This window comes from Erpetoichthys calabaricus, chromosome 1 (genome assembly GCF_900747795.2).
Source record: "Erpetoichthys calabaricus chromosome 1, fErpCal1.3, whole genome shotgun sequence".
Classification (NCBI taxonomy): Eukaryota; Metazoa; Chordata; class Cladistia; order Polypteriformes; family Polypteridae; genus Erpetoichthys; species Erpetoichthys calabaricus.
Genome location: NC_041394.2, coordinates 347,459,837 through 348,613,269, shown reverse-complemented (window position 1 = coordinate 348,613,269; position 1,153,433 = coordinate 347,459,837). Strand labels below are relative to the sequence as shown.

The following is a 1,153,433-nucleotide window of genomic DNA, read 5'->3' as shown; positions in this document are numbered from 1 at the left end:
TTTTTTTGCATGTTCCCAGTTGGTAAATGTCTTCTCCTTACTTTGAAACAGCAGGTCGTCTGAATTCTATTTTCCAGTTACTAAGGCCTCATTGTAATTTTGTTCTTATTTTTCAGATATCTCCGCTTCCATTGTTCTATCAAGAACGTTTAAAAAGGTCATTAGGTGTGACATTCGATGGGTGAGTAGAATGAAGAATGCGCCACTCAAGGCTTTATGTCAGTTCTATTCCTGATTACTTTGGTTTGTGGGAGGCTCATCACAATTTATTCACTTGTCATCTCTACCTTAAACTAAAGTACATATTAACTATTGAAAGTAACTAAAAAATGTTCCTCCCTGGAAACTAAGATAGTAGAGCATCTTTATACTTTACACTCCCTGTAGCCACAAAGATCCACATGATATAAATGTTGTCAGCAGTCATTTTGCACAAGCATGCAACATAGAAATGTACACATTTATACAAGTTTAGTTCTTATGATTGACTGTTTAACAACGTTACAACCTCTGGGTAGATAACTGTCCCTGAATCTACCAGTTCAGCTCAAATCAATTCAGGTGATTTTTGTTTTGCGTTCTTCACTGGCACAAAGTGTTGTGACAAATTCACAGGTAGAATGCAAATCTGAAACTTTACAAGAAACAAACTAGATAAGGTGTGTGAGCGCCTAAGGCTCTTAAGGGATGAGCAAGTAAAGCAGCTATGCAGGATGGCCGAGGTCTTTAATGATCCTGGTTGAGTATTGTGTGCGTCCTGAAGATAAGTCAGCTCAGCTGGGTGCCATTGATGTTCTGTGCCACCTTCAATGCCCTCAGCAGGGCTTTACACTCTTGAGCTGTGCAGGTATCATGTCAGGATGTTGTGCGGCTATTGAACATAGACTCCACTGTTCATTTGTAAAAGTTAATGAGAGCAGATGGAGAAATATAAGATCTGGTCCTGCATTTGAGGTGGCAGTGTGGTAATGTGTGGTGCCCATATCAGTTCATCAGTGACAGTCATTCCAAGAGTGGCTAACCCTGTCCACAGCACCCTGTCCAATGTCAACGTCTGTGTTCTTCTTCCTGAAGTCTCCACCCTGCTCCTAGTTTCACTAACATTTAGTGTGAGATTGTTGACCTGATTTAACTGAGTCAGCAGGTAGACCTCTTCTCATCATTGTTGGTGGTCTGGCCTAAAATGGCAGAGTAACCTACAGATTCCATGATGGAATTTGAGCCTAGCAGGGTATGTAGCAGACCACCCCATGGAATGCCTGTGTTGAGGATCAGCATGGAAGATGTGATGCTGATGCTGTAGTCTGTAAACAGGACTTTGACATTGCAGCTTGTATTATCCACTTGGCCCACGATGGTATAAAGTGCAAAGGATATGGAAAAGGATATGACATTTACTATGGAGTGGTAGTGATGATATGCAAACTGCAGGTGATCAGAATAATCTGGAATGTTCTATTTAATGTGTGCCAGCAGCAGTTTGTCAGAGCATTTCATCCCAATTGGAGTGAGTGCCACCAGTGTGGAGTCAGACAGACTTTCTACTTTTGACGCAGGTTCCACAGATTCTGTCAGGGAAGCTAAGTTAGAAGATGGCTTGGGGCAAGAAAAGATGGACTAGATTTGATCAAAGGGCACTAGCAGGTAGTTTAAGGTTTATCACTCTTCCAAGTAAGCAGCCCCCTCATGCTTAATATTTTCCATCTCAGTTACCTTCCTTTAAGATCTCACACACTCTGATGTTCACCATTCACACTTGGCACTCAGTTGACAGAAGACTTGTTCTCATACCACGATGGCACAAATGATCTTCAGCATTTCATTACTGATGTAGGGCCAATGTCCTGGTTTGTCCTGATGTAGGGTCACCCTCAGACATACCCTGCTTGGTATCTTGTAATTTGAAAACTCTTGTTGTGATGTTTAATTTTGTAATAAATGACACAAAATCATGTTTATGTAGAAAATGCAGTGCTACTTCATAACCTTTAACATATAGCATGAGATTGAGTGGGCAACTAAAGTCCATAAAGTGTTTGTGTGGGGGGCTCATAGTGTTAAGGGCACAGACAGAGACGGCCTGGGCCTCCATATTGTGATGGGAACAGCAAGCCGGTAAGTGAGATCTTCTGGCCTGAGGCTTTAATTGCAGCCTGCTGTTTAAATGAGGTTGACACACAGAGGGACATGAAGTGCATTGAGCACCAGCTGACACTCCTCTACACTTCCTGAAACATTTTTTTTTCTTTTGTAAAGTCCTGGCCTGCATGTGGCATAATGCATGCTGCATTATGTAGTGAGAACAAATTGAATTGTTTACTGTGCCAGTTGTCCTGCAGCTAGAAATCATCTCCTCCAGGAACAATGGAGAAAGGCAGGGATGGAAATCCACTCATCATTTTTCATTTATGTTTCATCCTTACAGTTTCATGCCACAATGATTTGCAGTAAGACTTGGAGCAAGATGATGATTGAGGACTTTAATAAGTTGGTAAGCATGTGGGGGCTACAGAGGCAAATGTTTGGGGGGATGAGGTGACGATTCACTTTTTTGCAGAAATAAACACTTTTGTGGATCCCATAGGTGTGGCAGGAGGTGAAGCAGAGAGAAGGCCCCATTCTGAGAAACTTGTCCTGTTAATTGAATTTCAATCAAACTTCTGTTTAAATTTAATATGTCAATTCACCTGCTCACTGAACTCTCAGTAGATTCTATAAAGTCACCCATGAAATTTCAAGGACTGTCATCTTTTTCTATTAATTTGATGATATGCCTGTTTCTCTTTTAGCCTCGAGGAATCAACCCAGACCAATCACTTCTAAGAAAGAAGAATTTAAAGAATGTACTTTAATTAAAAATAAAACCAAATGCAATACAAAAATACTGACTGTCTGTCTGTCCCCTTGTCTGGTTGTCCATCTTTGATTATCTCCTTGATTCATAATGTCTTGTCATGCATATCTTTCTGAGATTATCAAATGCCACAGGCCGCTCTCTACAATTACTTCAAGGCTGATTACATCCATAATAAGGGATTGGAGTAGTCGGCAGGATTTACAGACTATGAAAGCCTGCTCCAAAATCCCTTCAGTTCTCTTTGAGTTTCTTTGTAACACATTTACTGACATGTCATTTTTAAAGGGTCTTCCTCAATAAGGCTTATCTTCAATGGAGAGTTGATTTTCATGGAGAGCTGATCACCTTCAACACTCACTTGAACTAAACAAAGACATTATCTGTGTTTCACAGCCTCACATAATAAGGAGAAATCGGAAATTTTAGTGATTGGCAAAAATGGATATAGTGAGGGTATTAGAAATAAACCTGATCCATTAGGCTTGAAAGTTAAGACAGAGGTAAAGAAGTTAGGGGTAATTATTGACTTTGATCTAAATTTTAATCCCCAGCACTTGACCAGTTTGTTTGTGTTTATTCCACAACATACAGTATATGATATATACACCAATCACCCACAACATTAACATCTCCTACCTAATACGGTGTAGATACTCCTCATATCACCAAAACAGCTCTGACCATTGAGGCGTTGACACCATAAGACCTCTGGAGGTGTCCTATGGTATCTTCACCAAGACATCACCGCAGATCTTTTAAGTCCTGTAAGTGGTGAGGTGGGACCTCCATGGATTGAAATTGTTTTCTCAGCCCATTCCACAGATGTTCGATCAGATTGAGATCTGGGAAATAGAAGGCCATGTTGACACCTTGAATTATTTGTCATGTCACTCAAGCCATTCCTGAATATTTCTGGCACTGTGGCTGTGTGCATTATCCTGCTGAAAGAGACCACTGCCATCAGGGCAAACCCCTGCCATGAAGGGAGGTACGTGGTCTACAACAATTTTTAGGCAAAAACTCAAAAGTAACATCCACAGAACATTACAACGAAGAAAACATGATTCATCAGACCAGGCCATCTTATCTCAAGGGTCCAGTTCTGACAGTTAGATACCCACTGTAGGCGCTTTCATTGGTGGACGGGGGTCATCATGGGCACTCTGACCAGTCTGCGTCTACACAGCCCTGTGTGTTCTGACACTTTTCACTTGTGGCCAGCATTTGGTTTCTTCAGTAATTTGTGTTCCAGTAGCTCTTCTGTGGGATCAGACCAGATGGAAGGGCCTTCACTCCCCATGCGTGTCATTGAGCCTTGGGAGCCTGTGACACTTGTCTCTGGTTCACTGGTTGTCCTTGCTTGTACCATTTTTGGTAGGTACGAACCACTGCATGCTGGGAACACCCCACAAGTCGTGCCATTTTAGATTTGCTCGCACCCAGTCATCTTGCCATCACAATTCCAAACAAATCTGATGCAAACATTTTACGTTCTTTCAGAATGCAAAGCCTGTGCAGAATTGATGACCTGACCTTTCGGGTTTGTGGAAGAGTCAGTCTTAGATAGTTAATGTCCATCCATCCATTGTCCAACCCTCTGAATCCGAACACAGGGTCACGGGGGTCTGCTGGAGCCAATCCCAGCCAACACAGGGCACAAGGCAGGAACCAATCCTGGGCAGGGTGCCAACCCACTGCAGAGAAAGTTAATGTTTATTGTTAAATTCATATAGTGTTTGCCTATTGTCTATAGAACATCAGTGTCTTATAGCTGCCTAGAATATGGTGCAGCCTTCTACCACCTGTGAGTTAACATGAGATAGAACTTTCTTGGCGATTATCTGTAAAACTGAGTGTTAATTATCCAAGTGAGGAATAAGTCCTACTGCTAGCATGGACTGTCAGATGTGATGGCAAATAGAACAGAAGGTGGCATACAGTGTTCTGACCGTGCTGAATGTGTCTAATGTGTTCAGCTTGCCTATCGTGCCTCAAGCACGACTGCTTACGGATAATATGATCTCGGTGTGCTCTGAGATGTGAGTGCTTTAGGCTACAACAGTTTAACTGCCTTGAGTAGGTGTTTGTGTGACTGCGTTGTATTAAACAGCGTTTGACTGAGTTTGGGAATATCACTGATTGAAGAGAATATGTGAAAATATGCGTATGAATGACACGATTGATGAAACTATGCTTGACATTCAGAATGTATATTGTTTAAATTTAGAGACCATTAAATTCAAGCTGAAAATAATATGATTAGGTGCAAAAAAAAAAAAAGTTTCCAAATAATGTGTTGTGGCACTAAATGGCGCTACACCAGCACTTAACCCAACACAGACAGACGCAGGAGGCAGATGATTATTTTATTTTGATTTTTCTTTGCTTGTTGTCAACGTCTTCCCTGTTTCTCACAGACACACCACAGTCCCAACAAGCATTATCACAACACACGATGCTCTTCTTCTCTTTTTGTCTCCTCCACTCCTCCTCGGCAAACTTTGTCTCCCTCCTCCTGACTCAGGCTCACCAAGTAGTCTCTGCTGGCCCCTTACATCAAAGTCAAAAGTCAAAGCAAACTTTATTGTAATCTCAACCATATACAAGTATGCAAATAGACGAAATTGTGAAGCTCAGGGTCCACAGTGTAAGAACATGAAGTGCAAATAGAAATTAAAAATTAAAATTAAAACACAGACAATACAAGACATTGTGCAAAGACAAGACAAAGAAGTAGCAGCAATATGACGTGTAGAAAGCAATATGAACATTCATGCAACGTATGGTATTGTGTAATATAGATACATAAATATATTCAATAAATAATAGATAATAGAATAAATAAATAATAGATAACAGAATCCATAACAGCCCCCTTGTGAATAAATAATAGATAAGTCATCCGGAGTTGCTCCATGTGCTTGTTGCCCCACTTCCGGGTGACGGGCTCATGAACAGCTGCAGCACCCCCTGGCGGCTCCCCCGGATCCAAACAGGGCTGTAAATAACTCCATCTCCCATGAAGCCCTGCGTGAGTCCGAGGCACCACTGCAACCCACTGGGGCTGCCATCTAGCGTCCAGGGGGAGGTATTGTATTTCCTACACTTGCTTCCACAGTCCTCTCAGTGAAGAGGCGTCCCGGCCAGACAAGGACCCCGGCCGTCTGTGACAGTGTACACAGACTTTCTTATGAGTATTTGCCAAACTCTGAAAAAAGGAGGTAATTTCTGGTAATTTGACATTAAATTTAAAGTAAATGAGACATATTCTCCAGGACAGTAAGGAAGCTGGTAGTGAGCACTGGCTTCTAGTCTAGGTAGTGTTCCATATTAAGACATGCTGTACAAAACGAGGGTTAAATAATGAAAAAAATAAGAGAGCAAATGAAATGTGGAGTTTTGCTCTTCTACCTTATTTTGATCTCATTTTTACAAACTAATTAGGAGCTATGCTCCTGCTGCCACGCGGTCTGCACAGGTTCCTGAATCCTTGCATTGACACATGCGTGTCAATTGCATAAGGTGGAAGATGTACCTATTTTCAGACTCACATCACGCCATGTGAGGGTTCGAGACCGGTACTGACAAACCAATCCAGTACTATACTTTGCTGAATAATTTGTTCGATGTGATTATGGAACCCATCCAGATTGCTGTAGTGAAGTGCCAGATTGCACATATGAATAACTGAGATCTGGTGAACTGTGGGATCACGCAAGCGGATCATTGGGCCAAAGAGGTCGCTCAAATGCCCAACGTACTTGTTTAGCCCATAAAGCTGCTACAAGACACACCTGCTGAGCCTGCTGCGCCAGTGAGTGAAGTTTCTCTTTTACAGAGCAGTGCAACACCCACAGATATTTGGACTTGGAAATACGAAGGATGAGGATGGGATACGGCGCCACTACACTCTAACAAAGCTTTTCTGCCTAAGTCTTCTTTTGCAGGCTTTGTGAAGATTGCTCACGGATTAGATCATACTGCTAAAGATGGTATGGTGTCTGTGTGGAGGGAGAGCTTTTGGAGGACTCCAGAGTTCTCATTTAATGTTGCAGTGTACAGTCAGAAGTGTGTGGTGTCTATGAAATATAACAGAGGAAAAGGAATGAAGGAAGGACAATCTGTTATCCCATTCCAAGATGGCCCCTGTGATCATCTGCAGATGGATTTGATTGAATTGATACCTCCAAAGAGGTGTATATTTTATTTATCAGTCAGTCAGTCATTGTCCAACCTGCTATATCCTAACAGAGGGTCACGGGGGTCCTCTGGAGCCAATACCAGCCAGCACAGGGCACAAGGCAGGAACAAATCCCAGGCAGGGTGCCAGCCCACTGCAGGACTCACACACACACACACACACACACACACACACACCCACTAGGGACAATTTAGGTTCGCCAATGCACCTAACCTGCATGACTTTGGACTGTGGGACGAAACCCACACAGACACGGGGAGAACATGCAGACTCCACGCAGGGAGGACCCTGGAAGTGAACCTGGGTCTCCTTACTGCGAGGCAGCAGTGCTACCACTGCACCACCATGCTGCCCATATTTTATTTGGTGAAAACTAATTTAACTGGTGTGTTTTACCGATGGGTAGAAGGGATCCCCTGTAGACGTGCTGATGTGAAATTGGTGGTAAAAACCTTAGTGAGGGAGGTGGGGGACACCCCGCAAACTACATTCAGATAATGGATCACATTTTGTTAACTCAGTGATCCATCATTTAGCTGAATGGCTACAGATTGACCTAAAACACTTGTGCTTATTACCCATAGAACGGTGGAAGGGTGGAAAGGGCCAACCCAACACTGAAACTGAAATTTGCTTGTCTTTCCTGGCTAGATGCCGTTCCACGTGTCCTGCTGCAATGAACGCCAGGAACCACCACCAAATAGGACTGTCACCCTTTGAAGTGTTGAGAGGTCGGCCAATGCATGTCCTGATGCCTGGAGGGACAGTCGAACTGGAAACCATTGATGGGGATCCCTGGTTTCTTTCAGGCCTCCAAAGGACACTGAAAGGCATGCACTCCCAAGTAGAAGAGTCTTAGAAACTGGTCCTTTCAACTGAGATGATCCATCCTAGAGATTAGCGTCTGGTTTGAGATACCCAGTGAAAGCAATGGCCCCAGCCCCAATGGTGAGGACCACAACAAGTTTTCTTGGTTATCCCGCATGCAGTAAAGATTGACTGTTGGACCCACCAGGTGCAATGTAAGATGACCACCTTTTGGAAAACCTGACATGAGAATCAAGGTCCTACTTGCAGTTTGGGCAGTGCTCATTCCCCTCTGGACTTGTCTGTCCTGGCTACAGACTAAAAACCGTGTATTTAGTGTCGGCAGGCACTCACTTGAAACAGCTGTTTGGAAGATAATGCATGGTGGGCCCTGATGAACTTCATTGTTACTCCAAAAGGCACTGAATCTTGTTATGTTGATTCTTAACCTAGGCCCTCTCTGACTCCTGTTTCCCCTCCATATAATCAATCTGCCTGTTTTTCCTTTTATCGTAAATATTGTTGTATTTATAATATGATGTCTTGTGTGTTTATTAATCAGATGTTCCTTAATTGTGCCCCTCTTCCCTCCACTGATCCCTCTCATCCCTTTCTTGATCACCCTGATGAAGATTCTTTTTTGTGAACATTTTCAATTCTCCAAGTGGGGAGTGTGGGCCCACCGAAGCTCAGCCAGTCCCTAAATACTACCTGTTGGGTTCAGGCCCCAAAAATGGGAAGCTGGCAAAACAACATGACATTTCTATCAGAAAGCTCCAGAAGGGAGAGGATAACCATCAACTCCCAGCCCTGAGTTATATAATAAGGCTTTTGATGGTCAAAAATAAAATAAAATAAAAAGAATATGGATAGAATAAAGTAATAAAAAAATTTAATTAAATAAATTATGTTGTTGTGTCATACTGGAGTCATAGTTTCCTTAATTTTAGCTCTTTAGTTAGTCAGTCAGTCAGTCATCAACACAGGGTCATGGGGTCCGCTGGAGCCAATCCCAGCCAGCACAGGGTGCAAGGCAGGAACAAATCCCGGGCAAGGCGCCAACCCACCGCAGGACACACACACTCCAAGCACACACACTAGAGACAATTTAGGACCACCAATACACCTAACCTGCATATCTTTGGACTGTGGGAGGAAACCCACGCAGACACGGGGAGAACATGCAAACTCCAGCTCTTTATTCAGTTCTTGATTATTTTCTGGTATTTTCTATGTAGACCCTTTTGTTAAGTGTTTTAGTTTTTAGAATCATTTTGTAATTATTAAGAATTTTAATTTAATTTCTATTTCTTTTAGATTGTATGTTAGTCAGAGTGGACACTGCTGCTGCTCTGCAGCTCACCCAAGGCCTAATTTGAGGCCCAGCAGGCCTCAGGCACATGCAGTCGTGTCAGCTCCCTGTGACACACGTTGTCGCTTATTGTGTTTATTTGCTTTGATTTTTTTGGGTATGAATTCCTATTTATTTTGAAGCTTTTCTTTTAAATTTTTCAGTACTTTTCAAAACTGTGGACCTTTTTTAACTTAATTTAATTTTAATCTTTGAATAGATTAAATTTACAATGTTGGGCTTTGTTATTTTCAGCCAGGTGTTTTATGATTGGGCGGCACGGTGGTGCAGTGGGTAGCGCTGCTGCCTCGCAGTTGGGAGACCTGGGGACCTCGGTTTGCTTCCCAGGTCCTCCCTGCGTGGAGTTTGCATGTTCTCTCCGTGTCTGCGTGGGTTTCCTCCGGGCGCTCCGGTTTCCTCCCACAGTCCAAAGACATTCAGGTTAGGTGGATTGGCGATTCTAAATTGGCCCGGGTGTGTGCTTGGTGTGTGGGTGTGTTTGTGTGTGTCCTGCGGTGGGTTGGCACCCTGCCCGGGATTGGTTCCTGCCTTGTGCCCTGTGTTGGCTGGGATTGGCTCCAGCAGACCCCAGTGACCCTGTGTTCAGATTCAGCGGGTTGGAAGATGGATGGATGGATGGATGTTTTATGGTTGTCCTCTCCCTTTTAGTGGTTTTGTAGGCCTCAGGCCTTCTTGTAGTATTAAGGCTTTTTATTAAGCGTGTAGGTTTAAAATTATAACAGGCTATTATTTGGGAGTTTTCCATTTCTGCCTCTGCAATGAGACCATTGATTTTGTTCAAATGATGTAAATGTTTTTCTTAATATGAACTCTTTCTAAAATATTATGTGTTTTTCTTTTTCTTTTTTTTTAGTGTGGTTGCAACTGAGTGACAATATACAAAAATTCAACCCTTAAAGACTGATAAACTTCAGCATGAATATGGGATTTGTTCTAGGAAGTGTTACCCTGTGTGAGTGCCATAGAAGACAGACAGGTAACCCGGGTGCACAACCGCATGACCTCTCATCAACAGGGAAGTTGCCAGGATCTAGATGAGTAGAAGCAGGTTAGGTGCAATTCCATCTCCCATACGGTAGGTGACAGTGGTCCTCTGGAGGCCACCCAGCTTGGACACTTTGAGTGGTACATGGCTACTGGAGTCCAGAAGTGCAGCCATGTTATGGTCCCTGGGTGTCACCAGGGAGTGCTGTCGGAGGAGGATTGCCCTGGTTCTCAAACAATCCGGAAGTGCTACCCAAAAGTCACGCCAAGTCCGGCATAAAAGGAATCGTGGAGTTGGAAGACAAAGGGTGACAGTCAATAGGAGGCAGAAGGTGAAGAAGAAAGAGTTTGATTGTTTTGTATGATTATTGGCTGTGCTTCATTTGAACCTGAGACTGTGCTAGGCATTATGTTGTCTGAGGTTTGGGGCTCAAGGAGAGAACTTCTGGTTATATACTCAAGCATTAGTTATAAACATATAATCGCTATGTGAGGCTGTGAAACACAGATGATGTCTTTGTTTTGTTTAAGTGAGCGTTGAAGGTGATCAGCTCTCCATGAAAAGCAGCTCTCCTGGCAGATAAGCCTTGTTGAGAAAGACCCTTCAACAGTCGCATGTCACTAAACGTGTTACAAAGAAACAGAAATAAAACTGAAGACATTCTGGAGCAGGCATTCCCAGCCTGTAAATCCTGCCGACTACTCCAATCCCTTATTATGGATGTAATCAGCCTTGAAGATATTGTAGAGAGCGGCCTGTGGCATTTGATTGTCTCAAAAAGATGTGCATTAATAGACATTATAAATCAAGGAGATAATCAAAGATGGACAACCAGACAAGTGAACAGACAGACAGTCAGTATTTTTGCATTGCATTTGCTTTTATTTTTTATTGAAGTACATTCTTCTGATTCTTGTTTCATCTAATTGTTGCTTCTACGGAGCTAAAAGAGAAACAGACAATTCATCAGATTAGTAGATATCGACCACAGTCCATAAAATTTTGTAGGTGACATTTTAGAATCTAATGCAAGTTCTGTGAGCAGGTGAATTAACAGAAAGAGAAGAGAGAGGAGGCCTCGCTGCAGTGTGCGATCAGACAGCTGATGGAGGAAGTTAGATTCCTGTCCTTTAAAAGAGACTCATCTAGTGTTGTGTTTATTAAATTTAAACAGAATTTTTATTTAAATTCAATTAACAGGAACTAAAAAGTAAGGATAAGTTTCTCAGAATGGGGCCTTCTCTTCGCTTCACCTCATGGCACGCCAATGGGATCCACAAAAAGTGTTTATTTCTGCAAACGAGTGAATCATCACCTCATCCCACCAAACAGTTGCCTCTGTAGCCCACACATGCGTACCAAATGATTGAAGACCTGAAAGATCACACATCTTGTCCTTCAGCTAAAACTCCACTTTCTACAACACCACCAAAATAGTAAAGTTGAAACATAAATGACAAATGATGAGTGGATTTCCATCCCTGCCTTTCTCCATTGTTCCTGGAGGAGATGTTTTCTAGCTACAGGACAACTGGTATAGTAAACAATTCAATTTGTTCTCACTTCATAATGAGGCACAACATGCAGGCCAAGATCTTACAAAAGAAAAACAACAGTAAGAGGCGTAGAGGAATGCCAGCTGGTGCTCAGTGCACTTCATGTCCCTCTGTGTGTAAACCTCATTTAAACAGCAGGCTGCCATTAAAGCCTCAGGCCAGCAGATCTCACTTACTGGCCTGCTGTTCCCATCACAATGTGGAGGCCCAATATGGAGTGTGAAGTCCTGCAGAGGACATTGAAGGTGGCACAGAACATCAATGGCACCCAGCTGAGCTGCCTTATCTTCAGGATGTCCACAACTCTCAACCAGGATCATTAAAGACCTCGGCCATCCTGCACAGCTAGTTTTCCTGCTCATCCCTTTAGAGCCCTTTGGCGCTCACACACCTTATCTAGTTTCTCACTTGTAAAGTTTCAGATTTGCATTTTGCCTGTGAATTTGTCACAACACTCTGTGCCTGTGGCCAGTGAAGAGCGCAAAACAAAAATCACCTGAATTGATTTGAACTGCAGTGGTAGATTCAGGGACAGGTATCTACACAGAGGTCGTCACGTTGTTAAACAGTCAATCGTAAGAACTGAACTTGTATATCTATACGGTGTGTAAATGTCAGTGTTGCATGTTTGTGTAAAATGACGGCTGACAAAAGTGATGTCACGTGGGTCTTTGTGGCTACAGGGACTTGTAAAGTATGACGATTCTCTACTATCTTTGTTTCAAGGGAGGACATTTTTAGTTAGTTTTAGTAGTTCATCTCTAATTTAGGTTAAAGTGGAGATGACAAATAGAAATTGTGATGAGCCTCCCACAAACTGAAGTGATCAGGGAAAGAACTGACAGAAATTCACGCGCGGCACATTCTCCATTCTACTCACTAAGATCCTGGCATATCTGCTTCAGGTGTTAAGGTTCACTTAATCATTGGAGTCTTTGAGTTTTTCGTCTTAAAGGTTTCTGAAAAATAAGAACAAAAGCACGATGAGGATTTAGCAACTGGAAAATTGTTATCAGACGGCCTGCTGTTTAAAAGTAAAGAGAAGAAATTTATCAACAGGGAACATTAAGGAAAAAAGAAGAAAACGTTTTATAAACACATTTCAGTACAAATGTTAAAGTTCAGAACTCACAGCCATTGCCACAAAGCTCAGGCACAGCAGAAACAGCAAGGTGAAGAATCTCATGGTGGTGCTGACACTGGGACGTCTGTTGTGATCACCAGCAACACCTCCTTATATAGCAGATCAGGTGGGGTGGGACAGGGTGGGGTGACGTCAATTAGAGTGGAAAGCCAATTCAAATCAGATCTGCTTTGCCTTGGAAGAAGAACAAGAAGAACCTGCAGTCAAATCCCAAACCGTAAAGGTCAGGGCATCAACTCTGAACAGGTTTTGCATTCAGAAAAAAATGTGACATTTTTGCATCAAATTATTAGTTAATTATTGTGTCCCAGAAACATTCTGTTGAAACAGTAACAGCGTTAAACCTAAAAGTCATCATTTCTGTCTGACATGTCACATAATAAAATGTTTAAAGCAGCATCAGCACATCGTCCTAATCTGACATTAAGAACTTTCAAAGACCCCTGAGTTGATTCTCTGCCCCTCACCTCCTGTCTGTCTATCTGTCCACGGCTTCCAGTGGACTCATCTTGCTGATGTTTGTTACGCTTGTTTGTCACACAAAGTCGTCTGAGATGCTCAATTTACACTAAGATGGAACAAACACAGTGTGTTCTACAAGTTTTTGAATCAGAAAGGCCTCCATTTAGATAACAGCGGCCATTTTCCAAAACTGTCTTAACACAAAGAAGCACTGTGTGTTACGTGACTCTCTTCCTAAACAGTTAATTAAGTCCCAGTTAACATCACATGTGAGATTTGCTGTCTTTTATTGATATTTGATACGCTGCATTGTCTGTGAGCTTCCTCTGTAATCAGTGATTGTTAAAAATGCGCATTTAAAGGTTTGTACACAAATGCCAATCAGCGCCAACATTCAGAACGCTGCCAGGTGAAGTGAGTGACATGGATTATCTCGTTACAATGGCGCCTGTCGAGTGGTGGACATTATTAGGCAGCAAGTGAACAGTGTGTTCTTGTAAGAGGATGAGTTGGAATCAGGAAAGAGGGGCAAACAGAAGGATCTGAGCGACTTTGATCAGAGCTGAAATGTGACAGCAACACAACTGGGCAGAACATTTCCAAAATGGGACAACTTGTGGGGTTCCCAGCATGCAGTGGTTCATACCTACCAAATGTGGCAAAAGAAAGGAAAACCTGTGAACCAGAGACAGCATCACAGGCACCCAAGGCTCAATGACACGCATGAGGAGTGAAGGCTCGTCCATCTGGTCTAATCGCACAGAAGAACTGCTGGAACACAAATTACTGAAGAAACGAAATGCTGGCCACAAGTGACAGTTGTCAGAACACACAGGGCTGTGTAGATGCAGACTGGTGAAAATGCCCATGATGACCCCTATCCACCAATGAAAGTGCCTACAGTAGGTACCTAAGTGTAAGAACTGGACCATTGAGCTATGGAAGAAGATGGCCTCGTCTGATGTATGTTCTTTTTTAGATCATGTGGTGGTTAGGTGCAAATATGTTGTTTACCTGGAGAAAAGATGGCAGCAGGATACACTATGGGGAAAAGACAAGCCAACGTAGGCAGTGTGATACTCTGCTGGGTAATGTTCTGCTCACAAACCTCGGGTCCTTGCATTCATGTGGATGTTACTTTGACACATACTACCTGCCTAAATAGTGTTGCAGACCACGTATCTTCATTCATGGCAACAGTTTTCCCTGATGGCACCTGCCTCTTAAAGCAGGATAATGCACCCTGCATCACTGCCAAAAATGTTCAGGAATGGTTTGAGGGACAAGCGAAAGAATTCAAGGTGTCGACATGGCCTTCAGCTTCCCCAGATCTCAATCTGATCGAACATCTGTTGGATGTGCTGAGAAAACAAGTCCAATCCATGGAGGTCCCACCTCGGCACTTACAGAACTTAAAGGATGCTGCTGTGATGTCTTGGTGAAGATACCACAGAACACCTTCAGATGTCTTATGGTGTCCACGTCTCGATGGTCAGTGCTGTTTACGTGGCATTAGTTGTATCAACACCGTATTAGGCAGAAGGTGTTAATGCTGTGGCTGATCTCAGTATATACAGTATAAGTTGTGGAATAAACACAAACAAACTGATCAAGTGTTGGAGATCCAGGGGAACCACGTTTAATGTCCAAAGGTGTAAAAGAAGAAAACGAGTTGGTTCCTGGTACTTTCTGACCACGTTTCTCACTGCTGAGCCATTTTTTATGTCTTCTGGTGGAGCTCCGGCCTTCTCAGAAGCTCAATCCAAAATTATAATAAGTTGTCTTGTATTCACTAGTTACCTGCTGCTGCTTCTTTAGTTTACTTCTTATTCACCCATACTTCTTACATTTCATTAATTCCAGGTGAATTTTTTCTAAATTATCTTTATCATACCTTTAAACCAACACCACTGCTCTCCATCTCCATACTGAACATTTGTGCTTCTTGTTTCTGTTGTCATTCTGCCCAAACGTCTACAGGACTAAAATTAAATGTCACCGTGGTAGTTGCCGTAGTTTTGATCTTCCACAACACTCTTCAACATCGTAGATATGATCACAGTGTATTTATTTATTTATTTATTTTTGTTTTCTCCTGTTGTGTTCTTGTGAACCATTTCAGGCTTACTTAGATTTTGGAACAGACAGATTTAGCTTCTTTTCTTTACTTTTAACACTTTTTCTCAGTCACTTTGGTATATTTCCTCAGATCAGAACTGAAATTCTCAGATCTTCTTTTCCAAATTCCACACCTATTAGTCATAAAAGCAATGACTTGTTGCTTTGAACAAACTACAAACGCTTTGACACATTCATGCCAGTGATTATGCACAAGTGTCTGCTGTTTCCTACACCATCAGTTGCTGATGTCTTATTGATGCAAAAGGTTGACCCAATTGTCCTAACCTGTCAAGCATATTTACTGTTCATTCCTATTAGACGTTTCAGTAAATGTGCCCTGGATTGGTGAATTGCTCTCAGGTGAATCTTGAATTTCACCATTGAAGGCAAATGTTTGACATGTTAAGCTCAGCCAGTCCTCTAAACGACTCAGAGGTGCATCTCTGGGAAGAGTGGTGGCTCTGAGGCTAGGGATCTGCGCTGGCAATTGGAAGGTTGCTGGTTCGAATCCTGTAAAATGCCAAAAGGCACTTTGCTCTGTTGGGCCCTTGAGCAAAGCCCTTAACCTGCAATTGCTAAGCGCTTTGAGAACAGCACTATATAAATGGTAATAATTATAAATTAATTATTATTATTAATAATTTTTAAATAATTATTATCTCATGACCCTTCAGTTGGCAAACGTATATTGACTTAGCACAACACAGTGTTACAGTGTTTGACTATGGAAGAACAACAAGAAAATGAACAGCCGGGAAGAAGAAGAGGAGCAAGGTGGTGTGGTGGAAGAGTCAGGGGGCAAACAGAGGAAGTGATAGACGAGTCCAAAGACACAGGCGCATTCCCCTTGAAATAAGGCCCACAATTGTGCACCGTATTGTCAACCGTGGCCTTGTAATGGCCGAGGCTGGTCAAAGTGTGCAGCCAAATGTTGAAAGAACAACTGCCTCCTCAATCTTTGAAACGTTTTGTAGAGACAGCAGGTGTGTAGTCCAACAATGTGCACTGGACTCTAATACTGTATACTTACTCGAATGCTTCAAATGACAGTATGACACTTGCATTTTACAGTATACAGTAAATCTGCTTCATATACATACATACATACTGTATATATACTGTAAGACACAAACACACGGATACTTACATGCATAGATAAATGCATTGTGTTTATACTACAGTGTGCATGCACAGTGACATATCTCACTCCATCTTATGTTTTGCTTTGCTGTATTTTAGCCCCATAGGAATGCAAGACCACCTCACAGAGGTGGCAGAGGACCCCTCTTCACATCCCAACAGGGGGATGTTATTTGCACCATGGTCATAGCAAATAATGCAGTTAGATAAGTGGAGATACAGAGTGCCATTAGGGATGACTTCATATCTTTTTATAAACATCCTTCCATCCATCCATCCATTTTCCAACCCGCTGAATCCGAACGCAGGGTCACGGGGGTCTGCTGGAGCCAATCCCAGCCAACACAGGGCACAAGGCAGGAACCAATCCCGGGCAGGGTGCCAACCCATTTTTAAAAACATCCAATCCATTAGCACAGCGTTTCTCAACCTTTAAGTATTTGCGACCCGAGTTTAAAGGAGCCAACTAATACCAATTTGTTCTTTTTTAATTAATGATATATCATAGATGCATATTTCATTGTACCTACTTAACTTTAATCAACATTTATCTAACTCTATATTTATTTTTCTAGTATCAGAATGTAGTTTAAGTTAATTTGTTTTGGTTTCAATAGATGTATTTTTCATATTTTCGATTCTTGTTTTCTTTTTTTCACATCTTCGCGCCCCCCTTTTTGTTTTTTCGCGCCCCCCACATGTTGAGAACCACTGCGTTAGCATCTCCACTATCGACAGGGTGCAGAAAAGACACAAGATGAGCAAGAAACATCTCTACTGTGTGTTCCACTTGAAAGAAATGGTGACCCCGTGAAGGAGCTCCAGTACCAGCATGTACAGGGACACCATCTGTGCACATACAGGAACATGAAATATGTACACATTTGATGGAATTGTATCTTGTCCAAAATGAAAATACCTCTCATTCTACAACTCTTTTGTTTTCTTCTGGGATAAAGTGCATAATAGAAGGAGAATCAAGTGAACCACCTCACAACTTCAAATACCTGGACTAGGGTGGCTTCAAACTGGCTAAAGGCAGTAGGCCTGGACCAAATCTTATCGGCCTCAGAGCTACTGACAGGCCAGTATGTGGCACGCCAATGAGGAGGGGACATCACTGTGTGTGCTGCTGTGTTCAGTGCATGGTATACTAATCATACGGTCACGTGACACACAGCATCTCCTAACCTTCCCAGACACCTTCTACAAGGATCTCATTTCTGATGATGAGGGATGTCTGATTCAAGGTGATTTACCAAAGAATGTGGTAATTTGGGATTATGTGAGTTTCCATCACTCAAGCACAAACAGGTAATGGTTTGTAACCCAAAACAGGATGCTGATGGAATTCCTCCCACCCTGTTCCCCATTCCGTAACCCAGTTGAGGAGTTCTGCTCAGCAAGCAGGTGGGAGGTTTACATTCGCCAGTCACATACTCAGATGATCCTGCTGGGTGCCATGGATGCAACCTATGAGGACAGCCAAGCAGACACCTACAGAGGCTGGATTAGACATTCCAGAAGATTCTTTCCGCACTGCAATGCAAAGGAAGATATCCGTTGTGATGTGGATGACAATCTGTGGCCCAACAGACAGGAACATCAAGAGGTGTAGAAGGACTGTGGTGTAATTCTCCAGACAGAGCTGCATGTACAGTTCTGCCTAAGCGGTGTTTTCTGGCAGGCAGTGAGGTTTAATGGTTAAGGCCTTGGACTTCAAACCCTGAAGTTGTGGTTTCGAATCCCACTACTGACACCACTGTATGACCCTGAGCGAGGCACTTGAGCTGCCATGGCTTCCATTGAAAACCATAAGAAGTGGAGTCAATTGTATCAGAAATGTTGCAAGTCACCTTGGATAAAGGCGTCTGGCAAATAAATAAATTCTGTGTTTACAGGGTAGTTTTGTATTTAATTGCTTTGTGTATATATTGCTGTGAAACAGTCTTGTCGTTTTCTTTTCTGTATCACAACGATATGCACTGTCAACAAATTAGAGTACAAATAGTAATGTGAATCCTGTCCAATCTCCCACGTATTGTCAAGTGTAACTTTGTACTGTTGAAATTGATAAATGACATACATACGAGAAAGTGCAGCCGTTTGTATTTCCTATCATTGCCATCAAAACCTCAGCCGCAGTTCGCATTACAGTAGAAAGTACACACTGGTATGTTGACAACATGGCTGAGCACTGTGACTCTCTTGTTTGTAAAGGATGTCACAAGGACTTGTCATTCTGATGGCACTGACATCTTCATTGACATAAATTTTACTTTGAGACATAAACTAAGGATTATGAGCGAGTTAAGGGCCTTTGCAGGTAATGCATTGTGTGGTGCAGTTTGTACGAATTGTTTCAAGAAATGCACTTACTGTTTTGTGATAATTCAAAAAAAATTTCCAACATGACTGAGAAAAACTGTAACAATAAATAATGAAACCAATTAAAATGAATCAAGCACTCGGCCATCACTAATATCTGTTAAACCTCACACTCGAGTATTGTTGTGTTTTTAACTCTGCAGAGACCAAAAGACCCCACAGTACTGCAGGTGAGGTCTCCTTAGGGCAGTAGTTCACAATCTGTAAGGGCGGGCCCCCCTAGGGGGGGTGCAAAGATGTGAAAAAAAGAAAACAAGAATCAAAAATATGAAAGATACATCTATTGAAACCAAAACAAATTAACTTAAACTACATTCTGATACAGAAAAATAAATATAGAGTTAGATAAATGTTGATAAAAGTTAAGTAGGTATAACAAAATGTGTATCTACGATATATCATTAATTAAAAAAGAACAAATTGGTATTAGTGGGCTCCTTTCAAAAAAACATTAGGGGGGCGCGATTAAAACTGTTATGAAAACTCAGGTCGCAAATACTTAAAGGTTGAGAAACGCTGCCTTAGGGTGCTATACATCACAGTTTAACCCTAATCTCTCTTGACTTGTACTCTACACATTGGGGGTGCTATATAACCTAAGACCCCGTTTGCCTTCTTCATTGCTTCTGTACACTCTGTGGATGTAGACAGTGACAATCCCATTACGACTCCTTCTCATGTGTGTATTCAAGTCTCACACCTTCCACTGTGTTTTCATATCCAACAATTGTTTCTTTCTACATGCCACACTATTTCATTTACGTACATTAAATTTAATCTGCCACATATCTACCCTCTCCCAGTTCCCTCTCTAGTGACCCTAAATAAGTAGAGCCTCTACCTGAAGCTCTTCAGATGCACCACCCCACTACTAAAGTCCATCAACCTGGACATCAGCGAGCCTCAGATAGGATCCTGGCTTTGTATTGACTCACAGAGGAGAAGAAAATGAAGCAAATGATGTTTCACTGACCCCAGATAGGTAGTTGGAGGATTAATGAATGCACAAAGCACGGGGAAAAGGTAGATGGGTGTGTTTGGAGCTTCAGAGGATCAGAGCGAGAAAGGAGCTTACAGTTTGACTACAAAGGAACTTAATGGTCCTTTTAAGGGATAACATAAGTGTTGTCTTGTGTGCAAAGTCCGATTCTCCATCTATTTCATCCCCGGTTATTCCAGTATCTTTCCAGTAAACAATTCAGTGGTAAAATTTGAATAACTGATAGGCTTATATATCACAATTGAAATTGCATTATAATGTGTTCCATGCATATAAAGAAGACATTATTACTAATTATTACAGACCCGGGTTCACACTTTATCTATGTGTCCATGTTGGTTTCTTCCAGATGTTCTGTTTTCCTCCCACAGTCCACAGACATGCAGGTTAGGTGGATTAGTAACACTAAACTGGCCCCTAGTAGGTGTTTGTGAGTCTGTGACTTCACTCTCACGCGATGGACTGCCATTCTACCCAGGTCTTGTTCCTGCCTTGCACCCTATGCATGCTATGATAGTCTCAAGATTAAGCGGGCTTAGACAATGGTATGGGTTAACCAAGGGGTTTACCTTACCTTAACTATTTAAACATTTTTCAACATTTTCCTCCCCTACAGTTTTGTCTGTGTGCTTCCATAACTTCTGCAGAGATTCCGTTTTTCAGACTCGTCACGTTCCATTCTCCTAAGGGTGAGTTCATGACTTATCAAAGTGAGATCTAGATGAGTAAGTCTGACTTGATTTGGCCTCTTCTTACTGTTGAGGTTCATCTGGTGCCACAAACTCAGAGTGTTTCTGGTTAACTCAAGATGGATGCAATCAAGTGATGGACGCCCTGAGAAATGATGGCGGAGAACATCAAAGATGACTGAGAAAGACACAGAGGAGGATGTGACATCTACAGAGGGAGAGTCAGTGACTTGGATTGTGGAGCTCAAGAGATGTATAGTGTGTTACGTGGTAAGACATGAGTCACAGACCGTCCTGATTTTGTGGAGTTTAATAAAATAGAAGACAAATAATGAAGGAGCTGAAACAGAAGTAATGCTTGAGGTTTATGAATGGCACATATCTGTATTAACACAAAAGGGATAACATGAGAAGTTGCATGGACAACAACAACAAAAAGGACATTGAGGTTCTGAAGCTGTGCTTTACATAATGAAATGTTATTATTCAAATAATCCAAAATAAAAGCTTCTTTGGAGTTGCCCTATTTGACTGTAAATTAGTTAATCGATGTGAGAATTAAAGCAATTTAGTATCCAGAGAGTGACGTGACACACACCTGGCAGCAAATGAAGAACATACAAGAGCTGACCTCATACATTTACAAACATTTATTGTATCTTCAGTGAGCAGAAAGAAAGGTGCAGCTTCTGCCACTGGCTGTAGACCCCCAATTTCGACACTCACTTGAGCTGAGGAGTTTGATCAGAATGACTGACGACACAACACAGCCAGGCACACTCATCAGGGCCATTTAAAAGGTCTGACTTGATGCTGTGAAGTGACTTCAGGTTTACAGCGTCAGACCTCTGGGTGGGCCTGCTATTTGTAAATGAGTGCCATCTATTGCACTTGTGATTTTTGCAATGTCTAAAGAACTTGATCGAGTGTCACTGAGAACACTTTAGGTCAGGACAAATAAATGTGACATTCACCAGGCATCTCCTTATTTACACAAATTTAATAATAGCCAGTAAACTTCCCAAAATATTAAGGATCAGCTTAAGTCCAAAGCCCACTCTGGCATACCAATGCCCACCCGGATTGTTTTCATTGTCTACTCCATACAAACAGGCGGCAGACACCAAGAAGCACAAACTACCAGCATGGTGGTCAAGTGTTCAGGCCATGAGGTCACCCAATGATAACATCATGTTTGGTGAATGGCCAGGATGCTCTTGTGGTGGAAGGACCAGGGGAGAAGGCGTATTCAGAGTAATACCTCACCCTGATCACTAGAGGGCAACACCCCTGGCTCACAGCAGGCCCATGGGTTTGCAGCAGAGAAGCTCATTCCTGCTGGAGCCCGTGGCCACTACCAGTGGACGTACCAGCCACTGTACCTGACACAGACAGAACTTGTGTCTCATGTCTGTCTGTGTCAGGTACAGTGGCTGGTATGCCCCCTGGTTGTCCACAAGTGGCATCCCAGATGGGACCTCCTGGCCATCTGCTTTCAGGAGACCCATTTTAAAAAGTTCTTGAAGCCAACTTGGCACAGCGGCACGTGCTGAAGCCACGCTTGGAGAAAAACAAAAAAGGGGAGAAAATAGAATTGGCGAAGACTCACCAAGGACTGGTCCTGCGCCAATGGGAAAGAGAAAAGCCAGGTGCGGCCCGAACACAGTGGGTTGCCCAACATCATTGTTGGTGAATGGATCGGCTTGCCAAGAGAAGAGGGCATCCAAAGGAATCACACTCCGGGACAAGGGATCTGGGAGGTAGGTGCTGGACCCATTGACAGTTTGCCAGGCGAATGTTATAATCATGTTCTGTATGCCTGCCTCTTAGGTGGAGACTGCCCGGACGCATATTGGTGGCCAGAGCATGCGATCCCTGGGGCGATGGTGGGGTGGACTTGAAAGTGTCGTGCAAGGACTGGAACCTGCTGCTCGCTGACGAATAGCAGCTGAGGGAAAACCTCCAGGAGTTTATTGGAAGGAGGAGGGGGAGGTGGACAGCCGGGATGCCCTCCTTTATGTAGGTAAAGGGGTGGATGGCTGGCATGTACCGGGGTCCTGCCAATAATCACTTGCAGGTTGGATAGGCAAATGTTCACCACAAATACAGAGGTCACCTGACAGAGCCGGTGGAGAGGCAGAATGGCTCACAGCCAGCGGGCAAGGACGAGCAATGCATGAGTCCACCAACGGCTGAAGCAAAAAACTTATTGTTGGCTGTACGGGATTTGGAGAGTGTACTCCAAACTGTGCAGACTCTACTGCAGGTAATGCTGGACAGGACGGCCAATGTGCCCCTAGGGATGATGCAGGAGTACCTGAAGAAGCTCGGCATGGGACTCTCCAGCCACATAAAGGCAGTGGTATGGGTGACTATTTCCTGTACCGTAGATAAGAGTGGACATCCGAGTGAATTGCTTCCTGATCTTAAAACTGAGGGAACGCAAGTAGCCAGACATCTGAAATGGCCGAGGCATGTGAGAGGGGCCAGCTTGTATGTGCTGGACCCCAGACAGCCATGCCACAAGCAGTTCCTGCAGTCTCACACAGGTCTAAAGGAGCGCAGATGGCGCCCGGTCTCTCTTCCTCTCATAGGGAGACTCAGACTGTTGCTGCACCCCAAATCAAGAGAAAGGCCTGGAAAAGGAACACCAGGTCTCCAATCACTGTAAAACATGAGCCGGTGAGGTCACGTGTGCCAAAGGGCCTTTAACCGCAGGAGAGAAGCCCCGACCTCAGCTAAGGGCTATGCAGAGTTTAACTTACAACCCTGCTTCCATGTCCAGAGGGCACAGGTATGAGGTGGGGAGAAACGGTGGTTTGACTGTCACAGTTTGGGTCACGGGTGGAGCTGCTGTCTGTTTAAGACTTTAATGGACACCAGTGCATTGACTCCATGCCCTTTTCTTCTTTATGTCTTTTCAGGGCTGAACTGTGGACTGCAGTACGTCGGCTCCTCATCCTGAAGGAAGACAGCCCTTGTGAGATGCTTGACTTTCCCATGTGCTGACAATTACAGGACAAGCAGAATGAAGGACAAGCGAGCAGCAGAAGGTTCATCTTGTGAGATGTTTGAGCTCAGAATGCCAACGCACATTGGGTAGGCCAGCATTGCTCATGATAGCTGATGAACATTCCAGGTTTAAATGGGGATTTGTCATGTTCATTTACATCTTCTTCTGCTTTTGGCACATTTAAACATATCATGAATGTTATGTCTGTTACAAGTGAGTTACACATTGTACCTGCTCTGCCTGCTTGCATTAGTATTTGCTCTGTCCTGTAGGAAAAGATGAGATGTCCTCTAAGCACAGTAGCAGATAATTCTGGGTGAAGAACGGCTTTAGTTCCGTGTGCAAGTGCTTTGGGGTGTGGGGTTTGTCTCATTTAAGGTCAATTTAGTGCAAGGATAAGAAAGCAAGAGCTGGGGGAGGAGGACATATGTAAGGGTCCGCGTAACAAAGGATCGGGGTGTGGGATTTGTACTTTAGAGAGTTGGTTGGATTAGAATTGTAGACGCAGTAATGTCCAGGCCCTTAGTGATACCACTAGCCAAGTGGATGGCACAAGCAGGGGGAGGCTAAGAAGGAAAGTCCTGGTGACTTCTCTTATTGACCTGAAGCAGGGAAGCAGACAGATCTACGGGTGTTAGATTGTAGAGGAACCAAGTGGGAAGTTGAGAGACGAGAATGAAAAAGCAGCAGATGAGATCAGTGCAGTGACAAAGGCACTAACTGAAGTGGAAAGTGAAAATGTTGTTGGTGTGTGAGTGTCGACAGTCAATGTCTGACAGCTGCAACACCTGACAGGAAAATGTAAAGTACTGACATGTGGAAATGCCACAGATAAGTCGAAGAGCAGACAAGGAACAGAAGAAAAATATCACAAGGCGTCTGCAGTAAAAGTCTGGACAGTGCTGATTGGGTCAAGTGAGACCCCAACATGTGGACAGGTGACATAATGTGACACGGATGAGCAGCGTCAGAAACTGACCGACGAGCTGTTAGTGGATAGCAAACAAGCTGTAACCTCAGGTGCCTTTTGACTGGCCATCGACAGCATCCCTCAGGAACAGCGTTCTGTAAGAGTCCTCATCTTCTACTGTCTTCAGCTAGAAAAGCTGAGTCTTCTCTGGTGAATCATATAGAGGCAGGAAGCCTAAGACTAGAGGCCCTTGAGTTGAGGTCTACTTCACAGACATTAAAAATTGACAAAAGTAGAGTGTGAGATAAGAATGCACATCCCAGCCAGGGAGGAGCACAGGTTATTACCTGGACAGGAGGCCCGAGAGGAACGTTGTATAGATTGGCTGACTGGGTGGAAAGATAACTTTGTGCCCAGCTGGTATAAAATAAAGGGTGGACCAGCAGAAGCAGGAACTTGGGAGTGGTTCCATTCCTCATGTGCTAGGTGGCAGTGGTCCTCGTAGGAGAACCCAGTAGGGACACCTGTAGGGTTGCTAGGGAATTGGAGTGCTAGGGAAGTGCAGCCTTGTAGGGGTCTCTTGGCATCGATAGAGGGCGCTGTCAGGGGAGGACCACTCTACTTTTTCTGTGCTTTCTAGACGAGACAGAATGGCACCGGAAACATTCCCGGGTCCAGCATAAAAATAAGCCCACTGCCACATATGGACGAGTCAGAGTCGGGAGGTGGTGGGCAAAACTCAGCGGAGGTGAAGAAGAAGAAGGAAGAATTGTTGGTTATTGATCATTTATTGTGTAATTGTGGCTTCTTATTGGGAGAGGAATGTGGAAAGTGCCTGGGAGAAGAATAGAAATCCTTTATTTTTTTCTATTAACGTGTGGTGTGTTGCAGGGTCCTGTGGTTCAAGGCTCTCTGGTGCCCTCTTGTGATCTCAGTCATGAAAGAATATTTAAAGATCAAGTCTGAAGAGAAATGTGAGAAACTAGCAGTATGAATAATGGCAGCGCAGAGAGATGTTAAAGAGTGCATATGGGGAGCTTTATGGTTTGAGTTTTCATAGTGGGTTCTTGGAATCTGTACAGGATATACAAGGCAACCGCAGTCCTTCAATGTCTTCTTTGATCTGACGAGTTCACCGTCGCCAGAATGGCAGAAAGCCGCAGCTCTTATAAGACCCTCAATAGAACGTTGATGTGAAAGAACGAGAGGCTGTGCTGGAAACTTAATCAGAAGGTTGTGAGCTGTCCACTTTAAAAATGTTTTCCTAAGAAAAGAAAATGTTCTAAACAAAATATTCATGGGAATAAGTGTGTCTATTATGATGGAACACTTTTAGGTACTTACTTTATGTTGTGTTTCTAGAACTTCTTCTTCTTCCTCCTCCTCTTCATCTTTTCCCACTTCTATGTGGGATCAATGTGCCTAATCAGCCTTCTCCACACAGCTCTGGTCCTGCACCAGTCAGGTCATTTTCTGTCAGATCTTCTTTCATTTTATCCATCCACCTCTGCATTGGCCTCCCTCAATTTCTCTTCCCCTGGACTTCCATTCCCATCATTCTTTTGCCCACATTTTCATTGCCTCCCATCATCACACGTCCATTGCATTTCAGTGTACTTTCCTGTTCTTTCTCAGATTTCTCTCCTTTTGTTGTTCCTCTGATTCTCTCATTTCTTATTCTGTTGTATTCTGTAACTCCACACATCCATCTCAACTTTCTCATTTCGGTCAATTTAACCTTCTTCTCCTTTACCGTCCATGTCTCAGCTGTATACGTCATTGCAGGTCTTTCCACTTTCTTAGAAACCTCACCTTTAACCTTCACCTTATTCTTTGATCACACAATACTCCTCACACCTTCCACATTACACTCTATGGGTCGTCTCTGCACCCAGTGCTCCATCTCGGCTACCACTGATCCAACATGTTTAAACTTCTCCACTCTTTTCAATGGCTTTCCCTGCATGCTAACTTCTGAATTCTGACCATCATTAAACCTCACATATTCTGTCCTCATCTTCCTATATATCTTCAACTTTCTATCTTCCAAATAAAATATTTATAGAACACAATGGTTATTTATTTTGCTGTACCACAACGTTATTTTGTTTTGAATATGGACGCCAGTACATTGTGATTCCTGTTACCATGACATTGCTCCCAGTTGCCACAGAAAGCGTTGTCTCGCATTGCCATGTCTTAAATCTTAAATACCGGTGTGATGGTTCACTCAGTATCTGTGATTTGGATATAAACACAACAGGGAGTCCCAGAGCTCTTAAGTCCCCAAAAGCACTTCCACAATTGCCCACTAGGGGGTTTTAACTGTCAAACCCTCTCTAGTAATGAGGGCAAACACAGGGCCTTCATAAAATAGAAACTTTATTTTCACAAATATACTCCAAAGTCAACAGTCTGAATGGCCTGCAGTAATTGGCAGAGGAGTCAAATTCAAAGAGACATGAAGTCCCTGCTGCATCTTCGAGTGATCTTGTCTAGAGGATTGTGATGCCTCAACACTACAATATGGTGGGGAAACAACCAGGACAGGGGAGCTGACCACTGCAATGTGTTACCTTCACGTGTTAAACACTGGCTATAGACGAGGGTTGTATGGCAAGGATGCAATTTGTTCCCTCTGTGGACCTGAAGGACACTTGGTGCCCCATGAATGTGATGCCAGTCTATACTAGTATGGGCCGGTTGAAGTCAGAGTTACACCATGGGTGGATAAACAGGAAAGGTGACCTAGTTGACCATCAGACGTGTGAGGAGTGGATCCAAAGGGTGGTTTGTGAGGACAGCTCCACACAGGGACACACTTGTACTCACACAGCGAGAGGAGACTGTCATTGGCACCTGTAGAATGTCACCTTCCAGATTGTGGAAGTAAACAGTCGAGCTTCATGTGTTTTGATGAATGATTTGGTGCAGTGGTCAGGTAAACTGATAAACAGTGAACCAGGGGTATGTCACAGAAATCATACAGGCCTGGTAAAAACACGTCAGTATTGAGAGTAGCTCTGGACAGACTTAGTGGGTCAGGTGGACTGGCCTCACTTTAAACCTCCAGACATGATAAAGAGTCTAGAAACGTTACAAGACAAAGAAGCTGAGCAGAGTAGTGCTTTACTTTAAGTTTTTTAGTCTGTGGGACACAGTAAGAATCACTCATCAGCCTCTGTTTTGATATCGTTTGGACTTACAGGAAAAGTAAATGTGAAGCGGAGGTGAAGTGTTTTATTGGAGGGGCTGAAAGAAATAAACATCATCGAAGTAAAACAGCTGCCACCAGGCGAAACACGACATAAAACCTCAGTGAGTCGCTCGCTTTCTTCTCAAAGTTTGCCCCTCTGTCTCCCCTTTTTTTTCTCTGCCTTGATTTTTAATGTGTGGCGCACACTTTGCCTCACTTTTTAATTATGGTCACGCTCAGGCCACAGCAATTGTATCACCCACCCGGCAACAAGGTGGTATCTGAAAAGGAGGGTCAACTGATTTAAAATGAAAATAACTAGTGATGGAAAAATGAAGCTTCGTGAAGCTTTGAGGCTTTATTTCTATTTGTGCCAGAAAAGATGCATTTTATATAGGCTACCTGCTCATTTAGCGCCAAAGGTGTCAAACCGACGAAACAGCGTCAAACCAATAAAGTGTGCTGTGAAGCACTGATGACGTTCAAAGCTTCAAACGTCACGGGTCACGTGACAGCGGTGTTTTGACACAAGCTCTGACACAGTGATTCGACTCACTACACTTCAGATTGACTGACACAAACTTCAACGCTTTGGTATCTTATTCCCATCTCTAAAAATAACCAACTAACGTAAACTTAAAATTCACAAGATGTTCACAAAGTACATCAGCACTCTAAACTAGGGTATCCAGAAGGTTGCTGCTTTGAATCCCTGTTACTGCCAAAGAAGATCCTACTCTGCTGGGCCCTTGAGGAAGGCCCTTAACCTTTATTGCTCCAGGGGTGATGCACAATGGCTCACCCCAAGGGTAGGCGAATACTAACAAATTCCTAATAAAAGAAATTATCCATCCATCCATTTTCCAACCCGCTGAATCCAAACTACAGCCAGGTGACAAGTTTACTTCTGACGGAGCCTCGGTCATGCTGGGTAAAAGAAAAGGTGTAGCTGCACTATTGCGACAGTCAATTCCACATTTATCAGAGCAACATTGTATAGCCCATTGTGAGGATTTGGGTATAGATGATGCATGGAAGAATATACCCTTGATGAGAGAGATAGAAACTTTACTAAGGACTGTTTACACAATATTCTGCAGATCATCTGTTAAGAAGGCAAAGTTTGAAGAACTAGCTAAAGCTGCTGATGCAGATGTGATTGCATTTAAACCACTGAATGAGGTTAGGTGGCTATCCAGACATTTCGCAGTAAATGCTTTGGTAAAGAATTATGATATTTTGCTGCAATATTGCCAAGAAAAAGTGGAGGAAGACAATGATCCTGTTCACAAATATTGCTTGGAGAAGTTACGTAATCCAGAACACCATGTAGCAATTGGAATACTTAATGATGTTCTAGCAGAACTAGCAGAATTAACTAAAATTCTACAAAGAAGTGTGCTTTCAACTGTTGAAGCCTTTCAGTTTACAAAAGCAAAAATTAAGAAATTGCGATCACAGTATCTGGGAGAGAATAAGCATTTCCTTGAAGAAACAAGCATTCTAATTTCTTCATTTCAAGTCCCAGTGAACACAACATCAATAATAAAATTTATCCAGCAGATGTGTGACCATATGGACAGCCGATTTCCAGATGATGAATTAAAAGATTGGTCAATATTTGAAAAAGACTCTTTCTGTGCCACTGCAAATCAGGAGGAGTATTCATTTGGACATGAGCAGATGAAAAGCCTTGCAGCCAGATACTGTCTTCTCCTACAGAAAGATGAAGATATTCTTAAAAGTGATCTTTGTAAACAGTATTCAGAATTCAAAATTCTTATTAATGAGAAGTTAAAATGTGGAGCATTAAAGACATTTTCAGATATTCTTACATTCACTCAACAACAGGATCACTTAAATGAACTCTTCTTAATCATGGATATTCCAGGCCTCAAGTGCAGACTGTGAAAGAGGGTTTAGCCTGATGAACAGTATAAAGACTAAAGCCAGAAACCGTTTAGAAGTTGAACATTTTGAACATTTAATGAGAATTAAATCTTGAATTCTGGAAAGGCTGTAGACGTAGATAAAGTTTATAACATCTGGAAAGCAGAAAAAAGCAGAAGAGAGACTATTTGAATTGGACTGAGGAACTAATTTAGTAAGTTTAACTTAGTACATTTACTTAATATAAATATTTTGCTTATGTAAACCTGCTTCTTCAATTTTTAAGTATTTTTCAAATGTCAATACAACTTGTCATTGTTCTGAAATAAACCCCAGAATCCCTACGCGAAAATTGGTGCTCATAAATTTTTGGCTTAAACAAAATGTCGCTCATAAACAATGTTTTTTGCTCACTATATGCTACTCCTTAGAGGGAACATTGGTCCCCAGGTCTCCCAACTGCGAGTTAGCAGCGCCACTGTGCCGCCCAAAAGAAATTATATAAGGTGATAATAAAGACCAAAAAACAAAAAATCAAGATATTGGGGAAAGCACACAGTAAATGGTTTAAAAAAAATCAACAAATAATCCCAGCAAAGTATGAGTGGAAATCTGACAGGGTTTCAGATGCAGTACCTTTAAATAAATTGATGGTAACATCAAACATTTTTTGGTAAAGGCACTGAATACTTTTCAAACTTAAATGTCTTATCTCTTACCTCACTTATAAAAATTGTGCTTTCAACTTCTATACTGCAAAACATTCTGATTATTTTATGTACCACTTACAGTATGTCAGCCTCAGCTTGTTAGATTAAATATGCTGGCATTGATAGTGCAAACCACCAGGGGGAGCCAGAAACAACCACACAGATAAAAGTCTGAGTTAAATAAAAACGTTTATCCCAGACCTGGCATCAAACAGAAGTCCAAAAAAGCAGGAGAGAGGAATCCCTTATTGCAGCCCCTGGCAGCCCCCACTGAACCCGACAAGGCTGTTCTTGAGGACTCAATTCTTCAGTATGCCTTGTGGGTATCTGCAGAGGTGCAACTGCCTAAGGAAGCTGCTTACTATTGTGTTAAGTGATCCCATAGTCCTGCTGGGTTGTCTCCCTCTGTTCTTCCATTATGATTGTCCCCCTGGCAGGATATTGTCCCAGGGTCCAACCTTGCCTGGACACCAGTGCACCCACTCTGGCATTGGCATCTTTGCCCCGTTTCTTGTGGTGGCATAGGGCTGATCTCCCATTCACTTAAGGAACCATGGTCCATCCTGGCCAGGACGCCCGCCCATGCATGTCATCCACCACGATGGCCAGTAGTAAACTCCAATCAGTTAACTCTCTAGACACATTCCTTAGTAAAGTGACCTACAGTGACTCTGACATGTCCCCTTTCTTTGATGTCACTCATTTGTGTCTGAATGTCATTTGTCACATCTCCTCTTCTCCTTCCTTATCTGTCTTTCTTGAGGGGTTTGTCACCAGTGATGTGATGTTCCTCTTCATCCCTCATCCCATAGCTGTGACTCCATCATTCCTACAATATCCTCATCTCAAGACGATTCAGTTGTCTTTGGTTCATTCATTTCCTTTCTAACACTCCTCATATTAAGACGTGGGGACTGTGATGTAAGGAATGTGACCTTTTAGATAGCTGTGTGGTCTTCACAGTTTACATGTCCAGCTCCTACTATGTTTTGTCCATTTTTTACTGATGTGAAGCATCTCATTGATGAAGGAATTGGCTTATAAAATGAAAACTTCTTGTTCAGACTAGGCCTTCATCCACAGCTTTTTAAATTCTTATTGTGTGGCTTTGTTAATTTTTTTTGGCTCGCTGCTGAAAGTCTCCCATAAGTCACTTATTTGGTTTGTGCATTTTGTTTGTTTAAAAGTTCCTCAAATTGTTTTCCTGTCAGCCAAACGCCCTGGTGTTTAGTCACACAAGTTCATAAATTTGGTTAAATGGTTTGTTTAACTTAATTGGAAGCTTTATTGCCATCCATCATGCGATTTGCATTATAGCTCTGTGACTCAGCACGCAATGAAGAGCAAAGCTCAAAAATAAACTCATCTGAAGTAAACTGAATTGTTTCCACCATTAGCTGGGGTCTTCACCTGCCCTCAGTAACCACCGGTCAGCTCTTTGGGTGATGTGGGAAACTCTTACTCCTGCTAGGCCACACACTGCTGTCTGCTACATCTGTGAGGCCTGTTGGTCTGAGAAACAAGTGGTTTAGGCTTCAATTAGTTTCAGTTTTAATCGACTTAAAGGGTTTACCAGAGGGGAGTTTCTGAAACGTCATGCCCTGAGTGAGATGAGTCCGTGGTGATCCTCTTGACATGGTTAGTGACACTGGAGGTCTGCAACAGATGGAAAATTATTTCTCTCAGCAGACTTCACAACCCTCTGTCATTTATTTTTGGAGTGGGCCATCACTGACCCAAAAACAGAAAACAGGAGAATGTGATCACATGTTCAATTTTGGCTTTTGTTGTGGGTGACTAGGACCCTTGCCCAGCTGGGACGCAATTATAGTGGAAGGTCTGGTGGAAGAGCAGGCTCAGGGCATCGAACGGAGTCACTAGGTGACGACCCCCCTGGATGGCTGTGGTACCACAGATTACCACAGGAGTTCATGACAGGCCTGTTGGTTTCTGAGGCTGCCACCAAGGGGTGCTTCAGAGGTTGCAGAGTCCTGCTTTATTAGGTTTCCACCTTGTGCTTCCTGAAAACGCTGTTGAGACGCCAAATGTACTCCCAGGTACCTGAATAAAAGGAAAGAAAGAAAGAAAGAAAGAAAGAAAGAAAGAAAGAAAGAAAGAAAGAAAGAAAGAAAGAAAGAAAGAAAGAAAGAAAGAAAGAAAGAAAGAAAGAAAGAAAGAAAGAAAGAAAGAAAGAAAGAAAGAAATCTAAATCTGCCTGTTCCAAAACACTAATATAAGCCTGATATGATTCACCAGAACACAACAGGAGAAAACAAAAATAAATAAATGCATTATCAGCATATCTAATATGAGTGTTGAAGAGTGTTGTGGAAGATCACAACTACAACAACTAACAGTTGTTAGTCCAGTAGACGTTTGGGCAGAATGACAACAGAAACCAGCAGGACAAATCTTAAGTGAGGGGATGGAGAGCAGTGGTGTTGGTTTAAAGGCATGATAAAGAAAATTTAGAACAAATTTACATAGAATTGATTAAATGTAACAAGTATGGATGAATAAGAAGTAAACTAAAGAAGCAACAGGAGGTAACTAGTGAATACAAGACAATTTCTGATAATTTTGGATTGAGCTTATTAGAAGGCCAGAGCTCCCGCAGAAGAAGCTAAAACTCCAAAAACATGGCCAGATAGTACCAGGAACCAACGTGTTTTGTCCTTTAACACCTTTGGACATTAAACGTTGTTCCCCTGGATCCCCAACACTTGATCAGTTTGTTTGTGTTTATTCCATAATTTATACTGTATGAACTCCGATCAGCCATAACATTAACACCACCTGCCTAATATGGTGTAGATACTCCTCATGCCAACAAAACAGCTCTGACCACCTCTGAAGGTGTCCTGTGGTATCTTCACTAAAACATCACAACAGATCCTTTAAGTCCTGTAAGTGGTGAGGTGGGACCTCCATAAACTGGACTTGTTTTCTCAGCACATCCCACAGATGTTCAATCAGATTGAGATCTGTAGAGTTTGAAGGCCATGTCGACACCTTGAATTCTTTCCCATGTCCCTCAAACCATTCCTGAACATATTTGGCAGAGTGGCAGGGTGTATTATACTGCTGGAAGATACCGTCTACAACACTTTTTAGGCAGGTAGGATAATGCCAGGACCCGAGGTTTGTGAGCAGAACATAACCTAGCAGAGTATCACATTGCCTCCGCTGGCTTGACTTTTTCCCATAATGCATCCTGCTGCCATCTTTTCTCCAGGTAAACAACATACCTGCACCTGTCCACCACATGATCTAAAAGAAAACATTCATCAGAGCAGGCCATCTTCTTTCATAGCTCAGTGGTCCATTTCTGACACTTAGGTACCTACTGAAGGCACTTTCATTGGTGGACGTTGTGTCATCATGGGCACTCTGACCAGTCTGCGTCTACACAGCCCTGTGTGTTCTGACACCTTTCACTTGAGGCCAGAATTTGGTTTCTTCGGTAATTTGTGTTCCAGTAGCTCTTCTGTGGGATCAGACCAGATGGACGAGCCTTCACTCCCCATGCGTGTCATTGAGCCTTGGGTGCCTGTGACCCTGTCGCTGGTTCACCAGTTGTCCTTCCCTTTGCCACTTTTAATAGGTACAAAGCACTGCATGCTGGGAACACCCCAAAAGTTGTCCCATTTTGGAGATGTTCTGCCCAGTTGTCTTGCTGTCACATTTCAGCTCTGGTCAAAGTCTTTCTGCTTCCAACTCATCCCCTTACAAGAACTGACTGTTCACTTGCTGCCTAATAATGTCCACCACTCGACAGGCACCATTGTAACGTGATAATCCATGTCACTCACTTCACCTGGCAGTGTTCTGAATGTTGGGACTGATTGGTATTTGTGTACAAAACTTTAAATGCATATTTTTAACAATCACTGCCTATGGAGGAAATTCACAAACAGTGCAGCGTATTAAATATCAATAAAACATGGAAAATCTCACATGTGATGTTAACTGGGACTTAATTAACTGTTTAGGAAGAGAGTCACGTAACATGCACTGCTTCTTTGTTTTTTTAAAGGAGGCCTTTCTGTTTCAAATACTTGTAGAAACCACCGTGTTTGCTCCATCTGCATGTAAATTGAACATTTCAGACAACTTTGTGTGACAAACAAGCAAAACAAACATCAGCAAGATGAGTACCCTGGAAGCCATGGACAGATAGACAGGCAGGAGGTGAGGGTCAGAGAATCAATGCCAAGAGTCTTTGAAAATTCTTAATGTCAGATTAGGACGATGTGCTGATGCTGATTGAAACATTCTATTTATGTGACATGTCAGACACAAATGATGACTTTTAGGTTTAACGCTGTTACTGTTTCAACAGAATGTTTCTGGGACACAATAATTACTTGATAATCTGATATACAAATTTAGTTTTTTTCTGAATGCAAAACCTGTGCAGAGTTGATGACCTTACCTTTACGGTTTGGGATTTCACTGCAGTTTCTGTTTGTTCTAATTCCAGGCAAAGTAGATCTGATTTGAATTGGCTTTCCAGTCTAATTGACGTCACCCCACCCTGTCCCACCCCACCTGATCTGCTATATAAGGAGGTGTAGCTGTAGACCACAACAGACATCCCGGTGTGAGCACCGCCATGAGACACTTCACCTTGCTGGTTCTGCTGAGCTTGAGCTTTGCGGCAATGGCTGTGAGTTCTAACCTTTGACATTTGCACTGAAATGTGTTTACATGTGTACATTTCTTCTCCTTACTTTTAAACAGCAGGTCATCTGAAAATGATTTTCCAGTTACTAAAGTCTGATCATTCTTTTATTGTTACTTTTCAGACTTCTCAACTTCCAATTGACTTACAGCTGAGCATACCAAATGGCAGCCCTGAAGCATATGCGAGTGAGTAGAATGGAGCATGTGCCACTCTTTATGTCAGTTCTTTCCCTGAACTCTTTGATTTGTGGGAGGCTCATCACAGTTTATTCACTTGTTATCTCTACTTTAACCTAAAGTAGACATGAACTAATGAAAGTAACTGAAAAATTTTCCTCCCTTGAAAGTAAAAGAGAATCTTTATACTCTGCAAGTCTGAGTAGCTACAAGGATCTACGTGACATACATTTTGTTAGCAGTCATTTTCCACAAGCATGCAAGTCTGTGACCGTGGGCCTTCAGATGTTGTGTCTGTGTGTGCGTCTGTGCGCATCGACCCCATGTGAATCAGACATCAAAACATGGACGTGTTCAAAGTGGAGTGCAGTGCAGTGCCGCACACACAATGGGACACAGAACAGGGGGCACATCCTCTGTAATCGACTGTGTCCGCAGGCGTCTGTGTCCATTCAGGTTTGGAGCGTAAAGGTTCCTTTATCCACCAGAGCTGGATGCCCACCAGGAACATCGACAATAATGTGAGGTGTGATCAAGGCTGGAAAATAACCGGCCATTCACTGACTCGCCAACACTGAGCAAGAAGTGGTTCCCTCCATGTTACATGAATATCAGCTAAGCACGATAAAGCCTTTACTGAACGGCGGAACTTAAAGAGCCTGTTGTAGGCATTTACTGGAGCTAGCGAGTGATAAATTAGCAGATAAAGTTTATGAATACATGAAACAGTTCCTGCATGTTGAGTTCACGTATTGGCAGAGAAAATCTCAAGTTGAGCGATAGATGAAGTCAGCAGGGCTGATTATGTGTCCCTAGCCATCACTGTGTTTATGTCCGATGTTTTGGAGGTTTGAGGTGCTTGAGCAGCTGCTCTTTTTATTTCAAGTGTTGCTTTTAAACTGTTTGTGCTTAAGATAAACACAGTGTGATTATATAATGGCGTTGTGGTTAAGAGTAAAGTACTGACACCTAAAGATAGTGTGAATGATCTGATTTCATTATGAATTCTCTTTTACACTTTATGGACCTTGTTCACCTGAATTCAGCAGCTGCCCTTTCAAACTCTCGCCTGTGCCTAGAGATAGTAGAGATGTCTGATGTGTAAAATGACCCTAATCCTGTCAAGTCAAGTCATGTCATGTGTACAAAGTACAAGGAAATTCTTATCTGAGTACAAAGAACAAGAATAACGAATTAAATACTTGAATGAATACATACATACATATATATTGATAATCTTTATAATTTGTAAGTCCCTGTAACCAAAAGGATCCACGTGACACATATTTTTGTCAGCAGTCATTTTTACACAAACATGCAACACAGACATTTACACACTGAATACACATACAAGTTAACAACGTTACGACCTCTGTGTAGATAACTCTTCTTAAATCTATCAGTTCAGTTCAAATCAATTCAGGTCATTTTTTATTGCGCTCTTCACTGGTCGCAGGCACAGAGTGTTGTGACAAATTTACAGGTAGAATGCCAATCTGAAACTTTACAAGTGACAAACTAGATAAGGTGTGTGAGCGCCAAAGGCTCTAAAGGGATGAGCAAGAAAAGCAGCTGTGCAGGATGGCCGAGGTCTTTAATGATCCTGGTTGAGTGTTGTGTACGTCCTGAGATAAGGCAGCTCAGCTGGGTGCAATTGATGTTCTGTGCCACCTTCAACACCCTCAGCAGGGCTTTACACTGTTGAGATGTGCAGGTGTCATGTCAGGATGTGGTGCGGCCATTGAGCGTTAACTCCACTATTCATCTGTAAAAGTTCATGAGAGCAGATAGAGAAATATAAGATCTGGTCATACATTTGGAGAGGTAGATGTACTGTACTGGTGAGACTTCTTCTCAAATGTGTGGTACCCATTTCAATTCATCAGTGATGGTCATTCCAAGAAATTTCAAGTGACTCACCCTGTCCACAGCATCCTGTCCGATGTCAAAGTCAGTGTGGTCTGCGTTCTTCTGCCTGAAGTCTTCACCCATTTAGTGTGAGATTATTGACCTGGTACCACCGAGTCAGCAGGTAGACCTCTTCTCATCATAGTTGGTGGTCTTCCCAAAATGCCAGAGTAACCTGGAGATTCCATGATGGAATTCGAGCCTACCAGGGTATGTAGCACACCCCTCCATGGAATGCCAGTGTTGAGGATCAGCATGGAAGATGTGATGCTGACATCTGTTGATTAAGATGTCCAAACTCCAATTGCAGTCCTAAATTGAGGAGCCTGGTGGTCAGCTTGGCTTGTCCAGCAATTTGAAGTGCTGAGCTCTCATCTGTAAACAGGACTTTGACATCGCAGCTTCTATTATCCACTTTGGCCAGGACGGTATGAAGTGCACAGGATATGGCAAAGGATACGACTATTACTATGGAGCAGTGTGATGATATGAAAACTGGAGGTGATCAGGATGATCTAGAATGTTCAATATAATGTGTGCCAGCAGCAGTCAGTCAGAGCATTTCATCCCGATTTGAGTTAGTGCCACCAGTGTTGGGTCATCCAGACTTTCTACGTTTGACGCAGGTTCCATAGATTCTCTCAGGGAAGATAAGTTAGAAGATGGCTTCAGGCAAGAAAAGATGGGCTGGATTTGACCAAAGGGCACTAGCCAATAATCTTAGATTTATCACTCTTCCAGTTAGCAGCCCTCTCAAACCTAATATTATTCTTCTCAGTTACCTTCCTGTAAGATCTCACACACTCTCATGTTCACCATTCGCACTTGGCACTCAGTTGACAGAAGAGTTGTTTTCATACCAAGATGGCACAAATGATCATCAGCATTTGATTACTGATGTATGGCCACTGTCCTGGCTTGTCCTGATATGGGGTCACCCTTGGACATACCCTGCTTGGTGTCTCCAAGGCATTTTAATGACTTCTGACTGCGGACATTTCAGGAGCTGACTGAACACTTGAAGATGTCTTCTGGTTTGTTTTCTTTGATTGTTATCCGTGGTGATCTCTTACAAGTAGATATTAATGTCTGCAGAGGTCCTTCTTCACATCCTCTGTATCAGGGTACTCTATGTGTTCATAGAAGCCATTTCTGTCTCACTCTCTTCTTTCCCTCCTCTACTACGTATCTCTCTGACGTTACTCCTTTTTGTTAAATATGTGGAAAGCTCCAGTGCAGGGGTGTCATGGAGGGAGGGTCTCAGGCTTTGAATGGCTATTTGTGCTTTGGATGTGGTGAGTGTTGTGATGTTCAATCCAATGTTTTAAGGTTGGTGTTTTGTCAAATGTGAATTCATCTTGTTATTTGAAAAGTCTTGTTGTGTTGTTTAATTTTGTAATAAATAACAAAAAAACACAAAAAAAGGACCTTTGTCGTGTTTATGTAGCAAATGCAGTTCTACTTCATAACCTTTAACAAACAGTATGAGAATGAGTGGGCAGTTGAACAACTAAAGTCCGTAAAGTGTTTGTGTGTGGGGGGCTCATAGTGTTAAGGGCAGAAACAGAGACGACCTGGGCCTCCATATTGTGATGGGAACAGCAGGCCAGTAAGTGAGATCTGCTGGCCTGAGGCTTTAATGGCAGCCTGCTGTTTAAATGAGGTTCACACACAGAGGGGCATGAAGTGCATTGAGCACCAGCTGGCAGTCCTCTACGGTTCAAGCAACTTTTTGTTTTTCTTTTGTAAGTTCCTGACATGTATATTGTGCCACATTATGAAGTGAGAACAAATTGAATTGTTTACTGTGCCAGTTGTCCTACAGCTAGAAATCATTTTGTCCAAGAACAATGGAGAAAGGCAGGGATGGAAATCCACTCATCATTTGTCATTTATGTTTCATCTTTACAGTGAAAGGTATCTAATCGGCACCAGGATGATCCTTTAGGACTTCATTAAGTTGGTAAGCATGTGTGGGCTACAGAGTCAACTGTTTGGTGGGATGAGATGATGATTCACTTATTTTCAGGCATAAACACTTTTGTGGATCCCATAGGTGTGGCAGGAGGTGAAGTGAGAGAAAGCCCCATTCTGAGACACTTGTCCTTACATTTTAGTTCCTGTTAATTGAATTTCAATCAATGTTTTCTTTAAATTTAATATGACAAAAGATGATTGTTTTTAAAGGATGGGTATCTTACATCCTCCACCAGTTCTTTGATCGCACACTTGCAGCGAGGCCTTCTCTCTCTTCTCTTTCTATCAAGTCACCTGCTCACAGAACTCTCAGTAGATTCTATAAAGTCACCTATGAAATTTCAAGGACTGTCATCTTTTTCTATTAATTTGACGATTTGCTTGTTTCTCTTTTAGCCCCGAAGAATCAATCCAGACCAATCAGTTCCAAGAAAGAAGAATTAAAAGAATGTACTTTAATTAAAAATAAAACCAAATGCAATGCAAAAATAGTAACTGGCTGTCTGTCCACTTGTCTGGTTGTCCATCTTTGATTATCTACCTGATTTATTATGCACATCTTTTTGAAACAATCAAATGCCACATGCCGTTCTCTACAATTACTTCAAGGCTGATTACCTCTATAATAAGGGATCGGAGTAGTCGGCAGGATTTACAGGCTGGGAACGCCTGCTTCAGAATCCCTTCAGTTCTATTTGTGTTTCTTTGTAACACATTTACTGACATGCAGTTGTTGAAGGGACTTCCTCAACAAGTCTTATCTGCCAGGAGAGCTGATTTTTGTGGAGAGCTGATCACCGTCAACACTCAGTTGAACAAAACAAAGACATCATCCGTGTTTCACGGCCTCACATAATGACTGTATGTTTATAAATGTTTATAAATAAAGCTCGAGTGTGTAACCTAGAGGATCTCTCCAGGACCACTGGATTAAGTTTGCCTGGACAAATCATATGATGTTCTACTGTTAGACATCAACGTCAAATTATGTATTAGTTATACAAACTAATGAAACTCTTTCTCTCCCTCTGCCTCCCATTTACTGTTACCTGCTGCCTTCCTACTCTACGTGGTAAGGCAGTGGGCTCCATTTATACTGGACGCAGCATGACTTGTGGGGAGCACTTTTATGTTGTTTGAGAACCAGGGAAGTCGCCCCTCTGACAGTACCTCCTTGCAGGGGACCCCAACATGGCTCTAGTTCCAATGAACCCCTGCGAGTGTCCAAACTGGAGCATCTCCAGCAGACCACTGCCACCTACCCCATACCTATGGGGTATGGAACTGCTCCTGACCAACTTCCATTTTGACAAGAGGTCATGCAGTGGTGCAGCCGGGTTTCCTGTCTGTCCTCCATGGCACTCACACAGAATAAGACCTCCTAGACCAAATCCCATATTTATATTCAAGTCTCTCAGTCTTCTTGGGTTTAAGTTATTTTATATTTTGACTCAGTTGCAAGAACACTAGAAAAGAAAAGCCAAATTATTTTAGAAATTAATGATCTAATTCAAGAAGAAGAAATGGAAAACTGTAAAATATCATCACATTATAATTTTAAGCCTCCACACTTTGTAAAAAGCCTGAAAACTACAAGAAGGCCTGAGGCCTGCAGAACCACTGAAACGGAGAGGATAAACATAAACACCGGGCTCAAAATAACAGAGCCCTACATTTTTAAATTAAACTTATTCGATGTTTTAAATTAAGTCACAAACTGCTCACATTTTGGGAAGTACTGAAAATGTAAAAAGAAAAGCTAAAAAAAATGAATAGATAGATAGATAGATAGATAGATAGATAGATAGATAGATAGATAGATAGATAGATAGATAGATAGATAGATAGATAGATAGATAGATAGATAGATAGATAGATAGATAGATAGATAGATACTTTATGAATAGGAATTCATAACCAAAGAAGTCAAAACAAATAAACACAATAAACACAAAAAGGTAAAAACTTTGAATATGGAAAACGCAAAGCCAAAGGTGATAAAACAGCAAACTAAAGAAACATCAAAATCCTAACCCCGAGGAGAGAAAACACAAAGAGGAGCCGAACAACGTGTGCCACGGGGAGCTGACGCCACAACATGTGCCGCAGGCCCACTGGGCCTCAAATTAGGCCTTGGGTGAGCAGCACAGCAGCAGCAGTAGTGTCCACTCTGACTAGAATACAATCTAAAAGAAACAGAAATTACATTAAGATTCTTAACAATTACAAAATGATTCCAAGAACTAAAAGCACTTAATAAAAGGGTTTACAGAGAAAAATACCAAAAATACCAGAAAATAATCAATAACTAAATAATTAGCTAAAATCATTTTTTTATTTTTTATTATTTTTATTGCTTTATTCTTTTCATTTTTCTTTACATTTTATTTTATTTTATCTTTGACTGCCAAAATCCTCATTATATGACTCAGGGCTGGGGGTTTATGGTTTTCCTCTCTATTGTGGGGGTTTTTGATAAATTTATAGACATTTTGTGTTGTTTTGCCAGCTTCATATTTTTGAGGTGTGAACCCAACAGGTAATATTTAGGGAATGGCTGAGCTTAGGTGGGCCTCTTCTGGGCAGGTTAGTCACAGACTCCATTTAATAATAACAGGATTGTGTGCTCAGCAGCATCCTGCACTCTTTGTTCTCCTGTGTCCTGTGCAGTAAGAGACGATTCTAACTCCAGAGTTACATTTGCTCATGACACCACCATCACAGGTCTGATGACAAGGCAGCTTAGTGGAAAGAGGTCTATCTGCTGACTCTATGGTGCCAGGGCCACAGTCAGACCATTAATGGTAGAAAGAACAAGCCAGACGATGGTCAGAGATGTCAAGAGGAAGAAGATCCTCCATCTACCTCAGAGAGCATATTGTGGAAAGGGTAGGCTGATGAAATGAAGGTAATGTCTGATTTATAAAATGATTGGTAGAAACTGTCAAGGAGAACCAGTAGGCCCTTCAGTGGGCCACAAATGTCAAGAAAAATTTAATCTTCAAAGCAACACAGAAAAATACTTGAGTTGTAAAGCAATTTAGGTAACTCTCGACAGATTGAAAAAGAACATAATTAGGGAATTGAAATTGGAAGATGATGTTTGTCATACCAGTCCTGTGTTTACCATATACATCTAAGGAACACGAAGCTGACAATTTGTTTTATTTGTCCTTTTAATTTCTTGACACAGCCGTAAACAAATATACCTAAACTTGTACTTGATAGTAAAGCCTGTTAATATTATTATGTCATCAATCATCAAAAATAAAGAAATTTATTTCCATAAGTCCATTGTGTCCAAGAGTGGAAAGCTGAAATAAATGATTTGTGAATTCCTTAATGCCCAAAACGTTAGGTTGTGAGGGAATCAAAGGCGACTTGCCACATTTTTATACGAAAAATATACACAGCATGGTGCTGTATCTGAATCTTCTGTGCAGCCCTACTGAATCTTCCAATAAATCATTCATCATTTCAATTCTCCAACTCGTCCTCCTCACTTTCCAAATCAGAGATTGTGCTCTCTCTCTCTACTCTAAATACAACCAAAGCAGCCCCCCTCTGCACTGACCCTTCTGATTCCAGCACTGCTGATGGCCAGCAGTCCATTCACCTCATTGCCCACCTTCATATGTGTGTGTCCTGTTCTGACCAGAGCTGTAACGGCTTGTGCCAAAATCAGTAAAAACACAAAAGGGATTTATAATCAAAACCATCGACACCCCACTAACTCGTCTCAAAATTCACCTCAACCCACAAACTATTAGTCTGCACGGTGGGATTTCATCCTAAAAACCAACCAGTTATGGTGGGCAGGACAGCCTTGGCAAGAATGTCAGTGTCTGAAGTTCTGTTCTGTTGAATTGTGTGTTGTGTACCACATAACTTGGAAAAAGTGTTCTGTCAGCACTGCACCACCTTCTCTGTAGTCTTCAGCAGGTATTGCAACAAACGCAGGTGCTTTACCGGCCCACCATACAGACAGAACAGGAGAGAGAAAAAGGGAGCCCACCTCCTTCAAACAATCATCCATTGTCCCCCTGTCACCAAAAAAGTCTGTTTCAGGTGTTCAGATTTTTGGGAGTTTTTCCTTGTCTTCTTAGAGAGTCAAGGCTGGGGTGCTGTCAAAAGGCAGGGCCTGTTAAAGCCCATTGCGGCACTTCTTGTGTGATTTTGAGCTATACAAAATTGTATGTACCAGACATGCTTTACTGGACCACAGACACCTTTCAGGATGCCGAGACTAAAGTTGTCATTGGTGACCAGGTGTTTCCCACAGCAAACACCAGTCAGCTTAACCACAGCAAGGAAACTCTGGAGTACGTCTACCATGAAACACTGAATGGTGCAGAGGAACGTCACATTGACCTTCATCTTGAAACTCATTGTTCATTTGGCCTTCATGAAACCCACGTAATCCAATTAAGGCTTGTGGGAGCCTGGAGCTGATCTCAAGTCAAGTCAAGTCAAGTCCAAGTTTATTTGTAGAGCACATTTAAGACCACAGAAGGGGTTTCCAAAGTATCGTATGTGAAAGTAGTAAAAGTAAAGTCAAAAATTATTAAATAAACAGTTAAAAAAATTAAAAGTAAATTAAAAACAATAAACAGTTGACAAATGACAATTTCATGAGCAAGTAAAAGCCAAAGAGACATTAGCAGAACTTTATCATCATTGTCGTCATCAACATTCTCGATCTCACTGAATCCAATTCAAAATTACAAGAGATTGGAGCCAATCTTGTCAGTAAAGGGTGACAGGCTGAAACCAGTAATGACCGGTTTGCTGGTTTGCAGTGTTCCAGTATTATTAACTTGTATTGCTTTATTTGAATCAGATGGTTTTTAAGAATAAAAGAACACAAAACGTTTATAAATGATGGCAGAGTTTATGCAATTAACATCAGTTTTTTTCTTTTTTTGTTTTTTTTAACAATGAATTCTTTTTATTTATGAACTCTAAGATAAAAACAAAGACTGTGACTTCATAGCCAAGTCCTGAGCAGATGTGACAATAAAGATCACAGAAAACAATCCGAGTAAGTCGAGTTCTCATCACCCCAATAGTTCACAGTGACTGGCGCTCACTTGCCACTCGGCCGGCCGCTTCACATTTTTTTTTGGATGTTTTAAGATTCTCACTTTATATATTTTTTTTAGTGTGGGGTTGTTAAATATCCTTCATCTGTAAACATGTAACAGTTTCATTGTTTTCCTGTTCAGTGTGTTGTTTCTTAATTTTGTGTGTTTATAAAGTACAAATAGTTTTTGAAACAGATAAGCAAAAAATAAATAAACAACACGTGTGTCTATTTATGTAGAATACCTCTAAAGGCAGCTCCAATGATTTATTATTATTATTATTATTATTATTATTTCTAGTTTTTTTGTTTCAAAAGCATGTAAGATATTTTAACCCTTTAGAGTAATTTAGTTCAATTGATTTCTGATTTGAATACTTTTACATTAAATATGTACATTTGCAGACATCACTTTTATGACAGCCAGATTTTTGTAAAAATAAGCTTGACATATAAACCTTCAGACAACATGGGTGGGTTTTTGTAGATTGCAGTGTTGATATTTAAAGGAAACTTAAGTGGGCTCCCATTTCCTGACTTCTTATTCGTTTAGGCTTTATAGGGGGGTAGATCTTTAAAATGGCGACGTCTACGAGATTTCACACAAACGCGGGCATACGCACTACACATTCACACTTTCACTGCTACGTCATCATTTGCACATCACCTTTATGATTGTGCTATTCTGCAAACTTGTATGAAGTTTGTCTATTTAACTTGTGCTATTTGTGTTATTTGTATGTGATGTTGTGTTTTGTTATAACAGCTCCAAATCTCTAGCAAGTCAAATTCCTGTACATGAAGTACTGGCGAATAAAATGGATTCTGATTCTGAGCTGCCCAATGTCCTCACATTCATTTCTAGTTTCTGCTCAACTTCCGACTATATAATGTTGAACTTTTCCACGATAAAGACTATCCTTTAAATACTGGGGTGAGGCAGGAAACAACCCTAGGTGGGCAGCAGTCCATCACAGGTCCCTCAGGCACACCCTAGCACTTTCACACGGGTCACTTTATAGGAGTTGAGTAACCAAACCTGCACATCTTGAGGGAATGTGAGAGTAAAACCAGAGGACAACACACACTGACATGTGGGAAACATGAGAACTTCACCCAGAGAACAACCAGGCCCAGAAATCAATCCCAGATCCGTGTATCTGTGAAGCGACATACTGTATTATTACAAAGCAGGCACATTACTTGCGAACTACCATTTCACGTGCCAATGACACTTCATGTTCTTTGAATCTTGTTGTTGAAAACACTCAAGATGTGTGAACTTGTGGCAGATGCTGATGTGTGAATAACGGCACTGGCAGGCTCAGTAGAGGCTGTCTGACTTTATAAAAAGCAAATCATTCATAGCATCAGAGCACACATCAGCACTTTTACAGGATATTGACGCCAGTATCCAGTCATATTGTGCAGTCAGCCATTTGATGGTTAAGTTCAACATTAGTAGAAGATCATCCATCAAGTCACATAATCCTCTCTTCCTCACTCTACCCGACTTGTAGGCAAATAAAAACAGAAGGATGAGAGCCAATGCCGAGAGTGGGTGGGGGTGTCATGTCAATGACGTATTTATGTGTCGCCCTTACTCCTTTCTTCACGCGCATCTCTTTCAATTGGACCCGCGCGTGTCACTACGTGATCTGCGTCCCTACCTGATCTGTGCGCGCATGTGTATTGACAGCACTCAGGGGCCAGTAGAGTCATTTCCAGAGCGTGAAGAGAAGCAGGTAGGAAAAGGATTTATATGTTAAAACATGTTTTTCATACAATTAGTTTGTGAAAGGGCTTGGTGGCAATTACTTTTAACAGTATTTTCTGAATTCTGAAATGATCACAGTTCGGAAGTTAGGTACGCATTCATCTGGCTTTTTATTCATTCCTAGCTATTGTAAGAGATGGCCGGCAGTTCAGCCTGGCTCAGACGCCCCGAGAATGGAAGGAATGGGGACGGCAGCTTCTTTTGGACACCCCCAAGATGCTAGATGGCAGCTCCCCCAAAGTGTAGAGGTGTCCCCCTGATTTCCACAGGGCATTCTGGGACTTGAAGTTTTCTATCTCAGTATCTCAGCTCTGTTGGGTGCCGCCAGAGGGTGCTGCGGAAGGACCTGGGAAGTCATGCTTCCCTTATAGCCCTGATATAGTCTGATCAGAAACTTAAATTCTCCATCTGACCCGAAAGTGTTAAAGCACTTCTGGGTCAGGGAATATATAATGGACTGTGGGACACCCAGCAGGTGAGCCAGAGTCGGATGGAGGTGGACAAAGCTTACGGGGAGGTGTGGAGAAGAAGAGAATTGTAATTATTAGTGAGAATTGTGAATTACTTGCCTGTTTAGTGTGGCTGTGGTGCTTGGAGCCACCGTTTATAGAAGAAAAAGAATTAAAGATCTTCTTAGTGCTTTTACCGGCAGTCCTGAGTGTCTGTCTATTGGCTTCAAAGGGGCAACAGTGACCCCCTAGCGTCCACACTATACATGTAAGCTTGCAGTCAGTTAATTATTCATTTAGCTTTTGCAAACCAGTTTCCTTTTCTATTTTAACAACAAGGCAAAATATTCTGCAGCATGGGCATTAATCGGCATCATCACAAACTGATCCATCATTTGAAAAAAATTAATATTCCACATTTTGGACCAAGAAAGTTCAACTCGACTTTAACAAAGGAATCTGTCTTGTCACAAAACTGTGAAAACAAAGTCGGCTCAATGTGATTTAACCCTTTACAGTGCCCATTTATCAGATGCTGGAGTGGGAATACTTTGTCAGTTTCACCCTGATGTTGGGTAGAGAAAAACTCCTAACAAAGGCATCTGTCTTGTCGCAAAACTGTGAAAAGTAAGGTAGCCCATTGTGAGGCAGCTCACCAGTGCAGGTCCAAAATGTGGCCTATTTATCTTTTCAAAGAATGGACCAGATTATAGTAACACTGCTAGCCAGACAGAGAGGGACGGCACCCGTGCACGTTTCAGGAGGTTGAAACTGATGATCATTTACTAATTGCCTTCCAGCTAAACTCCCAGGACATTTCTGTTCCAGCACCTTCCACTCAACCCTCGTGCTCCTTCCTCTTTTTTACTTTCTCGTATATGAAGTATAGGAAAAGTATTGGAATCATCCACAAATTCCATTTTGAGATTTTGATGAATCTCGACATTTTAGACCTCCGTGAGTCTGAAAAATACCATTTTTGGAATTATGTCTGTGTGTCTGTGTTTGTGTGTGTATGTAAACATGATAACTTGAGTTCACTTTCACTCAGGTAAACCAAATTTTACACACAAGTATTAGGTACAAAACGTAGACTTCTATCAACTTTTGGGCTATTTCCCTTAACCAGAAGTGGTACTTTACCTTTTATTAATGCAGCTGAATTTACTTTTACAATAATTATGCAATATGTTATTAATCTGATTTCATTTGTTTTAGATAGTACTTTAATGTACATAATAGAAATATATAATCATTGTCTTGTGGTTTGCTCCTTAAATTTCTATCCCCATATCTGAGAATATGAGAAGGTCGAGGGGAGAGCATGTTATAATAAGTTTGTTATAATATTAAGTTAATGTCATTGTCCATCCATCCATTTTCCAACCCGCTGAATCCGAACACAGGGTCACGGGGGTCTGCTGGAGCCAATCCCAGCCAACACAGGGCACAAGGCAGGAACCAATCCCGGGCAGGGTGCCAACCCACCGCAGGACACACACAAACACACCCACACACCAAGCACACACTAGGGCCAATTTAGAATCGCCAATCCACCTAACCTGCATGTCTTTGGAATGTGGGAGGAAACCGGAGCGCCCGGAGGAAATCCACGCAGACACGGGGAGAACATGCAAACTCCACGCAGGGAGGACCCGGGAATCGAACCCAGGTCCCCAGATCTCCCAACTGCGAGGCAGCAGCGCTACCCACTGCGCCACCGTGCCGCCCTAATGTCATTGTCTCTGTGCAAATTGTTTTATGGATTCATTCACACTTGCAGGCCAGGTATGGCACACAGGGGCTAGACTGCATTTAGAAACCACTAGTCTAGCAGTTTGGAGAATGAGACAACTGCAAGTAGGCATTGTGCTATTCCTGTATTTTTGGAGGTGGAGTTGAGTCCTTTCCTGTCCTTGTATGGACACCAGAGAGAGAGCCTGCACATAGAGCAGACAGTATATAAGGCTTGGACTGCTGCAAAGACACTTTGAAGCTGACGGCTGAATGAGTGATATCATCATTCGTCCTGAAAAATCCTTCCTGCGCAGCGAACAAAAGATGGCAGACTGCGTAAATCAAGATCCCACCTTGATAAAGTTTGTCATAAGATTCCCATTCTGTAATGCCGCGTAAAGTCGTCAGTAAAGAAAGCTAAGGTGTATCTTTTTCTCTTATGTGATTATTCACCGCCGTATAACTATGGAAGGGATATCGCCTTTTAATATCATATCTCTATATTTTTCGGTTACTTAAAACGCTGCAATTTCAAAAGAACACATTTCCGGAGAGCTAGTGGATCCTAAGGTAACGGAGCACTCCCAATGTTTTTATGGATGTAATGAGCCTTGAAGTAATTATTGAGAGCCGCCTACGGAATTTGATAGTCTGAGAAAGATGTGCACGACAAGACATTATAAATCAAGGAGAAAATCAAAGATGGACAATCAGACAAGTGGACAGACAGCCAGTCATTATTTTTCCATTGGATTTATTTTTAATTCTAATTAAAGTACATTCTTTTAATTCTTCATTCTTGGAAAAGATTCATCTACGTTGATTCCTCTGGGCTAAAAGAGAAACAGGTAGTTCATCAAATTAAAAGAAAAAGAACACAGACCTACAGATTTCATATTGACTTTATAGAATCTATTGGGAGTTTTGTGAGCAGGTCAATTGAAAAAGAAAGAAAGAAAGAGAAAAAGAGAGAAGGCCTCGCTGCAAGTGTGCGATCAAACACACGGTGGAGGATGTAAGGTACCCGTCCTTTCAAAAAGACTCATCTTTTGTCATGTTAAATTACTAGGGTGTTGTACCATTGTGAATCATTATGAATGTAGTAAGAAGCCAAGCAAAATGACACCTTTGATTGGCTAACTAAAAAGATTACAATATGCAAGCTTTCAGGGCAACACAGGCTCCTTCTTCAGGCAAGAGTTGCCCCGAAAGCTTGCATATTGTAATCTTTTTAGTTTGCCAATAAAGGTGTGGGCAGCATGGTGGTGCAGTGGTAGTGCTGCTGCCTCGCAGGGGGTTTCCCCCGGGTACTCCAGTTTCCTCCCACAGTCCAAAGACATGCAGGTTAGGTGGACTGGTGATTCTAAATTGTCCCTGGTGTGTGTGTGTGTGTGTGTGTGTGTGTGTGTGTGTGTGTGTGTGTGTGTGTGTGTGTGCGTGTGTGTGTGTGTGTGGGTGGGTGTGCGCACCCTGCGGTGGGCTGGTGCCCTCCCCGGGATTTGTTTCCTGTCTTGAGCCCTGTGTTGGCTGGGATTGGCTCCAGCAGACCACCGTGACCCTGTAGTTAGGATATAGCGGGTTGGATAATGGATGGATGGAATGAAGGTTTTATTTTGCTTGACTTCATATTAAATTGAAACATAACTTTGATGAAAATTCAATTAACAGGAACTAAAAAGTAAGGACAAGTTGCTCAGAATGGGGCCTTCTCTCTCACCTCCTGTCACACCCATCAGATCCACAAAAGTGTTTATGCCTGCAAACAAGTGAATCATCACCTCATCCCACCAAACATTTGCCTCTGTAGCCCACACATACTTACCAACTTATTGAAGTCCTGAAGGATCATTCTTCTAGTCCATCAGCTCATTTTCCATTTCCTATAGCTTCAATAAATCTGTAGATAGATAGATAGATAGATAGATAGATAAGGATGAAACATAAATGACAAATGATGAGTGGATTTCCATTCCTGCCTTTCTCCATTGTTCCTGGATGAGATGATTTCTAGCTGTAGGACAACTGGCACAGTAAACAATTCAGTTTGTTCTCATTACATAATGCAGCACAACATGCTGGCCAGGACCTTACAAAAGAAAACAAAATGTAGCATGAACCGTAGAGGACTGCCAGCTGGTGCTCAATGCACTTCATGACCCTCTGTGTGTCAACCTCATTTAAACAGCAGGCTGCCATTAAAGCCTCAGACCAGCAGATCTCACTTACTGGCCTGCTGTTCTCATCACAATATGGAGGCCCAGGTCATCTCTGTTTGTGCCCTTAACATTATGGGCCCCCCACACACAAACACTTTACGGACTTTAGCTGTTCAACTGCCCACTCATTCTTATGCTGTATGTTAAAGGTTATGAGGCAGCACTGCATTTGCTACATAAACATGACAAAGGTCCTTTTTTGTGATTTTTTTGTTATTTATTACAAATTTAAACAACACAACAAGACTTTTCAAATAACAAGAGGAATTCACCTTTTGACAAAACACCAACCTTAAAATATTGGATTAAACATCACAACACCCACCACATCCAAAGCACAAGTGGCCCTTCAAAGCTTAAGACCCTCCTGCTCTGAGACCCCTGCACTGGAACTTTCTAAATATGTCAGAGAGATACGTAGAAGAGAAGAGAAAGAAGAGAGTGAGACAGAAATGGCTTCTATTAAAGGCATAGAGTACCCTGATACAGAGGATGTGAAGAAAGACAACTGCGAAAGTGAATCTCTACTTGTAAGAGATCACCACAGATAACAATCAAAGAAAACAAAACAGAAGACATCTTCAAGTATTCAGTCAGATCCTGAAATGTTCACAGTCAGCAGTCATTAAAATGCCTTGGGGACACCAAGCAGGGCAAGTCTAAGGGTGACCCCATATCAGGACACACCAGGAGAGTGACCATACATCAGTAATCAAATGCCGATGATCATTTGTGCCATCGTGGTATGAAGACAACTCTTCTGTCAACTGAGTGCCAAGTGTGAATGGAGAACATCAGAGTGTGTGAGATCTTACAGGAAGGTAACTGAGAAGGAATATATCAAGTTTGGGGGTTTTATAAGTGGAAGAGTGATTAACCTAAGATTACCAGCTAGTGCACTTGGGCCAAATTCAGCCCATCATCACTTGTCCCAAGCCATCTTCTATTCAGCCTCATTTAGAGAATCTGTGGAACCTGCATCAAAAGTAGAACGTCTTTCTGACTCCACACTGGTGGCACTCACTCCAATTGTAATGAAATGCTCTGACTGACTGCTGCTGGCATGCATTAAATAGAACATTCCAGATAATCCTGATTAGCTGTGGTTTGCATATCATCAGAGCCACGCCATAGTAAATGTCATGTCCTTTGCCATATCCTATGCACTTCATACCATCCTGGCCCAAGTGAATAATACAAGATGCAGTGTCAAAGTCCTGTTTACAGACTACAGCTCAGCACTTAATATTTCTGGACAAGCAAAGCTGACCACCCGACCTCTCAATTTAGGACCCTGTGTCACTGCAATTGGGGTTTGGATGTCCTAATCAACATATCTCAGCAGATGTGATTGTCAGCATCACATCTTCCATGCTGATCCTCAACACCGGCATTCCATGGGGTGGTGTGCTACATACCCTGCTAGGCTTGAAATCCATCATGGAATCTCCAGACCACCAACAATGATGAGAAGAGGTCTACCTGCTGACTTGGTGGTACCAGGTCAACAATCTCACACTAAATGTTAGTAAAACCAGGAGCAGGGTGAAGACTTCAGGCAGAAAAATGGAGACCACTCTGACTTTGACATCGGACAGGGTGCTGTGGACATGGTGAGCCACTTGAAATTTCTTAGAATGACCGTCACTGATCACTGACCATCCAGATGGCTCATCAGTACATCTACCTCCTCAAATATATGACCAAATCTTATATTCCTCCATCTGCTCTCATGAACTTTTACAATTGAACAGTGGAGTCGACGCTCAATGGCCACACCACATCCTGACATGATCCCTGCACAGGTTAAGGGTGCTAAGTCCTGCAGAGGACATTGAAGGTGGCACAGAACATCAATGGCACCCAGATGAGCTGCCTTATCTCAGGACGTCCACAACTCTCAACCAGGATCATTAAAGATCTCGGCCATCCTGCACAGCTGCTTTCCTGCTCATCCCTTTAGAGCCCTTGGCGCTCACACACCTTATCTAGTTAGTTTCTTGTAAAGTTTCAGATTTCCATTCTACCTGTGAATTTGTCACAACGCTCTGTGCCTGCGGCCAGTGAAGAGCATAATACAAAAATCAGCTGAAATGTTTTGAACTGAACTGGTAGATTCAGGGACAGTTTCTACCCTGAGATTGTGAAGTTGTCAATCGTAAGAACAAAACTTATATAAATATACAGCGTGTAAATGTATATGCTGCATGCTTGTGCAAAATGACTGCTGACAAAATTTTATGTCACGTGGATCCTTGTAGCTACAAAGACTTTCAAAGTATAAAGACTCTCTACTAGCTTTGTTTCAAGACAGGGAATCTTTAGTTAGTTTTAGTAGTTTGTCTCTATTTTAGTTTAAAGTAGAAACAACAAGTGAATAAATTGTGATGAGCCTCCCACAAATCAAAGAGATCAGGGAATGAACTGAGATAAAGCCTTGAGTGGGATGTTCTCCATTCTACTCACTCTGTCCCATCTGCTAGATGTCCAGCAACTTCAGGTGATTCCGGATCTGAAAACTGACAAGTCTGAAAAATAAGAACAAAAGTCCAATGAGGCGTTATTAACTGGAAAATTGATTTACAATGACCTTTTGCTTCAAAGTAAGGAGATGAAATTCACCAACAGGGAACAATAAAAAACAGAAGATAAAGGCTTTGTAAACACATTTCAGTACTAATGTCAAAGGTCAGAACTCACAGCCATTGCCACAAAGCTCAGGCACAGCAGAACCACTAAGACAGCAAATCTCATGGTGGTGTTGACACTGGGACGTCTGTTGTGGTCACCAGCAACGCCTCCTTATATAGCAGATCAGGAGGGGTGGGACAGGGTGGGGTGACGCCAACTGGAGTGAAATGTCAATTCAAATCAGATCTGTTTTGCATTGAAAGAAGAACAAGAAGAACCTGTAGTCAAATCCCAGCCCATAAATCCATTTGCATTATTGATTATTAAGTCATTATTGTGCTAATAATAAAACCTAAAAATGATCATTTATGTCTGATATGTCAAATAAATAGACCATTTCAAGCAGCATCAGCACATCGTCCTAATCTGACATAAAGAACTTTCAAAGACCCCTGAGCTGATTTTCTGCCCCTCACCCCCTGTCTGTCTGCCTGTCTGTCTGTCCACGGCGTCCAGTGGACTCGTCTTGCTGATGTTTGTTACATTTGTTTGTCACACAAAGTTGTCTGAGATGCTCAATTTACACTCAGACGGAGGTCATTTATGTTAGGTAGAATGCCTATAGAGGGGGCTGAGTGGCCTCGTGGCCTGGGACCCCTGCAGATTTTATTTTTTTCTCGTTTGGAGATTTTTTTTTTGTTTTTTCTGTCCTCCCTGGCCATTGGACGTTACTTTTATTCTATGTTAATTAGTGTTCCCTAATTTTATTTTGTCTTTTTTCTCTTTCTTCATCATGTAAAGCACTTTGAGCTGCATTAGTTATATGAAAATGTGCTATAGAAATAAATGTTGTTGTTCTACAAGTTTTTAAATCAGAAACACCTCCATTTAGAAAACAGCAGCCGATTTTCAAGTTTGTCCTGTCTTAACACAAAGAAGACAGTCCATGTTACGTGAATCACTTCCTAAACAGTTCATTAAGTCCCAGTTAACATCACATGTGAGACTTTTTGATATTTGATATGCTGCACTGTTTGTGAATTTCCTCTGTATGCAGCGATTGTTAAAAATACGCATTTAAAGGTTTGTACACAAATGCCAATCAGCGCCAACATTCAGACTACTGCCAGGTGAAGTGAGAGACATGGATTATCTCGTTACAATGGCGCCAGTCAACAGGGGTGGGACATTATTAGGCAGCAAGTGAACAGCCAGCTCTTGTAAGGGGATGAGTTGGAATCAGGAAAGATGGGCAAGCAGAAAGATCTGAACGACTTTGACCAGAGCTGAAATGTGATGGGGAGACGACTGGGTGAGTGCATCTTCAAAACGACAAGACTTGTGGGGTGTTCCCAGCAAACCTACCAAAAGTGACACTAGGAAGGACAACCAGTAAACCAGCGACAGGGTCCCTGGTGCCCAAGGCTCAATGACACGCATGGGGAGTGAAGGCTCGTCCATCTGGTCTGATCCCACAGAAGAGCGACTGAAACACAAATTACTGAAGAAACCAAATGCTGGCCACAAGTGAAAGGTGTCAGAATACACAGGGCTGGGTAGATGCAGACTGGTCAGAGTGCCCATAATGACCGCCATCCACCAATGAAAGTGCCTACAGTGGGTATCTAAGTGTCAGAACTGGACCATTGGGGTATAGAAGAAAATGGCCTAGTCTGATGAGTTGTGTTCTCTTATAGATCATGTGGTGGTCAGGTGCAGGTATGTCGTTTACCTGGAGAAAAGACGGCAGCAGGATGCACTATTGGAAAAAGACAAGCCAGCGGACTCAGTGTGATACTCTGCTGGGTAATGTTCTGCTCACAAACATTGGGTCCTGTCATTCATGTGGATGTTACTTTGACACATCCTACCTGCCTTAAAATTTTTGCAGACCACGTATCCCCCGTCATGGCAGCGGTGTTCCTTGATGGGCAGTGGCCTCTTCCAGCAGGATAATGCACCCTGCCACTCTGTCAAAAATGTTCAGGAATGGTTTGAGGGAAAGAATTCAAGGTATCGACATGGCATTCAACTTCCCCAGATCTCAATCTGATTGAATATCTGTGAGATGTGCTGAGAAAACAAGTCCAGTCTATGGAGGTCCCACCTTGGCACTTACAGGACTTAAAGGATCTGCTGTGATGTCTTGGTGAAGATACCACAGGACACCTTCAGAGGTCTTATGGTGTCTATGTCTCCATGGTCAGAGTTGTGTTGGTGATATGAGGAGTATCTACACCGTATTAGGCAGGAGGCAGCAGGATGAACTGTGGGAAAAAGGCAAACCAATGTAGGCAGTGTGATACTCTGCTGGGTAATGTTCTGCTCAGAAACCTTGGGTCCTGGCATTCATGTGGATGTTACTTTGACACATCCCACCCACCTATAAATTCTTGCAGACCACATACTCCCCTTCATGAGCTCGGTTTGCCCTGATGGCAGTGGTCTCTTCCAGTATGATAACGCACCCTGCCACACAGCCAAAAATGTTCAGGAATGGTTTGAGGGACATGAAAAAGAATTCAAGGTGTTGACATGGCCTTCAAACTCTCCAGATCTCAATCTGATTGAACATCTGTGGGATGTGCTGAGAAAACAAGTCCAATCCATGGAGGTTCCACATCGCCACTTATAGGACTTAATAGATCTGCTGTGATGTCTTGGTGAAGATACCACAGGACACCTTCAGAGATCTAATGGTGTCCACGCCTCGATGGTCAGAGCTGTTTTGGTGACTACACCACATTAGGCAGGCAGTGTTAATGTTGTGGCTGATCGGAGTACATACAGTATGAATTATGGAATAAACACAAACAAACTGATCAAGTGTTAAGGGTCCAGGGGAACCCTGTTTAATGTGCAAAGGTGTAAAAGGAGAAAACAAGTGTGTTCCTGGTACTATCTGGCCACGTTTCTAACTGCTGAATCATTTTTAGCCAAAATCATCAGAAGTTGTAATTTCCTGCTGTTGCTTCTTTAGTTTACTTCTTAGCTTCTTATTCATCCATACTTCTTACATTTCATAAATATCATGTGAATTTGTTCTAAATTGTCTTTTTCAAACCTTTAAACCAACACCACTGCTCTCCATGCCCATACCCAACATTTGTGCTGGTTGTTTCTGTTGTCATTCTGCCCAAACATTAACAGGAGTAGCAAGTGTTAGTACTTCCACAACACTCTTCAACATATTAGATATGCTTACAGTGTATTATTTATTATTCTTTTCTCCTGTTATGTCCTACTGAACCATCAGGCTTACTCAGATTTTGGAACATCCTGATTTAGTCTTTTTTGTTTACTTTCTCATATACGAAGTATAGAGAAACTATACTAATCATGATCACTGAGGAACAAAGTCAATCAACTTCATCTTCTTCTTCTCATACACAAGTGAAGATTATTTTCTCTCTTCATTGAATTGTTTTGTGGAAGTGTGGCTTAATGCATCTGTTCCTGACTCAGGGTTCCCATTTCACAGAGCAGACAGAGAGGCAGGTCTTTGAAGAAAGTCTGAGGGTGATGCCGTCTGTTCCTGCATTAATACAAACTGCTGCAGTGACCTTCCAGTCTTGTCCAAGTGCTGCTCCAGCAATCTGGAATGACTTGCTCTTAAGTATAAGCCATTGTATTTACCAGAGAATCCTGAGCTGAGTGTGAATAAAGCTTAGCAGAGGTTGTCAGATTACAACACAAGTTTGGAGAGGAGTCACCTGACCTCCATGATTATAGTGATGAGTGACTTTAATCACATAAAGTTAACTATTGAGCTGTACAGATACACACAGCCAGTGAAGTGCCCTACTTGAGATGACAGGACTTTGGACCACCGCCACTGCGCTATTGAGGACGCATACTGTGCTATTCCTTGTGTACTGCTGGATAATTATGACCATGTAGTTCTACAGTTGGTATCCAGTTATAAGCAAAGATTGAAACCAGCTAAACCAGTAAGAAAACCTGCACACTCCTGGGGCCTCATGTACTGTATAACGCCGTGCGTAGAACTCACACTATAACATAGCGTAAGCACAAAAGTGGGATTGTGCGTATGCACAGAAAAATCCAGATGCAGGAATCTGTACGTACACTAACTTTCACGTTCTTCCACTACATAAATCCCGATCAGCGTGAAAAGTAACGCACGTGCACGCGCCTTCTGTCCCGCCCCAACTCCTCCCAGAATTACGCCTCTTTGAATATTCAAATCAATATAAATAGCCTTCTGTGAAAAGACAATGGGAAAAGCACGGGGGGAAATATAAGAATTTCAGCGAATATCTAGTGGAGGCAAAGGAAAAACGTACTATTTATTGGTTTAAACAGTGGTATCAATCAACAAAAGGAAGTTGATTGAGTGACAGAGTGTCAGAGAAAATCGAAGGCTCAAGTTCACAAAGTCGCACAGTGCACGAAATAAAAAAGAAATCACATATCATAGTCGCCGTGAAAAGGCGAGTCGTAGCCCACCGTCTGAGTGTCATATGAAAGCTTATTAGGGTACAGATAAAAAAATAGGCACACAGTGGGAAAAAAGCACGAAATGTCAACTTTAATCTCGAAATTTCCACTTTAATCACGTAGTTTATTTTGCCATTAAAGTAGAACATCATAAACTTCATCTTAAAATCGTTTAATTTACTAGTTTCTCAAATCCCATTGTAACTAAAGTAGCACATTAAATGCTTTGTTCTGGATTTGATCTTCTATGTGCTCTATGTGTGTGAATCACTACCTGCTTCTTAAACAGGCTTTCTCTTTCTCCTACAGGACACATAATCCATTACATTCGTGATATTACAGCTCTCTGAATAATTAAAATACTGAGATGTATACGTGATATCTTTTTCATGATGATAGGAGTTAAAGCATGTTATTAAACATGGGAACACGGTGGCGCAGTGCTTGTTCATGTCTCACGCAAGAGGCTTGCTATGCCATGCGCGACCTTCGATGAAATAATTTATTACAGAAGTACTGTCTCTTTCAAACGTACTAACCTCCAATTCCTGTCCTTACTTTTCTTTCTCCAAAAACCCAATCGCCACACAATCAGCTCTGTAATAGACGTGAAGCCATCTGTAAGCCTAAAACGCCAATTCTTTAAAACTTTTAAGGAACATTGAAATATCTTCGTAGTACATGTTTAATTATTATATCTGTCTATCCTTCCAGTGTCGCTTCAGCGCAAGAATACAACGCAAAGCAGGAACAATCCCTGAACTAGCTAGCGCTGTGGCACCGTGTCCTCACATGTTTAATTATTAACAATATAGATTATTTAAATGAAGTTAAAGTTTTATCTGTATAATATAATCAACATATTTGGCTGCATTTCATCTTAAAAATGATATCGTCATCATATGTAAATACGCGCTTCATAAAGTGGCGCAGGTTGTGCAATATTATAACTGTAGTGCAAGTTTACAGTGAGGTGATTGTACTTATAAGTACAAACAGTTCTACAAGGAGCACTTGATGGACTGATTGAGTGCGTTTAGAGTTCTTGGGATGAAACTTTTTCTAAACCGCGAAGTCCGTACAGGGAAGTCTCTGAAGCGTTTTTGCCGTGGCTCAGGCAGCGTCTGTTTCATGCTGTATACCGATAATTCTCTTTCCAATCAGCTGCTGCTGTGATTCCTCACTCAGATACAGTGATATAAATACTCCGAGTGGTGCAGTGAGAGTAATATGGAAAAAGATGATCTGCTGTGGCAACCCTTAACGGGAGCAGCTGAAAGAAGAAGAAGATGCAGTGAGAGTTACAACGCTAAAGCAGTTATGGTATTTGGAATACTATGGCTATTCCCTGGACCATTATATTGCTACAGGTTAATTACAATCAGATGCATTACACTAATAAACAATATGCAGTTAGTTTCAGTGTATTTATAAAGCCGCGTCAGGAATGTGGAGCTAAGAAAGAAAGGGTGACCACACAGGAACAGTAGCACTGCTTTGATGCTGGGTGCCGCCAGTCTGCAAAACCGAGCGGAGAAATTGCGTACGCCAAGGTATGAGCTACCGTGGAAATGTGTGTGGCTTTACACCAAGTTTAGGTTTTATACATCGCGATTTGAGCGTGGAAACGTTCGTATGCAACATTTCTTTGCATACGCACCGTTTATACATGAGGCCCCTGGTCTGCTCAGGGAACTGAAAAATTATAGGATTGCTTGGTTTGGACTGATCTGGACGTTTGTTAAAATGCTTGTGAAACATTCAGGCCTGACTGACTGTGGCACATCACATATCAGTTTCTGTGAAGTTTGCACTCCAACCAAACTATTGTGATTGAGAAGAATGGGAAGCTGTTGTTCACCAAAGAAATAAAGATTCTTCACCAAGCAAAAGAAACAGCGCTTAAATTGAATGGCGGTCCTCTGACCCTTAAGTAGAAATCATTAAGTTCGCTTATGACACCACCATTATTGGTCTACTTACCAGTGGTAATGAAACAGCTTACTGACAGGAGGGGACTCTTCTTGTGTCTTGGTGTGCCACCAATAACCTGGGTGCTCAGTACCACCAAGACAGTGGAAATGGAGATTGACATTCATAAATAGCAGTTACAAACCTCTCCCACTCAAAATGAATGACTCTGTAATCAATATGATTAAAGATTCTTGGGTACAACTGTCAGCTGGAACATTAACGAAACTTCTATAAAGAAGAAGAAGACTCAACAACGGTGGTATTTTTTGCATCAACCAGAGAAATTAAATGTTTCCCTGCCCATCCTAGTACTTTTCTACCAAGCCGTAATTGAACATGTGATCACATTCTCCAGATTTCTGGTTTGGGTCAGTAACGGCCCACTCCAAAAATAAATGACAGCAGGTTGTGAGGTCTGCTAAGAGAAATAATTAGCTGTTGCAGACCTCCAGTTTGACTAACCATGTCAAGAGGAACACTACGGACTCATCTCACTCAGGTCATCTCATGTTTCATAAACTCCTTTAAGTTGATTAAAACTAAAACTAAGCTATTTGTTTCCCAGAGCAACAGTGTGTGGCCTACCAGGAGTAAGAGTTTCCCACATCACCCAAAGAGCTGACTGGTGGCTAGTGATGGCAGGTGAAGACCCCAGCTAATGGTGGAAACAACTCTGTTTAATTCAGATGAGTTTATTTCTGAACATTGTGTGTTGACTCACAGAGTTGAAAGAAGCCCCCGGCTATAATGCAAATAGCATTATGGATGGCAATAAAACTTCCAATTAAGTTAAACATACCATTTAACCAAATTTATCATCTTGTGAGATTAAACACCAAGGCATTTACCTTACAGGAAAACACTTTGAAGAACTTTTAAACAAACAGAATGTAAAACCCAAATTAATGACTTGTGAGATTCTTTCAGCACCAGGCCAAAAAGAAAAAATGAACCTGGCGTGGATGATAGCCCCATCTGAAGAAGAGGTTTTTATTTTCTAAGCCAATTCCTTCAACAATGAGATGCTCCACATCAACACAAAATGGACAAAACATTGTAGGAGCTGGACCGCTCCCAAACATGAATACTGTGAAGACAACACAGCTGTCCATTCCTTATATCATAGTCCCCAAGTCTTAATATGAAGAGCGTTAGAAATAAAATGCATGAACCAGAGACAACCGAATCGGCATGAGACTTGGATATTGTAGGAATGATGGAGTTAACGCTGAATATGAGGGATGCAGAGGAACGTCACATCACTGGTTAGAAACACCTCAGGAAAGACAGGGAAGGAGTGGAGGAGATGTGACAAATGACATTCAGACTCAAATGAGTGACATCAAAGAGAGGGACGTGTCAGGGTCACTGTAGGTCACTGTCAAGAGAGTCACCTGACTGGAGGTTTCTGCAGGATGTCAAGTAGTGAAATTTCAAACAACGTCATCACATTTAATCAGACAAGCTGAGGCTGACATACGTGGTGCACGAAATTATCAGAAGGCACAGGATTTTCTATCATAACTGCACAACTGTTTTGCAGTATAGAAGTTGAAAGCACAATTTTTATACGTGAGGTAAGAGAGAAGACATTTGAAAGGTATTGTAAACTCCAACTGTCCTGTGCAGTTAGCATTTCATTTTATTTAATGGATTGTAACTATTTAGGTAGAGCATCTGAAATTGTGTCAGATGTCTGCCTGCAGTTTACTGGGGTGATTTGTCAATTTTTTTTAAACCATTGACTTTGCTCTTTATATAATTTTGAGTGCTGTTGTACTTTGGGACCAACTTGTGAATTTTAAGTTCACCCTAGTCGGTTATTTTAATTCAGTTGACCTTCATTTTTCAGACACCACCTTGTTGCCAGCTGTATGATGCAATTGCTGCGAGACACGTTACGGAGTGTGACGGTGCTTTAAAAGTGCGGTGGAGTCTGTGCTACACGATGAAAATCAAGGCAGATGGAGGGGCAAACTTTAACAAGAAAGCAAGCGACTCACTGAGGTTTTATGTCGTGTTTGGCCTGGTGGCAGGTGTTTTACTTCAATGATGTTTGTTTCTTTCAGCCCCTCAAATAAAGCACTTTATCATTCACATTTACTTTTCCTTTAAGTCCAAACGATATCAAAGCAGAGGCTGATGAGCGATTCTTACAATGTCCCACCGCCTGCTAAGAAATCCAGATGGATAAACTTGAAGGAGAAAGCTGCTCTGTTTAGCTTCTTTGTCTTGTTACATTTCTAGTCTCTTTATCATGTCTGGAGGGTTAAAGTGAGGCAAGTCCACCCATCCCACTCAGTCTGTCCAGGGCTACTCTCAATGCTGACGTGTTTTTACCAGGCCTGTATGATTTCTGTGACATTCACTGTTTATCAGTTTACCTGACCACTGCTAAAACCATTCATCAAAACACATGAAGCTCGACTGTTTACTTCAACAGTCTGGAAGGTGACATTCTACAGGTGCCAATGACAGTCTCCTCTCGCTGTGTAAGTACAAATGTGTCCCTGTGTGGAGGTGTCCGCACAAACCACCCTTTGGTAGCAGTCCGCACACTTCTGATGGGTAACTAGGCCACCTTTCCTGTTTATCCACCCATGGTGTAACTCTGACTTCAACCAGCCCATACTAGTTTAGACTGGCATCACATTCATGGGGCACCAAGTGTCCTTTAGGTTCATAGAGGGAACACATTGCACCCTTGCCATACAACCCTCGTCTATAGCCAGTGTTTGATGTGTGAACATAACACATTGCACTGGTCAGCCCCCTGTCCTGGTTGTTTTCCCACAATACTGTAGTGTTGAGGCACCACACTCCTCTAGACATGATACCTCTGAGTTTGTCCACTGGTTCTGTTCTTATCCTATGGCTGTCCAGATGCAGCAGGGCCTTCATGTTTCTATGAATTTGACTCCTCTGCCAGTTACTGCAGGCCATTCAGACTGTTGACTGATGACTTTGGAGTATTTTTGTGAAAATAAAGTTTCTATTTCATGAAGGCCCTGTGTTTGCCCTCATTACTAGACAGGGTTTGACATTTGAACCCCCCTAGTGAGCAATTATGGAAGTATTTTTTTGGGACTTAAGATCTTTGGGACTCTCTGTTGTGTTTATATTAAAATCACGGATACTGAGTGAACCATCACACCGGTATTTAAGATTTAAGATGTGGCGATGTCTGAAACCACATGGTAAGGCAACTGGGAAAAATGACATGATAACAAGAATCATAACGTGCTGGCATCCATATTCAAAACAAAATGACGTTGTGGTACCTCAAAATAAATTACTACTGTGTTCTGGAAATATTATATTTGGAAGATAGAGATTTGAAGATAGCTAGGAAGATGAGGACAGAATATGTGAGGTTTAATGATGGTCAGGATTCAGAAGTTATCCTGCAAGGAGAGCCATTGAAAGGAGTGGAGAAGTTTAAACATGTTAGATCAGTGGTAGCCCGAGATGGAGAATTAGAAGCTTAAGATAACCCATAGAGTGCAGTGTGGATGGAACAATTGGAAGTATGTAATGGTTAGAGGTGAGATTTATAAGACAATGGAAAGACCAGCAATGACGTAAGGAGCTGAGGCATAGACGGTAAAGGAAAAGAAGTTGGATTTGGCAGAAATGAAAAAGTTGAGATGGATGTGTGGAGTTACTTAAAAGGACAGAATAAGATATGAGACAATCAGAGGTTCAACAAAAGAGGGGGAGATAGCTAAGAAAGGAATACAGGAATATAGGTTAAGGTGGTATGGGCATGTGATGAGGAGAGACAATGAATTTATGGGCAAAAGAGTGATGAGAGCAGAAGTACAGGAGAAGATAAAGTGAGGGAGGCCAACATAGAGGTGAATGGATAAAATAAAAGAAGATCTGAAGGAAAAAAGGTCCTGACTGGCAAGGAGGTGCAGGACTGAGGTGTGTGGAGAAGATTCATCAGGCACATCGACCCCACATAGAAATGGGAAAAGATGAAGAAGAGGAGGAAGAAGAAGTTCTAGAAACACGACGTAAAGTAAGTACCTAAACGTGGTCCATCATAATTGACATTCTTATTCCCAATGAATATTTTGCTAAGAGCATTTTATTTTCTTAGGAATACATTTTTAATTCAGCTCAACACACTCTGATTACTTTTCTACCACAGCCTGTCGATCTTTCACATCACCGTCTCTCACAGTCTGCGCTCCACACATTAAATAGAATAAAATAAATTATTTTTATTCTTTTCCCAGGCACTTTCCACACCCCTCTCTCAATAACAAGCCACAGTTACACAATAAATGATCAATAACCAAGAATTCTTCCTTTTTTTTCACCTCCGCTGAGTTTTGCCCACCACCTCCCAACTCTGACTTGTCCATATGTGACAGGGGGCTTACTTTTATGCTGGACCCAGGAATGTTTCTGGTGCCATTCTGTCTCCTCTAGGAAGCACAGACAATGTAGAGTGGTCCTCCTCTTACAGTGCCCAATTTCGATCCCAAGGGACCCCTACAGGCCTAAACTTCCAGACTCCATCTCCCTAGCACCCCTGCAGGTGTCCCTACTGGGTTCTCAGACGAGGACCAGTGCTACCTAATGCATGGGGGATGGAATCACACCCAAATTCCTGCTTCCACAGGTCCACCCTTTATTTTATACTGGCTGGGCATAAAGTTATCTTTCCACCCAGCCGGCCAATCCATACAATGTTCCTCTCGGGCCTCCCGTCCAGGTAATAACCAGTGCTCCTCTCTAGCTGGGATGCCCATTCTTATCCCACACTACAGTACTTTTGTCAATTTTGAATGTCTGGCTTGTCTGTGAAGCAGACGTCAACTCAAGGGCCTCTAGACTCAAGCTTCCTGCCTCCACATGATTCACCAGAGAAGACTCGGCTTTTCTAGCTGAGGACAGTAGAAGATGAGGACCTTTACAAAACGCTGTTCCTGAAGGATGCCATCGATTGCCAATCGAAAGGCACCTGAGGTTACAGCTTGTTTGCTGTCCTCTGACAGCTCGTCGGTCAGTTTCTGATACTGCTCCTCTGTGTCACATCATGTCACCTGTCCACCTGTTGGGTTCTCAGTTTGACCCAATCAGCACTGTCCAGATTTTTACTGCAGACGCCTTGTGCTTTTTTTCTTCTGTTCCTCGTCTGCTTTTCACCATAGCTGTGGCTTTTCCACATGTCAGAACTGTACATTTTCCTGTCAGGTGTTGCAGCTGTCAGACATTGACTGTCGACACTCACACACACAACAACATTGTCACTTTCTACTTCAGTTAGTGCCTTTGTCACTGCACTGATCTCATCTGCTGCTTTTTCATTCTCGTCTCTCAACTTCCCATTTGGTTTCTCTACAATTCCTAATCTAACACCCATACAACTGTCTACTTTCCTGCTTCAGGTCAATAAGAGAAGTCACCAGGACTTTCCTTCTTAGCCTCACCCTGCTTATGCCATCCTCTTGGCTGGTTGTATCACTAATGGCCTGGACATTACTGCATCTACAATTCTAATCCAATCAGCTCTCTAAATTACAAACCCTGCTTACAGGACCAACTCTTTTATTGATAGATAGATACTTTATTAATCCCAATGGGAAATTCACAATTGTGAAAACAATATTGTGGAGGTGTTTTGGGTTTACACACAACTGAAACAATGATGCTTGTAATTTCCACACCCTAATCCTTTGTTATGCAGACCCTTACATATGTCCTCCACCCCAGCTCATATTTTCTTATCCTTGCACTAACCTGACCTGAAAGGAGACAAAACCCACACCTCAAAGCATTTGCACCCAGGACTACGGCCCGTTCTTCACCCAGAATTATCTGCTGCTAAAGTTGATATAAAGCAGGTCTTTGATATTGGTCTATCAGACCATTTTCTTCTACTTTTTAATATAGAAATAATGATAGAAAACACTCATGAGAAGCATATTGTTAAAAAACGCTTCTTTCACTCATCAGCAGCTTTAAAACTTACAAACATTCTAAGCAATCAGTCCATTTATAGTGCCAACTATAATATGAGGATAATGTAAATAGTAAGGTGGAAAGATTTAATACTAAAGTGAGAGCTGCTGTTGACTTAGTTGCACCTGTAAAGACAGTTTAAAAATCTTCTACAATTGTTATACCATGGAAGACCCAAAGAGTTTCTGATTTAAAGAGAACATGCCGTAGAGCTGAGCGTAAATGGAGGAAGACTAAAGTAACTATTCACTATGAGATATTAAAAATTAAAATAACAGAATACAATAACACAGTCCATCTTGAGAGGCGCTGCTATTTCTCTAAGATTATAAATAACAATGCTAGTAATCCCAGAGTCTTATTCTCGACGATTGATCATCTGTTAAACCCAGGTAACGCAAAGGAATGACTCCTAAGTACTTCCAGTAAAACCTGTGAGGCTATTGCTGTATTTTTCAATCAAAAAATTAATGATATTACAAATAACATAGTATATCTCCCCAACACTGTGGATCCTCTTAAGCCCCAGCACTTTGTTATAAACAAATTAAACTCTTTCACTAGGATATATTTACCTGATTTACATAAAATAATTTCTCAACTGAAACCCTCCACCTGCATCCTTGACCCAATATCACCAAATTTTTTCAAAGAAGTATCAGGCGTGCTTTTTTTAGATTAAATCACAGCACAGAAACTGCACTCATTAAAGTAGTAAATGATTTGCGGGTAAATGCAGACAGAGGCCATTTATCTGTTCTCATCCTCTTAGATCTGAGTGCTGCATTTGACACCATTGATCATAATATTCTTAGAAATCGCCTTAGTCAATTGGTGGGCCTCTCTGGCAGTGTCTTAAACTGGTTTGAATCTTACCTGGCAGGGAGAAATTACAACTCAAAGACACATGATATCCAATATGGTGTTCCACAAGGCTCTATCGTGGGTCCGCTGCTCTTCTCAATCTACATGCTTCCATTAGGTCAGATTATCTCAGGGCACAATGTGAGCTACCACAGCTATGCTGATGACACACAGCTGTATTTATCAATAGCACCTGATGACCCCAATTCTCTTGATTCACTAACACAATGTCTGATTTGTATCTCAGAATGGATGAATAGTAACTTTCTCAAGCTAAATAAAGAGAAAACTGAAATCTTAGTGATTGGCAATAATGGATAAAATGAGGCTATTAGAAATAAACTAGATGCATTAGGATTAAAAGTCAAGACGGAGGTAAAAAACTTAGGGGTAACTGTTGACTGTAATCTGAATTTTAAATCACATATCAAATCACTAGGACAGCATTTTTTCACTTAAGAAACATAGCAAAAGTTAGACCTCTTATATCATTGAAAGATGCTGAGAAATTAGTTCACGCGCTTGTTTTCAGTCGACTAGACTACTGTAACACACTCCTCTCAGGACTACCCAAAAAAGACATAAATCGTTTGCAACTAGTGCAGAATGCAGCTGCTAGAATCCTAACCAGGAAAAGAAAATCTGAGCACATCTCTCCAGTTTTGATGTCACTACACTGGTTACCTGTGTCATTCAGGATTGACTTTAAAATTCTTTTACTGGTTTATAAAGCCTTAAATAATCTTGCCCCATCTTATATATCGGAAGGTCTGACACCTTATATTCCAAATTGTAACCTCAGATCCTCAAATGAGTGTCTCCTTAGAATTCCAAGAGCAAAACTTAAAAGAAGTCGTGAGGCGGCCTTCTGCTGTTATGCACCTAAAATCTGAAATAGCCTGCCAATAGGAATTCACCAGGCTAATACAGTGGAGCACTTTATAAAACTGCTGAAATCACATTATTTTAACATGGCCTTCTCATAACTTCACTGTAATTTAATCCTGATACTCTGTATATTCAATTCATTATAATAACTATTCATGAACGTAAATGGAGGAAAGATGGTCTCACTGTTACCTTTGACTGCATGAGAGACATGTGGTCTCAATACCAGAGAGCAGTCAGAGGTGCAAGGAACCGTTTTTTTACTGACATCATCTCAAACAATTCTGGCAATCAACGTGTCTTATACAAAACACTGAATGCTGTCCTCTCTCCAGCTGCAACTGTTTTCTCTTCTCCCTCCAATGCTCTTTGCAATCAGATCCTTACGTTTTTTCTGGATAAGGTCACGAACATTAGATCCCAGATCTCCATTTCTTCTTCTGGCTCTGTTGATTTAGCCGTTCCTGTACACGGCTCCCTCACCAGCTTTGAACCCATTTCGCTCCCCCATCTGGAAAAAATCGTCGCCTCAATGAAGCCTTCAGGCTCTCTGGACGATGTGGTGCCGTCCAGACTGCTGAAAGATGTCTTTCCTGTGATTCGATATGATGTTATAAAGACCATAACTAGTAGTCTATCTTCGGCTACAGTTCCTCGTGCTTTCAAACACGCAGTTGTACATCCAATCGTGAAAAAACCTGATCTTGACCCTGCCGTCTTCTCCAATCTTCGTCCAATTTCCAAACTACCTTTCCTGTCAAAATTACTCGAAAAAGTAGTTTATGAGCAATTAATTCATCACCTACAAGACCATCAGGTAATGGACCTTTTTCAGTCAGGCTTTAGGCCCCAACACAGCACAGAAACCGCGCATTTACGTGTCCTAAATGATGTCCTTTTGGCATTGGACTCAGGACTCTACGTGATTATGGTTCTTCTCGATTTATCTGCTGCCTTCGACACAATCGACCACGACATCATGATCTCCCGACTAGAATCCTGGGCTGGTGTATCTGGCTTAGCCCTTGACTGGTTCAGGTCATATTTCTGCAACAGGACTCTTAGAGTCATGCTAGACGATTTTTCATCTGAATCAGTTCCACTCCCATGTGGTGTTCCCCAGGGTTCCATTTTGGGACCACTACTTTTTTCAATTTACATCCTGCCTTTAGGTGCAATTTTTAGAAAACATGCAATCTCATACCACCTATATGCTGATGACTGCCAAATTTATTTCTCCCTCAAGTCAACTGACTCCACTAAACCTCTTCTCGACTGCTTATCTGACATTAAGGACTGGCTGGCTGTAAACTTCCTTCACCTGAACGATTCAAAAACCGAGGTCATTGTTTTTAGTCCTGACCGCAAACAGACCCTACCCCTTGGCCTCGACTTTCTTCCCATTCTAGTAACTTCGTCTGTTTCCAATCTTGGAATCAAAATGGATATGGTCCTGAAAATGGATGCTCAAGTCAACAGCACAGTAAAATCCTGCTTTTTCCATCTCAGGCGAATTGCCAAACTCAAACCAATTCTGCCTTACCACCTCCTGGAATTAGTAATCCATGCATTCATTACGTCCCGGCTCGACTATTCTAATTCCTGCCTATATGGTATTAGTAATGCCACTCTTTCTAGACTCCAACTGGTTCAAAATGCGGCTGCAAGGCTTTTAACTGGAAGCAGCAGAAGCCAACACATTACACCGATTTTAAAAACCCTACACTGGCTGCCGGTTAGCTTCAGAATTGATTTTAAGATACTCCTCTTAACCTATAAGGCACTAAATGGTCTAGCCCCTGCCTACTTGAGTGTCTTGCTCCATCGTCACAATCCCTCTCGTGTTCTTAGATCCGCAGATCAGCTGCTCCTAACCGTTCCCAAGGCACATTTTAAAGTTCGTGGTGAAAGGGCTTTTTCCGTCTGTGCACCTAGGCTCTGGAACTCCTTACCTTTAGTGGTTAGGCAAGCCGCTTCAGTCGCCACATTCAAATCAAACCTAAAAACACACTTCTTCACATTGGCTTTTAATTCTTAACCTGTCTTATTTCCACTTGCTTTTTGCTATTTCTCTGTTTTATTGGGTCCCTGACCTGTTTTTAGTGTCTCTGTTTTAATTCTCTCTTAATGTTTGTTTTTAATATTTTGCTTTTAGTCTTGCTTGTTTTAACTGTACAGCGCTTCGGTCAGTTGTAATGCTGTGTTTTTAAGTGCTTAACAAATAAAAATGGTATGGTATGGTATGGTGGATCTAAAATCTGTACTAACCCCTACTCTCTGTTCTGTTTCCTTTTCCGCTGTCCTTTTGGTGGTGGCGCCACCACCATCTACTCAAAGCACCGTGATGTTCCAACAATGATGGATTAAAAGTCTGCATGACCATCATCATCAAGTCCTTTCATGAGAACCCTAAATACAAAGAGGACTATTTCATTTATGTTAGGTAGAATGCCCAGAGGGGACTCGGCCGTCTAGTGACCTGGAACCCCTACAGATTTTATTTTTTTCTCCAGCCGTCTGGAGGTTTTTTTTTGTATTTTCTTTCCCCCCTGGCCATTGGACCTTACTCTTTTTCTATTTTAACTAATATTGTCTTATTTTAATTTCTTATTTTGTCTTTTATTTTTCTTTTCTTTTCTTCATTATGTAAAGCACTTTGAGCTACTTTTTTGTATGAAAATGTGCTATATAAATAAATGTTGTTGTTGTTGCTACTGTGCTTCACTTTCCCTATTAGAGGATGTCTCCTCTTTTCCTACAGGATAGAGCAAATACTAATGCAAGCAAGGAGAGCAGGTACAATGTGTAACTCACTCATTACAGACATAACATTCTTAATATGCTTAAATGTGCCAAAAGCAGAAGAAGATGCAAATGGACGTGACAAATCTCCATAAAACCTGGAACATTCATCAGCTCTCATGGCCAATGCTGGCCGGCCCGCTGTGTGATGGCATTCTGAGCTCAAACGTCTCAAACATCTCATGAAATGGACCTTCTGCTGCTCACTCATCCTTCATTCTGCTTGTCCTTGATGCTTCTGACAGTTTTTAAAGCTTGTCAAGGCCAAGTTGAACACCCCGAGCCCCTCTTTGTCATCTGACAGGTCATGTCTCCACATGGGAAGGTCAAGCGTCTCGCTGTTATACAGCCATTTTGCTTAATGAAGCTTTGACTTTTCTCAGTTGTCTGTCAAAGGTCCTTCTGACAAAGGGAAGGTTTTTGTTATTTTGGATGCCTGTCTTCTACAGCTGCTAACATTTTCCTCTTTCAGGATTTTAAACCACCTGCTGTTGCAGAGGTCAGAAGTTCAAGAAAATGAAAAGATTAACAACTTACAGTTTATACTGCACTTACCATCCAGAAAATTCTTTTAACGATTTTACAACCTTAATTAAAACAAAGCAAGATAACTAAAACACATTTCAACATTCATGTTCACCAATTCTACTACATTATCCAACAATCATCTGATAATAAAGACATCAAGATCACACCGAATGTGAATAATAAGCAGACTGCACTGCACAGCTCAAGCATTAATTCCATTCAAACTCTATATTTTTCTTTTTAGTTTTTCATATTGTTCTATTTATTTTTTGTAAGATCATATTAATGTATATTTTTTTATTTTGTATCTGACAGTAAAACACCTTGAAAAAAACTGTCAGTTATGGTCTGGCACTTGTCCTGATGAATGCAGAACTTATAAAGGTCTGCATGCTCTCAACAGCCCTGTAGGATCGGCCATGGTGGGCTCAGCCCAGTAAGTGAGGAGCTCAGATTGTACGTTGGGCTTTGACTCCAGCAGTCCCAAGGTTTTTAAAGGGGAGCACTGATGCCTTGGCACTTCTTGATGACTCTCCATCGGAGTTCTGGCTTTGAAAAACCCAACATGACATGAAGTTATCATCGGGTCACCTCACAGCCTCAAACACTTGAGCACCTCGCTGATAGTCTGTGCTTCTTAGTGTCTACTGCCTGTTTGTATGGAGAATGAAGACAATTTAGGTGAGCATCGGTATGCCGGCAGGGTTACAGAGTGGGCTTTGGACTTAAGCTGATCGTTAATATTTTGGGAGTTTATTGGCTGTTATGACATTTGTGCAATCATGGAGATGCCTGTTGAATGTCAGATTTATTTCTCCTGACCTAAAGTGTTCACAGTGACACTTGATAAAGTTGTTTAGACATCCCAAACATCACAAGTGCAATAGACAGCACTCATACACAAATAACAGGCCCACCCAGAGGTCTGACGCTGTAAACCTGAAGTCGCTTCACAGCATCAAGTCAGACCTTTTAAATGGCCCTGATGAGTGTGCCTGGCTGTGTTGTGTCGTCAGTCATTCTGATCAAACTCCTCAGCTCGAGTGAGTTTCGAAATTGGGGGTCTACAGCCAGTGGCAGAAGCTGCACCATTCTTTGTGCTCACTGAAGATACAATAAATGTTTGTCTGTAAATGTATGAGGTCAGCACTTGTATGTTCTTTATTTACTTTATATAGGTGTGTGTCACGTCACTCTCTGGATATTGAATTGCTTTAATTCTCACATCAATTAACTAATTTACAGTCAAATAGGGAAACTCCAAAGAAACTTTTAATTTGGATCATTTGAATAATAACATTTCATTATGTAAAGCACAGCTTCAGAACTGCACTGTCCTATTTGTTGTTCACCAGTGTGCTGTAGATTTTCATGCAACATCTCCTGTTATCCCTTTTGTGTTAATACAGATGTGTGCCATTCATAATCCTCAAGCATTACTTCTGTTTCAGCTCCTTCATTATTTGTCTTCTATTTTATAAAACTCCACAAAATCAGGATGGTCTGTGACTCATGTCTTACCACGTAACACACTATACATCTCTTCAGCTCCACAATCCAAGTCACTGACTCTCCCTCTGTTGATGTCACATCCTCCTCTGTGCCTTCCTCAGCCATCATTGATGTTCTCCTCCATCATTTCTCAGGGAGTCCATCACTTGATTGCGTCCATCTTGAGTTAACGAGAAACACTCTGAGTTTGTGGCACCAGCTGAACCTCAACAGTAAGAAGAGGCCAAATCAAGTCAGACCTTCTCATCTAGATCTCAATTTGATAAGTCATGAACTCACCTTTAGGAGAATGGAACCTGATGAGTCTGAAAAATGAATCTCTGAAGAAGTTCTGAAAGCACACAGACAAAACTGTAGGGGAGGAAAATGTTGAGAAATGTTTAAATAGTTAAGGTCAGGTAAACCCCTTGGTAATCCCATACCATTTTCTAAACCCAGTTAATCTTGAGACTATCCCAGCATGCATAGGGTGCAAGGCAGGAACAAGACCTGGACAGGGCACCAACTCACAGACTCATAAACACCTACTAGTGGCCAGTTTAGTGTTACTAATCCACCTAACCTGCATGATTGTGGACTGTGGGAGGAAAACAGAACACCTGGAAGAAACCAACATGGACACAGAGAGAGAACATGTGAACCCAGGTCTCCTAACTGCACTGTAATAATTAGTAATAATGTCTTCTTTATATGCATGGCACACATATTAATACAATTTGTGATATATAAGCCTATCAGTTATTGAAATGTTACCACTGAATTGTTTACTGGAAAGATATTGCAATGACCGGGGATGAAATAGATGGAGAATCGGACCTTGCACTCAGGACAACACTTACGTTGTCCCTTTAAAGGACCATTAAGTTCCTTTGTAGTCAAAACTGCAAACTCCTTTCTCGCTCCGATCCCCTCATCTCCCTAAACACCCGTCTGCCTTGTCCTGTGCCTGTGCATTCATCCTGCCTCCCAAAGTTCACCAGGACTCAGTGAAACGTCATTTGCTTCATTTTCTCCTCCTCGGTGAGTCAATCCAAAGCCAGAATCCTACCTGAGGTGCTCAGATGGCCGGGCTGATGGACTTTAGTAGTGGGGAGACACCACTGAAGAGTTTCAGGTAGGCACTCTACTTATTTCAAGTCAATGTCAAAGCGATCTTTATTGTCATCTCAACTGTATACAAGTATACAGATAGACGAAATTGCGAAACTCAGGGTCCACAGTGTAACAACATGAAGTGCAAATAATAAATTAAAAATAGAATTAAAATTTAAATTTAAATTGAAAATTAAAACACAAACAAGACAAGACATTGTGTAAAGACAAGACAAAGACGTAGCAGCAATATTGACGTGTAGTAATCAATATGAACATTGATGCAATGTATGGCATTTGCAATCTAGACACATCAATATAGTCAACAGATATCTAATATAATAAATAAATAATAGATATAAATAATACAGATATGATCAGTATTTGATAATAGTTGTTTAAGACATGTGTAAACAATGACAGGTCAGAATGTTTCACAGCAGAAGGATATCAAGAGTGTCAAAATCCTTAAAGTTCAGTATGAGATTTTCAGTTCTTTTCTACCTGCACACTCATCTTTACAGGACAGTGGCTCACATGTATAAAAGTTCTGTTTTTAGAGGTGGTTGAGGCCGTGTGGAGATCCCAAGGGGCAGCCTGGTGTTAAGGAGTCTGACAGCTGTGGGGTTAAAACTATCCTGCATCCTGTCAGATCTGGCTCTGATGCTGCAGTATCTTCTCTTGGATTGCAGAAGTATGAAACGTCCATGTGAGGGGTGTAAGGGGTCCTGCACAATGCTGTAGGCCTTGCAGACAATGCGTTTGTAAAAAATGTCCTGTAGTGAAGGGAGATGCATGCCAATAATGTTCTCTGCTGTCTTCACTATCCTTTGCAGGCGCTTGCGGTCGGATATGTTGCAGTTGCCATAGCAGACAGTGATGAAGCTGGTCAGCTCACTCTCTGTAGTGCCTCTGTAGAACATGGTGATGATGGAAGGGGGAAGACTTGCTCACTTCAGCCACCTCAGGAAGTGTAGTCTCTGCTGGGCTTTCTTGATTACTGATGAGGTGTTATGCATCCATGTAAGTTCCTTAGTTATGTGCACACCAAGGAACTTGGAACTCCTAACAGTCTCCACATCTAAACCGTTGATGCTGAGTGGGATGTGGGCAGGATGTGCTTTTCTGAAGTCCACAATTATCTCTTTTGTCTTGTCGACATTTAGAGATAGATTGTTCTCGTCACACCATGAGGACAGCCGTTCCACCTCATCTCTGTATGCTGTTTCATCATCCCTGCTTCTCAGTCCCAGCACCGTCGTATCATCCGGAAAGTTGATGATGTGGTTGGTGTTGTGCGTGGCTGTGCAGTTGTGAGTCAGCAGAATGAAGAGCAGTGGACTAAGCACGCAGCCCTGCGGCGCTCCAGTGCTCAGTGTGATGATGCTGGAAGTGTTGCAGCCCATCCGAACTGACTTGGGCCTCTCTGTCAAGAAGTCCAGGATCCAATTGCAGAGGGTGGTGTTCAGGCCCAACCTGCTCAGTTTTACAACCAGCTTTTGAGGGATGATTGTGTTGAAGATGGAGCTAAAGTCCATGAATAGCATCCTGACATATGTGTCTTTCTTATCCAGATGTCAGGATGCTATTCATAGACGTTAGCTCCCACTAGAGAGTGAACTGGGTGAAGTTCAGACTTGAGTAGATATGTAGCAGATGGAATTTAATGTATGTAATAATAATGTACAGAATAGTATGGCATGTAGGAAGAAACAAATGAGACACACCTTATGAGAAGGAGTCAGAATAGGATTGTCACTGTCTACATCCACACAGTGTACAGAAGTGATGAAGAAGGCTAACGGGGTCTTAGTTTACATAGCACCCCCAATGTGTAGAGTACAAGTCAAGAGAGGTTAGGTTTAAACTACGATGTATAACACCCTAAGGAGACCTCACCTGCAGTACTGTGAGGGCTTTTGGTCTCTGCAAAGAGTAAAAAACACAGCAATACTCGAGTGTGAGGTTTTACAGTTGGTAGTGAAGGCCGAGTGCCTAATTAACTTTTATTGGTTTAGTTATTTATTGTTACTGTTTTTCTCAGTCACCTTGGAGCATTTCTCGAATCATACTTAGCATTTGCATAACAGTAAGTGCATTTCTTGAAACAATTTGTAGAAACTGCACCACACAATGCATTACCTGTAAAAGCTCTTAACACGCTCATAATCTTCGAAAAGTAAACATTTAGGTCAATGAAGATGTCAGTGCCATCAGAATGACAAGTCCTTGTGACATTCTTTACAAACAAGAGAGTCACAGGTCTCAGCCATGTTGTGAACATACCAGTGGACTCTGTGAGGATATTCAATTGTGAACTGTGGCTGAGGTTTTGATGGCAATGACTGAAATTACACAAGGCTGCACTTTTTTCGTATGTATGGCAGTACATAGTACACAGTTACACATGACAGTATGAGGGAGATTGATTGTAAGTCAGATGGATTGGGAGAGCATGGGGGGTCATGAGGTCTCTGGAAAGGGGTGTGTGGTGCACAAGTACAAAGGTCCAAGTCTTTAGAGTCCTGGTGCTTCCTATTTGTGAGGCATAGATGCTATCCAGTGACCTGAGATGAAGACTGGACTCCTTCATTACTGTGTCTTCTTCAGAGAATCCTTGGGTACCGCTGGTTTCACTTCGTGTTGCTCACAGAGTCCTGAATGAGGCACATGACCTGCATTGTGAGGACGCGTTAGTTATGGCACTACAGCTTGTGACGGTGTGGGTCCTGCTCCATGCTCTCTCTTCCCATTTTTAGGAGAGTCTTAATCCTGACCCCGTCAATAACGTTACCGGATGAGCGTGGCAGATACTGTAGGGACAAATCACAGATGAAGCAAGGGGAAAGTGAAACACACTAGTGCTTTTATTATAAAAAAAAAAAAAATCATAAAACAAGTGTCCCAAAATGAAGGTGCGGTGCTCAGTGAAAATTAATAAATAATCCACATAAATGTGGAATCCCATTAAAACCAGACGTTAAAAACATAGTGCCTATAGTCATACAATGGTGTCAGTAATGAGATTTGAACCCACAAGTTCAGGGCTTGAAGTCCAAAGTCTTAACCATCGTATCACACTGCAGTACATGCAGCGCCGTATGGAGAATTACAGTGCAGTCTTTCTACACTTCTTAATGTTCCTGTCTGTCAGTCCACAGATTCTCAACCACAAGGATATCTTCCTTTGCAATGCAGTCTGGAAGGAATCTTCTGAAATATCTAATCCAACCTCTGTAGGCATCTGCTGTGATGTTCTCATATGGTGCATCCAGCACATCCAGCAGGGTCATCTGAGTATGTGGCTGACAATTGTAAAACTTCCACGTTCATGCTGAGTTGAACTTCTGAATTGGGTTACGGAATGGGGAACAGGGTAGGAGGAATTCCATCAGCATCATGTAGTATTGGCTGATGGTGCTTGAGTGATGGAAATTTACATAATCCCAAATTACCACATACTTTGATATATCATCTTGAATCAGCCCCCTCTCATCATCAGGAATGAGATCCCTGTAGAGGTTAACTAAGAAGGTTGGGAGATGCTGTATGTCGCGTGACCGTATGATGGTGATATGACTTAGCACACCATGCACTGAGCACAGCAGCACACACAGTGATGTCCCCTCCATGCTGGCCTGACAGTAGCTCTGTGCCAGATGACATTTTGAGCAGGCCTTCTGCCTTTAGCCAGGTTGAAGCCACCCTAATCCAGGTACTGTACATGAGGTGTTTCACTTGACTAAAGTCCCATCATACACTTTATCCCAGAAGAACAAAAAAGTTGTAGGAATGACATGTATTTTCATTTTGGACAAGATACAGTTCCATCAAATGTGTACATATTTCATGTTCCTGTATGTGCACAGATGGTGTCCCTGTACATCCTGGTGCTGGACCTCCTTCACGGTGTCACCATTTCTTTCAAGTGGTATACAGTAGAGATGTTTCTTGCTCATCTGATGTCTTTTCTGCACAGTGTCGATAGGACTGGATGTTTATAAAAAGATATGAAGTCTTCCCTAATGGCACTCTGTATCTCCCTTAATCTAATGGCATTATTTGCTATGACCATGGTGCAGATAACATCCTCCTGTTGAGATGTGCGAAGGGGACCTTTGCCACCCCTGTGCAAAACATAAGATGGAGTGAGATATAACACTGTGCATAGACACTGTAGTATAAATACACACTGTATATATCTATTCATATGAGTATCTGTGAGTTTGTGTCTACAGTATATATACAGTATGTATGCATATGAAGCATTGTCAGGCACTCGGGTCCTTAACAGATAAAAGTGGCAGACCGCAAGTCCTTGATAGAGGGACCGAGGTCAGTGGAACTGTAAGAGATGCCGACACAAAAATTAATTTGAATAAAAGTGCAATTTATTTTGCAGTAAACGGTGCAAACAGTCACAAAAGTGGTGCTTCACAAAAAGGCAAAGAAATTAAAAATATCCTGTAAAATTTGCACCGATCCAATTGTTCCCTCATTGTCCTTCTCTCAAATAAAGATTCATTTTATTATCCTACTCCTGTTCTGAAGTAACACCGTACGTCCTCCTGCTCACCCAGCCGCCCTTTTTCCACTTCCCCGACAGGCCTTTATAAGCTCTCCCAGCAATCAGCTGATAAGGGACCTGGACACCCATCCCCTGTCACGCGTCTCATGCACCTTTAAACCTGGGAGCTATCCACGCGCGCTCGGTCACCTGATAACTAGATGGCGCTAGTTCATGCCCACACACACCTCCTGACGCCCGCACTGGTCTTCTTCAATTGTGCCTCCTCAGTGAACAACAAAAGCAACAAAACAAAAACCATCCAAAAACAAATCCAGCCCTCAAGACCCATTGCTGTGCCCTATCTTGCTGCCTCAAGCCACTTAACGCAAGGAAGCGTCTCCCGAGGACACGGACAAGCGGCCGCCGACTCAACTCCCAGAAAGTCCGCCGAGGTGAGACGCCACCAACACCATCTAAAATCCCCCCAAGACGCGCCAGTGCACATTGTTGGATTCCTTACCTGCTGTCTCTACAAAACATTTCAGTGACTGAGGAGACAGTTGTTCTCTCAACATTTGGCTGCACCCTTTAACCAGCCTTAGCCATTGTAATAGAACTTTCTTGGCGATTATCTGTAAAACTGAGTGTTAATTAACCAAGTGAGAAATAAGTTCTACTGCTAGCACGGACTGTCAGATGTGATTGCAAATAGAACAGAAGGTGGCATACAGTGTTCTGACCGTGCCGGACGTGTCTTATGTTTTCAGCCTGACGATCGTGCCTCAAGCACGACTGCTTACGGCTTATATGATCTCGGTGTGCTCTGAGATGTGAGTGCTTTAGACTACAACAGTTTAACTGCCTTGAGTAGGTGTTTATGTGACTGCGTTGTATTAAACAGCGTTTGACTGAGTTTGGGAATATCACTGGTTGAAGAGAATATGTGAAAATATGCATATGAATGACACGATTTATGAAACTATGCATGACATTCAGAATGTATATTGTTCAAATTAAGAGGTCATTGAATTCAAGGTGAAAATAATATGATTAGGTGCAAAAAAAACAAACTTTGCAAATAATGTGTTGTGGCACTAAATGGCGCTACATCAGCACTTAATGCAACACAGACAGACGCAGGAGGCACACAATTGTTTTATTTTGATTTTTCTTCGCTTGTGGTCAACGCCTTCCCTGTTTCTCACAGGCACACCACAGTCCCAACAAGCACTATCACAACACACCATACTCTTCTTCTCTTTTGTCTCCTCCACTCCTCCTCGGAAAACTTTGTCTCCCTCTTCCCAACTCTGGCTCACCGAGAAGTCTCTGCTGGCCCCTTATATCAAAGTCAAAAGTCAAAGCAAACTTTATTGTCATCTCAACCATATACAAGTATACAAATAGATGAAAATAAGAAGCTCAGGGTCCACAGTGTAACAACATGAAGTGCAAAGAAAAATGAAAAATTCAAATTCAAATTCAAATTAAAACATAAACAAGACAAGACAAAGAAGTAGCAGCAATGTAACGTATAGTAAGCAATATGAACATTGATACAATGTATTGTATTGTGCAATCTAGATACATAAATATATTCAATAAATATGTAATATACTCAATAAATAATAGATAACAGAATAAATAAATAATAGATAAGTCACCTGAAAGTATCCCATGTTTTTTGTTGCCCCACTTGCGGGTGACAGGCTCAAGAACAACTGCAGCACCCCCTTGGCAGCCCCCCGGATACCAACACGGCTGTAGATAACTCCATCTCCCATGGAGCCCTACGGGAGTCCAAGGCACCACTGCAACCCATGGGGGCTGCCATCTAGCGTCCCGGGGGAGGTACAGTTCTGCCCACGCTTGCTCTCCCGGTCCTCTCAGTGAAGAGGCGTCGCAGCCTGACAAGGTCCTCGGCCGTCTGTAAGGAAGCTGGAAGTGAGCACTGGCTTCCAGTGTAGGTAGTGTTCCATATTAAGACATGCTGTACAAAACGGGGGTTAAATAATGAAAAAAATAAGAGAGCAAATGGAATGTGGAGTTTTGCTCTTCTACCTTATTTTGATTTCATTTTTACAAACTAATTAGGAGCTATGCTCCTGCTGCCACGCGGTCTGCACAGGTTCCTGAATCCTTGCATTGACACATGCGTGTCAATCACATAAGGTGGAAGATGTACCTATTTTCAGACTCACATCACGCCATGTGAGGGTTCAAGACCAGTACTGACAAACCAATTCAGTACTATACTTTGCTGAATAATTTGTTCGATGGGATTATGGAACCCATCCAGATTGCTGTAGTGAAATGCCAGATTGCACATATGAATAAGTGAGATCTGGTGAACCGGGGGAACACACAAATGGATTATTGGGCCAAAGAGGTCGCTCGAATGCCCAATGTACCTGTTTAGCTCTTAAAGCTGCTACAAGACACACCTGCTGTGCCCGCTGCGCCAGTGAGTGAAGTTTCTCTTTTACAGAGCAGTGCAACACCCACAGATATTTGGACTTGAAAATAAGAAGGATGAGGATGGGATACGGCGCCACTACACTCTAACAAAGCTTTTCTGCCTAAGTCTTCTTTTACAGGCCTTGTGAAGATTGCTCATGGATTAGATCATGTTGCTTAAGATGGTATGGTGTCACATTTGGAGGTAGAGTTTTTGGAGGACTCCAGGGTTCTTGCTTTATGCTGAAGCGTACAGTCAGAAGTGTGTAGTGTGTATGAAACATAACAGAGGAACAGGAATGAAGGACAATCTGTTATCCCATTCCAAGATGGCCCCTGTGCCCATTTGCAAATGGATTTGATTGAATTGATATCTTCAAAGAGGTGTATATTTTATTTGGTGATAACTAATTTAACTGGTGTGTTTTACTGATGGGTAGAAGTGTTCCCCTGTACACGTGCTGATGTGAAACTTGTGGTAAAGACCTTGGTGAGGGAGGTGGGGGGACACCCCGCAAACTACACTCAGATAACGGATCACATTTTGTTAAACCAGTGATCCATTATTTCACTGAATGGCTACAGATTGACCTAAAACACTTGTGCTTATTACCATCACAGCGGTGGAAGGGAGGAAAGGACCTGCTGCAATGAATGCCAGGACCCACCACCAAAAAGGACTGTCACCCTTCATAGTGTTGTGAGGTCGGCCAATGCAGGTCCTGATGAGGGATGGTCGAACTGGAAATCATTGATTGGGATCTCTGGTTTCTTGGTCATCCCACATGCAATAAAGATAGAAGACATTGACTGTTGGACCCACCAAGGGTCAAGGTCCTTCTCGCAGTTTGGGCAGTGCTCATTCCCCTCTGGAATTGTCTATCCTGGCTACAGACTAAGAACCGTGTATTTAGGGTTGGTAGGCACTCACTTGAAACAGCTGTTTGGAAGATAATGCATGGTGGGCCCTGATGAACTTCATTGTTACTCCTAAAGGCACTGAATCTTGTTATGTTGATTCTTAACCTAGGCCCTCTCTGACTCCTATTTCCCCTCCCTATAATCAATCTGCCTGTTTTCCTTTTTATCATAAATATTGTTGTACTCAAAATATGATGTCTTGTGTGTTTATTAATCAGATGTTCCTTAATTGTGCCCCCCTTCCCTCCACTGATCCCTCTGATCCCCTTCTTGCTCACCCTGATGCAGATTCTTTTATGTGAGCATTTGGAGTTCTCAAAGAGTGGAGTGTGGGCCCACCGAAGCTCAGCCAGTCCCTAAATACTACCTGTTGGGTTCAGGCCCCAAAGAAGCTGGCAAAACAACATGACATTTCTATCAAAAAGCCCCAGAAGGGAGAGGATAACCATCAACTCCCAGCCCAAAGTCATATAATTAGGATTTTGATGGCAAAAAATAAAATAAAATAAAAAGAATATGGAAAGAATAAAGTAATAAAAAGAATAAAATGAAATAAATTATGTTGTTGTGTCACACTTGAGTCATTGTTTCCTTAATTTTAGCTCTTTATTTAGTTCTTGATTATTTTCTGGTATTTTCTATGTAAACCCTTTTGTTAAGCGTTTTTAGTTTTTAGAATCATTTTAGAATTATTAAGAATGTTAATTGGATTTCTATTTCTGTTAGATTGTATTTAGTCAGAGTGGACACTGCTGCTGCTCTGCAGCTCACCCAAGGCCTAATTTGAGGCCCAGCAGGCCTCAGGCACATGCAGTGGCGTCAGCTCCCCGTGACACACATTGTCGCTTATTGTGTTTATTTGTTTGGACTTTTTTGGTTATGAATTCCTATTTATTTTTAGGATATTCCTTAACATTTTACAATACTTTACAAAACTGTGGACCTTTTGTAACTTAATTTAATTTAAAATTTCCATCCATTAACCAACCTGCTATATCCTAACTACAGGGGTCTGCTGGAGCCAATCCCAGCCAACACCGGGCGCAAGGTAGGAAACAAACCCCGGGCAGGGCACCATCCCACCGCAGGGCAAACACACACACCAGGGACAATGTAGGACAGCCAATGCACCTAACCTGCATGTCTTTGGACTGTGGGAGGAAACCCACGCAAACACGGGGAGAACATGCAAACTCCATGCAGGGAGGACCCAGGAAGTGAACCCAGACTGGTCTCCTAACTGCAAGGCAGCATTGCTACCACTGCACCACCGTGCCACCCAATTTAAAACTTTGAACAGATTAAATTTAAAATATAGTGCTTTGTTATTTTGAGCCAAGTGTTTTATGGTTGTCCTCTCCCTTTCAGTGGTTTTGTAGGCCTCATGCCTTCTTGTAGTATTTAGGCTTTTTATGAAGTGTGTAGGTTTAAAATGAAAACAGGCTATTATTTTGGAGTTTTCCATTTCTGACTCTGCAATGAGATCATTGATTTTGTTCAAATGATGTAAATGTTTTTCTTAATCTGAACTCTTTCTAAAATATTATGTGTTTTTCTTTTTTTTTTTTAGTGTGGTTGCAACTGAGTGACGATATAAAAAAACTTCAACCCTAAAACACTGATAAACTTCAGTATGAATATGGGATTTGTTCAAGGAGGTCTTACCCTGTGTGACTGCCATAGAAGACAGACTGGCAACCCGGGTGCACAACCACATGACTTCTCATCAACATGGAAGTTGCCAGGGGATGGATGAGTAGAAGCAGGAGGTCAGGTGCAATTCCATCTCCCATACGCTAGGTGACAGTGGTCCTCTGGAGGCCACCCAGCTTGGACACTCTGAGTGGTACATGGTGTCACAAGAATGAGTCGGAGACATCATAAAGAGTTGGGGCAGCCACCCGTATAATATGCTCGGCTGCAAAATTGCTTCGTTATATACAAATTGTTTATAAGTTGGAGTCCAGAACAGAACTGCCTGTACTGAGGCAAGATGGCCGTTTTAAAGGCCTAGAAAGGAAATGACGTCAACGGGCAGGTTTGGAAGTGACATCATCCTTGGGGCTGGCAAGAGGCGGGATTTCCCGGGAAAGGTCTGCAAGGGACTGAGAGAGATAATCAGTACACTCCGCTGCCCCCTGGCCTGGCGTAGAATTACTAGTGAGTAAGCCCTTTAGCTGTTAACCCATGCGCACGTGTGTGACAATGGCTACTGGAGTCCAGAAGTGCAGCCATGTTATGGTCCCTGGGTGTCACAAGGGAGTGCTGTCAGAGGAGGATTGCCCTGATTCTCAAGCAATCCGGAATTGCTACCCACAAGTCATGCAAAGTCCAGTATAAAAGGAACCCATTGTCTGGCAAAGTGGAGTTGGGAGGCAACGGGTGACAGTCAATAAGAGATGGAAGGAGAAGAAAGAGTTTTTTGTAAGATTAATGCCTAGGCTTCATTATATAATGTCCTTGGTGAATTAAAAATCTTTTACTTGAACTTGTGGCTCTGCTAGGCATTATTTGGTCTGAGGCTTGGGGCTCAAGGAGAGATCTTCTAGGGTATGTACTCAAGTATTATTTATAAACATACAATCACAATGTGAGGCTGTGAAACACAGATGATGTCTTAGTTTTGTTCAAGTGAGCGTTGAAGATGATCAGCTTTCCATAAAAAGCAGCTCTCCTGGCAGATAAGCCTTGTTGAGGAAGACCCTTCAATAATAGTGTATCAGTAAATGTGTTACAAAGAAACAGAAATAGAACTGAAGAGATTTTGGAGTTGGGCAGCACAGTGGTGCAGGGTTCGCTTCCCGGGTCCTCCCTGCTTGGAGTTTGCATGTTCTCCCCCGTGTCTGCGTGGGTTTCCTCCCACAGTCCAAAGACATGCAGGTTAGGTGCATTGGCCATTCTAAATTGTCCCTAGGGTGTGCTTGGTGTGTGTGTGTGCCCTGCGGTGGGCTGGCTCCATGTCCAGGGTTTGTTTCCTGCCTTGTGCCCTGTGTTGGCTGTGATTGGCTCCAGCAGACCCCTGTGACCCTGTAGTTAGGATATAGCGGGTTGGATAATGGATGGATGGATGGATTTTGGAGCAGGCGTTCACAGCCTGTAAATCCTGCCGACTACTCCAATCCCTTTTTATGGCTGTAATCAACCTTGCAGTAATTGTAGAGAGCGGCCTGTGGCATTTGATAGTCTCAGAAAGATGTGCACAAGACATTATAAATCAACTAGATAATCAAAGATGGACAACCAGACAAGTGGACAGACAGCCAGTCAGTATTTTTGCATTGCATTTGCTTTTATTTTTAATTAAAGTACATTCTTTTAATTCTTCTCTCATTGAATGAATCTCATTGTTTCTTCGGAGCTACTGTAAAAGAGAAACAGACAATTCATCAGATTAATAGATATCGACCACAGTCCTTAAAATTTCATAGGTGACATTTTAGAATCTAATGCAAGTTCTGTGAGCAGGTGAATTAACAGAAAGAGAAGAGAGAGGAGGCCTTGCTGCAGTGTGTGATCAGAGAGCTGATGGAGGAAGTTAGATACCTGTCCTTAAAAAATCTCATCTATTGTTGTGTTTATTAAATGTAAACACAACTTTTTTTGAAATTCAATTAACAGGAACTAAAAAGTAATGATAAGTTTCTCAGAATGAGGCCTTCTCTCCGCTTCACCTCCTGCCACGCCAATGGGAGCCACAATAAGTGTTTATTTCTGCAAACAAGTGAATCATCACCTCATCCCACCAAACAGTTGCCTCTGTGGCCCACACATGCGTACCAAATGATTGAAGAGCTGAAAGATCACACGTCTTGTCCTTCAGCACAAACTCCAGTTTCTACAACACCACTAAAATACAGTGTATCCAGAAAGTATTCACAGCGCATCATTTTTTCCACATTTTGTTATGTTGCAGCCTTATTCCAAAATGGATTAAATTCATTTTTTTCCTCAGAATTCTACACACAACACCCCATAATGACAACGTGAAAAAAGTTTACTTGAGGTTTTTGAAAATTTATTAAAAATAAAAAAATTGAGAAAGCACATGTACATAAGTATTCACAGCCTTTGCCATGAAGCTCAAAATTGAGCTCAGGTGCATCCTGTTTCCCCTGATCATCCTTGAGATGTTTCTGCAGCTTAATTGGAGTCCACGTGTGGTAAATTCAGTTGACTGGACATGATTTGGAAAGGCACACACCTGTCTATATAAGGTCCCACAGTTGACAGTTCATGTCAGAGCACAAACCAAGCATGAAGTAAAAGGAATTGTCTGTAGACCTCCTAGACAGGATTGTCTCGAGGCACATTTCTAGGGAAGGTTACAGAAAAATTTCTGCTGCTTTGAAGGTCCCAATGAGCACAATGGCCTCCATCATCCAAGTAGGTGGAAGAAGTTGGAAACCACCAGGGGCCTCATGTATAACGCCGTGCGTAGAACTCACACTATAACATGGCGTAAGCACAAAAGCGGGATTGTGCGTACGCACAGAAAAATCTAGATGCAGGAATCTGTGCGCACGCATACTTTCACGTTCTTCTACTACATAAATCCCGATCAGCGTGAAAAGTAACGCACGTGCACGCGCCTTCTGTCCCGCCCCAACTCCTCCCAGAATTACGCCTCTTTGAATATGCAAATCAATATAAATAGCCTTCTGTGAAAAGACAATGGGAAAAGCACGGGAGAAAATATAAGAATTTCAGCGAATACCAAGTGGAGGCAAATGAAAAACGTACTATTTGTTGGTTTAAACAGTGGTATAATCAACAAAAGGAAGTTGATCGAGTGACAGAGTGTCGGAGAAACTCGAAGGCTCAACTTCACAAAGTCGCACATTGCCCGAAATAAAAAAGAAATCACATATCAAAGTCGCCGTGAAAAAGCGAGTCGTAGCCCACCGTCTGAGTGTCATATGAAAGCTTATTAGGGTACAGACAAAAAAAAGGCACACAGTGGGAAAAAAGCACGAAATGTCAACTTTAATCTCGAAATTTCCACTTTAATCACGTAGTTTATTTTGCCATTAAAGTAGAACATCATAAACTTCATCTTAAAATCGTTTAATTTACTAGTTTCTCAAATCCCATTGTAACTAAAGTGGCATGTTAAATGCTTTGTTCTGTATTTGATCTTCTATGTGCTCTGTGTATGAATCACTACCTGCTTTTTAAACGGGCTTTCTCTTTCTCAGACGGGACACATACTCCATTACATTCTTGATATTACAGCTCTCTGAATAATTAAAATACTGAGATGTATACGTGATATCTTTTTCATGATGATAGGAATGAAAGCATGTTATTAAACATGGGAACACGGTGGCGCAGTGCTTGTTCATGTCTCACGCAAGAGGCTTGCTGCGCCATGCGCAACCTTCAGTTAAATAATTTATTACAGAAGTACTGTCTCTTTCAAACGTACTAACCTCCAATTCCTGTCCTTACTTTTCTTTCTCCAAAAACTCAATCGCCACACAATAAGCTATGTAATAGACGTGAAGCCATCTGTAAGCTTAGAACTTCGATTCTTCAAAACTTTTAAGGAACATTGAAATATCTTAGTAGTACGTGTTTAATTATTATATCCGTCTATCTTTCCAGTGTCGCGTCAGCACCAGCAATAATACAGCGCAAGGCAGGAACAATTACTGAACTAGCTAGCGCTGCGGCACCGTGTCCTCACATGTTTAATTATTAACAATACAGATTATTTAAATGAAGTTAAAGTTTTATCTGTATAATATAATCAACATGTTTTGCTGCATTTCGTCTTAGAAATGAATACCGTCATCATATGTAAATACGCGCTTTATAAAGTGGCGCAGGTTGTGCAATATTATAACTGTAGTGCAAGTTTACAGTGGGGTAATTGTACTTATAATTCCAAATATTTCTACAAGGAGCACTTGATGGACTGATTTAGTGTGTTTAGAGTTCTTTTCTAAACCGCGAAGTCCGTACAGGGACTAAAGCGTTTGCTGTGGCTCAGGCAGCATCTGCTTCATGCTGTGTACCGATAATTCTCTTTCCAATCAGCTGCTGCTGTGATTTCCCACTCAGATACAGTAATATAAATACTCTGAGTGGTGCAGTGAGAGTAATGTGGAAAAAGATAATCTGCTGTGGCAACCCTTAACGGGATCAGCTGAAAGAACATGCAGTGAGAGTTACAACGCTAAAGCAGTTATGGTATTTGGAATACTATGGCTATTCCCTGGACCATTATATTGCTGCAGGTTAATTACAATCAGATGCATTACACTAATAAACAATATGCAGTTAATTTCAGTGTATTTATAAAGCCACGCCAGGAATGTGGATTTAAGAAAGAAAGAGTGATCACACAGGAACAGTAGCACTGCTTTGACACTGGGTGCCGCCAGTCTGCAAAACCGGGCGGATAAATTGCGTACGCCAAGGAATGAGTTACCGTGGAAATGTGCGTGGCTTTACGCCAAGTTTAGGTTTTATACATCGCGATTTGAGCGTGGAAAGGTTCGTACGCAACATTTCTGTGCGTACGCACCGTTTATACATGAGGCCCCAGGACTCTTCCTAGAGCTGGCCGGCCATCTAAACTGAGCGATCGGGGGAGAAGGGCCTTAGTCAGGGAGGTGACCAAGAACCCGATGGTCACTCTGTCAGAGCTCCAGAGGTCCTCTGTGGAGAGAGGAGAACCTTCCAGAAGGACAACCATCTCTGCAGCAATCCACCAATCAGGCCTGTATGGTAGAGTGGCCAGACAGAAGCCACTCCTTAGTAAAAGGCACATGGCAGCCCGCCTGGAGTTTGCCAAAAGGCACCTGAAGGACTCTCAGACCATTAGAAAGAAAATTCTCTGGTCTGATGAGACAAAGATTGAACTCTTTGGTGTGAATGCCAGGCGTCACGTTTGGAGGAAACCAGGCACCGCTCATCACCAGGCCAATACCATCCCTACAGTGAAGCATGGTGGTGGCAGCATCATGCTGTTGGGATGTTTTTCAGCGGCAGGGACTGGGAGACTAGTCAGGATAAAGGGAAAGATGACTGCAGCAATGTACAGAGACATCCTGGATGAAAACCTGCTCCAGAGTGCTCTTGACCTCAGACTGGGGCGACGGTTCATCTTTCAGCAGGACAACGACCATAAGCACACAGCCAAGATATCAAAGGAGTGGCCGACGCATCCCATCCAACCTGATGGAGTTTGAGAGGTGGGCCAAGCTTGTGGCATCATATTCAACAAGACTTGAGGCTGTAATTGCTGCCAAAGGTGCATCGACAAAGTATTGAGCAAAGGCTGTGAATACTTACGTACATGGGATTTCTCAGTTTTATTATTTTTAATAAATTTGCAAAAACCTAAAGTAAACTTTTTCACATTGTCATTATGGGGTGTTGTGTGTAGAATTCTGAGGAAAAAATGAATTTAATCCATTTTGGAATAAGGCTGTACCATAATAAAATGTGGAAAAAGTGATGCGCTGTAAAAACTTTCCGGATGCACTGTAGTAAACTTGAAACATAAATGACAAATGATGAGTGGATTTCCATCCCTGCCATTCTCCATTGTTCCTGAACGAGATGCTTTCTAGCTGCAGGACAACTGGCACAGAAAACAATTCAATTTGTTCTCACTTCATAATGAGGCACAACATGCAAGCCAGGACCTTACAAAAGAAAATCAAGTAGCAGGAAGCGTAGAGGAGTGCCAGCTGGTGCTCAGTGCACTTCATGCCCCTCTGTGTGTAAACCTCATTTAAACAGCAGGCTGCCATTAAAGCCTCAGGCCAGCAGATCTCACTTACCGGCCTGCTGTTCCCATCACAATATGGAGGCCCAATATGGAGTGTAAAGTCCTGCAGAGGACATTGAAGGTGGCACTGAACATCAATGGCACCCAGCTGAGCTGCCTTATCTCAGGACGTCCACAACTCTCAACCAGGATCATTAAAGACCTCGGCCATCATCCACAGCTGCTTTTCCTGCTCATCCCTTTAGAGTCTTTGGCGCTCACACACATTATTTAGTTAGTTTCTTGTAAAGTTTCAGATTTGCATTCTACCTGTGAATTTGTCACAACGCTCTGTGCCTGCGGCCAGTGAAGAGCATAATTCAAAAATCAGCTGAAATGTTTTGAACTGAACTGGTAGATTCAGGGACAGTTTCTACCCTGAGATTGTGAAGTTGTCAATCGTAAGAACAAAACTTGTATAAATATACAGCGTGTAAATGTCTATGCTGCATGCTTGTGCAAAATGACTGTTGACAAAATTTTATGTCACGTGGATCCTTGTGGCTACAAAGACTTTCAAAGTATAAAGACTCTCTACTGGCTTTGTTTCAAGACAGGGAATCTTTAGTTAGTTTTAGTAGTTTGTCTCTATTGTAGTTTAAAGTAGAAACGACAAGTGAATAAATTGTGATGAGCCTCCCACAAATCAAAGAGATCAGGGAATGAACTGAGATAAAGCCTTGAGTGGGATGTTCTCCATTCTACTCACTCTTTCCCATCTGCTAGACCTCCAATAACTTCAGTAGCTTCCGGATTTGAAATCTGACAAGTCTGAAAAATAAGAACAAAAGTCCAATGAGGCGTTATTAACTGGAAAATCGATTTACAATGACCTTTTGCTTCAAAGTAAGGAGATGAAATTTACCAACAGGGAACAATAAAAACAGAAGATAAAGGCTTTGTAAACACATTTCAGTACAAATGCCAAAGGTCAGAACTCACAGCAATTGCCACAAAGCTCAGGCACAGCAGAAACAGCAAGTTGAAGAATTTCATGGTGGTGTTGACACTGGGATGTCTGTTGTGATCACCAGCAACACCTCTTTATATAGCAGATCGGGAGGGGTGGGACAGGGTGGGGTGACGCCAACTGGAGTGAAATGCCAATTCAAATCAGATCTGTTTTGCATTAAAAGAAGAACAAGAAGAACCTGTAGTCAAATCCCAGCCCATAAATCCATTTGCATTATTGATTATCAAGTCATTATTAGATAGATAGATAGATAGATAGATAGATAGATAGATAGATAGATAGATAGATAGATAGATAGATAGATAGATAGATAGATAGATAGATAGATAGATAGATAGATAGATAGATAGATAGATACTTTATTAATCCCAATGGGAAATTCACATTCTTCAGCAGCAGCATACTGATACAATAAATAATATTAAATTAAAGATTGATAATAATAATAATGCAGGTGAAAAACAGACAGTAACTATGTATAATGTTAAATGTTAACGTTTACACCCCCGGGTGGAATTGAAGAGTCGCATAGTTTGGGGGAGGAACGATCTCCTCAATCTGTCAGTGGAGCAGGACAGTGACAGCAGTCTGTCGCTGAAGCTGCTCCTCTGTCTGGAGATGATACTATTAAGTGGATGCAGTGGATTCTCCATAATTGATAGGAGCCTGCTGAGCGCCCTTCGCTCTGCCACAGATGTTAAACTGTCCAGCTCCATGCCAACAATAGAGCCTGCCTTCCTCACCAGTTTGTCCAGGCGTGAGGCGTCTTTCCTCTTAATGCTGCCTCCCCAGCACACCACCGCGTAGAAGAGGGCGCTCGCCACAACTGTCTGATAGAACATCTGCAGCATCTTATTGCAGATGTTGAAGGACGCCAGCCTTCTAAGGAAGTATAGTCGGCTCTGTCCTTTCTTGCACAGCGCATCAGTATTGGCAGTCCAGTCTAATTTATCATCCAGCTGCACTCCCAGATATTTATAGGTCTGCACCATCTGCACACAGTCACCTCTGATGATCACGGGGTCTATGAGGGGTCTGGGCCTTCTAAAATCCACCACCAACTCCTTGGTTTTGCTGGTGTTCAGTTGTAGGTGGTTTAAGTCGCACCATTTAACAAAGTCATTGATTAGGTCCCTATACTCCTCCTCCAGCTCATTCCTGATGCAGCCCACGATAGCAGTGTCGTCAGTGAACTTTTGCACATGGCAGGACTCCGAGTTGTATTGGAAGTCCGATTTATATAGGCTGAACAGGACTGGAGAAAGTACAGTCCCCTGTGGCGCTCCTGTGTTGCTGACCACAATGTCAGACGTGCAGTTCCCAAGACGCACATACTGAGGTCTGTCTTTAAGATGGTCCACGATCCATGCCACTAGGTATGAATCTAATCCCATCTCTGTCAGCTTGTCCCTAAGGAGCAGAGGTTGGATTGTGTTGAAGGCGCTAGAGAAGTCTAGAAACATAATTCTTACTGCACCACTGCCTCTGTCCAAGTGAGAGAGGGATCGGTGTAGCATGTAGATGATGGCATCCTCCGTTCCCACCTTCTCCTGATATGCAAACTGCAGAGGGTCAAGGACGTGTTGAACCAGTGGCCTAAGGTGGTGAAGCAGCAGCCTCTCCATGGTCTTCATCACATGTGATGTCAGAGCAACAGGCCAAAAGTCATTCAGCTCACTAGGACGTGATACCTTTGGGACTGGGGTGATACAAGATGTTTTCCAAAGCCTTGGGACTCTCCCCTGTTCCAGGCTCAGGTTGAAGATGCGCTGTAGAGGACCCCTCAGCTCCGATGCACAGACCTTCAGCAGTCGTGGCGATACTCCATCTGGACCCGCTGCTTTGCTGGCACGAAGTCTCTTCAGCTCTCTGCTCACTTGCACTGTTGTAATTATGGGTGGGGATGTCTCTCCTATGCTGGTATCAGCAGAAGGATGTGTGGAGGGTGCAGTACTCCGAGGTGAGGGTGGGTTAGGTGATCAAACCTGTTAAAGAAGTTGTTCATTTGGTTTGCTCTCTTCACGTCTCTCTCGATGGTGGTACCCCGCTTCAAGCTGCAGCCAGTGATAATCTTCATCCCATCCCACACTTCCTTCATGCTGTTATTCTGCAACTTCTGCTCCAGCTTTCTCCTGTACTGCTTCTTCGCCGCCCTGAGCTGGACTCGGAGTTCCTTCTGCACGCGCTTGAGCTCATGCTGATCACCGTCTTTAAAAGCCCTTTTCTTCTGGTTCAAAAGGCCTTTGATGTCACTTGTAATCCATGGCTTGTTGTTAGCATAGCAGCGTACAGTTCTTACTAGAACTACAATGTCCATACAGAAGTTGATGTAGTCAGTAGTGCAGTCAACAACTTCATCAATGTTCTCACTATGTGATCCCTGCAGGATATCCCAGTCTGTAGTTCCAAAACATTCTCTCAGAGCATTATCAGCCTCCGGAGTCCACTTCCTGAATGATCGTGTGGTTGCAGGTAGGACTCTCACTTTTGGTTTATAGTGAGGCTGAAGCAGAACCAGGTTATGATCTGCTTTCCCAAGCGCAGGCAGTGGGGTGGCGCTGTATGCGTCTTTAATGTTTGCATACAGTAAATCAATAGTCTTATTTCCCCAGGTGTTACAGTCCACATACTGGGAGAATGCAGGTAATGTTTTGTCCAGCGTCACATGGTTAAAGTCCCCAGCGATTAGCACAAGCGCCTGAGGGTGCTGCGTTTATTAGGCTGGAAGTGTTAATGTTGTGGCTGATCGGAGTACATACAGTATGAATTATGGAATAAACACAAACAAACTGATCAAGTGTTAACGGTCCAGGGGAACCCTGTTTAATGTGCAAAGGTGTAAAAGGAGAAAACAAGTGTGTTCCTGGTACTATCTGGCCACGTTTCTAACTGCTGAGTCATTTTTAGCCAAAATCATCAGAAGTTGTAATTTCCTGCTGTTGCTTCTTTAGTTTACTTCTTAGCTTCTTCATCCATACTTCTTACATTTCATAAATTTCATCTGAATTTGTTCTAAATTGTCTTTTTCAAACCTTTAAACCTTTAAACCAACAAACTGCTCTCCATGCCCATACTCAACATTTGTGCTGCTTGTTTCTGTTGTCATTCTGCCCAAACATTAACAGGAGAAGCAAGTGTTAGTACTTCCACAACACTCTTCAACATATTAGATATGCTTACAGTGTATTATTTATTATTCTTTCCTCCTGTTATGTCCTACTGAACCATCAGGCTTACTCAGATTTTGGAACATCCTGATTTAGTCTTTTTTGTTTACTTTCTCATATACGAAGTATAGAGAAACTATAATAATCATGATCACTGAGGAACAAAGTCAATCAACTTCATCTTCTTCTTCTCATACACAAGTGAAGATTATTTTCTCTCTTCATTGAATTGTTTTGTGGAAGTGTGGCTTAATGCATCTGTTCCTGACTCAGGGTTCCCATTTCACAGAGCAGACAGAGAGGCAGGTGTTTGAAGCAAGTTTGAGGGTGATGCCGTCTTTTCCTGCATTAATACAAACTGCTGCAGTGACCTTCCAGTCTTGTCCAAGTGCTGCTCCAGCAATCTGGAATGACTTGCTCTTAAGTATAAGCCATTGTATTTACAAAAGAATCCTGAGCTGAATGTGAATGAAGTGTAGCAGAGGTTGTCAGATTACAACACAAGTTCGGAGAGGAGTCACCTGACCTCCCTGATTATTGTGATGAGTGACTTTAATCACATAAAGTTAACTATTGAGCTTTACAGATACACACAGCCAGTGAAGTGCCCTACTTGAGATGACAGGACTTTGGACCACCGCCACTGCGCTATAGAGGACACATACTGTGCTATTCCTTGTGTACTGCTGGATAATTATGACCATGTAATTCTACAGTTGGTATCCACTTATAAGCAAAGACTGAAACCAGCTAAACCAGTAAGAAAACCTGCACACTCCTGGGGCCTCATGTATAACGCCGTGCGTAGAACTCACACTATAACATGGCGTAAGCACAAAAGCGGGAATGTGCGTACGCATAGAAAAATCCAGATGCAGGAATCTGTACGTACGCTAACTTTCACGTTCTTCCACTACATAAATCCCGATCAGCGTGAAAAGTAACGCACGTGCATGCGCCTTCTGTCCCGCCCCAACTCCTCCCAGAATTACACCTCTTTGAATATGCAAATCAATATAAATAGCCTTCTGTGAAAAGACAATCGGAAAAACATGGGGGGAAATATAAGAATTTCAGCGAATATCAAGTGGAGGCAAAGGAAAAACGTTCTATTTGTTGGTTTAAACAGTGGTATCAATCAACAAAAAGAAGTTGATCGAGTGACAGAGTGTCGGAGAAAATCGAAGGCTCAAGTTCACAAAGTCGCACAGTGCCGAAATAAAAAAGAAATCATATATCAAAGTCGCCGTGAAAAGGCGAGTCGTAGCCCACCATCTGAGTGTCATATGAAAGTTTATTAGGGTACAGACAAAAAAAATAGGCACACAGTGGGAAAAAAGCACGAAATGTCAACTTTAATCTTGAAATTTCCACTTTAATCACGTAGTTTATTTTGCCATTAAAGTAGAACATCATAAACTTCATCTTAAAATCGTTTAATTTACTAGTTTCTCAAATCCCATTGTAACTAAAGTAGCACATTAAATGCTTTGTTCTGTATTTGATCTTCTTTGTGCTCTACATGTGTGAATCACTACCTGCTTCTTAAACGGGCTTTCTCTTTCTCCGACAGGACACAGAATCCATTACATTCATGATATTACAGCTCTCTGAATAATTAAAATACTGAGATGTATACGTGATATCTTTTTCATGATGATAGGAATGAAAGTATGTTATTAAACAAGGGAACACGGTGGCGCAGTGCTTGTTCATATCTCACGCAAGAGGCTTGCGGCGCCATGCGCGACCTTCGATGAAATAATTTATTATAGAAGTACTGTCTCTTTCAAACGTACTAACCTCCAATTCCTGTCCTTACTTTTCTTTCTCCAAAAACCCAATCGCCACACAATCAGCTATATAGACCTGAAGCCATCTGTAAGCTTAAAACGCCAATTCTTTAAAACTTTTAAGGAACACTGAAATATCTTCGTAGTACATGTTTAATTATTATATCCGTCTATCCTTCCAGTGTCGCGTCAGCACCAGCAAGAATACAACGCAATGCTGGAACAATCCCTGAACTAGCTAGCTCTGCGGCACTGTGTCCTCACCTGTTTAATTATTAACAATAAAGATTATTTAAATGAAGTTAAAGTTTTTTCTGTATAATATAATCAACATATTTTGCTGCATTTCATCTTAAAAATGATATCGTCATCATATGTAAATACGCGCTTCATAAAGTGGCGCAGGTTGTGCAATATTACAACTGTAGAGCTAGTTTACAGTGAGGTTATTGTACTTATAAGTACAAACAGGTCTACAAGGAGCACTTGATGGACTGATTGAGTGTGTTTAGAGTTCTTGGGATGAAACCTTTTCTAAACCGCGAAGTCCGCACAGGGAAGTCTCTGAAGCGTTTTGCCATGGCTCAGGCAGCGTCTGCTTAATGCTGTATACCGATATTTCTCTTTCCGATCAGCTGCTGCTGTGATTCCCCACTCAGATACAGTGATATAAATACTCCGAGTGGTGCAGTGAGAGTAATATGGAAAAAGATGATCTGCTGTGGCAACCCTTAACGGGAGCAGCTGAAAGAAGAAGAAGATGCAGTGAGAGTTACAACGCTAAAGCAGTTATGGTATTTGGAATACTATGGCTATTCCCTGGACCATTATATTGCTGCAGGTTAATTACAATCAGATGCATTACACTAATAAACAATATGCAGTTAGTTTCAGTGTATTTATAAAGCCGCGTCAGGAATGTGGAGCTAAGAAAGAAAGGGTGACCACACAGGAACAGTAGCACTGCTTTGACGCTGGGTGCCGCCAGTCTGCAAAACCGAGCGGAGAAATTGTGTACGCCAAGGTATGAGGTACCGTGGAAATGTACGTGGCTTTACGCCAAGTTTAGGTTTTATACATCGCGATTTGAGCGTGGAAAGGTTCGTACGCAACATTTCTGTGCGTACGCACCGTTTATACATGAGGCCCCTGGTCTGCTCAGGGAACTGAAAAATTATAAGATTGCTTGGTTTGGACTGATCTGGACGTTTGTTAAAATGCTTGTGAAACATTCAGGCCTGACTGACTGTGGCACATCACATATCAGTTTCTGTGAAGACGTTTGCACTCCTAGCCAAACTATTGTGATTGAGAAGAATAGGAAGCTGTTGTTCACCAAAGAACTAAAGATTCTTCACCAAGCAAAAGAAACAGCGCATTAATTGAATGGCGGTCCTCTGACCCTTAAGTAGAAATCATTAAGTTCACTGATGACACCACCATTATTGGTCTACTTACCAGTGGTAATGAAACAGCTTACTGACAGGAGGAGACTCTTCTTGTGTCTTGGTGTGCCACCAATAACCCGGGTGCTCAGTACCACCAAGACAGTGGAAATGGAGACTGACATTCATAAATAGCAGTTACAAACCTCTCCCACTCGAAATGAATGACTCTGTAATCAATATGGTGGAGTCCTAAAGATTCTTGGGTACAACTGTCAGCTGGAATATTAACGAAATTTCTATAAAGAAGAAGACTCAACAACGGTGGTATTTTTTGCATCAACCAGAGAAATTAAATGTTTCCCTGCCCATCCTAGTACTTTTCTACCAAGCCGTAATTGAACATGTGATCACATTCTCCAGATTTCTGGTTTGGGTCAGTAACGGCCCACTCCAAAAATAAATGACAGCAGGTTGTGAGGTCTGCTGAGAGAAATAATTACCTGTTGCAGACCTCCAGTGTCACTAACCATGTCAAGAGGAACACCACGGACTCATCTCACTCAGGTCATCTCATGTTTCATAAACTTCTTTAAGTTGATTACTACTAAAACTAAGCCATTTGTTTCCCAGAGCAACAGCCCTCACAAATGCAGCAGACAACAGTGTGTGGCCTACCAGGAGTAATAGTTTCCCACATCACCCAAAGAGCTGACCGGTGGCTAGTGAGGTCAAGTGAAGACCCCAGCTAATGGTGGAAACAATTCAATTTAATTCAGATGAGTTTATTTCTGAGCATTGCGTGTTGACTCACAGAGTTGAAAGAAGCCCCTAGCTATAATGCAAATTGCATTATGGAGGTCAATAAACCTCCAATTAAGTTAAACACATCATTTAACCAAATTTATCAACTTGTGAGATTAAACACCAGGGCGTTTGCCTGACAGGAAAACACTTTGAAGAACTTTTAAACAAACAAAATGCAAAACCCAAATTAATGACTTATGAGATTCTTTCAGCACCAGGCCGAAAAATAAGAAATGAACCTGGCGTGGATGAAGGCCCAGTCTGAACAAGAGGTTTTTATTTTCTAATCCAATTCCTTCAACAATGAGATGCTCCACATCAACACAAAATGGACAAAACATTGTAGGAGCTGGACCGCTCCCAAACATGAATACTGTGAAGACAACACAGCCGTCCATTCCTTATATCATATTCCCCAAGTCTTAATATGAAGAGCATTAGAAATAAAATGCTTGAACCAGAGACAACCGAATCGGCTTGAGACTTGGAGGAATGATTGAGTCAACGCTGAATATGAGGGATGCAGAGGAACGTCACATCACTGATTAGAAACACCTCAGGAAAGGCAAGGAAGGAGTGGAGGAGATGTGACAAATAACATTCAGACTCAAATGAGTGACATCATAGAGAGGGACGTGTCAGGGTCACTGTAGGTCACTGTCAAGAGAGTCAGCTGACTGGAGGTTTCTGCAGGACGTCAAGTAGTGAAATTTCAAATAATGCCATCATATTTAATCAGACAAGCTGAGGCTGACATACGTGGTGCACAAAATAATCAGAAGGCACAGGATTTTCTATCATAACTGCACAACTGTTTTGCAGTATAGAAGTTGAAAGCACAATTTTTAAAAGTGAGGTAAGAGAGAAGACATTTGAAAGGTATTGTAAACTCCAACTGTCCTGTGCAGTTAGCATTTCATTTTATTTAAAGGTTTGTAACTATTTAGGTAGTGCTTCTGAAATTGTGTCAGATGTCTGCCTGTAGTTTACTGGGGTGATTTGTTGAATTTTTTTTAAACCATTGACTTTGCTCTTTCCCCAATTTCTTGTTATTTCTGAGTGCTGTTGTACTTTGGGAACATCTTGTGAATTTTAAATTCAGCCTAGTTGGTTATTTTCCTTTTAAGTTAGTTGACCTTCATTGTTAAGATGCCACCTTGTTGCCAGCAGCATGATGCCATTGCTGTGACGTGAGTGTGGCAGTGCTTTAAAAGTGTGCGCTACATGATGAAAATCAAAGAAGACAGAGGGGCAAACTTTAACAAGAAAGCAAGTGACTCACTGAGGTTTTATGTCGTGTTTGGCCTGGTGGCAGGTGTTTTACTTCAATGATGTTTGTTTCTTTCAGCCCGTCAAATAAAACACTTCATCTCCGCTTCACATTTACTTTTCCTTTAAGTCCAAACGATATCAAAGCAGAGGCTGATGAGCGATTCTTACAATGTCCCATCGCCTGCTAAGAAATCCAGACGGAGAAACTTGAAGGAGAAAGCTGCTCTGTTTAGCTTTCTCGTCTTGTTACATTTCTAGACTCTTTATCATGTCTGGAGGGTTAAAGTGAGGCAAGTCCACCCGTCCCACTCAGTCTGTCCAGGGCTACTCTCAATGCTGACGTGTTTTTCCCTGGACTGTATGATTTCTGTGACATACCCCTGGTTCACTGCTTATCAGTTTACCTGACCACTGCTCCAAACCATTCATCAAAACACATGAAGCTCGACTGTTTACTTCAACAATCTGGAAGGTGACATTCTACAGGTGCCAATGACAGTCTCCTCTTGCTATGTGAGTTCAAATGTGTCCCTGTGTGGAGGTGTCCTCACAAACCACCCTTTAGTTGCAGTCCTCAAACTTCTGATTGGTAGCTAGGTCACCTTTCCTGTTTATCCACCCATGGTGTAACTCTGACTTCAACCAGCCCATACTAGTATAGACTGGCATCACATTCATGGTGTCCTTAAGGTGAACAGAGGGAACACATTGCACCCTTGCCATACAACCCTCGTCTATAGCCAGTGTTTAACATATGAAGATAAACAATTGCACTGGTCATCCCCCTGTCCTGGTCGTTTTTCCACCATACTGTAGTGTTGAGGCACCACACGCCTCTAGACAAGATACCTCTGAGTTTGTCCACTGGTTTTGTTCTTATACTATGGCTGTCCAAATGCAGCAGGGCCTTCATGTTTCTATGAATTTGACTCCTCTGCCAATTACTGCAGGCCATTCAGATTGTTGATTATGACTTTGGAGTATTTTTGTGAAAATAAAGTTCCTATTTCATGAAGGCCCTGTGTTTACCCTCATTACTAGACAGGGTTTGACATTTAAACCCCCTAGTAAGCAATTGTTGAAGTGTTTTTTTGGACTTAAGATCTTTGGGACTCTCCTGTTGTGTTTATATTTAAATCACGAACACTGAGTGAACTATCACACTGGTATTTAAGATTTAAGACGTGGCGATGTCTTAAACCACATTGTAAGGCAACTGGGAGCAATGTCCTGGTAACAGGAATCATAATGTGCTGGCATCCATATTCAAAACAAAATAATGTTGTGGTACCAGAAAATAAATGACCATTGTGTTCTGGAAATATTATATTTGGAAGATAGAGAGTTGAAGATAAGTAGGGAGATGAGGACAGAATATGGGAGGTTTAATGATGGTCAGGATTCAGAAGTTATCCTGCAGGGAGAGCCATTGAAAAGAGTGGAGAAGTTTAAACATGTTGGATCAGTGGTAGCCCGAGATGAAGAATTAGAGGCGGAAGATAACCCATAGAGTGCAGTGTGGATGGAACAATTGGAAGTATGTAATGGTTAAAAGTGAGATTTATAAGACAGTGGGAAGACCATCAATGACGTAAGGAGCTGAGGCATAGACAGTAAAGGAGAAGAAGTTGGATGTGGCAGCAAATGAGAAAGTTGAGATGGATGTGTGGAGATACATAAAAGGACAGAATAAGAAATGAGACAATGAAATGTTCAACAAAAGAGGGGTAGATAGCTAAGAAAGGAATACAGGAATATAGGTTGAGGTGGTATGGACATGTGGATTTTTTTTTTTTTTTTTCTGTCCACCCTGGCCATCGGACCTTACTCCTTTTCTATGTTAACTAATGTTGTCTTATTTTAATTTCTTATTTTGTCTTTGTGGTGCCCGGCGGGCATTCATGCCCGGCCAGGACTGCCCAGGAGGACCGGAGGAGGGCTTGTGCCTCCTCCAGGACACGAGGGGGCGTCCTCCCTGGTGGCCTTGGGGACCACAGGTACAGAACATGGAAGCTCAACCCTGTAGGGGCCAATAGTCACCGCCAGGGGGCGCCCCGATGCCTTGGGAGCCCTGGACCGCAGTACTTCCGCCACACCGGGATGTGCTGGGGTGGAAGAGGATTGGGGACACCCGGTGGACTTCCGGATACACTGACAGAGCTTCCGCCACACAGGAGTGTGGCTACAGAAGCCCTTAGGATGCACCTGGAGCCCATCCGGGGTGTATAAGAGGGGCCGCCTCCCTCCAGTCAGGGGCAAGAGTTGGGTGGAAGAGGACGAAGCTTGGTGGAGAGGAGTGGAGGCGGACCAGAGACATTTAAGGCATTGTGTTGTGGCCAGGACTTAAGGGGTGATTGGTGCTGAGGCACTGGGAATGTGCACTAAAATGGCTGTAAATAGTATAAATAAATGTGTGTGTGGTGACACCATCTTGTCTACCTGTCTGTGTCCGGGCTGTTCCCCACATCTTTTATTTTTCTTTTCTTCATTATGTAAAGCACTTTGAGCTACTTTTTGTATGAAAATGTGCTATATAAATAAATGTTGTTGTTGATGAGGAGAGACAATGAATTTGTGGGCAAAAGAGTGATGGGAGCAGAAGTACAGGAGAAGATAAAGTGAGGGAGGCCAACATAGAGGTGGCCTGGATGGGATGCCCATTCTTATCCCACACTACAGTACTTTTGTCAATTTTGAATATCTGGCTTGTCTGTGAAGCAGACGTCAACTCAAGTGCCTCTAGACTCAGGCTTCCTGCCTCCGCATGATTCACCAGAGAAGACTCGGCTTTTCTAGATGAGGACAGTAGAAGATGAGGACCCTTACAAAATGCTGTTCCTAAGGGATGACATCGATAGCCAGTCGAAAGGCACCTGAGGTTACAGCTTGTTTGCTGTCCTCTGACAGCTCGTCGGTCAGTTTCTGATGCTGCTCATCTGTGTCACATTATGTCACCTGTCCACATGTTGGGTTCTCAGTTTGACCCTATCAGCACTGTCCAGACTTTTACTGCAGACTCCTTGTGATATTTTTCTTCTGTTCTTCGTCTGCTGTTCGACTTATCTGTGGCTTTTCCACATGTCAGTACTTTACATTTTCCTGTCAGGTGTTGCAGCTGTCAGACATTGACTGTCGACACTCACACACCAACAACATTGTCACTTTCCACTTCAGTTAGTGCCTTTGTCACTGCACTGATCTCATCTGCTGCTTTTTCATTCTCATCTCTCAACTTCCCACTTGGTTCCTCTACAATTCTAATCTAACACCCGTACAACTGTCTGCTTTCCTGCTTCAGGTCAATCACTGGTCTACAAAAACATATTTTTTGTTTTCTTCTGGGAACTTCAGAGCAGCTCTTTATTGAGTTTTTTACACTGTTTTCATATAGGAAATTGAAATTAAGCCAGCACATCAGGTTTTTGATATACACATCATTGACGTGTTGACACTTTTGAATATCAATATAATATTTCAACACGATATCTGGAGTTTGGACTCTGTCCCACCAAAATTGTTTTGATGTGTTTATTCTGAAAACAAACCAGAAGACGATACCAGAGACACGTTAACGCATATTTATGTCAATTTTTACCTCAATATAAAAATGAGGTCAACGTGCCCAAAAATGTTGGAGGCACTCGCTTTTGCGCTTGTACTGCACATCCGTCTCTCTTTGCAAGAACCAACAGTAGTCACCCATCATGCTCGGAGTGAATTTTCCCCGATATCAGTTTTCTATCACCTTTATATCTTGATGAAGTCTTTCCCCATACTCCTCTCTGACATCACTTAGATTTGGTGGAAAAAAGTTGAGATGAGAATGTCACAAATGTGTCTTCAGTGACATTCTGGCTCCCCTTAGCTAATATACTTTCAGCAGGTTCTCCACAAGCTCAACATTATTCTCTGTTCTGTGCTTGTCAAGAAAATTCTGGACATCCTGCACGAATGAGGGTGCTGATTCAGTTGGCTTCAGTTTCCTTTTGAACTACTCGTCAAGCATCAGGTCACGGATTTCAGGGCCAACAAAAACACATTAATTTTGGCTTCACTTTTCATGAAACCAAACTTATTTCTTAAATGCTGAAATGCATCACCTTTACTGTCCAGTCACCCTAGTTGTCCAAGACCTGGAACATCATACCTAAAAAGTGGAACAGATTTGGAGTCAGCAAGTAAAATTTGTTAAAGTACAGGTGAAAGAATCCCAGTAGCAAAATGCTTATTGACCAGTGAGAGGAGTCACCAGGACTTTCCTTCTTAGCCTCCCCCTGCTTGTGCCATCCACTTGACTGGTGGTATCACTAAGGGCCTGGACATTACTGCATCTACAATTCTAATCCAATCAGCTCTCTAAATTACAAACCCTGCTTACAGGACCAGCTCTTTTATTGCAGAAGGGTTTTGGGTTTTACGCTCTCCCAAAACATGGATACTTGTAACTCCTACCTGCCGATCCTTTGTTATCGCAGACCCTTACATATGTCCTCCACCCCAGCTCATATTTTCTTAACCTTGCACTAACTTGACCTGAAAGGAGACAAAACCCACACCTCAAAGCATTTGCACCAGGACTACGGCCCGTTCTTCACCCAGAATGATCTGCTACTGTGCTTCACTTTCCCTACTAGAGGACTTCGCCTCTTTTCCTACAGGACAGAGCAAATACTAATGCAAGCAAGGAGAGCAGGTACAATGTGTAACTCACTTGTTACAGACATAACATTCATGATATGCTTAAATGTGCCAAAAGCATAAGAAGATGCAAATGGACGTGACAAATCCCCACAAAACCTGGAAGTTTCATCAGCTGTTAAGGCCAATGATGGCCGACCCGCTGTGTGTTGGCATTCTGAGCTCAAACATCTCAAACGTCTCACGAGATGAACCTTCTGCTGCTCACTCATCTTTCATTCTGCTTGTCCTTGATGCTTCTGATTATTTGTAAAGCTTACCGAGGCCAAGTTGAGCCCCTCTTTGTCATCTGACAGGCCATGTCGGCACATGGGAAGGTCAAGCGTCTCGCTGTTATACAGCCATTTTGCTTTATGAACCTTTGACTTTTCTCAGTTGTCTGTAAAAGGTCCTTCTGACAAAGGGACGTTTTTTGTTATTTTGAATGCCTGTTTTCTACAGCTGCTAACAATGTTCTCTTTCAGGATTTTAAACCACCTGCTGTTGCAGAGGTCAGAAGTTGAAGAACATGAAAAGAATAACAACTTACAGTTTATACTGCACTTACCATCCAGAAAATTCTTTTAACGATTTTACAACCTTAATTAAAAGAAAGCAAGATAACTAAAACACATTTCAACATTCATGTTGAGCAATTCTGCTACATTCTCCAAAAATCGTCCGATAATAAAGACGTCAAGAACACACCGTCGCATGTGAATAATAAGCAGACTGCACTGCACAGCTCAAGCATTAATTCCATTCATACTCTGTATTTTTCTTTTTAATTTTTCATATTGTTCTATTTATTATTTGTAAGATCATATTAAAGCATTTTTTTTTTATTTTGTATCTGACAGTAATAAGTTGTATCTGACAGTAAAGTTGTCCTGATGAATGCAGAACTTATAAAGGTCTGCCTGCTCTCAACAACCATGTAGGATCAGCCATGGTGGGCTCAGCCCAGTAGGTGAGGAGCTCAGATTATACATTGGGCTTTGACTCCAGCAGTCCCAAGGTTATTAAAGGGGGGCACCGATGCCTTGGCATTTCTTGATGACTCTTCATCAGAGTTCTGGCTTTGAAAAACCCAACATGACATGAAGTTATCATCGGGTCACCTCACGGCCTCAAACACTTGAGCAGCACACTGCCTGTTTATATGGAGAATGAAGACAATTTAGGTGGGTATCGGTATGCCGGCAGGGGCACAGAGTGGGCTTTAGACTTAAGCAGATCCTTAATATTTTTGGAGTTTATTGGCTGTTATGACATTTGTGCAATCAAGGAGATGCCTGTTGAATGTCAGATTTATTTCTCCTGACCTAAAGTGTTCTCAGTGACACTCGATCAAGTTGTTTAGACATCCCAAACATCACAAGTGCAATAGACAGAACTCACATGCACATAACAGGCCAACCAGGCCCACCCAGAGGTCTGACTCTGTAAACCTGAAGTCACTTCACAGCATCAGGTCAGACCTTTTAAATGGCCCTGATGAGTGTGCCTGGCTGTGTTGTGTCGTCAGCCATTCTAATCAAACTCCTCAGCTCGAGTGAGTGTCGAAATTGGGGGTCTTACACCAGTAGCAGAAGCTGCGCCATTCTTTGTGCTCACTGAAGATACAATAAATGTTTGTCTGTAAATGTATGAGGTCAGCTCTTGTATGTTCTTTATTTACTTTATTTAGGTGTGTGTCACGTCACTCGCTGGATATTGAATTGCTTTAATTCTCACATCGATTAACTAATTTACAGTCAAATAGGGCAACTCCAAAGAAGCTTTTACTTTGGATCATTTGAATAATAACATTTCATTATGTAAAGCACAGCTTCAGAACTGCAGTGTCCTATTTGTTGTTCACCAGTGTGCTGTAGATTTCCATGTAACTTCTCATGTTATCCCTTTTGTGTTAATACAGATGTGTGCCATTCATAATCCTCAAGCATTACTTCTGTTTCGGCTCCTTCATTATTTGTCTTCTACTTTAAAAAACTCCACAAAATCAGGACGGTCTGCGACTCATGTCTTACCACGTAACACACTATACATCTCTTCAGCTCCACAGTCCAAATCACTGACTCTCCATCTGTTGATGTCACATCCTACTCTCTGTCTTTCTCAGCCATTATTGATGTTCTCCTACATCATTTCTCAGGGCGTCCATCACTTGATTGCATCCATCTTGAGTTAACCAGAAACACTCTGTGTTTGTGGCACCAGCTGAACCTCAACAGTAAGAAGAGGCCAAAGCAAGTCAGACTTTTCTCATCTAGATCTCAATTTGATAAATCATGATCTCACCCTTAGGAGAATGGAACCTGACGAGTCAAAAAAATGAATCTATGCAGAAGTTATGGAAGCACGGAGACAAAACTATAGGGGAGGAAAATGTTGAAAAATGTTTAAATAGTTAAGGTAAGGTAAACCCCTAGGTAATCCCATACCATTTTCTAAACCCGCTTAATATTGAGATTATCCTGGCATGCATAGGGTGCAAGGCAAGAACTAGACCTGGACATGGCGCCAACTCACAGACTCACAAACACCTACTAGGGGCCAGTTTAGTGTTACTAATCCACCTAACCTGCATGTCTGTGGACTGTGGGAGGAAAACAGAACACCTGGAAGAAACCAACATTGACAACAGAGAGAGAACATGTGAACCCAGGTTTCCTTACTGCACTGTAATAAGTAGTAATAATGTCTTCTTTATATGCACGGCATACATATTAATACAATTTCAATTGTGATATATAAGCCTATTAGTTATTGAAATTTTACCGCTGAATTGTTTACTGGAAAGATACTGGAATGACAGGGGATGAAATAGATGGAGAATCGGACCTCGCACTCAAGACAACACTTACATTGTCACTGTCTACATCTACAGAGTGTACAGAAGTAATGAAGAAGGCTAACGGGGTCTTAGGTTATATAGCACCCCCAATGTGTAGAGTACAAGTCAAGAGAAGTTAGATTTAAACCACAATGTATTACACCCTAAGGAGACCTCACCTGCAGTACTGTGAGGGCTTTTGGTCTCTGCAAAGAGTAAAAAACGCAACAATACTCGAGTGTGAGGTTTTACAGTTGGTAGTGAGGGCCGAGTGCCTGATTCACTTTTATTGGTTTAGTTATTTATTGTTACTGTTTTTCTCAGTCACCTTGGAACATTTCTCGATTCATACTTAGCGTTTGTATAACAGTAAGTGCATTTCTTGAAACAATTTATAGAAACTGCACCACACAATGCATTACCTGTAAAAGCTCTTAACACGCTCATAATCTTCGAAAAGTAAACATTTAGGTCAATGAAGATGTCAGTACCATCAGAATGACAAGTCCTTGTGACATTCTTTACAAACGAGAGAGTCACAGGTCTCAGCCATGTTGTGAACATACCAGTGGACTCTGTGAGGATATTCGATTGTGAACTGTGGCTGAGGTTTTGATGGCAATGACTGAAATTACACAAGGCTGCACTTTTTTCGTATGTATAGCAGTACATAGTACACAGTTACACATGACAGTATGTGGGAGATTGATTGTAAGAGACTGGAGAGGACTCACATTTACGCTTATACTGTTTGTACTCTAATTTGTTGACAGAGCATATTGTTACGATACACAAAAGAAAACGACAAGACTGTATAAACATAGAATTTACATTTACGTATTTGGCTGATACCTTTATCCAAGGTCAGCTGATGGAACAGTCCTTGTGGATGTCACTGCAGTTGTGACCCACTGGGCTGGCTACTTTGAGCAGTTGTTCAAAGCTGATCCTCCGGCTAGGACGTTGGATATCTCTGGGTCCACGGTTCTTGAGGCTGATACTCCAATTAGCTGTGAACTACCCAATCTCACTGAGATTACACAGGTGGTGAACCAGCTGAGGGGGGGGAAAAGGCTGCAGGGATCTGTGATATCCGGGGTGAACTTCTCCAGGCTGGTGGTAAGGTTGTCCTCCTGGCATTGCAAGCAAACTTTTCTTCCATTTGGGAGACTGGCATCATCCCAACTGACTGCAAAAAGGGACTTGTTGTCCCTATCTGGAAAGGGAAGGGTGATCGCCTGGAGTGTGGCAACTACAGGGGGATAACACTGCTCTCGGTGCCCTGTAAGGTCCTTGCTAGGGTCATCCTCAATAGGATCCGTGATCATTTGTTCACCTACCAGCGACCGGAACAGTCTGGTTTTACGCCTGAGAAGTCTACCATCAACAGCATCCTGGCACTGAGGGTTCTCATGGAGTGCAAACGCAAATATTGACAGAGTTTCTTTGAAGCCTTTGTTGATTTTCATAAAGCGTTTGACTCAGTTGATTGAGCCGACCTGTGGAACATCCTGAGACTTCACAGGATTCACTCAAAGCTGCTGGATATCATGAATGGCATGTACACTGGTACTGTGAGAGCTGTCCAGAGTGTTTTTTTCCAGTTGATTCTGAGGTTCGTGTGTTTTGATCCTTCTTTGTTCAATGCTTGCATGTATTGGGTGTTGGCAGTGTCTGTGGGTCTACAGGTGTGGGGCATCTGTTGGTGAAGAAAGATTCACTGATCTTGACTTTGCTGACGATGCTGTGATCTTCACGGAGTCAATGGATGCTCTGATTGAGGTGCTCAAGAGAATGAGTGAGGAGTCTGAGTGTCTGGGCCTGCAAGTGTCCTGATAAAAACCAACATCCTGGCCTTTAATGACCTCTTAGGCACGGCCATCAGCAGTGTGTCTGTCTGTGGAGAGAGTGTTGACCTCATCAATAGGTTTACTTACCTCGGCAGTGACATTCGTGTCTCTGGTGACTCCTCCTGTGAAGTCAGATGGATTGGGAGAGCGTGGGGGGTCATGAGGTCGCTGGAAAGGGGCGTGTGGTGCAAAAGTACGAAGGTCCAAGTCTTTAGAGTCCTGGTGCTTCCTGTTTGTGAGACACAGACACTATCCAGTGACCTGAGATGAAGACTGGACTCCTTCATTACTGTGTCTCTTCAGAGAATCCTTGGGTACCGCTGGTTTCATTTTGTGTTGCTCACAGCATCCTGAATGAGGCACATGACCTGCATTGTGAGGATGTGTCAGTTATGGCACTACAGCTTGTGACGGTGTAGGTCCTGCTCCATGCTCCCTCTTCCCATTTGTGGGAGAGTCTTAATCCGGACCCCATCAATAACATTACCGGATGCGTATGGCAGAAAGGGAAAAATCACACATGAAGCAAGGGGAAGTGAAACACACTAGTGCTTTTATTATAAAAAAAAATCATAAAACAAGTGTCCCAAAATGAAGGTGTGGTGCTCCGTGAAAATTAATAAATAATCCATAAAAAATGTAGAATCCCATTAAAACCAGAGGTTAAAAACACAGTGCTCATAGTCACACAGTAGTGTCAGTAATGAGATTTGAACCCACAAGTTCAGGGTTTGAAGTCCAAAGTCTTAACCATCATATCACACTGCAGTACATACAGCGCCGTATGGAGAATTACAGTGCAGTCTTTCTACACTTCTTAATGTTCCTGTCTGTCAGTCCACAGATTCTGAACCACAAGAATATCTTTCTTTGCAATGCAGTGTGGAAGGAATCTTCTGGAATGTCTAATCAAGCCTTTGTAGGCATCTGCTGTGATGCCTTTTGCCTTTAGCCAGGTTGAAGCCACCCTAATCCAGGTACATGAGGTGGTTCACTTGATTAAAGTCCCATCATACATTGTATGGATGACATGTATTTTCATTTTGGACAAGATACAGTTCCATCAAATGTGTACATATTTCATGTTCCTGTATGTGCACAGATATGGTGTCCCTGTACATACTGGTACCAGAGCTCCTTCACGGTGTCACCATTTCTTTCAAGTGGTACACATGGTAGAGATGTTTCTCGCTCATCTAGTGTCTTTTCCGCACCGTGTCGATAGGATTGGATGTTTATAAAAAGATATGATGTATTCCCTAATGGCACTCTGTATCTCCACTAATCTAATGGCATTATTTGCTATGACCATGGTGCAAATAACGTCCTGCAGTTGAGATGCGAGAAGGGGACCTCTGCCACCCTTGTGCAAAACATAAGATGGAGTGAGATATAACACTGTGCATAGACACCGTAGTATAAATACACACTGTAAATATCTATGCAGATGGGTATCTGTGAGTTTGTGTCTAAAGTATATATATATATACAGTATATATATACAGTATGTATGCATATGAAGCATTGTCAGGCACTCGGGTCCTTAACAGATAAAACTGGCAGACTGCAAGTCCTTGATAGAGGGACCGTGGTCAGTGGTACAGTAAGAGATGCCGACACAAAAATGTAATTTGAATAAAAGTGCGATTTATTGTGCAGAAAATGGCGCAAACAGTCACAAAAGTGGTGCTTTGCAAAAAGGCAAAGAAATAAAAAAATATCCTGTTAAAATTACACCCATCCAATTGTTCCCTTAGGGTCGTCCTCTCAAATAAAGATTCAATTTATTATCCTACTCCTGTTCTGAAGCAACACCGTACGTCCTTCTGCTCACCCAGCCTCCCTCTTTCTACTTCCCCAATAGGCTTTTATAAGTTGACAAGGGACCTGGACACCCATCCCCTGTCACGCATCTCGTGCACCTTTAAACCTGGGAGCTATCCACGCGCGCTCGGTCACCTGATCACTAGATGGCACTAGTTTGCGCACACGCACACCTCCCGACACCTACACTGGTCCTCCTCAACTGCTTCTCCTCAACGAACAACAAAAGCAACAAAAGAAAAAACATCCAAAAACAAATCCAGCCCTCAAGACCCATTGCTGTACCCTATCTTGCTGCCTCAAAGCCACTTAACGTAAGGAAGTGTCTCCCAAGGACACAGACAAGTGGCCACCGACTCAACTCCCAGAAAGCCCGCCTAGGAGAGACACCACCAACACCATCCAAAATCCCCCCAAGACGCACCATCCAGTGACCGCTGACACCGCCCCACACCCCCTCATGAGCACTGGAAAGGTTGCAGGTATGTGCCATTCCTCCAAGTTTAATTTATAACACTGCGGGTAAACCAGAAACTGTCCTGCCTGAAGCTGATAAGGCCTTCTATATACCTACACTGTGGTGAAGGGAGTTGCATCTTCACCAGCATATCTACAGTATACTGTAAGATGTAAGTGACACACTGCACTTTGAAGCATTCGAGTAAGTATACAGTATTAGAGTCCAGTGCACTTTGTTGGATTCCATACCTGCTGTCTCTACAAAATGTTTCAATGATTGAGGAGACAGTTGTTCTCTCAACATTTGGCTGCACCCTTCGACCAGCCTTAGCCATTGTAAGCCCACGATTGAGGACGCGGTGCACAATTGTGGCCCTTATTTCATCAGGAGTGTGTCTGTGTCTTCAGACACTTCCACCTCTCCTCTCTCTTGCCTCCCAACTCTTCCCCCTCACAGTGTTGCTCCTCTTCTTCTTCCCGGCTGTTCGTTTCCTTGTTGTTCTTCCATAGTCAAACACTGAAACTCTGTGCTGTGCTCTGTCAATACCTGCTTACCAGCTGAAGGGTCTTGAGAGGCACATATGAAGTTTTTTAGAGGACTGGCTGATCATAACACTTCAAACGTTTCCCTTCATTGGTGAAATTCAAGATTCACTTGAGAGCAATTCACCAATTCATAGCACATTTACTGAAAAGTCTAATAGGAATGTACAGTAAATATGATTGACAGATTATGACGATTGGTTCAACCATTTTGAATGTAATAACTTATGCTAAAAATAAATGCCTCAATGTCTGAGGGGGCTAAGACTGTTCAATGGAGGGCCAGTATAAAACATGACATAAGTGATTGATAATGTAGGAAACAGTGGACACTTGGCATGAATGAGTCAAAGCATTTGTAGTTTGTTCAAAACAATGAGGCGTCGCTTCTGTGATGCGCTCAAGTGATTAAATGATGTGGAGGTTGGACAAGAAGTTTTGAGAATTTCATTTCTGATCTGGGAAATGTTTCAAAGGGACTGAGAAATACTGAAAAAGAAAAGAAGAAGACAAGAAAGCTAAATCTGGATGTTCCAAAACACGAACACAAGCCTGAAATGGTTCAGCAAAACACAACAGGAGAGCAGAAAAGTAAATACATTGTAAGCATATCTAATATGTTGAAGAGTGTTGTGGAAGATGAAAACTACAAAAACTTAACTAAATCCCAAAAACTGAACTAAAATAACACTTACAAGCAATTTTAGTCCAGTAAACGTTAAAGCAGAATGACAACAGAAAAAGCAGAACAAATGTTAATTATGGAGATGGAGAGCAGTGGTGTTGTTAAAGATATGATAAAGAACAAGTTCACCTGGAATTCACACAATTTCTCAAGATAGGATGAATAAGAAGCTAAGAAGTAAACTAAAGAAGCAACAGCAGGTAATTAGGGAATGCAAGACAGCTTCTTATCATTTTAGGACAAACTTCTGAGAAGGCCGGAGTTCCCACGGAAGAAGATAAAAATGGCTCAGCAGTGAAAAACGTGGCCAGAACATACCAGGAACTAACACATTTTGTCTGTATACTCCTTTTGGACATTAAATGGGGTTCCCCTGGATCCCCAACACTTGACCAGTTTGTTTGTGTTTATTCCACGACATATACGGCATATACACTAATCATCCACAACATTAACACCTCCTACCTAATACGGTGTAGATACTCCTTATGTCACCAAAACAGCTCTGACCATTCAGACATGGACACCATAAGACCTCTGGAGGTGTCCTCTGATATCTTCACCAAGACATCACAGCAGATCCTTTAAGTCCTGTAAGTGGTGAGATGAGTTCTCCATGGATTGGACTTGTTTTCTCAGCCCATTCCACAGATGTTCGATCAGATTGAGATCTGGGGAAGCAGAAGGCCATGTCGACACCTTGAATTATTGTCATGTCACTCAAGCCATTCCTGAATATTTCTGGCACTGTGGCTGTGTGCATAATCCTGTTGAAAAAGACCACTGCCATCAGGGCAAACCTCTGCTATGAAGGGTTTTTATGTGGTCTACAGCACTTTTTAGGCAGGTAGGACGTGTCAAAGTAACATCCACATGAATGCCAGGACCCGAGGTTTTTGAGCAGAACATTACAACAAAGAAAACATGATTCATCAGACCAGGCCATCTTATCTCAAGGGTCCAGTTCTGACAGTTAGATACCCACTGTAGGCGCTTTCATTAGTGGACGGGGGTCATCATGGGCACTCTGACCAGTCTGCGTCTACACAGCCCTGTGTGCCCTGACACTTTTCACTTGTGGCCAGCATTTGGTTTCTTCAGTAATTTGTGTTCCAGTAGCTCTTCTGTGTAATCAGACCAGATGGACGAGCCTTCACTCCCCATGCGTGTCATTGAGCCTTGGGTGCCTGTGACCCTGTCTCTGGTTCACCAGTTGTTCTTCCTTATGCCATTTTTGGTAGGTACGAACCACTGCATGCTGGGAACACTCCACAAGTCGTGCCATTTTAGATTTACTCTCGCCCAGTCATCTTGCCATCACAATTCCTCACCAATCTGATGCAAAGATTTTATGTTTTTTCAGAATGCAAAGCCTGTGCACAATTGATGACCTGACCTTTAGGGTTTGTGTAAGAGTCAATCTTAGAAAGTTAATGTTTATTGTTAAATTCATATAGTGTTTGCTTATTGTCTATAGAACATCAGTGTCTTATAGCTGCCTAGAATATGGTGCAGCCTTTTACCACCTGTGAGTTAACATGAGATAGAACTTTCTTGGTGATTATCTGTAAAACTGAGTGTTAATTAACCCAGTGAGGAATAAGTCCTACTGCTAGCATGGACTGTCAGATGTGATGGCAAATAGAACAGAAGGTGGCATACAGTGTTCTGACCGTGCTGAACGTGTCTAATGTGTTCAGCTTGCCTATCGTGCCTCAAGCACGACTGCATGAGCAAACGTAAAGAATGAAACAAGATATATAAGCCTTAAACAGAACTTTTCTCTTCTTTAATACCAATTTTTTCTCTATTTTTGTGGGAACTGTTTTACCTTGAAATCTTACAAAAACTTTTAAAACGGTCCGTGGAATTGTTGGAACACACTGGTGTTTGAATCATCCTATGAAGCAAACAAAAAGCTGCAGAACTTTGGTAAATTTGGAAAAACGCAGCTACAGTTTGGGATTTGACTGCAGGTTCTGTTTGTTCTTCTTCCAATGCAAAGCAGATCTGATTTGAATTGGCGTTGCACTCCAGTTGGTGTCACCCCACCATGTAGAACTGTCCCACCCCGCCTGATCTGCTATATAAGAAGGCGTTGCTGTTAAACACAACAGACGTCCCAGTGTCAGCACCACCATGAGACCCTTCACCTTGCAGGTTCTGATGCGCCTGAGCTATGTGGCAATGGCTGTGAGTTCTGATCTTTGAAATTTGTACTAAAATGTGTTTACAAGGCCTTTTCTTCTTCTTGATGTTTGTCTTTTTTTTGCATGTTCCCAGTTTGTAAATGTCTTCTCCTTACTTTGAAACAGCAGGTCATCTGAATTCTATTTTCCAGTTACTAAGGCCTCATTGTAATTTTGTTCTTATTTTTCAGATTCTTCCGCTTCCATTTGTCTATCAAGAACGTTTAAAAAGGTCTATAGGTGTGACATACGAAGAGTGAGTAGAATGAAGAATGTGCCGCTCAAGGCTTTATGTCAGTTCTTTTCCTGGTTTGTGGGAGGCTCATCACAATTTATTCACTTGTCATCTCTACCTTAAACTAAAGTACATATCAACTATTGAAAGTAACTAAAAAATGTTCCTCCCTGGAAACTAAGATAGTAGAGCATCTTTATACTTTACACTCCCTGTAGCCACAAGGATCCACAAGAAATAAATGTTGTCAGCAGTCATTTTGCACAAGCATGCAACATAGAAATGTACACGCTGTACATTTATACAAGTTTAGTTCTTCTGATTGACTGTTTAACATTACGACCTCTGTGTAGATAACTGTCCCTGAATCTACCAGTTCAGCTCAAATTAATTCAGTTGATTTTTGTTTTGCGCTCTTCACTGGCCGCAGGCACAAAGCATTGTGACAAATTCACAGGTGGAATACAAATCTGAAACTTTACAAGAAACGAACTAGATAAGGTGTGTGAGCGCCAAAGGCTCTTAAGGGATGAGCAAGTAAAGCAGCTGTGCAGGATGGCCGAGGTTTTCAATGATCCTGGTTGAGTGTTGTGTGCGTCCTGAAGATAAGTCAGCTCAGCTGGGTGTCATTGATGTTCTGTGCCACCTTCAATGCCCTCAGCAGGGCTTTACACTCTTGAGCTGTGCAGGTGTCATGTCAGGATGTGGTGCGGCCATTGAGCATTGACTCCACTGTTCACCTGTAAAAGTACAGTAGAGTAGATGGAGAAATATAAGATCTGGTCATACATTTGAAGAGGTAGATGTACTTGTGAGCCTTCTGGACAAATGTGTGGTGAACATTTCAGTTCATCAGTGATGGTCATTCCAAGAAATTCCAAGTGGCTAACCCTGTCCACAGCACCGTGTCTGATGTCAACGTCTGTGTTCTTCTTCTTGAAGTCTCCACCCTGCTCCTGGTTTTACTAACATTTAGTGTGAGATTGTTGACCTGACTCAACTGAGTCAGCAGGTAGACCTCTTCTCATCATTGTTGGTGGTCTGGCCTAAAATGGCAGAGTACCCTGCAAATTCCATGATGGAATTTGAGCCTAGCAGGGTATGTAGCACACCACTCCATGGAATGCCGCTGTTGAGGATCAGCATGGAAGATGTGATGCTGATGCTGTAGTCTGTAAACAGGACTTTGACATTGCAGCTTGTATTATCTATTTGGGCCAGGATGGTATGAAGTGCACAGGATATGGAAAAGAATATGACATTTACTATGGAGTGGTAGTGATGATATGCAAACTGTAGGTGATCAGATTAATCTGGAATGTTCTATTTGATGTGTGCCAGGAGCAGTCTGTCAGAGCATTTCATCCCAATTGGAGTGAGTGCCACCAGTGTGGAGTCAGACAGACTTTCTACTTTTGACGCAGGTTCCACAGATTCTCTCAGGGAAGCTAAGTTAGAAGATGGCTTGGGGCAAGAAAAGATGAGCTGGATTTGATCAAAGGGCACTAGCTGGTAGTTTAAGGTTTATCACTCTTCCAAGTAAGCAGCCCCCTCAAGCTTAATATTTTCGTCTCAGTCACATTCCTGTAAGATCTCACACACTCTGACATTCACAATTCACACTTGGCACTCAGTTGACAGAAGACTTGTTTTCATACCATGATGACATAAATGATCTTCGGGATTTGATTACTTATGTAGGGCCACTGTCCTGGTTTGTCCTGATGTGGGGTCACCCTCAGACTTACCCAGCTTGGTGTCTTGTTATTTGAAAACTCTTGTTGTGTTGTTTAATTTTGTAATAAATAACAATAAATCGCTAAAAAGGACCTTTGTAATGTTTATGTAGCAAATGCAGTGCTACTTCATAACCTTTAACATACAGCATGGGAATGAGTGGGAAACTCAAGTCCATAAAGTGTTTGTGTGTGGGGGGCCCATAGTGTTAAAGGCACAGACAGAGACGGCCTGGGCCTCCATATTGTGATGGGAACAGCAGGCTGGTAGGTGAGATCTGCTGGCCTGAGGCTTTAATGGCAGCCTGCTGTTTAAATGAGATTTTCATGCAGAGGGTCATGAAGTGCATTAAGCACCAGCTGACACTCCTCTACACTTCCTGAAACATTATTTTTTGTAAGGTCTTGACCTGCATGTTGTGCTGCATTATGTAATGAGAACAAAATGAATTGTTTACTGTGCCAGTTGTCCTGCAGCTAGAAATCCTCTCGTCCAGGAATAACCGAGAAAGGCAGGGATGGAAATCCACTCATCATTTGTCATTTATGTTTCATCCTTACAGTTTCATGCCACAATGATTTGCAGTAATACTTGGAGCAAGATGATGATTCAGGACTTTAATAAGTTGATAAGCATGTGTGGGCTACAGAGGCAAATGTTTGGTGGGATGAGGTGATGATTCACTTGTTTGCAGGCGACACTTTTCGTGTTGAGTGATGAGTGTTTTTTAAAGGACGGGTATCTTACATCTTCCATCTTGTGTTTGGTCACACACTTGTGATGAGGCCTCCTCTCTCGTCTCTTTCTGTCAATTCACCTGCTCATAGAACTCTCAATAGATTCTATATAGTCACCTATGAAATTTTAAGGACTGTCACCTGTATCTATTAATTTGATGATCTGTCTGTTTCTCTTTTAGCCCTGAAGAATCAACCCAGACCAATCACTTCTAAGAAAGAAGAATTTAAAGAATGTACTTTAATTAAAAATAAAACCAAATGCAATACAAAAATACTGACTGCCTGTCTGTCCCCTTGTCTGGTTGTCCATCTTTGATTATCTCCTTGATTCATAATGTCTTGTCATGCACATCTTTCTGAGATTATCAAATGCCACAGGCCGCTCTCTACAATTACTTCAAGGTTGATTACATCCATAATAAGGGATTGGAGTAGTCGGCAGGATTTACAAGCTGTGAACACCTGCCCCAAAATCCCTTCAGTTCTCTTTGTGTTTCTTTGTAACACATTTACTGACATGTAATGTTTAAAGGGTCTTCCTCAATAAGGCTTGTCTCCAATGGAGAGTTGATTTTCATGGAGAGCTGATCACCTTCAACACTCACTTGAACTAAACAAAGACATCATCTGTGTTTCACAGCCTCACATAATAAGCAGAAATTGGAAATCTTAGTGATTGGCAAAAATGGATATAGTGAGGGTATTAGAAATAAACCTGATCCATTAGACTTGAAAGTTAAGACAGAGGTAAAGAATTTAGGGATAATTATTGAGTCTGACCTAAATTTTAAATCACATATTAATCAGATTACTAGGACAGCATTTTTTCACTTAAGAAATATAGCAAAAGTTAGATCTCTTTTAATTTTGCAAGATGCTGAAAAATTAGTTCACGCTTTTGTGTTCAGTCGGCTAGATTACTGTAACGCACTCCTCTCAGGACCACCCAAAAAAAACATAAATCGATTGCAACTGGTGCAGAATGGAGCTGCTAGAATCTTAACTAGGAAAAGTAAATGTGAGCACGTCACCCCAGCTTTGATGTCACTACACTGGTTACCTGTGCCATTTAGAATTGACTTTAAAATACTGCTTATGGTTTACAAAGCCTTAAATAATCTCGCTCCATCTTATATTTCAGAATAACTTTCACCTTACACTCTAAATCGTAACCTTAGATCTTCAAATGAGTGTCTGCTTAGAATTCCAAGAGCTAAACTTAAAAGAAGTGGCGTGGCGGCCTTCTGTTGTTATGCACCTAAAATCTGGAATAGCTGTTTGCAGTATTCTATGATTGTGATCTGTACCACCACCACCTAATCAAAGCACCGTGATGTCCATCCATTGATGGATTGAAGGCCAGAGGTCCACATGACCGTCATCATCAAGTTCTTCCATGTGGAGCATGAAAAACCATGAGGACTGATTGAGGTCATTAATGTTAGGTAGAATGCCTAGAGGGGGCTGGGTGATCTCGTGCCCTCGGACCCCTTGCAAATTTGATTTTTTTCTCCATCCATCTGGAGGTTTTTCTTTTGTTTTTTTCTGCCCTCTTTGGCCATCAGACCTTACTTTTATTCTTTGTTAATAAGTATTGCCAAATTTTTCTTTTTTTTCTTTTCTTCTTTCTTCATCTTGTAAAGCACTTTGAGCTTCATCATTTGTATGAATATGTGCTATAGAAATAAATGCTGTTGTTGTTGTTGTATGTTTATAAATTAAGCTTGAGTGTGTTACTGAGAAGATCTTTCCTGGACCTCTGGATGAATTTCCCATTGGACAAATCATTTGATGTTCTAATGTTAGACATTAAAATCAAATTATACATAATTATATTATCAGGTGTAACCAGAAGAGGACACCACTGACCCCCAAACCCAAGACCAAATAATGCCCAACACAATAATCATACGTTCAAATAATGGATTTTCAATTCACCAAGCACATTATATAATGAAGCACAGCCAATAATCCTACAAAACAATGTAACTCTTTCCAGGCCCGGTCTTAGGTATTATGGGGCCCTAGGTGAAAGGGGGGTCAAGGGGTCCCCCTGGAAGCTCTGTTATAATGTGTGAAAATTAGACCAAGGAGACGTTTTCTTGTAACGTTACGAGGTCATCACCCTGCGTCCCTTTTCCGCCCGGAGTAGTTAGCTGCTACAATTTAGCCAGTTTGAACTATTTCCACTGGGCACCACGTGGCGGTATGTAGCTAAGCCCAGCTTAGTTTTTTTGTATTTTTTCTTTTTTTAGTTTTTTTGTCCTTTTTTATTTTTTGGGATATTTGAAACTTTTGGAATGCATTGCGAGGGGAGGGACGGGCCGGGGGCCTGGCCGCCGTCGATCCGGGGCCCTAGGCGGTCACCTACTTCGCCTATGCCTAAGGCCGGGCCTGCTCTTTCTTCTCCTTCTGCCTCCCATTGACAGTTGCCCGCTGCCTACCGACACTACATGGTAAGGTAGTGGGCTCCTTTTATACTGGACTTGGCATTACTTGTGGGGAACACTTCTGGGTTGTTTGAGAACCGAGAGACCCCAACATGGCTGCAATGCTGGGTTTCCATTCCCATGAACCCCTGCGAGTGTCGAAGCTGGGACACCTCCAATGGAACACTGCCACCTAGCGTATGGGGGATGGAACTGCACCTGGCATCCTGCTTCTATTCATCCATCCCTTGGCAACTTCCCTAATGATGAGAAGCCATGCCATTGTGCAGCCGTGTTGCCTGTCTGTCTTCAATGGCACTCACACAGGGGAAGACCTCCAAGACCAAATCACATTATAGCTGCGTTTTCCCAAAATTACCAAAGCTCAGCAGCTCTAACTTAAAAAATGGGATTGAACAAAAGCCTGATGCGCTGAAATGATTCCACAGACAAAATATCTTTGTTTTTAAAAGTTTTAGTTAAAATTCAAAGTAAAACAGTTCACACAAAAAAGAGAAAATTAAAATACCAATGAACAGAGTTCTTATTAAGAAAAGTGTTATTCAAAACTTAAATCTTGTTAAATTTCAAATCATTACAAATCACTTCTAAACGTTTCTGAACCATTTCAAAATGACGGTCAGAAAACTGTATCCTATCCCTTTGCTATGCTGAAAATGGGTCTTTTAAGTCCCTGGAACCACCTATTCTAAACACAACTGACTCAATTAGCACACTGTATCTTAGTTATTGCAAGAAAGTTCTATCTCTTAATAACTTATATGGAAAAAGACTATGCCATTGTCCATTGTTTACAATCTATTCAAATTAAGCAAACACTAATATGAGTTTACGGTGGTGCAGTGGGTAGCGCTGCTGCCTCGCAGTTGGGAGACCTGGGGACCTGGGTTCACTTCCCGGGTCCTCCCTGCATAGAGTTTGCATGTTCTGCCCGTGTCTGTGTGGGTTTCCTCCGGGCGCTTTGGTTTCCTCCCACAGTCCAAAGACATGCAGGTTAGGTGGATTGGTGAATCTAAATTGGCCCTAGTGTGTGCTTGGTGTGTTTGTGTGTGTTCTGTGGTGGGTTGGCACCCTGCCCGGGATTGGTTCCTGCCTTGTGCCCTGTGTTGGCTGGGATTGGCTCCAGCAGACCCCCGTGACCCTGTGTTCGGATTCAGCGGGTTGGAAAATGGATGGATGGATGGATGGTTTTTCCGGTCTTTTAAGGTTTAGGTTTTTTTATTTTGTCACTCAGTTGCAACCACACTAGAAAAAATAAAAAAGCCAAAATATTTTTGAAAAAGTTCATATTGAGAAAAACATTTAGAGCACTTGAATGAAATTAATGATGTAATTCAAGAAGCAGAGATGGAGAACTCCTAACTAACACAACATTATAATGTTAAGCCTACACTCTAAGAAGGCCTGAGGCCTACAAAATCACTGAAAGGGAGAGGACAACCACATAACACTTGGCTCAAAATAACAAAGCCCTAGATTTTTAAATTAAATATATTCAATGTTTTATATTAAATTAAGTCAGAAAAGGTTTACACTTTTGGAAAGTATTGAAAATTTAAAAATCAACCAGCGAAATTACTAGAATAGACCAAGAACATGCCAGGTGTCCAAGTGAGGCTCTTCATAGGAAAAGGTAGGCTCTGCATTCAGAGTTCAACCTTTTAACAACTAAAGAAACTGAACAACTAATTTTTAAATCAATTACTATGAACACGGAGAGAAAGCCAATAAGCTTTTAGCTCAACAAATCCACAAGCAAGAAGTTCGCAATGCAATCCCAGCAATCACCAACACGAACAGAGATAAACTCATTGACCATAAAAATATAATGCACACATTTAGAGACTACTATCAATCCTTATATTCTACTGAGTTTAAAGAAGACAACACACAATCTAATGCATTTCTAGATACATTACAGCTACCACAAATAGATATTCTTAGTGCAGAGGAACTGGATAAACCTTTGGCACTGTTAGAATTACTAGATGCTATAAAGTCACTTCAAAGCGGGAAAGCAGCAGGCCCTGATGGCTACGCTGTCAAATTTTATAAGAAATTCTCCACTCAGCTAGCTCCCCTCTTATTAGCAGCATTTACAGAAGCTAGAGACAATCCAATTCTACCTCAAACTTTTCGCCAAGCATTAATCACCGTCTTTCCTAAACAAAATAAGGACGTATTACAATGTGCATCATACAGATTAATTTCACTTCTGAATACTCTCCAAAGTCCTAGCTAGAAGGATGGAGAAAGTGCTGCCTTCGGTAATATCACAAGATCAAACTGGATTTATTAAAAGTACACACATAGCTTCCAATCTTCAACGCTTGTTTAATGTAATATATTCACCAGCAAAGTCAAGCACCCCAGAGATATTATTATCATTGGATGCAGAAAAAGCATTTGATATGATTGAATGGAACTACCTTTTCACTACATTAGAGAAATTTGGGTTTGGCCCGAACATTTGTGCATGGATCAAACTACTGTATACCAATACATGTTAATTTCCCATTGGGATTAATAAAGTATCTATCTATCTATCTATCTATCTATCTATCTATCTACCGGAGCTTCAGTTTGTATTAACATTTGTTCAGACTACTTTAAACTAGAACGTGGTACCAGACAAGGATGCCCCTTGTCACCACTGCTATTTGCAATCGCCATTGAACCACTGGCAGTTCAATGTTGAAATGCTCATGAGATAAAGGGGATCATCAGAGAAGGACAGAAAATCTATATGCAGATGATATGGTACTGTATATATCAGACCCACAAAATACTGTGCCTGCAGTCTTAACAGCACTTACAGAATTACAAAAGATCTCTGGTCTCAGAATTAATTTGAATAAAAGTGTGCTCTTTCCAGTGAATTCACAAGCACACAATATTAGATTGGACACCCTACCTTTTATCATTGCAGATCAGTTTAAATACCTAGGGGTAAACATCACAAGTAAACATAAAGCTCTTTATCAACAAAATTTTGCTGTCTATATGGAAAAAATTAAGCAAGACTTACATAGATGGTCAACCCTTCATCTCACTCTAGCTGGAAGAATTAACATTGTTTAGATGAATATCCTCCCTAAGCTTCCACTTTTATTTCAGAACATTCCAATATACATCAATAAATCATTTTTAAGCAATTAGATTCAACCATAGCCTCATTTATTTGGAACTCAAAACATCCATGTATCAAAAGAGCGACCCTACAAAGGCGTAAAGCAGACGGTGGCATGGCTCTACCTAACTTTCAGTTTTATTACTGGGCAGCAAACATACAAGCTATAAAAACCTGGATACAAATAGATGAACATACAGAGGCTTAGTCTTCAATAGAAGTAAAATCCTGCAGTACTTCTTTATATTCCTTGCTTTGTGCTCCAATAAATGCAAGTTAACGTTAATGGAGAATCTTTTTCAACCCTTGCATACATATGCAGTTTTAAATATCTGGAAAATACTTGGGATTAAATTACTTAGATATCTTTAAATAGACAACATCTTTGCATCCTATGAACAATTACATTACAAATTTAACTTTCCAGCAACACATTTCTTTCACTATCTTCAAATTAGAAACTTTGTTAAACAGAACCCAATTTTCCATGTCTCGCACCTTCCTCTATGCTGGAAAAAATATTGCTCAGTTTCAAGGACTCAGACAGCATTTCTGCAATATATAAAATTATTTTACAGTCCCTCCCTTTCAAAGATCCAAGAGGACAATGGGGAAAGGAACTCTCACTCAACATCTCAGAAAAGGAGTGGAAGGTAGCAATGCAGAGAATTCACTCAAGCTCCATATGCACAAAGCATACAATTATTCAACTCAAAATTATATATCGAGCACATCTGTCTCGCTTGAAATTGTCCAAAATGTTTCCAGGGCAAGATCCAACCTGCGAACACTGCAATCAAGTCCCAGCCTCACTGGGTCACATGTTTTGAGCCTGCACCAAATTAACATCATTTTGGACCAACATTTTTAAATGCCTTTCAGACAGCCTTGGTGTCACAATCCCTCCTAACCCATTAACAGTTGTGTTTGGTGTTCTTCTAGATGTACTTAAAGTGGAGAAGGACAAACAAACTGTGATTGCCTTCACTACACTATTGGCACTCAGACTTATTTTGCTAAACTGGAAGAATCCTAACTCTCTTCTTTTTAGTCAGTGGAGGATCTGTGCATAACTTTTTCAAAACCTGTCAGGATCTAATCAATAATATTTTAGAATAAGCTCTTAAAGTACTGAGGAAGCAGATTCTCTCCCCATTTCTTTTTTTTTTTTCTCAGTTTATGTATTTTTACAAGCTTTAATTCTTACTCCATTGGCCATGCTCTCCTTCTCAGTGGGTTGATTTGTTTTCAATCCTATTTTATGTAAAAATTGATCTATCAGTATACAATGATTACAATAAAATCAATAAAAAAAATTTAAAAAAGAAAAGCTAAAAAATAAATAGAAATTTTTAACCAAACAAGTCTAGAAGCCCAGAAGAGGCCAAACTAAGCTCAACCAATCCTTAAATATTACCTGCTGTGTTCAGACCCCAAAAATAGGAAACTGGCAGAATAACACGAAATGTTATAAATTTATCAAATAGTCCCACAAAGGAGAGGATAACCATCAACCCCTCAGCTCTGAGTCATATAATGAGGATTTTGATGGTCAAAAATAAAATACAATTAAAAGAATAATGAAAAGAGTAAAGTAATAAAAATCATTTAAAAACTTATAATGTTGTGTCATAGTTTTACTAGTGCACTGCCTTGATTCATTGTTTCCTTAATTAAAGCTTTTTATTTAGTTATTGATTATTTTCTGGTATTTTTCTATGTAAATCTTTTTGTTGTTTTTGTTTTTGAAATCATTTTGTAATTATTAAGAATGTTAGTGTAATATCTGTTTCTGTTAGATTGTATACTCATCAGAATGGATGCTGCTGCTGTGTGGCTCTCCCAAGGCCTAATTTGAGGCCCAGCAGCCCTGAGGCAGGTGAAGTGGCGTCAGCTCCCTGTGGCACACGTTGTTCAGCTCCTCGTTGTGTTTTCTTTCTTGAGGTTTAGGATTTTGATGTTACTTTGGTTTGCTGTTTTATGACTTTTGTCATTGCATTTTCCAAATTCAATGTTTTTACCTTTTTGAGGTGTTTATCGTATATGTTTCTTTTGAGTTGCTTAGGTATTAATTCCTATTTTTACCTTTTATTTTTTAATACTTTCCAAAATTGTGAAACTTTATTGACTTAATTTAATTTAAAATGTTTAATAAATTAAATTTAAGGTCGGGTTTAGACACGTGCTCCAGCGGAGGCTACTGCTAGCATTATACTGTTTATACTTTGTAACAGATTGAGGTGTGGTCCACCTCTTGAACCCTCAGGTACCACTCTAAACACTGGATAAAAGTCCAAGACTCTTTATTATAATTATTACGTGTACAAAGCACTCTCCACACCACACTCATAAACACAATTCTCCAACAATAAATCAATTCCTCCTCGCCCAGACACTTCGCCCTCCTACCTCCCAGCTCAGCTCAGTGTCTGGGCTTTCCCACAGTCCTTTTATATCCCCTGACCTGGAAGTGGTTCCTGGCCAAACCCACAAGTCCGTATTCCTTCCGGGTCAGGGTAAACAGTCCTTTTCTTCACCCCGGGAGCACGTCGTTTCTTCCCATCACGTGACTATGACGTACTCCCGGGTTATAGGGCACATAAGAGCCCACTAGCCCCCTTACAGCGACTCCCGGTGGCCCCCAAGGTATCCAGCAGGGCTGTGTATACCAACTACAAAGTCCATGAGGCCCTGCTGGAACTCGGGGCACCATCATGCTGTCCGGAGGGCTCCTCCTGGCGGCCTGGGGGTGGCGACCGGAGTCTGTAGCCGGTCGTCCATGACAACTTGCATGCATACTTTATGTAAATTATGGCGGCTGTCACTGCAAGATAGCATCACGGTGAAAAAACACTTGGCTTCACTGTGTTGTGAATTGCCTGAAACATCTATTAAATTCTGAGGACACTTTGCCACAATATCTCCAAAAAGGATTGATGTTTAATGATTACATCCATCAATCTCGGGACATGCCCATTCCAGCAAGCATCAGGCGTAAGGCAGAAACAATCCCTGGACGGGGATCACACACCTGCATGTCCTTGGAAGGAAACAGAATCCCACTGTGGAAACCCACCAGGAAAACATGTAAACTCCAGGCAGGGAACACTAGGGACGTGACTCTCTACTGTGAGGCAGCAGCGCTACCGTGACACTCCCCGTAAGTATTATTTAAATGAAGTTAACGAATTATCTGTAAAATATAACAAACATGCTTTAGCACATTTCATTATGAAAGTGACATCAAGTATAAATGGAAGGATTCTAAATGTGCAGAGAGCTGGAAGATCATACGTTGAATGTGTTCTGTGTGGCACTCGCTGCCTACCTCTGAGCTGAGTTGCCAGAAGCACGTAGGGATTAACAACCGGCTCAGTTTTAAGATGTCGATGATCTACTTTAATGACAAAATAAACTACGAGATTAAAATTGAAATTACCACTTTAATCACCACTTTGATCATGCATTAGACCTTTTTTCGTCACTGTGCCTCCTTTTTTTTCTCTGTGACTCAAATACGCTTCTGTACTTTCTGATGCTTTTGCAAGGTGCAAGAAAAAAAAAAAAGACGGCACGTAAGATGGTGTGTGAGATCTTTAAAATGTATCTCGTCATTGCTTATGCAAGAAATTGATGAAGGAAACGCACCATAAATCCATTTGTATGTGAGCATTTAAGTTTGATGAATTGCTTAACCACATTGGAACATTCAAACTGCTGTCACATGTAGATTGTAAACAGAGACGCTGACATCACGATCCTTCTTGAATTTACTGCGCCCCCCGTTTTTTTGCTGGTACTGCAAGTCGCACGCATTGCGCTAATTTCGAGAAGGGTCTTGCTGCTCACTCTGTTGCTAATTTCTGAGGATGTGATCAGAGGACGCGTGAAATGACAAATGCTCAGGATGTGTGCGCATACGCGTTCTGAGTGTGAAGTATAAACCGGTCCTTAAAGTCAACTTTTAAACATTGCCCTATTTGTACTGCACCCACCACATGACAAAATAGCTCGGGATCCCAGTTAGCAACCCCCCAGGCAGACATGTGGTCCCGTCCCATCCTCCAGATATGACCATTTCCTTAACCTTAACACAGTTTGTTTTAACATGCCATCCCAGATACCCTTTTCCAATGCCTGCATCAACCAGTTTTTTGGTCCCACCCCAACCCTGATGGTAAGACTGGTGGAAGACGACGTGCCCAGTGTCCAAACAAGTAAGCATTCCCTTTCTCCCATTTAATGTTAGCAGAAGAGTCTTCCTCAAACAATGCTAGGCATTGGCATACAGAGGAGACATCTTCATCGGACTTAATAAACACAATGACATTATCTGCATCAGCTCGGAACTTAAAAGTTTGTTTTTTACACAAAGGATTGGTGAATCCCTGCAGGGTTTTTCTTCATACTGCTGATGAAAAGGCTCAATAGAAATGGCACACAGCATTCCAGACAAAGGACCTCACCCCCCGTCAAATCCCCCAGTCACTGCAAACAGCCTGCTCAACAACCCATTGGTTTTTAAAAGCCCAAACACAGTGGAATACAATATTCTGATGTATTTTATGAATGTTATACCAAAACCAAATGATCTTAAAAGAGCAAACAGATATTTATGGTCTACCCAATCAAACTCCATTTCCTGATCCAAAGACAGAATCCTAACATCGAGGTTGAATGACTTTGATTCTAAAATGACGTCTCTCAACACAAAAGCATTATCATAAATTTGTCTGTCCAGTACGCAGTGTGACTGGTAGGGACAGATTGACGATGCTGCTCATAGCTTTATATAGCCTCATTGCTATCCTCTTTGAAATGATTTTTTAGTCAGTGCTGAGTAAGCTTACTGGCCGCTAGTTCTTCACAAGACAGATGTCGCCTTTTTTAGGTAGCAATGTGATGACTGCTCTTCGACAGCTGACTGGTAGCTCCCATGCTTGCAAACTTTTCTGTACCACTTCAAAGAAGTCCATTCCTAATAAAGGCCAGAACTGTTTGTAAAATTCAACTGGGAAGCCATCCATTCCTGAAGACTTTCCTGTATTAAGTCCTTCAAGTGAAACTGTCAGTTATTGAAGAGTCAGGTCATTGTCCAAAAACTGGGCTGAAGCTTTGAAAATGTGAGGTTGAGCATTGAACAAAGTGGATGAAGTACAAATGGGGACCTGTTCAGTTGCAAACAAAGTCTCATAATAGGACATCCCGGATGTCCTCAGGCTCTCTCAGTTCCACTCCAGTATCTTTTTGAAGAGCATGAACAACTGTTAGTGCATCTACTGTAGATGATTTAATTGCTGGAATCACCATGAAGTAACCTCCAATAAATCTTGCTGTATTTTCTTCTTTGTGCTTAAATTGTGTAATGAACCCTCATAAAGAAGTTTCTAATGTATTTTGTGATCTCTTCTTCAAGTTTCCTCATTTTTAAAACATAGACCTTGTTGACGTGTTCAGTGTATTGTTGACAAAATCATGCAATCTGAACCTTGGACAAGTCCCACCACTGCCTCAGGGACTCAGACTTCAATTTGGTGGATGTCCACTGCTTCCCAAAAAATTTAAAACTTTCCAGAAAATGACTATCTTGAAGGAGAGTTGTATTGAAATGCCATTCAGATTGATATTTTTGTGGAGATGGTAGGAGAAAGGTAACAGAAATCAGAGAATGATTGGAAAAAGCAACAGTAGTGATACAAGTGTCAGTTAAGAAAGTGAGTTGATATTTGGGACTATAAAAGCAATCAGAGTGGGCCATAGAGAGGTGCCCTTTGCTACTTTTTAACCAGGTGAACTGTTTTTCAGCAAGAAAATGAGTGCAAACAAGTTATACGCCTTTACAATTTCTTTGAGCACCCTGACTGACCCCAAGGGGCTCATGCATAACGCTGTGCATAGAATTCAGACTAAAACATGACGTACGGACAAAAACAGAAATGAAATGCATAAATCTGTGAATACGCCAACTTCCACATTCTTCCGCTATATAAATCCTTTTCAGCATGACTCCTCCTAGAATTACGCCTCTTTGAATATGCAAATCATTATAAATAGCCCTTTAAGTTCAGTGTTCCGTGAAAAGACAATGGCAAAAGCATGGGGAAAATAGAAGAATTTTAGCAAATACCAAGTGCAGGCAATGAAAAACGTACTATTAGTTAGTTTAAACAGTGGTATAAACAACAAAAGGAAGTTGATCGAGTGACATAGAGTGGCAGAGAAACTCGAAAGCTCAAGTTTGGAAAGCTGCACAGTGCCTGAAATAAAAAAAGAAGTTGGCAGATATCAAAGTCACCGTGAAAAGGCCAGTCGTAGCCCACTTATGGAACCACTGTCTGAGTGTCATATGGAAGAGTATTCGGGGACAGAGAAAAGAAAAAAAAATAGGGACACAGAGGGAAAAAAATGTCGAAATTTCCACTTTATTCACATAGTTTATTTTGTCATTAAAGTAGAACGTCATAAACATCATTTTAAAATCATTTAATTTACTAGTTTCTCAAATCTCATTGTAACTGAAGTAGCATATTAAATCCTTCGTATTCTACTGTATGTACTCTGTGTGTGTGAATCATTATGTGCTTCTTAAATGGGCTTTCTCTTACACCGACAGGACACAGAATACATTACATTCATGATACTACAGCTCTCTGAATAATTTAAATACTAAGATGTATGCTTGATATCATTTTCATGATGAGATGAATTAAAGCATGTATTAAACATGGGGGCACAGTGGCGCAGGAGTAGTGATGAGCTGGCACCTTGTCCAGAGATTGTTCCTGCCTCACGCAAGATGCTTGCTGTGCAGTGCGACCCTCGATGAAATTATTTATTGCAGCAGTACTGTCTCTTTCAAACGTACTAACCCCCAATTCCTGTCCTTACTTTTTTTGTCCAAGTAACCAATCGCCACATAATAAGTTCTTTAATAAATGTAAAACCATCTGTAAGTTTAGAAAGCCGATTCTTCAAAACTTTTAAGGAACATTGAAATATCTTTGTAGTGCATGTTTAATTATTCCATTCATATATCCATCCAGGGTCGCACCAGCCCTAGCAAGCATATAGCGCGAGGAAGGAACAATCCCTGAACAGGACACCAGCTAATCGCTACTGCTGTCCATCGTGCCCACACATTTAATTAATAGAATGCATTATTTAAATGAAGTTAAAAATGTATCTGTATAATGTAATGTACATATGTTACTGTATTTCATCTTAAAAATTATATCAAGAGCTCCTAGAAGATAACGCTTGGAAATCTAAATTGAGTTAGAAGACAGTCATCATCATCTGTACTGTAAATACATGCTCTCTTCTATTGAAATGAAATGAATTCCTTTATTGTTATTGTTTGGTACAATGAGATTCAATATGCAAATCCTCCATAAACATATTTTCCTATAAAATGATAAAATAACAGCAATAATAATAATAATAATAATACGATAAAAAATCAATGAAATATATATAATATGAACGCATAAGTACAATATACATGTACATACAGCGGAAAAATAAGTATTGAACACATCAATGTTTTAATCAGTAAATATATTTCTAATTGGGCTATTGACATGAAATTATTACCAGGAGCCTCATGTATAAATGGTGTGTACGCACAAAAATGTTGCGTACTCCTGTTTCCATGCTCAAATTCGCAATGTATAAACCTAAACTTGGCGTAAAGCCACGCACATTTCCATGGTAGCTCAAACCCTGGCGTACGCAAGTTCTCCACTCGGTTTTGCAAACTGGAGGCACCCAACGTCAAAGCAGTGCTACTCTTCCTGTGTGGTTTCCATTTCTTTTTTAGATCCACATCCCAGATGCGACTTTATCACATACACTGAATATAACCGCATATTGTTTATTAGTTTAAGGCATCTGATTATAATTAACCTGTAACAATATAATGGCCCACGGAATGGCCAAACTTTTCCAAATACCATAGCTGCTTTAGTGTTGTTACTCTCGCTGCACCATCTTCTTCTTCTTCTTCTTCTTCTTCTTCTTCTTCTTCTTCTTCTTCTTCTTCTTCTTCTTTCAGCTGCTCCCGTTATGGGGTTGCCACAGCAGATCATCTTTTTCCATATTACTCTCACTGCACCACTCAGAGTATTTATATCACTGTGTCTGAGTGTGGAATCACAGCTCTACAGCAGCTGATCGGAAAGAGAATTATCGGTATACAGCATCAAGCACACGCTGCCTCAGCCATGCTGCCTATTTGAACCGCTTCCATACGGAAAACGCTTCAGAGCCTTTCCAGTACAAACCTTGCAGTTCAGAAACAGTTTCATCCCAAGAACTCTAAACGCACTCAATCAGTCCATCAAATGCTCCTTGTAGAACTGTTTGTACTGATAAGTACAATCACCTCACTGTAAACTTGCACTACAGTTATAATATTGCACAACATGAGCCACTTTATAAAACATGTATTTGCATATGATGACGATATCATTTTTAAGTTGAAATTTAACAAAATATGTTTATTAAAGTATACAGATAAAACTTAATTTAAATAATCTATATTGTTAAAAATTTAATACGTGAGGACACGGTGGACAGTGGTAGCGATGAGCTGATTGTGTGGCAATTGGGTATTTGGGGAAAGAAAAGGAAGGACAGGAATTGGGGATTAGTACATTTGAAAGAGACAGTACTGCTGCAATAAATTATTTCATCGAAAGTCACGCATGGCGCAGCAAGCATCTTGCGTGAGGCAGTCTCTGGATGAGGCGCCAGCTCATCACTATCACTGCACTATCATAATGAAAATCATATCAAGTATACATCTCAGTATTTTAATTATTCAGAGACCTGTAATATCATGAATGTAATGGATTCTGTATCCTGTTGGAGGAAGAGAAAGCCCATTTAAGAAGCAAGTAGTGATTCACACACATAGAGCACATAGAAGAACAAATACAAAACAAAGCATTTAACGGCTACTTTAGTTACAATGGTATTTGAAAAACTAGTAAATTAAACAATTTAAAGATGAAGTTTATGATGTTCTACTTTAATGACAAAATAAACTACATGATTAAAGTGGAAGTTTCAAGATAAAAGTTCACATTTCGAGCTTTTATCCCACTGCATCCCTATTTTTTTCATTTCTCTGTACCCTAATAAGCTTCCATATGACTCTCAGACGGTGGGCTACGACTCGCCTGTTCATGGCAACTTTGATATCTGACAACTTCTTTTTTATTTTGGGCACTATGCGACTTTGCGAACTTCAGCTTTCAAGTTTCTCCTACACTCTATGTCACTTTCTTTGGATGTTTATATTTATACCTCTGTTTAAACCAACAAAGAGTATGTTTTTCTTCCACTTGGTATTCTCTGAAATTCTTCTATTTTCCCCTATGCTTTTGCCATTGCCTTTTCACAGAGCTCTGAGCTAAAGGGCTATTTATATTGATTTGCATATTCAAAGAGGCATAATTCTGGGAGGAGTCAGGATGGGGCGTCAGGCACGTGCACGTGTGTTACTTTTCATGCTGACCGGGATTTATAGAGCGGAAGAATGTGGAAGATGACGTATGCACAGATTTATGTATCTGGATTTTTTTGTGCATAAGCACATTTCTGCTTTTGTCCGTATGCCATGTTTCAGTATGAATTCTATGCACAGCGTTATGCATGAGGCCACTGGTCCTTTCCTGCTCTGAAGTGAGTTTATAGTGTCTAGTAATTCTCGTAGTGTCAGTGGTTTATCCAATTCCTCTGCACTGAGAGTATCTAGATGTTGTATCTGTAATGTATCAAAATAATGCATTAGATCAGTGGTTCTCAATCTGTGGGGAGAGCCCCCCTAGGGGGGCACGAAGTAACAAAAAGGGGGGGCACGAAGATGTGAACAGAAGAAAACAACAATCAAAAATATGAAAAATACATCTATTGAAACCAAAACAAATTAACTTAAACTACATTCTTATACTAGAAAAATAAATATAGAGTTAGATAAATGTCGACAAAAGTTAAGTAGGTATAATAAACTATGCATCTATGATATATCATTAATTAAAAAAGAACAAATTGGTATTATTGGGCTCCTTTCAAAAAAACGTTAGAGGGGGCGCAAATAAAACTGTTATGAAAACTCGGGTCGCAAATACTTAAAGGTTGAGAAACGCTGCATTAGATTGTGTCTTGAATCCTTTAAACTAAGCAGAATTTAAGGACTTACAGTAGTCTCTAAATGTGTGCATTATATTTTTATGGCCAATGATTCTATCTCAGTCTGTGTTGGTGATTACTGGTATTGCATTGTGAACTTCCTACTTGTGGATTTGTTGAGCCAAGATTTTATTAGCCTTCTCTACGCGTTCATAGTGATAATGTCTCTATTTCAAAATAATTTGTTCTGTTTCTTTACTTGTCAAAAGGTTGAGTTCTGATTGCAAAGCATGTCTTTTCCTAAAAATGTGTCTCATTTGGAGACATGGCATGTTCTTGATCTCCATCCAGCCATCAATTATCCAACTTGCTATATCCTAACTACAGGGTCATGGGGGTCTTGTGGAGCCAATCCCAGCCATCACAGGGCACAAGGCAGTAAACAAACCTCGGGCAGGGTACCAACCCACCACAGGGCTGTTCTTGATCTATTCTGGTAATTTCACTGATTAACTCTGAGGCCTTCTTGGTTTCCATTTTTTTCTGCTGTAGACATTTGAGATAATCTGTTCTGTTAAAAATGCCTTCAGAGTTTCCCAGAGTATTCCTGCAGAAACCTCTAAGGATGCATTTGCCTGGATATAAATTCTGTACAATTCTCATCAGCTAATGACAGGGAGATAAGATGCCAGCTGCGAGATGAGTATGTGGGGTATAGTGAGGTGAGCTCCATGATCAGAGGGGTATGGTTAGAGATAACAATAGCGTTGTATTTGCAAGATTTAATTGTGAGCAAAAAATTGTTATCTATAAAGAAATAATAAATTCTTGAGTAACAAAGATGTACTGGTGACAAGTTTGAATTTAGAAATGTGCATGGGTCTGATAAGTTGTGATCAATTAAAAACTGTGTGAGTATTTTTTCAGTGTTAGCTGCTGTTGCCCCTGTAGCTGAAGACCTATCCAGGTCTGGATTTAAAACACAATTAAAGTCTCTGGCCACTTAAATTTTGTGAGTGTTCAAGTTAGGAATCAATGCAAATACATTTTGGATAAAGTCTCTATCATTCACATTGGTAATTTAACAATTAAATAAATTACCCAACACCATCACATATCACCCTTCAAGAAAAGATACTACATCTGATGCTGAAAACAAAATCGTTTTTTGAATTACGATTCCCATGCCTCTATTTTTATTTGTATAGCGGGAGTGGAATATTTGGCCAGTCCAGTTTCTTTTCAAACGAAACGGATCTTTGCTGATTAAGTGAGTCTTCTGTAGAAATACTATATTGGCACTTAGGTAAGAGAATACTTTCTTCCTTTTTAATTTGTGATTAAGACCTTTGACATTCCAGCTCACAAAGTTCACTGTTTAGTCATAGATACATTGCTTCTGTTTTTGTTGTCATTTTATAATCTTAAATTAAGGTTGTACATTATGGTGTATGATAGCTTTAACATAATTTCCTATTTTGCCAGCAGTTATGGCTATGACTTCCCATGGGCTCACCACCTATGGGAGGGGCCAAGGAGGTCGGGTGCAGTGTGAGTTGGGTGGTGGCCGAAGGCGGGGACCTTGGCGGTCCAATCCTCGGCTACAGAAACTGGCTCTTGGGACATGGAATGTCACCTCTCTGAAGGGGAAGGAGCCTGAGCTAGTGCGTGAGGTTGAGAGGTTCCGGCTAGATATAGTCGGACTCACCTCGACGCACAGCTTGGACTCTGGAACCAATCTCCTTGAGAGGGGCTGGACTCTGTACCACTCTGGAGTTGCCCCCGGTGAGAGGCGCCGAGCGGGTGTGGGTATACTTATTGCCCCCCGACTTGGAGCCTGTACATTGGGGTTTACCCCAGTAGACGAGAGGGTAGCCTCCCTCCGCCTTCGGGTGGGGGGACGGGTCCTAACTGTTGTTTGTGCGTATCCATCGAACAGCAATTCGGAATACCCACCCTTTTTGGAGTCCCTGGAGGGGGTGCTAGAGGGCATACCATCTGGGGACTCCCTCGTACTGCTGGGAGACTTCAATGCTCACGTGGGCAATGACAGTGAGACCTGGAAGGGCGTGATTGGGAGGAATGGCCCCCCCAATCTGAACCCGAGCGGTGTTTTGTTATTGGACTTCTGTGATAGTCACGGATTGTCCATAACGAACACCATGTTCAAGCTTAGGGGTGTTCATATGTGCACTTGGCACCAGGACACCCTAGGCCTCAGTTCGATGATCGACTTTGTGGTCGTGTCGTCGGACTTGCGGCCACATGTCTTGGACACTCGGGTGAAGAGAGGGGCGGAGCTGTCAACTGATAACCACCTGGTGGTGAGTTGGCTTCGATGGTGGGGGAGGATGCCGGTCAGGCGTGGTAGGCCCAAACGTGTTGTGATGGTCTGCTGGGAACGTCTGGCAGAGCCCCCTGTCAGAAGTAGCTTCAATTCCCACCTCCGGCAGAACTTTGACCATGTCCCGAGGGAGGTGGGGGACATTGAGTCCGAATGGGCCATGTTCCGTGCCTCTATTGTTGAGGCAGCTGACCGGAGCTGTGGCCGTAAGGTGGTCGGTGCCTGTCGTGGCGGCAATCCCCGAACCCGTTGGTGGACACCGGCGGTGAGGGATGTCGTCAAGCTGAAGAAGCAGTCCTACCGGTCCCTTTTGTCCTGTGGGACCCTGGAGGCAGCTGATAGGTACCAGCAGGCCAAGCGGAATGCGGCTTTGGTGGTTGCTGAGGCAAAAACTCGGGCGTGGGAGGAGTTTGGGGAGGCCATGGAGAACGACTTTCGGACGGCTTCAAGGAGATTCTGGTCCACCGTCCGACGTCTCAGGAGGGGGAAGCAGTGCAGTGTCAACACTGTATATGGTGGGGATGGTGCGCTGCTGACCTCGACTCGGGACGTTGTGGGTCGGTGGGGGGAGTACTTCGAAGACCTCCTCAATCCCAATAACATGCCTTCCAATGAGGAAGCAGAGCCTGGGGACTCGGAGGTGGGCTCCCCTGTCTCTGGGACTGAGGTCACCGAGGTGGTCAAAAAACTCCTTGGTGGCAGGGCCCCGGGGGTGGATGAGATACGCCCGGAGTTCCTAAAGGCTCTGCAACATTGCATGGACATCAGGGACAGTGCCTCTGGATTGGCAGACCGGGGTGGTGGTCCCCCTCTTTAAGAAAGTGGATCGGAGGGTGTGTTCCAACTACAGAGGGATCACACTCCTCAGCCTCCCTGGAAAAGTCTATTCACGGGTCCTGGAGAGGAGGGTCCGTCGGATAGTCGAACCTCGGATTCAGGAGGAACAGTGTGGTTTTCGTCCTGGTCACGGAACAGTGGACCAGCTCTACACCCTTAGCAGAGTCCTGGAAAGTGCATGGGAGTTCGCCCAACCAGTCTACATGTGTTTTGTGGACTTGGAAAAGGCATTCGACCGTGTCCCTTGGGGAATCCTGTGGGGGGTGCTCCGGGAGTATGGGGTACCAGACCCCCTGATAAGGGCTGTTCGGTCCCTGTACAACCGGTGTCAGAGCTTGGTCCGCATTGCCGGCAGTAAGTCAAACCCATTTCCAGTGAGAGTTGGACTCCGCCAGGGCTGCCCTTTGTCACCGATTCTGTTCATAACTTTTATGGACAGAATTTCTAGGCGTAGCCAGGGTGTTGAGGGGGTCCGGTTTGGTAGACTCAGGATTGGGTCACTGCTTTTTGCAGATGATGTTATCCTGTTTGCTTCATCAGGCCGTGATCTTCAGCTCTCTCTGGATTGGTTGGCAGCCGAGTGTGAAGCGGCTGGGATGGGAATCAGCACCTCCAAATCCGAGACCATGGTCCTCAGCCGGAAAAGGGTGGAGTGCCCTCTCAGGGTTGGTAGCGAGATCCTGCCTCAAGTGGAGGAGTTCAAGTATCTCGGGGTCTTGTTCACGAGTGAGGGAAGAATGGAGCATGAGATTGACAGGCGGATCGGTGCGGCGTCTGCAGTGATGCGGGCTCTGCATCGGTCTGTCGTTGTGAAAAAGGAGCTGAGCCATAAGGCAAAGCTCTCAATTTACCAGTCGATCTATGTTCCTACCCTCACCTATGGTCATGAGCTATGGGTAATGACCGAAAGAACGAGATTGCGAATACAAGCGGCTGAAATGAGTTTCCTCCGCAGGGTGTCTGGGCTCTCCCTTAAAGATAGGGTGAGAAGCTCAGTCATCCGGGAGGGGCTCAGAGTAGAGCCGCTGCTCCTCCGCATCGAGAGGAGTCAGATGAGCTGGCTCGGGCATCTGATCAGGATGCCTCCTGGACGCCTCCCTGGTGAGGTGTTCCGGGCACGTTCAACCGGGAGGAGGCCCCGGGGAAGACCCAGGACACGCTAGAGGGACTATATCTCCCGGCTGGCCTGGGAACGTCTCGGGATTCTCCCGGAAGAGCTAGAAGAAGTGGCCGGGGAGAGGGAAGTCTGGGCATCTCTGCTCAAGCTGCTGCCTCCGCGACCCGACCTCGGATAAGCGGAAGAGGATGGATGGATGGATGGGTTATGGCTATGAAGCCTACGGTTGTGTTGACACCTACAATTGTGGGGATGAAAAGGATAGATCAGAAATAGCTTGCTCTCTTTCTCTCCTCCCCCAGACCCCCATGCCCGCCATTCTTCCTCCCCAAGTGAGGCTAGACCACACTTTATGAAATCCCAGTCCTCTGACATGCCTAGAGACAAAGCACATCCAGAACAAAACGAGCCCCCAAGCAATGGTGTAGAAGGAATAGAGTAGAGATATCTATTAGCAATACAGTCTAAATATTAAAAACCTAGATTATAATCTTGAACAGGCTCAAAAGAATAAACTCAGTGTATAATGTTAAGGATCTGTGCTGGTATCCCGAAGGTTGCCGATTTGAATCCTTGTCACTGCCAAAAGAGATCCTACTCTGCTGGGCCCTTGAGCAAGGCCCTTAACCTTCAATTACTCCAGGGGCGCTGTACAATGGCTGACCCTGCGCTCTGACCCCAAGGGGTACGCAAAAACCAAGTAATTTCCTTCGGGATTAATAAAGTTTAAAAAAGAAAAAAAAGAAAAGAATTCCCATGGAGATGCAGATAACGTAAGATAGTACAATCCTGATGCAATAAACCAGGGGTGTGATATTAAACAGTCCCATCTGGAAAAAAAAAAGTATACATATTGTCACGCTTGGGTTACAAGATTGCACAGAAGACCAGTGGAAGTTGAAGAAACTCGAATTTTTATTCAAACACTGCAAACAAACATTTATCTTTTAAAACTGTTTCAAACATGCTCCTTGAAAGAGTTTACACCTCCGCTTGTCATTTAAAAGCAACCAAGGATTTCTTCGGAGGAGGAGGAGGAATACATGCCAGGAGCACCAGAAGTCAGAGAGAGAGAAGCAGAAAATCAATTTTTAACCACAGAGAGAAGTCGGTACAGGCTTTTTGACAAGGCGGAGTAGCGCGTGGGAGGCAGATTACGCGACAGAGCCGGCCAGAAGGAAAAGGAGAAATGTGAAGGTAGACTGTTTAAGTTTCCTAGGGGTTTCCTAGGGCTTTTTCCAGGGGCGTCTGTATCTTTTTGGGGGTAGGATTAGCTTCGCAGCTCACACCCCATCCCTCATCTTTATTCACATTTCCGTGAATCAAGCGATTCTCCAGACCCGGTTCAAAGAGACGTGACAGCACGTCAGCATTTATGTGTTCAGACCCAGGTCGGTGTCTGACTTCAAAACTGTAAGGTTGTAATCCTAAAAACCATCTCATAAGACGGGAGTTTGTATCTTTTTGACGGTATAACCATTGAAGTGGAGCATGATCAGTTACTAATGTGAACTTCCGTCCCCATAAGTAATAGCGTAGTGCTTCTATAGCCCATTTAATTGCTAAACATTCTTTCTCAATAGTTGAATAATTGCGTTCTCTTGGGAGTAATTTCCTACTCAAGTACGTGATAGGGTGTTCTTCACCCTCAAATACCTGGGAAAGGACCGCTCCTACTCCGAATGCACTAGCGTCTGTTTGTAGAATAAAATCTTTAGAGAAATCAGGATTTCGTAGCACTGGATAAGATGACAAGGCTTTTTTTAAATCTGAAAAGGAACGTTCGCAAAGTTCTGTCCATATAATAGGTCGGTTTTTTCTTCCTTTAGTAAGCTCTGAAAGAGGAGCAGCTCTATTTGCAAATTCAAGGATGAATCTTCTGTAGTAACCAGCTAGTCCCAGGAAAGCGCGCACCTGTTTTTGCGTTTTAGGATGTGGGTAAGCGAGTACCCCCTCTATTTTCCTTAGTTGTGGACGAAGTAAACCCCTGCCCATCGAGTAACCTAGATAATGAGTCTCAGACATACCTAGTTTACATTTCTTAGGGTTAGCAGTTAATCCAGCTTGTTTCAGGCTATCAAGTACAGCTTGTAGGCGTTGTAAATGTGAATGCCAATCATTGCTGAAAATAACCACATCATCAAGATACGCCCCAGAATATTCAGAATGTGGGCGTAGTATTTGATCCACCATTCGCTGAAACGTTAGAGGGGCCCCATGAAGACCAAATGGGAGTCTTGTAAATTCATAAAGTCCATCAGGAGTCGTAAATGCTGTTTTCTCACAACTATTAGCCTCAAGAGGCACCTGCCAATAACCTTTTGTGATGTCTAGTGTGGAAATATAGGTCGCCTGACCCAGTTTTTCCAAGAGCTCGTCCACCCGGGGCATTGGGTAAGCATCGAATTTAGACACCTTATTCAAGCGCCTAAAATCAATACAAAAACGAACCGAACCGTCCGGCTTGGGGACTAACACGACTGGAGAGCACCAGTCACTTTTGCTTTCACGAATCACACCTAGTTCCAGCATCTTCTTGACTTCTTCGCGCACAATATTCCTTCGTGCTTCTGGAATTCGAAATGGACGCATCTGCACCCGAACACCGGCATCAGTTGTGATTTTATGTTCTGCTAAATTAGTGACGCCTGGTAAGTCCGAAAAAACATCAGTGTTCTGTTCTATTAAGTTTAATAACTCTGTCTTTTGTGGGTCAGTCAAATCATTGCCAATGACAACATCAGTCTGAGAAACAGCAGTCAAGGTATTGTGAACCTGTTGTCTGTCGTGCCATTTCTTTAAGAGATTAATGTGCAAAATTTGAAATGGTTTTCGTCGACCAGGAATTCTAACCTTGTAATTTACTGGTCCCATACGCTCTTCGATAACTGCTGGGCCTTGCCATATAGACGTTTTTGTGTTTCTTGTTCTCGTTGTTGATGCTCTACAGCAATAGAAGAAAGTCTGGAAATTCTTTCTTGTAAGGAAACTATTCGCTCTGCAAAACCCTCCCCAAGAGAGGTTGTTTCATGACCTATCCATTCCTCTTGAACAACATCTAGGATGCCTCTTGGGCACCTGCCAAACAACAGCTCGAAAGGACTCAAACCAGTGGATGCCTGCGCCGATTCTCGAACAGCGAACAAAACAAAAGGCAGGACAGTGTCCCAAGTTGTGGGATCATTATGAGCAACTCTTCTGATTATCTGTTTTAAGGTTTTGTTAAACCGTTCAGTCAAGCCATTAGTTTGTGGATGGTAAACGGTGGTGCACAATTTCTTAATAGCGAACCGTTTACATAATTGTTTCATCACACGAGAAGTGAAAGGTGTGCCTTGATCAGTTAAAATTTCCTTAGGAATGCCAATACGGGTAAACATCACAGAGAGAGCCTTGGCTACAGACGAGGAGTTTGCCTTTTTCAAAGCAGTTACTTCTGGATATCGCGTTGCATAATCAACTAACACCAGCAAATACTGGAAACCATTTTTAGTTTTAGGCAAAGGTCCTACAATATCTAAACCCACCCTCTGAAAGGGGACATCCAAAATAGGCATAGGGCAAAGGGGAGCCCTAGGAGGCTTATGAGCAGAGACGATTTGGCAGTCAGGGCATGAAGTGCAGAACCGTTCAACATCTTTTCCCATATTTAGCCAATAAAATCGTTTCGATAATCGCTCTCTTGTTTTATCAGACCCCAGGTGTCCTCCCAAGATATGAGAGTGAGCCAGCTGTAAAATAATTTCCCTATGTGCTTCAGGTACTACTAATTGCTCAATAAAGTCTTCCAATAGATGGTCCGAAATCACTCTGAAAATACAACCATCTTTCACCAGAAAGTGTGGTGTTTTTAGGCTCCCGTTATATCGGTCTTGGTAATAGGAATCATTGGCAGTGTAAGCCTGATTAAATGCATACTCCAACGAGCTATCAGCACGTTGCAAGCTCACAAAATCCTGCTGCTCGCTAGAACTCGGTTTGGGTTCTGAGACATTTACAATTTGAGAGGACGTGCAAGGGTCTTGGTCTTGACAATTTGAGAAATTCTCCAGGGAGTTTTCCTCCGACTCACTAGAGAGATCTGGTTCAATATCTAAATTGGGACCTAAATTGTTCCCTGCTGCCACCAGTTTCCCGTCTCCCTCCCCCCGAATGGGTTTAACAGGTGAGTCGATTAGTGACTGTCGTTCAGCCATCAATATAGGAAAAAGAGCATTCCTTCTGCCTATCAGCAAAGGCCAAGGGGATGAGCAGACCACACTTTAAAGTGACGACTCTTATAAGTTACAGGAAGAAATAATGTCTCATAGTTCTTAACATCTCCATGTACACAGCGTATGTTAACAGTCTCGGTATTACTATGGTAACTGTCGTCAAGACAGTCGCGTCTGACAACACAAAGGTCACTGCCCGAGTCCAAAAATGCTGTCACCTGTCGGCCCCCGAACTTTATAGTGAAAAATAAGCCATCTTTGTTTTTCGACGGATCCGGGATATTCGAGCAACAAACCTCTGCCACGCCAATTTCAATTGAACGGGCTGGAGACAGACGACAATCTCTCACTAAATTTCCTGGTGGTCTAGCCGACGACATCTGAAGATCAGTTGTTGAAGGATGACGAGGTACACGATCAAGTTGACGAGGATACTCTGGGCGTTCCCTTATAGGTTTTAACACAGGATACTGAGTACCGAAGCTACCGCTTGTTTTGAAAGCGGTCTGGGAGCCTTCTAGACGTTGTGAAATAATATCTAGAGATTCAAGATTGTGACGAAGAAATTCATCTCGGATGGGTGCAGGTATTCCAAACAGCAGTACGTTCATAACAACTTTTTCAACGATGCGCTCAACCTTATCTCCCTCAAACCAGCATTGCACTTTAAGAATCAAATCTTGTATCTGAGCACGAACAGACCTGTCCATATCCAACCTCCAGTTGTAAAGTGCAAAACCTTTTGACAAAAACGTCGTGGCTTTCTTCAAGACAAGCTTATCTTTCAAAAAATCATAATCGCCAAATTTGTCGGTAGGTATATTTCGTAATGAAAGTAGTGCATCACCAGACAAAAACTGGGTGACGATAACAGCCCAATGACGTTTGTCCCATCCTAACACAGTCGCCACTTGTTCAAAAGCCAAAAGAAATAGCTCTGGGTCATCAGATGGGCCCATCTTCGACAGGACATTCTTAGCATTGTCCGGAAGTGGAGGGAGAGGAAGCACACGTCTAGTAACTTGCGCAGGTGCTGGTGCTGGTGGAGGCGGAACATACTGTTGAGGGATTGGAGAGGCTCCTCGAGGCTGAATATATTGTTGGCTGTCTCTTCGTCTGACAGACAGAGGCCGGAGACTAGACGTAGGACGTTCGGAATGGAAATTATCATCTGAATCATATGGGATAGGAACATTCTGGGCGACTTGGAAAAGGTATTCGGCTTCCGCTTGTGCTAAAGCATCCATCTGTGCAACCACTCCTGGTACCACTTGTCACGCTTGGGTTACAAGATTGCACAGAAGACCAGTGGAAGTTGAAGAAACTCGAATTTTTGTTCAAACACTGCAAACAAACATTTATCTTTTAAAACTGTTTCAAACATGCTCCTTGAAAGAGTTTACACCTCCGCTTGTCATTTAAAAGCAACCAAGGATTTCTTCTTCTTCGGAGGAATACATGCCAGGAGCACCAGAAGTCAGAGAGAGAGAGAGAAGCAGAAAATCAATTTATAACCACAGAGAGAAGTCGGCACAAGCTTTTTGACAAGGCGGAGTAGCGCGCGGGAGGCAGATTACGCGACAGAGCCGGCCAGAAGGAAAAGGAGAAATGTGAAGGTAGTCTGTTTAAGTTTCCTAGGGGTTTCCTAGGGCTTTTTCCAGGGGCGTCTGTATCTTTTTGGGGGTAGGATTAGCTTCACAGCTCACAATATATGTAAAGTATGCATATACTCATACATACACACAGGTATATGTAAACATATATATGTAAATACTGTATAAACAGTATTATACATTGTAAATGAACGACTCAAAGAGCATAAAGGTTTGGGGTTTCCGGCCCCATATACTGTAACAAAAAGAATATTTTTCACAAACCAAAAGATTTCCAGAATTGGCATTCATAACACAGCCGCCAAGATGGTGGAGGGCGGAACATTTATCAGGAGGGACCGGAAATAGGAGAATGGACTGCTGGGAAGGAACCATGATGGATGCTGGGATTGTTGATGTCATCGGGGAGCGACAGAGGGAAGGTGGAATTGTTGTTATGTTTTCATGTATTCAGGGTGGATTCATGGCGGCGGTGCGTCCTTCTTTCTGCAGAGATAAAGAGAGAGAGGTTAATACCCCGCCATTCCCTTCTGGCATACGGCTTCACGTCACATTTTGGGTCGTTACGCGGCTCCCTAATTGCGCGTGCGTGACAACATACATAAACATAATAAACACTACATTATAAACACTATATACATACATACATACACACACACACACACACACACACACACATATACATACAAATAGAATTATAATTGTAATTAAAATGTTAAAGTAGCATGGAAGGAAATAAAATGTGTAATTATGGCAAAAGTCTTACTGCAAATAAGACAAATTGCAGGTGCAGTCTTCTTTGCCTTGCCAGGACATAATATTTACTTATACTAGGGGGCTTTGCCCCCTGCTTGCTTCGCTCGCCAACCCCCGTGTTTGGTTTTCCGGATACTCACTTTTAAGACTTTTTTTTCTTGGAATTGTTGCTATTTCATTAGTTTCACTTTTATTTCCGAACTTCTGTAAAAACAATATTTGTAATCTTGCGAGTCCCAATATGCTGAATCATTTTAATGAGGTCAGGATAGGTTTCTCTGTTTGGAATCTCAGCACAGACAAAACGATCTACATCATCAGCAGTTAATAATTTTTTATTACAAAGTAACCAATAAATGCATGTGCGGTAAACTCTGTTTTTGAAATTCTCAAGATTCTTTATTTGTAACATGCATAGTTATACAGGACAACACGCAGTGAAATGTATCCTGATCCACTTATCAAAAACTGTACAAAGTCAGAAAAATATCAGTTAGATTAACAAAAAGTCATAGATTGAAAGATAACAGTATAGTAGAACATAATAAATAAGTAAAATTATGTGAATAAAGTAGAATTAAGTGTTAAGGTGCAATAGTGTAGTGATTATTGTGCAAAACCAAAGTTAGATTGGTGCATATTTTAAATGAGGCAGTTTGTTTGTTTGCGCTACTGCGATCTTTACTTTCTTTTTTTATACTTTCTAATTCTCCTACTTTTATATCCTTTATCTTTCTCCACATGTGTATAGCGCCAACATTTTTTTTTTTTTTGGAGCTCTTCTAACTTCACTGGTTTCATAGTCTCTAGCCTGCTCTGCATGTGTTTAGCGCCAACATTTGTAAACGTCTATGAAGTTCTACTTTGTCATTTTACTCATTGTCTTTTAATTCTGAGCCGGATTGGACATGCTTTTTTTCAAATCCACTTGTTCCGGGCTGATAATCACTTTCCTTATTTTTAGAATTTGCACCTCGATTATTCTTTTTTGCTCTTTTTTCTCTCCGACGCATTTGAGTCTCTTTTATCCGCGCTGATTTCGCTTAGATGTCGACATTTCATTTATAACGTACTGTCCTTATACGCTGTATATGCGCTGAGAGCCCTGGATCTGTGTATGCTCAAATCCTTCACAAGACTGAATGTTTTGCTGCCTATTGTCCTATTTGATAGATTGTAAGTAGGGCGTGTCTTGCAAGAATCTCATGTTCTGCGTCATTGCGAGATGGTCCTGGGTCTCTTTTCTCCACGCACCGAGAGCCCTGGAGCTGTGTGTGCTGCATGACTGCCTTTACACTACTGATTTATTTTTTTTGATATTGCTTGCAAGTAGGGCGTGTCCTGCAAGACTCTCGTTCAATGTTCCCGTGAGACGCACCGTGGCAGGTCTCTTTCGTCTCGCGGGTCTTTAAAATGTCTTCCGAGAATATCATGTATCGTAGACTTGCTTTTTGCTTTCCAGGGCAGGACAGGATCTCTTTTTATAATAGAGAGATGTATTTAAAAAAGAGTCTGGATCCATTTTCTTAGCTCTTTATCTGCTGCTTCATCCGGAGAACTAAACATGTAGAATTTGCCTAGAAGCTCCACTCTTAATTTAGCAGGAAACAAGAGACTGAATCTAAATTGGGCTTTGCATAAGCGCTGTTTAATGCTGTAAAATGTGACACGTTTAGCAGCTGTTGAAGGTGAAAAATTGGGAAAAATGTGAATGTGGTTATTTTCAAATATAATCTCTAGTTTCATTCTGAGAAGCAACATCAGATTAATTTTAGATTTTACTTCATTGAAACATACAATGAGGCCTCTAAGTTTTGAGGTGTTCAATCCATGTATGCGGTAAGCTGCTGATATCCCAGAAGTCAGGAGTTTTCAAAACAGGTGAAAACTTTATGCCCTGCTTAAGGTCACAAAATGCAGTGTCTGCGTTATCAACCCATACAATGTTGTTAGGGGCTGGTTTCTTTGTTAGATCAGATGAGGGGGCCACTTTCTCAGAAAAACAAGGTACGAACAGACAGTAATAACTTGCTAAACATAGAAAGGCTTGGACCATCCTTTTGGTCTTCAAATGGGGCCATTCCTGGATGGCATCCATCTTTGAACACTGTGGTTTAACCATACCCCTGCCCACCATGTGTATGTGAATTTCCCCTTGGGATTAATAAAGTGTCTATCTATCTATCTATCTATCTATCTATCTATCTATCTATCTATCTATCTATCTATCTATCTATCTATCTATCTATCTATCTATCTATCTATCTATCTATCTATCAGGTAAATATATGGCTTCATTTAACCCAAATAAACATTTCTTGGGTTTAATTCTGAGATCGGCTTCAGCACGTGTTCGGAGCACACCTTTGAGCTGCTGTATGCGATCTTCCCATGTGCTGGAATACATGACTATGTGATCTAGACAGGCAGCACCATAGGCATTGTGGGGTCATAGTATTTTATCCACCAGACACTGGAAGGTTGAGGGGGGCCCCATCCAAGACAAATGTAAGGAGCCAATGCTGCCAGTGTTCACTAGCGGTTCTGAATACTGCCTTTACTTTTGTGGAGTCCATTAGTGGAATTTGCCAATACCCTTTTGTGATGTGAAGAGTGGTCAGATAGATATTGAGCATCTTCTAGTTTCTCAAGGAGTTCATCAAATTGTGGCATCAGATGCACATCAAATTGGGACACTTATTTAAGCCAATGGAAGTCATTGCAAAATCTTCAACTCCCATCAGGCTTAGAAACCAAGACTATAGGACTGGACCAGGGACAATGACTCAGTCATGCATAGCTCCAGAAAACGTTTGATTTCAAGTTCTTCCTCAGAGCATTTTGCCTCAGGATGTCTATAGGGGCATTCTCTGATGATTACCCCCGGTACCGTCGCAATATCATGCTCAATCAGAGAGGTCTGTCCAGGTTTCTCGCTTACCACATCCAGGACAGACAGGATGGCTGCTTCCAGCTCCTGTCGTTGGGGGGGTCATCAGGTTAGGACCATGGTTAAAGGAGGTTTTCTGAATGAAGAGGGAATGGGGCTGACCAGAGGAAGGATGTGGTTCCCTATCCTTCCACGGTTTCAGCAGACTTGCGTGATAGACCTGTTTGGTCGGTCAACAATTGGTTTGTCTAACCAAATTGTCGATGATCCCCTTCCTTTTCTTAACTTCATACAGGCTCTGCCAATGGGCCAATAATTTGGAATGGGAGGTGGGAATGAGGACCGTAATACCAGGCCTGTGCTGACTGAACCTTATCCATGTGCTCTTTTGGGATGGGTCAGATTCTGTCGAATGTATCGCGTAAGTATGTGATATACTCTAATATGTTAGGGAAGGGAGGGCCTCCTCCTCCCATCCTTCTTTTAGTACATCCAATATGCCCCTGGATTGTCGTCAATAAAGTAGTTCAAATGGTGAAAATCTCATAGAGACTCTATGGATTTCTCCATAGGCAAATAATACCAAGGGAAATAACTGATCCCAATTCCTTCCATCCTTCCTGACCTCCTTTGCTCAACATCTGTTTGAGCATCTGATTGAACCTTTTGACCAGATCATCAGTCTGGGGGTAATAAACTGAGGTCTTTAGATGTTTACTCTCAGTAACTTGGCCACCGTCCTGAACATCTCCAAAGTTAAAAGGTGTCCCCTGGTCTGTTAAGACCTTTTTGGGAATGCTAACTCATGCAAAGACCCCTACAAGCTCCAATGTGATTATTTTTGCATTAGCTGTACGCAAAGGGACAGCATCTGGGTACCAGGTATCATAATCAATGAGGACCAAAATGTATTTATATCCTTAAACCAAGAGTTCTAACGGTCCTGTGAGGTAACCTCTAACTATCTCAAAGGGAGTATCAGTGAGATGAAGAGGAACTAGAGGAGAATGGTCCTTCCTAGGAATCTGTTGCAGGAGACTCTCTGGACAGTAATTGCAAAAGCAAAGGACCTCCTCATTTATTCCAAGCCAGTAGAAGTAGCGTTTAATACATTCTATTGTCTTTTCGGCCCCTAGGTAGATGCCTAAAAAGTGGGTGTGCGGCAGTTCACAGATCTGCCACCAGAACGTCGGTGGATCTAATAGCAGTGACCGCACCTCCCCCTCATGCTCTTCTACATGGTAAAGAAGGTCATCATTTACTACAAAGTAGGGCCCTTGAAGCATAGGATGTTGCATGAGCTGGCCGTTTACTAGGATAACTGAATTTTTGGCAAACTTAAGGGAGTCATTGATCCTTTCTCCTCTTTATGGGTCTTACCTTTCAGCCACTGTTGCTGAAGTACAAAGCAGTGAGCAACAATGGAAATGTTACTCAATCAATGCCATCACTCTATGCCCATTTACTAGCACCACTCCTGTATAGGGAAGAGACAAAGGGTTAATGAGAGCACAATATCCTTCCCCTTATCCCAAGTGAAATCCATCGGTTCACTGAGCAGAGGACAGGATGGGACGATGTGCCCTATCGCCCCACACTTTAAATAGCATGGGGGTGCTCGGTTACTGTCCTTGGCCTGACGACAGACTCTGTGCTGCAACGTGCAGTTTCAGTTTGGGCGACACATCCTTGTCAGGTCTGGCGAGCAGACTTTTCTGACCCCCCTTGATCAAGACTTCCATATTATTTTACAGTTGCCACCGAATCGGTTGAGTAAGATAATCAGGCAGAGTGTTTATGAGGGTATCGCATGCGAGTTGTTCCACCACCTTACTCCTGTCGTTTATGTCTGGTCTTAGCCAGAGCACAGCTTTTCTCCAGATCTCAAACGTTTGTGCTTCTGTAGGTCACACAGAGTCAAACCTCCAGTAGCACCATTCCCTTACCTGCTGGTCTGTGGTCACACTTTATCCTTTCAGGACCTCTGCTTCTGCGGCAGCCTGTTCCTCCAGGAGATCATAATAGGCCCACTGTGCCTTCCCCATTTTTAGAGCATAATAATTGGCGGTCTGTTCCTTGGGGAGATCATAATAGGTCCTCTGTGCCTCGCCCTTCAAGTAAGGCACCAATATGTTAGCCCATTCCATCCTTGCCCAGTGGTGTCAGATGGCAGTGCACTCAAAAATAAAAAAAATATGATTCAACATCATCACTCTCTATCAGTAGTAGAAGTACCTGGGATGGAGAACATACCTGGTTTTGCCAGATTGCCACATTTGCCACAGCCCATGCCTCCATCTCACCGAGTTGCATGCGATACTCTCCCTTCTGAACCTTTAGATCCTGTAACTTCATTGTAATGGTTGTAAGAACAGAAGTCAGCTCCTGGTCCTCTGTCATTTTTGAAGCGATCCTGCTGAATACACCGCTGTAAGAATGACAAATCACAAAACAAAAGGTTTGGGGATTCACCCCATATATGATGAACTAAATTGCAAAATGAAGTATTATCAAAGGACTGAGTCCACACACTTAAACAAGCAATAAACTGAAGAGAAATGGCAGGTAGGTCAGTTTTATAGTAGGAAGGCAGGATTACATGGTTTAGGGCAGAAAGTGGAAATCATCAGGCGCCGGAAGTGAGATCAGGATTGGAGATGGAAGTGAGGTTTTTATGCAGGTTTTCCTTCTGGAGGTCTATAGAAAGAGAAGAACAGGCATTAGTGCTATATGGCAACCCTCGGTCTGGCATGTCATTACCCTGAATTAAGTAAGCCCTTTGAGTGCCTCCCATGCACATGTGTGTGACAGATAGATAGATAGATAGATAGATAGATAGATAGATAGATAGATAGATAGATAGATAGATAGATAGATAGATAGATAGATAGATAGATAGATAGATAGATAGATAGATAGATAGATTGGAAAAGGCACTATATAATAGACAGATAGATAGATATTTATACATACATATATTCATACATACATACATACATACATACATACATACTATGATCTGAGACACTAGAGTGACTAAAAAGGAAGAAAAATAAAAAGAAAGAAATATTTTGTCTTTCCACTCTCAGTTCCCATTGAGGTGCTATATAGCCTATTTGCTGTTGCTTTAAAGGACCCCCTTTTCCCTCCTTGATACACCGCTGCTGAATGATTCATTATCTGAAAGTCCTCAGTGTTACTGCGTCAGAGAGAGGATGTGCTGCATTGTTCATAATGGTACTCAGTTTTGTTTTAATTCTGTGATGTCCCCCTGAAGGTGTCAAGATCCAGCAACTGCAGTCATTAGTGTATATGTTGGCTGAAAGAACTAAAATGAGCATTGCCACACAAACACTAGTAGCATCAGGAAAGCGGAAAACATCTTAAAAGACACCCCGCTCATGACATGTTCCAACTGTTGCCATCAGGCAGAAGATACAGGAGCATCAAAACAAAGACTCATAGACTGAATAACAGTTTCTACCCTGTTGCTATTAGGGCACTGAATGAAACCTAATCAGCTCCAATGCAGCAGTGCAATAGATGACATCTTGTGCAATACCCCTTAGCCCTCCTGTTCTCCATTCCCTCTGCAGTAAACCTGTTTCTCTTCTTTTTGTTGTCTTTTGACTCCTGGTTTTGATTATTACTTCACTTTTCTGTCTTTATGCGTGCTGAGTCCCTTGCGTGGCTGATATTGTAGTATCCTTATTTAGTGTGAAGATGATCTACTGATTTGCTCTGATTCAAAAGAGAATTGCGAGGAAAGCACACTAAAGCTTTTACTTTTCTTTTGAGCACAAAATTGTCATAAAGCTTCTCATTCTAAACTCCAGCTGGTTACATAAAAGGGACATGCGTTCCGACTCCGACTATCAAGGCCATAACACTTAATGCCTTGTTCTGAAATTAAGCCACAGCTGCTGTGCACTTCCAATTTCCAATTTCCAGTTTTTGATCGGCTATTGCCAACAGTGGACCTTTAAAAGAAAAACAAAAAGCACTGACGTCAACCCCTAGGTTTGTATTAAACTGAATTTTCAAGCAATTGGCTGAACAAATATACATTTAGAAATACCTGATATCAGCCTTTAGAGTTCAGCATTAATTTGGGTTGCAATCAGGTCTGACTGCATGTTGTATTTGGTAAATGGAAATGTCTCCACTTTTGGTTATAAAACTACTTATACATGTACGAAACATGTTTCCTTAGGACCCTGATCAAGTTCAAGGGAAAATGATCTTTTAATAATAGTAAAATACAACAGAGACAAATTCTTTCAAAAATAAAACGGTTTTAACATGTGTAATAAATATAAGTTTAATATGTCACTGTGCTCTGTACAAAAAATATTTTATAAATCCACTCACATATGCAGCTAACACAAGGCCAGATTTAGCACACAGGAGTTCACTATATACGAACTGTTAGATAAGCTTTTAAAGACAAGTTAAGGACAAACTGCGAAATGGGCCTTGTACTCTTTCTGTGTGTCAGAGTCAGCATGACATTGGATCTTCTTTTCCTTGTTTGGAATGGCATGATTTACCTAAGTGGGGGCCTGCACATGGAGAAAGAGTATAAAGCCTTGGAACGTTGCCCGGCACACCTCTGAAGCCGACAGACGGATGGGAGATAACATCATCCGATCCAGAAAATCCTTCCGACACAGCAACGGAAATGGCAGAATCTACACATCGGGCCCCCACTACCCGAAAGGTCTTGTCATGGCTTCCTCGTCTGTTATGCCACATAAAAAGTTATTTCTCCTATGTGATTTCATTAAGGGAGGGGTATCACCTTTTATATCTATATAGATTTGGGTTATGTAACATGCCGCAATTACAAAAGAACTTATTCCAATCAGGGAGCTAGCGCCCCCTGCTGTATAGAGTGTGTGTGGTGGCGTGTGCTGTGATGCTTTTGAAAAGTACAGAAGTACACTGAGCCCAATATTAAGACAGGGAGGTATGGTGACAGAGTGATTAGCTCTTCTGCCTAACAATAGCAACTGAATGTTGGGGCTTATATGCTCTCGGTGTGCAATGAGATGTGAGTGATTTAGGATACAACAGTTTCACTGCCTTTGAGTAGGTGTTTATGTGACTGTGTTTGGGAAAATCACTGGTTGAAGAGAATATGTGAAAATATGCGTACGAATGACACGATTGATGAAACTATGCATGACATTCAGAATGTATATTGTTCAAATTGAGAGATCATTGGATTCAAGCTGAAAATAATATGATTAGGTGCAAAAAAAAAATGTCTCCAAATAATGTGTTGTGGCACTAGATGGCGCTACACCAGCGCTTAATCCGACACAGACAGACGCAGAAGGCACACAATTGTTTTATTTAGATTTTTCTTTGCTTGTGGTCAACGCCTTCCCCGTTTCCCACAGGCACACCACAGTCCCAACAAGCACTATCACAACACACAATACTCTTCTTCTCTTTTGTCTCCTCCATTCCTCCTCGGCAAACTTTGTCTCCCTCCTCCTGACTCAGGCTCTAGCTCACACGCAAGCGGATTATTGGGCCAAAGAGGTCGCGCGAATGCCCAACATACCTGTTTAGCCTGTAAAGCTGCTACAAGGCACCCCTGCTGTGCCCACTGCACCAGGGACTGAAGTTTCTCTTTTACAGAGCAGTGCAACACCCACAGATATTTGGACTTGGAAATACGAAGGATGAGGATGGGACACGGTGCCATTACACACTAACAAAGCTTTTCTGCCTAAGTCTTCTTTTACAGGCTTTGTGAAGATTGCTCATGGATTAGATAAAACTACTTAAGATGTAGTGGTGTCAGATGTGGAGGGAGAGCTTTTGGAGGACTCCAGGGTTCTTGCTTTATGCTGCAGCGTACAGTCAGAAGTGTGTGGTGTGTATGAAACATAACAGAGGAAAAGGAATGAAGGAAGGACAATCTGTTATCTCATTCCAAGATGGCCCCTGTGACCATTTGCAGATGGATTTGACTGAATTGATACCTCCAAAGAGGTGTATATTTTATTTGGTGATAACTAATATAACTGGTGTGTTTTACTGATGGGTAGAAGGGTTCCCCTGTAGATGTGCTGATGTGAAATTGGTGGCAAAGACCTTGGTGATGGAGGTGGTGTCCTGGTGGAGGATGCCCCACAAAGTACACTCAGATAACGGATCACATTTTGTTAACTCAGTGATCCATCATTTAGCCGAATGGCTACAGATTGACCTAAAATGCTCGTACTTATTACCCACAGAGCGCCAACCCAACACTAAAACTGAAATTCGCTTGTCTTTCCAGGCCAGATGCCCTTCCACTTTTACTGCTGCAATGAATGCCAGGACCCACCACCAAATAGGACTGTCACCCTTCGTAGTGTTGTGAGGTCAGTCAATGCAAGTCCTGATGCATGGAGGGTGGGTCGAACTGAAAACCATTGATGGGGATCTCTCATTTCCTTCAGGCCTTCAAAGAACACTGAAAGGCATGCACTCCCAAGTAGAAGAGTCTTAAAAACTGGTCCTTTCCACTGAGGTCCCTGGCGAGATGATCCATCCTGGAGATTGGGTTCTGGTTCGAGACACCCAGTGAAAGCAATGGGTGCTGCCCCAATGGTGAGGACCACACAAAGTTTTGTTGGTCATCCCGCATGCAGTAAAGATAGAATGCATTAACTGTTGGACCCACCAGGTGCAATGTAAGAAGACCACCTTTGGAAACCCTGACATGAGAATCAAGGTCTTACTCGCAGTTTGGCCAGTGCTCTTAGCCCACTGGACTTGTCTGTCCTGGCTACAGCCTCAGAACCAGATATTTAGGGTCGGCAGGCACTCACTTGAAACAGCTATTTGGAAGCATACATGAACTGATAATGCATGGTGGGCCCTGATGAACTTAATTGATACTCCAATAGACACTGAATCTTGTTATGTTGATTCTTAACCTAGGCCCTCTCTGACTCCTCTTTCTCCACCCTATAATCAATCTGCCTATTTTTCCTTTTATCGTAAATACTGTTGTACTCAAAATATGATGTCTTGTGTGTTTATTAATCAGGTGTTCATTAATTGTGCCCCACTTCCCTCCACTGATCCCCATCTTGAACACCCTGATGCAGATTCTTTTGTGTGAGAATTTCGAATGCTCAAAAGAGGGAGTGTGGGCCCACCAAAAAGTCCCTAAATACTACCTGTTGGGTTCAGGCACTAAAAATGGGAAGCTGGCAAAACAACATGAAATTTCAATCAAAAAGCCCCAGAAGGGAGAGGATAACCATCAACTCCCAGCCCTGAGTTATATAATGAGGATTTTGATGGTCAAAAATAAATAAATAAAAAGAATGTGGAAAGAATAAAGTAATAAAAATAATAAAATAAAATAAATGATTTTGTTGTGTCATACTTGAGTCATTTCCTTAATTTTAGCTCTTTATTTAGTTCTTGATTATTTTCTGGTATTTTCTATGTAAACCCTTTCATTGAGTGTTTTTAGAATCATTTTGTAATTATTAAGAATCTTAATGTAGAGAAAAGCCAAGCAAAATGACACCTTTTATTGGCTAACTAGAAAGATTACAATATGCAAGCTTTCGAGGCAACTCAGGCCCCTTCTTCAGGCAAGATGTAAGCTTCATCTACATAAGCTTACATCTTGCCTGAAGAAGGGGCCTGAGTTGCCTCGAAAGCTTGCATATTCTAATCTTTTTAGTTAGCCAATAAAAGGTGTCATTTTGCTTGGCTTTTCTCTACATTCATAATGGCTAACACGGTACAACACCCTAGTACTTAAGAATCTTAATGTAATTTCTATTTGTTTATTTTTAGCTGCTATGCCAACAACAAGCCGTGGATTACAAGTGACATCAAGGGCCTTTTGAACCAGAAGAAAAGGGCTTTTAAAGGCGGTGATCAGCATGAGCTCAAGCGCGTGCAGAAGGAACTCCGAGTCCAGCTCAGGGTGGCAAAGGAGCAGTATAGGAGAAAGCTGGAGCAGAAGTTGCAGAATAACAGCATGAAGGAAGTGTGGGATGGGATGAAGATCATCACTGGCTGCAGCTCGAAGCGGGGTACCACCATTGAGAGAGACGTGAAGAGAGCAAACCAAATGAACAACTTCTTTAACAGGTTTGACCACCCTAATCCACTCTCACCTCGGAGTACTGCACCTTCCACACATCCTTCTGCTGATACCAGCATAGGAGAGACATCCCCACCCACAATTACAGCAGCCCAAGTAAGCAGAGAGCTGAGGAGTCTTCGTGCCAGCAAAACAGCGGGTCCAGATGGAGTATCGCCACGACTGCTGAAGGCCTGTGTGTCGGAGCTGGGGAGTCCTCTACAGCGCATCTTCAACCTGAGCCTGGAACAGGGGAGAGTCCCGAGGATTTGGAAAACACCTTGCATCACCCCAGTCCCAAAGGTATCACGTCCTAGTGAGCTGAATGACTTTTGGCCTGTTGCTCTGACATCACATGTGATGAAGACCATGGAGAGGCTGCTGCTTCACCACCTGAGGTCACAGGTCTGTCACACCCTTGACCCTCTGCAGTTCGTTTACCAGGAGAAGGGGGGAGCAGGGGATGCCATCATCAACATGTTACACCGATCCCTCTCCCACTTGGACAGAGGCAGTGGTGCTGTAAGAATTATGTTTCTAGACTTCTCTAGCGCCTTCAACACCATCCATCCTCTGCTCCATAGGGACAAGCTGACAGAGATGGGAGTAGATTCATACCTAGTGACATGGATCGTGGACTATCTTAAAGACAGACCTCAGTATGTGCATCTCGGGAACTGCAGGTCTGACATTGTGGTCAGCAACACAGGAGCGCCGCAGGGGACTGTACTTTCTCTGGTCCTGTTCCGCCTATATACATCGGACTTCCAATACAACTCTGAGTCCTGCCACGTGCAAAAGTTCGCTGACGACACTGCTATCGTGGGCTGCATCAGGAGTGGGCAGGAGGACGAGTATAGGAACCTAATCAAGGACTTTGTTAAATGGTGCGACTTAAACCACCTACACCTGAACACCAGCAAAACCAAGGAACTGGTGGTGGATTTTAGGAGGACCAGGCCCCTCATGGACCCCGTGATCATCAGAGGTGACTGTGTGCAGAGGGTGCAGACCTATAAATACCTGGAAGTGCAGCTGAATGATAAACTGGACTGGACTGCCAATACTGATGCTCTGTGTAAGAAAGGACAGAGCCGACTATACTTCCTTAGAAGGCTGGCATCCTTCAACATCTGTAATAAGATGCTGCAGATGTTCTATCAGACAGTTGGGGTGAGCGCCTTCTTCTATGCAGTGGTGTGCTGGGGAGGCAGCATAAAGAAGAGGGACGCCTCACGCCTGGACAAACTGGCGAGGAAGGCAGGCTCTATTGTAGGCACGGAGCTGGACAGTTTGACATCTGTGGCAGAGCGATGGGCGCTGAGCAGGCTCCTGTCAATCATGGAGAATCCACTGCAGGCCTCAGGCACATGAATTCCTATTTATTTTTAAGATTTCCTTTTAAATTTTTCAATACTTTACAAAACTGTGGACCTCTTTTAAGTTAATTAATTTAAAACTTTGAATAGATTAAATTTAAAATGTATGGCTTTGTTATTTTTAGCCAGGTGTTTTATGGTTGTCCTCTCCCTTTCAGTGGTTTTGTAGGCCTCAGGCCTTCTTGTAGTATTTAGGCTTTTTATGAAATGTCTAGGTTTAAATTTATAACAGGCTGTTATACTGGAGTTTTCCATTTCTGCTTCTGGAATGAGACAATTGATTTTGTTCAAATGCTGTAAATGTTTTTCTTAATATGAACTCTTTCTAAAATATTATGTTTTTTTTGTTTGTTTTTTTTAGTGTGGTTGCAACTGAGTGACAATATAAAAACAACCCTAAAAGACTGATAAACGTCAGTATGAATATGTGATTTGTTAATAGGAGGTGTTACTCTGTGTGAATGACATAGAAGACAGACAGGCAACCCGGGTACACAACAGCATGACCTCTCATCAACAGGGAAGTTGCCAGGGGATGGATGAGTAGAAACAGGAGGTCAGGGCCAATTCCATCTCCCATACGGTAGGTGACAGTGGTCCTCTGGAGGCGACCCAGCTTGGACACTCTGAGTGGTTCATGGGCACTGGAGTCCAGAAGTGCAGCCATGTTATGGTCCCTGGGTGTCACAAGGGGGTGCTATTGGAGGAGGATTGCCATGGTTCTCAAACAATCCGGAATTGCTACCCACAAGTCATGCCAAGTCCGATATAAAAGGAACCCGGTGTCTTGTAAAGTGGAGTTGGAAGGCAGTGGGTGACAGTCAATAGGAGGTGGAAGGAGAAGAAGAAAGAGCTGATTGTTTTGCATGATTATTGGCTAGGCTTCATTATATATATTGTGCTTGGTGAATAAAAAGTCCATCATTGTAACCTAAGACTGTGCTAGGCTTTATTTGGTGTGAGGTTTGGGGCTCGAGGAGAGATCTTCTAGGTTACGTACTCAATCATTATTTATAAACATACCATCACTATGTGAGTCTGTGAAACACAGATGATGTCTTTGTTTTGTTCAACTGAATGTTGAAGGGGATCAGCTCTCCATAAAAAGCAGCTCTCCTGGAAGATAAGCCTTGTTGAGGAAGACCCTTCAACAATTACATGTCACTAAATGTGTTACAAAGAAACAGAAACAGAACTGAAGAGATTTTGGAGCATCCTGTAAATCCTGCCGACTACTCCAATCCATTTATATGGATGTAATCAACCTTGAGGTAATTGTAGAGAGCAGACTGTGGCATTTGATAGTCTCAGAAAGATGTGCACGACAAGACATTATAAATCATCTAGATAATCAAAGATGGACAACCAGACAAATGGACAGAGAGCCAGTCAGTATTTTTGCATTGCATTTGCTTTTATTTTTAATTGAAATACATTCTGTTAATTCTTCTTTCTTGGAATTAACCCCACTGATTCTCCAGAGCTAAAAGAAAAACAGACAATTCTTCAGATTAGTAGATATCGACCACAGTCCTTAAAATTCCATAGGTGACATTTTAAAATCTAATGCAAGTTCTGTGAGCAGGTGAATTAACAGAAAGAGAAGAGAGAGGAGGCCTCGCTGCAGTGTGCGATCAGACAGCTGATGGAGGAAGTTAGATTCCTGTCCTTTAAAAAATCTCATCTTTTTTTGAGTTTATTAAGTTTAAACACAACTATTATTGAAATTCAATTAACAGGGACTAAAAAGGACAAATTTCTCAAAATGGGGCCTTCTCTCCGTTTCACCTCCTGTGATACCAATGGGAGCCACAAAAAGTGTTTATGCCTGCAAACAAGTGAATTATCACCTCATCCCGCCAAACATACTTACCAACTTGCTGAATTACTGATGCAAGTCTTAAAATATCTTCGATAGTAACGTTTGAACTGTAAGAATGAAACATAAAAGAAACATAAATGACAAATGATGAGTGATTTCCATCCCTGCTTTTCTCCATTGTTCCTAGACGAGGTGCTTTCTACCTTTAGGACAACTTGCACAGTAAACAATTTAATTTGTTCTCACTACATAATGCAGCACAATATGCATGCCAGGAAAAAAAAATGTTTCAGAAAGCGTAGAGGACTGCCAGCTGGTGCTTAATGCACTTCATGCCCCTCTGTGTGTAAACCTCATTGAAACAGCAGGCTGCCATTAAAGCTTCAGGCCAGCAGATCTCACTTACCGGCCTGCTGTTCCCATCACAATATGGAGGCCCAGGCCGTCTCTGTCTGTGCCCTTATGAGCCCCCCACAGACAGACACTTTATGGACTTTAGTTGCCCACTCATTCTCATGCTGTATGTTAAAGGTTATGAAGTAGCACATTTGCTACATGAACATGACAAAGGTCCTTTTTTGTATTTTTTTATTAGAAAATTAAACAGCACAACAACACTTTCAAATAACAAGATGAATTCACCTTTGACAAAACACCAACCTTAAAACATTGGATTGAGCGTCACAACACCCACCTAATCTAAAGTACAAAAAGCCCTTCAAAGCTTAAGATGGGATGAGACTACCTGCACTGGAGCTTTCCACATATTTAAGAAAAAGGAATAACATCAGAGAGTTATTTAGTAGAGGAGAGAAAAAAGAGAGTGAGACAGAAATGGCTTCTATGAACGCACAGAGTACCCTGACACAGAGGATGTGAAGAAGGACAACTGCAGACATGAATTTCTACTTGTAAGAGATCACCACAGATAACGAAGACATCTTCAGTGTTCAGTCATTAAAATGGCAGGATATGTCCAAGGGTGACCCCACATCAGAACAAACCAGGACAGTGACAATACATCAGTAATCAAATGAAATCAAGTCTTCTGTCAACTGAGTGCCAAGAGTGAATGGTGAACGTCAGAGTGTGTGAGATCTTACAGGAGGGTGACTGAGAAGGAATATATCAAGTCTGGAGGGGGGGTGATAACTGGAAGAGTGATAAACCTAAGATTATCGGCTAGTGCCCTTGACCTAAATCCACCCCGTATTTTCTTGCCCCAAGCCATCTTCTAACTCATTGTTTTCACCTTCCCTGAGAGAATCTGTGGAACCTGCGTGAAAAGTAGAAAGTCTGTTTGACTCCACACTGGTGGCACTCACTCCAGTTGTGATGAAATGCTTTGACTGACTGCTGCTGGCACACATTCAATAGAACATTCCAGATTATCCTGATCACCTCCAGTTTGTATATCATCACTACCACTCCATATTAAATGTCATATTGTGACGCTGAGGGTTCTCTCCATGCTCTCATCATCCGTCCGGGAGCCCTAAACCCAACACCGTTGGTAATGTCACCGAGATGAGCTGACATATGAGGACAAATCTCACATGAAACCAGGGGATATTTCACAAAAAGTGTATAAGTGCTTTTATTAAAACAATAGAGTCCAAAGTGCAGTGCATCAGGTGTCAATAAAAAATCCATCATAAAACAAGTGTCCAGTGAGGATAAAAACCATCAATAAATAAATCCTTTAAAATCAGAGGTAAAAATGCAGAAGTTACAATGCAATCTCTCTCTGTTTACTGTCCAGCCCGCCTCCTTCTCTCTTTCTCCCCGGCTCACCCATTGCTGCATCAGCCGGAGGAGACCCCACAGCCACGAGCTCCTTCTGCCAACCTCCTTCTTGGCCTCCTTATGGACGTCACTGCCAGACTGTCCGAGGTCGGCTCTCCTCCCTTCATCTTTCACACCCCTGCAGTCGCTCCTCAGATCCCTTGGGAGGACACCTGCCCTGCTCACCCCACTCCAATAGAACACCAATAGTGGGACGAACTAGCCCCCTAGAGTACCACAACCTAACTCTCCTTTGGGGGGCCCCAGCTCATGTTGTCTCCTCCGTACAGGCGGCCAGATCGTAGCTGCTAAGACGGCTCTTCACATCTTCTAACCTCCTTCGCTCTTTGTCTCCGATCTATCTCTATCCCCCTCCATCCTGGTGTCAACCCATATATATATATATATACACCCTGCGCACCTCTGTGGGCGCAGCACCCTAATCACACAACACAGGAAGCCAATGAGGCAATCGAGAATGACCGTACCCACACATGCAGGTGCGACTCACTCCAACTACCCCATTAACTCCCTGCGGTCATGCAGTCGCGCCCACGGAGAACGGCACGGCTATACGGATTTAAAACCTGGCCTTTATTGAAAGCCGCAGACTCGCTATATCACACATATCCTTTGCCATATCCTGTGCACTTCATAACATCCGGGCCCAAGTGTATAACACAAGCTGCAATGTCAAAGTCCTGTTTACAGACTACAGCTCAGCACTTAATATTGTTGGACAAGTAAAGCTGACCACCCGAATCCTCAATTTAGGACCCTGTGTCACTGGAAATGGGGTTTGGATAATCAACAGACCTCGGCAAATGTGATTGTCAGAATCACATCTTCCTTGCTGATCATTAATATAGGCATTCAATGGGGTGGTGTGCTACATATCCTGCTAGGCTCGAATTCCATCATGGAATCTCCTTGTTACTCTGCCATTTTAGGCCAAGCCACCAACAATCATGAGAAGAGGTCTACCTGCTGACTCAGGTCAATCATCTCACACTAAATGTTTGTAAAACCAGGAGCAGGGTGGAGACTTCAGGAAGAAGAACACAGACCACACTGACTTTGACGTCGGTACTGTGGACAGAGTGAGCCACTTGGAATTTCTTGGCATGACCGTCACTGATGACCAGAAATGGGCACCACACATTAGTCCAGAAGGCTCACCAATTCATGTACTTCCTCTAATGTGTGATTGGATCTTATATTTCTCAATCTGCTCTCATGAAATTTTACAGCTGAACAGTGGAGTCGATGCTCAATGGTCACACCACATGCTGACATGACACCTGCATGGATCAACAGTGTAAAGCCCTGCAGAGGGCACTGAAGATGGCACAGAACATCAATGTCACCCAGCTGAGCTGCCTTATCTTCAGGATGCCCACAACTCTCAACCAGGATCATTAAAGTTCTCGGCCATTCTGCACAGCTGCTTTTCTTGCTCATCCCTTTAGAGCCTTTGGCGCTCACACACCTTATCTAGTTTCTCACTTGTAAAGTTTCAGATTTGCATTCTAGCTATGAATTTGTCACAATGCTCTGTGCCTGTGGCCAGTGAAGAGCGCAAAACAAAAATCATCTGAATTGATTTGAACTGCAGTGGTAGATTCAGGAACAGTTTCTACCCAGAAGTTTTAACGTTGTTAAATAGTCAATCATAAGAATAAAACTTGTATGTTTATACAGTGTGTAAATGTCTGTGTTGCATGTTTGTGTAAAATGACCTCTGACAAAATTGATGTCACTTGGGTTTTTGTGGATACAAAGACTTGTAAAGTTTGAAGATTCTCTACTATCTTTGTTTCAAGGGAGGACATGTTTAGTTAGTTTTAGTAGTTCATCTCTAGTTTAGGTTAAAGTGGAGATGACAAATAGAAATTGTGATGAGCCTCCCACAAACCAAAGTGATCAGGGAAAGAACTGAAAGAAATTCATGAGCAGCACATTTTCCATTCTACTCACCATATTGTTACATTTGTTAAATTATCGGTCCCATCCTTCGGGGGTCTTGTAATTCTATACTCTGCATTCTGAAAACACAGAAAAATAAGAACAAAAGCACGATGAGGCTTTAGTAACTCGAAAATTGTTATCAGATGGCCTGCTGTTTAAAAGTAAAGAAAAGAAATTTATTAACAGGAAACATTAAAAAAAAGAAATAAAAGGCTTTGTAAACACATTGCAGTACAAATGTCAAAGGTCAGAACTCACAACCATTGCCAGAAAGCTCAGGCACAGCAGAAACAGCAAGGTGAAGAGTCTCATGGTGGTGCTGACACCGGGACGTCTGTTGTGATCACCAGCTACACCTCCTTATATAGCAGATCAGGTGGGGTGAGACAGTTCTACAGGGTGGGGTGACACCAACTAGAGTGAAATGCCAATTCAAATCAGATCTGCTTTGCCTTGGAAGAAGAACAAGAAGAACCTGCAGTCAAATTACAAACCGTAAAGGTCAGGGCATCAAATCTGAACAGGCTTTTATTCAGGTAAAAATGTGACATTTTTGCATCAAATTATCAAGTAGTTATTTTGTCCCAGAAAAGTTCTTTTGAAAAAGTAACAGCGTTAAACCTAAAAGTCATCATTTGTGTCTGATATGTCAAATAAACAGGATGTTTAAAGCAGCATCAGCACATCATCCTAATCTGACATTTAGAACTTTCAAAGACCCCTGAGTTGATTCTGTGCCTCTCACCTCCTGTCTGTCTGTCTATCTGTCCACGGCTTCCAGTGGACTCATCTTGCTGTTCTTTGTTATGCTTGTTTGTCAAGCAATGTTGTCTGAGATGCTCAAATTACATTCAGACGGAGCAAACACGGTGTGTTCCCCAAGTTTTTAAATAAGAAATGCTTCCATTTAGAAAAACTGTCTTAAAATAAAGAAGCAGTGCATGTTACATGAATCACTTCCTAAACAGTTAATTAAGTCCCAGTTAACATTCCATGTGAGATTTTCCTTTTTGTATTTATATTTGATACGCTGCACTGTTTGTGAATTTCCTCCATAGGCAGTGATTGTTAAAAATACGCATTTAAAGGTTTGTACACAAATACCAATCAGCGCTAACATTCAGACCGCTGCCAGGTGAAGTGAGTGACATGGATTATCTCGTTACAATGGCGTCTGTCAAGTGGTGGACATTATTTGGCAGTAAGTGAACAGTCAGCTCTTGTAAGGGGATGAGTTGGAAGCAGGAGAGATGAGCAAGTAGAAGGATCTGAGTGACTTTGACCAGAGCCGAATTGTGATGTCGAGACAACTGGGCAGAACATCTATAAAATGGCACAACTTGTGGGGTGTCCCAGTAGGCAGTGGTTCTTACCTACCAAAAATAGTAAAAGGAAGGACAACAGGTGAACCAGAGACAGGGTCACAGGCGCCCAAGGCTCAATGACATGCATGAAGAGTGAAGGCTCATCCATCTGGTCTGATCCCACAGAAGAGCTACTGGAACACAAATTACTGAAGAAACCAAATGCTGGCCACAAGTGAAAGGTGTCAGAATACACAGGGCTGTGTAGATGCAGACTGGTCAGAGTGCCCATGATGACCCTTGTCCACTAATGAAAGTGCCTACAGTGGGTATCTAAATGTCAGAACTGGACCATTGAGCTATGGAAGAAGATGGCCTGTTCTGATGAATCATGTTTTCTTTTAGATCATGTGATGGCCAGGTTTGTTTACCTGGAGAAAAGACAGCAGCAGGATGCACCACAGGAAAAAGATAAGCCAACGTAGGCAGTGTGATACTCTGGTGGGTAATGTTCTGCTCAGAAACCACAGGTCCTGGCATTCATGTAGATGTTACTTTGACACGTCCTACCTGCCTATAAATTGTTGCAGACCATGCACCTTCATTGATGGCAATGATTTTCTCTGATGGCAGTGGTCTCTACCAGCAGGATAACTCACCCTGCCACATGGCCAAAAATTTTCGGGAATGGTTTGAGGGACATGAGAAAAAGTTCAAGGTTTCGACATGACCGTCAACTTCCTGATCTGATCGAACATCTGTGGGATGTGCTGAATAAACAAGTCCAATCCATGGAGGTCCCACCTTGCCACTTACAGGACTTAAGTGGTGGTGGCTCTGAGGCTAAGGATCTGCGCTGGCATCCCGAAGGTTGCCAGTTCGAATCCCCGTCACTGCCAAAAGAGATGTTACTCTGCTGGGCCCTTGAGCAAGGCACTTAACCTTCAATTGTTCCAGGGGCGCTGTACAATGGCTGACCCTGCGCTCTGACCCCAAGGTGTATGCAAAAAACCAAGTAATTTCCTTCAGGATTAATAAAGTATAATAAAATAAAAAAATAAATAAATAAAGGATCTGCTGTGATAACCCAGCCACAGGGGATGCACAAACTAGTGTGTTCCTTCATGCCAGTCCCAAGCCCGGATAAATGGGGAGGGTTACGTCAGGAAGGGCATCCGGTGTAAAATTTTGCCAAATCAATATGCGGACAACAATACAATACAAATCGGTCGAGTCCCGAGTTAACAACAATTGCTACCAGTACTGTTAGTCAACAGGGTGCTGGCGGAAATTGGGCTACTGTTGGCCGAAGAAGAAGAAGGAGAAGAAGAAGGGGGAGACGTGTCCGGAGGCAGGAGGAGAGGAGGAAGGTAAAGAGAGTGGAACTGAGGGTAGGAACTTTAAATGTTGGCAGTATGACTGGAAGGGGAGAGAGTTAGCAGATATGATGGAGAGAAGGAAGGTTGATATATTGTGCGTGCAAGAGACTAAATGGAAGGGGAGTAAGGCCAGGTGGATCGGAGGTGGATTCAAATTGTTCTATCATGGTGTGGACAGGAGGAGAACTGGAGGAAGGGTTATTCTGAAGGAACAGTATGTCAAGAGTGTTCTGGAGGTGAAAAGAGAGTCAGACAGAGTGATGATTATGAAGCAGGAAATTGGAGGTGTGATGATGAATGTTGTTGGTGTACCCAAGGGACAGAAAGTGGTGATTGCAGTGGATTTCAATGCACATGTTGGGGAAGGGAACAGAGAAGACGAGGAGGTGATGGGTAGGTATGGTGTCAAGGAGAGGAATGAAGACGGTCAGAAGATAGTGGATTTTGCCAAAGGATGGACATGCCTGTGGTGAATACATATTTTAAGAAGAGGGAGGAACATAGGGTTATGTACAAGAGTGGAGGAAGATGCACACCGGTAAATTATATCCTATGTAGAAGAATCAATCTGAAGGAGATTGAACACTGCAAAGTAGTGGCAGTAGTGATGGAGTATTTGCTCTGTCCTGCTGCCTGGGGATTTGTAGGAGACATTCTCTAATAGGGAAAGTGAAGCACAGTAGCAGATCATTCTGGGTGAAGTCCCGGGTGCAAGTGCTTCGAGGTGTGGTTTTTGTCTTCTTCAGGTCAGGTTAGTGCAGGGATAAGAAAATAAGAGCTGCAGTGGAGGACATATGTAAGGGTCTGCATAATAAATGATCGGGGTGTGGAAATTAAAAGTATCCATTGTGGACACTTGGGGGCACTGTTGCCCTGTCAAACCCAACAGACAGATGCTCTGGACACAGGTTAAAAGCACTAAGAAGACTTTTTAATCTTTTTTCTTCAAAAATAGTGCCTTCAGAGCACCACATCCACAACAAACACAAAATCAACACTATAGTTCTCTCCTCTACTCCTCCCAGCAAGCTCTGTCACACGCCCTTCCAACTCCGGCTCACTTGCTGGGTCTCCAACAGTCCTTTATATAGTCCTTGACCCGGAAGTGCTTCCACTCTTCCATCCCCGTGACTTGCCAGCACTTCCGGGTCAGATGGAGGACTTCAGTTTTTCTTCAGCATGGAAGTACTTTGGGGCTTCCGACCCCGTGACTTGGGAGTACTTCCGGGCTATATGGGAAATACTAATCCCCCAAGCTGGCCATCTGCCACACCATATTTTGGGAGAGCATAAACCCAAAACCCTTCTGCAATAAAAGATTTTCCCTGTAAACAGAGTTTATAATTTAGAGAGCTGATTGGATTAGAATTGTAGACGCAGTAATGTCCAGGCCCTTAGTGATACCAGCTCTATACCAGTGAGGTGGATGGCACAAGCAGGGGAAGGCTAAGAAGGAAGGTTCTGGTGACTTCTCTTATGGACCTGAAGCAGGTTAGCAGACAGATGTATGGGTGTTAGATTAGGAATTGTAGAGGAACCAAGTGGGAAGTTGAGAAACGAGAATGAAAAAGCAACAGATGAGATCAGTGCAGTGACAAAGGCACTAACTGAAGTGGAAAGTGACAATGTTGTTGGTGTGTGAGTGTCGACAGTCAATGTCTGACAGCTGCAACACCTGACAGGAAAATGTAAAGTACTGACATGTGGAAAAGCCACAGATAAGTCGAACAGCAGACGAGGAACAGAAGAAAAATATCACAAGACGTCTGCAGTAACAGTCTGGACAGTGCTGATTGGGTCAAACTGAGACCCCAACATGTGGAAAGGTGACATAATGTGACACAGACGAGCAGCATCAGAAACTGACCGACGAGCTGTCAGAGGACAGCAAACAAGCTGTAATCTCAGGTGCCTTTCGACTGGCCATCGATGGCATCCCTCAGGAACAGCGTCACACACATGTGCTTAGGAGGCAGCCAACAAGCCCAGAGGTGAGTGAAACACATGACAAAGGGGTTGTATCGGGTATTAACACCTCTCTCCTTTTTTATCAGAATTCACAAAGAAAAACAGTAAAAAACCTCACTCACCGACTCTCCTAGATTTCCCAAAATGACTCCTTTTCTGGTTCATCATTGCGGCATGACATGACGACATCACTTCCGGATGCTCATTGATGACATCACGCCCGGTCTCCTCTTGATGACGTCACTCCTGGTCTCACAGTTATGATGTGATTTCCACCAATACTTCCTTCCGGTTGCCATTTTGTATAAATTCCACCTTCCACTGTCAAGTATTATCAATTGTTATGCATTTGATAAACATTTTTGCAACTTTTTTGTTGAAGATCTCTCGACATTATACGGGGCCAACTCGCCAACTCTTATTTTTGTCTCTTGTGAGAATTATTTTCATACACAGTGTTTTGTAAAGGTCTTCATCTTGTAGTGTGCTCAGCTGGAAATGCCAAGTCTTCTCTGGTGAATCATGTGAAGGCAGGAAGCCTGCGACTAGAGGCTCTTGAGTTGATGTCTGCTTAACAGACAAGTCGGACAGGAAATTGACAAAAGTAGTCAAGTAGTCAAAACGGGCATCCCGGCCAGGGAGGAGCGCAGGTTATTACCTGGATGGGAGGCCCAAGAGGAACGTTGTATGGATTGGCCGGTTGGGTGGAAAGATAACTTTGTGCCCAGCCGGTATAAGATAAAGGGTGGACCAGCATAAGCAGAAACTTGGGAGTAGTTCCATCCCTTATGTGCTAGGTGGCAGTGGTCTTCATATGAGAATCCAGTAGGGTCACCTGCAAGGTTGCTAGGGAAATGGAGTTCTAGGGAAGTGCAGCCCTGTAGGGGTCCCTTGGGATCGATAGAGGGCGTTGTCAGGGGAGGACCACTCTACTTTGTCTGTGCTTTCTAGAGGAGACAGAATGGCACCGGAAGCATTCCCGGGTCTCGCATAAAAGGAAGCCCACTGCTGCATATGGACGAGTCAGAAAAGGGAGGTAGTGGGCAAAATTCATGGAAGTGAAGAAGACTGAAGAATTGCTGGTTATTGATCATTTGTTGTGTAATGGTGGCTTGTTATTGGGAGAGGACTGTGGAAAGTGCCTGGGGAAAAAATTAAAATCCTTTATTTTATTCTATTAACTTGCATTGCAGGGTCCTGTGGTTTGAGGCTCTCTTGTGGTCACAGTAGTGAAAGAATATTGTTAAACAGTGCAAATGGGGAGTGTTATGGTTTGAGTTTTCAAAATGGGTTCTTGGAATCTGTACAGGAAATACAAGGGAACCGCAGTCTTTCGATATCTTCTTTGATATGACAGCAAGTTCACAGTCGCCAGAAAGGAAGAAAGCCGCAGCTCTTACAAGGCCCTCAGTAGAACATTTCATAACAGTGCAGACTGTAAGAGACGGTGATGTAAGTGAACGACAAGCTGAGTTGGAAAAGTGTTGTGAGCTGTTCACTTTAAAAATGTATTCCTAAGAAAGTAAAATTTTCTAAGCAAAATATTCATTGGGAATAAGAGTGTCTATTATGATGGAACACTTTTGGGTCCTTACTGTACATCATCATATTTCTAGAACTTCTTCTTCCTCCTCCTCTTCATCTTTTCCCACTTTTATGTGGGGTCGATGTGCCTGATCAGCCTTCTCCACACGGTTTAGTCCTGCACCTTCTCACCATTCAGGTCATTTTCTTTCAGATCTTCTTTCATTTTATCCATCCAACTCTGCATTGGCCTCCCTTAATTTCAATTTCTCTTCCCCTGGACTTCCACTCCCATCATTCCTTTGCCCACATTTTCACGGTCTCTCCTCACATCCATAGCACTTCAGTGTACTTTCCTGTCCCTTCTTAGATTTCTCTCCCACTTTTGTTGTACCTCTGATTCTCTCATTTGTTATTTTGTTGTATTCTGTAACTCCACACATCCATCTCAACTTTCTCATTTCTGTCACATCCAACTTCTTCTCCTTTAACCGTCTAAGTCTCCGCTCCATACATCATTGGTTGTCTTACCACTGTCTTAACAACCTCACCTTTGACCTTCACCGTAATACTTTAAACACATAACGCTCCTGATACTGTGAAAGATGAATGTTCTCTTTGTTCCCTTGTACTAATCCTTGTCTAAGGAGTTAAGCAGAAGTAAGCTTTAAAAACATACTTTGCTGAGCAAACAGAAAAATATTTGTCAAAAGGACTCAAGGTCTAAGCATTCCACACTGAGACTGCCTTGTCACATTTTCCTTTAGTTTACATCTGAACGCCATAACAAAGGGGCCAAGGAATCAAGTTGCACAAGGGGCGTTGAAGGGGCTCGAGGATTGTGTATAATAAAGTGTCGACTGTTGCATTTCATAATGATATTAAATCACACATTTTAGGGGTATAAAAACTTTGCCCCACCCAACAAACGGGGTTCAGAAGAGCCCTGACGCTGTCAAGTAATATTGATTGCCTGTTTTTCTGAAACCTGCTCACTGTGACGATGAGAAAAAAAAACTGCTATATGACCACACCTGCTGTCTTGTCTGGTGTCTTCATCCACAATACCTTCTTCCAATTGTTCCATCCATACTGCACTCTATGGGTTATCTTCTGTCTCTAATTCTCCATCTTGGGCTACCACTGATCCTACATATTTAAACTTCTCCATTCTTTTCAATGGCTCTGCCTGTAGGCTAACTTTTGAATCCTGGCCATCATTAAACCTCACATATTCTGTCTTCTTCTTTGTATTTATCTTCAACTCTCTATCTTCCAAAGATAATATTTCTAGAACACAGTGGTTATTTATTTTGAGGTACCACAATGGTATTTTGTTTTGAATATGGGCACCGACATGTTATGATTCCTGTTATCAGGACACTGCTCCCAGTTGCCATTCAATGTGGTATCAGACATCTCCACGTCTTATAACAGCAGCTCAACCTCTGCTGTGTGTGATGGTTCACTCGGTATCCTTGATTTGGATATAAACACAACAGGGCATCCTAGAGCTCTTAAGTTCCCAAAAAACACTTCCACAATTGCTGACTAGGGGGTTTAAACTGTCAAACCCCTGTCTAGTAATGAGGGCAAACCTGGGGTCTTCATAAAATACAAACTTTACTGTCACAAAAATGCTCCAAATTCATCAGTCAACAGTCTGAATATCCTGCGGTAATTGGTAGATGAGCCAAATTCATAAAAACATGAAGGCCCTGCTGCATGTGGACAAGCATAGTATAAGAACAGGACCAGTGGACAAACTCAGAGTGATCTTGTCTAGAGGAGTATGTTGCCTCAACACTACAGTATGATGGGGAAACAACCACACCAGTGTGCTGACCAGTGCAACGTGATGCCTTCACACGTCAGACACTGGTTATAGACAAATGTTGTATGGCAAGGATGAAATTTGTTCCCTCTGTGGACGTGAAGGAGACTTGGTGCCCCATGAATGTGATGCCGGTCTACGTATACTAGTATGTGCTGGTTGAAGTCATAGTTACATCATAGGTGGATAAACAGGAAAGGTGACCATGTTACCCGTCAGATGTGTGAGGACTGATCCAAAGGATGGTTTGTGAGGATGGCTCCAGAAGTACAACTGCTAGAGGAAGTGGCCTTCTATTGTGTCATGTCTGCCCATAGTCCCATAGTCCTGTTGGGCTTTCTCCCTTTGTCCTTCTATTATTTTGTCATTGCAGGGTATTGTTCCAGGGTCCAACCCAGCCTGGACACCAGTCTACCCACTTGGGCATTGGCATCTTTGCCCTGTTTCTTGTGGTGGCAAAGGGCTGGCCTGCTATCCACTTAAGGATCCATGGTCCATCCTGGCCATGACACCCACCCATGAGTGTCATCCATCACAATGGCCTGACGCAAACTCCAATTAGTTAACTCTATAGACACATTTGTTAGTAAAGTGACCTACAGTGACTCTGACACATCCACTTTCTTGTGATGTCACTCATTGGTGTCTTAATGTCATTTGTCACATCTCCTCCTCGCCTTCCCTGTTTGTCTTTCCTGAGGTGTTTTTTTAACCAGTGATGTGACGTTCCTCTGCATCCCTCATATTTAGCCATGACTTTATCATTCTTTCAATATACTCATCTCAAGACAATTCAGTTGTCTCTGGTCCATGCATTTTATTTCTAATGCTTTTCATATTAAGACGTGGAGACTGTGATCTTTTGGAGAGCTGTCTGGTCTTCACAGTTTACATGTCCATGTCCTACAATGTTTTGTTCATTTTTTATTGATGTGGAGCATCTCATTGCTGAAGGAATTGGCTTAGAAAATGAAAAACTCTTATTCAGACTGTAACTTCATCCACACCTTGTTAAATTCTCATCATGTGGCTTTGGTTATTTGTTTTTTTGGCCTGGTGCTGAGAGACTCCCACAAGTCATTCATTTCTTTTTTGTATTTTGTTTCTTTTAAAGTTCTTCAAAGTGAGTTCCTGCAAGGCAACGCCCTGGTGTTTAATCTCACAAGTTGATAAATTTGGTTAAATGGTGTGTTAACTTAATTGGAAGTTTTATTGCCATCTATCATGTGATTTGCATTATTGCAGCTATGTGAGTCAGCATGCAATGAAGAGCAATGCTCAAAAATAAACCCAAATGAATTAAACTGAATTGTTTCCACTAAGGTTATTATAGTTTTGCCTTTTTATATTAGTTTTTAATTCTATATTTTTTTCAGACCTTACTTGGAAATTCAGTTTAGTTTTAGTTTTCCTTCATTGTGTATTTTTAGTTTTAGATTAGTTTTTATTTTACAAAGACATTTCTATTTTATTATTATATATATTAGTTTCAGTTTTAGTTTTAGTAATTATAATATGGTTAAAGAGCTACTATGGAATCAACTATACACTTAATGGGTTTGAATATAATATGAATTTAATGTTACTGGAAGCTTGCTACAATACACAACACACTTTACTATTTGGTTTTGTTTTTGTCTGAGAAAAACAAGCATAATCAAAGCCAGGTACTAAATATGAACAATTTTACACAATTTTATAGTTTTTAAAATATTTTCTATGTCATTTGTGCTGAACAAATCTGTGTTGACTGTTGGCACTTTATTTCTTTTCCTTTTATTGCCTACAATGGACCAGTTTGTAATGAACTTTAGGTGAATTTTAAGGTGTGAGGGCTTTTTACTCCAAATGTCTATAACACACAACATATCCTGCTCCAACGACAATGCGCTTATAATGAATGCCTTCAATATTTCATTCAAAAATCTCAAACATTGGGCTTTGTTATTTTCTACCAGCCATATTGATCTTTGATTCCATCTCAGGCACAAACAATTTGCACCTGTAGGCCTGGAAAGATATAAAAAAATAAGAAAAGAGATTCTACTGTGTCCTGACAGGTGTGACCATGAAAATCATGGGGGTTAAGGAAGAACAGGGCTCTTAGGCTTGAATGAGTATGCAGACCCCGCCTAGCTATATTGAAGGAAACAAAGAAAAACAAGCATGGAGTGTGAAGGTTAGGGACAGTGAGACTTGAATAGCCCACCATAAGAACAGTAAACCCATAATGAAAGAGCAGATAATAAGAGTATGAACAGGCACAAAATGACAGAGACAGCATCTGGGATTAGGAACAATATATACATTATCTAAACCTGTTTATCCAGAGCAGGATCACAGGAACATGGAGCCTGCCCCAGCAGGTTTGGATGCAAGGCAGGAAAAATCCCGGGTATGCAATATGTATGATAAGGCTGATATTGAGACCAAAAAGAATATGATATTTCAACTATCTGGTAAACTATCTGGTAGACTCATTTGAGTCTGAATGTCAATTGTCACATCCCCTCCTCTCTTTCCCTCTCTGTCTTTCCAGAGGGGGTTGTAACCAGTGATGTGATGTTCCTCTTCAACTCTATTATTTAGTTTTGACTGCATCATTCCTACAATATCCAAGTCACAAGCCGATTTGGGTGTCTCTGGTCCATGCATTTTATTTGTAAGGCTCTTCATATTAGATGTGTGGACTGTGATATAAGGAATGGAAGGCTGTGCTGTCCTCATAATACACATGTTTGTGAATGCTCCAGCTCCTACAATGTTTAGTTCATTTCTTATTGATGTGGAGCATCTCATTGCAGAGGGAACTGGCCTTGAAAATGAAAATCTCTTGTTCAGACTGGGCCTTCATCCACACCATATTCATTTTTTAATTTTTCGACTTGGTGCTGAAAGAATCTCAAAAATCATTCATTTGGTCTTTGAATTTTGTTTCTTTTAAAGTTGCTCAAATTGTTTTCCAGCAATGCCCTGGTGTTTAATCTCACAAGTTTTGCAAACATTGATAAATTTGCCTAAATGGTGTGTTTAACTTAATTGGAAGTTTTATTGCCATCCATCATACAATTTACATTGTACCCGGGGGCTTCTTTCAGCTCTGTGACTCAGCACGCAATGAAGAGCAGTGCCCAAAAACAAACTCATCTGAATTAAACTGAATTGTATCCACCATTAGCTGCCACCATGGGGTCTCCACTTGCCCTCACTAGCCACCGGTCAGCTCTTTCGGTGATGAGGGAAACTCTTACTCCTGGTAGGCCACACACTTCTGTCTGCTGCATTTGTGAGGGCTATTGGTCTGGGAAACAAAAGGCTTAGGAGTCCATTAGTTTCAGTTTTAATTGACGTAAAGAGTTTGCCAGAGGGGAGTTTATGAAACATGAGATCTGATTTGAGAGAGAAAGAAACATTGAAAAAACAGATATTTTAAAGCATAATTCTGCTACTGGATTATTTTCACAGTATAAGATATTTTGAGCTGTGAATATGAACTAAAAAAGGTAAATTAATAAATATAGCATAATATAGCGTCCTCACAGGTGGCACAGTGGTAGTGCTGCTGCTTTGCAGTAAGGAGACTGTGGAAGATTGTGGGTTCGCTTCCCGTTTCCTCCCTGTGTGGCTAGCGCTTTGAGTACTGAGAAAAGCGCTATATAAATGTAATGAATTATTATTATTATTAAATACAAAAACAAATTAGTAGGCCTATGTTTAGCTTTTCACCACTTGGCAGACTCTCTTCCCCCACCTACCTGTAGTTCAGTAGAGACATTGCCAAGGTTTTACAAGGTTTGTATTGCTTAGTTGTTAAATGACATTTTAAAAGCAAAAGTGATTGGTCAGCAACAATATCCTGATCTTGTATGATGACCTAGTCAGTCTCTTGATCAGTGACGTTTTATTTTCAAAAATTGGGAGTGGTCTTCCCCAGACTTTCTTGTGTACTCAGATATGGGGATGGATATTTGAGGAATAAACCGCAAGACAATGATTATATGCTGTACATTAAAGAACCATCAACAACAAATCAAATCAAATTCATAATATATTGAAAAATTATTATAAAAGTAAAATTAAATAAATCGGACTGTGCAGCTACATGAATAAATAAAAATCGAGTATGTGTTCGGATAAAGTATCACTTCCGGTTAATGGATTTGGCCCAAAAGTTAATACAGATCTACAGTTTTGGTGTAACAACCACATGCCAAGTTTCATCCATCTACCTAGTTGCATTTTTGAGATATTGTGTTTATACACACACACACACAGACATCATTCCAAAGAATGTTACTCGTGATTTTTCTGTCCATACCATAAAGTTTTTGTTGAGCAGCACATTCTGATTTCAGGCGTTTGAATTACATCTTGATATACAACAAGCTTATATCACTGCAAATGCTGTGTGAACACCTGGCCTCCTTCACCAGCCGCCGATCATTGGATGAATATGTGCGGGAGGCTCATGGTGGATGGTTTTCAGTTATAGAATTAAATGTTATAAGGGTTAAAAACTAACAGCAAGAAAATTAATTCAAAAATGAAAACTAAAATTATGTTTAGTAAATTATTATTTTATTTCAGTGAGTTCTTCCAGTTATTTTAATAGTTTCGTTTAGTTTTAGTTTTTCATTTCAGTTTTGTTAATTATTTTATTTCAGTTCACAAAAATGTTTTTTTAATAATAGTTTCAGTTTTGATTTTAGCTTTCGTTAACTATAATAACTTTGGTTTCCACCATTAGCTGGGGTCTCCATTTGCCCTTACTAGCCACCAGTCAGCTCTTTGGGTGATGTGGGAAACTCTTACTCCTGGTAGGCCACACACTGCTGTCTGCTGCTTTGTGAGGGCTATTGGCGACAGTATTGCTCAGGAACAGCATTTTGTAAGGGTACTCGTCTTGTAGTATGCTTTGCTAGAAAAGCAGAGTCTTCTCAGGTGAGTCCTGCAGAGGCAGGAAGCCTGCGACCAGAGGCCCTTGAGTTGCTGTCTGCTTCACAGACAAGCCGGACAGGAAACTGATAATAGTAGTGTGGGATAAGAATGGGCATCCCAGCCAGTGGAGGAGCACAGGTTAATACCTGGATGGGAGGCCTGAAAGGAACGCTGTACATTTTGGCCAGCTAGGTGAAAAGATAACTTTGTGCCCAGCCTTTATAAAATAATGGGTGGACCAGCAGAAGCATGAACTTGAAATAGTGGGTTCTTGGAATTTCTATAGGAAATATAAGAGAACTGCAGTCCTTCAATATCTTCTTTGATCTGACAGCAAGTTCACAGTCTCCAGAAAGGAAGAAAGCTGCAACTCTTACAAGACCCTCAGACAGGGATGTGAGAGCACGACAGGCTGAGTTAGAAAAGTAATAAGAGTAATGTGAGCTATTCAGTTTAAAAATGTATTTCTAAGAAAATCTAATTTTCTAAGCAAAATATTCATGGGAATAAGAGTGTCTATTATCATGGAACACTTTTGGGTCCTTACTTTACTTTATCATGTTTCCAGAACGTCTTGTTCTTCTTCCTCCTCTTCTTCATCCTTTCCCACTTATATGTGGGGTTGATGTGCCTGATGAACTTTCTCCACACAGCTCAGTCCTCCACCTCCTCCCCAGTCAGACCCTTTTCCTTCAGATCTTCCTCACTTTACCTTCTCCTGTTCTTCCATTCCCATCACTCTTTTGCCCACATATTCATTGTCTCTCCTCATCACATGTCCATACCACTTCAACTTATATTCCTGTTTTCCATTCTTAGATTTCTCTCCCTCTTTTGTTGAATCTCTGATTGTCTCATTTCTTATTCTCTCCTTTGTTGTCTCTCCACACATCCATTTCAACTTTCTCATTTCTGCCACATCCAACTTCTTCTCCTTTACTGCCCAGGTCTCAGCTTCATACATCATTGCTGGTCTTTCCACTGTCTTATAAGCCTCACCTTAACCATCACCTTATTCTTCAATCACACAATACTCCTCATACCTTCTTCAAATTGTTCATCCACACTGCACTCTGTGGTTGTCTCTAAGCTCTTAAGTCACAAAATGCACTTCCAAAATTGCACACTAGGGGGTTTTAACTGTCAAGCCCTGTCTAGTATTACGGGCAAACACAGGGTCTTCATAAAAAACAAACTTTATTTTCTAAAAAATGCTCCGAAGTCATCAGTTAACTGTCTGAATGGCCTGCAGTAATTGGTAGAGGAGTCGAATTCAAAGAAACATGAAGGCCCTGCTGCATGTCAATAGCCATAGCAAAAGAACAGGACCAGTGGACAAACTCAGAGGTATCTTGTCTAGAGGAGTGTGTTGCCTCAACACTACAGTATGATGGGGAAAAAGCCAGGCTGGTGGGCTGACCAGTGCAATGTGTTACCTTCACATGTCAAACGCTGGCTATAGACGAGGCCTGTATGGCAGGGATGCAATTTGTTCCCTCTGTGAACCCGAAGGACACTTGGTGTTCCATGAATATGATGCCAGTCTATACTAGTATGGGCTGGTTGAAGTCAAAGTTACACCAAAGGTGGATAAACAGGAAAGGTGCTAGCTGACCATGAGACATGTGAGTAGTGGATCTAAAGCAGGGTTTGTGAGGACAGCTCCACAAAGGGACACACTTGTACTCATATAGCAAGTGCAGTGGTCAGGTAAACTTATAAACAGTGAACCAGGGATATTATACAGAAATCATACAGTCCAGGTAAAAACACGTCAGTATTTAGAATAGCCCTGGACTTGACTGAGTGTGACGGGTGGACTTGCCTCACTTTAAACCTCCAGACATGACAAAGAGTAAATAAACGTTACAAGACAAAGAAGCTAAACAGAGCAGCATTTTCCTTCAAATCTGTATGTCTGGATTTCTTAGCAGGCGGTGGGACATTGTAAGAATCGCTCATCAGCCTCTGCTTTGATATCGTTTGGAGTTACAGGAAAAGTAAATGTGAAGTGGAGGTGAAGACTTTATTTGAGGGGCAGAAATAAATAAATATCATTGAAATAAAACACCTGCCACCAGGCCAAACACGACATAAAACCTCAGTGAGTCGCTTGCTTTCTTATCAAAGTTTACCCCTCTGTCTTCTTTGATTTTCATCATGTAACACACACACTACCGCACTTTTAAAGCACTGCCACCCTCACGTCACAGCAATGGCATCTTGCAGCCAGCAACAAGGTGGTCTCTGAACAATGAAGGTCAACTGAATTAAAAGGAAAATAACCAACTAGCATCAGTATAAAATTCATAAAATATTTCCAAAGTACAACAGCACTAAAAAATAACAAGAAATCGAGGAAAAAGCAAAGTCAATGGTTTATGAAAATTCAACAAATCTCCCCAGCAAACTGCTGGCAGACATCTGAGAGAGTTTCAGATGAACTACCTAAATAGTTACAAACCTTTAAATAAAATGAAATGCTAAATACTCAGGACAGTTGGAGTTTACAGTACCTTTCAAATGTCTTCTCTCTTACCTCACTTATAAAAATTGTGCTTTAAACTTCTATACTGCAAAACAGTTGATTATTTTGTGCACCACGTATGTCAGCCTCAGAATGTCTGATTAAATACGATGGCGTTGTTTGAAATTTCACCACTTGATGACCTGCAGAAACCTCCAGTCAGCTGACTCTCTGGACAGTGACTTACAGTGACCCTGACACGTCCCTCTCTTTGATGTCACTCATTTGAGTCTGAATGTCATTTGTCACATCCCCTCCTCTCTTTCCCTCTCTGTCTTTCCAGAGGGGGTTGTAACCAGTGATGTGATGTTCCTCTTCAACTCTATTATTTAGTTTTGACTCCATCATTCCTACAATATCCAAGTCACAAGCCGATTTGGGTGTCTCTGGTCCATGCATTTTATTTGTAAGGCTCTTCATATTAGATGTGTGGACTGTTATATAAGGAATGGAAGGCTATGCTGTCTTCATAATACACATGTTTGTGAATGTTCCAGCTCCTACAATGTTTAGTTCATTTCTAATTGATGTGGAGCATCTCATTGCAGAGGGAACTGACCTTGAAAATGAAAATCTCTTGTTCAGACTGGGCCTTCATCCATACCATATTCATTTTTAAATTTTTCAACTTGGTGCTGAAAGAATCAAGCAATGCCCTGCTGTTTAATCTCACAAGTTTTGCAAACGTTGATAAATTTGGCTAAATGGTGTGTTTAACTTAATTGGAAGTTTTATTGCCATCCATCATACGGTTTACATTATACCTGGGGGCTTCTTTCAGTTCTGTGACTCAGCACGCAATGAAGAGCAGTGCTCAAAAATAAACTCATCTGAATTAAACTGAATTGTATCCACCATTAGCTGCCACCATGGGGTCTCCACTTGCCCTCAATAGCCACCGGTCAGCTCTTTCGATGATGTGGGAAACTCTTACTCCTGGTAAGCCACACACTTCTGTCTGCTGCATTTGTGAGGGCTATTGGTCTGGGAAACAAATGGCTTAGGAGTCCATTAGTTTCAGTTTTAATTGATGTAAAGGGTTTACCAGAGGGGAGTTTATGAAAAATGAGATGACCTGAGTGAGATGAGTCTGTGGTGATCCTGTTGACATGGTTGTTGACACTGGAGGTCTGCAACAGATGGAAAAGCACAGCTAAGTATTTCTCTCAGCAAACCTCACAACACACTGTCATTTATTTTTGGAGTGGGCCTTTGCTAACCCAAACCAGAAATATAGGAAAATGTGATCACATGTTCAATTATGGCTTTTGTTGTGGATAAACAGGAACCTTGTCCAACTGGGACGCAATTATAGTGGAAGGTCTGGGGGAAAGAGCAGACTCAGGACATCAAACAGGGTCATTAGATGATGACCCTCTTGGATGACTGTGGTGCCACAGATTTCCACAGGGCTTCAGGGGAGTTGGCGTTCATGATAGCCGTGTTTGTTTCCAGGGCTGCCACCAGGGGGTGCTTCAGAGTCCTACTTTGTTAGTTTTAGTTTTAGTCAATTTAAAAGGTTTACAAGAGGGGACACAGGAGGTCTGCAACAGATGGAAAAGCACAGCTAATTATTTTTCTCAGCAGACCCCACAACGCGCTTTCATTTATTTTTGCAGTGGGCTGTTGCTGATCCAAACCAGAAAACAGGAGAATATCATCACATGTTCAAATATGGCTTAGTAGAACAGTACTAGGATGGGCAGGGAATCATTTCATTTCACTGGTTGATGTAAAAAGTACATGGGGGGCACCTGTGCTGATATGGAGGCAGTCTGAGAGGTGGGAGCCCACCATTGCTGAGTCTTCTTACTGATGGATGTTGAGTTAATATTCCAGCAGAGAGTTGTGCCCAAGAATCTTTAGGACTCCACCATATTGATTACAGAGTCATTCATTTCTAGTGGGAGAGGTTTGTAACTGCTGTTTGTGAAAGTTGATCATCATTTCCACTGTTATACTGAAAAACCACACCAAGACACAAGACAAGTCCCCTCCAGTCAGTAAGCTGTTTCATTACCACTAGTAAATAGACCGATAATGGTGGTGTCATCAGCGAACTTCATGATTCCTACTGAAGGGTCAGAGGACCTCCAGTCATTGGTGTACAAGGAATCAACTGGGGGGAAAATGCACAGCCTTGGAAAACAACTGTACTGATATGGAGGCAGTGTGGGGGGAGGAACTCATTTCTGATTTGCCAGAAAACTGTAAATCCATTGACAGATAGGAGCATTAAGTCCATTGAGTAGACGTTTAGTTAACAACAGACAATGGTGTGAAATGTTGGACTGAAGTCCACAAACCGTATCCTGCCCTAAGTTCCTTTACAGTCCTGATGCTCGAGCACAAAGTAAAGGTCCATGTTGATGGTGTCGTCCACAGATCTATTTGCTCAAATATGCAAACTGAGAGGGTGACATTGATGAGCAGTAACGGACTTCAGATGGGTTACAACAAGCCATTCAGATCCTTTCATTACAACTCATGTAAGAGCAATAGGCCTGTAATCGCTGAGACAACTTATTTGATCATTTTGGGAACTAGAATGATAAGAGAAGATTTAAAGCAATCAGAACCAGCACACTGCTTAAGAGAACAGTTAGAGATGTCAGAAAGGAGAGCAGTGACCCGACTTGAACGTTTGAAGGTTGTATTTTACACTGAATTAGGACCAGCAGACTTGGTGCAGTTCAGTCTTGCAAACGCCTTCCAGACATCGCATTCATTGACAGAAAAGGAAGAAGTAAGTGGAGGCAGCAGTGAAGAAGTGATGGGTGTCAAAGCCACTTCAGGATGGGAAGAGCAAAGGGAGCACCTTGTTGGTCAAAAGGTCTGTTAAACCTGTGAAGCTTGTCAGGAAGAAAGAAATCTGAGTGAGTAGAGGGAGACGTCTATGAGAGGCAGCAACAGATTGGAGGCTTCACCATACAGAGGAGCGATTGTGTGCTGAAAACTGGAACTCCTGTTTACTTTGTGTTTCCATTTAGCACAACTTATTGTGCTGTTAAGCCAATTCCTGGCCTGTGCGTAGGCATCCTTATATCAAGTTTTATTTTATTTTCCAGGTTCTTTTGCTTCGTGAAGAATCTTTAGTTCCTTGGTGACCATGACTTTCCATTCTTCTAAATCACAATAGTTTGGCTAAGAGGGCAAACGTCTTCACAGAAGCTGATATAAGATGTGACAGGGTCAGTCAGCGTCTAAATGTTTTCACAAGTGTTTTTACAAACATCCCAAGCAGTCCAAACCAAGAAATCTTGTAATGTTTCAGTTGTCTGAGCAGACCAAGAATGTGCAGGTTTTCTTACTGGTTTAGCTGGTTTCAGCATTTGCTTATAAGTGGGTACCAACTGTAGAATTACAAGGTCAGAATTACTCAGCAGTACACGAGGAAAAGCCCAGTATGCGTCCTTTATAGCGCAGTAACAGTAGTCTAAAGGGTGATTTCAATAGCTGGATTGGTAGAGCACTTCACTTGCTGTGTGTATCTGTGAAGCTCAATGGTTAAATTTTTGTGATTAATGCAACCCATCACTATAATCAAGGAAGTCAGGTGACTCTTCTTCAGGTGCTAGATTATTTCATTTCCAGCAGCACTTCCAGGTGTGGAAAAAGAACTGCCCATAACGGCTCAACAACTCCAGCTGCAGCACCCCCTGGCGGTGTCTGTGGATCCCAACAGGGCTGCACCAAACTCCAACTCCCATGAAGCCATGTGGGCATCTATCTATCTATTATATAGTGCCTTTCATATCTATCTATCTATTGTGGTAAATGGCCCGGACACAGACAGGCAGACTTCGTTAATAAACTCAACACACATTTATTTACAACTATTATTATTTACAAAGGTTCACACAACCCCAGAACTCCCCCAAAGTCCAGACCTTTCTCACACTGCCTTCTTCACCACCTCCACTCCTCTCCTCCAAGACTTCGTCTGTCTCCACTCCCGACTCCAGCCATCGAATGGAGAGAGGCGGCCCCTTTTATCCCCACATGGACATGCTCCAGGTGCCTCCCAATTAGCTTCCGCCAACACTCTCCTGTGTTTTTGAGCACTGTTCTTCATTGCGTGCTGAGGCACAGAGCTGAAAGAAGCCCCCGGCTATAATGTAAATCGCATGATGGACCAAGTGACCCTGGTCTTCTTCCCCCCAGCACCTCCGGGTGTGGTGGATGTGCTGAGAGTCAGGGCTCTTCAGGTATCCGGGTACCCCCTGGCGGTGACCACAGGCCCCATATCATCCTGGGCGGCTGCCCTCTTATGGTCCGGAGGAGATGTAGTCTCTCTTCTGGTCCTCTTGGGTGTCCCGGCTGGGTACCACCCCCAGCCACTCGCCACACTATCTGTCAATTATATAGTGCCTTTCATATCTATCTATCTATCTATCTATCTATCTATCTATCTATCTATCTATCTATCTATCTATCTATCTATCTATCTATCTATCTATCTATCTATCTATCTATCTATCTATCTATCTATCTATCTCCTTCCTGTGTTGCTGTCGCTGTGCATGCTGGGTGGTTGTCTCGAGTGTGAGCGTGGAACTGGTGTTGGATTCTGTAAGGTGAGTGCGGTGTTTCTTTTCTTCTGATTTTCTACTTTCTTATTTCTATCTTTCTAGATTCTAACTTGATTTGATATAAACTGATAAACTTATTTTGAACTTAGTGGCTCAGGCGCAGCTGAAGTGGCTGCGAATCTTGAGCATCTAAGCTGCCGCCATGGGGTTAAACTCATATCAGAGGAGTTTGTCCCGTTGGAGGCGGAGTTGCTGGCGGTCAGTGAGGTGGTCGGATATGAGAATATCAAGTCGGCTTCGCAAATGAGCGGGTAGACTGTTGTTTTCCTGAGCTCTGTTGATTTGGTTCCCATAGTGGTTGAGAAGGGGCTTGTCATTAATGGCTCCTTTGTACAGGTTTCCCCTTTAGCCGTCCTGTCCCATAGAGTGACAATTTCAAATGCACCACCCTTTCTGAAGAATGATACTTTAGCGATCCAGGTAAATAATAACAGGAGTACTCGCAGCTGTCAGGGCCTCTTCGGTTTTATTTTGGTTAAATTGATCCTATATAAAAATGGAACCATCTTGTTGACTCCGAGAATCCTCTCACACCGTAGCACACCTCCGGAATACCACACAAACAACAAAAACATTCCCCACGAGGTGTGTCCGCCCCTTACAATTAGAAACCTCCCCTTCCAGTCCTCCCTTGCCCTCAGACAAGGTTAGAAAGCACTGCCTGCACGTTACAATACTATAGCAAAAGAGTTGGAGCGGCATGGAAGACTGGTTTCGAAAATTTGTTATATTCCATTAGGTTTAAAACATGTCTTGTCATTTTGGAGACAAATAGAACGAACGATGAATTAAATGTGGCAATGAAGTTTAGAGTAGACGGGTTCGATTACGTGATTTTCGTCACTTCTAACGAAATGAAATGTTTAGGGTATGAGAGTGAAGCGCATTTAATCAAATAGTGTCCTGAGAGACAACACGGGAACAAGAAAAATGGCCAGGCAGATACAGAAAAAGAAGGGCAGGAAGTAGATCTTCCAGTAGTGGCTGAATGCATTGAGGCACTTGTAGAGGCGCGGGGTGATAAGAATGGAAATGAACCTAGATCTGAAGGGCAATAGAATCATGGGCCTCCCAGAGATGAGCTGAATGAAGGCGGTAGTGAGATGGTAGGTCAGACAACGGCAGCAGCAGAGAGTGTATGGGGAAACATTGATATGGACGAGCGAGGCAGCAACGAGCCTGAGGAAAAGAGTGAATTTAAACGTCCTGCTCAAAAGTGGCAAGAAGAAAGAGAAGATCGGGCACGAAAGAAAATTGATTTAAGTCAGGGCTCGGGGGTGAGAGGATCCCGCCTATGGTCCTTGTCAGGAGGATTTTCGGCCGATGACGTTTCAACCGCGGGGAGTGTTGGGGAAAAGAACGATGACGGCATTATCTCCGATGGGTCTGCTGCCTCGGAGCCCCCAGAATTTTTCCCAGACATTGACCTCTTTCTATCGTTTGTCCGCGGGTTGCAGCGAGACAAAGCAGCCTCCACAATGTTTGACGTTAAAGAGCTCTTGAGGCTAAAGAATTCAACTAATAAACTGAGGAGGCAGTCAAATTTAAACATCACTTAATGGATAAGACCCCTGTAAAATCCACTCCACGGTCTTTGTGGTAGTCCCTGTGTTTCATTATGAGTTCATATATATATTCAGGTACCATGGCAAGTGTACACATACGAACCCTAAATATTAACGAGGGGAGAAGTCCGGACAAGAAGGTCGCAATTTTTGATTTTATCAGACAAAAAGATCTGAATGTCACTTTTTTACGAGAAACCCACACTGATGAGCAAAATCAGTGGGAGTGGAGCAGGGATTTAGTAATGGGACGAATGTTAGTGCTGGAGTGGCCGTTTTATTTCTTGGAGGGCTTCAAGTAGAAGTCTGCAGTATTGATGAGCTGCTGAAAGGGAGACTCCTAAAAGTGACGGTGAAACTTCAAGGCAGTGCTGTCACTTTTATTAACGTGTACGCCCCGAATGAGGGTGAGGAGAGGCTCCACTTCTTTAACGAGTTAGGAGATCTTTTATCCAAGTGTGACCCTGAGGAAGTGGTGGTGTTAGGAGGGGATTTTAATGTACACATGACACCAGAATGGATAGAAACAATGGACTGGAACTACACCCTCACTCAGCACGAGCTTTGGGTAAAATAATTAAGGAATTTGGGCTGGAAGATGTGTGGAGGGCTAAAAACGGAGCCTGCCGGCAATACACGTGGGGGTGGACGAGTGGAAACACAATCTCAGTGGCGAGACCCACTCATTTTTACAGTTCTAAGCACCTGTTAGGTTTATTTAAGGTGTGCTCCATCATACCTACAGGCTTCTCTGATCACAGTCTGGTGTGTTGTTCACGTCTTTTTAACACGTACAGACCCCGTAGTCCATACTGGCACTTTGACACGCTTCTTCTCAAAGATCAGAACTTCAAAGAGTTATTTGTTCATTTCTGGGGAAGCTGGAAGGCTATGAAGAAGAAGTTCACCAGCTTACAACAGTGGTGGGAGGTTGGGAAGAGTCACATCCGGGCCTTGCGTCAGCAGTATACCAGAAATGTCACCCAAGTATTGCAGACAGAAATGGCAGCTTTGGAAGGCAAAACAACTGAATTTCAACAACTACTAGAGAATGACTATGGTGATGACTCAGGTGCCGCCACGAGTGGCAGCCTTTCTAGCAGCTCCGTGTATGACTTTATCTTTCTACCTTTTTTTATCTATTTTATTTATTTTATCTATTTCACTGATCACTCCTAACACTTTCTTTTATGTGGACTCATTCCCTGGACACTTTTTACTACTTGGGCATGGATTTTTACACGCCGAGACTCGCCTATTCAAGTACTCAACTTCGAGCGCTGAGAACAAATGCCAGTGCCGGTGTGGTTCCCTATTTACCCGACGAGGTAAGAAGGCGGTATCATGGCAGCAGAGCCGGCACTAAGCTAAAAATGAAGTGGCTTGCGAGAAAGAGGCGTTTTAAGCCTTCGGTGCCTTCTGGGATCCTGGGAAATGTGAACTCAATCTCAAATAAGATCGACGAACTGGCTGTGCTGGTGAAAAATGTCAGGACCTACAGAGAATGCAGTTTGTTGTGTTTTTGCGAAACGTGGCTAATATGATTTTCCCCTTGGTATTAATAAAGTATCTATCTATCTATCTATCTATCTATCTATCTATCTATCTATCTATCTATCTATCTATCTATCTATCTATCTATCTATCTATCTATCTATCTATCTATCTATCTATCTATCTATCTATCTATCTATCTATCTATCTATCTATCTATCTATCTATCAGATGTTAACATGGAGCTACCCGGGTTTAGCACAGTTAGAGCAGACAGAGATGCAAGTACATGCGGGAAGCACAAAGGTGGAGGTCTAGCTCTCTATGTTAATACACGGTGGTGTAACTCTGGACATGTTAACGTCAAAGTCTCCACTTGCTGCAGGGACATTGATCTGTTGACCGTAAGTTTGCGTCCCTATTACTTGCCCAGAGAGTTTGGACACGTCATTGTTGTTATAGTTTATATTCCTCCTCGAGCGGACGTGGAGACAGCAAGTGACACCATCCATTCTGCTGTTGCTAAATTACAAACGCAGCACCCTGAGGCGCTTGTGCTAATCACTGGAGACTTTAACCATGTGACGCTGGACAAAACATTACCTGCCTTCTTCCAGTATGTGGACTGTAACACCCGGGGAAATAAGACTATTGATTTTCTGTATGAAAATGTTAAAGACGCATACAGCACCACCCCACTGCCTGCGCTTGGGAAAGCAGATCATAACCTTGTTCTGCTTCAGCCTCACTACACACCAAGAGTGAGGGTCCTACCTACAACCACACGCTCATTCAAAAAGTGGTCCCCTGAGGCAGAGCAGGCTCTGAGGGACTGCTTTGGAACTACGGACTGAGATATCCTTCAGGGGTCACATAGTGAGAACATTGAGGAGGTTGTTGACTGCACTACTGACTACATCAACTTCTGTATGGACATTGTAGTTCCAGTAAGAACTGTACGCTTCTATGCTAACAACAAGCCATGGATTACAAGTGACATCAAGGGCCTTTAGAACCAGAAGAAAAGGGCTTTTAAAGACGGTGATCAGCATGAGCTCAAGCGCGTGCAGAAGGAACTTAGAGTCCAGCTCAGGGTGGCGAAGGAGCAGTACAGGAGAAAGCTGGAGCATAAGTTGCAGAATAACAGCATGAAGGAAGTGTGGGATGGGATGAAGATCATCACTGGCTGCAGCTCAAAGCGGGGTGCTACCATCGAGAGAGACGTGGAGAGAGCAAACCAAATGAACCACTTCTTTAACAGGTTTGACCACCCTAACCCACTCTCACCTCGGAGTACTGCACCCTCCACCCATCCTTCTGCTGATAACAGCATAGGAAAGACATCCCCACCCACATTTACAGCAGCGAAGGTGAGCAGAGAGCTGAGGAGACTTTGTACGAGAAAGCAGCAGGTCCAGATGGAGTATCGCCATGACTGCTAAAGGCCTGTGCTTTGGAGCTGGGGAGTCCTCTACAGTGTTTCTTCAACTTGAACCTGGAACAGGGGAGAGTCCCAAGGCTTTTGAAAACACCTTGCATCACCCCAGTCCCAAAGGTATAACATCCTAGTTGGCTGAATGACTTCCAGCCTGTTGCCCTGACATCACATGTGATGAAAACCATGGAGCGGCTGCTGCTTCACCACCTGAGGCCACAGGTCTGCCATGCCCTCGGCCCACTACAGTTCGCATACCAGGAGAAGGTGGGAGCGGAGGATGCTATCATCTATATGCTACACCAATCACTCTCCCACTTGGACAGAGGCAGTGGTACAGTAAGAATTATGTTTCAAGACTTCTCTAGTGCCTTCAACACCATCCAACCTCTGCTCCTTAGGGACAAGCTGACAGAGATGGGAGTAGATTCATACCTGGTGGCATGGATTGTGGACTATCTTACAAACAGACCTCAGTATGTGCGTCTTGGGAACTGCACATCTGACATTGTGGTCAGCAACACAGGAGCGCCACAGGGGACTGTACTTTCTCCGGTCCTGTTCAGCCTATATACATCGGACTTCCAATACAACTCGGAGTCCTGCCACGTGCAAAAGTTCGCTGATGACACTGCTATCGTGGGCTGCATCAGGAGTGGGCAGGAGGAGGAGTATAGGAACCTCATAAAGGACTTGGTTAAATGGTGCGACTCAAACCACCTACACCTGAACACCAGCAAAACCAAAGAGCTGGTGGTGGATTTTAGGAGACCCAGGCCCCTCATGGACAACGTGATCATCAGAGGTGACTGTGTGCAGAGGGTGTAGACCTATAAATACCTGGGAGTACAGCTGGATGATAAATTGGACTGGACTGCCAATACTGATGCTCTGTGCAAGAAAGGACAGAGATGACTATACTTCCTTTGAAGGCTGGTGTCTTTCAACATCTGCAATAAGATGCTGCAGATGTTCTATCAGACGGTTGTGGTGAGTGCCCTCTTCTACGCGGTGGTGTGCTGGGGAGGCAGCATAAAGAAGAGGGACGCCTCACGCCTGGACAAACTGGTGAGGAAGGCAGGCTCTATTGTAGGCATGGAGCTGGACAGTTTGACATCCGTGGCAGAGCAACGGGCGCTGAGCAGACTCCTGTCAATTATGGAGAATCCACTGCATCCACTAAACAGGATCATCTCCAGACAGAGGAGCAGTTTCAGCGACAGACTGCTGTCAAGATCGTTCTTACCCCACACTATGTGACTCTTTAATTCCACCCAGGAGGGGGGGTAAACATTAAAATTATAGACTTATTGTCTGTTATTGTGTGTTATACCTGCATTTTTATCACTCTTAAATATTATTTTTTATCAATATGCTGCTGCTGGGCGGCACGGTGGCGCAGTGGGTAGCACTGCTGCCTCGCAGTTGGGAGATCTGGGGACCTGGGTTCAATTCCCGGGTCCTCCCTGTGTGGAGTTTGCATGTTCTCCCCGTGTCTGTGTGGGTTTCCTCCGGGTGCTCCGGTTTCCTCCCACAGTCCAAAGACCTGCAGGTTAGGTGGATTGGCGATTCTAAATTGGCCCTAGTGTGTGCTTGGTGTGTGGGTGTGTTTGTGTGTGTCCTGCGGTGGGTTGGCACCCTGCCCAGGATTGTTTCCTGCCTTGTGCCCTGTGTTGGCTGGGATTGGCTCCAGCAGACCCCCGTGACCCTGTGTTCGGATTCAGCGGGTTGGAAAATGGATGGATGGATGCTGCTGCTGGAGTATGTGAATTTCCTCTCGGGATTAATAAACTTTATCTATCTATCTATCTATCTATCTATCTATCTATCTATCTATCTATCTATCTATCTATCTATCTATCTATCTATCTATCTATCTATCTATCTATCTATCTATCTATCTATCTATCTATCTATCTATCTATCTATCTATCTATCTATCTATTTATCTATCTATCTATCTATCTATCTATCTATCTATCTATCTATCTATCTATCTATCTATCTATCTATCTATCTATCTATCTATTGTGGATGAAGGTCCGAGGCAAACAGCAGGCAGACAGCAGATGTAGAGTAAAAAGCAATTTCTTTATTCTTGGTGAGCAGAGAGACTATGCAGAAGCCTGTCAGCTTGTCACTAACAGTATCACGTCACAGCCCGCCTTACAATTTTCACAGCAGGTTTTTTATATTCTTTCAATCACATACGCATCATGCCAACCCCTGAGTAACAGACACATGACTTAGATAAAATCATCACCTCTAGCTTAAATTTTACACAAGCATTTCTGATTATTATTGAGCGATAAGACTTCTCCTTTGAAGCGTGCATTTCAAAGATTACTTCTTTGCATATAAAGTTCACCTGAAATACAGTTACTGGTAATCTTTGTGGTTAGGCCTACTTCCCTTTATTTTTGAGATATGCTGTTCTTCTTTTAGCTATTTTCTACTCCTAGGCTCTAATGAATTAATAACCCTTAACTTTCCCACATCACATACCTTAACAATCTTAATGCATTCATATGGTTAACACAAAGAACTCTTATACTTACATTTTCTTAGCAATCAGCTGGTTTGCATAACATATTTTCCATCCACCCAAACGCACATAGATATCTAAGTACAAAAATATCTGTTGCACTAAGGTGTAGTCACGAGATCTTCCTCCCCTCCCTTTGACTAGGTCAAAAGGCCCTCAGCCCAAGATTCTTTGTTCAACTATTATTTAATATATTGATTCAAATTTTTATTATTCCACATTCCCCCCTTTTTGAACAAAGGATAGTTCAAACAAAACAATCTTGATCGAGAGTGGACTGAGAAAAGGATTGGGGCTGGGAGAGAAGATGCATGCGTTCTGTGTGGAGGAAATAAGCTTTAGTTACTGAGGCAGTGAAAAACTTCTGGATAAAATAACGGATTAACGGAATAAAACAAAAGAATAACAGTTAAAACAACTAAAAGGGAAACAAAAATGGATTTAAACCATTGGCCCCAAGAGCCGAAGGTGGATATAAACCATTCATCAAGAGGGGTATCGATGCCTGAGTTTTCAGCCAATTCTAGGGAGAGAGCGGTCAGACCAGTGAGGGCACGGGTTATGGAGCCATCAGGGGCAGTATTATTTGGAATGTACGTGCAGCAAGCATCACCGAACACAGCACAAACACCACCTTTTTCGGCTAGAAGCATATCTAGCTCTAGGCAATTTTGCGAGGTCATGAGGGAGATTTTATCTGATTGCTCATGTATTCCTTCAACAGCTTCTTTAGTAAAATTCAGAAAACGCTGTTGATTGTAATATAAATAATTTATCCAATCCACATTTTTATTGATGGTGATTAAGGGAAAAAGAGATTCAAAACCAGCAGGTACTTGGTCTCTTGCTTTAAATTTGTTAGGAACACCTCTAGGCACACCCATTGAGTCAATATACACACCTGGACCATGTAATGAGAAATTTGCAGCAGATACTAAGGATCTACGAACACGATGTGGATGGGGAGAGAATGGAGGTTGTTGGCCATGACGGGGAAGGAGACGGAAAAGCATGACCAATTGTACAATGGCACAGGTACAAGTCCATTCAGGTGGGAGTATGTCCAGTAATTTAGAGTTTTGGAACATCCACCAGACGTCTGCACGGGCGGTGGCATGGGAGGTGAACCAAACTAAGGGAAATGTTAGTGGGGAGAGAGGTGGAGGCATCGATAGAGACGTTGTAAGTGAAGGAGCACCAAGGGAAGGGAAGGGAGACAAGGGAAACGGCATTCTTCTTAGGGGAGGCTCGAGTGAAACAGGTGTAATTGCCAATATAGGGGCGGAACATAGGGGGAGTCATAGGTTGAAATGGGGGAAAAAGGGTATTTAAGGTATTACATTTGGGATATTTTGGAGGGAAAGTGGTGGTAAATAGGTAAAGCAAGCAAGGAAGGCCAGTGGGGTCTGAGGGGTCAGTTAAGGGAAATGGGGTGGTGGCAAGGTGAGGGCGTGCATTGGCACATGAATAACAGTCGGATTGGTTTACCTGTCTAGCAGAGAAAATTACCCACTGGAGCCAGTGTTTCTGGTCTCCATAGCCTGTTTCCACCGCAAAGGTGGATGACAAAGAAGTAATATGTAGATACTTCACCGGTTGTGAGGGTAAGTTGTCAGGAGGAGGTGTAGTTGGAGCAGAGATTTTTGAACTAGGAATGACAGGAGTGGGTTGTGTCCCTGTTACCTGTATAATAAATTTTCCAAGGGGATCTGTGCCAGAAACATAGGCCCCTAATATATAGGTTCCTTTATCATGATATGAGGGGTCTTTCAGAGTGATAATCAAAAGATTACAAGTTTCTACCTTACATTCATGAATTGGAGTAAACCTTGATTTAATTATAGAAAACCTTGTTTTTAGATCATGCTCCTGGGCTTCCCACGGATTATACCCCCAGTCCTGGTTGCCAGTGTTTGCAAACACATCACTCCAGCTTGAACAGTCTGACAGGCTGGAGGAGGAGCTTGAATCAGATTTATACCCGGGTCGAGTCAAACAAACGTATTTTTCAGGCCATCTCCATTTGTCTTGTCTGCTGGATCCACAGGGAGCAATGGCACAAAAGTCAATCTGGAATGAGGCAGTCTTCCCTATTTGGAAAGTTAACGTGGGAAAGTCCCCATGTATTTGCTTCAGTTGGTGAGTCAGATGGTCACCACCTGTTTGTCGTTGTCCCAAAGTCAGGTGGATAGAAAGGATTAGGACTAGCAAAGCTATGAGTGCCATTTTTTGCAATGTGACACGTGAATCCAGGCAGGAAGTCCTTCGACTTTAACGGCGTGAGGTGTGGATAGCAGCACTTGGAACGGTCCCCTCCAGCGAGGTTGATGCCAGTGCTTCCTTCGGGTGTCTCTGACCAGTATCCAGGTTCCCAGGGGAATCTGTGACTCCGTTGGTGGAGGACTGGTTTACCAAGCCTGGTTAACCTGCTCATGGACTTCCTTCAGGGACGCTTGAAGACCTGCAAGACTGGAGAGAAGATCATTGTCCACACTATGCAGATTGACAATTACATGGATTGACAATTACCATGCCGACAGGCATGGGACGTCCGGTCAGAATTTCAAACGGCGAAAGTCCCAACTGCCAGTGTGTCCTCCCTCTCAATCCCATTAAGGCTAGGGGTAAAGCGTCAGGCTAGGTTAAATTTGTCTGCTCACAGATTTTTGCCAATTTAGATTTTAGGGTGCCATTGCACCTCTCTACAATACCTCCACTTTGGGGATGGTACTTGCAGTAATGATGTACATTTATCTGGAGCCAAGTGGTCAATTTGTTTATTACAGAGTTCATAAAATGGGTACCATTATCAGTCTGCAATTTCTGTGGTATTCCCCATCTTGGAATGATTTCTTTTATCAAGGCTTTTGCCACAATTTTGGCGTCTGCCTGCTTGGAAGGGAAAGCTTCCACCCATCGGGAGAACACATCGACAATTACCAAGCAGTAACGGTAGCCCTTAGATGGTGTTAATTCAATGAAGTCCATTTGGAGATGTTCGAATGGACCCATTGGGCTAGGTGTGATGGCAGGACTTACCTGGGTACCTTTACCTACATTAAATTTTTGATTTAATGCACAGCATCTGCAGAATTGCTTTGCATACATGGAGAAACCTGTGGCTTCCCAATGTCTCTCGACATCTTGAGTCATTGTGTCCTTTCCAGTATGGTCCAGGCCATGTGCGATTTTTGCCATACCTGGGAAAGAAGCTTTTTGGAGGAAAGGTTTGTTATTTTGCTTTTGGGTCCAAACCCCATCAGAGAGGGATCCTTCTTTGGACCATTTTCTCTTTTCTCTGTCCGTGGCTGCGCTCTGTAAAGAGATAATTTGATTATCAGGGTCTTTGTCATCTTTCTGTTGGAATAAAGAGACTGGTGTGTTATTATAAGCAGCCTGTTTAGCAAAGTGATCAGCCTTTGCTGACAGGATCTTGTTTCCCAGTGTGGGCTTGGCATTTAACTATTGCCAGTTTTGATGGTTTGGTTATGGCTTCTAAGAGGGATTCTATTAATTTTTGATGTTAGATGGGCTTGCCAGTACTGGTCTTGAATCCCCTCAGTTTCCATAATGCTCCATGATCATGGCAGACTCCAAAAGCATACCTGGAATCAGTTTAGATTGTTATGATTTTTCCTTCTGACAACTGACAAGCTTGGGTGAGAGCTATTAATTCAGCTGCTTGCACGCTTAAACTTGAAGAAATTCGGTTTGCTTCCAGCAGGTGGTCACCTTTGACCACTGCATAGCTGGTTGAGGGTGTTCCATTATCCAATCGAAGGAACATCCGTCTACGTAGAGTACTTCTCCTGTTTCTAGTGGAGTTTCCTGCAGGTCTGGCCTAGGTTTTAAGACTTTAGTTATTTCATCATAACAGTTATGTGGCTCCCCTTCTTCTTCAGTGGGAAGAAGAGTGGCTGGGTTTAAAGTGGAGCATCTTTCAATTGTGACATTTGACAGAGTACAGAGTATATTTTGATAGTGTATTGCCCTATCAGTAGTGAGATATGAGGTTTTGACCTGTACTAAAATGGAGTGTACGGTGTGAGGCACCTTTACTGTTAGGGGGCTCATGAGCACTATATCTGTACTGGCTAGCACGGCTTCTGTTGTGACTGCTACTGCTCTGAGACAAGTTGGAAGTCCCGTAGACACTGGATCCAATTTTTTCAAAAAATAGGCTATTGGCCTCTGTTTTTCTCCATGGAGCTGTGTTAGTACTGCATTCATATATCCCCCCTTTTCGTCCACGAACAGAGTGAATGGACGAGAATAGTCAGGGAGTCCTAAAGCTGGCACAGAAAGTACTGCACTTTTTAAATCACACAGAGCCTTCTCAACCTGCTCATTCCACTGTATACGACCAGAAAGAGGAAGGTCAGCAGTGTTAGCTAGATTTTGTAAAGGCTGTGCTCTTTCAGAAAAAATTACAATCAAACAACTTCTCAGATTGCAAGCTGGTACTACTTTCATTAAATTTAGAATTCATCTTACCGTAGTTTTATACGCGCTAGTTTTCAAATCATGAAAAAGTCCGTGGTGAAACCGGGTTCAGCAGCAATCAAGGAAACACTAATTTCCATGGCGATACAAGTTCCAGCGACAAATCAAGGACAATCCACTTCAGGAAATCATGCAGCACAACTCCACAACAAGAAAACATTCCCATCAAAAGCTACGTGGCCACAGAGAATATCCCAACTTAACCTGTTGTTTTGTGACCGGTCTTGGAAGGTTTTGAATGGTGGTTATGCGGTCTTTTGACAGAGCTCTGGTACTACACGTGATGTCATGACCCAAGTACTTGACGGTGGTTTGAACTAACTGCAGTTTGGCCTTAGAGACCTTGTGCCCATTTTCCGCAAGATACTTGAGCAGTAATTCTGTATCTTGTGTGCATGCTTTCTCTGTTTCGCTACAGAGTAATAAATCGTCGATGTACTGTATCAATGCACTCCCCCTGTTAGGACAGAAACCTTCCAGGTTTTGAGCAAGGAGCTTCTGTATAACCTTGTGGCATAACGGTCCATGTCCAACGGCGGTTTTGAAAAGTAAAAGCAAACCAAAACTGTGAATCAGAATGTACAGGAATAGAAAAGAAAGCATTTGCTAAGTCAATTACTGAGAACTAATGAGCCGTTGCAGGAATTGTTTAGAGAATAGTGGAAGGATTAGGGACAATCGGTGCCCTAGGAAAAATTGCAGAATTAACTTGTCTGAGGTCTTGGACAAAACGCCAAGAGCCGTCAGCTTTCTTTACTGGCAGGATAGGAGAGTTTACAGGAGAATATTTGATAGGAATTATAGCCCCTCTTTCAACGAGGTCTTTATGTACAGCAGCAATTCCGAGTTTGGCCTCGGAAGAAAGAGGATATTGTGCACGATGAGGACGGAAGGATGACTTCAGAAAAACCACCAGAGGTTCACAATTTGTGATCCTGCCAAAATCATTCTTTCTCTGAGACCATAAGGTGTCAGGAATTGAAGAAAGCCATGGGAAAAAGTCAGTTTGTAGAGAGCATAGAGAAAGAGATGGGTGACAGAGGGAACGAATGACCGGCAGGTCGATCTGGATTAACACCTTAGTTATTAAATGGTCTGAAGTATCAAAAATGCCTGGAGCGACGTGTAGCCAATCAGTCCTATTTAGACATTGCTCGACCCATTCCCCAATTTTGACCCAATGAACGGTGTTAGATTTGGCCAAGGACATATGGGGGACTGAACCTCCTAAATAGAAAATGCTTTGTGAATATGTGAGGTGAACTGAAGTAGCAGCTTTGGTGGATGAGATAAAAATGCAGGGAATGTGAAGGGTCTCTGCGCAAGTACCTGAAGAGAGAAAAGATTCTAACCAAGGTGTGTCTACTTCGGCAGGGAAATACTGGGCAGTACAGTGTAGGGTGTCAGGGACCTGCAAGTGGGGAAAAAGACATGAAGGAAAAGAGTGTAGGGCTTTAAGGAGAAGGCTGTGTGGGGAGATGCCTGGGGTCCAGGCTGCAAAAGAGGGTTTGGGGTGTGGGGAAGTTTGGCACAGGAGCTTAGGAATGGAGCAGTAAAATCCTTGTTCTGTCAGTGAGATTGAGACTGACAGTTTAGTCATGAGGTCTCTTCCTAGTAGATTGACAGGGCACAGATGATTTAACAGGAAGCGATGAGTTAATGGAGAGCTGTCGGTGCTGAGTTGCACTTGCAGAGGCTTTGAAACTAGTAGAGTGTGTGGTTGCCCTGAAGCAGTGAGAACCTTCACAGTGTCTTTTGAGGCAGGGACCTCCAACAGTGACAAAGTGGAGCGTGTGGCTCCCGTGTCCACAAGGAAGACAGTTTCCTTGCCATTTACTATCAAAGTCAGTAAAGGATCTGTGTCAGCATGACGGGTAAGCAGAGGAAACTGGAGGAAATGGCTGGGGGTCCCTGCTAATTCCTAGGACCAAGGAATGTCGTTAGGCTCGGGAAGAGGAGGTGGTGGTGGGCGCTTGTTTGGGCAGTCGTGTCTGAAATGTCCAAGCTCACCGCAGCCGTAGCAGGCATATGACGCTGGTGTTTGCTCCGAAGGGTTGGGCATCTGAGCGAAGGGATTGTTGGAAGATGGGAACCCCCGTCCCCTCCCACACCCTCTTCCTCCGAAAGAATTGCCACGTCCACGGCCTTGGAATCCTCTGCCCCTGCTCGTTTCCCCTGTGTAATATTGAAGTTGTTCTGCAAGCAGCTTAGTCTGTATCAGATTCTTTTTGCTTAGATTGTCTCTCGGCATGCTCTGCATGGCGTTTTCACTTCCTCAAAAGTAGTGCTCTCCCAGCCTATGCAGGATGTGCAGACTTTGTTTTGAATGTCACTTCTTAGTGCCGTTAAAAAGTCACACACTCCTAAGCTAACAGCACTGCCAGTCAGTCCAGCGGTTATTTAAGGTATCAACTTTTTAGTGTCCTGGGTGTAACCAATCATGTTTAAGTTTTCTGACTATATAATAAATTCCTTGGAATTGCGATCTAATCAATGAAGTATAAATCTAGCGCAGCAGGCGCCCCTCCTTTGTAACACTGACTAATGAGGTGCTTGTGTTCCTGTAATGGTTACCTCTTGCAAGACTTAGGGAATAAAGAAGAACAATTGATGCTTTTCTCTTGCTGCCTCCGTTGTTTTTGCCTAAATCAAGGGGCTCCGGTAAATTTCTTTCACAGTTTCTATTGCATAATGTGGGGCTCCGAGATTCAACTAGTGACGGAATCCCACTTGGACATGAAACTTCAAGAAGAAGAGGCCGACAAAACTTTGGGATTGGCCTGTCCCTGATTAACTGCTGGGTCCCAAGATACGGGGGCTACGGGGTGCGCGTTGAGGAGTTTCGCACCCAAGGCCAGATAGGAGAAAGTTTGATCTATATGTTATTTAAAGATTATGATAAGGGTTTACCTCTGTCGGTCATGCACAAGGTGGGAATTTAAAAAATAAATAAATAAATAATCAGGGCACCTGTCAGTGGCTAGACAGGTCTGGCATCAGGTTGCTCAGAATCCAGGCTCCTATCGGTAACTAGACAGAACCGGTATCAGATTCATGTTCCTGTCAGTGGCCAGACAGGAGTGAAAAATAAATAAATAAATAAATAATTAAGAGAAATAAAACAAGTAAAAATAAAATATATGTGTGCATGAGATTGTGCGTGGTCAGCATTGTGTGAATAAACAAACAAACAAATAAATAAAATTTACATATATATATATACACTGTATATATATATATATATATATACTGTATATATATATATATATATATATATATATATATATATATAATGACATGTGAGTCCCTGTCTTGCACCCCAAAACATGAGGCCAAGTCTCAGTACTTTAGCAAAACCAGCTTTATCCAGCTTGAAACAGGAACAGCACGATTATTTATTGTAGCGTGATCTGCCACTTTCTTGTACACAGACACAGAAGTCAGGCAGGGTCGTGACCAGGTTTGTGGCTAAGTAATACTGTGCTGTTGCATTTATAATGTTCCTTGCATCACCCATTGATGGCAGGCACTTATAGCTCAAACACAATTCGTTCGGATTTGCTATTGCTGTGAGCCGCTAGAGTGCTGGGTGCCCATGGTTGCCCCGGCAAATGATAGGCTGTCTTCCACAGAGGTGGCAATCGTGCTTCCTCCTCTGTTATGCCACATAAACCGTCATTAAAGAAAGCTAAATTATTTCTCTTATGTGATTACTTACCGCCATATCATTGGGGGTTATCACCTTTTTATATTATAACTATATACATGTAGTTTTGGGTTAAGTAACATGCCATAATTACAAAAGAACTTATTCCAAACAGGGAGCTAGTGCCCCCTGCTGTATAGAGCATGTGTGGTGGCGTGTGCTGTGGTGCTTTTGAGAAGTACAGAACGTATACTGAGCCCACTGTTAAGACAGGAAGGTATGGAAACGGAGTGATTAGCTCTGCTGCCCAACAATAGCAACTGAATGTGCTAATATGCTCTCGGTGTGCAATGAGATGTGAGTGCTTTAGGCTACAACAGTTTAACTGCCTTTCAGTAGGTGTTTATATGACCGCGGTGTATTAAACAACATTTGACTGAGTTTGGGAATATCACTGATTGAAGAGAATATGTGAAAATATGTGTATGAATGACACGATTGATAAAACTATGCATGACATTCAGAATGTATATTATTAAAATTAAGAGATTATTGAATTCAAGGTGAAAATAATATGATTAGGTGCAAACAAAAAGTTTCCAAATAATGTGTTGTGGCACTAGATGGCGTTACACCAGCATTTAACCTGACACAGACAGGCGCAGGAGGCACATAATTGTTTTATTTTAATTTTTCTTCGCTTGTGGTCAACGCCTTCCCCATTTCCCACAGGCACAACACAGTCCCATCAAGCACTATCACAACACACCATACTCTTCTCTTTTGTCTCCTCCAGTCCTCCTCAGCAAACTTTGTCTCCCTCCTCCTGACTCTGGCTCACTGAGTAGTCTCTGCTGGCCCCTTATATCAAAGTTTAAAGTCAAAACGAACTTTATTGTCATCTCAACCATATACAAGTACTGTATACAAAGAGACGAAAATACGAAGCTCAGGGTCCACAGTGTAACAACATGAAGTTCAAGTAAAAATGAAAAATTAAAATTAAAATTAAAACACAAACAAGACAAGACAAAGAAGTAGCAGCAATATGACGTGTAGCAAGCAATATAAACATTGATGCAATGTTAATAAATATAAATAATACATAAATATATTCAATAAATAATAGATAACAGAATGAATAAATAATAGATGAGTCATCCGGGTGACGGGCTCATGAACAGCTGCAGCACCCCCTGGCGGCTCCCCCGGATCCCTAAAGGGCTGTAGATAACTCTATCTCCCATGAAGCCCTGCGGGAGTCCGAAGCACCACTGCAACCCATTGGGGCTGCCATCTAGCGTCCCGGGGGAGGTATTGTATTTCCCACACTTGCTCCCACAGTCCTCTCAGTGAAGAGGCGTCCCGGCCAGACAAGGACCCCGGCCGTCTGTGACAGTGTACACTGACTTTCTTATGAGTATTTGCCAAACTCTATATAAATAAGAGATGGAGAAGGGAGTTAAATGCAATAATAGTTAATTCTCTTATTCTAAAATAATATTGATTAAATCCTGCCAAGTTTTGAAAAAATTTTATACAGATCCTCTAACTGAAAATTTGATTTTTTCCAATTTCAAATAATATAAAACATCGGTTTCCCACTGACTTATAAGAGGAGAATTAGGATTCTTCCAATTTAACAAAATAAGTCTGCGTGCCAAGAGTGTAGTGAATGCAATCACCGTTTGCTTGTCCTTCTCCAATTCCAGTCCATCTGGAAGGACACCAAACACAGCTGTTAGTGGGTTAGGAGGGATTGTGATACTAAGGCTGTCTGAGAGGCACTTAAAAATTTTTGTCCAAAATGATGTTAGTTTGGTGCAGGCCCAGAACATGTGACCCAGTGAGGCAGGAGCTTGGTTGCAGCGCTCGCAGGTTGGATCCTGGCCTGGAAACATTTTGGACAGTTTTAAGCGAGACAGATGAGCTCGATATATAATTTTTAGTTGAATAATTCTATGCTTTGCGCATATAGAACTCGAGTGAATTCTCTGCTTTGCTACCTTCCACTCCTTTTCTGATATATTGATTAAGAGATCTTCTTCCCAATGTCCTCTTGGATCTTTGAAAGGTAGGGACTCTAATAAGATTTTATATATTGCGGAAATAGTGTTTGTTTCCTCGGAATTGAGCATTATTTTTTCCAGCTTTGTGCAGGGTGCAAGGTGGGGGAAATCGGGCAATTTCTGTTTAACAAAATTTCTAATTTGAAGATAGTAAAAGAAATGTGTAGCTGGGAGGTTAAATTTTGAACGTAATTGTTCAAAAGATGTAAATATGTTGTCTATATAAAGATCTCTGAGCATTTTAATCCCAAAACTTTTCCAGGTATTAAAAACTGGATATACTTGCGAAGGTTGAAAGAGGTGGTTCCCTTGCAGAGGTGCCACTGATAAAAGATTTTCCATCTTAAAATGCTTCCTAATTTGGTTCCATATTCTGAGTGAGTAAAGCACAATTGGGTTATTAGTATATTTGCGATAACTTTCATTTATTGGAGAGCAGAGCAGGGAATATAAAGAAGTACTACAGGATTTTACTTCTATTGCAGACCAAGCCTGTGTATGTGCATTTATTTGTGTCCAGGTTTTTATGGCTTGTATGTTTGCTGCCCAGTAATAAAACTGAAAATTAGGTAAAGCCATGCCACCTTCTGCCTGAGGTCTTTGTAGGGTCGCTCTTCGGATACGTGGGTGTTTTGAGTTCCAAATGAATGAGGTTATTATTGAATCTAACTGTTTAAAAAACGATTTATTGATATATATTGAAATGTTTTGAAATAAAAAGAGAAGTTTAGGAAGGATATTCATCTTAACAATGTTAATTCTTCCGGCTAGAGTGAGATGAAGGGTTGACCATCTATGCAAGTCTTGCTTAATTTTTTCTATACAGACGCCAAAATTTTGTTGATAAAGAGCTTTATGTTTACTTGTGATATTTACCCCTAGGTATTTAAACTGATCTGCTATGGTAAAAGGTAGGGTGTCTAATTTAATATTATATGCTTGTGAGTTCACTGGAAAGAGTATACTTTTATTCAGATTAATTCTAAGACCAGATATCTTTTGAAATTCTGTTAGTGCTGTTAAAACAGCAGGGACAGTGTTTTCTGGGTCCGATATATATAAGACCATATCATCTGCATATAGAGAAATTTTCTGTTCCAGTCCTTCTCTGACAATCCCCTTTATCTGATGAGAATTTCGGCAGTGAACCGCCAGTGGTTCAATAGCGATTGCAAACAACAGTGGCGACAAGGGACATCCTTGTCTGGTACCACGTTCTAGTTTAAAGTAGTCTGAGCAAATTTTATTAATACAAACTGAAGCTTCTGGACTGGTATACAGTAGTTTAATCCAAGCACAAATATTCGGGCCAAACCCAAATTTCTCCAATGCAGTGAAAAGGTAATTCCATTCGATCATGTCAAATGCCTTTTCTGCGTCTAATGATAGTAATATCTCTGGGGTGTTTGATTTTGCTGGTGAATATATAACATTAAACAAGCGTCGGAGATTTGAAGATAGATGTCGGCCTTTAATAAATCCAGTTTGATCTTGTGATATTACCGAGGGCAGCACTTTCTCCATCCTTCTAGCTAGGATTTTTGAGAGTATCTTAACATCATTATTCAGGAGTGAAATTGGTCTATATGATGCACATTGTAACAAGTCCTTATTTTGTTTAGGAAAGACGGTGATTAATGCTTGTCGAAATGTTTGAGGTAGTATTTGGTGGTCTTTAGCTTCTGTAAATGTTACCAATAAGAGTGGAGCTAGCTGAGTGGAGAATTTCTTATAAAACTCTACGGGATAACCATCAGGGCCTGATGATTTCCCGCTTTGTAGTGACTTTATAGCGTCTAGTAATTCTGTTAGCGTTAGAGGTTTATCTAGTTCCTCAGCACTTAAAGCATCTATTTGTGGTATTTGTGAATTATCCAGAAATGCATTAGATTGCGTGTTGTCTTCTTTGAGCTCAGTGGAATATAAAGACTTATAGTAATCTCTAAATGTGTGCATTATTTTATTATGGTCGATGATTTCTTCTCCATTCTTGTTGGTGATTACTGGTATTGCATTGTGAACTTCTTTGTTTATGAATTTGTTGAGCTAAAAGCTTATTAGCTTTTTCTCCGTGTTCATAGTAATGCTGTCTAGACTTATAAATAAGTTGTTCAGTTTCTTTAGTTGTTAAGATGTTAAGTTCTGTATGCAGGGCCTGCCTTTTCCTGTGAAGAGCTTCACTTGGACGCCTGGCTTGTTCTTCATCTATTCTAGTAATTTCATTTCTTAGCTCTGACACTTTCTTGGTTTCTAATTTATTTCTATGGGAAAGATATGAAATAATCTGGCCTCTTAAGAAGGCCTTTAGAGTTTCCCAGAGTGTTCCTGTAGAAACCTCTGTAGACGTGTTTGTCTCTAGGAAGAAGCTGATTTGTTTGGATATAAATTCTGTGCAGTTCTCGTCTGCCAATAAAAGAGGGTTAAGACGCCATCTGCGAGGTGAGTACGAGGGGCTTATTGATTTTAGCTCCAAGACTAGAGGGGCATGGTCAGAGATAACAATTGTGTCATATTTGCATGATTTAATTGTAGGCAGGAAATTATTATCTATAAAAAAATAATCAATTCTTGAGTAGCTATAATGCACTGGTGAGTAGAACGAATATGTTCTTGAGTTTGGGTTAAGAAACCTCCAGGGGTCTGATAAGTTGTGATCATTTAAAAACTGTGTAATTATCTTTGCAGTATTAGATGTCGTCCCCCCTGTCACAGGAGTCCTATCTAAGAGTGGATTTAAAACACAATTAAAGTCCCCAGCCATTATAATTTTATGAGTGTTCACATTGGGAATGGATGCAAATAGATTTTGCATGAATTCCTTATCATCAACATTGGGTGCATAAACATTTATCAAAATCATTTTACTGTTATATAAGTTGCCCATGACCATCACATATCTCCCTTCAGGGTCCGACACTGCCTCTAATGCTACAAATGGAACTGTTCTATGTATGAGAATTCCCACCCCTCTAGTTTTCTTTATAAAGCTAGAATGGAACATTTGGCCAGTCCAGTCTTTTTGTAATCTGAACTGATCCTTGGTTAGTAAGTGGGTCTCCTGTAGAAATACTATTTTAGCGTTTAAGCCTGTTAGGTGAGAGCATACTTTCTTTCTCTTTAATTCGTGATTCAGGCCTTTAACATTCCAGCTCACAAAGTTAACTGTCCCATCATGGAGACATTGATTCTGAGTTTTTAATGTCATTTTATAGTTTTAATTGGTAATATGGCAGTTTTAATCTTAGTTTCAAGATTCCCCATGAGTTGTTGCATGTTAGCCTGTTGTTGCATTGATATTTATAATTATAAGGATTATAAGAATAGATTAGATATAACCTGCTCTCCTTCTCTCCCCCTTTATCCCCCCACCCCCCACCCCCCCCATTTTGCCTCCCCACATGAGGCTAGACCCCACTTCGCGATGTTCCAGTCCTCTGACATACGAAGAGACAGAGCACGTCCAAAACAAAACAAACCCCACCCTGCAGCGGCATTAGAGAATTAAAACAGAGATATCTTTTACAGTTAAATCCTTAATACTATCTGCCGAAAATGTTCTCATTAACAATATTTAAGCTTGAAATAATCTTCAGCGCTTTTAAGTTAAGATATTAAGATTAAAAAAAATTAAAAAAAAAAAATAAATAAAAAAATAAATAAATAAAACGAATCCTACTTTAATCACTTCCACATTTTCACACTCACGTCTATAACTCTATAACTCTGATTAAAACATAAACATCCATCCATCCATCCATCCATTTTCCAACCCGCTGAATCCGAACACAGGGTCACGGGGGTCTGCTGGAGCCAATCCCAGCCAACACAGGGCACAAGGCAGGGAACCAATCCTGGGCAGGGTGCCAACCCACCGCAGGACACACACAAACACACCCACACACCAAGCACACACTAGGGCCAATTTAGAATCGCCAATCCACCTAACCAGCATGTCTTTGGACTGTGGGAGGAAACCGGAGCGCCCGGAGGAAACCCACGCAGACACGGGGAGAACATGCAAACTCCATGCAGGGAGGACCCGGGAAGCGAACCCGGGTCCCCAGGTCTCCCAACTGCGAGGCAGCAGCGCTACCCACTGCGCCACCATGCCGCCCAAACATAAACATATAACATATAAAGTCCAGATAAAAACAAAAAAAAAAAAAAAAAAGAAAATAAGAGATGTATAATTATAATACCAGTCTCTTTAAACATGGATCCAGCGATCAGATCATAGGTCTTTCCTGTACCTTTAAATAGACGCGTTTCCTTATCTTTGTTATCCTTCTTGAGCTCAGTGGCCACCTTCTTAAGATCATTTGTGTTATCTTTCTTAAGCTCATTCATGGCCGTAACCATGGCAGTGGCCAGTGTAGTGTTCATCTCTTTCTGTGTAGCTATCTGTGTAGCGATCATCTCTTTCAGTTCGGACAGTTCGCTTCTGCTTTCGTGCTCCGCAAGTGAAAATGCAGCTCCTGTTACAGGCTCGCGATGAGTAGATGAGAGCACGTCCTGCAGAGCCCTTTCTAGTCTCGAATGATCCTCAGAAATCGGCGATCCCTCGCTACCTGTATCACTTGCGCCTTCGCTCCCATTTTCACTCTCGACTGGAGACGATACAATGGAGCGGGGTCCCAGGAATTCTGCGCACTCTTCTGCCTGTTCCAGGTCAGTCTCCGTGATGCCATACCTTACACCTGCACTCAGGCCGGAAGTCTGTCCGGACTTTGATGCAGCTTTAAGTTTCTTTTCTTTTCCGGTTCTTTCTGACTTTTCTTCTTGTTACTCATGCTTGTATATTGTAGTGGAAGTTCCTTGGTCGGGTTAAATACAGGATACCTCTAAATAATATGAAATACGTGGGAAAATAAAGCCGCTGCTAGCGGAGCTCTGCTTCAGACGTCCATCTCCTATAAACGGACAAAAATTTTTCAAAACTTGGCAGGATTTAATCAATATTATTTTAGAATAAGAGAATTAACTATTATTGCATTTAACTCCCTTCTCCATCTCTTATTTATATGTATTTGCCAAACTCTGAAAAAAGGAGGTTATTCTAGTAATTTGATATTAAATTTAAAGTAAATGAGACATATTCTCCAGGACAGTAAGGAAGCTGGTAGTGAGCACTGGCTTCTAGTCTAGGTAGTGTTCCATATTAAGACATGCTGTACAAAACGAGGGTTAAATAATGAAAAAAATAAGAGAGCAAATGGAATGTGGAGTTTCGCTTTTCTACCTTATTTTGATCTCATTTTTACAAACTAATTAGGAGCTATGCTCCTGCTGCCACGCGGTCTGCACAGGTTCCTGAATCCTTGCATTGACACATGCGTGTCAGTCACATAAAGCAGAAGATGTACCTATTTTCATAGACTCACATCACGCCATGTGAGGGTTCAAGACCGGTACTGACAAACCAATCCAGTACTATACTTTGCTGAATAATTTGATCGATGTGATTATGGAACCCATCCAGATTGCTGTAGCGAAGTGCCATATTGCACATATGAATAACTGAGATCTGGTGAACGGTGGGAACACGCAAGCGGATCATTAGGCCAAAGAGGTCGCTTGAATGCCCAATGTACTTGTTTAGCCCATAAAGCTGCTACAAGACACACCTGCTGAGCCTGCTGCCCCAGTGAGTGAAGTTTCTCTTTTACAGAGCAGTGCAACACCCACAGATATTTGGACTTGGAAATACGAAGGATGAGGATGGGATACGGCGCCACTACACACTAACAAAGCTTTTCTGCCTAAGTCTTCTTTTGCAGGCTTTGTGAAGATTGCTCATGGATTAGATCATACTGCTAAAGATGGTATGGTGTCACATATGGAGGGAGAGCTTTTGGAGGACTCCAGAGTTCTCGTTTAATGTTGCAGCGTACAGTCAGAAGTGTGTGGTGTCTATGAAACATAACAGAGGAAAAGGAGGACAATCTGTCATCCCATTCCAAGATGGCCCCTGTGATCATCTGCAGATGGATTTGATTGAATTAATACCTCCAAAGAGGTGTATATTTTATTTATCAGTCAGTCAGTCATTGTCCAACCTGCTATATCCTAACACAGGGTCATGGGGGTCCTCTGGAGCCAATACCAGCCAGCACAGGGCACAAGGCAGGAACAAATCCCAGGCAGGGTGCCAGCCCACTGCAGGACTCACACACACACACACCCACTAGGGTCAATTTAGGATGCACCTAACCTGCATGACTTTGGACTGTGGGATGAAACCCACACAGACACAGGGAGAACATACAAACTCCACGCAGGGAGGACCCGGGAAGTGAACCCAGGTCTCCTTACTGCGAGGCAGCAGCACTACCACTGCACCACCGTGCTGCCCATATTTTATTTGGCAAAAACTAATTTAACTGGTGTGTTTTACCGATGGGTAGAAGGGATCCCCTGTAGACGTGCTGGTGTGAAATTGGTGGTAAAGACCTTAGTGAGGGAGATGGGGGACACCCCGCAAACTACACTCAGATAATGGATCACATTTTGTTAACTCAGTGATCCATCATTTAGCTGAATGGCTACAGATTGACCTAAAACACTTGTGCTTATTACCATCAGAGCGGTGGAAGGGTGGAAAGGGCCAACCCAACACTGCAACTGAAATTTGCTTGTCTTTCCTGGCTAGATGCCCTTCCACGTGTCTTGCTGCAATGAACGCCAGGAACCACCACCAAATAAGACTGTCACCCTTTGAAGTGTTGAGAGGTCGGCCAATGCAGGTCCTGATGCCTGGAGGGACAGTCGAACTGGAAACCATTGATTGGGATCCCTTGTTTCTTTCAGGCCTCCAAGGGACACTGAAAGGCATGCACTCCCAAGTAGAAGAATCTTAGAAACTAGTCGTTTCAACTGAGGTCCATGACAAGGTGATCCATCTTAGAGATTAGCGTCTGGTTTGAGACACCCAGTGAAAGCAATGGGCCCAGCCCCAATGGTGAGGACCACAACAAGTTTTCTTGGTTATCCCGCATGCAGTAAAGATTGACTGTTGGACCCACCAGGTGCAATGTAAGATGACCACCTTTGGAAAACCTGACATGAGAATGAAGGTCCTACTCGCAGTTTGGGCAGTGCTCTTTGTCCTCTGGACTTGTCTGTCCTGGCTACAGACTAAGAACCGTGTATTTAGGGATGGCAGGCACTCACTTGAAACATCTGTTTGGAAGATAATGCATGGTGGGCCCTGATGAACTTCATTTGTACTCCAATAGGCACTGAATCTTGTTATGTTGATTCTTAACCTAGGCCCTCTCTGACTCCTGTTTCTCTTCTCTATAACCAATCTACCTGTTTTTCCTTTTATCGTAAATATTGTTGTATTTATAATATGATGTCTTGTGTGTTTATTAATCAGATGTTCCTTAATTGTGCCCCTCTTCTCTCCACTGATCCCTCTCATCCCTTTCTTGATCACCCTGATGCAGATTCTTTTGTGTGAGCATTTTCAGTTCTCCAAGCGGGGAGTGTGGGCCCACCGAAGCTCAGCCAGTCCCAAAATACTACCTGTTGGGTTCAGGCCCCAAAAATGGGAAGCTGGCAAAACAACATGACATTTCTATCAGAAAGCTCCAGAAGGGAGAGGATAACCATCAACTCCCAGCCCTGAGTTATATAATAAGGCTTTTGATGGTCAAAAATAAAATAAAACAAAAAGAATATGGATAGAATAAAGTAATAAAAAAATTTAATTAAATAAATTATGTTGTTGTGTCATACTGGAGTCATAGTTTCCTTAATTTTAGCTCTTTATTTAGTCAGTCAGTCAGTCATTACCCAACACAGGGTCATGGAGCCAATCCCAGCCAGCACAGGGCACAAGGCAGGAACAAATCCTGGGCCCACCGCAGGACACACACACTCCAAGCACACACTAGGGACAATTTAGGACCACCAATGAACCTAACCTGCATGTCTTTGGACTGTGGGAGGAAACCCATGCAGACACGGGGAAAACATGCAAACTCCAGCTCTTTATTTAGTTCTTGATTATTTTCTGGTATTTTCTATGTAGACCCTTTTGTTAAGTGTTTTAGTTTTTAGAATCATTTTATAATTATTAAGAATGTTAATTTAATTTCTATTTCTTTTAGATTGTATGTTAGTCAGAGTGGACACTGCTGCTGCTCTGCAGCTCACCCAAGGCCTAATTTGAGGCCCAGCAGGCCTCAGGCACATGCAGTCGTGTCAGCTCCCTTTGACACACGTTGTCGCTTATTGTGTTTATTTGCTTTGATTTTTTTGGTTATGAATTCCTATTTATTTTGAAGCTTTTCTTTTAAATTTTTCAGTACTTTTCAAAACTGTGGATCTTTTTTAACTTAATTTAATTTAAAACTTTGAATAGATTAAATTTACAATGTTGGGCTTTGTTATTTTCAGCCAGGTGTTTTATGGTTGTCCTCTCCCTTTTAGTGGTTTTGTAGGCCTCGGGCCTTCTTGTAGTATTTAGGCTTTTTATTAAGTGTGTAGGTTTAAAATTATAACAGGCTATTATTTGGGAGTTTTCCATTTCTGCCTCTGCAATGAGACCATTGATTTTGTTCAAATGCTGTAAATGTTTTTCTTAATATGAACTCTTTCTAAAATATTATGTGTTTTTCTTTTTCTTTTTTTTTAGTGTGGTTGCAACTGAGTGACAATATAAAAAACTTCAACCCTTAAAGACTGATAAACTTCAGCATGAATATGGGATTTGTTCTAGGAGGTGATACCCTGTGTGAGTGCCATAGAAGACAGACAGGCAACCTGGGTGCACAACAGCATGACCTCTCATCAACAGGGAAGTTGCCAGGATCTAGATGAGTAGAAGCAGGTCAGGTGCAATTCCATCTGCCATACGGTAGGTGACAGTGGTCCTCTGGAGGCCACCCAGCTTGGACACTCTGAGCGGTTCATGACTACTGAAGTCCAGAAGTGCAGCCATGTTATGGTCTCTGGGTGTCACAAGGGGGTGCTGTCAGAGGAGGATTGCCCTGGTTCTCAAACAATCCGGAAGTGCTACCCAAAAGTCACGCCAAGTCCGGCATAAAAGGAACCCGTGGAGTTGGAAGACAGTGGGTGACAGTCAATAGGAGGCGGAAGGAGAAGAAGAGTTTGATTGTTTTGTATGATTATTGGCTGTGCTTCATTATATAAAGTGCTTGGTGAATTAAAAATCCATTATTTGAACCTGAGACTGTGCTAGGCATTATGTGGTCTGAGGTTTGGGGCTCAAGGAGAGAACTTCTGGTTATATACTCAAGCATTAGTTATAAACATATAATCGCTATGTGAGGCTGTGAAACACAGATGATGTCTTTGTTTTGTTTAAGTGAGCGTTGAAGGTGATCAGCTATCCATGAAAAGCAGCTCTCCTGGCAGATAAGCCTTGTTGAGGAAGACCCTTCAACAGTCACATGTCACTAAACGTGTTACAAAGAAACAGAAATAAAACTGAAGACATTCTGGAGCAGGCATTCCCAGCCTGTAAATCCTGCCGACTACTCCAATCCCTTATTATGGATGTAATCAGCCTTGAAGTAATTGTAGAGAGCGGCCTGTGGCATTTGATTGTCTCAAAAAGATGTGCATGAACAGACATTATAAATCAGGTAAATAATCAAAGATGGACAACCAGACAAGTGGACAGACAGCCAGTCAGTATTTTTGCATTGCATTTGCTTTTATTTTTTATTGAAGTACATTCTTCTGATTCTTGTTTCATCTAATTGTTGCTTCTACGGAGCTAAAAGAGAAACAGACGATTCATCAGATTAGTAGATATCGACCACAGTCCATAAAATTTTGTAGGTGACATTTTAGAATCTAAAGCAAGTTCTGTGAGCAGGTGAATTAACAGAAAGAGAAGAGAGAGGAGGCCTCGCTGCAGTGTGCGATCAGACAGCTGATGGAGGAAGTTAGATTCCTGTCCTTTAAAAGAGACTCATCTATTGTTGTGTTTATTAAATTTAAACAGAATTTTTATTTAAATTCAATTAACAGGAACTAAAAAGTAAGGATAAGTTTCTCAGAATGGGGCCTTCTCTTCGCTTCACCTCATGGCACGCCAATGGGATCCACAAAAAGTGTTTATGCTTGCAAACAAGTCAATCATCACCTCATCCCACCAAACAGTTGCCTCTGTAGCCCACACATGCGTACCAAATGATTGAAGAGCTGAAAGATCACATGTCTTGTCCTTCAGCTCAAACTCCAGTTTCTACAACACCAGCAAAATAGTAAAGTTGAAACATAAATGACAAATGATGAGTGGATTTCCATCCCTGCCTTTCTCCATTGTTCCTGGAGGAGATGTTTTCTAGCTGCAGGACAACTGGCACAGTAAACAATTCAATTTGTTCTCACTTCATAATGAGGCACAACATGCTGGCCAGGAACTTACAAAAGAAAAACAACAGTAAGAGGCGTAGAGGAATGCCAGCTGGTGCTCAGTGCACTTCATGCCCCTCTGTGTGTAAACCTCATTTAAACAGCAGGCTGCCATTAAAGCCTCAGGCCAGCAGATCTCACTTACTGGCCTGCTGTTTCCATCACAATATGGAGGCCCAATATGGAGTGTAAAGTCCTGCAGAGGACATTGAAGGTGGCACAGAACATCAATGGCACCCAGCTGAGCTGCCTTATCTTCAGGATGTCCACAACTCTCAACCAGGATCATTAAAGACCTTGGCCATCCTGCACAGCTCCTTTTCTTGCTCATCCCTTTAGAGCCTTTGGCGCTCACACACATTATCTAGTTTGTCTCTTGTAAAATTTCAGATTTGCATTCTACCTGTGAATTTGTCACAATGCTCTGTGCCTGCAGCCAGTGAAGAGCGCAAAACAAAAATCACCTGAATTGATTTGAACTGCAGTGGTAGATTCAGGGACAGTTATCTACACAGAGGTCGTCACGTTGTTAAACAGTCAATCGTAAGAACTGAACTTGTATGTCTATACGGTGTGTAAATGTCAGTGTTGCATGTTTGTGTAGAATGACTGCTGACAAAAGTGATGTCACATGGGTCTTTGTGGCTACAGGGACTTGTAAAGTATAAAGATTCTCTACTATCTTTGTTTCAAGGGAGGACATTTTAGTTAGTTTTAGTATTTCATCTCTAGTTTAGGTTAAAGTGGAGATGACAAGTGAATAAATTGTGATGAGCCTCCCACAAACCATAGTGATCAGGGAAAGAACTGACAGAAATTCACGAGCAGCACATTCTCCATTCTACTCACGCAGAGACGTCCATATTATTTTCAGAAGGTTAAGATTTTGGCCAAAGCCCTTGAGAGTCTTGGAATGTGAAAACTCTGAAAAATAAGAACAAAAGCACGATGAGGTTATAGTAACTGGAAAATTGTTATCAGATATCCTGCTGTTTTAAAGTAACGAGAAGAAATTTGTCAAAAGGGAACATTAAAAAAAAAGAAGATAAAGGCTTTATAAACACATTTCAGTACAAATGTCAAAGGTCAGGACTCACAGCCATTGCCCCAAAGCTCAGGCACAGCAGAAACAGCAAGGTGAAAAGTCTCATGGTGGTGCTGACACCGGGACGTCTGTTGTGGTCACCAGCAACACATCCTTATATAGCAGATCAGGCAGAGTGGGACAGGATGGGGTGACGTCAATTAGAGTGGAAAGCCAATTCAAATCAGATCTACTTTGCCTTGGAAGAAGAACAAGAAGAACCTGCAGTCAAATCCCAAACCGTAAAGGTCAGGGCATCAACTCTGCACAGACTTTACATTCAGAAAAAAACTAAATTTGTGTATCAGATTATCAAGTAATCATTGTGTGACCAGAAACATTCTGTTGAAACAGTAACAGCGTTAAACATAAATGTTATCATTTGTGTCTGACATGTCACATAAACAGAATGTTTAAAGCAGCATCAGCAGATCATCCTAGTCCGACATGAAGAACATTCAAAGACCCTTGGCGTTGATTCTCTGCCCCTATCTGTTCACGGCTTCCAGTGGACTCATCTTGCTGCTGTTAGTTACGCTTGTTTGTCACAGAAGTTGTCTGAGATGTTCAATTTACACTGAAACAGTACAAACACAGTGTGTTCTACAATCTATCTATCTATCTAAGTTTTTAAATCAGAAAGGACTCAATTTAGATAACAGCGGCCATTTTCCAAAGCTGTCTTAACACAACGAAGCAGTGCATGTTACGTGACTCTCTTCCTAAACAGATAATTAAGTCCCAGTTAACATCACATGTGAGATTTTCCATGTTTAATTGATATTTGATACGCTGCACTGTTTGTGAATTTCCTCCATAGGCAGTGATTGTTAAAAATACGCATTTAAAGGTTTGTAGACAAATACCAATAAGCCCCAACATTCAGACCGCTGATGGATGAAGTGAGTGACATGGATTATCTCGTTACAATGGCGCCTGTTGAGTGGTGGACATTATTAGGCAGCAAGTGAACAGTCAGTTCTTGTAAGGGGATGAGTTGGAAGTAGAAAAGATGGGCAAGCAGAAGGATCTGAGCGACTTTGACCAGAGCTGAAATATGACAGCAAGGCAACTGGGCAGAACATCTCCAAAATGGGACAACTTGTGAGGTGTTCCCAGCATGCAGTGCTTTGTACCTACCAAAAGTGGCAAAAGGAAAGACAACCAGTGAACCAGCAACAGGGTCACAGGCACCCAAGGCTCAATGATGCACTTAGGGAGTGAAGGCTCGTCCATCTGGTCTGATCCTACAGAACTACTGGAACACAAATTACTGAAGAAACCAAATGCTGGCCACAAGTGAAAGGTGTCAGAACAGGGTTGTGTAGACGCAGACTGGTCAGAGTGCCCATGATGACCTACGTCCACCAATGAAAGTGCCTGCAGTGGGTATCTAAGTGTCAGAACTGGACCTTTGGGCTATAGAAGAAGATGGCCTGGTCTGATGTCTCATGTTTTCTTCTAGATCACGTGGTGGTCAGTTGCAGGTATGTTGTTTACCTGGAGAATAGATGGCAGCAGGATGCACTGTTGGAAAAAGACAAGCCCATGCAGGCAAAGTGATACTCTGTTGGGTAATGTTCTGCTCACAAACCTCAGGTCCTGGCATTCATGTGGGTGCTACTCTGACATGTTCTACCTGCCTAAAAATTGTTGCAGACCACGTATCCCCCTTCATTGCAACAGTTTTCTCTGATGGCAGAAGTTTCTTCCAGCAGGTTAATGCACCCTGCCACACAGCCAAAAATGTTCAGGAATGGTTTGAGGGACATGGGAAAGAATTCAAGGTGTTGACATGACCTTCAGCTTCCCCAGATCTTAATCTGATTGAACATCTGTGGGATGTGCTGAGAAAACAAGTCCAATCCATGGAGGTCCCACCTCGCCACTTAAAGGACTTAAAAGAACTGCTGTGATGTCTTGATGAAGATACCACAGGACACCTTCAGAGGTCTTATGGTGTTCACACCTCGATGGTCAAAGCTGTTTACGTGGCATGAGGGGTATCTACACCGTATTAAGCAGGAGGTGTTAATGTTGTGGCTGATTGGTGTATATACAGTATAAGTTGTGGAATAAACACAAACAAACTGATCAAGTGTTGGGGATCCAGGGGATCCCTGCGTAATGTCCAAATGCGTAAAAGAAGAAAATGAGTTGATTCCTGGTAGTTTCTGGCCACGTTTCTCACTGCTGAGCCATTTTTAATGTCTTCTGTGGGAGCTCCGGCCTTCTCAGAAGCTCAATCCAAAATTATAAGAAGTTGTCTTGTATTCACTATTTACCTGAAGTTGCTTCTTTAGTTTACTTCTTAGTCTCTTATTCATCCATACTTCTTAAATTTCATAAATTCCAGGTGAATTTCTTCTCAGTTGTCTTAATCATACCTTTAAACCAACACCACTGCTCTCCATCCCCATACTTAACATTCGTCCTGCTTGTTTCTGTTGTCATTCTGCCCAAACGTCTACCGGACTAACAACTGTTAGTTGTTGTAGTTGTGATCATCCACAACACTCTTCAACACTCATATTAGATATGATGATATTGCATGTCATCGTGTTAGTTGCTGTAGTTTTGATCTTCCACAACACTCTTCAACATTGTAGATAGGCTCACAGTGTATTTATTTATTTATTTTTCTTTTCTCCTGTTGTGTTCTGGTGAACCATTTCAGGCTTACTTAGATTTTGGAACATGCAGATTTAGCTTCTTTTCTTTTTTAACACTTTTTCTCAGTAACTTTGGTATATTTCCTTAGATCAGAACTGAAATTCTCAAAACCATTTCGTTCCTTGTGCACATCATAAATCAATGGCTCATTGTTTTGAACAAACTACAAACGCTTTGTCACATTCATGCCAGTGATTATGCACAAGTGCCTGCTGTTTCCTACAACATCAGTTGCTGATGTCTTTTTAATGCAATAAGATTGACCCAATTGTCCTAATCTGTCAAGCATATTTACTGTTCATTCCTATTAGACTTTTCAGTAAATGTGCCCTGGATTGGTGAATTGGTCTCTGGTGAATATTGAATTTCACCTATGAAGGCAAATGTTTGACGTATTAAGCTCAGCGAGTCCTCTAAACAGCATCAGAGGTGCATCTCATGACCCTTCAGCTGGTAAACACATATTGACGGAGCACAACACAGTGTTTCAGTGTTTGACTATGGAAGAGCAACAAGGTTATGAACAGCCAGGAAGAAGAAGAGGAGCAACGCAACGTGATGAAAGAGTCAGGAGGCAAACAGAGGAAGTAATAGACGAGTCCAAATACACAGGCGCATTCCTGATGAAATAAGGGCCACAATTGTGCACCGTGTCCTCAATCTTGGCCTTACAATGGATGAGGCTGGTCGAAGCGTGCAGCCAAATGTTGAGAGAACAACTGTGTCATCAATCATTGAAACGTTTTGTAGACACAGCAGGTATGTAACCCAACAATGTGCACTGGACTCTAATACTGCATACTTACTCCAGTGCTTCAAAGTGCTGTATGTCACTTGCATTATGCAATATACAGTAAATCTGCTTTATATACATACATGCTGTATATCTCTCTATTATATAAAAACATCTTGGGATGAGATGAGACCTGTTCAGAGAGACGAGACGTGGCTTTCTCAGAAAGACACTTTCACATCCCACGACACTGCTCTACAGGCTTTTAAATGTTCAAAGTGTCGCATGAGATGCAGATCACAGGGCATGGCAGCAGCAGCAGCAAGGCAGCAGCTGATTGAGCAAAGAGAAGGTAAAGAAAAAAAACTGTATTTGTTTCCCATTGTATCACCGTTTAGAGGGGGTTTCAGAGGAGCGACCGCGTCTCCTTGGGTTACGTTCAGCTCCCCTCTTCACAACGCCAGTATTAAATTGATTTCATTAAAATGAATCAAGCACCCGGTCATCACTACCATCTGTAAAACCTCGCAATCGAGTATTGTTGTATTTTTAACCCTGCAGAGACCAAAAGCCTCCACAGTACTGCAGGTGAGGTCTCCTTAGGGTGTTATACATCGCAGTTTAACCCTAACCTCTCTTGACTTGTACTCTTCAAATTTGGGATGCTATATAACCTAAGACCCCATTTGCCCTCTTCATTGCTTCTATACACTCTGTGGATGTAGACACTGACAATCCCATTATGACTCCTTCTCATAAGGTGTGTCTTCAAGTCTCACACCTGCCACTGTGTTTTCATATCCAACATTTGCTCCATCCTACATGCCACACTGTTCCATTTACGTACATTAAATTTCGTCTGCCTCATATCTACTCAAATCTCAACCCCTCCCAGTTCCCTCTCTAGTGACATTAAATAAGTAGAGCCTCTACCTGAAGCTCTTCAGAGGTGTCACCCCACTACTAAAGTCCATCAACTTGGCTATCGGTGAGTCTCAGGTAGGATCCTGGCTTTGGATTGACTCACAGAGGAGGAGAAAATGAAGCAAATGTTGTTCCTCTGACCCCCGGTGAGCAGTGGGAGGCAGGATGAATGCACAGGCACAGGACATGGCAGACGGGTGTGTATGGAGCTGCAGAGGATCAGAGAGGAGTTGAGGATCAGAGCGGGAAAGGAGTTTGCAGTTTTGACTTCAAAGGAACTTAATGGTCCTTTTAAGGACCAACATAAGTGTTGTCTTGAGTGCAAGGTCCGATTCTCCATCTGTTTTTGTCATTCCAATATCTCTCCAGTAAACAATTCAGTGGTAAAATTACAGTAATTGATAGGCTTATATATCATAATTGAAATTATATTAAAATGTGTACCACGCATATAAAGAAGACATTATTACTAATTATTGCAGTGGAGTAAGGAGACCTGGGTTCACATGTTCTCTCTGTTGTCCATGTTGGTTTCTTCCAGGTGTTCTGTGTTCCTCCCACAGTCCACAGACATGCAGGTTAGGTGGATTAGTTACACTAAACTGGCATCTAGTAGGTGTTTGTGAGTCTGTGAGTTAGCACCCTGTCCAGGTCTAGTTCCTGCCTTGCACCCTATGCATGCTGGGATATTCTCAAGATTAAGAGATCTTAGACAATGGTATGGGATTACCAAGGAATTTACCTTACCTTAACTATTTAAACATTTTTCAACTTTTTCCTCCCCTACAATTTTGTCTGTGTGATTCCATAACTTCTGCAGAGAAGAACTTCTGTTTGTCAAGTTCCATTCTCCTAAGGGTGAGTTCATGACTTATCAAATTGAGATCCTGATGAGTAAATCTAACTTGATTTGGACTCTTCTTACCATTGAGGTTCAGCTGGTTCCACAGATTCAAAATATTTCTGGTTAACTCAAGACGGACACAATCGAGTGATGGAGCCCTCGGAAATAATGTAGGAGAACATCAATGATGGCTGAGGAAGACACAGAGGAGGATGTGACATCAACAGAAGGAGAGTCAGTGACTTGGAGTGTGGAGCTGAAGAGATGTATAGTGTGTTACGTGGTAAGACATGAGTCACAGATCGTCCTGATTTTGTGGAGTTTTATAAAATAGAAGGCAAATAATGAAGGAGCTGAAACAGAAGGAATGCTTGAGATTTGTGAATGGCACACATCTGTATTAACAAAAAAGGATAACATGAGAAGTTGCATGGAAATCTACAGCACACTGGTGAACAACAAATAGGACACTGCAGTTCTGAAGCTGTGCTTAACATAATGAAATGTTATTATTCAAATGATCCAAATTAAAAGCTTCTTTTGAGTTGCCCTATTTGACTGTAAATTAGTTAATCAATGCAAGAATTAAAGCAATTATAAATCCAGCGAGTGACGTGACACACACCTGGCAGCAAATGAAGAACAAAGGAGAACTGACCTCATACATTTTGCAGACAACATTTATTGTATCTTTAGTGAGCACAAAGAAAGGCGCAGCTTCTGCCACTGCTGGAAGACCCCCAATTTCGACACTCACTCGAGCTGAGGAGTTTGATCAGAATGACTGACGACACAACACAGCCAGGCACACTCATCAGGGCCATTTAAAAGGTCTGACTTGATGCTGTGAAGTGACTTCAGGTTTACAGCGTCAGACCTCTGGGTGGGCCTGTTATTTCTGTATGAGTGCTGTCTATTGCACTTGTGATGTTTGCGATGTCTAAACAACTTGATCGAGTGTCACTGTGAACACTTTAGGTCAGGAGAAATAAATCTGACATTCAACAGGCATCTTCATGATTGCACAAATGTCATAACAGCCAATCTTGCATCACCCCCGTCCCAAAGGTATCACGTCCTGGTGAGCTGAATGACTTCCGGCTTGTCGCTCTAACATCACATGTGATGAAGACCATGGAGCGGCTGCTGCTTCACCACCTGAGGCCACAGGTCCAACACGCCCTCGACCCTCTGCAGTTCGCATACCAGGAGAAGGTGGGAGCGGAAAATGCCATCATCTATATGCTACATCGATCCCTCTCCCACTTGGACAGAGGCAGTGGCGCTGTAAGAATTATGTTTCTAGACTTCTCTAGCGCCTTCAACACCATCCAACCTCTGCTCCTTAGGGACAAGCTGACAGAGATGGGAATAGATTCATACCTGGTGGCATGGATCGTGGACTATCTTACAAACAGACCTCAGTATGTGCATCTCGGGAATTGCAGATCTGACATTGTGGTCAGCAACACAGGAGCGCCGCAGGGGACTGTACTTTCTCCGGTCCTGTTCAGCCTGTATACATCGGACTTCCAATATAACTCGGAGTCCTGCCACGGGCAAAAGTTTGCTGACGACACTGCTATCGTGGGCTGCATCAGGAGTGGGCAGGAGGAGGAGTATAGAAACCTCATCAAGGACTTTGTTAAATGGTGCGACTTAAACCACCTACAACTGAACACCAGCAAAACCAAGGAACTGGTGGTGGATTTTAGGAGACCCAGGCCCCTCATGGACCCCGTGATCATCAGAGGTGACTGTGTGCAGAGGGTACAGACCTATAAATACCTGGGAGTGCAGCTGGACGATAAATTGGACTGGACTGCCAATACTGATTCTCTGTGCAAGAAAGGACAGAGCCGCCTGTACTTCCTTAGAAGACTGGCATCCTTCAACATCTGCAGTAAGATGCTGCAGATGTTCTATCAGATGGTTGTGGCGAGTGCCCTCTTCTACGCAGTGGTGTGCTGGGGAGGCAGCATTAAGAAGAAGGATGCCTCATGCCTGGACAAACTGGTGAGGAAGGCAGGCTCTATTGTTGGCATAGAGCTGGACGGTTTGACATCCGTAGCAGAGCAACGGGCACTCAGCAGGCTCCTATCAATTATGGAGAATCCACTACATCCATTAAACAGTGTCATCTCCAGACAGAGGAGCAGTTTCAGCGACAGACTGCTGTCACTGTCCTGCTCCACTGACAGACTGAGAAGATCATTCCTCCCCCAAACTATGCGACTCTTCAATTCCACCAGAGGGGGTAAACGTTGAACATTATTCAAGTTATTGTCTGTTTTTTACCTGCATTTTTTATTACTCTTTAATTTAATATTTTTTGCTGCTGGAGTATGTGAATTTCCCCCTGGGATTAATAAAGTATCTATCTATCTATCTATCTATCTATCTATCTATCTATCTATCTATCTATCTATCTATCTATCTATCTATCTATCTATCTATCTATCTATCTAAACTCCCAAAATACTGTATTAAGGATCTGCTTAAGTCCAAAGCCCACTCTGTGACCCTCCTGGCATAACAATGCCCACCCAGATTGTCTTCATTGTTCATACAAACAGACACCAGGAAGCACACACTACCAGCATGGTGGTCAAGTGTTTCAGGCCTTGAGGTCACCCAATGATAACATCATGTGTGGCGAATGGCCAGGACGCCCCTGTGATAGAAGGACCTGGGGGAGGACATATTCAGGGCAATACCTTCCCCCGATTACTAGAGGGCAACACCCTTGGCTCACAGCAGGCCCATGGGTTGGGAACATGGAAGCTCAACCCTACTGGAGCCCGTGGCCACCACTAGGGGGCGTAGCAGCCACTGTACCTGACACAGACAGAACTTGTGTCTCGCATTTGTCTGTGTCAGGTGCAGTGGCTGGGATGCCCCCTGGTTGTCCACAAGTGGCAACCCAGATGGGACCTCCTGGCTGTCTACTTTCAGGAGGCCCATTTTAAAATGTTCTTGAGGCCAACCTGGTGCAGAGGCATGTGCTGAAGCCATGCTTTGAGAAAAACAAAAAAGGGGAGAAAAGAGAATCGCCGAAGATTCACAAAGGACTGTTCCTGCTCCGATGGGAAAGAAAAAAGCCAGGTGCGGCCCGAACACAGCAGGTGGCCCGACATCATTGTTGGTGAGTGGATTGGCTTGCCAAGAGAAGAGGGCATCAAAAGGAACCACGCTCCGGGAGACGGGATCTGGAAGGTAGGTGCTGGACCCACTGACAGTTTGCCAGGCGAATATTATAATCATGTTCTGCATGCCTACCTCTTAGGTGGAGATCACCCATACGCGTATTGGTGACGATGGCGGGTTGAACTTGGAGGTGTCGCACAAGGGCTGGGACCTGCTGCTCGCTGATGAATAGCAGCTCAGGGAAAAGCTCCTGGAGTCCTTTGGAAGGAGGAGGGGGAGATGGACAGCCGGGGTGCCCTCCCTTATGTAGGTAAAGGGGTGGATAGCATGTACCGGGATTCTGCCAATAATCACTTGCAGGTGGGATAGGCAAACGTTAACCCCAAATGCAGAGGTCAACTGACAGAGCCTGCATAGAGGCAAGATGGCTCACTGCCAGCAGGCAAGGTTGAGTTACGCACGAGTCCACCAACGGCTGAAGCAAATAACTTATTGTTGGCTGTACGAGATTTGGAGAGTGTACTCCAATCTGTGCAGTCTCTATTGCAGGTAATGCTGGGCAGGACGGTCACTGTGCCCTAGGGGATGATGCAGGAATACCTGAAGAGGCTCGGCGCAGGACTCTCCAGCAACACAAAGGCAGTGGTCCAGGTGGCTATTTCCTGCACCATAGATAAGAGCGGACATCCGAGTGAATTGCTTCCTGATCTTAAAACTGAGGGAACGCAAGTAGCCAGAGGTCCAAAATGGCCGAGGCATGCGAGAGGGCCGGCTTGTATGTGCTGGTCCCTCCAGACTGCCCTGCCCCAAGGAGTCGCCGTGGTCTGGCACATTTTTAAAGACCCAGACTGTTGCTGCACCCCAAAGCAAGAGGATGGCCTGGAAAAGGAATACCGGGTCTCTAAACACTGTAAAACATGAGCCGGTGAGGTCACTTGTGCCAACAACAACAACAACAACAACAGTTATTTATATAGCACATTTTCATACAAAAAGTAGCTCAAAGTGCTTTACATAATGAACAAAAGAAAAATAAAAGACAAAGTAAGAAATTAAAATAAGACAATATTAGTTAACATAGAATAAGAGTAAGATCCGATGGCCAGGGAGGACAAAAAAAACAAAAAAAAAAACTCCAGACGGCTGGAGAAAAAAATAAAATCTGCAGGGGTTCTAGACCATGAGACCACCCAGTCCCCTCTGGGCATTCTACCTAACATAAATGAAATAGTCCTCTTTGTATTTAGGGTTCTCATGGAAGTACTTGATGATGATGGTCATGCAGACTTCTGGCTTTTAATCCATCAATGTTTGAACATCACGGTGCTTTGAGTAGATGGTGGTGGCGCAGAAACCGGAAAAAGAAACACAAGAGAAAGTAGGGGTTAGTACGGATTTTAGAGCCACCATGAATAGTTATTACCGTGGTGGAGGTGTTTGCGTGTCCCAATGATCCTAGGAGTTCTGTTGTCCGGGGCTTTATGTGCCTGGTAGGGTCACCCAAGGCAAACTGGTCCTAGGTGAGGGATGAGACAAAGTGTAGTTCAACAGACCTCCTATGACGAATAAAAAATTTGGACGGCGTTTTCCCTTGCCCGGACGCGGGTCACCGGGGCCCCCTCTGGAGCCAGGGCTGGAGGTGGGGCTCGATGGCGAGCGCCTGGTGGCTGGGCTTGCACCCATGGGGCTCGGCCGGGCACAGCCCGAAGAGGCAACGTAGGTCCCCCTTCCCATGGGCTCACCACCTATGGGAGGGGCCAAGGAGGTCGGGTGCAGTGTGAGTTGGGTGATGGCCGAAGGCGGGGACCTTGGCGGTCCGATCCTCGGCTACAGAAGCTGGCTCTTGGGACGTGGAATGTCACCTCTCTGAAGGGGAAGGAGCCTGAGCTTGTGCGCAAGGTCGAGATGTTCCGGCTAGATATAGTCAGGCTCACCTCGATGCACAGCTTGGACTCTGGAACCAATCTCCTTGAGAGGGGCTGGACTCTGTACCACTCTGGAGTTGCCCCCGGTGAGAGGCGCCGAGCGGGTGTGGGTATACTTATTGCCCCCCAACTTGGAGCCTGTACATTGGGGTTTACCCCGGTGAACTAGAGGGTAGCCTCCCTCCGCCTTCGGGTGGGGGGACGGGTCCTAACTGTTGTTTGTGCGTATGCACCGAACAGCAGTTCGGAGTACCCACCCTTTTTGGAGTCCCTGGAGGGGGTGCCAGAGGGCATACCTTCTGGGGACTCCCTCGTACTGCTGGGAGACTTCAATGCCCACGTGGGCAATGACAGTGAGACCTGGAAGGGCGTGATTGTGAGGAATGGCCCCCCCAATCTGAACCCGAGCTGTGTTTTGTTATTGGACTTCTGTGCTCGTCACGGATTGTCCATAACGAACACCATGTTCAAGCATAGGGGTGTTCATATATGCACTTGGCACCAGGACACCCTAGGCCTCAGTTCGATGATCGACTTTGTGGTCATGTCGTTGGACTTGCGGCCACATGTCTTGGACACTTGGGTGAAGACAGGGGCGGAGCTGTCAACTGATCACCACCTGGTGGTGAGTTGGCTTCGATGGTGGGGGAGGATGTCGGTCAGGCGTGGTAGGCTGAAACGTGTTGTGAGGGTCTGCTGGGAACGTCTGGCAGAGCCCCCTGTCAGAAGTAGCTTCAACTCCCACCTCCGGCAGAACTTCGACCACATCCCGAGGGAGGTGGGGGACATTGAGTCCGAATGGGCCATGTTCCGTGCCTCTATTGTTGAGGCAGCTGACCGGAGCTGTGGCCGTAAGGTGGTCGGTGCCTGTCGTGGCAGCAATCCCCGAACCCGTTGGTGGACACCGGCAGTGAAGGATGCCGTCAAGCTGAAGAAGGAGTCCTACAGGACCCTTTTGTCCTGTGGGACCATGGAGGCAGCTGATAGGTACCGGCAGGCCAAGCGGAATGCGGCTTCGGTGGTTGCTGAGGCAAAAACTCGGGCATGGGAGGAGTTTGGGGAGGCCATGGAGAACGACTTTCGGACGGCTTCGAGGAGATTCTGGTCCACCATCCGGCGTCTCAGGAAGGGGAAGCAGTGCAGTGTCAACACTGTATATGGTGGGGATGGTGCGCTGCTGACCTTGACTCGTGACATTGTGGGTCGGTGGGGGGAGTACTTCGAAGACCTCCTCAATCCCATTAACATGCCTTCCAATGAGGAAGCAGAGCCTGGGCACTCAGAGGTGGGCTCCCCCATCTCTGGGACTGAGGTCACCGAGGTGGTCAAAAAACTCCTTGGTGGCAGGGCCCCGGGGGTGGATGAGATACGCCCGGAGTTCCTCAAGGCTCTGGATGTTGTAGGACTGTCTTGGTTGATACGCCTCTGCAACATCGCATGGACATCAGGGACAGTGCCTCTGGATTGGCAGACCGGGGTGGTGGTCCCCCTCTTTAAGAAGGGGGATCGGAGGGTGTGTTCCAACTACAGAGGGATCACACTCCTCAGCCTCCCTGGAAAAATCTATTCAGGGGTCCTGGAGAGGAGGGTCCGTCGGATAGTCGAGCCTCGGATTCAGGAGGAACAGTGTGGTTTTTGTCCTGGTCGCGGAACAGTGGACCAGCTCTATACCCTTAGTAGGGTCCTGGAGGGTGCATGGGAGTTTGCCCAACCAGTCTACATGTGTTTTGTGGACTTGGAAAAGGCATTCGACCATGTCCCTCGGGGAATCCTGTGGGGGGTACTCCGAGAGTATGGGGTACCGGCCCCCCTGATAAGGGCTGTTCGGTCCCTGTACGATCAGTGCCAGAGCCTGGTCCGCATTGCCGGCAGTAAGTCGAACCCGTTTCCAGTGAGAGTTGGACTCCGCCAGGGCTGCCCTTTGTCACCGATTCTGTTCATAACTTTTATGGACAGAATTTCTAGGCGCAGCCAGGGCGTTGAGGGGGTCCGGTTTGGTGGGCTCAGGATTGGGTCACTGCTTTTTGCAGATGATGTTGTCCTGTTTGCTTCATCAGGCCGTGATCTTCAGCTCTCTCTGGATCGGTTCGCAGCCGAGTGTGAAGCGGCTGGGGTGAGAATCAGCACCTCCAAATCTGAGACCATGGTCCTCAGCCGGAAAAGGGTGGAGTGCCCTCTCAGGGTTGGTAGCGAGATCCTGCCGCAAGTGGAGGAGTTCAAGTATCTCGGGGTCTTGTTCACGAGTGAGGGAAGAATGGAGCGTGAGATTGACAGGCAGATCGGTGCAGCATCCGCAGTAATGCGGGCGCTGCATCGGTCTGTCGTGGTGAAAAAGGAGCTGAGCCGCAAGGCGAAGCTCTCAATTTACCAGTTGATCTATGTTCCTACCCTCACCTATGGTCATGAACTATGGGTAGTGACTGAAAGAACGAGATCGCGAATACAAGCGGCTGAAATGAGTTTCCTCCGCAGGGTGTCTGGGCTTTCCCTTAAAGATAGGGTGAAAAGCTCAGTCATCCGGGAGGGGCTCAGAGTAGAGCCGCTGCTCCTCCGCATCGAGAGGAGTCAGATGAGGTGGCTCGGGCATCTGATCAGGATGCCTCCTGGACGCCTCCCTGGTGAGGTGTTCCGGGCACGTCTAACCGGGAGGAGGCCCCGGGGAAGACCCAGGACACGTTGGAGGGACTATGTCTCTCGACTGGCCTGGGAATGCCTTGGGATTCTCCCGGAAGAGCTAGAAGAAGTGGCCGGGGAGAGGGAAGTCTGGGCATCTCTGCTCAAGCTGCTGCCCCCGCGACCCGACCTCAGATAAGCGGGAGACAATGGATGGATGGATGGATGGATGGGTCCTCAGGTAGTAATTCTGCATGTATGTGTTCATGTTCAGTTGGAGCTGATTAAAGTTCAATAATAAAAGCCTGAAGATGATCTCGTGTGTAAGTCATCCTCACTTTATGACAAAGAGCAAACTTAACAGACAAAAACAGGAGACGGGCGAGTGGCGACCAAACAACTGTGGCGGCCATCACCAAATGTGCATCAACTTGGGTTTGTGTTGTTGTTTTTGTTCTCTTATTTTTCATATTGTTGTGTCATTTCTGTTATGTTTGTAGTTATGTACTGTTGTTTTAACTGCAAATCTATCTATCTATCTATCTATCTATCTATCTATCTATCTATCTATCTATCTATCTATCTATCTATCTATCTATCTATCTATCTATCTATCTATCTATCTATCTATCTATCTATCTATCTATCTATCCATCCCTTTCAGTCTGTGAGTGGTATCTCAAGAGGTGGAACCATCCTGATTTCACCAGTCCTGAGACCACTCTCTGATTATTTAAGTCCAAAGTCAGGATAAAATGATCTCAGTCAGTGGTGCACAGAAGTTGTTTGGAGTTTGTGTTTTGTTTTTTGTTTTTTTTTTGTTAATTTTTCATCTTATTTCTCAATTACTTTCTGCCGTGGTCTTTAGATTTTTCTTCACAATTTTGTATTGGGACTTGGTTATCTCAGATGGCCTTTCGGGCAACTCCTTTTTTGTCCTTTTTGACAAAGTATAAATAAATACCTTGTTTAATATTGCTTTTGATTCAGTGCTCGTTTTTGGTTGTTTGTTTCTTTTCTTTTTATTCAGAGATGAGAAACAGTAACATATAACTGAACCAACAGAGTCCAAGCCGCTAATAGAGACGGCAGTCAGGTTTGAGTTGAGATGCGATGCAAAGGGAAAGCAAACATTCACAACCAGGAAGTGAAAGATACACTTTCATTAAATCAGAAATTGTTGTTGATGATCAATACAAGGTAATCTTGTATTTTTTTGTAAAGTTGGATAATTATGAACTCATTTACTTAACAATTTACTAGGAACCAATACACAAAATGACAGCAACCATGATAAGAAAGACCAAGTCAAAAAAGTCACATTATTTCAAGTAAATTCAATAAACATCAAACAAAATGTCTGTTAAAAAATTCAAAATCTGGATTCTCTAAAACCTAATTTAAGCCAGAAATGGTTTGCCAACACATATCGAGAAAGCACAATAAAACAAATCTATTGTAAAAATGTCACGACATAACCAACTCTGAACACACCCTCAGGTTTGAGGGGAAAACTGGCATGAAAACAGCAAACGAGGGCAGTGAACCTCAGAGGAGCGAACCACAAACAATCTCCCAGACCAAAATCCTTCCAATGGTTAAGGTGTTCCACCAGTGAGGAGAATCAGGAATGAATTGGATTTCACATTCCTCTGATCTATCGACATGGACAGGAGAAGAAGAAGAACTGCATGGCACTATCCATACAAACACAGGCTTGTCTCTTTGGTTTTCTCCATAAATTCAGATGATTTAGGAAGTGCAGGGCATGGCCTTTATACCCTCAGAATGGTGACATCACTAGCTGTGCACCTCAGGGTTATTTGTTTAGCAATTCAATAGCAACTGATCTGCAAAATGGCAGTGCCACAGATAACTAAGGCAGAGTTAAAAAAGACACAAATTAACAGGACACAAGAAAAACATTAAGTAAAAGAAAGAAAGAAAGAAAGAAAGAAAGAAAGAAAGAAAGAAAGAAAGAAAGAAAGAAAGAAAGAAAGAAAGGTAAATCTGGATGTTCCAAAACACTAATATAAGTCTGAAATGTTTAACCAGAGCACAACAGGAGAAAACAAAAATAAATAAATGCATTGTCAGCAAATCTAATATGAGTGTTGAAGAGTGTTGTGGAAGATCACAACTTCAACAACTACCACTTGTTACTCCAGTAGATGTTTGGGCAGAATGACAACAGAAACAAGCAGCACAAATCTTTAGTATGGGGATGGAGAGCAGTGGTGTTGGTTTAAAGGTATGATAAAAACAATTTAGTACAAGTCCACCTGGAATTTATGAAATGTAAGAAGTATGGATGAATAAGATGTAAACTCAAGAAGCAACAGGAGGTAACTAGTGAATGCAAGACAACTTCTGATAATTCTGGGATGAGCTTCTGAGAAGGCCGGAGGTCCTGCAAAAGAAGCTAAAAATGGCTCAGCAGTTAGAAACATGTCCAGATAGTACCAGGAACCAACGTGTTTTGTCCTTTAACACCTTTTTACATTAAATAGGGTTCCCCTGGAACACTTCATCAGTTTGTTTGTGTTTATTCCATAATTTATACTGTTTATACTCCGATGAGCCACAACATAAACACCTCCTGCCTAATACGGTGTAGATACTCCTCATGCCACCAAAACAGCTCTGACCATCGAGGCGTGGACACCATAAGACCTCTGGAGGTGTCCTCTGGTATTTTCACCAAGACATCACAGCAGATCCTTTAGTCCTGTAAATGGCAAGGTGGGACCTCCATGGATTGGACTTGTGTCCTCAGCACATCCCACAGATGTTCAATCAAATTGAGATCTGGGGAAGTTGAAGGCCATGTCGACACCTTGAATTATTTGTCATGTCCCTCAAACCATTCCTGCCTATTTTTAGCCACTACCATCAGGGATAACTGCAGCCATTGGGGATGGGGGTACGTGGTATGCAACACTTTTTAGGCAGGTAGAACATGTCAAAGTGACATCCACATGAATGTCAGGACCCAAGGTTTGTGAGTAGAACATTACCTAGAAGAGTATCCCACTGCCTCCACTGGCTTCTCTTTTTCCCATGGTGCCTCCTGCTGCCATCTTTTCTCCAAGTAAACAACATACCTGCACCTGACCACCACATGATCTAAAAGAAAACATGAGACATCAGACCAGACCATCTCAGCTTAGATACCCATTGTAGGTGCTTTCATTGGTGGACGGGGGTCATTATGGGCACTCTGACCAGTCTGTGTCTACACAGCCCTGTGTGTTCTGACACCTTTACCTTGTGGCCAGCATTTGGTTTCTTCAGTAATTTGTGTTCCAGTAGCTCTTCTGTGGGATCAGACTAAATGGATGAGCCTTCACTCCCCATGTGTGTCATTGAGCCTTGGGCTCATGTGACCCTGTCGCTGGTTCACCAATTGTCCTTCCTTTTGCCACTTTTGGTAGGCACGAACCACTGCATGCTGGGAACACCCCACAAATTGTGCCATTTTAGAGATGCTCTGGCACAGGGGTGTCCTGATCACAATTCGGCACTGGTCAAAGTCGTTCAGATCCTTCTGCTTGCCCATCATTTCTGCTTCTAACTCATCCCCTTCCAAGAACTAATTGTTCACTTGCTACCTAATAATGTCCAACACTCGACAGATGCCATTGTAACGAGATAATCCATGTCACTCACTTCACCTGGCAGTGGTCTGAATGTTGGGACTGATTGGCATTTGTGAACAAACCTTTAAATGTGTATTTTTAACAATCACTGCAAACAGAGGAAATTCACAAACAGTGCAACATATCAAATATCAAAAAATCTCACATGTGATGTTAACTGGGACTTAATTAACTGTTTAGGAAGTGATTCACGTAACATGGACTGCTTCTTTGTGTTAAGACAGATGGTTTTGAAAATTGGTGGCTGTTTTTTAAAGGAGGCCTTTCTGTTCCATAAACTTGCAGAACACCCCGTGTTTGCTCCATCTGAGTGTAAATTGAGCATCTCAGACAACTTTGTGCGACAAACAAGAGTAACAAACATCAACAAGATGAGTCCATTGGAAGCCATGGACAGACAGACAGACAGGAGGTGAGGGGTAGAGAATCAACGCCAAGGGTCTTTGAAAGTTCATGTCAGATTAGGACGATGTGCTGATGCTGCTTTAAACATTCTAGTTATGTGACATGTCAGACACAAATGATGACTTTTAGGTTTAACGCTGCTATTTTTCAACAGAATGTTTCTGGGACACAATAATTACCTGATAATCTGATACATAAATTAATTTTTTTCTGAATGCAAAGTCTGTGCAGATTTGATGCCCTGACCTTTACGGTTTGGGATTTCACTGCAGTTTCTGTTTGTTCTATTTCCAAGGCAAAGCAGATCTGATTTGAATTGGCCTTCCACTCCAGTTGGTGTCACCCCACCCTGTCCCACCATGAGACTCTTCACCTTGCTGGTTCTGCTGTGCCTGAGCTTTGTGGCAATAGCTGTGAGTTCTGACCTTTGACATTTGTACTGAAATCTGTTTACATGTGTACATTTCTTCTCCTTCCTTTTAAATAAAAGGTAATCCGAAAATGATTCTCCAGTTACTAAAGCCTTATCGTTCTTTTGTTCTTGCTTTTCAGACTCCTTTTCAGCCAGGTGTCTTACGGAATGCGACATCAGCTGAATTATATTAGTGAGTAGAATGGAGAATGTGCCGTTCATGAATTTATGTCTGTTCTTTCCCTGATCTCTGAGAGTTGTGGGAGGCTCATCACAGTTTATTCACTTGTTATCTCTACTTCAACCTAAAGTAGACGTGAACTAAGGAAAGTAACTAAAAATGTTTCCTCCCTTGAGACTAAGATAGTAGAAAGTCTTTATACTTTGCAACGAGGATCCACGTGACATAAAGTTTGTCAGCAGTCATTTTCCACAAGCATGCAAGTCTGTGACTGCGGGCCTGCAGATGTTGTGTCTGTGTGAGTCTGTGGGCATCAACACCACATGAATAAGACATCAAAACATGGACGTGTTCAATGAGGAGAGGAGTGCAGTGCTGCACACGCAATAGGCCACAGAACAAGGGGCACATCCTCTGTCCTTGACGGTGTCCGCAGGCATCTGTGTAAATTCAGTATTGGAGTGTAAATGTTCCTTTATCTGCCACAGGTCTGGAGGCCCAGCAGGATCATAGACATTTCAAAGTGAGGTGTGCTCAAGGCAGGGAAATAACCGGCCATTCAATGACTCACCAACACTGAGCAACAAGCGCTTCCCTCCATGTTACATGAATATCAGCTAAGCAGGATAAAGCCTTTACTGAATGACGGAATTAAAAGAGTCTGTCTTAGGCATTTATTGGATCTAGCGAGTGATAAATTAGCAGACAAATTGTATGAATACATGACACAGGTGCCAGCAAGAAGATGGCTTGGTACAAGAAGACATGGGCAGGATTTAAACAAAGGGGACTAGCTGGTAATCTTAGGTTTATCATTCTTCCAGTTTGCAGCCCCCTGAAGCCCAATATTTTTCTCCTCAGTTACCTTCCTGTGGGATCTCACACACTCTGATGTTCACCATTCACACTTGGCAGTCAGTTGAGAGAGGACTTGTCTTCATTCCAAGATGGCACAAATGGTCATCTGCATTTGATTACTGATGTATGGCCACTCTCCTGGTTTGTCCTGATGTGGGGTCACCCTTAGACATACCCTACTTGGTGTCCCCAAGGCATTTTAATGACTTCCAACTGTAAAGGAGCTGACTGAACACTTGAAGATGTCTTCTGGTTTGTTCTCTTTGATCATTATCCTTGGTGATCTCTTACAAGTAGAGATTCATGTCTGCAGTGGTCCATCTTCACATCCTCTGTATCAGGGTACTCTATGTGTTCATAGAAGCCGTTTCTGTCTCACTCTCTTCTTTCTCTCCTCTACTACGTATCTCTCTGACGTTATTTCTTAATGTTAAATATTTGGAAAGCTGCAGTGCAGGAGTCTCAGAGCAGGACGGTCTTAAGCTTTGAAGGGCTATTTGAATGACGGAACTAAAAGAGTCTGTCTTAGGCATTTATTGGAGCTAGCGAGTGATAAATTAGCAGACAAATTGTATGAATACATGACACAGGTGCCAGCAAGTTGGGTTTATGTATTGGCAGAGAAAATCCAAAGTCGGGTGATAGATCCGGCGCCGCCGTGAGTGGCAGCCTTTTCAGCAGCTCCGTGTATGACTGTATATGTATGTGTACTTTTCTACTTTTATTTTTCTATTTTTATTTATTGATAACTCCTACCACTTTATTTTATGTGGATTCCTTCCCTGGACACACTTACTTTTACAACGTGGGCATGGATTTTAACACGCCGAGACTCGCCTATTCAAGTACTCAACTTCGGGCGCTGAGAACAAATGCCAGTGCCGGTGTGGTTCCATATTTACCCGACGAGGTAAGAAGGCGGTATCGTGGCAGCAGAGCCGGCACTAAGCTAAAAATGAAGCGGCTTGCGAGAAAGTGGCGTTTCAAGCCTTCGGTGCCTTCTGTGATTCTGGGGAATGTAAACTCAATCTCAAATAAGATCGACGAACTGGCTGCGCTGGTGAAAAATGTAAGGACCTACAGAGAATGCAGTTTGTTGTGTTTCTGCGAAATGTGGCTAAATAACACCATCCCAGATACCAACGTGGAGCTACCCGGGTTTAGCACAGTTAGAGCGGACAGAGATGCAAGTACCTGTGGTAAGCACAAAGGAGGAGGACTCGCTCTCTATGTTAATACACGGTGGTGTCACTCTGGACATGTTAACGTCAAAATCTCCACTTGCTGCAGGGACATCGAACTGTTGGCCGTAAGTTTACGTCCCTACTATTTGCCCAGAGAGTTTGGACACGTCATTGTTGTTATTGTATACATTCCTCCTCGGGCAGACGTGGAGTCAGCGAGTGACATCATCCATTCCGCTGTTGCTATGTTACAAACGCAGCACCCTGAGGCGCTTGTGCTAATCGCTGGAGACTTTAACCATGTGACGCTGGACAAAACATTGCCTGCATTCTCCCAGTATGTGGACTGTAACACCCGGGGAAATAAGACTATTGATTTACTGTATGCAAACGTTAAAGACGCATACAGCGCCACCCCGCTGCCTGCGCTTGGGAAAGGAGATCATAACCTGGTTCAGCTTCAGCCTCACTATAAACCAAAAGTTAGAGTCCTACCTGTAACCACACGATCATTCAGGAAGTGGACCCCGGAGGCTGAGAATACTCTGAGAGAACTTTTTGGAACTACAGACTGGGATATCCTGCAGGGATCTCATAATGAGAACATTGAGGAAGTTGTTGACTGCACTACTGACTACATCAACTTCTGTATGGACATTGTAGTTCCAGTAAGAACAGTACGCTGCTATGCTAACAACAAGCCATGGATTACAAGTGACATCAAGGGCCTTTTGAATCAGAAGAAAAGGGCTTTTAAAGACGGTGATCAGCATGAGCTCAAGCGCGTGCAGAAGGAACTCCGAGTCCAACTCAGGGCGGCGAAGGAGCAGTACAGGAGAAAGCTGGAGCAGAAGTTGCAGAATAACAGCATGAAGGAAGTGTGGGATGGGATGAAGATCATCACTGGCTGCAGCTCGAAGCGGGGTACCACCATTGAGAGAGACGTGAAGAGAGCAAACCAAATGAACAACTTTTTTAACAGGTTTGACCACCCTAACCCACTCTCACTCTCACCTCGGAGTACTGCACCCTCCACACATCCTTCTGCTGATACCAGCATAGGAAAAACATCCCCACCCATAATAACAACAGCGCAAGTGAGCAGAGAGCTGAGGAGACTTCGTGCCAGCAAAGCAGCGGGTCCAGATGGAGTATCGCCACGACTGCTGAAGGTCTGTGCATCGGAGCTGGGGGGTCCTCTACAGCGCATCTTCAACCTGAGCCTGGAACAGGGGAGAGTCCCGAGGCTTTGGAAAACATCTTGTATCACCCCAGTCCCAAAGGTATCACGTCCTAGTGAGCTGAATGACTTTCGGCCTGTTGCTCTGACATCACATGTGATGAAGACCATGGAGAGGCTGCTGCTTCACCACCTTAGGCCACAGGTTCAACACGCCCTTGACCCTCTGCAGTTTGCATATCAGGAGAAGGTGGGAGCGGAAGATGCCATCATCTATATGCTACACCGATCCCTCTCTCACTTGGACAGAGGCAGTGGTGCTGTAAGAATTATGTTTCTAGACTTCTCTAGCGCCTTCAACACAATCCAACCTCTGCTCCTTAGGGACAAGCTGACAGAGATGGGATTAGATTCATACCTAGTGGCATGGATCGTGGACTATCTTAAAGACAGACCTCAGTATGTGCGTCTTGGGAACTGCACGTCTGACATTGTGGTCAGCAACACAGGAGCGCCACAAGGGACTGTACTTTCTCCGGTCCTGTTCAGCCTATATACATCGGACTTCCAATACAACTCGGAGTCCTGCCATGTGCAAAAGTTCGCTGATGACACTGCTATCATGGGCTGTATCAGGAATGGGCTGGAGGAGGAGTATAGGGACCTAATCAATGACTTTGTTAAATGGTCCGACTCAAACCACCTACACCTGAACACCAGCAAAACCAAGGAGCTGGTGGTGGATTTTAGGAGGCCCAGACCCCTCATAGACCCAGTGATCATCAAAGGTGACTGTGTGCAGATGGTGCAGACCTAAAAATATCTGGGAGTGCAGCTGGATGATAAATTAGACTGGACTGCCAATACTGATGCGCTGTGCAAGAAAGGACAAAGCCGGTTATACTTCCTTAGAAGGCTGGCTTCCTTCAACATCTGCAATAAGATGCTGCAGATGTTCTATCAAACAGTTGTGGTGAGCGCCCTCTTCTACGCAGTGGTGTGCTGGGGAGGCAGCATTAAGAGGAAAGACGCCTCACGCCTGGACAAACTGGTGATGAAGGCAGGCTCTATTGTTGGCATGGAGCTGGACAGTTTAACATCTGTGGCAGAGCGAAGGGCGCTCAGCAGGCTCCTATCAATTATGGAGAATCCACTGCATCCACTAAATAATGTCATCTCCAGACAGAAGAGCAGCTTCAGCGACAGACTGCTGTCACTGTCCTGCTCCACAGACAGATTGAGGAGATAGTTCCTCCCCCAAACTATGCGACTCTTTAATTCCACCAGGGTGGGTAAACGTTAATATTTAACATTATACATAGTTATTGTCTGTTTTTTTCACCTGTATTATTATCATTCTTTAATTTAATATTATTTATTGTATCAGTATGCTGCTGCTGAAGAATGTGAATTTCCCATTGGGATTAATAAAGTATCTATCTATCTATCTATCTCTATCTATCTATCTAGATGGAGTCAGCAGGGCTGATTATGTGTCCATAGCCATCAATGAATCGACAGACAACACAAACACTGCGTTTATGTCCGATGTTTTGGAGGTTTGAGGTCTCTGAGCAGCTGCTCTTTTTGCTTTGAGTTTCGCTTTTAAACTGTGCTTAACATGAACACGGTGTGATTATACCGTATAATGACGTTGTGGTGAAGAGTAAAGTACTGACACCTAAAGATCTGATTTCATTATGAATTCTCTTTTACATTTTCTGTTCCTTGTTCACGTGAATTCAGCACCTGCCCTTTCAAACTCTCGCCTGTGCCTGATAGTAGAGATGTCTGATGTTTAAAATGACCCTAATCCTGTCAAGTCAAATCATGTCATGTGTACAAAGTACAAGGAAATTCTTATTTGATGCAAAACAAATAAATACCTGAATAAATACATACATTCATAAATATACATATCGATAATCTTTATAATTAATAAGTCCCTGTAGCCACAAGGATCCACGTGACATACATTTTTGTCAGCAATCATTTTGCACAAACATGCAACACAGACATTGGCACACTCTATATTTACAAAAGTTTAGTTCTTACGATTGACTGTTTAACAAATTTATGACTTCTGGGTAGATAACTGTCCCTGAATCCCACAGTTCAGTTCAAATCAATTCAGGTGATTTTTGTATTGTGCTCTTCACTGGCCGCAGGCACAGAGCATGCAGAATGGCCGAGGTCATTAATGACCCTGGTTGACTTTCTAAGACAGAAAGTGTTCTGAAGATACAGCAGCTCATCTGGGTGCCATTGATACTCTGTGTCATCATCAATGTCCTCTGCAGGACTTTAAGCTTTTGAGCTGTGCAGGTGTCATGTCAGGATGTGGTGCAGCCATTCAGTGTAGACTCCACTGTTTACCTGTAAAAGTTCATGAGAGCAGATGAAAGAATATAAGATCTGGTTATACATTTGAAGAGGTAGATGTACTGGTGAGCTTTCTGGACAAAAGTGGTGAACAAAATGAGGCGAACATTTCAGTTCATCAGTGATGGTCATTTCAAGAATTTCAAGTGGCTCACCCTCTCCACAGCATCCTATCCGATGTCAGTGTGGTCTGCGTTTTTCTTCCTGAATTCTCCACCCTGCTCCTGTTTGAAATAACATTTAGTGTGAGATTGTTGACCTGATTCCACTGAGTCAGCAGGTAGACCTCTTGTTATCATTGTTGGTGGTCTGGAGATTGCATTATAGAATTCAAGCCTAGCAGGGTATGTAGCACACTACCCCATGGAATGCCTGTGTTGAAGAACAGTGTGGAAGATGTGATGCTGACAATCACATATGCTAAGGTCTGTTGATTAAGACGTCCAAACCCCAATTGCTGTGGCAAGGTCCTAAATTTAGGAGTCAGCTGGTCATCTTTGCTAGTCCAAAAATATCAAGTTCTGAGCTGTAGTCTGTAAACTGGACTTTGACTTTGCAGCTTGTATTATCCACTTGGGCCAGGATGGTATGAAGTGTACAGGATTGGCAAAGGATATGACATTTACTAAGGAGCAGTTGAGATGATATGCAAACCGGAGGTGATCAGAATAATCTGGAATGCTCTATTTGATGTGTGCCAGCAGCAGTCAGTGAGAGCATTTCATCCCAATTGAAGTGAGTGCCACCAGTGTGGAATCAGACAGACTTTCTACTTTTGACGCGGGTTCCAAAGATTGTCTCAGGGAAGCTAAGTTAGAAGATGGCTTGGTACAAGAAGACATGGGCAGGATTTAAACAAAGTTGACTAGCTGGTAATCTTAGGTTTATCATTCTTCCAGTTTGCAGCCCCCTGAAGCCCAATATTATTCTCCTCAGTTACCTTCCTGTGGGATCTCACACACTCTGATGTTCACCATTCACACCTGGCAGTCAGTTGAGAGAGGACTTGTCTTCATTCCAAGATGGCACAAATGGTCATCTGCATTTGATTACTGAAGTATGGCCACTCTCCTGGTTTGTCCTGATGTGTTCACCCTTAGACATACCCTGCTTGGTGTCCCCAAGGCATTTTAATGACTTCCAACTGTAAAGGAGCTGACTGAACACTTGAAGATGTCTTCTGGTTTGTTCTCTTTGATCATTATCCTTGGTGATCTCTTACAAGTAGAGATTCATGTCTGCAGTGGTCCATCTTCACACCCTCTGTATCAGGGTACTCTATGTGTTCATAGAATCTGTTTCTGTCTCACTCTCTTCTTTCCCTCCTCTACTACGTATCTCTCTGACGTTATTTCTTAATGTTAAATATTTGGAAAGCTGCAGTGCAGGAGTCTCAGAGCAGGATGGTCTTAAGCTTTGAAGGGCTATTTGTGCTTTGGATGTGGTGGGTGTTGTGAGGTTCAATCCAATGTTTTAAGGTTGGAGTTTTGTCAAAGGTGAATTCCTTGTGTTGTTTAATTTTGTAATAAATAACAATAAATCACTAAAAAGGACATTTGTCATGTTTATGTAGCAAATGCAGTGCTACTTCATAACCTTTAACATACAGCATGGGAATGAGTGGGCAATGAATAGCTAAAGTCCATAAAGTGTTTGTGTAGGAGGGATCATAGTGTTAAGGGCACAGACAGAGACAGCCTGGGCCTCCATATTGTGATGGGAACAGCAGGCCAGTAAGTGAGATCTGCTGGGCTGAGGCTTTAATGGCAGCCTGCTGTTTAAATGAGGTTTACACGCAGAGGAGCATGAAGTGCATTAGGCATGATCTGGCAGTCCTCTATGCTTCCTGTAACATTTTTTTTTCTTTTGTAAGGTCCTGGCCTGCATGTTGTGCCACATTATGTAGTGAGAACAAATTGAATTGTTTACTGTGCCAGTTGTCCTCCAGCTAGAAATCATCTCATCCAGGAACAATGGAGAAGGGCAGGAATGGAAATCAACTCATCATTTGTTATTTATGTTTCATTCTTACAGTACAACTTTTGAAACTTTTGGTGAATAAGAGCTGCCTTACGACTTGCAGCAAGATGATCCTTCAGGATTTCAATAAGTTGGTAAGCGTGTGGGGGCTACAGAGGTAAATGTTTGGTGGGATGAGGTGACGATTCACTTGTTTGCAGACATAAATATTTTTGTGGATCCCATAGGTGTGGCATGAAGTGAGAGAAGGCGCCATTCTGAGAAACTTGTCCTTACATTTTAGTTCTTGTTAACTGAATTTCAATCAAAGTTCTGTTTAAATTTAATACGACAAAAGATGAGTGTTTTTTAAAGGACGGGTATCTTACATCCTCCATCTTGTGTTTGATCGCACACTGTAGCGAGGCCTCCTTTCGCTTCTCTTTCTGTCACCTATGAAATTTCAAGAACTGTCATCTTTTTCAATTAATTTGACAATCTGCCTGTTTCTGTTTTAGCCCAGAAGAATCAACCCAGAGGAATCACTTCCAAGAAAGAAGAATTAAAATAATATACTTTAATTACTTCCAAGAAAGAAGAATTAAAATAATATACTTAAATTAAAAATAAAACCAAATGCAATGCAAAAATACTGACTAGCTATCTCTCCACTTGTCTGGTTGTCCATCTTTGATTATCTACTTGATTTGTAATGTCTTGTCACGCACATCTTTCTGAGATTATCAAGTGCCACAGGCCGCTCTCTACAATTACTTTAAGGCTGATTACATCCATACAGAGGGACTGGAGTAGTCGGCAGGATTTACAGGCTGCGAGCGTCTTCTCCAGAATCCCTTCAGTTCTATTTCTGTTTCTTTGTAACACATTTACTGACACGCGATTGTTGAAGGGTCCATCCATCCATCCATCCATCCATTTTCCAACCCGCTGAATCCGAACACAGGGTCACGGGGGTCTGCTGGAGCCAATTCCAGCCAACACTGGGCACAAGGCAGTGTTGAAGGGTCTTCCTCAACAAGTCTTATATGCCAGCTGAGTTGATTTTTATGGAGAGCTGAACACCTTCAACACTCAGTTGAACAAAACAAAGACATTATCTGTGTTTCACAGCTTCACAATAACAACTGTATGTTTATAAATAATGCTTGAGTGTGTAACCTAGAAGATCTCTCCTGGACCTCTGGATGAATTTCCCCTTGACAAATAGTTTGATATTCTAATGTTAGACATCAGAATCAAATTATGCATAATTATATTATCAGGTGTAACCAGTAGGGGGCACCAGTGAGCCTCAAACCCCAGACCAAATAATATAAAATACAGTCACAGGTTCAAATAATGGATTTTCAGTTCACCATGCATGGTATATGATGAAGCACAGCCATTAATCATATAAAACAATGAAACTCTTTCTTCTCCTTCCACCTCCCATTAACTGTTGTCCACTGCCTCCCAATTCCATGTGGTTATCACAGTGGGCTCCTGTATTACAGGACTCGGCCTGAGTTGTTGGGAACACCTCCGGGCTGTTTGGGAAGCATGGCAGTCCCCCCTGACAGTACCCCCTTGTAGCACCCAGGGACTTCAACGTGACTGAACTTCCAGAGTCAAATTCCAATGAACCTCTGCAAGTGTCCAATCTGGGACACCTCCAATGTACCACTGCCACCTACTGTATGGGGGATGGAAATTGCTCCTGTCCTCCTGTGTCTACTCATCCATCCCCTGGCAACTTCCACATTGACGAGAGGTCATGCTGTTGTGCAGCCGGGTTGTCTGTTTGTTCTCCATGACACTCACACAGGATAAGACCTCCTACACCAAATGCTATATTTATATTCAAGTTTGTCAGTCTTTTTGGGTTTGAGTTTTTTATAGTGTCACTCTTAGCTGCAACCACTCAAAAAAAAGCCAACAATGTTGTAGAAAGAGTTCATTTTGAGAAAAACACTTAAAGAATTCAAACGAAATTAATGATCTCATTCCAGGAGCAGAGATGGAAAACTCCAACATAACAGCATGTTATAATTTTAGGCCTACGCACTTCATAAAAAGCCTGGATACTACAAGAAGGCCTGAGGCCTACAAAACCACTGAAAGGGAGAGGACAACAATAAAACACCTCACTCAAAATAAGAGATCCATATATTTTTAAATTAAATGTATTCAATGTTTTAAATTAAAGTCAAAAAGGGCTCAGACTTTTGAAAAGTATTGAAAAATTAAAAAGAAAAGCTAAAAAATAAATAGGAATTCATAACCAAACAACTCAAAACAACCAAACACAATAAATACTTCAAAAGGTTGAAAACGTTGAATATGAAAAATGTAATGACAAAGGTGATAAAGCAGCCAACCAAAGAAACATCAAAATCCTAACCCTGAAGAGAGAAAGAGGAGCCAAACAACATGTGTCACGGGGAGCTGACGCCACTTCACGTGTCTGAGGCCTGCTGGGCCTCAATTGAGGCCTTGGGTGAGCTGCACAGCAACAGTGGTCACTCTGACTAACATACAATCTAAGAGAAATAGAACCCTAATAGAATATTCTTAATAATTACCCAATGATTCCAAAAACTAAAAGCACTTAACAAAAGGGTTTACATAGAAAAATACCAGAAAATCATCAATAACTAAATAAAAAGCTAAAATTAAGGAAACAATAAATCAAGGCAGAGCACTAGTAAAACTTTGACAAAAAATTATAAATCATTTTATTTGTTTTATTATTATTATTATTATTACTTTATTCTTTTCGGGTGGCACGGTGGTAGCACTGCTGCCTCACAGTTAGGAGACCTGGGTTCGCTTGCCTGGGTCCTCCCTGCGTGGAGTTTGCATGTTCTCCCCGTGTCTGCGTGGGTTTCTTCCGGTTTCCTCCCACAGTCTAAAGACATGCAGGTTAGGTGCATCTAGTGTGTGCTTGGTGTGTGTGTTTCCTGTGGTGGGCTGGCGCCCTGCCCGGGATTTGTTCCTGCCTTGTGCCCTGTGCTGGCTGGGAATGGCTCCAGAAGACCCCCGTGACCCTGTGTTAGGATATAGCGGGTTGGATAATGACTGACTGACTTTATTCTTTTCATTATTTTTTTTTTTGACTATCAAAATCCTCATTATATGACTCAGAACCCGGGGTTGATGGTTATCATCTCCCTTGTGGGACTTTTTGATAAATTTACAGTCATTTTATGTTGCTTTGCCAGTTTCCTGTTTTTGGAGTCTGAACCCAACAGGTAAATATTTAGGTGGGCCTCTTTTTACCAGTATTTTCTCCTTAATTCTTAAATCACCACAGGGCTGAAGTTAGGTACACAATCGGCTGATTTTTTATTCACTCCTAGCTGTACAATTATGCCTGCAGTCAGCTAATTATTCACAGAGCTTTTGCAAACCAGTGTGGCGGACGGCCAGCAGGACACCCCTGTGACGTAAGGATGGGGAAGGCAGCTTTTTCAAGACACTGTCTCCCCCAAAAGGCTAGATGGCAGCTTCCATGTAGTGTAGCGGTGCCTCGGATTCCCGCAGGGCATACTGGGAATTGGGGTCTGGTTTCTCAGCCCTGTTGGGTGCCGTGGATGCCGTCAGGGGGAACTGTGAAAGGACCTTTGGGAGTCATACTTCCCTTGTAGCCCGGAAGTGCTTGGAAGTCATGAAGACGGAAGCCCCACAGTATTAAAGAGTTGGGGTTTCTCCATCTGACCTGGAAGTGCTGGCAAGTCACAGGGACAGAAAAACGGAAGCACTTCCGGGTCAAGGTCTATATAAAGGACTGTTGGGAACCCAGCAAGTGAGCCTGAGTCGGGAGAAGGTGGACAACACTTGCTGGGAGGTGTGGAGGAGAAAGCTATTAGTGCTTCATTGTTGTGGTTATTGTGGCTGTGGTGCTTTGGGGGCACAATACAAAGAAGACAGAAGAGAATTAAAAACCTTCTTTGTGCTTTTAACTGCTGTCTGTTTTGGAAAAAGGTGGCCAACAGTGCCATCTAGTGCCCATTCATTAACACCAGTTTCTTGTTCTATTTTAACAATAAGGCACAAAATTCTACAGCATGTGCATTAATCGGAATCATTAAAAACTGGTCCATCATTTGAAAAATTGAATATTCCACATTTTGGACCTGCATGGGTCAAAAATGTTCAACTCAACTTTAACAAAGGAATCTGTCTTGTCACAAAAGTGTGAAAATAAAGGTGCCCCAATGTGATTTAACCCTGCACAGTGCCCATTAAATATCACAGCAAACCCCATTTATCAGATGCTGGAGTGGGAATACTTTGTCAAGTTCTCAAAGACACTGGGAAGAGGAAAAACTTTGAAAGTTAACGTGGCCTAATATGATGCACCTCACCCGTGCAGGTCCAAAATGTGGCCTATTTAGCTTTTCAATGAATGGATCAGTTTATAGGGGTGGAGTGGTGGCTCTGAGGCTAAGGATCTGCGCTGGCATCCCAAAGGTTGCCCGTTTGAATCCCTGTCACTGCCAAAAGAGATGCTACTCTGCTGGGCCCTTGAGCAAGGCCCCTAACCTTCAATTGCTCCAGGGGCGCTGTACAATGGCTGACCCTGCGCTCTGACCCCAAGGGGTATGCGAAAAGATGCATTTCACTGCGTGTTGTCCTGTATACAATGAATCCGGAAAGTATTCACAGCGCATCACTTTTTCCACATTTTGTTATGTTACAGACTTATTCCAAAATGGATTAAATTCATTTTTTTCCTCAGAATTCTACACACAACACCCCATAATGACAACATTTAAAAAAGTTTACTTGAGGTTTTTGCAAATTTATTAAAAATAAAAAATTAAGAAAGCACATGTACATAAGTATTCACAGCCTTTGCCATGAAGCTCAAAATTGAGCTCAGGTGCATCCTGTTTCCCCTGATCATCCTTGAGATGTTTCTGCAGCTTCATTGGAGTCCACCTGTGGTAAATTCAGTTGGTTGGACATGATTTGGAAAGGCACACACCTGTCTATATAAGGTCCCACAGTTGACAGTTCATGTCAGAGCACAAACCAAGCATGAAGTCAAAGGAATTGTCTGTAGACCTCCGAGACAGGATTGTCTTGAGGCACAAACCTGGGGAAGGTTACAGAAACATTTCTGCTGCTTTGAAGGTCCCAATGAGCACAGTGGCCTCCATCATCCGTAAGTGGAAGAAGTTCGAAACCACCGGGACTCTTCCTAGAGCTGGCCGGCCATCTAAACTGAGCGATCGGGGGAGAAGGGCCTTAGTCAGGGAGGTGACCAAGAACCCGATGGTCACTCTGTCAGAGCTCCAGAGGTCCTCTGTGGAGAGAGGAGAACCTTCCAGAAGGACAACCATCTCTGCAGCAATCCACCAATCAGGCCTGTATGGTAGAGTGGCCAGACGGAAGCCACTCCTTAGTAAAAGGCACATGGCAGCCCACCTGGAGTTTGCCAAAAGGCACCTGAAGGACTCTCAGACCATGAGAAAGAAAATTCTCTGGTCTGATGAGACAACGATTGAACTCTTTGGTGTGAATGCCAGGCATCACGTTTGGAGGAAACCAGGCACCGCTCATCACCAGGCCAATACCATCCCTACAGTGAAGCATGGTGGTGTGGGGATGTTTTTCAGCGGCAGGAACTGAGAGACTAGTCAGGATAAAGGGAAAGATGACTGCAGCAATGTACAGAGACATCCTGGATGAAAACCTGCTCCAGAGCGATCTTGACCTCAGACTGGGGCGACGGTTCATCTTTCAGCAGGACAACGACCCTAAGCACACAACCAAGATATCAAAGGAGTGGCTTCAGGACAACTCTGTGAATGTCCTTGAGTGGCCCAGCCAGAGCCCAGACTTGAATCCGATTGAACATCTCTGGAGAGATCTTAAGATGGCTGTGCACCGACGCTTCCCATCCAACCTGATGGAGCTTGAGAGGTGCTGCAAAGAGAAATGGGCGAAACTGGCCAAGGATAGGTGTGCCAAGCTTGTGGCATCATATTCAACAAGACTTGAGGCCTGCCCTGGATTGGTTCCTGCCTTGTGCCCTGTGTTGGCTGGGATTGGCTCCAGCATATCCCCGTGACCCTGTGTTCGGATTCAGCGGGTTGGAAAATGGATGGATGGATGAGTAGTCAAGCAAAATGACCCCTTTGATTGGCTAACTAAAAAGATTACAATATGCACGCTTTCGAGGCAACTCAGGCCCCTTCTTTAGGCAAGTTGCCTCGATTGTAATATTTCAAGTTAGCCAATAAAAGGTGCAATAAATGTGTAATTTTTAAACTTTCTTTCGATATGCGTTGTGTCACACACGTGCGTATGGGAGGCAGCTAAAGGGCTTGAATGAGGGCAATTCCGAATCAGACCGGGATGTGGCATAGTGCACTGATTCTTTTTCTCGCTTTCCTGCAGATCATTCACGGGAAATTCCACCTGGCCCAGTTGACGTCACTTCTGGGTCTGGACATATGGATGAAGACCATTCCAGTTCCGGCTCCCTTGATTCTGCTCCGTACTTCTAAAAGTTTTATTTTTATACTATATTGAGGATTTGTTCTGTTCTGTTCTGTGTATTGTATTGTATTGTACTGACCCCCTTCTTTTTGACACCCACTGTACGCCCAACCTACCTGGAAAGGGGTCTCTCTTTGAACTGCCTTTCTCGAGGTTTCTTCCATTTTTTCCCTACAAGGGTTTTTTTGGGAGTTTTTCCTAGAGAGTTAAGGCTGGGGAGCTGTCAAGAGGCAGGGCCTGTTAAAGCCCATTGTGGCACTTCTTGTGTGATTTTGAGCTATACAAAAATAAACCGTATTGTATTGTATTGTATGTCACATCCGGGCCCAAGCCTATGGTTGAAGACCCTTCCGGTCCCGACCCCTTTAATGTCACTTCCTCTTCTGACCTTTAAAAGCCTCCACCTTTTCCCTTAGTTCTGTGTTAGACTCTGGTTTGCGCACGTCAGTTCTCTCATTTATTTTGCAATTCAGCAGCCAGGAAGACAATATACGGGTGGCTGCCCCAAACCTTGCTATGGCTCTTGTGCGAGTTTGTGACAGTTGATATAAATCTCTCTACACAATCATTTCCAGCAAACTCCCAGCCCTGTTTACCATTCATGTGTAAAGTATAAATATAGTTCGGTTCGTATTTGCTGGAATCTTGCCGACATTCAAAATCATAAAATATGTATTTTTTTGACACGGCACTCTTTAATAATGGTTGCATATAACATAGGTGATTGTCGGGGATTGTAATCGCCTCTTTGCAAAGCGGACATATCTTCGGTTTGTAACGGTGACAAGGCGGTGTGCAGCCCTGGCAGTAAGCACAGTATTCTTTTATCTCGCTGGGTTGTTGGTTTTTGTGTTTCTCCAGGCACGCCATTGATTGGCAGATGATTTTACATATGGGACATCTGATTATCTCGCCTTTGAGTTCAAAACAAGAAGCATCAAGGCAGGCAGGCCCTGCAGATATTCACGCACGCATGACTCTCTTTATGAGAATAAGCCGTGTGACAGATTTTACAATAATAACGAGCCCCTACAAATTTCTTCATGTCTAAAATGCCAAAATAATGCTTGCTGTGTAATAGAAGAAACATCACTTTAGAGTTTGGCGGGGTAGCACCTGTCGAGAAGTATTTCCATGTACCTTCATGCTGTCATGCATGTAGACCACCTTTATAGAAAGAGAAGATGACTGGGGTCCTTGACCAGTCGGGACACCCTTCTGAGAAGAGGACCAGGAGACAGGACATGTCAACAGCAGTACCTCCCCTGGAACATGAGAGGGCAGCCCACCTGGATTGCATCGGGGGCACCTGGACAGCTCTGGAGCTTGGGTCTGCAGCACTTCTGAGTGTTCAGGGAGCACCTGGAGCACTTCTGGGTGCAGTATAAACTTCAAGGAGCCAGTGTCAGGTGGTGGATGACAGAGCTTGTGAGGAGAGGAGTAGAGGCGGCCAAGTAAGAGAAGAAAAGGACAGGACTGACCATTGTGGGTTTGTGCATAATGTTGTGCTGAAGATTGAGAAGAAAATAAACGTGTATGGTTTTTGGACTTTTATGTGTCCTGTGTCGATCTGTGTCGAGGCTGATCTTTCACACACCTAACAGTCATTCAAAAGTCTTCAGATCTGAGAAGGATATTTTCTTCTCTTCTGAAAACCCCAATTGCTTATGCAGTTGTCTAGCCCTTTGTAGGATGTCACCATCGCTCTGATCTTCTTGACTGAGTAGGCGACACACACTCCCTGCTAAACCCAAAGTGCCTGGGTAGGAGAAACCGACTAACAGACGCCATTTAGTGTTGAAAATTTTACTGAAGAGCACCGTGTTCATTTGAATCTTTTTTCCCCACCTTGCATGTTTTTTCCAATGGTTACTCAGAGAGACAAAGCTGTAATTATTTCTGCATTACTCTGTACCATCTGAGACACGTAGTTTAAAAAACTAATAGAGTCAAAACTGTCAAGATTCTTTTTTGGGGAATAAAGATTTTTTTTTTTTTTTTGCAAACTTGGAGGGGAATAAGGAGCAACTAAAAAAAAAATCACTTGGACAGTGTGAACACTAGGGGTCGCTCTTGCCCCTTTAAACACAACAGACAGACACTCGGGTCACAAGATAAATGCACTGAGAAGTATTTTTATTCTTTCTTCTTCTATAAATAGTGCCCCTAAGCACCGCAGCCACACATAATAGGCTTTCTCAATTTTTTTATTGTTCATAAATTTAGAAAAAAATCTCAAGTAAACTTTTTTCACGTTGTCATTATGGGGTGTTGTATGTAGAATTCTGAGGAAATAAATGAATTTAATCCATTTTGGAATGAGGCTGTAACATAACAAAATGTGGAAACAGTGATGCGCTGTGAATACTGCACTGTATATTATATACAACTATTATTATTTTTTAATATATATATATATATATATATATATTAAAAAAAATAAAAACTAGATTCCAATCCTGAGGAATTGCACCCATTGTGTGGTCAGCATCTGCCAACAGCTCAGCATATAAAGACTGGCCAAACTCTTGTGTGGTTTTAGACTTGTTAAATGGACTAAAGTTTAGGTTCTAAAATGTCTGAAGCGGTTTGTTGCAGAAGTAAACACTTTCCATGTTATATAAAAGATGAACCGTGCAACAATCCGAGGTTTCGGACAGCAGCTTTTGAACTTATCTCTAATCACCATTACTGGTGTGTGGTGAGTGATTTTTTTTTTTTAAAGCCAATCTCTTTTCTAAATAAGATTCATTATCCATTCTAAACAAGACCTGACTGTTCAAATTCCCATTGGTTAACTGTTGTGTTTGTTTTGTTGTCAGAGGAACCCAGCTTAGCGTCTAGAACAAGGAAAACCAGTTCCCTACCCAGTATGACTTGCAATACAGTACATCCCGTACAAGAATTTCTCCTTATATACTCTCTGCTAAAAAAGATCCATTATGACTTACTGGTTTGGTCAGTCACTTCCCGGGCCCTCCCTGCGTGGAGTTTGCATGTTCTCCCCGTGTCTGCGTGGGTTTCCTCCCACAGTCCAAGGACATTCAGGTTAGGTGCATTGGTAATCCTAAATTGTCCCTAGTGTGTGTGTGTGCCCTACGGTGGGCTGGGATTGGCACCAGTGAACCCCCGTGACCCCCCTGTGTTAGGATATAGTGGGTTAGATAATGACTGACTTACTGACTAAATACCTGAACTACTAAAAATATATAAACCTCTGAATGTATCAGAAAAAAATCAGGAGTGGTCGCCCCTCGACTTTCTCGTATACTCCGATATGGGGATGGATATTTGAGGAGTTAACTGCAAGACAGTGATTATATTTTATATTATGTACATTAAAGAACCATCAACAACAAAATCAAATCAAATTAATAGTATATTTAACAATTATAAAAGTAAAGTTGAATAAATTGGTCTCTGCAGCTGCATGAATAAAAGGTAAAGTACCACTACCAGTTAACAGAAATAGTCCAAAGGTTGATAGAAATCTATGCTTTGTACCCAATATATGTATGCAAAATATGGTTAACAAGGTCATCGTGTTTACACACACACAGACATAAGTCCAAAAATAGTATTTTCGGACTCAGGGAGGTGTAAAACGTCGGATTCCAACAAGGAGGCTCAACTAAGTATTGATGTCATATCTCTGTTGTGGTGCCCACATTTATGCACCTGTCTAATTTTGTTATGATGCATATTGCATATTTTCTGTTAATCCAATAAACTTAATGTCACTGCTGAAATACTACTGTTTCCATAAGGCATGTCATATATTTAAAGGAAGTTGCTACTTTGAAAGTTCAGCCACTGAGAAACAAAAATCCAAAGAATTAAGAGGAACTCCCAAACTTTTTCATATGACTGCATCTAGCGTCTGTGGTTGAAATTCCATTGCTGGTCGTGGGCCAGGTGGAATCTGCACATTATTTGGTGTCATCATAGGGCTCACTCTGAGTGTTCCGCTGTTCCTCCCACACCCTCAAAACCAGGCGGGTTAGGAAGAATGAAGATTTCAGTCGAGTGTGAGGTTCAGTGTGGGTGTAGGTGAACCCAAAATTTGCTTATTTAGAGTGAATTGCAGATAAACGTAAAGTTACTCTAAACTGGAATTACGATTTCACTTGTTTTCAAAAGATAATATTGAAGTTTCATGTTTCAACATTGGCATAAAAATAATTGTATGCATTCTGCTACAATTGGTCCTTTTCTTGTTATAAACAAGCATTTTCTACTATTCTAATAAAACCTGTTTTTGCTAAAACCTGCCTTTTAATTTAATTCTCTTTTACAAAAATACCACATGAATGTTCATAATGGTAATGTGTCCAGGTAGTTTTTTCAGACGTTCACAACATATTTTATACTTTGTTTACGAAGCATAGGGAAAGTATTGTAATCGTCCGAAGAGTTGATGTCGAGCTTTTGATGAATCTCGATGTTTTAGACCTCCCTGACGTTCTCTTATACAGAGTATAAGGAAAGTATTGGATTGTGAGTAAGTTGGTCTGCGAGTGTTTTGCAAGACAAGCAAAAATTTTTAATACATTTTAACTTGACAAACGAGCGAGGTCTTGCAATATGAGTAGTACGTATACACTTTGTCTGCTGAGCGTCACATGATTTCAACCGAGTCAATGGTTCTTTTCTTTCTCTCACTATGGGATTGTGGGTAATCGTTTCCCATACTCGGTCTCAGTTGGCGTGCCTCACTCATATAGTCAACATCCGTACGAGCGTATGCTGCTTACTATAGCATTGTGACCACGTGTGTGTGTGTGTGTGCGTGTAAAGCAGTTTTTAATTTTGTGTCCAAGTGTAGTGACTGTTCTTTAGTAACGGCACTAGATTAGGGAGATGTGTAAAATGTGGCAAAGAGTACAAAATTTTGTAGAAAGACACCACTCGAGTAAGGCTGTAGCAGTGCGAGTGATGAATCTGTTTAACGGCAATGCAAGGTCACATTTCTGTGAAATCCTCAAAAGGACGCAAAAGCAACTGCCATTGGATTGGTTTCTTTGTTAAAGTCTCAAAAAATGAAAAAGATTCCAGTGAGCCAACAGATAGCAGGGATTCCATTAGTTAGAGTGAAAGTCGTCCTACACGATAACCATCCTGCTCTCCTGTCTCTCGTCTCCCTCACACCAGCCGTGATTCTTTTCAAAGGTAAAGTGCGGGTTAATTTGTTTGATGTATTTTTACTTTATATTTTGCATTAATCATTTTTATATGAATATTTTTGGGTCGTGGAACAAATTATCTCAGTTTTCATTATTTCTTATGGGGAAATGCACTGTGATATACGAGTGCTTTGGATTATAAGCATGTTTCCGGAACAAATTATGCTCACAAACCAAGGGAACACTGTATAGGGAAATTATTGGAATCCTCCAAAAATTCCATTTCGAGATTATAATGAATCTCGACGTTTTAGACCTCCCTGAGTCCGAAAATACTATTTTTGGAATTATGTCTGTTTGTGTAAACACGATGATCTAAGTGAAGGCGTACTTGTTAACCATATTTTGCATACATATATTGGGTACAAAGCGTAGATTTCTATCAACTTTTCGGCTATTCCTGTTAACTGGTAGTGGTACTTTACCTTTTATTCATGCAGCTGCAGAGACCGATTTATTCAACTTTACTTTTATAATAATTGTTAAATATACTACTAATTTGATTTTGTTGTTGATGGTTCTTTAATGTACATAATATAAAATATAACCACTGTCTTGCAGTTTACTCCTCAAATATCCATCCCCATATCTAAGTATACGAGAAAGTCGAGGGGCGACCACTCAGTTTTTTTCTGATAAATTCAGGGTTTTTATACATTATTAGTAGATAAAATAATCTGCCAATCTTTCAAACCAGCCCTACGAGGACTGGAAATATCAAGACTTGTCAGATGTGTAAAGACATGGCGTCTCCTCCTATCAAAAAAAAGCAAGGCAGAGAGCGAGAAAGAGCAGCTTAAAGGGGGTGACACTAACATGCAGATGAGGTACAAGTTAAAGTGCAGGCCACTCTTTAGTCTTGTCTACTAACATCCTTTACACTTTTTGAAATGTGTAACGATAGTCTTCAATAAGCACACCAGTTTGAATGTGAAATATTTTACTTACAAAAATGCAAAACACACAAACTGAAAGAGAACTGAAATGCAAAAATCAAAAAACTAACAAGATCCATGCATGCCCACAAGGAAGATCCACGGTCTTGAAGGGGACAACAACAATAATCCAGTCTGTTACTGATATTTGGCCCATTTAAATGTTCATCCAAAACTTTTAAGGTGAAACATCACAAATTTAATATCTTTGGCATTCATTTTGTTTCCTAGGAAAATGGTTTTGTCTTGGTAGAGTTCTATATGACTCGACTTTCCCCTTTTGTATTCTTTAATATGTAGCCTTTGTCAGAACCCTCAAATCCCATAGACTTACGCCTGTCTATAAGGTATTGTACTTTATCACTTCTTCCCACCATCCCTTCTACAGCTATGACCTCAGGTAAATACACAGAGGAGAAGACAAGCAGGAGTTAATTTACAATTTTAAACAATGTATTATTGGTAATATTCCTAAAATAAGAAGAACAAGCAAAGTACACATGAATTTTGGCAACCATACAACCTGATAAATGCGGATGTGTCATTTCTAAAAAGTCTCTAGTCAAGTTATTTTTAGTCAGCTTTCTTCAGAGCAGGCCGCATGCCTGTCTCAATATGGCTGCTGAGCTGTGCTCTTCATTGTGTTGTCCTTTTCATGGTAATGGTGTGAGAGAGTGAGAAAGGGAGGGGTGAAGCAAACAAATGTATAAATTCTCTGTCCAAACCCTTATACCAATAAGGAGTCTTGGTACAAAATGGCCTCTGATACAAAACCAATCCCAAACAGCCATATTCCAGATCAATTGGGGGGCACACAATACCTTTCACACCTGCTCCCAAAACCATTGGTTGAGCCAATGCTTGGTTGCCTTGTAGTGTTTCATACATGTGGGCGGGGGGGGACCGGTTGGCATGGTGGGGTGTTTTGTCAGTAGTTGCATTGTTGGCTTTTAGGCTCTCAGTCCAAACATGGTCACCCTTGCCAAATGTCTGATGCTCCATTCCCAACGAGGTGGTCTTCCCATCCTGCAGAGAATCAATTGCCAAACTGTTCTGAGGCACCCCTTCCCCCCTGCCAACCCTGCAATAAATTCCTAACTCAGTCCTAAAGACTCGTGGAGGGGGGTGATCTTTACACATGAAAGCATCGCTGTTCTCATGAATAAACACTAAATATTGCATTTGCTTTGTCTGACTTACAAATAAAGACATGCAAAATATTTATCAGCTCGTCTACAAAATTTCCCACCATAACAACTAATACTTAAACTCACCACCAATATTGATGCAATATGCATTAGAAATCACCCATCTTTGCTACCCACGTTTTAATATTGAAACCAGTCTTAACAAATCCAAATCATTTGTTCACAGGTAGTCATGTTGTTCTGTTGTTTCCATTAGCCAGGCCCTCAGTATCTTCCTTGGCGTCAGCAGGTCATTAATTGTCCATTCTGGAGGGGCATCTTTCATTATGCATAATTGCATGGGACCCCAATGCATCGGTCATGCTGTTCAGTTTTTGTTTTTTGTTTTTCTTTCTGCAGCTTCCTTTGGATCAATCAGACAGTACAGATGTGTATACTTGCAGGAGTGTTTGTCTATAAATCGGTTTGTTTTTATCCATAGTGATTTACAAGATTGGCACACAAGCAAAAATGAACTGACCAAGTCACCTGACCAGCCTAACTCTTGTGGTTCTCGACCAGAGGATTTGGGGTGAGCTGCACACTATCTGACCCTAGTAAGTTATTTCAGTTACTGACTTGTTTCCCTTAAACATCAGGTTGTGCTCAGTGTTGTTTAACAAGATCCTCCCTCTGTCTCAGTGAGGTCCAGGAGACGTTTTTCATTTCCTAGGCCACTCTGTCCTTCTGCCTTTGTTTATTATTTTCTTGGCCCTCTGACCTTCCGTTATCTTTTTTGGACACAAGTGCTTCTCTTCTACCCATTTCTTTTTTATTTCTAGTTTTATAGCAGAGGTCTCTTGTAGACCTGTGCACCTTTTTATGATTTCCATGTCACTTTCAATCATCCATAGCTTTAACTGCTCAAAACATTCCCCTTATTGATGGCGTAGCATTGCTTGACAGCAAGTTTCATTTTGTTTTCATTCTGTTTTTTAGTGTGTTGAGTCACGTTTGTCCACTCAGTTCCTAATTTATCCTCTCGAGCACACGTTTTTTCAGTGAATTTGAAATGTTTAGCACGTTAACAGCAGCAGAATGGGCTGTTTCTCTTTCATGTAATTTGTGTCAAAACCTTTCTGTATGGGAGATTCTTTAACTTTTTCAGCCGACAGGTTTCAGGTCATAGGCCATCTTGTTAAGCTGAACACAAGTGCAGTGCTTTATGGGAAAACTGAAAGGCAATGCACAATTCCAAAATGCAGTTTTTGATTTTCATAAAAAAATAACCTTGACTTTGTGATAATGATCAAATAACTATTTTTTTTTATTACATGATCATTTCGAACAAGAAAGAAGAAGGGACAGCAACTACCTTTTTAGACTTTTTTTTCTTCCCAAAAAAGGTTTTCTCAGTTAAATAGCAAATATAAGAGTGTTCATTTAGATTAGCTGCCACTTTTTAGCAAGTTAAAAAAAATAAATAAAAATAAAGTGCTCAGCTTAGTTGCAAAAAATGGACCCTTGCAAGGCTCTCCCTGCTGCTTTGTAAAATCTAAAAACAGACCCTCCATTTAGCTCTCGTTATATGCTGGACACTTTCCAAAGAAATCATTTTCAGGATAGTGAGCTATCTAAAAGAGTGATAAAAACTGCAAGAAACCGTGGGCTCTCGTAGTCTGTATGCACTGCAGTGGCACAAACATGCGCTCTTCCCATTTAAGCTTTGCCCGTGATTTTGTAACCAGGCTGGCATCTCCTCAGCTACAGCACACTGGTGCTAAACTCAGATTTAAAAAAATAAGGCGCAGGATGCGGTTTGACGCACTGAGGAAAATTATGCAAATGTTTGGAGCCAACCCACGATGTTTATTTACGGTGAAGATGTGCCCAGCCAATCGGCAACGGGTGATGTTGCACTACTGTTACCACCTTTGTCCTGGTCTAGGAAACTAGTTTTGTCTGATGAGATTTAGTATGGCTCTTATACGATGAAGCTCACCACAAGAAGTTACTCGTCAAAAATTTGAGTAGTTAGACAAGATGACTCCTACCTCCTTCTCCTTCCAACTCACTCCTCAGGGCTTCACTGTGAATTCTAGTGCGTCTCTGGAGTACTCCTGTCACAGAACCAATTGCTACATTCCTAAGAGCAAAATGGCTTCCCTCCCGTGTGAATTATAATGTGTTTCTGGAGACCACTACTGTAACGAAATTTTTTGCCACATTCAGAACAGCAATATTTCTTTTCTCTCTCCAAATTCTTTTCAGTGTGAATTTTTGAGTGTTTCTGAAGAGTCCTCCTGTCACAGAATTTTTTGCCACATTCCAAACAGCAAAATGGCTTTTCTCCAGTGTGAACTCTAGTGTGACTCTGATAACCACTCCTGTTACGGAACAATTTGCCACATTCCACACAGCAATATGGCTTCTCTCCAGTGTGAATTCTTGTGTGGTTTTGAAGAGTACTACTGTCAGAGAATTGTCTGCCACATTCATTACAGTAATATGGCTTCTCTCCAGTGTGACCTCTTCTGTGGCTGTCCAGAGAACCCCTGTTACAGAATCGTTTGCCACATTCCAAACAGCAATACGGCTTCTCTCCAGTGTGAATTCTTTTGTGGCTCTGAAGACTTGTTGTACGTGAGAATCGTTTTCCACACTCCGTACACTGATATGGCTTCTCTCCTGTGTGAATTCTCTTGTGGCTCTGAAGATAACTACTGTCACTGAATTGTTTGCCACATTCAGAACAGGAATACGGCTTCTCTCCTGTGTGTATTCTTTTGTGGCTCTTTAGATTATTATTGTGACGGAATCGTGTGCCACATTCCATACAGCAATACGGCTTCTCTCCAGTGTGAATTCTCTTGTGGCGCTGGAGTTGGGTACTCTCGCGGAATTGTTTGCCACATTCATTACAGCAAAAAGGTTTCTCTCCTGTGTGAATTCTGTTGTGGCTCTGAAGGGAACTCTTCCGACAAAATTGTTTGCCACATTCAGAACAGCAGTGAGGTTTACCTCCTATATACAGTTTAAAAAGAAAAGGAAAAAAAAAAAAAACGATTTGAATTCAATTCCCTGTTTTTCACATTGAATCAAAATGCTGATGGAAATGAAGAACACATTTTCATAAGCATACACAAATACATTTACATTTGGAAAACTCCCAATTTGATAATTTTGCCAGCTGCATTACAACTTCTTACTACATGAGGACAATCACTGGAACCAAGAAGATGAAACAGTAAAAATACATAGGTCATGTGTGACAGCCCCCTCTGAGAAGACGGTCAGTCACATTTTGTAAACTATATTACAGAACTGCATCATCATATTGTTAAAATATAATGCAAAGATATGTTTTTATTATTTTATTTGACGAATGGTGGTAAAAAGTGATAACCTTCAGTTATTGGGATATTGAAGAATTGAAACAGAGAGCCACGGCAAGTACATGAAATGCACTTTTGATAATCAGAATGTCAATTTCTAACCTGCTTAGTGCTGATCAGGATCGCAGGGGCCTGCTGGAGCCCAACCCAGCTAGCACAGGGCACAGGTGCCCAGACATTTTTTCCCCACATTGAGGCAAAAGCCAGTTGAGTCCAAAACCTGCATCAACATACTTATTTAAATCACAAAAGCAGAGGAATGAAAAAAGTGACATATTAATGCACAGGCCTTCAGGAGATGCAGGGGTTCTGGAAGAAAAATTACAAGCGAAAACCCAGGATCAGCGCAGTTATTTGTGTCTCCTCTGGAAGGGGATTGGCAGGTGACAATGGGATGGGTTAGCATCATGACATACAAAAGTGTGCGGCATTCACTAGAAAATGACCGTACATGAGCTGCTCTCTGTTCCTCACCCCTTGCTCTTCTGCCTCTAATTTCGTAATCTTAGCTTTTTTTGATCTTGTTGAGAATTTTGATTAAGAATCAATGCGCTTCATTATTAGATTTAGTGCTCTCAGCTATGAAATGTCTAGGCCTGAAACAGCTTTAAAAGGACACCATTTATTTTGTTAGAGAGGCCTCTTGCCTGCCTGTCCTTCCCACTTGCCTTGTTTTGAGTTTCTGTGAGCCAAGGTCATCATGTGCTCTTTGAGGAAGCAAGCAGGCAGATTTTGTTTTGAGGATGCAAGTGCTGATAGAAGACTAAAAACAAACTGCGTGTAGGACCTGTGTGAGTAAAAGGCAGGCTCTCAGGCTAGCGCATAAAACATATAAGCACTCAAAAGGTATTTAGAAGTATTAGGGCTCATTAATACCTTAGGCAATAAAATTAAATTATAATGCATAATGATATTAGTTAGTTTGAGCACGATAGGGGCTTAAGAGTTGATTGTTGAAAGTTATGGACTTTTTCCTGAACATTTGCTGTGACGTAAGCAGTAGCTTGGCTTCTGGCAGACCACTGGGCAGCTATGTGCCATAACTTAACAACACTGGACTCTTATATTAGCATGCACATTTACTTTAATTCAGCCAGCATTTAAGTTTATATGCCAATGCATCTTTATACAACTTAGTGATAATAATAAAAAGATACAGTAGCACATATCAGTTGGCTTAAAGAAGCAACTGTTACAGGCTTGTCTTTTTCTCCTTCTTTCAAGTATGAAGCAGCAGTGTGTCAAGGCCATCTGCTGCTTGGCCCTTATTAGTGAAGCTGTGTGCTGCCACCTATTATTTTAGCCTTATAGGATGCTAATGCAACAAGCAATCATTTATTGAATTATTGATTAGGCAGTCCAGTTTCATATATGGGTCCTTCTGATCTCAATTTAATTGTTAAGAGTTGATTAACTGAAAGCCTTCGATCTTAGCAGCTCAGGATTAGGCCGTGAGAATGAAGGGAGGGACAATCAGGCGATGCTCACCTCCGGGTTGCAAATCTGCCCTGCCAGCTAAAGTGGTTGTTATGAGAAGATGGACTGGGAAGGAAATTTGTTATGAGAAGGTCTACTGGGAAGAAGATTATTATGGGGATGTCTACGGTGGGCAAGAATATTGTTACGAGAAGGTCTGCAACACCAGGTGATTGATATGAGAAAAGGTGCTGAGTGAGGTCATCATCACGAGAAACCCTGTAAAGCAAATGATGGGAAACAGTGTAAAGGGTGGACATTTTTGTTATAAGAATTTTAATAAATTTGGGGCTCACCCAATTCTCGGGACTCACTTCATGAACTGAGACAGACCTCATGTCCTGTGCAATTGTTTCCTGAGTTGAGCAATAAAGTACAGTGATACCTTGAGATACGAATTAATTGAAATGAGATTAATTCATGCCAGCCCCTAAAAAACCACCCCAATTTTTTAAAATAAATCCTAATACATAAAAGAGAATCTAAAGAAATAAACAGATGTTGGCGAAGCTGATTAGCGTATTGTAATGTGTTTTTCTTTCACTTCACTTTTGCTTAACTTAATTTTCTTCTTCACTAGTTTTTTTCTTTTTTGCCACGCTTTCGTCACTTTCATTCTCACAGTGTTTCAATAGAAACCTGTCCAAGGAGCTTTGTTTAGTCCTCCCCTTTAGAATGTTTGTGAAATGAGTTAGGCAAGTGCCATTAAATAGCGCCGCTGCACGAACAGTTGTAACTTTTTCAGGGTGTTTCTTTTCTTTAAAGTTTGAAACTTTTTCACACATTGCAAACACTTCCTTTATCACACTTTAAGAGACAACCTCCTCCGCGATACCGATTTCCTGCAGAACCTCCGTATGATGCTGCGTCTGTAGTTCCGTCAACTCCTCCGTCGTTAGTTCCTCGGAATGTGCGGCGACAAGCTCTTTGATGGCTCCTAACTCAAGGCAAAAAATCGACCTAGTGATGGCTCATATCTCAAAAAACTCGTACGTTGGGGCACTCGTATCTCAAGGTACCACTGTATTATAATTCTGACTGCCATTCTGAAGGCTCTGCTCATTTTTTCTGAAGATTTCTCCACAATATTCTCCGTTTTGCTATGAACTAACTAAAGAGGTTATCTACAGTATGTACCTGTTCATAATAATGACCTCTCTGGAGTTTAAAAACTTCTCCTGTTTTGTAGTCTCTTAGCACAGCGAAGAAAACCCTCGAGTCCAGGCATGACAGCACCCTGATGGTTGAATTTGACCAAGCGTCTTCGATAATTATCAAGCTCAACAATTTTGTGGAAGAACAAGTCGATGTACTCCAAGTTTTGTTGAATGCAGTTATTCAAAAGGAATTTTACTGGATTTAAGAGAAGACTATTTTGCCCTGAAGGGTAAGTAGAGCAAACGTCCCAAATCCTTCAACTACTTTCAGGGTTGGTTGAACAATAAGACATGGATATATCTGGCCAGAGTTCATCTAACACAAGCTGGCTCTCACCGCCTCTTAACTGATCTCAAGATGATTTTGGAGGAGATTGATTTTTTTTCTCTCTACCAGTGCTTGAACTGTTTGTTTAACGGCATTATCATTGCACATTCTCTTTGCTAAATCCTCTGCAGTGTCAATGCTTATTTTTAAGCTATTTATATATTTATTTTGTACTAGCTGTTCCCTGCAGCTCTGCCCATGTAGTAGTGAAACAGGACAAACTTTAAAAATCAATAAACAAACAGGTATTGCTAGCTAAGCGGAGGCAAGGTACACTCCAAAATATGGCAACAGGTACAGCGACTCAAATGGAGGCTGGTGCGTGAGTGAGGAGGGCCCTGCCCGGCTAACCACTCCTGACGTGACACTTCCACCTACCCTCGGCACCCAGCCTCTGTCTCAGATTAGCTTGAATATATCGCTCCTGCAAGCAAACTATGAATAACTGGAATGTTCAAGCAAATTATAGAAAAAACCCCAATCTAAATCCATTAAGTAGTTCTCTCGTTCGCTAGCTAAGCGGAGGTAAGGAATGCCCAGAGGCTGGTGTGCGAATGAGGAGGGCCCCACCACATCTCTCAGATTTGCTCAAATAATTCGGTACCGCAAGCGAACTATGATATTTAGCACAATGAGAGAAGTCACAAAATCAAGCAGAATGTTTAAGTAAATTCTAGAAAAAAACATGATCTAAATACATTAAGTAGTTCTCTCATGAAAAGCGGACAGACAGAGAAACGTTGGATTTTTATTAATATAGAGATAAGGCGGGGTGGTGATGGGGGGTGTCCCTTTTGGTATTGTTTTGCCTTCTGGGTGGGTTTGTTTGCCCTGCACTTTTTCTGGGTCTACCTTGGACTCACAGTTATTGTTGACTGGGTATTTGGAGATGGTTGCTTCTCACTTTTGTATTCTAGGCCTGCCTTCTGGCTTTTTAACATTTCCCTCTTACAGGGCACAGTGTTTATTAAATTATTTTCTACAACTCTAAATAAATTTAATGAGGTCAACGTAAATATGGTTTCCGACCCTGCTGATAGAGAAATTTTATATATTATATATATATTTTATATATATATATATATATATATATATATATATATATATATATATATAAATATATACAGTATACATAAATAGAGAGAGAGAGAGAGAAATATAGATAGATATAGAGAGCTGTTCCATTATTTCCCACAGTAATATTTTGAGATTGTTAGCACTAATGTGATCTTTACTATCATTTTTGGAGACTTTTGAATTTTCCTACTTCCATTATCTCTAACCTGCTCTGCATGTGTATCATGGGACTTGGGTCTGAAGGTTGTAAGTATGACAAGACTTGTCTGTTTCACGGGACATGAAAGTGTCTCTCTGTCTCTCTTCAAAAGGTCATATCTCGTCCCCGGGAAAAAAAAAAAAGTTTTTTTTTTAATAATAGATTATTTATATATATACACATATATATATATATATATATATATATATATACACATATATATATATATATATATATACAGTGCATCCGGAAAGTATTCACAGCGCATCTCTTTTTCCACATTTTGTTATGTTACAGCCTTATTCCAAAATGGATTAAATTCATTTTTTTCCTCAGAATTCTACACACAACACCCCATAATGACAACGTGAAAAAAGTTTACTTGAGGTTTTTGCAAATTTATTAAAAATAAAAAAATGGAGAAATCACGTGTACATAAGTATTCACAGCCTTTGCCATGAAGCTCAAAATTGAGCTCAGGATCATCCTGTTTCCCCTGATCATCCTTGAGATGTTTCTGCAGCTTAATTGGAGTCCACATGTGGTAAATTCAGTTCACTGGACATGATTTGGAAAGGCACACACCTGTCTATATAAGGTCCTACAGTTGACAGTTCATGTCAGAGCACAAACCAAGCATGAAGTCAAAGGAATTGTCTGTAGACCTCCGAGACAGGATTGTCTCGAGGCACAAATTTGGGGAAGGTTACAGAAAAATTTCTGCTGCTTTGAAGGTCCCAATGAGCACAGTGGCCTCCATCATCCGTAAGTGGAAGAAGTTGGAAACCACCAGGACTCTTCCTAGAGCTGGCCGGCCATCTAAACTGAGCGATCGGGGGAGAAGGGCCTTAGTCAGGGAGGTGACCAAGAACCCGATGGTCACTCTGTCAGAGCTCCAGAGGTCCTCTGTGGAAAGAGGAGAACCTTCCAGAAGGACAACCATCTCTGCAGCAATCCACCAATCAGGCCTGTATGGTAGAGTGGCCAGACGGAAGCCACTCCTTAGTAAAAGGCACATGGCAGCCCACCTGGAGTTTGTCAAAAGGCATCTGAAGGACTCTCAGACCATCCATCCATCCTCTTCCAGCTTATCCGAGGTCGGTTTGCGGGGGCAGCAGCTTGAGCAGAGAAGCCCAGACTTCCCTCTCCCCGGCCACTTCTTCTAGCTCTTCCGGGAGAATCCCAAGGCGTTCCCAGGCCAGCTGAGAGACATAGTCCCTCCAGTGTGTCCTGGGTCTTCCCCGGGGCCTCCTCCCGGTTGGATGTGCCCGGAACACCTCACCAGGGAGGCGTCCAGGAGGCATCCTGATCAGATGCCCGAGCCACCTCATCTGACTCCTCTCGATGCGGAGGAGCAGCGGCTCTACTCTGAGCCCCTCCCGGATGACTGAGCTTCTCACCCTATCTTTAAGGGAAAGCCCAGACACCCTGCGGAGGAAACTCATTTCAGCCGCTTGTATTCGTGATCTCGTTCTTTCGGTCACTACCCATAGCTCATGACCATAGGTGAGGGTAGGAACATAGATCGACTGGTAAATTGAGAGCTTTGCCTTGTGGCTCAGCTCCTTTTTCACCACGACAGACCGATGCAGAGCCCGCATTACCCCTCCTTTAACCGCCACCTTATCGTGGTGGAGGGGTTTGCGTGTCCAAATGATCCTAGGAGCTCTGTCGTCCGGGGCTTTATGCCCCTGGTAGGGTCACCCAAGGCAAACTGGTCCTAGGTGAGGGATGAGACAAAGAGCGGTTCAAACCTCCTATGATGAAAGAAAACTTTGGACAGCGTTTTCCCTTGCCCGGATGTGGGTCACCGGGGCCCCCCTCTGGAGCCAGGCCTGGAGGTGGAGCTCGATGGCGAGCGCCTGGTGGCTGGGCCTGCACCCATGGGGCTCGGCCGGGCACAGCCCGAAGAGGCAATGTGGGTCCCCCTTCCCATGGGCTCACCATCTATGAGAGGGGCCAAGGACGTCGGGTGCAGTGTGAGTTGGGTGGTGGCCGAAGGCAGGGACCTTGGCGGTCCGATCCTTGGCTACAGAAGCTGGCTCTCAGACCATGAGAAAGAAAATTCTCTGGTCTGATGAGACAAAGATTGAACTCTTTGGTGTGAATGCCAGGCGTCACGTTTAGAGAAAACCAGGCACTGCTCATCACCAGGCCAATACCATCCCTACAGTGAAGCATGGTGGTGGCGGCATCATGCTGTGGGGATGTTTTTCAGCGGCAGGAACTGGAAGACTAGTCAGGATAAAGGGAAAGATGACTGCAGCAATGTACAGAGACATCCTGGATGAAAACCTGCTCCAGAGTGCTCTTGACCTCAGACTGGGGCAACGATTCATCTTTCAGCAGGACAACGACCCTAAGCACACAGCCAAGATATCAAAGGAGTGGCTTCAGGACAACTCTGTGAATGTCCTTGAGTGGCCCAGCCAGAGCCCAGACTTGAATCCGATTGAACATCTCTGGAGAGATCTTAAAATGACTGTGCACCGACGCTTCCCGTCCAACCTGATGGAGCTTGAGAGGTGCTGCAAAGAGGAATGGGCGAAACTGGCCAAGGATAGATGTGCCAAGCTTGTGGCATCATATTCAAAAAGACTTGAGGCTGTAATTGCTGCCAAAGGTGCATCGACAAAGTATTGAGCAAAGGCTGTGAATACTTCCTTAGAAGACTGGCGTCCTTCAACATCTGCAATAAGATGCTGCAGATGTTCTATCAGACAGTTGTGGCGAGCGCCCTCTTCTACGCAGTGGTGTACTGGGGAGGCAGCATAAAGAAGAGGGACGCCTCACGCCTGGATACACTGGTGAGGAAGGCAGGCTCCATTGTAGGCATGGAGCTGGACAGTTTGACATCTGTGGCAGAGCAACAGGCGCTGAGCAGACTCCTGTCAATCATGGAGAATCCACTGCATCCACTGAAGAGGATCATCTCCAGACAGAGGAGCAGCTTCAGAGACAGACTGCTGTCACCATCCTGCTCCACTGACACACTGAGGAGATCGTTCCTCCCCACACTATGATAGATACATAGATACTTTAATACTTTATTAATCCCAAGGGGAAATACACATTGCGACACATATGCGACTCTTCAATTCCACTCTCGGTGTTGGGGCTACGGGGGGGTAAACGTTAACATTATACAAAGTTATTGTCTGTCTGTTATACCTGCATTTTTATCACTCTTTAATTTAATATTGTTCTTTCTCAGTATGCTGCTTCTGGAGTATGTGAATTTCCCCTTGGGATTAATAAAGTATCTATCTATCTATCTGTCTACTTATGTACATGGGATTTCTCAGTTCTTTTATTTTTAATAAATTTGCAAAAACCTCAAGTAAACGTTTTTCACGTTGTCATTATGGGGTGTTGTGTGTAGAATTCTGAGGAAAAAAATGAATTTAATCCATTTTGGAATAAGGCTGTAACATAACAAAATGTGGAAAAAGTGATGCGCTGTGAATACTTTCTGGATGCACTGTATACTATTATATATATATATATATATATATATATATATATACACAGAAGTGAAGGTTTGTGACCCCACCTCATTACCCCCTGTCCCCCACACCACACACTTACCTACCCCCAAATCCTTCCCCACCTCATTTTGCTATATATTGCCTTCAATTCTTGTATGTCTAATCATTATCCTCTGATGAAAGCTCAGGAGTAAAAAACTACTTTATGATATGTGATTCATTCTCTCCCATTGTGGATCTCCAACTACACATATATAGATATAGATATATACTGTACATGTAGAGTGAGAGAGATACAGAGAGTTATACCTACAGTCATATGAAAACGTTTGGGAACCCCTGCATAATAATTGACTCTCCTTTCAACAAAAAAGATAACAGTGGTCTGTGTTTCATTTCCTAGGAACATCTGAGTACTGTGGTGTTTTCCAAACAAAGATTTTTAGTGACGCAGTATTTAGTTGTATGAAATTAAATCAAATGTGAAAAACTGTCTGTGCACAAATGTGAGTCCCCTTGTAATTTTGCTGATTTGAATGTCTGTCACTGCTCAATGCTGATTACTTGTAACACCAAATTGGTTGGATTAGCTCATTAGGCCTTGAACTTCATAGACAGGTGTGTCCAATCATGAGATATAAAGGTATTTAAGGTGGTCAATTGCAAGTTGTGCTTCCCTTTGACTCTCCTCTGAAGAGTGACAGCATGGGATCCTCAAAGCAACTCTCCAAAGATCTGAAAACAAAGATTGTTGAGTCTCCTGGTTTAGGGGAAGGCCACAAAAAGCTATCTTAGAGGTTTAAACTGTCAGTTTCAGCTGTAAGGAATGGAGTCAGGAAATGGAAGGCCACAGGCAGTTACTGTTAAACCCAGCAGGTCTGGCGGGCCAAGACAAATACAGGAGTGGCATATCAGCAGGATTGTGAGAATGGTTACAGACAACCCACAGATCACCTCCAAAGACCTGCAAGAACATCTTGCTGCAGATGGTGTATCTGTGCATCGTTCTACAATTCAGCACAATTTGCACAAAGAACATCTGTATGGCAGGGAATTGAGAAAGAAGCCCTTTCTGCACTCACGCCACAAACAGAGTCGCTTGTTGTATGCAAATACTCATTTAGACAAGCCAGATTCATTTTGGAACAAAGTGCTTTGGACTGATGAGACAAAAATGGAGTTATTTGGTCATAACAAAAAGTGCTTTGTATGACGGAAGAAGAACACCACATTACAAGAGAAACACCTGCTACGTACTGTCAAATTTGGTGGAGGTTCCATGATGCTGTGGGGCTGCGTGGCTAGTTCAGGGACTGGGGCCCTTGTTCAAGTCGAGGGTCGGAGGATTTCAACCTGATATCAACAAATTCTTCAGGATAATGTTCAAGCATCAGTCACAAAGTTGAAGTTACGCAGGGGTTGGATATTCCAACAAGACAATGACCCAAAACACAGTTCAAAATCTACAAAGGCATTCATGCAGAGGGAGAAGTACAATGTTCTGGAATGGCCGTCACAGTCCCCTGACTTGAATATCATCGAAAATCTATGGGATGATTTGAAGCAGGCTGTTCATGCTCGGCAGCCATGAAATTGAACTGAACTGGAGAGATTTTGTATGAAGAATGGTCAGAAATACCTCCAACCAGAATCCAGACACTCATCAAAGGCTATAGGAGGACAGCGTCTAGAAGCGTCCGTTATATTTGAAGAGGAGGCTCAACTAAGTATTGATGTCATATCTCTGTTGGGGGGCCCACATTTATGCACCTGTCTAATTTTGTTATGATGCAAATTGCATATTTTCTGTTAATCCAATAAACGTAATGTCACTGCTGAAATACTACTGTACTGCACCAGGCATAAAGGTGAAAGAAAAATGGCACCATTTGGATGTGCCAAGAGGTCGGGGGTCATCCTGCCAGTCAGTCTGCCCTACACCTGTCCTTCAACGAAACAGTGCAGCTTGCAGAGCTCGCCAAGGTATCATGCAAAGTCCTGTTTTTAATTATGTTTTGTGATGGTCTTTATATAAAAAACATTTATAGACTACTTGTAAAAGCAGCAGATCGAATGTTATTTACTTATCTTCCTACAGTGTAAAGTCAAAGTAGACTGCAGAGCTTCCTGGGTTTGATCGACACGGGCATACTGACAAACGACTTGTGCAATGCCACTCCTTATTCAGGAAAAGATCACAGTCGTTCTACAGGAAAAGACTTTCCAAGACTGTGGTCATAAAGCTTGTAGACCCATTTCTGTACAAAAGCAGACAGTTGCGTAAAGTGCGACAAGAGCTTCCACCTGCTGCTAAAGTCACTTCAGTACACATGTACGGAGTCAGCGTGCCCGTGTCGATTAAACAGAGGAAGCTCTGCAGTCTACTTACGACTTTACGCTGTAATAAGGTAAATAACATTTCAATCTGGCTTTGGGGTATCTATATAGGCTTTTGTTCTATCTATCAGAACAAGCCTCACACCGTGGAAGATTTGAAGGAAAACATCCAATGTGAAATTGCTGCTACTCCCCACCTGAGACACTTGCCGATTTGTTTAGGAACATGGAGCGCCACGTCGAAATGTGTCTAGCAGAAAATGGAAACCACTTCCAGCATCACATGTAATGCAATCGATTACACAAACATCAAGGTACAGAGCGGATTTTTTTGGTTCAGACTGCTTCATCCTAACGGGAGTCTTTCTAGTGAATCTCCCTGTACATTGAAAGAAAATAAAAACGACTGTGTGTTTAAAGCCACTGGCTTGGCACGATGGATCTAAAAGTTAAAGCAACTTATCAAATAACTGGTACTGTAAGTTGCATCCATCCGATTGTTCGAAGTACACAGCTTAGGGGCTTTGGAGCGCAGGGAACGATAGCACTGATTTACTAGGGACTTTAGCAGAGGAAGCCCCAAGCATTTTCCCCCCATGTTATGAGCTCAAGATTTCACAAGCACAATGTCCTGAAATACGTCAAAAATGCTCACTAGAGGTGGAAACCACCAAAAGTCGGCTAGTAACAAGGGCAAAAACATAGGATCTTTATAAAATAAACAGATTTATTCTTCAGAAAAGTAAGTTTCGTGGAGCACAAAAGGCAAAGGGGAGTTGTCTGAAAATTCAAGGCAATCCAAGTGAAAAAGTCCAAAAACAAGAATCAGGAACTGAAGTTAAAACACAGAGAGGAAAATGGTGATATAAATTACAAAGCACAGAAGAAACAATTAAACCATCTCCCAAATGCATTCAAATGAACCGTAAGGGGCCGAGGATTGTCCTTTGCCTTAATAGAGGTGAGGGTAGTCCATTTGCAGTAACGGGCAGGTGGCCCCACCTTCTGGAGAACTACCCACAAAAAAAAAAATTAAACCTACGAAAACTGCATAATCAACAATGTAAACATTAACAAAGAAATCAAAAATGAAAAGGGAAGACATGAAAATGTCATTTTAGCCCCAGCCAGGTGAGGAACGCTGGCTGAAATACAACACCCCCCCATCCCCCAGTCAAGGCTCAACGTAAATTACTTCAAATGGGACCCACATGGTGGGCTGAAGTACATCAATCTGAAATGGAGGAGAACCTCAGTCGGAGCCCTATGATTTCTGTGATCCGGAATCACGGATTAAACGCTTAAAAATGGATTTTAGATTTAAAAACAGAAATGTGCGAAATTTAGAGACTGAAGGGGTGACTGTTACAAAACTTCCAAATAAATTAAACGACTGAATAATCTGTAGGTCTATCATTCAGATACTATTTTCTAGTTTGTTGTTTTTGAAGCGAACGCAATTCTTTGTAGAAATCCAGTTGTGCCTCTTATCTGTTTGTGCGCGTGTTTCCTGTAAGTTATCTCATTAAAGGCACTCAAATTAGCAAACTGCACGAGACAGAAATGTCAAAGCGAGCAGGATCAGATACCCTAACTACGTCGAAAATACTAAGAAACACGAGCTTAACTGCAAAATTGAGGGCACAACAATTTCCCGATGACTTTTACGAATCTGGACAACAACGTTTCTGCAAGTTTTGCCAGCCTGCCATAGACCAGACACGAAAAGATACTCGCAATGACCACGACGAATCTAAAACCCATCTCAAAAACAAGGAGAAATTCAGATCAAAAAGTGAAACAACAAAATCGTCAGATGCAAGACGCCAGTTTGTGTCAATGCGAGTCAGACATACCGCTCGGAAAAATGATGAAGATGTGTTCTTTCTTTATTAAGCATTGTAAACAAGGAGGCGCGCTGTTTGAAAATGACAGCAGCCTTTGTCAAACTCATTTCCCCCGTGTCTTTGAACAACATATGGATGCCGTTCTTCGAAAGATTTGTGGCAAGAGAATACATGTTGTAGTTGATGAAACCACTGATAGCCGGGACCACAGCGTTCTAATCATAGGGATAGGTGAGCAAACATTTGGGTGTATGGTAATTCTTTTATGTAGGCAGTTCAAATTGTATGTGATGTATTTACTGTGAATCATTTAACCGTTTAACCAGTATTAACAGTCTTTCCCATAGAAAAATGTTATTAGCAAACGGCACTGGTTGTTAATGGGTTCCCTTTAAAAATTAACAATGATGTTTCAAGATTTAATAAATGTTTTGTGTCGTGGTGATGAGGCACACAAGGTCCACATTTGACTCTTCTGCACAGGATTGGATTTGTGAGTTTATAACAGAAGAGCAGCGGGCGTACTCCTCAGATGCAGCGAGCCCTTAAAACCGGGTATCTCTTTCTTTTTTTCTTTTTAATTCCTGGATATAGCATCTTGCAAATTAGTTCGCTTTTGCTTCGTAATTATTTTAAGATATGAGGCAGATGAAGCTTGTGGCACCCAGCGGGGGTTCACGCCCAGGAAGACAGGAGGAGGGTTAATTCCTCCTCCAGACTGCAAGGGGGTGTCCGCCCTGGTTGTATTGGGGACCACGAGTACAGGGCTTGGAAGCCCAACCCTGTAGGGGCCCGTGGTCACCGCCAGGGGGCGTCCCCATGCCTAAAGGACCCTGGACCCCAGCACTACTGCCACACACCAGGAAGAGCTGGGGGGAAGAAGAGAGGGAACACCCGGAGTGCTTCCGGGGAGACAGCCAGCACTTCCGCCACACTGGGGCGTGTCCGCGGGAGACTGCCAGTGCACACCTGGAACACATCCGGGTAGAGCTAAAAGGGGCCGCCTCCCTTCATTCGAGGCTGGAGTCGGGTGGAAGAGGACAAGGTCTTGGAAGGAGAGACAGGAGGCGGCCTGAAGAGTGAGGCATCGTGGTTTGGCCTGAACTTTGGGGAAGTCTGTGGGTTGTGTGGCACAATTGGAAATAGTAATAGTTGTAAATAAAACGTGTGTTGGGTGACATGAATGTGTCTGCCTGTCTGTGTCCAGGCTGTTCCCCACAAGCTACAGATGTAATGATGCACGTTTTCAATCTGTGAACATTTAAGAAATAATTTACATAATTACAATTACAGGTACTGAAGACTTTCTGGCAGATGTTTTCTTTATGGAGAGCTTTTCACAGGCAGCAGCACTCCAGTTCCTTCACAACAACCTGCTGAATCTGAATGACATTTTAGCAGTGGTTACCCACAATGCATCACACTGCCTGAAAGCATACCAGGAAGTTTTAAAAGGGGTTCTGCCTAACGGTGCACATTCAACCTGCTTGTGTCATGTCATCAGTTTGGTGGGAGAGACCTGGCAGCACTACAAATACTTTATTGAGGCTGCATCACTAGTGATGTCCGTAAAGTCTGCCTTTTTCAAGAAGCCCCAAGGCAGGAAACATCAGGTGGAATAGCTGCTTCAAATCAGCAGGGTACCTCGCTGAACAAATTCAACTCTACAGAGTTCTTTCTGTCTGAGAAGAAGACAAACTTCACTTTTAGGATGGAGGATATTTGTTACAGCCTGAGCTGTAACAAATTTCCTCCATCCTAAAAGTGAAGTTTGCCTTCATCTCAGAAGGATGCATCAAACTAGAAACAGCTCTTACAATTCAGGAGGGTACTCGCTGTCCTACTGCAGTCTCAGCATACAGCATCATGGAGGATCTGGGCTCCTACCTGATGAATGGAACTGCAAAATAAGGTTCAGTTGTGCTAGTGTGCTGTTCCATTAAAAGAAATGTAGAGTGCCATTTCTTCAGTGTTTGTTTTGTCGTAGCTGTTACTACTTTCTTACAGTTAAAAACAAACAAAAAACGTAAAAACCCAAAAATCCAAATCGAGGAAAAATAAAAACGGTGAAAACCGAAAATGTAAATAAATTGGATTCCATTGTGCCATACTCACTCTTTGTGTGGACTAAAACACATAATTAGTCCCCCACGATATTAATCGTCACCGCCGGTACGCCTTATTATGTTGGAAGGGTGGAGACTGCGAGTGATCATGTGACTATCTACAGAACAAAGGCAGCAACTCAAAGAAGGGTATGAAAATTCAACGTCAATCACAGCACTTGGAGATAATGTTTGGAGGTGAAAAGTATACGGTGGAGTAAACCACGTCAATGAGGCTGAAGGGTGCCATGGAGGTAGACAAGCAAGAAGTTGAAGCACACAGCTGGTGTCATTTTAAAATGGCTAAATCCCACAAAAATATTGTGTAAAATCTCAAAACTCCTATATTATCAACGTGTGATAATATTTAGGTAGAAAAATAAACATATTTAGTAAGTTTAACACTTTTCATGTGACAAATTAACACATACCATGGTTGTGAAGAAATAACTTCAACTTGAAATATACTCAACTTATCACTTAAACCTCACTGAAAAGTTTCACGTAAAGTGCAGGAGACCTCCCTTTTAGGTCTGTAATCACAACCATAAAACTTAAGACATTTATTTCACACTTACTTTTGCTGGACTGATGTGTACGTGGTGGTTGCCCTTTCCGAGTTCTGACAGGCAAAATGTCCTCAGACGTCTCTGTGTCAGGCTGCAATGATTCAGACGTCAACTTGACATTGTCATCCTTCATGATTTCTCGTTGGTGCGTCTCGATGCTGACAGACGTCTCCTCAGCCTCTCCTTTAATGTCTACAGTTTCCATCTTATAATCCTCCTCCTTAACCTGGGGGCACTCCTTGTTAGGGTGAACAGACTCCTCTTCCCAGTCCTCTTTTTTAATATTTGCAATTGTTAACTCCATGGTATTTATTTCAGCCCCACACATATCCTCTTTCACATGCATCTTGGCGTTATGGTAAACGGCAGCTGTTTCTTCCTTTCTGTGAAAAGGACAGGATTTAATCTCATTGTAAATACACCAATCAGATGTAAAGATATTGCTGTTTCTTTTTATAGCACTTCCTCACTTACAGTTTGTTAATTCAGACAGTTAAGAGAAAGACCCTAAAGCCATGACGAGAGCCACCTCACACAGTTGGGGCCTACCAGTACTCACTTCTTGGCTTACATGAAATGTGTTTAAAGCTACAAGTTTTGAATCTCCGGTGTCTGGATTTGCTCCATATATTATTTGAACTGAAGACGTGCTTATTGAATTTCAATGACAACCCGAGTTGGTTTGTCATGTGGTGGGTGTGGAAATGCGCTGTATCAGCGTCTGCTCCTAGTGGAATCAAAGCAGCAAAGTGGGATTTATTAAGTCAAACTTACAGTGTGAAAATCAAGCAGACCTTATTATATATAGCGGTCATCACTGACATCAGGCAGCATAATATGGTGTCTGATAAAGTGACAAAGCAGTCAGTATGCTATGAGGCACCATTTAGGAAACAAAAAAAATCTTACCGTGCACAGGTAAAATTCAGTTAATAAAATGGCCGAGTTCTTCAATGCAAGCAATGCTTGTGTGCTCTGTAGAGGCGCTACAAGACCTTATTATTACTATGTAATTATTAACTCTTTTTTGAAAGAAAGAAAGAAAGAAAGAAAGAAAGAAAGAAAGAAAGAAAGAAAGAAAGAAAGAAAGAAAGAATAATAAAATAATAATTCATTACATTTATATAGCGCTTTTCTCAGTACTCAAAGTGCTGTCCACACAGGGAGGAACCGGGAAGCGAACCCACAATCTTCCAACAGTCTCCTTACTGCAAAGCAGCAGCACTACCACTGCGCCACCTGTGAGGACAAGAAAGAAAGACCCTCTCAAATGCATCAGTTAGCTTAGGTACGGACTATACAATTAGTTATATTATTAGATAAATGTTATACTTATAAAATTAGGCTTTCCCAAAAGGATGCCATAGTTTGTGAACTCAGACAGATTTAGTAACTCAACTACACTAACAAGTTTGTGAAGCCAACGAAACAAACAGTTAAGAAAATCTATTAGGTTATTAAGAGCTTTTAACCTCTATTCAATTTAAAGTGCATTTTAAAAACTATTAGTATTACGTTTTATATTATAGATATTATACATGAATACACATACAGTGCATCTGGAAAGTATTCACAGCACATCACTTTTTCCACATTTTATTCCAAAATGGATTAAATTAATTTTTTTCCTCAGAATTCTGCACACAACACCCCATAATGACAACGTGAAAAATGTTTACTTGAGGTTTTTGCAAATTTATTAAAAATAAAAAAACTGAGAAAGCACATGTACATAAGTATTCACAGCCTTTGCCATGAAGTTCAAAATTGAGCTCAGGTTCATCCTGTTTCACCTGATCATCCTTGAGATGTTTCTGCAGCTTCATTGGAGTCCACCTGTGGTAAATTCAGTTGACTGGACATGATTTGGAAAGGCACACACCTGTCTATATAAGGTCCCACAGTTGACGGTTCATGTCAGAGCACAAACCAAGCAAGAAGTCAAAGGAATTGTCTGTAGACCTCCTAGACAGGATTGTCTCGAGGCACAAATCTGAGGAAGGTTACAGAAAAATTTCTGCTGCTTTGAAGGTCCCAATGAGCACAGTGGCCTCCATCATCCGTAAGTGGAAGAAGTTTGAAACCACCAGGACTCTTCCTAGAGCTGGCCGGCCATCTAAACTGAGCGATCGGGGGAGAAGGGCCTTAGTCAGGGATGTGACCAAGAACCCAATGGTCACACTGTCAGAGCTCCAGAGGTCCTCTGTGGAAAGAGGAGAACCTTCCAGAAGGACAACCATCTCTGCAGCAATCCACCAATCAGGCCTGTATATTAGAGTGGCCAGACGGAAACCACTCCTTAGTAAAAGGGACATGGCAGCCCGCCTGGAGTTTGCCAAAAGGCACCTGAAGGACTCTCAGACCATGAGAAAGAAAATTTTCTGGTATGATGAGACAAAGACTGAACTCTTTGCTGTGAATGCCAGGCGTCACGTTTGGAGGAAACCAGGCACCGCTCATCACCAGGCCAATACCATCCCTACAGTGAAGCATGGTGGTGGCAGCATCATGCTGTGAGGATGTTTTTCAGCGGCAGGGACTGGGAGACTAGTCAGGATAAAGGGAAAGATGACTGCAGCAATGTACAGAGACATCCTGGATGAAAACCTGCTCCAGAGCGCTCTTGACCTCAGACTGGGGCGACGGTTCATCTTTCAGCAGGACAACGACCCTAAGCACACAGCCAAGATATCAAAGGAGTGGCTTCAGGACAACTCTGTGAATGTCCTTGAGTGGCCCAGCCAGAGCCCAGACTTGAATCCGATTGAACATCTCTGGAGAGATCTTAAAATGGCTGTGCACCGACGCTTCCCATCCAACCTGATGGAGCTTGAGAGGTGCTGCAAAGAGGAATGGGCGAAACTGGCCAAGGATAGGTGTGCCAAGCTTGTGGCATCATATTCAAAAAGACTTGAGGCTGTAATTGCTGCCAAAGGTGCATCGACAAAGTATTGAGCAAAGGCTGTGAATACTTATGGACATGGGATTTCTCAGTTTTTTTATCTTTAATAAATTTGCAAAAACCTCAAGTAAACGTTTTTCATGTTGTCATTATGGGGTGTTGTGTGTAGAATTCAGAGGAAAAAAATGAATTTAATCCATTTTGGAATAAGGCTGTAACATAACAACATGTGGAAAAAGTGATGTGCTGTGAATACTTTCTGGATGCACTGTATACTTTGTATCAAAGTTTATGTATATAAATACACAGATATGAAAGGCACTCTATATAACAGATAGAAAAATAAATCCATATTTGTCCCCAGCGGGAGATTTGGCTTAACATGACTCTTGGAATATGCAAAGCATTTACTAATAAAATTATAATAATTTGAAAAAGTGAACTGTATGACCCCATATTGTTTAACAAAAAGAATGAAAAATACACCTCTAATGACTCAATAGGTATATTTAATGTAAAACTTAAATCATAAAAAAATTTCTCAACTAGGAGCGTTTTTTTATTTAATTATTTTTTAAACACATTAGCTGCATGCTGACTAAACTGTGTGTTACCGTAGTACATGACTGTGAAATGCAGACCTATCTATTTATCACGGGAGTTTGATGTGATAATGATCACATCAATGATCAATCCTCTACAGCGCATCTTCAACCTGAGCCTGGAACAGGGGAGAGTCCCGAGGCTTTGGAAAACATCTTGCATCACCCCAGTCCCAAAAGTATCACGTCCAGGTGAGCTGCATGACTTCCGGCCTGTCGCTCTGACGTCACATGTGATGAAGACCATGGAGCGGCTGCTGCTTCACCACCTGAGGCCACAGGTCTGCCATGCTCTCGACCCTCAACAATTCGCATACCAGGAGAAGGTGGGAGCAGAGGATGCCATCATCTATATGCTACACCGATCCCTCTCCCACTTGGACAGAGGCAGTGGTGCTGTAAGAATTATGTTTCTAGACTTCTCTAGCGTCTTCAACACCATCCAACCTCTGCTCCTCAGGGACAAGCTGATAGAGATGGGAGTAGATTCATACCTGGTAGCATGGATTGTGGACTATCTTACAAACAGACCTCAGTGTGTGCGTCTCAGGAACTGCAGGTCTGACATTATGGTAAGCAACACAGGAGCGTCGCAAGGGACTGTACTTTCTCCAGTCCTGTTCAGCCTATATACGTATGACTTCCAATACAACTCTGAGTCCTGCCACGTGCAAAAGTTTGCTGACGAGACTGCTATCATGGGCTGCATCAGGAGTGGGCAGGAGGAGGATTATAGGAACCTCATCAAGGACTTTGTTAAATGGTGAGACTCAAACCACCTACACCTGAATACCAGCAAAACCAAGGAGCTGGTGGTGGATTTTAGGAGGCTCAGGCCCCTCATGGACACCGTGATCATCAGAGATGACTGTGTGCTGAGGGCGTAGACCTATAAATACCTGAGAGTACAGCTGGATGATAAATTGGACTGGACTGCCAATACTGATGCTCTGTGCAAGAGAGGACAGAGCCGACTATACTTCCTTAGAAGGCTGGCGTCCTTCAACATCTGCAATAAGATGCTGCAGATGTTCTATCAGACGGTTGTGGCGAGCGCCCTCTTCTATGCGGTGGTGTGCTGGGGAGGCAGCATAAAGAAGAGGGACGCCTCACGCCTGGACAATCTGGTGAGGAAGGCAGGCTCTATTGTTGGCATGGAGCTGGACAGTTTGACATCTGTGGCAGAGTGATGGGAGCTGAGCAGGCTCCTGTCAATCATGGAGAATCCACTGCATCCTCTAAACAGTGTCATCTCCAGACTGAGGAGCAGCTTCAGAGATAGACTGCTGTCATTGTCCTGCTCCACTGACAGACTGAGGAGATCGTTCCTCCCCCACACCATGTGACTCTTAAATTCCACTCGGTGGGGTAAACGTTAACATTATACAAAGTTATTGTCTGTCTGTCATACCTGCATTGTTATCACTCTTTAATGTAATATTTTCTTTCTCAGTATGCTGCTGCTGGAGTATGTGAGTTTCCCCTTGGGATTAATAAAGTATCTATCTATCTATCTGATCACCGTTGTTTACATACCACCAGCTGCTAATGCTAACTTGGCTCTGAGACATTTATGCAGCAGCATTAGCAGCCAACAGAGCCATTACCCTGATGCAGTGTTGATTATCTCAAGAGACTTTAATCACGATTTAAAAGCAGTGCTCCCCAAACACCACCAGCACGTAAAGTGTGCTACTAGAGGAGCCAACACACTAGACAAGGTCTACTCAAACATCAAGCTGGGCTACGGAGGTAAACAGCTTCCACACCTGGCCCAGTCTGACCACATGTCACTGCTGAGGATTCCTACAAACTCCCCTCTCCGCAAATCTGCTCTTACCACCACAAGATCCATCACAACCTGGCCTGATGACGCCTCTCTGCAACTGCAGGACTGCTTCAACAGGACTAACTGGGGCATTTTTGAAAGTCCAGACCTGGAACTCTACACCAACAGTGCATTGTGTTACATCAAGACCTGTATTGACACTATCACAGTTGAGAAACATATCCATGTCTATCCAAACCAGAAACCCTGGATGACAACAGAGGTTCAGGGCTACTAAAGGAAAGGAACACTGCCTTAGGTGCGGTGACAAGGCTCTGTACAGCATGACACAGTCTAACCTGAAGAGATGCATCAGAAAGGCTAAGAGGGACTACAGGAGAAGGATTGAGGAGCACCTGGACATTAATAACAGCAGGCAGGTTTGGCAGGGAGTCCAGCACTTCACCAACTACAGGACCAGTCATGGAGCTGCTGAAGGTGATGCCTCAATGGCAGAGGAGCTGAACCAATTCTTTACTCGCTTTGAGATGGATCTACCAGAGGCAGCTGTTACACACGCAGCAGCAGTTCACAAAAACATTACCCCCTCCCTTAGGGTGGAGGAGCAAGAGATGAGACGCGGCTGTCAATCCTAGGAAGGCAGCAGGTCCCGACGGTGTCCCTGGATGTGTGTTGAGGAGCTGTGCAGAGCAGCTGGCTGGGTTCTTCACAAAGATCTTTAACCTGTCACTGTCCCAGGCCTCAGATCTTCCTTGTCTGAAATCCTCCATCTTACTCCCTTTACCAAAAAAATCGTCCATAACCTGCCGGAATGACTATCGACCAGTAGTGCTCACCCCGGTATTGATGAAGTGTTTTGAGAGATTGGTCTGGAGTCATATCATGTCCTTCATCCCTCCCATCTTTGATGAACACCAATTTGCTTACAGATCTACTGAGGGCGCTGTTGCTCCTGCTCTCCATGCTACCGTGTCCCATCTGGAGCACCAGGGGAGCTACACATGTCTCATCTTTATTGATTTCAGCTCTGCTTTTAACACCATCCTCCCTCACAGATTGGTGTGCAAGCTGCTATTCCACCTGTCTATGGATTAAAGACTTCCTGACAGACCGCACACAAAGGGTTAGGGTGGGCCCTCACATCTCCTCGGCCATCAGCACTGGCTCTCCTCAGAGCTGTGTGCTGAGCCCCCTGCTCTTCACGCTGCACACACATGACTGCGCCCCTGCCCACCACAGCAACACCATCGTCAAATTTGCAGACGACACCACTTTGGTGGGGCTTATCTCTAGGGAGGATGAGTCCGCCTACAGGGACGAAGTGGAGCGGCTGATAGCGTGGCGCACTGACAACAACCTGCTTCTGAACACAATTAAGACCAAGGAGCACATTGTGGACTTCAGGAAAAAGAAAACAGACATCAAACCACTCTACATCAGAGGGGACTGTGTAGTGAGGGTGCCAGACTTCTGCTTCCTGGGAGTCCACATCATGGAAGACCTGTCCTGGGGTGTGAACACAGCTGAGCTGGCCAAGAAGGCTCAGCAGAGACTTTATTTATTGAGAATCCTCAGGAAAAATAACATCCCCCCAAAACTGCTGGTGTCCTTCTATTGCTGCTCTATTGAGAGTATCCTGTGCTACTGCCTCTGTGTGGGGTTTTCCAGCTGAACAACAGGGCAGAGGAGACACTTCAGCAGATCGTAAAGACTGCCCAGCAGATCATCGGCTGCTCTTTACCCTCTCTGGATGAACTGCACAGCTCTCAATGCCTCAGGAAAGCCAAAAACCTCTTAAAAGACTCCTCACACCCCGCTCATGACATGATCCAACTGTTGCCATCAGGCCAAAGATACAGGAGCATCAAAACAAAGACTAACAGACTGAATAACAGTTTGTACCCTGTTGCTATTAGGGCACTGAATGCCACCTAATCACCTCCAATGTAGCAGTGCAATAGATGACATCTTGTGCAATAGTGTTCATGTGCAATAAGGTCTTATGTTGAATGTTTGTGTTCTACCTTATTTCTTCTTATCCTTTTTTTTAATTATATTTTATTTATATTTTGACACCGCAGGGACTGCACCTAATTTCATTGTATTTGTTACAATGACAATAAAGATATTCTATTCTTTTACTTTCTTAAATGAAAAAAAGAAAATACAAAAACCAATGCGCTGTTTCTAACACTCCTTTACCAAACTGGTCTGGAGCCGGGAGTGGTGATAAACGACATAGAATGAACATGAATCGGCAGCGCGGTGTCTGGGCACTTTGACGGGGGAATGGGAATCGTCAACGTGAAGGGCAATGACCCGCAAACTGACGAAAAGAACTCAATTAGCGTCCTTAAGAGTTCGCGTAACTCTGACAAAAGCAAATGAAAAATACCTCATCCATAAAGTGTCGGACCCGAATTCGGATCGCTTACCTGGTGGTAGGCGAAGGCCGACTCACTCAACAGCAACAGCCCACCGTTTCGTTCTCTGCCTCCAGATTATTGTTCAAGTTTAGAAACACAAAGCGCACCCCTACTACAGTTCTCGTCGCACTTCATGACGTCACAAGGGGAAGTCTCCGTTGCCTGCTTGTTACGTGCACGCGCGTTCGCTCGCTCTCGCTTAAACGAAGCTGCGCGCCTCCGCCAGATTTTCAATCTCTGTTCCTCGTTTAAATGATGAAGGAATGAATGATTAGGAAGACTCATTTGTAAAGTGACGTGCGTCGTATAAAAGTGTAACCTGTGTAAACATTTCATTTTACTTTAAAACAGAAAGGTTGCCACAGAACGGAGTTTAGTGTATGGGGGCTGACAGAGAGTTAAGGATAGGCCAGGTTTAGAACTGCACATGGAGGAACAAACAATAGTGTAAAAATAAAAATGCATTGCAATGTAAATTGTAACCTAACATTATAACGTAAAAGTAAAACGAGTAACACATTAAAATAGCATGTATGAATGTTAGAATTATAAAAAATAAAACAAGTGAGTTGGAGTTGTTTACAGCACCGAATAATTATGACATTATAGCAGTAATAGAATGCTGGCTAAACAACAAAGATGGGGATGAGTGTAACATACAAGTGTACACATTTATTAGGAAGAATAGGCAAAACAGATAAAGGGGGGGGGGTGCTGTTAATGTCAGAATTTAAACGCAAGTCCTCTTCAGTTGGATGACGAGCCCCACCTTAGTGAGGACGTGTGGCTTTGCCTGTGAAGCATTAGGGAAAGAGGTCTTATTTTAGGAGTGTGCTACAGACCACCCAATGCAGACACTAATTTCAACACACATCTTTTTTGGTAATATTTAAAAGGCATGTTTAACAGGGTGTGGTGGATGGCCGGACGCTAAATAGCAGCTCCCCTGGGTGGCAGTGGTGCCTCGGATTCCCGCAGAGTTCCATAGGAGATGGAGTTCCCTCCAACCCTGTTGGGATCCGGGGGTCCTGCCAGGGGGGCGCTGCATTGGTTCCTGAGTTCGTGTGGGCGGCTCTTCTGCCGCAACCGGAAAGAGGTCATCAAACATCTGGAGCACTTCTGGGTGGGCTATAAAAGGAGCCAGCAGCCACCAGTCCGGGAGCCAGAGTCAGGTGGTTGTAGATGAAGCATGCCAGGGAGGAGTGGTGGAGAAAAGAGAAAGAGAAGAAGAATTGTGTGGGCTTGTATTTGGGACTGTGTTGTGCCTGTGGGAACGGGGAAGGTGTTGCTCACAGGCGAAGAAAAGAAAAATAAAACACTTATTTGTTTTATCAGTGTGCCTCCTGTGTTTGTGTGTGCCAGGGTTGAGCGCTGGTATAGCAGCTTTGGTCACAAGGGGAATAATTTAATTGTAGGGCACGTTCACTACCCAGATATTAACTGGGCTAACCTTGTAAATAACAAAGCATAAGAGCAGGAGTTTTTAGAAGTAATCAGTGACTGTTTTCTAACACAGCATGTTAAAGCACCAACACGGGGTGAAGCCTGTCTGGATTTAGTATTTTGTAGTAATCAGGATAGAACTGAGAGTGTAGAGGTGATTGGACCACTAGGGTCACATGACCATAATGTAATACAGTTCTCAGTGTTTGTAAGAGTGCAGATGAAAAGACGAAAACTGCTAAGTTTAACTTTGATAGTGCAAATTATGAGCAGATGCTTCAAAGTTTAAGGAGGGTGGACTGGGATAAGCTTTTAAGGCCTAGGATTTACTTAGCACTGTGCGACATGAGCGCTTGAGGATGCTGCTGCTGCTACGCAAGAAGTGTACTGTCTATACTTGGGCGTAAACTTTAAGTTAATCTGGAGGATTCCACCAGGTGGCAGAGGAATCATCACCATGATGATTCACTGCGTTGTGAGTTGAGGGAAGAAAGAGTTTGAAGATAAAAATGATTTGCATTCTGGTGCTTATCCGGCGTGGAATTACCTTCTTTTGAGCCCTTTAGTTGCCTTCCATGCACATGTGTGTGACAATGTTTTCTTACCTTTTTTGTTTATTCTTACCAAATGTTACATATCTACATGGGCAATGAGCATGGTAATATGTTTAAAATAATTCCAATTAAAATAAAATAAAACACAATCAAAACATACTAATAAACAAACTGTGAAGCTCATGAGCTGTCATTTAGGAAAGATTGCATTGTTAATGGAGCGCCCTCTCTACTGAGACGATGTCACAGAAAATACAGCACAGTCCAAACAAACTCACAGCTTCCTTGATATTTGATCTTATGAGTAATTGTGAATATTGTAACGTCACTGCCAAGTGCCACAATGGATGGATTCTCTGCTCTTTACATGACTCTTTGAGGTGGCTCGCTGTCCTTAAAGGACCTGCTCGCCTTTTGCAGCTCTAGTTGGTAAGGCATGTGAATTTGCTGGCTTGCTATTTATAAAGGTGCCCCTGCCACAGGTGATGTAATGGCAGCTCATACTTGGGTAACTCATCCATGGCTGATGGGACTTGTCACCGTCATTACTTAGCCCTCCTGCTAAAGTCAATGTCCCCAGAGACCACTTCCAACTCCTTGAAATGGTACAAAAACTTGTTGAAATGACAGAGTGGTCTTATTTCTCGTTTCAGTGTGATGCAGCTGATGATGAGGGCACATTAGCAGGGATCGTGAGCGCTGTGTTGTCAAGTGGCACACATGGGATGTTGAGTGCTGTGCTGTTATGCAGTGCCACAGAGATGTTCAAAGCTGGTCAGTTGTAAACTATCTGGTGATCCTCCTTGTGCAGAGGTGCAGATGTCCGGGTCTCTTGGCAGTTTTCCTTCACTGAACTGGAGCCAAACTGAACTCATAGTGCCTCTACCATCTGCCTTGTTTTATGCCTGCATATTTTTACCACCTGCCCTACTTCTCACAGTTCACCAGGGGATAGCGGCAACTCAATCTTCCACACTTTTCCATGAGGCTGAAGCTCCACAGGCATCCACAGATCCTGACTAAGGGTACTTAGCAGATGGAGAAGTGGAGATGGAGCTGCAGAGGTGTCAGTCTTTCAGTTGTCTGCTGCAAATGGCACTCCAGATTACAGATTTGAGTGTCGAAATTCTCCAGCAACTCCTCCAAAGAGCCAAGCAGGTCTGTTTTAGGTTTCCAAGGCACTCTGTGCTCTGCTAAGTTGGACTGCAGGTCTGTAAGGGTGACTCTGTACCCTCAAAAGGACTGCTCGCCTTTTGTCGCACTAGTTGGAAAAGCAGGTGACTTCACAGGCTTGCCATTTATAAAGGTGCCCCTGCCACTGGTAATGTAATGCCAGTTCATACTGTCAGTGCCATTACAATATCATTTTAGGAAGATGACAAGTCTGCTACAGTGAGTTCAATAAATGCTCCCTTTAAAATATTTGCATATGCAACATATGAGACAAAATCTCAATGAAGTGGGACTCATGAGAAGTGACAATGAGGAATACAAATACATAATAACAGAGAAAAATTTAAAATGATGATTTCCTAAAACAGACACTGTAAATGTAGGCATTTCAGTATACGATTTAGGAGACGTGTGTGTATTTCCATATGGCATTAAGAACTAAGTAAGCCCTGTGTTACAGTAAATAGTCCAAGAACTCAATACAAGGAAATGAGGTGCCCGTCTGATGCCACTCACAACGAAGGATCACACTGTTGTGCCAGGTGTTCAGAAAGTGCTGATTGGCTGAAAGTGTTTATAGCAACTTGTCCTAAAAGAGAAGTGCCGTATAGCGCTCAGAAATTAAAACACAGATTATAGCATGCTGGTCAGTAGTGTATGTTATGGTTTTCTAAAATACTCGTTTGGTATGACACCAGGGTCTCCAAACACTCAAATATGAAGCTTAATATGTTTTTCAGAGAAACTTGCAACATATTTTTGAACCGTATCTTTTGACACTATGTATCAGACAAAGGAAATCCCATCACAGCCACAGCATCGATCATGATATTGTCAGCAACTATCTGGAATGTTGTTTCAGTCTGTAAGTGGACGATATCGACCGAGTGTGTAATGTTAATACGAGGTATTACTAGAACGATGGGAGTCAAATGTTTGCCTTGCACCAATTTATAGCACAATGGCTTTGAATGTGTAAAGGCTTCACAAAGCTTCGCTCGATACACATGTCAGCTTCATGCCCTCGAACTGCACTGGAGGAGGGTTAGTTTCTATTGCGCATGTCAGCTTGGCATTTTGAGTACGTTTGAACTATGCAGGGCACCACCACCAGAATTGTCAGGCCAAATTAATATTTGTGGCTCAACAAGGTATTTTAAATGATTGTGCTCGAGAATACTTGCAGTCAACAAATAAAACTGTAAATTATACATCTTACAAATGGTAACCCGTAGAATGTATAATGCTGTAAACAAGAGCTTTAGCATTATGAGTCACAACTCCTCTATCACCATAATGCTTTCTTTTCGTAAATGCCCCTTGCCTCTTGCCATTATTATCACTATTATTATTTTATCCTGCTGCTCTTTGTTGCCGCTTCACTTTAGTGGGATCTTTAATGCTGACCCCCATAGAAGTTCTTTTATCAACACAGAGGTGTCTACAGTGGCTGCTGCTGATGTCCATGGCACTGTTTCTGTTTGAATGACAGTTGTAATTAGTTATGCAGCACATTATTCACATTACACTTGCAGAAGATATCAACTATAGAGTTTGGATCACTTAATAGTAACAGTGCTCTCCTTGGAGTATCCCGTTTATGTGAGACATTGTACCAGTGACTGATCTGTGCTCCTTTGAATTTTGGGTCCAGTAAAGTGAATTCAGCCTGATCTGCCACAGTGGGTTTGTTATCATTCTTTACAGTGGTGGGATCCATAGACGTCAAGTGGCAAAGAATTGAAGATGGATTACTGTAAATATCTGAGCTGTCTAACGCAAATTAGTGATTGCGTTTTTGATGGCGATTCTAAGTAGGAATGTTTCCGGAACAGACATCTCTTATGCAATCCTTCCACAGTCCATCCATCCATTATCCAACCCACTGAATCCAAACACAGGGTCATGGGGGTCTGCTGGAGCCAATCCCAGCCAATACAGGGCACAAGGCAGGAACCAATCCTGGGCAGGGTGCCAACCCACCGCAGTCCTTCCACAGTATCTTTCAAAATTATTTGTCAATTTAGTTTATACATATGTGACACCTAATCATTTTAAGTTTAGATGACTCTTTAATCCGACTTGAATCTGGGTCTGCACTATGCACCGAATATGAAAAGCAATCACGTTAGGCAGTCGAGCCACAAGACGGCATGATTGATGCTTATGACAGATTGACTGTGACAACTGTGAAGGCGTCTTTTCTTCATAGTGAACTCATTAATTTTGACTTCCACCAAAGATTATTAAGTACTAATAACTGAAATATTTGATTACTTGATGGAATAATAATGTGTGTTAATCTGAGGATTTCTTTCTCAAATATGCGACCCTATTTTATGGGATTTAACCTTTACTTTCCGTCAACTCGGTTTTAAATATGTCAGAACAAAGAAGACATTTGACGAGAATACGATGCTCTTTATTTATTTATTTATTTATTTATTTATTTATTTTACAGCTACAACATTGGGACCGTGGAACCATAAAGGATGGTCAGCAGAATAAGATCTGAAGAAAACATGAGGGCTAATAATAATACTAATAGCAGGAGCAAAAATAAGGATAAAATATAAAAGGGGAATATTTATTAAAATATCCGAGGCTCTTTGCACGAGGCATCTTATTTTTTTTTTTTTTTTTAAGCACTTGTTTGTTGTGTGGTATATTCCGTCTGTTGGCGTTAGTTATATTTTTTAGCTATCAGGCACTGGAAGCCACTGATGAACTCTTCTCTTCATTGCCATTTCGTAGCAGTGACAAATAAAAGTTTAGCCGACGTCATTGAACTTTATTATGAGTTTGTAACACTAGGGTGTTGTACCGTGTTAGCCATTATGAATGCAGAGAAAAGCCAAGCAAAATGACACCTTTTATTGGCTAACTAAAAAGATTACAAGTTTTCGAGGCAACTCAGGCCCCTTCTTCGTCTTGCCTGAAGAAGGGGCCTGAGTTGCCTCGAAAGCTTGCATATTGTAATCTTTTTAGTTAGCCAATGAAAGGTGAAATTTTGCTTGGCTTATGAGTTTGTGTAGTGTTAATACAGATGGCCAGGAGATGTCACCAGAGAGCTGAATGTCAAATGCTTCGAAGCCTCGACACGATTTCCGACATAATGGCTTCAGATGTTCCGCTAAGGAGACTGGAGGAGATTGTGGGTTCGCTTCCTGGTTCCTCCCTGTGTGGATAGCGCTTTGAGTACTGAGAAAAGCGCTATATAAATGTATTGAATTATTATTATTATTACTTTGTGAGGCTTCACTCCGCCCATCGCCAGTCTTCGCAGTTCACCCCATGCCGGTCCAAACAGAGGTCCTGCACATGGACCCCTCAGCTGAAGCAGCAGGATGACACTCTGATTGATGTCTTTAATTATAAAAAGTCTCCATCTGTCTGAGGACAGTAAGAAACAGGGTGAGTAAAAGCCGATTATATCAAAGCTCACTTAGACAGACTTACAGATCAAAGAGGAGGGTTAAACAACAGGAGCCATGTTACGTCACAAAAATGTATCCGGTGCAACGGCTATTAGGATTCCTGGCTAAAGCTTCTAAGGTTTCACACTTTCTTTCAAACTTCTTTTCTCAGTGTACATCAGACTTAAGAAACGGCTGGCGGCTGTTAGCAGTGAAAAGAATTCTCCAACAAGTGTGATATGTCAAGTCACCACAGGAGGGCGACCGTGTACTGCAGCAATTGACAAAGTCGGCTGTCAGAGATTTGGTAAGATTTCCATTGCTGAAAGAGCATTCATTTTACTTTGTCTATTTTAATACTATGCAGATACCCTATTTAAAAGATCCAGTAATACCTCTTTACATTTTTAATATATATACAGTATATATATATATATATATATATATATATATATATATATATATATATATAAACAGTATATATATAAACAGTATATATATATATATATATATATATATATATATATATATATATATATATATATACAGTGGTGTGAAAAACTATTTGCCCCCTTCCTGATTTCTTATTCTTTTGCATGTTTGTCACACAAAATGTTTCTGATCATCAAACACATTTAACCATTAGTCAAATATAACCCAAGTAAACACAAAATGCAGTTTTTAAATGATGGTGTTTATTATTTAGGGAGAAAAAAAATCCAAACCTACATGGCCCTGTGTGAAAAAGTAATTGCCCCCTTGTTAAAAAATAACCTAACTGTGGTGTATCACACCTGAGTTCAATTTCCGTAGCCACCCCCAGGCCTGATTACTGCCACACCTGTTTCAATCAAGAAATCACTTAAATAGGAGCTGCCTGACACAGAGAAGTAGACCAAAAGCACCTCAAAAGCTAGACATCATGCCAAGATCCAAAGAAATTCAGGAACAAATGAGAACAGAAGTAATTGAGATCTATCAGTCTGGTAAAGGTTATAAAGCCATTTCTAAAGCTTTGGGACTCCAGCGAACCACAGTGAGAGCCATTATCCACAAATGGCAAAAACATGGAACAGTGGTGAACCTTCCCAGGAGTGGCCGGCCGACCAAAATTACCCCAAGAGCACAGAGACGACTCATCCGAGAGGTCACAAAAGACCCCAGGACAACGTCTAAAGAACTGCAGGCCTCACTTGCCTCAATTAAGGTCAGTGTTCACGACTCCACCATAAGAAAGAGACTGGGCAAAAACGGCCTGCATGGCAGATTTCCAAGACGCAAACCACTGTTAAACAAAAAGAACATTAGGGCTCGTCTCAATTTTGCTAAGAAACATCTCAATGATTGCCAAGACTTTTGGGAAAATACCTTGTGGACTGATGAGTCAAAAGTTGAACTTTTTGGAAGGCAAATGTCCCGTTACATCTGGCGTAAAAGGAACACAGCATTTCAGAAAAAGAACATCATACCAACAGTAAAATATGGTGGTGGTAGTGTGATGGTCTGGGGTTGTTTTGCTGCTTCAGGACCTGGAAGGCTTGCTGTGATAGATGGAACCATGAATTCTACTGTCTACCAAAAAATCCTGAAGGAGAATGTCCGGCCATCTGTTCGTCAACTCAAGCTGAAGCGATCTTGGGTGCTGCAACAGGACAATGACCCAAAACACACCAGCAAATCCACCTCTGAATGGCTGAAGAAAAACAAAATGAAGACTTTGGAGTGGCCTAGTCAAAGTCCTGACCTGAATCCAATTGAGATGCTATGGCATGACCTTAAAAAGGCGGTTCATGCTAGAAAACCCTCAAATAAAGCTGAATTACAACAATTTTGCAAAGATGAGTGGGCCAAAATTCCTCCAGAGCGCTGTAAAAGACTCATTGCAAGTTATCGCAAACGCTTGATTGCAGTTATTGCTGCTAAGGGTGGCCCAACCAGTTATTAGGTTCAGGGGGCAATTACTTTTTCACACAGGGCCATGTAGGTTTGGATTTTTTTTTCTCCCTAAATAATAAAAACCACCATTTACAAACTGCATTTTGTGTTTACTTGTGTTATATTTGACTAATGGTTAAATGTGTTTGATGATCAGAAACATTTTGTGTGACAAACATGCAAAAGAATAAGAAATCAGGAAGGGGGCAAATAGTTTTTCACACCACTGTATATACTTAGCTAGCAAATGAGAGATCTACTTAACGGATTTAGATCGGGGTTTTTTTCTATAATTTGCTTGAACATTCCGGTTGATTTTGCGACTTCTGTCATCACGCTAAGACTCATAGTACGCTTACATGAGCGATATATTCGCTCTATACTCCCCAAAACAGGAATGGTTCAACAGGTGGAAGTCACTGACATTTTTCCCTCCTCGTCTGTTTTTTCACTCGCTTTCCATTTGGCTACAGTCAGTGTCATTACTGGTAGCATGAGGCCTTATCTGGACCCCACAGAGCTGGCACAGATAGTCCAACTTCTCCAGAATGGCACATCAATACGTGCCTGTCATTGCCCGAAGGTTTGCTTCATCTCCCAGCACAGTCTCAAGGGCATGGAGGAGATTCCAGGAGACAGGTAGTTACTCTAGGAGAGATGGACAGGACTGTAGAAGGTCCTTAAACCCATCAACAGGACTGACCGGTATCTGCTCCTTTGGGCAAGGAGGAACAGGATGGGCACTGCCAGAGCCTTCAAAATGACCTCCAGCTGGCAGGCAGAACACTGATGTGAATGTCTCTGACATCTCAAACAATCAGAAGCAGACTTCATGAGGGTGGCCTGAGGGTCTGATGTCCTCTAGTGGGCCCTGTGCTCACTGCCCACCTGACACTCTGGAGCTTGATTGGCATTTGCCATAGAATACCAGAATTGGCAGGTCCACCACTGGTGCTCTGTGCTTTTCACAGATGAGAGCAGGTTCACCCGGAGCACATGTGACAGACGTGAAAGGGGCTGGAGAAGCCGTGGAGAACGTTATGCTGCCTGTAACATCATTCAGGATGACCAGTTTGGTGGTGGGTCAGTGATGGTATATCTGAGGAGGCATATCCATGGAGGGATGCATAGACCTCTACAAGCTAGACAATGGCACCTTGACTGCCAGTAGGTATCGGGATGAAATCCTTGGACCCATTGTCAGACCCTATGCTGGTGCAGTGGGTCCTGGGTTCTTCCTGGTGCATGATAATGCCCGGTCCCACGTGTTGAGAATATGCAGGTAGTTCCTGGAGGATGAAGGAATTGATACCATTGACTGGCCCCCACACTCACTCACCTGACCTCAATCCAATAGGACATGTTTGGCACATTATGATTCGGTCCATCTGACTCCGCCAGGTTGCACCTCAGACTTTCCAGGAGCTCAGTGATGCCCTGGTCCAGATCTGGGAGGAGATCCCCCAGGACACCATCCGTCGTCTCATTACGACATTGTCAGGCATGCATACAAGCATGTGGGGGCTATACAAATATAAAATGGAAAAGTAAAAGGACAATTTAACCATCAAGGGGACAAAATAGCCCAACTTGGTGCCAGTGCCAAGCCCAAATAAACAGAGAGTATCTTGAAGGGCATCTGGCTGTAAAACTTTAGCCAAAACTTTAATGAAGAAATTAGTCCAGTAGGTTTCAGAAAATGCTAGGGTGCACCCCATAGGCAACAAACATGGGCCTCGTCTGACCCCTGTGGAAAGTGAGTGAGGGCTACAGGGCCAAGGGCAGTCACAACTAAAGAAGTTAGTCAAGAAGAAGAAGAGAAGAAAAGAGAAACAAAAGTTAAAGGAAAGAGTGGGGGCATTGACAGTTGGGACAATGGCTGGAAGAGGAACAAAGTTATCAGATTAGATGGAAAGGAGGAAAGTGGAAGTGCAGCTATGTGTCACGAAAACAGAGATGGAAGGAGAATAAGATAAGAAAATTGGGAGAAGGCTTTAAATTGCTGTGCAGTGGAGCAAATGAGCAGGGAGAAATGGTGTAGGTATAGAAGTACCTAAAGAGCTTCATGATAATCTTATCAGTGTGAATAGGAGCAGTGTTAGAGTGATGAATGTCAAGCTGGGTCTTAGTGAGACTGTACTTAATGTCATTTGTGCATGTGCTCCTCAAATGGATTGTGAGGAAGAGGAGAAAAAGGCTTTGTGGGCACGAATGGATGAAGAGCATAGGGTAGTACAAGAGGGAGAGAAGGTGATTGTTGGTGGTGATATAAATGGGCACATGACAAAAAGTAGAGAGATGATAGAGAGAAGACATGGATGGTGAGTATTTGGGGATGGAGTTCCAGGTGGAGGTTTGTACCAAGAATAAAGAGAGAAGAAGTAAAGAAGGCACAGAAAATAATGATGAAAGGAAAGGTATAAGGAGCAGATGAAGGAGCAGTTCAGAAGAAAAGTGAATAGATGTGTTGCAGGATCAAAGGCAGAGAATACCAGAGGAATGGAGGAACAGTACAATTGTTCACCCTTTATAAGGAGAAGGGTGATATTCAGGATTATTAGTTATTAGTGGGATAAAACTGACGTCACACACAATGAAGATTTGGGAAAGGGTTATAGAGAGAAGGTTTAGAGAAGAGACCCTCATAGGGGAGGAGCAGTTTGGTCTTATGCCAGGGAGAGGAACATCTAATGCAGTCTTTGCATTGAGAAAAACAGAAAGGATTGCAAATGATGTTCACTGATTTTGAGAAGGCTAATGATTGAGTGTCACGTCAAAAGGTCTGGAGATGCATGAGAGAGAAAGGAGGCCCAGAGAAGTATGTGAGGATTGTCCATGATATGTATGAGGGAGTGAGAACACACAAGCAGTGTTGGGGTATCAGACAAGATCCCAGTTAGAGGAGGTCAGCACCAGGGATCTTCTTGAAGTCCTTACCTCTTTGATCTGGTAATGGGTGTGCTGAATCATGGGTTAAAAGACTAATCTCTCCAGAGCAAGTATTTTGCTAATGACATTTTGTTGGGTAGCACCAGAAAAGAGAAAGCAGAGAGAAAGTTGGAAGAATGGAGAAGGGCTTGAGAATATAGAGGGTTGAAGATAGATAGGAAGAAGACCAAACATGTAAGGTTTAATGATGATCAGGATTCAGAAGTTAGTCTGTAGAGAGAGCTTCTCAAAAGAGTGGATACATTTAAATATCGAGCATCAGTGGTGGCCCAAGACAGATACAGAGATAAACATAGAGTGCAGTTTGCATGGAACAATTGGAAGAAAGTATCAGGTGTATTGTGTGATTGAAGAATTCAGGTAAATTTCAAGCTGTCAGGAAAATGGTAAGACCAGCAATGATGTAAGGAGATGAGACCTGGGCGGTACAGGGAGAGCAGGAGAAGAAGTTGGATGTACCAGAAATGAGACTATGGAGATGGAAGGGTGGAGTTCCAAAGAAGGACAAAATAAGATATGAGACAATCACAGGTACAACTAAACTTGTAGACATATCTAAGAAAGTACAGGAATAGGATAGGAGAGGCAATGTATATGTGGTGTGATGGATGGCCGGCAGATCAACCCAGCTGGGACGCCCCTGGAATGGAAGGATGGGGGAAGGCAGCTACTTGCCGACACTGCCTCCTCCAAAACGCTAGATGGCAGCTTTCCTGGAGTTTAGCGGTGCCCCGGAGGGCATCCTGGAACTTGGAGTTCAGTTTCTCAGCCCTGTTAGGTGCCGTCGAAGGACCTGGGGACTCATCTTTTCCTTATAGCCTGGAAAGTATTGAGGTAGTCACGAGGACGGAAGTCCCAAAGTACTTCCAGGCTGAAGAAAATGTCAGTTCTTCATTAGACCCTGAAGTGCCAGTCAGTCATGTGGTCGGAAGGACAGAAGCACTTCCGGGTCAAGGACCTATATAAAGGATTGATGGGAACCCAGCAAGTGAGCCGGTGTTGGGGGATAGTAGGGCAGAGCTTGCTGGGAGGTGTGGAGGAAAGATTTGGAGAGTTAAATATTATTGTGTTTATTGTGGCGGTGGTACTTGAGGAGCATTGTACAAAGAAAAGGAGAACTTAAAACAACCTCTTGGTGCTTTTAATACATGTGGTCAGTGTCTGTGTGTTGGGATAAGTGCTGGTATAGCGCCATCTAGTGTTACAGTGGGCAAAAGAAGGATGGACATGGAAGTACAAAGGAAGAGAAAGCAGGTGAAGGCCGAAGCAGAGATGGATGGATAAATTAAAGGAACATTCAAAGGAAATGGGTCTGACCTGAGAGAGTTGATCAAGATGCGATCGACGAAATCAGAAGGCTTAACATTTGGCTTAAATCTTGATGTAGGACAGAGGGGCACGGGTTTATGGGACATTGGGACTCATCCGTCTTCATGATTTCAGCATCTGTGCTGGTCTTTGGCCATGTGATGTTTGCACATCTTCTGTGTCCACATCAATTTCATTCCTTGTGCTCTGCTGTTCCTTCCACATCCTCAAAGCCAGGACGATTAGGCTCAATGAAGATTTCAGGTGCACCTGAGGGGGGATGTGGGTGTAGATGTGCCCGGAATTTACATTTATCTGGAATTCACTCTAATGAAGTGAAATTATCTGAACTGGAATTACAATTCCACTCTTTTCAAAAGATGATAGTGCAGTCAATAACGAAATAATAACAACTTCAGGTATTCTGCTACAACTGGTTATACTTATTTATGTTTTAGTGTTTTTCTACTGTTTTAATATAAACACAGTTTTTGCTAAAACTTGCATTTTCATTTACTTATGTATTTTTTTCACAAATCAATATGTACATTTTTTAATATACAAACTGTTAAGGTTTGTGGGCAGTTTTTCAGACTTTCACAACGTATTCTTTCTGATACATCCAATAATTTATACAGTGGAACCTCGGTTCACGAACGTCTCGGTACACGTATAAATCGATTTACGACCAAAAAGTTCGCCAAACTTTTGCCTTGGTTCACGACCACATACTCGGTATACGAACAAGCCAGGTTCCCTTTCGGTTTATACATGTTCAGTCTCTCCCTGTGCATTTCCTGTGCAGCGAGCAAGAGAAAGAGAGCGCGACACACACACACACAGGCAGCACAAGAGAGACAGACGCATGCACACAGGAGCGTGCGCAAGAGACAGGAGCGCACACACACAGGAGCAGGCTACAGGCACACATATACACACACACAGGCGCTCCAGGCTTGCGAAAAAGACACACACACAGGCGTGCGCGTGAGAGAGAAAGAGAGAGCGAGCGATTGAGCTAGGGAGGGAGGGACGCATAAGGTAGAGAAGGCTTGATTTTGCTTTCAGTTCTGTTTACAGTGATCGGTTCGTAGCCTGCATTGTTGCAATGTTACTTTTCTTGGTGGTTTCTTAAATTATGGATTTTTCAAATGTTCATTTTTTTCCCCTGTGCTTAAAACTCATTAAAAAAAAAAAGTGTTTTTAGCGAGCGGTTCCTAGAACGATAGCGCAAACTATTGCAGTGTTAGTTTTCTCTGTTGTTCAAGGTTTTCTCAGTGTTATTCAATGTTTTTACATTTAGTTTACTATTATGCTGTTCATTCTATGGTATAATTAACTATATTTGTGCTTAAAAATTAAACAAAATATATATATTTACATACAGTTCGTACGGTCTGGAACGGATTAATTGTATTTACATACAATCCTATGGGAGGAATTGCATCGGTTCACGACCAAATCGGTTTACGACCAGAGTTTTGGAACGAATTATGGTCGTGAACCGAGGTTCCACTGTACATTTCATTCTATATTATATTATCAAGTCAAATACCACTGACTCACTCATCACAAAATCTCCCGAACCCTGAGGACTTGAAATATGGAGTGGAGGTTACCCTGGGCCCATAGGTGTTCGCTAAGAAACAGTTTTAAAAATTCGTGGTCCAAGCGCAAAATTTCTTAATAGTTTTTTAGACCCATTTGTATGTCTGTCTGCTTTTCACGAGAGAACTACTTCACAATTTGCTTGAACATTCCGGTTGATTTTGCGACTTTCTCATCGCATGAAGTATCATAGTTCACTTGCGGTACTAATTTATTAGCGTGAATCCGAGAGAGACTCATTGGGCTGTGGTACCCTCCTCACTCACGAGTCTGCCTCGGGGCGTAACCTTAACTCCGTTTAGTTAGCGAACAAGAGAACTACTTCACGGATTTAGATGTTTTTTTTCTACAATTTGCTTGAACATTCCGGTTGATTTTGCGACTTCTCTCATTGCGCTAAGAATCATAGTTCGCTTGCAGGAGCGATATATTCGCGCTAATCTGAGACAGACGATGCAGGCTGAGGGAAGGGGGAAGAGCGACGTCAGGAGTAGAGAGCCGGGTGGGCCCTCCTCACTGTCCTGTTTCACTAATACTCGGGCTGGGGATGGCTAGTAGAATAATAATAAAATCATCTGCCAATGCCTCCAAGGCGTGTCATATGTGTAAAGAAATGGCGTCTCCTCCGATCAAAAAGAGGAAGACAAAGAAAAAGAAAGAGCAACTTAAAAGGGGTGAAGCCCACTTGCAGATGGGGCTCAAGTTAAAGTGCAGGTCACCCTTCAGTCTTATATCGACCATTACCATTTTTGAAGTGAGTTTGAGTAGTTTGTTATTTAGCCAATTTATTGTGAAAAACATCACACATTTAATATCTTTATCATTCATTTTATTTTTTCTAGGAACACAAATACTTAAACACGTCAGCCACATCAGTACAATCTGCATCATGTGTCACCCATCTTCGTTGCCCACATATTAATACTGTGATCAGTGTAAAAATCTGAATTGTTTGGTTACAAGCAGCCATGCTTGTTCCTTCCATTACCAAATGTCAGCATCCTCCTTGGTGTCAGCATGTCGTTGTCCATTCTAGAGGAGGCTTCTTCATTGTGCATAATGGCATGGAACCCCAATGCTTCTGTCATGCTGCTCGGTTTTTGTTTTTACTTTCTGCAGTTAGAGTAAAAAGACTATATACCATATACACTTACAAAAAAGGATTACTTTATATTGGTGTGTATTTCTCTATAGAGCATGATAAGATCATTAAAGGTCTGCTCAGCTCAGCTCACTTCACAGGCTGCTCTGGTGACCTGATCACTCTTCTTTTCATTTTTGCGTAACTCCAGTGATTGTAGTCCAGAGGATTACGAGGGAGCTGCACAGTTTGTGATCTGGCTAATCCAGGGGTCCTCAGTCACGGTCCTGGAGGGCCGCAGTGGCTACAGGTTTTCATTCCAGCCACTTTCCCAATTAGAACTCAGTCCTTGATGATAATGACACCTGGTTTTTAACTCTAAGACTTGTTAGCACTTTCATTTATCAAAGACAAATTTAATTACATTGTGGAAAAGAAGTGTACTGGTGCCGATATTTAAGAATAAGAGGGATGTGCAGATCTGTAGTAACTACAGGGGGATAAAATTGATGAACCACAGCATGAAGTTATGGGAAAGAGTAGTGGAAGCTTGGTTAAGAAGTGAGGTGATGATTAGTGAGCAGCAGTATGGCTTCATGCCAAGAAGGAGCACCACAGATGTGATGTTTGCTCTGTGGATGTTGATGGAGAAGTTTAGAGAAGGCCAGAAGGAGTTACATTGTGTCTTTGTGGACCTGGAGAAAGCATATGACAGGGTGCTTTGAGAGGAGCTGTGGTATTCTTTGAGGAAGTTGGGAGTGGCAGAGAAGTACGTAAGAGTTGTTCAGGATATGTATAAGGGAAGTGTGACAGTGGTGAGGTCTGCGGTAGGAGTGACGGATACATTCAAGTTGGAGGTGGGATTACATCAGAGATCGGCTCGGAGCCCTTTCTTATTTGCAATGGTGATGGACAGGTTGACAGATGAGATTAGACAGGAGTTCCCATGGACTATGATGTTTGTTGATGACATTGTGATCTGTAGCGATAGTAGGGAGCAGGTTGAGGAGACCCTCAGAGGTGAAGATATGCTCTAGAGAGGAATGAAGGTCAGCAGGAACAAGTCAGAATACATGTGTGTGAATGAGAGGGAGGTCAGTGGAATGGTGAGGATGCAGGGAGTAGAATTGGCGAAGGTGGAGGAGTTTAAATACTTGGGATCGACAGTACAGAGTAATGGGGATTGTGGAAGAGATTTGAGAAACAGTGCAGGCAGGGTGGAGAAGAGTGTCAGGAGTAATTTGTGACAGACGGGTATCAGCAAGAGTGAAAGGGAAGGTCTACAGGACGGTAGTGAGACCAGCTGTGTTATATGGGTTGGAGATGGTGGCACTGACCAGAAAGCAGGAGACAGAGCTGGAGGTGGCAGAGTTAAAGATGCTAAGATTTGCTTTGGGTGTGACGAGGATGGACAGGATTAGAAATGAGGACATTAGAGGGACAGCTCAAGTTGGACGATTGGGAGACAAAGTCAGAGAGGCGAGATTGCGTTGGTTTGGACATGTGCAGAAGGGAGATGGAGTATATTGGGAGAAGGATGCTGTCAAGCAAGAGGAAAAGAGGAAGGCCAAAGAGAAGGTTTATGGATGTGGTGAGAGAGGACAATCAGGTGATGGGTGTAACAGAGCAAGATGTAGAGGACAGAAAGATATGGATGAAGATGATCCACTGTGGCAACCCCTAACAGGAGCAACTGAAAGAAGAAGTAGTAGTAAATCAGGGGTCCTCAATTACAGTCCTGGAGGGCCACAGTGGCTGCTGGTTTTCCTTCCAACTGGTTTCCTAATTAGAACTCAGTTCTTGGTGATAATGAAACTTAGTATTTAACTGTATGCCTTGTCAGTGCTTTCATTCGTCCAAGAGAAATTGTAATTGCACTGGAGAGTTTCTTTACCTGAGAGCATTATCCATTTGTTTTGTGGAATAGAACAAAACTAAATTTAACACTCCTTCCAATTCTCCTCTCATTTATTTCTAAACAATTTTTTTTAACACAGACACTTTTAATGGAGCATATGCTCAGGTATAAAAGGAAGCATGTTGGCTGGAGAGCTGCTGCTTTATTGGTTAGCTACATTTTATTATTAACTAATGTCAGATTAACAAAACAGGCAACAATTAAAAATTTTAAATGCAGCTGCTAAAACTTAAATAGGCAATTAAGGGTTCTGAATTGTAACAGGCAAGTTAACTAAAATTAAGCATGAAAAATGTATTGCTAAATAAATGGGCTCTAATTAAAAATTTGGTTGAAATGGAAACCTGCAGCCACTGCGGACCTCCAGAACTGTAACGGTGGACCCCTAATCTACAATGTAATTAAAATTGTCTTTGATGAATGAAAGTGCTAACAAGGCACAGAGTTAAATACCAAGTTTCATTATCAGCAAGGACTGAGGTCTAATTGGGAAACTGGCTGGAAAGAAAACCTGCAGCCACTGCGGCCCTCCAGGACTGTGACTGAGGACCCCTGGGCTAACCCAACTCTTCTTTTTAGGTCCTGTGCTTTACGCTATTTCAGTTACTGACTTGTTTCCCCTAAATTTAAATTTACATATAGTTTTATTTAACGACAGCCCCTGGTGGTTCTCTCTATTTGTCTGGTTTTCCGTCATTTCCTGTGCCACCTTGTCCTGTGTCGGTGGCGCTCCTTCTGCCTTTGTAACTGTTTACTTGGCCCCCTAACCTTCTGTTATCAATTTTCAGCCTATGATTGTAATTTTTTTTATTATTATTCCTAGTTTAATACAAGAGAAGATTTATGCACCTTTCTTATGATTTCCTTGTTATTTTTAACTGTCCCTTACCTCCTCTGCAGTGCCGGTCTAACACTGCACGACAGCAGACACCACTTTGTGTTCATTCCATGTTTGCGCTTGTTCAGTCAGGTTTGTCTGCTTGGCTCCCAATTAATTTTCACGAGTATGTATTGCTCAGTGGACTTTAAAACTGGTAAATGTTGCGCAAACGTTTAGCACATTAACACCTACAGGATGGGCTTCTATTTTATGGGATTTGTCATGTAGGTGTTAAAACTGCTCTTAGAATAAATTCTTTCTGTACATTTAGAAAAGCCATAAAGTTTCTGTACAGGAGATACTGCAAGTTTTTCAAGCGTTTGTGCTTAGTTAGAAACTGCAGCTTTTGATTCTCATCAGAAAATATCCTTGACTTAGTGATAATGATTGAGTAACCTTTATAATGCGTTTGGACACTCTGGAAAAATATCATGGCATGTCTTCTAACAGCGATAAGCCTGGTGCTTTTTGTATGTGATTATACAGGAAGGGGAAAGCCACCATCCTTTTTAGAGTTTGCTCATTACAGTTGCAAAAATGGAGATTTCTTGCAGTTCAGTTGCTGCATTTTCTTCTCCTTCAGTAAAGAGCTCATCTTAGTTGCAAAAATGGACACCAGCAAGGTTATCTCTACCTCTTTGTAAAATCAGAACACTGACCCTCCACAGAGCTCTTGTTTAGATGCTGGACACTTTCCGAACAGTTTATCAGTTTGTATAATTTGCAACTAAACAAAAGAAGCCATCTGAGAATTGTCATCTGGGGCTGAATGAAGACTGCATGAACCTGTTCTTTGTATTGCTCATAGTTGTTGCTGTTGTTTTGAAGCAGATTAACTACATTTTAAATAAACGCTTAAATCAACGTCTCTGTCTGATTGCTACTAGACTTTAGATTGAGCACTGCTTGTCTGGCAACCTAAAAGATGTGAGAGGATGCTTCTTTGAAATAAACTTGGTCAGCAAAGCAACCTTTGGATAGTTGAATATGCAGCATTCAATATGGACATTGCCTGGTCATTGTATAAGATCAATTACAATGAGGCAGGAGAAAAGCTGTTTGTCGTATCTTTTAATTACTCCTCGGCAAAATGCCTTAGAGGGAGCATTTATCAAAAGCAACCTGGTCAGAATGATCAGAGAACGAAAGCAGAAGCTCATACTTATTGATAACTGAATTTACATAACAGTGCTGATTAATGCTTACATATCAGACTCTAATTGGGTAAAAGACACGAGGTGGCTATAATACTGCAGGCTTGATTGTTTAATGTTTAACTCCTCTCCCCTACAGATTTTTGTGCGTTTGTCCATATGGACAGGGTCCAGGAGTTTTTTCTTCATTTCCTTAATATGTTTATGCCAGACTGCTGGTGTCTTTCCTGTTTTTCCTTAAATATTTGGTCTTCTTCCTATTTATCTTCAACCCTCTATCTTCCCAAGCCCTTTTCCATTCTTACAACTTCCTGTTTTTTTATGGTGTTTTTGTAAGTTTTTCTATTGTTTGGCTGCTCCTGTATTCTGAACATTTGGAGTCAACCTCTCTTGTGGTCCTTGGGCAGTTTTAAGTGGCACAAATGTTCTCGTAACATTCAGTCTGCTGTACTACAATCCCTTCCATTATTAAATCCTTGAAAACTTCCTTTATTATTCACATACCTTTGTTTGAGAATCGGTTACTTTTCGATGCATTCCATTTTTGAGCAATAAGTATTCTCCGAGTGTGTCCATTCATACTTGGGAGTTTATTTCTTACTTTGTTTTCAAACATATCTTTTTTTATCAATTTATTTATTATTTTTACTAAGTTTGGTGGTTGAGGTTTTTATGTTTGCATAGATGTCACACCGTACAAGATCTCTCCTTTTCTCTTCATCCCAGGTCTTTGCCTGTTCTATTCTCATACTCTCGGGTCTTGCCATTCTTCCTGTAGTACATCTTTTTGCTGCTCTTTGTAAGTGTTCTAATTTCACTTGGCTTATTTATTTTGTTTCTTTAATTATTCTGATTAACAATCTTAGGTTTGCACCAGTTTTCTGATTTAGTTTGAAAAATTGATGCTACTGCTTTCCAGGACTCCATAAGAACATTAAGAAATGTGACAAATGAGAGACCATTCAGTTCCATAAGCCCATTTGCTTAGCTGATAGCTAAGCTGCCACAGATCTCTCAAGGTTTCTGCTTCAAGTCCATGTCTCGATAGTTTGTTACAGAATCCCATAACACTTTGTGTAAAGAAGAGCTTCCTGGCTTCAGTCCTAAATGCACGTCTCCTTAACTTACACTGGTGTCCTTCGGTACATAATCCATCATTAAACCAAAAGAATGTTGCTGGATCTACTTTATCATTGCCTTTGAGGATTTGAAATACCTGGAATAGGTCCCAAGAGGTTTAATTCCATAAGTCTGCCACAGTAGGACATGTCCTTAAGTCCTGGCAGGCACTTGGTTGCTCTCCTCTGCACAGATGCAAGTGCTGCTATGTCTGTTCCAGTTTTGTGTGAGCCCCCTTGGCATATCCTTTAGTCGGAAATCTGGAATTTGTTGCATAAAATAACAGTCTCTTGATCTAAGTGACCACTGAACTGTGTCCAGTCCTCTTAATTTCTTGCTCAATCTACCTTTTTGTGGTGTGGTCTGTTCTGTCCCACTGTATTGGGGCCAGCAACACTGTCCATCTGGACTGACTCCACATTGAAAGTCATCTTTTTTTTTTCTTCTTCTGAAGATTTTGCACTATTGCTAGTATCATCACCTACCCTAGAGCAGAGGCAGGAGTTGGGCTCCTTTTTATCCTGGGAGACATGAAGCCAGTATGTGTTACTTTTTTGGGTCATTTTCATATGAACATAGCAGTTTTGCCTTGATGAAGTTTGGTGTAGATCTTGTACAACGAAGCTCACCACGTGAAGGGAAGGTACTCATCAAGACTTGAGTAGTTAGGAAGGTGACTTTTTGACATCTTTCACTCTCTTTTCTCCTTTCTTCCTTCTGCTTCTTGCCCTCTCTAATGTACTTCTTACGGCTGCTTTCTCTCCGGTGTGAACTCTAATGTGGCTCTGAAGTTTATTCCTGCTATGGAATTTCTTGCCACACTCCAAACAGCAAAATGGCTTTTCTCCAGTGTGAACTCTAGTGTGGCTCTGAAGATTACTCTGGCTACGGAATTTTTTGCCACATTCTAAACAGCAAAAAGGCTTTTCTCCTGTGTGAAGTCTAGTGTGGCCCTGAAGATTACTCTTGGTACGGAAATGTTTTCCACACTCCAAACAGGAAAATGGCTTTTCTCCAGTGTGAACTCTAGTGTGGCTCTGAAGATTACTCTTACTATGGAATTTTTTGCCACATTCCAAACAGCAAAATGGTTTTTCTCCGGTGTGAACTCTAGTGTGGCTCTGAAGATTACTCTTGCTACAGAATATTTTACCACATTCCAAACAGCAAAATGGATTTTCTCCAGTATGAACTCTAGTGTGGTTCTGAAGAGAGCTCTTGTTATAGAATTGTTTTCCACATTCCAAACAGCAATATGGTTTCTTTCCAGTGTGAATTGCAGTGTGGGTCTTAAGACTGCTGATATTTGAGAATTGTTTGCCACACTCAGAACAGCAATACAACTTCTCTCCAGTGTGAATTCTTTTGTGACTCTGAAGACTTTTCTTGTCATAGAATCGTTTGCCACATTCAGAACAGCAATATGGCTTCTCGCCAGTGTGGATTCTTTTGTGACTCTGAAGACTTCTCTCATCATAGAATTGCCGGCCACATTCTAAACAGCTAAACAGTTTCTCTCCCGTGTGAAATCTTGTGTGTTTCTGCAGAGTACCCATGTTACAGAATCTTTTGCCACACTCCAAGCAGCAATATGGCTTTTCTCCAGTGTGAATTCTTTTGTGGCTCTGAAGACTTGTGTTACAGGTGAATCGTGCACCACATTCCAAACAGCAGTAAGGTTTTTCTCCGGTGTGAATTCTTTTGTGGCGCTGAAGGTGACTCCTGCAACGAAACCATTTGCCACATTCATTACAGCAATACGGCTTCTCTCCAGTGTGAATTCTCTTGTGGCGCTGAAGTTGGGTACTCTCACGGAATTGTTTGCCACATTCCAAACAGCAATATGGTTTCTCTCCTGTGTGAATTCTTTTGTGGCTTTGTAGGGAGCTCTTGTGGCAAAATAGCTTGCCACATTCAGAACAGCAGTGACGTTTGTCTCCTGTATGAAGTTTAAAAGGAGAACAGAAAAGAAAAACAACAAATAGCAGCAGCTTAGTTTCACTCCACTTCACTATGGTTCACATTAAATCAAACATGAAATAAATATACATTGCTTATGTTTATAAAAGACTGTTCATTATTTGAATGTTAAGTTAATTTGCACTTAACTTGATAATTTTGCCTTAGCTATTACAACTACTCACCACATGAGCACATTGAAGTTGAAACAGTAGAATACATTAATCATGAGCCATAGGTCCAACTGAGTAGACTGTTGGTGACATTTTGTGAACTACATTACACAACTGCATCATTGTCTTATAACCATACCATTACATTTTTTTCAATGTTATATGCTACTATTATATTTAATTAACAGAGGTAAAAAGTGAAAATCTTCACTTATTACAATACTGAAGAGAGTTTCATTTATAAAACAAAATGCCAAGCCAACATTTGAAATACACTTTTGATAATCACAATGCGCCCGGACATTTTCCCACACTTAGTCAAAAGCCACTTAACTCCAAAACGTATATCACAACAGCTTATTTAAACCTCTAAAGAAAAGCAGAGGGATGAACAAAGCAATGTATTAATGCACAGGACTATATGAACTGCAGGGGGTCAGGAAGAAACATTACAAGATGTGAAAACCCAGGATTAGCACAGTTATTTGAATCCCCTTTGGAAGGGGAATGGCAAGTGACACCAGGGTTGGTCAGTTTTGTGACAAATGGGAGTCCATGTGAGGCTTGCTGTGGAATGGCCACACTAGCTGCTCTCTGTCACTCACCCCTTGATATTCAGCCTCTAATATTTATTTTTTTGTTTTGTGCCTGTACCTATATGAACTAACTAAAGAATCTATCTGCATAACTGCCCATAATGATACCCTGCCTTGGGTCTAAGAACTTTTCCCAATTTACTGACTCTAAGCCCAGCAAAGAAAACCCTCAAGACCAGGCATGACAGCATCTCAAAAGTGTCTTTGATAATTAATGAGCTCAAAAACTTTGTGGAAGAACAAAATGGCATACTCTAAACATCATTGAAAGTAATTATTACAGAGTTTTTGAATTTAAGAGCCAACTTTAATTCCATGAAGGTGAAGTAAAGCAAACTTTCTAAATCTGTTTTTAAGTGTTGGCTTGAATGACACAACATGGATATACCTGGTAGTGCTGGGCAGTATACCGGTTCATCCCGAAAACCGTTTTTAATTTTTTTATGATATGGATTTTTCTTATACCGCAACACCGGTTTAAATTGCCTAAACGACGTTCGGAACGTGGCGCAGCGGGAAACTGTTCAAGTGGGGACCTTTTTCACTGCTACACCGCTAAAACACAGATTTGTTGCACTAGGGCTCTTTTTCACTGCTACACCACCAAATAGTGGGCAGTAGCATAGGTATGCCGCGCGGTGAAAATGGACAGAGAGCCGAAAAAAAGCAGTCACGTCTGTCGCCTGGAGATGCTTTAGTTTTAAAAGGTCAGATGTGTAAATACTATTTCTATACTATTGGATAATACTGCAAGCCAAGTTGTACTTGTTTTTGTACGTGCTAGTGTATGTTTTGCTTGTATTGATCCTGCGATGTGGTGGCGACTCGTTCAGAGATGGGCGCAACTTTGAATGGATGGCATAATTAAACATGTATAACGAAGATATTTTTAAAGTTCTGAACACTCCGTCGGCTAAGTTAATAACTAGTTTTAACTTCACAAAGACATTTATCTGTGCGGTGATTGATGCAGGCGCCTGCTCTTAGTGCGGAGAAAGTCAGTTTAAGAAGCGAGTGATTAACGACTGGGTCGGGGAACACTTAACACAAAGTATTTGATGTGCTGCATTAACTTGTGACGGGGTTTGAGAAAATCTAGTAAATTAAATATTGACTTTAGGATGAAGTTTAGTTTACAACATTCTACTTTAATTATAAAATAAATTATGAGAATAAAGTGGAAATGTCGACTTTAATCTTGACATAGTCAACATGTTGAATTTATTCTCGACATATAGTTTGTTTTTTTCTTCTGTGTCCATATTTTTTTTTCTTCACAGTGGCCCTAATGCGCTTCCATAGGGCTATACCACAAACAGCATTATAAATGCAAGTTGCAGTTTTTATTATTTATGTATATAGCTTAGCTTGAAGCAAGGTCCATATTAATGCAGTTTGCCTAAATGATGGTAAAGTTGGTAAGATGTCATCACCAAGTTGCACTTGTTTTATTTTATTTTAATTTGGTGAATACAGTGTAATGCACCTGGGCTTGAAACCTTGAAGTAATGGTACTACTATCAGTAATACTACTATTATTTATTTTATTGTTATTATTTATTAGTTTAAATATTATGCAGTTTAACGATGGTAAAATTGTTTAAAAAGTCACTTTAACGTGACAGTGGACAGAGATTGTTAACATTAACAGAAAGTGTAGTTGGTTTACAAAAAATATTTACTATTTATTCCTTTTCTAAGACGTGTTCAGTGCAATCCAACTTTTGACAAACACCTCTGGATATTTTACTAAGTCTAAATACCTCTTTGGATGGTTGAAAATATATTGTCAAAATCATAGTTTAAGCTTTTGCAAAATTTGTTCAATTAAAGGTTCTATATTTTGACTGCATCTGTCATGCAATGTGATTCCTTCTCTTTAGTGCCACCCCCTTGAAAACTATCACTTTATGGGGCCATGCAAACCTGGATTAATACTTGTGTGCACATTAAAATGTCTTTTTGTACGATGTACAATTCTCATGACAGTGGAATAGGTTATTCTTAGCCAGTCTACTGCAGTAATTGCAGTGGAAAATGTGGTTAACATCCACTCATGCATGGGGAAAAAAATACCGTCTAATACCATGAAACCGGCAGAATTTAGAAAAATACCGTGATATAGAATTTTGGTCATACCGCCCACCTCTAATACCTGGGCAGATTTCATGTAACACACGCAGGCTCGCACCCCGTCACTTCACTGATCCCAAGAGGACTTTCTCTTCACCAGAGCTCGGCTGACCTGATGATTTGTTTAATAGTACTACTTTCTGAAAAGTTCAATTTGCTAAATACCCTTGCAGTGTTACTTCTTATTTTTACACTCTTTCATGTTTAAATATTTTTATTTTGGAGTTATTTTCTGAATTCTCTTGAAGGGAGGGGTGGAGTGGTGGCTTTATGGTGATGTGGATTTGTTTGTCCCACACTTTCCATGGGTCTACCACAGGCCCAAAGTTACCATTAACTGGTTACTGGGTTTCAGTGGGTGTGTAATTCAGGTGTGGTTGCTGATCTGTGTAAGAGCTGAATTTGAACCCTGGTCCAATGTGCACCTGGCATGTGTCCGAGTCTCATATCCTTCTGAGCTTACACTTAAAAGCTGATGCTGTTATTTTATTATTCGCTATGATAAATATATTTCTTGTTATTTTATATAACCCCTTAAGAGAAAATGTTATAGTTATGGCATAACCATTCTTCTATAGTACTAAGTTTCCTGTTTTTGTACCCAGCTGGATCATACAAAATTAGGCCATTGTTCTTTCACTTTTTTGGAAAACCGGACATACATGGAGAAACTCACACATCTCCTGAAATAATAATAAAAATAATACATTTAAAAAGTCACATACATCCTAAGCTAACAGGACTATTACCTCACGTCCAAAGTTAACGTTAACTGGTTACTGTGGGACTATCAATCCAATTGTGGTCATTTAAGGTATCAACATTTGCCACGTCCCGCTAGCAACTGGGTGTAACCAATCATGTTAAAAGTTTCCTGATTATGTAATGAATTCCTTTTATGAGTAGTGACCTAATCAATGAACTGCATAAATCTAGTGCAGAGGAGGCATCTTTCCTTTGTAACATTTGCTAATAAGATATGCTGTTGCCTCTTGCAAGATTTAGATAAAGAATACCGAATGATGTTTTCTCCTGCCTGTCTGTATTCAAATTCTTTTCTTCCACATGAGTTTATGTGGTTGGGTTATACAAATGCGCTTAATGATCTGCCTTGCTGTTGTCACACTGCCCTACACTCCTCTGCTATTACAGGGGTTCACACTAAACCTTTATTCTTCCTTGTTTTCTGTATTCTTCTTTCTCTGCTACAATGACCAATCTTAATATTTTCTCATGGAATGTGAGGTCATCGTCTACACCTCAGAAAAGATCGAGTGTGATAATGATTGTATACGATGCAATAATGCAGACATAACACTTTTACAAGAAACACATCTCATTTCTACAAATGCAGAGCATGCTGCCTCCAAACCAGATTGTGTTGATATCTCTCCTTCCACGCTTAAGTCATAATTTTAAACTCAGGAATCACAGCACAAGGTGGTGGTGATGAGGGAAAGTTCTGCTGTGCTCTGGCTTGGCTAGGTAGTAGACAACACCCTTTTTGCCCAAATTATGCTGACCTAACATACAGAAAGACTTTCTTTTTGGATTGGGTTAAAACATTTTAGCATTTGAATGCTTTGAACTTAAGTCATAAGATCAAAGTTGGTAAAAGTCCTGTCCGAAATGCTGATGCCAGAAGCATTGTTTAAGGAAGCAGAAAAAAAAAAAGAAGTTGAATGTTGAAATTGTCAACTCCATCCTGAACGACTAACAACATAGAAGCACAACTCCTTTATCAAATTCTGCACATAGAAACTTAATCAGACACACACACACACACACACACAGAGGCTGTCTTCACGAGACAGAAGTACATAACCACAATCAAAGAGGAATTCCACAGAATCGTATGAAGGGCAAACAAATTTAAACAACTGTGGCAATAAAACAAAAAACAAGCAATACACCTCAGTCTGTAGAATCTTAAGCTTCTTCCTCAACGTGAGCCTGTTTTTAATACTAATACTTAGATGCATTGCTGAGCAAGAACAATCAACCATGGAGTCGCTGGAAGAACAAGCTGCCCACCGTTATCACTTTCAAAGAGTCGCCACTCAACATTCTCCTGTTCAGCAGTTATCTATACAGTACTCAATATGCGTATTAATGCAGTTTTGGTTTGGGGTTTGTAACGGAGAAAAGCAATAATAGGACTTTTTCATTGTGTTGCACTTCAAGCTTTTGTGTTCAGTCGGCTAGATTACTGTAACGCACTCCTCTCAGGACCACCCAAAAAAAGACATCAATCGATTGCAATGAGTGCAGAATGCAGCTGCTAGAAACTTAACTAGGAAAAGAAAATCCGAGCACATCTCTCCAGTTTTGATGTCACTACATTGGTTACCTGTGTCATTTAGAATTGACTTTAAAATCCTGCTTATGGTTTAGAAAGCCTTAAATAATCTTGCTCCATCTTATATTTCGGAATGTCTTTCACCTTACACTCCAAATAATAACCTTAGATCTTCAAATAAGTGTCTGCTTAGAATTCCAACAGCTAAACTTAAAAGAAGTGGTGAGGCAGCCTTCTGCTGTTACCCTCCTGAAAACACATTACTCTAACATGGCTTTCTCATAGCTACATTTTAGTTTAATCCTAATACTCTGTATATGCATTTAATTATCAATATCATTCATGGTGGCTCCACAATCCGTACTAACCCCTACTGTCTCTGCTGTTCTTTTTCCGGTTTTCTGTGGTGCCGATCTGTGCCAACACCACCCGATCAAAGCAACGTGATGTCCCTACACTGATGGATTAAAGGCCAGAGGTCCACATAACCATCATCATCAAGTTCTTCCATGTCAACCTTGAATACAATGAGGACTGATTGAGGTCATTCATGTTAGGTAGAATGCCTAGAGGGGGCTGGGTGGGCTCGTGGCCTTGGAACCCCTGCAGATTTTTTTTTTTTTTTTCTCCAGCCGTCTGGAGTTTGTTCTTTGTTCTTTTCTGTCCTCCTTGGCCATCGGACCTTACTTTTATCCTATCTTAATTAATATTGCCTAATTTTATTTTTTAATATATTTTGTCTTTTTTCTCTTTCTTCATCATGTAAAGTACTTTGAGCTCCATCATTTGTATGGAAATGTGTGATAGAAATAAATGTTGTTGCTATTCATTGGGTTAATGTCTTTTATGAATGCAGCACATGTCTAAATATTAAATTCTGATACAAATATCTATGTCTGCTCTTATCCATTCTTAAAATAACATGAGATACCATGCACATCCCAAGTCCCCAAACCCCACCCATCAGGCCCCCCTAACTGTGGTTGCTTTCCACAGTCCATGCACACACGAGTCTGACACTCCTAAACCCTAACTAAATGGACACAAAGCCAACCTCAATCTATGCCATTCTTTACATCATACACCCCAATGAAGCACTCAGACAAACACTGTCCAGACTGGAAAATACCAACGTATCTCCTCGTTTTCTACAGACACTTTCCTTGACGCTAATGATCGATCTCTGCCTATGTTTTCCATTCCCTTTTATCTGAACACATACCCGGTGTCAACAGCTCCTTATCTTTGCCATCCATGACAGCACCTATTTAAAATCCCCCAGTACATGGTACCTGTGTGTTCAGAATTCATAATCTACTTCATCATTATGCTGGTGGACTTCACTATATTCAATTCCCTGTTGTGACGGGCGGCCATGGTGCCATTGGAATGGAAGGACCGGGGGAAAGAGGATCGCTGAGGCAATAACTCCCCTGGGATGCTGTAGCACCACAGATTCCTGCAGGGCATGCTGGGAGCTGGAGTTTGGTGCAGCCCTGTTGGGTTCTGTGGGGGCTGCAGAGCCCTATAATGGACTTCCACCACACCTGGGAGTGATTCCAGGTAATCCTGATGAACCACCGGACGCATTCCTAGGTGAAGAATAAATGGAGCCGCCTCACTCCATTTGAGAGCCAGAGTCAGGAGGTGGAGGACAAAGCTTGCTGGGAGAGGAGTGGAGACAGCAGAGAGAGAGAGGAGGAGGAAGAGAAGAAGTTAAGGAAGAGGAAACTGAGCATTACTGCTGGTGCTTTGGTACTGTGCCCTGTAGTGGGGAGCGAAGAAAAACGAGAAATAAATGTGTGTTGCCTTGGACTTGTGCCTGTCTGTGTCCAGGTTTGGGGAACTATACGCCCCTGGTATTCCACACGGTTACTTCAACACTGCAGATCAGAGTGTTCAAATACTGACTAGTAAAAAATACAGGTTAACTATATATAAATATAGAATGACCGATAATAAAAGTTACAAACAAAAACAGATCGTAAAATATCCTACGGCACATCTTAAGTAACACAATGCCAAAGTGAACACAAGGTAAAGCTGATAGCTGTTCTTCTCAAGGTTATTCTAGTTTTGCCTTTTTATATTAGTTTTAATTTCTATATTTTTTCTGACCTTACTTAGAAATTCAGTTTAGTTTTAGTTTTCCTTCATCATGTATTTTTTGTTTTAGTTTAGTTTTTATTTCACAAAGACATTTCTATTTTATTTTTATATCTATTAGTTTCGGTTTTAGTTTTAGTAATTATGGCATGGAGCTCCTACGGAGTTTAGTTTTGTGTCACAATCAGACAGAATTGTACACTTAACAGATACAGGTTTAATGTTAGTGGAAGCTTACTACACTACATGGTTTACAATCTGGTTTTGTGTTTGTCTGATAAAAACAAGCATAATCAAAACTAGATACTGAATATGAAAAATTTTACACAATTTTATAATTTTTTAAATATTTTCTCATGAACATCACAGGGGCTTAGGAAGAACAGGGCTCTTAGACTTGAATCAGTGTGCAGACCCCACTGTATTGAGGGAAACAAAGAAAAACAAGCATGTAGTGTCAAGGTTAGGGGCAATATTGGGTATTTTGAGTTGTGAATATGAACTAAAAAAAGATAAATTAATAAATATAGAATAAATAAAAAAAAAACATTAGTATGCTTAGTTTTTCCATCACTTGGCAGACTCTCTACCTTTGTTTGTATTGCTTCATTGTTAAACATTGTTTTTAAAGCAAAAGTGATTGGTCAGCAACAATATGCTGATCTTGTATGATGACCCAGTCAGTCTCTTGAGCAGTGTCGTTTTATTTTCAAAAATCAGGAGTGGTCTCCCCTCGACTTTCTTGTATACTCAGATATGGGGATAGATATTTGAGGAGTAAACCACAAGACAATGATTATATTTTTATATTATGTACATTAAAGAACCATCAACAACAAATCAAATTAATAATATATTGAACAATTATTATAAAAGTAAAGTTGAATAAACGGGACTCTGCAGCTGTATGAATAAAAAAAAATCGAGTATGTGTTCAGGTAAAGGATTCAGGTTTTGGATTTGGCCTAAAAGTTAATAGAGATCTACAATTGTGGTGTAACAACCACATGCCGAATTTCTATGAGGGGCTAGTTTTTGAGTTATCGTGTTTACACACACACAGACACATGCACGCACGCACACACACACACACACAATTCCAAAAAACTGTATTTTTGGACTCTGGAAGGTCTATGACGCCAAGATTCATCAAAATATTGAGGTCGAATTTTTTCATGATTACTATACTTTCTCTATACTTCGTATATGAGGAAGTAAAAACGATCTCTCCTGTGCGAAGTGGCAGGTAAATTGCTGTCAAAAAAAAGCAGTCACCTGAGAAATAAACTGAAACATTACTCACTTGTGATTTTTCTGCCCATATGGTAAACGTTTTGTTGACCAGTACATTCTGATTTCAGTCGTTTGAATTACATCTTGATATACAACAAGCACAAAGAAAGGCAGCACGTAAATCACTTTCTATTTCACATGCTTTACGCACCTGCATTTAGCTTGCTATGCCACCGCATATGCTGTGTGAACTGCATTGGCGACCTCTGTCACCAGTGCTATTCACTGGATGAATATGTGCTGGGACGGCTCGTGGTGGATGACTTTCTGTTTTAGAGTTAAAACTTACAAGGGTTAAAGACTAACGGCAAGAATATTTATTCAAAAACAAAAACTAAAAATATTTTAGTAAATTATTATTTTATTTCAGTTAGTCTTTCCAGCTACTCTAATAGTTTCATTTAGTTTTAGTTTTTCATTTCGGTTTTGTTAATTATTTTATTTCAGTTTACGAAAATGTTTTTTTAATAATAGTTTCAGTTTTGATTTTAGTTTTCGTTAACTATAATAACCTTGGTTCTTCTACATTCAAAAGCTATGTTCTTTTTCTTTTTTTTTTGTTCTTTCTTAATACATTCGCAATTCTATTAGAATGGTGATATTTGGCCCAAATGCCCTAGTTATTACTTATATTAATGTAAAGTTAGTCCTGGAGCTATTTACCACAGGTTTTTTAAATATATTCTTCTGTTGCTGTCTGGACATTTACCCAAGGTTTCATCATCTTATCTAGAAAAATTAGCATGCACAATCAATGCACATCCCCTCCACACATAATATACGTGAGTCCTTTTCTGCCAAATTAACTGAAAGTCGCTTGTTTGCATTGCGTTCAATGCTCGCTCCATTTCAAGTGCCGATGACTTTACCTCTATCTTGGGTCCAAACAGTGGCAGCGAAGTGCATGGTTTCTGTCTAAATCTCAATGAAATGATTACTTACAGCCTTGGAGAGAGCACTTGTACTCGTTCTTGACATCAAAGTCAATGTGAGTGTTCTTAGTCAACAGTCATTTTACTGCATTAACTGAATGAATCACATTGGATGCCAAGACTTTTGACTGGAAAATTTCTCTAGTCAACTGTTCAAATAGGAAGAGGAGTGTGTTTATGTCCTCAATCAAGCCCCACTGATTAGATGTTAGATTTACAGATAACTCAAAATCAGTGGCATAAACCCCCAAAAGTGCTCTGCTGATCCAGCAAGCATTGCAGCATAAAGAATGTGCTACTCCATAAATACCAGTGGTACTCAAAGTGCTTTGACCCAAGGACCACTTTACTAAACTCAAAGCTAACAGCAGACCAATTAAGCCTGACAGTTAAATTTTACTGCAATTCCACATTGCTTTCCACACATTTACTGTATTAAAGATATGTACTTGTATGCAAAAAACACTAAAGAATCAAATCCAGTGTTGCTGGATTGGAATTTCAAAAAGTCCCAGATTTCAGACAATGAAATTGTACTTAAGCATACTTAATAAACATCTCTCTCAAGAGGAAGTCATAGGTATTATTAAGGAAAGTCGCTATAAAAATCAAACCAACATCTTGCCTGTTATCTGGTCTGTTGCCGTTTACTGCTATTAGCTAAACACATTTGAACACGACTCGCACCAAAGTGTTTTAATAACACGTTATAAAGTCAGTGTGTTGGTGGGCCTCAGTGAAATGCTTTTTGCAGGCCTCTTCTCTGTGACTCATTCACTGTACAGTTTATAAGACAACAGCGTCTGACATTACTGATCTCACTCTTAGGGTCATTATTCATCAATAAATATTTATCTGGAAGGAAACATTAATTTATTTATTTGGATATCCTGCAGGGACATATGCAAAGTAAAAAGCTCCGTGGGCTCATATCATGGCGTTTATGCCTTTGTGAGTAGATAATTTTGCTTTCTGTTATTTTCCAATTGTCACAATAACTCTATATAAAAAATCCGAAGCCTAAAAGTGCAGCGATTTTGTGCAACAATTTTATGTGACATTTTTATGTCACGCATTAAATTGGGCTTATTTCAAAACCTACATATATATGTTTGGTATCATTCTTTTCAGAATTTATCGAACTTTAATGTGATGTTGCTAGATTTTCAGATTCTTATTCTGTTTTTAAATTATAAACTAAAATATAAAGAAAGTCGTGGTTTTTAATATCAAGAAAATCATGTTTTTTATTTTTGATCGCGTAAACTTTCTTTCACAGGAACAAACTTTAAAAAAAAAAAAAAAAACTATTCATAACACCAATGTTTGTATTTAGGTGATTTAGTTAGCTGAAGGGGCGGCATGGTGGCGCAGTGGGTAGCGCTGCAGCCTCGCAGTTAGGAGACCCGGGTTCGCTTCCCGGGTCCACCCTGCGTGGAGTTTGCATGTTCTCCCTGTGTCTGCGTGGGTTTCCTCCGGGCGCTCCGGTTTCCTCCCACAGTCCAAAGACGTGCAGGTTAGGTGGATTGGCGATTCTAAATTGGCCCTAGTGTGTGCTTGGTGTGTGGGTGTGTGTCCTGCGGTGGGTTGGCACCCTGCCCGGGATTGGTTCCTGCCTTGTGCCCTGTGTTGGCTGGGATTGGCTCCAGCAGACCCCCGTGACCCTGTGTTCGGATTCAGCGGGTTGGAAAATGGATGGATGGATAGTTAACTAAAGAGCGGCATGGTGGTGCAGTGGGTAGCACTGCTGCCTCACAGTTAGGAGACCTGGGTTCGCTTCCCAGGTCCTCCCTGCGTGCAGTTTACATGTTCTCCTTGTGTCTGCGTGGGTTTCCTCCCACAGTCCAAAGACATGCAGGTTAGCTGCATTGGCGATCCTAAATTGTGCATGTGTGTGTGTGGGCTGGTGCCCTGCCCGGGGTTTGTTTCCTGCTGCACCCTGTGCTGGCTGGGATTGGCTCCAGCAGACTCCTGTGTTAGGATATAGCGGGTTGGATAATGGATAGTTAGCTAAAGGTCGAGTTATGATGACCCATTGCATACCACTTTAGTTTTCATGTAATTTTTCCTGTTATTTAAATAAAAAAAACTTTTTTTTTAAAAATTACTCATCTATATGAATGTCAGTTAAAACGAATGGATCATTTATTTAGTCTCTTATAAATACTCATCGAGCATAGTGGACCTTAGTTTAACAGGAATACTCCAAGAGAGTAAATATTTTATTCTCATTTTATTATATTTACTCTGTTAAATAATATTTTTTTTTTTTACATATTTATAGAATTTTGTGATTCTGACTCCAATTAATAATATTTTTTCTTTTGTACATTTACAGATTTTACTAATATTCTGGCCGCAACGAAGGCGCCAGGGGGCTCAGCACCCCTAGCTGTTCTATAAAATTGTAATTTTAATAAATAGGATGTAATTGCCACATCTTTCATCTCATTCTTTTCATGTATAAATAAATTAGAAGGATAAAATACTCATTCAAAATTAAATTACTTGTGGCAAATTCACTTGCATACATTAAAAATAGGCAAGATTAAAGACAAATTACAATCTCATTAGCTAAAATGTACATTTAACAGACATGGACACTCAACTGGATTGATTCTGAGAATGTGAAGTTTAATTTAAATCACTTAACAGTTACAAGTTTGTGAACTGTTGGGAATCCCCTGCATTTCTGCTTCGATTCCTCCTGACAACGTGGTCTGATTGTATAGATAATTGAATTGTTAAAATTGGGAATTTACACGCACTAGAAAAGTATTTTACACACTTGACACAAGTAGATATAATATTTCACTAAGCATTAAGATGTTAAGAGGTAGAATTAAAAAGGCCTATGCTACATATATTTTAATTATTTAGTACCAGTAATGGCGTACTGCACGTTATACACTTGACTTGAGCATTCCTAGTTTTCCTCCTCTTTCTCTGTACGTTTTCCATTTGTTTGCTCAGAGGTTGACGCGCTTGCTCCTTCCTGAGCAGCTCTTCTTTTCTCCACCCTAGCGGCCCACTGCTTCTGCTCTTCCGTTGGGATGTTTTCGCATTAAAACTGATTGTCAGTTTTTCTGTTGCAATTACTTAGTACGCTTTCTTTAATTTTTCACTTAAGCTGGCACTTAAGTCTTCAATCTGCCTCAAGAATTATTTAAGATATGAACAGGTAGGGCAAGTGACAGCAAAGGTGATAGAGATGAGAATGGCGCCCGTACACATGTGCCGCACAACCCCCCTCTTGCCTCCCTACAATAAAATAAAAGAAAAAGAAAAAGATTAATAACTTTGGAGGTCAATCATCACCCTGATTGCAGATAGTAGATGTCACATAGTATATGTGTAGTATATGTGTACCAAATTTCAGATCAATAGTTCACACGTTTTACGAGCTACTGGTGATTTAAAATCCTGGACAGACAAACGGACAACCACAGTAGCATCTATATATATAATTCACTAAGACTATGGCAAGCAAGATGCACGCAAGACAGAGCCACGGCCACCAAAAATTCACTAAGCAGCCGACCATGGCACACAAGACAGAGACCATGGGATACGCACGACAGAGCCACGCCTGCCAACTCACACAGCCCCGCCAACCAACTCTAAGACCATGGGATACGCACGACAGAGCCCCGCTCGCCAACTCTAACCCTCCTCCCGCGTCATGGGATATGCACGACAGAGCCCCGCCCGCCAACTCTAACTCTCCTCCCGAGTTCACCCTCGCTCTCGAGGCATGCACACTGCCTGCTCATGTGCCAGCACGCAACTCCTCACCAAACACCGCCTCAGACACTTTCGTCTCTGCTACAGTCCACATGCACCTCTGAGCCACGTTGACTTTTCATTGTTCTTTTCGGTTCCGGCTGCTTTTCTATATATAATCCACCAAGTCGCCCAACCATGGGATACGCACGCATGCAAGACAGAGCCCCGCCCGCCATCTCTAACCCTCCTCCCGCGTCCATTACTTTCACATTGTTTTCCTTTTATTTCTGATTCCGTTCAACAACTATATGGTGACATAGACTTCTCAACTGTGACTCCGGAACAACTCAGTACGCGAGCTATATTAAGTGTCACCAACAAAGACTCGCTACACCTTAATGAACAAGTACTGAAACTTATCCCTACCGACGAAGTAACTTTCACCAGTGTTGACTCCATCGTCACAGGCGACCCCGCAGATCAAGTTTCATTCCCTGAAGAATTTCTCAACAGTCTTACTCCCACTGGCTTGCCTCCGCATAAAACTCAAAATTAAAATTGGTTCAGTCGTCATGCTTCTCAGAAACCTCATGCCAGCAAGAATGGCACTAGACGGACTGTTACCAGCATTCACCGCAATGTACTAGAGTGTAAAACTATCGCAGCTCCTACATCACAAACTGTCCTTATTCCCCGGATATCCCTGACCCCATCAGATTCAAATTTGCCTTTTACTTTTACATGCAGACAATTTCCTGTTAGATTTGCCTTCGCAATGACACTTAATAAGGCACAGGGACAAACTTTCAAAAAGATATGCCTTTATCTGCCAAAACCAGTTTTCAGTCATGGACAATTGTATGTTGCTCTCTCCAGAGTTCCATCTTTTCATTCACTCACAGTTGTATCCTTAAATCCACCCCATTTGGACAACTGTGTCTTTCAGGAAGTGTTCACCCATCAGTAAATAATTATGTGGCATATGCTACGCCATGGGTTGGCTAGTATTATATAAGAAGATGATCCTGAAACCAACAGTTTTTCATAAGCCATAGGTAAGACGTGCTAGAAAGCCATAGAATGGGCCCCTCGCTTAGAGAAGGGAATGTGAACTCTTTGGTTGTAAATAAGCGCTGAGACAGTAGGGTGAGAGAATAGCCCTTATCAAACGGATAAGATGGACAGAGCGGGGTCTGACACCCCCTCAACTTAGAATTATTGGTGGAATTAATTAGAGGCAGAACTAGAGCAATGGAATGCTAGATGTCAGATGAGGAAGAATAATGGCTTAAATGATAAGAATTTTATCATTTATCATAAAAGAAAAAAGGTGCCATACAATAAAGCTTAATTCTGCTGTCTCCGAGAGCCTTCTTTGGGGCTAAGGGTGCCTGTGTCGGCCTGCTTCAACAATCGTCAGTTATGTTACAATAAAATACAAACACAATCAACTGGACTGTCATTGCTGAACAAGTCATTTAAACATTTACACTCCAGTCTGTGAGCCTTCTGATCTTTTATGCTAATGAACTTCATAAAAGCTCAGTGGAGTCAGGACTTCAACCAATCACATGAGACTGAAGGTGTGGCTTGGAGGTAACAAAGTCCTATTTAAGAAAAAAAAAAAGGATTCAAAGTTTAGGTACTGGCAGTGGCCTTGTCTCAAAAAGATCCATTCATATTAGTGGACCTAAGAGGAAAAACTAGAGAGATGCACAAAATACTGGGAGCCCATCAATCCATCATGTTGCACGAGTGTGCATAGGGAGCATCTACTGTGGAAAGTTACCAGTGCCTGGCACCTTAGAAAACGTGGCCACTAACACCTTCTCCTAAGTTTCCCCAGAGGACATGTCCCGAGACAGATGGTGATGACACTTCAAGTTTCGGCTGAAGATCTCGCCCCTTCCGCACCGGTGGCTATTTAAAAAACGATGGCATGGGAAGTCGTCATTCACTTGGGAACCTGCTTCCAAAGAGTATGGAACTCCACAGAAGAGAACTCTTGCCTGACTGAACACTGGCAAGAAAAAGGCTGCTCTGGACACAAGAGCTCACAATTTCTTCATTAAAATCCTTTTCTTTTCATTTTATTAAACTGGGAACCCGGTAGGTCCCCAACTCTTTACAATCTCTTGATTCTTCTCTTTATAACAGAATGAGAAACTGAAGAATTTCACTGCTTCAATGGGTATCATAAATGTTGTAAAAGTACAGAAGTTAAAAGCAAACAACCCGCAGAAATCATTGGAACTTGACAAAGTCTTTGCTCACGTGTCCATTAGAAGGAATACAGTAATCCCTTGCTATATCGCGCTTCGCCTTTCGCGGCTTCACTCCATCGCAGATTTTATATGTAAGCATATTTAAATATATAGCGCGGATTTTTCGCTGCTTCGTGGGTTTCTGCGGACAATAGGTCTTTTAATTTCTGATACATGCTTCCTCAGTTGGTTTGCCCAGTTGATTTCATACAAGGGACGCTATTGGCAGATGGCTGAGAAGCTACCCAACTTACTTTCTCTCTCTCTCTTGCGCTGACGTAGGGGGGTGTGAGCAGGGGGGCTGTTCGCACACCTAGACGATAGGGACGCTCGTCTAAAAATGCTGAAAGATTATCTTCACGTTGCAATCTTTTGTGCAGCTGCTTCTTGAAACGACATGCTGCACAGTGCTTCGCATACTTAAAAGCTCGAAGGGCACGTATTGATTTTTGCTTGAAAAACAAACTCTGACTCTCTCTCTGTCTCTCTCTCTTTGTCTGCTCCTGACGGAGGGGGTGTGAGCTGCCGCCTTCAACAGCTTTGTGCCGCGGTGCTTCGCATACTTAAAAGCCAAACAGACCTATTGATTTGTTTGCTAGAGATTGTTTTCTCTATCTATGTGACATTCTGTGCTCCTGACACGCACTCCTTTGAAGAGGAAGATATGTTTGCATTCTTTTAATTGTGAGACGGAACTGTGATCTCTGTCTTGTCATGGAGCACAGTTTAAACTTTTGAAAAAGAGACAAATGTTTGTTTGCAGTGTTTGAATAACGTTCCTGTCTCTCTACAACCTCCTGTGTTTCTGCGCAAATCTGTGACCCAAGCATGACAATATAAAAATAACCATATAAACATATGGTTTCTACTTCGCGGATTTTCTTATTTCGCGGGTGGCTCTGGAACGCAACCCCCGCGATGGAGGAGGGATTACTGTACACAAGAATGGTTCTCCTGGAATTACAAACCCAAGAAAAACACTGTTCTCTAAACAAACATCACTGCACATCTCAAGCTTGCAAACGACCACCTGGATGCTCCTCCCTTTGGAAGAAATATGTAACACTAAGGTCATATCGAAGGGAGGACCTTGGTTTGGGGCCACTTTGCTTCTTTAGGGCATGGACTGTCTGTTGTCATCAGGGGAACACTGAATGCAAAATGTTATCAAGATACCTGACATGCGAATGTCAGGGTAGCAGAAGCTTCACAGATGTTGGGTGATGAAACAGGGCAATGAATCGAACGAAACACAGGAAGAAATCAACAATTTAGAGGATTAACATAAGGAAACAGTTGCTCTGGAATGGCCAATCAGAGTCCAGACCTGAACAGAAATGGAGATGCTGTTGCCTGATCTAAAGAGAGCTGGACATGTAAGAAATCCCAGTAATACCAACGGACTGAAAAAGCTAAAGGCTGATCAGCAGCTACAGGAAATTCCTTGGAGGAGGTTATTGAAGCTAAAGGAGGATCAACCTGTTAGTAAAGACAGGAGGTCAGAGACTGGACTATAAATGTTTAATCGATGTATTCTGAACTGACAAGAAAATGTCCAAATGTTTGTGTGTTACTAGTTTAAGACGAGTGTGCTTGCCTGTTATCTGAAGGTCAGACCACAACATTAAGAGGTAATACTGCAGAAATCTAAGGAACTCCAAAGGACTGACCAAGCGCTTTCTTGCACCAATACTTTTCCATAGTAAAAACCGGCAATTTTGTACTTGCTTGGAACATCTGCACAAAGTTACAATTTTCACTACATTTCTAACCTTTTCAAAAAACAAAAAGCATCAGACTTTCCCTTTCAGGTCCATACCTTCAACTCTAAAACTTACACATAATTGTTATTTTATACTTACTTTTACCAGACTGATTTGTAGGTGGTGGCTGATCTTCTTGAGCTCTAACAGTTGTATTTTCCTCAATTTCCTCTGTGTCAGACTGTAAGGATTCAGACTTCACGCTGACAGATGAGTGGTGTCTGCTTTGAGAAGAGACTACAGCGGACATCGGTTCATCTTGACACCCATCATGAGGGTCTTCTTCCTTGACATTCTCCACAGTTTTATTTTTGTGTGTCTCAATGTTGACGGACTTCTCTTCAGTCTCTTCTTTAATGCTCACTGACCCCACTTCACACTCCTCATCCTTAATGTCCACACTCTCCTGTTTAGGGGGGACAGACTCCCATTCACAGTCTTCCTCCTTAACATTTATGGCATTTATTTCTAGGATATTTTCACCAGCCTCGCATGTCTCCGTGTTCACATCCATCTGGACGTTACAGTATTACGCAGCTTTTTCTCTGTCTCTGTGGAAAGAAGAGGATTGGATTCCAATTAAAACGCCATCATTCAGATAAAGAGACATTTGAATTTCATTTTAAAACATTCTCTTATTTAAGCTTTATGTCAAGTTTGACAGTAGGTTAAAAGTAACACATTACCATTGATATCAAATTATCGGGTACTAGCCGTCCCCCGCGGCTCTGCCCGCGTAGTAGTGAAATAAAAATCAATAAACAAACAGGTATCACTAGATAAGCAGAGGTAAGGTACACAGGCTCGAACGGAGGCTGGCGCGTGAGTGAGGAGGGCCCTGCCCGGCTCCCCACTCCCCTCAGCCTGCAGCCTCTGTTTCGGATTAGCGTGAATATATCGCTCCTGCAAGAGAACTATATTTCTCAGCGCAATGAGAGAAGTCGCAAAATCAATCTGAATGTTCAAGAAAATTCTAGAGAAAAAAAATCTAAATCCGTGAAGTAGTTCTCTCGTGAAAAGCAGACAGACATACAGATGTTGGATTTTATATATACAGAGATAAAATTATTAAAGTGTGGAGTGAAGGTCCAACATGCTGGAAGATGATTTCCCTACTCTCACAGATGTAGGCCAGCAGTTTTCAACGCTTGGATTGTTGGGGTCCCAGTATTGTGTTATCAGTTTTGATTATGAATGTTTATACAAGCAGAGTATCAGAACTGTTAGGAAACAAGTGCATGTCAGAAAGGAAACGATGTAAGAGGAACGTAACTTTGCTGAACTTCAGAAGATGACAAGCGAGTGAACTTAATGGGTTTTCTAGCTTATGCTGACATGTGTATTTTATGATGCTTACCTTAAGTTAGACAAAGGGCCTTTCACTGGCAACTGTCTAACGCCAAATCATAAAATTGTCATCGGCCACCCTTCAACCTGCTGAGCTGATCGTAATGTTTGATTGTAGCAACAGATTTTATAAAACCCTTTGTTCCCCTTTTAAGTTTCAAAGTGCTTTGCTCTGTGGACTATGAATTTTGCTTCTAAAGAATTATTAGGGTGTGGTACCATGTTAGCCATTATGAATGTAGTGAGAAGTCCAGTAAAACGACCCCTTTTATTGGCTCACTAAAAAGATTACAATATGCAAGCTTTCGAGGCAACTTAGGCCCCTTCCTCAGACAATCTTGCTAAGTTGCCTCGAAAGCTTGCATATTGTAATCTTTTTTTAGTTAGCCAATAAAAGGCTTCTAAAGATGTATACAGCTGAATGACCTGACTTGAGCTCCTCGGACTTCCGTCGTTGCACTGCCATTACAGAGACAATGCTTAAAAGTTGAAGTGACGTAGAGTAGTGCAGTTACGGCACGTCAACTTATTAAATTATTTAAATTCGTCAGTTGGTGCGCCACATGTTGACACTTAGGGTTTTTACCATCATTCAAGAGATCAGCACGGCAGCACCAAGTTGATCTGCAAGTCCTACATGTAAAACACTGTGGACTTCTAAAGTATGGCAGTACTTTACACAAAAGCCAAATAATACCGTGCTCTGTACACTCTGCAAATCACAGCAGCCACAACAGCTATGCAGCAGCATCTAAGATGGAAGCATCCTAGAGTGGTGTATGAAGATGCAGCCAGTTCTAATTACTTTTGTAAGTTCTGATTGGTAAATCACTGCATTCTACAGGCATGTATTTTCCTAAGCACTGAACCGTCACCATGGCAACAATGCAGCAGTAGGCTAGAGCTGACTAACAGGACTCCCCCCCCACGTAGGATGCATAAAATTATTTTTTAAAAAAAATGGTCTAACAGTAATGTACGGTGTGACAGAAATAGCATATGGTTAGCTAGTGATTATCATGAGGTTAATACTATGTTACTTTACTCTCTCTTTATTTAGTTATCACTTTCTCGTATACGAAGTATAGGGAAAGTATTGCAATCGTCCAAAGAGTCAATGTCAAGATTTTGTTAAATCTTGACGTTTTAGACCTCCCTGACTTTCTCTTATATGAACAACTTTATAAGAAATTAGTTGAAGGCAGACATTGCAAAGTCCCCTCAACAAAGCAAATGCCTGAGAACTGTGCAAACCGTTTACATAATTCTGACTTTTTTTTTTTTTCATTTTGGTAAATGATTCTCTGTAAAATGCATTTATCCAAAACTGTATCAGTTACACTAGATCTTGTCATTTAAAATGTCCCAAGTGTCACTGGCACAAACGTCTACACTCGTGTGTAAAATAATAGCACCGGCAAGTTAATTAGAGGCCGACTATGTACAAAACAAATTATTCATGGCATCAATGTACAGGTCAGTCCTTTTAAATGAACCTGACATGAGTCACTAGTCATATTATGCAATCAGCCATTTTGATGAAGGCAAACTAAACAGCAGGAGTGACATTGGGCTATTGCACCACAGACAGAAGCTGCAGCTTTCTTTTTCGTTTTTTTGGATTTTAAATGTGCAGTTAATGTTTGCATATAAATGTCTATTCTATTCATCCATCCATTATCCAACCTGCTATATCCTAACACAGGGTCACGGGTGTCTGCTGGAGCCAATCCCAGCCAACACAGAGCACAAGGCAGGAACAAATCCCCAGGCAGGGCGCATATACACCAAGAACACACTAGGAACAGTTTAGGATTGCCAATGCACCTAACCTACATGTCTTTAGACTGTGGGAGGAAACCGGAGCACCCGGAGAAAACCCACGCAGACACGGAGAGAACAAACAAACTCCACGCAGGGAGGACACGGGAAGCGAACCCAGGTCTAGGAATTATGAAATATCAATTGCTGCTAAATGCACTTCATATTGCAGCTGAATACTGAATTTTAAGTGTATCAAGTATAACATTCACAAACTAATATGCTTATATTTTTTTACTGTAAATAATGACATTCATTATACAATGCACAAATTCGCCCTGACGTACTTTGGCACCTCTCTACTACTGATTGGGACGTGGTCTGTCTAGCTGTTTTAATAGCTGATGCATTTCTTTTTGTGTTATTATAGATTACTTCTTGACCAACTAGTAAAAAGATCGCCACTGTTTCTAATACATATTCGTCTGTTTTATGAAAATTTAATGAAACTCTATACTTTTCCAGGCTTTCCCACAATACATCATGCATCCCATCCGTTTCCCACTCAAGTCACAGGTAATCTGCGGATTTTGAGCTCTCCTCTATGTTTTCTGAGCTCAGGCAGATGTTATCAATGATTGGTTCTCAAGACTGCCTACACCATAATCGTGCGCTACCCGAGTCCGTCTACACGTTCGTGGAGCCGACTGAGCCTCGAGGGGATTTATTCAAGCGAGACGTACTGAGCCAAGTCTCCTTTTCATAAGTGCGCTTCATTGAATAGCTCTCAGCTATTATACTCCGCAGTCCGAAAATGTTCCGAAAGATGATATCGTCGATTCTGCTTTAATGGAGCGGCCGCGCGTGCACGTTACAGCCGGGCAGAGGTGAGCGAGCACGAAGATATCAGAAACAGTTATAATCACAGCAAAACGCAGTAAGTTATTCTATGAGAAACAAATAAATGAACGGTGAGGACAATCGAGCTGTTAAGCCACACAAACATTATAGAAACGACGATTAGCCACGGCGTGCTGCTCAGGGACTACAATCAGAATGTCTAATAACAATGGTAACCCCCAGTGCACGCTCGCTCGCTCGCTCTTATACAGTATTTAAATTTAACTACGTACCCTTTTCCGGCGGGGATTTGTTTCTCCTGTGTCTGCGTACATGAAATTAAACTGCATTCGAAATGCCAGATGTGGCAGAATTCAATTTACAGTTGGAGCGCACTGTCACACGCCAACTTTAGTTTTCGTCGCCATTGATGACGTCACAAGCGAAGCTTGTCAGGTGTCGCCTGCCGTTTACGCGCACGCGCGTTCGTGTTCTCGAGGCTTGCCACATAGCTACGTCATTCAGGGCGACATAAGCTGAAGCTACGCTGTTGTGTCACATTGTGCGGTACACGAGACGGGTAGCGATTGTTGATTGAGTGATGCAGGAGACTGAATTAGTTTTGAAAGGAAACCATTAACGACATACAGAGGTTTTCGGGACGTCACTTTACAAGGACGCGAGTTTTCATCACCCCACTCAGAGCACCTGAGAAAGTTGAATCAGAGGTAAGCAGCCTGTTCGTGTCTATCAACCCACCCCCGACCTTTGCTCGAGAGACTTTCCATCTGGCCGGGTGGTCTGTACTATTTATAGGTGTGTCGTGCTCACTTCACATGTTTTAATGCCATTTCTCCTTCCCGTCTTCTCCTCCTGTCCATGTATACAGTATTCATGCCCATATCTTCCTTCAGCCGTTTTCTTTTCCAATCGCCAGACTCGAGGAGGCGTTAATTCCACACACTTTTCTTTCTGTTTCATCAGTCCGCGGTGTTGGTGACCGGTCGGCATTTGAAAGAGCTAAGAAAAGTCAGTCGAGCTTTAACACTTAGAAAACGAACTGAATAAACTGGAGACTGCGACCGCTGAGAAAAGTCGAAGTGCATGCGACCTGAGAGCGAAAACAAATGTGTAAAATATGAGAAAAGGGTAGTGCTGTCGTGTCGTTATTCCCGCCTGTAGAAGTATAAATTGAATGTTATTAACTGTAAAAGCCTGGCATCAATTATCACTATGTGCGTTTTTATATACACGGCTTAATATTCTAAAATCTGCCTATTTCAGTGCAGTCCGCATATATTTACATGCACTGCACGAATGTTATTTCTTTTAATCTCTATCATATGTGAAAAAATCACGTTTTGGTGCTAAAGCTCAAAGCCAGTAATGCCTGTAGATGAGCATTGGAGAGGGTAGTAGAGATTTTTGGTTGGAGTTACTGTTTTACAGTTCCAGCAGAATTATTTCTATTTTTATGATCTATATGCAGTTTCCATGTGTGCACTGTATGAGTTTTTTTTTTTTTTTTTGGCTCCTTTCTTCTTTCTAAAGATTTTCAGGCTTGTTGTGGTTCTGGAAACAAATGCAGGTGTATCCTATGATGGCCCAGTTTCGGTTTTGGCACTGCACAGTTACTCCGGTTTTCTTTTCATATCCTAATTACTTCAGCCTGTGTTTGCTTTGTACTAGACATGGTGGTGAGGTGGAAGCTATGGAGGCTGCTTACTACATGTAGCTTTGTGGTGCTGAGCTCAGCAAGAGTGTGTGGATAACCCCAGTGTGCCACTAGGAACTCTTAGGTGAACACCATAGACTTGCCTGACATCCCTCTTCTACCCAAGGCTCTGTCTGATTTAATTAGTCTATCCATGAGGGTCAATAATTAGTTGTTCTTTGTCTGGCACCTCCCCTTGGTCAATGAGGAGCACAAACCTCTAATCTAGGGCTATTCAATTACAAATTCAGTTGGGCCAGATTTTCAAATCAAGAAATTTAGCTGGGCCAAATATTTTCAATGGCTGGTAAGCAGCAGGTAATGACAAAGTTTAAACCAAACACAAATGAATGTATTGAAAAACAAGGGTACTCGTGTGTTATAAACCCTACTCATTTTCTGCATTAATTTATTTACAAAACCAAAAGAAGAATACGTAAAATGGGCCACCGTGCCGGCCAGAATCTGAAGTAGTAACAATAACTTTCTTCAACTTTTGAAATTAAAAAAAAAAAAAAAAAAAAGACAGTTTTGGTCATACACTATATGGACAAAAGAATTTGGATGCCTGACCATTTCACAAAGAGGGACTTTAATGATATTGCTTTCAAATACATATACTGTAATATGGAGCTGGCTGCCACTTTGCAGCTCTAACAGCTTCCATTCTTCTTAGAAGGTGTTCCACAAGATGCTGGAGTGTTTCTGTGGGAATTTGTGCCCATTCATTCTGTTGAGCATTTATGAGGTCAGGCACTGATGTTGGATGAGAAGGCCTGACTGACAGTCTCTGTTCCAGTTCATCCCAAAAGGTGTTCGATGGGGTTGAGGTCAGGATTCTGTGTGGGCAAGTTAAGTTCTTCCACACTGAACTCATTCAGCCATGTCTTTATGGACCTTGCTTTGTGCACTCTGGCACAGTCCTACTGGAATAGAACAGGGCCTTCCCCAAACTGTCTCCACAAAGTTAGAAGCATAGCATTGTCCAAAATGTCTTGGTATACTGAAACATTAAGGTTGCCTTTCACTGGACTTAAGAGGCCGAGCCCAAACCCAGAGAAACAGCCTCACACCATTATCCTTCCTCCACCAAACTTTAAAGTTGGCACAATGCAATCAGGCAGATAACATTCTCCCAGCATCTGCCAAACCCAAACTGGACCATCTGACTGCCAAACAGAGAAGGGTGACTCCTCACTCCATTGCTCCACAGTCCAGCGGTGGTGTGCTTTACACCACTCCATCCGATGAATGATGTTGGGCTTGGTGATGTGAGGCTTGCATGCAGCTGCTCGGCCATTGAAACCCATTCCATGAAGTTTTTGTCCTTACATTAATGCCAGTGGAAGTTTGGAAATCTTCAGCTGTGGAATCAGCAGAGCGTTGGCGACGTTTACGCACCTTAGCAGTCGTTGATCCCACTCTGTGACTTTACATGGTCTTGTGCTTCATGGCTGAGTTGCTGTTGTACCAAAAAGCTTCCACATTCCAATATTACCACTTACAGTTGACCATGGAACATCCAGCAAGAATGAAATTTCACAAACCATCTTATTACAAAGTACCATCCTATTACAGTACCACACCAGAACTCACTGAGTTCTTCAGAAGAACCCATTTAGTTTCATAAATGTTTGTAAATGGAGACAGCGTGGCTAGGTGCTTGATTTTATACACCTGTGGCAGCGGGTCTGATTGAAATACCTGAAGTCAATAATTAAGAGGTGTGTCCCAATACTTTTGTCCATGTAGTGTAGCTGAACTAGGCACATCTCAAAGTGCATAAGACAAAATAGTACATACGTATTAGCAGTAACATTTTTTTTCTCTTTTTAAATAAAATAAATATTGACCCAGGTACATCACAAAGTTCATTTAACAGAATTAAAAAGAACTCTCAATGCTATCGGTGCACAAACCCATAAATAGTGATAACAGTAACTAAGGCACATGAATGCAATGTCTACTGCACACTGAGGGAACTTGGGTTCATTTTAAATCGCCGCATGTGTGATCAGGCTTGGCTTTGTTACACATCCCATATTATGTGGATATTGTCACATGTCTCTACTGCATGGGCTGTGTGGGAGGAGTCTTGGGGGTAAAGCACTTTTTGAGGGCTCAGGGTTCCTCCCTAGAGAGAGCTGAGTCACAGGGATAATTAACAGTGTTTCTGGGCAAATAAAAGGGGGAGGATGAGGTTGACGAGAACAAGCATTGGAGCATCAAGGTGAGAAGGGAGCGAATGGTTAAAGGGCAAGAAAGAAGCAGAATGGCCGTAGTAGGCGATCTGATTCTGTTATTTTGGAAATGTCTCCATGACCCAGACAACGGGCAGCGGTAGGGCACCATCTATATTATGGCACACCAAATCAAAATGTCAATCAGCATCTTGAAGACTTCCCCAGAGAAGCGGCTCCTGTGCATCTCATTCGAGAGGTCATCATAATATGTAGTTGGCTACAGTTACCCTGCTGACTTTCTTAGTGGAAAGAGTGGCATTTTTTTTGTTCTGAACGAGAGCAGTGACCTTTGGCTCATAAGATGTCCATGCAATTCGAAGGCATTGGTGAATGTTACTGTCAGTCAGGTTACGACTTAAGCCTCTTTTTATTGAATTGATCCGTGAAAAGCTTGATTCACATGTGTATGCTGATCCAAACATATTGAGCACGATGACTGCTACTTTCATAACGTTAGGGAACTGTTGTATGTTGACTTCAGAGACCCATTACTGCAAAGCTCTTGGGCCAAGGTTATGGATGACTTTGTGTCAACAAATTCAAGTATGAACTTCCCCTTGTCAATGGAGGGGACCACTTCCTTTGCTCTGGCAGATAAGTCCACTTTTGAAATAGTGAATGGGTCTCTGGCAAAACCCATCACCTCTGTAACAAGTTGCACAGTGTCACAATAATAGGCAAAAGACATTGGAAAAAGGTTTGGGGCAGCCAACCGTATATTGTGCCCTGGCTGCAAATGGGCAATTCGTGTTTTTAGTTGTTCACAGGTCTGAGTCCGGAACAGAACTAAGGCAGGTTGTTAAAAATGGCGGCTTTATTTGCCGAGACAGTAAGTGACATCATCAGGGTTGGTACCGGAAGTGGCATTATCGTAGGCGTTGGAACTGGAAGTGATGTCATCATAGGCACCTGATACAGAGGTGGTGATGTCATAGGCGCCGGATCTGGAAGTGACATCATCGTAGGCGCCGGATTAGAAAGTGACGCATTCATAGGCGCCAGATATGCAGGATTTCCCATGGATGGTCTGCAAAGGATTGAGAGAGAAAGTCAGTGCAGCTCGCCACCCCCTGGTCTTGTGTGACAACAGAACAAGTTCATACGATTGACTGGCAAAGTTCTCTTTCAGCCTCGCAGTGAAATCTGTCATCACATCCATGATTTGTGCTGGGGATAAGATAAATTTGCGGCATGTCAGAAAATGCAGCATTCGGCCTGTGATCAGGTCAGTCGCGATAAGGTCCACGTTAAACAGTGCATGCGTCAAACTGGTGTGTGTCTGTGGCACCAAATCCTAATCCTCGATAAGAAGGATGAGGCAGACCAGAATTAAGGTAGAAATATCTCAATTTAACTGCTGAACGTTGCAAAGGAAGGAATAGTTGCAATGGCTCTGTAGAACTAAATGTTTATTTGCAGACAAATATTTATGTGTGGTTTCTGAAACAGAACAAATACAGTAATGTAAAATAACTCGCAAAATAAAGGCAAAGAGAACGCTAAAACAGGTAATGCCCAAAAGGGTCAGTAGATGGCAGCAGAAATTAACAGAGCGCTATGACGTGCTGTCGTTGACAAAAGGCACTAAATAAAACTTACCAGATGTGTTAAGCGCTGTACAGACTCAAACAAATCACTACTTAAGCAGACTATTACCAAGTCTGTTTTCTTCAAGCACTTATATATTAATAAAGAAGCAACATTTCTGAATATACTTATACAGTTTTGAACGTTAAACTGAACACACTTTGACAAAAAGGATTGTCTGAACTTGTTAGTAAAACAACGTTACGAGCTTTATCATTACTTATAGAAAATTATTTCTAATAAAATAAGCAGCAAAGCGTAACTTACATCAAACTGACGCACACAAAGTCAACAAACAATTCAATAAATGCGGGTACGTGCAGACTCCTGAAAGTACAGCATGTCCCGCATATCAGATACAGAAACAACACGTGTGCACACTCGCGCATAACCTGTGAGCGTAATGACGCAACAGACTGCGTGCTCAGACTTTTGTATAGTCCAGTTTGACTTGGGATGTGTGCATCTGTTCCACAAGTTCAGTGACGGTTTGGTCTCTGCCTTGTGTGGTAGTAATGGCCGTCACCCCCCCATCCCCCCCGCTCCCCCCCCCCCCCCCAGGTGACCCAAAACCTCTAAGAGAAAACAGGCGGCAGGAGGAAGTTAAAGTCATAAACCATTTATTCTCTTTGAAGATGGAGCACTGCTATTACAGGACACTGTGACTAGACGCACACAGCATTCTGCTAATTGAGGTCTTTTTTTATACAAAAGTAACAGGTATAAAACTAGATCACTTACATCATGCAAAGTTTCTTATCATCATTGGCTGCTTCCAGTTGCTAGCTGAACAGAGGGAAAAATGAACAGTACTAAATTATAAGTAAGCACGGTCAACAAAAACACATAGGACAATAATGTCCAGCATCACGTGTGTGCTTTGCTGTTTTCAGCTCCTTTCTACCATTCTCATGCAGTAAATAAAACACATAGATTCCCGCTGACAGCCTACTTAGTCTCCTTGCATCCTGTCTCAGCTGCCCTAGCTTACCTGAAAACGCTTTTACATTGCATAGTAAACCTTGAAAAGTGTGCTTAATTACTTTAACCTCCTTAGTGTTGTATTTTTTTCCAAAAAAAAATTGTAAAAAGTGTTGCATTTTTTTTGGCACAAAAAAATACATTTTTATTAAATCTCCAAAGTTTAATAATGATACAAATAATAATAGTGTGAGAAAGAGAAAGGTTTGGAGCACATGCTGATACAGTGAATCGGCACACCCACCACATGACAAACCAACTCAGGATCCCAGATTAAGGCCCGAGTGCAGCCATGATAATAGTAATGATGAATAAAAAATAATATGAAATGAACATTAATAACAAAAATAATAATAACATTAATAGTAATACTACTAATGATGCCAAAACAGTATATAATCTCAAAATGAGTTCTCTGCATGTTAAATATTAACACACGTTGAAAGAAACAATCCATCGTCACAGTAGTGTTTTTTTTTTTTTTTTGTATTCCAGATTTATCAGTTTGTGAACAGCACACTGCACAGATTCGAGTTGGATTCTGTATTTTTTTTTTCTGTTGGAGGTATATAATCAATAAAATGTCTACCTAATAGACACTCCAGATTGATCTGCGATGTGCTGGGTTGACTGCGTCTTTTTAGCAGTAGTGTAGACAGTGGATGTATGGCAGTGATTTGTTCTACAGGCTGGCATTTAAAGTTTGCATAATTTACAGTTTCACCAGCTTTTTGTTTGTTTAAGATGAATATATTCCAAATGCACTGTTCCACCAGATGACTAAATATCTTTTTGTAGTATTTCTTTTGTTGCTTCCACATTAAATGGGGTAGAAAATCAATTCTTAATCTGCATAATCTACGCTGCCCATCGTGCCATTGTAGTCGACCGCAGCACAAGGCTTTCTAACCTGCTTGTTGCCTTTTGCCTGTCCAGTGACTGTAGATGCATTATGCACAGTGCTAAGAACACAAATGTCTTTCATGCCCTTCCATTTTAGCACACGCACTTTACCCTTTTGCCAAGCAACTAGTGCTCCTCACTGTAATTTATCTCTGCCAAAGTCTTCAGGTCTGCCACGGGACAAACTGTTCCATATGCATCAGTCTTTCTTTGCAGCAAGATGTCAAATAGCTCTGGCAAAGTATAAACATTGTCCATGGTTACACAGTAACCTTGATCCAGCAGAGCATCTATCAGAGTTGGCACCAATTATGTAGCAACGTATTTCTGATTGAACATTGCCCCTTTCCCTGTGTAGAGAACCAAATTCCAAATGTATCCCATTTTAGATTTCCAACGCTTGTAAAGCTGATGCCAAATCTTTTTGATGTGATGTACTGTATCCATGACAGTCTGCCCTTATAAGCAATGAAACTTTCGTTGATGCTGACATCACGGTCCGTAATGTAAACTCTCTGAAATTTTACTACAATCGCCTGATATATCTCCCATATTTTCTTCAGTCTGGGTGCTGGATGGGGATTCTCATCAAAGTCTCCAGTGTTGTTAAGGTGCAGATATTTCATAATTAGTGAAAACCTACACTTGCACATAATTTTTCCAAAGAATGGCAGCAATGACTGCACTTTTACATCCCGAATGGTTCTCGGTTCTAATGCTTGCACAAGACACATCTGTACAGTGACACTTGCGACTAACGCTTTTACCATGGTTTACGCAGCCCAAGTAACGTTTGGGTCTAATGCTAAGGAGGCTATGATATAAAATTCAAACTTCACAACAATTAAAATATCATAACAAGACAAATTAATTACCACACTTGCAATCCCACATTCAGGTTATTCCGGCGTTTGAATATCTGGTTCAGAAAGCAGACATGGACCATGAAGTTATTATCCAGTATGTGAGTCAGGTGTGTTTCTGCCGTTTTTTACTTGCTGCTGCGTGGGAAAGTTGTGTTCTCCTCTCTGAGATCACAGAAACTCTCCAGTGCTTTGCCTTTGGACAGCCACCCGACATCATTGTGCAAAAGCAGGTTGTGGTGCTCAGCAGACATTTCTGACAGCAGCATAAGCAGTATTGGATGCTTGATTTGGAGCAAATAAAATGAACTGTAGCCATTGTTGTTTTGAGCCCCCTGCTTAGTTTTGCGCACAACACCTTCTGATGCACAATGCAATGTAAGAATATCACCTGAGGTGCAACAACAGACCAACTTGCACACAAGTCACCAACATTTCCTGCCATGGATGGAGCCCCATCCGTCCCAAGCATGCACGCACGCTTCACATTCAGACTAGTGTCTTTGACAAAAGCTGAAATTTTCTCAAAGACCGTCTTGCCAATTGTGTACCCTTCTAACAGCAGTAAGCCGAGGAGTTCCTCTCGGAAGCATTTGCTCTCAACAAAAAACAGACATATGCACAATTGTGCAGTATCAGTTTTGTCTGTGAACTCCTCTGCTACTATAGACATGACGTCAGCTTTCTTCAGGTCTTCTAACAGCGTTTCAAACACATCTGTAGCAAACACTCACACTTCTGAAGTTGAACCCAAAAGAAATTCAAAGCACACGCACTACCAAAGCTTTTTAAGTTTCCAAACTGTCCAGTAATTGGATGAAGTAGCAAACCAAGGTCATTCTTCAGCTGTTTAGTAATGTCTTATGCTTTCGCTATTTAAGGATGATTTGCTTTATCACTCTGATTGTATTTTATTTTGCTACTTGCTGTCATCTACTTTCATGGAGAATTTTCATCATTTATTTAAATTACAGTACATGTTCATTCACACGTAAAAGAAAAATGTAATTGTTATCTGATACCATATACCGTATATACTGTACTCGCGTATAAGTTGGGTCTTGAAACCTGAAAAATTTATCATAAAATCAAAACCCAACTTATAAGCCCATTCAAAAGTGTGACACTTATTTATTTTACATCTTCTTACTTCCGCCAATCTCGCACCAGTTCCTTGGATGCATCGAATTTTGTTGCAGCAGTGCAGTTACCAATTTCTTTCGCCACTTCACAGACGTTTAATTTAAAACCAGCTTCATATTTTCTTCTGATCATGGATAAGGGGTGCTCTTACAATAAAGGTGTATGAGGATGGGAGATGCAAAAAACACAAAACAGTGCAAACGTCGCTTTGGGAATAGTTCAGGTATTACCATGTGGTCACGTAGGCACAATACATAGGAAAAAAAAGGCTGTGTGCTCCGTGGTGACTCCTTCAGGTCGGTGTTAGCATATCGTAATCTCTTGGACAAACAACGTGAGTTTTCCGCATTCAACTTATATGACTGACTTTGTAGAATACCGGAAATTATACAGTAAAATTAAGTCCCAACTTATCCATGAGTATATATGGTAGTATTGTTGCATTTACTTGTAAACTGCACACAAACACACACACATCAGTGACATCCTTTACATGTTTGTATAACTCTGTGATGGTCACTATGATTTTCTAATCTGTGGTGTGCTGGGATGGCAACATCACTTTGTGGGAGGCCCACTGAATCAACAAGCCGATGAAGAAGGCAGACTCAGTTATGGGACGCCTTCTGGTCCTGCTGGAGGTTGTAGTGGAGAAGAGAATGAAGACGAAGCTGAGTGTCATTATGAACAATGGTGCACTGCCAATAAATTATTCAGAAGTGTGTCAAGAGTCACTACTGGGGCGCCTTTATAATGTCTCGCTGAGACTCCTGACTTTGCTAAAAGATAAGAGCGCAGTCAAAGAGTTTTCTTCTTTTTTTTGTATATTCAGTGTTTGAGGGTGGCAGTTGTTTGTTGTATTTCTTGAGCTTCTGTATAAAACTAAATTTCCCCTTAGGACAAAATGTCTGTCGATCTGAGTGTAACTAAATAAGTAGTGTTTTGAATGCTTTACTTTATGCAGAAATCCATAGTGGATTGTTCTATTGGCGGTTAAGAGTGTGTGTTTTAGTCAAACTTGTGAAATTGTTTAGGTGGGGGGGCTTTGGATATGCTGGGATTGCATTATTATTTTCCCCAGTAAAGATAATGAAATGTAAGCTTCCTCTATCTGAAAATTTGCTTTGAGATGTTTTATGGCCCCTGCATGGAGTGTGGATGTTCTCCCCATGTCCGTGTGTTTTTCCTCCCTTAGTTCAAAGATGCGCAAGTTAGGTGGATTGTCATTGCTAAATTGGCCTGTGTGTGTGTGTATTCACCCTGTAATGGCTGAGCACCTTTTCCAGTTGTTGTTCTTGCCTTGCACTCAAAGATTGCTTGGATAGGCTCCAATTGCAATACAATTCTACCTTGGATATGTGGGTTAAAAAAATGGATGGATGGATGTTTTCTAGATCAGCTTATATTGACATAACAAATAACAGCTGTAATTTGTTTACACTAAGTTGTCATACACATTAAAGTGATGTTTTTTAAATTAAACTAATACATTAAGCAAATCCTGCAGCCTTTACTTTTAAACACTGCTGTTATCCATGGTGGTGCAATGAATGATGTCATAGGAGCTTGGATCAGATTATTTAGAAGTTTGTTTGCCACTGGCAGTTCATTGTCGAAATGTTTATGAGGTAAAGGGGGATTATCAGAGAAGGACTTGATGAGAAAATTTCCCTTTTACTGTATGCAGATGATATGGTACTGTATAAATGGGCATCTCAATAAATTAGAATATCATCAAGAACGTGGGGGTTGATTCTTTTCTAACTTAGTTTTGTTAACCTTGATTTGCTTGTATAGATTGTTGTTTGATTCTAATAAAATGTTAAAAAAAAAGTTTATGTTTGCAGTAGGGAAGTTTACAGTTCAACCAAAAAAAAACACTTTGAAACCTTTAATGGGAACAAGGGGTTTATAAAATCTACAGTTAAACATAGTGATTGGCTCACCTGGTAAAAGGTGACTGGGCAGCAATTTTATGATTGGTTTTTAGTCATTTACGAGGCAATGGTCTTTGTGTAACTTAGCACCAAAAATCAAAGGTGGTCATCTTCAATGATGCAGGAATTTGCTCAGGAATACGCCGTCCTTCTCATGACCCTGGAAATAGAATTGTCTGTGTGCCAAATTTGCATTATGTGGAAATAAACCCTGATTGCGGCTCTGTGCAGAAAGAAGCCTCATTATGTAATATTGCACTATTTAACTCGAGATCTCTTAATGGCAAAGCATTGGTGTTGTCAGAACTCATCACTGACACCAAACTTGATATTCTGTGTTTAACGGAGACTTGGCAAAAACCAAACGAATTTGTATGTCTCACAGAGGCGACTCCAATTGGTTTCACTTTCCATTCGGAGCCTCGCAGCTCAAGACAAGGCGGTGGGCTTGCAGTAATTATCAGAGAAGACTTAAACGCTAAAAGAATCCCAATTGACTGCCCATTGTCTTTTGAGTGCCTGGCTCTTAAACTAATAACGGAATCAGGTCCTGTCTCACTCATTGTTCTTTATCGTCCCCCAAAATACAATGCATCCTTCTTATCCGATCTGATTGAACTTTTGACCCACCTAAGCTCTTACTCTCAGAGAATTATCTTTCTTGGTGATTTCAACATCCATATTGACACCCCCACATCTAAACTGAGAAATGAATTCCTGTCCTTACTGGACTGTTTTGACTTGACACAACATGTTGATTTTCCAACCCATTCTGGCGGTCATATATTGGACCTGATCTGCACTTCTGGACTATCTGTTGCCAACATTTACAGCACTGATTTGGGACTCTCTGACCATAAAGCAGTATTTTTCACCGTCTCATTACCTCTCCCACCTCTTACCTGTAAACGACAAATTTCTTACAGAAACCTTAAAAATATCTGTCCCTCTATCCTTTCTGGATCCATTTCTGATCTTTTACTGTCTGCACTTATTCCACCAACACTAGATAGTTTTGTTGACCCCTATAACTCAGCCCTTCACTCAGCATTAGATAAAAGAGCTCCTTTAAAACATAAGGAGGTTTCCTTTAAACGCTCAGCTCCTTGGTATAACTCAGAATTGCAATCTATGAAAGCAGCTGGCCGACGCCTTGAGAGAATGTCACGTAAGACTGGCCTCACCGTGCACATCCAGGCTTTCTCTGACCACCAAAGAGCTTATGATAACCTAAGAGTTTTGTTCTCTGTAGTTAATAAACTACTCGAACCCGCATCTGGTCCAACTACCTCTTCTACTGAAGTCTGTGAGGAATTCCTCCACTTTTTCCATAACAAAATTAAAGATCTAAATAATTCAACTAACATAAATACATCATCTGTTTATATCTCTCCCTGTTTTCCCACTCCATCCAGCTCCTTCTCTAAGTTCTCACCAGTCACTTCTGCGTTTGTTAATAACCTGCTTTGTAAGATGAGGCCGACTACTTGTGTACTGGACCCCATCCCCACCACACTACTTAAATCCTGCCTTCATGCCATAATCCCGACTGTTACAACAATAATAAACTCATCCCTTGACACTGGCTCTGTGCCGCTTACTTTTAAAATTGCTTCTGTAACCCCAATGTTAAAAAAGTCTGGCCTTGATGCTGACAATCTTATCAATTTCCGGCCTATTTCCCATTTACCTTTCCTGTCAAAAGTTCTTGAGCGTGTTGTAGCTTCCCAACTCACCAATTACCTAACCTCTAATAATTTGATGGACCCTTTCAGTCTGGTTTCAGGGCGCGGCACAGCTGTGAAACTGCTCTGCTACGGGTAACCAATGATTTGCTTATGGCAGCAGACTCTGGACAAACTAGCATATTAATTCTGTTAGACCTCAGTGCAGCATTTGACACTGTTAGACATGACATCCTACTGTCCAGAATGGAGAACATGCTGGGTATCTCTGGCACTGCCCTCCAGTGGTTCAAGTCCTATCTGACTGATAGGCAAGAGTTTGTTAGTCTTGGCAACAGCAGATCCAGCTCAGCGCCAGTCACACAAGGAGTCCCTCAGGGCTCTGTCCTCGGTCCTCTGCTTTTCTGTATTTATATGCTTCCCCTTGGCCATATTATCCGTAGTTATGGATTGGGTTATCATTTTTATGCAGATGATACTCAGCTCTACTTCAATGTTAAAAGTGGAACTTCATCAGAGCTTTCTCAGCTCACAACCTGCCTTAGTGAAATTAAAACCTGGATGGAGCAGAACTCTTTAAAATTAAATTGCAATAAAACTGAACTCTTGCAAATTGGGACTAAAATGCAACTTAATAAAATGAGCTCCTTCCCAGTCCATCTTGGCAGTGATCTCATCAGACCTGCCTCTACTGTAAAAAATCTTGGTGTCATTTTTGATTCCTCCCTCTCTTATTCCGGCCACATAAATCACATTAAGAAACTTTCTTACTTTCACCTCCGTAACATATCCCGTGTTCGCTCCTTCCTCTCCTTCTCTAATGCTGAGAAACTTGTCCATGCTTTTATCACATCCCGCATCGATTATTGTAATTCCCTACTGGCAGGTGCCCCTTCTAATCTTATATCACAGCTCCAGCTTATTCAAAACTCAGCTGCAAGAGTCCTTACTCGAACCAGCAGCAGCGAGCACATCACACCCATCCTGCTCCGTCTTCACTGGCTCCCTGTGTCCTACAGAATCGAATATAAAATCCTACTAATAACCTACAAAGCTTTAAATAACCTCGCACCAAACTACATCAGTGACCTTCTCCATCACTATGTGCCTGCCCGCCCACTAAGGTCCTCTGATTCTGGTAATCTTGTTGTGCCCCTCACTAATCTACACTCCATGGGTGACAGGGCCTTCAGCTGTATAGCGCCCAGACTCTGGAATGACCTACCAAAATTAATCAGGTCAGCTGACTCCATGAATTCTTTTAAAAAACAACTCAAAACTCATCTGTTCAGGAAGGCTTTTAGCTCTACTTGACTTTATTACCCTTCTCTCAGTTTACTTCTCTGTCAAGATGTTCATGTAACCTGTATGTGTGTGTGCTAGACCAGGGGTAGGCAACGTCGGTCCTGGTGAGCCACAGTATGTGCAGGTTTTTGTTCCAACCCAGTTCCTTAACGAGAACTCAATTATTGCTGATGAAGCACATATTGCTTAAGTGACATTTTAATGCTTCATTTTAGTGGTCTCGCTTGTTAAGGTTCTCCAACCTTAATTGCTTATTTCAATCTTAAACTGCTGCATTCAGTGTTTTAATTGCTCCTTATTAGCAAAAAGATGTAAAAGACAAAGCAGCCAGCAGTTCTCCAGCTAGCTTTTTTCCAATTACATCTGTGTGTGTTCATCATGCACGGTTTGATTTAATAAAACACTTAATAGAAAAATGTGACAGACTGAAAATGATCTGTTTTAGGCTTCAAATCATTTGGATGATATCCTTGGAAAGGAAAAAAATCTACGATATAAAAGCCTTACATTGCACAGACTAACAAGCCATAAAATTAAATAAGGTCTGAGATTGGCAATGATTGGTTTCTAATTAAGCAATTGGGTTGGAATGAAAACCTGTAGCCACTGCGGCTCACCAGGACCGACATTGCCTACCCCTGTTTTACATCTTATTGCTAATAAGGAGCAATTAAAACACTGAATGCAGCAGTTTAAGATTGAAATAAGCAATTAAGGTTGGAGAACCTTAACAAGCGAGACCACTAAAATGAAGCATTAAAATGTCACTTAAGCAATATGTGCTTCATCGGCAATAATTGAGTTCTCGTTAAGGAACTGGGTTGGAACAAAAACCTGCACATACTGTGGCACTCCAGGACCGACGTTGCCTACCCTTGTGCTAGATCATCAATTATGTTTTCTTTTTTTTTTTTTTTTTTTTTTTTTTAGAATTTACTGTGTTAATCTTCTTTATTTATTTATCTGGTTTGTACAATGCTATATACTGTATATTCTGCCGTTCTTTATTTATTCTGTAAGTGCCTTGAGCATGGGAAAGGCGCTATATAAATAAAATGTATTATTATTATTATTATTATGAATGCCATCCTAAGCTAGCAAACCCATCATTTCCCCTCTGTTTTTTTTCTTGTTACAAGACGTGTATTCCAGCAAGTTTTGTTCCTGTTTTTCATCTGCAGCTTTTGGACATGCATGTGTTTGTTAACATGATCATGATGCCTTACTTGTGTAAACATTCCTCAACATAATTCATAACACAATTCTCAGACTCCAACAACATTGTTTATTTAGTTCTAGTAGTGAATACTGCTAACCCACCACTTTACAAGATGGTCTTCTTCCAGCATGTTAGACCTTCACTCTACTCCCAAATTTGTTTAACTCCTAACTATTTGATATGAAGAGTGATCAGTTGCTGTCAAATTGATATGAAGTATCTGACTTGACATAAACTTTAACTGAGAGTTAACTGTAAAATGAAAGTCAAATGTCTTTAGATCTGAATGATGCATTTTTGATGGTATTAAATTCTGTGTTTTTCCACAGATAAAAAGCTTCCATTTAATGTAATGTTTAGATGGATATAAAAGAGGAGACATGTGAGGCTGACATACATATCATGGAGGAAAGGATCGTAAATGTTAAGGAGGAGGAGGACTGTGAATGGGAGTGTTTCCACCCTAAATATGAGAGTCTTCTCATTAAGGAAGAGGACTGTGAATTGGGGTCAGTGGGCATTAAAGAAGAGGATGGAGAGAAGTCTGTCAGCAGTGCAACTGACATCCATAAAAATATAGAGAGTGTCAAGGAAGACGACCTTCATTATGGACATCACGGTGATGCAGTGGCCACGTTCGCTTCTTGTCAAAGAAGACACTCTTCATCTCCAGAGTCCTCTATCGATATGAAGTCTGAATTTTTACAGTCTGACACAAAGGGGAAGGAAGACAATTCATCTTTTACAACTCAGAATGATCAGCTGCTGCTTTCAGAGAAATCTAGAAAAAGTAAGTGAAAAATTAAAAAGGTGCACATTTTAGGGTTAGGGGTTATGGGCCTGATAAGGCAGTCTTGTGCTTTTTAAGAGAAACCTAGATGTATAGTGTAACTGATGAGTTTTATTGTGTGTTTAATGTAGTGTGAAAGTCCATCTGTGACAGTTTAGCAATTTGCTGTTCCATTATAGTTATTTTATGCAAAACTGTCAGCCTTGTCCTTGGTAAAAGAGTGGTAAACGACAGTACAGTTTGCAAGGAAGTTTGTGAACCCTTTGGAATACCCTGAATTTCTGTGTTAATTCGTCTTTAAAAATATGGTCGGATTTTCACTTAAGTCCTAAAAAAGACTAACACAGTTGTCATAAACAAACAAACATTTGGACTACTTCTGTCTTAAACACTTTAACTCTAGTCTGTGACCCCCGTCTCTACTAACTAGTTGACCTCCTTTAGCAGCAATCACCTCCACCAGACATATCTTGCATCTGATGGTCAGCTTTGAATTTTAGCCCATCCATGCTTTCCAACGGACTCTGATTTGGCAGTTCCAGAGCACCAGTTTCCTTCTGATTACGCTTCCCTATTGTTGATTTCTTCCTTTGTTTCAGCTCATTGTCTTGTTTTATCTCCCAATGTCTGCTAAGTTTCCACTACCTTGACATTTTTCTGTCATATTTCTTGATAAAATGTTGTATTCAGTGTTTCCTTGATAACAGCAAGCAATTGTGGGGTAATATATTATGTTTTGTATTATTTTTAATATTGGTTTAAGCTTCTAAGTAAGAAAGGCCTGGCAGTTTTGCCAAGATGAAAAGTAACAACAGAAGAAGCAGTAAAATATGGTATGCTTAATCATTTGTCCACATGTAATGTCAGTATGTACTTTTACTCTGGACTTATTTACCAAGACAGGAAACTTCTTTTACATCACATCTTTACATCATATATTTGTTTATATTGAATATTAAAGCATTGTGATTATATTTTGCTGTTTCATTTTTCTATTGTAAAAAGCTCAGTAAAAATGCTCACAGATAGGGCATACTTGGTAGCATGTGCTCTCCTTATGCATAATATAATTGTCATTTTTTTTCCCTTTACAGCTGGATCAGCGAGCAGGGGGTCACAAGCGACAACTCCAGAGGATTCCAAAGGAGGACAGTGGACTGAAAGAAGTAAAATGGAAGGTGAGTTGAAAATGACTCGCTTTTCTATGTTAATTATATAACTCCCTATGTGAGCACTCTGGACCACCGCTGTGACATTCCTTTAAATGTGAGTTGAGGATTTGTTGTTTTCACGTACTGTTTATTATAAAATTGTGTCACAGTTACCCAGCCATGTCTGTTGGCTCCCTGGCAGAGAAATGTGTACGTAATTCAAATATGTTAGTAAAAAAAAATAAGTAAGTGGCTCTGCAGTAATTGTCATAAATTATAGATGAAGGAAAAAAATTCACGGGGCAAAGAATTTGCAGTGGTCATTAGAAGGATTTGACTGGGACAGATGGAATTATTTGAAGGAAAGATTCATGGAGGTTTGGGATAGAACATTAGAACAGCCTCGATGAAAACAGGCCATTCAGCCCAGCACAACTCACCAGTCCTATCCACTTAATTCTTCCAAAATATCCTCAAGTCAAGTTTTGAAGGTCCCTAAAGTCCTACTGTCTACTACACTACTTTGTAATTCATTCCATGTTTCTGTGGTTCACTGTGTGAAGAAAAACAGCCTAATGTCTGTACAGAATTTAAAATTTAGAAATAGTTGGACTCACCAATAAGAGTATTCACCAAATTCTTGATCAAGGGTGATCTCACATTTACTCGAACCTTGGCAGGGTGCCTACAGTTTGGGTTTCTTTGAGTGGAGTAAAAAGTCATCTCAATGAGATTTCATGTTCCATAGAGGAGACGGTTCATCTGTGTGTGTGTTCAGAGTATTTGGCCTTTTCAGAGCCTTTGGATTCAGTTCCGAGAAAGCATATCATCTGCTGGATGAACATGTGGGAGACTTCAACAGGCTTGTGGGGATCGATTGAGAACCATGGAGAGACTGGGAGGAATGACCTGCATGGTTTGAGAGCAACTGGTGAATTGTAATTGGACTTCTGTTCTGTTCATAGGTTGTCTCGTAAGAAATACTTGTTTGATCACAAAGTTTGTCCTGAGTCAAACTGGTACCAGAATACTTTGAGCCAGTGGTCACTGATTATCTGTGGTTGAGTTGTCTATTCTGAGACCATACGTTCTGGAGCTTTGGGTAAAGAGAGGTGCTGAGCTGTCAACTGATCATCCCTTAGTGTGGAGTTGACTCAGGTGACAACCCTAATGGGTTGTTAAAGCTTCTGTTCAGAATGAGTTCATCATAGATGATCTTTCCTTTATCATAGCTGGACAGTGTGATTAGTATAAATACATCATGACACTGCCCATTTATTAACATTGTAAGGAAGAATATAAATGTCACCAGTGAGTCACATAGCTGACTGGTCCTTATTTCCACTGCATGATCAGACACAAATAACTGCAATAATCTAATGTCTGTCATCTTCAGATTTTTCTCCCACTGTACATTAATATAACACTTTCTTCATTCCTCTGTTTTGCTTTGATGATGTAAATAAGCCATTTTGATATACTGTACATGTTGGCTTTGGTCTAAATGTGGGTAAAGTTTAAGGCACATTCTGATTATGAAAGGTGCATTTCACAAGTTTGGTATGGTGGTCTGTTCTATCCTCTGTTAATCCAATAAGATAAGAACAAGATATAATTTTGAATAATATTTTAAAAGTATGAGACAAAATGATGATGCAGTTCTGTGATGCATTTAACAAAATGTAACACAATATTATGTCATCTGGGTCTCCCACACATGATCTGCTTAGTTTACTTATTTCATCTTCTTGTGTTCAGTGAATTTCCTGCATGGTTTGAGAGCAACTGGTGAATTGTAATTGGATTTCTATTCTGGTCATGGATTGTCTCTAAGAAATGCATGTTTGATCACAAAGTTTGTCATGAGTCAAATTGGTACCAGAATACCTTGGGCCAGTGGTCAGTGATTAACTGTGGTTGTGTTGTCTACACTGATGCCAAATGTTCTGGACATTTGGGTAAAGGTAGGTGCTGAGCTGTCAACTGATCACCTCTTGGTGCAGAGAGTTGAATTGGGTGGATGATATAAGTGGGTAGTGAAAGCTTCTGGTCATCTCCAGATTGGCTTCTCCTGTATCATGGCTGGTCACTGTCATTGCCATAAATAAATGATGACATTATGCATCCATTAACATTGTAATTCAGAGTATGAATGTCACCAATGTGTTGCAAAGCTGTCCAGTCCTTATTTCCACTGCCACTCCCCATCCAGAGCAGACACAAATAACTGCACTAATCCAATGTCTCTCATCTTCAGGTATTTTTCCCACAATACATCAATATAACACTTTGTTCATTCCTCTGTTTTGCTTTGACGATGTAAATAAGCAAATTTGATATACATTTTGTCTTTGGTCTAAGTGTGGGAAAAGTTCAAGGCATATTTCGATTATGAAAAGTGTATTTCACATGTTTGGCATGGTGGTCTGTTTTACCAATGAAACTGAAGAATATCATATTTCACCACCGTTAATCAAATAGGAGCAAGATTATTTTGAAAATTTTAAAAGTATGAAGACAAAATGATGATGCAGTTCTGTAATATAGTTAACAAAACGTAACTAAATATCTTGTCAATTGGGTCTCTCACGTGTGATCTGTTTAGTTTACTTATTTCATCTATTTTGTCTCCAGTGATTGTGCTTGTGTGCTAAGTCATAATACAAAAGGGGAAATGATCAGGTTGAATGGCTTTTCTTTTCCAACGTAAGTTTTGCAGTTGTTTATTCTTACAAAAGGTTGTTCATAATTTCATCCAGTATTTATTCAATGTTGTGACTTAATGTGAATAATATGGACGTAGACTGAGAATAAGCTTTCATTTATTTATTTTTCTTTTAAATTTCATACAGGAGACAAACCTCACTGCTGTTCTGAATGTGGCAAACAATTATCAAGCCGGAGTTCCCTTTCAAGGCACAAAAGAATTCATATGGGAGAGAAGCCTTATTGCTGTCCGGAATGTGGCAAACAATTATCGTACAAAAGTGACCTTTCAAGGCACAGAAGAACACACACAGGAGAGAAGCCTTATCGCTGTCCTGAATGTGGCAAACAATTATCATACAAAAGTGACCTTTCAAGGCACAGAAGAATTCACACAGGAGAGAAACCTTTTTGTTGTTGTGAATGTGGCAAACAATTCTCAACCAAAAGTGACCTTTCGAGGCACAAAAGAATTCACATAGGAGAGATGTCTTATTGCTGTCCTGAATGTGGTAAACAATTAAATAATAAGATTGCAATTTCAAGGCACAAAATAATTCACACAAGAGAGAAGTCATATAGCTGTCCTGAATGTGGCAAACAATTAAAAAACAAGATTGTCCTTTCAAGGCACAAAAGAATTCACACAAAAGAGAAGCCTTATTGTTGCAATGAATGTGGCAAACAATTTTTGCAAAAGAAGAATCTTCAAAGACACCAAACCGTTCACACAGGAGAAAAGCCTTATTGCTGTTCTGAATGTGGCAAGTGGTTTTCCCAAAAGAACAATCTTCAGATCCACCAAAGAATTCACACAGGAGTGAAGCCTTATCGCTGTTCTGAATGTGGCAAGCATTTTCTTTTAAAGAGTGATCTTCAGAGCCACCAAAGAATTCACACAGGAGAAAAGCCTTATTGCTGTTCTGAATGTGGGAAGCAGTTTTCAAAAAAGATCAATCTTCAGAGCCACCAAAGAATCCATACAGGTGAAAAGCCCTATTGTTGTTTTGAATGTGGCAAGCAGTTTTTGCATAAGAAGAATCTTCAGATCCACCAAAGAATTCACACAGGAGAAAAACCTTATTGCTGTTCTGAATGTGGAAAGCAGTTTTCGCAAAAGATGAATCTTCAGAGCCACGTAAGAATTCACACAGGTGAAAAGCCTTATTGTTGTTCTGAATGTGGCAAGCGATTTTCGAATGCGAGCAATTTTAAGAAGCACCAAAGAATTCACACAGGAGAGAGACAGCTAAAAATTGCATGACTGATAAGTGGTTGTTCTGTCAAACAGAGCTAAAAGCAGTTACTCCACTTGTAGGTGGGTGTGAGGCAAAGTGGCCGGGCCAATTTGCTGGAAACTCTTTAAGAAATACAACTTACTTGCAAGAGAAAGACACTGGGACCACATTCCAGACCACATAATTTAAAATGAGTTGTTGGTGACTTGGGACACACACATACCAACAGATGTTAGATTAGGTGAACTTCATTAATGCCAAGAGGAAATTCAGATTCTTACAACACCTGTAGAAACATGAAATAAATCAAGGGTACAGACTCGGAAGGACAACTAAGAGTAGCCCATAAACCTATCAATAAATAAAAATATAAAAGTAAGTAAATGTATATTTTGCTGATGTTTCAAAATGAACTTCACAAGCAGATCAGGAGGAAAATTTGAAATGCCTGAGAGCAGTGAGCAGAAAAGAAACCCAGAAGCGTTTCTTAGCACACCCCCTAGTAGACTGAGTGGAGGAGATTCAGGGGATTTTTCATGATGGCGTTCAAATTTGCCACCATCCTCTTTTTCCACAACAGCTTCCGCTGGGTCCAGGATTCACTTTGTGATAGAACAGGCTGTCCTGAGAAGTTTCTTCAGGCATCATTTTTTGAGCTCAAGTTGTTTCCCCAATGGACTGCAGCATAAAACACCAATAACTGTCAAGGAGAAACAGACTAATAAAGCTTGGAGTATCAGTTTCTAGGGACTAATCAGTTATGAGACTGGAGAGGCAAAATAAAGTACCAGGAAATGCAATCTGACATATGCTAACTGTGGGACAAAAAAAAAAAGGCACATTGTTTCGCTAGGATCAACAGGACTATTAAATGGAAACTTTCAGGCCCATCATGACATCATACTGATTACCGTAACTCCATCTGAATTGCACAAATAAGTGTCACAAAGAACAATAGGTTAAGGAACTAAGAAAAAAAGCTGTACACCTATATGACCCTGAGTCAATGGTGAGGTTCTTTCCTGTTTTGATAGTAAGCATGCCAAGAACATTTGGAGAAATTAGTCCTGGGGAGAAGCCTTACTGCTGTTCTGAAAAAGACAGATATTCAGAACCATAAAAGAATACACAACGGTCCCATCACAAATGAACAAACAAGACTACACAAGAGTAGTAGACACAGTCCAGTGATCAAGTGAAGATGAAGAGGAAACCATGAACTACAACCTCTACACTACTGGTCCTGAGCGATATCCTGTGAGGGCTTTTGCACGATGCAGTTCCGAAATGTAATTTTGATTTCCAAATTAGATATGAAATCTACTGCATATTTAGGATATTTAAGTGGAATACTTAAGGAAAGAAAACAAATTACTGAAGAGAATTTAGAATATTTCCGATGAACAGAAAAAGGAGAAATAGCACAGGAAGGAATGACCATGTTTATGTTAACGTAAAAGTATTGCCGCAGCATTGCATATCTCTATATTATAAAAAAAAAAAATCTTGGAAGGCTTGGATGGAGACGATATGTGATTTTCTCAAAGACACTTTAATGTCCCGTGAGACAAAAGGACAGCTGCTGCACAGGCTTTTAAATGATGGACACGCAGCGTGACAAGCAGAACGCAGTTTGGCAGCAGCAGCAAGACAGCAGCTGATCCGACTGCATCTCCTTAGTGTGACGCGAGCGACAGAGACACGAAAAGGCTGCGTGCAGCATGCCCTGGGGGTGGAGGGGTGGGGGTGTTTCAAGTGAAGCGAGCAGGGGGCACAGCCCCCTAGTAAAAGTTAATTTTACTTATTGGAAAATCAGAAATAGACACTTGAATATGAACAGAATCAACCAGAGAAATGTTACTCAGAAGTGGAATGTCCTCACAAGCATTCCTTCTCAAACAGTGAAATTCTAACAATAAAATGAGAAGTGAAGGGATGGAGGAACATCAGATTGAAAGTAAAAACAGTTTACATTCAATAGAAATTCAATAGAAATTGCCCAAAAATCGAAAAAGGAGATCACCCCAATGCTTCAAGAGACTTGCTCAGATAGAAAAAGACAGGTGGCGCAGTGGTAGTGCTGCTGCTTTGCAGTAAGGAGATTGTGGAAAATTGTGGGTTCGCTTCCCGGTTCCTCTCTGTGTGGATAGCGCTTTGAGTACTGAGAAAAGCGCTATATAAATGTAATGAATTATTATTATTATTATTAGAAAAAGAGTAAACCAACATAAGAGAACACCACCTCAAAAGCAGAAATGACAAATTTATGAAATAACAAAGTTGTCCAAGAAATTTGAGAAGAGATCCTGGAATTAATCAATGGACAAATATGCAGAAATCGATTAAGAAAAGAAGTGATCAACAATAACAATAAAATGTACTGGACAGAATACTGCAAGTAAGGTGGAATGGCTGTAACTGAGAGAAAGCAAAGCCAGCAGTATGCAGTCTGATGGACTTGACAACAGTACCTGGGATCTGCTATTGTGCAGTAAGACTCATCACCTCTAAAGTAACAGCAGAGAACAAAATCAAAGAAAGGAATCCTAAGCAAAATTTGACTCCATCTTGGATGGAATGAATTGTAGAACATAATAAAGATTCTATGCAGAGTGGTCGCCTTCATCAAAACATATATAAAAAATGTGCGGTCACAAAGCTTGCTCTAGCAACAATTCAACTGGGGAAATGAGAGAATTGCATATTAATACGTGATAACCTACCATGACAAACAACAAACTCAAAATGCTGCCAAGATGCTAAAATTTAGGATATAAAGAAACACAAAAAAACATACAAAACCAACTACTACAAGATAATATGAAAAAGTTCTGAAAAATGTAAAGTGGGGGTACCCTGAAAGTAAGCTCACACCTGACAAAAAAGACACAAAGAGTTTGGAGAAAGTACATGAGTACCTTGGACAAGCAAACTACAGACGGGAACAGAAAACACAAAAGATGAAAGAAATGGAATGGCATGAGGTAGCAGCCTATGAACTAGAAACCAAATTCTTATTGAACTGCTGCTTTATGGGAAGACACCTGGTCCAGACGCTCTACCCCACTTTTGGTTAAAGCACCTAACATCTCTGTATCAGGATATGTCTATGAATAATCATAACAAGCCAATCTCCCCATGGCTTACCACTCAAATGTGTGGTTTGGCACTCCAGTAATTACATTCAACAATCGAAGACCCTGAGCCTGTTTCTTGATAACAGGCGGTGAGAGTTTTACTCCCACTCTTCTCACCAAAATCTTTTGTTGATTTCTTGAATGCTGTTGGGAAGATCAATGGCAAGGGAGTTTCTCTCATTGATCAAACAAATTAAAGGGACAATTCTGGCGTGGTGCTGGTGTAGCCAGTCCTAGCTCTGCTTCTGTGTAGTGTGGTATGCTATCATTTTTAGGTTAGCATGTGTAAAGACGTGAGTGAATACAAAAGAGCTTCAATCTCAGTATTGTAAAATATGGCCAACTGAGCCAAAATACTGCCAACCTAAACAATAGTTTTATTTCTCATGTTTTTGTCTCATTTGCTTTTATCTGAATATATAACGTAAGTGATTGAGACCTTCTTTATAGCTTGTTGATGCGTTAAGCTCCACATGAATAGAATAGAAAAACTTTAGGGACTTTAAAAACTGTATGTTATTTTAGAAGCTTTGTTGGGCTGAATGGTCTGCTCTTGTCTAGATTAATGAATGATCAGAGCGGTCTCACTGACAAGTAACATGACCACTGATTTCAGCTAATGCAATACTTGCATTTTTAGTAAGCTACGTGACACTCTGTGCCAAGATGTTTACCAGTAATTTTGTAAAAGACTTACATGATTGAGGTCCTGTATAAAAGCAAATGTTTGAGAGCGCTCAACTTGATATCGTTGTTGAGCCTGCCACTTTTAATTGGAGTTCCAGCATTCACAAGCATCTCAACCAGCTTCACAAGAAAAGACTGCAAATTCTGTATCTTCTCAAGGTAAACCTCCTGATGCAAAGTTTGCTGTATGGACATTGATAAAAAAAATTCAGGTTGTTTGATTTTATTTATTTGACCCTTGGGTTTCATATGTCTAATTTCTGTATAAAATAAGCATATACAGGTTAATAAACTGTTATTTATTTTTACCTTCTCTTACTGAAACAACCTCATGTTTACTAACATTAGCAGTCACTGATGCTTTACAGGTCACATTCTTGCCTAAGTCCTGCAGGAACACTAGTTGGGGACGCCTTTGTGCAGCCTTCACAGTGGTGGAAAACTGGGCGAAGCAGATGGAAAGGTGAATGACTGCAAGCCGTAGCCCCCAAAGGGTGTAGCCTGTCACTGTGGAGGTTCCCAGGGGTGAGTACTATGGGGTGCGCATGTAACACAAGGCTAATAGATAAAGGTATTGTTTAGGGGCATTTCTTGTCTACCGATTTATTAATGAATTTCATTAAAAATACATACAGTGATCCCTCGCTATATCGCGCTTCGCCTTTCGCGGCTTCACTTTATCACGGATTTTATATGTAAGCATATTTAAATATATATCGCGGATTTCTGAGAACAATGGGTCATTTCATTTCTGGTACATGCTTCCTCAGTTGGTTTGCCCAGTTGATTTCATACAAGGGACGCTATTGGCAGATGGCTGAGAAGCTACCCAATTTACTTTTCTCTGTCTCTCTTGCACGGACTTTCTCTGATCCTGACGTAGGGGGTGTGAGCAGGGGGGGTTCGTAGGGCTGTTCGCACCCCTAGACGATACGGACGCTCGTCTAAAAATGCTGAAAGATTATCTTCACGTTGCTATCTTCTGTGTGCAGCTGCTTCGTGAAGCGACATGCTGCACGGTGCTTCACATACTTAAAAGCTCAAAGGGCACGTATTGATTTTTCACTGTTTTGTTTTTCTCTGTGTCTCTCTCTATCTCTCTCTCCCTGCTCCTGACAGAGGGGGTGTGAGCTGCCGCCTTCAACAGCTTTGTACCGGCGGTGCCATTGGGATTAATAAAGTATCTATCTATCTATCTATCTATCTAAAAGCCAAACAGCCCTATTGATTTGTTTGCTTTCCTCTCTGTTTCTGACATGCTCTGCTCCTGACTCGCACTCCTTTGAAGAGGAAGATATGTTTGCATTCTTTAATTGTGAGACAGAACTGTCATCTCTGTCTTGTCTTGGAGCACAGTTTAAACTTTTGAAAAAGAGACAAATGTTTGTTTGCAGTGTTTGAATAACGTTCCTGTCTCTCTACAACCTCCTGTGTTTCTGCGCAAATCTGTGACCCAAGCACGACAATATAAATATAACCATATAAACATATGGTTTCTACTTCGCGGATTTTCTTATTTCGCTGGTGGCTCTGGAACGCAACCCCCGCGATGGAGGAGGGATTACTGTACTGGGTTATTTTTTATATTAAACAGGAATTCATGATAAATGCACACAACCCTAAAGTGAGTTTTGATCCAGTTGTAAAGCAATGCTACACTTAAAAATGATATTTATGTAGCTGTTATTTTCCTATTGTTCTTTGTAGTGTTTACTGAGAAAAAATAAGTTTGTTCTAATGGGGAAAAAGTACGGCAGGGGGCCAGTGCTGAAGATCCACAAATAATATTGAAGGATGAATTTAAAAGTCACACTATACTCCTGTCACATAATCCACATGTCGGGTATTCAGTTGTGTTCTCAAAACACATAAATGCTTTGCTAAATTTTGATCAAACCATACTTCCAGAAATTCAGAGTAGGGCATGAATGTGAAGCGTGTTCAAGTGATATTGAGCTTTTAATTGAAAACCCATCTATCATTCATTCATGAAGATTCCTGTCGTCATATTATATGTTGTATGAACTATGGGCTGTGGTGTGTGTGTGTGTGTATGTATATATAGTTGCTCCTCCACGTCTGTAAAGAATGAGCACGATTAGGTGCACCTACTCGTACTGAGGCCAGAACTGGCTGGGGCTGGTGCCCTTAAATATGCGTAAGTTAATCCCTATGTTGTTCTGTGCATACATCAAAATGAGCAACTGTGCAGGCCCTTGGCCCCAGCCAAAGTGTCTGGCCTCCGCAGCCTTGTCCTTGGTGCAGACATTGAGCAGCTCTGTCTTCAGCTCTGCCTTCTGTAGTTGGAACTGGAACACCTCAGGCCTCCTGTATAAATGGTGCATACGCACAAAAATGTGTCTCCATGCCGTTTTTTACTTTTTAGTACACTTTTTAACTTAATGTAAGCATGGTTTTTAAAAGTGATATATATTTATTTATATATATATATATATATATATATATATATATATATATATATATATATATATATATATATATATATACATACATACACTGGAACCTCGAGATACGATCACCTCTGTATACGAGAAATTCAAAATACGAGGAAAGTATGAGCGAAAAATTCAGATCTAAATACGAGCATTGGCTCACGTAACGAGCCACGAGCCAGGCTGTCGGTATAGCTTGCGGCTTAGCGAGGGGGCGTGGTAGCTGTAGCGAGCCGCAGGGCGATCTGCGGTGTCTGCGTTTCTCACCTAAGTGCACAGGTGGGAAACTGCCCACATCCATGATTGTTCCTGTGGCTCCCCGCATATATAGAGAAGCACGAGCCGGTTAAGGGGGAGAAGAAGTAAAAGAAAAGAGAGGAGAGAGAACGGAGGTTGCAGGAGGAGGCAGGAAGCAGCAGGAATCGGCAGCAGTAGGAAGTCGGTGCGGGAGAGCGAGCGAGTGCAGGCTCGCGTGTAGCTGAACAGTGAGCTGAACAGGCGAGCCAAACAGCTGAAGCAGGGCGGTGTAGAGAAGGTCAGCTGCATTAAGAGTGTCTCGCCTGTTGCAGAGCCCGCAGGTGAGACGCTAACAGAGAAGAAGCACCGGGGATTGTCATCTGTTTTTTAAAGACTGCTTCTTGTTGACGTTTTAACCTCGTGTTAAAGGATTGTTATTCTTGTGTATTTTAAACCTCCACTTCACAACTGTTTTAAGGATTATTTATTTAAAGATTTATTGAATGCTCTACTGCACTTTGGACACCTGTTTTGATTCTTTTAATAATCAGTTATATTATTTACCAGTGTTATTTATTAAAGGTAGACTACAGTATATATAATTTATCAGTGTTATTTGTTAGGAAAATTGATTTTTATGTTTATATTTGGGGTGCGGAACGGATTAACTGGATTTCCATTATTTTCAATGGGGAAGTTTGTTCTAGATACGAGAAATTCGCTATACAAGCTCGGTGCTGGAACGAATTAAACTCCTATCTAGAGGTTCCACTGTATGTATATGTGTATATATATATATATATATATATATATATATATATATATATATATATATATTTCTATCTGATACTAGCACCATGTATTGGTGAAATCTTTAACTATTCTTCATATGAAAATTTCCATTCTTAATTAACATGGATTAATTGATCAATTAGTGAAACTGATTATTGATTCATGTATTGTCATCAGAAGTGAGTAAGTGTGCGAAATGTCAAGTCATTTGGACAATAGGAAGTGTGTTAAATATTGTTGACAAGATTTGTACCAGACAACAAACGGGTGAAGTTAAAAGAATCGTGGTAATAATAAAAAATAAAGCAAAAATCATTAAACATGGATTACAGAGAGAGAGAGAGGATGAGAGAATGCGCTGTCGCACCCACCTCACAACGGACCACCTGGGATTGGGACATGAGTGCAGCGGGTGACACCTTAGCACCGCACTGGAACAGTGGAAGGTTTTTTTATGGTGGCTGGGGTGCCAATCCTGCCACCAACCAACACATTTAACCTGTAAGTTGGAGGACCTAATGGTTCTTAAATGTACAGTAGTTTAATAAAAGTTGAAAAGTCTTAACAAACTATTAGATTTTCGTAACTGTTTGTTTTGGTGACATCACAAACTTATTACTGTGATTGAGTTACTTAATAAATCAGTGCACACAAACTTACATAAGTGATGGCATCCTTGTGGAAAGCCTTATCTTATTAACATTTTATTTAGTATTATCATTAATTACCTTTTCAGTGCTTATCTAAGCTAAATGATGCATTGAAAGGTATGTAGCAACACTGACGGATATCTATCTACCAATTATTTATTGAAATCTAAGGAAGGATTTGTACAAAAACAGGCGACAAATAAATAATATAAATTAATAAATACCCAATGGTTTCTGCAGCATGTTTAGGGAACACACAGTTGTTGGTTGCATCAAAGAAGTTTCAGTTCTTTATTAAGTGAATGTCATCTGTGCAATGTTTTAAACTGCAATTCACTCGTTTTTTTGTTGTTAAAAAAAATTAAATAAATATAAGAGTGAGGTCCAAATTGAGTGGCACTTTTTCCTTTTTTTAAGGTGACACTTGAAATGTTGGTGATGGACCTATTTTAAGAATTAACAAGTGCCTTATGAAATAGTTATATGTCTGCTGCATTTATACTAGACGATAAACTATTCAGTTCAAAAATGTCAAATTGTATGATTGCCTTTCATTAAAGAGAAAACAAAAACATCTGGGCTAGAGTCACATTCAGTTTTACATAATCTTTAATAATGAGTGTCATGAATTAATTGACTCTTCACCACAAAAAAGTGTTGGGGAATGACCCCGTGGATTTCCAGTGGACAAGCCAAAAGAAAATATATGAAAAACAATCAAAATACTTCAAGAAAGTAATTGATAAATGGCAACAGAAAAATGGTGTTTTTCTTCTGTCGGCTGCCCCTGTTAGGAGTTGCCACAGCGGATCATCTTCTTCCATATCTTTCTGTCCTCGTTATCTTGTTCTGTTACACCCTTCACCTGCATGTCCTCTCCCACCAAATCCATAAACCTTCACTTAGGTCTTCCTCTTTTCCTCTTCCCTGGCAGCTCTATCCTTAGCATCCTTCTCCCAGTACACTTGTCATCACTCCTCTGCACATGTCCAAACCAACGCAATCTCGGCTCTCTGACTTTGTCTCCCAACTTGAGCTGACCCTCTAATGTCCTCACTTCTAATCCTGTCCATCCTCGTCACACCCAATGCAAATCTTAGCATCTTTAACTCTGCCACCTCCAGCTCTGTCTCCTGCTTTCTGGTCAGTGCCACCGTCTCCAACTCATATAACATAGCTGGCCTCACTGCCGTCATGTAGACCTTCCCTTTCACTCTTGCTGATACCTGTCTGTCACAAATCACTCCTGACACTCTTCTCCACCCATTCCACCCTGCCTGCACTCTCTTCTTCACCTCTCTTCCACAATCTCCTTTCCTCTGGACTGTTGATCCCAAGTATTTAAACTCATTCACCTTCGCCAACTCTACTCCTTGCATCCTCACCATTGCACTGACCTCCCTCTCATTTACACACATGTATTCTGTCATCTTCCTACTGACCTTCATTCCTCTCCTCTCTAGAGCATATCTCTACTTCTCCAGGGTCTCCTCAAACTGCTGTCTACTATCCTTACAGATCAAAATGTCGTCAGCAAACATCAGAGTCCACAGGGACTACTGTCTAATCTCGTCTGTCAACCTGTCCATCACCATTGCAAATAAGAAAGGACTCAGACCCGATCCCTAATGTAATCCCACCTCCAGCTTGAATGCATCCGTCACTCCTACTGCAGACCTCACCACTGTCACACTTCCCTCGTACATATCCTGTACAACTCTTACGTACTTCTCTGCCACTCCCAACTTCCTCATACAATAAAAACAGCTCCTCTTGAGGCACCCTGTCATATGCTTTCTCCAGGTCCACGAAGATGCAATGCAACTCCTTCTAGCCTTCTCTAAACTTCTCCATCAACATCCTCAGAGGAAAAATTGCATCTGTGGTGCTCTTTCTTGGCATGAAACCATACTGCTGCTCACTAATCATCACCTCACTTCTTAACTGAGCTTCCACTACTCTTTCCCATAACTTCATGCTGTGGCTCATCAGTTTTATCCCCCTGTAGTTACTACAGTCCTGCACATCCCCCTTATTCTTAAATATCGGCACCAGTACACTTCCTCTCCACTCCTCAGGCATCCTATCACTTTCCAAGATTCCATTAAACGATCTGGTTAAAAACTCCACTGCCATCTCTCCTAAACACCTCCATGCTTCCACTGATATGTCATCTGGACCAACGGCCTTTCCATTTTTCATCCTTTTCATATCTGTCCTTACTTCCTCCTTGCTAATCCATTGCACTTCCTGATTCACTATCTCTACATCATCCAGCCTTCTGTCTTTCTCATTCTCTTCATTAATCAGCCTCTCAAAGTACTCTTTCCATCTGCTCAACACACTCTCTTTGCTTGTGAGTACGTTTCCATTTTTATCCTTTATCACCCTAACCTGCTGCACATCTTTCCCATCTCGGTCCTTCTGTAGCCCACTGGTCCTTTTCTCCCTCCTTAGTTTCCAACCTCTCATACAACTCATCATACACCTTTTCTTTAGCCTTCGCCACCTGTCTCTTCACCTTGTGCCATATCTCCTTGTAGTAATAATAATAATAATAATAATTCATTACATTTATATAGCGCTTTTCTCAGTACTCAAAGCGCTATCCACACTCTTGTCTACTTTCTGCATCTCTCTGACTATCCCACTTCTTTGCCATCCTCTTCTTCTGTATACTCTCCTGTATTTCCTCATTCCACCACCAGGTTTCCTTTTCCTCCTTCCTCTGTCCAGATGTCACACCAAGCACCCTTCTTGCTCTCACCCTTAATACTTGTGCTGTAGTTGCCCAGCTGTCTGGTAACTCTTCACTGTCACCCAGTGCCTGTCTCACCTTCTCCCTAAACTCAACCTTGCAGTCTTCCTTTTTCAACTTCCACCATTTGATCCTTGGCTCTGCCCTCACTGTGTTCCTCTTCTTGGTCTCCAATGTCATCCTACAGACCACCATCCTATGCTGCTTAACTGCACTTTCCCCTGCCACCACTTTGCAGTCTTCAATCTCCTTCAGATCAACTCTTCTGCATAGGATGTAATCTACCTGTGTGCATCTTCCTCCACTCTTGTACGTAACCCTATGTTCATCACACTTCTTAAAATATGTATTCACCACAGCCATGTCCATCCTTTTGGCAAAATCCACTATCCTCTGACCTTCTTCATTCCTCTCCTTGACACCATACATACCCATCACCTCCTTGTCTCCACTGTTCCCTTCACCAACATGCCCATTGAAATCCGCTCCAATCACCACTTTCTGTCCCTTGGGTACACTGTTCATCACTTCATCCAACTCACTCCAAAAATCTTCTTTCTCACTCATTGCACACCCAACTTGCGGTGCATATGCACTAATAACATTTATCATCACATCTCCAATTTCCAGCTTCATAATCATTCCTCTGCCTGGCACTCTTTTCACCTCCAAAACACTCTTGACATACTGTTCTTTCAGAATAACCCCTACCCCATTTCTCCTCCCATCCACACCATGATAGAGCAACTTGAATACACCTCCAATCCACCTGGCCTTACTCCCCTTCCATTTACTCTCTTGCACACACAATTTATCAACCTTCCTTCTCTCCATCATATCTGCTAACTCTCTCCCCTTACCAGTCATACTGCCAACATTCAAAGTTCCTACCCTCAGTTCCATTCTCTTTACTTTCCTCCTCTCCTCCTGCCTCTGGACACGTCTCCCCCCTTCTTCTTCTTCGGCCAACAGTAGCCCAATTTCCGCCAGCACCCTGTTGGCTAACAGTACTGGTGGCGGTCGTTGTTAACCCGGGGCTTGACCGATCCAGTATGGAAATTAGTATTGTTGTCTGCATATTGATCTGACAAACTTTTACATCAGATGCCATTCCTGACGTGACCCTTCCCATTTTTTCCATAATGGATGGATGGACGTGACGTCATCATCTGTAGACCGGAAGTGTTGTCGTTATGGTGGTGATGGAAGTGATGTTATCAGAGAGAGTGACCAGAGGTGATGTCATCTTTGGGAGTCGAAAGTGGCCTCATCATCAGGGGACCGGAAGTGATGCTGGGAGCCATCTTGGGAATCCGGAAGTTGAGTGGTGAGTAAAATGGATTATTTGTCTTCTTTTTATCCAATGAAAAAGAGAGAGAGGCATTAGTACCATAAATCACCCCTTCATCTCACGATGTTTCACTCACCTCAGGTCTTGTTGACTACTTCCTAAGCGTACATATGTGACAAGAGATTTCCAGATTATCAACAGAAGTCAGAATAGACTGCCATATCACAATTCTTACCAATTAACGGGTGAACCAATAAGTGTAGTTATTAACCCATTTACCTAATAATAGCAATCTTGTCTCATGGCTAATATGTTTATTGTCCCAGATAAAAAGACAATTTGGAGAATAATTGTGTCTGCTAAGTAAAAGTCAACTTATTAATCATTATTATTATTTATTTTATCCATCCATCCCTTATCCAACCCGCTATATCCTAACACAGGGTCACGGGGGTCTGCTGGAGCCAATCCCAGCCAACACAGGGCACAAGGCAGGAACCAATCCTGGGAAGGGTGCCAACCCACCGCAGGCCATATTTATTTTATTAAACAGCAATCCATTTTATAGGAGATGACTAACGTTGTAGCATCATAATAGCGGAGACAGTAACCTTTCAACTGTTTAAAGAAATGAAATTATGTATGCAGTTTCATTTATTAGAAGGATTTTTAAGAAACTCTTTGATTGGGCTAATTTTCATGGTTTGGTTAAGTGTGCGGAATTCAAGGGCAATAAGTTTGGTATTCCGTCTTTAAACACACCCTTTTTACTTTGAGGCTTATTCTTCTTTAGGAAATTATAAAGGATCTTGACCACATTTATGTATTCTATTTACCTTGATGAATTGTCTTCTGATGCTGTTGTTGACATTATTGAACATTGCTTCCCAAGTGTGAGTTGCTGTCTTTCTACCGCGGACAAAATCACCGAAAAAGTGCTGTGCTTGTAATCACTAATGTTGTTTCACTACATGTGATGAATAAAATAACTGACAAATCTGAGAAGCTGTCAGTGTTCTTGTTTATTTTAATTAGTTTTAAACTAATATGAGCTCATTATAAATGGCATTGCAGTGTTTTTGAAACATGTGGAAGGAAAACCTGTCATATGGCACATTGTGGATGGAGAGAGTCGTGAGTGATGAGCACAGCGCTAGAAGGCGACTCACTCACGACGTTTGCCCGGACAAGGCAGACCTGACAATGTATGCGAATGCAAGAATAGCCAGTTGGCTTACTTTGCTTGCGCCACATGAAGATACTGACAAACATCCAAGATTGTACTATGGTGAAACTGGAAAAATCAATTTCATGTACAGTAGTACTTAACAATGAATGAGACTCTGCTTAGGAAAAAAAAAAAAAATCATATGAATTGTTAAGTAAATACACTAAAGTTCAATGCTGCTACATGAATTGAATTGCGTATGCACAGTGGTGTGATGAAAGATTTAAAGCATTTATTTTCCTGACTGTTGTTCGTAGAATTCTGATGGCATTGCCGCGTATAGTGCAGCACTGCATCATGTGCCATACGCCACGGCAGAACATACCTGTTACCTAATTTACCTTTAGAGCGGGTGAAATAAAGCTGAAAAGGGATAAACTGGGATAAGATTTTAAAGTGTGCATTCAGTTGAACAGCAGTGAACAGGTCTGAATGTGTTTTAAATCTCACGCAGGACACATTCATCCAGAAATTTTACAAAGAATAAGAAACTGAAGAAAGTCCCACAATTGGTAAATAAATATATTAAATGAAGCCACAAGAAAGAAAAAAGACACATATGGTGTGTTAAACTGTGTAAGAGCCATTTCCTAGTTACATAAGAATCATAAATGTTTTACTAAATGATCGTGTATAATTTATGGGCGGTTCCTATAACCCCCATAAGTAGAATTGAATTGTTATATTTCTAACTGCTCTGACTAAACATTATTCTCAGTTAGTGATTAGCCTTGCCATGTGTAAGGCGTCGAGGGCACATGGTTTTAAACCATGCCTTTTGAATCTTTTAAGAATTGCATATCTTGTGTGCGTGTTTTGTGTGTCAAGTAACGTAAGACAAAGCACTTAATTTTAAGTGCTGCGCCATACATTTAAAGCGTACAGAAGACAAAGCTAAGAATCTTTAAGTATAGAAACAACTAAAGTTGTACGAGAAAAACTAAGTTTAGAGAAGAGACATTTTTTCCTTTTTTTTACCTTTTATTCTACGTGTGTAATAACTATTTTCTTTATTCTTGTGTGGATTACAGTAATCCCTCCTCCATCGCGGGGGTTGCGTTCCAGAGCCATCCGCGAAATAAGAAATTCCGCGAAGTAGAAACCATATGTTTATATGGTTATTTTTATATTGTCATGCTTGGGTCACAGATTTGCGCAGAAACACAGGAGGTTGTAGAGAGACAGGAACGTTATTCAAACACTGCAAACAAACATTTGTCTCTTTTTCAAAAGTTTAAACTGTGCTCTATGACAAGACAGAGATGACAGTTCCGTCTCACAATTAAAAGAATGCAAACATATCTTCCTCTTCAAAGGAGTGCGTGTCAGGAGCACAGGCTGTCAGAGAGACAGAGAGAAAAGCAACCAAATCAATGGTGCTGTTTGGCTTTTAAGTATGCGAAGCACCGCGGCACAAAGCTGTTGAAGGCGGCAGCTCACACCCCCTCCGTCAGGAGCAGACAAAGAGAGAGAGAGAGAGAGAGAGAGAGAGAGACAGAGTTTGTTTTTCAATCAAAAATCAATACGTGCCCTTTGAGCTTTTAAGTATGCGAAGCACCGTGCAGCATGTCGTTTCAGGAAGCAGCTGCACAAAAGATAGCAACGTGAAGATAATCTTTCAGCATTTTTAGACGAGCGTCCGTATCGTCTAGGTGTGCGAACAGCCCCCCTGCTCAATCCCCCTACGTCAGGATCAGAGAAAGTCAGCGCAAGAGAAAGAGAAAAGTAAGTTGGGTAGCTTCTCAGCCATCTGCCAATAGCGTCCCTTGTATGAAATCAACTGGGCAAACCAACTGAGGAAGCATGTACCAGAAATTAAAAGACCCATTGTCCTCAGAAATCCGCGAACCAGCAAAAAATCCGTGATATATATTTAAATATGCTTACATATAAAATCCGCGATAGAGTGAAGCCGCGAAAGGCGAAGCGCGATATAGCGATGGATCACTGTATTTGTTCTGAATTTTCCCTAAATATTTTAAATAGAACGTTTGGACTGAGAGATTTCTTTTGGCATGTGTTTTACCCGTGCTTGAACTCGCCTTATACTCCGGTGGCTACAAACAGATAACATCAGTACTAACCATAAGGCATATGAGAACATGAAAGAAACCTGTTGAAAGGGAAACGAAAAGGCAGGTGGAGAGAAATATTGGGGAAACACACGTATCGCCCTACTAGTTGGATATAATAATAAACTTAGCAGTTAGCCTCAGTGACACAATGTTTTTTTGTTTTGATTTCTTTGGAAAAAGCAGGAACAGCGAGAAATGAAATTAGTGCTCTTTACTACCAATCTTGGTATAGCGCGCCATTAGTTCTCCATTGAGATTCGTTTTTATGGGAAGAGAGAGAGAGGGGAGAAGATGGCAAGGAGTCAGAGTGAGGGGGTAAAGTGTTACACTCTCGTTTAAGAAAAAAAAACGGAAAACAAAGTTTGTATTAAGGTTGTGGAGAGCGAGAGCAAGCTTTGAAATGTTTTTGTGTATGTCAATGTTAAACATGAGGACGCATTGAACGGGTTTGGCTCATTGGAACGCAGGCGAAGAAAAAAGAAGTTTGGCTTTGGGGAAAAAAAAAGTGACGGGTAGATGAAGCATCGGATGCCTACCTTGCGGAAATTTGCTAACTAAAAGAAATACGATAGAGTGAATGCAAATTAATCCTGCAATCAAGATGAAGCTATCGCTGTTTTCTAAGATGGAGCTGTAAGATTTCTGTGTTTCAACGTGGATGAAAACGTGAGGCATGGCAAAAGTTCTTGAAGGACACCGTGAGTACCTGTGGATTTGCGTAATACATATGACAAGACACAACATTGCCACATTCCAGTCCTCATCTCAAATGCATCAGTGTACCTTCTATCATGGACTAGCCTACAGGTCTATCCGTGGCATGAGTTCCTGATGATACTTAGAAGCTTTGTTGGTAAACAATAATGCCAGAGATGCTTCCAAAGTGTTTTGCTGTCAACATTGTTAAATGCATTTTCACAGGCAACAAAGTTGACGAGAACTGAGGAATTCCATTCCACTGACTGCTCAGCGATAATGTGGGGTCTGTGCTGGGCTGTCTCTGTGGAAGCCTATGTGCTGATCACAAAACTGGACTGTTTACCTGGTATAGGATTCTGTTCTAGATTATTCTATTGAAAACTTTCCTTGGGATGGACAGAAGTGTAATCCCTTTATAATAAGCACAGTTGCTGAAGTCACCCATTTTAGGAATCTTGATAAGATAACCCTTCTTCCCCTTTTGATGGAACCCGTTCCTTTTCCCAATTCTTGCCAAACAGGGGTAGAGCGTGTCCATGGTAGTCACAGGGTCTGCTTTAAGTGCATCTGCAGTTATATTGCCAGGTCCTGCTGCCTTGCCATTCCTGAGTTATTGGATGACTTTCCATATTTCCTCCTTTCCTGGCTTAGCACAGTCAACAGGAAGGTCCCTAGCAGTTGGTTATATCTCTGGTGGGTTTGGTATCACAGGTCTATTCAGGAGTTCCTTCAAATGCTCTACCCATCTCTTGCTATTGGTTTTCCTTCCTTGTCTTTCACTGGCTTCTCTGACTTACTGTATTTCCCTGATAGCTTCTTCATGGGGTTATACAATTTCTGCACATTCCCTAACCTTGCTGCTGTTTCTGCCACTCTTGCTGCTGTATTGTCTTTTATATTTTCTTCTTCTGTTGGCGCCTTCCTCATCCAACTGTTGTTCACAGCAGCTTTCTTCTCTTTACCTTGGTTAATCTTCTGCAGTGTGCCTGCTGAAATCCACTCTTTATGCTGCTGTTTCTTAAAATCAAGTTGTTACTGTCTCTTTAGTGTCCTTCCAAACACTCATCTACTGTTTAGTGTCTCCTCTTACACCATGTCCTGCAGGGCTTGGGACTTGATGTTTATGATTATTCTGTACTCCTTCTGTGCATGCTTTAAACATTCTGTGTTATATTTTGAGGGCCTCTGGACCCAGACAGTCACTTCATCAGATCTTCATAAAGCCAGTCAAAAAATATATCTATATATACATATATTGTGGTATAATCAGACCAGACTCCAAGAGACACAAGTGCAAAACTCTCATGCTTTTAATTTATTTTCCTTTTCCGGCATACAGTACACACATCACTACAAATAGCTCAGTCCCTTCTGCTCTTTTCTTTTCTCTCTCTTTCTCTTCTGCTGCCTCCACTTCTCTCCTGCAAGCTCTGTCCTCCACCTCCTGGCTTTGGCTCCCAGAATGGAGTGAGGCGGCCTCTTTTATGATGCCCACAGAAGCGCTTCTTAGTGTGGCAGAAGTGCTGCAGTCCAGGACTCTGCCACTGTCCAGGCACCTCCTGGTGGTGGCCATGAGCCTCAGCAGGCTGCAGCTTCTAAGCTCCAATTCCGTGGCCCCGATACAAACCAGGGGGCTGCCCTCTTGTGTCCTGGGGGAGGTATTGTCTCTCTCCCGGTCCTTCCATAAAGGCGTCCCCCCTGGGCAAAGGCCTACACATATGTACGTGGCCACCAGAGGGCTCTCCTGCCACCCAAACCCTGACACAGACAGTCGCAGACAAGTTTTTCCACACAGCACGCATTTAATATAATGGGGAAATGTTTTTCCCTCGCTCCCCACTGCAGCACATTTCCAAAACAGTCAAAGCACCAACGTACAAGACACAGTACTTTCTTTCCTTCTCTTTCTCATTCTGCCTCCACTCCTCCTCTGGCAAGCTTTGTCCTCTTTCATCCTAACTCTAGCTCCCCGAGTAAAGTGAGGTGGCTCATTTTATGCTGCTCCTGGGAATGCTCCAGGTAACTTGTTAGCCAGATCTGGAACCACTCCGAGGTGTGGTAGAAGCCCAATGTAGGAGCCCTGGTGACCCCCACAGAACCCAACAGGGCTGTCCTGAAGTCCAACTACCATGAAGACCTGCGAGAAACCGTGGAGCCACAGCAACCCAGGAATGCTGCACATCTGTTCCCTCAGTCCTTCCAGTATATCAACCTCCCGGTCAGGCAGGGGCCATGACCAAACATTATCTATCTATCTATCTATCTATCTATCTATCTATCTATCTATCTATCTATCTATCTATATATCTATATATCTATATATATATATATATATATATATATATATATACTGTTTAATAAAGTCCCTGTGTGCGTCCAGGTGACCGAATGTGTGTCTTCTGGTGAAGTAAGCATGCGCGGGGCACGGTGCGATGCATGATATTACTGTCATAGAAAGTTAGAGGCGTTTTACAGAAATACAAACCAGTATTACTGCGAGAGGAAATTAAAGTACACAATACAGTGACGCATATTACAGCCACATACAAGCCAGTATTACTGTCAGAGGAGATTAAAGGCATATTACCGACGCGCACGCCTGTATTACCGCCAGAGAAAATTAAAGGTATATTACGGACGTACAAGCCAGCGGATGTACAAGCCAGTATTACTGTCACAGAAAATTAAAGACACACAATACACGGCGGCAGCCCACGAAGAACGGTCAGCTCAGCAAGTAAACATCAACAAAACAAAGGCTGAAAGAAAGAAAAGTACGACCAACAAAAAGAATGAGGTCAAAGTCCCTTGCCATTTAATATAGACTGTTCCTACTAATGTTTATGCACTACTGTTCTAGTGCCCGTTATTGTAACGGGCTAAATGACTAGTATATATATATATTGTAATGGATGGCCGGCTACATATTCTGGCCCTCACCCCCAGGCCGCCAGGTGGAGCTCTACCGACAGCATGGTCATTCCCCGAATTCCAGCAGGGCCTCATGGACTTTGTAGTTTTTATACACAGCCCTGCTGGATACCTTGGGGACGACCGGATCGCTGTAGGGAGGCCCGTGGACTTGTATGTGCCCTATAACCTGGAAGTACGTCCTGGTCACGTGAACAGGAGAAACGACGTACTTCCAGGTTGAAGAAAAGGACTTTTACCCTGACCCAGAAGTAATAAAGACTTGTGGACTGTTGGGCAGAAACACCCCTGGGTCAGGGAGTATAGAAGGTCTCTAGGAAAGCCCAGACATTGAGCCGAGCTGAGCTGAGCTGGGAGGTAGGGTGGCTAAGTGTCTGGGAGTGGAGGAGAGAGTATTGTGATTAGTTTGTTTATTGTATGAATAGTGTGGAGTGGAGGGTGCTTTGTGCACGTGATTATTATTTAATAAATAATAATAGAGAAAAGCCAAGCAAAATGACACCTTTTATTAGCTAACTAAAAAGATTACAATATGCAAGCTTTCGAGGCAACTCAGGCCCCTTCTTCAGGCATGATTACATCTTGTGAATTTACCATTGGGATTAATAAAGTATCTATCTATCTATCTATCTATCTATCTATCTATCTATCTATCTATCTATCTATCTATCTATCTATCTATCTATCTATCTATCTATCTATCTATCTATCTATCTATCTATCTATCTATCTATCGCTGTGTTGAATCACATAATGTCACAGACAACAGATGATGAGACTTGATAAACCCTGAAATCTGTTTAATTAGTACTAAATGAAGACTTCTCTTATTATAAGACAAAGAGAATATCTAAGTTGTAAGCACAGTAGAAAATATTTTGCTCAGCAAGTCCTTGCCAAACTGTTAAGGACAGCATCTCTTATATGGTCACTTATGTATGAACATAACGTTTCCCCTCATAGATTTATTATCTGGAACAATTACATCAAAATTAGAAATACAGTAAAACCTTTTTTTTTCTAAGTTGTGTTCCAAATGGTATAATTTGGTTTAAACAAATACTAAATGATAATGGTGATTTCTACAAGTATAAGGACTGTATTAGCAAATAGTACATTTCTGTTAATCTTGATGGTTCATAAGCTACTAGTACTATTAAAATAATTTCTGAGGCATCTGCCCTTTTCCTCACTATAAACAAATATGAGCTAAGGGCAATTAAACAATGTAATGGTGAACACATAGGTGATATCCGAGTGAAAGATCAGGTTTCTTATTTGAGATTTATAATTACAAAAAATATAAAAACTAGATATATTCTAAACTTAAACCCATCACTTGACAAAGCACAGAAAATAAAAAAAAAATCAATGCAGGCTCCAAAGGAAAAAGGAAAGATCTTTGCTGGTGTAGGCAGAGGGAATTCCCTGATTAATTATGCAGCCCTTACCTTGGATGTTGATACATCTCTCTGCAAATCAATCAACAAAAATTTTTTTTGGATTACATCTTGCCTGAAGAAGGGGCCTGAGTTGCCTCGAAAGCTTGCATATTGTAATCTTTTTAGTTAGCCAATAAAAGATGTCATTTGTATGTACAAACAGATCCCACTGCATTAAGGATTCAGTAAATATGAATTTTACTGCTACTGGTGGTTTAAATGGTCTTAATTTTTCTTCTCTGGATTATATACTTAAAATTAACTAAATTGGGCAATTTCTTTCTATTTCTGAATCTATCTGGAAATGTAATTCCAAATGTTACCTTTTGTAAAATGGGTGATTTGCCCTTCCTATTGATGTGTAACTATAATATTAATAAGATACCCAAGAAACTAAAACATTTTAACAAACTGATGCTTTTAGCTTGATCTTTATTTTATAAGCATACTTTTTCCCCTTATAGTTATTTTAAATAGAATGATTGTGAAATTTTATTTCATTCCTTATGTGCTGTCTCACTGGGAAACAATATTCCAGATATAGACGGGAATAAAGTACGGACCATTCCACATAATTTTTTAATTACAATTAAAATTACTGAAATTGTTTATTACATTACTCCATTATCCTCATAAACATTACCTGACCAAAATTTTTAAAACACAGTGTACACGAGATGCTCCTTTTGTAATTTCTACACAGTAGCCGCTTTGCATGTACGTCGGTCTTGTTCATATGCTCGAGTATTTCAGAAAGACTTTTCTGGGTATGTTGTTAGAAATGTTACTGTTGATTTCTCTCTATAATTTTGCAAGGCGATTCTTTTGGGTTTTGTCAAGATTAAAAGATGTTAGGAAAATAATTCTATTTAATTAATCTTATTATATTGACAAAATTACATGTTTATAAATCATTATTCAGAAACTTTTGTTTCATACTGTATATTTGTAGTACTAGGGTGTTGTACCGTGTTGCCTGAAGAAGGGGCCTGAGTTGCCTCGAAAGCTTGCATATTGTAATCTTTCTAGTTAGCCAATAAAAGGTGTCATTTTGCTTGGCTTTTCTCTATACTGTATATTTGAAAATGACGTTCAAGTCAAAACCATTACGAATTCAAATAACTGTAAAGCTTTAAAAGCTATCTGTATTTGTAATATTTTCTAATGTACAATTAATTCATATATTTATTTATGTTGTGCTGAGTCCGTCTCTCCGCGCATGCTCCGAACCTCCAGTCTTCCATTGTTATTGCTGCTATTCCTCCTTTTACAGAGTCGTGGTGCGCGCCGCGTGACGTCATCCAGGGCGACGGAAACTGAAGCCACGCTGCTGTCTCGGACTGCGCAGTACACTAAGAGAAGAAGCTGCTGCTGCAATCGAGTGTTTTTTAAGTGCGCCAGGAGGTGATACGAGGATTTTTTTCCTTTTCATATCCTAACATTGAGGGGAAAGGTAAGTACGCCATGTTTGAGAACACCGCCTTATGCATGTGTGAGTTTTCATTCACTGCAGTCGGAGTTACTTTACGCCACTTGAATGAGAGGCGAGCAGCGCTAACGTCTCCCTCAGCCTAACACCGGACTTTGCTTAAACGATTCCGTCTGTGCCTGCCGTTCACGTCACGTTATCGATTCCGTTTTATACTAGGCATCACCGACTGCACCTATTCATACCTGTTTATTTCTTCAGTCGTGTCCTTCTCGGATCGCCGAACTCAAATAGATGCTTATTCTGCACTCAAACACCGGTTTGATTTCTTTCTTCCTTTCTCCTTTAACAGCAAACCCGCGATTCTCGAAATAATCGCAAATCCAAGAATGGCAATCACTTTCTGTGCGTCCTGGGAAAGTTTTCATTTAATTAAATAATATTTGTACTAAAGCGTTTTTTTTGGAGCTGTGACTCATGTGGTTCTGGTGTTTCAGAAGCGCGTTGTAGGCGCTTTCCTTTATTGTTTTTATCCATGCGGTCTCGTTTTTGTTTTTCTATGGCTGTGTCGTTAGTTAGACGTCGTTTGCTGACGGCGGCGGATTCGCGTGCTGAAGTGACGATGGCGGTGGACCCGGGCTTGAAGGGGTATATTACTAAACCATCCATTTTCCAACCCGCTGAATCCGAGCATAGGGTCACGGGGGTCTGCTGGAGCCAATCCCAGCCAACACAGGGCACAAGGCAGGAACCAATCCCGGGCAGGGTGCCAACCCACCGCAGGACACACACACAAACACAAACCAAGCACACACTAGGGCCAATTTAGAATCGCCAATCCGCCTAACCAGCATGTCTTTGGACTGTGGGAGGAAACCCACACAGACACGGGGAGAACATGCAAACTCCACGCAGGGAGGACCAGGGAAGCGAACCCAGGTCCCCAGGTCTCCTAACTGGGAGGCAGCAGCGCTACCCACTGCTAAGGTAGATTATGTTTTGCCTAAACTTTGTACAATGGCTGACCCTGCGCTCTGACCCCAAGGGGTATGCGAAAACTAACAAATTTCTAATACGAGAAATCGTATAAGACGAAATAAAGAACAAAAAAAAAAACTTTGATTGGACTTACATTGGCCTTACTTACTTGGCCTATGGCTGAAGCAGAAGCAGTCGAGTCCACCAATGTACTTCCAATGCTCTGATTATGTTAGATCTGTTGTCTGTGGGTCTGCCGACTAGATGCTACTCATGCAGTCCTCACACACCCAAGGCTTATTTTGAGACTAGAACAGTGATTTCACTTGTATGATCTGCTGGGAAATACATTTTTTGAAAGCAATAGCTTTTCAGTTCAGATTGGTCAATTATGTAGTGCACTGTTAAGCGGATGTAAGGCTTGGTCGTCCCACTTGACCACAGGCCTGGTGTTTAACAGTGTTGTAGTTTCACTACGTCAGATTCATTTCCACTTTTGCATTTTCTATGCAGTTCAGGAATGGCCGTTTCTAAGTAGCACTTGCATGAAAGTAAGTCCAGTTCAGTTTGTTAGTTTCTGACTGTTCTTTGCTACCAGCCTATAAGGTCAGTGTCTTTCTCTACATAATACGTGACAGTATCTATTATTTTTGTGTCTTGTTGATGTTTTCTCGTATGGCATACATCTTGCAAACACTCTGGTTTTGTTGTTTGCTTTGGCTCGGCCAGGCTTTTGTCTACAGTTAGTTTGACTTGTATTTACCTTTTCTGCATTGGATTGATTGTAGAGTTCTGTGTTTTTTCTGTGATGCTGGTAATTAATTACTTTGTTTCAAGGTAGTGTAGCAACTTCAGGTTTGCACTGTTCCTCAGTCCAAAAGATTGATCTCCGATGAATTTCTCTTTGGTCAAATCCAAAGTACATCCAAATGACAGATACAGTAGTGTTCTCCCTAGCGTCTGTTAGCCCAGCTGTCATCTCGCATGTTCAGAGTTCACATGCAAAGAGTATGGAGAGGTGGGGTGTACATGGTAATAGCAGGGGCGGGGCATCTTAATACAGTAGCAAGGAGTATGGAGAGGTGGGCGGGCGAGAGGGGCCAGTACATGCTAATAGCGGGAGCGGAGCAGCAGTTCACAAGCAAAGAGGATGTGGAGGTGGGTGGGCGAGAGGAGGACTGATAAAATAAAAAAAAGTCTAGTGCAACCAGCCTGTCAGATATCAGAAAAAGGGCATCAGGAAGTAGTGTCAGTGCAGTCTGTGTAGTGCTGCTAAGCGTACATCTGGTCTCTACTTGTTCAGTACATAGCATACCAATATATATATATACATATATATATATATATATATATATATATATATATATATATATATATATATATATATATATATATATATAATATACATACATACATACAGTGGAACCTCAGTTTGCGAGCATAATTCGTTCCGGTAACGTGCTCGTAGTCCAAGGCACTCGTATATCAAAGTGAATTTCCCCATAAGAAATAATGGAAACTCAGATGATTTGTTCCACAACCCAAAACTATTCATATAAAAATGATTAATACAAAATATAAAGTAAAAATAAATAAAACAAATTAATTTGCACTTTACCTTTGAAAAGAATCATGGCTGGTGTGAGTGAGTTTCTAAACTCTTGTGGGATTGCACCCAACGGGACGACACGCGGAAGAGCATCCCAAAGCAATCGCAGTCTCCCAGCGCTGTAGCAGTTCGCCGTAAAAGTGAATCCGAAAAGATCGCGGACATGCTATAAGCGCCTGCCGTCAATGGGTGATACAAGGAACAAGGAACATTATAAATGTGCAGGGCCCTGCCTGACTGCTGTGTCTGTGTATAAATAACCGCGCTGTTGCTGTTTTAAGCCGAATAAAGGTTGTGTTGCTAAATTACTGAGACTCAGCTTCGTGTTTTAGGGTGCAAGACGGGGGACTCGCATGTCACAGCACACGTACGCAAGCGCACACACACACACGCACACAGTCACAATGCTAATGCTACAGTAAACAGTATGTGCTCGTACAGATGTTGACTACATGAGTGAGGCACGCCGACTCAGACGGAGAATAGGAGATGATTGCCCACAATCCCGCAGTGAGAGAGAGAGAAGAACCATCAGCTCAGTTGTGATCACATGATGCGCAGCAGACAAAGCATATACAGTACATACTACTTGTACTGCAAGAGCTCGCTCATTTATCAAGTGAAAATTTATTAAAAATTTTTGCTCATCTTGGAAAACACTCGTAAACCAAGTTACTCGCAAACCGAGGTTCCACTGTACAGTTGTTTAAGCATTAGGTGTGTACTGTGTGCAAAAATCCTTGTAGCACTCACTGTGGTTCCTGTTAAAGTGACCCCATCTGCCGTTCTTATATTTGCTCATATTTGGACCTGTGTCCATATTGTAAAAATTGTGCAGAAAAAAAAATCCAGACAAAGTGCAGAAAAAAAAAACTATATGTCGAGAATAAAGTTGACATGTTGACTTTATTCTCGACATTTCCACTTTAATTTCAACGCTTATGTCGAGAATAAAGTCGACATTTCCACTTATTTTCGACATTTCAACTTTATTCTCGCCGTTTTATCTTGAGATTAAAGTCGACATTTCCACTTTATTCTCGTAGTTTGTTATTAAAGTAGAACATCGTAAACTAAACTTCATCTTGAAATGAATATTTACTATATTTTCTCAAACCCTGTCAAAAATTATGTAGCGCATGAAATGCTTTGTGTTAAGTGTTCCCTGACTCATGTTAATCGCTACGTGCTTTTTAAAGTGAATTCCTCTTGCACTGAGGAGGCGCAGGTAGTGATCGCTGCACAGAATACATTAATTTCATGATATTCCTGCTCCCCGAACATTTTACAATGCAAAGGTAAACACTTATATCATTTTCATGATGAAATGCATTAAAGCAGGCATTAATCCTGTGGGGGCACAGTGGCGTGGGGGTTGCACTGCTGCCTCGCAGCAGCATATTTTTCTGGTGGGTTTAGTCGACGAACTTCAGTTTCCTTTCAAAGTCATGTAGGATGTGCTGTTTTGTTCTGCTATATTGACCCTGCTAGTGTATGTTTTGCTCGTGTTCACCCTGTGATGTGCTGGTGCCCTGTTCAGGATTTCCTCCTACCTCGCACACAATGCTTGTTGGGATGGGTGCAACCCTGAATGGATGGCATAATTAAACGAAGATTTTTTTAAAGTTCTGAACACTAAGTTTATAACTAGTTTTAATTTCACAAAGACGTTTATCGTGTGGTGATTGGTTATGTGGAGAAAGAAAAAGGAAGGATAGGAACTGGGGGTTTGGTACGTCAGACAGACAGCACAAATGCAATAAAGAAAGCCCACTCAGAAGAACATCCATTGAATTCTGTTTTTGTGTCTCCAACCACCAGATCACGAACCCAACATTTACACAATATTTCAGTTAAACCTGTGCGATAGCCATTCATACATCCAGTTTTTTGGAGCCTCGTCACACCTGCCATAAAGTTCTCTACACTGAATAGACAACTGGGGACCCCTTACTGCGAGGGAGCAGCACTACCGCCTCACTACCGTACATGTGTAAAACCTGCTTTAATGCATTTCATCATGAAAATGATATCAAGTATTTATCTTAGCATTGTAAATGTTCAGAGAGCAGGAATGTCATAACGTGAATGGATTCTGTGCGGCGATCGTTACCTGCACCTCCCCTCAGTGCAAGAGGAAGTCAGTTTAAGAAGTGCATAGTGATTAACAATTGGGTCAGGAAACACTTAACCCAAAGCATTTAATGTACTACATTAACTTATGACGTTAAGTTTGAGAAAACTAGTAAATTAAACATTGATTTTAAGATGAAGTTTAGTTTACGACATCTTCCGTAATGACAAAATAAACTATGAGAATAAAGTGGAAATGTCGACTTTAATCTCAACATAAACAGCGAGAGTAAAGTTGAAATGTCCAGAATAAAGTCAAATGTCGACTTTATTCTCGACATATAGGTTTTTTTTTTTCTTCATTGTGTCCGTATTTTTTTTTCTTCACTGTGGCCCTAATACGCCTCCGTAGTTTTGTTAAAGTGACCCATCAGCCATTCCTTTTTTGTTCATATCTTGCCCTGCCGTAGTGCAAGTGTGCATTGAATATCCAACAGGCTCTCACTTTCCCACTCAAAAGTCTTATTCATAGGTACTTTTACTTTTTTCCAAACGTTTTACCAACATGACCAAAAAAAGTGTTCGGAAAACAACACTGCTCAGTAATTTCAGAGAAAAGGCGCCACAAACAAATGAAGGTGCAGCGTCAACTCCTGATGTGGTAATTTCAGACAAAGACATTGCAGAGGCTGGTCCATCAGGGGAAATCGCTTCAACACACTCTGCCAATTGATAAATCTAAGCACCGCTTATCCGGCATAAACAGACAATGGTTTAAAGATTTTAATTGGCTAATGGTCAAAGAAAATGGTATGTGGTGCTCATTGTGCATGAAATATTCAAAGAAACACCACCCAAGGAGGGAGTTACCTTGGGTAAATGTGCCATGCACAAGAATTCGAAAAGAAAGCTTGCTGGACCATGAAAAAAGTAAAACGCACATCGAGTCTTCTGCTGACCTTTTAGGAAAGCGTTTACTAGTGCAAACTGGAATCGGTCAAATTGAAAGATCTGTATCTGTGTTAAATACCTTACAGAGAGATGCCTTTGTGGGAGCTTTAAGGTCCATGCATTGGTTGGCAAAAAATGAGTTGCCACATACAACGTTGTTTGAAAAGCTTGTTGGAACACTGTAAAGAAATGGGTTGTTCCTTTTTACAACATCTCAGTGTTAGTAAAAATGCACATTACACCTCTGAAAGAATAATGCAAGAGCTGCTGGATGTCTTAGCATCAGAAATAAAGTACAACATACTGAAAATATACACACTGAAAATTTTTTTTATTATTCTGTGTGATGAAACCACAGACATCTCAATTGTAAAATAATTAATTATTTACATTTAATATGTTTGCCAGGTCACTAAAGAGGTCAGAATTAGTTTTGTATCAACCCACAATATGATTGATGGCAAAGCAGAGACTATAACCAACACACAGAGTGAGACTATGGACACTCTAGGCTTGAAAACTGCTAATCTGGTTGGACTAGGGTCAGGTGGAGCGGCTTTTATGATTGGGAAACAGCAAGGTGTGGCAAAATTGCTTAAAGATAAAACATCTGGACTCTTGGTCAACTGCTACAGTGTAAAACACCGATTGGCCCTTGCAAGTGCCCAAGCAGCAGCTGCTTTACCTTATTTAACAAAACTGAACAACATCTTAAGGCAGCTGTTCAATTTCTTCCAAATTCTTCAGTTAGGATGGCCGGTTTAACGGAAATTCAAAATATTCTGAACATTCCCCAGATTAAGCTGAAAATGGTCAGTGACACTAGATGGCTGTCTCATGACTTTGCAGTACAGTCACTACAACATCACAGCTGAAGGATTAAGCAGATGTATTAAAATGTACAACTTTGTTTCCTTTCTGATGATGCTTTCAGACGTATTACCTTTGTTGTCCAACTTATCTAAGGCATGGCAAAGGCAAGATGTCAATCTTACCGAAATTGAACCAATTTTGCTCGCCACAAAATTGTCCATCATGGAGTTGAAAGACACTCCTGGGATATATTTTCAAAATCTTCATCATTGTCTGGCAGAAGAATGGTCAGATCTCTGCATTGTTTATACAGAGAGTGATGTAATGTCATTTAAGACTGCATCCATTCATCCATCCATCCATTTTCCAACCCGCTGAATCCTAACTACAGGGTCACGGGGGTCTGCTGGAGCCAATCCCAGCCAACACAGGGCACAAGGCAGGAACCAATCCCGGGCAGGGTGCCAACCCACCGCAGGACACACACAAACACACCCACACACCAAGCACACACTAGGGCCAATTTAGAAATGCCAATCCACCTAACCTGCATGTCTTTGGACTGTGGGAGGAAAACCACACAGACACGGGGAGAACATGCAAACTCCACGCAGGGAGGACCTGGGAAGCGAACCCAGGTCTCACAACTGCGAGGCAGCAGCGCTACCCACTGCGCCACCATGCCGCCCATTTAAAACTGCAATATATGATAAATACCTAGAGACAGTTGTCAAGCACCTAGATGCAAGATTCCCTGACATGCCAATTATTTCCAGCTTTTCAAAAGTTTTCAATGCAGAAATTCACAATTCAGGTGAGTCTGCTGAAATTCTTTTCGATCATTACTCCAAAAATGGTAGCCCTCCAATTTTAAAATATGAAAGTAGCAGGCAAGAATGGACAGTTGTGTCAAAAATGATCAGAAGTCAATCATACAAAGACTTCAGTCCAAAACAGATTTTACTAAAAATAATGACATCAGAGCTCAAAGAGTTGTTTCCAAATTTAGCCAAACTAGCTCATATTGGGCTAGTGATCCCAGTGAGCACAGCTGAATGTGAAAGGGGGTTTTCTGCCCTTAAAAGGATCAAGACATGTTTGAGAAATCGCATGAATCAAAGTGCGCTAAGTAATCTCATGCTGATCTCCTTGGAGGGCCCAGATCCTGGGGACTTTGATTATGGAAAAGCTGCAGACAACTGGGCCTCTGGGAAGAAAAGAAGAATACATATTTAACTGAAGACTCCTTCTGCATGTGCAAGTTGGCTTTGAAGAATATTTTTAAATTTTTCTTCATTAGGTTTCCCATATCTTTTTTTTCATTGTTTTCACTTTTCTTCCAGACAGCGACAATATTTGTGCCTTTTGGTTTATGTCATAACAATTGTTATTTAAAATTTTTGTTAGAGTTGCAGGATCCTGAATTGGATACTTCTTAAACTTAATAAAAATATTCTGGCACAAGTGTCAAACCTTAAAAATGGAAGTCAAATTGAGCATTAGAAAATAATTAATAATAATGAACTAATAAAAATAGTGCACATTTAATTTTCCCCATCCCGGCCCACCCAGCTACTTTTTCATGCCACCCGGCTGGAAAAAATTTCTGGGGAGAACACTGTACAGATTTTTTTTTTCCACTAGCAAGTTACCAGCATCCCCCTCCTGTATTGTACTCATATTGGGTGGATAAACAACAGATTCGTTTATTCTTTTACCCCCAAAAGCACACGCTGCATTAGGCTACTAGTCCAGAACAAATGACAATGGGACAGATTGAGAAGACTTCGGATTCGTCAGTCTTACTGTGTGTTCCACATTTCCATAGTTGAGGTTCAGTTGACCATAAGCAAACCCCCCCCCCTACAAGTGCATGCAGTGACTGGCGGCACAGTGTGAATACTACTGATAGAACATCATCACGACCTTTTCCTTTTTAGTAATTGTATGGTTTCAGATTGTGATTTTTAGTTTTGATTTGATTAATTATGCAGCACGACTTGACAACCTTTAAGACGTACTTGGAAGAGAGATCAGGACAGCTTAGCTACTGGCTAAACAAACAAACTCGGTGGACTGAATGGTCTCCTCTTGTTTGTCACGTTGCTTATGTTCTTATGTATGTCCTGTCATATTGAACATTGGTATTTGGAAAAAAAAAATCAAATTTTATTTTAAAAAAAAAAAAAAAGGTCTTATTTGAAGGCAATACCTGACACTCAATTGTAAAAGAACTGTTTGCTTTCCACACACTGACTTTGGCAGTGAACTACTCCTGACACGCTATGGAATGCTGCAGTATTTTTACAGATCTGTTTTTGCACTTCACTTCAGCAGTCGGCCTTTTCATAATCTTGAATGGTCAGCTTGTTATCTATACTAATAAAAGGCAAAGCCCTCACTGATTGACTGACTGACTCACTCATCACTAATTCTCCAACTTCCCGTGTAGGTAGAAGGCTGAAATTTGGCAGGCTCATTCCTTACAGCTTACTTACAAAAGTTAGGCAGGTTTCATTTCGAAATTCTACGCGTAATGGTCATAATTGGAACCTGTTTTTTGTCCATATACTCTAATGGAGGAGGCGGAGTCACGTATCGCGTCATCACGTATTACGCCTCCTACGTAATCACGTGAAGTGAAAACAAGGAAGAGATTTACAGCACGAGTCAAACGCGGAACGAAGGTAAATGACATTAATTGTTGAGTGTCTTTTAATACTGTGTAATTGTTGAGTGTCTTTTAATACTTTGTAAGCATACATATTAACAGATGTGCAATTAAACGTGTGCATTTACGGGGTGATTTCTCAGGCTTAAAGCTCGAAGTGATCACTCGAGTGAAGGCAGCTTCACAAAAAAAACAGATCCTTAACAAACTGTTATTGCTATATTTTCCCTCAATTTTAAAAGGTTTTCTTTTCTTCTTAATAAAAATTTAAAAGCAGAACTTCGCCGGTGCGAACCGCGGGGATTTCAGCGACTGACGCATACAGACATATTCATGAGTGCAGGTACTTCGGAAAGAAAGCACCGTGTAAACCTAAAGTTTAAATTAAGTTCATAGACCTACAAAAGGTTGCCATTGATTTGAGGCAAGATTGCTTTTCTCCTGTACAACTATACATTGCATTCTCAAGAGTGTGCTTGCACAGCTTGGTCATATTACAACCGGAGTGCTGAACTGACAACGTGATATACAAACAGAACAATTGTAAAAACAGGATTAAATAAAAAGGCTGCTTCCGTTGGCAAAGCAACGAAAAAGGAAGACCTTATATGACGTTCGTTTATAAAACAGCGGAGAGGCTGTGTGAAGTCAGCTTCACAAAAAAACAGATCCTTAACAAACTGTTATTGGTAGATTTTCACTCAATTTAAAAAGGTTTTCTTCTTAATAAAAATTTAAAAGCAGTACTTCGCCGCTGCAAAGCACGGGGATGTATATATATATATATATATACATAGATAGATAGAGATATATATGTATATAGATAGATAGATATATAGATAGAGATATATAGATATATAGATATATATATAGATAGATAGATAGAGATATATGTGTATGTATGTAAATGTATATATGTGTATATATATGTAGATATGTAAATATGTATATGTGTATATATATGTGTCTATGTGTGTATGTATGTATATATATATATATATATATATATATATATATATATATATATATATATATATATGTGTGTGTGTATGTATGTATGTGATGTGTATATATATGTTTATACATGTATATATATGTGGATGTGTATATGTGTATATATATATGTATATATGTAGATATGTGTATATGTAGATATGTATATATAAGTATATATGTTTGTGTATATATATGTTTACATAACCTCTTTAACACACTACTTCTCCGCTGCGAAGCGCGGGTATTTTGCTAGTCTACATTACTAAAGCTTGCAGCCAGGACCCTTCACAACATAAATTGGGACAGTTTTTTTTTTTTCTTCTATTTGATCTTCAAGTGTATTTTAACAATTTGTAGTCAGAATTTATTATCCAAATTGAAAACTCACTCTTTTGGATTTACATCTGATAGGAAGCTAAGTGCCCACCAGCAAAGCCATTTAGATAGATAGACAGATAGATACAGGGGTGCAGAAATCCAACGCCGACTCGTTCGCCACGGGTAAATTGACCGTCGAACAAGCGTGTTTTTCTGTTTCAGTTGTCCGCGGACAAGTGCAAGTTTCTGGAGAAAAATATATGTGCAGGGCACATTTTACCACTACTTTCACATTTTAAACATTTGGGTACGTACTTTGTGTGGAAACAGTCTACTTAGGCATGTTCTTCATGTCTCAAATTGGTCTTCAATATTGTTTACAAAATGACAGCTGATTTTTCAAAGGGGAAGCACTCTTACGATCTTACATAAGTATTTTACATTAATACTTACACGCTTGGAGATGCGGTCATTTTTTTCATGCCGACATTACGATGTAATCTGATGATTTTTCAATATAATCAATAACTTTTATATATTACCAGTAACGGCGTACTGCACGATAACATGCAGTGAATAAATCCACTTGACTTGAGCATTCCTAGTTTTCATCCTCTTTCTCTGTATGGTTAGCATTCATTTGCTCAAAGGTTGATGCACTTGCTGCTTCCTGAGCAGCTCTTCTTTTCCCAACCGTAGCGGCCCGCTGCTTCTGTTCTTTCATTGGCATCTTTTCGCGTTAAAACTGATTAAGTTAGTTTTTGTGTTGCAATTACTTAATACGTTTTCTTTAATTTTTCACTTAAACTGGCACTTAAGTCTTCAATCTGCCTCAAGAGTGATTAGCGAAGGTGGTGGGGGAATGAGAATGGCTCCCATACGCATGCTGCGCACTGCCGAGAGTTGATTCAACAATAAAATAAAAATAAAGAGTAATACAAATCATCGCCCCGAAAGCGGATAGTAGACGTCACGTAGTATACTGTATGTGTACCAAATTTCAAGTCAAAAGGTGAAATGGTTTGCGAGCTACAGGTGATTTAAAATCCTGGACAGACAAACGAACAGCCACGGTAGCAAATTATAGAAGACGATTGATAAAATTCATTGTTTCTACATAAAAATGCAGTCATTTTACTTACAATACAATTGTTTTCACCACATAACAAAGCTTGTTAGGCAGTTAATCTTTCCTGAAATTTGCGATTTCTTGTAGGTTGTGATATATTGAGGAGTTAAGAAATTTATTGCGTGACAACATCAATTTTGATGAGCTATCAATAGATCGTTTTTTTGATTAGCGAATATTTCATATAAAACAAGTTGGTTTTGTGCTGTCAGTTTATTAAAAATAAAGAAGAAAACATTCTAACGGTTTCCAAATGTTATGAAATATCTATAAAAATCTTAACTGTAGTATGTGAAACAGAACTAGTGTAGCTATAATGAAGGCATTATTTATTAGTGAGTTAAAATGATAAGGAAATCTTTTATAAAATGTTCTAGAGCAAGGTGGCAAAATACTACTCCCTGAAAGAACTTTTTTAAGTTTTAAAATGGAAGGCAGTTTTGGTATCAATAAAAGAGATCAGAAAAATAAACTATTTTTCACTTTTGTTATTTGTTTATGGACAAGTGAATTTAACTGGCGGACAAGTGGATTTTCTAAGTTTACTTGTCTGTGGACAAGTAGAAAAAAATTTGATTTCCACACCCCTGTTAGATACTTTATTAATCCCAAGAGGAAATTCACACTTTTAAATGAATCAACAGACCAGTTGAAACAGCAAGAGCCAGAGATGCCAAAGGTGATGTGCTTTTGCTTATTAACTATTGGAATATTTAGTTTTACCATGTTACCTGCAAGCATGAAGTGTGTAAAATGTTCAATTAAAATACATATTCATTCCCATGTAAAAGGAAAACGTAATTGTTATCCAGAGCCATATAGTATTGTTGAGTTTACTTGTGTACTGCACACAAACAGACACACCAATGGGTCTAAGTGTTGAATTATTCCACAAAGAGTATTGAAATTTATGAAGAATTCCTTGGTGGACTGTTGTGTGGGTGATTAATTAGGTTTAATTTATATTTGATGAAACTGGGGAGGGACTTTGGATGTGGTAGGAATGCATTATTATTCTTCCATTAGAAGATAATATAATGGAGGCTTCCTTCATTCGAAAGATTGCAATCAGATGTTTTCTGGAGCAGCTTATATTGAGATAACAAAGGATCGCTGTATTTTGTTTCCAATAATTTGTCAATGAATTCAATTAATGTATTTTAAGTTAACCTAACATGTTAAGAAAAGTTGCTAACCTTCTTAACAGCACTTTTACTTCTAAGCTCTATTCATGCCCGTCCCAGTAATGAAGGATGTCGGAGGAGCTCAAGTCAGGTCAGTGAGCTGTTTACATCTGCAAAGGTAAAGTCCAGCATTCAACTAAACAAAGCAGATTAAAAACTGCCTTTTTTATAATTAGTATTAGTCCTTTACCAGGCAAATGTCTTTCTCTAACGTATCACTAACAAAATAAAGTGTAAGCATCATAAATTGCACATCAGCCAAACCTAGCAAACCCCTTATTTCAGCCACTTGTCCACTTCTGTTGCAGACCATTAAACTTAAACTCCCCTTTCATTTCCTCATTCTTGATTTGTTCTGAGACCCTACATAGTTAAAAATTCCTGAACATAAATAATCACATAATTCTAGGGCCCCAACAACACTGCATGTTCAATCCAAGAAATGAAAACCGCTGACCCACAACTGTGGGAGATGGTCGTCTTCTAGTCTGAATCCTTGTCCCACTCCCAAGTTTGTTTAACACCTGATACGTTTATATGAAGAGTGATGACTTACTGTCAATGTACTATTTATCGTCTTAGTTTATGTAATCTTAACTGAAAGGATGTTGTAAAATTTAATGCAAATATCTTGAGATCTGATGAAATTCAGTTCTTTCCACAGAGAAAAAGCCTTGATTTATTGGAATGCCTATATGAACGTGCAAAAGGAAGAAGACAAATATAAGACTGACCCAAATATCATGGAGGAAAGGAATGTAAATGTTAAGGAGGAGGAGGAGGATGATGACTGTGAATGGGAGTGTGTCCACCCTAAACAGGAGTGTCTGGACCTGAAGGAAGAGGACTGTGAACTGGAGTCAGTGAGTATTAAAGAGGAAGAAGACCAGAAGTCTGTCAGCATTGAGATTCACAAATATAAAAGGGTAGAGAGTGTCAAAGAAGACAAACTTCATTGTGCATGTCAAGATGGAGTGGTAACTGTGTTAGTTACTTATCAAAGAAGACACTGTTCATCACTAGAGCCTTCAAGCGACATGAAGTCTGAATCATTAGAGTCTAAGGAAATTTCATCTGTTAAAACTCGGGTAGACCAGCTGTCAACCACAAAGAAATTTTTAAAAAGTAAGTGAAAAATGTGTAAGTTGGGGGGTTGGGGAGGCTGGGATGAGTCTGAAAGGGTAGTCCTAAGCTTTTTGTGAGAAACTTCAAAACAGATTGAAATTGCTGTGCTGTGCTTCATGTATGTTATAAGGCTTAGCAATTTTCTGTTCTTGTATTATAGTTGTATATTTTTGCAGTCACTGTAAGCCTCACCTTGATAAAGCGTGCTGTACAAAAATAAATTTGCAAGACAATGTTTGTGACAGTCACAAGCTCTTTAATATAAGAGGACTGAAAACAAACTCACAAAGCTAATCTGCATCTTTTACGGTGTTTGCATGTGCTTTGGGAAATGCTGGAAATAGAAGCTTCTTACTGGGAAATTTGACATAACAGTACTACTCCTTCTAGTAGCTCCCATTGGGGTAAATCAGAGAGAGTTTTGATATAATACTGATTTGTCATGATAATTTCTTCTTCTTCTTCTTCTTCTTCTTCTTCTTCTTTCGGCTGTCGCCACAGCAGATCATCTTGTTCCATATCTTCCTGTCCTCTACATCTTGCTCTGTTCACACCCATCACCTGCATTTCTTCTCTCGCCACATCCATAAACCTTCTCTTAGGCCTTCCTCTTTTCCTCTTACCTGGAAGCTCTATCGTTAACATCCTTTACCCAATATACTCTGCGTCTCTCTCCTCTGCACATGTCCGAACCAACGCTATCTTGCCTCTCTGACTTTACCTCCCAACCGTCCAACTTGAGCTGACCCTCTAATGTCCTCATTTCTAATCCTGTCCATCCTCGTCACACCCAATGCAAATCTCAGCATCTTTAACTCTACCACCTCCAGCTCTGTCTCCTGCTTTCTGGTCAGTGCCACCGTCTCCAACCCATATAACAAAGCTGGTCTCACTACCGTCCTGTAGACCTTCCCTTTCACTCTTGCTGATACCCGTCTGTCACAAATTACTCCTGACACTCTTCTCCACCCAGTCCACCCTGCCTGTACTCTCTTCTTCACTTCTCTTCAACACTCCCTGTTACTCTGTACTATTCAACCCGAGTATTTAATTTCAACCACCTTCGCCAACTCTGCTCCCTTGCATCCTCACCATTCCACTGACCTCTCTCTCATTTACACACATGTATTCTGCCTTGTTCCTACTGACCTTCATTCCTCTCCTCTCTAGAGCATATCTCCACCTCTCCAGGGTCTCCTCAACCTGCTCCCTACTATTGCTACAGATCACAATGTCCTCAGCAAACATCATAGTCCACGGAGACTCCTGTCTGATCTCGTCTGTCAACCTGCCCATCACCATTGCAAATAAGAAAGGGCTCAGAGCTGATCCCTGATGTAATCCCATCTCCACGTTGAGTGCATCTGTCACTCCTACCACAGACCTCACCACTGTCACACTTCCCTTATACATATCCTGTACAACTCTTACACATACATCTTTGCCACTCCCAACTTTTTCATACAATACCACAACTCCTCTCGAGGCACCCTGTCATATACTTTCTCCAGGTCCACAAAGACGCAATGCAACTCCTTCTGGCCTACTCTATACTTCTCCATCAACAAACCTCAGAGCAAACATTGCATCTGTGGTGCTCTTTCCTGGCACGGAACCATACTGCTGATCACTAATCCTCACCTCACTTCTTAACTGAGCTTCCACTACTCTTTCCCATAACTTCATGCTGTGGCTCATCAATTTTATCCCCCTGTAGTTACTGCAGTTCTACATATCCCCCTTATTCTTAAATATCAGCACCAGTACGCTTCTTCTCCACTCCTCAGGCATCCTCTCATTTTCCAAGATTCCATTAAAACATCCTGTTAAAAACTCTACTGCCATCTCTCCTAAACACCTCCATGCTTCCACAGGTTTGTCATCTGGACCAACGGCCTTATCATTCTTCATCCTCTTCATAGCTGTCCTTTCTTCCTCCTTGCTAACCCTTTGCTTTTCCTGATTCACTATCTCCCCATCATATAACCTTCTCTCTCTCTCATTCACCAGCCTCTCAAAGTATTCTTCCCATCTGCTCAACCCACCCTCCTCACTTGTGAGTATGTGTCCATCTTTATCCTTTATCACCCTAACCTGCTACAGATCTTTCCCAGCTAGGTCCCTCTGTCTAGATCACCGGTCCTTTTCTCCTCCTATGTGTCCAACCTCTCATACATCTCATCATATGCCTTTTCTTTAGCCTTTGCCACCTCTCTCTCTTCAACTTACGCCTTATCTCCTTGTACTCCTGTCTACTTTCTACATTTCTCTGACTATCCCACTTCTTCTCTCCTGTACTTCCCCATTCCACAACTAGGTTTCCTTTTCCTCCTTTCTCTGTCCAGATGTCACACCAAGCACCCTTCTTGCTGTCACCCTTATTACATCTGCTGTAGTTGCCCAGCTGTCTGGTAACTCTTCACTGCCACCCAGTGCCTGCCTCACCTCATCCCTGAACTCAACCTTGCAGTCTACTTTTTTCGACTTCCACCTTTTGATCCTTGACTCTGCCTGCACTCTCCACCTCTTCTTGATCTCCAACAGCAGACCTCTATCCTATGCTATCTAACTGCACTTTACAGTCTTCCATCTCCCTCAGATTAACCCTCCTGCATAGGATATAATCTGCCTGTCTGCATCATCCTCCACTCTTGGACATCACCCAATGCTTCTCCCTCTTTTTAAAATGTGTATTCACCACGGCCATGTCCATCCTTTTCGCAAAATCCGCTACCCTCTGACCTTCTTCATTCCTCTCCTTGACACCATACCTACCCATCACCTCCTCGTCTCCACTGTTCCCTTCACCAACATGTCCATTGAAATCTGCTCCAATCACCACTTTCTGTCCCTTGGGTACACTGTTCATCACTTCATCCAACTCACAACTTGCACACCCAACTTGTGGTGCATATGCACTAACAACATTCATCATCACACCTCCAATTTCCAGCTTCATAATCATTACTCTGCCTGACACACTTTTCACTTCCAAAACACTCTTGACATACTGTTCCTTCAGAATAACTCATACCCCATTTCTCCTTCAATCCTCACCATGATAGAACAATTTGAATCCAACTCCGATCCACCTGGCTTTGCTCCCCTTCCATTTAGTCTCATGCACGCACAATATATCAACCATCCTTTTCTATGTCACATCGGCTAACTCTCTCCCCTTACTAGTCATACTGCCAACATTCAAAGTTCCTACCCTCAATTCCACTCTTTCATCTATCTTCCTTCTCTCTTAATGCCTTTAGACACCTTCTCGCCCCCCACCCCACCGCCCCTTCTTCTCCTTCTTCAACTTTTTCAGCCAACAGTAGCCCTCATTACGCCAGCACCCTGTTGGCTAACAGTACTGGTAGCGTTCGTTGTGATCCCGGGTCTCGACCGATCCAGTATGGAAATCAGTGCTGTTGTCTGCATATTGATCTGGCAAAATTTTACACCAAATGCCCTTCCTGACATAACCCTCCCATTTTATCCGGGCACGGGACTGGCATGAAGAAACGCACTGGTTTGTGCATCACCTGTGGCTGTCATATTAATTTAAAGCATACAATAAAAAATGTCTCGGTGGAAAATATTTGGCAGTCATAATGTATCTGGAGTGACGAGATGAAACACTTCTTGTTCTGCCTTTGCAGCTACCCCTCCTAGGCCTGACACGTTGTTCCAGTGATATCTGGAGATTTGTGCTTCTGGTTACAAGTGTACCATTTTGGGAAATCATGCATTTGGGCGATGAAAGAAACAGCAGAGTATCATTTTGCATATGGTTTTGTGAAATCGCAGCTAAAATTCATTTCACATGTGATTTCACAATCACAAAACACAAACTCGCTTAAACAAAACTTTTACCCTGCAAATTCATTGTCAAGTAAATTACCGCCTCATTGCTGTTTCATACATTTAAATAATGAGATGTTTATTTTAACAGTAGTATTTTGAAACTATTATAAGTATTGTTACAACAGTTGTTAGGTGGTGAAGAGGAGCTTGCTTGCTTTAAAATTGGAATCATGTAGTTTTCCACAGCAGTGGCACTTCCTGGAGCCTTAGGGACAGACTGAACAGGTGACAAAGGACACCACAAAGTTGATAGTCTCAGCCTCAAGAACTCAACGACTGACTCCCGTCTAACCCAGCTCCTTTTAGTTTGTGTAGCTTCCACGATTGTCTCCTCACTTGGTCTTCACTTGTGGACAGTCCACACTCATTGATGGTTGGAGGTAGACCGGTCATTGTCTATTCCAGTTGATGTGGTAGGAGTTATTGAGACTAGTCATTGGAAGAAGGTGACAGGGCCAGGAAAAAAAATCTATTAAAAATTGTTTAACTTCGTCTACGTCCCCTTCTAGCACCTGAGTCCTGGATTGCTCGAGTCCGGTAACTATGCTCGGCCCATTTCAGACATTCTTCATTATTCTGAGTGAGTTTGTTTTTAGCTTTGTGTTACATGTCACTGCCATGAGTCACTGCCTGGTAGTAGTTTGTAACTGGAGAACTGTCAAGAAGCCCCAAAACAAAGATGAAGCACAATGTTATTATATAGTAAAGCCATAGATTTTCATTGTAGGAACAGTCACAATCCAGTATTTGTTGATGAGAAAAAAGGATCAGCAAGAAAGGGTGTAATTAAAAGGTAATCAGTAAAAATAATTTGCTACAGTGATGTATTCATCAGATTGGCTGGCCCAACACTGTTTCAGCCGTGGAATGGCCAAATGGGGGAGGCAGCTTGATGGATGAGGTCTCCAGGAGTCTAAAATTATCCAAATCTTATTATGTGATAACATCTAATGTTAAATTCTGCTCCATACTTCTAAAAAATTTTTAATTTTTTTTTATTGAGGAATTGTTCTGTGTATTGTATTGTATTGTATTGACCCCCTTCTTTTGACACCCACTGCACGCCCAACCTACCTGGAAAGGGGTCTCTCTTTGAACTGCCTTTCCTGAGGTTTCTTCCATTATTCCCTACAAGGGTTTTTTTGGGGAGTTATTTCTGGTCTTCTTAGAGAGTCAAGGCTGGGGGGCTGTCAAGAGGCAGGGCCTGTTAAAGCCCATTGCGGCACTTCCTGTGTGATTTTGGGCTATACAAAAATAAACTGTATTGTTTTGTATGTTTTTTTGACTGATGCCAACACTCCCAATAGATAATCCGGCTAAACAATAACAGTCATTTCAGAAAGAGAAGAATTCAGTAAATAAATTTATATCGTTTACTATTAGAAGTTACTGATAAGGAATCCATAAAAACCAGATAGTCTAACTCTGCCAAGCAGGAAGAAAAAATTCTGATCATTGATCAAGTGACTCTGTAGCAGCCAAAAACAATTTATACTTCAAACCAGTGCTGAGGAACTCCCCAAAACTATGAGGCACCCTGGCTTAACTCTTTTAGGGCGGATGTCGACTTTTGTCGACAGGAGGGGTTGAAGGCGAATGTCGACAAAAGTCGACATCCAGGGATAGGGGGCGACAATCAGCTGTTAATGGCGACAAATCTCACTGTCACGTCACAGGCATTCCCTCTGTGCTTGGAGGAATGCTAGACTCGTTGACTCGGCAAATAAACCTTGCGTGTGCGTGAGTTGCGAAATGTAAACAAAGGCCAGATGGCACCGACATGTGAAAAGGCAGCGAAGCAAGTGCAGAAAAGAAAACACTCGGCAGACGATGTTTTGCGCATTATCGCGGAGTCGGACTCTTGATTTTTCAGAATCGGATTTTATTGGCAGTGATCAGGAGATCGAACGAGAGTGAGAAGCCAGCATCAGCAGATCAGACACCAGCCGATGCCGCGCCAGCGGATCTGCTGCCAGTTGAGTGCCTTCGCGCAGCCGATACACCTATGGCAAGGTTCGCATGGGATAAATACACAGACATTGATCCGTTGAGAGCCGATCTGGCTACCGGAGTTTACAAGACGGCATGGCTTGCTGTTGGACACGACAGATCACCAGCTGCTGTACTTCAGGCTGCTCTCTCCTGATGCTGCTTTTCAGCTACTGTCAGACGAGACAAACAGGTAGGCAGAGATTTTTTTTGAATCGCGGGCTGCGTTTGCATCGCATTCTCGTTTTTCAAAGTGGAAACCCACAATGAACGACAAGATGAAGCGCGCTGTGGCATTACAAATAGAGATGGGACAGAACTGGTGATATAACTTCAGGGAGCATTGGTCCAAATGTGTTTTGTCCCCTGGTGGCTTAGGTACGTGCTGCTGCAAAGTTTTATTCACTTCTGTAATAAACAGAAGCAAATCCCATGGAGTGAGCCAGGCTATAATGCCATACATAAAGTTCATAAAGTTTCAGAAGATGAAAACAGGTGACAATACGGTTTTCATGCAGGCAGAAAACTTGGTGGCAGTGGCATGGCACGATGGCAAATGGGTGACTTGTCTCTCTACAGTACACACTAACAATATATGTTAGAAAGTGCAGCAACAGACAATTGAAAAATAGGCACCAAAGCAACACAAATTGTAAGGAGTGCAATGTGGCAATGACTGAAATTGGCTGCTTTGAGCGAGATCAGACTTTGCTGTGTAAAATGTATGTGATATGTATGTGAAATCATAGAGTATGCAGACTCATACAACATGCAAGACAGTAACATTTGTCAAAAGGAAATATTTTTTGTTGATTTGATATGTTAAACAATTGCTTTGTGTTCTTTTTTTAAAAAATGTTAGTTTTTGGAAAAATATTCAGCCCTGGGAGAAAAGAAACAAAAAAAAAAAATTAGCCCTAAAAGAGTTAATCGGGTTTGAAATACCCCTTTTTATCTTTGCAATGCACACAATTGCGACACCAATATTCACCACAGATGGTCTTGAACTAATACCGGGGGGGATTTTTTTTACCTACATCCAATACACGCACCATAAGGCTATGGATTTGTACCATTTTGAAAAATGGGGAACAATACCCTTATGATCACATTAGTACAACACACAAAAAATAACTTCAACTACATTTCACACATCCCTAGGGATAACATCTAAAAAAAAAAATAGAAAATCCCAAAAACCTGCTTTTGCCCATTTCAAGTTTTGTCACTCTTCCTTGTGCAGATTCAGTTGCTTCCCAGCTTTTTGCAATTTAAAGGGAGTAAGAAGATGCTCATGCAAAGGATGATAAACTGCCCACCAACTGACTGCAACAGTAACATATCCACTAAAGGAGAGGACTCCACCGAGCAGTTAAGTGAAAGGCACTTTTATCAAATCCAAAAACTAGTTCGTTTTGGATAAAAGCATTGATAGAAAGGTGTGTTTTGTGAGGATGTGTTTAGACTATTTTTAACACTGCACCTTCTATCAACACACTGTATGTATTTAGCTATTTAATGGATACTCCTGGAGCTTTTAGCTCACTGGAGCTGTCAAAGGACCCGGTGACATTTTTACTACTGTCATATTTTATAAGATTCCTTTCCTTCACGCAGCTTTTTCTTCGACCCTTACTGTGTGTCCTTCAGAGTCTGTTTGTCGCCGGATTTGAATGCCCACTTTTTGTCAGTTAGAAGACCTTTCCTTAGTGATCCAGGACTCAATATTTGGAAAGCAAAGTTTTGTCTTTGTGGGTACCACTGTGACGACACAAAAGCTAATATAGTCTGTGATGCAATGGCTGAGTTTCTCGATATCATCCCCATGTGACTTGCACATGCCCAATATGTCATTTGGAAGCAGTCATTCAGAGCCATTTATGTCTCTAGGCTCCACTTCCTCTCTGCCCTTGTGGTAACAGGTTGCCATCTAATGACAGGCTCGTGGCAGGGAATAAGATGAATCGGGGTTAGGGTCAGATCTGCCCAAAGGTGCCAGTCATTTACACTTAAAGGTTTTATCTTTAACATTTGAATAGAGCAGGATCAGCTTGTTATTAACTCAAGACACAAAATTGTAGAAATTTGTCATAGTTCCTACCATCCCTAGGAAGAAGTCTTTGGCGTAGTGATCACTGACCGGTGCATTTTGGCCATACGATTATATGTGATAATCCAATGTCTGTCATCTTCAATTTTTTCTCCCATTGTACATTAATGTAACACTTTGTTCATTCCTCTGTTTTGCTGTGATGATGTAAATAATCCATTTTGATATAAATTTTGGCTCATTCTAATTATGAAAAGTGCATTTCACAAGTATGGCATGGTGCTCAGTTTTATAAATGAAACTGAAGATGATCACTTCACCTCTGTTAACCCAATAAGATAAGAACAAGATGTAATTTTGAATAATATTTTAAGAGTATGAGGACAAAATAATGATGCAGTTCTGTGATGTCTTTAACAAAATGTAACACAATATTTTGTCAACTGGGTCTCTCGCATGTGATCTGCTTAGTTTACTCATTTCATCTTTTTGTGTCCAGTGATTGTGCTCATGTGCTGACTCGTCATTAACCCTTTAACCGCCAACTCCCTAAATATTCCCCAAGCCAGGCGAAATCTGAACAATTTTTGTTTTTTTACTTTTTTACATTTTTTTTTACATTTTTTACATTTATTCAAGCAGTATTGACCACTAAATGTTGTGCAAGTTGCCAGTGTATACACGAAATCTATAAATGTAACCTGAATTCTCAGCTAAGCAAAACATCTTGATACCAAACCGTGCCCTTTTCAATGGTAGATACTGTCGAAACTGTAAGCGGCCCTTCCACGACAATAAACTTTCATCAACTGCAACTGACGGTCCTGGCATGTAGGGCAACTGAAATGCTTCAAATAAATGATCAATCAAAGGACGTAGCTTGAACAAGCGGTCGCGGTTTGGATCTTTCCTATCTGGCTCGTTTCTGTTGTCATTCAAATGAAAGAATTTCAGCAGCAAAGAGAATCGGTTACGTGTCATGACAGCTGCAAAAATAGGTGTTGCATACATAGGATCTGTAGACCAGTACATCTCAATATCTGGTTTTCTGATTATTCCCATCAACATCAAAATCCCAATGAATTTTTTCATTTCGTTTTCATCAGTGTCAAACCAAGCACGAACACGGGAATGTGGAGGTAAATTGGGATTTTTCTCAATAAACTGTGCTGCATACAGATTTGTCTGATGAACAAAATGTCTAATCAAATCAGGTGACACAAACAGCTCATAAAACTGCTCAGCAGTGTAATTGTTTACATCAACAATAAAGCCACACGTTCCCTCAAACGAATGCAGAAAAGGTAGTTCACCTCGGGCAGCAGCCCAGCTGAGATGCTGGGGATACACCCACTCAGCGCCGTCATCCGATGCGTCTTCATTCACAATATCATGCAGCGCACGTTGCTGCTCATCACTGTCACTAAAATCTTCTTCAGAACTGCTACAATCATGATCAGAACTGTCCAAAATCGCCTGCAAAGCCTCACTTGAAGTCAGTTTACGTTTCGCCATATTCACAGCTGTTACATGCGAATCACGTCACATGACCGGCCAAAACAACCACAGACTTGTCGAAATACAACGTAGTAATAATACCCACGCCAAACCGTCAGTTATACTACTTGCCAGGCATTCATATAACCACAGGCAAATGTGCCGGATAATTCCGGCAGTATGGCGTTAGCATTAAAACAGCGGTGCCGGATATATCCGGCAGAGGGCGGTGAAGGGGTTAAACAGAAGGGGAAATTATCAAGTTGAATGGCTTTTCTTTTGCAACCTAACATTTACAGTTTCTTATGCTTATAAAAGATTGTTCCTAATTTCATCCAGCATTTATTTAATGGTGTGACTTAATGTTAATAGGGACGTGGATGAAGAGTAAGTCTGTCTTTCTTTTTGTATGTATGTATTTACTTATTTATTTATCTTTTAAACTTCATACAGGAGACAAACCTCACTGCTGTTCTGAATGTGGCAAACAATTATCAAGCAAGAGTGCTTTCTCAAAACACAAAAGAATTCACACAGGAGAGAAACCTTATTGCTGTTCTGAATGTGGCAAGCAGTTTTCGCAAAAGATCTTTCTTCAGGGCCACCAAAGAATTCACACAGGAGAAAAGCCTTATAGCTGTTCTGAATGTGGCAAGCGATTTTCACAAAAAAGCCATCTTCAGAGACACCGAACAATTCACACTGGAGAAAAGCCTTATAGCTGTTCAGAATGTGGCAAGCAGTTTTCACAAAAGACCAGTCTACAGAGACACCAAACAATTCACACGGGAGAGAAGCCTTATTTCTGTTCTGAATGTGGCAAACCGTTTTCAATAAAGAGAAATCTGCGGAACCACCAAAGAATTCACACAGGAGAGAAGCCTTATTGCTGTTCTGAATGTGGGAAACAGTTTTCACAGAAGAGCAATCTGAAGAAGCACCAAAGAATTCACACACGAGAGAAACAGCAGCTTGTAAATTAGGTGTTTTAGGGCATCAATAGAAAGAAATTGTGTGACTGATAAGTGCCTCTTCTTCCAAATGGAGCTAGAAGTAGTCACACGTCTTGTTGCGGGGCATGAGGTACTGATGGCTGATTATATACTGAAAGATGAAACCGAGAAGCTAGGCTAATTCACTGGAAACTCTGTAAGGAAGAAAGCTTACCTGGCTGAGAAAGACATTGGGACCACAATCCAGACAGTATAATAGAAAATGAGAAGTTGTTAGTCACAGTTAGGGGGACAACAGTTGCTACTCATCGACTTACAGTTGGCCAGGAGAAATAGACTTACAAAGCCTAGATAATAGAAGTGTCAGTTTTTAGTGATTGTTCGGTTCTATGAATGGAGAGGCATTACAATAAAATATACTAAGAAATGCAATCTGAGATCTGACAAATGTAGTGAAACAGGTGAAATGAGAGAATTGCATATTAATATCCAAAAACCTACCATGGCAAACACCAAACTCAAAATGCTGCCAAATGCAAAAAGCTAGGATATAAATACATACCAAGAGAACACACAGAACAGACAACTACAAGAAAATCTGAAAAAGTTCTAAAGAATGTAAAGTTGGGGGCACCCTGAAAGTAAACTCGCCACCTAACAAACAAAGACACAAACAGTTTGGAGAAAAATACATGAAGATGCTCAAAAACAATAAAAGTAACTTGGAAAAGCAAACTACAGACAGGAACAGAAAACACTGAAGACGAAAGGAATGGAATGGTGTGGGGTAACAACCTATGAAACTAGAAACCAAACTCATGTCGAACTGCTGCTTGTGGGAAGACACCTGGTCCAGACCCTCTACCCCACTTTAGGGTAAAGCATCTAACATCTGTATCGGGATATGTGTATAAAAAAATCTCCCCATGGCCTGCCTCTCAACTGTATGGTTTGCACTCCAGTAGTTGTGTTCATCTACCCAAGATCCTGGGTGAGAACAGGTGGTGAGAATTTTACTCTCACTCTTCTCAATAGATCTCTCTCCAAACTCTTATGTTGTTTTCTCGCATGATGTTGAGGAGATCAGTGAAAAGGGCTGTTCTGTCATCGATCAAATAAATTAATGTGACAATTCTGTCGTGGTGCTGGTGTAGCCTGCCCTAGCTCTTCTACTGCATATTTTGGTAGACTATCATTTTTTTAGTTAGCCGATATAAAGATGTGAGTGAATACAAAAGAACTTTGATCCCAATATTGTATAATGTGGCCAACGGAAACAAAATACTGCCAACCTTCACAATAGTTTTTTTTTTTCCTCATGTTTTTGTCTTATTTGCTTTTATCTGACTATGCAAAATAAGTGATTGGGACCGTTCATCTAACATCGCTGCATTTAGCTACATATGAGTAGGAGTAGAACTTAAGGACTTTCAAACCTTGGCATGATATTATTTTCGAAGAATTAGGTAGATGAGATTGGTGAGCTTTGTTGGGCTGAATGGTCTGTGCTCGTCAAGTTCTTCTAATGAATGATGAGTGGTCTTGCTGACAAGCCACTGGACTACTGATTTTGGCTAATGCAGTGCTTGGTTTTAGTAAACTACATGACTCTCTGCCAAGATGTTTTCCAGTAATTTTCCAAGCGAATGAAATCATCCTGGTCCTACATAAAAGAAAACATTTGAGAGCACTGAACTTGACGTCGTTGTTAAGCCTGCCACTTGTAATGGCGTTCCAGCATTCACAAGCATCTCAACCAGTTTCACAAAAAAAGGCTGCACTTTCTGCATTTTCTCAAGGTAAACCATTAGATGATTAAAATTTTCAGGTTGTTTGGTTTTATTTGTTTGACCCCTTGGGTTTCATATGTCAGATTGCTCTGTAAAATAAACTTATTAAGGTTTATTTGTTTATTTATTTCCTTCTCTTACTGAAACACCCTCATGTTTACTGACATTAGCAGTCACTGATGCTTTACAGGTCAGTTTTCTGCCTAATCCAAGTCGTGCAGGAATGCAAGGGTGGGATACCTTTGTGCAGCCCTCACAGTGATGGAAAACTGAGTGAAGCCAATGGAAAGGTGAATGAATGACTGACTGACTGACTGCAAGCCGTAGCCCTCAAAGGGTGTAGCCTGTCACTGTGGAGGTTCCCAGGGGTGAGTATTGTGGGGTGCGCATGTAACACAAGGCTAATCGGCTAAGGTATTGTTTTGGGGCATTTCTTGTTTACCAATTACTAAAGAACCTTCCTAAATATAACACACTGGATAATTGTATATATTTAACAGGAATTTGTGATAAGATGCACATAAAACTAAAAGTGAGTTTTAATTTTAAAGGAATACTCCCACTTTAAAAAATATTTGCTTATCTGATACTTACATCATATTCCTTTTTTTGTAGTGTTGGCTGAGAAAAAAATATATTCCTGTAGTCCTGGAGAACTATAAAGACAAGGGGCCAAAGCTGAAGAGCCGCAAATAATATTGAAGTATGAACAGAAAATGTCTAAAGATACTCCTGTCACATAATCCACATGTCAGGTATCAGGTTGTATGCTCAAAACGTCCAAAACATGAGTGTTTTGATAAAATATTGTTAAATACATACTTTAAAAATTCAGAGTGCTTCATGAGTGTAAAGCGTGTTCAAGTTGGGATCGAGCTTTTAATTGAAAAGGTGCCTGTGCTTTTCATTGATACTTGAAGAACCCTGTCTTCAAATCATATTACATGCCAAATGAACTATAATAATTCTTTGCATTTATATAGCGCTTTTCTCACTACTCGGAGCGCTCAGCAATTGCAGGTTAAGGGCCTTGCTCAAGGGCCCAACAGAGCAGAGTCGCTATTGGTATTTACGGGATTCGAACAGGAAACCTTCCAATGCAGATCCCTAGCTGTGTGTTTACTTGCTCCTCCAAGTCCTAATAGGTACCCTGAGCTTAAATGGAAAGAAAGGGCACGAGGAGGTGCACACACTTGTAATGAGGCCATTACTGAATTACAAATGTTTTGGTATACACATGTTTATTTCTTTTATGTGCATTGGAACAACACAAAAAAACAGGAAAAAAGGCCAAATCTGACATCATTTCACACAGAACTCAAAAACCGGGCTGGATAAAATTATTGGCACCCTCTACTTTATATTTGGTTGCACGCCCTTTGGAAAAAATAACTGAAATCAAGCGCTTCCTATAACCATCGACAAGCTTGTTACACCTCTCAACTGGAATTTCCAACCACTCTTCTTTTGCAAACTGCTCAAGGTCTCTCAGATTTAAAGGGCGCCTTCTCTCAACAGCAATTTTGAGATCTCTCCATAAGTGTTCAATTGGATTTAGATCCGGACTCATTGCTGGCCATTTCAGAACTCTCCAGCGCTTTGTCTTCAACCATTTCTGAGTGCTTTTAGAGGTATGTTTGGGGTCATTGTCCTGCTGGAACACCCATGACCTCTGACACAGACCCAGCTTTCTGACACTGGGCCCTACATTGCGCCCCAATATCTTTTGGTAGTCTTTAGATTTCATGATGCCTTGCACACAGTCAAGGCATCCAGTGCCAGAGGCAGCAAAACATCTTAGAACCTCCACCATGTTTGACTGTAGGTACTGTGTTCTCTTCTTCGTAGGCCTCATTCCGTTTTCTGTAAACAGTAGAATGATGAGCTTTACCAAAAAGCTCTACCTTGGTCTCATCTGTCCACAAGACGTTCACCCAGAAAGATTTTGGTTCCTCAAGTACATTTTGGCAAACTCCAGTCTGGCTTTTTTATGCTTCTGTGTCAGCAGTTGGGTCCTCCTGGCTCTCCTGCCATAGCGTTTCATTTCGTTCAGATGTCGACAGATAGTTGGAGCTGACACTGTTGCACCCTGAGTCTGCAGAACAACTTGAATATGTTTTGAAGTTGATTGGGGTTGTTTATCCACCATTCGGACTATCCTTCATTGCGGTCTTTTATCAGTTTTTCTCTTCCATCCACGTCCAGGGAGATTAGCTACAGTGCCATGTGTTGTGAACTTCTTGATTTATGTTGCGCACAGTGGACAAAGGAACATGAAGATCTCTGGAGATGGACTTGTAGCCTTGAAATTGTTGGTATTTTTCCACAATTTTTGTTCTCAAGTCCTCAGACAATTCTCTGCTCTTCTTTCTGTTCTCCATGTTTAGTGTGGCACACTCAGACACACAACAGAAAGGTTGAGCCAACTTGTCTCCATTTTAACTGGCTTCAGGTGTGATTGCTATATTGCCAGCACCTGTTTCTTGCCACAGGTGAGTTCAAACGAGCACCATATGCTTCAAATAAAACGATTTACCCACAATTTTGAAAGGGTGCCAATAATTTTGTCCGGCCCATTTTTGGAGTTCTCTGTGACATGATGTCAGATTTGACTTTTTTTCTCTGTTTTTTTGTGTTGTTCCAATGCCTATAAAGGAAATAAACATGTACAGTGGAACCTCGATTTGCGAGCATAATTCGTTCCGGAAATGTGCTCGTAGTCCAAAGCACTCATATATCAAAGTGAATTTCCCCATAAGAAATAATGGAAACTCACATGATTTGTTCCACAACCCAAAACTATTCATATAAAAATGATTAATACAAAACATAAAGTAAAAATACATAAAACAAATTAATTTGCACTTTACCTTTGAAAAGAATCATGGCTGGTGTGAGTGAGTTTCTAAACTCTTGTGGGATTGCACCCAACGGGACGACACGCGGAAGAGCATCCCAAAGCAATCGCAGTCTCCCAGCGCTGTAGCAGTTCTCTGTAAAAGCGAATCCGAAAAGATCGCAGACATGCTATAAGCGCCTGCCGTCAATGGGTGATACAAGGAACATTATAAATGTGCAGGGCCCTGCCTGACTGCTGTTTCTGTGTATAAATAACCGCGCTGTTGCCGTTTCAAGCTGAATAAAGCGGTATCCGTCAATAAGGGCGCGCACATAAAGGCGACCTTCAAAAGGGCGACCTCAATTGAGCGCCGAATAAAGGTGCGCGCAAATAAAGGAGTGCTTCAAAAGGGTGACGTCAATTGGGCGCAACGAATAAAGGTGAACGCAACAAAATTACAGAAAATTTATTAAAGGCAATGATTGAACATATAAAAAGGTGAGAGCAAGAATATTAAAACGTCCAATTAATTAATGCATGAACTTCTAACGAACTATTTCTAAAGCTCTCTATATTTCGATGTTTTCAAAATTACAGAAAATTCGATTAAGGCAATGACTGAATGTATAAAAAGGTGAAAGCAAGTTACACTTGAAGCTGTAGATTATGTGCAATGCCACGTAGATATTCGAGATGCAGTCTATTAGCATAATCAAGGACAATTAATTTAATTTGCTCCGAAGGTCATCCTTTTGAAGCTCGCCTTTATTTACGCGTGCCTTTATTCGGCGCTCAATTGAGGTCGCCCTTTTGAAGATCGCTTTTATTTATGTGCGCTTTTATTCTCCGCGCCCAATTCAGGTCGCCCTTTTGAAGGTCGCCTTTTTGTGTGCGCCCTTTTGAATAGAACCGAATAAAGCATGTGTTGCTAAAGTACTGAGACTCAGCTTCGTGTTTTAGGGTGCAAGACGGGGACTCGCATGTCACAGCACACACAGTCACAATGCTAATGCTGTAGTAAACACTATACGCTCGTACAGATGTTGACTACATGAGTGAGGCACGCCGACTCAGACGGAGAATAGGAGACGATTGCCCACAATCCCGCAGTGAGAGAGAGAGAAGAACCATCAGCTCAGTTGTGATCACATGACGCTCAGCAGACAAACTACTCGTACTGCAAGACCTCGCTCGTTTATCAAGTGAAAATTTATTAAAAATTTTTGCTCGTCTTGCAAAACACTCGTAAACCAAGTTACTCGCAAACCGAGGTTCCACTATATATACAAAAACATTTGTAATTGCAATACTTTTCTGGGAGAAATGGTGCATTTTCTGGGAAAATTTCAGGGGTGCTGATAATTTCAGCCAGGATTGTATATCACACCCACAAATATGTACTGTTAGTCCCTGAGACACTAGCAGAATTTAAAAATGTCTAAGCTCAAAACTAATTTGAATAAAAGTACTGTCAGAACAGTTTAAAAATCTAGGGCACAGGTGTCAGACTCCGGTCCTCGAGGGCCACAGTGGCTGCATGTTTTCATTCTAACCATCTTCTTCATTAGTGAGCCGTTTTTACTGCTAATTAACTTCTTTTGCTTTAGTTTTAATTAACTTGACTCAGGCCCCTTAATTGTCTCTTTTTCCTTAATTAGTAGTCAAACAATAATGAGACATCAAACAAGCCACCATATGACCAGCTCACCTGTGCCAATCACACAATATCTGAAAATGAAGAAAGGTGAAGGTCTCAGTAAGGCTGATCTCTTATGTCACCTATACATTTTGACAGTGTTCTTAGAAAAAACAGAAAAATCAACAAATTTGGAAATGAGAGCAGCAACAAGCCATTGAATTAAATAACGGGCTTAATTAACAGCAAGAATCAGCTTCTCATTAAGAGACTGTTTGGAGTGAAATTGGTTGGAGTTTGAAATCCCAGTTTAGCTGGTCATCTGTTGGCTCGTTTCACGTCTCATTTCTGTTTGGCTGCCATTTAATGAAGAAAGGAATCAATTCAGACGACTGAATCCTTAAAAACAGGACTATTAAAATGAAGGGAAAACAAGTTAATTAGCAGTGAAAACTACTCACTGATTAGGAAAAGGGTGAGAATGAAAACGTGCAGCCACTGCGGCCCTCCAGGCCTGGAGTTCGACACCCCTGCTCTAGGGAGTAAATATCACATACATATAAAGATCTTTTTCAACACAATTTTGATAACTGCTTAAAATAAAAATAATAGGCAGGATGTTAACAGATGGTCTACCCTCCATCTTACTTTAACAGGGATAATAAATTATTAATTAATAGGTATTTAATATTATAAAATTAATAATATTCTCAAGAATAATATAAAAAATAATAAAATAAAGAAGAATATAAAAAATAATAAAATAGTCTCCACTAGCAAACTAACAAGTTCCTGATACTTCTGTCCTAATCAAAGATACAAACTTGGACAGATCAAAGTTGGAGTCCAGTAGTCAAAAGAGGAATAAGACGCCACAGCATCCCACTGGGAATAAGATAGAACTAACCCACTGAGAATAATAATAATATTTTTTATTTATACAGCACCTTTCATACATTTGAATATACTTCAGTCTAAAAGGCTGAAAAAGCTGTTTATTCAAACCAAGTTATGTGAATGAGAGCCAGAAAAGAGAAGTCCTCATTACTGGAGGTTCCATCCTCTGAAATCCCACCAGCTCAACATCAACAACAGTGTGCTGCTTACCAGGCACGAGAGTCAGCACATAACCCAAAGAGTGGACCAGTTACTGGTGAGGGCAGGTGAAGATCCTAAGCTTATAGCTCATGTTGAAACACATGACATTGGAAGGACAAGTGCATATTCCTTACAGAAAAAGATTCTGGGAATTTGGAAACAAATTGAAAACCAAAACCAAATCAGTTAGTTTCTCTCAAATCCTTCCCACATGAAGAAAGAATGACACAAGAACAGAACTTAAAATTCAGTCATAATGCTTATTGCAGGACAAAAGTAATTTTTTCCAACATTGTTAACAAACTTCAGAGGATTTCACTTTTTATGGACCATATCACAATTCCAGTGGATCACAAGTTTACATACACTTTGTTCATATTTGGTAGCTTTACCTTTAAATTGTTTAACTGGAGCCAAATGTTTTGAGTTGCCTTCCACAAACTTCATACAAAAAGTTGCTGGAATTCTGCTCAGTTCCATCGGCCATCGCTTATGCGAAGTCGGGTCGCGGTGGCAGTAGCCGAAGCAGGGAAGCCTAGACCTCCCTCTCCCCAGCCAGTTCCTCCTATAATCCCTCCAGCATGTCCTGGGTCTGCCCTGTAGCCTTCTCCCAGTGGGACATGCCTGGAACACCCCCCCTAGGGAAGCATCCAAGGGGCATTCTGACCAGATGCCCAAACCACCAACTGACTCTTCTCAATGTGGAGGAGCAGCGACTCTACTCAGAGTCTCTCCCGAATAACTGAACTCCTCACCCTATCTCCAAGGGAAAGTCCAGCCACCCTGTGGAGAAAACTCATTTCAGCCGCTTTGATTCCTTCTTGGCTCAAGGCCTTGCTGTGGCAGAAGGGCTTGCGTGGTCTAGTGATCCTCGGAGCTATGTTGTCAGGAGCTACATGCTCCTGGTAGGGCTTCCCAAGACAAACAGGTCTGAGTTGAAGATCCAGACTAACTCAATCCTGAGAACCCACATGGATTTAAATCAAGGATCTGCATTTCCCTTGCCAGGGAAAAGGTACCCATGGCCCCAAACTGGAGTCAGGCTTGCTGGTGAGCACCTGGTGGCTGGACCTTTGACCACGCGGCCCAGCTAGGCTCAGCCCAAAGGAGCAACGTGGTTCCGCTCTCTTGTGGGCCCACCACCTTCAAGACAGGCCATAGGGGTCGGGTGCACTATGATATGGGTGGCAGTGTTCCCAATCAGGACACCTGCAAGGTTGAATAAGAGTTTGTAGTGCAGAAATACAACCCTTGGGTGCCACCAGAGGACTGGGTTTGGGGGAGGACAATACTGGTTTCCATGTGACCTGGACATGCTCCCAACATGCAGTACAGTGACACTGGAAGCAGTCCTGGGTCCTGCTTGAAAAGGAGCCCACCACCTCACATTGGGGAGTCAAGATGCAATGGGTGACACTTTTGGAGGAAGCAGGGAAGAAATCGATGTTGTTTAAAATTGTCGCGTTGATCTTTTGAGATTATTGGAAATGTGTGGCGGACAAATTTGTATCTTTCATGAGGGACGTTCAAAAAGTTTCTGCATTTTATTTTATTTTTTTTAACTATTAGAATTTCATAAACAAATGACATGACTTTTCTACATAGTCACCTTTCTTGGTGGTGCAATTTTACCAGCGTTGTACCAACTTTTTAATGAGATCAGCAAAAACTTCTTCTGTTTTTGTCAGTTCCAGGGTTTGTTCTTAATGCCTCGTGGTTGTGGCTGTGGCTGGATGGCCGGAGCGCTCTACATCCATCTCACTAGTACGGCCATTTTTGAACATTTCAGTCCAATTGTAGATCACTCTATGAGAGAGAACTTTATCCCCATACTAAGCACACATGCTTCTGGCACACCTTCTGCCCATAAAAAGTGTATGACAGAACGCCGTTCCTCTTTGGTTCAATTTCTACGTTTTTCAGCCATCTTCACCACAGAGTGACAACTTGTCTACTCAACTGCAAGGGCAGCCAGCTCTGCCTGACAGAACGAGTCACATGACACCCTCAGACACGACCAATTACTACTACTCCTACCGCCTTCACCATTTCCAGCAAAAATATAAAAGTGCGGAAAATTTTTGAATATCCCTCATATTTGAATCCAGAATTCTGTTGGGCCATCACTGTGTCTGTGGGTTGGAGCTCAGGGGCTCAAACATCTTGTTGATTATTTCAGTATACAGTGGAACCTTCGGTCACAACCCGATTTGGTCGTGACCCGAACTAATTTCCCCCATAGGATTGTATGTAAATACAATTAATCCATTCTGGGCCATACATGGTGTATGTAAATATATATATTTTTTTAAAGATTTTTTAAGCACAAAAATAGTTAATTATACCATATAATGCACAGTGTAATAGTAACATAAATGTTTACTTACTTCTTCTGGTCACTCTAGCTCCTTCATCGCTCAGCTGGAACGACCGCTTCCTTCTTCCCTACCGAGTGTTGGCCAAAACACCCCTGGCTTGGGCGCTCTCTCTCTCTCTCTCTCGCTCGCTCACTCACGCGCTCTCTCTCTCTCTCTCTCTCGCTCACTCACTCACACTCTCTCTCTCGCTCACTCACGCTCTCTCTCACGCGCTCGCTTGCTCACTCACTCACTCACTCACTCACACTCTCTCTCACTCACTCACTCACTCACTCACTCACGCTCGCTCGCTCACTCACTCACTCACTCACTCACTCACGCTCGCTCACGCTATCTCACACTCTCTCTCGCTCGCTGCACATGGAATACACAGGGAGAGACTGAACATGTGCGGAAATCATCGGCAAGTATGAACCAGAAGGGAAATTTTCCTTCTATTTTTTTAATATCAAATTTATTTATATAGCACATATAAAAACAATAGCTGACCTAAGCGTTGTACAACCAACAATAACAGAATACGGAAATCTATACTACCAACGATTTCTTTAAGAAGACGAGGAGGGATGACATCTATGGAACAGGCCAAAGGCCTCAAACGACCAATAAGTATCTTTAATAAAGAAAGGGACACCGGCTCAAACTGGTTAAAAGCAGCAAAGCAAGTGGCAATGATGGAGAACTCGTACGAAGGAGGAAGTACAGGGAGGGCTCTAATGTTTGGAACCTTTTCAACAAAAGAAAAAGGAGAAATTCTTAACAGGTTTTTGGGGACACATCAAGGCAAGCAGAGTAAGGGGGGTATCGAGAACAGCACTGATAGCACCAAACAGAGCACGAGGTTTATGGCGGTTTTTTCAAAATAATATCAGGGAAATATGTTGTGTTTTCAGCTTTTAAGGGTTTGCTGATACTTCCGCCAGCTCGTCCTCCAAATGTCAAAAGACACGTGGAACTTGACCGATTTCCACTCGTGTTCAGCCCTCTTGCTTTCAGCATGAGAGGTGTCATGTAGTCATTGTGGCAACACTCTCCAAAATGTTCTGGCAGGTGGAGTGAAATAGTGAGGTTAACCCCTCGGTATCAGACCTAGACGAGGTCACTGAATGAATCCCTTTGACATTATTAAAGGCAGCAGAACACTGCACAGGAGTGGAAGGGGTCAAAAAAAAAACAAATACGACGACAGTGGCGAGACGGAGCACATCATTTAGAAGCAGGACAGAGAAATGATATTTCCAATAAAATAGGTGTGTGGTCAGAACAGCATGCATCACAAAGTTTAATGTTAAATGCAGGCAGACCACATGATAAAATGGGATCTAATGTACATGTCCATACTGTTGGGTGGGGCCTGTGACATATTTAAAGAGGCCACAAGTCTTTAACAGTTCAGAAGGGCAACAGACATGAATATTAAAATCCCCAACCATAAGGACTTTATCATATTGTTGCACTAGCAAAATACCCGCGCTTCGCAGCGGAGAAGTAGTGTGTTAGAGGTTATGAAAAAAAGAGGAAACATTTTAAAAATAACGTAACATGATTGTCAATGTAATTGTGTTGTCATTGTTATAACTGTTGCTGTCTTTTATATATATATATATATATATATATATATATATATATATAATATACACACACACATAAACATTTATATACATATACATATATATACATATCTACATATACACATCTACATATATATACACACATACATAAACACACACATAAGACTTACTGAGTGAAACGGGCTTTCATTGACAATCATGTTACGTTATTTTTAAAATGTTTCCTTTTTTTTTCATAACCTCTTTAACACAGTACTTCTCCGCTGCGAAGCACGGGTATTTTGGTAGTATATATATATATATATATATATATATATATATATATATATATATATATATATATATATACATATACACACATACATGCAGTTTTAATAACACAGAAATCAATATAAACATTAACATCATTATCATATGAGAATATGAAGTAATATATAAGAAGCACATTTCATATAAATTATTAAACAGTAAAATCTTCTTCTGTAATTTGCTACCGTGGCAATTTGTGTCTGTCCAGGATTTTAAATGACCTGTAGCTCGCAAACCGTTTCACCTATACACTTGAAATGTGGTACACATATAGTACGTCACGTCTACTATCCGCTTTATGGGTGATGATCGTTTTACTCTTTTTATCTTTATTTTATTTTATTGTAGAATCAACTCCTATCTGCGCACAGCAGGGCAGCCGTGGGCGGATGCGTATGGTGTATTCACTCCATGTTATCGTGCATTGCGCTGTCAGTGGTATTTTGATAAAAGAATTTGAACAACATATAAGAAGCGTATAAATTATTAAACAGTAAAACATTAAAATTTAAGAAGTAAAGTTACATTACTGCGGTGGGTTGGCACCCTGCCCAGGATTGTTTCCTGCCTTGTGCCCTGTGTTGGCTGGGATTGGCTCCAGCAGACCCCCGTGACCCTGTGTTCGGATTCAGCGGGTTGGAAAATGGATGGATGGAAGTTACATTAAGTACTACTGCAGTGCCTTCGGGTATACCTCATTTTTTGTTTGCCCATTACATGCTTAAATGTATAAATTTTTTGGTGCACCTACCCGAGAACACGCGACATATAACAGAGCGTGGGAGAAGCATGGATTTTAAACACGCGTTGAGTTCATCTGCTGGTCTCCCTCATGGAATAACTGGTAATGTTTGACTAAAATATCCTGCAGGGATCTCATAGTGAGAGCATTGAGGAGGTTGTTGACTGCACTACTGACTACATCAACTTCTGTATGGACATTGTAGTTCCAGTAAGAACAGTACGCTGCTATGCTAACAACAAGCCATGGATTACAAGTGACATCAAGGGCCTTTTGAATCAGAAGAAAAGGGCTTTTAAAGACGGTGATCAGCATGAGCTCAAGCGTGTGCAGAAGGAACTCCGAGTCCAACTCAGGGCGGCGAAGGAGCAGTACAGGAGAAAGCTGGAGCAGAAGTTGCAGAATAACAGCATGAAGGAAGTGTGGGATGGGATGAAGATCATCACTGGCTGCAGCTCGAAGCGGGGTACCACCTTTGTGAGAGACGTGAAGAGAGCAAACCAAATGAACAACTTTTTTAACAGGTTTGACCACCCTAACCCACTCTCACTCTCACCTCGGAGTACTGCACCCTCCACACATCCTTCTGCTGATACCAGCATAGGAAAAACATCCCCACCCATAATAACAACAGCGCAAGTGAGCAGAGAGCTGAGGAGACTTCGTGCCAGCAAAGCAGCGGGTCCAGATGGAGTATCGCCACGACTGCTGAAGGTCTGTGCATCGGAGCTGGGGGGTCCTCTACAGCGCATCTTCAACCTGAGCCTGGAACAGGGGAGAGTCCCGAGGCTTTGGAAAACATCTTGTATCACCCCAGTCCCAAAGGTATCACGTCCTAGTGAGCTGAATGACTTTCGGCCTGTTGCTCTGACATCACATGTGATGAAGACCATGGAGAGGCTGCTGCTTCACCACCTTAGGCCACAGGTTCAACACGCCCTTGACCCTCTGCAGTTTGCATATCAGGAGAAGGTGGGAGCGGAAGATGCCATCATCTATATGCTACACCGATCCCTCTCTCACTTGGACAGAGGCAGTGGTGCTGTAAGAATTATGTTTCTAGACTTCTCTAGCGCCTTCAACACAATCCAACCTCTGCTCCTTAGGGACAAGCTGACAGAGATGGGATTAGATTCATACCTAGTGGCATGGATCGTGGACTATCTTAAAGACAGACCTCAGTATGTGCGTCTTGGGAACTGCACGTCTGACATTGTGGTCAGCAACACAGGAGCGCCACAAGGGACTGTACTTTCTCCAGTCCTGTTCAGCCTATATACATCGGTTTTTATTTTGTGAATTTCCCATCGGGATTAATAAAGTATCTATCTATCTATCTATCTATCTAAAATGTACAGCGAGTAAAACGACATTACCTCCTATTTTTTTTTTTACGATCTCTGAGATCTTGCTTTTTTCGGTTCAAGGCTTCATAAGCTCTTTTATGTTGTATGGTGTACTTATCCCAAACCATCATCTTTGAATGTTGCAAGACTTTCACCTTGTATGTAGATCGGGGTAATTACATTCATTGCATTCCTAGTCTGAATCACAATGTGATTGTATGGGTGGTTACCTGGCACTGTAGGGTTGCCACCCGTCCTTTAAAATACGGAATCATGCCGCGTTTGAGAATGAAATTGCGCGTCCCGTTTTGAATCAATACTGGACGGGATTTATCCAGTATTTTTTTTATCATTTTTTTTTTAAAGCAGCGTCTCATGCAAATCATCCCACACGCATTTTATGAAGATGCCTCCTTTCCTAGTTTTGATTGGGTAATACTTGATGTCATCGTTAGTTTGATTGGTGTTTTTAACTGTCCAGTGAGGAGGGCGTGTCTTTTAAGTACAGTCTGCAAAGTGTTGGCACTGAGATGTGGCGTCAGCGCCATACTTGAAGCCCCTAACGTTGCGGTCAGCAAGTCGGCTAACATCCGCCATGTGCCGTCTTTCAGTTGCGAGAAGCAGATCATAGAATGGTTGAAACTGTTGCCCCTAACGTTGCGCCATGGCGTGTGGTTCGTTTATACCTCGTGTCTTCTCATTAAACTTTTATCTCGCGAATATGTTATTGCAATCTGCAGCGGGAGCGTTTCTATAAAGTTAATTTAAACTTACGTTTTACACCGTGCTTTGTTTCCCTTATGAACATGCTTGTATGCTTAACTCGCTCCGTTCTCAATTGTTTAATAAATTTTTTGGTCTTCGCTGTTTGCGGCTGTTCCTCCATTTCCCCCTACTTCGTTGTTTTATCTCGCGAATATGTTATTGCAATCCTTAACGGGAGCGTTTCAATAAACTGATTGAAAATAGTTTTGCATTTACCTTTTTAGTAAAAGGCAAGCTTTTAAGCCTGAGAAATCACCGTGTAAATGCACACGTTTAATTGGACATGTGTTAATATGTATGGTTACACAGTATTAAAAGACAGTGAACAACGTCAGTTACCTTTGTTCCCGCGTTTGATAAAAGGTGAGCTTTTAAGCCTGAGAAATCACCCCGTAAATGCACACGTTTAATTGCACATGTGTTAATATGTACGCTTACACAGTATTAAAAGACAGTCAAAAATTAACGTCATTTACCTTCGTTCCCGCGTGTGACTCGTGCTGTAAATGTCTTCCTTGTTTTTAGTTCACGTGATTACGTAGGAGGCGTGATGACGCGATACGTGACTCCGCCTCCTCCATTACAGTGTATGGACAAAAAATATGTTCCAGTTATGACCATTACGCTTTGAATTTCGAAATGAAACCTGCCTAACTTTTGTAAGTAAGCTGTAAGGAATGAGCCTGCCAAATTTCAGCCTTCCACCTACACGGGAAGTTGGAGAATTAGTGATGAGTCAGTCAGTGAGTGAGTGAGTCAGTCAGTGAGGACTTTGCCTTTTATTATTATAGATAATCCCAGCTAAGAAATTAAGAGAGCTCTTTGATAAAACCTTTATTGTATTTAGGTGGGCAGTTTACTGTGTTTTGCAAAACTGGATAAATTCAAGCCATCTCAGACATATTCAGCTCAAAGTGGGAATAAAGGTTTGATGACAATTTTTTTTTTTTTTACAAATTAAACTTTTCTTAAAAACAGTCGCTACTCCTCCTCGTTGTCCAGTAGTACTCGGCGAGTTAAAATAAGTACAATCCTGCAGTCAAAGTTCTCAAAACACATTTGATTCACCAGCATTCAACAAGGTCTCAATCCAATTCACGGGAGGTAAAAAAAACTCATTAAGAATAACCGTCTTATTTGTTAGTGAGCTGGCATTCATTTACTAAGGCTGTCTGTCCTGGTCACCACCGGGGGTGCCTGAAACAGCTGACCCCACCTCTGTAAAAATAAAATGAATGAAAGCGGGGAACGTCCCAAGCCAACAACAGATACTAACCAGTGTTGCAGATGCCCTGATTATGGAAGGACCAGGGGAGAGAGAATATTTCAGACCGTTTCTCCCCCAGGCCAACAGAGGGCAGCCCCCTTGGTTTCCATAAGTAACATGGCTCATTGCAGTAACAGGTTTTAACAGTCGTATTTTGAATCGATCTCAGCCTGGTGTAAGGCTGTGTTGTACTGTAAGTGTTTTTGAGGGCTTTGGTGTGATGTCTGAAGGCAAAGTCTGGGGTTCCGATATAAAATTACATGGTTAAGAATAGAAGTTTGACGTTTCGGGAGTTGAATGAGCAGGTATGAAATTGTGTTTTAGGAAATGGAGGTTATTTTCAAGAAATGTGGTCATTGCTGTGTCATCGCACGTGGGAGGCTGCAAGCCTGAAGATGAGTAATTCTACGAGTTGTTTTATGAGAATTGTGTTACATTTGTACCTACATGCATATTTATTTTCACTTTATTTTTTATTTGATTTACTTTGTTAATCCTCGAGGGGAAATTTGTCTAATGCTCCACGTTAACTCTCAAGTCATTCTACTGTGAATGATATTCCATAAAAAACTTGAAGAGCAGATCCAGCTTGTGGTGTCCACAAGCGGATCATGGTGGCAGACGTTTGCCTTACTGGTCGAAATCCACAACATTACAGGGTGAGAATGATTCATCGTCAGAAAATTAGTTAACGGAGTGAATCATTTCTGTTGCTGAGTTAATAAACATGAACCAGGACGATGTAACATCTCTCTGGGCAGTAACATGGATGAATTCGGAGTCTGGGTCACACATTTTGTCCAAAGTTTCACTGTGGTGGGGCCAGTGATACTGTCCATCTGTACTGACACCACATTGGAAGCCATCATCTCTTCCTCTCAAGATTTTCCACTATCGCTACCACCATCATCTATTGAACCCAAGGGATGTATGAACTGATCATTAATAATCATTAAGACACCCACCCAGGGGGAACACCAATAAGGAAAGGAAAAAATGTGATTGATCAGGTCCAACCAGAGGGACACCAATTAAAGATTAATTTTAAGTTAGTTAACGATCAGTTTTGCCTTCTGCAGTACCGTCGATTACTCAAATAACTCGGTAAGGCTCCTAATTTATTTCCCTTGCCTTTCCTTCTTGTAGGAGGCAGAGCACCGACTGTTAGACTTATTTCAAGGTAACCAAAGCACAGAATAATACAATTTATCGCTAAAAACAAGGATTATAGAAATATAAATGTATGTGTATGTTGACATGTAAGATGGGACACAGACAGACTAGACACACAAAAATATAACGAGAGGCTGGCTGATTAAATTCTATTTAGAGTTCAAATTTATTGTGTCACAGATAAATAGTTTTACGTTACCAAGTCTATAAAGTTGACATCTGATGTTCTGTGGAGTTGTTGCTTCTCCTGGTTCAAGTGGAGGATCCTCCTTGGATTGGAGTGCACTCCTCCCGTTTACTGCATGATCCTTTTTGTGGTGATTGGTGAAGCTGCTGTTGAGCCCTTTGTTTCGTCGTCTAAAACTGAAGCCAGCTCTTTACTCGTTCTGGCACTTCTTGAATTCATTTAATGAATTAAAATTTCAGCCCAATGGCCCACAGCTTGCCATGGCAGTGAGGCTGTCAATTTCTGATCCACAGGGTCCTCAGCTTTCAGAGGTTTTCAGTCATTTAGAAGGGTTCCCCCTCCCTGGGAGAATCTCTAAGGAATTCAGTGAGCGTGTCCAAAGAATATCTTGAAACGCACAAGTGGAACTCGATTTAACTTTAACAACAACAATATTATAAAACACATTTTCATACAACAATGTAGCTCAAAGTGTTTGACAAGGTGACAAAAAAGAAACAAAGATTAGGCAATAATATTGAATAGAACAACAACAAAACAAGGTAAGATCAGATAGCCGGAAGGACTGAAAAACACACACACACATAAAAAGTTCAGGTAAGCTGGAGGAAAAAATCTGCAGGGGTTCCAAGATCACAAGTCCATCCAGCCCCCATTGGGCATTCTACCCAAAATGAATCTATCGCTAAATCAAACCCCTTTAGCTTTCATGTTTCACATGAAAGAATTTGATCAAGTTGGTCTCATGGACAACTGAGATACCCAAATTCATTCAAACATCTCAAGAGGGCTGCATGGTGCAGATCGTCACCACAGAAGAACCAGGGAAAAAACAGAATAGTGGTGATTAGAATAGAAAGTGTAAGGGGATGTATAACATCTCCTGATTGGATTAAAGTTTCTTCCAGATCCTAAATCTGTATCCTCATATGCGAGTTCATCTGTCCATCAGAGTCATCATTCCATGATTTAACAACTTTGTTCTTGCTGGAGTACATTTCTTGCCTTCTGGCTCAAAGAAGCCTGCAGAGGGGCATCAGGAGAGGACTCCGCTCCACATTCAACTGACATCTGCGTTATCCGATAAAGTCCAGGCAGATCCAGGTACAAGCTGGAGTTCAGTCTCTTAGTTATTCCTCTTATATTTGCTTTCTTAATGGGCCTGGTAAGTTTAGTAGAACGGGCAATGCCCACTTTGTCCTACTTGTGCGGTGGCAGAGGGTGTGCACTATTTTATCCGAGGAGACGTGCACTCGGTATGAATTACTTTCTTGGATTCTTTTTAAACTATAAGAGTAGGTTTGCCTTGATAAGGTTGGGTATAGTTCTTGTATAATAAAGCCCACCTCAAAAAAAGGTACAGTTAAACCTTGGATTGCAAGTAATTTGGTCTGCAAGTGTTTTGCAAGACGAGCAAAAAATTTTTAAATTGATAAACGAGCGAGGTCTTGCAATACGAGTAGTATGTATACACTGTCTGCCGGGGGTCACGTGATCACAACAGAACCGATGGTTCTTCTCTCGCTCTCTCTCTCACTGTGGGATTGTGGGTAATCGTTTCCCATGCTCAGTCTCAATCGGCATGCCTCACTCGTTTAGTCAACATCCGTACGAGCGTATGCTGCTTACTATCGCATTGTGAACACGTGTGCGTGCGTAAAGCATTTTTTTAAATTTTGTGCCCAAGTGTAGTGACTGTTCTTTAATAACGGCACTAGATTAGGGAGATGTGTAAAATGTGGGAAAGAGTGCAAAGTTTTGTCGAAAGCACCACTCGAAATAAGGCTGTAGCAATCCGAGCGATGAATCTGTTTAATGGCAATGCAAGGTCACATTTCCACGAAATCTTCAAAAGGAAGCAAAAGCAACTGCCATTGGATTGGTTTCCTTGTTAAAGTCACAAAGAAAAAGATTCCAGATAGCAGGGCTTTAGTTAGTTAGAGTGAAAGTCGTCCTACACGATAACCATCCTCCTCCTCTCCTCTCTCTCTCCCTCACACCAGCCACGATTCTTTTCAAAGGTAAAGTGCGGGTTAATTTGTTTGATGCATTTTTACTTTATATTTTATATTAATCATTTTTATATGAATATTTTTGGGTTGTGGAACCAATCATCTGAGTTTTCATTATTTCTTTTGGGGAAATTCGCTTTAATATACGAGTGCTTTGGATTACAAGCACATTTCCGGAATGAATTATGCTCACAAACCAAGGCACCACTGTACTTAACAAGACTGGAGTAGTTGGCAGGATTACATTTCTTCCTTCCTCACCTGACAATGTACTGCTTGCTACATTCATTGCAGCAACACGGCCTTTTCTCCTGTGTGAATTCTTTGGTGGCACTGAAGATTCCTTCTTTGTGAAAACCGTTTGTCAGATTCATCACAGCCATACAGCTTCTCTCGGAGATTAATGTCCCAACAATGGTTTACTTTTCAGGACAGGAGTAACACCTCATCACTCTCGAGTCCTCAAAGTGTGCTTCTTTTTCTAGAGTTATTTTCATACTGCTCGTTATTCTCTTCAGTTGGCTGCCAGGGCTCGGCGTTGTATAAGATGTATGCAATTTTCATTATGCTATCACTTATTAAGTTTATTACATAGAGATTTCACATACAATTCTTTTTGTTGCCGATAGATGGCGGCACCTACCCTGTATTCCAAAAGGGCGAGAAGACGGTTGTCAGTCGAACAGTTGCATAATTAGATCTGGACCACGCTGGTACTTGTATTGTTCTTAATGGTTCTTCCTTCTGTAATTCATATGGAGTGATGTTGATTAGTAAGACCTCGATATTTTTTGTTTTTTTGGTTTGTTGATTCCAGCACAAGTGGCACAATCACATTCAGAACAACACTATGGCTTCTCCTCTAGGTGAAGTAATTTGTGCGAGAGAAGTTGGCACTCTTTTAAAAACTGTTTGCCACAATCATTACAGTGATATGGCTTCTCCCTCATGTGACTCGTTTTGTGTCTCTTAAGGTACCTTCCATTTGAAAAGTGTTTGCCACATTCAGAACAACAATATGGCTTCTCATCTGTGTGAATTCTTCGGTGTCTCTGAAGGCAGCTTCTTTGTGAGAATTGTTTGCCACATTCATTACAGCAATAGGGCTTCTCCCCAGTGTGGATTATTTTGTGGGTCTGAAGATGGCCTCTTTGTGAAAACTGTTTGCCACATTCAGAACAGCGAAATGGCTTCTCCCCCATGTGACATATTTTGTGTCTCTGAAGGTAGCTTCCTTGTGAAAACTGCTTGCCACATTCAGAACAGCAATACGGCTTCTCCCCGGTGTGAATTCTTTTGTGGTTGTGAAGGTGGCATCTTTGTGAAAACTGTTTGCCACATTCGTTACAGCAATACGGCTTCTCCCCGGTGTGAATTCTTTTGTGGGTCTCAAGAGATCCTCTTCGTGAAAACTGTTTGCCACATTCATCACAGCAATAGGACTTCTCTCCGTTGTGAATCATTTTGTGGCTCTTAAGGTTGCTTCTTTGTGAAAAATGTCGGCCACATTCATTACAGCAATATGGCTTCTCCCCGGTGTGAATTCTTTTGTGGTTCTGAAGATGCCCTCTTTGTGAAAACCGTTTGCCACATTCAGAACAGCTATATGGCTTCTCTCCCATGGGAATGGTCCCAAGTGTGCTGTTTGCACAGATTTGTTTACCACACTCAGTAGAGTAGCTATTTTCGATTCCTGTATAAATAAATAAAAAAAAGTAAAGATTTCTTAATCTACTGTGCGAACACTGACATTAAGTCATAGCATTAAATGAACACTTTGTGAAATCATGAACAACTTGCATAAGAAATTGTAATATATAAGGGAAAAAGAACAAGTGCAGTGACTTTCCTTATGCAACTTAAGTTTTCCAAATATTCCTACTCAAGCACAATCCATGTAGAAAAGATGTTAGAACAGCAAAACTAAACAGATCACATGTGAAAGGTGCAATTGACAAGATTAAAGGTCACATTTTCTTACCTATAGTACGGAATGATATTTTTTCACTGTACTTTTAAAATGTTATAAAATTACATGTTTTTTTTCATAACTTTTATGGACAGAATTTCTAGGCGCAGCCAGGGTGTTGAGGGGGTCCAGTTTGGTGGACTCAGGATTGGGTCACAGCTTTTTGCAGATGATGTTGTCCTGTTTGCTTCATCAGGCCGTGATCTTCAGCTCTCTCTGGATCGGTTTGCAGCTGAGTGTGAAGCGGCTGGGATGGGAATCAGCACCTCCAAATCCGAGACCATGGTCCTCAGCTGGAAAAGGGTGGAGTGCCCTCTCAGGGTTGGTAGCGAGATCCTGCCTCAAGTGGAGGAGTTCAAGTATCTTGGGGTCTTGTTCACGAGTGAGGGAAGAATGGAGCGTGAGATCGACAGGCGGATCGGTGCGGCATCCGCAGTAATGCGGGCTCTGCTTAGGTCTGTTGTGGTGAAAAAGGAGCTGAGCCGCAAGACAAAGCTCTCAATTTACCAGTCGATCTACGCTCCTACCCTCACATATGGTCATGAGCTATGGGTAGTGACCGAAAGAACGAGATTGCAAATACAAGCGGCTGAAATGAGTTTCCTCCGCAGGGTGTCTGGGCTCTCCCTTAAAGATAGGGTGAGAAGCTCAGTCATCCGGGAGGGGCTCAGAGTAGAGCCGCTGCTCCTCCGCATCGAGAGGAGTCAGATGAGGAGGCTCGGGCATCTGATCAGGACGCCTCCCTGGTGAGGTGTTCCGGGCACGTCCAACCGGGAGGAGGCCCCGGGGAAGACCCAGGACACGCTGGAGGGACTGTGTCTCCCGGCTGGCCTGGGAACGCCTCGGGATTCTCCCGGAAGAGCTAGAAGAAGTGGCCAGGGAGAGGGAAGTCTGGGCATCTCTGCTCAAGCTGCTGCCCCCGCGACCCGACCTCGGATAAGCGGAAGAGGATGGATGGATGGATGTTTTTCTTTTTTGTTGTTTATTGGAAGCAAAAAAGTGATAACCTTCAGTTATCATGGTGTTGAAGAAAGTTTAATTTATTAACACAGAGCACCACGCCAACACACATGAAGTGCATCTTTAACGGTCAGAATGCATCCTGAAATTTCACTATAAATTACACTAGGGTCACTCAATCTGCTCAGGTCCACAAAAGATTTTAACACTGCTCTTAGAAAAGAGAAAATCAACAATTTTGGAAATGTCTGCTATTGCAAGCCATGGAATTAAAGAACGGGTTTAATTAATGACAAGAATTGGCACCTCATTAAGCAGCTAGTTGGAGTGAAATTGGTTGGAGTTTGAGTCAGTTGGTATTCTGTTGGCTCCCTCACTTCACATTTTATTTCTGTTTGGGTGCCATTTAAGGAAAGAAATGAAGAAATTCAGGTGTACAAATCTTAAAAAAACAATTAAAACGAATGAAAAAGGAGTTAATTAGCAGCAAAAACTGGTCACTAATTAAGAAAAGGGTCAGAATGAAAACTTGCAGCCACTGCGGCCCTCCAGAACCGGAGTTTGAGACCACTGGTGTAAACAGACCTATTCTGAAAGGCCCCCGAGTTTGTAAAACCACTAAGCAAGCAACATGAAGCCCAAAGAACACTCTAAAGAGGTCAGAGACAAAGTTGTGGAGAAGCAGGTACCAGGGTTGGGTTATCACAAACTTTGAACAACCAACAGAGCACCATTAAATCCGTTATAGCAAATTGGAAAGAATACGGCACCACTAAAAAAGCTGACAAGTGAAGGCTGCCCACCAAAACTCTCACACCAGCCAAAGAGGCATTAATCGGATGAAACAAAGAAACCAAGGATAACACTGAAGGAACTACAACGATCCACAATGGAGGTGAGAGTATCTGTTGTGGAAGAAATTTAAAAGCAAACCCCCCCCCCCAATACACTGGCTGTCCCAAAAAGGCAGTAAACTCTGGCAGGAGAAAAGCTTCAATCATTCTTCTTTATTATCCAAGTCTTGCAACACAGCATATCTTATTAGGAAGTGCTACAAAGGAAGGGCGCTTCTCAAACTCTATCTATACTGTGAGGTTTCTGAACTCTTTTGGGACCCCCAATGGGACAACATGTTTTAAGGCGTGATTGCCGCGTCTGTGCATGACTGCTTGTCTGTCACCAAGGCAACCGCAGGTTCACAGTGCCGCAGCACAGCACTGTGGAAACAACTACGAGCTGATCACCGATGGGCGATGCAAGGAACGTTATAAATGCAGAGAACAGTATAACTTGGCCGCAACTTGGCCTGACTGCTTTGTCTGTGTATAAGAGAGTAGTAGACCCCCTTACAATAAACAACACTGCTGTTCTGGTTTCAAGCTGAATAAAGCTGATTTTGCTAAAGTACCGAGACTCAGCCTCGTGTTTTGGGGGGCAAGACTGGGACTCACACGTCACAATATATTTCATTGATTAGATCACAATTAGGGTTAGGGTTGACTTTTAATACGATTGGTCACATCCAGTTGCTAAAAGGACGCAACAAACGTCGATACCTTACATGGCCACAACTAACCTGTTCCCCTAGGCTGATAGGCAGTCCCGTTAGCTGAGGAGTACGTGACTTTTTAGGAGTGTTCATTTTCATTGTGAACCATGGGTTTCCCTTTTTTGTCCATCAACAGGAAGCTTAGTCTGAGCATAAAAGAATAACCAGCACACTTTAGAACAATCTCGACAAGAACAGGCCATTCAGCCCAACAAAGCTCGCCAGTCCTATCCACTTATTTCTTCTAAAAAAAACATCAAGTCGAGTTTTGAACATGCCTAAAGTATTACTGTCAACCACACTACTTGGTCGCTTATTCCAAATGTCTGTCGTTCTTTGTGTAAAGAAAAACTTCCTGATATTTGTGCAAAATTTACCATTAAGTTTCCAACTGAGTCCCCATGTTCTTGATGAACTCATTTTAAAGTCACTGTCTCGATCCACTGCACTAATTCCCTTCATAATTTTAAACACTTCAATCATGTCACCTCTTAATCTTCTTTTGCTTAAACTGTAAAGGCTCAGCTCTTCAAATCTTTCCTCATAACTCATCCGCTGTAGTCCTATTATCAGCCTAGTTGCTCTTCTCTGGACCTTTTCTAGCGCTGCTATGTCCTTTTTGTAGCCTGGAGACCAAAACTGCACCCAGTACTCCAGATGAGGCCCCACCAGTGTGTTATAAAGCTTGAGCAGAACCTCCTGTGACTTGTACTCCAAACATCAAGGCGCTATATAACCTGACAATCTGTTAGCCTTTTTAATGGCTTCTGAACACTGTCTGGCAGTTGATAGCATAATAATAATAATTCTTTGCATTTATACAGTGTAGCACTTTTCTCACTACTCAAAGTGCTCAGCAATTGCAGGTTAAGGGTCTTGCTCAAGGGCCCAACAGAGCAGAGTCCTTATTGGCATTTGCAGGATTCGAACTGACAACCTTCCGATTGCCAGTGCAGATCTCTAGCCTCAGAGTCATCACTCCAGCCTAGAGCTCCAGCTTAGAGTCCACTATGACTCCTAACTCCATCTCATAAGGTGTACTCTCGATTTTCTGATGCCCGTTGTGTATTCAAACCTCACATTTTTACTTTCTATGTGTAATTCTTTACATTTACTGACATTAAATTTCATCTGCCCAAGCCTGTATGCTATCCAAGTCCTTCTGTAATGATATAATGGATTTCGATTTATCTGCTAATCCACCTCTCTTACTTTTTTTTTTTTCTTCTTGTACCAAGGCTTGTTTTTCTTTTGCTATAAAGTTACTTCAAATGCCTTTTCTTAATAATTCAAGCCTTTATCATCGTGAATATTAAAATAGCACCTTCAGCATTTAAGCATAAGCTCAGAAGAATATGAGACTCAGCATATGCTAGGTGCACACAGGACCAGGGTTCAAATTGAACTCTTACACAGTCCATAAGGCCCACTTTAACCCATACATTCCACAGAGGAGGGCTTTATAGAAGAGTTGCCAGAAAATAAGCCACTACTTAATGAAACAATACAATACAATTTACTTTTGTATAGCCCTAAAATCATACAAGAAGTGCCGCAATGGGCTTTAACAGGCCCTGCCTCTTGACAGCCCCCCAGCCTTGACTCTCTAAGAAGACAAGGGAAAAACTCCCAAAAAAAACCTAGTAGGGAAAATATGGTAGAAACCTTGGGAAAGGCAGTTCAAAGAGAGACCCCTTTCCAGGTAGGTTGGGCATGCAGTGGGTGTCAAAAGAAGGGGGTCAATACAATACAATACAATACACAGAACAATTCCTCAATACAGTATAAAAATTTTACAAGTACGGGAAGAATTTAACAGTAAATGATATCACATAATATGATTTGGATATGTTTAGAGTCCTGGAGTCCTCGGCCATCAATCTGCCTCCCTCATTTGGCCATTCCACAGCTGAAACATCGCTGGGCCAACCAATCCGATGAAAAGACCCCACGATTCCTGCGATCATCCATCAGGGATGACTTTACCTTACACAGGCAAAACAATTTGGCAGGTGGGCCGTGGCACCAAGTACCACATTTGAGTACCGAGAAGAGTAACAGAATAGGTGAGGGTTAGTATCCAATTATAACTATCATGTTTATGTTTTAGTGCTAATGACTAACAGAGATGCAGTCTGTACAGTTAATCAGCAGCTCTAGTCAGGGTGTGCTAAACTGAAGTAGTGAGTCTTTAGCTGGGATTTAAAAGCTGAGATGGAAGGGGCATCTCTTATAGTAGCAGGCAGACCATTCCACAGTTTAGGGGTCCTGTAACAAAGCTCGACCTCCCATTGTTATTTTATTAATCCTTGGAATCATAAGCAGACCGGCATCTTGAGATCTTAACTCTTTTAGGGCGGATGTCGACGTTTGTCGACATCCAGGGATAGAGGGCAACAATCAGCTGTTAATGGCGACAAATCTCACTGTCACGTCACAGGCATTCCCTCTGTGCTTGGAGGAATGCTATTCTTGTTGACTCAGCAACTAAACATTGCGTGTGCGTGAGTTGCGAAATGTAAACAAAGGCAAGATGGCATCGACATGTGAAAAGGCAGCGAAGCAAGTGCAGAAAAGAAAACACTCGGCAGACGATGTTTTGCGCATTATCGCGGAGTTGGACTCTTGATATTTCAGAATTGGATTTTATTGATCAGGAGATCGAGCAAAAGAGTGAGAAGCCGGCATCAGCTGATCAGACACCAGCCGATGCCGCGCCAGCGGATCTGCTGCCAGTTGAGTGCCTTCGCGCAGCCGATGCATCTACGGCAAGGTTCGCATGGGATAAATACACAGACATTGATCCGTTGAGAGCCGATCTGGCTACCGGAGTTTACAAGACGGCATGGCTTGCTGTTGGACACGACAGATCACCAGCTGCTGTACTTCAGGCTGCTCTCTCCTGATGCTGCTTTTCAGCTACTGTCAGATGAGACAAACAGGTAGGCAGAGATTTTTTTTGAATCGTGGGTTGCGTTTGCATCGCATTCTCATTTTTCAAAGTGGAAACCCACAACAAAAGACGAGATGAAGCGCGCTGTGGCATTACAAATAGAGATGGGACAGAACTGGTGAGATAACTTCAGGGAGCATTGGTCCAAACGTGCTTTGTCCCCTGGTGGCTTAGGTACGTGCTGCTGCAAAGTTTTATTCACTTCTGTAATAAACAGAAGCAAATCCCATGGGGTGAGCCAGGCTATAATGCCATACATAAAGTTCATAAAGTTTCAGAAGATGAAAAGAGGTGACAATACGGTTTTCATGCAGGCAGAAATCTTGGTGGCAGTGGCATGGCACGATGGCAAATGGGTGACTTGTCTCTCTACAGTACACACTAACAATATGTGTGAGAAAGTGCAGCAACAGACAATTGAAAAATAGGCACCAAAGCAACACGTATTGTAAGGAGTGCAATGTGGCAATGACTGAAATTGGCTGCTTTGAGCGAGATCAGACTTTGCTGTGTAAAATGTATGTGATATGTATGTGAAATCATAGAGTATGCAGGCTCATACAACATGCAAGACAGTAACATTTTTCAAAAGTAAATATTTTTTGTTGATTTGATATGTTAAACAATTGCTTTGTGTTCTTTTTTTAAAAATGTTAGTTTTTGGAAAAATATTCAGCCCTGGGAGATAAGAAACAAAAAAAAAAATTATCCCTAAAAGAGTTAATATGCGCTCAGGTTTGTAAGTCATGATAAGTTCAGACAAGTAAGCCGGACCTTGGCCATTTAATGCTTTATATGTTAAAAGGAGGATTTTGAAATCTGCCCTAAACTTAACCGGGAGCCAGTGTAAGGATTTAAGAACTGGAGTTATGTGTCCAAATAAGAACAAATAAGAATACATGTTTGGAGTTTGTCCAGCAGCATGTGACAGACTCCCCAAACAAAGGTTCTCGCTGGTAAGAGCAGACTAAAATTAAACATTCTGGCAATCAATCATCGGAAACACCACATGTGACATAAACCCAGCACTTCACATCACCCCAAAAACACCATTCCCACTGTGATGCATGGTGGAGGCATCAGGAAAACTGGTCAGAACTGAAAAAAAAAAAAAGACGGACAGCATTAAAAACAGAGCAATTCTTGAATAAAACCTGTTTCAGTCTGCCAGATATTTGAGACTGGGATGAAGGATCACCATCCAGCAGGACAATGAAAGACCCTAAACATACTGCTAGAGCTACAGGGAAACATTTCAATGTGGCCTTGGAAAGGCCCGGACCACAATGCAATGAAGAATCTGTGGCATGACTTGAAGATGGGTGTACACCAACACAACCCATCAAACTTGAAGAAGCTGGATATGTATTGCATTGAGGAAGGGGCAAACATCCCAATGGTGAGATGTGCTGAGCAAATAGAGACATTCAAAAAGAGACTTGCAGCTGGAATGGCACCAAAAGGGAACTCCACAAGGCACTGACTCATGGGGTTAATATAATAAAATATAATTTATTATATTATATATTGATCGCACTTTCAAAATGGTAGGAGTGTTGTGCAAATGAAATGGTGTTAACCCCACCAAAAAAAATCAATTTTAATTCCAGGTTGTAATGTGACAAAACTTTCCCAATGCACTGTATACTCACAAGCGACAGTAACTGAAAAAGAAAATGACCTGGAGACATAGTTGAAAAACTAGTCAAAGTCAGAACTGCAAGTCAAACCAATCTTTGATGTAAACCAGAAGCACAAATAAATAAAATTAACTACCAGGGAAAAAATCCTTAAAGCAATCAGAATATTTATATACAATTTTTTTTTAAATTTATATTTATGTTAAAATGTTTTTGAACGTTTTATCTGCAATTTCAGAAACCCCAAAAAAGTTTGTGCCACTCTGAATACCATCACCAATATCATCCTCCTCCTCATCATCATCATCATCTTTCCACTGCTCCCGTTAGGGGTCACCTCAGCGGATCATCTTCTTCCATAACTTTCTGTCCTCTCCATCTTGTTCTGTTTCCTCCCCACCATCACCTTCATGTCCTCTCTCACCACATCCATAAACCTTCTCTTAGGCCTTCCTCTTTTCCTCTTCCCTGGCAGCTCTATCCTTAGCATCCTTCTCCCAATATGCTCAGCATCTCTCCTCTGCATATGTCCAAACCAATGCAATCTCGCCTCTCTGACTTTGTCTCCCAACCGTCCAACTTCAGCTGACCCCCTAATGCCCTCATTTCTAATGCGGTCCATCCTCGTCACACCCAATGCATATCTTAGCATTTTTAATTCTGTCACCTCCAGCTCTGTCTCCTGCTTTCTGGTCAGTGCCACCATCTCCAGCCCATATAACATAGCTGGTCTTGCTACCATCCTGTAGACCTTCCCTTTCACTTTAACTGATACCTGTCTGTCACAAATCACTCCTGACACTCTTCTCCACCCTGCCTGCACTCTCTTTTTCACTTCCCTTCCACACTCCCAGTTACTCTGTACTGTTGATCCTAAGTATTTAAACTCATCCACCTTCGGCAACTCGACTCCTTGCATCCTCATCATTCCACTGACCTCCCTCTCATTCACTCACACACACACACACATGTATTCTGTCTTGTTCCTACTGACCTTCATTCCTCTCCTCTCTAGAGCAGATCTCCACCTCTCCAGGGTTTCCTCAACCTGCTCCCTACAGATCACAATGTCATCAGCAAGCATCATAGTCCACGGGGACTCCTGTCTAATCTCATCTGTCTGGTACTGGTACAGGTCCTTTTCTCCCTTCCTTATTGTCCAACCTCTCATAAAGTGCCTTAAGGTTTCACCATCTCTCTTCACCTTACACCTTATCTCCTTGGACTCCAGTCTACGTTCTTCATTGGACAATCCCACTTCTTCACTAATCTCTTCCTCAGTATACTCTCTAGTACTTCTCTATTCCACAACCAGGTTTACTTGTCCTCCTTCCTCTATCCAGATGTCACACTAAGCAACTTTCTAGTTGTCTCCCTTACTACAGCTGCTGTAGTTGCCCAGCTGTCTGGTAACTCTTCACTGCCACCCAGTGTCTCTTACCTCCGCCCTGAACTCAACCTTGCAGTCTTCCTTTTTCAACTTCCACCATTTGATCCTTGGCTCTGCCCTCACTCTCCTCCTCTTCTTGATCTCCAACATCATCCTACAGACCACCAGCACCATCCTATGCTGCCTACGCTTTGCCCTGCAGACACTTTGCAGTCTGCAATCTCCTACTGTCTGACCCTCCTGCATAGGATTTTCATTCACGTTCGGGAGAAACAAACATTTTCTTATTATGAAGCTTTATATGAGGAGTATTGTCTTAAGAAATGTGTAGAATCTCCTCAAGTTGTTGAGGTGATTTGAAGATGGTTAACCCAAAAAAACTTTCCGGGTGGTAGAATATTTTCAGGTTCTTAAGAAAACTTCATCTGTGTCATGGATATGTGATTATGCATTCCATTTTACCATTTTTTTTCCTGCTGCGAAAAGAGATGATAAAATAAGAGTATTTTGAGCCCTTTAGCCAGTCCAATCTTGTAACACAAATTTAATAGCTATCTTCTACCTATTACCATACTTTTGTTCAGAAGAACTTTTTTGTAAATATATAAAATAAAAAATGCACAAAGGTGGATCAACCAGTTACCTGAGAATCCTTGCAACAATTAAACCTCCCAAACCAATACTTGAAGTGTTCACTTCTACAATGAGCTGTAAAGATGGATCCAGATGACTATGTATAGGAGCATTAGTAGAGCGGGGAAAAAAATTTTTGAAAACGTCCAAGTTTTTCTCAGTAAATACTAGGGGGCTTCACCCCCTCCTCGCTTTGCTCACCAATCCCCCTGCCTGCACTACGCGCCAGCCACTTTGCGTTTCTGCCGCTCGCGTATATGGATTTCACTTTCACCAAACAACAAATCTTTTAATTCTCGCAGATAGGCCTCTTCATTAGGAAGAAACACTACTTTTCCCTGATGGCAACATGAATTAGACGATCTACAAGTCTCCCACTTCAAGATTAAATCCAAACAATATATTCTCTCTCTTTTTGCTCCTCTGTTATTTGGCCGAGTAATAATTTCCACATGTTTGCGCTAACGTGATCTTTACTATCATTATTTTGAGGCTTTCGAATTTTAGTACTTTATCTCTAACCTGCTCTGCATGTGTATCGCGCCAACATTTCTGAATTCTTTACAACATTCTACTTTGTCATCTACTCTTTGTCTTTTATTTCCGGCCCCCGGACCTGGTTAAATCTCTGGCACAAAGTCTCGTCTTGCGAGACGTGAAAGTGTATCTCTGAAAAATTCACGTCTCATCCCAGGATTTTTTTATTATAATAGAGTGATATTTCTAATGGGGCTATTGACATGAAATTTTCACCAGATGTGGGTAAACCACACATACAAAGGAATCAAAACAAATAAGTCCTTAAATTATGTGTAATAAAATGGAATGACACAGGGAAAAATGTATTGAACACGTGTAGAAAAGGAGGTGCAAAAAGGCCTGGAAAGCCAAGAAACCAACTGAAATCTGCCAATCCTGATAGAATGAAATGAATATCAGTTGCTTTAGTCCTAATTGATTGCCTATAAAAAGGTTTCTCATTACCAAGGTGTCACACAAGAAGCATCTCATGATGGGTAACAGCAAAGAGCTCTCTCAAGACCTTCACAACCTTACTGACGGCATTGGTGACAGACGTATTTCTAAACTTCTGATTCTTCCAGTGAGCACCGTTGGGGCCATAATCCGGAAGTGGAAAGAACATCATTTCACCATAAACCGGCCATGACCAGGTGCTCCTCGCAACATTTCTGACAGAGGAGTCAAACGAATAATCTGAACAGTCGTCCAAGACCCAAGGATCACTCAAGGAGAGCTTCAGAAAGACCTGCAATTAGCAGGTCCAGTTGTTTCAAAGAAAACGAAGTAATGCACTCTACCGCCATGGCCTCTAAGCACGCTCACCACACAAGACTCCACTGCTGAAGAAATAGCATGATGAAGCTTGTTTAAAGTTTGGACAAGTCAATGAAATACTGGGAGAATAGAGTCTGGGCAGATGAGACCAAACTCTAAGGATGTCATTGCATATACCATGTTTGGAGGAGAAATGGCGCTGCACATCACCCTATAAACATCATACCAACAGTGAAGTTTGGAGGTGGAAATATTATGGTGGGGGGCGGTTTTTCGGCATATTGTACTGTCAGACTTCATATAAGTGAAGGAAGGATGAAAGGATAAATTCTGGATAAGAATCTGCTGCCATCCCCCAGGATGCTGAAGATGAAACGAGGGTGGACATTACAAACACACAACCAAAGAAATTCTGAATTGGTTTCAGAGAATAAAGCAAGTAAAGTTGCAAGAACGGCTCAGTCAATCACTTGACTTGAATCCAATTGAAAATCTATGGAAAGCATTGAAGATCAGAGTTCATAAAAGAGGCCCCTGGAACCTTCAAGATTTGAAGACAGTTTGTGTGGAAGAATGGGCCAAAAATCACACTTGAGCAGTGCATGTGACTCATTTCTCCATACAGGAAGCGTCTTGAAGTTGTCATCATCAACAAAAGTATTAAATAAATTTCAGTAAGTGTGTTCAATACTTCTTCCTTGTGTCATTCCAGTTTATTACACATAATTTATGAACTTTTGATTTCTTTGTCTGTGTGGATTACTTGGGTCATTACTGATATCTGGTGAAAATTTCATGTCAATAGCCCCATTAGATATACAGTGGGTACGGAAAGTATTCAGACCCCCTTCAATTTTTCACTCTGTTATATTGCAGGCATTTGCTAAAATCATTTAAATTAATTTTTTCCCTCATTAATGTACACACAGCACCCCATATTGACAGACAAAAAGAAAGAATTTTTGAAATTGTTGCAGATTTATTAAAAAAGAAAAACTGAAATATCACATGGTCCTAAGTATTCAGACCCTTTGCTCAGTATTTAGTAGAAGCACCCTTTTGAGCTAATACAGCCATGAGTCTTCTTGGGAAAGATGCAACAAGTTTTTCACATTTGGATTTGGGGATCCTCTGCCATTCCTCCTTGCAGATCCTCTCCAGTTCTGTCAGGTTGGATGGTAAACGTTGGTGGACAGCCATTTTTAGGTCTCTCCAGAGATGCTCAATTGGGTTTAAGTCAGGGCTGTGGCTGGGCCATTCAAGAACAGTCACAGAGTTGTTGTGAAGCCACTCCTTCGTTATTTTAGCTGTGTGCTTAGGGTCATTGTCTTGTTGGAAGGTAAACCTTCAGCCCAGTCTGAGGTCCTTAGCGCTCTGGAGAAGGTTTTTGTCCAGGATATCCCTGTACGTGGCCGCATTCATCTTTCCCTTGATTGTAACCAGTCGTCCTGTCCCTGCAGCTGAGAAACACCCCCACAGCATGATGCCGCCACCGCCATGCTTCACTGTGGGGACTGTATTGGACAAGTGATGAGCAGTGCCTGGTTGTCTCCACATATACCGCTTAGAATTAAGGCCAAAAAGTTCTATCTTGGTCTCATCAGACCAGAGAATCTTATTTCTCACCATCTCAGAGTCCTTCAGGTGTCTTTTAGCAAACTCCATGCGGGCTGTCATGTGTCTTGCACTGAGGAGAGGCTTCCGACAGGCCACTCTGCCATAAAGCCCTGACTGGTGGAGGGCTGCAGTGATGGTTGACTTTCTACAACTTTCTCCCATCTCCTGACTGCATCTCTGGAGCTCAGCCAAAGTGATCTTTGGGTTCTTCTTTACCTCTCTCACCAAGGCTCTTCTCCCCCAGTAGCTCAGCTTGGCCGGACGGCCAGCTCTAGGAAGGGTTCTGGTCGTCCCAAATGTCTTCCATTTAAGGATTATGGAGGCCACTGTGCTCTTTGGAACCTTAAGTGCAGCATACATTTTTTTGTAACCTTGGCCAGATCTGTGCCTTGCCACAATTCTGTCTCTGAGCTCTTCAGGCAGTTCCTTTGACCTCATGATTCTCATTTGCTCTGACATGCATTGTGAGCTGTAAGGTCTTATATAGACAGGTGTGTGGCTTTCCTAATTAAGTCCAATCAGTATAATCAAACACAGCTGGACTCAAATGAAGGTCATCTCAAGGATGATCAGAAGAAATGGAAAGCACCGGAGTTAAATATATGAGTGTCACAGCAAAGGGTCTGAATACTTAGGACCATGTGATATTTCAGTTTTTCTTTTTTAATAAATCTGCAACAATTTCAAAAATTATTTTTTTTGTCTGTCAATATGGGGTGCTGTGTGTACATTAATGAGGGAAAAAATGAATTTAAATGATTTTAGCAAATGGCTGCAATATAACAAAGAGTGAAAAATTGAAGGGGGTCTGAATACTTTCCGTACCCACTGTATATTAACTGAGAAAAATGTTGACACGTTCAATACTTATTTCCCCGCTGTATGTCAGCATGCAGGTTAGGCCAACTAGCACCTCTTAAAATTTCCCCCCGATTTCTTTGAACATTGGTGCAGATGTGTAAATTTGCCCTACCATGGACTGGCACTTCATCAAGTTTGGCTCCTTTCTTGTACCAATGCTGCTGCCCCAGGTCCCATCTCCCTGCAGTTTTACAATCAAATAAGTGGATTGAGCATAAAAACTAAACTAACATTTTGTCAACTTAAATCAACTTTTAAAATTTTTCCCCCACAATCACATTTATAAAGCTAACTTCTTAAGCACATTGACTATCAAATACTACAGTATTCAGAATACCTACATTAAATGGTAAAAGAGCCTGCAGCTGCATCGGACTATTTTACGTACATGGTGACTGCCCATCCTTTTTGGTTCTGACCGTCTTTCCTGCCTGTCTGTGTTTGGTTCTTCATTCATTTTCTAACCTCATTTCCCAGTTCTAGCCACCTCAGCAGGGTGACTACACTCTTTTTTTTTTTTCAGCCAGGCTTGGGAGCATCCTTGGCGATGACCCTTGCAGTGAAGGTCACTGCTAAGTAGTATGGTAGGCAGTAGAACTTTAGGAACCTTTAAAACTCAAATTAATGTCATTTTGCAAGAATTACGCAGATAAAACTGGAGAGCTTTGTTGGGTTGAACGGCTTGTTCTCTTCTAGGATTCTTCCTACATACTTTCCTTACCTTCCATTAATCTTTCCTTCAAATAATTCCATCTATAATAATAATAACAATAATTCTTTGCATTTACATAGCACTTTTCTCACTAGTCAAAGCGCTCAACAATTGCAGGTTAAGGGCCTTGCTCAAGGGCCCAACAGAGCAGAGTCTCTTTTGGTATTTACGGGATTCAAACCGGCAACTTTCTGATTGCCAGTGCAGATCCCTAGCCACAAAGCCACCACTCCTCCTCTGTTCCACAAGAGCCGTTCTCAGAGAACTTTTACTTATTTCATGTACTAGGGGGCTTCGCTCGCCAACCCCTGGCGTTGGGACATGAGAAAGAGTCAGATGTATGAATTAGATATAGAATAGTGTGCAGCTTTGGATGATGCCCATAGAAATAACAAATAGAGTGTTTGTCATATATTAATGTTTTATTGGAATATTTCTTTGTATACAACATTAGCAGTAAAGATGGTGTCTTGTCCTTGAATGAGTCTTCCTTGGCATGGATTATTTATAATTTTAACTTTAACGTCAGATGAACGGCGAACACGTGAGAAGGCAACATAAAGTTGTCCATGTCCAAAAACGGGTTCAGAGAGGTAGATGCCAACCTTGTCCATGGTTTGTCCTTGTGATTTGTTGATGGTCATGGCAAATGCAGGTTTAATGGGGAACTGTCGGCGTTTCAATGTAAAAGGTAATTCTAGCTCAGAACTTGTAAGGTCAATTCTAGGAATGAGAACAGTATTGTTAGCATGTGATCCTGTAAGAACTGTCGCTTGAATAACATTGCGTGTCATGGTGTTGACGACTAACCGTGTGCCATTGCATAAACCCTGTTTTGTGTTAAGGTTTCTTAATAGCATGATTATTGTTCCGTTTTTAAGGGCAAGGTCGTGTTGTGGTAATCCGGCAGGGTTAATAGTGTTCAAATATTCTAAGGGGAAATTTATATGTTCATTGTCGTCATCAGAGTCAACTTTGTCTGAGCTTAGAAAGATCTGTGTCTCTCCAGGAAGTAATGAAATGACTTGGTTATTAATGTGATTAACATTAATATTTTTTGGACATAATATAGTGCGTTGTGTTAACAGGGGTATTTGGTCTAATGTGATTGCTGTTCCAAATATCTCTTTTACTAAGTCGTCTGAGATGAAGGATTGTGGAATGGAAATAATATCTGGGTGAAGTCCATCTGTATTTGTGAGTGTACCATTTCCCAGTTGTATTAGCCAACTGTTATATTCTGGATCTGGACATCGCATGTTTTGTACCAACTGTATTGTTTTAAAGCAATGCCAATTGTCTGCGTATTTTAAGGTGGACTGAACAATAGCTGAGCGCATGGCATGTGGAACAATAGCTAAGCATTGTCTAAAATCTCCTCCTAATAAAAGAACTTTTCCTCCAAAGGGAATATTATTATTCATCAACGTTTGTAGAAGTTTATCAATGGTGTTGAGTAAGTGACTGGATGCCATTGTACATTCATCAATAATTATCAGTTTTGCAAGACGGATGTCTCGGGCATTGCTACTGTGAATGTTCATAGTGGATACTGATGTCTCTGTGATTGGGACCGGTATTTTGAATATTGAGTGACATGTACGACCATTTATTAACAGATTTGCTGCCACTCCGGAGGATCGCAGTCACTGTTAATATGTTTCCTTTTCTGCAGTTGAACGGTTAATAGTGCTTTATTGTAAGGAGATCCACCTATGCTGACACCTATGCTGTCTAGTGTGAAGGTGTTGACGTTCACTTTAGAATATGTGGCTTTGGGTGTCACTTCTTATGGATGTGTGTGTGTGTGGGGGGGGGGGGGGGGGGGGGTGGTGAGGATTGTTGTTGCGCGAGCGTCTTCTTTCTTTTTGTGTTCCTGTGTCTTGTTTGAATCCCCCTCTTTGTGTGTGTCCCGTCCGTTGCTTTTAGGGTCTGTGGGGTGGGCTTCGCTCGCCAACCCCTGGTGTTGGGAATGACAAAGAGCGTGATGTATGAATGAGATATAGAATAGTGTGACGGTGTAGATGATGCAAATAGAAATCAAACAATAAAGTGTGTGGCACAGTGTAAAGGTTTATTTGAAAATTTCTTTGTACACGCCGTTTAAGTGTAAAAGGTAATTCCAGCTCAGAACTTGTAAGGTCATTTAAGATGGTTATTGTTGTGATCAGAGTCAAGTTTGTCAGAGCTTAGAAAGAGTTGTGTCTCTCCAGGAAGTAATGGAATGACTTGGGTATTTATGTTTTCCACAGTAATATTTTTTGGACATAATATAGTGCGTTGTGTTAAAAGGGGCATTTGGTCTAATGAGATTGCTGTTCCAAATGTCTCTGTAACTAAGTTGTCGCAGATAAAGGCTTGAGGAATTGTAATAATATGTGGCTGAAGTCCATCTGTATTGGTGAGTGTACCATCTCTCAGTTGTAATAAGCAATTGTTATGATCTGGTTCTGGACATCGTATCTTTTTTACTAACTATCTTTTGAAAGTAATGCCAATTGTCTGCGTATTTTAAGGTGCACTGAACAATAGCTGAGTGCATGGCATCTGGAAGAATAGCTAATCACTGTGTAAAATCTCCTCCTCATAAAAGTACCTTTCCTCCAAATCGAATATTATTATTCATAAACGTTTGTAGAAGTTTATGAATGGTGTTGAGTAAGTGACTTCATGTCATTGAACATTCATCAATAAACAACATTTTTTCAAGACGGATGTCACGTGCAGTGCCACCGTTAATGTTCATAGTGGATACCGATTTGTAGGATCTAATGCAGTGGATAAAGATTTAACTTTCAGGTACATCGTCAGTTATAAGCTTCTGTAGATATTCAGTATATGAATGTAAAGAAGGCAGTCTAATTTGACCCTTTTGACAACAACGTGTAAATGTATAACTTGTATTGCCAGTTGTTTCTTCAGGGAAGTGAACTGAATGACAATGATTGCAAATGACATTCATTAATCCGAATGAATTTTCCTGGTGTATGTTTTCCTTGTGCCGTTTGAGAGGCGCGTTGTTGCATGTGTAGTATTTGGGACGTGTTGTTTTGGAGCTGTAATCGATTTGCCTGTGCTGTGTGAGAAGCCCGTTGTAGCCTTCGCTGCCATTAACGTATGTCTGAGATGGGAGGTGTTTCGTTTTGAATCCGTGCCTGTTGCGATGCAACACTTTGATTGATAGATTGCGTAATGTGGATCTAGGATGTAGATTTGTGCATATTTGCGTTGTTGATTTGTTTCAGGGTGCACTGTTCCAATGCGATGCAGTATTTGTGCACATATGCGAAAGCAGTATGGGCCATTGCCTTTTGGTGGCCTGATATTTACTCCGGTACATGCAAAAGCAAATGAACTATTGTAGGATCTAATGCAGTTCATAAAGTTTTTACTTTTAGGTACATCGTTAGTTAGAAGCTTTAGTTGAGCTTTGCGTTTTTGGAGTCGAGACATTTTTTCTTATGGATGTGTGGGGGGGATCGTTGTTGCGCGAGCGTTTTGTTTCTTTTTGTGTTCCTGTGTCTTGTTTGAATCCCCCTGTTTGTGTGTGTCCCGTCCCTTGCTTGTAGGGTCTGTGGGGTGGTTTTGTGTTCTTTTTTTTGGTCTTCCATGGGCTTGTTGAATCCCCCTCTTGGTGTGTGTCCCGTCCCGTCCCGTGCCTGTAGGGTGGGGGGGGGGTATGGTCGTGCCTTGCTATTGTGCGCTCGTCTGTTCTTTTTTTTTTGGTGTGTTTAGTTTCGTGTGCAATGTGTTTCGTGCTTTCCCCTCGTTTGAGTACTCTTTTATGTGCCTTTTCCTTATTTTGGTGCTTGTTGAGCCTCATTTTTGTGACTCCTTTCTGTATGTGCTCACTCCTGTTTTCTGTGCTCTTGTCAGACTCTTTTTGCGCCTGCGTCTCTCGCGGCCCCTCATCCGCCTCTCTCCCCCTCTTTGTGTGTCCCGTCCCTTGCTTGTAGGGTCTGTGGGGTGGTTTTGTGTACTTTTTTTTGGTCTTCCATGGGCTTGTTGAATCCCCCTCTTGGTGTGTGTCCCGTCCCGTGCCTGTAGGGTGGCGGGGGTATGGTCGTGCCTTGCTATTGTGCGCTCGTCTGTTCTTTTTTTTTTGTTGTGTTTAGTTTCGTGTGCAATGTGTTTCGTGCTTTCCCCTCGTTTGAGTACTCTGTAATGTTTTTTTTCCTTATTTTGGTGCTTGTTGAGCCTCATTTTTGTGACTCCTTTCTGTATGTGCTCACTCCTGTTTTCTGTGCTCTTGTCGGACTCTTTTTGCGCCTGCGTCTCTCGCGGACCCTCATCCGCCTCTCTCGCCCTCTTTTGTCCGCCTTTCTCGGGTCCTCAGCCGACTCTCGCGGACTGTTTGTTGCGCCGGCGCAGTACGTCTTTTTGCAGCTACGGCCCATGGCCGGATGTGCCTGCGTCCATCATCCGGTTTAGCATTCTCGGTTAGTAATATGGATATAAAGAAAGTACATACCACCATAGTGGAAGTAGGTCCTGGGTGTATTTTCACTGAGCTTTTTATAACAGAAGAATATATATAACACAAGGCTTTAACCTTCAATGCATCATCTTATATAATACATTACCGTGGCTGTTCCGTTTGTCTGTCCAAGATGTTAAATCACCTGTAGTTCATAAAACGTTTGACCTATTGACCTGAAATTTGGTACACATATACTACGTGACGTCTACTATCCACTTTTGGGGTGAGGAGTGACCTCCAAGGTTATTCCTCTTTTTATTTTACTTTATTGCATAATCAACTCTCGGTAGCGGCCTGCTTGGCGGTCGTGCGGTGCTGGCGTACGGGCGCCGTTCTCATTCCCTACCACTTTCATCGTCACTTCCCCTACCTCTTCATATCTTAAATCATTCTTGAGGCAGATTGAACACTTAAATGAAAAATTAAGGAAAACATACTAAGTAATTGCAACACAAACACAGACTTAAGAAACAGTTTTAACACAAAAAGATGCTGATGTTAGAAGAGAAGAAGTGGGCCGCTAGGGTAGAGAAAAGAAGATCTGCTCAGGAAGCAGCAAGCACATCAACCTCTGAGCAAACAAATGCTGAACGTACAGAGAAAGAAAGAGGAGGAAAACTAGGAATGCTCAAGTCAAGTGTATTCGTGCAGTGCGCCGTTACTGGTATATAAATAAATACATGATATACAGTGCATCCGGAAAGTATTCACAGCGCATCACTTTTTCCACATTTTGTTATGTTACAGCCTTATTCCAAAATGGATTAAATTCATTTTTTTCCCTCAAAATTCTACACACAACACCCCATAATGACAACGTGAAAAAAGTTTGAGGTTTTTGCAAATTTATTAAAAATATAAAAATTGAGAAAGCACATGTACATAAGTATTCACAGCCTTTGCCATGAAGCTCAAAATTGAGCTCAGGTGCATCCTGTTACCCCTGATCATCCTTGAGATGTTTCTGCGGCTTAATTGGAGTCCACCTGTGGTAAATTCAGTTGACTGGACATGATTTGGAAAGGCACACACCTGTCTATATAAGGTCCCACAGTTGACAGTTCACGTCAGAGCACAAACCAAGCATGAAGTCAAAGGTATTGTCTGTAGACCTTCGAGACGATTGTCTCGAGGCACAAATCTGGGGAAGGTTACAGAAAAATTTCTGCTGCTTTGAAGGTCCCAATGAGCACAGTGGCCTCCATCATCCATAAGTGGAAGAAGTTCGATACCACCAGGACTCTTCCTAGAGCTGGCCGGCCATCTAAACTGAGTAATCAGGGGAGAAGGGCCTTAGTCAGGGAGGTGACCAAGAACCCGATGGTCACTCTGTCTGAGCTCCAGAAGTCCTCTGTGGAGAGAGGAGAACCTTCCAGAAGGACAGCCATCTCTGCAGCAATCCACCAATCAGGCCTGTATGGTAGAGTGGCCAGACGGAAGCCACTCCTTAGTAAAAGGCACATGGCAGCCCGCCTGGAGTTTGCCAAAAGGCACCTGAAGGACTCTGACCATGAGAAAGAAAAGATTGAACTCTTTGGTGTGAATGCCAGGCGTCACGTTTAGAGGAAACCAGGCACTGCTCATCACCAGGCCAATACCATCCCTACAGTGAAGCATGGTGGTGGCAGCATCATGCTGTGGGGATGTTTTTCAGTGGCAGGGACTGGGACACTAGTCTGGATAAAGGGAAAGATGACTGCAGCAATGTACAGAGACATCCTGGATGAAAACCTGCTCCAGAGCGCTCTTGACCTCCAACTGGGGCGACGGTTCATCTTTCAGCAGGACAACCACCCTAAGCACACAGCTAAGATATCAAAGGAGTGGCTTCAGGAAAACTCTGTGAATGTCCTTGAGTGGCCCAGCCAGAGCCCAGACTTGAATCCGATTGAACATCTCTGGAGAGATCTTAAAATGGCTGTGCACCAACGCTTCCCATCCAACCTGATGGAGCTTGAGAGGTGCTGCAAAGAGGAATGGGCGAAACTGGCCAAGGATAGGTGTGCCAAGCTTGTGGCATCATATGCAAGAAGACTTGAGGCTGTAATTGCTGCCAAAGGTGCATCGACAAAGTATTGAGCAAAGGCTGAATACTTATGTACATGGGATTTCTCAGTTTTTTTATTTTTAATAAATTTGCAAAAACCTCAAGTAAACTTTTTTCACGTTGTCATTATGGGGTGTTGTGTGTAGAATTTTGAGGGAAGAAAATGAATTTAATCCATTTTGGAATAAGGCTGTAACATAACAAAATGTGGAAAAAGTGATGTGCTATGAATACTTTCGGGATGCACTGTAAATAAGCATTCTTGTCTTGGTAAAGTCTGGAGGACAAGAACATACTGACCTTACAAGTGGACAAACAGATGACTCACACTTCCTAATGCTTTCTGGGCTGAATATTTTTTGCAGGTAACTCAATTTTCTGAATAGCACACAAAGACTCCTAGACTTACTGACTGGCAGGCCCCAGTCTGTCAGGATTGGTAATAAGATCTCAGCCACCATTATCACAAACTCAGGCACCCCAAAGGGATGCGTCCTCAGCCCCATCCTCTACACCCTGTTCACCCACAACTGTTTCGCCTCCCACATAGATAACATCATCCTAAAGTTCACAGACGACACCGCAGTGATAGGACGCATCACTGGTGGGGATGAGGCAGCCTACAGAAGGGAGGTGGACAGTCTAGCGTCAGGGTGTGAGGACAACAGCCTCACCCTCAACACAGACAAGACGAAGGAGATGATAGAGGACATGAGGAAGGAGAGGAGACCTCACCGGCCACTGTTCATCCGAGGGCTTGAAGTGGAGAGGGTGAGCAGCATTAAATACCTGGGCATCTACATCAGTGAGGACCTCACTTGGACACTTAGCACCACACAGCTGGTCAAGAGGGCTCAACGGCGGCTGTACTTTCTGAGGAGGCTGAGGAAGTTTGGTATGTTGACTAAGATCCTCGGCAACTTTTACAGCTGCATTGTTGAGAGCATCTTGACCAGCTGCATCACCGTGTGGTACGGCAACACTACTGCTATGGGCTGCAAACGCCTGCAGAGAGTGGTAAAGACTGCTGAGAAGATCACCAGGACCCCACTGTCTTCTCTGCAGAGCATCTACAACTGCAGAGTCTGCAAGAGAACTGCCTCGATCCTCAGGGACCCCACCCACCCCCACCCCCAACACGAACTGTCCACACTTCTACCCTCAGGCAGGAGGTATAAGAGTATGAAATGCAGGACTTCCAGGATAAAGCACTTTTTCTTTCCCATGGCCATTAGTCTCCTAAATAACTGACTGGAGTTTATAACTGTGGTCCACCTCATTCTATCTAACTCACACACCTGTAACTTTATTTGACTTGTCCATCACACACCTACCTGCACATTACACTTTATGCTGCCTCTGTTACTTATTATCTATCTGCTACTTATTATTTATGTTTATCTTTATCCATTGGTTTGTTAACCATTGGTATTTGGTATGGACAGCAAAGAAAGAATTGTACAGGGAAACGTGTTTCCTTACTGTGCACATGATAATAAACTTTGAACTTGAGGCAAAGGTTTCACATGAAAATCAACATAAAACGGCTGTTGCTGGTGTCTGTTCAGCGTCTCTTGTAGCTGTGTTGGGGCAGCTCGATGGCTGGTAGAAATGCGTGGTAGGCTGGTTGCCTGGCCTGTCTTCACGTGGCAGTGTGACGCAATCTGGTTTGTAACTCATGTCAATGTAAGTGGAGGACTTTACAGGTGAACGTTGCTGGAGGTGCATCAGCTACACAAGAGTGTTCAGCACCACTATCAACTAGCAACCGATCAACTGAAGCCAGTACCTCACTTTCGTTTTTGATCTCCATCTCCAGATCACTTGCATCAAAATCGGAGTCCGACAAGTCCGATTCGACGATAATATGCAAAATGTCATCCATGGTGTGCTTTGGTCTCTCGCCAGATGTTGATGCCATTTTAGAGGGAGGTTGTTTGTTCTTCGCTACTCACACATGTGCAAGTAATCGAGGTCAAATCAATGAAGCTACCCAGCCTTCCAGCAAAGAGAGTTGAACTAAAACATAACAGCGAGTTTTGTTGCCATTTACGGCCGATTACCGTCCTCTACCACCGAACTGCGACAAAAGTCCACATCTGCCCTGAAAGGGTTAAAATGAGAAATATACCATATGGTATTGCTTCTGTTGCTACTTTCCTTCTTGGCAAATCTGCAAGGCCTCTCTTACATACAAGTGTAAACAAATACTAAATGATACAAAATATATTAAACAATTGCTGTTTATCATTAGGGCGGCACGGTGGCGCAGTGGGTAGCGCTGCTGCCTCGCAGTTGGGAGACCTGGGGACCCGGGTTCGCTTCCCGGGTCCTCCCTGCGTGGAGTTTGCATGTTCTCCCCGTGTCTGCGTGGGTTTCCTCCGGGCGCTCCGGTTTCCTCCCACAGTCCAAAGACATGCAGGTTAGGTGGATTGGCGATTCTAAATTGGCCCTAGTGTGTGCTTGGTGTGTGGGTGTGTTTGTGTGCATCCTGCGGTGGGTTGGCACCCTGCCCGGGATTGGTTCCCTGCCTTGTGCCCTGTGTTGGCTGGGATTGGCTCCAGCAGACCCCCGTGACCCTGTGTTCGGATTCAGCGGGTTGGAAAATGGATGTTTATCATTAAGGGAACACTGAATACAAAATTTTATCAAGAAATATGGTAGAAGAACGTCAGGGTAATGGAAGCTTAGCAAAAAGTGTGAGATGAAACAAAGGAAGAAATCGACAACTGGATGGAAAAGAAAATGGTGAAAATGGCCAGAGTCCTTAGGAAAGGGTGAATGGGCTACAATTCAATGCTGATCAGCAGCTACAGGGTACGTCTGGTGGAGGTGATTGCTGCTAAAGGAGGGTCAACAAGTTTGTAAAGATGGTGGTCACAGTCTAGACCAGTGGTGTTCAACTCCAGAACTGGACGGCTGCAGTTTTTCATTCTAACCATCTTCTTCATTAGTGACCAGTTTTTGCTGCTAATTAACTTTCTGCCTTTATTTTAATGAACTTGACTCAGGTCCCTTAGTTCTTTATTTTTCTTTAATTAGCAGCCAAACAATAATGAGACCCAAAACAACTGCCACATCACTAGCTAACCACATTATCTGAACATAAAGAAAGGGTCTCAGTAAGGTTGATCTCTCAGGTCACCAAAATATTTTGACGGTGTTCTTAGAAAAAACAGAAAAAATCAACAGTTTTGGAAATGTCTGCTGTGGCAGAATGAGAGCAGCAAGAAGCTGTGGAATTAAATAACGGGTTTAATTAACAGCAAGAATCAGCTTCTTGTTAAGAAAATGGTTGGAGTTTCAAGCCCCAGTTTAGCTGGTCATTTCTTGGCTCGGTTCACATCTCATTTCTGTTTGGCTGCTATTTAATGAAGAAAAGAATCAATTCAGAGGACTGAATCCTTAAAAACAGGGCTATGAAAATGATGGGAAAAGAAGCTAATGAGCAGTGAAACTGGTCACTGATTAGAAAAAGGGTGAGAATAAAAACCTGCAGCCAGTGTGGCCCTCCAGGCATGGAGTTGGACATGTGGTCTAGACCGGGGTAGGCAACGTCGGTCCTGGAGTGCCACAGTATGTGCAGGTTTTTGTTCCAACCCAGTTCCTTAACGAGAACTCAATTATTGCTGATTAAGCACATATTGCTTAAGTGACATTTTAATGCTTCATTTTAGTGGTCTCGCTTGTTAAGGTTCTCCAACCTTAATTGCTTATTTCAATCTTAAACTGCTGCATTCAGTGTTTTAATTGCTCCTTATTAGCAATAAGATGTAAAACAGGGGTAGGCAATGTCGGTCCTGGTGAGCCGCAGTGGCTACAGGTTTTCATTCAACCCAATTGCTTAATTAGAAACCAATCATTGCCAATCTCAGATCTTATTTAATTTTATGGCTTGTTAGTCTGTGCAATGTAAGGCTCTTATATCGTAGATTTTTTTCCTTTCCAAGGATATCATCCAAATGATTTGAAGCCTAAAACAGATCATTTTCAGTCTGTCACATTTTTCTATTAAGTGTTTTATTAAATCAAACCGTGCATGATGAACACACACAGATGTAATTGGAAAAAAGCTAGCTGGAGAACTGCTGGCTGCTTTGTCTTTTACATCTTATTGCTAATAAGGAGCAATTAAAACACTGAATGCAGCAGTTTAAGATTGAAATAAGCAATTAAGGTTGGAGAACCTTAACAAGCGAGACCACTAAAATGAAGCATTAAAATGTCACTTAAGCAATATGTGCTTCATCAGCAATAATTGAGTTCTCGTTAAGGAACTGGGTTGGAACAAAAACCTGCACATACTGCGGCTCTCCAGGACCGACATTGCCTACCCCTGGTCTAGACTGTGAACGTTTAAACAAAGTGTCCAGGACTGAGAAGGAGGAGTGTAATTTTTTACTTTACGTTTGAGACAATTGTTTTGTCGGTTTTTTGGGGACTGAAATGAAGATCAGATCACACTGTTAGGGAGAGCTGACAAATAGATCCAGAGAAATTTCCAAAGGATTCATAAACTTTCTTGCAACTGTACATTTGTGTGGCACTCTTTATCAAGGACAGGCTTAGGCCGGGTTTATACTTCACGCAACGCATGCTCCAGTGGACGCTACCGATACGCAAACGTTGTACTGTGTATACTCGTGCACGTACTTTACGTAAATCTGGAAGATTTCAGCAGGTAGCAGTGATAGTTATCACTGTGAGAAAAGGTTTGGCTTCACCGTGTTGTGAATTGCCTTAAACATCCATTAAATTCCAATGACACCTTACCGCAATATCTCTGAAAAGGATGTTTAATCATTACATCCATCAATCCTGGGATGCGCCCATTCCAGCAAACATTGGGCACGAGGCAGAAACAATCCCTGGATGGGGCATCAGCTCATCGCAAGGTGAATACAAGCAGTCACATACAGTGGTGTCATTTTAGCATCACTAATATTCCCCAAACCTTCATGTGTTTGGACAGAAACTGGAGCTCACTGTGGAAACCTACCAGGAAAACATGCAAACTCCAGGCAGGGAATACCAGCGACGTGACTCCCTGTGAAACAGCAGTGTTACTGCTCCACCCCCGTTTCACCCCCATGTGTGTAATTATTAACAGTATTCATTTTTTAAATGAAGTTAATTTATCTGTAAAATGTAATACACAGTCATATGAAATAGTTTGGTAACCCATCTCAACCTGCATAATACTTTACTCTCCTTTCATCAAAAAAAGATAACAGTGGTCTGTCTTTCATTTCCTAGGAACATCTGAGTACTGCAGTGTTTACTGAACAAAGATTTTTAGTGAAGCAGTATTTAGTTGTATGAAATTAAATCAAATGTGAAAAACTGGCTGTGCACAAATGTGAGTCCCCTTGTAATTGTGCCGATTTGAATGTCTGTCACTGCTCAATGCTGATTACTTGTAACACCAAATTGGTTGGATGAGCTCAATAAGCCTTGAACTCCATAGACAGGTGTGTCCAATCACGAGATATTGTGAGCTGCAAAGCTAATCGTACCCCCAAAAGATACAGACGCCCCTGGGAAAACCCCTACGAAACATAGACAGACTACCTTTACATTTCTCCTTTCCCTTCTGGCTGGCTGTCGCGTGGTCTGCCTCTCGCGCGGTGCTCCGCCTTCTCAAAAAGCCTGCACGGGCTTCTCTCGGTTGTTAAACTGATTTCTTGCTTCTCCTTATCCCTCTCAAAAACTGTCATCTCTGAATTGTCATGGAGGAGGACGTTTAAACGTTTGAAAAGAGACAAATGTTTGTTTGCAGTGTTTTGAATAAAGTTCCTTTCTTTTCTACAACCTCCTGTGTCACTGTGCAAATCTGTGACCCAAGCGTGACAATATAAAGGTATTTAAGGTGGTCAATTGCAAGTTGTGCTTCCCTTTGACTCTCCTCTGAAGAGTGACAGCATGGGATCCTCAAAGCAACTCTCAAAAGACCTGAAAACAAAGATTGTTCAGTCTCATGGTTTAGGGGAAGGCTACAAAAAGCCATCTCAGAGGTTTAAACTGTCAGTTTCAACTGTAAGGAATGGAATCAGGAAATGGAAGGCCACAGGCACAGTTGCTGTTAAACCCAGCAGGTCTGGCAGACCAAGAAAAATACAGGAGTGGCATATGTGCAGGATTGTGAGAATGTTTACAGACAATCCACAGATCATCTACAAAGACCTGCAAGAACATCTTGCTGCAGATGGTGTATCTGTACATTGTTCTACAATTCAGTACAATTTGCACAAAGAACATCTGTATGGCAGGGTGATGAGAAAGAAGCCCTTTCTGCACTCACGCCACAAACAGAGTCGCTTGTTGTATGCAAATACTCATTTAGACAAGCCAGATTCATTTTGGAACAAAGTGCTTTGGACTGATGAGACAAAAATGGAGTTATTTGGTCATAACACAAAGCGCTTTGCATGGCGGAAGAAGAACACCGCATTCCAAGAAAAACACCTGCTACCTACTGTCAAATTTGGTGGAGGGTCCATCATGCTGTGGGGCTGTGTGACTAGTTCAGGAACTGGGGCCCTTGTTAAAGTCGAGGGTCGGATGATTTCAATCCGACATCATCAAATTCTTCAGGATAATGTTCAAGTATCAGTCACAAAGTTGAAGTTACGCAGGGGTTGGATATTCCAACAAGACAATGACCCAAAACATAGTTGGAAATCTACAAAGACATTCATGCAGAGGGAGAAGTACAATGTTCTGGAATGGCCGTCACAGTCCCGACTTGAATATCATCGAAAATCTATGGGATGATTTGAAGCAGGCTGTCTATTCCCAGCAGCCATCAAATTGAACTGAACTGGAGAGATTTTGTATGAAAGAATGGTCAACAATACCTCCATCCAGAATCCAGACACTCATCAAAGGCTATAGGAGGACAGCGTCTAGAGGTGTCCATTAGATTTGCGAAAGGAGGCTCAACTAAGTATTGATGTCATATCTCTGGTGGGGGGCCCAAATTTATGCACCTGTCTAATTTTGTTATGATGCATATTGCATATTTTCTGATAATCCAATAAACTTATTGTCACGGCTGAAATACTACTGTTTCCATAAGGCATGTCATATTAAAAGCAAGCTCAGCCAATGATAAACAGAAATCCAAAGAATTAAGAGGGGCTCCCAAATTTTTTCATATGACTGTACATACTTGAATGCATTTCATCATGAAAGTGATATCAAGTACAAATCTAAGGATTCTAAATGTGCAGAGAGCTGGAATATCATAAATGTAACGTGTTCTGTATGGCGATTGCTGCTGACCATTCAGGAGGAAGCCCCACAAGCTCATAACGATTAACAACTGGGTCGGTTTTAAGAGGACGTTTACGATAGTCTACATCAAAGATAAAATAAACTACGACTTTAAAGTGGACATTTCCCAAATTTCCACTTAAATCACAAAATACAACTTTTCACCACGTTTAGTTTTTTTCTCTGTGGCTCAAATACGCCGCCATACGTTCGGATGCTGTTGTGAAGTTGCAAAAAAGACGGCACAGAAGATGGTATGTGAGACTTTGTGATCATGTCATTACAATCGGGAATATATGACACTTGAATATAAAAGCATCACGAATGCATTTGTATGTTGGAATTTTGCTTCAACACATCGAACCATTCATCAAACATCGAACCAGGCACATCGATCCCATAGGATCCACAAAGCGGCTTTCTGTCACATGTTGATAGTAGACAGAGACTCTGACGTCACATTTCGACTTTTATCACACTGCGCCCCCCAACTTTCTGCTGGTAATGCAACTCGCGCATGAGTCGCGTTAATTTCTGAGGACATGCTCAGAGGAAGTGTCAAATGAACACTGGGAATGCATGGCAGCCATGATGCGTACGCGTACTGAGCGTTAAGTATAAATGAGCCCTTAGCCCAGGGGTCTCCAACACATCTCTTGCGAGCTACTGGTAGCTCGCAACCCCTTTCCAAGTAGCTCACCAAAGGGTTAATGAATCCTGTATAAATTTGAAAACTTGATTAGTCAAATTTGTGGTGGGCGATCTTTCCAAAAAATCATATGGCGATCCTTTTAACACAAAATCACGATCCACAATCTTAATTGCAATCTATCTTTTCAATGTGGCATACGCTTAAGAGAATATCTGGACTCAAACTCATTAAGACCTAAGTAACACTTTATTTTAAATATCAAACAAAGTTGAATTCAATTGTTCTCTCGTTCGCTAGCTAAGCGGAGTTAAGTAACACTCCTCGAAGCTGGCGAGTGAGTGAGGAAGGCCCCCCTGCTCAGCCCCACTGCGTGTTTCTTGGATTTGTGCAAATAAATCGGTACCACAAGCGAACTGTGATACATAGCGAAATGAGAGAAGTCGCAAAATCAATCGGAATGTTCAAGCTAATTATAGAAAAAAACGTTTAGTTCTCTCGTGAAAAGCGGACAGACGTACAGACAAAGAGACATTGTATTTTATATATTAGTAAACCTTCAAAATAATGCGCACTTAAAAGTCTCAACAGCATTCTCAGCACTTCTGGAGCTTAGTAGAGCCAGATAACTAGAAGAATCTTCACCAAGCAGCTCTGAAAATGTCTGCTTTGTTTGGGTCTCCATACCTCTGTGAGTCTGACATGAATGTCCTGAAATCAAAGTTCAGAGCAAGACTGACAGATGAACACTGAAATGACTCCATCAGAGTGAATCTCAGGGACTCCACTCCACCATACACCTCAGTGCCAGTCATCTGACTAACTAAAAAAACACATCAAACATGCAACTGGACCTGTGAAAAAAAGTGACACAGTGACATGTGACAAAATGACAAATGAAGAAGTCAGATCTGTGTATTTGGAATTGCATTGTTTTGTTCTGACAGCATTCATGTTTTAACTCAATAGTGTGAGATACACTAGAAAATGCATACAGACGTACAAAATACACTTGCAGGTGAACTAAATATTTTTTGTGGATGTTTTAATGCAAAATGTGAGTTAACACCAACATTTTGTAAATGTTCAGGCAAAACAAGCGTATTCACTTTGTTTGGGTTGAAATAAGCTAAGAGAATAAAGTTAGAAAGCATGAGGAGCTCTCTGCCATTTTCGTTTTGTAAAAGTAGCTCTCAGGCGTAAAAAAAGGTTCGAGATCCCCGGCTTATTAGAGTGTTTGCATAACGTTACAACTGTAATGGAAGAACAGTAAATCACCTTACAGGAACATAGAGGAATTTTCACATGACACTAAACACACAATAAAACTCATCAATATCACCCCATTTCTAGGTTTCCCCTAAAAAGCACTAGACTGCCATTTAACGCTTTTGACCTTTTTTTTTTTTAAACTTACCTTTTCCAGATTTCTCTGAAAGCGGCTGATCTTCTAGAGTTTCTTCACTCTCCTCTGTGTCAGACGGTGATGATTCAGACTTCACATTGATGGAAGACTCAGGAGATGAAGAGTGTGTGCTTTGATAAGAGGCTAACACGGTTGCTGCATCATCTTGATATCCATAATGATGGTCGTCTTCCTTAATGCCCTCCACACTTGTAAGGATGTCAGTCACACTGTTGACAGAGTTCTCTTCAGGCTCTTCTTTAATGGCCACTGACCAGAATTCACAGTCATCCTCCTCCTTAATGCCCAGACTCTCCTGTTTTGGGTGGACAGGCTCCCAATCACAGTTCTCCTCCTTAACATTTACGATCCTTGTCTCCATGACATTTAGGTCAACCTCACACATCTCCTCTTTTATATCCATCTGGGTGTTATTTCTCTCTGTTGAAAAAGAAAAAAAATTTTAATTTTGATTTAACATTTGATTTTCATTTTTATAACACCCACTCCGTCACAGTTTAGATCAAGTCAGACAGTTCACAGCACTTTGACAGCAACTCATGACTCTTCACATCAAACGGTAAGGAGGAAAACAAATCTGGGAGTGCAGTGAAGGTCCAACCGGCTGGAAGAAGAGCATCTCGTAAAGTGGGGACTTAGCAGCACTCAGGCCTGGCATTACAGAGACAGCAATAATTAAGAGATCCAGCTCATATTTCAAGGTGCACCTCCCAGTATGCACGAGAACGCGTATTGTGGGATGTTAGCAGTGTGTTTGTATTTCCTTGTTTGTTATTTTTTTTTGTTCTTTATTTCGCCTTATACAATTTCTTGTATTAGGAATTTGGTAGTTTTCGCATACCCCTTGGAGTCAGAGCGCAAGGTCAGCCATTGTACAGCGCCCCTGGAGCAATTACAGGTTAAGGGCCTTGCTCAAGGGCCCAGCAGAGCAGGATCTCTTTTGGCAGTGATGGGGATTCGAACCGGCAACCTTCGGGATACCAGTGCAGATCCTTAGCCTCAGAGCCACCACTCCGCCCTGAGGAGTTATAATAATGGCAATAACTGAGAATTTCTAATATGCCATATCGGTCACAAAGTGTGCGTTAATGACCAGAGATGGGTTTATCTGCATTTGACTTGCATTGTGTGTTTGTTATATGTTAAGACACAATGTTGTCTAAAGTGTACTGTTCAGCATTTATAAATTGGGAATGTGTCTTAATGTTATTTACATTCAGCAATATTCTTTCAATAATAGTTTATGTTGTTACATCAGTGTACTTTACTGTAAGTTTACGGATACTGTTTACTGATTCGGGTCTCATACTGCCAATAAGCTATTGACTAATTGGAGTAATACTGACATCTAGTGGATTTTGTGTAATTTACCAATATGTTTTATGTATTCTTTTTTATTGTAGACTACACAAACAAATACATATAGCTATTCAAATACAGGTGTAATATCTTTGAATAAATAAGTCAATTTCGTTCGGAGCTACTGTGTGGAATTCACTGCATCATTTACCAGTGTCCTGAGCGACACTCCGCAGTGAACACTAAAAGTCCTGAGCTCATCACAGATACTGCAGTCCTTTGTTACAACTTGGACTAAATAGACAATGTTGTTGGAGTCCCGGAATTGTGTTATGAAGGATGTTGAGGAATGTTCACACAGGTAAGGCCTCACAATTGTGTTAACAAACAGTATCATGTCAGAGGGGTGCAACAATTGAACTTGCTGAAATATACGGTTTGTGACAGGAAAAAATTAACAAGACAGATAATGGATTTGCTAGCTTAGAGTGACATGTGTTGTCGATCATAGACACCTTTGATCTATAGTGCAAAGTCAGACTAAGACCTTTACCTGGTAAATAGTTCAAGCCAAACATAAAATTGCTATCCAGTCAGCCTTTAACCTGGTGAGCCAATCACTATGTTTGACTGCAGAAACAGATTTTATTAACCCCTTGTCCCCATTATCATACTTAATGCATTAGTTTAATTTGCAATACATCCATTGACTATCTATGACAACTTGGTGGAAACAAAGTACAGCTATCCCTTGTTATATCAATATCTATATCCATATCTACAGTATATCTCCATAGATCTATATCATATATAGATAGATAAAGAGAGAGATCATACCAATATCGATCGATCCATCCATCCATCCATACACACACACACACACACACACACACACACATATATATACACAAAAGGGAATACACCCGTCACATTTTTGTAAATATTTTATTCTATCTTTTCATGGGACAACACTGAAGATATGACACTTTGATCCCAATGTAAAGCAGTCCGTGTACAGCTTGTATAATAGTGTAAATTTGCTGTCCCCTCAAAATAACTCAACACACAGCCATTAATGTCTAAACCGCTGGCAACAAAAGTGAGTGCACCCCTAAGTGACAAATGTTCAAATTGTGCCAAATTAGCCATTTTCCCTCCCCGGTGTCATGTGACTCGTTCATGTTACAAGGTCTCTGGTGTGTTACATTTGGTGTTATCGCTCTCACACTCTCTCATACTGGTCACTGGAAGTTCAACATGGCACCTCATGGCAAAGAACTCTCTGAGGATCTGAAAAAAAGAATTGTTGCTCTACATAAAGATGGCCTCGGCTATAAGAAGATTGCCAACACCCTGAAACTGAGCTGCAGCACGGTGGCCAAGACCATACAGCGGTTTAACAGGACAGGTTCCACTCGCCATGGTCGACCAAAGAAGTGCAGTGCACGTGCTCAGCATCATATCCAGAGGTTGTCTTTTGAAAATAGACGTATGAGTGCTGCCAGGGGTCAGCCTGTCAGTGCTCAGACCGTACGTTGCACACTGTATCAAATTGGTCTGCATGGCTGTCGTCCCAGAAGAAAGCCTCTTCTGAAGACAAGCAGACTAAGGACATGGATTATTGGAACCATGTGGTCTGATGAGACCAAGATAAACTTATTTGGTTCAGAAGGTGACAAGCTTGTGTGGTGACAACCAGGTGAGGAGTACAAAGACAAGTGTGTCTTGCCTACAGTCAAGCATGGTGGTGAGTGTGTCATGGTTTTGGGCTGCATGAGTGCTGCCTGCACTGGGGTGCTACAGTTCATGGAGGGAACCATGAATGCCAATATGTACTGTGACATACTGAAGCAGAGCATGATCCCCTCCCTGGGCCGCAGGGCAGTATTCCAACATGATAACAACCGCAAACACACCTCCAAGACGACCACTGAGAGTAAAGGTGCTGAACTGGCCAAGCATGCCTCCAGACCTAAACCCTATTGAGCATCTGTGGGGCATCCACAAACGGAAAGTGGAGGAGCACAAGGTCTCTAACATCCACCAGCTCCGTGATGTTGTCATGGAGGAGTGGAAGAGGATTCCAGTAGCAACCTGTGAAGCTCGTGTGAACTCCATGCCCAAGAGACTTAAGGCAGTGCTGGAAAATAATGGTGGCCACACAAAATATTGACACGTTGGGCACAATTTGGACATTTTTGACTTAGGGGTGTTCTCACTTTTGTTGCCAGCGGTTTAGACATTAATGGCTGTGTGTTGAGTTATTTTGAGGGGATAGCAAATTTACACTATTATACAAGCTGTACTCGGACTACTGTACCAAACTGACATATCTTCAGTGTTGTCCCATGAAAAGATAGAATAAAATATTTACAAAAATGTGAGGGGTGCAGTCACTTTTGTGAGATACTAATATTTTATATATATCTCCATATCTCAATATATCTATATCTATCAATATATAGATCTATCTCTATCTATCCATCTCTTATAGATTATATATTACATATACACACATTATTATATATATATATATATATATATATATATATATATATATATATATATATATATATAAATAGAAAGATATATTTATATTTCTATATATATCTATCAATATCTCTATATAGATAGAGATTTTTTTTATCTCCCTCTCTCTAGTTCTAACATTTTATTGAATTTATTAAAAGCAAGTAACATTCCATAGAAGCAAGTCAAACCTGACAAAGCTACATTCAAATCAAATGAACACCCACCCATGAGAGAGAGAGAGCTTGGCCAACAGAGAGAGTAAAATTTGAAGAGTAGGGAAAAAATAAAAAAGGGAAGACAATTTTCTTCCCCAATTTAAATGCTTATTCAAAAATCCTGCCAGGTTTTGAAAAAGTGCTGCACAGATCCTCTAAGTGTGAATTTGATTTTTTTCCAGTTTCAAATAATATATAACATCAGTTACCCACTGACTTAAAAGGAGAGTTAGGATTCTTCCAGTTGAGCAACATAGGTCTATGTGCCAATAATGAAGTAAAGGCAATCACAGTTTGTTTGTTCTTCCCCACTTTAAACCCATCTGGAAGAACACCAAGCACAGCTATTAGTGGATTAGGAGGGATTGTGACACCAAGGCTGTCTGATGAATGTTAATTTGGCGCAGGCCCAAAACATGAGGCCTAGTGAAGCTGGGCCTTGATTGCAACATTCACAGTTTGGCTATTGTCCTGGAAACATTTTGGACAATTTTAAATGAGACAGATATGCTTGAGAGAAGATTTTAAGCTGAATAATTACATGCTGTTATATCAGTATAAGCTGTTCCAGAAAACTTCTGTCTGTCCATTTTTTTAACCCACATATCCACGCCAGAATTACATGGAAGCTGAAGCCTACACCAGCAATCACTGAGCACAAGGCAGAAACAAAAATCCAGCAGGGAGCCAGTCTGCCGCAGGGTGAACACACACACACACACACACACACACACACACTCGGCTCAATGCCAGTCCCCCTACCTTGAATGTCTTTGCAACTCTCTTTCAGTGTTGCCAGTTCTGCATTTTCTTTGTCCATCTAAGCTATTTGTGTTGTCATCTGTGGGGTAAACAAATGGGCATTTTGGGGCTACATCTTTAAAAGCAATACTGCATTTTAGGCAATTTTACAAACCCCCTCATACTCCACCTCATTTTTACCATACTTTTCATTCTTCTGGCACACCTTCCACTGCTACTTGCCCTTGTACTGTATATTGTCTTGACCACTGTAAAATCTATGGGGGGGTGGGGGTAGAAACGGGACTGCTGGGTGATGGTATATAAATCCATTCTTTCATTCTGAATTAACTCTGAGGGGCCATGGGACCCCCAGGGGCTTTGATGGTATGATGGTGTGGCGGAGTGGTGGCTCCGAGGCTAGGGAGCTGCACTGGCAATCGGAAGGTTGCCGGTTCGAATCCCATAAATGCCAAGAGACTCTGCTCTGTTGGGCCCTTGAGCAAAGCCCTTAACCTGCAAGTGTCGAGTGCTTTGAGTAGTGAGAAAAGTGCTATAGAAACACAAAGAATTATTATTATTATAACTGACCTTCTTGCCTTCCAGTGTGGCATTTCATCTGCATCAGGCATGGGGATATTTTATGAGGCAAATTTGCTATGTTTAAGCGGTCCTTGAGCTATAATTTATTTCCTTGTAACCTCACCACGATGTCTAATAGAACAGAAACACAAACTGAAGTCATTGGGATATGGGAAGAAAAACCAGCGTAACTGTGCAGGGCAGGAACAAACTATGGGCCATCGTAGGGCACCGGAATATGTACCCAGAACCGTAATAAGTTAGTCAAGTCCACTTTTATTTATACAGCACATTTAAAACAATAGAAGATGACGAAAGTGCTGCACAGCTCCCATAACCACACCAAATACATATATAGATACAATAAATAAATATACCAAAAATAAATACTTACCGTACATACAAATTTAAAAAGCTAAAGGTAAAAAGATATGCACTTTTAAATCCAACCTGAAAGCCTAAAAGCTGGTGCTAACCTCAGATAAAAACAACTCAGATTTTACAACTTCGGGGCAGCTACTGCAAAAACACGGCCCCCTCTAAGCTTAAGTCTGGACCGATAACGTCTGGTCAGAGGACCTCAGTGGTTGTGAAGGAGAGTAAGGGTGTAAGAGGTCAGTGAGATAAGAAGGGGAGTAAGAAAACAAACAAACAGTCAGATTTTAAACTCAGGCCTGTAGGAAGCCAGTGAACTGAAGCTAAGACTGGTGTGAAGTGATTCAGTGTTTGTGAGCCTGTTAGGAGTCTGGCAACAGCGTATTGGACAAGCGAGGGATGACCGACTAACTCCTGTGTGTAAGGACTTCCAGCAGTCAAGCTGAGAAGAGACAAACGCATTCATTAGTTTTTCAAAATCAAGCACAGAAAGGAAGCAAATACACAAAGCTAATTGAAACAGGCTGTACCAATGGAGTTATTCTGTTCATCAAACTTGAGGGCATCATCACAAATCACACCAAGATTTTATTGTGAAATGTTCACCACCGCAGGTCGCTCAAAGCACTAAGATCAAATGGAGGAGCACAAGCAAGATCAGAAGGTGCAAAACACACAATCTGTTTGTTAGTCATTTAAACTCAGAAAATTTAGTGACACCCATATTTTAAATTTTTCCCATACATTTCAAGAAAGGTTTAAGAGAATTTTGTTTTAATCTGTTTCAGTGGAAGATACATCTGTGTACCATCTGCATAGCAGTGGAAAGAAATAATATGTTAAAAAAAAAAATAAAACCTAACGGCAATCTGTACAATGAGTTTGGTGTACCAGTCCACTAAACCTGGGCATCTAAAGAAAAAGGGTGGAATCAAATAAAAAGGACACACATGGAAACTGCATATAGACTGTAAGATTCATTCTTCTGGAACTGAAAGGCATAAACACCAACAACAATTCTCTCTTAATCATCAACTGGCATTACTGATTTTAAGCTGTAGCACCAAACTGTTCTTTTTAATTTAATTTATTAAAAGCCTGTAACATCCCATACAATCAAGTCAAACAACAAAACTGAATTCAAATCAACCCCTACGCATGAGAAAGAGAGGAAGGCCAACAAACACAGATAAACTACTGAGAGTAGTAAAGAGAGAAAGGAGTCTTTTCTCCCAATACTGCCTGATGAAGGGGCCTCAGCTGCCTCGAAAGATGGTATTTGTAATCTATTTAGTTAGCCAATAAAAGTTGTCATTTCACCCTACTTTCTCCTGTATCAATCTATGGCTAACACAGTACAACACTCTACTGTTCTCAATATAAAAGCTTATTCTAAAATGTTACTGATTACATCCTGCCAGGTTTTTAAACAGTTTAGAGCAGATCCTCTAATGGAGAATTTCAAATAGTATAACATCAGTTACCCACTGACTTAGAATAGGAGAGATAGAATTCTTCCAGCTGAGCAAGATAAGTCTACGTGCCAGTAGTGAAGTAAAGGCAATCACAGTTTGTTTGTCCTTCTCCACTTTAAACCCCTCTGTGAGCCCACCAAACACAGCTGTTAGTGGATTAGAAGGGATCGGGACACCAAGACTGTCTGATGAATGTTAATTTGGCGCAGGCCCAAAACATGAGGCCTAGTGAAGATGGGCCTTGATTGCAACATTCACAGGTTGGCTCTTGCCCTGGAAAATTTTGGGCAATTTTAAATGAAACAGATGTGCTTGAGAGAAGATTTTAGGCTGAATAATTACATGCTGTTATATCAATATAAGCTGTACCAGAAAACTTCTGTCTGTCCATTATCTTAACCCACATATCCACGTCAGAATTGCATGGAAGCTGGAGCCTATACCAGCAATCATTGAGCACAAGGCAGGAACAAAAATCAAGCAGGGAGCCAGTCTGCCTCAGGGTGAACACACACACACACACACACACTCGGCTCAATGCCAGTCCACCTAACCTGAATGTCTTTGCAACTCCCTTTCAGTGTTGCCAGTTCTGCATTTTCTTTGTCCAACTAAGCTATTTGTGTTGTCATCCATGGGGTAAACAAATGGGCTTTCGTGGGTCGTGGTATTTGGGGCTACTTCTTTAAAAGCAATACTGTATTTTAGGCTATTTTACAAACCCCCTCACACTTCACCATACTTTTCATTCATCTTGCACACCTTCCACTGCTACTTGCCCTTGTAATGTATATGTTCTTGACCACTGTAAAATCTACTTTAATAGCTGTGTGATGGTATATAAACCCATTCTTTCATTCTGAATTAACTCTGAGGGGACATGGGACCCCCAGGGGCTTTGATGGTATGATGGTGTGGCGGAGTGGTGGCTCTGAGACTAGGGATCCTCACAGGTGGCGCAGTGGTAGTGCTGCTGCTTTGCAGTAAGGAGACTGTGGTAAGATTGTGGGTTCACTTCCCGGTTCCTCCCTGTGTGGATAGCGCTTTGAGTACTGAGAAAAGCGCTATATAAATGTAATGAATTATTATTATTATTATCTGCATTGGTAATTGGAAGGTTGCCGGTTCGAATCCCGTAAATGCCAATAGGGACTCTGCTCTGTTGGGCCCTTGAGCAAAGCCCTTAACCTGCAATTGCTGAGCACTTTGAGTAGTGAGAAAAGCACTATATAAATGCAAAGAATTATTATTATTATTATTATAACTGACCTTCTCGCCTTCCAGTGTGGCATTTCATCCACATCAGGTATGGGGATATTTTATGAGGCAAATTTGCTATGTTTAAGCGGTCCTTGAGCTATAATTTATTTTCTTTTTACCTCACCACTATGTCTAATACAACAGAAACACAAACTGAAGTCATTGGGATATGGGAAGAAAAACCAGCGTAACTGTGCAGGGCAGGAAAAAAACTATGGGCCATCGTAGGGCACCTGAATATGTACCCAGAACCATAATAAGTTAGTCAAGTGCAGTTTTATTTATACAGCACATTTAAAACAATAGAAGTTGACGAAAGTGCTGCACAGCTCCCATAACTATACCAAATAAATAAATAGATACAGTAAATAAATATACCAAAAATAAATACTTACATACAAGTTTAAAAAGCTAAAGGCAACAAGACAGGCTTTCAGGTTGGATTTAAAAGTACCTAAAAGCTGGTGCTAACCTCAGATAAAAATGCAGATGATTTTACAGCTTCGGGGCAGCTACTGCAAAAACACTGCCCCCTCTAAGCTTAAGTCTGGACCGATAACGTCTGGTCAGAGGACCTTAGTGGTTGTGAAGGAGAGTAAGGGTGTAAGAGGTTAGTGAGATAAGAGGGGGAGTAAGAAAACAAACAGTCAGATTTTAAACTCAGTCCTGTAGGAAGCCAGTGAACTGAAGCTAAGACTGGTGTGAAGTGATTCAGTGTTTGTGAGCCTGTTAGGAGTCTGGCAACAGCGTATTGGACGAGCGAGGGATGACCGACTAACTCCAGTGTGTAAGGAGTTCCAGCAGTCAAGCTAAGAGACAAACGCATTCATTGGTTTTTCAAAATCAAGCAAAGAAAGGAAGCAAATACACAAAGCTAACTGAAACAGGCTGTAACAATGGAGTTAATCTGTTCATCAAACTTGAGGACATCATCACAAATCACACCAAGATTTTATTGTGAAATGTTCACCACCGCAGGTCACTCAAAGCACCAAGATCAATTGGAGGAGCAAAAGCAAGATCAGAAGGTGCAAAACACACAATCTGTTTGTTAGTCATTTAAACTCAGAAAATTTAGTGACACCCATATTTTAAATTTCTCCATACATTCAGAGAAAGGTTTAAGAGAATTTTGTTTGAATCTGTTTCAGTGGAAGATGTGTGTATCATCTGTATAGCAGTGGAAAGAAATAATATGTTAAAAAAATAAATCCTAAGGGCAACCTTTACAATGAGTTTGGTTTACCAGTCCACTAAACCTGTGCATCTATAGAAAAAGGGTGGAAACGAATAATAAAAAGGACACACGTGGAACCTGCATATAGACTGTAAAATTAATTCTGCTGGAACTGAAAGGCATAAACACCAACAACAATTCTCTATTAATCATCAACTGGCATTACTGATTTTGAACTGTAGCACCAAACCTTTTTTTTTTTTAATTTATTAAAAGCCTGTAACATTCCATACAATCAAGTCAAACTGAGCAAAACTGAATTCAAATCAACCCCCACACATGAGAAAAAGAGGAAGGCCAACAGCCAGAGTAAAACTACTGAGAATAGTAAAGAGAGAAAGGAGTCTTTCCTCCCAATATAAAAGATTATTCTAAAACATTATTGATTACATCCTGCCAGGTTTTTAAAAACAGTTCTGAACAGATCCTCCAAGTGGGAATTTCAAATAGCATATAACATCAGTTACCCACTGACTTAGAATAGTAGAGTTAGGATTTTTCCAGCTGAGCAAGACATGTGTACGTGCCAATAATGAAGAAAAGGCAATTACAGTTTGTTTGTCCTTCTCCACTTTAAACCCATCTGGAAGAAAACCAAGCACAGCTGTTAGTGGATTAGGGGGGATTGCGACACCAAGGCTGTCTGAAAGGCAGGCAAAGATTTGGGTCCGGAAAGATGTTAATTTGGTGCACGCCCAAAACACGCCCCCCTTTTTTAACCTGTATCACATGCGAAAAGAAAATTGTACAATTTTTTATCCATGCAATGCATGTAAATATATGCTGAATACGTTGCATTGAGCAGTTTCAGAATATTATGCCGTGCATATAGGTAAACATATACTGCTGATATACGCCCGTCTTTAACAGATACGAACATTCCATTTAGACTTCACCAGGCAGGTTACCGATGGAATACCGGCACGACACTTTTCTCTCGCCTTATACATTTGTTTTCGTTCTCAGCTCGCATGCACTTCGTCTGCTCTCCACGGCCACGCACTCCAGTTTAATTCGGTTTCGTTGCAGTCTTTTTCTAATCAAAAATGCAAAGACCAACTGATTTCTCGCTGCTCTTCCGAATGCCGACCAGTGACAAACTTCAAACCGAACACCACGGACTGACAGAAGAGAAAGAAAAGTGGAAAACAAAGCGCTGTGTGGGTGGAATCGCCGCCCTCTCGAGTTTGGCGATTCGGGGAGGACACGAGTGAAGGAAGACACGGAAAGAAATGAACTGGAGGAGGTGGCGGTCTGTCTGGTCGACGTGAAATAGAAATGGCACACGAACATGAAAAGTGAGCCAAAGACACGCGGGCTAGACAGGGGATTTACTCGAGCAAAAGGTCGGTGGCGTGTTGATTGACGAGAACGCGCTGCTCGCCTCTGATGCAGTAACTGAATGGAGCGGATGAAAACCTCACACAACCATAAAGTGCAGTGACCAAGCCACTGGTACTTACCCTCTGTCTCTCGGTGATGGGGTTATTTATAAACTCACTCAGTCAACAATCATCTCCCGTCTCCTGCACCGCACAATGCGAAACAACAGAGGGACTTCTGTTTCCGTCGCCTCGCCTGAATGACGTGGCTGTTTGGAGAACCTAGAGTTCACCAACGCGCGTGCGCAATAAACGGAGACCACGCCCCCTTCCTTCCACAGTCCGCCCCACAACCTCCCACAGTCCGTAGAAAGAGAAGTAGAGCAGCTGTACAGCTTTTGCAGTTCGGAAAAGAAAAGGAGCTGAAAACGTTAACCGGCCGGAACATTGGCAAAACAGAATCACAGAATAAAAAACTCAGTATATTTAAAGAAACGTTAGAGCCATTAAACAAAACTAGTGAGATGTACGATCGTCATTATTGACATATCTTATTTTAAGCATATCATTTAAATGATTAATTTTTTCTTTGTATTATTTCTTTTTAATATTTGTCTCATTATTTTATCTATATCAACTTTTAAACCTATTTATGAGCTGTTATGTAGTATGTTAGTGTACAATATGAGACGTATCTATGTTTATCCTCGTCATTAACGTTTGTTAGGTATCTTAACTTGATTTTTATGTAATTAAGTTAGCTATTTATAAAAGCACGATACCGCTTTCTTACAAATTAGTATTACATATTATTTCTGGCTTGATTTCCACAACCACATTTCTCTATAAAGGCAGAGAATATAAAGCCAACATTGATTACATTGATTAAGTGTCCAAATGAGTCCAAGTGCCCTCTTTGTAAAAAGGAGGGAGGCCACAGCATCCTGCTGCTTCACCTTCAGAGCCATGAGGCCCACGTTGTAAAGGAAATTATGTAAGTAGTGTATGTGTGTGTGTGTTTTCATCCATCCATCCATTTTCCAACCCGCTGAATCCGAATACAGGATCACGGGGGTCTGCTGGAGCCAATCCCAGCCAACACAGGGCACAAGGCAGGAACCAATCCTGGGCAGGGTGCCAACCCACCGCAGGACACACACAAACACACCAAGCACACACTAGGGCCAATTTAGAATCGCCAATCCACCTAACCTGCATGTCTTTGGACTGTGGGAGGAAACCCACGCAGACACGGGGAGAACATGCAAACTCCACGCAGGGAGGACCCGGGAAGCAAACCCAGGTCCCCAGGTCTCCCAACTGTAAGGCAGCAGCGCTACCCACTACACCACCGTGCCACCCTATTGTAATCATTCCATACAAATAGATCAATTTATAACCAAACAAAATTGAAGACAAATCAAACCCCACCCCTGAGAAGGAGAGCTAAGCCAAAGGAGAATGGCTTAGGGCTTTTTAATAAGGCAACAATAAACAAAAGAAAGGGAGAAATAAATATATATGTAAATAACAGATGGAGAAGGGAATTAAATGTGGTAATAGTTATTTCTCTTATTCTAAAATAATATTGATTAGATCCTGCCAGGTTTTGAAGAAATTTTGTACAGATCCTCTAACTGAGAATTTGATTTTTTCCAATTTCAAATAATATAAAACATCGGTTTCCCACTGACTTATCAGAGGAGAGTTAGGATTCAATTTAACAGAATAAGTCTGCGTGCCAAGAGTGTAGTGAATGCAATCACCGTTTGCTTGTCCTTCTCCATTTCCAGTCCATCTGGAAGAACACCGAACACAGCTGTTAATGGGTTAGGAGGGATTGTGACCCCAAGGCTGTCTGAGAGGCACTTAAAAATTTTGGTCCAAAATGATGTTAATTTGGTGCAGATCCAGAACATGTGGCCCAGTGAGGTAACACTTTATATTTTGCATTTAGATATTTTATTTTTGTACAGATATATTTCTTTATAATTAGTTGTCTATTGTGTTTTGATATGTGTGCTGTGCCTTATTTATAAGTTTCTTTATATAGTGTGTTATTCCTTTATTGTAAACTATGCCAAGATTGAATTAAATATACTGATTTATGTTTCAAAAGCTGCATTTAACCTCAGGATGTATCTTCACAGGTGGCGCAGTGGTAGTGCTGCTGCTGCTTTGCAGTAAGGAGACTGTGGAAGATTTTGGGTTTGCTTTCCGGTTCCTCCCTGTGAGGATAGCGTTTTGAGTACTGAGAAAAGCGCTATATAAATGTAATTTATTATTATTTTTATTATTATTATTATTATTATTATTATTATTATTATTATTATTATTATTATTATTGTCAAGTTTGAATGAGTCATCAGAGATCACGCCTGGGTTATATTTAATTCACCCAACATTTCAGTTTATATGCCTTGTTATTGGTTTTAGAACTATTGACTATGGAAAAATGTTGCTTGACATCTTTTTAAGTGGCTTAATGAGGCACTATTAATTACAGGCCGTTGCTTCTGTTTTCAGTATGGCCTGCTAGCTTGTTTTTCACTTGCCTTGTTTCTTAAGAACCAAGGACACCGTGTTTTTGAAGGAACTGGGGAAACAAGCTTTTGTTTTGGGACATGGCGACTCTGCTGGGCCTTTTGACTCACTTAAGTCTAAACAAGTATTTGTAAAAACCTTCAACGCCCCCAAACTTAAAGGAAACTAAGTAAACTTGCATGCTAGAGCATAAACACTTTAAACATATAAACATTTTAGCATTTATATTTATATATTAAGGCTCATAAACATTTCAGATGATCAAATTAAAAGCAAGCTGTATTGTGTTAGATTGGTTGATTTATATAGAAGCTTTAAGAATTGATTATCAAGGTTAGCCCCTGTATCAGTAAGTCAGACGGTATGTGGCTGCGCATCACTGGCTGATGTCGTAGCTGCCTTTGCTCTCAGGCTGTAATATTGGCCTGTATACATACATTCTAGAATACATTTAGCCTATGTCAATGCTTCCTCATGAATCAATATTTTAATTAATCAAGGTAAAACAACACTTACTATATCAGCTGGCTTTGAGCAATATAAACATTTAAGGGTTTGTTACTAAAAGCTTTAACACTGTACCTTCTAACTCAAGGCCTCTCGCCTGCTTCCAGCTCCAGTAGCTTAGCTCTTTTCAGTAAAGCTGCGTGCTGAGCTTACTGGCAGAACTGCCTCTGATTTTAGTCTTACTGGATGCTGGTGCAACAAGCAAGTATTAATTGAACAGTTCAGTTTCTCATATGTGGGTCATCCTGGTTCCAGCTTAATGATGAGGGCTGGTGAATTAAAAGGCCTCCAATTTCTATTAGCTCAAGATTGGGAATGTGAGGAATGTTAAACATGATCAGATGATGGTCATCTCTGGGCCAGGCAGCAAGTACGACCTTCGAGTCCTAATGATTGCTATGAAAAGATTGACGATTATTAGGAGAAATAAGTTTATAAAGCGAGGTAATTGTTATGAAAACAGGTACAGCACGAGGTCATTATTACAAAGATAACATGTAAAGTGGATGATGAGAATTCTGTACGAAATAGGTATGTTTTTGTCATTAGAATTGAAATAAAAACGAACTGCACCAGAACCACCGGGCTCACTTCATGAACTGAGACAGGCTTTATGTGCTCTGCAATTGTTTTTTATTCTGTGTTACCAGTCGATCTACGTTCCTACCCTCACCTATGGTCATGAGCTATGGGTAGTGACCGAAAGAACAAAATCGTGAATACAAGCGGCTGAAATGAGTTTTCTCCGCAGGGTGTCAGGGCTCTCCCTTAAAGATAGGGTGAGAAGCTCAGTCATCCGGGAGGGGCTCAGAGTAGAGCCGCTGCTCCTCCGCATTGAGAGGAGTCAGATGAGGTGGCTCGGGCATCTGATCAGGATGCCTCCTGGACGCCTCCCTGGTGAGGTGTTCCGGGCACGTCTAACCGAGAGGAGGCCCCGGGGAAGACCCAGGACACGCTGCAGGGACTATGTCTCTCGACTGGCCTGGGAATGCCTTGGGATTCCCCTGGAAGAGCTAGAAGAAGTGGCCGGGGAGAGGGAAGTCTGGGCATCTCTGCTCAAGCTGCTGCCCCCGCGACCCGACCTCGGATAAGCGGAAGAGGATGGCAGTAAAGTCTAAATTCTGACTGCCTTTCTGAAGACTCTGATCTGATTTTTTCTGAAGATTTCTTTACAACAGGAGCTGGGTGCCATTAGGGTACTAGGATGTATACTTGATATCATTTTTATGATGAAATAAGAATTAAAGTATGCATATTACATTTTAAAGATAAATTGATAACTTCATTTAAATGTATAGTGTTAATAATTAAACATGTAGGGGCATGGTGTCACAGCAGAAGCACTGCTGCCTCACAGTAAGGGGGGTCACGTTCCAGGTGTTTCCTGCCTGGAGTTTGTGTTTTCCTGAATGCGCTTTGGTTCTCTCCCAAAGGAATTCCAGTTAGAGGATTTGTAAATGCTAAATTGATGCTACTGGTATATGTGTGCTGGTATTCATCCTAAGATGAGCTGGCAGGCCGTTCAGGGATTGTTCCTGCCTAGTGCTCGATGCTTGCTGGGACTGAGACAGCCCTGGATGCATGGAACAATAAAACATGTACGAGGTGCGATCCAAAAGTTCCCGGAATGCATTTGTTTAAAAGCATACACACCAAATAACAATTAATGGTGAAGAGTTCCTTCAAAATAGTCGCCCGCTGAGTTGATACACCAATCCCAGCGAGATTTCAACCTTTCGAAGCACCTCTGGAAGTCGTTTTTTGTCAGTGTGTTCAAGATGTCAGTTGTTACCGCTTGGATCTCCTCCACCGCGGTCCCTTGAGCCTCATCTTCATCTTAGGAAATAAAAAAAAAATCAGACGGTGCTAAATCAGGGGAGTACAGAGGGTGGGGAATGGCAGTAAAGTTTGTAGAAGCCAAAAATTTGCGCACAATGTGTGAGATGTGTGAGCTGGTGCATTGTCGTGATGCAAAAGAAATGACTTGTCAGCCCACATCTGAGGACGTGTTCGGCGAATTCGATTTCGCAAACGCCTTAGAACATCCCTGTAGAATGCTTGTTGCAAGATTTCATGGTTTTCTTTTGCTGTTTTTCCCAGTTTAAAACAGAATTTAACACACACTCTTTGCTCTTTCAAATCACTCATTTTCACGAACAACCCTTCACAGACACAACCAAAGTTCAAACGAGAACTGCGACTTGAAAAACAACTGCACTGACGTTATAACGCGTGATAACAGCTCTCAAGGACAACTTGAACTGCTATCTAGTGGCGATTGATATAACTAAACCCTTCTGGCTGCAGAATAAACTTTTGGATCGCACCTCATATAACAAAGATTTTTCAATGTGCCTTAAACGTTTTGAAGAATCTGCATTTTAGCTTACAGCTGGTTTTACATTTATTACAGAGCTCATTGTGTGGCAATTGGTTATGTGGAGAAAGAAAATGGAAGGATGGGAATTGGTACATTTGACTAAGACCTACTACTGCAATAAAGAAAGCCCATCCAGAAGAACATCCATTAAATTCCCAGGACACCTGGCCACAATATCTCTAAAAATGGTTACAAAAGCAGCTGTATATTCAGTGCAGAGAACATTTATGGCAGTTGTGAGGAGGCACCAAGAGGTTAGACGTATGAATGAGTATCTCACCGGTTTAACTGAAATAATGTGCAGATGTTGGGTTCATGAGCTGGTGGTCAGGGACACAGACACAGAATTCAAGGGATGTTCTTCTGAGCAGGCTTTCTTTATTGCTGCCATGCTGTCTTCATAAAACGTACCAAACCCCAGTTCCTATCCTTCCATTTTCTTTCTCTGTATAACCAATCACCACACAATAAACGTCTTCATGATAGCAAAACTAGCTATAAACTTAGAACACTGAGTGTTCAGAAATTTTAAGGAACACTTAAAAATCTTTTGTTATTCATGTTGTAGGGGGCAGCCGGGTCCCATGCCCGGCCGGGACACCCCTTCTACATATGTTCCGGGGGAACAGCCATGGGCATCTCACTACCTCCCCTAGGACACTTGGTGGCAGCCTCCCTGACTGACGGTGGTGGCTCAGTTTCCCGCAAAGTTTTATGGGAGATGGAGTTCTCCACAACCCTGTGGGGATCTGGGATGGCCGCCAGGGGGTGCTGCATGGAGCCAGGAACCCACCTGGACATCTCTGCAGCCCCACCCAGAAGTGCAATTAGCCACAGGTGATCGAGCACCTGGAGCACTTCCGGGTGGGCTATAAAAAGGGCCAGCATCCACCACTCAGGAGCCAGAATCAGGAGGAAGAGGACGAGGTTGCCTGCGAGGAGTGGTGGTGCCAAAGGAAGGATTTGTTGTTTGTTTGTGCCATTTAAAGTGCTTGTGGGACACGGGGAAGGCGTGCCCCACGGCTGAAGAGAAATAAAAAAGTCTGTTTATTTTACACATGCCTCTGCGTCAGTCTGTGCCGGGTCTGGCGCTATATAGCGCCTTTTACAATGTTTAATTATTCCATTAAGGGTTCCACTCGTCCCAGCAAGAATCATGCATGAGGCAGAAACAATCCTTGCACCAGGTGCCAGCTCATCACACAGTGAATATAAGCACACACATACACTAGGAGCATCAATTTAGCATCACCAAATCCCCTAACCTGCATGACTTAAAAAAGGAAACTGAAGCACGCCAAGGAAACCCACCAGGAAAACATACAAAGTCCACGCAAGGAAGACCCGGGATGTGACCCCTTTTACTGCGCACATGCTTAATACATGCTTAAATGCATATTATCATGAAAATGATATCAAGTGTGCATCTAAGTAATGTAAAATGTTCAGAAAACAGGAATATCATGAAGTGAATGTATTCTGTGTGGTGATTGCTGCCTGCAGCGCCTCTCAGTGCAACAGGAAGTCAGTTTAAGAAACACATAGCGATTAACAACTGGGTCTGGGAATACTTAACACATTTAATGTGCTACATTAGTTATGACGGGGTTTGAGAAAATCTAGTAAATTAAACATCATCTTTAAGATGAAGCTGATGATGTTCTATTTTAATGACAAAATAAACAACAAGATTAATCTAGAAATTTCCACTTTAAAGTCGGAATTTCATCTTTAACCATGACATTAACGATGAGATTAAAGTCACAACCCAAAAAAACAAAAACTTGTCCCAAATGCATAGATGAGAACATTATGAAAAATGAAAAGAAAAAAGAACAGCCAAATAATTCTAACTTACAGGAATACCAGACACTACAGAAAGAGATCAAAAAAGCACTTAATGGTCAAAGCAGAAATGAAAAACATTGCTAAAGACGCCAATACAAGCAGCAATTTTTGAGTACTACTCTAATAAAAAGAAATCTCAGGGGCATAAAAAGGTGAAATCACAGAAAACAAGAAGGAAATTGAAAATGAACTGAACCGGTATTTCAGCGATGTATATGTAAAGAAAGAAACAAATGGAATGGCCCATGCAGATGTAGAAATAAATTCGGAGTTTACATTTAAAATATTAGTGGTGTTACATGTACTTCAGGCCCTCAATATATTAACAGTAAATAACAAAACCTGATGGGATTTTACCAGTTTTATTAAAAGAAAAGAAATATGTCATCTTTAAAATATTTTTGGACATATCTGAACAGTCCCTAGAAAAGCATGAAGTACTAGAGGATTGGAAAGATGTAACGTGACTCTAATCTTCAAGAATGGATCCTGGTAATTACAGACCAATAAGACTTACTTCTGTACCAATGTGAAATTGTGGAAACATATATTAATATATGTATATTACACATATATAATACATACACTATATTGCCAAAAGTATTGGGATGCCTGACTTTCCACACACATGAACTTTAAAGCTATCCCATTCTTAATACCTAGGCTTAAAATGGAGTTGGTCCACCCTTTGCAGCTCTAACAGCTTCAACTCTTCTGGGAAGGCTTTCCACAAGGTGTATGAGTGAGTTTATGGGGATTTGTGAGGTCAGGCACTAATGTTGGACGAGAAGGTCTGGCTCGCTCGCAGTCTCTGCTCTAATTCATCCCAAAGGTGTTCTGTCGGGTTGAGGTCAGGGCTCTGTGCAGGCCAGTCAAGTTCCTCCACACCAAACTCGCTCATCCATTCTTTACAGACATTGCTTTGTGCACTGGTGTGTGTCCAGTCATGTTGCCATCCCAAACTGTTCCCACAAAGTCACATCCATCCATTTTCCAACCCGCTGAATCCGAACACAGGGTCACGGGGGTCTGCTGGAGCCAATCCCAGCCAACACAGGGCATAAGGCAGGAACCAATCCTGGGCAAGCTGCCAACCCACCGCAGGACACACACAAACACACCCACACACCAAGCACACACTAGGGCCAATTTAGAATCGCTAATCCACCTAACCTGCATGTCTTTGGACTGTGGGAGGAAACCGGAGCGCCCGGAGGAAACCCACGCAGACATGGGGAGAGCATGCAAACTCCACACAGGGTGGACCCGGGGAGCGAACCCAGGTCCCCAGGTCTCCCAACTGCGAGGCAGCAGCGCTACCCACTGCGCCACCATGCCACCCTCCCACAAAGTTGGCAGCATGAAATTGTCCAAAATAGCTGTGTATGCTGAAGCATTAAGAGTTCCTTTCACTGGAACTAAGGGACCAAGCCCAAGCCCTGAAAAACAACCCCATGCCATAATTCCCCCTCCACCAAACTTTACACTTGGCACAATGCAGTCAGGCGAGTCCTGTTCTCCTGGCCAGATTCATCCATCAGATTGCGTGACTCCAGAGGAGATGTCTCCACTACTCCAAAGTCCAGTGGCGGTGGACTTTACACCACTGCATCTGATGCTTTGCATTGCAGTTGGTGATGTCAGGCTTGGAGGCAGCTGCTCGGCCATGGAGACCCACTCCATGAAGCTCTCTCTCTATGCTGCACTGTTCTTGAGCTTTTGGAGGTCTGCAGCTATCGACTCTGCAGAAAGTTGGCGACTTCTGCCCACCTCAGCATGCGCTGCCCCAGCTCTGTGATTTGACGTGGCCTACCACTTCATGGCTGAGTTGTTGTTGTTCTCAATCACTTCCACTTTGTTATAATACTACTAACAGTTGACTGTGGAATATTCAGTAGTGAGGAAATGTCATGAATGGACTTATTGCACAAGTGGCATCCTATCACGATACCACACTTGAATTCACTGAGCTCCTGAGAGCTACCCATTCTGTTTGTAGAGGCTGTCTGCCTGCCGAGGTGCTTGATGTTATACACCTGTGGCCATGGAAGGGATTGGAACACCTGAATTCAATGATTTGGAGAGAGGGTCCCCATACATTTGGCAATATAGTGTATATGTCCCAAAGCAGGTGTAACCACTAATATCGTTTTCTTCTCTGTCACTCTCATGTAGCTACGACTCTGAAATTCCTACAGTACCATAGTCCCAGGTCAATACTGTTGTTTCTTGTTTACATTTTTTCTATGTAAGACATTTTAACAAAACATTTTTGTTTTTGTTGAGGTTGGCTTTTTTTGTCATACTCAGAGTTTTCTCTAGTTTAAAATTTGTAGACTTACCTGAAGATTCTAGCTCCAACAACATTGGTTCCTTTCTCTTGTAGAAGTAATCCATCTTGTCTTTACACTGAAAGTCATTCCAGTGGCTGAGAAAAAAATTGAAATGTAGAGATGTCAGGTAATTGAAAGGAACTACTCTGGGATATCCTATCCTAGGAGGTTTTGTTTCGCTGATGTGCTCGCATCGCTTTGGTATTAGCGACTAATCGACTTTGTCTTTCTTCAGAGGTTTCGCTTTGCCGCAACAGAGTGAAGCTGCAGACGTGCTGGCCTCACTTCTGTATCCTCGAAGACGGTGCCCTTACCCCGACTCCACCTCTCACTTCTGAGCCTGACAGACACACACACACATTTCCATGCGTAGACGTTTATATATAAGATAAACAGCAAGAGCAAAATTTTCCTTACCTATGTTTGTGATTATTCAAAATGTGAGCTATTATACTAAACACGACCTCGGACACCATCCACACTGAAGACAAGGACTCTCTGTTTAAATTGAAGGACAACATAAAAAGGCCTGAACTCATTAAAGCAGCTTCTCTTTTAATTTCTGTCAAAGACGTGCCTCACTTTTCTTCCACACCGAGTTCAGCTGAACAACATCTATGTCTACTTCTTTAATTCCTCTCCAGGCACAGGTTGACTCTTCAGATTGCTGTTCCTCAGTTTCTTTCTCCACTTTCTTTAATGTAAAAGCCATAGTCCTATCTTCACTTTGTGTGACTCTCAGAGGTCTGTTTACAGGACGTTTATTAGCAAAATGACGGGTGCAATTTCTTAAATACATTAACACTTTACAACTGAATTACTCAAAGTGTGGAAAGGCAGAAAAACATTTTTTGAAAGTGGCTAAATTATCAATCAGTGATTAAGTCATTTGGGGTGAAAAATTGTCCAACCTTAATTAGAGCATCACTACAACAACAACAACAACATTTATTTATATAGCACATTTTCATACAAAAAGTAGCTCAAAGTGCTTTACATAATGAAGAGAAGAAAAATAAAAGACAAAATAAGAAATTAAAATAAGACAACATTAGTTAACATGGAAAGGAGTAAGGTCCAATGGCCAGGGTGGACAGAAAAAACAAAAAAAAACTCCAGAAGGCTGGAGAAAAAAATAAAATCTGTAGGGGTTCCAGGCCACGAGACCGCCCAGTCCCCTTTGGGCATTCTACCTAACATAAATGAAATAGTCCTCTTTGTAGTTCGGGTTTTTCACGGAGTCACTTTATGCTGATGGTCATGCAGACTTCTGGCTTTTAATCCATCCATCATTGTTGGAATATCATGGTGCTTTGGGTAGATGGTGGTGGCGCATGCCACCACCAACAGGACACCAGAAAAGGAAACAGAAGAGAGAGTAGGGGTTAGTACAGATTTTGAATGAATAGTTATTATAATGAATTGGATATACAGAGTATCAGGATTAAATTACAGTGAATTTATGAGAAGGCCATGTTAAAGTAATGTGTTTTCAGCAGTTTTTTAAAGTGCTCCACTGTATTAGCCTGGCGAATTCCTACTGGCAGGCTATTCCAGATTTTAGGTGCATAACAGCAGAAGGCCGCCTCACCACTTCTTTTAAGTTTTGCTCTTGGAATTCTAAGGAGACACTCAGTTGAGGATCTGAGGTTACGATTTGGAATATAAGGTGCCACTAGGTGGAAGTTCCTCACATTGCCCACTTATGTGCCCATTCAGACTCACACTGGGACAATTTGGAATTGCAAGTGAACCTAAATTGGGATGTAAAGTCTTGGAATGCACTTTTTATTCTGTGTTACTTGATGTGAAGGCAGCAGTTTTCTTGTTTTGGTGTCCAGCTTCTGGACAGTCTACACGTTCATTACATTAATACTTCTGTTCCAAGACAGCCGCTTCCACCAGGAAAGAAAGTTCAGTGCCAGATGTTCCTTCAATGTAATAAGAACCACAGCATAGAGAGAAGTGCTTACATTGTAACAGGCACACATGCTGTAAATGTAGGAAGGACGGTCCTTGGTTGTGTGGGAACGTTTAACATTTGAATTTGATGATTGTATATAGCGGGGAACTGACCTCTCTGTACTATTCTGTCTTCTGAATCTCTTGGAGTACAACTGAAACACCACCATGCACCAAAATGTTGAGAATGGGCAAGGTTGTGAAAAATTTGGTCACTGATTACAACCGCAAGAAGATTACGTGAATGAATATAATGCTTGCATTACTGCAACAATGTTTTCCAAAAATGTACAATACAGGTCAGAAAATGAATTATTCCATATGTCATATATACCTATGTCTCTCTTTTTTGTCATTGCGGCTTTGACATCACAGACCAGAAGGTGCATACTAACTCAGTGTGAGCAGGAACACTCAAGAATAAAACGGAATTAAAAAAAAAATTCACATCCACAATCATTCTCAGTCAAGAGGTGGTATTTGTAAAATACATATATATTATATATAAAACAAAATTACTATATAGCTAATACTGTTATGTATGTGTCTAGTGCCTTCTCTGTCTGCCTATTATATAAATGCCTTCCCTATCTATCCGTGTATCTAGTGCCTTTCACAGCCTTTCCTATCTATCTATCTATCTATCTATCTATCTATCTATCTATCTATCTATCTATCTATCTATCTATCTATCTATCTATCTATCTATCTATCTATCTATCTATCTATCTATCTTTTTTCTCCTGACAGTTTTATATCTTCTATTATACAGTGCCTTCCCAGTTTATCTGTCTAGCAAGTTCTCTATCTGTGCATTATTCAGTGATCTGTCTGACAGTGTATGTCTTACAGAACTTAAAAATAAGAAGTTATAATGACACTGGTCCATGTTAATTGAAGTCTCAATTTTTAATTTTTTTAAAAAGAGCATCCCACATCTATTATACAGTGACTTTCCTATTTATCTGTCTATCTAGTGCCTTTCAGATCTATATGTACTCTACCAGCCTTCTTGCTTTCCTGCAGTGTGTGTTGAATAATAAACAGACTGAATCATTTTTCATTTATTTTATTGACATAAATCTGAGATACATACACACATATACTGTATAATATATATTATATATATATATACTAGCCACGTGCGCCCAACTACGTTGCGCGTGTTAAAGTTGTCTGTGAAGGGCTCCCTGTTTAAACGCGGCTGCCAGTCGTGAACTGGGCCCTTCGTCGCACAGCATTATGATTTTTTATAAGGGAAAGAGAATTACAAAACAAAACCCTTGGACATTGATTCGATAGGAACGGCCTACTCAGAATCACTGTCCAAATAGTAATTATGTGGTTGTGGAGGAGCATTTCTGCTTCTCTCCATTCACAGTCCGTCTCGTTTTCATGACGCTATCGTTTCCTCTCACGATCTCTTTTCAACCTTTCTCCAATCTCGCAGGTTGCTTTGTGGCAATCCAAAGAGTAAGGAAGAAGCAATGCTTCTTTCTTGAACTCCAAACGCCGGCTGATGGAAAATCACAGAAGTGTGTCCGACTTATATACTGTGACTGCCGACTCCAAGAAGTGGGTGAACATTCGATTTGGACGAAGTGCTGCCAACGACGGTCGATAGAAACACAAAAAACCACAGTCTCGACAAGGAAGCAGGTGTTGACGCCAGATCTAAACACAAAGAGTGGTATCGACAGTGTTTGTAAACAAAAGTAACAACCAAGGTGTTGTGTATTCAGCCAGTACAAACAGCACGTAGTCTCCTTTAGTTCAATCCTCTTTAATCACCACACTCCAACCTCACCCAACGATCCTCCCCCTCACTTCCTCTCCTCCGTCATCAGTACTGCCCTCTACTGAACACAGCAGGAACACCACACAAGGCAGTGTCAGGGTAACATGAATTCGCGGACAAACAAAGATCAAGATCCAAATGAAGATTATATATAAAGATATAATAAAACTAATATATTGCTAATGCTGATATCTATCTGTCTAGTGCTTTCTCTGTCTGTTTTCTTATATAGTGCCTTCACTGTCTGCCTATTATAACAGTAAATTCCCTGTCTATAATGTCTATGTAGTAATAATAGTATTATTACTTTTTGGTTTCTCTTTCTGCCTAGTATATAATGCCTTTCATGTCTGTCTGTCTATCTATCTACCTATCTAGTGGCTTCTTTGCCTGTTTATTATTTACTATATACCCTGTTTTTTTTTCCTGACAGTTTTGTATCTGTTATACAGTGCCTTCCATATCTATTTGTCTGTCTAGTGCTTTTCACATCTACATGTACTCTCACTATCTGCTTGCCTTCCTAAAGTATCTGATGATTAATAAAAAGGCTGTACCATTTTTCATTTCATGCCTTCCCTGTTTATTTATACATCTAGTGACTTCTCTGTCTGTCTGTCTCTTTATTACGCAGTGCTCTCTCTCTCTGTTATGGATCTTAAAAATAACAGTTATAAGGACACTTGTTCATATTAATTGCTGTCTCAATTGTTAAAAAATATTTTAAAAGGAGCATCCCACATGAAAATATAACAATCTCATTAACTGACAGTGCATACCAATTTATAAATTTTACGTCCGTTTGAGGTTAAAAAGAAAAAAAAAAAACACTTTCTCCCCAGCGGGGAATCGAACTCAGGTCTCTGAGGCACGGCAGGCCTGCTGCACTCTGATTGGCTGAGCAGTCTGTGTCAACTATCCGCGACTGGCTCCTGCATGGGAGTCAGGAGATCTTACCATTGCACCGTGCAAGCTGTCGTATCAACAGCCTACCGTAACCCGCTTTCTTTTTCTTCAGTTATATTCTTGAATAAAAGTGCACTTGTTTTGTTATACCTTTTGTGAAAGTGTTTATTTGATATTTGGACTTCAGGCTTCACACATTATATACTTCATGTCTGCATTTTGTCAATCATGAAAAAAAATTTTATTCTCATGATGTGTTTAAATAGATTGTCGTAGACACGGAACACACATGAAATGTATATATACCAAATGGTGATCTATTATTTACCCTCTACAACTCCAAGCACTTCACTCCAAGATAAACACTGAGAACCTTCTTTGTGAATTAAACTGCGGCGGTGGGGGGATGTGATAGCAGGCTGCTTGCTGCTTGTGCTGATCAACACATTTACAACACAAAACAGAGAGGTGCAAAGGGATTGAAGGTGGACCGGGATTATGAGTTTCTTAGTAGGCTTTGGTAATTCTAGTGTTAAACATCTCAGTGATTTTAGTCACCCCAAACTTGGCTGTTACAAGTGACACTGAGAAAACGCAGCTGGAGAAATATTTTTGTGTGTCTTCATTTCAGGCAACAAAATGTGAATATTTTGAAGGGGGTAACTCTTTCTATACACACTTTATGTTTCAGTCAGTTGGTATTGATGTGTCCCAAGTTAACAACATCTCCTCATATTTCCATTATGTGGTCTGCATTGTGATTCCAGTACTTTTCTGATGCTGAGAAGTTGCATTTCCCGAACTACAAAGAGGACTATTTCATTTATGTTAGGTAGAATGCCCAGATGGGACTGGGTGGTCTCGTGGCCTGGAACCCCTACAGATTTTATTTTTTTCTCCAGTTTTCTGGAGTTTTTTTTGTTTTTTTTCTGTCCACCCTGGCCATCGGACCTTACTCCTTTTCTATGTTAACTAATGTTGCCTTATTTTAATTTCTTATTTTGTCTTTTATTTTTCTTTTCTTCATTATGTAAAGCACTTTGAGCTACTTTTTGTATGAAAATGTGCTATATAAATAAATGTTGTTGTTGTTTCCTACAAATTCTCCAGATAATGAGCCAGGCCACTTTTTTTGCATCTTTCAGTGTATAATTCTTTAGCCTTCAGCGCTTCACAATCAGCAAGAAGATGAGTGACAGTTTCTTGCTGTGTTTGGCAGAAGTGGCACTTATTGCTAATGTGATTTTTCTGTTGATGCCCTGAACCCCTTGTGTGCAAGCCACTGTCTTGTTCTGCCATGATTAGGCATTCATCTCTTGGTCATATTTTGCTCCTTATGAACCATAGATGGATAAGTTCAGGGTACACACAGGGCTGTTGGAGGAGTGCAGTGTACTTACCACTATACTTGTGGTATTCACAAATCTAATATATAAAAGTTCTTTCTTCTGCTGCTTAGGATATTGCACTGTGTCCATCATTGCACAAGGTGGGAGAGTTTCAGTCATTTCCTCATTTTTCGGGAATAGCTGAGCAAATTTGAGTGTGGATGTTGTTTTGGGTGTTCTTACTTTATGGTTAAATACTTTTTGTATATGTGGATCCTTGATGTTCATCACACAAGTTTGTACTCCGATTATTGCTCATCTATAAGTGTGGTTAATTTTAATAAGGTCCTGATCCTGGGATGTAGATCCTTGGGATAAATTGCTTTATGTAAATAAATTGGTATGCACACAGACGTTTTCATGTTTTGGTGTCCAGTTTATGAAGTTCATTTTGTGGCCAGTTGAAGATATTAAATCTGTAGAATAGCACCGGGATTGCAAACTGATTTACAGCTTGTTCTTCGTTCTATTAATGAAGACTGCTTTGGCACATTTGTCAAGCTGAAATGCCATTCTAATATCATCTGAACACATTTTTACTAAGTGGAGTTGTTCCTTCAGTTGCCGGCTGCAGGAGCTGAACAGATTTGTTCAAAGTGTTGATAAAAAGGAGGTGAGAGACTATCTAAAGTTCTGGTTCATTGTAACAGCTGATAATAAATCCATGGGCGAGGTTATTGAGGACAGTGCTTAATGGGTTTAATGCTAGGCAGAACAGTAGGGGTGATACAAAGAGTAATGTTTAAAGGACACTTATTATTTTTATCGTCGGAGATATGATCCATTCTTTGTCTTGGTAAAGTTGTAGGGCTGTTTGCCAGTGCGGCATGAAGGTTGAGATTAAACTTACCAGAATGTTGTGGATTTTGCATAGGTTTAGACATTTTAGGATCCAAAAGTCAGGTGCACTGCCATATGCTGCTTATTGGTAATCAATCCATGCCACACTAAGGTTTCTGCCTTTTACAGCATTTCTTGATCACTTTGTCCAGTAGTAGCTGGTCTTCAGTTCCAGCCGACTTTCTTTTGTTTCCTTTTAGTGTTGTTGCTATCAAGATGCTAAGATTCAGGTGTTTATAATTTCACTCTGCATCTATTAGTGCAAATTGTCTGTAGATGCTGGAGTAGCAGGCTATTGGACTACAGATTCTTCAGTGTATCTTTTTGTTTGGAGTTTGGGAGTAGGAACGTAGTCCTCGTTGTAAGTCACTACTTCTCTCTGTTTCTGAAGATTGCTCTTGTGATAGAATCATTTGCCACATTCAATACAGTAATATGGCTTTTCTCAGTTTTCCAAATTTTCTTGGGGGGCACACTATAAAAACAGGATGGAACCTCACTTTTTAGTCAGGATAGTCAAAGTGGGTCTACTGCTTACTCTCACACTCAGGTTTGCCACAAGGGCTCACCGTAGGACCTGGATTGTTACTAATAAGGCTTTTTATTTTTCTCCAAGTTTATAAGGAGTTATTGCAACTGGTAGTATGTGAAGATGGGCCTGAAAGTTTTCCTTTATTAGTCCAATAAACCAAAGAACAATAGAGACCGTTTTGTTTTATCCCACATCTGGCATACCTCAGACTGAATATCTTGGCATTTTGTTATATTTTACATCTCCATTCTTAGAACTGAGCAATCACTAGGAACCGATACTTATCCATTCATTCTTAGACTGTTTTTCCTTGATGACTATGTCTGGTTTTCTGGCATGTATTTTTCTGTCAGTTGATATTGGTTTGTCCCAAGTAACTAGAACCCCCTCATTTTCCATCATGTGTTCAGGGTTGTGGTCCAAGTGTTTTTCTGGTGCTGGTAAATTGTACTTTTTGCAGAGCTTCCAATGAATGAAAGTGACCAATTTGTTGTGTCTTGCAGTGTATCGTCCTTCAGCCATCAGTATCTCACACCCAGAGATGCTACACTTACCCGTTATGCAATGTTTTTCTACTGTTGATTTGAACCACCTTGTGCATGAGCCACTATCCTTTGCACCCACGATTAGGCATTCATCTCTTGGTCATAATGAAGGGTGGTGGAGGAGGGCTGCGTATTTACCATTATACTTGTGGTCTTCCCAATTTCTTCTTTTTTTTTTTTTGCTGATCCATCTTTTTTGAATTCTTTCTTCTGATTCTTAGCATTTTGTACTGTGTTCATCTGCGGACAAGGTGGGGGCATTTTTGGCATTTCGTCATTTTTCTGAAAGAACTGAGCTAGTTTGATTATGGATGTTGCTTTAGGCTTTTGTACTTCATGGTTGAATATTATTTGTACATTTGGGTCCTTGGAGATTATTAGGTAAGTTTGTAGTCCAGTTACTGCCCATCTGTAGGAGTAGTCAATTTAAATTACGCCCATACCTTCTTCTGATCTTGGATTACACTGATTTTTGTAAATGAGCTGGTACGCATGCTGTAATTTTTGTGTTTTAGCATCCAGTTTATGGAGCTCATTTTGTGGATGATACCAAAACTGTAGGATAAGACAAGGATTGCAAATTGATTTACAGCCTGAATTTTGTTACTTGACATGAGGGAGATGTTAAGAATCCTTTTCGTTCTGCTGACATATTCCTTGATGACAATCTGCCTTAGTGTCCTGTGGTCTATGTTGGCTCCTTCCTGGATATGCCCAGGTATTCGTATGTATCATCTTGGTTGAAATTTTTAATAGAATATTCCTTGTCAAGGTTATTGTTTGCACTTCAAGTTAGCTTTCCATCGATGAAGGTAGCTTTGGCACACTGGTCAAACCCAAATTCCTTTGTGATGTCATTGGAAAACTGTTTTACTAATTATAGCTGCTCCTTCAGTTGCCGGTCACAGGAGACATACAATTTCAAATAGTCAATAAAAAGGAGGCGAGTAACTTTCTCAAGTTTTGGATCACTGGGAGAGCAGCATATTAAATCCATGGCCGAGGTTATTTAGGAGGGTTCTTATTGGGTTTAGTGTTAGGCACAATAGTAAGGGGAGATAATGAATCATCTTGAAAGATTCCTTATTTTCTTTTTATGTTTGGTACAGTGACTTGTCTTTTTTCAAGATGAAATTGCAGGGTTGTTTTCCTGTGCAGCATGGTAGGTGAGATGAAATTTATCAAAAAGGGATGGTCTTTGTATAGGTTAGACCTTTCAGTATCCAGGAATGAGGTATACTGTCAAATGCTTTTTTTTTTTGTAACCTATCCATGCCACACTCAGGTCTCTGCCTGTTTTTTTTAACACTCCATGATGATTTTGTTCAACAGCAGCTGGTCTTTGGTTCCATAAGACTTTCTCTTATTTCCCTTTTGTTCTATTACCATCAAGCTGTTCTGGTCCAGGTGTGTGTAAATAATCTTTGTGTCTATCACTGTAAATAGTTTGTAGATGGTGGGCAGTATTTTTTTGGAATATTTGTTTGGTTGGATTTTGGGAGTAGGAAGGTTATCCCTGTTGTAAGCCACTCTGGTGCAGCCTCTGGTTTCTGCATTATTGTAATTTTGAAGTTGACCATATCCTGGTGCAGGGATGTTAGGTGCTTTATCCAAAAAAATGGAAGAGTGGCTAAGCCAGGTGCCTTCAAGATAGCAGGAGTACTTATTGTGTTTCTTAGCTCTTCTGCTGTTATTTCATTCTATACCACCTTTTTAGCTCAAATGTAGCTCATGTGTAGTTTTCTTATCCATTTGCTTGTTTGTTGTGTCCTTAGTCATCCTCAAAAATGTTTCTACAAAATTCTTCAGCTTCTTTTTTGTCTGAGGGTGTCAAGTTACTTTCACGGTGTCTTCCCCACTTAATGTTCTGTAGAACGTTTTGGGGTTTTCTTTAAATAGTCTGTTTTGTACCCTCTCTTTATGTTTCTGTCTGTATCCTCTTCAGTTTCTGTGCCTCTGCCAGAATTTTACGTTTATTGTTTGCCATTGTGAAGGTGAGGTCCACGTGTGTTAATAAGCAATTCTGTAATTTCAGCTGTTCTGTTTTTGCTAGACCTTAATGTGATGTCACTCCTTCAATCTAGGCTTTAATTAGTGCCACCTCTTTGCCTAAGGTCTTTGTTTTTTTCTTCAATTTGCTTCATCCAAGGAGGCAGTGTAGTTTTGTTGCTGTTTCCTTACTCTTATTTTTCGGTGTGCTGTTACTTTAGAGGTGATGAGTTTTTCTGCACATATTGAGAGAAGGGTGCTAAGGATAGAGCTGCCAGAGAAGAGGAAAAGAGGAGGTTTATGGATGTGGTGAGAGAGGACATGCAGGTGATGGGGGTGACAGAGCAAGATGGAGAGGACAGAAAGATATGGAAGAAGATGAACTGCTGTGGCAACCCTGAACAGCCGAAAGAAGAAGAAGAAGACTCGATCCCATTTACTGTAGTTAAGTCCAGTTTGTGCTTTTCATTCTGCTTTAATTCCAAAATGGCCTTATTTACCTTGCACATTTTGGTTTAGTGCAATCATTGGTAACCTCTCTCTTTCGTAGATTTCTGTGTACAGTGGAACCTCGGTTTGCGAGTAACTTGGTTTACGAGTGGTTTGCAAGATGAGCAAAAATTTTTAATAAATTTTGACTTGATAAACGAGCGAGCTCTTGCAGTACGAGTAGTATGTATACGCTTTGTCTGCTGAGTGTCATGTGATATCAACTGAGCTGATGGTTCTTCTCTCTCTCTCGCTGCGGGATTGTGGGCAATCGTCTCCTATTCTCCGTCTGAGTCGGCGTGCCTCACTCATATAGTCAACATCCGTACGAGTGTATAGTGTTTACTACAGCATTAGCATTTTGACTGTGTGTGCGCGCGTGTGTGTGTATGTGTGTGTGTGTATGCGTGTGCTGTGACGTGCGACTTCCCGTCTTCCACCCTAAAACACGAAGCTGAGTCTCAGTACTTTAGCAACACCAGCTTTATTCAGCTTGAAACAGCAGCATCGCGGTTATTTATACACAGACACAGTAGTCAGGCAGGGCCCTGCACATTTATTATGTTCCTTGTTCCTTGTATCACCCATCGGCGGCAGGCGCTTATAGCATGACAGTGATCTTTTTGGATTCGCTTTTACGGCGAACTGCTACAGCGCTGAGAGACTGCGATTGCTTTGGGACGCTCTTCCGCGTGTCGTCCCGTTGGGTGGAATCCCACAAGAGTTTAGAAACTCACTCACACCAGCCATGATTCTTTTCACAGGTAAAGTGCAGGTTAATTTGTTTTATGTATTTTTACTTTATATTTTGTATTAATCATTTTTATATGAATAGTTTTGGGTTGTGGAACAAATCATCTGAGTTGTTTCATTATTTCTTATGGGGAAATTCACTTTGATATACGAGTGCTTTGGACTACGAGGACATTTCCGGAACGAATTATGCTCGCAAACCGAGGTTCCACTGTACTTGTCTGAGTCAATTATGTCCAGGAGCTCCTCTTTAAGTTCTGGAAGTTCTTTGTCCTCTAATGACGGTGTCACCTCTGTTCTTTCTTGGTCGTTTGTATTAGCTTGTTTGCACTTAATTTGAGTCTCTGCAACTTTTGTTTGTTTTTTTCCCCTTATTGTCTGTGCTCTTTTTATCATTGGGGTTGGGTTTACTTGTGATTTTTGGGAATACATTTTTGGATTATGACTTTCATTGTCTGTTTTGGCTTCTTGAACTTCAATCACTTCCATTTTTAGCTCTTCCAGGACCGCTTTCTTTACTGACTGAATCTCACTATGTGATAATCGATTACCTTTTAGGACATTCCACTTCTGGGTGTTAAGTATTTTTTGTGTGTGTTTATTCATATTTGAGTGTTTGCTTGTAAATTTGTTTTCGCATATGTCCATTTTCTCATTTTTGCTTAATTTTCCTGCTGATGCTTTCAAGCTGGCATAAATTTTGACACCATACAAGATCCCTCCTCTTCTCATTATCCCAGGCCTTCTCCCTTTCTGTTCGCATACCTGCTGGATTTGAGTTTTTTCACATATGAACTCTTGTTTTGCTCTTATTTGGAGATATTCTAATTTCTCCCGAGTTATTTGCCTTCTTCCTTTAATTACTCCAACTACAGATCTTAAATTTGCATCTGTTATATTACTTAACTAGGAACTTGCGATTTTATTTCTGGATTGCAGTTTTATGCGAGTCCTCCTTGCATATCTCTTTGTTGGAAATTCAGGGTTTGTTGCATTAAAGTAGCAGTACATGATCTCCTCTTTATCGTCACTTGACCAGTGGACTTTGTCTAATCCTCATAATTTATTAATTAATGCTATTACTAATGCTTCTCTCCAATGTGAATTCTTTTGTGACTCTGAAGACTTCTCTTGCTATAGAATTGCTGGCCACATTCTAAACAGCTAAATAGCTTTTCTCCTGTGTGAATTCTTTTGTGGCAGTTAAGTTGACTACTGTAACGAAACCATTTCCCACATTCAGAACAACAATATGGCTTCTCTCCAGTGTGAATTCTTTTGTGACTCTGAAGACTCTTCTTGTCAAAGAATTGCTGGCCACATTCTAAACAGCTAAACTGCTTTTCTCCAGTGTGAATTAGTTTGTGGCACTGAAGATGACTACTGTAACGAAACCTTTTCCCACACTCACAACAGCAATATGGCTTCTCTCCAGTGTGAATTCTTTTGTGGCAGTGAAGATGACTACTGTAATGAAACCATTTCCCACATTCCAAACAGCAATACGGCTTCTCTCCAGTGTGAATTCTTTTGTGACGCTTAAGTTTACTACGCTCATAGAATCGTTTGCCACATTCCAAACAGCAGTGTTGCTTATCCCCAATGTGAATTCTTTTGTGACACTGAAGTTTACTACTCTCACGGAATTGTTTGCCACATTCCAAACAGCAATATGGTGTCTCTCCAGTGTGAATTTTTTTGTGCCTCAGAAGAGAGTTCTTGTGACAAAATAGTTTGCCACATTCAGAACAGCTGTGAGGTTTATATCCTGTATGAAGTTTAAAAGCAAAACAAAAAAAAAGGTTCATTTCTTTCTACTTACCTATGTTTCACATTAAATTAAATAATTCAATTCTGATTGAAATGATGAACAACCTTTTTTAAGCATAATCAATCTTAAGTTAATTTTTATTTGGAAAGACCCCTAGCATGGTAATTTTTCCTTAGCTATTTCAACTACTCACCACATGAGCACAATGACTGCAGGCAAGATGTTGAAACAGTAAAATACATCAATCATGTATCATAGATCCAACTGAGAAGAGTGTTGGTCACATTTTGTGAAATATATTACAGATCTGCATCATGGTCCGCATTGCCGGCAGTAAGTCGAACCCGTTTCCAGTGAGAGTTGGACTCCGCCAGGGCTACCCTTTGTCACCGATTCTGTTCATAACTTTTATGGACAGAATTTCTAGGCGCAGCCAGGGCGTTGAGGGGGTCCGGTTTGGTGGGCTCAGGATTGGGTCACTGCTTTTTGCAGATGATGTTGTCCTGTTTGCTTCATCAGGCCGTGATCTTCAGCTCTCTCTGGATCGGTTTGTAGCCGAGTGTGAAGCGGCTGGGATGAGAATCAGCACCTCCAAATCCGAGACCATGGTCCTCAGCCGGAAAAGGGTGGAGTGCCCTCTTAGGGTTGGTAGCGAGATCCTGCCTCAAGTGGAGGAGTTCAAGTATCTCAGGGTCTTGTTCACGAGTGAGGGAAGAATGGAGCGTGAGATCGACAGGCGGATCGGTGCGGCATCTGCAGTAATGCGGGAGCTGCATCGGTCTGTCGTGGTGAAAAAGGAGCTGAGCCGCAAGGCGAAGCTCTCAATTTACCAGTCGATCTATGTTCCTACCCTCACCTATGGTCATGAGCTATGGGTAGTGACCGAAAGAACGAGATCGCGAATACAAGTGGCTGAAATGAATTTCCTCCACAGGGTGTCTGGGCTTTCCCTTAAAGATAGGGTGAGAAGCTCAGTCATCCGGGAGGGGCTCAGAGTAGAGCCACTGCTCCTCCGCATCGAGAGGAGTCAGATGAGGTGGCTCGGGCATCTGATCAGGATGCCTCCTGGACGCCTCCCTGGTGAGGTGTTCCGGGCACGTCTAACTGGGAGGAGGCCCCGGGGAAGACCCAGGACACGTTGGAGGGACTATGTCTCTCGACTGGCCTGGGAATGCCTTGGGATTCTCCCGGAAGAGCTAGAAGAAGTGGCCGGGGAGAGGGAAGTCTGGGCATCTCTGCTAAAGCTGCTGCCACCGAGACCTGACCTCGGATAAGCGGGAGACAATGGATGGATGGATGGATGGATGGAATTGCATCATAGTCTTATCATCATACTCTTAGAATGTTTCTAATGGAGGTAAAAAGTGAAAATCTTCAGTTATTCCAATACTGAAGAGAGTTTCATTTATAAAACAGAATGCCAGGCCAGCATGTGAAATGCGCTTTTGATAATCGTAATGTGCCCTGACATATTTCCACAATTAGGCAAAAGCGAATTGACTCTAAAATGTATATCACAACAGCTTATTTAAAATCACCAAAGAAAAGCAGAGAGATGAACCAAGTGATGTATGAGTGTACAGGACGATATGAGCTGCGGGGAAAAGGGAGAAAAATTAGAGGATGAGAAAACCCAGGATTAGCATAGTTAATTGTCTCCCTTCTGGAAAGGGAATGGCAAGTGACACTACGGTTGGTTAGCTTTGTGACACATGGGAGGCTCGCTGTGGAATGGTTGCACACTAACTGCTCTCTGTTGCTCACCCAGGCTCTACCATTTTTGTTTTTTTTGTTCCTGTACCTTTATTAACTAACTGAATGCAGAGAAAAGCCAAGCAAAATGACACCTTTTATTGGCTAACTAAGAAGATTACAATATGCAAGCTTTCGAAGCAACTCAGGCCCCTTCTTCAGGCAAGATGTAATACAGAAACTGGAGTTTCCTATGTTTATATACACACTCTAGGACAAGAAACAACATTGGTAAATATTTAAATGAGAAATTTTAAATGTAAAAAAATAATAGATTCATTCAGGCTAGGGTTAATTTAACAAGAGAGAGAAAAGAACAATGTATGGTCAAGATCTCTGGATAAGATAACTGTCCAACAAAGTCTTTTCAAGTTTGTAATGAGTTTTTTCAAAACAATGTGGGTCTGTAGACAGGTTGTCTGTCATTCTGAGAGATGTAAACAATCCTCATATCTGGCCATAAAACTCTTGTCTCTATTCAATCCATGTTGTAAAGTATTAAATTTTAGCATGAGTTTAACTTCCCATTCTTTTCTCTCTTGCTGTGTTTTGAAGTTGCCCATAAGCACTGTGACTTTAAAGTCCTTCTCACAGTGTCCATGGCTGTTGAAGTGGGCCGCCACTGGAACCTCTGTGTTGCCATGTTTAATGTGGAACCTGTGTAAATTCATTGTCTGGCGGAGTGTTTGTCCAGTTTCTCCCACATAGAGTGCAGTGTCAGGACATTTTATGCAGAAAATTAGGTAGACTACATTAGATGATCTGCAGGAAAATGATCCCTTGATGTGATGTTCAAGTCGGCAGTGTGGTATAACTATACAGTCTGTATCATAGATGTGGGCACATGTTTTGCATCTTTTCTGTAGGCATGGAGATGTGCCATTTTCTGTTGGTTCACTTAGAGAGCCTCGGACAATTAATTGTTGAAGGTTTGGTGGTTGTCTGTATGCCAGGAGGGGAGGTTCAGGAAATGCATTTTTCAGTGTTTGGTCATTGTTTAGTATTGGCTGAAGTTCTTTTATAATTTTTCGAAGTGTTTCAAGATGTGGGTTGTAGGTGACAACAAGGGGGATGCGATCCTTGTTGTCTTTGTTTTTATATTCCAGAAGGTTGTCTCTGGGTATGGCAGTAGCTCTTCTTATTTGAGTGTCTGTTGTTTTCGGGGTGTAACCTTGTCTGATGAAATCTTGTCTGAGCTCCTGCAGTTGTTGATCCAGGTCTGTTGGGTCTGAGCAAATACGATTGTACCATATTGCTTGGCTGAAAATAATGGAGCGCCTTATATGCTTGGGGTGGAAGCTGTCACTATTCAGGTAGGTCCGTCTGTCTGTCGGTTTGTGAAAAATAGAAGTTACAAGGGTGTTGTCTTTCAGTTGAACGGTGGTGTCAAGGAAGCTGACTTCTGTTTTTGAGTAATTCAGCTTCAGCTTTATGTTGGGGTGAAAACAATTATATTCATTATGAAAATGGAGGCGGTCCTTCTCACTGGCAGTCCAGATTATGAAGATGTCATCTATGTAACGGAGATACAACATTGGTTTTACGATGCACATTGACATGAAATCTTCCTCCAATTTTGCCATAAAAAGATTTGCATAGTGAGGTGCAAACCGACATCCCATTGCAGTCCCCATTTGTTGCAAGTAGCAATCCTGTCCAAAAGAGAATAGATTATGTGTCAGAGTGAATTTTATCATTTCTATTACTGACTTTGTGGGTAAATCATGTTGTTTGAGGTACATTTCACATGCCAATATGCCATCATCATGGGGGATGTTAGTGTAAAGTGCCTCAACATCCATTGTGGCCAGTAAGGTTCCCTCAGGTAAGGGGCCTAAACCAGGCAGTTTTTTTAAGAAGTCAGTTGTGTCCAAAATGTAGATGGTTGTATTACGGGTGAGGGGTTTAAGGATGTGCTCCACCCAACCTGAAACATTTTCTGTAAGGGAGTCAATTCCTGAGATTATAGGCCTTCCTGGGTTCCCTTCTTTGTGGATTTTAGGAAGCATGTAGAAGTAACCCATTTTGGGGTTCTCAGGAATTAAACTGTTTACATGATCCCTGATGTCAAGAGGAAAGCTACTTACTATTTTTTTAGTTCCTTTTTGTAGAGATCTGTTGGGTCTTCTTGCAGTTTCTGTATTACATCTTGCCTGAAGAAGGGGCCTTAGTTGCCTCGAAAGCTTGCATATTGTAATCTTTTTAGTTAGCTAATAAAAGGTGTCATTTTGCTTGGCTTTTCTCTACATTCATAATGGCTAACATGGTACCACACCCTAGTACTACAGATTAACTAACTGAAGAAATTATCTACATACAGTTAGGTCCATAAATATTTGGACAGAGACAACTTTTTTCTAATTTTGGTTCTGTACATTACCATAATTTTATTTCCAGTTATTTCATTTGTCCAATTACTTTTGAGCCCCTGAAATGAAGGGATTGTGTTTAAAAAAATGCTTTAGTTGCCTCACATTTTTATGCAATCGTTTTGTTCACCCCACTGAATTAAAGCTGAAAGTCTGCACTTCAACTGCATCTGAGTTGTTTCATTTAAAATTCATTGTGGTAATGTATAGAACCAAAATTAGAAAAAAGTTGTCTCTGTCCAAATATTTATGGACCTAACTGTACCTGCCCATAATGATACCCTCCCTTAGGTTTAAGAACTTCCTCCAATTTAGTGACTCTGAGTCCAGCAAAGAAAACCCTCAAGACCAGGCATGACAGCACCCCGATGGTTGATTCCGACAAGCTGTCTTTTATAATTAACGAGCTGTATATACCCGGCGTTGCCCGGGGCAGAAGTAACCTAATCGGTCAAACACTTACATATATACCAAAGTAAACCTAATCGATGAAACAGCTTCATATATACAGAAGCGAACCTAATTGGTCAAACAGTTATGCATGTGCAGAATAATTTTACAAAGATTATGCGTGTTAACAATCATTAAAAAGAAAAGATTGAGGAACTCTTCTTCTATATGTGATGAAGCTGGATGAAGCTGACTTGACGAAGACGTAGGTGGCATAGATTGGTTTTTCTAAAACAGAAGAAAAAAATGAGTATCTATTATTATTTAAAATTAGAATGAAAATGAGAACTTTGATTAGAGATAGATTATCCGTATTAAAATATGTGCATGAATAAACTTTTGGTAACTCTGTAGCAAAAGTTTATTCATACAAATTGGCATGGGATGGCTTTGTGAAAAAGTAAAAATTAGATAAAAATAAATTGAGAATGCGTACTTCGATTTGACTGAGATTATCTGTAATGATGAAAAAAAAGTTTAGTATGTTTTTTTTTTCCATACGGGAAGGATGTAAAACCTTACATAGGCACCTTTCAGCCCGTACTGAAGGGTACTGTCAGATTGTTACTGACTAAAAAACACCCTTTTTATTCCACAGCTACCCCAAAAACCAGTATTAGGCATTACTTTGGGGTGGCAGTAGTTTAGTTATGAAACAGCTGGGTCCTGAAAAAAATCTGTCTTATTAGTGGCTTCATCACATATAGAAGAACAGTTCCTCAATCTTTTCTTTTTAATGATTGTTAACACGCATAATGTTTGTAAAATCATTCTGCATATTCATAACTGTTTGACCAATTAGGTTCGCTTCTGTATATATGAAGCTGTTTAACCGATTAGGTTTACTTTGGTATATATGTAAGTGTTTGACCGATTAGGTTACTTCTGCCCCGGGCAACGCCGGGTATATACAGCTCGTATATATATATATATATATATACATATACACACATACATGCAGTTTTAATAACACAGAAATCAATATAAACATTAACATCATTATCATATGAGAATATGAAGTAATATATAAGAAGCACATTTCATATAAATATAAATTATTAAACAGTAAAATCTTCTTCTGTAATTTGCTACCGTGGCAATTTGTGTGTCTGTCCAGGATTTTAAATGACTTGTAGCTCGCAAACCGTTGCACCTATACACTTGAAATGTGGTACACATATAGTACGTCACGTCTACTATCCGCTTTATGGGTGGTGATTGTTTTACTCTTTTTATCTTTATTTTATTTTATTGTACAATCAAGTCCTATCTGCGCACACCAGGGTGGCCGTGGGCGGATGCGTATGGTGTATTCACTCGATGTTATCGTGCATTGCGCTGTCAGTGGTATTTTGATAAAAGAATTTGAACAACATATAAGAAGCGTATAAATTATTAAACAGTAAAACATTAACATTTAAGAAGTAAAGTTACATTAAGTACTACTGCTGTGCCTTCGGGTATACCTCATTTTTTGTTTGCCCATTACATGCTTAAATGTATACATTTTTTGGTGCACCTACCCGAGAACACGCGACATATAACCGAGCGTGGGAGAAGCATGGATTTTAAACACGCGTTGAGTTGATGTGCTGGTCTCCCTCGTGAAATAACTGGTAATGTTTGACTAAAATCTACAGCGAGTAAAACGACATTAGCTCCTATTTTTTTTTTACGATCTCTGAGATGTTGCTTTTTTCGGTTCAAGGCTTCATAAGCTCTTTTATGTTGTATGGTGTACTTATCCCAAACCATCATCTTTGAATGTTGCAAGACTTTCGCCTTGTATGTAGATCGGGGTAATTACATTCATTGCATTCCTAGTCTGAATCACAATCTGATTGTATGGGTGGTTACCTGGCACTGTAGGGTTGCCACCCGTCCTTTAAAATACGGAATCGTGCCGCGTTTGAGAATGAAATTGCGCGTCCCGTTTTGAATCAATACTGGACGGGATTTATCCCGTATTTTTTTTATAATTTTTTTTTTTAAAGCAGCGTCTCATGCAAATCATCCCACATGCATTTTATGAAGATGCCTCCTTTCCTACTTTTGATTGGGTAATACTTGATGTCATCGTTAGTTTGATTGGTGTTTTTAACTGTCCAGTGAGTAGGGCGTGTCTTTCAACCGTAAGCAGATTTTTTGCACTGGTATCACTGACCTCGACGACGGCGACGTTATACGTCAAAAATAAATTACGATAAATGACGATTTTAGCAATACTTTATTACGACGGCGGCTACATAGACACGATCAAATAAAAACAAAAAAATCAAATAATCATTCTACATTTTCAAAACGTCGAAAAAACGACGGAATGAAAAAAAGGCCCACCCGACGACCCACCCATTCCATTTTTATATATATAGATGAGCTCAAAAATGTTGTGGAAGAACAAATTGGCATACCCCAAAATGCCATTGAGAATGTTCTTTAAAGAAGTTTTTGGATTTAAGAGCCAACTTCAATACCCTGAAGGGTAAGCAAAGCAAACTTTCTAAATCCTTTGACCTTTTTAAGGGTTGGCTTGAATGACATGACATGGATATACCCATGGGGGAGTTCACCTAACACGTGTAGCCTCGTACCATCACTTCACTGATCCCAAGAGGATTTTGGAGGCGAGTGATAGCTTTCTCTCCACTTGTGCTTGACTGATCTAACTGTTTGTTTAATAGTATTATTCACAGATAAGTTCAATTTGCAAAATACCTTGCAGTGTTATTTCTTATGTTTAAGCTCTTTTATGTTATGAAAATATATATATATTTTGGAGTTTCTTTCTGCTTTCTCTGGAGGAATGATGCGGTAGCTTTATGATGATGTGGATTTGTTTGTCCTGCACTTTTCCCGGGTCTGTCTCAAGCCCGAAGTTAACGTTAACTGGTTACTGGGTTTATACTTGGCTTCAGCAGGTGGGACATTCAGACGTGGTTGCTAATCTGCCTTGCTGTTGTCACACTGCTCTGCACTCCTCTGCTATTACAGGAGCTCATACTAAACCTTTTTTCTTCCTTGTTTTCTGTACTTTTCTTCTTTCTCTGCTACAATAGCTAATCTTAATATTTTCTTGTGGAATGTGAGGTCATCGTCTACACCTCAAAAAAGATTGAGTGTGATAATGAACTTATACAATGCAATAATGCAGACATAGCACTTTTACAAGAAACACATCTCATTTCTATAAATGCAGAGCATGCTGCCCCAAAATGAGATCTTGTTGCTGTCTCGTCTTCCACGCCTACCCGTAGAACGGTGTCGTAATTTTAATTCCGCAATCAGCACAGCACAAGATTCTTGACTCTGGTGGTGATGAGGGAAGGTTCTTCTCTGCTCTGGCTTTACTGGGTGGCAGAAACCTCTCCTTTCCCTCAAATTATATTGACATGACTTAAAGAAAGACTGTTTTATTTTTTGGGGTTGGTTAAAACATTTTCATATGTGCCGTCTTTCAACTTAGTACTCACATAGATTTGAATTTCTTTATTGCCTCACTTTTAGATAAAGCTCCTTCTAGGATCAATCAAAATTTTCCTCCTGCCTCTTTTTGTTTCCGATCTACCTCTGGTTGACTGATTTAAATTCTTCAACACATCTGTGAAAGAATACTCTCTATCTTCTTCAACATGATTAACCTTTCTCTACATGTAACTATATTTTTTAATTTCAAATCACTTGCATCACACTATCTTAATTCATCCTTACTCTCAACGTGTATCTCTGATCATAAAGTTTCAACACTAGATATTCACCTTCCTGTTTATTAAATATGAGGAGCTCTCTGGCTACAAAATAAAAATTGGAGCAAATGTGCCCATCTCCTTTAAAACATCTCCAGTGCTTTATTATCTATCCCCTTCTCCTTCACCACTCTAAGGTCCTTTAAATACTAAGATGTTACTATTAATCCCCTTCCGTAGCTCTTTTAGGGCAGATGTCGACTTTTGTCGACAGGAGGGGTTGAGGGCAAATGTCCACAAAAGTTGACATCCCGGGATAGAGGGCGACAATCAGCTGTTAATGGCGACAAAACTCGCTGTCACGTCTCAGGCATTCCCTCTGTGCTTGGAGGATTACTAGACTCGTTGACTCGGCAACTAATCCTTGCGTGTGCGTGAGTTGCGAAATGTAAACAATGGCAAGATGGCACCGACATGTCACAAGGGAGCGAAGCAAGTGCAGAAAAGAAAACACTCGGCAGACAATGTTTTGCGCATTATCGCGGAGTCGGACAATGATTTTTCAGAATCGGATTTTATTGACAGTGATCAGGAGATCGAACAAGAGAGTGAGAAGCCGGCATCAGCTGATCGGACACCAGCCGATGCCGTGCCAGCTGATCCGCTGCCAGCTGAACGCATTCGCGCAGCCGATGCATCTACGGCAAGGTTCGCGTGGGAGGAATACACAGACATTGATCCGTGGATTACCGGACTTCACAAGACGGCATGGCTTGCTGTTGGACACGACAGATCACCAGCTGCTGAACTACTTCAGGCTGCTCTCTCCTGATGCTGCTTTTCAGTTACTGTCAGACGAGACAAACAGGTAGGCAGAGAAATTTTTTGAATCGCGGGCTGCGCTTGCATTGCATTCTCGTTTTTCAAAGTGGACACCCACAACAAAAGACGAGATGAAGCACGCTGTGGCATTACAAATAGAGATGGGACAGAACTGGTGATATAACTTCAGGGAGCATTGGTCCAAACGTGCTTTGCCCCCCTGGTGGCTTTGGACAGCGTATGCAGCGTGATGATAGGTATGTGATGCTGCAAAGTTTTATTCACTTCTGTAATAAACAGAAGCAAATCCCATGAGGTGAGCCAGGCTATAACGCCATGCATAAAGTTCAGCCCCTGCTTGACATTGTGGAACCAACATAGAAACAGTTTTATCAGCCTGGCTGTGATTTGTCTGTGCATGAATCTATGATAACATTAAAGGGACACCTTTTTTTCTGCAAATATACGCCAGACAAACCCACAAAGTATGGCATAAAGGATTTTGTACTGGCAGAAGCAAACACTGATTTCTGCCTGAAAGTAATCACATATACAGGAAAGTATTTCTTTCAAAGAGAGAACTGTCCCTTGACAAGTCAGGTTGTGCTGGAGCTGCTTCAGGGCTATGAACATGTGGGTCATGTTGTGTACATTTGGACAATTTTTATACATGTCCAGAATTGTTCATGGAAATACAGAGCAGGGGAATTGGAGCTTGTGGCACAGTGAGGGTGAACAGGAGACACATGGCTACACAGTTGAAGCCAGACAGGCTGAAGATGAAAAGAGGTGACAATCCGGTTTTCATGCGGGCAGAAAACTTGGTGGCAGTGGCATGGCACGATGGCAAACGGGTGACTTGTCTCTCTACAGTACACACTAACAATATATGTGAGAAAGTGCAGCAACAGACAATAGAAAAGTAGGCACCAAAGCAACGCGTATTGTAAGGAGTGCAATGTGGCAATGACTGAAATTGGCTGCTTTGAGCGAGATCAGACTTTACAGGACTTTGCTGTGTAAAATGTATGTGATATGTATGTGAAATCATAGAGTATGCAGGCTCATACAACATGCAAGACAGTAACATTTGTCAAAAGTCAATATTTTTTTGTTGATTTCAATTGCTTTGTGTTCTTTTTTTAAAAAAGTTAGTTTTTGGAAAAATATTCAGCCCTGGGAGAAAAGAAACAAAAAAAAATTAGCCCTAAAAGAGTTAGACATCCCATCACTCAATTTTCATGTGTTTAGGAAAAGGTTAATCAATCCCTCCCTTCTCAGATTAAGATGAACACGTGCATTTAAACAATGCGAGCACAATGCTAAAACCTTACCACTCCTCTCTCTTCTAATAAGGTTCTCAGCATTGGCTGGTGGACCATTTCCTTTCAGTGCTGGTACACTCCATGAAACACGGCCCAGGGGTTTGGGGGACAGCAGCACCAAAATTGGTCTTCAAGATCCTCTAATAACTACGCAGAGGCAGCAGTGTGCCTGACCTCACAGGATATGCATGGCCGCACACCCAACTGTGCTACTTGATACATTGTTGACACAAGTATGGTGGACCAGTCATACCGCCAGTCTGATATGAACATGATGACTGAATAACATGTGTATCCCACAGTTTAAGCCTTTGGCATAACATACATGACTACACGCAGCACTGACAGGCCAAGCCATTAGCGTGCACCATATTCCATCACTGAAAATAGTGGCGTGACTAAAGGTCTGTATTTCAGAAAGCAGGATTGCTGTATATACTCACGTTTCAGTTCTCCCGCGTATAAGTTGGGGCTTGATTTTTCCGTATAATTTCCAGTATGTTATAATGTCGGTCATATAAGTCGAACACTCACGCTATTGGTCGAAGAGATTATGATATGCCAACGCCTACCCTGGGACAGTAGCCACGGAGCACACAGCCTTTATCTTTTTCTATGTATTGTGCCTACGTGACCACACAGTAATACCCGAACTATTCCAAAGAAACGTTTGCACTGATTTGAGTTTTTTGTATCTCACACCCTCATACACCTTTAGCGTAAGAGCATCCCTTTTCTGAGCGTTCGATCAGAAGGAAATATGAAGCTGGTTTGAAATTAAAAGTCATTGAAGTGGCAAAAGAAATTGTTAACTGCGCTGCTGCAACAAAATTTGATGTGTCTGAGAAACTGGTGCAAGATTGAAGGAGGCAAGATGATGTAAAAAATAAATAAATAAATAAGCGTCGTATTTTTGAACAGGCATATAAGTCGTGGTCCGATTTTATGATCAATTTTTGGGGATTCAAGACCTGCCTTTATACACGGTAGTTTTATATCAGTCCATTCCAGAAAACCTGGATTTAGTCAAACCTGTGTTTCTATAATAGATTAAGCCAGAATTATGTAACCCAGGCCAAATATGCAGATACTTCACTAATGCTTTCTTTAGTAAGAGGTTCAGGATTTGCCTGTTCCAGAAAGACAAATCAGACAAAATCCAGCTGAGAAACTAGGGAAACCAATGCTGTGAAACCAACCTGCGAAAAATCAAGTTTAATATGAAGGATTAATGCTTCGAGGTCACAAAAATTAAGTGGCAAAGTATCCGGTCATAAGATCAAAGTCTGTAAATGACCTGTCAGAAATGCTGATCCCAGAAGCACAATGCAAGAAAGTAAAAAAAACAAACATTCAAAATGTTGAACCCTCCACCCCCCTTCCTGGATGAACAATCGACATAGAAGCACAACTCCTTTATCAAATTCTGCTCAGAAAAATATAATCAGACATTCCTGCATACCCAGAGATGTATCTGCATGAACTTCACCATCAGGACTTTAATATCTCTGTGCAAACTTCTACAACGTGACATGTTCAGTGTAGCTTTGAGCCGACATGAATGCAAATCACGTACATTGTGTGGTTGAAATTTAACATCTTATTAAAGAAAGAAACATCCTCTAACAGGACAGATCAGTAATCAGGCAGGAGTAAAGCTGTTCATGGTATCTTTTAATTAGTCTTCGGCCAAATGCTTTAGAGGAAGCGTTCATTAAAAGCAGTCTGTTACAGCCTGGTCAGAGAAACACAGAATAGAGGTTCATTTTATAAACTATTGAATCTACATACAGTGTCACTCTTCTTCTTTTGGCTGCTCCCGTTAGGGGTTGCCGCAGCAGATCATCTTCTTACATATCTTTCTGTCCTCTGCATCTTGTTCTGTTACACTCCTCACCTGCATGTCCTCTCTCACCACATCCATAAACCTTCTCTTAGGCCTTCCTCTTTTTCTCTTCCCTGGCAGCTCTATCCTTAGCATCCTTCTCCCAAAATACCCAGAATCTCTCCTCTGCAGATGTCCAAACCAATGCAATCTAACCTCTCTAACTTTGTCTCCCAACTTGAGCTGACCCTCTAATGTCCTCACTTCTAATTCTGTCCATCCTCGTCACACCCAATGCAAATCTTAACATCTTTAACTCTGCTACCTCCAGCTCTGTCTCCTGCTTTCTGGTTTCTAACAGTGTCACTCAATGCATACATTTACTCTGGTTGGTTCACACCCAAATGATTTATATAAAATAAAAGTCTATTATATTATATTCTGGTTCATCTTATACCTTTGAGTTGCATCACCACCCTTGAAATTTCCATGCTTTCAGTCATCCTTCAGTACATTTTGTACAGTGGGTATAGAAAAGAATCCCCCAAACCCCCCCCCCCCCCCCCCAAAAAAAAAAAATATTCCCATTTTTTTTGCTTTATAGCCTTAAATGAAAATTCACACAAAAATATTTCTTCCCAGGTTTACTTACTCAATGCAAACTCTAAAATCCAAGTGAAAGATCCCCCAAACACTATTCACCCCCACTCTTAGGACCCCCTTGCTGTTTTCTAAAATCACTTCAAAGTTCCTTTGATGATAACAATCTTTATTCTCGATCACTGCCTATATATTCCATTCCCTTTTATCTAAGGCCCAGAGGAACACACACCCAGTGCCAACAACTCCTTATCTTTGCCATCCATGACAATCCCTATTCATAATCCCCTGTGCCTGTGTGTTCAGAATTCATATGTTGGTGGACTTCACTTCCTTCAATTTCATGTCTTTTCTTTTTTTTTTTTTTTAATTTTATTTATTAATTTTATTGTAATCATTCCATATAAATAGATCAAGACAAATCAAACCCCACCCCTGAGAATGAAAGCTTAGCCAAAGGAGAATTGCTTAGGGCTTTTTAATAATAAACAAAAGAAAGGAAGAAATATATATAGGTAAATAAAAAAAAGGAGAAGGGAATTAAATGCGGTAATAAGTTATTTCTCTTATTCTAAAATAATATTGATTAGACTACAACTATTAACAAATATGGATTGGCCAATATTGAAAGATATGAGCAAAAGCAGACCTATAAAATCATGAAATATCATATGGCACATCTTAACTCTTTTAGGGCTAATTTTTTTTCCTCATATTCCAGGTCTGAATATTTTTCCAAATAACTTTTTTTGAAGCAGTGGTTTCACACATAAATCAACAAAAAACGCTTATTTCTGACAAATGTCACTCTGTTTTATTTTCCATGAGCCTCTACAGTGTGTAAATTGACATGCTTATTACATTCTTATTGCATACCTGCCTTCTCATCACTCATAAGTGGTGGCTCTGAGGCTAGGGATCTGCACTGGCAATCGGAAGGTTGCCGGTTCGAATCCCGTAAATGCCAAAAGGGACTCTGCTCTGTTGGGCCCTTAAGCAAGGCCCTTAACCTGCAATTGCTAAGCGCTTTGAGTAGTGAGAAAAGCGCTATATAAATGCAAAAAATTATTATTATTATAATTATTATTAATTATAAGCTGAAAGGCACTTTCTGGGAAAAAAAAAGCCTGAAGTAGTTGAGCGGCTGGTAATCTGTAGTGTCCACCAGCATGCTGTGTTGTTTGGTGAAGTCCAGTAGCCACCTTGCCTTCCACTAATCTATGTCTGTGTAGTTGCTGCAGGCGTGTCAGCTACACGAGCGTGTTCAGCTCTACGATCAGCTGTGTGCACATCAGCTGATGTAGGTACCTGTCTTTTGTTTCACTTTCTAGATCATTTGCATCAAAATCAGTGTTTGTGTAGACCTCCCAGGCGAATGTTTCTGTAGGCACGTCAACTGCACGATCAGCTGATACAGGTACTTGACTTTCATTTTTGATCTCCAGACCACTTGCATCAAAATCAGAGTTCGATGGGTCAGAGTCTGATTCAGCAATAATACAGAATAAATAATATAAATAAATAAATAATATGCATGGAGTTGTTTCACCCAATATCTAGACGTTGTTTACACTACACTATTCATGCACACACAGGCATTTAACATCAAGTCAACAAGTCTAATAGTCCTCCCAGAAAAGAGGGTCCACCTATAACGTAACAGTGAGTTTTATCAACGATTACAGCTTTTACCACCCACAATCTTTTGTGTCGACAAAAGTCAAGATCTGCCCTAAAAGAGTTAAGTAACAATTCCAAAGTGAGAGCAAGATAGCTGACGGCTTTCTTTTTTTTCTTAATACATTCACAGTTTTACTAGAATGGTGATATTTAGCCCAGAAACAAATGAAGTCAAGTTGGGGAGAATGCACTGGTACATTGCGTTGCTGCACCCACTACACAACGAAACAACTCGGGATCCTGGTTTGCAACCCCCCAGGCAGACACGCGGTTCAGTCCCACCATCCGGAAATGACCCTCTATCTGTCACAGCCAGGTGTTACATGGGCGACCCCTTGGTCTGGTCCAGCCACTCAAGTCCCCAACAATGAGGATCTTACAAGCCGGATCACCCTCAGGGAAACGCGCCACATGGCCGTAGTGCTGTAACTGATGCTCCCTCACAATGCAGGTAATGTGCCTCATTTGGAACTCCATGAGCAACCGCTCATTCGACACAAAGTCAAACCAACGGTACCCAAGGATTTCCGGAGAGACACAGTACCAAAGGAGTCCAGTCTTCGTCTCAGGTCACTGGAGAGTGTCCATATCTCGTACCCATATAGCAAGGCAGGAAGCAACAGGACTCTAAAGACTTGGACCTTATTCCAAAATGGATTAAATTCATTTTTTTCCTCAGAATTCTACACACAACACCCCATAATGACAACGTGAAAAAAGTTTGTTCGTCTGTACCCCTGACGAACCTCAGAAACAACTAGGGAAAACGCAGAGGTCCTGCCTCCACTCTGCACAGCACTCACAGTACCAGTGTACAGGCTGGCCATGATATCCAGCAACCTCGAGGGGATTCTGCGAATCCTCAGGATGTCCCACTGGCAGCTCGATCAACTGAGTTGAATGCTTTGCGAAAATCGACAAAGGCTGCAAAGAAACTCTGCCGATATTCGTGTTTGTGCTCCATGAGAACCCTCAGTGCCAGGATGCGGTCGAAGGTAGACTTCTTAGGCGTAAAACCAGACAGTTCCGGTCGCTGGTAGGTGAGCAAGTGATCACGGATCCTATTGAGGACGACCCTAGCAAGCTACAGGGCTTCAGGGGATGAGTTATGAGGAAAGATTCAAAGAGCTGAGCCTTTACAGTTTAAGCAAAAGAAGATTAAGAGGTGACCTGAGTGAAGTGTTTAAAATTATGAAGGGAATTAGTCCAGTGGATCGAGACGGTGACTTTAAAATTAGTTCATCAAGAACACGGGGACTCAGTTGGAAACTTGTTAAGGGGAAATTTCATACAAACATTAGGAAGTTTTTCTTTACACAAAGAACGATAGACACTTGGAATAAGTGACCAAGTAGTGCTGTAGACAGCGAGACATTAGGGATTTTCAAAGCTTGACCTGATGTTTTTTTGGAAGAAATAAGTGGATAGGACTGGTGAGCTTTGTTGGGCTGAATGGCCTGTTCTCGTGTAGAGTGTTCTAATTACATTACAACATTGCGTACATTAAAAAATATGCCAAATTAAAGACAAATTGGAATTTTGCTGCCTAAAATACATACTCAACAGACCTGGACACTCAACTAGACTATGTGAGTTTGGGAATGTGATGTTTAAAAATCTTCAGTTGAATTTATTCAGTTTACAGTTACAATTTTGTGAACCCTTTGGAATCTCCTGGGTTTCTTCCTCAATTACTCCTGAAAACATGGTTTGATCTTCAATCATGTTACAATAACAAACAAACACAATCAACTTAAACTCATTCGAATATTAGAACAATCGAGACGAGAACAGGCCATTCAGCCCAACAAAGCTTGCCAGTCCTATCCACTTAATTCTTCCAAAATAACATCAAGTTGAGTTTTGAAAGTGCCTAAAGTCCTATTGTCTTCCAAACAACTTGGTAGCTTATTCCACATGTCTATGGTTCTCTTTGTGAAATAAATCTTCCTAATGTTTGTGCGAAATTTACCCTTAACAAGTTTCCAACTGAATCCCGTGTTCTTACTGAACTCATTTTAAAATTACAGTCTCGATCCACTGGACTAATTCCTTTCATAATTTTAAACACTTCAATCAGGTCACCTCTTAATCTCCTTTAACTTAAACTGTAAAGGCTCAGCTGTTTTAATCTTCCCTCATAACTCATCCTCTGTAGCCCTGGAATCAGCCTAGTCGCTCTTCTCTGGACCTTTTTGTAGTCTGGAGACAAAAACTGCACAGAATACTCAAAACACAAAAACAATTGGATTGTCAATGCTGGACATGTCATTTGAACATTTACAGTCCAATCTGTGACATGCTATGCTAATGAACTCCCTAAAAGCTCAGTGGAGTCAGGAGTTCAGCCAATCACATGAGACTGAAGGTGTGTCTTGGAGGTGCCCAGCCCAATGAAAAACAGAACTCATGGTTTAGGTACTGCCTGTGGCCTCATTTCAAAAATATCTGTTCATGAAATATTATAAGACGTTAGAGGAAAAACTAGAGAGAGATTCACAAAGTCCTGGGGGAGGTCTATCAATCTGTCAAGTTGCATGAGTGTGCATAGAGGGCATCTACTGAGGTAAGTAATCCGTGCCTGGCACCTTAGAAAATACGGCCACTAACACCCTCTCCTCATTTTCTCCACACATAAGAGGATGTGTTCTGAGTCAGACTGTGGTGACACTTCTAGATTCGGCTGAAGATCCAGCCCTTTCTGTGGCTAATTAAAGAACAATGGCACTGGAAGTCGTTGTTTACTTCGGAACCTGCTTCCAAAGTCTATGGAACTCCATAGAAGTGAACTTTAGTCTGACTGAACTTTGGCAAGCAAAGGCTGCTCTGGACATGAGGGCTACATGATTATTTCATTAAAACGGTTTTCTTTTGCTTTCATTAAACACAGAACCCCAAATGGCTGCCAACACATTACAGTCTCTCAATTCTTCTCTTTATACTAGAACAAAAAACTGACGAATTTCACTACTTCGATGGATATCTTAAAAAAATCAATGCAAAAGTGCAGAGGTTAAAAAGTAACCTTTTTGGGAAGAGTAAATGACCTGCAGAAATCCCTTGAACTTGACAAAGTTTCTCTCCATGTGTCCACTAGAATAGAGCTCCTGAAGGACACATTCTCAAGGAAAATACTGTTCTCTAAACAAACATCATTGCACATCTCAAGCTTGCAAAAGACCACCTGGATGATTCATAGCAGATAATGTTGAAGTCTTTACAAGAAACACTTAGGGTTAAGGTTGTATTGAAAGGAGAATCACAGTTTGGGATGACTTTGCTTCTTCAGGGCATGGACAAGTTTCTGTCATCAGAATACAAAATGTTCTCAAGAAATATGACTGGGGAATGTCCGGTTAGTAGAAGCTTAACAGACGTTTTATGAAGAAACAAGATGATGAGTCGAAAACACAAGAAGAAATCATCAACTTAAAGGACTAAACAAATGGAAACTGGTGTTCTGGAATGGCCAGTCAGAGTCCAGGGCTCAACAGAAATGGAGATGCTGCCACCTGATCTGAAGAGAGCTGGTCATGCAAGAAACTTCAGTGATATCAAGGAACTGAAAACGTTTGGAAATGATGAACGGACTAAAATTGAAGGCTGATCAGCAGCTACAGGAAATGCCTGGTGGAGGTCATTGAAGGTAAAGGAAGGTCAACTCGTTAGTAAAGACAGGGGGTCAGAGACTGGATTATAAATGTTTAATGACGTGTTCAGAACTGACAGGAAATGGTCAAAATGTTTGTGTGTTATTAGTTTAAGACAGATGTGTTTGTCTGATTTGGCTGAAGATAAGACCACATCACTAGGAGGAATAATTTCAGAAATCCAAGGAACTCCAAAGGATTGACAAACGTTTTCTTACACCAATACTTTTTTGTCTTACAAAACATCAGCATCTGACTTCCCTTTCAGGTCCATACCTTCAACTCTAAAACTTACACATAATTGTTATTTTATACTTACTTTTACCAGACTGATTTGTATGTGGTGGCTGATCTTCTTGAGTTCTAACAGATGTATTTTCCTCAATTCCCTTTGTGTCAGACTGTAAGGATTCAGACTTCACATTGACAGATGAGCAGTGTCTGCTTTGAGAAGAGGCTAGCTTGGTGATTGATTCATCTTGACACCCATAATGAAGTTCTTCTTCCTTGACACTCTCCACACTTTTACTGTTGTGCGCCACCATGCTGACAGACTTTCCTTCAGTTGATGGCTGATCTTCTGGAGTTCTAACGGATGAAACCTCCTCTAATGATTCAGACTTCACATTGATAGAAGACTCTGGTGATGGACAGAGTCTGCTCTGAGAAGAGTCTAACTTAGTCACTGTTCGATCTTGTTCATCTTCCTTCACACTCTCAGTCCTTTTAAATTTGTGCACCTCAACACTGACAGACATCTCTTCAGCCTCTTCTTTAATGCTCATTGACCCAATTTCACACTCATCATCCTTAATGCTCAGACACTCCTGTTTAAGGTGGACAGCCTCCCATTCACAGTCTTCGTCCTTAACATTTATGATCCTTATCTCTGTTCTATTTGTGTCAGCCTCACGCATCTCCTTGTTCAAATCCATCTGGACATTACAGTAAACTGACGCTTTTTCTTTGTCTCTGTGGAAAGAACAGAATTTGATTTCATCAAAACTACAACACTCAGGAAAAAAAAGAAATTTGAACTTAAATTTTAAAAAACTCTCTCATTTAAGATTTGTGTCAAGTCTGACAGTAACTCATTACTCTTGATATTAAAATATCAGCTGTAAAACTTGGAAAATATGGAGTGAAAGTCCAACACACTGGAAGAAGATGAACTTCTCCTACAGTTTAGGGCTAGCAGATAAAAACACTTGGATTGTTGGGGTCCCAGAATTGTCTAATCAGTTTTAGGGAGGAATGTTTATACAAGGAGAGCTTCAGAATTGTGTTAGGAAACAAGCACATGTCAGAAAGGGGAAGATGAAAGGGGAACTTAACTCTGCTGAACCGCAGAAGACAAGCTATTTGTAATGTGTTATTAGTTTTAGTTTTGCATGTAAATGCTCGGTTAGAATTTCTATTACTATGCATTTTTATTTTTACACTGTTGCTTGTTCCTCTGTGTTCCTTCCCTGTCCTAAACTCCTTGAGCCAAATAACCTTACTTAAACCTATCCTTGACTAACCTACTCATACACCTCCCCAACACATCTGTGCCCCTCCAGTTAAGATGTAACCCATTATGGCAGAACAGGTCCCATCTGTTCCAAAAGGAGTCCCAATGCCCCATAAACCTATACCATTCTACCCCAGACCAAGATTTCAGTCATGTATTAAGCCATCTACTTTCCTTATTTTACCTGGACTGGTGCATGACACAGGCAGCGCTTCGGAGAAGACTACCTTGTCAGTTCTACTAATCTCCCTGGCACCTAACTCTTTAAATTTGGATCAAGAACTGACAGACTACCCTTTTGTCATTTGTTCCAACATGGACAGTAACAACTGGATCCACCCCCGCTAAGGCCATGAGCCTATGGACCCTTCCAGGGAGTTCTTCCACCTGTGCACCCAGAAAACAACACACCATGCAAGAGTCACCATCTCTGGAGCAAACCTGCACTCCAGTCACCAACTATCGCTACCTCTCTCTTTCTGGGAAATGGTTCTGAGGTGGCCCGTTGGTGCTTCTCATGCCTGCCTGCCACCTCATAATCTTCAAAGATACCATCCAGCTCTGCAAGGATCTGATAATGGTTTGACATTTCCAATTCTGGGGTTGACAGTGTGCACCCTTTACCTTGTGCTTTGTGACACACCTATCTCTACTTGTCTGGTCTGTTGTCTTCTCCTGTATCACCTTAGGGGTGCACACTCTCTCTCTAAAGGACAGGCCTGCCAATTCTCTACTAAAACACAGGCCAGCCAACTCCTCCAGTTTAGCAAGTCTAAGATTGAGGTGCTGGATCAACTGACATCTTCTGCAGATGTAGCCGTCATCGAAGACTGGCTCCTCTAAAAAGTCCAACAACCAACTGGACTTGCATTGCACTGGCCTTATTATTAAAATTTGATTTAGGATTACTGAAACTGCCTTAATTTTTTTTTTTATTAAAATTAAATTATTTAGCTTATATTACAAAACTAAAAAAGAAGCCAAAGAAATCAGTTTAAAGAACTGCTATAGTAATTTTACACCTTCTGGCCCCTTAAGCTTCTGTGATCTTCTCCCCTTTGACTATATGCTATGTGTTCTTCTATTAGGTTAAACTTACTTTTCTCTGTCTGTTCTCCTAACTCTGCGCTCCTCCTATTCTTTACTTAAAAGCTTTCCACTCGCGACGTTTGTATCCTTTCTTATTAACTCTATTAGGGCAGATGTCGACAGGAGGGGTTGAAGGCGCATGTCGACAAAAGTCAACATCCATGGCGATGAAACTCACTGTTAGGTCACAGGCATTCCCTCTCTGCTTGGAGGAATGTTAAGACTCATTGACTCGCCATGTAATCCTTGCATGTGCGCAAATTACGAAATATAAACAAATGTAAACAAAGGCAAGATGGCATCAACATCTCACAAGGGAGTGAAGAGAGTGCAGAAAAGAAAATACTCAGCAAACAATGTTTTGCGCATTATCGATGAGTCAGACTCTGAGAGAGTGAGAAACTGGCATCAGCTGATCGGACACCAGCCGATGCCGCCCCAGCTGATCGACTGCCAGCTGAGCACATTCGCGCAGCTGATGCACCTACGGCAAGGTTCGTGTGGGAGGAATACCCAGACATTGATTCGTGGGAGCCAAACTGGCTACCGGACGTCACAAGACAGCATGGCTTGCTGTTGGACTCAACAGATTACCAGCTACTGGACTACTTCAGGCTGCTCTTTCCTGAGGCTGCCTTTCAGCTAATGTCAGATGAGGCAAACAGGTAGGCAGAGCAATTTTTTGAATTGCGGGCTGCGCTTGCACCGCATTCTCGCTTTTCAAAGTGGAAACCCACAACAAAAGACAAGATGAAGGGCTTTGTGGCATTACAAATGGAGATGGGACTAGACTGGTGATATAACTTCAGGGAGCATTGGTCCAAACGTGCTTTGTCTCCTGTTGGCTTTGGACAGGTTATGCAGCGTGATGATAGGTATGTGCTGCTGCAAACTTTTATTCACTTCTGTGATAACCAGAAGCAAATCCCAAAGGGTGATCCAGACTATAACCCCATGAATAAAGTTCAGCCCCTGGTTGAGATTGTGGAACCAACATATAAACAATTTTATCAGCCTGGCCATAATTTGTCTGTGGATGAATCTATGATAAAATGCAAAGGACGCCTTTTTTTTCCGCCAGTATATGCCAGACAAGCCCATAAAGTATGGCATAAAGGATTTTGTACTGGCAGAAGCAAACACAGGTTTCTGCCTGAAAGTAATTACATATACAGGAAAGTATTTCTTTCAAAGAGAGAACTGTCCCTTGACAAGTCAGGTTGTGCTGGAGCTGCTTCAGGGCTATGAACATTTGGGTCATGTTCTGGGCATGTATAAAAATTGTCCATGTACACAATTGTTCATTGAGCTACAGAGCCGGGGAATTGGAGCTTGTGGCGCAGTGAGGGTGAACAGGAGACACAGGCCTTCACAGTTGAAGCCAGACAGGCTGAAGATAGAAAGAGGTGACAATCCGGTTTTCATGCAGGCGGAAAACTTGATGGCAGTGGCATTGCACGATGTCAAACGGGTGACTTGTTTCTCTACAGTACACACTAACAATATATGTGAGAAAATATAAACCTGACTGTGTTGTGTGCAGCAGCAGACAATTCAAAAGGAGGCACCAATGCAACACATATTGTAAGCAGTGCAATGTGGCAATGCATGCAATTGGCTGCTTTGAGCAAGATCAGACTTTGCAGGACATTGCTGTGTAACATGTATGTGAAATCATATAGTATGCAGGCTCATACAACATGCAAGACAGTAACATTTATCAAAAATAAATATTTTTTGTTGATTTCATATGTTAAACCATTGCTTTGTGTTCTTTTTTAGAAAACGTTAGTTTTTGGAATAATATTCAGCCCTGGGAGAAAACAAAAAAAAAAAAAAAAGCTCTAAAAGAGTTAATGAACCCTTATGCTGTCACCCTCCTAACTGCTCTACTCTCTTGACCGTTAAAAACTGTTCAATCTAGACTCACTTACTGAATATCTGCTGCTAGTTCATTTCTTACTATCTTGTCTGCTCCTAAAGCCACTTGAGCCTGATCGATGCCTTAACGCTCACAGCCTGCCTAAGTTCTGCTAAGCCTTTTCTTTACCACTTTGAAGTCAGCCACTGCTTTTTCTCCCCCCAATTAGGAAACATTGTTTCTGTTACTTACAACAATGACAGTCATTTACTTACAGAGATGCCGCCGTCAGCTAGGGCTGCTTACTGTACTGCCTCGACATCACTAGTCACAATACAAACTTTTCCAAACCATCCCCCAAACACTCAGCTGCTTTTACTCTTGTGCGGAGGAAAAAAAAATTAAAAATTCCCACACAGCTCCTTAGCGGCAACCAAAAAACAATGTTTTTAGGAGCAAAATGTATTTTGTAAACAGATTTAATAAAAAACATTTGTTCCCTTTTACATTTTAAAGTTCTTAGTTCTGTTGACCATGAACTTCACTTCTGCAGAAGTAAACTGCTGATTGACCAGAGTTGAGCTCCTCCGACATCCCTCATTGCACTGATGTTACAGAGACAGGAACTAACAGTGTTCAAAAGTAAATGTACTGTACAGCAGAGATAGCCAGCCAGATAGACTGGACTGGACTGGACTGGACTGACTTACTTACTTTATTAATCCCAAGGGGAAATTCACTAATTGAAACTTCTGTGGCAACTTAGTGGAAATCAAGTACAATTATCCCTTATGAACCCAATATAAACTGTTCAAGAAAACATCAGATCTGGGTGTAGACAGTGGCCACTCCACTATGACCCCCAAATCCTTCTCAAGAGGTGTACTTTTAAGTTTCACACCTCCCATTGTGTATTCAAACCTAACATATGGGAACTTTGTACTTACGTCGAGTTCGACCATCCTTTGATCATTCAATGACATTAAAGGACAGCACATGCCATTGAACCCAGTCCCTTGCTAGGCTTGTGAGATATGCTAGTCATGTCTTGTTATAGTTCTTTCTGCTCAAGCCAAATGGAACTATAATAAACATTTTGCCTGATTTTTGAAGTGTCCACTTCATTGTTAGGCAAACTCCCTGTCTTGGTCTTTTCTATCCAACTTCAGGTTCCAAGAAGAAACAGGAATTCTAGATGGTTCCACTCTCAACACATGCCCCACATATTTCCAACGTCTTCAAAACTTATCATAAACTTCAGCTTTGTTTATGGCAGATTTTAATTTGAAATATGGCTATATGTGGTAAGTGCTTTTATAACTGAAGCCAGGAAGCACTTCTTTATGCAAAGAGTTGTGGGAATCTAGAACAAACTACCAAGGCATGGAGTTGAAGCAGAAACCTTGACAACCTCTAAGAAGAATCTGGAGGAGATATTGGGACAGCTTAACTACTAGCTAAACAAACAAGCTTGATGGACTGAATGGTTCCTTCTCATGTGTTAAATTTCTTACAGTATGTTCTCATATCTACTTCCCACATGTAATACTTTACATTTACTTAATCACATTCATCTGCCCTAAACCTGTATGCCACCAAGTCCGTCTTTAAAAATTCATCTGATTCTACAGCATCTGCCCTTCCACCTCACTTGGTATAAACTGAAAACTTATCCAGTTTATGGATTATGGTCTTGTCCAGATTGTTTATGTATTGTGAGCAGGGGGGCTGAATGCACCCCTAGAAGACACGGATGCTCCTCAAAAAACCCCTCTTAAGAATGCTGATAGACTACCTTCACATTGCTCCTTTACTTGCGGCTGCTCCGTCGCGTGATATGCTTCTCGCACTGCGCTACGCATACTTAAAAGCCTGAACACCACCTGTCCTTTTTAGCCGATTACTTTGTTTCTCTCTCCTTCCCCAGACATCCTCTGCTCCTGTTGGGGGTCCCGCTCCCATTGTGCTCTCCTATGATGTTTGTCTATTCTTTTAATTGAGAACTAACTGCATACTGAGCTTGTTTTACTTCTGAAAGAGACATGTTTGTTTGAAGTGTTTGAATAAAGTTCCCATCTCTACAATCTCCTGTGTTTCTGTGCAATTCTGTGACCCAAACGTGGCAGTGTATTAAAAAGAGCAGAGGCGCCAGCACTGACCCTTGAGGGACACCACTTTTAACATCTCCAAATTCTGAAAACATTCCTCTCACCGTAACCCTTTACTCCTTGTGTTTGAGTCAATCTTGTACTCCCCTACAGACCGTGCCCTGAATTCCCACTTCTTTTAGTTTGATCACTAAGCTCTCATGTAGGACCTTATTTATCTCGATTTTCAGAAGGCATTTGATAATATCAAATACTTTTGTTGCTTTGTCATAAATTCTAGCATATTAGTGAAACAAGACGACAACCCCCTCACCCCCCAAACTAAACCCATGTTACCTGTTCAGTTACACTCCTTTACTTGCCATTCGTGCTCCTCAGTCTTCTCCTAAAATATTTCCTTCCATTAATTTATATGTGATGCACATTAAGCTCACTGGCCTGGAGTTAAGTGGCTCCATCCAGTCACACTTTTTATACCAGAGGATGAGTTTATTCGAAGATTATTTTCTAGCCTCAAGTCTTTAGAAATTTCCCCACTGTGCTGAAAGTTTCGAAAACTGTGGAGAAAGGGTTTATACCTCTACTCACTAACCTTAAGCACTCAAGGATAAATGGTACCTGGTCCTGATGATTTGCTTGATTTCAGCCTATTTAATCCAAGCCACACTTCTCCCTCTAGAATTTCAAAGTCACTAAAAAACCCCAAATGGCCATATCACATTAGACAACATTTACAGTGGTTTTCAGTCATAGCATTTATTTATTAAATCTTTTCATGTCAGAGGCTGTTGGTGGCACTCCCATTAAGACCAGTCATGTAATATGACATGCTAGCAAATCACTCCAACTAGTCCATGGCTCGTACCAACAATTATTAAACAGGTTTGATTATATCTTTAGTCATATAGACGTCTTCTGCATGCGTGAAAGCTGATAAGCAACAAGTGCTCATCTGGAAGTACAATTCACATTGCTGAAAGTAGGTGTCAATCCTCCTTTCAGAAGATGTCAGCACTACTCTCATTAATGCAAGCCACTGTCTCATGACAAGGTCATGTTAAAATTGCAAGTGTTGTATCCAAGTTTTCTGCAGAAGGGAAGCTTGTCTGTCTGAAGTCTTGTGTTTTATACACCATGACAGAATGAAAAAAGAAAGAGGACGGATTACGGCTAAACTCGCAGTATCCATTAACCTTACATAAAGTACATGCTCCATCAGGCAGCACCTTATTAGCAGTCAGGTAATTTGACTTGACCAGTGATTTTAACTTCTGTTATTTGACATGGTCTGCCAACAAGACCTGCAACTGCAATCAGCAGCTCTGACATACCCCATGACTAGAAGTTGCGTATTGCATATTTAATTGCCCCTGTTACTTTTGGGAGGTTGTCAGTTTTTTCACACATTCAAAGAGTTTGCTGTTTCACTGTTTGTATATTCCAGCTCACCTTTACTGTTCCTAATACTCTCCTTAACTCTGCTTTTACTGCTAAAACATTGGAAGAATCTCTTTGGGTCATCTTTCACCTTTTCTGCAGTGGTTCTCTCCAACTATCTTTTAGTCTTCGCAATATCATGCTTATGCCTTACTCATCTTTTTTTTCTCCTTTGTAACTTCCTTTTTAGCTCTTTTGTATCCATCTCCACGTTTTCTTGAATGCCTTACTGCATCTAAATTTTGGGACAGACTTGTCCTGCATCATATGCAAACAACTTGCTCACATCTTCTCAAAATTTAAAAGCATATCCTGGTTTATCCTACTTTGGATTTGTCTCCTCCACTCAAAGTTTGCCCTACTAAAATTGAACTGTTTCAGTTTTCAATATGCACTCTTTCAAAATACATAGAAATCTACTATATGATGGTCAATTAATCTTAATAGTTCAATCACCTTCTGTAATAATCAGGATAGAACAGAATACTAGATAGGCCTCCCCCTAGTTGCTCCTTTAACATTCTACATTAAAATGTAGTCTCTGATTACGTCTAATAACTCTTGGGGGGTATTCCATAAAGCACGTTTGTCCAGAAATCCCACTTAAACTGAGACACCAGGCTCACCTGAGCCAGTCAGGGTTCCACCAAAGAGGATTACAGTAAGTCACGCTCGGTAGCAAAGACAATAAAACATCACCTCTTAGGCTGCTCCATGCCAGCGTGAAGGCGAAGCTTAGCAGACTGTTGTGGATTGAGAGGTCATTACCTTCCTGTTATAGGAGAACAAAAAAATATATCAAAGAAAGGATCTTGTTTTATAATTATTTAACAAATCTAATGTTGCTAATTTAAATTATTCTTACATGTTCATTACAAAATGATAAAACATCATAACCTAAACTGTTGAAAATATTAAGAATATCACATTTATAATTATGCCATTTGTCTCTGTTGCTCTTTTCTGTCAGCGAGAGACAAAAGTAAAAGATAGTTACAAAAAAACTAGACAATAAGCCCGTTACAATAACGGGCGCTAGAACAGTAGTCCATAAACATTAGTAGGAACAGTTTATATTAAATGGCAAGGGACCTTTTACCTCATAAAATTTTTTCCGTATAATGCCTGTAATTTTCTCTGACAGTAATACTGGCTTTGCTGTCCGTAATATGCGTTTAATTTTCTGTCACAATAGTGGGCAATCAGCAGATTCTCCCCAGCAACTGATGTAATGTGCGCGAAAATAAATCTACTTTTACTTTACACTTTACCGGGCCAAGCTTTCTTAATCGCAAATCTGACATCCTCAGAGTGAACACTTGCACAACAACGGGGAAGCTGGTCTCCGCGTCTCAGTACCCGATTGGATTTTTCGTGTTTTCTGTTTCAGGTCTTACCTCATTTACCGAAATCCGATTGGATCTGCCGTGTGATATTTTATAGGTCCCGCCCTCTCTGTCTTGTGTGACGCGTCAGGTGGCCTTTGAAGCATCTGCTTTAAAGCATCGCTCCGTGCCCCGCGCATGTGCACTTCACCAGAAGACACACACACACGGACACTGGATGCACACAGGGGTTTTATTAAAGAGGATAAGTTGAAAAAGGCTTGTTCCATAATGTCAAAATCATCAGTTATAAAAAATGTTAATTGTACATCAGTAAACCTCTAACACTTGTGGCGGACAGCCGGGATGCCCCTTCAATATATGTTCAGTGGGAGCAGACATGGACTATTTAATAAATTTACATTTACATCATTTAGCAGACGCTCTTATCCAGAGCGACTTACAACAGTGTTTGTTAGTTTTTTCGCATACCCCTTGGGGTCAGAGCGCAGGGTCAGCCATTGTACAGCGCCCCCTGGAGCAATTACAGGTTAAGGGTCTTGCTCAAGGGCCCAGCAGAGTAGGATCTCTTTTGGCAGTGACGGGGATTCGAACCGGCAACCTTCGGGATACCAGCGCAGATCCTTAGCCTCAGAGCCACCACTCCGCCCACTCCCCCTGGATGCGAGATGGCAGCGCCCCTGGGTTGGAGCGGTGCCTCTGTCTCCTGCAGGGCTCCATGGGAATTGGAGTTGGGTGCAGCAGGCGATGCCAGGGGCTGCTGCAGCTGGGACTCCTGAGCCCTTATGGGAAGTGTCACCACACCTGGAAGTGCAGCTGGAACTCAGAAATCAAGAACCTGGGGCACTGCTGGGTGAACTATAAAAGGGGCCAGCAGCCACCACTCCTCGGAGTCGGAGGTGGAGGACAACGCTTGCCGGGAGGAATGGTGGTGGTGGTGGTGGAGGAGGAGGAGGCCAGTGTGTTTTGTGTAGTGCTCGTGGTGTTTTTGGGACTGTGTACTGCCCCACAGGTGAAAAAAAATAAAAGTGTATTGGCTTTTATACGTGCCTCCGATGTCAGTCTGTGTCAGGTCAGCGCCTATATGGCACCTTTGTTACACATTAAAATAGCACAAAGATGTTCAAAAAAATGTAAAGCACAAGATAAAACATCACACTTCAAGACCTTCTAGGTTTATCCCGTTGTGCTCCTGTCCTTGTGTACGTCATTGAGCTTAAAACCGTCATCATAAATAAGGATCAGAAAGAAAGCCCACTGTCATTTTTGATAAAAGTCATCACAGTATTTGTATGTAGAGAGTAGCATATATTTATAGATTCAATTGTACACCTTAATAATTAAATGCAAGCTCTTTATTATTTTTACAATTGCCACCCTTTTTCCACTAGAAAGACATTAAAATACAAAATTTTTCAAAATTGTGGACATGCCAGTAAAACAGAAACACTCATTATACAAATTGTCAAGTCTGGTCTTGTACTCATGATGAACACTTTCATTCATGGTGCGTCAATTCCATGCACAATCTGATGCATGAGGGAGTTCCGATTACTTGAAAACAAAGAGCTAAAGGACTGCACAGACCCCTTGACATTTCCTGATGACCACTGAATTACAAGAAAAGAAAACTTACATGAAATTAGTTGAAGACAAACACTGCAAAGTCTACTTGACGAAGCCAATGTCTGAGAACTGTGCACACAGTTTACACCAGTCTGACATTTTTTTTTTTTTTTAATTTTGGTAAGTGAATCTTTTTAAAAGCATTTATCCAAAGCTGTGTCAGTCACAGCTAGAGCGTGTTATTTAAACATATGAAGTGTCACTGGCGTAAAAGACTGCACTCGTGTGCAAATAATGGCACCAGTAAGTTAATTAGAGGCTGACTATGTACAAATACACATAATGCATAGCATCAAAGAACAGGTCAACCCTTTAAAATGACCCTGACGTTTACTACTAGTCATATTGTGCAACCAGCCATTCTGATGTGGGCAAATTAAAAGGCAAGAGTGACATTTGGGCATTGTGCCACAGACAGACGCTGCAGTTTTGTTTTTTTTTTTGGATTTCAAAATGTAATTTATGTTTGCATATAAATGTCTATTTAGTATCAGTTGCTGACAAATGCATTTCATATTGCTACTAAATACTTAATTTTAAGTGTGTCAAGTATAACGTGCACAAACAAATATGCTTACGTTTTTAATGTACGTAATGCTATTAATTATGAGACGCACAAACTCGTCGCAATGTACTTAGGCATCTCTCTACTATCAATTGTCAAGCAGCCTCTTTCGCTTTCTTAATTGCTGACGCATTCCAGTTTATTACAAATTATTTCTTGACCAATCAGTGAAAAGACCGCCACCGTCTCCGATACATGTTTGTTTATTTTATGGATATTAAATAAAACTCTAAACTTCTCCAGTCTGCCCCATCAGTTTCACACTGAAAGTCACGGGTACTCAGGTAATCTGCGGATGTTGAGCACTCCCTCTGTGCTTTTTGAGGCCAGACAGATGTTATCACCGATCGGTCCTCAAAGGCTGCCTACACCATAATCGTGAACTGCCCGAGTCTGTCTACAGGTTCGTGGAGCCGACTGAGCTTCGAGGAGATTTACTCAAGAGAGACATACTGAGTCGGATCTCGATTTCATGGAATAGCTTCCCAACTCTCTTATTCCGTTGTTTGTAAGGCTAGCCCACTTATTATTTTAGTAAGTAATGTACCATCTGACTATAATATATTCATCTAAACTTGATAAGATACTTGCCTAACTTTGGGAAGTTAAATGCGAAGACAACATCGTCGACTTTCCTTTCATGGAGCTGCACGTGCGCGTGCGCGTTACAGCCGGACAGGCACACACCGACTCTGGCACACAACATAAGCAGAGGTGAGCGAACACCGAGATATCAGAAACAATCATAATATAACTTTCTGCGTTTTGCTGTGATTAAGAGACATAAAAATGAACGGCGAGTCGTCAGTGCACACGGAAACTCCATTGATAGAATCGAGCTGTTAAACCCCAAAAACACACCAGAAACCAGGGACTATGATCAGAAGGTCTGACAATGGTGAGCCCCCAGTACACTCTCTCTTTCATATTTAGATTTAAGTTCGTACCTTTCTTCTTGTGGGGATTTGTTTCTCCGGCAACTGCACTCGAAGTACCTAGTGTGAGCGAACCCATCAACCGTTCGATGAGCCAGAGTTCAATGTTTATAGTTGGAGTTCGCTTCTTGTGCAGCGTGGCTTCAGTTTCTGTCGCCGAAGATGACGTCACTATGCGCGCTGCACAATAGGCAGACGGTTTACTTAAAATATGAATGCAGGATTACGAACGAGGTTAAAGTTGGCTACTTATTCGCAACTCCTAGTTCGGCTGGATACGTATTCGCTGTAAATGTTTTTAACTAGTGGTGGGCGGAGTGAAGCTTCACAAAGGATCGAAACATTTGAATCATTTGTGTCGAAAATCGTGTTGAAGCTTCGAAGCATTTGACACTCACCCCTCTAGTGACACCTCCTGGTCATTTTCATTAACGTTACACAAACTCATGATCCACTTCAATGACGTCTGTTACAACTCATTGCTTTTACTTTGTCGCTGCTACAGACTGACAACGAAGAGATGAGTTCGTCATCGGCTTCTAGTGTCTGATGTCTAATATATATATAATGTATATATGTAACTAACGCCGACAGGCAGAATGCACTATACGTTAACAAGAGTTAAACGAAATAAGACGCCTCACTCTTGGATTCCCGGCTCTTTCAATGAATATTCACTTTTGCACTGTATCATTATAATCCCTCCTCTTATTAATATTATAATTAACCCTCATCTTTTCTTGAGATCACATTTAATAGCCTTAAATATTTTCTTTGCTCTGACTTAATTAAAACGGAGTAGACGGAAAATAAAGGTTTATCCCTGTACTTTGCCATGATATAGGTAAGCACATTTGAGAAAGAAAAGGGTGAAATCCTTAAATCACAGATGTTATTATTCGATCAAGTATTAAGATATTTCATTTATTAATACTTTACAATATTTTGTGGAGCACAAAATTAACGAGTTCGCTACGCAGAAAAGATTCATCAAAATTAATAACAATAAAAAAACGATCAGGAGTGAAATCTTTATAACCAATTTGAACTAAATAATTTTGAGAGATACTGTGGAAGGATCGCATAAGAGATCTGTTCAGAAATGATCTCCACTTAGAATCGCCATCAAAATGCGATGACTAATTGCGTAAGGCAGCTCACGTATTTACATTAATCCATCTTCTATTCATTGCCATTTGACGTCCATGAACCCCTCCATTGAATAAGGTGATAACAAACCCACTGTGGTAGATCAGGTTGAATTTGCTCTGCTGCACCAAACATTCAAAGGTGTCAATCCGGAGCACATCAGAGAGGCTGAGAGACACGGCGCAGATCAGTCACCGGCACACCGACACACACGGGACACTCCGAGGTGAGCAGTGCACGTATCAAGGTCGACATTAAAGATCCTCTTGAGTGCTGAGGCAACAAAAAGCAGCGGGATAAACACATCTGGACCTACTGCCGAAAAAGCATTTGCTTTTAACAGCAGCATTCCTCCCTCGTGAACACATCTTCAAGGTCCGGACAGGCGATCAGTAAAAAGTTGTCTTAGTCACAGCACAGCGCAATAATAAAACATTTCCTAAAATATATAGTTGTCCAGTCTGTATCATTCCTAAGTAATCTTCCAGTTACAGAGGCGCAATCCCAGTTACTAACACATTTACCGTGTAGCCCTCCCCCTCCCCAACACTCAAAGTAAGAACATATTCCACCTTATTAATTTAATATTTAAAAATTTAAACCGCTAAATCCGCCATCAACAACTACAATAACAGTTGAAATCGTCACTCAAATAATTTGCTTTGTTATAAACATAAAAGAAGATGCCCATTGATATATTATATATACATACACGTTTGATATATAGAGGTGTGTGCAACTTGGCCGCCTATGGCAATCCAACCCACTTCGGTAAGTCGCCTTGCTCGCTCTCGGTCCACGGTGGAATTTGCTGTTAAATGAAAAAAAAAAGAAAAACAGACTCTTTTGGGTAACAATTCACACTCGATGGACTTAAGACCCGAACCCACGCAAGCCTTATTATGGGACAGCAATGCTACCGCTGCACCACTACTGTTTTCAGCAGAGTGTATGTATGTATGTATGTATGTATGTATGTATGTATGTATGTATGTATGTAATGAAGACGAAAACAATTATATTTAGATGTATACTATATGACATTCATTCAGTGTTGCATGAAAACGTTGCACGAGGCGACGAATGGATATTTATGAAAGTATTATAATGAGAGAGGTATCGTCACCCGTATTACTAAAGCTCTTCTTTGCAGCATTAGCAAGTCGGCTTTTGTATGATGTATAATTTATAGTTTTATTTTTTGCCACTAAGTATAATCGGGCAAAATCATTTAAAATGTATTGATCATCCACAAACATTAATTTTTCCGCGCAGTTCCGTCGAGTTTTTGAACTCTGCAGATGCCGGGAGCTCGATGAATAATGATTTGATTTCTCCGCGCAGTTCCTTCGGGTTTTTGAACTCTGCAGATGCCGGGAGCTCGATGAATAATGATTTGAAGCGTATCCGTCAATAAGGGCGCACACATAAAGGCGATCTTCAAAAGGGCGACCTCAATTGAGCGCCGAATAAAGGCGCGCGCAAATAAAGGAGCGCTTCAAAAGGATGACCTTCGGAGCGAATTAAATTAATTGTCCTTGTGTGGTAATGTGCCTTACTGGCATTACCTATAAGTAATTAAAATTTGTCAAGTGTCCTCTGCAGTGTTGAGGGGCATTTGTTTGGGGAAAAAATCAAAGTATAAAGAAAGGAAACTTGCCTTTTCCTTTTGTATAGAATGCAGATGGACATCTTCACTGACCTTATTAGCGCCTTTTAGAGAGTGTCGCGGCAGGTCTCGTGCAGTATGGAGAGACAGCCTTGCCATTAACCGGCCGGGATGGCATTAACGGTTTTCCACTCTTGCGGGTGCTTCCTGCGACCCCATAACTCTAAAAGTGTAAAAGAAAGGATGAAGCGTCATAATATTAGTTTACCGCGGTTTAGTAAAGGGATCCCATGTGTGAAGTTGTCTGGGCAGTAGCTCAGGGGAAGGACGTAAAAAGTTAAAAGTGCTTACTGTAACTTAAGGCAGAAGCGCAGTTGCGTCTCAAAAGCCGGCACAGCTATGCGCGCGCGCGCCGGCTGCTCGATTTAATATAGCATTTTTGCAGGGCAAGAGACGCCACTTCTCGCCGATGAGTTCTCGTCATCGCACGGTTGTAGAGGGATGACAATGGACAGTTTAATTGGTCGGTACAAGGGCACCGATTATAAAAGGAACGCATTGCCCCAGAGCATGGAGCTTTTTTGATTAGACCCTAGAGAAAAGCCAAGCAAAATGACACCTTTTATTGGCTAACTAGAAAGATTACAATATGCAAGCTTTCGAGGCAACTCAGGCCCCTTCTTCAGGCAAGATGTAATCATTTGATCAATACCCTCTAAGAGAAAGGTACTCGGTAGGACAGGTCGGATTTACCAGACATGACGGCTTGTGCATTGTTTTTGTAAATATTTGTTTTTGTAAAAATATCTCTGGAATACTTTTTGGTGGAGGTATTTATTTGGGTTATGGGTTTTGGTGCACTGTTTATTTTTGTATATAGTCACTATTTTTGAACATAATTTATTTACTGTTTTTGTGTGTCTTTTGCGGTATTGAACTGTGTTTTAATATATAAATTCCGCAGGACATTATTTTTGTTAAGTGCACCTGTAAATAAAACTTCACTTTATTTTTAAAAACCCAACCCTTTTTGTGCCCGTGTCTCCCTGTCATCCATTATCATCCTGGTCACGCTCGGTCCCATTTACTAGACATCCAGAGTGTAGACTGGTGATTTGATTCCCACTACACGGGGTGTCACACCTTGATTATGCTAATAGACCGCATCTCGAATATCTACGTGGCATTGCACATAATCTACAGCTTCAAGTGTAACTTGCTTTCACCTTTTTATACATTCAGTCATTGCCTTTATGTAATAAATTATGTAATAAATTTTCTGTAATAATTTTGTTGCGTTTGCCTTTATTCGCTGCGCCCAATTGACGTCAAGGACGTCGTCCTTTTGAAGGTCGCCTTTATTTACGCGCGCCTTTATTCGGCGCTCAATTGAGGTCGCCCCTTTGAAGATCACTTTTATTTATGTGCGCTTTTATTCTCCGCGCCCAATTGAGGTCGCCCTTTTGAAGGTCGCCTTTTTGTGCGCGCCCTTATTGAATAGAATCGATTTGAAGCACTAAGCAGACATGCACTCTGGTTACTGAATCGTCAAGGCGATCACAGCACTGAGCAGACATGAGCAGTTAAAAGGAGGCTTTGTGAAGCCTCAACACACTCGAAGGCATTGACCTCTATATTTTTGAGAGTCTATCTGACACTTAACTCTCTAGTTAAAGTTTTATAATTCGTATTGACATTACACACTTCAGTTGATATAGTTAAGTGACGGCCTGAAACGACAATTCAGGTAGTTACTGAGAATTCATTATTGTTTCTGTTGTTGTTGTGGATTGCTGTGATTTCCTTTGTCTATATGATTAGGTAAATCGTGCAACCTTTTTATGCAACGCTTTATTTTCTTCAAAGTCATTCGTCATATAGTAGCCTATACATCTAAAAATATAATTTTTTCGTCTTCATTAGGAGAATACAATACGGAAACGTTCCGTAATACGAACATGATACTGTCGTGTCAATTAAACCAATTTAACGTGTATATGTCAAACAACATATTTTTACATCCGCCGCAGTAAGAACAGTAGTAGTAGTTCAGTTGTGCGGAGCTCGTTAATTATCCCGATTAGGTGGCTCAATGGTATTGCAACTGTCTCTCAGTAACAACACCAGGGGTTCGCGTCGTGGATCCTCTTCTTGGGAAAAGTTTTCTTTTTCAATTCCTCCATTTAACAAAAAATTCTAACTTGGACGGATAGCGAGCGAATCGAGCTATCGAGGGAAGGTTGGGCTGCCGTAGTCGCACGTCCCTAATTATATTGTGTATGTAAAGAGTTTCACTGTAAAACGTAATAAGCTTCATATTTGTGGGTTTGGAGACCCTGTTGTCATACTGAAATTTATTGTAGATAAACAAACTACTGTCCAGCATGCCTAAATGTGTCTTTTCGTTTCTGATCGCTATACGGCACTACCAATTTGAGACAATTCGCTATAAACAGTTTCAGCCAATCAGCGCCTTCTAAACATGCAGAATGACAGTGTGAACCTTTATTGTAGCGGCTCAGCATCTTCGTACAGTCAGTCATTGTCCTGTTAGACTATTTACTGTTAAGTGCTACTTGAGGTAGCGTTTATAGTACAACAGGAAGCCTACGTAGTTCTTAAATCGATATTGAAATGCACACACAAGTCTCCTAAATTATTTATTGAAATGCCTATACATTTACAGTGTCCGTTTTAGGAAATCGTAGTTTTTACTTGTTCCCGTTATTAGGAATTATAATTTCTCAGTGTCACATATTATTCGTTACTACTCGCGAGTCCCGCATAATTGAGATTCTGTTTTAAATTCTGTATAAGCAACCTTTTTAAAAGGAGCGTTAATTGAACTGACTATAGCAGACTTGTCATCTTCTTAAAATGACTTTATTGATTTGATATTGACAATTAATCATAAGGTCAAAAACCAAGGAGGATATGAGTTTGCACGGACTGTGCTGTTTCTTTTTTTTCGTGACATCGCGTCAATGAAGAGTGCGTGACGTTAACAATGCAGTCTGTCCTAAATGACAGCGCACACGCTGTTTGATATTTCCTAAAGGCCAATGTGTCTCAGTTTGCTCATTAATATATTTTGACAGTGTATTTTAATGAGAATGATTATAAACATACTTTTACCCGCGACTTCGTCCGCGCGGGACTCTGTTTTAATATACTTTTTTGCCCCACTGTATAAATATATGAAGTTATAGTTATTGCCCGTGACTTTGTTCGCGTGGAACTTCTGACGCCGTGGGAGTGTAAATATTTAATTGTTTTTTAGAGGATTTCTTTATAAACAATATTTTTTGTTTGTTTATTGGGCGGCACTAATATTACCAGGCTCGTGGACGAACTTACGCGTGAGCAAGCTATACGTAAAACTGACCGTGGGAGAAACAATCTTCCCTTAAATCTACGCCAGCGTATTTCAAAGTTTGACCCTAAGACTTATTTATCGTCATGGTGAAGCATACTTTGAGGGGAAATTGCAATCTCTTAAAGTCAAAGGGGAGGTCATTGGATATTAGAGGAATGCGTGGCACGAACACTTTTTCTCCTTGAGTACACCCGGACAAAATAATAGCTTCGATTACATTTTTAGGCAGGGCTTTGACTTGCAGTCTAGTGCCATTACATAGTTTCAGTGGTTTTAAATTCCGACGGAGCATTACGGGTGTGCTCTTCCGCACAGTAAGCCTATGATATGGAAGACTCGGTGGTTTAAGGGAATTTAAAAACTCTACCGGATAGTTAACGGCTTCATCTGCATTACAGATAGTGTCTATCGACTTGTAGACCATTTCTTCTCCGTCGAAGGACTTCAGCAACATGTCATTAATGAACGCAGCGGAGATGCAGGTCTTTTTTTAATCCTTGTGTTGTTATTTTTCTGGTAATAATAACCTTTGGCATATTTGAAGTAGAAACTTTCAGAAGAGGATATTTTTTTTGTGAAACATAAGCATGAAAATGACCACTCGAAAGATTTGCTGTGAACCTAAGTCGTTTTACAGGGTTATCATTTATAGACCGAACTGCATAACATCAGGTCGCTCGCGCAAATGATGCACGGCTGTCGCTCACTTTACAGTCAGGCAGAAACGGAACCATCCCCTTCCTCATTCCACGCATGCGCGCCGTGTCGTTCGCCCCTCTTCTCAGTGGCAAGAGAACGGATATAGTTGACGCCTCCAAATTCACCCCCTTAGGGATGGAATTTAAAAAAAACCCCTTTCTTAGCGCTTATCCATGTCATTATAGGAATGCACTGTCAACATTTCAGCCCTTTAGGTCCAGCGGTTTGGTCTGTGCGTTGTCTGTCAGTCAGTCATGGAACTGTTTTATACAGGTGCTGGTCATAAAATTAGAATATCATGACAAAGTTGATTTATTTCAGTAATTCCATTCAAAAAGTGAAACTTGTATATTAGATTCATTCATTACACACAGACTGATGTATTTCAAATGTTTATTTCTTTTAATGTTGATGATTATAACTGACAACTAACGAAAGTCCCAAATTCAGTATCTTGGAAAATTAGAATATTGTGAAAAGGTTCAATATTGAAGACACCTGGTGCCACACTCTAATCAGCTAATTAACTCAAAAGCCTTTAAATGGTCTCTCAGTCTAGTTCTGTAGGCTACACAATCATGGGGAAGACTGCTGACTTGACAGTTGTCCAAAAGACGACCATTGACACCTTGCACAAGGAGGGCAAGACACAAAAGGTCATTGCTAAAGAGGCTGGCTGTTCACAGAGCTCTGTGTCCAAGCACATTAATAGAGAGGCGAAGGGAAGGACAAGATGTGGTAGAAAAAAGTGGACAAGCAATAGGGATAACCGCACCCTGGAGAGGATTGTGAAACAAAACCCATTCAAAAATGTGGGGGAGATTCACAAAGAGTGGACTGCAGCTGGAGTCTGTGCTTCAAGAACCACCACGCACAGACGTATGCAAGACATGGGTTTCAGCTGTCGCATTCCTTGTGTCAAGCCACTCTTGAACAAGAGACAGCGTCAGAAGCGTCTCGCCTGGGCTAAAGACAAAAAGCACTGGACTGCCGCTGAGTGGTCCAAAGTTATGTTCTCTGATGAAAGTCAATTTTGCATTTCCTTTGGAAATCAAGGTCCCAGAGTCTGGAGGAAGAGAGGAGAGGCACAGAATCCACGTTGTGTGAGGTCCAGTGTAAAGTTTCCACAGTCAGTGATGGTTTGGGGTGCCATGTCATCTGCTGGTGTTGGTTCATTGTGTTTTCTGAGGTCCAAGGTCAACGCAACCGTCTACCAGGAAGCTTCATGCTTCCTGCTGCTGACGAAGTTTATGGAGATGCAGATTTCATTTTCCAACAGGACCTGGCACCTGCACACAGTGCCAAAGCTACCAGTACCTGGTTTAAGGACCATGGTATCCCTGTTCTTGATTGGCCAGCAAACTCGCCTGACCTTAACCCCATAGAAAATCTATGAGGTATTGTGAAGAGGAAGATGCAATACGCCAGACCCGACAATTCAGAAGAGCTGAAGGCCACTATCAGAGCAACATGGGCTCTCATAACACCTGAGCAGTGCCACAGACTGATCGACTCCATGCCACGCCGCATTGCTGCAGTAATCCAGGCCAAAGGAGCCCCAACTAAATATTGAGTGCTGTACATGCTCATACTTTTCATGTTCATACCTTTCAGTTGGCCAACATTTCTAAAAATCCTTTTTTTGCATTGGTCTTAATTGATATTCTAATTTTCCGAGATACTGAATTTGGGACTTTCATTAGTTGTCAGTTATAATCATCAACATTAAAAGAAATAAACATTTGAAATACATCAGTCTGTGTGTAATGAATGAATCTAATATACAAGTTTCACTTTTTGAATGGAATTACTGAAATGAGGTAAAAAAAAGCCTGTGGGCAGCGCTGCTGCCTCACAGTTAGGAGACCCGGGTTCGCTTCCCGGGTCCTCCATGCATGGAGTTTGCATGTTCTCCCCATGACTGGGTGGGTTTCCTAAAACAGTCCAAAGACATGCAGGCTAGGTGCATTGGCGATTCTAAATTGTCCCTAGTGTGTGTGTGTGTGTGTGTGTGCCCTGCCCGGGGTTTGTTTCCTGCTTTGCACCCTGTGTTGGTTATGATTGGCTCCAGCAGACTCCTGTGACCCTGTAGTTAGGATATAGCGTGTTGGATAATAGATGGATGGATAAAAAAGCCTTCAGATAACTAACAAGGGACTCTAAGGAGAGGACAAAGATGCAGTCCTTGTATCACTTGTTTAGATTGTTATAAGAAACCCTGTAGAATTATGTATTTGGTGGTGTTATTAAACTTTTTTATAGTAACAGTGATGGAAATTTTGGTAATTGAGGAAAAAGAAGACGTTAATAAAAATCATTCCTGAAGTGCAAATGCCACACAACCCTAAACCTTGGGCTGACAGGTTAGGAAGATGGATGGATGTAGAAATGGACAAAAAGCAGCACATAGCTGAAAATGCCAATAATCCTTTTGTGGTTCCACTGTCAGTAAATGAATCCACCTGTAAAGTGCATCATAAAGTTTTAGCGAGTCAGATTCAACTGAGCTTAAGCGTCAGGCGTAGATAGCAATGTGACTTTTAACACGTGATTGACTAAGCATTAGCTAGTGATGAGACATGCCAATGGAAATTAAATGAATGCTGTTCTCCAATCATCACAATGGTATTAGATGAATTCCTAGAAGTCAGATTATCCATCCATCCATCCATTGTCTCCCGCTTATCCGAGGTCGGGTCGCGGGGGCAGCAGCTTGAGCAGAGATGCCCAGACTTCCCTCTCCCCGGCCACTTCTTCTAGCTCTTCCGGGAGAATCCCAAGGCGTTCCCAGGCCAGTCGAGAGACATAGTCCCTCCAACGTGTCCTGGGTCTTCCCCGGGGCCTCCTCCCAGTTAGACGTGCCCGGAACACCTCACCAGGGAGGCGTCCAGGAGGCATCCTGATCAGATGCCCGAGCCACCTCATCTGACTCCTCTCGATGCGGAGGAGCAGCGGCTCTACTCTGAGCCCCTCCCGGATGACTGAGCTTCTCACCCTATCTTTAAGGGAAAGCCCAGACACCCTGCGGAGGAAACTCATTTCAGCCGCTTGTATGCAGATTAACTTTAATAAATTACTAAAATATATAAAAACATTACCCAAGACAAACCCAGCTGAGCGCTCTTCTCATTTTTCTGCAGGGATCGTGTGGCTGCTGTTGGACATTCAGCGCTACTGGAGCAATAGAGGGGCAAACCTTCAAGAAAACAGGCAAGCTGATACCACTGAGCAAGCAGAATCTGCTCGACTGTTCAGCATATCTGGGGAACCAGGGCTGCTCAGGCGGTAGGCCCTCTTTGGCTTTCCAGTACGTGATCGATAATGGCGGAATTCAGGCTGAAGCCACCTATCCCTACACAATGGCGGTAAGTACTGAAGCGGCAAGTCAGATGTCTTCTCACAGAAAACTGTAGTGACGTTCTACAATTACGTAGTGGCACGTGGGAAACAATTTAATCTGGAAATTCCAGATGTACAGAAAATGACAAAGATGAGTTGAAGGGTTCATTCTCATCAAACCTGATCTTACAGTATATATATTTTTTCAGACACAATTATATTCCAAACTGTGGTCTTTGTTATAAATAAAGGTCCCTCATTGGTTAGATTTGTGAGGGTATCTCCACATGCAGTGACGCTGCTGGCTTCAAGATCAAAAACTTGGCACAATCCACTTCTGTAAGCATAAATGATGTTTAGAAGGGCCGAGCCTGTGAAATTTCTGAGATGTGAGGACTTAAATAAAGCAGTGTGCAGATAGTTCCGGAACATGATGAAGGAAAAGATAATTGGGAAGCGAAATAAAACAGCAACATCAATTTTTGGATAATCATCACTAGTTGGATTCAATAGTATATATGCAGCTAAATTGGAAAGCTACCAATATTTGGGGTGTTTTGCACTCAATATTCTTTATTTTTATAGCAGCTGATGTTTGAGAATTGACAGGGCAAAAGAATTGTTCAGGGTCCCATAGTCAGTCAATGATGGAGAATAAAAGAGAAAAGTTGTGGTTTCAAGTCCAGTAGCTCACTGCTGGGCCATCTGTCTAGCATTTCTTGGAGAAATTGCCTCCTTCCACTCAGGTTACCTCCATCTTTCTCTCTTACATTTGTGTCGATGCCCCTCCCTCAAGACACTTCTGGGGGCAGGCAGAAAACATGTCACATTTATCGCCCCCTTCTAGCCACTCTGCTTCCACCCTTGCATCTAGTGGACATTTCTGGCGGTCAGTGTGGCTCTCTTTTTTTGCCTGGAGGTTTTCATTGTGACTTTAAACTCGCCCTGTGTCACCCAGTCATACTTTTGTTCACAGCTAGTCACACCTTTATACGAGATTGTTAATAAAGGTTCAGCTCTGTTTAAGAATTCGGTGAAGTAAGTTGCTAGACTACTTTGTGACTGGAAAATAAAGGTTTGTAGGCTATATTGTCATGGCCTTTTTCCTTTTTCCATTTGTAGACCCCTTTATTCCATAGATAATGACAGAATGCTCCAAATTCTTTACTCTTGCCACATTGTCAGTTCAATTATTACCGCAGTTCAGGGATTCTCTCTTTCTCTCTGTAGCACCAGGCATCTAAATCGAGTACCAGAGCAAGCAGGATATTTATGCATGCACTATAGATAACATGTCCATAAAAGCAGAGAACAGTGAATGTTGGTAAAATAACCCAACCTGCTATTAAGCTGTCAAGTGGCCCTCTATCTTCTGATGTTAATTGACTAGCTGGACAGTCAGTTTCAACTTCATCAATGCAAAGCCTTCAGTCCCTCAGCCCAGAACTCAACACAGATTTTTATGTGATCTGCTAGGGTCATAACAGTGACAGAGCAACACATGGCTAATCAGCTTCCCTGCATTTTAATACAAGATTTTGTTAGACTTCATTGCCAGGATCATCTTCTTCTTCTTTTGGCTGCTCCCGTTAGGGGATGCCACAACGGATCATCTTCTTCCATATCTTCCTGTCCTTTACATCTTGCTCTATTACACCCATCACCTGCATGTCCTCTCTCACCACATTCATAAACCTTCTCTTAGGCCTTCTTCTTCTCCTCTTGCTTGACAGCTCTATCCTTAACATCCTTCTCCCAATATACTCAGCATCTCTCCTCTGTACATGTCCAAACCAACACAATCTTGCCTCTCTGACGTTGTCTCCCAATCTTCCAACTTGAGCTGACCCTCTAATGTCCTCATTTCTAATCCTGTCCATCCTTGTCACACTCAACGCAAATCTTACCATCTTTAACTCTGCCACCTCCAGTGCAACAACCTTCCACCTACTAGAAGATCCATAATTAATGGAGGAGGTTTACAACTTTAGAAGAAATCATTTGACATCGTCTTAGTCACAGTTACATCTATAAAATAAAAATAGGTGCTTGGAGAGATCAATCTTGGAGCGAGCTGAAATATATAAAGAGTCTTTAAAGAGATACCATATACAGGAAGTGTTATGGTGTCATGGAAAGCTTTACATGAAAAAGTGACGAGTCAAAACGTGACATGACTACAAGGATTTAAGTCTAAACTTGATTTTGTCTATTGTCATGGATTGCACTTTTAACTTTCAAGAATTTCAACCCATGGACATTATTGTCATGGAAGGAATTTTCTAGTACTATAATTTCAAATATTTGTGAAGTAAAAGTAACCTGAAACAGACAAACAAGATGCACCTTACTTTAAAATAAATGATCCTGAAGTAAAAAATATGGCTGATTTAGATAGATAGATAGATAGATAGATAGATAGATAGATAGATAGATAGATAGATAGATAGATAGATAGATAGATAGATAGATACTTTATTAATCCCAAGGGGAAATTCACATACTTCTGCAGCAGCATACTGATAAAAACATTACTAAAGAGTAATAACAATGCAGGTAAAAACAGACAATAACTTTATATAATGTTAACGTTTACCCCCCCCCCCCCCGTGTGGAATTGAAGAGTCGCATAGTTTGGGGGAGGAACAATCTCCTCATTCTGTCAGTGGAGCAGGACAGTGATAGCAGTCTGTCGCTAAAGCTGCTCCTCGGTCTGGAGATGATACTGTTTAGCCAACAATAGAGCCTGCCTTCCTCACCAGTTTGTTCAGGCGTGAGGCATCCTTCTTCTTTATGCTGCCTCCCCAGCACACCACCGCGTAGAAGAGGGCGCTCACCCCAACCATCTGATAGAACATCTGCAGCATCTTATTGCAGATGTTGAAGGACGCCAGCCTTCTAAAGAAGTATAGTCGGCTCTGTCCTTTGTTACACAGAGCATCAGTATTGGCAGTCCAGTCCAATTTATCAACCAGGTGCAATCCCAGGTATTTATAGGTCTGCACCCTCTGCACACAGTCACCTCTGATGATCACAGGGTCCATGAGGGGCCTGGGCCTCCTAAAATCCACCACCAGCTCCTTGGTTTTGCTGGTGTTCAGGTGTAGGTGGTTTGAGTCGCACCATTTAACAAAGTCCTTGATGAGGTTCCTATACTCCTCCTCCTGCCCACTCCTGATGCAGCCCACGATAGCAGTGTCATCAGCGAACTTTTGCAAGTGGCAGGACTCCGAGTTGTATTGTAAGTCCGATGTATACAGGCTGAACAGGACCGGAGAAAGTACAGTCCCCTGCGGTGCTCCTGTGCTGCTGACCACAATGTCAGACCTGCAGTTCCTGAGACGCACATACTGAGGTCTGTCTTTAAGATAGTCCACGATCCATGCCACCAGGTATGAATCTACTCCCATCTCTGTCAGCTTGTCCATAAGGAGCAGAGGCTGGTTATTGTTGAAGGTGCTAGAGAAGTCCAGAAACATAATTCTTATTCTAAAACATAATTCTTTCTCAGTCTAATGTGTTCTTCAGCCATAAAATATCACCTTGGATGAAAGCGGCTCTGTAGCATCCTTCTATTTTATTAAACACCCTGTCAGTGCCTAAGTAGGATCTTACTGAATGATGTTAAAATCCTAACTTTCTCTCTTCCTACCACTAACCTCAGCTCATTTTTATCCTCACAGGTGGGGTCCTGTCGTTTTAACAGCAGCAAGGTTGTCGCCACAGTGGCAGATTACAAGTACCTCCCAATTGGCAATGAGCAGGCTTTGGCAGATGCCCTGGCAACCATCGGGCCGATCTCAGTGGTTATAGATGCCAATCAGATCAGCTTTCAGTTCTGCCTATCTGGTGAGTTACTTTTTGTAAACTTTCAGCTGTCAGAAGGGAATAACTCGATGAAGCAACCGTGTCAGGACAGAGCTGAACACACTGCTTAATTGTCCAAGTTTCAAAGAAACAAAGTACAATGACTTCTTGCGGCCATATTGTGCTCATTGTGGTAACATGGCTTGGCCAGTCAGGGTTTGCATCTAGTCAAAAAAGGAATGTGAGAAAGAGAGCTGTATGAGTTGCCTTTGAGCTAGTGAAGTTAAGGGTCCAACAAGGGGTCAAAACTGAAAGTAAGTGTACCCTATGCCATTTCTGTAAACTTGGGGCTGAAGGAGCCCTTAAAGAAGAATAGGAGGCTTCACGTTTGGGGATGCCTAGGAGTGTACTTTGTTTACTTGTTGTTGTGTGATGCCTACAGTTTAAAATAAAACATGGGCTTTCCATATATCCTTACATTATTTGATCAAATGGGAACTAACTCCTTCCAGTTAGCAGAAGGGAAGACTTCAGTTTCTCCCAAGGAAGAATACAAATTAGGACAGTCTAATGTGATCAACAGGGGGTGCTACTGAGCCCCAAAACCCAAACGTGAATTTGCCCTAACCCAAGCATGAATGCACAGACAAGTCCCAGGTTCAAACAAAGGCTTTAGGTTTTAAAGAAATGTTTCTGTACTGCAATTATAAGCCCTCCTTGTTTTTTCTTCTCTTCTCTGCTACTCATCCCTGTCTTCAAGTCGCCAAGACAAGGCAGGGTGGTTCTTTTTATTGAGGCAAAGCCCTCACTCACTGACTGACTGACTGACTGACTCACTCATCACTAATTCTCCAACTTCCCGTGTAGGTAGAAGGCTGAAATTTGGCAGGCTCATTCCTTACAGCTTACTTACAAAAGTTAGGCAGGTTTCATTTCGAAATTCTACGCATAATGGTCATAACTGGAACCTGTTTTTTGTCCATATACTCTAATGGAGGAGGCGGAGTCACGTATTGCATCATCACGCCTCCTACATAATCACGTGAACTGAAAACAAGGAAGAGATTTACAGCATGAGTGAAACGTGGGAACGAAGGTAAATGACGTTAATTCTTGAGTGTCTTTTAATACTGTGTAAGCATACATATTAACACGTGCAATTAAACGTGTGCATTTACGGGGTGATTTCTCAGGCTTAAAAGCTCGCCTTTTATTAAAAAGGTAAATGCAAACTGTTTTCATTCTGAAGGACACAAACCACGTTGGATTTCAGCCGTTAAACACGCAAAAATGTCGGTACACCAGATAAATAAGCGCAACATATTATCAGTTGTATTGTATGCTTACAATACATATAGAAATGTATTAATTGTTAACTAATATTATGGGATGGTGTTTTTCGACTCGCGCCTTGATTTAAGCGATTGCATGTCTTGATGGGTTTGCATAGGTTATTGTCAATATCTTTACACCTCTTTTTAAGACTTAATTTAAAAAAGTTTTCTTTTCTTCTTAATTAAAATTTAAAAGCAATACTTCACCGCTGCGAAGCCCCTCTATCGCTGACGTCTGAGGTTGGATTACCGTAAGCGAGTGCAGTGAGTGTGTACGCCTGATGAGCCAAGAATAAGGGGGAAACATGTGTCGCGTGCTCTTTGCATTATTTGACAGTAAACTATTTTCAACCATTCTATGATCTGCTTCTCACAACTGAAGGCACCATGGCTGATGTTACCTCACTTGCTGGCCAACCATAAGCGTTACCTGGTAGGTAACCACCCACTCACTTCACTCCCTTACGGGAATGGAACCTCGGACATCAGCGCTAGAGGCAAAGCCCCTAAAATTGCGCCGCGGCGTTTGATTCGTTTATTTGACAGCATGTAGATCGGGGTAATTACATTCACGGCATTCGTAGTCTGATTCACAATCTGATTGTATGGGTGGTTACCTACCAGGTAACGCTTATGGTTAGCCAGCAAGTCAGCTCGAAGTGATCACTCGAGTGAAGGCAGCTTCACAAAAAAACAGATCCTTAACAAATTGTTATTGGTATATTTTCCCTCAATTTAAAAAAGGTTTTCTTTTCTTCTTAATAAAAATTTAAAAGCAGTACTTCGCCAGTGCGAAGCGCGGGGATTTGAGCGACTGACGCATACAGACATATTCATGAGTGCAGGTACTTCGGAAAGAATGCACCGTGTAAACCTAAAGTTTAAATTAAGTTCATAGACCTACAAAATGTTGCCATTGATTTCAGGCAAGATTGCTTTTCTCCTGTACAACTATACGTTGCATTCTCAAGAGTGTGCTTGCATGGCTTGGTCATATTACAACTGGAGTGCTGAACTGACAATGTGGTATACAAACAGAAGTATAACAATCGTAATAAACGAACAACAAAACAGCGGACAACTCGTGGATTAAATAAAAAGGCTGCTTCCGTTGGCGAAGCAATAAAAAAGGAAGACCTTATATGGCGTTCATTTATAAAACAGCGGAAAAGCTGTGTTAAGGCTGCTTCACAAAAAAACAGATCCTTAACAAATTGTTATTCGTATATTTTCCCTCAATTTAAAAAGGTTTTCTTCTTAATAAAAATTTAAAAGCAGTACTTCGCGGGGATTTAGATATATATATATATATATATATATATATATATATATATATATATATATATAGATAGATATAGATATAGATATAGATATGTATGTATGTATGTATGTATGTCTATATATATATATATATATATATGTAAGCTTATAAGTACTGCCTTACTTCTCTTTAAGAAAGGAAGATGTAATGATACTTGATTTAAACGATTCCATGTCTTGGTGGGTTTGCGTAGCTTATTGTCAATATCTTTACACCTGTTTTTAAGACTTATTGACTGAAACGGGCTTTCACGAAAAAAGTTAGGGCTTTGCTACAGGATACACCCTCCACAAGTTAAGGAAGTAAAAATAAAATATATATTTCTGTTTTATTTAAACCTTTTAAGTTCGTATGCATAGCCCCATTTGGCTGTTTTAGTTTTTTTTTTTCTTCAGTAATATTTAATCTCCTTAAAGAAAAACAACATATGCATTTTACTTTTTTTGTATCTCTTCAGTAATATTTTAGTGTAAAAGGATAACCAGTATTTAAACCTTTTATGTTACTTTAAAAATTTATTTTACACAATGTTGAAAAATTAATAAGAAAGCTACATATTTTGGCAGCTGCTGCTTTAATTTTCAATGAAATGAAAAAAGCTCTCCAAGAGAAAACCTCAATGAAGAAGAAACAGTTTGCACTATCTAAAAAGGAGAAACTCTCATTTATAAAGGTTTGCTGCAGATGACTTAACTGAAAATAAATGAATAGTTCCTATGTGTATAATACATATTTATCTATTTTACTTATGCCTTTATTCCAGCAACTTGCAACATCTGAGGTACAATTTGTTACATTACTTTTGTTTTTTGCAGCACAGGCAGGTGAAGTGACTTCCTCAGGGTCACACAGTGGTGTCAGTACCAGGATTTGAACTGACAAGCTCCGGGTTTGCTGATATATTACTGAAGAAAGAAAAAAAATGAAAACGGGCAAATGGGGCTATGCATACAAATGTCCATCCATCCATTATCCAACCCGCTATATCCTAAATACAGGAGCCAATCCCTGCCAACACAGGGCACAAGGCAGGAAACAAACCCCGGGCAAGGTGCCAGTCCACCGCAGGGCGCACACACCCACACACCAGGGACAATTTAGAATCGCCAATGCACTGGGTTGGAGCAAAAACCTGCAGCCACTGCGGCCCTTCAGGACCATGATTGAGGACCCCTGTCTTAAAGGACACCTGGCTAAGGTTTCACACTACAAAACCACAGAATGTTTTGTCAGTCTGTATCAGGCTTAAGAAATATCTCAACTGTTAAGCACTAAACAGAGCCAGAGTTGGAAGTAAACAGAATTCTTCTACTGGTGTGATATGTTGGACCAGTACAGGGGGGTGCATGTGTATTGTGCAGCAATCCGCAGTGCCAGCTCTCCGAGCTTTATAAAATAATAATAATAATAATAATAATAATAATAATAATAATAATAATAATAAGTAATTACATTTATATAGCGCTTTCTCACTACTCAAAGTGCTCTCCACACAGGGAGGACCTGGGAAGCAAACCCACAATCTCCCAAAATCTCTTTTCTGCAAAGCAGCAGCACTTTAGTAAGATTTTCTATGCTGAATGTTCGTTTTTACATAATCCGTTTTGAATAATTAGTAAATATCACATTTTCATAGTTAAATGATCCAGTACTTAACCCCTTACAAAACCGTGATTGAGGACCCCTGTTCTAAGTTAATGTGTTCAGGTGCCGTTACTTACAAGTATAAGTCTTGGTTCTTTCAAAATCAATAAACACAGCACAACAGCTAAAAAAAAAAAGTAATTTTTCAACATGGAACAACATCCCTGTTTTGTGATTTTTGGCATTGATGTACCTCAGTCTCTGTGTTTGTTAGGCTTTCCTGTCTAAAATTAAAAAGTCCATGTTACTTATTGGAGAGAGTGAGCAAACACAGAGGACAGCATTCAAGGCATCAAAATATTACAGATCAAGTAATAAATATGGGGAGTCTTTGCACAAATTGTGCACAAATTACTTCTAAAACTGAAAGCCTCAGTAGTCTTACCTGTAGAAATAACAAATCTAAGATGAACTGCACATCATCTCGAATTGGGAATCTTAAAAGCAGAAGAATCGGCATCTGTTCAGCCACTTGGAAGGCTGATTACCACCGAATATCCTGTAGGGTCAAGAAAAAATACAATCAAGGAGCTTTGTATTTTGTAACTGCAGCATCAAGAAGTAAGTCGCCCTTCTTCATTATATTTTAGTTAACTGTATGTGTGTGCACTCCTCCTAAACCAACAGCTTAAACGATAAGCTAATGACATGTGGCAACAGCCGGTGCCCAGCCTGTCATTGTGCCACCTCAGACGCACACCACACTTTACACCAGTGGAATGTCTGACGTACATCTGAGAGGAGGAGTTGGGTCGTCAGGAGGTCGGACGGAGATGCTGCCCTCCGCGGAGTGAAGTATTGTGGGTAGCAGGAAAGAAAAGGCGCAAGCGTGCTTGTCGTCAGTGTCAGTTCACAATATCAGTTTATAGTTCAAATGGTTAGAGAGTTCCTTAGGAATTGTGTGCGTCAAACGAAGCAACGTAAGTTATGTTCTTGTTAGCTTATATATGTTTACTTTAGATCCAGTAAGTAATCTCCTTGTTAAAGTTAAATAAGTAAAGAATGGGAAAGTTATATTTTTGAGAACTTTCATTGTCGCTACAGTTCTTATATGGCATTATCTAAGAATATTTAATTTATTAATGAAGTTTATATTTGTTACGCTTGTAATTTTATTAACATGTTTAACGCTTCTCAAGTGTTTTTAGTAACAATGGTGCCATCTTGTGACCAACTTCAGTATTTCAACTTGTTTAAAACTTCCTGCTTATCTCTTTTCTTTTGTAATTTGAGAATGAAGGATAGTTTTACTTTCAACTTTTTTTTTCGCAGACTACGCATCCATCTATATCTGCATATTAAAGTTTGGATCTGAAATCTTCTCTCCAATTATTTTTATTAATAGTCAGCTACGAATGCCAGTTATTCTTGCACAACCAGACGAAGTCCTTTAGTCTTTTACTCTCCTACACGTACACTCCTAAATATGGAGAAATAAGTGACCTTTACCTGCATACCACGGGATTATGAAGGGATTGCAACTGAAAACGAAACCCCGTATTGCCTTTTTATCGTAAAAAAAGCTGTATGTCACAAAGTAAAAAACAAAATAATAATTAATAGAAATGATAAACTTCACAGACGCTCGTCTCATTTCACAACACTCCCTCGACGTTCCACTGGAGTCACATTTTTCAAGTGAATAACATTTTTTCAAGACGTTATAAACTTCTAAGGTTCTCCTCTTTTTCCACTTGCAGACAGAAATAAACGGCAATAAAGGGCAATTCAGATCTGGCGAGTGACGCGTGTTGTAAAACATTACCCCATTGGGCGGTGATTTTTAGCTGGTGTAGGAATGCTGGGAAATGGGGCGGGGTCAGGTAGTGAGTCGAGTCCTGATTTTGAACCGGAAATGGAGAGTAGTGGAGAAACTAATCTGGTGAGAAAAGAATGGAGAGAGGCTGAATCTACGGTAGGAAAAGAATAATTCTTTGCATTTACATAGTGCTTTTCTCACTAGTCAAAGCGCTCAGCAATTGCAGGTTAAGGGCTTTGCTCAAGGGCCCAATAGAGCAGAGTCCCTATTGGCATTTACGGGATTTGAACCGGCAACCTTCCGATGGCCGGTGCAGATCCATAGCCTCAGAGCCACCACTCTGCCGTGAAAAGAATATAGAAAAATAATGCAAGTGCACTTTTAATTGATGGTGAAGAAGGGCAAGATTTATTTCAAAAAAGAAAGAAAAAGTTTAAGGTATTGTTTAAATTTGAATCTTCTCAATCTTCGATAAATTAAATTATTATTTTTTAACATTTTATTGAACGATAAATACAATTAAACTAACGAAAGAGAGTTAATAATAATAATAATAATTCATTACAGAGTTGGGTGATCGGGACAGTGCTCAGACATTGAGAGATGGAACTATATTGGTATTTTGTAAAAGTAGTAAACAATGTGAGAGAGCTTTAAAAATAATAATAATAATAATAATAAAAAAAGTTTAACTGGTAAAAGAATAGAAGGGATGTTGCCATATGAAAATAAAGGGAGTAATAAAAAGGGGTTTCCTTAGAGTTATCAAATGAACAGATTAAAAGCCATTTATTAGGATTTCATAATTTATTAAATATAATAAATTCAATTAATTATTAATTTACTATTTATTAGGTCAAAGAAGTAGAAAGGCCACCAATTTTCAGAAATGGGAACAATATGGATAGTTTATCGATACTACCTTATTTTGAAGAAGTAAAATTACCAGAAAGAATATGTTTTAGGGCGGCACGGTGGCGCAGTGGGTAGCGCTGCTGCCTCGCAGTTGGGAGATCTGGGTTCGATTCGCGGGTCCTCCCTGTGTGGAGTTTGCATGTTCTCCCCGTGTCTCTGTGGGTTTCCTCCGGGCGCTCCGGTTTCCTCCCACAGTCCAAAGCCATGCAGGTTAGGTGGATTGGCGATTCTAAATTGGCCCTAGTGTGTGCTTGGTGTGTGGGTGTGTTTGTGTGTGTGTCCTGCGGTGGGTTGGCACCCTGCCCAGGATTGTTTCCTGCCTTGTGCCCTGTGTTGGCTGGGATTGGCTCCAGCAGACCCCCGTGACCCTGTGTTCGGATTCAGCGGGTTGGACAATGGATGGATGGAATATGTTTTAGGATATGTAAGCTCTAATGTGCGAGGGTATATCCCCTGGCCAGGTCAGGTCAGGGAGCAGGCACTGGTACTGGTTCCGTCCGCTTAGATGCTACAAATGTCAGAAATGTGGGCACATTGCAGCAGTCTGTCGTACAAGACTGAGATGTAGTAGAAGAATGTCAAGAGATAGTAAACCAGAATGTTGTCATTGTGGGGGAGAACATAGCGCAGCATGTAGAGCAGGGGTGTCAAACTCCAGGCCTGGTGGGCCACAGTGGCTGCAGGTTTTCATTCTCACCACTTTTCCTAATCAGTGACCAGTTTTCACTGCTCATTAGCTTCTTTTCCCTTCATTTTAGTAGCCCCATTTTTTAAGGATTAAGGCCTCTGAATTGATACATTTCTTCATTAAATGAGAGCCAAACAGAAATGAGATGAGAAACGAGCCAACAGATGACCAGCTAAACTGGGGTTTCATTCCAACTAGTTTATTAATAAGAAGCTGATTCTTGCTGTTAATTAAGCCCTTTATTTAATTCCACAGTTTGTTGCTGCTCTCATTCTGCCACAGCAGACATTTCCAAAACTGTTGATTTTTCTGTTTCTTTCTAAGAACACCCTCAAAATGTTTTGATGACCTGAGAGATCAGCCGTACTGAGACCCTCACCTTTCTTTTTGTTCAGGTTAGCTGGTCATGTGGTGGCTCTCTTTGTTTCATTATTCTTTGGCTGCTAACTAAAACAAAAGAAAGAACTAAGGGGTCGGAGTCACATTAATTAAAATGAAGGCAAAAGAAGTTAATTAGCAGCAAAAACTGGTCATGAATGAAGGAGATGGTCAGAATGAAAACCTGCAGTCAACTGCAGCCCTCCAGGACCGGATTTCAACAAGAGGGTGTGAGGTGTTAAAGAGAGTTGCTTTGGTGGTCTAGGAGTGTCATATGTGGAAGCGCTGCAAACAGATAAACGAAAAACTGAAAATGTAAAAAATGGATCTGTAGTGAACCAGAATGTGAAATCGTGACTCTGTAAACACAATTGTTATTTTACAAAAGACTCCTTAATAGTGGATAGGCCAAAATGTATAACGTTTGTAACAGATGTGATGAACTGTACATCCCAGATGACAAGTTGTGTTGAAAAAACTAAAATTATCGTCAAGGCGGCACATTGGTTTAAATGGTGTTATACGAGAATCTGTAAATGAAAATTTGATGGGTGGAATGATATCCGCTCAGTCTCGAAGTGAAGAGACAGAATGGGGCTTAAAACACTGCAGTGGAATGCTAGAAGCTTAATTGCGAATGGTCAGGAATTCCAAAAGTTTATATCAGATAGAACTCTTCCAGTTGACGTCATGTGTTCTCAGGAAACATGGCTGTTACTTCCCTTAAGTTTTTCTTTGCATGATTATATTGTAGTGAGACGGGACAGGTTAACCAGTAAAGGGGGATGGGATGACTACATTTATAAGAAATGGTTTAGGATAGAGAGTGGTGAAAGTAAAGGAAAAATATGAAGCGTTTGTTGTAGAATTATTCGAAAGTGAAGGAAAAGTAATTAACTTTTACAGTCCTTGTGAGATGCTTTCTATTGAGTTATTGACAGATATAAATAATTCACTTTCTCAAAGAATAGTGTGGTGTGGAGATTTTAATGCAAAGAGATCATTGTGGGGTGGTTGAAGAACAGATGAAAATGGATTGGTGGTTTAGGATTTTTTAGATATGTGTAACATGGGTCATCTTAATGATGGAACAGGAACAAGATTTAATAGACCAAATCAAACTGAGAATGGGCGTGACCTCAGTTTAGTTAGTAGGAAATTATCTGGAATTAGTAGATGGAAGGTTATGAAGGACACCTCATTAGGGAGTGAGCATTATCCTATAATAGTTAGCTAGCTAGATAGAATTATACAAAAATAGAGTAAGGAGTATGAGTAGGTGGAATTGTCAGTCAGTCATTCTCCAACCCACTATATCCTAACACAGGGTCACGGGGGTCTGCTGGAGCCAATCCCAGCTAACACAGGGTGCAAGGCTGGAAACAAATCCCGGGCAGGGTGCCAACCCACCATAGTAGGTGGAATTGTGCGAAAGCTAATTGGGAAAATTTTCAGAAAACAAGTGAAGACAGAGTACAAAAAAGTAACTCTAGAAGATAATGTAGATAATTGTAATGAAATGATATGTGGTATCATATTTACAGTCATGGCCAAAATTATCGGCACCCCTGGAATTTTCCCAGAAAATGCACCATTTCCCCCAGAAAATTATTGCAATTACAAATGTTTTGGTATACACATGTTTATTTCCTTTATGTGCATTGGAACAACACAAAAAAACACAGAAAAAAGTCAAATCTGACATCATGTCACACAGAACTCCAAAAATGGGCCGGACAAAATTATTGGCACCCTTTCAAAATTGTGGGTAAATCGTTTTATTTCAAGCATATGATGCTCATTTGAACTCGCCTGTGGCAAGAAACAGGTGCTGGCAATATAGCAATCACACCTGAAGCCAGTTAAAATGGAGACAAGTTGGCTCAACCTTTCTGTTGTGTGTGTGAGTGTGCCACACTAAACATGGAGAACAGAAAGAAAAACAGAGAATTGTCTGAGGACTTGAGAACAAAAATTGTGGAAAAATTTCAACAATCTCAAGGCTACAAGTCCATCTCCAGAGATCTTCATGTTCCTTTGTTCACTGTGCGCAACATAATCAAGAAGTTCACAACACATGGCACTGTAGCTAATCTCCCTGGAAGTGGACAGAAGAGAAAAATTGATAAAAGACTGCAACGAAGGATAGTCCAAATGGTGGATAAACAACCCCAATCAACTTCAAAACATATTCAAGCTGTTCTGCAGACTCAGGGTGCAACAGTGTCAGCTCGAACCATCTGTCGACATCTGAATGAAATGAAACGGTATGGCAGGAGAGCCAGGAGGACCCCACTGCTGACACAGAAACATAAAAAAGCCAGACTGGAGTTTGCCAAAATGTACTTGAGGAACCCAAAATCCTTCTTGGCAAAACGTCTTGTGGACAGATGAGACCAAGGTAGAGCTTTTTGGTAAAGGTCATCATTCTACTGTTTACAGAAAATGGAATGAGGCCTACGATGAAAAGAACACAGTACCTACAGTCAAACATGGTGGAGGTGCTAAGATGTTTTGGGGATGTTTTGCTGCCTCTGGAGCTGGATGCCTTGACTGTGTGCAAGACATCATGAAATCTGAAGACTACCAAAAGATATTGGGGCGCAATGTAGGGCCCAGTGTCAGAAAGCTGGGTCTGCGTCAGAGGTCATGGGTGTTCCAGCAGGACAATGACCCCAAACATACCTTTTAAAAGCACCCAGAAAGACAAAGCGCTGGGGAGTTCTGAAGTGGCCAGCAATGATCTCAAAATTGCTGTTGGAAGAAGGCGCCCTTCAAATCTGAGAAACCTTGAGCAGTTTGCAAAAAAAGAGTGGTCGGAAATTCCAGTTGAGAGGTGTAACAAGCTTGTTGATGGTTATAGGAAGCGCTTGATTTCAGTTATTTTTTCCAAAGGGTGTGCAACCAAATATTAAGTAGAGGGTGCCAATAATTTTGTCCAGCCTGGTTTTTGAGTTTTGTGTGAAATGATGTTAGATTTGGCTTTTTTCTCTGTTTTTTTTGTGTTGTTCCAATGCACATAAAGGAAATAAACATGTATATACAAAAACATTTGTAATTGCAACAATTTTCTGGGAGAAATGGTGCATTTTCAAGGAAAATTCCAGGGGTGCCAATACTTTCGGACATGTCTGTAACTCTGTATTGCCTAAAAGTAAGGGGGTTAGGAGAGGAAAGGTGCTCCATGGTGGAAGGAAGAATGTTATGAGACAATCCGGGAAAGGAGCAGAATGTTTAGGAGAGTTAAGAAATTTCACAATATCAATGATTTTATTGAACATTAGGGGGCAAGCCCCCCTGGCACCTTTAGCACCCAAACCCAAGTTGTAGCCAGTCTGCTGCTCACATTGTGAAGAGGGGGGCTGAACGCACCCCAAGGAGACGCGGTCGCTCCTCCGAAACAGCCTCTTAAACGGTGATACAATGGGAAACAAATATTTTTTTTTTTTTACCTCCTCTTTGCTCGATCAGCTGCTGGATTGCTGTGTGATCTGCATCTCGCACGGCACTTCGAACATTTAAAAGCCTGTACAGCATCTGCCCTACTCTTTGTGTTTTATTTCCGGCCTTGGGCATGGTTAAATCTCTTGGCACAAAGTCTCGTCTCGTGGGACATGAGTTCTTGATATTTTTTAGGTTATAATTTAAAAACGGAATAAGAATCTGAAAATCTCACAACATCACGTTAAAGTTTTATAAATTCTGAAAAGAATGATACCAAACATACTGTATATATATAGGTTTTAAAATAAGCCAGATTTAAAGCATGTCACACAAAATCGTTGCACTTTTAGGCTTAGGATTTTATATAATATTACATATAAATAAATAGAGAGAGAAAGTAGATGAAAGATCTCTGGCACTTGTTAAAAAATGCAAAAAGAAAGTATTGGAGAGCGTATTATGATAAGATGGGGAGGGATATTAAATTAGGAGATGTATGGAACAGGATTAAAGCAATGGGAAGAATTAAACAGAACATAAGACATTCAGTCCTGATTAGTGAGGATAAAAAATATGTTGCAGAAGATGAGAAGGCTGAAATGGTTGCTAAAACTTTTGTTAAAGTGTAGAGACCGTAGAGAATCTAAGTAATGAAGCTAAAGATTGCTGGAAATTAACTTTGAAATGTGCTCCTGATATATCAGAAACTAGTTATGGAAGTGATAAGTGTTACAGATATTGAATTTTCTATGTATTAATTTAAAAAGTCAGTAGAAAGTATGGGTTATGTCTCCTGGAAAATATGAGATTTACTTATTCATGTCAAAAATAGGAGTGCAAAATCGAGTTTGATAATATCATTTGGTAATTAGGTACTCTGACTTCAACCTGGAAAACAGCAGTAGTGATACCAATTTTAAAACCAGGTAAGACACTGTCAGATCCCGCCAGTTATAGACTCATCTCATTAATGGCACACATGAGTAGAGGAATGGAGCATGTGGTCAATAATAGATTCATTTATATCTTGGGAATAATGGCAAATTACCAAAAGTGGTTTTTGAGGAAGGGCAGAATGACAATGGATTCTGTAATGAAACTAGAAGATGAAATTAGAAAAGCACAGGCGTATAAAGAATTTGAGTGTGTTGTCAACTAGAGGCAGTAGAGCTTGTATTATTAAGGTGCATGGCATATAAATGAGAACCAGTTCAACATTTTAAATCCTTGGGAATGGGTAAATTGACATTAGAACAGTTATTACAGTATGGAGATGAGTGTAAACTGATGCATAGATGCATATTCAGTTATTTAAAAACTGCAAGGTTATTTGAGAGCATTTAATTGTAAATACAGGTACAGTATTTCGAGTCATTTTTTTCCTCCTCTTTCTGCATCACTCTCCAGTCCAGAAGGTGGCGGTAATGCACCTTGAGTTGGTTTGCCAACTGGCATTAAACAACAAAATGAGAAGAGGAGGTTATTTTTAGTCAGCAGGGAGCCCATGCATGAAGTAAATCAGGTGGAGACTCTTGTCATAAAAATAAGAAGCGTGGATGTAGCAGTGTCGTAGCAGTGAAAGTTCTGCACCACTTTAGTAGACTGCATGGATCTGACCGCAGTTTAGTGAGGCAGGAGTGCGGACGAGTTCAGAAAGAATCTCAACATAGAAAGACAGACTTAGACAGGGGGTAAGTAATCGGGGTTCAGGTGAAACATTTTATGGGTGTTTTCATCCACTCCACTCAGTTATTGCACGAGACTTGAAAGTTTGTCCGAGTGAATCCCTCCGAGGTCCACACGTCTTTGACATCAGCCTACTTCACGTTATCGAGTTTATTTCTACTTCAGATCTCCTGTACACACTGTCGCCACCTCCTTTTTATTCATTACCTTTTATTCTTTCAATCGTCTTTTCCTTGAATCGCCGAATTCAAGGAGACCTCGATTCTTTGTACACTCCGCTTTGATTTCTGTCTCGATTTCTCCATTCACTCCGCCACGCGGAATTCAAGCTGGATCGCAAAGTTTATGACGGGCCGGCTATGAAAAGAGTTGCAAGGTGTCGGACTTTACTCCTGTGAAACTGGGGTTTGTAATGATAAGAGCATCGACAATTCACTTTTAAGGTTGTTCTTTAATGAGTGTTTTGGAAGTCATCGTGACTAAAGTAGCATGTTAAGTCCTTCGTAATTTACGTCATCTTAATTCCTAAGTGCATTTTAAAAAGGCTTCCTCCTGCACTGACTAGCGACAGAATAAAATACGTCACATTCACGTTACTATAGCCCCCTGAACATTGAAATACTATGCTTTATACGTGAGATTAGTGTATTTCTTCATGAACATGATTTAAACAATTTACAATATTACACTTTATAGATAAGATCAGTTTGTTTAAGTAATTTGTATAGTGAGGTGGAAGCTACATGTATCTTTACCTTGCCGAGGCCACTAGAGTAGAGACATGTTCAGCTGCTCAGTCCGGAGCACAAATTTCCAGACGACAATGGAGCTCTGATGATGACTGAGTCACTCAAGGCCTTCATCACCTCAAAGTCACTGTATTGTTTGGAGCTGGTATCTTAAAGGGGGTTATTACTGGGTTAAATATTACATTACTTATGATTTTGTGTGTTTCTGTGCGACATTTACTTCCAGAAGGTGAAATCAGTGAACAGGAAAATTTTGTTTTCAGTTGTTGAAAACAGACTTAAATATGTTTGCGGTGATTTTAAGGAAAAATCTGCAGAAGTTCTCTAAGACTTGTATCATTTAGCTGCTGTCCTCCATTAATCACATTTTTTAATTTGTAAACCCAATGCAGACTCCTACTGCCTCTGTTATACAAGGCTGACAGTGAATCTTGAAACAGTGAGGTTTAAATTGTTGGAGCAAATAGTTCATAGTCGAAAGAAGGGGATTAAGGAAATGGAGGACATTACATTATGTAATGAAAAGTACACACTGCTGGGGGTGTACTTGGTATGTCACTACTCATGTAAGAGATTGTCTCTTCGAATTAGGGAAGAAAATATTCAGGTATTTGCAGTTTCTATTAATATGAAGTCGTTTTGTTGCAGTCAGGCTGTTCAGTGTGATGCAGGACACCCCACATCCATATAACGCTCGTGTGAACAGCTCACTTAAATGCAGGTGAGTTCACTAAAGCGCATATCTGGTTACAGCAATCCCTGCTATATCGTGGTTCAGCTATCGTGTCCCCGCTACATCGCGGATTTATTAATATTATTATTATTACTGGGGGTTCCGCCCCCTGCTCGCTTTGCTCGCCCATCCCCAGGTTTGGTTTACCGCATAAACAATTTAAATAGATTGTTACTTTCATGGGAATTGTTACATATGCATTACTGTCATCCATCCATTATCCAACCCGCTATATCCTAACTACAGGGTCACAGGGGTTTTTACTTTAAAACTTTTGTAAAAATATTTGTCCTTTATTTCCTGCCCCGGGCATGGTTAAATCTCTTTCTCGTGGGACTTATAACACTGCCTGCATTGTGAAGGGGGTGTCTGAACACACGCTAAGGAGAAGCTATTGGTTCAGCTGCTGTCTTGCTGTTGCTGGCCAACTGTGTGTTGTGCTTGTCGCGCTTTGTGTCAGTCACTTAAAAACCTGTACAGCCGCTGTCCTTTTGCCACTTCGGGTCTCTGCCGCTCGTGTTCTGAAGAAGGAGGAGTAATTGGGGGCGGGGGTGGGGGGGGGTTTGGGGTTTGAGGGCTGACCACACGCTAAGAAATAAGTGCTCCAATCATCTGCTGGCCAGCTGCATGTTCTGCTTGTCGTTGTTGAAGCACGTGGGGCCTCATTTATAAACGGTGCGTTTGCAAAGAAATGTTGCGTACGAACGTTTCCATGCTCAAATCGCGATGTATAAAACCTAAACTTGGCGTAAAGTCACGCACATTTCCACGGTACCTAATACCCTGGCGTACGCAATTTCTCCGCTCGGTTTTGCAGACTGGCGGCACCCAGCGTCAAAGCAGTTCTACTGTTCCTGTGTGGTCACCCTTTCTTTCTTAGACCCACATTCCTGACGCGGCTTTATAAATACACTGAAATTAACTGCATATTGTTTATTAGTGTAATGCCTCTGATTGTAATTAACCTGCAGCAATATAATGGTCCAGGGAATAGCCATAGTATTCCAAATACCATAACTGCTTTAGCGTTGTTACGCTCACTGCATCTTGTTCTTCTTTCAGCTGCTCCCGTTAAGGGTTGCCACAGCAGATCATCTTTTTCCGTATTACTCTCACTGCACCACTCGGAGTATTTATATCACTGTATCTGAGTGGGGAATCACAGCAGCAGCTGATCGGAAAGAGAATTATCGGTATACAGTTTCAAGCACACACTACCTCAGCCACGGCAAAACGCGTCAAAGCCTTTCCTGTACGGACCTCGCATTTCAGAAACAGTTTCATCACAAGAACTATAAACGCACTCAATCAGTCCATCAAGTGCTCCTTGTAGAACTGTTTGTACTTATAAGTACAATTACCCCACTGTAAACTTGCACTTCAGTTATAATATTGCACAACCTGCACCACTTTATAAAACGCGTATGATGACGATATCATTTTTAAGATGGAATGCAGCAAAATATGTTGCTTATAGTATACAGATAAAACTTTAACTTCATTTAAATAATCAGTATTGTTAATAATTAAACATGTGAGGACATGGTGCCGCAGCGCTAGCTAGTTCAAAGATAGCTCCTGCCTTGCGCTGTATTATTGCTGGTGCTGACGCGACACTGGAAGGATAGACGGCTAGAATAATTAAACATGTACTATGAAGATATTTCAATGTTCCTTAAAAGTTTTGAAGAATCTGCGTTCTAAGCTTACAGATGGCTTAACGTCTATTACAGAGCTGATTGTGTGGCGATTGGGTATTTGGAGAAAGAAAAGTAAGGACAGGAATTGGAGGTTAGTACATTTGAAAGAGACAGTACTTCTGTAATAAAACATTTCATTGAAGGCCGCGCATGGCACAGCAAGCCTCTTGCATGAGATATGAACAATCACTGCGCCACCATGTTCCCATGGTTAATAACATGCTTTCATTCCTATCATCATGAAAAAGATATCCCGTATACATCTCAGTATTTTAATTATTCAGAGAGCTGTAATATGACGAATGTAATGGATTCTGTGTCCTGTCGGAGAAAGAGAAAGAATGGAAGCACGTAGTGATTCACACACACAGAGCACATAGAAGATCAAACACAGAACAAAGCATTTAATGTGCTACTTTAGTTACGATGGGATTTGAGAAACTAGTAAAATAAACAATTTTAAGATGAAGTTTATGATGTTCTACTTTAATGACAAAATAAACTATGTGATTAAAGTGGAAATTTCGAGATTAAAGTTGACATTTCCTGCTTTTTTTCCCACTGTGTGCCTATTTTTTTTTCTCTGTACCCTAATAAGCTTTCATATGACACTCAGACGGTCCGCTGCGAGTCGCCTTTTCATGCCGACTTTGATATGTGATTTCTTTTTTATTTCGGGCACTGTGCGACTTTGTGAATTTGATCTTTCGAGTTTTTCCGACACTCTGTCACTCGATCAGCTTCCTTTTGTTGATTATACCACTGTTTAAACCAACAAATAGTACGTTTTTCCTTTGCCTCCACTTGGTATTCGCTGAAATTCTTATATTTTCCCCCGTGCTTTTCCCATTGTTTAAACCAACAAATAGTACGTTTTTCCTTTGCCTCCACTTGGTATTCGCTGAAATTCTTATATTTTCCCCCGTGCTTTTCCCATTGTCTTTTCACAGAAGGCTAGTTATATCGATTTGCATATTCAAAGAGGCATAATTCTCGGAGGAGTTGGGGCGGGACAGAAGGCACGTGCATGTGCGTTACTTTTCACGCTGATCGGGATTTATGTAGTGAAAGAACGTGAAAGTTTGCGTACGCACAGATTCTTGCATCTGGATTTTTCTGTGTGTACGCACATTCCTGCTTTTGTGCTTACGCCATGTTATAGTGTGAGTTCTACGCACGGTGTTATACATGAGGCCCCTGGAGTTTGTTTGTCAAAAGCATTCCTACAACTGCTAGGTTAGATGTCAGTGAACTTGTTTTAAATTGTTTGTAAGTAGGAAGTGACGTGCAAAGGTCACCATCTCACGGATTTTGCTTCCTAAGGTTGTAATGTCTGGTCTTGTGTGTCGTAAAAGTGTCTCTCCAAGATGATCTGGTGTTGATCGCTTTGCTCAAAACCCCCCCCTTCCCCCAACCCCCTGGAGGCGTGCTAAGTGCCTGCCAGCTCCTGCCACTTTGTGTCTTTCCTGCTCGCGTTCTGAATGGGGGGGTGTGGATGATCACTTAGACAAGACAGCAGGTGTGGTCATATAGCAGCTTTATTTACCATCGTCACAGTGAGCAGGTTTCAGAAAAGCAGGCAATCAATATTACATGACGGCGTCAGGGCTCTTCTGAACACTGTTTGTTGGGTGGGGCAAAGTTTTTATACCCCTAGAATGCGTGATTTAATATTCATTATGAAAATGCAACAGTCAACACTTTATTATACACAATCCTTGAGCCCCTTCAATGCTCCTTGTGCAACTTGATTCTTTGGCTCCTTTGTTATAGCATTCAGATGTTAACTAAGGGAAAACGTGATAAGGCAGTCACAGTGTGGAATGCTTAGACCTTGAGTCCTTTTGACAAATATTTTTCTGTTTGCTCAGCAAAGCATGTTTTTAAAGCTTACTTCTGCTTAACTCCTTAGACAAGGATTAGTACAAGGGAACGAAGAGAACATTCATCTTCCACAGTGGGGGGTTGAGGGCTGAACGCGCCTTAAGGAGAAGTGGACAGATCAGCTACTGGCTTTGTGCTGCTTCTGCCAAGATGCCTGTTCTGCATGTTGCTCTGCGCGTCAATCATTTAAAAGCCTGTACAGCAGCTGTCCTTCTGTCTCACTGCCTTGTCTTGTGTGATGTTAAAATGTCTCTCGTGGAATGTCAGATTGTTTTCTGGGAAGATCAAGCCTCGTCTCTCTGCCAAGATTTCTTTTTACAATAGAGAGATGTTACTTATATCCTTAGCCCGACATCTACATATCATATGTGTTTACAAAGTGTGTTTTAATAAGTTTACATGTGTTTAAACTTGTGGGAGGGGTATTTTAAGGCTTAAACTATAACAAAAATGTTTATTTATATGGTCTTTCTATATCACGGATTTTCACCTATCGCTGATGAGTCTGGAACGTAATGTCCGCGATAGGCAGGGGATTACTGTACTTGCATGATACATTAGGCTCCATTACAGCGGCAGCAAAGTCCCGTTTATATATGGTGTCCTCCTCCCTTCAACAAAACTCCATTCTCCCTCTTACCTCTTCAAAACAGAATCCGACCGCCATCAAAAACTGTGTCTGCATTCTGCCATTCGACAAAGCACCGTTCTGTCTCCTCCTTCAGATGCAAAAATTTGAAAAATGCAGGCTGGGAGCTGTAGTATCTGTCAATCATTTTTACATGGGTGGGAATATATGTTTTCAAATAGCCAATCATCACACGTTTTTCCACTTTAAACTTTGAAACTTCTCCATGCTGTATGCTTTTTATGCATTATACTGCTTTGCTTATGTAACGGTATTTTTAATGTTCATTTTTACAATCTGCATTACTCAAATATTAAGACTGACTTATGGAGAAATAAGTATTTTTATAAATCAGTTTTTTTCAGTTACCAAGCAAAGGTCTGTGTCTAACCTACTACCACAATTCGAACATCAGCATCTTTTATGATGCATTTCAGCCTAAGCATTATTTCACCTTCTAGCTTTTTCCTGCTGCAGGCCATACATTTGAACAAAGTTAGTTTTCCCTTTCACTATCCCTTCCATGACATGCCTTTGTTTCTTAACACAGTCCTGTGGCCCTACTTGTGATAGATAGATAGATAGATAGATAGATAGATAGATAGATAGATAGATAGATAGATAGATAGATAGATAGATAGATAGATAGATAGATAGATACTTTATTAATCCCAATGGGAAATTCACATTCTTCAGCAGCAGCATACTGATACATACTTGTGTGACCATTCCTTGACTTAACTGATAATACCATTCTAGGACTCCAACAATGCTGTATGTTTAATCCAAGTAGTGAATTTTGCTGACCCACAACTGTGTTTGTTGGACCTTCATTCCACTTTCAAGCTTATTTGATGCCTGATAATTTGATATAAAGAGTAATTAATTACTGTTAACATGCTATGACCTGTCTGTCTTGACATATGCTGAGAGAGTTTTAGCATGAAATTCATGGAACTCTGGACAGTGTAATTTTGATTAAATCTTTCTTTCCACAGAGAGAAGGAAAGCTGTCGTATCCTGTAAAGTCTTGATGGAGGTGAAAGAGGAAACATATGAGGTTGACATGAATATCATGGAGAAAAAGACTGTATATGTTAAAGAGGAGGACTGTGAATGGGAGCTTCTCCACCCTCAACAGGAGAGTCTGGGCATTAATGATGAGGAGTGTGAACTGGGGTCAGTGGCCATTAAAGAAGAGGCTGAGGAGAAGTCTGTCAACAGTGTGACTGACAGCCATACAAATGTGGAGAGTGTCAAGGAAGAAGACCTTCATGATGGGTGTCAAGATGAAGTGGTGACCTCTTCTCTAAGCCGACACCATTCATCCCAGGAGTTTTCTGTCATTGTGAAGTCTGAATCATTACAGCCTGAGTCAAAGCAGACTGAGGAAATGACATCAATTAGAACACCGAAAGATCAACCACTACCTAAAAATAAGTCTAGAGAAAGTAAGTATAAAGTAAAAATAGATGTACGTTTTAGGGTAGGGTAGGTTTTACGAGAAGCTTAGAAATTTAGCAAAATTACTGTTTTATTGTTTGTTTAATGTGGTTTGAGAGTTCATCTCCTACTGGGAGACTTCAACAGTCATGGCCAAAAGTTCTGAGAATGACCCAAGTGTTGCTGGTCAGATGTTTCTATGGTATACTGAAGTAAAATTGCAAGCATTTCATAAGTTTCAAAGGCTTTTATTGACAATGACATGAAGTTTATGTAAAGAATCAATATTTTCAGTGTTGGCCCTTCTTTCTTTTTCAAGACCTCACACTGGCAGGCTGTCAATGAACTTCTGGCCCAAATCCTGACTGATGGCAGTTGCCCATTCTTGCATAATAAATCCTGGGAGTTTATCAGAATTGGTGGGTTTTTGTTTGTCCACTCGCCTCTTGAGGATTGACCAGAAGTTCTCAATGGGATTAAGGTCTGGGGAGTTTCCTGGCCATGGACCCAAAATTTCAATGTTTTGTTCCCCCGAGCCACTTAGTTCTCACTTTTGCTTTATGGCCTGGTGCTCCATCATGCTGGCAAAGGCATTGTTCATCACCAAACTGTTCTTGGATGGTTGTGAGAAGTTGCTCTCTGAGAATGTTTTGGTGCCATTCTGTATTCATGGCTGTGTTCTTTGGCAAAATTGTGAGTGAGAAGCAACCCCACAAATGAATGGTCTCATGATGCTTTTCTGTTAGCATGACACAGGATTGATGGTAGCGCCACTCACCTTCTCTTTTTTTTCCTGGATGCCCCAAATAATCGGAAAGAGGATTCATCAGAGAAAATGACTTGACCTCAGCAGTCCAATCCCAGAATATCAGTCTGTCCCTGATGTTTTTTCTTGGCTTCTTTGCTGCCCAGAAGTCTTTACCTCACTCACACACCTGTCTGCTGCCATTCCTGAGCAAGCTCTGCACTGGTGGTGCCCGCAGCTGAATCAACTGTAGGAGACGCTCCTGGTGATTGCTGGACTCTCTTGGAAGCCTTCTTCTCAACAATTGAACCTCTCTCTTCTAACTCAATCAGCATGACAGAGTGGTCTCCAGTCTTGTGCTTGTTAACACTCTCACCTGTGTTAACGAGAGGATCACTGAAGTGATGTCAGCAGGTCCTGTTGTGGCAGGGCTGACATGCAGTGGAAATGTTTTTTTTTTGGAATGAAGTTCATTTTCACGGCAAAGAGGGGCTTTGCAATTAATTGCAATTCATCTGCTCACTCTTCAGAACATTCCGGAGTCTATTCAAATTGCCATCATCAAAACTGAGGCAGCAAACTTTGTGAAAATGTAATACTTGTGTCATTCTCAAAACCTTTGGCCACGACTGTAAGCAATTAGTAAAAACATTGTCTTAGGCAAAGCACAAATTTTTTTTTATATAAATTTTATTGATTTTATTGTCATCATTCCATACAAATAGTCAATTTTTACAAAAAATAGGATTGAAAACAAATCAATCCCCACCCCTGAGAAAAAGAGCATGGCCAATGGAGTAAAACTTAAAGCTAGTAAAAATAAATAAATTGAGGAGTTTAATAGGTGGATAAAGATAAATGGAGAAGAAAAAGAAATGGGAAGAGAATCTACTTCCTCAGTGCTTTAAGAGCTTATTCAGAAATATTATTGATTTAGATCCTGCCAGGTTTTGAAAAAGTTCTGCACAGATCCTGTAAGTGAGAATTTGATTTTTTCCAATTTCAAATAATATAAAACATCAGTTACCCACTGACTTAGAGAAGGAGAGTTAGGATTCTTCCAGTGTAGCAAAGTAAGTCTGCGTGCCAATAGTGTAGTGAAGGCAATCACAGTTTGTTTGTCCTTCTCCACTTTAAACCCATCTGGAAGAACACCAAACACAGCTGTTAGTGGATTAGGACACCAAGACTGTCTGAAAGGCACTTAAAAATTTTGGTCCAAAATGATGTTAATTTGGTGCAGGCCCAAAACATGTGACCCAGTGAGTCTGGGACTTGATTGCAGCATCCGCAGGTTGGATCTTGCCCTGGAAACATTTTGGACAGTTTTAAGCGTGACAGATGAGCTCGATATATAGTTTTGAATTGAATAATTGTATGCTTTGCGTATATGGAGCTCGAGTGAATTCTCTGCATTGCTATTTTCCACTCCTTTTCTGAGATCTTGAGTAAGAGATCCTTTTCCCATTGTCCTCTTGGATCTTTGAAAGGGAGGAACTGTAAAATAATTCTATATATTGCAGAAATGCTGTCTGAGTCTTCAAAACTAAGCAATATTTTTTCCAACATAGAAGAAGGTGCGAGATCAGGAAAATCGGGCAGGTTCTGTTTAACAAAGTTTCTAATTTGAAGATAGTGAAAGAAATGTGTTGCTGGAAAGTTACATTTGGAATGCAATTGTTCATAGGATGCAAAGATTTTGTCTATATAAAGATCTTGAAGCAATTTAATCCCAAATGTTTTCCAGATATTAAAAACTGCATATGTTTGCGAGGGTTGAAAAAGGTGGTTCTCTTGCAGAGGTGCCACAGATAAAATTCTCCATCTTAAAATGCTTTCTACATTGGTTCCATATTCTGAGTGAGTGAAACACAATTGGGTTATTAGTGTATTGGTGATAACTTTCATTTATTGGGGCACAAAGCAAGGAATATAAAGAAGTATTGCAGGATTCTATTTCTATTGCAGACCAAGCCTCTGTATTTTCATCTATTTGTGTTCAGGTTTTTATAGCTTACATGTCTGCTGCCCAGTAATAAAACTGTAAGTTAGGTAGAGCCATGCCACCTTCTGCCTTAGGTCTTTGTAGGGTTGCTCTTTGAATACGTGTATGTTTTAAGTTCCAAATAAATGAGGTTATGGTTGAATTTAATTGCTTAAAAAATGATTTATTGATGTATAATGGAATGTTTTGAAATAAAAAGAGAAGCTTAGGTAGGATATTCATCTTAACAATGTTAAAGCTTCCAGCTAGAGTGAGATGGAGGGTTGACCATCTATGCAAGTCTTGCTTAATTTTTTCCATACAGACGGGAAAATTTTGTTAAGAGCTTTATGTTTTACTTGTGATATTTACCCCCAGGGATTTAAACTGATCTGCAATAATAAAAGGGAAGGTGTCCAATCTAATATTGTATGCTTGAGAATTCACTGGAAAGAGCACACTTTTATTCAGATTAATTCTGAGACCAGAGATCTTTTGAAATTCTGTAAGTGCTGTTAAGACTGCAGGCACGGTATTTTGTGGGTCTGATATATACAGTACCATATCATCTGCATATAGAGATAAGTATTTCGACAGTGAACTGCTAGTGGTTCAATGGCGATTGCAAATAGCAGTGGTGACAAGGGGCATCCTTGTCTGGTACCACATTCTAGTTTAAAGTAGTCTGAGCAAATGTTGTTACTACAAACTGAAGCTTCTGGATTTGTATACAGTAGTTTGACCCATGATCAAATGTTCGGGCCAAACCCAGATTTCTATAATGTAGTGAAAAGGTACTACCATTCAATCATATCAAATGCTTTTTCTGCATCCAACGATAATAATATCTTTGGGGTGTTTGACTTTTCTGGTGAATATATTATATTAAACAGGCATCGAAGATTGGAAGCTAAATGTCGGCCTTTAATAAATCCAGTTTGATCTTGTGATATTACCGAAGGCAGCACTTTCTCCATCCTTCTATCTAAGACTTTGGAGAGTATCTTAACATCATTATTCAGAAGTGAAACTGGTCTGTATGATGCACATTGTAATACGTCCTTATTTTGTTTAGGAAATTTGGTGATTAATGCTTGGCGAAAAGTTTGAGGTAGAATTTGATTGTCTCCAGTTTCTGTAAATGTTGCTAATTAGAGGGGAGCTAGCGGAGTGGAGAATTTCTTATAAAATTTGACAGGGTAGCCACCAGGGCCTGCTGCTTTCCCACTCTGAAGTGACTTTATAGCAACTAAGTAAAGTAAAAAGTATGGTTTTCCTGGCCATACTATCTATAACCATTTACTCTACATAAGCACAATCCCAGTCACTAACACATTTACCGTGTCTCTTGTCCCTTAACAATCATATTGTATAAAATAAGTACAAATAGCACTTGGTAAATTTATTCAGAGCTTCAATGCACACCGCTGAACCCACAATCTACTGATCGGTAGTATTATTAGCCACGACAGCTGAAATTGTCAAGTCTTCAGTTTTATCATTCGCGTGAAATAAGATGTACATGTACTTTTGTTACTTCTTCATTAATAGTAATAACCACAGTTTTAGTAAGAATCAGAAGTGCAATGTTTATGAGAAGAGATGAGTATTATGGTAAGTGAGGGGTCCTGCAGTGACGAACTGACATTCTGTGCTGAGATGGAAATGCTGACATCATCTTTAGGTGGAGGAAGTACTGAGTGAAGTGCATCAATTCTGTATAAAAGTTAATTAAAATTTAACTTTGACTCCTAAAAACTGTTTCTTTGGTTGTCACTATGGAGAAATGTGGACATTTTTACTGCTTTTTTCCCTGTGGAAGATTTGTTTTGCTGTTTGCTTCTCACCTGCACAGAAGCTTGTGTTCAAACCTGTAGTATGTGCAGGATGCAGTGCGGAGCAGAGAGAGCAATGTGAGAAGACAGGGAGTTAATAACTAGCATCATAGTGGCCAATAGTTATGCATAGTTATGATTTCTTAGTAGGAACAGCTTAATGCACAGGTGTTGAACTCTGGTCCTGGAGGGCCACAGTTGGCTATAGGTTTTCATTCTAACCATCTTCTTCATTAGTGACCAGTTTTTGTTGCTAATTAACCTGCAGTCACTGCGGCACTCCAGGCCTGGAGTTCGCCACCCCCTGGCTTAAGGTGTTAAAAGTATAACTGGATAAAGCAGTACAGAGAGCTTATACCAGAAAGTGTTAGCACTGGTAGTTAAACTAAATGCGTTCCTCCATATGAATAAATTTAAGTACAGTGTACGTGGTGGTTAGAGCTTGGAAGTATAAAGAGGAGCACTTGGTGGATAAACAGCCATTCCAGTGAAGGGAGTGGAGCAGGTCAAGCAGTGGAACAAACTGGCATAAGAAAATAACCAGCACCGTATCAGAGGGTGGTATTCAATAAGCAAGTTTTCTTTGTGAGAAGGAATAAGTGTGTAAAAAGGTTTGCTTATTAAAACCATTTATAGTGGACATATCAAGGAGAGTTCACGCTAATAAGATGTCAAGGGCATAATTGTTCATTAATAGGAAGGAGCACAAACCATGTAGGCACAGAGCTTGAGAGTGAGGAAGTGGTGAGGGGGGCACAGTGTTAGGAAATGAGTCAGCTAGGGAAGGAAGCAAGTTTAACTTCATAGAAACGCACACATAGTAGGTAGTCGGGAGGGGAAATTATAACAGCAGATTAAGGGAGCAGCATGTGTTAAATGACTGCAGTAGTTGTTAAATCTAATATTAACTTCCTAATTTTAATCATGTAAGTTAAATAATTTAATAAAAATGCATTGAGCAGTTCAGTAATCCAAAGTCAAATTTTAATAATGAGGAAAGTGCAATGCAAGTCTTGCGGGATGTTGGACTTTTTAGAGGATGCCTTGGATGAGCCAGTCTTCTATAAGGGTTACATCTGCAGGAGATGTCATCTGATCCAGCACCTCAAGCTCAGGGTTGCTGAAATTGAGGAGGATTTGTCTTGCATGTGTTGTAGTAGAGAACTAGAGGAGCTGGCCCATGTGTCCTTTATGGAGATGGTGTGCACCCCAAAGATGACATGGGAAGAGATTGCAGACCAGAGAGAGTGGTGGTGAGTCACCGCTGGACAGAAAGGATGGACGATGTCCAGGGTCATTAACCCCCAGAACTGGAAGTGTCAATGTGTTTTCAGGACCTTGCAGAGGTAGACACTGACTCTGAAATTGGAGGGATTAAGTAGGTGTGAGCCTCAAAGGCTCACCTCAAAACCAGTCTCCAATAAGAAAGAGGTTGTGATGGTGGGGGGTTTGGGGGTTGAGACACCGGTTTACTGCAGAGACAAAGTGTTATGCACAGTGTGTTGCCTTCCAAAGGTAAATCTCATCGGTGAACCCAGAAGAGTAAATAGGCTGCTGGCCAGAGTGGGAGAAGATCCAGTAGTCATTGTCCATATTGGAACAAATTGAATAAATAAGGGCAGTCCATCAGTTCTGCAGTCCACAAGTTAGATGCCAAGCTGAAGAGAAGAACTGGCAAGGAAGACATCTCCAACATTCTGTGCCACTTTTTAAAAAGGCAGGTTTAGTGGTCAATATTATAGTCATGGGGGCTTTAATTACTTGAATAACTGGGCCAGCCTTACAAATAATGGAACACAAGAGCAGGGGTTTTTAGGCTTAATAAAAGTTAGGGCACTGTTGGGTTGGAAGGTTTAGCCTGTCTAGGTTTAGTATTTTCTAATAACCAGTATAGAATTCAGGCTGTTGAGGTGATTGAATGACGAGGGTCGAGTGACCAGGGGCCTCATGTATAACGCCGTGCATAGAACTCACACTATAACATGGCATAAGCACAAACGCTGGAATGTGCGTACGCACAGAAAAATCCAGATGCAGGAATCTGTACGTACTCAAACTTCCACGTTCTTCCGCTACATAAATCCCGATCAGCGTGAAAAGTAACACACGTGCACGTGCCTTCTGTCCTGCCCCAACTCCTCCCAGAATTATGCCTCTTTGAATATATGCAAATCAATATAAATAGCCTTCTGTGAAAAGATAATGGGAAAAGCACGGGGGAAAATATAAGAATTTCAGCGAATACCAAGTGGAGGCAAAGGAAAAACGTACTATTTGTTGGTTTAAACAGTGGTATAATTAACAAAAGGAAGTTGATCGAGTGACAGTGTGTTGGAGAAACTCGAAAGCTCAAGTTCACAAAGTCGCACAGTGCCCGAAATAAAACAGAAGTCGCCGTGAAAAGGCAAGTCGTAGCCCACCGTCTGAGTGTCATATGAAAGCTTATTAGGGTACAGAGAAAATAAAAATAGGCACACAGTGGGGAAAAAAGCACGAAATGTCAACTTTAATCTCGAAATTTCCACTTTAATCACGTAGTTTATTTTGTCATTAAAGTAGAACATCATAAACTTCATCTTAAAATCGTTTAATTTACTAGTTTCTCAAATCCCATTGTAACTAAAGTAGCACGTTAAATGCTTTGTTCTATGTGTGTGAATCACTACTTGCTTCTTAAACGGGCTTTCTCTTTCTCCGACAGGACACATAATCCATTACATTCGTGATATTACAGCTCTCTGAGTAATTAAAATACTGAGATGTATACGTGACATCTTTTTCATGATGATAGGAATGAAATCATGTTATTAAACATGGGAACACGGTGGCGCATTGATTGGTTGTGTCTCACACAAGAGGCTTGCTGCGCCATGCGCAACCTTTGATAAAACAATTTATTACAGAAGTACTGTCTCTTTCAAACATACTAACCTCCAATTCCTGTCCTTACTTTTCTTTCTCCAAATACCCAATCGCCACACAATCAGCTCTGTAATAGACGTGAAGCCATCTGTAAGCTTAGAACGCCGATTCTTCAAAACTTTTAAGGAACATTGAAATATCTTCGTAGTACATGTTTAATTATTCTATCCTTCCAGTGTCGCGTCAGCACCAGCAAGAATACAACGCAATGGAGGAACAATCCCTGAACTAGCTAGCGCTGTGGCACCGTGTCCTCACATGTTTAATTATTAACAATACTGATCATTTAAATGAAGTTAAAGTTTTATCTGTATAATCAACATATTTTGCTGCATTTCATCTTAAAAATGATATTGTCATCATATGTAAATACATCGTTTATAAAGTGGCTCAGGTTGTGCAATATTATAACTGTAGTGTAAGTTTACAGTGAGGTCATTGTACTTATAAGTAAACAGTTCTACAAGGAGCACTTGATGGACTGATTGAGTACGTTTAGAGTTCTTGGAATGAAACCTTTTCTAAACCGCGAAGTCCGTACAGGAAAGTCTCTGAAGTGTTTTGCCGTGGCTGAGGTAGCATCTGCTTCATGCTTTATACCGATAATTCTCTTTCCAATCAGCTGCTGCTGTGATTCCCCACTCAGATACAGTGATATAAATACTCCGAGTGGTGCAGTGAGAGTAATATGGAAAAAGATGATCTGCTGTGGCAACCCTTAACGGGAGCAGCTGAAAGAAGAAGAAGATGCAGTGAGCGTAACAACGCTAAAGCAGTTATGGTATTTGGAATACTATGGCTATTCCCTGGACCATTATATTACTGCAGGTTAATTACAATCAGATGCATTACACTAATAAACAATATGCAGTTAATTTCAGTGTATTTATAAAGCCGCGTCAGGAATGTGGATCTAAGAAAGAAAGGGTGACCACACAGGAACAGTAGCACTGCTTTGATGCTGGGTGCCGCCAGTCTGCAAAACCGAGCGGAGAAATTGCGTACGCCAAGGAATGAGTTACTGTGGAAATGTGCGTGGCTTTACGCCAAGTTTAGGTTTTATACATCGCGATTTGAGTGTGGAAATGTTCATACGCAACATTTCTGTGCGTATGCACTGTTTATACATGAGGCCCCAGAATATTACACAGTTTTCAGTATTTTGGGCAGGGCACATATGCAAAGACACAAACTGTTAAGTTTAACTCGAGCAGGTCAATTTTTAACAGATGTAGCAAAGTTTACAAATGATAAACTAGAATACGTTTTGAAGAGTGGAGACCATCAAGGAGGAGTGGAACAGGTTTAAAAATGTTAATGCTAAATTAACATTCTCAAAACTAAATGGCTGTTACACCTTTATTGTAATAAAGGAGCTTGCAAATGGCTGAAGAGTAGCACGTATAACACTTAAATTTTTTAAAAGAAAATAGATCATTAAAATAGATCATTAAAAAACATTGTTCACACTGGCATTAACTGAATAAAACACAACCAAAATGTAGTGCTTTAGGGATTTGTCTCCTTAAAGCTGGACTTTACAGTACATAACCAAGACATTTTATGAAGCACAACCCTAAAAGTCAAGTTTCTTTTGTGCTTTGGTCTGTCGGCTAACAATGTGCCAAGTTCAGATGGCATAAGCCATAGCGCTACAATGTTTGTCCCTTGACCTTTAGTCTGTTACACCTAAACAATCTCACAAAATGAGTATGGCAGTTGCAGTTATTATATATAATTTTTGGTGGAGTGGTGGCTCTGAGGCTAGGGATCTGCACTGGAAATCGGAAGGTTGCCGGTTTGAATCCCGTAAAATGCCAAAAGGGACTTTACTCTGTTGGGCCCTTAAGCAAGGCCCTTAACCTGCAATTGCTGAGCACTTTGAGTAGTGAGAAAAGTGCTATATAAATGCAAAGAATTGTTATTTGTATTATAATTTTTGTTAGGAAAAAATTATGTGTACACAAACACTTTTATCTCGCTCTGAAGCAACAAGTAAGCTGTTTATAACTATATATGCATAACTGCACTGTGTAATTTACTTTCAAAATTATTTTTCATGCCAGTCCTTGGAACAATTTTGTTTTCCACTACACTACTTTAATTTTGCACACTCGATTGGGGTTTTTGCACTGCATCTTCTCCTGCCCCACAAAGATTTATGTACTATGTATGTAAATATTTATTGTTGCCCTTTTTCTTGCATTTCAGATCTGGAATAAGCTAAGTGTGCAGATGTATTTCCTTACCAGCGTGTTCCTGTGCTGGGTTATAGGGGTGGGGACGATGCCTTGGCTGGTAGCTCTGGGTACAGAGCTAGTCTCTCTTTCTCTCTCACACACACACACACACCTAAACCAGTTTTTCTCTGCCACTTTTGAGCCACAGGAGGCTGTTACTGGCTTACGAGCATATGAGACTTGTTCCCAATATAATCCTCCCCTCACTTTTTCCCTGTGACAACACCAAAAGACTCAACCCGACCTTGCAAGACTTTTATTTCATATCCTGTTTCTAATTGCACTTCTTTCAACCTCCCTGACAACCGGGCTACTGTTCAGCTTTATATCCCAATTCTAATTGCACTTGTTTCTCACTTGCCTGGTGTGAGTCAAGCACGATTGTAATAAACGGAATCAAAATCACTGCACAGCACCATCAATCCTTTCATTAGAGGGGTTGGATTAAACTGTGAATGAGCTACTAGTTGAAACTGTTTCTGTTCTCTCTCTCTCTCTCCCTCTCTCACGCATATGCCTGCAACACACGCAGCATTATAAAGTGATATTTAGCAGTGGGAGGGAGTCTTAGCATGAAAGTTCAAGAAGCACACGAATGGGATAACAATTCTGCATCATTATGCTAAGAAACATTACCTGTACTCTAAGTTGAAAGAGCAATGCTGAGACAACTAACATAAGGAGAATGGGCAGCAGAGAGCCTCAGGTACTGTATGGTAAGTGAACCCATGACAAAGTGAACTTCAAAACTGCACGCTGCAACGCTTCAAAGTTAAACTAAACAGCACTTTGTATAACCTTGAGTCCTTCTTTAAATATGTTGTTCTAAATGAAGTCAAAACTTTGCTCAGACTCTGACTCGACCTTTGTGTGTAAAAATGTGTAACGGAGCTTGAAGATGAAAGGTTACATAGGTGTTGTTTTTGCTGCCGTTTACGCACGGCTGTTACTTGTAGTACACATGACCAATCGTAGACAACCGTGACTCGTTCCAAACCTCTGCTATGCAATGGTAATGAGGCCTTCCTTGTATGCAGCTTGAATTAGGAGGGTATCTGATATAAGCAGAATAGCTCAGCTGTGATGTGCTGCTAGCCTCTGGTTAAACATATTGCAGTCGTAAATTTTAATAATGGAAACATGGAAATGTATGATTTTTTTTTTTTAAAGACCCCATTGGTTATGCAACAATACCATGATTGGTTTTGATTGACTTGTGAGTTTATTGTGGTGGGAGACCTTGTGCATATATGCGGTTAAATAAGTTTTCATATACATTTTGGATTTTTGTGGCTGTCAAGCACATTTTGATTATTGAAGGTGAATTTCACATGCGTGGCAAGGAACTCTGTTTTATAAATGAAATGCTCTTTAATATCATAATAATTAAAGATTAAGATACTCCCATTATTCAAATGAAATAAGAGCAGCATATAATTTTAAATATGTTAAGAGTTTAATGACCAGGGGTGCACATAACTTTTTCAGTGAGTTACTCAAGTGAGTACCATCAGATGGAGTTTGGTACGCAATTCGATTCAAAGAGCTTTATTGGCATGGCCATAAACAGTTTTGCCAAAGAAATTGAAAAAAATTAAATAACAGATTTAATAGTAAGGTAAAGAATTAGGGTAAAAAATAAATACAGATACAACAATAATAAAAAAATAAAAATACAGCAGCAGCTTAAAAAGAGGTAAGAATCAGTAATACCTGATCACTCCATACAGAGTAAGGTTTTAATAAGTACAACCTTCCTCACTGTCATCCTCGCTGTCTACCTCACAGTCCTCTACTTCAGCTTCCTGCATGGTAGATGTTGATGCTGCAGATGCATCTCCCTCTCCTTAGTTAAGCCTCCGCTTAGCTGTCTCCATCCACAGGTCAACCGCTGGTTTTGGGTCAAATGTCTCTGTGGTCTTCTTTGACTGGTGGATGTGCATTAGTGCCATGAGGCGAGCATGTGACAGACGAGATCTGTACTTGTTTTTTATTATGTTAAGATTTGAGAATCCCCTCTCACAGGCTGCACTGCTCAAAGGCAGTGTAAGAGACAGTTTAACCAATTTGACAATGTTGGAGTAAAGATCTGGATTGCTTGTATTTATTATTTGGACCAAGTCATGCACAGAGGATGCTGCCAAGCGTTTCCCTGTTTGCTTTAAGCGCATCCTTTCTGTGACAGTTGTGTCTTGGTCAAGACTCAGTGTGGCTTCATAATTCTGAAGAATGATACAAACTGTTGTGTTGCCAAAACGATGTAAATCTTGTATTTCCTGAGGCCAAGTTGAAGGATCAAATACTAAGAACTGATCACATGACTTCAGTGAGTCATATCTGATTCCAAACTCCTCAATTAACCCCCTGAGTAAGTTTATCTTGTCCCTGTCAGCATCAGCATTAGAAACAGTATATGCTCTGTAGTGGCCTTCAGCATCAAGCAAAAGTGTAAACTGTCCTATGGCCACCATGAGTTCATACTTACATTCTCCAATGCTCAGCTTTTCCTTCTGAAACACAATAGATGTGGTCTTCAAAATCTTGCCAATGTCAAGCACGTTGCCCAGAAAACACTGAAATTGGTCTGTGCACATATGCTGCAAGTCACTGTTATCAGTCGTGGCCAGTTGCATTTTAATGGCTGGCAATAATCTTGATATTTTTAGCAGTGTGTCATGCCTCCGTGCAGACCATCTGATATTATGAAGTTTACCCAATTTCACAAAGGAGATCCCATTTTCTTCACACAACTTCTTAAGCACATCCATATTTTTTGCTCCACCTTTTTGTAAATAAAACTGCAGCAGCTTAACCACGGAGCGATTAAAGGTCTCACAGTACTGAACGTTGCGATCAGCTGATTTTCCGCAGCTTTCTAGTGTGTGTGCGGTGCACAGAATGTGCACAAGGGAGTCTCCTACTGCAGCCAGTTGCTGTAGTTTCAGAACAATGCCGTCGTATATACCGACGTTAACAGCAGCCCCGTCTGTGCACACGGTGACCAACTTTCTCTTCCAGTTGTCCAAGCCTGTTTCCTGGAAAAGTTTAACGAGTCCGTTTGTTACAGCCTGCGCAGATCGGTCAGCACCCAGTTCGATTAGGCCAAGGAACTCCGTGGTAAACTGCCTGATGTTGGACACAGACACAATGAAAACGATCTTCTGCTCGGTTTTAATGATGTCTTCCGATCCATCAAAATCAGTCCCCAAAATTCAGCAGACTCCAACTTTGCTTTCAACTCCATGCTGATAGTGTGCACGATGGTCTGCATTATCCATGTGGTCGCCTCACGTGAATGATACACAGTTCTGACATTTACTCCTAGCCGCTCCAGTAAAGGAGTATCTTCAGCATAGACGATAGGGGGATGAGTGTGTTTAGCTTTATGAAAGGCAAGGAGAAAAATATTACACAGAGCTTGCCGTTGTTCTTCATTTACCTTTGTTTGCCATCTAGCTGGAGGGCGAGTGGAAATTTCTTCCTGACTAGCTTGTTTATTAGAAATAGCTTGTACTACATTCATGTGCTCCTTTCTCTTTTCATGTTTGTCAAATAACGGATGACTGAAATTCTTTGAGCCTGTGTAAAAGGCACTTGTTTTGTTTGCGATATGTGAATGCGAGCAGCACAATTTACACCACATTTCAGTGTGCTCATCATTAGCTTCAAGCCACGGCACATCTTGGAGCCACTTTTCAGAAAAAAATCTTTTTTTCTACACTGGCTCGGCTTGTTGTTTCTTTGCACGTGGTGAAACTCCAAAGTAGCTGCTTAATGTCTGTTGTTTTTTAGACATATTGGCAACACAAGATAATCAAAACCAAAAAGAAAACAACTTATATTAGCAACATGAGGTGTCGATGCCCTCTCTGACCGTCAGGTACACACTGGCGCTGTAGGGACACAGATGACATTACCCATTTACAATTTTTGTCGCGCATGCATACCAGCATACCAGTTATGTGCACTCCTGTTAATGACATAACATTGATAAATTCTGTATTGTAGTTAACAGAATAATTATGAGACCATCAATTGTGTCAATTGTACCCTCATATGTGATCAATTTATTTCACACTTTCAATTTCTTGGCTCCAGGTAATTGTGCTCATGTGGTGAACAGCTGCAATGCAGAAGGTTAAATTATCAAGTTGAGTAACTTTTCACATCAGACTAAAGTTTTAAGATTGCTCATGCTTATCAAAGGTTGTTTATAATTTTAACAAGCATCTAAGTTTGTGTATGCTTTTTTTTTTTTCACCTATACTTCAAACAGGAAACAAACCTTACTGCTGTTCTGAATGTGGCAAACAATTCTCACGAACCAGCCATCTTCAGTGCCACAAACGAATTCACACTGGAGAGAAGCCATATTGCTGTTCTGAATGTGGTAAACTATTCTCACGAACCAGCCATCTTCAGCGCCACAAACAAACTCACACTAAAGAGAAGCCATATTGCTGTTCCAAATGTGGTAAACGATTCTCACGAACCAGCTATCTTCAGTGCCACAAACAAACTCACACTGGAGAGAAGCCATATTGCTGTCCTGAATGTGGCAAACGATTCTCACGAACCAGCCATCTTCAGCGCCACAAACAAACTCACACTGGAGAGAAGCCATATTGCTGTTCTGAATGTGGTAAACCATTCTCAGAAATCGGCGTTCTTCGGCGCCACAAACGAACTCACACTGGAGAGAAGCCATATTGCTGTTCTAAATGTGGCAAACAATTCTCACAAACCAGCCATCTTCAGCGCCACAAACAAACTCACACTGGAGAGAAGCCATATTGCTGTTCTGAATGTGGTAAACTATTCTCGGAAATTGGCGTTCTTCGGCGCCACAAACGAACTCACACTGGAGAGAAACCATATTGCTGTTTTGAATGTGGCAAACGATTCTCACAAACCAGCCATCTTCAGCGCCACAAACAAGTGCACACAAGAAACAAGCCCTATCTGAATGTGGCAAATGATTCTCACAAACCAACGGTCTTCAGTGCTACAAACAAGTGCACACAAGAGCAAAGCCCTATTGTTGTTCTAAATGTGACAAAAAGTTTTTAGAAAGGTATTTTGGGAGCCATAAAAGAATTCAGAATAGGAGAGAAGCCATAATGTTGTTGCTCTGAATGTTGCAGTTATCACAAAGGAGCACTCTGTGTTTGTTTAAAAAAAAAAAAAAAAAAAAAAAAGAAATTCACATAAGCAAAGTATTATACCTGCAGTGGGATGGCGCCCTGCCCGGGATTGGTTCCTGCCTTTCGACCTGTGATGGCTAGGAATGGGTTCCAGCAGACACCCGTGACCTCGTGTTAGGATATAGCAGGTTGGAAAATGGATGGATGGAAAGTATTATACAAAATGCACCCCATTCTGATAAATTTCATCTCAAGCACCATGCCTCACTGGCAAACAACATGACAAAGGACAGATAGCTATCCTGAATATAAAAAATAAAATGAGTGTTTTTCCAAGGAGACTCCTAATCAGGTCTACTATTGTGCCTGGCATTAAAACCTGATTTCCTAAATAATCCTGGACATGATTTTCATATCGGAACCTCAGAGAGCCACTTGCTTTCTATTTATAAATGATTTGAAATATCTTGTTACTGGGTGCAAAGTATTGATGGCTGCAGGATTATACACTGAAAGACACCACAAAGTGGCCAGGCTTGTTTACTGGTACATTTGAGAGAAAAATAACTTACCAGCACCAGAAACAGACTTGGAAACACTATCCAGACTCCATAATGGGAAATGAGGAGATGTCGATCGCTTGGGACACACCAGTACCAAATGAAGAAAGTAGGTGCTAGAAAACCAGATATAAATATCAAGAATATAAAAACTGTCTAATAAAGCTTGGCTAAAAAGTATCAGTTTCTAGTGATGACTCAATTCTAAGGCAACAAAACAAGAAATGCAATCTGAGATATGCCAAATGTGGGAATAAATACAAAAATATTGCCCATTGTGCTGGGATCAACAAGACTAATAAAGGCAAACTTTCAGCCTATTATGATGTCCTATCAATTACAATAACTCCTTAGAAATTGCAAAAAGAATCCTTATTTGGAACAATTCAGGTGTTACACTGAGCCTTTGCTGCAAACTTATGAGAGTTAGAATTAAAGCAGTACAGCTAGACCATCCTGACTCCCGTTTTGATAGTAAGAAACCAAACTTTGGAAGTTGTATTGCATCTTTGGAGCCACACAATAATCCACACTGGAGAGAAGCCATATTGTTGTTAGGAGTATGGCAAACAATTTTCACAGATGCCCAATCTTCAGAGACACGCCAGAATTGACACAGAAGAGAAGGAAACTGCCTGTTGGGTTGGGATTAACGGGGCTAATAAAGAGAAACGTTCAGGTCCACCTTGACATCCTACTGATTACCATAACTCCGTATGAATGGCAATAACAAGCAGAAGTTGCAACGGTGAACCCTCACTACAACCTTACAGCAGGAAAGAATAAAGCAGCGCTACTGATCTGTCGTGACTCACAAGTGAGCTGTCTTGATAGAAAGCACACCAAGACCATTTGGAAGAAATGAACCTGAGAGAAGCTGCATTGCTCTTCAGAATATGGCCAGCTGTCTTGTAGGCCAGAAAATATTTCACACTGATTACCACCACGAGAAGTCCTGAGGAGTACATTAGAGGGGAAAGGAGGAGAAAAAAAGGAGGAAGAGGTCGAGTACCATAATGTGGTGGGTTTAGTTGGGTAAGATCTGCTGTAAGACTAAAGGTGGCATTTCTTTTTCCACCCAGAAATGTTACATTTCAGACTTTTAATTGGGTATTTTGAATAGTTTTTGCGCATGTGTGTGTTTTGGTAATTTTTCTTATCTAGACCATTTTTAAGTAAATAAACTTTTAAAATATGAACAATAGTGTGGTTTGATATGAAATTAAAAGTGTGGGTACTTAAGGCTTTTCATTTACAAAGAATACACAGCTTAGAGCTTGAATCTTATGTGTGACAGAGAGGGGGATTTCCACAAGGGTCGTGACAAATGGGGACATTTTATTGGCTTTGGGTTTCATAAAGAATGGCACGATTATTATGGGATAGCTTGTTTATATCATCATGTGCACATGCTACATTTATTCATTCACAGCTTCTGTCTTTTAATTAAAAAATACAGTTTAAAGTCAATACTAAATAATTCAAACATTATTATGTCATTGCCATGAGAATTAGTGAATATCGAAATGATTCAGAATATTTTAACTTACACAAGCTCTTTAAAGCTGCTTTTGTGAAAACAAACTTTTTAAATTAGTTTTGTTAAAAAAATCCTTTGTCAGGCTTGTGACATTTGCCATTGTGGGACGGCGTTGGTGTGTAGACATGCGCTGGTCAGTAACACTGAGGGAGAAGATCAATGCAAATGTCACACGCCTGACCCTTCCAAATCTTTCCCTCCTCTTTCAGAATTCCTATAAAGCATACAAGTGATCAGATTTTGCCGTTTCTTTTTCCTGTGTTTTAATGTAAAATTAATCATTGGATTTGACTGGATGTTAGAGCAGGAAATAGTCGTAAGAGATGGTGTCACATTCCCTCCTGTACCATTCAAATATGTGCTTTAGTCACATTTTAGTCAAGTCTTAATTCTTCACGTGTCTCCACTGTTGTGTGTACCACAGGTTGAGAACCATTGATATACACCAAATTTCATCAAGATAAAGCTTTGTTAGTATGAAAATATTATTATTATTGATGATGATAATAGGGCGGCGCAGTGGGTAGCGCTGCTGCCTCACAGTTGGGTGATCTGGGGACCTGGGTTCGCTTCCCGGGTCCTCCCTGCGTGGAGTTTGCATGTTCTCCCCGTGTCTGCGTGGGTTTCCTCCGGGTGCTCCGGTTTCCTCCCACAGTCCAAAGACATGCAGGTTAGGTGGATTGGCGATTCTAAATTGGCCCTAGTGTGTGCTTGGTGTGTGGGTGTGTTTGTGTGTGTCCTGTGGTGGGTTGGCACCCTGCCCGGGATTGGTTCCTGCCTTGTGCCCTGTGTTGGCTGGGATTGGCTCCAGAAGACCCCCGTGACCCTGTATTCATATTCAGCGGGTTGGAACATGGATGGATGGATGATGATAATAATAAAAAATAGTAATTCATGCTGAACTTGCATCTGGGGTAAAAAGGCGTCCTCACCATCCCCTCCCTTTGTCTCTACACTTCGATTGATGATGGTGGTAACAATAGCAGAAAGATAGTAGAAGATATAGTAGAAGATCTCCACTTTGGTGACATTCCAGATGAACAGTGTTACTGGTTCCATGGAACAACTGAACAGAGAAGACCACATAAACATGCCATGTTCAAAAACTGAAGAGGACTAGATACTGTCCAGTGATCATGTGCTGCTATTTTTATTCAGCAGATCCCGAGTTCCCAACATAGAGAGATGTCAGAAGGGCCTGTGCAAGACTGCAATTCAGAAATGTAACCTCTAGTACCAAATTAAATAATACAGGAGACGCAAACTTAAGATCTCTAATATATATACATGCTGTCACAAAAAGCAGACACTTCTTCTTATTCTTTCCGCTGCTCCCGTTAGGGGTTGCCACAGCAGATCATCTTCTTCCATATCTTTCTGTCCTCTGCATCTTGTTCTGTCACACCCATCACCTGCATGTCCTCTCTCACCACATCCAAAAACCTTCTCTTAGGCCTTCCTCTGTTCCTCTTCCCTGACAGCTCTATCCTTAGAATCCTTCTCCTAATATACCCAGCATCTCTCCTCTGCACATGTCCAACCCAATCCAATCTCACCTCTCTGACTTTGTCTCCCAACCATCCAACCTGAGCTGACCCTCTAATGTCCTCATTTCTAATCCTATCCGTCCTTGTCACACCCGATGCAAATCTTAGCATCTTTAACTCTGCCACCTCCAGCTCTGTCTCCTGCTTTCTGGTCAGTGCCACCGTCTCCAACACATATAACATAGCTGGTCTCACTACCGTCCTGTAGACCCTCCCTGTCACTCTTGCTGATACTTGTCTGTCACAAATCACTCCTGACACTCTTCTCCACCCACTCCACCCTGGGTTACTCTGTACTGTTGATCCCAAGTATTTAAACTCATCTACCTTTTCTAACTCTATTAAACATATTAAATTTAAAGAAAAAATTACAACTCAAACATATTCGATAAAGACAATGTACAAAAGTATTTATCATATTAGATATTTGCAATTGATTTCTCTCCATTATATAGAGCAGGGGTGTTGAACTCCTGGAGGGCCGCAGTGGGTGCAGGTTTTCCTTCTAACCATCTCCTTAATTAGTGATCAGTTTTTGCTGCTAATTAACTTCTTTTGCCTTTGTTTTAATTGATGTGACTCAGACCCCTTAGTTGTTTCTTTGTCCTTAATTAGCGGCCAAACAATAATGAGACACAAAACAAGCAGCCACATGACCAGCTCCCCTGTGCCCATCACACAATAGCTGAAAATAAAGAAGGGTGAAGGTCTCAGTAAAACAGACAATCAACAGTTTTGGAAATGTCTGCTGTGGCAGAACGAGAGCAGCAACAAGCCATGGAATTAAATGATGGGTTCAATTAACAAGAATCAGCATTTCATTAAGAAATTGGTTGGAGTTTGAATCCCCAGTTTAATTGATAATCTGTTGGCTCGTTTCACATCTAATTTCTGTTTGGCTGTCATTTAATGAAGAAAAGAATCAATTCATGGGACTGAATCCTTAAAACAGGGCTAAAGAAAAGAAGTTAATTAGCAGTGAAAACTGGTCACTTGTTATGAATGAAAACCTGCAGCCACTGCGGCCCTCCAGGCCTGGAGTTTGACACCTGTGATATAGAGTCATTATTATAAAGTGTGCAGATTACAGTGAAATTCTTACTTGCATGTGCTAATCAACCTGTAACATCTCACCAGTGTCATAATTAATGAGTAGAACAACCTAAGCTTTCAACATCTGTATTCCTTATCTGAAAAGTTTGAGAACACGTTTGTCACTTTAAATATTTTATTCTAGCTTTGTTTGTCTGAACTTTTCCCATTTGCATTGTAGGTGTTTTTAAATTTGCTTTTAGGTGGAGTTTGCAAGAGTCCCAATGCAACAACCTTCCACCTACTAGAAGATCCATAATTAATGGAGGAGGTTTACAACTTTAGAAGAAATCATTTGACATCATCTTAGTCACAGTTACATGTATAAAATAAAAATAGGTGCTTGGAGAGATCAATCTTGGAGCGAGCTGAAATATATAAAGAGTCTTTAAGGAGATACCAGACACAGGAAGTGTTATGGTGTCATGGAAAGCTTTACATGAAAAAGTGACGGGTCAAAACGTGACATGACTACAAGGAATTAAGTCTTAGCATTTTTAACTCTGCCACCTCCAGCTCTGTCTCCTGCTTTCTGGTCAGTGCCACCGTCTCCAACCCATATAACATAGCTGGTCTCACTACTGTCCTATAGACCCTATGAGGACTACTTCAGTCAAAAAATGAGTGCACATGGCAAAAGGTACATGATGAAGAATAGAAAAAAACAAACAAAAACATATTAGTACTGAGCCAGTATTGGTTTTCTTTGACCCAGGCAGAAAAACAACAGATGTGTCTAAAAATGGATTAGGGGCTTCAAGAATATCAAGAAAGTTGGAGACGTGTGGCTTAAGTAGTAAGGACAGAAACTGATAGGTGATTTGCCCAAATTGAAATGGTGTGCCTGGGTGTTGTGTTCGGATGTGAGAAGTTCCACTGTTACATTTTTAGATTACCATTTGTTGAAACTTAAACTGATCATAAGCCACTTAGCACTGTTAGCCAAAAGGACTTGAACCACATGAGACCACGTATACAGAGAGATGATGATGAAATTTCAACAGGGCAATTATGGAAAGTCTTATAAAGCTGAGAAATATCTGGTTGTTGCAGATGGTTTATCTGGAGCAGGGGTCCTGGAGGGCCGCAGTGACTGCAGGTTTTTGCTCCAACCCAAATGCTTAATAAGAAGCTCTTATTGCTCAAGTAACACTTCTGCTTCACTTTAGTGGTCTCACCCGTTACGATTTTGAACCCTTATTGCTTATTTTAGTCTTAAACAGCTGTATTCTTGGTTTTTAATGGCTCCTAATTAACAATAACATGCAAATGACAAACGAGACCAGCAGTTCTCCTTTTCGCATGTTACCATTTCCACCCGTGTGTATTTATCGTGCACTATTGGGTTTAATTAAATACTTGGGAGGAAAGTGAAGAGAAAAAAGTGAAGGACTGAGAATTACTCCTCCATTTTAGCCTTCAAATCACTTGGATGATATCCTTACAAAGGGGAAGAAAATCCAGGATATGAGAATGAGCTGACATAGCAGAGTTCAAGCACTAACAAGCCATGAAATTAAATTATTGGCAAGAATTGCTTTCTAATTAAGCAACCGGGTTAGAACAAAAACCTGCAGCCCTCCGGGAATGGGATTGAGGACCCCTGATCTGCAGCAACAAATGATGGAAGGTCAGTATTTGTTAATTGTTCAACTTCTTTAATATGAGTCGTAAATGTTTGCTTAACTCCTTCTAAGTGATAACCGAGTACTCTTATTTTAATCTCAGTTTTGCTCAGACTTTCCTGTATTTTGTTCATTAATTCTTGCAATAGTCTATTTTTAAGGTTTACATCAAATTTATTTCTTAAACATACCTCCTGTTTTTTTATATAATGAAGCAGCAGGTCAATTCTGTCTATTCTCTTGTGCATATCCTCCTTTGCATCATTTATCTTTACCCCAAATGTAGTATTAATGCCTTCCGCTCAGATAGCTCATTTCCATCTTCTCAGTGCTCCAAAAGCGGAGTTAAGTGTCCTGTTGGAGTTGATTCCATTGACTCACAGGGGGTGTTGGTAGTAGTTTACAGCGGGGATAAAGACACCATACTCGGTTTCGATACCCCACCCGAGATCGTCGAATTCTCATTGTCCGCCTCACTCACAGTTTTCCTTCCACCTTTTCATTGTTGATTGGAGCAGATGCTGCAGTGTCAGGTCCTGGCTGATCCGTCTCTTCGCCTGTCTCTTCCAACTCAGTCTGTGGCAGGCTGAACCTGAACCTGAGACCAGCTTGGACTTGATGGAACTTTAGCTACCTTTTCCTTCTCTTTCTGACCCCTTTGTCTCCTGTTCTTGCTTTTAATATACTTGTAATTAAATCCTCTCAGGTTGACTAAACATGAAATATCTCGGGCAGATAATAATAAAGATAATGTCCCACTTGGACAGAGGCAGTGGTGCTGTAAGAATTATGTTTCTAGACTTCTCTAGCGCCTTCAACACAATCCAACCTCTGCTCCTTAGGGACAAGCTGACAGAGATGGGAGTAGATTCATACCTGGTGGCATGGATCGTGGACTATCTTAAAGACAGACCTCAGTATGTGCGTCTCGGGAACTGCACGTCTGACATTGTGGTCAGCAACACAGGAGCGCCACAAGGGACTGTACTTTCTCCGGTCCTGTTCACCCTATATACATCGGACTTCCAATACAACTCGGAGTCCTGCCACGTGCAAAATTTTGCTGATGACACTGCTATCATGGGCTGCATCAGGAGTGGGCAGGAGGAGGAGTATAGGGACCTAATCAATGACTTTGTTAAATGGTGCGACTCAAACCACCTACAACTGAACACCAGCAAAACCAAGGAGCTGGTGGTGGATTTTAGGAGGCCCAGACCCCTCATGGACACTGTGATCATCAGAGGTGACTGTGTGCAGATGGTGCAGACCTATAAATACCTGGGAGTGCAGCTGGATGATAAATTAGACTGGACTGCCAATACTGATTCTCTGTGCAAGAAAGGACAGAGCCGACTATACTTCCTTAGAAGGCTGGCGTCCTTCAACATCTGCAATAAGATGCTGCAGATGTTCTATCAAACGGTTGTGGCGAGCGCCCTCTTCTACGCAGTGGTGTGCTGGGGAGGCAGCATTAAGAAGAAAGACGCCTCACGCCTGGACAAACTGGTGAGGAAGGCAGGCTCTATTATTGGCATGGAGCTGGACAGTTTGACATCTGTGGCAGAGCGACGGGCGCTCAGCAGGCTCCTATCAATTATGGAAAATCCACTACATCCATTAAACAGTATCATCTCCAGACAGGAGAGCAGCTTCAGTGACAGACTGTTGTCACTGTCCTACTCCACTGACAGACTGAAAAGATCGTTCCTCCCCCAAACTATGCGACTCTTCAATTCCACCCGGGGGTGTAAACGTTAACATTATACAAAGTTATTGTTTGTTTTTACCTGCATTATTATCAATCTTTAATTTAATATTGTTTTTTGTATCAGTAAGGTGCTGCTGGAGTATGTGAATTTCCCCTTGGGATTAATAAAGTATGTATCTATCTATCTATCTATCTATCTATCTATCTATCTATCTATCTATCTATCTATCTATCTATCTATCTATCTATCTATCTATCTATCTATCTATCTATCTATCTATCTATCTATCTATCTAAAAAAAGCTAAATAACACCGCTGTCAGGGGAGCACCGTCTCAGACATCCATCTCTTGCAATGGACGAGACCAACTCCCAAGAAGCCACTGTGGTCAATGTTAGATTAACCTGACATGATCTCGTCCTTCGATGACACTGGTCACATTTCGCTCTTCCACTGATGGCTTAAACAGAGATGTTAACTTTGGTAGGTTAGCAACTGTTGCTTAGCATGGTAGAAGTCCTAGCTTGGATACAATAAACCTGAACAGATTTCAAAGATAATCTCGTCCACCTTTCTGTTGCTGGTGATGTCACGAGATGCAACACACAAGTTTCTCACTATTTTGTTTAACCAGAATGTGCTCAAAGTATTTGTTTTAAAAAATGAAATGTATATTTTTGTTGAGATCTCATGAAGGGGAGGGCCTTTTCGTCGGCCTTGCGTTGGTTGTGGAAGTGTCCCCAGTGCTGGTGGATGGCTTCTAAAGGGTGACATAAGACCAGGGGATCGGTGTCTGCACACAAGTAAGTGAAGTGAGACAGAGCTGGAAACGGGAACTCACCTGGTCGCTAGTTGTGAGACGCTGAAGGTTTATACCTACAACAACATCACCTGGTTACTCCACTGAAAAAGAAATAAAATTTGGCAGCACTCATGAAAAATAAGACTTGTGTCTTAATATGTTGTGATGGACGGCCACCAGCTCATCCCGGCCGACACACCCAGGACGCTAGATGGCGTCTTCCCTGCAGACTAGAGGTGACCCGGATTCCCGCAGGGCATCATGGAAGATGGAGTTTGGCATCACAACCCTGCTGGGTACTGTGGGTGCCACCGTATGACACTGCAGGGAGACGAGGGGATTGTTGTTTCCCATATAGCCTGGAAGTACTCCCAAGTCACAGGAATGGAAGCACAGAAGTACTTCCGGGCTGAAGAAAAATGTAATTCTCCATCTGACCCAGAAGTGCTGACAAATCTTGTGAACAGAAGAGGAGAAGGACTTCCGGGTCAAGGACTATATAAGGACTGGTAGAGACCTAGCAAAGTGAGTCAGAGTTGGGAGGGAGTGTGACAGAGCTGCTGGGAGGAGAGGAGGAAAAGAATTGGATTATTGATTATTTGTGTATTGTGGTGGATGTGGTGCTTTAGAGGCACTATATTGAAGATAATTAAAATATTTCTTGGTGCTTTTAAACTGGTGTCTGCATCTGTCTGTTGGATTTCACTGGGCAACAGCGTCCTCAAGCGTCCACTTAACGATAATGTATTAACATGAATTAATATAAACGTAGACAAGAATTACGAAAAATGTATGCTGAACAGTTCATCAACAAAGGCACGTGCCCACATTTCTTTTAAAATAAAGGTTGGGAAAAAGCTACCAATATTTAACTAATCGAGGGGCCAGGGAACTGGAGAGAATTGAATGGAGATCAGCTTGTGGTCAGGAGAAGGGAAATACATGCAGGTTAAAAGATAAAGGTAGCAGAATAAACAGTGCTGTATGGTGTGGCAGACGGCTGAGGGTGGCACCCAGCCGGGACGCCCAGGAAGACAGGAGGAGGGCTCATGCCTCCTCCAGACCATGAGAGGGTGACCGCCCTGGTTCCTTGAGGGGCCACGGGTTCAGGGCTTGGAAGCCCAACCCTGTAGGGGCCCGTGGTCTCCACCAGGGGGCGCCCCTATGCCTGAAGGACCTGGAACCCCAACACTTCCGCCACACCAGGAAGTGCTGGGGGGAAGAAGATTGGGAGCACCCGGAGGGCTTCCGGGAATACAGCTGGCACTTCCGACACACAGGGGAGTGTCGGGGATCACCTGGAGCCCATCCGGGCACTTATAAAAGGGGCCGCCTCCCTGCAAAGGAGGACTGGAGTCGGGTGAGGAGTGGACAAGGTTTGTGTGCAGGAGAGTGGAGGCAGCCTGATGAGCAGGCAGAGAGACTGAGAGAGGCCTGGACTTTTGGGGAGTTTGGTGCTTGAGGCACTGGGTTGTGCACTTTATTGGACTGTGTTTATGCACAATAAACGTGTGGTGGACTTAAACATGGTGTCCGTCTGTCTGTGTCCGGGCTACGTATTACAATGGAAAAATCCCAAGAAATATTGGTGGCTACATGGAAGCCTGGAAAATGACAGCTGCAGATAGGGAGTCAGGGTAAGCAGCGAATTAACTGCTTCGAGTGAGGTCAGGGATGATAAGAAATGATTATATATACAGTAATCCCTCCTCCATCGCGGGGGTTGCGTTCCAGAGCCACCCGCGAAATAAGAAAATCCGTGAAGTAGAAACCATATGTTTATATGGTTATTTTTATATTGTCATGCTTGGGTCACAGATTTGCGCAGAAACACAGGAGGTTGTAGAGAGACAGGAACGTTATTCAAACACTGCAAACAAACATTTGTCTCTTTTTCAAAAGTTTAAACTGTGCTCCATGACAAGACAGAGATGACAGTTCAGTCTCACAATTAAAAGAATGCAAACATATCTTCCTCTTCAAAGGAGTGCGTGTCAGGAGCACAGAATGTCAGAAAGAGAGAGGAAAGCAAACAAATCAATAGGGCTGTTTGGCTTTTAAGTATGCGAAGGCACCGCCGATACAAAGCTGTTGAAGGCGGCAGCTCACACCCCCTCCGTCAGGAGCAGAGAAAGAGAGAGAGAGATAGAGAGAGAGAGAGAGAGAGAGAGAGAGAGACAGAGAAAAACAAACAATCAAAAATCAATACGTGCCCTTCGAGCTTTTAAGTATGCGAAGCACCGTGCAGCATGTCCTTTCAGGAAGCAGCTGCACAAAAGATAGCAACGTGAAGATAATCTTTCAGCATTTTTAGACGAGCGTCCGTATCGTCTAGGTGTGCGAACAGCCCCCCTGCTCAATCCCCCTACGTCAGGATCAGAGAAAGTCAGCGCAAGAGAGAGCGAAAAGTAAGCTGGGTAGCTTCTCAGCCATCTGCCAATAGCGTCCCTTGTATGAAATCAACTTGGCAAACCAACTGAGGAAGCATGTACCAGAAATTAAAAGACCCATTGTCCGCAGAAATCCGCGAACCAGCAAAAAATCTGCGATATATATATCTAAATATGCTTACATATAAAATCCGTGATGGAGTGAAGCCGCGAAAGGCGAAGCGCGATATAGCGAGGGATTACTGTACTGTGGCAGACGGCTGGGTGCCACCCCCAGCCGGGACGCCCAGGAAGACAGGAGGAGGGTTCATGCCTCCTCCAGAACACGAGAGGGCGACCTCCCTGGTTCCATTAGGGGCCACGGGTGCAGGGCTTGGAAGCCCAACCCTGTAGGGGCCCGTGGTCTCCGCCAGGGGGCGCCCCCATGCCTGAGGAACCCGGAACCCCAACACTTCCGCCACACCAGGAAGTGCTGGGGGGAAGAAGAATGGGAACACCCAGAGGGTCTCCGGGAACGCAGCCGGCACTTCCGCCACACGGGACTGGCTAGGGAGTGTTGGGGATCACCTGGAGCCCATCCGGGCACTTATAAAAAGGGGCCGCCTCCCTCCTATCAATGAGCTGGAGTCGGGAGCAGGAGCAGGACGAAGCTCCTGGAGAGAGAGTAGAGGTGGCCCAGGGACAAGCGAGAGAAGGCCCAGGAGAAAGGTGACTGGGGCTGAAGACGTTGTTGTGTGGGACTGAGTAGTGTGTTGTGGGGAGAGAAAATAAAAGGAATTTTGATAAAGATGCATTGTCGGTCTGATGGTGTCCGGGAAAGTATGACAATACGCAGTAACTTTTGGCTTGTTCAGGACTCAGTTGGGCAGAGTCTATGTTTTTGTTTACGGCAATAAAGCTGATCTCTCTGATTGTCTATCCTACGACTCTTTCAAGGTGAGAATCTTGGGCACACCTTGCGCCATGACACGCTACAAAGGCATTGGCAGCACAGTCCAGACAGAATAACAGACAACAACGAAGGAGTTGTCACCGGGAATGCAGGGAAACCAAACATAGAGCAGTTGGCATCTTTTTTTTTTTTTTTTTGAGGTAACTGGATGCATCCAACATATCAGTGAGTGTAAGAGTCGTTTTCCTACTTCTATAAGATTCATGAATATTTTACTAGATGACAAAGCATAATCTATGGGAAGTTCCTATAACTCCCGTAAATAGAATTGTATTGGTATATTCTTGCCATTTCTAACAGCTTTGAGTAAACATTATTCTTCAGTTAGTGACAGCCTTGCCATGAGTAAGGTGTGGAAGGCATAAGGTTTTAAACCGTGCCTGGGCACATTCCAACGTGCTACCCGGCCTACGGGCCTTTCGAGTGTGTGAAGTGAATATGTAAGAAAACAGCACTTAATTTATGTGCTGTGCCGTATGTTTAAAGCGTACAGAAGAAGAAGCTAAGAATCTTTAAGTATATAAGAATTTAAGAATCTTTAACAACAACAACAACATTTATTTATATAGCACATTTTCATACAAAAAGTAGCTCAAAGTGCTTTACATAATGAAGAAAAGAAGAATAAAAGACAAATAAGAAATTAAAATAAGACAACCTTAGTTAACATAAGAAGGAGTAAGGTCCGATGGCCAGAGTGGACAGAAAAAACAAAAAAAAAAACTCCAGAAGGCTGGAGAAAAAAATAAAATCTGTAGGGGTTCCAGGCCACGAGACCGCCCAGTCCCCTTTGGGCATTCTACCTAACATAAATGAAATAGTCCTCTTTGTAGTTAGGGTTCTCACGGAGTCACTTGATGCTGATGGTTATACAGACTTCTGGCTTTTAATCCATCCATCATTGTTGGAACATCATGGTGCTTTGGGTAGATGGTGGTGGCACAAGCCACCACCAATAGGACACCGGAAAAGGAAACAGAAGAGAGAGTAGGGGTTAGTACAGATTTTGAATGGTTATTATAATGACTTGGATATACAGAGTGTCAGGATTAAATTACAGTGAAGTTATGAGAAGGCCATGTTAAAGTAATGTGTTTTCAGTAGTTTTTTAAAGTGCTCCACTGTATTAGCCTGGCGAATTCCTACTGGCAGGCTATTCCAGATTTTAGGTGCATAACAGCAGAAGGCCGCCTCACCACTTCTTTTAAGTTTTTAAGTAGAGAAGAAGTAAAGAACCTTTAAGTACAGGAATAACTAAAGTTTCTCAAGAAAAGCTAAGTTTAGAGAAGATACATTTTTCCTTTTTTTTGCCCTTTATTCTAACTATTTTAACTTTCACTAAATATTTTTAAAATGAACTTTTGGACTTTGAGATTTCTTTCAGCACACGTTTTACCCGTGCTTAACCACACCTTATTTTTCAGCAGCTACAGTGACGCTAGATTCCCAAACATCAAAGGTGCAATAGACTGCACTTTAGCGAATAACAGCACCGTCAGGCCATGACTCTGTAAACTAGAAATCCCTCATGGCATCTGAGCCAGTCCTTTAAAGTGACGTTGACATGTGTGTGGCCAGTCGTATTGTGTAACCAGACATTCTGATGTGGACAGACTCCTTTATTAGCAGTGACATTGGGGCATTGCACCAGCGGCAGAAGCTGCAGCTTTCCCTTTGGTGGCTAAATGCGCAAAATGTGTTTGCATTTAAATGAATATTCTAATTTTTTTTAAATTAGCATTTTATTGTGTTTATTAAAAGCAAGTAACATTCCATAGAAGTGAAAGTGGTGGCTCTAGAGGCGGAGAATCTGCGCTGGTATGCAGAAGGTTGCCGGTTCGAATCCCCGTCACTGCCAAAAAAGAGATCCTACTCTGCTGGGCCCTTGAGCGAGGCCCTTAACCTGTAATTGCTCCAGGGGCGCTGTACAATGGCCGACCCTGTGCTCTGACCCCAAGTGGTATGCGAAAACGAACAAATTCCTAATACAAGAAATTGTATAAGACGAAATAAAAAACAAAAAAAGCAAGTCAAACTCGAGAAAACCGAGTTCAAATCGCTAGTAATTCTGAAGTGTGTTCTTGTGTAGAATTCTCACTTGCCTCCAAATAAGGCTCATATTGCTACGGAATGTTTTGTTGTTTTTAGGATTTAAAGACCAACATTCACAAACATGTACAGTATATTTACAGTCAAACTGAACAGTTTTACTTTGTACAAATCCATTAACATTTAATTATACAATGCACAAATTTAGAACTGAAATTTACTTTGGCGTCAGATTGTCACGCAGACACATTCCCCTTTTCGTATGATCTACTATATAATCTCTATACATATGAGGCGTGATCAAAAAGTCCGGTGAATGTTGATGCAGAGCGCCATCCAAGAGCAACGTAAAACAATTCAGTGCCAGTTCTGACAGGTCCATCCTAGAGCCGAGTTTGTGACGAGTTTCCACTTGTGTGATACTGTCAGTCGTTTGTGAGCCACTGTTGAGTTTTTCAAGTTTGACCTTAATGATGGATATCGAGTAACGCACTAACATGAAATTTTGTTTCAAATTGCAAAAAGCTCAGGAAACCCATCAGATGTTAATATCAGTTTATGGTGACACTGCACCGACAATTAAGACCATTTGCAAGTGGTCTGATCGATTTCGTAATGGATCTGACTCAGGTTGAAGATGAGAAACGATCAGGACATCCTTTAAACATCAATAACCGAGGAAAATGTTGAAACGGTTTCATTCTTCACATCATGACAACGCTCCTTGTCACGCATCCCTTCTAGTACGACAATTTCTGTTGAAGAAAAATGTTACGCTGTATCCGTATCCACCTTATTCGCCGGATCTGGCACCGTGCGACTTCTGGCTGTTCTCTAAATTGAAAAGGACCATGAAAGGCAAACGATTTCAATCCATTGAGGACATCCAGGCAGCCACGACAGCCCAACTAAAGACACTCTCGAAAGAAAACTTCCAGAACTGCTTGGTAAAGTGGCAGGAGCATTGGGATAAGTGCATTCAAAGTGGAGGAGAGGATTTTGAGGGTGACTAGTAGTTCTTAATATTTTATTGCAATAAACGTTTCTTTTCTTTCTTGAAGAAAAAGCAAAAGTCAATGTATGTGTGTGAGTGTATATGTATGAATGTTCCAGCATCACTTCCGAATGGCTGGAGCAGTTTTAGTGAAACTTGGTACAGGTTTCTTATTGGTCGACTCAAAATACTATAGGGTGAAATCAACCCTAACCCAACCCAACCCTAAACCTAACCCACCCCTTCTGGGGAGGGTGTAGGGGTGATCTTGTGGTCTTGTTGACACTTGGAATGACCACCAGAGGGCGACCTGGGGGTGACTGCCAGCATTCTGTGTGTCTGAGCACCACCACGCCTGTTGCTTTTCAAATTAAATAGAGTTGGCCGGTTCTGAGCGGCAACTGGATGATAACATACATACAAGACCGTAAGACAAGCACCTTAGAGAGTCTTCATTGTTTGTTATTTTTATGTTTAAAGTTTTTTTTTTAATTACATTTTTCTCAAACAATTAAAAAAAACAAAACTTTATTTTCCTCCCGGGCAACACTGGGTATTTCAGCTAGTAAAACACAAAGTTCTCTGTGTCCCGCTCCTATCAGCAATCTGATTGGTCACTTTTGCTTTGGTTTCTCAGTCAAAAAGACTGGACAGTTTGGTGCTAAGATCTCCGATTGGTCAGTTTGGTTTTGGTCTGATGATCACTAATACGCAGAGTCAGTTCAGGTGGAAAAGCTGAGCTTCAGGGAGGGCTGCACAAAGCTCAAGTCTCGGCAAGGAAATTTGGTCTTTCAGGGCAACACTTGAACTTGCCATTTTGAATCTAAGATAAACATGGCCTGGATTATCCACAGTACAAAGCTATGCTAATGATCCATAAATGTGCTCAGGTGCATCACAAAAATATGAAGTTCTCCCATAGCTTCAGAATCAGCAGCACAATAAGGTGTGTAGCATTTTGGCAACGTTATTTCTTCCAAATGATTTAGTTCTCACTTCCACGTACTCCATTTGTCGTACAAGGCTTCAGATTTTAATAATGGCCTCCCATTTCAAGTTAGCCTTCCAGATCCTGAATGAGTACTTTTGTTCTTGCAATGTATGGAACAAGGAATCTGAGAGGGTTGTATTGACTATCAAGGACTTTATAAATGTGTCTCAGAGTTGGCAAGGCAGACTCAATAGCATGATGGTTCTAATCTAAACAGCAGTGGTGGGCCGTCAGGGCCTGCAAGGCCTTCTCTGCTGGCCTAAAAAATATCTGAATCACAAACTGATGTTAATTATATTTTGTCCATGAATACTTATTAAATAATTCCAAATAGTCTGTCCACTTCCTTTCATACTGTAGCTTTTCCGACGGTTGTGCTGCTTCCAGACATGTATTTTCGTATTAAAGCATTTAACCAATCACATTTCAGCCATCATTTGTTGCCAGGCAGGGTCAAAGTCAAAGAAGTCTGCCTGGAGGCCTTCACAATCCATTCTGCAGGCCCTCTAACACAAAATAAATGTTGATTAAACTGTTGCTTCAACCAATCAGATTTTGAGTTGGTGTCACTAGGGCCCTCTAGCAGGCGTACAGCAACGTCACCGTATTCAGACCCGTTGATTGGATAGGATGGTGTAAGTATGCCATGGATGATTTTGCAGAAAAATCTCCCACTGATCTCCTTGACTTCCTTCATCAGAAAAATGGGGCATGGAGCAGCTGTACACATTGGTATGTTTGGCGGTGACCATTCCCGTGTCCACTGCTTCTGTCGAGCGGACATTTTCAGCCCTAAAGCGAATTAAAACTTATGCCAGAAATACGACAGGGCAGGTTCGACTTTCAGCTTTAGCTTCGATGGCGATAGAAAGGGACTTCGTGATGGAACTGAAGTGCACGGATAATCTGTACCACAGAGTAATTGAACTGTTTTTGAGGAAAGAGAGGAGGATGGATTTTGTTTACAAATAATCCGAATTTTTGGTGAGTAAAATGTTGCGATTTTTCTAAATAATATTGCAAGTTTATGAGTTATTATTGATGTTTTTTATGTTTGTTGCAGCTGTAGCTGCAGTAGAAAGGAACTTGTTAACCCCTGGTTTGTCTATTCAATAAAGGCATTTATTGTGGCTACAGGAGTTATCTATCTGCGATGCAACGGCTCTTTATACTGTATTTCTGCATATTAAGATGGTTTTTATAACCATAAATTAGTTTTTGAGGGGCGGGTTGATTCAGACAGAGCACTACTGAAGGCCTAGGTGTGAAATGTACGGTCCACCACTGCTAAACAGCCTGCAGTACAGATCCAGACCCAAATTCTTGGGGGTCTACTTTCTTTTGAGAAAGTCATAATTCACAATTCTCTGATTTTGCCTCTGGAGGCAGCTCCTCAATCACTTCTGGACAATTACCAAACCCACTGTCTTACTTCAAGTCCACCCTGAGCAAGCAGTTTCCTTAATCTAAAAATGAATTACTTGGCTGTAGACTTGGATGGCCAACTCTGTTAACACTTGTCTACAGAGAATGCATTGTTAATGGAATCAACTTCAACACTTCTTCATTGCCATCTTTATTGTCCTGTGTGTGTTTCTGTGGCACTACATGTGGTACCGAATGGTAATAAGTGTCATTCATAAACTTCCGGTGCTTTGTATTTGTTCATATTTCTTCAAATAAATCTGAGCAGGGCTCAGTCCTCAGACAAAATGCAAACTTGAAGGGTCACTACTTTAATGTCTCCACAGACAGCCACTGAATGCCCCCCTGACAAGCACTCCCAACAAACATGGGCCAAGAGTGGGCCTTGGCAATAAATGATTATTTAGCACCAGTCCTTCATGGTGAAATGAAATATGAAAGATGAGCCTATAGTTGTTATGATGGTGCACAATATGGGGAGGCAATATCATTAGCTTCCATTTCTGCTTGAGTGCAAACTCTTCAATGCCCAGAATCTACCAGGTGAGGTTTCACTTATCCTTTAAAGCTCTTCATGCTGCTGAGTATGGGAATGCATCATATATGCATAATTTGGCTCAGTTGTTTGCACTTGGAAATTTAAGCAAAAGTAATTTAAGTAACACTTGATACTTATATTGTTCAGTAAGGTGTGTACAGTTATTAATAAGACTGTCAAGTGCCATCATAAGAAGGGCAAAGTCACATTCCTTACCACTCTCAAAGAAAGGCAGGGTTGGCTTTGGAATGCCTTGTGATAAGGTGATTAATAAATCCAGCATAGGTATTGCAGGAAAATACACAGATTATGAGTGCACTGGATGATCAAACGGTGAAGATGCTGCATTCTGCTGCAAATCTAGCTGATGAAATTAACATTTTTTACTTTAAATTTAGTTGGATAACCACAGCTGTCTGATAGAACATCTGCAGCATCTTATTGCAGATGTTGAAGGACGCCAGCCTTCTAAGGAAGTATAGTCGGCTCTGTCCTCTCTTGCACAGAGCATCAGTATTGGCAGTCCAGTCCAATTTATCATCCAGCTGCACTCCCAGGTATTTATAGGTCTGCACCATCTGCACACAGTCACCTTTGATGATCACTGGGTCCATGAGGGGCCTGGGCCTCCTAAAATCCACCACCAGCTCCTTGGTTTTGCTGGTGTTCAGGTGTAGGTGGTTTGAGTCGCACCATTTAACAAAGTCATTGATTAGGTCCCTATAGTCCTCCTCCTACCCACTTCTGATGCAGCCCACGATAGCAGTGTTGTCAGCGAACTTTTACACGTGGCAGGACTCCGAGTTGTGTTGGAAGTCCGATGTATATAGGCTGAACAGGACCGGAGGAAGTACAGTCCCCTGTGGCGCTCCTGTGTTGCTGACCACAATGTCAGACCTGCAGTTCCTGAGATGCACATACTGAGGTCTCTCTGTAAGATAGTTCACGATCCATGCCACCATGGTGTCCCATGGTGCAGTACATGATGCATTCTGAGTAAATGTAGTCATAGCGGAAGTAGGAATCTGTAATTTGCTTTCACCTTGCACTTTTGCATCCACATCCTTAGAGATAATATTAGGAGGTGTCACTTTTGGATTGGTAATACTATTCCATCTGTATTACAATGTTCAGGAGCCATTGGATAACATACTGTAAGAGCACTGCCAAGTACCATAAATCAGGGATGAGCCACCCAAATATGACCTGACAATTCGCCAGTGGCAAGGGTGTCAATATAAATGGCAAGCCTGCAAAGTCACATGCTTTTCCAACTAGTATGGCAAAAGGCGAGTAGTCCTTTTAAGGACAGTGTGCCACCTCAAAAAGCCATGTAAAGAGCAGAGAATCAGGAGATGATGCTACATTGCTGTCAGAAGTGGGATGAGAAGACCTACAGTCCGACTTAGCAGAGCATCAAGTGCCTCTGAAACTTAAAATGGACCTACCTTGGCTCTTCAGAGGAGTTGCTGGAAAGTCTTGAGGCTCAAATCCGTCATCTGGAGTGCCGCTTGCAGAAGCAGCAAAGGGTGCAAGACAGTTGAGAGTGTGCCACCTCTGCAGCTCCACCACGACTTCTCCATCTGTTAAGGGCCATTAGTCTGGATGTGTGGACATCGGTGGAGCTTTAGACTTAAGGGGCTGGGGAAAAGTGTGGCAGATTGAGTTGCCACTGACCCCAAGTGAGCTGTGAGAAGTTGGACTGGTGGTAAAAAAAATGTGCAGCCATTGGACAAAGCAGATTGTAGAGACGTTGTGAAGCAGCAGTGGAGGGAGACTCACAATGCGGAGATCGAGACAGTGGAAGAAAAGAGCCAAGAGATCGGTACATCTTCATCTCAACCCAAGGAGGTTTTTGCCTGCTTGCTTATTACTAACTAGCATTGAACACATCTGCGGCATTGCATGACAGTGCAGCACTCCACATCCCAGGTGTGCCATTTGACAACACTGTGCTCACAATCCCTACTGATGTGGCATCAGCAGTAGCTGCAGGACTGAAATGAGAGAAAAGACCAAGAAAAGACCACACTGCTATTTCAATGAGTTTGTGCTCCATTGCAAGGAGATGGAAGTGGTTGGTGGGGACAAAGACAAAGTGGGAGGACTATATAACAGCACTGACTAGTTCCACCCAAGTATGAGCTGACATTACATCAGCAGTGGCAGGGCCCTTTTATAAAAGGCAAGCCTGCAAAGTCCCATGCTTTTCCAACTAGTGTGGTTCCTTTTAAGGTTAGTGACTAACCTCCAAGAGTCACGTAAAGACCAGAGAGTCCATCCATTGCGACGCTGGACGTCAGCATTACGATTTTACCACTTCAGCGTCCACATTGACTCTAGAGATAAATGTTCTTCATCCTTGTTCTGTTTCAGAAAGGCTGAAGCCTCCTGCAAGTCCCTTCCAGCTTGTCTAAGACGCCATGTTCTAGAGAGCCTTCACATTAAGCTCTCCCTTTGGCCAAGTGTGTCCTGCCCTTGATTATCAAGCTGGCTGCATAACTCGTCGGCTCCATCATTTTCCTGCATTTTCTGTTTAATCTCCTACAGTTCAGCAAGTTTCTTTTCCTCACTTGTCTCGATGGGAAAACAAAACAGAGACTTGGCTTAATCTGAATCTGTTGCTGCCGTGATCCGATTTGAAATCATCAATTACTTTTTCGTGAAGGTGTGTTAATTGCACTTCTTGGTTTGCTAACTGTGCTTTGCTTGGCGCTTGTGAAGGAGGACACGTTATCTCAGGAAGGACAGTATCTCACATTCCAGTCTGAAAGGTGAACTGGAATCCTCGTCTCTTGGGTGCAAACTGCGAGTTTATTGCACATGCCATCCAAGCCCGTTGCAGCAGCCATAAACGGGTCATCTACATTGTGTGAGCTGCGGTTTGGCTTATCACAGGAATATCAGCTCAGATGTTCTCTTCTGCATCGATGCTCACAGTTCACTAGAGATTAAGCTCCTCCGTACACACTGCCTTGTTCATTTTACTCTCGGGTTGGTCTGTTTAGCTTCCGGCTCGAAGGACCTTGTAAAAGAGGGGTTTTGGGGACCTCTGGAAAATGTGCATTTCGCTAACTTTAGAAAACAGAAAGCCGAGTGCAGGAGTCACAGTCAGATGACAAACTGGTGAATTCCAGTATTTCATAATTTATTTAAAGTAACTAACAGTTTACAACAATAATCAAGTAAGCACACTGTAGGGAAATCAAGACAGCGGAACGTAAAGTCTCTTGGGGACAGGAAAACCCTTTAGGTCAAGGGTGTGAATTTACTAAACTTTCTATTATTATTATTTGACTAATGCCGACTTACAGCATTTGAGACACAATTGCTTACATTTCTTTTGTTTATTCAGTATTGGCAGAGGCAGGTGAAGTGACTGTGATCAGTCACAACATATCAAATAGTTCTGAAATTCATTCTAAAACATCTCTTTGACAGGTTACATTTACCAACACCTTTTAAATGCTCTCTGAAAATATATTTTTTGAGTGGGAAAAGAAATTCCACCTTTAGTTTTACCCAATAACAGTTCAGTAATTAACAACTTGAGACCAAAATAAAAAGGAGGTACTTCAGAACTGTTAAATTCTTCAGGGTGGTACAGTGCATCCGGAAAGTATTCACAGCGCATCACTTTTCCCACATTTTGTTATGTTACAGCCTTATTCCAAAATGGATTAAATTCATTTTTTTCCTCAGAATTCTACACACAACACCCCATAATGACAACATGAAAAAAGTTTACTTGAGGTTTTGCAAATTTATTAAAAATAAAAAAATGGAGAAAGCCCATGTACATAAGTATTCACAGCCTTTGCCATGAAGCTCAGAATTGAGCTCAGGTGCATCCTGTTTCCCCTGATCATCCTTGAGATGTTGCTGCAGCTTCATTGGAGTCCACCTGTGGTAAATTCAGTTGACTGGACATGATTTGGAAAGGCACACACCTGTCTATATAAGGTCCCACAGTTGACAGTTCATGTCAGAGCACAAACGAAGCATGAAGTCAAAGGAATTGTCTGTAGACCTCCGAGACAGGATTGTCTCAAGGCACAAATCTGGGGAAGGTTACAGAAAAATTTCTGCTGCTTTGAAGGTCCCAATGAGCAAAGTGGCCTCCATCATCCGTAAATGGAAGAAGTTCGAAATCACCAGGACTCTTCCTAGAGCTGGCCGGCCATCTAAACTGAGCGATCGGGGGAGAAGGGCCGTAGTCAGGGAGGTGACCAAGAACCCAATAGTCACTCTGTCAGAGCTCCAGAGGTCCTCTGTGGAAAGAGGAGAACCTTCCAGAAGGACAACCGTCTCTGCAGCAATCCACCAATCAGGCCTGTATGGTAGAGTGGCCAGACAGAAGCCACTCCTTAGTAAAAGGCACATGGCAGCCCGCCTGGAGTTTGCCCAAAGGCACCTGAGGGACTCTCAGACCATGAAGAAAGAAAATTCTCTGGTCTGATGAGACAAAGATTGAACTCTTTGGTGTGAATGCCAGGCGTCACGTTTGGAGGAAACCTGGCACCATCCCTACAGTGAAGCAGGTGGCAGCATCATGCTGTGGGGATGTTTTTCAGCGGCAGGAACTGGGAGACTAGTCAGGATAAAGGGAAAGATGATTGCAGCAATGTACAGAGACATCCTGGATGAAAACCTGCTCCAGAGCGCTCTTGACCTCAGACTGGGGCGACGGTTCATCATTCAGCAGGACAACGACCCTAAGCACACAGCCAAGATATCAAAGGAGTGGCTTCAGGACAACTCTGTGAATGTCCTTGAGTGGCCCAGCCAGAGCCCAGACTTGAATCCGATTGAACATCTCTGGAGAGATCTTAAAATGGCTGTGCACCGACGCTTCCCATCCAACCTGATGGAGCTTGAGAGGTGCTGCAAAGAGGAATGGGCGAAACTGGCCAAGGATAGGTGTGCCAAGCTTGTGGCATCATATTCAAAAAGACTTGAGGCTGGAATTGCTGCCAAAGGTGCATCGACAAAGTATTGTAGTGAATACTTATGTACATGGGATTTCTCAGTTTTTTTATTTTTAATAAATTTGCAAAAACCTCAAGGAAACTTTTTTCACGTTGTCATCATGGGGTGTTGTGTATAGAATTCTGAGGCAAAACATGGATTGAATCCATTTTGGAATAAGGCTGTAACGTAACAAAATGTGGAAAAAGTGATGCGCTGTGAATACTTTCTGGATGCACTGTACATCAAGACAAAGGGTTAATAGCCCCCGATATAGATTTTATCCAACAAGGCTCACCATTATAAGGTGCTCAAAGACTTAAGTATTAGGCCAGTGAGTTTTGACTTCTTCCCCCTTCTTTCTCTTCTAATGTACTCCTCGGCACATCTGGAGGTGGCTCCCAGTCGAAATTCTTTTGTGACCCAGAAGATTCTAATTTGGGAGAGTCAGAAGTGCAATATGGTGCCACTTGTGATTAATTCGTCCAAATTTTCTTATTGTGTGAGTAGTAAAGTGTATTCTGCCATTTGTAATTTTTTAAAACTTTCAGTTATGAACTTCCCCAAAATCAATTGTTTCTGTATAGTTAGTAAGTAGCATACTGATCGTATATTGTAGTACGGACGCCAATTAACATTACACCCCACAGCCAGCATGCACCGGGCTTCCCTGGTAAGCTGTTAGATCCATTGTGGATGCTGTAGGCGTAAGTAGTATCTTCAACTCTCCCCAAAACTTTTCTAGTTTTATTTTATTTGACAGGTATGTTATTTGGAAATGCTCAAGTGTGTAATAAGTAATGTGTTTTTTTTTTTGAGTCCTTATATGCTGTTCATGTTTCATTAAAAATAAATTAGCATTTATTCTTTTAGTGTGCTGCCACAGCGTTTTAATGTAATATGGCACGGTGAACAACATGGCCATGTGTATATCTTGGATTTTAATATAAATTTTTTTTATATCTCCGTTTGAGAAAGTGATTGGAGATACTTTCATTTTTTTGTTTACTGGATGATTCTCTTTGTTCTCGATTTTTATTATATTCAGCTCTTTTTTATTCATTTTCTTTTTTTTTCAACAGCCACAGGGGATGCACAAACCAGTGTGTTTCTTTGAGCCGGTCCCAAGCCTAGGATAAATGGGGAGGGTTACGTCAGGAAGGGTATCCGGTGTAAATTTTTGCCAAATCAATATGCAGACAATTTTGGATGATCCGCCGTGGCAACCCCTAACGGGAGTAGCCGAAAGAAAAAGATTATCAGCTGTTGCTGCTCTTATTCTATCGCAATCGAAAATTTGACATTCTTGAATAGATAATTTGCTTTTCTACCTTGCCATTATAACAGACTGCACTGAAGGGCAAGTTAGCACTGACAGTGTCACGGGGTGGTCCGGAGAGAGGGTGGGCACAGTAGGAGTAACGATTGGGTGAGAGGGGTGGTCAAGGCTGAATAACATGGACACCAAGGAAAACTTTTGTAATAAAAAGATAGTTTGTGTTTGTAATTATTGATACTTGATTTATTGTTTAACTAGTCATTTAGCCCGTTACAATAACGGGCGCTAGAACAGTAGTGCATAAACATTAGTAGGAACAGTCTATATTAAATGGCAAGGGACTTTGACCTCATTCTTTTTGTTGGTCGTATTTTTCTTTCTTTCAGCCTTTGTTTTGTTGATGTTTACTTGCTGAGCTGACCGTTCTTCGTGGGCTGCCGCCGTGTATTGTGTGTCTTTAATTTTCTGTGACAGTAATACTGTCTTGTACGGCTCTAATCAATAAGGACGCGCACAAAAAGGCGAGCTTCAAAAGGGCGATCTTAATTGAGCACGGCGAATAAAGGCGTTTGTAGATAATTTAGTTCAAATGGCTCTGGAATATGTGAAGAGCAACAAAGGTGCAGAGAGTTGAAGATACGACTTACGCCTACAGCAGCCACAATCGCCTTTTTGTGCGCGCCCTTATTGAAGGATACCGTCTTGTACGTCCGCTGGCTTGTACGTCCGTAATATACCTTTAATTTTCTCTGGCGGTAATACAGGCGTGCGCGTCGGTAATATGCCTTTAATCTCCTCTGACAGTAATACTGGCTTGTATGTGGCTGTAATATGCGTCACTGTATTGTGTACCTTTAATTTCCTCTCGCAGTAATACTGGTTTGTATTTCCGTAAAATGCCTCTAACTTTCTCTGACAGTAATATCATGCATCGCACCGTGCCCCGCGCATGCGCACTTCACCAGAAGACACCCACACACGGACACCTGGACGCACACAGGGATTTTATATATATAGATAGATAGGAAGCTGTTTGTATAATGCCCTGTTCTTTTTATGTTTATGGAAAGGTATGCTATATTTTTTTTATAGGAAAGTAAACTATATAAGATTATAAAGCTGAAATATTTTTTATTGTGTGAAGCTATGTATAATGAATTTTTTTTATTCTGGTGAAATGTGTATAACCTATTGTAAATACTTGTATATGTAATCTGTATATTATGATAAAGAAAGCCAACTGCATGGTGGATGCTGTAGGATCTTGTCAAGAAGCTGTTTGTATGACACCCTGTTCTTTTTGTTTATTTCAGAAAAGGGAAAAAGATATAAACTTCTGTTTTTCCCCAAAATCAGTTGTTTCTGTATAGTTAGTAGCATACCGATCATATGTTGTAGTACGGACACTAATTAATGTTACACCCCACAGACCACATGTACCGGGCTTCTCTGTTAAGATGCATTGTGGATGCTGTCGGCAGTACTTGTATCTTCAATTCTCCCCAACCCTTTTCTAATTTTATTTTATTTGACAAGTATTTTATTTGGAAATGCTCAACCATCTAATATGTTTTTTTTTTTTTTGAGTCCTTATATATTTTATTAAAAATAAATTTGCATTTGTTCTGTATATTAGCATTTTATCTGTATATTACTATAAAGAAAGCCAACTGCATGGTGGATGCTGTAGGAGCTTTGTCAAGAAACTGTTTGTATGACGCCCTGTTCTTTTTATTTTGTTTATTTCAGGAAAGGGAAAAGGATATAAACTTCTGTTTTCCCCCAAAATCAATTGTTTCTGTATAGTTAGTAGCCGAGTTGTTTTCGACACAGCACGGAGTAAGAAGAATTCCAGTCAGTTACATGTGCTTACTGGCCTGGCAGGAGTGAACCTCACTCTTTAGTCTTTAGTCAGGCCAGTTCAGTTGTACTTCTCTCCGGTGTGAATCCTAGTGTGTCTCTGAAGAGAACTCCTCTGACAGAAGTGTTTGCCACATTCCAAAAAGTAATATGAAATTAATTCCTCCAAATCATATGATCTCTGTTCTATTAAAGGTCTCAGGAATTAATTTCTCAACAACGGTTTAGTTTGCTTACTTTTTAGGATTAGAGTGAACGTCACTCTTGAGGCCTGAAGTGTGGTTGTTTTTCTGGACTGATTTTTGACCTGCTACTGTTTTTACTCTGGTGTGTACTCTAGAGTGTCTCTGCAGATTGCCCATTTGTGAAAACTGTTTACCACATCCATTACAGTTATACGGCTTCTCTCCAGTGTGAATTCTTGCGTGTCTCCGCAGAGAACTCATGTCACAGAACTTTTTGTCACATTCCAAACAACAATATGATTTTTCTCCGGTGTGAATTCTTGTGTGGATCTGAAAACTGCTCCTGTTCGAGAATTGTCTGCCACATTCATTACAGCAATATGGCATAACCCCCGTGTGAATTCTAGTGTGTCTCTGAAGACTGCCTATTTCTGAAAACGGTTTACCACATTCATTACAGCAATATGGCTTCTCTCCCGAGTGAATTCTTGTGTGTCTCTGAAGGTTGCTCATTTGTGAAAACTGTTTGCCACATTCATTACAGATATATGGCTTCTCTCCGGTGTGAATTCTGGTGTGTCTCCACAGAGAACTCATGTCACAGAATTTTTTGTCACATTCCAAACAGCAATATGACTTTTCTCCAGTGTGAATTCTTGTGTGGATCTGAAAACTGCTTCGGTCAGAGAACTGCCTGCCACATTCATTACAGCAATACGGCTTCTCTCCAGTGTGAATTCTAGTGTGTCTCTGAAGATCGATCATTTGTGAAAAATGTTTGCCACATTCACTACAGCAATACGGCTTCTCTCCAGTGTGAACTCTTGTGTGTTTCTGAAGATTGCTTATTTCTGAAAACTGTTTACCACATTCATTACAGTAATATGGCTTCTCTCCGGTGTGAATTCTAATGTGTTTCTGAAGAGCACTCCTGCCAGAGAATCCTTTGCCACATTCCAAACAGCAGTGATGTTTGTTTCCTGCATAAAGTTTAAAAGAAAAAAAAAGAAAAAGCTTATTTTTAATCCACTGCCTTAGTATTAACATTACCTCACATTAAATACATGCTGGTTGAAGTTTAGGAACAATCTTTGATAAGCACAAGCAATTATAAAACTTTAGTTGGATATGGAAAGACACTTAATTTGTTAATTTTACGATCTCTATTACAAATACTCACTGGGGCTGCAAGTATAAAACTCCCTAATGCTCAGAAACATGTGTAAGCCATTTCTTACACAAAAGACAGAACTTATAAAACAAGAACTTTGCATGGAAATTGGCTTAAAGTTATGGCAAGTTTTGAACATTCGTAACTCCTACACAGACCTTTTTGGTGTTGGCATTTTAATAACTCCCGGTGGCAAAGTGATGAACTGCAAAGAAAATCTCATCTCATTACACATTTCACATTCTGATGTCTGACAAGCTACATAAGAAGTGAGTTTTGATATATCACAATGACATTTTGGCTCATGATGGTGCCTGAATTCTAAGCCAATTTATACTTCCTAGGGTCATCCTCTTTGAACTGTGTGCTGAACTGGAGCCTTCATTACAGAGACCATCACATAGAAATCACACAATCCCAGTTCTGTTACAGGTCTTGACAGCTGTGGGTTATTTCGTGATGGCTGCTTCAGTGTGAACTGGCTGACTGGTGAGGAATCTTGCAGTCACCCTGAGCCACGTCATGCCATCTGTATGGTGTGGTACACTTAAGATGCTACACAGATATCTGGAGAGTATGCAAGTCATGATCAAAATGCAATCTGCAGCAACTTCTTCGGACATCAACAGTGGAGGTCTTCCTTGACCTACCAGTCCCTTTGTGATTATTGAGATCACCAGTGCGTTCTTTCTTCCTGTTGATATTTCAACACGGTTGATTTAGGTCACCCTAAGGTTTTCCTGATGTCTCTAAAGGTTTTATTATTGATGTTGTTGTTGTTTTTCAGCCTCATAATGGCTTCTTTGACTTTCATTAGCACAGCTCTTGTCCTCCTGTTGAACAATGGCAACTACAGAATCCAAAGGTAGTCTGCAGGTAGAAGTAAGCGGTGTCTTAGGCCTACATGATTAAAGGGCCTACATAATCACAAACACCTCTGACACCAATTGTTCCAAACATTTTGTTGTCTTGAAATGGGGGGGGTGGGGGTGGGGGGGGGGGGGGGGGGGGGGGGGGGACGGACCATGCAGAAGAAGTGTTGTCATTTCTACAGGGTGTGACTGGAATGTATGGAAATACCCTTGTAAGTTAGTTATTTAAGTTATATTAAATGTTTGCCTATAAAATAGTGCATAGTGTATGGGAGGTTCTTATAATCCCTACAAGCTGAATTGAATTGGCATATTCTAACAATTTCTTGTCCCATTGACCATAGATTAGGCCGGGTTTATACTTAATGCAACGCGATGCATGTGTCTGTGGATGGTACTGCTATACAAGCCTTGCACTGTTTATGCTTGCGCGCGTACTTTATGTAAATCTGGAAGATTCCACCAGGTGGCAGTGCAAAATATCATCACGGTAAGAAAACATTTGGCTTCGTTGTGTTGTGAATTACCTGAAACCCCCATTGAATTCAGAGAACACCTTGCCACAATATCTCTGAAAGGGATGTTTAATGATTACATCCATTAATCCAGGGATGCGTCTAGTCCAGCAAACATTGGGCATGAGGCAGAAGCAATCCCTGGATGGGGCATCAGTTCATCGCCTGGTGAACACAAGCACACACAGACACACTAGTGTCATTTTAGCGTCACCAAATCCCCAAACCTTCATTATCTTTAGAATGAAACTAGAGCACACTGTGGAAAACCAACCAGAGAAACATGCAAACTCCAGGGCAGGGAACACCAGGGACTTGATTCCCTGTCAGGCAGCAGTGCTACCACTACATCACTGTGCCACCTCACCTGTGTAATTATTAACAGTATTTAATATTTAAATGCAGTTAACGACTTAACTGTAAAATGTAGCATACACATTTTAATGCATTTCATCATGAAAGTGATATCAAGTATAAATCTAAGGATTGTAAATGTGCATATACCTGGAATATCATACATGTAATGTGTTCTGTGTGGCGGTTGCTGCTGTCCATTCAGGACGAAGCCTCAGAAGCATGTAGCGATTAACAACTGGGTTGGTTTTAAGAAGATGTTTACGACGGTCAACTTTAATGATAAACTACAAGATTAAAGTGGACACTTCAAGATTAAAGTTAAAATTTCCACTTTAATCACAAAATAGACTCTCTCACTGTGTCCTTAATGCTTTTCTGTGTGGATCACACATGCCGCCGTACGTTCTGATTTTGTTGTGAGGGTGCAAAAAAAAAAAAAAAAAAAAAAAAGGCTGGCACAGAAGATGGTATGCGAGACTTTTAAAATGTATTGTCTCATTACAATGGGGAATATGCGACGCTTGGAAGTAAAAGCACCACAATGCATTTGTATGTTGGCATTTTGCTTCACCACATCGAACCATTCATCAAACATTGAAGCAGCTTTCTATCACATGTAGACAGTAGTGATAGTGATCACATACCGACTTGATCACACTGTGCCCCCCCAAATTTTTGCTGGTACTGCAACTCACGCACGCGTTGCGTTAATTTTTGAGGACATTCTCAGAGGACGTGTCAAAGGAATGCTGGGAACGCGTGGCAGCCAGGAAGCGTATATGTTCTGAGCGTGACACATAAATGAGCTCTTAGACTCAGTTAGTTACCTGCCTTGCCATATGCAAGGTATGGAGGGCACACTTAATGTGCTCAGTTGTATGTGCAGAGCCGTACGTTTAGAACGTACTGAATATGAAGTAGAGCATAGAGAAATAACTCATCCCTAACACTAGAATTACCAAAGCCTACGCAAAAACTCATAGATCTATCTCACCTTAAATCGCTTTGCACCTCTTCATCAGCGTCTTTTGTCCTGTAAATGTGTCGATAAGCAGCAAGCAGCCTGCTATCACATCCTCCCCACCGCCACAGTTTTCTCAGCTCAAGTCTGTTTACCTGCGTGTCAATTGCTTGGAGTTGTATTGAGTGAGAAGTCAAGCAAAATGACACCTTTTATAAATACTGTATCGTTATATGGAACACGTGCATTTCATGTATGTTCCATGTCTACAACAATCTAAATAAACACATCGTTAAAACAGAAACGTTTTAACTTTCCTACAGCATAAAGTCACAATTAGACTGCAGAGCTTCCCGTGTACATATACAAAGTACAGCAACGGCAAAAGTGCGACGTGCATTCTTTCTCCGATGTAGAACCGTCGTCATCATCTGAGTTCACCTCTGTTATAGTGCGTCTTTATGTGAAAACTACAGTGACGTGTGTGGGAACCCAACTGAGAATAAAACTGAAAAAGAAAAAAAAAAACAAAGCTAACATTTACAAGTATCATAACTGTACACCGACTGAAATCAAATATATGTGTTTATTCTAAAATAGTAAGAATAAGAGCAGCTCACTTCTCAAAACAGACTCGTCCGGGGTCGAACCCGTGAAGTTTTGATTACCAGTCAACAGTTGATACAGTTGCACCACTGAAGCGGTCATAGCAAATGCATGTCAATGTCGCACCCTAACGTGAGTTCTTTTTCTGCAGTTGTAGTTTTGAATAGAAACACACTTGTTCTGTTATATTTGTACCTTTTGTTAAAGTGTTTATTTGATATTTGGACTTCAGGCTTCACACATTATACACTTCATGTCTACATTTTGTCAATTATTACTAAAACATGAAAAGCGTTTCTGTTTTAACAATGTGTTTACTGTACATAGATTGTTGTACACATGGAACACACATGAAATGCAAGTGTTCGAAATAATGATATAGTATTTATAAAAGGTGTCATTTTGCTTGACTTTTCACTCTATACAACTAAGCAACTGACACACAGGTAAACAGATTTGAGCTGAGAAAACTGTGCGGCGGTGGGGGGGGGATGTGATAGTAGGCTGCTTACTGCTTATCGACACATTTACAGAACAAAAGATGCTAACGGAGAGGTGCAAAGCGATTTAAGGTGGAACGGATCTACGAGTTTTTTCGTAGGCTTTGGTAATTGTAGTGTTAAGTATAGAAAGAATTGAAGTTTAACAAGAAGAAACAGTTTTTCCCTTATTTTTGCCTTTTATTCTACGTGTGTAACAACTTTTCTCTATTCTTGTGAGGACTGCCTGCTTTGAAATTTTACTAAACCTTTTTAAAATTAACTTTTTTGGAATGAGAGATTTATTTTGGTACAGGTTTGGCTCATGCTTGATCCTGGCTTACTCACCAGCTGCCTGCCTGTTTAAGCCTGACATCTGTCTGCGATGGAAGAAAACAGCAACGGTTTTAAAGACTGTACAGGTACTTTAACCTTCATCTTTCTAAAGAACTGTAAAAGCTCAATGTGTGACTGTATAAACTAAGATAAAATAACTTAAATGTCTTAAAGGGAGCCCTTCCTGGTGCATGGCTGAAATGCTATCTCAATGCAGAAAGCCCAAGCAGCCATCCCGATGACTTTGATGCAACAGAGGGGGAGCATTTCCATGATGACAGACCCATTAGAACAATGTGTTGATCCACAGTCAGAAATAGACAAAAAATATGAACGGTTATCCAGCATGATGAAGTACGTGAAAGGCTTAAAGAGGAATTAATCTAATGGTGAGAAAATAAGCACAGTTATTGAAAATGACTTTTGCTTTGATGACAGAATATATAAAGTTAAATGATGAATTATTATCTTTGCAAAGCGATGAAGATGAATGAAAAATGCTACGCAAAAGCTTTGATGCTAAACTGAAGACTCTAAATGCATGTCTTGGAGAGACGATGTGCTGGATTAGGGAAACATGTCAAAATAAAAGTATCTCCAAGTCGCCTCCTGATTCTGCAAACCAAATGCTCTTGGATAAGTTCAAGGGGTACAGATTTACCGATGATGTCACTCCAGCCGAGTGTCTCTTACGTTTCTGCAAAAAGTAAAAGTCAAGCAATTTCAGCAGCTACCTAGGTTAGTTTCCTCAGGACTCATGAGGCAGCGCACACAGTGCTTCTAGCCAGAGTGGTGGCTCAATAAGGCAGCAGGCACTAGATTTGAAAGAGGCACAGTCGAGAGCCAAAAGAGAATATGAAGAAGCGCAGCTAAAGGCTAAAAGAGATCAGCTAGCACTAGAGGCTGTAGTCGCAGAATCCAATGAAAGATTGGGAGCTCTTAAAGGAAGCAATCACGTTGCAAGTAAACCAAACCTTTATAGAGTGTTCCAGAAAAAAACAAGTGAGAAGAGTGAAGAGGTATGGTGGAGGTATTTGTAGATTTTTGTATACTAATGAAAGTAATTATGAACCTCACCAGGAACACCAAGAACAGCATAATGAACAGCAAAATAAGGCACAAGTACCTTATGTACCTTACAGAAAGGTCCCGGTATTTGTTGGTGACCCATTGGACTATGTGAGCTTTCTCAGAGCATTTGTTCATGAGGTGGTGGAGAACTCCTGACATAAATTAGAATTCTCAGCACGATGTACCAAAGGTTCACCCAAAGAAATTGTTAAAGGCTGTACATACTTGCAACCGGCGGAAGGCTACAGAAGAGTCAGGAAGAAGCTCGAGACCTTTTATGGAAACCAGTTACAGATAGCCAATGCATACATGAAGAAACCCAAGAAGTGGCCGCAAATAAAGTCAAACGATGCAGCAGGTCTGAGGGAATATAAAGTTTTTCTTTGTAGCTGTATGAGCATTATGTCCAGCGTAAAGGATGGAAAGGATTTTGACAACTGTGCAAATCTTCGTATTATAACCTCAAAGCTTCCTCAAAAACTGCGAGAACGTTGGCAACGTACAGCTTGGGAAATCAAAAGAAAACACAGGCCCATGTCTCGCTGAACTAGTTGACTTTCTGGAACAACAGGCTACAATAGCCTTGCATCCTGTCTACGGCACAATCTTTCAAAGGCATCTCTTGCTTAATGAATCTTAGCCTTAAGAGGTCTATTAATTTTTTTTACATTTAAGATGTCTCACTTAAAGATTTACCAATGTTGTTATTTGTCCTAGTGTGTATATAAACACAGGGAACTCCAGTTCCTTTATTACATCTTGCCTGAAGAAGGAGCCTGAGTTGCCTCGAAAGCTTGTACATTGTAATCTTTCTAGTTAGCCAATAAAAGGAGTCATTTGGCTTGAGTTCTCACCAAGAAAGAAAAAAGACTGATAAAGGGAAATTTCCCCTGAAATGTGTTGCAAGAAAAAGCAGTTTTGCTACAAACTTTGCTGTTGCTGCTGAAAGGTGGATTCCAGATACCTCAGTCGAAAAGGCGGAGACGGCTCTTTGTGCATTCGGTAAGCCTTGTTTATTTTGCAATGAAAGTCACGTTTTTGTTGAACGCAGTATCTTCCATCCATCCATCCATTTTCCAACCCGTTGAATCCAAACACAGGGTCACGGGGGTCTGCTGGAGCCAATCCCAGCCAACACAGGGCACAAGGCAGGAACCAATCCTGGGCAGGGTGCCAACCCACCGCAGGACACACACAAACACACCCACACACCAAGCACACACTAGGGCCAATTTAGAATCGCCAATCCACCTAACCTGCATGTCTTTGGAATGTGGGAGGAAACCGGAGTGCCCGGAGGAAACCCACGCAGACACGGGGAGAACATGCAAACTCCACACAGGGAGGACCCGGGAATCGAACCCAGGTCCCCAGGTGTCCCAACTGCGAGGCAGCAGCGCTACCCACTGCGCCACCGTGCCGCCCACGCAGTATCTTCCAGGGACTAAAGTAGGAAAATAGAATTGAATTTTTAAAATCTAAAGGCTTATGCTGCAGGTGCCTTAAGCAAAGACATCTAAGTAAAAAAAATGTTAACTGTCAAATATAGTCTCAGTCACAGCCAGTCATTTTGCACAGAAATAAAGAAATGGGTGCCGACAATAAAGCCACGCCTAGTTAACCTTTTAACCGCCAACTCCCTAAATATTCCCCATGCCAGGAGAAATCTGAACAATTTTCGTTTTTTTACTTTACATTTATTCAAGCAGTATTTACCTGCTGAAATACCTGCTGAAATGTTTCAAATAAATGATCAATCAAAGGACATAGCTTGAACAAGCGGTCACGGTTTGGATCTTTCATATCTGGCTCAGATAACGGGCAGCAGTCCAGTTGAGATGCTGGGGATACACCCACTCATCGCCATCATCCGATGCGTCGTCATTCACAGTATCATGCAGCGCACGTTGCTAATCATCATTGTCGCTAAAATCTTCTTCAGAACTGCTACAATCATGATCAGAATTATTGTCCAAAATCGCCTGCAAAACCTCACTTGAAGTCAGTTTACGTTTCGTCATATTCACAGCTTTCACTTTCGAATCACATCACGTGAGCGGCCAATACAACCGCAGAGTTGTCGAAATACAACGTAGTAATAATACCCACGCCAAACTGTCAGTTATACTACGCGCCAGGCATTCACATAACCACAGGCAAATGTGCCGGATAATTCTGGCAGTAAGGCATCAGCAATAAAGCTACGATGCCGGATATATCCGGCAGAGGGCGGTTAAGGGGTTAAAAAAAAGCACAGAGTCAGAAAAGAAGAATATTTCTTCTTCATATGTTTCTGTGGAACCATTAGAAACAAGTACTGTTACTGGGAAAGGTTAAGAGAGTGTACTAGCTGTGGAACCAGTTAAAGTTAAGTCTAAACTGAGTGAAAGATGTGTAGAAATTTATGCTCTAACAGACTCTGAGAGTACAGCTACATTATGCACAGAAGATTTGCAAGAGCAGTTAAATCTTCCTGGAAGAAAAGGTCAAGTCCACATCAGCACTATAGAAAGGAACAAAGCAAACAAACAGAAACTTGTAAAATGTTCTGTTTTATCGGAGTTACAAGTTTGTGGGGTAGAAATAAACATATTTATCAAATCTATACCCGTGAAACAGGACAATATCCCAATGCAAGAGGATATCACCAGATGCTCAAAGATGTGCATCTACCTCAGATAAAGGCTGAAGTAGGCTTGTTAGTAGGCACAAATGTCCCTAGAGCCATGGCAAGAGGTGAGGGTCCTTACGCTATGAAGACAGCTCTCGGATGGATTGTCAATGGCGAAATAAAGGGGACAGACTATGAAGGATGGAAAAGTTACACAGTCAACAATGTGTCAATAATGGAAATAGAACAGATGTTACTCAAGCAACACAATGCAGACTTACCAGAGCGCAGCTGTGAAGAGAGTGAGGAAACGTCACAGGACATTAAGTTCATGCGTGTAGTCTCAGAGTCAGCTAAGTTAGTGGATAGACACTATTGCCTTTTAAAGAGGAGACACTTAAAATGCCCAACAATCGTTGCATCACAGAGCAGCGTGCTATAGGCCTCAAGAGAAAACTTAAAAAGAGCCCGACATTCAATGAGGATTACAAAATTTTCATGAAAAACAATTTAGACAAGGGATATGCTACTAGAGTACCCACAGAACAGTCACTCGAAAAAGAAAGAGTGTGGTACATCCCTCAACATGGAGTATATCATCCAAAAAAAAATAAAATTAGAGTGGTCTTTGACTGCACAGCCACTTACCAAGGGTTATCACTGAATGAACAGTTGCTGACAGGACCTGACCTAACTAACACTCTCATTGAAGTTCTTACAAGATTCAGAGAGCAGCCAGTTGCACCAATGACAGATATTAAATGAATATTTTACCATGTAAAAGTTCCAGATGAAGATCCGGATCTTCTTCGTTTCCTGTGGTGGCCTGAAGGCAACTTAAATGATGGACTAGAGGAATGCAAAATCTTTTTGGTGCCACTTTTTTGCCCAGTTGTGCTTCTTATGCTTTACAAAGAACAGCTGAAGAAGCGAGGAGCACAGCTTCCGAAGAAGCAATTAACATTGTGCCTCACAATTTCTATGTTGATGACTGTTTAAAGTCAGTTGTTACAGAAGAACAAGCTATAAAATTGGCCAAAGATCTTCAAGCCCTGTGTTTCAAAGGGGGATTTCACATGACCAAATAGGTGAGTAACAGTAGGGCAGTTGTATTGTCCATACCTGTAGAAGACAAGCTATTGCACAAAAGGACTTAAGCCATGATTTGTTATCAATTGAGAGAGCTCTAGGCATTCAATGGTGCACACAAAACGACAGCTTCAAGTTTCAGCTGCAAGATAAGCCAGCTATAAGATGTGGTTTTTCTGTCAGTGGTCAGTTCAGTATATGATCCACTTGGATTTTGAGCACCAGTTATATTGCCTGCTAAACTTACTTTAAGGGAACTGTGTAGAGAAAAATATGGATGGGATGAGGATGTGGAAGTATGACCAACAATGAAAAAAAATGGATGGTTGATCAGCAGCTACACAAAATGTTTGGTGGAAGCCATCACTGCTAAAGAAGGGTCAAACAGTTTATAAAGACAGGAGGGCCATAAAATGTAGGACAGTAAATGTGTTCAAGACTAACAAGAAGTCATACAATTGTTTGTTTGTTACTATTTTAAGACAACTGTGGTCACCTGTAATTGGAGCACTGTTGAAGATCAGACCACATTGTTAAGATGAATTAATGCATATATGCAGGGATTTCCAAAGGGTTCATAATCTTTTTCTTGCAGCTGTATGTTTGTGTAGCACTCTTTCACTGAGGACATGCTTAGAAGAATAGCAAATTGCTAAACCTTACATTAACAAAGATGAAATGTCAACCTATATTTAAACGCACAATGAAACACAGTATTTTCACTGAATTTCTAAGTTTCTCATAAAAACCACAAGACCAAACCTTTCAGGCCCATAAACCCCAATCCTAAATCTCACAGATTTTTTTTTACACTTACTTTTCCCAGACTTCCTTGCAGGTGGTGGGTGATGTTTACGAGTTCTAACAGATGTAGCTTCCTCAGTCCTTTTTAGTTGAGACTGTAATGATTCAGACTTCACATTGATAGAAGGCTCTGGAGATGAACAGTGTCTGTTTTGAGAAGAGTCTAACCCTGTCACCACTCCATCTTGATTCCCATCATGAAGGTCATCTTCTTTTACACTCTTCAAATTTGTATGGTCATGCGTCTCAATACTAAGAGAACACTCGTCAGCTTCTTCTTTAATGCCCACTGGCCACAGTTCACTGTCCTCCTCCTTAATGTTCAGACATTCATGTTTAGGGTAGATGGGCTTCCACTTACAGTCCTCTTCTTTAATATTTACAGTTATCTCCATGATATTTGTGTCTACATCACAGGTCTCCTGTTTCATATCCATTGAGATGTTCAAGTGAACAGTAGTGTTTGTTTTTCTTTTTCTCTGTAGAAAGAACAGGAATCAACTTCATTAAAGTTGCATCACTTAGATCTAAAATCACTTGAATGTCATTTTAGAACACCCTCTCAGTTAAGGTTTATGTTAAGTTAAGACAGTTCATAGCAAGCTGACAGAAGGTCATTGCTCTTCATTTCAAATTATCAGATATGAAACAAACTTGGGAGGAGAGAAGGTCTAAAAGGCAGTTGTGGGTCAGCGGTATTCACTACTTGAATTAACTCTTTTAGGGCTAATTTTTTTTTTGTTTCTTTTCTCCCAGGGCTGAATATTTTTCCAAAAACTAACATTTTTTAAAAAAAGAACACAAAGCAATTGTTTAACATATCAAATCAACAAAAAATATTTACTTTTGACAAATGTTACTGTCTTGCATGTTGTATGAGCCTGAATTCTCTATGTGTTGTTTTGATGCCTATTTTTCAATTGTCTGTTGCTGCATTTTCTAACATATATTGTTAGTGTGTACTGTAGAGAGACAAGTCACCCATTTGCCATCGTGCCATGCCACTGCCACCAAGTTTTCTGCCTGCATGAAAACCGTATTGTCACCTCTTTTCATCTTCTGAAACTTTATGAACTTTATGTATGGCATTATAGCCTGGCTCACCCCATGGGATTTGCTTCTGTTTATTACAGAAGTGAATAAAACTTTGCAGCAGCACGTACCTAAGCCACCAGGGGACAAAACATGTTTGGACCAATGCTCCCTGAAGTTATCTCACCAGTTCTGTCCCATCTCTATTTGTAATGCCACAGCGCGCTTCATCTCGTCTTTCGTTGTGGGTTTCCACTTTGAATAACGAGAATGCGATGCAAACGCAGCCCGCGATTCAAAAAAAATCTCTGCCTACCTGTTTGTCTCGTCTGACAGTAGCTGAAAAAGCAGCATCAGGAGAGAGCAGCCTGAAGTACAGCAGCTGGTGATCTGTCGTGTCCAAAAGCAAGCCATGCCGTCTTGTAAACTCCGGTAGCCATATCGGCTCTCAACGGATCAATGTATGTGTATTTATCCCATGCGAACCTTGCCGTAGATGCATCGGCTGCGCGAAGGCACTCAACTGGCAGCAGATCCGCTCGCGCGGCATCGGCTGGTGTCTGATCAGCTGATGCCTGCTTCTAACTCTCTTGCTCGATCTCCTGATCACTGCCAATAAAGTACGATTCTGAAAAATCAAGAGTCCGACTCCGCGGTAATGCGCAAAACAACGTCTGCCAAGTGTTTTCTTTTCTGCACTTGCTTCGCTGCCTTTTCACATGTCGGTGCCATCTTGCCATTGTTTACATTTCGCAACTCACGCACACGCAATGTTTATTTGCCGAGTCAACGAGTCTAGCATTCCTCCAAGCACAGAGGGAATGCCTGTGACGTGACAGTGAGATTTGTCGCCATTAACAGCTGATTGTCGCCCTTTATCCCTGGATGTCGACTTTTGTCGACATTCGCCTTCAACCCCTCCTGTCGACAAAAGTCGACATCCGCCCTAAAAGAGTTAAACATACAGTACTGCTGGGGTCACAGAACTGCATTATTAGTTATGTTGATGAATGTTTTACAAGTAGGTTCACAGGACTGTGTTAAGAAACAGAAACACCAAGAGGAAGAAGATGAAAGAGGAGCTTAACTATGCTGAAATGTACAGCCTGCAACACGAAAAGACAAACCAGTGAAAAAAAAGGGGTTTGCTAGCTTAGAAGAACAAGTGTAATTGATGACACTACCTTCAATTATTGTCAATAGGTTAGACAAACATTCACTGGTAACTAATAATAATAATAATTCTTTGCATTTATATAGAGCTTTTCTCACTACTCAAAGCACTCGGCAATTGCAGGTTAAGGATCTTGCTTAAGGGCCCAACAGAGCAGAATCCCCATTGGCATTTATGGGATTCGAATCGGCAACATTCCAACTGCCAGTGCAGATCCCTAGCCTCAGAGCCACCACTCCGCCTGATTTAAATCATTCATTAAAAGCTACCAGTCCCCTATTACCTGCTAAGTTGATAAGTTTTAGATTTAATAAAACCTCTTGTTATCATTATAACTTTTAAAGAACTTTGTTGTGTTAAACTGTGAACTTCCCTTCTGCAGAAGTAAACAGCTGACTGATGTGACTTGAGCTCCTGTGATATCCTAAACTGAGCCCTCTGTACTAGAGATGGATGAGAATAGTGTTAAAAGGGAAAACTGCTTCATCACTGGCCACTAGATTTGCTTAAACTATTTGTTTAAATTGGTGCACATGCCTTTAATGTTTTGAGGACAATAGCAGAAGAATGAGTTTGATTTAACATGTATGTCACTTGAGCCACTTAGTGAGGGCGGTCATGCTGGTCTGCTTATTAATTAGAGAGACTGGTCGCAGGTGGACACACAGGTGAAATCACCGAGCTGAGGTGTGAGTCATGCTGGCATTTCTTAAGGGGGCAGCATTTGGTATGTGAGGTAGCATGTTTTCTGGAAGAGGATTACTGTGCTATGAGAAAGATGCCCACAGTTGGTATTCACTGAGGCAGGAAAAGTAAACATATGAGCTGGTTGTGGCTCCTAAATTAATTTTATGATCTTAGATTAACTTTGTTTTAGGAAACAGATCTTGCTGATTGAGATGAAAAGCTGGTGCTGTGATCTTTTCAGTGAACACTGAAGAGGTAAATCTTAGCCCTACTCAATAATTTATTCAGAAGGTTATTACCAAAAATTGATAATGCTTTTTATGCTATGTTTAACAGTTGTTGTTGGCTTCCGATTCCTCACATTTTATGTATTGACTTAATGTATTTACCAGCTTTCTGTTAGTCAGATGAGGGTGGTATTTGGAGATATAAATCAAGTTATAAATCTGCATAATTTTCTCTTTAATATTTGTTGCATGAGCTTTGGAAGTGGAGGTGTTCAGGGTTCTTTACCTGTTAGGTTCGGTAGACTTTACAATTCTGGAGTGAAATTTGTTTGAGCACAGACAGTACAAAAACATTAAACACTGTTACACAAATACAAGGAAAAAAGCAAAGAAACAACAGGTGATGACCAGTGTTACCACAAGTATGCACATTCAAGAATAGTTCAAATATTAAGAACTAGCTGTTCTGCCTACATAGTTGTGAAACAGGACAAACTTTAAAAATCAATACACAAAAAGGAACTGCTAGCTAAGCGGAGGCAAGGTACACTCCAAAATGCAGAGGGAGACTAACTCCCTACTTCTGGCATAATGTTTCCCCATCCCCTCGGCCCGCAGCCTCTGTCTTGGATTAGCGCGAATATATCGCTCTTGCAAGCAAACAGTGATACTTAGCATGACGAGAGAGGTCCCAAAATCAACTGGAATGTTCTAGCAAATTATAGAAAAACGTCCGATCTAAATCCGTTAAGTAGTTCTCTCGCGAAAAGTGGACAGACAGACGTTGGATTATATATGGAGCCAGAGTCGGGAGGAGTAAGACGGAGCTTGCGAGTGAGGAGTGGAGGTGGCAGAAGAAAGCACTGAGTTTATTGGGGATTGTGCATTGTGTTGTGCCAAAAAGTAATAAATGTGTGTGTTCTGGACATTACTGGTCTATCTGTCTGTCTGTAGCCAGGCTGATCTTCTACAATATATATAAAGAAAGAGAGAGATTATCTTTAACAGTGCAAAACAATTCTTTTCATTCCTTCAAATAAAAGAATTCAAAATGCTTACAGCTCAGAGAATAAAAGGAGTTCTTAAATCTGTTGCTCTTTACCCTTGAAACTAAAATCTGCAGCCTGCACCATTTTCTTTGCTTTTTCATTTGTATTTCATGCCACAAAGATTTTTTCCCCATTTATATTGATACTAGTCATTTAGCCCGTTACAATAACGGGCGCTAGAATGGTAGTGCATAAACATTAGTAGGAACAGTCTATATTAAATGGCAAGGGATTTTGACCTCATTCTTTTTGTTGGTCGCATTTTTCTTTCTTTCAGCCTTTCTTTTGTTGATGTTTACTTGCTGAGATGACCGTTCTTCGTGGGCTGCCGCCGTGTATTGTGTGTCTTTAATTTTCTGTGACAGTAATACTGTCTTGTATGGCTCTATTCAATAAGGGCGCGCACAAAAAGGCGAGCTTCAAAAGGGAGACCTCAATTGAGTGCGGCAAATAAAGGCGTTCGTAGATAATTTAGTTCAAATGGCTCTGGAATATGTGAAGAGCAACAAAGCTGCAGATCTTTATTTACGCGCGCCTTTATTCGCTGCGCCCAATTGAGGTCGCCCTTTTGAGGCTCGCCTTTTTGTGCGCGCCCTTATTGAAGGATACCATCTTGTACGTCCGCTGGCTTGTACGTCCGTAATATACCTTTAATTTTCTCTGGCAGTAATACAGGCGTGCGCGTCGGTAATATGCCTTTAATCTCCTCTGACAGTAATACTGGCTTGTATGTGGCTGTAATATGCGTCACTGTATTGAGTACCTTTAATTTCCTCTCGCAGTAATACTGGTTTGTATTTCTGTAAAACGGCTCTAACTTTCTCTGACAGTAATATCGCGCATCGCACCGTGCCCCGCGCATGCGCACTTCATCAGAAGACACCCACACACGGACACCTGGACGCACATAGGGATTTTATATATATAGATACTTTTATTTATTACCTGTGTAGTTTTGACATCAAGTTTGATTCATTACTGTAATGGAGACTAACATATCCCATAAATAATCAGATGCACACTTTAGTGAACTCACAGCAGCCTGCATTTATCTGAGCCGTTCTTCTCAAATGTTAAGTGTGTGGAGGTCCTACCTCACTGAACAGACTGAAAAGACTTTGTAATAGTAATAAAAAAAAATGTATTTCTAAATATTTTGTCCTGTCTAAATCAAAGAGAATTAAAATATAAAATCTTAGTAAATGTGTGGTAAAATACCCAGTAAACCAGCACCATGGTGTAATTTTAATTAATTTATGTAATGTTCAACTCCCTTAATTAGTTTATAACACAAAAACTTCTGTTGATATACAAGCAATTCTGACCCCACTGTTTAAAAACTCACGGAACGTCACATATAGCAGGGGCACTGGGCAACTGCAGATGGTTTACAAATAAAACTGTCTAGGAAAAAAGTTTTTAGCTAAGGAGGACAGCGGCTACATGGTGCAAGTATTAAAAAATATCGGAAAATTAAAATCTCTAAAACAGAATTTCAGCCATGTTTTCATCATCTCACGACATACTTTCATGTTCAATTATTTCATCTTGTAGAAGTAAATGTTGAACACAAACCCATAAAAAACAAATAGTTTCATACATACCACAAAATCTCAACTCCTCCCAGCACTGTGATCTTGGCGAGGTGGAGATGTGTTTCTCGGTCACCCTTAGTGCTTCGATGTCTGGAGATCTGTGTTCCAGAATGACCAATCTGCTGTGGGTAACCCTAAGAGGAGGAGACAGACAAGTAACAACCAATTACTAACCATCATGAATATTCACATTAATCAAAGAGGATCTTGACAAGAGGCCAGGGGCCTCATGCATAACGCCGTGCGTAGAATTCGCACTAAAACATGACGTAAGCACAAAAGCGGAAATGTGCTTACGCACAAAAAAATCCAGATGCATAAATTTGTGTGAACGCCAGCTTCCACGTTCTTCCGCTACATAAATCCCGGTCAGCGTGAAAATTAACGCATGTGCACACGCCTGCTGTCCCGCCTTAACCTCTCCCAGAATTACGCCTCTTTGAATATGCAAATAAATATAAATAGCCCTTAAAATCAGCCTACTGTGAAAAGACAATGGCAAAAGTACGAGGGAAAATAGAACAATTTCAGTGAATACCATCCATCCATCCATCCATCCATCCATTTTCCAACCCGCTGAATCCGAACACAGGGTCAAGCGGAGGCAAATAAAAACGTACTATTTGTTGATTTAAACAGTGGTATAAACAACAAAAGGAAGCTGATTGAGTGACATAGCGTGTCGGAGAAACTTGAAAGCTCAAGTTCACAAAGTCGCACAGTGCCCGAAATAAAAAAGAAGTTGTCGGATATCAAAGTCACTGTAAAAAGGCAAGTCGTAGCCCACCGCCTGAATGTCATATGAAAGCTTATTAGGGTACAGAGAAAAAAAAAAGCCACACAGTGTGAAAAAAGCACGAAATGTCAACTTTAATCTCGAAATTTCCACTTTAATCATGTAGTTTATTTTGTCATTAAAGTAGAACATCATAAACTTCATCTTAAAATCGTTTAATTTACTAGTTTCTCAAATCCCATCATAACTAAAGTAGCACGTTAAATGCTTTGTTTTGTATTTGATCTTCTATGTGCTCTGTGTGTGAATCACTACGTGCTTCTGGGCTTTCTCTTCCTCCGACTTGACACAGAATCCATTACATTCGTAATATTACAGCTCTCTGAATAATTAAAATACTGAGAAGTATACGTGATATCATTTTCATGATGATAGGAGTTAAAGCATGTTATTAAACATGGGAACACGGTGGCGCAGTGATTGTTCATGCCTCACGCAAGATGCTTGCTGCACCATGCGCGACCTTATGATGAAATACTTTATTACAGAAGTACTGTCTCTTTCAAACATACTAACCCCCAATTCATGTCCTTACTTTTCTTTCTCCAAATACCCAATCGCCACACAATCAGCTTTGTAATAGACGTTAAGCCATCTATAAGCTTAGAACGCAGATTCTTCAAAACTTTTAAGGAACATTGAAATATACTCGTAATGTTTAATTATTCTATCCGTCTATCTTTGCAGTGTCGCGCCAACCACAGCAAGAATACAGCGCGAGACAGGAACAATCCGTGAATGAAGCTCCAGCCCCTCACTAAGTGCTTTGGCACCATGTAGTTAAAATTAAAGTTTTATCTGTATAATATAATAAACATATTTTGCTGCATTTCATCTTAAAAATGTTATCATCATCATATGTAAATACGCGCTTTATAAAGTGGCTCAGGTTGTACAATATTATAACTGTATCGCAAGTTTACAGTGAGGTAATTGTACGTATAAGTACAAACACTTCTACAAGGAGCACTTGATGGCTGATTGAGTGCGTTTAGAGTTCTTGGGAGGAAACTGTTTGTGAACCGCGAGGTCAGTACAGGAAAGACTCTGAAGCCTTTGTCGGATGAGAGCAGTTCAAATAGCAAATGGCTGAGGCAGCATGTGCTTGATACTGTATACCGATAATTCTCTTTCTGATCATCTGCTGCTGTGATTCACAGTCAGATACAGTGATATAAATACTCTGAGTGGTGCAGTGACAGGAATATGGAAAAAGATGATCCGCAGTGGCAACCCTTAACGAGAGCAGCAAAAAGAAGAACAAGATGCAGTGAGCGTAACAACACTAAAGCAGTTATGGTATTTGGAATACTATGGCTATTCCCTGGCCCATTATATTGCTACAGGTTAATTACGATCAGATGCATTACACTAATAAACAATATGCAGTTAATTTCAGTGTATTTATAAAGCCGCGTCAGGAATGTGGAGCTAAGAAAGAAAGGATGAGCACACAGGAACAGTAGTTTGACCATTCTGTGGACCATTATATTGTTACAGCTTAATTACAATCAGATGCGTTAAATTTATGAACAATATGCGGTTAATTTCAGTGTATTTGATAAAGCCGCCACCGTGGATGTGGATCTAAGAAAGAAAGGGTGATCACACAGGAACAGTAGCACTGCTTTGACGCTGGGTGCCGCCAGTCTGCAAAACCGAGCGGAGAAATTGCGTACGCCAAGGTATGAGTTACCGTGGAAATGTGCGTGGCTTTACGCCAAGTTTAGGTTTTATACATCGCGATTTGAGCGTGGAAATGTTCGTACACAACATTTCTGTGCGTACGCACCGTTTATACATGAGGCCCCTGAACACCAGCAAAACCAAGGAGCTGGTGGTGGATTTTAGGAGGCCCAGGCCCCTCATGGACCCCGTAATCATCAGAGGTGACTGTGTGCAGAGGGTTCAGACCTATAAATACCTGGGAGTGCAGCTGAATGATAAATTGGACTGGACTGCCAATACTGATTCTCTGTGCAAGAGAGGACAGAGCCGGCTATACTTCCTTAGAAGACTGGCGTCCTTCAACATCTGCAATAAGATGCTGTAGATGTTCTATCAGACGGTTGTGGCGAATGCCCTCTTCTACGCAGTGGTGTGCTAGGGAGGCAGCATAAACAAGAAGGATGCCGCACGCCTGGACAAACTGGTAAGGAAGGCAGGCTCTATTGTAGGCATGGAGCTGGACAGCTTGACATCTGTGGCAGAGCGACGGGCGCTCAGCAGGCTCCTGTCAATAATGGAGGATCCACTGCATCCACTAAACAGTGTCATCTCCAGACTGAGGAGCAGCTTCAGAGACAGACTGCTGTCATTGTCCTGCTCCACTGACAGACTGAGGAGATCGTTCCTCCCCCAAACTATGCGACTCTTCAATTCCCCACAGGGAATACAAAGTTATTTTATTACTCTTTAATTTAATATTGTTTTTTTTTTTTTTTTGTATCAGTATGCTGCTGCTGGAGTATGTGAATTTCACCTTGGGATTAATAAAGTATCTATCTAATAATAATAATACTAATTCATTACATTTATATGGCGCTTTTCTCAGTACTCAAGGTGCTATCATACAGCCAAGAGAATGCTGTGCTTGCTTTATGTCAGGTAGCTGAGTGTCCATGAATGGTCCAGCCAAAGAACACATTTAAACCCGTTTAGAACAAATAAGAAGAGACCTGAAGATGGCAGATTTACAGACACCTCCCATACCTTCTAACAGAGATTGAGAAGATCTGCCAAGAAGAATGCAATAAACTGCCCTAACCCAGATGTGCACAGTTTATAGAGGCTTACATCGTGATACTCGAAGCTGGACTTCTTGCCAAGGGGACTTCTGCAAAGAAATTAAGGGGTGTAGCTGTATGAATGAGAGGTTTCAGTTTTGATTTTCATTAAATTTGCAAAACTTTCTGAAAACTTGTTTTCACTGTCATTAAGGATTATTGAGGGTAGACTACAAGACAATAAAGTGTGCAGAAAGTTGAAGAGGTTTGAATAATTTCTGAATCCACTGTATACACACACATAATCATGCTGACGGCCAACCTTTGCCAGTTAATCACGTCAACAGTAAAGTTAATACAGAAGTAACTGAAGAACTACATTTGTATTCGTTCTCATCTCGTATTCTGTCCACCACGGTCACGGACTCAGGTTTTGCTCTTTTACTTATCAGAAATGTAAATCCCGACGGACTCCTAACTGCTCTTCTATGGGCCTGCTGCTCACCAATTCCTCGACTGTCTTTTTAACGGGACAGCGCGGAATGAAGGGAGAAAGGAAAGCAGAAATCAAAGCGCTGTGTGAGAATGACACGACTGTAGGAATACACGGTAAGTAATGAAAATGCGGTGGCAACTGTGTGTCTGGACGATGTGCAATAGAAAATGGACCCGAAAACGCGAAGTGAACTGGAGACACTCACACTTAATGATTGAATAGAAAAGACACGCGGGCGGCCACAGTGGGATTCACTCGATTAAAGTTCGGCAGTGGGCTGGAGGTCGCGCTGCTCGCCCCTCACTTAAGTCGTGTGCAGTAACTCTGAGTTGAGGGAATGAGAACTTACACGTCCATAAAACGGTATCTCCAAACCCCGAGCACTTACCTTTGTTTGTCTCTCAGTGTTGGAATTGTTAACGTGAAGAATTTTCAGCAAACCGTCACACTGAGTGGCGCGTGACGTCATACAGGGCGACGGAAAGAGCGTCCACGTAAACAACACCAATGGACTCTTACTGCAGACCTCCAGAGCTCCACTCCATTGAGGAGATTCTCGCCTTTCGTTATGAGTCAGTGATACGCCTGCTTGCACTACGATTAAAATTAGGGTTTTGGGAAAGTAATCTGACTCAAATCGAGTAAACATGGTGATATAAACCTGCAATCCAATTAGCCGTCACTCGGAGTATTTGAACCGTGGAGCTGCGGAGGTCTGCTGCTGGGCCCATCTCGTTGGCCAATAGCGCACGACGTTCCATGTGACGTCATCAAGGGCGACGAAACTGCGTGCGTCTCAAGTTCAGGAGGTCGTGTCATGTAAGCAGCGACTCTGTGGAACGGGTTTCTTCTTAGCAAGCAGTAGAGCAGACGGTAGCTTTTTTCCTTTGAGGCATTTTTTCATATCCTTCGAAGCAGAAGGTGAGTGATCTGCGGTTGAGTCAGTTATTTTATGAATTTTCATTCGCTTTAATCAAAGGTAGGCGGCTCGAATCACATGCATGCCGAGTCTTAAGGACCCTTACTTCCGTTTGTCTGCAAGTTAATGCACTTCACGTTGTCGATTGATTTTTCTCTTTCAAAACGCACACAGTTCGATTCATCTTCATTCTATGACGTTTATTGTTTCATTTGGTGGTGTCCTGTGGGGATCACTGAATACTTTGATGTCGAGAAGGAGGCGGCATCACGCTTAAAGAGTTCATGGATTTGTTTCTTTTGTATTTAAGAAACCTACAGATGCACAGAGTTTAGTGAAAGTGCACGACGTGTGTAAATAAATGTATCAAATAAACTGAAAACTGTTACTTGGAGAAACAACCTTATTTATTTATTTATTTATTGCCCCCTTCTCGCTCCGCTCGCAAATCCCCAGACTTCACGGGTCTGCCGCTTGCGTATGGGTAAGCGGATGTACAATTTAAACAGATTGTTATTTTCATGCATAATAGAACTATTTTACATTAGATAGATAGATAGATAGATAGAGCAGACCCCCGTGACCCTGTGTTCGGATTCAGCGGGTTGGAAAATGGATGGATGGATGAATAGATAGATAGATACTTTATTAATCCCAAGGGGAAATTCACAAAAGCGAGTAATTAACCATAGTAAAACATAATAAATTGAAAGAATTATTTTTCATGTTGAATTAGAGGTATTCATTGAGTTATATATTTTTGTTCTGTTTGGCTTTGAAATTTATACACAAATACTTTTAAAACTTACACTTTTACTGTAAAAATTCAGTAAAAACAATATTTGGAATTAACTTTTCCTCAATATCGCATTGAATTTTGATTACGTTTGGATATACTTCGTGACAACGCAACATGTAACTGCCCGTGAGTGAATATTGTTTCTTTCTCTCAAATAAATAAACCAACTTTTTCCAATGTTTGGCCCTGTGATTTGTTAATTGTTATAGCAAAAGCTATTCTAACGGGAAACTGTAAACATTTTAATATAAATGGCATATCAAGATCTCCTTTGGTGTCTAATGTTATCCGCAGAATATGTACTGCATTACCTTTATTTTTGCCTGTTAAAATTTTACATGTCAGAATTGTTCGACCAATTTTCAATACAACTAATCTTGTCCCATTGCATAGCCCATCACTCAGACATAAATTACGCAATAACATTATGAAACATCCTTCTTTCAACAGTAGTTCAGCCGGTGGAAGACCGGACAGTGTTAACAGTTGTAGATATTCTACAGGATGTTGTAATTTGATGTTTTCATCTTCCATACTATCGCCACCAACTGCTTTAGCATAGTCTTTTGATGCGTCTTTAATCAAATTGCCATGTAACCGATCAACAATTTTCGCATTAATTTGTTTAATTTCATCGTTTCTCACTGCTAGGATTGCATCTACTTTGTCTTCTACTCTTTGTTTCTTCTTTTTCCGACCCAGCTTGGACCTGCTAGATTTTCAATTCCACTTGGTCTGGGATGATTATTACTTTCCTTATCTTCTGAATTTGCACTTAGATTATTATTGTTCTTCGCAGTGGTAGCACTACTGCCTCACAGTAAGGAGACCTAGGTTTGCTTCCCGGGTCCTCCCTGCGTGGAGTTTGCATGTTCTCCCCGTGTCAGTGTGGGTTTCCTCCAGGTGCTCCAGTTTCCTCCCATAGTCCAAAGTCATGCTGGTTAGTTGCATTGGTGATCCTAAATTTTCCCTAGTGTGTGATTGGTGTGTGGGCCTTACGGTGGGCTTGCGCCCTGCCTGGGGTTTGTTTCCTGCCTTGTCCCCTGTGTTAGCTGGGATTGGCTCCAGCAGACCCCTGTGACCCTCTAGTTAGGATTAGCGGGTTCGACAATGGATGGATCATTATTGTTCTTTTTTTAATTCTTTTCCCTCCAACGCTTTTGGACGTCTTTTTGACACGTTGCCCTTTCTTCTTTGCAAAGTTGTTGACGTGTCATCTAGAACGTATAAAATTATTGTCCAGAAAATGACTAAAACGAAGGATACGGATAGATTGCATGTATACAAATACTGTCCAGACGAGCTTTGTTAAAGAATGAAACTGAGGACTTTTCATAAATGACTTAAAATGAGGAAAACGTAAAAGAGAGTGCAGGAAGTGTGTCTGAGAAAAGCAAACATTCACACAAATAAGTGGTGAGAGGACCGTGGGTGTGGTTGTAAATGGTTGAGAGGAGGGCAGGACTTGACAAAATCTCTTGGCAATAGTCTCGTCTCAAGATTTTCTTTTATAACAGAGAGATTTATTTTTATTCCAAATTAAGCAAGATGGATATGTGTACAAGCCGTGTCGTGTAGGATACTTTTCCAGTTTTTTTTTTTTATTTAATGTTTTGCAAATTCCATTAATTTGTAGCAAATATTGATAAGTTCTTAGTTATTCATGCACAGGATAAAAAAGGAAAATCATAAACATAAAACATGTGATACTAATACTATTTAAATTACCTTTAACTTAATTTATGTTGAAATAGATTTCCTTATTTTTTGTTTTGGCAGCATTTCAGACTTGCTAAAATAGTTGACCTAATAGAGAACTCGGTGCATACAAACTATATAAATTGCGGTGTTTTTGTGGAAAGCCTCATCTTTGATTTATTATATATATATATATATATATATATATATATATATATATATATATATATATATATATATATATATATATATATATATATATATATATAATACTAGTTTATTTCATAGTGTTCATCTAAGGTAAAGGAGGACTTATTAAAATGTAATAATACATAGCAACTTTGAGATTGATGCCCATCCTTACCCACTCCTTTCTTCATGTCTAAAGTAAAATTAATACAGTAATCCCTCGCTACTTCGCGGTTCACTTTTTGCGGATTCACGACTTCGCGGGTTTTTAAATACAAGTGATTGCCCGCCTATCGCAGAAGTTATGTTCCAGACCCATCAGCAACAGGAGAAAATCCACGATATAGAAAGACCATATAAATAAACATTTTTTGAGGTTTAAGCCTTAAAATACCCATCCCACATGCTTTAAACACATGTAAACTTATAAAACACACTTTGTTAACACATATGATATGTGGATGTCGGGCTAAGCATATGAGTAACATCTCACTATTATAAAACATTTTAACTTCACGCAAGACAAGACAGTGAGACAGGAAAATAGGTGATGTACAGGCTTTTAAATTATTGACACGCAGAGCGACAAGCAGCACAAAGCCAGCACAAAGTCCACTTCTCCTTAGCGTTCGTTCAGCTCCCCACCCCCTTGACAATGCGAAGTGGCAGGAGCGTACTGCGCCTCTGGGGAGGGGGGTTTGAGCGAACGTGCGTTCACCCTCACACACCCCCACTCCTCCTCCTCCTTCCGAACGCGCAGAGCGACAAGCAGGCATTTTGGCAGAAGCAGCACAAAGTCCATTTCTGCTCAGTGTGAGTTCAGCTGCCCCCCTTCACAAAGCGAGTGCAGACACATCGACGTCTGATCGCTGCGTGCAGTGTGCAGTGTTGGTCTGCGGTGTTTAAGAATGCAGAAAGTGTTTAAGAGCATAGGAAGTGTTTATAAGAGTGTGGGAAAGGTTAACAAGAGAGTGACAAAGGTTTATAAGAGTGTGGGAAGGGTTTATAAAGCCTTAAAATATGTATAAATAATAAAATAAATATAGGTCGCTACTTCGCGGATTTTCACCTATCGCGGGGGGCTCTGGAACGTAACCCCCGCGATAGGTGAGGGATGACTGTACATACTTTATTAATCCCCAAGGGGAAATTCACATACTCCAGCAACAGCATACTGATAAAAACAATATTAAAGAGTGATAAAAATGCAGTGCAAGTTAAAAAAAAAAATGCAAGGTGGAGAGTGCGAGGCAGGAATAACAGTCAATAACTTTGTATAATGTTAACGTTTACACACACACCCCCCCGGTGGAACTGAAGAGTCGCATAGTGTGGGGGGGGATCTCTTCAGTCTGTTAGTGGACAAGGACAGGACAGTGCCAGCAGTCTGTCGCTGAAGCTGCTCCTCTATCTGGAAATGATCCTGTTCAGTGGATGCAGTGGATTCTCCATGATTGACAGGAGCCTGCTCAGCGTCCATCGCTCTCCCACGGATGTCAAACTGTCCTACAATAGAGCCTGCCTTCCTCACCAGTTTGTCCATGCGTGAGGCATCCTTCTTCTTTATGCTACCTCCCCAGTACACCACTGCATAGAAGAGGGCCCGCACCATGACCGTCTGATAGAACTTCTGCAGCTTCTTATTGCAGATGTTGGACGCCAGCCTTCTAAGGAAGTATAGTCAGCTCTGTCCTCTCTTGCACAGAGCATCAGTATTGGCAGTCCAGTCCAGTTTATCATCCAGCTGCACTCCCAGGTATTTATAGGTCTGCACCCTCTGCACACAATCACCTCTGATGATCACGGGGTCCGTGAGGGGCCTATTCCTACTAAAATCCTCCACCAGCTCTTTGATTTTGCTGGTGTTCAGTTGTAATAAGGAGCAGTTAAACAATAAATACATCTGTTTAAGACTAAAATAAGCAATAAAGGGTTAAAAATCTTAACAAGTGAGACCACTAAAATGAAATGGAAAAATATCACTAGAGCAAGTGCTTCATCAGCAATAAATGATTTCTTATGAAGCAGTTGGATTGGAGCCCACTGCAGCCCTCCAGGAACGACGCTGCTCAGCCCTGATTTTAAGGGTCTGAGTCTTAAATGGCAAATAAATTAAATGAAATTAATTGGTAGCAAAAACTAGTCACTCATTAAGAAAATAGTTAGAATGAAAACCTGTAGCCACTGTGGCTCTCCAAGGGCCTCATGTATAATGCCGTGTATAGAATTCACATCTAAACCATGGCATATGGACAACACTAAAAATGTGCACACACACAAACAAATTCAATTGCATAAAACCATGCGTAAGCGAAGTTCCATATACTTCCAATTTATATATTCCTATCAACGTGAATTTAAATTTTAATGTACAGGCACGCACCTACAGCCCCACCCTGTCTCATCCCAGAATTGCGTCTGTATATGCAAATCAATAGAAATTTAGTGTTTTGTTAAGACAATGGCAAAAGCCAACATAAAAAAAAGAAGAATTTCAGCAAATGCGAAATGGAGGCAAGGAAAAACATACTATTTGGCCTCTTAATTAGTGATATAAAAAAAACAAAAGCAGGTACTCAAAGTTCAAGTTCAGAAAGTCGTACAGTGCCCAAAATAAAAAAAGGAGTGGTCAGATATCAAAGTCACCTTGAAAAAGCAAGTCCGAGCCCACCGTCTGGGGGGGTGGGGAACGGTCTGTGTCGATGTTAAAGTCGAAATGTCGACTTTAATCTCGTCACTGATTTTGTCATTAAAGTAGAAAGTTGTAAACTTCGTCTGAACATTGATGTTTAATTTGCTAGAGTTTCTCAAATTCCATCATAATTAAAGTAGCATGTTAAATGCTTCGTATTCTAAGGCCGGAGTTATACTTCACGTGACGCATGCTGCAGCGGACGCTCCTGCTATGCAAGCGTTGAAGTGTTTATACTTGAGCGCGCACTTTGCGTAAATCTGGAGGAATCTGCCAGGTGGCAGTGCGAGATATTATCACGGTGAGAACATGTTTGGCTTCTCTGTGTTGTGAATTGCCTAGAACACCCATTAAATTCCGATGACACCTTACCGCAATATCTCTGAAAAGGATGTTTATTGATTAAATCCAGGGATGTGTCCTGTGGCAAGCATTGGGCACAAGTGAGAAACAATCCCTGGATGATGCCTCGGCTCATCGCAAGATGAATACAAGCACACACATACACTAGCATCATTTTAGCGGCACCAAATCCCCAAATCTGCATATCTTTGAAAGGAAACTGGAGCACATTGAGGAAACCCAGCAGGAAAACATGTAAACTCCAGGCAGGGAATATCAGCGACATGACTCCCTGCAAGACAGCAGCACTAACGCTCCACCTCTTAACAGTATTCATTATTTAAACGAAATTACTGATTTATCTGTGAAATGTAATATACATACTTTAATGCTTTTCATCATGAAAGTGATATCAAGTATAAATATAAGGATTCTAAATGTGCAGAGAGTTGGAATATCATACATTTAATGTGCTCAGTGTGGCGATCTATTGCTGGCGATTCAGGAGCAGAGGAAGCCCTAGAAAAAAAGATGGCACGGAAGACGGTATGTGAGAATTTTAAAACGTATCGTGTCTTTACGATCGGAAATATGCGATGCTTGAATATAAAAGCACCATGAATACATCTGTATGTCGGCATTTTGCTTCACCACAATGAACCATTTATCAAATATCGAAGCGCGCACACTGATCTTGTAGGATCCGCAAGGCGGCTTTCTGTCACATGTAGATAGTAAACAGAGACTCTGACGTCACATTCCAACTTTTAGCACACTGCGGCCCCCGACTTTTTGCTGGTACTGCAACTCGTGCACGCGTCGCGTAAATTTATGAGGACCTGCTCTGAGGACACATCAAATGAACGCTCAGAACGTGTGGCGGCCATGATGTGGGCGCGTACGCATTCTGAGCGAGAAGTATAAATGAGCCCTAAGTGTTCCCCCAACCCAGTCGTTAATCACTGCATGCTTCTTAAACTGGCTTTCTCTTTCGCTGACAGGAGAGCACAGGCAGAGATCGCCACACAGAAAACATTACATTCATGATACTGCGAGCTCTCCAAGGATTTTAGAACACTAAGATGTATACTCAATATTATTTTCATGATGAAATGCATTAAAGCATGTATTATACATGTAGGGGCATGATGGTGCAGCAGTAGCGATGAGCTGGTGCTCCATCTAGGGATTGTTGCTGCCACATGGAAAGAATAATTTATTGCAGTAGTACTGTGTCTGTCAAACGTACCAATCCCCAATTCCTGTCTTTGTTTTCTTTCTCCACATAACCAATCACCACACAATAGACATCTAATAAATGTAAAACCAGCTGTAAGTTTAGAGCGCCGATTCTTCAAAACTTTTAAGGAACATTGAAAAATATTCATTATATATGTTTAATTATTCCATCTATCCATCCAGGGTTGTGTCAGTTGCGGCAAGCAAGGGGCACCATCTCATCACTACCACTGCCCCACTGTGGCCCCCACATGTTTAATTATTAACACAGTATACATTATTTAAGTTAACGTTAACAATTTATCTGTAAGGTGTCATATATATGCTTTAATGCATTTCATCATAGAAATGATATCAAGTATACATCCTAGTATTCTAACAGCTCACAGTGACACAGGTCTTGGAAATCTAAATCGACTAAGACGCCAGTCATCATCATCTGTAAATCCGCTCTCTCTACTAATTCTTCCATTTGCAATGTTTTTTTTAACAATATTAAAGCAGCTATGGTAGTTGGAGTAGTTTGGCCATTCCGTGCACCATTATATATATATATGTATATACTTATATATATACAGTAAGTATGTAGTCTATTTATTTTTCCAGTAACAATGAATTGTATACAGTCCCTTTTCCATTGTAATCAATTGATGCAATTTCCCTCTATGGACAAATTGTGTTTGTTTAAAAATATCTTTAGATATTTATTATTATTAATTAAAGGCATTGGGTTACAAAACCTAATTTAGCCTACCAGTTTTATAGAAATAAATGGTTGTTTTTCAACAAAAGAAAAGAATGTAGCACTGTATTGCCATTGTCATTATGATGATCAGTGTTAACTGTGACTGTCCACTTGTTACAGTTCTTTAATCCATTCTCAGTTGTTGCAATTGGGTCAGAGGCTGAAGGAATCATGAGTAAAAAGCAACCGGTTGCAAAACCTCTATTATTTCTATTAATCTTACAAAAAAGTTCAATTTTACATCCACTGACTTAAATTCCCGTTTGTGTCTTGGAGTTCAGGTACACTGGCACCTGTTCAGCTGCTTGGAAGGCTGATTAACACCAAGCATCCTGTAGGGTTAAAAACAAATATACAATAAACTGGCCTTCTTTTTCTAACTGCAACAATAAGAAGTAAGTTATTACTCATGAGGAAACCCTCTTCATTATATTTCAGTTAAATGTATGCGTGTGTACTCCTCCTAAACCAAGAGCTTAAATGATAAGCTAATGACAAGTAACAACAGCAGGTGCCCAGCCTGTTATTGTGCCAACATCAGACGCATGCCACACTTTACTGATGGTTTTGGATATAAATTTAAAAATTGCCTTCTCTGTGGTAGTTTTTTCTACCAAAGAAGGTTAAAGAAATCCATTTCAAAGTTATGAATAAATAGTACCCAACTAATAAATTAATTCATAAATATGATATTAATGTACAGTAATCCCTCCTCCATCGCGGGGGTTGCGTTCCAGAGCCACCCGCGAAATAAGAAAATCCGCGAAGAAGAAACCATATGTTTATATGGTTATTTTTATATATTTTAAGCCATTATAAACTCTCCCACACTATTATAAACATTTCACGCACAATTATACAGCATAAACCCTTTGTATTCTCTTAGATATTAGGTAAGATTCGTTGAAATTATGTATGTAAACACAGTTTACATACAGTAAAACCTAAATATTATTTTAAAGATATCGAGCGTCTCCGATATCACATATGTTACAGCCATTACGACAGACAGGCCACCATCAATAAATACGTACAATGCAAGAAAAATTGTATACAATAAAATGTGTGTACAGTGACACTAAACTATGTACATGTAATAAGTACTGTACGTAAATAATTATGGTTACTCACCAACAATGACACGACGACTTGTCTGATAACGATTAGTTTAATTGTACTGCACTACAAAGGATAGCGTTACAGCTCTTCTAAAGGAGCCTCTTCAGGCAACTGTTTAGCACCACCGTTGTTCTTCTTCCATCACTCTTCAATCCAAATCCCTAAAGCAGATTACATCCAGACTACTGCCTTACAACGTCCACTTGCAACTCATTTTGCGCCCTGGTTAAAAGACACTGCGGCCGTAGATCTTATATGCTTTTCCTCCTTTTTAAATAAAAAGAATCATGGACTCATTTATGCTGTAATGGTGTCCTGCAGCGGTGAAGCTGTTTCCTTCCTTCAACATATCCAAAACTTTTACCTTTTCTGCAATCATTTGCATCTTCTGTTGGTGCTTGTGCACGTTAATTCTGAATGAGTGAGATTAGTACTTCCTGGTTAATGCAGCACTCCGTCGCTGAGCCAATCAGCAGCACACAGGAACTTAACCGCATGTTCTGATTGGGTAGCTTCTCAGCCATCTGCCAATAGCGTCCCTTGTTTCAATTCAAATGGGCAAATCAACTGAGGAAGCACACGTACTGTAGACCACAGACATCCGCGAAGCAGTGAAAAATCTGCGATATATATTCACATATTCTTACATTTAAAATCCGCGATGGAGTGAAGCTGCGAAAGACGAAGCGCTATATAGCGAGGGATCACTGTATCCCCAAAATGTAGTTTTTGTACAAATGAAGGTGAATCCCCTGTCACATTTCTTTTACTTCTGCTCCTGTTCTAAAATGTTTCGGAAAGGTTTATTTCTGTTACTGTCTAGAATGACAAACAAATCTATCACTGTCTGTTTAATTATTGTTCTTTTTCTGTATTCAACTTTGGAGACAAAACCTTAGAAAATGTAGTAACTGTGTTTTCCTTGCTTGGTAAATTTCATACACATAAATGTAAAGTTCAGAATGTTAGACCCTCTATTACATCTTTCTGTATGGACATTAATATGCTAGAAATAGCTTTAAAAAACACGTTTTAATTTCTTTAGTGCTTTTTCTGTAAGATTCTGAGCTGCTTCATTAACAATTTGTTATGCCCTTATCTGCATCCTGCTTTCTTGTAATAACTTAGCTGTTGTTACTGTTGTATGCAATTTAGCCATCATTATATATTTGTTAATTGTATTATGAATAAACTGTTGTATCAGATATTGCTTGTTAAAAATATAATACAATTTATTTATAACATAAGCATAATAGAGAAAAGGTATGTAAATATAGATACAGTATGTGTACATATTTATAGATGACAATGACCAATGACAATCACCTTTCAGTTATAGTGACACCAATACCATAATGCAAAAGCTGCTTCGTTTTATCAATTAAATTACAGTTAATAGTTCTCGGAATCAAAGCAGGTGTATTTATAGTATTATATACGAGAGGCTTTTTTCCTTTTTTGGTTGGCTTCCTCCAAACCCGTGGAAAGATCTTCAACGTGCTTTCTTTTGTCTCCTTTCTCACTGTGTTCGCACCTTCTGTACTGCAGTTTCTTTTCAGTTTCAACACAAAGTGTCAGTCCTCTTGTTACTAGCAAAGTCATGTCTTCTGACCAACTGGTGATTACTTAATTGCCATATCAAACAAGATGAATGTGTGGTCTTTAAGATACCATCGCAAGTGGTGCACTTGCTGTTCATCAGCAAGGTTTGGACTAATGTCACCCTTATCCAACTCCAATTCAGACAAGTCTTCCACTTTCAGTAAAGCACAGTTGCACTTCGGAGTAAAACAAATCCTCCAACATCTGTTACGGCCACGTCCTGTAAACTACGGACAGCCTAAGTTATAGCCATGTTGAGAGCTGTAAGCTTGATGAGATGATCCTGGTCTTATGAGGGTTTTTTTAAGGAAGGAGTAGAGGACTTGCAATTGGTTTCTTGGGTGTGCATAAGCCCATCCTCTTGTCTGACCACTGGTGTTACTCATCCCTTGACTTATGGTCCTTTGTTTGAACTTGAGTGTTCAGCTTGTGCCTCTGAGAGATGTCCCTGGATGTTGCAGTATATGGTCTGGTATCAATTGTCTTATCAGGCAAGGCATGAAGGCTGCATTCCGGCGAAGGTCCCAGCCATGGAAACAGTGACTTTTTTGCTGGCAATATGAGTGTGTGGTGGCAGAATTTTATGACTGGAGTTGTGTTCTTGCCATATCAAAAAAATGGATATTGTCAGTCTGTCCTTCACTGCTGTTGACAAGGCCATCCAAAATAAAGACTGGTTGATTGTCACACCATACACCTGCATGTATATCCCACACTATTCGTAATCATTTTTTTTTTTTTTCTGTAAATACATTTTTACTGTGGGGTGGCGCAGTGGTAGCGCTGCTGCCTCACAGTTAGGAGACCTGGGTTCGCTTCCCGGGTCCTCCCAGCGTGGAGTTTGCATGTTCTCCCCATGTCTGCGTGGGTTTTCTCCAGGTGCTCCGGTTTCCTCCCACAGTCCAAAGACATGCAGGTTAGGTGCATTGGCGATCCTAAATTGTAGTGGGTGTGTGCTTGGTGTGTGGCCCATGGTGGGCTGGCACCCTGCCCAGGGTTTGTTCCTGCCTTGTGCCCTGTGCTGGCTGGGCTTGGCTCCAGCAGACCCCCGTGACCCTGTGTTAGGATATGGCGGGTTGGGAAATGACTGACTGACATTTTTACTGCTCTTGACAATGGATAGCCAAAACACATTATCCTAATTGAAAACCTGCTCTTCCATATTTACATTTCATAACCTACCTGCCCGCCGAGCCCTTTAAATTGCCTGACTGTCCAGAGGATGAGGAGCACACCAAAATTGGAGCTCCTCTTATTCTCACTGTTTATGTATATAAAAACAAAATGTTTAAAAGTAGTGCAATTTTCGTTTGCTTTTTGTTTATTACTTTTGTTGCTGCCAATGTGTAAGGCGGGATCAAGCATGTCGAAAGAAATCCCTCAGTCCAAATGTTTATTTTAAAGTATTTAGTAAAGTTTCAAAGCAAAAGATCCACACAAGAATAAAGAAGAAAGTTTGTTACACACGTAGAATAAAAGGTAAAATATTAGAAAAAGTGTCGTCTTCTCTAAATGTAGCTTTTCTTGTCTAACTTTGGTTGTTTCTATACTTAACGATGCTTTACTACTTCTTCTTCAGTACGCTTGAAACGTACGGTACTGTACATTCAATAGAGCACATTATCTTTCATGTTACTTGGCATGGTTTAAAACCATGTGCCCTCAATGCCTTATACCTGGCAAGGCAGGTCACTAATGGAGTATAATGTGTAGTCAGAGAGGCTAGAAATAGTTAGAATATACCAATTCAATTCAACGTATGGGGGCTGTAAGAACCTCCCATAGACTATGCACCAATATTTAGGCAAACCTTTATATAAGTTAAATAACTAGCAAATGGCACTTATAACTTTATTAAATGTAGCATCCTCACACTATGTCTAATTTTATTAAGTCTGTACTTCCCCATACCAACTTAGTTTAGGGATGGGGGAATACCCGAATCATAAAATAGACTGATGTCACCATTTCTTTTTGCAAAGATTTGGTTTAAAATTAAAAATAAAACAAAAAATCCTGACCCACTGCCTGATCAGCGTTGCTATGGGTGTGTTTACAACAAGTCAGAGTGCAAAGTGAATCAAACTTACTGTCAAAACTGCAGATAATATAGATAGCTCAATATAAATGGTGAAAGGAAATTATAAAAATGTGATGTGAATTACAAATTAAAAAACACAAAAATCCAGTACACTTTCCTCCCCAAACCAATGTGCATGTAACAAATGGGGAAAAAGAAAAATGTGCTGATTGAAACAAAACTCCAAATGTGACCCCAGCTGACCAGCATCCCCGGTTTAAAACAAATAGAAACCATGGCTGATAATCCACTGCTAAGAATAAAGAGAAAATCCATCACTGTCTGATAAACATCTTGTGGATGAAATACCAAGCAGGGCTAAGGTTTACCACTCTGATGTTTGCCAGAAAGATCATGGTGTCGGCTTTAGTCCCAATCAACCTCACTCCTCCACTAATACAAAGTAAAACCAAAGCCATAAAATCCATTTAAAAACCTAAACCAGCTTAAATGTTTACCTTGCCTGCCCTTCTTGGTCACCACACGTGGTGTCTTTTGGCCCAGTGAGGTGATCACCTCCTGACAAGCACATTTTAAACAGACACTTCAGCTCCGCGATTTCACCGGTGTGTCCTCCTGCAATCAAACTGACTAACAAACAGAGCAGCACATCCTCACTCACCAACTAAGCACACTGTCCTCACAGGTGGCGCAGTGGTAGTGCTGCTGCTTTGCAGTAAGGAGACTGTGGAAGATTGTGGGTTCGCTTCCCAGTTCCTCCCTGTGTGGATAGCGCTTTGAGTACTGAGAAAAGCGCTATATAAATGTAATGAATTATTATTATTATTATTATTTATTATTAACTAGCACAGGTGGCACAAGTGTAATATCAAAAATGTACACTTTTGAAGTTGAACATAATATCAAGTTCAATGCGGCAAATGTGGCACTTGGTGCCACAGCCCACCTGCCAAGTTGTTTTGCCTGCCTAAGGTAAAGTCATCCCTGATGGAGGATCGCAGGAATCGTGGGAAAGAGGGGTCCTTTCATTGGATTGGCTGGCCCAGCACTGTTTCAGCCGTGGAATGGTAAAATGAAGGGAGGCAGCTTGATGGATGAGGTCTCCAGGACTCTAAACAAATCCAAATCCTATTATGTGATATCATCTACTGTTAAATTCTACTCTGTACTTCTACAATTTTTATTTTTATACTGTATTGAGGATTTGTTCTGTTCTGTGTATTGTATTGTATTGACCCCCTTCTTTTTGACACCCACTGTATGCCCAACCTACCTGGAAAGAGGTCTCTCTTTTGAACTGCCTTTCTCAAGGTTTCTTCCATTTTTTCCGTACAAGGGTTTTTTTTTGGGAGTTTTTCTTGTCTTCATAGAGAGTCAAGGCTGGGGGACTGTCAAGAGGCAGGGCCTGTTAAAGCCCATTGCGGCACTTCCTGTGTGATTTTGGGCTATACAAAAATAAATTGTATTGCATTGTATAATGCACTCGTACCACCAAAGCATTTTAACTCTTTTAGGGCTAATTTTTTTTTTGTTTCTTTTCTCCCAGGGCTGAATATTTTTCCAAAAACTAACATTTTTTAAAAAAGAACACAAAGCAATTGTTTAACATATCAAATCAACAAAAAATATTTACTTTTGACAAATGTTACTGTCTTGCATGTTGTATGAGCCTGCATACTCTATGATTTCACATACATGTCACATACATTTTACACAGCAAAGTCTGATCTCGCTCAAAGCAGCCAATTTCAGTCATTGCCACATTGCACTCCTTACAATATGTGTTGTTTTGGTGCCTACTTTTCAATTGTCTGTTGCTGCACTTTCTCACATATATTGTTAGTGTGTACTGTAGAGAGACAAGTCACCCATTTGCCATCGTGCCATGCCACTGCCACCAAGTTTTCTGCCTGCATGAAAACCGTTTTGTCACCTCTTTTCATCTTCTGAAACTTTATGAACTTTATGTATGGCATTATAGCCTGGCTCACCCCATGGGATTTGCTTCTGTTTATTACAGAAGTGAATAAAACTTTGCAGCAGCACGTACCTAAGCCACCAGGGGACAAAACACGTTTGGACCAATGCTCCCTGAAGTTATATCACCAGTTCTGTCCCATCTCTATTTGTAATGCCACAGCGCGCTTCATCTCGTCTTTCGTTGTGGGTTTCCACTTTGAAAAACGAGAATGCGATGCAAACGCAGCCCGCGATTCAAAAAAAATCTCTGCCTACCTGTTTGTCTCGTCTGACAGTAGCTGAAAAGCAGCATCAGGAGAGAGCAGCCTGAAGTACAGCAGCTGGTGATCTGTCGTGTCCAACAGCAAGCCGTGCCGTCTTGTAAACTCCGGTAGCCAGATCGGCTCTCAACGGATCAATGTCTGTGTATTTATCCCATGCGAACCTTGCCGTAGTTGCATCGGCTGCGCGAAGGCACTCAACTGGCAGCAGATCCGCTGGCGCGGCATCGGCTGGTGTCTGATCAGCTGATGCCTGCTTCTCACTCTCTTGCGCGATCTCCTGATCACTGCCAATAAAGTCCGATTCTGAAAAATCAAGAGTCCGACTCCACGATAATGCGCAAAACATCGTCTGCCGAGTGTTTTCTTTTCTGCACTTGCTTCGCTGCCTTTTCACATGTCGGTGCCATCTTGCCATTGTTTACATTTCGCAACTCACGCACACGCAAGGTTTAGTTGCCGAGTCAACGAGTCTAGCATTCCTCCAAGCACAGAGGGAATGCCTACGACGTGACAGTGAGTTTTGTCGCCATTAACAGCTGATTGTCGCCCCCTATCCCTGGATGTCGACTTTTGTCGACATGCGCCTTCAACCCCTACTGTCGACAAAAGTCGACATCCGCCCTAAAAGAGTTAAATTATCAGACCATCCAAAAATAGGACGACGGGCACATCAGCATCAATATTTGCTATCATTTGCATTCATACAGTGCACGTTCATTCAATGCACTTGTTATCCGATACCATATTATATCATTACGTTTACTTGTGTACTGGACACAAACATGACACCAGTGACATCCTTAACGGTGGATATAAAAAAAGTCTTCACATCCCCTGCCAAAGTGGCAGATTTTGTGTAATTAAAGAATTAAGATGATAAATCCTGTCAGAACTTATTCCATGTTCATTGCAGTACTGCAATGCTCCACAAAGATATTGAAAATAAGTTGGAGACGTTTTAGAGAAAAATGAAAAAAGAAAATCCAACAAAAACCTGGTGTCATTAGTGTGCACACCTGCTAAATTAATACTCAGTTGAAGCACCTTTTGATTTTATTGCAGCATTTTTGGGTAAGAGTCTATCTGTTTAGAACATCTGGACTTGGTGATTTTTTTTGCCCACTCCTCCCTGCAAAAAATTCCCAAACCTGTCAAATTACGAGGGCATCTCCTGTGCACAGCTTTCTTCAGGTTACCCCACATCTCTGGGTGAGCCATTCCAGAACATCAATCCTCCTTTGATGAAGCCATTTCTTTGCTGATTTTGGTGTGTGCTTTGGGTCGTTGTCATGCTGAAGGTGAAGTTACTCTTCATCGCCAGCTTCCCAGCAGATACTTGAAGGGTTTTTGCCATAATAGACTGATACTTGGAGCTCTTCATGATAACAACCACCTTCACTTAAGGTCCAGTTCCAAATGAAGAAAATCAGCCCCAAAGCATGATGCTACCTCCAACATGCACACCACTGTGGTATGGTGTTCTTTTAATGATGTGCTGTTGTATTTTTGTACCCAACATACCTTTGGGAATTATGGCTAAATAGTTCAACCTTATTCTCATCAAATCTTGGCCCATTATATGAGGTGAGACACAAAAATAACCGGATTGGTAAATATCCTCCCCCTCCCAATCTCTGCACCGCTCCATACGTATCTTCCATTGATTGAAACTGAGCTTGAAGCTCTTCAACAGGCTTGACGTTTCTGTCTTCACTTCATCCACTGAAGAAAAATGTGTTCCCTTCAGGTCACTTTTGATTTTCGGGAACAAGTGAAAATCACAGGGAGCTAAATCAGGTGAATAGGGGGGATGATCGAGGACAGGAATGTTTTTGTCAGTCAAAAACTGCTCTACAGAAAAAGCATTACGATCATTTCGAACAATCTGATTCACTGTTTTGATGTTTTCATCCGTCCGAGACGAGTGTGGGTGACCTGTGTGTTGAACATCTCCCACATTTTCTTGTCCTTCCTTGAAACGTTTGTGCCACTCAAAAACTTGTGTGCAAGATAAACTGTTATCACCGTACACTGTTTTTATCATTTCATAAGTTTCTGTGGCCGTTCTGTTCAATTTCACGAGAAATTTGATGTTGATTCGCTGTTTGATTTTTTTCACCTGACATTATAGCAGCAAGTCGTGTAGCGATTGTTGAGCAAATACTGACTGGGCTATTCACAGGGTATACCTAGTCGGTCGGTGGTTTGAGAGGGAGTGAGTGTAGGAGGGGATAGAGTTCTATAATTCACATTCGGCCAACTTCCGGACAGTTTTCCAGGAAAGCCCTGAGCCCAGTCCGGTTATTTTTGTGTCTCACCTCGTATATTTATTATTTTCTCTTTTTTTATGGTACCTGAAACACGAGACATCAGAAAGTGGAGCATCTATTATTTTTGTTAAAAAAACATGCTTTTTTTTTTTTTCTCACTTTATTCTATGCTTTCTACTTTAGGGGAACATTCATTAGTTTTCCGCTCACCTGCACTCGGTCTGCCCCTAAGACTAAAAACAGAATCAAACCTGTTTGCTTTTATCTTAGTGAGTTGTGGACTAGTTGAAGTCACTCACAAGGTATGTCACATTAGACAATCAGCTTCACAGGAACACACCAGCAACTGCCTCCATCACGCTAAGATTATATAAATGAAGGCTATGACTTAAAGTTTTTGAATTTTGCAAGCTTAGGGCGATGTCACATTAGACTTCTTACCCAGTGATTTTAAGTTCCTCCTTCATATGCCCCTGTTTCATAAGATAAGCCTGAGGCCTAACTTGTATAGACCTTCCTTAACATTGACTGATAACACACTTCTGGGACCCCCAACAACACTGAATGTTTATTCAAAGAAATGAATACTGTTGACACACAACTGTGCAAGATGGTCTTCTTCTTCTAGCCTGTTGAACTCTCATTCCCAAACTTGGTTTTTCAGCTAATTTGATATGAAAAGTGATTAGTTACTGTCAACTTGCTATGAACTGTTTGACTTGACATTGGCTTTAAATAAGTGGATGTTATAAAAAAATCAAATGTCTTTAGATCTGAATGATCCAGTTTTAAAGAAATAAAATCCTTTTTTTCCATTTAGATGGATGTGAAAGAGGAAATGTTTGAGGCTGACATGAATATCATGAAGGAAATGACGATAAATGTTAAGGAGGAAGACTGCGGATGGGAGTGGGTCTACCCTAAACAGGACAGTCTGGACATTAAGGAAGAGGACTGTGAAGTGGGATCAATGAATATTAAAGAGGAGGTTGAAGAGATGTGTGTCAGAACTGAGATGCACAACTATAGAAGTATGGAGAGTGTCGAGGAAGATGACCTTTATTATGAATATCAAGATGGAGCAGTAACCGGGTTAGTCTCTTCTCATAGCAGACACTCTTCGTCTCCAGAGTCTTCTGTCAATGTAAAATATGAATCACTACAGTCTGACACAAATAAGACTGGAGAAGGTTCATCTCCTAGAACTCAGGAAGGCCAGCCACCACCTAAAATGTCAACTAAAACAAGTAAGTAAAAAATAAAAATTGGTGTATATTTTAGAGTCAGGTTTATGGGCCTGAAAGTGCTGCCTTATGCTTTTTTTAAGAGAAATGTAGACTAACTTTCAAACTATATTAGACACACAATAAAACACAGCAATTTCACTGTATTTTTTCAAGGTTTAAGAATTAGCTGTTCTTTCATTATTGTTTATAATATGCAAACATTTTAAGCTCGTTCTGGGTAAAAAGTGGTAAACAAGCATAGAGTTACAAGAAAAGTTTCTGAAACCTTTGCAATGCCCTTTGTTTCTCAAATAATTCCTTCTAACAGTGTGGTCTGATCGTCAAGTCCCTAAAACAGACAAACACAATTGTCTTAAACTAATAACAGATAATTGGACTTCTCATTATTCCTGAACATAGTGTTTAAAAATGAATGATCCAGTTTGTGACCCCCTGTCTTTACTAGACTGTTGATCCTCTGTTAGCTCTAATGACCTCCACCAAACATTTCCTGCAGCTGCTGCTCAGCAAAGTTTTCAGTTCCCTGTATGTCTCTGGGATTCCTTGAATGATCAGCTGTCATCAAGTAATGAATCATATGCTCTGGAATCTGATTGGCCAGTCCGGAACACCAGTTTCTTCTGTTTTAGCCTTTCTCTTTTAGGTTTCTTCCTTTGTTTCGCTCATTGTCTTGTTTCATCAGCTAACCTCTGTTAAGCTTTCATTATCCTTGTATTTTCCTATCAAATTTCTTTACTGTGAATTGGTTACACAAACTCAGTGAAAAGGGTGACTAGCCTTCAAAAGACAAACACACCAGACCAGGGGCGACTGTTCCAAAACTTTGCATGGATTCAAATGTGAAAATATGAGCATTCCCGGGGGGGAAAAAAAAAAAGAAAATATGTACACCCCAAAAATCATATTTATAAAACCTGATGTTGTCAAGCTTGTGTCACAGAGTTTTGCAGGAGACTGGAAAAGGGATCAGGTTTCCAAGGTATAAAATCTTTATTGCTGAACCGGCAGGTACAAACACAAGAGCTTATTCAGAAGGGGTTTATCAGCAGCAGAAAAGCAGACAGGTTGCAGCTGTCAAATGAAGTGGTCCAGCTCCCCTCTCCATGTCAAAAGAACACAAAGTCCTCTTCATTGACTGGGTTTAGCGGCTCAGAAGCAGTGACTGGAGCAGACACAGTCTGAGGGAGAGAGGCCAGGGGAGTGAGTCATTAGGTTGGCTGGGACTTGGTCTTTTAACACTAGAATTACCAAAGCCTATGAAAAAACTCGTAAATCTGGCCCACCTTAAATCCCTTTGCACCTCTCTGTCAGCATCTTTTGTCTTGTTAATGTGCCAATCAAGACAAGCAGCAAGCAGCCTGTTATACCATCCCCCAACCACCGCAGAACGGGCACAAAGTTCTCACAGTTTCAGCCTTGATTATCTGGGAGTGAAGTGCTGGAATTTTAGAGTGGAAATAATAGATCATTATTTGAAACACATGCATTTCATGTGTGTTCCGTTTCTACAATAATCTGTGTAAACACATCGTTAAAACAGAAATGTTTTTCATAATTTAGTAATAAATGACAAAAAAAGAAAGAGACAACCTCGTGCGAGAAGCATGTTGCATGGTAAGTATGCAAGCCTGCAGATGATCCCATAAAGGGGACAGGTTAAGAGTGTGTTTGCTTTTCGTAGAAATACTGTTTAAAAGGGGAGTTTCTGAAGGGCAGCTGTTTCTGCTTCCGTTATGGGCAGCTGGCTGGCAGCGTCACAGCATACTTGCATTTCTGCACAATTTACTTTTTATAAATCACAATTGTTTTGTAAATATCCATAAGTGAGCGCACCTTGAATGTTGACCTTCACTAGCCTATCTCTAGATAGACCTTACCCCAGGCAATAATATTTTTAGATAATTAATAACACAATATAAACAAAACATGAAATTACACATTACAATAATATTTAAAAAACAACAAAAGCACTAAATAAGCAAAGATGTTCTTTGGGATGCTATAATTAGCTTTTCCAACTTTCTTATTTTATCTCCCTTTCTTATAATATTCTCTTCATAATCTTTAAGAGTTAGCTTGATGTGATGTTGGGACAGCATAACTTTTAGCTAAACCAACAAGTTTGATGGCCTGATGAATGGTCTCCTTTTGTTTGTTAAATTTCTTAGGTTCTGGTTCTGTATGTTCATGAGCAGATCTTCATCGAGAAGTGACAACTTTACCGGCACCTACATTTCTTTCCTTTCACTTATCTGGGTGCCTCCAAACCACACCTCCAGTCTCATCCCATTGGTTGAGTACCTGACTAGATTAGACTATACATAAAGGTTTAAACAACATGTTCAGCATTGACAGTCCAATTGTTTGTGTGTTGTGAATTAAAGTTGTGTTTGTCTGTTATTGTGGTGTAGTTGAAGATCAGATCACATTGTCAGGAGGAATTCAAGCAGATGTTCAAGAACAAAATTTTTCTTCCATCTGTAAAGTGATTGAAATTAAATTGAAGATTTTAAGCAACACATTCTACAAGATGCTTAATCCAAATGAGTGTCCATGTCTGTGTATTTTTAGCTAACAGATTTGAGTCTGTCCTATTTTTGTGTACAAATGTAACGTGTACAAGAACACAAGGATACAGTTGGAAACTGGTTATGGGTAAATTTTGACAAAAACATTAGGAAGTTGTTCTTTATAAAGAGAACCATAGACACATGGAATAAGTTACCTAGTAGTGTGGCAGACTGACAGGAGTTTAAAGGATTTCAAAACTTGACTTGATGTTACTTTAAAAGAATTAAGTGGATAGAGCTGGTGAGCTTTGTTGGGCTGAGTGGCCTGTTCTCTTCTGACTTGTTCTAACAGAGCTGCAGTGGCTTTAAGGAAAATTAAAGACTTGTTGCTACCTCAGCCCTTCACTTTGTGTATATATATAAAAAATACTAGCTGTGTAAGCCCGTGCCATAAAATTCCCATGGTTATAAACTATTGAAATCATCAGGAAAAAAAACTGAAATGTAGAGATGTCCTAGGAGGATTCGTTTTGCCGATGTGCTTGCCTTGCTTGTGTATTAGCGGCTAAGCGAGTTCCTCTCTTTTTTTTTTTTTTTTTTTTTCTTGGTGGTTTGACTTTGGCGACAGAGTCACTTTCTTTTGAGTTTCATGCTGTAGCCTCACACTTCCAGGGTGGACAGACAGACAGACTTCCACATGTAGACGTTTATATATAAGATTATGAACTACCCCTTGGAAATTAATAAAGTGTTGTGTTTTTTTCCTGAACTTTCCCCTCTGCTGAACTTCCTTGTTCAGAAGCACTTGTGCAATATGTTTTATATTATTTAAATAATATGCAATAACTCAATAGTGCAATAGATATTTATTCTTTCCATATGTATATAGCGTAGCAGAACTTTTTTTGCAACTTTTTGCACCATTTGTTTATTTGTTTGTTGTGTTCTACATATATTTCTGCACTGGAGGAGCTGCTTTTAATCTCATTGTACATGTGTATAGTGACAATAAAGGCATTCTATTCTATTCTATTCTAATCTATTCTAGGTGTTTCTATTAATTTACCAAAACTCTCACAAAATAATGCTGTCTTGCTGGAGGCCCCTATTTTAAATAAAAAAAATTTAAAGCTATTGTAAAATCCATTTGCAAAAAAAAAAAAAAAAAAAAAAAAAGTCTCTATTTCAATTGGTATGCAGCCAGAAATATATTTTGCATTTTGGCCACAAGTGTCCGGTTTACTGTTTCAAATGATCAGTCAAGTGACATTCTGTAGTCATGTGGCTTTGGACTAATTGTGTAGAAATATCAAGATACATTCTGATTAATAAAAATGCGTTTCACATTGCATCTACTTTAAACACAAACCTCTCCAATATAATTATAACTGAAGATACTTATTTTTAATGCAGGTATAAAGTGATTATTTTTTAAATATTTTAAATGTATGATGATGCTGTTCTGCAACGTAGTTAAAAAATGTGACCAATAATCTTGTTGATTTTTGCCTATCAGATGTGATCTGTGTATTTTGCTATTTATACTTCTTGGCTCCTCTGATTATGCTCATATGGTGAGTATTTCTAATACTGATTTTAAAAAAAAATGTAAAAGTTGAGCATCTTTTCACATGCTGCTTAGTCTTATAATTGCCTACGGTTGTCAAAGTTTGTTTGTAAACTCAGTTTTTATTTAATGTTGTAATGTCAATATTAGAGCACTGGATTAAAAACTAAGCTCAGATTTTTTTTTCTTTTAAACTTTATACAGGCATCAAACTTCACTGCTGTTCTGAGTGTGGCAAACGATTTTCTGACGTGAGTAAACTTCAGAGCCACAAAAGAATTCACACAGAAGAGAAGCAGTTTGGTTGTAGTAAATGTGGCAAGCACTTTTCAAAAAGACATTATCTCCAGAATCACCAAAAAATTCACACAGAGGAAAAGCCACATTTCTGTTCTGAATGTGGCAAAACGTTTTCATGGAGAAGCCATCTTCAGAGCCACCAAAGAGTTCACACGGGGGAAAAGCCCTATTGCTGTTCTGAATGTGGTAAACAGTTTTCACGTAGAGACCATCTCCAGAGCCACCAAAGAATTCACACGGGGGAAAAGCCATATTACTGTTCTGAATGTGGTAAACAATTCTCGCACAGTTTTAATCTTCTGATGCACACTAAAACCCACTCAGGTGAAAAGCCATATCGCTGTTCTGAATGTGGCAAACAGTTTTCACGAAGTAACAACCTTTCAACTCACAAAAGAATTCACACAGGCGAGAAGAAGTATTGCTGCCTTGAATGTGGAAAACAATTCTCACACAGTAATACTCTTCTGACACACATTAAAACTCACACAGGAGAGAAGCCATATTGCTGTTCTGAATGTGGCAAACAGTTTTCACGGAGAAGCCATCTTCAGAGCCACAAAATAATTCACACAGGAGAGAAACCATATTGCTGTTTGGAATGTGGCAAACAGTTTTCACGTAGACACCATCTCCAGAGCCACCAAAGAATTCACACAGGGGAGAAGCCATATTATTGTACTGAATGTGGTAAACAGTTCTCCCACAGTAATACTCTTCTGAGGCACATTAATACTCACTCAGGAGGAAGCCATATTGCTGTTCTGAATATGGCAAACAGTTTTCACAAAGAAGTCGCCCTTTGACTCACAAAATAATTCACACAGGACCAAAGCCATATTGCTTTATTGAATATGGCAAACAGTATTCATGTAGAGACCATCTTGAGTCCCACAAAAGATAAGAGAGAATTGTTTGGATTAGACAAATGCACCAAAGTAGCATTCAAAAAGAAATACTTGGGAACTAGTGATGTGTCGTTCACGAACGAGCCGGCTCTAAGAGCCGATGCTTTGAAGCGAACGAGAGGAGCCGATGCCCGTGGAGCGGAACCGAAGCTTCAGCGGCTCCTGCTCAGCTCTGCTGAAAATCCATTCGGCAGGGGCAGGACTTTACTTATATGGGCACACAGAACATTGGCTCATAATGCCGGCTCGTTCACGAACAACACATCGGACTAGGATCGTACCATTATGTGAAAGAAGGAAGGGGGCAGATGCTCCGAAGACAGCGAGTGTTGGTACAGGCCAGGTACACAGAGCGACACTGTCGCTGCGACAGACGAGGAGCCAGATTTAAATGCAAGCGCATCGTGAAGAAAAAAAGAAGAGTGAAGAAATGAGTGAAAGCCGAAAAAGAAGCAGCATCTGGCTGCATTTCAGTGATTTTGGAGACTGCAAAGCTAAGTGCAGAATTTGTAATATGAAAATATCTGTTAGAGCAGGGTCAACAACAAACCTGCACAGACATATCAGAACCACCCACCCATCCGTGCAACTGGAGGAGAGCGTGCCCTCTCTCCTGCCATCCACTCACCCTGGAAAAGAGCCAAGTACTTCTGCTGCAGCATCCACTGTCTTACTGAAAACTGCAGGTATAACACGGTCTTCAGTTCAAACCAAAATAAGCACATTTATTCCAAAACAAATGACGCCAAACAAACAAACAAATAAGAGTCGATGAGGAGCTGGCTAAAATAATAGATAGCGACTTTCAACCATTTTCCATTGTGGAGGACAGAGGATTTACAACTTTTGTACAGGCCTTAAACCCCATGTATGTTCTCCCTAGCAGAAAAACTTTGTCTCAAACAATTATTCCATAACTATATATCTGAGGATGGAGTACAACACTGTGCTTTCAGAAACCACTGCTCTGGAAAAAAGGTAGCATTTAATGACAACAGAGCTGTGGATGAGGCATTTCAAAGAATTAAGTGCAGCAGCAGCAAGATGCAACCCCAGCAGCCTGTCTGCTCCTCCATCAGAGGGCCAAGAGGAAGAAATTGGAGCAGAGGCGCGTTCACAGGAACCACAAGCTTCTGCTGTGTGGAGGCTCTTTGACGAAAGAGCAACAGGAGACACTGCAAGGAGAAATCCCACAGCTGATGCTATGCTGGAGTTGAGGTCCTATCTTGAGGAGCCCCTCATCCAAAGAGCTGAAGACCCACTGAGCTGGTGGGAGGCCAAGGCTGCAGTCTACCCACGCCTGGTTAAGGTAATGGTAGGAAGACTTTGCATTGTCGCTACATCGGTCCCCTCAGAAAGAGTCTTCTCAAAAACAGGACAAATAATCACGGAGAGGAGAAATCGCATCAGCCCATCTAAGCTGAGGCATCTGGCATTTCTGAATGCCAACCTGGCCTAAAAACTTTTATTCAAAGAGTCATAGTGTTGTGTTGTTGAGTTTGGCCTTTATTTAATTTGTTTGCTGTGGTTTTGTGTTAAGTTGTTCATTTAAAGCTTTTATTAAAATGTTAAACAATAGTAACTGTGTATTTTTTGTAATGAAAAATGCATAAAAATACGTAATGTCTGAAAACAATGAATAAGAAATTGCTTATACACAAACCATTCATAATTGCTTAATTTGGCTAAAATATAAGCATCCAAGTGATACTAAACGAAGAGCCATTCGGGAGCCGGCTCTTTAAAGGGAGCCGATCCAAAAGAGCCGGCGTTCCCATCACTATTGTGAACTGACGAGGGTGCAGACATAAACCATAAAGAGCAGAGATTGAAGATCAGCCGTGAATGTACAAAAAAGGTAAAAATGATCCTTAGAAGTAAAATGCGGTGGGCTGGCGCCCTGCTTGGGGATTTGTTCCTGCCTTCAGCCCTGTGATGGCTGGGATTGGCAGACCAGCAGACCCTCGTGACCCTGTGTTAGGATGTAGCGGGTTTGGTAATGACTGACTGACTAATCAGCTAGTAAAACATGTCGTCTCATACAGCTTTGAGATCATAGACTTACCATAGAAAGATCTTGGCCGTCTGGATCTAAGAACACTGTTGCTTCGGGCCAACAAACAGATGTACAAAAACCAATGTATGTCAAGGATTTACATTCCAGGACAGAAAGAGGAATGCATTTAATACAAGTCAATTACACCTGTAGATCATCATGCCTAGAACTGAAAGAATTCCTTGTCAGCCACATTTGTAAATTATTACAGCCTGATCTGGAACAGTGGATACCTGACATTCCCAAAAGGTTTGCATAGAGTGATGTAACCCTAATTTCCTGCTGTAAGCTCATGTGGACCAAAACCTGACAAAGGAATGGCTCAGGAGAGGAGAAATGAGATGCACAAATGTAAGTTTGCTATTACCACTTAAGACGGTGGATTGTGTGCAATTTGTTTGCATCATTTTTAAGTTTAAAAAGAAATGTGAAAAAGCAACCAATATAGGTTTTGCAACAAGCTGGTGGAAGCGATACTGAACCTTACTGCTGGATTTGAAACACTGTTGTCCAAAAACCTATTCATGGAAAGACACAACTAAGTAGCCCAACTGCTTTATTTGAAACAATTATTGAAAATAAATTCGGGCATCACCTGGGGAATACCAGTCCCAACGTTTAGAAAATTAACAACCAGAAAACTTGATATCGTAGTTGTGGAAAAACATTCAGACAGTGCCTGGATAGTTGAGGTATCAGTCACAAATGATATCTCTGTGTCTCAAACAGAGAGAGAAAAGATAACAAAATATCAGGAGATACAATCAGAAATATGGACCCAGATATGAAATAACAAAAGGAAATAATCCCAGGGTTTTATGAATCTACAGTGTTTGTCTAAATGTGCATTTAAGCAGATTTACACATCAAAGTTAACCCTATGAGCTCCAAAACAGAGCACTAGCAGTAAACCTTAAAAAATGTAAAAAGACAGTGTACAGAGGATCCTGTGACTTAAGGGTGAGGTTAATGATAATAACGAAGAAATCAACTCGAGGAAAAAGTCATTTGTTGTGAATGTGTAAAACAATTCTATCACAAAATTAGTCATCAGAGCCACAGAAGCATTCACACAGCAGAGAAGAAATGCAATCTGAGATGAGCCAGATGTGGAATAAGACCTGTGAGATTGTGCCAGTGGTGCTGGGATCAACAGGCCTTAAGGAAAAAAAAATTCTAGGCAAATCTGGATGCCCTATTAATTACAATCACTGCATATGAATTACAGAAGGAGTCACTATTAAGGACAACGCAAGTACTGCACTGACTTCTGGCATGAAATGTAAGAGAATAACAGCAGCAGCAATGCAGACGTCACTCCTGAAATACAGAAACACTTCAGAAATCAAGAGTGAGGTTCACACCTGTCAGGAAAAGTAAGCAAACTTAACTATAGTGGAGAAATGAATCACTAAGTGAAGCCATGTTGCTGTAATGAAAATGGCAGTCAGTTTTGAAGAAAAGGGTGTAGGATATTGGAGTGCGTTTTGACAGAAGGAACTTTTTGTTAATCAAGCCACCATATGAGCTGAGTGCAGATGACTATCCTAAATATTGCATCAGTGGTTACCTTGTTTGTCTGCACATCAGAAAGTTATGAGATAACAACTGTTGCCACCTGCAGATAAATCACCACAGGGGAGTGGATAAATCAAGGCCATCGTAAGCATAAGGACTGCAGTTTTTCTTTTTAAAGCTGATTTGGTCACAATGGATGCAGACTTTGGGTCAGGTACTGGTTTGAAGCTTGTAGGATCATCTGCACAAGTTACACACAAAAGGACTTTTTCACACTAATAGAATTCTTTAAATCCACTGAATGTACCTTTCAATCAGTTCATCTTCCTATGTCACTGATCACATTGGCTGTTTGTTTAATAAAGGCACCAAAAATGTTTCATCAAGTTTAAGAATGAAGAGTTTTTCAAATGAATTTTGCAAAGCAACTGGGAACCCAAGTTCCAACACTGTTAAGCAATCATCCCTGAAAAGACACTCAAGAAAACCAACTCTGCCTCGGCAGAAAAGAAGTCAAAGTTTGGTCTTTTCTTGGAAACAAGACGTGTTTGGCTACACAAAATACTTCTTTTGTTGTTCGCCGATACCAGAAATAGTGTCTATTGTGTCAGTTACGCATTCCTGGGAGTGAAGGGGTCTCACCTCGTTCCATCTGATAATTATTGGTCTTCAAGGTTGTAATTGTCAGTTGGTGATCCATATTGAGCAAGTAATTTTCCCTCTGGCTTTGCAACAACATATAATGAGACAGAATCAAACAGACAACATGGAAGATTCTAGCACAATCTCCCAGAGCACTTACCTGCGTTCTTAGCAATTATCCACCATATATTTGTAATTCTTTTATTTCTGTTCCTATATATAATTTTGAGTTTGATAAATTCTTAATTTATGCAAACCATGTCTGATCATTGACTCTGCTATCAAGAATATTAATGCTGAAAAGATAACATTTTTTCCCCCTTTGATGCATGCCTGCCATTCCCAGTCTGAATATGCATAATGGGTGAGTGTTCTTTTCATATTTAGGCTTTGTACCACACATTCAGTAAAGCTCTCTGAAGTTTGATTCTGAAGCACACAGCGGTTTCTCGGTCCAGCAGTTTCTGACTCAGGTGTTCAACTCCATCGACCCTTTGGCTCAGCATGGCTCCAAGACCTGTGTCCAAAGCGTCCATCTGGAGAATGAAAGGTAAAGAGAAGTTAGGGGCTTTCAAAACTGGAGCAGCAGGGCAGGCTTGTTTTAAGTCACTGAATGCAGCTTCTGGTTTATCATTCTGTAATATAATAAAGTATCTATCTATCTATCTATCTATCTATCTATCTATCTATCTATCTATCTATCTATCTATCTATCTATCTATCTATCTATCTATCTATCTATATTCGTAGAGGGAAGTGCCTCCTCTTCCCGTCCTCCTTTTAGAATGTCCAATATTCCCTGGGGTTGTTGTCCATACATACGTGGAGGCTTGTGGGACTACCTGATATGCAAAAAGGACAAGGGGGAGGAGCTGATTCCAGTTCCTTCCATCCTCATTGACTACCTTCAGCAGCATCTGTTTGAGGGTCTGATTGAACCGCTCTACCAGACCATCGGTTTGAGGATGATATACCGAGGTCTTTAAAAGTTTTATTTTTAGTAACTTGGCCGTTTCCCTGAATGTCTCCAAAGTAAAGGGTGTTTCTTGATCCGTTAGGATTTCTTTAGGGTGAAGGTCCCTTCCAATTCCCATGCGATAGCTTTTGATGTTGTTGAGCGCAATAGAACAGCTTCGGGATATCGGGTAGCATAATCTATCAAGACCATTATATTTTTATATCCTATGGCTGAGGGCTCTAGAGGTCCCACCAGGTCAACACCAATATGTTCAAACGGGACATCAGTCAGGGGTAAGGGAACTCGAGGAACATGGTTCCTCCTAGGAATCTGCCGCAATTGACATTCTGGACAGGATATGCAAAAGCAGTGGATCTCCTCATTAACTCTGGGCCAAAAAAATCGGAGCATAATTTGCACTAATGTTTTCTTGGGGCCCAAGTGGACTCCCAGGAAGTAGCTATATGCCTGCTCACAGACTTGTCGCCAGCAAGTCCATGGTACTAATAACAGGGACCGCACCTCCCCCTCATGTTCTTCCATCCGATATAAAAGGTCATTAATTAAAACAAAGTGAGAACCCTGTGGCATGGGATGCAGTGTGCGATGGCTATCTACCTGAACTGCATTTTCCACAAATTTAAGGGAGTCATCATTCTATTGCTCCCTTTTGAAGGAAACCGGAGTCTGCCTAAATTGAAACTGCAGTTGAGTGAAAGGGTCGGAGGTGACCTCAAGGGGCGTGGTTTCATCCCGGGTCAGTGCAGCGGTGGAAGAAAACATCTCCCCACGACGTCCCAGGTGTTTCTACGTCATGGCTAGAGGCCGAGCTCTGTCTATCATCCAGCTGTGAACACGGCGTAGAGATAGCTGAGGACACAGTTTCTGCATGTATGACTAGACCTACTGTTTGTTTAGGAGTAGCGAGAATTACACCGCTTTTATTGTCTGACCAGTCTCTGCCTAGTATTACCAGAAACACAGGATCTTTAAGTACCACGCCATTGTGGCTGATGTAACAGGTGGTGAACTTATAATAATGGATGTCCCCGTGAATGCAGGTTAGACAGGTCTTATTTTTAAGCAATTGACATGGTAATACCAGATGTGGCAGATGACCAGGGACTTTGCCCCTCCGGGACACCTGGAGCAGGGAAAAACTGGGATAGGGGCAATATCTCCCCTGGGCGCAAGAGGGAAGCCCCCCCCCCCCCCCCCTGGTTTCCATCAAGGACCACAGATAAGGATCTGGGAAGCTCAATCCTGTGGGGGTCCGTGTCCACCGCCAGGGCGTGCCTGGATGGTTCCCGAGCCAGGAAGTGCTGCCGGAAGACCAGATCATCTGGAGCACATTCGGGGCGTTATAAAAGGAGCCGCCTCACTCCATTCAAGGAGCCGGAGTTGGGAGGAGGAAGACAGAGCTTGCGAGAGAGGAGTGGAGGCGGCCGAAGAGAGAAAAGGACTGAGTAGTCACATGTGAGTTAGTGGAACTGGACTGTAAATATTGTAAATAAATGCATGTGTTGAGAACATTTGGTGTTGTTTCTGTCTGTGACCGGGCTATCTTTTACAATACATACACATATATATTATATATATAATATTACACATTTACAGTCGACCCTCGATATACGACCAGCCTGACATGTGAACAACTTGGTTTACGACTAAAATTTTTGTTTCGGATTACAATCAACGTCTTGCGTTACGACCTGAATGCGGTCACGTGTATCCGCTTGTGCGATTGTAAACAAACCGCCGAGAGCGTTCATAAGCGTCAGTCGGAACCCAGATACATGTGTTTGTGGATGTAATTTCGGTCAATGCAGTGATTTATATAATTTATTTCGATAATTGCTAAGGAAGGAAGAGAAGGTAAAGGTAAAGAAAGCGCTCACAATCGAAATGAAGATAGAAATTGTGCGGAGATATGAGAGTGGCATTCGTGTGACCGATCTCGCTAATATGCAGCATGTCGAAATCCACCATCTCAACAATTTTACAAAGAAAAGATTTGTATAAGGAAACTCCTTCCAAACAATAACCACCTTCCATTTCATTCTCCTCCTCCTCCCTTCTTGCAAGCCAAAGATGTCAAATTAAATGGTGAGTACAGTATGGAATTGTTGTTTCTGGTAGGCTAGGCACTTTTTATAACTTTTTGGTTAGTACATTAGAAAAATTATTGGTGTTTTTGGTAAATTATGCACATTATACAACCCTTTTTTATTATGAAAAGGTTAAGTAAGTGTTGCTGAGGGAGGTTCGGAACGCATTATGGGTATTTCCATTATTTCTTATGGGGAAAAATAGTCTTGAGTTACAACCAGCCCTCGCGAACGAATTGATTTTGTAAGTCAAGGGTCCACTGTATATATATATTTAAATGGCTGATCTTTTTGTGGAAGTTTGGAACAGTCCGTTCTACTCACGCTCAACCGCAGCCATAGGAGATGGTCTGAGTTATTATATGTCCCCAGACACGGACAACCTAAGTCCCTACAGTTGGGCAGTATCATGAGCAACGAAAAGAAAAATCTGGAGTGGTCTCCCCTAGACTTTCTCATATACTCCGATAGGAGGATTGATACTTCATCTAAATTTCGGCATCAAATCTTTGCATGATTCCAAAACTTTCTCTATTCTTTGTATACAAGACAGTAAAAAGGGTAGAAATGCAATTACATTACTAAACGTTTCTGAAATCACTCACAAAGAAGAAGCCTCACAAACATCAGGATTTAGTATTGGCATGGAGGAAACTAATGTTAGCTTGACCAGGTCGGAGGGGGTGGCTAACATTATAGTAATAAGGAGCAGGAGAAAAACAAAAACACAGAGGCAAGAGGCTAACATTACCAACGATGAAGATGATGAAGCAGCCCTGGCCTGTCTGATGATTGGCGGTAGAAACCTTACAGTATTTCTGTAGACTCTGCATTATGGGTACATTCTTAAAAATATCTAGTTCTTTAACAGCAGTTTATGGTTCTTTACTGGGTCAGGTGGTTCCCCGTAGAACTATGGCTTGACCAAACACCATCTGGGAAGGGAAATTGGGCTACTGTTGGCCGAAGAAGAAGAGGGGGAGACATGACCGGAGGCAGGAGGAGAGGAGGAAAGTAAAGAGAGTGGAACTGAGAGTAGGAACTTTGAATGTCGGCAGTATGACTAGTAAGGGGTGAGAGCAGATATGATGGAGAGAAGGAAGGTTGATATATTGTGTGTGCAAGAGACTAAATGGAAGGGGAGTAAGGCCAGGGGATCGGAGGTGGATTCAAATTGTTCTATCATGTTGTGGATGGGAGGATAAATGGGGTAGGAGTTATTCTGAAGAACAGTATGTCAAGAGTGTTTTGGAGGTGAAAAGAGTGTCAGACAGAGTAATGATTATGAAGCTGGAAATTGGAGGTGTGATGATAAATGTTGTTAGTGCATATGCACCGCAAGTTGGGTGTGTAATGGGTGAGAAAGAAGATTTTTGGAGTGAGTTGGATGAAGTGATGAACAGTGTACCCAAGGGACAGAAAATGGTGATTGGAGCAGATTTCAATGGACATGTTGGTGAAGGGAACAGTGGAGACGAGGAGGTGATGGGTAGGTATGGTGTCAAAGAGAGGAACGAAGAAGGTCAGAGGATAGTGGATTTTGCCAAAAGGATGGGCATGGCTGTGGTGAATACGTATTTTAAGAAGAGGGAGGAACATAGGGTTACGTACAAGTGTGGAGGAAGATGCACACAGGTAGATTACATTCTTTGCAGAAGAGTTGATCTGAAGGAGATTGAAGACTGCAAAATGGTGGCAGGGGAAAGTGCAGTTAAGCAGCATAGGATGGTGGTCTGTAGGATGACGTTGGAGATCAAGAAGAGGAACAGAGTGAGGGCAGAGCCAAGGATCAAACGGTGGAAGTTGAAAAAGGAAGACTGCAAGGTTGAGTTTAGGGAGAAGGTGAGACAGGCACTGGGTGGCAGTGAAGAGTTACCAGACAGTTGGGCAACTACAGCAGATGTAGTAAGGGTGACAGCAAGAAGGATGCTTGGCGTGACATCTAGACAGAGGAAGGAGGAAAAGAAAACCAGGTGGTGGAATGGGGAAGTACAGGACAGTATAGAGAGGAAGAGGATGGCGAAGAAGAAGTGGGATAGTCAGAGAGATGCAGAAAGTAGACAAGAGTACAAGGAGATAAGGTGCAAAGTGAAGAGAGAGGTGGTAAAAGCTAAAGAATAGGTGTATGATGAGTTCTATGAGAGGTTGGACACTAAGGAGGGAGAAAAGGACCAGTGGGCTACAGAAGGACCGAGCTGGGAAAGGTGTGCAGCAGGTTAGGGTGATAAAGGATAAAAATGGAAACGTACTCACAAGCAAGGAGAGTGTGTTGAGCAGAAGGAAAGTGTACTTTGAGAGGCTGATGAATGAAGAGAACGAGAGAGAGAAGACGTTGGATGATGTGGAGATAGTGAATCAGGAAGTGCAATGGATTACAAAGGAGGAAGTAAAGACAACTATGGAGGAAATGAAGAATGGAAAGGCCGTTGGTCCAGATGACATACCTATGGAAGCATGGAGGTGTTTAGGAGAGATGGCAGTGGAGTTTTTAACCAGATTGTTTAATGGAATCTTGGAAAGTGAGAGGATGCCTGAGGAGTGGAGAAGAAGTGTACTGGTGCCAATATTTAAGAATGAGGGGGATGTGCAGGACTGTAGTAACAACAGGGGGATAAAATTGATGAGCCACATCATGAAGTTATGGGAACGAGTACTGGAAGCTAGGTTAAGAAGTGAGGTGATGATTAGTGAGCAGCAGTATGGTTTCATGCCAAGAAAGAGCATCACAGGTGCAATGTTTGCTCTGAGGATGTTGATGGAGAAGTTTAGAGAAGGCCAAAGGGAGTTGCATTGTGTCTTTGTGGACCTGGAGAAAGCATATGACAGGGTGCCTCAAGAGGAGCTGTGGTATTGTATGAGGAAGTCGGGAGTGGCAGAGAAGTACATAAGAGTTGTACGGGATATATACGAGGGAAGTGTGACAGTGGTGAGGTCTGCGGTAGGAGTGATGGATGCATTCATGGTGGAGGTGGGATTACATCAGGTATCGGCTCTGAGCCCTTTCTTATTTCTAATGGTGATAGACAGGTTGACAGATGAGATTAGACAGGATTCCCCATGGACTGTGATGTTTGCTGATGACATTGTGATCTGTAGTGAGAGTAGGGAGCAGGTTGAGGAGACCCTGGAGAGGTGGAGATATGCTCTGGAGAGGAGGGGAATGAAAGTCAGTAGGAATAAGACAGAATACATGTGTGTGAATGAGAGGGAGGTCAGTGGAATGGTGGGGATGAAGGGAGTAGAGTTGGTGAAGGTGGATGAGTTTAAATACTTGGGATCAACAGTACAGAGTAATGGGGATTGTGGAAGAGAAGTGAAAAAGAGAGTGCAGGCAGGGTGGAATAGGTGGAGAAGAGTGTCAGGAGTGATTTGTGATAGACAGGTATCAGCAAGAGTGAAAGGGAAGGTCTACAGGACGGTAGTGAGACCAGCTATGTTATATGAGTTGGAGACAACGGCACTGACCAGAAAGCAGGAGACAGAGCTGGAGGTGGCAGAGTTAAAGATGCTAAGATTTGCATTGGGTGTGACGAGGATAGACAGGATTAGAAATGAGTACATTAGAGGGTCAGCTCAGGTGGGACGGTTGGGAGACAAAGTCAGAGAGGTGAATGCATACATGTCAGAGGTGTCTGCAACTCCTTGTTGCAGTAGATTTCATTTGATTTGTCTCCGTGTGTTTGTGTAAGAGATGCTGAAGACCAAGGCCACCTGTGAATCTTAATCAGGCCGAATCTCACCCTTCCCCTTACATTGTCTGACTTGGAGCAGCAGTCATGATATTTCAATGGCACAACCTACAAGTCAGTAGATGACAACAAATAAAAAATCTGAAGCGATTCCGATCTTCTTGATTTGGGGGGTATTTTCCGTACGTCTCTTAAATCATCCGAGATCAGATGCCTCATCTTGGATAAGTTAATGCCGGTGACACTCATCCGGGATAGGTCAGTTTTTCAAACGCAGCCGTGTAGTAGATTAGTTTAGCTGGATCTAATCATCCGAGATGAATGCGCGTGCCTGCGCTGATTGAAAAGCCCATATATATTGAGTCTAGAAAACATGATCAGCAAGTCTTTGATAGGCTGTAACAAAATGATGAAAGAACGGGCACATTTTTTTTTTACACAAGCGGAGCAAGACCTTTCATTCGAAGGACATGAAGAATTTCAAGATTTAATATGCACAAGGGGTAACACTGCAAAGCAGCCCAGACCAGAAAAGACGGCTGGCAAAAAGTGGCCGACAAGTTAAACGCTAAGAAGTGTGCAGTGTACTTACTGAATGCAGCGTTTCATTTCCTATGTGTCAGATTAATTATTATTTAATATGTCATAATTCCAGATCAAACGTGAGCACAAGGAGAACATGGGAACAGGTTAAAGTGAAGTACAAGAATATACTTCAAACTGGTAAATATTGGTATATAACTATTTAAAGAACTGTTGACATAAAGAATCATATATGATATAAAAAAACACTAATTTTTAAAGCTAATCAGAAGGCAGACAAGCAAAAAACAGGTGGAGGTCCACGCGGTCCAGACCTAACCCCTGCAGAAGAGTTGGCTCTCCAGCAAAATGCCCATTGCCCTGTTTCTGAGGGCATTCCACGGGGAAGCTCCTCCTCAGAACCAGTGGCAGGATGCAGTGGTCACTTCATTTCAGGTAAAGGATGGTCATTGCATATATTTGTCCTCCATGTGTGCCATTTGTAGGTTCCATATAGCCCTCTTTTTTTGTTGGGTCAGTTGCAGGGAATGTCATATCCCTAGAACCTGTGTCTGACCAACGACATACTGATGAAGGTCAAATACTTGATGAAGACACTGTGTCTGATTATTCATCAGGAGGAGAGGTACACTTTACAAAGTTTGATCAAACTCCACTCTGATCAGTCCCATGTGCCCCAATCTCATTTGGAAATCCTGGGTAATGAGAATGTTAGGCTGATTGTGAGATTCTTTATGGAACTGTGGGTGTTTTTACCTGTGTATTACCCACCTGCAATGACATGAAACGCCTCTTTTGTCAGCACACGCAGGTGTCCAGGAAACACTATGAAAACCTGAAGGAAATATTTCAGAGCCAAACAGACTTTACAAATTGCCTGGCAAACTGCACTTTTAGTTAGATTTTCCGCATCGCCTACAGTATATAAAAAAGTCCCGCTTGCAAAGTAATGCATACTGTCTGTGTGGTTGTGAGAGCCCGACTTCGCCGAGTTTGACTTCGAATATAAGGTCCTAATAAATTTTAGAGGTACAATATTCCCCCTCAGCTAAAGCGGGATCTTTCGAAAAGAATTTCCTCCGGGGGCAATAAAGGATCTTGCTGATCGCGCAAACCCCTCTCTATATGAAATTCTCTTCTTATAATTTGCGTACCAATATCAATTGGTCGCTCATTCATGAACGGCGAAGCCATGACTGAATGAATTCCATGCATGGACACTGATTAAGTGTGTGAGATAATCCTTGTTTACATCAAACAAACCTGCTCCGAGCAGTTTTGAGGATTTGGATGTGTTGCTATGACATCACTTCCAGCAAGAGTTTCGAAAAACCGACAGATCCAGGATCAGGCCAAATCGTCAACAATTACATCCGGCTAAACGACTAATCCACGTACGAAAAATACCAGGTGGTTAGGGGCTTTGTGCGGTAATTCTGACAGAGGTTGTATCAACATCCTAAAATTTAGTTCAGCTACAGTCAAATAATATTGCCTAATGCCAAATGCAGTAGCACGCCCACTATAAATACTGTAATTGTGATCTTATGATTGGTGTAGGCTGTCCTAAGAGTATCGAATCAATCAATAGCTCTTGTATATTTACCTTAATAAAGATAAAAACAATACGTGTTTTTTTTTTGGCTGGATGACGCACGTAGGAGGAGGTCTTGGAGGGCGAGGGGGGGTTGGTGTGAATTTGGAAAAACACCCGGCGCTGTGTGTCGGTGCTTTGAAGTGAACAACAACGACACGCCGGCCACAGGGAGACTCACTCGAGCAAAGCACGCTGGTGGTCTGACTGACATGAACGCGCAGCTCACCTTCGATTCAGGTCGCATGCAGTAACCAAGTGGAGCGAACAAAAACTCACGTGTTCACAAAATGTAGCACCCGAACCCCGAGTACATTCCCTCTCTCTGTCGCTCGGTCATGCGATTCTAAACTCGTTCGACTCCTGCCCGAGATGGGTCTAGCTGTAGACGACACTCTTGTGCAGCTTCGTACCACTTCTTTCTTCCTAGAACTGTACTGCGGCTGACCGGAGATCTCTAGCCGTTGCTTTTTATGACGTCACGAAACACGTCACCATACGACTTGATAGAAGTAGTTGAATAAGAGATTAATAAAAGGTAAAGTACCACTTCTGATTACTGGAAATAGCTCAAAAGTTGATAGAAATTTACGTTTTGTACCTAATACCTGTATGCAAAATCCGGTTGACCTAAGTGTAAGCGTACTCAAGTTATTGTGTTTACATACACACACACATAATACCAAAAATGGTATTTTCAGACTTGGGGAGGTCTAAAACGTCGAGATTCATCAAAATCTCGAAATGCATTTTTTGGAGGATTCCAATACTCTCCCTATAGTTCATATACGAGGAAATAAAAATGAAGTTAAACTGTGTGTGCATACAAGATATTTTTCATTTCTCCACCGTTGAATGTTAATCAAAAATATCAGAATCCTGTGAACTCATAAGGGAAAGAGTGCATAAGTATAATAATGTACAATGTATTTTATTATTTATTATTATGCATTTTATTAATTTGTATTGTTTATCTGTGGTGGGCTGGTGCACTGCCTGGGGTTTGTTTCCTGCCTTGCGCCCTGTGTTGGCTGGGATTGGCTCCTGCACACCCCCGTGACCCTGAAGTTAGGATATAGCGGGTTGGATAATGGATTTATTCTAACTGATCCAACTACTGAGATGTGGTATGATCCACAATCACCACCTGGTCTTACCTGCTTGTTTCTAGCACTGTTTCGAAAGCAATTCCCTACTACAAAGAAGTCGGTCTGAGTTCTGGTTTTGACATCTATTGACTTTTAGATGTACCCTCCAGTAGACCCACCACCTGCAGAAGGAGTCCTAAATGTCTGTGGCTTAGTGGCTTGGGTGACAGCTGAAGGCAGGTGCTATGTTCAACTGATCCCCAACTCCTGAAACTGACTCTAGGGACATGGAATGTGACCTCGCTGGCAGGGATGGAACCCAAGCTACTGCAGGAGGTAGAGAGGTACGGTCACCTCAATGAACAGCACGGGCTATGAAGCCGAACTCCTTCAAAAGGGATGGACGCTCTGCCTTTCTGGAGTTGCCCGGGGTGAGAGTCATTGGGCATGTGTGGGTTTCTTTACAGCCCTCCTGGCTCAGCACATGTACTTTGGACTTTTCCCCACTGGACGAGAGGTTCACATTCCTGCAATTTCGATCTGCGGGGATGGCTGTGACTCTTGTCTGTGCTTATGTGCTGATGGTTGGGTCTGAGTAATTGACCTTCTTAGAGAAGAAGACGGGGGCTCTAATGTGAGGTTTCAGCGCCCACGTGGGCAATGACGGTGAAACCTGTAAGTGTGGGATTGGGAGAAAAGTCCTACCTGATCTCAGACTGAGGGGTGCTTTGCTATTCTTTCCGAGTCCAATTAGATTGCAGAATTACACCAACTGCTTGCTGGTTTGTAACCATAAACGCTGTCATGTCTGACTTGTTCACTTAGTTCAAGGTGGACAGTTCATTGTCCTTAAATTGTAAATAACAGCCGACAAAACAGAAGTTAGACAACAACCTTTTGACTTTCCTTTGTGTTGCACTGCAGTTCCACTTTCTATCGAACCTCAGCCAACACCCTCCAGCAGAACCACACAAAACTCCTTTGTGTTTTACAGTCGGTTCAGATGTTTAACTTACTGTAAGACAGCCCTGGTGTGAAGACTGAATCACACAGGAAAAAACAAATAAAAGACACTTGGACCGCCATCGTTCATAGGCTCCAGGATTGTATGGGAAACATCCAGATAGACATTCTAATTTAAAAAGAGATTTTAGCTTGGGTGGCATGGTGGTGCAGTGGTAGCGCTGCTGCCTCGCAGTTAGGAGACCCGTCTGGGTTCGCTTCCCGGGTCCTCCCTACGTGGAGTTTGCATGTTCTCCCCGTGTCTGCATGGGTTTCCTCCCACAGTCCAAAGATATGCAGGTTAGGTGGATTGGCGATTCTAAATTGGCCCTAGTGGGTGTTTGTGTGTGTCCTGCGGTGGGTTGGCACCCTGCCCGGGATTGGTTCCTGCCTTGTACTCTGTGTAATCTGGGACTGGCTCCAGCAGACCCCCGTGACCCTGTGTTCGGATTCAGCGGGTTGGAAAATGGATGGATGGATGGATTTTAGCTTCAAGGAACACACGTTTTTAACCTTCTTTTTATTATCGTATATTTTCATTTTGCCTGTCTCTGTCAAAAAAACAAAAGGGACGAATGCACTAATAATTCCAATGTGATATTTTACTATTTTTTGACATTTTTAAAAGATAGCATAGCTAGAGCACCATTAGATATGTTTAAAAAATCCTTTGACGGACATAAAAGTAGGGTGGTGACAAAGCACATATTTTAACTGTTCTATAATATTAATTCGTGGTATTTTCAATGGATGGTTTAGGTTATTTTTTTCCATTTTAATAAAGACGTGGAATTCATTTTAAACGACAATTCAGGAGCATTATGACCGCTAGGTGGAAGCATTTAGCTTTACACTCCTGATCTGCCACAGTCTGTGGAATTCCAGCTTTTATGATTAGGGCGGGCGCAGTGGCAGCGCTGCTGCCTCGCAGTTAGGAGACCTGGGTTCGCTTCCCGGGTCCACCCTGCGTGGAGTTTGCATGTTCTCCCCGTGTCTGCGTGGGTTTCCTCCGGGTGCTCCAGTTTCCTCCCACAGTCCAAAGACATGCAGGTTAGGTGGATTGGCGATTCTAAATTGGCCCTAGTGTGTGCTTGGTGTGTGGGTGTGTTTGTGTGTGTCCTGCGGTGGGTTGGCACCCTGCCCGGGATTGGTTCCTGCCTTGTGCCCTGTGTTGGCTGGGATTGGCTCCAGCAGACCCCCGTGACCCTGTGTTCGGATTCAGCGGGTTGGAAAATGGATGGATGGATGATTGGGGTGGAAACTTTCTTGAAAGCGAAAGTATCTTGGAGAAGAAAATCACGTCTTACACTTGTCCCAGGTATTTTTTTTTCTGGTTAACGGATTTATGAAGTTTCCTTACTTCTGTTTTGATGTTTGCCATTTTGAGATCCAGCAGCGTCTTCTACAGTCTTAAATAGACGGCCATTCAGGGTAAAAGAAGGTCTTTTCTTTTTCGATGTGGTGGGCTGCGGACCCATTATGAAAGGCCTTAAAGCGGGGACATACCGACGGGCCTGGAGAGTCCGTTATATTTTTAATTTGTTTTATTTTTTAACGTCGATGTTTCGTCCGTTTATCGTTCTACATTTAAATTTCGTTACTTTTCGGACACCTTTATTAGTTGAGATTAATTTTATTAATTTCACGGGTAAATTCAAAGGCAGCTTAGAACACTTGGGATATCATTGATTACGTTTCGTTTTATTAACCCGATTGAATCAAAGGCAGATGAAGCGACGAGCTCAGGGCCACAGAATGTCAGACGGTGTCAGCAGATACATTTGCAACCACAGCCTCAGGGTTTTAGTCCCAAGCCGCCTCCAATACGCCATTATTCCTGTCTGTTCCTTCTACTTTTTGCTCCACGGTTGTGTCCTGTGAAGTGTTATACTGTGCTGTACATCTCGACATAGCCGTGTGTTCTTTCTCTTTACTCAGGTGAGACTCTGGGTGGACTCGTCAAACTTGGCACACTGACAGGTACCCCACCCTGCACTGGACGAACTGCGGTGGTCAGCGGCATCTGAGGTGAGTAAATCGTCGTGTCACCTTTTAAGTACCCTGTAAACCCGAATAAGTCAGTAAAACTCAAAAATGAGGCAATACGTCACCACAAAATAATAATAAAGTTAAATAATTTAAAATGATAAGTTTTCAGACCTACTTTATTGAGTAAATGAGTTGTGCCATTTAACGGAGGTAAAATTTCTGCATATTTATATTCAAATATTTTTGTATTATACGTAACAATTTAAAAATGTATTCTCCAATAAAATTAAGTCAATGTAACTTAAAATGTTTAAGTTATAAACAGCCTATTTCATGTTATCTAAACACATGGTTTATTAGTTGTAATTAAAACTATTAAAGATCATATTTCTGGATCTTTTCAAACAGTGCTATTATTGACAGCTAAGACACATTTGTTTCCTGAGTGGTTATCTTGGTTTTGCTGCATTGTTGAAAGTCATTGTGCTCAGCTGTGTGTTCTACCTAAACATAAGAATCACGATTGGCTGAGTGAACGAGCTATTCTTGCGGCCAAAAACAAAGACGTCTACGAACTTAACAATATTATTCAGTCTAACATTCTGCACAGACAATGGAACAACAAAAAATATTGTATACCCACAAGCATTGTGAAATGAAACATATTAGAAACGTGCGCTTTCTCTTTTCTTTCTTTTCCATTTAACCAGATTGAGCCACAGCAAAGCTATCTATATATATATCTATATCTATATATCTATATATATAAATATCTATCGATCTACATGCTGTCAAATAAACGAACCACACGCCGTGGCGCAACGTTAGGGGCATCGCCTCTGGCGCCGAGGTTCGATTCCCGAGAGGGAGTGCAGTGGAGTGTGTACACCTGATGAGCCCAGAATGAGGGCGAAACACGTGTCGTGTACTCTTTGCATTTATTTGACAGTAAACTATTTTTTCAACCATTCTATGATCTGCTCCTCACAGACTGAGGGCACCGTGGCGGATGTTAGCAGGTTGCTGACCAACCACAAGCGTTACCTGGTAGGTAACCACCCATACAATCAGATTGTGACACAGACTTCGAATGCTGTGAATATATATATATATATATATATATATATATATATATATATATATATATATATATATATATATATATATATATATATATATATACAGTGGTGTGAAAAACTATTTGCCCCCTTCCTGATTTCTTATTCTTTTGCATGTTTGTCACACAAAATGTTTCTGATCATCAAACACATTTAACCATTAGTCAAATATAACACAAGTAAACACAAAATGCAGTTTTTAAATGATGGTGTTTATTATTTAGGGAGAAAAAAAATCCAAACCTACATGGCCCTGTGTGAAAAAGTAATTGCCCCCTTGTTAAAAAATAACCTAACTGTGGTGTATCACACCTGAGTTCAATTTCCATAGCCACCCCCAGGCCTGATTACTGCCACACCTGTTTCAATCAAGAAATCACTTAAATAGGAGCTGCCTGACACAGAGAAGTAGACCAAAAGCACCTCAAAAGCTAGACATCATGCCAAGATCCAAAGAAATTCAGGAACAAATGAGAACAGAAGTAATTGAGATCTATCAGTCTGGTAAAGGTTATAAAGCCATTTCTAAAGCTTTGGGACTCCAGTGAACCACAGTGAGAGCCATTATCCACAAATGGCAAAAACATGGAACAGTGGTGAACCTTCCCAGGACTTTTGGGAAAATACCTTGTGGACTGATGAGTCAAAAGTTGAACTTTTTGGAAGGCAAATGTCCCGTTACATCTGGCGTAAAAGGAACACAGCATTTCAGAAAAAGAACATCATACCAACAGTAAAATATGGTGGTGGTAGTGTGATGGTCTGGGGTTGTTTTGCTGCTTCAGGACCTGGAAGGCTTGCTGTGATAGATGGAACCATGAATTCTACTGTCTACCAAAAAATCCTGAAGGAGAATGTCCGGCCATCTGTTCGTCAACTCAAGCTGAAGCAATCTTGGGTGCTGCAACAGGACAATGACCCAAAACACACCAGCAAATCCACCTCTGAATGGCTGAAGAAAAACAAAATGAAGACTTTGGAGTGGCCTAGTCAAAGTCCTGACCTGAATCCAATTGAGATGCTATGGCATGACCTTAAAAAGGCGGTTCATGCTAGAAACCCCTCAAATAAAGCTGAATTACAACAATTTTGCAAAGATGAGTGGGCCAAAATTCCTCCAGAGCGCTGTAAAAGACTCATTGCAAGTTATCGCAAACGCTTGATTGCAGTTATTGCTGCTAAGGGTGGCCCAACCAGTTATTAGGTTCAGGGGGCAATTACTTTTTCACACAGGGCCATGTAGGTTTGGATTTTTTTTTCTCCCTAAATAATAAAAACCACCATTTACAAACTGCATTTTGTGTTTACTTGTGTTATATTTGACTAATGGTTAAATGTGTTTGATGATCAGAAACATTTTGTGTGACAAACATGCAAAAGAATAAGAAATCAGGAAGGGGGCAAATAGTTTTTCACACCACTGTATATACAACAGCCGAAACACGAAACGCAGTTTATAGTATTCCATGCAATTCTTGCTCAGCTGTATACATAGGACAAACGTCAAAAAAAATCTCAACACGTGTACAGGAACATCGCAACGCCGTCAGAAGAAAGGACGCACTATCTTTGATATATGCACATACTAAATCGACAGGACACACATTCAACTGGGACAACGTAAAAGTAAAATTTAAGGCCAGTACAAAAAGCACCAGAGAGTTGGTCGAGTCTTGGCTATCAGATGAAAACGCCATCAACAGACACTTGGACATAAATCCAGCATATGCCAACTTAAGAAGGACATGTACACAATAATTAAACTATACAACCCCCCCCCCCCCTTGATCACACTGACTTAGTCAACTCCCCCCCCCCCCCATACTGAATGTGTTGCTATATATTGCCTTTGATTCTTGTAAGTCTAAGCATTATCCTCTGATGAAGACCCCTGATAGGGGTTGAAAGCTCAGGAATAAAACTATCTTATGATATGTGATTCGTTTTTTCTCCCTTCGTGGATCTCCAACTGCAAATATATATATATATATATATATATATATATATATATATATAAATATATATATATATAGATATCTATATATATATATCTATATCTATATATATATAAAGAATTGAACTTTCCAACGGTCTTTGTTACTTAATGGGCCCATCTTCAAGAACCCAACGATAACTGAATCCTACTTACGTACATATATACGTCCATAGCCTGCAGCTCGGTCCACACTCTGAATCCTCCAGGCACTCCTGAGCATAATCTAATTTTGAAGGTTGGGGCACCAATAATGTTACTGAGAAACTTACAGCCACCGAAACTTTGTAATGGCACGAGACTTCAGGTCACATGCCTGCAAAAGAACCTAATTGAGGCAACTATTTTTACTGGCAGTGGCTCAGGGGAGAGAGTTTTTATTCCTCGCATCCCCGTTATACCCTCTGATCTCACATTTCAATTCAAATGCCTCCAGTTTCCAGTAAGGCTCTGCTTCGCAATGACAATTGATAAGTCTCAGGGACAGACCCTACAAAAGGTTGGCATTGATTTGAGGCAAGATTGCTTTTCACATGGCCAACTATACGTTGCATGCTCAAGAGTAAACTCAGCGCACAGCTTGGTTATATTACAACCGGAGGGGCGATACAAAAGAGATCCTTAACAAATAATTATTGGTACATTTTCCCTCAGTTTATTACTTAAAATTTTAAAGCCGTACTTCGCTGCTGCAAAGCGCGGGTATTTTGCTAGTTTTTTTATAAAGCAGAAATAACTCAGTGATTATTTTTAAATACAAACAGTTTTAATAATCATTTGCCTGTATATTAAATTATTTCAGTTAGTTTATTGAACAGTTTTGTGTAACAGAAACAAACAAACAAATGGTGAAACACTAATCAGTCAATGGATTTTTGTTTATTAATTAATGTATTTATTTATAATTTAGCTCAACACAACAATGCAAATTAGTCGGCACTTTGAATGATTATTTCAATAATTCTGTCTTTAAAATGATATGAAGATGAAACATAAGACATTATTGCGTTTCTGACTATTTATTTAGCCAGTTTAAGTGATGATATCCCAGATACTAAATCAAATGTTCACAAGAGACCAGTCCTGGGAAAGGTTATTTAAATTAAATTCATTACACTGCTTATTACTTACAAAATCCTAATCTCCTCCAGTTCAGCGCATCTCTTTTCCTCACTTTTCTCGATGGGGGAAAAAAAAACAGAAAGTCAGTTTAAAGCTTTATGTGCACTGCATGTGTTGCTGCAGATTTAACTGATCGGTTACTAAACTGAACTTCTCGGTTTGCTAAAAGTGCTTTAGTTGGAGCTCAAGATGGAGTGCAAGTTACCTGTGGAAGGACAGTATCTCACATCCCAGTCTGAACGATGAGATGGAATCTTCGTCTCTCAGCAGCCTCGGCCGAGCACTTCAAGCTTACGGCATGGAGCCCGTTGTCTGAAAGGCCGTAGCGGTGCCCACAGATGGGTTGTCTGCAGTGTGTGACTTGGGGTTTGGCTGAATGTGGAGATATCAGCTCAGATGTTCTCTTCTGCATCGATGCCCAGTTCACTAGAGATGAGGTTAGGCTCCTCCGCACACACTGCCTTGGCCATTTTGCTGTCGAGTTGGTCTGTTTAGACCATGTAAAAGAAGGGTTTCATGGACCTCTGGAAAATGTGCTAAATTACAGGGTTTGGCCAACAAAGCCAAGTGCAGGAGTCACCGTCAGATGACTGGAGATGACAGACGGGTGAATATGAGGATTTTGTAATTTATTCAAAGCAACAAATAATTTACAACAACAAACAAGAAAGCACACTGTAAGTAAATCAAGAGAGCAGAATTCAAAGTCTTTAGGTATCAGGAAACCCCTTTTGGCCGAGAGCGTTATTTTATTAAGCTTTCTTGTAATTATTATTATTATTTGACTGATGACAAGGCGACTTACAACATGTGAGACACAATTGCTTACATTTCTTTTGTTTTTTCACTATTAGCACAAGCAGGTGAAGTGACCTCCTCCTGGTCACACACTATCAGTGCCTATCAGTCATAACATATCAAATCCTTTTGAAATTCATTCTAAAACATGTCATTGACAGGCTACCATTTCTAGTACTTTATAAAAGCTCTCTGAAAGAAACTTTTTCTGGGTGGGAAAGAAATTCCATCTTTAGTTTTACATAATAACAGTTCAGTAATTAACAATTTAACACCAAAATTAAATGGAGGTACATCAGAACATTTAAATTCTTTGGGGTGGTACACCAAGACAAAGGGGTTGATGCCCCCGGTGTAGATCTTCTCCAACTAAGCCCACTTCTGGAGGTGGCACCCAGTCTCAATTCTTTTGTGGCCCAGAAGATTCTGGTTTGTGAGACTCATTGTCCACATCCAGTACTGCAATATGGCTTCTCGAGATTAATTCCTCCAAATTTTCTTAGTGTGCCTATGTGTAGCTAAGTGTATTCTGTCTTTAGAGTATTATTTTTTTGTACCTTTTAGTTATGAATTTCCCCAAAAGCAATTGTTTGTGTGTACTTAGTTTCATACAAATGGTATTTTGTAGTACAAATGCTAATTAATGTGACTCCCCACAGAGTGCAGGCTCCCTCAGGCGATGATGGATGCTGTACAGGTAAGTCTGCTCTCCCCAAACCTTTTCTAATTTTATTCTATTTATTTGACATGTACAGTGGGTACGGAAAATATTCAGACCCCCTTCAATTTTTCACTCTTTGTCATATTGCAGCCATTTGCTAAAATCATTTAAATTAATTTTTTCCCTCATTAATGTACACACAGCACCCCATATTGACAGACAAAAAAAAAGAATTTTTGAAATTGTTGCAGATTTATTAAAAAAGAAAAACTGAAATATCACATGGTCCTAAGTATTCAGACCCTTTGCTCAGTATTTAGTAGAAGCACCCTTTTGAGCTAATACAGTCAAGAGTCTTCTTGGGAAAGATGCAACAAGTTTTTCACACCTGGATTTGGGCATCCTCTGCCATTCCTCCTTGCAGATCCTCTCCAGTTCTGTCAGGTTGGATGGTAAACGTTGGTGGACAGCCATTTTTAGGTCTCTCCAGAGATGCTCAATTGGGTTTAAGTCAGGGCTCTGGCTGGGCCATTCAAGAACAGTCACAGAGTTGTTGTGAAGCCACTCCTTCGTTATTTTAGCCGTGTGCTTAGGGTCATTGTCTTGTTGGAAGGTAAACCTTCGGCCCAGTCTGAGGTCCTTAGCACTCTGGAGAAGGTTTTTTTCCAGGATATCCCTGTACTTGGCCGCATTCATCTTTCCCTCGATTGCAACCACATCGTCCTGTCCCTGCAGCTGAAAAACACCCCCACAGCATGATGCTGCCACCGCCATGCTTCACTGTGGGGACTGTATTGGACAAGTGATGAGCAGTGCCTGGTTGTCTCCACACATACCGCTTAGAATTAAGGCCAAAAAGTTCTACCTTGGTCTCATCAGACCAGAGAATCTTATTTCTCACCATCTCAGAGTCCTTCAGGTGTCTTTTAGCAAACTCCGTGCGGGCTGTCATGTGTCTTGCACTGAGGTATGTGTGGAGACAACCAGGCACTGCTCATCACTTGTCCAATACAATCCCCACAGTGAAGCATGGCGGTGGCAGCATCATGCTGTGGGGGTGTTTTTCAGCTGCAGGGACAGGACGACTGGTTGCAATCGAGGGAAAGATGAATGCGGCCAAGTACAGGGATATCCTGGACAAAAACCTTCTCCAGAGTGCTAAGGACCTCAGACTGGGCCGAAGGTTTACCTTCCAACAAGACAATGACCCTAAGCACACAGCTAAAATAACGAAGGAGTGGCTTCACAACAACTCTGTGACTGTTCTTGAATGGCCCAGCCAGAGCCCTGACTTAAACCCAATTGAGCATCTCTGGAGAGACCTAAAAATGGCTGTCCACCAACGTTTACCATCCAACCTGACAGAACTGGAGAGGATCTGCAAGGAGGAATGGCAGAGGATCCCCAAATCTAGGTGTGAAAAACTTGTTGCATCTTTCCCAAGAAGACTCATGGCAGTATTAGCTCAAAAGGGGGCTTCTACTAAATACTGAGCAAAGGGTCTGAATACTTAGGACCATGTGATATTTCAGTTTTTCTTTTTTAATAAATCTGCAACAATTTCAAAAATTCTTTTTTTTGTCTGTCAATATGGGTTGCTGTGTGTACATTAATTAGGGAAAAAATTAATTTAAATGATTTTAGCAAATGGCTGCAATATGACAAAGAGTGAAAAATTGAAGGGGGTCTGAATACTTTCCGTACCCACTGTATATTATTTGGTAATTCTCAAGTGTTAAATAAGAAATGTGTCCCCCACTGAGATCTTATATACAGTTTTGTATGTTTTATTATCAAAAGCAAACAAATAATAAAAAAAAATAATCAAGAGTTCTTCTTTTAGTGTGCTGCCACAGCATTTAAACATAATTCCACATGGTGTACAGCATGATCATGTGTATATTTTGGATTTTAATTTTTATTATACATTTTATTTTATTTCTTTAATATGAATAGTTTGTGTTTATAATCCATATTACTAAACGAGAATGGTAAACTGGATATGGACACAGGGACCTGCCCGTGGACACAGGAGACATAGTGCGCAGGTGCCACACAAAGCCCCCCTCCCCAGAGTGAAACGGGAGAGACTACGAACGTGCGCAGGCGCCACACAAAGCCCCCCCCCCCGCCCCAAAGCAAAACGGGAGAGACTACGAACTGTCTGACATGCCGCAAGCAGGATAAAGTGAGGTCAGAAATAAAAGACAAAGTAGGAAACAAAGTAAAACGTCATAAAGAGGTTAAAGAACGGGGCCAAATACATGGAGAGCAGGTTACAGATGATGAAAACTGGAATGCAACAGCTACAAAAAAACCTAGGCACGAAACACATGCACAGCGAGGGACAGAATATAAAGGCGGAAACAACGACAGTTAAACGTCCACACCACACAGCGGAGGCAGACCCGGAAGGTGCAGGCGCCTACATCGTGCATCGGAAGGCGCGGGAAAGTACGAAAGGCAAAGGCGTCTACACAGCATGGTGAAACCCGACATAATACGGAAGGCACAGGCATCACCGCCATATTGTGCGTGGCACTACTGCTAAGTGAAGTTAGGAATAATGTGCTGCTTGATGTGCCACACAAACCCCCCCACATACAACGGAGTCCATAGAGACTACGGACGACATAACCACACAAACAACAGGAGTCAGAGCCCACCCCCGGAGTAAAATGGGACAGAATACAGAGTCGAGAAAGGGTCACAAATCAATTGGAGTACGGAAAGCGCAAGACAGTACGCAAACACACTACACAGCATGATCCATGCACCTCTAATAACCCGCAAGCAAAAACACGATATAGTACAGAAACCCCACAAATACGGACTCCACAACATATTTGAATCACATTACAGTGATACAATATTAACAGTGCAACCACACAAAACACAGGCACAACACCTGATGGGTAATAAGAATAAACGGACACTCTGTATTAAAGGTTCGTCATCCTCACACGTGAAAACTATACAGCATAAGTGAATCATCACATTACAGTCATACATTATTAACAATTCAACCACAGATACGCTACGTATTAACAGTAAGTGCAATCCATTATCCATACTACTAACGCTAAACAAGGAAGAACTAATGGATTTACGCTCACGCCTCCAAAACAATAGACCAGATACCACTGTTAACGCAACGGGCTATATTATGTCCAAAGAATATTGATGTTGATCACATAAATAACCAAGTCATTGCATTACTTCCTGGAGAAAGCTGCCTCATTCTAAGTACTGACAAAGTTGATTCTGAAGACGAGATTGAACAACTTAATTTCCCTTTACAATATCTGAACACTATTAACCCAGCCGGATTACCACAACACAATCATAACCTTAAAAGCGGAACAATTGTCATGCTATTAAGAAACCTTAATACTAAACAAGGTTTATGCAACAATACACGTTTAGTCATCAACACCATGACAGACAATGTTATTGAAGCAAAAATACTTACAGGATCACATCCTAACAATACTGTTGTAATTCCTAGAATTGACCTTACAAGTTTTGCCCTTGAATTACCATTTACACTTGGGCGACGCCAATTTCCCATTAAACCTGCATTTGCCATGACAATCAACAAATCCCAAGCACAGACCATGGACAAATTTGGCATATACCTCTCTGAGTGCGTATTTGGACATGGACAACTTTATGTAGCCTTCTCATGAGTTCGGTGTTCATCTGACATTAAAGTTAAAGTTATAAATACTCCAAACCAAGGAAAACTCCTTCAAGGACAACAAACCATCTTTACTGCAAATATTGTATACAAAGAGATATTCCAATAAATCTTTGTGATTTACCATACAATACGTTCTTTACTTCCTATATGCATCATCTACACCTTTACACTCTAATGTATCTCATGCATACATCAAACAATTTCGCGTTACCCAACACCAGGGGTTGGCGAGCGAAGCGAGCAGGGGGCAGAGCCCCGTAGTTATTACTAATTGATTTGGTTTATTATTTAATAAGCATTGGACAGAAGCTGTTTGTATGACATCCTGTTCTTTATTTTGTTTCTGGAAAGGGAAAAAGGATATAAATTTCTGATTATCCTCCGTGTTGGTTTGTTTTCGACACAACACCACTTAGGATGGATTCAGTCAGTTACATGTGCTTACTGTCCAGGCAGGAGTGAACCTCAATCTTTAGTCAGGACAGTTCAGTTGTACTTCTCTCCGGTGTGAATTCCGGTGCGTCTCTGAAGAGAACTCCTCTGACAGACTTGTTTGCCACATTCCAAACAGCAATATGGCTTTACTTCGAGATTAATTTCTCAACAATAGTTTATTTTGCTTATTTTTCAGGACAGGACTGAACCTCACTCTAGAGTCGTGAAGGGTTCTAGTTTTTCTGGACTGATTTTTGAACTGTTACTGTTCTAATTCTGTTGTGAACTCTAGTGTGTCTCTGAAGTTGGCCCATCTGTGAAAACTGTTTGCCACATTCATTACAGCAATACGGCTTCTCTCCAGTGTGAACTCTAGTGTGTGTCTGAAGATTGCCCATTTGTGTAAACTGTTTGCCACATTCATTACAGCAATACAGCTTCTCTCCAGTGTGAATTCTAGTGTGGCTCTGAAGATCGCTCATTTGTGTGAACTGTTTGCCACATTCATTACAGCAATATGGCTTCTCTCCAGTGTGAACTCTTGTGTGGTACTTCAGACTCTTTATATGTGAAAACTGTTTACCACATTCATTACAGCAATATGGCTTCTCTCCAGTGTGAACTCTAGTGTGGCACTTCAGACCTTTTATATATGAAAACTGTTTACCACATTCATTACAGCAATATGGCTTCTCTCCAGTGTGAACTCTAGTGTGGTCTTTCAGACTGTTTATATGTGAAAACTGTTTACCACATTCATTACAGCAATATGGTTTCTCTCCAGTGTGAACTCTAGTGTGGTCCTTCAGACTGTTTATATGTGAAAACTGTTTACCACATTCATTACAGCAATGTGGCTTCTCTCCAGTGTGAACTCTTATGTGGTACTTCAGACTGTTAATATGTGAAAACTGTTTTCCACATTCATTACAGCAATATGACTTCTCTCCAGTGTGAACTCTAATGTGGCACTTCAGACTGTTAATATGTGAAAACTGTTTGCCACATTCATTACAGTAATATGGCTTTTCTCCAGTGTGAACTCTTGTGTGGTATTTAAGATTGTTTATATGTGAAAACTGTTTACCACATTCATTACAGCAATATGGTTTCTCTCCAGTGTGAACTCTAGTGTGGTCCTTCAGACTGTTTATATGTGAAAACTGTTTACCACATTCATTACAGCAATATGGCTTCTCTCCAGTGTGAACTCTTATGTGGTACTTCAGACTGTTACTATGTGAAAACTGTTTGCCACATTCATTACAGCAATATGGCTTCTCTCCAGTGTGAACTCTAGTGTGGCACTTCAGACTGTTAATATGTGAAAACTGTTTACCACATTCATTACAGCAATATGGCTTCTCTCCAGTGTGAACTCTTGTGTGGTACTTCAGATTGTTTATACGTGAAAACTGTTTACCACATTCATTACAGCAATATGGCTTCTCTCCAGTGTGAACTCTCGTGTGTCTCTGAAGAGCACTCCTGTTAGAGAATTCTTTGCCACATTCCACACTGCAGTGATCTTTGTTTCCTGTGTAAAATATAAATCAAAAAGGAAAAAAAAAAGTGTGCTTATTTTCAATTTGCTGCCTTATTATCAACATTAACTCAAATTAAATACATGATGGCTGAAATTAGAAACAACCTTTGATCAGCATAAGCAATTAAAAAAACTTTTGTTGTACTTGGAAATCACACTTAATTTGTTAATTTTACATTCTCTATTACAACTAATCACCACATGTATGAAACTACCTTATGCTCAGCAACGTATATGAAAAGTGTTTCTTATGCAAAAGTTAGGATTTATAAAACTAGAACTTGGCATTTAAATTGGCTTAAAGTTACCTCAAGTTCTGAGCATTTGAAAGTCCAATGCAGACTTTATTTGTGTTTGCATTTTAGCAACTCCAGGTGGAAAAACGATGAACTGAAAAGAAATTCTCATTTCATTGCGCATTTCACATTCTGATGTTTAACAGGCTACTCAAGAAGTGAGTTTTGATATATCACAATGACATTTTGGCTCATGATGATGACTGAATTTAAAGCTGATTTAGACTCCCTACTGTCATCCTCTTTGAAGTGTGTGCTGAACATGTGCCTTCATTACAGAGACCTTCACACAGAAATCACACAATCTCAGTTCTCTTACAGGTCTTAACAGCTGTGGGTTATTCGGCGATGGCTGCTTTTCAGTGTGAACTGCCTGACTCGTGAGGAGTCTCTCAGTCACCCTGAGCCACATAATGCCATCTGCATGAGATGGAATACTTAAGATGCTTCTGAGATGCATGCAATATCATTACCATCAGGGTATGCAAGTCATGACCAAACTTAAATCTGCAGCAATGTCTTCTGTCTTCAGCAGTGGTGGTCTTACTTGGCCTACAAGTCCCTTAGTGATTACTGAGCTCACCAGTGCATTCATTCTTCTTATTTATATTCCAGACAGTTGAATTGGGTAATCTTAAGGTTTTCCGATGTCTCTAATGATTTCATTATTATTTTCAGGCTTCACAATGGCTTCTTTGACTTTCCTTTGCACAGCTCTTGTCCTCATGCAAGACTAAAGCAATGAAACACACCTGAGGAATCACAAACACCTGTGACACCAATTGTCCCAAACATTACGGTGCCCTGAAATGGGAGGACGATTCAGATAAAGTGCTGTCATTTCTACAAGGTGTGACTGAAATCTTTGCAAATCCCCTTAAATGAAAATCAGTAATGTGTACTTTAATTACATCTGAATTATTTAATTTGTAATTTTAAATGGTGGATTAAAGGAGTAAATGCAAGAAAAATGTTTCTGTGTCTCAGCCATTACGGAGAGTTCAATATAAAACAGAATGTCATGCCAAGCATGAAAAAGGCACTTTCAATAATTAGAATGTGTCCTGACATTTATCCACACTTAAACTAAAACCACTTAACACCAAAACAAACAACAAAATGTCTTCTTTCATTCACCAAAGCAAAATAGCACAATGGATGAGTGACGCCTCAGTGCACAGGCCTACAGAAGCTGCTGTGAACTCAGAGAAAAATTAGAAGATGAGAAAACTGAGGAAGAGCGTAGCTGTTAGTGTTTCAGCTCTATAGGGGAGTGGCAGGTGACACCAGGACTGGTAACCTTTGTGACACGCCAGTGACATTTATATTCACCATTATAATGTTTACAGTATCTACTGTCAGGAGTTATTTATGTTGAGTAAGCTAAAATTTGCCAGGTCTTACTGTCTATTTGATCCAATGTGTGTGTTCATATAAGGAATTATTATCTCTGTTATGGCTGCAAACATCAAGCAGTCCAAGCCTGCACTCAATGAAGAGCACTAAAAAGAATTAATATAACTGAACTAAACAGTAGTGTTACACAAATTAATCAGTCTTGAATTAAAATTCTTCAGTTATTGCTGTTTATTGTGAAATCGGCTTGTAGTTGGTTGACTGGTCTACCGATTTCATGACATGGAATTTGTTAATCTGAGGACATGCGTACAACTGACAGAGTGCAGAGAGTGGAAACTGGTGATGAAAATAACTTCTGTTTGGAAATATCTTAAAGTATCTGAATAGTGATAAGAATGTTATTTGTGAAGTTTAAAATGAAAAAATTAGTTGTTAGTTGTGGTGTATTTAAAGCAAAGACATTTACTGCAACTAATTTGATGAGAAACTTGTAGGTACAACACACAACTGAGCACATCAACTTTCAACAATGCAGCAAAACCAAGAAAACCGCTCAGGAAACAAATGTGTCTTAGCTGTCAATAATAGCACTGTTTGAAAAGATCCAGAAATATAATCAGAACAGGACAAAACAAATCAGAGTTTGCATCAAAGATAATAGCAATTTATCATTTTAGATACACCACCATTTTCTATAGTAGAAAGTTTAGGGTTCCGTCATTTAATTTGTCATTTTTTTCCATGATATTCTCTGCCAAGTAGATGATCCTTTTCAAACGTAGCATTGCCAAGATGAACACTTTCATGACATTTCATACACAGTGACATGCAAATGTGTGGGGACCCCCTGATCAAAATAACTGTTACTGTGAAAAGTTAAGTCAATAGAAGATGAATTGATCTCCAAAAGCCATAAAGTTAAAGGTAAAACATTTTTTATGCATTTAAAACTAGATTTGTGTCTTATTTTTGATTTGTAGAGTGAAAAAAGGAAGGAGTTCCCCTTAAATGTCTGTGCACCCCAAGTGCTTGGAGGTCTAAGATAACTTTTTCCCGACATGTCAGACTTTAATTCGCTCCTTATGGCTTTGGCTTGTTTACAATCATCATTAGGAATGGCCAGGTGATGCAAAATTCAAAGCTGTACAAAACCTCAGACTCCTCACAGCTTGTCCCAGCAATCAGCAGCCATGGGCTCCTCTAAGCAGCTGCTGAGCACTCTGAGGAATAAAATAATTAATAGTCACAAAGCAGAAAAAGACTATAGAAGATGCGAAAGAGTTTTCAAGTAGACACTTCCTCAGTTTGTCATGTTGTTAAGATATGGCAGTTAACAGCAATGGTGGAAATCAAGTTGAGATCTGGAAAACCAGGACAACTTTCCAAGACATCTGCTCATAGCATTGCTAGAATGGCAAATTTAAACCCCTGTGTCTTAAAGCTTCCTGTTGGTCTTTTATAGTCAGACTCTGGAGTTGGTGATACACTGTTCTACTGTGCAGCGACACCACCACAAATATGACCTTCAAGAAAGAGCCATCAAAAAGAAAAATGTCCTGTTTCCTCACCACAAAATTCAAAGGTTGCAGATGAACATCTAAACATGCCTGATGCATTTTGGAACCAATCCATGTGAACTGATGAAGTCAAAAAAGAACTTTTGGCCATAATGTGCAAAGGTTTGTTTGGAGAAGGGCACAGAATTCCATGACAAGAAAACATCTCTGACTGTTAAGCATGTGAGCAGATCAATCACGTTTCAGGCTTGTATTGAAGCCAGGAGCACTGGGGAATTTTCACTAGTAGAGGGAAGAATGGATTCAATTAAATACTGGAACATTCTGAATCAAACATCACACCATCTATAAAAGCTAAAAATGAAAAGAGTATGGCTTCTACAAAAGGATAATGATCAGAACTACACCTCAGAATTCACAATGGACTACCTCAAGACGCCCAAGCTTAAGGTTTTGTCATGGCTCTCTCAGTCCCTTGATCTGAACATTAATGACAATCTGTGGTGGGACAGATGGCCGGGCCCATTCACAGCAGGGAAGCCTTCAGCACAGAAAAAAAGGGGGAGAGGGCTTATTCCAGAAACTGTTTACCCCAGACCAATAGTGGGCAGACCCCTTGGCTTGCAATGGGGCCACAGGTTTGCAGCATGGAAGCTCAACCTTGCTGGGCCCATTGCCACCGCCAGGAGGTGCTTGGATGTTTATAGGGCCATGTTTAGCAGCACTTCCACCAAATAAGAAGAAGGTCATTGGTCTCCTGGAGTCATTCTGGGTGCCCTATAAAACGGGCCATTCACCACTACTCAATTTCCAGAGTAGGGAGGAAGAAGGATGAAGCCTTTGAGGAGGAGTGGAGGTGAAAAGGACTGTACTTGGTGTTGTAGACATTGTGCTCTTGTGAGGAGCAAAGAAAGCTCTTCTCACCTGTAAATAAAGGTGTGCAGTGTGGAGAAACTTCTGTCCTGCCTGTCTGTGTCGAGTTAGGGTGTCTGTACACACCCTGGACTTCACAGTGGATAGAACTCAAAAGAGCAAAGCATGCAAGACGGCCCAAGAATCTCACAGAACCAGAAGCCTTTTGTAAATATGAGTGGGTGAAAACCCCCAAATAAGAACTGAAAGACTCTTAGCGGGCCAAAAAAGTGTTTACTGGCTGTGATTTGTGCCAAATGGGGTGTTACTAAGTAAGGACCATGCAGGTGCCCACACTTCTCCTTCATGCCCTTTTACCTTTTCATTATTTAAAAAAGTTAAGTGATGGAAATAAAAAAGTAATCTTGCTTAAAATATTAAAGAAATTTGTTAACTTCAACTTTATGCCTTTTGAAAATCAGGTCATCTTTTACTTACTTAGCTGGTCACAGGAACAGAAATTTTGCCCAGGGTACCCAAACATTTGTATGCCACTGTACATGCCTTGCTGTTAGGGAATTCAATCTCTACATGTTGCGTGAATGGATCAAGACGAGCGTGAGGGCCATTCAAGGATTGATCTTTGTCTGCAATAGATGGATGTAAGGCCTAGCGTATCCAGTGAACGGGGAGTACTAAATACATGATGTGATCAAAACACAAGGAATTAACATTTCACCATTGGGCACAATTTACTAAATGAACATTGCATGCTGGCGCAGTGGTAGCACTGCTGCCTCGCAGTTAGGAGACCTGGATTCGCTTCCCTGCATGGAGTTTGCATGTTCTCCCCGTGTCTGCTTGGGTTTCCTCCCACAGTCCAAAGACATAAAGATTACTTGCTTTGGCGATCCGAAATTGTCCCTAATGTGTGCTTAATATGTGTGTGTGTGTGTGTGTGTGTGTGTGTGTGTGTGTGTGTGTGTGTGTGTGTGTCCTGCGGTAGGCTGGCGCCATGCCCTGTTTTTGTTCCTGTGTTGGCTGTGATTGGCTCCAGCAGACCCCCGTGACCCTGTGTTAGGATATAGCGGGTTGGGTAATGACTGACTGGCTGACATTTCACTGTGCTAGTATTTTAAAATAAGAGACAAGAATAAGTTGTAAGAGACTGAAACTAATTTATAGCATTTTTTTTTCTACAAAACTTTGAAAAATACTGTCTTGCTCATCACAAATAAGCACAATTTAAATAATCAAAATACTGGTCACCAATGTCACAATTACACTTTATAGTCCTGGTCAGCAGCACAAATCTCCAGACACTGAGACACACAGACCACCTGCCTCACCAGGCCTAGGAGGGGGAGCTGCACAGGCCACACATCAAGTGTTTATGTCACAACACCAGATACTCCATGACTGTGCAGGTCAACGTGGCCATCGCCATTTTAACAGGATTTTTAGTGGCACACAAGACCTGTTAAGACAGCAGATTTAAAAAGGATGCAGAAAGTCAGCTGCACCTCTCACCCTGTAATCCTGAATGAATGGCTGAACCGCAGCTCATACCAGTTATCAGCTCAGTACTTCATCTAAACACAAAGGTGCAAATCAGAGTTGAGGTGACAGCTTTTCAGAGTGTCCTTCAAACAAAACAACACCCAAATTGACATTCATCTGAACCTGCCTGTTTGTGATGGAAAAAATAACGAGCCTATAAGTAGGCCCTGGATTTGCAACTAGAAGGGGCTTTAATCCAATCACCAGTGGCTACACCCTCATTTAAATGGAGCTGCATTCACCTCTTCTGTCTCTTTTGGTGGAGTTTAGACTGAAGATATGTTCTCTCTGGGGAACCAAAAAGCAGACAATGCTTTCTCTTTTTGGTCTGAAAGCTGACAATTTGCTCCACACTGTGCAGAGCAAACAGTTCACAGACTTTCTTTTATCTAGAAGCTCCTCTCCATAGAGTCTTGGACATGGATGCCCTGAACTGACTGTAAGAGCCATTATTTCCCAACCTCTGTTCTAGTCACTGAGCAGTCTGGCCAGACTTAAAAAGAGCCATTATTACAAGATGGGAACTTCAGTACCTACCCTCTTGTGCCAGAGAGGTGCAGAGGGAATAGCAAAGTGCCTAACAGTGAGTTGAGAAGGACAGAATCACAGCACATCATGAACAAAGGAACAGATAGCAAAGAAAAAGAGGGCACTCTGAAGAGAGAAAAGTCCTCCGCTTGAATGTGGAACAACAACTCCACATAACATCAGAAATCATCTTTAAAGCCCTGGTATCGTAAAACTGTTTATCTGAGCCAAGACAAATTAGAACTCTAAATAGTAAGTACGGAAACTGTCTCTTATGTGACATGCTTCTATGTCTCGTCTGTCTGCGTCCTTTCTTCTGTGTCAACAAACAATCAGTTATCATAGTTCTATAATCCTTGTGTTTATCAACAAATTGCATTATTCTGTTTCTTAAATTAGGAGTACATGAGTTGACTTGATATACTGTGAGTCTAATGGCCAGAGACCCCTTTCTTATACAGAGGAGTTAAGTTAACAAAGTGAGAGCCTTACAAAGTCATTATCCTTTGTTTAAACAGAAATTGGAAATTTTACAAAAAAATTAATGAGAACTGGCGAGTCATCCCATCAAAGCTTGCCAATCTGATCCTTCTCGTTTCTTAAACACCTACAACACCTGATTTAACATAAAGAATGCCATTACGATAAACATAAAGGGAAAAATCAAATAGTCGCCCTGCAGCTTCTAGCTCACATAGACCACCAAGAGAAGAAGGCTGCAACATATCGGCGTACTATTCAGTTGATGTGAAGTAGTTGTCACCATTGCTGTCATGAGACATAATTGAAAACTCCACTCAATTGTTTACTGCATACCTAATGATTTGCTTACGTACTTCCATTACCATTTACTGGGTACTGTACATTAAAAAAGACAGACTCCAATAATGGGAACGACAGCAAGAAGTATCATTTTCCCACTAATATTCAAAATTTTGTCAGCCTTTGTGTGAGAGTGAAATAAATCATATTTGTGGGACCAAATAGTAGCTGTAATAAGATATTTTTAAAAGCATGTGTGATCTGAGAGAAAGGACGTTGAAATGCTAAAAATATTATATTTATGAGGATATCAAATAGAATAAATGAATAGGAATATCTATTTGTGATATCTATTGTGATATGATAAGGAAATCTATTTAATAAGTAATTTAAAAGGAAAATATTCTTTTGAAAAGTACAGTTTTACAAATTAGAAGATAGAACCGAAAGTAATATCGAACGCACAGAGGTGTTCCCTAGACAGACAAATGTCGCATTTAGAATGAAGCGGCCGGCGCTGTGCTGCTGTTAATATACTCAGCAGTGATGGTGTGTGCGCAGTTCGAATGGTACGACTATTATTTTGTTACAGTTCATAGTAGCTTATAATTACACAATAATTACACAATTGGTGTGCATGTTAAAAAGACAAAAATTAAAATGTTTTAATGTAGAAGCACGTATTTATTTAAGTGCTTCTTAAGCACTTAAATAAAAATACATATAAAAATACATATACTTATATATACATATACATATACTTAAAATACATATTTTTATGTATTGAAAAGTCTGTATATTTTTGGAAAATCCCTTCTTAGTGCGTGCCTACATCAGAAAAGGTATCTACTGTTCAAATTTCATGTTTCAAGCTCCAGCAGTTTAGGCCGTGCATTGATCTATTAGTCAGTCAGTCACCGTAGGCTTTTATATATATATGATATATATATATATATATATATATATATACTAGTCATTTAGTCCGTTACAATAACGGGCGCTAGAACAGTAGTGCATAAACATTAATAGGAACAGTCTATATTAAATGGCAAGGGACTTTGACCTCATTCTTTTTGTTGGTCGTATTTTTCTTTCTTTCAGCCTTTCTTTTGTTGATGTTTACTTGCTGAGCTGACCGTTCTTTGTGGGCTGCCGCCGTGTATTGTGTGTCTAATTTTCTGTGACAGTAATACTGTCTTGTACGGCTCTATTCAATAAGGGCACGCACAAAAAGGTGAGCTTCAAAAGTGCGACCTTAATTGAGTGCGGCGAATAAAGGCGTTCGTAGATAATTTAGTTCAAATGGCTCTGGAATATGTGAAGAGCAACAGGTGCAGATCTTTATTTACGTGCGCCTTTATTCACTGCGCCCAATTGAGGTCGCCCTTTTGAGGCTCGCCTTTTTGTGCGCGCACTTATTGAAGGATACCGTCTTGTACGTCCGCTGGCGTGTACGTCCGTAATATACCTTTAATTTTCTCTGGCGGTAATACAGGCGTGCAAGTCGGTAATATGCCTTTAATCTCCTCTGACAGTAATACTGGCTTGTATGTGGCTGTAATATGCGTCACTGTATTGTGTACCCTTAATTTCCTCTCGCAATAATACTGGTTTGTATTTCTGTAAAACGCCTCTAACTTTCTCTGACAGTAATATCGTGCAACGCACCGTACCCTGCGCATGCGCACTTCATCAGAAGACACCCACACACGGACACCTGGACACACATAGGGATTTTATATATATAGATATATATAATGATATCTTCCAAGTAATGCACAGAGTACACAACACATGTTTCACCCTGACTGGGGCTCGTCATGCATACGCACTTTTACATCCCCTTGCGAGGATCAAACCTAGGTTGTCAGTGTCCAAAGCAAAGTCTCAGACGTTCGCTTACTAAAGGGTGTAGATAAGAGTATTCCATGAATAGGTCTGAACACAGTCTGATATCTGGTTGGTCATCTATCAGGTAACGCTTGTGGAAGGGTAACAAGTCGGCAAACATCTGTATATAGTATATATATAGTACTGTGCAAATGTTTTAGGCAGGTGTGAAATAATGCTGTAAACAAAGAATGCTTTCAAAAATGGAAGTGTTTAATCATTTATTTTCATCAATCAACAAAATACAGTGAATGAACAAAAGAGAAATCTAAATCAAATTAATATTTGGTGTGACCACCCTTTGCCTTCAAAACAGCATCAATTCTTCTAGGTACACTTGCACACAGTTTTTGAAGGAACTTGGCTGGTAGGTTGTTCCAAACATCTTGGAGAACTAACCACAGATATTCTGTGAATGTAGGCTTCCTCACATCCTTCTGTCTCTTCATGTAATCCCAGACACACTCGATGATGTTGAGATCAGGGCTCTGTGAGGGCCATACCATCATTTCCAGGACTTCTTGTTCTTCATTACGCTGAAGATAGTTCTTAATGACTTTGGCTATATTTTTGGGGTCGTTGTCTTGCTGCAGAATAAATTTGGGGCCAATCATACGCCTCCCTGATGGTATTGCATGATGGATAAGTATCTGCCTGTATTTCTCAGCATTGAGAACACCATTAATCCTGACCAAATCTCCAACTCCATTTGCAGAAATGCAGCCCAAATGTTCAAGGAACCTCCACCATGCTTCACTGTTGCCTGCAGACACTCATTATTGTACCGCTCTCCAGCCCTTCGACGAACAAACTGCCTTCTGCTACAGCCAAATATTTCAAATTTTGACTCATCAGTCCAGAGCACCTGCTTCCATTTTTCTGCACCCCAGTTCCTATGTTTTCGTGCATACTTGAGTCGCTTGGCCTTGTTTCCATGTCGGAGGTATGGCATTTTGGCTGCAATTCTTCCATGAAGACCACTTCTGGCTAGACTTCTCCGGACAGTAGATGGGTGTACCTGGGTCCCACTGGTTTCTGCCAGTTCTGAGCTGATAGCACTGCTGGACATCTTCCAATTTCGAAGGGTAATAAGCTTGATGTATCTTTCATCTGCTGCACTAAGTTTCCTTGGCCGAGCACTGTGTCTACGATCCTCAACGTTGCCCGTTTCTTTGGGCTTCTTCAAAAGAGCTTGAACAGCACATCTTGAAACCCCAGTCTGCTTTGAAATCTTTGTCTGGGAGAGACCTTGCTGATGCAGTAGAACTACCTTGTGTCTTGTTGCTGTGCTCAATCTTACCATGACATGAAACTGTCTTCCATAACCTCACCTTGGTAGCAGAGTTTGGCTGTTCCTCACCCAGTTTTAAGCCTCCTACACAGCTGTTTCTGTTTCAGTTAATGACTGTGTTTCAACCTACGTGTGACATTGATGATCATTAGCACCTGTCTGGTAGAATTGGTTGATCAGACACCTGACTAGAATCCTACAAAATGCCTGACTTTGTGCAAGTGGACCTATAAGAATTGATGCTGGTTTGAAGGCAAAAGGTAGTAACACCAAATATTGATTTGATTTAGATTTTTCTTTTGTTCACTCACTTTGCACTTTGTAAATTGATCACAATAAACAATCATTATTTATATTTCTGAAAGCATTCTTTGTTTACAGCATTTTTTCACACCTGCCTAAAACTTTTGCACAGTACTGTATATCTATATCTATCTATCTATATCTATATCTATATCTATATATATACATATACTGTGGTAGTGGCGCAGTGGTAGTGGTAGTTAGGAGACCCAGGTTTGCTTCCTGGGTCCTCCCTGCGTGGAGTTTGCATGTTCTCCACTTGTCTGCATGGATTTCCTCCGGGCGCTCTGGTTTTCTCTCACAGTCCAAAGACATGTAGGTTAGATGGATTGGCGATTCTAAATTGGCCCTAGTGTGTGCTTGGTGTGTGGGTGTGTTTGTGTGTGTCCTGCGGTGGATTGGCACCCTGCCTGGGATTGGTTCCTGCCTTGTGCCCTGTGTTGGCTGGGATTGACTCCAGCAGACCCCCGTGACCCTGTGTTTGGATTCAGCGGGTTGGAAAATGGATGAATGGATATATATATATTTTTATTTTTTTTTTATTTTATTAATTACTTTGAATCCATCCTGCATTATATGTAAAATGTTTAACTTCTTTCTGCTAAGAAATTCCAATTACTTTTGCCTGTTTATTGCTATGACACTGACTTGCCGGCTACTACAAAAGCTTTCTCCACAATCTGCACCACAAACCGAAAGGTTGGAGTAAGACTGGAGTAACACCTGCTGTTGTGTGGATAACAAAACAAAACAAAAACACTCTTTTAAATAGAAAAAAATGTTAAAAATTAAACTGCTTCTCTGATCTTTAATAGCTACCAAAAAACCCAAAGTGTTTAGGAGTAAAAGTCATATTTAATGCACACTCACACAGAAGTAGCACAGAGTAGCACAGAACACACAGACTTTTTCAGTTCATAATAAAAGAATGATGTCAGCATGTCAGTCTAAGTTGTTTCTCCAATCCAGTGCTTCAATGTGTAATCCAAAAGTTTGATGTTTCATCCAGAAACTTCTGAAAGGATGTCACAAGAACCTTAGAAGAACTGCAGAGATGTGTAAAGCTGGCAAATGTGATAAAAGAATTTCGGAAGACCTGGGTGGCCGTCAACGCATAGAAAGCCATACTGTCTACAAAAATGGAGAAAACTCACTACTGGAAAGGGCAGCCTACAAAGATCACAGCATGAAAGCAGAGGAACCCAGACAGGCAGAGCAAAGGGTGTGCAGAAAGCTATGGGACTTGAGAAAGTCTCTGTCCATGTGTCCATGTGGAGAAAAGCATAAGAATGTTGTTTACAGAAGGACAACACCAAGGAAATCAATGCAATTTAGCTAACCCATCACTGCACATCTTGAAACTTGTAAAAGATCATCTTGATGTTCCAAAACAGACAATGTTATGTGAATGAATGAGACAAAAGTTGAAGTCTTTGGTCAAAACATGCAACACCATGTTTGGAAGTAAGACAAAAGCGCACATTGATACTAAATCATCAAGATGAAAGGAGCATCATGGTTTGGCCTGTTTGTTTCTTCGTGGCCTGGAACACTTGACACGATCAACTGTTATTGAATTGAAAATATTATCAAGAAATCTGACAGAAAAATACCAGGATAGTAGAAGCTTAACAAAAGTTGAGTGATGACACAGGACAATGAGCCAAAACACAGGAAGAAATCAAAAACAGAAAGGGTTAAACATACGGTAACTAGTGTTCTGGAATGGCCAATAAGAGACACGAGATGCTGTGGCCTGACTTAAAGAGAACTCATCAGAATAGAGCTCTCAGGGATGAAGGAACTGAAAAGGTTTGGATGAAGGAATTGGTTAAAATTCATTGCTGTTCAGTAGCTACAAAAAGTTTTGTGGAGGTCATTACTGTTAATGAAGGGTCAACCAGTCTGTATAGATAGGAGGGTCACGGAGTGGACTGTGAATGTTTAAACGATGTGTTCAGGACTGACAAGAAGTCGTCCAATTGTTTGTGAGTTATTAGCTTAGGACAACTGAGGCTGTCTGTAATCAGAACTTAGTTGAAGATCGGACCACATTGTTAAAAGGAATTAATATGGATACCCAGGAAATTCCAGAGGGATCACTACCTTTGTCTTGCTCTTGGACATTTGTGTAACACTCTTTATTGAGGACATGCTGAGGACTTTTGCATAAAGTCACTATAATGGAAGAATAGCAAATTGCTAAACCTTACATGACAATAGATGAAATCTCAAACTACATTTAAATACACAATAAAATAAAGTATTTTCACTCTATTTCTAAGTTTCTCATTAAAATCACAAGACCCAACCTCTTAAGCTCATAAACTCCAACCCTAAATCTTACATATTTTTATTTTACACTTACTTTTTCCAGGCTTCTTTGTAGGAGGTCGCTTATTTTTCTGAGTTCTAACAGATGTAGTTCCCTCATCCCTCTTTGGTTCAGACTCTAATGATTCAGACTTCACTTTGATAGAAGGCTCTGGAGATGAACATTGTCTGCTTTGAGAAGAGTCTAACCTGGTCACCACTCCATCTTGACACCCATCATGAAGGTTGTCTTCTTTTACACTGTCCAGATTTGTATGGTTATGTGTCTCAATACTGACAGACTTCTCTTCAGGTTCTTCTTTAATGCCCACTGACTGCAGTTCACTGATCTCCTCCTTGATGCTCAGACTTTCCTGTTTAAGGTAGATGGACTCCCACTGACGGTCCTCCTCCTTAATATTTACAGTTTTCTCCATGATATTTGTGTCCATGTCACAGCTCTCCTGTTTCACATCCATTGAGATGTTCCAGTAAACAACAGCTTTTTCTTTTTCTCTGTGAAAAGTACAGGAATCAACTTCATTAAACTTCATCACTTATGTCAAAAGACACTTGAATGTCATTTTAGAACAAGCTTTATGTTATGGTTTATGTAAAGTTAGACAGTTCATAGCATGCTGACAGTAACTCACTGCTCTACATTTCAAATTATCAGATGTGAAACAATCTTGGGAGTGGAGTGAAGGTCCGACAGGGGCTGAAACAAGAAGACCATCTTACACAGTTGTGGGTCAGCAGTATTCACTACTTGAATTAAACATACTGTGTCAATGTCAATGTCAATTTATTTATATAGCACATTTAAAACAACATAGTAATGCTGTGGCCAAAGTGCTTTACAATAATAGAATAAATTAACATAAAACATAAACAGAAATAAAATATATGAACATAAAATAAAATACATAAAAAATAGAAGTAATGTAATATAATCACAAAGAGGAAACCATCAGTATTACTGAAGGTCACGGAATGCAAGTGAATAGAAATGAGTCTTTATTCTTGTTTTAAACAGTTCAATTGTAGACGACTCCTTTATATGATGAGGTAAAGAGTTCCACAGGCGAGGAGCAGCAGCTGTAAAAGCCCTGTCTGTCCCCCTTGGTTTTACACTTGGTACGAGGGACAACCAAAGACAGCTGACCAGAAGATCTAAGCACTCTAGATGGCTGATGTAAAACACACAGTTCAGATAAATATGCTGGAGCAAGCCCATGTAAAGATTTAAAAACTAGCAGCAAGATTTTAAAATCAATTCGAAAACTGACAGGCAGCCAGTGTAAAGAAGCTAAAATAGAAGAAACAGAGTCATACTTTCTTGCCCCAACCAGAAAGCGAGCGGCAGCATTTCGGACCAATTGTAACCTGTGTATCAAGGATTTGTTAATCCCCGAATACAGTAATCCCTCCTCCATCGTGGGGGTTGCGTTCCAGAGCCACCCGCGAAATAAGAAAATCCGCGACGTAGAAACCATATGTTTATATGGTTATTTTTATATTGTCATGCTTGGGTCACAGATTTGCGCAGAAACACAGGAGGTTGTAGAGAGACAGGAACGTTATTGAAACACTGCAAACAAACATTTGTCTCTTTTTCAAAAGTTTAAACTGTGCTCCATGACAAGACAGAGATGACAGTTCTGTCTCACAATTAAAAGAATGCAAACATATCTTCCTCTTCAAAGGAGTGCGCGTCAGGAGAGAGAGGAAAGCAAACAAATCAATAGGGTTGTTTGGCTTTTAAGTATGCGAAGCACCGCCGGTACAAAGCTGTTGAAAGCAGCAGCTCACACCCCCTCCGTCAGGAGCAGAGAAAGAGAGAGAGAGAGATAGAGAGAGAGAGAAAAACAAAGTCAAAAATCAATACGTGCCCTTTGAGCTTTTAAGTATGCGAAGCACCGTGCAGCATGTCGCTTCACGAAGCAGCTGCACACAGAAGGTAGCAATGTGAAGATAATCTTTCAGCATTTTTCGACGAGCGTCCGTATTGTCTAGGTGTGCGAACAGCCCCCCTGCTCACACCCCCTACGTCAGGATCAGAGAAAGTCAGTGCAAGAGAGACAGAGAAAAGTAATTTGGGTAGCTTCTCAGCCATCTGCCAATAGCGTCCCTTGTATGAAATCAACTGGGCAAACCAACTGAGGAAGCATGTACCAGAAATTAAAAGACCCATTGTCTTCAGAAATTAGCGAACCAGCAAAAAATCCGCGATATATATTTAAATATGCTTACATATAAAATCCGCGATAGAGTGAAGCTGCGAAAGGCGAAGCGCGATATAGTGAGGGATCACTGTACAGCGAGTTGCAGTAGTTGAGGCGAGAAAAAATAAACACATGAGTAGCTATCTCAAGATCCCTAGAAGATGAAAAAGGCTTGATCTTACGTAATAGACGAAGTTGGAAAAAGCAACTCTTCACTACAGAATTTACTTGTTTCTCAAAAGAGAGGTTACTATCAAAGGTAACACCAAGACTGCAGACTTGAGGTTTGGAAAAGACAGAGAAAGAGCTGAGAAGTCCAAGACCAATTTGGGCTTTAGCTGATGGACCCACTATAAGCACCTCCGTTTTATTTTGATGTAGATCAAGAAAATTATTAGCCATCCAGAGACTTAGTTTAGACAGACAGTTGTGGAGTTGATTTGTTGCAGAGTTGCAGACAGGAATATAAACCTGAGTATCTTCCGCATAGCAGTGAAAAGAAATGTTAAATTTCCTAAAAATTGCTCCAATAGGGAGAAAGTATATGGAGAATAAGATAGGACCCAAAATGGATCCCTGAGGAAAACCATATTTAAGAGGAGCAGTAGATGAAGAAGTGGAATTAAAAGTCACTGAAAAATGTCTACCAGTTAAATATGACCTGAACCAGTTAAGAGCAGCCCCTTTAAGCCCAACAAGATGTTCAAGCCGCAACAGCAATATCTCATGGTCAATAGTGTCAAAGGCAGCGGACAGGTCAAGGAGGAGAAGGACTGCCGCATCACCTGAGTCAGTAATAAGAGAGATGTCGTTGAACATTTTCAGGAGTGTCTTTTCAACACTATGATAATGCCTAAAGCCAGATTAGTAGATCTCAAATAAATTATTGGAGTCAAGGTGATCAACCAATTGATTATAAATAATTCTTTCTAGAATTTTAGCCAGAAATAGCAGTTGGGAAATTGGACGAAAATTGGCTAAAACTCCAGGATCTAATTCTGCCTTTTTTTAGATGGGGACGGACTGCAGCATGTTTAAAAAATGAGGGCACAACTCCCGAACTAATAGAATCATTGATGATGGCTAATAAGGGTGGGCCCAACACATCAAAGGCTTCCACTAAGAGACGTGGTGGTACAATATCGAGAGGACTGGGGGCTGGTTTAAGAGTGTCAATAGTTCTTTTTAGCTGTGAAAGTGAGACTAGATCAAAGGATTCTAAGACAATGTCATGATTAACAGTGTAAAGTTCATAGCCCGTTTGAACAATGCCACGGCATTGTCGATTTTGCTGACAAAGAATGATAGACCTGGTCACATGAATGAACAATGCTATTTGATCCCATTGCAGAGTGAGGGTGAATGGCCGCATTAATTGAATTAAATAAGACCCTAGGATTCTTTGAATGACAGGATACTAAATCGGCAAAGAAGTTTTGTTTCGTTATTTTAACTTCAGCCTGGAACTTGAAAAGAGAAGTCCTAAAAATCTGTTTAGAGACAGTCAGTACATCTTTTTTCCAACGCCGTTCAGCATTTCAACAGGCGCAGCACAGTGATCGTGTATTTTCATTTAGCCAGGGAGCAGGTCTACCCTAATTACTGCGTATCTTGGGCGGAGCAATTGAATCTAAAATCGTTTTACAGGAAGAATTAAATTTTACGACAGAATCATCAATACCATTATTTTGGTCATGCACATAAAGACTAGAGAAAATGGTTTTAAAATCAGATATAATAGAAGAATTTAAAAAGCGCGAGCAGCGTGGGGGACAGCTATTAGTTGGGACATCAACAGTAATATTCAGATCCATCATTATAGAAAAATGATCAGTAAAAGAAACATCACATAAATCAATATTATTCACTGAAATATCACAAGTAAGAACGAGATCGAGGGTGTGACCAAGAGAGTGGGTTGGTGTATTAATATGCTGTATAAAATCAAATGAGTTCAAAAGTGATAAGAAGTCATTGACCAAAAGGTTTCGATTGACAACAAACGTGTATGTTGAAATCACCAACAATAAAAACTTTATCATGAGAGAGGGTGATATCAGCCAAGAGATCAGAGAATTCAGAGTTGAAAGTATCATTAATTACAGGAGGTCTATAAACCACGGCAAACAGTAGAGAAGGGGAGCTGCACACTTCGAAAAGTTGAAGTTCAAAGCTGCTAAACGGACCCCTTGTAAGGCTCCGACACAAGAACATACTTTTAAAAATAGTGGCAATGACACCCGACCCGACGAGTCAGGCGAGGAGAGTTTAAAAATGAATAACCTGATGGAGTCATGTCAGTAAAACAAGAAGAGTCACCATGTAAAATCCAAGTCTCAGTGATGAAGAAGAAATCCAGATTATTTGAGGTAATAAAGTCTTGCAGAATAAAAGTTTTATTAGACACTGATCTCACGTTCAAGAGAGCAGCCTTGATAGATGAAGAGCTCGCTGCAGGATGAGCACGGGTGAGCGTGTGAAGATTAGCAGCGTTAACTACTCAATGGCAGGCAGAGGAAAAGTGATGCTGTCTTGAAATGGAGAAATTAAATCCGGTGTCCAGCGGCCATGAACCAGTGATGGAGTCCTGAGCAGGAGAAGATGTATCATAGACGACTCGCAGGCATCGGAAATCAAAGCTCTGGGACTTGAGTCGGCGTTGTTTAACAGCAATTCCGGCTCTTTTCCCACGACGGCGGCGTGTGCGTTTGCATCTCCGAGGGGCATTCAATTCACTGATACAGGTGAACACCGGCGTCCAGGTGAAGAAGTCAGCAGATGAATAAAACAAAGGTGGAGGTTCACAAAAAATCCAACCAGGAGATGAAAATTGAGAGGAAAGCAAGCCAGAAAATATGTTTAGTAAAGACTCACGATCATAGGACAGTGGCAGTTGGGATAAACTAAAACATAAAAATAAAGTTAAAACGTAGACTAGAGAGACGAGCAGACGGCCAGCCACACCAGTCAGCGCCATCTTCAGTGCTGCTGGGGTCTCAGAATTGTCTTATCAGTTTATGTTGACGAAGGTTTATACAAGTAGGGGCACAGGACTGTGTTAAGAAACAGAAAAGTCAGGAGGGAGAAGATGAAAGAGGAACTTAACTTTACTGAAATGTGCAGCTGCAACAGTAGAAGACAAGCAAGTGAAATACGGGGTTTGTTAGCTTAGGCTGACAGGTGTAACTGATGGTGCGTAACTTCTATTTTTGTCAGTAGGTTTGACAAACTTTTCAATTCATTAAAAGCCACCAGTCCCCCCTTCACCCACTGAATCAATCATAACTTTTGATTGTGCTATCAGATTTAATAAAACCCCCTTGTTCTCAATAAAAGGTTTCAAGTGCATTGTTCTGTTAGACTGTGACCATCCCTTCTCCATTATTAAGTTGCTGATTGATGTGAGGGTGGCACGGTGGTGCAGTGGGTAGCACTGCTGCCTCGCAGTTAGGAGACCCGGGTTCGCTTCTCGGGTCCTCCCTGCGTGGAGTTTGCATGTTCTCCCCGTGTCTGCATGGGTTTCCTCCGGGCACTCCGGTTTCCTCCCACAGTCCAAAGACATGCAGGTTAGGTGCATTGGCGATTCTAAATTGTCCCTAGTGTGTGCTCTGTGTGTGTGTGTGTGTGTGCGCACCCTGCTGTGGGCTGGCGCCCTGCCCAGGGTTTGTTTCCTGACTTGCGCCCTGTGTTGGCTTGGATTGGCTCCAGCAGATCCCCGTGACCCTGTAATTAGGTTACAGTGGGTTGGATAATGGATGGATGATATATAGTGCTACTATATTACTGTTTATTTGGGTGGATGCAGAATTCCAGCGAATCACAAACCAGAACCTGCGTGACAAACTCAGTGAAGAACTCGATCATCACATCACACACTTAATGACCTTATTTAGGCAGAAGGCATCCAAAACTGGAAAGATTTCAGAATCTTAGGCTGGCATCTTGAAAGTCCTTGACTCTCAGGTACTACACTATCAATTTCAAAGTTACAGCAGTGAAATCTGAGCTTTGGAATTAGCAGACTTGTATGTCTGTCCTTAGTTACTGTTTGGAAGGCTGTTCAATTTGAGTGAAGTGCTAAATCACTGGCTGCTTGTCTCTTTACTGTATCTCACTACATGTGCATTTCCTGGCCCACAGAATGCTTTGGATATTTCAGGGTTACAGCATTGATCACACCTTGATTTGCTGCTACTAATGGTGGAATATCTCAGTGAACTCACAGTTTGTATTACAACACAGGGCTTGTTGTTTTGGTTTAGTCACCATATTTTGGATGCAGTTTGAAAGAAAAACCAAAACTACCCAATTCTTATTGAGTTTAGTGTACTTTGTTATACTTTCAACTTAGACAATCTTAGCTGGTGTTCATTGTACACAATTTATACAATAAACTGCAATTCTAACTACAATTCATTTCTCCTTAGGAATTACATGATAGACACACAAAACATTCCACTGTTCTCCATGCACTTCATATGGCTCTGCGACAGGACTCGTCTGGATTGGTAAAAACATAGAAGTTTATAACCAATCTTCCATCACACCTCCTAGACATTAAATGTCATGTTTGTGATTGTGTATTCTTTCAAGTTATTGATTGTGAGAGGGTTGCATTTTCATTTCTTTCAGAATATTGATAAGGCAGAGCTTACCAATGCACCTCTGGCCCTTATGACAGCCATCAGTGACAACACCAACAGTCTAATTCACTACCAGTCTGAAAAGGGCTTGGTTGTTATTGAAATTGAAGTTGTAATGACCCTTCTTAGATCTGTCGATGCCTTTGTGGTTATGTTCAATCTCACACACACACACTACATCTTAGTTATCTCAAAGGGCTGACAAACACTTCTGAATTCTTTCAAAAGTTTCCGCTTGGTTTGGAAGATGGCAAAGTGTCACCCAGACTGCAGACTCTGAAGAATGAAATTATATTATATATGTAGAAACTTATCAGAGAAAGTGTAAAAATAAATAAATAAATATTGCCGTCTATCCTTGAAATACAGTAATCCCTCGCTATATCGCGCTTCGACTTTCACGGCTTCACTCTATCGCGGATTTTATATGTAAGCATATTTAAATATATATCGCGGATTTTTTGCTGGTTCGCAGATTTCTGCGGACAATGGGTCCTTTAATTTTGGTACACGGTTCCTCAGTTGGTTTGCCCAGTTGATTTCATACAAGGGACGCTATTGGCAGATGGCTGAGAAGCTACCCAACCACAGCGCGTATTATGTATTGAATAAAACTCCTCAAATATATTGTGAGCACGGGGGCTGTTTGCACCCCTAGAGGACACGGCCGCTCCTCAAAAAACGCTGAAAGATTACCTTCACAGTGCTCCCTTCTTTGCTGGACTTGCATATGGCTTCCCGCATGGTGCTTCGCATACTTAAAAGCCAAACAGCCCTATTGATTTTTGACTGTTTGCTTTTTTCTCTCTCTCTCTCTGACATTCTCTGCTCCTGACGCGCACTCCTTTGAAGAGGAAGATGTGTTTGCATTCTTTTAATTGTGAGACGGAACTGTCATCTCTGTCTTGTCATGGAGCACAGTTTAAACTTTTGAAAAAGAGACAAATGTTTGTTTGCAGTGTTTGAATAACGTTCCTGTCTCTCTACAACCTCCTGTGTTTCTGTGCAAATCTGTGACCCAAGCATGACAATATAAAAATAACCATATAAACATATGGTTTCTACTTCGCGGATTTTCACCTTTCGCGGGGGGTTCTGGAACGCAACCCCCGCGATCGAGGAGGGATTACTGTATTGCACTGTTGGCACTTACTTTGACATGTAAGCTATTGAGTCACAATGCAGTAGTTTTTCAGTGTACTGAGCTCACTTTTGTTCCAAACCTTTTCTTCCACTTGGTAGAATGTAATAAGCTCCTAATCATTATCATAGGACCTAATGTAACAATTTCTATTAAGCTTTACAAATAACAAATGGTACTTAATTGCTGCCTGTTGACTTGTCCTTTGCTGGTGTCATTTTACAGTTTTTTAACTTGATTGACCATTTCAAATCCAACATTCTTAAATGAGATGTGCGAGTATTAAATGTGTCTTCACTCTGTAAATTGTTAATCTGTAACATAACTGCACACACAGGAACTCCGAAGTCCTCTCATGCTGATCGTCTGATCTGCCCCTGATGCACAGAAGAAGTAGAACTGCTTTTTGTTAGAAAGGGTTAAAATATAAAGAAGGTTATATGTTACTTTATGTAACCTCTTTTATGTCTGTGTACACTGAAAAAAGTATAACATTGATGTTGTTCATTCAACGTAAATTTTCCCTTTCAAGCAACTTAAGATTAGTTATTTAGTGTTGTAGCTTGAAATATTTGGTTTCAGATCTCAATCAAAGTAAAAAAAAATGTTTGTACCAAAGTAAGTTATGGTGGAGGGAATAAACATAAAAATCCTATTTCAGTTAACCTAATATTTTAGGTTGTTCGTGTGCTGTGAGGGCCGTTTGTATTTACTTCCGGTTGAACTTTCCAGTGTGCTGGCTTTCCAACTGTCAAGAAAGAAGAACACTTTCCTGAGTGGAGTGGACGTGGCTATACAGGTCTGGGGCCTCATGTATAAACGCACAGAAATGTTGCGTATGAATGTTTCCGCGCTCAAATCGCGATGTATAAAACCTAAACTTGGCGAAAAGCCACGCACATTTCCAAATACCTCATACCCTGGCGTACGCAATTTCTCTGCTTGGTTTTGCAGACTGGCGGCACCCAGCGTCAAAGCAGTGCAACTGTTCCTGTGTGGTCACCCTTTCTTTCTTGGATCCACATTCCTGACGCGGCTTTATAAATATGCTGAAATTAACTGCATATTGTTTATTAGTGTAATGCCTCTGATTGTAATTAACCTGCAGCAATATAATGGTCCAGGGAATAGCCATAGTATTCCAAATACCATAACTGCTTTAGCGTTGTTACGCTCACTGCATCTTGTTCTTTCAGCTGCTCCCGTTAAGGGTTGCCACAGCAGATCATCTTTTTCCATATTACTCTCACTGCACCACTCGGAGTATTTATATCACTGTATCTGAGTGGGGAATCACAGCAGCAGCTGATCGGAAAGAGTATTATCGGTATACAGCATGAAGCGGACGCTGCCTGAGCCATGGCAAAATGCTTCAGAGACTTTCCTGTACGGACTTTGCGGTTTAGAAACAGTTTCATCCCAAGAACTCTAAACGCACTCAATCAGTCCATCAAGTGCTCCTTGTAGAACTGTTTGTACTTATAAGTACAATTACCTCACTATAAACTTACACTACAGTTGTAATATTGCACAACCTGCGCCACTTTATAAAGCGTGTATTTACATATGATGACGATATCATTTTTAAGATGAAATGCAGCAAAATACCTTGATTATATTATACAGATAAAACTTTAACTTCATTTAAATAATCTATATTGTTAATAATTAAACATGTGAGGACACGGTGCCGCAGCGCTAGCTAGTTCAGGGATTGTTCCTGCATTGCGTTGTATTCTTGCTGGTGCTGACGTGACACTGGAAGGATAGATGGATAGAATAATTAAACATGTACTACGAAGATATTTCAATGTTCCTTAAATACAGAGTTGATTGTGTGGCGATTGGGTATTTGGAGAAAGAAAAGTAAGGACAGGAATTGGAGGTTAGTACATTTGAAAAAGACAGTACTTCTGTAATAAATTATTTCATCGAAGGTCGCGCATGGCGCAGCAAGCCTCTTGCGTGAGACATGAACAAGCACTGTGCCATTGTGTTCCCGTGTTTAATAACATGCTTTCATTCCTATCATCATGAACAAGATATCACATATACATCTCAGTATTTTAATTATTCAGAGAGCTGTAATATTACGAATGTAATGGATTATGTGTCCTGTCGGAGAAAGAGAAAGCCCATTTAAGAAGCAGGTAGTGATTCACACACATGTAGAGCACAAAGAAGATCGAATACAAAACAAAGCATTTAATGTGCTACTTTAGTTACAATGGGATTTGAGAAACTAGTAAATTAAACGATTTTAAGATGAAGTTTATGATGTTCTACTTTAATGGCAAAATAAACTACATGATTAAAGTGGAAATTTCGAGATTAAAGTTGACATTTCATGCTTTTTTCCCACTGTGTGCCTATTTTTATTGTTTGTAACCTAATAAACTTTCATATGACACTCAGACGGTGGGCTACGACTTGCCTTTTCACGGCAACTTTGATATGTGACTTCTTTTTTATTTCGGGCACTGTGCGACTTTGTGAACTTGAGCTTTCGAGTTTCTCCGACACACTGTCACTCGATCAGCTTCCTTTTGTTGATTATACCACTGTTTAAACCAACAAATATTACGTTTTTCCTTTGCCTCCACTTGGTATTCGCTGAAATACTTATATTTTCCCTTGTGCTTTTCCCATTGTCTTTTCACAGAAGGCTATTTATATCGATTTGCATATTCAAAGAGGCATAATTCTGGGAGGAGTTGGGGCGGGACAGAAGGCGCGTGCACGTGCGTTACTTCTCACGCTGATCGGGATTTATGTAGTGGAAAAGCGTGAAAGTTTCCATACGCACAGATTCCTGCATCCGGATTTTTCTGTGTGTACGCACATTCCCACTTTTGTGGTTACGCCATGTTATAGTGAGAGTTCTACGCACAGCGTTATACATGAGGCCCCTGGTCATTTTCAGCAGCAGACTTTAATAACGGAGGATTTCTGGTAAGTATCCCTGTTTCTCAACTGTTAATTTTAAGTACAAGAACTCGTAATAAAACACACTTTCAAGAAAGCTGTAGAAACGTTTAATAATTTTTGGTGTATATTTAAGATTTACACTGAAAAATGCTTGTGTATTTGCACTAGATTTTTAAATGTAAAAAGTACAGCATTGGAATGTGTTATGTTCATAATGTTTCTAATAGCATAAAAACAGGTTAGGTCAATAAACCTAAACCATTAACCAGGTTAGGTCAATAAACCATTTTAAATTGTAACAACTTAAAAAATAGATTTACTTCAGTATAAAAGACGTGAATTACACCCAATCACTCTAAATGATTTGCCTCAACTTAAAAATTGTGGGTTTAATAAGATAAAGTTAATTATATTGGCTCAGATTGAAAATATTAAGTGTGAATCATTACCTTAATTATTTTAAGTTGAATGGAGGTTATACTTTTTTCAGTGTATGTGGTAGTCCAGCCTTGCTCATGTTTTGTATTTTTATTATGGTATTTTATTAATGTTAAAGTAAATGAAGTTCAAATAAAACTTTTGACTGACAGTTGTGCCTGCCTGAATTTTATGTAATGAATAGTTTTAATTACAACTAATAAACCATGTGTTTAGATAACATGAAATAGGCTATGTGTTAAACCTAAACCTTTTAAGTTACATTGACTTAATTTTATTGGAGAATACATTTTTAAATTATTACGTATATTACAAAAATATTTGAATATAAATATGCAGAAATTTAACCTCCGTTAAATGGCACAACTCATTTACTCAATAAAGTAGGTCTGAAAACTTATCATTTTAAGTTATTTAACTTTATTATTATTTTGTGGTGACGTATTGCTCATTTTTGAGTTTTACTGACTTATTCGGGTTTACAGGGTACTTAAAAGGTGACACGACGATTTACTCACCTCAGATGCCGCTGAGCACCGCAGTTCGTCCAGTGCAGGGTGGGGTACCTGTCAGTGTGCCAAGTTTGACGAGTCCACCCAGAGTCTCACCTGAGTAAAGAGAAAGAACACACAGCTATGTCGAGATGTACAGCACAGTATAACACTTCACAGGACACAACCGTGGAGCAACAAGGAAAAAGGGGCAGACAGGAAGAATGGCGTAGTGGTGACGGCTTGGGACTAAAAACCGTGAGGCTGTGGGTGCAAATGTATCTGCTAACACCGTCTGACATTCTGTGGCCCTGAGCTCGTCGCTTCATCTGCCTTTGATTCAATCGGGTTAATAAAACGAAACGTAACCAATGATATCCCAAGTGTTCAAATCTGCCTTTGAATTTACCCACAGAATTAAGCGAGAAGTAAAGCAAAATGGCACCTTCTCGCTACATTCATAATGGCTAACACGGTACAACACCCTAGTCCCAAGGAATTAAAAAATGTTAATCTAACAAAAGTATCAGACAAGTAACGAAATGTAAATGTAGATCGATAAGCGGACCGAAACACCGGCATGAAAAAAAACCTTAAAAAAAGTAACGGCCTCTCGGGGTCCGTCGGTGTGACTCCACGTTAAGGCCTTTCATAACGGGTCCGCACCCCCCGAAAGTCGAAAAGAAAGTCTTTTTACCTCGAGTGGCCGTCTGTTTAAAAGACCGTAAGAGACACCGCTGAACGTCCAAATGGCAAAAATAAAATCAGAAGTAAAGAAACTTCATAATTCCGTTTACCAAAAATAATAAAACCTGGGACAAGTGGAAGATGCGATTTTCTTCTCCAAGATACTTTCGTTTTCACATAAAGTTTCCGCCCTAATCATAAAAGCTGGAATTCCATGAAATGTTTCAGATCAGGAGTGTAAAGCTAAATACTGCCACCTAGCGTTTATAATGTACCCGACTTCTCGTTTAAAATGAATTCCGACTGTTTATTAAAACGGTAAAAAATGATAACCTAAACAATCCATTGAAAATGCCAAGAATTAATTTTACACAACAGTTAAAAGATGTCATTTGTCACCACCCTTTTTATGTCAGTGACAGGATTTTTTTTAAACATACCAAATGTTGCGCTATAGCTATGCTATCTTTTAAGAATGGCAAAAATTAGTAAAACATCACATTTAAATTATTACTGTATTCGGCCCCTTTTTTTTTGACAGTGAGAGGTAAAAGGTACGGAAGCGTATTAGGGCCAAAGTGAAAAAAAATACGGACACAGTGAAGAAAAAAAAAAACTAAATGTCGAGATTAAAGTCGACATGGTGACTTTATTCTCGACCTTTCCACTTTATTCTCGACATTTGTTTTTTTTTTTTCTTCACTGTGGCCCTAATTACCTTCCGTATCTTTTACCTCTCACTGTCAAAAAAAAAAAAAAAAAAAAAAAAGGGGGGCGAATACAGTAAAAATTTAAATGTGATATTTTACTAATTTCTTAAAACATTTACGTCGAGATTAAAGTCGACATGTTAACTTTATTCTAGTAGTTTGTCATTAAAGTAGAACAGTGTACACTAAACTTCATCTTAAAATGAATATTTAATTTAGTACATCTTCCCAAACCCCGTCATAAATTATGTAGCGCATGAAATGCTTTGTGTTCAGTGTTCCCCGAGCCATATTAATCACTACGTGCTTCTTAAATTGATTTCCTCTGCACAAAGAAGAGGCGCAAGCAGCGATCACCACAAAGAATACATTAATTTTATGATATTCCTACTCTCTGGTCATTTAGAATGCTAAGATAAATACTTGATATCATTTTCATGATGAAATGCATTAAAGCATGTACTAATCATGTGGGGGCACGGTGGCGTAGAGGTTGCACTGCTGCCTGGCTGCAAGGGGGTTCCAGGTGTACCCTGCCTTGAGTTTGCATGTTTTCCTGCCAAGTTTACTCAGCGTGCTTCAGATTCCTTTCAAAGTCATGTAGGCAGTGGGGTTTTGTTATGCTATATTGACCCTGGGGTATGTGTGTGCTCGTATTCACCATGCAATGAGCTGGCGTCCCATTCAGGGTTTGTTCCTGCCTGGCACACGATGCTTGCTGGGATGGGCGTAACCCTGAATGGATGGCATATTTAAAAATGTATAACGAAGATTTTTTAAAGTTCTGATCACTCCGTAGTCTAAGTTTATAACTAGTTTTAATTTCACAAAGACGTTTATCGTGTGGTGATTGGTTATGTGGAGAATGAAAAGGGATATGGTACGACAGACAAAGACAGCACGCATGCAATAATGAAAGTCCGCACAGAAGAACATCTATTGAATTCTGTGTTCGTGTCTCCGACCAGCAGATCACAAACCCAACATTTACACAATATTTCAGTTAAACCTGTGCGATAGCCAGTCATACATCCAGTTTTTTGGAGCATCGTCACACCTGCCATAAACTTCTCTACACTGAACGTACACCAGAGTGCATGTTTAATACCTGCTTTAATGCATTTCATCATGAAAGTGATATCAAGTATTTATCTTTGCATTCTAAATGTTCAGAGAGCAGGAATATCATGAAGTGAATGGATTCTGTGCGGCGATCACTGCCTGCGCCTCCTCTTAGTGTAGAGAAAGTCAGTTTAAGAAGCAGGTACAGCGATTAACACCTGGGTCAGGGAACACGTAACACAAAGCATTAAATGTGCTGCATAATCTATGACGGGGTTTGAGAAAATCTAGTAAATTAAATATTTATTTTAAGATGAAGTTTAATTTACGACATTCTACTTTAATGACAAAATAAACTACGAGAATAACGTGGAAAGGTCGACTTTAATATCGACATTTAGTTTTCTTTTTCTGCACTGTGTCCGTATTTTTTTTTTACATCTAATACGCTTCCGTAAAAAGGAAAAGATAATGAACAGAATGTTAAAAAGGTTTGTTCCTTGAAGGTAAAATCTCTCTTTTTGAATTAGAATGTCTATCTGGATGTTTCCTATACAATCCAGCAGCCTATGAACGATGGCGGTCCAAGTGTCTTTTATTTGTTTCTTCCTTTGTGATTCAGTCTTCACACCAGGGCTACCTGCTCTATCAGAGTAAGTTAAACATCTGAACAGACCGTAAAATAAAAAGGAGATTTGTGCGGTTCTGCTGGAGGGTGTTGGCTGAGGTTCGATCGAAAGTGGAACACAAACGAATGTCAAATGTTGTTGTTTAGCTCCTATTTTGTTGGCTGTTATTTACAATTTAAGGACTATGAACTGTCCACCTTGAACTAAGAGAACAAGTCAGACATGACAGTGTTTATGGTTACAAATCAGCAAAGAGTTGGTGGAATTCTGGAATGTAATTGGACTTGGGGAAAAAACAGCAAAGCTCTCCTCAGATCAGGTAGGCTGTTTCTCCCAATCCCACACTTCCAGGTTTCACCGTCATTGCCCACGTGGGCGCTGAAGTCTCACAGTAGAGCCCCCGTCTTCCAGCACTACCCCCAACTTCTCTAAGAAGGATGAATACTTGGACCATATCATCAGCGCCTAAGCACAGACAAGAGTCACAGCCCTCCCCCCAAATTAAAATTGCAGGAAAGTGACCCTCTCGTCCAGTGGGGAAAAAATCAACGGTTCATGTGCTGAGCTGGGACGGCTGTAAGTAAACCACATATGCCCAATGGCTCTCACCCTGGGCAACTCCAGAATGGCATAGCATCCAGCCCCTATCCAGGAGTTTGGGTCCAGAGCCCATGCTGTTCATTGAGGTGACCGTACCTCTCTACGTCCTGCAGTACCTCAAGTTCCTTCCTGCCAGGGAGGTCACATTTCATGTTCCTGGAGTCAGTTTCAGGAGCTGGGGATGAATTGCCCATGGCATGTGCCTTCAGCTGCCACCAAACCCACAAAGCCACAGATGATTAGGACTCCTTCTGTGGGTGGTGTGTCCACTGCATGATGTTGCCATGTTGCTCCTTTGGACTGTGTCTGCTCGGGTCCCATAGGTAAAGGCCCTGTTACCAGGAGTTGGCATACAAGCTCACCCTCCAGGCATGGCTTCAAAAAGTAACCCATTGTGGCAGAACAGGTCCCGTTGGATCCAGAAGGACTCATAGTGCCTCATAAACTTATATCCTTGTATTCTACACCAAGATTTGAGCCCCACATTACACCTTCTGATCTCCTCAGTTTTTCATATTAGTTGTTGCGGCACCCCCCTAAAGTTTTTATGCACATTTTCAGATTTTTGATTATATTGCGATCCACCCAACAACAATACATTTTAATGTGGGAATGTACAATTGGCAGAAGTGCTCCATTCTGGATCAGACTGGGGCCGCGCTAATATTTTTTATCATCAAAATATACAGTTACACATGTGACACATTTAAAATGAAAGTCCATGTGATTAAATATCTGTAAAATTCATCAAATTTAAAGAAAACCAAAGAAATGTTTGAAATTGTTTATGTAATTTTAATAATTCAACATTTTAAATGATTCCAAAAAATAAATTACAAATATTATAAATACTCATAAGAATACTATCACTTCATAATTCTATAAAAACAATAAATGACATATTAGTGATTACAGAAGTTACATAAAACGGCAAGAGAGAGGACTGAACTTGAATTCTGATGTTTGCTTACGGGCGGACAGGCCTATCCACGTGTCCAGATGAGTCCGGAGATGACAAGTGACGCCACTAATTGTAGCAGCGCTTGACTGAATTGAATCGACACGCAGGGAGTCGCTGACTGGTGCCTTTGTCTTCATTCACGTCTCAAACTTTACATTCTTTATTAACGTTGTTAAACCATCAGAAGCACCGTGAAAACTATAAACAAAAATGTAAACATACATTTTTCAACATTTTACAAAGAAACAGAATAAATGAAGCAACATATAATCAATTGCATACCTCGCATCATTTACCAAGGGTGCAACAATTTTAAAGATTACCATTTTTGAGATCAGCATTTGTCTTCCATTATTTCCTCACCGTTTCTCCACACTTCTGGTATTCTACGTCATTACGTCCACTACGTGCGGAATGATTACAATAATATCACAGAGCCGATAGTCCACAAACTCGGTGTGATTTTTCTACCATAAACAGTTGCAGTAAATGAGTTTGTTTCAATAAATAGCTTCTACTTCGATTTCCATTTTTTTTTCTCAAGGAAATCTTACAGTCACAAACATGTGGTTCCAACAAAAAGAAAATGAAATGTACATCTAGAAGTCAACAGATGTCAGAACCAGAACTCAGACCGAGTCCTTTGTAGTAGGGAACTGCTTTAGAAAAAGTGCTAGAAACAAGAAGGCAAGACCAGGAGGTGACTGTGGATCTGACCACAACCCAGTACAACAACAACAACAACATTTATTTATATAGCACATTTTCATACAAAAAGTAGCTCAAAGTGCTTTACATAATGAAGAGAAGAAAAATAAAAGACAAAATAAGAAATTAAAATAAGACAACATTAGTTAACATAGAAAGGAGTAAGGTCCGATGGCCAGGGTGGACAGAAAAAACAAAAAAAAACTCCAGAAGGCTGGAGAAAAAAAAAAATCTGTAGGGGTTCCAGGCCACGAGACCACCCAGTCCCCTCTGGGCATTCTACCTAACATAAATGAAATAGTCCTCTTTGTAGTTAGGGTTCTCACGGAATCACTTGATGCTGATGGTCATACAGACTTCTGGCTTTTAATCCATCCATCATTGTTGGAACATCATGGCGCATGCCACCACCAACAGGACACCGGAAAAGGAAACAGAAGAGAGAGTAGGGGTTAGTACAGATTTTGAATGAATAGTTATTATAATGAATTGGATATACAGAGTATCAGGATTAAATTACAGTGAAGTTATCAGAAGGCCATGTTAAAATAATGTGTCTTTAAGAAGGGGGACAGGAGGGTGTGTTCCAACTACAGAGGGATCACACTCCTCAGCCTCCCTGGAAAAGTCTATTCGGGGGTTCTGGAGAGGAGGGTCCGTCGGATAGTCGAACCTCAGATTCAGGAGGAACAGTGTGGTTTTCGTCCTGGTCGCGGAACAGTGGACCAGTTCTACACCCTTAGCAGAGTCCTGGAGGGTGCATGGGAGTTCGCCCAACCAGTCTACATGTGTTTTGTGGACTTGGAAAAGGCATTCGACCGTGTCCCTCGGAGGATCCTGTGGGGGGTGCTCCGGGAGTATGGAGTACCAGACCCCCTGATAAGGGCGGTTCGGTCCCTGTACAACCGGTGTCAGAGCTTGGTCCGCATTGCCGGCAGTAAGTTGAACCCGTTTCCAGTGAGAGTTGGACTCCGCCAGGGCTGCCCTTTGTCACCGATTCTGTTCATAACTTTTATGGACAGAATTTCTAGGCGCAGCCAGGGCGTTGAGGGGGTCCGGTTTGGTGGGCTCAGGATTGGGTCACTGCTTTTTGCAGATGATGTTGTCCTGTTTGCTTCATCAGGCCGTGATCTTCAGCTCTCTCTGGATCGGTTCGCAGCCGAGTGTGAAGCGGCTGGGATGGGAATCAGCACCTCCAAATCCGAGACCATGGTCCTCAGCCGGAGAAGGGTGGAGTGCCCTCTCAGGGTTGGGAGCGAGATCCTGCCTCAAGTGGAGGAGTCCAAGTATCTCGGGGTCTTGTTCACGAGTGAGGGAAGAATGGAGCGTGAGATCGACAGGCGGATCGGTGCGGCGTCCGCAGTGATGCGGGCTCTGCATCGGTCTGTCGTGGTGAAAAAGGAGCTGAGCCATAAGGCAAAGCTCTCAATTTACCGGTCAATCTATGTTCCTACCCTCACCTATGGTCATGAGCTATGGGTAGTGACCGAAAGAACGAGATCGCGAATACAAGCGGCTGAAATGAGTTTCCTCCGCAGGGTGTCTGGGCTCTCCCTTAAAGATAGGGTGAGAAGCTCAGTCATCCGGGAGGGGCTCAGAGTAGAGCCGCTGCTCCTCCGCATCGAGAGGAGTCAGATGAGGTGGCTCGGGCATCTGATCAGGACGCCTCCGACGCCTCCCTGGGGAGGTGTTCCGGGCACGTCCAACCGGGAGGAGGCCCCGGGGAAGACCCAGGACACGCTGGAGGGACTATGTCTCCCGGCTGGCCTGGGAACGCCTCGGGATTCTCCCGGAAGAGCTAGAAGAAGTGGCCGGGGAGAGGGAAGTCTGGGCATCTCTGCTCAAGCTGCTGCCCCCGCGACCCGACCTCGGATAAGCGGAAGAGAATGGATGGATGGATGGATGGATGGTTTTCAGTAGTTTTTTAAAGTGCTCCACTGTATTAGCCTGGCAGGCTATTCCAGATTTTAGGTGCATAACAGCAGAAGGCCGGCTCACCACTTCTTTTAAGTTTTGCTCTTGGAATTCTAAGGAGACACTCAGTTGAGGATCTGAGGTTACGATTTGGAATATAAGACGTCAGACATTCCGATATATAAGCCGGGGCGAGATTATTTAAAGCTTTATAAACCATAAGCAGAATTTTAAAGTCAATTCTGAATGACACAGGTAACCAGTGTAGTGACATCAAAACTGGAGAAATGTGTTCGGATTTTCTTTTCCTGGTAAGGATTCTAGCAGCTGCATTCTGCACTAATTGCAAACGATTCATGTCTTTTTTGGGTAGTCCTGAGAGGAATGCGTTACAGTAATCTAGTCGACTGAAAACAAACATATGAACTAATTTCTCTGCATCTTTCAATGATATAAGAGGTCTAACTTTTGCTATGTTTCTTAGGTGAAAAAATGCTGTCCTAGTGATCTGATTAATATGCGATTTAAAATTCAGATTACAATCAACGGTTACCCCTAAGCTTTTTACCTCCGATTTGACTTTTAATCCTAATGCATCCAGTTTATTTCTCATAGCCTCATTGTATCCATTATTGCCAATCACTAAGATTTCGGTTTTTTCTTTATTTAATTTGAGAAAGTTACTATTCATCCATTCTGAGATACAGGTTAGACATTGTGTTAGCGAATCAAGAGATTTAGGGTCATCAGGTGCTATTGATACATACAGCTGTGTATCATCAGCATAGCTGTGGTAGCTCACGTTGTGCCCTGAGATAATCAGACCTAACGGAAGCATGTAGATTGAGAAGAGCAGCGGACCCAGGATAGAGCCTTGTGGAACACCATATAGAATATCATGTGTCTTTGAGTTATAATTACCACAACTAACAAAGAATTTTCTCCCTGCCAGGTAGGATTCAAACCAATTTAAGACACTGCCAGAGAGGCCCACCCATTGACTAAGGCGATTCTTAAGAATATTATGATCAATGATGTCAAATGCGGCACTCAAATCTAAGAGGATGAGAACAGATAAATGGCCTCTGTCTGCATTTACCTGCAAGTCATTTACTACTTTAACGAGTGCAGTTTCTGTGCTGTGATTTGTTCTAAAACCTGACTGAAATTTATCAAGAATAGCAGGTTTATTGAGGTGGTCATTTAACTGTATAATGACTGCCTTCTCTAGAATTTTACTTAAGAAAGGCAGGTTAGAGATGGGTCTATAATTTTCAAGAGCAGAGGGGTCGAGATTATTTTTCTTAAGTAGGGGTTTAACTACCGCAGTCTTAAGACAGTCTGGGAAGACCCCCGTATCTAATGACGAGTTTACTATGTCAAGAACATTATCAATAAGCACGCCCGATACTTCTTTGAAAAAATTAGTTGGTATTGGGTCAAGGGCAGTAGTTGGATCAGTTAGAATAACACTAAAGAAAATCAAGAAAAAGAAGACAATGAAACTGCAAAAAACAATCTTAAAATGTTTATTATTAAACTAGACAAAGAGCCCGTTTCAACAACGTAAGATGAAACGGGCACGAGTTTGTGTCAGCAGTGTATGAAGAACAAATGATAAGTAACAAAGAAGTTGTTTTGTAATGATTGTAGTCTGTTTTATTCTTTACTGTACAGGCTTGTACTGTTAGTTGATAAATTTTCCAGGCCTATAGTATAATATTGAATGATGAATGTTTCAGTACAATATGGAATAGTAATAAGTATAAGCACCACAAACCTGATATAGGTGTATTGAATGAATGCGTAATTGAATCAGAATGCATAATTAGGCCTCGAGCTGAAGTCGAAATCGCCTTTCAGGCCTCTAGAGCTTTAATTGAGGTTACCTTTCTCTTTGAATTTTTGTGGCTATAAATCTGCCGCCTGCCGTGATGTTGGGGTTGGATGTTGGTCTCGTAAGGTTTTTCAGGCAGCTGCACAGAAGGCAACTGTGCATTCAGCTTCGGACGGACGTGAGTGAGTGAGTGAGTGAGTGAGTGAGTGAGTGAGTGAGTGAGTGAGTGAGTGAGTGAGTGAGTGAGTGAGTGAGTGAGTGAGTGAGTGAGTGAGTGAGGAGGCAGGCCAATTATGTATTAAGATGTTAAAATTCAGTGTTTGCTTAATGTGAATTGAATATGAAGTCCTCATAGAAAATTGACCCCAAAACCTAACTTGTAATGGGACTTCCTTATTACTCAGCTTTATCTGTACTGCAGTAATGGAATTTCAGTCAGCATGGGACGTTCTCTCTTCTGCTAGATGCCTGGAATATAATGCTGACATAAGAGACTTTGTGCAGAAAACATCAAAGCAGGTGTGTTGTGTAGAAAAACACTTCTTGTCTCTGACAACAGACCAACTATTAAGGAGTCAAGGAGTCTCACCACATTCAATCTGATCATTATTGATCTGCGAGGGTTTCATTGTCAGTTAGTACTCCATACTTGGCCGGTAATTTGCTGTACAATTGAATTTATGAAGGCTGAAATCCAATAGCAAATTGAAAATCTCCTAGAACACATTTTTGTATTGTTAGTCATATATTTGTATTTTATATTATTCCTGTTCCTGTGTGTAATTTTGAGTTTGTTAGTTGACAAAATGTTAATTAGAGGAAACAATATCTCCTATCGAGAGTATTAATGCTGAAAAGGTATAATTTCCTTCTTCCCTGTTGGTACACAAAGCAAATTTAACTTCTGAGGTTCACAGTCTGAATATTCGTAATTGATGAGTATTCTTTTATTATTGTAGCTTATAACACTCATTAAGATCAGCTGCCAAACCTCTGACGTTGTATTTTGAAGCATTCAGTGAGATATGACAGTTAGACTGTGATGATTCATATGAAATATTATTGACGTAGCACACGCTGAGAAAGCTACCTGGAGTTTCACTATAAAACATGCGCTAGTTAAAGAGCTCTTAGCCTCTGAGGTCGCAGATCAACTCTCAAAGGGTTTATAATCTAAAGCTTTGCAAATGATAGTAAGTCAATGTTATCTCAGATATTACATTAACTTATAATCAATTTATAATGTCCAGTAAAGGCAATAATACCAATATTTAAAAAAAGTGATCTGCACCCTTTTCCTCTGTTGGTTAAGAGGTGTGATTACTGGTCAAATAAACAATTTAAATAATGGACAAAAATGCATAATTAATAAATGTATAAATTAATAGACAGTTTAAAAGACCTACAAATGTGACTTTTAGTAAAATTTAATAAAAAAAAAAACAGTTTATGCAGACAAAACAGACAAAAACTGATAACCTAAAAGAAATGTTAATTTTCTGTGTAAAGTCTGAACATCTTGTTAGTTGCTTTACGTTTCTCTATGCAACATACAATGATGTGTTTATCCATCAAACAATCAGAAAAGAGTATGCCGATATTATTCAAGTTTGAAAACAAAATAAACAGTCCATGAATCTAGCAGAAGAGAGAACGTCCCATGCTGACTGAAATTCCATTACTGCAGTACAGATAAAGCTGAATAATAAGGAAGTCCCATTACAAGTTAGGTTTTGGGGTTAATTTTCTATGAGGACTTCATGTTAAACAGTGCGTGCGTCAAACTGGTGTGTGTCTGTGGCACCAAATCCTAATCCTCGATAAGAAGGATGAGGCAGACCAGAATTAAGGTAGAAAGATCTCAACTAACTGCTGAACGTTGCAAAGGAAGGAATAGTTGCAATAGCTTTGTAGAACTAAATGTTTATTTGCAGACAAATATTTATGTGTGGTTTCTGAAACAGAACAAATACAACAACATAAATAACTCACAAAATAAAGGCAAAGAGAACGCTAAAACAGGTAATGCCCAAAAGGGTCAGTAGATGGCAGCAGAAATTAACAGAGCGCTATGACGTGCTGTCGTTGACAAAAGGCACTAAATAAAACTTACCAAATACGTTAGCGCTGTACAGACTCAATCAAATCACTACTTAAGCAACTATTACCAAGTCTGTTTTCTTCAAGAACTTATATATTACTAAAGAATCAACATTTCTGAATGTACTGATACAGTTTTGAATGTTAAACTGAACACACTTTGACATAAAGGATTGTCTGAACTTGTTGGTAAAACAACGTTACGAGCTTTATCATCCATCCATCCATCCATTTTCCAACCCGCTGAATCCGAACACAGGGTCACGGGGGTCTGCCGGAGCCAATCCCAGCCAACACAGGACACAAGGCAGGAACCAATCCCAGGCAGGGTGCCAACCCACCGCAGGACACACACAAACACACCCACACACCAAGCACACACTAGGGCCAATTTAGAATCGCCAATCCACCTAATCAGCATGTCTTTGGACTGTGGGAGGAAACCGGAGCGCCCGGAGGAAACCCACGCAGACACGGGGAGAACATGCAAACTCCACGCAGGGAGGACCCGGGAAGTGAACCCAGGTCCCCAGGTCTCCCAACTGCGAGGCAGCAGCGCTACCCACTGCGCCACCGTGCCGCCCAGCTTTATCATTACTTATAAAAAATTATTTCTAATAAAATAAACAGCAAAACGTAACTTACATCAAACAGACGCGCACACAAAGTCAATAAACAATTGAATAAATGCGGGTACATGCAGTACAGCGTTTTCCGCGTTATCAGATACAGAAATAATAGTGCGCATGCTCACGCATAACCTGCGAGCGTGATGACGCAACAGACAGCGTGCTCAGACTTTTGTAAACTTCATATTCAATTCACATTAAGCAAACACTGAATTTTAACATTTAATAATAAACATTCTAAGATTGTTTTTTGCAGTTTCATTGTCTTCTTTTTCTTGATTTTCTTTAGTGTTATTCTAACTGATCCAACTACTGGGTTGTGGTCAGATCCACAATCCCCTCCTGGTCTTGCCTTCTTATTTCTAGCACTTTTTCTAAAGCAGTTCCCTACTACAAAGGATTCGGTTCAAGTTCTGGTTCTGACATCTGTTGACTTCTAGATGTACCTTGCATTTTCTTTTTGTTGGAACCACATGTTTGTGACTGTAAGGTTTCCCTGAGAATTCTACAAGTCTTTCCCATTCTGATTTCTCTCATCAAGTCTTTATGGCTATATTAATTTCCATTCTCTAAGTTTACCCACCTTTGCATTAAAATCCCCCATTATTATTAGGAATTCTTGATTCTGAGTCATCCTTAAAGATCTTCATAAAACGCTTCAATTTCAGTCTCATCCTCATCTTCTATTGGGGAGTAGATTTATCCACGTTATTAGCAAGTCCACTGGTCTTGCTTTTATTTTTGCATACATATTTCCTTTGGATTTTGTTTCATATGAGATCAATACTTTTTGAGTTTTTCCATTTCCAATTACAGCAATTCCTCTTCTTTTGTGTTCTGCTCCCAAGTGTATTACTCTATTAACCTTTGAGTTTGCATGGAAATTTCCATCATTCTCTGAGACCCCACATATATTGCCCAGAGCGGGAATGCCATCCAGTACTCACTTTTCATCATGTTACAAAGAGCATACATAGCGGCAGGCTAGCAGTTCGGCAATTCTACAGAATTAGGTGCCAAGCTGAGGGGAAGAAATAACTAGGTGGTCTTCTCTGAAGTTCTACCTGTGCCACCCACCCTTGTAGATGAGACTGAGGCAGTATTTGTCAAACTGTGGAGACATCTACAATAGGGGCATGAAAAAAATGGAACTCGAAGTAGAAGCTATTTATTGAAACAAACTCATTTATTGCAGCTGTTTATGGTAGAAAAATCACACCGAGTTTGTGGACTATCGGTTCTGTGATATTATTGTAATCATTCCGCACGTAGGGGGAGTAATGACGTACAATACCAGAAGTGTGGAGAAACGGTGAGGAAATAATGGAGGATAAATGCTGATCTCAAAAATGGTAATCTTTAAAATTGTTGCGCCCTTGGTAAATGATGCGAGGTACGCAATTGATTATATGTTGCTTCATTTATTCTGTTTCTTTGTAAAATGTTGAAAAATGTATGTTTACATTTTTGTTTATAGTTTTCACGGTGCTTGTGATGGTTTAACAACGTTAATAAAGAATGTAAAGTTTGAGACGTGAATAAAGACAAAGGCACCAGTCAGCGACTCCCTGCGTGTCGATTCAATTCAGTCAAGCGCTGGTACAATTAGCGGCGTCACGTGTCATCTCCGGACTCATCTGGACACGTGGATAGGCCTGTCCGCCCGTAAGCAAACATCAGAATTCAAGTTCAGTCCTCTCTCTTACCGTTATATGTAACTTCTGTAATCGCTAACATGTCAGTTGTTGTTTTTATAGAATTATGAAGTGATAGTATTCTTATAAGTATTTATAATATTTGTAATTTATTTTTTGGAATCATTTAAAATGTTGAATTATTAAAATTACTAAACAATTTCAAACATTTCTTTGGTTTTCTTTAAATTTGATGAATTTTACAGATATTTAATTACGTGGATTTTAATTTTAAATGTGTCACATTTGTGACTGTATATTTTGATGATAAAAAATATTAGCGCGGCCCCAGTCTGATCCAGAATGGAGCACTTCTGCCAATTGTACATTCCCACATTAAAATGTATTGTTGTTGGGTGGATCGCAATATAATCAAAAATCTGGGTGCCGCAACAACTAATATGAAAAACTGAGGAGATCAGAAGGCGTAATGTGTAGCTCAATTCTTGGTGTAGAATACAAGGATATAAGTTTATGAGGCACTATGAGTCCTTCTGGATCCAGTGGGACCTGTTCTGCCACAATGGGTTACTTTTTGAAGCCATGCATGGAGGGTGAACTCGTATGCAAACTCCTGGTAACAGGGCCTTTACCTATGGGACCCGACCAGACACAGTCCAAAGGAGCAACATGGGACCATCATGCAGTGGACCCGCACCACCCGGAGAAGGATTCCTAATCATCTGTGACTTTGTGGGTTGGGTGGCAGCTGAAGGCACGTGCCATGGACAACTGATCCCCAGCTCCTGAAACTGACTCCACGGACATGAAATGTGACCTCCCTGGCAGGAAGGAACTTGAGGTACTGCAGGACGTAGAGAGGTACGGTCACCTCGATGAACAGCATGGGCTCTGGACCCAAACTCCTGGAGAAGGGCTGGACGCTATGCCATTCTGGAGTTGCCCAGGGTGAGAGTCATTGGGCATATGTGGTTTACTTACAGCCGTCGCGACTCAGCACATGAACTTTTGATTTTTTCCCCACTGGACGAGAGGGTCACTTTCCTGCAATTTTGATTTGGGAGGAGGGCTGTGACTCTTGTCTGTGCTTAGGCGCTGATGATTTGGTCCGAGTATTCATCCTTCTTAGAGAAGTTGGGGGTAGTGCTGGAAGACGGGGGCTCTACTGTGAGACTTCAGCGCCCACGTGGGCAATGACGGTGAAACCTGGAAGTGTGGGATTGGGAGAAACGGCCTACCTGATCTGAGGAGAGCTTTGCTGTTTTTTCCGAGTCCAATTACATTCCAGAATTATACCAACTCCTTGCTGGTTTGTAACCATAAACACTGTCATGTCTGACTTGTTCTCTTAGTTAAGGTGGACAGTTCATAGTCCTTAAATTGTAAATAACAGCCAACAAAATAGGAGCTAAACAACAACATTTTGACATTCGTTTGTGTTCCACTTTCGATCGAACCTCAGCCAACACCCTCCAGCAGAACCGCACAAATCTCCTTTTTATTTTACGGTCTGTTCAGATGTTTAACTTACTCTGAGAGAGCAGGTAGCCCTGGCGTGAAGACTGAATCACAAAGGAAGAAACAAATAAAAGACACTTGGACCGCCATCGTTGATAGGCTGCAGGATTGTATAGGAAACATCCAGATAGACTTTCTAATTGAAAAAGAGAGATTTTACCTTCAAGGAGCAAACCTTTTTAACATTCTGTTCATTATCTTTTCCTTTTACCTCTCACTGTCAAAAAAAAAACAAAACAAAAGGGGCGAATACAGTAATAATTTAAATGTGATATTTTACTAATTTTTGCCATTCTTAAAAGATAGCATAGTTATAGCGCAACATTAGATATGTTTAAAAAAAAACCTTGTCACTGACATAAAAAGGGTGGTGACAAATGACATCTTTTAACTGTTGTGTAAAATTAATTCTTGGCATTTTCAATGGATTGTTTAGGTTATAATTTTTTACCGTTTTAATAAACACACATTAAACGAGAAGTCGGGTGTATTATAAACGCTAGGTGGCAGTATTTAGCTTTACACTCCTGATCTGAAACATTTCATGGAATTCCAGCTTTTATGATTAGGGCGGAAACTTTATGTGAAAACGAAAGTATCTTGGAGAAGAAAATCGCATCTTCCACTTGTCGCAGGTTTTATTATTTTTGGTAAACGGAATTATGAAGTTTCTTTACTTCTGATTTTATTTTTGCCATTTGGACGTTCAGCGGAGTCTCTTACGGTCTTTTAAATAGACGTCCAATCGAGGTAAAAAGACTTTCTTTTCGACTTTCGGGGGGTGCGGACCCGTTACGAAAAGCATTAACGTGGAGTCACACCGACGGACCCCGAGAGGCCGTTACTTTTTTTAAGCTTTTTTTTCATGCCGGTGTTTCGATCTATATTTACATTCCGTTACTTGTCTGATACTTTTATTAGATTAACATTTTTAATTCCTTGGGACTGGGGAGTTGTACTGTATTAGCCATTATGAATGTAGCGAGAAGGTACCATTTTGCTTGACTTCTCGCTTAATTCTGTGGGTAAATTCAAAGGCAGATTTGAACACTTGGGATATCATTGGTTACGTTTCGTTTTATTAACCCGATTTAATCAAAGGCAGATGAAGCGACGAGCTCAGGGCCACAGAATGTCAGACGCTGTTAGCAGATACATTTGTACCCACAGCCTCACGGTTTTTAGTCCCAAGCCGTCACCACTACGCCATTCTTCCTGTCTGCCCCTTTTTCCTTGTTGCTCCACAGTTGTGTCCTGTGAAGTGTTATACTGTGCTGTACATGTCGACATAGCCGTGTGTTCTTTCTCTTTACTCAGGTGAGACTCTGGGTGGACTCGTCAAACTTGGCACACTGACAGGTACCCCACCCTGCACTGGACGAACTGCGGTGGTCAGCGGAATCTGAGGTGAGTAAATCGTCGTGTCACCTTTTAAGTACCCTGTAAACCCGAAAAAGTTAGTAAAACTCAAAAATGAGGCAATACGTCACCACAAAATAATAATAAAGTTAAATAACTTAAAATGATAAGTTTTCAGACCAACTTTATTGAGTAAATGAGTTGTGCCATTTAACGGAGGTTAAATTTCTGCATATTTGTATTCAAATATTTTTGGTAATATACGTAATAATTTAAAAATGTATTCTCCAATAAAATTAAGTAATGTAACTTAGAAGGTTTAGGTTTAACACATAGCCTACACTGAAAAAAATCATTTTTTGGTCTAGCTTATTTAACTCACATAAGTGAGTTTATTTTACATAAAGTTTGTATAATTTTGAATTTATTTATATTTAATAGTTTATCCAACGAAATACGCAGACTTTCATCTTTACATTAATTATTACATTGCCTCTACTAACTTTATTGTTTAAATCCAATTATACATGGTGGGGGGGGGGGGGCGGGGGGGGGGCGGGGGTTCTTTTGCGCATGTTTACTGAGCAGTTTCTGATTCGTGCACAGAGACCATTCTACATGTATGCTCACTGAACAGCTTCTGATTTGTGCACATTGATCATCTGATTTATATTTATGGAACTGGCGGGTCTTTAGGAACAGAAGCCATTTTTCTTTGTAAAACATTTCTTGAGTTTGGTAAGATATTAATAACTTACATTTCATGTGTGTTTTTGTAATATGCGCAGTTTTGTTAACACGTTAATAACTTACATTCCATATAAGTTACGATAATGTGAACAGCTTGTTAAAATGTTTATGTACTGCGGGTTAATCGCAGGCTTTTAGCAGGTAAGAATTTGTGTTGTTAATGTGTCCATAACGTTCTAAAGAACTGAGTTAAAGCGTGAATGTGTATGATTATGGTATTTATTACAAGTAACTTTTCATTATTCTTCTCGTAACCAAAACCTGCCGAATATCTTTTTTTCCCCTTTTTACCACACTGCCAAACACCATTTTTCTAGCACTTTCTTGTTTCGCGATAATCAAAGTTTGCACAATTTTGCAACTGGATTTATAAACTAAATAGAGCAAATAATTATCTGAAGTATTCACAATAATGTGCAGTTGCTTGTACAAATTAAAAAAATCTTTAACGAAGATCTTACATTCGGCGTACTTTTTAAAATTCATGTGTGTATCGCCAGTTTCAAAATAAAGAAAGTTGTTCTTGGGTAAAAAAAAGTTCCAGAATAGGTATGCTACAAAAACGTCATTGCAAGGTAGAAAATGGATGACTTAAGACTGCAAGCAATATCGTTTCTTGTTGAACTGATGTTTTATGTAATATATTTTACTGATGCACTGCACATACAAATATGGTTATTTTTAAGGGATATACATTATTTTCTATCAGCATTTTTTAAAATATACTCATAGTATGTTTCGTATGGATTGCAAGTGGCGGCCTGCATTAACAGATTATTTGTATAACTAGCTTATAAAGCACATATTATGGCATTATGAATGTAATGTATGTAATTATGGCATTATGGTAAAGAGAATTTTTTTGGAAATCACATGTAAAGCTAATTTTGTTGTTTACAATTTTTACACAAACACATCATACATTCATTCTTAATACAGTAAAAATGTTTTTTTGTGTTCTTAAATTTATGACAAATAATCACCAGTAAATATATATTTTTAACTGCACTTGATACTACCCCATATCTAAAATTTAAATATTTACTTTTATTAATTAACACTGCACTATTTGTGTTTCTTGTAGGTGTGAAATGAGGTGGTATTGTAAATGCTGCAGTTACTCAGTTTCTTCAAAGGCAGATCTGCTTAAGCACTACAGACTTCTTCATAGCAATTTTGTACATGGTAATTCACAGCCATGTTTATATCCAAATTGCCCATGTTTGTTCAAAACAGTAAATGCACTCCGGACACATATCTCAAGATATCATTCATTAGAAGATTCATTAAGCTCTGTAGAAGTTGTAAATTTCACATGTCAAATCTGTAATGAAAGCAGTTTCTCTTCTGAGTCAGATTATTTTATTCATGTTGGTCAACATCTCAAAAATCAGGAAACTGTTTTGTGTGTTTTTAAAGGATGCGATTTTGTGACAAATGTTTTAGGAACATTTGCCTCACACAGGAGTAGAAAACATAACCCACACAGAATTAATGATTTCAAGGATGAAGTTATTAAAAGGCATCATGAGTGCACAAACACTGTAGAACAGGGTCTGGGACTGCATTATGCTGAAAGTGATATTGATGGTGAAAGTATTTTAGGTGATGAAACAGGAGCAGAAGATTTACTAAGCATGATTGAAAAGAAGATAGGTTCTTTTTTATTGAAACTGGAAGTCAAATATAATGTTTCCCAAAAATGTATAGACGAACTGGTTGATGAACTGAATTTCATATCCAGTTCTGCCTCACTTCCTGTTATAAAAACTATTATTAATCGCAATTTGAAAAAGTGTGTTGTTGATGAGGTTGTGATCTCCAGCTTGGCAAAAGACTTGTGTTTGTCTAGTCCTTTAAACACATACATAAGAAAAGATGGCCCATTTTCAACAGCGTATAGGAGAAGAGAATACTTTAAACAGAATTTTAATGTAGTTGAACCAATTGAATATATCATTGATGAGAAGAGTAAGAAATGTGTTCAGTATGTACCTCTGCTTCCATCTTTATCACGAGTGTAAATATCTTATATGAAGCCCTTCAAGTATACTACAGATGTAAGACAAACTAATGTTTCTTTCTTTGTTATAGTTTTGATTTGTTAGGGTGCCATGTCTCTTTCTGCAAAATTAAGAGTCATACTACCGGATGACAACATCCGGAAAATGGTTTTGAGTTCTGGCATACCAGGCACCATTTTAGAATTAAAATCCATGGTACAAGAAGCTTTTGACCTTCAGGAAGATTTCAACCTGCAGTACCAAGACAGTGAGTTTGACAATCAGTTCTTTACTTTAATGTCAACAGATGAGATTAGTGACAAAGATACTATAAAAGTGGTATGCTCTTCAACACTTTCCCACGAAACTGCCTCTTGTTCATCAAATCAGATAGAAGGTAATCAAGAGCCATCTGATGACAGTTGTTCTTTTTCATCTTCAAATACTGATGTGTTCCCTACCCCAAAAAGTGACTTGCAGCGGTCACAGCCTTGGCCTGAAAATTTTACAATTCCATCCTTTAAATATGATACAGAGCTAGCTCTTGAACATGGTAATGAAGCCTACAGAAAAGAAGGTACTCTTTTAAACAGTCCATCTATCAAGACTGATATTCTAGAAAAATTAGCAGAATCCATTTTCCAGTATGTAGCATACCCCTCAAATGTCCAGATTTGTGCAGTAGCAGAAGCTTTGATTGCAAAGCACCCATGTTTGAAGGAGCCAGGCTCTCACTCTGGTTATTATGGCTGGCAGACCAGCTTAAAATACAAAATGGCCAATTACAGGACAAAATTAAGGTCCCTTGGATGCCCTGAGCTGATGGTGAATTCAGTAAAGAAGAAGCAGTTGCAGGAAAAGTCTTCATCAAGAAATATTAAAAAACCTAAGAAGGCAGAAGTGAATTATCTTCCACCTTATCCAGCAGGGGAAACAAAGCAAAGCCTTGAAAAAGAAAGAGAGGAGCTTTTGACCGAGGTGAAAAAGAAAGACAATCACAGTGTTATCAGCCAAAAAATGGCCAAAACATTTTCTCTTCGAAGGCAGGAAATTCTGAATGAGTTTCCAAGGATTGAAGATTTCAAATCAAGATGGCCAGCGCTCTTCAATGCCACTCAGGTACTGAAAAAATATTAAAGTAAATTAACTTCTAAATTATTTTGAATTGTTATAGTTTCTTTTTTATGTGTAATATGGTGTAGTTTTACAGCTTGTAAAAAGCACCTGTTTGTGATCATTTCAAAACTGTTCTTAAATTAGTTCCACTTTATGGTTTGTGTTCTGCCTTTGCAGATCAGCGAAGAATTCTTGAGAATTACAACAATCCATCTGGTTGAAAAGTTTATGTCTTCTCTGGATAAATTTACACCAAGGCTGATAAGTATTTTCCGGAAAAAGGGAGGTGCTGTCCGAAAAGAAATCCAGATGATGTTAGATGTCTTACTTGGGGTAAGAAAAATAAATTAATTCTTGCAGCAATATATGTTAAATGATGTGGTTTGGTTGCTTTTTCACAATGCCTCTTAATACTGTTTTAAACAGGAAAGTACTATCCACAAGCGAAGAGAGATTGTTCTCCGCTGTTTGATGAAGTACCTTGGTGAAAATGTGGAGGATCTTCTCAAAGAGTATGTGGTAAGTGGATCCATTTTAATTTTTTTTTTTCCTCTTCTGTTTGCTTAGATAAAGCCTGTTTCTCAATATTTCATTGACTGAGCGGAGTTAAAAATAATAAGAAAAAAAAAGTTCTAATCTATATCACAGCTCTGACAAACTAATAAATAAAATACATATAATATTTTTATATCACCATTGCATACTACTATAATATGTTAGTAACACTATATTCTTTCACTCAGTAGTTTATATTACTTTATTTTTTCTTTGCTTTGATAGTATATTGTCCTGTTGCTTGTCAAAAATAACACATATGGATGCTGTTGCATAAAACAATGAAAACCCAAATAATGGCCAAGTCAAATCTAGAATGGGTTTGAAAGTTGATCTCATTTGTTCGGAGATGCCCTCTACACTGGATGTCATCCATCTTGATTATACAACATTATTAATCTGAGATTTTTTCACAAACATTTTGATATTGTTTGGTGTTATTCAGAATCAGTTTCTATTGCATTTTATTGAATCATGATTTGTTTTGCTTTAAAACTTGAGATTAAAATTCTTCTTAGCCAGCTCTACCAGTGTAGGACAAGGAACAGTTAAAGTGTTTGTTTATTTGTGGAGTATTCCTTTGAAATGTAGATGTATTTGTTATTGATATTAATTATGGCTTTTTATTTTTTTAGGATGTTGAAGCTGATAGTATTCAGTCTGACTGAAGTCAGTATGCTCTGAAAGTATTTATCATAAAGCATGAAGGAGCTCCTGATGCAGAACCAGCAGATATTGGTGTGGTTGTTGAGGGAATTGAAGCTGTTAATAACCTTGGTAACTTTGCAAAAGCGTGTGCCATATTACTAGGTGTTATATATTCACTTAATCTAAGTTACCCTAAAGAGCTAAGATATACTTTTGAAGTATTCCAAAAATTGTTTTTGGAATTGGATGGTCTGAAACTTAGTTCAAAGGTTTTTTCTGTAAAAAACAGGTTAATGTGCTAATGTTAATGCTTTATTTTTTGCACCCACTTTATTTACTGCAATAGTAGAAGAGCATATTGTTTTATATGTATGTATATATGACCATATATCAGACAAAAAAGTATTGTTTGCTGGATTTTTTTTCCACTTAGAGGCCCTACTGTACACAAGATTTTGTTGAGGTTATTAAGTTTACAGCTTCACAGTTAACCTTATTTTGTAAAAGTTACATACTGTGACTAGCAAACATTCAGAAGGAAATGAACAATTTGGATTGTAAAGTAAATTTCAGTGTTAATGAGCCCATAAGATGGCTGTAGGATTTTGCGAAGAGAAAATAAAGGTAAAATAAAATCTACATTGTAATTACTGTTATTTGTAAAGAAAAATATTGTAATAATGTTTTATACATTAAATTACAAAAACTATACTCTTGTGCTTTTTGTGCTTTTTTCCACTTTTATGACTTCTGTTTGAAAAGGTAAGAATATTGAGTTACGCTTACTCAAAAAAATTATGGCAATCGATTGCGTAAACCTTTTTAAGTTTATTCCAATTAAAATCTTGTGTTACTTATACATAAACCATTTGAGTAGGGTTAAATTATGAACACTAGTTGTTTCAACTTAAAAAAGTAATAATTTTGTAATAGAAAATGTTAGTTAATCCAAAAAGTTTGTATCACATTTTTATTTTCACTCAACTCAAAAGGCAATGTTAAATTTACATTAATACCTTTGTAGGATTTACTTAAGTAGTGTTAGTTGAAAGAACTTAAAAAGGTGAATGCAATTGATTGCCATAATTTTTTTAAGTTTATCCAACAAGTTATTTTTTTCAGTGTATTTCATGTTATCTAAACACATGGTTTATTAGTTGTAATTAAAACTATTCATTACATAAAACTCAGGCATGCACAGCTGTCAGTCAAAAGTTTTATTTGAACTTCATTTACTTTAACATTAATAAAATACCATAATAAAAATACAAAACATACACTGACATAAAAGAGGTTACATAAAGTAACATATAACCTTCTTTATATTTTAACCCTTTCTAACAAAAAGCAGTTCTACTTCTTCTGTGCATCAGGGGCAGATCAGACGATCAGCATGAGAGGACTGCAGAATTCTTGTCTGTGCAGTTATGTTAAACATTAACAATTTACAGAGTGAAGAAACATTTAATACTGGCGCATCTCATTTAAGAATGTTGGATTTGAAATGGTCAATCAAGTTAAAAAAACTGTAAAATGACACCAGTAAAGAAGGAGTCAACAGGCAGCCATGAAGTAGCGCATGTTATTTGTAAAGCTTAATAGAAATTGTTACATTAACAGGGGTGGGCAAACTACGGCCCGCGGGCCACATCCGGCCCGTTGGTCTTTTTAATCCGACCCGCCGAAGACTGGTACAAAAATTGCCCAAATCAAATAATATCATAATTATGATTGCATTCATTTGACCTTGTCCTGTAATGCCTGGCATTTCACCAGGTGGCACGTTAGGCGCAGTGATATATTGACTTGATTTTGCGGAGCCCGGGTTACTCTCTGTTATTACTCTGCTACTGCTCTGAACCCATCTTCAACAATGCGTAGGCCAAAGAAAAGAAAAGTCGACAGTGAGTGTTTAATAAGGAATGGACAACTAAACACTTTTCCACTGAAGTCCGGTCAAAGGCTGTGTGTCTTATTTGCCAAGAAACCGTTTCGGTTTTAAAGGAATACAATATCAGCCGTCACTTTTCCACCAAGCGTGCTAATTACGCTAACAACCAGTCAACGCAAGAACGGACGGCTACCGCTCAGAGGTTGGCAGCTAGTTTGCAGGTTCAGCAGAACACCTTTATCCGACAAACTGCCATCCAAGAATCAAGCACGAAGGCAAGTTATGTGCTGGCATTCAAATTAGCAAAGACCAGCAAGCCTTTCTCCGAAGAGGAGTTTCTGAAAGAGTGCATGGTAGAGACAGCAGGTATCTTGTGTCCTGAGAGCAAGAAAAAAATTGAAAAAATGAGCTTATCACGCAGGACAGTGACTCGCCGTGCTAAGCTAATTGACGAAGACTTAGGTAGCAAGTTAAACAAAAAAGCGGAGTCATTTACATTATATTCCTTTGCACTGGACGAAAGTAATAACATAAAGGATACAGCTCAGCTTTTAATTTTTATCAGAAGGGTTAATGACAATTTTGAGATAACGGAGGAGTTTTTTTTGGCCATGGAATCCCTAAAGGGGAAAACGCTGGGAGAGGACTTGTATGACAGCGTGTCGGGGGTCATAAATAGGCACAAGCTACCTTGGAGTACGCTTGCCAACGTTACCACTGATGGATCGCCAAATCTGACTGGAAAAAACGTTGGGTTGCTCAAAAGAATCCAGGAGAGGGGTGAAGGAGGACAACCCTGAGCAGGAGGTAATTTTCTTACACTGCCTAATCCACCAGGAAGCACTGTGTAAATCCGTATTGCAGCTTGACTACGTAGTGAAGCCTGTTGTAAAACTCGTTAATTTGATTCGAGCGAGGGGACTTCAGCATCGTCAGTTTATTAGGTTTCATGAAGAAATTGAAGCTGATCACCAGGGGCCTCATGTATAAACGGTGTGTACGCACAGAAATGTTGCGTACTCCCGTCTCCACGCTCAAATCGCGATGTATAAAACCTAAACTTGGCATAAAGCCACGCACATTTCCATGGTACCTCATTCCTTGGCGTACGCAATTTCTCCGCTCGGTTTTGCAGACTGGCGGCACCCAGCGTCAAAGCAGTGCTACTGTTCCTGTGTGGTCACCCTTTCTTTCTTAGACCCACATTCCTGATGCGGCTTTATAAATACACTGAAATTAACTGCATATTGTTTATTAGTGTAATGTATCTGATTGTAATTAACCTGTAGCAATATAATGGTCCAGGGAATAGCCATAGCATTCCAAATACCATAACTGCTTTAGCGTTGTTACCCACACTGCATCTTCTTCTTCTTTCCCCCCTCCCCGTTAAGGGTTGCCACAGCAGATCATCTTTTTCCATATTACTCTCACTGCACCACTCGGAGTATTTATATCACTGTATCTGAGTGGGGAATCACAGCAGCAGCTGATCGGAAAGAGAATTATCGGTATACAGTTTCAAGTACATACTGTACCTCAGCCACAGCAAAACGTGTCAAAGCCTTTCCTGTACGGACCTCGCGTTTCAGAAACAGTTTCATCCCAAGAACTATAAACGCACTCAATCAGTCCATCAAGTGCTCCTTGTAGAACTGTTTGTACTTATAAGTACAATCACCTCATTGTAAACTTGCACTACAGTTATAATATTGCACAACCTGCGCTACTTTATAATGCGCGTATGATGACAATATCATTTTTAACATGAAATGCAGCAAAATATGTTGCTTATAGTATACAGATAAAACTAACTTTATTTATATAATCTGTATTGTTAATAATTAAACATGTGAGGACACGGTGCCGCAGCGCTAGCTAGTTCACGGGTAGCTCCTGCCTTGCGCTGTATTCATGCTGGTGCTGACGCGACACTGGAAGGATAGACGGATAGAATAATTAAACATGTACTACGAAGATATTTCAATGTTCCTTAAAAGTTTTGAAGAATCGGCGTTCTAAGCTTACAAATGGCTTCACGTTTATTACAGAGCAGATTGTGTGGCGATTGGGTATTTGGAGAAAGAAAAGTAAGGACAGGAATTGGAGGTTAGTACATTTGAAAGATGCAGTACTTCTGTAATAAATTATTTCATCGAAGGTTGCATATGGCGCAGCAAGCCTCTTGTATGAGATATGAACAATCACTGCGCCACCGTGTTCCCATGGTTAATAACATGCTTTCATTCCTATCATCATGAAAAAGATATCACGTATACATCTCAGTATTTTAATTATTCAGAGAGCTGTAATATCACGAATGTAATGAATTCTGTGTCCTGTCGGAGAAAGAGAAAGAACGGAAGCAGGTAGTGATTCACACACATAGAGCACATAGAAGATCAAACACAGAACAAAGCATTTAACGTGCTACTTGAGAAACTAGTAAATTAAATGATTTTAAGATGAAGTTTATGATGTTCTACTTTAATGACAAAATAAACTATGTGATTAAAGTTGAAATTTCAAGATTAAAGTTGATATTTCGTGCTTTTTTCACACCGTGTGCCTATTTTTTTTTTGTCTGTACCCTAATAAGCTTTCATATGACACTCAGACGGTGGGCTACGACTTGCCTTTTCACGCCGACTTTGATATGTGACAATTTCTTTTTTATTTCGGACACTGCACGACTTTGTGAACTTGAGCTTTCGAGTTTCTCTGACACTCTGTCACTCGATCAACTTCCTTTTGTTGATTATACCGCTGTTTAAACCAACAAATAGTACGTTTTTCCTTTGCCTCCACTTGGTGTTCGCTGAAATTCTTATTTTTTCCCCTGTGCTTTTCCCATTGTCTTTTCACAGAAGGCTATTTATATTGATTTGCATATTCAAAGAGGCATATTTCTGGGAGGAGTTGGGGCGGGACAGAAGGCGCATGCACGTGCGTTACTTCTCACACTGATCGGTATTTATGTAGTGGAAGAACGTGAAAGTTTGCGTACATACAGATTCCTGCATCTGGATTTTTCTGTGCGTACGCACATTCCCGCTTTTGTGCTTATGACATGTTATAGTGTGCATTATACATGAGGCCCCAGGACTTGCTTTACCACTCCAATGTCCACTGGTTAAGTTTAGGGAAAATATGTCGACAAGTGTGGGAGCTCAAACAGGAGATTATCTCATTTTTGGAGCTACTTGAGAAAGCTGACGATTTTCCTGAGCTGAGTGACACAGACTGGCTTTGTGATTTAGCTTTTGCTGTGGACATACTGACTCACGTGAATGAAATGAACGTGAAGGTACAATGGAAAGACCAGTTTGTGCATGAACTGTACACAAACGTCAGAGCCTTCAAAACCAAGCTAGCTTTATTCTCAAAGCAAATGTCAAACAACTCATTCGCTCATTTCCCCACACTGGCTGTGCTGAAAGAGCCCCTCGACTAGTGAAAAAATATAGGAAATCACTGGACGACCAGCATGGAGATTGCTGCCGTCGGTTCTCTGATTTTGGAAAAATTTACAAGTCACGTCAGCTGGTGTCACGTCCCTTCGCACAGGACCCTGAAACGGCGCCACAGGAGTTGCAGTTGGAACTGATTGATCTCCAATGTGACACCTTCTTAAAGGAGAAGTTCAACTCTCTTAAACTGGATGAGTTTTATGCTTCATTAAGCTCAGCCAAATTTCCAAATATCATGAAGATGGTACAGAGGATGCTGGTGTTGTTTGGCTCTACGTATTTGTGTGAACAGACTTTTAGTGTGATGAACACCAACAAAGCACCCCGCAGATCCCAGTTGAGCGATGAACACCTCAGATCTGTTCTGAGAATTGCCACAACAAAACTAACACCAGACTTCGATGCATTGACAAAAAAAGGGTGATCAACAACACTGTTCCCACTAAAAGTGAAGGTAAATATTAACACTGTAATGCCTTTTTTATGTTTATGTTTTATATGTATGCATCTAGTGCTGGCCTGGCCCGTCAGTGAAATTTTAAAAGTCAAGGTGGCCCCTGAGCCAAAAGGTTTGCCCACCCCTACATTAGGAACTTATTACATTCTACCAAGTGGAAGAAAAGGTTTGGAACAAAAGTGAGCTCAGTACACTGAACAACTACTGCATTGTGACTTAATAGCTTACATGTCAAAGTAAGTGCCAACAGTGCAATATTTCAATACAGTTCTCTAAAGGATAGATGTCAATATTTATTTATTTATTTTCTACACTTTCTCTGATAAGTTTCTACATATATACCATCATTTCATTCTTCAGAGTCTGCAGTCTGGGTGACAGTTTGCCATCTTCCAAACCAAGCAGAAACTTTTGAAAGAATTCAGAAGTGTTTGTCAGCCCTTTGAGATAACTAAGATGTAGTGTGTGTGTGTGAGATTGAACATAACCACAAAGGCGTCGACAGATCTAAGAAGGGTCATTACAACTTCATTTTCAATGACAACAAAGCCCTTTTCAGACTGGTAGTGAATTAGACTGTTGGTGTTGTCACTGATGGCTGTCATAAGGGCCAGAGGTGCATTCATAAGCTCTGCCTTATTGATATTCTGAAAGAAATGAAAATGCAACCCTCTCACAATCAATAACTTGAAAGAATACACAATCACAAACATGACATTTAATGTCTAGAAGGTGTGATGGAAGATTGGTTATAAACTTCTATGTTTTTAACAATCCAGAGCAGTCCTGTCGCAGAACCACATGAAGTGCATGGAGAACAGTGGAATGTTTTGTGTGTCTATCATGTAATTCCTAAGGAGAACAGAATTGTAGTTAAAATTGCAGTTTATTGTATAAATTAAGTGTGTACAATGAACACCAGCTAAGATTGTCTAAGTTGAAAGTATAACAGAGTACACTGAACACAATAACAATTAGGTAGTCTTGGTTTTTCATTCGAACTGCATTCAATATATGGTGACTAAACCAAAACAACATGCCCTGTGTTGTGATCCAAACTGTGAGTTCACTGAGATATTCCACCATTAGTAGCAGCAAATCAAGGTGTGATCAATGCTGTAACCCTAAAATATCCGAAGCATTCTGTGGGCCAGGAAATGCACATGTAGTGAGATACAGTAAAGAGACAAGCAGCCAGTGATTTAGCACTTCACTCAAATTGAACAGCCTTCCAAACAGTAACTAAGGACAGACATACAAGTTTGCTAATTCCAAAGCTCAGATTTCACTGCTGTAACTTTGAAATTGATAGTGTAGTACCTGAGTGTCAAGGACTTTCAAGATGCCAGCCTAAGATTCTGAAATCTTTCCAGTTTTGGATGCCTTCTGCCTAAATAAGGTCATTAAGTGTGTGATGTGATGATCGAGTTCTTCATTGAGTTTGTCACGCAGGTTCTGGTTTGTGATTACACCCAAATAAACAGTAATATAGCAGCACTATATATCATCCATCCATTATCCAACCCGCTATAACCTAACTACAGGGTCACAGGGGTCTGCTGGAGCCAATCCCAGCCAACACAGGGCACAATGCACAAAACAAACCCCGGGCAGGGCGCCTGCCCACCACAAGGTGCGCACACACCCCCACACTAGGGACAATTTACAGTAGAATTGCCAATGCACCTAACCTGCATTTCTTTGGACTGTGGGAGGAAACCTGAGTACCCGGAGGAAGCCCACACAGACACGGGGAGAACATGCAAACTCCACGCAGGGAGGACCCGAGGAGCGAACCCGGTTCTCCTAACTGCGAGGTAGCAGCGCTACCCACTGCACCACCGTGCTGCCCTCACATCAATCAGCAACTTAATAATGGAGAAGGGATGGTCACAGTCTTGTGAATTTCCCCTTGGGATTAATAAAGCATCTATCTATCTATCTATCTATCTATCTATCTATCTATCTATCTATCTATCTATCTATCTATCTATCTATCTATCTATCTATCTATCTATCTATCTATCAGAACAATGCACTTGAAATCTTTTATTGAGAACAAGGTGGTTTTATTAAATCTGATAGCACAATCAAAAGTTATGATTGATTCAGTAGGTAAAGAGGGGACTGGTGGCTTTTAATGAATTGAAAAATTTGTCAAACCTACTGACTAAAATAGAAGTTACGCACCATCAGTTACACCTGTCAACCTAAGCTAACAAACCCCTTATTTCACTTGCTTGTCTTCTCCTGTAGCTTCTGCACATTTCAGCAAAGTTAAGTTCCTCTTTCATCTTCTTCCTTCTGTCAAATCTGTTTCTTAACACAGTCCTGTGCCCCTACTTGTATAAACATTCATCACCATAAACTGATAAGAAAATTCTGAGACCCCAGCTGTACTGTATGTTTAATTCAAGTTGTGAATACTGCTGACCCACAACTGTGTAAGATGGTCTTCTTGTTTCAGAGTCTCTCGGACCTTCACTCAACTCCCAAGATTGTTTCACATCTGATATTTTGAAATGAAGAGCACTGAGTTATTGTCAGCATGCTATGAACTGTCTAACTTTACATAAACCATAACATAAAGCTTGTTCTAAAATGACATTCAAGTGTCTTTTGACATAAGTGATCAAGTTTAATGAAGTTGATTCCTGTACTTTTCACAGAGAAAAAGAAAAAGCTGTTGTTTACTGGAACATCTCAATGGATGTGAAACAGGAGAGCTGTGACATGGACACAAATATCATGGAGAAAACTGTAAATATTAAGGAGGAGGACCATAAGTGGGAGTCCATCTATCTTCAACAGGAAAGTCTGAGCATCAAGGAGGAGGACAGTGAACTGCAGTCAATGGGCATTAAAGAAGAACCTGAAGAGACATCTGTCAGTATTGAGACACATAACCATACAAATCTGGACAGTGTAAAAGAAGAAAACCTTCATGATGGGTGTCAAGATGGAGTGGTGACAGGGTTAGACTCTTCTCAAAGCAGACACTGTTCATCTCCAGAGCCTTCTATCAATGTGAAGACTGAATCATTAGAGTCTGAACCAAAGAGAAATAAGAAAACTACATCTGTTAGGACTCAGAAAAATAAGCGACCAGCTACAAAGAAGCCTGGAAAAAGTAAGTGTAAAATAAAAATGTGTAAGATATAGGGTTGGAGTTAATGAACTTGAAAGGTTGGGTCTTGTGATTTTAATGAGAAACTTAGAAATAGAGTGAAAATACTTTATTTTATTTTGTATTTAAATGTAGTTTGAGATTTCATCTATTGTCATGTAAGGTTTAGCAATTTATTATTCTTCCATTATAGTGACTTTATGCAAAAGTCTTCAGCACGTCCTCAATAAAGAGTGCTACACAAATGTCCAAGAGCAAGACAAAGGTAGTGATCCCTCTGGAATTTCCTGGGTATCCATATTAATTCCTTTTAACAATGTGGTCTGATCTTCAACTAAGTTCCGATTACAGACAGCCTCAGTTGTCCTAAGCTAATAACTCACAAACAAATGGACGGCTTCTTTTCAGTCCTGAACACATCGTTTAAACATTCACAGTCCACTCCGTGACCCTCCTATCTTTACAGACTGGTTGACCCTTCTTTAACAGTAATGACCTCCACAAAACGTTTTGTAGCTACTGAACAGCAATGAATTTTAACCAATTCCTTCATCCAAACCTTTTAGTTACTTCATCCCTAATAGCTCTTTTCTGATCAGTTCTCTTTAGGTCAGGCCACAGCATCGCGTGTCTCTTATTGGCCATTAAAGAACATCAGTTACCGTATGTTTAACCCTTTCTGGTTTTGATTTCTTCCTGTGTTTGGGCTCATTGTCCTGCATCATCACTCAACTTTTGTTAAGCTTTTACTATCCTGATATTTTTCTGTCAGATTTCTTGATAATATTTTCAATTCAATGACCGTTGATCGTGTCAAGTATTCCAGGCCACGAAGAAACAAGCAGGCCAAACCATGATGCTCCCTTCTCCTTAATGATTTAGTATCAATGTGCGCTTTTGTTTACCTCCAAACATGGTGTTGCATGTTTTGAGCAAAGACTTCAACTTTTGTCTCATTCATTCACATAACATTTTCTGTTCTGGAACATCAAGATGATCTTTTACAAGTTTCAAGATGTGCAGTGATAGGTTAGCTAAATTGCATTGATTTCCTTGGTGTTGTCCTTCTGTAAACAACATTCTTATGCTTTTTTCCACATGGACACATGGACAGAGACTTTCTCAAGTCCCGTAGATTTCTGCAGGCCTTTTGCTCTGCCTGTCTGGGTTCCTATTCACCTCTGCTTTCATGCTGTGATCTTTGTGGGTTGCCCTTTCCAGTAGTGAGTTTCCTCCATTTTTGTAGACAGAATGACTTTCTATGTGTTGACGGCCACCCAGGTCTTCTGGAAATTCTTTTATCACATTTGCCAGCTTTACACATCTCTGCAGTTCTTCTAAGTTTCTTGTGATATCCTTTCAGAAGTTTCTGGATGAAACGTCAAACTTTTGGATTACACATTGAAGCACTGGATTGGAGAAACAACTTAGACTGACATGCTGACATCATTCTGTTATTATGAACTGAAAAAGTCTGTGTGTTCTGTGCTACTCTGAGCTACTTCTGTGTGAGTGTGCATTAAATATGACTTTTACTCCTAAACACTTTGGGTTTTTTGGTAGCTATTAAAGATCAGAGAAGCAGTTTAATAATTTTTAACATTTTTTTCTATTTACAAGAGTGTTTTTGTTTTGTTTTGTTATTCACACAACAGCAGGTGTTACTCCAGTCTTACTCCAACCTTTGGGTTTGTGGTGCAGATTGTGGAGAAAGCTTTTGTAGTAGCCGGCAAGTCAGTGTCGTAGCAGTAAACAGGCAAAAGTAATTGGAATTTCTTAGCAGAAAGAAGTTAAACATTTTACATATAATGCAGAATGGATTCAAAGTAATTAATAAAATCTCTGGAGTGGGTAAATAAAGAGGAAGAATGAAGCTGCAAAGGAAAAAAAAAGAACAACTGAATAAGTCATTTAAGATGAATAACCCCAATGCTAACAGTAGTGCATTTGAGAGCAACCGTTAGGAAAGTTATGAGGGTCTCTAAAAGACAGTTAAAGAGAAATATTGCAGCCAAAGACATTCTTTCAGTATTTTAGGAGTAAAAGAACAGTTAAGGACGAAGTGAAGTGCCTAATGAACAATAAAGGGGAATTATAATACACAGGTAGAGTTGTGGAGAGATCTTAGAAAGGCAGAAAGGCAGTCAGAATTTAAGACTTTATTGCACAGCATAGAAGACAATTGCAGAGCACATAAAGCCTGTCTCAGTTCATGAAGTGAGCCCTGAGTGTCCAGAGCGTCCAGAATATATTACAGTTTTTATATCAAAATGCCCCCTTTACAGACTATTTTCCCTAAATCTACTGTATGGAGGTTCCCATGATGTTTTCCCCACTCAGCACCTTTTCCCATAACAATCACCTGATGTTCCAGACCTTCTCATAACAAAATTCTTGCCTCTGAAGACATCCCCATAACAGTCTTCTTTCCATAACAATAATTTGGCTGGCAGGACATATTTGTCATCCGGCGATAAGCGTCTCCTGATTACCCCTTCCTTTATTCTTAAGGGCTAATTCTGGGCTGTTAAGGTCAATGGCCTTTCAGTTGTTAATCAACTCCCAACTTAACAATTAAGTTGAGGAACAATTAAATTGAGATCAGGGGGACCCAAAGATAAAAACTAACTGGACTGCCTAATTAATAATTCAATTGAATAAATGATTACTTGTTGCACTAGTGTCCTGTAAGGCTTAAGGTAACATAATAGGCGGCTTTGTCAGTGAGCGGTGGTGCACAACTTCACTGATAAGAGCTAAGCTGCAGACAACCTTGGCATTACACAGTGCTTCATGCTTGAGAGAACAGAAAAAAGACAAGCCTTTAAAAATTGCTTCTTTAAGCTCACTCATATGTACTACTATATCTTATTATGATTATCTATTATCACTAAGCTATATAAAGAAAAATTTAAAATGCTACTGTAAAATATATATGCATGTGTGCTAATACAGAAAGCTCATGAACGCAGACAGCAGTACCGTTAAGTCATGGCACGCAGCTGCATGCTGGTCTGACAGAGGACAACCTGCTCCTTACGTCACGGCACATGTTCAGGGAAAAGTCCCCTAGCACTAATATTATAGTACATTGTGTTTAATTTTATTGCCTAAGGTATTAATGAGCTCTAATGCTTCTAAATGACATTTAATTGCTTATATGTTTTATACGCTAGCTTAAAGTTTGCCTGCTTGCTTCCTCCCAGAACATGATGACCTCGACTCACAACTTGCCTGGCAGAAACTCAAAACAAGGCAAGTAAGAAGGACAGATAGGCAAGAGGCCTCTCTAACAAAATAAATGGTGTCCTTTAAAAGTTGTTTCAGGCCTAGACTTTTCATGGCTAAGAGCACAAAACTAATAATGCAGCGCATTGATCCTTGATCAAAATTCTCAACAGTAGTCAAATTTGAAATGCTCAAAACTTTCCATTTTATGTAAATTTCATGTCTGAAAAAGTGGATAACCTCTCAGTTGTAACAGGGACTACTAAGGAGGTACTGAGGGCTTTGGAAATTGTAGAGAGAGAAGTGCTGCTGACATTAAATTGGTTGAAATGAAACAAATCTCCAGGAACAGATGTTATTTATCCTCAAATGCTTACAGAGGTTACTAAATATATGTATAAAACTGTACACTGGGAAAATTGTTTATTGTTTATTGTATCCCGGCTGCAAAATTGAAGAAAATTGAACAGAGATGTTCACAGGTTTGAGTTCAAAATAGTACTGATTTTTTGGAGATAAGATGGTGGCTTTAAAGGTCGGAAAAGGAAATGACGTCATTGGGCCCAGGACCAGAAGTGACGTCATCTGGACCGGACATGACATCATCATTGGTACCGGAACCCTGCGGGATTTTCCATGAATGGTCTGCAAGAGATTGAGAGAGACAGTCAGTGCACCCTGCCGCCCCCTGATCTCATGTGGTGTTTCTATCATTTAGGCCCTTCAGCTGTCTCCCAATCGCACGTGTGTGACTATACAGGTGCTGGTCATAAAATTAGAATATCATGACAAAGTTGATTTATTTCAGTAATTCCATTCAAAAAGTGAAACTTGTATATTAGATTCATTCATTACACACAGACTGATGTATTTCAAATGTTTATTTCTTTTAATGTTGATGATTTTAACTGACAACTAATGAAAGTCCCAAATTCAGTATCTCGGAAAATTAGAATATTGTGAAAAGGTTCAATATTGAAGACACCTGGTGCCACACTCTAATCAGCTAATTAACTCAAAACACCTGCAAAAGCCTTTAAATGGTCTCTCAGTCTAGTTCTGCAGGCTACACAATCATGGAGAAGACTGCTGACTTGACAGTTGTCCAAAAGACGACCATTGACACCTTGTACAAGGAGGGCAAGACACAAAAGGTCATTGCTAAAGAGGCTGGCTGTTCACAGAGCTCTGTGTCCAAGCACATTGATAGAGAGGCGAAGGGAAGGACAACATGTGGTAGAAAAAAGTGTACAAGCAATAGGGATAACCGCACCCTGGAGAGGATTGTGAAACAAAACCCATTCAAATATGTGGGGGAGATTCACAAAGAGTGGACTGCAGCTGGAGTCAGTGCTTCAAGAACCACCACACACAGATGTATGCAAGACATGGGTTTCAGCTGTTGCATTGCTTGTGTCAAGCCACTCTTGAACAAGAGACAGCGTCAGAAGCGTCTCGCCTGGGCTAAAGACAAAAAGGACTGGACTGCTGCTTTCTGATGAAAGTAAATTTTGCATTTCCTTTGGAAATTAAGGTCCCAGAGTCTGGAGGAAGAGAGGAGAGGCACAGAATCCATGTTGCGTGAGGTCCAGTGTAAAGTTTCCGCAGTCAGTGATGGTTTGGGGTGCCATGTCATCTGCTGGTGTTGGTCCATTGTGTTTTCTGAGGTCCAAGGTCAACGCAGCCGTCTACCAGGAAGTTTTAGAGCACTTCATGCTTCCTGCTGCTGACGAACTTTATGGAGACGCAGATTTCATTTTCCAACAGGACCTGGCACCTGCACACAGTGCCAAAGCTACCAGTACCTGGTTTAAGGATCATGGTATCCCTGTTCTTGATTGGCCAGCAAACTTGCCTGACCTTAACCCCATAGAAAATCTATGGGGTATTGTGAAGAGGAAGATGCAATACGCCAGACCCAACAATTCAGAAGAGCTGAAGGCCACTATCAGAGCAACATGGGCTCTCATAACACCTGAGCAGTGCCACCGACTGATCGACTCCATGCCACGCCGCATTGCTGCAGTAATCCAGGCCAAAGGAGCCCCAACTAAATATTGAGTGCTGTACATGCTCATACTTTTCATGTTCATACCTTTCAGTTGGCCAACATTTCTAAAAATCCTTTTTTTGCATTGGTCTTAATTGATATTCTAATTTTCCGAGATACTGAATTTGGGACTTTCATTAGTTGTCAGTTATAATCATCAACATTAAAAGAAATAAACATTTGAAATACATCAGTCTGTGTGTAATGAATGAATCTAATATACAAGTTTCACTTTTTGAATGGAATTACTGAAATAAATCAACTTTGTCATGATATTCTCATTTTATGACCAGCACCTGTATATATATATATATAAATATATATATATGATTTGGATTAGAATAAAAATAACAAGGTGCATAAGCTTTAAGATGATGCCAAGGTAGGTGGATTTGGCAGATAATCGAGAATCTGTTAAATCATCACTGAGGGATTTGGATAGTACACAGGTTTGGGCAGATTTGTGGAAGGTGAAATTTAATTTAAGTAAATGCAAAGTATTACATGTAGGAAGTAAAAATGTTTGGTTTGTATACACAAAGGAAGGTCTGAAAATCGAGAGTACACCTTATGAGAAGGATTTCTGAGTTGTAGTGAAGTCGTCACCTCCGACTCCTAGAGAGTGTTCAGAAGTCATTAAGACGGCTAAGAGAATGTCAGGTTATTTAGCACCCTGATGTGTGGAGTACAAGTCACAGGAGGTTATGCAGAGGCTTTATAAACACACCAGAGGCCTCATCTGGAGTGCTGTGTGCAGTTTTAGTCTCCAGGCTACAAAACAGACCTAGCAGAGGCAGACAAAGTCCAGTGAAGTGTGACTAGATAGATAGATAGATAGATAGATAGATAGATAGATACTTTATTAATCCCAATGGGAAATTCACATTCGCTAATTTGAGGGATGTGGAGGTATGAGTTATCAGAAAAGTTTAAAAGAGTTCAAACTTTTCAGTTTAAGCAAATGGAGATTAAGAGGAGGCATGACTGAAGTAGTTAAAATCATGAAGTTAATTAAAGCAGTCGAGCTCTGCTTGGCTGTTAATTTAAAAAGAGTTCAACAGGAACAGGACGACACAGTAGGAAAAGTTAAGGGAAAATTTTAAATGAAAATTATTTTTCTTCACACATAGAACCACAGACCCATGGAATAAATTACCAGGTAGTGTGGAGAGAAGAACTTTAGGAACGAAAAGGATCAGATTGGCAAGCTTTGATGGGATGACTCGCCAGTTCTCATTAATTTTTTTGTAAAATTTCCAATTTCTGTTTAAACAAAGGATAATGACTTTGTAAGGCTCTCACTTTGTTAACTTAACTCCTCTGCACAAGAAGGGTGTCTCTGGCCATTAGACTCACAGTATATCAAGTCAACTCATGTACTCCTAATTTGAGAAACAGAATAATACAATTTGTTGATAAACACAAGGATTATAGAACTATGATAACTGATTGTTTGTTGACACAGAAGAAAGGACGTAGACAGACGAGACATAGAAGCATGTCACATAAGAGACAGTTTCCGTACTTACTATTTAGAGTTCTAATTTGTCTTAGCTCAGATAAACAGTTTTACGATGCCAGGGCTTTAAAGATGATTTCTGATGTTATGTGGAGTTGTTGTTCCACATTCAAGTGGAGGACTTTTCTCTCTTCAGAGTGCCCTCTTTTTCTTTGCTATCTGTTCCTTTGTTCATGGTGTGCTGTGATTCTGTCCTTCTCAACTCACTGTTAGGCACTTTGCTATTCCCTCTGCACCTCTCTGGCACAAGAGGGTAGGTACTGAAGTTCCCATCTTGTAATAATGGCTCTTTTTAAGTCTGGCCAGACTGCTCAGTGACTAGAACAGAGGTTGGGAAATAATGGCTCTTACAGTCAGTTCAGGACATCCATGTCCAAGACTCTATGGAGAGGAGTTTCTAGATAAAAGAAAGTCTGTGAACTGTTTGCTCTGCACAGTGTGCAGCAAATTGTCTGCTTTCAGACCAAAAAGAGAAAGCATTGTCTGCTTTTTGGTTCCCCAGAGAGAACATATCTTCAGTCTAAACTCCACCAAAAGAGACAGAAGAGGTGAATGCAGCTCCATTTAAATGAGGGTGAAGCCACTGGTGATTGGATTAAAGCCCCTTCTAGTTGCAGATCCAGGGCCTGCTTATAGGCTCGTTATTTTTTCCATCACAAACAGGCAGGTTCAGATGAATGTCAATTTGGGTGTTGTTTTGTTTGAAGGACACTCTGAAAAGCTGTCACCTCAACTCTGATTTGCACCTTTGTGTTTAGATGAAGTACTGAGCTGATAACTGGTATGAGCTGCGGTTCAGCCATTCATTCAGGATTACAGGGTGAGAGGTGCAGCTGACTTTCTGCATCCTTTTTAAATCTGCTGTCTTAACAGGTCTTGTTTGCCACTAAAAATCCTGTTAAAATGGCGATGGCCGCGTTGACCTGCACAGTCATGGAGTATCTGGTGTTGTGACATAAACACTTGATGTGTGGCCTGTGCAGCTCCCCCTCCTAGGCCTGGTGAGGCAGGTGGTCTGTGTGTCTCAGTGTCTGGAGATTTGTGCTGCTGACCAGGACTATAAAGTGTAATTGTGACATTGGTGACCAGTATTTTGATTATTTAAATTGTGGTTATTTGTGATGAGCAAGACAGTATTTTTCAAAGTTTTGTAGAAAAAAAAATGCTATAAATTAGTTTCAGTCTCTTACAACTTATTCTAGTCTCTTATTTTAAAATACTAGCACAGTGAAATGTCAGCCAGTCAGTCATTACCCAACCCGCTATATCCTAACACAGGGTCACGGGGGTCTGCTGGAGCCAATCACAGCCAACACAGGAACAAAAACAGGGCATGGCGCCAGCCTACCGCAGGAAACACACACACACACACACATCAAGCACACATTAGGGACAATTTAGGATCACTAATGCACCTAACCTTTATGTCTTTGGACTGTGGGAGGAAACCCAAGCAGACACGGGGAGAACATGCAAACTCCACGCAGGGAAGCGAATCCAGGTCTCCTAACTGCGAGGCAGCAGCGCTACCACTGTGCCAGCGTGCAATGTTCATTTAGTAAATTGTGCCCGATGGTGAAATGTTAATTCCTTGTGTTTTGATCACATCATGTATTTAGGACTCTCTGTTCACTGCATACGCTAGGCCTTACATCCATCTATTGCAGACAAAGAACAATCCGTGAATGGTCCTCACGCTCGTCTTGATCCATTCACGCAACATGTAGAGATTGAATTCCCTAACAGCAAGGCATGTACAGTGGCATACAAATGTTTGGGTACCCTGGGCAAAATTTCTGTTCCTGTGACCAGCTAAGTAAGTAAAAGATGACCTGATTTTCAAAAGGCATAAAGTTGAATATGACAAATTTCTTTAATATTTTAAGCAAGATTACTTTTTTATTTCCATTACGTAACTTTTTTTAAATAATGAAAAGGTAAAAGGGCATGAAGGAGAAGTGTGGGCACCTGCATGGTCCTTACTTAGTAACGCCCCATTTGGCACAAATCACAGCCAGTAAACACTTTTTTGGCCCGCTAAGAGTCTTTCAGTTCTTATTTGGGGGATTTTCACCCACTCATATTTACAAAAGGCTTCTGGTTCTGTGAGATTCTTGGGCCGTCTTGCATGCTTTGCTCTTTTGAGTTCTATCCACTGTGAAGTCCAGGGTGTGTACAGCCACCCTAACTCGACACAGACAGGCAGGACAGAAGTTTCTCCACACAGCACACCTTTATTTACAGGTGAGAAGAGCTTTCTTTGCTCCTCACAAGAGCACAATGTCTACAACACCAAGTACAGTCCTTTTCACCTCCACTCCTCCTCAAAGGCTTCATCCTTCTTCCTCCCTACTCTGGAAATTGAGTAGTGGTGAATGGCCCGTTTTATAGGGCACCCAGAAGGACTCCAGGAGACCAATGACCTTCTTCTGATGTGGTGGAAGTGCTGCTAAACATGGCCCTATAAACATCCAAGCACCTCCTGGCGGTGGCAATGGGCCCAGCAAGGTTGAGCTTCCATGCTGCAAACCTGTGGCCCCATTGCAAACCAAGGGGTCTGCCCACTATTGGTCTGGAGTAAACAGTTTCTGGAATAAGCCCTCTCCCCCTTTTTTTCTGTGCTGAAGGCTTCCCTGCTGTGAATGGGCCCGGCCATCTGTCACACCACAGATTGTCATTAATGTTCAGATCAAGGGACTGAGAGAGCCATGACAAAACCTTAAGCTTGGGCGTCTTGAGGTAGTCCATTGTGAATTCTGAGGTGTAGTTCTGATCATTATCCTTTTGTAGAAGCCATACTCTTTTCATTTTTAGCTTTTATAGATGGTGTGATGTTTGATTCAGAATGTTCCAGTATTTAATTGAATCCATTCTTCCCTCTACTAGTGAAAATTCTCCGGTGCTCCTGGCTTCAATACAACCCTGAAACGTGATTGATCTGCTCACATGCTTAACAGTCAGAGATGTTTTCTTGTCATGGAATTCTGTGCCCTTTTTTCTCCAAACACACCTTTGCACATTATGGCCAAAAGTTCTTTTTTGACTTCATCAGCTCACATGGTTTGGTTCCAAAATGCATCAGGCATGTTTAGATGTTCATCTACAACCTTTGAATTTTGTGGTGAGGAAACAGGACATTTTTCTTTTGATGGCTCTTTCTTGAAGGTCATATTTGTGGTGTTGTCGCTGCACAGTAGAACAGTGCATCACCACTCCAGAGTCTGACTATAAAAGACCAACAGGAGGTTTTAAGACACAGGTGTTTAAATTTGCCATTCTAGTAATGCTATGAGCAGATGTCTTGGAAAGTTGTCCTGGTTTTCCAAACCTTAACTTGATTTCCACCATTGCTGTTAACTGCCATCTCTTAATAACATTACAAACTGAGGAAGTGGCTACTTGAAAACTCTTTCGCATCTTCTCTAGTCTTTTCCTGCTTTGTGACTATTAATTATTTTATTCCGCAGAGTGCTCAGCAGCTGCTTAGAGGAGCCCATGGCTGCTGATTGCTGGGACAAGGTTTGAGGAGTCTGAGGTTTTGTACAACTTTGAATTTTGCATCACCTGGCCATTCCTAATGAAGATTGTAAACAAGCCAAAGCCCTAAGGAGCGAATTAAAGTCTGACATGTCGGGAAAAAAGTTATCTTAGACCTCCAAGCACTTGGGGTGCACAGACATTTAAGGGGAACTCCTTCCTTTTTTCACTCTACAAATCAAAAATCAGATACAAATCTAGTTTAAAATGCATAAAATGTTTTACCTTTAACTTTATGTCTTTTGGGGATCAATTCATCTTCTATTGACTTAACTTTTCACAGTAACAGTTATTTTGATCAGGGGGTCCCCACACATTTGCATGTCACTGTGTATGAAATGTCACGAAAGTGTTCGTCTTGGCAATGCTACGTTTGAAAAGGATCATCTACTTGGCAGAGTATATCATGCATCCAAATGACAAAATAAATGACGGAACCCTAAACTTTCTACTATAGAAAATGGTGGTGTATCTAAAATGATAAATTGCTATTATCTTTGATGCAAACTCTGATTTGTTTTGTCCTGTTCTGATTATATTTCTGGATCTTTTCAAACAGTGCTATTATTGACAGCTAAGACACATTTGTTTCCTGAGCGGTTTTCTTGGTGTTGCTGCATTGTTGAAAGTTGATGTGCTCAGTTGTGTGTTGTACCTACAAGTTTCTCATCAAATTAGTTGCAGTAAATGTCTTTGCTTTAAATACACCACAACTAACAACTAACTTTTTCATTTTAAACTTCACAAATAACATTCTTATCACTATTCAGATACTTTAAGATATTTCCAAACAGAAGTTATTTTCATCACCAGTTTCCACTCTGTGCTCTCTGTCAGTTGTACGCATGTCCTCAGATTAACAAATTCCATGTCATGAAATCGGTAGACCAGTCAACCAACTACAAGCCGATTTCAGAATAAACAGCAATAATTGAACAATTTTAATTCAAGGCCGATTCATTTGTGTAACACTACTGTTTAGTTCAGTTATATAAATTCTTTATAGCGCTCTTCATTGAGTGCAGGCTTGGACTGCTTGATGTTTGCAGCCATAACAGAGATAATAATTCCATATATGAACACACACATTGGATCAAATAGACAGTAAGACCTGGCAAATTTTAGCTTACTCAACATAAATAAGTCCTAACAGTAGATACTGTAAACATTATAATGGTGAATATAAATGTCACTGGCGTGTCACAAAGGTTACCAGTCCTGGTGTCACCTGCCACTCCCCTATAGAGCTGAAACACTAACAGCTACGCTCTTCCTCAGTTTTCTCATCTTCTAATTTTTCTCTGAGTTCACAGCAGCTTCTGTAGGCCTGTGCACTGAGGCGTCACTCATCCATTGTGCTATTTTGCTTTGGTGAATGAAAGAAGACATATTGTTGTTTATTTTGGTGTTAAGTGGTTTTAGTTTAAGTGTGGATAAATGTCAGGACACATTCTAATTATTGAAAGTGCCTTTTTCATGCTTGGCATGACATTCTGTTTTATATTGTACTCCCCATAATGGCTGAGACACAGAAACATTCTTTTTGCATTTACTCCTTTAATCCCCCATTTAAAATTACAAATTAAATAATTCAGATGTAATTAAAGTACACATTACTGATTTTCATTTAAGGGGATTTGCAAAGATTTCAGTCACACCTTGTAGAAATGACAGCACTTTATCTGAATCGTCCTCCCATTTCAGGGCACCGTAATGTTTGGGACAATTGGTGTCACAGGTGTTTGTGATTCCTCAGGTGTGTTTCATTGCTTTAATCTTGCATGAGGACAAGAGCTGTGCAAAGGAAAGTCAAAGAAGCCATTGTGAAGCCGGAAAATAATAATGAAATCATTAGAGACATCGGAAAACCTTAAGATTACCCAATTCAACTGTCTGGAGTATAAATAAGAAGAATGAATGCACTGGTGAGCTCAGTAATCACTAAGGGACTTGTAGGCCAAGTAAGACCACCACTGCTGAAGACAGAAGACGTTGCTGCAGATTTAAGTTTGGTCATGACTTGCATACCCTGATGGTAATGATATTGCATGCATCTCAGAAGCATCTTAAGTATACCATCTCATGCAGATGGCATTACGTGGCTCAGGGTGACTGAGAGACTCCTCACGAGTCAGGCAGTTCACACTGAAAAGCAGCCATCGCCGAATAACCCACAGCTGTTAAGACCTGTAAGAGAACTGAGATTGTGTGATTTCTGTGTGATGGTCTCTGTAATGAAGGCACATGTTCAGCACACACTTCAAAGAGGATGACAGTAGGGAGTCTAAATCAGCTTTAAATTCAGTCATTATCATGAGCCAAAATGTCATTGTGTTGTATCCAAACTCACTTCTTGAGTAGCCTGTCAAACATCAGAATGTGAAATGCGCAATGAAATGAGAATTTCTGTTCAGTTCATCGTTTTTCCACCTGATACTGCTAAAATGCCAACACAAATAAAGTCTGCTTTGGACTTTCAAATGCTCAAAACCTGAGGTAACTTTAAGCCAATTTAAATGCCAAGTTCTAGTTTTATAAATCCTAACTTTTGCATAAGAAACACTTTTCATATACGTTGCTGAGCATAAGGCAGTTTCATACATGTGGTGATTAGTTGTAATAGAGAATGTAAAATTAACAAATTAAGTGTGTTTTCCAAGTACAACAAAGGTCTTTTAATTACCTATGCTGATAGATCAAAGGTTGTTCCTAATTTCAGCCATCATGTATTTAATGCGAGTTAATGTTGATAATAATAAGGCAGCAAACTGAAAATAAGCCGCTTTTTTTTTTTCCTTTTTATTTTATATTTTACACAGGAAACAAAGGTCACTGCAGTGTGGAATGTGGCAAAACATTCTCTAACAAGAGTGCTTTTCAGAGACACACGAGAATTCACACTGGAGAGAAGCCATATTGCTGTAATGAATGTGGTAAACAGTTTTCACATTTAAACAATCTGAAGGACCACACTAGAGTTCACACTGGAGAGAAGCCTTATTGCTGTAATGAATGTGGTAAACAGTTTTCACAAATGGGCACTCTTCAGACACACACTAGAGTTTACACAGGAGAGAAGCCATATTGCTGTAATGAATGTGGTAAACAGTTTTCACAGATGGGCCAAGCTCAGAGACACACTAGAGTTCACAACAGAATAAAAAGGGTAGCAGTTCAAAAATCAGTCCAGAAAAACTAGAACCCTTCAGGATTCAAGAGTGAGGTTCAGTCCTGTCCTGAAAAATAAGCAAACTAAACTATTGTTGAGAAATTAATCTCGAAGTGAAGCGATATTGCTGTTTGGAATGTGGCAAACAATTCTGTCAGAGGAGTTCTCTTCAGAGACGCACCGGAATTCACACCGGAGAGAAGTACAACTGAACTGTCCTGACTAAAGAGTGAGGTTCTCTCCTGCCTTGACAGTAAGCACATGTAACTGACTGGAATCCATCCTACTCAGTGCAGTGTCAGAAATAAATCAACACGGAGGAGAATCAGAAGTTTATATCCCTTTTCCTTTTCCAGAAACAAAATAAAGAACAGGGCGTCATACAAACAGCTTCTCTCCAATGCTTATTACATAATAAGTCAAATCAATTAGTAATAATTATAAACACAAACTATTCATACTAATGAAATAAAATAAAATGTAAAATTAAAATTAAAATCCAAAATATACACATGATCATGCTGTACACCATGCGGAATTATGTTTAAATGCTGTGGCAGCACACTAAAAGAAGAACTCTTGGTTATTTATTTATTTTTTTTTATTTGTTTGCTTTTGAAAATAAAACATACAAAACTGTATATAAGAACTCAGTGGGGGGCACATTTGTTATTTAACACTTGAGAATTACCAAATAATCTTCATGTCAAATAAATAGAATAAAATTAGGAAAGGTTTGGGGAGAGCAGACTTACCTGTACAGCATCCATCATCGCCTGAGGGAGCCTGCACTCTGTGGGGAGTCACATTAATTAGCATTTGTACTACAAAATACCATTGGTATGAAACTAAGGACACACAAACAATTACTTTTGGGGAAATTCATAACTAAAAGGTACAAAAAAAAAATACTCTGAAGAACACACTTAGCTACACTTAGACACACTAAGAAAATTTGGAGGAATTAATCTCGAGAAGACATATTGCTGTACTGGATGTGGACAACAAGTCTCACAAACCAGAATCTTCTGGTCCACAAAGGAATTCAGACTGGGTGCCACCTCCAGAAGTGAGCTTAGTTGGAGAAGATCTACACCGGGGGCATCAACCCCTTTGTCTTGGTGTACCACCCCAAAGAATTTAAATGTTCTAAATTACCTGCATTTTATTTTTGTGTTAAATTGTTAATTCTTGAACTGTTGTTATGTAAAACTAATGGTGGAATTTTTTTCCGAGAGCTTTCATAAGGTACTAGCAATGGTAACCTGTCAAAGACATGTTTTAGAATGAATTTCAAAAGGATTTGATGTGTTATGACTGATAGTCACTGATAGTGTGTGACCAGGAGGAGGTCACTTCACCTGCTTGTGCTAATAGTGAAAAAACAAAAGAAATGTAAGTAATTGTGTCTCACATGTTGTAAGTTGTCTCAGCATCAGTCTAATAATAATAATAATAAATAATAATAATTCCAAGAAAGTTTGGTAAAACAACACCCTCGACCAAAAGGGTTTTCCTGTTACCAAGAGACTTTGTATTCTGCTCTCTTGATTTACTTGCATTGTGCTTTCTTGTTTGTTGTTGTAAATTGTTTGTTGCTTTGAATAAATTACAAAATCCTCAAATTCACCTGTCTGTCATCTCCAGTCATCTGACTGTGACTCCTGCACTTGGCTTTCTATTGGCCAAACCCTGTAATTAGCACATTTTCCAGAGGTCCATGAAACCCTTCTTTTACATGATCTAAACAGACCGACTCAAGAGCCAAATGGCCAAGGCAGTGGGTGCGGAGGAGCCTAACCTCATCTCTAGTGAACTGGGCATCGATGCAGAAGAGAACATCTGAGCTGATATCTCCACATTCAGTCAAACCCCAAGTCACACACTGCAGACAACCCATCTGTGGGCGCCGCTACAGCCTTTCAGACAATGGGCTCCGTGCTGTAAGAATGCAGAACTCGGCTGAGGCTGCCGAGAGATGAGGATTCCGTCTCACCTTTCAGACTGGGATATGAGATACTGTCCTTCCACAGGTAACTTGCACTCCATCTTGAGCTCCAAGCAAAGCACTGGTAGCAAACCGAGAAGTTCAGTTTAGTAACCGATCAGTTAAATCTGCAGCAGCACATGCAGTGCACATAAAGCTTTAATCCAACTGTTTTTTTTCACCCATCGAGACAAGTGAGGAAAAGAAATGCACTGAACTGGAGGAGATTAGGATTTTGTAAGTAATAAGCAGTGTAATGAATTTAATTTAAGTAACCTTTCCCAGGACTGGTCTCTTGTGAACATTTGATTTAGTATCTGGGATATCATCACTTAAACCGGCTAAATAAATAGTCAGAAACGCAATAATGTCTTATGTTTCATCTTCATATCATTTTAAAGACAGAATTATTGAAATAACCATTCAAAGTGCCGACTAATTTGCATTGTTGTGTTGCGCTAAATTATAAATAAATACATTAATTAATAAACAAAAATCTATTGACTGATTAGTGTTTCACCATTTGTTCGTTTGTTTCTGTTACACAAAACTGTTCATTTAACTAACTGAAATAATGTAATATACAGGCAAATGATTATTAAAACTGTTTTGTATTTATAAATAATCACTGTGGTTTTCTGCTTTATAGAAAAATATTAATTTGCTTGAAGGAAATATGATAAATTGCAATTAATGCAAAGTGACTTTTGATTACAAATTTGAACTGAGCGATTAATTGCAATTCAATTTTTTTAATCAAACAGCTGTCTTTATGCAAATGCATAATTTAGAACTATTACAAATGATGAATTTCATAAACAAATTGTACAATATACAAGCCGTTTCTTGTTCTATGAAGACTCTGCAGAATCAGAGGGCCATCAAAGCCACTAAGGGCCCCCCAAGCTGCAAGTTCAGCCTCAGTATATTTGGGGAGTCTGAACATTACCTGTCTGTTTGTAGCCAGCTAAGCCCCATCACGTGTTTAATGAAGCACTTACAGTATGATTAAAAATGAAACATTTGATATAAACAAAACCAAACTGCAGTGGCAGAGAAGGTTGGGCTTGAGTTTATGGCAATCAATTCAAAATCAATGATTACCACCAGGCTGTCTTGTCGCTCTATGAATGACGTCTACCGACAGGTTTGATAGCAAAGCTCACTGACACCGCATATCATGAGTAGCTTATTGGATCGGCGGGGCTTGAATTGCCTAGTGATGGGCAGAGTGAAGCCTCATGAAGCATAGAAACATTTGAATCATTTGTGTCAGAAATCGTATCGAAGCTTTGAAGCATTAGACACTCACCTCTCTAGTGACACATCCTGGCCATTCTCATTAACATTACACAACTCAAACAGAAACTCATGATCAAGTTCAATGACATTTGTTAAACTCTATTGCTTTTAGTTTTTCACTGCTACAGACTAGCAACAAAGAGAAGGGTTCGTCAGCGACTTTCAGTGTCTGAAATGTAAATATATATATATATATATATTGTGATAGATAGAGGGCACTATCGCTCCCTTGAACCCTCAGATCAGACGCCAGACACCAGATAAAAGTCCAATTATTATCTTTATTATAATAATATAGTGCACAAAGCACCCTCCACTCCACAATACTCATAAACAATCAGTCCTCTAATCAATAAACAATAATCCTCCACTCCCAGACGCGTTGCCACCCTTCATCCCGACTCATCTCTCCCGTCTGGGATTTCCCAGAGTCCTTTATAGTCCATGACCCGGAAGTGCTTCTGATCCTTCAGTCCATGCACTTCCGGGTCAGATGAAAAACTCTTCTTCTTTATCACAGAAGTACGCCATTTCCTCTCTCGCTGTGACTAAGGAGTACTTCTGGGTTATAGGGGAAATACACGTCCTTGAGCCTCCCTGTAGCATCCTCTGGCGGCACCCACGGTATCCAGCAGGGTTGTGAATAGCAACTCCATTGTCCATGATTCCCTGCTGGCATTTGGGGCACCTCCATTCTGCAGGGAGGGCTCCATATGGTGGGAATCTGTAACTGGAAGATTGGAATGATATCAGACTGGAAAACTATCATATAACCTTTCTACACACACACACACACACACACACACACACACATATATTATATATATATATATATATATATATATACAGTATATATATATATATACAGTATATATATATATATATATATATATATATATACAGTGGTGTGAAAAACTATTTGCCCCCTTCCTGATTTCTTATTCTTTTGCATGTTTGTCACACAAAATGTTTCTGATCATCAAACACATTTAACCATTAGTCAAATATAACACAAGTAAACACAAAATGCAGTTTGTAAATGGTGGTTTTTATTATTTAGGGAGAAAAAAAAATCCAAACCTACATGGCCCTGTGTGAAAAAGTAATTGCCCCCTGAACCTAATAACTGGTTGGGCCACCCTTAGCAGCAATAACTGCAATCAAGCGTTTGCGATAACTTGCAATGAGTCTTTTACAGCACTCTGGAGGAATTTTGGCCCACTCATCTTTGCAAAATTGTTGTAATTCAGCTTTATTTGAGGGTTTTCTAGCATGAACCGCCTTTTTAAGGTCATGCCATAGCATCTCAATTGGATTCAGGTCAGGACTTTGACTAGGCCACTCCAAAGTCTTCATTTTGTTTTTCTTCAGCCATTCAGAGGTGGATTTGCTGGTGTGTTTTGGGTCATTGTCCTGTTGCAGCACCCAAGATCACTTCAGCTTGAGTTGACGAACAGATGGCCGGACATTCTCCTTCAGGATTTTTTGGTAGACAGTAGAATTCATGGTTCCATCTATCAGAGCAAGCCTTCCAGGTCCTGAAGCAGCAAAACAACCCCAGACCATCACACTACCACCACCATATTTTACTGTTGGTATGATGTTCTTTTTCTGAAATGCTGTGTTCCTTTTACGCCAGATGTAACGGGACATTTGCCTTCCAAAAAGTTCAACTTTTGACTCATCAGTCCACAAGGTATTTTCCCAAAAGTCTTGGCAATCATTGAGATGTTTCTTAGCAAAATTGAGACAAGCCCTAATGTTCTTTTTGGTTAACAGTGGTTTGCATCTTGGAAATCTGCCATGCAGGCCGTTTTTGCCCAGTCTCTTTCTTATGGTGGAGTCATGAACACTGACCTTAATTGAGGCAAGTGAGGCCTGCAGTTCTTTAGACGTTGTCCTGGGGTCTTTTGTGACCTCTTGGATGAGTCGTCTCTGCGCTCTTGGGGTAATTTTGGTCGGCCGGCCACTCCTGGGAAGGTTCACCACTGTTCCATGTTTTTGCCATTTGTGGATAATGGCTCTCACTGTGGTTCGCTGGAGTCCCAAAGCTTTAGAAATGGCTTTATAACCTTTACCAGACTGATAGATCTCAATTACTTCTGTTCTCATTTGTTCCTGAATTTCTTTGGATCTTGGCATGATGTCTAGCTTTTGAGGTGCTTTTGGTCTACTTCTCTGTTTCAGGCAGCTCCTATTTAAGTGATTTCTTGATTGAAACAGGTGTGGCAGTAATCAGGCCTGGGGGTGGCTACGGAAATTGAACTCAGGTGTGATACACCACAGTTAGGTTATTTTTTAACAAGGGGGCAATTACTTTTTCACACAGGGCCATGTAGGTTTGGATTTTTTTTCTCCGTAAATAATAAAAACCATCATTTAAAAACTGCATTTTGTGTTTACTTGTGTTATATTTGACTAATGGTTAAATGTGTTTGATGATCAGAAACATTTTGTGTGACAAACATGCAAAAGAATAAGAAATCAGGAAGGGGGCAAATAGTTTTTCACACCACTGTATATATATATATATATATATATATATATATAAAATCCTGCAACAAGACAAGACTATTTTGAACAGATTTTTTCAAGTCCCGCCCTCCTCTCAACCATCTTCAACCACGTTCACGGCCCTCTCACCTTTAATTGGTGTGAATGCTTTTGTCAGACACGGTACATGCTCTCTCAGCTCTTACAAATTTTAATGTTTTCCTCACTTTAAGTTCCCAATTAAAGAAGAAATATTACAGTATGTCCAAATCTTATTGAAGAATTTCATCATGAAGGGTTATCAACAGAACAAATTAGTACATGGGCAATCCTAGCACTGAGAAACAATGAAGTCAAATGAATTAACGCCAAAAATGTCGATCAGTTACATGGCAAATTGGTTAAATGCGTATCAATAGACTATGCTGAAACAGTTGGTGGTGATTGTGTGGAACATGAGAACATCAACTGACAATATCATGAAGAATATCTACAACCGTTAACACCGTCCGGTTTTCCACTGCATGAATTACTGTAGAAAGAAGGCTGTATCCAAGAAAGGTAATGTAGTACATTTTCCGCAGATAACATTACAACAAGGAAGATCTTGATATGCCATTTGTATTAAAATATTAACAGCTTCCTGTTAGAATTGCTTTTGCAAAGACAATTAATAAATTTCAGAGCCAAACATTTAAAAAAATTGTTTTATTTAATAGAGAGAAAGAAACAAAATTCAATCACATGCAGTTTTATGTTGCATTCTCACAATAAAAGTCCAAACAGAATTAAAATTCAATGCGATATTGACAAAAATTTTATTCAAAAAATTGTTTTTACTGACATTTTACAGTAAAAGTGTAAGTTTAAAAAGTATTTGTATGTTTATTTCAAAGCCAAATAGAACAAAATCGCATTACTCAACGAATAACTCTACCGCAACATGAAACATAATCTACTTTCAAATTATTACATTTTACTTTTTTTATTATGGTTAATTACTCGCTGTAATGTAAAATAGTTAGTTCTATTATGCATATGTTACAATTCCCATGAAAATAAAAATCAGTTTAAATTGTACACCTGCATCCCCATACGTGAGTGGCAGAACCGTAAAATATAGATGTATAGTATACAGTAATCCCTCGCTATATCGCGCTTCGCCTTTCGCGGCTTCACTTCATCGCGGATTTTATATGTAAGCATATTTAAATATATATCGCGGATTTTTTGCTGGTTCGCGGATTTCTGCGGACAATGGGTCTTTTAATTTCTGGTACATGTTTCCTCAGTTGGTTTGCCCAGTTGATTTCATACAAGGGACGCTATTGGCAGATGGCTGAGAAGCTAGATTGCTTACTTTTCTCTCTCTTGCGCTGACTTTCTCTGATCCTGACCTAGGGGGATTGAGCAGGGGGGCTGTTTGCACACCTAGACGATATGGACGCTCGTCTAAAAATGCTGAAAGATTATCTTCACGTTGCTACCTTCTGTGCAGCTGCTTCCTGAAGTGACATGCTGCACGGTGCTTCGCATACTTAAAAGCTCGAAGGGCACGTATTGATTTTTGCTTGTTTGTTTTTCTCTGTCTCTCTCTCTCTCTCTCTCTGCTCCTGACGGAGGGGGTGTGAGCTGCCGCCTTCAACAGCTTTGTGCCGCGGTGCTTCGCATACTTAAAAGCCAAACAGCATCATTGATTTGTTTGCTTTTCTCTATCTCTCTGATATGATCTGCTCCTGATGCGCACTCCTTTGAAGAGGAAGATATGTTTGCATTCTTTTAATTGTGAGACAGAACTGTCATCTCTGTCTTGTCATGGAGCACAGTTTAAACTTTTGAAAAAGAGACAAATGTTTGTTTGCAGTGTTTGAATAACGTTCCTGTCTCTCTACAACCTCCTGTGTTTCTGCGCAAATCTGTGACCCAAGCATGACAATATAAAAATAACCATATAAACATATGGTTTCTACTTCACGGATTTTCTTATTTCGTGGGTGGCTCTGGAACGCAACCCCCGCGATGGAGGAGGGATTACTGTACTAGCAAAATACCCGTGCTTCTCAGCGGCAAAGTACTGCTTTAAAATTTTAAGTAATAAACTGAGGGAAAATGTACCAATAATTATTTGTTAAGGATCTCTTTTGTTTCGCCCCTCCGGTTGTAATATAACCAAGCTGTGCGCTGAGTTTACTCTTGAGCATGCAACGTATAGTTGGCCATCTGAAAAGCAATCTTGCCTCAAATCAATGACAACCTTTTGTAGGGTCTGTCCCTGAGACTTATTAATTGTCATTGTGAAGCAGAGCCTTACTGGATATTGGAGGCGTTTGAATTGAAATGTGAGATCAGAGGGTATAACGGGGATGCGAGGAATAAAAACTCTCTCCCCTGAGCCACCACCAGTAAAAATAGTTGCCTCAATTAGGTTCTTTTGCAGGCATGTGACCTGAAGTTTCATGCCATTACAAAGTTTCGGTGGCTGTAAGTTTCTCAGCCCCAACCTTCAAAATTAGATTATGCTCAGGAGTGCCTGGAGGATTCAGAGTGTGGACCGAGCTGCAGGCTATGGACGTATATATGTACGTAAGTAGGATTCAGTTATCGTTGGGAACCCGCGTACCAAATTTCTTGAAGATGGGCCCATTAAGTAACAAAGACCGTTGGAAAGTTCAATATGGTGGCCAACAGTGGTGTCATACCACCGAAATAAGTACGTACATTGGTTTCTTGAAGATGGGGCCATAAATAAGAAAGTTTAACATGGCGGACGTTGTCGACCGTTATGACCGTTATGTGTAAAATTTCGAAATTCAACCTGCTTAACTTTTGTAAGTAAGCTGTAAGGAATGAGCCTGCCAAATTTCAGCCTTCTACCTACATGGGAAGTTGGAGAGTTAGTGATGAGTGAGTCAGTGAGGGCTTTGCCTTTTATTAGTATAGATGTATATGTGCATGTATATATATATATATAGATATAGATATAGATATAGATATATATATATATATATATATATATATATATACAGTGGAACTTCGAGATACGATCACCTCTGTATAAGAGAAATTCAAAATACGAGGAAAGTATGAGCGAAAAATTCAGATCTAAATGCAAGCATTTGCTCGCGTAACGAGCCACGAGCCAGGCTGTGGGTATAGCTCTCAGCTTAGCGAGGGGGCGTGGTAGCAGTTGTGAGCCGCGATCTGCGGTGTCTGCGTTTCTCACTTAAGTGCACAGGTGGGAAACTGCCCACATCCATGATTGTTCCTGTGGCTGATGGGCTGCAGCTGCCATGTCCTCCCTGCATATATAGAGAAGCGCGAGCCGGTTAAGGGGGAGAAGAAGTAAAAGAAAAGAGAGGAGAGAGAACGGAGGTGGCAGGCAGGCAGGCAGGCAGGCATGCAGGCAGGCAGCGAGCGAGTGAGCGAGTGCAGGCTCGCGTGTAGCTGAACAGTGAGCTGAAGCAGGACGGTGTAGAGAAGGTCAGCTGCATTAAGAGTGTCTCGCCTGTTGCAGAGCCTGCAAGTGAGACGCTAACAGAGAAGAAGCACCGGGGATTGTCATCTGTTTTTTTAAAGACTGCATCCTTTTGACGTTTTAACCTCGTGTTAAAGGATTGTTATTCTTGTGTATTTTAAACCTCCACTTCACAACTATTTTAAGGATTATTTATTTAAAGATTTATTGAATGCTCTACTGCACTTTAGACACCTGTTTTCATTCTTTTAATAATCAGTTATATTATTTACCAGTGTAATTTATTAAAGCTAGACTACAGTATATATAATTTATCAGTGTTATTAGTTAGGAAAATTGATTTTTATGTTAATATATTTGGGGTGCGGAAAGGATTAACTGGATTCCCATTATTTTCAATGGGGAAGTTTGTTCTAGATAGGAGAAATTCGCTATACAAGCTCAGTGCTGGAACGAATTAAACTCGTATCTAGAGGTTCCACTGTATATATATATATATATATATATATATATATATATATATATATATATATATATATATATATATATATATATATATATATAGATAGCTTTGCTGTGGCTCAATCTGGTTAAATGGAAAAGAAAGAAAAGAGAAAGCGCACGTTTCTAATATGTTTCATTTCACAATGCTTGTGGGTATACAATATTTTTTGTTGTTCCATTGTCTGTGCAGAATGTTAGACTGAATAATATTGTTAAGTTCGTAGACGTCTTTGTTTTTGGCCGCAAGAATAGCTCGTTCACTCAGCCAATCGTGATTCTTATAATTGGTTTGAATATTGGGAAATACTTTTTCAACCAATTCTTCTTTTGACGTCACTAAATTGCAGAAGTTATGAAAATATGAAATGAAATTCGTCCTGAGGTCAGATCAACAGGCACCTTTCCGTTCCCAATTTCCAGATTTCTCCAACCCCGTTATTAACAGTTTGCATTATTTGATCGTAAATGCCTTTTTGCTGAAATGTTAGCTTAGGAATATTTGATTGCACACACGACAAAAGATCACCCGTGTTGTAATTTTGTTCACGACGCAATTCTACATCGAACGAAGCAGCAGCAGATCGATTCGGTGATGGCATTCCCAATTGATTGAGAACTTTGTTCGCGATTTCTAAGCACAAATCTTCAATCATTAACAACGCTTATTTGAAGATTTCTGCTGTGAAATCCATGTTTATATTTGAATTTTACTTGCGTATTCGACGGAAAATATCTTCAGCCATGTGCGATTTATATTTCTCCCATAACTGTGATGGAGATGAAGGAGAGCAGGCGGTCAATATGATTACAAACAATACACGAATTTGATTTGGATGTGACGTGTTGCACGCGTCATTAATGTATACATCCCAGTGTCAGTCGTTCTCCAATAAATTTAGAGCTTGACATGTACTTCGGAAAGTGGCATGTGTAACGCTGTTGACAATTCTCAATTGCTGGAACGACGTTGGACCGGGCACATTTACCAACAGCATGTGAACAAAGAAGCATTCATCTTGATTGGGATGCACGGTGTACAGTCTGCCTATCGTAGTTTCTTTGAATATGCCAGGTTGTCCGTTGACTCGCTCTCCTCGCTTGCGTTGTTCAAATGATTTTCTACTCGCATTCCATGTGTAATACGTAGGCACTTCTGAATACAGCAGTGTTTTCGCAAACACGTCATTCTGACATAACGTAAAGAAAGCAGTTAACGTTGTAGTTGGTGGATTCAGGGCTATTTGTTGCACATTTGCAGCTGTGAAATAAACGCGTTGTCCATTTTCTAGATGTACTGCTAAGTGAACAACATCTGGACTTCGTCCATGTATGGGAAATGAAAGACTTCGCCATACAGCTTCATTGCTGCTTATGTATCTTCCAGCCTAATACTGTGTGATTTCATCGATATGTATGACCCTATTCCTATCACTTCTTTCTGGTTGCACGCCAAAAACTGCCATGTCGCTGCCTTTATTCACGTACTTACAAATGTATTTGATCGAAACATCGAAATAGAATCGTAAAATATTTAGTATAGCGTGTGTTGCTTTTACATCCAACAGATGGCGCTGTGTTTTCAAAAAAAGCATGTTTTTACCTGTCACAGGTGTGACATCTATATAATATGTATATAAAAACACGCGCGTATTCGAATACAACGTTGTGTCAAAATTTCAAAGCAATCGGTGAAGAACTTTCGGAGATTTAAGGTTTTGAACAAAAGAACATTTACATTTTTTATATATATCACTTGGGTCAATATCTAAAGAAATACGCGCAGCAAATGCAACTGACAATACACCGGAATCTGTATGATTTAATTGTTGCTCTGCGTCTTCATAAACTATGGGAGGTTTGTAAGGAAACAAAGCATGAAGGAAACGAAGCTGCTCTTCGGTGAGGTTGAATTTTTTATCAGCGTTTAAACTGTCATAGACATGAATTACAGCACCATCATAATAGGTACACACCCAGTGAGTCACTCGTTCAGTAGCTGCAGAAGGTAATATTTGAATATGTTTTGCATTTTGTGGAATGGGCATTATAGGTATGTCAGGAGTCCACATTAGCAAAACCTTTTGAGGTTGGAAATTGTATGCGCAGCTAAAATTTCGTTGAATTTGCTCATGTGATCGGTTGATAAATAATCATTATTTACCAACTCATTCATTGCAAAATCTGACAGTGGTAAGATCACTCCTTCCATAACACTAAACACAAACACTAAGTAGACACTAACACTAAAAACGGCAACACCACTGGGAAGAACACTAAATGAGATAAAGTAAAAGTCTACTAAACTTCTTTATTATAACTGCTTTATTGTAGCAGGTGAGGGGACGCTGGCGCACGCTTGTTGTCGCCGCTCCTCCCTGTTAACAACACGTTTCGCAAAATTCGCCTTAATTCTGCACTTTCTTATGCTTGTTTTATTTCGTTTATTGTATGTATAGTTCTTGGATACAGTTGACTCGAATTGCTTGGATTTGGCTTAATATTTACAGATTTTATGGACTCCACTTTACTGGGAACAGCCGAGTCTGTGGATCACGGAACGAGACCTACGAACATTTCTTTGTACCTGGCGATCTAGCACCTCTGGATGATCTGTCTCCGTGATTATATTCGCTAAGCTGATCTGCTCCCGTTTCATCTTACAGTACTCTACGACCAGGAACTGATCTGATGTTCATACTAACCTGGCTTATGGCTTCGGGGAGATCACGCCTGAAATTACCAAGCGTTACTGTTTATGGCTGTGTATTGGAACATCCAAATCCTGCTTCCTCCTCCTTCTGCTTGCTATCGCCGCTCACCTACACTACCACACCCGCCTGTCCTACTGGCTGCGTTGTGCTGTGCTGCTTCTACACTGCTATCAGCTAAGTATCACTCACTGTTTTAGCACTTTGAGTACTGAGAAAAGCGCTATATAAATGTAATGAATTATTATTATTTATTATTAAACACTAAAGTACAAAAACGAAGTAGAAAGTAACACTAAACCGCAACACCGCCGGGAACACCGGCACACCGCGTCTACTAAACAGTAAATCAGTAAAGGAGAAAGAACTAACCGCGTCAACTGCGGAGCTCAGCTCGGAGCGAAATGAAGTGAATGAAATCAGGTGAATGGGAGGGGAGATGATCACGTGACTCCAACACCTGCCGTAACTCTCCGTCCCTCCACAAACACAGCCACATGGATCCCAACTCTCCTTTATATGTATAGATAAAACATCAGTTACCCACTGATATAAAAGAGGAGAGTTAGAATTCTTCCAGTTCAGCAACATAAGTCTATGTGCCAATAGTGTAGTGAAGACAATCACAGTTTGTTTGTCCTTCTCCACTTTAAGCCCATCTAGAAGAACACCAAACACAGCTGTTAATGGGTTAGTCTGTCTGAAAGGCACTTAAAAATTTTTGTCCAGAATGATGTTAATTTGGCGCAGGCCCAAAACATGTGACCCAGTTAGGCTGGAACTTGTTTGCAGCGTTCGCAGGTTGGATCTCGCCCTGGAAACATGTTGGACAGTTTTAAGCGAGACAGATGTGCTCGATATATAATTTTGAGTTTAATAATTGTATGCTTTGTGCATATGGAGCTCGAGTGAATTCTCTGCACTGCTCCTTTCCACTCCATTTTTGATATGTTGAGTGAGAGATCCTTTCCCCATTGTCCTCTTGGATCTTTGAAAGGGAGGGAGTGTAAAATAATTTTATATATTGCAGAAATGCTGTCTGAGTCCTCGAAACTGAGCAATATTTTTTTCCAGCATAGAGGAAGCTGGGAGATGAGGAAAATCGGGCAGGTTCTGTTTAACAAAGTTTCTGATTTGAAGATAGTGAAAGAAATGTGTTGCTGGAAAGTTAAATTTGTAATGTAATTGTTCATAGGATGCAAAGATGTTATCTATATAAAGATCTCTAAGTAATTTAATCCCAAGTATTTTCCAGATATTAAAAACTGCATATGTTTGTGAGGGTGGAAAAAGGTGGTTCTCATGCAGAGGTGCCACAGATAAAAGATTCTCCATCTTAAAATGCTTTCTACATTGGTTCCATATTCTGAGTAAGTGAAGCACAATTGATTTATTAGTATATCGCGATAACATGCATTTATTGGGGCACAAAGCAGGAAATATAAAGAAGTACTGCAGGATTTTATTTCTATTGCTCACCAAGCCTGTGTATGTTCATCTGTTTGTGTCCAGGTATTTATAGCGTGTATGTTTGGTGCCCAGTAATAAAACTGAAAGTTGGATAGAGCCATTCCACCTTCTGCTTTAGGTTTTTGTAGGGTCGCTCTTTGGATACGTGGATATTTTAAGTTCCAAATAAATGAGGTTATGGTTAAATCTAATTGCTTTAAAAATGATTTATTGATGTATATTGGAATGTTTTGAAATAAAAAGAGAAGCTTAGGAAGGATATTCATCTTAACAACGTTAATTTTTCTAGCTAGAGTGAGATGGAGGGTTGACCATCTATACAAGTCTTGCTTAATTTTTTCCATACAGACGGCGAAATTTTGTTGATAAAGAGCTTTATGTGTACTTATGATATTTACCCCCTAGGTATTTAAACTGATCTGCAATAATAAAAGGGAAGGTGTCCAATCTAATATTGCATGCATGAGAATTCACTGGAAAGAGCACACTTTTATTCAAACTAATTCTGAGACCTTTTGAAATTCTGTAAGTGCTGTTAAGACTGTAGGCACAGTATTTTGTGGGTCTGATATATACAGTACTTCTCTGATAATCCTGTTTATCTGATAAGCATTCCAACACTGAACTGCCAGTGGTTCAATGGCGATTGCAAATAGCAGTAGTAACAAGGGGCATCCTTGTTTGGTACCACGTTCTAGTTTAAGTAGTCTGAACAAATGTTGTTAATACAAACTGAATCTTCTGGATTTGTGTACAGTAGTTTGATCCATACACAAATGTTCGGGCCAAACCCAAATTTCTCTAATGTAGTGAAAAGGTAGTTCCATTCAATCATATCAAATGCTTTTTCTGCATCCAACGATAATAATATCTCTGAGGTGTTTGACTTTGCTGGTGAATATATTACATTAAACAGGCGTCGGATTGGAAGTTAAGTGTCGGCCGTTAATAAATCCAGTTTGATCTTGTGAAATTGCCGAAGGCAGCACTTTCTCCATCCTTCTAGCTAGGACTTTGGAGAGTAGCTTAACATCATTATTCAGAAGTGAAATTGGTCTGTATGATGTATATTGTAATAAGTCCTTATTTTGTTTAGGAAAGACGGTGATTAAGAATTTGATTGTCTCTAACGTCTGTAAATGTTGCTAATAAGAGAGGAGCTAGCTGAGTGGAGAATTTCTTATAAAATTCGACAAGGTAGCCATCAGGGCCAGCTGCTTTCCCACCTTGAAGTGACTTTATAGCATCTAGGAATTCTGATAGCGCCAGAGGTTTATCCAGTTCCACTGCAATAAAAGTATCTATTTGTGGTATCTGTAATTTATCCAGAAATGCATTAGATTGTGTGTTGTCTTCTTTAAACTCAGTAGAATATAAGGATTTATAGTAGTCTCTAAATGTGTGCATTATATTTTTATGGTCAATGATTTTATCTCAGTTCGTGTTGGTGATTGCTGGGATTGCATTGCGAACTTCTTGCTTGTGGATTTGTTGAGCTAAGAGCTTATTAGCTTTCTCATCGTGTTCATAGTAATGATGTCTTGATTTAAAAATGAATTGTTCAGTTTCTTTAGTTGTTAAGAGGTTGAGCTCTGAATGCAGAGCCTGTCTTTTCCTATGAAGAGCCTCACTTGGACACCTGGCATGTTCTTGATCTATTCTAGTAATTTTGCTGGTTAGCTCTGATACCTTCGTGGTTTATAATTTATTTCTGTGGGAAATATATGAAATAATCTACCCTCTTAAGAAGGCCTTCAGGGTTTCCCAGAGTATTCCTGCAGAGACCTCTGAGGATGTATTTGTCTCTGTATTGGTTAAGATGCCATCTGCAAGATGAGTGTGTGGGGCATAATGATTTTAGCTTTAAGATCACAGGGGGATGGTCAGAAATAACAATAGCGTCATACTTTCAAGATTTAATCGTAGGCAACAAATTATTATCTATAAAGAAATAATCAATTCTTGAGTTGCAATGATGCACTGGTGAGTAGAAGGGATACGTTCTTGAGTTTGGATTTTGAAACCTCCAGGGGTCTGACAAGTTGTGGTCAGTTACAAATTGTGTAATTGTCTTTGCAGTGTTAGATGTCATCCTCCCTGTGACAGGAGACCTATCTAAGAGTGGATTTAAAACACAATTAAAGTCCCCAGCCATTATAATTTTAGTGTTATAAGTATAGTGTTTTATAATGAGTGTTCACATTGGGAATGAATGTAAATACATTTTGCATGAATTCCCTATCATCGACATTGGGTGCATAAGCATTTATCAAAATCACTTTTCAGTTAAATAAATTTCCCATTGACAATCACATACCTCCCTTCAGGATCAGATACTACATCTGATACCACAAATGAGACAGTTCTATGTATGAGAATTCCCACACCTCTAGTTTTCTTTGTAAAGCTGGAATGGAACATTTGGCCAGTCCAGTCTTTTTGCAGCTGGAACTGATCCTTGCTTAATAAGTGGGTCTCCTGTAAAAATACTATTTTAGTGTTTAGACCTGTTAGGTGAGAGAATACTTTTTATCTCTTTAATATGTGATTGAGGCCTTTAACATTCCAGCTCACAAAGTTAACTGTCCCATCATGGAGACACTGATTCTGAATTTTGATGTCATTTTGTAGTCTTAACTGGAAGTGAGACAGCTTTAACCTTAATTTCCAATTTTCACTCGAGTTATTGCCATGCAGGATTAAGAGGATAAATTAGATTTAGCTTGCTCTCTCTCTCCCCCCCCCCATTATCCCTCCCCCCATTTTGCCTCTCCACGTGAGGCTGGACCCCACTTCACAAAGTCCCAGTCCTCTGACATACATAGAGACTTAGCACGTCCAAAATAAAACAAGCCCCCCCAGCAGCGGCGTTTGAGGATTAAAAAGTAGAGATATCTATTGCCGATAAAGTCTAAATACTATATGCAGAAAATATAATCTTCAACAGTCTTGAAATATTAAGATAGTAAACCCAGGGAATGGTGTTAAAAAGTGGCCCTGGATAAGCATAGTAAACCCTAATGCAATAATAACAATAACAAGAAACCAAGGGTATGATGTTTAACAGTCTCCTGTAGAATAGTTAAAAACAAACAAAAAAAAAAAACAATATACATATACCTATTGTAATTAAAACATAAACAGAAAGTGGCTGAGATGAAAAAAGGATGTATACATATGGTACCCATATCGTTGCAAGTGGATCAGACAGCAGGTAATATCTTCTTGCCATGATATGACAGGATGCGACTCACTATCGTATTTCAAAACAGTGTCGGGATCAGCTTTCTTAACTCCTTTTCTGCTTCCTCCGTGGTGGAGAATATGTAATATTTGTCTTGAATATCCACTTTCAGTTTGGCAGGATACAAGATGCTGTATCTGATATCAGCTTTCTGTAACCGCTGTTTAATGTTGTAAAACACGGCACATTTAGCAGCTGTTGAGGGTGAGAAATCAGGAAAAATACGAATGTGGCTATTTTCAGATTTAATCTCTTGTTTCTGTCTGAGAAGTGACATTACTTTAATCTTAAATTGTAATCTCTCAAAGTGAACAATTAGAGTCCTAGGTTTAGAGGTATTTGATCCACGTATGTGATAAGCTGCCGCTATCTCAGTATCTGATTTAAAGTCCTGTCCAATAATTTTTGAGAATAGTTCAGCTACGAGTTTCACTGGGTTTGGACATTGACGATTCTCAGGTAGACCTGAATATTATTAGAATATTATTCCTTCAGCATCCATCTTCCAGAGCCGCAGGTCTGTCTCCAAGTTTTTTGCATTCCGAACTCACAGCTATAGCTTTTCCATCGGCGGTAGATGTCAAATTTTCAGCTGTTTCAATTCGAGTCGTGAATGTCTGCTTAACGTCTTCCAGCTGATCAGCAAGTGTTCTCAGTTTGGACACATTTTTCTGAATGTGTTCCTCAATTTTCCCCAGCATACAGTATCTTTAAAGGCTGCATCAAAGCGATTATACAGTATACATATATATGTTTTGCCAGGTTTTTATTATCCTGCTTCTCGTTTGCCTTCTCGCTTTCTTTCTTTATATTTTTCTGAATGTCTTTCTTGAGCTCATTTATGGCCGCGGCGATCATTACCTTCAGTTCGGAAAGATCATTTCAGCTTTCATGCTCCGCGGGTGAAGTGGCAATCCCCATTACAGGCGATCTTTCCGACTTGCGAGGAGTAGATGAAAGTGCGGACTACAAAGCCATCTCCAGTTTCAAGTGATCTTCTGGAATCGACGAGCTATCATGACCTGCATCACTTGCACCTTCGCTCCCATTTTCGCTCTCGACTGGAGATGATGCAGTTGAGCGGGGTCCTGGGAAGTCTGTGCTTTCGCCTGCCTGTTCCAGGTCAGTCTCCGAAAGGCCGTACCTTGCACTTGGACTTGATGCCTGTCTAGACTTGGATGTAGCTTTAGGTTTCTTTACCGTTTCTTTCTGACCCCCTTTCCTGTTACTCATGTTTTTATACTGTAGTAGAAACTCCTCGGGTTGGGTAAATACAGGATACCTCGGGATAATAAGAAATAAGAGAACAAATAAAGCCGCTGCTAACAGAGCTCCACTTCAGACGTCCATCTCCCGTAAGGGACGAGGCCACTTTTTAATCAGCATCAACTTAATGAAACTTCTGGGCTATTGATCTGGTCAGTTAAAGTAGCAGAGGGGCTTGTTAATCACTTTCAGCTGCTTTGGTGTTAATGAAATGAACAACAGGTGCACTAAAGGGGCAACAATGAGACGACCCCCAAAACAGGAATAAATGGTTTAACAGGTGGAGGGATGCCACTGACATTTTTCCCTTCTCGTCTGTTTTTTCACTAGTTTTGCATTTGACTACTGTCAGTGTCACTACTGGTAGCATGAGGCGATACCTGGAACCTACAGAGTTTGGTTGCACAGGTAGTCCATCTTCTCCAGGATGGCTCATCAATACATGCCTCCCATTGCCAGAAGGTTTGCTGCATCTCCCAGCACAGTCTCAAGGGCATAGAGGAGATTCCAGGAGACAAGCAGTTACTCGAGGAGAGCTGGACAGGGCCGTAGAAGGTCCTTAACCCATCAGCAGGGACTGACCGGTATCTGCTCCTTTGGGCAAGGAGGAGTAGGATGAGCACTGGCAGAGGCCTACAAAATGAATGTCCCTGACCAAACAATCAGAAGCAGACTTCATGAGTGTCCTGAGTGCCCAACGTCCTCTAGGGGGCCCTGTGCTTACTGCCTGGCACCGTGGAGCTCGACTGGCATTTGCCATAGAATACCAGAATTGGCAGATCCACCACTGGCACCCTATGCTTTTCATAGATGACGGCAGGTTCACCCTGAGCACATGTGACAGACATGAAAGGGTCTGGAGAAAGTTATACTGCCTGTAACATTGTTCAACATGACTGGTTTGTTGGTGGGTCAGTGATGGTCTGGGGATGCATATCAGTGGAGGGATGCACAGACCTCTACAGGCTAGACAACAGAACCTTGACTGCCATTAGGTTTCAGGATGAAATCCTTGGACCCATTGTCAGAACCTATGCTGGTGCAGTGGGTCTTGGCTTCCTCCTGGTGCATGATAATGCCGGCCTCATGTGGCAAGAGTATGCAGGCAGTACCTGGAGGATGAAGGAACTGATAACATTGACTGCCAACCATGCTCACTTGCCTGACCTCAATCCAATATAATATTTAAACTGCTCAAAAAAATTGTCCTTAAATTGTCCATAAATATTTGGACAGAGACAACTTTTTTCTAATTTGGTTCTGTACATTACCACAATGAATTTTAAATGAAACAACTCAGATGCAGTTGAAGTGCAGACTTTCAGCTTTAATTCAGTGAGGTGAACAAAACGATTGCATAAAAATGTGAGGCAACTAAAGCATTTTTTTAACACAATCCCTTCATTTCAGGGGCTCAAAAGTAATTGGACAAATGAAATAACTGGAAATAAAATGTTCATTTCTAATACTTGGTTGAAAACCCTTTGCTGGCAATGACAGCCTGAAGTCTTGAACTCCTGGACATCACCAGATGCTGGGTTTCCTCCTTTTTAACGCTCTGCCAGGCCTTTACTGCAGCGGCTTTCAGTTGCTGTTTGTTTGTGGGCCTTTCTGTCTGAAGTTTAGTCTTCAACAAGTGAAATGCCTGCTCAATTGGGTTAAGATCAGGTGACTGACTTGGCCATTCAAGAATTTTCCACTTCTTTGCTTTAATAAACTCCTGGGTTGCTTTGGCTGTATGTTTTGGGTCATTGTCCATCTGTATCATGAAACGCCGCCCAATCAATTTGACTGCATTTAGCTCGATTTGAGCAGACAGTATGTCTCTGAACACCTCAGAATTCATTCTGCTGCTTCAGTCCTGTGTCATATCATCAATAAACACTAGTGTCCCAGTGCCACTGGCAGCCATGCACACCCAAGCCATCACACTGCCTCCACCGTGTTTTACAGATGATGTGCTATGCTTTGGATAATGAGCTGTTCCACACCTTCTCCATACTTTTTTCTTGCCATCATTCTGGTAGAGGTTGATCTTGGTTTCATCTGTCCAAAGAATCCATATTACTAACCGAGAATGCTAAACCGGATGATGGACGCAGGCACATCCGGCCATGGGCCGTAGCTGCAAAAAGACGTACTGCGCAGGCGCAAAAAGAGTCCGCGAGAGTCGGCTGAGGAGCCGAGAAAGGCGGACAAAAGAGGGCGAGAGAGGCGGATGAGGGGCCGCGAGAGGCGCAGGCGCAAAAAGAGTCAGCGAGAGTCGGAGAAAGGCGGAGAAAAGAGGGCGACAAAGGCGGATAAGGGGCGCCAACCCCTGGTGTTGGGAATGACAAAGAGCGTGATGTATGAATGAGATATAGAAAAGTGTGACGGTGTAGATGATGCAAATAGAAAGCAAACAATAAAGTGTGTGGCACAGTGTAAAGGTTTATTGGAAAATTTCTTTGTACATGCCGTTTAAGTGTAAAAGGTAATTCCAGGTCAGAACTTGTAAGGTCAATGAAGATGGTTATTGTTGTGATCAGAGTCAACTTTGTCAGAGCTTAGAAAGAGTTGTGTCTCTCCAGGAAGTAATGGAATGACTTGGGTATTTATGTTTTCCACATTAATATTTTTTGGACCTAATATAGTGCGTTGTGTTAAAAGGGGCATTTGGTCTAATGAGATTGCTGTTCCAAATGTCTCTGTAACTAAGTCGTCGCAGATAAAGGCTTGAGGAATTGTAATAATATGTGGCTGAAGTCCATCTGTATTGGTGAGTGTACCATCTCTCAGTTGTAATAAGCAATTGTTATGATCTGGTTCTGGACATCGTATCTTTTTTACTAACTGTATCTTTTGAAAGCAATGCCAATTGTCTGCGTATTTTAAGGTGCACTGAACAATAGCTGAGTGCATGGCATCTGGAAGAATAGCTAATCACTGTCTAAAATCTCCTCCTAATAAAAGTACCTTTCCTCCAAATCGAATATTATTATTCATAAACGTTTGTATAAGTTTATGAATGGTGTTGAGTAAGTGACTTCATGCCATTGTACATTCATCAATAAACAACATTTTTTGAAGACGGATGTCACGTGCAGTGCCACCGTTAATGTTCATAGTGGATACCGATTTGTAGGATCTAATGCAGTTGATAAAGATTTCACTTTCAGGTACATCGTCAGTTATAAGCTTCTGTAGATATTCAGTATATGAATGTAAAGAAGGCAGTCTAATTTGACCCTTTTGACAACAACGTCTAAATGTATTACTTGTATTGCCAGTTGTTTCTTCAGGGAAGTGAACTGAATGACAATGATTGCAAATGACATTCATTAATCCGAATGAATTTTCCCGGTGTATGTTTTGCTTGTGCCGTTTGAGAGGCGCGTTGTTGCATATGTAGTATTTGGGACGTGTTGTTTTGGAGCTGTAATCGATTTGCCTGTGCTGTGTGAGACGCCCGTTGTAGCCTTCCTTGCCGTTAACGTATGTCTGAGACGGGAGGTGTTTCGTTTTGAATCCGTGCCTGTTGCGATGCAGCACTTTGATTGATAGTTTGCGTCATGTGGATCTAGGATGTAGATTTGTGGCATATTTGCGTTGTTGATTTGTTTCAGGGTGCACTGTTCCAATGCGATGCAGTATTTGTGCACATATGGGAAAGCAGTATGGGCCATTGCCTTTTGGTGGCCTGATATTTACTAAAAGTAAATGAACTATTGTAGGATCTAACGCAGTTCATAAAGTTTTTACTTTTAGGTACATCGTTAGTTAGAAGCTTTAGTTGAGCTTTGCGTTTTTGGAGTCGAGACATTTTTTCTTTTAGAAATGTGGATAAGTAATAAGGAGTATTGCACTCACTGTTAATATGGAGCCTTTTCTGCGGTTGAACGGTTAATAGTGCCTTATTGTAATGAGATCCACCTATGCTGCATAGCCGTCTATTTTGTTGTTTCTTTCGTGTTCGTGTGTTTGTTCCTGTTATCCTTTCCTTTTCGTTTTGTACCCGTGACCGTGTATTCATGACTTGTTTCTTTCTCAGCATCCGAAATATGGATAAGTAATAAGGAGGATCGCAGTCACTGTTAATATGTTTCCTTTTCTGCAGTTGAACGGTTAATAGTGCTTTATTGTAGGAGATCCACCAATGCTGACACCTATGCTGTCTAGTGTGAAGGTGCTGACGTTCACTTTAGAATATGTGGCTTTGGGGTGTGACTTCTTATGGATGTGGGGGGGGGGGGATTGTTGAGGATTGTTGTCACGCGAGCGTCTTCTTTCTTTTTGTGTTCCTGTGTCTTGTTGAATCCCCCCTCTTTGTGTGTGTCCCGTCCCTCGCTTGTAGGGTCTGTGGGGTGGTTTTGTGTTCTTTTTTTTGTGTTCCATGGGCTTGTTGAATCCCCCCTCTTGGTGTGTGTCCCGTCCGTGCCTGTAGGGGGGGGGGGGGTGCCTTGCTGTTGCGCGCGGGCCTCTTTTTTTTTTTTTTTTTTTTTTTCGGGTCTAGTTTCGTGTGCAATGTGTTTCGTGCTTTTCCTGCGTTTGACTTTGCGCCTCATTTCTCCTTTTTGTATGTGCTCACTCCTTTTTTCTGTGGTGTTGTCCGCCACTCGCGGCCCCTCATCCGCCTTTGTCGCCCTCTTTTCTCCGCCTTTCTCCGACTCTCGCGGCCTCTTTTTGCGCCTGCGCCTCTCGCGGGCCCCTCATCCGCCTCTCTCGCCCTCTTTTGTCCGCCTTTCTCGGCTCCTCGGCCGCCTCTCGCGGCCTCTTTTTGCGCCTGCGCAGTACGTCTTTTTTGCAGCTACGGCCCATGGCCGGATGTGCCTGCGTCCATCATCCGGTTTAGCATTCTCGGTTAGTAATATGGATGAGTGGCTTGCACCTTGCAGTGCACCCTCTGTATTTACTTTCATGCAGTCTTCTCTTTATGGTAGACTTGGATATCAATATGCCTACCCCTGGAGAGTGTTGCTCACTTGGTTGGCTGTTGTGAAGGGGTTCCTCTTCACCATGGAAATGATTCTGCGATCATCCACCACTTGTCTTCCGTGGATGTCCAGGTCTTTTTGCGTTGCTGAGTTCACCAGTGCTTGCTTTCTTTCTCGGGATGTACCAAACTGTAGATTTTGCCACTCATAATATTGCCACAATTTCTCAGATGGGTTTTTTCTGTTTTCGCAGCTTAAGGATGGCTTCTGTCACCTGCATGGAGAGCTCCTTTGACCGCATGTTGTCTGTTCACAGCAAAATCTTCTACATGCAAGCACCACACCTCAGATCAACTCCAGGCCTTTTATCTGCTTAATTGATAATGACATAACGACAGACTTGCCCACACCTGCCCACGTAATAGCCTTTGAGTCAATTGTCCAATTACTTTTGAGCCCCTGAAATGAAGGGATTGTGTTAAAAAAATGCTTTAGTTGCCTCACATTTTTATGCAATCATTTTGTTCACCCCACTGAATTAAAACTGAAAGTCTGCACTTCAACTGCATCTGAGTTGTTTCATTTAAAATTCATTGTGGTAATGTACAGAACCAAAATTAGAAAAAAGTTGCCTCTGTCCAAAAATTTATGGACCTAACTGTATATATATGTGTATGTATAGATTTCGGCATCTAGTAATGACGTGGAAACACCTGGGATGTCAAGGGGCGATACATCATCTTCTACTTCCATAACTCATACAGTGTTGCCTACCTGGATGATGTAGTCATCTATTCCAGCACCTGGAAGGAACACCTACAGCAGGTACAAGCTTTATTTCAGTCACTGGGGGAAGCCAGTCTTTGTATTCAGTCAGGCAGTCAGTCAGTCAGTCATCCTCCAATTCGCTATATACTAACACAGGGTCACTGGGGTCTGCTGGAGCTAATACCAGCCAGCACGGGGCACAAGGCAGGAAACTAATTTCAGGCAGGGAGCCAACCCACTGCACATTCTTTGTATTAACCCGAAGAAATGTTTCTTTGGTTTGATTGAGGCTATTGTTGTTCATGGACCTCTTGAAAATGTGCTAATTCACAGGGTTTGGCCAACAGAAAGCTGAGTGCAGGAGTCACAGACAGATGACTGGAGATGACAGACAGGTTATTGTAATTTATTCAAAGCAACAAATTATACACAATAAAGTAAGCACACAGTAAGTAAACCAAGATAGTGGAATGCAAAGTCTCTCAGGAACAGGAAACCACATCTGGTCAAAAGGCCAGAGACTTTACTAATAATAATATTTACTGACGCTAAGGAGACTAATAATATCTGAGACACAATTTCTTGCTTTTCTTTTGCTTTTCCAGTATTAGCACAGACAGGTGAAGTGACCTCCTCCTGGTCACACACTGCCAGTGCCTATCGGTCATAACATATCAAATCCTTTTGAAATTCATTCTAAAACACGTCTTTGACAAGTTACCATTGCTAGTACCTTATGAAAGCTCTTTGAAAGAACATTTTTCTGGGTGGGAAAAAAAAAAATCCGCCATTACTTTTACATAACAACAGTCCAGGAATTAACAATTTAATACCAAAATAAAACACAGGTATTTCAGAACATTTATATTTTTTGGGGTGGTATGCCATGACAAAGGGCTGATACCCCCCGGTGTAGATCTTCTCCAACTAAGTCCACTCCTGGAGGTGGCACCCAGTCTGAATTCTTTTGTGGCCCAGAAGATTCCAATTTGTGAGACTCGTCATCCACATCCAGTACTGCAATATGGCAATATGTGTAGCAAAGTGTATTGTCTTTTTAATTTTTTTGTATCTTTTAGTTATGAATTTTCCCAAAAGTAATTGTTTGTGTAAACTTTGTGTCATATTTGGTAGTATGGATGCTAATTAATGTTACTCTCCACAGACTGCATGCACCCCCGACGCATGGTGGATGCTGTAGGGGTAAGTCGTATTTTCAGGTCTCCCCAAGCCCCAATTTCTAATTTTATTCTATTTATTTGACATGTATATTATTTGGTAATTCTCAAGTGTTAAATAAGTTATGTGCCCCCCCCCCACTAAGTTCTTATATACAGTTTTTGTATGTTTTATTATCAACAGCAAACAAACAAAACAAAATAAAATAAAAAAAAGCATTTCTTCTTTTAGTGTGCTGCCACAGTGCTAAAACATATATATATATTTTGGATTTTAATTTTAATTTTACATTTTATTTTATTGATTTTGTATTAATAGCTTGTGTTTATAATTATTAATAATTGATTTGATTTATTATTTAATAAACATTGGAGAGAAGCTGTTTGTATGACATCCTGTTTTTTTTTTTTGTTTTTGCATAGGTATGTTTTTTCATTTTTTTGTTATATTAAAATAGCAAAATATATATTATTATAAAGCTGAACTATTATTTATTATTTGAGGTTACAATCATATGAAAAAGTTTGGGAACCCCACTCAGCCTGCATAATAATTTACTCTCCTTTCAACAAAAAATATAACAGTGGTATGTCTTTCACTTCCTAGGAACATCTGAGTACTGCGGTGTTTTCCGAACAAAGATTTTTAGTGACGCAGTATTTAGTTGTATGAAATTAAATCAAATGTGAAAAACTGGCTGTGCACAAATGTGGGTCTCCTTGTCATTGTGCTGATTTGAATGCCTGTCACTGCTCAATGCTGATTACTTACAACACCAAATTGGTTGGATTAGCTCGTTAAGCCTTGAACTTCATAGACAGGTGTGTCCAATCATGAGATATAAAGGTATTTAAGGTGGTCAATTACAAGTTGTGCTTCCCTTTGACTCTCCTCTGAAGAGTGACAGCATGGGATCCACAAAGCAACTCTCAAAAGATCTGAACACAAAGATTGTTCAGTCTCGTGGTTTAGGGGAAGGATACACAAAGCTATCTCAGAGGTTTAAACTGTCAGTTTCAACTGTAAGGAATGGAATCAGGAAATGGAAGGCCACAGTCACAGTTGCTGTTAAACCCAGCAGGTCTGGCAGGCCATGAAAAATCCAGGAGCGGCATACGCGCAGGATTGTGAGAATGGTTACAGACAACCCACAGATCACCTCCAAAGACCTGCAAGAACATCTTGCTGCAGATGGTGTATCTGTGCATCGTTCTACAATTCAGCACATTTTGCACAAAGAACATCTGTATGGCGGGGTGATGAGAAAGAAGCCCTTTCTGAACTCACGCCACAAACAGAGTCGCTTGTTGTATTCAAATGCTCATTTAGACAAGCCAGATTCATTTTGGAACAAAGTGCTTTGGACTGACGAGACAAAAATTGAGTTATTTGCTCATAACAAAAAGCGCTTTGCATGGCGGGAGAAGAACACCGCATTCCAAGAAAAACACCTGCTACCTACTGTCAAATTTGGTGGAGGTTCCATCATGCTGTGGAGCTGTGTGGCTATTTCAGGGACTGGGGCCCTTGTTAAAGTCGAGGGTCGGATGAATTCAACCCAATATCAACAAGTTCTTCAGAATAATGTTCAAGCATCAGTCACAAAGTTGAAGTTACACAGGGGTTGGATATTCTAACAAGACAATGACCCAAAACACAGTTCAAAATCTACAAAGGTATTCATGCAGAGGGAGAAGTACAATGTTCTGGAATGGCCGTCACAGTTCGAATATCATCAAAAATGTATAGGATGATTTGAAGCAGGCTATCCATGCTCGGCAGCCATCAAATTTAACTGAACTGGAGATATTGTTTAGGAAGAATGGTCAGAAATACCTCCATCCAGAAACTCATCAAAGGCTATAGGAGGTGTCTGGAGGCTGTTATATTTGAAAAGGAGGCTCAACTAAGTATTGATGTCATCTCTGTTGGGGTGCCCACATGTATGCACCTAACTTTGTTATGATGCATATTGGATATTTTCTGTTAATCCAATAAACTTAATGTCACTGCTGAAATACTACTGTTTGCATAAAGCATGTCATATACTAAGAGGAAGATGCTACTTTGAAATCTCAGCCAATGATAAACAAAAATCCAAAGAATTAAGAGGGGTTCCCAAACTTTTTCATATGACTGTATGTATATTGTAAAGTGTTTTTTTTCTGATGAAATGTGTAAAATATTTTGAAAATAGTTCTATATGTAATATGTATGTTATGAAAAAAGAGCTAGGCGCAAGGTGGAGGCTGTACGGCTTTGGTGAGAAGCTCTCTGTATGACGCCCTGTTCTTTATTTTGTTTCTGGAAAAGGAAAAAGGAATTAAACTTCTATTTGTCCTCTATGTTGATTTGTTTTTGACACAGCACTGAGTAGGATGGATTCCAGTCAGTTACATGTGCTTACTGCCCAGGCAGGAGTGAACCTCACTCTTTAGTCAGGACAGTTCAGTTGTACTTCTCTCCAGTGTGAATTCCAGTGGTCTCTGAAGAGAACTCCTCTGAGAGAATTGTTTGCCAGATTCCAAACAGCAATATAGCTTCACTTCAAGATTAATTTCTCAACAATAGTTTAGTTTGCCTACTTTTCAGGACAGGAGTGAACCTCTCTCTCGAGTCCTGAAGGGTTCTAGTTTTTATGGACTGATTTTTGAACTGCTACTGTTTTAATTCTGTTGTGAATTCTAGTGTGTCTCTGAAGATGGCCCATTTGTGAAAACTGTTTACCACATTGATTACAGCAATATGGCTTCTCTCCAGTGTGAACTCTAGTGTGGTTCTTCAGACTGCTTATATGTGAAAACGGTTTACCACAGTCATTACAGCAATATGGCTTCTCTCCAGTGTGAACTCTAGTGTGTTTCTGAAGACTGTCCATCTGTGAAAACTGTTTGCCACATTCATTACAGCAATATGGCTTCTCTCCGGTGTGAACTCTAGTGTGGATCTTCAGACTGCTTATACGTGAAAACTGTTTACCACATTCATTACAGCAATACGGCTTCTCTCCAGTGTGAACTTTACTGTGTTTCTGTAGACTGCCCATCTCTGAAAATTGTTTACCACATTCACTACAGCAATATGGCTTCTCTCCAGTGTGAACTCTACTGTGTTTCTGTAGACTGCCCATCTCTGAAAATTGTTTACCACATTCACTACAGCAATATGGCTTCTCTCCGGTGTGAACTCTAGTGTGTATCTGAAGATGGTCCATTCGTGAAAACTGTTTACCACATTCATTACAGCAATATTGCTTCTCTCCTTTGTGAATTCTCATGTGTTTCTGAAGATTGCACATTTGTGAAAACTGTTTATCGCATTCATTACAGCAATATGGCTTCTCTCCAGTGTGAACTCTTGTGTGTTTCTGTAGACTGCCCATCTCTGAAAATTGTTTACCACATTCATTACAGCAATATGTCTTTTCTCCAGTGTGAATTCTAGTGTGTCTCTGAAGATTCCATATGTTTGAAAACTTTTTACCACATTCATTACAGCAATCTGGCTTCCCTCCAGTGTGAACTCTAGTGTGGTTCTTCAGACTGCTTAAACGTGAAAACCGTTTACCACATTCATTACAGCAATATGGCTTCTCTCCGGTGTGAATTCTAGCGTGTGTCTGAAGGTTGCCCATTTCTGAAAATTGTTTACCACATTCATTACAGCAATATGTCTTCTCTCCAGTGTGAACTTTAGTGTGTTTCTGAAGAGCGCTCCTGTTAGAGAATTCTCTGCCACATTCCACACTGCAGTGATCTTTGTTTCCTGTGTAAAATTTAAAACAAAAATGAAAAAAATATGCAGTTATTTTCAATTTGCTGCCTTATTATCAACATTAACTTACATTAAATACTTGATTGCTGAAATTAGGAACAACCTTTGATCAGCATAAGCAATTATAAAACTTTTGCTGTACTTGGAAAACACACTTAATTTGTTAATTTTACATTCTCTATTACAACTTCTCACCAGGTCCACATGTATAAAACTTCCTTATGCTTGGCAACATATATGAAAGCTGTTTCTTATGCAAACATTAGGATTTATAAAACTCAGTGGCGGACCGTGCATTTCACACCTAGGCCTTCAGTAGTGCTCCGTCTGAATCAACCCGCCCCTCAAAAACTAATTTATGGTTATAAAAACCATCTTAATATGCAGAAATACAGTATAAAGAGCCGTTGCATCGCAGATAGATAACTCCTGTAGCCACAATAAATGCCTTTATTAAATAGACAAACCAGGGGTGAACAAGTTCCTTTCTACTGCAGCTACAGTCGTGACACACATAAAAAATATCAATAATAACTCATAAACTTGCAATATTATTTAGGAAAATCGCAACATTTTACTCACCAAAAATTCGGATTATTTGTAAACAAAATCCATCCTCCTCTCTTTCCTCAAAAACAGTACAATTACTCTGTCGTACAGATTATCTGTACACTTCAGTTCCATCACAAAGTCCCTTTCTATCACCATCGAAGCTAATGCTGAAAGTCGAACCTGCCCTGTCGTATTTCTGGCATAAGTTTTAATTCACTTTAGGGCTGAAAATGTCATCGTGTCCCCGAAATGAAAGTTCCTGTTTGCCCAAAAAATGACACAGTCTATCAGTCTTTTTAAGATTTCTCTGTTTTTCTTCACCTTTTCGTTGTGGATCACCATTTCCCTGCGCACTTGCTCATTCAGCTGTAGATCCACTCTGGTTTCCCCAAAAGTTTTGGAAAGCACCGTTGCTTGTAAGTGTCCAGCAGTGCTTTGATGTCTCGTTGCTGCCTTGGTTAGGCAAGTCACATTTACAAACCCAGTGTGGCTCCAAACACCATGTCAACCAGTGGCAAATAACAAGCACTCCCAGCAATACAATTTGCAGTGTTCCTCGGACCCTGTGAGCCAGGGGTACCTGGTTGTGACAGGCTAGCTAGCTTCGGAGTTGTCCGACCTTTCTTAACAATATCCAGCTTTTCTTGAAAAGTCCATCTTGAAAATGGCCTTGAAAGTAAATCTGCCACCAAATCTATTTCTTCTCCTCCTTCAGCCATTGTGGGGTGACAAAATAGCTATTACACCATCCTATCCAATCAATGGGTCTGAATGCGGTGACGTTGCTGTACGCCTGCTAGAGGGCCCTAGTGAAAACAACTCAAAATCTGATTGGTTGAAGCAACGGTTTAATCGACATCTATTTTGTGTTAGAGGGCCTGCAGAACAGATTGTGAAGGCCTCCGGGTAGACTTCTTTGACTTTGACCCTGCCTGGCAACAAATGATGGCTGAAATGTGATTGGTTAAATGCTTTAATACGAAAATACATGTCTGGAAGCAGCACAACCATCGGAAAAGATATGAAAGGAAGCGGACAGACTATTTGGAATTATTTAATAAGTATTCATGGTCAAAATATAATTACATCAGTTTGTGATTCAGATATTTTTTTAGGCCAGCAGAGAAGGCCTTGCAGGCCCTAATGGTCCGCAACTGATAAAACTAGAAATTGGCATTTAAATTGGCTCAAAGTTACCTCAACTTTTGAGTATTTTTAAGTCCCATGCAGATTTTGTTTCTGTTGGCATTTTAGCAACTCCAGGTGGAAAAACGAAGAACTGAATAGAAAATCTCATTTCATTGCACATTTCACATTCTGATGTTTGACAGGCTACACAAGAAGTGAGTTTTGATATATCACAATGACATTTTGGCTCATAATGATGACTGAATTCAAAGCTGATTTAGACTCCCTACTGTCATCTTCTTTGAAATGTGTGCTGAAATGCAGCCTTCATTACAGAGACCATCACATAGAAATCACACAGTGCCAGTTCTCTTACAGGTCTTAACAGCTGTGGGTTATTCGGCGATGGCGGCTTTTCAGTGTGAACTGCCTGACTGGTGAGGAATCTCTCAGTCACCCTGAGCCACGTAGTGCTATCTGTATGGGATGGTATACTTAAGACGGTAGAGAGATAAATATAATATCATTTCCATCAGGGTATGCAAGTCATGATCAAAATGAAATCTGCAGCAACGTCTTCTGTCTTCAGCAGTGTTGGTCTTACTTGGCCTACAAGTCCTTTAGTGATTACTGAGCTCACCAGTGCATTCTTTCTTGTTATTGATATCCCAGACACTTTGAATTGGGTAATCTTAAGGTTTTCCGATGTCTCTAATGATTTCATTATTATTTTCCAGCTTCTTTGACTTTCATTGGCACAGCTCTTGCCCTCATGTTGAACAATGGCAACTACAGAGACCAAAAGTAGTCTGTAGGTAGGAGTAAGCTGAGGTGTCTTAGGCCTGCAAGACTAAAGCAATGAAATACGCCTGAGGAATCACAAACACCTGTGACACCAATTGTCCCAAACATTACATTGCCCTAAAATGGGAGGACGATTCAGAAAAAGTACTGTCATTTCTACAAGGTGTGACTGAAATGATTGCAAATCCCCATAAATGAAAATCAGTAATGTGTACTTTAATTACATCTAAATTATTTAATTTGTAATTTTAAACAGTGGATTAAAGGAGTAAATGCAAGAAGAATGTTTCATTGTCTCAGCCATTATGGAGGGTACTGTATAAAAAAGAATGCCACGAAAAGCATGAAAAGTGCACCTTCAATAATTAGAATGTGTTCTGACATTTATCCACACTTAAACTAAAACCACTTAACACAAAAACAAACAACAAAATGTCTTCTTTCATTCACCAAAGCAAAATAGCACAATGGATGAGTGACAGCCTCAGTGCACAGGCCTACAGAAGCTGCATTGACCTCGGAGAAAAATTAGAAGATGAGAAAACCAAGGAAGAGCACAACTAATGGTATTTCAGCTCTATAGGGGAGTGGCAGGTGACACCAGGGGCCTCACGTATAACGCCGTGCGTAGAACTCACACTATAACATGGTGTAGGCACAAAAGCGGGATTGTGCGTACGCACAGAAAAATCCAGATGCAGGAATCTGTGCGCACGCAAACTTTCACGTTCTCCCACTACACAAATCCCGATGAGTGTGAAAAGTAACGCACGTGCATGCGCCTTCTGTCCCGCCCCAACTCCTCCCAGAAATATGCCTCTTTGAATATGCAAATCAATATAAATAGCCTTCTGTAAAAAGACAATCGGAAAAGCACAGGGGAAAATATAAGAATTTCAGCGAATACCAAGTGGAGACAAAGGAAAAAGTACTATTTGTTGGTTTAAACAGTGATATAATCAACAAAAGAAAGTTGATCGAGTGACAGAGTGTCGGAGAAACTCGAAAGATCAAGTTCACAAAGTCGCACAGTGCCCGAAATAAAAAAGAAATCACATATTAAAGTCGTCGTGAAAAGGCGACTCGTAGCCCACCGTCTGAGTGTCATATGAAAGCTTATTAAGGTACAAAATAGGCAAACAGTGGGGAAAAAAGCACGAAATGTCAACTTTAATCTCGAAATTTCCACTTTAATCACATAGTTTATTTCGCCATTAAAGTAGAACATCATAAACTTCATCTTAAAATCGTTTATTTTACTAGTTTCTCAAGTAGCACGTTAAATGCTTTGTTTTGTATTTGATCTTCTATGTGCTCTGTGTGTGTGAATCACTATGTGCTTCCGTTCTTTCTCTTTCTCCGACAGGACACAGAATCCATTACATTCGTGATATTACAGCTCACTGAATAATTAAAATACTGAGATGTATACGTGATATCATTTTCATGATGATAGGAATGAAAGCATGTTATTAAACATGGGAACACGGTGGCGCAGTGATTGTTCATATCTCATGTAAGAGGCTTGCTGCGCCATGTGCGACCTTCAATGAAATAATTTATTACAGAAATACTGTCTCTTTCAAACATACTAACCTCCAATTCCTGTCCTTACTTTTCTTTCTCCAAATACCCAATCGCCACACAATCAGCACTGTAATAGATGTTAAGCCATTTGTAAGCTTAGAACACCGATTCTTCAAAACTTTTAAGGAACATTGAAATATCTTCATAGTACATGTTTAATTATGCTATCAGTCTATCCTTCCAGTGTCACATCAGCACCAGCAATAACACAACGCAAGGCAGGAGCTATCCGTGAACTAGCTAGCTCTGCGGCACCGTGTCCTCACATGTTTAATTATTAACAATACAGATTATTTAAATGAAGTTAAAGTTTTATCTGTATACTATAAGCAACATATTTTGCTGCATTTCATCTTAAAAATTATATTGTCATCATACGCGCTTTATAAAGTGGCGCAGGTTGTGCAATATTATAACTGTAGTGCAAGTTTACAGTGAGGTAATTGTACTTATAAGTACAAACAGTTCTGCAAGGAGCACTTGATGGACTGATTGAGTGCGTTTATAGTTCTTGGGATGAAACTGTTTCTGAAACGCAAGGTCCGTACAGGAAAGGCTTTAACGCTTTTTGCCATGGTTGAGGTAGTGTGTACTTGAAACTGTATACCGATAATTCTCTTTCCGATCAGCTGCTGCTGTGATTCCCCACTCAGGTACAGTGATATAAATACTCCGAGTGGTGCAGTGAGAGTGATATGGAAAAAATGATCCGCAGTGGCAACCCTAGATACCTGTTAACATTATAATGGTGAATATAAATGTCACCGGCGTGTCACAAAGGTTACCAGTCCTGGGGCCTCATGTATAAACGGTGAACGTTTCCACGCTCAAATTGCGATGTATAAAACCTAAACTTGGCGTAAAGCCACGCACATTTCCACGGTACGTCATACCTTGGCGTACACAATTTCTCCACTCGGTTTTGCAAACTGGCGGCACCCAGCGTCAACATAGTGCTTTTGTGCCAGTTTGGTTTCCCTTTCTTTTTTAGATCTACATCCCTGATTTGGCTTTATCAAATACACTGAAATTAGCCACATATTGTTAATTAATTTAAGTCATCTGATTGAAATTAACCTGTAACAATATAATGGTTCACGGAATGGCCAAACTATTCCACATACCATAGTAGCTTTAGTGTTGTTACTCTCAATTATTCATCCCACTGTATCTGAGTTTGGAATCACAGATCTACAGCAGCTGATCGGAAAGAGAATTATCGGTATACAGCATCAACCACATGCTGCCTCAGCCATGCTGTCTATTTGAACTGCTCTCATACGGCAAACGCTTCAGAGCCTTTCCTGTAAGGACATTGCAGTTCAAAAACAGTTTCATCCCAAGAGCTCTAAATGCACTCAATCAGTCCATCAAGTGCTCCTTGTAGAACTGTTTGTACTTCTAAGTACAATTACCTCACTGTAAACTTGCGATACAGTTATACAATACAATACAGTTTATTTTTGTATAGCCCAAAATCACACAGGAAGTGCCGCAATGGGCTTTAACAGGCCCTGCCTCTTGACAGCCCCCCAGCCTTGACTCTCTAAGAAGACAAGGAAAAACTCCCAAAAAAACCTTGTAGGGAAAAAATGGAAGAAACCTTGGGAAAGGCAGTTCAAAGAGAGACCCCTTTCCAGGTAGGTTGGGCGTGCAGTGGGTGTCAAAAGAAGGGGGTCAATAAAATACAATGCAGTTCACAGAACAGAACAACAGTTATAATATTGAACAACCTGAGCCACTTTATAAAGCACATATTTACATATGATGACGATATCATTTTAAAGATGAAATGCAGCAAAATATGTTTATTACATTATATAGCTATGAAGAGGATGAAGAATGGAAAGGCCGTTGGTCCAGATGACATACCTGTGGAAGCATGGAGGTGTTTAGGAGAGATGGCAGTAGAGTTTTAACCAGATTGTTTAATGGAATCTTGGAAAGTGAGAGGATGCATGAAGGGTGGAGAAGAAGTGTACTGGTGCCGATATTTAAGAATAAGGGGGATGTGCATGACTTTTGTAACTACAGGGGGATAAAATTGATGAGCCACAGCATGAAGTTATGGAAAAGAGCAGTGGAAGCTAGGTTAAGAAGTGAGGTGATGATTAGTGAGCAGCAGTATGGATTCATGCCAAGAAAGAGCACCACAGATGCAATGTTTTCTCTGAGGGTGTTGATGGAGAAGTTTAGAGAAGGCCAGAAGGAGTTGCATTATGTCTTTGTGGACCTGGAGAAAGCATATGACAGGGTGCCTCGAGAGGTGCTGTGGTATTTTATGAGGAAGTCGGGAGTGGCAGAGTGGTACGTAAGAGTTGAACAGGACATGTACGAGGGAAGTGTGACAGTGGTGAGGCCTGCGGTAGGAGTGACAGATGCATTCAAGGTGGAGGTGGGATTACATCAAGGATTCTTATTTGCAATGGTGATGTGTAGGATAACTCCGCCAAAGACGGTCCTAAGCCCGGCTGAGAAAGGAGGAAGGTGGTCACCCTGCCGAAGTGACCAGAACCAGGAGACCGGGGAAAACAGGCACAAAACCAATGGTCAGTTCCGAATCAAATTCTTCGTTTAATGCTACCGCATCTGGGGCAGCCGATGCGCCAGTATTGGGGAACCAGGAGGCTGGTGAAAAATGGGCTACTGGCCGAAGAAACTGAAAGATCATCATGCCAAAAATGGAAATACGAATCGCCGCGTGGAATGTTCGAACTGGTCATCACGTCGACCAAAAAGAAATCATTGCCAAAGAACTGCTGAGCTGCAAAATCGACATCGCAGCTTTATCTGAACTACGACTCATAGGATCAGGGCAGATGGTCGTCGAACCACCACTCATCGATGACCAGATGGTACTCTACTACTCGGGTGGAGAAAAGCGAGAAGCAGGAGTCGGATTCATGGTTGCTCGTCATGCAGTAAATAGCGTCGTTGCATACCAGCCGATCTCTAATCGTCTTGCAATGCTCACCATCAAGGGCACCATCAAAACCCACCTCGTCACCATCTACGCACCAACCGAGACAAACCCAGACCCGGCCAAGGACGATTTCTACAACCATCTACAACACACGTTGGATTCGATCCCACAGACCGAATTGATTATACTGGCTGGAGATTTCAATGCCCACATTGGCGCCGATCGGACTGGGTGGGAGAGCACGATGAGTCGTTTTGGACATGGTGTAATCAATGACAACGGTTTGCGCCTCTTGTCCTTCGCCAACACCAACAAATTTATTATCGGAAACACCCAATTTCAACATCCAAAGAAGCATCAACTCACATGGCGAAATCCAACCGGCGATGACTCGGCGATGTTGGACTACATCCTGATCAACTCCCGTTTCCGATCATTACTCAAGGATGTCCGTTCGATGTGTGGCCCAGGCTGTGGATCAGACTATCTTGTGCGCGCCGTGGTCAAACTTCGACTGCAAAGAGCCAAATGCAAATCGTGCCCATCGGCAAAGCTTGACTGGAAATGCTTGTCAGATCCTGCTCGCAAGGCGGAATTTCAAATAGCATTATCCAACCGTTTTGCAGAATTGGTGCCATCCGAAGACGTCAACGTCGAAGAGCAACAAGTTTCGGACGCCATCATGGAAAGCGCCAAAGAACTATGTCCTCCCACACGCCGCCGAACACAGCCGTGGATATCCGATGAATGCCTCGATATGGTAGATGAATGAAAAAGTGTAAAGCTGGTCGACTTTGAGCGATATTGTCAGCTCAACAAGGACGTTCGATGTCGAATGAAGGAAGAACGCGAGGCTTACTGGAACCAAGTAGCGGCCGACTTGGAAGAAGCGGCCTCAAAGCACGAGTACCACACGATTTATCGAACGCTCTGACGCCTGAGTGGAAAAACCAAATCAACGAACGACAACATCTGAAAAGCCGATGGCACCTTCGTACGATCATCGACTGAGCGGTTACAGCGTTGGAAGGAGTTCTTCGAGACACTGTACAACCACGACCCGCCACAAGGACCACTAGCAGAGCCACCACTCATCGAGGCACCAGAGACCCCAATGTCCGATGATGAACCGACCCTGGCGGAGGTGAAGATGGCCATCCGGACTTTGAAAAATGGTAAAGCACCTGGTGTTGATGCGATCACCGCGGAATCGATCAAGGCTGGCGGTGATGTTCTCCTCAAACGAGTGCACCTGCTTCTGCAAAACATTTGGCATACGGAGACGATTCCAAGAACGTGGAAGAAGGCCATCATTATCCCAATCTTCAAGAAAGGCAACAACCGAGAATGCCAAAACTACCGTGGCATCAGTCTGCTCTCGATTGTTGGAAAAGTCTTCATGAAAGTAATCCAATCACGCCTGCAGAAACATCGCGAACAAACGAGCCGCGAGGAGCAAGCTGGCTTCAGGCCTCGCTGCGGTTGCTGTGACCAGATATTCAGCCTTCGCCATGTTATGAAGGAGCGAATTCGATGTGGGAAACGGACGGTCATCGTCTTTATTGACTTTCGATCCACGTTCGACTGCATCGATTGGCCAGCACTTTGGATGACGCTGGAGACCGAGCACATCCCATCAAAAGTCATCAAGCTACTGCGGGACAATTACAATGGGTCATCAAGCCAAATATGCATCCGAAACGAGCTGTCGACTGAACTCGCCATTCGCACTGGAGTTCGCCAGGGAGACGTCGCCTCACCGCTGCTCTTCAACATTGTACTCGACGCCATTATGAGGAAAGTCTTCGGGGGCAGACGCGAAGTCCAGTTCGATGAAAATGGCACCATGACAGATCTAATGTTTGCAGATGACAGCAGTGTGCTGGCTGAGGATGACGCCAAAGCCACGGACGCTCTCTACAAGATCGCCCGCGCCGCCCAGTCATATGGATTGAAGATAAACACTGAAAAGATGAAGGTGCTGACAACAGATGGATCGCCTGCCAATGTCCACCTCGATGGCATCCAAATACAGCAAGTTCAGCAGTTCAAATACCTTGGCTCACTGATCGAACAGAAGAAAGTTGCGTCCACGGCAGAGATCCACAGTCGAATAGGTCAAGCTACCACAGCATTCGCTTCTCTAAAGTGGTGCTTGTGGAAGCGAACCAATATTTCCATTCCGACCAAAATCCGCCTTTTCCGGACGCTAATTCTACTCTATGGATCCGAAACGTGGACGGTGCTCAAGGCGGACCTCAACAAACTCGAAGTTTGCCAGATGCGTTGCCTCTGGCAGATATTACGAGTATCACTCCGAGACCGCCTTCGAAATGAGGACATCTGACGGAGATGTGACAACCAACCACCAATCGAGGAACAAATTCAAACACGTCGACTACGATGGTTTGGCCATGTATGTCGAATGGACGTGAGCCGACTACCACACCAACTCCTCTTGCGTGAACGACCCACCCAGTGGCGAATCCAACGAACGGCACCGAAGAAAACATGGTTAAAACAGGTCGAAGATGACATCAGAAATCGCAGAATAAATCTCGACGAGGCCAGAACAACCGCCAACGATCGTCCTGCATGGAAACGAGTTGTGAAGGAGATCCGACAACCATTGGCACCCACAGCAGCGTATGGGCTTAGGAGCTGATCCAGACCCAACGCCAGCTAGGGATCAAAGAAAAAGAAGAAGATGTGTAGGATGTCCCCGTGGACAATGATGTTTCCTGATGACATTGTGATCTGTAGTGATAGTAGGGAGCAGGTTGAGGAGACCCTGGAGAGATGGAGATATGCTCTAGAGAGGAGAGGAATGAAGGTCAGTAGGAACAAGACAGAATACATGTATGTAAATGAGAGAGAGGTCAGTGGAATGGTTAGGAGGCAGGGAGTAGAGTTGGTCAAGGTGGAGGAGTTTATATACTTGGGATCAGCAGTACAAAGTAATGGGGATTGTAGAAGAGAGGTGAAAAAGAGAGTGCAGGCAGGGTGGAGAAGAGTGTCAGTAGTGATTTGTGACAGACGGGTATCAGCAAGAGTGAAAGGGAAGGTCTACAGGACAGTAGTGAGACCAGCTAAGTTATATGGGTTGGAGACGGTGGCACTGACCAGAAAGCAGGAGACAGAGCTGGAGGTGGCAGAGTTAAAGATGCTAAGATTTGCACTGGGTGTGACGAGGATGGACAGAATTAGAAATGAGTACATTAGAGGGTCAGCTCAAGTTGGGAGACAAAGTCAGAGAGACGAGATTGTGTTGGTTTGGACATGTGCAGAGGAAAGATGATGAGTATATTGGGAGAAGGATGCTAAGGATAGAGCTGCCAGGCAAGAGGAAATGAGGAAGGCCTAAGAGGAGGTTTATGGATGTGGTGAGGGAGGACATGCAGGTGACGGGTGTAACAGAACAGGAAACAGAGGGCAGAAAGATATGGAAGTAGATGATCCGATATGGCGACCCCTAACGGGAGCAGCCAAAAGAAGAGGAAGACATTATACAGATTACATTGTAACATCATTTAAATAATCTATATTATTAATAATTAAACATGTGAGGACACGGTGTTGCAGCGCTTGCTAGTTTAAGGATTGTTCCTGCCTCGCGCTGTATTCTTGCTGGGATTGGCATGACCTTGGATGGATAGAACAATTAAGATATTTCAATGTTCCTTAAAAGTTTTGAAGAATCGGTGTTCTAAGCTTACAGATGGCTTGACATCTCTTACAGAGCTGGTGGCTTGGAGAAAGAAAAGGAAGGACAGGAATTGGGGGTTAGTACGTTTGAAAGAGACAGTACTGCTGCAATAAATTCTTTCATTGAAGGTCGTGCACAGCCCAGCAAGCACCTTGATGGAGGCAGGAATAATCTCTGGACGAGAAGCCAGTTCATCACTATCACTGCACCACCGTGATCCCATGTTTAATATCCATCCATCCATCCATCCTCTTCCGCTTCCGTTATCCGAGATTGGGTCGCGGGGGCAGCAGCTTGAGCAGAGATGTCCAGACTTCCCTCTCCCCTGCCATTTCTAACTCTTCCTGAGGCGTTCCCAGGCCAGCCTGGAGACATAGTCCCTCCATCGTGTCCTAGGTCTTCCCCAGGGCCTCCTCCCAGTTAGACGTGCCCGGAACACCTCACCAGGGAAGTGTCCAGGAGACATCCTGATCAGATGCCAGAGCCACCTCATCTGAGTCCTCTCAATGCGGAGGAGCAGCGGCTCTACTCTGAGCCCCTCCTGGATGACTGAGCTTCTCACCCCATCTTTAAGGGAACGCCCTGACACCCTGTAGAGGAAACTCATTTCAGCCAATTGTATTCGCAATCTCGTTCTTTCAGTCACTACCCATAGCTCATGACCATAGGTGAGGGTAGGAACATAGATCGACTGGTAAATTGAGAGCTTTGCCTTATGGCTCAGCTCCCTTTTCACCATGACAGACCAATGCAGAGCTGCATCACTGCGGACGCCGCACCGATCCGCATGTCAATCTCACGCTCCATTCTTCCCTCACTCATGAACAAGACCCCGAGATACTTGAACTCCTCCACTTTGGGCAGGATCTCGCTCCCAACCCTGAGAGGGCATGCCACTCTTTTCTGGCTGAGGACCATGGTCTCGGATTTGGAGGTGCTGAATCCCATCCCAGCCGCTTCACACTCAGCTGCGAACCGATCCAGAGAGAGCTGAAGATCACGGCCTAATGAAGCAAATGGGACATCATCATCTGCAAAAAGCAGTGACCCAATCTTGAGTCCACCAAACCAGACCCCCTCAATGCCTCTGCTGTGCCTAGAAATTCTGTCCATAAAAGTTATGAACAGAATCGGTGACAAAGGGCAGCCCTGGCGTAGTCCAACTCTCACTGGAAACAGGTTCGACTTACTGCCGGCAATGTGGACCAAGCTCTGACACCGGTTGTACAGGGACCGAACAGCTCTTATCAGGGGGTCCGGTACCCCATACTCCCGGAGCACCCCCCACAGGATTCCCAGAGGGACACGGGTGAATGCCTTTTCCAAGTCCACAAAACACATGTAGACTGGTTGGGCAAACTCCCATACACCCTCCAGGACCCTGCTAAGGGTGTAGAGCTGGTCCACTGTTCCGCGAACAGGATGAAAACCACACTGTTCCTCCTGAACCCAAGTTTCAACTATCTGACGGACCCTCCTCTCAAGGACCCCCGAATAGACTTTTCCAGGGAGGCTGAGGAGTGTGATCCCTCTGTAGTTGGAACACACCCTCCAGTCCCCCTTCTTAAAGAGGGGGACCACCACCCCGGTCTGCCAATCCAAAGGCACTGTCCCCGATGTCCATGCAATGTTGCATAGGCGTGTCAACCAAGACAGTCCTACAACATCCAGAGCCTTGAGGAACTCCGGGCGTATCTCATTCACCCCCGGGGCCCTACCACCAAGGAGTTTTTTGACCACCTCGGTGACCTCCAAGTCTCCAGGCTCTGCTTCCTCATTGGAAGGCATGTTAGAGGGATAAGGAGGTTTTTGAAGTACTCCCCCCACCGACCCACAACGTCCCGATTCGAGGTCAGCAGCGCACCATCCCCACCATATACAGTGTTGACACTGCACTGCTTCCCACTCCTGAGACGCCGAACGGTGGACCAGAATCTCCTCGAAGCCATCTGAATGTCGTTCTTCATGGTCTCCCCAAACTCCTTCTACGCCCGAGTTTTTGCCTCAGCAACCACCGAAACATTCGGACTCAATGTCCCCCACCTCCCTCGGGACTGGTCGACGTTCAGCTGGAGGTGGGAGTTGAAGCTACTTCTGACGGGACTCTGCCAGACGTCCCCAGCAGACCCTCACAACACGTTTGGGCCCACCAGGCCTGACCGGCCTCCCCCCCCCACCATCTTAGCCAACTCACCACCAGGTGGTGATCAGTTGACAGCTCCGCCCCCCTCTCTTCACCCGAGTGTCCAAGACATGCGGCCGCAAGTCCGACGACACGACCACAAAGTCGTTCATCGAACTGAGGCCTAGGGTGTCCTGGTGCCAAGTGCACATATGAACACTCCTATGCTTGAACATGGTGTTCATTATGGACAATCCGTGACGAGCACAGAAGTCGAATAACAAAACACCATTCGGGTTCAGATCGGGGGGACCATTCCTCCCAATCACGCCCTTCCAGGTCTCACTGTCATTGCCCACGTGAGCATTGAAGTCTCCCAGCAGTACAAGGGAGTCTCCAGAAGGTATGCCCTCTAGCACCTCCTCCAGGGACTCCAAAAAGGGTGAGTACTCCAAACTGCTGTTCGGTGCATACGCACAAACAACAGTTAGGACCCATCCCCCCACCCGAAGGCGAAGGGAGGCTACCCTCTCGTCCACCGGGGTAAACCCCAATGAACAGGCTCCAAGTCGGGGGGCAATAAGTATGCCCACACCTGCTCGGCGCCTCTCACCAGGGGCAACTCCAGAGTGGTAGAAAGTCCAGCCCCTCTCAAGGAGATTAGTTCCAGAGTCCAAACTGTGCATCAAGGTGAGCCCGACTATATATAGCCGGAACCTCTCGACCTCGCGCACTAGCTCAGGCTCCTTCCCCTTCAGAGAGGTGACATTCCACGTCCCAAGAGCCAGCTTCTGTAGCCGAGGATCGGACCACCAAGGTCCTTGCCTTCGGCCACCACCCAACTCACACTACACCCGACCTCTTTGGCCCTTCCCATAGGTGGTGAGCCCATGGGAAAGGGAACCCACGTTTCCTCTTCGGGCTCATATATTATATATATATATATATATATATATATATATATATATATATATATATATATATATATATATATACACACATATACATATACATATATATATATATATATATTCATGGCATTCATAGTCTGAATCACAATCTGATTGTATGGGTGGTTACCTACCAGGTAACGCTTGTGGTTGGTCAGCAAGTCGGCTAACATCCACCACGGTGCCCTCTTTCAGTTGCGAGAAGCAGATCATAGAATGGTTGAAATAGTTTACTGTCAAATAATGCAAAGAGTACGCGACATGTGTTTCGCCCTCATTCTGGGCTCATCAGGCGTACACACTCACTGCACTCCCTCTCGGGAATCGAACCTCGCATGTCAGCACTAGAGGCGAAGCCCCTAACATTGTGCCACGGCGTGTGGTTCATTCATTTGACAGCATGTAGATCGGGGTAATTACATTCACGGCATTCGTAGTCTGAATCACAATCTGATTGTATGGGTGGTTACCTACCAGGTAACGCTCATGGTTGGTCAGCAAGTCGGCTAACATCCGCCACGATGCCGTCAGTTATGAGAAGCAGATCATAGAATGGTTGAAATAGTTTACTGTCAAATAATGCAAAGAGTACACGACACGTGTTTCGCCCTAATTCTGGGCTCATCAGGCGTACACACTCACTGCACTCCCTCTCGGGAATCGAACCTCGGATGTCAGATCTACATGCTGTCAAATGAACGAACCACACGCCGTGGTACAATGTTAGGGGCTTCGCCTCTAGCGCTGACGTCCGAGGTTCTCTAGCGCTGACGTCCGAGGTATTGTGATATTTGCCCGGACACCACCCGTCGGAAACCACATCTTTATCACAATCACACATTTATTAATCATAATAAACACAGTCCCAAAACACCACACAATGCATAAAGCAATAATCACCCCAATAAAGTCCTTTTTCTCTCAGTCCTTGGCCGCCTATCTCTTCCTGGGAGCTTTGTCTAACTCCCACTCCCAATTCTGGCTCTTCGACTGTTAGGAGGTGGCCCCTTTTATTCCTGCCCGGATGTGCTCCAGGTGTCTAATGACGTCCTTCCGGCAGCACTTCCTGGTGTGGCGGAAGTGCTGCTCTTTGCCCCGGAAGCATTCCGGGCATCCCTGGCAGGTTCCTCCGCCATCTTGCCGAGTGTGGCGGAAGTAACTATTTTCGAGTCCTACGAGGCTTGAGGCGACCCCTGGCGGTGGCCACGGGTCCCAGCAGGCCAGAAGCTCTTTGTTCTTTTCCCGTGGTCCTCTCCTGCCCCAGGGCGGTTGTCCCCTCGTGGCCCTGAAGCTATTCCTGCCACCTTCCGGTCCTTTTAGGCATCCCGGCCAGGTAATGACCCCGGCAATCTGCCACAATATATATATATATACTGTACACACACCAGCTGGATTACCCGTTTCATATATGAAACAAAATACTGTATTAATTTTAATTTGATTGGAATATAATATGATATGATTATTATATTATTATTTGATATATATATTTTTATATATATGTATTATTTTTATTTATATATTTTATTTTAAATATATAATTTGCCCGTGAGTTTGTCCACATGAAATTCGATAAAGGTCAGCAGATCATCAAAAACTAGTTTAACCCTTTGCATACTACGTTTAGAGCACTTCTTTATAAACAATGTTTCAAGTCTTTTTTTCGTGTGCCAAAATGACCAGACTGCTGGGTGAGCTGACTCTTGAACATGCAACATAAAATTGACCGTGTGAGAAACAGTCTTCCCTTAAGTCCACTCCGGCTAAACCTAATGTCAGACCCTGACACTTATTGATGGACATGGCAAAACAGACTTTAAGGGGAGACTGCAATCTCTTGAATTCAAAGGGGAAGTCACAGGGTATGAAGCGTATGCGCGGTATGAGCATTGACTACCGTCAAGCACATCAGGTCTATATTGTCGCCTCAACAAAATTGCTTTTTGATGCTGTTACCTGCAGCCTGGTTCCATTACAGAGTTTGGGTGGGTGTAGATTTCGCAGCAGCATCACTGGAGCAGCCAGTCTCAAAATGAGCAATTCGGGCAGCTATGTTTGGATGCCAAGTTTGGATCATATGTCATACATGAAAGAGCTTTAACTTTTCATGCTTGTTTTCTATCTTGCCTATACTGTACCGAGACTGAGTTGCTTTATGCTGCTCAAGATGTGTGTGCTGCTACTTGCTCACAGCCTGTCTGTGTTTATCTGGATGTACCTGCTGATAATTGGCAAGTACTTGCCTATGTGATTCAGGATGATTTTTTTGGTGTTGAGACACAGCTGTACAGATTGGTATGGGGTTATTTTGTACATTTTTTTCTGGGCCTTTTAAGTTGGTTCTTTCTTGTTGCATTTGTGTATCTAGCTCTGCGTCTGTTCTTTCCCTTCTGAGAAGGGGTTACTACCGATGGTTGCAATATAGACAAAGCGTGATCAGAATGCTGATTTGTGGAAGACGATGGAGACCGAGGGCAATGTTAAGATGTGGGTTCTCTAAACGTCGCTTGGTTAACTTTTTGGCAACAACAACAGAATTAGCTTTAGATACATGTGAACTTGTTATTTCAGATCTAATTGAATTATGTGGAACATAGGCGTCAAAATGGCCGCTTGAGAGGTTGTGTGTAAACCATAATCGTCTCACAGGATGACCTTCAGCATCTGATTTTACATAAAGAATGCCATTACGATAAACCTCAAAGGAAAAATGAAATAGTCGCCCTGCAGCTTCTAGCTCGCATAGACCACCAAAAGTCGAAGGCTGCAACATATCGGCATACTATTCAGTTGATGTGGAGTAGTTGTCACCATTGCTGTCATGAGACATAATCGAAAATTCCTCCAGTTGTCAACTACAGTACAAACCTAATGATTTGCTCACATATTTACATTGTCATTTCCTGGGTACTGTACATTAAAAAAGTCAGACTCCGAAATAATCAAGCCCCGTCTCCTATAATGGGAATGACAGCATGGCATTTCATTTCCCCACTAATAGTCAAAATTTCATCACCCTTTGTGTTATACTGAAATAAATAATATTTGTGGGACAAAATAGTAGCTGTAAGAGATATTTTTTAAAAGCGTGTGTGATCTGAGAGAAAGAAGGTTGAAATGCTAAAAATATTATATTTATGAGGATATCGAATAGAATAAACAAATATCACAATAGATATCACAAATAGATATTCCTATGATAGCGATATCTATTTAATAAGTGTATTAATAGGAAAAAGTTCTATTGAAAAGTACAGTTTTAAAAATTAGAAAATAGAACCGAAAGTAATATCAAACGTGCAGACGTGTTGCCTAGACAGACAAATGTTGCATTTAGAATGAAGCAGCTGGTGCTGAGCTGCTGCTTATATTCTCAGCAGCGCTTATTTTGTTACAATTCTTAGTAGCTTATAATTACACAATAATTACACAATTGGTGTACATGTTAAAAAGACGAAAATTAAAATGTTTTAATGTAGAAGCACGTATTTATTAAGTATTGAAATAGGTGTTTATTTTTATGTATTGAAGAGTCTGTATACTAATTCTTGAGTAGCTCATTTAAGTAGAGTCTAATATACGGGTGTTAGTTTAAAAATGTTTATCCCTCCTTTTCACCCCCTCAGGGGTTAAATTTTGAAAAACAATGAAGTATGTGTTTATTTATTTATTTTGTAGAGCATATTTATCAAGTTTGAAGACCAAAGTCCTATTTTCATTTTTTTTTCCCATACAAATTTGCACACCCTGCATCCCCCCGCAGTGGCTGAATTTTGAAAAATCCAAAAATACGTGTTTATTTTATTTTTTTATTGAAGTGTTTGTATACCAATTTTTGTGTTTCTCTGTTATAATTTCTGATATATGGGTGTCACTTTAAAAAATTTTAACCCTGCTTTTCACCCCCCAGGGGTTGAGTTTTCGAAAAATCCCTTGTTAGTGGGTGCCTACATCAGAAAAGGTATCTACTGTTCAAATGTAATGTTTCAGGCTTCAGCGATATAGGCTGTGCATTGATCTATTAGTCAGTCAGTCACCGCAGGCTGTATATATATACAGTATGTATATATATACAGTATATATATATACACAATATATATATATATATATATATATATATATATATATATATATATATATATACATACAGTAATCCCTCCTCCATTGCAGGGGTTGCGTTCCAGAGCCACCCGCGAAATAAGAAAATCCGCGAAGTAGAAACCATATGTTTATATGGTTATTTTTATATTGTCATGCTTGGGTCACAGATTTCCGCAGAAACACAGGAGGTTGTAGAGAGACAGGAACGTTATTCAAACACTGCAAACAAACATTTGTTTCTTTTTGAAAAGTTTAAACTGTGCTCCATGACAAGGCAGAGATGACAGTTCCATCTCACAATTAAAAGAATGCAAACATATCTTCCTCTTCAAAGGAGTGCGCATCAGGAGCACAGAATGTCGGAGAGAGACAGAGAAAAGCAAACAAATCAATAGGGCTGTTTGGCTTTTAAGTATGCGAAGCACCGCGGCACAAAGCTGTTGAAGGCGGCAGCTCACACCCCCTCCGTCAGGAGCAGAGAAAGAGAGAGATAGAGAGAAAAACAAACAAGCAAAAATCAATACGTGCCCTTTGAGCTTTAAAGTATGCGAAGCACCGTGCAGCATGTCACTTCACGAAGCAGCTGCACAGAAGGTAGCAACGTGAAGATAATCTTTCAGCATTTTTAGACGAGCGTCCGTATCGTCTAGGTGTGCAAACAGTCCCCCTGCTCAATCCCCCTATGTCAGGATCAGAGAAAGTAAGCGGAAGTGAGAGAGAGAGAGAAAAGTAAGTTGGGTAGCTTCTCAGCCATCTGCCAATAGCGTCCCATGTATGAAATCAACTGGGCAAACCAACTGAGGAAGCATGTACCAGAAATTAAAGACCCATTGTCTGCAGAAATCCGCGAACCAGCAAAAAATCTGCGATATATATTTAAATATGCTTACATATAAAATCCGCGACAGAGTGAAGCCGCGAAAGGCGAAGCGCGATATAGCGAGGGATCACTGTATATATATATATATATATATATATATATATATATATATATATATATATATATATATATATATATATATATATATGGAAGAGAAGGTCTGTGATACGGTTTGCATATTTGCAGTTGGAGATCCACGAAGGGAGAAAAAACGAATCACGTATTATATAATAGTTTTATTCCTGAGCTTTCAACCCCTATCAGGGGTCTTCATCAGAGGATAATGCTTAGACTTACAAGAATCAAAGGCAATATATAGCAACACATTCAGTATGGGGGGGGGGAAATGGGGGGGTGGGTGGCGGTAACTAAGTCAGTATGATCAAGGGGGGGGGGGGTTGTATAGTTTAATCATTGTTTATATGTCCTTCTTAAGTTGGCATATGCTGGGTTTATGTCCAAGTGTCTGTTGGTGGCGTTTTCATCTGATAGCCATATATATATATAGACGTGGATCTACTGACTTAGTTGCCTCAAATCAATGACAACCTTTTGTAGGGTCTTTCCCTGAGACTTATTAATTGTCATTGCGAAGCAGAGCCTTACTGGAAATTGGAGGCGTTTGAACTGAAATGTGAGATCAGAGGGTATAACAGGGATGCGAGGAATAAAAACTCTCTCCCCTGAGCCACCGCCAGTAAAAATAGTTGCCTCAATTAGGTTCTTTTGCAGGCATGTGACATGAAGTCTCGTGCCGTTACAAAGATTCGGTGGCTGTAAGTTTCTCAGTAACATTATTGGTGCCCCAACGTTCAAAATTAGATTATGCTCAGCAGTGCCTGGAGGATTCAGAGTGTGGACCGAGCTGCAGGCTATGGACGTACATATGTACGTAAGTAGGATTCAGTTAGCGTTGGGAACCCGCGTACCAAATTTCTTGAAGATGGGCCCATTAAGTAACAAAGACCGATGGAAAGTTCAATATGGCAGCCAACAGTGGTGTCATACCACCGAAATAAGTATGTACATCGGTTTTGTTTAGCGCAGGGAAGCCGCCTACCAAATTTCGTGAAGATGGGGCCATAAATAAGAAAGTTTAACATGGCAGACGTTGTCAACCGTTAGGACCGTTATGTGTAGTATTTCGAAATGCAACCTGCTTAACTTTTGTAAGTAAGCTGTAAGGAATGAGCCTGCCAAATTTCAGCCTTCTACCTACACGGGAAGTTGGAGAGTTAGTGATGAGTGAGTCAGTGAGGGCTTTGCCTTTTATTAGTATAGATGTATATGTGTATGTATACTGTATATATGTGTGTGTGTGTACGTTTCTAATATGCTTAATTTCACAATGTTTGTGGGTATACAATATTTTTTGTTGTTCCATTGTCTGTGCAGAATGTTAGACTGAATAATATTGTTAAGTTTGTAGACGTTTTTGTTTTTGGCCGCAAGAATAGCTTGTTTACTCAGCCAATCGTGATTCTTAGAATTGGTTTGAATATTGGAAAATACTTTTCAACCAATTCTTCTTTTGACGTCACTAAATTGCAGAAGCTATGAGGCAATGAAATTCGTCCCGAGGTCAGATCAACCGGCACATTTCCGTTCCCAATTTCCAGATTTCTCCAACCCAGTTATTGACAGTTCGCATTATTTGATCGTAAATGTCTTTTTGCTGAAGCGTTAGCTTAGGAATATTTGATTGTACATACGACAAAAGATCACCCGTGTTGTAATTTTGTTCACGACACAATTCTACATCAAAACGAAGCAGCAGCTGATCAATTCGGTGATGGCATTCCCAATTGATTGAGAACTTTGTTCGCAATTTCTAAGCACAAACCTTCAATCATTATCAACGCTTAGTTGTAGATTTCTGCTGTGAAATCCATGTTTATATTTGAATTTTACTTACGTATTGGATGGAAAATACCTTCAGCCATGTGCGATTTATATTTCTCCCATAACTGTGTTGGAGATGAAGGAGAGCAGGCGGTCAATATGATTGCAAACAATGCACGAATTTGATTTGGATGTGACGTGTTGCACGCGTCATTAATGTATACATCCCAGTGTCAGTCGTTCTCCAATAAATTCAGAGCTTGACATGTACTTTGGAAAGTGGCATGTGTAACGCTGTTGACAATTCTCAATTGCTGGAAAGACGTTGGACCGGGCATACTTACCAACAGCATGTGAACAAAGAAGCATTCATCTTGATTGGGATGCAAGGTGTACAGTCTGCCTATCGTAGTTTCTTTGAATATGCCAGGTTGTCCGTTGACTCGCTCTCCTCGTTTGCGTTGCTCAAATGATTTTCTACTCGCATTCCATGTGTAATACGTAGGCACTTCCGAATACAGCAGTGTTTTCGCAAACACGTCATTTTGACATAACGTAAAGAAAGCAGTTAACGTTGTAGCCGGTGGATTAAGGGCTATTTGTTGCACATTTGCAGCTGTGAAATAAACGCGTTGTCCATTTTCTAGATGTACTGCTAAGTGAACAACATCTGGACTTCGTTCATGTATGGGAAATGAAAGAATTCGCCATACAGCTTCATTGCTGCTTATGTATCTTCCAGCCTAATACTGTGCGATTTCATCTATATGTATGACCGCATTCCTATCACTTCTTTCTGGTTGCACGCCAAAAACTGCCATGTCACTGCCTTTATTCACGTACTTACAAATGTATTTGATCGAAACATTGAAATAGAATCGTAAAATATTTAGTATAGCGTGTGTTGCTTTTACATCCAACAGATGGCGCTGTGTTTTCAAAAAAAGCATGTTTTTACCTGTCACAGGTGTGACATCTATATAATATGTATATAAAGACACGCGCGTATTCGAATGCAACGTTGTGTCAAAATTTCAAAGCAATCGGTAAAGAACTTTCAGAGAGTTAAGGTTTTGAACAAACGAACATTTACATTTTTATTTATATATACATATGGTTTTGGCAGCCAAGCGCTTTTTTCCAACCTAGAAGACGTCTCTTGAGATCCGTTTAATCGCCTCGTTGATTGCATGTCTTCCAAGGTAGTTTCAATACTCATTTCCTGCACCGACTCATCTCCCCTTTTATGAGTGACTGTGTTACTGGCCGTACTTCGTACAGGTCTTTGAACGCACTGAATACTTGTAACTGGTGTCGCCCGTCGGCTACTTTCGACAGGGAATGGAAGCAATTGTCGAGTAACAAAAATTATTTGTGATTTCACATTGAAGAAATAGTAAAAACTTGATCACTTGGGTCAATACCTAAAGAAATACACACAGCAAATGCAATTGAGAATACACCAGAATCTGTATGATTTAATTGTTGCTGTGCGTATTCATAGACTATGGGAGGTTTGTAAGGAAACAAAGCATGAAGGAAACGAAGCTGCTCTTCGGTGAGATTGAATTTTTTATCAGCGTTTAAACTGTCATAGACATGAATTACTGCACCATCATAATAGGTACACACCCAGTGAGTCACTTGTTCAGTAGCTGCAGAAGGTAATATTTGAATATGTTTTGCATTTTGTGGAATGGGCATTATAGGTATGTCTGGAGGCCACAATAGCAAAACCTGTTGAGGTTGGAAAATTGTATGCGCAGCTAAAATTTCGTTGAATTTGCTCATGTGATCTGTTGATAAATAATCATTATTTACCAACTCATTCATTGCAAAATTTGACAGTGGTAAGATCACTCCTTCCATGACACTAAACACAAACACTAAGTAGACACTAACACTAAAAACGGCAACACCGCCGGGAAGAACACTAAATGAGATAAAGTAAAAGTCTACTAAACTTCTTTATTATAACTGCTTTATTGTAGCAGGTGAGGGGACGCTGGCGCACGCTTGTTGTTGCCGCTCCTCCCTGTTAACAACACTTTTCGCAAAATTCCCTTAATTCTGCATTTTCTTACGCTTGTTTTATTTCATTTATTGTACGTATAGTTCGTGGATACAGCTGACTCGAATTGCATGGATTTGGCTTAATATTTACATATTTTATGGACTCCACTTTACTGGGAACAGCTGAGTCTGTGGATCACAGGACGAGACCTACGAACATTTCTTTGTACCTGGCGATCTAGCACCTCGGGATGATCCGTCTCCGTGATTATATTCGCTATGCTGATCTGCTCCTGTTTCATCTTACAGTACCCTACGACCGGGAACTGATCTGATGTTCATACTAACCTGGCTTATGGCTCTGGGACGATTACGCCTGACATTACCAAGCGTTACTGTTTATGGCTGTGTATTGGAACATCCAAATCCTGCTTCCTCCTCCTGCTGCTGTGCTTTCTGCTGCTTGCTATCGCCGCTCACCTACGCTACCACACCCGCCTGTCCTACCGGCTCCGTTGTGCTGTGCTGCTTCTACACTGCTATCAGCTAAGTATCACTCATTATTTTAGCGCTTTGAGTACTGAGAAAAGCGCTATATAAATGTAATGAATTATTATTATTTATTATTAAACACTAAAGTACAAAAACGAAGTAGAAAGTAACACTAAACCGCAACACCGCCGGGAACACTGGCACACCGCCTCTACTAAACACTAAGAAACACTAAGTAGAAACACTAAAGGAAAAAATACTATTCAGTAAGCACCACGTCTATCCATCCATCCATTTTCCAACCCGCTGAATCCAAACACAGGGTCACGGGGTTCTGCTGGAGCCAATCCCAGCCAACACAGGGCGCAAGGCAGGGAACCAATCCCGGGCAGGGCGCCAACCCACCGCAGGCACCGCGTCTACGAAACAGTAAATCAGTAAAGGAGAAAGGACGGCAAGACCGCGTCAGCTGCGGAGCTCAGCTCGGAGCGAAATGAAGTGAATGAAATGAGGTGAATGGGAAGGGAGATGATCACGTGACTCCAACACCCGCCTTAACGCTTCGTCCCTCCACAAACACACAGTCACACGGATCCCAACTCTCCTTTATATATATAGAAGATATATAATGATATCTTCCAAATAATGCACAGAGTACACAACACATGTTTCACCCTGATTGGGGATCATCACGTGTACGCACTTTTACTTCCCCTTGTGGGGATCAAACCTCCGATGTCAGCGCCCAAGGCAAAGTCTCAGATGTTCACTTACTTGACAGGGTGAAGATCAGAGTATTACATGAATAGGTCTGATCACAGTCTGATATCTGGATGGTCATCTATCAGGTAGCGCTTGAGGTAGGTCGGCAAGTCGGCAAACATCTGCCACGCCCACTCAAGACATGAGATACAGATTGGACAAAATAATAGAAAGAGAAAACACCTCCCAAATATCAGCTTGTGATCAGACCTATGCATATATATATATATATATATATATATATATATATATATATATACACACACACACACACATATACAGTGCATCCGGAAAGTATTCACAGCGCATCACTTTTTCCACATTTTGTTATGTTACAGCCTTATTCCAAAATGGATTAAATTCATTTTTTTCCTCAGAATTCTATACACAACACCCCATAATGACAACGTGAAAAAAGTTTACTTGAGATTTTTGCAAATTTATTAAAAATAAAAAAACTGAGAAAGCACATGTACATAAAGTATTCACAGCCTTTGCCATGAAGCTCAAAATTGAGCTCAGGTGCATCCTGTTTCTCCTGATCATCCTTGAGATGTTTCTGCAGCTTATTTGGAGTCCACCTGTGGTAAATTCAATTGACTGGACATGATTTGGAAAGGCACACACCTGTCTATATAAGGTCCCACAGTTGACAGTTCATGTCAGAGCACAAACCAAGCATGAAAGCAAAGGAATTGTCTGTAGACCTCCTAGACAGGATTGTCTCGAGGCACAAATCTGGGGAAGGTTACAGAAAAATTTCTGCTGCTTTGAAGGTCCCAATGAACACAGTGGCCTCCATCATCTGTAAGTGGAAGAAGTTCGAAACCACCAGGACTCTTCCTAGAGCTGGCCGGCCATCTAAACTGAGTGATCGGGGGAGAAGGGTCTTAGTCAGGGAGATGACCAAGAACCTGATGGTCACTCTGTCAGAGCTCCAGAGGTCCTCTGTGGAGAGAGGAGAACCTTCCAGAAGGACAATCATCTCTGCAGCAATCCACGAATCAGGCCTGTATGGTAGAGTGGCCAGACGGAAGCCATTCCTTAGTAAAAGGCACATGGCAGCTCGCCTGGAGTTTGCCAAAAGGCACCTGAAGGACTCTCAGACCATGAGAAAGAAAATTCTCTGGTCTGATGAGGCAAAAATTGAACTCTTTGGCGTGAATGCCAGGCGTCACGTTTGGAGGAAACCAGGCACCGCTCATCACCTGGCCAATACCATCCCTACAGTGAAGCATGGTGGTGGCAGCATCATGCTGTGGGGATGTTTTTCAGCGGCAGGGACTGGGAGACTAGTCAGGATAAAGAGAAAGATGACTGCAGCAATGTACAGAGACATCCTGGATGAAAACCTGCTCCAGAGCGCTCTTGACCTCAGACTGGGGCGACGGTTCATCTTTCAGCAGGACAACGACCCTAAGCACACAGCCAAGATATCAAAGGAGTGGCTTCAGGACAACTCTGTGAATGTCCTTGAGTTGCCCAGCCAGAGCCCAGACTTGAATCCGATTGAACATCTCTGGAGAAATCTTAAAATGGCTGTGCACCGACGCTTCCCATCCAACCTGACGGAGCTTGAGAGGTGCTGCAAAGAGGAATGGGCGAAACTGGCCAAGGATAGGTGTGCCAAGCTTGTGGCATCATATTCAAAAAGACTTGTGGCTGTAATTGCTGCCAAAGGTGCATCGACAAAGTATTAAGGAAAGGCTGTGAATACTTATGTACATGGGATTTCTCAGTTTTTTTATTTTTAATAAATTTGCAAAAACCTCAAGTAAACTTTTTTGATGTTGTCATTATGGGGTGTTGTGTGTAGAATTCTGAGGAAAAAAATGAATTTAATCCATTTAGGATGCACTGTAAATGTGTGTTGGGTGATAAAACCATGTCTACCTGTCTGTATCTGGGTTGCTTCCCACAATGGCATCCCAAATGGGACTCTCTGCCTGTTATAAGGCGGGGACACATCACTAAAAATAATTTTGTGGGCAGTCCGGCGCAGCAGGTAAGCCCACACACGCGCAGCAGGAGCGGCACACTCACAATCCCGTGGGAGTGATTCACCCCATGGACCGCCACCGGTCCACAGAAGGGCCGTTTCCCCTTGGTGCGGAAGGACGACAAATGGGCATTGCTGGAGTTCAGCAGGTTCCTACTAGCGCGCTGTGGCTGAGGATGTCTGGGACGGCATTGTGTCTAGGAAGGCCATGCCGAGGCAGGCACCTCGGACAAACAAGACCCGGGAGGTAAGTGCCCTGTCCAACGATGGTCGGCCCTGCGGGGTCGGATTTATGTTCTGTGTTGCAGGCTGGGACTGCCCAGATCTGCATTGTTGGCAGACACATGCTGAATTACGGGGCTTCCTCAGCGCGGCGGCAGCAGGAGGAGCTGCAGAGAAGGAGTCGCTGCAGCTCGATAGACCGCGGCATCTGCGAGGCTGCCCGGAGGCACGTCACCGCAACGGGAGGAGGGGAGACAAGATGGCCACAGACCAGAAGTCGGTCATTGGGGCCTGAACCCTGCAGGATTTTCCATGAATTGTCTGCAAGAGATTGAGCAAGACAGTCAGTGCACCCTGCCACCCCCAGGTCTGGCATGGTATTACTTTCATTTAGGCCCTTCAGCTGTCTCCAAATCGCATGTGTGTGACAATATACTTACAGTTAGGTCCATAAATATTTGGACAGAGACAACTGCAAGCACCACACCTCAAATCAACTCCAGGCCTTTTATCTACTTAATTGATAATGACATAATGATGGACTTGCCCATGAAATAGCCTTTGAGTCAATTGTCCAATTATTTTTGAGCCCCTGAAATAAAGGGATTGTGTTAAAAAAATACTTTAGTTCCCTCACATTTTTATGTAATCTTTTTGTTCAACCCACTGAATTAAAGCTGAAAGTCTGCACTTCAACTGCATCTGAGTTGTTTCATTTAAAATTCATTGTGGTAACGTACAGAACAAAAATTAGAAAAAAGTTGTCCCTGTCCAAAAATTTATGGACCTAACTGTATATAGCAGTGGCCCTAACACTGGCACTTGTAGGACACGCCTCTTACAACCACTCAGTTCTGATAGGGTTTCTTGCACCATAACCCTCTACTTCCTGTGTTTAGCCAATTCTGCACCCACTAGGGGGCTCCGCCCCCTGCTCGCTTCGCTTGCCAACCCCTGGTGTTGGGGCATGACAAAGAGTGAGATGTATGAATTAGATATAGAATAGTGTGCAGGTTTGGATGATGCCTATATAAATACAAAATAGAGTGTTTGGCATAGAGTAATGTTTTATTGGAATATTTCTCTGTATACAACATTAGTAGTAAAGATGGTGTGAGATGAACGTCGAACACATGAGAAGGCAAAATAAAGTTGTCCATGTCCAAAAACGGGTTCAGAGAGGTAGATGCCAACCTTGTCCATGGTTTGTCCTTGTGATTTGTTGATGGTCATGGCAAATGCAGGTTTAATGGGGAACTGTCGGTGTTTCAATGTAAAAGGTAATTCTAGGTCAGAACTCGTAAGGTCAATTCCAAGAATGAGAACAGTATTGTTAGCATGTGAATCTGAAAGAACTGTTGCTTGAATAACATCGTGTGTTATGGTGTTGACGACTAAACGTGTGCCATTGCATAAACCCTGTTTAGTGTTAAGGTTTCTTAATAGCATGATTATTGTTCCGTTTTTAAGGGTAAGGTTGTGTTGTGGTCATCCGGCCGGGTTAATAGTGTTCAAATATTCTAATGGGAAATTCAGATGTTCATTGTCGTCATCAGAGTCAACTTTGTCAGAGCTTAGAAAGAGCCGTGTCTCTGCAGGAAGTAATGAAATGACCTGGTTATTAATGTGATTAACATTAATATTTTTTGGACATAATATAGTGCGTTGTGTTAACCACATATGCGAAAGCAGTATGGGCCATTGCCTTTTGGTGGCCTGACATGTACTCCGGTAGATGCAAAAGCAAATGAACTATTGTAGGATCTAATGCAGTTCATAAAGTTTCTACTTTCAGGCACATCCTTAGTTAGAAGCTTCTGTAGATATTCAGGATATGAATGTAAAGGAGGCAGTCTAATCTGACCCTTTTGACAACAACGTGTAAATTCATTATTTGTATTGCCAGTTGTTTCTTCTGTGAAGTTAAGTGAATGACAATGATTGCAAATGACATTCATTAATCCCAATGAATTTTCCTCAATAGTGGACTCATTATTGAAAGCGTTGTCAGCCAACTGGCGTAAGCGTTTAGCAGACGTCTGGTGTTGATGTCTGCGACGGGCAGGTTTTGCTTGTGGTGTTTGAGTGCCGCGTTGTTGTATATCCATTATTTGTGACGCGCTATTTTTGATTTTTAATTGATCCGCCTCCGCTTTGCGCAAAGTCCGTTTCACTCTACGTCGTGCATTGTTTGTATCGTGCCTTGTCCGTTTTTGTATGTCGGTCAGTTGAGCTTTCTGCTTTTTGAGTCCTGCTTGCTTGTTTTCTGGCCGGTCATATGCGCGTTGCTTTGCTCCCTTTTTTGTATGTCTGAGACGCAAGCTCTTTCTTTTGAAATCGTACTTGTTTTGATGCAGCACTTTGAGATGCGCGCTGTATGCATCTACGTTCAATGTGTCTGTTCATTTGGGCACGTCTCTGTAACGGGGTTACTTGAGCTTTGCGTTTTTTGATCCGAGACATTTTTTCTCACGTATTTTCCGAAGCGCGTTGTATGCGCCGCCGTGTATTTTTTTGGTTTCATTCGTGTTCGTGTGTTTGGTCCCGTTATCCGATCCGAATCATTTTGTACCCGTGACCGTGTATGCATGACTTGTTTGTTCCTCAGCGTGCGAAATATGTATAAGTAATAAGGAGGATCGCACTCACTGTTAATATGGAGCCTTTTCTCCAGTTGAACGGTTAATAGTGCTTTATTTTAAGGAGATCCACCTATGCTGCCTAGTGTGAAGGTTTTGAGATGACGTATGTTTAATATGGACGTTTCCTTTAGATATGTGGCTTTGGGTGTCACTTCTTATTGATTGGGGGGGGGGGGGGGGGGTGAGGATTGTTGTTGAGCGAGCGTCTTCTTTCGTTTTGTGTTCCAGGGGCTTGTTGAATCCCCCTCTTTGTGTGTGTCCCGTCCGTTGCTTGTAGGGTGTGTGGGGTGGTTTTGTGTTCTTTTTTTTTGTGTTCCAGGGGCTTGTTAAATCCCCCTCTTGGTGTGTATCCCGTCCGCCCTTTCTTGCGCCTGCGCAGTACGTCTTTTTGCAGCTACGGCCCATGGCCGGATGTGCCTGCGTCCATCATCCGGTTTAGCATTCTCGGTTAGTAATATGGATCTGCACACCACACCCTGAACTTTCACTTCTTTTAGTTTAAGTGGCACCTTATCAGTTACTTTCTGAAAGTCCAGATAAATATCATATGTTCCACTTTGATCATATCCTTTGGTTGGTTCTTCACAGAATTCCAGCACATTAGTAAAACTCAACCTCCCTCATCTGAATCCATGCTAACTGTTTAGTAAAAATCTTGCCATGTGTCGCTCAATCTTTTCCTTAATAATTCCTATTATTCATTTTCCTGTAATGCGTGTTAAGCTTACTGACCTGTTCATACTTCAATTTTCCCAAGCACCCTTTTTATATAATGGGATTACATCATCCAGTTCAAAGAAATTGTCCGAGTGTGCAGTGACTACCTAAAAATATTCATCAAAGTTTAATATATATATTTAATAACCTCCGTTGGCATTTGAGGATAAATAGCATCTGTTACTGGAGATCTGTTTCATTTCAACCAATTTATTCTCGGCAGCACTTCTCTCTCTACAATTTCCAAATCCCTCAGTACCTCCTTAGTAGTCCCTGTTACAACTGAAAGGTTATCCACTTTTTCAGACATAAAATTTTCAGAAAGTGGAAAGTTTGCAGCATTTCATATTTCACTATCTGTGTATTGTAATTCCCCTTTATTGTTCATGCGGCACTTCACTTCCTCCTTAACTGTTCTTTTACTCCTAAAATACTGAAAGAATGTCTTTGGGTGCAATATTTCTCTTTAATTGTCTTTTAGAGACCCTCACATGTTTCCTAATAGTTGCTCACAAATGCACTACTGTTAGCATTGGGGTTTTTCATCTTAAATTAATTATTCAGATATTCTTTTTTTGTTCCTTTGCAGCTTCTTTCTACCTCCTTATTTTCCGATTGCAGAGATTTTCTTAATTACTTTGAATCCATTCTGCATCATATGTAAAATGTTTAACTTCTTTCTGCTAAGAAACTGCAGTTACTCTTGCCTGTGTATTGCTATCACACTGACTTGCTGGCAACTACAAAAGCTTTCTCCACTCTCTGCCCCACAAACCCAAAGATTGGAGTAAGACTGGAGTAACACCTGCTGTTGTGTGAATCACAAAACAAAAAAAACAAAAAAAAAAACACAGTTGTAAATAGAAAAAACGTTAAAAATTATTAAAACTGCTTCACTGCTCCTTAATAGCTACCAAAAAAACCAAAGTGTTTAGGAGCAAAAGTTATATTTAATGCACACTCACACAGAAGTAGCACAGACTAGCAGAGAACACAAAGCCTTTCTCGCTTTATGATACAAGAATGATGTCAGCATGTCAGTCTGTTATTTCTCCAATCCAGCGCTTCAATGTGTAATCCAAAAGTTTGACGTTTCATCTCGATACTTCTTTAAGTATGTCAAACGAACGTTAGAAGAACTGCAGAGATGTGTAAAGTTGGCAAACGTGATAAAAGAATTTTGGAAGACCTGGTTGGCCGTCAATGCATAGAAACCCATACTGTGTACAAAAAAAGTAGGAAACTCACTACTGGAATGGGCAACCCACAAAGATCACAGCATGAAAGCAGAGGTGAATAGGAACACAAACAGGCAGAGCAAAGGGCCAGCGGAAATCTCCGGGACTTGAGAACATCTCTGTCCATGTGGAGAAAAGCGTAAGAATGTTGTCTACAAAAGGACAACACTAAGGAAATCAATGCAATCTAGCATACCCATCACTGCACATCTTAAAACTTGTAAAAGAACATCTTGATGTTCCAGAACAGACAATGTTATGTGAATGAATGAGACAATAGTTGAACTCTTTGGTCAAAACATGCAACACCATGTTTGGAGGTAAAACAAATACTAAATCATCAAGGTGAAGGGAGCATCATGGTTTGGCCTGCATGTTTCTTCATGGCCTGGAAAACTAGACATGATCAACGGTCACTGAATTGAAAATATTATCAAGAAATCTGACAGAAAAATATCAGGATAGTAGGAGCTTAACAAAAGTTGAGTGATGAAACAGGACAATGAGCCCAAACACAGGTAGAAATCCAGAACAGAAAGAGTTAAACATACGGTAACTGGTGTTCTGGAATGGCCAATAAGAGACATGCGATGCTGTGGCCTGACTTAAAGAGAACTCATCAGAAAAGACCTCACAGGGATGAAGGAACTGAAAGGTTTGGATGAAGGAATTGGTTAAAATTCATTGCTGATCAGTAGCTACAAAAAATTTTGTGGAGGTCATTACTGTTAAAGAAGGGTCAACCAGTCTGTAAAGATAGCAGGGTCACGGAGTGGACTGTGAATGTTTAAATGATGTGTTCAGGACTGACAAGAAGTTTCAATTGTTTGTGAGATATTACAGTAGTTTAGGACAACTGTGGTCGTCTGTAATTGGAGCTTAGTTGAAGATCGGACCACATTATTAACAGGAATTAATATGGATTCCAAGGAAATTCCAGCGGAATCACTACCTTTGTCTTGCTCTTGGACATTTGTGTAGCACTCTTCATTGAGGACATGCTGAGGACTTTTGCATAAAGTCACTATAATGGAAGAATAGCAAATTGCTAAACCTTACATGACAAAAGATGAAATCTCAAACTACATTTAAACACACAATTAAAAAAGTATTTTCACTCCATTTCTAAGTTTCTCATAAAAATCACAAGACCCAATCTTTCAAGTTCATAAACTCCACTCTAAAACTTACACATTTTTATTTTGCACTTACTTTTTCTAGATTTCTTTGTAGCTGGTCGCTTATTTTTCTGAGTCCTAACAGATGTAGGTTCCTCATCTCTCTTTGGTTCAGACTCTAATGATTCAGTCTTCACATTGATAGAAGGCTCTGGAGATGAACATTGTCTGCTTTGAGAAGAGTCTAACCCTGTCACCACTCCATCTTGACACCCATCATGAAGGTTTTCTTCTTTTACACTGTCCAGATTTGTATGGTTATGTGACTCAATACTGGCAGATGTCTCTTCAGGTTCTTCTTTACTGCCCACTGACTGCAGTTCACTGTTCTCCTCCTTGATGCTCAGACTTTCCTGTTTAAGGTAGATGGACTCCCACTGACGGTCCTCCTCCTTAATATTTACAGTTTTCTCCATGATATTTGCGTCCACATCACAGGTCTCCTGTTTCACATTCATTGAGGTGTTCCAGTAAATAGCTGATTTTTCTTTTTCTCTATAAAAAGAACAGGAATCAACTTCACTTAAACTTCATCACTTAGATCTAAAGACACTTGAATATCATTTTAGAACAAGCTTTATGTTATGGTTTATGCAAAGTTAGACAGTTCATAGCATGCTGACAGTAACTCATTGCTTTTCATTTCAGATTATCAGATGTGAAACAATCTTGGGAGTTGAGTGAAGGTCCTGAAACAGGGGCTGAAACAAGAAGACCATCTTACACAATTGTGGGTCAGCAGTATTCACTACTTGAATTAAACATACAGTGCTACTGGGTTTCCAAAATTGTCTAATCTGTTTACGTTGACAAAGATTTATACAAGTAGGGACACAGGACTGTGTTAAGAAATAGAAAAGTCAGGAGGGAGAAGATGAAAGAGGAACTTAACTTTGCTGAAATGCACAGCTGCAATAGTAGAAGACAAGCAAGTGAAATAAGGGGTTTGTTAGCTTAGGCTGACAGGTGTAACTGATGGTGAGTAACTTCGATTTTTGTCCGTAGGTTTGACAAATCTTTTCAATTCATTAAAAGCCACCAGTCCCCTCTTTACCCACCGAATCAATCATAACTTTTGATTGTGCTATCAGATTTAATAAAACTCCCTTGTTCTCATTAATTGTTTTCAAGTGCATTGTTCTGTTAAACTTTGACCAACCGTTCTCCAGTAGTAAATAGCTGATTGATCTAACTTAAGCTACTTAACTGCACCACCATAATAGAGATGGATGTGTGTCGTGTTAAAAGGAAAAAGTGTTTTAACTCTATAAGAAAGTGAAGAGTGGGCTCTTTTCAGTTAGGAGGCCGCGTTCCTTCAGTGTGGGAAGTGACATAATTCAGATCTTCTATCACATTGTGATGACCAGTGTGATTTTCTACATTGCGGTGTGCTCAGCTGTGTACAACACGTCAAGAGAGGCCGACTGAATAAACAGGCTAATTAAAAAGGGTAAGATCAGCTATGGGATGCACCCTGGACCCCCTGGAGTTCGTAGCTGAGGAGAGAATTAAACCAAAACTGAGTGCCATTATGAACAATGCTACACATCCTCTCTCAGACACACTAAAATGGAATTCTTTCAAATCACTCCTCATAAGTGTGTCAAGAAACACTACGGGGGCTCCTTTATAGCAAAAGCGATACGTCTGCATAATACCTCTCGCTGATTGTGACAGCCAATTCAGAACGTTCCTTTCTTTTTATTTTTCTTGCTTCATAGTCATTCTGGTGTGTGTTCAGACCAAAGTGTTTATGTATGTTTATTTACTTATTTATCTACCTATATTTTATTTTTTTAAAGAACTTCAGTAAAAAGCGAAAATTCCCCCTTATGACAAATAAAGTTCTGCCAATTCTATTCTATCTATTGCTGGACACTGGATTTGCTTAATCTGTTTGAGATGGTGGTGGTTTTTAAATTGATTTTATGATCTTGGGTTTACTTTGTTTTGGGGGGTAGATCTTGCTGAATGAGATTAAAAGCTGGTGCTGTGATTGTCTCATTGAACACAAGAGGTAAATCCTAGCCCTACTTAATAATTAATCCACAAATCGATTATCGAATAGCGATATGCTTTTTTAGGTTATGCTTAACAGTGGCTGTTGTTGGCCTCTGCTTCCTCAGATTGTAATTATTTATTGACTTAATGTATTTACCAGCTTCCTGCTTGTCAGTTGAAGATGGCATTTGGAGTTGTAAATCAATCTGCACCACCTTCTCTATAATCTTTGTCACATGAGCTTGGACTTCAGGAATACATGGTGAGTAATGAAAATGTAGAGAAGGAGGTACAGGCGACGGTGTGACTGGATGATGTGAAGTAGAAAATGGACTCGAAAACGCGAAGTGAACTGGAGACACACACACTGATGATTGAATTGGAAAGACATGTGGGCAACCACAGGGGGATTCACTCGAGTAAAGTTCGGCGGTGGGCTGGAGGTCGCGCTGCTCGCCCCTCACTTAAGTTGTAACTCTGAGTTGAGCGAATGAGAACTTACACATCCATAAAATGGTATCTCCAAACCCCAAGCACTTATCTTTGTTTGTCTCTCAGTTTTCAAATTCTTAATGTGAATACTTTTCAGTGAAACATCATACTCTCAAATGACCTTACAGTTTTTATATAACTTAATTTGAATCTATGAATCAAATTACACTCATCGCCATACTTTAATCATTGTTGTAATGTTAATTTACCCATTCCTAGAGATTTAAAATATTGAACTTGATTTTATATGCCACGCACCCTAATATTACACGCTCTACAGTCTCTAGCTGATTACGTGATCTACACACTCCAGACTGGTGCTGCCTTGTTTTGAATTGTGTATAATTTAACCTAATATTCCCAATCCTGATGCGTGTTAATATCATTTCTTCTCTTCTTGTTCTGCCCCCTTTTCCTATGGATCCAACTCTGGTTTCTGCTCTGTACATATGCCTTCCCTTACTGTCAGTGTTCCACATAATTTGCCACATCTCATCGATTTTCAGTCGCATCAGACAGTTAACTTCCGATTTACTAAATGTTATTGATTTAGAATTAATAGGATGTTTAGTTGCTTTTATTGACAAATCATCAACAATTTTGTTTCCTTTTACTCCTTTATGTGCTGGGACCCATAAAAAAACTAGCATATCAACTTAAATGCTCTAACTGATATAATATTTGAACTACTGTGGCAGATTATTTTGAATTCGCTCTGCTGCAGCAAAAAATTCAAAGATGTCCACCCGGAGCACATGAGAGAGGCTGAGAGACACGGCACAGATCAGTCACCGGCACACAGACACACACGGGACACTCCAAGGTGAGCGCTGTTAGTATTCAGTGATCCAAACTCTGTAGTTGAAATACTGTACTGTGTATGTAAAGTGTAATGTGAATAAAAGTATGTGCTGCACAACTAAATACGGCTGTCAATCAACATGAAACAGCGCCTGGACATCTCTTTACATGCCTTGTGGTGAAAAGAGAACCCGGCGAGTTTTACAGAGGTTGACATTAAAGGTCCACTTGAGTGCTAAAGAGCAGTGCAGATTAACACATCTGGACCTGCTTTCAGAAAAGCCTCTGACTTTGTCAGTAACATCCCTCCCTCGTGAACAAGGTCAGAATAGGCGATCAGTAAAAGTAATCTTAGTCACAGCACAGTATAACAACAAAACATTTCCTTACATAAAAATGATGGTTCTGCGGTCTCTACCATTCCTAACTAATCTTCCTGTTACAGGAGCACAATTCCAGTCACAAACACATTTACACTGTACCCCCACCCCCCATTAATCAATGAAATAACACATTCAAAGTGATTACTTTAATATTTAATAATTCAAACCCCTCAACCTGCCATCATTAGCCATAGCAACAACTGAAATTGTTAATCAAACGTTTTGTTTTGTTATTCATGTGAAACAAAAGGCGTTTACTTTTGATAAATCTTTAGAAATCAATGAAAAGAGGCAAGGGGGGGGGGGGGGTATTTATGAGAAGAGAGCATTATGGTGAGAGAGGAGTCGTGACCCGTAATACAAAAGCTCTTCTTTGCAGTATAGTGCATTCTACCAGTAAGCATTTATAAGATAATTTAGCTTTGTTTTTCTTGACCCTAAGTATTATCAGGCACAATCATTTAAAATGTATCGATGACCTAGAAACATTCATTTCACCTGACATTTCCGTCATGCACAGTTCAAATGAAGCTCGATGAATAAAGATTTGAAACGTCAAGTGGACAAACACAGTGGAAATTAGTTCCTCGTGGTTTGAAGCACTGAGCAGACATGTGCAGTTCAAAGGATTCTTTATGAAGCCGCGATCCATTCAAAGCCATATAGCGCCGTACAGTACTTTGTTACAAGTCTACAAAACATTTGCTATTTAACCCTCTAGTGATATTTTGTAATTTGTATTGACATTACACCCTTCAGTTGATGAAGTTCAGTGATGGACTGAAATAACGATTCAAGTAGTTGCTGGCATTTAATTTTTGTTATTGGCTTGCAGTAATTTAGTTTGTCTGATACTTTAGGTCAAAGATGTATTATTTTATTTTACATTATATATCTATAATAATAAAAGGCAAAGCCCTCACTGACTGACTCACTCACTCACTGACTCACTCATCACTAATTCTCCAACTTCCCCGTGTAGGTGGAAGGCTGAAATTTGGCAGGCTCATTCCTTACAGCTTACTTACAAAAAGTTAGGCAGGTTTCATTTCGAAATTCAAAGTGTAATGGTCATAACTGGAACATATTTTTTGTCCATACACTGTAATGGAGGAGGCGGAGTCACGTATCGCGTCATCACGCCTCCTACGTAATCACGTGAACTAAAAACAAGGAAGACATTTACAGCACGAGTCACACGCGGGAACGAAGGTAAATGACGTTAATTTTTCACTGTCTTTTAATACTGTGTAAGCATACATATTAACACATGTGCAATTAAACGTGTGCATTTACGGGGTGATTTCTCAGGCTTAAAAGCTCACCTTTTATCAAACGCGGGAAGAAAGGTAACTGACGTTGTTCACTGTCTTTTAATACTGTGTAACCATACATATTAACACATGTCCAATTAAACGTGTGCATTTATGGGGTGATTTCTCAGGCTTAAAAGCTCGCCTTTTACTAAAAAGGTAAATGCAAAACTATTTTCAATCAGTTTATTGAAACGCTCCCATTAAGGATTGCAGTAACATATTCGCGAGATAAAAGAACGAAGTGGGGGGAAATGGAGGAACAGCCGCAAACAGCGAAGAGCAAAAAATTAATTAAACAATTGAGAACGGAGCGAGTTAAGCATACAAGCATGTTCATAAGGGAAACAAAGCACGGTGTAAAACGTAAGTTTCAATTAAGTTTATAGAAACGCTCCCGCTGCGGATTGCAATAACATATTCGCGAGATAAAAGTTTAATGAGAAGACATGAGGTATAAACGAACCACACGCCGTGGCGCAACGTTAGGGGCAACAGTTTCAACCAATCAGTTTATTGAAACGCTCCCGTTAAGGATTGCAATAACATATTCACGAGATAAAAGAACGAAGTAGGGGGAAATGGAGGAACAGCCGCAAACAGCGAAGAGCAAAAAATTAATTAAACAATTGAGAACGGAGCGAGTTAAGCATACAAGCATGTTCATAAGGGAAACAAAGCACGGTGTAAAACGTAAGTTTCAATTAACTTTATAGAAACGCTCCCGCTGCGGATTGCAATAACATATTCGCGAGATAAAAGTTTAATGAGAAGACACGAGGTATAAACTAACCACACGCCGTGGCGCAACGTTAGGGGAAACAGTTTCAACCATTCTATGATCTGCTTCTCGCAACTGAAAGACGGCACATGGCGGATGTTAGCCGATTTGCTGACCGCAACGTTAGGGGCTTCAACTATGGCGCTGACGCCACATCTCAGTGCCAACACTTTGCAGACTGTACTTAAAAGACACGCCCTCCTCACTGGACAGTTAAAAACACCAATCAAACTAACGATGACATCAAGTATTACCCAATCCAAAGTAGGAAAGGAGGCATCTTCATAAAATGCGTGTGGGATGATTTGCATGAGACGCTGCTTTAAAAAAAAAAATGATAAAAAAAAAACGGGATAAATCCCGTCCAGTATTGATTCAAAATGGGACGCGCAATTTCATTCTCAAACGCGGCACGATTCCGTATTTTAAAGGACGGGTGGCAACCCTACAGTGCCAGGTAACCACCCATACAATCAGATTGTGATTCAGACTAGGAATGCAATGAATGTAATTACCCCGATCTACATACAAGGCGAAAGTCTTGCAACATGCAAGATGATGGTTTGGGATAAGTACACCATACAACATAAAAGAGCTTATGAAGCCTTGAACCGAAAAAAGCAAGATCTCAGAGATCGTAAAAAAAAAAATAGGAGGTAATATCGTTTTACTCGCTGTAGATTTTAGTCAAACATTACCAGTTATTCCACGAGGGAGACCAGCAGATGAACTCAACGCGTGTTTAAAATCCATGCTTCTCCCACGCTCGGTTATATGTCGCGTGTTCTCGGGTAGGTGCACCAAAAAATGTATACATTTAAGCATGTAATGGGCAAACAAAAAATGAGGTATACCCGAAGGCACTGCAGTAGTACTTCATGTAACTTTACTTCTTAAATGTTAATGTTTTACTGTTTAATAATTTATACGCTTCTTATATGTTGTTCAAATTCTTTTATCAAAATAACACTGACAGCGCAATGCACGATAACATGGAGTGAATACACCATACGCATCCGCCCACGGCTGCCCTGCTGTGCGCAGATAGAGTTGATTCTACAATAAAATAAAATAAAGAGAAAAAGAGTAAAACAATCATCACCCATAAAGCGTGTGTGTGTGTATATATGTGTATATATATATATGTTGATATGTGGATGTGTATATATATATATATATATATATATATATATATATATATATATATATATATATATATGTAGATATATATATATATATGTGTATATGTATATGTATATATATGTTTATATGTGTGTGTGTGTATTTTATATATATATAAAACACAGCAACACTCATAACAATGACAACACAATTACATTGACAATCATGTTACGTTATTTTTAAAATGTTTCCTTTTTTTTTCATTCCCTCTTTAACACACTACTTCTCCACTGCGAAGCGCGGGTATTTTGTTAGTTATATATATATTACGAGTTTCACTGTGAATTGTATTAAAATTAGTATCTGAGTAGTTGAGGAAACATAACATACACTACTGTCCAGTGTGCTTAAATGTTTGTTTTCATTTCTGATCGCTGTACGCCACTTCCCTTTTAGGACAAATCACAATCAATTGTTTCAGCCAAGCAGTGCCTTCCAACCATCCAACATGACAGTTTGAACCTTCATTGTTATAGATGAGCGCTTCATTGAAGCATCTTTTAAAGTCACTATTTAGTTTAACAGATGGCTTACTTAATTTTTAAATCAATTTTGAAATGCACACACTGACCTCTTAAATTATATACTGAATTGCTAACATTCACAGTGTCCATTTTTGAAAGTCGTAATTTTTACTCGTCCGCGTTCTTATGCATTATAATTCCTCCGTGTCGCATATTATTTGTCACTACTCACAAGTTCCACTTCATTAAGATTCTTATGCTGTAAATGAAAACATTTTATAGGGAAAGTTTATTGAACTGACTGTAGCAGACTTTGAATCTTCTTAAAATTATGTAATTTTTGTGATATTGATAATGATTATTAGATCAAAAATCAATGAGTCTATGAGTTTGTGTGGACTGTGTTGTAATTTTTTTCGTGACATCATTTCAGTACGTGTGAGACGTTAACAATGCATTCACTCCCAAATGATAACTCACAAAGAGGGGCGAACATGGAGGATGATCTCCCCAGGGATCTTAGGTACGACTGCGGCTGCCTGAAGGATGACAGGAGGAGTTCCGACCTCAGATGGTCTGGCTGAGCTGTGCGGAGGCAGCAAGGACGGGGCTGGGGGATGAAGTTCGTGGCTGCTGAGTCTCCGCTGGCTGTGTGAGTGATTGGTGTGCCAGGAAGACTAAGAAGAAGGTGTGCATAATTTATAACATGAATGTTAATATAGAGTATAACTATAATTATTATTATTCTACTGTATATTGGCATTGATATGAATGATTTGTGAAATTAGTGTTAAGTATTTAAAAAAAAGCATACCAGTCTCTTGTTTTTACAGGTACATATATATATATATATATATATATATATATATATATATATATATACCGTATATACAGTATATTGTGGTATAGCGGGTCCACAGCTCCCGTCTAAAAGGCCAGTTTTAACAAATAATCACCACACTCGCGGCTTAGCGAGGGGGCATGGTGGTGTGTGGCTGATGCGGTTCCTGAGGAGTTCGTGATGTGGGCGTTTCACACCTAAGTGCACAGGTGAGAAACGGTCCACATCCGTAATTGTTCCCAGGAGTTGCTGATTGCCACGACTGTCACGTCCCCTCTTCATAAATAGAAGCGCGAGTCGGCTAAAGGAGTGAGGAGAAATGGGAGAAAGAAATGGAGGTTGCAGGAGGGTCGAAAAAGGAAGGCAGGAAGCAAGAGGAGGAGAAAGCCAGTGCAGGAAAGCGAGTGAGCGCAGGCTCACGTGCAGCAAGGGAATCCATTCCCGGATGGGTTTATCCATTCCCGGGAATTCGGGAATCCCGCATTTCATTCCCAGGAATCCCGGGAGCCCGGGATGACACAGTGCACGGGCATCTCACATGTGAATGGTTTTAGAACGACCGACACTTATTTTTAATAAAACTACTGCAATATGTTGACACAAATAAAAGACTAACCTTAACTACAAGCAGTTCATGCTGTCATATACAGTAAGTACATGTGTCTTTAGTTGTGGTAATAAGAGTGTAGAAAGCACAACGTCCTCACAGGTGGTGCAATGGTAGTGCTGCTGCTTTGCATTAAGGAGACTGTGGAAGATTGTGTGTTCACTTCCCGGTTCATCCCTGTGTGGTTAGCGCTTTGAGACTGAGAAAAGCGCTATATAAATGTAATGAATTATTAGTATTTTTATTATTAACGTGTCCAGCATGTGGTCGTCCACGCTAGAGCGCACCTTCATGCAGAGTATGCCAGCCGCTAAGAAAGCACGCTCTGCCTCAACTGAAGTAGGCGGCACAGTCTTCAGATACTGATACACTTGTTCTAAACAACACCCGCGCTTGCCGTTGCTCTGAAACACCGCCATTTCAGCTTTTACTGATGCATCCAGTTTCTTGTCATCATTCTGTGATGGCAAGTTTCTTGGCACAGATAATGCGGATGCAACAGACTGATGCATTGCAATTTCAAGTTGCTGTTCAAAGCTGTTGTCTGATGAAGTGCAAACTGCAGCAATGGCGTCACCTTAATTATTTTTAACTATAACTCTGTTATTTCTAGATCGATTTTTACACGCTATACAGTATATGCAAGCTTGGCCATTCCCGTTTAGGGAATGAATAATGTTCGGGAATCGGGAGCCCGGGAATGGATTCCCTATGTGAAGCTGAGTAGGGACCCTGGGTGTTTGGCTGACACCGGAGGAGCAGAAGTAGTGGTCGCTCCTGCTGAGTATATTTTGAAGAGTGGGAGGGACCAGAAGGCGGATGACTCTCCACGTAAGGCCGTGGAAGGCAGCGGGAGTCGGGACTTGGGATGTAGATGTGGATTCCCCAGCGTGAGAGCCCTGGTCGTTGGGGGATCCCAAGTCACTGTTTGGTGGAGCCTACCGGAGCCAGGGATCGGTGAGGCGAACCAACCAGCAATAGAGTGGAGAGAAGGCCAGTGTTGAGAAGCACAGATGGGAGAAGCAGGGGAGCTGCCAGGTAAAGAAGTCACCAGGCTTGTTTTTAAAAGACTGCTTCCTGCATTGTTTTAACCTCGTTGTTTTAAAGATTTTTTCTAATGGATTTTAACCTCCACTTTTCACTTCTGTTTTTATGGATTATTTATTTAATGACTTTTGAAGCACTGCTCTTTATTTAATTTGAACATTGTTTTTGATTGTAGTTTTAATAAAAGCACTTGGCACTTTTGTACACCATCACCTTGCTCCATTGTTGTTGCCTCACTGCCGTGCTCATCGGTGACATTACCGACGGTGTTGGGTTCAAGGGCTCCCAGACAGACAATGGGAGCATGCAAAGAACCCACATCGTCACATATATATAATTTTTACTGCAGTAATTCATTAACAATTATTGGTCTTTACATACCAGAAAGACTTTCCTGAGGTCTTTTGTAGGAAATATGTGCACAGTTCATTTATCTTTTCAGATAAAAATGAACTCGCCCAAACAATGAGTTAAAAGAAACATTTTTAAATTGGCAAAGATGAAGTCAACAAAAAAAACTTTTAACTTTCTATGATTTGTATTTTTATAATTATACAGCACTTCATATTATTTTTAAAGCTCATTCTGTAAAATTAAACTATGATTATACAATTCAATGTTTATTATATTTATACATTATTATATCTGTCTTTACACGTGTTGCACACATATTTAATAAATGTAATAAACTTAACCAAGAATGATTAAAAAATCATTCAAAAAAACGTGTACGTGAATGTAAATATATCTGCACAAACCGACACTCGTGAGTAACATTTTTAGACAGTTCAAAAAGAAATGCAAAACGCAAAGTGTCTGTGTACCAACTTGAACAAGCTTTTGCAGAATACATTAACTGACAAGAGGTTGGCCCGCCCTTTCCGAGTTTTGGTAGCCAACTCAAGCCGTGATTCGCCAATTCTTGGTAGCCGAGTGAGCGGTCATTGGCCTATTCTTGGTAGACGATACGGGCTGCGATTGGCCCGAGCTTCCAATTCTTGGTAGAAACCTGGTAGCCGAGGTATAGCTGCGATTCTTGAGAGACGATCTACTAGAAATTATTGCAGGGATGTGGGTTCAAATCCTGCTCATGGCACATTGCTGAGTGGAAGAATATAACTATATATTTTTTTTTTAACTTTCTCTTCAACGAACGGTGCTTTGAATTCTACTTTGCAGACTTAGTTGTTTATTTTTCTTTTTTGATTAAACAAAACTGTTTAATGAATGATTGATTTGTTAAGGAACACATGGACAACAAGCATAGTTAAAATCACAATTAAACAAACTGCTTGCAAATTCTATTGAATCATAACTAGAACATATAATAACGCATTTCACTTACTTATATAGTACCTTTACCATGGTCTCAGACGGCCGCACAGATAATCGAGGGGTACAATAAAAATGAAAGCACAATAAGAATGAATAAATAATAGTTCACAGCCTTGTGTTTGTATGTATTTATAAAATTTGGGAAGTAATATATTCTAGTTGATGCTGACATTTAATTATTTTGAAATAGGTAAAAATAAGTATTTGGAAATATTGCAAAGGGAAATGTTTATATACTTATAGTAAACAGCACACACACCACTTAGTTAATTTTATATATATATATATATATATATATATATATATATATATATATTCTTCTTCATTCGGCTGCTCCCATTAGGGGTTGCCGCAGCGGATCATCTTATATATATATATATATATATATATATATATATGCTGTTCTACAGCACGATTAGAATCGTCTGAGTATTAAAGGTGTAGGTCTATTTTATAAGCATATTTTAGAACATCAATGTTAATATAGAGTATAACTATTATTATTATTCTGTATTAGCATTGATACGAACGTTTTGTGAAATTAGTGTTAAGTATAAACAATGAAACTATGATTATACAATTCAATATTTATTATATTTATACATTATTATATCTGTCTTTACACATTTTGCACACATTTAATACATGTAATAAGCTGCACCAAGAATGGTTAAAAAATCATTCAAAAAATGTGTACGTGAATGTAAATATATTTGCACAAACCGACACTCGTGAGTAACATTTTTTTGAAAGTTCAAAATGAAATGCAAATCGCAAATCGTATGTGTGCCACACTCGAACAAGCTTATGCAGAATATATTAACTGACAAGAGGCTGGCCCGCCCTGTCTGAGTTTTGGTAGCCATCACGAGCCGTCATTGGCCAATTCTTGGTAGCCGAAAAGGGTTGTGAATGGTCAATTCTTGGTAGCTAATACAGGCTGCGATTGGCCCGAGCTTTCAATTCTTGGTAGAATCTTGATAGCAGAAAGCGATCTGATTGGTTTTCGTTACCAAGAATTACTTTGACTCATGGCTGCTCAAGGGCGCCACGGCGGCAGTAATAGTAGATATGTGTCAATGTCGCATGCATGCATGCTTCCTGCAGTTATATTTTTCAATAAAAGTGCACTTGTTCTGTTATATTTGTACCTTTTGTAAAAGTGTTTCTTTGATGTTTGGACTTCAGGCTTCATACATTATATAGTTTATGCCTACATTTTCTCATTTACTACTAGAATATGAAAACCGTTTCTGTTTTGAAAATGTGTTTACACAGATTACTGTAGAAACGGAACACAAATGAAATGCGCATATTCCAAATAACGATCTATTATTTCCACTCTAAAACTCCACTTCAATCCTAGATAATCAATCAAGGCATGAGTTGGGAGAAGTTCGTGTACGTTCTAAGTCGGTGGGGGGATGGAATACCCGGCTGCTTGCACCTTGTCTTAATCTGCACATTTAGAAAACAAAAGACGCTGGCGGAGAGCTGTGAACAGATTTAAGAAGCGATTTAAGGTGGGATGGATCTACAAGTTTTTTCGTAGGCTCTGGTGATTCTAGTGTTAAAGAATGTGTGTGACATATTTTTGTCTTGTGCCGCCCTGAAGGGGGCGCATGTGAGCCCAACAGGCGCTCATTGTTGCTGTTCTTCTACACAGAGGCTCTGAGCGGCAATAAGTTAGCGATATCAGAAAGTCCAGTGCACTGCAGCGGTCCATTTATTTTTATTTTGTGTTCCAACTGACTTCCAAAATGGAAGATTAAGACTTTTAAAACTAAAGGAAAATAAGGAGGACTTTTACAAGAAAATAACAGAGATTTTTGTGGAGAAGGTTAGGCGCATGGACTTCATTTACAAATAAAGGTAAGACTATAAGCGGTTTTCAATTTTATATAAAATAAAAAAATTAAAAAAAAAAACGGGATCAAACTATGAAAAAAAATCCAATATTTAAAAACAAAATTTTAACCTTAAATAAAATATTCTTTTGTTTTTCTTGTTATCCTTTAAGTTGAATAGTCTGTGGCACAATTGATTAAAGAATCAGAATTAAAAGCTTTTAAAAACAACAAAATATTTCAATAAAGGTCATAATTAAAATCCGTTTTTTTTTGTACACGTCTCTATACTTTTATTTGTATTGAATGAGTATGAATTGTGGAACTTCAAAGGCAAATTTAGAACACATGGAGGGTGAGGAGCAAATGCGCTCTCTCTGCTCTCTTTCGCCGCTATAAATGTAACGTGCCATCTTAGCCAAATATGTTCCTTACCTATGTGTGAGTTAAGAATGCTGATGAGATATGAAACATAACCAGTAGTCAATGTGCATTACGGACTACTGTTTTGCGTTCACACATTTATAAATCTTACACTAAAGGAGTAAGTGCCTCACCAGCCATGAACCTCATCGCACGTCACTGCACTGTTGATGGCACTGATTGTGTTTTGAAGACATTTGTAATGAGTTCCGCAGCACACACTTTTACTCGCATTGGAATTTGGAAATCAACAATATGTATCAGCTACAGATCTGAAAATCACAGACTACTAAAAACGTTTAATGAGGAGGGTCTTGTGCACATACTGTACTGTTGGGATGACCATGTCGGCTTTGTAAACTCTAACGTGCGGTGTCTCTCAGCCTCTCTGACTTAATCGACATGGGGTAGAAGTGAAGCTGCACTGTTACAATACGAGTGCTGCCTTAAGACAAATATGCTCACCACTTTACGTAGACAAGACTCCACACCAGGAAACGTGGTATCAGGTAGGAATCTTTTATAATGTCTCTTGAATGTATTTATTAGCTTATAGACAAGTACAGCTTTTTTATCATTTTTTTTTAAAAAAATTATTGATGTTATTGAAATCACATAACATTCCATACAAATAGATCAATTTTTACAAAAACAGGATCGAAAACAAATCAACCCCAACCCCTGAGAAAGACAGCATGGCTAACAGTAAAACTTAAAGCTGGTAAAATTAAGTAAATAAATGAATTAATAAGTGAATAAAAATAAATGGAGAAGAAAAAGGGGAGAGAATCTACTTCCTCAGTGCTTTAAAAGCTTATTCTAAAATCTTATTAACTCTTTGAGGGCTGAATATTTTTTCCAAAAAACTCAAGTTTTCTGAAAAGCACACAAAGCAACGCTTTCACACATAAGTCAACATAAAAAGTCTGTTGCTACGTGCTGCGGCTGCTGTTGGCGCACGTTCGTCATCTCTTGTGACAGTAGCTGCGTTGGGGGCACCTTGCTGGTCAGCAGGAATACACAGTGGGCCAGCTGCCTGGCTGTATTCGTACAGCAGGTAAGTGGCGTTGGCGGTTGCAGTGTGATGCAATCTGGTTTGTACCTCTTGTCATCATAAGTGGTGGTCCTCCCAGGCAAACGCTGCTGTAGGCGCATCAGCTACCCAGAAGTGTTAAGCACCACGATCAGCTGGGGACCAATCGGATGATGCTGGTACCTCACTTTCGTTTTTGATCTCCAGATCACTTGCATTATATTCAGAGTCCAACAAGTCAGAGTCCTATTCAAAGAAATTACGTAAAACGTCCATGCAGTATTTTGCTTTGCACATCGCTTTGGTCTCTCGCCAGATGTTGGTGCCATTTTAGAGGTTGTTTGCTCTTCGCTAGTCATGCATGTGTAGGGAATCGAAGTTAAATCAACAAAGCTATGTAACTTTCCTTCTAGTAAAGAGAGTCAAACTAAAACGTAAAGGTGAGTTTTGATGCAGTTTACATCTGATTACTGTCCTCCTGCCATGAATTTTGACAAAAGTCGACATCAGCCCTGAAAGAGTTAATTAGATCCTGCCAGGTTTTGAAAAAGTTCTGCACAGATCCTCTAAGTGAGAATTTGATTTGTTCCAATTTCAAATAATATAAAACATCAGTTACCCACAAAAAAAAAAAAAAAACAAAAAAAATCTATTTTTGTTCTAACTGTGCTCCATGCACTAGTCTTGCCTCCGGGAACCGCAAGATTCGAACTCATGTTTGAACACCACACAAATGAAGGGTGGCCACTGCTTTTACTTTTTTGAGCCAAAGAAGATTGGCGACCTGGTTGACTAATAAGACTTCTGACTGTGGATATTCCAGTGACGTCATGGCGCTAGAGCGCATAGACATAGAATTACTAGACGCCGCATGACCAGCAGCATCGTACATCAACATCGCCACCATATTGCGAGTGGCACTGCTGTGGAGTGAAGTAATGGATAAAGATGCCTCACACATGTGCTGCTTGGGATTGTACAACCCGCTGTACGCTCCAAACCAGATCCTGGGGGATTACATTTCATAGGTAGCGCTGAACAATTGTTTTGGTTATATTTGGCCATTAGAAAATCCCATTTTATAATCTTAACTTTAGCAATGCCAGGCTAAGCTAGAAAAGCTATGCGTTTATGTGCTCACGTGAGCCTCCAAATAATGTTTTGGCTAAACATATGTAGCCACTAACTATGTAGATTGTTGCCAGCTGTTAACATTTCTCAAACTTTGAAGGTTTCCCAAAGAAATCCACCTCTGGAAGCAATGGGAGGTAGCCCTTAGATGGGATTTTGAGAAAGCTGTCCTGTGATGTGTGCAGAGCTAGTTTGGCAACAGATGCTGTACTGGCATCATATGATCAAAGCTACCACTTGCTCACATTAAAAAACAAAGGAGGTTTGATGATTCCTTCTGTGTTAACCCTTGCGTGTTATCTGACAGTCGACATTAGGGCAAGCTGTCAGTGTATCTTTGATCAATCAGTTTGTTCGGGCTGAGATTGGTTCAGATGCGTTTTTTCTCAAGGAGCACATTGAGGAAACACAGTTTGAAATTGACAACCATCATTTTATGCTCATGTCTTTAGTTGTGTCTGTCTTCCACAAACTAAGGCTGCACCATATTGCCAGACTGAATACTCTCAAATTACAGGATTTGAGCGAGCGAGAGGAGTGTAAGTCTGCAGGAAATCAATGAGGTAGGGGGGAGCAAGACTGTGAAGAACTTTAAATGTTAAGAGCGGTATTTTGTATTGTATTCAGTAGTGAACAGGGAGCCAGTGAAGTTGAGTGAGAATAGGTGTAATATGTTCAGTGGATTTAGAACAGCAGGTTATTATCCTGGCAGCAGAAATTTGAAGAAGTTGTAAGCGATGGAAATGTTTTTATGGGATGCCAGATAGAATAGCATTACAGTAATCTATACGTGATGTGACTCGGCATTAACCGATACTTCAGTACTGTGTTGCGTAAGAACAGAACAACAACAACAACATTTATTTATATAGCAACATTTTCATACAAAAAGTAGCCTCAAAGTGCTTTACATAATGAAGAGAAGAAAAATAAAAGACAAAATAAGAAATTAAAATAAGACAACATTAGTTAACATAGAAAGGAGTAAGGTCCGATGGCCAGGCCGAAGTCTAGAAATGTTTCAGAGATGGAAGAAGGCAGTCTGAGAAATGTTACTTATATGGGAGGAATTATTTAATAATTGCCATTATTAGTGTAAAAATGGATATAAATAATTGCATTTAAACGATTCGCCAAAATCTGTTGTTACTGTTTTAAACGTTATTGCTTTTTCATCAGAAAACAAGGTTTCCATGTCTACCTGTATTAGTTTAAATGGTACTTTTAACCACTCGCAATATGGCGGATGCGCTGACGTTTCATGTCGACTGGGCAACACAGTGAATGCGGTGTCTACCTATATATGTCTATGCTAGAGTGCCTCAAAATCATGTGACAGGAATATTGAAACAAGTCTCGCAGCGGTGCTTCAAAAGCCCAAAACTTGATAATTTGTCTGCCCCACTTCGACGTGGGAATAGACGAGAAAGAAGGAAGAACGCAGAGCAAGACGTTATCCTAATGCAACAGCAACATGTAATGTAAGCCAAAAAAGAACCATAGTCTTGTTAGTTTGTTATGTATGAGTCCAGTCACTCCACTGTGTAAAATTGAATTTACATTTCGTTGTCTTGGTTGTATCTCCATGTTATTTCTGTTGCCGAAAAAGGACAAACTGAAGAAGTATGGATTAACAGCCAACGAGGACCACCAGTTTTTAAGTGACATTTAAACAATATCAGGTGGGTTACACTTTAACGGTAATGTAACTAGACGTTCACAATTTCTTTATGATTATCGATAAGTAGTTTATTATGAGCAACATGTTGTGACTTTCAGCACGTACTTTTTAATCATTACTTTTTTAAGCTTGTATTAGATGGAAGTGGATCAGTGGCTTCGGAATGGGGGTGGGGTGTCGTTGTTGTGTCGCTGTTTATAAGTGGAGTGTGTGCTGTGAGAAGAGCAGATACGAAGTACTAAAGTGCACCATGCTGACCTTGGATTATGTATCGAGGTTTAAGATTTGAAACAGAGCTGAGGCTATTACAGAAGTAATGCTGTTTAAGGTATGGATTGAATGTTTTATTGAGTTCATTTCAATATTTTATGCATTGCAATGGGGTGCAGTTGAAAATACTGCAAAAACTGCTTTAAAATATTACTGATGTGGTAACAAGCTTCCAGTGTTTCAGTGACAGGTTTGATCATTTTACATTATAAAAGTTACTGTGCATTTCAAAATAAGAGTTTTTGTTTAATTTTGCACATTGTTGATATCATAACAATAATCCCTCAAATTCTCACACAATAATGACCTTGTTTTCTATATATTTTCAGGGTGAGGTATCTAGAATGGCTTAGGAGTGTAAATTCTGTTCTGATATTTTGAGCTCCAGAACACAATTTTTTTACATATTATAGACTGGAGTACAGTCATTTCTCAAGTGTCGGCCCAATGCCGTGCCTGTATGATCATTGCATGTGCACATTTTAGACACTAAATGTATTGAAAACTCATTTGTCAGGACATCATAAACACAGCAGTTACACACACAATGAGTGTGCAGTACTGCCACTTAACTCATGAGTTCTCTGAGGGAACAGATCACTGAACTACAAAAGAAGACTGAGAGACATCAACCTGTGATGCAGACCACGTTTGCCCTGAGATGACAGACCATCATCCTGTCCAGACCACCAGTGAACGAGACCCTGGACCTCTGGCCTGCTCTGCACATTAACTCTGAGGTGAAGTGGTTTGTTTATCTGTTGTTTCCCTGATGCTCTTTTGTTTACATGTCCCATTCTGTGTAAATAATATTTATCTTGTACTCATATATACTGCTCTTATATTACTGTTTACTTAAGTGTATGCAGAATTCCAGCGAATCACAAACCAGAACCTGCATTACAAACTCCATGAAGAACTCAATCATCACCTTCCACACTTGATGGACTTTTAGGCAGAAGGCATCCAAAACTGGAAGGATTTCAGAATCTTAGGATGGCATCTTGAAAGTCCATGACACACAGGTACAACACTATCAATTTCAAAGTGAGAGCAGTGAAATCTGAGCTTTGGAATTAGCAGACTTGTAAGTCTGTCTTTAGTTACTGTTTGGAAGGCTGTTCAATTTGAGTGAAGTACTAAATCACTGGCTGCTTGTCCCTTTACTGTATCTCACCACATGTGCATTTCCTGGCCCACAGAATGCTTCGGATATTTCAGGGTTACAGTATTGATAACACCTTGACTTGCAGCTGCTAAGGGTGGAATATTTCAGTTGTCTCACAGTCTGGATCACAACACAGGGTTTGTCATTTTTGTTTAGTCACCATATTCTTATTGAGTTCAGTTTACTTTGTTATACTTTCAACTTAGACAATCTTAGTTGTTGTTCATTTTATGCACTTAATTTATACAATAAACTGCAATTCTAACTACAATTCTATTCTCCTTATGAATTACATAATATACATATAAAACATACTACTGTTCTTCATGCACTTCATGTGTTTCTGTGATAGGACTCAACTGGATTCTTGAAAACAAAGAAGACTGGTTATAAACGTCAAGCACACCTTCTAGACATTAAATTTCCTGTTTGTGATTGTGTATTCTTTCAAGTTATTGATTGTGAGAGGGTTGCATTTTCATTTCTGTCAGGATATCGATGATGCAGAGCTTACCAATGCACCGCTGGCCCTTATGACAGCCATCAGTGATAACACCAACAGTCCAATTCTGTACCAGTCTGAAAAAGGCATTGCTGCTATTGAAAATGAAATTGTAATTACCCTTCTTAGATCTGTCGATGCCTTTGTGGTTATGTTCAGTTTCTCACACACACACTACATCTTAGTTATCTCAAAGGGCTGACAAACACTTCTGAATTCTTTCAAAAGATTCCGCTTGGTTTGTAAAATGGCAAACTGTCACCCAGACTGTAGACTCTCTAGAATGATCTGGCACGTGTCATTTACTCAATAAAGTTGATCTGAAAACATCATTTTAAGTTATTTAACTTTATTATTATTTTGTGGTGACGTATTGCCTCATTTTTGAGTTTTACTAACTTTTTCAGGTTTACAGGTTTCTTAAAAGGTGACACAACAGGATTTACTCACCTCAGATTCCTGCTGACCACCGCAGTTCGTCCAGTGCAGGGTGGGTTACCTGTCAGTGTGCCAAGTTTGACGAGTCCACCCAGAGTCTCACCTGAGTAAAGAGAAAGAACACACGGCTATGTCGAGATGTACAGCACAGTATAACACTTCACAGGACACAATCGTGGAGCAACAAGTAGATGGAGCAGACAGTAAGAATGGAGTACTGGTGATGGCTTGTGACTAAAAACCCTGAGGCTGTGTGTGCAAATGTATCTGCTAACACCATCTGACCTTCTGTGGCCTTGAGCCAGTCGCTTCATCTGCCTTTGCTTCAATTGGGTTAAGAAAATGAAATGCAACCAATTATATCCCAAGTGTTCTAAGCTGCCTTTGAATTTACCCATGGAATTAAGCGAGAAGTCAAACAAAATGACACCATCTCGCTACATTCATAATGGCTAACATGGTACAACACCCTAGTCCCAAGAAATTAAAAACGTTACTCTAATAAAGGTGTCAGACAAGTAAGGCAATGTAAAGGTAGATCGATAAACAGACCAAAACATCGGCATAAAAAAAATAAAAAGCGTAAAAAAAGTTAAACATTATACCCTTGGTTTATTGTTGTTTTTTATTATTGTATTAGGGTTTACTATGCTTATCCAGGGCCACTTTCTAACACCATTCCATGGGTCTACTATCTTAATATTTCAAGAATGTTGAAGATTATATTTTATGCTTATAGTATTTAGACTGTACAGGCAATAGATATGTCAATTTTAATCCTCATACGCCACTGCTGAGGGGCTTGTTTTGTTTTGGATGTGCTCTGTCTCTAGGTATGTCAGAGGACAGGGACTTTGTGAAGTAGGGTCCAGCCTCACATGGGGGGATGCAGAACGTGCTTGGGGGTGGGGGGACTAGGGAAAAAGAGAAACAGAGCAACCTATGTCTAATCTATCAACGTAACAATAGACTGCATGATAATAACCCCTGGGAATTTGGAAATTAAGGTCAAAGCTGTCTCACTTCCAGTTAAGACTACAAAATGACATCAAAAATTCAAAGTCAATGTCTCCAAGATGGGACAGTTAACTTTGTGAGCTAGAGTGTTAAAGGCCTGAATCATGAATTAATAAGAAATTATTCTCTCACCTAACAGGTCTAAATGCTAAAATAGTATATTTTACAGGAGACCCACTTATTAGGCAAGGATCAGTTCCGGCTCCAAAAAGACTGGACTGGCCAAATGTTCCATTCCAGCTATACAAAGAAAACTAGAGGTGTGGGAATTCTCATACATAGAACAGTCTCTTTTGTAGCATCAGTTGTAGTATCTGATCCTGAAGGGAGATATGTGATTATCATTGGTAATTTATTTAACTGTAAAGTGATTTTGATAAATGTTTATACACCCAATGTGGATGATAGTAACTTCATCCAAAATGTATTTATATTCATTCCCAATGTGAACACTCATAAAATTATAATGGCTGGGGACTTTGTGTTTAAATTCTAGACCTAGATAGGTCTCCTGTCACAGGGGCGATGACATCTAACACTGCAAAGACAATTACACAGTTTGTAACTGACCACAACTTATCAGGCCACTGAAGATTTCTAAACCCAAACTCAAGAACATATTCCTTTCTTTGTAGATAACAATTTCTTGCCTATGATTAAATCCTGCAAGTACAACACTATTGTTATTTCCGACCATGCCCCTCTGATCTCGAAGCTAAAATCATTATGCCCAACATACTCATCTCGCAGATGGCATCTTAACCCACTTTTATTAGCAGACGAGATCTGTACAGAATTTGTATCAAAACAAATCATTTTTTTCTACAGACAAATACATCCTCAGAGGTCTCTGCAGGAATACTCTGGGAAATGCTGAAGGCCTTCTTAAAAAGACAGATTATCTGATATATTTCCCACAGAAATAAACTGGAAACCAAGAAGGTATCAAAGCTAACTAACAAAATTACTAGAATAGCTCAAGAACATGCCAGGTGTCCAAGTGAGGCTCTTCATAGGAAAAGGCAGGCTCTTCATTCAGAACTCAACCTCTTGACTACTAAAGAAACTGAACAACTAATTTTTAAATCAAGACATCATTACTATGAACATGTAGAGAAAGCTAATAAGCTCTTATCTCAACAAATCCACAAGCAAGAAGTTCACAATGAAATCCCAGCAATCAGCAACATAAACATAGACAAAATCATAGACCATAAAAATATAATGCACACATTTAGAGACTACTATAAATCCTTATATTCTACTGAGTTTAAAGAAGAGAAAACACAATCCAATGCATTTCTGGATGCATTACAGATACCACAAATAGATACTCTTAGTGGAGAGGAATTGGATAAACCGTCGGCACTATCAGAGTTACTAGATGCTATAAAGTCACTTAAGAGTGGGAAAGCAGTAGGCCCCGATGGCTATCCTGCCGAATTTTATAAGAAGTTCTCCACTCAGTTAGCTCCCCTTTAATTAGCAGAATTCACAGAATCTAGAGACATTAAAATACTACCTCAAACTTTTCGCCAAGCATTTATCACCGTCTTTACTAAACAAAATAAGGATGTATTACAATGTGCAACATACACACCTATTTCACTTCTGAATAATGATGTTAAGACACTCTCCAAAGTCCTATCTAGAAGGATGGAGAAAGTGCTGCCTTCTGCAATATCACAAGATCAAACTGGATTTATTAAAGGCTGACACTTAGTGTCCAGTCTTTGACGACTGTTTAATGTAATATATTCACCCGCAAAGTCAAACATCCCAGAGATGATATTATCCTTGGATGCAGAAAAAGCATTTGATATGATTGAATGGAACTACCTTTTCACTACATTGGAGAAATTTGAGTTTGGCCCAAACATTTGTGCATATATCAAATTACTGTATACCAACCCAGAAGCTTCAGTTTGTATTAACAACATTAATTCAGACTAATTTAAACTAGAACGTGGTACCAGACAAGGGTGCCCTTTGTCACCACTACTTTTTGCAATTGCCATTGAGCCACTGGCAGTTCACTGTCGAAATGCTTATCAGATAAAGGAGATTATCAAAGAAGGACTTGAACAGAAAATTTCTCTATATGCAGATGATATGGTGCTGTATATATCAGACACACAAAATTCTGTGCCTGCAGTCTTAACAGCACTTACAGAATTTCAAAAGATCTCTGGTCTCAGAAATAATTTGAAAAATACTCTTTCCAGTGAATTTTCAAGCACACAATATGAGATTGGACACCTTCCCTTTAATCATTGCAGATTAGTTTAAATATCTTGGGGTAAACATCACAAGTAAACATAAACCTCTTTATCAACAAAATTTCGCCATCTATATGGAAAAAATTGAGCAAGACGCACAGATGGTCAACCCTTCATCTCACTTTAGCTGGAAAAATTAACATTATTAAGATGAATTTCCTCCCTAAACTTCTCTTCTTATTTCAAAACATTCCAATATACAGTACATCAATAAATCATTTTTGAAGAAATTAGATTTAACCATAACCTCATTTATTTTGAACTTAAAACATCCACATTTCCAAAGGGTGACCCTACAAAGACCAAAGGTTGCGTGGTTCTACCTAACTTTCAGTTTTATTACTGGGCAGCAAACATACAAAATATAAAAACTTGGACATGGACACAAATAGATGAACATATACAGGCTTGGTCTGCAATAAAAATAAAATTATGCAGTATTTCTTTATATTCCTTGCTTTGTACCCCAATAAATGCAAGTTATCACCAATATACTAACAACCCAAATGTGCTTCATTCACTCAGAATATGGAACCAACGTAGGAAGCATTTTAAGATAGAGAATCTTTTATCGGTGGCACGATAGCCTCCTACACAGCTGTTTCTGTTTCAGTTAATGACTGTGTTTCAACCTACGTGTGACATTGATGATCATTAGCACCTGTTTGGTAGAATTGGTTGATCAGACACCTGACTAGAATCCTACAAAATCCCTGACTTTGTGCAAGTGTACCTAGAAGAATTGATGCTGTTTTGAAGGCAAAGGGTGGTCACACCAAATATTGACTTGATTTGGATTTCTCTTTTGTTCATTCACTGCATTTTGTTGAGTGATGAAAATAAATGATTAACACTTCAATTTTTGAAAGCATTCTTTGTTTACAGCATTTTTTCACACTTGCCTAAAACTTTTGCACAGTACTATATATACACTCTGTGATTCATCTTCTCCCTTTGTGGCTGGGCTATATATCTCTTCTCTTATATATATTTCTCTTCTGGTTCGTCCTGCTTCCACTTCAAAACCAGTCCCGCCCACACGCACCCGACACAGCATTTCTCGATTCCTATTCGTCCTTTTCCATGTCATGCACTATACTGGCCTGCTGAGCATAATATATCCAACAAGTACTCGAGGTGCTGCCACAACGGTAAAGTGGCTTTACCACCTTTGCGGGAGCCACCTGTGTCTTTACTACAGCTTCTTACACAGCAAACATCAGAAGCTAAAAATTATCGTGAACACATTCGAGAATACAATTCTTCTCTAGCGTTTGCTTCCATGGGTGCACAGATAACTCAACCTCCTGGCCACGGACCATACTGTTTTAAAATACACGGGCAAATTTATCACCAAATCTCTCCATTATACGCTAACACTTCTACCTCTCCAAGATATGGACAGTTGTATTTTTTTGACACAGTGCAAGCTACTGAAGTACGCTTACAAAATAAAGCAAACTCTGCTGGCAGCGAAAATTTACTTCTCCAGAGTCCAGCTCGATTCCATGCTCAGAACCATCAACCCCTTCGCTAAATCATACAAACACATGCATGAAATCGCTCAGTCCAATCCAACAGCATCTGTATGAATGGTTTTCAAGGAAAACCCTAGGCAGGATTTAAAACAATACAATGCCCCGACATGTTACACCGATGTTGCAGCGATTTTCGTCGGAGAAGATGGCGAACCGCCTGCCGAAAAGGACTTTTGCATCTATCCCATAGGTAACTCCTGTAAACAGATTTCCATGCTCAATATGAATTGCGATCCTATGGTTAACCCACTTTTATTCCCTTATTTTATTCCCTACATTGGCTGGCACAAGATTTACAACATGTTCCCGATAAAAGAAACGGCAAGTGAATAAGGCTTACTCAATGCCAATTTTACGCATACAGATTAGCAATGAGGAATACATTTAGTATTTTACACTCCAGTGGCAAACTATTCCAACAGTATGTCGTAGATGCTGTAACAAAGGCGTTATATTGCACCCAACCCAACACAGATAGACACTGAGGCACGTATGAAATAAATAAAGACTTTTATTTTTCTTCACCCGTGGGTGCACGTCTTCCCCGTGACCCACAGGCAATACACAGTCCATCAAGCACTATTAAGCACACCAACAGTTTCTCTCTTTCACCACCACTCCTCCGCAAGCGTAGTCCTCCTCCCTCCCGACCCTGACTCCCTGAGTGGTGGTGGCTGGTCCTTTTTATAGCCCACCCGGAAGCGTTCCAGGTAATTGACCACCTGGTCCTAATTGCACTTCCAGGTGGGGCTGAAGATTCGTCCAGCCAGGCTGTTGAAACCAGACAGCCCCCCCTAGTGGCCATCCCAGGCCCCAACAAGGTGGTGGAGGACTCCATCTCCCATGGAGCACTGCGGGAGGTTGGGGAATCAGCGTCGGCCAGGGAGGCTGCCACCAAGCATCCCGGGGGAGGTACTGAGCTGCCCATGGCTGCTGAGCTGCCCCTGGAACATAAGCAGCAGGGGCGTCCCGGCCGGGAATGGGACCCGGCCGTTCGCGAGAAATCGTATGTTAAAACAGAGGGCGCGCATCTCAACTATCTCAGATTACATCAACAAGATCTGCACTTGGGCCAATACAAATGACTATCAGACGCATTGCAAGCAAACGCTGAAAATAACGTACGTGTAGGCAAAATGATCATATTACCATTCACATTTCCAGGAAGTCCAAGATACATGCAACAAAACTATCAGGATGCCATGGCCATAGTACGTAAATTGGGAAAGCCTGATTTATTTATCACTTTCACATGCAATCCTGCTTGGCCAGAAATTCTACAAGCACTGTCGGATACCCAAAGACCAGAGCACAGACCTGATATTGTAATACGAGTAGATCTTTCGACTCATTATCTGTCTTCTCCACCTAAACACCTATTCACAACTGCGTCTTTCAAGAAGTATTTGTTTCTTCATTGATTTCTGAATTCCTTTCTCACCGTTGTCTGTTCCTATTCTTACACCGCCGTATGCTATGGTGGGCTTCGGCTAGTATATATATATTGTCACATATGTGCGACTGGGACACTGCTGAAGGGCCTAAATGATAGTAATTACAAGTGTGCTGCGGAGTGCGCTGACTGCCTCTCTCAATCTCTTGCAGACCATTCACGGGAAATCCCACAGGGTTCCGGCACCAATGATGACGTCACTTCCGGTCCCGGCCCAGATGATGTAATTTCCTTTACCAGCCTTTAAAGCTGTCATCTTGTCTCCATAATATCAGTACTATTTTGGACACAAACCTGTAAGCATCTCTGTTCAATTTACTTCAATTTTGCAGCCGGGAAACAATATAAGGGTGGCTGCCCCAAACCTTTATGATGCCTGTGACTCATCTTTGTGACAAAGGTGTAGTCGGCAGGATTGATGATTCCCAGAAAAAACGGGATGATACGCAAAGTCTCACCAGGTGGGAGAGTACTGGGGCTGAGTTCGAGTGTTGGTGGATTGTCCAGTGGTGCAGAGTGACCCAGTGCAGGCTCCGCTCCCAAAACATAAAACTGGGCCAATATCTAACCAAAGGGAGTGTGTGGAAGAGGCACACTGATATGGGCTAGTTCCTAGGGGGAAAACGAAAAGGACTTATTATGTTCTCTCAGAGGAGAGAGCTAAGCCGCCCTTTGGGGTCAAGATCTCAGATAAATATGGGCTGTCCCAAGACCAGCAGGTAAAAAATTTTAAAACTTGGGAACTCGATCCAGAGAGGTTGACCCAGGAGCAAGATTTTGCCCTCTGGGAAATGGTGGTACAGTGGCTACGGCCTTTTGAATTAACCACTTTTCAAATAGTGCAGCAGGTTGCCTGCTTTATATTAAAAAAGGGACTTCCCAATAATTCTACCCAGCCAGTCTGGGGAGACTTTCACTCCATGGAAGAGCAAATAAAGCTCATTGAAACATTGAAGCCAGCATCGCAATCTGAGAGAGCAGAACAGTCCTCTAGTGGACTCCGTGGGGATTACGTCCCTCAAACTAGGTCTCTTTCACACAATCTGGAGCCTGTTCCGAAGTCTCCGAGTCGGTGGGGGCACCGCTTACCCAGGAGCGAGGCAGGGATGCAGGTGGAGAGAAGAGGAATTGTTATGTGCACTTACGAACCCCCTAACTATGACTTATACTGGAGTAATCGTGGTAAATGGCTTCTGAGTCAGAGCATCCTTAGACTCCGGCAGCAACATTTCTATTGTTGATTGCCGATATGAACTACCGCAACAAAGGACAAAAAAAAGAACAGTATGAGATGCATATGCGGTGAAATCCATAATTATAAAACTACCCTATGTTTCATCAGTTATGGAGGATCACTAAAAACATTCTCTGTGGCGGTCCTCCCCAAGCCACCTTTTCCGGTGATGCTAGGGCGGGACTGGTCTGACAATAAATGTGGTGTACTAGTAATTTCTCCCGTTAATAACACAGGCCTAGCTATAGACGGGACTTACCCGACCCTCTCTCCGAAATGCACTTTCAGTTTAGAGAGACACCGGCTTCTTTTAAAAGGGAGTGGCAGTGGAATGATGACTCCCTAAAGTTTGCGAAAAATACAGTGGTTCTTGTCAATGGTCAGCGTATGCATCATCCCATGCCACAGGGTCCTCACTTTGTGATAGAGAACAACCTATTATATCAAGTAGCGGAGCATGGGGGGAGGTGCAGAAGTTATTGTTAATCCCACAAATCTACCAGCGGTAGGTCTGTGAATTGGCATATGCCCACGTCCTAGGAGGCCATTTGGGCACTGAAAAGACTTTAGAGCAAATTAATCTCCGATTTTATTGGCCGGGAATTAATGAGAAGGTTCACCATTTTTGTGCCTCATGTCCGGAGTGCCAATTACGGTAAATTCCTAGGATGGACCGAACTCCTCTAGTTCCCTTGATTCCCTTGATTTGAGCGAATTGGGGTCGATATAGTAGGACACATTGAGCCTTCTGCTCGAAGACACAAATATATAGAAGTCCTCATGGATTATGCTACTCGATATCCAGAGGCTGTTCCCTTGCACTCAGCTATGTCTAAAGCTATCGCACGGGAAATTGTAGGGGTCTTTGTGTGTCTTGGCATCCTTAAAGAAGTCCTTACGGACCATGGGACGCCTTTTACATTGGAAACGGCCAAGTTACTTAAAAAAAAGCATTTAAAGACCACGGTGTATCATCCCCAAACTGATGGTCTGGTAGAGAGATTTAATCAGATTCTCAAACAAATACTTGGTAAGGTGGTCAGCGGGGATGGGAGGAACTGGGATCATCTCCTCCCCATCATACTCTTTGCTTATAGGGAAGTCCCACAAGCCACTACGGGGTTCTCTCCTTTTGATTTGTTATATGGACGACAACCTCGGGGAATATTGGATATTTTAAAAGAAGGATGGGAAGGAGAGGCTCTTCCCTCTACCAATATATAAGAATATATTGCGCAGTTATGCGATAGATTTGGGAAAATTCGACCGATATTAAAAAGCCACTGTCACAAAGATGAGTCACAGACATCATAAAGGTTTGGGGCAGCCACCCGTATATTGTTTCCCGGCCTCAAAACTGAAGTAAATTGAACAGAGATGTTCATACGTTTGAGTCCAAAATAGTATTGATATTATGGAGGTAAGATGGCGTCTTAAAAGGCCGGTAAGGGAAATGACATCATCGTGCCCAGAACCAAAAGTAACGTTGTTGGGGCCAGAAGTGACATCATCATTGGAGTCGGAACCCTGCGGTATTTTCTATGAATGGTCTGCCCCCTGGTCTGGCGTGGTATTACTATCATTTAGGCCTTTCAGCTGTCTCCCAATGGCACATGTGTGACAATATATTTATATAGCAGTTGCCCTAACACTGGCCCTTGTAGGACACTCCTCTTACAACCACTCAGTTCTGATAGAGTTTCTTGCTCCATAACCCTCTGTTTCCTGTGTTTAGCCAATTCTGCACCCATCTGCACACCACACCCTGGACTTTCACTTCTTTTAGTTTAAGTGGCACCTTATCAGATACTTTCTGAAAGTCCAGATAAATAATATTATATGTTCCACTTTGATCATATCCTTTGGTTGTTTCCTCATAGATTTCCAGCATGTTAGTAAAACACAACCTCCCTCATCTGAATCCATGCTGACTGTTTAGTAAAACTCCTGTTCTTGCCATGTGTCGCTCAATCTTTTCCTTAATTCCTTTTATTTATTTTCTTGTGATGCGTGTTAAGCTTACTGACCTGTTCTTACTTGGATTTGCCCAATCACCCTTTTTAAATGACGGGATTACATTTTCCAGTTCATACAAATTTTCCCAGTGTGCAGTGACTACCTATACATTTTCATCAAATGTTTATATATACAGTGTATCTAATAACCTCCATAAGCATTTGAGGATAAATAGCATCTGTTCCTGTAGATTTGTTTGATTTCAACTAATTTAGTAATAATAATAATAATAATTAATTTTATTTATAGGGCAATTTACATTTGTAGTAAATTTCAAAGTGCTACATAAAAAAAAATTAAAGACAAAACAAGATAAAAACAGAGATAAAACAACAATTAATAGTGACATTCTTGTTAATATGCTTTCCTAAATAGAAAAGACTTTACCTGTTTTTTATAACATCCCACAATCTGCTGTGTTCTCAGGCTCTCTGGTAGGGTATTCCAGAGCCGTGGAGCAGCGACTGTAAAGGCTCAGTCACCTATTGTGCGAAGTTTGGTCATAGTGGGGCAAAGGCGGTAGGTATTTGGAAAATGGAGGTTTCTTGTAGTGGATTGTAATATAGGAGTTTCTTAACATATTGTGGAGCATTTCCATGAATACACTGATGAATGAGCAAGCAGAGTTTGTATTCGATACGAAGGTAAATAGGGAGCCAATGAAGTGACCAAAGGATTGGTGAAATGTGTTCATATTTCTGCACCCTCATCAGGATCCTTGCAGCACTATTTTGAATTAGTTGGAGCTTCTGAAGGCTCTTGTTGGGTATCCCGATGAGAAGTGTATTACAATAGTCCAGTCTGGAGGAGACAAAGGCATGAACGAGCTTTTCAGCATCACAAAGGGAGAGGCAAGGACAGAGTTTGGGTATGTTTCAGAGATAAAGAATGCAATTTTACAAAGGTGATGGACATATGTATCAAATGATAGATGGGAGTCTAATTTGAGACCAAAATTTGTAACAGAGGGTGATAGAGTAATGGTATGACCAGAAAAGGAAATACAATTTACAGAGGAATGAAGTAGAGGGTGTGGAAGATGAATGTTCTCTTCGTTCCCTTGTACTAATCCTTGTCTAAGGAGTTAAGCAGAAGTAAGCTTTAAAAACATGCTTTGCTGAGCAAACAGAAAAAATATTTGTCAAAAGGACTCAAGGTCTAAGCATTCCACACTGAGACTGCCTTATCACGTTCTCCCTTTGTTTACATCTGAATGGCATAACAAGGAGCCAAGGAATCAAGTTGCACAAGGAGCATTGAAGGGGCTCAAGGATTGTGTATAATAAAGTGTTGACTGTTGCATTTTCATAATGAATATTAAATCACACATTCTAGGGGTATAAAAACTTTGCCCCACCCAACAAACAGTTGTTCAGAAGAGCCCTGACGCTGTCAAGTAATATTGATTGCCTGTTTTTCTGAAACCTGCTCACTGTGACGATGAGAAAATAAAGCTGCTATATGACCACACCTGCTGTCTTGTCTGGTGTCTTCGTCCACAAGGGAGGTGCCTATTAAAAGAGTTTCAGTTTTGGTGCTGTTCAGCTTAAGAAAGTTCTTGGACATCCAGGCCTCAATTTCATCCAAGCAGGAGGATAGGGTTGATGGAGGTGTAAGAGGAGTTGAATCCAGTCTCACATAGAGCTGCGTATCATCGGCATAGCAATGGAAGGAAACTCCATTCCTGCTGATGATGTGACCCATGGGTAGAATATAGATGTTAAAAAGGGTCGGCACAAAGACTGATACTTGTGGGACCCCACAGGTGACAGTGCGAGTACGGGATTTAGCATCCCCCAGGGCCACATACTCAGCCATATCTGTGAGACAGGACTCAAACCACTCCAGAGCAGTGCCTGAAAGTCCAATTATATAGTGAAGACGATGGAGAAGAATATTATGGTCTACTGTATCAAATGCAGCTGTGAGGTCCAGGAGGAAAAGTAGTGATGGAGAGCCCTAGTCAGCAGCCATCAGGAGGTCATTGGTGATTTTGACCAGGGCTGTCTCTGAAAATTTTCAATCTGGTTTCTGATCTTCTCACAGCAAAAACAGATTGAATTTTTTGAGGTGATCCTGAAGCTGAACCAAAACAACCTTTTCCAAAACCTCAGACAAAAATGGAAAGTTGGAAATCGGACGATAGTTTACTATCACTTCAGGATCCAAAGAAAATTTTTTTTAAATGAGGTCTAATTTTTGCAGTTTTGAAGGTCAGTGGGACTGAGCCGCCCTGGAGAAAGTGATTAGTGATATCAGCAATGAGAGGGCTTAAGTCTGATACATTATCTTTTACCAGAGGAGTAGGAAAACGGTTCAATGAACACATTGAAGGCCTCATCCTCTGGATGATGCCCTCAACTTCTTTACCTGTAGTATAGAGGAACTAGGAAAGGCAGACCATTGAATTTGATGTGGAATCATTCAGCGATGCAGGGCTGGAGACAGACAATGAGGAGCGGATGGTATCACCTTTGAGGTGTGATATTCAATAAAATTATTGCATTCTCCTCTGTAAAATTATTACAGGCGTAGGTATGAGGATTGAATAAATGATTTATCACAGAAAAAAGTTGTTTAGAGTTTCCAGGACTGTCATTGATTCAATTTGAATAGTATTGAGATCTGGCGGTGGTCAGTGATCTACAGGCTTATTTGTGAACCGTTAAACTGGTTGCAACAAAACGGTGCTCGAGGGCTCACCCAGTTGCTTTCATCTGTCGAATCTCACTTGTAAACCACGGGGCAGACTTTACAAAAGAGACCACTCGTGCTGCGGTGGGCTGGCGCCCTGCCCAGGGTTTCTTTCCAGCTTTGCGCCCTGTGTTGGCTGGGATTGGCTCCGGCAGACCCCCGTGACCCTGTAGTTAGGATATAGTGGGTTGGATAACGGATGGATGGATGGACCACTCGTGATTTGACTGGGGCATGGGTCTCAAGGATGTTCTGGAGCCCATTGTTGTAATAATCGACTAATTCACTGACAGAAGAAAGGTGGGGGGCAATACAAAAGTTCTTAATGTCAGCATTTAAATCAGTCAAATTAATTTTTTTCAGGCTCCTGTAACGGATACAGCGTTGTAATTTAGAGTATAGTGAATGTGTGGGTAAATCCATTGAGAAAATTTTATGATCAGAAACACCAATATCAAATACTTGGAGGATAGAAATATGGACTGAATCAGTAATGACTAAATCGAGGGTATGGCCATTGTTGTGAGTGGGGACCTCGACAAGCTGCCACAGATTTAAACAATCCAAGAGCTCTAAGAGCTGGGCAGCAGAGTATCTGGATCAGCTGTAGACGCTATATGCACAGTTGGACAGCTGTGGTGCAAATTGCAAAGGACTCCAGCAACAAGATAATCGCCATGATCCCCAGCGACAGAGCTGACATCCAGGAAATGTAATAGCAGGCCAAACACTGTTGGATGAAACACGGACTGTTTGCAATCGACTCCAGAGGCATTAATTCAAATGACAACGTTAAGAGGTATTCCAAAGAAATCCCAAATGCCATCCACTGCAAACTCAAGTGGTATCAGTCAGTTGAAGACAGGTAGCAGGCTAGCGCCTATGACACAATGCAAGTCAGCCCGACAACTGCCGCAGGTAGGATTTCTCCCAAAAGTAACAACATTAAGCACAACAAGGCGTAACAGCAAATTACAGCCGCTGGAGGCTAAAGTTCTGTATAATATCCAGAAACAGCTACAATCATCCATCCATCCATCCATCCATCGTCTCCCGCTTATCCGAGGTCGGGTCTCGGGGGCAGCAGCTTGAGCAGAGATGCCCAGACTTCCCTCTCCCAGGCCACTTCTTCTAGCTCTTCCAGGAGAATCCCAAGGCGTTCCCAGGCCAGCCGGGAGACATAGTCCCTCCAGCATGTCCTGGGTCTTCCCCGGGACCTCCTCCCGGTTGGACGTGCCTGGAACACCTCACCAGGGAGGCGTCCAGGAGGCATCCTGATCAGATGCCCGAGCCACCTCATCTGACTCCTCTCGATGCGGAGGAGCAGCGGCTCTGCTCTGAGCCCCTCCCGGATGACTGAGCTTCTCACCCTATCTTTAAGGGAAAGCCCAGACACCCTTCAGAGGAAACTCATTTCAGCCGCTTGTATTCGCAATCTCGTTCTTTCGGTCACTATCCATAGCTAATGACCATAGGTGAGGGTAGGAACATAGATCGACTGGTAAATTTCACCACGACAGACCGATGCAGAGCCCGCATTACTGCGGATGCTGCACTGATCCGCCTGTCGATCTCATGCTCCATTCTTCCCTCACTCGTGAACAAGACCCCGAGATACTTGAACTCCTCCACTTGGGGCAGGATCTCGCTACCAACCCTGAGAGGGCACTCCACCCTTTTCCGGCTGAGGACCATGGTCTCGGATTTGGAGGTGCCGATTCTCATCCCAGCCGCTTCACACTCGGCTGCGAACCGATCCAGAGAGAGCTGAAGATCACGGCCTGATGAAGCAAACAGGACAACATCATCTGCAAAAAGCAGTGACCCAATCCTGAGCCCAACAAACCGGACCCCCTCAACGCCCTGGCTGCGCCTAGAAATTCTGTCCGTAAAAGTTATGAACAGAATTGGTGACAAAGGGCAGCCCTGGCGGAGTCCAACTCTCACTGGAAACGGGTTCGACTTACTGCCGGCAATGCAGACCAAGCTCTGGCACCGATCGTACAGGGACCAAACAGCCCTTATCAGGGGGGCCGGTACCCCATACTCTCGGAGTACCCCCCACAGGATTCCCCGAGGGACACGGTCGAATGCCTTTTCCAAGTCCACAAAACACATGTAGACTGGTTGGGCAAACTCCCATGCACCCTCCAGGACCCTGCTAAGGGTATAGAGCTGGTCCACTGTTCCGCGACCAGGACGAAAACCACACTGTTCCTCCTGAATTCGAGGTTCGACTATCCGACGGACCCTCCTCTCCAGGACCCCTGAATAGACTTTTCTAGGGAGGCTGAGGAGTGTGATCCCTCTGAAGTTGGAACACACCCTCTGATCCCCCTTCTTAAAGAGGGGGACCACCACCCCGGTCTGCCAATCCAGAGGCACTGTCCCTGATGTCCATGCGATGTTGCAGAGGCATATCAACCAAGACAGTCCTACGACATCCAGAGCCTTGAGGAACTCCGGGCGTATCTCATCCACCCCGGGGCCCTGCCACCAAGGAGTTTTTTGACCACCTCGGTGACCTCAGTCCCAGAGATGGGGGAGCCCACCTCTGAGTCCCCAGGCTCTGCTTCCTCATTGGAAGGCATGTTAATGGGATTGAGGAGGTCTTCGAAGTACTCCCCCCACCGACCCACAACGTCCCGAGTCGAGGTCAGCAGCGCACCATCCCCACCATATACAGTGTTGACACTGCACTGCTTCCCCTTCCTGAGACGCTGGACGGTGGACCAGAATCTCCTCGAAGCCGTCCAAAAGTCGTTCTCCATGGCCTCCCCAAACTCCTCCCACGCCCGAGTTTTTGCCTCAGCAACCACCAAAGCCGCATTCCGCTTGGCCTGCCGGTACCTATCAGCTGCCTCTGGGGTCCCACAGGACAAAAGGGTCCTGTAGGACTCCTTCTTCAGCTTGACGGCATCCTTCACCGCCGGTGTCCACCAACGGGTTCGGGGATTTCCACCACGACAGGCACCGACCACCTTATGGCCACAGCTCTGGTCAGCTGCCTCAACAATAGAGGCACAGAACATGGCCCATTCGGACTCAATGTCCCCCACCTCCCTCGGGACATGGTCGAAGTTCTGCCGGAGGTGGGAGTTGAAGCTACTTCTGACAGGGGGCTCTGCCAGACGTTCCCAGCAGACCCTCACAACACGTTTGGGCCTACCAGGCCTGACCAGCATCCTCCCACACCATCGAAGCCAACTCACCACCAGGTGGTGATCAGTTGATAGCTCACCCCTCTCTTCACCCGAATGTCCAAGACATGTGGCCGCAAGTCCGACGACACGACCACAAAGTCGATCATCGAACTGAGGCCTAGGGTGTCCTGGTGCCAAGTGCACATATGAACACCCCTATGCTTGAACATGGTGTTCGTTATGGACAATCCGTGACGAGCACAGAAGTCCAATAACAAAACACCGCTCAGGTTCAGATCGGGGGGGGGGGGGGGGCATTCCTCACAATCATGCCCTTCCAGGTCTCACTGTCATTGCCCACGTGAACATTGAAGTCTCCCAGCAGAACGAGGGAGTCCCCAGAAGGTATGTCCTCTAGCACCCCCTCCAGGGACTCCAAAAAGGGTGGGTACTCCGAACTGCTGATCAGCGCATAAGCACAAACAACAGTTAGGACACATCCCCCCACCCGGAGGCGAAGGGAGGCTACCCTCTCGTCCACCGGGGTAAACCCCAATGTACAGGCTCCAAGTCGGGGGGCAATAAATATACCCACACCCGCTCGGCGCCTCTCACCGGGGGCAACTCCAGAGTGGTACAGAGTCCAGCCCCTCTCAAGGCGATTGGTTCCAGAGTCCAAGCTCTCAACTCTGCGCACTAGCTCAGGCTCCTTCCCCTTCAGAGAGGTGACATTCCACGTCCCAAGAGCCAGCTTCTGTAGCCGAGGATCGGACCGCCAAGGTCCCCGCCTTCGGCCACCACCCAACTCCCACTGCACCCGACCTCCTTGGCCCCTCCCATAGGTGGTGAGCCCATGGGATGGGGGACCCACGTTGCCTCTTCGGGCTGTGCCCGGCCGAGCCCCATGGGTGCAGGCCCGGCCACCAGGCGCTCGCCAACAAGCCCCACCTCCAAGCCTGGCTCCAGAGTGGGGCCCCGGTTACCCGCGTCCGGGCAAGGGAAAACGCCGTCCAAAATTGTTTTTCATCATAGGAGGTTTTGTTTAACCGCTCTTTGTCTCATCCCTCACCTAGGACCAGTTTGCCTTGGGTAGCCCTACCAGGGGCATAAAGCCCCGGACAACAGAGCTCCTAGGATCATTGGGACACGCAAATCCCTCCACCACGATAAGGTGGTGGTTGAAGGAGGGGCTACAATCATACAACATTCAGATAATACTAAAAACGTAAATAATGAAAGTTAATCTCAGCAGCACTTCTCTCTCTACAATTTCCAAATCCCTCAGTACCTCCTTAGTAGTCCCTGTTACAACTGAGAGGTTATCCACTTTTTCAGACATGAAATCTTCAGAAACTGGAAAGTTTAGAGCATTTCATATTTCATTATCTGTGTATTGTAATTCCCCTTTATTATTCATGAGGCACTTCACTTCCTCCTCGTCTGTTCTTTTACTCCTGAAATACTGAAAGAATGTCTTTGGGTGCAACATTTCTCTTTAACTGTCTTTTAGAGACCCTCATAACTTTCTTAATGGTTGCTCTCAAATGCACTACTGTTAGCATTGGGGTTTTTCATCTTAAATGACTTATTCAGTTGTTCTTTTTTTCCTTTGCATCTTCTTTTTTTCCTCCTTATTTACCCACTCCAGAGATTTTATTAATTACTTTGAATCCATCCTGCATCATATGTAAAATGTTTAATTTCTTTCTGCTAAGAAATTGCAGTTACTTTTGCCTGTTTACTGCTATCACACTGACTTGCCAGCTACTGCAAAAGCTTTCTCCATTCTCTGCCCCACAATCCCAAAGGTTGGAGTAAGACTGGAGTAACACCTGCTGTTGTGTGATTCACCAAACAAAAAAACACCCTTGTAAATAGAAAAAAACATTAAAAACTATTAAAACTGCTTCTCTGCTCCTTAATAGCTACCAAAATAAAAACAATTTTAGGAGCAAAAATCATATTTAGTGCACACTCACACAGAAGTAGCACAGACTAGCACAGAACACAGGGACTTTTTCAATTCATAATTTAAGAATTTTAGAATAACTGAAGAGCTGTGTAAAGCTTGCAATTGTGATAAAAGAATTTTGGAAGACCTGGGTGCCCGTCAATGCATAGAAAGCAATACTGTCTACAAAAATGGAGGAAACTCACTACTGGAAAGGGTAACCCACAAAGATCACAGCATGAAAACAGAGATGAATAGGAACACAGACAGGCAGAGCCAAGGTCCTGCAGAAATCTCGGGGACTTGAGAAAGTCTCTGTCCATGTGGAGAAAAGCGTAAAAATGTATTTTACAGAAGGACAACACCAAGGAAATCAATGCAATCTAGCAAACCCATCACTGCACATCTTAAAACTTGTAAAAGATCATCATGATGTTCCAGAACAGACAATGTTATGTGAAAAGAATGAGACAAAAGTTGAAGTCTTTGGTCAAAACACGCAACACCATGTTTGGATGCAAGACAAAAGCGCACATTGATACTAAATCATCAAGGTGAAGGGAGCATCATGGGTTGGCCTGCTTGTTTCTTCACAGCCTGGAAAACCTGACACTATCAACGGTCACTGAATTGAAAATATTATAAAGAAATCTGACAGAAAAATATCAGGATAGTAGTAAGCTTAACAAAAGATGAGTGATGACACAGGACAATGAGCCCAAACACAGGAAGAAATCAAAAAGAGAAAGGGTTAAACGTACGGTAACTGGTGTTCTGGAATGTCCAATAAGAGACACGCGATGCTGTGGCCTGACTTAAAGAGAACTCATCAGAAAAGAGCTCTCAGGGATGAAGGAACTGAAAAGGTTTGGATTGAAGGAATTGGTTAAAATTCACTGCTGATCAGTAGCTACAAAATGTTTTGTGGAGGTCATTACTGTCAATGAAGGGTCAACCAGTCTGTAAAGATAGGAGGGTCACGGAGTGGACTGTGAATGTTTAAACAATGTGTTCAGGACTGACAAGAAGCCGTCCAATTGTTTGTGAGTTATTACAGTAGTTTAGGACAACTGAGGCTGTCTCTAATCGGAGCTTTGTTGAAGATCGGACCACATTATTAACAGGAATTAATATGGATACCCAGGAAATTCCAGAGGGATCACTACCTTTGTCTTGCTCTTGGACATTTGTGTAGCACTCTTCATTGAGGACATGCTGAGGACTTTTGCATAAAGTCACTATAATGAAAGAATAGCAAATTGATAAACCTTACATGACAATAGATGAAATCTCAAACTACATTAAAACACACAATAAAATAAAGTATTTTCACTCTATTTCTAAGTTTTTCATTAAAATCACAAGACCCAACCTTTTAAGCCCATAAACTCCAACCCTAAACCTTACACATTTTTATTTTACACTTACTTTTTCCAGAATTCTTTGTAGCTGGTCGCTTATTTTTCTGAGTCCTAACAGATGTAGGTTCCTCATCCTTCTTTGGTTCAGAGTCAAATGATTCAGTCTTCACATTGATAGAAGGCTCTGGAGATGAACATTGTCTGCTTTGAGAAGAGTCTAACCTGGTCACCACTCCATCTTGACACCCATCATGAAGGTTTTCTTCTTTTACACTGTCCAGATTTGTATGGTTATGTGTCTCAATACTGGCAGATGTCTCTTCAGGTTCTTCTTTAATGCCCACTGACTGCAGTTCACTGTTCTCCTCCTTGATGCTCAGACTTTCCTGTTTAAGGCAGATGGACTCCCACTGACGGTCCTCCTCCTTAATATTTACAGTTTTCTCCATGATATTTGTGTCCACATCACAGCTCTCCTGTTTCACATCCATTGAGATGTTCCAGTAAACAGCAGCTTTTTCTTTTTCTCTGTAAAAATAACAAGAATCAACTTCATTAAAACTTCATCACTTATGTCTAAAGACACTTGAATATCATTTTAGAAAAGGCTCTATGTTATAGTTTATGCAACATCAGACAGTTCATAGTATGCTGACAGTAACTCATTGTTTCACATCTGATTATTTGAAATGAAGAGCAATCTTGGAAGTGGATTGAAGGTCCACCAGCCTGAAACAAGAAGACCATCTTACACGGTTGTGGGTCAGCTGTATTCACTACTTGATTTAAACATACAGTGCTGCTGGGGTCTCAGAATTGTCTTATCAGTTTATGTTGATAAAGACTTGTACAAGTAGGGGCACAGGACTGTGTTAAGAAACAGAAAGTCAGGAGGGAGACAATGAAAGAGGAACTTAACTTTGCTGAAATGTGCAGCTGCAACAGTAGAAGACAAGCAAGTGAAATAAGGGGTTTGTTAGCTTAGGCTGACAGGTGTAATTGATGGTGCGTAACTTCTATTTTTGTCAGTAGGTTTGACAAAACTTTTCTATTCATTAAAAGCCACCAGTCCCCTCTTTACCCACCGAATCAATCATAATTTTTGATTGTGCTATCAGATTTAATAAAACCCCCTTGTTGTCACTACAAGTTTTAAAGTGCATTGTTCTGTTTGACTGTGACCATCCCTTCTCCATTAATAAATAGCTGATTGACCTGACTTGAGCTCCTTAACTGCACTGCCATAACAGAGATGGATGTGTGTCGTATTAACGGGAAAAAGTGTTTTAACTCTATAAGAAAGTACTTTGGAGACTGCGATCCTTCAATGTGAGAAGTGACATAATTCACATCTTCTATCACATTGTGATGACCAGTGTGGTTTTCTACATTAAGGTGTGCTCAGCTGTGTACATCACGTCAAGAGAGGCTGACTGAATGAACAGGCTAATTAAAAAGGGCAAAATCAGTAATGGGACGCACCCTGGACCCCCTGGAGTTCGTAGCTGAGGAAAGAATTAAAACAAAACTGAATGTCATTATGAACAATGCTGCACATCCTCTCTCTGACACACTGAAATGGAGTTCGTTCAAATCATTTCTCATAAGTGTGTCAAGAAACACTACGGGGGCTCCTTTATACGAACAGCAATACGTCTGCATAATGCCTTATGCTGATTGTGATAGCCAATTCAGAACATGCCTTTCTTTTTTATTTTTCTTGCTTCATAGTCATTCTGGTGTGCGTTCAGACCAAAGTGTGTATGTATTTTTATTTACTTATTTATCTACCTATATTTTTATTTTTTTAAAGAACTTCAGTAAAAAGTGAAATTTCCCCCTTGTGGCAAGTAAAGTTCTACCAATTCTATTCTATCTATTGCTGGACACTGGATTTGCTTAATCTGTTTGATTAAATTGGTGCACATGTTTTTAATTTTTTGGGTATAACTTCAGAAGTGTGACTTTGATACAACACGTATGTCACTTGAGCCAATTAGTGAGGGAGGTCATGGTGGTCAGCTTAATAATTAGGGAGTTTGGTCGGAGGTGGACACACAGGTGACATCGCTCAGTGGAGGTGAGACTTGTGCTGGTATTTCTTAAGATGGCAGCATTTACCGTGTGAGGTGATTACTGTGCCGTGAGAAACACACCCACCGTGTGGACTGACTGAGGGGGCAGAAGACATTTGAGAAGGTGGTGGTTTTTAAATTGATTTCATGGTCTTGGTTTTACTTTGTTTTGGGGGGTAGATCTTGCTGAATGAGATTAAAAGCTGGTGCTGTGATTGTCTCATTGAACACAAGAGGTAAATCTTAGCCCTACTTAATAATTAATCCACAAATCGATTATCGAATACCGATATGCTTTTTTATGTTATGCTTAACAGTGGCTTAACAATGTTGGCCTCTGCTTCCTCAGATTGTAATTATTTATTGACTTAATATATTTACCGGATTTCTGCAGGTGATTTGAAGGTGGAATTTGGAGTTGTAAATCAATCTGCAGCAGGTATTCGTTAATCTTTGTCAAATGAGCTTGGACTGTAGAAATACATGGTAAGTAATGAAAATGTAGAGTAGGAGGTGGCAATGGTGTGACTGGACGATGTGAAGTAGAAAATGGATTTGAAAACGCAAAGTGAACTGGAGACACACACACTGATGATTGAATGGGAAAGACATGCGGGCGACCACAGGGGGATTGACTCGAGTAAAGTTCGGAGGTGGGCTGGAGGTCGCGCTGCTCATCTCTCACTTAAGTTGTGTACAGTAACTCTGAGTTGAGCGAATGAGAACTTACACATCCATAAAACAGTATCTCCAAACCCATAGCACTTATCTTTGTTTGTCTGTTCGTGTTCAAATTCTTTTTTTTTTTTTAATTTTTATTGATTTTATTGAAATCACACAACATTCCATACAAATACATCAATTTTACAGGAATAGGATTGAAAACAAATCAACCCACACCCCCGAGAAAGAGAGCATGGCCAGCAGAATAAAATTTAAACCTAGTAAAAATAAGCAAATCGATAGAGTAATAAGTGAATATAGATAAATGGAGAAAACAAAAAAAAAGGAAGAGAATCTGCTTCCTCGGTGCTTTAAAAGCTTATTCTAAAATGTTATTGATTAGATCCTGCCAGGTTTTGAAAAATTTCTGCACAGATCCTCTAAGTGAGAATTTTATTTTTTCCAATTGCAAATAATATATAACATCAGTTACCCATTGACTTAAAAGGGGAGAGTTAGGATTCTTCCAGTTCAGCAACATAAGTCTATGTGCCAATAGTGAAGTAAAGGCAATCACAGTTTGTTTGTCCTTCTCCACTTTATGCCCATCTGGAAGAACACCAAACACAGCTGTTTGTGGATTAGGAGGGATTGTGACACCAAGGCTGTCTGAAAGGCATTTAAAAATCTTGGTCTAAAATGATGTTAGTTTGGTGCAGGCCCAGAACATGTCACCCAGTGAGGCTGGAACTTGATTGCAGTGTTCACAGGTTGGATCTTGCCCTGGAACCATTTTGGATAATTTTAAGCGGGACAGATGTGCTCAATATATAATTTTTAGTTGAATAATTGTATGCTTTGTGCATATGGAGCTCAAGTGAATTCTTTGCATTGCTACCTTCCACTCCTTTTCTGATATGCTGAGGGAGAGATCCTTTTCCCATTGTCCGCTTGGATCTTTGAAAGGGAGTGACTGTAAAATTGTTTTATGTATTGCAGAGATTCTGTCTAAGTCCTTGAAACTGATGAGTATTTTTTCTAGCATAGAGGGAGGTGGGAGATGAGGGAAATTGGGCAGGTTCTGTTTAACAATGTTTCTAATTTGAAGATAGTGAAAGAACATGTGTTGCTGGAAAGTTACATTTAGAATGTAATTGTTCATAGGATGCAAAGAAGTTGTGTATGTACAGATCTCTAAGTTGTTAAATCCCAAATGTTTTCCAGACATTAAAAACTGCATGTTTGCAGTGGTTGAAAAAGGTGGTTCTCGTGCAGTGGTGCCACCGATAAAAGATTCTCTATCTTAAAATGTTTCCTACATTGGTTCCATATTCTGAGTGAGTGAAGTACTATTGGGTTATTAGTATTTATTGGGGCACAAAGCAAGGAATATAAAGATGAACTGCAGGATTCTATTTCTATTGCAGACCAAGCCTGCATATGTTCATCTATTTGTGTCAATGTCCAGGTTTTTATATGTTGTATGTTTGCTACCCAGTGGTAAAACTGAAAGTTAGGCAGAGCCATGCCACCTTCTGCCTTTGTGGGATTGCTCTTTGGATACGTGGAAGTTTTGAATTCCAAATAAATGAGGTTATGGTTGAATCTAATTTCTTAAAGAACGATTTATTGATGTACTGTATATTAGAATATTTTGAAATAAAAGAGAAGCTTAGGGAGGATATTCATCTTAACAATGTTAATTCTTCCAGCTAAAGTGAGATGAAGGGTTGACCATCTATGCAAGTCTTGCTTGATTTTTTCCATACATACAGCAAAATTTTGTTGATAAAGAGCTTTATGTTTACTTGTGATGTTTACCCCTAGATATTTGAACTGATCTGCAATGATAAAAGGGAATTTGTCCAATCCAATATTGTGTGCTTGAGAATTCACTGGAAAGAGCACACTTTCAGTCAAATTAATTCTGAGACCAGAAATCTTTTGGAATTCTGTTAGTGCTGTTAGGACTGTAGGCACAGTATTTTGTGGGTCTGATATATACGGTACCATATCATCTTTATATAAAGAAATTTTCTGTTCAAGTCCTTCTCTGATAATCCCCTTTATCTCTGATGCATTTTGAAAGTGAACTGCCAGTGGCTCAATGGCGATTGCAAAAAGCAGTGGTGACAAGGGGTATCCTTGTCTGGTACCACGTTCTAGTTTAAAGTAGTCTGAATTAATGTTGTTAGTACAAACTGAAGCTTCTGGATTGGTATACAGTAGTTTAATCCATGCACAAATGTTCGGGCCAAATCCAAATTTCTCCAATGTAGTCAAAAGGTACTTCTATTCAATCATATCAAATTCTTTTTCTACATCCAAGGATAATAAAATCTCTGGGATATTTGACTTTGCGAGTGAGTATATTACATTAAACAGGCGTTGAAGATTGGACGCTAAATATCAGCCTTTAATAAATCCAGTTTGATCTTGTGATATTACTGAAGGCAGCACTTTCTCCATCCTTCTAGCTAGGACTTTGGAGAGTATTCAGAAGTGAAATTAATCTGTATGATGCACATTGTAATACATCCTTATTTTGTTTAGGAAAGATGGTGATTGATGCTTGACAAAAAGTTTGAGGTAGAATTTTATTGTCTCTAGCTTCTGTTAATGTTGCTAATAGAAGGGGAGCTAGCTGAGTGGAGAACTTCTTATAAAATTCGGCAGGGTAGCCATTGGGGCCTGCTGCTTTCCCACTTTGAAGTGACTTTATAGCATCTAGTAATTCTGGTAGTGCTAGAGGTTTATTCAGTTCCTCTGCACTAAGAGTATCTATTTGTGGTATCTGTAATGCGTCCAGAAATGCATTAGATTGTGTCTTGTCTTCTTTAAACTCAGTAGAATATAAGGATTTATAGTAGTCTCTAAATGTGTGCATTATATTTTTATGGTCAATGATTATGTCTCCGTTTGTGTTGGTGATTGCTGGGATTGCATTGCGAAATTCTTGCTTATGGATTTGTTGAGCTAAGAGCTTATTAGCTTTCTCTCCATGTTCATAGTAATGATGTCTTGATTTAAAAATGAGTTGTTCAGTTTCTTTAGTTGTTAAGAGGTTGAATGTAAAGCCTGTCTTTTCCTATGAAGAGCCTCACTTGGACACCTGGCGTGTTCTTCATCTATTCTAGTAATTTCGTTGGTTAGCTTTGATACCTGCTTGCTTTGCAGTTTATTTCTGAGGGAAAGATATGAGATAGTCTGTCCTCTTAGGAAGGCCTTCATGGTTTCCCAGAGTGTCCCTGCGGAGACCTCTGAGGATATATTTGTCTCTAGAGAAAAACTGATTTGTTTTGATATAAATTCTGTAAAGTTCTTGTCTGCTAATAAAAGTGAGTTAAGACGCCATCTGCAAGATGAGTATGTGGGGCATACTGATTTTATTTCCAGGAAATGGTTATCTACAAAAATGCACTGGTGAGTAGAAGGAATATATTCTTGAATTTGGGCTCAGAAATCTCCAGGGGTCTGATAAGTTGTGGTCAGTTACAAACTGTGTAATTGTCTTTGCAGTGTTAGATGCCATCACCCCTGTGGCAGGAGACCTACAGTGCATCCGGAAAGTATTCACAGCGCATCACTTTTTCCACATTTTGTTATGTTACAGCCTTATTCCAAAATGGATTAAATTCATTTTTTTCCTCAGAATTCTACACACAACACCCCATAATGACAACGTGAAAAATGTTTACTTGAGGATTTTGCAAATTTATTAAAAAATAAAAAAATTGAGAAAGCACATGTACATAAGTATTCACAGCCTTTGCCGTGAAGCTCGAAATTGAGCTCAGGTGCATCCTGTTTCCCCTGATCATCCTTGAGATGTTTCTGCAGCTTAATTGGAGTCCACCTGTGGTAAATTCAGTTGGTTGGACAGGATTTGGAAAGGCACACACCTGTCTATATAAGGTCCCACAGTTGACAGTTCATGTCAGAGCACAAACCAAGCATGAAGTCAAAGGAATTGTCTGTAGACCTCCGAGACAGGATTGTCTCGAGGCACAAATCTGGGGAAGGTTATAGAAAAATTTCTGCTGCTTTGAAGGTCCCAATGAGCACAGTGGCCTCCATCATCTGTAAGTGGAAGAAATTCAAAACCACCAGGACTCTTCCTAGAGCTGGCCGGCCATCTAAACTGAGCGATCGGGGGAGAAGGGCCTTAGTTAGGGAGGTGACCAAGAACCCAATGGTCACTCTGTCAGAGCTCCAGAGGTCCTCTGTGGAGAGAGGAGAACCTTCCAGAAGGACAACCATCTCTGCAGCAATCCACCAGTCAGGCCTGTATGGTAGAGTGGCCAGACGGAAGCCACTCCTTAGTAAAAGACACATGGCAGCCTGCCTGGAGTTTGCCAAAAGGTACCTGAAGGACTCTCAGACCATGAGAAAGAAAATTCTCTGGTCTGATGAGACAAAGATTGAGCTCTTTGGTGTGAATGCCAGGCGTCACGTTTGGAGGAAACCAGGCACCGCTTATCACCAGGCCAATACCATCCCTACAGTGAAGCATGGTGGTGGCAGCATCATGCTGTGGGGATGTTTTTCAGTGGCAGGAACTGGGAGACTAGTCAGGATAAAGGGAAAGATGACTGCAGCAATGTACAGAGACATCCTGGATGAAAACCTGCTCCAGAGCGCTCTTGACCTCAGACTGGGGCGACGGTTAATCTTTCAGCAGGACAACAACCCTAAGCACACAGCCAAGATATCAAAGGTGTGGCTTCAGGACAACTCTGTGAATGTCCTTGAGTGGCCCAGCCAGAGCCCAGACTTGAATCCGATTGAACATCTCTGGAGAGATCTTAAAATGGCTGTACACCGACACTTCCCATCCAACCTGATGGAGCTTGAGAGGTGCTGCAAAGAGGAATGGGCGAAACTGGCCAAGGATAGGTGTGCCAAGCTTGTGGCATCATATTCAAAAAGACTTGAGGCTGGAATTGCTGCCAAAGGTGCATCGACAAAGTATTGAGCAAAGGCTGTGAATACTTATGTACATGGGATTTCTCAGTTTTTTTTATTTTTAATAAATTTGCAAGAATCTCAGGTAAAATTGTTTCACGTTGTCATTATGGGGTGTTGTGTGTAGAATTCTGACGAAAAAAATGAATCCATTTTGGAATAAGGCTGTAACATAACAAAATGTGGAAAAAGTGATGGGCTGTGAATACTTTCCGGATGCACTGTAACTAGATGTTCAAAATGTCTTCATGATTATCGATAAGTGGTTTATTATGAGCAACATGTTATGACTTTCAGCACATACTTTTTAGTGATTACTTTTTTAAGCTTGTATTAGATGGAAGAGGATCTGTGGCTTCGGAATGGAGGTGGTGTGTTGTTGTTGGGCAGTAGAGTGTGCACCGTGAAAAGAGCCGATACGAAGTACGAAAGTGCATCCTGCTGACCTTGGATTATGTGTCAAGGTTTAAGATTTGAAACGAACCTGTGGCTTTTACAGAAGTAAGGCTGTTTAAGGTATGGACTGAATATTTGGTACTTGTGTACTAAACAGACGGCAAGGACTGCGTACCCTTTTCTATTGTCGTGAAGCAAATCGGATTTTGTTTTTAACGTTAGCGACCCAAAGAGGACATTAACATTAGGGACCTTTAGGCAACTATACTCCACCCCGACTAACTTTAAAGTTAGTATTTGTGGTTGAGGTAGGTCAGTCTAATAATTTAAACTCCAAAAATTAAGCAAACGGGGCACCTCCCCCATAGAGCCCAACAGCAGAATGTGTAGGAACTGCCGTCCGTTTAGTACACAAGTACCAAATATTTTTTATTGAGTTAATTTCAATATTTTATGCATTGCAATGGGGTGCAGTTGAAAATACTGCAAAAACTGTTTTAAAATATTACTGATGTGGTAACAAGCTTCCAGTGTTTCAGTGACAGGTTTGATCATTTAATTAAATTAATACATTTTAAAAGTTACTGTACATTTCAATAAAAGAGTTTTTGTTTAATTTTGCACATTGTTAATATTATAACAATAATCCCTCCAATGTTCACACAATAATAATCTTGTGTTCTATGTGTTTTCAGGGTGCGGTTTCTAGAATGGCTTAGTACTGTAAATTCTGTTCCGATATTTTGAGCTCCAGAACACAATTCTTTACACATTATAGACTGGAACACAGACATTTCTCAAGAGTCGGCCCACTGCTGAGCCTGTCTGATCATTGCATGTGCACATTTCAGACACACAATGCTTTGAAAACTCATTTGTCAGGACATCATAAACACAGCAGTTACACACACAATGAGTGTGCAGTACTGCCACCTAACACTCGAGTGCCTGAGGGAACAGATCATTGAACAAAGAAAGAAGACTGAGAGACATCAACCTGTGATGCAGACCACGTTTGCCCTGTGATGACAGACCACCATCCTGTCCAGCCCACCGGTGAAAGAGACCCTGGACCTCTGGCCTGCTCTGCACATTGAGTCTGAGGTGAAGTGGTTTATCTGTTGTTTCCCAGATGCTCTTTTGCTTATATGTCCCATTCTGTGTAAATAATATTTATCTTGTACTCAAATATTGTGCTGCTATATTACTGTTTATTTTGGTGTATGCAGAATTTGAGCGAATCGCAAACCAGAACCTGCGTGACATACTCCATGAAGAACTCGATCATCACATCACACCACGACCTTGTTTAGCCAGAAGACATCCAAAACTGGAAAGATTTCAGAATCTTAGGCTAGCATCTTGAAAGTACTACACTATCTATTTCAAAGTTAGAGCAGTGACATATAAGCTTTGAATTTAGCAGACTTGTATGTCTGTCCTTAGTTACTGTTTGGAAGGCTGTTCAATTTGAGTGAAGTGCTAAATCACTGGCTGCTTGTCTCTTTACTGTATCTCACTACATGTGCATTTCCTGGCCCACAGAATGCTTCGGATATTTCAGGGTTACAGCATTGATCACACCTTGATTTGCTGCTACTAATGGTGGAATATCTCAGTTAACTCACAGTTTGGATTACAATGCAGGACTTGTCATTTTGGTTCAGTCACCATATTTTGGATGCAGTTTGAAAGAAAAACCATCCATCCATTTTCCAACCTGCTGAATCCATACACAGGGGTCTGCTGGAGCCAATCCCAGCCAACACAGGGCGCAAGGCATGAACAAACCCCGGGGAGGGTGCCAGCCCATCACAGGGCACACATACACACCAAGCACACACTAGGGACAATTTAGAATCTCCAATGCACCTAACCAGCATGTCTTTGGACTGTGGGAGGAAACTGGAGTGCCCGGAGGAAACCCACGCAAACACGGGGAGAACATGCAAACTCCATGCAGGGAGGACCCGGGAAGCGAACCCAGGTCCCCAGGTCTCCCAACTGCGAGGCAGCAGCGCTACCCACTGCGCCACCAAGAAAAACCAAGACTACCCAATTCTTATTGAGTTCAGTTTACTTTGTTATACCTTCAACTTAGACAATCTTAGCTGTTCATATTATGCACTAAATTTATACAATAAACTGCAATTCTAATTACAAGTTTGTTCTCCTTATGAATTACATGATAGACACACAAAACATTCTACTTTTCTCCATGCACTTCATGTGTTTCTGTGATAGGACTCGTCTGGATTCTTGAAAACATGGAAGATTGGTTAAAAACTTCTATCACACCTCCTTTAAATGTCATGTTTGTGATTGTGTATTCTTTCAATTTATTGATTGTGAGAGGGTTGCATTTTAATTTCTTTCAGGATTTCAATGAGGGAGAGCTTATGAATGCACCTCTGGCCCTTATGACAGCCATCAGTGACAATTCCAACAGTCCAATTCACTACCAGTCTGAAAAAGGCTTTGTTGTTATTGAAATTGAAGTTGTAATGACCCTTCTTAGATCTGTCGACGCCTTTGTGGTTATGTTCAGTTTCTCACACACACACACTACATCTTAGTTATCTCAAAGGGCTGACATAGTTTGCATATCAGGAGAAGGTGGGAGCGGAAGATGCCATCATCTATATGCTACACCGATCCCTCTCTCACTTGGACAGAGGCAGTGGTGCTGTAAGAATTATGTTTCTAGACTTCTCTAGCGCCTTCAACACAATCCAACCTCTGCTCCTTAGGGACAAGCTGACAGAGATGGGAGTAGATTCATACCTGGTGGCATGGATCGTGGACTATCTTAAAGACAGACCTCAGTATGTGCGTCTTGGGAACTGCACGTCTGACATTGTGGTCAGCAACACAGGAGCGCCACAAGGGACTGTACTTTCTCCGGTCCTGTTCAGCCTATATACATCGGACTTCCAATACAACTCGGAGTCCTGCCATGTGCAAAAGTTCGCTGATGACACTGCTATCGTGGGCTGTATCAGGAATGGGCTGGAGGAGGAGTATAGGGACCTAATCAATGACTTTGTTAAATGGTCCGACTCAAACCACCTACACCTGAACACTAGCAAAACCAAGGAGCTGGTGGTGGATTTTAGGAGGCCCAGACCCCTCATAGACCCAGTGATCATCAAAGGTGACTGTGTGCAGATGGTGCAGACCTATAAATATCTGGGAGTGCAGCTGGATGATAAATTAGACTGGACTGCCAATACTGATGCGCTGTGTAAGAAAGGACAAAGCCGGTTATACTTCCTTAGAAGGCTGGCTTCCTTCAACATCTGCAATAAGATGCTGCAGATGTTCTATCAAACAGTTGTGGCGAGCGCCCTCTTCTACGCAGTGGTGTGCTGGGGAGGCAGCATTAAGAGGAAAGACGCCTCACGCCTGGACAAACTGGTGAGGAAGGCAGGCTCTATTGTTGGCATGGAGCTGGACAGTTTGACATCTGTGGCAGAGCGAAGGGCGCTCAGCAGGCTCCTATCAATTATGGAGAATCCACTGCATCCACTAAATAATGTCATCTCCAGACAGAAGAGCAGCTTCAGCGACAGACTGCTGTCACTGTCCTGCTCCACAGACAGATTGAGGAGATCGTTCCTCCCCCAAACTATGCGACTCTTTAATTCCACCAGGGGGGGTAAACGTTAATATTTAACATTATACATAGTTATTGTCTGTTTTTTTTCACCTGTATTATTATCATTCTTTAATTTAATATTATTTATTGTATCAGTATGCTGCTGCTGAAGAATGTGAATTTCCCATTGGGATTAATAAAGTATCTATCTATCTATCTATCTATCAAACTCTTCTGAATTCTTTCAAAAGATTCTGCTTGGTTTGAAACATGGCACACTGTCACCCAGACTGTAGACTCTGTAGAATGATCTGGCACAAGTTATTAACTCAATAAAGTTGGTCTGAAAACTTATCATTTTAAGTTATTTAACTTTATTATTATTTTGTGGTGATGTATTGCCTCATTTTTGAGTTTTACTGACTTATTCGGGTTTACAGGGTACTTAAAAGGTGACACGACGATTTACTCACCTCAGATGCCGCTGACCACCGCAGTTCGTCCAGTGCAGGGTGGGGTACCTGTCAGTGTGCCAAGTTTGACGAGTCCACCCAGAGTCTCACCTGAGTAAAGAGAAAGAACACACGGCTATGTCGACATGTACAGCACAGTATAACACTTCACAGGACACAACCGTGGAGCAAAAAGTAGAAGGAGCAGACAGGAATAATGGCGTACTGGAGGCGGCTTGGGACTAAAACCCTGAGGCTGTGGGTGCAAATGTATCTGCTGACACCGTCTGACATTCTGTGGCCCTGAGCTCGTCGCTTCATCTGCCTTTGATTCAATCGGGTTAAGAAAACGAAACGTAACCAATGATATCCCAAGTGTTCACATCTGCTCTTGAATTTACCCATGGAATTAAGCGAGAAGTCAAGCAAAATGACACCTTCTCGCTAAATTCATAATGGCTAACACGGTACAACACCCAAGTCGTAAGGAATTTAAAATGTTACTCTAATAAAGAGGTCAAACAAGTAACGAAATGTAAATGTAGATCGATAAACGGGCCGAAATATCGGCATAAAAAAAACTAATAAGCTTTAAAAAAGTAACGGCCTCTCGGGGCCCGTCAGCATGACTCTACTTTAAGGCCTTTCATAGCGGATTCGCACCCCCCGAAATTCGAAAAAGAAAAGAAAGTCTAATTACCTCGAGTGGCCGTCTAATTAAAAGACTGTAGGAGACTCCGCTGAACGTCCAAATGGCAAAAATAAAATCAGAAGTAAAGGAACTTCATAAATCCGTTAACAAAAAAAAAAAAAAAAAAACCGCGACAAGTGGAAGATGCGATTTTCTTCTCGAAGATACTTTCGTTTTCACATAAAGTTTCCGCCCTAATCAAAAAGCAGGAATTCCATGAAATGTTTCAGATCAGGAGTGTAAAGTTAAATACTGCCACCTAGCGTTTATAATGTTCTTGACTTCTCATTTAAAATTAATTCCATGTGTTTATTAAAATGGTAAACAATTATAACCTAAACAATCCATTAAATTCCAAGAATTAATATTACACAACAGTTAAAAGATGTCATTTGTCACCACCCTTTTTATGTTTGTGACAGGATTTTTTTAAACATATCTAATTATTACTATGACAGACGCCGCCGAGTGGCAGCCTTTTCAGCAGCTCCGTGTACGACTTTATTTCCATCCATCCATTTTCCAACCCGCTGAATCCGAACACAGGGTCACGAGGGTCTGCTGGAGCCAATCCCAGCCAACACAGGGCGCAAGGCACGGAACCAATCCCGGGCAGGGCGCCAACCCACCGCAGACGACTTTATTTTTCTACTTTTATTCCTATCTTTTTTATTGATCACTCCTATCACTTTTTTACGTGGATTCGTTCCCTGGACACACTTATTTTTACAACGTGGGTATGGATTTTTACACGCCGACTCTCGGCTATTCAAGTACTCAACTTCGAGCGCTGAGAACAAATGGCAGTGCCGGTGTGGTTCCATATTTACCCGACGAGGTAAGAAGGCGGTATCGTGGCAGCAGAGCCGGCACTAAGCTAAAAATGAAGCGGCTTGCGAGAAAGTGGCGTTTTAAGCCTTCGGTGCCTTCTGAGATTCTTGGAAATGTGAACTCAATGTCAAATAAGATCGACGAACTGGCTGCGCTGGTGAAAAATGTCAGAACCTACAGAGAATGCAGTTTGTTGTGCTTTTGCGAAAAAGTCTCCACTTGCTGCAGGGACATCGAACTGTTGGCCGTAAGTTTGCGTCCCTATTACTTGCCCAGAGAGTTTGGACATGTCATTGTTGGTATTGTTTATATTCCTCCTCGGGCGGACGTGGAGACAGCGAGTGACATCATCCATTCTGCTGTTGCTAAGTTACAAACTCAGCACCCTCAGGCGCTTGTGCTAATCGCTGGAGATTTTAACCATGTGACGCTGGACAAAACATTACCTGCCTTCTCCCAGTATGTGGACTGTAACACCCGGGGAAATAAGACCATTGATTTACTGTATGCAAACGTTAAAGACACATACAGCGCCACCCCGCGCCTGCGCTTGGGAAAGCAGATCATAACCTGGTTCTGCTTCAGACTCACTACAAACCAAGAGTGGGGGAGATACCTACAACCACACGCTCATTCAGGAAGTGGTCCCCTGAGGCAGAGAAGGCTCTGACAGACTGCTTTGGAACTACGGACTAGGATATCCTGCAGGGATCACATAGTGAGAACATTGAGGAGGTTGTTGACTGCACTACTGACTACATCAACTTCTGTATGGACATTGTAGTTCCAGTAAGAACTGTACGCTGCTATGCTAACAACAAGCCATGGGTTACAAGTGACATCAAGGGCCTTTAGAACCAGAAGAAAAGGGCCTTTAAAGACGGTGATCAGCATGAGCTCAAGCGCGTGCAGAAGGAACTCCGAGTCCAGCTCAGGGTGGCAAAGGAGCAGTACAGGAGAAAGCTGGAGCAGAAGTTGCAGAATAACAGCATGAAGGAAGTGTGGGATGGGATGAAGATCATCACTGGCTGCAGCTTGAAGTGGGGTGCCACCATCGAGAGAGGCGTGAAGAGAGCAAACCAAATGAACATCTTCTTTAACAGGTTTGACCACCCTAACCCACTCTCACCTCGGAGTACTGCACCCTCCACACATCCTTCTGCTGATACCAGCATAGGAGAGACATCACCACCCACAATTACAACAGCACAGGTGAGCAGAGAGAGATCCTTAAAAAAATATTATTGGTACATTTTCCCTCAGTTTATTATTTAAAATTTTAAAGCAGTACTTCGCCGCTGCAAAGCGCAGGTGTTTTGCTAGTATATACAGTGGTGTGAAAAACTATTTGCCCCCTTCCTGATTTCTTATTCTTTTGCATGTTTGTCACACAAAATGTTTCTGATCATCAAACACATTTAACCATTAGTCAAATATAACACAAGTAAACACAAAATGCAGTTTGTAAATGGTGGTTTTTATTATTTAGGGAGAAAAAAAAATCCAAACCTACATGGCCCTGTGTGAAAAAGTAATTGCCCCCTGAACCTAATAACTGGTTGGGCCACCCTTAGCAGCAATAACTGCAATCAAGCGTTTGCGATAACTTGCAATGAGTCTTTTACAGCGCTCTGGAGGAATTTTGGCCCATTCATCTTTGCAAAATTGTTGTAATTCAGCTTTATTTGTGGGTTTTCTAGCATGAGCCGCCTTTTTAAGGTCATGCCATAGCATCTCAATTGGATTCAGGTCAGGACTTTGACTAGGCCACTCCAAAGTCTTCATTTTGTTTTTCTTCAGCCATTCAGAGGTGGATTTGCTGGTGTGTTTTGGGTCATTGTCCTGTTGCAGCACCCAAGATCGCTTCAGCTTGAGTTGACGAACAGATGGCCGGACATTCTCCTTCAGGATTTTTTGGTAGACAGTAGAATTCATGGTTCCATCTATCACAGCAAGCCTTCCAGGTTCTGAAGCAGCAAAACAACCCCAGACCATCACACTACCACCACCATATTTTACTGTTGGTATGATGTTCTTTTTCTGAAATGCTGTGTTCCTTTTACGCCAGATGTAACGGGACATTTGCCTTCCAAAAAGTTCAACTTTTGTCTCATCAGTCCACAAGGTATTTTCCCAAAAGTCTTGGCAATCATTGAGATGTTTCTTAGCAAAATTGAGACGAGCCCTAATGTTCTTTTTGCTTAACAGTGGTTTGCGTCTTGGAAATCTGCCATGCAGGCCGTTTTTGCCCAGTCTCTTTCTTATGGTGGAGTCGTGAACACTGACCTTAATTGAGGCAAGTGAGGCCTGCAGTTCTTTAGACGTTGTCCTGGGGTCTTTTGTGACCTCTCGGATGAGTCGTCTCTGCGCTCTTGGGGTAATTTTGGTCGGCCAGCCACTCTTGGGAAGGTTCACCACTGTTCCATGTTTTTGCCATTTGTGGATAATGGCTCTCACTGTGGTTCGCTGGAGTCCCAAAGCTTTAGAAATGGCTTTATAACCTTTACCAGACTGATAGATCTCAATTAGATAGATAGATAGATAGATAGATAGATAGATAGATAGATAGATAGATAGATAGATAGATAGATAGATAGATAGATAGATAGATAGATACTTTATTAATCCCAATGGGAAATTCACATTCTTCAGCAGCAGCATACTGATACAATAAATAATATTAAATTAAAGAATGATAATAATACAGGTGAAAAAAACAGACAATAACTATGTATAATGTTAAATATTAACGTTTACCCCCCCTGGTGGAATTAAAGAGTCGCATAGTTTGGGGGAGGAACGATCTCCTCAATCTGTCAGTGGAGCAGGACAGTGACAGCAGTCTGTCGCTGAAGCTGCTCTTCTGTCTGGAGATGATACTATTTAGTGGATGCAGTGGATTTTCCATAATTGATAGGAGCCTGCTGAGCGCCCTTCGCTCTGCCACAGATGTTAAACTGTCCAGCTCCATGCCAACAATAGAGCCTGCCTTCCTCACCAGTTTGTCCAGGCGTGAGGCGTCTTTCCTCTTAATGCTGCCTCCCCAGCACACCACTGCGTAGAAGAGGGCGCTCGCCACAACTGTTTGATAGAACATCTGCAGCATCTTATTGCAGATGTTGAAGGAAGCCAGCCTTCTAAGGTAGTATAACCGGCTTTGTCCTTTCTTGCACAGAGCATCAGTATTGGCAGTCCAGTCTAATTTATCATCCAGCTGCACTCCCAGATATTTATAGGTCTGCACCATCTGCACACAGTCACCTTTGATGATCACTGGGTCTATGAGGGGTCTGGGCCTCCTAAAATCCACCACCAGCTCCTTGGTTTTGCTGGTGTTCAGGTGTAGGTGGTTTGAGTCGGACCATTTAACAAAGTCATTGATTAGGTCCCTATACTCCTCCTCCAGCCCATTCCTGATACAGCCCACGATAGCAGTGTCATCAGCGAACTTTTGCACATGGCAGGACTCCGAGTTGTATTGGAAGTCCGATGTATATAGGCTGAACAGGACCGGAGAAAGTACAGTCCCTTGTGGCGCTCCTGTGTTGCTGACCACAATGTCAGACGTGCAGTTCCCAAGACGCACATACTGAGGTCTGTCTTTAAGATAGTCCACGATCCATGCCACTAGGTATGAATCTAATCCCATCTCTGTCAGCTTGTCCCTAAGGAGCAGAGGTTGGATTGTGTTGAAGGCGCTAGAGAAGTCTAGAAACATAATTCTTACAGCACCACTGCCTCTGTCCAAGTGAGAGAGGGATCGGTGTAGCATATAGATGATGGCATCTTCCGCTCCCACCTTCTCCTGATATGCAAACTGCAGAGGGTCAAGGGCGTGTTGAACCTGTGGCCTAAGGTGGTGAAGCAGCAGCCTCTCCATGGTCTTCATCACATGTGATGTCAGAGCAACAGGCCAAAAGTCATTCAGCTCACTAGGACGTGATACCTTTGGGACTGGGGTGATACAAGATGTTTTCCAAAGCCTCGGGACTCTCCCCTGTTCCAGGCTCAGGTTGAAGATGCGCTGTAGAGGACCCCCCAGCTCCGATGCACAGACCTTCAGCAGTCGTGGCGATACTCCATCTGGACCCGCTGCTTTGCTGGCACGAAGTCTCCTCAGCTCTCTGCTCACTTGCGCTGTTGTTATTATGGGTGGGGATGTTTTTCCTATGCTGGTATCAGCAGAAGGATGTGTGGAGGGTGCAGTACTCCGAGGTGAGAGTGAGAGTGGGTTAGGGTGGTCAAACCTGTTAAAAAAGTTGTTCATTTGGTTTGCTCTCTTCACGTCTCTCTCAATGGTGGTACCCCGCTTCGAGCTGCAGCCAGTGATGATCTTCATCCCATCCCACACTTCCTTCATGCTGTTATTCTGCAACTTCTGCTCCAGCTTTCTCCTGTACTGCTCCTTCGCCGCCCTGAGTTGGACTCGGAGTTCCTTCTGCACGCGCTTGAGCTCATGCTGATCACCGTCTTTAAAAGCCCTTTTCTTCTGGTTCAAAAGGCCCTTGATGTCACTTGTAATCCATGGCTTGTTGTTAGCATAGCAGCGTACTGTTCTTACTGGAACTACAATGTCCATACAGAAGTTGATGTAGTCAGTAGTGCAGTCAACAACTTCCTCAATGTTCTCATTATGAGATCCCTGCAGGATATTCCAGTCTGTAGTTCCAAAAAGTTCTCTCAGAGTATTCTCAGCCTCCAGGGTCCACTTCCTGAATGATCGTGTGGTTGTAGGTAGGACTCTAACTTTTGGTTTATAGTGAGGCTGAAGCTGAACCAGGTTATGATCTCCTTTCCCAAGCGCAGGCAGCGGGGTGGCGCTGTATGCGTCTTTAACGTTTGCATACAGTAAATCAATAGTCTTATTTCCCCGGGTGTTACAGTCCACATACTGGGAGAATGCAGGCAATGTTTTGTCCAGCGTCACATGGTTAAAGTCTCCAGCGATTAGCACAAGCGCCTCAGGGTGCTGCGTTTGTAACTTAGCAACAGCGGAATGGATGATGTCACTCGCTGACTCCACGTCTGCCCGAGGAGGAATGTATACAATAACAGCAATGACGTGTCCAAACTCTCTGGGCAAATAGTAGGGACGTAAACTTACGGCCAACAGTTCGATATCCCTGCAGCAAGTGGAGATTTTGACGTTAACATGTCCAGAGTGACACCACCGTGTATTAACATAGAGAGCGAGTCCTCCTCCTTTGTGCTTACCACAGGTACTTGCATCTCTGTCCGCTCTAACGGTGCTAAACCCGGGTAGCTCCACGTTGGCATCTGGGATGGTGTTATTTAGCCACGTTTCGCAGAAACACAACAAACTGCATTCTCTGTAGGTCCTTACATTTTTCACCAGCGCAGCCAGTTCGTCGATCTTATTTGAGATTGAGTTTACATTCCCCAGAATCACAGAAGGCACCGAAGGCTTGAAACGCCACTTTCTCGCAAGCCGCTTCTTTTTTAGCTTAGTGCCGGCTCTGCTGCCACGATATCGCCTTCTTACCTCGTCGGGTAAATATGGAACCACACCGGCACTGGCATTTGTTCTCAGCGCCCGAAGTTGAGTACTTGAATAGGCGAGTCTCGGCGTGTTAAAATCCATGCCCACGTTGTAAAAGTAAGTGTGTCCAGGGAAGGAATCCACATAAAATAAAGTGGTAGGAGTGATCAATAAATAAAAATAGAAAAATAAAAGTAGAAAAGTACACATACATATACAGTCATACACGGAGCTGCTGAAAAGGCTGCCACTCACGGCGGCGCCGGATGCAATTACTTCTGTTCTCATTTGTTCCTGAATTTCTTTGGATCTTGGCATGATGTCTAGCTTTTGAGGTGCTTTTGGTCTACTTCTCTGTGTCAGGCAGCTCCTATTTAAGTGATTTCTTGATTGAAACAGGTGTGGCAGTAATCAGGCCTGGGGGTGGCTACGGAAATTGAACTCAGGTGTGATACACCACAGTTAGGTTATTTTTTAACAAGGGGGCAATTACTTTTTCACACAGGGCCATGTAGGTTTGGATTTTTTTTCTCCCTAAATAATAAAAACCATCATTTAAAAACTGCATTTTGTGTTTACTTGTGTTATATTTGACTAATGGTTAAATGTGTTTGATGATCAGAAACATTTTGTGTGACAAACATGCAAAAGAATAAGAAATCAGGAAGGGGGCAAATAGTTTTTCACACCACTGTATATAAATATATACATTGTGTGTGTGTGTGTGTATATAATCAGTCAGTCAGTTTCCAACCTGCTATATCCAAACACAGGGTCACAGGGGGTCCTGCTGGAGCCAATCTCAGCTAACACAAAGTGCCAGGGAGGAACAAATTCCTGGACAGGGCGCCAGCACACCACGCACACACTAGGGACAATTTAGAATCACCAATGCACCTAACCTGCGTGTCTTTGAACTGTGGGAGGAAACCAGAGCACATGGGGGAAATCCATCCAGACACGGGGAGAGCATGCAAACAACATGCAGGAAGGACCCAGGAAACGAACCCAGGTCTCCTAACTGCGAGGCAGCAGTGCCACCACTGCACCATCATGTCGCCCTGTATATGAGTATATATATATATATATATATATAGTATTAATGGATGTGTAGCCATTAGATAGATAGAGATAGATAGATATAGATAGATAGATAGATAGATAGATAGATAGATAGATAGATAGATAGATAGATAGATAGATAGATAGATAGATAGATAGATAGATAGATAGATAGATAGATAGATAGATAGATACTTTATAGAGAATTGTATTGGAAAACTGACATGTATTGAGTCACAATACAGTAGTTGTTTAGTGTTGCTGTCTATTTAAGCCAGGCTCAAAACAAATGTTGTGTCTGAACCAATGAACTCGGGTCAATGTTGTTACAATGCTTTTTCTTCCACTTGGTAGAATGTAATATGTTCATAATGTAACAATTTCTATCAAGCTTTACAAATAACATGCACTACTTCATGGTTGCCTTTTGATTCGTTCTTTGCTGGTGTCATTTTACAGTTTCTTAACTCCATCTACCATTTCAAATCCAAAATTCTTAATGAAATGAGGGGATGCCTAAGTTGTGCAAGCATTAAATGGTCCTTCAGTCTGTAAATTGTTCAAATCTGTAGCATAACATTACAAACAGGAACCCTGAAGTCCTCATCCAGAGCATTTGATCTGACCCTGATGTACGTTAGAGGTAGCCGTAAGAAGTAGAACTGCTTTTTGAAAGTTTAAAATTTAAAGAAGGTTATATGTCACTTTTTGTAACTTCTTGCATTTTGTCAGTGTATTGTCACACACGTGCACATTGGAGGCAGCCAAAGGGCTCGAATGAGTGTAATTCCGAGCCAGACCAGGAGGTGGCGGAGTGCATTGGCTCTTTAATCTGACTTCTCTACAGACCGTTTATGGGAAATCCCGCCTGACCCTAATGACATCACTTCCAATCCCGGGTCCCTTTTAAGTCACTTCCTGTATCTGTCTGTCTGTAAAACCGCCATTGTGTTCATATCAAGTCAGTTCTACAGTATTCTGGAGTCAAATATATGCACAATTCTTCACTATTTTGCTGCCAGGAAAAAAATATACAAGTGGCTGCTCCAAATCTTTTTTGTGGCTTCTTTTGTTGAGTTTGTGACAGTATGTGTTGTATTTTTATTATTGTATTTCAGGTGAAGTTCAAATAAAATTTTTGACTGACAATACTGCATTTCTGAGTTTTATTTAATTAAATGTTTAATTACAACTAATTATGTGTATAGATAACAAGAAATGGCAATGGTTTTAATTAAGTTTTTAAGTTAAATTGACTTAATTTTATGAGAAAATTTTAAATTATTACATATTACTAAAATGTTTGAGTACAAATATGCAGAAATTTAAAGTCATTTTAATGGTACAAGTGATTTACTCGAGTTCAGACCTATTTCTTTTATTATTTTAAGTTTTTACAGAAAATTAATTGAGTTTTTTTTTCTTGAGTTTTACTAACTTATTCGGGTTTTTAGTGTACTTTAAAAGGTGATAGGACGGTACCATTGCTGATCATCGCAGTTCGTCCAGTGCAGGGTGGGGTACCTTTCAGTGTGCCAAGTTTCACGACTACACCCAGAATGTTCCTTAAATTAATAAAAAAGCAGGAACACACGGCTACTTCGACATGTACCGCACAGTACAACACTTCACTGGGCACAACCGTGGAGCCCCAAGCAGAAGGAGCAGACAGGCAGCGTGGCGTACTGGTGATGGCTTAGGACTAAAAACCGTGAGGCTGTGGGTGCAAATGTGTATACAGTGGGCCACTCTGTGGACTTGAGCAAGTCGCTTCATCTGCCTGTGTTCAAACAGGGTTAAAAAAAGTAACCGATTATATCTCAAATATAAGCAGCCTTTGAATTTTCCTATGGGATTAATACATGTTATCTATTCTGATAAAGGTGTCAAACAAGTAACGGAATTTAAACGTAGAAAGATAAACGGACCGAGGCATCGGTGGAAAAAAATAATTATAAATAAATGAAAATTACGGTCTCTCCGGGCCCGTCGGTATGACTCCGCTTTAAGGCCTTTAATAACGGGTCGGCACCCAACCAAACTCGATAAAGAAAACAAAGTCTTTTTTACCTTGAGTGACCGATTATTTCAAAGACGGTAGGAGACACCGCTGGATGTCCAATTGGCAAAAATAAAAACGGAAGTAAAGAAAGTTCATCTATCTGTTGGCCGAAGAGACTGCGACAAACCTTCTGCAAAAGATTCTTTCGGTTTAACCAAAAGTTTCCTCCCTGTGACGAACGCAGGAATTCCATGGACTGTGGCAGATCAGGGGCCTCATGTATAACGCCGTGCGTAGAACTCACACTATAACATGGCGTAAGCACAAAAGCGGGATTGTGCGTACGCACAGAAAAATCCAGATGCAGGAATCTGTGCGCAATCATACTTTCACATTCTTCCACTACATAATTCCCGATTTGCGTGAAAAGTAACGCACGTGCACGCGCCTTCTGTCCCGCCCCAACTCCTCCCAGAATTACGCCTCTTTGAATATGCAAATCAATATAAATAGCCTTCTGTGAAAAGACAATGGGAAAAGCACGGGGGAAAATATAAGAATTCCAGCGAATACCAAGTGGAGGCAAAGGAAAAACATGCTATTTGTTGGTTTAAACAGTGGTATAATCAACAAAAGCAAGTTGATCGAGTGACAGAGTGTCGGAAAAACTCGAAAGATCAAATTCACAAAGTCGCACAGTGCCCGAAATAAAAAAGAAATCACATATCAAAGTCGCTGTGAAAAGGCGAGTTGTAGCCCACCGTCTGAGTGTCATATGAAAGCGTATTAGGGTACAAACAAAAAACATAGGCACACAGTGGGAAAAAAGCACGAAATGTCAACTTTAATCTCGAAATTTCTTAAAATCGTTTATTTTACTAGTTTCTCAAGTAGCATGTTAAATGCTTTTTTCTGTGTTTGATCTTCTATGTGCTCTATGTGTGTGAATCACTACGTGCTTCCGTTCTTTCTCTTTCTCCGACAGGACACAGAATGCATTACATTCGAGATATTACAGCTCTCTGAATAATTAAAATACTGAGATGTATACGTGATATCATTTTCATGATGATAGGAATGAAAGCATGTTATTAAACATGGGAACACGGTGGCGCAGTGATTGTTCATATCTCACGCAAGAGGCTTGTTGCACCATGTGTGACCTTCGATGAAATAATTTATTACAGAAGTACTGTCTCTTTCAAACGTGCTAACCTCCAATTCCTGTCCATACTTTTCTTTCTCCAATCGCCACACAATCAGCTCTGTAATAGATGTGAAGCCATTTGTAAGCTAAGAACGCCGATTCTTCAAAACTTTTAAGGAACATTGAAATATCTTCGTAGTACATGTTTAATTATTCTATTCGTCTATCCTTCCAGTGTCGCGTCAGCACCAGCAAGAATACAGCGCAAGGCAGGAGCTATCCTTGAACTAGCTAGCGCTGCGGCACCGTGTCCTCACATGTTTAATTATTAGCAATACAGATTATTTAAATGAAGTTAAAGTTTTATCTGTATACTATAAGCAACATATTTTGCTGCATTTCATCTTAAAAATGATATTGTCATCATACGCGCTTTATAAAGTAGCGCAGGTTGTGCAATATTATAACTGTAGTGCAAGTTTACAGTGAGGTGATTGAGTGCGTTTATAGTTCTTGGGATGAAACTGTTTCTGAAACGCGAGGTCCGTACAGGAAAGGGTTTGACGCTTTTTGCCGTGGTTGAGGTAGTGTGTACTTGAAACTGTATAACGATAATTCTCTTTCCGATCATCTGCTGCTGTGATTCACACTCAGATACAGTGATATAAATACTCCGAGTGGTGCAGTGAGAGTAACATGGAAAAAAATGATCCGCAGTGGCAACCCTTAACGGGATCAGCAAAAAGAAGAACAAGATGCAGTGAGCGTAACAACGCTAAAGCAGTTCTGGTATTTGGAATACTATGGCTATTCCCTGGCCCATTATATTGCAGCAGGTTAATTACAATCAGATGCATTACACTAATAAACAATATGCAGTTAATTTCAGTATATTTATAAAGCCGCGTCAGGAATGTGGAGCTAAGAAAGAAAGGATGAGCACACAGGAACAGTAGTTTGACCATTCTGTGGACCATTATATTGTTACAGGTTAATTACAATCAGATGCATTAAATTTATGAACGATATGCGGTTAATTTCAGTGTATTTGATAAAGCCGCCGCCGTGGATGTGGATCTAAGAAAGAAAGGGTGATCACACAGGAACAGTAGCACTGCTTTGACGCTGGGTGCCGCCAGTCTGCAAAACCGGGCGGATAAATTGCGTACGCCAAGGAATGAGTTATCGTGGAAATGTGCGTGGCTTTACGCCAAGTTTAGGTTTTATACATCGCGATTTGAGCGTGGAAAGGTTCGTACGCAATATTTCTGTGCTTATGCACCGTTTATACATGAGGCCCCTGAAGTGTAAAGCTAAACACTGCCACCTAGCGCTCATATTGTTCCTGAATTCTCGTTTGAAAATCTATTCCATACTAGCCGACGCCCGGCGTAGCATACGGCGGTGTAAGAATAGGAACGGAAAACGGTGAGAAAATAATTCAGAAATCAAGACGAAATAAATACTTCTTGAAAGACGCAGTAGTGAATAGGTGTTTTAGTGCAGACGACAGATAATGAGTCGAAAGATCTAAAAGCTACGTACAACTGACCGTGGCTGAAGACTTGTTGTTAGAATTATTGTGAAGAGTAAACGGCAAGTGGGCATGAGGAAGGCCGCGCTTCTGAAATTCGACTACGTAAATATAATCAATAACAACCCCAAAAAGATGTTGTTGTAGAATGTCTCTAATTCCCTCAGCTTAATCCAAAAGACTCGTACTACAATATCAGGTCTTTGGGTATCAGACAGTGCCTGTAGAATTTCCGGCCAAGAAGGATTACATGTGAAAGTGATAAATAAATCAGGCTTTCCGAATTTACGTACCATGGCCATGGCATCCTGATAGTTTTGTTGCATATATCTGAAAATGTGGGCGGTAATATGATCATTTTGCTTTCACATCCATCCATCCATTTTCCAACCCGCTCAATCCGAACACAGGGTCACGGGGGTCTCCTGGAGCCAATCCCAGCCAACACAGGGCACAAGGCAGGAACCAATCCCGCAGGACACACACAAACACACCCACACACACTAGGGCCAATTTAGAATCGCCAATCCACCTAATCAGCATGTGTTTGGACTGTGGGAGAAAACTGGAGCGCCCGGAGGAAACCCACGCAGACAACATGCAAACTCCACGCGGGGAGGACCCGGGAAACGAACCCAGGTCCCCAGGTCTCCCAACTGCAAGGCAGCAGCGCTACCCACTGCGCCACCGTGCCGCCCTATACGGTGTTATTTTCAGCCTTTGCTTGCAGCGCGTCTGATAGTCCTTTGTATTGTTCTTGTCCATGTTGCCTGCTCGTAGTGTATTCGGATATCCAACTTATTCTCTTTGCAGAAAGCAGTAAGATGTTTGCCCTAGGACTCCTCCACAATTTCTTACTTGTACTCGACAGAATTACTCTTTTTGTACTGATCTTGTCCGGGGGTCAAAATACCGGTATTATTTCCTGTTCATCCGTGTACATACAGTAGCGGTAGGCGTTTATCGGTCATCCAAAGTCGCCTGCGCGGGATCGTAACTAGGGCTTATTTTCGGAGTAGGGCTTATATTATGAGCATCCTGAAAAATCATGTTAGGTCTTATTTTCGGGGAAACACGGTAGTACATACAGTATATAAATGTTGTTTCACTATGCAATACAGAAAACGTCCAATAGATGGCACTATAGCTACACACTATCGACGTAAGGTATTTGCAATAACAACCTCTATGCGGCAACGTAACAGGTTCATATCTCAGTGTCGTAGGCAGGAGGTGGCGGTCACATTTTTGGGGGCGGCATTATTGGCCAAAACGCTCAGTACAATTCGTATGTAAGCAGCAGGGTTCGGAAAAATATCACTAATGACTGAAAAAAGTATAATTCTCTGATTTTTATCCACAAATGCTTCAAAATAATTTTCAGACTGTCCTTCTGTGACGGTATCAGACACAGCAGTTGAAATTTATGAGGCAATAACAAAAATACACATAAACATTACACCGATAACAATTTCTAGGAAGATAAACAATTTACAATTTCGTTTCGTTATCAATCTCAATGCGTTCTTACTTTGTGTAGAAAACATCATTTCATTGATGACACACGACTGAGTGTGAGACACGTGACTGGCATTTGGATAACCGTGAAGGGAGTGGATATCAATCAGCCTTGTGTCTGTCATTGAGGTGGACTGTAAGACGTTACGTGTGCACACAGTATAGTTTGAAGTCTCACGACAACACGACTGAGGGACGAGCAAACGTTCACTGTAACTTAATGTCGAACCACATCTGATAACCTGATCTTTGATGATAGTGCCAGTGGAATGGGCAGTGGTGGGTTTGGTCTCGACCGTTACGGGAGATGGACGTCTGGAGCGGAACTCCGTTAGCAGCGGTGTTATTTTTCTCTTATTTCTTATTATCCCGTGGCCAGGGCCGGATTTATATGAAAAGAGGCCCTAGGCTATTCCACTTATGAGACCCTTTCACCTTCCATTTTTAAGTTTGTAAATTACATGAGAGATAATAAAATACGTAATACGCGTTGATCTTAACCAATACATTTTTATTTCTGTTTATTAGTCATATGCGTAGAATTTCTCCTTATTTTCGGTTCAGTGTTTTAGTGTTCACTGTTTTTAGAATAGTGTAATTTTAATTTTGCTAACAATTTGAATGTAGGCCCCTCTTGATCTTGAGGCCCTAGGCTGAAGCCTAGTTAGCCTATAGGAAAATCCGGCCCTGCCCGTGGCATCCTGTATCTACCCACCCCAAGGAGGTTCTATAACAGTATATGCAACATGAGCGGCAAGAAAGGGGCTCAGGAAGAAACGAAATCTAAAACTACATCCAAGCCTAGGCAGGCATCAAGTCCAAGTTCAAGGCACGGCCTTTAAAAGACTGACCTGGAACAGACAGGCGAAAGCACAGACTTCACAGGACCGCGCTCCGCTGCATCGTCTCCGGTCAAGCGCGAAAATACGACCAAATGTGAAAGTGATGCAGGTCACGATAGCTCACCGATTCCAGAAGATCACTTGAAACTGGAAATGGCCTTGCAGTCCGCGCATTCATCAACTCCTCGCGAGCCGGGAGCATCGGCTGTAATAGGGCTTTCCGCTTCACCTGCGGAGTACGAAAGCCGAAACGATCTGTCCGAACTGAAGGTAATGATCGCAACACTGGCCGCGGCCATAAATGAGCTCCAGAAAGATCTAAAGAAAGAAATAAATGGTATGCTAAAGACAAATGAGAACCTGCGGCAGGATAATAAAAACTTGGAGTATAATCGCTTTGAGGCAGCCTTTAAAGGTATGCTGGAAAAAAAGTGAGGAACACATTCAGGAAAATGCGTCTAAACTGAGAGCACTTGCCGATCAGCTGGAAGACGTTAAGCAGACATTCACGACTCGAATTGAAGCAGCCGACCATTTGGCATCTACCGCTGATGGAAAAGCTACAGCTGCGAGTTCCGAATGCAAAAAACTCGGAGACAGACCTGATCCACTGGCAATGATGCTGGTACTGTAATTATACATCATACCCTTAGTTTATTGTTACTCTTAGTATTGTAGTAGGGCTTGCTATGCTTATCCAGGGCGATTTTTTAACATAATTTCCTGGGTTTATTATTGTAGCAAAGGACCACTTTATCTTTCGTATGTTCAGGACTTCTAGTGTTCACTCCGGAGTGTCGATCAGGACACTGGCAAATGATGCAGAGTATTCCACACAGAAGCCTAGTTTGAAATTGAACTCATTTATTTTGAGATATACACTTGCATTCGAATAGGTATAGGTGTATTTGTATGTGTGGTCTACAATAAAAAAGAATACATAAAACTTATTGATAAAGTACCCAAAGTCCACTAGATGGCAGTATTACTGAAATTACGCACTAGCTTACCGGCAGTATAGAATCCAAATCAATAACGTAATCAGTACATTTAAACGACTTTACATCTTAACATATAAAAACATAAAATACAAGGAAAAATGCAAACGAACCCACCTCTGGTCATCAACGCACACTTATCTTAACTCGGTACACTGCTGATTCTTACTTAAAACAAATAAATGTTTCTTTATGCGGAATTGACTATTGCGTCACCATGCATTCTGGGAGGTGCACCCTTAAATGTGATCCGTGTCTCTTTAACAATTATGTTACTATTTTAAGACTGTTAAAAGTTATATTTTATTCTTATAGTATTTGGACTGTATTGGCAATAGATATTTCCATTTTAATCCTCATACGCTGCTGCTGGGGGGCTTGTTTTGTTTTGGACGTGCTCTGACTCTAGGTATGTTAGAGGACTGGGACTTTGTGAAGTGGGGTCCAGCCTCATGTGGGGAGGCAAAATGGGGCGACGGGATTGGGGATAAAGACAACAAGTTACATGTAATCTGATCTGATCAATAACAAGCTTTTAAAGCACTGAGGGAGCAGATTCTCTCCCCCTTTTTTTCTCCATTTATCATTATTCACTTATTAATTCATCTATTTATTTATTTTTACTAGCTTTAAGTTTTACTCTGCTGGCTTAGCTCTCTTTCTCAGGGATGGGGGTTGATTTGTTTTCGATCTTATGTTTGTAAAAAATTATTTATTTGTATGGAATGGTGTGTGAATTTAATAAAATCAATAAAATAAAATAAAAAAAAGGAATGGACAATGGTGGAATCTGCAAAAACCTGCTCAAAGTGTACAGAAAGGATAAGTTCTGTAGGACAAGCACAAGCATCACACTCATCACCATCATACAGCATGGCAGACGTCAGTAATTCAGCACCATAGCAGTAGGACTGAACTCGCTATCAATGCACAACTTACCAATACGTGACAAGGAGGATTATCTTTTGAAACTGAGGGTGATACATTTTCTATGTAACAGCAGTAAAAAAATCTTAAGAAAAATGTTCTGTATGCTAACTTTATAAGACATTTGTTTGAGTTGAAATGATAAGATTTACTAAAGCTTATATTTCCTACGGGTGGCGCAGTGGGTAGTGCTGCTGCCTCACAGTTAGGAGACCCGGGTTTGCTTCCCGGGTCCTCCCTGCGAGGAGTATGCATGTTCTCACCGTGTCTGAGTGGGTTTTCTCCCACAGTCCAAAGACATGCAGGTTAGGTGCATTGGCGATTCTAAATTGTCCCTGGTGTGTGTGCCCGGCGGTGGGCTGGCACCCTTTCAAGAGTTTGTTTCCTGCCTTGTGCCCTGGGATTGGCTCCCGTGACCCTGTAGTTAGGATATAGCTGGATGGATGTATTTCCTACTTGTTTCAATAATGTTATTATTATTGTTAGATGGGGTTTTAACAGATAACCAATATTTGAAGTTGGAAACTAAACCTTCAATTTGCATTTGTGTTTCACAGCAGCGTGTGACGTAAGCTGTCCGTAATTTGAAATGTTATATGACACACTCACCATAATGAAGGGTACATTATGCAAGACAGTTCATTTATTCACACCATCCGAGCGAAATGCTTGTGGTGTTGAAGACTTTTCTGTCATCCCTTGTAGTTTGGCTGCTAATCAGTGGGATAATCAGAGAGATTAACAGATTGATGTTGTTCTTATTTGATTTACATCGAGACATGTGATGCCACTTCAGTGCCAGCACTGACACAGCAATTATAGATGGATGTTTTCAGCAGTTTTTTAAAGTTCTCCACTGTATTAGCCTGGCGAATTCCTATTGGCAGGCTATTCCAGATTTTAGGTGCATAACAGCAGAAGGCCGCCTCGCCACTTCTTTTAAGTTTTGCTCTTGGAATTCTTAGGAGACACTCAGTTGAGGATCTGAGGTTACGATTTGGAATATAAGATGTCAGACATTCCGATATATAGGATGGGGCGAGATTATTTAAGGCTTTATAAACCATAAGCAGTATTTTAAAGTCAATTCTGAATGACACAGGTAACCAGTGTATTGACATCAAAACTGGAGAGATGTGCTTGGATTTTCTTTTCCTGGTAAGGATTCTAGCAGCTGCATTCTGCACTAGTTGCAAACGATTGATGTCTTTTTTGGGTAGTCCTGAGAGGAGTGCGTTACAGTAATCTAGTCGACTGAAAACAAACGCGTGAACTAATTTCTCAGCATCTTTCAATGATATAAGAGGCCTAACTTTTGCTATGTTTCTTAAGTGAAAAAATGCTGTCCTAATGATCTGATAAATATGCGATTTAAAATTTAGATTACAGTCAACATTTACCCCTAAGCTTTTTACCTCCGTTTTGACTTTTAATCCTAATGCATCCAGTTTATTTTTAATAGCCTCATTGTATCCATTATTGCCAATTACTAAGATTTCAGTTTTCTCTTTATTTAATTTGAGAAAGTTACTATTCATCCATTCTGAAATACAAGTCAGACATTGTGTTAGTGAATCAAGAGATTTGGGGTCATCAGGTGCTATTGATAAATACAGCTGTGTGTCATCAGCAAAGCTGTGGTAGCTCACATTGTATCAGCCAGAATATCAGATAATCAGCCTCCGTAATTAGAATGGATAGTGCTGTCTACTGTAAGTGAGGCCACTGCTGACTATTCCGTTTTCTCATATTTTGTGAATTTCCCCTTGGGATTAATAAAGTATCTATCTATCTATATTTCACAAGTAATTTGTACAATTTCAATAGAAATAAGATGACAGAGCAAATTTGATTGTTTCAGTTTGGTTTCTTATTCACACTGCTGCTGTCTAAGAAATGGTGGGCTGGCGCCCTGCCCGGAGTTTGTCTCCTGCCTTGTGCACTGTGTTGGCTGGGATTGGCTCCAGCAGACCCCCGTGACCCTGTAGTTAGGATATAGCAGGATGGATAATGGATGGATGCTGTCTAAGAGCTTGATCATCACTCTCTGTCTGCTCTCAACATTTGCTGTTTGAATATGCTGTCTCTGATTATAACCAAACTTTATGGAATGAACTGCTAGCTTTTCATTACCACCACGCTTCTTTTAACTTCACCTGTTTGTTGTCTGGTACAAATCTTGTCATTGATATTTAACCCACTTCCTATTGTCCAAATGACTTGAAATTTTGCACACTTACTCACTTCCGATGACAACAGATGAATCAATAATCAGTTTCACTAATTGATCTATTAAGCCATGTTCATAAAGAAATGAAATTTTCATATGAAGAATAGTTCAAGATTTCAACAATAGATGGCACTAGTAACAGATAGAAATATTAAAGGAAGTGTTCAAATATTGATTACAAAATTATATTAAAACAAACCCAAGACAAAAATGTTAAAAATAATATATATATATATATATATATATATATATTAACTACTTTTTAAAAACCACGCTTACATTAAGTTAACAAGTGTACTAAAAAGTAAAAAATAAGTCTCATAAAATAAAAGTTTGGGCGCTTTTCATCAATTAACATTAAAAAAACACTTCTAAAAATCTTAGCAAAAGCACCCACGCTTTTATTTTACCAGTGATGTATGAGAGACATTTTTTTTACTTTTTTGTACACTTTTTAACTTAATGTAAGCGTGGTTTTTAAAAAGTAGTTTTTTATATATATATATATTTTTTTTTTTTAATTTAAAACAATCTATTGCAAGTCTTATACCAATTTTCAGTTGTATTTTGATCTGCTCTCCATTGCACTGATTAGACAAGAGGGTCTCGTCCTGAAACAAATTTACTTCCCTGACACCCAGTTCCTGGAATGTGTTAGCAGGTGGACTCGCCCCCTGGCTTAAGGCCTGTTGAACAACTGGGCCTGCATTGTTCTTGAGTATCTACAGTAAAATACAATACAATACAATTTATTTTTACATAGGCCAAAATCACACAGGAAGTGCCGCAATGGGCTTTAACAAGCCCTGCCTCTTGACAGCCCCCCAGCTTTGACTCTCTAAGAAGACAAGGAAAAACTCCCAAAAAAACCTTGTAGGGAAAAATAGAAGAAACCTTGGGAAAGGCAGTTCAAAGAGAGACCCCTTTCCAGGTAGGTTGGGCGTGCAGTGGGTGTCAAAAAGATGGGGGTCAATACAATAAACAGAACAAATCCTCAATACAGTATAGTAGTGCAATAGAAATATTACAAGCACAGAGCAGAATTCAACAGTAGATGATATCACATAATAGGATTGGTTCAGAATCCTGAAGGCCTCAGCTATCAAGCTGCCTCCCCCTATTGACCATTCCACAGCTGAGTTAGCACTTGGCCAGCCAATCTGATGAAAGGACCCCTCTACCCAACGATTCCTGCGATCATCCATCAGGGATGACTTTAACTTAGGCAGGCAAAACACCTTGGCAGGTGGGCCATGACACCAAGAGCCACATTTGAGTACCAAGAGAGAAACTGAATAGGTGAGGGTTAGTATCAAATTCTAACTATCATGTTACTTATGTTTTAGTGCTAATGACCAACAACAGAGATGCAGTCTGTACACTTAATCAGCAGCTCTAGTCAGGATATGCAAAACTGAAGTAGTGAGTCTTCAGCCGGGATTTAAAAGCTGAGACTGAAGGGGCATCTCTTATAGTAGCAGGCAGACCATTCCACAGTTTAGGGGCCCTGTAACTAAAAGCTCGACCTCCCACTGTTATTTTATTAATCCTTGGAATCATAAGCAGACCGGCATCTTGAGATATTAATGTGCGCTCTGGTTTGTAAGTCATGATAAGTTCAGATAGGGAAGCTGGACCCCAGCCATTTAAGGCTTTATATGTTAAATGGAGGATTTTGAAGTCTGCCCTAAACGTAACCGGGAGCCAGTGGAAGGATTTAAAAACTGGAGTTATGTGTTTGTATTTTCTTGTTCTTGTAATAATTCTTGCAGAATCTTATTATCCCGGGTGGGCTCTGCTATTTCTAAGTAATCTATAAATGCAACTTAAACAAGTTTGGCAAACCACTCAAATGATACTTTTTTTCCCTGCTTAATCTTCATGATTCTGTCCCATACTGCTGGCGTAGTACTACACAGATTAAGCAGGGACTGCCCGAGCCTGGCTAAATCTTCTGAACCCATCTTATTAACATTAGGGGTTCATAATTGTGTCATCATCAAGTTTTCTGGTGATTTGTTAAGTAATTAATTGGAGATCGTTGTCACCACAATTTGCCTTTCTCTTAGCTCCAAGTTGAACTCATTGGCTTGTAATGTAAGTTGGACACAATCTGATTTGAAAGGACTCTCACCAGGTAAAACACCAGGGGCCTCATGTATAAACGGTGCGTACGCACAAAAATGTTGCGTACAAACATTTCCACGCTCAAATTGTGATGTATAAAACCTAAACTTGGTGTAAGGCCACGCACATTTCTACAGTAGCTCATACCCTGTCGTACACAAGTTCTCCGCCCGGTTTTGCAGACTGGTGGCACCCAGCATCAAAGCAGTGCTTTTGTTCCAGTGTGGTTTCCCTTTCATTTTTAGATCCACATCCCTGACATGGTTTTATCATGTACACTGAAACTAACCACATATTGTTTATTAGTTTAATGCATCTGATGGGCTAATGGGCAATTAAGATTGTGAATTACGTGCAGTGTTGTTTGCAACATGCTTTGAGAGAAATGGAGAAAGAAACCAATTTAGATTTTGTCACAAACTGGTTGTAGAGAAAATCTAAGCAAAATGACACCTTTTATTGACAAACTGGTTGAAACAGTACTGCACCCTACTGCAGGATTTTAAACACTCCTGTCCAAAAAAACATATTCATGCAAAGACACAACAGAGTAGCCCAACTTCTTTAATGAAAACTGTACACAAAACATGACATCCAAATTCCAGAGATAATCATTGAAAATGAAGAAGAGTACATCACTTGGGGTATACCAGTCCTAAATTTTAGTAAATCCATAGCAAGAAAACCTAATATCGTAGGCAAAGAGAAACATTCAATTTCTGATTAATCAAGTTATCAGTCCCAAATGATCTCTCCTTGCCTTTAACAAAGTGAGAAAAGATGCAATATCAGGAGATACAATTAGAAATTTGGACCCAGATGTGAAATAAAAAAAAAATCCCAGTATTCTTGAATCCATATGACTTGGTCCACGTGAGTAGGAGATCTGTGTAATTCTCAATGCAGTTGTGGTCTCTCCAGGTTTGTTTTTTTTTTCTCTCTCTCTCCAGGTGCATCTTCTTTTTTATTTTTCACAAAATTATGTCACGCCACACTGGGAAAATCTTCGGGGGATTTTGCTTTAGTTTTGTGAATTGTTTAACAAAGCTTTATGATAAAAGTTGATCTTGGCTTTCCAATTGAGACTGTGATATTTTACAAATGTGGTAATCCTGTGAGCGGAGAAGGAATGTCTGCAGTCCTATGATTAAAGATCTGTCTATGCAATCTTCTTCCATTTGGCGCATTTCTCTTCCTGCGCTAGGAACGTAAAGCCTTGGCATGCATTGTTTTTGTATATCAGTCAGTTGGCATGAAGCAACTTTGTTTTTATATGCAGACTATTGAGGTCTTTTTGTGGCCAGTCTTTGATCCCAAAGCTGTATGACATGACTTGTTTAACTAGCTGATTAACTGCTTGTATTTTGTTCCTCGCTGTCATGGACCTTCTAAGGCTCATTTTTACCCTTCTTGTGTATTCACTGCTGGTCTTCAATATCTTCTCTTTATGGCTTATATCTGCACTCTTGTCAGTTCCTATGTACTTCTTAAGTGTCCCCTTGGTCAAGTTCTCTTATTGGATAACCTTCAACAAGGTTGATTTCAATTTTCCATTAATGAATGTTATTTTGGTGCGTCTTTCTAATCCAAACCCACCTCTTGTGTGAATTCTTTTGTGGCGCTCAAGATTGTCTCTACGTGAAAACTGTTTACCACATTCAGAACAGCAATACGGCTTCTCTCCTGTGTGAATTCTTTTGTGAGAATAAATGCTGTTTTTTCGTGAAAACCGCTTGCCACATTCAGAACAGCAATATGGCTTCTCTCCTGAGTGAGCTTTAATGTGCCTCAGAAGACTATTACTGTGTTGGAACTGTTTACCACATTCAGTACAGTAATATGGCTTCTCCCCTGTGTGAATTCTTATGTGTCTCTGAAGTTTGCTTCTCCGTGAAAAATTTTTGCCACATTCAGAACAACAATACAGCTTCTCTCTTGTGTGAGTTTTAATATGTGTCAGAAGAGTACTACTATGAGAGAATGCCCTTCCACATTCAGTGCAGCAATATGGCTTCTCACCTGTGTGAAGTCTTTGGTGGTTCTGAAGATGGCTTCGCCGTGAAAATTTTTTTCCACACTCAGAACAGCAATGTGGCTTCTCTCCTGTGTGAGTTTTAATGTGTTTCTGAAGAGTACTTCTGTGAGAGAATTGTTTTCCACATTCAGAACAGCAATACGGCTTCTCTCCTGTGTGAATTCTTTGGTGGCTCTGAAGATTGCATCTTTTTGCAAAGTGTTTTCCACATTTATTACAGTCAAACTGCTTCTCCCCTGTGTGAATTCTTTGGTGGCGCTGGAGTTTACTCATGCCAGAAAATTGTTTGCCACATTCAGAACAGCTGTGAAGTTTGATTCCTGAGTAAAGTTTAAAAGAAAAAAAATAAATAAAAGCTTAGTTTTTAATCCACTGCTGTAATGTTGACATTATGTTACAAGACTTAACAAATGTTAGTTGAATTTATGAACAAACTTAGATAAGCATAAGCAATTGTAAGACTTAAGTAGCATGTGGAAAGATACTCAACTTGTTAATTTTTACATCTGTATTACAACTACTTACCACATGAGCACAATCAGTGGAGACAAGAAGTTAAAATAGTAAAATAAATACATCACATGTGATAGGCACAATCAACAAGATTACAATTTTTAAATAAATTAAAGAACAGCATCATTTTGTCATCATATTCTTAAAATATTATGTACATTTCTAATTAATGGTGGTAAAAAGTGATAATCTTCAGATATTATTATATTGGAGTGGTTTGTGTTTAAAATAGAGTGCCATGCCAAACATGCAAAATACACTTTTATAAATCAGAAACTGTCTTGATATTTCTACACAATTAGCCACAAGCCACCTGACATCATAATATCTCTATCTATCTATCTACAGTAGCTATCTATATATAACTAGGGGGCGCTTCGCTTGCCAACCCCTGGTGTTGGGTAATGCGAAATTGTTTGATGTATGCATGAGATACATTAGAGTGTAAAGGTGTAGATGATGCATATAGGAATTAAAGAACGTATTGTATGGTAAATCACAAAGATTTATTGGAATATCTCTTTATATACAGTACAATATTTGTAGTAAAGATGGTTTGTTGTCCTTGAATGAGTTTTCCTTGGTTTGGAGTATTTATAACTTTAACTTTAATGTCAGATGAACGCCGAACTCATGAGAAGGCTACATAAAGTTGTCCATGTCCAAATACGCGCTCAGAGAGGTATATGCCAACTTTGTCCATGGTCTGTACTTGGGATTTGTTGATTGTCATGGCAAATGCAGGTTTAATGGGAAATTGGCATCGCCCAAGTGTAAATGGTAATTCAAGGGCAGAACTTGTAAGGTCAATTCTAGGAATTACAACAGTATTGTTAGGATGTGATCCTGTAAGTATTTTTGCTTCAATAACATTGTCTGTCATGGTGTTGATGACTAAACGTGTACCGTTGCATAAACTTTGTTTAGTATTAAGGTTTCTTAATAGCATGACAATTGTTCCGATTTTAAGGTTATGATTGTGTTGTGGTAATCCGGCTGGGTTAAAAGTGTTCAGATATTCTAAGGGGAAATTAAGATGTTCAATCTCGTCTTCAGAATCAATTTTGTCAGTACTTAGAAAGAGGCGGCTTTCTCCAGGAAGTAATGCAACGACTTGGTTATTTATGTGATCAACATCAATATTCTTTGGACATAATATAGCCCGTTGCGTTAACAGTGGTATCTGGTCTATTGTTTTGGAGCCGTGAGCGTAACTCCATTAGTTCTTCCTTGTTTAGCGTTAGTAATATGGATAATGGATTGCACTTACTGTTAATACGTAGCGTTTTCTGTGGTTGAATTGTTAATAATGTATGACTGTAATGTGATGATTCACTTATGCTGTATAGTTTTCACGTGTGAGGATGACGAACCTTTAATACAGAGTGTCCGTTTATTCTTATTACCCATCAGGTGTTGTGCCTGTGTTTTGTGTGGTTGCACTGTTAATATTGTATCACTGTAATGTGATTCAAATATGTTGTGGAGTCCGTATTTGTGGGGTTTCTGTACTATATCGTGTTTTTGCTTGCGGGTTATTAGAGGTGCGTGGATCATGCTGTGTAGTGTGTTTGCGTACTATCCTGCGCGTTCCGTACTCCAATTGATTTGTGACCCTTTCTGGACTCCGTAGTCTGTCCTGTTTTACTCTGGGGTGGCGTATCATGTCGGGTTTGATTTGTGAACCTTTCTCGACTCCATATTCTGTCCCGTTTTACTCTGGGGTTGGGCGCTGACTCCTGTTGTTTGTGTGGTTATGTTGTTCATAGTCTCTATGGACTCCGTAGTCTGTGGAGGGGTTTGTGTGGCACACCAAGCAGCACATTATTTCTAACTTCACTCAGCAGTAGTGCCACGCACAATATGGCGGCAACGCCTGCGCCTTCCGTATTATGTTGGGTTTCACCATGCTGTGTAGGCGCCTTTGCCTTTCGTACTTTCCTGCACCTTCCAACGCGCGATGTAGGCGCCTGCACCTTCCGGTTCTGCCTCCGCTGTGTGGTGTGGACGTTTAACTGTCGTCGTTTATGCCTTTATATTCTGTCCCTCGCTGTGCATGTGTTTCGTGCCTAGGTTTTTTTGAAGCTGTTGCATTCCAGTTTTCATCATCTGTAACCTGCTCTCCATGTGTTTGTCCCCGTTCTTTAACCTCTTTATGATGTTTTACTTTGTTTCCTACTCTGTCTTTTATTTCTGACCTCGCTTTATCCTGCTTGCGGCATGTCAGACGGTTCGTAGTCTCTCCCATTTTGCTCTGGGGCGGGGGGGCTTTGTGTGGCACCTGCGCACTATGTCTCCTGCGTCCACGGGCAGGTCCCTGCGTCCATATCTGGTTTACCATTCTCGTTTAGAGAAAAGCCAAGCAAAATGACACCTTTTATTGGCTAACTAAAAAGATTACAATATGCAAGCTTTCGAGGCAACTCAGGCCCCTTCTTCAGGCAAGATGTAATACAGAAAGTGAAGTTTCCTAGGTTTATATACACACTCTAGGACAAGAAACAACATTGGTAAATATTTAAATGAGAAATTTTAAATGTAAAAAATTAATAGATTCATTCAGGCTAGGGGGGCGGCACGGTGGCGCAGTGGGTAGCGCTGCTGCCTCGCAGTTGGGAGACCTGGGGACCCAGGTTCGCTTCCCGGGTCCTCCCTGCGTGGAGTTTGCATGTTCTCCCCGTGTCTGCGTGGGTTTCCTCCCACAGTCCGAAGACATGCCGGTTAGGTGGATTGGCGATTCTAAATTGGCCCTAGTGTGTGCTTGGTGTGTGGCTGTGTTTGTGTGTGTCCTGCGGTGGGTTGGCACCCTGCCCAGGATTGTTTCCTGCCTTGTGCCCTGTGTTGGCTGGGATTGGCTCCGGCAGACCCCCGTGACCCTGTGTTCGGATTCAGCGGGTTGGAAAATGGATGGATGGATGGATTCAGGCTAGGGTTAATTTAACAAAAGAGAAAAGAACAATGTATTGTCAAGATCTCTGGATAAGATAACTGTCCAACAAAGTCTTTTGAAGTTTGTAATGAGTTTTTCAAAACAATGTGGGTCTGTAGACAGGCTGTCTGGCATTCTGAGAGATGTAAACAATTGATTTTTTACATTTAAAATTTCTCATTTAAATATTTACCAATGTTGTTTCTTGTCCTAGAGTGTGTATATAAACAGGAAACTTCAGTTTCTGTATTACATCTTTCCTGAAGAAGGGGCCTGAGTTGCCTCGAAAGCTTGCATATTGTAATCTTTTTAGTTAGTCAATAAAAGGTGTCATTTTGCTTGGCTTTTCTCAACATGGCTTGAATAAAGACAAGAGTTTTATGGCCAGATATGAGGATTGTTTACATCTCTCAGAATGACAGACAACCTGTCTACAGATCCACATTGCTTTGAAAAACTCATTAGTACTAGGGTGTTGTACCGTGTTAGCCATTATGAATGTAGAGAAAAGCCAAGCAAAATGACACCTTTTATTGGCCTGAAGAAGAGGCCTGAGTTGCCTCAAAAGCTTGCATATTGTAATCTTTTTAGTTAGCCAATAAAAGGTGTCATTTTGCTTGGATTTTCTCTACATTCATAATGGCTAACACGGTACAACACCCTAGTACTAGACATTCTCGTTTAGTAATATGGATTATTTGAAAACAGGAAAGAGGATAATAGAGCAAAAACATTTCCATATATAAATTTGACATACTGGAGGTAGACAAAGAAAACAAAGTACAACTTAAATGAATAAAACACGCAGGTCACTGAAAAAAGAAACAGAGGTCCACATGTCACTTGACTGATCATTTGAAATGCCAAACTGAACACCTGTGGCCAAAATGTACTTATGGCTACATACCACCTGGACTTTGTTTTTTATTTTTTTATTTCCCCAAGACAGATTAAATTTTTTTCAGGTAAAACAGGGATCTTGAGAAGGGCAGCATCATTTTGTGAGAGTTTTGGTAAATTAATAGAACTGAAAAACACAACAAGCAGTTCCAAACATGGGGAAATATCAGAGGAAAAAGTTCAGAAAAAAATATATATATTCATTTCCAAGGGATAGTTACTGATATTACCCATACATCTATCTTAGTACTGTATTTTTGCTTGACTTGTAACTTGGATACCAACAAGTCACATCTGCACAGTCTAAGTACTTACAACTTGGTCAGTTCAACGCCAAATGAGTGCACATGCAATTAATTTTCAGCTCTGCATTCTGTATATGAAGGTCGTCAACTTTCTGATTAGTGTAATTTTGAGCTTGTGTACTGGATCAGAAATTTGTGTGCATGTATTTTCAAGATTATTCAGATGTTTTTCAAGGTGGTCAATATTACTGCGTACCGTACAAGAAAATTTGGATAAAAAAAGCAATGGTCAGGTCTAAAATGTGCTCCTTAATAGCCAGCCAAACATAAGAATGATCCTGAATCTTTGTGTACAACTATAAATTACTCAAATTTAGCAGATGTTTGTTTAATAAAATTTGCATGAAAACGCCAAGGAGTCTAGAAAAAGTAAAAGCTTAACGAACTGGTGGTCAGACAATGAGGACAAGAATACTAATACATAAATCAAGTTTAGATCCATAATAAATCTAGCAAGCACCCATGAAGAGGAAGGAATGCACTGATTAATCAGGGAAGGCTATTTATCGAGGATGATAGATGCATTTGTATCCATACCGATGATTAGTTGGATTTCAGAAAAAGAAAAGATGTATGTAACTTATTATTATATGGAGGTGAGGCATACATAGACTCAACACATAACAAATCCTGCCTTCTGAAACACCTCAGAACACGGTGAACTAGGACCAAAACTCCATGTTTTTGACTAGTAGTGAAAGAGGATGCAACCACGCATTAGCACCTCAAGGCAGCTCAATGAATGATTTTAGCTAAAATAATTGATTCTTGCAACTATATCAAGCTATTTAGATGATAATAAATCATCAACAATCAAATGCTTGCAAGCTAAAGACAGCAACACTAAAATTCAAGAAAAGATAATGAGTTTAGACCAAATGAGCAACAATGGAGAACTGTAAATGAAATACATTAAAAGGTGCCAAAACAACTATACCCCTAGCCCTGCCAGCATACATGTATAATGTAAACAGCAGCTCCAGAATCCCACCCCAAACCGTAAATATGCAAAAACCTAAACTGAGGTTGCCCAAATGAAAGAACAAGGAAAAAGCAACAGGTTATGCTTATGAGTGGGTAGACATGGAGAGAGTTTGGAAAACAATTCCATCCTAACCCCACCATTCAAAATACAAGGATCAATGTGGTGAAAATATGAAAAAACTCATCTAAAGATAAATATGACATGCAAGCAGATATTAAACCAGGGGTGGGCAGATTCAGTCCTGGAGGGCCGCAGTGGCTGCAGGTTTTTTCTCCAACCCAGTTGCTTAATTAAAAACCAATCCTTGTCAATTATTTAATTTCATGGCTTGCTAGCGCTTTAACTCTGTTATGTAAGGCCATTCTCATATCCTAGATTTGTTTTCCTTTCTAAGGATATCATCCAAATGATTTGAAGTCTAAAACAGATGAGTTATTCTCAGTGCTTCACTTTTTTCTCTTCACTTTCCTTCCAAGTATTTAATTAAACCCAATAGTGCATGATGAATACACACAGGTGTAAATGGTAACAAGCTAAATGGAGAACTGCTGGTTTCTTTTGTCATTTGCATGGTATTGCTAATAAGGAACAATTAAAAACCAAGACTACAGCTGTTTAAGATTAAAATAAGCAATAAGGGTTCAAAATCTTAACGAGTGAGACAACTAAAGTGAAGCAGAAGTGTTACTTGAGCAATGAGTGCTTCTTATTAAGCAACTGGGTTGGAACAAAAACCTGCACCCACTGCGGCCCTCCAGGACTGAATCTGCCCACCCCTGTATTAAACAATTGTGGGTTGAGAAAAACACTCAGCACTTCGAGCATGCAAGGATCGTGTCTCAACCCCTCAAAACCCACAAAAACTCTTTAATCATGTGTGCAAGTACACATACAAAATATACATATGAAAAAGGAATTTAAAAAAGTAGTCATGTTGGATCAAGATTCAGGAAAATGTTTAAGCAGTACTGGAAAATTGCACATAAAATAAAAAAGGCAGTCATTGTGCAGCTAAATGATCACAAATAAAAATTCTATTCTTGACAAATTTCAGAACAAATCACAGCACAGAAACTGCACTCGTTAAAGTAGTAAATGACTTGCAGGTCAATGCAGACAGAGACCATTTATCTGCTCTCTTCCACTTAGATCTGAGTGCCGCATTTGATGCAATTGACCACAATATTCTTAGAAATCACCTTAGTCAGTGGGTGGGCCTCTCTGGCAATGTCTTAAGTTGGTTTGAGTCTTACTTAACAGGTAGCCACATTCTTTGTTAGGTGTGGTGATTATACACCCGATTAGACACCCAATATTCTATATGGTGTTCCACAAGGCTCTGTCCTGGGTCCGCTGCTCTTTTCAATCTCCATGCTTCCATTAGGCCAGATTATCTCAGGGCATAACGTGAGCTACCACAGCCATGCTGATGACACACAGCTGTATTTATCAATAGCGCCTGATGACCCCGACTCTTTTGTCTCACTGAACCCCAATGTTTTACTTGTGTTTCTGAATGGATGAGTAGTAATTTTCTCAAACTAAACAAGGAGAAAACAGAAATCTTAGTGATTGGCAAAAATTGATATAATGTGGGTATTAGAAATAAACTTGATCCATTAGGCTTAAAAGTTAATCAGATTACCAGGACAGCATTTTTTCACTTGAGAAATATAGCAAAAGTTAGACTCCTTATAACTTTGCAAGATGCTGAAAAATTAGTTCACACTTTTGTGTTCAGTCGGCTAGATTACTGTAACGCTCTCCTCTCAGGACTACCCAAAAAAGACATCAATCAATTGCAACAAGTGCAGAATGCTGCTGCTAGAATCTTAACTAGGAAAAGAAATTCCGAGCACATCTTTCCAGTTTTGATGTCACTACACTGGTTACCTGTGTCATTCAGAATTGACTTTAAAATACTGCTAGGGGTTTACAAAGCCTTAAATAATCTCACTCCATCCCATATTTCAGAATGTCTTTCACGTTACACTCCAAATCGTATCCTTAGATATTCAAATGAGGGTCTGCTTATAATTCCAAAAGCTAAACTTAAAAGAAGTGGTGAGGCGGCCTTCTGCTGTTATGCATCTAAAATCTAGAATTGTTTACCGATAGAAATTCACCAGGCTAATACAGTGGAGCACTTTGAAAAACTGCTACAAACACATTACTTTAACATGACTTTCTCATAGCTACATTTTAGTGTAACCCTGATATTCTATATATGCATTGAATTATCATTTTTTTCATGGATCCACAATCCGTACTAACCCCTATTTTCTCTGTTGTTCTTTTTCCATTTTTCTGTGGTGCCAATCTGTGCCACCACCACCAACCGATCAAAGCACCATGCAGTCCCTACATTGATGGATTGAAGGCCAAAGGTCCACATGACCATCATCGTCTAATTCTTCCACATGAAGCCTGAAAATCATGAGGACTGATTGAGATAATTTATGCTAGGTAGAATGCCCAGTGGAGGTTGGCGGTCTCGTGACCATGGAACCCCTGCAGATTTTATTTTAAGCTCTCTGGAGTTTTTTCTGTTGGTTCTTTCTGTCCTCCTGGCCATCGGACCTTACTTTATTCTTTGTTATTTAGTATTGCCTAATCTAATTTTTATATTTTTAATTTTGTATAAAAACTTTTCAATTTCTTTATCTTGTAAAGTACTTTGAGCTACATCATTTGTATGTAAGTGTGCTATAGAAATAAATGTTGTTGAAAACAGTCAAAGTGGCCAAGCACCAGTAGACATGAAGGAGTCAAGGGCATTGAGCGCCTGTTGAGGGTCCGTGAACAGCTGCTGCACTCCTGGGAAATAAGTCTGAAATTTGGCCAGAAAGACCAATTTGTTGTGTGTTTTTGATCACCAGAGACATGGTCTTGTGTGGTGTGGACTGAGCAATTGGGAGTAAAAGTAAATCTTTCGTCCTTAATAGGTTACATTTGAATTTTTATGTGCCTCTTTCAGTACAATAACTCAGCCAGAATAGCTAAACACCTTGATGATAACTGGATGTAGACATGCGCTGTCACTTGTTCAGGAATATAATATAATCTATGTGCTTGCATAATTTCAGACCTGAAATTAGCGATGGTCGTAAGCCAAAAAGGTCACCGTTTCTTCACAAAGCCAAACATTTTCCCACTCTCAACATTATCCGGAACTCCAATAATTCTGATGTTGCCTCCCCTTATTCCTACTTCTTGCCCGTAAAGTTTCTTACAGAAAGACTTGGTCTCAGCATAGGAACATATCTCGGTGTCATGCTGCTCCACTTGAGTACAGACCTGAATAAAAACCGACAAGAGTTTGTGCTGTTCATTTGTCGACAAAATCGGTATGAAGGTCACAAAGACATTTCTGTATTTAAGCATACAATGTCACACTTAAAACTGCATTTTGCTCTGATATAACGAACTTCAGGTGATAAACAATGGAAACTGCTCCAGAGTTATCTACCGCTATGCCAGCCTCAAACAAACTCCTCTGGGCTTTCTTCACTGGCCTTGAATGCCAAGAACCAAAGTGCGTCTTTTGACATTTAAGATCCATATGTCACATCAACAAGCAAAAAAGATCAGGACTGATGACACATTTTGATGTTAATTTGTAAAAACAGTAACTGTGGTGTAAGGTTGTGGAGTACTCTTATAACACAGCCATACTCCACTAAGCATTATGTAACCAACAACTCCAACATGTATTATTTATTACTTATTACTTAAATCACTAAAGCACAACAGAGGATTGAACAAAGTGAAGTACTAGTACGGTGACCCACAGGAGCACCAGTGATCTACGAGAAAAATTATAAGACAAGACGAGAAAACCCAGGATTGGAGCAGTTAATTGTATCTGTGTCTGCTTTGTATGAGGAATAGCAGGTGAAACCAGGACCGGCCAACTTTTTCACACACGGGTCCCATTTATACTGGCCATTATAATATTAATGGATGTGTACTGCCTTGATTTATTTATGCTAATTGAATTGAAATTTGCATGTTTTCTTGTTTATTAAATTGAATGTGGGCGGCATGGTGGCATGTGGTAGCGCTGCTGCCTTGCAGTTAGGAGACCTGGGTTTGCTTCCCGGGTTCTCCCTGCGTGGAGTTTGCATGTTCTTCCCGTGTCTGCGTTGGTTTCCTCCGGGCGCTCCGGTTTCCTCACACAGTCCAAAGAAACGCAAGTTAGGTGGATTGGCGATTCTAAATTGGCCCTAGTGTGTGCTTGGTGTGTTTGTGTGTGTCCTGCGGTGGGTTGGCCCGGGATTGGTTCCTGCCTTGTGCCCTGTGTTGGCTGGGATTGGCTCCAGCAGACCCCCGTGACCCTGTGTTCGGATTCAGCGGGTTGGAAAATGGATGGATGGATGGATGGATAAATTGAATGTGTGTGTTCATGTATGCAAATGATGTCTGGTTTAATTAATTCATTTTTGTGGGTTTTTGTTAATCAAGGACAAGCATCTGCCACCTTTTTGACTAATTTCAGTCAGGAGATGTTCCTGTTAAAGTTACATGAAAGGCCTCATTCTTCATGACATTTTCACATACATTTGGTCCAAAGAGTGCTAGGGCTGTCATCATGACAGGCACCAACAAGCTTCAAAGCTCCTTGCAGTGACCTTCACTATAGAGTCCTTGAACGTAATCAATTCAGACTCTACCACCTAGATAAAAATGAGCATACTACAGTATATAGTATATTGCCAGAGATACTGAGAAAAAATGATCTGGAGATACCAGGAAACTAGCCTAAATCAGAACAATAAGTCAAATCAATCTTTTATCTAAACCAGGAGTGGAGAGGAAAAAAAACAAAACAGAAGAGCAAATAATTATTGAACAGAGAAGTCAGAAAGAAAAAAAAAATCTATTTGAAAAAGCAGAAAAGTATGATTTTTTTTTTCTGCAATTTCAGATATCCAGGAAATGACCAAGCCAACTTTAATACCATCACCAATATGATGTCATAATCACATGATCCAAGGAATACAGGGTAAGACCACCATGGACACTAAAGACATGATAGCAATAAAATGGAGGCACTTATTTAAAAAGAGAGATGGCATTGAAGCAAAGCCAATTATTATTATTATCTTGGAGAAAATTTTCAACAGCCAATTGTTCGGATTTGGCCATTGCATATATTTTTCCCTTTCTTTAAGGGAGCAAGAGCATCTAGTTTAATTGAACTGTCCTACTTTAAAATGCAGGGGCAGTTTTTGGGGTAACTCTACACTGAACACAGGTCAAAACCAGTGAAATCCAAAGTTAAACAATACTAAAGTGAAGCAGAAAAAGGCAAGCTACATGAGAACGGAGCTGAAGCAAATAAAGTGAAATCTGAAGTAGTAAGAAGTCTTTAATTTTTCCTTCAAGTGACTGCAGCTCTATTAGAACAATTAAACAATATAGACGAGAATGGGCCATTCATCCCAACAAGGCTCGCCAGAACTATCCACTTAATTCTTCTAAAATAACATCAAGTCAAGTTTTGAAGGTCCTTAAACATCTACTGTCTACCACATTAGTCAGTCACTGTGTCTTTGGTTCTCTGTGTAAATAAAAACTTCCTAATGTTTATGCAAAATTTACCCATAACCAATTTCCAACTGTGTCCCCCATGTACTTATACACGAAAATAGGCCAAAAGCAAGACTGTTAGCTAAAGATGCACAGAGATGAACACTCGGTTGGATTATGTAGCCCTGAGAATGTGTTTGCTTAAAATCTTCCATTTAATTTAAACTTTACCAATTCAAGATAAAGGTTTGTGAACCCTTTGATCTCCTGAATTTCTGATGAAATTCCACCTGACAATGTGGTCTGATCTTCAGCTACACTACAGTAACAGACAAACATAATCAACCTAACTCATAACACACAAACAATTGGACTGTCAATGCTGCCCACATCATTTAAACAATTGCAGTCCAGTCTAGTCAGGTGTTCAATCAATGAGATGAGACTGGAGGTGTGGTTTAGAGGCACCCAGATAAATAAAAGGGTAGAAATGTGGGTGCTGGCAAAGTTGTCACTTCTCGATAAAGATCTGCTCATAAACAAACAGAACAAGAACCTAAGAAATTTAACAAACAAGACAAGACCATTCATCAGTCCCTCAAGCTTGTTGGGTTAGCTAACAGCTAAGCTGTCCCAACATCACATCAAGACAACTCTTAAAGATTGTGATAAGGACATTATAAGAAAGAGAGATAAGAACTAAGCTGTGAAAGCTAACAAACTCATTTAGAAGACCATCTTTGCTAATTTAATGTTTTCACTGTTTTTCAAATATTACTTGCCTTTTCATTTTGATTACATAACTTCATGTGTTGTTTTCTGTTGTGCTATTATCCAAATGTCTTTGTGTTTTTTGGATCAGACTCAAAGATGCAAGACTACACTAATGTCACTCCTTCAGTTGTTCATTGACATTTGATAAAAGATTTACATGTATTACAATTACCTAAGCAAGCAATCTATTTTGGGATTTTGCATGTCAAAGTTTCCTGCTCAGTTTGGAGTCAGGTTGCCTGAGGTGAGATCTATCTATTGTGAAGTAGGCTAGTGAAGGTCCTGAGGCCTCATTTATAAAGTTTGCACAAGCAACAAATGAGATTCAAAGTGTGAGCATGTGACTTCCCATACAAATTTCGAGATTTACAAAAGAAACCTTGACAGGGGAACATTTGTAGATTTATAGCAAGCATCTCAGACCCATGCATACACAACATTTCAGAGAAACTTGGAAATGCTGCTAAACCATCTAAATGACGACTCACAAGCATAATAATTAATTTCAACGAGCCCTTTTTTTAGAGAGTGCATTGATGTGACATTACACCTCAAAAATGATAAATGTGATGTACAGACTGTATTTTAGTTCCCTTTAAGAGTGCCAATGATGCATATTAACACAGAAGAAATTCTGTTTTTCATCAGTTTATATCGGCTAGTTGTTGTCACTTCTCAGGGAAATGGCCAACAGCTCGACAGTATCTTGGCCAAGCTTCACTGCATTAAGCCTGCTGTGCTGGAAGCCATTAACTGACTGGTCATGCACTATATGCTGCATCGTGTTGTATCGTGTGGGTGTATATACATAAAACATGACATTTTTGCCAACATAAAAAGGCAATTTGCAGTCACGTCCTGCTCTTCTAACACAATCAGAGCACTTTACTAAACTTATATTGCAATAAGGACCTCTAGCAAGACTGAAGCTGCATTTGTTAACAGTAAGCAGAGACATTCCATTAATACAAGTCAATCAAGATGTGGCGAGTAAAATATGTGTGGCCTGGCTGAACCTAATATTTGTTTACTTTGAGGCAAAGTAGCATTGACTGACGTGTTGGTGCTGTATGTGGTGAACTGCTTGTTGGTGAGGTAACTGGCTGAATCCTCAGTATCTCATATGGCCTGAACTACTCATTGTAACTGCAACTATGTTATTACATGTGCCAGGTGACAGTGGCTACCGCTCAGACAACTCCGTCTTATTCCTTTTCTGAACCCTGGAGCACAGTGGAGAGGCACTTTAATGCCAAGCATGACCTTGCACTCTCAGATACAGAGCAAAGCCAGATATTCTTGAATGCAGCTGTGCGGCACTCTCAATGAGTCAGGATGGAGGGGCTGCTCTACCAGCCAGTGAAGTTCTGTAACATCATATTTGCATAAGTATGAGATGGTTCAGCATGCTCCATATGTAAATGCTTCAAGGTGGTTGTGATTTATAAAAAAGTAAATTGCGTAGAAATGTGAGAAAGCCAGGCTTGGAGTATGTGAATTTCCCCTTGGGATTAATAAAGTATCTATCTATCTATCTTTATTAATCAGATTTTTTTGGGTGTACACATTTTCCTATTTTTTGGCTTACTTATGTTTTCATGCTTGATTCTATGTGAAGTTTTATAAATGTCTGGTGTGTTGGTCTTTTGAAGGGCTTGTCACCCCATTGCACCATGTTTGTGTCCCTATTTCACAGGTTTAGAGGTAAAGGAGTACTGCACACGAATGCTATCACCTCTGGGTAGAATTCTAGTTTGGTACTGTGTTACATCTGCAGGACCGGGACAGGATGCATCATCAATGTTAAATTGAATTTAAAATTGTTACAAAGAAATATGATAGGAGAATATGAGGATAGTGAAATCTTAATAGAAGTTAGCCGTTGAAACCTGACAAATGAGCCAAAACAAAGGAAGACATTTACAAGAGAACATTTTAAATAGAAGAAAACTGGTGTTCTGGACTGGCCAATCAGAATCCACAGCTTTACTTGAAGACAGCTCATCATTCAGGGAATCCCAGAGACATCAAAGAACTGAAAACTTTGGAAAGGAGGAATGGGCTAAAGCTGAAGGATGAGCGGAAGATGCTCGAAATGTTTGGTGGATGTCACTGGAGCTAAAGCAGGATCAACAAGTTAGTAAAGACAGGGGGTCACAAACTGGACTGTTCATGTTTAAACACCGTACTCTGGAATGATGAGAAGTCTAATTGTTCCTTATTAGTTTAAGACAACTGTGTGTGTCTGTTTTTGGGACTTAACTGAAGATCAGATCACACTGTTAGGAGGAATTATTGCAGAAATAAAGGGGCTTCAAAGGATTCAGAAACTTTTTCTTGCAACTGTACATTTAACATTGTTTTTTTTGTTTTTTTTTTTACCAAGAACAGGCTTAGAAGCGTTTGCATAGTCTTACATACTATAATGGAATAAGAGCAAAGTCCCAAATCCAGTAAAAATGTAGTAAAATTGCTGCATTTTATTTTGTGTTTAATATAGTCTGGAAGTTTGTCTACATTTATCTTTCAAAAAGTGCAAGATGGCACTTTCAGGCTCATAAACCTGACTCCAAAATGTACTCCGATTTTAATTTTTCACTTACTTGTTTTAGTTGATGCTGTAGGTGGTGACTGACCTTCCTGAGTTCTAGGTGAGAAAATGTCTTCAGTGCCCTTTGTGTTAGACTGTAATGATTCAAATTTTACATTAACAGAAGATTCTGGCGATGAAGAGGGTCTGCTTTGTGAAGGGACTAACCCGGTCACTACACCATAATAAAGGTCATCTTCCTTGACACTTTCCAAACTTCTATAGTTGTGCATTTCAGTGCTGACACACTTCTCTTCAACCTCCTCTTTAATACTCACTGACCCCACTTCACCGTCCTCTTCCTTAATGCCCATACTTTCCTGTTTAGGGTGGACACTCTCCCATTTACAGTCCTCCTCCTTAACGTTTATGGTCCTTTGCTCCATGATATTCGTGTCAGCCTCACACATCTCCTCTTTCACATCCATCTAAATGTTGAAGTAAATGGCAGATTACTCTCTCTCTGTGGAAAAAAACAGGATTCAAATCTATTAAAACTGCATCATTCAGATCTAAAGACATTTCATTTTTATAACATCCTCTTATTTAAATTATGCTAAGTCAGACAGATATCAGCAAGTTGACTATATCACATCGCTTTTCATATCAAATTAGGTGTAAAACAAGTTTGGGAATGAAAGGAGAGTCCAATAAGGAGGCCATCTTGCACAGTTGTGTGACAAGAGTATTTCACTACACTGATTAAACATTCAGTGTTACTGGGGTCCCATAATTGTGTTATCAGTTAATCTTAAAGAAGGTTTATATAAGTTAAGCCTCAGGGTTATGTGAAGAAACAGAGGCATAAGAAGGAGGATCTTAAATATTGGGTTTGGATTTTTTAAGCTTAGTGATTTTAAGTCACAGGTTTTCATTCACATAATCTTAGCGAGATGTTGGCAGTGTGTTCCTGTAAAGCTAGTCGCCTAATGTAACATACCCAACAACTAACTTCAAACAGTCTTCAACTCACTAATATAAAATTAAACAGGTTTGATTTTGTCTTTTGTCTTATGGCCCACTCTTTTATCAGCTGACTGGTAGTGAACACTGCTGTTTCTGTCTGCTGCTGCTTGCCAGTGCTCTGTTTGTGTATTTTTTAATGCTGGGCAACGATTACATTTTTTATCATGATTAATCGCAGACAATCACAACAATCACATTGTTATGTGCAAAATTCAATAATGAACTCAAAAGTAGTGTATTGTGTGTATTTGGTATGCAAACTCTTTAAACAAATAAGGTGCTTTTTAACATCAGCATTCCCTTTACATAGTAGCAGTTAAAATATTTCTTAATCTTAAACATTAATGTAATCAAATCAAATATAAAACCAAAGCTATTTGACATTGCCAGGGTATTAACGTTTTATCTAATATGTTATAGAAAAACAAGTTACTCTCAGAGTCCAGAGCCACAATCACAACATTATAACAGACACCTTCCGAGCAACAGCAAGTTAACATTTCTACATCTGTTTCCTTTTTTTATCTGAACAGATACCAGCAGAAACAATTTTCATTTATCAGGGAGCAGCATAAACAGTCTATGTTCAGTAGCAACTCTTTGACAGCTAATATTTTTTCCAAAATAGTCAGTTTTCTGAAAAGCGTACAAAGCAACGGCGCCTCAAGCAGTGGCTGCGCGGGGCCAGCAGTCACATTCCTGTTCGACAGCCAGCAGGAATGCACGGTGGGCTGGCTGCCTGGCTACTTTTGTGAGACAGGTGTGCGGAGGTTAGTAGTTGCCTGGTTTGTACCTCCTGTTATCGTAAGTGTCTGTCCTCCCAGGCGAATGTTGCCATAGGTGCATCAGCTACACAAACATGTTCAGCACCACGATCAGCTGGGGATCAATCAGCTGATGCTGGTACCTCACTTTCGTTTTCGATCTACATCTCCAGATCACTTGCATCAAAATCAGAGTCCGACAAATCAGAGACTGATTCAGCGATAATACGAAAAAAGTCATCTACGGATTATTTTGCTTTGAGCATTCACTTTGGTATCTCTCCACATGCCAATTTAGAAGCTGTTTGCTCTTTGATACTTATGCACGTGCAGGGATTTGAGGTCAAATCAACAAAGCTAACTTTCCTTCTAGCAAAAGCTTATCGAAAAGCACTGTATCAAGAAGATCATTGATCTCTATTGATAGCTAGCGAGACTGAGGCTTTCAAAATAATAATAATAATGGTCTCATCCGTTGCAAGAGATGGACGTCTGAAGCAGAGCTCCGTTAGCAGCGGTGTTATTTTTTAATATTATTTCTTTATTATCCTGTGTGAGGGACAGCCGGCGGTTCGGTCGGACCGGGACGTCCCTCAACTAAGAGAGAGAGCCTTTTTAGGACACTACATCCCCCGGGACACTAGATGGCAGCTTCCCCGGACAGAAATGGTTCCCAGGATTCCTGCAGGGCAGCATGGGACATGGAGTCCGGTTCTTCAGCCCTGTTGGGTGCCGTGGGTGCTGCCAGGGGGAGCTCACCAAGAACCCTGGGACTATCGTGGTGACGCTAACCCAGAAGTACTTAGGAGTCATGAGGTCGGAAAAGCTCAAGGTATGGCCTTTCAGAGACTTTTCTCTCTCTCTCTATCTTGAGCTGACATTCTCTGATCCTGACGTAGGGGGATTGAGCAGGGGGGCTGTACGCACACCTAGATACAGACGCTTGTCTAAAAATGCTGAAAGATTATCTTCACGTTGCTCCCTTCTGTGCAGCTGATTCGTGAAGCGAATTCTACGTGTAGAATTTCGAAATGAAACCTGCTTAACTTTTGTAAGTAAGCTGTAAGGAATGCCTAGAAATTTGATTCTGTTCATCTGGACAAAGTTTTTAAGTGGGAGAAATATTTCGAGACTTATCCAAGTCTCTTCCTCAGTCTCAATTGACTGCAGGTTTCCCCAACCTTATAAACAGTACCTTTGCTTAATCACAGAGACTAGCACCATTGACAAAGGGCCAGTTGATCAGTGATATGCAAATTGTCCACTGATTAGTAGACGTGTGAACCATTCATAGAGGGTTGAGGAATGGCTGCAATCACAGCATTGTAAGATGGCGACAGATGTACCCTTAGGCCCCCTCCTCTGTTCAGAGATGGTCGTTCCTTTTTCACGTAAATGGCCTCCTTGATTCCTCTCTCAAACCAGCGCTCCTCCCTGTCCAGGATGTGCACCTCTTCATCTTTAAAGGAGTGACCACTATCCTGTAGATGTAAATAGACTGCGGAGTCCTGGCCTGACGAGGAAGCTCTTTTGTGTTGTGATATACGCTTAGCCAGTGGCTGCTTGGTTTCCCCGATGTACAATTCACGGCACTCCACTGCGTAAACTAGGTTACTCTGTTTGTGCCGTGGGACCCGATCCTTGGTATGGACCAATCTTTGGCGTAGCGTGTTTTGGGGTTTGAAAGCCACTGAGACCTGGTGTTTCGAGAAAATGCGCCTCAGCTGTTCCGATACTCCTGACACATAACCCCAAAACACGCTACGCCAAAGATTGGTCCATCCCAAGGATCGGGTCCCACGGCACAAACAGAGTAACATAGTTTACGCAGTTAAGTGCCAGGAGGAGTGCCGTGAATTGTACATCGGGGAAACCAAGCAGCCCCTGGCTAAGCGCATGTCACAACACAGAAGAGCTTCCTCGTCAGGCCAGGACTGCGCAGTCTATTTACATCTACAGGATAGTGGTCACTCCTTTAAAGATGAAGAGGTGCACATCCTGGACAGGGAGAAGCGCTGGTTTGAGAGAGGAATCAAGGAGGCCATTTACGTGAAAAAGGAACGACCATCTCTGAACAGAGGAGGGGGCCTAAGGGTACATCTGTCGCCATCTTACAATACTGTGATTGCAGCCATTCCTCAACCCTCTATGAATGGTTCACACGTCTACTAATCAGTGGACAATTTGCACATCACTGATCAACTGGCCCTTTGTCAATGGTGCTAGTCTCTGTGATTAAGCAAAGGTACTGTTTATAAGGTTGGGGAAACCTGCAGTCAATTGAGACTGAGGAAGAGACTTGGATAAGTTTCCAAATATTTCTCCCACTTAAAAACTTTGTCTAGATGAACAGAATCGAATTTCTAGGATTTCCTTACCTGGATTATTGAGCATGCATCGAGACACTGTAAGGAATGAGCCTGCCAAATTTCAGCCTTCTACCTACACGGGAAGTTGGAGAGTTAGTGATGGCTTTGCGTTTTATTAGTATAGATGTATATGTGTATATTATATTATATTACATTATATATAGTTGTACCCGGCCACGCGTTGGTGTGGCTCAGTCTGGTTAAATGGAAAAGAAAAAAAAAAAAAAAAAAGAGAAAGCACACGTTTCTAATATGCTTAATTTCACAATGCTTGTGGGTATACAATATTTTTTGTTGTTCCATTGTCTGTGCAGAATGTTAGACTGAATAATATTGTTAAGTTCGTAGATGTCTTTGTTTTTGGCCGCAAGAACAGCTCATTCACTCAGCCAATCGTGATTCTTAGAATTGGTTTGAATATTGGGAAATACTTTTTCAACATATTCTTCTTTTGACGTCACTAAATTGCAGAAGTTATGAGGCAATGAAATTCGTCCTGAGGTCAGATCAACCGGCACCTTTCCGTTCCCAGTTTCCAGATTTCTCCAACCCCGTTATTGACAGTTTGCATTATTTGATCGTAAATGCCTTTTTGCTGAAGCGTTACCTTAGGAATATTTGATTGCACACACGAAAAAAGATCACCCGTGTTGTAATTTTGTTCACGACGCAATTCTACATCGAACGAAGCAGCAGCAGATCAATTCAGTGATGGCATTCCCAATTGATTGAGAACTTTGTTCGCGATTTCTAAGCACAAATCTTCAATCATTATCAAAGCTTAGTTGTAGATGTCTGCTGTGAAATCCATGTTTATATTTGAATTTTACTTGCGTATTCGACGGAAAATATCTTCAGCCATGTGCGATTTATATTTCTCCCATAACTGTGTTGGAGATGAAGGAGAGCAGGCGGTCAATATGATTGCAAACAATGCACGAATTTGATTTGGATATGACGTGTTGCACGCGTCATTAATGTATACATCCCAGCGTCGGTCATTCTCCAATAAATTCAGAGCTTGACATGTACTTCGGAAAGTGGCATGTGTAACGCCGTTGACAATTCTCAATTGCTGGAAAGATGTTGGACCGGGCACATTTGCCAACAGCATGTGAACAAAGAAGCATTCATCTTGATTGGGATGCACGGTATACAGTCTGTCTATCGTAGTTTCTTTGAATACGCCAGGTTGTCCGTTGACTCGCTCTCCTCGTTTGCGTTGTTCAAATGATTTTCTACTCGCATTCCATGTGTAATACGTAGGCACTTCTGAATACAGCAATGTTTTCGCAAACACGTCATTCTGACATAACGTAAAGAAAGCAGTTAACATTGTAGCCGGTGGATTCAGGGCTATCTGTTGCACATTTGCAGCGGTGAAATAAACGCGTTGTCCATTTTCTAGATGTACTGCTAAGTGAACAACATCTGGACTTCGTTCATGTATGGGAAATGAAAGAATTCGCCATACAGCTTCATTGCTGCTTATGTATCTTCCAGCCTAATACTGTGCGATTTCATCGATATGTATGACTGTATTCCTGTCACTTCTTTCTGGCTGCACACCAAAAACTGCCATGTCGCTGCCTTTATTCACGTACTTACAAATGTATTTGATCAAAACATTGAAACAGAATCGTAAAATATTTAGTATAGCGTGTGTTGCTTTTACGTCCAACAGATGGCACTGTGTTTTCAAAAAAAGCATGTTTTTACCTGTCACAGGTGTGACATCTATATAATATGTATATAAAAACATGCGTGTATTCGAATGCAACGTTGTGTCAAAATTTCAAAGTAATCGGTGAAGAACTTTCGGAGAGTTAAGGTTTTGAACAAACGAACATTTACATTTTTTATATATATCACTTGGGTCAATACCTAAAGAAATACACACAGCAAATGCAATTGAGAATACACCAGAATCTGTATGATTTAATTGTTGCTGTGCGTCTTCATAAACTATGGGAAGTTTGTAAGGAAACAAAGCATGAAGGAAACAAAGCTGCTCTTCGGTGAGGTTGAATTTTTTATCAGCGTTTAAACTGTCATAGACATGAATTACAGCACCATCATAATAGGTACACACCCAGTGAGTCACTCGTTCAGTAGCTGCAGAAGGTAATAATTGAATATGGTTTGCATTTTGTGGAATGGGCATTATAGGTATGTCAGGAGTCCACATTAGCAAAACCTTTTGAGGTTGGAAATTGTATGCGCAGCTAAAATTTCGTTGAATTTGCTCATGTGATCTGTTGATAAATAATCATTATTTACCAACTCACTCATTGCAAAATCTGACACTGGTAAGATCACTCCTTCCATAACACTAAACACAAATACTAAGTAGACACTAACACTAAAAAATGGCAACACCGCCGGGAAGAACACTAAATGAGATAAAGTAAAAGTCTACTAAACTGCTTTATTGTAGCAGGTGAGGGGATGCTGGCGCACGCTTGTTGTCGCCGCTCCTCCCTGTTAACAACACTTTTCGCAAAATTCGCCTTAATTCTGCACTTTCTTATGCTTGTTTTATTTCGTTTATTGTATGTATAGTTCGTGGATACAGCTGACTCGAATTGCATGGATTTGGCTTAATATTTACAGATTTTATGGACTCCACTTTACTGGGAACAGCTGAGTCTGTGGATCACGGGACGAGACCTACAAACATTTCTTTGTACCTGGCCATCTAGCACCTCGGGATGATCTGTCTCCGTGATTATATTCGCTATGCTGATCTGCTCCCGTTTCATCTTACAGTACTCTACGACCCGGAACTGAACTGATCTGATGTTTATACTAACCTGGCTTATGGCTCCGGGGCGATCACGACTGAAATTACCAAGCGTTACTGTTTATGGCTGTGTATTGGAACATCCAAATCCTGCTTCCTCCTCCTGCTGCTGTGCTTTCTGCTGCTTGCTATCGCCGCTCACCTACGCTACCACACGCACCTGTCCTACCGGCTGTGTTGTGCTGTGCTGCTTCTGCACTGCTATCAGCTAAGTATCACTCACTATTTTAGCACTTTTAGTACTGAGAAAAGTGCTATATAAATGTAATGAATTATTATTATTTATTATTAAACACTAAAGTACAAAAACAAAGTAGAAAGTAACACTAAACCGCAACACCGCAAGGATCACCGGCACACCGCGTCTACTAAACACTAAGAAACACTAAAGGAACAAATACTAATCAGTAAGTACCACGTCTACTAAACAGTAAATCAGTAAAGGAGAAAGGACTAACCACGTCAACTGCGGAGCTCAGCTTGAAGCGAAATGAAGTGAATGAAGTCAGGTGAATGGGAGGGGAGATGATCACATGACTCCCCCACCTGCCTTAACTCTCTTTCCCTCCACAAACGTAGTCTTTCGGATCCCAACTCTCCTTTCGCACACCACGTCTACTAAACACTAAGAAACACTAAAGAAAAAATAATATTCAGTAAGCACCGCGTCTACTAAACAGTAAATCAGTAAAGGAGAAAGGACGGCAAGACTGTGTCAGCTCGGAGCGAAATGAAGTGAATGGGAGGGGAGATGATCACGTGACTCCAACACCCGCCTTAACTGTCCGTCCCTCCATAAACACAGCCACATGGATCCCAACTCTCCTTTATATATATATATAGATATAGATTACAGTTACAGACGTGTGTGGAAGAAATTAATTTTTTTTTCTTTTCTTTTTACTACCCTAAAGGGGACTGTTTAACATCATACCCTTGGTTTATAGTTATTGTTATTATTGCATTAGGATCTACTATGCATATCCTGGACCACTTTCTAACACCATTCCCTGGGTTTATTATCTTAATACTTTAAGATTTCTGTAGATTGTATATCTTATGCTTATAGTATGTTAATTATTATATTTTGGACATATAGTATTTAGACTATTTTGGCAATAGATATCTCTACTTTCTAATCCTCAAACGCCACTGCGTGGGGGTTTGTCTTGCTTTGAACGTGCTCTGTCTCTAGGTATGTCATAGGACCAGGACTTTGTGAAGCGGGGTGCAGCCTCACGTGGGGAGGCAAAATGGGGGGGGGGGGGGGGAGGATAAGGGGGGGAGAGAAAGAGAGCAGGCTATATCAAATCTATCCTTTTAATCCTTATAATTATAACTACAAACATAACAATAGGCTGCATGGCAATTACCCATGGGGAAATAGGAAATTAAGGTTAAAGCTGTCTCAGTTCCAGTTAAGACTATAAAATAACATCAAAAATTCAGAATTAATGTCTCCATGATGGGACAGTTAACTTTGTGAGCTGGAATGTTAAAGGCCTAAATCACAAATTAAAGAGAAAGAAAGCATTCTCTCACCTAACAGGTTTAAATGCTAAAATAGTATTTCTACAGGAGACCCACTTACTAAGCAAGGAATAGTTCTGGCTGCAAAAGGACTGGACTGGCCAAATGTTCCATTCTAGCTTTACAAAGAAAACTAGAGGTGTGGGAATTCTCATACATAGAACTGTCTCATTTGTATCATCAGATTTAGTATCTGATCCTGGAGAGAGATATGTGATGGTCATGGGCAACTTATTTAACTGTAAAATGATTTTAATAAATGTTTATGCACCAAATGTTGATGATCAAGAATTCATGCAAAATGTATTTGCATCCATTCCCAATTTGAACACTCATAAAATTATAATAGCTGGGGACTTTGTGTTTTAAAGCCACTCTTAGATAGGACTCCTGTCACGGGGGGATGACATCTAACACTACAAAGACAACTACACAGTTTGTAACTGACCACAACTTAACAGACCCCTGGAGGTTTCTAAACCTAAACTCAAGAACATATACTTTCTACTCATAAGTACATCATTGCTACTCAAGAATTGATTATTTCTTTGTAGATAATAATTTCTTGCCTACGATTAAATGTTGCAAGTACTATGCTATTGTTATTGCTGACCATGCACCTCTGATCTTGGAGCTAAAGTCACCATGCCCCACACTCTCACCTCGCAGATGGCGCCTTAACCCGCTTCTATTAGCAGACGAGAACTGTACAGAATTTAAATCCAAACAAATCAGTTTCATCCTAGAGACAAATACAGTACATCCTCAGAGGTTTCTGCAGGAATACTCTGGGAAACTTTAAAGGCCTTCTTAAAAGGACAGATTATTTCATATCTTTCCAACAGGAATAAATTAGAAACAAAGAAAGTATCAGAGCTAAAAAAACAAAATTACTAGAGTAGATGAAGAACATGTCAGGCTTCCAAGCGAGGCTCTACATAGGAAAAGGCAGGCTCTGCATTAAGAACTCAACCTCTTGACAACTAAAGAAACTGAACAACTAATTTATAAATCTAGGCATCATTACTATGAAAATGGAGAGAAAGCTAATAAGCTTTTAGCTCAACAAATCCACAAGCAAGAAGTTCGCAATGCAATTCCAGTAATCACCAACACGAACGGAGATTAAATTATTGACCATAAAAATATAATGCACACATTTAGAGACTACTATAAATCCTTATATTCTACTGAGTTTAAAAAAGACAACACACAATCTAATGCATTTCTGGGTACATTACAGATGCCACAAACAGGTACTTTTAGTGCAGAGGAACTGGATAAACCTCTGGCGCTATCAGAATTACTAGATGCTATAAAGTCACTTCAAGGCAGGAAAGCAGCAGGCCCTGATGGCTACCCTGCAGAATTTTATACGAAATTCTCCACTCAGCTAGCTCCCCTCCTATTAGCAACATTTACAGAAGCTAGAGACAATCAAATTCTATCTCAAACTTTTCGCAAAGCATTAATCACCGTCTTTCTTAAACAAAATAAGGACTTATCACAATGTGCATCATATAGACCAATTTCACTTCTAAATAATGATGTTAAGATGCTCTCAAAAAGCATTGCTAGAAGGATGGAGAAAGTGCTGCCTTCAGTAACATCACAAGATCAAACTGGATTTTTCAAGGGTCGACACTTATCTTCCAATCTTCAACGCCTGTTTAATGTAATATAGTAACCAACAAAGTCAAACACCCCAGAAATATTATTATCATTGGATGCAGAAAAATCATTTGACAAGATTGAATGGAAATACTATTTCAGTACATCAGAGAAATTTGGGTTTGGCCCAAACATTTGTGCATGGATCAAACTACTATATACCAATCCAGAAGCTTGTTTGTATTAACAACATTTGTTCAGACTACAGTAATCCCTCCTCCATCGTGGGGGTTGCGTTCCAGAGCCACCCGCGAAATAAGAAAATCCGCGAAGTAGAAACCATATGTTTATATGGTTATTTTTATATTGTCACGCTTGGGTCACAGATTTGCGCAGAAACACAGGAGGTTGTAGAGACAGGAACGTTATTCAAACACTGCAAACAAACATTTGTCTCTTTTTCAAAAGTTTAAACTGTGCTCCATGACAAGACAGAGATGACAGTTCCGTCTCACAATTAAAAGAATGCAAACATATCTTCCTCTTCAAAGGAGTGCGCGTCAGGAGCACAGACTGTCAGGAAGAGAGAGGAAAGCAAACAAATCAATAGGGCTGTTTGGCTTTTAAGTATGCGAAGCACCGCGGCACAAAGCTGTTGAAGTCGGCAGCTCACACCCCCTCCGTCAGGAGCAGAGAAAGAGAGAGAGAGAGAGAGAGAGAGAGAGAGAGAGAGAGAGAGAGAGACAGAGAAAGACAAAATTTAAAATCAATACGTGCCCTTCGAGCTTTTAAGTATGCGAAGCACCGTGCAGCATGTCGCTTCACGAAGCAGCTGCACAGAAGGTAGCAACGTGAAGATAATCTTTCAGCATTTTAAGACGAGCGTCCGTATCGTCTAGGTGTGCGAACAGCCCCCCTGCTCAATCCCCCTACGTCAGGATCAGAGATAGTCAGCACAAGAGAGAGAGAGAGAGAAAAGTAAGTTGAGTAGCTTCTCAGCCATCTCCCAATAGTGTCCCTTGTATGAAATCAACTGGTCAAACCAACTGAGGAAGCATTTACCGTGATTATATTAAATTCGCTTTGCTGATCTGCTCCCGTTTCATCTTACAGTACTCTACGACTGGGAACTGATCTGATGTTCATACTAATCTGGCTTTTGGCTCCGGGGCGATCACGCCTGAAATTACCAAGCGTTACTGTTTGTGGCTGTGTATTGGAACCTCCAACTCCTGCTACCTCCTCCTGCTATGCTTTCTGCAGCTTTGCTATCGCCGCTCACCTACTCTACCACACCCACCTGTCCTACCGGTTCCGCTGTGCTGTGCTGCTTCTCCACTGCTATTCAGATAAGTATTGCCCAGTATCATGCTAAAATACTCTCATGACAAACTCCTTCTTATTAAACAGTTTGTCCAGAGCAAATGGTCTGACTGCAACATCCTAAAGGACGCCGGTATTTTGCAGCGCCAGAAATATATACATCGCGGGTCAGGTCGCCGCCACCGCCGGGCTGCGAATGAAAAGACCACCGGCAGCATTTGCTCAGCAATATGCCGTCCTTCTCATGACCCTGGAAATAGAATTGTCTGTGTGCCAAATTTGCATTATGTGGGAATAAACCCTGATTGCGGCTCTGTGCAGAAAGAAGCCTCATTATGTAATGTTGCACTGTTTAACTCGAGGTCTCTTAATGGCAAAGCATTGGTGCTGTCAGAACTCATCACTGACACCAAACTTGATATTCTGTGTTTAACGGAGACTTGGCAAAAACCAAACGAATTTGCGTCTCTCACAGAGGCGACTCCAATTGGTTTCACTTTCCACTCAGAGCCTCGCAGCTCAAGACAAGGCGGCGGGCTGGCAGTAATTATCAGAGAAGACTTAAACATTAAAAGAATCCCGATTGACTGTCCATTGTCTTTTGAGTGCCTGGCTCTTAAACTAATAACGGAATCAGGTCCTGTCTCACTCATTGTTCTCTATCGTCCCCCAAAATACAATGCATCCTTCTTATCCGATCTGATTGAACTTTTGACCCACCTAAGCTCTTACTCTCAGAGAATTATGCTTCTTGGTGATTTCAACATCCATATTGACACCCCCACATCTAAACTGAGAAATGAATTCCTGTCCTTACTGGACTGTTTTGACTTGACACAACATGTTGATTTTCCAACCCATTCTGGCGGTCATATATTGGAGCTGATCTGCACTTCTGGACTATCTGTTGCCAACATTTACAGCACTGATTTGGGACTCTCTGACCATAAAGCAGTATTTTTCACTGTCTCATTACCTATCCCACCTCTTACCTGTAAACGACAAATTTCTTACAGAAACCTTAAAAATATCTGTCCCTCTATCCTTTCTGGATCCATTTCTGATCTTTTACTGTCTGCACCTATTCCACCAACACTAGATAGTTTTGTTGACCACTATAACACAGCCCTTCACTCAGCATTAGATAAAAGAGCTCCTTTAAAACATAAGGAGGTTTCCTTTAAACGCTCAGCTCCTTGGTATAACTCAGAATTGCGATCTATGAAAGCAGCTGGCCGACGCCTTGAGAGAATGTCACGTAAGACTGGCCTCACCATGCACATCCAGGCTTTCTCTGACCACCAAAGAGCTTACAGAGAAGCACTAACTTTTGCCAAGAACACCCATTATGGCAGAATAATAGAAAGTGGCCATGATAACCCAAGGGTTCTGTTCTCTGTAGTTAATAAACTACTCGAACCCGCATCTGGTCCAACTACCTCTTCTACTGAAGTCTGTGAGGAATTCCTCCACTTTTTCCGTAACAAAATTAAAGATCTAAATAATTCAACTAACATAAATATATCATCTGTTTATATCTCTCTCTGTTTTCCCACTCCATCCAGCTCCTTCTCTAAGTTCTCACCAGTCACTTCTGCGTTTGTTAATAACCTGCTTTGTAAGATGAGGCCGACTACTTGTATATTGGACCCCATCCCCACCACACTACTTAAATCCTGCCTTCATGCCATAATCCCGACTGTTACAACAATAATAAACTCATCCCTTGACACTGGCTCCGTGCCGCTCACTTTTAAAATTGCTTCTGTAACCCCAATGTTAAAAAAAGTCTGGCCTTGATGCTGACAATCTTAACAATTTCCGGCCTATTTCCCACTTACCTTTCCTGTCAAAAGTTCTTGAGCGTGTTGTAGCTTCCCAACTCACCAATTACCTAACCTCTAATAATTTGATGGAACCCTTTCAGTCTGGTTTCAGGGCGCGGCACAGCTGTGAAACTGCTCTGCTACGGGTAACCAATGATTTGCTTATGGCAGCAGACTCTGGACAAACTAGCATATTAATTCTGTTAGACCTCAGTGCAGCATTTGACACAGTCAGACATGACATCCTACTGTCCAGAATGGAGAACATGCTGGGTATCTCTGGCACTGCCCTCCAGTGGTTCAAGTCCTATCTGACTGATAGGCAAGAGTTTGTTAGTCTTGGCAACAGCAGATCCAACTCCGTGCCAGTCACACAAGGAGTCCCTCAGGGCTCTGTCCTTGGTCCTCTGCTTTTCTGTATTTATATGCTTCCCCTTGGCCATATTATCCGTAGTTATGGACTGGGTTATCATTTTTATGCAGATGATACCCAGCTCTACTTCAATGTTAAAAGTGGAACTTCATCAGAGCTTTCTCAGCTCACAACCTGCCTTAGTGAAATTAAAACCTGGATGGAGCAGAACTCTAAAATTAAATTGCAATAAAACTGAACTCCTGCAAATTGGGACTAAAATGCAACTTAATAAAATGAGCTCCTTCCCAGTCCATCTTGGCAGTGATCTCATCAGACCTGCCTCTACTGTAAAAAATCTTGGTGTCATTTTTGATTCCTCCCTCACTTATTCCGCCCACATAAATCACATTAAGAAACTTTCTTACTTTCACCTCCGTAACATATCCCGTGTTCGCTCCTTCCTCTCCTTCTCTAATGCTGAGAAACTTGTCCATGCTTTTATCACATCCCGCATCGATTATTGTAATTCCCTACTGGCAGGTGCCCCTTCTAATCTTATATCACAGCTCCAGCTTATTCAAAACTCAGCTGCAAGAGTCCTTACTCGAACCAGCAGCAGCGAGCACATCACACCCATCCTGCTCCGTCTTCACTGGCTCCCTGTGTCCTACAGAATCGAATATAAAATCCTACTAATAACCTACAAAGCTTTAAATAACCTCGCACCAAACTACATCAGTGACCTTCTCCATCACTATGTGCCTGCCCGCCCACTAAGGTCCTCTGATTCTGGTAATCTTGTTGTGCCCCTCACTAATCTACACTCCATGGGTGACAGGGCCTTCAGCTGTATAGCGCCCAGACTCTGGAATGACCTACCAAAATTAATCAGGTCAGCTGACTCCATGAATTCTTTTAAAAAACAACTCAAAACTCATCTGTTCAGGAAGGCTTTTCGCTCTACTTGACTTTATTACCTTTCTCTCAGTTTACTTCTCTGTCAAGATGCTAATGTAACCTGTATGTGTGTGCGAGACCATCAATTATGTTGTCTGTTTTTTTTTTTTTTCAGAATTTTCTGTCTTAATCTTCTTTATTTATTTATCTGGTTTGTACAATGCTATATACAGAATATAATAAAGAACGGCAGAATATACTGTAAGTGCCTTGAGCATGGGAAAGGCGCTATATAAATAAAATGTATTATTATTATTATTATTATTATTATTATCAGAAATTAAAAGACCCATTGTCCGCAGAAATCCGCGAACCAGCAAAAAATCCGCGATAAATATTTAAATATGCTTACATATAAAATCCAAGATAGAGTGAAGCCACGAAAGGCGAAGCGTGATATAGCGAGGGATTACTGTATTTTAAACTAGAACGTGGTACCAGACAAGGTTGCCCCTTGTCACCACTGCTGTTTGCAATCGCCATTGAACTACTGGCGGTCCACTGTCAAAATTCTTATCAGATAAAGGGGATTTTCAGAGAAGGACAGGAAAAGAAAATTTCTCTATATGCAGATGATATGGTACCGTATATATCAGATCCACAAAATTCTGTGCCTGCAGTCTTAACAGCACTTACAGAATTTCAAAAGATCTCTGGCCTCAGAATTAATTTGAATAAAAGTGTGCTCTTTCCAGTGAATTCTCAAGCACACAATATTAGATTGGACACCTTCCCTTTTATCATAGCAGATCAGTTTAAATACCTAGGGGTAAACATCACAAGTAAACATAAAGCTCTTTATCAACAAAATTTCGCCGTGTGTATGGAAAAAATTAAGCAAGACTTGCATAGATGGTCAACCCTTCATCTCACACTAGCTGGAAGTATTAACGTTGTTAAGATTAATATTCGTCCTAAACTAATTTTTTTATTTCAAAACATTCCAATATACATTAATAAATTATTTTTTAAGCAATTAGATTCAACAATAACCTCATTTATTTGGAACTCAAAACACCCACATATCCAAAGAGCGACCCTACAAAGACCTAAGACAGAAGGTGGCATGGCTCTACCCAACTTTCAGTTTTATTACTGGGCAGCAAACATACAAGCTATTAAAACCTGGATACAAATAGATGAACATACACAGGCTTGGTCCGTAATGGAAGTAAAATCCTGCAGTACTTTTTTATATTATTCCCTGCTTTGTGCCCCAATAAATGCAAGTTATCAGCAATATACTAATAACCCAGTTGTGCTTCACTCACTCAGAATATGGAACCAATGTAGAAAGCATTTTAAGATGGAGAAGCTTTGATCTGTGGCACCTCTGCAAGAGAACCACCTCTTTCAACCCTCGCAAATATATGCAGTTTTTAATATCTGGAAAAAATTTGGGATTAAATTGCTTAGAGATCTTTATATATACAACATCTTTGCATGCTATGAACATTTCTTTCACTATCTTCAAATTAGGAACTTTGTTAAACAGAACCTCATCTTGAAACCTCATCCATGCCGGAAAAAATATTGCTCAATTTCAAGGACTTAGATACCATCTCTGCAATATATAAAATTATCTTGCAGTCCCTCCCTTTTAAAGATCCAAGAGGACAATGGGAAAAAGATCTCTTAATTAATATATCAGAAAAGGAGTGGAAATTAGCAATGCAGAGACTTCACTCGAGCTCCATATGCAAAAGCATGCAATTATAACTCAAAATTATATATCGAGCACATCTGTCTCGCCTAAAATTGTCCAAAATGTTTCCAGGGGAAGATCCAACCTGTGAACACTGCAATCAATTCCCAGCCTCACTGGGTCACATGTTTTGGGCCTGCATCAAATTAACATCATTTTGGACCAAAATTTTTAAGTGCCTTTCAGACAGCCTTGGGGTCACAATCCCTCCTAACCCACTAACAGCTGTGTTCGGTGTTCTTCCAGATGGGTTTAAAGTGGAGAAGGACAAACAAACTGTGATTGCATTCACTACACTTTTGGCACGCAGACTTATTTTACTAAACTGGAAGAATCCTAACTCTCCTCTTTTAAGTCAGTGAGAAACCAATGTTTTATACTATTTGAAATTGGAAAAAATCAAGTATTCAGTTAGAGGATCTGTACAAATTTTTTGCAAAACCTGGCAGGATCTAATCAATAATATCTTAGAATAAGCTCTTAATGCACCGAGGAAGCAATTATCTCCACATTTCTTTTTCTTCTCCATTTATCTCTATTGATAATTGAACTCATCAATTTAGGTATGTCTACAAGCCTTAAGTTTTACTCTGTTGGCCATGCTCTCTCTCTCAGGGGTGGGAGGCAACTTCTTTTCAATCCTCTCTTTTGTAAAAATTGATCCATTTGTATGGAATGATTACAATAAAATTAATAAAATTTTAAATAAATAAATAACAATAATAATAATAACAAAAACTGTGGTAACACACAATAAAATAATTGTTGGCGTTAACTTGCCCAGCTCTAGTAATTTTTTTTTTTGCCTTTTTTTTACTAATTCTTTGCCTTTGTATTGGATTTAAAACTAATATCACACATTCTTGTCCTTTGCTTCTTTCGGCCTTAACACAAGGCTTTCTAGAACTGTTCTCCAGTGGCTGGTATCTGTGTGGGTAACTGGAAAGTTTCTCACGGATTCTCTGCTCTAATGTCTAGCTTTGATGAATAGGTGATGGAAACCACCTCTTGTCACTTGTTGAGTAGTTGTGGAAATGACAGTTTTGACGGTCTACTAGTTAACATGTTATTTTAATTAGGCTGAGTAGATACACAAGGGTACATAGTTTTGCTGTGAATCTGAAATTTGCTTGGGTAATTTTTGGAAATCTACTATGCTATACATCAATTGGTTGTCATGGATTATTCTGTCTACTCAGCTAACTGATGAATTTTACCGACTTTGGACAAATCATTCTCCAGAGTCCAAAAGTACATTCACCAGGGATCTCGTCATCATTTTTGTCTCAACATGAGTAACAGAGGGTCTATTCATTCATTTTGGTCTGGAAGACATTATTGTCTATGTATTTATGAATGACACATTGATCATAACGTGCTGATTCCTCTGGTAAAATCACTGGAATGTGTGTCTATAGGCACTTTGAAGTTTGGATTACTTAACACTTGATCTGTCTCTAACAAAGCTCTGCTGATTAGTGATTTTATTATAGACATTAAGATGGACTGATTATGCCTTATGGAGACTTAGCAGAAACCAGGTGATTATTTTCATTTAAATCAAGTGCTCCCTCCGGGGAATGTCTGCATCTCTAAATCTTGTTCTTCAAGAAGGGGAGGCAATCTCGCAATAATTCACCGCAAAGACCTAAAATGATCATTGATACCTCTCCCAGAGCATCATTCCTTTGAACTGTTAGCTAACAAACTCTGTGGGCCTTCACCTACTATAATTGCTGCAATAAACAGGCCTCCTAAACCATCAAGTGTTTTTATTCCAGAACTTTTTACTATTTTAACTACTCTGTTTGTGATGTCGCCTAATGTCATCCTCATGGGTGATTTTAACATACACTTTGATGCATTCACAAAAGATTTTAATGAAATGCTTGATTGTTTTAATTTAATTCAATATGTGAACTTCTCAACTCATAACAAAGGTAATATTTTACACCATTTTAGTCTGCTGCTTTGGTATCATAACCCACAAACTTATTTCTACTAAATTACCCATCTCGGATCACAAAATGATTACTTTTGACATTAGCTTACCTCTCGGTAAATTAAAGGTTCAGTGTGTGATTTAATTTCATAATATCAAGCAAGTAAACCCAAACAGCCTTATTAGCATATTGCAAATACAGCCTGCTTCTACTACCACACCATCAGAACAAGTAGACCACCACAATGTTGCTCCATCATCTGCCTCTGATACACTGGCTCCCTTAAAAACATGAACTGTGTCATTTATTCATACTTCTCCTTGGTTCACACCTGAACTCAGTCAGCTCAAGGCCATGAGCCAATGGTTGGAGTGTCTAGCTAATAAGATGGGTTTTGTTATACATAAGGAAATGTATTGTGAGAGATGGCCGGCAGCTCAACCCGGCCGACACCCCCAGGACACTAAATGGTGACTTCCCTGCAGCTTAGCGGTGCCCCAGATTCCCGCAGGGCACTATGGGAGATGGAGTTCGGCTTCACAGCCCTGCTGGGTAACGTGGGTGGCGCCAGGGGATGCTGCAGGGAGACACAGGGACTTCTGTTTCCCATATAGCCCGGAAGTACTCCCAAGTCATGGGGACGGAAGGCCAAAAGTACTTCCGGGCTGAAGAAAATACAAGTCTCCATCTGACCCAGAAGTGCTGGTGAATCACATGGACAGAAGGACAGAAGCACTTCTGGGTAAAGGACTATATAAAGGACTAGTGGAGACCCAGCAAGGGAGCCGGAGTTAGGAGGGAGTGTGACGGAGCTGCTGGGAGGAGAGAATTGTTATAGTTATTGTATTGTTATTATAGTTATTACCCGTTTGTTGTGGTGGAGGTTCTTTGGGGCACTATAGAAAAGAAGTAAAAATATTCTTATTTCTTTTAACCAGTGTCCAGTGTGTTTGTTTGTTGGGGAAAAGGTGAGCAATAGTGCCACCTAGTGTTCACTATCACAGTATTTAGATCATATGTTAAATTTTACAAAATTTAACTTTGCTAAAAAATTAAAGAGCACTCCCCGCGTGATTTTATCAAGGTGTACTGCCAATGGTGTAAGACGCCCCAGTAGAGTTTTTCAAACCCATGTCTCCTGAATGACTGATTGGTTGAAAGTCTTCAATTTTAGTGTGTCATGAGAGGATGTGCAGCATTTTTCATAATGGCACTTATTGTTAAAGATATACAGCCCTTCACCACAGTGGAGTTGAGTTGGTTTAGGTATGCTCTGCATAACATAAATCGCTAACTATTAGGTAGTTACCTTAAGTTTGAACTGATCTGTCCTGACAACAGGGGTAAGTTAATTTATCACCATAGTAAGCCTTGCCCTTTAAAAATGGAGTTACAAGGTGGTAATACAATGTCCACGATATAATTAAAATTGGATTAAAACAATGTATTTTATTATGCATGTTGTTAAACTGTTATGTAATTATATTTAGAAAGTTTTAAATTTTAAAGTAAACGCAGGTATTTATATTAACTTATTTTAATTGGTTTGGATTGTAGCCAATGATGGCGCAGGTCTTTACGCAAAAGAAAGTAAAAAAGGGAGAAAAAAGGGAAGCGTGGGGGAATGGTGTAGGTATTGGTATAAACTTGTCGCCAGATAACTAACTATATTTGAGCTGTTACCGTGACAAATATGGTTATTTTCAATGGTAAAACTTCAACTTGAAGTTTAGTTAACAAAGAGCTGATTCCAGTATAGCAAAGCGTAATATGTTATGTACAATTTTGCTTTGCTTCAGTTATGAACTTCCCCAAAATTAGTTGATCCCTGTAAAGAGTTAATAGCATACTGACAATGTAATCTGTTGTAGTGCAAGCATTAAATGGCGTTACACCTCACAACCTGCAAGCACCACGTTTCTTGGCTCTGCTGCCAGAAGCGCGGTGGACGCTGTGGGGGTGGGTTATGGTTTCAGTTCTCCCTAAGCTTTTCCTGATTTTTATTTCATTTATTTTGTACTGATAATTTGTAATTGATTTATCATTTAAGAGGCATAGGGGAGAAGCCGCTTAATGTGACGCTCTGTTATTTTTTTATTTTTCCTATTGTTTTGGAAAGGTATGCTATATTTTTTTTTTATGTTTTTTGTTATGAATATATAATTATAAAATTAGGATTTTTTTTTTGTATAAAGCTATGTGTATTGTAAATAGTTCTCGCTGGGAAATTTGAGTAATTTTTTGTAAATAATATGGAGCAGAACTCTAAAATTAAATTGCAATAAAACTGAACTCCTGCAAATTGGGACTAAAATGCAACTTAATAAAATGAGCTCCTTCCCAGTCCATCTTGGCAGTGATCTCATCAGACCTGCCTCTACTGTAAAAAATCTTGGTGTCATTTTTGATTCCTCCCTCACTTATTCCGCCCACATAAATCACATTAAGAAACTTTCTTACTTTCACCTCCGTAACATATCCCGTGTTCGCTCCTTCCTCTCCTTCTCTAATGCTGAGAAACTTGTCCATGCTTTTATCACATCCCGCATCGATTATTGTAATTCCCTACTGGCAGGTGCCCCTTCTAATCTTATATCACAGCTCCAGCTTATTCAAAACTCAGCTGCAAGAGTCCTTACTCGAACCAGCAGCAGCGAGCACATCACACCCATCCTGCTCCGTCTTCACTGGCTCCCTGTGTCCTACAGAATCGAATATAAAATCCTACTAATAACCTACAAAGCTTTAAATAACCTCGCACCAAACTACATCAGTGACCTTCTCCATCACTATGTGCCTGCCCGCCCACTAAGGTCCTCTGATTCTGGTAATCTTGTTGTGCCCCTCACTAATCTACACTCCATGGGTGACAGGGCCTTCAGCTGTATAGCGCCCAGACTCTGGAATGACCTACCAAAATTAATCAGGTCAGCTGACTCCATGAATTCTTTTAAAAAACAACTCAAAACTCATCTGTTCAGGAAGGCTTTTAGGTCTACTTGACTTTATTACCCTTATCTCAGTTTACTTCTCTGTCAAGATGCTAATGTAACCTGTATGTGTGTGTGTGCGAGACCATCAATTATGTTGTGTTTTTTTTTTTCAGAATTTTCTGTCTTAATCTTCTTTATTTATTTATCTGGTTTGTACAATGCTATATACAGTATATTCTGCCGTTCTTTATTATATTCTGTAAGTGCCTTGAGCATGGGAAAGGCGCTATATAAATAAAATGTATTATTATTATTATTATTATTATTATTACCAGAAATTAAAAGACCCATTGTCCGCAGAAATCCGCGAACCAGCAAAAAATCCGCGATAAATATTTAAATATGCTTACATATAAAATCCGCGATACAGTGAAGCCATGAAAGGCGAAGCGCGATATAGCGAGGGATTACTGTATTTTAAACTAGAACGTGGTACCAGACAAGGTTGCCCCTTGTCACCACTGCTGTTTGCAATCGCCATTGAACTACTGGCGGTCCACTGTCAAAATTCTTATCAGATAAAGGGGATTTTCAGAGAAGGACAGGAAAAGAAAATTTCTCTATATGCAGATGATATGGTACCGTATATATCAGATCCACAAAATTCTGTGCCTGCAGTCTTAACAGCACTTACAGAATTTCAAAAGATCTCTGGCCTCAGAATTAATTTGAATAAAAGTGTGCTCTTTCCAGTGAATTCTCAAGCACACAATATTAGATTGGACACCTTCCCTTTTATCATAGCAGATCAGTTTAAATACCTAGGGGTAAACATCACAAGTAAACATAAAGCTCTTTATCAACAAAATTTCGCCGTGTGTATGGAAAAAATTAAGCAAGACTTGCATAGATGGTCAACCCTTCATCTCACACTAGCTGGAAGTATTAACGTTGTTAAGATTAATATTCGTCCTAAACTAATTTTTTTATTTCAAAACATTCCAATATACATTAATAAATTATTTTTTAAGCAATTAGATTCAACAATAACCTCATTTATTTGGAACTCAAAACACCCACATATCCAAAGAGCGACCCTACAAAGACCTAAGACAGAAGGTGGCATGGCTCTACCCAACTTTCAGTTTTATTACTGGGCAGCAAACATACAAGCTATAAAAACCTGGATACAAATAGATGAACATACACAGGCTTGGTCCGCAATGGAAGTAAAATCCTGCAGTACTTTTTTATATTATTCCCTGCTTTGTGCCCCAATAAATGCAAGTTATCAGCAATATACTAATAACCCAGTTGTGCTTCACTCACTCAGAATATGGAACCAATGTAGAAAGCATTTTAAGATGGAGAAGCTTTGATCTGTGGCACCTCTGCAAGAGAACCACCTCTTTCAACCCTCGCAAATATATGCAGTTTTTAATATCTGGAAAAAATTTGGGATTAAATTGCTTAGAGATCTTTATATATACAACATCTTTGCATGCTATGAACATTTCTTTCACTATCTTCAAATTAGGAACTTTGTTAAACAGAACCTCATCTTGAAACCTCATCCATGCCGGAAAAAATATTGCTCAATTTCAAGGACTTAGATACCATCTCTGCAATATATAAAATTATCTTGCAGTCCCTCCCTTTTAAAGATCCAAGAGGACAATGGGAAAAAGATCTCTTAATTAATATATCAGAAAAGGAGTGGAAATTAGCAATGCAGAGACTTCACTCGAGCTCCATATGCAAAAGCATGCAATTATAACTCAAAATTATATATCGAGCACATCTGTCTCGCCTAAAATTGTCCAAAATGTTTCCAGGGGAAGATCCAACCTGTGAACACTGCAATCAATTCCCAGCCTCACTGGGTCACATGTTTTGGGCCTGCACCAAATTAACATCATTTTGGACCAAAATTTTTAAGTGCCTTTCAGACAGCCTTGGGGTCACAATCCCTCCTAACCCACTAACAGCTGTGTTCGGTGTTCTTCCAGATGGGTTTAAAGTGGAGAAGGACAAACAAACTGTGATTGCATTCACTACACTTTTGGCACACAGACTTATTTTACTAAACTGGAAGAATCCTAACTCTCCTCTTTTAAGTCAGTGAGAAACCAATGTTTTATACTATTTGAAATTGGAAAAAATCAAGTATTCAGTTAGAGGATCTGTACAAATTTTTTGCAAAACCTGGCAGGATCTAATCAATAATATCTTAGAATAAGCTCTTAATGCACCGAGGAAGCAATTATCTCCACATTTCTTTTTCTTCTCCATTTATCTCTATTGATAATTGAACTCATCAATTTAGGTATGTCTACAAGCCTTAAGTTTTACTCTGTTGGCCATGCTCTCTCTCTCAGGGGTGGGAGGCAACTTCTTTTCAATCCTCTCTTTTGTAAAAATTGATCCATTTGTATGGAATGATTACAATAAAATTAATAAAATTTTAAATAAATAAATAACAATAATAATAATAACAAAAACTGTGGTAACACACAATAAAATAATTGTTGGCGTTAACTTGCCCAGCTCTAGTAATTTTTTTTTTGCCTTTTTTTTACTAATTCTTTGCCTTTGTATTGGATTTAAAACTAATATCACACATTCTTGTCCTTTGCTTCTTTCGGCCTTAACACAAGGCTTTCTAGAACTGTTCTCCCGTGGCTGGTATCTGTGTGGGTAACTGGAAAGTTTCTCACGGATTCTCTGCTCTAATGTCTAGCTTTGATGAATAGGTGATGGAAACCACCTCTTGTCACTTGTTGAGTAGTTGTGGAAATGACAGTTTTGACGGTCTACTAGTTAACATGTTATTTTAATTAGGCTGAGTAGATACACAAGGGTACATAGTTTTGCTGTGAATCTGAAATTTGCTTGGGTAATTTTTGGAAATCTACTATGCTATACATCAATTGGTTGTCATGGATTATTCTGTCTACTCAGCTATCTGATGAATTTTACCGACTTTGGACAAATCATTCTCCAGAGTCCAAAAGTACATTCACCAGGGATCTCGTCATCATTTTTGTCTCAACATGAGTAACAGAGGGTCTATTCATTCATTTTGGTCTGGAAGACATTATTGTCTATGTATTTATGAATGACACATTGATCATAACGTGCTGATTCCTCTGGTAAAATCACTGGAATGTGTGTCTATAGGCACTTTGAAGTTTGGATTACTTAACACTTGATCTGTCTCTAACAAAGCTCTGCTGATTAGTGATTTTATTATAGACATTAAGATGGACTGATTATGCCTTATGGAGACTTAGCAGAAACCAGGTGATTATTTTCATTTAAATCAAGTGCTCCCTCCGGGGAATGTCTGCATCTCTAAATCTTGTTCTTCAAGAAGGGGAGGCAATCTCGCAATAATTCACCGCAAAGACCTAAAATGATCATTGATACCTCTCCCAGAGCATCATTCCTTTGAACTGTTAGCTAACAAACTCTGTGGGCCTTCACCTACTATAATTGCTGCAATAAACAGGCCTCCTAAACCATCAAGTGTTTTTATTCCAGAACTTTTTACTATTTTAACTACTCTGTTTGTGATGTCGCCTAATGTCATCCTCATGGGTGATTTTAACATACACTTTGATGCATTCACAAAAGATTTTAATGAAATGCTTGATTGTTTTAATTTAATTCAATATGTGAACTTCTCAACTCATAACAAAGGTAATATTTTACACCATTTTAGTCTGCTGCTTTGGTATCATAACCCACAAACTTATTTCTACTAAATTACCCATCTCGGATCACAAAATGATTACTTTTGACATTAGCTTACCTCTCGGTAAATTAAAGGTTCAGTGTGTGATTTAATTTCATAATATCAAGCAAGTAAACCCAAACAGCCTTATTAGCATATTGCAAATACAGCCTGCTTCTACTACCACACCATCAGAACAAGTAGACCACCACAATGTTGCTCCATCATCTGCCTCTGATACACTGGCTCCCTTAAAAACATGAACTGTGTCATTTATTCATACTTCTCCTTGGTTCACACCTGAACTCAGTCAGCTCAAGGCCATGAGCCAATGGTTGGAGTGTCTAGCTAATAAGATGGGTTTTGTTATACATAAGGAAATGTATTGTGAGAGATGGCCGGCAGCTCAACCCGGCCGACACCCCCAGGACACTAAATGGTGACTTCCCTGCAGCTTAGCGGTGCCCCAGATTCCCGCAGGGCACTATGGGAGATGGAGTTCGGCTTCACAGCCCTGCTGGGTAACGTGGGTGGCGCCAGGGGATGCTGCAGGGAGACACAGGGACTTCTGTTTCCCATATAGCCCGGAAGTACTCCCAAGTCATGGGGACGGAAGGCCAAAAGTACTTCCGGGCTGAAGAAAATACAAGTCTCCATCTGACCCAGAAGTGCTGGTGAATCACATGGACAGAAGGACAGAAGCACTTCTGGGTAAAGGACTATATAAAGGACTAGTGGAGACCCAGCAAGGGAGCCGGAGTTAGGAGGGAGTGTGACGGAGCTGCTGGGAGGAGAGAATTGTTATAGTTATTGTATTGTTATTATAGTTATTACCCGTTTGTTGTGGTGGAGGTTCTTTGGGGCACTATAGAAAAGAAGTAAAAATATTCTTATTTCTTTTAACCAGTGTCCAGTGTGTTTGTTTGTTGGGGAAAAGGTGAGCAATAGTGCCACCTAGTGTTCACTATCACAGTATTTAGATCATATGTTAAATTTTACAAAATTTAACTTTGCTAAAAAATTAAAGAGCACTCCCCGCGTGATTTTATCAAGGTGTACTGCCAATGGTGTAAGACGCCCCAGTAGAGTTTTTCAAACCCATGTCTCCTGAATGACTGATTGGTTGAAAGTCTTCAATTTTAGTGTGTCATGAGAGGATGTGCAGCATTTTTCATAATGGCACTTATTGTTAAAGATATACAGCCCTTCACCACAGTGGAGTTGAGTTGGTTTAGGTATGCTCTGCATAACATAAATCGCTAACTATTAGGTAGTTACCTTAAGTTTGAACTGATCTGTCCTGACAACAGGGGTAAGTTAATTTATCACCATAGTAAGCCTTGCCCTTTAAAAATGGAGTTACAAGGTGGTAATACAATGTCCACGATATAATTAAAATTGGATTAAAACAATGTATTTTATTATGCATGTTGTTAAACTGTTATGTAATTATATTTAGAAAGTTTTAAATTTTAAAGTAAACGCAGGTATTTATATTAACTTATTTTAATTGGTTTGGATTGTAGCCAATGATGGCGCAGGTCTTTACGCAAAAGAAAGTAAAAAAGGGAGAAAAAAGGGAAGCGTGGGGGAATGGTGTAGGTATTGGTATAAACTTGTCGCCAGATAACTAACTATATTTGAGCTGTTACCGTGACAAATATGGTTATTTTCAATGGTAAAACTTCAACTTGAAGTTTTGTTAACAAAGAGCTGATTCCAGTATAGCAAAGCGTAATATGTTATGTACAATTTTGCTTTGCTTCAGTTATGAACTTCCCCAAAATTAGTTGATCCCTGTAAAGAGTTAATAGCATACTGACAATGTAATCTGTTGTAGTGCAAGCGTTAATTGGCGTTACACCTCACAACCTGCAAGCACCACGTTTCTTGGCTCTGCTGCCAGAAGCACGGTGGACGCTGTGGGGGTGGGTTATGGTTTCAGTTCTCCCTAAGCTTTTCCTGATTTTTATTTCATTTATTTTGTACTGATAATTTGTAATTGATTTATCATTTAAGAGGCATAGGGGAGAAGCCGCTTAATGTGACGCTCTGTTCCCTTTTATTTTTCCTATTGTTTTGGAAAGGTTTGCTATATTTTTTTTTTATGTTTTTTGTTATGAATATATAATTATAAAATTAGGATTTTTTTTTTGTATAAAGCTATGTGTATTGTAAATAGTTCTCGCTGGGAAATTTGAGTAATTTTTTGTAAATAGTTTTATATGCAATGTATTTATTGTGTAAATAAATGGGCAGAAACGCGGTGGACTCTGTGGGAGCCTAGAGGAGAACCTGTTTATGTGAGGCCCTCTTCCCTTTTTTTCCTTTTGTTTTGGAAAGTTTCTTGGAGAGGAAAATAAAAGCTTCTGTTTTGACCCTACGTGCCTCTGACTTGACGATCATTTACACGACGCAGAGAAAAGCAGTTTGCAGTTGACTACACCTGCACGGAGTTAACTGTCGAGAAAGAATATGTGGACGTGCTAGTGGTTCAACAAACTGTATTGAGAATGCCAAACTAGTGAGCTTACTTTCTTTTTATTAGTTTTTGAATGGCTTAGGTTTAATAGGTTAGGTTTAAACACTAAAATTGTTTACCTGGACTTAAATCTACTGAATTTATTATTTTGTATGGGATGTGGGATGTATATGTTTAAATAATTGTTCATACAGATAAATTAAACTTTTGAGTTCTGGTGTGTTTTTAATAATAACTGGCTTGCTATTAAGGGAAAAAAGAGAGTATAGTGATTTAACAAATGGCTAAAGTTTTATTACATGTGGTTTAGTAATGTGGGGTACAATTCATAGTAAGGTTACGTACATTACTGAGTCAACTGGTTAAAATATTAGTGTATCTTTTTTGTCATAGAGTATGGGGTAGATTATTAAACTTTAGATTATAAATTAGTTCATTAGATTACTAAAACAGATTTGTTCATTAAACAAAAATAGCTTTACGTCACATGGTTAGACAGTGGAGTGCCACTGGACAGCCAATGAGATTGTGACTTTTCTCAAATAATTTAGGAGTACTAACTCCTCATAAAATTTTCAGATTCTGTCTAGAATATATACACATTTTTATGTTTGGGCTTAGAAAAACATGAGAAAACAAACTTTGTGCGTGGAAAATTTTATAGGAGAACAAGACAAAAAATAAACATTTAAGTGACTTTCAATCTATGTAAATGTCAAGATTTTTGTAGAAAACATTACTAACAGAAATAGACGTTTCTTATGTATAGCTGTAATGTGAAGGCAACGTAACGCTACTAAGCTAACTTAATATCTTCACATTCTAGCAATGCTAAATACTATACAGTTCTTATTTATTCCTTTATACCGTGACCCTGTGTTAGGATATAGCAGGTTGGAAAATGACTGACTGAATGACTGAAGCTTCACTTAAAAAAAAAATATTTTTCAATGTAATTTCTGCCTTATGTCTTGACATTTAAATCTTAAATTAACTTTTTTTTTTTATTGGTGTATTGCAAACTTTTCACAGGCACAACAATAAAGCAACACTAAAAACATTAAAAAAACAACACTAAACACAAGTAAATAGAAGTTATTTTATCTTAACTTTGGAAAATATGTCAACTTGTGTGTATAATGGTACCTACTGTTATTTTCTTTTTCCAGCTTTTCAAATACGTTTATGCAGTTTGGATTGCAGACAAGAATCGTACTATCATTGCCACCTGTGCACAAAGACAAGAACATCAATGTTATGTTTTAAAAGAACCTGACAACGACACGCATGACAAGTTTCAGGTAAGTGTAACATCACTGGATCAATTATCATGAAACTGTTTTGTGAGCAGGTCTTTCTGAAAGATGTATTGCTAAAAAATGTATGAAATTTAAAAATATACATACAAGACATTCGTCATTTCACTAACTAATCTTTGCATGGTGTAACCTGTAGACAAGAGGTGTTTTTTGAGGATAGAAAGATGGATAAGTAATTACTGATGACGTAAAAAAAATGCCCATCTTATCTCTGCAATCGAGTGTTATTCTAAGGGTTACGTAGTGAGCAGTAAGCAGAACTACATATATGCGACATTCATAATTTCACCGATTAATCTTTGTATTGAGCAACCTATAAACATTAACAAGTCACTGTTAATACAAAGTGCCCATCTTGGCTCATAGACTAGCAGAACTGCAGTGTGTAGTGGGAATAAAGTCGCATTAATACAGCGTTCGACGATTCGAGAAGAACACGACAAGAGGAATACACGGAAAGGAATGAATAGTACCAGGTGGCGTGTATGGATGCTTTGAAGTAAAAACAGGACTCGAAAGAAAGTGGATCGGAGACTCAAAAAACAATGAACAGCAACGACACGCAGATGGCCAAAGAACATCAACGCGCCGCTCGCCTCTCATTCAAGTCGCCTGCCGTAATTCTGAATGGAGCGAATGAATACTCACACGTCCATAAAGTGCATCCCCAAAACACATAACAGTTACTTACTTACTGTCTGTCTCTCTGCGACTGAGTTCTTTTTGAACTCGTTCACACTCCTGCTCACTCAACAACAATCCTGCTTCCGTGTAGTACTTCTCAGTGTGAAACGGCGGCCGCAGCGTCGCTTCAGTCTCCGTCGCCCTACATGCCGTCACCCAGAGTCTAGCGGCGTGTCATTGGCACTAGTAATTGACGTTGCAAGAGGAAAATATGCTGTCAAAATAAAAGTCTTACTTGCACTTAATGCTGCTCTATCGTGTGGTGGCTGTGGCAAATGCGCTCTATCAGCTCGTGCTCCTAATCTCTCCTCTCCTCCTATGAAATAACAAGCACCTATCAAAAGATGATGATGATGATTATTAAAGGTACATTCCTAAAATAAATATAGAGAAGACTGTGGTTAAAACGCACAAAAAACAAACACAGTTTCAATTTTTCCTTCATTTAACAAGATAACTTTTTGAAAGGATAATATATATGAATTATATATAATATACATCATTTCTTTGATAAAGATCAAACATTTGTTTATTTTTAATTTAGGAATAATCACTAAATTATACTGAAAGAAGGCGCTAATGTTTGTGTTTCTAATGGATGAATTTGCATACTGTATCATATAAAAAGGGGTTAAGGGGAAACGGTTTAGGACATATCAGAATCTTATAAACTAGTAACAGTTCAGACTAATTACACAGTCTTCTCATTGAGCTTAAAAGCTGAATCACTAATAAAATATTAATTTTATATTAACTATCATGGATTAAGATTAGGGCAGCTTCCCGGGTCCTCCCTGAGTGGAGTTTGCATGTTCTCCCCGTATCTGCATGGTGCAGGTTAGGTGCATTGGCGATTCTAAATTGTCCCCAGTGTGTGCTTGGTGTGTGTGTGTGTGTGTGTGTGTGTGTGTGTGTGTGTCCTGTGGTGGGCTAGCACCCTGCCCGGGATTTGTTCCCTGCCTTGCGCCCTGTGCTGGATGGGATTGGCTCCATTATTGGTTGGATAATGGATTGATGGATGGATTAAGATCATTTTTTTCTCTGGTCATTCCAGATTTAAAAAAATTGACCAAGAGGTGAGCATTTATGAAAATTTTAGGTCTTGTTATTATTAAACTTGCCAAGTATACAAATCTAAGTGTACCAATTTTAGAGATAAGATAGGGGACAAAATTCTAATGAAAAATTTAATTTAATGGAAATTACCTAATCCAATTCATTCTGAAAGTGTTGTTGAAAGTGGGAAATTCAAAAATAAGACCACCAATGAATGTTTTCCTTTCATTTAAAATTTTGTAACATTTTGAAATTTTCTCATAGCTGAATTATCAAGATACAATGTTATAGCAATTCTTGAAATGTCCTTTACTTTGGTAACCAGAATTCGGCTTCCTAATGTCAAATTAGTTGAAAACCATAAAGTTTTTTGTTTTTTTTTGTATTTGGTACACTGTATTAAACCCCAAGAGGAATATCTTGAGTATTTTCTATAATAAAATGCAAAATTAAAGAGCATCAATTGTTACTGCCATATGAAAAGGTAGTTCTCAAGTAATTTCCCTGTTTCTTAAATGTAAAATGACCAGCAGGTAATCTGCCACTTCACACATACACACTGATATTGGTTTGATTCCTGTGCCTGGTTGTTATCTGTGTAAAGTTTCCTTGTTCCCGCTTTGCTAATGTGAATTGTTCTTTGGTTTTCCTCTCACAATTCCTGAAGATGTGCAGGTTAAGTAATTAAGCTCTAACACGTTGACCCCATGTGAGTGTTGGTGTGTGCCGGAGTGGGCCCTGTGACGGACTAATCCCCTGTCCTAGGTTGTCCACTGCAAGGTTATTATAGTTAAGGAAAACTAGAATCAAAACTGAAACTATTAATAAAAAAAACATTTTTTAAACTGAAATAAAATAATTAACAAAACCGAAATGAAAAACTGAAACTGAACGAAGCTATTAAAGTAGCTGAAAAGACTAACTGAAATAAAATAATAATTTACTAAGAATACTTTTACTTTTCGTCACAACCAGACTAGCTCAAGGGCTAATCTGAGCTGCAGGGGACCCGGAATTAATAAAAAAAAATGCAATTTGAATTTCATATTTGGTTTTTGAATACATTTTCCCGCAGTTAGTCTTTAACAGGGTGGCGCAGTGGATAGTGCTGCTGCCTCGCAGTTGGGAGACCTGGGGACCTGGGTTCGCTTCCCGGGTCCTCCCTGCGTGGAGTTTGCATGTTCTCCCCGTGTCTGCGTGGGTTTCCTCCCGGTACTCCGGTTTCCTTCAACAGTCCAAAGACATGCTGGTTAGGTGGATTGGTGATTCCTAAATTGGCCATAGTGTGTGTTTGTGTGTGTCTTGCGGTGAGTTGGCACCCTGCCCGGGACTGATTCGTGCCCTGTGTTGGCTGGGATTGGCTCCAGCAGACCCCCGTGACCCTGTGTTCGGATTCAGCGGGTTGGAACATGGATGGATGGATAGTCTTTAACACTTAAAACTTTTAACTCTAAAACAAAAAGTTATCCACCACAAGCCGCCCGCATATAGTTATCCAGTGATCAGCAGCTGGTGACGGAGGGCGGGTGTTGACACAGCATTTGCGGTGACATCGTAAACTCAATACGAGCCCGTAAAGCAATTTACTGTGTGATAACAGTGACAGTTTATCAGGAGCTGATAGTGACAGCATGATAGATTGTGGTTCAAGTGTTAGTGAAGCGTACCGAGGGGATGATTTTACTTTGAATGTGCTCGGCAGCTTTGGCATTCAGTGGAACTCCGGGGCTCAAGAGAGAAGTATGAAGGAAAGGAGGCTAGTATTAGGAGATGGAATTACAGCAAAGCAAACTGGAAGAAATGTAAAATATTATGTAAGAAATGTTTAATAGGGATAAATCTAGAGGAGGATGTGAATTTGTGCATTATCAAATAGTGTGAGATTATGTATATCAAGCGTTGAAAGTGATTCCACAGAAAAAAAGGTATTAAGAGAAAAAAGGTGCAATTTGGGAGAAAAAGAGTACATTTAGGAAAATTAAGAAAAAATATTCTATAAATAATTTTATTACATATAAAAAGGCCCAGTCAGTTGTAAGGTGGTGAAACAGGCTAAAAAGATGTATACTGGAGGTCCATTTGGGAAAGTATTGGGAAAGAAACTTCAGTTACAGATGTCTGGAGAATGACTAAGAAAATGGGAGAGGTTAATCAGGATAAGAGAATTCCAGCATTAAATGATGAGGGAAGAGTGATGGTAACAGAAGTGGAGAAGGCTGAATTACTAGGTAAAACCTTTATTAACATACACCGTGAAGACAGTTTGACTGAAGAAATTAGGAAACATAGGAGTACAACTTTAAGAGATAATCCTGATGTGTTGGTAGCAAGAAGTAGCGATGATGATATTATGGATGCAAAGTTTTCTTTGAAAAAATTTTAAAAAGCAGTTGCAAAAGCTAAGAAAACATCTCTTGGAAAAGATGACTTATGCTATTGCATGTCTGAGAATATGTCAGAAATATCAATGGAAGTAATACTGAAATTCTGTAATTATATTTGAAAGGTAAGGCGCATCCCCACTTTGTGGAAAAATGGTGAATCCAATTTTGAAACCAGGTAAATCCCCTTCAGACCCGTCTAGCTATGGACCAGTAGATAGATAGATAGATAGATAGATAGATAGATAGATAGATAGATAGATAGATAGATAGATAGATAGATAGATAGATAGATAGATAGATAGATAGATAGATACTTTATTAATCCCAATGGGAAATTCACAATTCACAGTATATCTAACTTCTCACTTATGTAAAACCATGGAACAAATGGTAACAATACTGCATTTGTTAGAGAAGAAAGGAGAAATAGTTGCTCATCAAAATGGATTTAGGAAAGGTAGAAAGACGTTGGATTCCATTTTGTGTCTAGAAGATGATATTAGAAAAGCACAGGTTAATAAAGAATTTGTAGTTGTGGTATTTTTTTTTTTGATAGTGAAAATGCCTATGATATGTTATGGAAGGAAGGACTTTTAGTTAAATTGAGTAATTTAGGAACAGGTGGAAGAATGTATAACATTTTTTTTTTAATTTCCTTTTTGAAAGATTTATGCAGGTAAGGATGGGAAAAGAATACTCTAAATCGGGGTGCCCAATGCGTCACGATCGACCCGTAGATCGCAAAGGTAGTGCAGATAGATCGCGTTGCATTCAAATAATTTTTTTTTAAAACGTTAGTCTATCATATATCCTCCCTATGGCATTTGCCACTTGATTGACATACAGGGCGGCCAGTCTGAGATCTCTTTTCTTCTAACATACTGGTCATCCCGCATGCATGATCAAACGCGTGAGCTACTGCAAAACTCCAGCTGTGATCTAGCCTTCCAATTTATATCGACTAAAGAAGGGATTTAAAAAAATTGTTTGGGGAGGGTATGGGCTGGATGTGGAATTGGAAGAGGATTTTTTTCTCACAATGTCACAATCAAAGTGCATTTGTCTGATCTGTCAATCTATTGCTATTCCAAAGAAGGAAAATGTGGAAAGGCACTTTCGAACTGTTCATAAAAACTACGAAAACTGATTTCCTTCCGAAAAGCGATCTGAGAAAGAGAAAGGAGAGGGAACTAAAATCGCAGTTAATCGGACAGCCGTCATTTTTCACTTGGCTGAATTCAAAAGCAAAGGCAGACACACCGAAGCGTCGTTCCGGGTGAGTCACTCGATCATTAAGCATAAGAAGTCCTTGAGGGTGATTCACGCGCATCAAAAATTGCAACACTGTTTCATCTAAAACTCCTCTACAGTGGAGGATGACATTTTGACACTACAGGCTGACATTCAGCTGAAGTCTGGGGCTCTTGGACAGTTTTGGAACTTACTCACAGAGGGAAAGTACCCAAGCATGAGGAAATGTGTTACCTCCTTGACTGCATTATTCGGCTCTACTTATTTATGTGAGTCAGCCTTTTCCCACATGACGATTATTAAATCCAAATACTATAGTGACCCTAAATGTATTGAATTGTTATTGTACCATAAAGGTTATTCAGTAATGCAAGGTACAACAACATATATTTTATGTATAAAGTATACTCAGTATATATTTTTAATGTAGGTAGATCATTTCAACCTGGTCATTTTAAAAGTTGCTCACAAGCCGAAAAAGTGTGGGCACCCCTGCTCTAAATCATACAATTTAGAGAATGGTAACACACAAGGGAGTATGTATAGTCCATTATTATTTAATATAATGATTAATGATATTTTTTGTAACATTGGGACTGGTGTTGGTAAATCATTAAATGCGGATGATGGTGCATTTTGAATTTCAGTTACATTGTACATAAAATGCAATTAGCCATTAATGATCTATATTACTAACCGAGAATGCTAAACCGGATGATGGACGCAGGCACATCCGGCCATGGGCCGTAGCTGCAAAAAGACGTACTGCGCAGGCGCAAAAAGAGTCCGCAAGAGTCGGCTGAGGAGCCGAGAAAGGCGGACAAAAGAGGGCGACAAAGGCGGATGAGGGGCCGCGAGTGGCGGACAAGACCACAGAAAAAAGGAGTGAGCACATACAAAAAGGAGTCACACAGGCACCGAAAAAAGGAAAAGGCACATAAAAAAGTACTCAACCGCGGGCAAAGCACAAAACACATTGCACACGAAACTAAACACAACAAAAAAAAAAAGAACAGACGAGCGCACAACAGCAAGGCACGACCACACCCCCCCCCCCCCCCCCCCCCCAGGCACCGGACGGGACACACACCAAGAGGGGGATTCAACAAGCCCATGGAAGACAATAAAAAAGAACACAAAACCACCCCACAGACCCTACAAGCAAGGGACGGGACACACACAAAGAGGGGGATTCAAACAAGACACAGGAACACAAAAAGAAAGAAGACGCTCGCGCAACAACAATCCCCCCCACACATCCATAAGAAGTGACACCCAAAGCCACATATTCTAAAGTGAACGTCGACACCTTCACACTAGGCAGCATGGGTGTCGGCGTAGGTGTCAAGCCCATGGGACACAAAAAGAAAGAAGACGCAAGCGCAACAACAATCCTCAATCCTCATATAAAGAGGAAAGGGTACAACTTCAGGCAACACTTCAAGAAATGGGGATTAATAGTTTTACTTTAAAAGATTTGATTAGCTATGAAAATAACCATAGTCCGTATCATAGAGTAGTTTTCCAGTATTGAGAATCTAGAAGGCTTTAATGGGGTGATTTAGTTTGAGTTCTAAATTGAGTTTTTTTTTCCCCTGCATATTCTGCACCACACTCCAGTCTAGTTGGTGGCAGCAATGCAGAGGAGTAAGATCGCTGTCAAAACTAACTTGTCAATAATTTAAGTCAAATTTACATTTCACATGTGTCAATTATGCTTGTGCTTCTGAAAATTATGAGTACAATTCTCAAGTGTGAAGAAACAGTCAAAAATATGTCATTAGACACACGAGGTATTCTCTATCGAAGAAGAAACAATTGATTTTTGTTACTACGCATGTGCCACAATGGTAGAAAGGTGGACTTACTTTTGACAGAGATCACACTTCCTATTGAACCCCCTTAAAGTGGCTCCAAAGGGCAATACACAAAAAACAAAATAAAACTGACACAATGAAATCAATTAAACAATGACAACATGCAATTGACAATAAAAAGTGAGAGCATGAAATTAACAAATTAACGGCAGTGCGTTTTAATCTTTTCATAACGTCTTATCCGAGTGTCCAGATGTTTGTTATACGTGTAATGGAAAGCAAGGTATTGCGGAAGGCTCCCAACCTTTGGATTTTGGTACTCTTGCTCATATATTTGGGATTGGGGTGTGATGCACGGAATTAAGACCCCCCCCCCCCCCCCATCCCCTTGGAGAATATGAATATATACAAAACTACAAACAGAAGTAAACATCTGGGGCTTTGCATAATATAAACTCCTGAAGCAACCCCTCATGACGGCACTGCTCTTAAGTGAAGTTTTTTATATTTTTAATGCTTGTGATTTTGTTGTGAAAACACAGAGTTAGATTAACGACTTAGTACACAGAATTTTATGCCCTTATAATGGTAGAAATATTTAGGACAAAAATAAATAAGCAAAATAAATAAAAAAATGTGTAGTATGACAATAAATACATAATAACATTAAATAGAGGAGTTTGCAATGTTCTTCCCGTGTCTGCAGGGATTTCCTCCCACAGTGCAAAGACATGCAGGTTTGGTGCTTTGGCAGTACTCAATTGTGTGTGTGTGTGTGTGTGTGTGTGTGTGTGTGTGTGTGTGTGTGTGTGTGTGTGTGTGTTTTCAACCTGCGATGGACTGGTGTCCTATGCTGGCTGGGATAGGCCCCGGCAGACCCTTGCGACTCTGTTCAGGACTAAGTGGGTTTGAAAATGACTGACTGACATAATGAACAAAAGGCAAATTTCGTGACCCATTTAATTATTTGTACTTGCATTTCATGTTGTTATTATTTATTTAGTGACACATTTCACAATAATTTTATTTATTTTCATGTTATTTATTTATTTGTGCTATTTATCCATACATCAATCCAATTTCTAAACCCACTTTATCCTGTGCAGAGGCAGAGTTATGGGGAAGCTGGAGCCTATCCTAGGAAGCATAAAGCACATTTCTTTTCTTTTGTCTGTGCCAATTAAATATCATATAAATCTCATTCATCAGATTACAGTGTGCCAACTTTGCCAGCCAGTATAACCCATGTAACCATGTTGGCCCAAGAAAAACTCAACTGAATTTTCCAAAAGGCATCCATCTTGTCACAAATGTTTTAAAATTAGGGTGGTGCAGTGCCATTTAACCCTTTGCAATGGTAACTGAGCATCACAGTGAAACATTTTCATTGGATATGCCAAGTTTGCCAGCCAATTTGACCCATGAACTCACATTGGTCCAGGCAAATCTCAGCTGCACAGCTGCAACATTAAAAAAAAGGAAACTTGTCACAAAGCTATGAAAATGAGGCTGGTAAAATGAAGCACAACCCTCTGCAGCGCCTGTTAAACATCAAAGTTAATTTTAGTCATTAAAAATGGGAATGTGACAAATGTGCCAGTCAATTTGAGCCAGATACTCACCTTGGTCTGTGCAAAACTCAACTGCAACTTAATAAAGGCATCTGTATTTTCAACTAGGGTGGTCCAACACCATTTACCTTTTACAGTGCCCATTAAACATCATGGTTAATTTCCTTCATTGCCAAATTTGCCAGTCAGTCTGACCCATGTAACCACACAACTGCACTTTAATAAAGGTATTCACTTTTCTGTGAAAATAAGAGTGGGTCAAGAGCACACAATACTATACTGTATAATGCCAGTCAAACATCACATTGAAATCTGTTCATTAAATATATGGGAATATGACAAATTTGAAAGCCCATTTGACCCATGCACTCAAAGTTCAATTGCAATTTAACAAAGGCATCTTTCTTTTCTCAAAACTAGTGTAGCCCAATGTCATCCAACCCTCTGCAGTGCCAATTAAATATCTAATTCCATTCATTAGATGTGGGAATGTGCCAACTTTGCCTGTCAATTTGACCCATGTACCCAACTCAGATATATCAAAGGCATCTGTCTTGTCAAAAAGCCATGAAAATAATGGCTGCCCAACATCACCTAACGCTTTACTGTGCCCATTAAATATCCAAGTACATCTTACTCATTGGATATGACAGTGTTCCAAGTCTGTGATTGAGTTGGGCAAAACTGACCTGCCATTTAACAAAGGCAACTGTCTTGTCGCAAAACTTTGAAAATTAAGCTGGTCCAGCTTGATGTAACTTCTTTGCATCCGATCAGGTAGAAAATGTGGAAAACTGATTTTTTTTTCAAATAAAGGGCCCATTTTACTTATAGTGATGCACGTTAATATCTTTTTATGCTGCAGAATATTTTGACTGGCTCTTATCATTGAATAAGTAACTGCTTTGCACAAGTTATGTGAAAAAGAAACCAGCTGGAAGCGAATAAGTTCAGGCTCATGTGAATTGGTCACGTTCTCCCCATATCTCTGTGGGCTTTATGCCAGACCTCCTAAAGACTTGCAGGCAAAATAAATAGAGGGTCCAATGGTGCACCCCAATGATGGATTAGCGTCACTGTGTAATCAGAATAATAAGTTTAATGTCACTGTGCTCTGTGCAGACATTTTAAATCTGTTTTTTCTTGTCTTTTTACATGTACAGCTGACCCAGATTTAGTACAAAGGGGCTCAGCATTTAGAATTGCTAGGCCAAGCATCGGATAAGATAGACAAAGACAGCTGGGGGAACGTGCAGTCAGCCTGAAGACAGATGTATACTATTTTTTGTCTCTTAAAAATCAGCATAAGATCTTCTTTCCTTGTTTGGAATTGGACTATTTGCTTACATGGGGGCCTGCATGTGGAGAAAACAGTACAAAAGACTTGGACAGCAGCCAAACATCTTTGAAGCCGATGGACGGATGGGAGATATTGTCATCCATCCTGAAAATCCTTCCATCGCAGCGACAAAAATGGCAGACTGTATACATTGAGATCCCATCTGGATAAAAGTCTTGCTATGGCTTCCTCGTCTGTAATGCTGCATAAATCATCATTAAAGAAATCTAAGTTATTTTCTCTTATGTGATTTCTTATTACCGTATCACTATGGGAGAGATATCACCTTTTAATATTATATCTATATAGTTTTGGGTTACCTAAGACAAAAGAACTTATTCCAACCAGGGAGCTAGTGCTCCCTAGAGGAAAATACATGGCCTAGGCTGATTGTCCATAGATGTTCATTAAATGCTGATAGGAAAGAGACCTCCAGTTAGATCACAAACATGCAAGACTGAGGTGGCAATTGAATCGACTACCAAAGCTTTAGCCCTTATATATGGAGTAGGATTTCTGTCAAAAGTAACTCCACCTTTCTACCTTTGTGGTACATGCGTAGTAGCAAAAATTGATTGTTTCTTCTTTGACAGAGAATGCCTTGTGTGTCCACTTACTTTTTTTGACAGTTTGTTCTTGCTTGAGAATTTTACTCATAATTTCAGAAGCAAGCATATCTTTTAGAAGCACAGGCGTATTTTTTAGAAGCAAGTACAATTTTTAGAAGCGCAAGAGTAATTTTCAGAAGCAAGTGTAACTTTCAGAGCAAACGGGTCACTAGGTGGTTTTTCGACCAACAGCCCTATACTTTTTCAGTTGTTTACCGCTGGGGCACCCTGCAGGCCAATGCCGATGCCCTTTCTTGGAGTCATGACCTCTCAGCCATGGGTCTAGGCTGAGGGGGGTGCTGTGTGACACACTTGCACAAGGGAAGCAGTTAAAAGGCTCAAAAGAAGGTAATTCCAAGCCAGGCCAGGGGGTAGCAGAGTGCAATAATCCTATCTCTGATTTGAATGCAGACCAAACATGGGACATCCCGCCTGGGTCCAACAACGTCACTTCCCCTGACTGACCTTAAAACCCTGCCAACTACTTCCAGTTAATCATTTTTGTTTTGAACTCAATCTGTACACAACTGTGCATCTTATTTTGCTCTTTTGCTGTCAAAGCAGAAGTATATGGGTGGCTGCCCCAAACCTTTTTTGTGTGTCAAGGCTAATTATTTCACTATAAATATACTGCTCAAAAAAATTAAAGGAACACTTTTTAATCAGAGTATAACATCAAATCAATAAAACTTCTGGGCTATTTATCTGGTCAGTTAAGTAGCAGAGGGATTTGTTAATCAGTTTCAGCTACTTTGATGTTAATAAAATTAAGAACAGGTGCACTAGAGGGGCAACAATGAGACAACCCCCAAAACAGGAATGAATGGTTTAACAGGTGAAGGGAGGCCACTGACATTTTTTCCTCCTCATCTGTTTTGTCACTCGTTTTGCATTTGGCTACAGTCAGTGTCACTACTGGTAGCATGAGGCCATACTTGGACCCTACAGAGGTGGCACAGGTAGTCCAACTTCTCCAAGATGGCAGACACATCAATGCGCGCCATATGTTTCCTACGTCTCCCAGCACAGTCTCAAGGGCATGTAGGAGATTCCAGGAGACAGGCAGTTACTCTAGGAGAGTTGGACAGGGCCCTTCGTAGAAGGTCCTTAACCCATCAGCAGGACCCACTGGTATCTGCTCCTTTGGGCAAGGAGGAACAGGATGAGCACTGCCAGAGGCTACAAAATGACCTCCAGCAGGCAGGCCACTGGTGTGAATGTCTCTGACCAAACAATCAGAAACAGACTTCATGAGGGTGGCCTGAAGGCCCAACATCCTCTGGTGGGCCCTGTGCTCACTGCCTGCCTGGCACCATGGAGCTCAATTGGCATTTGCCATAGAATACCAGAATTGGCAGGTCCACCACTGGTGCCCTGTTCTTTTCACAGATGATAGCAGGTTCACCCTAAGCACATGTGACAGACGTGAAATGGTCTGGAGAAGCCGTGGAGAACGTTATGCTGCCTGTAACATCGTTCAGCATGACCGGTTTGGTGGTAGGTCAGTGATGGTCTGGGGAGGCATATCAATGGCGGGACGCATAGACCTCTACAGGCTAGACAACAGCACCTTGACTGCCATTAGGTGTCAGGATGAAATCCTTGGACCCATTGTCAGGCCCTATGCTGGTGCAATGGTTCCTGGGTTCCTCCTGGTGCACAACAATGCCCGGCCTCATGTGGCAAGAGTATGCAGGTAGTTCCTGGAGGATGAAGGAATTGATTCCATTGACTACCCTACCCCACTCCCTCACCTGACCTCAATCCAATAGAACACCTCTGGGTGGGACATTATGTTTCTATCCATCTGACGCCTCACACTGTCCATGAGCTCCATGATGCCCTGGTCCAGATCTGGGAGGAGATCCCCCAGAACACCATCCGTCATCTCATTAGGAGCATGGGGGCCATACAAACTACTGAGTACGATTTGGAGTTGCTGCAATGAAATATTGGTGAAATGGACAAGCCTGCCGCACCATTTTTTCCCTTTGATTTTCGGGGTGTCTTTGAATTTAGACCTCTGTAGGTTGATCATTTTCATTTCCATCAAACGATGTGGCTGCCATCCTTTCGTTCCTAACACATCACCATATCAGTATAGATATCCAGCAGGATTTTTTTTTTCCCATTGAGATCTGATGCATTTTCAAAGTGTTCCTTTAATTTTTTTGAGGAGTTTCCTCTTTTATATGATGATTTGATTGAAGTGGGACATGAAAAGGACATTATGAAAAAGTAACTAATCTGTATGGGGCATACTATTTTCATGATCTTTGTTCAATTGTGAAAATACAATTCCATCAAACATTTAGTATTAAATTCCCTTTCTGTATTTCCTGATCTGTTTCACTTTGGAGTTAAGATAAAACATGTGTAAAGACAAAATAAAAAACAAAGAAAAACAACTCCTTTAAAATTAAAAAAATCCTAATCTAAAGGGGAAGCTGTATCACTAGGTTCGGAGCATATGCCGATACAGCGTCCACATGACGATCCACCCAGACTGGAACCCGAGTACAGCCAAGCAAAGGGTGACACCTCAGCACAGCACTGAAACAATCCTGCCACCCAACCCCAAATCTTCCCTGCAAGTTGTAGCAGGGTTTTATATTTTTGTGAAAGCTCTTTAGTTGTTAAAAAATATATATTTATTTATTTGTATTTGTACGCTTTTAGATAGATAGATAGATAGATAGATAGATAGATAGATAGATAGATAGATAGATAGATAGATAGATAGATAGATAGATAGATAGATAGATAGATAGATAGATACTTTATTAATCCCGATGGGAAATTCACATTCTTCAGCAGCAGCATACTGATACAATAAATAATATTAAATTAAAGAATGATAATAATACAGGTGAAAAAAACAGACAATAACTATGTATAATGTTAAATATTAACGTTTACCCCCCCTGGTGGAATTAAAGAGTCGCATAGTTTGGGGGAGGAACGATCTCCTCAATCTGTCTGTGGAGCAGGACAGTGACAGCAGTCTGTCGCTGAAGCTGCTCTTCTGTCTGGAGATGATACTATTTAGTGGATGCAGTGGATTCTCCATAATTGATAGGAGCCTGCTGAGCACCCTTCGCTCTGCCACAGATGTTAAACTGTCCAGCTCCATGCCAACAATAGAGCCTGCCTTCCTCACCAGTTTGTCCAGGCGTGAGGCGTCTTTCCTCTTAATGCTGCCTCCCCAGCACACCACTGTGTAGAAGAGGGCGCTCGCCACAACTGTTTGATAGAACATCTGCAGCATCTTATTGCAGATGTTGAAGGAAGCCAGCCTTCTAAGGAAGTATAACCGGCTTTGTCCTTTCTTGCACAGCGCATTAGTATTGGCAGTCCAGTCTAATTTATCATCCAGCTGCACTCCCAGATATTTATAGGTCTGCACCATCTGCACACAGTCACCTTTGATGATCACTGGGTCTATGAGGGGTCTGGGCCTCCTAAAATCCACCACCAGCTCCTTGGTTTTGCTGGTGTTCAGGTGTAGGTGGTTTGAGTCGCACCATTTAACAAAGTCATTGATTAGGTCCCTATACTCCTCCTCCAGCCCATTCCTGATACAGCCCACGATAGCAGTGTCATCAGCGAACTTTTGCACATGGCAGGACTCCGAGTTGTATTGGAATACTTTATTAATCCCAAGGGGAAATTCACATACTCCAGCAGCACCTTACTGATACAAAAAAAAAAAAAACAATATTAAATTAAAGATTGATAATAATGCAGGTAAAAACAGACAATAACTTTATATAATGTTAACGTTTAAACCCCCCCCCCCCCCACCCCCCCCCCCCCCGGGTGGAATTGAAGAATCGCATAGTTTGGGGGAGGAACGATTTCCTCAGTCTGTCAGTCAGCTTTTCGATATTGATATGATTTATTTTGGGGAACACTGTCAAATAATAGATACATTGTAAAGGTAGCAGCTTGATTTTGGAGTTGGGGTGGGGTGGGGGTTGGGGGGGTGGATGAGGTTTTCGCAATTTCTTTTTGGCTTGGAAAAAAAAATAAAAACACTTTAAAGCTATCTACTTGCGTAAGGATTTATTCTTATGGGTTATTCTTAGCTGTAAAAACTTTATCCTCTTGTAATTTTATAAATACTTCATTTTTTTCACCGTTATTATTATTATTATTATTTTCTTCTCAGGACAGCAAATTTAATCTGTGAAGCATTAAACATTTTATGAAATTATTATGCAGTTTACAGAACTTTGAAAAAATGAATAGTGATAATATTCAAGGGGAAAAACAATTGTTTTATTAAAGATGAACCTTATTAGCGCAAAATATTTGACCGCCTCTACTCGATGCGTTTTACTTCAAACTTGTTTTGTTCTGTAAGGAGACGTGGCACAATTCATAACAAGGAGCTTCACGGTGTGGGCGTCTTTAGAATGTAGCGGGGCTCACTAGAGTACCCAACAGAGAGATACGAGAACACAGCTCAGTAAGCCAATTCGTGCATAACATCAGGAATCCATTTATTTATGTACACATGTATAGTTCTTCTTTTGATTTAGTTTTACAAGTGTTGTTTCGTACAAGATTCACTCCGATTGCTGTGGCCCACTTATCACTCCTCTCCACTCCAGATTAAAAAAGTGACCAGTTTTATAAATTTCGCTTTAGCTTTTGCGATAGTTTTATTTAACGACTACACGACAGTCGCCAGTTTCATCTGCCATTAGCGCATTAACGTGACATGGGGATTTCTCTGCGGCTCCTTTAAGAATGTATTTGCGTTTCCATCCTGTGAACGCGCGATCAGAGTCCTGCGCGTTCTGATAGGTTTGAAAGCTGCACGCATGCGCATAAAGTACAAGTCTTTTGGTGTTCCGCCTATCACTAAGTATTAGTAATCAAAGTGTTGTGAGCATATATTGTAATCCTAGACATACCTCCTCGATAGATAGCATGGTTAGATAGAACACCTCTTAACTTGTACGGCGCACACCCGACGTTTTAATTTCGTTTTCAACTTTTAAGCAAATCATCATATGTACCTTTGGTAGCGTCCGGCTGACGTCATCCAGGGCGACGGCTACTGACACAAGGCTGGCGCCTCGGTTTGTGCACATAATTATAAGGGAGGAAGACTGTAGCGGAGTAGGACTTTGAACGAAGTTGGAAAGAGCCTCACTGCTGAGAAACAAACAGACGGTAAGTGCTCTGGGTTTGGGTGCGCACTTTATGGATGTGTGAGTTTTAATTCGCTCCACTCCGACTAATCGCACGCGACTTGAGAGAGATGCTCGCGGTTCATTCGTGTCCTTAAGCCCAGCAGAATCACATGTGAAAACTCTCCCGGCATTTAATAAGGTCGTAAGTCCTCCGCGCACACCTCAATATTCAGGTCGCATACCTGTGCTTTAATAATACCGTTTCAGGAGTGGCACCATTTTTCATTCACAAAATGGCAAATCCATCTCTGTTCTTGCTATTATCAATAGCAGCCTTTCCTCAGTGTTACCTTTCCTGCCTGTCTCCAGACCGTGGTCGGGGTGACGCAGGGGAGCTTCTCCTTCGTCGTGTTCAGTGGTGTGAAGCTCCAGGGCCAGAGCACGTGCTCTGGGGTAAAACCCTGTCCCTGAGTTCCCTTGTCCTAATTTTCAACAAGGAGCGACACAGAAGGCTTGAAGGCTCCAAAGTTAACTTTATTGAAAATACTTTTTAGGTGCTTGTTTTCAAGTTAACAGAGACCAACGCCAAGAGAGTGATCCGCTACAATCCAACACAATACACACACAATCGACTTCCTCCTTTTTTTTTTTTTACAATTTATATTCAAAACTCCACCCCTCAACACCGACAACTCCACCCACATCCCACATTCAGTATGATCGAGATGTCAGGCTGTGATTTTAAGCTCTGATCCCAACATTACCCCCACTGCTGGATGGTGATTAACAGCACCATTCCAGAACTAAGAAAAAAAAAACATAACCTTAGTAACATATAAATAGATTCCTATATTGCATAACTTTCCTCTCTCTGCAAACAAGTACATTTCAACATATGAATATAAGAAAAATAACAAGAACAAGTTTTCACAGAACAGTTGTCAATTTAGTTCAATGGACCACCCATTCACCAAATTTGTTTGGTGGTCTCCTTTTTCTTCTGGGTCTCGCGGTGGGTAGTGGGTTGAAAGGAGAGCTGAAGATACTCTCTTCCATGCTTTGCAGCTCCGCACTACCCCCACTAGTAGGGTGCCTGTCTTCATTTGTGTAACCGAAGGTGGCATTCAGAGGAGGCTGATTTGGACTTAATGGGCTCCAAGTCTTGTCATTATCAAGGTCCACGTCCCTCTCGTCTCCTCCTTCCATGGTAGGATTCTTAAACAGCGCTGATAAATCAACATCTTGTTCAGCAAGATCTGTATCAAGGTTAGGTGGTAGTATTTCAGCGGGCTTCCATGTTTCCGCATTTTGAAAGACCCAGCCATTATCTAATGGGGTGCGGGGGGTGGTACGGTTTCAATTTGTCATGATGTACTACCTTCCACTTTGTCTTTGGGCCTTTCTGGATGCGATACACCAGATCATCTAAATGACCAAGAACAAAATAGGGTCCTTCATAAGATGGCAAGAACTTCCGCACTTTATTCTTTACTCTTCGGGTCCCCTTCACCAAATGCCAGACAGCATCCCCAATCTTGTACTGAACCTTACAGATGTTCTTATCATATTGTTTCTTAGCACGAACTACAGACTGTCCTAGGGCATCCCTTACAATCTGATGTGCAAGCTCCAGTCTTTCTCGGAGCTGAATCACATGTTGTGGAAGGGTTTGATTGTGATCATAGTTTAGGGGCAAGCCAGCAACAATGTCAATAGGTTCCGTTACTTCTCGTCCATGTAACATCATATTGGGTGTAAAACCAGTCGAACTGTGTTTCGTGGCTCGGTAAGCCATTACAGCGTATGGGGTCATGAGGTCCCAGTCCCAGTGGCAACGCTCAGCTGTTGTAGCAAGAATTTTCTGCAAAGTAGCATTAAATCGTTCTACTTGGCCATCTGATTGGGGTCGGAATGGAGTAGTATGTGTCTTCTCAATTCCTAATAACCCACACATCCGTTGGAATACTTCAGATTCAAAATTGGAACCCTGATCACTGTGTAGACTGTATGGCACTCCATAACGGCACACCCATTCTGCAGTAAATACTTCAGCAACTGTAGTAGCTTGATCATTTGGTAGGGAGTAAGCTTCAACCCACTTAGTAAAATAATCCTGTACTACCAGAATATAACGATTATACCTTGCAGTCTCATTCAGGGGGCCCATCAAATCAAGGGCAACTCTTTCCATGGGTGCTCCAACCCGAACAGTCCCCATAGGTGCTTGAGGTCGCTTTGAAGGTCGTGACTTAGCTGCACAGTTGGTACATGTGCGACACCAGAGTGCTACGTTTTCCCGCATTTGGTACCAATAATATCTGGTCTGCAAACGTGCTAAAGTTCATTCCACTCCAAAGTGACCCCCAACTGGGCCATCATGCATTTGTTTCAGCACCTCTGTACGAAGCTCATGGGGCAACACAATCTGAGGATAGAACTCAGTGCCTTCAGTGCAGTAAAAACGTCTCAGTAGGATGCCTTCCCGGATATACAACCTTTTCCACTGGCTCCAGTATGTTTTGGTGGCTGGGCTGTGCTGCGAAACTTCCGCCCATGTAGGACGTCCTCTTCCCTTGTCTATCCACATCCACACCGGGGCAATGTCAGGGTCTGCCATTTGAGCAGCATGTAGTTGTTCAGTTGTCCAACCATAGAACAAAACTGGCTTATTGGCTTCCAGCAGATGAATCTTCTCCACACCCTTTTGAGACGAATTAATATTTTTGTTCTCACCTTGCTCATCATCATCATCGATTTCTCTCACCAGAGACTCGGAAGTGACAGGTAATTCTACCCCCACTGGCGGAAGATCCGGGTTTATAGTTCCAGGGTCTTCTTTTCCTAGGTCGTCATTCAAATTGCACTGCACAGCTTGATGAAGGCAATTTCTTACCGATGAAGGTTCTGGTATCTTACAGGTGCAGGTAATACGGCAGGGTCTTCTTGATAAGACATCAGCATTGGAGTGTTGGCGTCCAGGCCGATGGACCACACGGAAATCGTATTCAGCAAGTTTCTCAAGCCATCTTGCCAACTGGCCCTCGGGATCCTTCAGTTGTATAAGCCAACGCAGGCTGCTATGATCAGAACGGACTATGAAGGATCTTCCTAGCAGGTACTGGCGGAAATAAGAGGTAAACTCCACCACGGCTAGCAGCTCCCTTCTCGTGGTGCAATAATTCTGTTCTGTTGATGACAGCCTTCTGCTCCCATAGGCTAACACCCTTTCTTCCCCATTCTGCATTTGGGAAAGAATGGCTCCAATTCCACAAGCACTAGCATCTGTATCAAGAATAAGATCACCATCATCAAGGGGATATCCTAGAACGGGAGCAGTAGTAAGTAGTCTCTTTAGATTCTCAAATGCCTCCTGACATTCCTCAGTCCAATGAAAATGGGCATACTTCTTGGTGAGTTCATGTAGTGGATGAGCTACGGTGGCAAAGTCTTTCACAAAGCGGCGGTAATATGAAGCCAAGCCAACAAATTGGCGGACCTCTGAGACGTTGGTAGGTTGGGGCCATTCATGAACTTTTAGAATTTTCCGGGAGTCTGTGGCAATGCCGTGCTCTGAAACAATGTGCCCAAGGTAAGCCACCTGTCTGCGGAACAAACAGCACTTAGCTGGTTTCAGCTTTAAATTGGCTTGCCGTAGTCTGTCAAACACCTGTCCCAGTCGCCCAAGCATTTCCATCACATCTTTCCCCAACACAATAATATCGTCCAGATATACCAGACAGGTCTCCCACTGCATGCCAGCCAGAACACGATCCATTAGTCTCTGAAATGTCGCAGGGGCATTGCACAGACCAAATGGCATGACATTCCATTCGAAGAGCCCTTTTCTGCTGCAGAAAGCTGCTGCCTTGCGTGCCCTGGGCGTCAACTCTACCTGCCAATACCCCGCGGCCAAATCCAAGGTGCTGAACCATTTGGCTGTGGACAGTGTATCTAGGGTATCTTGGATGCGGGGTAATGGGTATGCATCTTTAACTGTACGCTCATTCAGAGCTCTGTAATCCACACAGAGGCGGTATGTCTGGTCCTTTTTACGAACCATAACTATTGGCGAGGCCCAACTACTATTGCTATGTTGAGCGAGTCCAGAGTCCAAGCTTTGTTGTATTTGTTGGTCTGCATTGAGTTGCTTATCCTGTGCCATACGACGTGGCGGTTGTTTCACAGGATTACTAGGCAGTGTCTGAATGTCATATTGCACAAGGCTGGTACGCCCCAAGTCATCTGGACCTGTTGAAAAGACGTCGCTATACCGTTGTAGAAGCTGAGCTAGACCATGTCTTTCCTCTGCATTTAGCTCAGCAGAACTCTCTACGTACAGTGTCTGTAAGTGTTTAGGGATAGTGGAGTTGACAGAGCAGTTTGATTGTGGTGCAACTAGAGAAGGACTGTGCTGTATAACATCAGCTGCCTGAAGAAACCCTGCAATGGCTCCCTTCTTTACTGTAACAGCTGCTGATCCAGGATTATATATCCTAATAGGAATGTGGGTTGACCGGTGGGTCTCAACTACAACTCTAGCTACTAGCACTTTCTATTTTTCTATGAATCCTTTAGTGGGGCTTAACACTACATTGCCTTTAGTGGATTCTCGTAAATTGGCATTTCCTGGCACAATATATTCTCGTCCAGGCTCTAGTACAATAGAGTGCGCTATCCGGACAGCATGGAGCTTAGATGGTTGTCGGGGGTTAAAATAAGGCACCTGCTCACCAAACAACACAATCTTTTGGCTACCAAAGTCCAGGCGTGCCTTGGACAGTTCTAGAAAGGGATAACCCAAGATGGCTTCAGTTTCTGTGGCTATGTCAGCCACAAGAAAATCTACGTCCACAGTCCGGGTACCAATTTGGACAGGCAAATCAACTTCCCCAAGTACAGTAATATTTCTATGACTGATGCCCTGTAGTGACTGCACTACTGAATCTCTCAGTATGGGTTTAACATCAGCATTGAGAGCTTCAAAATAATACAAGGGTAGTACATTCCTTTGAGCCCCACTGTCTAACAGTGCATGAACCTCTTTATCGTAAATTAGTAATTGAATACACATTTCAGAACCTTGACCTTTCAGACTGCAAACACTTGGAGTCCTGATCTCTTCATTAGAACCAGTAGAAACAGATGTCTCCAACATCACCCTCGGTTCTAGTACTGCCCTAGGAGATGGACAGTTTCTTTTCATATGTCCAATGCCGGAACAGTTGTGACATCTAATTTGGTGCCAATTAATGTTCGGCTGTCTTCGATTTCTTGGTGGAGGTGTGGTGAATACTTCCCCTTTGTCTCCCCCCTGTGAGAAAACACATTCACGTACAGCTGCTGTCCTTGCTTTTCGATCTACTTGGCTGTGCACACCCCCTTGCATGAGCTGGGTTACACTCCTAGCGGCTCTCTTAGTAGTCTCATACCTATGTGCCAGTTCATAAGCCTTAGCCAATGTGCGTGGTCTCTCTTCCAGCAGCTTCTGTACCAGGCTAGCATCACCTACGGCATTTGTAAATACCTCCACCCCAATTAAGTCCTGTTCTGCTTCAGAGCGGTCTGCATACACAATTGACACTTTCTCATAAATGTCATCTCGTAGTACATGCAAAGTTTCTCCTGGTTTACGAACCTTTTGTCTCAGTTCAATTCCCATTGCCACAGCATGTCCTGAAGACGGCCCATAAGTGCCCTCCAGCTCCTCAACAATGCACTTATAATCCCACTGTGCTGATTGGGGATTTTTATGGATCACTGCTCCAGCAGCTCCAACTAAACAGAACTTGAGTTGATCAAGCCTTGTTTTTCTTGACCAATTATTAGCTTTAGAACAGCTCTCAAATCGACACAAAAACTCCCGCCAGGAGCCAGAACCATCAAAATGTCCAGGTCTCAGCACTGGGATCCTTTCAATGGAAGTAGAAACTTCATCTTCCCCACTATCACAGAAAATATCATGTTGCTCATGTCGTGCTGGCTGGCTACGTGTTGCAGGCTTCCCATGCCCCTGTAGAGAATATTCATACCCATCGGCTTCACACAAAAGAACCTTGTTCTGTACCTGGCCAACTGAATCACATGGCAGCACAGGGTGATCATTCATCCAGGACACCCCCGAGGTGAAATGCTGGTCCCTAGTGCTGCTCTTTAATAAACAGCGCTGTATAGCGTTCACAGGTGTGCTCTCTGTAAAACTTTGGAAGCTGTCAGACAGGAAAGGGTTAATAAAGGCAGCGTCACAAGTCACGGTAGGGCAAGGCACGTTAGAAACGCCCACAGTGGGTTGGCTTATTTTCTCATTTTGGGCATGGCGTCCTCTGTATAAAACTTGAGTCTCGATCCCGCTGTCATAAGTATCTTCGTTAGTCACATACGAAATAAAAGGATTGGTTCCGGAAGTATGTGGTCGAACCGCCGAGTAATACTCTTCCCAAAACAGTTCAGGCTTTATAGCGACCGAGTCCGCACATTCTCGGATATCAGTCCGCGCCGCCTGCATGAAAGGGTTACAATGGCGATCACGTTCGCGTCCGACAATCCCATCCTCAACACTCTTCTCCCAGTTTACTAGTGGAAAACGGTGGTATATAGTTTCATCTTCCGTGGGTGATGTCCTAAAGGGGTTGGTGCTAATCGAGGTGGCTTTGGAAAACTCTGCTTCCAGTTCAGCGTCTACCCCGAGTTTTGTCGCCATTTAAAAGCCTCTAGTTACACACTTCACCGACAGAATGCACCAAGTTTCTTTCAGTCTTACAAGCTTCGTGTCACTCACCAGTGTCGGCAGGAATAATCCCGGACGAGCCCCCAGTGTTACCTTTCCTGCCTGTCTCCAGACCGTGGTCGGGGTGACGCAGGGGAGCTTCTCCTTCGTCGTGTTCAGTGGTGTGAAGCTCCAGGGCCAGAGCATGTGCTCTGGGGTAAAACCCTGTCCCTGAGTTCCCTTGTCCTAATTTTCAACAAGGAGCGACACAGAAGGCTTGAAGGCTCCAAAGTTAACTTTATTGAAAATACTTTTTAGGTGCTTGTTTTCAAGTTAACAGAGACCAACGCCAAGAGAGTGATCCGCTACAATCCAACACAATACACACACAATCGACTTCCTCCTTTTTTTTTTTTACAATTTATATTCAAAACTCCACCCCTCAACACCGACAACTCCACCCACATCCCACATTCAGTATGATCGAGATGTCAGGCTGTGATTTTAAGCTCTGATCCCAACATCAGGCGTAGTTCCTAATTTGTTTAAACATGCCATAGTGCAACCATTGATCAAAAAACCAAGCCTAGATCCCACTGTGGTATCCAATTTTAGACCGATTTCCAAGCTTCCATTTCTGTCCAAAATTTTGGAGAGAAGTGTGTATATTCAATTGAAAGCCTTTTTAGATGAAAGCGATGTGCTCGAAGTGTTTCAATCTGGTTTTAAGCCGCTTCACAGTACTGAAACCGCATTACTGAATGTTTTTAATGACATCCTTTTGGCAACAGACTCAGGGGATTATGTGATTTTAGTTCTGCTCGATTTAACAGCTGCTTTTGATACTATAGATCAGGGGTAGGCAACGTCAGTCCTGGAGTGCCACAGTATGTGCAGGTTTTTGTTCCAACCCAGTTCCTTAACGAGAACTCAATTATTGCTGATGAAGCACATATTGCTTAAGTGACATTTTAATGCTTCATTTTAGTGGTCTCGCCTGTTAAGGTTCTCCAACCTTAATTGCTTATTTCAATCTTAAACTGCTGCATTCAGTGTTTGAATTGCTCCTTATTAGCAATAAGATGTAAAAGACAAAGCAGCCAGCAGTTCTCCAGCTAGCTTTTTTCCAATTACATCTGTGTGTGTTCATCATGCACGGTTTGATTTAATAAAACACTTAATAGAAAAATGTGACAGACTGAAAATGATCTGTTTTAGGCTTCAAATCATTTGGATGATATCCTTGGAAAGGAAAAAAATCTACGATATAAAAGCCTTACATTGCACAGACTAACAAGCCATAAAATTAAATAAGGTCTGAGATTGGCAATGATTGGTTTCTAATTAAGCAATTGGGTTGGAATGAAAACCTGTAGCCACTGCGGCTCACCAGGACCGACGTTGCCTACCCCTGTTTTACATCTTATTGCTAATAAGGAGCAATTAAAACACTGAATGCAGCAGTTTAAGATTGAAATAAGCAATTAAGGTTGGAGAACCTTAACAGGCGAGACCACTAAAATGAAGCATTAAAATGTCACTTAAGCAATATGTGCTTCATCAGCAATAATTGAGTTCTCGTTAAGGAACTGGGTTGGAACAAAAACCTGCACATACTGCGGCACTCCAGGACCGACGTTGCCTACCCCTGATCTATAGTATCAAAAGCAGCTGTTAAATCGAGCAGAACTAAAATCACATAATCCCCTGAGTCTGTTGCCAAAAGGATGTCATTAAAAACATTCAGTAATGCGGTTTCAGTACTGTGAAGCGGCTTAAAACCAGATTGAAACACTTCGAGCACATCGCTTTCATCTAAAAAGGCTTTCAATTGAATATACACACTTCTCTCCAAAATTTTGGACAGAAATGGAAGCTTGGAAATCGGTCTAAAATTGGATACCACAGTGGGATCTAGGCTTGGTTTTTTGATCAATGGTTGCACTATGGCATGTTTAAACAAATTAGGAACTACGCCTGATGTTGGGATCAGAGCTTAAAATCACAGCCTGACATCTCGATCATACTGAATGTGGGATGTGGGTGGAGTTGTCGGTGTTGAGGGGTGGAGTTTTGAATATAAATTGTAAAAAAAAAAAGGAGGAAGTCGATTGTGTGTGTATTGTGTTGGATTGTAGTGGATCACTCTCTTGGCGTTGGTCTCTGTTAACTTGAAAACAAGCACCTAAAAAGTATTTTCAATAAAGTTAACTTTGGAGCCTTCAAGCCTTCTGTGTCGCTCCTTGTTGAAAATTAGGACAAGGGAACTCAGGGACAGGGTTTTACCCCAGAGCACATGCTCTGGCCCTGGAGCTTCACACCACTGAACACGACGAAGGAGAAGCTCCCCTGCGTCACCCCGACCACGGTCTGGAGACAGGCAGGAAAGGTAACACTGGGGGCTCGTCCGGGATTATTCCTGCCGACACTGGTGAGTGACACGAAGCTTGTAAGACTGAAAGAAACTTGGTGCATTCTGTCGGTGAAGTGTGTAACTAGAGGCTTTTAAATGGCGACAAAACTCGGGGTAGACGCTGAACTGGAAGCAGAGTTTTCCAAAGCCACCTCGATTAGCACCAACCCCTTTAGGACATCACCCACGGAAGATGAAACTAAAACACTGAATGCAGCAGTTTAAGATTGAAATAAGCAATTAAGGTTGGAGAACCTTAACAAGCGAGACCACTAAAATGAAGCATCAAAATGTCACTTAAGCAATATGTGCTTCATCAGCAATAATTGAGTTCTCGTTAAGGAACTGGGTTGGAACAAAAACCTGCACATACTGTGGCACTCCAGGACCGACGTTGCCTACCCCTGCTATAGATCATAGTATTTTATTATCTCGTGTGGAGCATTGTGTGGGCATTCGTGGTACTGCCTTGGCGTGGTTTAAATCGTACTTGACTCAAAGAACTTTTTCAGTGAGGCTAGATGAATTTAGATCCTTCTCTGCTTCACTATCATGTGGGGTTCCGCAAGGCTCCATACTTGGTCCTCTGCTATTTTCTTTGTATCTCCTGCCTCTTGGCTCTATTCTTAGAAAGCATAAAATTGCTTTCCATTGTTATGCAGACGATACTCCGGTTTATGTACCCCTCAAACGCAAGGATGCTTACTCCATACAAACATTGGTTATGTGCCTAGAAGCTTGGATGGCAGTAAACTTCTTAAATTTTAATGAAAATAAGACAGAGGTTATAGTTTTTGGTCCTGGGGGCACCAGTGGGTCTATTTCTACTTCTGCTCCTGTGGATTTGGGTCCCCTTGCACAATATGGTACACCTGTTATTACAAGTTTAGGTTTTAGGATAGATGAGGATTTTAGACTGCACGGTCAGATCAGCGCGGTGGTGAAATCTTGTTTTTTTTAGCTAAGACGTTTGGCGAAGATAAAAAACATTCTTTCCAAAGATCAATTTACAACAGTAATCCACCCCTTCATTACAACCCGGTTGGACTATTGTAATTCGTTTTATGTTGGTGTTAGCCAGTCCACCCTGTCTCGGCTCCAGCTGGTGCAAAATGCTGCTGCACGCCTTTTAACTGGCACGCAAAAAAATGAGCACATTACACCTGTGTTATCCTCACTGCACTGGCTGCCTGTTCAGTTTAGAGTTCATTTTAAGATTCTTTTATTTGTTTTTAAGTCCTTAAATGGGCTTGCTCCGCCCTACCTCGCTGAGCTGCTGCATATGCACTCTCCTTACCGCTCACTCAGATCAGCTGGTCTGTTGCTTCTGGATGTGCCTAGGACTCAGCGAAAGCTCAGGTGGATAGGGCTTTTTCCGTTGTGGCTCCAAGGCTCTGGAATTCACTGCTGATCCACATTAGACAGGCCTCCTCACTGCCCATTTTTAAGTCTGCTCTTAAGACTTACCTCTTTGGTTTGGCGTTTGATCCTGTGTGAGCAGTTGATTTTACTCTGTTTTAACTCTGTTTAGTTGTGTTTACTATGTTTTAATTAGTTTCATTTATTGTATTTTATTTATTTATTATTTTGTTTTTGTTTAAAATTTATTTTAGCCTAAGTTCAGCACTTTGGTCAGCGGCTGTTGTATGTAAAGTGCTTTATAAATAAAGTTGACTTGACTTGACTTTCTTCTGTCCACCTGCACGGTTTTAAATATATCAAGTGCAACCCATTGTTTCAGTGAAGCACATGAGACTGCCGAGTTTGTATTCCCTTTGGTGCCTAATCAGTATTGAGGGCTCATACGTTTTATTCACTAGCGATATCGGCCCGTGATAATAAAAGGCAGGTACGGTCTTTGCCTTCTTTTCTAGCTGCTGAGCTGGATACCTGCGGCCTCGTGTATAGGGCCATGCGTAGAATTCACATGGACAAAAGTGGAAATGTGCGCAAGACAAGTTCCACGCACTTCCCTTTTACAAATATCAATTTATTTATATAGCACGTTTAAAACAACATATAAATGTTGTGGCCAAAGTGTTTTACAATAAAAGAAGAAAAAAAACACACAACATAAATAGAAATAAAATAAGTAATAAATAGAAGATTACATAATCACAATGAGGAAACCATCAGTATTACTGAAGGACACGGAAAGCAACTGAATAGAAATGAGTCTTTAATCTTGTTTTGAACAGTTCAATTGTAGACGACTCATTTATGCAATGAGGTAAAGAGTTCCACAGGTGAGGAGCAGCAGCTGCACAAGCCCTGTCTGTTCCCCTTAGTTTTACACTTGGTACGAGGGACAACAAGAGACAACTGACCAGAAGATCTAGGCACTCTGGGTGGCTGGTGTAAAACACAATTCAGATAAATAGGCAGGATCAAGCCCATGTAAAGATTTAAAAACTAGTAACAAGATTCAGAAATCAATTCAAAAACTGACAGGCAGCCAGTGTAAAGAAGCTAATATTGGAGAAACAGAATCGGGCTTTCTTGCCCCAACCAGAAAGCGAGCCGCAGCATTCTGGACCAACTGTAACCTGCGTATCTGGGATTTGCTAATCCCAGAATACAGCGAGTTGCAGTAATCAAGGCGAGAAAAGATAAAAGCATGAGTAGCTTTCTCAAGATCCCTAAAAGATAAAAAAAAAGGCTTGATCTTACCTAAAAGACGAAGCTGGAAAAAGCAACTCTTGACTACAGAATTAATCTGTTTCTCAAAAGAGAGGTTACTGTCAAAAATAACCCCAAAATTGTGGACTTCAGGTTTGCAAAAGACAGAGAAAGAGCCGAGAAGTCCAAGACCAATGTGGGCTTTAGCTGATGGACCCACTATAAGCACCTTCGTTTTATTTTGATTCAGATGAAGAAAATTATTAGCCATCCAGGATCTTAGTTCAAAAAGACAGTTGTGCAGTTGATTCATTGCAGAGTTACAAACGGGAATATAAACCTGTGTATCATCAGCATGGCAGTGAAAAGAAATGTTAAATCCCAATGAACATGAAATTTAACACACGTACATGTGCTTACTGCCTCCTCCCAGAATTATGCATATTTATTATGCAAATCAATATAAATATCACCTTTCGTTCAGTATTTGGTTAAAAGACAATGGAAAAGACACGTGAAAAAAAGAACTTCAGTGAATGCAAAGTGGAGACAAGAAAAAACGTACTATTTGTAGTCTTACGCAGTGGTATAACCAACAGAAACGTGGCGGAGACGCTCGAAAGTTCAAGTTCAGAAAGTCGCACAGTGCCTGCAATGAAAAGTGGTCAGATATCAAAGTTGACGTGAAAAGCGAATCACAGCCCACCGTCTGTTCATTCTGTTTCAGAAAATACTATAAAAACTGACCCCCGTGTCAATGACCAGATGGAGCTGGTGTGCCAAGCACGTCTTCGGGAGCTGGCTGCGCACACACCTCTGCCTCGGAAACTGCTGTGAGACCATCTGGCCGTGTGATGACAGATGCTGTTCTGGAGTCGCAAAATGCAATAGTGGATGCTATAAGAGATGTGGCCAATGAACTAAGTACAGCACTTGTGTTCCTATGTAATACTGACCACAAATTAAATGAATTGGTTAAAAATAAATGCTGCATCTGAATGCCTGTTTTTACATTTTGCTAATTACACTCCAACAAAGTTGTAATGCTGTCTGATTTGGCTGATCATTTGGTGTGTCAGGGTCAGGTTCATCATAGCGCATCTCTTCAGGTACGATTGTGTGCCACATTATATATGCAACATGCTACATACCTGCACAATGCAACACACTTTCTGTGCACTATTGAGCAGCACATTAATAGAATGGAAACACTTTCTATTTATATAAGCAAATTCTCTGAAGGCGCCTTTATAGTGTAGTGTCAGCACCGAGTGTCACAACAAATCAATTCTCTCTGCTCTTTATCCTTAAAAGGACTGCTTGCCTTTTGCTTCATTAGTTGGAAAATGCACGTTGCAACTGTGTAGAGCTGCTGATTTTATAGGCTCTCCAGCAATATATGATGTTTTACCATCCCGTTCTTTTGGTGATTCATCTGTGGCTGATGTAACTTGTCCAGGTCCCTTGCTATTGCAATGTGCTTGCAGTTGACCACTCCGATTACATTTGGAAAACCCAACATTGCCGCAAATTGTGCTTTGATGTTTCCCAGTTCAACTAAAGTGTAAGGAAATCTTATTATCTAGATGGCAAGCGGTTAATACCATCCTATAGAGCTGGCATGGTGCAACTCAGTGATGACTGAGTCAGCCAGGCCATGTTGAAAAGCTCCTGTGGCTCAAAGCCCAACAGTGGACAGAACTTACAAAGGAGCAGGTAGAGCACAATTCCTCAAAGTCTGCCTTTGTAAAGCCGGCACCAGCTCAGCACACAGCACCAAAAGGAGAGCTCTTGGAAATCAAAATTTGCTTAGAAGCCAGTCATCATCATTTATAATATGCTCTGTCTTCTAATTCTTCCATTTGCAATGTCTTCTAACAATGCTAAAGCAGCTATGGTAGTTGGAGTAATTTGACCATTCCGTGCACCATTATGTTACAGAATGATTACAGTCAAGTTCCTTATATTTGTAAATGATATGCAATTAATTTTGGTGTATTTGATAAAACCCGCATCATAGATGTGTGACTAAAAAAGAAAAGCCAACCGCAGAAACAGTAGCACTGCTTTGACAGTGGGTGCTGGCGGTTTGCAAAACCAAGCAGAAACGTGCGTATGGAAAGGGGGAACGCTGTCATGAAAATGTGCGAGGCTTTACGCCACATTTAGTTTTTATACATCTCGAAGTGAGCGTGGAAATGGGCGTATGCACCATTTATTCTTGAGGCCCTTGCTTTCTTTTCCTCAGCATGAAGTAAGTAAAAATGTCTGTATAAAGCGCTTTTCTCAGACAGGTGTCAAAAAGTGCTGTACAATAAAATAAAAGAACAAAAGTTATAATAAAGACAAACAAAAATTACCCAGAATCATGTAAGACTTAAGCTGGGCTTTAAACTGTTCAACGGATTGCACCGATCTCATTGCAGGAGGAAGACTGTTTCACAGTCTAGGAGCAACAGATTCAGATGCTTGATTCTAAGCCCCCAAACCCTACCTCCCCGTTTTTTCAGTTTGTAGTGGAGGACAGAAATTAGGCCTTGTTGGCTGGATCTCGGGGCTGCACTAGTGGTGTAATGGTGCAGGAGATCCACAATGTATTGAGGAGCCTGATGATGAAGGGCTCTATAAATGAGTATGAGAATTTTATATTGTATCCTGAATTCTATTGGAAGTTATTGCAAAAAGAATAAGACAGGAATAATATGAGTTTGTTTGTTCTTTTCCACTTTAAGCGCTTCTGTGAGCCCACCAAACACAGCTGTTAGTGGATAGGAGAGATTGGGACACTAAGGCTGTCTGAAAGGCATCTACAGATTTTGTTCCAAAATTATGTTAATTTAGTGCACGCCTAAAACATATAACCCAATGAGGCTGGAACTTGATTGCAACGTTCACAGGTTGGAATTTGCACTAGTAACATTTTGGACAATTTTAAACAAGACAGATTCCTGCGATAGATGATTTAAGTTGAAAAATTGTATGCTTTGTACATATGGAGCTAGAGTGAATTCTGTGCATTGCTACTTTCCACTCCTCTTCTGAGATATTGAGTAAGAGATCCTTTTCCCACTATACTCTGGGATCTTTGAAAGGGTTGAGCTTTAAAATGTTTATATATATATATATATATATATATATATATATATATTACAGAAATACTGTCTGAGTCCTAAAGTCTGATCAATATTTTTTCTGGAATAGAAGTAGGTGGGAAGTGAGGAAAATTGTGCACGTTTTGGTTAGCAAAGTTTCTAATCTGAAGGTAGTGAAAGAAGTGCGTTAGGTTAAATTTGGAGTGTAATTGTTCATAGGATGCAAAGACGTTGTCTATGTGCAGATCTCTAAATGATTTAATCCACAATGTTTTCCAGACATTAAAAACTGTGTACGTTCGAGAGGGTGGTAAAGATGGTTATTGTTCAGAGGTACCACAGATAAAAGCTTCCCTATCTTGAAGTACTTCCTACATTAGTTCCGTATCCTGAGTGAATGAAGCACAATTGGGTTGTGTATGTTTATCTGTTTTTGTCAATGTCCAGGTTTTTATAGCTTGTATATTTGCTGTCCAGTAATAAAACTGAAAGTTAGGTAGAGCCATGCCACCTTCTGCCTTTGGTCTTTGTAGGGTTGCCCTTTGGATATGTGGATGTTTTGAATTCCAAATAAATCAATCAATCAATCAATTCAATTTTATTTGTCATTTAGCAGAACATCCAAGATGTGCTGCAGAACGAAAATACGATGCACAAGACATTAATAAAAACACATAGTTAAAATCAGCCTACAATAAAATACTAAAATGCTTCATTTAAAAGACGAACGGCAGTAGGAAAAAAACTGTTTTTAAACCTGGTAGTTCTACATTTCAGGCTGCGGTACCTTCTGCTTGAGGGCATGAGGGAAAAGAGTTCAGAGGCAGGATAAGTAGGGTCTCTAGAAATCCGCACAGCTCTGGCCAGACAGCGTTGTTTTGCCAAATCTTGTACATTTGGCAACGGGGCTCCAATGATCCTCTCCGCAGCCCTCACCACTTTCCTCAGTGCTTTCCAGTCCGAAGCGCTGCAGCTCTCCTGCCACAGAGAGCTGCTGCTGGTTAGCACGCTCTCTATGGTGAGGACTGACTTACTGAGATGGGCCCTCTTTAGCCTCCGCAGAAAGATCAAGCGCTGGTGAGCTTTCTTGATGACGGAGGGGGTGTGCAGGGACCAGGTGAGGTTGTTCGTCACATTAACTCCCAGGAACTTAGTAGACTGCACAATTTCCACAGCAGTGTTCTTAATGTAGGCCGGGATGTGTATCAGCTGTTTCTTCCTGAAGTCGATCACCAGTTCTTTTGTTTTTTCGACATTCAGTATCAGATTGTTTTTATCACACCATTCCACAAATGACTTCACCTCCTCTCTGTAATCCCCTTCCCCATCACCTTGAATGAGACCCACCACTGTTGTGTCGTCCGCATACTTAATAATTTGGTTTGTGCTGAACTTGGCACAACAATCGTGGGTCATGAGCGTGAAGAGGAGGGGACTTAGAACACACCCCTGTGGAGAACCTGTGCTCAAGGAGATGGTATCTGATTTATTCTTTCCTACCCGTACGTACTGTGGCCTATCCATTAGAAAGTCCAATATCCAGTTTTGCAGAGGTATGCCCAGTCCCAATGGGCCCAGTTTGCTGATCAAATTCTGAGGGATGATGGTATTAAAAGCCGAACTAAAATCAACAAACAACATGCGGACCATAGCGTCTCTATTCTCCAGATGTTCCAATGAAAAATGGAGTGCAATAGATATGGCATCCTCTGTGGCACGGTTGGAGCGGTAGGCGAATTGAAATGAGGTTATGATTGAATCTAACTTCTTTAAAAAATGATTTATTGATGTATATCAGAATGCTTTGAAATAGAAAAAGCAGCTTAGGAAGGATATTCATCTTGACAGTGTTAATTCTTCCAGCTAAAGTGAGATAAAGGGTAGACCATCTATGCAGGTCTTGCTTAATTTTATATGTAGACAGCAAAATCTTGTTGATAAAGAGCTTTATGTTTACTTGTGATGTTTGCCCGTAGGTATTTAAACTGATCTGTGGTGATAAGGGAAAGTGTCCAATCTAATATTGTGTGCTAGAGAGGTCACTGGATAGAGCACACTTTTATTCAAATTAATTCTGAGACCAGAAATCTTTTGAAATTCTGTTAGGGCTGCAGACACATTATTTTGTGGCTCTGATATATATAATACCAAATCATCTGCATATAGTGAAATTTTCTGTTCACGTCCTTCTTCTCTGATAATCCCCTTTATCTCATAAGCCAGTGGTTTAATGGCGATTGCAACAAGCAGTGGTGAGAAGGGGCATCCTTGTCTGGTACCACATTCTAGTTTGAAGTATCCTATATACTCGCGTTTAAGTTCTCCCTTGGATAAGTTGGGGCTTGATTTTGCCGTATAATTTCCGGTATTTTATAATGTCGGTCGTAAAAGTTGAACGTGGAAAACTCACGCTATTGGTCAAAGAGATTATGATATGCTAATGCCCACCTGAGAGAGTAACCACAGAGCACTGTCTTTTTTTTTTTTTTCTTTTTCTCTATGCATTTTGCCTATGTGACCACACGGTAATACCCAAACAATTCCGAAGCGACGTTTGCACTGTTTAGTGTTTTTTGTATCTCACACTCTCATTCACCTTTATCATAAGAGCATCCCTTATCTACGATGGAACGTTCGATCAAAAGAAAATATGAAGCAGGTTTTAAAGTTGTTGAAGTGGCGAAAGAAATTGGTAACAACAGTGTTGCAACAAAATTCGATGTGTCTTTGAAACTGGTGCGAGACTGGAAGGAGGCAAAACAATGTTTAAAAAAAAAAAAAAGTGTATTTTTGAATGGGCATATAAGTCAGGGTCTGATTTTATGATCAATTTTTTTCGAGTTTCAAGACCCAACTTAAAGTAGTCTGAAATAATGTTCTTAGTACAAACTGAAGCTTCTGGACTGGTATACAGTAGTTTGATCTATGCACATATGTTTGGCTCAAACTCAAATTTTTCCAATGCAGTGAAAAGGTAGTTGCATTCATCCATATCAAATGCTTTTTGTGCATCCAACTATATCATCATCTCCGGGGTGTTAGACTTTGTGGGTGAATGTGATTGGAAGATAAGTGTCTGCCTTTTAATAAATCCAGTTTGGTCTTGTGATATTACTGAAGGAAGCACTTTCTCAATCCTTCTAGCAAAGACATTGGCGAGAATCATAGCATCATTATTTAGAAGTGATATTGGTCTCTATGATGCCCATTGTAATTAGTTCTTATTTTGCTTAGGAAAGATGCTAATTAATGCTTGGTGAAAAGTTTGAGGTAGAAATTTATTGTCTCTAGCTTCTGTAAGTGTTGGTAATAAAAGGGGGGCTAGCTTAATTGAACTTTTTTTAATAAAATTCGACAGGGTAGCCATGCTTTCCCATTCTGAAGTGAGTTTACAGCATCTAGTAATTTTGATAGTGCCAGAGGTCTATCCAATTCCTCTGCACTGAGAGTATCTAGTTTTGGTATCTGTAATGCATCCAGAAATGCATTATGTTGTGTCGTGTCTTCTTTAAACTGAGTAGAATATAAGGACATCTAGTAGTCTCTAAATGTGTGCATTATATTTTTATGGTCAATGATATTGTCTCCATTTGTGTTGGTAATTGCTGGGATTGCATTGCGAACTTCTTTCTTATGGATTTGTTGAGCTAAGATCTAATTAGCTTTCTCTCCATGTTCATAGTAATGATGACGTGATTTCAAAATTAGTTATTCTGTTTCTTTGTTGTCAAGAGGTTGATTTCTGCGTGCAAAACCTGTCTCTTCCTATGAAGTGCGTCATTCAGACAACTGGCATGTTCTTGATCTATTCTGGTAATTTCACTGATTAGCTCTGATGCCTTCTTGGTTTCAGATTTATTTTTGTGGGAAAGATATGAAATAATCTGTCCTCTTAAGAACGTCTTCAGAGTTTCCCAGAGTATTCCTGCAGAGTGCTCTGAGGGTGTATTTGTCTCTTAAGAAAAATATAATCGATTTTCTTGGATATAAATTTTGTACACTTCTTGCCTGCTAATAAAAGTGGGTTAAGACACCATCTGCAAGATAGGTATGTGGAGCATAGTGATTTAAGCTCCATGATCAAAGGGGCGTGTTTGGAGACAACAATAGCGTCGTACTTACAAGATTTAATCATAGTCAAGAAATTGTTATCTATAAAGAAATAATTAATTCTTGAGTAGTAGCGATGCACCGGTGAGTAGAAGGAATATGCTCTTGAGTTTGAGTTTGGGAATCTCCAGGGGTCTGATAAGTTGTGATCAGTTACAAATTGTGTACTTGTTTTTGCAGTGTTAGATGTCATCGCCCCTGTGGCAGAAGACTTATCTAGGTCTGGATTTAAAACACAAAGTCACGAGCCATTATAATTTTATAACGTGCAGTGAATACATCTTGACTTGAGCATTCCTAGTTTTCATTCTTTTTCTCTGTACATTTAGCATTCACTTGCTTAGAGGTTGATGTGCTTGCTGCTTCCTGAGCAGCTCTTCTGTACTCCACCCTAGCGGCCCGCTGCTTCTCTTCTTTCGTCAGCATCTTTTCGTGTTAAAACTGATTGTTAGTTTTTGTGTTGCAATTACTTAGTACGATTTCTTTAATTTTTCACTTAATCTGGCAATTAAGTCTTCAATCTGCCTCAAGAATGATTAGCGAAGGTGATAGGGAATGAGAACGGTGCCCGTACACATGCGCCCTGCTGTGCACTGCCGAGAGTTGATTCTATAATAAAATAAAAATGAAAAGAGTAATAAAATCATCACCCCGAAAGCGGATAGTAGACGTCATGTAGTATATGTGTACCAAATTTCAAGTCAATAGGTAAAAATGGTTTGCGATCTACAGGTGATTTAAAATCCTGGACAGACAAACGAACAGTCACGGTAGCGTATTATAGAAGAATTGGTAATGGATGCAAATATGTTTTGAATGAAGTCCCTATCATCCACATTGGGCGCGTAGATATTTATCAAATTTCTTTTTTACAGTTAAAAATAAACTACCCGTAATGGTCACATATCGCCCTTCAGGATCAGATACTACATCTGGTACTACAAATGAGGTTGTTCTATGTATAAGACTTCCCACACCTCTAGTTTTCTTTATAAAGCTGGAATGGAATAATTGGCCAGTCCAATCTGTGCGGCCGAAACTGATCCTTGCTTAATAAGTGGATCTCCTGTAAAAATACTATTTTACTGTTTAGACCTGTTAGGTGAGAGAATACTTTCTTTCTGTTTAATTCGTGATTGAGACCTTTAACATTCCAGCTCACAAATTTGACTGTGTGGTCAAAGGGGCAAAAATTAAAAGCACTGTTTTCTGAGAATTTAGCTTTAAGTTGTTGGCTAAGAGCTATCTATTAATCTCTGTCAGACAATCTACAAGAAAAGCAAACTTGTATAGTTGTTGGTTTGTAAAAGAACAATATAACTGGATGTCATTGACATAGAAACAATTAGAACTATCCTTAAAGGAACTGATATTATGAGCTAATGGTAGCATATTTAGGAGTGTGTTATAGACCACCCAATTCAGACAGTAATTTCAACACACATCTTTTTAGTAATATCAAAAAGGCAAGTTTACAGGGAGATATTCATGGGGGACTTTGATTATCCAAATTTTAACTGGGATAACCTTGCAGATGGATGAGCACAAGAGCAGGAGTTTTTAGAAGTAATCAGTGACTGTTTTCTAACACATCATGTTAAAGCACCAACAAGGGGTGAAGCCTGTCTGGATTTAGTATTCTGTAATAATCAAAATAGAATTGAGTGGTGTAGAGGTGATTGAACCACTAGGGTCAAGTGACCATAATGTAATACAATTCTCAGTATTTTGTAAGAGTGCAGATGCAAAGACTAAAATTGTTAAGTTGAACTTTGATAGGGCTAATTTTGAGCAGATGTGACAAAGTCTATGTAGGATACACTGGGATAAGCTTTTAACTGTGGAGACAGTCAAGGAGCAGTGCAACAGGTTTAAAAATGTTTTACATGTAATGCAGAAGAGATACATACCTAAATTTGGAATTAATAGGAAATTAAAAAAAAAAACTCCACAGTAGATTAATAAAGATTTTAAAAAGTTGCAAAGGAAAAAAACTGCTTTATAAGGCATATAAGACTAATGACTGCAAAGTGAATCGCAGAGTGTATGAGAACATGAGGGCAACCATTAAGAAGGATATCGGGGAGGCTAAAAGACAGTTAGAGAGGAATATAGCTGATAAGATGAAAGATGACCCTAAGAGATTCTTTCAGTATTTTAGTAGTAAAAGAACAGTCAAGGAGGAGGTCAAGTGCATCATAAATAGTAAAGGGGAATTAAAAGATACAGACAGTGAAATAGCGGATGCCCTAAACTTACATTTTTCTGAGGTGTTTACAAGTGAGCAAATGGATAACCTCCCAGAGGTAACAGGGACTAATAAGGAGGTACTGAGGGATTTGGAAATTGTAGAGGGAGAAGTGCTGCTCAGATTAAATAAGCTGAAATCAAACAAATCACCAGGACGAGATAATATTTACCTTCGAGTTCTTAAGGAGGCTAGCGAGTACATATATAAACCCTCGACACACATTTTTAGGAAGTCACTGCGCACTGGAGAGATTCCGAAGGACTGGAAAATAGCAAATATCATCCCATTATATAAAAAGGGTGACAGGGCAAACCCAAGCAACTATAGGCCAGTAATCTTAACATGCATCACAGGAAAAGTAATGGAAGGAATTATTAAGGATAAGATTGAGCAACACCTGGCAAAGACAGGAGTTACTAGGAACAGTCTGCATGGGTTCAGAAGAGGGAGGTTGTGTTTTACTAACATGCTGGAATTCTATGAGGAGGCAACAAAAGGACACGATCAAAGTGGAGCATATGATATTATTTTTTTGGACTTTCAGAAAGCATTTGATAAGGTGCCACATGAGAGGTTGGGCATCAAATTAAAAGAAGTGGGAGTTAAGGGTGATGTTTGTAGATGGGTACAGAATTGGCTCAGACACAGGAAGCAGAGGGTGATGGTGCGAGGAACCTCATCAGAACTGGCCGATGTTAAGAGTGGTGTTCCACAGAGGTTAGTGCTAGGGCCGCTGCTATTTTTAATATATATAAATGATTTAGATAGGAATATAAGTAACAAGCTGGTTAAGTTTGCAGATGATACCAAGATAGGTGGATTAGCAGATGATTTGTAATACGTTACATCATTACAGAAGGACTTGGATAGCATACAGGCTTGGGCAGATTTGTGGCAGATGAAATTTAATGTCAGTAAATGTAAAGTATTATACATAGGAAGTAAAAATGTTAGGTTTGAATACACAATAGGCGGTCAGAAAATCGAGAGTACACCTTATGAGAAGGATTTAGGAGTCATAGTGAACTCTAAGCTATCGACTTCTCGACAGTGTTCAGAAGCCATTAAGAAGGCTAACAGAATGTTAGGTTATATAGCGCCTTGATGTGTGGAGTACAAGTCCAAGGAGGTTCTGCTCAACCTTTATAACACACTGGTGAGGCCTCATCTTGAGTACTGTGTGCAGTTTTGGTCTCCAGGCTACAAAAAGGACATAGCAGCAGTAGAAAAGGTCCAGAGAAGAGCGACTAGGCTGATTCCAGGGCTTCAGGGATTGAATTATGAGGAAAGATTAAAAGAGCTGAGCCTTTGCAGTTTAAGCAAAAGAAGATTAAGAAGTGACATGATTGAAGTGTTTAAAATTATGAAGGGAATTAGTACAGTGGATCGAGACTGTTATTTTAAAATGAGTTCATCAAGAACATGGGGACACAGTTGGAAACTTGTTAAGGGTAAGTTTCGCACAAACATTAGGAAGTTTTTCTTTACACAAAGAAGAATAAACACTTGGAATAAGCTACCAAGTAATGTGGTAGACAGTAAGACATTGGGGACTTTCAAAACTCGACTTGATGTTTTTATGGAAGAAATAAGTGGATAGGACTGGCGAGCTTTGTTGGGGTGAATGGCCTGTTCTCGTCTAGAATGTTCTAAAATAAATGTGCCTAGTAATTCTAAAATAAATATATATAAAATGAAAAAAAGAAATAGGCCCAAGGATATAACCCTGTGAGACCCCACAAGACAGCAAAGCTCTGATGGACGTAAACTTGCCCACACGAACTGATAAAATCCTAATAGCCAAATACAATGAAAACCAGGCTAAAGCTGAGCCAGTGATACCTATGGAGTGGGACAACCATTCTAATAGGATTTTACGATGAACAGTATCAAAAGATGAACTAAGATCAAGCAATACCAGTATAGAGCTCTTGTCGTCATCTGCAGCAATTAGTACGTCGTTTGATACTTTTAGTAGTGTTGTCTCTGTGGAATGCTTCTTTCAAAACCCTGATTGAAAAGGGCCCAAGATCTTGTTTGTCTCAAGTTGTTGCTCAACAACCATTTCTAAAATTCTTTAATAGAATGGCAGTTTTGAGATGAGCCTATAGTTTTTTAAAATTAGTTTTTTTTTCTTTCAATGGGGATGAACAGCATGTTTTAAAATAACTGGGGACACAACCAGAGTGCAGAGAGCAATTAATAAGATACTAGGCTAGGGCCAACAGAGGTTTAGAAGTTTTTAAAATAAGGAAGTTGATAAAACATCTGAGGAGCTAGAAGATGGCTTCATTTTCTTAATCTGAGAACATATATCCTCAAGAGAAAGTGGATTAAAAGAGTCAAAAATTGAAGTACTTGAGTTACTGGCATCTAGGATAGACAGCATATGTGGAGGGAGAGAGAGAGCAGCCAACCATAACAAATTAATTAAGAATATCATCACAGTCACTATTTGAGGACAAATTGTATCAAATATTTCTAGGGTTGTGCTTACTGTTAGTAATAACCCTAGGCTTTATCCATCCCTCCAGCATGATTAAGAGTGTGTTAGCAATATCTTATGAAATTGCTGGGTTTTTTTTCCATTAAACATAATGCAATGTTGATGTCCTCTCTCTGAAATGACATGCATGTTACATGTGTTGGCATATTCCCTAGTATGTGCATGTGCCTGTGGGTCCATCCTGTGATGGCCTGGTGCCCTGTCCATGTGTTGTTTCTTCCTTGCACATGATGATTGTTTGGGTAGGCTCCAGCTGCCATGAATAAGCAGGTTCAGGGAATGAATGAATGGATGGATGTTTACATTGACATAACAAGGGGTAACAATAATTTGTTTCTACTAAGTTGTCATTAAAATGCAAGTAATGTATTTTATATTAAACAAATACAATATGGGAATCCAGTTGTTATACTATTACAGGATTTTTTACATTAAACTTTTTATTTAAGTTTAATGTCACTGTTCTTCATTCATACAGGCCGACCTAGTATGGCACACAGGGCACAGCATCAGTATTTAGAATTGCTACAGAGCTACAGACAGCTGGAGAATTGAATTTTCAGCCTAAAGACAGACTAGTATATTTCTGTCTTCTGTCAGCACAAAAAAAACCTTTCTTTGTTGGGAGGATAAGAACTGTATGTAGGCATTGTGCTATTCCTGTATGTTTGAAGGTGGGGTTTGAGTACTGTCCTGTCCTTGTTTGGATCGGAGCCAAGAGCCTGCACATGGAGCAACCTGTATTTAAGAATGGACACCTACGGCCAACACTTTGAAGCTTCCGGTCGGAAGAGTATGTCTTCTGTCCGGTGAAAATCCTTTCAGCGTGGCGACAAAAGATGATGGACTGCACAGATCAAGCTTCCCACAACTTGATATTTCTGTCATAAGCTTCCCGTTTGTAATACCACGTGAACCCGTCAGTAAAGAGCTAGCTTATCCTTTTTGTTCTCGTGTAATCTTTTAACTGTCATATTGCATGCAGGGGAGGGATAATGCCTTTTTATTTAAATTCAGGTTAATTAAAATGCCGCAATTGAAAAGAACACATTTCCAGAGAGCTAATGCCTCTCATAAAGAAACACCAGTGGTCTAATTTTAAACAAAAAAAAATATATATATATTTTCACTATTAACGTCCATCCCAGTATTGGCAGTGCAGTGAAGGATGTCATTAGAGCTCAGCTCCGCTCAGTAAGCTATTTACTTCTGCAGACGGGAAGTTCACAGCTCAACAGAGCAAGCATTCTGATACTTCTAATGATTAAAAAGGTTTTTTTTCCCGGTAAAAGATACATCCTATGGATGTGCTGGGATGCATCTTCAGTGTTCCTGGATTCATTGTGTGTTTCAGGTCTCAGAACATCATGTTTCATCGCCTAGGTCCCAGCAGCATTAAACCACTGATCAACCCTCCTATTCCACAGCCACCTGGAGATCTCTTTGCTGCCTCCATTGCTGTCCTGATGGCTGACCTCCTCAATGGCCCACTTGTCGAACAGGGTGTAGATCAGGGGTGGGCAAAGTCATTCCTGGAGGGCCACAGTGGCTGCAGGTTTTTTTTCCAACCCAGTTGCTTAATAAGAAACACTTATTGCTCAAGTAACACATGTGCTTCACTTTAGTTGTCACACTCGTTACGATTCTGAACCCTTATTGCTTGTTTTAGTCTTAAACAGCTGTACTCTTGGTTTTTTATGGCTTTTTATTAGCAATAAGATTCAAATGACAAAAGAAAGCAGCTTTTCTTCATTTAGCTTGTTACCATTTACACCCCTTTGTATTCATCATGCACTATTGGGTTTAATTAAATACTTGGAAGGAAAGTAAAGAGAAAAAATTGAAAAATTCAGTATTACTCATCCATTTTAGCCTTCAAATGATTTGGATGATATCCTTACAAAGGGGAAGAACATCTAGGATATGAGAATGGCCTGATATGGCAGAGTTAAAGCACTAACAAGCCATAAAATTAAATTATTGGCAAGGATTGTTTTCTAATTAAGCAACTGGGTTGGAGCAAAAACCTGCAGCCTCTGCGGCCCTCCAGGACTGGCTCAGAGAATATCCAGCAAGGCCTCTTTAAGCCTACCTCCACTGAGTGGCAGTGTGCCCACCAACCCTGTTTCTGGCAATCTTCCAGTGGTCCCTGGCACTTGGCAAGCTTCCTCTCAAATGCCTCCTTTATGTGTTCTTCCCAGGGCACTGTTAATTCTATCAGGACTAGCTGTTGTGAGGCCTCTGATAAAATGATGTCGTCTGGCTACAATGGTGGTACTGCAATATGTACTGGAAACTTTAGTTCCTTGCCTAGATCTACAATTAGCTGCCAATCCTGTGCAGTGTAGAGGAGTTGTTGTTTTGGCTTGATGAATGTTAACTGCTTCCATAGGGTTAGGGTTGTCAACATTGTGATTTGGTCAGCAGGTACAGGTGTGAATGGGCATTAGCTTTTTTGACCAGTTTTAAATTGGTTTCAGGCACAGGACTTTGTCTAACCTAGCACCAAACAGAAAAGGCCACTGTCACTGATGACACCTGTCAGCCTGACCTAGCACAAATTTTGCCCACAAATTCATGGTCTCTCCTGATTACATGTCCATACCACTTAAGCCTGCTTTCATGTACTTTCCTACATTTGCTGTACCTCTGATTGTCTCATTTCTTATTTTGTCCTTTTTTTGTATCTGGATAAATCCATCTCAACATTCTCATTTCTGCCACATCTAGCTTCTTCTCCTTTAATGCCCATGTCTAGGGTCCATGCATCATTGCTGTTCTTGCCACTATCTTACAAACCTCACCTTTAACCGTTGCCTTAATTCTTTGATCACACAATACTCCTGATATCTTCCAATTTTTACATCCACATTGCAGTACATGGGTTATCTCAGCATCTACTTTTCCATCTTGGGCTACCGCTGATCCTAGATGTTTAAATTTATTTGATACTAGCAGTTTATTTGATACTAGCCATTCCCCACGGCTCTGCCCGAGTATTACTGAAACAGGACAAACTTTAAAAATCAATAGACAAAAAGGTATCACTCGCTTAGTGGAGGCAAGTTACACTCCAAATGACAGAGGTAGACTGACTCCCCACTCCTGACGTCATACTTCACCCTCCCTTCTGCCCGCAGCCTCTGTCTCGGGTTAGCGCGAATATATCACTCCTGCAACCAAACTGTGATTCTTAGCATGATGAGAAAAGTTGTAAAATCAACTGGAATGTTCAAGCAAATTCCAGAAAAAAAAAACCCAATCTAAATCTGTTAGGTAGTTGTTTTGTTCACTAGCTAAGCTGATGTAAGATATGTCCCAAGGTTGTTGCGTGAATGAGGAGGGACCCGCCCCTTGGTCCGCTGCGTCTTTCACCGATTTGTGTAAATAAATCGGTACTGCAAACAAACTATTATACTTGGCGCGATGACAGAAGTCGCAAAATCAACCAGAATGTTCAAGCAAATCATAGAAAAAAAACCTGATCTAAATCCAATAAGTAGTTCTCTCGTGAAAAGCAGTCAGACAGACGTTGTATTTTTTAGCGAGAGAGAAAGCGAGATATATAATATATATTATAATATATTAGAATTATAGTAGAGAGAGAGAGATGAGGAGTAATGAGATTTTGTCAAATATTCTTAGGTCTTAATAGTGTAATATTAATGGAATTAAATCCTGTTTTTCTTTTCCACAGAGTGAGAGAAGGCTGCTTTTTACTGTAATGTTTAAATGGATGTGAAAGAGGAGACCTGTGAGGCTCACATGAGTATCATGGAGAACATGACCATAAATGTTAAGGAGGAGGAGGACTCTGAATTGAAGTGTGTCCACCCTAAACAGGAGACCCTGGGCATTAAGGTGGAGGACTGTGAAGTGGGGTCTGTAGGCATTAAAGAAGAGGCTGAAGAGGTTTGTGTCAGCAGAGCGACTGACATCCATACAAGTGTGAAGGGTGTCAAGGAAGAAGACCTTCATTATGGATGTGAAAATGTTTCAGTTACCAGGTCAGTCACCTCTCAACACTCTTCATCTCTGGAGTCTTCTGTCAATATGAAGTCTGAATCATTACAGTCTGACATAGAGGGAACTGAAAAAATTCAGTCTCTTAGAACATGGGAACATCTTCTACCACCTACAAAGAACACTAGAAAAAGTAAGTGAAAAATAAAAACAGGTGTGAGGTGAGGCAGTATTGTTCTTTTAAGAGAAACTTAGTAATTGAGTTAAATTGATACATTTTATTGTGTAATTAATGTAGTTTGAAAGCTCATATATGATGTTATAAGGTTTAGCAATTTGCTGTTCTGCCATTGTAGCTTTATGCAAACATTCTAAGCCTGTCCTCAGTGTAGTGTTCTCCACAATTGTGTAATTGCAAGAATGTTACTGAACCCTTTGGAATTCCCAGGATTTCTGCATTAATTCCTCCTAACAATGTAGTCTGATCTTCAATTACATCACCAAAATAGACAAACACAATCGTCTTAGACAAATAATGAATGTTAGACTTCTTGTTGTTCAGCTTAAACATTTACATTCCAGTCTGTTACCCCATGTTTAGTAATTTGATGACCCTCCCAAACATTTCCTGCTGCTGATCAGTTTTGAATTTTAGCCTGTTCCTCCCTTCCACATTTTTTTCAGTTCCTTGACATCTTGGGGATTCTTTTCCTGATCATTTGTCTTCATGTCACGCCACAGCTTCTCCATTTTCATTGAGTTGTATATTCTGGATTTCCAGAACACCAATTTCCATCTGCTTAAGCCTTTCGGTCATTGATTTCTTCCTTTGCTTTAGCATATTGTCATGTCTCATCAGACGTTCAGCTTACATTACCTAGACATTCTTCTACCAGGTTTCTTGAAAAGATTTTGTATACAGTGATCCTTTGATGCTAGCAAGCTGCCCAGGCCCCGAAGAAGCAAATCAACTCTAAACCATGATGCTTCTCCCACCATGAGGTGTTGATATATTCCTATGCAGTGCTCTCTTACCTCCAAACCATTATAAATCGGCAACAAAAACATACTGAGAAGAGGCAAAAGATGCACAAACCAGACCTGGAATTTCACAAGCCAACCTAAAGATAGATCCCAACTCCAGGCTAAGGCTTTCAAAGGCCCAAAACCGGGTGCTAGCTTAGATGCAATACAGCTGTCATGAAATGTCAGTAAACCATTGAAGGACCTCCTCTCTGGTCTCTGAGGTAAAGGTAGGGGTGGTCCTTCCTCTTAGGGTTGCACCCACAAAACACAAAGGGATTTACATAATATAATGACACAGGATAATAAATAAACAACACAATATAAACAAAACATTGAAATTATAATTAATTTAATATATTATAAAATCTCTTTTAACCCCCAATATTTTCAACTCACCTGCACCCATGTGGCAGTGCCTGTGCCAACAGGGACTACAATTCAGATTAGGGAACTTTCCTTTATCAGCATACACAAAGTTAAAATATCACTTTCAAAAATAGGATCTCGTTTAACACCACAGACAATTTCCTCTAATTTGGATTACAGTTTGATAGTACTATATTGTCATGTCATAGGTTGTGTTTGGCCATGTTAAATTTACAAATGGCACTTTTCTTTATATATAATACACTACCGTGGCTGTCCGTTTGTCTGTCCACTATTTTAAATCACTGGTAGCTCACAAACCGTTTGACCTATTGACCTGAAATTTGGTACACACATACTATGTGACATCTACTATCTGCTTTCGGGGTGATGATTGACCTCCAAGGTTATTCCTCTTTTTATTTTTATTTTATTTTATTGTAGAATCAACTCTCGCCAGTGACCAGCAGGGTGCCGTGCGCGCATGTGTACAGGTGCCGTTCTCATCCCTATCACCTTCGCCATCACTTCCCCTGCCTCTTCATATCTTAAATCATTCTTGAGGCAGATTGAACACTTAAGTGCCAGCTTAAGTGAAAAATTAAAGAAAACGTTTTAAGTAATTACAACACAAACACTAAATCAATTTTAACGTGAAAAGATGCTGACAAAAGAAGAGAAGACATGGCCCGCTAGGGTGGAGGAAAGAAGAGTTGCTCAGAAAGCAGCAAGTGCATCAACCTCTGAGCAAATGAATGCTAAACATGCAGAGAAAGAGGAGAAAAACTATGAATGCTCAAGTCAAGTGTATTCACTGCATGTTATCATGCAGTACGCCATTACTGTTTTTTTTTTTTTTTAATTTCTTTATTTTGTCTCTTTTTTTGATAAATGTCCAGGTCCAAAAGGGGTGTATGGTGTTGCCAAACCTTTAAAAAGCAATGTTTTTCTTTCCACCCCCACACCAAAAAAAAAATCTTTTTAATTAGTTGTCATGGTTGCTACACCACATATGAAACAAATTTAATCCTTAGTTTTGCTCAACACTTCCTGTTATATTTTGTTGTGTTAAATATTTCATAACCCACAAAGTGAGATTCAGATTGCCAGACAAGTACAGTGTGGTGCATGTTGGCCAAGTGTGCAGATAGGACTTTCATTTCACCATGCGACAATAAATCTGAAATGAACACATTTGTATCAAAACAGTGCCTTCTGTTTTTGAAAAAGTCCATAATGATGGTGTCCTGAATATCATTACTAACTAGTGTGAAGAAAAGTGATAGTGAAACAGAATGAAGCCCAATTTTTTAGCGTATCCCTATTCAGAATGTGGTCAAAAGAGAATGACTGAAGATGGTGCTACTCTATCTTCACTGTTTCTTATTGGTAGACATTTATTCAGGTCCATCTTAAGATGCATCAGTTCTAATGTTAGGTTATGGTCTGCGGAGTTATGGTTTGTAGCAGTTTTAAATTAATTTTAATCATCTTTGTACCATTAATTAGTAGACTGCAATTTTAATACAGAGGCAACCTAGCCAGTCCCTACTTCAGATGCTTTTCACAGTCCATAATTTAAACTTAAAAGTCCGGACAAGCATCTTACAATGTTTCCAAGTGGCTGAGCAGATGTAAAGTTCAACAATAAGTGCATTTTAAAAATGAACGGTAAAATAATGAAGTGAAGTAGTCATAACTGGGGTGTTTTCAGCCATTAAATTCTGTGAAGCCTTTGTAAAATATTCCATGTGTATGAGCACACTTCTGTTAGTCACATGAACTTACCTTGAGCCATCGTAAGCGAGTTGTACAGACTCGCACAAAATAGCATTCAGATAACGCTGGGATGTAGGTGCTCGGTCTGTGTCAGTTGTGCATTAGAACATCATGATAGCCCCTGGTCTGTGACAGTTGGCATTGGAGCATCATGATATCCCCTGACATTGTCGTCACCTGAAAAAATGCAGCCATAGAGATTTAAATGTTGAGTAAAGTGAGAGCAACTTGCAACCACCAGCAGCTTGGAAAAATTCTTTGCTATTACTGTCCTAAATTCATAGAACAGCACCTCAGTTTTAGAATCTAGCAGCTTTCAGGTCAAAAAGGACAAGGGGCGATAAGAAGGGGGGAAAAAAAATTGCAAAGGCTCCAAACCTCTCATAACCTGAACACGAGACTCTGGTGCTGTCTGGTAGCATTTCTTACTACAGTGTGACCAGAGGTTTTTCTGGACAGCACAAGGCCGGCACACAATTTAGAGAGAGAAAAAAATCTTCATAGCGGTTCTTTCTGCAACAGGACTCTCCTGAGATGATGGTTCTTCTAAAGATTTTTATAAAAAGCTTCAGAGTCATTTGGTTTATTATTTATTTTTCACATCATCACTGGACATCTTTCAACAAGCATTGTAACACTAACAGCTGACCCATCATAAGCACCAGCGTTTGGTCATTTGGGCTAGCCATACATGCTACACAGTTGCTCATGTATAAACTATTGTGACAGAAAGTTTTACTGTGCATTTTGAATGACTACTACTGTAGTTGTGTCTGATCCGATTGCTATTCCTGTCTCTTCTCCCTGACTACATGAATGGTCCCTTTCTATGAGCAATAATAATTCAGGAAGTGAAATTGTACGGACAGTTTTCACAAAGACTTCTGTCTACTGGTGTTTTTCACAGACAGTTAATGTAATTTGATATTGTATTTGTTATAAGTTTCAATAAAACATACTAATGGAGGGCAGCTCAAAACTTAAACAGTCCAGGTCCACTCTTTATTACTCCTCTCTGACTCTGTTTTTTTTTTTTTTTTTTTTTCTTTTGCACTTATGTTTACAATCAATTCAGAATAAATTAAATAAATGTCCTGGGGTTGGAGCACCAGTTGGGTTCATTTTGACACTAAATGGTTGTCTCTTGGTAGATTTCTTTCAATACTTCTTAAAAGCCCTGTTTTATTTCCGCAGATTCACAAGATGATGGTGGCTTCTTCTTATCCTCATTACCTCAGATATCTCTTCAATATGGACCACAACAGACAACAAATGATGAAAACCTGAAGAAACCAACATCTGGAATAGAGAGTGTGATATTCGCCTCTTTGCAGGATGATTCTCTAACGATAGAAGATGCAGTCAATACTCAATTTGAAATACCCAATTCAGACTCCACCACAGTCCACCGTGAGCAGAGGAAACGTCTAAAAAGCAAATCTATATCCAGAAATAATAATCTGAGTCAAACACAAAAGAAGGTGCATCAATGTTCTAAATGTTTCAAACAGTTCAAGCAAATCGACCATCTTCTGAACCACACTAGAATTCACAATGGAGAGAAGCCATATTGCTGTCCAGAATGTGGCAAACAATTCGTCACTAAACCAAACCTTCAAATCCACAGAAGAACTCGCACTGGAGAGAAGTCCTATTGCTGTTTAGAAAGTGGCAAACAATTCATCACCAGCAACCACCTTCAGTCCCACAAAAGAACACACACTAGACCTAAACCTTTTTGTTGTTCAGAATGTGGCAAACAATTCACCACCAATAGTTACCTTCAAAGACACAAAAGCAGTCATACTGGACAGATGCCATACTGCTGTTCAGAATGTGGAGAAGGATTCATCAGGAACGCCATTCTTCAAGTCCACAGAAGAATTCACACTGGAGAGAAGAAACATTGTTGTTTTGAATGTGGCAAAAACTTTTCTCAAAAGAGTGTTCTTCAGACCCACACAAGAATACACACTGGAGAGAAGCCATATTGCTGTTCTGATTGTGGCAAACAATATGTCAATAAAACAACTCTTCAAATCCACAGAAGGACTCACACTGGAGAGAAGCCATATTCCTGTTCTGAATGTGGCAAACAATTTGTCAGTAAAACAACTCTTCAAATCCACAAAAGGACTCATACAGGAGAGAAGCCATATTGCTGTTCTGAGTGTGGCAAACGATTCATCACCAGCAGCCACCTTCAGTCTCACAGAAGAACTCACACTGGAGAGAAGCAATATTGTTGTGTAGAATGTGGCAAACAATTCACCACCAGTAGTTACCTTCAAAGACACACAGCAATTCATGCTGGACAGATGCCGTACCACTGTTCAGAATGTGGACAAGGATTTACTGTCAGCAGCAGCCTTCATAACCATACAAAAATTCACACTGGAGTTAAGCCATATTGTTGTTCTGAGTGTGGCAAACAATTCTTCAATAAAGCAAACCTTCAAGTCCACAAAAGAATTCACACTGGAGAGAAGCCATATACTTGCTCAGAATGTGGCAAAAAATTTTCCCACCGTAGCACTCTTCTCACCCATGCAAGGATTCACACTGGTGAGAAACCATTTTGTTGTTCAGAATGTGGAAAAGGATTCATCAGCATTAGCAATCTTCAAGTACACAAAATTACACACACCAGTGAGAAGCCATATTGCTCTGAATGTGGCAAACAATTCAGCAATAAAATAAACCTTCAAGTCCACAGACGAATTCACACTGGAGAGAAGCCATTTTGTTGTTCAGAATGTGGAAAATGCTTTTCTCGAAAGAGTGCGCTTCAGATCCACGCAAGGATTCACACTGGAGAGAAGCCATATTGCTGTTCAGAATGTGGAAAATGCTTTTCTCGAAAGAGCGTTCTTGAGATCCACACAAGGATTCACACTGGAGAGAAGCCATATTGTTGTTCAGAATGTGGAAAATGCTTTTCTCGTAAGAGTGCTCTTCAGATCCACACAAGAATTCACACTGGAGAGAAACCATATTGCTGTTCCGAATGTGGAAAAGGATTCATCACCAATGACAATCTTCAAGTACACAGAAGAACTCACAATGGACAGAATAAAAAACGGTGATAGTGCTGGAATCAACAGAACTAATGAAGGGAAATTTTCAGGCCCATCTTGACATCCTACCAATCACCTTAACTCCTTATGATTTGTAAAAGGAAGCACTATTAGGAATGATAGATAGGATATGTTATTAATCCCAAGGGGAAATTCACATACTCTAGCAGCAGCATAGTGATTAAAAACAATATTAAAGAGTGATAAAAAATCAGGTATAACAGACAATAATGTTGTATAATGTTAAGGTGTACACACACACACACACACACACACCCCAAAGTGGAATTGAAGAGTCGCATAGTGTGGGGGAGGAACGATCTCCTCAGTATTTCAGTGGAGCAGGACAGTGACAGCAGTCTGTCACTGAAGCTGTTCCTCTGTCTGGAGATGATACTGTTCAGTGGATGCAGTGGATTCTCCATGATTGATAGGAGCCTGCTCAGTGCCCGTTGCTCTGCCACGGATGTCAAACTGTGCAGCTCCATGCCTACAATAGAGCCTGCCTTCCTCACCAGTTTGTCCAGGCATGAGGCGTCCCTCCTCTTTATGCTGCCTCCCCAGCACACCACCACATAGAAGAGGGCGCTCGTCACAACCTTCTGATAGAACATCTGCAGCATCTTATTGCAGATGTTGAAGGATATCAACCTTCTAAGGAAGTATAGTCGTCTCTGTCCTTTCTTGCACAGAGCATCAGTATTGGCAGTCCAGTCCAATTTATCATCCAGCTGCACTACCAGGTATTTGTAGGTCTGCACCCTCTGCACACAGTCACCTCTGATGATCACAGGGTCCAGGATGGGCCTGGCTCTCCTAAAATCCACCACCAGCTCCTTGGTTTTGCTGGTGTTCAGTTGTAGGTGGTTTGAGTGGCACCATTTAACAAAGTCCTTGATTAAGTTCCTATACTCCTCCTCCTGCCCACTCCTGATGCAGCCCACGATAGCAGTGTTGTTGGCGAACTTTGTACGTGGCAGGACTCCGAGTTGTATTGGAAGTCGGACGTATACAGGCTGAACAGGACCGGAGAAAGTACAGTCCCCTGTGGCGCTCCTGTGTTGCTGACCACAATGTTAGACCTGCAGTTCCTGAGACACACATACTGAGGTCTGTCTGTAAGATAGTCCACGATCCATGCCACCAGGTATCAATCTACTCCCATCCCTGTCAGCTTGTCCCTAAGGAGCAGAGGTTGGATGGTGTTGAAGGCGCTAGAGAAGTCTAGAAACATAATTCTTACAGCACCACTGCCTCTGTCCAAGTGGGAGAGGGATCAGTGTAGCATGTAGATGATGGCATCCTCCGCTCCCACCTTCTCCTGGTATGCAAACTGCAGAGGGTCGAGGGCGTGTTGGACCTGTGGCCTCAGGTGGTGAAGCAGCAGCCGCCACTGCCGATTGATGCAGGTGCTATGCTGAATTCTCTCTGTAAAGAGAGTAAGAGAATAGGAGTACAGCTGGACTATTTTGACTAAGAATTCATACTGGAGAGAAGCCATATTGATCTGAATGTGGAAAATGATTCAGCAATAAAAACTAGCCTTTAAATCCACAGAAGAATTCACACTGGAGAGAAGCCATATTGTTCAAAATATGGAAAAGGATTCATTAGCAATGGCATTCTTCAGGTCTATGAAAGTACTTGCACATATTAGGAGCCACATTGATCTGAATGTGGCAAATGATTCAACAATAAAATGAACCTTCAAGTCCACAGAAAAATTCGGACATAAGAACCAAAAAATGACCCATAACCTACCTCTCTACAGTGTATAAACTTCACAGTAATTGATGCCAAGAGAATTTCCTGTCACTTGGAGGAAACAACATAAAGACAACAGAACATAAAGGAAACGAAAGATCATCATATGGAACAAAAGACCAGCTATTGCTGAAAAAATTGTAATATAGTGCAGCAAAAAGGGACAAAATCTGAGTGTGGTCTTGGGTGGATTACAAGAAAGTCTTTGACAGTGTGCCACACTTGTGGATACTCAAATGTTTGGAAAAAACGTACAGAATCTGCTGCCCTCCTCCTTCAGCAACATGTAAATCAGAAGCTTACCCATATCTACCTTCAAATTTCAGGGCACCCTCACCCAAAATTAGTTACTAAATAATACTGGAAGAACCCCAACGTAATATTTAGAGTTTTTCCACATTTACTGATCCTTGGATGCTGTTGTTGATCTTATGCCTGAACAAGCCCATGTCCTTTTAAGTTGCATTCATGTGCAGCTAAAAGTGATATTCCTTTTATTTTTTTTAACTTCTCAAATTCATTTTTCAATTGAGCCAAGTCCAGTATTCAATATTATTTTAATAAAGTCTATACACAAGAAATGTCTTAGAATTCATGTTCTGCATGTCAAAAAACAAAACATTGAGGTAGTATTCCAAAATTCCTTAAACAGAAGCAGAGAAAAATCCATGAATAACTAAGATCATGACAGTACTCTGCAGACGCAGAATGAATAAAAACGATTGCGTCAGACAGATGCGACCTCGTAGTCGGATGCAGCTTGCTGTACTATCTCACGTTTTCAAGTGCAGGATGTCAGCTTTGTTATTTCAAGAAAGAGAAATGGGATTCAAAATCCATCAGTGTGGATTTAAAAGCAGTTTTCACTGCCAGATCTGCTTTTTGAAACCTGTGGACATGAGACAGGACAAGACTGGTGAGGGTGCAATGTGAAGCGTTTGGATCCAACAGAGTCTTTTCAAAAGTGGGGTAAATACTGTTTGAAAACGTTTGAGTCCATGTCTTTTTTTTTTTGGCTAATCACACTTCAGTAAACAGATCAGATCTGTGCCACAGGTGAGTGAAGAAACGGGAGTTGAGTGGTAGTGACAATCGCCTTTTTGTTTGGTTTCAAACCTCAAACTCAAGGCTGTACAGTGATCCCTCGCTATATCGCGCTTCGCCTTTCGCGGCTTCACTCCATCGCGGATTTTATATGTAAGCATATTTAAATATATATCGCGGATTTTTTGCTGGTTCGCGGATTTCTGAGGACAATGGGTCTTTTAATTTCTGGTACATGCTTCCTCAGTTGGTTTGCCCAGTTGATTTCATACAAGGGACGCTATTGGCAGATGGCTGAGAAGCTACCCAACTTACTTTTCTCTGTCTCTCTTGCGCTGACTTTCTCTGATCCTGACGTAGGGGGTGTGAGCAGGGGGGCTGTTTGCACACCAAGACGATACGGACGCTCGACTGAAAATGCTGAAAGATTATCTTCACATTGCTATCTTTTGTGCAGCTGCTTCGTGAAGCGACATGCTGCACGGTGCTTCACATACTTAAAAGCTCAAAGGGCACCTATTGATTTTTCACTGTTTTGTTTTTCTCTGTCTCTCTCTCTCTCTTTCTCTGCTCCTGACGGAGGGGGTGTGAGCTGCCGCCTTCAACAGCTTTGTGCCGCGGTGCTTCGCATACTTAAAAGCCAAACAGCCCTATTGATTTGTTTGCTTTCCTCTCTGTTTCTGACAGCCTGTGCTCCTGACGCGCACTCCTTTGAAGAGGAAGATATGTTTGCATTCTTTTAATTGTGAGACAGAACTGTCATCTCTGTCTTGTCATGGAGCACAGTTTAAACTTTTGAAAAAGAGACAAATGTTTGTTTGCAGTGTTTGAATAAAGTTCCTGTCTCTCTACAACCTCCTGTGTTCCTGCGCAAATCTGTGACCCAAGCATGACAATATAAAAATAACCATATACACATATGGTTTCTACTTCGCGGATTTTCTTATTTCGCGGGTGGCTCTGGAACGCAACCCCCGCGCTGGAGGAGGGATTACTGTACACACCTCCCTGCAATTGGTCATGGGGCTCACCAGGACAAAGGTGTGCATGAAAAGGAATAACAATTGGGAAAAAAACAAAGGGCAATAAGAATTGCATAAATTAAATAGAAGAAAGGAGGATTCATTTATAACTAATAAGCCTAAAAATAACTGAAAAACTAAAAACCTGAACACTGTAATCCCAGACCTGTATTAATGGGATCTGGACCAGCTGAGGACAATCTCCTTCATTTAACACACTTACTGAATTTAACACTTTCCCCAACCCTAAACACACATACACGGGTCCCTAAAAAATGCTATGTGGTTGGGTTTTAATGTATTTCAAACTGGCCTGACTCTCCAATGAAGTCACAAACTGCTCAAAAGTGTTTTTTAATACCCAATTAAATCAAACAGGTTACGTGCCTGGCCAGTGTGTGGCAATCTGTAGGACAACCATTGTGTTCTGAGCACATGAAACATTTTGAAATTCCAGTGTTTTGAGTGACTCATTTCTGTTCAAATTATGCGTGTCATCCTGGGTCTGTGGCTGGCAGGCAGTGCTGGACATCTTTATGAAAAGGCTCAGGGTCAGTGTGTAATGTGAAGACGAGGGCAGGGAGGACAAGGAGATGAAGCCTCATGATCTTGCATGACGTACTTCAATGATGACTCTGCTCCCATTTCGTCATCTTCCTTTTGCACTGCTGACTTAAAGATGCACCATTATCTTCAGTAGTTTGGCAATGGCTTGTTGAGTAAATTACTTGCTATCACATTTTTGAGCACCACTTAAGATATTTTCTTTTTCTTATCATGATGGGAGTCTTTGTTTTATACTTGCTCATTTAAATGGATTTCAGGTCTTATCGTTCCAAGCAGATACACTATATTGCCAAAAGTTTTGGGACGTCTACCTTAACACACACATGAACTTTAATGCCATCCCATTCTTAATACATAAGCTTTAATATGGAGTTGGCCCACCCTTTGCAGCTCAAACAGCTTCAACTCTTCTGGGAAGGCTTTCCACAAGGTGTATGAGTGTGTTGATGGGGATTTGTGACCAGGAGAGCATTTGTGAGGTCAGGCACTGATGTTGGGGCGAGAAGGCCTGGCTCCTTCGCAGTCTCTGCTCTAATTCATCCCAAAGGTGTTCTTTTGGATTGAGGTCAGGGCTCTGTGCAGTCATGTTGCCATCCCCAAACTGTTACCACAAAGTTGGGAGCATGCATGAAATTATGCAAAATGGCTTTGTATGCAGAAGCATTAAGATTTCCCTTCAATGGACCTACGGGGCCAAGCCCAACCCCTGAAAAACAACCCTACACCATAATCTCCCCTCCACCAAACTTCTCACAATGCAGTCTGGCAAGCACCAAATCCAGACTCGTCCATCGGATTGCATGATTTGTCATTCCAGAGGACGTCTCCACTACTCTCGAGTCCAGTGGCGGTGGGCTTTTCACCACTGCAATCCGACACTTTGCATTGCACTTGGTGGTTTAAGGCTTGGATGCAGCTGCTCGGCCATGGAGACCCATTCCATGAAGCTTTCTGTCTACGCTGCACTGTTCTTCAGCTTTTGGAGGTCTGTAGCTATTGACTCTGCAGAAAGTTGGTGACTTCTGCGCACTGTGTGCCTCAGCATGCACTGTCCCCGCTCTGTGATTTTATGTGGCCTACCACTTTGTGGCAGAGTTGTTGTTGTTCCCAATTGCTTCCACTTTGTTATAATACCACTAACAGTTGACCGTGGAATATTTAGTAGTGAGGAAATGTCATGAATGGACTTATTGCACAGGTGGAATCCTATCATGGTACCATGGTTGAATTCACTGAGCTCCTGAGAGTGACCCATTCTTTCACAAATATTTGTAGAAGCCGTCTGCCTGCCAAGGTGCTTGATATTATACACCTGTGGCCATGGAAGTGATTGGAACACCTAAATTCAATGATTTGGAATTGGGGGTCCCATGAGTTTTGGCAATATAGTGTATCATGTGATGCAAGATACCAGTTATATATGAGAACCAACACTGAAAAATTACTAACATCAGAGCCCTTAAACTGTCTCCGAAGCGCATGCACATAACATGACTGAAAGGTACCCCGATGATGGAAGACATTGACCCAATAAGCCTGGGGGTCCAGGAACCAGCTAGTGACACGTGGATCTGTTTTTTTGTGCAGTGCCATCCACTGGAGCACTGCATGATCAGTGCCAAGAGTGAACTTTTGGCCAAGAAGGTAGTATCTCAGTTGGTTACTAGCTCACTTGATCACCAAAGCATAGTGTTCCACCACCACATACCTGATTTTCTATTCCATCCATCCATCCATTATCCAACCCGCTATATCCTAACTACAGGGTCACGAGGGTCTACTGGAGCCAATCCCAGGCAACACAGGACGCAAGGCAGGAAACAAACCCCGGGCAGGGCGCCAACCCACCGCAGCACGAGTGGTCTCTTTTGTAAAATCTGCCCAGTTTAAAGTTCAGGAACATGACAGGGTGTTCAACACCATCAACGCTTTGGCTTAACTCGGCATCAAGAGCTGTGTCCAAAGCATTGGTCTAGAGGAGAAAGGGTAAAGTAAAGTCAAATGCCATTAAAACAAGTGCTGACGTTAAGTCTTGTTTCAGGTCATGGAATGCAGTTTCTGATGTTGTATCCCATACCACTGTATTGGTAGACCACTTTCTTGTTAAATCAGTCAAAGCCACTGCCCTCTAACTGGGAGACAAACTGGCAGTAGCACCCCACTAACACCAAGAAAGCCTGGACCTGCCGCTTGGTTTCAGATGGAGTCAATTTTCAAACACTGCAGCTAAATGGTACTCTAGCCCACTACATAGGCAAATATTTGGCTTCAATTAACCCAAAATAAAATTTCTTAGGGTTAATCTGGAGACTGGCCTTTCTCAGTGGTAACAGCACAGCGTAAACTTGCTGAACGTGTTCCTTCCAGGTGCTGGAATATATGATGATGTTATCCTGGGAGGCAGCATTGTAGGAATTGTGGGGCCAAAACACCCTGTCCACCAGATGTTGGAAGGTCACTGCAGCCCTATGCAATCCAAATTGAAGGACACAATACTGCTGGAGTCCACTAGGGTGCTAAACATGGTCTTTTCCTTTATGAAGTCTATGAATCTTCCAGTACCCTTTTATAATGCCAAGGGTGGCCAAATATTGAGCTTTACCAAACTGTTCAAGGAGTTCGTCCACTTGGGGCTTTAGGTAAGTGTAAATTTCCATCTGGCTTTGGCACCAACATAGCAGGGCTGGACCAGAGACTAAAACTCTCCTCAATCACACCAAAGTCCAGCGTCTGCCTTGCCTGATTTCATGCTTCACTTCCACACATTTTGCTTCTTGGGGCCTGTATGGACATCCATGGATCACTAACCCCGGTGCTGTTATAATGTCATGGACAAAGAGAGTGGTCCATCCAGGATGTTCATTCATCACCTCAGGGTCAGACAAGATGGCTGCTTCAAGCTCTTGCTGCTGTGTGTCTGTTAGATCAGTACCAAAATTAAGTGATTTTTTAAATGAGCAAAGCAGGAACTGGGCTGATCAGAATAAGGATTGGGTTCCCTCTCCATCCATGGTTTCAGCAGGTTCATGTGATAAACCTTTTTAGACAAATGATAATTTTGTCAATTTCATCAATTAGTCAACTAGCTCTTTCATCTTGTTAATTGTGTGCAGGCCCTGCCAATGTGCCAGTAATTTGGAGTGTGAGGTGGGAATGAGCATCAAGAGTAGAACTCACGATCATAATAATGGACCTATGTGGGTTATGCCTGCTTCATATTCTGCTTTATTGTAGCCAAATTATAGTGAATCTCTTGTATAACTGTGTGATAAACTCTGCAATACTTGCAGATGGGAGTTTCTCTTCCTGCCTTCCTTCCTTTAGGATGTCTAATGACCCCCAGGGTTTTCACCTATATAACAGTTCAAAGGATGAGAACTGTGTGGAGGCTGGTAGACTACCTGATTGGCAAACAACATTAGGTGGAGTAACTGATCCCAGTTTCTCCTATCCTCACTGACTACATCGGTTTGAGTGTCTGATTGACCCGCTCCACTAGACCATCAGTTTGAATATGGTATACCATAGTCTTTAAGTGTTTAATGCTGAGTAATTTGGCAACTTCCCTGAAAATCTCCAAGGTGAAGGGCATCCCCTGGTCTATTAAGACTTAATTAGAGATGCCATCCCACACAAAAAACCCTGCTAATTCCCGTGCCATGTTCTTGGAATTAGTCACTTTCAATGGGAAACCCTCAGGTGTATGTAGTCCACCAGTATGATGATCTATTTATTATTAATTATTATTATTTATTTACCTATTTCTTGAAGTTGTCAGACAATTACACTAGGACAAAGAGGCCAGTGGAAGGCAAGTAAGGAAAACCAATAACAAGAAATGCCCAACAGCAAAGGAGATGGGAAGATCATTTTAAGGAACTCCTAAATAAACCAGGGCCAACAAACCTGCCCAAGTTACTGTGTACTGGTATTTATTTTTAAGAATAAGGGGAATGTGTAGGACTGTAGTAACTACTGGGGGATAAAATTGATGAGCCACAGCATGAAGTTATGGGAAAGAGTAGTGGAAGCTCGGTTTAGAAGGGAGGTGATAATTAGTGAGCAGCAGTATGGTTTCATGCCAAGAAAGAGCACCACAGATGCAACGTTTGCTCTGAGGATGTTGATGGAGAAGTTTAGAGAAGGCCAAAAGGAGCTGCATTGTGTCTTTGTGGACCTGCAGAAAGCATATGACAGGGTGCCTCGAGAGGAGTTGTGGTATTGTATGAGGAAGTCGGGAGTGGCAGAGAATTATGTAAGAGTTGTACAGGATATGTACGAGGGAAGTGTGACAGTGGTGAGGTCTGCAGTAGGAGTGACAGATGCATTCAACATGGAGGTGGGATTACATCAGGGATCAGCTCTGAGCCCTTTCTTATTTGCAATGGTGAAAGACAGGTTGACAGATGAGATTAGACAGGAGTCCCCGTGGCCTATGATGTTTGCTAATGACATTGTGATCTGTAGCGATAGTCGAGGAGACCCTGGAGAGGTGGAGATGTGCTCTAGAGAGGAGAGGAATGAAGGTCAGTAGGAACAAGACAGAATACATGTGTATAAATAAGAGGAAGTTCAGTGGAATGATGAGGATACAGGGAGTAGAGTTGGCGAAGGTGGATGATTTTAAATACTTGGGATCAACAGTACAGAGTAATGGGGATTGAGGAAGAGAGATGAAAAATAGAGTGCAGGCAGGGTGGAATGGGTGGAGGAGAGTGTCAGGAGTAATCTGTGACAGATGAGTATCAGCAAGAGTGACTGGGAAGGTCTACAGGACATTAGCGAGACCAGCTTCGTTATATGGGTTGGAGACATTGGCACTGACCAGGAAGTAGGACACAGAGCTGGTTGTGGAAGAGTTAAAGATGCTAAGATTGGCATTGGATGTGACGAGGATGGACAGGATTAGAAATTAATACATTAGAAGGTCAGCTCAGGTTGGATGGTTGGGAGACAAATTCAGTTAGGCGAGGCTGTGTTGGTTTGCACATGTGCAGAGGAGAGATGTTGGGTATATTGGGCAAAGGATGTTAAGGATAGAGATGTCAGATAAGAGGAAATGTGGAAGGCCTAACAGAAGGTTTATGGATGTGGTGAGAGTGGACATGCAGATGAGAAGACAGAAAGATATGGGAGAAGATGATCCACCGTGACAACCCCTAATGGGAACAGCCAAAAGAAGAAGACGAAGAAGACACTTCTGTCAATCCTAAGGAAAGTTTTCAATAAAATCATCTAGAAGGGAATCACAAAACAGGCAGATATACCAAGCAGACCAGATTGCCAGGCTGTGTGTTATTGTTCAGCAGTTAATAGAATGGATGCCTTGTTTCATGTCAAATCTGTTGACGATGCAAAGGCATTTGACACTGTTTACAGTACAACACTTTGGACAATTCTCCAGCATTACGGTATATCCACCTAGCTTGTAAACATCAAAAGGAATTAATTTAAAGGACACACCTGCAGGGCAGTCCATGAGAGAAGGTTCACTGATGCATCTGAGATGAGGATCGAGGTCAGGCAAGGTTGCCTCTTGTCACCATTTCTCTTTATTCATGCATTTGACTGAATTATGAAGATGTCTACAGCACATAAGCTGAACAGAATCCAGTGGGCACCTTGGACGCAGCTGGAGAACATTGACTTAACAGATGATCTGGCACTTCAGTCCCACACATATCACAAGATGTAGGAGGAGACAAATGCTATGGCAGCTACCTCTGCACAGCTGAGCATTAGCATTCATAAGGGAAAGGCTGAGATCCTCAAGGTCAGCAATAATGGTACACAGCCAGTCCCTCTGGAGGGCCAGGTGATAGAAAACATAGAGGCTCTCACCTGCCTAGGCAGTGCCGTTGACAGACAAGGAGATACATACATTGATGTGAAGGTGAGAACTTGTAGAGCTAGAACAGCATTTCTACAATTAATAAATGTCTGGAAAACCGGGTAATTAACTCTCTATACCGAGGTCAGATTATTTAACATCAAATCACTACTGCTCTACTGAGCAGAGACATGGAGAACCTTGGCGTCAAGTACTAAATTTCTCTAGACCATTATCAACGCATGCCTGAGGAGGATTCTACAGCTCAACCAGCCAACACCATCAGAAATGAAGATCTGTGGCAGAAGTTGGCCCAGAATCCAGTAGAGGAAGAGATCACGAGAAGACACTGGGCAATAAGACAAGCTCACTACAAAATCTAAAAGGATAGGTTTTCTTAAATGTAAAGCGTTTATAAGTTATATGGATTTCTTTACTCTGTTGAAACAATGAAAGATACTGAGAAGTGAAGGCAACAAGGTGACTGCTATAAGAGGCTGGAGAAGAAATTTCATAATATTGATGCAGATGACTTGAGGATTTCACAATATGAAATGCTCAATTACATATACAAGGAGAGCACAGTTGACATGTGCTCCAATCTAGGCATACCTCTGAGGCTTCATCTAATTCTTCTTATGACAGTGGCTTCAGGTTTGAGAAGTTTCCCCTCTCTCAAGTTGATTAAAGCATATTTTAGGTTGTCCATGTCACAGGAAAGGCTGTCTGCTGCCACTGTTCTATCTAATGGAAATGACATCCATAAGTCACTAGACACAGAGTCACTGATCACTTGATTTGCAGTGGCCAAAGCACTGTAACCACAAAGGGGGCACCACTGAGCTCCAAACCACAGACACAATGTCACCCAACGCAACTCTGGAATCAAATTAAGGATTTTTACTTGCTGCCAACAACTCTCACGATGAACACAGCTAATAAACGTAGAATTATAAGACTCTATTCTCTCCTTCAGCCCTCCAGGTGAGTGTCGCCCACTGCCCCCACGGACTCTGACTCCCTGAGGTGAGGCAGAGTGACTCCTTTTATCCAGGACCTGGGAGTACTTCTGGTGATAGGACATGGTCCACTGGAAGTCCTTCTGAATCATGTGGAAGTATCACAAAGTAGAGATGGCAAATTCCCGCAAGAGCCCCTGGTGGCACCCAAGGAAACCAACAGGGCTGTCCCAAAGGACAATAATTCCCAGCATGCCCTGCAGGTGCCAAATGGGTTCTGTGATCCTTGCCTACTTCGAAAGATCAGTTATGAGAAAACTATAACTGGGGTATGATTAAAAGAATTAATGGTATCCAAAGAGAGTATGGGTTTCCAGTTTTAAAGGAAGGTGAACTAACTGCAGCAAGTGAAGAGGAGAAAGCAGAGACGTTAGCAGAAATTTGTTAAAGATTCACAGCTCTGATAATATTAGTGAGGAAGGGAAAAGAGGAAGGGAGCTTACGGTAAAAGAGAATGAAGAATTATTGAAGCATGAGGGAGACTCGGATGATTTGTTGAATGTTCCGTTCACAATAATGGAACTGAACTTTGCCCTTAGAAAAGCTAAAATGTCAGCAAACCAGGCACAAACAAGATATCTCTATATTATAATAAAAAAATCTTGGGATGAGATGTGACTTTTTGAGGGACTTTTTGGAATGAAGTCCCACGAGATGGAAACTTTTAACATGAGATTCTTTCAACTCACACAAAACTTACAACCTTTGGAAGCAAGTCCCACGAGACGGTGACTTTTGCTGTTAGATTCTTTCAAGTCACACCCAACTTACAAACATTTTCAAACAACACCACGAGCATCTAGCCTCTCAGTCGTGTGGCAGACACACTTCCTGCGCTCTCGGCTCTTATGAATTTGACCAGAACAATAATTTTATATGTTCTAGACACGTCAACAGCTAAGAGAAGAAGAAAGAGCAGGGACAAATATTCAAAAAAGTTGGGTAATTTATTACAGATAAAGAAACAATATTCACTCACGGGCAGTTATACGTTGCATTGTCATGATGTAAGTCCAAACACGGAATCAAAATTCAATGCAATCTTGAAGAAAAGTTAATTCCAAATATTGTTTTTTACTGAAGTTTTAAAGTAAAACGGAAAATAAACCATTCCCATGAAAATAACAATTTCTCTAAATTGTATATCCGGTTAACCAAACCCGGGGGTGTGCTAGCAAAGCGAGCATGGGGCAGAGCCCCCTAGTACTACTGTATATAATGATAAGCCATCTCAGTGATCCCTCCAAAATTGTTATACTTTATTTGAACTGTACAGTAGGGGAAGGGAGATTAGCAAGATAAGTTGGAAAGAGTCTTTTACAGTGTGTGACGATGTGGGTTCTCTCCATGCTCCCATGCAGCTTCAGGGAGCTCTTGAACCCAACACTGTCGGTAATGTCACCTATGAGCTTGGCAGTGAGGCACAACAAATGGAGCAAGGGGATGGTGTAAAAAAGTGCCAAATGCTTTTATTAAAATCAACAACAAAACATTCAAAAACAAAGTGTCCAAATAAATAAAGTGCAGTGCTTTTCAAAATCCGTAAATAAATAATCCATAAAAATGAGTGAAATGGAGGTTAAAAAACACACTAGAAAAACTCTTTTAAAAAAATGAGGTTAAAACAACGGCTGGAAGCAATTCTTTAAAAACACAAAGCCCGGTGTCTTCCTTTACCTGGCGGCTCCCCTTCTTCTCCCATCTGGGCTCCGCAACAGAAGAGTCGCCCTACCAGCAGCTGACCTTCTTCCCACACGACTGATCTGGAGGCTTTCCGATCCCTGGCCCGGTTTAGCACTCTCCAGATCGAGACTTGGCTTCCCAAACGGCCAGGACGCTCATACCAGGGAATTCACCACCCAAGCCTCCTGACTCCAGCTGCCTTCTTGGCCTTACGCGGCCAGCTGTCCTTCCTCACCGGTCACTCCAGCTCCTTGATCACGACCGCTTCCTTCAGCCCTACCGAGTGTCGGCCAAACACTCCTCTCGGAGGCTCACCTCTCAGCTGCTCGCTCTCCTTCCCTCTCACCCACACCGGCTTTCTCCTCCGGCTTCCTGCCTTCTTCTTCCAGCAACCTCCATCTCTCTCTCACTTCTTTTCCTTTTTTTCTCCCTTGCTAGCCACCTCGCAGTTCTATTTATGACGGGGATGTGGTTCAGCTGTGGCAATCAGCGGCTCCCGGGAATAATTATGGATGTGGATGACTCTTCACCTGTGCACTTAAGTGAGAATCGCCCGCATCATGAATTCCCCAAGAACCATTCAGCCACACACCACCACGCCCCCTAGTTAAGCTGCGAGTGCGGCGATTATTTATTTAAAACTGGTCCTTCTTACAAGAGCTGTGGCCCCGCTATACCACATTCCACCCCCCATAAGCCTCCAGCTGCACAGGAAGGCTCCATGCTACTGCCAAACCTGTGCAACTGGCGGCCGAGGTCCACAGCTCGGCCACACTACCACTGCACTAAAAATTGATAAATAAAAGCACTTGACACCTTTTTGCACCATCCCCTTGCTCCAATTGTTGTGCCTCACTGCCAAGGTTCAAGAGCTCCATGAAGCTCCCTTTCTTTCTTTCTTTCTTTCTTTCTTTCTTTCTTTCTTTCTTTCTTTCTTTCTTTCTTTCTTTCTTTCATGTGGAAAAATCGTGTCGAGGTTTCAAAGCATTTCACACTCACCTCTCTAGTGACATCCGATAGCCACTTGTATTAACGTTACACAAACTCATAGTCAACTTTAATGACATCTGTTAAAACTTTTATTTTTCGCTGCAAGTATTGACAGCGTTGAGAAGTGTTAGTCAGCAGCTTCCAGTGTCTGATGACTTAAAAAATAACACTGACAGGCGAAATGTACCATACGACAAACAAGGGTTTATATAAAATAAAATATGACGCCTCTTTCATGGAGCCCGGCTCTTTTAACAAATACTATTCTTTTACATTTTAATATTACTATTGATATAATGTTTATATAATTTATTAATCCCTGAGGGAAATGACGTTGTACAGTATTATTGCTGCTGTTATTAATATTGCTATTAGTCCTCATCTTTTCTTGAGATCGCCTTTACTTGACTGTTGCTTGGGGTCACACAGCCTCAATGTAAATAAATATATTTAAAACGAGCTTCGTGGGCGGCACAGTGGTGCAGTGGTAGCACTGCTGCCTTGCAGTAAGGAGACCCAGGTTCGCTTCCCGAGTCCTCCCTGCGTGGAGCTTACATGTTCTCCCCGTGTTTGCATGGGTTTCCTCCCACAGTCCAAAGACATGCAGGTTAGGTGCATTGGTGATTCTAAATTGTCCCTAGTGGGTATGTGGGTCCTGCGGTGAGCTGGCACCCTGCTGGGGTTTGTTCCTGCCTGTATTGGCTGGGATTGACTCCAGCAGACCCCTGTGTTAGGATATAGCGTGTTGGAAAATGACTGACTGATGAGCTTCGTCATTTCTCCTCAGATGCTTTCTTTGTTCTGACTTAATTAAAACTGAGTAGGCAAAAAAAATAAAAGCTTAACCATCTGCTATAAAATAGGTGAGCACATTTGAGAAAGAAGATGAAATCCTTAAATTAGCAGACGGTATAATTCAGTCAAGTAATGAATAATTTCAATTATCCTTATATTATATTGGTTATATTTTCTGGAGTTTACAAGTCGCTGTCACAGTCAAATCTGTCACAAGCACTGATCTTGCCGTCCTGTGGCTCGACTCACTAAGGTGGTTGCTTCTCTTATTCTGCGCATATTTCACACTCGATAGAATTCAGATCCAGGATGAGAAACAGTTTTGAGATACTGTAAAAGGATCACATAAGACATTTTAGGTTTGTTCTGGAATTATTTCCATTAACAGTAGAACCGCCATCTAAAATGCAGTGACTAATTTGCTGAAGGCAGCGCGCATATTTACAATAATTCATCATCTATTCATTGACACTTGAGGTCTATGATTCCTGGATTGTAAAGCACTGTAAAAAGTGTTTCAGTGGTGCTGTTAGATAGATAGATAGATAGATAGATAGATAGATAGATAGATAGATAGATAGATAGATAGATAGATAGATAGATAGATAGATAGATAGATAGATAGATAGATAGATAGATAGATACTTTATTAATCCCAGGGGGAAATTCACATACTCCAGCAGCAAAAAATATTAAATTAAAGAGTAATAAAAAATGCAGGTAAAAAACAGACAATAACTTGAATAATGTTCAACGTTTACCCCCCTCTGGTGGAATTGAAGAGTCGCATAGTTTGGGGGAGGAATGATCTTCTCAGTCTGTCAGTGGAGCAGGACAGTGACAGCAGTCTGTCGCTGAAACTGCTCCTCTGTCTGGAGATGACACTGTTTAATGGATGTAGTGGATTCTCCATAATTGATAGGAGCCTGCTGAGTGCCCGTTGCTCTGCTACGGATGTCAGACCGTCCAGCTCTATGCCAACAATAGAGCCTGCCTTCCTCACCAGTTTGTCCAGGCGTGAGGCATCCTTCTTCTTAATGCTGCCTCCCCAGCACACCACTGTTGGTTTGACTTCTTTTTTTACTGAGCTGACATAATGTTAATTCTTTAGTACTGCAACTTCAATTTTCAGTATAGAGTAAATTAAGTATTTGAATTTGTCCCATCTAAAGAGAAATTACTCTTTGACTCGAAAGAATTTACGTTGATTGTATTGTGCACATGTGCACAAAGCGTGGGCTGAGGAGAAAGAGAACGGTGGAGTTTTCCTGTGGTGTTTGTCGCCATTTTATTGAACCTTTTCAATTAAGTCCAGGTTGATTCTGCTTTTCAGGTAGCGTAGTAATATAAAGTCATCAGATTATAACATAACATTTTATGTTAAATTACAGTATATATGTCTACATTTTAACTGATATTAAATAGTAGAACCTTTAACACATAACGCTGTGTTTGAATCTCTCACGGCGCTAAACAACGTGTGGACGCATTTTCCAAAGTATGCCTTGTATTTATTCACCAGCAACAAATTAGAAACAAAATATGCCAAAATCTTTTAAAATGATGTTTTTACAATCATTTATTTTCCCCAAAACGAATCAGTTGTATATCGACCTGAACAAGGTAAAGTGTTTATATTTTTACATGTGCATTTTAAGTACGCCATTTGTAAACGTAGCGCAAAGAAATGTTATATTTTTTCATGATTTGTTTGTATCTATATATGTTTGTTACAGCTACATTTCTATCTTGTTCTTTACTATGTAGGTATTTATGAGTTCAGAGAAGTAAGTGATAAGAACTGACGGATAACTGGCAGAGTTATTTTTTAAACAAGCCCTGTTGTTAATGGCGCATGATGATGAACAGAGGGCTGCTTTTTGATTCCATCAGACTCTGAGCATTGTGGGCAGGTAACTGTAGATAGCAAAGGGAAGGCGGTGTGGTGGTGCAAGCAGCTGCAGCAGTTGTGAAACAACACCTGCCACATCACCTGAAACATCTTCTTACATAAGCAAAATTAGATAAAAAATGCAGAAGGTTCCACGTATGTCCATTATCATCCATCCATCCATCCATTATCCAACCCGCTGAATCCGAACACAGGGTCACCGGGGTCTGCTGGAGCCAATCCCAGCCAACACAGGGCACAAGGCAGGAACCAATCCTGGGCAGGGTGCCAACCCACCACAGGACACACACAAACACACCCACACACCAAGCACACACTAGGGCCAATTTAGAATCGCCAATCCACCTAACCTGCATGTCTTTGGACTGTGGGAGGAAACCGGAGCGCCCGGAGGAAACCCACACAGACACATGCACATGGGGAGAACATGCAAACTCCGCGCAGGGAGGACCCGGGAAGCGAACCCGGGTCCCCAGGTCTCCCAACTGCGAGGCAGCAGCGCTACCCACTGCGCCACCGTGCCGCCCTGTCCATTATCACTGGACTGTAAAACAGTTGATCAGGTGACACATTGCTACGATCACAAAAGTGTAGCTGTGGTCTGTGATTATTGTGATGAGTAACACAATTTGACTGTAATGTATTACTTACATGTTGGTGAAAATATTAACAGTTTTAAAAAGATTAGTAATGTTCAGGGAAGAGATATTCAAAACGTTTTGCACAATTATCATGATTTTTGGCTTGATTAATCTGAAGTTAGCGAACTAGCAGTCTAATTAGTGAAGATATGTAACTTGCTTTCTGAACAAAATTTATCAATTGATATAATAATATAAAGTAGAGTTTTATGTGCAGTATTTTAACCTGTTTTTAATTAGTGTAGATTGTGAGTTACGTTGGGTATACAGTACAGTTAATGTGTCAATGGTAAGCTCATTTATGCCATGCCATTGAATGATCAAATTAATCAGTTATTAATTTCTGTGCATAAACAGGTGCTGGTCATAAAATTAGAATATCATGACAAAGTTGATTTATTTCAGTAATTCCATTCAAAAAGTGAAACTTGTATATTAGATTCATTCATTACACACAGACTGATGTATTTCAAATGTTTATTTCTTTTAATGTTGATGATTATAACTGACAATTAATGAAAGTCCCAAATTCAGTATCTCGGAAAATTAGAATATTGTGAAAAGGTTGAATATTGAAGACACCTGGTGCCACACTCTAATCAGCTAATTAACTCAAAACACCTGCAAAAGCCTTTAAATGGTCTCTCAGTCTAATTCTGTAGGCTACACAATCATGGAGAAGACTGCTGACTTGACAGTTGTCCAAAAGACGACCATTGACACCTTGCACAAGGAGGGCAAGACACAAAAGGTCATTGCTAAAGAGGCTGGCTGTTCACAGAGCTCTGTGTCCAAGCACATTAATAGAGAGGCGAAGGGAAGGACAACATGTGGTAGAAAAAAGTGTACAAGCAATAGGGATAACCGCACCCTGGAGAGGATTGTGAAACAAAAACCCATTCAAAAATGTGGGGGAGATTCACAAAGAGTGGACTGCAGCTGGAGTCAGTGCTTCAAGAACCACCACGCACAGACGTATGCAAGACATGGGTTTCAGCTGTCGCATTCCTTGTGTCAAGCCACTCTTGAACAAGAGACAGCATCAGAAGCGTCTCGCCTTTGGACTGCTGCTGAGTGGTCCAAAGTTATGTTCTCTGATGAAAGTAAATTTTGCATTTCCTTTGGAAATCAAGGTCCCAGAGTCTGGAGGAAGAGAGGAGAGGCACAGAATCCACGTTGCGTGAGGTCCAGTGTAAAGTTTCCACAGTCAGTGATGGTTTGGGGTGCCATGTCGTCTGCTGGTGTTGGTCCATTGTGTTTTCTGAGGTCCAAGGTCAACGCAACCATCTACCAGGAAGCTTCATGCTTCCTGCTGCTGACGAAGTTTATGGAGATGCAGATTTCATTTTCCAACAGGACCTGGCACCTGCACACAGTGCCAAAGCTACCAGTACCTGGTTTAAGGACCATGGTATCCCTGTTCTTGATTGGCCAGCAAACTCGCCTGACCTTAACCCCATAGAAAATCTATGAGGTATTGTGAAGAGGAAGATGCAATACACCAGACCCGACAATTCAGAAGAGCTGAAGGCCACTATCAGAGCAACATGGGCTCTCATAACACCTGAGCAGTGCCACAGACTGATCGACTCCATGCCACGCCGCATTGCTGCAGTAATCCAGGCCAAAGGAGCCCCAACTAAATATTGAGTGCTGTACATGCTCATACTTTTCATGTTCATACCTTTCAGTTGGCCAACATTCCTAAAAATCCTTTTTTTGCATTGGTCTTAATTGATATTCTAATTTTCCGAGATACTGAATTTGGGACTTTCATTAGTTGTCAGTTATAATCATCAACATTAAAAGAAATAAACATTTGAAATACATCAGTCTGTGTGTAATGAATGAATCTAATATACAAGTTTCACTTTTTGAATGGAATTACTGAAATAAATCAACTTTGTCATGATATTCTAATTTTATGACCAGCACCTGTAAGTGTTTTTAGAAAATGTCCGAACTACCATTGAATGTGAAACAGTATTGGTGAGTGGAGGTTACAGTTGCCTTTGCCGTGGCCTTGAGTTAAAGATTGAATGAGTGTGGACAATTTTAGAGTTTGTGGTTGTCATAACATATCACATTAATCAAGAAACCAATACACATTGCAAGATGGAGGAAGACATCAGCTAATGTTCTGCATATACTGTATAGTGGGAAAATGTTTTTGATTAAATATGTACTGTATATATTTTAACTTTTAAGCATGTTTGCCCCCATGTCTGTGCTGAGTTGCACATCACTACAGTTCCACTGCAAGCAATGTTTCTGGCACAGCTGGACCAACACACTTACAGGCTGAAAGCAATCATCAGTCAGAAAGGGGGAGAGGTACGCATGAAGACCAGCGACATAATGAAGGCGTTAAATTAGGTATGACAGATTATCTTCACATGTACATAATGCTATGATTTCACCAGGACGAAGGCTAATAACATTACTTGGGCTGTGTACAAAATCTTAAAACACTTTGTCTAATCAAGGTAGGGTTTTAAACTTGCTAATCCGTGGTTAATACAAGGTATTTGCAGCCTTTGAGCTTAATTTGGCGTCTAGGAGTTTAAAAATACAAACAAAATTAAGTTCTATACTCTGAATAAAAGGCAAGTGACAGTAGAGTGGTCATAACGTACAGGACATGTTTGCACTATTTTCTCTTTGCGACTTTAATTTCTAATGTTTATAAAGTTATACTGCTACTTTGGATGTTTTTAAGGGGCTGTATACTATATTAATTGTATCTTGTATTTGCTGTTGAAATCACTCATCTTTCTCGGTGAAGAGGTTGGAGCCCTCATCAAAGAATTTTTTGGTATGAATACAAAATTTGTATTTATTTACAAAACAAAGATTAACTAAGGAAACATCTTAATTTGTGAAATCGGGTGTTTCTCAGCTAGATTTGTACAAAAAACTGCAGATGCCGTAGAACATCTTTCGGTTAATATATTCCAGAGGAGAATGTCCCAAATCTTATTTGTCTTTGCTGTTCAAAGAAAACCTTTATTTGCATCTTTAGACTTAGCTCATTTTGTGTTTTCAAAACAGCTAAAAATGTGTCTATCCCCCACAGGCCATGCCACAGTTTTTAAAGCATCCATGCAGAAGCTGAGAAAATACCTATTGGAAAATTTGTGATTCACAAGAATGAGGACACTCTTCACCCACCAATGGCATGCAAGTGCTGAATAGGTTAATCTCCATTGCATCTGCTTGTGTCCTACTATTTGGTCTTACCTATGCCCTCAATTTGGAATATCCAAAGGGACTGGAACGTACCATTGAAGTGCTGCAGAAGATCGTCTTGGAACTTGATGCAAAGAAGATGTCAAGCAAAGTACACGCACTGAGCATTAGGCTGCTGAACCCATAAACCTGGAAGGTGTCAGGCTGTTTAGTTGTTTCTTGTTTTCCTGTCTCTTCTGTATTTCAAGATGTTTGTCCTGTATTTTGATGTTGGTTAACTAAAAATACTGAGTCTTCATTTTAGAATATTTTGCACTGTGATGTTTAAAATACAGCAAAACTTATTAATATTCAGATTCAATAAAAAAAACAAGATGTTCAGTACCTGCTATTCTTAGAATACTGTTTTCTGTTTGGTCTGATTCCATTTTTATTTTATCCACTGTGGATGATAATGTTAAGGCAGCACTCTGATTTGTTTGGTTTGTGTAAAATAACACTTGTGGTAAAAATGTACTTTTGTTTTAAAAGTCAGTATTTTCGACACTGTTTTGTTTAAAGTGTATTTACATCGGACTTCCAATACAACTCAGAGTCCTGCCACTTGCAAAAGTTCGCTGACAACACTGCTATCGTGGGCTGCATCAGGAGTTGGCAGGAGGAGGAGTATAGGGACCTAATCAATGACTTTGTTAAATGGTGCGAATCAAACCACCTACACCTGAACACCAGCAAAATCAAGGAGCTGGTGGTGGATTTTAGGAGGCCCAGGCCCCTCATGGACCCCGTGATCATCAGAGGTGACTGTGTGCAGAGGGTGCAGACCTATAAATACCTGGGAGTGCAGCTGGATGATAAATTAGACTGGACTGCCAATACCGATGCGCTGTGTAAGAAAGGACAGAGCCGGTTATACTTCTTTAGAAGACTAGCATCCTTGAACATCTGCAATAAGATGCTGCAGATGTTCTATCAGATGGTTGTGGCGAGCGCCCTCTTCTACGCGGTGATGTGCTGGGGAGGCAGCATTAAGAAGAAAGACGCCTCACGCCTGGACAAACCGGTGAGGAAGGCAGGCTCTATTGTTGGCATGGAGCTGGACAGTTTGATATCTGTGGCAGAGCGACGGGCACTGAGCAGGCTCCTATCAATTATGGAGAATCCACTGAATCCACTGAACAGGATCACCTCCAGACAGAGGAGCAGCTTCAGTGACAGACTGCTGTCACTGTCCTGCTCCACTGACAGACTGAGGAGATCATTCCTCCCCCAAACTATGCGACTCTTCAATTCAACCCGGGGGTGTAAACGTTAACATTATTCAAAGTTATTGTCTGTTTTTACCTGCATTATTATCAATCTTTCATATTGTTTTTTGTATCAGTAAGGTGCTGCTGGAGTATGTGAATTTCCCCTTGGGATTAATAAAGTATCTATCTATCTTTTTAAGTTAATATATTACAGAAAGACAGTGGTTTTAAGTTAATTCTTTTAAAATGCAACACTTAATTTAATCTTTTGTAAAATCATTGTGGTTTGCAGAAAATATTTTATTTTGTTATATTTACAACTCTATTTTGAAATTGAAAAAGGTTGCCTTTTATGAAAACATTTTTTTATGAATAAATGTTGATAGAATAAAATTAACCTGACTCATTTTTTGGATATACCATAAAAAACAATACATAAATATTCATAAAAATATTAGTTTAAAGAAAATATATTGGTTTAAATAATATATTTAAGTTCAACTGATAAGAAAAACTTTAAAAAATTATGCGTAAAAAACTGAAGCACTTTTTGATATTGATCCAATGTTTCATTTTTTATAGTACATGATTACAAACCCACTGACAGAAATCGACAATACATACCAGGTACAGATTTGAAAATCACTGAATATTTACAGCGTTTACTAAGGAGAGTCTTGCGCTTATCCTGTCGTGATGGCTACGTGGGCTTTGTGAACTAAAGCGCCTCTCGGCCCCTCTGACATGATCGAGTTGAGGTAGAATAGAAACTGGATTATTACAACACGCATACAGCCCAACTCTAAATATGCTCATCACGGATTACACTTTTATACCCTCTTCGTCACACCACAAATGACTTTTCTATTCATTCATCGTTTTAAAGGGCTGAGAGACAGAAAAGGAAATCAGAAACACAAGGACAGCGAGCGAACGCGCGTGCACGTAACGGCTGGCAACGCGACATACGTGTGACGTCATCAAGCGCGACGAAAACTGCAGTAGCCGCGCGCCTGGTGACTTTAAACTTGAGAAGTAATCTGGCGGCAGTGATCGAGACTGTTTGGCTTTTGTCATTGAGGGAGCGATCTTTAACCAAGTCCTAGAGGTAGAGGTAAGCGTTCCGAGCTCGGGTCTATCACTCTTTGGATGTGAGGTTTTGCATTCTCTACGCGACTTGAATCATAGACAGGTGAAGACATAAAGACCCCGCTCGAGTGACCTTCTCTGTGTTGCGAGTGACTTGTAACAGTTTGCGGCTCCACGTGGATCCGATTTCAATCCTACAGCGGCCACGGATTCATTCAACTCAATGTCGTAGATTTCCTTCAGTTAGAATTTCAGTTTCTTCAGACAGAAAGTAAAGCAGCTACAATAACACATACAACACTTCAATCAAATTAGCAGCCATTGTGTTAAGGAACATCTGTTTTAAATAAATAAATTTATATATTGAAAAGCCTTAACAAAGTAATATATATTTTATATATGTTAAAGTGGCATTTCAAAGGTGTTAGTGTAGACAAATAAAGTTTATCTATCTAGCTATCTAATTGTGGTAATTAATAAATCAATGCACAAAAAGTACATAAATGATGGTATCTCTTTGTGGTAAATCTTATTTTATAAACATAATGTGTATCTAGCATCATACTTAATTATATAGTGCTTATCTGAGCTAAATGATGCATTGAAAATAACAAGCTGCTTTAGAACATTAAAGTATATTTGATAGAATATACAGTGTTGATCTCGGAGGTCTTGAAGCCCTGCAGATTTTTTTTTTCTTCAAGTTATTTGGAGTTTTATTTTTTTTCTGTACTCCCGGCCATCCTTATTTCTAAGCTCCTCTTTAAAAACTCAACATCTGATTCTACAGGGTAGCCCATATTTATGTATATGATTGAAAAGGCATTATTGTCGGGGAACTACCAATGTGGGCTACAGTCACATTAGATTTTACGTTTTCTTTATTGAAGAGAGATTTCCAAATTTTCAGCAAAAGTCAGAGTAGGCAATCATATCAATTAACTGTTAAACCAGTAAAATGTTATAAAATCATTTATTCACGAACAGCAATTTTTGTCTCATAGCCAATATATTATAGACCACTAGCCATTAAGCCCATTACAATAACGGGCGCTAGAACAGTAGTGCATAAACATTAGTAGGAACAGTCTATATTAAATGGCAAGGGATTAGAACAATCTAGACAAGAACAGAACATTCAGTCAAACAAAGCTCACCACTCCAATCCACTTAATTCTTCCAAAAATGCATCAAGTCAAGTTTTGAAAGTCCAAAGAGTCCTGCTGTTCATCATGCTACTTGGCACCTTATTCCAAGTATCTGTGGTTATCACCAGCTGCATCTCTGTGTGGTATGGAAGCTGCACTGCCTCCTGTAGGAAGTCCCTGCAATGCATAGTGGATGCGGCCAGTAAGATCATTGGTGCCCCACTGCCCTGCCTCAAGGACATTTTCCACACCCGTCTCACCCGTAGAGCCATCAGCATTGCCGGTGACTCCTCCCACCCCTTACACTCCCTTTTTAGCTTCCTCCCCTCAGGGAAAAGGTACCGGAGCCTCCAGGCCCACTCCACAAGACTGTCTAACAGCTTCATCCACCAAGCTGTTAGGATGCTGAACTCTGTCCACTACCTCCCCCCGACTGCCCCTGGACCGAAACACTATCTACTAAGTACCCTACCTCAGTTGGTATTATATAAAGACTCAATATTACATCTGCTGCTAACTGTTGGTCTTTTTGTACATGTCATAAGCTACTCTATAATGCACCTTCTCATTTTTTTTTACTGTAATTGGTTTTTGCGCTAATGACTATTGCACATTGTACACAGGTCTACATACAAGTTCTAATGTTATTTATCTTATATGTTATACTTTTATACTTTTTTTATATTTTATTGTACTATGAAAATGAGAGAGAAACTGTATTTCGATTCTCCTGTATGTTCTGCACATATAGTGAATGGACAATAAAAGGCTATTTGATTGATTGATTGATTTGATTAAAGAAACACTTCCTAATGTTTGTGCAAAATTTACCCATTACCAGTTTCCAACTGTGTCCCCGTGTTCTTGTTGAACTCATTTTAAAATTACAGTCTCGATCCACTGGACTAATTCCCTAAATACAGTAATGTTAATCACTTCAGTCATATCTCCTCGTAATCTTTTTTTGCTTAAAATGAAAATGCTCAGCTCTTTTAATCTTTCTTCATAATTCATCCCCTGTAGCCCTGGAATCAGCCAAGTCTCTCTTCTCTGGACCTTTTCTAGTGCTGCTATGTCCTTTTTGTAGCCTGGAGACCAAAACTGCTCACAGAACTCCAGATGAGACCTCACCATTGCATTATAAAGGTTGAGGAGAACCTCCTGTGAATTGTACTCCATGCATCAAGGCGCTATATAACCTGACATTCTGTTAGCCTTCTTAATGGCTTCTGAAAACTGTCTGGAAGTTAATAGTGTTGTTTCCTAAGTCCTTCTCATAAGGTGTACTTTTAACTTTCAGACCTCACATTGTGAATTCAAACCTAATATTTTTACTTCTTATTTACATTTACTAACATTGAATTTCATCATCCACGCATCTGCCCAAGCCTGTATGCTGTCCAAGTCCTTCTGTAATGATTTAATGGATTCCAGATTATCTGACAATCCACCTATCTTGGTATCATCTACAAACTTAACCAGCTTGTTACTTATATTCCTATCTAAATAATTAATTTATATATATACACATATATATATATATCATCGCAACACCGTCAGAAGAAAGGACGCACTATCTTTGATATATGCACATACCAAATCAGCAGGACACACATTCAACTAGGACAACGTAAAAGTAAAATTTAAGGCCAGTACTAAAAGTGCCAGAGAGTTGGCCGAGTCTTGGCTATCAAATGAAAACACCATCAACAGACACTTGGACATAAATCCTGCATATGCCAACTTAAGAAGGACATGTACACAATAATTAAACTATACAACCCCCCCCCCCCCCCCCCCCCCCCCCCCCCCCCCCCACTTTGATCATACGGACTTAGTCACCTCCAACCCCCAAATGAATGTGTTGCTATATATTGCCTTTGATTCTTGTAAGTCTAAGCATTATCCTCTGATGAAGACCCCTGATAGGGGTTGAAAGCTCAGGAATAAAACTATTTTATGATACGTGATTCGTTTTTTCTCCCTTCGTGGATCTCCAACGGCATATATATATATTAAAAATAGCAGCGGCCCTAGCACTGACCTCTGCTGGTCACCACTCTTAACATCAGCCAGTTCTGATGAGGTTCTTCACACCTTCTGCTTCCTGTTTCTGAGCCAGTTCTGCACCCATCTACAAACATCACCCTGATCTCCCACTTATTTTAGTTTGATGCCCAAACTCTCATGTGGCACCTTACCAAATGCTTTCTGAAAGTCCAGATAAATAATATCTCATGTTCCACTCTGATCATATACTTTTATTGCTTCCTAATAGAATTCCATTATGTTAGGGGAAAAAAAGCCTTCCTTACTAATTCCTTCCATTACATTTTCTGTGATGCACGTTAAGCTCGCTTGCGCTTGGATCTGCCCAGTCACCTTTCTTATGTAATAGGATAATATTTGCCATTTTCCAATCATTTTGAATGTCCACACTGCACAGTGACTTCCTAAAAATATACATCAAGAGTGTATATATGTAGTCACTAACTTCCTTAAGCACTCTGTGGTAAATAGAATCTGGTCCTGGTGATTTGTTTGATTTCAGCCTGTTTAATCTCCGCAGCTCTTCTCCCTCTGCAATTTACAAATCCCTCAGTTCCTCCTTAGTAGTCCTTTTTACTCCTGGGAGGTTATCTGCTTCCTCACATGTGAAGACTTCAGAAAGCATCTGCATAGGGAGTATCTGCTATTTCAATGTCTGTATTTTTAAACTCCCCTTTTCTATTCCTGATGCACTTCACCTCCTCCCTGACTGTTCTTTTACTACTAATTTTTTGTTGCCTCATAGGAAGAAAAATCACGAAGAGTAGAATTGTTTCTGTTAAATAAAAGCCAACTCATTAAAAATCGTTTATGTAGTGCAGACAATTTTATAGGGTCATAATAGATGAAATGTTAACCCACCCCCTTTTTTTTTTTTTTTTTTTTTTGTTGTTGTTGTTAAATGAAATTTCATCTGCAGTTGTATTTACCAGAAGGAATTTTAAGAAACCTTTTTATCCAATGTGACACCAGTAGGGGTGTACCAGCCACCTAACCCGCCACAGACAGACACAAGAGGCACACTTGTAAAAGCACAAGCTTTTTATTATTCTTCCCTTCGTAGGAAATGCCTTCCCCATTTCCCACAGCCGCAACACAGTCCAAACAGCACAAGCACAATTCGTTTTCCATTTCCGTTCTCCTCCACTCCTCCTCAGCAAGCTTCATCCACCTTCCAACTAACTCTGGCCCCCCGAGTAGTGGCTGCTGGGTCCTTTTATACGTTACCCAGAAGTGCTTCAGATGCTTGATGACCTATTTCCGGCAGCACTTCCAGGTGTGATGAAAGAATCACCCATACGGGCTCAGGAGCAGCTGTAGCACCCCTTGGCCGTGCCCACGGATCCCAACAGGGCTGTAACAAACTCCAACTCCCATGAAGCCCTGCGGGAGTCCTAGGCTTTGCTGCAACCCAGGGAGGCTGCCATCTAACGCTCTGGCCACGCTTGCTTCCCCCAGTCCTTCCAGCTTGGAGGCGTCCCTGGCTGTCCACAACACCAACTAATTGTAATAGTTTGATTGAGTGTGGGGATTTCAAGGGTATTGAGTCATCCATATAATATTTTTTTTTCTATACACTACCTTAACTTTGAGTCATATTGTTTATCAAATTTAAAAACATTTTGACTACATTTGCATATCCTTTTTACCTTTACAAATTGTTTCCTGCCACTGTTATTGACATTCTGGAACATCATTGCTCAAGTGTGAATTACTGTCTTTCTAGCACAGACAACTTGAAAGTAATCACTGAAAAAAAGTGGTATGCTTAGAATTACTGACAATGTTTCACTACATGTGATGGAGACAATAATTAATAATAATAATACATTTTATTTATACAAGGCGCCTTTCAGGGAACTCAAGGACACCGAACAACAATAAATAAATAAATAAATAATTAAATAAAAGACACAATTATAAAAAACTTAAAACATCAGAAAATCTAGAAATTAAAACCAAACAAAACCATTACAATCAGGAGGAAAAAGAAAAAGCCATTTTAAACAGATGCGTTTTAAGTTTACATTTGAAGGATGAATATGATTTGATATTTCGGAGATCCGCAGGCAATGAATTCCAGAGCTTGGGAGCAGAACGGCTGAAAGCTCTGCTCCCCATGGTGGTTAGACGGGCGGGAGGGACAGTCAGATGGGTGGAGGAAGAGGATCTAAGGTTACGGGATGGAATGGCAACATGAAGAAGGTCAGACAAATATGGAGGGGCGAGGTTATGGATGGCCTTAAATGTTAAGAGCAGAATCTTAAAATCAATACGAAACTTGATCGGGAGCCAATGAAGCTGCTGCAAGACCGGAGTTATATGGTGAATAGATGGGATTTGAGTGATGATACGTGCTGCAGAATTCTGGACTAACTGAAGCTTATGAAGAGATTTATTCGGGAGACCAAAGAGGAGTGAATTGCAGTAGTCCAGCCGAGAAGTGACAAGACTATGAACAAGAATGGCAGTGGTGTGAGGAGTGAGGGAGGGGCGAATGCGATTAATATTACGTAGGTGGAAGTAAGCAGACCGGGTGATGTTATTAATGTGAGATTGGAAGGATAGAGTACTGTCGAGGATGACACCCAGACTCTTGACCTGAGATGATGGGGAAACAACAAAGTCATCAATAATAAGAGAAAGATTATTGGTTTTGGATAATGATGATTTTGAACCAATGAGGAGAACCTCAGTTTTGTCACTGTTTAATTTAAGAAAATTCGAAGAAAACCAGGATTTAATTTCAGCAATGCAGTCAATAAGCGAGGGTGGTGGAAAAGAGGAGGTGGGATTACCAGCAAGGTAGAGCTGGGTGTCATCAGCATAACAGTGAAAATTAATGTTATATTTGCGAAAAATATTGCCAAGGGGAAGAAGGTAAATAATAAAAAGAAGAGGCCCCAGGACAGAGCCCTGGGGCACACCAGAGGTAACAGCGGTGGGTTGGGATGTGAAGGTTTTAAGTTGTATGAACTAATTGACAAATCTGTATGACTGCCTGTAATTCTGTTATTTTAAAGTACTTTAAATGCTGAAATAAGCTCACTTTAAATGTTGTTTTTCATACAACTTGGAATACAAAGTACACAACCAGTATGAATCTGACATGGGAAAAAGAAAATGTAATATGGCGCAAGTTATGAGTGATGAGCACAGCACTAGAAGGTGGTTCACTCACGACATTTGCACAGACAAGGCAGACCTGACAATGTATACAAAGGCAAGAAGAAACCGCCTGCTTATTTTGTTTGTGCTACATGAAGCTACTGACACACATCTGAGATTGTACTGTGCTGAAGCTGGAAGGACTTGTAGAATGCAATAATTAGTGAAGAAAGAGTCTCTGTTTAACGGGAGAAAAAGATATGATATGACTGCTGAGAAAATGTACAGAATTAAATATGGTATGGGATATGACGGGAGATTTTTAGACTGTTTTTCTAAATATTGCCCTCATAGGATACTGACAGGTTTGCTGCTGTATCAGACACTTTGTGCATACTGAGCTGTAGACCAGGACAGAACACAACTGTTAAGCTTAATTTTAGCAGGGAAATACTGAGTTGATGAGGAAAAATTTAAAAGGGAAAAACTGGGATAAGATTTTAAACGTTAAGACAGTCGAACAGCAGTGGATCACATCTGAATGTGTTTAAAATCTCATATGATATTCAGAAGCAGTAAAAAATTTTAAGAAAAATCCACAATGGGTAAATAAAGAGATTAAAAAGAAGCTGCGAAGGATAATTCTGAAAGAAATAAAAGCAGACACATAAGGTGTAAAAGACAGATAACTCCAGTACTAACTGTAAAATATATGAGAGCATGACAGCAAACATTTAAAAGGACATTAGTGAAACTAAAAGGCAGATCAAGGAAAATATTTGGAAAACACAAATTGCATTTTAGTAGTAAAAAAAAAATTAAATCAAACAAATAGCCAGGATCAGATAACATTTATCCTCGTGTCTAAGGAATTTAGTGAGTGCATCTCTAAACCCTTTATTCACAGAAGGCACCATGCATTGGGGAAATTCCTAAAGAATGGAAGATAGGAAGATAATCCATCCATCCATTTTCTAACCCGCTGAATCCGAACACAGGGTCACGGGGGTCTACTGGAGCCAATCCCAGCCAACACAGGGCACAAGGCAGGGAACCAATCCTGGGCAGGGTGCCAACCCACCGCAGTAGGAAGATAATGTTCTGTTATATAAAATGGGCATTCCGACTGGTTCAAGTCACTATTGGCCAATACGTTTAACATGTTTTATTTTCATTATGCAAAACTGCAAGAAGACTGGTATCCCAGATCACCCAACTTAATATCCACTACTAGGTGGCAGTAGATACATAGATACTTTATTAATCCCAAGGGGAAATTCACATACTCCAGCAGCAGCATACTGATAAAAACAATATTAAATTAAAGAGTGATAAAAACGCAAGTAAAACAGACAATAACTTTGAATAATGTTAATGTTTAAGGTGGAATTGAAGAGTCGCATAGTGTGGGGGAGGAACGATCTCCTCAGTCTGTCAGTGGAGCAGGACGGTGACAGCAGTCTGTCGCTGAAGCTGCTCTTCTGTCTGGAGATGATCCTGTTCAGTGGATGCAGTGGATTCTCCATAATTGACAGGAGCCTGCTCAGCGCCCGTCGCTCTGCCACAGATGTCAAACTGTCCAGCTCCGTGCCTACAATAGAGCCTGCCTTCCTCATCAGTTTGTCCAGGCATGAGTATTAGTATTAGTGTGGTGTTCATTTTAAATTTAAAACTAATTAAAATTTTCTGGGTTGATGTGCTCATTTAGTTCTGCAAGATGAAATTGTTCCAATATGAAGCTTTATTCTGAGTTATTGAAAACAGAGCTGACAGTTTGAGATTTTAAAGAGAAGTCTGCAAACATTCACTACGACTCAGGTCATTTAGCTGATGTCCTCCCATCATTAAGCACATTTTTTTTTCTGTTTTATTTTTAAACCTTCTGTTTACAAGACCATCCATTTGTTTTAAAACAGTGATAAACATAAACACAAGCCATTCATTTTAATATTAATAATAATATTAATAATAATTGGATCGAGTAGGAGAGTATTACGTTAATGAATTCAGAGTCCACAATGGCAACTGCTTACTTGGTATTTTACCACACGTTCATTATGTAGGATGCTGAATATTTTAGGTCTTAGATTTATGGAGGATTGCATTCATGAAGTCCATTTTTGTGTTATTAAATCATTTCACCTGTAAAAAGCTGCAGCTGGATGTTCAAGGATTCAGGATGCAAATCATTTGTGTAAAACATCTCAATAAAAAGTATTCAGGAGTAGAGCCCAGTGCTCTTTTACTAATTCGCATGTCCCATTATTTGTATCTAATTATCTCAGGCTCCATAACCGGAACACAATGCAGTGGCAGCAAACCCTCATGTAGCCGGCGAGCAGCCCTGCAAGGTACGTATCGACTTACTGGAGTACAATGGAGTACAATTATCATTACTGCACACTAATTGTTTGCTATGTAAAACTCATTTAATTGGATGCTGTTTACATCTTTAAGGTAGAATGTCAGTGTTTGTGGAATTATTTTAATTTGCTGCTACTACTCAGTTGTGTTACACTCCACATTGCACTCTTTTCCCTGAAAAGTGCCTTATTATGGAGTCTGCTGTCAGTGTTGCCATCGAAAATAAGATGTGCTGGATATTCACATTAAAAATATGCTTGATTTTTTTTACAGTGTAAATTTGCCTGAATATATCCCATGCTACTCCTTTATTTCTACTAAGTTGTTGACTCATTATCACTTCTTACGTTAAAATAATTGGTGAAGCAAATCCACTGGCCTGCCATGCAGCACTTTTAAAGACCGTACGCGTAGGCCACCTAAAGTCTGTTGTCCCTTCACTCCACACTTGATTTGAAGAGTGACAAGTTCCTGTTAATGTGCTGTAGTCTTATTTCTTTAAACTGCCTGACTTGACATAAATTTTAACTGAGTTAATGCTATAGTAAGAAATTGAAATGTCTCTTGACTTGAATTGGTGCAGTTATGAGGGAGTTAAATTGTGTTCTTTCAACAGCAAAGAAGACGCCGTTGCCATTTACTGTAACACCAAGATGGATGTGAAAGAGGAGACTTGTGAGGCTGACATAAAGACCATGTTGATAACGACTGTAAATATTAAGAAGGAGGACTGTGAGTGGGAGCCTGTCTACCCTAACAAGGAGAGTCCCAACATTAAGGAGGAGGATTATGAACTGGTAACTGTGAATATTAAACAAGAGGCCAAGGAGACGTCTGTCAGCATTGAGACGCACGGACAAAAAAGTATGGAGTGTGCTGAGCTCAAGGTGACGTCTGGCAGAAGGAGGACTAAGGGAGAGTCTTCTGTTAGAACTCGGAAAGACCAGCCATCATCAATACAGCAGTCTGGAGAAAGTAAGTGTGCGTGAAAGAGAAGTCTTGTGCGGTTTATGTGCTACTTTGCAGTGAGGTCTGATACTTTATGGTGAAAAGTGAGGAGAGTGTTCCAAACACATTTAAGAATATGAGAATTTGAGTCTCCTATTAGACTATCCAGCTTGTGTTTGAGATATTATTGTCTGGGCGCTAGGCAGGTGGATTGCTTTGTTTGTTAATGCTGACCGTAGACCGGCCAGAGTTTTGGTTCTGCAAACCCAACCCGTGTCAGCTGTTCTTTTTTTTTAATTTATTTCTGCCATTCTTCACTTTTCAACAGCCTATATCTCGATTACCAGTAGTAAATGTTTGTGAGCACTAGGGACGGTCTGATTAGAATTGTTTAATGCTGATGCTAACCATTACTTTCATGTTACTAGAATTGACCAGTTCAGATTGGTTTTCCATTTATTTATTTCTTTACTGCTAAGCTCCTGCATAACCAGATATGTAGAAACCTTATGTTATCTTCTAAAGTGTTAATCTTAGTATTTTCACATGTGAACTGCAGACCAAATTATTACCTGGTAATTGTTTTATTAAGAAAATGACATTCTGTAGGCTTATCATTCAGTGACCATAAAATACTAACATAAATAAAATTCCCATAAAATACATACATTAACTAATAAAACATATGCACAACACATTTACCCTTTATATATGCATATATTAAGTGCTTTTCAGAGGATGCTTCCTGTAGCTCTGTGTCCCCCATCTTGTATTTACTGTTCCTGTTTCCCACATGTAGCACTCTGCACTTTTCTTCATCGTTAAACTCAGTTTTTCAAGTGTCCATCCAGTTCAGAAGCTTGTCCAAGAATTTCTGAGTTGTTTTTGCTACTAGGAGATTGGTTCCAGAGTCCAAGCTGTGCGTCGAGGTGAGCCCGACTATATCTAGCCGGAACCTCTCAACCTCACGCACAAGCTCGGGCTCCTTCCCCTTCAGAGAGGTGACATTCCACGTCCCAAGAGCCAGCTTCTGTAGCTGAGGATCGGACCTCCAAGGTCCCTGCCTTCGGTCACCACCCAACTCACACTGCACCCGACCTCCTTGGCCCCTCCCACCCTCATCTATGGTCATGAGCTATGGGTAGTGACCGAAAGAACGAGATCGCGAATACAAGCGGCTGAAATGAGTTTCCTCCGTAGGGTGTCTGGGCTCTCCCTTAAAGATAGGGTGAGAAGCTCAGTCATCCGGGAGGGGTTCAGAGTAGAGCCGCTGCTCCTCTGCATCGAGAGGAGTCAGATGAGGTGGCTCGGGCATCTGATCAGGATGCCTCCTGGACGCCTCCCTGGTGAGGTGTTCCGGGCACGTCCAACCGAGAGAAGGCCCCGGGGAAGACTCAGGACACGCTGGAGGGACTATGTCTCCCGGCTGGCCTGGGAACGCCTCGGGATTCTCCCGGAAGAGCTAGAAGAAGTGGCCGGGGAGAGGGAAGTCTGGGCATCTCTGCTCAAGCTGCTGCCGCCGCGACCCGACCTTGGATAAGCGGAAGAGGATGGATGGGTTTTTGCTACTACCTCGGTATTTGCCTTTCTTCCAGTTTTATTTTTATCTGTGAATTTCACAAGTTTATTGACTATAGTGAGTATAAAAAAGAACCCCCCTTTCGAAATATTCCCATTTTTTTTGCTTTACAGCCTTAAATGAAAACACACACAAAAAATATTTCTTCTCAGCTTTACTTATTCAATGCAACCTCTAACATCCAAGTGAAAGATATCACAGCTACAGTTCAGAAAAATGATAAAAAATCAAAAACAAGACCTACTGAGATGAATAAAGGATCACCCCCCCAATGTCATTTAGTTGAACCCCCTTGTGCTTTAATGACAGCCTTAAGTCTGTTGTGATACTTCTCTATCAGCTTTGCACATCCAGATTGAGTAATATTTGCCCACTCTTCTGTACAGGGCTGTTCAAGTTCGGTCACATTGGATGGTGAGCGTTGGTGGTCTGCTATCTTCAAATCTTTCCACAGATTTTCACTGTGATTTAGGTCTGGGCTCTGACTGGCCACACGAGCACATTCACTTTTTTCTCCTTCAGCCATTGTGTGGTCAGTTTTGCTGTGTGCTTCGGGTCATTGTCATGTTAAAAGGTGAGCATTCTGCCCATCTTCAACTTTCTGGCAAAGGGCAGCAGGTTTTCCTTCAGAACTTGATGGTATTTTGCACCATCCATTTTTCCTTCTACCCTAACGAGAGCCCCATGCCCCCCACAACAGGATGCTGCCCCCTCCATGCTTTACTGTAGGTATGGTGTGTTGTGGATGGTGAGCTGCATTGGTGTACCATTTGGTATCGAGGCCAAATAGTTTGATTTTGGTCTCATCTGACCATAAGACCTTTTTCCACTTGGCATCAGAATCTTCAAGGTGTATTCTGGTAAAACTCAAACGAGCCTTAATGTGGCCTTTCTTGAGAAGTGGCTTTTTCCTTGCGGCCCTCCTGAACAAGCCACAATTGTGGAGCGCTTGTGAAATTGTTGTCACATGTGCACCATTAATGACCACTCTTTGCCATCAAATCCTGTAACTCCTTCAAAGTGGCCATTGGCCTCTTGGTAGCTTCTCTTACCAGTTTCCTCCTTGCTCTTCCTCCTTTTTGGAGGGCTGGCCAGATCCAGGGAGGGTCCTAGTAGTACCAAACACTTGCCACTTCTTTATTTGAGACACTTCTAAAAGCTCGACCTCCCACTGTTATTTCATTAATCCTTGGAATTTTAAGTAGGTCAACATCTTGAGATCTTAATGTGTGCTCGGGTTTGTAAGTCGTGAGTACAGGTAAGCAGGACCTTGGTCATTTGGGGCTTTATATGTTAAAAGTAGGATTATGAAATCAGCCCTAAACTCAAGTGGAAGCCAGTGATAGGATGTTTGAACTGGTGCTATGTGTTCATAATTTCCAGCCCATGCAGTTATTCTGGCAGCAACATTTTGCAAACACTGAAAGCTGCATAAGGAACAATTTTAATAGTCAATGAATATCACATTGTAGTTATCAACTGTACCAGAAATAAATGCATAAGTAAATCTCCTCCATGCATTTGAGACCTTCTTTTTTTTTTTAATTTTATTTTATTAATTTTCATTGTAATCATTCCATACAAACAGATCAATTTATAACCCAACAAAATTTGAAGACCAATCAAACCCCACCCCTGAGAAGGAGCTGATGCTGGTACTTCACTTTTGTTTTCGATCTCCAAATCCTTCACATGAAAATCTCAGTATGATATGTCTGAGTCCGATTCAGCAATAATACACAAAACGTTGTCTATGGAGTATTTAACTTTGCACATTCACTTCGCACTCTCGTCAGCTCCACCTTTAGCTCCAGCAGCTGGTGCCTGCATGACCACAGACGAAAAAATATTCAGCCCTCAAAGACTTAATCAAACTTTGATGATGCAGTTCTGTTATTTTTAGGATATGTTTAGTATTTTTCAAGTTAAAGTTATTTCTTCACAGTTATGGTATATTGTATAATTAGCTTGCTACATGAAACTGCATTGTAAAGTGAAACATTTTTTATACATTTTAAAACATAATTGTCCTGATCTTGAATTTTGTGATACAGATGAAGGGTACTGGTGTGCCAATGTGAAAGCAAGTTTTTAAAAGAATAGACTTATCCTTTAACAAAATGTGACCAATAATCTTGTCTTTTTTTAAAAAAAACGTGATCTATTTAGTCTGCGGTGGGTTGGCACCCTGCCCAGGATTGGTTCCTGCCCTGTGTTGGCTGGGATTGGCTCCAGCAGACCCCCATGACCCTGTGTTCGGATTCAGCGGGTTGGAAAATGGATGGATGGATGGATGGATCTATTTAGTTTACTGTTTCACTTTCTTCACTCCAGTGATTGTGCCCATGTGGCGAGTGGCCGTACAGAAGGAAAAATTAACAAGCTGTAACTAAAGTAGTCTGATTTCTTAAGGTTTTAAAAGGTTGTCCAGAATTGCAACCACCATTTACAGACTTTAATGTTGTGACTAAGCATCAAAAATAAGACAGTGGATTAAAAAACACTCTTCTGCTTTTATTTTTAACTACAGGAAACAAACTTCACTGCTGTTCTGAATGTGGCAAAAAATTCTCACTTATGAGCGATCTCCAGAACCACAAAAGCATTCACACAGTCGAAAAGTCACTTTGTTGTTCTGTATGTGGTGAACAATTCTCTCAAAGGAGTGGTCTACAGAGACACATCAGAATTCACACTGGAGAGAAGCCGTATGTCTGTACTGAATGTGGCAAAAAATTCTCGCAAATTAGCAACCTCCAGATCCACAAAAGGATTCACACAGATGAAAAGCCACATTCCTGTTCTGAATGTGGCAAACAATTCTCACAAATTAGCAATCTCCAGAGACACAAAAGGATTCACACAGGTGAAAAGCCACATTGCTGTTGTGAATGTGGGAAACGATTCTCACAAATTAGCAATCTCCAGACCCATAAAAGGATTCACACAGGTGAAAAGCCATATTGCTGTTCTGAATGTGGCAAACAATTCTCTCACAGGAGCCATCTTCAGAGCCACACAAGAATTCACACAGGAGAGAAGTTGTATTGCTGTAATCAATGTGGGAAAGAATTCTATCACCGGAGTAATCTTCAGAGACACATCAGAATTCACACCGGAGAGAAGCCATATTACTGTAATGAATGTGGCAAACTATTCTGTCACAAGAGTACTCTTCAGAAACACAGCAGGATTCACACTGGAGAGAAGTAGTGAATTACTACAGGGACAACTTTCCTGCTCCCAAAATCTTTTACAACAAAGTCCACCATGTGAAAGTACTTATCAACACTTGAGTAGTAATTAGAGTGATTTTTTACACTTCTTTCTCTCTCCTTTCTCCCTTCTGCTTCTTCACCTTTCAAACGTACTCCTTCAATGCTCTAATGCTGAGAGAAGTAGTGGCTTACTACAGGGACAACGTTCGTCCTCCCAAAACCCAAATAAACACATTTTCCAAAGAAATTGTGGTCCAATAGCTTGCCTCTCCACCATTTACAAACTATGTACAGCAATAGACACAGAGTGAAATTAAATAGACCTGAACTAAAGCATCTTGATGGCAAAAAACAAGAAGGAAACCAAAGAAAGTTGTATGGAACTCAAGACAAGCTACTACAGGACAAGGTGATCAAGGAATACTGTAAAGCCAGAAACCTTACTCTGCCATGGATTGATTACCAAAAAGCAGCATATGACAGTGTACCTCACTCTTGGATCCTGAAATGTCCACAGCTATACAAAATCCACCCCTTTCTGGTAAGTTTCATCATAACCACCATGCCTCACTGGCAAATAGCCCTGCAACTTTACTATGACAAAGGACAGATCACTATGCCAAACATAAAAATAACAAGTGACCTTTAAACATTAAACTTTTTGTCACCCCTTCTGTTCTGCCTAGCATTAAACCCATTAAGCACTGTTCTCAATAACCACAGCCATGGATTTATTATCAGCTGTCACAATGAACCAGAACCTCAGACAGTCACCTCCAATTTATTGATAATTTGAAACAGTTCAGCTCCTACAGCTACACTTAGCAAAAATGTATTAAGATGACATCAAAATGGCATTTCAGTTTGATCAAATTGCCAAAGCAATCTTCATTAATGGAACGTTAACCTCCACTACAAATATCAACCTCATTCATTAGTGTGCTATTAAAAATGTATACCCACACAAAACATACAAATACCTGGGCATTTATGAAATGGCAGACATAAACTATAAGATGCTAAGACAGGGTGGTGTCAAGGAATACATCAGCAGAACAACAAAAAACAAACTGTTAATCATTGTGCAATCTTGGTGCTGTTCTACAGTTTTGGTATCATCAACTAGCCACCAAATGAACTTCATAAACTGGACATCGAAACATGAAAACTGCTGTATGCATACCAACTTATGTACAGAAAGTAATTGTCACAAAAATGAACAAAAGACATTAAGAAGATTTGGGGCAGCCACCCGTGTAATTTTTCCCAGCTTGATTCAAAAGAACAGACATGTTCACACTACTGAGTCCAAAACAGAACTGATTTACTAGAAACAAGATGGCGGTTTTAAAGGCCAGTATGGGAAGTGATGTCATCAGGACTGGAACCGGAAGTGACGTCGTTGGCTGCCCCAAAGCTGAGCGAGATTTCCCTAGAATGGTCTGTAAGAAATCGAGAGAGAATTAGTGCACTTTGCCACCCCCTGGTCCGGCTTGTAATTACATCTACTCAGGCCCTTTAGTTGTCTCCTAAACAAATGTGTGTGACAGCACCCGAACCCCCCCCCCCCCCCCCCCCCCCCCCCCCCTCCTCAGCCCAGACCCATCGGGTCGGGCGTCCTACAGCGAGAGGTCGTAAACGCAAAAGACATCATCAGCATTGGTATGGAGAGAGCCCTTCTGATGAACGAGCGAGAACCTATAAGATTTCAGATCAAGGAACCACCTAATGACTCGAGGGACTGTAAAGGTGCATGGTTCATGACAAGTGTAAACTCCCGACCCAGGAGCTAGTACCTCAACTGTGTAATTGCACACTTGATCTCAAGAGCCTCTCTCTCCACCGCCGCATATCTGGTCTCCCGATCCAGCAATTTCCGGCTCAGAAACATGACGGGGTGTTTAGCACCATCGACGCTCTGGCTCTGCACTGCTCCCTAGGCCTGTGTCCTAAGCGTCCGTCTGGAGGATAAAAGGAAGTGAAAAGTCAGGTGCTCTCAAAACAGGTGCTGACGTCAGGGCCCTTTTCAAGTCACTGAATGCAGCTTCTGTCGTATCGGTCCATACCACAATGTTGGGAGCCCTCTTCTTTGTTAAATCACTGAAGGGCGCAGCTCTCTCCAAAAACCGTGTTACAAACCAGCGGTAGTACCCGGCTAAACCAAGAAATGCTTGGAGATACCGCTTGGTTCATGGACGGAGCCATTTTAAAATGACATCTACTTTAGAGCACTGTGGCTTCACAGTACCACGACCCACCAGGTAACCCAAATATTTGGCTTCTTTCAACCCAAAAAAACATTTTTTTGGATTGATTCGAAGACTGGCTTCACCCAGCGTCCGTAATATCGCTCAGATGTGCTGTAGGTGTTCCTTCCAGGTGCTGGAATAGATGACAACGTCATCCAGGTAGGTAACACTATACGTGTAATGGGGGCAGAACACTTTGTCCACTAGATGCTGGAAAGTCGCAGAAGCCCCATGTAACCTGAATGGAAGGACACGATACTGCCAGTGCCCACTAGGGGTGCTAAACGCGGTCTTAACCTTTGCGGAATCCGTTAAAGGAACCTGCCAGTATCCTTTGGTCATGTCAAGTGTGGTTAGATATTCCGCCTGTCCAAGCCTTTCAAGGAGGTCATCCACTCGAGGAATAAGATAAGCATCAAATTAGGAGACCTGGTTAAGTCAACGGAAGTCATTGCAAAACTTCCAGCTTCCGTCGGGCTTTCTAACCAAGACTATTGGGCTGGACCAGAGACTATAACTTTCCTCTATGACTCCTAAGTCGAGCATGCACTTATTTTCAAGCTCCACTTTAGCCTTCTTTGCCTCGGGAAGATGATAGGGGTGCTCTCGGACTATAACCCCGGGTTCGGTCACAATGTCGTGGGCAATCAGAGAGGTCCTTCCGGGTATTTCGCCCACCACCTTCAGGACGGACGAGATAACTGCTTCGAGCTCTTGGCTCTGTCGGGGGTTCAAGTTAGAGCCAAAGTTAAGTGTGTTGGTCTGAGCAAAGAATGAGCGGGGCTTCCTTGCTGAGGTGCCTTTCAGGTGATGCCCATATGTGACTTGTTTTACTGTGGATGTCGATACTTGTCTACCTGTTTCTACCAGCACCTTCACAAGGTCCTTTGCTGATGTTCTGGAATTGATTTGCCCTTTTTGTGCCAAAATATGTTCTCCTCTGGGAGACAGAATGTGTCTCCTTCCCAAGTGGTATGATGGCTGGGTGGTCCCATGATGTTTATACTTGCATATTCTTGTTTGTAAAGATGAATGTGGAGCCCTCAGGTTTTTTCTCTGAGTTCTTGGCTGATTTCTTTCGATTTTCCTATTATATCAAACAAAAACGGAGTAAGTTTCATGGTAGGCCTTGACATACATTCTCATGTTGACTCCAATAAGGCTAATTTGCTATCAGAAGCTAATTTTATATTTGCCTAAAGGCTTGACAGCATTTTGGGGGGATTTTTCAAGCCGTTTAAAGGCACAGTTAAAAAAGTGCATGTAAACTTGTGACGCACTGGAATTGTGAATCTATACTAATAAAAGGCAAAGCCCTCACTGACTGACTCACTCACTCACTCACTCACTCACTCACTTACTCATCACTAATTGTCCAACTTCCCGTGTAGGTGGAAGGCTGAAATTTGGCAGGCTCATTCCTTACAGCTTACTTACAAAAGTTAGGCAGGTTTCATTTCAAAATTCAAAGCATAACGGTCATAACTGGAACCTCTTTTTTGTCCATATACAGTAATGGACGGCAGCTCGCTGGCCGTGGGAGGCGGGGTTGCGTATCGCGTCATCACGCCTCACACGTAATCACGTGAACTAACTGTGAAGGAGAAAGGACGGCCTTATATGGCGTTCGTTTATAAAACAGTGGACAGGCTGTGTAAAGGCAGCTTCACAAAAAAACAGATCCTTAACAAATTGTTATTGGTATATTTTCCCTCAGTTTAAAAAGGTTTTCTTTTCTTCTTAATAAAAATTTAAAAGCAGAACTTCGCCGCTGCAAAGCGCACCTGACTTTATTGAAAAGAAACTAATCTTGCAGTGCCACTATTCAATGATGTGCCGCTATTCAATTACACTTGCCTTACGCCTGATGAGCCAAGAATTAGGGCGAAACACGTGTCGCGTACTCTTTGCATTATTTGACAGTAAACTATTTTCAACCATTCTATGATCTGCTTCTCACAACTGAAGGCACCGTGGCTGATGTTAGCTGACTTGCTGGCCAACCATAAGCGTTACCTGGTAGGTAACCACCCATACAATCAGATTGTGATTCAGACTATGAATACCGTGAATGTAATTACCCCGATCTACATGCTAGAGAAAATCTCAATGAAGAAGAAACAGTGTGTAAGCATACATATTAACACATGTGCAATTAAACGTGTGCATTTACGGGGTGATTTCTCAGGCTTAAAAGCTCGCCTTTTATTAAAGAGGTAAATGCAAACTGTTTTCATTCTGAAGGGCACAAACCACGTTGGATTTCAGCCGTTAAACGCGCAAAAATGTCGGTACACCAGATAAATAAGCGCAACATATTATCAGTTGTATTGTATGCTTACAATACATATAGAAATGTGTTAATCGTTAACTAATAGTATGGGATGGTGCTTTTTGATTCGCGCCTTGATTTAAACGATTCCATGTCTTGGTGGGTTTGCGTAGCTTATTGTCAATATCTTTACACCTGTTTTTAAGACTTATTGACTGAAACGGGCTTTCACGAAAAAACTTAGGGCTTTGCTACAGGATAAACCCTCCACAAGTTAAGGAAGTAAAAATAAAGGTATATATTTCTGTTTTATTTAAACCTTTTAAGTTCGTATGCATAGCCCCATTTGGCTGTTTTAGTTTTTTTTTTTTTCTTCAGTAATATTTAATCTCCTTAAAGAAAATCAACATATGCTTTTTACTTTTTTGGTATCTCTTTAGTAATATTTTAGTGTAAAAGGATAACGAGTATTTAAACCTTTTATGTTACTTTATAAAGTTATTTTAGACAATGTTGAAAAATTAATAAGAAAGCTACATATTTTGGCAGCTGCTGCTTAAACTTTCAATGAAATGAAAAAAGCTCTCCAAGAGAAAACCTCAATGAAGAAGAAACAGTTTGCACTATCTAAAAAGGAGAAACCCTCATTTATAAAGGTTTGCTGCAGATGACTTAACTGAAAATAAATGAATAGTTCCTATGTGTATAATACATATTTATCTATTTGACTTATGCCTTTATTCCAGCAACTTGCAACATCTGAGGTACAATTTGTTACATTACTTTTGTTTTTTGCAGCACAGGCAGGTGAAGTGACTTCCTCAGGGTCACACAGTGGTGTCAGTACCAGGATTTGAACTGACAAGCTCCGGGTTTACTGAAATATTACTGAAGAAAGAAAATAAATGAAAACAGGCAAATAGGACTATGCATACAAATGTCCACCCATCCATTATCCAACCCGCTATATCCTAAATACAGGAGCCAATCCCTGCCAACACAGGGCACAAGGCAAGAAACAAACCCCGGGCAAGGTGCCAGCCCACCGCAGGGCACACTCACCCACACACCAGGGACAATTTAGAATCACCAATGCACCTAACCTGCATGTCTTTGGACTGTGGGAGGAAACCCAGACAGACACGGGGAGAACATTCAAACTCCACGCAGGGAAGCGAACCCGGGTCTCCTAACTGGCACCTTTCACTGCGCCACCATGCCGCCCGCATACAAACTTAAAAGGTTTAAATAAAACAGAAATATATACCTTTATTTTTACTTCCTTAACTTGTGGAGGGTGTATCCTGTAGCAAAGCCCTAACTTTTTTCATGAAAGCCCCTTTCAGTCAATAAGCCTTAAAAACAGGTGTAAAGCTAAACTTGCAGCACCGCTATTCAATTACAGTTGCCTAACGCCTCTCCTAAGGGGACATACTGTGGGATCTGGGCATCAGTCAAAGCACCAATCACAGGCCCGATTAGAAAGCGGGAAGCTGTGATTTGTCGTCTCCCTCCCATGTAACAATCACAGCCCGTGTTACAACGCACTATGTATGTATGTGTATATGTATATATGTATATGTAGATATTTATATATACTGTATGTTTACATAACCTCTTTAACACACTACTTCTCCGCTGCGAAGCGCGGGTATTTTGCTAGTTGTTCAATAAAAAGTGAAATAATCTGTCTGTGAACATTGTCCTACACAAATTAGATGTCTTACACAAGTCAAGTCAAGTTGGGGCGCATGCACATAATAAACTAAATTTAACTGAAATAATTTGATTTCGATGAGATCCTACCTTTGTGGAAATCCCTAAACATAGTGCCAAGCAAGGTTTAGACATAAGGATATATTTAGAAAAATCGATTGTTGGTGAACTGGGCTCAGTGCAGACAGACAGATCCCTTCTGCTCTACTTACATTTGCATTTCATTACATTAATTTGCTTAGCAGATGATTTTATCCAAAGTAACTTACAAAAGTCAAGTCAAGTTGGGGAGTATGCACTGGTACAGTGCGTTGCTGCACCCACCACACAATAAAAGAACTCTGGATCCTGATTTTCAACCCCCCAGGCAGACAAACGGTCCAGTCCCGCCCTCCGGAAATGACCCTCTATCTGCCGCAGCCAGGTGTTACGTGGGCGACCCCTTGGTCTGGTCCAGCCACTCGGGTCCCCAACGATGAGGGTCTTACGAGCTGGATCACACTCGGGGAAATGCGTCACATGGCCATAGTGCCGTAACTGATGCTCCCTCACAATGCAGGTAATGTGCCTCATTCGGGACTCCATGAGCAACCGCTCATTCGACACAAAGTCAAACCAACAGTACCCAAGAATTTTCCGGAGAGACAAAGTACTGAAGGAGTCCAGTCTTTGTCTCAGGTCACTGGATAGCGTCCATGTCTTGCAACCATATAACAAGACAGGAAGCACCAGGACTCTAATGACTTGGACCTTTGTCCTTTTGCATAGATCTCGGGAGCAACACACACCCCTTTCCAGTGACCTCATGACCCTCCATGCTCTCCCAATCCATCTACTGACTTCATAGGAAGAGTCACCAGAGACATGAATGTCACTCCCGAGGTAAGTAAACCTCTCGGCAAGGTTGACACTCTCTCCGCAAACAGACACACTGCTGATGGCTGTGCCCAAGAGGTCATTATAGGCCTGGATGTTGGTTTTTATCAGGACAGTATGCCGAATATATAGTTTGTCATATAAAATCTGTGGAGGGATTATAAAGTGAGTTTTAACACATTTGAATGAATAATAAACACATTGCACACATGGAAACAATGACCACAGATGTAAAAAAGCACAATAAGTAGGTAATGTAGATATGTGCCAAATAGAGTTTATATAAAGAAAATAAGCACAGATTTAACAGAATATAAAGTCAGCAAATCATTTTATTAAATATTAAAAAATCAGTACTTGTGTACTAAACGGACGGCAGTGAAACCTCCCCCATGGAGCCCAACACTAGAATGGGTTGGGGGAAAATTTCTGTATATTTTTTTTCATCCCAATAATTATGTTATTGATTCATGAAAACAATTGTACGTATGTATTTCTACGATATTCCAATTTCTGTACATTTCTATATTTTTTTTTATCACTATAAATATGTTATGAATTCGTCATGCCATCCATCCATTTAGTACACAAGTACCAAAAATCATACAGCCTCTGGTATCCAGTTCTTTGAATTGGTTACACCAAAACGCTGCTCATAGTATCCTAATGAACACTGTCAGAAAGTCCTTTGTCAGGTTGAATTTGAACCTCTAATGGCAGAATATTAAAAATCACTTGTGGCGCCTTTCCTACATATTTCCGGGTGAAAGTTCATGCTTCGCACGTCTTTCGTCCCTTTGTTTGCTTGCTGCACGTTGTGGGAATAGTTTGTCCTTTTCTCTTATCACTTGAGCCATGCTGTGCGTCCTTGCGGAAAAGTAAGTTTATCATAGATAATTTGATATAAAGAGGTTCAAATGTTTGTTAAACTTACACGTTCAGAGTGTTAAAATGTGTATTTGTACGTAACATTGTAACTTAGTGTATGTATTTAATTTGTTTACAGAACACAGCCACAGGAATTAAAGTACTTTCAGACTTCAGATTGTGCTTGCAATTAATCTTTACCTCGATATTGGAAAGGGGAGTTTACAAACAAAGTTGTACCACCGTGGAGTTAATAGCGACACCTCCCGTGACCAGACATCTGATCGTGTCTAAGGTCGTTTGGACTTTATCTCACCCGCATCTATTACACCAGCCTGTTGTACCGAGATCAGTTCTCATTTTTATGGTCCTTCGAGCCGGATTTTTCTTTACAAGGATAAAGTTCAAAGACAAATGGATAAGGAGCAAAACGCTGATGAGCTGAGCCCAGCTCTTCAAAGTAACACTTCAGATAAAGCGGACCTGATCAATACGGCAGGAAATGTTAACCCTTCAGTAGCTGGTCAGGTCAGTCCTTCTGTTTTATGTACTGAGACGAGTTACCCTCCTGAATGCACAGTGAGCACAACTTGCCAAACAAGTTCTGCCGCAGATGCACGCAGTCAGCAGTCAGTTCACCTCCGCATCCACCGGGAGACTCGCGCTCCACCCCAGCTAGAAGCCTATGAGGTGGGATATTACCCATCATGACAAAAGGCACGCTCTGTTACAAGCTGCTCAATATCCCAACCGACTATTCCTCAGACGGCATTGGGTTCCCATGTAGGTCACAGCGAGCGGTCACATCGCACTGTAAGTTCACAGCATAGTAATGTTACGCATTTGTCATTAAGCGATTCACAGTCTGCCTTTCTTAGAGAAAAAAGGAAACTTGTGGAACTGCAAGAACTCAGAAAACAAATAGAGGAAGACCTTAAAATAGATGAGCAATGTAGACTACTAGACACTCAGGCTAGAGAAGCATTGAAGGAAAGAGAGGCTATAGCCCAGCAGTTGTCCCAGCAGCGACGTCTCCGAAGGGCTGAGCAGGACTTAGAAGAAGCACAAATGATTTCTTCATTTGTTATGGAAAATGAACGCAAAGGGATTGTGACCCCTACTGTTTCCCAGATCCCAAAGCACTTCTCAAATCTGTCAGCACCAACTAAAGATTTGCTTAATGTGAATGCAGAGCCCTTCACCATGTCCTATCCATTAGACCTGAGTGGCAGAAATAAGGATGACAGTGCCAGGGTCCCTACTGCAACAATAATGTCCCAAGACCACCAGGATTTTAGTTTTCCTGTAATCAATACACCAATCCAACATGTAACAAATAATATGCAGAGTGGAAACGCCAGGCACCAACTGCCTGGGGGTCCACGACTTGTACATCAGCCTTTCCAGCTGGTGAATGTCCCTCCTACGATTTCTAACATGCCTACAGAATCACCCTTCCTGTCAAAGCCATCTGCCTATGCCCCTTCAGTACAAGTCGCACCCGATATGATGGACTTGCTTATTGCTTCCTCATGTGGGATTCCTAAGCCGAAACTGCCATGCTTTGAGAGTGGCAAAGAGAGTGAATTTGCTCTCTTCAAAATGGGACTAGACAGTCTTTTAAATGGCCATCCCCATCTCACTGAACAGTACAAATACCAAGTGCTGCTTGGATGTTTGAAATTTCCTGGTGCACACAAATTGGCCAAAGCATATATGCATTGCCCAAATCCATATTCGATTTCCCTGCAAGCGCTGAAAGAGAAATATGGTCAACCAAGGCAGCTAGTACAGAGTGAAATAGGAACAATACTTAATGCTTCACCTATAAAATTTGGGGATGCTGAAGCATTTGAGGACTTTGCCCTTTCAGTACATGCATTGGTTGGTATGCTTCAGGCTTTGGAAGGAGAAGGTGGTTACGAATTGAGGTGTGGATCACATGTGGATCGGCTTTTGAGCAAGTTGCCCCCTAGTTATCGTGATGGATTTGTGGAATATTGCTTTGTTCTTCTTGTTCTTGTTCTTCTTGCAGTTTCCTCCCTACAGTATGTTGTTCAGATGGGTGGTTTAAATCGAGCACTTTGTTAGTGGACAGATGATAATGTAAGTCGGTGTTGCTTTCAGCAAGAAAACAAAATAACTCCATTTCTGGATCCTGCGCTTTCGTTGCGTTCCCGAAATGAGAGTTCCCATTTACCCAAAAATATGACACAACCTTTCAGTCTTTTCAGTATCTCCCTATTTTTCTTCACATTTTGATTGTGGAGCTCCGTTTCCCTGCACACTTGTTCGTTGATCCGTAGATCCACTCGGGTTTCCACAAATGTTTGCAAAAGCACACTTTCTTGTAAATGTCTGTCTGTGCTCTGGTGTCTCGCTGCTGCCTTGGCTAGACAACTCAAGTTTGCAAATCCAGTGGGGCTCCAAACACCAAGTCGATCTGTTGCAAATAACAGGCATTCCCAGCAATACAATTTGCAATGCTTCTCGGGAGCTGTGAGCCCCTTACCGCTTGTCACTACCCGATCTGCGGGCGCATGCACACAAAGACAACCCGAGCTGCATGCACATGCATGCGCAGAGCTTTACTATTAAGACCATAGAGGACCCTGCCCAATCTGCGTTTTTTTACTTTGCGACATGAGTCCATGCGATTTGTCACGCACACGCTCTCTGCTTAATAAGTAAAAGTAAACTTGCACTACAACTGTAATATTGCACAACCTGAGCCAGTTTATGAACCATTTACACCATCTGCACTGTATGTACATGTATATTCTAGTTATTCTTTCATATTGTATATTTTTCATTGTTTCATTATTCGTGTTATTTTATCATTTTATAGGAAATTAAGTCTTTGGAGGATTTGCATGTTGAATCTCAAAGACAATAAAGGAATTCAATTTAATTCAATAGTAGAGAGCGCGTATTTACAGATGATGACAACTGGATTGTAAGTCGATTTAAATTTCCAAGAGCTATCCCCTTGGTGCTGTGTGCTGTTAGAATAACGCTTAATATAATTTTTATGATGAAATACTTTAAGTATGTATATTACATTTTACAGATATATTGTTAAGTTCTTTTAAATAATGTGGGGGCATGGTGAAACCATACTACAGCACGCCAACAGGAGCACACAGGCAGTGATTGCCACACAGAATGCATTGTATTCATGATATTACAGCTCTCTGAACATTTTAGAATACTAAGATGTATACTTGATATCATTTTCGTGATAAAATGCATTAAAGCACATATTAATCAATTTGGAGGCACAGCGGTAGTGAATACGAAGACATTCATTGTGTGGTGATTGGTTATGTGGAGAAAGAAAATGGAAGTACAGTAATCCCTCCTCCATCGCGGGGGTTGCGTTCCAGAGCCATCCGCGAAATAAGAAATTCCGCGAAGTAGAAACCATATGTTTATATGGTTATTTTTATATTGTAATGCTTGGGTCACAGATTTGCGCAGAAACACAGGAGGTTGTAAAGAGACAGAAACGTTATTCAAACACTGCAAACAAACATTTGTCTCTTTTTCAAAAGTTTAAACTGTGCTCCATGACAAGACAGAGATGACAGTTCCATCTCACAATTAAGAGAATGCAAACATATCTTCCTCTTCAAAGGAGTGCGCATCAGGAGCAGATCATATCAGAGAGATAGAGAAAAGCAAACAAATCAATAGGGCTGTTTGGCTTTTAAGTATGCGAAGCACCGCCGGACAAAGCTGTTGAAGGCGGCAGCTCACACCCCCTCCGTCAGGAGCAGAGAGAGAGAGAGAGAGAGACAGAGAAAAACAAACATCAAAAATCAATACGTGCCCTTCGAGCTTTTAAGTATGCAAAGCACCGTGCAGCATGTCACTTCATGAAGCAGCTGCACAAAAGATAGCAACGTGAAGATAATCTTTCAGCATTTTTAGACGAGCGTCAGTATCGTCTAGGTGTGCGAACAGCCCCCCTGCTCACACCCTCTATGTCAGGATCAGAGAAAGTCAGCGTGAGAGAGAGAGAGAAAAGTAAGTTGGGTAGCTTCTCAGCCATCTGCCAATAGCGTCCCTTGTATGAAATCAACTGGGCAAACCAACTGAGGAAGCATGTACCAGAAATTAAAAGACCTATTGTCCGCAGAAATCCACGAACCAGCAAAAAATCCGTGATATATATTTAAATATGCTTACATATAAAATCTGCGATGGAGTGAAGCCGCGAAAGGCGAAGCGTGATATAGCGAGGGATTACTGTATAGGAATTGGGGGTTGGTATGTTTGGCAGGGACAATTGTACTAAAGTAAATAATAAAGAATAAAAAGTAAGAGTCCCCAGGTGTACATTCAGAGTAGAGAACCTTAATGTCAGGTGTGATGAGGCTCCAAAGAGCTGGATCTATGAATGGGTGTCGCTCAGGTTTAACTGGACTATTGTGTAAATGTCGGGTTTATGAGCTGGTGGTCGGAGACACAAACACAGAATTCAATGGATGTTCTTCTGAGCGGGCTTTCTTTATTGCAGGAGTGCTGTCCCTGTCAAACATACCAAACCCCCAGCTCCTACCTTCCTTTTTCTTTCTCCACATAACCAATCAGCTATAAACCAACTAGCTATAAACTTAGGACACGGAGTGTTCAGAACTCTGAAAAATCTTTGTTATACATGTGTAATTACACCATCCATATCTGTATATGGTTTAAAGACTTTCTGACAGACCATACACAAAGGGTTAGGGTACACATCTCCTCGGCCATCAGCATCAGCACTGGCTCTCCTCAGGGCTGTGTGCTGAGCCCCCTGCTCTTCACGCTGCACACACATGACTGCACTCCCACCCACCACAGCAACACCGTTGTCAAATTTGCAAACGACACCACTGTGGTGGGGCTTATCTCTGGGGAGGATGAGTCCACCTACAGGGACAAAGTGGAGCGGCTGACAGCGTGGTGCACTGACAACAACCTGCTTCTGAATACAATGAAGACCAAGGAGCTCATTGTAGACTTCAGGAAAAAGAAAACGGACATCAAACCACTCTACATCAGAGGGGATTGTGTGGTGAGGGTGTCAGACTTCCACTTCCTGGGAGTCCACATCATGGAAGACCTGTCCTGGGGTGTGAACACAGCTGAGATGGCCAAGAAGGCTCCGCAGAGACTTTAATTATTGAGAGTCCTTAGGAAAAATAACATCCCCCAAAAACTGCTGGTGTCCTTCTATCGCTGCTCTATCAGAGTATCCTGTGCTACTGCCTCTGTGTGGGGTTTTCCAGCTGAACAACAGGGCAGAGGAGACACTTCAGCAGATCGTAAAGACTGCCCAGCAGATCATCGGCTGCACTTTACCCTCTCTGGATGAACTGCACAGCTCTCATTGCCTCAGGAAAGCGGGAAACATCTTAAAAGTCTCCTCACACCCCGCTCATGACATGATCCAACTGTTGCCATCAGGCCAAAGATACAGGAGCATCAAAACAAAGACTCATAGACTGAATAACAGTTTGTACCCTGTTAATATTAGGGCACTGAATGCCACCTAATCACCTCCAATGCAGCAGTGCAATAGATGACATCTTGTGCAATAGTGTTCATGTGCAATAAGGTCTTATGTTGAATGTTTGTGTTCTACCTTATTTCTTCTTATCCTTTTGTAATTATATTTATTTATATTTTGACACCGCAGGGACTGCACCTAATTTCGTTGTATTTGTTATAATGACAACAAAGATATTCTGATTCTGATTAATTAGACTGTTGATTCAGTGGGACTCTCTTGAAGTGATGTTACCAGCCCAGCACATCACAGCATAGAAAATAACGCTGGCCATCAAAGAGTTCTAGAAGAAGTGAATGCACTACTCACATTAAAGGAGCACAGGCTCCTAATGACAAAGAGCCTGCTCTGCCCTTTCTTCTATAGTGCCAATGTGTTCACTGCTCAATCCAACCTGTCATTGATGTGGACCCCCAAGCACTAGTAGGAGTTCACCACCTCTACGTCCACTCCTTTAATAGTGACTGGACATACAAGTTCTTTGGTGCAGTGAAAGTCAATAAGCAGTTCCTTGGTTTTGCTGATGTGAAGCGTTGTTTAATAATGTACAGTATGAAAGACACCATATTAAAGAAAGAAAGAAACAGCAGTCACTAATGGTGTTGTGGGATATGGCCGGCCATTCATCCTGGTCAATAAACCCCAGGCCGCTAGATGGAGCCTTCCTTGCAACGTGGAGATGCCCAGAATTCCAGCAGGGCATCATGGACTATGGAGTTTTAATACACAGCCCTGCTGGATAACGTCGGGGCCGCTGCAGGGAGACACAGAGACGTTTATTTTCCATACCACCCGGAAGTAAATCCCAGTCACATGGTTGGAAGAAATAAAGTGCTTCCAGGCTGATGAAGAAACTGAGTTTTCGTTTGACCCGGAAGTTCTGGATAATCACATGGACTGAGGGCTTAGAAGCACTTCCGGGTCATGAACTATAAAAAGGACGGTGAGAGATCCCAGAGCCGAGCTAAGCTGGGTGGAAGGGTGGCAACGTGTCTGGGAGTGGAGGATTATTGATTATTTATGAGTATTGTGGAGTGGAGGGTGCTTGGTGCACATTATTATTATAAAATAAAGTCATATTGGACTTTTATCTGGTGTCTGGCGTCTGATCAGTGGGTTCAAGGGAGCGAGAGTGCCCCCATCTGTTACAGTGTATAGTAATGTCCAGTATGAAAGGACATAGAAGAACAAAATAAAGGAAGAAATTATAGTCATTGAGTGTTGTGGTGTTAATACTGAAGAAAAGAAACAATAATCATTAAGTGGTATAAAAATGGACATTATTAAATGCTCTATGCAATATCCATCTTACTAACCGAAGCTTGTAAACCGGATATGGGCGCTGGGCACATCGAGGCGCACGCGCACTGCTGCACTGCACAGAAAACACAGAAACGAGAAGGTTGGAAACCGGATGTCACGCGCACTGCAACGAGCCCGCCACCTGTAAACTACACTTGCTCTAATCCACTGTGCCAGTAATGCAGATCACATAAAGGTCATTCAGTTTGGCGCCCGCCCCAGAGTCCAGAGTCAAACGCAGCAGCGTCACCAAAACCTTGTGGCGCCCGCCGCGCGCGCCTACAACGCGCTTGCGAAAGGAGTCGTGGCTCAACCCAAAGAAAACACAGAAACGAGACTACGACCTGTGAACTACACCTGAGGTAAAGCGTGCACGCCAGGTTATACAGCCGCCCGGACGCGACCGCCCACACCACCGCATGTATCCTCCATGATATGTCTTCACGCAGCGCCTTCCCACCGAGGCGCATATTGCGCTGAGACGCTCGCCCCACAGTCAGACGCAGCGGCTTCCCAGAGTCAGTAGGTGGCCCCCAAACAACACAACCTGTTCAAGCAGTCGGTGTCAGCGAAGGCAACAGACTCACGTCTCCACAAAACGAAACCGCTTTAGTACAGAGAGATGCTGAAAGTACACAAGAGTACAAGGAGATGAGGCGCAAGGTGAAGAGAGAGGTGGCGAAGGCTAAAGAAAAGGTGTATGATGAATTATATGAGAGGCTGGACACTAAGGAGGCAGAAAAGAATTGATGGGCTAGACAGAGGGAGCGAAGTTGAAAAGATGTGCAGCATGCATGCAGGCCAGAGTGTACAGCCGCCCGAGCGCGACCGCCAACACCACCGCATATACCACGTTCGTTTAGTAATGTGGCCCTCCATGCCCGGAGGACTCCGCTGTAGTACATATATGTTTATTTAATTAAATGAAACCTTAACCATGACTACAACCTGTACACTAAACCTGAGGTGCAGCGTGCACGCCAGAGTGTGCAGCCGCCCGAGCGCGACCGCCCACACCACTGCATATACCACGTTCGTTTAGAAATGTGGCCCTCCATGCCAGGAACCGCCGCCGTGGCCACTTCAGCACGCGAATCCGCCGTCGTCAGCAAACGACTTATCGCTTTGTAGAAAAACAAACGCGCGATTGCATGGCTGAAAACAATAAACGAAGGCGCCTACAACTGAGTCACAGCTCCAAAAAGAAACCGCTTTAGTACAAATATGTTTATTTAATTAAATGAACTGTCCCAGGATGCACCCACCCTCCATGATATGTCATCCCTCCAAGTATCATAAGGAGCTGAAAGTGATTGCCTTTCTTGGATTTGCGATTCTTTCGAGAATCGGGGGCTTGCTGGTAAAGCAAGAACAGTAGTGCTGCTGCTTTGCAGTAAGGAGACTGTGGAAGATTGTGGGTTCGCTTCCCGGTTCCTCCCTGTGTGGATAGCGCTTTGAGTACTGAGAAAAGCGCTCTATAAATGTAATGAATTATTATTATTTATTATTAAGGGTATAAAATAATGTCAAGAAATAAAGAAAAAAAGAACAGATGTTAAGCATACATGAATATTGACTTTGGCGCTCTCTTGTGGTGTCAATTTAAATGTGCAACTTTTGATTAGATCAGGGCTCGCCAACTCCCGTCCTGGAGGACCACCGTGGCTGCAGGTTTTCATTCTAACCCTTTTTTTAATTGAGTGCCCTGTTTGCGCTGCTAATTAACTTCTTGTGAATTCATTTTAATTGAATTGCTTTTTTAAGAATTTCTTCATGGTTCTTCTGCATTGTTTCACTTCTTTCCTTAAATGGCACCAAAATATAAATAAAACGTGAAGTGAGGGAGCCAACAGAAGACCAACTAAGTCAGGGCTTCAAACTCCAACCAATTTCACTCCAACCAGTTGCTTAATGAGGCGCCGAGTCTTGTTGTTAATTAAACTCGTTCTTTAATTGCATGGCTTGTTGCTGCATTAGCAGACATTGCTGAAATTGTTGATTTTTCTCTTTCTACGAGCACAGTTAAAATGTTTTGGGGACCTGAGCAGATCGACATTCCTGAGATCTTCATCATTCTTTATTTTCAGATATTGTATGATGGACACCAGTTTTTTTTTGGCTCATTTTATATCTCATTATTGTTTGGCTGCTAATTAAGGAAAAAGAAACAATTAAGGGGTCTGAGTCTTCAAGAGCAAGTCAAATAAAATGAATGTTAAAGGAGTTAATTAGCAGTAAAAACAAGTCACTCATTTAGAAAAGGGTTAGAATGAAAACCTGCAGCCACGGTGGTCCTCCAGGACTGGAGTTGGCAATCCCTGGATTAGATAATACAAAAAGAAAAAAAAAATTGCAACATCCTCGCCTTTCCTGCGTGCGCTACAAGTAAGAAATAGGACAACATTAGTTGCTCATTCTGTGCATTTGAACAAAACCAACGAAAACGTTGAAAATCTTCCTGAGAAAATTAACTACAACTACGGTGGTTCATATGTGGGGTCCTGAAAATCCTGTGTATCTTCCTGGGTCAGCAGTCAGGGCAGGCCAAATCCCCACGTGTGAGTGGGACAGCAGGGTTCAGAAGGAATGGCCAGCTAGAAAAAAAGATACAACTTGGGTGGCAAAAACGCATCAGCAGACCTGTCTTGATGGATCCAGATAAGGCACCGCTACCCCTGCCTCATATGAAATTTGGTTTAATGATGTCATTTGTCAGAGTCCTATCACAAGATGGAGCCTGTCTGATGGATCTGCACCAAAAGACTCTGTTTTTGTCTGAGGCTAAACTGAAAGAAGATCATTTTTGCTGAGCCTGATACAGTAATCCCTCACTTATCGCGAGAGATAGGTTCCAAGGCCGACCGCGATAACTGAATTTCCGCGAAGTAGGGACACCATATTTATTTAATTATTTAACGTGTATTTGGACGTTTTTAAACCCTCCCTGTATTGTTTACAACCCACCCTTTACTCTATTAATAACAGGGACAACTGCTAAGCAATATGAAATCGGTAGATAAGTTTGCACTTACTGTATAGCGAAGTACACGTAGCTATATATGACATGATGATGGTGATGAATATGCTGCGCAGTAAAAATGATGACAATGAAGGTGATAATCCCCTGAATGCAGTAGCAGGGGCACGTTAATGCTGAATGAGTGAGATGAGACTTCCTGGTTAATGCAGCACTCCGTCGCTGAGCCAATCAGCAGCACACAGGAACTTAACTGCATGCTCTGATTGGGTAGCTTCTCAGCCATCCGCCAATAGCATCTCTTGTATGAAATCAACTGGGCAAACCAACTGAGGAAGCAAATACCAGAAGTAAGAAGACCCATTGTCCGCAGAAACCCGCGAAGCAGCAAAAAATCCGTGTTATATATTTAGATTTGCTTACATATAAAATCCGTGAAGTCGTGAATCCGCGAAAAGTGAACCGCGAAGTAGCGAGGGATTACTGTATTGGAAATCTGATTTCTAATGTGATGTTATTAGTGGAATGAATGACATGAAACAAGAGGCTTTTCTATCATTCAGAGATGTTAGTTCTATGTTTTTAGGTATATAAAGAAAAAATTATGAAGACTTTATGAACAACTCATTTGTTAAGTTTAATGGAATTAAGTTGCAACGTGAGTCTCAAAGTCTGCATTTGGAGTTTTCCCATGAAAGTCTTGGAGCGGTGATTGAAGAGCAGGGTGAAAGATTCCATCAGGACATGGAAAGAAGGGAACAGGGACTTTGGGGTGACAGTATGATGGTGGACTACTGCTGGATGATGAAAATGTGGACAAAGGACAAGCCAGCCAACAAAAATCTAAGAAGTGACAACAACTCGAGAAGTTACAGTATTTGTACACCAATGATGTATGTTTAACTAATTTAGAACAATGTGATATGCATGAATAAATTGTGTTATGATGGAAACAATAGAATTTTTATTGTGTTCATGAATGTAAATAAAAACAACTATTTACAATTAAAATAGTTTGAGTTTTAATTTTTCAGACCTTTGAGTTAAGTAGTCGGAAAATCTAGAATTGCAGAATGAATCTCATGGTGCTGCTGCTGTGTTTCTTAAAAACAATCAGTTATCCCCATGTTAACACATATAAATACTTGGTAATAATAAAAACATATCAGACTTAGTTATATAATTTCTACATTGACCAAAACATACAAACTGGGAAGTTACAGATTGATGAATTAGGTTTGGGGTCCAATTAAAAGAAGAGCTTGTGTGGAATAAAAACCTGCTGCCACACGGCGTCTCCCAGTCTGAGAAGCACTGATCTACTACATTTGAAAGTGTCGCCCTCCTCTGTCCTCCTAACGCAGGGGTCTGCAACCTTCACTATGAAAAGAGCCATTTTGCCCCCTCTTCCTCCAAAGAAAAATAGTCTGGAGCCGCAAAACATAACACAGCTTATAAACTTTTAAAAGTTTTAATCTTTTTTTAGATTTTACTTGTTACAACCACGGAATACAACAAACAGAAGTGCAGTGTGCATGTGTAGGCCTACTTTGAAATAAATTAAACTGAACTATGCAGGCCTATTTGGGTCCTTCCTATACCTGTGTAAAATTAAAATAAAAACTAGCCCACTTTAATATAAATAAAACATTTAGCTGTAGCTTAGCAGCTTTAAAAAAGTAAACATTAAATTCCATTTCAGTGTGCTGAATCAACTGAAGCACCTGAACATACAAAAAAACCTACATCAGCTCCTGGTCCGAAATGAATGTGTTTTTTTTTTCTGAAAAATAATAGCATATTAAATGCTATTGTTCTCACCTGTTTAATGTGACTTCTGTTCATGAAGTTCGCTGCTGATCATCTCTATGTCGGGGCTGTACGATGTGACTTTGACCTTCACACAGGACTGCAGGCTCTCATGTGTGAGGCAGGAGCGATATTTGGACTTTATGAAGTTCATGCTTGAGAAAACTTGCTCACATAAGTATGTTGAGCCAAAGATGGACAGGACTCCAAATGCATATTTTTTTCCTGTTCATATACGTTTCGGGAATGGCACTCCACGTGTCGAAAACAAATTTGTCGGGTTTGGGGAGGTTTTCAATATCACTCCATTTGTGCTCTTTAGCGAGAGTAGCCTTCTGACGGGTGACTTCTTCAAGATCCGCTGTCAGGCATTTGAACTTGGACACCCATTAATCTTTATCTGCTATGTCGTCCAGTTCAATTTCTAGATCGGGCTTACTTACTCACTCCTGTGAATGCGGATGTGTTCAGCAGGGATGGGTCGATGTCCAGGGGTGTGACAGGGAAGGAGAGAGTGTTTTTTTCCGTTCCATACTCACTGAACCTTTCTCTAAATGCAGCTTGCATTTTCTGAACAATTTCTCGTTTGTTTTTAAAGTCGGAGAATAGATGCTCTGATATTTTTATGAACGACTCTTTCATGTATTCTCCGTCTGTGAACGGCTTACCCCTCCTTACGATCTCTTGAGCTGCCACAAAACCAGCAGCTGTAGTTGACTGTGTAGAAGTGATCCACTTTTTGAAAGTATGTTTGCTCTGTTCAGCTTTCCGTTGCAGTTCCGAAATTGCTCTCTTTCGCTTATCTTCACTTGGGTATTTTGAATGCTGAGTGCTTGTTTCGAAAATGTCTTTCAACGTTACATTTTTTGTTGTTCGATAATTTATCGCCACATATTAAGCACACCGGTAAGCCAGCGTCGTTGGCGGTGAAGGCAAATGCTGCTGTCCACGCAGAATTAAACTCTCTAAATTAGATGTTAAAATGTATAACAGTAGTAGTCGTAAATAAACATATATATAAATACAACTTAAATTAAGAAATTGCCATTATTCATTTTCATGATTTTTTTTTTGTCAAGGCCAAAGGGAGCCACTACAAGGAGGCTGAAGAGCCGCATGTGGCTCCAGAGCCGCGGGTTGCCGACCCCTGTCCTAACGGGTCACCTTTCACGTAAGCCTACAATCCGTCATTACATGCCAGCTAAAGCCAGTTCTCACACAGGCTCTGGCAAACCAAACAGCGCGAACGCGCGTGCACGTGAGTGGCAGCTGTGTCGTTCCTGTGACGTCATCAAGTAGCGACGACTAAACAGAAGTGCACGAGCGTCTCGAATCTTGTGACTGGAGAACTAACGGGATGGGGGTTTCTTGCTGCTGAGTGAGCTGACTTTTAAACGTATCATACAGAAGCAGAAAGTAAGTGGTCTGTGTTCGGAGCCGTCACTTTGTGTGTGTGGGATTTTATTTTTCGCTTCTGGCTGTGCTACAGTACGCGTTTTGAAGGACAGGTCGATCTTTACCAAGGACTCTCCTCGTGTGCCGCCTGACTTGGCTTCTGTCTTTGGCTCATTTTTTATTTCACCTTCTCCTTTTACAAGTCTGTTTATATCCCTTGTTAATCTTTATCACTTATTGATGCAGTCGATGACCTAGCGGTCGATCTCAGGGTGTTTTTTTTTTTTAATTTTTATTTACGAGTTTAAACTCCCGGCAGTGACTCGCAGTCTGGTCAATGATACACTCGCGAAAGCAGAACGGCGGTAGAGGCTTTGTGTACCAAATATCCGTCAAATAAAAAACAGAAAGCACACAACCTCATCCTTCTACAGACACCTGAACGCAAAATGAAGAAAAAGAGATCGGCGCGTTAACTTTTATCCGTTAAAACGGCAGCACGAGTCCAGCGAACATCCGGTAAGCTGTTTTACGATGACATGAATTCCTTTTTGCCGCAGAGAGAATTCCATTATTTCAGTTTAAGACGGGACGTCATTTTCCCATCGAGTTATGAGAGGTGTATGCGGTGTGAAAGCCAGCCCTGGATACTAGTGATGGGCAGCTCGATACTCCGGTCTCGACACTGTGTCGAGCTTCCGAAGCGCTGCTTCGAGACTTGTTTCAAATGCGCCCATCACGTGAATTTGAGTCACGCTAGCGTAATGACGTCATTGATATCCGCGCAGTCAGCAGTTGATTTGGTCACTGACTAGCCCAGGGGTAGGCAACGTCAGTCCTGGAGAGCCGCAGTGGTTGCAGGTTTTTGTTCCAACCCAGTTTCTTAATGAGCAATCAATTATTGCTGATGAGACACTTATTGCTTAAGTGATAGTTTGATGCTTCATTTTAGTGGTCTCGCTTGTTAAGTCTCCCCGCCCTTAATTGCTTATTTCAATCTTAAACAGCTGCATTCAGTGTGTTAATGGCTCCTTATTTAGTAATAAGATGTAAAAGACAAAGCAGCCAGAAGTTCTCCATCTAGCTGCTAGTTACTGCCTCACAGCTCCAGCAGTGTGAATTTGAACCTCCGTCTTTTTACATCTCCTGTGCAGTTTTCACGTGTGTCCCGTTGCTGTGTTTTTGTTTTTTATTCTCCCATATTATAAAGATGCACTGACAAATCTAACTGAGGTAAGTGTTGGGTCGGTACAACATTTTTGATTTTGGTATCAATACCAGGTTTTAGACAACAGTGCTGGTACCAAATTGGTTCAAAGCCCCTTCGTACCACCGGACACTCTTTGCTGATCGCTTGGCCTCTCTCCTCAAGTCAAGATCTTCTTTGATTCATTTGAATATTCATGAGGGTTAGTAATTGGTTGTTACTTGTCTGGCTCCTCCTCTTAGGGTTACCCACAGCAGACTGGTCACTCTGGCACACAGATCTTCAAATGGCGACGCTCTGTGGGTGACAGAGGCACACAAGGTCTCCACCACAGCAAGGCCACAATACTGGGAGCAGTTGGGATTTAGTACTGGGGTATGTATGAAACTATTCATGTTTTTTCTTTTGCGTTTGTGGGCAACATTTACTTCTACAAGATGAAATAATTAAACATGAAAGTTTGTCCTGAGATGTTAAAAACAGAGCTGAAATTCAGTTTTAGACATTTTAAAATAAATTCCGCAGATGTTCATTAAGACTCGGATTATGTAGCTACTGTCCTCCATCACTAAGTCCAGACAGTTTTATTTGTAAACCATCTGCAGTCGCCCTGTGCCCCTGTTATATGTGACCCTCCGTGAGTTTTTAAGCAGTGGGGTCAGAACTGCTTGTATGTCGACAGAAGTGGTTTGTGTTCTAAACTAATTAAGGGGGTTGGAGAACATTGCATGAAGTACTTAAAAGTGCACCGTGGTGCTGGTTTACTGGATATTTTACTACACATTTACAAAGATTTTATAGTTCTCTGATTAAGGAAGGAAAACATTTCAGATTTTTTTTTAATGTATCTTTTTTGTATTATTATGAAGTCCTTCTGCTGGAGTTGGACTGTTCAGTGAGGCAGGACCCCCACATACTTAACGTTTGAGTTGAAACAGCTCAGCTAAACGCACACTGACGTCTGTCCATCCATCCATTGTCCAACCCACTGAATCTGAACACAGGGTCACGGGGGTCTGCTGGAGCCAATCCCAGCCAACACAGGGCACAAGGCAGGAACCAATCCCGGGCAGGGTGCCAACCCACCGCAGGACGTCTGTCCACTAAAGCACTTATCTCATTACTTATGGGATACATCAGTTTCCATTACAGTAATGAATCAAAGTCAACATCAAAACTATACAGATAATAAATAAACTATATATATTTCTCATTAGAAATGCAAATTTTGTAGTATGAAATACAAATGAAAAGCAACAAAAATGGTGCAGGCTGCAGATTTCAGTTTCCAAGGGTAAAGGACAACAGATTTAAGAATTCTATTCCCAGAGCTATAAGCATTTTGAATTCTTTTATTTGTAGGAATGCGGCTAAATGCTTCCATTTTGAATAATTTTTTGCACTGTTGAAGATAATTATTAATCTTTGACTTAATCTTGAATATGTGTACTTGTGCTAATGCTGGTCATAAGCTGTTGCGTCTTTTCTTATTTCATTCTATTTGTGTAATGGTGTTAAATGTTTATGTACTGTCCTGCTGAAACAAGTGCCACTCCAGGATTGTAAAGTGTACCTAACAAATTAACAACCTGCAGACCTTATTTGACAAAGTGGTGCAGATTGATTCACAACTCCAAATGCCACCTTCAGCTGACAGGTAGAAAGCTGGTAAATACATTAAGTCAATAAATAATTACAATCTGAGGAAGTGGAGACCAACAACAGCCACTGTTAAGCATGACATCAAAAGTATATCGCTATTTGATAATCGATTTGTGGATTAATTATTAAGTAGGGCTAAGATTTACCTCCTCAGTGTTCACTGAGACAATCACAGCAGCAGCTTTTGATCTTAATCCCTGGCTCCCTGTGTCTTACAGAACTGAATATAAAATCCTACTAATAACCTACAAAGCTTTAAATAACCTCACACCAAACTACATCAGTGACCTTCTCCATCACTATGTGCCTGCCCGCCCACTAAGGTCCTCTGATTCTGGCCATCTTGTTGTGCCCCACACTAACCTACACTCCATGGGTGACAGCAGGGCCTTCAGCTGTATAGCGCCCAGACTCTGGAATGACCTACCAAAATTAATCAGGTCAGCTGACTCCATGAATTCTTTTAAAAAACAACTCAAAACTCATCTGTTCAGGAAGGCTTTTAGCTCTACTTGACTTTATTACCCTTCTCTCAGTTTACTTCTCTGTCAAGATGCTAATGTAACCTGTATGTGTGTGTGCGAGACCATCAATTATGTTGTCTGGTTTTTTTTTTCAGAATTTACTGTCTTAATCTTCTTTGTTTATTTATCTGGTTTGTACAATGCTATATACTGTATATTCTGTCGTTCTTTATTTATTCTGTAAGTGCCTTGAGCATGGGAAAGGCGCTATATAAATAAAATGTATTATTATTATTATTATTAATCAGCAAGATCTACCCTCCCAAAACAAAGTAAACCCAAGATCATAAAATCAATTTAAAAACCACCACCATCTCAAATGTTTACCTCTCTTGCCCCATCAGTCAGTCCACACTGTGGGTGTCTTTCTCACAGCACAGTAATCACCTCACACACTAAATGCTGCCCTCTTAAGAAATACCAGCACAAGTCTCACCTCCACTCGGCGATGTCACCTGTGTGTCCACCTGCGACCAAACTCCCTAATTATTAAGCTGACCACCACGACCTCCCTCACTAACTGGCTCAAGTGACATAAGTGTTGTATCAAAGTCACACTTCTGAAGTTGTACCCTAAACAATTAAAAACATGTGCACCAATTTAAACAAACAGATTAAGCAAATCCAGTGTCCAGCAATAGATAGAATAGAATTGGTAGAACTTTATTTGTCACAAGGGGGAATTTTGGCGTTTTACAGACGTTCTTTAAAAAAATAAAATCCAGATAAATAAGTAAATAAACATACATACACACTTTAGTCTGAACACACACCAGAATGACTATGAAGCAAGAAAACTAAAAAGAAAGGAACGTTCTGAATTGGCTGCCACAGTCGGTTTGATGCATTATCCAGACGTATTGCTGTTCGTATAAAGGAGCCCCCGTAGTGTTTCTTGGCACACTTATGCGGAATGATTTGAAAGAACTCCATTTTAGTGTGTCAGAGAGAGGATGTGCAGCATTGTTCATAATGGCACTCAGTTTTGTTTTAATTCTCTCCTTAGCTTTGAACTCCAGGGGGTCCAGGGTGTGTCCCATAACTGATCTTGCCCTTTTAATTAGCCTGTTAATTCAGTTGGCCTCTCTTGACGTGATGTACACAGCTGAGCACACCGCAATGTAGCAAACCCCAATGGTAATCATAAAGTGATAGAAGATGTGAATTACGTCACTTCCCACATTGAAGGAATGCAGCCTCCTAAGTAAAAAAAAGCCCACTTTGCCCTTTCTTATGGAGTTAAAACACTTTTTCCATTTAACACGACACACACATCCATCCCTATTATGATGGTGCAGTTAAGGAGCTTAAGTCACGTCAATCAGCTATTTACTAATGCAGAAGGGATGGTCACAGTTTAACACATTAAAGCCTTTAGTGAGAATAAGGGAATTTATTAAATTTAATAATACAATCAAAAGTTATTATTGACTCTGTGGGTAACAGAGAGGACTGGTGACTTTTACTAAATTATTAATTCAGTTACCCAGGAAGGTCTGTCAAACATACAGGCAAAAATAGAAGTTACTCACCATCAGTTACACCTGTCAGCCTAAGCTAACAAACCCCTTATTTCACTTGCTTGTCTTCTCCTGTTGTTTCTGTGCATTTCAGCAAAGTTAAGTTCCTCTTTCTTCTTCTCCCTCCTGGCTTTTCTGTTTCTTAACTCTGTTCTGTGCCCCTACTTGTATAAACCTTCATCAACATAAACTGATAAGACAATTCTGAGATCCCAGCAGGACTGTATGTTTAATTCAAGTTGTGAATACTGCTGACCCACAACTGTGTAAGATGGTCTTCTTGTTTCAGCCCCTGTCGGACTTTCACTCCACTCCCAAGATTGTTTAACCTTTGATAATTTGAAATGAAGAGCAGTGAGTTACTGTCAGCATGCTATGAACTGTGTAACTTTTAGAAACCTTAAACGAGAGGGTCTTGTAAAATGACATTGAAGTGTCTTTAGATATAAGTGATGAAGTTTTAATGAAGCTGGTTGCTGTTCTTCCTACAGAGAAAAAGAAAAAGTTGCTGTTTACTGGAACATCTCGATGGATGTGAAACAGGAGAGCTGTGATGTGGACAGAAATATCATGGATATTAAGGAGGAGGACTGTGAGTGGGAGTCCATCTATCCTAAACAGGAAAGTCTGAGCATCAAGAAGGAGACTAGTGAACTGCGGTCAGTTGGCATTCAAGAAGATGATGAGAAGTCAGTCAGTATTGAGACACATAACCATACAAATCTGAAGAGTATTGAGGAAGATGACTTTCATGATGGGTGTCAAGGTGGAGTGGTGACAGGGTTAGACTCTTCTCTAAGCAGACACCGTTCATCTCCAGAGCCTTCTGTCAATGTGAAGTCTGAATCATTACAGTCTGAACCAAAGAGAACTAAGAAAACTACATCTGTTACAACTCCGGAAAATCAGCCACCACCTACGACGAAGTCTGGGAAAAGTAAGTGTAAAATAAATTTGTGTGAGTTTTAGATTTGGGGCTTATGGACATGAAAGGTTGGGTCTTGTGGTTATTATAAGAACTGTAGAAATGGAGTGAAAAGACTGCATTTTACTGTGTGTTTAAATGTAAGTTTGAGATTTCATCTATTGTAGTGTAAGGTTTGCTATTTTTCCATTATAGTGACATTTAAGCATTCACAGTCCACTCCATGACCCTCCTGTCTTTACTAATTGGTTGACCCTTTTTTAGCAGTAATGATCTCCACCAGACTTTTTTGTAGCTGCTGATCAGCCTTGAACTTTATCCCACTCCTTCTGTCCAAACCTCTTCAGTTCCCTCATCCCTGGGACCTCTTTTCTGATTAGTCCTCAGCATCTTGTATCTCTTATTGGCCATTCCAGAACACCAGTTTCCTTATGTTGGATCAGTACTAATTCCAGCCTTTCTCTTTTTGATTTCTTCATGTGTTTTTGCTCATTGTCCTGTGTCATCACTCAACTTTTAATAAGTTTCTACTATCCTGATATTTTTTTCTGTCAGATTTCTTCTATAATATAATATTTTGAATTCAGTGTTCCCATGATCATGTCAAGCTTTTCAAGCCCGGAAGGAGCAAAGCAGCGTAAACCATGACGCTGTCTTCACCTTGAGGTTTTAGTATCGATATGCAGTTCTCTCTTACCTCCAAACATAGTGTTTTGACCAAAGAGTTCAACTTTTGTCTTGTTCATTCACAGAACATTGTCTTTTCTAGAACATCAAGGTGATCTTTTACAAGTTCTGATATGTGCAGTGAGGCATTTGCTAGATAGCATTGATTTCATTGGTGCTGCCCTTCCATAAACACCATTCTTATGCTTTCCTTCACATGGTCACATGAACAAAAACTTTGTCAAGTTCGGGAGATTTCTGCAGGCCCTTTGCTCTGCCTCTGTGAGTTCCTTTTCACATTTGCTTTCATGTTGTGATCTTTCCAGAATGCCCACTCCAGTGCTGAATTTCCTCCATTTTAGTAGACAGTTTGGCTTCCTATAGATTGATCGACACCCAGGCCTTTCAAAATGCTTCTTTTTCACATTTTCCAGCTTTATACATCTCTTTAGTTCTTCTAAGGTTCTTGTGACATCCGTTAAGAAGTATCTGGATGAAACATCAAACCTTTGGATTACACATTGAAGCACTGGATTGGAGAAACAACATTCTTGTATTATGAAGTGAAAAAGACTGTGTGTTCTGTGCTACTTCTGTGTGTGAGTGAATTAAATAAGACTGTTGCTCCTAAAAACAAGCAAAGGTAGTTGAGCCTTACTCAGACCTTTAGGTTTGTGGGGCAGAGGGTGGAGAAAGCTTTTGCAGTAGCCACCAAGTCAGTGTCTTCGCGAAAAATAGGCAAGAGTAAATGTGATTCCTTACTAGAAAGAAGGTACACGTTTTACATGTGATGCAGGATGGATTCAAAGAAATTAATAAAAACTCTGCAGTGGGTAAATAAGAAGATAACAAAAGATGCTGCAAAGGAAAACAAAAACAACTGAATAAGTCATATAAGACGAATAACCCCAATGCACACGAACATTTGAGAGCAACCATTAAGAAAAATATTAGGGTTTCTAAAATACAGTTAAAGAGAAGATGAGCCAAAGAGATTCTTTCAATATTTTAGGAGTAAACATTCATTACACGTATCTCTGTATCATTTTAAGTATAACATCTCATACAGATGGCATGACGTGGCTCAGGGTGACTAAGAGATTAGTCACCGGTCATGCAGTTCACACTGAAAATCCACCATCTATCTTACTAAACCACAGTTAATTTATGCACGGCGAACGCACCGAGGCGCATGCGCACTACGGCCTTGGCACCCGCCCCAGAGTCCAGAGTCAAATGCACGCATGCGCACTGTGGCCTTGGCGCCCGCCCCAGAGTCCAGAATCAAACGCAGCGGCATCCGAAAACGTGGCGGCGCCCACCCCAGTGTGAAACGCAGCGGCTTCCCAGAGTCAGTAGGGGGCGCCCAAAACCAAATAACACAACGTGCTGCGCCGTGGCGCCCGCCCCAGAGTCAAACGCAGCGGCTTCCCAGAGTCAGTAGGTGGTGCCCAAACAACATGGATAAAAACAATGAACGAAGGCGCCCACACAAAGAAAGCGCTTTAGTTCAAACCAGAGTCAGTAGGTGGCGCCCAAACAACATGGATAAAAACAATGAACGAAGGCGCCCATACAAAGAAACCGCTTTAGTTCAAATGGGGTTATTGAATTAAATGGAAACTTTACCATGCCTACGACCTGTGAACTAAACCTGAGGTAAAGCGTGCACGCCAGGTTGTACAGCCGCCCGGACGCGACCGGCCACACCACCGCATATACCACGACACAGCCATAAAAAAACAAGACTGCATGAAGAAAAGCAATAACAGAAGCGCGCTGACATGAACTGTCCCAGGACGCACCCACCCTCCATGCTCCATGATATTTCATCATGCACCGGCTTCCCCCCTGGGAATGGCCCATACTGCTTTCGCGTGTGTTGACAAATATTGCATCGGATTGGAACAGTGCACCCGGAGCCAAATCACCACCGCAAATGTGCCCAAATGTACGTGTTACATCTAGATGATGCAGTATATCAACCACAGAGCTAATAATGAGAAATGTAGCTGAAGTCATAAACAATCACCCATTAGCAAACTCTATAAAAATGCTGCATGAGGTTGAAAGAGAAGCCAATACAAAAGCAGAGGCGGACGGTGTGGCACCAACTACAATTGCCTTAGTGCTAATAAAGGACAAAGAACAGGATCCGAGACGATACAATGTTCCCATCGTTAATGAAGTGGCAATTGTGTTTCAAAGTGATGACGGTGAGCCTCCGTTTCACCGCGATATTGTCATGCATTTACGTCCTGATGGAAACAAGGCACCTACAACGCGCTTCTGAAACACCACAACCACATGAGTCACAACTCCAAAAAGAAACCGCTTTAGTACAAATATGTTTATTTAATTAAATGATATTTCCCAGGATGCACCCACCCTCCATGAGGTGATTGCCATTCTTGGATTTGCGATTCTTTCGAGAATCGCAGGCTTGCTGGTCGCCAAATAACCCACAGCTGTTAAGACCTGTAAGAGAACTGATTTTGTGTGATTTCTGTGTGATGGTCTCTGTAATGAAGGGACATGTTCAGCACACACTTCAAAGAAAATGACAGTAGGGAGTCTAAATCAGCTTAGAATTCAGTCATCATCATGAGCCAGAAAATCAATGTGATCCCTGAAAATTCACTTCTTGTGTAGCCTGTCAAACATCAGAGTGCAAAATGTGCAATAAAATGAAGTTTTCTGTTCAGTTTGATTTTCCACCTTGAGTTGCTAAAATGCCAACACCAAAAATGTCTGCATAGGACTTACAAATGGTCAAAACTTGTCGTAAATTTAAACTAATATCCATGGCAAGGTCTGATTTTATAAATCCTAATCTTTGCATAAGAAATGGCTTACGCACGTTTCCAAGCAAAAGGAGGTTTTATACATGCAGCCCTGGTGAGTAGCTGTAATAAAGAATGTAAAATTAAATTAAGTGTCTTTCCAGGTACAACTACTGCGGTGGGCTGGCGCCCTGCCCGGGGTTTGTTTCCTGCCTTGCTCCCGGTGTTGGCTGGGATTGGTTCCAGCAGACCCCCGTGACCCTATAGTTAGGATATAGCAGGTTGGATAATGGATGGATTGATGTACAACTAAGGTTTTAATATTGCTTATGCTTATCAAAGGTTGTCTCTAATTTCAACCATCGTGTATGAAATGTGAGTAAATGTTACTAATAGGGCTGTGGATTGATAATAAGCTGTTTGTTTGTTTGTTTTTCTTTTAAACTTTATACAGGAAACAAACATCACTGCTGTTTGGAATGTGGCAAAGGATTCTCTGGCAGGAGTGCTCTTCAGATTCACACTAGAGTTCACACTGGAGAGAAGCCATATTGCTGTAATGAATGTGGCAGACAATTCTCTTACAGGAACAGTTTTCAAATCCACACAAGAATTCACACTGGAGAAAAGCCATACTGCTGTGTGGAATGTGGCAAAAAATTCTGTCACACGACTTCGCTGCAGAGACATACAACAATTCACACCGGAGAGAAGCCGTATTGCTGTAGTGAATGTGGTAAACAGTTTTCACAAATAGGCAATCTTCAGACACACACTAGAGTTCACAGTGGAGAGAAGCCATTTCACTGTAATGAATGTGGGAAGCAATTTTCAGGAAGAGGCCATCTTCAGAGACACATTAGAGTTCACACTGGAGAGAAGTCATATTGTTGTAATGAATGTGGTAAACAGTTTTCAGTACTGGCCAGTCTTCAGAAACATGCTAGAGTTCACAGTGGAGAGAAGCCGTATTGCTGTAATGAATGTGGGAAACAGTTTTCACAAATAGGCAATCTTCAGACACACATTAGAGTTCATACGAGAGAGAAGCCATATATCTGTAACGAGTGTGGTAAACAGTTTTCACAAAACAGCAGTCTTCAGAAACATACTAGAGTTCACACCGGAGAGAAGCCATATTGCTGCAATGAATGTGGTAAACAGTTTTCAGGAAGAGGCCATCTTCAGAGACACAGTAGAATTCACACCGGAGAGAAGCCGTATCGTTGTAATGAATGTGGGAAACAGTTTTCACAAATAGGCAATCTTCAGACACACACTAGAGTTCACACCGGAATAAAAACAGTAAGAGTTCAAAAATCAGTTCAGAAAAACGAGCACCCTTCAGGACTCATTAGTGAAGTTCACTCCTGTTCTGAAAAATAAGGAAACCAAACTATTGGTGAGAAATTAATCCCAGAGAGAAACCATTTTGGTTTCTAGACTGTGGGAAACAATTCTGTCAGAGCAGTACTCTTCAGAAATGCACCAGAATTCCCACAGGAGAGAAGTACAACTGAACAGACCTGGCTAAAGAGTGAGGTTCACTGGACAGTAAGCACATGTAACCGACTGGAATCCATCCTACTCAGGGATGTGTCAGAAACAAGTCAACTGAAGTTTATTACCTTTTCCCTTTTTCGTCATACAGTGCATCGAGAAAGTATTCACAGCGCATCACTTTTTCCACATTTTGTTATGTTACAGCCTTATTCCAAAATGGATTAAATTCATTTTTTTCCTCAGAATTCTACACACAACACCCCATAATGACAACGTGAAAAAAATTTACTTGAGGTTTTTGCAAATTTATTAAAAACAAAAAAACTAAGAAATCCCATGTACATAAGTATTCACAGCCTTTTCTCAATACTTTGTCGATGCACCTTTGGCAGCAATTACAGCCTCAAGTCTTTTTGAATATGATGCCACAAGCTTGGCACACCTATCCTTGGCCAGTTTCGCCCATTCCTCTTTGCAGCACCTCTCAAGCTCCATCAGGTTGGATGGGAAGCGTCGGTGCACAGCCATTTTAAGATCTCTCCAGAGATGTTCAATCGGATTGAAGTCTGGGCTCTGCCTGGGCCACTCAAGGACATTCACAGAGTTGTCCTGAAGCCACTCCTTTGATATCTTGGCTGTGTGTTTAGGGTCATTGACCTGCTGAAAGATGAACCGTCGCCCAAGTCTGAGGTCAAGAGCGCTCTGGAGCAGGTTTTCATCCAGGATGTCTCTGTACATTGCTGCAGTCATCTTTCCCTTTATCCTGACTAGTCTCCCAGTTCCTGCCGCTGAAAAACATCCCCACAGCATGATGCTGCCACCACCATGCTTCACTGTAGGGATGGTATTGGCCTGGTGATGAGCGGTGCCTGGTTTCCTCCAAACGTGACGCCTGGCATTCACACCAAAGAGTTCGATCTTTGTCTCATCAGACCAGAGAATTTTCTTTCTCATGGTATGAGAGTCCTTCAGGTGCCTTTTGGCAAACTCCAGGCGGGCTGCCATGTGCCTTTTACAAAGGAGTGGCTTCCGTCTGGCCACTCTACCATACAGGCCTGATTGGTGGATTGCTGCAGAGATGGTTGTCCTTCTGGAAGGTTCTCCTCTCTCCACAGAGGACCTCTGGAGCTCTGACAGAGTGACCATCGGGTTCTTGGTCACCTCCCTGACTAAGGCCCTTCTCCCCCGATCGCTCAGTTTAGATGGCCGGCCAGCTCTAGGAAGAGTTCTGGTGGTTTTGAACTTCTTCAACTTACAGATGATGGAAGCCACTGTGCTCATTGGGACCTTCAAAGCAGCAGATATTTTTCTGTAACCTTCCCCAGATTTGTGCCTCGAGACAATCCTGTGTCGGAGGTCTACAGACAATTCCTTTGACTTCATGCTTGGTTTGTGCTCTGACATGAACTGTCAACTGTGGGACCTTATATAGACAGGTGTGTGCCTTTCCAAATCCTGTCCAATCAACTGAATTTACCACAGGTGGACTCCAATTAAGCTGCAGAAACATCTCAAGGATGATCGGGGAAACAGGATGCACCTGAGCTCAATTTTGAGCTTCATGGCAAAGGCTGTGAATACTTATGTACATGTGCTTTCTCAATTTTTGTATTTTTAATAAATTTGCAAAAACCTCAAGTAAACTTTTTTCACGTTGTCATTATGGGGTGTTGTGTGCAGAATTCTGAGGAAAAAAATGAATTTAATCCATTTTGGAATAAGGCTGTAACATAACAAAATGTGGAAAAAGTGATGCGCTGTGAATACTTTCCGGATGCACTGTACAAAGAGCTTCTTGCAAATGCTGATTAAATAATGAATCAAGTCAATTACTAATAATTAAAAATGCAAACAAGTAATACAAAAATAAATAAAATTAACGTCCAGAATATACACATGGTCAAAGCTGTAACCATGCCGAATTATGTTTATGTGGCAGCATGCTATTAGAATAAATGCTATTTTTTTTTTTGTTGTTACTAAAACATACAAAAACTGCATATAAGAACTCAAAAAAACACTGCTTATTTGATGCTTGAGCATTTACAAGTAATATACACGTCAAATAAAATAAAATTAGAAAAGGCTTGGGAAGAGCTGAAAATACGACTTACCCCTACAGCATCCACCAAGCCTCTGTGGAGTGTAATATTAATTGGCATCCGTACAACAACATACAGTCAATATGCTACTGACTTTTTGGGAAGTTCATAACTAAAAGCTTCAAAAAATGACAAAAGACAGAATAAGCTTTGTTACACACACACACACACACAAACCAAGAAAATTTGGAGAAATTAATCTCAACAGAAGCCATATTACAGTTCTGACTCTCCCAAACCAAAATCTCCTGGCCACGAAAGAATTCCAATCTGGGTGCCACCTCCAGACATCTCGACGAGTACGTTAGAAGAGACAGAAGTCGAAACACACTGGCCTCAATACTTAAGTCTTTGTGCACCTTAACATGGTGGGCCTTGTTGGATAAGATGTATACTCTGGGGCTACCATCCCTTTGCCTTTGTGTACCACCCTGAAGATTTTAATTGTTCCGAGGTGCCTTCATTTTATTTTAGTCTTAAATTGTTAATTACTGAACTGTTATTGGGTAAAACTAAAGGTGACATTTCTTTTCCCACTCAATAAAAGTTTTTCAGAGAGCTTTTATAAGGTACTAGCAATGGTGACCTGTCAAAGACGTGTTTTAGAATGAATTTCAAAAGGATTTGATATGTTATGACTGATAGGCACTGACAGAGTGTGACCAGGAGGAGGTCACTTCATCTGCTTGTGCTAATAGTGGAAAAACAAAAGAAATGTAAGCAATTGTGTCTCAAATGTTGTAAGTCGCCTTGGCATCAGTCAAATAATATTAATAATTACAAGAAAGTTTAGTTAAATAACGCCCTCGGCCAAAAGGGGTTTCATGTTTCCGAGAGACTTTGAAGTCTGCTCTCTTGATTTACTTACAGTGTGCTTTCTTGTTTGTTGTTGTAAATTGTTGTTGCTTTGAATAAATTACAAAATACTGGAATTCACCCGTCTGTCCTCTCCAGTCATCTGACTGTGACTCCTGCACTCGGCTTTCTGTTTTATGAACCCTGTGAATTAGCACATTTTTCAGAGGTCCCTGAGACCCCTCTTTTACATGGTCCTTCAAGCCGGAAGCTAAAACGACCAACCTGAAAATAAAGTGGACAAAGCAGTGAGTATGGAGCAGCCTAACCTCATCCCTAGTGAACTGAGCATCAATGCGGAAGAGAACACTTGGCCTGACAACCCCACATTCAGCAAAACCTCATCTCACACACCATAGACAACCTGTCAGCGGGCGATGCTAAATCCTTTTGGCCAAGGCCACTAAGAGACGACAGGCCACGAGAGCACAATTGTTATATGGTAGTCTGATAGCAGTCACGGGATATTGTATCTTTGATTGATGGTACAACAAATAGTTCTGAGCAGACACACCAACTGTGGTCATTGCTGCTGTTGGGAAAAGAATGGAGATAAATGCCATCAACTCAGAGAGGGAGAGGCAAGTTTGTTTTGTCACGTGAACGTCATTGAGAGAATAAAACTGAATAATAAAAAAAAAAACAAGCACTAACTTTTACAAGTAGCCACAATTTACACCGGGTGTTACAGACTCAAATTAAATGTATGTTTTTATTATACAGTATATATATATATATATATATATGTAGTGACACTAGAGGATGCTATCACTCCTCAAACCCCACAGACAAACGTCCAAGACACCATGTAAAAGCACCAAGAAATATTTTAATTTCTTTTTTCGTCAATATCGTGCCACAAAGCACCACAACCACCGCAATATACACAAATCAATAATCCAATACAATACATATCCTCCTCTCCTCCCAACAGCTCTGTCACACTCCCTCCCAAGTCCGGCTCTCCTGCTGGGTCTTGACCAGTCCTGTATATAGTCCTTGATCTGGAAGTGCTCCTGTCCTTCTGCCTATGTGATTTAATAGCACTTCCGGGTCAGATGAAGACTTGTATTTTTCTTCAGCCCGAAATTACTTCTGTTCTTCCGTCCCCGTGTCTTGGGAGTACTTCCGGGCTACAGGGAAAATAAAAATCCCAGAGTCTCCCTGCAGCGTCACACGGTGGCACCCACGGTACCCAGCAGGGCTGTGAAGCCAAACTCCATCTCCCATGATGCCCTGTGGGAATCCAGAGCACCTCTATGCAGCAGGGGAGACGCCAACTACCGTCCTAGATGAGCTGCCAGCCATCCATCACAATATGTATATTTATATATGTATATACAAATATAGTAAGGTTTCTAAACTCTTTTGGGACTCCACGCTGAAGGTCATCCCAAAGTGCGATCACCGTGTTTGTGGAAGATAGCTTCTCTGTTGCCAGGATAACTGCAGGCTCACAGTACTGCAGCAGCTCACCGCAAAACCAAATCCGAGCTGACCGTGATCACGCAATGGGTAATGCAAGGTACATAATAAATGCAGGGAACAGTACTACTTGGCCACAACACTGCCCAATTGCTGTGTCTGTGTAAAAGAGAGTGGTAGATCCTGCTACAATAAATAACCGTGCTGTTCCTGTTTCAGGCTGAATAAAGCTAGTTTTGCTAAAGTGCTGAGACTCAGTCTCACGTTTTGGGGTGCAAGACAGGGACTTGCACATCACATGGTACCAGGAGTGGGGTCCTTGCACCAATGGGTCCCTAAGAAGCACAGCAACCTCCCAGAGCAAGATGAGGCTCCGGTGGCCACCCCTGCCCTGGCATGGCCATAAAATGTGCTGCAGAAAATGGCTCCCTCAGTCGACCCCGAGTGCCTCCTATTCAGCTTTGAATGTCTGGCAACATTGATGCGCTGGGACAGGGGAACCTCGGCAGTTATTTTGGCCCAGTTTTTAACCAGAGGCGCCCTCCACGCCATATAGAATCTCCCTCCTAAAAGGCTTGATGATTATGACTACCTGAAGCAACAGATCCTCCTCAACACGGTTATGAGCCTGGTGATCAAGGGGAGCCAGTTTCAGCTGTGGCATATTGATCTGGAAACGCCCTGTACAAGGACAGATCCAGGACTTAGTGGACCTGATTCAAAGCTGGAGCCGCAGAGACCCTTTTGAGTGCATTGTGGAAAAGCTTGGTATTGATGCAGTCCTGTCAGGTATAGACAAAAGAGTTTGGGATGAAATGCTCCTGTCACACCCTACGCAACCGTGTTTGATCTTATTCTGGAAAACATCCCAGTCACCCCACAGGAGAAAGACTTTCTGAGACTAAGGTCATAAAGCTTATGAAACTGTTTCTGGGCAAAGGTAGAACAGTAACAGTTGCATGGAGCTTCCACCTACAGCTAAAGTCACTTCAGTACACATGTACTGTGTCAGCATACCTGTGTCGATCAAACACAGAAATCTCTGCAGTCTACTTGTGACTGGACGCTGTAGGAAGATACAGTGGTGTGAAAAACTATTTGCCCCCTTCCTGATTTCTTATTCTTTTGCATGTTTGTCACACAAAATGTTTCTGATCATCAAACACATTTAACCATTAGTCAAATATAACACAAGTAAACACAAAATGCAGTTTGTAAATGGTGGTTTTTATTATTTAGGGAGAAAAAAAAAATCCAAACCTACATGGCCCTGTGTGAAAAAGTAATTGCCCCCTGAACCTAATAACTGGTTGGGCCACCCTTAGCAGCAATAACTGCAATCAAGCGTTTGCGATAACTTGCAATGAGTCTTTTACAGCGCTCTGGAGGAATTTTGGCCCACTCATCTTTGCAAAATTGTTGTAATTCAGCTTTATTTGAGGGTTTTCTAGCATGAACCGCCTTTTTAAGGTCATTCCATAGCATCTCAATTGGATTCAGGTCAAGACTTTGACTAGGCCACTCCAAAGTCTTCATTTTGTTTTTCTTCAGCCATTCAGAGGTGGATTTGCTGGTGTGTTTTGGGTCATTGTCCTGTTGCAGCACCCAAGATCGCTTCAGCTTGAGTTGACGAACAGATGGCCAGACATTCTCCTTCAGGATTTTTTGGTAGACAGTAGAATTCATGGTTCCATCTATCACAGCAAGCCTTCCAGGTCCTGAAGCAGCAAAACAACCCCAGACCATCACACTACCACCACCATTTTTACTGTTGGTATGATGTTCTTTTTCTGAAATGCTGTGTTCCTTTTACGCCAGATGTAACGGGACATTTGCCTTCCAAAAAGTTCAACTTTTGTCTCATCAGTCCACAAGGTATTTTCCCAAAAGTCTTGGCAATCATTGAGATGTTTCTTAGCAAAATTGAGACGAGCCCTAATGTTCTTTTTGCTTAACAGTGGTTTGTGTCTTGGAAATCTGCCATGCAGGCCGTTTTTGCCCAGTCTCTTTCTTATGGTGGAGTCGTGAACACTGACCTTAATTGAGGCAAGTGAGGCCTGCAGTTCTTTAGACGTTGTCCTGGGGTCTTTTGTGAGCTCTCGGATGAGTCGTCTCTGCGCTCTTGTGGTAATTTTGGTCGGCCGGCCACTCCTGGGAAGGTTCACCACTGTTCCATGTTTTTGCCATTTGTGGATAATGGCTCTCACTGTGGTTCGCTGGAGTACCAAAGCTTTAGAAATGGCTTTATAACCTTTACCAGACTGATAGATCTCAATTACTTCTGTTCTCATTTGTTCCTGAATTTCTTTGGATCTTGGCATGATGTCTAGCTTTTGAGGTGCTTTTGGTCTACTTCTCTGTGTCAGGCAGCTCCTATTTAAGTGATTTCTTGATTGAAACAGGTGTGGCAGTAATCAGGCCTGGGGGTGGCTACGGAAATTGAACTCAGGTGTGATACACCACAGTTAGGTTATTTTTTAACAAGGGGGCAATTACTTTTTCACACAGGGCCATGTAGGTTTGGATTTTTTTTCTCCCTAAATAATAAAAACCATCATTTAAAAACTGCATTTTGTGTTTACTTGTGTTATATTTGACTAATGGTTAAATGTGTTTGATGATCAGAAACATTTTGTGTGACAAACATGCAAAAGAATAAGAAATCAGGAAGGGGCAAATAGTTTTTCACACCACTGTAAATACATAAATCAAGGTAAATAACATTCGATCTAACTTTTATATAAGTAACATATGTTTTTTTTTTATATAAAGACCACCACAAAACATAATCACAAACAGGACATTGCACGATACCTTGGCAAGCTCTGTAAGCCGTATTTTTTCTTTGAAGGACAGATGTGTGGCAGATTCACTGACAGGAATCTGCCCGACCTGTTGCTGCATCTAAACAGCGCCATCTTTCGCCTTTACGCCTGGTGCAGCTGCGTTGTTCTTACATGTGAGTGGATGTTTCTTACGAGGAGGGCTTCTGTTCTCTTTCTCCGATGTAGAACCCGCATCCTCATCTCAGTTCACCTCTGCTATAGCATGGCTTTATTTGAAAACAGCAGTGTCAGATCGGGGGGAGCGTGAACGCAACAGAGAATAAAAAAAAAAAAAAAAAAGCTAACCTTTACAAGTATCATAAATTCACCCCAGCTGTTACAGACTCAAATCAAATGTATGTTTTTAATCTATAATAATAAGAATAAGAGCAGCCCACTTCTGAAAACAGAGGCATCTGGGATTGAACCAGTGATTACGAGTTAGCAGTTCTTACCGCTGCATCACCAAAGCGGTCATACTAATGGTGTGTCAATGTCACACCCAAACTGAAGCTGTTTTTCTTCGGTTATATTCTTGAATAAAAACGCGCTTGTTTTGTTATACTTCTATCTTTTGTGAAAGATTTAGTTGATATTTGGACTTCGGGCTTCACATATTATGCACTTCATGTGTACATTTTGTCAATTACTACTAAAACATGAAAAACATTTCTGTTTTAACAATGTGTTTACATAGATTGTTGTAGGCATGGAACACAAATGAAATGCATGTATTCTAAATAACGATGTTATTTATCGTTTACAATTCCAAGCAACTCGCACGCAGGTAAACAGACTTGAGCTGAGAGAACTTTCTGCCCTTTCTGCATTGGTGGCAGGATGGGATAGCAGGCTACTAGCTGCTTGTGCTGATCGACACATTTACAACACAAAAGACGCTGACAGAGAGGTGCAAAGGAATTTAAGGTGGGCCGGAATTATGAGTTTTTTCGTAGGCTTTGGTAATTCTAGTGTTAAAGAAGTGGCACGACTGTCACAGAGTCCTGGTCATGGCCACAGCGGTCCCCCAGACTGAGGTCACTATTGGGGACGATTTAACTGACACCCAGAAAGTGGAATTGCTATTGCTGATTGAAGGGAACTTGGACATCTTTTCGACAAGACCTGGCTGGATGACAATTGCAGAAGACAAGATTGTCACTCCACCTGGTGTAACTATACAGGTGCCCCATATCACCTACCAGAGGCAAAAAGGAAGGTGATATACAAGGAAGTCCAACAGATGCTCCAATTAGGCTTGTGCTTGTATATCCCTGTCCCTATACATAGAGGCAGGTTCGTGCCTTCCTCTGGCTCGTGGAGTATTACAGGCGGTTCATTCCAAATTTTGCACATTGGGCCGCCCCCTCTCACTGACTTGTCAAAGGGCAGAAAGTATCATAGTGTTGTCTGGACCGACAACATTCCCGGTTCTGTTCAATCCACACTTTTCGAAGGAATTTATTCTGCAAACAGATGCTGGCGCTTTCGGTTTAAAAGTGATGTTCTCAAAATATTTTGAGGGGGAAGAGCACCCCATCACGTTTCTCAGCAGAAAACTGCTACCTAGGTGGTGTAATTATTCGACAATTGAAAAGGAGTGGGCGGTGGAGGCCTTCTGTTACTATCTCTGGGGACGATGGTTTACCCTGGTGACTGACCATGCCCTGCTACAATGGCTGTACAAGCAGAAAGATATGAATGCCCTACTCACTCTATTAGTTTGCATGCTTTTGCATTTGATGTTTGCCACCATTGTAACGGCCAACCAGCCCTAACCCAGATCGGCAAGTACACTACCAAGACTAATGCCTTGGCTAACCTGAGGATTCTCAAGCTAATAAGCCATACTTCTTACAAGTAGTTCTTTATCACCCAAACAACGAAATAACAGGCACAACAAGTCAGCAATACTGTATTAAATGAACTGCAAATATATTGACAGTGGATAAATACACACACACACACACACACACGAGGGCCGACAAATACACAATACTATATATGTGCACACAATTCACCACTATCCCAAAGACACCAGTGAATGATTACATATAATTTAAATGAACACACAACTATACAATAATAATATTTACACAAACCCTCCCCTGCCCCTAAACAATAAATTAATAAACATGGAACACAAACACAGATTAATGATAAACGGCAGTTGAGTCCAATGCTAATAAAGTCCGTCAATAATTGAATATGGGCTGAAGTGATAATTTGCATCTTCCCGAAAATACAAAATGACATCACCGTGTAAGTCCTTGGTAATGGCTGCTAGGTATCCAAACCCCTGGGTTTCTCTGCACTGGTTGTCGTGATCCGGATACTGAAAAAAGCAAGCAGTGTTATTGCACAATGAACAGAAATGATGAGTTGGAAAATGAATGTGTAAAACAGCTCCTTTCTTCTCTCAATCTCCTTTCTCTCTCCTCGCCCCACTCGTTTAAAAACAATGTCCCAGATGCAATTGGTTGAGTAAACAGGAAATTCCCATTTCGGGGTTGCAGTCTCCCTTCATCGTCTTTCCCCGTTTGACTTACGGGGACAACATTGACTTAGACACACACACAATAGTAAACAGGACAACGAAAACAAAACACAACTCAATACAGACACACAAAAATAAAATACCTATTACTATGTAGCCCCGCTACACTGTCTCGGGTCTGCACACACCAATGCTGATGTTCTCTCCCACCTAGGCGAGCCCAGCTTGGACTGGTTAAGCAAAACCAGTATACGGTAAGTCTGTGTATTCCACTGTACACTCTAACCGACAGCAGAACTGACCATAAACATGGTGTTGGTGTGTGAGGCTTGCCGTCCGTCGCTCTCAGCTCTACTTGTGTTTGTTTTGTTTTTAATACTCATTGTAAATACCAGGTTTTTTTTTTTGCTGTTTTATGATCACCAAGCACTCTAACATTCGACGGATGAAATATGACCTCGGTGAAAAAAAACATCTGTCCCGCTACTTCTATCTGAAATACCTGCTCATCTCTAGCGCGCACCAGTGTGTCCGCCTCAGAGAAGACGCAGAAGATGCCGGATGCGGATGAAGCACAGCGGTTTGCTGGCGAGAATTATATTTCATCTGTCTTTGTTTTTGGGGATGAATTCCCCACTGCATTTTGGCCAAATATAGATCATATTGTCACCATGTTATTTCTTGGCAGTCTCTGGACCCTACATATACCTGGTTAGTACTTGTTGTTTGCTCGGCTGAGGAGAACCTGCTTTCATTCATCTCATCTTTGCAGAGGTGGGATAAATCCCTGCAAACTTAAACAGCTGTTTTGGGCACTCCCGGCAGTGACCAGCCCAGCTACAGCCAGGACAGCCTTAGTAAATGCTAGATCACTAACAAATAAGACGGTCATTCTTCATGGTTTTTTTTAACGTTCCGTAAATTTGATTCTTTTATGTGTGACTGAGACCTGGTTGAATGCTGGTGAATGCGTTTTTAGAACGTTTACTGCAGGACTGAACTTATTTGAACTCACCGAGGACTACTGGATGAGGAGAAGGAGTATCAATTGTTTTTAAGAAAAGTTTTAATTGTGAGAAATTGACATCAAACTTGTATTCAAACTTGAATATGTTTCAGATGGATCAAACTTATCCAGTTATGTGTCGTGATTACCATCCACCTAAATACAGTAAGGTTTTAAAAATTATTTTTCCAATTTCTTAGCTGGAATTATACAGCAATATGATAAAGTCCTAATTGTTGGGGATTTTGATATTCTTGTCTGTTGCCCTACTAAACCATTAAAGACTTTTTAAATCTTATGGACTCTTTAAAAAAAATCTTGTACAATCTGTGACTGGCTCTACCCAACAGCGTGGGCATACATTACATCTGGCTTTATCATGTCTGTTCAGCATTTCCTCGCTCCTCAAAACTTAGCATTTGTCTCCAATCCATACCTTTGTATACTGGGACTACATGAAGTGGCTGATGCTCTCCAGCTTGTACTTACCTTGACTTCTGAGGCGCTACAAGAATTCTCAGCATCAAAATCTAAGGAGGAGGCAAAAATCACAACAGTCATAGCTACAGCACAAATGTAATCTTAAAGACCTGTATTTGTTCAGACAAGGGCTTTTTTTTTTTTTTTTAAATTATTATATATTTTTTTTATTAAATCAACAGCAGCATAAATAAATAAATAAATGAAGGAAAACCTGAAGTATGGGAACATTAAAAACAATTACATCTATTGATAATTATTTGTTAGGAGTGGGGGTCTTGCAAATAAAACTACCCACAGGTAACTTCCTGTTCCACAGTTGAAGTCAGATGTTTCCATTTACTTTGGGTGAATTCTTTAAAACTCACTTTATAAGCCCTCCACAAATTTAATACTAAAACTATAAATCTGGCATATCGGTTAAGACATCTACTTTGTGCAGAGCACAAGTCATTTCCTCCAACAATGTTTACAGACTTCAGAGTATTTCAGATTTCCTATCTCAGATTTATTCAAACACTGAGGGTGTCTGCCTTTAATGAATCCAGTTTGGCCATATGTTATTACTGAAGGTAGCACTTTCTCAATCCTTCTAGTTTAAATCTTGGAAAGTATCTTAACATCATTATTGAGAAGTGAAATTGGTCTGTATGATGCAATTGTAGCAAGTGTTTATTTTTTCTTTAGAAAAAGTGTAATGAATGCTTAGATGAAGGTTTGGGGTACTATTGTATTTTCTCTAGCTTCAATGAATATCAGTCAGTCATTTTCCAGCTCGCTATATCCTAACACAGGATCACGGGAGTCTGCTGGAGCCAATCCCAGCCAGCACAGGGTGCAAGGCAGGAACAAACCCTCAGGCAGGGCACCAGCCCACTGCAGCACACACACACACACTAGGGACAACTTAGGATCACCAATGCACCTAACCTGCATGTTTTTGAACTGTGGGAGGAGACCCATGCAGACACGGGGAGAACATGCAAACTCTACATAGGGAGGACCCAGGAAGCGAACCCAGGCTACCACTGCGCCACCATGCCGCCCCGCTTCAGGAATGTTGTTATTAATAACGGAGCTAACTTAGTTAAATTTGCTTTTATAAAACTCAACTGGGCCTGCTGCTTTCCCACATTGGAGTGAGTATACAGCTTCCAGAACTTGCACATCGGTGGATCACTCTCTGGGCTCATCGGAGATGTGTGCTGACACGTTACTATGACCACTTCTGTTCCCTCCATAGTACCGAGAATATGTCCAGTGAGGACATTTGACTCCACTCCTTCTGGTCCCCCCCAACTATAAATCCTAAAGACTTAGAAGAGAAAGAATATATATACACACATACACTTCCCCAGAGTTCATGAAGCATGTAATATGATTTGAAGACAGGATTCTTCATGAATGAATGAAAAGGCGAGGCAGGCTTTCAAATAAAAGCACAGTCCCACTTGAACAGGATTCACATTTAAGTACTACTCTGAAATTCTTTAAGCGCCTGTTTCACAATATTTTAGAAAAACATTCACGTTTGGACATTTGGAGCATAAAACTGGATACCTGACATGTGGATTATGTGACAGGAGTATCGTGAGACTTTTTCAATTCACACTTCAATATTACTTATGGCTCTTCAACACTGGCCCCTTGTTGCCCCCATTGAAGCACCTTGTCGTCATTGTTCTCCATGAACACAACATTATTTTTTTCTCAGCCAACACTCAGAAAAGTACATGGAGTAAGTAACATAATAAAAAAATAATCATTTTTAAAGTGCAGTATATCTTTAAAACCAGATCAAAACTCACTTTAATTTTGTGTGCATTTATCACAAATTCCTGTTTAATATATTAAATATTCCAGTATATTCTTTTTTAATGAAGGTTCTTCAATAAGTGGTAGGCTAAGGTATTGTCTAGAGTTATTTCTTGCCGATCAACCTTGTGTTACATGCTCACCCCTCAGTACTCACCCTGGAAACCTCTACAGTGACAGGCTTCATCTTTCCATCGGCTTCACCCAATTTTCAACGACTGTGGCAGTTGCACAAAGGTGCGCCCTTGTGTTCCAACAGGACTTGGATTAGGCAGGAAAGCAACCGTTAACACCTCGCGGACTGGTATCATCAGTAAATACAAGGTTGTTTCAGTAAGATGAAGTAGAAAAAAATAAAAGTTTGTGATTAACCTGTATATGATTATTTTGTAGAGAAATCAGACATGTATCCCAAGGGGTTAAACAAATAAAATGAAACCTGAATTTGTTTTTTTTTAAATCAATGTCCTTACAGCAACATTTGCATCAGGTGGTTTACCTGGGGAAGGTACAGAACTTGCAGTCTTTTCTTTCCAGTGGCAAACTTAACAATGACATCAAGTTCAGCACTCTCATTTTCTTTTATACAGGACCTCGGTGATGTCATTCTTGTGGAAGATTACTGGTAAACATCATGGCCCAGAGAGTTATGTCGCTTACTAAAAGTAAGTGTTGCATTAGCAAAAATCGGTAAACTTGTCTGTGCTCCTGTTACTTGACAGTGAGACTACTCTGATCATTCATTAGAACAACTGAGATGAGAACAGGCCATTCAGCCCAACAAAGCTTGCCAGTCCTATCCACATAATTCTTCTAAAATAAGTTTTCAAAGTTCCTAAAATCCTACTCTTAATCACATGTAGCTAAATGCAGTGACATGCTGGATAAAAGGTCCCAATCAGTTATATATATTCTGATGAAAGCAAATGAGACAAAAACATGAGAAAGAAAAACTATTATATAGGTTGGCAATATTTTGGTTCCATTGGCCACGCTCTACAATACTGAGATCAAAGTTCTTTTGTACTCACGCACGTCTTTACACCTGCTAACCTAAAAATGATAGCCTAGCAAAACACACAGAAGCAGAGCTAGGACTGGCTACACCAGCACCAAGCTAGAAATGTCCCACTAATTCATGTCACGATGAGCACTTTTTCCTTGTCACTGATCTTTTCAATATCATTTGAGATACCCAAAAGAGAGTTTTGTGAGAAATCTATTAAGAAGAGTGTGAGTAAAACACTCACTGCTCATTATGAAGAAACAGGCCCAGGCTCTTGGGTAGATGAATGTAATTACTGGAGTACCAAACCATACAGTGGAGAGGCAGGCCATGGGGAGTTTAGATATTTCATAGACATATTCTGATACGGAGATGTTAGGTGCTTTAACCAAATGTGGGGAAGAACACCTGAACCAGGTGTCTTCCCACAAGCAGCAGTTTGAAACAAGTTTGGTTTCTAGTTCATAGGCTGCTACCTCACACCATGCCATTCCTTTCATCTTCTGTGTTTTGTGCTCCTGTCTGTAGTTTGTTTGTTCAAGTTACTTTATTGTTTTTGAGCATCTTCATGTATTTTTCTCCTAAATGTTTGTAAACTCACCACATGACAAACTGAGGCACAATCAGGGAACCCCCATTTTATCTTCTTTAGAACTGTTTCAGATTGTCTTGTAGTAGTCTGTTCTGTATGTTTTCTTTGTGTTTACACGGTAAGTCTTCATGTATTAATGTGCAATTCTCCCATTTCACACATTTCATACAGCTGTGATTAAGGTCATCCATCTGAATATTTTGTTCTACAGTTCATTCTATTGAAGACTGAGTCCAACTTTGTTGAAGATTCATTGCTTTTACTTTCTTCAGTTTTGTTATATTAGAGGAGATGAATTTTACAGAATAATAGCGGACCTCATGTATGGTTGTAAAGTCCATCATACTGTATACTGCTGGCTTTGCTTTCGCTCAGTTATGGCCTTTTCCACCTTACCTGTAGTATTCAGTCCAGTACAGTTTTTTTATTATTGTTGACCACCTCTCTCTTCTTATTGATTTCTGCATATTTGTCCACTGATTCATTCTGGTATCTCTTCTCAAATTTCTTGGATGACTTTGTCCTTCCATGAAATGCGTCACTACAGCTTTTGATACGTTCTCTTAAGTTGGTTGACTCTTTTTCCTATGTGAATAAATCTAATTTTTTTCTTTGTGAACCACAGGATTGACTTTCCCTTGTGATTTTTGGGCAGTTTCTGTTGAACGAAAACTTTGTTGTTACTTTCAATCTGCTGTACCTCCATCTCTTCCTTTACTTTTAACTTACTGTTAGCATTTCAATGTTTGAGAATCGGTTACTTTTGAGGACATTCCACTTCTGGCTAATACTTCTCCAGTTACTTCTGTTCACACTTGAGTATTTCTTTCTGATTTTTCAAATATGTACAATGTCACCTTTATATCCAATGTTGTTGTGATACTTTTATGTTAGCATAAATGTTTTTTTCCCTGTACTATTTCTTCTTTTGCTATTTGTTCCAAGAATCTAAAGTTCTCTTCAATTTGTTTTTTTCCTCAAGTAGTCCACTGAAACATAAATTTGCATCAGCTTTCTCATCTAATTTGGAAATTTAAATAATATTTTGGATTTGGCACAAGCCCTCCCAGGATACTACTCAGTTGAGAACTCAGGACCAGTTGTGTAGAAGTTGCGATTCATGGTCTCCTCTTTATCTTCAGTTGATCACTTGACTCTATTTAGTACGCTTGTGTGGTTTTGTCTGTTCCTTTGTGGTGTGGCAATTGTGATTTCTATTATGGCTCTGAAGATTGGTCTTTTTCAAATTCTTCAAATTTTCTTGGTGTGCTCACTATCAACACAGGAATGATGACCACCCTTTAGTCCGGGTAGTGTAGGCATAAGGTGTTTTTTTTTGTGTGTGTTTTTTAAACTTCCTTAATTTTGCAGTGAGGGTTCAGCATCACACCCGTATTGTTATTACTAACACTTCTTTCTACAACTCATATGGAGTTATGGTAATTGGTAGGATGTCAAGATGGGACTGAAGGTTTCTGTTTATTGGTCCTGTTTATCCCAGCAGAACAATGTCTTTTTTTTTTTTTAAACCCACATTTAGCATATCTCAGATTGTATTGCCAACTACTTCAGTTTTTTTGCTTCTGTTATCAGAGCTGAGTAATCATTAGGCACTGATACCTCTATGATCCACGCCTTATATGTCTGTTTTTCCTTAACAACTGTTGTTGTTCTGCGCTGCAGTCTGCTGGGGAAGCAGCTTGAGCGCAAAAGAAGCACAATAACTGAAGAAACATATCAGGAAAGCATGCTCCATCACAGGGCTAACCCTGGACACACTGGAAACCGTTGTTGAAAATAGGATGATGGAAAAATGAATGCCATCATGAAAATTCCCTTCCAGGAGGCTCCCATTTGGAGCACTTTTAGCCATGGGCTCATTCCACCACAGTGTCCTAAGAAATGCTTCTGGAGGGTTTTCCTGCCTTCTGCTGTTAAGCAATTCAAAACTTCCTACTGATGTGCTGGTGCGGATATTTCAAAATTAACAAGATACGCTTACTTTTATTTTTTTTGATTTAATGATTGGTTGTATTATTTGTTGTGTGAGTCTATATCCTTGTTTATGTTTCTGCTGCTGTAAGAACCCGAATATCCCCTTGGGATTAATAAAGGTTATCTAATGTAACCCAATATCTGGTTTACTGTGCATCTGTTTTTCTATGAACTGGTATCGGTGTGTCCCAAGTGACTAACACCTCCTCCTCCTCCATTGTACGGTCTTTACTGTAGTCCCAGTGTCTCTCTCTTGCTGTTAAATTATAATTTGTTTTACAGAGTTTCCAGTGGATTAGCCGGCCACTTTGTTGCATCTTTAAGTGTATAATTCTTCAGCCATCAGTACCTTGCACTCAGCAACAAGATGCGTGACTATTTCTAGCTCTATTTCTATCACTTATCAATTATTCTATTGATGTCCCAAAACAACTATTTCTCAATCTGCTGTGTCTCTCTCGTGTGAATTCGTTGGTCTCACAGAAGAGTGCTTTGATGTGAAAACTGCATGTCAAATTCAGAAGAACAATAAGGTGTCTCTCCTGTGTGAATTCTTTGTTGGCTGTGAAGATTGTTATTTTGCAAAACGAACTTGCCACTTTCAGAACAGCAATAAGGCTTCTCTCCTGTGTGAATTGTTCGGTGGCCCTGTAGATGGGGCTTTTCTGAAAAGCACTTGTCACATTCAGAACAGCGATAAGCCTTTTCTCCTGTGTGAACTCTTTCAAGGCATTGAAGATTCTTCTTTTGCGAAAACCACTTGCCACATTCAACACAGCAATAAGGCTTTTCTCCTGTGTGAATTCTTTGGTGGCTCTGAAGATACCTCTTTTGCGAAAACCACTTGCCACATTCAACACAGCAATAAGGCTTCTCTCCTGTGTGAATTTTTTGGTGCTGCTGAAGATGGTTCTTTATAAAAAACTGCTTGCCACATTCAAAACAGCAATAAGGCTTTTCTCCCGTGTGAATTCGTTGGTGGCTCTGAAGATAGGACTCTTTCGAAAACTGCTTGCCACATTCAAAACAGCAATAAGGCTTTTCTCCCATGTGAATTCGTTGGTGGCTCTGAAGATAACTCTTTTGCGAAAACAACTTGCCACATTCAGAACAGCAATAAGGCTTCTCTCCTGTGTGAATTTTTTGGTGTCTCACAAGACTGCACTTCAGCAAAAACTGCTTGCCACATTCAGAACAGCAATAAGACTTCTCTTGTGTGTGAGTTCTTTGGTGGAGCTGAAGATTCCTTTTTTGTGAAAAATTCTTGCCACATTCAGAACAGAAATGTGGTCTTTCTCCTGTGTGAATTCTTTGGTGGACCTGAAGAATCCTTTTTTGCGAAAACCACTTGCCACATTCAGAACAGCAATAAGGCTTCTCTCCTGTGTGAATAATCTGGTGTCTCTGAAGACTGCTTTTATACAAAAACTGCTTGCCACACTCAGAACAGCAATAAAGCTTTTCTCCTGTGTGAATTTTTTGGTGGCTCTGAAGATAGAACTCTTGTGAAAACCGCTTGCCACATTCAAAACAGCAATAAGGCTTTTCTCCTGTGTGAATTCTTTCATGGCTCTGAAGATACCACTTTTGCGAAAACCACTTGCCACATTCAGAACAGCAATAAGGCTTCTCTCCTGTGTGAATTCGTTGGTGTCTCTGAAGACTGCTCCTCTGCAAAAACTGCTTGCCACATTTAGAACAGGAATAAGGTTTCTCTTGTGTGTGAATTCTTTGGTGGATCTGAAGATTCTTTTTTTGTGAAAAATTCTTGCCACATTCAGAACAGCAATGGTGTTTCTCTCCTGTGTGAATTCTCTCATGGCTCTGAAGATACCACTTTTGTGAAAACCTCTTGCCACATTCAAGACAGCAATGAGGCTTCTCTCCTGTGTGAATTCTTGTGTGCCTTGAAAGGACGCTCTTGCTTGATAATTGTTTGCCACATTCAGAACAGCGGTAAGGTTTGTATCCTATATAAAGGGGAAAAGAAAAAAAATATTAACATGGAAGTGGACGGAGAATAAGCTTTTATTTATTTTTCACATTAAGTCACAACCAGAACATTTGGCCTCAGAGTAGACAACACAACCACAGTTAATCAATGACTACTGGCTCAAGGTATTCTGGTATCAGGTATGCTCATGACAAACATTCTGATCAAACATGAATTTCTTATAGACCAACCATGACCACAACAGAAGTCCAATAGCAATTCACTAGTTGAGAGGAACAACCTGCATGGTTTGAGCACAATCTCTCTATATATGTCAGGTGTTCCCCACTAACTTTGTACTCTTCATATGCTTTTGTATTATTAGAAAAGAATTTATGAAAATGGAAACATACTGAAATGTCTTTGTTTTCAGTAGTTTATGCAACAATGATTTTATAAAGTTGAAAGCTTTATTTCCAGTACAGTCATCCCTCACCTATCGCAGGGGTTACGTTCCAGAGCCCCCCGCGATAGGTGAAAATCTGCGAAGTAGCGACCTATATTTATTTTATTATTTATACATATTTTAAGGCTTTATAAACCCTTCCCACACTCTTATAAACCTTTCTCACTCTCTTGTTAACCTTTCCCACACTCTTATAAACACTTTATATGCTCTTAAACACTTTCTACATTCTTAAACACCGCAGACCAACACTGCACGCAGCGATCAGACGTCGATGTGTCTGCACTCGCTTTGTGAAGGGGGGCAGCTGAACTCACACTGAGCAGAAATGGACTTTGTGCTGCTTCTGCCAAAATGCCTGCTTGTCGCTCTGCGCGTTCGGAAGGAGGAGGAGGAGTGGGGGTGTGTGAGGGCTGAACGCACGCTCGCTCAAACCGCCCCCCCCCCCCAACCCCAAGGTGCAGTATGCTCCTGCCACTTCGCATTGTCAAGGGGGTGGGGAGCTGAATGAACGCTAAGGAGAAGTGAACTTTGTGCTGGCTTTGTGCTGTTTGTTGCTCTGTGTGTCAATAATTTAAAAGCCTGTACATCACCTACTTTCCTGTCTCACTGTCTTGTTTTGCGTGAAGTTAAAATGTTTTATAATAGTGAGATGTTACTCATATCCTTAGCCCGACATCCACATATCATATGTGTTAACAAAGTGTGTTTTATAAGCTTACATGTGTTTAAAGCATGTGGGATGGGTATTTTAAGGCTTAAACTATAAAAATGTTTATTTATATGGTCTTTCTATATGGCGGATTTTCTCCTGTTGCTGATGGGTCTGGAACATAACTTCCGCGATAGGCGGGCAATCACTTGCATTTAAAAACCCGCGAAGTCGTGAATCTGCGAAAAGTGAACCGTAAAGTAGCGAGGGATTACTGTATTCATTTTAAGAAGTATATGTTCTATTTTCCAATTACTGCAAAGACAATTTCAGTGAATTTCATTTCATTTTATATTTATATAGCACATTTAAAAGATGACAAGTGTTGACCAAAGTGTTGCACAATGAAATCTACTGAAACAAAAACTTTTAAACAAAATAAAGTAATTGAATTTCACATTTTAAGAGGAATAAAATAAATTAAGGCGGAAACAGAAAGAACCACAATCAACTGACAGCAAAACAAAACAGAGAGCAGCATACACAGTTGTTAAAGAGCTACTATGAGTACATAGTCATGAAAATAAGTCATAAGCCTGAGAAAATAAATAGGTTTTTAAATTTAACTTAAAAATATCTTCTGTGGGGGATGATTTAATAAAAATTGGAAGGCTATTCCAAAGTCAGGACATCTACAGAAAGGCCCAGTCCCCTTTAAACCTTAAACGAGAGCGTGGAACAGTTAAAACAACTGCACAGTGAATTTAATGCATGTATATATTAAGATAAGCAGTTCATGATTATTATATAATTTTAAATAAACTCATTGTAAAAATTTTGTCATCTGTTAACTACATTTAGTAGAAACCTCCCTTCCTGTCACACATGACATTAAAACCTTTGGGGGGACTTCAACAATTTAACTTAGAAAGTTGTCATAGTTCCTTCCAATCAGTTTGTGTCTTGTTCCACTCAAACAACCGGCTCTATTCAAATGTTAAAGATGCCTTTAAATGTAAACTACTGGCATCTCTAGGCAGATATTATCACAACCCGATTCATCTTATTCCAGGCTACAAACCAATTATTAGACAGCAACATGTTACCACCAGGGTAGTGAGGAACCTGGAGTCTGAAATGGCTCTGAATGACTACTTCCAAATGACAGAGAGCAGTACGTGAGACTCAAATACAGGAACAGTCCTGTATCTCTTCACGTCTGAAAAAAAAATAATATTTTCTCTTCACTTCTGAATAAAAAAAATATATATAACAGCAGGTCAGGTCACTTAAAGAAATTCTGAGATGATTAAGAGGATGGAGTTAGATAACTTTGTTTCTTGGGGTTAGACAATTGTCTGCATTTTAATATCAGGAAAACCAAGGAAGTGCTTATTGACTTTTGCTTCACCAAAGAGCATCTACGTTCAGTCGTTGTTCAGGAAGTGGATGTACAGATGGTGCACTTCTATAAGTACTTGGGGGTCCACATCAATGACAGGTTGGACTGAACTTGAAAACTGAGACAAAAAGGGCAGAGCAGGCACTTTTCTCATAGGACTGTTACTTTAACGTGACAAGTAACATCCTTCACATCTTCTGTAACTCTGTGACAGCCAGTGTGTTTTCAATGTTGTTGTAAGCTGGGCTGGCAACATCACTTCAACAGAAGCCCACTGAATTAACAAGTCGATTAAAAAGGCAGGCTTAGTTATGGGACATACACTGGACCCCATGGATATCACAGTGGAGAACTAAAATAAAACAGTGCAATTATGAACAGTGCTGCACATTCTCTCTCTGTCACACCAACACTGAGCACTTTCAGCCGACATATTTTTCAGCAGATGTGTGTCAAGATAACATTATGGGACTCCTATATACCAAAAGTAATATGTCTGCATAATGCCTCACTGGGACTGGGACTGCCAAGGCAGAGACTTTCTTTTAAATTTTCTTTCATTTTTCAGTCATTCTGGTCTGTGTTCAGACCATAGTGTGTGTGTGTTTGTGTGCACATTTACTTATCTAGTCATGTATGCATGTATTTAATTATTTTAAGTGCACTGTAAAAAGCCAAATTTCCCAATGGGGACAAATAAAGTCCTAAAATACATTAAAGGGAAGCTAGTTTTTCACTCAAACCATCACTACACTGCCTGACAGGTTCTTGGACTCTCTCAGGTTTCAAAACGCTGACTTTAAAACTTGAAACCACCCATTATTCTTTAAGGGGGTTAAGACAAGCCCCCATTTTACCCTGCATGAATTCCAAACAGTTTATCACATGTAATCTACATTGGGGTGTGGTGTCGATAGCATTGCCCTTCACCCCTACACGGATACATAATAAATGTCTAACTTAATAAAATGTCAAAGACACACTCAGTAAAACTGTCCATAAAAATCAAACCAACATCTCACCTGTTACTTGGTCTGTTGTGCGGTGGTCAGCATCGCAGTTTACTGCTATTGGCTAAGCCCCTCTGAACATGACCTGCACCAAAGTGCTTTAAAATAAAATGTTCTAAAGTCTGAATGTTGGGGAGCCTTTGTGGGAAGCTTTTTGCCGACTCATTTCAGAGATTCATTCACTGTGTAGTTTATATGGCACAGACATTTGTAACACCACACTTGGCTCGTTATTCACATGTTTTCTGAGAGGAAATATTTATTTATTTGTTTATTTTTAGATATCCTGCTGGGCTGTACGCACAGTAAACGTCCTATGGGCTCATGTTATGGAAATTACTTCATTAAGATTGGACAATTGAATTTTTCTATTGAAACAATAGTTTTAAAATACTGCTGTTTAAACAAACAGATATGGCAACAGTATCATTTTATCTCATTCCTTAAAATGTATGAAAAAGTTCAAACAGAAAATAATCACAAGTCATGAGCCAGTAATTTGACTGAAATGGGATTTGCAGGATAACTTACAGCTTCTATTTAGTGAACTTGTATTTTTGAGATTATGAAATCCCAAGTGAAAGGAATTTTAGCATCAGTTTCACAAAATAATATTTGTGATGTTTCTTTATCTCCAAAAAGCACAGTTTCCCCAAATCCTTGCTGAGGCAGAACAAATTTTTTTCCATTACTACATCATGACTGTCAAATCTTTTCCACTGGGTCAATTTTAATTTTATGTTTTTGAATTGAGAGGATAGATCAGCATTACTCTGTGAATTACTAACAAAACGACATCTGAATGGCCACAGTGGGAGCCACCAGAAGGCAGGGTGCTGTTGTGTCAAATTTCCCACTGTGAAGCTTGTATTTCCAACATTTCCTCAAGAAAATGAAGACAGCGTAAGAGATGCTGACTGGCCTTATGGGTTTGTCTTCAGCCCTCTTAAAATTAAAGAGCCCATGACTGTCATCATCCTGTGTCAGCTTTACAACAAAAAGAAGCAAGGCCACCCTTCCTTAGCTACAGGAAGTCACGGATTTGTGATACAAGAGAGGCTTAAATCATGGAAAGCCCTCCAACACACCAATCTCCAGTTACACATTTAGTTAGTCCAGGCTACAAGGCATTTCAAAAAGTTAATCGAGAAGGTTGGTTGTAACACAGGTGAGGAGGCAAAAACGGCCAAGACTTTACATGCATATCATTACTGATACAACTTAACATTTAGACTTTAAGGCCTTTCAAAGGTTACACTGACTGGTGTGGATAATGCTGGGTAACCCTGCTAGTAAACTATAACATGCAAGAACTGAAAGAGGAAAATAAATAACACCTATATTTAGACTGTTTTCTTATATTCACCAAACAGAATTGAAAAATAAGACATAGGTTCTTTACTAAAATAGAAATTAGATAGGCTTTCTTCTTTCCTGATTATCTCTCTAACAATTGTGCTTGAGTGTTTTTGTGACATTCTTGAAGATCAGAGCACATTGTTAGGAGGAATTCACACAGAAATCCAGGAATTTCTGAAGGGCTCACAAACTTTTTCTTACTTTAGAACAATTTAGACGAGAATAGGCCATTCAGTTCAACAAAGCATGCCGGTCCTATTTTCTAATTCTTCTAAAATAACATCAAGTCAAGTTTAAAAAGTTCCTAAAGTCCTACTGTCTACCATGTGACTCTGTCACTTATGCCATGGGTCTGTAGTTCTCCATGTAAAGAAAAACTTCCTAATGCTTGTGTGAAATGTACCCTTAAGTTTCCAACTGTGTCTTCATGTTCTTGATGAGCTAATTTTAAAGTCACCGTCTTGATCCACTGGACTAATTCCATTCATAACTTTAAACACTTCAGTCATGTCTCTCTGCAATTTTCTTCTGCTTAAACTAAAAATGCTCAGCTCTTTTAATCTTTTCTCATAATTAATTCCCTGTAGCCCTGGAATCAGCTTAGTCGCTCTTCTCTGGACCTTTTCTAGTGCTGCTAAGTCCTTTTTGTAGGCTGCAGACCAAAACTGCACACAGGACTCCAGATTAGGCCTTACCAGTGTGTTATAAAGCTAAAGCATAAATTCCATGCAATTCAGTTCTATTTTTGTACAGCACTCTTTATCAAGTTCAGGCTTACAGTGACTGCACAAATGTACAACTGCAATGCCAAAACAGAAAGTTACTAAACTTTACAACATAGAAGTACATTAAACACTCTGTAAAACATTTCAATTTCAATCAATTTCTAAGTTTTTACATTAATTTCTGACTTACTTTGCATAAACGTCTTTGAAGATGATGGCCCATCGTCTTGAATTATAAAAGATGAAATTTCCTCAGTCCTCTTTGTGTCAGAATGTAATGTTTCAGAGCAAACATTGATAAAAGGCTCTGGTGATGAACAACGTCTGCTTTGAGAAGAGTCAAAGTCAGTCTTCACTCCATCTTGACACCCATAATGAAGTCTGTCTTCCTTGACACACTCCATTCTTTTATTTTTGTTCACCTCTGTGCCGACAGACTCTTCAGGCTCTTCTTTAATGCCCACTGACCCCAGTTCACAGTCCTCTTCCCTAATGTCCAGACTTTCCTGTTCAGGGTGGACACACTCCCATTCACAGTCCTCCAGCTTAATATTTGTGGTCCTTTTCTCCATGATATTGGAGTCAGCCTTACATTCCTCCTTTCTCACATCCATCAAGGTGTTACAGTAAAAGGCAGTTTTTTTCACTCTCTCTGTGGAAAGAAGAGGATTGGATTCTAACAAAACTGCAGGCTTCACATCTAAAGACATTTGCACTGAATTTTACAACATCCTTTCCGATAAGGTTATATAAACTAAGACAGTAAACAGCATGTTCACTGCAAGTCATTATTCTTCACATAAAATTAGCAGGTGTAAAACAAACTTGGGAGTGGGCTGAGGGCTTAACCTGGAAGAAGATGACCATCTTGCACAGCTGGGGCTCAGCAGTTTTCATTACTTGGATTAGACAGGTTTGCTAGCTTTGGTTGGTGTGTAATTTTTGTTGCTGGCCTTAGATTTTCGGTTGTAAGTTAGACAAACACCACTGCCTAATGACTGTGTAATACCAATAAAAAAAAAAGTCAATTTTTAATCTGCTTTGTTTTGTTGAATGGTGGACTTCACCTTTGCACAAGTAAACAGCTCTTTGACCCGACATTCTTGGACATCCTCAAATTCTGGAAAGACCACTAAAAGTGTTTAAAGGTAAAAGCGCTGTTAGGATGGCAAGCAAATTTGCTTAACATAATGTACTTTAAGTTAAACTAATTAACTGATTTTCAGTAGCAACTTACTTGAAATAAAGCACAGCTATCCTTTAATATGTCAATTTAAGATGTTCCAGAAAACATCTGATAATAAACTTTCAGATACAGGAAACTTCCATTATAGTATTTTCAATACTATGATAATATAAGAAGAAGAAGAATGCATTCCCAGCTCATCCAAACTCCCTCAACATCAATAAAATCGCTTTAGTCACTTACATCAGTCCACCAGTGATTTCTTCCCAATGTAATTATTTAACACTTAATAGACTCATTAGCGTGTCTGCCTGTGTGCAGTAAACAAGGACTTTGAACACTGCTATATGGTACTGGATAACAATTGTTTTCCTTCTACATGGGAATGAATGCACATCAAATACACAATTTACAAACTTCATGCATGCAAGTAACGTAGCAAAATAAACAAAATACACCAATAATTAAAAAGCAAATGCACATCACCTTTACGGGATGGCATCTCTAGCTGTCAGTGTTTAAACTGGACTCGTGGTTCATTTAAACAGCTTTGCTGGTGGGCACTTGGCTAGTTATCAGATGCAACTCCAGAAGAGCGAGTTTTCAATTTGGACAATATATTTTGGCTATTAAACTGTCAAGAGCCATAAAAGCACATTTACAAACAGAAAAATTACAATAGCTTGGGATAACTACAGAAGTAAAGGAGGGTGTATGGTGTGACAGTCTACCAGTCTTTATTGTAAATACACTCATCAACAGCACACACTATCTATAGATAGACAGATAGACAGATAGACAGATAGACAGATAGACAGATAGATAGACTATTAATCCCAAGGGGAAATTCACATACTCCAGCAGCGGCATACTGATAAAGAAAATATTAAATTAAAGAGTCATAACAATGCAGGTATACAGACAGACAATAACTTTGAATAATATTAATGTTTACCCCCCTGGGTGAAATTGAAGAGTCACATAGTAACTTAATAGAAATTACAAAAAGAAAAAGAAAAAAAGAACCGATCACTACACCAGAATCAAAGTAGCCACTGTAAAAAATACAATGGCAGCAGATATCAGAGCTGGACTTTTACTAGGGCTGAGCTGATGAGAACCAAAGTTATTATAGTTTTCATTGTGTATTTTTAGTTTAAATTAGTTTTTATTTCACAAAGACACTTCTATTTTATTTTTATATCTATTAGTTTCAGTTTTAGTTTCACTGATTATGGCATGGAGCTCCTAAGGAGTTTAGTTTTGTGTCACAATCAGACAGACCTATACATTTAACCAATTTGGATAGGAGTTTAAAATTTGCGGAATAATGATGTTAAGATACTCTCAAAAATTCTAGCTAGAAGGATGGAGAAAGTGCTTCCCTCGGTAATATCACAGGATCAAACTGGATTTATTAAAGGCCGATATCTATCTTCAAATCTCCGACACTTGTTTAATGTTATATATTCACCAGCAAAATCAAACACCCCACAGATATTACTATCATTAGACGCAGAAAAAGCATTTGATATAATTGAATGGAACTACCTTTTCACTGCATTGGAGAAATTTGGGTTTGGCCAAATATTTGTGCATGGATCAAACTACTGTATACCAATCCAGAAGCCTCAATTTGTATTAATAACATTTGCTCAGACTACTTTAAGCTAGAACGTGGTACCAGACAAGGATGTCCCTTATCACCATTGCTGTTTGCTGGCGGTTCCGCAAAGCATAGAATTATTCAACTAAAAATTATATATCAAGCCCATCTGTCTCGTTTAAAACTGTCCAAAATGTTTCCTGGGTAAGATCCAACCTGCGAACACTGCAACCAAGCTCCTGCCTCACTGGCTCACATGTTCTGGGCCTGCACCAAACTAACATCATTTTGGACCAAAATTTTTAAGTGCCTTTCAGACAGCCTTGGAGTCACAATCCCTCCTAACCTTACATTAACAGCTGTGTTCGGTGTTATTCCAGACGAACTTGAAGTGGAGAAGGACAAGCAAACGGTGATTGCATTCACTACACTCTTGGCACGCAGACTGATTCTGTTAAATTGGAAGAATCCTAACTCTCCTCTGATAAGTCAGTGGGAAACCGATGTTTTATATTATTTAAAATTGGAAAAAATCAAATTCTCAGTTAGAGGATCTGTACAGAATTTTTTCAAAACCTGGCAGGATCTAATCAATATTATTTTAGAATAAGAGAAATAACTATTACCGCATTTAATTCCCTTCTCCATTTTTTTTTTTATTTACCTATATTATTTATTTCTCCCTTTCTTTTATTTATTGTTGCCTTATTAAAAAAGCCCTAAGCAATTCTCCTTTGGCTTAGCTCTCCTTCTCAGGGGTGGGGTTTGATTTGTCTTCAATTTTGTTAGGTTATAAATTGATCTATATGTATGGAATGATTACAATAAAAATGAATAATAAAAAAAAATATTTGCGGAAGCTTGCTACACTACATGGTTTACTATCTGGTTTTGTTTTTGTCCAATAAAAACAAGCATAATCAAAACCAGATACTGAATATGAACAATTTTAAACAATTTAACCATTTTAAAAATATTTTCTATGTCATTTGAGCTGCACAACTATGCACTGACAGTTGTCACTTTTTATCTTTTCCTTTTACTGCCAGAATGGGCCAATTTGTAATGAAATTTAGGTGAAGTTTAAGGTTTGAGGGTTTTTTTATTCAAAATGTCTACAGCACACAACATATCCTGCTCCAAGAAAATGTGCTTATAATGAATGCCTTCAATACTGCATTCAAAAATCTCCCTAACTGGGCTTTGCTTTTTTCTACCACCCATATTGATCTTTGATCTCAGGCAGATATAATTTATAGACAGAATTTTGCCACTAGTAGGCCTGAAAAGATATCAAAAATAAGAAAACAGAATCTACTGTGTTCTGACAGATGTGACCATGAAAATCACGGGGGCTTAGGAAGGACAGGACTCTTAGCCTTGAATCAGTGTGCAGACCCCACCAAGCTGTATTGAGGGAAACAAAGAAAGACAAGCATGTGGTGTCAAGGTTAGGGGTAGTGAGACTTGCATAGCCAAGGGATTAGCAAATCCCTGATACGCAGGTTGCAGTTGGTCCAGAATGCTGCCGCTCACTTTCTGGTCGGGGCAAGAAAGTCTGATTTTGTTTCTCCAATATTAGCATCTTTACACTGGCTACCCGTCAGTTTTCTAATTGATTTTAAAATCTTGTTGCTAGTTTTTAAATCTTTACATGGTCTTGCTGCTGCCTATTTACCTGAATTGTGTGCTTTACAGCAGTAATCTAGAGTGCTTAGATCTTCTGGTTACTTATCTCTTGTTGTCCCTCATACTAAGTGTAAAACTAAGGGGGACAGGGCTTTTACAGCTGCTGCTCCTCGCCTGTGGAACTCTTCACCTCATTACATAAAGGAGTGGTCTACAACTGAACTGTTCAAAACAAGATTAAAGACTCATTTCTATTCACTTGCTTTCCGTGACCTTCAGTAATACTGATTTAGAAGTAAGATTACATAATCACAATGATGAAACTATTTATTATTTACTTTATGTTCATTCATTTTATTTCTATTTATGTTGGTTTTTTTTTCTTCTTCTTTTATTGTAAAGCACTTTGGCCACAGCATTCCTATGCTGTTTTAAATATGCTATATAAATAAATTGACACTGACAATGTATAAGAACAGTAAACCCTTAACAGGCAGAGTAATAGCAGGTAATAGGTGTAGGGACGGGCACAAAATTACAGACAGCATCTGAGATTAAGAACAATATATACATTATCTAAATCTGTTTATCCAGAGCAGGAACGCCGGAAACAAGGAGCCTACCCCAGCATGTCTGGATGCAAGGCAAGAAAAATCCCTGGTATGCAAAATGTATGATATGGCTAATGTTAGGAACAAAAAGAATATGATACTTCAACTATCTATTTTGAGAGAGAGACAAACATTGAAAAAAGAGGGACAAATATTTTAAAGTATAATTCTGCTACTAGATTATTTTCACAAGATCAGGTATTTTGAGCTGTGAATATGAAAAGATAATTTAATAAATATACAATACAAAAAAACACATTAGTATGTTTAGTTTTTCATCACTTGGCAGACTCTCTTTGTCTACCTACCTGTAGTTCAGTAGAGACGTTGCCAAATCAAGGAATTTTGCAAAGTTTGTATCGCTTTGTTGTCAGTGCTGTTTTATTTTCAAAAATCTGGAGTTGTCTCCCCTCGACTTTCTTGTATACTCAGATATGGGGATGGATATTTGAGAAGTTAACTGCAAGACAATTTTTATATTATGTACATTAAAGAACCATCAACAACAAATCAAATCAATATATTGAACAATTTTACAAAAGTACAGTTGAATAAATTTGACTATGCAGCTGCATGAATTAAAAAATATATATACAGTACTGTGCAAAAGTTTTAGGCAGGTGTGAAAAAATGCTGTAAACAAAGAATGCTTTCAGAAATATAAATAATGATTGTTTATTGTTATCAATTTACAAAATGCAAAGTGAGCGAACAAAAGAAAAATCTAAATCAAATCAATATTTGGTGTTACTACCTTTTGCCTTCAAACCAGCATCAATTCTTATAGGTACAAAGTCAGGGATTTTGTAGGATTCTAGTCAGGTGTCTGATCAACCAATTATACCAAACAGGTGCTAATGATTACCAATGTCACACGTAGGTTGAAACACAGTCATTAACTGAAACAGAAACAGCTGTGTAGGAGGCTTAAAACTGGGTGAGGAACAGCCAAACTCTGCTACCAAGGTGAGGTTGTGGAAGACCAGGCAAGATTGAGCACAGCAACAAGACACAAGGTAGTTCTACTGCATCAGCAAGTCTCTCCCAGACAAAGATTTCAAAGCAGACTGGGGTTTCAAGATGTGCTGTTCAAGCTTTTTTGAAGAAGCACAATGAAACGGGCAACGTTGAGGATGGTTGACGCAGTGGTCGGCCAAGGAAACTTAGTGCAGCAGATGAAAGACACATCAAGCTTATTACCCTTCGAAATAGGAAGATGTCCAGCAGTGCCATCAGCTCAGAACTGGCAGAAACCAGTGGGACCCAGGTACACCCATCTACTGTCCGGAGAAGTCTGGCCAGAAGTGGTCTTCATGGAAGAGTTGCAGCCAAAAAGCCATACCTGGAAACAAGGCCAAGCGACTCAAGTATGCATGAAAACATAAGAACTGGGGTGCAGAAAAATGGCAGCAGGTGCTCTGGACTGATGAATCAAAATTTGAAATATTTGGCTGTAGCAGAAGGCAGTTTGTTCGTCGAAGGGCTGGAGAGCAGTACAATAATGAGTGTCTGCAGGCAACAGTGAAGCATGGTGGAGGTTCCTTGAACGTTTGGGGCTGCATTTCTACAAATGGAGTTGAGAAATTTGGTCAGGATTAATGGTGTTCTCAATGCTGAGAAATACAGGCAGATACTTATCCATCATGCAATACCATCAGGGAGGCGTATGATTGGCCCCAAATTTATTCTGCAGCAGGACAACGACCCCAAACATAAAGCCAAAGTCATTAAGAACTATCTTCAGCGTAAAGAAGAAAATAAGTCCTGGAAGTGATGGTATGGCCCCCACAGAGCCCTGATCTCAACATCATCGAGTGTGTCTGGGATTACATGAAGAGACAGAAGGATGTGAGGAAGCCTACATCCACAGAAGATCTGTGGTTAGTTCTCCAAGATGTCTGAAACAACCTACCAGCCGAGTTCCTTCAAAAACTGTGTGCAAGTGTACCTAGAAGAATTGATGCTGTTTTGAAGGCAAAGGGTGGTCACACCAAATATTGATTTGATTTAGATTTCTCTTTTGTTCATTCACTGCATTTTGTTGATTGATGAAAATAAATGATTAACACTTCCATTTTTGAAAGCATTCTTTGTTTACAGCATTTTTTCACACCTGCCTAAAACTTTTGCACAGTACTGTATATTGAGTATGTGTTCAGGTAAAATACCAATTCTGGTTGATGGATTTGACCCAAAAGTTAATACAGATCTACAATTCTGGTGTAACAACCACATGCTGAATTTCATCCATCTATATTATTACATTTTTGAGTAATCATGTTTACAAACACACACAGACACACACACACACACACACACACACACACACAGATAATTCTGAAAAACTATTTTCGGACTCGGGGAGGTCTAAAACGTCAAGATTCACCAAACTCTTGAGGTCAGATTTTTTCATGATTACTATACTTCAGGGGTCAGGGAACTTTTTTACCCATTACTCCAAAATTTGTTTATTTAAGTCACCGTTACTCCCATGATTTGAAAGGAAAAAAATCGTTTTTAAATTCAAATTATTTATTGAATCTGTTTTCAAATATAAAAATAAAAGGATAAATAATAAAAAAATAAAAAGGACAACATTCACTTGGCAAAAGGGTGTTGTTTCATTTTTGAAACATTGACATCAAAATTAGGGCAACTCACACTGCACACGACCTCCTTGGCCCCTCCCATAGGTGGTGAGCCCATGGGAAATACTTTTAGTATATTTTATTTCAGTTAGTCTTTCTAGCTACTTTAATAGTTTCGTTTAGTTTTTCATTTCAGTTTTGTTAATTACTTTAGTTCAGTTTACAAAAATGTTTTTTTTAAAATAGTTTCATTTTTAATTTTAGTTTTTGTTAACTATAACAACCTTCATGAAAACGTCCATTGTTAATTGGCCGGACACATTGTGGATGTAAATAAACATTGTCGATTAGCTGCTAACATTTGCAGAAATTTCCTCAAAGTGCCAAATCCTCAAATACTGAAATCTTACACATCTTATTGAAATCTGTGTGTGTTTGTAATCTTACACAATCTTTCACAAGAAAGCTGTCAGGCACTCATTTTTGCAGCAGGGGGTACAGGAGATTCCAGTGCACAGCGGTTAAGGAAAGGCATCCCGATAAGTGTCAGGTACAATCTCTAGCACCGCACTGCTGTAGTACTCACGGACTCCTGGGGTTCTGAACTGCTTGAAATGGGCCGGAACCAGCAGCTCTCGAAGCTTCAAGGGAACCCGACCTGCCTTCAATATCATATACTAATAAATAGGCACTCTGTCCTCCGAGGGCGAGCCCCCTGCCCCGTCATGTAAAAGTAATAATGAATTGGGAGTACAGAGTACTACCAGTAATTTGGTTCCACTTCAAAAAAACTCATTGAGGGCAGATACTGTGATGTCTCCGCTGTGAAGCAGCACATCTATAAGCTTGTGTGTCTGCCTACACATTTGTCTTTGGCATCAGCCATTATGAAGGTAAATGGCCAGCAGATATCAACCTATGCAATTTAAAACCACTGAAAAAAAACCAAGAGCATAACTCACGCAGCTCTCCGCAACCAATAACATTCCCATGCGGATCTCTATGCAAAAACATTAATGAGTTAAAATAGGAGCCAGAGCAGGCTGCAGGAAATGGGAGGGGCAATGAGTAATGAACGAGACAGAAAGGAGCAAAAGTGGGCAAGTCAGGACTTCATGGTACCTTTAATATTGCAGCACTTAGAATACAAAAGTCAGTCAGCACCTGTGGACGCACCCAAAAAACTGGCTCCTGTGCAGATACGTGGGATTATCAAAGTATTAAACTCATGGCCTGTTTTGACATGTAGGGTCCTCTGGTGACCCTGTTTTCCCCTTTATATTGTTTACTATGTAGACCTTCATAAGATGCCTAAAATCCCATACACTCACCACTATGGTCAGGTAGTATAGCACTTCCTCCTCATTCCCTTCTACGTCTGTAAACGTAGGCAAATAAACAGAGTAAATTGAGAGGTAGAAGTTACATCACCTATTTAATTATTAATGATCATACACTGGCAAGCAAAAAGTTGGGCCCCCTTGCTTAAAACATCTGTTACTGTGAATACTAAAATGAGCAGAAGATCTGAGACCTTGAGAAAAGTTATCTAAGACCTGAAATATCTAGGGTTGCATGATGCTCCATTCTTTTATACTCTAATCTTGCATAAAATGCTGAAGTGAAATGTGTCATCTTCAAGTTTATGCCTTTTGGTGATCAGTTCACGTTCTGCTTGCTTAACTATTCATAGAAACTGACATTTTAAGCAACGCCGTCCAAACTTTTTCGTGCCACTGTATATACCTAGAATCTACACATTATGGTCCCAAAAATTTTGTCCTAACTTTTTGCATTGCTAAGAGGTTTGCACAGTTTCCAACTCTTGGTATGTTAGCTGACATCAATTACAATGTGATAGAATTACCCTTTATTGGTCCCTAGTGTACTTTCTAAACCTATTACTATCATGACTCGTCTCATTATTGTATGACTTACGCCGATTTTTTTTTTGTTTTGTTTTCATAAACTTTTCTGTCATCATTTTCTCCTTTATCTTGCTTCCCACTCCTGACATACGCATGGCTTCTGCAGTCCAAACATTAGCATGTGTGCAGTTGCCAGCTGCTACTCTTTGTGCTTCTTGTGTCAACCTAGCCAGACATGGCTGTAACTCTATTCTAGCCACATGATTGGTTTGGCTCAGTGCTATTCTCATTATCATTGGCTTTTTGTGTTGTCTTTCAAAACACGGATGGGGCTAGAACTATCAACTTCTATCGCCAATGTCTTATTTTCCTATGAAGGAAAAATTATTTTGCAATAATTATCGTTATCGTTTTATTGCCTAACTCTATTAGCACCTCATGTTTTTTCATGCCAATTATTAAATCTCTTCAACACCAACTTTAAACATTGACACAGCGCCTCCCTTTCACTTTCTGCCACTTTCCTATTTTCTGCCTCATACTTTATTACCAATAACACAAACCAGTAAACCTCTAACAGCAGCAGTCTTCTTCACACCAGATCTACATTTTCCAACTTTGAATACCATTCACCTTCCATTTTATGGCATGCCTGAATCAGCTTCTACTTTCTCTGTCTGCACTACAGGTTTCCATTTACCAGCTTTAGCCTGCTTCTGCCATTCTAGTGGAAGATGGCTGCCTTAAATCTATATAATGGAAGTATAACCTTCCAGCGGTTAAAGGGAGTACTAAGGAGGTTCTGAGTGATTTCAAAATTGTAGAGGGAGAAGTGCTGTTCAGATTAAATAGGCTGAAATCAAACAAATCTCCAGGACCAGATAATATTCACCCTTGAGTTCTTAAGGTGGCTAGCGAGTACGGATATAAACCCTTGACACATATTTTTCAGAAGTCACAGGGCACTGGGGGAATTCCAAAGGACTGGAAAATTACAAATATTATCCTGTTATATTAAAAGGGTGACTGGGCAGATCCAAGCAGCTATAGGCCAGTAAGCTTAACATGCATCACAGGAAAATTAATGGAAGGAATTATTAAGTACTAGCCAACCCGTGGCGTAGCATACGCCGCATAATCAGGCCTCTTTTTTAATGATTTTTAAGCACAGGGAAAAAATTAACATTTGAAAAATCCGTAATTTAATAAACCACCAAGAAAAGTAACATTGTAATAATGCACGGTACTAACCAACATATTATTGTCCGTGACTGAAAACTGGAGGACCGCCGTCACGCCTTCTCCTCCCACTCAGGCGCGGAACGGGAGGAGAGGGGAAGGACGCCCATTCCGTCCCCTCCGTCATGCTAGTCTGCTGATTTCTCATTCAGTATGCATTCCCTGCTCATGTGCCCACCCCCAACTCGTCACCTGAGTCGTTTTCATCTTTGCACAGTCTACATGCACCTGTGAGTCACGTTGACTGTTCATTTTCCAAACAGCGCCTCATTCGCTTTTGTCTCTGGTACAGTCCAAATGCACCTCTGTGCCACGTAGACTTTTCATTGTTCTTTGCGGTTCTGGCTGCTTTTCTATATATAATCCACCATGTCACACGACCATGGTAGTAGCGAGAGGTGGGGGGGTTGGTGGTGGGGTGGGAGTACAAAGGGCAGGGACGCAATCAGTGCGAGCATATGACCCGCACTTACTGGGAATTCCTCGTTCATGGGGAACAAATGCAAGCCCCGGTTTCCAGCACGAATGGGGTTCAACGGCTCACCCACGCCTCTCTGCGCCGGGTAAACACACGTTGATCAATTCAGTGTAGCGTGCGTGCAGTTACCTGATGCAGGAATCTGTGTAACATTGGAAGAAGTGTCGTTTCCATGAAATACATTTGAAGCAGTGGCAATGGAAGGCAAATGAACAGTGAACATGGCTCACAGCTGGATTGACGCCGTGTTTTTTGTAACCCGACCATGGTAGTAGCGAGGGGGTGGGGGTGAACAAAGGGCAGGGACGTAATCAGTGCGAGCGCAGACCCGCACTTACTGGGAATTTCTTGTTTGTGGGGAACAAATGCAAGCCCCGGTTTCCAGCACAAATGGGGTTCAATGGCTCACCCACGCCTCTCTGCGCTGGGTAGACACACGTTGATCCATTCAGTGTAGCGCGCGTGCAGTTACCTGATGCAGGAATCTGTATAACATTGAAAGAAGTGTTGTTTCCATGAAGTACATTTGAAGCGGTGGCCATGGAGGGCAAATGAACAGTCAACTTGGCTCACAGCTGGATTTGGACCGCAGCACAGACCAAACCGAGTGAGTATGTGTTTGATGAGCTGTTCGAGTTGGCGGGCAGTGCTCTGAGGTGCGTTCCCTATCATGTGGGAGGAGGGGTAGAGCCCAAAGTCAACGTGGCTCAGAGGTGCATGTGGACTGTAGCTCAAACGAACATAAATGACGCCGTGTTTTCCGAGGCGTCCGAGTTGGTGGGCGTGGCTCTACGAGTTGTCGTCGTATCCAATGGTCTTAGAGATGGTGGGCGTGGCTGTCTTGCGTGCTTTCCATGGGTTGCTACTTGTCGGCGGCTCTTAGTGAATTATTTATATACGCTGTGTTTTCCGAGGCGTCGCATCAGAGTTGGTGGGCTTGGCTCTGCGAGTTGTCGTCGTATCCAATGGTCTTAGAGTTGGTGGGCGTGGCTGTCTTGCATGATTTCCATGGGTGGCTACTTGTCGGCGGCTTAGTGAATTATATACAGTGGGTGTGGCTGTCTTGCGTGCTTTCCATGGGTGGCTACTTGTCGGCGGTGCGTGCTTTCCATGGGTGGCTACTTGTCGGCGGTGCGTGCTTTCCATGGGTGGCTACTTGTCGGCGGTGCGTGATTTCCATGGGTGGCTACTTGTCGGCGGTGCGTGCTTTCCATGGGTGGCTACTTGTCGGCGGCTTAGTGAATTATATATATATATATATATATATAGATAAGATTGAGTAACACCTGGCAAGGACAGGAGTTTAACTGAACAGTCAGCATGGGTTCAGAAGAGGGAAGTCATGTTTTACTAACATGCTGGAATTCTATGAGGAGGCAACAAAAGGATACGATCAAAGTGGAGCAGATGAGATTTATATTGACTTTCAGAAAGCATTTGATAAGGTGCCACATGAGAGGATGGGCATCAAATTAAAAGGAGTGGGAGTTCAGGGTGATATTTGTAGGTGGGTGCAGAATTGGCTCAGACACAGGAAGCAGAGGGTGATGGTGCGAGGAACCTCATCAGAATTGGATGATGTTAAGAGTGACACTCCACAGTGGTCAGTGCTGGGGTCGCTATTTTTAATATACAGTAATCCCTCCTCCATCGCGGGGGTTGCGTTCCAAAGCCACCCGCGAAATAAGAAAATCCGCAAAGTAGAAACCATATGTTTATATGGTTATTTTTATATTGTCATGCTTGGGTCACAGATTTGCGCAGAAACACAGGAGGTTGTAGAGAGACAGGAACGTTATTCAAACACTGCAAACAAACATTTGTCTCTTTTTCAAAAGTTTAAACTGTGCTCCATGACAAGACAGAGATGACAGTTCCGTCTCACAATTAAAAGAATGCAAACATATCTTCCTCTTCAAAGGAGTGCGTGTCAGGAGCAAAGAATGTCAGAGAGAGAGAAAAGCAAACAAATCAATACGGCTGTTTGGCTTAAGTATGCGAAGCACCGCGGCACAAAGCTGTTGAAGGCGGCAGCTCACACCCCCTCTGTCAGGAGCAGACAAAGAGAGAGAGAGAGAGATAGAGAGAGACAGAGTTTGTTTTTCAAGCACAAATCAATACGTGCCCTACGAGCTTTTAAATATGCGAAGCACCGTGCAGCATGTCGTTTCAGGAAGCAGCTGCACAAAAGATAGCAATGTGAAGATAATCTTTCAGCATTTTTAGACGAGCGTCCGTATCGTCTAGGTGTGCGAACAGCCCCCCTGCTCAATACCCCTACGTCAGGATCAGAGAAAGTCAGCGCAAGAGAAAGAGAAAAGTAAGCTGGGTAGCTTCTCAGCCATCTGCCAATAGCGTCCCTTGTATGAAATCAACTGGGCAAACCAACTGAGGAAGCATGTACCAGAAATTAAAAGACCCATTGTCCGCAGAAACCCGTGAAGCAGCGAAAAATCCGCGATATATATTTAAATATGCTTACATATAAAATCTGTGATGGAGTGAAGCCGCGAAAGGCGAAGCGCGATATAGCGAGGGATTACTGTATAAATATTATATATGGAAATGCAAGTATTTTATATCAGCATCACAGGAACCATAGAATTCTACAATCAATGCATTGCAAAAAAAAGGTACATGCAAGTTAAACTATCGTAGCCAAATGTCTGGATGTAGCCAAAGAAAACAATACCAGTGTATTTGCAAGTGTTGCATCCAAAAGAGAAAATGCTGAAGAGACATAAACATCACATACACTTTCACATTATTTAGCAAAAGTCATACTCTTCTTATAGGCGAGCAGCAAAATAGGTTCAGAACATAACCAACAAACTCAACCGGAGAAACAAGTCGCCTTCGTGCACAAATTTCCTGAACTGTACAGAAAATGCAAAGGTGAAGTTGAATCTGAAATAGTGAAACTATAACATTATTAAACAACAGATCTGTGGTCAAAGGGGGACAAGCAAGCCTTACATCCGCTTAACAGTGCACTACATAATTGACGAATCTGAAGTGAAAAGTCACTGCTTGCTAAAAATGTATTCTGCAGCAGATCATACAAGTGAAACCATTGCTCTTGGCTCAAAAGAAGCCTTGGGTGTGTGCGGACTGCGTGAGTAGCATCTAGTCATCAGACCCACAGACAACAGATCGAACAGTCAGAGCACTGAAAGAGAATCGGTGGACCAGCCACGGACTAAACCGTACAATCAAAGTTTAGGCAAAATGTGATCTACCTTAGTAGTTAGAATGCAATATAAATTCCAATATTGTTTTCATTAAACGGCATCCAGAACATTTGTGAACAAATACACTCTTCTATGCCTTATAATACATTAGACTGCACATTAGGACTAGCATAGATGTTGATGACATATTTACAACGGAGTGTCTCATGTCATTTTTTTAACCCGCTTAATCTAGACAAGGGTCACGGGTAAACTAGAGCAAACCCAAATCGCATAGGGTGCAAGGCAAGAACAACGCATTATTATTATTTGTAGCATTATATAAATAAGATTTAAATGTAAATACCATATACATATTAATTTAGAAGGGTTTCTTTCCACTGTCTCTCATTTACTAGAGAATTCTTTAAAAGATCACTCCAGCATTGAAAGGGAGGTAGAAATGTGTAAGAAAATAGATGCCCACTTTTTCTTCTTATTTGACTTACTTTAATTAGCTAATACCACTGATGTATTTAGGTTTAATATAGAAAATACATTATAGAAAGTAATTTTGCCCTTGTTTGGCTACAGGCCTTTAATAATTTAAAGTTGTCAACTGTTATTTGAAAAACTTTTTTGAGTTGATAGATAAATACCAGCAGGCAAATTAGTGTGATCATTTACGCCATCATTTGATTTTAGCCTTAAAGTTCCAATACAGAAGGGTAACTTTAATACTTGCAGATCACAGTTTAAATTGCAATAAGCATCAAAATAATAGCTTTTTTAATAATCAAGTCATGCAGCCCTATTGTCAAGTTTTCCCCTTCAACTGCATCTCTCAGTAGTTTGCCCAGCTACTAGTTTGACTGCTATTCTCCAGTATGTCATTCACCATTAAGCTGAAACAATTCTGCTGGATCTACACGTCAATGAGAATTTTGAAAATCTGGATAAGGTCCTCATGCAGTCTCCTCTGCATGAGACTAAACCAGTTTAATTCTCCAAGTCTGTCAGAATGCGACATGTCCTTAAGTCACAGAATGCACCTGGTTGCTCTCCTATGCACTGCTATAAGAGCCGATGTGTTTTTCTTGTGGTACTATGTTAACAATCTTCTCTATCCCTCTTTAGCCCAATTCTTTTCTAAGAACTGCTTCTGTCCACAGCTATAACATCAGTTCTGAACTCCTGGTATAAAGACTTATGGAGGGACATGTATAACAGAGGCATTGAGCATCAGCAGAGGCCTTACAAATAAAACTACCTGTTGCTTAATTATGGAGGACAGTAGCTAAACTGTACAAATCAAAATTAATGCTGGCTGACTACATTAAAAGCTCTAAAACAGAAAACAACACAAACTAAGTATCAAGTTGATCAATTTCATCTTGAGGAAAAAAACACACAAAAAAAATCATATTTAACACAGTGGTGAACATTTATTAAATTCCAGCTCTTTCATTATTGTGAACTTAGTATGGCAGAGGTCTTCTGTGACCCTGTCAACCATCAGGAGATCTGTGCTAACCTGACTGACTAACCTGCCTTGGGTAACCCTAAGGCGAGGAAGCAGACAAAGGATAACCCATTACTGACCCTCAGGAGTATTTTAATTAGGGATTCATTGACACCAACTTTGTCAGACTGAGTTGTATTCCCCAATACTATTGTAGTGAGGCTGGAAGACAGCACTTGTTTATGTCCATCAACTGTCAACTTCACTGTTAACATGAAATATATGACTCTTAACTTGGAATAAAACAGTTCAAAATTGAACAAGTATGTCAAAGTAGGGTACATTAAATAGAACACCTTTTTTAAAATGGTTCAAATTTCACAGATTATATATATATATATATATATATATAAAATCACATGCAATTAATATATGAATCCAAACCAACTAAGTTTCAAGTCTTTCAACATGGGATGTAATAATACAAACACAGCTGTTCACAGGAATTTGGCTGAACATGACAGGAATATTTCTTTCACTGGTATTACATTTTTTAAGATACCTTTACGCCACTGAGCTATAGCTAATCAGGTCAAAGGTTATTGGGGAACACCTGCCACTGGACAGGTCTAGGACTCTTTTGGGAAAGAAAGTGGCAGATTCCTTTTGATGAACAAAAGTTTCACTGTCTGTTCAGCTGTAAGCTTGCTTCTGGTATCATTAACAATATGACAGAGCACTAAATCTCTTACTCACCACACTACTGCATGGGGCTGAAAGGTATTTCCTTGATATCTGAAACAAAGTGAGGAACCGCACTGTGTTAACTGACAAATACTTAAGTGGTTTGTCTGAAAGAGAAACTGTGGTCTCTCCCAGCTTTATGGCCACATCCACAGGAACACAGCAAATTGATGCCGCTGCATGGTCACCTACAATCTCATTCTTATTAAACATACACTTCAAACTAATACCCAGCTGGTTCTTTCAGGGACTTCTAGCAGGCGGTGCTGTATAATCCTATCCAGCTCCCTCTAGGCCACACAATGTCTGCAGCTTCATCGACACCATCACTTTGGCCTCCTTGGCTGTACTGTACTGATATTTGAAAACAACCAAACCTTACATCTATAACAGGAAACATTTTTATCCAATGATACGCATGACAATTTTGTGAATAGAATTCGACAATTTTTGATACTTAGACATTTTCTGAAAGTAATTGAAGACATTGTTTCAAAATGCTACATATTTTAAGAAATTTTGTCAATTAAGGATTTTTTTTAATTAATTAGCCACCCTAGAGAAATAATCAATATTAAATTCTTCAAAAGTACTTAAACAGTCATGTTCAGGATACAAATTTGTGAAAATATATCGCTAACACATGTAGTTTCAAAAGAATCTCTCTCTCTATATATATGAATGAGAATGACATATATTCCACTGAATGAATTTTTAACAGTGAGTATACAGAATATTAAAATAATGAACTGGGACAGAAATGTGCTACTTGTGTACTAAATGGATGGACGGCATGACAAAGGAAAACAGAAGTGTTTTGACGATTCATAACATTTATTGGAATAAAAAAATATATAGAAATTTACAGAAATTGGAATATTATAGAAATACATATGTACAATTGTTTTGATGAATTCATAACATAGATAGATAGATAGATAGATAGATAGATAGATAGATAGATAGATAGATAGATAGATAGATAGATAGATATGAAAGGCACTATATGATTGATTGACTGATAGAAAGACAGGCAGACAGACAGCTACTGTTGGGTTCCATGTGGAGGTCACTGCCATCCATTTAGAATACAAGTACCAAAATCTTTTTTAGACAAAACATAAATAGCACTGCTCCAGTAAAATAATCAATTTGAATGCACAATCGTCGGTATTGATGTGCACACACACCAACATGTCAGTTTTATGTTTTAGTGCTTGTTTGTAGTGTTAAAAATTAAAACTCTGTACCAGTAATGCTTCAGATTATGAAACAATGATGAAGCGAAGCACCACACAGATTTCTATTCCGCCACATTCTGTCAGAAAGCAGATGCATCAGATATCACATCTTCAAAGAAGCACACTTTTCAGGTCTATAAAAAAAAAAAAAAAAAAACATTTACTTGAAATTTGACCACCAAAATTAGTATGTACATTAAGTGACCCTTCAGCGTTTCATTTCATTGATTAAAGCACAAAGTGACATCCGGGTGTTTATCGTGTCCGAAACAAACTCTTCGATTATAGAAATCTTAGAAGGTAACGAAACATTTCCAAATTAATCAAATAAGTGAAAATACTTAGCGCAGTTTAAATTGTGAAGTTCATTGTTTTTCTAATTTTAAGCAAGTCATCTTGCATTTTACCATTTAGCTTCCTCATTAAAAATTGAGTATGTGACCTACAGTAGAAAAAGCAAACAGTGGCAGGTCCACAAGTGCTGATTTTAAGTGAAGTGCGTCACATGGCCTATTAAATGCGTATACTTTGAATCGAGTAGAGTGGCAATCCTAAAAAATCCTCTTAGCAGGAGTGCTGTAAAGTGGAATACTTAAAATGCTCAACTACTGTATTTTACGCCACACTGTCACATAATCTGCAACACTTCATTGTGAAAAAAAAAAAAAAAAAAAAACCCTCTACTACTGCCAGCTGGAGTGTATAAGCAACACAGGAAAAGCTTGGGACTCCAGTGTCATCAATTCCCTTTATCATATTTTTACCATTGTTGTGCAGCATAATGTACCTATAACTTTTCAGAATGGCCCAAGTGCCAAAACATTTCCTGACATGCATCTGCTATTGTGTGACCTGTACAGCAGCCTCAAAACTGCTTTGCATGCAGCATAATACACTGGAAAGCGAATTTCTCATCTCTCCACTCTGAAGTTAAGGTGATGATAGAAATTAGACGAACATCTGTGCTCCAAATTGTCAGTGGTGAAGCGGACAGCGGTTATGTCATGCAATAATCTTTCATAAGACAATCTCTGAGATGTGGACTCAAATTGGAATACGGTACTTGGGTTAAAATACACTCAGAAGGCACAGAAATTCCACATTATCAGCAACTAACAGTGGTTTATAATCAAGAATAATATACTGGGCGAGCACTTGTTATTTTGACAACCTGCGGGTTATTGTACGACATTTTTCTTCTCCCCTTGCTACAGCCTACTGCGATGTTGGCAGATGTTGTGTGCTGCCAGAGGCAATTTCACTGTTCTCATTTTTATGTTTACCTTCACAGTTTACAGTCCACTAGGGCTTTGGTTGTCGCAATTAATTAAAAAAAAAAATAAAATAAAATTCCAACTTTTTTTTTGGCTCTAGGTTCACATAATCATGCATGTATGTTAAAATAATAGGATATAGGCATCAGAGCATTTTTACAAGTACAAAGTACAGGAGAAATATATCAGACCAAAATCTGATATCAGTATCAGCATCATTGCATCCCTAATTCTAATCAAATCAAAGAGCACTTTACCCAGAAGAGGAATTCTACCTAAAAGTCTCTAGTGGTACATGGGGGTGACCCACAATGCCTGGTAGGGCTCATCTGTATCTGTATAGGGCAGGAACCAACTATGGGAAACTGCATTGACCATAAACAGGCCAAAGGTTCAAATTTAGTCTGATGGAGCTGTAAGGCAGTAACACCAACCAAAAATCTCTATTCACTTCTCTTATACTCATTAACAGGCATTACTGGTTTGAGCTTTAGCAAAAAAAAATGGAATAGCCTTAGGGGGTTGATTTGTTTTCGATCCTATTTTTGTAAAAATCGATCTATTTGTATGGAAAGTTGTGTGATTTCAATAAAATTAATAGAAAAAAAGGAATAGCTTTGAAGTTGCAAATTTTAGGATTGTCATATTTGATACAGTTTCAATGAAAAAAGAAAAAACGTTCATAAATTTACTTCAGAGCAATGCATGTAACTGTGTACTGTATATGGGCTACTTTAGATAAATCAGGTTTCAGAATATTAAGCCATGTTATTAAGTACACATACTGATGTTAGTGGCCAGATTTGTCAGTCAGTTAACATTCAATTTACTCTTCTACAGACACTTTAAAAGAGGAATTGCATCACGGCAGCATTACAGTGTTCTCAGCTCGTACCTATTCCGAATCTTCTCCACGGTCACAGACTCCGGTTTGTTCAGTTCATTTTTCTCTTTTACTAACCAGACACGTAAAGCCCGACACCGGCCCGATAAAGAAAAGTAAGGGAAGCAAAAATCAAAGCGCCGTGTGATTGCGAAATCACCGCAAGGAAAGGAACGAATAGGAGCAGGCGGCGAATAGTCTGGATGATACGCAGTAGAAATGGGAATAGATAACGTGAAATAAGCCGCAGACACCGGCAACAGTGAACGGCAAAGACTGGTGGATTCACTCAAGCAACGTTCGGTGGTGGGCCGATAGTCACGAACGCGCTGTTCGCTTCTCATTCAAGTCGAAGGGAGAGAATGAAAACTCACACATCCAAAACGCGTCGTCCTCAAAGATGGAACACTTGCCCTCTCTCCGAGCAATTGGATTTTATTAAACTCGTTTCACCTCCAACCTCGCTTACAAACAGCTGTGGAGCAGGCTTTTGTCTCGCGCGGAGCCTGTCCCAGTCCGATCCGCGAACGCAGGCGTATTGAAAGCCTAACATGCCGTAAAGTGTTCACGCCTGCGTTAAACAGATTGGGCAGCACCGTAAAGTGTGCGATGACGTAGCCTTTCAATACGCACGCGCGCGCTGACCAGGCCGGCAACGGCGACCATAGATATAGAATTACATAGCAGCCGCATGACCAGCAGCATCGTACGTCAACGTCGCCGCCATATTGCGAGTGGCACAGCTGTGGAGTGAAGTAGTGGATAAAGGTGCTGCTTGGGATTGTACAAACCGCTGTACGCTCCAAACCAGATTCAGATTACATTTCATAAGTAAGGCCGAACAATTATTTTGGTTATATTTGACCAATAGAAAATCCCGTTTTGTAATCTTAACTTTAGCTATGCCAGACTAAGCTAGCAAAGCTATGCATTCATGTGCTCAAGTGAGCCTCCAAACAACGTTTTGGCTAAACATATTTAGTCACTAACTATGTAGATTGTTGATAGCTGTTAACATTTCTCAAACTTTGAAGGTTTCCCAAAGAAATCCATCTCAGGAAGCAGTGGGAGGTAGCCCTTAGACGGGAAGGTTTCAGTGCCAATGACGCATCCAGGCTCTGCAGTGAGCACTTTAGACAGGAGGATTTTGACTGGACAGGTCAGATTGTGAAAATCAAAGATGGAGCTCTTCCCTCTGTGTTCAGGTTTCCAACTCATCTCCAAAGGGAAATTGTCCTTGTTTACATCTCAGGGTTTGTCGTTTGACAGATTTTGAGAAAGCTGTCCTGTGATGTGTGCCATGCTAGTTTGGTAACAGATGCCGTACCGGCATCATATGATCAAAGCTACCACTCGCTCACATTAAAAAACAAAGGAGGTTTGATGATTCCTTCTGAGGTTTCAGTCAAGGTGGTCAAAGTAGCTGAGCGTGTTATTTGACAGTCAACATTAGGGCAAGCTGTCAGTGTATCTTTAATCAATCAATTTGTGTGGGGTTAGATTTGTTCAGATGATGTGTTTTCTTTCAAGGAGTACATTAAGGAAACACTGTTTGAAATTGACAACCATCATTTTATGCTCAAGTCTTTAGTTGTGTCTGTCTTCCACAAGCTAAGGCTGCACCATATTGCCAAACTGAATATTCTCAATTTACAGAGTGGCAACACACGGAAAAAGCTATGTAAGACAGTTCTGTTTCAAGGATTTTAGATCCTATCCTGTATATATTTAAGTAACCACATTGTGTGTGTGTGTGAGAGAGAGAGAGACAGATTGAGAGAGGAATGAGTGAAATGTTTTCAGAAATTAAGCCAATTTGTATACAATAAAATTGTTTATTTTTGTCATTGAGTGTATCATTTCACTGTTAAAAGAAAAACCAGACTGCCAGTTGCAGTCTTACTATTTTGACTTTCAGACATTGGTCAAGTTTTCATCTCAATAATTGCCATCATTAGTGTATAAATGGATATAAATAATTGCATTTAAACGATTTGCAAAAATCTGTTGTATGTAAATGATACTGTTTTAAATGTTATAGTTTTTTCATCAGAAAACCCAGTTTTCACGTCTATCTATATTAGTTTAAATGGCACTTTTGCCACTCGCAAAATGGCAGACGTGCTGACGTATCATGTTGACAGGGCAACACAGTGAATACGGTGTCTACCTATATATGTCTATGATGGGGACCAGGTAATGGCACACACCACATGCGCTTAATGAAAAAAAAAAAAAAAAAAATCAATTTTATGGCACGGCCCGATCTGAACTGTGCCTGCAACATAACTTGACATTACAGCATATTCATTTTAGTTCCATGTTAGTTGACCATAATGAAAATATTGATCCAGCAAAATAAACGAAGCAGCCTTTGTGGCGTAATGTTGACGTCCAAGGATCGATCGCCATAAGGGGAAGCATATGTGTGCACACCTGATGAGCTCCAATTAGAGCGAAACACATGCTGTGTACTCTTTGTATTATTTGTCAGGTATATATATTAAAGTATGTAGTGTTTTTTAGGTCTGCACACCTGATGAGCCCCACCAATGGTGAAACACGTTGTGTATTCTTTGTATTATTTGGCAGGTACTGTGTTTGTATGTGTGTGTATATATATGTATATGTATATATATTATATAAGTATGTAGTGTTTTTATTTTCCCACTCACGTAATAAATCATATAAAGTTTCCTTTCCGTTTTGATCTATTGTTGCAATTTCCCTGTATAAACAAATTGTGTTTGTTTAAAATATCTTTAGATATCAATTATTATTAATAAAATTGTCATTTGTCTTAAGGCATCAGGTTTACAAAACCTAATGTAGCCAACCAGTTTTATAGAAATATATGGTCCTTTTTCAAAAAAAGAAAAGAATTACAGTAATCCTTCGCTACTTTGCGGTTCACTTTTCGCGGATTCACGACTTTGCGGGTTTTTAGTGATTGCCCGCCCATCGCGGAAGCTATGTTCCAGACCCATCAGCAACAGGAGAAAATCCGCGATATAGAAAGACCATATAAATAAACATTTTTATAGTTTAAGCCTTAAAATACCCATCCCACATGCTTTAAACACATATAAACTTAAAAAACACACTTTGTTAACACATATGATATGTGGATGTCGGGCTAAGGATATGAATAACGTCTCACTATTATAAAACATTTTAACTTCACGCAAGACAAGACAGTGAGACAGGAAAATAGGTGCTGTACACGCAGAGCGACAAGCAGCACAAAGTCCACTTCTCCTTAGCGTTCATTCAGCTCCCCACCCCCTTGACAATGCGAAGTGGCAGGAGCGTACTGCGCCTCCGGGGAGGGGGGTTTGAGCGAATGTGCGTTCAGCCCTCACACACCCCCCCCCCCCCCCAGTCCTCCTCCTCCTCCTTCCGAACGCGCAGAGCGACAAGCAGGCATTTTGGCAGAAGCAGCACAAAGTCCATTTCTGCTCAGCGTGAGTTCAGCTGCCTCCCTTCACAAAGCGAGTGCAGACACATCGACGTCTGATCGCTGCGTGCAGTGTGCAGTGTTGGTCTGCAGTGTTTAAGAATGTAGAAAGTGTTTAAGAGCACAGGAAGTGTTTATAAGAGTGTGGGAAAGGTTAACAAGAGAGTGAGAAATGTTTATAAGAGTGTGGGAAGGGTTTATAAAGCCTTAAAATTTGTATAAATAATAAAATAAATATAGGTCGCTACTTCGAGGATTTTCACCTATCGCGGGGGGCTCTGGAACGTAACCCCCGCGATAGGTGAGGGATGACTGTAACACTGTGTTGCATGTCATTGTGCTGACTGTCCCTGTCCTTAGTGCGGTTACTGTCCACTTTTTAAAATTCTTTAATTCATTCTCAGTTGTGCAATCAGGTCAGATGCTGAAGAAATGAAGAGCATAAAGCCACCGGTTCAAATCCTCATTTATTCCAATGGCTATTAATCTTACAAAAAAGTTCAACTTTACATCCACAGACTTAAATTAAGTGAATGAGCTGAATCAATCTATTTGATCTATTTTTTATAGTAAGTGCTTGCTGCTATAGTTCATATTTGTAATATGTTTGTTCTTAGTGATGTGTTTTTAATGTTATTTCAAGGTGTCTCTGTAAAACCCGCTGAGAAACCAACTTATCTATTAAGACAATAAAATTGAACCGAATTTAACAGCTGTAAAATAAAGTATTCTCCACTAAATTAGCAGTGGTATTCTTTCTTATAAGTTTAATCAACATAACACACCAATATTGTTTGTGTGCAGACTCCTCATCTCATGTGAATGGTTTTATTCACCCATATTGATACAGAGCTACTTCATTTTTATAACTTTTTAAAAAAAGGAAATACAACACACTTATTCATACATTTTTTTATTGAAGAAATAAATGGTATTTTTAAAAATAACAAAAGTGAAAGATCTGTGAACAATGTTTCTCACAAAAAAATTATACACACACCGATATTTATATGTATATATACTGTATATATATTATGAGTAGAAAATTCAGTAATCATAAAGACATCCATCCATTTTCCAACCCGCTGAATCCGAACACAGGGTCACAGGGGTCTGCTGGAGCTAATCCCAGCCAACACAGGGCACAAGGCAGGAACCAATCCCGGGCAGGGTGCCAACCCACCGCAGGACACACACAAACACACCCACACACCAAGCACACACTAGGGCCAATTTAGAATCGCCAATTCACCTAACCAGCATGTCTTTGCACTGTGAGAGGAAACCGGAGCGCCCGGAGGAAACCCACGCAGACACGGGGAGAACATGCAAACTCCATGCAGGGAGGACCCGGGAAGCGAACCCAGGTCCCCAGGTCTCCCAACTGCGAGGCAGCAGCACTACCCACTGCGCCACCGTGCCGCCCTCATAAAGACATTTAAATGATAAATACATTTAACTAGAACACAAATGCAATGAAAAAGGCCAACAATGGGGAGGTGTTAAAAACTATTAGGGAAAGGGAACACAAACATTTTTACAGATTTGTACCTTAGCATTTAAAAAAAAATGTTAGCCATGGTTTTGAACACAGCTAGTGAATCATTAAATTTGTCAAAAAAAGAAAAATACAATTTTAGCTTTATGAACAAGATACTACTCAGAGTCAGAGTTCTTATCCAGCAATATTCCATAAAAATGTGTTCTATTTAAACTGACATTTTTCCTGATCTGTCCCTTAACATTTGTTCACTAATAATATTTCTATATCACCTTTGCTTACAAGTGTTGCTCAAATTGCTCCACAAAAATATACAGTTACAAAGAAAACTGAAGGCCTTATAAAAGTAAATGAGAAGCAAATGGAGAGGTCCTTGTCCTTTGTAATAAATGCACTGCATGGTCAAATGACCGGGAACAAAGACAAACTTGCAGCTTTCAAGGATACTAGGGATAATTAACCCATGGGGGTCCCAAGCCAAAGCCTGCACAGCCCCCTTTGCACATCCCAGTATACAGAATTGTGGCTAGCTCAGTCCAATCACAATTCCATTGCAGAACGTCTTGTGAACCTTTCTTCTCTCTGGCATCACAGGCAGTTTGAGTTGATGTAACAGACGGTGGAGACGCAGGGGGGCACTCCTGCAATAAACTGGAAAATGAAAACAAGAAAAACAGCAAAAGTTACTGCCCAGTGCTGATCTTACAAACTGTACACTGTACCATTTCTAATCTATTGCAAGTAATGCATTTAATTAAGAAAAAGCCAAATTAGAAAGTGGGCTTGTTGAAGTTTTTTGAAATGCTCGATATTTGTAGCCTGGCACTTCTCTATTGGCAAAGCATTCCAGATTTTGTTGCATGAGTACAGAAAGCTGCCAGTTTTTATGGTTGATCTTGGAATAAAAAGCAAAGCAATGTTTGAGAAAAAGAAATGTTGGGAGCATACACTCCAAAATACAGGCAGGGTCTAAAATACTCAAAGCCTTCTAATTATTTAATAGAACCTTGAAAATCAATTCTATGTGAGACAGGCAGCCAGTGTACTGAGACTGAGACAGTTTTCAGAGGAAAAAAAAAAAACAAAGTAGGCCAGTACCTCGTGATCACTTGGCAAAGGCACAGCAGATCTAGACCAGAGATTGAGATGGAGGACTTTAGAAGGTCCGGGCGGAAGGGCCAGCCACTACATCAACATGGCACATATCTCTCTTTCCTTCTTCTTTAATTGCTACCCCATAACATGGCTGGACTCTTCCACTTCACTGTAACTGCTAAAAACACAAACACAGTAGATACACGATGTTCACTCACAGAGTTCAAACATTAATAAAGTGTACCCTTACTTCTTGTTCTGCCTCCTTTCTTGGTACACCTGCAGATCAATTATTACCAAAGTTAACCACCACAATAGATAAAGGTTTGCTTAGAGTAAAGTCCAACTAATAATATTTTTTTGAATTACTGTGGGGTTTTTTTGCTGGATTTTTGAAAGAACCCCAACTTGTCATTACTGTATATGTAACATCATTTTTTTTTGTTTTACATTATACATACAACAGACATTGTGTTACAATCTCTGTATATCTGAACTTCTAATGTGATGTGCTCAGGTGTCATTATTTACATGAAAACATCTTCGTTTTTCTCTCCTGCCTTAGTTTTGTTTTAAGTTAAAATTAAGTCTCCGCTCTTTCAAAATCCAACAACAAAGCACAGTAACTTAAGTAAATAAATGTTATTGTGCAAAAGAAAACAACATCCCTGTTTAGTGACTTCTGGTACTGATGCTCCTCAGTCTCTGTGTTTGTGAGGTTTCACACTCTGAGGCTGTCCCGTCTAAAATTAAAAAGCTGTGTTAGTTATTGGACAGAGTGATCAAACATGCAGTACAGTATTCAAGGAAGCAAAATATTATAGATCAAGTAATAAATATGGGGAGGCTTTGCAGCAATTGTGTACAAATTACTTCTGAAATTGAAAGCCTCAGTAGTCTTACCTCTAGAAATAGCAAATCTGACATGGACTGCACATCATCTTGAATTGGGGATCTTCAAAGCAGAAAAAAAGGACATCCAGTTGTGTCTCAGAATTCAGGTACACTGGCATCTGTTCAGCCACATGGATGGCCGATTACCATTGGGATTGGGAATTTCCCCTTGGGATTAATAAAGTATCTATCTATCTATCTATCTATCTATCTATCTATCTATCTATCTATCTATCTATCTATCTATCTATCTATCTATCTATCTATCTATCTATCTATCTATCTATCTATCTATCTGGCATCCTGTAGAGTCAAGAAAAAAAAATACAATAAAGGGGCATTGTATTTCTAACTGCAGCAATAAGACAGAAGTTATTTCTAAGGACCAAGTCTTCTCCATTATTTTCAGTTAACTGTATGTGTGTGTACTCCTCCTAAACCAACAGCTTAAATGATAAGCTAATGACAAATGACAACAGCAGGTGCCCAGCCTGTCACTGTGCCACATTAGACGCACACCACACTTCTCTAATAGCTTTGGATATAAATTTGAAAATTGCCTGTTTTGTCCCATTGAATTTTTTTCTACCAATTAAGGTTAAAGAAATCCATTTCAAAATTATGAATAAATAGTACCCAACTAACAAATTAATTCATAAGTATGACATTAACATATCCCTGAAATGTAGTTTTTGGACAAATGAAGACAATTCCCCTCTCACATTTCTTTTACTTTTGCTCCTATTCTAAAATGTTTTATAAAGATTTATTTCTGTTACTGTCTTGAATGACAAAACAATCTCTCACTGTTTAAGTGTTGTTCTTCTTCTGTTTACAATTTTGAAGACTAATTGATAGAAAATGCAGTAACTGTGGTTTCCTTGCTTCGTAAATTTCCGATACGCAAGTGTAAAGTTCAGAACGCTAGGCCCTCTATTACATCTTTCTGTACGGACATTAATATACTAGAAATAGCTTTAAAAAATGGAAAATACACTAAAATAATTAAAACGTGTAAGATTTTGAACTGCTTCATTAACAATTTGTAATGCTATTATCTGCATATTGTTTTCTTGTAATAACTTAGCTGTTGCTACTCTTGTGTGTAATTTAGCCTTCATCATTATATATTTGTTAACTTTATTATGGATATACTCTTGTATTGATGTAATCTGACATCAACATAACAAAACAATACTGATGGTCTTAGAGGGCACACTTTACACCGGTTGAGTGTCAGAAGTGCTCTCCTAATTCTACTCCTAATTCAACACCTCAATTGCATTGTTTTGCTTAATTATTGCTGTTCACTCTTTAAGATACAAAAATGTGAACAAATGTTAAAAGAAACACACCATCAAATGCTAATAGGGTGTTGCGAAATAAATTACATACATACATTAATCCATGAACACTAATACAGAAAATGCTGTTACTTTTATATTTAAACCATGAGATTACGAAGGTCGTATTGCAACTAAAAATGAAAATCCTTACTGTCTTTTCCATCAATACGATGTATTTACAAAAAGTTGTATGCATCCATTATAAAGTTCACAGACACATGTCTCATTTTATTTTGCTCCCTCTTTATTTGACTGGAGTTAAATTTTTCAGGTGACAAATCTTCTTTCAAGACGTTATAAAATTCAGAAGTTGCCATCTTTTCCAGTAAGAAGTCGACTTACAGATGGAGATAAATAGCAACACAAAAAGCGATTGACCGCAAGCATTTCTAGTGATGGGCGGAGTGAAGCCTCACGAAGCATCAACACGTTTGAAGCAATTGTGTTGGAAATCGTATCGAAGCTTCGAAGCATTTGACACTCACCTCTCTAGTGACTCCTCCTGGCCATTTTCATTAACGTTACACAAACTTATGATCCACTTCAATGACGTCTGTTAAAACTCTTATTGCTTTTATTTTTTCGCAGCTACAGACTGACAACGAAGAGAAGGGATCGTCAGCAGCTTCTAGTGTCTGATGTCTAAAAAATATAAATATAACTAACGCCGACAGGCAGAATGCACTTTACGATAGCAAGAGTTAAACAAAATAAGACACCTCACCTCATGGATTCCCGGCTCTTTCAATTAGTATTTACTTTTGCACTGTATCATTATAATCGCTCCTGTTATTAGTATTATAATTAACCCTGATCTTTTCTTGAGATCACATTTAATAGCCTTAAATGTTTTTTTTGGTCTGACTTAATTAAAACGGAGTAGACAGAAAATAAAGGTTTATCCCTATACTTTGCCATGATATAGGTAAGCACATTTGAGAAAGAAAAGGTGAAATCCTTAAATCACAGATGTTATTATTCGATCAAGTATTGAAATATTTCATTTATTAATACTTTACAATATTTTTTGGAGCTCAAAAGTAACGAGTTCGCTACGAGAAAAGACGCCGTCAGTGGCTCAATTAACTAAGGTGGTTGCTTTTCAAATTTTGAGCATAGTGCCAGCCCGAGTTCGATCCAAATTAAAGACTCATCATAATTAATAATAATTAAAAAATAATCTTGAGTGAAATCTTTATAACCAATTTGAACTAAATAATTTTGAGAGATACTATGGAAGGATCGCATAACAGATCTGTTCGGGAATCATCCCCACTTAGAATCGCCATCAAAATGCGATGACTAATGGCGTAAGGCAGCTCACGTATTTACATTAATTCATCTTCTATTCATTGCCATTTGATGTCCATGAACCCCTCCATTGAATAAGGTGATAACAAAGCCACTGTGGTAGATCAGGTTAAATTTGCTCTGCTGCACCAAACATTCAAAGGTGTCAATCCGGAGCACATCAGAGAGGCTGAGAGACACGGCGCAGATCAGTCACCGGCACACAGACACACACGAGATACTCCGAGGTGAGCAGTGAATGGATCAAGGTCGGCATTAAAGAGCCTCTTGAGTGCTGAGGCAACAACAAAAAGCAGCGGGATAAACACATCTGGACCTGCTGCCGAAAAAGCATTTGCTTTTAACAGCAGCATCCCTCCCTCGTGAACACATCTTCAAGGTCCGGACAGGCGATCAGTAAAAAGTTGTCTTATTCACAGCACAGTGGAATAATAAAACATTTCCTAAAACATATAGTTGTCCAGTCTGTATCATTCCTAAGCAATCTTCCAGTTATAGAGGCGCAATCCCAGTTATTAACACATTTACCGTGTAGCTCCCCCCCCCCCCCCCCCCCCCCCCACCCCAACACTCAAAGTAAGAACACATTCCACCTTATTAATTTAATATTTAAAAATTTAAACCGCTAAACCCGCCATTAACAACTACAATAACAGTTGAAATCGTCACTAAAATATTTTTTTTTCTTATAGACATAAAACAAGATGCCCATTTCCATTTGATAGATCTTTACTAGTGTTCTCGCCTTGCTCGCTCTCGGTCCACGGTGGAATTTGCTGTTAAATGGGAAAAAAAAAAAAGAAAAACAGACTCGTTTGGGTCACAATTCGTGGACGTGGGACCCGAACCCACGCAAGCCTTATTATGGAGCGGTAACGCTACCGCTCAACCACTACTATTTTTAGCAGGGTGGATGTATATAATGCATGTTTTTTATGTATGTATGTAATGAAGACAAAAACAATTATATATAGATGTATACTATATGACATTCGTTCAGTGTTGCATGAAAACGTTGAATGAGGCGAAGAATGGATATTTATGAGAGTATTATAGTGAGAGATGTGTCGTCACCTGTATTACTAAAGCTCTTCTTTGCAGCATTATGCATTCTACAAGTCGGCATTTGTATGATGTATAATTTATAATTTTATTTTTTGCCACAAAGTATCGGGCACAATCATTTAACATGTATGGATCATCCACAAACATTCATTTCAATGGGAATTCTGTTGAGTTTTTGAACTCTGTTGATGCCATATGTACTTCAAACGGGAGCTCGATGAATAATGATTTGAAGCACTAAGCAGACATGCACACTGGAATCGTCAAGCTTGGTTAGAAGCACTGAGCAGACATGCGTAGTACTGAGATTGGAGCATGACGGGGCTTCGATGCCTTGAACTTGCGCATTGGGTTAACAGAGGCTTCCAAGCCTCGAGCAGATTCGAAGCCTCGGACATGCGCACTGCGTTGACAGAGGCTCCGAAGCCTCAGACATGCGTAGTACAGTAATCCCTCGCTATATCGCGCTTCGCCTTTCGCGGCTTCACTCTATCGCGGATTTTATATGTAAGCATATTTAAATATATATCGCGGATTTTTTGCTGGTTCACGGATTTCTGAGGACAATGGGTCTTTTAATTTCTGGTACATGCTTCCTCAGTTCGTTTGCCCAGTTGATTTCATACAAGGGACGCTATTGGCAGATGGCTGAGAAGCTACCCAACTTACTTTTCTTTCTCTCTCTCTTGCGCTGACTATCTGTGATCCTGACGTAGGGGGTGTGAGCAGGGGGGCTGTTCGCACACCTAGACAATACGGACGCTCGTCTAAAAATGCTGAAAGATTATCTTCACGTTGCTACCTTCTGTGTGCAGCTTTTAAGTATGCTGCACGGTGCTTTGCATACTTAAAAGCTCAAAGGGCACGTATTGATTTTTGACTTTGTTTTTTTCTCTCTCTCTCTCTCTTTCTCTCTGCTCCTGACGGAGGGGGTGTGAGCTGCCGCCTTCAACAGCTTTGTACCGGCGGTGCTTCGCATACTAAAAAACAAACAGCCCTATTGATTTGTTTGCTTTCCTCTCTGTTTCCTTTGAAGAGGAAGATATGTTTGCATTCTTTTAATTGTGAGACAGAACTGTCATCTCTGTCTTGTCATGGAGCACAGTTTAAACTTTTGAAAAAGAGACAAATGTTTGTTTGCAGTGTTTGAATAACGTTCCTGTCTCTCTACAACCTCCTGTGTTTCTGCACAAATCTGTGACCCAAGCATGACAATATAAAAATAACCATATAAACATATGGTTTCTACTTTGCGGATTTTCTTATTTCGCTGGTGGCTCTGGAACGCAACCCCCGCGATGGAGGAGGGATTACTGTACTGAGATCATGATGGGGCTCCGAAGCCTCAAACATGCGTAGTACTGAGATTTATTTATTTAATTTTGTCTGAAATATTCCTCCATATCTACACACCCAGACCAATAAATTATATAAAAGTACAGACGTAAATTAAAAACATAAAGCAAGGATTTTAATGGGTTATGAGGAAAACAAAAGTAAAATCATTTGAAAATTATTTAATACAAGCTAAAAAAAATTTTGTAAAAGAGAAATCATTTGAAAATATGTATTTAATACAGACAACAGATAAATATTATTGTTATTTAATACTGGCAGTTAGAAAAAAAGAGGGCCGTGGCAAGTAATAACAACCCACTTTGTTGACCCTGTATGTCGCAATGCTGATCCAGAACTGCACAGCAGCGCGGCTGGAGAGCAAAACAGTAAGAGTGTCGCCATCCTCAGCCAACCATAGCAACTGAACAAACTGTAAAGAGGCAGCAAACGTTAGTTTCCTTGTTACATTTGGGTTATTTTCATCAAGACAATCAGAGAAAAGAAAGTATAATTACTTATAAAGTTACAGCTAAGTACCGTAAGAAGGTAGTAAAAATATATTTTTATTACAAAATTTGAAAGTGAACTAAATACGGGACATTTGATTGTCACTGAAAGGTCAGTATAGGACAGGGGACAAAATTATCAAATATGGGACATATCCTGTATCAGGCCCGGCCTTAGGCATAGGCGAAGTAGGCGACCGCCTAGGGCCCCGGCGTCCGGGTGGCCCCGGATCGACTCCTTGGTCTAATTTTCACGCATTTCACAGAGCTTCCAGGGGGCCCCTGGACCCCCCTTTCGCCTAGGGCCCCATAATACCTAAGACCGGGCCTGCCTGTATGTATATAAGAGATGTCTGGCAACCCTAGCCGAACTTATGTTACAAAGTTATTCTGCGTGCTGACATAATTGTATCAATTTTGTTATATATAGTATCAAAATTGGTCCAGTTATAAAATGGCTTCAAAAGTCCATTATAACTGGATCTTATATTATTGGTCATTCAATATTTTAAAACACAGAGGATCATACGTAAAAAGAATGCATTGTCAAATTTTAATTTTCAACACATTTATTACAAATTTCATTACAAATTATAAATTACAAGTTTTTTCAATACAAAATACATAGTTTGAATAAGAGAAAATTATCAAGAGTTCTATTATGATTAATCATTCTTTATTATTAATCACACCTACACAGCAAAATCCAAAGTGTTAATTTCACACCTACAGTGTTAATTTTAACTCTTCTTCGGAGTTTATATAGGTCCACACCAAATCGGGTTCAAGTTACACTTTGTGTAGTGTTATATTTTTCACACTTGTCAGGTATGGAAATCAACACCATAAGAGTTAATTTTTTAACACTAGCAGTGTTTTAAACAACTAAATTCCAGAAACACTCTGCTGGTGTTAAAAAAACAAAAGACTCTTACAGTGTTGATTTCCACACCTGACAAGTGTGGAGTGTCAATATGTTAATAGTGAGTGTTAGTACAGTATATCTGGCCTTGTATTATTTTAGATGCAATATTAAGTTACTGCACCTCATTTTATTTAGTAGCTAATGTCACATTACTAAAAGTTTAATGTATACACATCATACTCCAGATTTAAAAAAAAACAATTAAGACTTTTCCTGTGGTGGGTTGGCACCCTGCCAGGGATTGGTTCCTGCCTTGTGCCCTGTGTTGGCTGGGATTGGCTCCAGCAGACCCCCGTGACCCTGTGTTCGGATTCAGCGGGTTGGAAAATGGATGGATGGAATTAAGACTTTTCAAAATGTTTGTTTTATTAAACAAAACTGTTGTGGAAAGCAGCCCGGACACAGACAGGTAGACATGGTTTCAATTCACCCAACACACATTTATTTATAATTATTATTTCCAAGGTGCACACGCAACCCCCCAAAACTCCCCCAAAATCCAGGCCTTTCTCACTCTGCCTCTCTTCAGGTCCGCCTCCACTCCACTCCTCTCCTCCGAGCTCTGTCCTGCTACACTCCCGACTCCAGCCATCGAATTGAGGGAGGCGGCCCCTTTTATAATCACCCGGATGTGCTCCCCAGTGTGGCGGAAGTGCCGGCTGTGTACCCAGAAGCACTCCGGGTGTCCCTGGTCTTCTTCCCCCCAGCATTTCCAGGTGTGGCAGAAGTGCTGAGGGCCAGGGATCCAAAGGCATTGGGGCTCCCCCTGGCGGTGACCACAGGCCCCTACAGGGTTGAGCTTCAAAGCTCTGTACCCGTAGTCCCCAAAGCCACCAGGGTGGTCGTCCCCTCGTGGTCTGGATGAGGCGTAAGCCCTCCTCCGGTCCTCTTGGGCATCCCGGCTGGGTACCACCCCCAGCCACATGTCACACTGTTTACAAAATATTTCAAAACCGATAAAAAAACAAAAAAAAAATCAGGTTTCACAATCAAGACCATTTAAATAAATAAAAAAGCCCAGTCTCAATGGCAATTTATAGAGGATACAAGGGTTAACTTACATATAGTTTGCAGCTGCTATTAATCCTTTTGTGCAAGTACTGCTCTGTAACACTGAGCTAATCAATATGCATGGCACTACTTGCATGGCAATTGTGTAAAAAATAAATAAGTGCTAGTGGTGATCATTTAAAAAGGATAACATTAAATAAAAGGCTCTAGACATTTGTCAGAGATTCTTCATAGGCGAGGTTAAAAAGGTAATGAACTTTGAAAGTTCATCGATGGCACTCAGGGAGGTGGTTCCTGCAAAAGGGATGAGCTGCTTGTTCACAACCACATAAAAATTGTTGATCCTCTTCTTGGTTTGTACTACTGCAAGTATGAATGGTTGGTGACCTTCTCACCTGCTGAGATGTTCTTCAATGCTAGTACAGGACTATAAAAAAATGACGCATGATGCATTTGATAAATACACAGCAATTTCAAAACAGAAGAGAATTATTTAATACATTAAACACTTCAAACAATGAATAACATTTTATCAGGTTGAAAATATGAAAAGTCCAACACCTAAAATTGAACACAGTAAGTTTGGAGGTTGTCAGCAATCGCAAGTTACAAGTGTTTGTAATTCATGTCATGTTCAAAGGGAAGAAGAAAATATGCCAGAAAGCACAAGTACAGACCACTGCGATATGGTTAAAACTGATATTACATTTACATGTTACCAATAGGACTAAAAATTAAACATTACATATTGGTCTTGGGTGAAAAGCAAGAGAACAACTTCCTTCAGTACCAATCAACCAAAAAAAAAAAATCATCTATGACTGTACAACACATTGCAAAGACATTGATCTTGCATTAATAAATAAATGTACCTTATGTAAATGTACAAGCCTATCAACAGCTTCAGTTGGACTGATTGTAGCCTCGTTCCTCCCAGCAGAAGGTGGTAACAAATACAACAGCAGCAAGAAAGAGGAAATGTCACTGTTACACTCTGATGGAAAGAGAAGGGGTCAATGTTTAAAAATATTAATATTTACAGTGGTGTGAAAAACTATTTGCCCCCTTCCTGATTTCTTATTCTTTTGCATGTTTGTCACACAAAATGTTTCTGATCATCAAACACATTTAACAATTAGTCAAATATAACACAAGTAAACACAAAATGCAGTTTTTAAATGGTGGTTTTTATTATTTAGGGAGAAAAAAAATCCAAATCTACATGGCCCTGTGTGAAAAAGTAATTGCCCCCTTGTTAAAAAATAACCTAACTGTGGTGTATCACACCTGAGTTCAATTTCCATAGCCACCCCCCAGGCCTGATTACTGCCACACCTGTTTCAATCAAGAAATCACTTAAATAGGAGCTGCCTGACACAGAGAAGTAGACCAAAAGCACCTCAAAAGCTAGACATCATGCCAAGATCCAAAGAAATTCAGGAACAAATGAGAACAGAAGTAATTGAGATCTGTCAGTCTGGTAAAGGTTATAAAGCCATTTCTAAAGCTTTGGGACTCCAGCGAACCACAGTGAGAGCCATTATCCACAAATGGCAAAAACATGGAACAGTGGTGAACCTTCCCAGGAGTGGCCGGCCTGACCAAAATTACCCCAAGAGCGCAGAGACGACTCATCCGAGAGGTCACAAAAGACCCCAGGATAACGTCTAAAGAACTGCAGGCCTCACTTGCCTCAATTAAGGTCAGTGTTCACGACTCCACCATAAGAAAGAGACTGGGCAAAAAACGGCCTGCTTGGCAGATTTCCAAGACGCAAACCACTGTTAAGCAAAAAGAACATTAGGGCTCGTCTCAATTTTGCTAAGAAACATCTCAATGATTGCCAAGACTTTTGGGAAAATACCTTGTGGACTGATGAGTCAAAAGTTGAACTTTTTGGAAGGCAAATGTCCGGTTACATCTGGCGTAAAAGGAACACAGCATTTCAGAAAAAGAACATCATACCAACAGTAAAATATGGTGGTGGTAGTGTGATGGTCTGGGGTTGTTTTGCTGCTTCAGGACCTGGAAGGCTTGCTGTGATAGATGGAACCATGAATTCTACTGTCTACCAAAAAATCCTGAAGGAGAATGTCCGGCCATCTGTTCGTCAACTCAAGCTGAAGCGATCTTGGGTGCTGCAACAGGACAATGACCCCAAAACACACCAGCAAATCCACCTCTGAATGGCTGAAGAAAAACAAAATGAAGACTTTGGAGTGGCCTAGTCAAAGTCCTGACCTGAATCCAATTGAGATGCTATGGCATGACCTTAAAAAGGCGGTTCATGCTAGAAAAACCCTCAAATAACGCTGAATTACAACAATTTTGCAAAGATGAGTGGGCCAAAATTCCTCCAGAGCGCTGTAATAGACTCATTGCAAGTTATCGCAAACGCTTGATTGCAGTTAATGCTGCTAAGGGTGGCCCAACCAGTTATTAGGTTCAGGGGGCAATTACTTTTTCACACAGGGCCATGTAGGTTTGGATTTTTTTTTCTCCCTAAATAATAAAAACCACCATTTACAAACTGCATTTTGTGTTTACTTGTGTTATATTTGACTAATGGTTAAATGTGTTTGATGATCAGAAACATTTTGTGTGACAAACATGCAAAAGAATAAGAAATCAGGAAGGGGGCAAATAGTTTTTCACACCACTGTATATAGGACCACACCAAATCGGGTATTAGTATGCAGAACAGAGGGCCTTGCCTGTCAGACTCTTGTTTCTCTGTTGCAGTGATATCATTTTGAAATTCTGCTGTCAAAGTGAGAGACTTTGCTTCTTTGATGACTTTTTGCTTGAATGCTGTCTCCTATTGCTCAAGCAATATTGAACAGCAAAATAAAGTCTTGATTCACCTAATAAAATTGCATATAGGAAAACAACACAAAGCCATCATGTCTCAATCACACTTAATTCCTTAAGCCTAGAAATAAATAGAAGAGAATGTTTGTACTTCTCAAACCTGCCACCTTCTCTGGCATTACTCGAGTTTGAGCTTGCAGACAGGTCCTGCTGTCTTCTCCCCAACCCTTCTACGTCACTGGAGTTTGAAAGCGCATCAGTGCATGTACTTGGTGTTAAGGTAGCAGGGGGTGAAAATTCTTCTTTCCAAAAGGGAAGATCAATATTGATTATTTTTCAAATATTTTACAAAGACATTTGAACATTTCTGAATAAAATTATGCACCATCAGTATCATCCAGGTCAGCAAAAAGTCCTTGTGGAGGACATTTTACTGTGAAGTAAATCTGTGGTTTGCTCTGAATCAACTCTTGAAAAATATCTTCCTCCACATTAGTATCTGTCTCATCAAAGGAGAAATTTGATAATAAATGTCAATAAAATCCATCCATCCATCCATTTTCCAACCCGCTGAATCCTAACACAGGGGTCTGCTGGAGCCAATCCCAGCCAACACAGGGTGCACCGCTGTCAATAAAATGAATTTTTCAAATCAGAAGAAACATTAGCTAACGCTTAATTAAATTCAAACTTACCTTCATTTAGAAACTCTTCAAATTTTAATCCAACTAGCAATTTAATGTATTTTTTCACTTGAAGGTAACTCACCCTCACCAGCATAATGACCCCAAATAAAAGAACTTTGATGTTAGCTTAGAGAGAGCAGCTGTTTAACAATCTGGTAGAACAGGCTAATATTGGCTAATGCAACTTAAATTTTCATTACATTTTCTAACTTACTTGTTGCTACATAAAATATTTAAGAACATAAATAAATCTAATATGGAGGGATATGTTTGTCAAAATTAAATAAATACATGTTTAGATAAATAAATGAATCTGAATAATTGAGTATAAGTTGTTATTGGGTGATAAAAATGACATGAAATGTAAGTATAACTGATTATTTTTAACTAGGAATATATGTTTTTTTTACTTCATTAATTAAATCATGTATTCATTTATTTATTTATCTCTAAAGTTATTTATTTAACCCCTTGTCACCTGAGGGAATTTTTCAGCTATACACTATAATAAACCCTTATTATCCAATAAATAAAGAAGGACATTCATTTTTGACATATAACTTTTCAAATGTGCTAGAAATTATGTTTGTGTCAAATTTAAACATCCATTTACTCAAAAACTAACGTGATTTGTCAATTGTTTTGTTATAAAATACAGTATATTTCAAGGTCAAGAATGCCAAGTCAGTTTTTTCACCTCTGAGGTGTTTCCAGACATGTCAACTGTACCTGTAAAAAGTTTCATGTTGATAACACAAAAAATAAATAATAATTACAGCATTAAGCACCACCATGGCTCCATAATATAAAACTTATATCAAATAATCTAAAATATTTATATAACATAAACAATTTATCGCTAATGCTTGCTGTAAATTTTGATATATAACAATTCTATATTTGATGTCACTTTCTGAAGTTACATACAACAACACGTGAAAATCACTCTGCAACTCACTACGAGTGTGTAGTACAGACCCGTGGCTTTGAAATGAGGTTGTTTAGATAGATAGATACTTTATTAATCATCTGCTTTCAACATCCATCCGCTTTCTTCACTGGTACAATGGGAGAATTAACAGGAGAGTACTTAATAGGAATAATAGCTCCTCATTCGACTACATCTTTATGTACAGCAGCAATTCCGAGTTCAGCCTCGGGAGAAAGAGAATATTGTGCAAGGTGAGAGAAGGCAGTCATTATGCAGTTAAATGAGCACCTTAATAAACATGCTATTCTTGATAAATTTCAGTCAGGTTTTAGAACAAATCACAGCACAGAAACTGCACTCGTTAAAGTAGTAAATGACTTGCGGGTAAATGCAGACAGAGGCCATTTATCTGTTCTCATCCTCTTAGATCTGAGTGCCGCATTTGACACCATTGATCATAATATTCTTAAAAATTGCCTTAGTCAGTGGGTGGGCCTCTCTGGCAGCGTCTTAAATTGGTTTGAATCCTACCTGGCAGGGAGAAAATTCTTTGTTAGTTGTGGTAATTATAACTCAAAGACACATGATATCCTATATGGTGTTCCACAAGGCTCTATCCTGGGTCCGCTGCTCTTCTCAATCTACATGCTTCCGTTAGGTCAGATTATCTCAGGGCACAACGTGAGCTACCACAGCTATGCTGATGACACACAGCTGTATGTATCAATTGCACCTGATGACCCCAAATCTCTTGATTCACTAACACAATGTCTGACTTGTATTTCAGAATGGATGAATAGTAACTTTCTCAAGTTAAATAAAGAGAAAACTGAAATCTTAGTAATTGGCAATAATGAATATAATGAGGCTATTAGAAATAAACTGGAAGCATTAGGATTAAAAGTCAAAATGGAGGTAAAAAGCTTAGGGGTAACTGTTGACTGTAATCTAAATTTTAAATCGCATATTAATCAGATCACTAGGACAGCATTTTTTCACTTAAGAAACATAGCAAAAGTTAGACCTCTTATATCATTGAAAGATGCTGAGAAATTAGTTCATGCATTTGTTTTCAGTCGACTAGATTACTGTAACGCACTCCTCTCAGGACTACCCAAAAAAGACAAAAATCGTTTGCAACTAGTGCAGAATGCAGCTGCTAGAATCCTTACCAGGAAAAGAAAATCCGAACACATTTCTCCAGTTTTGATGTCACTACACTGGTTACTTGTGTCATTCAGGATTGACTTTAAAATTTTGCTTATGGTTTATAAAGCCTTAAATAATCTCGCCCCGGCTTATATATCGGAATGTCTGTCGTCTAATATTCCAAATCGCAACCTCAGATCCTCAACTGAGTGTCTCCTTAGAATTCCAAGAACTAAACTTAAAAGAAGTGGTGAGGCGGCCTTCTGCTGTTATGCACCTAAAATCTGGAATAGCCTGCCAATAGGAATTCGCCAGGCTAATACAGTGGAGCACTTTAAAAAACTGCTGAAAACACATTACTTTAACATGGCCTTCTCATAACTTCACTGTAATTTAAATCCTGATACTCTGTATGTCCAATTCATTATAATAACCATTCATGGTGGCTCTAAAATCTGTACTAACCCCTACTCTCTCTTCTGTTTCCTTTTCCGATGTCCTTTGCCACCACCATCTACTCTAAGTACCATGATGTTCCAAAAATGATGGATGGATTAAAAGCCAGAAGTCTGTATGAGCATCAGCATTAAGTGACTCCGTGAGAACCCTAACTACAAAGAGGACTATTTCATTTATGTTAGGTAGAATGCCCAGAGGGGACTGGGCGGGCTCGTGGCCTGGAACCCCTACAGATTTTATTTTTTTCTCCAGCCGTCTGGAGTTTTTTTTTTTGTTTTTTCTGTCCACCCTGGCCATCGGACCTTACTCCTTTTCTATGTTAACTAATGTTGTCTTATTTTAATTTCTTATTTTGTCTTTTATTTTTCTTTTCTTCATTATGTAAAGCACTTTGAGCTACTCTTTGTATGAAAATGTGCTATATAAATAAATGTTGTTGTTGTTGATGGAAGGATGACTTTGGGAAGACCACTAAGGGTTTGCAATTTGCAATCCTGCCAAAATCATTTTTACCCTGGGACCACAAAGCGTCAGGGCTGGTGGACAGCCAAAGTAAGAAGTCGGTTTGCAGGGAATACAGAGAAGAAGACGAGTGACAAAGGGAACGAACGACTAGCAGGTCGATTTGGATTGACACCTTAGTAACCAGGTTATCAGGGGTGACAAAAATTCCTGGTGCAATGAAATTCCAATTAGTCCTATTTTGACATTGTTCAACCCATTCTCCAATTTCTACCCAACTACCGGTGTTAGACTTTGCAGGGAATCTTGGGGAACTGAACCTCCTAAATAGAAATTTTTCTGTAAGTGTGTAAGGTGAACTGAGACAGCAGCTTTAGTGGGTGGGATGAAAATATAAGGGATGTGAAGAGAGGAGAGGGAAGATTCTAGCCAAGGGATGTCAACTTCAGTGGGGAAATATTGGGCAGTACAGTGGAGAGTGTCGGGGACTTGGAGGTGGGGAAGTATGGAGGGCGTTAAGGAGGAAGATGTGTGGGGAGATGTTTAGGGTCCAAGAAGCAAAGGAAGGGCGAGGGGGTCGGAAAGTTTTGGAAATGAGTTTGGGAATCGAGCAGTAGAATCCTTGTTAAGACAGAGAGATTAAAACAGATAGTTTGGTCATGAAATCTCGTCCCAATAAGTTAACTGGACACAGTTGATTTAACAGGTATCGATGTGTCAAAGGAGAACTATCAGTGGAGAGTTGAACTTGAAGAGGCTTGGAAACGGATAAGGTGTGAGGTTGTCCTGAGGCAGTAAGGACGTTCACAGTGTCTTTTGAGGCAGGAAGCTCCAACAGTGATAGAGTTGAGCGGGTAGTTTCAGTGTCCACAAGGAAGACAGTTTCCTTGCCATTCACTATCAAAGTCAGTAAAGGGTTTGTATCTACATGAGAGTGAGCAAGGGAAACTGATTAAGGTGGCTGGGGGTACCTGCTATTTCCTAGGACCAGGGGATGTCACTGGGTTCCAGAAGCGGAGGTGGTGGTGGTGGACGCTTGTTCGGGCAGTTCCGTCGAAAGTGACCATGCTCGCCTCAGTTATAGCAGGTGAAAGGAGTTGAGGACTGTTCTGATGATGTGGGCACCTGGGTGAATGAATTAGTAGGTGTGGAAGGTTGGAATCTGCAACCTTTTCCTCGCCCTCTTCCTCCGAAGAGGTGTCCATGGCCACAGCTTTGAAATCCTCTGCTCCTGCCTGTTCCTCCTGTGTAATATTGTAGCTGTGCCGCTATCAGTTTAATCTGTGTATCGGACTCTTTTTGTTTGGATTGTCTCTCAGCATGCTCGGCATGGCTTTTGACTTCGTCAAAAGTGGCACTTTCCCAGCCTATGCAAGACGTTCTAACTTTGTTCTGTATATCGCTTCTTAGTCCTGAGACAAAAGGGGGAACAGCAGCACGGTTTCGATCTTCACCCTCTTGAAGGCCGGAATGGTTAGCCATCAAGTCTTGAATTCTATGGGCCCATTCATCAAACCTTTAAAGGTTCCCATTGTTCTTAAAATTGAGGCTCCTCATTTTCATTCTGGTTTAAGGAATAGTTCCATCTCCAGGTGGTCCCGTTTCCTGTAGTCCTATGATTCACTGTTGCCCAGGTGGTGCCTAGCTTTTGGCGTAACACCTGTGCCCACTCCGCAGCATTTGGCTTATACATGTCGTCGAACTGCTGAAGTGATTCTATAAATTTTATTCCACCGACTCCCTTGGGGTCTGGCAGTTCTGACACCACATCTTTTAACTCTTGGATGTCCCAATTTCGATGTATCATGACCGTGGTGGGGTTGTTAGGCTCTGGGGGTTGGTCGGGGTTGTGTCTGGGGTTAGGGACTTGAAATAAAGGGCAAGAAAACTCGGGTCCAGGATTCTGCTGCTTTGGTGGAATGAAGCTGCATCTCAATTGGGGGCTTAGGTGTGATTGTAATGTTTGGCTTCTAGTATGGATAGAAATTGGGGATTGAAATGGAGTATGTGACTGGGGTTCAGTATAACTTCCAGACCGGGTGTCTCTGGTTTCGTAATCTGGGTCTGAATGAGGGGACGGGTCATAGTGAAACTGTTGGTCATAAAAGTCTGTTCCGGGCAGATCATCGGTTATTAGAGTGGTCGATGGGGCATTGAGAGCAGTAGGAGGAGGTGGGGGTTGATAAGGAGGTGGGGAGTGGATGATTGGGCAAAGGGGATCCTTCTTATCCAACTTCTTTCGCCTATGGTCTGGGTCTACCACCGCTTTGCTTATTCCATTTTTTACACGCTTTCTTAAAGTCTAGTCCTGTTTTCTTTTCCACTAATTGTGTAGGCGAGACCCACTTTGGGCCCTGCCTGGGTTTTGTGAGCCTCCAAAAATAATCCTTCCAACAGTGGCTTTTGGTTCCCTAACGGAATCTTGACCGGTTTACTATTCATTTTCCCCATTGTCAGTGAGATTTCCGCACTTTTCTAAATTCCGTGTCGCCCAAATGTCGCTTCACTCCCGGTTCCTCCTGTCCCCTGGGATGATCAACCTGATTAGCGGACTGACAGTCTCATCCGAAAGCCGCTGGTTAAGTAATCAGTTCCCTGAGTGACCCGTTGGGTTCAGGATATAACCAGACCGTTAGAGTGAAGAATCTCACCCTCTCACAACAGAGCTTTTTCCCCAATCACGAAATGTTTTAAGCCTCTAAGAGACTTCTTCTTTGTTTCCTAGGGAGTGTACTTAACTCACATCCTTAACATTCATAATCTTTTCACACTGTTTTATTTCAGAGAGCTTATCTATACATTCCAGTCCACTCACTGCCTGGTTTCTTTTCCCCAGTTGGACTCCCTCAGTCTACTCACCAAGGATTTTCCTCCTGCCTGGAACTTCCCAGTTCACTCGTCTTTCAGGAAAAAGTCAGAGGAGGAGATGGACTCCCCACGCAGGACTCACCAGAGGCAGGCCAGTCCTACCTTTTTCCAGAGCTGGTCCTCCCGATCCGGCCAGAATCGGTTCTTTCACCGGTCCTCTGGATGATCCAGCTCAAGGAGTCACTTGGCCGTCTCTGTCCCTGTTCGGGCACCAGAAAACTGTGGTCGCTGAAAGCCAGGAACGACAGGAGACGGATACCCATGTAAAGTAAAAAGCAATTTCTTTATTCTTGGTGAGCAGGAGGCCGCAGCAGCTGTCAGCTCAGTTAGCTACAGGCAGCCTCCCGTCAGCAAGGAGTTTCCCTCTTTTTATACCCAGCTTGTTTATTAAACAAAAAAGAGGAAATATGGCAGTTCATTCTGAGGTCATACATAGATTGTTATAGCATGTGGTCACACCCTGGATTGGAACGTGCAGGAGCGCACAGTGTTTCTTACAGATAAGAGTTATTAGCATACTCAGTCTTAAGCAATACGCCCTTATCAGCACCGCACATACACAAGACCAGTTGCAGCAATTTCTTATCCTAACTGTCACAGGGTGAGTGCAGCTTCAGCAGATTAGACAATACTTATTTCCTCATTCTTCGTACACACATAGCTTATACAATATCAAAGGTTACATAAAGTTAGTTTAATAAATTACATTAATAGCACAAGAAATACATTCTTATAGCTTAATATCTACCTTAGTTAAACACATCCTATTTAATGCCTAAGTGACACATTCCTATAATTTTATTAGCACCACACTTCTTATTATTCAGGAACACTGAAACTTCTTAACTCTATTCTTTCTCATTAATCATAAACAATGCAACATAACTATTATATGTGTTGTTACTTTTTTTATTTATTCTCACCAAACGTTACATATCTACATGGGAAATGAACATGGGTAATATGTTTATAATCATTACAATTAAAATACACTGTTAAAATATATTGAGCAAATTGAGACACATCAGCCTTTAGGAAATATAAAAAAGCTTGTGCGCTGTCATTTAGGACAGAATGCATTGTTAACGTGACGCACTCTCTAATGACACGATGTCATGAAAAAAAAGAAACAGCACAGTCCATGCAAACTCATATCCTCTTTGATTTTTTACCTTATTATTAATTGTCAATATCAAAATATCATTTTAAGAAGATGATAAGTCTGCTATAGTCATTTCAATTATGGCTCCATTTTAAAAAGGTTGTATATACAGAATATAAAACAGAGTCTCAATGATGCGGGACTCGCAAATAGTAGTAACGAATAATATGTGACACTGAGAAATTATAATTGCCAATAACGGAAACAAATAAAAACTAAAACGAACACTGCAAACGTAGGCATTTCAATAATTAATTTATGAGGTTTGTGTGTGCATTTCAATATCGATTTAAGAACTAGGTACTATAAACGGTAGCTCAAGCAGCACTTAACAGTAAATAGTCTAACAGGACAATGACAGGCTGAAACGAAAATGCTGCGCCACTACAATAAAGGTTCACACTGTCATTCTGCATGTTTAGAAGGCGCTGATTGGCTGAAACTGTTTATAGCGAATTATCTATAGAAGGGAAGTGGGGAGAAGTTATATACTATAATACCTTATAAACAGTGGTAAGTCTGTGAAATTTGAGGCATTCTGACAAAGGCTACATATTAATAATACAAAAGGGGAAAGTAGAGCAATACTACAATATTACTCTACCAAGACAAAACAATTGGCGGAGTCCGGCAGGATTTTGGGGTAACCATGTTTTGCACCCTGTTTGCAAGTACTGTTGTTGTATATGTACATGTGTGTATGTACCTGAATTTTAGGGCACCCAGTGTACAAATGCGGTGGAAGCAAAACATTGTTTGGTTGCTGAATGGAATATAACTAACAAAGTGTAGAGACTTTGTTAGGACACCTGCATGTTTGTTAGTGCTGGTGGTAGTGAGTTCCTAATTAAACTGTTAGAGAGTGGTGGGACATGCATGCGTCATTCATACGGCACTTATTTGTTTAGGAACTTTGTGTATGTATGTGAATGTTTGCTTACAGGGGCAAAAGTAGGCCAACCCATAACAAAGTTGGCAAATTGTATTAGAGTAGCATTGTAGACTCAGAAAGGCCTAAATTCATATTAAAAGCAGCCATCTTCCAATGGAGTGGCAGGCCAAAGCTAGGAAATCAAAACCTGTAGTGCAGGTAGAGAAAGAAGCTGAGCTGAGCAGGCCACAAAATGGAAGGGAGCTGGAAGGATTAAAATCAGGAAAAAAGACATCTGGTATAAAGAAGACAGCTGCTGTTATAAGAGGATTACTATCTTGTATTATTGGTAATAAGGAAGATCAGTATGAGAAAGAAAATAGTAAAGTAGATGAAAGTGAAAGTTGTGGAATGTTGTGTGAAAATTTTGAGAGATGTAACAGTTGGTGTGAAAAATGTGAAGTGTTAGCATATAGAACACCCACTGCTGAAGTAGAAAGCAATGAAAGCAGGGGAAAAAAGGAGTGTAAACCACCCATGGTGAAAGTTAGGGGCATAGTAACATAATCTGACTGGAACCTTAAAACATGGGTGGGTGACTTACATGAGACAGATGAGTGCTCAGAAAAAGAGTGTGAATGTGAGTGTGAGCAAAAGGAGAGAGATGAAAGGAAGTTTCCTTCCATTATTCTCCACTGCACCACAATCTCCAGGTAATTCTGAGGTCTGCTCAGTACGTAAAGAACATGCTACACTGATAGATATTTCACCACTGTTAGGAAAGGTAACCAGTGCTGCATTGAAATATGATTTAGGAAAAAGAAATCAGATAGAAGGCAGAGAAGCTGGTGAGTGTGAATGGCAATTGTTGAGTGAAGGGCATGAAATGGATAATGGCATAAGGATACTGAGTGAAGAAAGTGTGGAATTAAAACAAAGAACAATTGAAATTAAGGGAATTCAAGTGTTTGTGTGTGGAAGGTCTGAGAGTGCTAGTGCAAGAATGACTGAGTTGGAAATAAAGTGCAGCAGTTTAGGAGTTGGTTTGAATGAAACAGGACAAGCCAAAGAACAAAGGATGGGGGATGGTGCAGCAGGAAGGTTTAAAAGCTCAGGCAGCAAGTCAGGAATGCACAGGGGGGTGAAAGTCCTAACAGCTCTGCTGGGCCAGTCAGTAATTAAAAAGCACACACACATAGGTTCAGTAATTCAAAACCTGACTGACCAATTGTTTAAAAAGACAGCCTATGAATCTCCCTGCAATAAAATGGAGAAAAGTAAGCTGGTGTTGGGTAAAGAACACAGGTCAGTTTCAGGAGAGATGCAGGACTTGGCACTTGTATTCTGGAGAGGTTTTAGCCCACACTTTTAGGTAGAAGTTACCATAAAATAAAAAAGGACACACAGGCAATGAAAAAAAATAGAATGGTAGCACAGGATGACAGGAAAGGGAAAATATTTATTTCTGTTTCAATTTCCTGATCTTTTGCAATAGTGCTACTTCTGTTGTAAGGTTTTAGAGACTTTCTGTTGGTGCAGGTAATAAATAGGGAAGGCAATTAGCAGAGTAAAATCCATGAAGGAGATCGGGTTACCATTAGCACATTGGAGCAGAGTGGCAATGTGGCAAGCTGTCCCAATGAATGCCCAGAAGCAAAGTTTGAATGCTGGCAAAAGGTTAACAACCAAGATGATCAGATGGACAGACACTGCTTTGTCACCTTCCATTTTACAGACCTGCATACATAGCGGAACGAATAAAGAAGCTAAGATGACAAGCAAAGACTAAAGACAAAAACATGAAGAAGAACTGAAGAGACAGCAAGGAAAAAGACACTCGCTGGGGTTTAAGGGAGTAACAAGTCCACAAGTCATGCAATAATAATAGAACTAGTCACAGTAGCTATAATTTAAAAGAAAAGGTTTGTTCATTACTGCAGCAAATTTATATTCCATGGGGTGGAAACTGAACAAACCAGTTAGGAATGCCAAAATAAGGGGATTAATTTTGAAGTATAGATTCTGGGTATTAATTAAGTGGGATCATTAGATAGATAGATAGATAGATAGATAGATAGATAGATAGATAGATAGATAGATAGATAGATAGATAGATAGATAGATAGATAGATAGATAGATAGATAGATAGATAGATACTTTATTAATCCCGATGGGAAATTCACATTCTTCAGCAGCAGCATACTGATACAATAAATAATATTAAATTAAAGAATGATAATAATACAGGTGAAAAAAAAACAGACAATAACTATGTATAATGTTAAATATTAACGTTTACCCCCCCTGGTGGAATTAAAGAGTCGCATAGTTTGGGGGAGGAACGATCTCCTCAATCTGTCTGTGGAGCAGGACAGTGACAGCAGTCTGTCGCTGAAGCTGCTCTTCTGTCTGGAGATGACATTATTTAGTGGATGCAGTGGATTCTCCATAATTGATAGGAGCCTGCTGAGCGCCCTTCGCTCTGCCACAGATGTTAAACTGTCCAGCTCCATGCCAACAATAGAGCCTGCCTTCCTCACCAGTTTGTCCAGGCGTGAGGCGTCTTCCCTCTTAATGCTGCCTCCCCAGCACACCACTGCGTAGAAGAGGGCGCTCGCCACAACTGTTTGATAGAACATCTGCAGCATCTTATTGCGATGTTGAAGGAAGCCAGCCTTCTAAGGAAGTATAACCGGCTCTGTCCTTTCTTGCACAGCGCATCAGTATTGGCAGTCCAGTCTAATTTATCATCCAGCTGCACTCCCAGATATTTATAGGTCTGCACCATCTGCACACAGTCACCTTTGATGATCACTGGGTCTATGAGGGGTCTGGGCCTCCTAAAATCCACCACCAGCTCCTTGGTTTTGCTGGTGTTCAGGTGTAGGTGGTTTGAGTCGGACCATTTAACAAAGTCATTGATTAGGTTTCTATACTCCTCCTCCAGCCCATTCCTGATACAGCCCACGATAGCAGTGTCATCAGCGAACTTTTGCACATGGCAGGACTCCGAGTTGTATTGGAAGTCCGATGTATATAGGCTGAACAGGACCGGAGAAAGTACAGTCCCTGTGGCGCTCCTGTGTTGCTGACCACAATGTCAGACGTGCAGTTCCCAAGACGCACATACTGAGGTCTGTCTTTAAGATAGTCCACGATCCATGCCACTAGGTATGAATCTAATCCCATCTCTGTCAGCTTGTCCCTAAGGAGCAGAGGTTGGATTGTGTTGAAGGCGCTAGAGAAGTCTAGAAACATAATTCTTACAGCCCCACTGCCTCTGTCCAAGTGAGAGAGTGATCGGTGTAGCATATAGATGATGGCATCTTCCGCTCCCACCTTCTCCTGATATGCAAACTGCAGAGGGTCAAGGGCGTGTTGAACCTGTGGCCTAAGGTGGTGAAGCAGCAGCCTCTCCATGGTCTTCATCACATGTGATGTCAGAGCAACAGGCCGAAAGTCATTCAGCTCACTAGGACGTGATACCTTTGGGACTGGGGTGATACAAGATGTTTTCCAAAGCCTCGGGACTCTCCCCTGTTCCAGGCTCAGGTTGAAGATGCGCTGTAGAGGACCCCCCAGCTCCGATGCACAGACCTTCAGCAGTCGTAGCGATACTCCATCTGGACCCGCTGCTTTGCTGGCACGAAGTCTCCTCAGCTCTCTGCTCACTTGCGCTGTTGTTATTATGGGTGGGGATGTTTTTCCTATGCTGGTATCAGCAGAAGGATGTGTGGAGGGTGCAGTACTCCGAGATGAGAGTGAGAGTGGGTTAGGGTGGTCAAACCTGTTAAAAAAGTTCTTCATTTGGTTTGCTCTCTTCACGTCTCTCTCAATGGTGGTACCCCGCTTCAAGCTGCAGCCAGTGATGATCTTCATCCCATTCCACACTTCCTTCATGCTGTTATTCTGCAACTTCTGCTCCAGCTTTCTCCTGTACTGCTCCTTCGCCGCCCTGAGTTGGACTCGGAGTTCCTTCTGCACGCGCTTGAGCTCATGCTGATCACCGTCTTTAAAAGCCCTTTTCTTCTGATTCAAAAGGCCCTTGATGTCACTTGTAATCCATGGCTTGTTGTTAGCATAGCAGCGTACAGTTCTTACTGGAACTACAATGTCCATACAGAAGTTGATGTAGTCAGTAGTGCAGTCAACAACTTCCTCAATGTTCTCATTATGAGATCCCTGCAGGATATCCCAGTCTGTAGTTCCAAAAAGTTCTCTCAGAGTATTCTCAGCTTCCGGGGTCCACTTCCTGAATGATCGTGTGGTTACAGGTAGGACTCTAACTTTTGGTTTATAGTGAGGCTGAAGCTGAACCAGGTTATGATCTCCTTTCCCAAGCGCAGGCAGCGGGGTGGCGCTGTATGCGTCTTTAACGTTTGCATACAGTAAATCAATAGTCTTATTTCCCCGGGTGTTACAGTCCACATACTGGGAGAATGCAGGTAATGTTTTGTCCAGCGTCACATGGTTAAAGTCTCCAGCGATTAGCACAAGCGCCTCAGGGTGCTGCGTTTGTAACTTAGCAACAGCGGAATGGATGATGTCACTCGCTGACTCCACGTCTGCCCGAGGAGGAATGTATACAATAACAACAATGACGTGTCCAAACTCTCTGGGCAAATAGTAGGGACGTAAACTTACGGCCAACAGTTCGATGTCCCTGCAGCAAGTAGAGATTTTGACGTTAACATGTCCAGAGTGACACCACCGTGTATTAACATAGAGAGCGAGTCCTCCTCCTTTGTGCTTACCACAGGTACTTGCATCTCTGTCCGCTCTAACTGTGCTAAACCCGGATAGCTCCACGTTGGCATCTGGGGTGGTGTTATTTAGCCACGTTTCGCAGAAACACAACAAACTGCATTCTCTGTAGGTCCTTACATTTTTCACCAGCGCAGCCAGTTCGCCGATCTTATTTGAGATTGAGTTTACATTCCCCAGAATCACAGAAGGCACCGAAGGCTTGAAACGCCACTTTCTCGCAAGCCGCTTCTTTTTTAGCTTAGTGCCGGCTTTGCTGCCACAATACCGCCTTCTTACCTCGTCGGGTAAATATGGAACCACACCGGCACTGGCATTTGTTCTCAGCGCCCGAAGTTGAGTACTTGAATAGGCGAGTCTCGGCGTGTTAAAATCCATGCCCACGTTGTAAAAGTAAGTGTGTCCAGGGAAGGAATCCTCATAAAATAAAGTGGTAGGAGTGATCAATAAATAAAAATAGAAAAATAAAAGTAGAAAAGTACACATACATATACAGTCATACACGGAGCTGCTGAAAAGGCTACCACTCACGGCCGCGCCGGATGCTCAGATATAATGCTCATTAATATAATTAATAGTATTATTAAGGAAAATGTATACTAAGAAAATTGGTGAACCTTTCTGGAAAGCAGGTACAGATGGTACATTTGCAAGTCATATGGGCTCCGATGTTAAGGTATAGTTTTATTGGGAAAATACAGAAGCCCTGCCGAGATTGTTGGCTGTGGTACAGGCACAGGACCAGTGGGCCAATTCTGAACCGAGGTGTTTAGCACAGCGAGTATGCATATGGTGAGCAAACAACTCTAGGGGTGGCCTACAGGGGGAATGATGAGGGTTGCATAGCTATGATATCGCATGGTGGTGATGCCAGCCTATACTGGTAAAGGCTGATGGCAATCAAGATTTGCACCATGGGTAAAAAAGTACAAGAAGCAACTAAGTCAACCCCAAATGTGCAAAGAGGGGCCACAAATGTTGGTTGGTGAACAGTTTATGCAATGGCACATGTGCTCTCACTTGGGCAATAGTGGTTGGACTAGGCACCTGTGGTGTGTTACCTTTGACATTTTGAAGTTAATAGTACAGCTGCATATGCTTAAATGGATAGTTTGGGACAGGGGGTCTAATTAGCAGTTAGACACAAAACCAGTATAGTTTAAGAAAAGAATTCACACAATAGACTTAAGTTGCAGTGGGTTAGTTTAGTGGAAGGTGTGGACTTGTCTCATTTTGAACCACCAGATCTGATGACATATGAAGACTGCAGAAAAGCTAAAGGAACAGCTGAAGCAATCCGGAGCAGATACAAGTCATCAGGAGCACATCCATGTTCTTCAGATTGTCTTTGAACTAAAGAAGATATGTAATGGACAAATGGTCATGCACAACTTTGAAAACTGGGAAAGCAAATACTACAAACCAAAGCACAAGTTATTCAACAGATTCTTCAAACAATTAAGACTGTTTAATTATAAAGACATTGTACAAAACATTTAACGGGGTGGAATGTAGTGATGTGAAATTTTACATACAAGTTGATAGATATTTTGTAGGTCTTTATTTGTAACTTAGGCAAAGCAATGTAATTAATATTAGTGTTATATTAGTGAGAAGAATTCATGTTTGACCCTGCCTTTTAGGAATGGGTCTCTGAATATTACGACAGAGTTGGGGGGGGGGTGCCTTAAACAAGTTTGGCTGATGTTTCTATGAAGTCTCTCAGTCAACCCCCATAGGAAAGTCAGGCTGCCCAACTGGCAAACTTTAACTCAACAAATGGTGTTGGGGGTGGCAGGTGTGAAGATGTTCTATCGCCCCATTGGTCTGAAGTATGGCTGTATGGAACTGGCTTGTATCAGAAGACTTTAAGTACCACGACATCCTATTGGCTCTAGGGGTTGGACAGAGAATGTATAAATCTGCTCACTCCCTCACACTCGCTCACTTACCAAACTGATTCATGAAGTGAAAAGGGCAACACAATGAAGAGCACAGCTCAGCAGCCATATTGAGACAGGCATGTGGCCTGTTCTGAAGAAAGCGGACCACAAAATGATGCCTTGAGACATTTTAATTAACTAGCAAGTCTGTGTGCCACCTGAAATTACACATCAACATTTATCAGGTTGTATGGTTGCAAATATTAAAATGTACTTTTTATATTATTATTTATGAATATTATCAATAATACTTTGTTTAAATTGTAACAACTCCTGTTTGTCTTTTACTACACCTAATTGCCTGAGGTTATGGATGTAGAAGGGAAGGTGGGGAGAAGTGATATACTGTAATACCTGTGGCACCCGGACGGGGTTCACGCCCGGCTGGGATGCCCAGGAGGACAGGAGGAGGGCTCATTCCTCCTCCAGAATGCGAGAGGGCATCCGCCCTGGTTGTATTGGGGGCCACGGGTACAGAGCTTGGAAGCTCTACCATGTAGGGGCCTGTGGCCACTGCCAGGGGGTGCCCTGATGCCTTGGGGACCCTGGACCCCAGCGCTTCCGCCACACCCGGAAGTGCTGGGGGGAAGAGAAGAAGGGACACCCGGAGTGCTTCCGGGTACACAGCCAACACTTCCGCCACACTGGAAAGTGCCGGTGGAAGATTGCCGGAGAGCACCTGGAGCACATCCGGGTGTGTATAAAAGGGGCCATCTCCCTCCAGTCATTGACAAGAGTTGGGCGGAATGAAGATGATGTCAGGAGGACGGCAAGGAGGCAGCCTGAAGAGAGAAAAGGCATTGTTGACAGGCCAGGACTTTGGGGTCTGTGAGCACGATTGGATTGTATATAGTACTGTAAATAAACGCGTGTTGGGTGACATGAGTGTGTCTGCCTGTCTGTGTCCGAGCCAGTCTCCACATACCTTATAAACAGTGGTAAGTCTGAGATTTGAGGCATTCTGACAAAGGCTACATATTAATAATACAAAAGGGGAGAGTACAGCAATATATTACTCTACCAAGACAAAACAACATATTTGTAAAGTGCTCAAAAATTAAAGGAACACTTTGAAAACACATCAGATCTCAATGGGAAATAAAATCCTGCTGGCTCTCTCTACTGATATGGACTGACATTGTACTGTGTTAGGAACTAAAGGATACCACATCGTTTGACGGAAATGAAAATTATCAACCTACAGAGGGCAGAATTCAAAGACACCCTGAAAATCAAAGGGAAGAAATGATCTGGCAGGCAGGCGAGTCCATTTTGATAAAATTTCATCACAGCAACTCCAAATCATACACAGTTGTTTGTATGGCCCCCCATGTGCTTGTATGCCTGACAACGTCGTGGAGGGCATGCTCCTAATGAGACAACGGATGGTGTCCTGGGGATCTCCTCCCAGATCTGGACCAGGGCATCACCGAGCTGCTGGGCAGTCTGAGGTACAACCTGGCGGTGACAGATGAACTGAAACATAATGTCCCACCCAGAGGTGTTCTACTGGATTGAGGCGAGTGAGCATGGGGGCCAGTCAATAGGGCTGCAACTAATGATATTTTGGTAGTCGACTAATCATTCAATTTTTTCCCCCCGATTAGTCATGATTATTTCATGCCTGCGACCTGTGGTTGCACATCTTGTTCTGGGCTCCAGTGCATGTCTTACCTCATCTGCTCACGTCTGTCCAACTGTGAATGTCACCCTGATGTCTCTGCATTAACACGATTAAAATAAATAATAATCAAATGAAAATAACAACCAGTGAAACATATGAATTTGAAAATAATCAGATGTTTTATATTACTGTGACCTTCACAATAAAAAAATACATTAAACAATACAAACTCAAGTGCACATAGTCTTTAAACAAAGTGCATTAAAACTTAACCAAAAATGGCCACTGGTGTGTCTTAAAGTCCAAGTGTTTAAATAAAGCTTTAATTCAAATAAAATCAAACAATAATGTAGTTTATAAAAGATTCAGTTCATATATTCCAGATTGCAGTGCAGGAACGTGAGCAGTTCAACATGCTCTGGTGTCAGGCTGGCTCTCTTCTTTGAGAATGTTCCCAGCTGCTGAGAAGAGACGCTCAGAGGGAGTAGAGGCAGAAGGAATACACAAGAATGATTTTGCAGACATAGAAAGATGTTTTAATCATCACACTCTGAAGGAAAAAAGTGTTGTAGTTCATCACATCATGTACTATATTATGCCAAAATAAAAAAATAACGGACTAAAATATGTAACTAGCTAATTACTGCCAGAACGCCGGAGGCAAATATATTCGGAAAAGTACATTTGTTGAACGCCGCAAATGGCTAGAGTCGGTTTCCAGTGCAATTCGGGAGCACACCGAAGCAGAGTATACGCAGCAAGTCTTGACAAACAATAACAAATGATTCTTACCCCAGACGTTCATTTAGTGCATTGCAGTTACAAAAACTAATGTGGTTCTTTGTGACTGGAGCCTCTATTGAAGGTTGTTTATGACACGTCCACAATAAAAAATTTGCGTCGATTTTTTGTAGTCGACGTCGTTGATTACATTCACTAATCGTTGCAACCGTACCAGTCAATAGTATCAATTCCTTCATCCTCCAGGAGCTGCCTGCAAACTCTCATAATAATAAAATAATAATTCAATACATTTATATAGCGCTTTTCTCAGTACTCAAAGCGCTATCCACACAGGGAGGAACCGGGAAGCGAACCCACAATCTTCCACAGTCTCCTTACTGCAAAGCAGCAGCAGCACTACCACTGCGCCACCTCATAAACACATTTCATCTCAATACCAAATAGCAGTCAAGGTGCCGTTGTCTAGTCTGTAGAGGTCTGAGGGCACCAGTGGTAAACATGCCAATTCTGGAATTCTGTGGCAAATGCCAATCGAGCTTCAAGGTGCCAGGCAGAGAGCACAGGGCCCACCAGAGGACGTTGAGCCCTCAGGCCACTCTCATGAAGTCTGTTTCTGATTGTTTGGTCAGAGACATTCACACCAGTGGCCTGCCTGCTGGAGGTCATTTTGTAGGCTATGGCAGTGATCATCCTGTTCCTCTCTGCCCAAAGGAGCAGATACGAGTCAGTCCTGTTGATAGGTTAAGGACCTTCTATGAGGGGCCCTGTCCAGCTCTCCTACAGTAACTGCCTGTCTCCTGCAATCTCTTCCATGCCCTCGAGATTGTGCTGGGAGACACAGCAAACCTTCTGGCAATGGGAGGCACGTATTGATGTGCCATCTTGGAGAAGTTGAACTACCTGTGCCCGCTCTGTAGGGTCCAGGTATCACCTCATGCTACAAGTAGTGACACTGACCATAGCCAAATGCAAAATGAGTGAAAAAACAGATGAGGAGGAAAAAATGTCAGTGGCCTCCATCTGTTAAACCATTCATTCCTGTTTTGGGGGTCATCTCATTGTTGCCCCTCTAGTGCACCAAAGCAGCTGAAACTGATTAACAACCCACTCTGCTACTTAACTGAAGAGATCATTGACTTGATGACTCGGATTAAAAAGTGTTCCTTTAATTTTTTTGAGACGTTTCTCAATGTAAATAAAAATCTGTTTTGCAGGTTTACAAGCTTACCATATTTTGATTAAAATAAACTATGAATAAGCGACTGTTAATCAATATATCCAAATAGCAAGTCAAACAACAGTTCGTGTGAGCACGCTTACCTCTGCGTGTTTTTAAGATCGGAGAGTGAATTTTGTACGCCATCACCTCTTGTTTTTATGGCTGGAACAAAAGGCGACTCATTCACCAAGGCTCGATTTTGTGCCAGACACTTGCAAGGGGCGTATTTTCTCACCTACTTGTATCTTCGATATCATTAATAAGCCCTCTGTTGCTTCAAATTGGTTTGACGATATCTTCGCTGTTCAAATCATCACAGTTGTTGCTTGTGCTGTTCCTTTAGCTTCTCACCCATGTACTTAATGTTTTGTATACACAGAAATCAAAGAGATAAAATGTGCAAATAAATAACAGGCTGGTCCCTCAACTTCATATATACATGCAAATAATTCAGTAAAATTATCTGCCCTATATTGCCCTATTTTTCGGATGCAAAAACTTGTCGGCAACATAGTAAGTTATGGATATTTTATTTACTTTTTAAATTGTAGGGAGCAACAATTTTTTTCCTTTGAAATGCAGTAAGTTAAATTAAGTCTCAGACAAATACAAATTCGAGTAAATATACAGGTCGGCTACATGAAAACTTTACTTAAGAACAATAACATTTGTTTTACTTCATTTCTTCCCTCCACTGATCCATTGCAACATTGTTAAATGCTTTACCTTTATTCTGTTCACATTTTTCTTCATGAAGTTTCATCGATTTACGTTTTTCATTCCATCTTAGGTATCAATGCAACTTTCTCTCCTGTTATTTTTCTCCTGACGTGATGTGCGGCTGTCAGTGAGTCTTCCCATCATATTTGTCGGTAGACGTCATTTATTGCACGACAAGAAAGCCTGGTGATAATCAATGATGGGGCTTAGCTGGCTACAGACAGGTAATATTCATACTCCCCAAATATACGGAGGATGAACTTGCAGCTTGGGAAGCCCTTAGTGGCTTCGATGGCCCTCTGCTTCTGCGGAATCTGCATAGAGCAAGAAACGGCTCTGTATATTGTACACATTCTTTATGATTTACATCATTTGTAATGGTTACAAATTATGTATTTGCATGAGGGCAGCTGTTTGATTAAAAAATTCAATTGCAATTAATCGCACAGTTCAAGTTTGTAATCGAAGGTCACTTTGTATTAATTGCAATTTATCATATTTTCTTCAAAGAAATTAATATTGTTTTGTACAAAGCAGAAATAACTCAGTGATTACTTTCTAATAAAGTTTTAATAATCAGTTGCTTGAATGTTAAATTATTTCAGTTAGTTTATTGAACATTTTTGTGTAACAGAAACAAATGAACAAACGGTGAAGCACAAATCAATTTTTCAAATTAAGAGGTTTTATTTATGTTTGTATGTCTGTACGTATGTGTTTATTTTTGTAGCTTTTAGTTATGAATTTCCCCAAAAGCAATTCTTCCTGTGTACTTAGTATCATACCAGTTGTATTTTGTAGTACGGATGCTAATTAATGTTACACCCCACAAACTGCATGAACCCCCAGACGCTTTGTACATGCTGTAGGGGTAAGTCGTATTTTTAGCTCTCCCTAAGCCCCAATTTCTACTCTTATTCTATTTATTTGACATGTATATTATTTGGTAATTCTCAAGTGTTAAATAATTTATGTGAACGCCCCCGCAATGAGTTCTTATATATAGTTTTGTATGTTTTAGTAACAAAAACAAAAAAAAGGAAACAATAGCATTTCTTCTTTTAGTGTATTGCCACAGCATTCTAACAATGTACAACATGGCAATGTGTACATTATACATTTTAATTTTTTATTTTACATTTGATTATATTTTGTATTAATAGTTTGTGTTTATGATTATTAGTAACTGATTTGATACATTATTTAATAAACATTGGCGAGAAGCTATTTGTATGACATCCTGTTCCACTCTGTCATTTATTTTTTTTTTGGGGAAAAGGTACGTTATTTTATGTTATATAAAATAAAATATATTATAAAGCTGGACTATTATTTATTGTGGGAGGCTGTGTATATTGTAAAATTTAATTTCTTTGTTTCTGATGAAATATGTATAATATATTGTAATAGTTCTATATGTAATATGTATGTTATGAAAACAGATCTAGACGCACGGTGGAGGCTGTAAAGCCTTTGGTGAGAAGCGGTTTGTATGATGCCCTGTTCTTTATTTTGTTTCTGGAAAGGGAAAAAGGATATAAACTTCTGATTCTCCTCTGTGTTGATTTATTTTTGAAACACCACCAATTAGGATGGATTCAGTCAGTTACATGTGCTTACTGTCCAGGCAGGAGAGAACCTCACTCTTTAGTCAGGACACTTCAGTTGTGCTTCCAAACGGCATGAATTCCGGTGCATCTCTGAAGAGAACTCCTCTGACAGAATTGTTTGCCACATTCCAAACAGCAATGTGGCTTCTCTCAGAAATTAATTTCTCAACAATAGTTTAGTTTGCTTACTTTCAGGACAGGACTGAACCTCACTCTCGATTCCTGAATGGTTCTAGTTTTTCTGGACTGATAATTGAACTGCTACTGTTTTTATTCTGCTGTGAACTCTAGTGTGTCTATGAAGATGGCCAATTTGTGAAAACTGTTTACCACATTCATTGCAGAAATATGGCTTCTCTCCAGTGTGAACTCTAGTGTGGTACTTCAGATTGCTCATTTGTGAAAACTGTTTACCACATTCATTACAGCAATACGGCTTCTCTCCAGTGTGAATTCTAGCGTGTTTCTGTAGGTTGCTCATTTCTGAAAACTGTTTACCACATTCATTGCAGCAATACGGCTTCTCTCCAGTGTGAATTCTAGTGTGTCTCTGAAGACTGCCTATATGTGAAAACTGTTTACCACATTCATTACAGCAATGCGGTTTTTCTCCTGTGTGAACTCTAGTGTGGGTCTGAAGACTGCCTATATGTGAAAACTGTTTACCACATTCATTACAGCAATGCGGCTTCTTTCCAGTGTGAACTCTAGTGTGGTACTTCAGACTGCCCATTCGTGTAAACTGTTTACCACATTCATTGCAGCAATACGGCTTCTCTCCGGAGTGAACTCTAGTGTGGTACGTCAGACTGCTTATTTTTGAAAACCGTTTACCACATTCATTGCAGCAATATGGCTTCTCTCCAGTGTGAATTGTAGCGTGTTTCTGAAGGTTGCTCATTTCTGAAAACTGTCTACCACATTCATTGCAGCAATATGGCTTCTCTCCAGTGTGAACTCTAGTGTGTCTCTGAAGACTACTAATATGTGAAAACTGTTTACCACATTCATTACAGCAATGTGGCTTCTCTCCTGTGTGAATTCTAGCGTGTTTCTTAAGGTTGCTCATTTCTGAAAACTGTTTACCACATTCATTACAGCAATATGGCTTCTCTCCTGTGTGAATTCTAGCGTGTCTCTGAAGGTTGCCCATCTCTGAAAACTGTTTACCACATTCATTACAGCAATTTGGCTTCTCTCCTGTGTGAATTCTAGTGTGTTTCTGAAGATTGCCCATTTGTGAAAACTGTTTACCACATTCATTACAGCAATACGGCTTCTCTCCAGTGTGAATTCTTGTGTGTTTCTGAAGATCGTCCATTTGTGAAAACTGTTTACCACATTCATTACAGCAATATGGCTTCTCTCCAGTGTGAATTCTTGTGTGGCTGTGAAGACTGCCTATATGTGAAAACTGTTTACCACATTCATTACAGCAATATGGCTTCTCTCCAGTGTGAATTCTTGTGTGGCTCTGAAGACTGCCTATATGTGAGAACTGTTTACCACATTCATTGCAACAATATGGCTTCTCTCCAGTGTGAATTCTAGTGTGTTTCTGAAGGTTGCTCATTTGTGTAAACTGTTTACCACATTTATTGCAGCAATATGGCTTCTCTCCTGTGTGAATTCTAGTGTGTTTCTGAAGGTTGCTCATTTGTGTAAACTGTTTACCACATTTATTGCAACAATATGGCTTCTCTCCTGTGTGAATTCTAGTGTGTTTCTGAAGGTTGTTCATTTGTGTAAACTGTTTACCACATTCATTGCAGCAATATGGTTTCTCTCCTGTGTGAATTCTTGTGTGGTTCTGAAGATGGCCCATATGTGAAAACTGTTTACCACATTCATTGCAGCAATATGGCTTCTGTCCAATGTGAACTCTAGTGTGGTTCTGAAGAGCACTCCTGCCAGAAAATTCTCTGCCACATTCCACATTGCAGTGATCTTTGTTTCCTGTATAAAGTTTAAAAGGAAAAAGAAAAAAAGCACTTATTTTCAATCCACTTCCTTACTTCAACATTAACTCACATATAAAATACATAATGGCTGAAATTAGGAACAACCTTTGATCAGCATAAGCAATTATAAAACTTTAGTTGTACATGGAAAGACAATTCATTTGTTTAATGTTACATTCTCTATTACAACTACTCACCAGGTGCACATATATAAAATTTACTTATCCTCGGAAGCCATGTGTGTAAGCCATTTCTTATGCACAAGTCAGGATTTATAAAACCAGAACTTGCCGTGAAAATTGGCTTAAAGTTATTGCAAAGTTTGAGCATTCATAAGTCCTATGCAGACATGTTTGGTGTTGGCATTTTAGCAACTCCAGGTGGCAAAACGAAGAACTGAATACAAAAATCTCATTTCATAGCACATTTCACATTCTGATGTTTGACAGGTTACACAAGGAGTGATTTGTGATGTATCACAATGACATTCTGGCTGATGATGATAACTGAATTCTAAACTAATTGAGACTCCCTACTGTCATTCTCTTTGAATTGTGTGCTGAACTGGAGTATTCATTACAGAGGCCATCATGCAGAAATCACACAATCCCAGTTCTCTTACAGGTCTTAACAGCTGTGGGTTATTCAGCGATGGCGACTTTTCAGTGTGAACTGCCTGACCGGTGAGGAATCTATAAGTCACCCTGAGGCACGTCATGCCATCTGTATGGGATAGTATATATAAGATGGTAGAGATACATACAATATCGTTACCATTGGGGTATGTAAGCTGTGATCAAAATGCAACCTGCAATCTGCTGCAACTTCTTCTGGCATTAGCAGTGGTGGTGTTCCTTGGTCTACCAGTCACTTTGGAATAACTAAGCTCAGTAGTGCGTTCTTTTTTCTTAATGATATTCCACACAGTTGATTTGAGTCATCCAAAGCTTTTACTGATGTCTTGAATGGTCTTATTGTTTTTCAGTCTCATAATATTAATTTGACATTCATTTGCACAACTCTTGCCCTCATGTTGAACAATGGCAACTACAGAGTCCAAAGGTAGTAAGCCAGCTGAGGTGTCTTATTCCTGCTTGACTATGGCAATGAAACACACCTGAGGAATCACAAACACCTCTGACACCAATTGTCCCAAACGTTATGGTGCCCTGAAATGAGGGGAAGCAATACAGAAAAAGTGCCGTCATTTCTAAAAGGTGTAACTGAAATGTTTGCAAATCCCTTTAAATGAAAATCAGTAATGTGTACTTTAATCACATCCGAATATTTTAATTTGTAATTTTAAACTGTGGGGCAAAGAGGTAAATGAAAGAAAAATGTTTCTTTGTCTTAGCCATAATGGAGGGTCCTGTATAAAACAATGCCATGCCAAGCATGAAAAATGCACTTTCAATAATCAGAATGTGTCCTGACATTCGTCCTCAATTAAACTAAAACCACTTGACACAAAAACAAACCTCAAGATGGCTTCTTTAAATCACCAAAGCAAAAGAGAGCAATGGATGAGGGATGCCTCAGTGCGAGGGCCTACAGATGCTGCTGTGACCTTGGAGAAAAATTAGAAGATGAGAAAACCGAGGAAGAGCGCAGCTGTTGGTGTTTTAGCTCTAAAGGGGAGTGGCAGGTGAGACAAGGACTGGTCACCTTTGTGACACGCCGGTGACATTTATACTCACCATTATAGTGTTTACGGGTATCTACTTTCAGAGCTTATTTATGTTGAGTAAACTAAAATTTTCCAGGTTTTACTGTATTTGCTCTAATGTGTGTGTTTATGTATGGAATTATTATCTCTGTTCTGGCTGCAAACATCAAGCAGTTCACTCAGTGAAGAGCACTATATAGAAGAAATACAACTTACCTAAACAATAGTGTTACACAAATTAATCAGTCTTGAATTAAAATTGTTCAGTTTTTGCTGTTTAGTGTGAAATTGGCTTGTATTTGGATGACTGGTCTACCGATTTTAAGACATGGAATATGTTAAGCTGATGGCATGCGCAACACTGACAAAAATAAAATCTGAGTATTTCTCATAAAATAATTGCAATTTATCATTTTAGATAGCCAAACATTTTCTAAAGGAGAAAGATAAGGATTCAATCATTTAATTCATAATTTAATTTGCAGGAGTTCCAAGTCCACGAGACCACCAGGCCCCAACTGGGCATTCTACCTAACATAAATGATCTCAATTAGTCATTGTTTTCAGGCTTCAAGAGTAGCTAGAGACCTCCTATTCAAACAGAGAAAGTAAAGGTAAACAAAGTGAGAGTTTTATACAATGATTTTCCTTTGATTAAATAGAAACTGGAAATATTAGAAGAAAAAAAAACTGATGAGAAAAGGACATTCAGCCCAACAAATCTTACCAATCTGATCCACCTAATTTCTCCAAAGCTACATCAGTTTAAGTTTTGAAGGTCCCTAAAGTGCTACATTCCACCACACTACCTGGTAATTTATTCCATGTGTCTGTGGTTCTCTGTGTGAAGTAAACTTCTCTAATGTTTATGCAGAATTTCCCTTTAACAAGTTTCCAGCTGTGTCCTCATGTTCTTGTTGAACTCTTTTTAAGATAACAGCCAAGTAGAGCTCTGCTGCTACAATTCCCTTGACGATTTTAAATATTTCAGTCATGCCTCCTCTTAATCTCCATTTGCTTAAAATGAAAAAGTTGAACTCTTTTCTGATAACTCATACCTCTCATCCCTAGAATTAGTCTAGTTGCTCTTCACTAGACTTTTTCTAGCACTGCTTTGTGTTTTTCATAGCTTGGAGACAAAAGCTGCACACAGTAGTTCAAGTGAGACCTTACCATTGCTTTATAAAGCTTCAGCATAACCTCCTGTAACTTGTAATCTACACATCAGGGTGCTATATAACCTGAAATTCTGTTTGCCTTCTTAATGGCTTCTCATCAAGTGTACTTTTAATTTTCAGACCAAACATGTAGTTGAACCGTGCAGTTTTACCTCCAACATGTAATACTTTACATTTACAGTGGAACCTCGGTTCACGAACGTCTGTGTTCACGTACGATATCGGTTTACAACCAAAAAGTTCGCCAAACTTTTGCCTTGGTTCACGACCACACACTAGGTATACGAACAAGCCAGTTTCCCTTTCGGTTTGTACATGTTCAGTCTCTCCCTGTGCAGCGAGCAAGAGAGAGAGGGAGAGAGCACGCTACACACACACACACACACACACACAGAGGCAGCACGAGAGAGACAGACGCGCGCACACACACAGGCAGCGTGAGAGAGAGAGAGCCGCGCACACACACAGGCAGCGCGAGCGAGTGAGAGCGACAGCTGGATTCATAAGGTAGATAAGGCAGTTAAAGAATGCACTGGGCTTGATTTTGTTTTCACTTCTGTTTACAGCGATCAGTTCGTAGTGTGCATTGTTGCAATGTTACTTTTCTTGGTGGTTTATTAAACTACGGATTTTTTCAAATGTTCATTTTTTTTTCCCTGTGCTTAAATGTCATTAAAAAAAGTGTTTGTAGCCAGCAGTTGGTAGCGCTATAGCGCAAACTATTGCAGTGTTAGTTTTCTCTGTTGTTCAAGGTTTTCTCAGTGTTATTCAATGTGTTTACATTTAGTTTACTATTACGCTGTGCATTCTATGGTTTAATTAACTATATTTGTGCTTAAAAACTTAAAAAAAATATATTTACATACAGTCCGTATGGTCTGGAACGGATTAATTCTATTTATATACAATCCTATGGGGGAAATTGTTTTGGAATGAAAGAGTTTTGGAACGAATTATAGTCATGAACCGAGGTTCCACTGTACTTACATTAAATTTAATCTTCCACAAATCTGCCCAAGTATGTATGCTGTCTAAGTCTCTCTGTAATAATTCAACAGATTCTAGATTATCTGCCAATCCACCTATCTTGGTATCATGTGAAAACTTAACCAGCTTGTTATTCATATTCCTATCTAAATCATTTATATATATTAAAAATAGCAGCTGCCCCAGCAGTGATCCCTGCAGGACACCACTCTTAACATCAGCTAATTCTGATGAGGCTCCTTGCACCATCACCCTCTGCTTCCTGTGTCTGAGCCAATTCTGTATACATCTAAAAACACCACCCTGACCTACCACTTCTTTTAATTTGATGCCCAACCTCTGATGTGGCACCTTATCAAATGACTTCAGAAAGTGAATAATATCATCTGCTCCACTTTGATCAAATCCTATTGTTGTTACATTCTCATAGAATTTCAGCATGTTAGTAAAACACGTCAGCATGGACTCAAACGAGGGAGTTCTGTTAAGAGAAACTGTTCTCGCCTTGCTCAATCTTTTACTTAACAATTCCTTCCATTGATATATCGTGATGCATGTTAAGCATACTGGCCTAGAATTGATTGGATCATCCCGGTCACCGTTTTTTAATAACGGGATAATATTTTTAATTTTCCAGTCAATATAAATTTACACAGTGTGTGATGATTTCCTGAAAATATGTGTCAAAGGTTTATATATGTATTCACTAACACCCTTAAGCACTTGAGGATAAATATTATCTGGTCCTAGTGATTTGTCTGATTTCAGCCTATTTAATCTCAGCAGCACTTCTCTCTCTACAATTTCCAAATCTCTCAGTACCTCCTTAGTAGTCCCTGTTACCACTGGGAGATTATCCACTTCCTCACAATTGAAAACATCAGAAAAAAAAAAAAAAAAAAAACAAGTTTAGAGCATTTCATATTTCATTGTCTATGTATTATAATTCCCCTTTACTGTTCCTGATCTGCTAAACCTTCAAGACTGTTTTACTACTAAAATACTGAAAAAAACCTCGATCTATCTTTTGCTTTATCTGCAATATTCCTCTGTAACTTCCTTTTAGCTTCCCAGATATCTTTCTTAATGGTTGCCCTCTTGCCCTAAATGCCCTACTGTTAGCATTGGGATACTTAGTCTTCTTTGACTTATTCAGCTGTATTATTTGCTTTGTAGTTTCTATTTTATCTCTTTATTTACCCCCCACACAGTTCTTATTCATTTCTTTGAATCCATCCTATATCATATGTAAAATGTTTAACTTCTTCCTAGTAAGGAATCCCAGTTACTCTGGACCGTTTGCTGCTATGCCACCAGTTAATTACTGACTTGCCCACTACTGCAAAAGCTTTCTCTTCAAACTGCCCTGTAGACATAAAGGTTTGAACACAAGTACCTTTTCTAAATATTCAAATAGCTCTTGTGTAGATGACAAAGAATAGCAAAACACCCTTGTCCATCCATCCATCCATTGTCTCCCGCTTATCCGAGGTCGGGTCGCGGGGGCAGCAGCTTGAGCAGAGATGCCCAGACTTCCCTCTCCCCGGCCACTTCTTCTAGCTCTTCCGGGAGAATCCCAAGGCGTTCCCAGGCCAGTCGAGAGACATAGTCCCTTCAACGTGTCCTGGGTCTTCCCTGGGGCCTCCTCCCGGTTGGACGTGCCCGGAACACCTCACCAGGGAGGCGTCCAGGAGGCATCCTGATCAGATGCCCAAGCCACCTCATCTGACTCCTCTCGATGCGGAGGAGCAGCGGCTCTACTCTGAGCCCCTCCCGGATGACTGAGCTTCTCACCCTATCTTTAAGGGAAAGCCCAGACACCCTGCGAAGGAAACTCATTTCAGCCGCTTGTATTCGCGATCTCGTTCTTTCGGTCACTACCCATAGTTCATGACCATAGGTGAGGGTAGGAACATAGATTGACTGGTAAATTGAGAGCTTCGCCTTGCGGCTCAGCTCCTTTTTCACCACGACAGACCGATGCAGCGCCCGCATTACTGCGGATGCCGCACCGATCCGCCTGTCGATCTCACGCTCCATTCTTCCCTCACTCGTGAACAAGATCCCGAGATACTTGAACTCCTCCACTTGAGGCAGGATCTTGCTACCAACCCTGAGAGGGCACTCCACCCTTTTCCGGCTGAGGACCATGGTCTCGGATTTGGAGGTGCTGATTCTCATCCCAGCCGCTTCACACTCAGCTGCGAACCGATCCAGAGAGAGCTGAAGATCACGGCCTGATGAAGCAAACAGGACAACATCATCTGCAAAAAGCAGTGACCCAATCCTGAGCCCACCAAACCGGACCCCCTCAACGCCCTGGCTGCGCCTAGAAATTCTGTCCATAAAAGTTATGAACAGAATCGGTGACAAAGGGCAGCCCTGGCGGAGTCCAACTCTCACTGGAAACGGGTTCGACTTACTGCCGGCAATGCGGACCAAGCTCTGGCACCGATCGTACAGGGACCGAACAGCCCTTATCAGGGGGGCCGGTACCCCATACTCTCGGAGTACCCCCCACAGGATTCCCCGAGGGACACGGTCGAATGCCTTTTCCAAGTCCACAAAACACATGTAGACTGGTTGGGCAAACTCCCATGCACCCTCCAGGACCCTGCTAAGGGTATAGAGCTGGTCCACTGTTCCGCGACCAGGACGAAAACCACACTGTTCCTCCTGAATCCGAGGCTCGACTATCCGACGGACCCTCCTCTCCAGGACCCCTGAATAGACTTTTCCAGGGAGGCTGAGGAGTGTGATCCCTCTGTAGTTGGAACACACCCTCCGATCCCCCTTCTTAAAGAGGGGGATCACCACCCCGGTCTGCCAATCCAGAGGCACTGTCCCTGATGTCCATGCGATGTTGCAGAGGCGTGTCAACCAAGACAGTCCTACAACATCCAGAACCTTGAGGAACTCCGGGCGTATCTCATCCACCCCCGGGGCCCTGCCACCAAGGAGTTTTTTGACCACCTCGGTGACCTCAGTCCCAGAGATGGGGGAGCCCACCTCTGAGTCCCCAGGCTCTGCTTCCTCATTGGAAGGCATGTTAATGGGATTGAGGAGGTCTTCGAAGTACTCCCCCCACCGACCCACAACGTCCCGAGTCGAGGTCAGCAGCGCACCATCCCCACCATATACAGTGTTGACACTGCACTGCTTCCCCTTCCTGAGACGCCGGATGGTGGACCAGAATCTCCTCGAAGCCGTCCGAAAGTCGTTCTCCATGGCCTCCCCAAACTCCTCCCACGCCCGAGTTTTTGCCTCAGCAACCACCAAAGCCGCATTCCGCTTGGCCTGCCGGTACCTATCAGCTGCCTCCAGGGTCCCACAGGACAAAAGGGTCCTGTAGGACTCCTTCTTCAGCTTGACGGCATCCTTCACCACCGGTGTCCACCAACGGGTTCGGGGATTGCCGCCACGACAGGCACCGACCACCTTACGGCCACAGCTCCGGTCAGCCGCCTCAACAATAGAGGCACGGAACATGGCCCATTCGGACTCAATGTCCCCCACCTCCCTCGGGACATGGTCGAAGTTCTGCCGGAGGTGGGAGTTGAAGCTACTTCTGACAGGGGGCTCTGCCAGACGTTCCCAGCAGACCCTCACAACACGTTTGGGCCTACCACGCCTGACCGGCATCCTCCCCCACCATCGAAGCCAACTCACCACCAGGTGGTGATCAGTTGACAGCTCCGCCCCTCTCTTCACCCGAGTGTCCAAGACATGTGGCCGCAAGTCCGACGACACGACCACAAAGTCGATCATCGAACTGAGGCCTAGGGTGTCCTGGTGCCAAGTGCACATATGAACACCCCTATGCTTGAACATGGTGTTCGTTATGGACAATCCGTGATGAGCACAGAAGTCCAATAACAAAACACCGCTCGGGTTCAGATCGGGGGGGCCATTCCTCCCAATCACGCCCTTCCAGGTCTCACTGTCATTGCCCACGTGAGCATTGAAGTCTCCCAGCAGAACGAGGGAGTCCCCAGAAGGTATGCCCTCTAGCACCCCCTCCAGGGACTCCAAAAAGGGTGGGTACTCTGAACTGCTGTTCGGTGCATACGCACAAACAACAGGACCCGTCCCCCCACCAGAAGGCGAAGGGAGGCTACCCTCTCGTCCACCGGGGTAAACCCCAATGTACAGGCTCCAAGTCGGGGGGCAATAAGTATACCCACACCCGCTCGGCGCCTCTCACCGGGGGCAACTCCAGAGTGGTACAGAGTCCAGCCCCTCTCAAGGAGATTGGTTCCAGAGTCCAAGCTGTGCATCGAGGTGAGTCCGACTATATCTAGCCGGAACCTCTCAACTTCGCGCACTAGCTCAGGCTCCTTCCCCTTCAGAGAGGTGACATTCCACGTCCCAAAAGCCAGCTTCTGTAGCCGAGGATCGGACCGCCAAGGTCCCCGCCTTCGGCCACCACCCAACTCACACTGCACCCGACCTCCTTGGCCCCTCCCATAGGTGGTGAGCCCATGGGAAGGGGGACCCACGTTGCCTCTTCGGGCTGTGCCCGGCCGAGCCCCATGGGTGCAGGCCCGGCCACCAGGCGCTCGCCATCGAGCCCCACCTCCAGGCCTGGCTCCAGAGTGGGGCCCCGGTGACCCGCGTCCGGGCAAGGGGAAACGGCGTCCAAAGTTTTCATTCATCATAGAAGGTTTGAACCGCTCTTTGTCTCATCCCTCACCTAGGACCAGTTTGCCTTGGGTGGCCCTACCAGGGGCATAAAGCCCCGGACAACAGAGCTCCTAGGATCATTGGGACACGCAAACCCCTCCACCACGATAAGGTGGCGGTTAAAGGAGGGGAACACCCTTGTAAATAGAGAAAAGGTAAACACCACCTCTGCTTCTTAACAGTAACCAAAACAAAAGTTATATTTAATTCCCTCACACAGAACACATACACACAGCCATTTTCACTTTACAAAGCAAGAATGATGTCAGTGTGTCACTTCAAGGTGTTACTCCAATTCAATGCTTCAATATTTTTATCAAGATACTTTGTAAAGCTTTTCACAGGGACCCTAGAAGAACTGAAGAGCTATATAAAGCTGGAAAATTAAAAAAAAAAAAAAAAAAAAAAACATTTTGTAAGGCCTGGGTGTCCATCAATCCATAGGAAACCAAACTGTCTACAAAAATGGAGGAAATTCAGAACTGGAGTGGGCAACCTTCAAAGATCACAGTGTGAAAGCAGATGGGGAGAGCAAATGGCCTGCAGAAATCTCGGGGATATGATTAAGTCTTTGTGCATGTGTCCATGTGAAAAAAAAAAAAAAAAAAATCATGAATGGTGTTTATGGAATGACAACACCAGTGAAATCAGTGCAATCTAACAAAAGCATCACTGTACATCTCAAAAATTGTAAAAGATCTCCTTGTTGTTCCAGAACAGAATGATCTGTAGACAATTGAGGAAAAAGTTGAACTCTTTTGTCAAAACAGGTGACACCATGTTTGGAAGTAAGAGAGAACTGAATATCAATACTAAAACCTCAAGGTGAAGGGAGCATCATGGTTTGGGCCTGGTGAGCATGATCAAAATATTATAATATAATCTATACTAATAAAAGGCAAAGCCCTCACTGACTCACTCACTCACTGACTGACTCACTCATCACTAATTCTCCAACTTCCCGTGTAGGTGGAAGGCTGAAATTTGGCAGGCTCATTCCTTACAGCTTACTTACAAAAGTTAGGCAGGTTTCATTTCGAAATTCAAAGCGTAATGGTCATAACTGGAACATATTTTTTGTCCATACACTGTAATGGAGGAGGCGGAGTCACGTATCGCGTCATCACGCCTCCTACGTAATCACGTGAACTAAAAACAAGGAAGAGATTTACAGCACGAGTCACACGCGGGAACGAAGGTAAATGACGTTAATTTTTGACTGTCTTTTAATACTGTGTAAGCATACATATTAACACATGTGCAATTAAACGTGTGCATTTATGTGGTGATTTCTCAGGCTTAAAAGCTCACCTTTTATCAAACGCGGGAACAAAGGTAACTGACGTTGTTCACTGTCTTTTAATACTGTGTAACCATACATATTAACACATGTGCAATTAAACGTGTGCATTTACGGGGTGATTTCTCAGGCTTAAAAGCTCGCCTTTTACTAAAAAGGTAAATGCAAAACTATTTTCAATCAGTTTATTGAAACGCTCCCGTTAAGGATTGCAATAACATATTCGCGAGATAAAAGAACGAAGTAGGGGGAAATGGAGGAAGAGCCGCAAACAGCGAAGAGCAAAAAATTAATTAAACAATTGAGAACGGAGCGAGTTAAGCATACAAGCATGTTCATAAGGGAAACAAAGCACGGTGTAAAACGTAAGTTTAAATTAAGTTTATAGAAACGCTCCCGCTGCGGATTGCAATAACATATTCGCGAGATAAAAGTTTAATGAGAAGACACGAGGTATAAACGAACCACACGCCGTGGCGCAACGTTAGGGGCAACAGTTTCAACCATTCTATGATCTGCTTCTCGCAACTGAAAGACGGCACATGGCGGATGTTAGCCGACTTGCTGACCACAACGTTAGGGGCTTCAACTATGGCGCTGACGCCACATCTCAGTGCCAACACTTTGCAGACTCTACTTAAAAGACACGCCCTCCTCACTGGACAGTTAAAAAGACCAATCAAACTAACGATGACATCAAGTATTACCCAATCAAAAGTAGGAAAGGAGGCATCTTCATAAAATGTGTGTGGGATGATTTGCATGAGACGCTGCTTTAAAAAAAAAATTATAAAAAAAATATGGGATAAATCCCGTCCAGTATTGATTCAAAACGGGACGCGCAATTTCATTCTCAAACGCGGCACGATTCCGTATTTTAAAGGACGGGTGGCAACCCTACAGTGCCAGGTAACCACCCATACAATCAGATTGTGATTCAGACTAGGAATGCAATGAATGTAATTACCCCGATCTACATACAAGGCGAAAGTCTTGCAACATTCAAAGATGATGGTTTGGGATAAGTACACCATACAACATAAAAGAGCTTATGAAGCCTTGAACCGAAAAAAGCAAGATCTCAGAGATCGTAAAAAAAAAAATAGGAGGTAATGTCGTTTTACTCGCTGTAGATTTTAGTCAAACATTACCTGTTATTCCACGAGGGAGACCAGCAGATGAACTCAACGCGTGTTTAAAATCCATGCTTCTCCCACGCTCGGTTATATGTCGCGTGTTCTTGGGTAGGTGCACCAAAAAAATGTATACATTTAAGCATGTAATGGGCAAACAAAAAATGAGGTATACCCGAAGGCACTGCAGTAGTACTTAATGTAACTTTACTTCTTAAATGTTAATGTTTTACTGTTTAATAATTTATACGCTTCTTATATGTTGTTCAAATTCTTTTATCAAAATACCACTGACAGCGCAATGCACGATAACATGGAGTGAATACACCATACGCATCCGCCCACGGCTGCCCTGCTGTGCGCAGATAGGAGTTGATTCTACAATAAAATAAAATAAAGATAAAAAGAGTAAAACAATCATCACCCATAAAGCGGATAGTAGACGTGACGTACTATATGTGTACCACATTTCAAGTGTATAGGTGAAACGGTTTGCGAGCTACAGGTCATTTAAAATCCTGGACAGACACACAAATTGCCACGGTACCAAATTACAGAAGAAGATTTTACTGTTTAATAATTTATATTTATATGAAATGTGCTTCTTATATATTACTTCATATTCTCATATGATAATGATGTTAATGTTTATATTGATTTCTGTGTTATTAAAACTGCATGTATGTGTATATTATATATATATACATACAGTAATCCCTCCTCCATCGCGGGGGTTGCGTTCCAGAGCCACCCGCGAAATAGGAAAATCCACGAAGTAGAAACCATATGTTTATATGGTTATTTTTAGAATGTCATGCTTGGGTCACAGATTTGCGCAGAAACACAGGAGGTTGTAGAGAGACAGGAACGTTATTCAAACACTGCAAACAAACATTTGTCTCTTTTTCAAAAGTTTAAACTGTGCTCCATGACAAGACAGAGATGACAGTTCTGTCTCACAATTAAAAGAATGCAAACATATCTTCCTTTTCAAAGGAGTGCAAAGCAAGCAGTCAAAAAAAAAATCAATAGGGCTTTTTGGCTTTTAAGTATGCGAAGCACCGCCGGTACAAAGCTGTTGAAGGCGGCAGCTCACACCCCCTCTGTCAGGAGCAGGAAGAGAGAGGAAGAGAGAGATAGAGAGAGAGATAAAAAATCAATACGTGCCCTTTGAGCTTTTAAGTATGCGAAGCTCCGTGCAGCATGTCCTTCAGGAAGCAGCTGCACACAGCCCCCCTGCTCACACACCCCTACGTCAGCGCAAGAGAGAGAGAGAGAGAGAGAGAAAGTAAGCTGGATAGCTTCTCAGCCATCTGCCAATAGCGTCCCTTGTATGAAATCAACTGGGCAAACCAACTGAGGAAGCATGTACCAGAAATTAAAAGACCCGCGAAGCAGCGAAAAATCCGTGATATATATTTAAATATGCTTACATATAAAATCCGCGATGGAGTGAAGCCGCGAAAGGCGAAGCGCGATATAGCGAGGGATCACTGTATATATATATATATATATATATATATATATATATATATATACTATCAAAATACCCGCGCTTCGCAGCGGAGAAGTACTGTGTTAAAGAGGTTATGAAAAAAAAGGAAACATTTTAAAAATAACGTAACATGATTATCAATGTAATTGTGTTGTCATTGTTATAACTGTTGCTGTCTTTTATATATATATATATACTAGCAAAATACCCGCGCTTCGCAGTGGAGAAGTAGTGTGTTAAAGAGGTTATGAAAAAGTAAAGGAAACATTTTAAAAATAACGTAACATGATTGTCAATGTAATTGTGTTGTCATTGTTATGAGTGTTGCTGTCATATATATATATATATATATATATATATATATATATATATATATATATATATATATATATATATATATATATACACATATACATATATACATATACATATGTCATTTTTAAAATTTTCCTTTACTTTTTCATAACCTCTTTAACACAGTACTTCTCCGCTGGGAAGCGCGGGTATTTTGCTATATATATATATATATATATATATATATATATATATATATATGACAGCAACACTCATAACAATGACAACACAATTACATATATATATATATGTAGATATGTATATATATATGTGTCAATCTATCTATGTATGTATGTCTAGAGATATATATATATATATATATATATATATATATATATATATATATATATATATATATATATATATATATATAGATATGTATATATATATGTATATATATGTAGATGTGTATATATGTAGATATGTAAATATTTATGTATATATATGTGTCTCTGTGTGTATATGTATATGTATATATGTATACGTATATATATATATATATATATATGTATACGTATATATATATATATATATATATATATATATATATATAATGTGTGTGTATGTATATGTGTGTGTTTATGTATGTGTGTATATATATATGTTGATATGTGTGTGTATATATATGTGGATGTGTATATGTATATATATGTAGATATGTGTATATTATATATATATATATATATATATATATATATATATATATATATATATATAAAAGACAGCAACACTTATAACAATGACAACACAATTACATTGACAATCATGTTATGTTATATTTAAAATGTTTCCTTTTTTTTTTCATAACCTCTTTAACACACTATTTCTCCGCTGCGAAGCGCGGGTATTTTGCTAGTAATTAATAAAACAATACACAATGGGTGGTCAGAAAATCGAGAGTCCACCTTATGAGAAGGATATAGGAGTCATAGTGGACTCTAAGGTATTGACTTCCCAACAGTGTTCAGAAGCCATTAAGAAGGCTAACAGAATGCCAGGTTATATAGCGCCTTGATGTGTGGAGTACAAGTCACAGGAGGTTCTGCTCAAGCTTTATAACACACTGGTGAGGCCTCATCTGGAGTTCTGTGTGCAGTTGTGATCTCCAGGCTACAAAAAGGACATAGCAGCACTAGAAAAAGTCCAGAGAAGAGCAACTAGGCTGATTCCAGAGCTACAAGGGATGAATTATGAGGAAAGATTAAAAGAGCTGAGCATTTACAATTTAAGCAAAAGAAGATTCAGAGGTGACATGATTGAAGTGTTTAAAATTATGAAGGGAATTTGTCCAGTGGATCGAGACTGTTAATTTAAAATGAGTTCATCAAGAACACGGGGACACAGTTGGAAACTTGTTAAGGGCAAATTTCACACAAACATTAGAAACTTTTTCTTTACACAAAGAATAACAGACACTTGTAATAAACTACCAAGTAGTGTGGTAGACAGTAAGACATTAGGGACTTTCAAAACTTGATGTTTTTTTGGAAGAAATAAATGTATATGACTGGCAAGCTTTGTCAGGCTGAAAGGCCTGTTGTCATCTAGAGTGTTCAAATGTTCTAATAATATCATTGAAAATAATATCAAGAAATCTGACAGAAAAATATCAGGATAGCAGAAGCTTAACAAAAGCTGAGGGATGACACAGGACAATGAGCCGAAACACAGGAAGATATTAAAAAATGAGAGGCTTATACATACGGAAATGGGTGTTCTGGAATGGCCAATAAGAGAACTGATCAGAAAAGATCTCTCTTGAAGGCTAATTTGCAGCTACACAAAAGGTTTGTTGGAGGCCATTACTGCTAAAGAAGGGTCAACCAGTATGTAAAGAAAGGAGGGCCACAGAATGGACTGCATATTTAATGATGTGTTCAGAACTGACAAGAAGTTGTCCAATTGTTTGTGTGTTATTAGTTTAGGACGACTGTGGTTGCCTGTAATTGCAGTATAGCTAAATATTGGACCGCATTTTTCAGAGTAATTCATGCAGATAGGTATTCATGGAATTCCAAAGGGTTCACAACTTTTCCTGCAGCTGTACATTTGTATCTCACTTTACCAAGGACCTGTTTAGGACTTCAGCGTAAAATCACTACAATGGAAGAATAGCAAATTGCTAAACCTTACATTAACAAAGATGAAATCTCAAACTACATTTAAACACACAATACAACACAGTATTTCTCATAAAAACCACAAGACCCAACATTTCAGGCCCATAAACCCCAATCCTAAAACTTGCACATTTTTTTTTACACTTACTTTTTCCAGACTTCCTTGTAGGTGGTGGCTGATTTTCCTGAGTTCTAACAGATGTTGTTTCCGCAGCCCTCTTTGTATCAGACTCTAATGATTCAGACTTCACATTGACAGAAGGATCTGGAGATGAACATTGTCTGCCTTGAGAAGAGTCTAACCCTATCACCACTCCATCTTGAAACCCATCATGAAGGTCATCTTCTTTTACACTCTTCAAATTTGCATGGTTATGCATCTCAATAGTGACAGACTTCTCTTCAGGTTCTTCTTTAATGCCCACCGACTCCCATTCACAGTCCTCCTCCTTAATATTTAAAGCTACCTCCATATTTGTGTCAACATCACAGGTCTCCTGTTTCACATCCATCGAGATGTTATAGCGTACAGCAGCCTTTTCTTTTTCTCTGTAAAAATAACAGGAATCAACTTCATTAAAACTTCATCACTTATGTCTAAAGACACTTGAATATCATTTTAGAACAAGCTCTATATTATGGTTTATGTAAAGTTAGACAGTTCACAGCAGGCTGACAGTAACTCAATGCTCTTCATTTCAAATTATCAGATGTGAAACAAGAAGCTCTATCTGCTGTGGGTAACCCTAAGACCAGACAAGTAACAACCAATTACTAACTTTCATATATATTCTATTCAAAGGGAATCTTGATAAGAGGAGAGAGGTCAGGTGGTATGTAGGGATGACCGTTATTTACTGATTTGGTACCAGTACTGCGGTCTGAAAGCTGGTATCGATACCAAAGTCAAATACTTAGTACCGATCTAACAGCACCTCGTAAAGCAAAGTAAGATTTGTCAGTGCATCTTTAGAATATGGGGGATGAAAAAAAAACACACTACTGGAGCTGTGCGGCAGTAACACGGACTTCAATTTGTTAATAACTTCTTTAAAACTCATTAACAGGCCTTGCCAGTTGTACTTTATGATATTGCAGCATGAGTGGATAGTAGTAGGGATAGGAAAAAAAAAATCCATGTAATCTTCCTCCCAGTCAATGTATGAAAATGTATGTGGTTTAAATTGGATTAAGCAGTTTGTAGAAACAGTAGGATAGCATCATAATGTATTCAGAGCATTTCTGCACACTTTACTGTGTTGCAGGTTTCATTTTAAATGGATACATTTGAGATTTTTGCCCATCAATGTACACAGAATGACAAGATGAAATTAAATTTTCAGAAAAGTTTACAAATTATTTAAAAACTGAAATCCCTCATTTGTACAGTGTTAAGTATTCAGATATCTTGCTGTGGCACTTCAGATTGTGTTCAGGTGCATCCTGTTTGCTTTCATCCTTCCCGAGATGTTTCTAGAACTTGATTGGAGTCCAACTTTGGCAATTTGACTCAATTGGACATTGTTTAGAAAGGCCTATGTGTATCTGTACCTGTATGTAAGGCCCTATGATTCAAACTGCATGTCAGGATGAAAACTAAGCCAAGACATCCAAGAAACTCTGTAGACCTCTGCACTCAAATTGTGGTTAGGCATAGATAAGGGGATAAAAATAAAGTTCTAAAGCTGTGGGCATTTCCATGAAGATATTGGCCTCAATAATTGTATAACGGAAGAAGTCTGGCACCAACACGATTTCACCTAAAATGTGGAGTCCAGCCAAACAGAATAACTAGCGTTGGTCATGAAGGAGACCAAAGACCTAATGGTTGCTGTAACAGAGCTTTAGAAGTTAGGAGAACTGGTTAGAAGAACAACCATCTTGACAACACTCCATCAATCAGGAATTTATGATAGAGTAGCTAGATGGACGTCACTCTCGAGTAAAAGGAATATAACAGACCACTTAAAGTTCACCAACTGACATTTAAAGAACTGTGAGAGCCTAAGGAAAAAGATTCTCTGGTCAAACGAGACAAAATCTGAACTCTTGGCAAAAATCAGGCACTGTTCTTCAGCTGCCTAATATGTCTTCAGTGAAGCATGGTGGTGGCAGCATCATGCTGTGGTGTGCTCCTCAGCAGCAGGGACAGAGAAAGTGGTCAAACTTGAGGAGAGGATGAATACAGTCAAATATTGAGAGGACCTTGAGGAAAACCTGTTCCAAAGTATACACAGGCTCAGACTAGGCTGATGGCTTTCGTTTCAGTATTACAATGACTCAAAGTAAACCATCACATCATTGATGTGCTGGCTTTGTGACAAATTTCTAAGAGTCCAAGAGTTGTCCAAACAAAGACCATACTTAAACCCCATAGAACAGCAGTTGAGAGACTTGAAAGATTTACAGATGCTTCCTATACGATCCAATAGAGCTTAAGGTCAGGTTGTGGAGCATGCACTGCTACGGTGATGTAACAGCTTGGGATCCCTGTTGTTCATTCTTGGGTATGATGTTAAACTGCATCCAGCTCTGCACGTGGTCCTCTAACTTGCAGGGAAAACTTTGGGGTTGGTGGCAGGATTGGCATTCCAGCCACCTTAAAATAATTTCACTTGGCTCTAAAACGGCAGACAGGACTGAGATTATCTGACAAGAAGAATTTGATAAACTGCTCAAATCCACGTGTGCTCTGCTTATGGAGAATTACTTAGGATGACTTAAAGCTGGAACTGCTGCCAAGGGGGCTTCTGAAAAGCACAGAAGTAACGGCCTGAATACTTACATAAATGAGAGCTTTTAGTTTTTTGATTTGCATTAAACTTGCAAACCTTTCTGAAAATGTGTTTCACTTTGTCATTACAAGTTATTAAGTGTACATTGTTACACAAGAAAGTTTAGTTAAGCTATTACATCACTTACAGTGGTGTGAAAAACTATTTGCCCCCTTCCTGATTTCTTATTCTTTTGCATGTTTGTCACACAAAATGTTTCTGATCATCAAACACATTTAACCATTAGTCAGATATAACACAAGTAAACACAAAATGCAGTTTTTAAATGATGGTGTTTATTATTTAGGGAGAAAAAAAATCCAAACCTACATGGCCCTGTGTGAAAAAGTAATTGCCCCCTTGTTAAAAAATAACCTAACTGTGGTGTATCACACCTGAGTTCAATTTCCGTAGCCACCCCCAGGCCTGATTACTGCCACACCTGTTTCAATCAAGAAATCACTTAAATAGGAGCTGCCTGACACAGAGAAGTAGACCAAAAGCACCTCAAAAGCTAGACATCATGCCAAGATTCAAAGAAATTCAGGAACAAATGAGAACAGAAGTAATTGAGATCTATCAGTCTGGTAAAGGTTATAAAGCCATTTCTAAAGCTTTGGGACTCCAGCGAACCACAGTGAGAGCCATTATCCACAAATGGCAAAAACATGGAACAGTGGTGAACCTTCCCAGGAGTGGCCGGCCGACCAAAATTACCCCAAGAGCGCAGAGACGACTCATCCGAGAGGTCACAAAAGACCCCAGGACAACGTCTAAAGAACTGCAGGCCTCACTTGCCTCAATTAAGGTCAGTGTTCACGACTCCACCATAAGAAAGAGACTGGGCAAAAACGGCCTGCATGGCAGATTTCCAAGACGCAAACCACTGTTAAGCAAAAAGAACATTAGGGCTCGTCTCAATTTTGCTAAGAAACATCTCAATGATTGCCAAGACTTTTGGGAAAATACCTTGTGGACTGATGAGTCAAAAGTTGAACTTTTTGGAAGGCAAATGTCCCGTTACATCTGGCGTAAAAGGAACACAGCATTTCAGAAAAAGAACATCATACCAACAGTAAAATATGGTGGTGGTAGTGTGATGGTCTGGGGTTGTTTTGCTGCTTCAGGACCTGGAAGGCTTGCTGTGATAGATGGAACCATGAATTCTACTGTCTACCAAAAAATCCTGAAGGAGAATGTCCGGCCATCTGTTCGTCAACTCAAGCTGAAGCGATCTTGGGTGCTGCAACAGGACAATGACCCAAAACACACCAGCAAATCCACCTCTGAATGGCTGAAGAAAAACAAAATGAAGACTTTGGAGTGGCCTAGTCAAAGTCCTGACCTGAATCCAATTGAGATGCTATGGCATGACCTTAAAAAGGCGGTTCATGCTAGAAAACCCTCAAATAAAGCTGAATTACAACAATTTTGCAAAGATGAGTGGGCCAAAATTCCTCCAGAGCGCTGTAAAAGACTCATTGCAAGTTATCGCAAACGCTTGATTGCAGTTATTGCTGCTAAGGGTGGCCCAACCAGTTATTAGGTTCAGGGGGCAATTACTTTTTCACACAGGGCCATGTAGGTTTGGATTTTTTTTTCTCCCTAAATAATAAAAACCACCATTTACAAACTGCATTTTGTGTTTACTTGTGTTATATTTGACTAATGGTTAAATGTGTTTGATGATCAGAAACATTTTGTGTGACAAACATGCAAAAGAATAAGAAATCAGGAAGGGGGCAAATAGTTTTTCACACCACTGTATAATGTGTCATAACTGCACTTACACAAAAAGTATAAAATTTTAAGTTTTTTAGGGTTTCCCAGATAAATTCATGTCTTATATGGTCAAATACCTTTTGAAAATACAGAAATAGAATCACTGGGTATCCATAAAGGAATTCATTATATTCAGTCTACTCTAAAATGAACCAACCAGATATTATTGTCTTTATGGAAACCGGACTGAAATTTGTCAATAAGCTCATTTATCCTTCATTTCAGTCTTTTAGCGATTATGGAGGAGAGTATCTTGTAATCATTGTTCAAGAACATTACAGGATGCCAATTATCCAAAAATAGAACATCTTAATTAGGCTAAGGAATTAAGGTTATGATGCCTTGTCTAAATGAATTAGGTCATTGACCCATTTCAATACCTTCGACATTTAAAAACATGAAATGGGTCTATAAACTTTTATAAAATTCTGATGTTATGCCATCATTCCAAGGGGATTCATTATCCTTTAATTTTGATGGCCTCTTTTATTTCATTCATGATTATATTCTGGGACACAAATATGTCAATGGCCTCATCAAGATTAGTAGCTAAAGTATAAAATTCTTTGTAAAAATTGGTTGTAAATTCTTCAGTAAATTTAGGATTCTCACAAAGGACACCATCAATTATAATCTTTTGAAGCATGTTTTTTTCACCCCACTTTTTTGAGACATTTGCTATTCTTTTCTCCTTTATCCAACCACTGTCTTCTTGATCTCACAAAATATATTTTAGACGTTCACAATTTTTTGCAAATTCTTATTATTAGCCAATTTCCAGCACTTTATGGTATGCTTATAAATCATGTCCTTTAGATCTTCATTGTGTAACAGGCTGTTATTTAGCTTCCAATAACCGCTGTCAAACATGAGCGATTAGGGGGCAGCTAAAGGACCCAACAAGCGTTGAGAAACCGCAAGACAGGGAACTAAGGCAGCGCATTAACGCTTCTCTCTTCATTTTGCTAGTAAAGACGAGGAACAAAAAGCTATGGCACCTTCAATTCGTTCCGAAATCACCATCCTGACATCCGAGGAGCTTTCGTATTACTCCCGACTCACCCTGATGACTTCACCTCCGATCGCTCATGGATGATGTCACCTCCGTCAAAAAATCATCAATGTCACCCTTCCTTCTTCCTTCAGTTTTACTTCCGTTCATAATCCCATAAATTGCTCCGTGTATGCGCCATTCAATGTCAATCGTTTATTGGAAACCTGACCATTGTAGTGAACAACAAAGTTTTTCTCTTAAACCCACAGTATATGGGGACGGATTCCTAAACCTTTAATCTGTGTTTTCTTCACACCACACATTCTTTTATTTTTTCCTTTGGTATCTAGGTTTAATTCTTTAATTTAATATTATTTATTGTATCAGTATGCTGCTGCTGAAGAATGTGAATTTCCCATTGGGATTAATAAAGTATCTATCTATCTATTTATCTATCTATCTATCTATCTAAGAAGTCAGAAGGCGACACGTTCGGACTGTAGGGAGGCTGGGGGACCACCGGAACGTTCACCCGGGCCAGGTAGGCGCTCACGATGAAGGCGGTGTGGCTGGGCGCATTATCGTGGTGAAGCTTCCATTTGTCCTTGATATCCCTTCGCTTGTGCGCAACGCTTCTTTTCAGCCTTTTCAGGACTTCCAAGTAGTAAGCAGCATTCACGGTCTGTTCTTGCGGGACAAACTAGTAGTGGATTATCCCCTTCACTCCGAAGAAGGCAATGAGCATGGTCTTCGTCTTCAACGCGTACCGTTGCTCTAATGAACTTTCCATTCCGCCGTGTAACGCACTACCACACAGGGGTTCCCGTCAAGGCAGATCCTACCGCTCCGTAGGAGCTCCGTTGCGTTGTGAAGCCAACACCCACCGTCGCTGGCAAGTGGGGCGCGCGGCGAGGTACGTTCGCGTCAGAACAAAATGAGGCTCATTACTTTTGAATCCTACCCTGTATATATACAGTACTGTGCAAAAGTTTTAGGCAGGTGTGAAAAAATGCTGTAAACAAAGAATGCTTTCAGAAATATAAATAATGATTGTTTATTGTTATCAATTTACAAAATGCAAAGTGAGCGAACAAAAGAAAAATCTAAATCAAATCAATATTTGGTGTTACTACCTTTTGCCTTCAAACCAGCATCAATTCTTATTGGTCCACTTGCACAAAGTCAGGGATTTTGTAGGATTCTAGTCAGGTGTCTGATCAACCAATTCTACCAAACAGGTGCTAATGATCATCAATGTCACACGTAAGTTGAAACACAGTCATTAACTGAAACAGAAACAGCTGTGTAGGAGGCTTAAAACTGGGTGAGGAACAGCCAAACTCTAGATACTAATAAAAGGCAAAGCCCTCACTGACTCACTCATCACTAACTCTCCAACTTCCCGTGTAGGTAAAAGGCTGAAATTTGGCAGGCTCATTCCTTACAGCTCACTTACAAAAGTTAAGCAGGTTGCATTTCGAAATTCTACATGCAACGGTCATAACGGTCGACAACGTCTGCCATGTTAAACTTTATTTATGGCCCCATCTTCACAAAATTTGGTAGGCGGCTTCCCTGCGCTAACCGAAACCGATGTACGTACTTATTTCGGTGGTATGACACCACTGTTGGCCGACATATTGAACTTTCCAACGGTCTTTGTTACTTAATGGGCCCATCTTCAAGAAATTTGGTACGCGGGTTCCCAACGCTAACTGAATCCTACTTACGTACATATATACGTCCATAGCCTGCAGCTCAGTCCACACTCTGAATCCTCCAGGCACTCTTGAGCATAATCTAATTTTGAAGGTTGAAGCACCAATAATGTTACTGAGAAACTTACAGCCACCGAAACTTTGTAATGGCACGAGACTTCAGGTTTTTATTCCTCGCATCCCCGTTATACTCTCTGATCTCCCATTTCAATTCAAACGCCTACAATTTCCAGCAATGCTCTGCTTCACAATGACAATTAATAAGTCTCAGGGACAGACCCTACAAAAGGTTGGCATTGATTTGAGGCAAGATTGCTTTTCACATGGCCAACTATACGTTGCATGCTCAAGAGTAAGCTCAGTGCACAGCTTGGTCATATTACAACCGGAGGGGCGAACTGACAACGTGGTATACAAAGAGATCCTTAACAAATAATTATTGGTACATTTTCCCTCAGTTTATTATTTAAAATTTTAAAGCAGTACTTCGCCGCTGCGAAGCGCGGGTATGTTGCTAGTCTGGAATAAAGAGAACATAATGGCTGGGAACAAATCTTAATTTATAATAGAGTGGGCTGACCAGAACAGTCTTTATGTTTGTTATCTTCTAAATGAGCAGGAAAATCTTTACATTTTTGATGATTTTGTAGTTTTATCAGGGGCAAATGTTTCTTTAAAAGATTACGTAAAGGTGACAAAGAGCATTCCTGCCAGATAGAGCTGTTCAAAGCCCACTTGAGTTATGGCACTTTGTCTAATTAAACTCCAAGACTTTAAAATCAGTGATGTTAATATTGTGGACAAGAAATGTAATAATTACTTTATCAGAAAAAAAAATAATTTTGGATCATAGCATCTCAAGAGATTATCTTAAATGGAACATTTATACCCCAAATCAAACTTTAGTATGTGGATTCTTCTCCCCAAAAGAGTCAAGGAAATTTATGTTAAAATCCTTTACTCTTATTTTCCTTGTAACAGATGACAGAGTAAGTTTTGTAATGATGTGTCTCATTTTTGTTCATTTTTCAAAAAAAGAAGATGAAACTATCAATCATTTATTTTGATAGCTGTGCCCTCTCAAAAGGATTTTGATCAAAGGTTCCTGCTCGGTTGTTTGTTTCTATAAATTTGTACACATTTTCTGAAAAAAATGGATTTATTTTGGATACTCAAAGACTTGAGACTGATTTGGACAACACCTAAAAACGTCTTTGTCTTTTGGGTAAATATCATATTCATAAAGCCATAAACACAAAAGCAAACTTCAGATTATTAACTTGTGATATAGAATCCCATTTCATAGTATAAAAAGAATGTCAAGACCAGTAAACAGTAAAGTTGCTAAAACATATTCCTTACTTCAAATCCTTGTTACTAAGGTAATTCTGTGAACTCTTAATGTGATTTTTTTTATTGTATACTAGGGGGCTTTGCCCCCTGCTTGCTTCGCTCACCAACCCCACTGCCTGCGCTATGAGCCAGCCAGTTCACATCTCTGCTGCTCACAAACAACAAAACTTTTAATTCTCATGGATAGGCCTCTTCATTGGGAAGAAACATTACATTTCCCTGATGCTAACATGAATTAGACAATCTACAAGCCTCCGACTTAAAGTTCAAGGCCGCACAATATCTACATACTTCTGTCATATCACCTATGTCCATAAATTCTGTCTCTTTTAGCTTTTTCCTTTATGTCAATATTGCACTGAATTTTGATTCTGTGTTTGGAATTACATCGAGACAACGCAACGTATAACTGCCCGTGAGTGAATATCGTTTTTTCTCTACACGAACTGTGTATGACAATATCATTCACACAAATGAGAAATGACTGAACCTTGTGCGTCGTCATAAATGTTTTAGATGTGGGCAGGACTTTTTCAAATCCCTTTGCATGGGGCAAATCTCTTCGTGGGGCTTGAAATTCTCTCTCTCGCTGGATTTAACTTTCACCTTCAATGGGAAGAAACACTACTTTTCCCTGGTGGCAACACGAATTAGACAATCTCCGACTTAAAGTTTAACTCCGAACAATATATTCAATCTCTTTTCGCTTTTCCATTATTTCACCGAGTAATAATTTCTGTTTGTTTGCGCTAATGCAATCTTTACTATCTTTAAAAAAAAAAAAAAAAAAAAAAAAAAAAAGACTTTCGAATTTTCGTACTGCCATTATCTCTAACCTGCTCTGCATGTCCCTGTGGTGAGCTGCCACCCTGCCCGGGGTTTGTTCCTGCCTTGCACCCTGTGCTGGCTGGGATTGGATCCAGCAAACCCCTGTGACCCTGTGTTAGGATATAGTGGGTTGGACAATGACTGACGGACTGTTCTGCATGTGTATCGTGCCAACGTTTTTGAATTCTTTACAAGGTTCTACTTTGTCATCTACTCTTTGGCTTTTATTTCCGGCCCCGAGCGTGGTTAAATCTCTTGGCACAAAGTCTCGTCTCGCGGAACGTGAAAGTGTATCTTTGAAAAAGTCACGTCTCATCTCCCAAGATTTTTTTATTATAATAGAGAGACGTAATGTATGTATCTGTAATGGGCTATAATTCAGTGTTTTAAAGAAAGTGACAATTCTGTGTGTTGCTTAGTGTAATGGACTCTAAACCAGTGTTTTAAAGTAAAGGCAAAATTCCTGGAAAATTCTGCTATAGGTTGTTGTTGATGACTATCTACAGGACACAAATATTTACAAAACAGTCACCTTCTTTGATTAATCACACTGTTTTGATTAGTATCTCATTCACAAAGAATGTGGTGATACAGAACTGCCTGCTTCCTTTGAAAACAGTTCTGGGGACATTGGTTTCTAATCAGGTACTTCTTGATAGCTGACAACAAATACTACTGTTGAACCAAAGTAAATGTGTTTACACTGTTGTTCTGCAGAGGAAATTGACATGCACCATTGTTTAACTGATCGTCATGTTGATCTATGCAGAGATTGAAGCATTAATATATTTTTGGGTAAATGAGAATAAAATAGAACAGAAGTATGGTCTGACACTCGTGACTGCTGCCTGCTTCTTTTATGCTTTTTCACCATATCGCTATGGGTACACCCTGATCTTGTTCAGCTATGACTGGAGAGCATACCCCAAGCGGGATGAAGAGCACGTGGTTGCGATATCTCTGCCAATGAGCAGCTACCTTCTAAAACACACGCAGCTGTGAACCTCTCTCTCTCTCTCAAAAAATGTCAAACGTTACTCGTTAACAATCTCTAGATGAGAATGTCTGCTGAACAAACAGGTATTGCTAGCTAACCAGAGGCAAGTTACCCTCCAACAAATGGCGACAGTTAGACCCACTCATTCGGAGGCTGGCGTGTGAGTGAGGATGGGGGTCTACTCTATCCAGCTCCCTACTTCTGATGTCCTGCCTCCGCCTTCCCTGGGCCTGCCGCTTCTCTCTATGGTTAGCGCTAATTATTCGCTGCTGCTAGCGAACTATGAAATGTTGAGCAATAAGAGAAGTCGCAAAATACACCAGAATGTTCAAGCAAATTATAGTATAAAAAAAAAAAAACCCGATCTAAATCCGTTAAGTAGTTCTCTCGTTCGCTAGCTTAGCGGAAGTAAGGAACGCCCAGAGTCTGGCGTGTGAGTGAGGATGGCCCTGCCCCCCTCCCCACGGGCCACTCAGTCTCTCTCGGATAAGCAAATAAATTGATACCGCTAGCAAACTATGATGCTTGGCGCGATGAGAGAGGTCACAAAAATCAACCGGAATGTTTAAGCAAATTATAGGAAAAAAAAAATGATCTAAATCTGTTACAGTAAGTAGTTTTCTCGTGAAAATATACAGACATTGGATTATACAGTAAAAAAAAAAAAAAAAAAAAATATACAGATATATAAATAAAATATAAATATAAACAGAAATATAAATATTTTTTTCTTTAGAGTGGACATTTTGTATTTTAATGCCTCAACTTGGGTCTTCCTTGATCAGTGTGTTTATGAAATTAATTTCTTTGTGCAGTTAACTGGCCCATCAGTGTTATTGTTATTTGTGAATATTTTCTTAGACACAGTTGTTATTCACAATTATTGAGGAAAAAAAGAAGAGCATCTTGTTTTCCTTAGTTCCAAAACTGCGGTTTCCTTGCCCTTCCCAGAGTGCTAGCTCAATCAACGGATGTACAGATTAACACAATTGGAGTTAACAGTTTCTAGCAGAGCCTCCCTCCCGTACACAATGTGGCCATTCTAAGATCACATCCATCCATCCATTATCCAACCCGCTATATCCTAACTACAGGGTCACGGGGGGTCTGCTGGAGCCAATCCCAGCCAACACAGGGCGCAAGGCAGGGAACAAACCCCGGGCAGGGCGCCAGCCCACTCTAAGATCACATTTTCAATCAAAAGATACTTTTTGTGTAAATGCAGTTTTAGACAAACATACAGTTTAAAAGAATGGGGAAATATTAAAGGAAGTGTGCTGTTTAAGCTGGGACTAATGGAGAGTCAACACTTTAAAGCTCATACAATGAATATGTCAGAACTTTGTAATTTTATGCTCACGACATTAAATGCAGTGCCCTCCATAATGTTTAGGACAAAGACGCACTTTTTTCTTGTTTCCTCAGTTTAAAATTACAAATCACACAATTCAGACCTGGGGCCTCATGTATAACGCCGTGCGTAGAACTCACACTATAACATGGCGTAAGCACAAAAGCGGGATTGTGCGTACGCACAGAAAAATCCAGATGCAGGAATCTGTGCGCACGCATACTTTCACGTTCTTCTACTACATAAATCCCGATTTGCGTGAAAAGTAACGCACGTGCACGCGCCTTCTGTCCCGCCCCAACTCCTCCCAGAATTACGCCTCTTTGAATATGCAAATCAATATAAATAGCCTTCTGTGAAAAGACAATGGGAAAAGCACGGGAGAAAATATAAGAATTTCAGCGAATACCAAGTGGAGGCAAAGGAAAACGTACTATTTGTTGGTTTTAAACAGTGGTATAATCAACAAAAGAAGCTGATCGAGTGACAGAGTGTCGGAGAAACTCGAAGGCTCAACTTCACAAAGTCGCACAGTGCCCGAAATAAAAAAGAAATCACATATCAAAGTCGCTGTGAAAAGGCGAGTCGTAGCCCACCGTCTGAGTGTCATATGAAAGCGTATTAGGGTACAGACAAAACAAATAGGCACACAGTGGGAAAAAAGCATGAAATGTCAACTTTAATCTCGAAATTTCCACTTTAATCACGTTGTTTATTTTGCCATTAAAGTAGAACATCATAAATTTCATCTTAAAATCGTTTATTTTACTAGTTTCTCAAGTAGCATGTTAAATGCTTTTTTCTGTGTTTGATCTTCTATGTGCTTTATGTGTCTGAATCACTACGTGCTTCCGTTCTTTCTCTTTCTCCGACAGGGCACAGAATGCATTACATTCGACATATTACAGCTCTCTGAATAATTAAAATACTGAGATGTATACGTGATATCATTTTCATGATGATAGGAATGAAAGCATGTTATTAAACATGGGAACACGGTGACGCAGTGATTGTTCATATCTCACGCAAGAGGCTTGCTGCACCATGTGCAACCTTCGATGAAATAATTTATTACAGAAGTACTGTCTCTTTCAAACCTCCAATTCCTGTCCATACTTTTCTTTCTCCAATCGCCACACAATCAGCTCTGTAATAGACGTTAAGCCATTTGTAAGCTTAGAACGCCGATTCTTCAAAACTTTTAAGGAACATTGAAATATCTTCGTAGTACATGTTTAATTATTCTATTCGTCTATCCTTCCAGTGTCGCGTCAGCACCAGCAAGAATACAGCGCAAGGCAGGAGCTATCCTTGAACCAGCTATACGCTGCGGCACCGTGTCCTCACATGTTTATTTATTAACAATACAGATTATTTAAATGACGTAAAAGTTTTATCTGTATACTGTAAGCAACATATTTTGCTGCATTTCATCTTAAAAATGATATTGTCATCATACGCGCTTTATAAAGTAGCGCAGGTTGTGCAATATTATAACTGTAGTGTAAGTTTACAGTGAGGTGATTGTACTTATAAGTACAAACAGTTCTACAAGGAGCACTTGATGGACTGATTGAGTGCGTTTATAGTTCTTGGGATGAAACTGTTTTCTGAAACGCGAGGTCCTTACAGGAAAGGCTTTGACGCTTTTTGCCGTGGTTGAGGTAGTGTGTACTTGAAACTATATACCGATAATTCTCTTTCCGATCATCTGCTGCTGTGATTCACACTCAGATACAGTGATATAAATACTCCGAGTGGTGCAGTGAGAGTAATATGGAAAAAGATGATCCGCAGTGGCAACCCTTAACGGGAACAGCAAAAAGAAGAACAAGATGCAGTGAGCGTAACAACGCTAAAGCAGTTATGGTATTTGGAATACTATGGCTATTCCCTGGCCCATTATATTGCTACAGGTTAATTACAATCAGATGCATTACACTAATAAACAATATGCAGTTAATTTCAGTGTATTTATAAAGCCGCATCAGGAATGTGGAGCTAAGAAAGAAAGGATGAGCACACAGGAACAGTAGTTTGACCATTCTGTGGACCATTATATTGTTACAGGTTAATTACAATCAGATGCATTAAATTTATGAACGATATGCGGTTAATTTCAGTGTATTTGACAAAGCCGCCGCCGTGGATGTGGATCTAAGAAAGAGTAACCACACAGGAACAGTAGCACTGCTTTGACGCTGGGTGCCACCAGTCTGCAAAACCGAGCGGAGAAATTGCGTACGCCAAGGAATGAGTTACCGTGGAAATGTGCGTGGCTCTACGCCAAGTTTAGGTTTTATACATCGTGATTTGAGCGTGGAAAGGTTCATACGCAACATTTCTGTGCGTACGCACCGTTTATACATGAGGCCCCTGGTGATTAAAGTGCACACTGCAGACCTTAATTTAAGAGTATTGGCATACATTTTACTTTCACCATGTAGAAATGAGAACACATTTTAAAAAAATAGACCATCATTAGAGGTCACCACACCATCTGGGGCACAGCAATGGCAGATCTATTAAAGCCGTTGTCATATTCAGGACTTTGTCACCTATCCCTCATATGTAATGACTGCTTGAAGTCTGAGATTCATAGACATCACCAGTCGCTGAGGCTCTTCTCTGGTGATGCTCTGCCAAGCCTCTCATGCAGCCATCTTCAGCTGCTCGTGATTTGGCGGTTTGTCCCCTTAAGTTTTCTCTTCACCATAAGGAAGTCCTGCTCAGTCGGATTTAAATTGGGTGACTGGCTTGGCCATTCATGAATATTCCACTTTTTAACTTTGATAAACCCCCATATTACCTCAGCAGTATGTTGGGATCATTATCTTGTTGTAGTATGAAGCATTGTCCATTGAGTTTGAAGGCATTTACTGGAACTTCAGCATATCAGATGTTTCTAACCACTTCAGAATTCATTGTGCCACTGCCGTCAGCAGTTCCATCATCCATGAAGACAAGTGTGCCAGGACCTGTGGCAGCCATACATGCCCAAGTCATAATACCCCCAAGCAACTTGTTTAAACAGATGAGGTGGTCTGCATTGGATCTTGGGCAGTTCCTTGTCGTCTCCACACTTTTGCCATCACTCTAATGAGGTTCATCTTTGTCTCATCTGCCCACAAGACCTTTTCCCCAAGAATTCTGCAGGGTCTAAAGTCCTTTTTCACAAATTTGTAATCTGACCGTCCTGTTTTAGAGGCTAACTAATGGTTTGCATCTTACAGTGTGTCCTCTGCGTTTCTGTTCCTGACTGCTGATAGTCGTGTCTGACACACACACACACACACATCTCCCCCTGAAGACTGTTTCTGATCTGTTGCACAGGCCTTTGGGGCTTTTCTCTACCATAGTGAGGATTCTTCCATCAGCAGCCGTGGAGTTCTTTCCTTGGCTTACCAGTTCCTTTGTGATTCCTGAACCCACCAGTGTGTGTGTTCCTTCTTCTTCATGATATCCCAGAGAGTTGATCGAGGTCATTCTAAGATTTCACTGATGTCTCCAATGGTTTGATTCTTGTTTTTCAGCCTCATGATGGCTTCTTTGACTTTCATTGGCACAGCTCTTATCCTCATGTTGAACAATGACAACTACAGACTCCAAAGGGTAGAAGCGAGCCAAGGTATCTTAGGAAGCCATGAAACCCATCTGATGAATCAAACACCTGGGATGCCAATTGTCCCATATATTACGGTGCCATGAATTGGGGGGACCATGGAGAGAAAGTGTCATGGAAATGTCTGCAAATCTCTTAATTGAAAGTCTGCAGTGAGCACTTTAATCACAATGTCAGAATTGTTTGATTCTGAATTGTAAACTGTGGAGCAGAGGAGGGAAACCAAGGAAAAACAGATCTTTGTCACAAACATTTTGGGGGGCAATGTATAAATATCTTAAGAAATCACTGATGTAAAGCACTTTTATAGCATACAGGTATTAAAAACTTGAATTAAAAAATGCATCACCAGAAACGCCACTGGCAGAATAAATGCCCAGCTGTTCAGAGAGTACTAGTCAAAGGGTAAGAGTGAAGAGAGGCCGTGTAGAGTGTGCTCAAGGGTTCACTTACAAGGGGTTAAGTGTGAAAAAGAGGTCTTTATGGTCAGTTCCACTGGAGCATATACTATAATGTCAATGGGCTCTTAATTGGGATTTTTATTTGTTTATTTTCTTTTAAAGGTAGAATAGGCTTTATTTTCTGTCAATGTGTGAAGAAACCATGAAATATCAAGGATATCCAGGCTGTTAACACCAGTGCCCAGAATCGGACTTGACTTTTAGCATCATATGTGAGGCACATTAGGACCTGATGGACTCCGATGAACTACAAAGAAACATCTGTCGTTTTCATCTGTAAAAATACCTTTTGCTTAAGTAATGCTATTTTTTACTTTAACAGACATGCATTTCATATACATAAAAGGTGACATGGTGGGATTTACTCACCTCTGGTTCACGTGACCACCACAGTTGGTCCAGTGCAGGGTGGAGTACCTGTCAGTGTGCCAAGTTTGACGAGTCTCACCTGAATAAAAAAAGAAGGGACACATGGCTATGTCGACATGTACAGCACAGAATAACACTTCACAGGGCACAACTGTGGAGCCCCAAACAGAGGAGCAGACAGGCAGCGTGGCAGAGGTGCGACGGCTTTGTATTAAAAACCCTGAGGCTGTGGGTGCAAATGTATCCATTGACAATGGTGGACCTTGAGCGGGTCGCTTTACCTGCCTATGCTCCAAAAGGGGTTTAAAAAAAAAAAAAACACGAAACGTAACATATTATATCATAAATGTTGTAAGCTGGGCAGCACGGTGGCGCAGTGGTAACGCTGCTGCCTCGCAGTTAGGAGACCCGTGTTCGCTTCTTGGGTCCTCCCTGCGTGGAGTTTGCATGTTCTCCCCGTGTCTGCATGGGTTTCCTCCCACAGTCCAAAGACATGCAGGTTAGGTGGATTGGCGATTCTAAATTGGCCCTAGTGTGTGCTTGGTGAGTGGGTGTGTTTGTGTGTGTCCTGCGGTGGGTTGGCACGCTGCACGAGATTGGTTCCTGCCTTGTGCCCTGTGTTGGCTGGGATCGGCTCCAGTGGACCCCCGTGGCCCTGTGTTCGGATTCAGTGGGTTGAAAAATGGATGGATGGATGGATATTGTAAGCGGTCTCTGAATTCCCCCATGGGAGAAATAACTCATATCTAATCTAATCTAATAAAGGTGTCAGACAAGTGACGAAATGGAAATGTAGAACGATAAACTGACCAAAGCAATACACAGACTCTCCGGCCCATCAGTAAGAATCCACTTTAAGACCATTCATAACGGGTCCGCACCCCACAACTTCGTCAAAGAAAAAAAAGTGTTTTACCTCGATTGGCCGAATATTCAACAGGCTGCAGTAGACGCCATGGGATATTCAAATGGCAAAAATAAAATAAAAAAAGAAGAAGAAGAAGTAAGGAAACTTCATAAATCCGTTAGCCAAAGAGACTGCAATAAATGAAAGGCGTGCTTTTCTTCTGAAAAATACTTTCGGTTTCATAGAAAGTTTCCACCCTAAAGAACTGCAGGAATTCCATCAAATGTGGGACCTCTGGAGTGTAAAGCTAAACTCTGCCACCTAACGGTCATAATGTTCCTTAATTCTCTCATTTTCTCCCAATTTATCCGTCAGCAGGTTGAACACTCGGCCTTTCATGCCCCCAGCATTCAGCGTCTGTCTTCTGTCTCCTTTGTTTCGTAGCAAAACGAGTAACGTTGATTGTTCTGCCTCACATGCTGTTATTTGTTGAGCTGGGCTTCCCCTTCATCTTGTCATTTAATAACACACCAGTCAGTCATGTCCCACACTCACAGTGGTGCTATAAAAGTCATTGAAATTCACGTAAAACATGTAGTTCCCATAATAAACATTTGAAAAGAATGTCCACAACGTGTACATTAATCGGCAAACTGATACATTATTTCAAAGAATCAACATTCCAGATTTAGGACTTGAACGGGTTGAAAATATTAAACTCAACTTTAACAAACGAATCTGTCCTGGAAAAGTTTATATTATGTCATATAATATACTTGTTGTAGATGTGCAAGCATTGGGATATTGTGGTTAGGGCTTTGTCCTCTAAACCCAGCATTTGTCGATTAAAGTCCTGATAGTGACACTGTGTGACCATGAGCATGTCACTTCACCTGTCTGTGAGTGGTTTCGGGATTGCTGGACATAAGTAATGTAACCAGTAGTAACTAAATGTTATGCTGGATAAAGGTGTCAGTCATAAATGTAGAATATTTTGCCTTTAGAATAAGTAACTAGTTTGCAAAAGCTGTGTGCAAAAAGTACAGTCACGGGTGGCAAGTGAGCATGTAGTTGGAAGCGAATAAAACGACAACCAAATACGTACTTAACTTCAGGATTGTCTTTATTATAGACTCAATGGCAGATTCTTTAAATAGTAATTACCAGCAAGTCCAATCGCAAACCTATTGTGCCGAAAAAAATACTGCTCCGTTTAAACCCAGATCTGTCTCCTGTCAGCTTCTCTTCACGCTCCATGACTCTACAGGCCCTGAGTTCCTGTTTCTTGCCCCTCCCATTTCCGCTGAAAATCACATGAACAACCAATATAGTTCACACGCAGAACCATAGACATAGAATTACTAGATGCAGCATGACCAGCAGCATCGTACGTCAACGTCGCTGCCATATTGCGAGTGGCACTGCTATGGAGTGAAGTAATGGATAAAGATGCCTCATGCATGTGCTGCTTGGGATTGTGCAAACCGCTGTACGCTCCAAACAAGATCCCGGGGGATTACATTTCATAGGTAAGGCTGAACAATTGTTTTGGTTATATTTATAATCTTAACTTCAGCTACACCAGGCTAAGATAGCAAAGCTATGCATTTACGTGCTCAAGTGAGCCTCCAAACAATGTTTTGGCTAAACGTATTTAGTCACTAACTATGTAGATTGTTGTTAGCTGTTAACATTTCTCAAACTCTGAAGGTTTCCCAAAGAAATCCACCTCAGAAAGCAGTAGCCAGGATTTTGAGAAAGCTGTCCTGTGATGTGTGCCGTGCTAGTTTGGTAACAGATGCTGTACCAGCATCATATGATCAAAGCTACCACTTGCTCACATTAAGAAACAAAGGAGGATTCCTTCTGAGGGTACAGTCAAGGTGGTCAAAGTAGCTGAGCATGTTATCCGACAGTTGACATTAGGGCATGTTGTCAGTGCATCTTTGATCAATCAATTTGTTCGGGCTGAAATTGGTTCAGATGATGTGTTTTTCTCAAGGAGCACATTAAGGAAACAGTTTGAAATTAACAACCATCATTTTATGCTCATGTGTTTAGCTGTGTCTGCCTTCCAAAACCTAAGGCTGCACCATATTGCCAAACGGAATACTCTCAAATTACAGGATCTGAGCAAGCGAGAGGAGCTGCAAATCTGGAGGAGATCAGTGAGGTAGGGGGGAGCAAGACTGATGAGTAAATGTTAAGAGCAGTATTTTGTATTGTATTCAGTAGTGAACAGGGAGCCAGTGAAGTTCAGAGAGAACAGGTGTAATATGTTCAGTGGATTTAAAACAGCAGGTTATTATCCTGGCAGCAGAATGTTGAAGAAGCTGTAAGCGATGAATTATGTTTTTGTGGGATGCCAGATAGAATAGCATTACAATAATCTATATGGGAGGTGGCTAGGACATTAACCAATACAGCAATCCCTTGCTATATCGCGCTTCGCCTTTCGCGGCTTCACTCTATTGCGGATTTTATATCTGTAGTACTAGGGTGTTGTACCGTGTTATGTAAATATGTAAGCATATTTAAATATATATCACGGATTTTTTGCTGGTTTGCGGATTTCTGCTGACAATGGGTCTTTTAATTTCTGGTACATGCTTCCTCAGTTGGTTTGCCCAGTTGTTTTCATACAAGGGACGCTATTGGCAGATGGCTGAGAAGCTACCCAACTTACTTTTCTCTCTCTCTCTTGCTCTGACATTCTCTGCTCCTGACGGAGGGGGTGTGAGCAAGGGGGCTGTTCGCACACCTAGACGATACAGACGCTCGTCTAAAAATGCTGAAAGATTACCTTCACATTGCTCCCTTCTGTGCAGCTGCTTCGTGAAGTGACATGCTGCACGGAGCTTCGCATACTTAAAAGCTCGAAGGGCACGTATTGATTTTTGATTGTTTGTTTTTATCTGTCTCTCTCTCTCTGCTCCTGACAGAGGGGGTGTGAGCTGCTGCCTTCATTGCAACTGCTTTATACGGCGGTGCTTCACATACTTACAAGCCAAACAGCCCTATTGATTTGTTTGCTTTTCTCTCTCTCTCTCTCTCTCTGACATTCTCTGCTCCTGACGCGCACTCCTTTGAAGAGGAAGATATGTTTGCATTCTTTTAATTGTGAGACGGAACTGTCATCTCTGTCTTGTCATGGAGCACAGTTTAAACTTTTGAAAAAGAGACAAATGTTTGTTTGCAGTGTTTGAATAACGTTCCTGTCTCTCTACAACCTCCTGTGTTTCTGCGCAAATCTGTGACCCAAGCATGACAATATAAAAATAACCATATAAACATATCGTTTCTACTTTGCGGATTTTCACCTTTCGCGGGGGGGTTCTGGAACGCAACCCCCGCGATCGAGGAGGGATTACTGTACTTCAGTACTGTGTTCCATAAGAACAGGACAAAATCTAGAAATGTTTCGGAGATGGAAGAAGGCAGTCCGAGAAATGTTACTTATATGGGAGCAATTATTTAATAATAAATAAATTATTATTATTATTTAATAATTGTAATTATTAGTGTATAAATGGATATAAATAATTGCATTTAAACGGTTCGCCAAAATCTCTTATAAGTAAACGATACTGTTTTAAAAGTTATTGCTTTTTCATCAGAAAACCCGGTTTCCACATCTACCTGTATTAGTTTAAATGGCACTTTTGCCACTTGCAATATGGCAGATGCGCTGACGTATTATGTCAACTGGGCAACACAGTGCATGCGGCGTCTATCTATATATGTCTATGCGCAGAACCGCTATAGTTCATACACAAAGTTGCGATAGGATGCGCATACAAAATCAGTATGTTTCGTACGAGAAACCGACATGGTACACACATACAACCAATAGAGTTCAAGTGCAAAACCGATATGTTACCCACATGAAACCAGTATAAGACATGCATGAAACCAATATCCACGTCGTGGAACAGACTGCAAGAGAATCGTTAAGACAGCCAAGTTAAGGAACGTTCTGGCCACACGGATCAAAGAAAGATCCTACGACAACTTAGTAAAAGGGCAATTCCACGGCGCGGGACAGAACGCAAAACATTACTCCACATCTGCTAAGTAAAGGGACGTTCATGCCAGGGATCAAAGGGAGGATCTCGGGGCGACTTGGCTGAAAGACAGTATTCACACCGCAAATCAGAGTGCAGCATCTCCACGGCATCTTTTAAATCAACTCTGCCTACTGGCAGGTTGAAGCTCAGTAAGGGCCGTTCTTGCTCTGCTTTCCAATATAGATTACGGCCACAAGAAATGCCAAACAACAAGAAAATCGGTTCACACAGGGCCGAATTGGGATCTGATTGTCTTAAGCGTTTCAGCTTTATTCACTTTGCCTCTCCTGAAATCGGCAGTCTTCTTTTGGTGTAGCTTGCTACACAAGCACTCAGTTCAACTTATACAGCCTAAACTCCACTGTTGCAGACATGGAGAAGGCATACAAAACCAATGCTGCTTCTGTGGCCAATTCAAGACACATGCGCTATTCCGACGCCTCAGCAAAAAGTTCCATAACCAAAGCTTGTGCATTGGCTGAAGCTGCACGTGCACGTGCATCCTTCGCAATGAAAGAGCTCGCCATTAAAAGAGAACAAGAAAGAATGGAGACAGAGACACTTGCACTGGAGGCTCTTCAGTCCGAAAAAGAAGCTGCTACCGCAATAGCTGAAGCTGAAATATTAGCAGCTGCGACAGATCTACTAAATCATAAGATCCGCAGCAGCCGAAGCTCATCTCAAGCTAAGGGAAGGACGGCAGAGTATGTAACTCTTGACACTGACACCTCTCAGCCTAACTCACCTATACACAAAGAAATGGAAACATCACCTGCGGCACAACAGGACGTCATGCTGAGGAGTCCTTCACGCATCTCAGGTGACCACCCATTTTCTACAGAGGTGCAGGCGGGAGAAAGTAAAGATGTCCAAAGAGTGTCATCACAGTCAGCACATGATATTTACCCAAGACTGCCCCATCAAGCAGGACTACCTGATCACATCATCAAGACCCCTCTAGAGAGATATTAACTTCAAGGAACACATCACTTAAACATTTTATTATCGTATCCTTTCTTTTTGCCTCTCACTGACAAAGACCAAAAGGGACAAATAAGGTAATAATTTACATTTCATATTTTACTAATTCTCGCCAATTTTAAAAGACAGCATAGCTATAATGCAATATTAGATATATTTTAAAAAAAAATCTTGTTACTGACAAAAAAAAGGGTGGTGACATCTTTTATATGTTGTATAATATTAATTCTTAGCATTTTCAATGAATGGTTTAGGTAATGTTTTACAAAATGTAATTAGCATATGGAATTAATGTATAACCAGAATTCAGGAACATTATGAGTGTTAAACTTTATTTTTTTGTGTCAACTGTTTGCTTGGAGTTTCACTAAAGCCTTTAAAAAGAAGACACTCGGACCATTGAGTAATTTTATATTTGAGTCATACTAACTGCTAGAACCTTTCTCGTAGCTACATTTTGAATTATTTGGAAACCCTCAAACACATACAGCTATGCCCATGGTTGCTTAGAATAAAGAAAAAGTTTCTGAAGTGTGTGTGAAATCCACCATTGACAAGTCTCCAGCAGTCTCCCCAGTGGTCTGGATGAAAAATTTCCTGTACAATAACGGCTGGCATCCACTGTTCTCATTCCAAAGCAGGAAACATGCGCCCACTGCCAGATGAAGTGACCCTCATGGTGACCCCCAGATGATGATGCTTCTGTCCATCCTTTAGTCGAGGTTTGGGCCGCCGAGGTCGCTCCACTCCTGGCAGCCTGTGTGACCCTGACGCGAAAGGGTGAGTACGGGGGCATGTCCTTTGTTATCTGCACAACTGCAAGTAGTGAAGTGACTGCACGGTAAGAACTAAGTGATGCTAACATTTTCTGAAGAAGGATTTTTTTTTCTGAAACACTTTTTACAAGTTATACTGCAGTCTTTTACCAAAAATCAACATAAAACCTTTTAAAGGCCGCGACGATAAACTCAGAGTGAAGACCAATTGATGTCGCCGCGCACGAGCAGAGCAAGGGGGGTGCACGTACACATCGCCAGACTCAGGCACACACATAAAGTGAAGGCGAGGCTGCGCACACAGTTAATTCCGAGTGCGTCCACCTAACGTAGTTGATGAGTCTAGAAAAAACAATGCCACCTGAATGACCGAGTGTGACATGACGCTGGCTTTCACCTCAGCCAATAATATAAAATAATAAAAAAAAAAATCGGGAGTGGTCGCCCCTCGACTTTCTCGTATACTCAAATATGGGGATGGATATTTGAGGAGTAAACCACAAGACAATGATCATAATTTTTCTATTATGTACATTAAAGAACCATCAACAATAAATCAACTTAATAATATATTGAACAATTATTATAAAAGTAAAGTTGATTGGACTCTGCAGCTGCATTAATAAAAGGTAAAGTACCACTTCGAGTTAACAGAAATAGCCTAAAAGATGAAAGAAATCAACATTTTGTACCCAATACTTGAATGCATAATTTCGTTGACCTAAGTGAAAGAGTACTCAAGTTATCGTGTTTACATACACGCACACACAGACAGACAGACACACGGACATAATTCCAAAAATAGTATTGTCGGACTCAGGGAGGTCTGAAACATCGAGATTAATGAAAATCTCAAAATAGAATTTTTTTGGACGATTCCAATACATTTCCTGTACTTCATATATGAGAACATAAAAAGGGTAGAAATGCAGTTACATTACTAAAAATGTCTGAAATCGCTCACACAGGATTTAGCATTAGCAAAGAGGAAACTAATGTTAGCTTGTCCAGGTCTGAGGGGGAGGAGGCTAACGTTGTGGTAATAAGGACCAGGAGGAAAACAAAAACACAGAGGCAAGAGGCTAACATTACCAATGATAATGATGGAGCCCTACCCTGTCTGATGATTGGCGGCAGAAACCTTACAGTATTTCTGTAGACTCTGAATTATGGGTACACTCTTAAAAACCCTGGTTCTTTAATAGCAGTTTATGGTTCTTGCTAAATGTATTGTGTGTATTTCTCTCTTTTTTTTGGCTAAGGCTTCAAGAAAATTCTTCAAAAGCCAACGGTGACCATTTGAAATGAAGTAAAGAATTTTTCCTGCGGTTTGCCCCTCTTTCTGAATATTATGTACGTTGGAAACAACAACAAAACTGTGGTTCACAAATCATTAACAATTAACACTTGATTGCACAGATTCCAATAGCAACTCACTTTTATGGACCTTCATTTGGACTCCTTGTTACAGTATACTTCATTTCATTTGTTTGTGTGTGTGTTTGGGTAAGAGATGCTGATGCTCAGGGCCACCAGAGAATCTTAAATTGTCTGACTTGGAGCAGCAGTCATGATGTTTCAATGGCACAATCTGCAGGTCGGTAGGTGACAATAAATAAAAAAAATTAAAGTGATTCTGATCTTCTGGACTGGAGGGTTGTGGGGCTTTGGGCGGTTATTTTGACAGAGATGGTATCAACATCCTAAAATTCAGTTCCGCTACAGTTGAGTAATATTGCCTAACGCAAATTACAGTAGCACGCACACTATAAACAAGTGTGATCATATGATCGGTGTAGGCTTTCCTAAAAGGACAGAATCAGTATTTCTTGTATGTTTACCTTAAAGATAAAACAATACGTTTATTGTATTTTGTGTTTGGCTGGATGACGCACGTAGCTGGAGGTCTTGGTCTGGGTGGCGATGATGGTGTGAATTCATAAAAACACCCGGCCCATGTGTGTCGGAGCTTTGAAATACAACTGAGTCTCGATAACGTGAAGTGAACCTGAGGAAAAGATAACAATGAACAACAACGACACTCCGGCCACAGGGTGACTCGCGCGAGCAAAGCACGCTGGTGGTCTGAATGACATGAACGCGCAGTCCACCTCCGATTCAGGTCGCGTGCAAGTAACCGAGTGGGGCGAACGAAATCTAACGTGTTCACAAAATGTAGCCCCCGAACCGTAAGTACATACCCTTTCTCTCTGTCGTTCGGTGATGCGATTCTAAACTCGTTCGACTCCTGCTTGATATGGTTCTAGTTGTAGACGACACTCTTGTCCATTTTCGTACCACTTCTTTCTTCCTAGAACTGTATTGCGGCTGACCGGAGATTTCTAGCCGTCGCTTTTTATGACGTCACGAAACACGTCACCATAAGACTTTCTACTAATAGTTGAATAGGAGATTAATAAAAGGTAAAGTACAACCTCCAGTTAACGAAAATAGCACAAAAGTTAATAGAAAACAACGTTTTGTATCTAATATATGTACGCAAAATTTCGTTGACCTAACTGAAAGCGTACTCAAGTTATCGTGTTTACATACACGCACACAGAGGCAGACACACACACAGACATAATTCCACAAATGGTGTTTTCGGACTGGGGAGGTCTAAAACGTGGAGATCCAATAAAAAATCGAAATGGACTTTTTGTAAGATTCCCATACTTTCCCCATACGTCGTATACGAGAAAGCCAGGGAGGTCCAAAACGTCGAAATTCATCAAAATCACGACATCGAATCTTCGGACGATTACAATACTTTCCCTATACATCGTATACGAGAAATTAATAAAAATAACTCGGTTAACGAGAAATTCTATTGTTTTGCTCTAACTGTATTTGGAGTGACGCGATCCCCTTTGAACGTGTTTAGGTTGCACTTATATGCATAGTAAATGTATTGTGTTAGCTGTTATGGATGCATCAGGTCACAATTGGCCGAGTAGATTACAGTATGCAGAATTTCGAGGCAGCTCTTCAAGCATCTTTAATTTCTTTTCGTGGGTATTAAATAGAAAACCAACAGTCAGTTCGTTGGGGGGCATGCTCAGCGGTACAACAAAAGAAAGAAACCCCGTGCTCCGGTGCACTTTCTATTTAAGAAACCGCCACCGTGCCGATGTGCAGCCATCAGCCTGACACTTACGGAGAAAGAATGAGCAGCGTGCGGACTTTCAAACAAAAGCTGGTACGTCGTCTTCTCAAATTACCGAACTCGTATATGGCGCAACTACGTACCTTTTTCGTCCCGTGTCTTCCACCTGAATAACCAGCCAATAGTAACCGTCCGCTCGATACTGAGGTTTCGAAGCACTGGAGCTCGAAGTGCCGCCTGTCGCTACCCGAACTACGTACCTACCCGATTTGCACGCGCAAGACAACAGAGCCTCGTGCGCATGCGCGCGCACGCACGCGCAGAAAATTACTATTACGACCCTGCCCGATCTGCGGTTTTCTACTTCGCGACACGAGTCCCCATCCGATTTGTCTCACGCACGCGCTCTCTGCTTAATTAAAAATCATTTCACGACTCTGCCCGATTTGTTCTGCGCATGTCTAATGTTTTACGACACACGTCATTCGTCAGGTTTGAATTGTACTTGCGAGTCATTTTTTGTGTTGACGTTTATCTTCGTCTGTAAGTGAACTTCTTACTGGAAAAGATGATAACTTTTGAATTTTATAACGTCTTGGAAGAATATATGTCGCCTGAAAATTTTAACTCCATTCGACTGAAGAGGGAGCGAAATGAAATGCGACGTATGTCTGTGAACTTTATAATGGATACGTATAGCTTTTTGTAAGTACATCGTATTGATGCAAAAGGCAATAAGGATTTTCCTTTTTAGTTGCAATATGACATTTGTAATCTCGTGGTTTAAATGTGAAAGTCGCAGCATTTTCCGTATTTGGGTTAATGGATGCATTTCATTTATTTTGTAACACCGTTTTAGCATTTGGTGGTGTGTTTCTTTTAACATTTGTTAGCATTTTTCATCTTAAAGAGTGAACGGCATGCTAATAATTAAGCAAAACAATGTAATCGAGGTGTCGAATTAGGAATAAAGTTAGGAGAGCACGGCTGACACTCGACCGGTGTAAAGTGTGCCCTCCAAAGCCATCAGTTTTTTTTACTATGTTGATATCAGATTACATCAATACAAGAGTATATCTATAATAAAGTTAACAAAATATAATGATGAAGGCAAAATTACATACAAGAGTAGCTACAGCTAAGTTATTACAAGAAAGCGAGATGCAGATAATAGCATTATACGTTGTTAATGAAGCAGAACAGAATCTTACACGTTTTAATTATTTTAGTGTGTTTTCCGTTTTTAAAAGATATTTCTAGCGTATTTATGTCCATACAGAAAGATGTAACTTTATGAAATTTATGAAACAAGGAAACCACAGTTACTGCATTTTCTAACATTTAGTCTTCAAAATTGTATACAGTATAAGAACAACAGTACTTAAACAGTGAGATATTGGTTTGTCATTCAAGAAAGTAACAAAAATAAATCTTTATAAAACATTTTTGAATAGGAGCAGAAGTAAAAGAAATGTGAGAGGGGATTTGTCTTCATTTTTACATAAACTACATTCTGGCGATATATTAATGTCATACTTGTGAATTAATTTGTTAGTTGGATACTATCTATACTAATAAAAGGCAAAGCCTTCACTGACTCACTCATCACTAATTGTCCAACTTCCCGTGTAGGTGGAAGGCTGAAATTTGGCAGGGTCATTCCTTACAGCTTACTTACAAAAGTTAGGCAGGTTTCATTTCGAAATTCTACACGTAACGGTCATAACTGGAACCTCTTTTTTGTCCATATACTGTAATAGACTGCAGCTCGATGGCCGTGGGAGGTGGAGTTGCGTATCGCGTCATCACGCCTCCCACATAATCATGTGAACTGACTGTGAACGCAGTACATAGAAAACAAGGAAGAGCCCCAAAAAGCACTGAAGAAAACATTCATTACACAGTTGAGAAGGCAGCGAAACAAAAAGAAGCAAGCGAGTGACGCATACAAGCATATTCATAAGTGCAGCTACTGCGGAAACAAAGAACGGTGTAAACCGTAAGTTTAAATTAAGTTTATAGAAACGCTCCCGCTGCCGTTTGCAATACCATATTCGCGACATACAAGTTTAATGAGAAGACACGAGGTATAAACGAGATTTTGGATCACTTTGTAACAGAGTTAAAATTGCTATAGCGAGTAACTTTTAAGTGCCGGGTCTTAGCTAACATTAAATAAAGCCATGGACATCGCAACATCACATAAGAGAGCGGCTCACGTGAAGTGACTGAACGCAGCACGAGTGATCACTTCGATTAATCAAACCTGTTCAAAAAAATACATTACACAATTGATAATGTAGGAAAAGAATATGAAGCGACTGACGCACACAGACATATTCATGAGTGCAGGTACTTCGGAAACAAAGCATCGTGTAAACCTACAGTTTAAATTAAGTTCATAGACCTACAAAAGGTTGCCATTGATTTGAGGCAAGATTGCTTTTCTCCTGTACAACTACACGTTGCATTCTCAACAGTATGCTTGCACGGCTTGGTCATTTTACAACAGGAGTGCTCAACTGACAACGTGGTATACAAAGAGAACTATAACAATCGTAATAAACGAACAATAAAACAGCAGAGAACCCGTGGATTAAATAAAAAGGCTGCTTCCTTGGCGAAGCAAGGAAAAAGGATGGGCTTATATGGCGTTCATTTATAAAACAGCGGAGAAACTGTATAAAGGCTGCTTCACAAAAAAACAGCAGAGCGCCTTATATGAGCAGGCAGTCAGCTAATATTGTTTGGTTGAAAAAAATTCTATGGCAGAAAACAGACAATTTCAAAATTTATGATGTCCAAAGCCATCAGAGAAGTGTGGTGTGCGTCTGATGTGACACAATGACAGGCTGGGTACCTGCTGTTGTCACGTGTCATTGGCTTATCATTTAAGCTGTGGTTTAGGAGGAGTACACACACAAACATTTAACTGAATATAATGGAGAAGGCTTGGTCCTTAGAAGTAACTTCTTTCTTATTGCTGCAGTTAGAAGTACAATGCCCCTTCATTGTATTTTTATTCTTGACCCTACAGGATGCCCAGTGGTAACCAGCCTTCCATTGGCTGAACAGATGGCAGTGTATCCGAATTCTGAGACACAACTGGATGTCCTTTTCTTCTGCTTTTAAGATTCCCAGTTCGAGATGATGTGTAGTTCATGTTGGATTTGCTATTTTTACAGGTAAGACTACTGAGGCTTTCAGTTTCAAAAGTAATTTGTACACAATTCCTGCAAAGCCTCCCCATATTTATTATTTGATCGGTAATATGTTGTTGCCTTGAATACTGTACTGTATGTCTGCTCACTCTGTCCAGTAACTAACACGGCTTTTTAATTTTAGACAGGAGAGCGTCAAGAGTGTGAATCCTCACAAACACAGAGACTGAAGAGCATCAGTCCCAGCAGTCACTATACAGCGATGTTGCTCTGTTTTGCAAAATAACATTTATTTTCTTAAGTTACTGTGCTTTTGTTGTTGGATTTTAAAAGAACCGAGACTTAGTTTTGTTTTAAGTTAAAATTAAGGTAGGAGAGAAAAAGAAGATGTTTTCATGTAAGTACCGACACCTGAGTACATCACATTAGAAGTTCAGATATACAGAGATTGTAACATAATATCTACTGTATCCATAATGTAAAAGGAAAAAAATGATGCTAAATATAATGACAATTAAGTTGGGGTTCTTTCAACATCCAACAAAAAACCACAGTAATTTAAAAAAAATATTATTAGTCAGACTTTACTCTAAGCAGAACTTTATCTATTGTGATGGTTTACTTTGGTAATAATTGATCTACAGGAGTACTAAGGAAGGAGGCAGAACAAGAAGTAAGGGTACACTTTATTAATGTTTGAACTCCGTGAGTGAATATCTACTGTGTTTATGTTTTTAACAGTTACAGTGAAGTAGAAGAGTCTGGCCGTGTTATGGAGCAGCAGTTAAAGAAGGAAGGAGAGATGTGTGCCATGTTGAAGTAGCAGCTGGCCCTCCTGCCCAGCATTTCTAGAATCCTCCATCTCAATCTCTGCTCTGATCTGCTGTGTCTTTGCCAAGTGATCACGAGGTATTGGCCTTTTTAGTTTTTTTTTTCTTCTGAAAACGGTCTCAGTCTCATTACACTGGCTGCCTGTCTCACGTAGAATTGATTTGAAGGTTCTATTAAATAATTAGAAGGCTTTGAGTATTTTAGACCCTGCCTGTATTTTGGAGTGTCTGCTACCAACATTTCTTTGCTGAAACGTTGCTTTGTTTTTTGTTCCAAGATCAACCATAAAAACTGACAGCTGTCTGTACTCTGGAATGCTTTGCCAATAGAGAAGTGCCAGGCTACAAATGTCAAGCATTTCGAAAAACTTCAACAAGCCCACTTTTCTAATTTGGCTTTTTCTTAATTACTTGCATTGGTTGTAGTAGATTAGAAATGGTACTGTGTACACTTTGTAAGCTCTGCACTGGGCACTAACCTCTGCTGATTTTCTCTGTTGTTTTTTTTTTCCAGTTTATTGCAATGGTGCCCCCCTGCATCTCTGCCGTCTGTTAAATCAACTCCAACTGCCTATGATAGAAGAAAAGTTCACAAGATGTCCTGAAATGGAATTGTGATTGGAGTGAGACGGCCACAATTATGTATGCTGGGATGTGCAGAGGGGGCTGTGTGGGCTTTGGCTTGGGACCCCCAGAGGTTTATTATCCCTGGCAACCTTGAAAGCTGCAAGTTTGTCTTTGTCCCTGGCCATTTGACCAGGCAGTGTATTTATTACAAAGGACAAGGACCCTTCCATTTGCTTCTTATTTACTTGTATAATACCTTCAATTTTCTTTGCAACTGTATATTTTTGTAGAGCAATTTGAGCAACACTTGTAAGCAAAGGTGATGTAAAAATATTATTAGTGAACAAATGTTAAGGGACAGATCAGGAAAAATTTCTAAATTTTTAGTTTAAATAGAACAATGTTTTATGCAATATTGCTGGATAACAACTCTTTGACTCTGAGTAGAATCTTGTTCATAAAGCTAAAATAGCATTTTTCCTTTTTTGACAAATTTAATGATTCACTTTTATTGTGTTCAAAACCTTGGCTAACATTTTTTTTAAAATACTAAGGTAAAAATCTGTAAATATATTTGTGTTCTCCTTCCCTAATAGTTTTTAACACCTCCCCTTGTTGGCCATTTTCATTGTAGTAGTGTTCTAGTTAAATGCATTTACCATTTATACATCTTTATGATTGATTAATTTTCTACTCATAATATACATACAGTATATGTACATATAAATATGGTTGTGTGTATATTTTTTTTGAGAAACATTGTTCACAGATCTTTCACTTTTATTTTTAAATGTTCCATTTATTTCTTCAATAAAAAAATGTATGAACAAGTGTATTGTATTTCCTTTTATTAAGTTATAAAAATGAACTGGCTCTGTATCAATATGGGTGAATAAAACCATTGACATGAGATGAGGAGTCTGCACACAAACAGTGGTGTGTTATGTTGATTAAACTTGTAAGAAAGAATATCACTGCCCTCTGTCCACATGGTGTTCTTCATAAACTGAACTATTTCATACTGTTTAAATTCTGCTCAGGTAGTGGAGAATATTTTATTTTACAGCTGTTAAATTCAGTTCAGTTTTATTATATTAACTAGACATTATGTCCGTTACAATAACGGGCGCTAGAACAGTAGTCCATAAAAATTAGTAGGAACAGTCTATATTAAATGGCAAGGGACCTTTTACCTCATTCAATTTTTTCTGCAAAATGCCTGTAATTTTCTCTGAGAGTAATACTGGCTTTGCTGTCCGTAATATGCGTTTAATTTTCTATCACGACGGTGGGCAATCAGCAAATTCTCCCCAGCAACTGATGTAATGTGCGCGAAAATAAATTTACATTTAAAAGTCATCGTATTGTAATATCATGAAAATTCGTATATTTAGGAAAACCCCTTCAACGACTGACACTTTACACTTTACTGGGCCAAGCTTCCTAATCGCAACTGCATATCTGAGGCTTCGGAGCCCCGTTATGATCTCAGTACTATTTTGCTTAGTTGAATGTGGGGTAAACTAGTTAAATTATCTGTAAAACGTGGCTCACACTGCTTAAATCGCATTGGACCATCTAACGTGACAGTTTTCTGACAAGAAGCACACTTCGGTTAAATTGCAGTTGAGTTAGTGTTAAATAGGGGTGCTCATTATCATAAAACTGCTAAACGTCTGATGGCCAAAAGTGATTAAAGCCTTTTACAGTACCTGCCTGTTAAATATCACAGATCAGTGCGGTAGATTAGAAAGTATCGTGTTTACCACTGATCAGGTCTGTAAACGTTGTTTGAAAAAGTAGCTGCGAATATGCATCTGATTTTATACTTGTAAAACAAGGGTCAAATATTCAGTTCAAAATATTAGTTGGCGCTGCTTTAGGCATTCCATGTCAAAGTATCTAAACTAATACAGCCGGTGCACCTTACCGTATCTGAAACTGGCTCATTCGCCTTGTGATCGTCTTCTCCGATACACCATATAGCTCTGCAGTCTGTCGTACTTTTAAACCGCATAACAGAAATTGTTCTTTCGACTCAGCTGGAATGTCAAAGGATGGACGTCTAGAGCAGAGAACTGCGTTACCTGAAATGGAATGTAGTCGAGTCCGTCCCACCAGTTCTTCGATGTATCAAAAATAGTTTCATCGATATCGGAGTCTAAAAGGGACGCCAACATTGTAGTTTCTTCCGATATGTCTTCAATTATCTCTCTGAAATACGTGGTATCTTTGGCAGAATCCATTTCATCGGCAGTAGTAAGCATTTTTCTCGTTTACTTCCATCTCACACACAGCCATGTTGAATTAGGCATAGCCAATCTACAGAAGACGATTCACCAATCAATATCTAGAGGATGTGTTAGAGCCCACCCTCTCAACTTTGACGAGTGAAAGTGTTAGTTTTATTTCAAGTCGTATTTCATGATGGTTTGGAGGAATGTTACGGACAAAATGAAATAAATAAACAAGCAACAAAAAACATATTTCGTGACACATTTATTTATTTATGCCCCCATGTCATGACAAATTTATTTATTTAGGCTCTCATTTCATGACACATTTATTTATTTATGCTCACATTTCACAGTAATTTTATTTATTTGCGCATTTATTTAATTTTGTCCAAAATATTCCTCCATATCTACACACCCAGACCAATAAATTATATAAAAGTACAGACGTAAGTTAAAAACATAAAGCATGGATTTTAATGGGTTATGAGGAAAACAAAAGTAAAATCATTTGAAAATTATTTAATACAAGCTAAAAAAATTTTGTAAAAGAGAAATCATTTGAAAATATGTATTTAATACAGACGACAGATAAATATTATTGTTATTTAATACTGGCAGTTAGAAAAAAAAGAGGGCCGTGGCAAGTAGTAACAACCCACTTTGTTGACCCTGTATGTCGCAATGCTGATCCAGAACTGCACAGCAGCGCAGCTGGAGAGCAAAACAGTAAGAGTGTCGCCATCCTCAGCCAACCATAGCAACTGAACAAGCTCTAAACAGGCAGCAAACGCTAGTTTCCTTGTTACATTTGGGTTATTTTCATCAAGACAATCGGAGAAAAGAAAGTATAATTACTTATAAAGTTACAGCTAAGTACCGTAAGAAGGTAGTAAAAATATATTTTTATTACAAAATTTGAAAATGAACTAAATACGGGACATTTGAGTGTCCCTGAAAGGTCAGTATAGGACAGAGGACAAAATGATCATATATGGGACATGTCCTGTATGTATATAAGAGATGTCTGGCAACCCTAGCCGAACTTATGTTACAATGTTATTCTGCGTGCTGACATAATTCTATCAATTTTGTTATATATAGTATCAAAATTGGTCCAGTTATAAAATGGCTTCAAAAGTCCATTGTTATAACTGGATCTTATATTATTGGTCATTCAATATTTTAAAACACAGAGGATCATATGTAAAAAGAATGCTTTGTCAAATTTTAATTTTCAACACATTTATTACAAATTTCATTACAAATTATAAATTACAAGTTTTTTCAATACAAAATACATAGTTTGAATAAGAGAAAATTATCAAGAGTTCTATTATGATTAATCATTCTTTATTATTAATCAGACCTACACAGCAAAATCCAAAGTGTTAATTTCACACCTACAGTGTTAATTTTAACTCTTCTTCGGAGTTTATATAGGTCCACACCAAATCGGGTTAAAGTTACACTTTGTGTAGTGTTATATTTTTCACATGTGTCAGGTATGGAAATCAACACCATAAGAGTTAATTTTTTAACACTAGCAGTGTTTTAAACAACTAAATTCTAGAAACACTCTGCTGGTGTTAAAAAAAAAATGACTGTTACAGTGTTGATTTCCACACCTGACAAGTGTGGAGTGTCAATATGTTAATAGTGAGTGTTAGTACAGTATATCTGGCCTTGTATTACTTTAGATGCAATATTAAGTTACTGCACCTCATTTTATTTAGAAGCTGATGTCACATTACTAACAGTTTAATGTATACACATCATACTCCAGATTTAAAAAAAAAAACAATTAAGACTTTTCAAAATGTTTGTTTTATTAAACAAAACTGTTGTGGAAAGCGGCGGCACGGTGGCGCAGTGGGTAGCGCTGCTGCCTCGCAGTTGGGAGACCTGGGGACCTGGGTTCACTTCCTGGGTCCTCCCTGCGTGGAGTTTGCATGTTCTCTCTGTGTCTGCGTGGGTTTCCTCCGGGTACTCCGGTTTCCTCCCACAGTCCAAAGACATGCAGGTTAGGTGGATTGGCAATTCTAAAATTGGCCCTAGTGTGTGCTTGGTGTGTGGGTGTGTTTGTGTGTGTCCTGCGGTGGGTTGGCACCCTGCCTGGGATTGGTTCCTGCCTTGTGCCCTGTGTTGGCTGGGATTGGCTCCAGCAGACCCCCGTGACCCTGCGTTCGGATTCGGCGGGTTGGAAAATGGATGGATGGATGTTGTGGAAAGCAGCCCGGACACAGACAGGTAGACATGGTTTTAATTCACCCAACACACATTTATTTATTATTATTACTTACAAGGTGCACACGCAACCCCCCAAAACTCCCCCAAAGTCCAGGCCTTTCTCACTCTGCCTCTCTTCAGTTCCGCCTCCACTCCACTCCTCTCCTCTCCTCCAAGCTCTGTCCTGCTACACTCCCGACTCCAGCCATCGAATGGAGGAAGGCAGCCCCTTTCATAATCACCCGGATGTGCTCCAGGTGCCTCCCGACAATCTTCCACCGGCACTCCCCAGTGTGGCGGAAGTGCCGGCTGCGTACCCGGAAGCACTCCGGGTGTCTCTGGTCTTCTTCCCCCCCAGCACTTCCGGGTGTGGCAGAAGTGCTGAGGGCCAGGGCTCCAAAGGCATTGGGGCTGCCCGTGGTGGTGACCACAGGCCCCTACAGGGTTGAGCTTCAAAGCTCTGTACCCGTGGTCCCCAAAGCCACCAGGGTGGTTGCCCCCTTGTGGTCTGGAGGAGGCGTAAGCCCTCCTCCGGTCCTCTTGGGTGTCCCGGCTGGGTACCACCCCCAGCCGCGTGTCACACTGTTTACAAAATATTTCAAAACCGATAAAACAAAAAAAACAAAAAAAATCAGGTTTCACAACCAAGACCATTTAAATAAATAAAAAAGCCCAGTCTTAATGGCAATTTATAGAGGATACAAGGGTTAATTTACATATTTGTACATTTACATATAGTTTACAGCTGCTATTGATCTTGCATTAGTAAATAAATGTACCTTATGTAAATGTACAAGCCTATCAACAGCATCAGTTGGACTGATTGTAGCCTCGTTCCTCCCTGCAGAAGGTGGTAACAAATACAACAGCAGCAAGAAAGAGGAAATGTCACTGTTACACTCTGATGGAAAATGAGAAGGGGTGAATGCTTAAAAATATTAATATTTATATAGGTCCACACCAAATCGGGTATTAGTATGCAGAACAGAGGGCCTTGCCTGTCATTTAAAACTTCAATAAAGTACTTACCATTTTCAGACTCTTGTTTCTCTGTTGCAGTGATATCATTTTGAAATTCTGCTGTCAAAGTGAGAGACTTTGCTTCTTTGATGACTTTTTGCTTGAATGCTGTCTCCTATTGCTCAAGCAATATTGCACAGCAAAATAAAGTCTAGATTCACCTAATAAAATTGCATATAGGAAAACAACACAAAGCCATCATGTCTCAATCACAATTAATTCCTTAAACCTAGAAATAAATAGAAGAGAATGTTTGTACTTCTCAAACCTGCCACCTTCTCTGGCATTACTCGAGTTTGAGCTTGCAGACAGGTCCTGCTGTATTCTCCCCAACCCTTCTACGTCACTGGAGTTTGAAAGTGCATCAGTGCATGTACTTGGTGTTTTCGGTAGCAGGGGGTGAAAATTCTTTTTTCCAAAAGGGAAGATCAATATTGATTATTTTGTCAACTGTACCTGTAAAAAGTTTCATGTTGATAACACAAAAAATAAATAATTACAGCATTAAGCACCACCATGGCTCCATAATATAAAACTTATATCAAATAATCTCAAATATTTATATAACATAAACAATTTATCGCTAATGCTTGCTGTAAATTTTGATATATAACAATTCTATATTTGATGTCGCTTTCTGAAGTTACATGCAACAACACGTGAAAATCACTCCGCAAACAAGTGAGCTCTGAAACGAGGTTGCTTGTTTAGATAGATAGATAGATAGATAGATAGATAGATAGATAGATAGATAGATAGATAGATAGATAGATAGATAGATAGATAGATAGATAGATAGATAGACAGACTAGCCAAATACCCGCGCTTCGCAGCGGCGAAGTACTGCTTTAAAATTTTAAATAATATCCATCCATCCATTTTCCAACCTGCTCAATCCGAATACAGGGTCACGGGGGTCTGCTGGAGCAGAAACCCACGCAGACACGGGGAGAACATGAAAAATCCACGCAAGAAGGACCCAGGAAGTGAACCCGGGTCTCCTAACTGCGAGACAGCAGCGCTACCACTGCACCACCGTGCCGCCCTTTAAATAATATACTGAGGGAAAATGTACCAATAATTATTTGTTAAGGATCTCTTTGTATACCACGTTGTCAGTTCGCCCCTCCGGTTGTAATATGACCAAGCTGTGCACTGAGCTTACTCTTGAGCATGCAACGTATAGTTGGCCATGTGAAAAGCAATCTTGCCTCAAATCAATGACAGCCTTTTGTAGGGTCTGTCCCTGAGACTTAATAATTGTCATTGCGAAGCAGAGCCTTACTGGAAATTGGAGGCGTTTGAATTGAAATGTGAGATCAGAGGGTATAACGGGGATGCGAGGAATAAAAACTCTCTCCTCTGAGCCACCGCCAGTAAAAATAGTTGCCTCAATTAGGTTCTTTTGCAGGCATGTGACCTGAAGTCTCGTGACATTACAAAGTTTCGGTGGCTGTAAGTTTCTCAGTAACATTATTGGGGCCGCAACCTTGAAAATTAGATTATGCTCAGGAGTACCTGGAGGATTCAGAGTGTGGAACAAGCTGCAGGCTATGGACGTATATATGTACGTAAGTAGGATTCAGTTAGTGTTGGGAACCCGCGTACCAAATTTCTTGAAGATGGGCACATTAAGTAACAAAGACCGTTGGAAAGTTCAATATGGCGGCCAACAGTGGTGTCATACCAACGAAATAAGTACGTACATCGGTTTCAGTTAGCGCAGGGAAGCCGCCTACCAAATTTCGTGAAGATGGGTCCATAAATAAGAAAGTTTAACATGGCGGACATTGTCGACCATTATGACCGTTACGTGTAGAATTTCAAAATGCAACCTACTTAACTTTTGTAAGTAAGCTGTAAGGAATGAGCCTGCGAAATGTCAGCCTTCCACCTACACGGGAAGTTGGAGAGTTAGTGATGAGTGAGTCAGTGAGGGCTTTGCCTTTTATTAGTATAGATGTATATGTGTATGTATACTGTATATGTGTGTGTGTACATTATATATACACACACACACACTTACATGTATATTATATATATATATATATATATATATATATATATATTATATATATATATAGCTGTACCCGGCCACACGTTGCTGTGGCTCAGTCTGGTTAAAAGGAAAAGAAAGAAAAGAGAAAGCGTACGTTTCTAATATGTTTAATTTCACAATGCTTGTGGGTATACAATATTTTTTGTTGTTCTATTGTCTGTGCAGAATGTTCGACTGAATAATATTGTTAAGTTCGTAGACGTCTTTGTTTTTGGCCGCAAGAATATCTCGTTCACTCAGCCAATCGTGATTCTTATAATTGGTTTGAATATTGGGAAATACTTTTTCAACCAATTCTTCTTTTGATGTCACTAAATTGCAGAAGTTATGAGGCAATGAAATTCGTCCTGAGGTCAGATCAACCGGCACCTTTCCGTTCCCATATTCCAGATTTCTCCAACCCCGTTATTGACAGTTTGCATTATTTGATCGTAAATGCCTTTTTGCTGAAGCGTAAGCTTAGGAATATTTGATTGCACAAACGACAAAAGATCACCCGTGTTGTAATTTTGTTCACAACGCAATTCTACATCGAACGAAGCAGCAGCAGATCGATTCGGTGATGGCATTCCCAATTGATTGAGAACTTTGTTCGCAATTTCTAAGCACAAATCTTCAATCATTATCAACGCTTATTTGTAGATTTCTGCTGTGAAATCCATGTTTATATTTGAATTTTACTTGCGTATTCGACGGAAAATATCTTCAGCCATGTGCGATTTATATTTCTCCCATAACTGTGTTGGAGATGAAGGAGAGCAGGCAGTCAATATGATTGCAAACAATGCACGAATTTGATTTGGATGAGACGTGTTGCACGCGTCATTAATGTATACATCCCAGTGTCGGTCGTTCTCCAATAAATTCAGAGCTTGACATGTACTTTGGAAAGTGGCATGTGTAATGCCGTTGACAATTCTCAATTGCTGGAAAGACGTTGGACCGGGCACATTTACCAACATCATGTGAGCAAAGAAGCATTCATCTGGATTGGGATGCACGGTGTACAGTCTGCCTATTGTAGTTTCTTTGAATATGCCAGGTTGTCCGTTGACTCGCTCTCCTCGTTTGCGTTGTTCAAATGATTTTCTGCTCGCATTCCATGTGTAATATGTAGGCACTTCTGAATACAGCAGTGTTTTCGCAAACACGTCATTTTGACATAACGTAAAGAAAGCAGTTAACGTTGTAGCCGGTGGATTCAGGGCTATTTGTTGCACATTTGCAGCTGTGAAATAAACGCGTTGTCCATTTTCTAGATGTACTGCTAAGTGAACAGCATC

At 41.0% G+C, this 1,153,433-nt stretch overlaps 14 protein-coding genes and 1 long non-coding RNA gene across 22 annotated transcripts; 7 read left to right on the top strand and 8 right to left on the bottom strand.

Moving 5' to 3' along the window:
* Positions 1–249,581: 249,581 nt before the first annotated feature.
* On the bottom strand, positions 249,582–500,094 carry LOC114644701 (zinc finger protein 721-like). Its single transcript, XM_051935332.1, has 6 exons — positions 499,941–500,094; positions 496,156–496,228; positions 487,768–488,420; positions 295,118–296,378; positions 266,192–266,565; positions 249,582–251,228 (listed from the first exon to the last, which is right to left on the bottom strand). The coding sequence occupies exons 2-6, from the start codon at positions 496,170–496,172 to the stop codon at positions 250,351–250,353; spliced, it is 3,183 nt and encodes a 1,060-aa protein (XP_051791292.1). The 5' UTR covers positions 496,173–496,228; positions 499,941–500,094; the 3' UTR covers positions 249,582–250,350.
* LOC114669270 (zinc finger protein 883-like) lies at positions 318,143–386,234 on the top strand. The gene is made up of 5 exons (XM_051927866.1): positions 318,143–318,359; positions 333,541–334,001; positions 335,096–335,179; positions 338,005–339,101; positions 384,605–386,234. Exons 2-5 carry the CDS (start codon positions 333,572–333,574, stop codon positions 385,127–385,129), a joined length of 2,136 nt encoding a protein of 711 aa, XP_051783826.1. The 5' UTR covers positions 318,143–318,359; positions 333,541–333,571; the 3' UTR covers positions 385,130–386,234.
* LOC114669165 (zinc finger protein OZF-like) lies at positions 402,189–447,172 on the bottom strand. The gene is made up of 3 exons (XM_028825319.2): positions 446,849–447,172; positions 435,661–436,089; positions 402,189–405,905 (listed from the first exon to the last, which is right to left on the bottom strand). The coding sequence occupies exons 2-3, from the start codon at positions 436,070–436,072 to the stop codon at positions 405,061–405,063; spliced, it is 1,257 nt and encodes a 418-aa protein (XP_028681152.2). The 5' UTR covers positions 436,073–436,089; positions 446,849–447,172; the 3' UTR covers positions 402,189–405,060.
* A 9,055-nt stretch (positions 500,095–509,149) lies between the features above and the next one.
* Positions 509,150–514,038, top strand: LOC114641915 (cathepsin S-like). Its single transcript, XM_028790966.1, has 3 exons — positions 509,150–509,209; positions 509,902–510,126; positions 513,784–514,038. The coding sequence occupies exons 1-3, from the start codon at positions 509,150–509,152 to the stop codon at positions 514,036–514,038; spliced, it is 540 nt and encodes a 179-aa protein (XP_028646799.1).
* Positions 514,039–519,020: 4,982 nt separating this feature from the next.
* On the top strand, positions 519,021–550,845 carry LOC114668925 (zinc finger protein OZF-like). 3 transcript variants are annotated; one of them, XM_028824957.2, is made up of 3 exons: positions 519,021–519,126; positions 533,769–534,221; positions 548,216–550,845. In XM_028824957.2, exons 1-3 carry the CDS (start codon positions 519,081–519,083, stop codon positions 549,007–549,009), a joined length of 1,293 nt encoding a protein of 430 aa, XP_028680790.1. In that variant the 5' UTR covers positions 519,021–519,080; the 3' UTR covers positions 549,010–550,845. The 3 variants fall into 3 exon arrangements, with proteins under 3 accessions (XP_028680790.1, XP_028680798.1, XP_051782664.1); XM_028824965.2 differs by lacking the exon at positions 519,021–519,126 and adding an exon at positions 520,027–520,121; XM_051926704.1 differs by lacking the exon at positions 519,021–519,126 and adding an exon at positions 520,313–520,403.
* A 24,592-nt stretch (positions 550,846–575,437) lies between these two features.
* On the bottom strand, positions 575,438–596,733 carry LOC127527481 (zinc finger protein 501-like). Its single transcript, XM_051926413.1, has 4 exons — positions 596,635–596,733; positions 592,238–592,362; positions 586,478–586,943; positions 575,438–576,572 (listed from the first exon to the last, which is right to left on the bottom strand). The coding sequence occupies exons 3-4, from the start codon at positions 586,899–586,901 to the stop codon at positions 575,641–575,643; spliced, it is 1,356 nt and encodes a 451-aa protein (XP_051782373.1). The 5' UTR covers positions 586,902–586,943; positions 592,238–592,362; positions 596,635–596,733; the 3' UTR covers positions 575,438–575,640.
* Positions 596,734–597,041: 308 nt separating this feature from the next.
* On the top strand, positions 597,042–622,404 carry LOC114668879 (gastrula zinc finger protein XlCGF52.1-like). The gene is made up of 3 exons (XM_028824890.2): positions 597,042–597,167; positions 614,965–615,391; positions 619,673–622,404. Exons 2-3 carry the CDS (start codon positions 614,965–614,967, stop codon positions 620,572–620,574), a joined length of 1,329 nt encoding a protein of 442 aa, XP_028680723.1. The 5' UTR covers positions 597,042–597,167; the 3' UTR covers positions 620,575–622,404.
* A 25,185-nt stretch (positions 622,405–647,589) lies between these two features.
* On the bottom strand, positions 647,590–1,140,255 carry LOC114668454 (zinc finger protein 883-like). Of its 3 annotated transcripts, XM_028824215.2 has the most exons (5): positions 1,140,194–1,140,255; positions 1,130,274–1,130,352; positions 1,114,173–1,114,573; positions 1,097,356–1,099,103; positions 647,590–647,902 (listed from the first exon to the last, which is right to left on the bottom strand). In XM_028824215.2, exons 3-4 carry the CDS (start codon positions 1,114,534–1,114,536, stop codon positions 1,097,380–1,097,382), a joined length of 2,088 nt encoding a protein of 695 aa, XP_028680048.1. In that variant the 5' UTR covers positions 1,114,537–1,114,573; positions 1,130,274–1,130,352; positions 1,140,194–1,140,255; the 3' UTR covers positions 647,590–647,902; positions 1,097,356–1,097,379. The 3 variants fall into 3 exon arrangements, with proteins under 3 accessions (XP_028680048.1, XP_051781185.1, XP_051781181.1); XM_051925225.1 differs by lacking the exons at positions 1,130,274–1,130,352; positions 1,140,194–1,140,255 and adding an exon at positions 1,131,190–1,131,331; XM_051925221.1 differs by lacking the exons at positions 647,590–647,902; positions 1,140,194–1,140,255 and having other exon boundaries at positions 1,096,569–1,099,103; positions 1,130,274–1,130,513.
* On the bottom strand, positions 647,901–662,464 carry LOC127529921 (zinc finger protein 239-like). The gene is made up of 3 exons (XM_051935225.1): positions 662,121–662,464; positions 648,421–648,671; positions 647,901–648,336 (listed from the first exon to the last, which is right to left on the bottom strand). The coding sequence occupies exons 1-3, from the start codon at positions 662,462–662,464 to the stop codon at positions 647,927–647,929; spliced, it is 1,005 nt and encodes a 334-aa protein (XP_051791185.1). The 3' UTR covers positions 647,901–647,926.
* Positions 703,711–1,017,976, top strand: LOC114669347 (zinc finger protein OZF-like). Of its 3 annotated transcripts, XM_051926255.1 has the most exons (3): positions 981,894–982,707; positions 1,013,566–1,014,370; positions 1,016,861–1,017,976. In XM_051926255.1, exons 1-3 carry the CDS (start codon positions 982,103–982,105, stop codon positions 1,017,014–1,017,016), a joined length of 1,566 nt encoding a protein of 521 aa, XP_051782215.1. In that variant the 5' UTR covers positions 981,894–982,102; the 3' UTR covers positions 1,017,017–1,017,976. The 3 variants fall into 3 exon arrangements, 2 of the variants coding, with proteins under 2 accessions (XP_051782212.1, XP_051782215.1); XM_051926252.1 differs by lacking the exons at positions 981,894–982,707; positions 1,016,861–1,017,976 and adding an exon at positions 703,711–704,165 and having other exon boundaries at positions 1,013,502–1,014,741; XR_007934751.1 differs by lacking the exons at positions 981,894–982,707; positions 1,013,566–1,014,370; positions 1,016,861–1,017,976 and adding exons at positions 1,003,686–1,003,781; positions 1,005,210–1,005,342.
* On the bottom strand, positions 745,541–1,140,213 carry LOC114668248 (zinc finger protein 345-like). 2 transcript variants are annotated; one of them, XM_028823925.2, is made up of 5 exons: positions 1,140,194–1,140,213; positions 817,100–817,560; positions 798,359–798,449; positions 778,641–779,101; positions 745,541–746,739 (listed from the first exon to the last, which is right to left on the bottom strand). In XM_028823925.2, the coding sequence occupies exons 2-5, from the start codon at positions 817,521–817,523 to the stop codon at positions 745,604–745,606; spliced, it is 2,112 nt and encodes a 703-aa protein (XP_028679758.2). In that variant the 5' UTR covers positions 817,524–817,560; positions 1,140,194–1,140,213; the 3' UTR covers positions 745,541–745,603. The 2 variants fall into 2 exon arrangements, with proteins under 2 accessions (XP_028679758.2, XP_051781304.1); XM_051925344.1 differs by lacking the exon at positions 1,140,194–1,140,213 and adding an exon at positions 1,130,274–1,130,337.
* Positions 851,548–896,604, bottom strand: LOC114641817 (gastrula zinc finger protein XlCGF52.1-like). The gene is made up of 4 exons (XM_028790874.2): positions 896,471–896,604; positions 895,607–895,684; positions 867,167–867,616; positions 851,548–852,945 (listed from the first exon to the last, which is right to left on the bottom strand). Exons 3-4 carry the CDS (start codon positions 867,579–867,581, stop codon positions 852,104–852,106), a joined length of 1,257 nt encoding a protein of 418 aa, XP_028646707.2. The 5' UTR covers positions 867,582–867,616; positions 895,607–895,684; positions 896,471–896,604; the 3' UTR covers positions 851,548–852,103.
* Positions 911,533–945,675, top strand: LOC114668418 (oocyte zinc finger protein XlCOF6-like). The gene is made up of 3 exons (XM_028824178.2): positions 911,533–911,669; positions 939,021–939,479; positions 943,652–945,675. The coding sequence occupies exons 2-3, from the start codon at positions 939,056–939,058 to the stop codon at positions 945,541–945,543; spliced, it is 2,316 nt and encodes a 771-aa protein (XP_028680011.2). The 5' UTR covers positions 911,533–911,669; positions 939,021–939,055; the 3' UTR covers positions 945,544–945,675.
* LOC114668533 (gastrula zinc finger protein XlCGF26.1-like) lies at positions 1,030,430–1,059,212 on the bottom strand. The gene is made up of 5 exons (XM_028824337.2): positions 1,059,049–1,059,212; positions 1,056,527–1,056,651; positions 1,044,036–1,044,187; positions 1,038,886–1,039,347; positions 1,030,430–1,033,118 (listed from the first exon to the last, which is right to left on the bottom strand). Exons 4-5 carry the CDS (start codon positions 1,039,307–1,039,309, stop codon positions 1,031,626–1,031,628), a joined length of 1,917 nt encoding a protein of 638 aa, XP_028680170.2. The 5' UTR covers positions 1,039,310–1,039,347; positions 1,044,036–1,044,187; positions 1,056,527–1,056,651; positions 1,059,049–1,059,212; the 3' UTR covers positions 1,030,430–1,031,625.
* A 129-nt stretch (positions 1,140,256–1,140,384) lies between the features above and the next one.
* LOC127527912 (uncharacterized) lies at positions 1,140,385–1,143,517 on the top strand. The gene is made up of 3 exons (XR_007935088.1): positions 1,140,385–1,140,755; positions 1,143,088–1,143,202; positions 1,143,403–1,143,517. It is a non-coding gene; the product is annotated as an uncharacterized LOC127527912 (long non-coding RNA).
* The last annotated feature ends 9,916 nt before the right edge of the window (positions 1,143,518–1,153,433 follow it).

What these genes read in the sequence shown, in the direction of transcription:
- LOC127527481 (XM_051926413.1), bottom strand. Translation starts at nt 586,901, where the DNA reads ATGGATATGAAACAGGAGACCTGTGATGTAGACACAAATATCATGGAG. An exon ending in TGCAAGGAAGTCTGGGAAAA is followed by an intron (nt 576,573 to 586,477) that starts GTAAGTGTAAAA and finishes AACTTTATGCAG; the next exon opens with GAAACAAACATCACTGCTGT.
- LOC114641915 (XM_028790966.1), top strand. Translation starts at nt 509,150, where the DNA reads ATGGACAAAAAGCAGCACATAGCTGAAAATGCCAATAATCCTTTTGTG. An exon ending in CTTTTGTGGTTCCACTGTCA is followed by an intron (nt 509,210 to 509,901) that starts GTAAATGAATCC and finishes ATTTTTCTGCAG; the next exon opens with GGATCGTGTGGCTGCTGTTG. An exon ending in CCTATCCCTACACAATGGCG is followed by an intron (nt 510,127 to 513,783) that starts GTAAGTACTGAA and finishes TTATCCTCACAG; the next exon opens with GTGGGGTCCTGTCGTTTTAA.
- LOC114644701 (XM_051935332.1), bottom strand. An exon ending in TACAAATCAGTCTGGTAAAA is followed by an intron (nt 296,379 to 487,767) that starts GTAAGTATAAAA and finishes AACTTCATACAG; the next exon opens with GAGACAAACGTCACTGCTGT. An exon ending in TACACATCAGTCCAGCAAAA is followed by an intron (nt 251,229 to 266,191) that starts GTAAGTGTGAAA and finishes AACTGTATATAG; the next exon opens with GAGGTAAACCTCACTGCTGT.
- LOC114668418 (XM_028824178.2), top strand. Translation starts at nt 939,056, where the DNA reads ATGGATGTGAAAGAGGAGACCTGTGAGGCTCACATGAGTATCATGGAG. An exon ending in TACAAAGAACACTAGAAAAA is followed by an intron (nt 939,480 to 943,651) that starts GTAAGTGAAAAA and finishes TTATTTCCGCAG; the next exon opens with ATTCACAAGATGATGGTGGC.
- LOC114641817 (XM_028790874.2), bottom strand. Translation starts at nt 867,581, where the DNA reads ATGGATGTGAAAGAGGAGATGTGTGAGGCTGACACGAATATCATGGAG. An exon ending in TACAGCATCAACTAAAACAA is followed by an intron (nt 852,946 to 867,166) that starts GTAAGTGAAAAA and finishes AACTTTACTCAG; the next exon opens with GAATCAAACTTCACAGCTGT.
- LOC114668925 (XM_028824957.2), top strand. Translation starts at nt 519,081, where the DNA reads ATGGTTAGAGAGTTCCTTAGGAATTGTGTGCGTCAAACGAAGCAAC. An exon ending in TGTGCGTCAAACGAAGCAAC is followed by an intron (nt 519,127 to 533,768) that starts GTAAGTTATGTT and finishes TTCTTTCCACAG; the next exon opens with AGAGAAGGAAAGCTGTCGTA. An exon ending in TAAAAATAAGTCTAGAGAAA is followed by an intron (nt 534,222 to 548,215) that starts GTAAGTATAAAG and finishes TACTTCAAACAG; the next exon opens with GAAACAAACCTTACTGCTGT.
- LOC114669270 (XM_051927866.1), top strand. Translation starts at nt 333,572, where the DNA reads ATGGATATAAAAGAGGAGACATGTGAGGCTGACATACATATCATGGAG. An exon ending in TTCAGAGAAATCTAGAAAAA is followed by an intron (nt 334,002 to 335,095) that starts GTAAGTGAAAAA and finishes TTCCCTTTACAG; the next exon opens with CTGGATCAGCGAGCAGGGGG. An exon ending in TGAAAGAAGTAAAATGGAAG is followed by an intron (nt 335,180 to 338,004) that starts GTGAGTTGAAAA and finishes AATTTCATACAG; the next exon opens with GAGACAAACCTCACTGCTGT.
- LOC114669347 (XM_051926255.1), top strand. Translation starts at nt 982,103, where the DNA reads ATGAGCGATCTCCAGAACCACAAAAGCATTCACACAGTCGAAAAGTCA. An exon ending in CACAAGAGTACTCTTCAGAA is followed by an intron (nt 982,708 to 1,013,565) that starts ACACAGCAGGAT and finishes TGCTCTTCAGAT; the next exon opens with TCACACTAGAGTTCACACTG. An exon ending in CAGTAAGAGTTCAAAAATCA is followed by an intron (nt 1,014,371 to 1,016,860) that starts GTTCAGAAAAAC and finishes TAATCTCAACAG; the next exon opens with AAGCCATATTACAGTTCTGA.
- LOC114668248 (XM_028823925.2), bottom strand. Translation starts at nt 817,523, where the DNA reads ATGGATGTGAAACAGGAGAGCTGTGATGTGGACACAAATATCATGGAG. An exon ending in TACAAAGAATTCTGGAAAAA is followed by an intron (nt 798,450 to 817,099) that starts GTAAGTGTAAAA and finishes CTCTTTACTCAG; the next exon opens with GTGAGACTCTGGGTGGACTC. An exon ending in GTGGTCAGCAGGAATCTGAG is followed by an intron (nt 779,102 to 798,358) that starts GTGAGTAAATCC and finishes TTCTTTTTATAG; the next exon opens with AGAAAAAGAAAAATCAGCTA.
- LOC114669165 (XM_028825319.2), bottom strand. Translation starts at nt 436,072, where the DNA reads ATGGATATAAAAGAGGAGATGTGTGAGGTTGACCTAAATGTCATGGAG. An exon ending in TTCAGAGAAATCTGGAAAAG is followed by an intron (nt 405,906 to 435,660) that starts GTAAGTTTAAAA and finishes TTATTTATACAG; the next exon opens with GAATCGAAAATAGCTACTCT.
- LOC114668533 (XM_028824337.2), bottom strand. Translation starts at nt 1,039,309, where the DNA reads ATGGATGTGAGAAAGGAGGAATGTAAGGCTGACTCCAATATCATGGAG. An exon ending in TTCAAAGACGTTTATGCAAA is followed by an intron (nt 1,033,119 to 1,038,885) that starts GTAAGTCAGAAA and finishes CCCTTTATATAG; the next exon opens with GATACAAACCTTACCGCTGT.
- LOC127529921 (XM_051935225.1), bottom strand. Translation starts at nt 662,464, where the DNA reads ATGAAGTTTAATGAAGTTGATTCCTGTACTTTTCACAGAGAAAAAGAA. An exon ending in CAAGATGGAGTGGTGACCAG is followed by an intron (nt 648,672 to 662,120) that starts GTTAGACTCTTC and finishes ACATATTAACAG; the next exon opens with TCTGAAGTGCCACATTAGAG. An exon ending in ACAGTTTTCACATATAAACA is followed by an intron (nt 648,337 to 648,420) that starts GTCTGAAAGACC and finishes CATATATAAAAG; the next exon opens with GTCTGAAGTGCCACACTAGA.
- LOC114668454 (XM_051925221.1), bottom strand. Translation starts at nt 1,130,377, where the DNA reads ATGTGTCCCTTCTTTTTTTATTCAGGTGAGACTCGTCAAACTTGGCAC. An exon ending in GGTGGTCACGTGAACCAGAG is followed by an intron (nt 1,114,574 to 1,130,273) that starts GTGAGTAAATCC and finishes TTATTTTTACAG; the next exon opens with AGAAAAAGAAAAGGCTGCTG. An exon ending in TACAAGGAAGTCTGGAAAAA is followed by an intron (nt 1,099,104 to 1,114,172) that starts GTAAGTGTAAAA and finishes AACTTTATACAG; the next exon opens with GAAACAAAGATCACTGCAAT.
- LOC114668879 (XM_028824890.2), top strand. Translation starts at nt 614,965, where the DNA reads ATGGATGTGAAAGAGGAAATGTTTGAGGCTGACATGAATATCATGAAG. An exon ending in TAAAATGTCAACTAAAACAA is followed by an intron (nt 615,392 to 619,672) that starts GTAAGTAAAAAA and finishes AACTTTATACAG; the next exon opens with GCATCAAACTTCACTGCTGT.